This window comes from Tachyglossus aculeatus, chromosome 14, assembly GCF_015852505.1.
Source record: "Tachyglossus aculeatus isolate mTacAcu1 chromosome 14, mTacAcu1.pri, whole genome shotgun sequence".
In the NCBI taxonomy this organism is placed as follows: Eukaryota; Metazoa; Chordata; class Mammalia; order Monotremata; family Tachyglossidae; genus Tachyglossus; species Tachyglossus aculeatus.
The window spans coordinates 26520318-27673750 of record NC_052079.1 but is presented as its reverse complement, the minus strand read 5'-3'; the positions used below and the strand labels follow the sequence as shown (position 1 = coordinate 27673750).

General features: G+C 42.0%; 1 protein-coding gene and 6 non-coding genes across 8 annotated transcripts; 3 read left to right on the top strand and 4 right to left on the bottom strand.

The window, feature by feature from the left end:
• Window positions 1-105878: 105878 nt before the first annotated feature.
• LOC119937387 lies at window positions 105879-106016 on the top strand. The gene has a single exon (XR_005454060.1). It is a non-coding gene; the product is annotated as a small nucleolar RNA SNORA7 (small nucleolar RNA).
• A 74775-nt stretch (window positions 106017-180791) lies between these two features.
• NAV3 (neuron navigator 3) lies at window positions 180792-964280 on the bottom strand. 2 transcript variants are annotated; one of them, XM_038756254.1, is made up of 40 exons: window positions 964206-964280; window positions 961514-961656; window positions 862863-863272; window positions 502787-502904; window positions 502119-502171; window positions 450580-450652; window positions 446329-446512; window positions 421999-422067; window positions 417833-417972; window positions 401152-402181; window positions 386409-386435; window positions 384882-384997; window positions 357787-357895; window positions 356635-357018; window positions 349374-349493; window positions 302267-302399; window positions 299572-299842; window positions 295035-295743; window positions 286453-286941; window positions 271021-271181; window positions 268304-268492; window positions 264882-264934; window positions 251799-251822; window positions 248690-248767; window positions 242823-242906; window positions 239370-239481; window positions 234114-234235; window positions 232451-232623; window positions 230544-230697; window positions 223248-223422; window positions 217536-217642; window positions 215930-216025; window positions 215043-215211; window positions 213179-213414; window positions 201243-201397; window positions 200524-200595; window positions 199182-199378; window positions 198085-198203; window positions 189617-189820; window positions 180792-181600 (listed from the first exon to the last, which is right to left on the bottom strand). In XM_038756254.1, exons 3-40 carry the CDS (start codon window positions 862932-862934, stop codon window positions 181481-181483), a joined length of 6897 nt encoding a protein of 2298 aa, XP_038612182.1. In that variant the 5' UTR covers window positions 862935-863272; window positions 961514-961656; window positions 964206-964280; the 3' UTR covers window positions 180792-181480. The 2 variants fall into 2 exon arrangements, with proteins under 2 accessions (XP_038612182.1, XP_038612183.1); XM_038756255.1 differs by lacking the exons at window positions 384882-384997; window positions 386409-386435; window positions 401152-402181; ... (7 more) ...; window positions 961514-961656; window positions 964206-964280 and adding an exon at window positions 372050-373063.
• LOC119937354 lies at window positions 388251-388388 on the top strand. The gene has a single exon (XR_005454030.1). It is a non-coding gene; the product is annotated as a small nucleolar RNA SNORA7 (small nucleolar RNA).
• TRNAE-CUC lies at window positions 518187-518258 on the bottom strand. Its single transcript has one exon. It is a non-coding gene; the product is annotated as a tRNA-Glu (tRNA).
• LOC119937418 lies at window positions 638676-638813 on the bottom strand. Its single transcript, XR_005454088.1, has one exon. It is a non-coding gene; the product is annotated as a small nucleolar RNA SNORA7 (small nucleolar RNA).
• A 38719-nt stretch (window positions 964281-1002999) lies between the features above and the next one.
• LOC119937295 lies at window positions 1003000-1003137 on the top strand. Its single transcript, XR_005453972.1, has one exon. It is a non-coding gene; the product is annotated as a small nucleolar RNA SNORA7 (small nucleolar RNA).
• Window positions 1003138-1133592: 130455 nt separating this feature from the next.
• On the bottom strand, window positions 1133593-1133730 carry LOC119937409. The gene has a single exon (XR_005454079.1). It is a non-coding gene; the product is annotated as a small nucleolar RNA SNORA7 (small nucleolar RNA).
• Between the last annotated feature and the right edge of the window lie 19703 nt (window positions 1133731-1153433).

Sequence of the window (1153433 nt, the reverse complement as noted above, 5' to 3'; positions counted from 1 at the left end):
GAGGACTTTTCTACTTAATCTCCAACATTCCCAGCTATGATAACCCAAAAGCTCTCGTTAGTAGTGTTTTCCACTTATTTTTTCTTCAGTTCCACTCTCCAGACTCCTGTTTCTAGTAGTTATAGCTTTGCTCTAACTCCTTTTCCTACATTTTAAAATCGAATTTGTGTATGCCTAGCTTCCCCAATAGATATTCAGCTTCTCGAGGACATGGCTCAATTAATGGCATTAATGGTGATGCAGGAAGGAGAGTGATCTGGGTTTAGATCCAGGTATTTCCAATGTTATTCCATCTCTCCACCCAATTCACCTCTGTCACCCCAACTTTTTTCACTTATTCAATCTTATTTATTGAGTGCTTACTGTGTGCACAGCCCTGTGCTAAGTGCTTAGGAGAGTACAGTATAACAATAAACAGACACATTCCCTACCTAAAATGAGCTTACAGTCGAAAAGGGGAGACGGACATTAATATGAATAAATTGCAATGCATCTTATATTACTAAATACAGGTTGGAAGCAAATGTAACAACAAATATCAACCTGAATACTAAACAAAAAGGGGATAGAAAGGTATCTTCATTTATCAGATTTTTGGAATGGCTTTGTAAAGGTCTACCAGGGTTTCTATTAGACCTAATGCACACTTATTATGAAGCTATGACAATGATTAGAATACTAAACACTGCCTTAGAACCAGTTCCACATTCACCTCCACCTTTGCTCTGATACCTCTGAGATTCAGAGATGTCATACAGAGGTATTTTTTTCAATTGTATTTGTTAAAGCCCTTATGTGTCAAGCACTGTTCTAAGGTCTAGGGTAATGAATTAATCATATTTATTGAGAACTTGAGATGTCATACAGAGGTATTTTTTTTCAATTGTATTTGTTAAAGTCCTTATGTGTTAAGCACTGTTCTAAGATCTAGGGTAATGAATCAGTCATATTTATTGATAACTTACTAAGTGAAGAGGACTGTACTAAGTACTTGGGAGAGTAGAATATAATACAAAGAGTTGGTAGATATGTGCCCTGCTGACATTGAGCTTACAGTCTAGCAGGATAGACACAAATCAATCAGGTAAGACACAGTCCCTGTTCCACCTCGGCCTCAGTCTAACAAGAGAGAGAAGAAATACTGAATGCCCATTTCATGGATGAGAAAACTGAGCCTCAGAGAAATGAAATGATACGCTCAAAGGGCATGCAGTACATATGTGGAAGAACTGGGATTAGAACCTGGGTCCTCTGATTTCCAGGCCTGAGCTTTTTCCATTAGGCCACACTACTTCCCTCTGATTATTTGGCACTGGCTATGGGCAGAACACTTTACTAAGCACATGTGAAAGTACCATTTAAAAGAGACATAGTTTCTGGACTTGAGGAATTTAAAACTAAAGAGAGAGAATTACCAACCTAAGCCATTCACAGGTGGTTAGAGAAAGTTCTGATAGCAGAGGTGTGGAAGAATAAAGAAATGATTCATAGATGAATGATTTTTAGCTAAATAATTTATAGCTAAATGCCATATTGACTTGCATTACTTGTCCTAAGATAGATATCCCATTTACTTGTAACTGCCTCCATGGAAAAATTGTTCCATCACAAATTTTGATGTGTAAATATTTGTTTTCTTGTACCACGTAATTATAACCATTCATTCATTCACTCAATCGTATTTATTGAGTGCTTACCGTGTGCAGAGCACTGTACTAGTGCTTGGGAAGTACAAGTTGGTAACATATAGAGACAGTCTCTACCCAACAGTGGGCTCATGGTCTAGAAGGGGGAGACGGACAACAAAACAAAACATATTAACAAAATAAAATAAATAGAATATGTACAAATAAAATAGAGTAATAAATAAGTACAAACATATATATATATATATATATATATATATATACACACCACACACAGGTGTTGTGGGGAGGGGAAGGACGTAATGCGGGGGATGGGCAGGGGGAGGAGCGGGGGAGGAAGGAGGGGGCTCAGTCTGGGAAGGCCTCCTGGAGGAGGTGAGCTCTCAGTAGGGCTTTGAAAGGAGGAAGAGAGCTAGCTTGGAGGATGTGCGGAGGGGTAACCAGTGATAATGGGGACCAGAGGAGGAGGAGGAGAAGGAAGAGAACGTGACACAGCTTGAATTAATAATCCTAAATTATTGCCTTTAACAATGATAAACCTCACAAATATGTTTCTTTCATTCCTAAGTTTAAAAATGTTAATTAAGAGTATTGAATTAAATGAAATTGATTTAGTGGTATGTGAACTTGTTTCAAACTAACAAGAGAAGGAAAGATTTGAATGTTGAAAGAATGATCACTATTTCATTTCAGTGTAAGTTTATTTTAAGTTTTCCTGGTGTAACTTCCTGAGGATGTATATAGGGATATGATTATGAAGTTCAACTGTACAGTTCTAAAGGATGGATTCAAATGTGTGGTTGGTAATATATGAGTCCATGTATTTGTTCCCATATTAAAACTACAACAGACCTTTAATTACATAAATTACACTTGGAGAAGGCTAAGTGAATATCACCAAGTGGTAGAATTCCCAAAATCAAATTCAATAGGAGCTTAATTAAAAGAATAATAAGAATGATGATAAAAACAATAGTAATGATAGTAATAATAATGATAATAATAATAGCCTTAATGCTAAATAGCTGCCAAACTTTCTGCTATGTCTTGAGATGGATACAAAATAATTATATTGGACATAGTCCTTAGAAAATCCTCCTGTAGATCATTTTCTAGACGGTGAGGTCTAGAATTTGATCTCATTGTCAGCAGGAATGTTTGTTGTTATATTGTACTCTCCCAACTGCTTAGTACAGTGCTTTGCCCACAGTAAGAACCCAATGAATATGATTTAATATTCCTGCACATTAAACTTTTTTTCTTTTGTAGATCATAATCTTGTTGTGGGCAGGGAACATGTCTACCAACTCCAATTTACTGTATTCTCTTAAGCACTTAGTATAGTGTTCTGCACATATTAAGTGGTCAGTAAATATTATTGACTGAATAATTGATTGTTGAGAAAGTAGTAGAGGGAAAAGGCTTCCTTTCTCCCAGAATGGCAGGTTAAAGTACATTCAGAGGTCTTAAGCAAAGTTCACTTGATTGCAGGTCAGGTCATAGAGGATGAAGCACAAAATTGCCATAAATGTTGTTCATGATTTGCTGTCTCCCTGCTGGGAAGCTCTGAATTCAGAGAACACGAAGTGAAAATTGTTTTCTCAGACCTACAGTTAATGTCCTTATCGAGGCCCGCCCTACCTCCTTCCCCTCCCCTCACCACCTGTATATATATGTATTTGTACAGATTTATTACTCTGTTTATTTTACTTGTACATATTTACTATTTATTTTGTTAATGATGTGCATATAGCCTTAATTCTATTGGTTCTGACGATTTTAACACCTGTCTACATGGTTTGTCTATGTTTTTGTTTTGTTTTTGTTGTCTGTCTCCCCCTTCTAGACTGTGAGCCCACTGTTGGTTAGGGACCGTCTCTCTAAGTTGCAGACTTATACTTCCCTAGTGCTTAGTACAGTGCTCTGCACACAGTAAGCGCTCAATAAATATGATTCATTCATTCATTCAATCATATTTATTGAGCGCTTACTGTGTGCAGAGCACTGTACTAAGTGCTTGGGAAGTACAAGTTGGCAACATATAGAGACAGTCCTTACCCAACAGTGGGCTCACAGTCTAGAAGGGGGAGACAGAGAACAAAACAAAACATATAAACCAAATAAAATAAATAGAATAAATATGTAGAAGTAAAATAGAGTAATAAATATGTACAAGCATATATACATATATACAGGTGCTGTGGGGAGGGGAAGGAGGTAAGGTGGGGGGATGGAGAGAGGGAGGAGGGGGAGAGGAAGGAGGGGGCTCAGTCTGGGAAGGCCTCCTGGAGGAGGTGAGCTCTCAGTAGGGCCTTGAAGGGAGGAAGAGAGCTAGCTTGGCGGATGTGTGGAGGGAGGGCATTCCAGGCCAGGGGTCGACAGCAGGACAGGCGAGAACGAGACACAGTGAGGAGATTAGTGGCAGAGGAGCGGAAGGTGCAGGCTGGGCTACAGAAGGAGAGAAGGGAGGTGAGGTAGGAGGGGACGAGGTGATGGAGAGCTTTGAAGCCCAGGGTGAGGAGTTTCTGCCTGATGCAAAGGTTGATTGGTAGCCACTGGAGATTTTTGAGGAGGGGAGTAACATACCCAGAGTGTTTCTGGACAAAGACAATCCAGGCAGCGGCATGAAGTATGGATTGAAGAGGGGAGAAACACGAGGATGGGAGATCAGAGAGAAGGCTGATGTAGTAGTCCAGACAGGATAGGATGAGAGCTTGAACGAGCAGGGTAGCGGTTTGGATGGAGAGGAAAGGGCGGATCTTGACAATGTTGCGGAAGTGAGACTGGCAGGTTTTGGTGATGGCTTGGATGTGACGGGTGAATGAGAGAGCGGAGTCGAGGATGATACCAAGTTTGCGTGCTTGTGAGACGGGAAGGATAGTAGTGCCGTCAACAGTGATGGGAAAGTCAGGGAGAGGGCAGGGTTTGGGAGGGAAGACAAGGAGTTCAGTCTTGGACATGTTGAGTTTTAGGTGGTGGGCAGACATCCAGATGGAGATGTCCTGAAGGCAGGAGGAGATGCGAGCCTGGAAGGAGGGGGAGAGAGCAGGGGCAGAGATGTAGATTTGGGTGTCATCAGCGGAGAGATGATAGTTGAAGCCGTGGGAGCGAATGAGGTCACCAAGGGAGTGAGTGTAGATCGAGAACAGAAGGGGACCAAGAACTGAACCTTGAGGAACCCGTACAATAAGGGGATGGAAGGGGGAAGGGGAGGAGGAGCCTGCAAAAGAGACTGAGAATGAATGACTGGAGAGATAAGAGGAGAACCAGGAGAGGCCGGAGAAGGACAATTGAATGAATGAATGAAAGAAAGGCAGAATCACTGTCCAAAACATGCAGTAAAGTGCATGTAAAGTGCAGTAAAGTGCAGTTAAATTTAACTGTGTATATCCATTGTCCACAGGCAGCAAAAAACAAGGTATTTTGGTTTCCATATATCCTAGTTTTAGAAGCCCAGGGCCCGAGTAAAATATAAGAGGAACTCCAGGAAGCATAAGAAATTCTTGGCAACAGACACTTGAATCAAATGCAGACCCTATTCTGAGGGTTATTATATTTACTAGAAACTTCCTTTCAAACCATTTGGTGAAAAGAATGGATACCAGAAATGTGGATTTTAGCCTTCCTTTGAATGAAATTAGGCTGTCTATATCATGTAGCTAATCTGTCCAGAAAACAAAAACCATTATACTGTGAAAAAAATTATTTTTCACCTTGCTCAGTGCTTAGAGCAGGACTCGGCACATAGTAAGCGCTTAACAATACCATAATTATTAGTATTATTATTGACACCAGGATTGAATGATCAATAGCAGTGGGGTCCAGCGCTACCATGTGGCTTCTGTCATGAGCCAGAGGGCCAAGGTGGCCATGAGCCACTTTGAGCCCAACGACTTTGTCCGCTATGAGCTGCTCGAGAAGAACATCAACATCGTCTGCAAAAGGTAGGCGGTGGTTTGCCTGGAGGCCTAGAGCCTTCGGCGAGGAATCCGGCCCAGGTTCCATGGCCGGGAGCGCTCCCCATGGACAGAGATCCCGGGCCGGGCCGTTGTCCTCCGACCGATCCCACAGGCAGTCAGGTGGTGGAGCCGGAATTAGAGCCTGGATCGTTCTGACTCATAGGCCCGTGCTCTTCCCATGAGTTCCTCAATGCCCCTCTCCCACCAAAATCGCTCTGGAGTGCCACTGGGCATCATAGGGCTGTGTGTGTGAAATGTTTATTATAAATAATAGCAGTAATTCATAATTGTAGCATTCGTTCATTCAGTGGTATTTGAGTGCTTATTCTCCTCCTTCTAGACTGTGAGCCCATTGTTGGGTAGGGACCGTCTCTATCTGTTGCTGACTTGTACTTCTCAAGCGCTTAGTACAGTGCTCTGCACACTGTAATAATAAATAAATACAATAAATACAATTGAATGAATGAATGAATAGAATGATCAATTTACAACCACATAGAAAGGCACAAGATAGGAGGAAAATTCCAACTTTGCTTTGAAAAGAGCAAATCCTACTGAAAACATTTGATTTCCCTCTATCCTGTCTGGACTACTGCATCAGCCTTCTCCCAGATCTCCCATCCTCGTGTCTCTCCCCACTTCAATCCATACTTCATGCTGCTGCCCGGATTATCTTTGTCCAGAAACGCTCTGGGCATATTACTCCCCTCCTCAAAAATCTCCAGTGGCTACCAATCAATCTGCACATCAGGCAGAAACTCCTCACCCTGGGCTTCAAGGCTGTCCATCACCTCGCCCCCTCCTACCTCACCTCCCTTCTCTCCTTCTCCAGCCCAGCCCGCACCCTCCGCTCCTCTGCCGCTAATCTCCTCACCATACTTGGTTCTCGCCTGTCCCGCCATCGACCCCCGGCCCATGTCATCCCCCGGGCCTGGAATGCCCTCCCTCTGCCCATCCACCAAGCTAGCTCTCTCCCTCCCTTCAAGGCCCTACTGAGAGCTCACCTCCTCCAGGAGGCCTTCCCAGACTGAGCCCCTTCCTTCCTCTCCCCCTCATTCCCCTCCCATCCCCCCATCTTACCTCCTTCCCTTCCCCACAGCACCTGTATATATGTATATAAGTTTGTACATATTTATTACTCTATTTATTTTACTTGTACATATCTATTCTATTTATTTTATTTTGTTAGTATGGTTGGTTTTGTTCTCTGTCTCCCCTTTTTAGGCTGTGAGCCCACTGTTGGGCAGGGACTGTCTCTATATGTTGCCAATTTGTACTTCCCAAGCGCTTAGTACAGTGCTCTGCACACAGTAAGTGCTCAATAACTATGATTGATGATGATGATGATGATGATGATGATGATGACATAGTGACAAGCCATGAGGACAAGGGAGACGCAATGTTTTTTAATAACATTTGTTAAGTGCTTACTACATGCCAGTCACTGAACTAAGCATCGGGGCAGATCCGAGCTAATCAGGTTAGACCCAATTCCTGTCCCACATGGGGCTCACACTCAAATTCTGTTTTATAGATGAAGTAACTGAGACATAGTGAAGTTAAGTGACTTGCCAGAGGTCAGACAGCAGACGAGTGGCAGATCCAGGAATAGAACCCAGGTCCTCTGACTCTCAGAAACTGGCTCTGCCCACTAAACAACACTGCCTCTCTATTACAGCAATTACAATAATCTATTGGAAATTTAATAAGACCTAGATTTTGTCTACTCTGACAATCTCTCAGGAAAGCTAGAAATGCTGCCAAGAACCACTCTCAGGATTGATCCCTCTGTGAGAAAACCTCTTGATACACTTTCCAAAGTGAACCCTGAGCTCTGCACATAGTAAGCACTCGATAAATACTATTGATCGATTCCCTTTGAGCATAGCCAACTCAAGGGAAATATCTTGTTTGAGCTAGTCATCCCCAATGGGAAGTTAACATAGGCATGGGGTTAATGTCAGGGAATCTATTAAGTGGTCTCCCCCAGCAAAAATCAATTCTAGTCCTAGTGCCTTGCAGTATTTTTTGATGACCTGGATGAAGGAATTGAGGTTATGCTCAAATTTGCAAATAATTCTCAATTGTTTGGGGTTGCCATTTATTGAAAATTTGATTAAAAGTCAAAGTGACCTGGATATAGCTATATATTTATGTCCTTATTGCATTTCATACTGTTTTGGTTGGGCCATTTTCTCTAAGTGATCTAGATACATTAGATAAAAAGATCTAACAAAAACAGGATGAAATCCAATAAGGATAAAAATGTACATCTGATTTTAGAGCATAGCAAAAGAAAATTTAGAGGCCAGTAAACCACAGAACCATAATTTGAACCAAATTTGGCTAGGGACAGCAATGAGGTATTTAAAAATAAAATAATGTAGTACTATAGGAGATACTGTTTCAAGCTTGGGTGCATTCATGCTTTTTGGGAGAAGAAGATAGTGTTGGTTATTATATTGCGCTTAGCATATTTACTAAGCAGGATAATTTGGTGTTTACTATGTGCCAAGCACTGAACTAAGCTCTGTGGAAAGAGCCCAGGCTTGGGACTCAGAGGTCATGGGTTCTAATCCTGGCTCTGCCACTTAGTTGTGTGACTTTGGACAAGTCACTTAACTTCTCTGTGCCTCAGTTACCTCATCAGTAAAATGGGGATTAATATTGTGAGCCCCATGTGGGACAACATGATCACCTTGTATCCCCTCAGTGCTTAGAACAGTGCTTTGCCCCTAGTAAGCACTTAACAAATACCATCATATTATAAGTACAAGACACAAGATAGATTCAAGATACAAGATAATATGGTCACATACAGCCCCTGTCCACATTGAGCTCACAGTCTTAAAGGGGAAGAACAGCAAGTATTAAATCCGCATTTTACAGATGAGGAAACTAATGGAAAGAGAAATTTAGTAATTTGTCCAAGGTCACACAACAGGTGAGCGATAGAACCCAAGTCTACTGTCAGTCCTGTGCTCTTTCAACTAGGCCATGCCGCCTCTCTCATAAGACCCCATAGGAACACAAGAAACATGATTACTGGGTAAATTCATTGTCTTTTAGTGCCTCCATCCCAAAATGTCTGATAATTTTGTTCCTAGTTTCAGGTTCTCTGCTTAACCTTTCATTGAAATCTCCCAAGATTTAGAGTTTAACAGCTTTCGGGGTCAACATGATTAACCCATCCAAAGCCTTTGGGAATTTTTCTCTCTCTTCATTCCTGGCTCTCATTGTTGAGACTTTTGTGTCAACGATGCTAGGAAAGTACTTGTGCTTCAGAGTAGGCATAAGGATAACAGTTAGCTTCTAAAGCTTCTGGACAGATGTGGGAGGTCAGAGCCCCATGTGGGATGGGGACTGTGTCCAACTCAATTGTATCCAGCCCAAAGCATAGTACAGTGCCTGGCACATAGTAAACACTTAAGAAATACTACTATTATATTAATTATTAGAGATTCAGAAGGATCATCTAATTGCAAAAGCTAAAGCCAGGCAGGACTACCAGAAGAGGGTGACCCTTGAGAGGAAAGGATACCCAGACCCATGTCTCTCCAGGCAGTGCCATAATGTTTACATTGCTCAGTTCACACACTTCTTAGGGTTGGTTGCTAATAAAGTCTAATGGCATTCATTCTTTCATTCATCCAGTCGTATTTATTGGGCCCCTACTGAGTGCAGAGCATTGTTCTAAGTGCTTAGAGAAGTACAATATAGAAATAGGGAAAGACAAATTCCCCACAAAGAGCTCACAGTCCAGAGCGGGGACTGTGCAATAGCATTCTATTGTTCCATGATGTGATATGTTTTTTTTCTACCTATTCATTGGTTGAGGGCAGGGAATGTGTCATTTATTATTGTGTTGTCCCCTCCCAAGCACTTAGCACATTGCTCTGCATTAAGTGCTCAAGGAATACATTTGATTGATGGATTGATTTTTCTTAGTTATTACATCACCCATTGTTTAGAGATAGGTTTGAGGATCAGCACGGCAAGAGTGAGAGCCTGGAGTGGCCAAATGAAGTTCTCTGTTGGGAGGAATATACTTAGTTACTCCCAAGTGGTGAAGCACCCAGCTCCCACCCCATGAATGCTTTCCACTCAGAAGGAATACCCTTATTTGACCAGCCTGATTCCCCAACTTCTAGCAGGTGCTGGAACTGGGAAGAAGACAGCTGTTTCCTCCAGGGACTACATTTCAATTCACCCTGACATGGGATACCTTTCAAATCACCCAGGGGCCACCTTTCAAATCACATTGGCAATGAAGTCTCTAGGGCTATCTTTCAAGTCACCAGGTACTACTTTTCAAATCATCCAACAATTGGGCTTCCTCCTGGAGGGGCACTCATTTCTCCTTGATCCAGCGAGCAGGTCTGATGGTTCACTACCTACTACCAAGGAGTTCCAACCTACTACCAAGAGTTTGTGGAGGCCCCTCCCTAGATATACTCGCATACTTCCCATTCCTTCTCCCTTCTGTGATCATATTTGGAGAGGAGATCATGTGATAAGACCCATCAGAATTCTCTTGCTTCCAGCCCTTCTGATTCAAGGACCTTAAGGGGCACACAGCTCCTAATTGCCCATCATCAGCCCTCAGGGGTTAATGACCTTAGGAGCTTTCAGAATTAAGAGAACCCCTACCTCTCAATTTGGCCTATGGGAGGGATGTGGTGTGTTTATTCAGAGCTAACAACCTCTCATAAAAATAAAGACCAGTCTGGTCATGGCCAGGAGCTTCCAGAACAGTGGGGGAGAGGAACATTAAAATAAATTACACGTAGGGTAAGGATAATGTACATAAATGCTGTGAGGCTGGGGGAGGGGTGAGTATTAAAGTGCGTAAGGGGTAAGACCCATGTGAAGCAGAAGGGTGGGCAAATACAGTAGGTAAATGAAGGGTTAATCATAGAAGGAGGAAATGGAGGAAATGCTCTTTCCTCCATGCTCTTGAAGGAAATGTCAAGATTTCCAAGATGTAAACATAACTTCTATATTTAAAATAATAATAATGCATCTGTTAAGTGCTTACTGAGAAGCAGCGTGGCTCAGTGGAAAGAGAATGGGCTTTGGAATCAGATGTCGTGGGTTCAAATCCCAGCTCCACCAATTGTCAGCTGTGTGACTTTGGACAAGTCACTTAACTTCTCTGGGCATCAGTGACCTCATCTGTAAAATGGGGATTAAGACTGTGAGCCCCCCGTGGGACAACCTGATCACCTTGTAACCTCCCCAGCGCTTAGAACAGTGCATTGCACATAGTAAGCACTTAATAAATGCCATTATTATTATTATTATTATTACTATCGTGTGCCAAGCACTGGGGTAGATTCAAGGTAATCAGCTTGACCCATGTGGGCTCAGTCTTAAACCCCATTTTACGGACTGTGAGCCTGTTGTTGGGTAGGGACCATTTCTATATATTGCCAACTTGTACTTCCCAAGCGCTTAGTACAGTGCTCTGCACAAAGTGCTCAATAAATACGACAATGAATGAATGAAGCCCAGAGGAGTTAAGTAACTTGCCAAAAGTCACACAGCTGATAAATTGTAGAGCTGGAATTAGAACTCCTGACCTCTGACTCCCGGCCCATGCTCTTTCCACTAGGCCATGCTCCTTCTCAACTATTGTCAGCTCATTCATCTATTGGTTGACTGAGCTGGAGTTAAATGTGTTCCGAGTCTTCCCATAAGGATGTCAGCCACTAGGAATTTCCCAGAATTCAAATTGGCCAGTCCTCTCCTACCTGGAGCCAGATAAGTGTCATCTTGGGCAGATAGTGATGCCACTTCTGAATTTGGACTGCTATCCCTGTTTAACCCAGACCACCAAAAAAGAGTTTGGTTATAGCCTTCCATAAACGGGATTTGTTACATGGCCTTTCTGCTGGAATATTTTCCGACCTCTGTTTTCCATCCTGTAGTTTCTTCCTTATTTCACTGATTCACCCCTTCCTGTCCACTTTCACAGTCATCTTTAGCAAAACCTAATTACCTTCCTCCTGGATTACTGTACTGGCCTTCATTCTCTCTCCATCAGCCTACCCAATGCTGTGAAATGCTGATGGGATCACATAAACCTTGGCGTTACCTTTGACTCAACTCTCTCATTCAATTCACATATTTAATTTGTCACTAAATCATGTCAGTTCAACCTTCACAGCATCTCTAAAATCCTCCCTTTCCTCCCCATTCTGCTACCATATTAATCCAAGTACTTGTTCTATCTGTCCTTGATTACCGTAACAGCCTCCTGGCTGATTTTCCTGCCTCCTGTCTGAATTCATTGGTGACTCTGGAAAGTGCAGTCTTAGTGTAGTGAAGAGGATGAAGACTTGACCATAGAGGGTCAAGAAGAGAATTAGTGAGAAAAAAAATAAAAGCAGAGGGTGTTCATGACACAATCAAAGAGTGTGGACAGGAATGAGTGCAGAAAAGTGAGCCATTAAATGAAGGGGAGATGTCAGATCCACAAACACTTTTTTAGTATGAGGTATTTGAGCATATTTGAAGGCGAAGGAGAAGGAGGCATCAGAGAGTGAGAGTTTGAAGATAGTTGTAAGAAAGGCAAGGAGAGTGAGAGCAAATGTTTTTATTCAGTAAGAGGGGTTGAGGTCAGAGGCACAGTTAGAGGGGAAAGGTGATAAGAGATGGCAGGAGACGTCTTCTTCACACTGCTGGGAAGGAGAGAAAGCGGAAGGAGAGTGAGTCGCAAAGAGGTGATTGAGGGATTTGGGGAAGTTGATTCCTGATCGGTTCTATTTTGCCAACCACTAGGGAACATCACAGGTTAGTGCAAGAAGCAGTGGGGACATGGAGCTTCAGGAGAAAATAAAAGGATTAAAACAGCTGGTGAGGGCTGGGTACATGGGAGAAGATGGGAGAAGAATAAAAGTTGCTGAGTAGAAGGGAGAGCTGAATTGCAACAGGACAGATAATAATGGTATTTGTTAAGCACTTCCTATGTGCCAGGCATTGTACTAAGCACTGGGGTGGATACAAGCAAATTGGTTTGGACGCAGTCCCCATCCCACACAGGTCTCACAACCTCAATCTCCATTTTACAGATGATGTGACTGAGGCCCAGAGAAATGCAGTGACTTGCACAAGGTCACGTAGCAGGTGACAGAGCTGAGCTTAGAACCCATGACCTTCCAACTCCCAGGCCCATAATGTATCTACTATGCCACGCTGCTTCTCCTAGATTGAATTTTTAAGGGTGGAAAATGGCCTGGTGCCTGGATTCTTGCCAGCAGCATTCAGCTAAAGGAGGGCAGGAGCAGTTAGAGACAGGATTATTGGGGGTGATCTAGGGTGGGGATTTGTGGAAGTCAAAGAGCGCATGTGACTGTATCTTTGATTGTGAGCCCACAGAGGAACAGTACCGTGTCTAATCAGCTCCTGTCTATTTTCTCCCAAGGCTTACGTACATTTTCCTGCACACACTAAGTGCTTATTTAATATTATTACTACTACTACCAATTATATTGTGTTGTACTTTTCCTAGAGTTGGCAGTGCTCTACACACAGTATCCACTCCAGAAATACAATTGATTGATTGATTGACAAGGGCAAGGAGCATAAATTGATGAAGAGGTGGGGTGAGGGTGTGGAATTAAGCCTCAAGGGATAGAATATTATTAATAATAATAATATAATAATAATGATATTTGTTAAGCACTTAAATTTGCCAAGCACTGTTCTAAGTGCTGGGGTAGATACAAGGTAATCAGGTTGTCCCACGTGGGGCTCACCGTCTTAAACCCCATTGTACAGAAGAGGTAACTGAGTTGCACAGCAGACAAGTGGCTGAGCCGGGATTAGAACCTGTGTCCTCTGACGCCCAAGCCTGGGCTCTCGCAACAAAGCCGCACTGCTTCTCTAACTGGAATTCGTGCAGGATGAGTACGATAGGCATAGATGGAGCTGTGTTCAAAAATCACAGTTGGGGGATGAGAACAGAATTCAGAGATGAAGAGGTGAGGTGACAACTCAGAGGGTTGTGGTGAGAGAGTGGTAAATCAGAATTTTTTTATATGGTATTTTTTAAGCACTTACGATATGCCAGGCACTGTACTAAGCACTGGGACAGATACAAGATGATCAGGGGCTCACAGTCTAAATCCCCATTTTACAGCTGAGATAACTGAGGCACAGAGAAGTGACTTGCCCAAGGTCACACAGCAGACAAGTGGCGGAGCCAGGTTTAGAACCTAAGTCTTTGAGATTAGTGCCTGAGTCTCCTTGGGGAGAGGGACTTTGTCTAATTCCCATCTAGGTACTTTCTCCTACGACTTGGTACAATGTGTTGCATGTATTAAGCACTTAAATGCTAATACCATTTAATCCTATTCATAATCATCAGAAACATCACTATTGGCTCAGTGGAAAGAGCACGGGCTTTGGAGTCAGAGGTCATGGGTTCGAATCCCGACTCCACCACATGTCTGCTGTGTGACCTTGGGCAAGTCACTTAACTTCTCTGAGCCTCAGTTACCTCATCTGTAAAATGGGGATTAAGACTGTGAACCCCACATGGGATAACCTGATCACTTTGTATCCCCCCCCAGCACTTAGAACAGTGCTTTGCACATAGTAAGCGCTTAACAAATGCCAACATTGTTATTACTACTAATATCAAGTATGGTGGTTTGGTGGGTATCTTTAGGTAATTTATAGGAGGGAAACTAAACATCTGACTTTAAGCATGAGTACTACTGATGCCTTATTGTTTTGTTCATTTTTCGAAGGGAGTAACTGGCATGGAAAATTGAAAGTAAATGAAAATTTGCATCCTTTTTTGTTATTTTGCATATGGGAAGGTTTGGCTTTCATTTCTCCTTTAATTTATCAACTCCTAATGAGAGCGACTCATGTTTCAAATGCTATGATACATTGCCAAGCACAATGGCAATACTGTATAAACATATCATATCAAAAAGTATACCACCAAAAAAGATAACAGACCTGTGCCTGCTATGGCAAAAACTACTTCCTGTGTGTATTGAGTGCCTACTGACACAACTAGGCACTGGTTGGAAATATTATTTTAGTGTCTAATCACTTGGAAAAGCAAACTTTTCTGCTTCCAAATCCCCACTCCTCCGGGACCAAGTCCAACCAAATCTATGAAGATTGTGTCAGGACTGTTCCAAACAAAGGAATGCCATCTGATGGAGGTCCTGAAAGAACTCATGGAATTACAGGACTGGAAGGAGTTGTGTCATGGAGAATATGTCTCCAGTGTACGGTTTTCTATTCCACGGCAGTCCCTTCATGCTGATCATCAGTTGCCTAGCTGTCTGGTTCTGCTGTAATTTCTGTTGTTATACCACTACTCAGGCAGTCGCTCAATCGTATTTGAGTGCTTATGGTGTGCAGAGCACTGTAGTAAGCCCTTGGGAGTGTACTATATAACAATTTAACAGACACATTCCCTGACCACAGCTAGCATACAGTCTGTAAAGACTGGGCCACAGTGACTCTCTTCTAGGCAAAAGTGGAAAGAACTGACTTTGGAGTCTCTCTTGGCTTCTTTTGGTGGTGGGATCAGGAAGAATATCATTAATTTTGATGTTAGAGGCCAGGCCTCCTGCAGACACTCCTTCCACCAGACTGCCTGCCATTGTAGTGGAAAAGCAGCAAAGCCTAGTGAAAAGAGCAGAGGCCTTGGGGTCAGAGGACCAGGGTTCTAATCCTGCCTCTGGCACTTACCTGCTGTGTGACCTTGGGCACGTCTATTCATGTCTTTATATCTAGGTTTCCTCATCTGCAAAATAGGGATTCAATATTTGTTCTGCCTCTTATTTAGACTGTGAATCCCTTGTGGGGCCTGATTATCTTGGATACTCTCCCAAGCGCTTAGTACAGTGCTTTGCTCACAATATGCGTTCAATAAATATGATTGAATTGGCACATAGCAAGCACTTCACAAATAACATAATTATTATTATTCCCTGGGATGAGCAGCTTCCTGGAATGTTGAGGAGCTTGAAGACTATTTTCTTCCAGCAGTGACACATTACTAATCTATTCTTGTGGAATTGTTGCTGTCATTAAATCGTTGTTGGTTTTAGCTGATCCTGTGAGCTTCCTGAGGGCTAAGGAACATACTTGTACTATTTTCCAGTACTTAATGGTGTTCTATACTTTATAAGCCTGTAAGGACCGTTTATATGTTGCCAACTTGTACTTCCCAAGCGCTTAGTACAGTGCTCTGCACACAGTAAGTGCTCAATAAATACGATTGAATGAATGAATGAATAACTGTTGGAACAAAAATCAAATTAATGCTTCACAGAAGACACGATATTTTCTGCATGGCAGATGCTGGTGAATTGCAGGCAGCAAAAGCAAGACCTCTACATTTCATTTGTTGCTCTTCCACACACATTTGACATCTTAAGCAGACTTTTGGCTTTCTAAAGAAGTTCCTCAAGACCCTCTAAGATGCACCAGGACAACTCAAAAAGAGTTGAGGCGTCTTGTCTGATCCCTTCCCCATCATCATTAAAGACATGACAATGTGGTAAATCTAATCTTGTTTACCTAGTTTAAGATGAAATTTTAAAAATGAGATGAGGTCTAGAAGTTGGTATCTGAATGTGCTTCTGAACCACCAGAAAACTCTTTAAACAAAGAAGCATTACTGAAAGCCTTGGAAGTTATTCATTCATTCATTCAATCTTATTTATTGAGCACTTACTGTGTGCAAAGCACTGTACTAAGCACTTGGGAAGTACAAGTTGGCAAGTTATCAACCAGGATTTTCTGTAAACTGATCAGCAAACCCTACAGGATAATGTGTATGTATATACAAGGTGGAATGAAATGTCAGTCACACAGATATTTTCAGCTTCACCCATATACACAAAAGACATCTCACTAACAATGAAGAAATTATTGAAGGCTCAAAGACTGTAAGCTCCTTCTGGGCTGGATTGTTTATAACAACTCTCTTATATTGTACTTTTTCAAGTTCCTAGTACAGTGCTCTATTTTTATGGTATTTTTAAGTGCTTACTACATAGCAGGTACTGCATAAGTCCTGGGGTAGATACAAGCTAATTAAACTGAATATAGTCCACGTCCCATATGGGGCTCACAATCTTTTCACTCATTCATTCAATCATATTTATTGAGTGCTTACTGTGTGCAGAGTACCGTTCTAAGCACTTGGGAGAGTACAATACAGAAATAAACAGACACATTCCCTGCCACAATGAACTTAGAGTCTAGAGGTGGGGAGACAGATGTTAATATAAATAAATGACAGATATGTACATAAGTGCTGTGGGGCTGGGAGGGGTGAAGAACCAAGGGAGCAAATCAGGGTGAAGCAGAAGGGAGTGAGAGAAAAGGAAAAGGGAGCTTAGTCAGGGAAGGCCTCTTGGAGCAGATGTGCCATCAATAAGGCTTTGAAGTGGGGGAGAGTAATTGTCCATCAAATTTGTTTCAGGCCAGAGGTAAGACGTAAAGTTAACATGAGAGGAGTAAAGTATGCGAGCTTGGTTGTAGTAGGAGAGTAGCAAGATGAGGTTGGAAGGGACAAGGTGATTTAAATCCTTAAAGCCAGTGGTGAGGAGTCTTTGTTTGATGTGCCATTTTACAGATGAGGTGACTGAAACACAGAGAAGTTAAATGACTTGCCCAAGGTCACACGACAGACAATTGGCAGAGCCAGGACTAGAACTCAGGTCCTTCTGACCTCCAGGCCTATGCACTACCCATTAGGCCATTCTGCTTCTCTAGTTATTACCATTGATTGACTCACTGACTACAGGATAGCTTTCTATTTAGCAGTCCAAAGTTCAGGGCACAGATCATTTTGTTCACATAGCTTTTGAAGTGCTAAATTAAGAGTTTTTTTGGATTGTAATCACAACTTAATACATATTCATCATGTTGATCTGAAAATTTTCCATCTATAATTTTTGCACTTTGGAGAGTCTTTGTGTTCTCTCAATGAATACACTCAGACCCATGATTGATGCACCAAAAGAAGGAAGAGATCACTCTGTGTACAACTGTAACAGATTCTTCAATAGCATAAGTTCTTCAAACTGCTGAATGTGAGGCAGATATACAATTACACAAAGTCATAGGGAAGTGATACTGGCATCAATTATGCAGAAAGAGCCAATTTGAACTCCTGCAAAGATCATAGAGATGAGTTACCTGATTGCATGGAAAATTCATCACATAATTCATCTCTATCACACACTGTGTGTTAGGAGGGTTAATAAGCCACTTCAGAGGGGCAATCACAGCCTCACTATCTGTATAATACTTATTAATGGAGAATAGATGCTGTATATCCTGCCAAACCTACCCAGGATTATGGAAACCTTTCTTCTTTCAAATGCAGATGAGATTCAGTTCTTCACATAGAAGATTGGGTATGTTGTGGTTAACCGCTTCTAAGAGAGTGCCAAGAAGAAACTTCTGAGCTGTTGTTCGTGAACCCCACCCGTAGACGATTAGATAAGTTCAGCCTGCTTGCTTGTGTTGAAACACAAGATATTTCCCAAGGCTTCCCTTATCGTTTTTCAAAATGCACACCTCCATATTCAATTGTATTTACACAGTAATTCTACTGTGTGTAGAGCACTGTACATGTAGTAGAAGCTCCTGACATACAGAAACAAATATTTTATTTTCTTGGGCCCCATCTTCATGAGACCAGAGAGGAAGGGAAAGCAGTGTGGTCTAGTGGAATGACCAAAGGCCTGGGATTCAGAGGACCTGTGTTCTCATCCCAGTTCTGTCATTTGTCTGCTGTGTGACCTTGGACAAGTCGCTTGACTTCTCTGTATCTCAGTTACTTCAGCTGTAAAATGAGGACTGAGATTGTGAGCCCTAAGTGGGACATGGGCTTTTTCCAACCTCATTATCTTGTGTCTACTAAAGTGCTTGGCGCACAGTAAGCACTTAATTTAAAAAAAATGGGCCCCTGAATCCTGGTGGGCGGGGACTATGTCTAGCAACGCTTTTGTACTGAACTCTCCCTAGCGCTTAGTATAATGCTCTGTTCACAGTAAATACTCAATAAAGATAATTGACTAATTGAGAAGGCCAGTCTGTAAGCATTTGTGAGTGGAGAATCTCAATGCACAGAGATGACAGACCACAGAGAATCCAGTGTTGCTCACCTCTTCCAGCCTTTGGCCTAGGCTTAGAGAGACCCAAATCCATAAGACCAACTCTCTGTCCATCTTCGAAGTCTTTCTGAATTCTCACCTCACCCAAGAGGCCTTTTGTGATTACTGTTTCTTCTCCCCAAGGTCTATCCTTTCACCCACCACATCAGCACCTTTGCACATTCTCACTCACACACTATAGCATAGTGTTTTGGATAGAGCAAGGGCCTAGCAGTCACAAGGTCCGGGGTTCTAGTCCCGGCTCTGCCACTTGTCTGCTGTGACACCATGGACTAGTCACTTCCCTTCTCTGTGCCTCAGTTACCTCATCAGTAAAACAAAGATTCAGACTGTGAGCCCCACGTGGGATAGGGACTATGTCCAGTGATTGACTTGTATCCACCCCAACAATTAGTACACTGCCTGGTGCATAGTAAGCACTTAACAAATACCACTATATCACTCCTGAACACACTGGCTTACTCACTGCTACTTGGGGATCTAATTTCTATTACTCAGATCATTAGCCTGCCTTTGGCAGGCTAATACTAGATTGTCTTTATATAGTACCTTATAAACTTTGATATTTTCTGTTCTTCTCATTTCCAGTTAATTAAACCCCAGCATTGATCTTGTCTTATTTGGGAATCTGGCTTTGTTCAGGTTGCTGGGGCCTTTAAAGAATAACCAAATGGGTCCTGGCCAGGCCCTAAAATCCCATATCTCCCTTGGGTCACATCAAACATAGGGTGGTCAGTAATTTCAGTCCTATTTTAGAGGTACTTAGCCAGTCACCCCCAATTATGACCTAGTCAAGGAAAAAGCCTCAGAAGCTAACAGTAACTGCTAAATTACTAGGAAGCATATGCTAACAGTGAACATCATTTGAACAATTACAGTGCATTCACAACAAGCAGCAGCATGGCCTGATGGATAGATCACGGGCTTGGGAGTCAGAAAGTCATGGGTTCCAATCCTGACTCCACCACTTGTCTGCTGTGTGGCCTTGGGCAAGTCACTTAACTTCTCTGTGCTTCAGTTACCTCATCTATAAAGGGGGGATTATAACTGTGAGCCCCTTATGGGACGAGGACTGTGTCCTACCGATTTGCTTATATCCACATACTCAATGGAAAGAGCACAGGCTTGGAAGTCAGAGGTCATGGGTTCAAATCCCGGCTCCGCCATTTGTCAGCTGTGTGACTTTGGGCAAGACACTTGACTTCTCTGTACCTCAATTACCTCATCTGTAAAATGGGGATTAAGACTGTGAGCCCCACATGAGACAACCTGATCACGTTGCATCTTCCCCAGCACTTAGAACAGTACTTTGAACATAGTAAGAGCTTAGCAAATGCCATCATTAATAAATTAATCCACCTCAGCATTTAGTACAGTGTCTGTCACATAGTAAGCACTTTACAAACACTGCAATTATTATTATTATTATTCACTATACCATGGTGAAGAACTGATACAGCGATTCCCCTGCAGCCTCATTGGCCCCTTGGCTCTCTATGCCCCTAGACTTCCATCATACTTTGTCCAAACTAGGTAAAGAAATCTCATATAATATCAATTCATCAATCATATTTATTGAGTACTTACTGTAGGCACTTTGGAGAGTATTCTGTTCTTTCAGTTTTAAGACAAAGAACTTCTAGCTTCTCTTCATGCGCTATTTATTAAGCACGTAGTACAGTGCTCTGTACACAGTAGGCACTCAGTAAATACCACTGGCTGATCACATGACACCTGCTAATAATCGGGTGGTCTTCTGACTCTCCAACTGTGTGGTTAAGGGTGTTGGGAGGTAAATTGAGAATTAATAAGATTCCAAGATTTTGATGATGATGATGAGATAGAAGGCAATGCAAAGACCTCTTTACTACAAAAAGAGAGTTTTGAATTGTCATTCAGAAGAGCTGACATTTTCCAATCCAGCTCAGGGGTTTGGATCATCAGACATGAGATTTGCAGAAGGGAGATCTCTGCCTAAAACTAACTGATCTGTTCTGGGTGACATTACTTTAGATAAAAACGTACTGAGAGGACTCCTTCAAGTGAGTCTTAAAATGGGTTTTGACGCCGCAGCAACCTAAACCATAAAATTAGCAAAAATCTTGGAAAAATGTCTGTCAAATTTCATTCTCCCTGTAGTGCCTCTACAGGCATTGTAATACTTTGTTCTCAATCCCTAGTCTATTATGTGGTACCTAAGAGAGCCCAGTGGATTAAATCTGGAACTGGCAATTCTCACCTCCGAGTTAGGCTTGATTACCCTGCCCTTTAAATGTCAGAGACTGCTGGGGAAAGGCCAAGATATTGCTCTCAAAGATCTAGAGAGCTGAAATTCTTACCGTCTGCTAAGAAAATAACAACAGCAACAACAAAAAAAAAAAATCAGAAAAGTCTAAACCTCTAACAAAACTCGCTGGGAAAATAATTTGATTCTGGTGAATGATAATAATAATGGTAGTATTTGTTAAGGGCTTACAATGTGCCAGGCACTGTCCTAAGCCCGGAGTGGATACAAGCAAATCAAGTTGGACACAGTCCCTGTCCCATGGGGTGGGGGGGGAATCACAGTCTCAGTCCCCATTTTACAGATGAGGGAACTGAGGCCCAGAGAAGTAAAGTGACTTGCCCAAGGTCACACAGCAGAGTTGGTATTAGAACCCATGACCTTCTGACAATCAGGCCCATGCTCTATCCACTGTGCCATGCTGCTTCTACAGCAGCATGGATGGGCTACTGATGCAGCTATGTATTCTTATGAGAGCCATATTTTTAAAGCTATAAATTATCAATAATGTTTGTCAAATAATGAACAACATGACTGATTGCTCATTATCATTCCAAACAATCAATGGTATTTACTGAGTGCTTACTGTTACTGGTTGTAGAGTACTTTTTAAGCGCTTGGGAGAGTACTGTGTAACAGAGATGGTAGACATGTTCCCTGCCTGCTGAAAAGGAAGAAAAATGGTAAGTAGATCTAGAGAAATGTAGTGTTGAGTACAGTAGGGTTAGCAAGTTGGGGCTCTGGGGATAGCGAGCTGCGACTGGAAGGGAGAAAAAAAATTAGGAAACAAAGATTAGAACAAGAGTCATAGACAAATGCAGACAGGCAAAGAATAAGCAGGAGAAACAGACATGCACAACATACACAAATCAGTATTGGTTGATTGATTGATTGATGGGAGAGCAGGCCCGTCAATGAAGTCAGTAGTACCAGTGGTCCTCCAATACCTAAGATCAAAGTAGGAGTTGGTAAAGCTGTCAGCCAGTTAGTTTTAGCTGCAGCTCTACACCCGCTTCTGCTTTCTTGTTGCTACCAGTCACTGTCCTATGTAGGACTAACACAATCTAAGAACATGCCATGTGCAGCCTTGGGGATCTCTGTTTGACACGGCTGCACTGTCTGTAACATAACACTCAGTACAGCACTTGGCACAAATTGCTTAAAATGCAATAATAATGATAATATAATAATTGCCTTTATTATTGTCATTATTAGAAGCTGTTATCTCAACTTAGAATTAGTCCCTCAACTTAAATAGAACAAGCGAAATATAAAATGACTCTAGACTACCACGGCTCTCATAGGAATAGACAATTATGACATTGATTATGACAAGTCACTTAACTTCTCTATGCCTCAATTGCCTCCTCTGTAAAATGGGGGTTAAGACTGTGAACCCAGCTCTTAGAACAGTGCTCCAGCGCTTAGAACAGTGCTTTGCACATAGTAAGCACTTAAATACCATCATTATAATAATAATAATAATGTTGGCATTTGTTAAGCGCTTACTATGTGCAGAGCACTGTCCTAAGCGCTGGGGAGGATACAAGCTGATCAAGTTGTCCCATGTGGGGCTCACAGTCTTAATTCCCATTTTACAGATGAGGGAACTGAGGCACAGAGAAGTGAAGTGACTTGCCCAAGGTCACACAGCAGACAGGTGGCAGAGCCGGGATTCGAACCCACGGCCTCTGACTCCAAAGCCCGGGCTCTTTCCACTGAGCCACGCTGTGGGACAGACTGCATTCAAATTGATCAGCTTGTATCTACCCCAGTGCTTAGTACAATGCCTGGAACAATAGTAAGTACTTAAATACCATAAAAATAGTCATGTGTCTTGCCCAGGGATTAATTAAGGTAGGATTATTTCTTATTTATTTATATTAATGTCTGTCTCCCCCTCTAGACTGTAAGCGTGTTGTGGGCAAGGAATGTGTCTGTTATATTGTACTCTCCCAAGCACTTAGTACTGTGCTCTGCATACGGTAAGTGCATAATAAATACAACTGAATGGCTGAGTGCTTATTCCAGAAAGAGTGAAAGTTTTGAGAGGTGTATAAAATTCACTCTCAAAACAATTCACAATATTCAGATATGAAATGGGTTATCCACATAGGTTTTGATGACTAACTCTCTTATAAGAAGAACTGTGGTATATGGGAAGTGTTTACTATGTCCTAAGCAATGGAGTAAATATAGAAGAAGCCGATGAGACACAGTCCCTTTCCTCCATTGGGCTCACGGATTATTAAACAGAAGTATCAATAAGTTAAATGACTTACCCATTGTAATAGAGTCAGTAAATGAGAAAGCTGGCATTAGAACCCAGGATTCTTGGTTCCCCGGCCTTGCTATTCCCATTAGTCCAGCACCTTTTCGTAGCTGAGCAGCTGAGAACTACATATATTTGAAAATTTCCCACGTAAAATAATAATTATGGAATTCGTTAAACACTTCATTCATTCAACCATATTTACTGAGTGCTTACTTTGTGCAAAGCACTGCACTATGCACTTGGGAAAATGCAATATTCATTCAGTCATATTTACTGAGCACTTACTGTTTGCAGATCACTGTACTAAGCACTTGGAAAGTACAGTTTGGCAACAAATAGAGGCGATCCCTATCCAACAATGGGCTCAGAGTCTAGAAGGGGGGAGATAAAAACAAAGAGACACATTCCTGCCCACAATGAGCTCAAAGTCTAGACGGAGATACGGACATTAATATAAATAAATAGATGAATAAATGAATAAATTAGATATATACAGATATATCTATATATATACAGATATCTATATCTATCTATCTATCAATATAGATAGATAGATATATCTATATCTATCTATCAATATAGATAGATACTATAGATAGATATATCTATCTATATCTATATAGATAGATAGATACTAAAGATACATACTATGTGCCAGGTACACAGTAAACACTGGAATGAATACCAGAAAATTGGGTTGGACGCAGTCCGTGTCTCACATGGGGCTCACAGTCTCAATCCCCATTTTACAGATGAGGTAACTGAGGCCCAGGGAAGTTAAGTGACTTGCCCAAGGTCGCAAGTGGTGGTGTCAGGATTAGAACCCATGATCTTCTGACTCCTACGACTGTGATCTATCCTCTATGCCATTTGCACCTTAACGCATTCCATAGCCAATGAAAAAATATTTATTTTCTGTAGCGGCCCCTTTTCCACTGGGCAAACCACCGTACTCTTTAGATTATAAATCCGCTGTGGGCTGGGAACGTTTCTACGAATTCTGTTGTAGTGTACTCTTCCAAGCACTTACCACAGTGCTCTACACACAATAAGCGCCTAATAGGTATGATTGATTGATTGATACCTTACCAAGACAGTGGCAGCAGTCTCAGGAAGATAAACTGCAAGTCAGGACATAACTAAAAATCTGAAGAGAAAGAAACACACACAGAAGCACATACAAATTGGCCCCAGGCAGAAGCTCAACTGTCCTTGAACAAGTGATAGATATTCCTCACAGTGTGATTCATAACTAAGCTTAAAAACACTCCCTACCCTCTGCAGAAATAATTTATCATGGGACTTGAACCACAGGATGGCATCTGAAACAATGAAATAGTATAGCTTTTTCTACATATTATATTTTGTCTTTTGAATACTCCCAGACTTACTGCCCTTCCTAGCCATTAACAAATTGCCTTTCATCTTATTACAATCAAGACCATTCATTTCTCTCCAGTCATCAATATTTCTAATTTAAATTCCCTTTCCATTTCCCTCAAACCAATTGACTTGCATATGAGCATGTACTTGGGGGTAGAGTGCAGCTTTCATCCAAAGGAGGGGTTTGTTAGGGTGTTGAGGAAGGCAAGTTGAATCCCTCAAGAGGAGAAAAGAACTAGATTGGATTTTTCTGAGGTTTTTGGTACCACTCCTAAAACAGTAATCTGTTTTCTCCATTCATTCATTCATTCAATCGTATTTATTGAGTGCTTACTGTGTTCAGAGCACTGTACTAAATGCTTGGGAAGTACAAGTTGGCAACATATAGGGACAGTCCCTACCCAACAGTGGGCTCACAGTCTAGAAGGGGGAGACAGAGAACAAAACAAAGCATACTAACAAAATAAAATAAATAGAATAAATGTGTACAAATAGAGTAATAAATACATGCAAATATATATACATATATTCAGTATATACACACATATACATATACACACATATACATATGTACACATATACATATACACACATACATACACACATATACATATACACACATACATACACACATATACACATATACACATAAATGCATATACATATATACACATATACACATATGCACATATACATAGACATACACATAAACGCATATACATACATATACACATATACATACATACACACACACATGCATACATATATGCACATGCACATACACACATATGCATACATACACATATACATACACATACATATATGCACATATACATACAGACAGACATATACACATATACATACATACACATATATGCATATACATGCATATACACATATACATACACAGGCATATACACATATACATACACATACATATACATGCATACACATACACATGCATACATGCACACATATACGTACATGCACACGCATATACATGCATATACATACATGCACACATACATACACATATACATGCATATACATATATACACACACACATATGCACACATACATATGCATACATGCTCATATGCATACATATGCATGCACACACATATACACACATGTACATGTATGCGCATATGCATGCATATGCATGCATGCGCATATACATACATATGCATGTATACACATATACATGTGCATGCATACATATACATATATACACATATACATACATATACACACACTTATACATACATATACACTTATGCATACATATATGTGTGTATATACATGTATACACATATATGCATATATAGATATATGCACATATATGCATATACATATACATATATACAGTATTCCTCCAGTGTAAGACCGTTTCTAACTCCTCTTCACGCTTTGTCTACTAAGTGCTTAGTACAGTGCTCTGTACACAGTAAGTGCTCGATGAATAGCACTGATTCATGGATCACATGGCACCTGCTGATAAGCTGATGGTCTACTCTGGAAAATCAGGAGTCCAGAATCCAGTGTCAGTTCTGCCTGTGGTTGGCTAATGTGGGAAAAGATTCCGCACGCATTTTGTTGTGAGCTCCTCCCCACTCTGCCTGCTCTCTTGCACTTCTTAGCCCAGGGGAATCATAATTTGCAGGGATGAGCGATAAAGAGCTAGCAGCACTATATAATCAATACCTCAGTCTCAGGTCTGAAGCTCATCTGTCACCCCTAAAAGGAGACCCCATCGGATTATCATCCCCGTTTGACAGAAAGATAATCTGATTTTTATAAATTTGCACTGCTGAATCTGTAATTAAGTGCTGAGCTTCTAACATTGAACAGATGGTAACTAAAGAGAAGGAATAAGAACAAAGCCTTTCTTCAGTAACTTTGGAAACATGAGAATATGTCTAGGCAGGCTAAATAGGCTAATCTCTAGGCAATCAAAGCAAGTTTTATTGTATTATACAGACTTCTGGTTTATACTGACCATCTCATCTACACTCAATCTCACCTAAAAAAAAAAGATTTTTCTAAAAATCCCTAGGATAGTTTATTAGAAAAACAAATTAGAACAAGTTGTATATGACAGCTGTAGGCTATAAACTCCCCCAAATCTAGATGACAAATTTCCCCTCTAGACTGTAAACGCGTTGTGGGCAGGGAGCCTGTCTACCAAGTCTGTTAGATCGTACTCTCCGAGTGCCTAGTACAGTGCTCAGCACACAGTAAGCACTCAATAAATACTACTGATTGATAAAACGGCACTGGTTTATTAGAACTATTTTAAATTGGTCACCCTTGTCACTAATTAATCAATCAGTCGCTATTGCAATTTTGCAGAATTAAAGGTTGTGCTGCATGAAAATCTTAGCTACTAAAGGTTTGTTTGATAACAAAGGCTCTGTCCAATAAGCCTTAGCAGTATGGGAGACAGGGAGACACAAAAGAGGAATTCAGAGACCACTCCCTCCCTGAAAGGACCTGGGGCTTCAAGCAAAATATATAATGATGATAATTATGATATTTGTTATAACTTACTATGTGCCAGGCACTATTCTAAGCACTGGGGTGGATACAAGCGAATCACGATGGACACAGTCTCTGTCCCATGTGGGGCTCACAGTCACAATCCCCATTTTACAAATGAAGTAACTGAGGTACAGAGAAATGAAGTGACTTGACCAAGGTCACACAGCAGACAAGTGGCGGAGCCGGGATTAGAACCCACAAGCTTCTGACTCCCAGGATCCGTGATCTATCCACTATGTCATGTGCAAAGATATGGTGCCTTGTACTCAAGGTCAGAGGAGAGAGAAAGAGGCTGGTACTTCAACGGTGGGGCAGAACAGATGCTATTATTTCCATCTTGCAGATTTCAAAAATGAGGAGAGGTTAAACATCTTTCCCATATCAGATCAAGTTCGTGGCAGAGCCAGAAATTCATTCATTCAATCCTATTTATTGAGCACTTACAGTGTGCAGAGCACTAAACCAAGCTCTTGGGAAGTACAATTCAGCAACAAATGTAATTTAAGTTTCTCATCTCCCAAACCTGTACTCTTTTCAAGAGACATGTTTCCTCTGGTTTCCAAGATGTGTTCAGGGTGCTAGGAATGATGCTGTTATCCTAAAATCCAAGATCCTGCAACTGTCAACTGTCAAATTTAGAGTGTCACCTGCACTGTGAGAATTGGGTTAGGAGACTGATTTCTCCATAATGTTAATCTGCAGAGCTGACTCTTTCAAATAATTGTTTAGCAACCAATCGATGGTATTTATGGATTGATTCTTTCAATCATATTTGATTGCTTACTGTGTGCAGAGCGCTGTACTAAGCGCTTGGGAGAATACGACAGTAAACAGACACATTCCTGCCCATAATAAGATCACAATCTAGAGGGAGGGACAGACATTACATAAATAGATAAGTAAACAAATTACAGACATAGGCAGATATATACATATGAACTGTGGGGATGGGAGGAAGAGTGAATGAAGGGGCAAGTAAGAGTGATGCAGAAGGGAGTGGGTGAAGAGGAGAGGAGGGCTTATTCAGGGAAGGCTTCTTGGAGAAAACGTGCTTCAATAAGGTTTGGAAGTCAGGGGAAAGCTATTATCTGCCTGCTATGTGGAGGGAGGGCATTCCAGGCCAGAAGTAAGATGTGGGTGGCGAGATAGATGAGATTGAGGTACAGTGAGAAGGTTAGCACTTAGAGGAGCAAAGTGTGTGAGCTGCGTTGTAGTAGGAGAGTAGTGAGGTGAAGTAGGAGAGGGCAAGGTGATTAAGTGCTTTAAAGCCAGTGGTGATGACTTTTTGATCTGAGGGTGGATAGGCAACCACTGGAGTTTCTTGAGGAGTAGGGACCATGGCCTGAATGTTTTTGAAAGAAAATGATTCAAGCAGCAGAATGGAGTATGGACTGGAGTGGGGAGAGACAGGAGGCAGCGAGGCCAGCAAGGAGGCTGTTATGTTGCTCATTCAAGCTCTCATCCTATCCCGTCTGGACTACTGTATCAGCCTCCTCCCCGATCTCCCAACCTCCTGTCTCTTCCCACTTCAATCCATACTTTACGCCGCTGCCCAGATTGTCTTCGTCCAGAAACGCTCTGGGAATGTTACTCCCCTCCTCAAAAATCTCCAGTGGCTACCAACCTACGCATCAGGCAGAAACTCCTCACCCTCGGCTTCACGGCTCTCTATCACCTTGCACCCTCCTACCTCACCTCCCTTCTCTTGTTCTACAGCCCAGACCGCACCCTCCGCTCCTCTGCCGCTAATCTCCTCACTGTGCCTCGTTCTCGCCTGTCCTGCCGTCCACCCCTGGCCCATGTCATCCCCCTGGCCTGGAATGCCCTCCCTCCCCACATCTGCCAATCTAGCTCTCTTCCTCCCTTCAAGACCCTACAGAGAGCTCACCTCTTCCAGGAGGCCTTCCCAGACTGAGTCCCCTCCTTCCTCTCCCCCTCCTCCCCCTCTCCATCCCTCCTGCCTTACCTCCTTCCCTTCCCCACAGCACCTGTATGCATATATGTTTGTACGTATTTATTACTCTATTTTACTTGTATATATTCTATTTATTTTATTTTGTTAATATGTTTTGTTCTCTGTCTCCCCCTTCTAGACTGTGAGCCCACTGTTGGGTAGGGACCATCTCTATATGTTGACAACTTGTACTTCCCAAGCGCTTAGTACAGTGCTCTGCACACAGTAAGCGCTCAACAAATATGATTGAATGAATGATCATCAAGTCAGGATAGGATAAGTGCTTGTAGTAGCAGTTTGGAAGGAGAGGAATGGGTGGAATTTGGCAATATGGTGAAGGTAGAACTGACAGGATTAAGTGATGGCTTGAGTATGTGGGTTGAACAAGAGAGAGGAGTCAAGGCTAATGCCAAGGTTACGGGCTTGTGAGACAGGAAGGATGGTGGTGTCATCAACAGTGATGGGAAAGTGAGCAGGAATACAGGGTTTGGGTGGGAAGATAAAGAATTCTGTTCTGGACATGTTAAGTTTGAGGTGGCAGGAAGACTTCCAAGTAGAGATGTCTTGAAGGCAGGAGGAAATGCGAGACTGCAGAGAGGGAGAGAGATCAGGGCTGGAAATGTAGAGTTGGCTGTCATCAGCCATGTTGAAGCCATGTGAGTGAATGAGCTTTCCAAGGGAGTGGGTGTAGTTGGAGAAAAGAAGTCGACCTAGAATTGAACCTTGAGGGACACCCAGTTTGGGGATGGGAGGCAGAGGAGGAGCACATATCACCTGTGCAATTTGGATCTGTGACTTTGGGGCGTTTGATATTCACCCTATCTTCAACCCCACAGCCCTTATGCACGTAGCTATAAATTATATTAAACTATAATATTTACGAAGCAGCATGGTCTAGTAAAAAGAGCACAGGTTAGGTAGTCAGAGGATCTATGTTCTAATCCTGGCTCTGCCATTTGCTTTCTGTGTGACCTTGGGCAGTCACTTAATTTAACTGTGCCTCAGTTTCTTCAACTGTACAATAGGGATTAAATATCTGCTCTTTCTTCTCCATAGACTGTGAGCCCCATTCAGGACAGGGACTCTGCAGAAACTAATTAACTTGTACCTACCCCAGTGATTAGAACAGTGTTTGATTCGTAGTAAGTGGTTAACAAATACCATTAAAAAAAAAGTCTATTTACCCCTCTAGACTGTAAGCTCATTGATGGGCTGGGTATGTGTTTACCAACTCTGTTGTACTCTCCTCAGTGTTTAGTACAGTGCTCCTTGAATAGTAAGTGCTCAATAAATACCATTGCCTGACTGACTGATTGACTACCCAACTTTCTTAACATTAGGAAGACTGCAGGACTGATATCTGGAAAAGTGTTCTACCTTCATTCATTCATAATTATAATAATAACTATTATTATTATTATGGTATTTGTTAAGCAATTACTATGTGCCAAGCATTGTTCTAAGCCCTGGAGTAGATACCAGGTAATCAGGTTGTCCCACAAGGGGCTCCCAGTCTTAATTCCCATTTTACAGATGAGGTAACAGGCACGGAGAAGTTAATTGACTTGCCTAAAGTCACACAGCTAAGTGGCAGACCTGGGATTGAACCCAAGCCTGTGCTCTTTCCATTAAGCCACACTTCTTCTAATGTTGCCAACCTGTACTTCCCAAGCGCTTAGTACAGTGCTCTGCACGCAGTAAGTACTCAATAAATACGATTTATTTATTGATTGATTGATTCTAATCATATCGTTAAATATATTTATAGAGCACTTGCTGTGTGCAGAGCACTGTACTAAGTGTTTGGAAAAGTACAACAAATACCTATGTGCTGTCCCTCCAAGTATGGATTGTATATTTTTCGTGAATCAAAAAATCCATGTTTTTTTGAGCACTTACTGTGGGCAGAGTATAGTTCTAAGCACTTGGGAGAGTCGAATACAACACAGTTAGTGTAAATGCTCCTTGCCCGTAGGATGTCACTGTATTGTGTTTGCAGGAAAGTCTTCTATGCTATATACTATCTACCCATTCTTGGACTGAGAACCCCTTTCAGGTGACAGACTGTATCTTAATTTAATCTTTGTGGTCTACTTCAATGTTGATAGAGAGCTTCTTACACAGTAAGTGCTCAATTAATACTAGAAATAGTAATGAGAGTAAAAATATCCTTGCACCTTTCCTAATGCTTAGTATGGAGCTTAGCACAATCTGAGCATGGCAATAAACAAATGTTCTGTCTGAATGAAATGAATGAAAAAGAGTAGGTTATATTAATATGTTTAAATGCAGATATATATATATATATATATATATATATATATATATATATATATATACACACATACATATACACATGTGTAAGAGCCCACTGTTGGGTAGGGACTGTCTCTATATGTTGCCAACTTGTACTTCCCAAGCGCTTAGTACAGTGCTCTGCACACAGTAAGAGCTCAATAAATATGATTGATTGATTTATATTATAGTTCAGTCTGCCATGCCTTATAGTACAGTGCCAAGGGCTAAGTACAGTGCTCTACACACAGTAAGCACTTAATACAATTGAATGAATGAATGAATGAATTGTACTCATGTACATGAGTACATGAGTACAATATGTACATGAGTATAATATGTACAATTGTACATGAGTACAATATGAATGGTACTCATATAAAATATGATCCAAATGTGGTGATTGCCAGCAGAAATCACTATATACATACATATATATACACCTATACACACACACACGTATATATATACACACACATACACACATATATATATACACCTACACACACACACACCTAACATAGGGTCTGCTATCATCCATTTTCCTCATCCTCACATGGCACAGTGAATAAACCACAGGCCTGGGATTCAGAAGGTCATTTGTTCTAAACTCGGCATTGCCACTTGCTTATGTGTGACCTCGGCAAGTCACTTCACTTCTCTGTGCCTCAGTTACATCATCTGTAAAATGGGGATTGAGATTGTGAGCCCAAGTGGGAAAGGGACTGTGTCCAACCCAATTTCCTCACCTCCACCCCAGCATTTAGTACAGTGCCTGGCAAATAGTAAACTCTTAAATACCATTATTATTAGTAGTAGTAATTACTATTATGACCCTCACAGTTGGATATAAAGCATTGTTTTGATCCTAATATATTGATCACCGAACAGGATCTCATATTGTCTGGTTATTAGACTGTGAGCCCACTCTTTTAGACTGTGAGCCCATGTTGGGTAGGGACTGTCTCTATGTGTTGCCAATTTGTACTTCCCAAGCGCTTAGTACAGTGCTCTGCACATAGTAAGCGCTCAATAAATACGATTGATTGATTGATTGATTATTAAGGTGATACGAATGGCACATCAGTGAAAATAATGGACTACTTTAGAAGTCAGATGTTATAGCTCTGGTACATAAGGGTCCCTAGCCTCAGGACACTATAGACCTCTTCCATAGATTCAATCTTTCATTCAATCGTATTTATTGAGTGCTTACTTTGTGCAGAGCACTGTACAAAGTGCTTGGAAAGTGCAATTCAGCAACAGATAGAGACAATCCCTACCCAACGACGGGCTCACAGCCTAGAAGTCTAGATCTTCAGCTGTGCCTTAATCCTGAGGCCATGTTGACACCACCCTTTGCCAAACACCAGTGCGTTGTCTAGGTGACAGGATTCAGTATAGGCAGTCAGCTTTCATCATCAATCGTATTTATTGAGTGCTTACTATGTGCAGAGCACTGTACTAAGCGCTTGAACTTCCAGTCAGAATCCTTAACCATGTAAAGTTCACCAGCTGCAGTCTAGTACATCACCCTAGAAAGCCATTCATAACCATCTACATATCTTTTAGTACAGAGTACAGTTATCAGTTAACATGAGTTCCCTTATGAGTGATTTTAGGACTAATAATAATTATCATTATTGCGGTATTTGTTAAGTGATTACTATGTGCCACGCCCTGCACTACGCTTTGAGGTGGATAAAAGCAAATCAGGATAGACACAGTCCCTGTCTCATGTGGGGTTGAGTCTCAATCCCCATTTTACAGATGAGGTAATAGGCGCAGAAAAGTGAAGTAACTTCCCCAAGGCCACACAGCAGAGAAGCGGTGGAGTAGGGATTAGAACCCATGACCTTTTGAATTCCAGGCCCGTGTTCTCTCCTCTAAGCCGAGGACCTTAGATGACATTCTCAGCTTGTAAGGTTGAAACTTTCCCCCAGTATTGGAAAGTATTATCTGAAGGTATGAAGCTTCATTTTCCCTATTTTCACTTCAGCGGAGGTGTTTTTTTGGGGAAATCAGATTTCTGCGGTGAACAGACATTTTGTTTTCTAGCAATTGAAATTCCCTCTATGCTCCCAGGTAGATTTTGGCTGAACCTGAAAGAAGTAATTTGAAGTTTTGATTATTACAGAACTCTTGAAATATTGCCAAATAGAAACTGCATTCAGCTTGACAGAAGTGGTTCTGAGAGGAAACAGAAAAAAAAAAAAACTCATTTTGCAGCATCCATGTATCATTTGGAGAGAGTTCCAGTCACTCTGATCTCAGAGCACATCAGCCTGCCCTTTTATTAAGAAAATATTTATTTATTAAAGCGATTAGGGTCCTGGGCTTTTCAATTGAATGATGAGCTGAAGTAACTCTCATTGAAAAGTTCAAATAAGATTTATGGTTTTGGGATATTTTCAAATGTGGTTCTTATTTATTCAAAGAGTAATTGAGAGAAATTCCTAGATAAAAATTGTGATTTAACACCTCTCAGAAAATTAGCTAATTGATGAATGGGATACTTGGGAAAAACAAGCAGAAATAAAAACAATTTACCTACAGAAACCAGTCGAAGTAAAGATATCAATCAATCATTCAATCAACCAATCAGTACTATTTATTGACCACCAACTCTTTTGTTCAATACTAAGGGTTTGGGAGAGAACAAAGTAATTAGAAGCCACAATTCCTTCTCTCAAATAAATTAGTAGGGGAAACAGACACAAATAAATTACAAACAGCAGGAGTAAGAGAGTGCATATATAATAATAATGATGATGATGGTATTTGTTAAGTGCTTACTATGTGCAAAGCACTGTTCTAAGCGCTGGGGAGGTTACAAGATTATCTGGTTGTCCCACCTGGGGACTCACAGTTTTAATCCCCATTTTACAGATGAGGGAACTGAGGCCAATAGAAGTGAAGTGACTTACCCAAAGTCACATAGCTGACAATTGACTCCAAAGCCCGTGCTCTTTCCATTGAGCCACGCTGCTTCTCTATGCTATGGGGATTTGGGAATTTAAATGGTTATGTAGGAAGGTAGCTAATAAGAAGGACAATGATCTTTCCTTTAATTGGCATGAAAACATGTTATCAATTGCCCAGAGTACAACTGCCCCAAATTGAAAGCAGGCAATTAATAACCAATTCAACCAATTTATCAGTGATATTTACTGAGCATTATTTATTGTGTGCAGAACACTATTAAATGTTTGGGAGAGTACAATAAAATACAATAAAATACAATAAATAATAAATAAATAAATAAAAATAAATAAATATTTATATTTATATATTTATATTTAAATAAATAAAATAAATAAATAATAAATAATAAATAAATACAATAAAATACAATAAAGTGAGTTAGTATACTCACTCCTTGCCCACATAGCCCGCTGTTGGGTAGGGACTACCTCTATATGTTGCCAATTTGGACTTCCCAAGTGCTTAGTACAGTGCTCTGCACACAGTAAGTGCTCAATAAATACAAGTGACTGGATTGATTGATTTTATTTTGTTAATATGTTTTGTTTTGTTCTCTGTCTCCCCCTTCTAGGCTGTGAGCCCGCTGTTGGGTAGGGACCATCTCTATATGTTGCCAACTTGTACTTCCCAAGCACTTAGTACAGTGCTCTGCACACAGTAAGAGCTCAATAAATACGATTGAATGAATGAATGAACCAGTTTATAATCTAGGAGGGTGGGGAGGTACAAATTTATATAAATAAATAATTGATGGATATGTACATAAGTGAAGTTTTATGATGGCATTTATTAAGTGCTTACTATGTGCAAAGCACTGTACTAAGCACTTGGGAATTTACAAGGTGATCAGGTTGTCCCACGTGGGGCTCACGATCTTAATCCCCATTAAGTACCAAATGCCCAAAGGATAAAGATCCAAGTGCACTGATGATGCAGAGGGAGCTGGGGAAAAGAGGACTTAATGAATGAAGACTCTTGGAAGAGATATAATGCCAATACAGATTTGAGTTTGGGGAGAGTGATGGTCTGGCATATATGGAGGGGGAGGGAATTATCATCCAGAAGAAAGATCAATCAATCAATCGTATTTATTGAGCGCTTACTATGTGCAGAGCACTGTACTAAGCGCTTGGGAAGTACAAATTGGCAACACATAGAGACAGTCCCTACCCAAAAGTGGGCTCACAGTCTAAAAGGGGGAGACAGAGAACAGAACCAAACATACCAACAAAATAAAATAAATAGGATAAAGATGTGATGAAGGGCTCCGCAGCCAGATAAATAAGATTGGGGCAGAGTAACCAAATTGTCCTTCATTAAGTGAAGCGTGCAGGCTGTGATGTTGTAGATCAGTGAGGCCCATTAGGAGGGGGAAAGGTGATTGGGTGCTTTAAAACCAACGGTAAGGCATTTCTGTTTATGTGGCGGTGGATGGGCAGTGACTAGAGATTCTTGAGGACTGGGTAGGTGTGGCCTGGATTATTTTAGAAAAAAATGATCTGGACAGCAGAGTGAAGTATAGACTGGAGTAGGGCGAGAGGTCAGCAAGAAGGCTGATGCAGTAATCGAGGTAGGATGGGTTCTAATCCCTGCTCCGCCACTTGTCTGCTACATTACCTTGGGTAAGTCATTTCACTTCTCAGTGGCCTTATCTGTAAAATGGGGCTTGAGACTGCGGGCCCCACATGGAACAGAGACTGTGTTCAACTTGATTTGCTTGTATCCACCCCAGCGCTTAGTACAGTGTTGGCATATAGTAAGTGCTTAACAAATACCATTATTATTATTACTGGAAGTTCTTTATCAACAATAGTAGAAGTTTTGATGGAGAGGAAAGGGCAGATTTTAGCAAGGCTGTTCAGGTTAAATTGTCAGGATTTGGTGACAGATTGAATATGAGGGTTGCATGAGAGAACTGAGTTGAGGACAATGCCAACACCTGAGATAGGGAGGATAGCGGTATTGTCTACAGTGATGAGAATGATAGGGGGAGGACAGGGGTGGTCCTGGGTGGAGTCCTGTTTTGATTTGTTAAGTTTAAGGCAGATGTAAGCTTTGATAGTTCAGTAGTGTCTAGGAAGCAAAACCTGCCTGATTGCATGGTCTGTCAATGCACTGAGTACTGTTGCTGTCCAGGTATAAGTATCACCGACAAAGTCTCTCTCATTCTGCAAGGGTCCTGAGGTCTTAGTAATAATATCAATTATAATAACAGTATTTGTTAACCACTTAATATGTGCCAGGCAGTGTACTAACCACTGGGATGGAGACAAGAAAATCGGCTTGTGCATAGTCCCTGTCCCACATGGAGCTCACAGTCTCCATCGTCATCACAAATACCATCATCCATCCCCATTTTATAGATGAGGTAACAGGTATAGAGAAGTGAAGTGACTGTTCAAGGTCACACAGGAGACATGTAGCAGGGCCAAGATTAGAACTCATGACCTCCTGGTCTGTGCTCAGTGCATAGATAGTCCTGTAATATCTCTCCCTTTACCACAACGGCACAAGCTATATGGAAGCTGCATCTTACTGGTCTACCCCCACCTCCACCCTGACATTTCCCTTGGTTGTGTAACTGAAAATAGAAGAGTGTGTGTGTGTGTGTGTGTGTGTGTGTGTGTGTGTGTGTGTGTGTGCGTGAGAGAGAGAGAGAGAGAGAGAGACACATATGAGGTCACAATGAAGAGTGGCAAAAGATGATGATACCCTTCTTTCTCCATGATCCATAATGGTTGATAGTTCAGATTTGGTCCTAATGCACACCAAAATGACATGCAACATGAAAATAGTTAGATTTTTCACTGCAGCAATTTTTCCAATAGATTTGCAATATTTTAATATGGTATTCTGAAATCTGCTTCTGTTTTCTGTATGACTGATTAGATACAATCTTGCAGATGCATCCAGAAGTAGGTAACTGCTGTGTTAGTCTTGGAATGGGCTATTTATCCCTGATTACACAAGTCTTGTTCCATTAGGGCTGCAGCGTATTTCCTCTGAAAGGAAGAACATGGCCCATGAACTCGCCAGAGAAGAACTCACATGCCTCTCCAAGACTAAGTTTATTAGTCCTGGAAGGCAGGCAGCACTGACATCTGGGGGATGAAAAATCAACAGAGCATTGGCTGTTGTGAGGGGCTTAGCTAAGAACCAACAGCCCACATGTCCTTGGAAGTCATACGCCTTCTCTAAGGTACAATGGGTTTGTTGCCTGATTTAGAGAGCCATTAAGACTTCATTTACAGAGAACAAAATTCATGATTAGGCCAAGAAGTTCTTCTCCTAATACCTCCATCTCTCATTTGGTTCCACCTGATACCATGTCCTTTAATCCCAAATATAATGTCATATTCCACCTTGCAAAGAGCCACTTTGCTGCTCTTTCAAGGCAAGTAACTATATATTCGACTTAGGAGGAGAAAAACTGTTCATTTTATTTATTAATCATATATCTTCTAGTTGGAGACCTGGCTAATAAAAATGTTTAATGGGATGCTTATTTGGGAGATATTATTTGGCAGGACAGACATATTTACTAGTTTCTAAACACCACTGAGTAAGCACAGTTCGTTACAGCTCATTCCTCTACCCAGGCTTTGACTTTTGCACTTAAAAACAAGAAAAAAATAGCATATCCATAATTCTTACTATCCTACTTAGCTCACTGTTGCATCCTTTTCAGACTGCGTTTTTTCACAGCACCTAAGCCTTGAAAAACCATTCTCTTTCCTTAGAATAGGTCTGAGAAGATGTTCTATATGACTCTACTAATAGAATATATATATCTTTATAAAGACTAATTATTTTTCATATTCAGTATTTTGATATTTTATCAACTAGCAAATAAACTACCACATTGAATGGCTCATTTTCATTTGATAAAACACATACACAGTATGTACTTTTTGTGAATACCACTGTCTGCTAGAAAAACAAATGGATTTATGATTCGACTTAAATTAACATATTTTGGACATATCATCAGGAGGACTAATTCTCTGGAGAACACACTAATGCTAGGAAAAGTCCAGGGAAAACGTGGAAGATGCAGACTGGCAGCTAGATGGATAGAGGCCATAACAACGATAACAGAAGAACTGTTAGAAAGGTTACAGATTACAGAAGAAGACAGGACATTCTGGAGAAAATATATCCATAGAGTATATATGAATTGGAAATGACTATGGTACAATAATAATTGTTCATATTTATGAATATATTAGGGTAATTTGAGAAAGATCCCAAAAGATTAGTAGTTATCAATCAACCATATTTACTGAGCTCCTACTGTGTGCATAGCACTGTATTAAGCTTTTGGGAGAGTGCAATTTATATTGTACTTGGTACAGATTTGGTACAGACTCTCCCTGCCCACAAGGAGCTTACAGTCTGGGGTGGGGGAATACAGTCCCGGGGGGAGAAGCAGCATGGCTCAGTGGATAGAGCACAGGCTTTGGAGTCAGAGGTCATGGGTTCAAGTCCCAGCTCCACCAATTGTCAGCTGTGTGACTTTGGGCAAGTCAGTTAACTTCTCTGGGCCTCAGTTACCTCATCTGTAAAATGGGGATTAAGACTGTGAGCCCCCTTTGTAACCTCCCCAGTGCTTAGAACAGTGCTTTGCAAACAATAAGCACTTAATAAATGCCATCATCATTATTATTATTAAATAGTATTAAAGCTTTATGCATCTAAATTTTAGACTTTAGAGAAAGGCAATGAGGGTTAGTGAAAAGACCAGGGGATGGGAGCAAGACCTAGGTTCAAATCATGGTTCTACCTTCGGCTATCTGTGCAATCTTAGGTAAGTCATTTAACCTGCTCTGAGCTTCAGTTTCCTTTAGCTGAAAATGGAACTAATAGTATCTGTCTCTCAATCTCAAAAGGATATTGAGTGGATCAAATCAGATAACTGATAGAAAAGCATCTTGAAAAAATACAACTATGATACAAATTCGAGACATTGTAAATGGTCCCTCTAGACAGTAAGCTCGTTGTGGGCAGGTAGTGTGTCTATTATATTGTACTATCCTAGTGCTCTGCATATAGTAAGAACTCAGCAAATACAATTGACTGACTGGTCTGCACAAATAATTTATCCAAATTAATTTTTAAATGAAAAAGAAGTGTCTTAGTGGCGCCTTAGTGGGGAGGGAGAGAGCAGCTGAGTATCAGGAGCCTCTTCCACTCACCTGGAGAGGATTGTGGGAGCTCCGCCGGTCCCCTGAGTCAAAGAACATGGCAGACTGGACCGCTTTTCTCCCCAATCCCCCCGCCCCAAAGAGGACCCTGTGCCCCCCTCCCCCAGGGTCACACTGGGTCGCTATGGGAGCTGACAAGGCTGCCCAAACTATCTGCCATCTGAAGTTTGTGGCCCATGGAAAGGTCTTACACCTGCATGGGAACAAATCCCCTTAGCACACATGCCAAATTTCACCAGGGATCAAAGAGGGGTCCTGTTTCTCAGTTTCTGACTTACCCTTGTTGTTTTGGGCAGTGGTTCGCCACGAGATAGTTGTGAACTGACAAAACAATGTCGTAGATTCTCCCAGAATGTACCACTACCTTTTTTGGTGGTTGGAAGGAAGCCCTGAGAGTTACATTAAACCATTCAGGACAAGTGGGAGGATGTTGTGATTCCATATTGACATGGCAGCATTAATGCAGGGGCCCCAGATGAAGGGGAAGGCCCCTGAATAGCCCCACAATATAGCCACAGCTATGAGAGTTGTCGCTTTCAGTGCAAACCCTGCTCTCATCAGAAGCTGCCCTTAAAGCGAAGTGGATAGATCATGGGCAGGGAGGCAGAAGGTCAAGGTTTCTAATCCCAGCTCTATCACTTTCCTGCTACGTGACCTTGGGCAAGTCTCTTCACGGGCCTGGGAGTTAGAAGGTCATGAGTTCTAAACCTGCCTCTGCTACTTGTCTTCTGTGTGACCTTGGCTAAGTCACTTCACTTCTCTGAGCCTCAGTTCCCTCATCTGTAAATGGTGATTAAGACATTGAGCCCCATGTAGGACAGGGACTGTGTCCAACCCAATTTGCTTGCATCCACCCCAGCACTTAGTACAGTGTCTGGCACATAGTAAGCACCTATCAAATGTCATTGTTATTATTATTATTATTCTATGTGCCTCAGTTACCTCATCTGTAAAATGGGGATTAGGAGCTCCATGTGGGACAGCTCAGTTTGTGTGTATCCACCCGAGTTTAGTACAGTATAGTAAGCACTTAACAAATACCATTATTAATTATTGTTACTATTATTAAAGCACATCTAGATGGAGTGTATAGTTCCTATAGTGGAACACCCCCTCCCTCTGTAACATCAGCCTGTTTCTGGACACAACGCTCAAGAGTTGCACAGAACCTGCAGTTCCCAGAGGATCTCAGTCTTACGGAGAGCCATGGCCTCAGTCAACTAGGTTCAATTTCGGCAAGTTAAGAATGAAAGAAAGCCCCTGGACCCGCAGGGAGAGAGCTGAGGGTGGGAGAGGACCACGCCTCACCTGTCCTCTTTTCCTCTTCTGATGCTTCCCAAACCCTGACTCATGAGGGAATTGATCCAGGTCCAGCAGCACCAGATGATTAAGATGACTTAAGAGAAGCAGCTTGACTCAGTGGAAAGAGCACGCGCTTGGAAGTCAGAGGTCATGGGTTCAAATCCCAGCTCTGACAATTGTCAGCTGTGTGACTTTGGGCAAGTCACTTCACTTCTCTGGGCCTCAGTTCCTACATCTGTAAAATGGGGATTAAGACTGTGAGCCCCCACCCCGGTGGGACAACCTTATCACCTTGTATCCCCCAGTGCTTAGAACAGTGCTTTGCATATAGTAAGTGCTTAAGAAATACCATTATTATCATTATTATTATTAGGACTTCCATGACTAAACCCTTGTTTAATTTTCTCCCATTCCCTTCTGCATTGCCCTAGCACTTAGATTTGCACCCTTTAATGATCCCACACACAGCCTCACTGCAATTATGTACATATCCATTATATATTTTAATGTCTGTCTCCCCCTCTAGACTACAAGCTCCTTGCTGGCAGGGAACATGTCTAACAACTCTATTATATTGTATTCTCCTTTTAAGATGGTGCTCTGCCCATAGTAAATATAAGAAGAAGAATTGTGGTATTTGCTAAGCACTTGCAGTGTGCCAGGAACTGTACTAAGTGCTGGGGTAGTTATAAAAAAATTGGGTTGGACATAGCCCCTGCCCCACATAGGGCCCACAGTTTTAACTCATAGCATTAATCCCCTTTTTGCAAATGAGGTAACTGAGGCACAGAGAAGTGAAGAGACTTGCCCAAGATCAAACAATGGACAAGTGGCAGAGCCAGGATTAGAACCTATGTACTTCTGACTCTCAGTCCCTGCTTTATCTAGAAGACCACACTGTGCTGCATTATTTCTTTAGGGCTCTGTTTGGGGAAAATAGCAGGATTTAATCAATCAATCAATCATATTTATTGAGCGCTTACTGTGTGCAGAGCACTGTACTAAGCGCTTGGGAATTACAAGTTGGCAACATATAGAAACAGTCCCTACCCAACAGTGGGCTCACAGTCTAAAAGGGGGAGACAGAGAACAAAACCAAACATACCAACAAAATAAAATGAATAGAATAGATAGGTACAAGTAAAATAGAGTAATAAATCAATCAATCAATCATATTTATTGAGCACTTACTGTGTGCAGAGCACTGTACTAAGCGCTTGGGAAGTACAAGTTGGCAACATATAGAGACAGTCCCTACCCAACAGGGGGCTCACAGTCTAAAAGGGGGAGACAGAGAACAAAACCAAACATACCAACAAAATAAAATAAATAGAATACATATGTACAAGTAAAATAGAGTAACAAATAAATCAATCATATTTATTAAGCGCTTACTGTGTGCAGAGCACTGTACTAAGCACTTGGTAAGTACAAGTTGGCAACATATAGAGACAGTCCCTATCTAACAGTGGGCTCACAGTCTAAAAGGGGGAGACAGAGAACAAAACCAAACATACCAACAAAATAAAATAAATAGAATAGATATGTACAAGTAAAATAGAGTAATATATCAATCAATCAATCATATTTATTGAGCGCTTACAGTGTGTAGTGCACTGTACTAAGCACTTGGGAAGTACAAGTTGGCAACATATAGAGACAGTCCCTACCCAACATTTAAATTTAATTTAAACTAAATTAACTGCAAATTATCTCAACCCAGTTTCCTTTTTACCCCAAGTATATAATAATAATAATGATAATGGCATTTATTAAGCACTTACTATATGCAAAGCATTGTTCTAAGCACTGGGAAGGTTACAAGGTGATCAGGTTGTCCTGCAGGGGGCTCACAGTCTTAATCCCCATTTTACAGATGAGGTAACTGAGCCACAGAGATTTTAAGTGACTTGCCCAAAGTCACACAGCTGACAATTGGTGGAGCTGGGATTTGAACCCATAACCTCTGATTCCATAGCCCATGCTCCTTCCACTGAGCCACGCTGCTTCTCTAATAATAATGGCATTTGTTAAGCACTTACTAGGTGCAAAGCAGTGTTCTAAGTGCTGGGGAGGATACAAGGTGATCAGGTTGTCCCATGCGTGACTCACAGTCTTAATCCCCATTTTACAGATGAGGTAACAGGCACTGAGAGGTCAAGTGACTTGCCCAAAGTCACACAGCTGACAATTGGCAGAGCCGGGATTTGAACCCATGACCTCTGACTCCCAAGCCCGTGCTTTTTCCATTGAGCCATGCTGCATCAATAGCCTATCACTTGGAACTTTTTTTCTGGTGTGGGTCCAACCAGGAACTGACCAAAAGCAAAGACCATCATAGCTGAGGAAAAGAAAACAGACTTCGCTAAGCATTCTCTGAGGAAAAATTGTTTTCCCAAAGGGGTGGGTTTCTCCCACTACTGACTCAGGCATCTCCTCCACCATCGCCTAGCAAACCACTGATAACTACCACCTTCCCTCCTGATACTGAGGGTCCCTACTCCTGGTATGCTCTGTGCATGCCAGACTGCAGATAAAAGCTGATGCTGTGCCACCTCAAGGTCTCCACCATCGGACAGTCGGCCACATTGCCTCCCCATGAACCACCACCGGCTCTCCTCTGCACTATCGAGGAGAATCCATCCCATCCTGCGTTCCACCATGGGAAAGAGAACAGCACCCACAAAACCCTGGATGACTGGTAACAGCTATGGCTATGGATGTGCCTTGGACTTTGAATAATAATACTACTACTTTTGGTAATTTGTAAAGCTCTTAGTATGTGCCAGAAACTGTACTAAGTGCTTGGGTGGATACAAGCAAATCAGGTTGAACGCAGTCCCTATCCCACGTGGGGCTCACAATCTCAATCCACATATTAAACATGAGGCCCAGAGAAGTGAAGTGACTTGCCCAAGGTCACACAACAGGCAAGTGACCTGTCTGCATGTTTTGTTTTGTTGTCTCTCTCCCCCTTCTAGACAGTATACCCGTTGTTGGATAGGGACCGTCAATATATGTTGCCGACTTGTACTTCCCCAGCACTTAGTGCAGTGCTCTGCATGTAGTAAGTGCTCAATAAATATGATTAAATGAATGAAAATGACAGAGCCAGGATTAGAACCCATGACTTTCGGACTCCCAGGACTGTGCTCTATCCAGTACTCCATGCTGCTTCTCAATCATGGGGAGTATGAAATTCTTCTCCTCTAGCCACAACACCCCACTGATTATTGTTTTTAGTTTTGTGTATTTGTCTTTGACTCTTATATTGTTTAATTTCATACCGTTTCATCACTCCGTATATGCCTGGCTCTGGCCCCCTTTCCCCGACGCATACTTTCAGTTTGTGGGCCCCTAAAAAACAGAGGCCACATCTAATTCTACGTATTTTCTCCTACATGCTAGTTCAGTGCCTTACACTTAGTAAACACTCATTATTATTAACAACAACAATGATAATAATAATAACAACTGTAGTGTTTGTTGAGCACTTAGTATATGTCAAGCGATGTACTAAGTGCTGGGCTAGATATAAGATGATCAGACCCTATATGGGACTCACAGAATAAGTAGGAGAGAAAACAGGAATTGAATCCCCATTTTGAATGTGAAGAGACTGAGGCATAGAAAAGTTAAGTGGCTTGCCCAAAGATCATACAGCAGGTAAGTGGCAGAACCAGGATTAGAATCCAGATCCTTTGATTCCAAGGGCTGTGCTCTATCCACTAGTCCACATTATGCTTTCGTCTCTGCACTCGTCTTGCCTGGTCTGTTTGGGAAGGGTTTTTCACTTCAATTCTGATCTCACTACCTAACAATTTGTCCCAAATCCTGGGTAAAACTTCCAGGGTAAAATCTCCACTCAGCATTCAGTGAAAGTCTAAAAATCTCCCAATCTGGAACATCAAGGAGATTAATGATAATCCTTTCAGCTTCTGTAACAATTCCAACTTTCAGAACATTCAAACAATACACAATATGAGTTATTTAAGTGCAAGATATTATCATCTTGCACTTATATGTGCAAGAACTATGTGGAAAAGTCATTGGAACTGTTGCTCTAAATGTTCTATGCCTGGATTGATGTAAAACCTGAATAAATGCTAAAAATTCCAACAAACTACTGAAGAAAACATCAGGTAAATAAATCACCTAGCTCCTTGACAGTTTGCATTCTAGTTGAAAAGACATTTCTCTATTAACAATCCAAGATTTGTTAAATAACCACCATTTTACTTTTCACATTTTCCTAAATCGGCTTTTAGATGGTTAAAGTATCATGACTTAAAAGTCAAGATTTCCATGAGACCACTGACCCAAACTGACCCATAACAATAAGAACTCGGACAGTTACACATAGAACACATTTGTGCAGAAAGACAGCTTCATGGGAAAACTTGCCTGAGGCTCTTCTGAGTCAGACACAAGAAGCATCGTTTGTCTGTAGATGTTTTTTTTCTAATATGCTTCCTTTTTGTGTAAGCAGGAGGATTTAATTGAAAAAACAAAATCCCTACTGGAAAAAGAACACAGGTCATGAACCTATTCCCCAGTGATACTTCCAGGAATTGACCCAGCGTTATTGCTTTATTACATTTTTCCATAAGTCTCAAGTAACTATTAAAGAATTAAGCTCTCCCCAGATTCTGTGCTCTTTCACTACCCTTTCATGGATCCTTTCCCCACCTAATCACTGGCCCATCTTCTGGGGAAGGCTTAAGAGGTTCAGGGTCAATAAAAGAGAACCAGTCTAAATAGGATAGGTTTTGGAGTTGTTCCTTAGGAGTGAGTGAGGCTAGCCTCAGTCAAACCACAGCATCAGACAGTTCATCATCTTCATCCTTTATTTCCCAGCTTTGGCCCTCCCCATCATAAAGGAGTGTGTATTGTAAGTTCCTCAAGGGCATGGATCATGTCTACCTACCCTATCGGATTCTCCCAAGGGCACAGTGCAGTGCTGTGTGCCTAGCAATTGCTCAATAGCTCAATCAATGATGGATTGATTGAGAGTTATGGGGATGAATGAGGCAGGGAGATGGCAGCAGGAAAGTTGGTGGCGTGAGGAGTGATGTCAGCCTTGTGCGTATGCACCCGTCCTCAGTGCCTACCTCAAAGATTAGCCCTAGGAATGAGCTGTGGAAGAAAAGAGGCCACAAATATGGTTGTAACTCTGGAATCCTCTCAACGCACCTCCTCAAACTAAAATAGGACTGAGGTGGGTTAGCCCTATTTTCTAAGAGAGATTAAGTCCAGCCTTCTCTCTGTTCTAAGTTCCATCATTCTATCCGGCTAATAGCCAACAAAAGGCTTGAAAACAGAGTCTATGGAAAAGACTTCAAGGAAAGAAAATAATTGCACGAAAGGCTACTTGCGTCCCTCTGTGGCTGGAGCACGGGATTTTTTGTTTTGCTATTCAACATCCACCTTGTGCAGAGTGCTGAAATAAAGAAAGTAAAATGCCTTAGAGGGATCTTTAAGAGAGATTTGGTATTAGCAAATTGTCAGGCTTATAGTATGCTGGTTAATCCTGATGCACACAGTTGCTGATTTAATGAAATAAACCATTTGCAGACCACCGACAGCACTTTACCATCCTCACTGTATGAGACAAGCACTTTGTCTTTCTCACACACTCCTGATTTTCATTTTAATACGACTTCTCAAATACAAGTCATTTTTTTCTTCTATTTGATAGATATTGTGCAAATTCTGTTAGAAGCAGTGTGGCCTAGCAGAAAGAGCACAGTCAGAGGACGTGGGTTCTAATTGTGGGCTCCACAACTTGTTTGCTGTGTGACCTTGGGCAAATCACTTCACTTTCTTTAGTCCTCAGTTACCTTATCTGTAAAATGAGGATTAAAACTGTGAGCCCCATATGGGACAGGGATTGTGTCTGAACTGATTACCTTGTATCTACCTCACTGCTACTACTCTGATCCAAGCACTTACCCTACTTTCCCTGACTCCTTCTCTGTGTTGTCTATGCCCTTGGATCTTTCCCCTTTGGACAATTGGTCTTCATCCCACCCTTAGCCCCACAGCTCTTATGTACATTTCTGTAATATATTTATATCAAAGTCTGTCTTTCCTTCTAAACTGTACACTCACTAAGGGCAGGGAACAACTCTGGTGCATTGAACTCTCCCAAGCAGTTAGTACAGTGTTCTGCACACAGAAAGTACCTAATTAGTGTCATTGATTGTTTACTTGTAAGGTGGGGACATGAAAAATGAATCAAGGGAAGGCCTCTTAGAAGGGAGGTAATTTCAGAAGGGTTCTGAAAGTGGGAAGAGCAGCAGTCTGTCAGATGTGATGGGGGAAGAAGAATCAGGCTGTAGGAAAGTCTTGGGCAGGAGGTTGATGTGGAAGAGATGGGAATGAGGCACAGAGAATAGGTAACCTCGAGAGGGTCAAAGAGTGTGAACTGGGGTGTAGTGGGAGAAGAGAGTAGATAGAAGGGAGAGAGGTGATCAAATGACAAAGTCAGTGGTCAGAATCTTCTGCTTGAGGTGAAGAAGAATGGGGAACCCTTTGGAGATTTTTGGGAAGTGTGCAAAACAACACTTTAGAAACATGATCTGGGCAGCAAAATGAATGATTGACTTGAGACTGGAATAAGGGGTGTCAAATAGGAGGCTGAAGTGTCTGGATCGGCATGGTGGTCATTTAGATGAAGAGGAGGCATGGATGCTAGAAATGCTGTGGAGATGTGATGGGACCAATCATTTTTTTCCCCAGACTGCTCACAGTATCCTTGTCAGACCAGCTAGTGCTGCAGACAAGTTGGATCTTCACGGTAGTCCTGTGGCTAGTAATTTTGAAGGGATTGGGGTCCAACACACCATCTCTGGTTCACCTAGCAGTTTCTGTTTCCTGAATCCTTCCCTTTCCCAGATTAAGCCAGAGAGTCACTCAGTTCCAGGGGTTCCTCACCACCTGGATCTAGTTCCAGGAGGAACCATTTAATTGGCAGAACAATTGGAGTGGAAATCAGTCCCATTCTTTAATCTCCTCACCTTGGCCACCCCTCCAGCCCAGCCCCGTACCAGGAATTGTGTGTTCATCTGTAGTCTCCAAATTAGGCAACTATAGCACCAGACAATTATCTGTTGACATTCACTCATTCAGGGCTGCGTTTATTGGCCCTGAGGAACAGCTTACTTCAGCTACCTTTAAAACTGACCCTGGGCACCTCTGTGTGTTGTTAACCAAACCGAATATTTGGAAGGGCAGGGGCAGGTAGGAAAGGAAGAGCTACCATGGCCCACACAGTGAAGGAGCCATCATCCACAGTAAAGTTTGAGCAGAGAATGTCCACGTCGAAAGGAGCAATGGGTACAAAAGGATGGCAGGATTTGGAAAGATAAGAATGGAAAAAAGAGCTGGAGAGATAGAAGGAAAGAGTTCAAAGATGGGGCAGTCAGAGAAAATGAGGAAAAATGGTGTGGAGGGAGAGTGAAAGACAGAGAGAGAGAAGGGGAGAGAATGAGAGTGAGAGAAAGAAAGGGAGATGGAGACAGAGAAAAAGAACAGAAAAGAGAAGGGAAGACTGTTGAAAGGCGAGAGAGAGAAACAAACGGACTAAAAGAGCCCATGAAGAGAGAAACATAACAAATTTTCCAATAAAATTGGATGGCTGTCCCCTAAATTCTGTCAATCCTCCCAGGGTTACCTCAAGTGCAGCTGATAAGCAGGTTCTAGTTACGCATCATTCTGGGATTGAGTGTTTAGAGGCAAGAGAGCAGGGTCATCTTGAGAAAAACTTCAACAAATTAAGCAAAACAAAATAAAATTGGGTGTATAAATTATTTCTAGAATTTGTGAGGCTGCTAATAGACTCCTATTATTCTATGGGGCTTGTCCTACATCTTTACAACAACCCCTGAGACAGTTCATGCATTTCTCTCTACTACAAATCCTGGCGATATTCAGGAAAGAAAGAGTGCTGACTATTGTATTTGTTGTTTGTTTCTGAAATGTATCAAAATAGTGGAGAGCTATCAAAACACAAATAGTATTCCTGGGAAAAAGACTGACTCTCTGGTTAATATATTTGAGTTACGATTCACATTTTCTAAAGTACTTTTCCTCCCTAACTGAAAATTAAGTTTTTTCTCCATTTGAGAGCAAAACAGTGTACGTATCTTACTATACACATTATTGGACTTTAGTACAGATTCTTTTTCTTTCCTTCTCCCTAGCAACATTAACTCAGCTTCTAATTTTACTCTAAAAAAGTCCTCATTCCTCCTTTCCCATAAAACATTCAAATCCATATTAAGTCTTTTTTTCCTGAAGTTCATAAGTCCTGGATTTAAATGCATCATGCAGTCTTTATAAATTAAAAACCCACAGTCCGGTCTCCCATCCCTTTTAACTAACTGAAAATGAATTCTCTCCTATGGTGACAGCAAGGAATATTTATCTAGAGTTCTTTGTCATTAATTTAACTCTCATTACACATTTTGCTTTAATAGGTACAAGGTGACACCAGATTTCAATGTGGAGAGGATAAAATATGTAATTATTCACTACATTAGATTGATGTAACATGTTCTGGATCAATGAAAAAATTAATATGGTGATAACTTGTACCCTTGACAGTTACATCAAGAGGCTAAGAAATTAATGTAAGAATTAAAAATCAAAAATGAGTGAAAATCTGTAGTTTAAAATAGATAATACATTTTTTTTCCAGAAGTCTCTTTATGCTTGCTCTTTATTCATGGAACTTGAAATGTATTGTAGAACAAAACACCCCACAAAGTTTGAAAATCAGTTCAGAATAACTTAGACCAAGGCCTTTTCATTTTTTTAAAAAAAAGATAAACAATAAATAAAACATTCTCATCTTTTAAACATTCACACCGATTTCACTGAAACACCTTCGTGATGGTTATCACAGTCATGAGTGATGGCACTTTTCAACAAATGTTTATTCAAAATTACAGATTACATGAACTGCACCTGTTCATCTGTTTATTACAAACTGGATCAAATCCATCAAATAAATTAGCATCATTTGTAAATGAAAATTGCAAGCCTGGACCACTGAAAGTTTTTTGTTACCAAAAATCTCTGAGAGAAAACTGAGCTATTGCTGCACTTGGGCCCTCGCAGTAAAGTTTCCCTCAGTAACTCAGTCAAATCGATCAATGGTATTTACTGAGCGCTTACTGCATGCAGAATGCTGTACTAAGCACGTGGGAAAGTAAAATACAACAGAGATGGTAGACACATTCCCTGCCCTCAAGAAGCTTACAGTCTAGTGGGCAAGTGACCGTCTGATGTTCATTCATTCATTGAATCATATTTAATGAACACTTACTGTGTGCAGAGCACTGTACTAAGCGCCAGGGAAGTACAAATTGGCAACATATAGAAACGGTCCCTACCCAACAACGGGCTCACAGTCTAGAAGGGGGAGACAGACAACAAAACAAAACATGTGTACAGGTATCAAGTCATCAGAACAAATAGAAATAAAGCTAGATGCACATCATTAACAAAATAAATAGAATAGTAAATATGTACAAGTAAAACAGAGTAATAAATCTGTAAAAAACTTATATATAGGTGCTGTGGGGAGGGGAAGGATTCATGTGAAGCAGTGTGGCCTAATGGAAAGACCATGGGCCTGGGTGTCAGAAAACATGGGTTCCAATCCCGGCCCTGCCGCTTGACTGCTGTGTGACCTTGGGTAAGTCCCTTTACTTCTCTTTGCCTCAGTTTCCTCACATGCAAAACGGGGATCTCAAACCAGTTCATTCATGCATTAGTTTTTATTGAGTGTTTAATGTGTGCAGAGCACTGTACTACACATTTGGGAAGTACAATACAGCAATAAAGAAAGACCATCCCTGCCCACAATGGGCTCATGGTCAAGAGAGGCTTTTTCTTCCTGCTTAGATTGTGAGCCCCATATGCGACCTGATTGTCTTCCAACTCCATTGTTTTGTAAGTTCCCAAGTGCTTAGTACAGTGTTCACATTAAGTGCACAGTGCACATGGTAAGTGCTCAATGAATACCATTCATTCAATTGTATTTGTTGAGCGGTTACTGTGTGCAAAGCACTGTACTAAGTTCCTGGGAGAGTGATGATCATAGTAATAACTGTGGCATGTTAAGTGCTTACTCTGTATCAGCCACTGTACTAAACACTGGGGTTAGATACAAAATCATCAGGTCAGGCACCAACTCTGTCCCAAATTGGGCTTAGAGTCTAAAAGGAAGGGAGAAACAAACTTTTATCTCCATTCTACACATAAGGAACCCAAGACGCAGAAGTTAAGTGTGACATTGGGCAAGTCACTTAGCTTCTCTGTGCCTCAGTGACCTCATCTGTAAAATGGGGACTAAGACTATGAGCCCCATGTGGGACATAGATTGGGTCTAACCTGATTAGCTTATACCTACACCAGGGATTAGTACAGTGCAGGGCACATATTAAATGCTAAACAGACACGAGTAAAAAAAAATAAATAAATAAAAAAGTGTTTTTCCCAAGATCAAACAGCAAGTAAATGGTGGAGTAGGATTAGAACCCAGGTCTCCTAACTCTCAAACCTATCTCTTTCCACTAAGCCAAGCCAGGAAATGTAGTCAATTTTGCTTCAAAATATCAACTCATTAAGAAAACTGGACACTTAAGGATATGGAGGATTCTCTCCTTTATTCAATCATTACTGTTTGTTTCCGCAAGGCCAAAACCTTGGCTTGAAAAAAGCAAAGTCAAGCTGCCATAGTAACAAATTGTCACCATTTGGAAAATTTAAACCACTGTTGTCTTTCATTTGCACCAAAGTAATAAACATAGGGTTTATCCTTGACTCTTTAGTTTTACATATCCTAATTAACATGAACTTCCTAATAATTAAGGAATTGCAATTCGCACATTGTTCATAAATAAATGCACAATGTGGCAAAAGCTTTTAAATATAAACCCTACTGTGAGAAAGTATCAAAGATTTGAGGCTGTAAATCAGTATCCAACCACTGAAACACAAGCATTTTTAAGCAGAATAATGAGGCTTTCTTGGAAATGTATCTAGGACTGTGACAACTATGGACCTAATAGCCAACAAAGTTCATTCATTCATTCATTCAATGAGTCTAGTAGTTATCACCACAAAGCTCAAGGTAGAAACTGCCTCTTCATTGTCTCTGTAACAATATATTTTTCAGTTCTGTGCCTTTCATCAAAGCACCAAAACAATGACAGTGAAGCTGCGATGTCTTCAACTCTCCCAACTGGAGAAGCTTCGTGGTTGGATTTTTTTTTACACCTCCCTGAAGCCAGAATTTAAATTATGTATATAACTTTAAATTATGTACATACCTTTAAGATATATTATAAATTGCTTATTCATTCATATTAATTCCTGTCTCCCTCTCCAGTCGGTAAATTCATTATGGGCAGGGAACAGGTTTACTACTTCTGCTGTATTGTATTTTCCCAAGCGATTAGTACAGTGCCCTGCACTTAGTAAGTACTCAGTAAACACTACTGATTGCTGGACTGATCAAGTATTAGCCAATTGATCCCAGAAGGAGGGGTTTGCTTTAAACCCTCAAGTGCTTGGCTCTTTCCCACTGAGAGGGAGGGGAGTGGTGGAGGAGTCTGATTGCAGATCATTACCCTGATCCATCAGATACTCAGTTTTCATTATGCTTTCAATATGTGAAGAGTTGCGTTAACTGCTCAACAGAATCTGGATATCGCAGCACACAATTCCTAGCACTACAAAGAATTCACAGGCCAAAGGGAAATAGGACCAATGCAGTAAATTAACCCAATAAAATCAACAAATATATAGAAGTACAAGCACAATCAGTACCTGATTTAAGAGGATATGCCTTTCTCTCCCTGGGCTTGTTACCACTCTGCTTTGGCCCAAATGACCCAAGCCTTCCCTTCCCAACATACTGAGGGCTTCCTGCTTGATCTCTGAGCCTCATAGTTTCTCTCCATGGTGGCGGACAGAAAAATGAGCACCATCCATGCCCTTGGTCATGCCCTGTAGCCTGGTGGCTCTGAGCTGCAGGAATCCAGAATACCACATAAATTCTCTCCGGGATTCCCCAACGGGATAAAGAAGCAGAAAAATTGCTGCTCACACTGTGGACAGAGCAGGGTCCAGGAAGTCAAAGAATCAATCAGTGGTATTTACTGAGTGCTTAATACATGCAGAGTGCTGTACTAAGTGCTTGGAAGAGTACACTACAACAGAGTTAACAGACATTATCGAATGCCCAGATGTCAACAATCCAAGTGCAAAGGAAGAGGGAGCTGGGGAAAAGAGGGTTTAATCGGGGAAGGCCTCTTGGAGGAGCCATGACCATAATAATGCTTTCTATATGGGGAGAGTGATGGTCTGACATACGTAGAGAGGTAGGAATTTCCAGGCCAAGGGGGAGGACATGAGAAAGGGATCAGTGGCTGGATAGGTGAGATCAAGGCCCAGTGAGTAACCTGGTGCTAGAGGAGTGGAGAGTGCTCTGCACAGAGCAAATGCTTTATAAGTATGATTGATTGATTGAGAGCATGCTGGGAAGGCTTAGTTTCAGGATATATCACACTTGTTCCCATACCTTGTTCATTAGTTTGACCCAAGTTCTGTCAAGCAAGTCTGTCAGGAAGAAATTGGGAGAAGAGGTGGCTCTCCTAGAACAAAAGCTTCCTGAAGAAAAGGGTGTGTGGAGGAAAAGGTGAACCCAAAGGCAGACCTAATAATAATAATATATTTTTTAGCCTTTACTGTATGCTGTGCACTGGGGTAGATGCAAACTGGACCAAAGTGTTCATTTGATTATGCGTCAGTTTACTGAGTTCTGAGTGTATCCACAACACTTTGTGCTTGGGAGAGTACAGTATAAGTGGTAGACCTGTTCCCTGCCCACAAGGTGCTCACAGTTGAGAGGGGAAGATGGATATTAAAACGAATATATAAATGACTAAATTGACTAATACTTGCCAAATAGGAGATCAGTGAAGTGAGCTGATGGATGGGGTGAGCTGATGGAATGCTTTAAAGCCAATGGTAGGGAGTTTCTGTTTGATGAAGGGGTGGATGGGCAGCCATGGGAGGTTCTTAAGTAACGGAGCGACATGGACTACATGTTGTTTTTCTGGAAAAAATGATCTGGGCAGCAGAGTGAAGTATGGATTGGAGTAAGAAGAGACTAGGAGGTCAGTGAGAAGGCAGATGCAGTAGTTAAATTGGTATGGGATAAGTGCTTGGATCAGCATGGCAGCTGCTTGGACAGAGAGGAAAGGGCAAGTTTCAGGAGAGGGAGGTGTTGGAGGTGCCATAACAACGTTTAAACTATTAGCTCGTTGTGGGCAGGGCATGTGTGTACTGACTCTGTTATATTACATTCTCCCAAACACTCAGTACAGTGCTCTGCACTCAGTAAGCACTCAATAAATATGACTGATGATTGACCCTGGTGTGAGAAGGGGTGTGAGTTGGCGGGGGATTGGTGATTCCTCCCTCATGCAATCCCAAGTCCCCAATGCACAGATGCCGGGAGTGGGGAATGAGGGTGTAGGTATCCCCTCTCCTGGTGTAATTCTAGGCCCCAGGTGCACAGGAGTGGGGAGGAACCCAGGGGGCTGGGCAGTTCCAGGCCTCCAGTGGGCAAGGCATGGGAGATTATCCTCCCCTTTGGAAATTAGAGGACTCATTCTATTTCTGCTACTTGTCTGCCGTGTGACCTTGGGCAAGGCGCTCAACTTCTCTGTGCCTCATTTGCCTCGTTTGTAAAATGGCGATCTGAAACCTGTTCTCCCTTCTATTTAGACTGGAAGCCCCATATGGAATGGGGACTGTATCTGACCTGTTGATCTTGTAACTATCCCAGTGTAGAGAATAGTGCTTGGTGCAAAATAATTATATCAAATGCCATTATTAATGATCATTGTCATTATTATTGTCATTATTATTATCTGAGGAGCAACTACTCATCCCTCCATCAGAAGCATTGCTTGTCATTCATTCATTCAATCAATCATATTAAGCACTTACTGTGTGCAGAGCACTTTACTAAGCACTTGGGAAAGAACAATGCAACAATAAACAGGGACAATCTCTGACCACAACAAGCTGAGATTTCTCAGGACTGCAGAGTCATAATTGTAACCATGGTCTGGATCAGGAACAAAGAAAGAAAGGAAAAAAAAAGGCCTTGCCTGTGTACTCAGTACGTCACCCATATTAGATCGGGTGTGGAACTTCATGTTATGATTAAGTGAGCTGGTTTAATACGAGATGAAAATTCAAAAGAGAGAAGGTGTTTTGGGCCTGAAGTAGTCCTTTCCAGGTGCTCATCTGACAGATTTGGGAGAAATTTCTTCAGGAAGAGGAACTTCTATCCCTCCCTGTCAGACACAGAACATCTGTTCCTTCCTATACATGGGGCAGTCCTCTTCCCACAGCCATTGGGATTGCAGGCCTGCAGTTTTGTTCGCTTATCTAGGGCTGGACCACTCAGAACCAAGGTCCCCTTAATAATGATAGCATTTGCGGTACTTGTTAAGCACTTACTCTATGTCAACCACTGTTCTAATCAGGTTGGTCACAATCCTTGTCCCACATGGAGCTCACAGTCTTAATCCCTGTTTCACAGATGAAGTAACTGAGGTTGTGAGAAGTGATTTGCCCTAGGGCACACAGCAGGCAAGTGGTAGATCCAGGATTAGAATGCAGGTCTTTCTGACTCCTAGGCCCATCCGTGCTCTAGCCACTAGGCCATTGCTGCTCAGCAGTGGTAATGTGGCGGCGGAAGGTGGGGGAGAAGGGCAGAAGACCAAACAAGGGAGCAGGCCATCGCTGCCTCATTCACCGTAGCAACATCGCATCAAACAAAAACTCCTCACCGTTGGCTTCAAAGCAGTCAATCCCCTTGCCCCCTCCTACCTCACCTCGCTTTTCTCTTTCGACAATTCAGCCCACACACTTTGCTCCTCTAATGTTAACCTTCTCCCTGTGCCTCAGTCTCCAGTCTTGTCTATCTCGCCGCTGACCCCTCGCCCACATCCTGCCTCAGGCCTGGAATGCCCTCCCTCCTCATACCAGACAATTACTTTCCCCTCCCTCAAAGCCTTATTGAAGACACATCTCCTCCAAGAGACCTTCCCTGAATAAGCTTCCTTTTCCTCTTCCCCCACACTCCCTTCTGCCTCACCCTATCTTGCTTCCTTTGTTCATCCCCCCCAGCCCCACAACTTATATGCATATCTGTAATTTATTCATATTTATATCTGTCCCCCCCTCTCTAGACTGTAAGCTCATTGTAGGCAGGGAATGAATTTGTTTATTGTTGCATTGTACTCTCCCAAGTGCTTAGCATAGTGTTCTGCACTCAGGAAGTGCTCAATAAATACAATTGAATGCCCGAATGAACAGTATGATCTCTGGGCTGGGCCTGGGGCAGGGACCACGGAGTGACTGTGTGAATGGCTAGGGGCTGCAGCCCCAGGTTCAGGCTGACTGCCCTCCATGAACAGCAGCACTTGCAGCCCACCCACTGTATCCCTCAAGCTCACTCACCTCTAGTGGTGCGCAACACTACCAAGAGACCCCAATCCTCTAGCTCCCAAAAGCAGCATAGCTTAGAGCACAGGCTTGGCAGTCAGAAGGATCTGGGTTCTACTCTGGTGTCTGCCACTTTCATTCATTCGTGCATTCACTTGTATTTATTAAGCGCTGACTGTGTGCAGAGCTCGGTACTAAACACTTGAGAAAGTACAATACAACAATAAAGAGTGGCAATCCCTACCGGCAACAAGCTCACAGGCCAGAAGTGCGGGGAGGAAGATATCAATACAAATAAGCAGACATCAATAAAAATAAATAAAATTACAGATATATATAGCTAGATATAGATACCTATCTATATCTAGCTATATATATATGCATACATATACATATATATATATATAAGTGTAATGGGGCTGGGAGATGGGGAAGAGCAAAGGGAACAAGTCAGGGCAACACAGAAGGGAGTGGGACTTGAGGAAAAGTAGGGCTTAGCCTGGGAAGGCCTCTTGGAGGAAATATGCCTTTAGTAAGGCTTTGAAGTCGGGGAGAGTAATTGTCTGGTGGATTCTGCTATGTGGTCTAGGGCAAGTCAGTTCACTTCTCTGGGTCTCAGTTACATCATCTGTAAAATGGGGATTGAGACTGTGAGCCTCATGTAGGACAGGGGTTGTGTCCAACCTGATTTGCCTGTATCCCCCACCAGTGCTTAGAACAGTACCTAAGAAGAGAAGCAGCGTGGCTCACTGGAAAGAGCACAGGCTTTGGAGTCAGAGGTCATGGGTTCAAATCACAACTCCACCAATTGTCAGCAGTGTGATTTGGGGCAAGTCACTTCACTTCTCTGTGCCTCAGTTCCCTCATCTGTAAAATGGGGATGAAGACTGTAAGCCCCCCGTGGGACAACCTGATCTCCTTGTAACTTCCCCAGTGCTTAGAACAGTGCTTTGCACATAGTAAGTGCTTAAATGCCATTATTATTATTATTATTATCCCCCCTCCCAGCCTCACAGCACTTACATGCATATCTGTAATTTATTCATATTTATATCTGTCTCCCCCTCTCTAGACTGCAAGCTCACTGTAGGCAGGGAATGAATCTGTTTATTGTTGCATTGTACTCTCCCAAGTGCTTAGTACAGTGTTCTGCACTCAGGAAGTGCTCAATAAATACGATTGGACGCCCGAATGAACAGTATGATCTCTGGGCTGGGCCTGGGACTACGGAGTGGCTGTGTGAATGGCTAGGGGCTGCAGCCCCAAGTTCAGGCTGACTGCCCTCCACAAACAGCAGCACTTGCAGTCCACCCACTGTATCCTGCAAGCTCACTCCCCTCTAGTGTTGCACGACCTTACAGAGAGGGACCTCAATCCTCTAGCTCCCAAAAGCACCATGGCCTGGTAACTAGACCACAGGCTTGGGAGTCAGAAGGATCTGGGCTCTATTCTGGGTTCTGCCACTTGCATCCATTCGTGCATTCACTTCCATTTATTAAGTGCTGACTGTGTGCAGAGCTCAGTACTAAACGCTTGGGAAAGTACAATACAACAAAAGGGAGTGGCAATACCTTCCCACAACAAGCTCACAGGCCAGAAGTGGGGGAAGGAAAATATCAATACAAATAAGCAGACATCAATGAAAATAAATACAAGTACAGATATAGATATATGTATACATGTATACATATATCTATATCTGTAATTGTATTTATATATATATATACACACATATATATATGTAGACATATATATATATACACATATGTATACATGTAGATAGAGGGATATAAGGGTTGTGGGGCTGGGAGAGGGGGAAGAGCAAAGGGAACAAGTCAGGGTAACGAAGAAGGGAGTGGGACCTGAGGAAAAGTGAGGCTTAGCCTGGGAAGGCCTCTTGGAGGAAATATGCCTTTAGTAAGTATTTGAAGTGGGGGAGAGTAATTGTCTGGTGGATTCTGCTATGTGGTCTAGGGCAAGTCAGTTCACTTCTCTGGGTCTCAGTTACATCATCTGTAAAATGGGGAATGAGACTCTGAGCCTCATGTAGGACAGGGTTTGTGTCCACCCTGATTTGCCTGTATCCCCCGCAGTGTTTAGAACAGTACCTGGCACATAAGCACTTAATACCACAATTATTATTACTACTATCATTATAATTATTAGCCTCTCATTGAGAGCCATTCTGAGTTCACTGCAAGAGAAAAGTTTGGCACTGGGACACCTCCACAGTCCCTTAGCCTTGCATTTCCCTTCCCGATCAGTGGAAAGTCTCCTCATACGTTGGAAATACTTATTAACAATGACCTAAAAAACGATCATAATTCTTGTATTTGTTTAGCTCTTTCACGGTGCCAAACTCTGTGCTTAGCTGCAATTCAAACAGATCAGGCACAGCACCTGTCCCACACCGGGGTCCTAAGCTGCAGACAAGAAGCAGCGTGGCTTAGTGGAAAGAGCACGGGCTTGGGAGTCAGAGGACGTGGGTTCTAATTTCAGCTCTGCCATTTGCCTGCTGTGTGAGCAGGCAAGGCACTTAACTGCTCTGTGCCTCAGTTACCTCATCCGTAAAATGGGGATTAAGACTGGGAGCCACACATGGGACAAACTGATTACCTTATATCTACCCCAGCGCTTAGAAGCAGCAGCAATGTGGCTCAGTGCAAAGAGCACGGGCTTTGGGGTCAGAGGTAATGGGTTCAAATCCCAGGTCCGGTAATTGTCAGCTGTGTGATTTTGGGCAAGTCACTTCACTTCTCTGGGCCTCAGTTACCTCATCTGTAAAATGGGGATTAAGACTGTGAGCCCACCATGGGACAACCTGATCACCTTGTAACATCCCCAGTGCTTAGAACAGTGCTTTGCACATAGTAAGTGCTTAATAAATGCCATTATTATTATTATTATTAGAACAGTGTTTGGCACACGGTAGACACTTCACAAATACCATAGCTAATATTATTAATCCTTTATTTACAGAGGAGGAAACGGTGGCAGAGAAAAGTTTCCTGCTGCCCACAACAGGTAAGTGGAAATAAAATCCAGGGCTTCTGACTCTTTCCTCTGGCCAGTACTGCATGTCAAAGGAATTCAAATTCCTTTTAATTAATTGAATTGCATTAAACACTTCAATTCTTGAAGTGTTTACAATACTCAGGAGTAAAATTCAAAAGGATCAGGACAATGAGAAAAAAAAAGTGATCTCACCCAAAGAGGATAGAAGACAACAGGAACAATTACTTGTAGTGCAATTTGTAATGTAAAATGCATAGCTCAAATACAGTATGGGAAAAGCTGGATACATTGAAGTACAACAAAAGGAGACCTAGAGAGTTATAGTTAGCCAAGTACTAAATTCAGGTCAGAAATGGAAAAAAAACAAAAATGTATTGTTCCATGTCCACTGAGGACCAAAAAAAGAAGAAATGAACCCAAAGAATAACAGAAAAGAATTTGATTGTGCGGTGATAAAACATTGAAAAAAAAAACCGTGCTAGTCCCCTCTAAACTGTAAGCTTCTTATGAGCAGGTGTCCCTTTGTTGTTGTATTGTACTCTCCTAAGCACTTAGCACAGTGCTTGGCACATAATAAGTACTCATTGCAATTGTTGCCCGTGGGCCTTTGAGCCATGAGGAGTGTTGTAGTATATGGCTCATAAAGGAATTTCTTATTACTTTTTTTCAGATGTTCTAGAATAGATCCTAATTTGTCTCATGAAACCTTGTCTCTAGACCTTAAACTCACTGTGGGCAGGGATTGTGTCTGTCACACTGTTATATTGTACTCTCCCAAGCACTTAATAGAGTGCTCTGCAAACAGCAAGTGTTCAATAAATATGATTGACTGACTGACCACGTCAGCCTATGGGGAAATGATAGAACACCACATTTTATAAAAACATAAATCACTAGTATCATAGCGTATACCTGCCTTAATGTAATTTAAATATTAAAAATTGAAAATGGGAAAAGCATACCACTTGTTTTTACAATTTGTGTTGCGCCATCAAGAGGAAGGTAGGCGATTCCAACTGTTTAATTCTAGATGTGAACAGACAGTATCAGAAGACAGAGAGCAGAGCTTGTCACAAAAGCCAAAGAAAGGCTCTTTTGTAAATTGTCAAATACATAAATGAGGTAGTTACTTGTAATAAAGTTAGTGATGAATGGTCTGTTCTTCAATGAGGACACAAAGCCTACAATATTCAGCATGGCTCAGTGGAAAGAGCCCGGGCTTTGGAGTCAGAGTTCATGGGTTCGAATCCTGGCTCCGCCAATGGTCAGCTGTGTGACTTTGGGCAAGTCACTTAACTTCTCTGTGCCTCGGTTACCTCATCTGTAAAATGGGGATGAAGATTGTGAGCCCCCCCATGGGACAACCTGATCACCTTGTAACCTCCCGAGCGCTTAGAACAGTGCTTTGCACATAGTAAATGCTTAATAAATGCCATTATTATAAATATTCACTTAATCAATCACTATTATTTATTGAGCACTTGCTTTGTGCAGAGCACTCTCCTTAGAGCTTGACAGAATACAATAGCCTGGCCCTCAATGAGCTTACAGTCTAGAGGGACAGATAGACCTCATTATAAATAAATAATGCATAGCATATAATTTAAAACATATACAGACATTCCCCATATTCTACACAATCCCCACAAACTGACTTTTAAATTTTTCAGAAAACAAATGAGTTGTTTAAAACTAAGCCACTGAACAAAGAGACCCTGAAAGACGACTTAGACCACATTGTTTTTGGAAAGCAGAGTGGACTAGTGGAAAGAGCATGGGGCTGGGTGTCAGAGGACCTGGGTTCTAATCTTGTCTCCACTATGTTACTGCTGTGTGACTTTGGGCAAGTCATCTAACTTCTCCGTGCTTCTAACCTCACCTGCAAAGTGGGGGTTCATGGGCCCCATGAGGGAACTGATAATCTTGTATCTACCCCAGCACTTAGTACAGTGCTCAGCACATAGTAAGTGCTCAATAAATAGCATAATTATCATTAAAATAGTGATAAAATAATATTTCCCCTTAAGCTTGCTGCCTGAGATAGCTGCACTTTCAGTGTGCTGATCATTCACGTTCAAGTCTTGGTCCCCTTTCTTCACTGTCTTCAGGTTTATCTATGTCTCCAGGCAAATATTCAATCACATTTATTGAGTGTTCACTGCATGCAGAGCACTGTAATAGAAGCTTGGGAGAGTACAATAATGAACAGACACATTCCCTGCCCACAACGAGCTTTCCGTCTAGAGGGGGAGACAGACGTTAATATAAATTACAGATATGTACATAAGTAGGACCCCATCTGTCAGTCTGCCTGTAACTTCTGGACCAGTGAAGTCAACTAATGTCACGCAGGAGACGGGAGAGCAACCAGAAGTGGTTCAAATGACATGAGGCAGAGAAGAGTCTTTCTTCCTCTCCCCCAACACCTCAAACCTCCCTTCTAGATTTACCAAACAAAAGCTCTCCCATCCTACCTGAAATTCCACCTTTTCCAGGAGGCAGCTCCTGATTAATTTTCTTCTCTCTGGATCATAGCCTACCAACTACCATCTCAGGACATACGTCCTCACTGCTGTTGGAAGTGCTTTCATACTTATTCAATAAATCATCTTAATACTTAAACATTTATGCATCTATTTATTCATCCCTTTATACTGTGAGATCCTTGTGGGCAGGGAACATGGCTACCAACTCTGTTAATAAGTACTCTCCCAGGTGTTTAATACATTGCTCCCTGCACACAGTAAGTGCTCAAAAATGTCAGATTGATTCATTCAACTTTCCATTTACTTTTGATTTTTATTAGTAAATAACTGTCAGGCCCTTCCCTGGACATTAGATTCTAAGGTACTTGAGGGGCAGGGATTGTGTCTCTTCTATATTATACTCTCCCATTCTTTAGTACATCTTAATTGACTGAACAATCACAATCACTTTTTTCATGGTATTTGTTAAATGCTAACTGTGTGCCTGGCAATTTTCTAAGCACTAAGGTATATATGAGGTAACCAGGTTGGATGTAGTCATTGTCCCACATAGAGCTCATGGCCTTAATCCCCATTTTACAGATGAGGTAACTGAGGCACAGAGAAGTTGTGACTTGCCCAGGGTTACACAGCAGGCAAGTGGCAGAGGCAGGATTAGAGCTCAGTCTACTTGTTTTGTTGTCTCTCCCTTCTAATAATAATAACGGCATTTATTAAGCACTTACTATGTGCAAAGAACTGTTCTAAACACTGGGGAGGTTACAAGGTGATCACAGGGGGCTCACAGTCTTAATCCCCATTTTACAGATGACGTAACTGAGACACAGAGAAATTAAGTGACTTGCCCCAAGTCACACAGCTGACAATTGGCAGAGCGGGAATTTGAACCCGTGACCTCTGACTCCAAAGCCCGTGCTCTTTCCACTGAGCCATGCTTCTAGACTCTGAACCCATTGTTGAGTAGCGATTGTCTCTGTTGCCTAATTGTACTTTCCAATTGCTCAGTACAATGCTCTGCACACAGGAAGTGCTAAATACGACTGAATAAATGAATGAACTCAGGTCAATCAGTGATATTTACTGAGCACTTACTACGTGCCCAGCACTGTACAAAGAGCTTGGGAGAGTACAACAAAATTAGCAGATACGTTCCCTGCCCACAGTGAGATTATAATAGATCCCAGATTGTCCCCAGCAGCCTTTCAACTCCCAAGCACAAATCCAGCTCAAGGGCTAGTGGTTCTGGGGTGGGAGGAGCGAACACAGAAGAGTTTCCCCTGTTATGGATGCAAAGAACAGAAGCTGGCTGTTTCTGTCATCTGCACTAAGTAATGGAACTGAAAACTGTCCTTTGGGGATCCTGAAGCTATTTGCTTAATTACTTAGATAATTGCCTGCATAGAGTTGCACAAAGCACTGTCAGTGCGCACTTTTCTTGTACATATCTATTCTATTTATTTTATTTTGTTAGTATGCTTTTTTTTGTTCTCTGTCTCCCCTTTTTAGACTGTGAGCCCACTGTTGGGTAGGGACTGTCTCTATGTGTTGCCAACTTGTACTTCCCAAGCGCTTAGTACAGTGCTCTGCACACAGTAAGTGCTCAATAAATACGATTGATGATAATAATAATAATAATACTAATGGCATTTATTAAGCACTTACTATGTGCAAAGCACTGTTCTAAGTGCTGGGGAGGATACAAAGTGATTAGGTTGTCCCACGTGGGGCTCACAGACTTAATCCCCATTTTACAGATGAGGGAACTGAGGCACAGAGAAGTCAAATAACTTGCTCAAAGTCACACAGCTGACAAGTGGCGGAGCCGGGACTTGAATCCACGACCTTTGACTCCAAAGCCCGGGTGATGATCATGATGATGATGACTTAAGCATTTTTTTTTTTTTTAGCTAGCTCTCTTCCTCCCTTCAAAGCCCTACTGAGAGCTCACCTCCTCCAAGAGGCCTTCCCAGACTGAGTCCCATTTTTCCTCTCCTCCTCCCAATACCCCCCGCCCTACCTCCTTCCCCTCCCCACAGCACCTGTATATGTTTGCACAGATTTATTACTCTATTTTACTTGTACATATTTACTATTCTATTTATTTCGTTAATGATGTGCATTTAGCTTTCTATTTGTTCTGATGACTTGATGGCCTTCCCAGACTAAGTCCCTTCCTCTCCCCCTCGTCCCCCTCTCCATCCCCCCATCTTACCTCCTTCCCTTCCCCACAGCACCTGTATATATGTATATATGGTTGTACATATTTATTACTCTATTTATTTATTTATTTATTTTACTTGTACATTTCTATCCTATTTATTTTATTTTTTTGGTATGTTTGGCTTTGTTCTCTGCCTCCCCCTTTTAGACTGTGAGCCCACTGTTGGGTAGGGACTGTCTCTATGTGTTGCCAATTTGTACTTCCCAAGCGCTTAGTACAGTGCTCTGGACATAGTAAGCGCTCAATAAATACGATTGTTTGATTGATTGATTGTCCACATGTTTTGTTTTGTTGTCTGTCTCCCTCTTCTAGACTGTGAGCCTGTTGTTGGGTCGGTACCGTCTCTATATGTTGCCAACTTGTACTTCCCAAGTGCTTAGTATAATGCTCTGTACACAGTAAGTGCTCAATAAATACGATTGAATGAATGAATGAACCATCAAGTTTCTCTTGTAAATTATTACTAATGACAAGTCAAAAACACATCACAAAAGGTAGAAACCACAGAAAGGACTCTTACTTGGCTGTGTATCCTCTGCTCTGCAGGCAGTTGTCTGTTATCAGTCACCATCTTACCGTAGTCATTCAGCCACTGTATTTATTGAGCGCTTACTATGTGCAGAGCACTGTACTAAGTGTACTAGGAGTACAATCCAAAAACACATTCCCTTCCCACAACAAGCTTACAGTCTAGAGGGGGAGGCAGACATTAATATGAGATGGCTAACTATTGTACTCTCCCAAGTGCTTAGTACAATCCTCTAGACACAGAAAGTGCTCAATACATACCACTGACTAATTGATCAGTAAGAACTTGAGGAAAGATTTTGGTTTTTCAGGCAAAATCCAGAGTTGGAGTCTTGTTTTTCTTGAGCAGAAAAGGCTAATGGAGATCAGAGGAATTAAAGTCAGACCCTGAGTCTTCTTACTGCTCTTTTCTCCCGTCACTTTAGTACGGTGTCTAGCACTTGGTAAGTACTTATTAAATATCCGGACTAATTGCTTGAATCGATTCAAACACAGCTGTGCCCTCCTCAACTCAAAACTATCTAGTTAACGGGAGAGCCATTAAACAGGGTGACATAATAAAACATTAATGATACCCTCACAAGAGTTATCGATTTTCACAATAAAATGAATTCCTTTTTTCTAAAGAGAGAAAAGATAATAGAGAAGATAGAGAAGCAGCGTGGCTCATTGGAAAGAGCACGGGCTTTGGAGTCAGAGGTCATGGGTTCAAATCCCTGCTCCGCCAATTGTCAGCTGTGTGACTTTGGGCAAGTCACTTAACTTCTCTGGGCCTCAGTTACCTCATCTGTAAAATGGGGATTAAGACTGTGAGCCCCAAGTGGGACAACCTGATCACCTTGTATCCTCCCCAGCGCTTAGAACAGTGCTTTGCACATAGTAAGTGCTTAACAAATGCCATCATTATTATAATAAAAGTCATAGCCCCTCCGTCAGCTCTTTTCATCTAATATTGTTATGTTTTCTTTCTAAAGATTTTTATTATTGAGGTTCTCACGAAGGATTACTGCATGGCAATTTTCAGAATGAGTGCATGATGAAACCAGAGAACTGACTGTCCTTGCCTACCTCCAGTTGAGCAGCAAAGTGCAGGAGAAAACCTCCTCAGTCTTAACTTGGGGATCCGGCTGTGCTCAGGAAACTGAACATGACTTGCAGGGTGTGAACAGCTTGTAAAATAACTTATTATTTGCTTATCCATTTCTAGGCCCTCTGTTCCATGTCTATTTGGGGAACTTCGTGAATAACTATGTTATCATAATGATAAAAAAAAACCAGAGGTGTTTAGTCTTTTCTTATTCAAAGCCACATCTACAGACTCTTTTAATACAATTGATATGTTAATTCAGTTCGTTCCATTAAAAGGAATGATTAAGTGCATATCTTTGGGGCAAAATGGAAAATGTCAATCTCTAATATCAAAGGGTTAATTTCCATAAACATTCAAACACAAAAATCAAACTGCTCTCAATGGGTTTTTAGTTCTCTTTTCTTTGCTGCCAGACAGAAATTCAGCTGTTAGCCCTGTTTTACAGTGCTAAGCAGGTCAAAGATTCTCCACCAAGTGACAATTACATCCAGTCCTTACAGTTTTCCTTCACTATTCACAGGGGCTCTGCAGGAGAAATCCCTGCACTATATGGAGAACATTGAGATCCTTGTAAGGAATTTATATCTAGTAAGAATTCACTAAGCTTAGTATACCTAGACATTTTAGTGGGGATAAATTAGAAGGACAGTTAAACAAAAAAAGAAGTACGAATATCATCGTGGACATATGCAACCCTAAAGCCAAAACTAATTTTCCTTCCTGTTATAAAAAAAACCTGTATGTACCCTGTTCTCTGCCTAAAATGCTAATGCACAGAATACATTTTTTTTCAGACGTATTATCCTGAAAACTATGTTATTTAGGGTTGCATTGATCCAATGTGAAATAAAATATATCTGCTAAATAGCTAGAAGTACTGTATGTATTGAATGGTATATAGCATGTACATAACCTGCATTTTAAAGCTCATGATAGTTTGTGAAGGTTATGGATATGCCACGCTACACAAATTTAAATCTAAATAGACAACCTGTTGCCATGACAATGATGATGCAGTTGTTTTCTGTCATTATGGATCATGTGCTTTTGGAAATTGATTGCCCTGTGGTAGTTTGGTTACTGTGAAAGTACAGAGTGACTTCAAATAATGTTTTGGCTGCTATTTGAATCATTTTCTAATTTTTTATAAAGGGCAGTGATTATTGCAGTGAATAGAAATAAGTTGGGTGTTATTACCAAATGGCCCTAGAAAAAATGTACAGGTGTTGTGTTTCAGGAATATGTAGTGTATTATAATATTTAATGAATATATTTTTCCAAATATTTAGGCTTCCAATATTGGAAGATTATTTTTTTTTGAAAATGTACAGTTGAATCATTACTGGCTACGTTGGATTTTTGTGAACTATAACAGTTTCCCTATTTCTGAATTGTTCCTTGATTCAGTGGACATTTGGCATATAAAAAAGATCCCAGTAGGGTGTTCAGATTACAATCAACCAATTAGTGGAATTTGTTGAGCATTTACAGTGTGCAGAGCACTATACTAAGCACTTGGAAGAGTACAATACAACTACTGGTAGACATATTTCCTGCCCACAAGGAGCTTACAGTCTAGAAGAGGAGCTTACAGACATCAAAGTGTTCTAGGAACATAGAGGATGCATGTACATACAGCTGTGAATGTTTGCTGTGTGATCTTGGACAAGTCACTTCACTTCTCTGGGTCTCAGTTACCTCATCTATAAAATGGGGACTAAGACGGTTGAGCCCCAAATGGGAAATGTACTGCATCCAACCTGATTTTCCTGTATCCACCTGGATTAGTGGATAGATCATGGGCCTGGGAATCAGAAAGATCTGGGTTCAAATCCTGGCTCTGCCAAATAATTGCTTTGTGAGCTTGGACAAGCCACTTAACTTCTCTGGGCCCCAGTTATCTCCTCTGAGAAATGGGGATTAAGGCTGTGAGCTCTATGTGGGACATTGACTGTGTCCCATGTGATTGACTTGCATCTACCCCAATGCTTAGAATTATGCTTGACACATAGTAAGAGCTTTACAAGTACCATAATTATTAGCTACATGGAGGAAATAGATACAACGACGGCACCAACAGCCTTCTGCCACTCATCGCCTCACAAGTACTTCAAGATCAACTTTCCAACTACACGGGGCAACGTTTACAACTCCAATGAGGCAATCAGCATAGAAACAATGTTTACAGCAGCCCAGCCCCACTGCAGTGCTAGCCATGCTGTGAGAGAAGAATGAAAGACACCAGTATGACCATGCAGGACTGTGCTACTATAATCAATCTTCAGTAGAACTGTGTGATTTCAAAGCTTTGACAAGGGAAGCAGTGTGGCCTAGTGGAAAGAGAATGGTCCTGGAAGGTAGAGGACCACTTTTCTGCTGCGTGACCTTTGGCAAGACAATTAACTTCGCTGTGCTTCAGTTTTCTCATCTGTCAAATGGAGGTTCCATACCTGTCTTCCCTCCTTTGAGCCCCAGGTGGGACAGGGACTGTTTCTGATCTGATTTTCTTGCATCTACCCCAGGACTTAATACACTGTTTGACACAGAGTAGACAACAAATACTACAATTATTATTAAGCACTAGTAAGTGCTTAGCGAATACTATGCTTAAAAAAAAAAGGTGATATAGCATTGAACTTTCAGGAGTCAGGATAGAAACCCTGGAAAGTGGACTGGTGGTCTATATGTCTCAGGTTCAAGGCAGAGAAACTGGTGTATACAAACAGGAATATGGTGAAACATGGAGAATCAGAGACAAAGGGAAAGGCCAGAAATTCAGAAATGCTAATTCAAAAAGCTGAAGTTCCAGTAGCAGATAAAGAGAAAGACAGAGAAAAACCATTATTGAAACACCTGACTTTAAGGCACTCCATCATCCCAGTCAATCAACTGATCATTTTGAACATTTACTGTGTGCAGATCACTGTAATAAGTACTTAGAAAATTACAATGTAATAGGTAGATATGATCCCTGCCCTCAAGGAACTTAGAAACCACAGGGGGAGATAGATAAGAAAATAAATCACAGATAAGGCAAATAGTGGAGTATAAGGATATTTATTTACGTAAGTGCTGTAGGGCTGGCATGACTGTCAAAGAGATTAAGGGGTTCACAGACAGGTTGTAGTTGATGCAGAGGGAAGGACAGATAGGGAAAATGAGGCCTTAGGCAGGGAAGACCTCCTTGCCAGGGAAGCTCTCTCTCCCCCTTACCTACCAATCAATTACACAATCCAATATATTCTCTGAGCATTTACTAACCCTATACAGAGCTCGGTAGAAAAATCAGCAGAATCAGTAGACATAATCCCTGCCTTCAAATAGCTTACAATCTATTAGAAGAGCCAGCTTGCAATTCTCCATTCCTCCCTAGTTTGCCTCCTCACTATGCCTCACTCACTATGCTCATATGCTTCCTACTGCCGAGAACTCCCTCCCCATTCAAATTTACCAGATCTCAACAGATCAAACCCTGCTTGAGTTCCATGTTTTCCAGGAAGCTTTCCTTGGATTCATTTCTCTTCTCCCCAGTTTATATTCTCCCAATTATCGTTTCAGCAACTTTCCTCTCAGTCCACTACACTTTTAAAAATATCAATTAGCATCATCATCATCATCATCATCAATCGTATTTATTGAGCGCTTACTATGTGCAGAGCACTGTACTAAGGGCTTGGGAAGTACAAATTGGCAACATATAGAGACAGTCCCTACCCAACAGTGGGCTCACAGTCTAAAAAGGGGAGACATAATGGATTAGCATAATCCATGTAAGCACTTCCTCCTTCCTGTAATTTATTTTGTATCTGTCTCTCCTGTTAGATTGCAAGGTTCTTGTAGTTAGGGATCGTATAATAATAATAATAATAATAATAATAATAATGGAATTTATTAAGCGCTTACTATGTGCAAAGCACTGTCTACCACTGTCACTGTCATCAGGAAAAAGGGAATTAAATACCCATTCTCCACACACTGAGGAAAGCACCATGGTAACTGCTGTCTTCCCTCCCTAAGGGTGGCTGTTCCCCGGATACTCTGTGCCTTCTGGGACTGCGATGAAAATTAGTTCAGCATGTTCTCAGACTCTTTCATCCCCTCTGAGACTTTGAACCCATTTTGTGCATTTGTTTGTTTTGTATTTTAATGTTTCACCACTCCTATCTGTCTCTCATCCATTTTCCCCACAAACTCAGATTGAGAGTGAAGCAGAGGGACCTAGTGGATGAAGCACAAGATGGGAGGTAGAGGACCTGGGTTTTAATCTCAGCTCTGCCACTTCTCTGCTGTATTAACCTTGGGCAACCTGTTCAACTTCTCTGTGCCTCAGTGACCTCATCTGTAAAATGGGGATTAAGACATTGAGCTGTACATTGGACATGGGCTTTTTCTGACCTGATTATTTTGTATCAACCCTAGGACTTAGTACAGTGATTGGCAAACAGCAATCACTTAACAAATACTGTAAAAAAATTGTGAGTCTCCCTGAGGGACAGTTTATATGTTTAATTCCCACCTGAGTATTCTCTCCCATAGCTAGTTTAATACTATTATTACTACTATTTAGACTGTGAGCCCGTTGTTGGGTAGGGACCATCTCTATATGTTACCAACTTGTACTTCCCAAGCGCTTAGTACAGTGCTCTGCACACAGTAAGTGCTCAATAAATACGATAGAATGAATGAATGAATGAGACAGGAACTACATCTACCTGGTCACTTTGTATTTACCCCAGAACTTAGTACAGTGCTTGTTACGTGGTAAATTTTAATACCTACTAATATGACTGTTATGATCATTTACAAGTACTGAATACCACAGTTACTTAACTATGTGCAAAACTGGCATACTTACACAAAATGGCATTTGTGACATTATCACTGAATTTTGCACTATGTGCAGAACTGGCATACTTACACAAAATGGCATTTGTGACATTATCACTGTATTTGGCGGTCCGAGATTAAATTATTCCACTACATGAGTCCCTGTCCAGTATTCCTGAAAGCCACCAGTGGTCATCCTGCTGTGAGGACCGTAGGACAGGGCCTGTCATCAATTTTTCAAAGACTCATGTGACTGGATAGTCTTTTTTCTGAAAGGTCTTCCCTCTTCTGAACAAAGCTGTGCCAACATGAGCTCCGCAAATAGACAGTAAATTGTCTCAACCCTTCCAATTTTGTCCAGAAGAATCTAATGCATCATATAGTCCTTTGCCTATCTTTAAAAGAGAAGTCCTTTCCAGCAATAACCTGAGTTAACCTAACTTCTTAATAATGCTTACTGTGGGAAAGTGAATGGATGTTTACATAGGGATGGGGGTTTAAAGTACACTTCATTATATACTTCCCTCACCAAGCACTGCAGAACCCATTGCCCTGAAGCACAGAGCAACTACAAGAGCAAAGTGACCATTGGTTGTACCTAATAATAATATATAATTATAAATAATTGTTAAGCACTTGCTATGTGCCAGGCACACTTCTAAACATTGGGGTGGATACAAGCAAAAGGGGTTGGACACAGTCCCTGTCCTATATGGGGCTCACAGTCTCAATCTCCATTTTACATATGAAGTAACTGAGGCACAGAGAAGTGAAGTGACATACTCAGTGACTCACAGTAGACAAGTGGCAGAGCTAAGATTAGAGAAGCAGCATGGCTCAGTGGAAAGAGCACAGGCTTGGGAGTCAGAGGCGATGGGTTCTAATCCTGGCTCCACCGCTTGTCAGTTGTGTGACTTTGGGCAAGTCACTTCACTTCTCTGTGCCTCAGTTCCCTCATCTGTAAAATGGGGGTTAAGACTGTGAGCCCCCCGTGGGACAACCTGATCACCTTGTACCCTCTCCAGCGCTTAGAACAGTGCTTTGCACACAGTAAGCACTTAATAAATACCATTATTATTATTATTATTATTCCCTGTGCCTAAGTTACCTCATCTGTAAAATGTGGGTTAAGACTGTGAGCCCCATGTGGGACAACCTGATCACCTTGTATCCCTCCAGAGCTTAGAACAGTGCTTCGCACATAGTAAGCGCTTAACAAATGCCATCATTAGTATTTATTATTACTGTTGTTAGAGCACATTACCTTCTGATTTCCAGGACCGTGTTCAATCCACTGCACTTACTATGTGCAGAACACTGTACTAAGCACCTTGAAGAGTACGGTACAACAAAGCTGATGGACAAGTTCCCTGCCCACGGTCTAGAGCACACACAAAAGATCATACGCTAATTTCCAGCGTGTGCCCCATCACCTTTCTGAAAATGGCCTCAATGATGTGTCAAACTGTTCTGAGCCAACAAGCATAATTTCAGTTCTGTTTCTAGTTTCTGCATTCTCCCTGCCTATTTAGGAGTATATTTTATAACCCATTCTATGGAAATCATGACAATTAATATGGCAAAGAGAGTCCATTCTCACTAGAATATTTTGCACAATATACAATATAGTTTTTTTATGTTTTGACATATTTTATTTTAATTAGGTCAATTGCATTTCCTGCTCCCCAGTCCCTCAACTGGATCCCTATTTTCAAGAGTTTAATCAGCTTGTAAGTTTTATTTTTTTCTTTATGAGAAATGCCTCGCCACACCACAGATGTGCAATGTTCTCAACAAATAATTATATTTGGATTTCTTATGTTTCTCAATTGCATTTCCTGTGGAGTATCTAAAGAGTATCAGAAAAATAAAATCAAATGTTCTAAACAGTACTTAGAAAGCCAGTCATTTCTGAAGGGAATTGCAGTCAAACTGTACACAGTTATTTTTTTCCTGTCAGAGGGTGCTAGTCTGCTTACCAAAATTATCCAATGCTTTTGAATATCAATCAATAAAGAGAGACAACATGGCTTAATGGATAGAACACAGGCCTGAGTCAGAAAGACCTGAGTTCTAATCCTAGCTCCACCAGTTGTCTGCAGTGTGATAGTGGGCAAGTCACTTCACTTCTCTGTGCCTGAGTTACCTCATCTGGAAAATGGTGATTAAGACTGAGCCCTACATGGGACAAGGACTGCTGTATTTATTTATATTAATTTGTGTTTACTTGTTTTGATGTGCATATGTATATATCTATAATTCTATTTATTTATATTAATGCTACTGATGCCTGTTTACTAGTTTTCATGTCCCTCCTTCTAGACTGTAAGCCCATTATGATCAGGGATTGTCTATCTTTATTGCTGAATTGTACTTTCCAAGCATTTATTACTGTGCTCCGCACACAATAAGCACTAGATAAGATCGAATGAGTGAACAAATGAATGAACGTGATTAACTTATATCTACCCCAACTCTGAGTAGAGTGCCTGGAATATAGTTAGTGCTTAACAAATACCATCAGCGCTTAGAACAGTGCTTGGCACATAGCACTTAAATACCAACATCATCATCATAAAAAACCCCAAACAAAATCAATGGTATTTATTGAGCACTTACTAAATGGAGAATACTGTACTAACCCTTTGGGATTGCTTAATATAACAGAGTCAGTAGGCACATTTCCTGCCCACAGCTGTGGTTGGGTAGGGATCGTCTCTATATGTTGCCAATTTGTACTTCCCAAGTGCTTAGTGCTCTGCACACAGTAAGCACTCAATAAATATGACAATGAATGAATGAATGAACTAGCTTACAGTCTAGAAGTCTAGAGAGATCAATCAATCAGTGGTATTTATTGAGCACTTACTGTGTTCAGAGCACTGTTCTAAGCACTTGGGAAACTAGAATACAATGGAATTGGTTGGCATGATGATTGGTATCTGGTGTTGGATGGGAGTTATGGGGATGTATTGGATCTACAGGAGAACCTGGTGGATCTATAAGGGCATCTGAAGGATCTACAGTATATAGTGTATACAGTATAGCTAGAGAGGCACCTAGTGGATCTATAGGGGCACTTGGTGAATCTGTAGGGGCACACTGGTGAATTTGCAGGAGCACCCAATGGATATACAAGAGTACCTGGTGGATCTATAGGGGTACTTGGTGGATCTAGAAGCGCACTGTAAGTTCATTGCGGGCAGGGAATGCATCTGGTTACTGTTATATTGTACTCTCCCAAGAGCATCATACAATGCTCTGCATACAGTAAGTGCTCAATAAATACCATTCAATGAATGAATGGCTTTAAAAGAAAAGCATGTTACAAAAAAATTCTAAAAAAATGGTGAAAATAAGAGTTGATTCATGTTACAGTCATTTGGACCTTGAGAGGAAAAAGAAACACATCAAATCATTGGACTCTGGGTTTGCAGACTGTCACGATGGATTTTCCTAAGGAAAAGGGTCACCAATCCATGAGCCAGTAATTATGAGACAATTAGGTGCCAATGTTACAAACCCAGCAATCTTCACATTCCAGGGTGGTTACTTAAAATGATTTCTTGAGTGCAATTTTTATGGAAATGTTGTTTCTGTTCTATTTCTAGACTGTGAGCCCGCTGTTGGGTAGGGACCGTCTCTATATGTTGCAAACTTGTACTTCCCAAGCGCTTAGTACAGTCCTCTGCACACAGTAAGCGCTCAATAAATACGATTGAATAAATTTTAAATAGCAATTAAAAAGGAACATAAAGTGTTTCAAAACAACTGACTCAAATATTATAGCCCTAATAGTTAGCATGTTCAATTAACTTCCTGATTGGTATTTCCTGCTACATTAGCTCACATCCATCCAATGAGCTTTCATTTCAACTAGCCCTCTTGTAGCTTAATTTTCTTACTCTGAAATACTGTCACAAGGTTTATTGAGCATCCACTGTCTGCCTAAAATTGCATTTGACACTGGAGAATTACTCAAGAAACTGTATTCATAATACCTGCCCTCAAAATGCTCTCCTATGAACCCCCCAAGATTTCTGTGTATATATTTGTGTGGGCACACAATAATGCACAAAATGATATTTACTCGGTATTTACTAAGCACTTACTATGTGCCAAGCATGATAAAGCACGGGCCTGGGGAGCCAGAGCACCTGGGTTCCTATTGCTACTCTGCACTTGCCTGCTGTGTGATCTGCAAGACATTACCTTAGTTTCCTCAACTGTAAATGTCAATTCAACAACTGATAACAATAAAAATGACAGTAACTGTTAAGCACTTACTGTGTTACAAGCACTGTTTTTAAGCACTAGGGTAGAGATAAGTTAATCAGGTTGGACTCAGTCCCTGTCCCATAAGGGGCTCGAACTCTTAATCCTTATTTTACAGATGAGGTAACTGAGGCACAGAGAAGTGAAATGATTTGCTCAAGGTCACACAGCAGACATTGGGGGAGCCGTGATTAGAACCCAGCTTTATTTGACTCGCAGACTCGTGCTCTATCCATTAGGCAACACTGCTTAGACCCGGAGCCCCAGGTAGGATGGGGGCTCTATTTGACCTGATTAACTTGTATCTTTCTCAGTGCTTAGAACAGTGTTAAACACATAGTGATCACTTAATCAATACCCCTAAACAAAGTGCTGGAATAAAGATAATCATGTCCCATGTGGGGCTCACAGGCTGAGTAGGACAGAGAACATGTAACAGAGGCACAGGTAAGTTAAGTGACTTGCCCAAGGTCACACAGCAGACAAAGGAAGGAGCTAAAATTAGAACCCAGGTTCATGCTGTTTTCACTAGGCCAAACTACTTCTCTGTTAACTAAAACCTGTTAAGTCTTCAGCCTGATAAGCAATTAGCATTTCACTGAGCAGGTTAGTTAGATATCCAACTGGAGTGACTTGATAAATCATGGGTATTGGAGTTAGCTATAAGTTATTTTAAACTTAGTATTTTAAACTTTATTTCCATCCCTTGGAGTCATCATTAGAGAAAGAGAGGGAGAACAGGGGCAAGTAATCTAGCTACCAACCCTGCGGCATCCTACTTTCCCAAGCTCTTAGTATAGTATTCTGAACACAGTAAGTGCTCAATCAATACGGTCGGTTGACTGATTGTTAACCTCATAACACCAAGCATTACGCAGCATCAGAACTGCACTGCCACTGCCTTCTGGGCAGATTGCTTCAGACAAGATAGGGATCCAGCCTGCAAAAGAGGGATATTCATTCATTCAATCGTATTTATTGAGCGCTTACTGTGTGCAGAGCACTGTACTAAGTGCTTGGGAAGTACAAGTTGGATATTATCCTCTATGACAAGACACAACTGAGTACCAACCTAGAATTTTACTGCACTTCATTCATTCATTCAATCATATTTATTTAGTGCTTACTGTGTGCAGAGCACGTACTAAGTGCTTGGGAGGTACAAGTTGGCAACATATAGAGACGGTCCCTACCCAACAACGGGCTCATGGTCTAGAAGGGGGAGACAGAAAACAAAATAAAAAATGTAGACAGGGGTCAAAATCATCACAGCAAATAGAATTATAACTATATGCACATCATTAACAAAATAAATAGAATAGTAAATATGTACAAGTCAAATAGAGTAATAAATCTTTATAAGTATATACACAGGTGATGTGGGGAGGGGAAGGAGGTAGGGCAGAGGGGGATGGGGGGAGGAGAGGAAAAAGGGGGCTCAGTCTGGGAAGGCCCCTTGGAGGAGGTGAGCTCTCAGTAGGGCTTTGAAAGGAGGAAGAGAGCTAGCCTGACCGATGTGCGGAGGGAGGGCATTCCAAGCCAGGGGAAGGATGTGGGCCGGGGGGCGACGGCGGGACAGGCGAGAACAAGGCGCAGTGAGGAGGTTAGCGGCAGAGGAGTGAAGGGTACGGGCTGGGCTGTAGAAGGAGAAAAGGGAGGTGAGGTAGGAGGGGTTACTTTCCTCAGCATATATCTATAGTATATACTGTATGTATGACCGCATGGCCTAATGGATAAGGCGTCTGATTCTGGATCAGAAGATTGAGGGTCCGAGTCCCTTCGTGGTTGGTGGAATTATTTTCCGGCGCATAAAACAGTGCTTTGCACATAGTAAGCGCTTATTACTAACCCTCCCTCCCCTCTACATCCCCCCATCCCCTCTTCATCCCCCATCTTACCGCCTTCCCTTCCTCACAGCACCTGTATATATGTATATATGTTTGTACATATTTATTGCTCTATTTATTTATTTATTTTACTTGTACATATCTATTCTATTTATTTTATTTTGTTAGTATGTTTGGTTTTGTTCTCTGTCTCCCCCTTTTAGACTGTGAGCCACTGTTGGGTAGGGACTGTCTCTATATGTTGCCAACTTGTACTTCCCAAGTGCTTAGTACAGTGCTGTGCACACAGTAAGCGCTCAATAAATACGATTGATTGACTGACTAGGTAATGGAGAGCCTTGAAGCTGAGAGTGAGGAGTTTTTGCTTGATTCATAGGTTGACAGGCAACCACTGGAGATTTGTCATGACTGAAGAGTACAATGGACCCACCTCTATTTAAACTAATGATCTGCACCCTTTATTTACCCCTCCCTCAGCCCCACAACATCTATGTACAAATCCATAAATGTATTTATAGGATTGTCTTTCTCCCCCTCTAGACTATAAGCTCATTGTGGGCAGGGAATGTATCTGATTATTGTTGTATTGTACTATCCCAAATGCTTAGTACTCTACTCGCTGTAAGTACTCAATAAATGATTGACTGATCCAATTCTAACTTTTGAGAAAATGACCTCTGTAGTGACTCTATGTGAAATAGAAAAACCACTACAATTCCCACTCAAATATTCAGTTGAGGTGACCCAATCCTCAGATAGTTGGTCATATAGTAGTGGTAGTAATAGTAATTTATTAACCAACTATTAAGTTCAGTTCATGTACTAAACAGTTGGGAAAGTAGAACAGAAGCACAGTTGGTTCTACCTTCACATCATCTCTAAATTTCACCACTTTCCTCTCCGTCCAAACTGCTACCATATGGACCAACCACTGGTCATATTTCCCCTCAACTACAGCATCACCCTCCTTGCTGATTTGCCTGCTTCCTAAAAATTTCTTCTCCAGTCCTTACCTCACTCTGTTGTCCAAATCATGTTTCTAAAACATCATTCTGCACACATTTCCCCACTCCTTGAAAATCCATCTTCACATCAAACAGAAAATAAGATAGTGACAGACTGCTGAGAACAGCCATGGCAAAACAAGGAAGGTTCGGTTATGGCAAAATACGATTAGGAGCAAATCTAGGTCAAAATACAGAGCTAATGTAGGAGAATTCAGGTAAAGATTGCCTAGAATTTGGCAAAAAAATGTGTGTGATTAAAGAGAAGTGGTGTTGCCTAATGGATAGAGCATAGGCTGGGAGGCAGAAGGACCTGGGTTCTAATCCCACTCTGCCACCTGTTTGCTGTGTGACCTTGGGCAAGTCGCTTCACTTCTCTGGGCCTCAGTTACCTCATATGTAAGATGGGGATTTACTGTGAGCCCTATGTGGCTCATGACTTTGTCCAACCTACTTATCTACCCCATCTCTTAGTACAGTGCCTGGCACAGCGTAAGTACTTAGCAAGTACCATTAAAAAAAAAAACACAGAACATAGGTTTATGCACAAACCACAAAAGATGAGAAGTGTAAATGTCCGGAGAATGGTGCAGACTGCATGATAAGCAGGATGGTAAAGGGAGGAATCATGAAGGGGCCGGAGACCTTAGAGGGGGCAAAAGGGACTTGTGACTGAGATCTTGCCTCTGATAATCAGAGACCATGGACAGTTCTGTGATGGTTGCCGCATTTATCCAAACCCAGTAATCCAAACCGCTTTAGACTTCCTGCCTTGTTGTTTCATTCTGCAGGGAACTATGCTGGGGCTGGAAGGTTGGGGCTCCTCTGTCTCTAACAGGGACCCTCGTATATTTTTGATTAACAGATGCCACTGGAGCAAAAGTGAAAGTGGAAGATGGCCGAAGTAGGTCATGGTAATATTTAGGAAGTGAGAGGGGAGGCTGAAATGGGAGTTGGGATTTGAATAGAAAAGGCATCACATACATCAGGCTTTACTAAGATTTCCTTATATCCATAAAGTAAAATCAGTGGACAGAAGCCTTTGAATTCCAACATGCTCTTTTGAGTCCCTATGAGCCTCTGCAATAATCCATCCTTTCCCGCCTCCCCTCCCGCTCTTTGAATTACTGTTCAGCTCCTCCCGTATTTTATTGTTTTCTGCTCATGGAAAATGTTTTGTCAGTTCTCAAAGACAAATCATCATCACTATTTCCACTTTTCGTTCGCAAGTCAGCAACTTCCCTTTGAACAATGAAACATATGAAACGTGGAGCAACTTGTCTCTATAGACTAGAAATTTTGAAACAGATCTGTTTCATTTCAAGCTAACATCATTACTAATTTTTTGGCTAAAGAAATAGGTCAGTAAGTGCCCTAATGCCTGAGGTTCTTATCTCAGCTTCAATGATATAAAAGCTGTTTTAAAGGAAATACTCATTAAAAAATTGAATGTTAATACAAAGAGGCTAAAGCAAAGAAAAGATTCTAACAATATAGAGTCTAAAACATCCTGATACAGTGCCAATTATATATAAAACCCCTTATTAAAGCATCATTAATTCTGAACTTTAATAACACAAAAAAATCAAGAAATTCAAATTCACTCTGTTCCCTGAGGCATATGTAAAATTTCATATTGCTGCATATCATTTCAACTTCTGTGCTTTAATTACGTGCAGCATAACTTAGAGGAAATTTCTAAGCCTGTAACTTCCAGGACTCTTGAACTGAGTTCCTTCTAAACCGGTATAGTTTCATACTTCTCCAAAGTATATTCTTCAAGGTTCCAAGCAGAGCTCTGTCTTTCGTATGATGCCACGCTCATGCCTCACCATTTCTCAGTTGAGGAATTTGGAATACACTTCCTTATTTTTCTTCAAATAATAATAATGATGGCATTCGTTTAGCGCTTACTATGTGTCGAGCACTATTTTGAGCACTGGGGTAGATACAAAGTAATCAGGTTGTCCCACGTGGGGCTCACAGTCTTAATCCCCATTTTGCAGGTGAGGTAACTGAGGCACAGAGAAGTTAAGTGACTGGCCCAAAGTCACAGAGCTGATAAGTGGTGGAGCCGGGATTAGAATCCTCTACCTCTGACTCCCAAGTCCTTACTCTTTTCACTAAGCTTGATGAATGAGAACTCGATGGGAAATGAGAGGTTAAATCATAAATGTGGGACCATAGACAATCTGGTTAGGGTTCAGGACAGCTACTAAACACCACCTGGTGCAGGAAGGCAGACAAGTGCTGTCAGCCAGTGATGTGGAGTTTTCTTCTGATACCCAAAGTGTTTTCATCTTTTTTTTTTTAACCTTTTTATTATATTTGTTAAGTGTTTACTTAGTGCCAGGCACTGGAGTAGATATGAGCTACTAAAGCTGGGCGCAGTCCATGTCCCAAATGGGGCTCACAGTCTTAATCCCCACTTTACAGATGAGGTAACACAGGCAGAGAGAAGTTGAGCAACTCGCCCGAGGTCACACAGCAAACATGCGGAGGAGCTGGGCTTAGAGCCCAAGTCCTCTGACTCTCAGGCTGGTGCCTTTTCCTCTAAACCACAGTGCTTCTCACTCTCCCATGAGCTTAGTACAGTGTTCTGCATGCAGTAAGCACTCAATAAATATCACTGATTGATTGATAACCCTGTTCTCAGGTATCAAGAGATTTGGTACCAGTTACTGAAGGGAAGAAAAACAAATTATTGTTCACAACAAGTCTTCTTATTAAAGCAACCCGCACTGACCCCACTTGCCATAATACAACATCCAGGGAAACAACAGAGCTGGGACTCGGAAGACTTGGGTTCTAATCCTGTTTCGGCCACTTTCCTTCTGTGTGCCCTTGGGCAAATCACTTCACTTCTCTCTGCCACAGTTTCCTCATCTATAAAAGGGGGACTAAATACCTGTTCTCCCTCCCCTTTAGACTGTGAACCCCATGTGGGATAGGAACTGTGTCCAGCTGTACAACTTATAACTCTTTGTATGGTGCTGGGCACATCGTATAAAACAAATACCACAGTTTTTATTATTAATCTGTTTGGTGAACAAAGTCATAGCAGATGTTTATGCCTTCTAGGGGCCGGGAATGTGTCTACCAACTCTGTTAGATTGTACTTTAACCAAGAGCTTTGTTCAGTGCTCTATACTCAGTAAGCACTCAAATACAGTGGATTGATTGATTCTTTATCCTTAAAACCCTGTAGCTAAGCAAACTCCTTATCTCCTCTAGACTGTAAACTCCCTCTACTGTGTAACCCCTTCTAGATTTTTATTCTCTGTGGATGGGGAATAATAATAACGATTGTGGAATTTGTTAAGCATTCACCATGTGCCAGGCACTGTACTAAGTTCTGGGGCAGATAAAAGGTAACTGGGTAAAACGTGTTCCACACAGGGATCACCGTCAATCTCCATTTTACAGATAAGGTAACTGAGGCACAGTGAAGTGACTTGCCCAAGGTCACACAGCAGACAAGTGTTGGAGGCAGGATTAGAACCCCGGTCCTTCTATCTCCCAGGCTTGTGTTCTATCCACTAAGCCACACTGTTTCTCAATGGGTCTGTTATACTGTTCTCTCCCCAGTGCTTAGTACAATGATCTGTATACAGTAAGCACTAAATAAATATAACGGATTGATTGATCATAGCAACCTCTTACAAACATCATAAGTCTCTCACTATAAATCGCTTTTCTCCCCCTCCACACTGTAAGCTAGTTATCGGCAGAGAATGTGTCTGTTATATTGTACTCTCCCAAATGCTTGGTACAGTGCTCTGCACACAGCAAACACTCAACAAATATAATTGAATGAATAAACAGAAAAATTCTAAGCTTTCAGATCCTACCATCGATAGAAGGGAGAGAGGCAAGGGCACTGTAGAGGCCAGGGATTAGGGATCTCAGGAAGCAGGGATTAAGACTGCTGTTCCAGCTTGAAAACTTGAATCCTGAAAAAGCCTGTTCATCCCTAATATTTCCCTTTTGTGGTACATCTTTCACTAATAGTATGAAATCTATGGTTTTATCCAAGCCCCTCCTGAATTGCTGGTATTTCAACATGCACAGTTTCTGGAAGTAATAAATGACTTAAGGAAACTCTCATCCCCTGGATCATCTTGGTTTGTCTATTCTATGCTTCCCCTGTACAGAGAAGTAGCACTGTTTAGTGGAAAGGGCAGAGGTGCAGAAATCAGAACTTGGATTCTAATTATGATCCTGGCATTTGCCTGGTGTGTGACCTTGGGAAAATCTCTTAACTTCTCTGTGCTTCAGTGTCCTCATTTGCACAATGAGGATTAAATGCTTGTTTACCCTTGCCCCTCACACTGTGAGGTTTGTGTGGGAGACTGTGACTGACCTGTTTATTTTGTATCTACAGTGCTTTGGCACAGAATAAGCACATAAGTACTGTGATTTTTATTATTAGTTGTATTATGCCTTTAAACTCCTTACTATTGGCTTCAAAGCTCTCCATCACCTTGCCCCCTGCTACCTCACCTCCCTTCTCGCCTTCTACAGCCCAGCCCTCACACTCTGCTCCTCTGGTGCTAACCTTCTCACTATGTCTCGTTCTTCGCCTGTCCCGCCGTCAACCCCGGCCCACATCCTGCCTCTGGTCTGGAATGCCCTCTCTCCTCAAATCCGCCAAATTAGCACATTTACCCCTTCAAAGCACTATTGAAAGCTCACCTCCTCCAGGAGGCCTTCCCAGCCTAAGCCCCCCTTTTCCTCTGTTCCCCTCCCTCCCCATCGCCCCCACTCCCTCCTTCTGTTCTACCCCCCTCCCTGCCCCACAGTACTTGTGTAAAAATGTACATATTTATAATTATTTCATTAATGATGTGTATATAATTATAATTCTATGAATTTATATTGATGCTATTGATGCCTGTTTGCTTATTTCAATATCTGTCTCCCCCATTCTAGACTGTGAGCATGTTGTGGGCAGGGATTGCCTCTATTTATTGCAGCATTGTACTTTACAAGCGCTTAGTATAGTGCTCTGCACACAGTAAGCGCTCAATAAATACGATTGAATGAATGAATATCATAATCAGAATGATACCCATCCTTGACTGGCATTTGTAATGGCTGCCACACAATGGATGATAATTTAAGAGAACAGTCAATTGTGATTATTGACACCCTTTCTGCAGTAATGATAACTGTGGTATTTGTTAAGCATGTACTATGTGCCAGACACTGTGCTAAGTGCTGGGGTGGATACAAGTCAGGTTGGACACAGTCAACTCCCATTCCAGGTATTCACTAACTACTGCCCAGGTATGTTTGTGACATTTCTTCATTAACACATTTTTTTTCTTTTAATATGATGATTGCCAGAACCTGAAATCTGAACTTCATGAAGCATCTCTTTAAAAAGACGAATTATCCCTTTTTTCCATTCATCTCAAAGAACGTCAAGCTAGCAAAATGTAAAATTGAAGTCACCATGATGAGATTAGAGTTAAGAAAACAATAGAAATTGAATCCTTTAACTGTATTACAAAAAATTGCTTGTCAATACGGAAAGCCCTTGACTGTGACCGTGAGATATAAAATTCGGCTTGCTGTGAAAAAATCTAAATCATTTTTGTTTTTAACCTAAGTCTTTAGAAGGGTTTTAAATGGGACTCCAAAGACTTTGAAGGGAGCTGCACTTTCCATTCCCTGAAGAAACTTTGTGATGAAATTTCTGATAGCCAGTGCTCTAACCATAAATATGAAATATATCACTGTAAGAAAATATAATGACTCTGCTAGATTGTGGATTTGCGGGGGGAAAGATCTCTCGGGTGCTTAAGTCCCTGGGAGGGTGTGGGGGATGGTTGTGTGTGTGTAAAGAAGACAGTGGAGTTGCAATGCCACTGTGTAACTTAGCATTCTCCTTTGACAATGCCTCATTCTAGTTTCCTGGGTCACCAAATCAATCAATCAATGGTATTTACTGAGGACTACCCATGTGCAGAGCACTATACTAAGCCCTTGGAGAGCTTCAAATGGTGTTGATTACAGTATTTATTAAGTGCTTATTATGTATCAAGCACTGTTATAAAACACAGGATAGATTGAAGCAGTGTGGGAAACAGACGAGAAACAGAATTGTCTAATGGATAAAGCCTGAAAGTCAGAGGATCTGGGTTCTAGTCCTGGCTTTGCCGCTTGCCTGCTGTGTGATCTTGAGCAAGTCATTTAACTTCTCTGTGCCTCAGTTACCTCATCTATAAGTTGGGGATTGAAGAAAAAATTTTTTCTCTGTGCCTCAGTTGCCTCATCTATAAAATGAGGATTAAGACTGTGAGCCCCATGAAGGACAGGGACTGTGTCCAACCTGATGAACTTGTATATCCACCCTAACACTTAGTACAGTGTCTGAATATCTGGCACCTAGTAATTGCCTAATAAATAGCAAAGTCTGAAGTGAAAATATGTGTTATAGTAGAACTATACATATATTGGATTACAGCCTATTACCATAGGAAATGTAGTGGGAATCAGCAATAGAAATGCTCTGAGCATATTCTGCTCAGACAACTGAAAACTCTGTGAAGAAGTTGTCTTGTATTCTAGAACCACAATACCAGTGCTTAGAACAGTGCTTTGCACATAGTAAGCACTTAACAAATACTATTATTATTATTATTATTATTATTATGGGTGATCTGGATATCCCAAGGTCATCTTTAGATGGGAGATTGTGATGATTTGTTGGAAAAATGGTACTTTATGTCATTTTTATCTGTCATACTTGGCAGAACAATGCTTCCTATTGATTGTAGTACCAAAGTCACTTACTTTTTCAAAGTATGACATTTACTACCTTCACTTTGTCAATACAGTCTTCTGGAGGTAGCATAAAGATGACTTGATTATTGAGGAATACCACTGCCACAATAAATCACTTTTTTTTCCTTTTCCATCACATTAAACATAAGCATTTATAGATCTTACCATCTTTACAAATCACTTCACACCACTGATGTTCTGTAATTATAAAATAGTATAATAGAGAAGCAGCGTGGCTCAGTGGAAAGAGCCCAGGCTTTGGAGTCAGAGATCATGGGTTCAAATCCCGTCTCCGCCACTTGTTGGCTGTGTGACTTTGGGCAGGCCACTTAACTTCTCTGTGCCTCAGTTCCCTCATCTGTAATATGGGGATTAAGACTGTGAACCCTACGTGCGACAACCTGATCACTTTGTAACCTCCCCGGCGCTTAGAACAGTGCTTTGCACTTAATAAATGCAATTATTATTATTTATCATTAGTAGAATGAGGCCATACATTTGAGCCCTGTAGATCCTAATTCATGCAGACTTCATGCCCACAGTCTTCACTTCTGACAATTACTCTCCCCACCTTGAAAGCCATAATGAAGGCATGTCTCCTCCGAGAGGCCTTCCCTGACTAAGCCCTTGTTTCTTCTTCTCTCACACTCTTCAGCGTTTCACTGGTTTATTCACTCCTCCTCTGAGCCCCACAGCACTGTGGATATATTTATTTAAATTAACGTCTGTCTCCTCCTCCAGATAGTAAACCCATTGTGGGCAGGGAATATGTCTACCAACTCTTTGTACTATTATATTGTACTCATCCAAGTTTATAGTTCAGTGCTCTGCACCCTTATGGGCCTGGAAAGGTACTTTACAAGTTTCAATCTGTGCAGATAAAACTTTTCTTGGGGCATCAGTACAATAGAATGGCAGAGAAAGGTGTTCCAATCTACACCGATGCAGGAATGTACTGTAATCCAATCCACTGTTCAAGAACTTCTTAGGAAGTGAGTCCCAGGTGGTCCAGGGGCTGTGTCCATCATCACAAACTTGTATCTATCCCAGTGCTTAGCTCAGTGCTTGCTCAATACATAGTAATTACTTAATTAGCATGATTAGTCAATTGTACTTATTGAGCACTTACTGTGTGCAGAGCACTGTACTAAGTGCTTGGGAGAGTTAAAGTGTAACAATAAACAGACATTCCCTGCCCACAGTGACCTTGCAGTCTAGAGGGGGAGAAACAATTGCTACTCCCCTTTGGGGACTCAAACCCTCGTGACAGGTGAAGATACCACTATACTTACAAGAAACTCATTAACTGCAAGTATAATCAGCATCTTTATCATTATTTTTCTACTTATTATTATTATTATTACTGGGCATCCATTTGAATCTCAAGATGTAAGAGTTTAGAGTCTAACAATTTGGCATCCCTGTGTGGGCTGTATTGTACTTTCGAAGTGCTTAGTACAGTGCTCTGCACACAGTAAGCGCCCAATAAATATGACTGAAGGAATGAATGATAAACTGCTGTTGTCTGAAAGAAAGGATTTGGATCTGGAGTTGGAGAATTTTAATAAATCTCTAGAGGCTCTGTTTAGCATGGCAAGGTTGCTGTAGAATATGCTTTCTTTGCAAGTGCTGGCTAGCAATGGTAGTAACAGGTGCCAAATGGGGAAATTTTGGAAGAAACCCCAGGTTTAAAGAGGGAAGCTGTCACTTCATTAATTCCAGGCATAAGCAATAAACGGACCATCTCTGTTCAATTAGACCTCAAGCCAGGGGTTCAGTCGGACTGCTTTGGGAGATGGCCCATCACCACCCTTCCCCAGAGAAGCTTTCTGCCAGCTCCAGATGAAACGACCCATTGAAGGCACAAGGTTTTAATACAGCTTCAAGTCAGCTCAGAGCTGATTTAGACCAGGCTTTTTCCAAATGGCAATTTATGACAGATCAAAGGCTGAATGTGCTGCAATTCCTTCTAGCTAAGATAGTAAGACTCTGAGATCAAACTCCCCAGAAAATTTGGAAAATGTTATCACTGAGCATTTGGGAGATCTAACGAGGCTGCAGAAATCGAACAAGGCATGACTGAGGCTATTGGCAAGTGAAAAAGGTCTCCCAGGGGTGGGGAAGGATTGAATTCATCAGTGATTCCTCAGATTCGGAGCTAGACTGGAGGGGGAAATTCTAGCTCCAGCATTCTCCATGGTTAAAAACCACCCTGCCTTCCTGAAGGCTGAGCCAGAAAAGGTTCCATGTGGTAAAGTTATTCCTTTATGCTTGAAGTATACTTGTTCACTTGTAGGGTTTTTTAGACTAAACACTGTTTCCACCAAGGGAAAAACAGAGGCTTCAGGCAGTCATTCATTCAATAGTATTTATTGAGCACTTACTGTGTGCAGAGCACTGTACTAAGCACTTGGGAAGTACAAGTCGGCAACATATAAAGACGGTCCCTACCCATCAACGGGCTCACAGTCTACAAGGGGGAGACAGACAACAAAACATGTGGACAGGTGGCAAGTCACCAGAATAAATAAAAATAATGCTAGATGCACATCATTAACCAAATAGCCCCTCCCTGCCCACCCCCGGGGCCATCACAGGGCGAAGGGAAGAGCCTCTCCCCTGTCCCGTAGCCGTCCCAACACCTTGCGGTGCCGGGGCAGAGGGCCGGGCATCCTGGGCAGGGGGCTCACAGCCCCGGTCCCAGGCATAGGCGTCTAGTGCCCAGGCTGTGCCCTGCACAGCAGCCAAACCCCTGCCCCTCAGTGAAAAGCCCCCTGAATCTGCTAGCCCAGGGCCTTAGCCTTAAAATCCCCAGCCGTGGCCAAACCTCCAGCCCACCCGTCAGTCCTCCCCTCTGTGGCCATCAATGTGGTTGTCTACGGTTGGGTGGGGGGGCCCTCATCGACCTCCTGCCCATTCCTGGCTCACTCCTCTGGCAGACTAAGTAGCCGGACGTGGGGACGGCGGAGACCAGAGCAGATCAGACCCCCGTGACCCTCCCTCGGCCACTACCAGAACGACTGCAGATGGAGGTGGAGTGTTCTGGGAGAGATGTTTCTATGGCATCGCTATGAGTTGGACACAACTCCACAGCATAAGACATCAACAACAATAAGGGTGTGAATTTCCTAAACTACACACTATGGCAATCCCCAGGTGCTGATCTTCCTTCATGCAGGTGAAGAGATCAATTTACAGCAGTTTTCTATCAATCGATGGTATTTAGCACTTCCTATATGCAGAGAACAGTACTAAGCACTTGGGAAAGTACAACACAACAGGATTAGCAGACATTCCCTGCCCACAAGGAGTTTACAGTCTAGAGGGGGAGATAGGCATTAACATAATTGATAAGATATCATTTAAAGATATGTAATTAAGTGCTGTGGGGCAAATATCAAATGTCCAAAGGTCACAGATCCAAAGTGCATAGATGACACGGGGGGAGAGTGAGCTGGGGAAAAGAGGGCTTAATCGGTGAAGGCCTCTTGGAGGAGATGTGACCTTAATAATGATTTGAAGGTGGAGAGAGTGGTGCTCTGGCTTATGGAGGGGGAGAGTTATGAGCTGCAACCAATGATTGCTTGCTACCAACATGAGCCGTGCCCTCTAATTCATTCCTTCCCCACGCCCAGCTCCAGCACCCACCACCTCACCTTGCCCACTCACAAGGAGGGGTGGCAGGAAGGGGTTGAAACCAGGCTCAACAGTGCTGAAAGACTGATTTTTCACTACTTGCGTCCTTAGTGGACAATCATTTCCCCAGGCATGCAACTCCTCCCTAATATGGAGAGTCCCTGGGTCTGTGCACCAGAGGTTGGCCTGGGTCCCCTCCTCTGGAGCTTCAGGAAAATAATAATAATAATAATAATAATAATAATAACTGTGGCATTTTTAAAAAGATTACTGTGTTCCAGGCACTGTACTAAGCTCTGGGGTGAATACAAGAAAATAGGGTTGGACCCAGTCCTGGTCCCACATGGGGTTCCAAATCTGAATTCCCATTTTACAGATGAGATAAATGAGGCACAGAGAAGTGAAGTGACTTGCCAAGGTCACACAGCAAACAAGTGGCAGAGCCTGGATTAGAACCCATGACCTTCTGATGCCTAGGCACATGCTCTGCTTCTCTGAGCCCCACCTCCCTCCTACTAGGCATCACCACCCCCAAGTAGGAAGGTCAGGCAACCTTGGACGTAAAACTCTGAAGACGATCAATCGGGAGCCACTATCAACCACTAATATAGCAGACCATATTGAAGGATTTTGCTCGATTAACGTGATGTGACCCGAAGCACGTCAATCCACTTGTGAAACCAAATGGATTAGGGATAGGGGAAATAGAAACATAAAATGATATTTATATAAGTACTGGGCAGCTGGGGGGAGTGTCAAAGGGCTTAAGGGAAACATATCCTAGTTCACAGCTGATGCAAAAGGACGGGCAAATAGTGGAAATGAAAAACTTGCTGTGGGAAGGCATCTTGGAGGAGTTGTGATTTCAATAAGGCTTTGAAGGTGGAGAGTGGTGGTCTGTCAGATATGAAGAGGGAGGGAATTCCAGTCCAGAGTGAAGATGGAGGCAAGAGGTTGACAGTGAGATAGGGAAGCAGCGTGGCCTAGTGGATAGAGCACTGACCTGGGAGTAAGAGTTCCTGGGTCCCATTCCTGATTTTCCCACTTGCCCGCTGTGTGACCTGGGCAAGTCACTTAACTCCTCTGTGTCACAGTTTCCTCAACCGTGAAATAGGGATTCAATATCTATTTTCCCTCCTAGTTAGACTGCGAGCCCCATGTGAGCCAGGGCCTGTACACACCATGATTATTTTATATCTACCCTAGCACTTAGAATGGTGCTTGACCCAAATTTAAAAAAAAATGAAAAACAGATGAGATCGAGGTAGAGTGAATAGGTTGGCATTGGAAGAGTGGAGCACGCAGATGAACTGTAGTAGGAAATCAGTGAGGTATGATAGGAGGGGGAAAGCAGAAGTGCTTTAAAACTGATGGTAAGGAATTTCTGCTTGATGTAGAGAACCACTGGGGGTTTTTGAGGCATAGGGGAGATGTGAACCTAATGTTTATTTTTATAAAAACGATCCAGGTAGCAGAACAAAGTAGGGACTGGAGTGAGGAGAAATAGGATCTAGGTTATAAATGGAAACCAGAGCTTTCAAATATCTTTGTTCAAGAAAATGCATTTTCTCTTAAGGTGCCTTTCTCCATTATTACATTGATTTTTTTGCATGCTACTCATTAAATAACCAGAAAATTAATCACCTCATTTATAGCAATGTGAAATATTTTACCTTTTGTGCAGAAGTTTAATATGAAAACTAGTTATTTCATTCCAAATGACACCATGAATTCCACTGTGTGACCGAATATATCACTGAATTTCCTCAAAATGAAGGGAAAAAGAACTTGGTACAAACACCTAACCTGGGATAGCTAAATATGATTTAAATGCATTTGTGATAACTTGTCTTCCCCTAATTTAGACTATCAACTTCTGAAGGGCAGGGTCAATGTTCTTCATAGTTACTGGATTCTCTCTAGGGCCAAATTCTGTTTTTTTGCATATGGTAGGAATTCAATAAATACTACTGAATGGATGAATGAATGAACGGACAAACAAACATGTCAATCCCCAACAAAGTGTGGTTTCATTCATTCATTCAATCATATTTATTGAGCACTTACTGTGTGCTGAACACTGTACTAAGCGCTTGGGAAGTACAAGTTGGTAACATATAGAGACGGTCCCTACCCTACAACAGGCTCACAGTCTAGAAGACTAGAAGCTTCACACAGATTAAATTAAGAAAATAAAGAATTGTTCTTCCCCCAAATTACTCTGGGATTATGTGCTTTGGTGATTTAAAAGACTTCTCAAAATTATTTTAGCACAGTTTACCTAATAAAAGTAGCTTGTAAAAAAATATGTTTGCTATCCTCAGATCTTCCCCAATTGATTTTTTTTTAAAAAATCTATAAAACCTAGTCATAGAGTACAGAAAATATCATAAACAATTCAGTAGAGCTTTTAAGAAACACCACGCTTCACAAATTTCACATTATCTTCTGAAATATTTCCAGGATGGGCCTACTTCTTTCCATCCAAATGACCACTATGCTTGCCTAGACAATTTCCATGTACTGTTTAATTGTTGCTTCAGTCTCTACACTAGTTATCACACACTCCCATTACATCCCAGTTTGTACTCCTTGTTCTTAAGATTACCTACCCATTATGCCTCTTTTTTTAATCTCTCCTATCTCCATCCTCTTGTTCACGCCCTTCCCCAAGCCTGTAATTCCAAATCTTCTGAATCACAGCTCTTTCTATCTTCAAAACCCTCCTGGAATCCCATCTCCCTCATGAGATCTTCCCTGATAAATCTCTATTCTCCTCAGGTTATATTCATCCCCTGGCCCCAGCTACTACTTCCAGACTTTGGCATCAACTGTGCAGTTGTGTTTTCATAACCACCTATTTCACTTTTATGTATATATAACAATTCTACCACTAAATACAAACATATATGCAGCCATAAAAATAATATGGCACTGGTTAAGCGATCATGCCATGCCAAGCACTGTTCTAAGCACTGGGGTAGATACACTTTAATCAGGTTGGACACAGTCCCTGTTCCATATAGGGCCCACACTCAATGCCCATTTTACAGATGAGGTAGCCATGTATCCTTCTTCCTCCTATCTGTAGACTATTTCATTATTTTCTTCCCTACTAGATTGAAAAATGATCAAGGACAGGAATCTTGTGTAGTCGTCCAAGTGCTGACTTCAGCATGCTGTACACAGTATATGCTCAGTAAATACTGTTTCTTGATCTGATTTGAGTTAATGGGAAATAATAATAATAATAATAATAAGGATGGTATTTGCTAAGCATTTACTTTGTGCCAAGCACTGTTCTAAGCACTGGGGTAGATACAAGGTAATCAGGTTGTCCCACGTAGGGCTCACAGCCTTAATCTCCATTTTACAGATAAGATAACTGAGGCACAGAGAAGTTAAGTGACTTGCCCGAAGTCACACAGCACAGCTGACAAGCAGCACAGCTGGGAACAGAACCCACTACCCCTGACTCCCAAACCTGTGCTCCTTCTGCTAGGCCACACAGCTTCTCATATGGTATTTGCTAAACACTTAGTATGTGCCAAGCACTGTTCTAAGCGCTGGATTAGATACAAGGTATTCAGTTTGATGTGGGGCTCACAGTCTTAATTCCTATTTTCCAGATGAGGTAACAGGCACAGAGAAGTTAAGTGACTTGCCCAAGGTCACACAGCAGACAAGTGGCGGAGCTGGGATTAGAACTCATGTCCTCTGACTCCCACCCCCGTGCTGTTTCCACTAAACCATGCTGTTTAGTGACCTATCTGTGGCCCAGTGGGTAGAACGTGGATCTGGGACTCAGAAGACCTAGGTTCTCCACCATGTACCTGCTGTAGGACCTTGGTCAAGTCAAGAATAATAATAATAATAATGATAATGGCATTTGTTAAGAGCTTACTGTGTGCCAAGCACTGTTCTAAGCACTTGGAGGATGCAAGGCAATCAGGTTGTCCCACATGGGGCTCACAATCTTAATCCCATTTTACAGATGAAGTAAAAGGCACAGAGAAGTTAAGTGACTTGCCCAAAGTCACACAGCTGACAAGTGGCAGAGTTGGGATTAGAACCCATGACCGCTGAGTCCCAAGCCCGTGCTCTTTCCATTGAGCCATGCTGCATCGCTTAGTGGAAAGAGCACATGCTTGGGAGTCAGAGGTCATGGTTCCAATCCCCGCTCTGCCAATTATCAACTGTGTGACTTTGGGCAAGACACTTCACTTTGTGTCTCAGTTACCTCACCTGTAAAATGAGGATTAAGACCGTGAGCCCCACGTGGGACAACCTGATTACCTTCTATCTACCCCAGGGCTTAGAACAGTGCTTAGCACATAGTAAGCACTTAAATACCATCATTATTAAGTCACAACTTCTCTGCCTCTCAAAATGGGGATTTAATACCTGTTCTCCCTCCCCCTTAAACTGTGAACCCCATGTGAGACCTACTTATCTTTGATTTAGATAAACACTTAGAAAAGTGCATCAGTGTCTAGCAAATACTATTGTTATTATTATTTAGTAACCTGAATTTTATTTATGAAGTTGAACGCATCTTACTGCTTTCTCTATGCTTCCTGTTTCCTACTTCTGTTTCTCTCATTAACTTTTATTTGTATCATGTGCTTGCTATCTGTGTGTCTAGCATTGTACCCTGTACATGGTAGATTCTTATGGAAAGAAGCAGCATGGCATAGTGGATGGAGAACAGGCCTGGAAGTCCATGGTTGTGGGTCACGGGTTCTAATCCCAGCCCTGCCACTTGTCTGTTTGGGGAAGTCACTTCACTTCTCTGAACCTCAGTTACCTCATCTGTGAAATTGAGACTGTGAACCCCGTGTGAAATAGGGACTGTGTCCAGCCTGATTTGCTTGTATCCACCCCAGCGCCTTAGTACAGTATCTTGCACATAGTAAATGCCTAACAATTATCTTAATTACCATTATTAAATGCTGCAGCTGTTGTCAACAATGATGACAATCACGGTTTCTAAAAAGGGATGGGAGAAGATCTCTCAAATCCACCCTCCAGTTTGCTGGACCTGGAAGCTTGATCCAAGGAGAAGAGATAGTTTTGGCATTTAGGCCAGTCAGAATTAAAGCACACCAGTCCAATTACCTTTAGTAGTGCTCTTAAATATAAATGTCTTACTCCAACTGTCTTTCTGGTTCACTTGGTCTCTGAATACTAGTAAGTTTAAAGCCAGTTTGCCTCACGTAAGCTATTATTTCTCTTTTTTGGGGGGTGTAGTTCCTTTTTACTAAATTAGCTTCCTGCTTAATTAGTTTTAATTGGGATTCCATGTGTTTCCCAGGAGCAATGCTCCCCCATATCAGCTGGGGCTTTGTAAATACATGTAAATGATGCCTCAGAAAATTTCTGATTCCTGAAATTGGCTCTGTGGGATTTTATTGTGCAATATACTCTAAAAAATGTATCAGTGCATCTAGTTCACATTATTAGAATCCTCCCCAAAATTCTAAAAGAAAACAAATGATTGGGTGTAAATATTGATAATTTATCTTTTTTATAATGGAAATATTTTGCCCCATAATCAGTGCAAAAATAGAATTAATAAAATGAGTTAAAGATGTGTCATCAATAATAACTTTTGATAATAATGACAGTATTTGTTAAGCACTTACTATGTGCAAAGCACTGTTCTAAGCCCTGGGGAGGTTACAAGGTGATCAGGTTGTCCCACGGGGGGTTCACAGTTTTATTCCCCATTTTACAGATGAGGTAACAGGCACAGAGATGTTAAGTGACTTCCCCAAAGTCACACAGCTGACAGTTGGAGGAGCCAGGATTTTTGTGGCTCAGAAAAGCTAATACATAGTATTAATCCACATTTTTTTCTTATCACATAATTTAGTATGATGGTGTCACTGGTAATGGCATTTATTAAGGGCCAAACTAAGAGAAATACATTGTGTTAAGGCCTTGGAACCATATAACAGAAGGACAAAATGCATTCCCTGCTCACAAGATGCTTGCATTATAATGTGGGAGGCAGGGATAAAAAGCATTTACAAGTAATCAGAGTAAAAAACTATATAATTGTACTTAACTGCCAAAGAACAGAAGAAGGGCAAAAATAAACACATGAGTGCTGGGTATGGTGGATAGATTGATAAGATGGACAGAAAACTAATTCCAGATAGAGGAAAAGGCAAATAGGGAGATGGATATGCAGATGCATATCGACTTAAATAACAGTATATACACTGAAATATGCCGACGTGCTCCAGATAAGTGGCTGTGGGTACAAACTGTGGCACAAAAGTTTCTCAGGTGTTAGACACTCAGAAAATGATTACTGCTGCTTCTATGCCTTATCGAGTGTTTAGAATCAGGATTCAGTGGCTTCTATAAGCATGTGTGTGTGCATACACAAACAGTATGTTCCTCAAAAACGTGGGTATATCAATCATCATAACGTGGGATGTTTTCCCAAGGATGTAAATGTAATACGTTACAAGATCAGCCCCAACATGAAAACCAAGCCTTTATAGATATTTAAAAACAACCTAGAGAGATCACTCCCCACCTTCCAGTATACCTAGGGACTTTCTTGATCACTTGCACCTCAAAAATGTCCTCTTCCACCTGCAAACCGCACTCTCCTCCGCACTACCCGCCTGCCTCCCCTCTTTGTTTTGTAGGGGGGAGTTGAGCCCAGGTTCTTCAGCTGGCTTCCACTCAAGCTGTGTGCCACCTCCACCATTTCCAGCAGAAAGGGAACAGGAACATCAACCAATGGCATTTATTTAATACTCACGGTGTGCAGGAAACTGTAGGCTGGCCAAATCCCCAAGATCCAGCCCTTGTTCCTTGCCTCAAACCAGGGTGAACTGCTTCAGTTTGACCTACCCATATTCCCTCTGGTCATTCTCTCTCAGGTGGCTCAACTAAGAACCACTAATTAGCTCTCATCATCAGAGTGACCAGTTGTCATTTTAGCCCAGGGGCATATCATCATCATATCCAGCTGCTTAGAAGTTAAAAGAGAGCTGTGATAACAGACAGCAACTGGTTGAGCAATTCCCAGCAAAAGCAAGGCTCCCAAGTCACACTGAAAGCGACACAGAAGCAGGATAGGAGGAAAAGTGTAGCTTGGCTATAAATGGGAAGCCCAGGAGGGAGAAGCAGCTGAAATGGTTTCTCTTGAAAAAAGGCAGCACAGATTCAGATTTCTGTCCTGTCTATCCTGCAGTAATTGAACATAATGTCATGCACCGCTTGTGGATTCTGAGCTACATCAGCAATTAGGGCATGGTGTTTTTCCAGATTTGATGAGTTGAAACATTTGATGTTTATCTCACCCTCAGCCCTGTAGCACTTATGTACATATTGGTAATTTATTGATTTAACAATGATTATTGTACTTGTTAAGCGCTTACTAACAGCGTGGCTTAGTGGCAAGAGCCCAGGCTTGGGAGTGAAAGGTCATGGGTTCTAATCCCTGCTCTGCCACTTATCAGCTGTGTGACTTTGGGCAAGTCACTTAACTTCTCTGTGCCTCAATTACCTAATCTGTAAAATGGGGATTAAGACTATTTATTTTATTTTGTTAATATGTTTTGTTTTGTTCTCTGTCTCCCCCTTCTAGACTGTGAGCCCACTGTTGGGTAGGGACCGTCTCTATACGTTGCCAACTTGTACTTCCCAAGCGCTTAGTACAATGCTCTGCACACAGTAAGTGCTCAATAAATACGATTGATTGATTGATTGACTGTGAGCCCCAAGTGGGACAACCTGATTACCTTTTACCTATGCCAGCGTTTAGAACAGTGCTTGGCATAATGGTGCTTAACAAATATCATCATTATTATTACTATTTGCCAAGCTCTGTTCTAAACGCTGAAGTAGATACAGGTTAAGCAGGTTGGAAACCCTCCCTGTCCCAAATGGGTCTCACACTCTTAATCCCCATTTTACAGAGGAGGTAAATGAAGCCCAGAGAAGTGAAGTGACTTGTCAGAGGTCACACAGCAGATATGTGGCAGACTCAGGATTAGAAGCTAGGTCCTTCTGATTCCCAGACCCCTGCTCTATCCACCAAGCCATGCTGCTTCACATATTAATGTATGTTTTCCCCTCTAGACTGTGAGCTCCTTGTGAGCAGGTAACATGCTTACCAACTTGTATCTTCCCAAGTGCTTAGTTCAGTGTTCTGCACACAGTCAGCACTCAATCAATACCATTGATTGGTGGATTCAGAAACAGAGGTCAGCTTGTGAATACAGATACATAATAAATTGAAGTAGGGTAAAGGTTTTGGTTTTGTTCACTGCCATTTTCTCCACCTGTTGTGCTGCAGAGGATCTATCTTCTCTGATGCAATTTTTCTGAAGCCACAGAGATTCATATAAGGCATGGTCAAACTATTTCTTTTAGTTGCCTGTCCAGTAAGAGACTGGCTAGAATAATAATAATAATAATGGCATTTGTTAAGTGCTTACTATGTGTGAAGCACTGTTCCAAGCACTGGGGGGGGATACAAGGTGATCAGGTTGTCCCACATTGGGCTCACAGTCTTAATCCCCATTTTAAGGATGAGGTAACTGAGGCTCAGAGAAGTTAAGTGACTTGCCCAAGGTCACACAGCAGACATGTGGTGAAGAGGGGATTAGAACCCATGACCTCTGACTCCCAAACCCGGGCTCTGGCCACTGAGCCATGCTGCTTCTCTTAGAAGAGTGACAGCAGTGGAAATCATGACATAGTGGACAGAGCAGAGGCCCAGAAGTCAGAAGGTCATGAGTCTGTTTATTGTTAAGTTGTTTTCTCTCAAGTGCATAGTACAGTGCCCTGCACGCAGTTAAGCACTCAATAAATACAACCGCCTGAACAAGGACCCAACTCTCAAAAACTGCTTGAAGCGAAAAAAATTGGAAAATGTTTTAAAACATGGAACACATGCAATTATTCTGCCAAATCTGCACTCTTTTGCAGCTAGTGATAATTGAAGAGGGAAACATTATAATAAATCTTGATTTGATCATTATCTCTTCAATCCTGCTCAGTTTTTATGACTTTGAAAACCTGAGTAAATATGCTATTTGCATGGAATAATTACATGAGAGGAGTGGAACGTTTCATTGTTCTTTTCCTTGAAAGCTGAGGGCACAGGAAGGCCAAACCAGTTACAGTGACTAATGATAAAAAGCTCACGTGACTAGGAGAGCAGGCTTGCTACCCAAGACCTCTTCTCCGCTCCCATTATTATAGGCTGTCGGTGGGATTGCTGACCTGATCTTCCCTTCTTGCTCCTTTCCACAACCCATCCAGGACTCAGTGATTAATGAACTGTGAAATAACAACTTGTCTCTTAGTAAACTGCGAAGTACCTTACACAGATGCAGAGTCCTCAAAGAGTGAACAAAATTCCCTTCTTCTTGTATCTGGGGGAGGTTGCAATAAAAAAAAAGTTATATGCTCCTCTCCCTCAATTGCTAGGGAAGACTGTGTTTTTAAGCAGTCAGGAGCCAACCTACTCCCTACATATTAAAACCAATTTGTCTTGTCTTGTGCTGTCGAGTCGTCTCTGACGCATAGCAACACCATGGACACATCTCTCCCAGAACGCCCCGCTGTCTATCGGCACTCTTTCTGGTTGTATATCCATACAGTTTTCTTGGTAAAAATGCGGAAGTTTTTACCATTGCCTCTTTCCTTGCAGTAAACTTGAGTTTCCACCCTTGAATCTCTCCCATGCCATTGCTGCCCAGCACAGGGGAGTTTTGACTTGTAACAGATTGCCTTCCACTCGCTAGCCAGTGCCCAAGCTAGGAATCATCATCATCATCAATTGTATTTATTGAGCGCTTACAGTGTGCAGAGCACTGTACTAAGTGCTTGGGAAGTACAAGTCGGCAACATATAGAGACAGTCCCTACCCAGCAGTGGGCTCACAGTCTAAAAGGGGGAGACAGAGAACAAAACCAAACATACTAACAAAATAAGGTAAATAGAATAGATATGTACAAGTAAAATAAATAGAGTAATAAATATGTACAAACATATATACATATATACAGGTGCTGTGGGGAAGGGAAGGAGGTAAGATGGGGGGATGGAGAGGGGGGCGAGGGGGAGAGGAAGGAAGGGGCTCAGTCTGGGAAGGCCTCCTGGAGGAGGTGAGCTCTCTCTAGGGCCTTGAAGGGAGGAAGAGAGCTAGCTTGGCGGATGGGCAGAGGGAGGGCATTCCAGTCCCGGAATGGAATGGGTAGGCCTCTGCTTGACTCTCCCTCTCATAGTCGAGACTGTTAAAGTATTGGAAACTCTTCAGGTACAACCCTGAGAGGGAAAAACCAGTTTACCCTATACTTTATCCATGCACACCAGACAAAAATACCCCAAAATAAGAAAACCTGGATACTTCTATCCCAGCAACTAAACAGTTGTTCTTACTCTTTATGAATCACACAAACAATGGTATTTGTTGGGGGCTTACTGTGTGCAGTGCACATTATTAAGTGCTTGGGAGAGTACAATATAAGAGTAGGAGAGTGTAATCCTTCCCCCAAGGAGCTTACAGTCCTAAACTGATTCACTGTAGTCTGCATCATCATCATCACCATAATTATCATAATCAATGGTATTTTTTGAGCACTTCCTGTGTGCAGCTCACTGTACTAAGCACTCCAGAAAGTACTATATAACAGACTTGGAAGGTACAATCTCTGCCCATGAGGACCTCAGAGTCTTCCGTATCAAACTAATTTAATGTAATCTGCGTGATTCCAGATTGCACAGACAGACTAAACTTCAGAATGCTTTCAAGCCCATGGACCATGCAGAAAAAAAGAAATGCTTAGACAATGTAGTTACTCTGAATGATTTCACTAAGTAGAAGGTTGGTTCATCTTTACTGGCTGCAACATTGAATGATTAAAGATACTTAGGGATTTGTCAGAGGTTATTGTAGTGACACTAGCAATTCTTTTTAAGTATTCAAGGAAGATAGAAGTCTCAGAAGATTGTGAGAGGCCAAATGTGCCCGTCTTATTAACAGAGAAGACGTTTTGCCTGATCATTATAGAAAAGATAGCTCGATATCAATATTAGGCAAAATATGAAAACGAATTAATTCACCATCAAGTAGAAGAGCATACGGTACAAGGAATTAAAGTACTGTTGCCTAGTGTGAAGCCCAATGGTTGGGAAAGTAAATTCTCCCCTCTAGACTGCAAGCTGCTTATGGGCAGGGAAAGTATCTACCAACTCTCTTATATTGTACTCTCCTAAGCACTTAGTTCAATGTTCTGCACAAAGTAAAGGGCTCAAGAAATACCATTGTTGTTGTTGTTGATATCAATATTATTGTTATTGATATCATTATTGATATTGATATCAATGTTGATATTGTTATTGATATCAAAAACCTCCAGTGGTTGCTTGTCAATCTATGAATCAAGCAAAAACTCCTCACTCATGGCTTCAAGGCTCTCCATCACCTTGCCCCCTCCTACCTCACCTCCCTTCTCTCCTTCTATAGCCTGCACTCCTTGCTCCTCTGCCACTAACGTCCTCACTGTGCCTCATTCTCCCCTGTCCTGCTGTCAACCCCAGGCCTAAGTCCTTCCCCTGGCCTAGAATGCCCTCCCTCCACACATCCACCAAGCTAGCTCTCTTCCTCCCTTCAAAGCCCTACTGAGAGCTCACCTCTTCCAGGAGGCCTTCCCAAACTGAGTCCCCTTTTTCCTCCCCTCCTCCCCAACACCCCTGTCCTACCTCCTTCCCCTACCCAGAGCACTTGTATATATTTGTACAGATGTATTACTCTATTTATTTTACTTGTACATATTTACTATTCTATTTATTTTGTTAATGATGTGCATATAGCTTTAATTCTATTTGTTCTGACAATTTTGACACCTGTCTACATGTTGGGTTTTGTTGTCTGTCTCCCCCTTCTAGACTGTAAGCCTGTTGTTGGGTATGGACCATATCTATATGTTGCCGACTTGTACTTCCCAAGTGCTTAGTACAGTGCTCTGCACACAGTAATCACCCAATAAATACAATTGAATAAATGAATGAATTTGTTAAGTGCTTACTTTGTGCCAGGCACTGTACTAATCTGTGGGTAAATACAAGTTAAGCAGGTTGGACAAAGCCCCTGTCCCTCATAGGTCTCCCAGTCTTAATCTCCATTTTACAGATGAGGTTCCTGAGGCACACTGAATTTATTCATTCATTCAGTTCATTCAAAAGTATTTTTTGAGCACTTACTGTTTGCAGAGAACTGTACTAAGTGCTTGGGAGAGTACGTGGCAAAAATAGATAGACACATTCCCTGCCCACAAACAGATCTACAGTCTAGAAGGGGAGAAAGACAGTACAAATTACAAAAAAATTCAGATATGTACATACATGCTGTGAGGCTCGGAAGGGGATGAATAAAGGGACCAAGTCAGGGTGACACAGAAAGGAGTGGGAGAAGAGGAAAAGAAGGCTTAGTCAGGGAAGGCCACTTGGAGGTGATGTACCTTCAATAACGCTTTTAATGGAGGGAGAGTAATTGTTCATCAGATATGAGGACGGAGGGCATTCCAGGCCAGACGCCAGATGTGGGAGAGGGGTTGGCAGCAAGATAGATGAGATGTTTCTGTGCTGTTGTATTGTACTCTCCCACAGGTTTAGTACAGTTCTTTGCACACAATAAGTGCTCAATAAATGCAATGGATTGAATGAAAGTTGAGTGAATCAAGGTACAGTGAGAAAGTTGGCAGTAGACAAGGGAAGTGTGCAGGCTGAGTTGTATTAGCTGAGTAGTGGGGGGAGGCAGGAGGGGGCCAGGTGATTCTTGTTAGATGTTGAGTGGCTTACCCAAGTTCACACACAGCAATTAGTGTAGCCAGTGTTGGAACCCAGGTCCTTCTGACTTGCAGGCCCATCCTTTATCTACTAGGCCATGTTGCTTCTCTACCATTGATTGATTAGTCAATTAGTATGGAATCTGCTCTGCTTTCCTCCTGGACTACTTTGTGACTTTGGGCAAATCACTTAATCTTTCCATGTCTCTGTTTCTCCCTGTAAAATATAGATTTGGCTTGCTCTCTCTACCTCTTAGCTCATGAGCCCAGTGTAGTCTCTATGTGTTGCTAACTTGCACTTCCCAAGTGCTTAGTACAAGTGCTCTGCACACAGTAAGTGCTCAATAAATACGATTGATTGATTGATTGATAATACAGGGACTGCATCTGATTTGATTATCTGTATCTCCTCCACTGTTAACACCGTTCTTGGCATAGAGTAAGTGCTTTATAGGTACCAATCAATCATATTTATTGAACACTTACTATGCACAGAGCACTGTACACTTGGGAGAGTACAGTATAACAGAGTTGGTTACACGTTCCCTCCCCACAAGAAGGTTTGCAATAACTATGAAGCAGGCAGTATGTTTTACAAAAATAGGCAGATGGAATCTTGTCCTAAAATTGAGGAAAGGGACACAAACCCAAGGAAGAAGAAGGAGGAGGAGGAGGGGCAAGAGGAAGAAGAAGAGGAAGAGGAAGAGGAGGAAGAAGAAGAAGAAGAAAAATTGTGGTATTTGTTAAGCAGTTATTATATGCCAAACACTGTACTAAGCGCTGGGGTAGATGCAAAATAATCAGGTTGAACACAGTCCCTGTCCCACATAGGACTCACAGTCTTAATCCCCATTTTATGGATGGGGTAATTGATAAGTGAGGTGATTTGCCCAAGGTCACACAGGAGACAAGAGACAAGGTCCTTTTGACTTCCAGGCCTGTGCCTTTCTATCTAGATTTCAAGTAGGTTTTGGTTCTGATCTTCATGACACTCAATAATAAGCTTGGAAAGCAGTCTTCATCAATGTTCTGTTAAGATTATTACAGCATTTATTAGGTGCTTACTATGTGCCTAAAGCTCTGGAATGGATACAAGATAATTAGATTGGGCACAATCCTTGTTCAAAATGGGGAACATTTTGTGCCCCATTTTGAACAGGGCAGGTATCATCTCCATTTTATAAATGATGAAACTGAGGTCCAGAGGGATCAAGTGGCACACATTAGTCCAAGGGTAAGGTTAGGACCAGAGACCAGCACTTCAGACCCCCATTCTAAGCTCTTCCCATTAAGCCACAGGTAGTCATCTTCAGAGGGTCATTAGTGAACACAATAACTACGGGAATATGTAGGAAACAGTGAAGGGACAGTTGGATCGAGTTGATTGGCCTATTAAATATCTCAGTAGGTGACCCACTCTAAGGAGGTGAAAGCACAATCACCGAGTCAGTAGCTGATATTAAATTGGGTAGGGTTGCTAACCAATTGGAAGAGTTGGTGTAGAATTCATACGAGCTTAGGCAAATTGAAAAAAACAAAAACAAAAAAAACCAGTCCAACTAAATCAGACCAAAAGTGTCCATAACTGAACTTCTTATCTTTTTTTTGCGGGGGTATTTTTTAAGGGCTTACTATGTGCCAAGCACTGTTCTAAGCGCTGGGATAGATACAAGGTAATCAGGTTGTTCCAAGTGGGGCTCACAGTCTTCACCCCCATTTTACAGATGAGGGAACTGAGGCCCAGAGAAGTGAAGTGACTTGCCCAAAGTCACACAGCTGACAAACGGCGGAGCTGGGATTAGAACCCACAGACCTCTGACTCCCAAGCCTGAGCTCTTTCCCCTGAGCCATGCTGCTTCCCTTCTTTTCTCCCCCAAACCAGTCTTCCTCCAGACTTCCTTATTTCTGACAATAATACAGTCATCCGCCTTGTCTCAGAATCCTGTAGAGCCTTGGTGTTGTCTCTAACTCCTCACTCTCTTTCATCTCTCATATCCATCCATGCAGGGAGGGCGGGGCGGAGAACAGTGACAGTAATGGTGTTGGATGAGCTGGCTTTCCTGAGAACAGTAGGGTGGCCAGCTAGTTAGAAAATGTTGGGGTAAAACCATGGGTCTAAGGCAAAAGCAAAATGGGAGAGACAGGGCTGCAGTTGCTGATGAATCGTGACAACAGACAGGAGAGATGGAGGGAGAGTCCAGCTATCCAGCCCTCTGACCCCCAAACACACACATACCCACTATCCCAGATCATTGGTTCCAGGAATTAAGATCTTATACTGAAGCTGAATTGAGGCCAGGTTGGATTTACTTAGCAGGGCTTCAAAAGCATAAAGTGTTTCTAAAGGGAAGAGGCTTGACACTGAGCCGAGGAGCAGTACAGCCTAGTTGAAAGAGCACAGGAAAGGGCCCAGGACTGGCAGTAAGAGGACCAGTGCTCTAAATCCAGCTTTGCCATTTGTCTGCTGTGTAACCTTGGACAAATGACTTAATTTCTCTGTACCTCAGTTACTTCATCTGTGAAATGGGGATTCAATATCTGTTCCCCTTCCTTCTTAGAGTGTAAATCTTGTGTGGGACAGGGGCCGTGTCTGACCTGATTATCTTATATCTTCCTCAGCTCTTGGAACAGTGCTTGGCATATAGTAAGCACTAAACAAATAACATTACTATCATATTATCCACTGTAGACAGAAATAGACAAATAGGCTTAAATTACAATAGGAGAAATTTTAATTGGGCATAAGAAAGACTTGGTCTGCCCAAAGGAAGTACTCAATAAATACCACTGATCAATCAGTTCTTGAACATTGGGGCGATTAAAACAAGAAAGAACTGACACTCATTTGTCCTGGACAGTTTTGTCATCAATCAATCAATCAATCAATCAATCAATCGTATTTATTGAGTGCAGAGCACTGTACTAAGCGCTTGGGAAGTACAAGTTGGCAACATATAGAAACAGTCCCTACCCAACAGTGGGCTCCCAGTCTAAAAGGGGGATGTATCTGTTTGGAAGCAGATTTTAGACCAGGGTTCTCCTGATGCTTGTAGTTACATAAACAGTTACTCTAAAATTAAAGAGTGGTTAGGACAAGATATCAAACAGCACAGAGTCAGGGAACGATGAAATGGCAATGGAAAAGTGGAAAGTAAAGAACTATGGAAAAGAAAGATTAAAGGAGTGACAGATGAAAAAGAGCTGTACTCTCGGTTCATGGGTTTTGGGGGCTCCCTCAACCGAATTAGATTTTTCTGCAGAACCCGTGTGCTTGACTCAGGGAGTGAAACTTCACTTTGTCAGGGAAGAGTGGAGTAGGGGGCAAGGAAGTCAAATATCTTTATATTTTAGACTGTGTATATTTTAGACTGTGTGTAAAATTTTATTTTATATTTTAGACTGTGAGCCCACTGTTGGGTAGGGACTGTCTCTATATGCTGCCAATTTGTACTTCCCAAGCGCTTAGTACAGTGCTCTGCACACAGTAAGCGCTCAATAAATACGATTGATGATGATGATGATCTTCTTGAGGCCTAGTACTAAATCTGGTTATGAGAGCTAAATAAATGACCGAAAGAATTAAACCAACAAATGGTTATATTCTGAGGAGACATGGGAGAGATGGGTGTTAAAAAGGGGCTTCCTACATGTGACAAACCAACAGTGGTGCCCACAGTATCCTAATTATTGTACACAACAATAAACAACAACAAAGAGAAGCAGCATGGCCTAGTGTATAGAACCCAGTCCTAGGAATCAGGAGGATCTGGCTTCTAATCCTGGCTCTGCCACTTGTCTGCTGTGTGACCTTGGGCAAGTCACTTTATTTCTCTGTGCTTCTCTGTGCTTCAGTTCCCTCATCTGTAAAACGGGGATTGAGACTGTGAGCCAATGTGCGACAGGGACTGTGTCCAACTTGATTAGCCTGGATCTTCCCCAGTGCTTAGTATAGTTCCTGGAACAGAGTAAGCAACTACAAGAAGCATGGCTCAGTGGGAAGAGCACAGGCTTTGAAGTCAGTGGTCAGGGGTTCAAATCCTGGCTCTGCCAATTGTCAGCTGTATGACTTTGGGCAAGTCATTTAACTTCTCTGTGCCTCAGTTACCTCATCTGTAAAATGGGGATTGACTGTGAGCCCCCTGTGGGACAACCTGATCACCTTGTAACCTCCCCAATGCTTAGAACAGTGCTTTGCACATAGGAAGCGCTTAATAAATGCCATCATCATCATCATCATCACAAGAAGGTCATAGGCAAAGCCCTTCCTTCCACACTGGGGCTCCCCAGCTCCATGTGACCCCCAGCAGCTGGAGCTTCTCCCCAAGCCCTGTGGCAACCAGACACCAAGATCTGAGATCTCAACAATGTTTAGCAGTTCCTTAGCAAGGTAGCAGTGAAAACGAATTGAGTCCAAACTGCCTTTCCTTGGTTCCCTGAGTTCTAATCCCAGCTCTGTCTCTTGTCAGCCACAAACCCGATTTGCTTGTATTCACTCCAGCGCTTAGTACGATACCTGGCACATAGTAAGCATTTAGCAAATAGCACAATTAAAATGAAGATTAAAGCTGTGAGCCCTAGGTGGGACGGGGACTGTGTCCGACTTGATTACCTTGTATCTACCAGCACTTAGTACTGTGCTTGGCACATAGTAAGTGCTTAACAAATATCGCAATTATTACTATTATTGTTGCTATCATTATTATATCTCCAAGGAGATACCAAACCCCAGTACTTTCAGTCTCAGAAGCCCCATCCAGTGCTTTGCTTTCCTGGACTTCTCACGGTCTACTGTGTAAAATCACCGCTCAGCGCCGCAACTGGAGAGTTTCCAGTACTTTACCAGTCTCAACAATGGGAGGAAGAGTCAAGCAGAGGCATATCCATTCCATTCCTAGCTTGGGAAGTGGCTAGCAAGTGGAAGGCAATCTGCTACAAGTCAAAACTCACTTGTGCTGGGCAGCAGCGGCATGGGAGTCGAGGGCAGAGACCAAGGTTAACCGGGCAGAAGGAGGCAATGGTAAACCGCTTCCATATTTTTACCAAGAAAACTCTATGAATATACTACCAGAACAACTGCAGATGGAGGTGGAGCGTTCTGGGAGAGATGTGTCCATGATGTTGCTAGGGGTCAGACCCAACTTGACAGCATAAGACAACAAGAACAACTGCGTAGAAGCAGCCAAATGTTAGCCACATGGTTTATCTCTCTTGGTAAAGTTCACAGATCTAGAGAAGGAGCATCATCAAACAACATCAAGTCAGGAGACCCAGGTTATAATCCTGGATTCACCATCTGCCTACTCTGTGACTTTAGACAATTCTTGCAACTCTTCTGGCCCTCAGTTTTCTCTCTGCAAGATGGGAATAAAATGCATCTTCTCTCTGCCCATCTCAGCCCAGGGTAGAATAGGGACTGCATCTGATCTGACTGACACATCTCCCCCAACATTTTGTAGTGTGCCTGGCAGCTAGTAAGTGCTTCATAAATGCCGTCATTATTAATCCATTAGACCAAAGTCTTAGCAGTGTGCCAGGCATATAGCTTACAAAATGTCATAAATGAAAAGATTTAATGTGAGTAATTGTAGCAAATAGCCTTCAGTTCTATTAGCATACATTGTCTCTTTTAATTTCACCTGATGGTGAAAAAGAGACCTGGATAAATGATTTCCTTTACAATGCAAATAAGTGAGAAAGAGGCTTGAGACTTCTGTAATGGAAGAGAAATAAAAGTAAACTGAGACCTTCTGAGAAGTTTACTATTCAGAGTAATGACTATGACTTTCAACTGGATGGACCACTATTAGTTCTGGTCTGGAACAATAAATCAAATGGGAAACTAGTGGCTGCTCAGTGACAGGAGTTTTTATCTAAACAAATAACTGGCATCAGAACACTGCCGAGTGCCTCCAAAGACCACTCTAAACCGGATAGTGGCTATTAGCAAAGGAATAAGGCAATTTGCAATTCTCACAAGGGTCAGAATGGGTAAGCTCCTTAGGAAGAAACTCCATTCAGGCCCTGATAAGAGATCAAAATTTGTCTTTGTACATAAGAAGTAAAGAAACAAGATGCAGACAAAAATATTTCACAGGATATTTTCAATCAGTCCTATAATTTTTTAAATTCAGTATTAATGCAGGGTTAAAATCTTCAGCATTTAAATCCTTCTATCAACCTTTGATTTTTTAAAATTCATTTACTAAAGGAGGCATGACCATCCTGGACAATTTCAATAAGAAAAAAACGTTTGTTATAATGATTGCTGGTCATACACAGCAAATTATGTACTCGTTCCATTTGAAGCACCAAATGGTATACTTTCATTCAATATGCATGCATCAAGTCAACAATTTTAAATTCTGGGGGCTCCAAGTCCCAGAAAATAAAAAAAATTAAAGAACCCCCAAACACCTGTAAAAAAATTTGGGTTCCACAAATTTATCATTAATGATACTTTTAGCATGATATACAGTTAGCTTGCACAGCAAGATAAAACTTTCTCTGTCCCCCAGAGTCCCCCAAACCACAGAACAATCAACAAACCTGGAAGGTTTAGCAACAGAGTTTAAACTTTTATTCAGAAGCAATGTGTCCTAGTGGAAAGAGCACAGGCCTAGGAGTCAGTAGATCTGGGTTCTAATTCCAGCTTCACCCCTTACCTGCTGAGTGCCCTTGGGCAAGTCACTAAACTTCTCTGTGCCTCACTGCGTTCATCCATAAAAAGGGATTAAATTCCTATTCTCTCTCTCCTTCTGACTACGAGTCTTCCTTCCCCTGGAAACTTTATCTAACCTGATTTTTCTCAGACATGGTTGTGTATATCCTGCTACAAGTATCATTAATGGTTCATTTGTGGAGCCCCAATTTTTGACAGGTGTTTGGGGGTTACATCAATTTTTTTCTTTACTCTGTGGGACTAGGAGCTTCCAGAATCTAAAATTGTTGACTTAATGCACACACATTGAATGAAAAATATATCATTTGGTGCTTCACATGGAAAGATTTGTAGAGTATATAATGGTGTGCGGCCAGAAAACATTCCATAACCATGTCTCCCTCACAACTCTGTTCTGACTCCCCTTTTCTTCTCACTTCACACTCATTCTCTTGGGGAGTTCAACCACTCCTGTATCTTCAGCTATCATTTCTTTGCAGGTGATTCCCAAATCCACCTCATTATCCCCTAACCTCTTTCTTTCTCCACATTCTTAAATATCCCCCAGTCTCCAGGACAATTCTACATGGATATTCAACCTGCATCTGAAAATCGATACGTACCAAACTGAACTCTTCATCTCCCCTCCCACATCCTCACCTACACCTAAGTGCCCCATCACAGTTGTACAAGACTGCCAGACTCTACAAGATCATCATTCTCCCTGTCTCTCAAACTCATAACTTTTCATTTATCTTTGACTCTTCCTGCTTTTAACTCCCACATTCAGTCTACAGTAATCTGCATATGATAGGCATTATTATAAGTGTTCTGTTTATTAATATTTTTATTTCCTGAGCCTGATCTTAGAGTCAGAATACCTTGGCTATGGGCAAGTCACTTAACTTTACTATTTCTCAGTTTCCTCAACTGCAAAGTGGGGATTAAGCATTCTGTTCTCCCTCCTAATTTAGATCAAGAGTCTCATAGGAAACAGGGACCAGATCTGACCTGATGATCTTGTTTCTAACCCTGTGCTTAGTACAGCACTTGGCACCTAGCAAGAACTTAGCAAATACCACAGTCATTATTACATATGCTGGAAAACACTGGGGAATAGAAGAATGTGCAGTGTTCTTTGAGAATAACTAAGCAGTGAGTTGGATTCTCCCATCAACAACTTACTCTTCTGTGGAGCAAGGGGAAGGATCAACTCCCTCCTTTTTTCATTATAATAATGGTATTTGTTAAGCACTTACTATGTGCCAAGCACTGAGCACTGTTCTAAGTGCAGAGTTTTGTAGGGCAAAGCCTTGTAAATTAGAAAGTCGGGGTGATTCTCTGCACTAACTACATTTTTGTCCTGTGAAATACCAGAGTTAAATATCCAGACTCTTCAAAATTTGGAAGATAAGTTTCATTCGGTGCATGTTTATCAGAGGACATTAGTCAAGGTTAGGTAACATTCAAAAAACATTTGCACCAGTGCACTTTTGTTTAGATTGTCAGACACAAATGGCTTTCGACTTGGTTGTAAATGCCTGGAGATTTGAAAATCCTGCAACATTCAACATGACCTAACCTAAAATATGAAAAATGATAAAACCTAAATATACACTGGTATCAAAATTACCAAGAAGAGTGATCCAAATGATAATAGCACAACATTTACTGGATTTGTAGTCTTTTTTTAAATGTTTTTGTTTAACACATTATATACCAGGTACTATACTAAGCACTGGGGTAAATAAAGGCTAATCAGTTCAGACACAGTCCCTGTTCCACTCAGGACTCACAGTCTTAATCCCCATTTTAAAGATGAGGTAACTGAGGCACAGAGAAGTTAAGTGACTTACCCAAGGTGACCCAGAAGACTAGTAGCAGAGCAAGGATTAGAAACCAGAACCTCTGATTCCCAGGCCTGTGCTCTTTCCACTAGGCCATATTGCCTTCTAGTCCTTAGATCTAGCAGAGTTTTTGTGCCTATTGCTAAAAAACAGCCTTTTGCCCTAAAAGAAGAAAAAAATAAGAAAGCGACTCACATAAATTCTTCATAGAAAAGAAGCAGAACTCTGAATTCATTGTCAAAATAAAATATAGTAGTTGTTCAAAGTTCAGGAGAACAAACCTTTGGCTAGGAGGAAAAAAAAAAGACTTTCAAACCTAACAGCAATGCACCCCCACGGAAATAGATTTAAACGTTTCCTCTTATTTGGTCTGTCTCCTCTCTGAAGTGGTCATGCTTTTTCTCTAATAAGCACCAGACAATCTTCAGAAAATGTGTTCTTCTAATATCATCCTGCAAGAACATAGCAATTACCTAACAATACCACTGTCAAAGTAAAAAACTATTATTTCCTGCAGGACTTCAATTTAGACCTTAATTCATGTTTTCTGCCCTTTAGAATTCTTTCGATTTTTTTCTCTCCATGCACCCTAGGTATTTCCTTTTGTGAAGCCTTGGAATTTGACATTTGCATTCAAATTTACTGACGATAAATGGAAGCTAGAGCTTTTCAGTACTGACAATGGCAATTACACTATTAACCACCCAGCACCCGATCTCATTTGTTCCATGATTCACAACAGTCTAAGACTGAAAATTCACATTGCTGTGGCTATGTTGACAGCAATCATCCTGCCTTGAGCTGTGATCTCGCCAGCTAATCACATTTCACAAGTTATGAAGAGCTTGTGAGGGAGAAACACCAAAAAACAGACTTGTTCCCAAAATGTTAAAAGAGAAGGTTAGGGTACAATTTTTCATTTGAGTTAGTCAGAGTCTTGTACACTGAGTTTAAATATTCCTTTGGTGTTTAATGTCACTTTGAATCTGAAAAAGGCAAATCAATTGCTTTCAAACTTTTTGAAAGATGCATGTTGGCAATTAAACCAGTCTGGGATCACAAGCTCATTTTCAGATAAAGAGACTGAGGCCTATATAATGGGTTTGTTCCAAGAGAAGTCAGGTCTAAACTGACCAGACAATTAGAGACACTTCAGTTCATCCAGACAAGTGACTGAGTAATTCCATCCTGCTCAGTCGATCAGCAAACCAGCGGTATTTACTGCTCCATCTTCATTGCTCACAAGGACAGATTCTCTGAATTCCCAATGTTAATAAGATAGGAATTGAATTCATACCCAGTGTCAGGGCCAGATGAAATAATCACTGAAAAATTCACTCTAAAGAACCCCCTCTTTTCCCTTCTAACTGTGATAGCAAATTAACACGCTCTGAATTAGAAAATGAGACATGGCAAAGGGCATCACTCAAACAGTTCTCTGATAATGCAGGGGTGACGTTCTTGAAGAACCCTGAATTAAGAAAGACTTGGGTTACCATAGTGGCACCTTGACAGACACTGGGAATGTTTGTTCATGGGTTCCATTATAACCCATTCAATCATTCAATCCTATTTATTGAGCACTTGCTGTGTACAGGGCACCTTATTAAATGCTTGGGAGAGTACTATATAACAATAGACAGATTCCCTGCCCACTATGAGCTTACTGTCTAAGTACTATCCAGACAAATGCATGTGACTGGAAGAATGTCCCCTAATTCACAAATTATGCAAAACATGTAACGAATGAATGTATTATGGGAAGAACTTGCTATTGGAATAGACATTGTATTTCAATCCAATTTCCTATGAATTCAGAGGAAATGATAGTTCAATCTGAATTTATTAACAAGAATGGAATGGATCAATGGTTAATGCTAAGAACAATAAAGCCATATAGATGCAATTCTGCTTCTCAGCCTCTCACTAGAATGTCTATGAGAAAAAGGAAGCAAATAATCCAGACAAGAATATACTATTACCTGAATTATCTAATTACATATCATATAATTTTTGTAGAGGGCAAGCATGGTGCCAAGGAACAGTATAAAATACACCTTATGTTTTCTGCTCCCCAGTTAGTTACAACAAGTGTCAATTGGCAAGATAGGATAATTCTAAAAATTGAACAATGCTATGATGCCTCCATTAATAAACTGAAGGACAATTAAATGCATATTGTGCATATCACCAAACATGTAAATTACCTCATTTAAAGATACATTTACTCCACTACGTATGAAACCTCTGGTCCTGCCAATTCTTTCTAATACCATAAGTTATTTGGTGCATATGATATATTAAGTGATATAAAATTTGCATTTTTGTGGTGTTACAATTGAATGGTTTTTAACCAGCAATAGGGTTTCGTAGGAGGACAACATATTTTTAACAATTCTAATCAAATGTATTTCTGTTTTAAATTTCCCTTGGCTTAGCTAATATGGACATTTAGCAGACAAATTCATAGTTAATTTACTCCTCATTTAGCAATGTAGTTCACTGATAGGGAGGGTTGTTCTTAGAATATAGGAGTTGTTTTAGAGGATCAGTTCTGTTTCCAATGGAAATGCTTAAAGTATAACCAAAGTTGGACTACAGGTGACTAAACAACACAGATTGGCATTGCAAATATGTGCTCATGTATCATCTATCCTAAAAACACACTCCCGTCACCCCACTGGCTCTATCCAATTATTGTCCCATGGCCTAGTTGATAAAGCAAGGGCCCGGGAGTCAGAAAGTCATGGGTTCTAATCCCAGCTCTGCCGTTTGTCTGCTGAGTGACCTTGGGAAAGTCACTTCACTTCTCAGGGCCTCAATTAACTCATCTGTAAAGATGGGGACTGAGACGGTGAGCCCCACGTGGGTCTGGGACTGTGTCCAACCCGATTTGCCTGTATCCACCCCGGCACTTAGTACAGTATCTGGAATGTAGTAAGCTCTTCACAAATACCATTGTTATTATTATTATTATTATCATTACTATTATTATTCCTGTCCAAATCCTTTGAGCAAGTTGTCCACCCTACCTCTACTTCCTCTCCTCCAATTTTCTCCTTGACCCCTCCAATCTGGCTTCCTCCCACTTCACGCCACAGAAACTGCCCTCCCAAAGGCCACTGATGATCTCCTTCTTGCCAAATCCAATGGTCTCTACTCAATCCTGATACTCCTTAGCTTCTCAGCTGCCTTCAACACTGTGGATCACCCCCTTCTCCTGGAAATTACTACAGTGCTCTGCACACAGTAAGCGCTCACTACATACGATTGAATGAATGAATGAATGGATACGTACGATTGAATGAATGAATGAATGACAATCTCTACCCAGCAACAGACTCACAGTCTAGAAGGGGGCAGGCAGACGACAAAACAAAACATGTCGACAGGCATCAATAGCAGCAAAATGGAGAAACAGAATTCGAGACGCAACAATCCCTATATATATGTATATATGTTTGTACATATTTATTACTCTATTTATTTGACTTTTATTTGTACATATCTATTCTATTTATTTTATTTTGTTAGTATGTTTGGTTTTGTTCTCTGTCTCCCCCTTTTAGACTGTGAGCCCACTGTTGGGTAGGGACTGTCTCTATATGTTGCCAATTTGTACTTCCCAAGCGCTTAGTACAGTGCTCTGCACATAGTAAGCGCTCAATAAATATGATTGATGATGATGATGATGATGATGATGAAATATTACCTAATCTTGGCTTCGCTGACACTGCCCTTTCCTGGTTCTCCTCCTCTCTCATTCTCAGTCTCCTTCAGTGGCTCCTCCTCTACTTCCCACCCCTTAGCTATGGGAGTCCCTCAAGGCTCAGTTCTGGGTTGCCTTCTATTCTCCATCTACACCTACCTTTGGAAAACTCATTCTCTATGAAGATGACTCCCAAATCTACATCTCCAGCCCTGCGCCTTCTCCTTCTCTGCAGTCTCACATTTCTCCCTGCCTTCAGGACATCTCTACTTGAATGTCTCACTAACACCTCAAACTTAACATGTCCAAAACAGAACTCTTTATCCTCACCCACACAAACCCTGTCCTTCCCCTGACTTTCCCATCACTGTAGACACCATCACCATACTCCCTGTCTCACAAATCTGTAATCTTGGCATTATCCTCAATGACACTCATGCAACCCACATGTTCCATCTGTATTTTCCACCTTCAGAACATCATGAAAAACTACCCTTTCCTCTCCATCCAAAAAGCTACTACACTCATCCAAGCACGTATCCTAACTCGCCTTGGCTATTACATTAGACCCCTTGCTGACCCATCTCCCCCAACCTCTTGGCTCTCCCAGCCCCAGTTCAAACTTAATTCTGCTACCCGGGTCATTTTTTCCTTCTAAAAAAGCATTCAGTCAATGTTTCCCCACTCCTCAGGAAACTCCAGTGGTTGCCCAGCCACATCTGCATCAAACAGACACTCTTTAGCATTGGTTTTAGAGCACTTAAGTCATCTTGCCCCCTCCTATCTTACCAAGCTGATTTGCTGCTACTACCCAGAATGTTCAATTTTATCCTTTAATACCAGGCAACTTCCTTTACTTTGGTCACCTCTATCTTGCTACTAATTGTTCCCACATCCTGCTTCTGAACTGAACTCCCTCCTGCTTCATATCTGTCAGACCATCCCTCTCCCCATCTTAATAGCCTTATTAAAATGACATCTCCTTCAAGAAGTCTTCCCCAACTAAGCCCTCATTTCTGCTACTCCCTCTCCTTTCTGCGATGTCCTTTCACTTGAATTTGTACCCTTTAAGCACTTAATAGTCACCCACCCTCAGCCCCACAGCACTTTTGTAATTTATTTTACTGTCTCTCTTCCCTTATAAACTTTAAACTCTTTGTAGGCAGGGATTGACCAAGTCTGTTATACTGTACTCTCCCAAGTGCTTAGTACAGAGTTCTGCATACAAGCAATAAGTAAATGTGATTGATTGATTAATCTGCCACACCCTCAAATTTGAAATTAACTTTGATTGTACTGAATGTGTTTGGAAGAAACCCATGGATCCTCCTTCTATGGAGATCCTTTGGATAAGATAGTCTGACATTTATGAACTGAGCAAGGAGTGGAAAATCCATGCCTGAAGACAGAAGGATTCAGCTAAGCAAAGAAAGGAAAATACCTGCTCATACACAGAGAGATAGACTTATTGTCTTATGAATGTCTTTTAATACTTTGATTCTAGGAAATATCTGCCCAACGTGCTCGGATTGGGGGAATTTATAAGACTGTAGACTATAAACTAGATTGTAAGCTCCTTGTGGTCAGGGAACATGTCTACTAACTCTGCTATATTGTACTATCTTAAGCGGTTAGTACTGTGCTCTGCTCACAGTGAAGGCTCAATAAATATGAATGATTGATCACTTTACAGCAATCTCAAATATAGTGATACACATTTAAGCTATTTTTTCAACAGTTGCATTTCAGATTCCTAGGTGGGAAGATTTCCGAGTAGTTCTAGAAAACCCTGTAGAGTCTGAGCAGCTGCTTGTAGTACTCCTCCTCATCCTCCTAGGTCAGAAATTCCATTTAATGAGAAGATGAAAAGTTAGAGGTTTGTAAGGAGTGGAGAAACATAGAAGGATGAAATTTTACAAATTTTATCAGAGAAGCACAGTGAAACAAACTGGAAAGAGGAGAGACTGGAGACAGAGAACCCAGTAAGGATGTTGATACTGCCTTCTTAGAACTGCCTCTAAGCTCTTAGAACAGTGCCTGGTATGTAGTGAGTGCTAAACAAATACTATAAAAAAAAATGCAAACCTGAATGTGACATGTACCTGGACCAAATAGTTGGGATTGTGGTCGAGCAAAAGTCAATAGGATCTAGCAACTACTGAATGTGGAAGTTGAGGGGGAGGACGGAATCAACAATGCAGAGGTTTCAGACTTTTTAAAAAATGTAAGACATGGTTTTAACAGATATGGGAAATTTAGGTGGTACTAAGGAGAAAAATTAAAGCTGGATTCCTGACATTATGAGCTTGAGGTGCTGGCAGGCAGTCCATATGGAGAATCTCGCAAACGAACTAGTAGGCTAGAGGTGGTAGCTGAAGTTGAAGGAGAAAATGAGCTCCCCAAGAATTGCATATAAAGTGAGAAAAGTAGGGGACTTACATCAGAGGCTTGAGGAATATCCCGAGTTTGGGCTGAGGGGTAGGAGAAAAGCCAGTCAAAGAGCCTGAGAAAGAGAAGCCAGATAGTAGGAGAAAGACTGAGAGAACCGAGTAGATGAAACTATGATTAAATCCTGTTTTAAGAGGAGGGAATGGTCCACAATCTGAAAGGTGGCTGAAAATTTGAGGAATAATAATAATAGTAATTATGGTATTTGTTAAGTGCTTACTATGTGCCAAGCATGGTTCTAAGCTCTGGGGTAGATACAAGGTAATCAGGTTATTCCACATGAGGCTCACAGTCCTAATCTCCATTTTACAGATGAGGTAATTGAGGCACAGAGTAGTTAAGTGGCTTGCCCATGGTCACACAGCAGACAAGTGGTGGCAGATCAGGATTAGATTAGATTAGTCTTCTAAGGAGGATTAGAATAGAATAGTGACCATTTGATCTGGTGACCTTGGAGAACATAATCTCAGTGCAAGGAAGGCTGCAGAAACCAGATTGCAGTGTGTCAAGAGGAATTTGTAAGAGAGGTTTGGGAACCAGAAAATAGACCAATATCTGTAGGGTGCAATGGGATCCATATATTCATTCAATTCAATTCCATTTATTGAGCATCTACTATGTGCAAAGTGCTGAACTAAGCACTTGAAAGAGTAGAATACAACAATTAACTGATACATTCCCTACCCACAATGAGCTTGAAGGCTAGAGTGGGGAGGGGGGAGGAGAGATATTAACATAAATCAATAAATTACAGATATGTACATAAGTGCTGTGGTGCTCGGACGGGGATGAACAAAGGGAGGAAGTCAGGGTGACGCAGAAGGTAGAGAGAGAAGAGGAAAGGGGGGCTTAGTCTGGGAAGGCCTCTTGGAGGAGATGGGTTTCCAATAAGGCTTTGAAGTGGGGGAGAGTAATTTCCTGACCCTTGCTTCCATTTCATTTGTCCCCTGAGATCTGGTCACCTCAGGATCACTCCAGAGAAGGCTTTGTAAATATGGGGGAAATTTGAGCATGCTGGAAGACAAAGAAAAAGAGCCCATCAAAGATTAAAGGTGTCAATTAGGGAGAGTGAAATTATTTTTAAGGAAGTCATAGGTAAATAGCAATAGTGGATTGTGAAAGAAGACAAAAGAGCTCCTCATGAGAGATGATCGTGATGATGAGATAAGTTGGTTATGGGGTAGGAGTGGCATAGTTATGATACTTTTAACCATAATTATTATGCACAGAGCAATGGGGAATAATCCAAGAACACTGATGCAAATGAAATCCCAGGGCTGCAAGGAAGTAATGATAACTGTGACATTTTAAATACTTCTTATGTACTATTTACTGAGCACCCACTGAGTGAGATGCACTGTATTAAAACATGGCAAAGCACAACACAAACATAAGACATGTTGCCTTCCCACAAGGGACATTAACTCTTATAGGGAAAGCCAAGAAAGATAGTTATAAATAGTGAAATCAAGATAGATAATTGACTCTACAATTTAATCCATATTCAGTCTTGAAAAAAGCCAGGATTTTAGAAGGGCTTGAAGGTGGAGAGGGATGAGGTCTGGGAGATCTGGGAGAAGGAGCTTTGGGTTTGAAAATAGCTTGAGCAAGACATTATCCAAGGACTGGAAAGAAACTTTGACCATTTAAGAGGCGAGCAGGGGAGGAGCCTAGTAATAGAACTGGGAAGTGTGAGCCTTGAAGCCAATTGGAAAGGCCATTTTGTCCCATGCAGGGGGAGATGGGCCTATTTTGGAAATGTCCCAGGAGTGGAGAGATGTGTTTTGAAAGGCATTTCCAGGAAAATGATACTGGACTAGGTTGGGGAGAGGTAGGATCCAGGGAGACTAGTGAGAAGACTGGTGGAGTACTTGAAACCTGATAACCAGGATAAGGTGATTACTTGCACCAGGTGGTGGCTATTTGGGAACAGAGGAAAAAGTGGATGCAGGAAATGTTTTGAAAGAATGATTGGCAGGACTTAACAGTTGAATGGATGTGAAAGCTAAACAATAATAGTAATTATTATTATGATATTTGTTAAGCACTTACTATATGCCAAGCATTGTTCTAAGCACTAGAGTAGATTCAAGGTAATCAGGTTGTTCCACATGGGGCTCACAGTCTTAATCCCCATTTTACAGATGAGGTAACTGAGGCACCGAGAAGTTGACTTGCCCAAGGTCGTACAGCAGACAAGTGCGGGGCTGGGATTAGAATCCATGTCCTCTGACTCCCAAACCCAAGGTCTTGCCACTAGGCCATGTTGCTTCTCTACAGGGAACCCAAAGATATGGGTTTCAAGGGAGGGTGATGGTGTTTTTGATGGAGATGGGAAAGTTGGGAAGAGAGGAGGGTTTTAGATAGGAAGATGATAAATTCAGTTTAGGACCTGTAAAATTGGAGGTCAAGTCCTAGAAGGGGCTGTGAAAGCTATGGAATCAGTAAGTGGTATTTACAGAGCACTTATTGTATGCTAAGCACTGCATCAAGATTAGAACACAGAAAAATGCCATTAGTAGGTCAGATCAATGGTCCATGTAGCTCAGATGTCTACTTCCTGGAGGAACTGATTGTTAACACTCTTCCATTATGAAAAGTGAATGTGTATCCTTACCCTCTGTTTCTTGTTAGAGCTAGAAAACTGTTTAGAAAGTTTTTGCGGTATGCAGAAAAAAACAAAACATTCCCACAATTATCTCAAAAAGCCCTCAAAACAAACCAAAAAAAAGGCAATTTTGAACCTTGCCTGAAAATCTGAAAATGTCTGAAAATCTAAGTGCATTATTCCTACCTGATTCCTGTCTATCCACAGAATGATTTATCCTTTCAAAGAATTTCTGCAGATCAGTGAAGCAAATTCCCCTTACACAAACCACGTTCTACAGTGTTGTCCACTTTTATCCTTGTCAAAGCCTTAATCTAATTTCAGAAGAGTCTACACCAAGGAGAGAGAGCTTTTTGGTGGTCCTTCACAACAGTGATTAGGGTAATTCTGTAGCTGGAAGTCCCCTTGCAAACTATGGGAAGCATTTAACTTCTCTGTTCCTCAGTTACCTCATCTGTAAAATGGGGATTAAGACTGTGAGCCCCTCATGGGGCAGCCTGATTTCCTTGTAACTACTTCAGCGCTTAGAGCAGCTCTTAGCACATAATAAATACTTAACAAATACCATTATTATCATTATTATTTGGACTACCTCTACTTAGGGGCAAAATCTAGCTTTGTTACTCTGATGAGAGTAATTTATCTGTGCAACTGTTGCTCAGTGAAAAAAATGATCATATCTGCAGAAGCTGCTTTTCAGACACTCTTGCTTTTCTAATAGAAGCTAATTTGGGGGGGAAATGCAAATCTTAGCTCCAGGGACTGGAAAGGCAGCTTAATACAAAAGCTGATTTCTGAAACAGCCAGTTTATCTGACTTGGAGGGTATCAGTAGAGAGACAGATGCTTGAATTTAAACTGAAATTAAAGACTTTCAAGGTTCTAGCCACTTTATTTTTTTAATACCCGATGCAATAATCCACTTAACCTAATGAACAGAAAATTTCAATTTTTAAAAATCTTTCATGTGCATTCTTTTCCCAACGGCAGAACAAGAAGTGATGTGAAACATATTTTCTGAGAAATGCCATTAAAACTAATCACGAAACCTGAAGCATGGTAAATAATTGACATGTCAATCCTCTAAATCAAACCTAGATCAATTTTCCTGGAGCCTTGAAATTAATCAAGGCTTATGACTGCAGAGGTTAAAATCTCTATATATTCTCTCTTACCTGTAATCGTTGTAGTGTGTTTTTAAGTCTGCCAGGGAAAATCAAAGATATTCACTCATGTGCTGCTGCTTGTTTTTTTTAAGAAACAGTCAATCACTCATATTTATTGAGCATTTACTGTGTGTAGAGCACTGTACTAAGCACTTGAGAGGGTACAGTATAACAGAGTTGGTAGACACATTTCCTGCCCACAAGGAGCTTACAGTCTAGATAAATTATGAACTTCCTTAGAGGCCACATTTTCCAAGTGAACTGCTGCTGAAAGAGATGGAAGGAAGATGATGTCAAATGCTGGTAATATGAGGATAATGATTCTTTTCCAACATGCAATTTCTGAACACTCCATTAACATTATTTGTCATTAACATTTTCATGAGGTTGAGCACACAGACCCCCTTGTATCTGAGAAATAGCTTATTGCTTGAAAGACAGAAACCGAGTGCCCAAATTCAAATTAACCTAATTAATTTTTATCTAATTTAATCTAATTTTTATCTAATTAATTTTATCTAATTTTTCTCTAAACCCAATTAACCTTTATCTTTATGGATATAGGTATTGCATAAAGCCACTGAAAGAGTAAGTTTTAACAGTCAGTAGAGTCCAGTTCAGCCTTACACGTCCAAGATTTTTTTTCATTGTTCTTTTTTTCTTGGACAACTTAAAATTTTACACTGATACTTCCTTGCAATCTCAGTTTGGGGTATGTCAACCTCGGTTCCCCATATCAGGGTCACACTCGGAGTCCTTCCAGTACTCTACCAGTCTTGGCTATGGGAGGGACAGTCAAGCTGAGGCCTACCTGTTCCATTTATACTGAGCGGAAGGCAATCTGCTACAAGTCAAAATTCACCCATGCTGGGCAGCAGCGGCATGAGAGTCGAGGGTAGAGACTCAGGTTTACTGTGTGGAAAGAGGCACTGGTAAACCCCTTCCTTATTTTTACCAAGAAAACTTTATGGATACACCACCAGAACGATTGCAGAAGGATAGTGGGACATTCTGGGAGAGATGCATGCATGGCATCGCTATGGGTTGGAAACGACTCCACAGCATAAGACAAGACAAGAACCTCTTTCCCAAATAATTGAAGGTACAGATTGCTACAGGAAAATTATGCCTTAATATATGCCTTTTACATCAGAGAGTTAGGATCTGGTTCCACAGACAAGCCTAAGGGTAAAAAAATGAAATATCTAGATCTATAGCTTTTGTGCTCACTGATATAACAATTGCCTTAAAACATGATCTAGGACTTTTAAGTAGAAGAAGCAATTATTGGGAGCCAGAATTTGTTTTCATTTTTTGTTTTTGTTTCTGCGGACAGGTACTCACATGTATACGCTGCAGGTAGGAAGCAACTCGTTTTCTATTTTTGTCTCCCCCCAAATAATTTTAATATTGCTAATATGTTGCTGCCTTGTTGCTGTGTTTTTATACTATTGTCTCTAGGAATATATACTTTCTTCATGTGACTGTTGCCAAAATCCCAATCAATCAATCAGTCAATTCTATTTATTGAGCACTTACTGTGGGCCGAGCCCAAAGCACCTGCTAATGTATAAACTACCGCTTTGTACAGTGCTCTGCACACAGTAAGCACTCAATAAATATGACTGAATGAAACTACCCAATTCTGTAAGCCCCCTTGCTCTAGCACAGCTTAACTAAGGGAAGGTGAGTTCCACAGCATCACTTCACCTCTTGTTTCTTCACCCTGCTCACACTTTAATAATAATAATAATGATGGTATTCGTTAAGCGCTTACTACGTGCCAAGCACTACTCTAAGTGCTAGGGTAGATACAAAGTAATCAGGGTGTCCCACGTGGGCTCAAAGTCTCAATCCCCATTTTACAGATGAGGTTACTGAGACATAACTGAGGCAAGGGAAGTTAAGTAACTTGCCCCAAATTACGCAGCTGGTAAGTGGCAGAGTGGGGTTAGAACCAACAAGCTCTGACTCCCAAGCCTGTGCTCTTTTCAGTAAGCCCAGTGCTTCTCTAGACTTTAACATGGAGGTCTTAAGGAGAGGAAATCATACTGGTACGGGAACTTGGGAAATGGGTAGGGAAGATGTTGTTAGCCCCTCTCCACCACGGCCCTGCCAGTGATTTAGGAATGAGGGGGCTCAGGGTTTCAGATCAGGTGGGCAGAAGTCTCTCCTAAGAAGTGGGGAAGCAGCAGAGCCCTCTCCCACATCCTGTTCCCATCCCCAATGAAATAGCAGTAAAGTCACAAGAATCCCCAAATAGAAGTTGCGTGGCCTAGTGGATAGAGTACAGGGCTGGGAGTCAGAAGGTCCTGGGTTCTAATCCCATCTCTGACACTTGTCTGCTGTGTGACCTTGAGTAATTCACTTAACCTTTCAGTGCCCCAGTTACTTCATCAGCAAAATGGGGTTAAACACTGTGAGTCCCATGTGGGACATGGACTGTGTCCAACCTTTGTATCTGCCCCAAGATTTAGAACAGTGCCTGGCAACATGGTGAGGGCTTCAAAAATTCCATTAAAAAAAGTGTCAGACAGGATTAATATTAATTAATAATTGTGGCATTTGTTAATGTTTACTCTGTGCCAACCACACAGTTTAAGCGGGTTGGACACAGTTCTTGTCCCACATGGGGATCCCAATCCAAATGGGAGGGAGAACAGGTATCTTAAGCATACTTTTACAGAGGAGGCGACCGAAGCACAGAGAAGTTAAGCAACTTGTCCAAGGTCACAGAGAAGGTAAGTGATGAAGCCAGAATTAGAATCCAGATCTTCTGACTGCCAGGCCAGCGCCCTCTTCACTTAGTCATGCTGCTCGGGGCTGGAGGGGAGGTCTGTATTATTTAATAGTTATGATATTTTTATGTGCTCACTATGTACCAAGTACAGCACTTAGAACAGTGCTCAGCGCTTAGAACAGTGCTTTACACATAGTAAGCGCTTAACAAAAACCACCATTATTATTACTAAAGCTTATATTTTTGAGGAATCGAGATGACGGTATATTGATGTGTGCTATTAGAAAATGCCTTTTTTATCCATTTCAATAACCAAGTCCTAGTGCCCGGTTTAGTTGAATACTAATTTTCCCAACAGTTACATTGTTATGACTGTCCTTTTTGGGTATTAACAAGGATTTCAAATGAGGCAATCAGTCATCCTAGCAGTGAAGCCAGATTGTAGAGCAAAAATATTTTCCTACTCTTGTATAGGTATGGGAATTGTTTGTAATATTGTGCTGAACTGTTGTCCAACTGGCTCAGGAACTGAGATGGGGAGAAGAGAGGGATATAAATTGGCTGTAACAAATAAGAACATTTTTGGGGACTGCTCTATTACCACAGAAGTCAGACACTAGCTAATACAGGTCCAGGCAGCCAGTTTGGGATTGGGCGGATGGGGGTGGGATGAGAACTGGGATCTAAAGGGAGGAGTTTGGGAAACATTTGGGAATTTGGATTTTTTTCATTGTAAAAAACCTAAAGGAAACAGTGTGGCCTAGTGGACAGAGTACGGGTCTGGGAATCAGAAGCACCTGGGTTCTAATTCCTGCTCTGCCATTTGCTGGCTGTGTGACCTTGGGCAGTTACTTCACTTCCCTGTGCCTTGGTTACTGCATTTGTAAAATGTAGATTAAGATTGTGAGCCCCATGTGGGACAGGGACTGTGTCCAACCCAATTACCAAGTATCTACTCCAGCGCTTAGTACAATGCCTGGCATATAGTAAGCACTTAACAAATACCACAATTATTATTGTTATTTTTATTATTATTACTTAAACCTCTACTGCAAACATGCGCATGGTGAGGGTTGGTTCCCCCAGGCACATGAGGCCTGTGGGAAGGTCTAATAATAATAATGATAATTCTGGTATTTGTCAAGCATGTACCATGCTAGGCACTGTACTAAGCACTAGGGTGGATACCAGCAAATTGGGTTGGACACAGTCCCTTTCCCACATGGGGTTCATAGTCTTAATCCCCATTTTATAGATGAGAAAACTGAGGCACGGAGAAGCGAAGTGACTTACTCAAGGTCGCATAGCTGACAAGTGGCAGAGCTGGGATTAGAAACCAAAGCCCCCTGTTGGGTAGCGATTGTCTCTGTTGCCGAATTGTAGTTTCCAAGTGCTTAGTGCAGTGCTCTGCACACAGTAAGCACTATATAAATACAATTGAATGAATAATTGAAAAACCTTCTGACTCACAGGTGAATGCTCTATCCACTACACCATGCTGCATCCCATGGAATAAAGAGGATAGGTCATCAGCCGTGATCCTCATCAGCCATGATCATCATCATCATCATCATCATCATCAATCATATTTATTGAGCGCTTACTGTGTGCAGAGCACTGTGCTAAGCACTTGGGAAGTACAAATTGGCAACATATAGAGACAGTCCCTACCCAACAGTGGGCTCACAGTCTAAGAGGGGGAGACAGAACCGAACATACTACAAAATAAAATAGAATAGATATGTACAAGTAAAATAAATAAATAAATAAATAGAGTAATAAATATGTACAAACATATATACATATATACAGGTGCTGTGGGGAAGGGAAGGAGGTAAGATGGGGGGATGGGATTCCTTAGTATAATGGTCATCTAACTGGACCGCCCTGTTTTCTAAGTAGGTCAGAGGTAAAGTCATGTTGCAGAATGAATGAATGAGAGAATGAATGGGTGACTGAATGAATGAACAAATGAGCAAATGAATGAATGAATGAATGAATGAATGAACACTCTGAATTTCTTCCTCTTTCCAGGCTACTATGGCTGGCCATTTTTTTTTTCCTTTTTGCCCTAAGTGCTACACAGCATTAAAGGCAGTCAAGAAGTCCAAGGATCCACTGGCACTTCCAAAGAAAAAGTGAATGATCTTCCCAGAAGCAGAAGTAATTCTGGATTAGAAACTAAGTCATTGGATTGTTTATTGTTGTACTGTACTTTCCCAAGCAGCGTTGTTCAGTGAAGAGAACACAGGCTTGGGAGTCAAAGGACGTGGGTTCTAATCCCAACTCCACCACTTGTCTGCTGTGTAACCTTGTGCAAGCCACTTAACTTCTCTGTGCCTCAGTTACCTCATCTGTAAAATGAGGATAAAGACTGTGAACCCCATGTGGGACAACCACAGTTATTATTATTACAGTGCTTCACACCTAGTAAGCGCTTAATAAATATGATTGAATGAATGGGTAACTGTAGGTAATTACCTTTTCATCTAAAAATCTGACAAACTTCAAGGACAACTTGTTGCTCATTAGGTTCTTTTTCATCCAACAGGAGCAGTGTGACCTAGTGGGTAGAGCACAGGTCTGGGACTCCCAAAGGAAATGGCGTCTATTCCTGGCTGCTCCACTTATCTGCTGTGTGATTTTGGGCAAGCCACTTCAGTTCTCGGCGCCTCAGTTACATCATCTGTAAAATGGAGATTAAGATTGTAAACCTCATGTGAGACATGGACTGTGTCTAACCTGATTAGCTGGGATATACCCCAGGACTTAGTATAGGGTCTGGCCCATAGTAAGCGCTTAACAAAAACCACTAAAGTACAAACAAAAACAAAACCACTCAAACAACAACAACAAAAAACAGAAGGACCATAACCTCTCTCACCTGCTATATTTTCCCTTCTTGACATGTCAACTATGCTTAGGATCCATGTTTTTTCCTTATAAACTCAGTAACCTTTTTCTCCCACTAAAAAGGTTGAATGTCAGATGTTGTTCTGAGATATACTCAAACATCTGCCACCTCTGAGGCATCATTTCCAGGAAATCAATGGTGCAAAATCTGTCAGCACAAAACACTCTGAGCAATGAATTTTATTGAAGTGCAAAACTGAAGCATTTAAATCCCTGCTGTTACCATCACCACTGTATGGGCTTTCATAGTTAATTCTATATATATATATATATATAAATGGATTATATAACGAAAATTTGCATCAGCATTGGTAGCTCAATACATTGTTTTAAACTATCGCATTACTTCTCTCAAATGAGAAATTCCAATGTAAATGACAAACATCCCAGTGAGGTTTCCAAGGGAGCATATTATTTTGTCATCTATTCTTTTTTATTGTATTTATCTATTTAAAGTTTAGGATAATGCAAAATTCCTAATTCTATCATCTAAAAGAGCAAAGGGTGGCCTAGTGGAAAGAGGTTGGGCCTAGAATTAAGAAGACCTGGGTTCTAGTTCTGGCATTGACCCTTGCCTGCTATGTGACCTTAAAGATACCTGATGATGATGATGATATTTGTTAAGCACTTACTATCTTCTGGGCACTGTTCTAAGCGTTGGGTTAGATACAAGATAATTGGGTTGGACATAGTTCTGTCCCACATAGTCTTAATTCCCATTTTACAGATGAGGGAAAGGAGGCACAGAGAAGTTAAGTGACTTGCTCAGGGTCACACAGCAGACAGGTGGAAGAGCTGATCTTAGAACCCATGACTTTCTGACTCCCAAGCCCATGCTCTATGCAGTACATCATTCTCTCACATAGACTGTGAGCCCCACATAGGACAGGGAATGTATCTGAACTGATTATCTTGTTTCTAATCCTGTGCTTAGGACAGTACTTGGCACGTATCATCAATGGTATTTATTGAGTGCATACTGTGTGCAAAGCATTCTACTAAGCGCTTGGAAGAGTACAGTATAACAGAGTTGGTAGACACATTCCCTGTCCACAATAAGCTTGCAGTCTAGAGATGTGCTTACAGTAAGCACTTATGAAGCACTGCAATTATCACAAAAGGAAATTATTTTTTTTTCCTAAAAGCATGAGAATAGTTTGTAAGAATAAAAGTTATTTTCAAAGTCCAGACAGTCTTCAAAGCTCCATTTGATGATCATTAAAAACATTAATTAAATGCTTATGGTTATGCAGAGTTCTGTGCTTAGAGCTAATCATATGAAAATCATTTAAGGCATGATTCTTGACTCACAGGGAGCTAAATGACAGAGGACAAATGCATACTGCAAAAGAAGATAATTCAATTGACAATTGAAATACATGAAAAATCCATCATTCAAAAATGTAAACAATAAATTATGTGACAAAGATATAGGTTTTTGTCTTATACTTATACAAATACTGTTCACATACTAGTCACATACCTAGTACAAATGATAAATACAGATTTTAAGGGTATTTGATTTGTACTAGTAGAACTGATTCCATGAAATTCACCTATGGTGGGATAGGGGAGTTGGGAGGGGGAGTGTACTGGAAGCTTGTTGTGGGGGAGGGATAGTCTCTCTTTATTTTTGTATTGTACTTTCCCTAATGCTTAGTACAGTGCTCTGCATACAGTAAGCTCTCAATAAATGTGATTGATTGAATAAATGAATGAATGAATGAATGAATGAATAGGACTTACAGTTCTAGCCATGCTGTGCGTACACAAAGGTTGTCTCTTGCTGTGAAGATAGACTGCAAATTCAGTAGTTCTATTGTACTTTCCCAAGTGCTTAGTGTGCCACTGGTCACACAGTCAATGCTCAATAAATACTGCTGATGGATTGACCCCTGTGACATACTCATTTGCAGGACCTGGCAATTGTTTTCACGTTCACCTCTTGATCCCGGTGAAGCTTCTGCTCAAAAAGAATTGCTCACTTCTTGATTACAGGATATCATGCTGGTTTGTTGCTGACAATTGCCTCCCAGTTTTCAGCTGGGATACAGCATAATCTGAAGATTTGTTCTGCTTTATGATGAACACAGCTTGTAAGGGGCATTATTGTGGTATTTCACCAGTCTAAGCAAACTGTCTTAGGGCAAAACTGACAAAGACTTCTCCATACCCACAGGGTCAGGTGATTTTCCTGCCAAAATGTCACTCAACCTAACAAAAGCAGACAATTCGTGGATATAAGGGGGAGAGAGTTACATAATCATTGCTACATTAGCTATTAGAATACAAAAACTCCCAAAATCAAAGTCTGTTGGAATGACAGATTTAAATATGATTCCATTTACTTAAGGCTATTTTTGTTGTTCTCTTTATCCTTGCCCCTTGCTCTTGCTTGGTTCAAACTAGAAAGTAGTATAGTTTCAAGCAGCATAGTTTGCTGACCAGTAAAACCTGCCAGAAACCTACTTTCTGCAGTGTTCTTCATTTAAACCCAGAACTTTCGTAAAATTATGGTAGCTTTAATTGTATGTGGTCACACTCACAGTTTAACCAGTTATGTTGCTGGAAAATGTGGTTGATTTTGAATGGCGGGATACATTTTCCCAGATACTTACATTTGATTCATTAGGTTCGTTTCCAGAATCAGACCCCACCTGACGACGGAACATTAAGGGGAAATGAAAATTACACTGAAAATTATTCCCCTCTACCTCTTTCTCTTTTCATAGTGCCAATCCTGCTGCCTGCACTCCAAATTCTGCTGCTTCCTGTCTACCCAATCCTTTCCTCACTATTTTTTTTTTCTTTGACTTTGTACATCACCCAGGTGTTGTTGTACCTGAGGCTAGGTATGTCATATTCTCCACTGTCTGCTCATCTCCAGTGACTATCCCAGTTGTCAATAATATAGGAAGGGGAAGGGAAATATGAGGGGCAGAGCAATGGCGCTGACAATGGGTCACACTAGAAAAGCTGTCATTCCCATGATGCCCCCTCTTCCCTTACCGGCATTTCACATCTACGGCTGGGGCGGAAAGGTGGAGGTGGGGCTACTAGCAGAAAGGAAGTGTGATTCCATGGAGGAAGCAAGCAAAGTGAGAGAGGACCAATGCTGTGTTCCTGGGAAAGGGCTGGGGGAAAGATCTACTAAAATCCAACCTCACCTGACCAATGAGCAGCATGGCTTGGGGGATAGAGCGTGGCCTGGGAAGTCAGAAGGTCAAGGGTTCTAATCCCGGCTCTGCCACTTGTCTGCTGTGTGACTCTGGACATGTCGTTTAACTTCTCTGTGCCTCAGTGACTTCATCTGTAAAATGGGGATTAAGACTGTGAGACAACCTGATGACCTTGTATCTGCCTTAGTGCTTAGAACAGTGCTTGGTACATAGTAAATGCTGTGAGCCCACTGTTGGGTAGGGACCATCTCTATATGTTGCCAACTTGTACTTTCCAAGCACTTAGTACAGTGCTCTGCACACAGTAAGCGCTCAATAAATATGATTGATTGATGAATAACAATAGTAATGATGGCATTTGTTAAGTGCTTACTATGTGTGAAGCACTGTTCTAAGCACAGGGGGGATACAAGGTGATCAGGTTGTCCCACGTGGGGCTCACAGTCTTCATCCTCATTTTACAGATGCGGGAACTGAGGCACAGAGAAGTGACTTGCCCAAGCTGACAAGTGGCAGAGTCGGAATTAGAACCCATGTCCTCTGACTCCCAAGCCTGGGCTCTTTCCGTTTAACAAATACCATCATTATTATTATTATGCTTTTCCATTTACAAAATTTCTAAAATGCTGGCTCTATGAAGGCTCTATTTATTATATTCCATACTCCTAGTCCCCATCTTTTGTTCAGGCCAATTATGGGCGTGGCAGGCTCTGCTGCTTAGTACAGTGCTCTGCACACAGTAAGCACTCAATAAATACGATCGAATGAATGAAATGATGCCGACAAGTCTCTCAGAGACATTCTGTTTCCTCGGCCATGACCACATCGGATTTCCCAAGGAAGGATCCAACAGATGGTGCAGTGGATGTCAGCGGATTACTGTATCACAAGCTGGAGAAAGGCACAGCAAGGTCTCCTGATAAGAGTGTGGACAGAGATACATTCATTTCATGGCCAGAAAACACACCCAGACCGATACCAACCATCAGCAAGCCATGTTATTGGCTTCTTGGAGGGGCTGGGCAAGAGAGTGTAGATGACTCAGGGCAAAACATCACCCTTAACGAAAAGCAGTTGAATCCAAATCCATCTGATGGTAGGATGCCTCATGCCCACATTTTCCATTTAGAAGATATTGGAAACATACTCTGTAGTTAGTTAAATGGACATGGTCTGCTGGGAATTCTAGAATTCAAGGAGCCAAGAAATAGAGTAAAAAATATATCTTTGGCAGTTGCTGAAGGAACAAAGCTATGTGAAGTCCAGACAGAATTATAGCCAACATCGGATGCTGAAGAAATATGGACACTGGCCTAGTAGAGTGCTTAGCTTGTGCAAGCACCCTTCAGTTTGAAAGCCCTTTTGAATATTTCACAGTCTGGCTTTTTGATTTTCCTCAAACTAGAAGTAGAGCCTGTAAGTAGAGGAATCAGAACCTGGCAACGTCCATAAATCGGCGAGTGCATAACAAAGCTATGAATAAAATCCAGAGATTCTTCAACTCCAAATCCAAGCGTTTACTTTCAGGACAGATTTATATTCCACACTTAGATTTAAAGTTGATTCTAATTTTGTATTTGAAGTCTAATTTTGACTTTAAGCCTTTCACTCGAGATAACATAGAAGTACGAATTTCTAGTTTAGTTTACGATCTTTGAATGATTGTCATCTGCCACTTAGTTCTCCTATTTTGATGCCAGCAAATCTGAAAACCGACTGAACTAAGTAAATAGTGCCAATGATAGCTTTTCTAAAAAAATTATTTAAACTCTAATGTGCTTCCCAGTTGATGTGTCATCTCATTTCTCTGTTTAACAACCTGTGGGTATTTAATTTTCCTCCTGCTACATGCCATGCTATAAGACAGGTTTGCTTTGGGCCCCTTTTGATTAATAGCACAGTTTGAGTTTTCTATTTAGTTTCAGGATATATCTCAAATGCATAATTTTGAGGTAGGCTTCTAGATCTTTTCTGAGTTAAGATCATTTTTTAAATGTTGTTGAAATTTTCCTAAGCTTCTGGTGCTTTAACATACTCTTGCATATTCATTTTTTTTTTAAATCGTGTTTTTCACCGCATACTCCATGAATCAATCACAGTGTGGCGTCACATCAGAACACAGGGCAGCAGACATGACCTTGGCACCATGGCAAACACAGGAAAAGTGAAGATGGCAGCCCTGAAATCTCAATATGTTTTAAAATCCTTTAATAACTTGGAGAGCTGGGCTCCAGAAACCTCAAGGTCACCATGAGAAGTCCAGAAAAATCTTAAGGCTCCACTATAAAAGTGTTAACCACTAAATCAGATCTGAAGGCTCCATGTTGGACCTTGTCATCCCTAATATCACAGTAAATCCCTCAGTTAATTAAGGGTACTGAGGTAGCGCTTGAGGTAGGTTCATTCATTCATTCGATCGTATTTATTGAGCACTTACTGTGTGCAAAGCACTGTACTAAGTGCTTGGAAATACAACCCAATGACATGACAAGACTCTTCGAATAAACCTTTCTCCACTCATCAGAAACCTACAGTGGCTAATCATTTCCTTCCGCATCAAGCACAAATTCTAGACCATTGGTTTGAAGATGTGCCCCCAAACTCTCAGTCTGTTACCCATCCACTTTCCACCTCAACTTGTACTTTTCAGTCCCTGCAAGATCATCTTCTCTGTCCCTTATTCTCATAAATGGCATGAAATGACGCACATATTTTTCACTAGCCTTGCTGACCGCTGAATTCAAAGCCATCAAACATGGTTGTATACATGCAGTTCCAACTAGAAGGCAGATTCTTGAATTTTATTATTGGCATCATTATTACTAATAATGATACTATTAATAATAGCAGCAGTAGCAGTAATAATAATATTGAAGCACTTGCCATGTGTCTAGCTCTGTTCTTAATTCCTGTGTATTCAGACGAAGTCTCTGTCCCACAAGGGGCTCATGATCTAAGGGAGAAGAACAGGTGTTCTATACCCATTTCACCAATGAGGAAACTGAGGATCAGGGAATTTAAATGATTTGCCCATGGTGAGTTCATGATGGGTAGGCAGTGCTTGTTTGGTTAACTAATTTCCCTGGGCATCCAATCAGATCACCCTTAGTAGAAGGGGTTGAATTATGACTCACCATGGTGCCACCTCTCAGTCAGTCATCCAGTCAATCACATTTCTTGAGCACTTGCTGTGTGCAGAAAAGTGTGCTGAGTGTTTGGGAGAGTATAATATAACCTTATGACAGACACATTCCCTGCCCATAACGAGTCTGAGTCTAGAGAGGGACACAGACATACATATAAATAAATGAATTACAGATATGTACATAAGTGAGGTGGGGCTGGGTAGGTGGATGAATAAAGGGAGCAAGCCAGGGCAACACAGAAGGAGTTGAAAAGATGTAAAAGAGGGCTTAGTCAGGGAAGGCCTCTTGGAGGAGATGTGTCTTCAGTAAGTCTTTAAAGTAGGGGAGAGTAATTGCTGGATTTGAGGAGGGAAGAGGCTCGACACCAGAGGCAGGACATGGGCGAGATAGGCAGTGAGACTTCCCAAGCACTTAATACAGTGCTCTGCACACAGTAAGCGCTCAATAAATATGACTGAATGAATAAATGAGTTGTTTGCGGTGCAATGAAAAGGTTAGCATTAGAGGAGTGAAGTGTGCAGGATGGGTTGTAGTAGGAGAGTAGCGAGGTGAGGTAGGAGGGGGCAAGGTGATTGACTGCTTTAAAGCCAGTGCTGAGGAGTTTTTGTCTGATGCAAAGGTGGGTGGGCAACAACTGAAAGTTCCTGAGAAGTGGGGAACTATGGCCTGGATGTTTTTTGTAGAAAAATGATACAGGCAGCAGAGTGAAGTATGGACTGGAGTGGGGAAAAACAAAAAGGCTGCAAGGAGGCCGAACAATAATCAAGGCAGGATAGGGTAAATGATTGTATTAATTTGGTAGCAGTTTGGACAGAGAGGAAGGAGCAGATTTTAGTGATGTTGTGAAGGTCGAACGGACAGGTCTAGCCAACCCACACCTTTTTCTGGGGCTTCCCATTGCCATATGTTTCTAAGGCCAACCATGTTCTAGATTTCAAAACTTAAATAATATACCATCATCATCCTCAACACTAGTGAGTTTCTACTATGGACAGAGCACGCATGTTCTGTGAGGGTGGGGCATTTGCTATCTCCTTATTTTTATCTACCTACTTGTTTTCTCTTTCCTGATTTCACCTCCCCCTAGTGCCATCCCCTTAATGTACCAACCCAGATTCATCCCTGGGCTCAAAAGTGAGCTCCTGGGGTTGTAAGACCCTCTACCAAAAACACACACACTCACACACCACTCCCAATGTATTAGTAAATCAGGAGCTTCTTTGGGGGACTTGTGTTCCCTATCCTTTGCATTTAAAGATGAGAATACTGATAGTGAGGACCTACCCCATGTGTGATTGTGTGAATGTAACTGAAAAGAACAATCACTGGTATTTACTGAGTACATGTTGTGCGCCTAGCATTGAACTAAGCTCTTGGGAGAGTGCAATTCAACAGAGTTGGTACATGCATTCCCTGGCTTTGAGGAGATAACTGCCTAAAGTTGGAGATTGACATTTATTCCCTCATATAATTTATAAGAAAAGACAGATCCTTTTTGAATTATTGGGTTGGTCCACAGCAAGGTGTTTATATTTTCAATTCCACTGCCTCACCTCTCAATCACCCCAAAGGGCTTTGTTCAAGGGGAGGTTACTTTTCTCTTTATTTCTGCCTGCAGGAGTCGTGTGTCTGCTGCAGTCGTCCATCACTATGTTGGGTTGCTTGAAACTGCGCCTCGAACTGTCTTTAAAATATATGTTTTCTATTCTTTAGGATTAAATTCCCTCCCCTCCCCACCCCCATTTCAGCTCCTCATACAGAAGCTGGTTGGGTACCTTGTCATCTAGTTAGTGGCATGTATTAAGCATACATGGAGTACCCTGTACCAAGTTCTTGAGGGAGTACAGTACAATAGACCTCAGGACAATTACTTTACCTCTCTGTGCCTCAGGTTCCTCATCTGTAAAGTGAAAATTCAATACCTATCAATCAATCAATCATATTGAGCACTTCCTGCATGCAGAGCACTGTATTGAGTTCTTTGGAGAGGACAGCAAAATATAACAGACACATTTCCTGCCCACAATGAGTTTTACAGTCTAGAGGGGGACTGTGAGCCCACTGTTGGGTAGGGACTGTCTTTATATGTTGCCAATTTGTACTTCCCAAGAGCTTAGTACAGTGCTCTGCACATAGTAAGCACTCAATAAATGCGACTGATGATGATACAGACATTAATATGAATAAATAACGGACATATACACAAGGGGCTGGAGGTAGTGGTGAGTAAAGGGAGCAAGTCAGTCAGGGTGACACAGACAGGAGTGGGAAAAGAGGAAATGAAAGCTTAAAAAGGGAAGGTCTGGTCTATCATCCACTTAGACTGTGAGTCCCATATAGCACAGGAACTGTTTCGTTCCTTGACCCCTCCAATCTGGCTTCTGTCCCCTTCGCTCCACAGAAACTGCCAACTCAAAGGTCCAAAATGATCTCCTCCTTGACTCATCCAACGGCCTCTATTCCATTCTAATCCTCCTCGACCTCCAATTCTCTCCTTGACTCCCTCCAATCTGGCTTCTGTCCCCTTCACTCCACAAAAGCCACCCTTCAAAGATCAAAAACGATCTCCATCTTGTCAAATTCAACGGTATCTACTCCATCCTAATCGTCCTCAACTGTTCAGCTGCCTTCGGCACTGTTGACTACACCCTTCTCCTGGAAACATTATTCAACCTCAGCTTCACTGACACTATCCTCTCCTGGTTCTCCTCTCATCTCTCTGGCTGCTCATAATAATAATAATGATAATGATGGCATTTGTTAAGTGCTTACTATGTGCGAAGCACTATTCTAAGCTCTGGAGGATACAAGGTGATCAGGTTGTCCCACGCGGGGCTCACAGTCTTAATCCCCATTTTACAGATGAGGCAACTGAGGCACAGAGAAGTTAAGTGACTTGCCCAAAGCCACACAGCTGAGTGGCAGAGCCAGGATTAGAACCCATGACCTCTGGCTCCCAAGCCCAGGCTCTTTCCACTGAGCCACGCTGCTTCTCATTATCAATCTCTTTTGCAGGCTCTTCCTCTGTCTCCTACTCCTACCCCCTAACTGTGGGGGTCCCTCAAGGTTCAGTTCTGGGTCCTCTTCTATTCTCCATCTACACCCCCTCCACTGGAGAACTCATTCACTCAAACAGCTTCAACCAGTACCTCTACGCAGATCAATCAATCAATCAATCGTATTTATTGAGTGCTTACTGTGTGCAGAGCACTGTACTGATACCCAAATCTACTTCTCCAGCCCTGATCTCCCTCCCTACCTGAAGCCTTGCATTTCCTTCTGCCTTCAAGACATTTCCACTTGGATATCCAGCTTGATTATTTTATATTTACCCTGGTCCTTAGCAGTGCTTGGAACATAAAAAGCACTTAACAAATACCATCATCATCATTATTATTGTTGTTATCATTATTATTATTCATGATTCCTGCCCTCAAGGCACTTCAAATTATTTCATAGTTTACTTATAAGTGTTAACATACATTTTTATGAATACTTCATTATTGTTGTCCTCTGCAGAATTAATATTAGATTTTAAACTTGGCAATACCAATTCACTAATTGCAGGCTTGCAAATTGTTTTTTAAAAATGATTAGGGTTATAAAAATTGCATTTCAATGAAATGTACACATTGGCCCAATGCACCTTTAGTCAAAATTCTAGTCTCCACCCTTTTTAATCACCCTCACATCTTTCTATAGTAATTCTCACATCAGAAGAGAGAACAGCACAAGCATCAGATCAAAGGAATGATCTTGATCCTCCTTATCCTATCCCACCAAAAAGATTTTCATGGAAATCAAAAAGAAAGGAAGAAGGTAGTCATCTGTTGACCCAAGGCTTTATTCTCATTTTCTCCATAAATATTTCTTTTATGCCCTGGATATATGGACCAAGCTTAATTTTAATTTAATTTAGACTGTGAGCCCACTGTTAGGTAGGGACTGTCTCTATGTGATGCCAATTTGTACTTCCCAAGCGCTTAGTACAGTGCTCTGCACATAGTAAGTGCTCAATAAATACGATTGATTGATTGATTTAATGTTGCATTGAATTTTACAAAAAGTTATGGTAGTCAGTGAGATTGAAAAGTTATCAGTCACCTTCATTTTTCATTTCATGGCATCAGATTACTTTATGTCCAAATACCCAGCTAATTAAATATGTCACACAGCAAAAAAGGTCTATCTTGAATTTAAATTTATTCCAAAATACAGAAGCTTCTAAATAGAAAAATCTATCGCTTTCTCAATTAAATCAGTTTTCCATAATGCTATGCTTTGACACTTGCATCTAAGTCATTGGCCATATCTCTCTTTACCTTTGGGTCTTAAATGATGTTCTGAATCGCTTTGTATTTTGATTGACATTTCTTTACAACAGTCAAGGGAGCAGTAATTGAAGAATTGTCTTGGCTCGGGAGAGTGGGACACAGAGATATTGAGAGGCAGAAACAGAGGTAAAGGAGCATCGCTGCTCAGAGAGAGGGAGAAAAAAATCAAACAATAAACATGTCTTGTTTTTGTCCCCTTTGCCCTGAACTCAACATCTCCCAAGTCTGAGGGTGAAGAAGGGAAGAAAGAGAACTGGTTCAACTAGGAGGATGTTTCAGTCCAGTTACTTAATCGGTTTAAGGTCACATCTGTCTTTAATGTAGGAAATCAACTCATCTTAGTTTCAGCATACGTGAAAGTTACTTGGCTTAGAGATGTGGTAGGGCCAGAGAGTGGCCGGGCCCCACGGATACGGCTCAGTTAGTACATTTCAGGGTCTAGCAGAGTAGCCCGGGAAAATGGAAAAATAGCTAAGTAATTGACTACTTTAGATACTTCATCTCTCAGGCTGCAGATTAGCTTCTTAATAGACCAGGCTCCATATGCTGCTGTCAACATGCCGTGCCTGGGGAACATGGAGAGAAATTACCCACCAGATAGTCGGCCAAACCTCCCTCATATCCCAGGGAGAGCAGACTTCTTGCCATAGCTACTTGACAGACCACCGCCGCCCCTCAGGGAGAGCAGACTTCTTGCCATAGCTACTAGACAGACCACGGCCGCCCCTGCTCAAGGAAAGCGAGTTAGAGACACTTGCTTATGACCCTGAGATCTCATCTTCTTACTACAACAGTCCTCTGCCCACGCTCCATCCATCCCCAGCCCCTGACTACCCTGATTCCACTTCTCCACTCTTTAGAGGAAACAGAGCAGAACCGAGCAGCCCAAAAGCACTCATCTCCAATTCCCTCTTCCCTACAAGAGCTGAGGGAGATTTTAACTGATAATAAATGTGCTCAAACACTTGGGCATCACGCTTCTTCGCAGCTCCATTCCTCCATCATGGTTTTGAGAGCAGAAATATGGGAAGCAAATCCCCACAGGTAAAGGATACTTCAGGAAACTTTAATTGAAAGGGAAAAAAAAGCTCATTTTAGTGGCTTCCTGCAGCACTTCTCAGGCTTCATTTGGTTTCCTGTGTCGAAAGCCAGTTAAGAACTGCATCTGACTGTCAGATACAGCCATATTAGATTCATTCATTCATTCAATTGTATTCATTCATTCAATCATATTTATTGAGCGCTTACTGTGTGCAGAGCACTGTACTAAGCGCTTGGGAAGTACAAGTTGGCAACATACAGAGACGGTCCCTACCCAACAGTGGGCTCACAGTGTAGAAGAGCGCTTACAGTGTACAAAGGACTGTACTAAGCGCTTGGGAAGTACGAATTGGCAACATATAGAGATGGTCCCTACACAACAACGGGCTCACAGTCTAAAGGGATTCTCAAATGTCACTGCCCCTCAGACAAAGCAGTTAACTTCCCTCAGGGTTTCTGCAGTGGATACATCAACAGACTTTAGCCAGTCGAAGCCATCCTTGAATCTGATACGTTTAGTTCCTGAAAACTGTCATAAACTGAAATGGAAATAGGAATGTACCTTCTCATAAGAACAATGGCTTAAATAGGAGATTGGCTTCTGAACCCACATTACCACCCTAATTCAAAATTTTCCTTCTTTCTCCTGTTACATAAGAGTTTACAAAATTCCACCTCCATTTTCCAGTAGTCTCTGTGTTTTGTCTCTGTGTCTTCTAGACTGTGAGCCCACTGTTGGGTAGGGACTGTCTCTATATGTTGCCACCTTGTACTTCCCAAGCGCTTAGTACAGTGCTCTGCACACAGTAAGAGCTCAATAAATATGATTGATTGATTGGCCCACTGCCCCATTCCAATCCATACTTCACTCTGTTGTATGGATCACCTATCAACAAAAATATTCGATCCATGACTCCTCTCGCCTCAAGAACATCCAGTGGCTGCCCATTCTCCTCTGCATCAAACAGAAATCCTTACCATTGACTTTAAAGTAGTTAACAAGCTTGGCCCCTCCTACCTCACCTCACCTCACTAATCTCTTACTAAAGCCCAGCCCGCACACTCCTCTTCTCTGATACTAGCTTCCTCACTGTGCCCCAATTTCATCTATCTTGCCTATGACAATTTCTTTCCCACATCCTCCCCCTAGCCTAGAACTCCTTTTCCCTCCATTACACCACACCACCACTCTCTCCACCATCAAAGCTCATTTTCTCCATGGGGACTTCCCTGATTAAGTCCTCTTTTTCCTGACTCGCGGTCCCTTCTGTGCCATACCCAATGGTCTCTACTCCATCCTCGACCCCTCAGCTGCCTTCAATATCACTTCCTTCTCCTGAAAATATTACCCAACCTTGGCTTCACTGATACTGATTGAAGTCTGTGGTAGGCTGAAAAGATTTGTGGTAGTGGAACAGAGGTTAGCTCCCAAGGAATCTGAATTACAGGCCTGGGGTTCTTTCTATGCACACTCTCTCAATGCAGTCATCCCAGTCTCTTAAAGTGGCTGGAAGCAGCGTGGCTCAATGGAAAGAGCACAGGCTTGGGAGTCAGAAGTCATGGGTTCAAATCCTAGCTCCACCAACAGTCAGCTGTGCAACCTTGGGCGGGTGACTTCACTTCTCTGTGCCTCAGTTACCTCATCTGTAGAATGGGGATTAGACTGTGAGCCCCACATGGGACAATATGATCACCTTGTATCCCCCCCAGTGCTTAGAACAGTGCTCTGCACATAGTAAATGCTTAACAAATGTGATTATTATTATTATTCAAAGCTTTGTAGCTCACCCCTTTATCTGTCTTGCAGGGGCTTTCTCTTTTCTTGGAGTGGGAGAATCAATCAATGGTATTTATTGAGCACTTACTGTGTGCAGATCACTGTACTAAGTGCTTGGGAGAGCATAATATAACAGAGTTGGTAGACACATTCCTTACCCACAAGGTGCTCACAGTCTAGAGGGGGAGACAGACAAAATACATTATTTTGATTACTTCATTACTGTATCCGCCTCCTTGCTGCTAATATGTTTTGTTCTGTTGTCTGTTTCCCCCTTCTAGACTGTGAGCCCGCTGTTGGGTAGGGACCATCTCTATATGTTGCCAACCTGTACTTCCCAAGCACTTAGTACAGTGCTCTGCACACAGTAAGTGCTCAATAAATACAACTGAATGAATGGAGAACTCATTCGCTCCTGTGGCTGCAACTGCCATCACTATGTGGATGATACCCAAGTCTACATCTCCAACCCTGATCTCTCTCCCTTCTCTGCAGTCTTGTATTTCCTCTTGCCTTCAAGACATCTCTACTTGGATGTCCTCTCGTCACCTCAAGCTTAGTATGTCCAAAACAGAACTCCTTATCTTCCAACTCAAACCCTGTCCTCCCCATGACTTTCCCATCACTGTAGATGGCATTACCATCCTTCCTGTCTCACAAGCTCATAAACCTGGCATTATCCTTGACTCCTCTCTCTTTCATCCCACTTAAATCCTGTCAGTCCCACCTTCACAGCATTGCTAAAACCTGCCTTTTCCTCTCCATCCAAACCACTACCATATTAATGCAATCACTCATCTTATCTCACCTGGATTACTTCATCAGCCTCTTTGCTGACCTCCCAGCCTCCTGTCTCTCCCCACTCCAGTCCATACTTCACTCTGCTGCTCAGATCATTTTTCTTCATTAACCTTTGGGACATGTCACCCCACTCCTCAGAAAACTCCAGTAGTTGCCAATCCACCTCCACATCAAACAAAAACTCCTCACCATTCCCTTTAAAGCAGTCCACTACCTTGCCTCCTCCTACCTCACCTCATTACCCTCCTTTTACAACCCAGCCCATATATTTTGCTTCCATAGTGCTAATCTTCTATGTCTTGATCTCATCTATCTCGCCACCATTCCCCTGCGTACATACTGCCTTTGGCCTCCACCCTCCCTCTTCATATCCAACAATTACTCTCCACCACTTCAAAGCCTTACTGAAGGCCCATCTCCTCCAAGAGGTCTTCCTTTACTAAGCCCCCCCTTTCCTCTTCTTCCACTGCCTTCTGCATCACCCTTTCTCCCTTTCATCTTCTCCCCCCTCCCACCCCCACAGCATTTATGTACATATCTGTAATTTATTTATTTATATTAATATCTGTCCCACATCCTCTAAACCATAAGCTCATTGTGGGCTGGAAATGTGCCTGTTTATTGTTGTATTGTACTATCCCAAGTGCTTAGTACAGTGCTCTGCACACATTAAGTGCTTAATAAGCACAACTGAATGAATGAATGAATGACTGCAAGAACTGTGATCTTTGGGCACTCATTTGCCCCACCCAAAATCCCATAGCCTTTATGTACATAGCATTAAATTATTTATTATAAATTGCTTTTATAGTCATATCAATGGCTGGATCCCTCTCTAGGCTGTAAGATCATTATGGGCATGGAATGTGTCTGCTAACTTTGTTGTACCATACTCTCCCAAGTGCTTAGAACAGTGCTCAGAACATAGTAAGCACTCAATAAATACAATTGATTGATTGATTGAAGTGTTGAGGGTAGAGCAGTAGAGGCAAGAGGCACAAAGCTGGAGAGGGTGGGGAATTTCCAAATCACCATGTGGAGTAACAAGGGAGGGTTTACTTGTCCATTATGTCTACTTCATATGCCGTCTAGTCGTTTCCAATTCATAGTGACCTTATGGACATATTGTCTCTAGAACGCCCAGTCTTTGGCATCATTCTGGTATGCATATCCATAGAGTTTTCTAGGTTAAAAAGTACAGAAGAGGTTTACCATTGCCTTGTTCCATGCAGTAAAAGGTTAAGTCTCTGCCATTGTCTTTGATCAACTTTAATGCTTCTGCTTAGACCTGTCCATTATGGGTAACTCTAAAGAGAGAGCATCTCTCTGTGGCATAGCTCTAAGTTTTATTGGCATATGCAAACTCTCCTGTAACAGTAAGGCACTGATCATAGGAGAGATTATATACACATCCTTGTACTCAACTATTTCCCCTATCTGTAATTTATTTTCATTCATTCATTCATTCAATCATATTTATTGAGCGCTTACTGTGTGCAGAGCACTGTACTAATTGCTTGGGAAGTATAAGTTGGCAACAAACAGATGGTCCCTACCCAAAAATGGGTCATGTCAGTCTTCCCTTGTAGACTGTAAGTTCCTTGTGGGCAGACAACTTTTTCTATAGTAGTGCCCCAAGCACTTAGTATAGTTTTCTCAGTACACAGTAAGTGCTCAATAAACACAAATGATTTATTGACACAGTACTTTGTTCATAAGGGACTCAATAAATACCACTGATTGACTGATTGTACTGAAGTGTTAACAGAGTTAGTGTTATAATGAAGTTAGCACTGAAATATAAAAATGTAGTGTTCTGAACTTCAAATGGTGCAAATTGAGAAATGTTTTGAGTGCAATTCTTTATTATTAAAAATGTTATAAATCAAGGATTACCTGTATGGGCATATTATCCTGCCTATGTCGATAGAGAGGGATATATGATTGTTTCTTTGTCTGTGTTCCCCCATCCTTCCCTGGCTTTTATTGGAAAGGATTCTCTGCAAATTGTTTACTTTCCCTCTGTCAGCTTCTGTGTGTGGCTGATCTGTGATGTGATCGGATTGATTAGCCAAGAATCTTTTGAATATTTCATGATGATCTAGTTCCGAAAAATCTAGTTTCTATACAATTGCAGTAGATGCCATAGTAATATTTATTTAGCATTAGGCCTTTTGAACCAGCTATGCAAAATAGCATTTGCACACCTTCAAAAGAATATGCAAATTTGGCTTCTGAGCTAGAAACCGTGGAACAGTCCTAAACCACGGAAATGCACCTTCTAGAAGAGAGCAAACATTTATACACAAGAAGGGAATAAGGAAGGAGGAATAGAGAAAAATTGCCAAGTAATTTTGATTTACATATATGTGAATGTGGATGGATGTGCATATTGCAGGAACAATGCACATTTTTATAAACGTATTCTTCGATTGCTTAAAAATGAAATCATTTTAAGTAACTTAAATTTCCTGGAGGCTAATGGACTGCAGAAAGGTTGGGGAATTGCCATCCTAAGGGGTGGGTAAAGCAAAATCTGATGGAGATTGGGGGTCTCTAAGAAAGAGAGATGGACTACTGATCATCATCATCATCAATCGTATTTATTGAGCGCTTACTATGTGCAGAGCACTGTACTAAGCGCTTGGGAAGTACAAATTGGCAACATATACAGTCCCTACCCAACAGTGGGCTCACATCCAGAGGAGACACAAATAAGAAAAAGAAAAAATGGAGAGAAAATTGTATTCACCCCAAAATACTGTTTAAAGCTATCTGCACATAGAATCCAAGGTGGGTCTTTTGAAAAGGGGTGTAATATAAATAAATAAGCTGACATCTTTGCCAGCATAAGGCACTAGATTATTCTGGTCAGACTCTACCAAAGCTGGAAGGAGAGTTTACTTGTCAATTATGGGAACTAAGGACCTTAAGGAAGAGATGCCAGGGAACTCTGTTCACAAAGCGAATTTCAGTCAACTCACAAACTCAACCCTGACTGAACTAAAGAACTATAGACTGAAGTGTTGTTCCTGATCTTATCTTGCAATTAAGTGAAGAAGCATGGCCTAGTGGCAAGAGCACGGACTTGGGAATCAGAAGACGTGGGTTCTAATCCCTGCTCTGCCACTTGTCTGCTGTGTGATCTTGGTCAAGTCACTTAACTTTTCTGTACCTCAGTTCCCTCATCTGCAAAATGGGGATTAGATTGAAAGCCCTTCTTGGAACAGGGACTCTGTCCAACCTGATTATTTTGTATCTACCCCAGTGCTTAGAACAGTGCTTGGTACAGAGTTAACACTCATCAAATACTATAATTATCATTATTATTAAGTGACACTGGTGGAAATGTTCAAAGAGCTGGATGTGGAACCTGCATGGGATGCAGCTCTCATAGCCGATGAGAAGTTGGCACAACATCATAATTCTGATATCACGTTCCTTCCGCAATCTGACAAATCTCGAACACGCTGGCCTTCTTAATTCTGTTTTCTATTTCACTGTCTATCACGGCATCGTTCTGCTGCATAGGTAGCAGAATTCTGCCATAGCTTTGATCGCCGTATTGACAAGAAAAATTTTGTGTTGTGTGTAAGGTGATCTGCCACCTCAGTTTTCTTCCCCCTTTTAGACTGTGAGCCCACTGTTGGGTAGGGACTGTCTCTATATGTTGCCAACTTGTACTTCCCAAATGCTTAGTACAGTGCTCTGCACACAGTAAGCACTCAATAAATACGATTGATGATCATGTGACTCGGCAGCCCTGTTGGTTCTGTGAGGTGGTTGACATTCCATCGCAAGACTTCCTGGGAGTCAGCCTCTGAGAGCAAAGCCATCTGCACACAGTAATTCTTGAATGATGGGAGCAGCATGACCTATGAATAAATCATATTTATTGAGCACTTACAATGTGCAGAGCACTGTATTAAGTGCTTGAGAGAACACAACAGAATTAGCAGACACCATAAAGAGTTTGCAGTCTACAGGGAGCTTATAGCATAGAGGATAGATCTCAGGTCTTGGAGTCAGAAGGATGTGGGTTCTAGTCCTGGCTCTGCCACTTGTCTGCTGTGTGACCTTGGACAAGTCACTACACTTTTCAATGCCGCAGTTCCCTCAACTGTAAAATGGGGATTTAGACTGTGAGTTCCATGTGGGACAGGGGCTGTGTCCAACCAGATTATCTTGTATCTACCCCAGTCTTTAAAACAATGCTCAGCACATAGAAAGTGGTAAACAAATACCATTACAAAAAAAAAAAAAGATTGTTTCCAGGATTTTGGAGGAAGCTAAAAGTCTGTTAAGATGGAAAAGTTTCTCAAGGCTTTGCAAGTGCATTCTAATAGCTGCTTCCAAGTCTCTTGTTGCATCTGTTGGTTGTTTTACTCTCCCAAAAACTTAGTACAGTTCTTTGCACACAGTAAGCAGTCAATAAATATGATTGAATGAATGAATGAACCCTCCAACATGGCAGATAAAACAAGTTATTCCTTTCTCTACTGGCAATGGGGAATGGCTCAGAATGCCATGCCATCATGAAGCAGTCTCAGAGTCTTGATGAACTCTTCAGGGCAGCCAAACTTCCAGAGACAAGATGTGCCGATGGTATCAAATATTTTGGTCAGTGTTACCAATAACTATCTCCCATCAAAAATATACTAGACTTCTTGTAAGAGAACCTCCCTAAAAAGGAAAGAACCAGCCTGCTGCCCAGCAGAAATCATGTCTGCTATACTACAACGTGGTCTGAAGCCACACTGTGACTTCAGTAGCATCTGGTTCTCAATTTTTTTAGGAGACAATCTAGGAGGATGCTTGGTACTACCTTGCCATCAATGGACAGCAATTGTGATACTTCAACAATTGTTGCAATCTGGTCCAGCAAATGCAAAGGGTTCCTCATCCAGGTTTGGGTGGGAGTAATGCAGGCCTGGGGTAGGGAGACCACAGATCAATGGGTTCAGGTCATGTTCCTTGTGGAGGGCATAGAACGGCAGAAATTGTGAGTTTATACAGCAGTTATGTGTCATTTTCTGTCTGGAGTCTGAGGCCCACCTGCAATTGAGAACATAGCAGTGATGTGAGAGGGGGGTAGAAGGAGAAGACAAGGAGATGTGTGTGGGGAAGATTATGAGGAATGAGAATTCATAAAGGAGGGGGAAAAGGAGAAGAATTCATCCAAAAAGGAGCCAATAGTCTAAAACAACAGTCATGGATGAGATCAACAGGAATTCCCTGAGGAGCAAGTGCCTAGTATAATGAGTTTAAGAGTCCTCTTGGAGGTTGAGAACCACTACAAAAATGAAGGTAAAAACTCACAACTCTATTCATCAAGCTTAGAAAAGATTTAGATGTCACCAGCCGATTCACATGCATATCAGGTTTTATTTAAGGCCCTCAGATCAGCCTATTCATTTTTTAAAAATTAGACAAAAAAAAAAGATTAAAAAAAACTCAATTAGTGATATTTGTTGAGCATTTACTTTGTTGCAGAGCTCTGTACTGAATGTTTGGGAGACTACAACAGAGAGGGTAGACATGTTCCCTGATCTAAATTATAATGCCACCTAAAAAAAGGCAATTTGGTGAATGATTTCTGCTGCCAAAACAGTAGCAAGATATAGAACTGCTGGGATTATTGGGAAGATATGATTACAATACAACACATGCTTTCAAATGGCAGCCTTCGGAATTGTTTCTCTGTAAAATAGAGGTAGAATACGTATCTCCTCTCTTAGACCATTAGTCTGACGAGAGACGTGAGGGACACTCAGATTATCATGTACCTGCCCCAATTCTTGGCACAGTGCTTGGCACATTGTAAACACTAAAATAAATTCAGTTATAATTATTATCATCATCATGTGAGTAAGGATATATGCCAACATTTAATTTCAGATTCAGATCTATCATCATCCTGGATCTCTACTTCCACTTCCAAATGAAAAACATAAATTTAATCAAATAAATTTTTTCTTTGAGCACCTACTGTGTTCATTGCAAGGGTGTTGACCAACAAGATGCAACCAGTCAGGTCATGATATCTCTGGAATAAACCAAGATAATCCTTCTAGACTTGCAATGGATGCTTCTAATGACAAATGTTCCGTCCAAATTTTCAAAACTGCTTGCTTTTGAAACTCTGCCTATGAATGAGTTATGAAGTGGACCTTTGAGCTGATAGGCTACCTGATGGAGAGATGATTCAATACACAACGCATAAATGAAATTGTCACCTTTTGAGTTGGTAATTAATTTGAAAGGCTTTATATTATTTTGCCATCTGTTGCTAAGAGTAGCAGATACACACAAACCCCAGGATGTCTTTACCCTCTCGTTTTGGGGGAAGAACCATATGAATATCAGTTCATCAAGAAGACTGACCCACTTACAAGAATGCAAGACAAGCAAGACATTTTCTGATATGAATTTTTAAGTGACCAGGATGATGATGTAAAATGAGATGGTTCAGCACATTTCCTGAAGTCATCAATCTTTTCACTGTTTTGACTACTATGTCAATCAATCAATCATTCATTCAATCATATTTATCGAGTGCTTACTGTGTGCAGAGCACTGTACTAAGCGCTTGGGAAGTACAATACAATAGAGTTGATAGACATTGTTCTCTGCCCACAATGAGTTCATAATCAAGGATTGTCATTCTCAAGAGAATTTGCCTTGGAAGCACACATCCAAGAAGGCATGTAAGTGACTGTAAACTGATGATGATGATGATAATGATGATGGCATTTATTAAGCACTTACTATGTGCAAAACACTGTTCTAAGCACTGGAAAAGTTACAAGGTGATCAGGCTGTCCCACGGGGGGCTCACAGTCTTAATCCCCATTTTACAGATGAGGTAACTGAGGCACAGAGAAGTTAAGTGACTTGCCCAAAGTCACACAGCTGACATTTGGAAGAGCCGGGATTTGAACCCATGACTTCTGACTCCAAATCTCATTCTCTTTCCACTGAGCCATGCTGCTTCTCTGATAATAACTGATAATAATAACTAATAATAAATATGGTATTTGTTGACTGCTTAATATGTGCCAGGTACTGTTCTAAGCGCTGGGTTAGATACAAGATAATGGGGTTGGACACAGTCCCTTTCCCACATAGGGGTCACTGTCTTAATCCCAATTTTACAGATGAGGGAACTGAGGCACAGAGGAGTGAAGTTCAGTCATTCATCTAATCGGATTCATTGAGTACTTACTGCATGCAGAGCACTGTACTAAGCACTTAAGTGACTTGGCCAAGGTTGCACAGCAGACAAGTGGTGGAGCTGGCATTAGAACTCATGACCTTCTGATTCCCAGGCCCATGCTCTATCCTCTAGGCTATGCTGCTGATTCACTGATATGGGTTGATGATAACTCTAAAGAAAACTCGGGTTAATGTATCCAGCTGCATCAGGAAGCTGTATATATATCCAAAAATTTATGTTGTCAAAATGGACCTAAATGCTGTGCAATAATTATGTTGCATTCATATTCAATCAATCATATTTATTGAGCACGTGTGTGCAGAGCACTATACTAACAGCTTGGGAGAGTTCAATAAAACAATAAGCAGATACACTTCCTGACCAGAATGAGACCAATGATACAGATAGACTAGGAAGTAGGAAAATAACGATAATAATAATGATGGCATTTATTAAGTGCTTACTATGTGCAAAGCACTGTTCTAAGTGCTGGGGAGGTTACAAGGTGACGTTACAAGGTCAGGTTGCCCCACGGGGGGCTCAAAATCGAGGTCAGCAAATCACCTAGACTCTAAGTTCCTGTGGCTGTCTAGTGCAATCCTTAACATCTCCATCACCAGCAGCATTTGTTTGGTAACATTAATTAAGTGCCTACTGTGTGCAAAGCACTATATTGAGTAGTGGGAAAAAAGTACACAGATGGATATTAGACAAGGTGCCAGACTCCCGAGGCTTTGGTGACAGACACCAAATAAGAAAATATAAAACAATAATAACAAGCCTTATTAAAAGCATATAATCTCCAAAAGGTCTTTGCCAATAAAGACCTCCTTCTTGTCCCCCTCCTCCCCCTCCTCATCCCCGCCACCCTAACTCCTTCCCCTCCCCACAGCACCTGTATATATGTCTTTACAGATTTATGACTCTATTTTACATGTACGTATTTACTATTCTATTTATTTTATTTCGTTACTATGTTTTGTTTCATTGTCTGTCTCCCCCTTCTCGACTGTGAGCCCGCTACTGGGTAGGGATCATCTCTATATGTTACCAACTTGTACTTCCCAAGTGCTTAGTACAGTGCTCTGCATACAGTAAGCACTCAATAAATATGATTAAATTAATTAATGAAAGGCCTCATTTCTTCTTCTCCTGTTCCCTTTGGCATCACTCTTGCACTTGGATTTCCACCCTTCATTCACTCATCCCCTTGCCCCTCAGAACTTATTTACATATGCATAACATTTATATTATTTTCTCTCTACTCATTGTGGGCAGGGAATGTATCTATTAACTCAGTTATATGGTACTCTCCCAAGCACTTTGTACACCAAGTAAGCACTCAATAAATATGACTAACTGATTGATGAAACAACACACACACAAAAAAACAAAGCAACAGTATGTAGAAGATGAATAGGGTGCTGTGACTAGAGATAGTGGATAAAGGAAGGGCCCGGGAGTTAGAAGGTCATGGGTTCTATTACCGACTCCAGCACTTTGTCTGCTACGTGACCATGGGAAAGTCACTTCATTCAGTTAGTCATATTTTTTGAGCACTTACTGTGTACAGAGCATGGTACTAAGCACTTGGGAGAGTACAGTACAACAATAAACAGACATATTCCCTGCCCAAAGTAAGTTTATAGTCTAGAGGATGAAGAGACAGACATCAATACCAATGGCTAAAATGACAGGTATATACAAAAGTGTGTTTTATCTTTTTTGCAATCATATTTATTGAGCGTTACTGTGTGCAAAGCACTGTATAAAGTGGAAAGCACTGTACAAAGTGCTTAGCACTGAACTGTATTGTGGGGCTGGGCTGGGGGACGAGCAAAGGGTACAAATCAAGGCAACAGAGAAGGGAGTGGGAGGTGAGGAAAAGGGACCTTAATTGGGGAAGGTCTCTTGGAGGCGATGTGCCTTCAATAAGGCTTTGAAAGGGGGGAGAATAGCTGTCAGAGTTGAGGAGGAAGAGCAGTCCAGGCTAGAGGTAGGATATGGCTAGGGGTCGGCAGCGAGATAGGCAAGATTGAGGCACAGTGAGAAAGTTAGCTGTAGAGGAGCAAAGTGTGCAGGCTGGGCTGCAGAAGAAGACTAGCAAAATGAGGTAGGAGGGGGCCAAATGGTGGAGTGCTTTGAAGTCAATAGTGGGGAGTTTTTGTTTGATGTGGAGGTGAATGGGCAACCACTGGAGTTTTTGGAGGATCGGAATGTTTTTGTGGAAAAATGATCCAAGCAGCAGAGTGAAATCTGGACGAGAGTGGGGAGAGACAGGTGTCTGGGAAGTCAGCAAGGAGGCTGATACAGTTATCCAGGCGGGATAGGATGAGCAATTGTATTGAGTGTTGGGAGTTTGGATGGAGAGTAAAGGGCTGATTTTAGTGATGTTGTGAAGCTAGGACTGACAGGATTTCGTAATGGATCAGATATGCGGGTTGAATGAGAGAGGAGTCAAGGATAAACACCAAGGTAACAGGCTTATGAGACAAGAAGGATGGTGGTGCCATCTACAATGATGGGAAAGTCACTGGGAGGACAGGGTTTGGGTGGGAAGATAAGGAGTTCTGTTTTGGACACGTTAAGTTTGCGATGACGGGATGGCATCCAAGTAGAAAGGTCTTGAAGGTAGGAAGAAATGCGAGACTGGAGAGAGAGAAAGAGTTCATGGCTGGAAGTGTAGATTTGGGTATCATCTGGTTAGAGAGGTCATGGGAGCCATGTGAGTGAATGCATTCTCCAAGTGAGTGAATGTGGATGGAGAATAGAAGGAAACCCAGAACTAAACCTTGAGGTACCACCACAGTTACGGGGTGAGGAGGGGTAAACAGAGGAGGAGCCCATGAAGGAGGCTGAGAATGACTGGCCGAAGAGATAAGAGGAGAACCAGGAGAGGACAGAATCAGTGAAGCCAAGTTTGGATAACGTTTTCAGGAGAAGGAGGTGATCTGCCGTGTCAAAGGCAGCTGAGAGGCTAAGAAGGATTAAGATGCAATAGAGACTGTTGGACTTGGCAAGAAGGAGGTGACTGGTGACCTTTGAAAGGGCAGTCACTGTGGTGTGAAGGTGACAGAAGTCAGATTAGAGGGGGTCAGAAGCAAATTGGAGGAGAGGAATTTGAGACAGTGGGTGTAGACAACTTGCTCAAGGAGTTTGGAGAGGAATGGTAGGAGGGAGATGGGACAATAACTGGAGGGTCAAGGGAGGATTTTTTTAGGATGGGCAGACATGGGCATGTTTGAAAGTACTGGGGAAGAAGCCAGTGGAGAGTGAACGATTGAAGATGGCTGTTGGGGAGGTAACAAAGGAGGAGGCAAGAGTTTTGATAAAGGAATAGGGTCGGAAGCGCAGGAGGAGGGTGTGACTTTTGAAAGGAGGCAGGATAACTCCTCTAGAGATGCTGCTGGGAAGAATGGGCGAGTTAAAGAGTGTGCAGCAAGGGGGAAGGACCAGAGAGGGATGGGGACAATGTTAGGGAGCTTGCACCTGATGGTGTCAATTTTCTTAATAAAGTAGTTGGTCAGGTCACTGGGGGTAAGGGAGGTGGGAGGTGGGGGGATAGAAGACCTGAGGAGGGAGTTAAAGGTCTTCACTCCTCATTTACCTCATCTTTAAAATGGGGATTGAGACTGTGAGTGAGCCCCATGTGGAGCAATGACTATGTCCAACCTGATTTGCTTGTATCCACCCCAGCGCTGAGTACAAGGCCTGGCACATAGTTAGCTATTAACAAATACTATTATTATTGCCATTATTACTAGGATTATGACTATTATCATTATGTTTCAGGAGCTTTACGGTTAGAATCTAACAATCAAAACAGTGACAACCACACCCAAAGCTACTTCCAACGGTCTCAAAGTTGAGAAGGCCTCACATTCCTGCTTTTCCACCCTGTAAAGATGGCAGACAAGGGGATAATGGGGGTTCCAGTGCATTGGGATTTGGCTAACCTCTCTCCCATACAGCCGGCCCAAGTGGTCCAACAACATCAGCAACACCAGCACTTTATCAGTTGAGCATCTATTGTGTCCAAAGCACTAGATGAGGCACTTGGAAATAGGAACAGAAGTAAATTAGAACTGCATCTAAGGCATTTGCAAACTAGTCAGGGAAGACCAGGGAACCCAAGCTATGAGGATCAGTAAGAAAATAATTATAATTTATCAGTGGTATTCACTGAGTGCTTACTGTGTGCTGAGCACTGTACTAAGCATCTGGAAGAGTACACTATAACAGAGTTAGTAGACATGTGACATGTTCCCTGCCCACAAGGACCTTACCAGTTTAGAGAACAAAACAAAAATAGGCAAATGGAGGCAGAGGAGGCTGATGGAATGAACTGCATGTCTGTAATTTATTTACTTGTATTGATGTCCGTCTCCCCACCTCTAGACTGTAAACTCATTATGGGCAGGGACTATGTCTGTTTATTATTGTATTGTTCTCTCCCAAGTGCTTAGTTCAGTTCCTCTGCACACAGTAAGTGCTCAATAAATATGATTGGATTAATGAATGAATGAACTGGGGAATTGGGGAATGCCACTCAGTTAAATGGTGGGAGGAGGGCTTGGTCCTAAATACCACTCAGGAGGGATTTTCATATAATTCTGATCAATCCGAGGGTAGAAAAGAAGCCAGGAATAGAGATGGAACAGAAGTAGTCAGAGAGGTAGAAGGAGCCATACGGTGCTGCATCAGCAAAATCAAGAGAGAATAATGTCCTAAGGACAAGGGGGTGGTCATCATTGTCAAAGGCAACTTAGAGATCAAGAAGGATTAGTTTAGAGTCAAGTCTATCAGACTTGGCTACGATGTGATTGTTGTTGCATTTAAAATGTTCAGTTTCCAGAGAGTGCAGGGGACAAAATTGGAATGTAGAGTCAAAAACAGATTTTGTAGAGAGTAAGAGAAAGAGGTGGTTCTTCCCTTTAAAATACTAGGGACAGAAACAGGAGTTGGGAGTTGGCGAGCTAGCCTTTTTAGGATAGATGAGACTTGAGTGTGTTTGAAGGCAGAGGGAAGGGACCATCCAAGAGTGAGAGTTTGAAGATCACAGTAGGGAAGGGGAAGTGAGTGGGAGAAATTTAATGCCCTCCATCACCAGGTGGTAAGTTTTTCAACATGCATGTGATTCAATCTAAGTATTAAATGTCCTTGCCTCCTTTCTTAAAGAACTCCAAAGCCATTCATTTTCATTTAATTGTTTATAATGTAAATGAAATAAATGGATTTTATACAACAGGTGATCGATTAGAATATGGTCAGGACCATGGAAATTAATAAATAAAAAAAAGAAAACAACCTGACATTCTGTTCAGCTTTTTTTTCAAACTGATGAAAATGTTTTAAAATGAGCTTAATAAAGCAATGATAGAACCCAAAGTGCAAATGTGACTATGCTAATTGAAAAAGGTAGAAAGTATTTTATAATGAATTCATTTTCTAAAAGCATTGATAAAGAAGGCACTGCTAGGGGATTTATGTAAATGCGGTGAATTAAAACATTTATCTTGCGAACTTGATAAACAGCAGTAGGCACTTAGATGGTGAAAATAATTAGTTCCACAACCCCCTGTGTGCACAATTCATTGTTAAAATTGGATTTGTTTAGTACTTCAAAATGATTTTTTAATTTTGTGCAGTGGAACTTATATAAATCTCAGCTATGCACATTATCTTTCTAAGAGAGGTTTTGTAAAGTGGGAATTAGATTTCCATCTTTGGAAATGGAATTTGACCCTCAGATGTGAATTTTATTTCAGGGAGAGATATACAGTTGTTCCTTGGACTACTAGAATGTAGCCCAATTGTAGAATGTCGATTAGAATTGGACTTGAAGGTGGCTCAATTATTTGTCCCCTACCGCAGTTTTAAGAACACGGGGAACCAATGACGGTTTTGCTTCAATTACCTCCTCTCATTGCAGAGCTTGTGGAACTCAGTGTATCCCATGATACAGAAAGGTGAAGTCCCTTGAACATGAGGATGTGCTGTGCTTATTGGCATAATGTTTTTCCAAATACTGTAGTGTTGTGCACTGTGATCTGCTCCCCTAATCCCTGGAAAACTAATTCAAAATGCTATTTACAAGCTGTCAACTGAAGAATTAAATGTCCTGAAACTATTGTTTAGTTTGGTTAAAGTAATTCAAAGTAAAGCATCACGACAGAACCCAAATGAAGAGTTGTATATTACGAGTCTTTGCAGAAAACCACAGAAATATAAGCCTGTTCTGCTGATGGTTGCAGTGATTTTTTTAACTTTAATGAAGAATTTGCCTAATTTAGCCAGAACAGTAATCTTGTTTTAGTAAAATACCTTTTAGCAGGCCAACTCCCAAACACCTCTGCACACCTTTGAACTCCTCTCTCCACTGCAGTCATACTTTCTATCTTTTTCATAAATGAAAACTGGGACGAGACTTCTTCATCACTAAATCTCATCCAGTGACGGAGAGACCTCAGTTTATTTTTCATCTGCTTCCACATTGCACGATGCAGCCTTGGATTGTCTGCATTTGCTGAGTTCTCTTTGGATAATGATTCCTCTGAATGACAACTGTATCTTCCATTTTTAAGTTAAAATGCCTCCTCAGTTTGATAACATCATGGCTCAGGGGCCTTCTTCATCTACCAATTGGAAATCTGACAAAAATTGAGGGCCAAGCTTCCTTCAAGATCTATTCATTGCTGCTTGCTGAATCTCAGGACTGAGGGGGAGGAAGCAGGGAGAGATTTACTTAGCTGTAATGTTTGATTGGGATTTTAGGTGGTCGGGCTTTTGCACTGGGTAAGACATCAACATTATAGGGTGCATACCTAGGGAGATTGGATTGTGAAGTAGTTTGATCTAGGAAAAGGAATCAAATAATATAAAAGGTGTTACTGAGATGCCTATAATCATGGGATTCATTCATTCATTCAATCATATTCATTGAGAACTTACTGTGTGCAGAGCACTGTACTAAGCACTTAGGAAGTACAAGTCGGCAACATATAGAGAAGGTCTCTACGCAACAATGGGCTCACAGTCTAGAAGGGGGAGACAGACAACAAAACAAAACATGTAGACGGGTGTCAAAATCGTCAGAATAAATAGAATTATAGCTATATGCACATCATTAACAAAATAGAGTAGTAAATTTATACAAGTAAAATAAATAGAGTAATAAAGCTGTACAAATATATACAAGTGCTGTGGGGAGGGGAAGGAGGTAGGGTGGGGGGGATGGAGAGGAGGAGAGGAAAAAGGGGGATCAGTCTGGGAAGGCCTCCTGGAGGAGGTGAGCTATCAGTAGGGCTTTGAAGGGAGGAAGAGAGCTAGCTTGGTGGACGTGTGGAGGGCGGGCATCGCAGGCCAGGGGAAGGATGTGGGCTGGGGGGTCAATGGCGGGACAGGTAAGAAGGAGGCACAGTGAAGTGGTTAGTGGCAGAGGAGCGGAGGGTGCAGGCTGTAGAAGGAGAGAAGGGAGGTGAGGTAGGAGGGGGTGAGGTGATGGAGAGCCTTGAAGCTGAATGTGAAGAGTTTTTGCTTGATTAGTAGGTTGACAGGCAACCACTGGAGATTTCTGAGGAGGAGAGTGACATGCCCAGAACATTTCTGTACAAAGATAATCCGGGCAGCAGAGTGAAGTATAAACTGAAGCGGGGAGAGGCAGGAGGATGGAAGATCAGAGAGGAGGCTGATGCAGTAATCCAGTCGGGATAGGATGAGAGATTGAACCAGCAAGTTGGCGGTTTGGATGGAGAGGAAAGGGCAGATCTTGGCGATGTTGTGGAGGTGAGACCAGCAGGTTTTGGTGATGGATTAGATGTGTGGGGTGAATGAGAGAGTGAAGTCGAGGATAATACCAAGGTTGCGGGCTTGTGAGACAGGAAGGATGATAGTGCCATCTACAGTGACGGGAAAGTCAGCGAGAGGACAGGGTTTGGGAGGGAATATAAGCAGTTCAGTCTTGGACATATTGAGTTTTAGATGGTCGGCAGACATCCAGATGGAGATGTCCTGAAGGCAGGAAGAGGTACGAGCCTGGAGGGAGGGAGAGGGAGCAGGGGAGGAGATATAGATTTGGGTGTCATCAGCATAGAGATAATAGTGGAAGCCATGGGAGTGAATGAGTTCACCAAGGGAGTGAGTGTAGATAGAGAACAGAAGAGGATGGCTGCAACATGGGTTATGATGATGATGGTATTGGTTAAGCGCTTATTATGTGCCAAGCACTGTTTTAAGTGCCATGGTAGATACTAGGAAATCAGGTTGTCACACGTGGGCTCAGTCAATCTCCATTTTACAGATTTTTGCTTCTCAAGAAGCAATAAATGAAGCAATAATTGCTGTATCCCTGGGGTGTGTGTATCGTGAAACTACTGAAACCTGAGATATTCCTGTGCAGGACAATTCTGAGTCCCCTCCACACAGATCAGTGAATTAAAGGACAATCTCGAATATATGATCTCCTCCTTCTGTACTGTAAGCTACTTGTGGGCAAGGAACATGTCTACCAACTCTGTTGTATCATACTCTTCCAAACACTTGAGAAGCAGCGTGGCTTAGTGGAAAAAGCCCGGGTTTGAGAGTCAGGGTTTCATGGGTTCTAATCCTGGCTCTGCCACTTATCAGCTGTGTGACTTTGAACAAGTCAGGTAACTTCTCTGTGCCTCAGTTACCTCATCTGTAAAATGGGGATGAAGACTGTGAGCCCCACATGGGGCAACCTGATTGCCTTGTATCTACCCCAGTGCTTAGAACAGTGCTTGGCACATAGCGCTTAACAAATACCATCATCATCATCACCACTTAGTTCAGGGCTCTGCACATAGTAATTCCATTGCTTGAAATATGAAACTGTGAATCCTCAGCTAGGGCTATTGGGGGAAAATATTTCTATATTCTGGTCTAATACTCTATTCAGGTCATTTTTTTCTATTGCTAGAAGGAAGTGTCATATTAATTCAAAATATTAAAATTTTAGATGTATCCAAAGGATTATTCTTTCCATATATGAGGCTAGAAAAATAAATTGCTTCTAACATTAAAAGTGAGAGACCAATTCTACTTTAAATTTCAATAGATGCTGAATTAAGAGGGGGAAAAGAATGCAAATTGGAGAGAAGGACTTTGTCCTAGTCATACTTTTTCAGGAATGCATAATTTCCCAGAGAATCAGGTTGCAGCAGGATTTTAGGAAGAGTGAAAGGGTCACGAGATGAGGCATTCTTGTTTCCCAATGATATATATGTCATCCAGACTCCTCTTGCCTGGAAGCATATCAGACTTGGGCAAGATAAATTTGAACCCATAGTGGTTCAATGGATGGAAGCAGAGGAGATGGGACAATTTCAGGCCTGGCAAGAGCCCTCCAAAGTAACCATCAGCTCCCCATAATGTTCCCTAAGACAGCCTTAGCAGAGATGGCATAGTTATTGACAGGAGGAAAAAGGGTATGCATGGTCCTTTGATTTCTCAGGAGACAATACTGACACTGAAATCCTAATCATTCATTAGAGCATGGTTAAAGAGACTGATACATGAATCAATCAATCAATAAATGATATTTATTGGGTGCTTACTGTAATGAATGATGTTCTCCTGTACACTGTTTGCTTAAACAGGGCATACTGTACTACAAGGTTTGCCTGGGTCAGGGAGCTCTCTCAAAGAGTCTGCTTTCTAGAAGCCCCAGTTTTCATGAAGCAAATTTTCACTCAATCACACCACACCAGGCTGGTGTGTCTGCTGCAGTGGCCTCCCCATTGCTTCACAGTATATTTTGGTCACTTACTGTGCCTTCTCCACTTTCAGCAACTGGTTGGAAATCAGTCCATCACTTGTATTCATTGAGCACTAATGTGCAGAGCACTGTACCAAGAGCTTTGGACAGTACAATTTAACAATATAACAGACACATTCCCTGCCCACAGTGAGCTCACAGTCTAGAGGGAAAGACAGACATTAATATAAATACATTTCAGATATGTATTTAAGTGATGTGGGGCTGAGAGTGGTGGTGAATTAAGAGAGCAAGTCAGAGTGACACAGAAGGGAGCTGAAGAAAAGGAAAAGAGGGCTTAGTTGGGGAAGGCCTCTTGGAGGAGATATGCCTTTAATAAGGCTCTGAAGGTGGAATAGAAGTTGGATTCATTCATTCATTCATTCAATAGTATTTATTGAGTGCTTACTGTGTGCAGAGCACTGTACTAAGCGCTTGGGATGTATAAGTTGGCAACACATAGAGATGGTCCCTACCCAACAATGGGCTCAGAGTCTAGAAATGTGATTTTACTAAGGCTTTGAAGATGGGGAGAGTGGTGGTCTTTCGTATCTGAAGGGGAGGGAGTTCCAGATCAGAGGGAGAACCTGGACAAGGGTCAGTGGCAAGACAGAATATGGCACAGCCCAGGCCCAAACCCAAAAGGCAGTGTGGTCAGAATGTGTAAAGCACTAAGGAACAAGACAATGACTTTAAAAAGGAATTGTTAGTGTAGGTGAATTGAAAGGCAGAACAGATTTTTCCACACAGAAGTTTGGATTCACCAATGAAGAGAAAATGGGAAGGCTAGAGGTGTAAGCTTGCAGGGGAGATGAATGAGGCATGGAAGTGAGATTTTTATTAGGCTTATTTCCTTTTCTTGCCCCTGAAATCTAACTTCTGCAGAGTTTCCCTGATAAACTACAGTAAAATGATGATGCCCCTAACCATCCTATCTTGATCTAGCTAGCCATGTAAACACTCACTTGCTTCAAGACTTCCAACAGGCACTAATGAATACCTAATAATCTTACACCTCCCTCGATAAAGGAATTTACTCCTACTGCAGTGCCAATTCTATGTGGGTAGGGAACATGTCACTTGTTTTGTATTTCCAAGTACTTAGGACAGAGTATTGCACTCAGTGGTGTTCTATAAATATGATTACTACCACTGTTCCTACATTATGTGTATTTTTGCCTCCATGACTGACATCACTGGAAAGTAGCATGGCCTAGTGGCTAAAGGATGGGCCTGATGGCCAGAGAACCTGGGTTCCAATCCCAACTCCATCACTTGCCTGGTGTGTAACTCTGGGCAATCCACTCACTTCCTCTGGACCTCAGTTTCCTCAACTTCAAAAAATGGGGATTCAAAACCTGTTCTCCCTCCTACTTAGACTGTTAGTCCCATGAGGAAAAGGGACTGTATTCACCCCAGTGCTTAGAACAGTGCTTGACACATAGTAAGCACTTAAATACCATAAAAAATAAAACTAAAAGGACTATAAGGATTGTAACAGACTCTTCAAAAAATATGGATATCAGATAAGCTGATTTTCATAGGAACAAAGCATTGGTTTCAAGGTGCCTCATAAGCTTACTCTTTTTCATGGCATTTTTTACTGGAATTAAGAGTTTTGTGCCAAGCACTGTTCTAAGCACTGAGGTAGATAATCAGGTAATCAGTCCATGTCCCACAAGGGGCTCACAGTCCTAATCCCCATTTTACAGATGAGGGAACTGAAGATATGAGGAGGGAGTACATCTAGGCCAGAGGGAGGACGTTGGCCAAAAAGCGGCAAGATAGATGAGATTAAGGTACAGTGAGTAGGTTGGCATTAAAGGAATGAAGTGTTTGGGTTTGGCTCTGTCAGTCACGCTTCTCACATGCTCCAGCCAGCAGATCCACGTGACTCCATCCCCAAGATCAGAGGCTTTATCTTAAAGCCTATTTTAGTCCTGTCCCACCCTATTCTGGAAGCAGGCTGCTTGCTACATTTTGGGAAATCAATAAGAATTCAGACTCTTCATAATTGTGAGCTTGATTGTTGAAATGTGTATTACGAGAAATCCTATTACAGTAAGCTTTCATTTTCACACATCAGGCAATTTTAGGCCCATCCAGAAAGTTATTTGTCCTAAAATAACATGAGTTTGAGTTAGTTTAGGAGCATAGGCAACATGGTTTTTACATTTGTTCTTCAGAATGAGTTTATTTTGTGGAATTAGTTAATTTGAGGGTTGAAGCCTTATTCATATTACTCCTAGAATAATATGGAGGATTTCCATGCAGGAAAGCTGGACTGTGTGACCTTGGGAAAGTCACTTCACTTTGTGCCTCAGCTTTCTCAAGTGTAAAATGAAGATTCAATTCTGAATCTCCCTCCTACTAGATTGTGAGCCCGTGTGGGAAAGGAATTGTATCTAACCTGATTAACTTGTATCTACCCCAGCTCTTAAAATAATGCTTGATGCATAGTAAGTGCTTAACATTTATCATAATCCTCAAGGTCTAGAAACCTTTGCAACCTTTGTGGGTAAGGAACAAGGTCTAAGGTGTTGGAGCCCTGCCCGCCAAAACATGTTTTCAAAAATAGGTCCCAGACAGAAGGGGAACTGGAGGGAGCAGAAGCATCAGGAAAATGGTGCAAGGATCTGGAAAGTCAGTGGGTTGTAAGCAGCTGGATTGGGAAGGAAGTAGCAGGGCACTTACACCGGAAAAAATCTCTAAATTAAATTCAAATCTGAACAGAAGTGTTTTGGGTTTTTTTGTACTGATGTGGAAACTTCCAGAAGCATACCCTAAGGTAAAATCTAATGCCCAAATCACTCTGTCTACAGGTCTCACTCTACCTGTTGGTTTTCCATGCCACTCTGTTGAATTGATACAGAGTGATAGGCCCAAATTACCCTAGGAGCTGGCTACACATTCACATTTCATTAATGCAATTATTAGTAGGGAGGGAGGGGGAGTCTAAAATGGTACAGAGCCAGAAAAAAATGGGTGCTGTCAGTTGGAAAGGATAAAAAATATAATAATAATAGCATTATTATACGATGATATGAGTATAATAATAATAATACAATGTACTTAAGAAGTTACTATTTGCTAAGCACTCTCCTAAACACTGGGTAGACAGAATGGATGGATACCCTCCCTGTCCCTAAAAGGAGAGAACAGCCAACAAAAATAAAGAAAAACAAAGAACAGGAAAAAGAGAGGGGGAAAAAAAGGAGAGGAGAACAGATAAGGAAGGGAGTTTAGAGGAAAAGGGAGAAAGGAGAGAAAAAAGAAGATGTTGGCAACAGCCCAAGGGGAGAGAAATAAGGAAAGGAAGGTAGTATTTACTGTCTCTGCCTCAGTAGTTTTTCTTTTATCACTTCTCCCTCGACTCCTCGTAGGCAGAGTCTGTATGTACCAACTCTGCTGTATTGTACTACCCCTCCATTCCCCCAGCTGATTTTAGATCACCCCTCTTCCAAAACCTAGACACACACACACACACACACACACACACACACACACACACACACACACACACACACACCCACCCACCATCCCTCACATTGCCATCTTGGCTATGTAGCATCTGAGGGGCCTGGGGGCTTCCTCCATGCTCACACCTGCCCCAGGATCTCCCCCTTTTAGGTTGTGAGCCCACTGTTGGGTAGGAACTGTCTCTATATGTTGCCAACTTGTACTTCCCAAGCGCTTAGTACAGTGCTCTGCACACAGTAAGCGCTCAATAAATACGATTGATGATGATGATGAGGACCATGCTACCCACAGCCCCACTGCCCCCCCCGGTCCCCCTCACCGCCCTGTGGCTGGACCATTTTCCCCTGGATCAGGAGCCTCCTTCCCAGCAGCAACTCCCAGACCTTGGGTGATATGGAGATGCTGGAGACAGAGTTCGGGGAACTCAGGAGCCTATGTGACGATTGGTCACATAGTTTGAAAATTTTTTTCCCGGGGCTCCAGTGTCTTGAGGTTGGCATGTTCTTGGGTGGCTGCCATTTTGTGAAGGTGAACCAGCGTGGTGTAGTGGAAAGAGTAAGGGCTTGAGAGTCAGAAGGTCATGGGTTTTAATCCTGGCTTGGCCACTTGTCTGCTGAGGGATCTTGGGCAAATCACTTCACTTCTCTGTGCCTCAGTTCCCTCATCTGTAAAATGGGGATTAAGACTGGGAGCGCCATGTGGGACAGGGACTATGTTCAACCCGATGATCTTGTACAAGCCCAAGCATTTAGTACAGTTCTTGATACATAGTAAGTGATTAAAGAATACTCTAATTAATATTATCATTATTTACTACTATTACTTCTTACTCTTACCTCAGGGTGCAGGACTGGCTGAGGCCACTCTGGATCCAGCGATGATTCCTCCAGATAAACTGTCCTGTCTTTGGTTGCATCTCAAATGGGACCACTGGGATGGAATAGGAGTGGTGGCATTTGCGCCCAGGATGGGGAAGTTGACCGAAAGTCCTGCCACTTTCATTTGGGTGGGGCTAGCAGAATTAGCAGCAGCCCCCAACTAACAGAGTCATTTTGACAGCTCAAGTCCAAAATCCAGGCTTGGCGATCAGAGTTGCTATGTAACCCCAGATTTGGTAAATCAAGAAATAATTTGGGATGTTTGTTAAGCCCTGATTAGGAGTCAAACTCTGGGGTAAATACAAGATAATCAGATTGGACACAGACACTGTCCCACATGGAACTCATAGTCTAAGAGAGGGAGAACACACCTTTTAGGTAGATTGCATGCTAGCTGTGGGTAGGAAATGTGACTGCTTATTGTTGTATTGTACTCTCCCAAGAGCTTAGTACAGTGCTTTACAGAAAGTAAGCTCTCAATAAATACAACCAAATGAAAACAGAATGAGGCACAGAGAAGTTAATTGATTTGCCCAACATCACGCAGCAACAAAGTAGAACTGATGTCTCCCGACTCCTAATCCTGTGATCTTGCCACTGCGCCACACTGCTTAATGCTGTTTGGGTAGCCACCCTGAGGTCTACAACCTTGGATTTCAGGGCCCAGGTTCTGCATTTGCTCCCCACTGCCCTCTTAATAATAATAATGGTGGTATTTGTTAAGCGCTTACTATGTGCAAAGCACTGTTCTAAGCGCTGGGGGGGATACAAGGTGATCAGGTTGTCCCACTTGGGGCTCACAGTCTTAATCCCCATTTTACAGATGAGGTAACTGAGGCACAGAGAAGTGGCTTGCCCAAGGTCACACAGCTGACAAATGGCAGAGCCGGGATTTGAACCCATGACCTCTGACTCCAAAGCCCGGGCTCTTTCCACTGAACCACGCTGCTTCACGCTGCTCTTCTCTGTAGCATCCTTGTAGCATAGGAAGGGAGATGAACACATATCTCTCTTGCTGTCTCACCCCACTCACTGGCTGAATTGCACTCATTTCAGTGAACCATTTTTTTTTAGGCTTTTGACATTATAAATAATTATAATGATGGTATTTGTTAAGCGCTTACTATGTGCCAGGCACTAAAGAACTGAAGCATCCCTCTAGACTGTAAGCTTGTTGTGGACAGGAAGTCATAGAGGCTAGAGCTTGGGCATCAGAAGGTCATGATTTTAATCCCTGCTCTGCCTCTTGTCTGCTGTATGACCTTAGGCAAGTCACTTCACTTCTCTGTGCCTCAGTTACCTTATCCGTAAAATGGGGAGTAAGACTGTGAGCCCTATATGGGACAGGGACTGTGTCCAACCCGATTTGCTTGTATCCACCCAGAGCTTAGTACAGTACCTGGCACATGGTAAATGCTTAGCGAATACCAAAATTATTATTATATCATTATATTGTACTCTCCCAAGCATGTAGTACAGTGCTCTATAAACAGTAAGCACTCAATAAATCTGATTGATTGAAGCATGAAACAATTCAGCCTCTGCAGTATCGAGAAATCTGGATACCTGGTCTCCCTAAATAGACTTTAAAAGACTTGTGGGCAGGGATCATGCCCAACAACTCAGTTGTATTGTACTTTTCCAAGTGTCTATTACAGGGTGCTGCACCCTGTAAGTGCTCAATAAATGTAACTCATTGATTGATTGATTGCTACCTTGGGTTAGAAGATTGGTGGAGTCTATCAAGGGTTCGCATTCATGGCTCAAAGATTTCTCAAGGTTCTGTTAGGTTTATGCCAGGGGAGAGTTAATTTTTGGTTTGTTTGTTTTTAATGGTACTTGTTAGCACTTCTTAAGTAAGAGCTGAGGTGGTTGTTGTTGTCTTATGCTGTTGTAGATACAAGTTAATCAGGTTAGACACAATCCACGGTCTATATGAGGTTCAAAATCTTAATCTTCATTTGAGAGATGGCACGTATTTAGGCAGCAGAGTCTGGTGTATACTCTGCAATAGCTTGTCTAGAGCAGTGCCCTTCACATACAGCGTGCACTCAATAAATAGAGAAGCACTCAGTAAATAGAGAAACAACATGGCCTAGTGGAAAGAGCTCAGGCCTGGGGGTCAGAAGGACCTGGGTTCTGATCCTGGTTCTGCCGCCTGTCTGCTGTGTGACCTTCGACATGCCACTTCACTTCTCTCTGTCAGTTCCCTCATCTGTAGAATGGGAATTGAGACTGTGATTAAGACTGTGGGACAGGGACTGTATCCAACCTGATTAACTTTTATCTACCCCAGTGTTTAGTACAGCGGTTGGCACATAGTAAGTGCTTGCTAAATACCACAATTAATTATTATTGTTAAATATCCAGGATGTGCTGACTGGGGTTAAACTATCCCTTGTTTTCTTATATCCTAGGTATCTCTGCAAATGGAAAACTCACATTTTCTCTCCCTTGTAAGCTCCCAGAAGACAGGGATAGTGTCTATTTAATGTACTCTCTCTAGTGCTTAGGGCAGTGCCCTGCACGGAGTAAGCTTTCGATAACCTGATTGTATACATTTATGAAGTTTGTTCCAATGAAAATAATTTGATCACAAAGTCTATTTTTACCTCTCCTCCAGCTTCATTATTTAAGTTCACAACTGGATTTTAATGTCTCATGTTAGACAGCAAAATGCAAATCTCAAATCTAGTCAGGGGATGCATTTTAAAAATCCAATATAAACCATGCTCAATGCTGCTGAGCATTCAGCCTGTTCTTTATGATGTAAAATAGTTGACTTTTGTGAATGTAAATTCAATCAATCAATCATATTTATTGAGCACTTACTGTGTGCAGAGCACTGTACTAAGCGCTTGGGAAGTACAAGTTGGCAACATATAGAGACAGTCCCTACCCAACAGTGGACTGCTCACAGTCTAAAAGTAAATTTCCAGCAGAACTTGCATCTTCTTTCATATTTCATTTAATTTCCTTTTAAAACCTCAGATAATTACAATATGATTAACCAAGAAATAATAAGCAAAGCGGCCAAAGTCTGACAATCATATTTTTCTAACATGAGTGCAATAAAATCCAGCTTTTAGTAACAATGCGATCACTCAAACTGCTTATCAGTGTTTACTTAGAGTAGCATTTGAAGAACAAGGAAAATGAAATTTAGTGTGGAATGTTGGTAACATGGTCTGGACCTTGGTTAATTTATCTTTTATGACAGATTCCATTTTCTGCCGTTGGCATCATTACACAGAAATACATTTGTCCGCTGAAAGTGCAGTTACATCTGTTACATGGACTAACTCGATGGTAGCATTTAATTTGCACAGTATTATTCATTTAGCAGAAAAACCCCGCACCAAACTACGTGCTGAGAATCACTGAATATTTTGAAGTGCTGTTACAAGAGTCAGTCCTGATGGGCAAAAGTAACACAAGTATTTTAGCTTTAGGTCATGTTGTTAGCTTGAAATCTGGGATATGCAGTATAAATCACTGACCTTTCTGGAATATTTTTCTAGCTGAATGCAATTTCATAAAGATATAGACATCTAGTACTATAGATTAAGTAATAACTACTAAGCAGTCTGGGAAAGTACAATGGGTAGGCAAGTTACCATGCTGTCACCAGGGGGAAACAGGTAATTGCATGTGAATGATGGGGTGTAAAATACCTTTAAATCCCGTTATTTGTCCAAAGAAATTAGGAGTACTCTGAGATGCAGGAGACAGCATGGCTCAATGGAAAGAGCGTGGGCTTTGGAGTCAGAGGTCATGGGTTCAAATCCCGGCTCCACCCATTGTCAGCTGTGTGACTTTCGGCAAGTCACTTAACTTCTCTGGGCCTCAGTTACCTCATCCGTAAAATGGGGATGAATTCTGTGATCCCCCCGTGGGACAACCTGAATACCTTGTAACCTCCCCAGGGCTTAGAACAGTGCTTTGCACATAGTAAGCACTTAATAAATGCCATCATTATTATTATCTTGTCCCTGTTCTACTTGTAGCTGGATAATGATGATGGCAATGTTAAGCATTCCTGTCTACCTCATAATAATAAGGAAAAGAAGAAGAAGAACTGTGATATTTGTTAAGAGCTTACTACATGCCAAGCACTGTACCAAGCACTGGAGTAGATACAAAATAATCTGATTCGACAGAATCCCTGTCCCACACGGATAAACAGTCCAAGTAGGAGGGAGCACTGCTACTAAATCCCTTTTTATTAATGGTGTTTGTAAAGCCGCCGTACTAAGCATTGGGGTAGATAAAAGATAACCTGGTTGGACAGAGTCCCTCTCTCACATGGGGCTCACAGTCTAACCAGGAGGGAGAACAGGTACTGAATCCCCGATTGATGAAACTGAGGCACAGAGAAGCGAAGAGACACATCTAGGGTCACACAGAAAGTAAGTGGCAGAGTCAGGACTAAAACCCAGGTCCTCTGACTTCCAGGTCTGTGGTTTTTCCACTAGGCCATGAAACTTCCCCTCTTTTCCCTCCTATTTAGACTGCGAGCCTCATGTGGGACGGAGACTGGGTCTGAAATGATTAACCTGTAGCTACCTCCATTGCTTAGAAAAGTGCTTGGCACACAGTTAGTGCTTAACAAACATAGTCACCATCATCATTTTATGGATGAAAAAACTGAGACACAGAGAAGCTAGGTGACTTTTCCAAGGTCACACAGCAGGTGACCTGCTTCCCTTCCCCACAGCACCTGTATATATGTATATGTGTTTGTACATATTTATTACTCTATTTATTTATTTAACTTGTACATATCTATTTTTTTATTTTATTTTCTTAGTATGTTTGGTTTTGTTCTCTGTCTCCCCCTTTTAGACTGTGAGCCCACTGTTGGGTAGGGACTGTCTCTATATGTTGCCAACTTGTACTTCCCAAGCGCTTAGTACAGTGCTCTGCACACAGTAAGCGCTCAATAAATACGATTGATGATGATGATGATGAGGTAAATGATAGTGTTGGATTAGAACCCAGGTCCTCTGACTTCCAGGTGTGTGGTTTCTCCACTAGTCCATGTCACTTCCGCTATTTTCCCTTCTATTTAAATTGAGAGCCCTACGTGGGACACGTTCTGACCTGATTAACCTACAGCTACCACTATTGCTTAGAACAGTGCTTGGTGCACAGTTGATGTTTAGCAAATACCATAGTCACCAGCATCATCTTACAGGTGAAAGAACTGAGGCACAGAGAAGTTAAGCAACTTTTCCAAGGTCACACAGCAGAGAAATGACAGTGCTGGGATTAAAACCCAGGTCCTTTGACTCACAGGCCCATCTTCTTTCCACCAGGCCATACTGCTTCATCAGTGCTGCTATTTACCTTACTGTTAAACTCCATGCCCTAATAATAATAATAATAAAATAGTATTTGTTAAGCACTTACTATATGCCAAGCACTGATTGGTAAGGAAGAGAGACCGGGAGGAGTACTGTGGAAGTTCAGTCCTACTGCCGAGCACCAAGGCTCATCTGTCAACCTTAACTGACAGATTAATTAAGATTAATTGACAAATTAGAGAAGCAGTGTTGCTCGGTGGAAAGAGCCCAGGCTTGGGAGTCAGAGGTCATGGGTTCTAATCCCGGCTCCCCCACATGTCTGCTGTGTGACCTTGGGCAAGTCACAACTTCTCTGAGCCTCAGTTACCTCATCTGGAAAATGGGGATTAAGACTGTGAGCCCCACGTGGGACAACCTGATCACCTTGTATCCTCCACAGCACTTAGAACAGTGCTTCACAAGTAGTAAGCACTTAACAAATGCCATCATTATTATTAATGAGACACTCCACATTATAGATAATTTCAAATTTGGCACAGTGCTGATGGTAAAATGAAAGGAAATCCAAGATCATATATCAGCTGGTTCCAGGAAATTCTACATAGAACCCAGATTTTCAACGGCAACATAGAATTGAATGCTGTTACTAAATTCTGCTACCTAAGCATTATGCTATCCAATGATGCATGGCTAAATAAAGGAGTAAAAAGATCAGGACAACAGAGTGTGGTGATGCAGGGCATCAAACTTTCTCCTGAGCACCTATTTAGTGTTTCTGGACACCTGTGACCTACTCTCCTCCATTAAGGGCTTTCCTTTTCAGCATATTTATACCTTCATCTGCTAAAAAAGTTGAATTTTCTCTTCATATCGCACAATCCTCTACTTTCCTTCCACGACTCCCCCTGGGCAGTCCAAAGCAGCAGAACATAGCATCTTTGGTCACATCCAGTGTCTCATTTCAGCATGCTGCTTTTCATAATTGCTAGGTCCCAAAAGAAAATATGATTCTCTGTGCAAAACTATTCCATTATTCTGCCTTATCTTTATTCAGTTGTTGCCTCTTTCTAGCTGCTGGCTAGCACCATTCCATTTTCTCCCATTGGTTCCCTAGCTGATAGCTGAGGAGGAAATATGAGCTGCCTGATGCAAATTAATCTGCTTACTGCTAATTTTCTTAGCAGGGTACCCTCTGTCTTCATTGCTTTGACAAACTTCCCCTGTACTTCCAGTGAGTTTTGAAACCTCAATAATAATAATAATAATGGCATTTATTAAGCACTCACTATGTGCAAAGCACTGTTCTAAGTGCTGGGGAGATTACAAGGTGATCAGGTTGTCCCACGGGGGGCTCACAGTCTTTAATATTCATTTTACAGATGAGGTTACTGAGGCCCAGAGAAGCCCAAAGTCACACAGCTGACAATTGGCGGAGCTGGGATTTGAACCCATGACCTCTGACTCCAAAGCCCGGCTCTTTCCACTGAGCCACGCTGCTTTTCTAACAAACATAATAACATGATCCCCTTAACTCTTCAAATTGATGCCTTACAGGAATGCCTATCTCTCAATTCCCAGAAAATTCCTCAATCAATATTTCTTCCCTTCCTACACTTTGGTAGGAGTATTGCCTAGTGGATAAAGTGCAGGCTTGGGAGTCAGAGGCCCTGGATTCTAAATTCAGTTCTGCCACATACCTGCTTTGGGATCTTGGATAAGTCACAACTTCACACCTGCTGTGTGATCTTGGGCAAGACAATTAACTTCTCTGTACAGCAGTTCCCTCATCTGCAAAATGGGGATTCAATACCTGTTCCCCCTTGTACTTATACTGTGAGCCTCTTGTGGGGCATGATTATACCATATCTATCTCAGCACTTAGTTCAGTGTTTGGCAAAGAGTAAGCACTTAAAGAATATCACAATTACCTAGGATTTATGTTGCCAACTTATACTTCCCAAGCACTTAGTACAGTGCTCTGCACACAGTAAGCGCTCAATAAATATGATTGATTGATTTTCCATTCTCCCCACACCATCCTCTGATTACCACACTCCTGCCCTCCTCTCTTGACACTAATGATGCCCCTGTGAGTTCACTCCCATCCAACCCATTCCTACTCCTCCCACTGTCCCCTTACCTTGGCACGGTAAATCATATTTACCAGATGCAGCCTGTGGAATCCATCTTCAACTGAGGAGAAATTTTCCTTCACCCTTCCTCCTCCCCTCTTCCTTTGAAGCCCACATCATTGAACTCTAAGACCCAATATAAATACTACTTGCAGTCATTCATTTCATTCATTCAATAGCATTTATTGAGCGCTTACCATGTGCAGAGCACTGTACTAAGTGCTTGGGAAGTACAAGTTGGCAACATACATCATCTACTGCTCCCCTGGTTTTGTCTCCACCTTTCCGAGCAATTTATCTCTGAAATAGTGATTTTTCTCTCCTTTCCTAGATTCATCCTTGGAGATTTCAATATCCCTCTGGAAGCTTCTGATGCCAACCCAGACACTTAATTCCTTGTATCTGCTTTAAAACACCTTCTCACCAACTTGGCTACATAAGTAATCATTTTTATGTATTCTAATCCTAACTAAAACATATGTCTGCTATGTGACCTGGCAAAGTCATTTAACTTCTCTGGGCTTCGGGTACCTTATCTGTAAAATGAGGATTAAATATTTATTCTCCTGACACTTTAGAACATTGTCCCCATCTGGGATAGAAATTATGTGCTATCTACCAAAGTCCTTACTACAGTGTTTGGTCCAAAAGCTTAGTAAATACCATGATTGTTTTCATTATTGCTATAATCATTTTCATTATTATTGTAACAAGTTTAGCCTCACCAACTCTATAATTCCAGTCACCAATTACAGGTTCCACATCTACCGTCTCACTTAAATACCCCTCCCTAAAAAATTGGTTTAAAAAACTTTAATCTTTAGTCTCCCTCCATCTATTCCAAGTCATCATGTCCTGCTTGGACTCCCCATCAAATTTCCCCCAAATTGATTCACAATTCTGGAACCTTACCCCCATTTCAGCTGAATTATATTCTCATGCTTCACTCTCCTTTGTTAATCTCACATTGCCAACTCCCAGCTGTGGTTTACAGATCACTTCCAGTTGTTGCTAATGGTATATGTTAAGCATATGCTATAATAATAATAATGATAATAATGGCATTTATTAAGCGCTTACTATGTGCAAAGCACTGTTCTAAGCGCTGGGGAGGTTACAAGGTGATCAGGTTGTCCCACGTGGGGCTCACAGTCTACATCCCCATTTTACAGATGAGGTAACTGAGGCCCAGAGAAGTGAAGTGACTTGCCCAAAGTCACACAGGTGACAAGTGTCAGAGCTGGGATTTGAACCCATGGCCTCTCACTCAAAAGCCAGGACTCTTTCCACTGAGCCACGCTGCTTCCATGTTCCAGGCACTGTACTAAGCACTGGGGTAGCTACAAAGCCATCAGGTTGGACACAGTCCCTGTCCCACATGGGTCTCATGGTCTTAATCCCCATTTTACAGATGAGGTAACTGAGGCACAGAGAAAGAAGTGACTTGCCCAAGGTCACACAGCAGACAAGTGACAGAGTGGGGATTAGTGCCCAGGTCCTTCTGACTTCTAGGCCCGGTCTCTACCCATTAGACCATACTGCTTATCTAATAATAATAATAATGGCATTTATTAAGCGCTTACTATGTGCAAAGCACTGTTCTAAGCGCTGGGGAGGTTACAAGGTGATCAGGTTGTCCCACGGGGGGCTCTCAGTCTTCGTCCCCATTTTACAGATAAGGGAACTGAAGCCCAGAGAAGTGAAGCGACTTGCCCAAAGTCACACAGTTGACAAGTGGCAGAGCCGGGATTTGAACCCATGACCTCTGACTCCAAAGCCCGGACTCTTTCCACTGAGCCACGCTGCTTCTATACTCATGCTGAAGAGGCCCATTTCAGCCACTTCACATTTATTCTTATTTGCTACAACTCTGTCCTCCTTTCTGCTCAATGACATTGTTCTCCTTCCTCATCGGTTCTCTAATCCTTTGCCACTACCAATTATTGCTGCTCCTTATCAGCCCCCCAAACCCCCAACATCCTCTTCTCCTCCTTCCCTTACCCCTGAAGAATTTGCCAAATTCTTTTTTGAAAAAATAAAGACCATAAAGCTTAAGCTTTCTGAATCTCTCCCTCACCTCTCTCATCCCCTCCCACTCACACATTCACAATCTTATTCTTTTCAGACACTCCTCAAAAGATGATGTGTCATTTGCTTTTAAAATCAACTTCCTTTACCTGGGCTGCTGACCCTATCCCTTGTCATCTTCTAAAAACATTTTCACCCATTATTCCCTCTGTGACTGCCATCTTCATTCACTCACTCTCTGATAGCTCCTTTCCTCCTGCTTTTAAAAATGATCACATTTCTCCCCCCCACCCCATAATAAAAGAACAAACAAGCAACAACAACAACAAGGAAAGAAAAAACTTACCTGAATACCCCTGCATCTTTCAACCCAATCCCCAACCCTATCGCCTAGTTCCCTTCCTGGTATAATTACTTCTAACTGATTGTATATACCCACTACCCCTACTTCGTCTCCACCAGCTCTGTTTTTGACCCTCTAAAATCTGGTGTCTACTCTCTTCAGACTACTGAAGCTGCCGGCTCCAGCATCTCCTTGCCAAATCTAACAAACTTTATCTTACTTGTTTGTTTATCTTACTTGTTTGATCCGTCCCTCCTGCTGGAAACACCATGTAACTTTGGTTTTACTAACACAGTTTTCTTTCCTTTCTCTATCTCTTTAGCTGGTTCTTCCCTGTGTCCCTCAGGGCTCTCTTCTGAATCCCCTTCTGTTCTCACTTCACAATTACCCCCTGGAGGAACTCAGCTGTTCTCTTGGCTTCAGGTTCCTTCTCTAATGCAAATGTCACTAGGCATGACCTTTCCTTTTCTCAGCAATCCTGCATTTCTTCCCACCTCCAAAACATCTGTGCTGGCACCTCAGGTTCAACAGATCCAAAACTGAACTCTCATCATCCCTCCCAAATATCCTCCCCCACCTAACATCCCCATATCTCCCACACAAGCCCCATCATCAGTTTGATGCACAGCCCGAACACTCAATTGCTTGATTATTGCTTCTTCTCAACTGAGATCCCAACCTGCCTTGTTTTGTACTAATGATCAAGTAATCATATTGTAACTGCTTAGAAGAGCATTCAGTTGTGGGCCTTGTGAAGAGAATTTGAAGAGTTTATACCAAATTATTAATTTCTTAGAACAGTGCTTGGCACATAGTAAGCACTTAACAAGTACTATTATTATTATTCTATGAAAAGATGATTCAACACATAAGCAAGGAAAGGGCCATAGCTGTGACTTCTCTGTATTTCAGTTAAGATTTTGATTTATTCCCCACACATCCTCATTCATCATTCAAATGGATGCTTTGAGCACTTACCGTGTGCAGAACACTGTATTTAGCGTTTGGAAAGTACAGTACAGCAAAAAAATAGACTTTCCCTGCCCACAATGGGCTCACAGTTTAGAGGATGGGTTCACAGCCCATGACAATCAAAGTTTGGTGAGGTCAGAGCTCAACTAACTCAAGAGCCCTCTAGCCTTCAAGGGTAATGCCCAATATCTCAGGATCAATTTGGGATAATGGACCTAATGGAGATTCGCAGGAAACAGTAGAGGCACAAAGATGACCTGTTCACAGAAATAGAGATTCCCCTCATCAAATTCACAGGCGATACTTAAATTAGACGAAGTGGCTATCTCTGTGAAAGACAGGAATAGAATTTCAAGTAATAAAGACAGAGTTGAAAAATAGGCCTTCTGAAAACTGGAGGAAATTTAAGAAGGATAAGGACAAATTCTGACTGGGCCTTGCTGGGCACAAGCATAGAAGACCACTTGGAAAGTCAGTGTTGTCCAAAGGTGGAAGTGAGTCAGTGATAAACACACTGTTAATAAATTTGGAAGTAGCTTGGCCTTGTGGAAAGGGGGATGGATTTCTAATCCCAGTTCCACCACATACCTGCTGTTTGACCTTGGCCAAGTCATTTAACTTGTCTGTGCTTCAGTTCCCTCATCTGTAAAATGGTAATTCAATAGCTGTTCTCCCTTCTACTCAGATTGTGAGCCCCTTGTGGGACCTGACGATGTTTTATCTATTCCAGTGTTTAGTTCTTCCTCTCAGGGTCGCACCTGGAGAGTGTCCAGTTCTCTACCAGTCTCGACTATGGGAGGGAAAGTCAAACAAAGGCATATAACAATAATAATAATAATGATAATGGTATTTGTTAAGCGCTTAGCTACGTGCCGGGCACTGTATTCCATACCTAGCTTGGGCAGTGGCTAGCTAGTGCAAGGCGATCTGCTATGAGTCCAAACTCCCCTGTACTGGGCAGCAGCAGCATGGGAAAGAGTCGAGAGTGGAAATTCAGATTTACTGCGCGGAAGGAGGCAATGGTAAACCATTTCGATGGCATAAGACAACAAGTGGTGAGTTCGTTACTTAGTGCATAGTAAGTGTTTAACAAATACCACGATTAAATAACCTCATGGTTCTGTGGAGTTTATTTCCATAAAAATGTGTCTGTCATGCAAGAGTTGAGAAGGAATTCTTTAGCTCCGGTACAGACAGATCTCATTAGCATTCTCTGTTCAGTTGTTGCCATTGCATTTAAAATATATAGAGAAAAACTGGAATAGGTCCAGAAAAGAGCAACAAAAATAATCAAAACAATGGAAAATAGGTCCAGTGAGGACGGCTTAAACTATCTGGAGTTATTTAGCACAGACAAGAAATTCCCAGGGAATAAAACTAATGATCTTCAAGTATCAGAGGATTTATGGGGACAGTGATAAGTAAGTGTTTTTCATATCTCCTGAGGTGTTTCCAAAATAATATGGGATTAAATTAAGAGATAGATTTTAGCTGGACATACAGAAGAGCATCTGGACTATTTGGATGATAAAATACTTAGAGGGAATAAGGAAGGTTAAGGAGCCTCAATCCATGGGGATTTCAGTGAAAATTCTGAAATAGTCAACTGACTGAGCAGGTTCAATTACACTGTATCATGGGATCAGAAAGATGGACTGGGGTATCATTCACATTTTCTTCCAGCTGTAAGTGTTGATGATTCTCCAACATAACATACTCTTCCATGTCAATTGTCTATTACATAGAATAGATAGGTGTTGAGTTGATAGATGTTGAGACTTCAGGACTGTGAACATGCATTAAGGAGTGGATTATAATGCTAATATTTTGTGAGGTGCCATTTTGGACTGTCTCAACCTGCCAATCACATTCTTTCGGGTACATGGAGTGCAAGAAAAGAGAGTAGGTTGACGGGTTGGACAGTAAGTTTTTTTAAGGGTTTCTGCCGGGTCTGTCCACCTTGTGGATGCCCAAGGTGGTTCTTTGTCTTCACCATTATGAGAAGCAGTATGGCTTAGTGGTTAGAGCACTGGCTTGGGAGCAAGAAAAACCTAGATTCTAATCTCTGCCATGTTGCAAGTCACTTCATTTCTCTAGGCCTCAGTTACCTCATCTCTAAAATGAGGAATAAGAGTGCAAACCCCATGTGGTACAGGGCATTATCCTTGACTCCTCTCTCTCATTGAACCCACATATTCAATCTATCACTAAATACTGTCAGCTCAAACTTCACAATATCACTAAAAGTGACCCTTTCCTCTCCATCCAAACTGCTACCAAGTTAATATAATCATTCTATTACACCTGGATTACTGTATCAGCTTCCTTGCTGACCTCCCTGCCTCCTGTCTCTCCCCATTCCAGTCAATACTCTGCTGCCCAGATCATTTCTTCTACAAAAATGTTCAGGGCTTGTTTCCTCATTCCTCAAGAATATCCAGTGGTGCCCATCCACTTCTGCATGAAACAGCTGTTCTTCATCATCGACTTTAAAGCACTCAATCAACTTGCTCCCCTCCTACCTCACCTCACAACTCTCCTATCACAACCCAGCCGGCACACTTCACTCCTCTAATGCCAGCCTACTCACTGTACCTCAGTCTCATCTATCTCCCTGCCAACCTCTAGCTCATCATGCTGCTGGCCTGAAACACCCTTCCTTTACCTATCCGACAGACAATGACTCCCCCATCTTCAAAGCCTAATTGAAGGCACATTTCCTCCAAGAGGCCTTCCTTGACTTAAGCCCTCATTTTTAGACTGTGAGCCCATGTTGGGTAGGGACTGTCTCTATATGTTGCCAATTTGTACTTCCCAAGCACTTAGTACAGTGCTCTGCACACGGTAAGCACTCAATAAATACGATTGATGATGATTTCCTCTTTTCCCACTCTCTTCAGCATTGCTCTGACTTCCTCCCTTTATTCACTACCCCCTCAGCCAGCCCCACAGTGCTTATATACATATCTGTAATTCATTATTTATATTACTGTCTGTCTAACCCTCTGTAAGCTCATTGTAGGCAGGGAATGTTTCTGTTATAGAATGTTTCGGTTATATTGTTGTGCTGTATTCTCCCAAGTGCTTAGTACGATGCTCTGCACATGGTGAACTCTCAATAAATTTGACTGATTGATTGACTGGAAGGACTCTGCTTTTGGGCAGGGAGCATTTCTTCCAACTCCATTGAATTGTACTCTTCCAAGTGCTAAGCACAGTGCTCTGCACCTAGTAATCAGTGCTCAATTAATACCACTGATTGATTGGTTTCTTCATCTAAGCTGATGCTGCTCCACACTTTCTTGGTCTCTTCAGCTGTGGCCACATGTTGAAACAATCCTGATGCTCTGCGAGAACCTTTCTCCACAAAGTTTTTCCCTATAGAGCGTATACCATTTAGGCTTGCTTCTGCTAAGGTCCATACAGTAGCTGGGTCAGTACTACATAATCTCTTCCTGATGTAGCCTTTTCTTCATTTCCGGCCATTTTGGTATCTACAAATCAGGCCTCTTGGACAATCTCCGTTCCAGTTGACTATTTAAAACTGTGCTCTCTCTTCTGAAGCCAAGGTCACCATTATGTGCTTGACTGGGAAAATATTTTTCAGCTACTTTCTACGTTATTTATACACCATTCTTTGGAGGCCCTGCCTGTTTTGCAATTAATTGGGTTGGCAGGAAAATGATCAAGTCATGCTGCAATGTGCAGTCTGTCCAATTGGTGCCCTCATTTACCCTGGCATTCAACTTCCACTGCCATTCTAGGGTGACAGCATTGAGGCATTATTTTCATTTGCATCAAAAGCTGTTTATTTCAGTCCTTTAATAATAACAATAACAATGGAATTTGTTGAGTGCTTACTATGTACAAAGCACTGTTCTAAGCGTGGGGAGGTTACAGGGTGAGCACGTTGTCCCTTGTGAGGAATCTCTGTCTTAATCCCCATTTTACAGATGAGATAACTGAGGCACAGAGAAGTTAAGTGACTTGCCCAAAGCCACACACATGGCAGAGCTGGGATTTGAACACATGACCTCTGACTCCCAAGCCCGGGCTCTTTCCACAGAGTCATGCTGCTTCCCATAGTTTTAACTTTGACAGTAAGGTATTCCAGATCATTTAAATCAAATACATTTTTTTTCCCACCAGGGATTGAAATACCCCTGGAGATCCTTCAGAGTGCTGCGGTTCTGGTAGCTACAGCTGCAGGAGCTGTGAACACCGCTCAACTGCCCCATGTAGGTTTTGGATCGGTGAGAGGTCGGGACAACTGGTGCAGTGTCAGATGGGAAGACATTCAGCTCCTGCTATTCCCATGTTTCCAGCTCCTCGGAGTTGGTGCTTCTTCCAGGAGTACAGTGGTGAGTACTTCTACAGCTCCTGAGCCGAGAACTCCAGCAGTTGATGACAGTGACAGCAAGACTGTTTTTATTTCCAAGAGATCTTCCCCAACTAAGCCCCTACTCCCTCTCCCTTCTGCGTCATCCCTGTGCTTGGATTTGTTCCCTTTATTCTCCCCACCTTCAGCCCCACAGTACTTCATATATGTAATTTATTTTAAATGTCTGTCTCCCCCTTTAGACTGTAAGCTCACTGCGGGCGGGAATCAAGTCTACCATCTCCGTTATATTATACTCTTCCAAGTCACTTAACTTCTCTGTTCCTCAGTCACCTGAACTGCAAAGTGGGGATTAAGACTGTGAGCCCCATGTGGGACAACCTTGTATCCCCCCAGCCTTTAGAACAGTGCTTGGCACATAGTAAGCGCTTAACAAATGCCATTATTATTATTATTAGTAGTAGTAGTACAGTGCTCTGCACACAGTAAGCACTCTGTAAGTTACATTTTATTGTTTGATTCACACCCACTCCACTTTCCTAGTTCTGATGAGCATCTTTTGTGTGGGGAGAATGAAGGTTAGGTGGATATTTGCAGAGAACGAGGGGCAGAGTATGGTCAATTGTTTTCAGGTGCAGAGTTCCCCATCCATTATTGACCTGGCACTGGATACTTTTATGTCCACTATCTATTTTAGTTCCTGTCTCCCCCAACTGCATTGTAGTCTCCTGAGGGCAGGGACCATATCTACCAACTCTGCTGTATTGTACTCTAGTTTATTGTGGAGAGCATCATGGTGTAACGGCAAGAGAACAGGCCTGGGAATCAGTAGGTCATGAGTTCCAATCCCAGCTTGGCCACTTGTCTGCTGTGTGACCTTGGGCAAGCCACTTCACTTTTCTGGGCCTCAGGTACCTCATCTGTAAAATGGGGATTGAATCTGTGGGGCAGAAACTGTGTGCAACCCAATTTGCTTGTATTCACTCCAGCATTTAGTACAGTACATGGTACATAGTAAGCACTTAACAGATACCACAATTGTTATTACTCTCCCAAGGGCTTAATGCAGTGCTCTGCACAGAATAAACTCTCAATAAATACCATGATTATGTCTTTCTAGAATTGTTCACGAAGTGTTCCTGCCACCAAATACGGCAGCCCAAAACATGATGCCATAGTCCAGGACCTAGAAGACAAATGGAAGGATTTTGGGGAAAGTGTGGGATTCAGGAAAAATGCTCTGGACTTGCACAAAATTGGCATACCTCCTCTGCAAAAGGCACATGACATCATTATCCTGTCGTGTGAGGTGGCTGATGTAATATGTGTGTTACTGAAAGCCTCGTGTCAAGATTTCTCCAAGGCTGTCAGTGTCTCCCCAGCCGCGTTTGAGAGAGGCACCAATGAGCGGGGAAGGGGGGAAGAGGGATATTTCAGGAAAATGTGGAGATTGGTGGGGTCCAGTTCCCAAACAAGGTTGAAAGCCTCTACTTAATATTATACTTGCCAATATATGTAAAGTTTTTACAAATAAATAAGTAAAGGTCCACTCCTTTGAAATCACATTGGCTTACCGCCACCAAACAGCCAATAACAATTACACTCTGGCCGATTCTAGTCATGACTCATCTCACTATTGAGGACATCCTCATCAGCAATTAAACTTCCATTTTGTTCAACGTAAGCATTTATGTTCTCGTCAACACCTTAAATTCAGACATGTCACATGAAGGACAGCTCCGCACAAGGTAACTACTTCAGACTTTTCCTTTTTTTAAAAAAAATCAGACACTCCCAGAGGAAATACTATTTTGGCCCAAACCTATCCATTGCAAAATAAGCCTTCTTTGAAAAATATCTTGGGGATAATTTTCCTAGGATGAAAATTGAATGTCTGATATTTCATCAGGAGGCCAGCAGGGACACGTAAATGTAAGCCTATCAATGGGTCTGGAATAATGAAGCAATGCACCATTAAAGACAGGAGAATAGACGGCATGGGGGCTGATGGGGAATGTATTCTCTCTTCTCTCTCTCTCTTCCCCTTCTCTCTCCCTCCCTCCTTACGATTCTCTCTGAAAATCTTCCATAATTATCTTCCTAAAGGAGAGTTATTCTTATCCCCACACCCATCCATGTAACACCCTGAGGCTCACCTCACCCCTCCTCCAAAAGAATTAAGATCATGAGGGTCTTCAAGCAGTTGAAAGGAAGAGGTATATAAACACCCCCCCTGTAGTGGAGAAGGTACAGAGATGTGTAGGTACGGAATGTGAAGAGGGGAACGAGGCAATGAGGGACATGCTGGCAAAGGAACAGCCTTGGAAGATAGGAAAAGGTAGCAAATGAATAGAGGTAGAATGGTGTGTAATTGCTTCCACCACCAAAACATCTGTAGGGAACATCTTTGCTGTCTTATTAAAGGAACACCAAAATCAAAGTTTTCTGACAAATAAAAATGCTGTCCTTTCAATGTATAGTCTTCAGTCATCACCCTTGATGGATTTTTAAACTAATCTTTATCTAAAAGTGTTCCTCTTCTTTATACCTAAAGCTTTATTTACACCAGGGAAATGGTAATATCAATTTTTATGATTTTACAGGTCAGATCAACAGCCTATGTTACAACATGCCCGCTCACGTGACTTTCTCCTTGGCAACCTGTCTGAACAGAAATTCAGAAGTTTTTCTTTTAATCCTATGGTTTACCCAAAGTGAAAAAGCAAGGCTCTTTAGACTCTAAAACCAGAAAGAAGTAGACCCATTTGATTATTTGATTTTACTCTGCTTTTATATTAAAATTATAAGTTTATACCCTAAGCTACAAATTGTCATAACACTTCCACCATTCAGATAGAATTTAATATTGAGAGACGTGACCTGTATTTACATAGGTACTTCTGCTCCTTAAATCATTATGTAAGTTATTACTATGCGCTCTCAATGGAAGTATGTATATCAGGAGGGATATTAATGGTAAAGTCTACATTTTGATCTTCCATTACATTGGTTAATTTTATCTTAACTAGCACTGTCATTATATTTGTTAATGTAAAGACATTAGACATTTTCAATAAATAATTTCACTTTAATGGTAAAGTAATAATTTAGACAGATACAGTGCGCACATTTGCAAAAAAAAATATATATATATATGCAAGCCGGTTTTCAAGCTAGAGGAACAATAAATCAATAGAAAATACATCATCCAGTTAAGTCCGATGACACCAAATACTTATTATTAGGGCTTTACAAAGACTACAAAACTTTTCAGATGATTTTTTTTTCACTGTTTCTGTCTATTTACATGATATGTTACATCAAAAATGTACAAAATATAAAATGTATACAGACAAATGTTTCACGAAGAATTTAAAGTTGTAAACTAGATGGACGCACTGAGATGCACTGCAGGAAGTTCTGTATATGTTAATGCTTCGATCGTGTTTGTGTGTGTCTCCAAAATGGCAGGAAAAGGTTTGAAGATCTCTTTAGACAACGTATTGTGCAAGGGCGACATCTCTCAGCCTGCTACGTGTGTGGATGTTTTGCGATAGAAACTCATTTACCCTGGGGGGCCCTCAAGTCTGCTTGACAACGTTCTCCGTGCCTAAGTACAGTTAGGCCGAAAGCACCGTGTTGGATCCTTGGGAGTTAGTGCCACTGAAATTTGCGGTGATTTCTTTGTTCTTGTTTTGTAGCAAATCACCACCCAGGTGGGCACAAAAGGTAGCACCAATTGCACACCCTGAAGAGAATAAGTGCGTGTCTATACGATATCTGAGCCCTTGGATTATTTGTTTGCAATTAGGTATATCTGTTGTGGTGGTAACAGTTCCAATTACTTTGCTCTCTCTCTCTCTCTCTCTCTCTTTTTTCAGGCACTGTGATTTTAGCCTGCCATTACCGAGGCAACCTGAAAGCAATTTCAATTTCTGCAAATGTACTGGCTTCACATAAGGATTTGGAAACATGCTCTCTCTAGCATTGATAACTCCTGCATAGTCATTACAACCGTAAATACAGGACAAACACACCAGGTAAAAACAACTTTAAGGTCTGCATTCTGTATTTGTTTGCAACATACAGGAAATCTCAGCAAGTGAAACATCTCAACACCAAGAGGATAAAATACATTTTTGTTGTTTGTTTCGATTTGTGCAAGGCTTTGTATTTACAACACCCACCCAGTAGACTGTGCAAAACTAACCCTCTTTTACAGTATAAACTTTTCCTCCTCCACAGTGGACATCACTGCTTCAGTGTTCTTTAATGCTGAATTTCTCATGTACAACAATAGCAATCAAAACCACATGCGTAAAATTATAAAGAAAAAAGAAAGGAAAGGGGAGAGAAAATAAAATGTTTGTGCTCATGCTGCATCAAGTGCTTCCAGCTCTGTTCGACGAGATTTCCCATCCTTCAAAAACTCCCTTCCATGGGACTTGGCTGGACCTTTCTCTGTCTGCCTCGCCTTTCAGCGGTGGTGACAGTGAACTTCCAAGTTAACTTTATTCATGAGGACGGGCAGAGCAATCTATTCGCAAGATAAAAAATACTGATTTTTTTTCCCCATCCATTTACTTAAAAAATCATGATATACAGATATGAGGCTATTGTGTCCATTGACGTGTCTCGTTATAAATGAAAAGACAGTTCAAATTTACCAGTGGTTCGGGCATGAAGCCAACTGTAAAACTGGTCTTGAAATCTGTTTTAAGGCAGTGAGACAGCACCATAGAAAATGTTCTTTCTTTCACTGAAAAGGCTCAAACACACGAAGCCCTAGAAAGCCTTTTGTCAGTGTTCACTAATAATTGGTATAAAACGGTTGTTCAGGAGTGGGCTGGTTGTTAAAAAAGACCATTGCGGTAAAAACAACTTTATAAAACCTGTAACCTGTCTGCTAAAAAGTTGGTGGAACACATCACTGTGAACATGGCAGTTAAGGATGATATTGGCACTTATCTAGCATCTCACAGTAGTGTTTTCTGGCGATTGCACAATAAATACTGCTTGTGCTTATGGAGGACTATTCTTTCTGATTCATTGGGGAATGGTCAGTAGCTAACAGCACAAACACTCCTGGATCATGTGGCCAGCACCATTGGGCATGATGGACATTAGGGGAGGCATAGAAGATCAAGGAGCTGCATCCCTAATGCAGAAACCCCGGCATAAACAAAAGGAGAGAAGAAAAACAAAATATAAGAGAACCAAACTAAAGGTTTGCACTGTAAACTTTTAAAGAGAAATAAAATTCCAGTTTGGTTTACCCATGTGCAATCTGCTTAGTCGCCCTTTGCCTTGGGCCCTTTCCAGTTATACCGGAGCCTCGCGTGACTCCACTGATTCTGAAACACCTGGAAATAAAACTAATTCAAGCTTTCCACTTCAATTTAGCATCTTGGCTTTTCAGAGTTAAATCTCCTGTCTCATTGCAGCACACCATTCGTGGTCAGAGACCTCAGCGAACAGCTTTAATACTGGCAGTGGTTGAGTGGAAATGGATTTTTTTCGGTTTTTATTTTTTATTTTTTGCTCTAATCCTCTAACTTTATCCCCTCTAGAGAGTTGACTCAAGAGATGAATCCAAAATGTCATCGTGGTGACTGGTGCTATCACTGTCACAGCTTTGTGCACTCGAGTAATTGGCCGCTTCTTGAAGTTTCATTAGCATATTCATCTGAAAAAGAAGAAGAAGGAAAAAAATCTAGGTAGGCCATGTCATTTTTCATAAGACAGCTTCCTAAAGAGAAAGAGGAGTTCTAATCTAGACTGTGAGCCCACTGTTGGGTAGGGACCGTCTCTATATGTTGCCAACTTGTACTTCCCAAGCACTTTGTACAGTGCTCGGCACACAGTAAGCGATCAATAAATACGATTGAACGAATGAATGAATCACCGCTTCCAAACCTTTCAAGACGGAGAGGAAAACATTTTTGGGAGATCACATTGGCTAGCTCTCTGTTTCTCACCAGCCACGGCTCCAAGAAACCAAGGACTCATAAAGACAGGACAGGATTTCGGACAACTCTTTTATTCACGACATGAATGTCTGCTTTCCAGCCCAGACTGGGGGGAGAGGGGGGTGGAAACAGGCACCAGAGTCTTTTGGCTGAGGGAAGCAGAAAAGATTGAGTGCCCACATAGAGTCGTGAGTTTCGTACACATACAAGTGTGAGCCCACACGCTTGAGAAGAGGAGGAAATGTCTGGCCCCATCCAAAGGAAACTTCTGCCATTCAGCAGCTGAGTCAGTAAAGGGGGTAGGATGAACCTGGATGTGATGATGAGAAATGCGAAAAGGAAAGAGCTACTAGGGATTTATTCTGTTGTCGCTTTTAAATCTGTGGTTAAGAAGTGATGGGTATTATCACTGAAAGCAAAAGTCACCTCAAAAAGCATTAGCTGCCTTGATTTTTTGATGTGGTGTTTCTTGTGGGTGAGAGGTTATGTTTGTTTAGAGGAAAAAGGAAATATATTTAAAACCGTGCCAGAAAAACAGCTTTTCATATCTATGAAATGCACCATAATGTTTAGCTGTACCGTTTTAGATGTATTGTTTTAATATTCTGCTTTGGGGATGAAACTGTGGTTTCAACTTCTCAGAGGAGTCTGAAATGTTACTTAAATGTATACTTTGGAGAAAGGGCATTGTCAAGGAGCAGACACATTTAGAAAGCTTCTGGTCAAATTGACGTAGGTATTCATGGCAATAATCGGTCTATTGTTGAGTAGAAATCAAGAACACCAAGCTGTTGTGGAAGAAATCAAGCTTCTTTGACCATACAGGCAAAAGGCATTATCTATCAGGATTCTTAAGCACCTGATAGCTAGGCCATTATAAGCCACTTGGAGGAATTTTAGAGCCATTCTCCCCCCACTAAAAAAATGAAATTAAAAAAATAAAAAGCTCAAAACAGGTTAAGGAAATAGGAAAACAAGAAGGGCAATATGTTAATCACTCGTATTTATTGAGTACCTTACTGAGCACTATACTAAGCAGCAGAAGAAAAAGACATGGTCCCTACCCTCCAGGGGCTTATAATCAAATTACCATTTTAACATGCCTGACTATTGGAAATTAGCTAATAGTTTCAAACTCGGTCAGAGTAGATCAACTGTTTCCACATCTGGACAAAGTAACTATATGAGAAAGGTCTAACATACCATCCTTTTTTTCCAACTAACCTAGAGGGTTCTAATCCTGTCTTTGCCATTTGCCTGATGCATACCCTCGGGCAAGGCACACAATTTCTGGTTGCCTCCATTCCCTAATCTGCTCTCCTACTTAGACTGTGGGACAGGGACTGCTTCAGTTATTACTTTGAATTTATCCCAGTGCTTTGTACAGTGCCTGGCCTATAGTAAGTGCTTAGCAAACATTCTTCTTCTTCTTCTTATCATTATTATTATTAATGATAATATTAAAAAGGCTAGGGATAAAGTCCTTTGTCACTTCTATTTTAAGGGAGAAAAAGAGCACCTTTGAGTCAGAACGATTCACAGATTGTTAAAATCGCTTAAATATGATTATATTTAGAATAATGAAGGTCATATTTTCAAATGTTGTGACGCTGATGACAGACATTCTCTAGAGAAATGTTTAATGAGCTCCAAGCAGTATTTTTATTCCTAGACACACACACACACACACACACACACAAATATATTTACTTGTTCATTTTCTCCTGGATGGGGAAAAAAGATGAAGAGTAAAGGATAGGGTTTTCTGATTTCAACAACGAGAATACAGGACACTAATTTGAGTCCAGCTATATCTACCCTCCACTCCTGCAGGAGGGTTACGGATTAGTAAGTAAGTAAGCACTTAATAAATGCCATTATTATTATTATTATTATTATTATTATTATTATTATTATGCAACTTGGTTATCAAGGTGGGGAATGTTGGTCTTTCAGAGAAAAAGGGACAAGGAATGAAATAATCACCATTCCTGAGCCTACAAAACATTTGGGAAATTGTGTAAAGGATCAAACGAGCTATATTGACAATAGGACTGCGAGACTTTCATTCAAATTAAAAACATAGGTCTAGATTGGCTGTCACAGAATGAAAGTTTTTCACCTTCATTCTGGGTCATTTTTTCTACTTTTAATTGGGCTAAAAAATGCTTAGGACCATTTTACATGAAAGATGTCAGTATAAATAGTGAGAAATAAATATTCCCTGAAGCATTTTTGACCCACAAGGATTCCTAATTGGTCTAAAAACTTCCCTGGCTGACTACCACTGATAGTTACATTTCTTTCAAGATGTATTCAATGAAAAACAAAATAATTACTAAACATAAACTACCAATATATTCCTGTTATTCCATTCAAGAAGAGATTTTTGATTCTCACATCACTTTCCTTCTTAGTTAGAAAACTTTAATGGAATTGATGTGTATACCTGCATTAATGGCAATAATTAAGAAACAGCATGGCCTAGTGGATGGGACACAGGCCTGAGAGTAAGAAGGACCTAGGTTCTAATCCTGACTCTCCCACCGGTTTGCTATGTGACCTTGGACAAGCCACTTAATTCTCTGCCTCAATTACCTCATATGTAAAATGGAGGTTAAGACTGTGATCCCTGTGTGGGACATGGATTGTGTCCAAGTTGATTATCTTGTATCTACCACAATACTTATTATAATGCCTGGCACATTGTTAGCACTTCACAAATACCATAAAAAGGTGGGTTTTTTTTTTTACATAATTGGACTTTAAAGTCCTTTATTAAATTATTAACTCATGAAACATTCCGTGTGGCAAATGAAAGAATCACTTCACTTATTTTCTAAATTTCCTTTCCAATCTCCCCCTCAGTTTGGATACACACAGCTGTACTTTCTCTTAAGAGTTTATCCTTCAACTGCTAGTACTTTTCACGTAGATTTCTCTCCATTTCCTTTCTTTGTTCTTTCTCCTTAGGCTGAGTCTCAACTTTCAAAGTACAGTGGAAAACTGAAGTAATTGACCATCAATTCTGCTTCGCTCTGAATGACCAAGTTACTAATTAGGGCTTACTATGTGCCAAGCACTGTACTAAGTTCCGGGGTAGGTACAAGTTAATCAGATTGGACACAATTTCCGTCCTGCATGGTCTAAGGGGCAGGGACAACAGATGAAGAAATTGAGGTCCAGAGAAGTGACTTGCTGAAGGTCAAACAGCAGGAAAATTGTGAAGCCAAATTAGAACCCAGGTTCCCTGACTGCCATGTCCGTGCTCTTTCCACTAAATTCAAAGGCTCTTCAGAGACCTGAATTATTCAGATAATTGTCTCGGTTATCCTGCTTCACCTTGCTTGTAAAGAAAATAAGAAAGGCTGGGTGTTTTCTCCAAAAACATAATCTTTGAATATCTCTCAGTAGGAGATGTATGTTTCCTATATCAGAGCTTGCCCAGGGGAATGCCAAGCACTAGGAATTCTGGGACTTCTCTGAGAAATTTGGATTGTACAGTGTCAGCTTTTTTGTCCCCAGGGTTGGGTACAATTTTAGAGGCCAGAGTTGAAAAGATTAGGGGCCACAGTGGATGAGAGGGGAAATGGGGAACTGGAGAGTTGGTATATCAAGCAGAAATTCCTCCCCTTTAGCTTCAAGGCTCTCACCTACCTATTTCTGTCTTATACGTTGCCTCATTTCACCTGCTCCTTGTGAGCTCTCACTCTTCACAACAAAACTTTCTTTTTGACATGTCCTGAAATTGAGTCTTACATAGAACCACACACTCACATTGTTCCCTTTGCCTGGAACTGTTTTCTCCTTCAAATCTAACACCACAATCCGCCCTCTAGACTGTAAGCTCATTATGGGCAGAGAATATGTCCATTATTGTTATATTGTGTTCTCCCAAGCACTTAGAACAGTGCTCTGCACATAGTAAGTGCTCAATTAATATGACTGACTGACTCCCCAGCTTTAAAACTACCCTAAGATCTCTCCTCCTCCAAGAAGCCTTCCCTGATTGTCACATCGATTATATCACAACAGCCCAACAACCCCTCATCACATATATTTGCCCTTATCCTCAGAATTTTTCTAAATATATATTCAAATATTTATTCAACTATTTCATAGAAGCAGCATAGCCTCTAGAGGACAGAGGAAAGGCCCGGGAGTCAGAGGACCTGGCTTCTAATTCCAACTCTTCCAAGTCGCGATTAAGTCACTGAATTTCTCTGTGCCTCAGTTCCCTCTTCTGCAAAATGGTGATTCAAAACCTGTCGCCCACCTTCTGAAACTTTGAGCCCCAATGTGCGACGTAAATATTTTGTACCTATCCCAGCGCTTAGTACAATGCTTGACATATAGTAAGCGCTTAATGGAGAAAGCAGAAAGTGGGGTAGAGAGAGAGAGAGAGAAGGTGGATGCTGTGGGGAGAGGGAGAAACATGAAAGAGGGAAAAAGGAAGTCATGGAAAAGAAGAATGGAGATGAGGGAAAGAAGAAGGCAGAAAATAGAAGAAACAATCTGGAAAAAGACTTCGGGGGAATAGGGCAAGAGAAAGGGAAGAGGTGAGAAAAGCAAAGAGGCATAATACTGGCATCTCCTTGGGCTCTGAGGGTGTCGAGAATGAAAGCTGCAGCCTTGCCCTGCACTGAGAAGGAACCAGAAAAATTGCACTTATTCTTGGCTCCACTGTAGGCCCTTTACAACTTTAGAGCCATCTGCCATGCAGCGTGGCTTAGTGGCTAGGGCATGGGCCTGGGTGTCAGCAGGACCTGGGTTCTAATCCTGGATCCACTACATGTCTGCTGTGTGGCTTTGGACATGTCAGTTAACTTCTCTGGGCTTCTGTTACCTCATCTGTAAAATGGGAATTAAGAGGTGAGTCCCATGTGGACAGGGACTGCATCCAACCTGATTAATTTGTATCTACCCCAGTGCATAGTACAGTGCTTGACACATAATAAGCACTTAAGAAGTACTGTTATTATTATTATTATTATTATTATTAATAATAAACAGGTTAGGAAGAACATCGATTCTTTTGAAATGTGGCATTGGAGAAAGTTTTTGTGGATACCGTGGACTGTCCAAAAAACAAATGGATTTTAGAGCAAATTAAGCCAAAGTGGTCTTTGGAAGGCCAAATAACTTGACTTAGTTTAATAATAATAATAATAATGGCATTTGTTAAGCGCTTACTATGTGCAAAGCACTGTTCTAGGCACTGGTTTAGCGTATTTTGTACACATAACAATAATAATAATGACAATAATAATAAAAATGGTATTTGTTAAGTGCTTACTATGCACAAAGCAGTGTTCTAAGCACTGGGGTAGATACAAGGTAATCAGGTTGTCCCACATGGGGCTCACAGTCTTAATCCCCATTTTTCAGATGAGGTAATTGAAGAACAGAGAAGTGAAATGGCTTGCCCAAGGTCACACAGCAGATGAGTTGCAGAGATGGGATTAGAACCCAAGTCCTCTGACCTCCAAACCCTGGCTCTTTCCACTAAGCCACACTGCAGGAGGACTAATTCTCTGGAGAAGACATTAATGCTAGGAAAAGTCCAGAGAAAATGCAGAAGAGGCAGACCAGCAGCTCGATGGATAGAGACCATAACAACGATAATGGAAGAACCTTTACAAAGGTTGCGGATTATGGCAGAGGACAGGACGTTCTGGGGAAAGTGTATCCAAGGACTCTATGAATTAATCCATCCTCTCCATCCAAACCGCTACCCTGCTTGTTCAAGCTCTCATCCTATCCCATTGAATTACTGTATCAGCCTCCTCTCCGATCTCCCATCCTCGTGTCTCTCCCCACTTCAATCCATACTTCACGCCGCTGCCCGGATTGTCTTTGTCCAGAAACGCTCTGGGCATGTTACTCCCCTCCTCCAAAATCTCCAGTGGCTACCTATCAACCTACGCATCAGGCAAAAACTCCTCACCCTGGGCTTCAAGGCTCTCCATCACCTCGCCCCCTCCTACCTCCCCTCCCTTCTCTCCTTCTACAACCCAGCCCACACCCTCCGCTCCTCTGCCATTAATCTCCTCACCGTGACTTGTTCTCACCTTTCCCGCCGTCGACCCCTGGCCCACGTCATCCCCCTGGCCTGGAATAACCTCCCTCCGCACACCCGCCAAGCTAGCTCTCTTCCTCTCTTCAAGGCCCTACGGAGAGCTCACCTCCTCCAGGAGGCCTTCCCAGACTGAGCCCCATCCTTCCTCTCCCCCTCTTCCCCCTCCCCATCCCCCCCGCCTTACCTCCTTCCCCTCCCCACAGCACCTGTATATATGTATATATGTTTGTACATATTTATTGCTGTATTTTATTTGTACATATTTATTCTATTTATTTTATTTTGTTAATATGTTTTGTTTTGTTCTCTGTCTCCCCCTTCTAGACTGTGAGCCCACTGTTGGGTAGGGACCGTCTCTGTATGTTGCCAACTTGTACTTCCCAAGCGCTTAGTACAGTGCTCTGCACACAGTAAGCGCTCAATAAATACAATTGAATGAATGAATGATAATAATAGTTATTATTATTATTATTATTATTAGTGTTATTATTATTATTATTGTTCCCAAAACCCTGTGTTTGGGGGCAGGAGCAGCATGACCTCCAATAATGAGAATAGGTCTGGGAGTCTGAGAACCTGGGTTCTAATCCCAGCTCTACCACTTTCCTTCCGTGTGACCTTGGGTAAGTCACTTTACTTCTCTGGGCCTTAGTTTCCTCATCTGTAAAATAAGGATTCAAAACCTGTTCTCTCCCCTCCTTAGACTGGTAGCCCCATGTGAGAAGGTGTCCCTGACCTGTTTATCTGGTAGCTATCCCAGTGCTTAGTGCAATCAATAAATCTTATTTACTGACCACATACTGCGTACAAAGCACTGTAACTAAGCTCTTAGGAGAGAACAATGCAATAGAATGAGAGTGCTTGGCACATACTAAACATTTAACCATTATCATTATTATTAGCATTACCATTATCATTATTATCTAGGCAGGGATTGTCACTATTGCTGCACTGTACTTCCCCAAGCACTTAGTACAGTGCTCTGCACACAGTAAGCGCTTAATATGACTGAATGAATTATCATGAGAAGCAGTTTGGCTTAGGGGATAGAGCGTGGTCTCGGAGTCAGACGGTCATGATGCTTTAATGCTGGCTCTGCCACTTGTCAGCTGTGTGACCTTGGGCAAGTCACTTCACTTCTCTGGGACTCAGTTACCTCATCTGTAAAATGGGGATTAAGACTGTGAGCCCCACGTGGGACAGGGACTCTGTCCAACCTGATTTGCTTGTAGCCACCCCAGCACTTAGAACAGTGCCTGGTACATAGTAAGTGCTTACAAATTATTATTATTGTTACCATTTGGATCCCTCACTCCCAGTGACTCCTCATTATCATTATTATTATTATTATTATTATTGTTATCATTTGGATCCCTCACTCCCAGTGACTCCTGTTCCCTGCCCCCTCCTCTCCTTCTCTGAGCTCCCAAGGCTCCCAGACCACCAGACTTTCAATGACCAAAGGTTCAAGTGACCCCTCCATTCCTGTTCAATATAGGATTAGGGAGGCTCAGTGCAGTTGATCAGCTAACACCACTGATTGATTGATTGACTGGATTAAAACTTGGCCAAGACTCCAGAATTTCCCCTCATATTCTTAGAGGCAGCACAGTAAGACACACACAAAGGCCCGGCAAATAAAGTAGTTTCTTACCAAGGGGTCCCCGTCTGACTCAGTCTGCGGAACGTGCTTTGATGTCGTTCCTTCCTTAGCCGACGTGTAGCCTTCGTACCCGACGTCTTCCGGTCTTAACTGAAGTAAAGGTGGGCACTCGGACTGCTGAGTGGCCGAGCTCCATGGGTAAGTATCAACGACCCACTTCGAGGGATCTTCCCAGGGTGCCCGTTTCCCGTACATCTGCAACGGTGGACAGACAATTTCATTACCCAGAAAGCTCCGACTGCAACTTGCGGTGTTGTACTGCGGTTTGAGGGAGAACACAGTTACAACTGTGTCCAACGTGAGCCGAAGTCTCTCTGGGCTCATCCCGGCAACCTCTCCTGACGGTGGTCCCTCTGTGGATATCAGGAAAGCAGGAGGGCATCTAGCTTTACTAAGGCCTCCCACGTGCTAGTCTGGGGGCTTCTACCAGTTCATTTTGGGAGTTAGGGTTGGGGATGTCCATCCAAAGACTTCCAGGGCCTTTACCATCATCATCATCATCATCAATCGTATTTATTGAGCGCTTACTATGTGCAGAGCACTGTACTAAGCGCTTGGGAAGTACAAATTGGCAACATATAGAGAGAGTTCCTACCCAACAGTGGGCTCACAGTCTAAAAGGGGAAGACAGAGAACAAAACCAAACCTACTAACAAAATAAAATAAATGGAATAGATATGTACAAGTAAAATAAATAAATAAATAGAGTAATAAATATGTACAAACATATATACATATATACAGGTGCTGTGGGGAAGGGAAGGAGGTAAGAAGGGGGGATGGAGAGGGGGACGAGGGGGAGAGGAAGGAAGGGGCTCAGTATGGGAATGCTCTCCCTTGCTTGGCAAGGCAAGAGAAAGTACTGGGAGGGTCTGAGTCAGACATGTGACTTCCCACAGACTCCCCAGTAGCATTATTTCTTTATTTATTTTGTTTTTTTATATTTTATCTATTTATTTTATTTTGTTAGTATGTTTGGTTTTGTTCTCTGTCTCCCCCTTTTAGACTGTGAGCCCACTGTTGGGTAGGGACTGTATATGTTGCCAATTTGTACTTCCCAAGCGCTTAGTACAGTGTTCTGCACATAGTAAGCTCTCAATAAGTACGATTGATGATGATGATGATTTTTGCATAACGCCATCTTGGCTGTGCTCACGGGAAGACCTGGATATGTTTTTTTTTTAAAATGGTATCTGTTAAGAGCTTACTACGTGTCAAGCACTGTACTAACCTTTAGAGTAGATACAATCTAATCAGGCTGGGCAAAGTCCATGTCCCAAATGGGGCTCACAGTCTTTATCCCCATTTTACAGATGAGGTAACTGAGGCATAGGGAAGCAAACTGACTTGTCCAAGGTCACGCAGCAAGACAAGTGGCAGATTCGGGATTAGAATCCAGGTCCTTCTGAGGTCCAGGCCCTTGCTCTAATCACTAGGTGAAGCTGCTTCTCAACACCCAGAATAACCAGAAGGGAGTGGGTAAGTTCTAAGGACTCTTAGAAGGCAATTAAGAGTTGCCACACTGGGTACTGCCTTGTGTAAATGGTCACTACGTTTCCTGGTAGCTTGGAGGAGAAGAAAATGCTGGATACACTTGGATCTTTGGCATGTTTTTTTTTCCCCGAGGGCATGTTATGGTGCCAGGGGAGGAGGAATAATTAGAGTTCCTAAACACCTGCCTTGGAACATGAGGGTACTTTTTGATTCCAGCAAGTGAAATCATTTATCTCAGCGTAAAACGCACACACGCATACACACACACACTCTCTCTCTCCCTCTCTCACACACACATACACATGCACTCACTCTCTTAAGCAAGGAATTAACTTTAGAAAGCAAGGCTTGCTAATACATAATGCGGAACATTTGGGGAAGAAGACAGACACTCTAAGGAAGCTGTTTTAAAGACAGACCAGGCACTGGTAATAAATTCAATTTAAATCTCATTAATTTTAGCCAGCTTGCCAATGAGGAGATAACAGAGAATAGTCTAGGGTTTAGGAAGCTCTATCAGATGAAAAACAGATGTTTCCAAACCTCTTGCAAATGCACCTGAAAAAAAGATTAACTTGGCTTCTTTCGCTGTCATTCCACTTAATGAGTTGAATTTTCTCTGAGAATAGGAGACTTCACTAGGAACTAGTCTTTCATGCTATTTTTTTTTAAATGGAATTTGTTAAGTGCTTACTATGAGCCAGTGACTGTACAAAGTGCAGGGGTAGATACAAGATATTAGGGTTGGACACGGTCTCTGTTCCACATAGGAACCCCATTTTATAGGTGAGGTAACTGATGGACAGACCATTTAAGAGACTTCCCCAAGCTCACATGGTAGCCAAGTTGGAGACACTGCACTTAGTCACTCCCTTGGTGACCTCATTCGCTCCTACGGCTTCAACTATCATCTCTACGCTGATGACACCCAAATCTACATCTCTGCCCCTGCTCTCTCCCCTTCCCTCCAGGCTCGCATCTCCTCCTGCCTTCAGGACATCTCCATCTGGATGTCTGCTCGCCACCTAAAACTCAACATGTCCAAGACTGAACTCCTTGTCTTCCCTCCCAAACCCTGCCCTCTCCCTGACTTTCCCATCACTGTTGACAGCACTACCATCCTTCCCGTCTCACAAGCCCGCAAACTTGGTGTCATCCTCGACTCTGCTCTCTCATTCACCCCTCTCATCCAATCCGTCACCAAAACCTGCCAGTCTCACCTCTGCAACATTGCCAAGATCTGCCCTTTCCTCTCCATCAAAACCGCTACCCTGCTCATTCAAGCTCTCATCTTATCCCGTCTAGATTACTGTATCAGCCTCCTCTCCGATCCCCCATCCTCCTGTCTCTCCCCATTACAATCCATACTTCACGCCGCTGCCCGGATTGTCTTTGTCCAGAAACGCTCTGGGCATGTTACTCCCCTCCTCAAAAATCTCCAGTGGCTACCAATCAACCTACACATCAGTCAAAAACTCGTCACCCTCGGCTTCAAGGCTCTCCATCACCTCGCCCCCTCCTACCTCACTTCCCTTCTCTCCTTCTACAACCCAGCCCGCACCCTCTGCTCCTCTGCCGCTAATCTCCTCACCGTGCCTCGTTCTCGCCTGTCCCGCCGTCGACCCCTGGCCCACGTCATCCCCTTGGCCTGGAATGCCCTCCCTCTGCACATCCACCAAGCTAGCTCCCTTCCTCCTTTCAAGGCCCTACTGAGAGCTCACCTCCTCCAGGAGGCCTTCCCAGACTGAGCTCCCTCCTTCCTCTCTCCCTCCTCCCCCTCCCCATCCCCCCCGCCTTACCTCCTTCCCCTCCACACAGCACCTGTATATATGTATGTACATATTTATTACTCTATTTGTACATATTTATTGTATTTATTTTATTTTGTTAATATGTTTTGTTTTGTTCTCTGTCTCCCCCTTCTAGACTGTGAGCCCACTGTTGGGTAGGGACCGTCTCTATAAGTTGCCAACTTGTACTTCCCAAGTGCTTAATACAGTGCTCTGCACACAGTAAGCGCTCAATAAATATGATTGAATGAATGAATGAATGAATACCATAACAATAAAATGGCAGAGATGAGATTAGAACTCAGAACCTCTGACTCCAAATCCCATGCTCTTTCCACTAAGCCATCCTGCTTCTCACTTCAGATTGACTTCCTAGCTATCAATTAATCAATTAATGGTATTTATTGAGTGCTTACTGTGTACAGAGCACTATATCAAGCACTTATAAGTTCATTCATTCAATCATATTTATTGAGTACTTACTATGTGCAGAGCACTGTACTAAGATTTTGGAAAGAACAATTCATCAACAAAGAGACACTATCCCTGTCCACAATGGGCTTCACTGTGGGCAGGAAATGTGTCTACCAACCCTGCTAAATTTACTCTCCTAAGTGCTTAATAAGTGCTCTGCACACTGTTAAGTGCTCAATAAATACTACTGACTGATTGGAAAAGTACAATACAACAGAGTTGGGAGACATGATCCCTGCCCTCAAGGAGTTTATAGGTTTTGACAGCCACAAGGTGCCATGCAGTGCCATTTATTATTATTATTATCATCATTATTATTATTATGGTTTTGTTAAGTGCTTACTCTGTGCCAGGAACTGTACTAAGCACTAGAGTAGATACAAGCAAATCAGGGCTCATGGTCTTATACCCCATTTCATAGATGAGGCACAGAGAAGTGAAGTGTCTTGCTAAAGTCACACAGCAGAAAAGCGCTATCACAAAATAACCCAGAAGACGCTGCTTCAGTAGCTTCTGCGGTCTGCACTAGCTATCTAAACCAGCTATACCTACTACTATTATCATTATTGTTGTTTTTATCGTCAGTATTATTATCAATTTAATTTATTAAGTGCTTACTAGTGTCAAGCACTGCCCTAAGCGCTACCCAAGTCAATCGGTTTGGACACAATCCCTGCTCCTATTATACAAATAGGAGAAGTAGGGAGCCGACTGGGAAGGGATAGTCCTACGCTATGGGATCTGAGAACAGGTTTCAGCTTCTGCCATTAAGCTGCACATATATACATATCTGTAATTTATTTATATTAATATCTATCTCCCCCTCTAGATTCTAAACTCACTGTGGGCAAGAAACGTGTCTGCTTGTTGTACTGTGCAACGATGCTTAGTACAGTGCTCTGCACACAGTAAGCACTCAATAAATATGACTGACTGGCTGACTGTATGTAGGTATATTAATGTCTGTCTCCTCTTCTGGACTGTAAGCTTCTTGTGGGCAGGGATGCAACTGGTTATTGTTATAGTGTACTCTCCCAAGCACTTAGCACAGTGCTCTGCACCAGTAAGCATTCAGTAAATATGACTAAATGAATGAATGACAGCACTGCAGACGGTGCTTCAGGAGCAACTAGTGGCCTGGCCTGACCCAATCTAGCCTTTGATTTAGCAGCCCCAGAGCCTAGTGCATTATGTGATGTGGAATTTATGAGCTTAGTGTCGTAAAGCCGGATCCAATGTTGTAAACTTGAAAATATTTAGGGCATAAATTCAGAGATACTGTCCATGCCACTTGTCATAACTCTGACAGTAGTAAGTTGAGGATTGTATGCACCATTTTTCAAAGATTCCAGGTCAGGTTTTTCACCTGGAGCAAGGTCAGCTAAGCATTACTATTCAGACTGAAAAAAATAGCAGAATGGTTATATTGAGAATAGTGGCAGACTTATGAATCCTAAAGAGAGTGCTTGAAGAATGAACACTTTAATGCTATTTGGGGGTCAGATAAAAAGGCCAATCAACTCAGCACTCACTCTTATCTTAGGAACACTGCATGAGAGTTTAGCTCTTTGTCAGCCGACCTAATGATTAGGAAGGCGCTATCTTAATTAAGAACCTTAACTGCTCTCTCTAATCTCTAACTTGCCTTCTAGTAACCAGTCATTCATCTTCCAATCGTGGATTGCATCAAACCCAATTGAAACTAGAGACAGTTTTGTCCTGCACAATTGTCTGGGATACCAAACTCCATTTGCTTGGCATCTTCTGTGTACCTTTTTTGTTTTTGTTGTTTGTATTTGGTAAGCACTTACTATGTGCCAGGCACTGTAATAAGTGCTGGGGCATATACAAGCTAATTGGGTTGGATGCAGTTCATATCCAACATGGGGCTCAAAGTCTTATTCCCCATTTTACAGGAACAGAGAAGTAAAGTGACTTGCCCAAAGTCATACAGCATGTAAGTGGCAGAGCCAGAATTGGAATCCAGGTCCTTCTGACTCCGAGGCTCATGCTCTATCCAGGAGGATGCTGCTTCTCAAGCTTTGCTGTGAAATTTGTTGAACTGCAGTTCTGGCTTGGCCTCATCCACATCCTTTATGATTCTGTAGATGTACCTTCTCAGCCTTTTTCTTTCCACATAAATTCACATTAATGTTTGTCTCCCCCTCTAGACTGTAAGCTTATGATGAACAGGGAACATGTCTGCTAATTCTGTTTCATTATACCCTCCCAAGCGCTTAGTACAGTGCTCTGCACATAATAAGCACTCGATAAATACGATCGATTGATTGAGTCCAGACCTTCCAGAGCTTAGAATGGTGCTTGGCACGTAGTAAATGCTTAACAAATACCATCATTATTATTACTATTGTAGTCTGGAAAGAGTCATGGTTCAGAGGTAGACTCCAGAAATTGGAAAACAGCAGGTAGATGAAAAAAATCCAAATAAGGGCAAGGGTGTTATTTGAGAAAGTATAAGTAACGTTAAAGATGTTCACTGTGATCTCAAGATAAATCACAAATGTATGCAGTGGCATTTGGAGATAGGAATTTAAAAATACATCTTTCCTTCAACTATTTTATTTTAGGAACTGTCTTCGAGGAGCCCCTAACACTTTCTTGTCTTCTATTTTTTTGAACAACCAAGAACATTTCATTTACAAGGATACTTTAGCATTCTGTTTTTCAAGTGTCTCATAGATAAAGGGACTCTATTTCCAGATTGTAAAGAGGCATAGGTTATGATTTCTAATTGATGGGGCCAAAAATAATAGGAAAAGACAGGGAGGAAAACAGCAAGGCACACAAGAGTGAGGGAATTTAGAAAGAGATGAGTGTGAGAGGGAGGGAGAAAGAGAGACACAAAGAGAGAAAGAAAGATACACAGAGGGAGAGATGAATGGGAATTTCACACACATACACACACACACACACACACAAACATAGCCATACACACTCATCAATCAATCAATTGTATTTATTGAGCGCTTACTGTGTGCAGAGCACTGTACTAAGTGCTTGGGAAGTACAAGTTGGCGACATATAGAGACAGTCCCTACGCAACAGTGGGCTCACAGTCTGGAAGGGGGAGACAGAGAACAAAACTAAACATATTAACAAAATAAAATAAATAGAATAGATATGTACAAGGAAGATAAATAGAGTAATAAATGTGTACAAACATATATACATATATACAGATGAGGAAGTTGGTTTTGTCCCACAGTTGTGTTCTCCCAAAACCCCGTGATAGGGAACACTAAAGCCAGCACTTAGAACAGTGCTTCGCACATAGTAAGCACTTAACAAATGCCATCATTATTATTGTTACTATTAAGGAGTATTTAATGATGTCCCTCACTGCTTGCACACATATTTTTGCACAATCCCATTCTGTAGCACCACTCATCACACACACACACACACACACACACACACACTCATCACCCACACACACCCACACACACCTACATGCATGCCCACAGAAAATCATAGTGCTTGAAAGTTAAGACTTTCATACCATCATCACTTCTGTAGTGGCTTAAGTGGCCCTCCTGGAGGTTTCATACTCCCTGGAGGTTTCGTCTTTTTTTCTCTGGCTCAGTTTTGTTCACGCTAAACTTACCAGGAAATGGGATATAGCTACAGGTATAACCTGTAATGACTGAGCCCCCTTTCCCAGACTGAGCCCCCTTTTTCCTCTCCTCCCCATCCTCCCACCCTACCTACTTCCCCTCCCCACAGCACTTGTATATATGTTTGTACAGATTTATTACTCTATTTATTTTACTTGTGTATATTTACTATTCTATTTATTTTGTTAATGATGTGCATCTAGCTTTACTTCTATTTATTCTGATGACTTGACACCTGTCCACATGTTTTGTCTTGTTGTCTGTCTCCCCCTTCTAGACTGTAAGCCCGTTGTTGGGTAGGGACCGTCTCTATATGTTGCCAACTTGTACTTCCCAAGTGCTTAGTACAGTGCTCTGCACACAGTAAGTGCACAATAAATATGACTGAATGAATGAAAGAATGAAAAGGACAGGGGGAGAGGAGGAAGAGGAGGATAAAGCAAAATGAAATGATAAAAAGGAGGGTAGATAGTATCACCTGACTCTTTTCCACATCCCTATTGTGACACTTTGTAACGGAGCTGTCCCCAATGCCACTGCCACAAACTGTCACAACTGACAACAGAGCATAAGGGAGTCTCAATGGCCAGTTTTCAAGTGGACTAATACGATGTGGCTGATGGCTTCAATTAAAGGCCAAATAGTCTACAGTCTATAATATTCCATCAACTTTCACAAAATGTGTTGTCAGAAATGACCACTTTGTTCCTAGATTTGCTGTAAAGTTCTGGTGAGAGTTCATTCATTCATTCAGTTATATTTATTGAGCGTTTAGTGTGTGCAGAGCCCTTTACTGACTGCTTGTACAATATAACAGTAAATACAATACAGCAATAAACCTTCCTGAGGGTTGCCTTCAGGAAGTTAAAAGCAGAGGCTTTGGGAACTGAGCCCGTAGTGTGTGTCTTGCCATCGAAACCAGGATGCCTAACAGGTGTAAGCATATGGAATTACTATCAAATAAAGACCCAAAATATCCATAGGTGTACCTGAAGCACAAATTAATTAAACTGACTTTTTTTTTCCCCATTATCACTAAGGAAGGAAACATCAAATGATTTCATACCTGAAGGCCCTCTCTCACTGCCTCCAGAAGATATGGTATCAAAGAATAGTTCCAGAGATCAGTGAACCATACTCTAGAGCCATCTACATCCATTGGGCAAGGAAGGAAAAGGCGGGGACCTAAGGAAAGAGAAAACATATTGATTAGCTATTGCAACAGCATTAAAGAAACAACAACCCGATTCATTTTGATGAAGTGAACAAGGTAGATGAAGGTTGACTAAATAATTTGAGAACATGTTTTATAGTATTTTCATAATCATTTTTTAATTTGAGTTCATCTTTCCAAGTTGCTTCATCCTCTAAATCACCCTCTTGGGTATGTGAAAACTTGAAAAAAATTAACTTGGTAAATGTAGCCTTAAGAATTTTAGCATTAAAATTGAAGATGGACTCAAAGTGAGTACCCATATCTGATGGGAAGCCACACTAGATTCATGTATAAGGTAAACTAGGGAATCTGAACATGGAAAAGGTAAAACAATAATAATAATAATAATAATGATAATAATGGTATCTGTTCAGTTCTTACTAAATGTCAAGCACAGTTCTAAGCGCTAGGGCAAATACAAGATAATCGGGTTAGATGCAGGCCCTCTACCACATGGAGCTCACAGAGTAAATGAGAGGGAGAGGGATTTAATCCCCATTTTACAGATAACTGAGGCACAGAGAAGTTAAGTGACTTGCCCGAGATCTTGCAGCAGACAAGTGGTGATGCATAATTTAATGATGTTAAAAAAGGGATGCAAACCTGTACTGGAACACAAATTCAAGAAAAAAGTAACCCTCAAAAGGCTTGCTTGAATGAATAGCTCACTTAATTGTTTTCATAAAATGTTCAAATACAGCACAGTTATCTGTGATAACTGAATGTAGTTTCTGGTTTAAGGAAAAACCCTCAAAAGTGAGGTCTTCTTTGGCAAAGGCTTCTGAACCCAGCAGAAGCTAAGAAGTACACAAGAAGCCAATATGGATGTTCTCAACCTTGCAAAAAAAAAATTGGCTTTGATTCTTATTTTCTTCCATGCAGTCTGCCCATCCTTACCAAGCACACCCAGTTCTTTGAGAAAGACAAATCATATTTCTCATACTCACCAATGGTCACATCCGAAGAACTGTGAGTTTCTAAAAAGCTGTTGAGGTGATGCCACGTTTTAGGAATCCAGTCTATAATTTTGATGAGGTCAGTATTGCGAATATTCCTTTCTAGCTCAGTCTCAATCAGTTTCCTTCGCAGATATCGACCCAGAAAACCTTTCACTGGTTCTGTGTGATTAGCACATAGGACCCACCTATACAGAGGAAGAATCACTGTCAGATTATGCTTATAAATCAAAAACCAGACAAAATGACACTACTACTAGTAATAATGGTATTTGTTAAGTTCTTACTATGTGTCAAGCACTGCTGTAAGTGCTTGGGTAGATACAAGCTTATCAGGTTGGGCACAGTCCCTGTCCCGCAACGGGCTCCCAGTTCATTCATTCATTCATTCAATCGTATTTATTGAGCACTTACGGTGTGCAGAGCACTGTACTAAGCACTTGGGAAGTACAAGTTGGCAACATATAGAGACAGTCCCTACACAACAACGGGCTCACAGTTTTATACCCAATTCAACAGATGAGGTAACTGAAGCAAAGAGAAGTGAAGTGATTTGCCCAAGGTCTCACAGCAGATCATTCATTCATTCAATCATATTTACTGAGTGCTTACTGTGTGCAGAGCACTGTACTAAGCGCTTGGGAAGTACAAGTTGGCAACATATAGAGACAGTCCCTACCCAACAGCGGGTGACAAGTGGCGAGCCGGGACTAGAACTCAGGTCCTTCTGACTTCTGACTCAGGTCTTCTAGAATGTGAGCCCGCTGTTCAGTTGTATAGGTTGCCAACTTGTACTTCCCAAGCGCTTAGTACAGTGCTCTGCACACAGTAAGCGCTCAATAAATACGATTGAATGAATGAATGAATAACTCCCAGGCCTACGCTCTGTCGGCTACAACATGCTGCTTCCCTGATGCATTTCTCTTTGAAATGAAAAGTACACAATCATTTGCCCAATTAAACTAAAAGTCAATTTACAATAATTAAAGCAAAAAAAGAATGGATGCAAAAATGGGAAATTCAGGGCCACTGATGTCTGAACCACAGGAAGCTCACACGCGATAGGGCTGCATAGGGAATACATGAACTCAGTATTTCATGAGCAGTGTAGCAACTAGAGCACTCTTGCATTCTTCAGGGACTTTCACAGAGAGCTTATAAGCAATAAAAAAGCCCAAACAAATGCACACTTTCAAAGGTTACAGGGAAAATGTCTCAAACAGCATCTGTTAGAGGGAGAGTTTCAGGAGAAAGAAATGAGAATTTCACACCAAAATTTACCCTATGAGGATGTGACCATTTCCAGAAGAAAAAAAAAAGTAATAATCTTTACCTGAAGTTGTGATGCAGCTCTAGATTTGGCGATGATGACACGCCTTGGTTCATTGTTCCAATAATATAGGGGCTGAAAAAAAATGTTGAGATAAATACAATTGAAGAAAATCATTGAAACAAATGAGCAACACAAAGCCATTTTTAGAAGGACATACCCTGCATATTTTTCCAAATAAAATAAAAGACAAAAGTAACTGCTATATTTTCAGTATTTCTAGTTGTTTGACCTCTAGAGGACCACAATCTATTTGGGCAAATGGCCCAGGAAGAACAGAATATTTTGATGAGTTCTATCTTCAGTGTCAGAATCAAAATGAATTGATAGCAGCTTTGCCATTCCCTGTTCATGGCCATTTCTGCGTTCGTACACTTAGAAAGGTTTTTCCTCAGGTCTATTTTAGCTTTTAATTTGATCCATTGTACACTACACCATCTGTTTTTGGTCATTCCCCAGAGGTGAAGAATGCCTGTTTCCGCTGGCATCGCCCATAGCTCCATGACTTGCCAACCAGGGCATCCTTCGGTTGCCTCGGGATTGAGAATATTGAATTTTACACTGGCATTGTGAGGCTACTGAAGTAATGCCAGGTCTACATTGAACTGAACAATGGTAAAAGACGTAGGGGCCATTCATCATGTTCACCGTTCAACTACAATAAGAATCTGTATTATTTTGACTGTAAGGCAAGGCTGAGAAAATGTTAACACTTCACATACCATTTGTTGTATTTACAGTTGAGAAAACCGTTGAAGATGTCACTCAAAGAGCCGACATGATGGAGATTATCTAGAATTATTACAACAGGGATGTCTGCACCATTATTGTCAGCACTGCACTGTTCAGCAAGATTAGCTAAATACTGCTGCAGTTCCTTAAAGAAATATGAAGTCAAGTTAAACAATTGCTAGAAAATGTAAACTCATACACCATATAGTATCTTGAATACTGAATTATATTTTAGCCAAATCAAGCACATTTCATTTAAATCACACAATAAGGAGGCATTGTGGTTTTATGGAAAAAGCGCACGCCTGGAACTCAGAAGAACTAGGTTCTAATCCCAGCTAAGTCACTTGTCTGTCGTGTGACCTTGGTCAAGTCATTTAATTTCTCTGTGCTTCAGCTATCTCATCTGTAAAATGGTGAATAAGACTGTGAGCCCCATGGGAGCTATGGACTCTGTCCAACCCCAATGCTTAATGCGGTGCATGGCACATAGTAAGCATTTAACAATTGTTGTAACCCCCCAACCCCAAAACACACACACACACACACACACACACACACACACACACACACACAAAGATATACCGTGAATGAGTCTACCAGCATTTTTTTGTGGTATTTGTTAAGCACTATGTGCCAGGCACAGTCCTAAATTCTTGGGTAGATACAAGGTAATCAGGTCCTGCAGTGCACTCACAGTCTTAATCCCCATTTTACAGATGAGGTAACTGAGGCTCAGAGAAGTTAAATGATTTGCCCAAGGTCACACAGCAGACAGGTGTCAGAGCTGGGAATAGTACACAGATCGTTCTGATTCCCAGGCTCCAAGGCCTGCGCTCTATCCACTTCTCACTTTTAGCAAATTGAATCATTCTTTCATTAAAATTGATGTAGCAAGGAAGTGCTTCTGGTGATGATTTATTGACCGGGAAAATGAATATCCCTTAAAAGAGCGGGTGATTAACTTAAATTTCACTAGCGGAATCAGATCCTCCATAATCTCAAATTCACAGCAGCAGCAAATTAATTCAGTAATTATTGTCCTTATTTTACCTGGGGATGGGAAGTTAAATGCTGAGGGTACTATTTAGCGAAGAGTTGTAGTTAAGACTCCTGGTTCCAAGTCAATTGATCTTACTGTGTGCCCGGAACTTTCTTGACTCTCCTATTCTATCTCAAGTATTTAATTGCATTCTCACAGCTGCTTAGAATGCTTAGCTAGAACTGGACAGATTTTTCTGCCTAGAAGGAGTGAAAATGAAGAGTTGCCCAACTCAGCATGGCTCAGTGGAAAAAGCATGGGCTTTGGAGTCAGAGGTCATGGGTTCAAATCCCAGTTCTGCTAATTGTCAGCTGTGTGACTTTGGGCAAGTCACTTAACTTCTCTGTGCCTCAGTTACCTCATCTGTAAAAAATGGGGATTAAGACTGTAAGCCCCTCATGGGACAACCTGGTCACCTTGTAACCTCCCCAGTGCTTAGAAAAGTGCTTTGCACATAGGAAGTGCTTAATAAATACCATTATTATTGTTAGTATTAACCACCTGTGTCCTGTATATACTGCATTTCATCTAGTGTAGAGTTATGTGAATCACCAAATTGCAAAATGAGAGAGGGGAAAGAAATAGTAAAATGGGTTAAGGGTTGATAGTTAACTTTTCCGCATGTAACTGTTACTGTACGCAGGCAAGATCACTGCCATGGCTATACAATTTTCCTGATTGCCTGTTCTCTCATTAGATAATAACTTCACTTAGATTCACCCAAATAATTAAAATCTTTTCACATTTCTGTAAACTATTGAGCATTTTGAGATATGTGCACACACACACATAGAATATATGTATTTTACACTGCCATCACAGAACAATTAGTCAAAGTTTCAACTTATAATTTACAACTGTTAAATACAATCTCTCGTAACACCTGTATTTCATTAAACTAAAAAGACTTTGCTGAATAAAGGTGATCAATCAATCAATAAATCCATCAATTGTATTTACTGAGCACTTGCTGAGTGCAGGGCACTATATTAAGCATTTGGGAAAATGTGATGTAATAGAGTTAGGAGACATATTCTGAGTCCACAAGGAACTTACAGCCCTTAGGAGGAGACAGACATTAAAATAAATTACTGACTTGCACACAAGTTCTGTGGGTTAGATGAATATTAAGGGCTCAAAGAATAGAGATCTAAGAGTCTAGGCAATGCAGACGGGAGAGGTCAGAAACCAAAATAGTTCCTTACCATCAACATAAATCCTATTTACTCATACAATTACTCCACTTCTTTGCATATTTGTTGTAACTTTAAAACTGGGAAGATTGGAAGCTAACAACCAGGATATAGTGGTCAGTACAGTGCTCTGCCCAAAGTAAATGCCTAATAAATATTATTAATACTAATTATGTCCAACAATTAAGGAGAGAAGAAAAAAGAAAGAAAAAAAGGAGGAGTAAGACAGCAGTTTAGACAGCATCTTATTTCTAATTCACTTTGTGTGGCATAAAATGGTGCACAATAAATTAGCTCCCTTTTCTGTGCCTTTGTTACTGGCTCTTGGAATGAACGAACACCTACACCCTCTCGTATTGTCTCCTCTTCTGCGAGCCTACAAAGGTATCACTGCTGATGATTTCGTGGTACAACAAAATACTCTTTTTCTTTCTCCTTCAGAAATAGGGGGCTGGGCATTTAAGAAGTGGAGGTAACTATGTGACTAAATATGGTAGTCCTTAGACATTTGCAATAGTGGGGTAGAAATTTCAGGCGGGAGGCGAAATTGCACTACAGACTTCAGGCTGACTGACAATGGTGGTATTTCTTCAAGATATATGGATGACTGAGATTGATGGAGGAAATTATGGATCTCAGGGAAAAGCATCTGTGGGATTAGTTGGAGTCAGGTCCCCAGTCCTCTGTTGGCAGAAATACTGAATCCCGTGATAGAATTCAGAATGATTTTAGGGCTGTTGTGCCCCTGATGCCCCTGTTCATAGCTGACAAACCCAAAGTGTCTTTTCTGATCTCTTCCCCCAAGCAGTTTCTACTGATCACCTGCTCTTTACTAAATACCCCGATCTTCTGGAATAATTATATGAAATGCCATGGAGCTTCTGTGTTGCTTCTCTGTGCTGCTTGCAGTCACAAATATTCCAGCTGGCTTATTTGGTGCAAGATTTGGGGAATGGGAGGAGGGACAGAATAGAAAGTGCAGAAGTGCCAGAAACACAAAAAAAAAAAATAGTTATTTTTCTCTTGATGGCCCATTGTTTGAATCTTCTGAGCCAGTGAAGTGTGTTTTGGCTTTGTCTCCTGGGTACTGGATCATGTAAAGCACCTCTGAAATTACCCAGCTCAGTCTGAATGTTCTCAGGGTAAGAGTCTTCATTTCATACACCATTCACATGTTACCCAAGTGATTCCATGCAGTCAATGCCTATCCTTAACACCGAAAAGCCCTCAAAATGGAATAAAGATGTTTTCATTGTTTGGAAAATTCCACGCATTGGCAGTGAACCCCATGCTTTGTGTCCAACAACTCTGCTAACACAGTCATATCTTATAAACAAACAGAAAACAACAAACATTTGCTAGTTGGTGAAAGGCTTTCCTTTGGCAGGATGTTTTGGGTTCTCTTTGTACTGATCCCTCTGTGGTTTAACAAGGGTTTCTTCCCAACACAGTCTCCCAGCATCATTAGTTCTGTTCAAACACTCTTGGCAATGACTTATTTTTCATTATATTGCAATAACAGAAGCTTTCCCTGGTCAAATAATGTAGCACAAATCCATCTCTTCTGAGGATGGAGGAGGCAAAGTCTTTTGAAATATTTTGCTGAAAAAACTCGACAAACTTGCCAAATAAAAATGTTGCTGAATTCCTTCCTATGAAACACTCTATGAATTAAATTTCAAAAATAAAAAAAGTGATGAAGAAAAATGGGAAAATGCTATTGTTTATTTTTTTAAATAATACATTTAAATGTATATTCACAAGCAGATTTTAAATGATATACCATATAACTGCTCACTATTACTGTAATTAGAAGATATGATACTTTTTGACCTGCTCCTTCCCCTAACTTCCACAGCTAGGCTTACTGAATCAATTATCCAATAGGATTTTAATTTTTGAGCACTTGTTTTTTGCCAAACGCTTGACTACGACTCTGTCTAAAATTATCTGTGCATTTATTTTCCAGTGCTTTAGTACAGGGTATTTTACATAACAAATACCATTACTTTTATGACTACTATTACTATTGAGAAGCAGTCTGGCTTAATGGAAAAAGCCCGGGCTTGGGAGTCAGAGGTCATGGGTTCTAATCCCAGCTCTGCCACTTGTCAGCTATGTGACTTCGGGCAAGTCACAACTTCTCTTTGCCTCAGTTGCCTCATCTGTAAAATGGAGACTGTGAGCCCCATGTGGGACAACCTGATTACCATGTACCTACCCCAGCACTCAGAACAGTGCTTGGCACATAATAAGCACTTAACAAATACCATCAATATTATTACTACTACTGCTTATTATTACTATTACTACTATCCACTTAGGAGTGCATAACAGGGTTAACAGGCATACTCCCTGCCCTCAAGGTATCTGCAATCTAATGGTAGAGACGGAAAATAAAATAATTTAAACTGAGTAATCAATCAATCGATTTTATTGATTGAATGCTTATTGCGTATAGTAACTGTACTAATCCCTGCTTTGAAGGAGTTTACAATCAATTGGGAGAGACAGACATTCAAATACATTACAGTTAGGAAATGTGGCAGAGTATAAGGCTCAATCAATAAATTAATCAATATTCTCTATCGAGAGCTTAACTGTGTGCAGAGTGCTGTAATAAGCACTTGGAAGAGTACAATAAAAGAGAGCTGGTAGACACGTTCCTTCCCCTTGACGAGGTTGCAATCTAAATGGGCTAACATTTGCTCCCACGGCTTCAGCTATCATCTCTACACTGATGACACCCAAATCTACATCTTGACCCCTGTTCTCTCTCCCTCCCTCCAGGCTCGTATCTCCTTCTGCCGTCAGGACATCTCCATCTATATGTCTTCCCGCCATCTAAAACACAGCATGTCCAAGACTGAGCTCCTTATCTTCCCTCCCAAACCCTGTCCTCTTCCTGACTTTCCTGTCACTGTAGATGGCACTACCATCCTTCCCGTCTCACAAGCCCGCAACCTTGGTGTCATCCTTGACTCCGCTCTCTCCTTCACCCCACACATTCAATCTTTCACCAAAACCTGCCAGTCTCACCTCCACAACATCACCAAGATCCACCCTTTCCTTTCCATCCAAACCGCTACCATGCTGGTTCATATCTCTCATCCTATCCTGACTGGATTACTGCATCAGGCTCCTTTCTGATCTCCCATCCTCCTGTCTCTCCCTGCTTCAGTCTATACTTATCTCTGCTGGACGGATTATCTCTGAAACACTCTGGGAATGTCACTCCCCTCCTCAAAAATCTCCAGTGGTTGCTTATCAACCTTCGAATCAAGCAAAAACTCCTCATTCTTGGCTTCAAAGCTATCCACCACCTTGCCCCCTCCTACCTCACCTCCCTTCTCTCCTTCTACAGCCTAGCCCACACACTTTGCTCCTCTGCCACTAACCTCCTCACTGTACCTCATTCTCGCGTGTCCCTCCATCAACCCCTGGCCCACGTCCTTCCCCTGGCCTGGAATGCCCTCCCTCCACACATCCGCCAAACTAGCTCTCTTCCTCCCTTCAAACCCCTACTGAGAGCTCTCCTTCTCCAAAAGGCCTTCCCAGACTGAGCCCCCCTCCTTTTTCCTCTCCTCCTCCTCCTCCTCCCCTCCCCATCATCCCCCTTTGCTCTATCCCGTCCCCTCCCCACAGCACTTGTGTATAGTTGTACATATTTATTACTCCATTTATTTTATTAATGATGTGCATATAGCTATAATTCTATTTATTCTGATGGTATTGACACCTGTCTACTTGTTTTGTTGGTTGTCTGTCTCCTCCTTCTAGACTGTGAGCCCATTGCTGGGTAGAGACTGTCTCTATAGGTTGCCAATTTGTACTTTCCAAGTGCTTAGTACAGTGTTTTCCACACAGTAAGCACTTAAGACCCACTATTACTACTCTAAAGCATGTGAGAGAACAGCGGTGTCAGCTGCCTAGGAGGGCAGGTTGAAATATTCTGTTCCACGAACACAGATGCACCCTTAACCCTTACCAGCATGGTAGCAGTTTGGATGGAGAAGAAGGGAAGCATTATACAGACAGAATGATTGAACTATTAGGATTTGATTACAGACTGGATATATAGTTCAAAAGAGAGAGGTGAATTGAGGATAATGCCACAGCTATGGACTTGTCAAACAGGAGGATTTTTTGTTGTCGTTGTTTGTAATGGTATTTGTTAAGCGCTTACTGCATGCCAAGCACTGTATTATCGCGGGGGTAGATACAAGTTGATCAGGTTGAACACAGTCCATGTCCCACGTGGGGCTCACGGTATCAATTAATCCCCATTTTACAGATGAGGCAACTGAGGCACAGAGAAGTGAAGTGACTTGCCCAAGGTCACATGTCAGAGAGGTGGAGGATCTAGGATTAGAACACAGGTCCTTCTGACTCCCAAGCACAGGCTCTATCCCTAGGCCCCACTGCTTCTCTGGTGCTATCTAATAGTGATGGGAAATCTGTGGGGAGATTTGGGTGGGAAGGTATATTTTTGGAGCATGTTAAGTTTGAGGGGTCGACAGGACACCTGCATAGAGATGTCCTGAGGGCAAAACGCAAGATTGTAAAGAAGAAGAGAGGTCAGAGCTGGAGAGGTAGATTGGGGAGTTATCTGGGTAGAGATAGTAGTTGAATCAGTGGCAGGGCATGAGTTTTCCAAGGAAATGGGTGCAGAAGGCAAATAGAAGGGGACCCAAAACTGAAACTTGTGGGGCTCCCACAGTTAGGGGGTGGGAGGCAGAAGAGGAGTGCATGAAAGGGACCAAGAATGAGCACTCACAGAGCTAGGAGGAGAACCAGGACTGGACAATGTCAGCGAACCCAAGGTTGGATAATATTTGCGGAAGAAGAGGGTGTTTCACAAGTGCCAAAGGCAGGTGAGAGGTTGAGGAAGATTAGGATGGAGGAGAGTTGGTTAGATGTAGAAAGAAGGAAATCTTTGGTAACAATAGAGGGCAGCGTCCATGGAGTGAAGCGGGCCAAAGCCAGATAATAATAATAATAATAAAATGATGGTATTTGTTAAGTGCTTACTATGTGCAAAGCACTGTTCTAAGCGCTAGAGGATACAAGGTGATCAGGTTGTCCCACATGGGGCTCACAATCTTAATCCCCATTTTACAGATGAGATAACAGACACAGAGAAGTTAAGTGACTTGCCCAAAGTCACACAGCTGACAAGTGGTGGAGCCGGAATTAGAACCCATGACCTCTGACTCCCAAGCCTGGGCTCTTTCCACTAATCAATCAATCGTATTTATTGAGTGCTTACTGTGTGCAGAGCACTGTACTAAGTGCTTGAGCACTGTACTAAGTGCTTGTAAGCCACACTAAGCCACACTGCTTTAGTGGTCAGGGTCAAGGAAGGAATTGGAGAAGCGGAAGTGGAGGCAGCAGGTGTAAACATCTCAATTTTTTTTGATGGCATTTATTAAGTGCTTACAATGTGCAAAGCACTGTTCTAAGCACTGTGAAGGTTACAAGGATATCAGGTTGTCCCACGGGGGGCTAACAGTCTTAATCCCCATTTTACAGATGAGGGAACTGAGGCACAGAGAAGTGAAGTGACTTGCCCAAAGTCACACAGCTGGTAGTTGGCGGAGTTGGCATTTGAACCCATGACCTCTGACTTCAAAGCCTGTGCTCTTTTCCACTGAGCCACGCTGCTTCTCTGAGGAGTTTGGAGAGGAAAGGTATAGAAGGGGCATTCTGTGAGCTTTCCAAGGGAGGTAAATGGCATGATCAGTATATTAAAAGATTGAGCTGAGTGTGTTGAATCCTGAGGAGGTTACTTTGGGCAGTGTGGAGAGCATTAGCTGGAAAGAAGTGTGAGAAAAGCGCTCTTTTTTATGGTATTTGTTAAATGCTTACTACGTGCCAGGCACTGTACTAAGAGCAGGGCCAGATACAAGTCCATCAATTTGGACACAGTCCCTGTCCCACATGGGGCTCACAGTCTTAATCCCCATTTTAAAAGATGAGGTAGCTGAGGCACAGAGAAGTGAAGTGATTTGCCCAAGGTCACAGAGCAGACAAGCGGTGGAGCTGGGATTAGAACCCAGGACCCGCCGACTCCTGAGCCTGTGCTCTTTCCACTATGAATGAGTGAACAGTTGTGAGAGTTGAGGCCAATGCTTAAGTTTGCTTTGGCTTGCTCTGACATTTGTTCATATAAGAGAGAATAAGAATTCAGTGTAGGCTTGGGAGGAGTGGAGTTATATAATTCACTAAAATCTGAATGTTACCAAGCAGAACCCTGTGACAGTATTTTTAACTTATGTTCTGGTTTAGCCAGAAGAATCCTGGATTTTTTTTTTGATGGGGGGGGGAGGGGTTGAAAAGGGAGAGTGGGAGTTTCAACCAAGGAGAACTCTTCAATATTATTTCCAAATAAGGGAATTCTGTTAAGAAATACCAGCATTAAAATGCACTAATGCTATTGTGAAAGAATGCTGAAAAAAATGTTATAACAGGGGATTCCTTAAGTTACAGCAGTACTGAGGAGTTTATATACTCAAAGTGATGCCTTTGTAGGATCCCAAATATCAAGAATCCTAGGACATAATAGCGGTAGTATGGACCACTGAAGTCAGTGCATTATGCTATACTATACTACACTATACAAAGTGCCTGGGAAAATACAATGCAAAATTTACATTCAAATAGAAGAGACAGAAAAAAATATTTTCAATTACAGTACTCAAAACGAACAACTGACCATTCAAACAAACAATATTAATTACAGTGGTGGTTTAATTTATCTTTTTTTTAAATTTAGGACTATTAGTTATGCCTTCTGATTCACTCCCTTTATTCACCACCACCCCCCACCCCGTACCAGCCCCACAGCACTTATGTACATGTATGTAATTTTATGTCTCTCCCTATAGACTGCAAGCTCATTGTTGACAGGGGATGTGTCTGTTAAATTGTACTTTCCCAAGCACTAGTACAATGCTCTGCACACAGTAAGCATTCAATAAATATGTTCAACTGACTGACTAACAATGAATGAATGGTTATGGTTCTTCTAGTTGAAGGAAAGGAAGAGCTACCGGATTAAAGGAACTTAATCCACTCAACAGTTTCCTAAATAATTACGATGGTGATCAAAATAGCCCTTAACATTCTATCTGAAAAGATCCCAGAGTTTCCAGTCAGGAGTTACAATTCCTAAAATGGCAGAGTTCAGGCCTGTTAGATCTTTAAAGCCTGACTGATCCCAAACCAATCCCAAAAGGGATTTGCCACCAAATCTCACTTAAAGTGCCATTCTACGAATACTACTGCTGCTATGTTCTGTCCTCTAATTAGCTTTTTTTCTAGATTGCAAGCTCCATATGGACAGGGGACATTACCAAATCTGTTATACTGTACTCTCCCATGTATTTAGTATGGTGCTCTGTGCAGAGTAAGCACTCATTTTTTTTGTCATATTTGATAAGCACTTACTATGTGTCCAACCCTCTTCTAGGTGCTGGGGTAGGTAAACGTTAATTAGGTCAGACGCAATTCAGCTATTTAATTCCCATTTTACAGGTGAGGAAACTGGGGCACAGAGGAGGACTTGACCAAGGGCAGACAGCAAGCAATAGGATTAGAACCCAGGCCCCCGTCTCCAAGACCCGTGTTCTTTCAACTATGCCACAGTTCCCCGATTGATTGCTTGATTTTGCTTACTTCTAGATAGAATGTTAAGGATTGTTTTGATCCTAAACTGATATCTGGTAGAAGCTGAGTGAAGCACAGTAATGATCCATTCCCTGCCAGATAACATTCCCTGCCACACTAAGCTAGTCTAGAGTGTGCATAATATACATATACCTAAAATTTACCCTCTAATTGTTGCTCCTTGCACAATGATATAATATAATCTTTGCATGTGTTCCTTTTGCTTGTCTCCCATCAGATTGGCTGTTCTTCCAAGTTATGACCTAGACTTCCTTCCCTTCAATTAGTCAATCCCTCAAAGGAATTCAGTGCACACAATGCACAAAACACTGTGTTAAACACTGGGGAAGATACAAAATTATCACAATTCACATACTATCCATCACAATCTAAAGCATAGGCTAAAAACACAGAACCCTCCATTAATTCATTCCTTCAAACATATTGATTGAGCACTTACTGTGTACAGAACACTGTACTAAGCACTTGGGAGAGTACAACAGTAAACAGACACATTCTTAGAGCACACAATAGGCACTCAATATATATTACTGATTGATTAGATTCTAGTCAACAAGCAAATAGGTTAACATGAAATCTTTTGAACATTTCCTGGAGGGGACAATACTCCCAGACCAAACAATTTCAGGCTATTCAGTTCTTGGTGAGAATCGGCCACGACCATTCCAGAATGCTGCATTTCAGTGGTGTCAACCCACCCTCCAGCCTAGAGGGATATGGGCTATGGGCTAGGGTGCTGGCTGACCAACTGAGGCAGGCCTGGATTTTAGGACACATCTTCCAGAGGTCTCAGGCTAGATGGGGTCGGGGGCACTTCTTCCCTTCCCCCAGAGTCCTTAGCCCACAAGGGGGTCAAAATCTAAGGGTGGGGGACGGGGGGGCTGTGACACCAAAAGGAAACAATAACAATCACTATTGGCCTAGAACATTCCTGGGAGTCAGACGACTGGGGTCCATAACTTGTCTGCTGTGTGACCTTGGGTTAGTCACTTAACTTCTCTGTGCCTCGGTTACCTTATCTGTAAAATGAGGATTAAAGCTATGAGCCCCATATGGGATATATATTGTGTCCAACCTGATTATCTTGTACCTACCCCAGGGCTCAATACATTGTCTGGCACATAGTAAGCACTTAGCGAATATCAGAAAAACAAATAAAACAATCATACTGTGTCCAACCTTGTACCAAATATCATTACTATAATTATTATTATTATCATTATTTCAAAACTAAGTAAAAAATATTAAGAAGTATCCACAGGAACATTCTGAACATTCATTCATTCAATCGCATTTATTGAGGGCATACTGTGTGCAGAATACTGTACTAAGTGCTTGGAAAGTACAATTCAGCAACAGAGACAATCCCTTCCCTATAACGGGCTCACTGTTAGAACATGGTCCTTAATATGTGCATACTCCAATTCCTGAAGAGCTCACAAAAAATAAAGATAAAAAAATAAAGCGCTGTGGAAATATCCCCACCCTTCTTAATATTTTTAATCTGGGGCAAAAGATAGAAGGGGACTTTCCCCAGGGATTAGAAAAGTGGTCTACAGAGAGTGAAGCTCAATAAATCTCACGAGTGATGATAATGGTGACTATGAAGGAGATCCAACAATCTCCCAGGTGCTTAGTTCAGTGCTTTGCACATAGTAAGTAGTCAATAAATACAATTGATTGATTGACTGATGGCTCGATCCTGCTAGGCTAAAGACTTAATGTGGGCAGGAAATGTGTCTGCCAACTCTGTTGTACTGTTCTCTCCCAAGCACTTAGTACAGTACTCCACACAAGGTAAGCACCAATAATTACCACTGGTCGATTGATTAAGACTTTTTCTACAATTTAATAATGCAATGGAAGATGGGTGTGTACAGCAAAATGATTTCTTTTATTAATAAATGAAAAGGCTCATGAATTATCAGTCATCAAAAAAACTTCACAGAAAAGAGTTCCTTTAAGAAATACATTCTAATGCATATCAATTTTGTCCACTTACCTTACTTGACTTGTGGTCCACATTAAAAATGGCGATTGCATCCTCTGTTTTTTTTCGGCCTGCCTTGGTTATTACGTATTCAGCAAGTTTGTTAGCTAAGTACGTTTTTCCCGTGCCACTGGGTCCCGACAGAATTATTCGGTGATGTTCCATCAGCAAATTAAAGTACCTCTGGGTGATTGGTTTAGGAATCAGTGTATCAAAAACAAAACTGTCCAAACTGTTTTCTTCCACCCCTGAGAAATGAAATGAAAAGGATGACTTGTCTCCATCTGCACTGTTCTGATGCTCATTGTAAAGCAGAGGTTAAACATGTTATTTATTATCCAACGATCTCAGCTACTTCAACCCGTTTGAGCTGTGTATTGTGACATAAGCTCTTTTTAATGATTACTAGAGAAAGTAGTACATAATTATTTGGTTCCCTGGGGTTTTGCTTAAAGGTGCTGGGGTTCTATCCAAAAGTCCCAATGCTCTATCCAAAAGACCAGAGCACTGTTCTACCAACAGGTCCTAATGCTCAATTCCACAGACTCCAGTGCTCTCCCTACAGATCCCAGTGCTCAATCCACAGGTCCCAGAGCTCTACCTAGGAGTTCTGGGGTTTGTTCCACACTTCCAGTGCTCTTTCCATAGGATCCAGTCATCTGTCCACAGGCTCTGCTCACAGGTCCAGATAAGGCACTGCATTCAACCCTTTTAGCCATTTAATTTTTGTTACTGTGTGTTTCTTTAAAGATTGCTTTTTACTTCCATATTTTGTTCCTAACATACCTAGTAGATTTTAGCACCTGTGGACACTTTATAAAAGTTAACTGAATGAATGAATACAAGAAGGTAAAAGTATTCCGGAGATATAGGTCCTGGGATGATGGGGATGGAGATGCAACGTAATCATCATCAATCGTATTTATTGAGCGCTTACTATGTGCAGAGCACTGTACTAAGCACTTGGGAAGTACAAATTGGCAACATATAGAGACAGTCCCTAATGTGAACATGTAGAAGTTTCTTCAAGTCGACAAAACTGTTGTCAGGAAGCAGAGAAGTTTGAGATTCTCTAAATCTCTAGAGTTTGACTGATTGTATATTTTTTTCAAAATGGCTTCCTCAGCTTTATTCCAGTCTTCAATATTTCCTTGGTTAAGATTTGAATATTTGAAGGTGAGGATTACTACGACTATTTCCGGGTCAGGAAGATTGTTTAAGAGGGGCTATCCTAGCCTGTAAGCTTTCATGGACAAGAAACCTGTCTACCTACTCTATTGTATTGTACTCTCCCAAGCACGTCATACAACGCTCTGCACACAGTAAGTGTTCATTAAATATCATCATCAGTCGTATTTATTGAGCACTTACTATGTGCAAAGCACTGTACTAAGTGCTTGGGAAGTACAAATTGGCAACATATAGAGACAGTCCCTACCCAACATTGGGCTCACTGTCTAAAAGGTATATCATTAATTGATATACCATTTTAAAGGACAAATGGATGGGAAACTGATTAAAATTGTGGGAATGGGTATAAAGCAGCATGGCATAGAGGATAAAGCTTGGACCTGAGAGTCAGAAGGTCATGGACTCTAATCCCAGCTCTGCCACTTGTCTGTTGTGTGACCTTGGACAAGTCACTTCACTTCTATGTGCCTCAGTTACCTCACCTGTAAAATGGGGATTGAGACTGTGAGCCCTACAAGGAACAAGGGCGGTTTCCAACTCAATTTGCTTGTATCCACCCCAGTGCTTAGTACAATGCCCTGAACATAGTAAGCACTTAACAAACATGACAATTATCATTATTATCATTATTACTATTATTAGAAACTGTAAAACTGCAAATGGGATTTATTTTTTTTTTTTTTACCTTTAAGGTTCACAGTGATGATGTTGTTTTCTCCCACAAGATATCCACAAGGCAACAGTTCAGGCACTTCTACGCTATGTGCTCTGATCAAATCTCCTATACAGTAGCTTGCGATGCAGTCGGAGCTCAGACCAAGGCTAGCGGCCGTATCGATTCGGAAAACGTATTCCTAAAATGGCACAAAAGCTATCAGCCTAGAGATTGAATTCATGCAATTTAAGTAGAACTGTCAATGTAAATATAATTAAAATGAGTATGGATATAAAATACAGTTACCTCTAGTTCAACAATTAAAAAACAGTTGCATTCTTGCAAAACTCCACATTGTAGAATGCTTGAATATTATGCTTAGTAATGGCTTAAATTATGTATATGGCACATAGGCATATGACCACAAACAATTTCTTCCAACATCACAATGCACTGTGTCCAGACAGGCTTGTATTTTGGAAATAACAGTTCCCAAATCCCTAACCCCCTTCTAGCCAAAACACTTTGGTGAAAACACAAGGTCGTAGCAGCTATAAGTGTCATAAAGAAGAAGGGGTCAAGAACTGCAAGAAATACATGAGCAGTGAAGACACACGAGCTAAGAAGTCCTCTGTGTTTAGAATGTAGGGGAGAAAAGAATGTGAAAGGTATAATAATATAAGAAAGCAGAGAAATATATATGAAAGGGGAAGACTTAGAAGAAGAGGTAGCCTCCAAACCACTGAATTGCTGAGTAGCCATTCCCCTTTCCACCTTCTTAGACTGTGAGCCTCTTGATTGTCCACTTCTGTCCCAGTATTTTCCCCAGTGCTTAGCACAAAGCTTTGGGCACTCTAAGTACTTAGTAGATGCTATTACTACTACTAATCATTACTTAATTTTTTTAAACATCCTACCTTAAATAGCCGTCTGATTACACCATCTAAAACATCCCATTTGGTCTTCCCACTGACACCAATTGATCCTATTAGGTATGCCTGAGACTTCTGATCCTACAGAAAAGGAATAAAAGATTTAAACCAGGGTTAGATGCTGTTCAATTAACGGTTAATTACAGTTTAATATCCTCAGACATCACAGATATCCCCAGATAATACAGCTCATTATTATCCACAGTTGAAAACATTTTACACGGAAGAGGTTAAATTACCTCATTCCTAGTGGAATAGATTCTCAAAATAATTTTGGAAAGAGACTAGAAAAGAGGCTTTTTTTTTTTAGAAAAGTGAAAAGTGCCATGGAGTTAGTAGGAATTGTAGAAAATGAAATAATATAAATATTACAGGAGTAAAGAAACATTGGCCATTTGGCTTGTGAGGATGGGAAATGGTTTATTGGTTTCAAAATTGGAAGGGGATTGTAGTCAATTGATGTTATTAAGTATGCTTGAGATTTGTGAGCCTAAAGAATGAAGAGAAAATGAAGATATGACCCAAGATAAAAACCAACTCCCCTGAATGGAGATTACAAACATTCCAGACCAAAAAGGTTTGAGAACAATTATTCTACAGTCTCCTCTGAAATTACCTTTCAGAAGTCCCTTGAAGACACAAAAACTTTCCTTCAGAGCTATTTTGGTTGAGACTAAGACTACAGCTATTTATTTGTGAAGCAGCTGGTGGTACACCAGAGGATGCTTCAGGCTCAATGAGACCATTAGTGTCTCTTGAGGAAGACTAGTTTGGGAAAAGGAGACACCTTGGAAAGATTTAGCAGAAACTGTAAGGCACTGACACCTTGTTCCAGCTCTCATGCTTCAAAGTAAATGCTTCAGTTCTTTCAAAGTTCCATCATAGAGTGAAATCAAAGTTCTAATGCCTTTGAGATTGAGAGGAACAAAAACGTTAAAGCATTTTTTTTTCCTTCTCATCATAAATTTCAGTTAAAAATGTATTCCCTGATTCTTTTGAATTTGTCAAAGAGGGATGATTGCTTCAATAGCATTTGTGAACTGAAAGGTGAAGGTAAGATTTTTGTCCTGAAAACTAAAAAAAAATGATGACCTGTTTATTCGGGATCTTACTCTAAGGTATTTGAGCATTCTTAGAGGCTGGGATAAAATCAGAACAACTTTTTTTCTGATTTTCTGACTGACAAATTGATTTTTTTTCCAGAAAGCAATGTTACATTGAGAAATATATTATTTAATAAACTTCCAAACAGTAATATACCGTAATTGAAAGTATTACAATGAACTGTCAAAGGCTGTAAATTATTTCTATTTAAGCACAGATTTATGACCCGAGGAGAAAGGAAATTGGGTAGACAAAGCAATGGACTGCATCCTATAACCTGTTCATATAAAGGACAAGAATAATAAAGTGGAATTATTCTGTTGTAGTTGGAATAACTTAAAATTATAAGCAGTTAAAAGGAAAGGACAAAAGACAAAAAAATGGTTTTGTTTAATATTTATCACCTGAGATTAGGAAAAAAAATGAGATCATCTTCAAGGACAGTTCATAATCTGCAATTATACAGGATAGAGAAGAAGTTTAATACCTTTGACTGACCATAGCCCTTGCTTATGGAGACAATAATTTTAACACTGCGGCCATCTTTGTGATCTTTGTGAATAGTACCATCGGTAACATCCTCCAATAAAATATCTACGCATAGAAACAAACAAAAAATTAATCGGAGAAAAAAATACCTCTGTTTCTCTTGCAATCAGTCATCAATTGACCACACCATTTAATTTAAATTCAAGAAGTGATAGCAAAAATCAAGGACCTCTTTTCTGCCTCAGTGCATTTCAGCATTTCTGTATTGGAATCTTGATATTTAGAATAGATCTACCAGGGGATACAATCCAATTCTCGGCTTGCCTTCCTATCTGTCTTGGTATATGATTGATTTTTGTGATTCGTATTTTGATCACTTCCATTGAAATGTAAAAATTTACAATCAATATTCTAGAAAAGAGCTCTGCTCTCAGGTACCGGGGCTTTCTGCTATAACATGGTGAGAGGGGATGCTTTTCAGTTTCTCCCATGTACACACTTTCTTAAAAACAGTGTCACTGCAACTCAACTAAACCCGATTATAAGCAGCCACCATGAGAAGTAGGACATCCAGGGAAGTAACCTGAATTTCTAATCCAATCTAAAATTAAATCACAATACATGCTCAGATACCCATGTAATCTCTGAACTTAAGAGATGCAGTGATTGACTGCCAACCCAAATTATTTTCATGCACTTTAGCACATTCCCAGTGGTATTACTCCCTGAACTCTGTAATTGTAAAGCACTGTTAAGGAATCCTAAGCAATACATTACACTTCCTACAGATGGACATTAATGATTGCTACTTCATGCCCTCTAGTCTGACAGTCTAAGATTAAACTAGGGTTCCTGTATTCAGGCTAGTTACAGAGGGACAGGGGCAATTTCTTAGTTATTCATATTAAGAATTATTCAGACAAGATTAGGTCATCAATCCCCCATAATACTGTTTTGTAATGGAATAATAGCATGATTTGCAACACACTGGATTTTGGATTTCTGAAAAGTTCAAGTAATTACCAAAGAAAATTCTTCCCATATTGGGTTCAGTACTGGTCATCCTGCGTTACAGAAGATATGCAGACACTGAGGAAGATTCAAGGATGAGCAACAAAAAATGTTTCAAGGAATGGAAAAGAGCTGCTATATTCTAAGGTTAACCAATTGAGACCACTCGTCAATCAGTGGTTTACATTGAGCACTTACTATGCACTGTACTAAGCACTTGGGAGAGTATAATACACCGGAATTAACAGACCCATTCCCTGCCCATAAAGAGCTTACAGTCTAGTGATCTGTAGAGTACTGTATTTATCCCTGAGAAAACTATGGGGTTAATTATCAAACGTATAAAACATCTGTACTATGAAAATATTTTTCTTTGTCTATGAAATCAAAGACAAAACTAGTACCATATTACAATTACCAAGAGAAATGACAGCTACCTGAATAATGAATACCGTGCTCATAGTCTTTGATGCTCAAAGCACAATTTAATTAAAGGGTATATTGTAATTCTTTTGTAATCAGTTGGTCATAAGATCAAATTCCATAACCTTAACCAGGCATATTACGATTAAGGTGTTTCACCCAAGGAGGACCTTTAAGAGTTTGAAGAATGTGGGGTACATGGCACTGAATTGTTATTATTATTATTATTATTTGCTTACTATGTGTCATCATCATCAATCGTATTTATTGAGCGCTTACTGTGTGAAGAGCACTGTACTAAGTGCTTGGGAAGTACAAGTTGGCAACATATAGAGACAGTCCCTACCCAACAGTGGGCTTTAATCAATATCTGTTAACATATTTGTCAAGCACTATTCTCAGTTGTGGGGTTAATGAAAGATAATCAATTTGGACACAGCCCCTTTCCCACATGGGGTACACAGTCTAAGTGTAAGGGAAGAGCAGATACTGGATCCCTGTTTTATAGATGAGGAAACTGAGGCACACATAATAAGTGGCTGGCTTGCCTAAGGTTACACAGCAAGGCAACTTCCAGAGGCAGGAATCGAACCCTCTGCATCGAATCTTCTGACACTCAGGACCAAGTGCCTTCCACTGGGCTACTGCTCCTCAGTTGCTCAGAGGCATAAAGGAATTCCCATTATGGACAGTTTTAAGAGGGGAGAGAGAGAAATAGAGTGAGTGAGTGTGAGTGTGAGTGTGGGTGTGAGGGAGGCAAGAAGGTGGAGGCCAGGACAGAAGACTTGCAGCATACTGGATTCCGGATTTCTGCAAAATGTATGCAATTATTCAAGTAACTTGTTTGGAATGCTCTCTGGAGTATTTCTGGGATAACAAAATTCCAGTAATCCTGCTGGGGAAAGCGATTGTGTTTCTAGATTGGATTTCCAAAGATTAGTACAGTGCTCTGTAGATAGTAAGCACTCAATAAATATCATTGACTGGCTGATTTAGCACTATTCCCCCCGCCCTGCCCTCAAGGATACTATGTGTTCTGCTATTGGTCATATCTCTAGAATAGATTGTTGTGTGCCACAGAATTTTTAGCATGAGAGTACCACTTCTAACTGTTCCTGAATTGTTCCTTTTGTTACCAGAAGGTTTCGGATAAGCATGGGGAAACAGGTAGGGTAAATGGTGGTGGAGATGCTACTTTTCTGACCACTGAGTGGTTGGGACTGGGCCAAGGAAGCCACTGTGGGAAAGCAGAACCTGTGTTGTCAAAGTAAATTGTCCACAGGCACCTGTTTTTCTTTTAATAATGATATTTATTAAGCACTTACTATGTGCCAAGTACTGTTCTAAGCTCTGAGCACTATTCTAAGTGCTGATAATTACAGTATTTGTTAAGTGCTTACAATGTGCCAAGTACCTTTCTAAGCACTGGGGTAGATACAGGGTAATCAGGGGGATCACACTCTTAATCCCCATTTTACAAATGAGGAAACTGAGGCACAGAGAGGTTAAGTGACCTGCCCAAAATCACACAGCTGATAAGTGGCAGAGCCAGGATTAAGACCCATAACCTCTAACTCCCAAGCCTTGGCTCTTTCCACTAAGCCATGCTGCTTTTTACTTGTGCAGAGCACTGTTTGCGGCAATTGGGAGAGTATCCCATCACGTTGCATCCACACAGGCACACATTCTCTACAAAGCTCTTAATGAAAACAGATGTACTTTTTATATATGGGTATGTATTTATATAGTTGGGGGATGGATGGGTGAACCTGAGTCTATGTGTGAGGGTGTGTATCTTTTAGGGGGACTATGCCAGTATATTTATGTGTATTTATTAATCCTTTTTGTGTCCCCTCTTTACTCTGCCCTACTCTAAATCCCCTCCCCTCCCTCTCTTTCTCTCTCTTTTGCCTCCTCTCTCCCTTTCGTCTTTACTTTTTTATTTTCCTCTCTGTCATGTTCTTTCCTGCTGTCTTATTTGCTTTTTCAGTCTTATCCTCTGAAGGCTCAGCTCCTACCCATGTCACCAACTGCAAAACACAGTCCCTTTCAAGGAATGCAATATTTCTAATTGGAAATTGAATTTTGAGAATTGTATGGTTAATTTGATCGCTGTAGGCAGAAGCGGGATAGCAGGCACACAGCTGGACTTGAAGGAGGTTTCCAGGCCCAGTGTTCCCTGGTGTTGCACTTCAATACTTTCAAAAACCAGTATAGAAGCTGATGGAGGAGCTCAAATATCAAAGTCCTCTGGAAAGTACAGACACACAAAGGGTTTGGAGAATGCAGTTTGGGAATTAAATCCCTGTGTACACTCAAAGATGTGAAATTTAAATCCCTGTGTACATTCAAAGATGCCTAAAGTAGACATCGAGGACTTATTCTTCTCAGAGTTAGAAACCATCTTGTGGTAACAGAAGATGGAGGGCTTGCCCTCAAGGCAACCATCTTGGTTAATCCATGTCAGAGAGCCACACTAGGTCACTGAAGTTGACAAATTTCACCTTGAAATCAGACTGATCTGGATTGATAACCTAGACAGAATTTTCAACCTCCACTTTAGTTTGTGCTGTTTGTATATTTTAGTCAGATATATATTTTTTTCTGGGGGGGGGGGTCTATGAAAAATAATGAGTTTTACTAAATGCTCAAATTTAGTAAGAAGGGATCCATTTGGCTCTTCCCTATGAATCTGCACACATTTCTCTACAAATGAACACATAAGATATGAGAGAGTAGAAACAATCCAGGAAAAGACATCTATTTGATAAGACACAGTTGTGATGCATCAATTCAGTTTCCTCTTGCTTATTTCCTTCTTCAACTTCATAAACAGAACACAGAAATATGAATCAGGGGAACTAAAATAGTCTGAAAATCCATGAAAGAGAGCAAATCACAATGGAAAAGTTATTTTTTTGATTTGCTACCTTCAATATTTGGGATGTTTTGTAGGCTTTATGGTTAAATAATGATCTGCTCCTTAATGTTTTGTTTTGTTGTCTTTCTCCCCCTTCTAGACTGTGAGCCCATCGTTGGGTAGGGACTGTCTCTATGTTGCCGACTTGTACTTCCCAAGCGCTTAGGACAGTGCTCTGCACACAGTAAGCACTCAATAAATACGATTGATTGATTGATTGATTCAATAAATACGATTGAATGAATGAATGACTAATAAGGTCTTTATCTGCTAGTGTATTTGTAAATTAGATCAAATTTTAAATCAAAAACTAATTTATGTCTATCAGACTATGCCAAAATGCATAGTAATTGATGTTTAGAAACTTTGGTCACTAGCAGTGTTCTATGTTTTACGTAGTGTCTCCATTTTACAGCTTCGGGAATTTCAAATGAGAGGAAAAGTGATTCTAAAGCTAAAGATGAGCAGTGTATTATTAATTTCCGAGTGCCATCTGGTGGATCTGGTATGAGTGTGCTGAAATTGTTCACTCAAGCCAACTTGAAAAGACACCGTTTCCGAAACCGTCACGTTTGCAAGTCTACCAAGCAATGGATTCTAAAGAAATCAGCTACTCTCTATATGTCCGTGAACGTCTTTTTGCACTATTTTAATGTCCTTCAATTATTTATCATCTCAATCAAATGCAGAAAGGACAGTAGTGTGATTTCACCGGCTTAATGTGTGAACAGAAACCTCACTTTCAAATATCATAGGCCTTTCTCCTTCTGGATTATCTAACACTAATTAAAGAGCAGAGTGATTGCCTTGTTATCTTGATGTTTGTCTGACTGACTGACCTGTATATATGTTTGTACATATTTATTACTCTATTTATTTATTTATTTATTTTACTTGTACATACCTATTCTATTTATTTTATTTTGTTAGTATGTTTGGTTTTGTTCTCTGTCTCCTCCTTTTAGACTGTGACCCCACTGTTGGGTAGGGACTGTCTCTATATGTTGCCAATTTGTACTTCCCAAGCGCTTAGTACAGTGCTGTGCACATAGTAAGCGCTCAATAAATACGATTGATGATGATGATGATGATTTGCTTTTAGAGTGAAGGATTTAGGCACAGACGTAACTGTAAAAATTTCAATGAACTGGAAGCCATAACAGCAGCCCAAGTTTTGTCAACGACACTTTTCTCCGTATTTATCATTTTGTTCCAAAAGCAAATCCTTTTTTTCATAATTCAGTAGATCAACCCAGGAATTAGACATTCTATTCATTTTGGTAGGGTAGCCCTTTAGTATTCTATTTCAGCTTCGTTTGATACATATCAGAGAAATCTACACCCAAGAGGAATTACCTGAGGTAACAGAATCTGCAATGTTCAAGTTGTTCAGAGAAAGACCTAATGACTGCCGGGATGAGGAGGAGGTGGTACTACTCGAAGACTCAGAAGACGGGCGAGGAGGCTTCACAGTATTGCCAGTTTCTGCCTTTAGACGATCATTTTCGGCTTTCAGTATTTCAATTTCGTTCTGTGGGGGAGAAAGAAATGATGAAGCACCTGTGAAGATATTCCAACCCTGAGCTGAGATACCTGGTTCAGAGATGTGGAAAAGCAAGGGAAAATTTATCAACAAAATAAGCCGAACGAGGGTATTACAATATTGCCATACAGAAAACAAAACAAATGCATAAAACCATTTGATTTTCTAGTCACCACTAGCAAACCCATTTATTAAGGTCCATGTAGTTACAGAAAATCTGAAAGGGCTGCTGGGAATTTGAGGTTCAGATAGCTGGTTTTTCTCTGTTAAATACCTTATTTAAGAATAATATACTTCGATAATTGCTAATATATCATTTAGGTTATACTGAAGTTACAGATGAGTAGTTTTGCCATTTGTAACCCCAATCAATAATTTCACCAAGGCTATTTGAAATAAAAACAAGCAAACATAATTGCGTGTGTGTGTGTGTATGTGCGCGCGCGTGCATGTGTGTGGTATTTTAACCATTTGACAACTTTCTTGGCATCAGAAAGACTTTTGATCATTCAACATGGGAGTAAGCTCATAGAAGCCAAAAAATATTTCTGATGGTGGCAGATGAATCCACATGCCAGGATTTTTTTTCCCATCTCTAAATCCCCCTTCAAGGCCCTACTGAGAACTCATCTCCTCCAGGAGGCCTTCCCAGACTGAGCCCCTTCCTTCCTCTCCCCCTCGTCCCCCTCTCCATCCCCCGCATCTTACCTCCTTCTCTTCCCCACAGCACCTGTATATATGTTTGTACATATTTATTACTCTATTTATTTATTTTACTTGTACCTATCTATTCTATTTATTTTATTTTGTTAGTATGTTTGGTTTTGTTCTCTGTCTCCCCCTTCTAGACTGTGAGCCCACTGTTGGGTAGGGACTGTCTCTATATGTTGCCAGCTTGTACTTCCCAAGCGCTTAGTACAGTGCTCTGCACACAGTAAGCGCTCAATAAATACGATTGATTGATTGATTGATTGATTGATTTAAAATAATGAAATTTCCTGAGGGAATAACCAGATTGAGCAATTATTGCTGAGATAACCTCACTTACAACCCTTAAACTTCCCAGACCTCACCATGACACCCTACTCCCTCCCTCTGCTCTACAACCCTCCCTGCCCCACAACAGTTGTGTGTAATAATGATGGCATTCATTAAGCACTTACTATGTGCAGAGCACTGTTCTAAGCGCTGGAGAGGTTACAAGGCAATCAGTTTGTCCCATGGGGGGCTCACAGTCTTAATCCCCATTTTACAGATGAGGTAACTGAGGCACAGAGAAGTTAAGTGACTCGCTCAATATCACACAGCTGACAATTGGTGGAGTTGGGATTTGAACCCATGACCTCTGACTCCAAAGCCCAGGCTCTTTTCACTGAGCCATGCTGCTTCTCTGTATATATGTGTATATATGAACAAATTTATAGTTCTATTTATTTTATTAATGATGTGCATATATATAATTCTATTCATTTATATTGATGCTATTGATGCCTGTTTACTTTTTTTGATGTCTGCCTCTCCTTTTCTACACTGTGAGCCCCTTGTGGGCAGGGATTGTCTCTATTTCTTGCTGAATTGTACTTTCCAAGCACTTAGTACAGTGCTGTGTACACAGTAAGCGCTCAATAAATATGACTGACTGGATGAATGAATGACCCCTCAATCCCCACCGTCTAGTTAGCCCATCCCAGTCCCTCCTTCCAGATTCCTCTTGTCTCTCTCCACTTCAATCCATACTTCATGCTGCTGCCCGGATTATCTTTGTCCAGAAACGCTCTGGACATATTACTCCCCTCCTCAAAAATCTCCAGTGGCTACCAATCAATCTGCGCATCAGGCAGAAACTCCTCACCCTGGGCTTCAAGGCTGTCCATCACCTCGCCCCCTCCTACCTCACCTCCCTTCTCTCCTTCTACTGCCCAGCCCGCAACCTCCGCTCCTCCACCGCTAATCTCCTCACTGTACCTCGTTCTCGCCTGTCCCGCCGTCGACCCCCGGCCTACGTCATCCCCCGGGCCTGGAATGCCCTCCCTCTGCCCCTCCGCCAAGCTAGCTCTCTTCCCCCCTTCAAGGCCCTGCTGAGAGCTCACCTCCTCCAGGAGGCCTTCCCAGACTGAGCCCCTTCCTTCCTCTCCCCCTCGTCCCCCTCTCCATCCCCCCATCTTACCTCCTTCCCTTCCCCACAGCACCTGTATATATGTATATATGGTTGTACATATTTATTACTCTATTTATTTATTTATTTATTTATTTTACTTGTACATTTCTATCCTATTTATTTTATTTTGTTGGTATGTTTGGTTCTGTTCTCTGTCTCCCCCTTTTAGACTGTGAGCCCACTGTTGGGTAGGGACTGTCTCTATGTGTTGCCAATTTGTACTTCCCAAGCGCTTAGTACAGTGCTCTGCACATAGTAAGTGCTCAATAAATACGATTGATTGATTGATTTCTCCCTTCCACTCCCTCCACCCAATCTCCCCACCCCTTTCTCCATGCCCCATCCCACCCACCCCATCCTGGTTATACTGTCTCAGCACTACCTTTTATTCCTCTCCTCCTGCACTGGCCCCTGTCAGCTCACTCCCATCCAACCCCTCCCACCACTTGTGCCGTCCCCTCCCCCAGTACCCTGTGGAATGCCCACTCCATGATGGGAAAACTTCCTTTCGACCTTGACCTCTTTCTGACCCAGTCACTGCTCCTCCTTGCCATCCTTAAAACCTTGATTTTCCCCAGAAGACACTGTTTCCCGTGCTGCTCTCTCTAGAGGGGACCTCAGCCTCACTGGAAAAGGGGATGGAGTTGGCCTCCTTCTCACTCTCCAATCCTGCTTTCATGCCATTCCACCTCCCCCATCCCTATTTTTCCCTTTCTATAAAGCCTGTGTTACCCACCCACTTGTGATTCTAGTAACAGTCATCTACCACCTCCCAGGCCCCACCTCCAACTTTTTGAAAAATATTGATCCCTTTCTCATATTCCTGCTCTCTCTATTCCTACATTGATCCTTGGGGACTTCAATACCCACATAAATGTTTCTGATAACCCTTCTGCTGCCTGCCTTCTATCGCTCCTCAACTCCACTGACCTCCTGCTCCACCCCAACTCGCCCACTCACCAACTTGGAAACACATTTAATCTCATCATCTCTAGTTGCTGTAAAATCTCTACACTCACCAACTTTGAAATCCCTCTATCTGACCACAACCTCCTCACCTGCCTTCTCTCCCACACACCTCCTCCCTGCAGATCTGCACTGTTCCCCCATAGAGACCACCGATGTTTTGACCCCGTCCAATTTTCTCAACTCCTCATGTTCTAGTTTAGCCTCCATACCCAAACTACCTTTCCTTGATGATCAAATTTTCACTCTCAATATCACCCTCTCTAACTGAAGTCAACTCACTCGCTATCTTATCCCTTCACTGAACTTGTACCACCAACCCTCAGCCCTGATCACCTCCACAGCCCACTTCCTTCACTCCTGTGCATGATCTACAGAGCACTGCTGACAGAAATCTAGATATCAGGTTGACCTCATCCACTTCAAGGTTCATTCATTCATTCATTCAATCGTATTTATTGAGCACTTACTGTGTGCAGAGAACTGTACTAACCACTTGGGAAGTACAAGTTGGCAACATATAGAGATGGTCCCTACCCAACAACGGGCTCACAGTCTAGAAGGGGGAGACAGACAACAAAACAAAACATGTGGACAGGTGTCAAGTCACCAGAATAAAAGGATAACACAAGGTTATCCTTGTGTGCTTTAACTCTTGCCGGCAAAATTATTTCTCCATCCTTACTGCCTCAACAGGTCCATTTCTTTCACTCCCTCCTCTAATCCCCTGTCTTCCTGCCTCCCTCATCTCTTTCCCCTAATGACCTGGCCACTGCTTTATTGAGAAAATGCAAACTATCAGGCATGATATCCCTGAAGTCTCCCCTGCACCTCTCCAGTCCCTCCCTTCTCCTGTCCCTTCTTCAACTCTCCCATCTTTCCCAGCAGTATTTCAAGAGGAGATCTCCTGCCTTTACTCAAAATCCACCTCCTCCACTTGCACAACCAATCCCATCCCTTTGCACCTTATCAAACACTTTCCCCCTCCTTTGTTGCTTCCCTGACTGCCATCTCCAACTGTTCGTTCTCCAATGGCTTCTTCCCCACTGCTTTCAAACATGCTTATATCTCTTCTATCCTAAAAAAACAACAACTCCCTTGACCCCAAGGTTCCCTCCAGTTATCACCCCAAATCCCTCAAACCAATCCACTTCAAACTCCTTGAGCCAGTTGTCTACAATGGCTGTCAAGTTCCTCTCCTCCAATTCTGTTCCTGACACCTTCCAATCTGGCTTCCATCCCCTTTGCTCCATAGAAATCACCCTCTTAAAGGCCACAAGTAATCTCCTTCTTGCCAATTTACTATTCTATTTATTTTATTCTGTTAATATGTTTTGTTTTGTTGTCTGTCTCCCCCTTCTTGACTGTGAACCCGCTGTTGGTAGGGACCATCTCTATTTGTTGCCAACTTGTACTTCCCAAGCGCTTACTACAGTGCTCTGCACACAGTAAGCGCTCAATAAATATGATTGAATGAATAAATGAATGAAATCCAATGGCCTCTACTCCATCCTAATGTCCCTCAACCTCTCAGCTGCCTTTGACAGTGTCAAACACTCCCTTCTCCTGGAAATATCACCCAACCTCAGCTTCACTGACTCTGTCCTCTCCTGGTTCTTCTCCCATCTTTCTGGCCACTCTTTCTCAGTTTGTTTTGTGGACTTGTCCTCTGCCTCCCCTCCTCTACTTGCAGGTGTTCCTCAAGACTCAGTTCTGGATCCCTTACTATTCTTCATCTACACCCTCTCCCTTGGTGAACTCATTTATTCCCATGGCTTCAACTACCACCTCTATCTGGATGAATCCTAAATCTACTTTTCCAGCCTTGATCGATCTCTCTCTCTCTCTCTCTCTCTCTCTCTCTCTCTCTCTCTCTCTCTCTCTCTCCTCACATTTCCTCCTGTCTTCAAGCCATCTCTGTTCATATGTCCCACATACACCAAAAACTTAACGTGTCTGAATCAGAACTCCCTATCTTTCTATAAAAACCCTGTCCTCCCCCAGATTTCATCACAGTAGACAGCACCACCAACCTTCCTGTCTCACAAGCCTGTCAATTTGGCAGTATCCTTGACTCATATCTCTCATTCAGCCCAAATAGTCAAACTAACACTAAATTTTGTCAATTCAACCTACACAACATTGCTACAATTCACCCTTTCTTCGCCATTCAAATTGCTGCCACTTTCATGCAAGCACTTATTCTATCCCTCCTTGATGACTATATCAGCCTCCTTGGTGACCTCCCTGCCTCCTCTCTCTCCTCACTCCAGTCCATACCTCACTCTTGTGCCTGGATCATTTTTCTACGAAAACATTCAGTCCATTTTTTCCCCACTCCTCAAGAACCTCCAGTGGTTTCCCATCCACCTCCACATCAATTGGAAACTCTTTACCCTCAGCTTTAAAGCACTCAATCATCTTGCCCCCTCCTACCTCACCTCTTTGAACACCTAATATAATCCAGTCCACTCACTTCATTCCTCTAATGCTAACCTACTTGTTATAACTTGATCTCATCCATCTCACCAGCGACCTCTCACTCTCGTCCCGCCTCTGACGGAACGCACTCCTTCTTCACATTGGACACAAAATTACCCTCCCCACCTTCAAAGCACATCTTCTTCAAGAGGTCTTCCCTGACTAAGACCTCATTTCTCTTTTACAGCTCCCTTCTGCTTCACTCTGATTTCTTCCCTATATTCATCCCTCCCTCAGCCCCCACAGCACTTAACTACATATCCGTAATTTATTTATTGATTGATTGATATTAATGCCTGTCTCCCCCTTTAGATTGTGAGTTCATTGTGGGCAGGGAATGTGTCCACCAACTGTGTTTTATTGTACTCTCCCAAGCCTTTAGTGCAGTGCTCTGCACACAGTAAGTACTCCATAAATTGACTGATTGATGGATCGAAATGAGAATTTGAGTGATTTGTCCCAGGTCACAGAGCAGGTAAGCAGCAGAGCCAGGATTAGAACCCATGTCCCCTGGTTCTGAGGCCCATGATATTTCCACTAGCCCATGCTGTTCCCCATGCATATTACTGCATGCATATTATTTAGACACAGAATCTGCTCACACAGCACTCTCCTTTTCAACTCACAATTGGAGAAGAGAGTGAAGGTATGGAATTTTGGAACTTCACTTCTTTGTTTTGGTTGATTTTTATTAGCAAGCCCCCAATCAAGATGGCTGCTGCAAATCCTAAAATGATTCCCTGATCCCCTAGTAATAATAATAATAATGGCCTTCATTAAGCGCTTACTTTGTGCAAAGCACTGTTCTAAGTGCTGGGGGGGATGTAAGGTCATCAAGTTGTCCCATGTGGGACTCACAGTCTTCATCTCCATTTTACAGATGAGGTAACTGAGGCCCAGAGAAGTGAAGTGATTTGCCCAAAGTCACACAGCTGACAATTGGCGGAGCAGGGATTTGAATCCATGACCTCTGACTCCAAAGCCCGGGCTCTTTCCACTGAGCCATGCTGCTTCTCTAATACAGCCGAATGGTGTTTACTAAGCTCTTGCCATATGCTAAAGTACCATGTTAAGCACAACAAAATCAGATTGGATGCAGTTCCTGGTCCACATTTGGCTCAAACATTTCAGACGCAGAGAGCGTGAGATTGAAGTAGCATGGCACAGTTGATAGAGCACTGGCCTGGCCTGGGAATCAGCCACTTATCTGCTTTGCAACCTCGGGTGAGTCACTTAACTTCTCTGTGCCTCAGGTACCTCCTCTGTAAAATGGGGATTGAGACTGTAAACCCCATGTGGGACAGGAACTGTGTCCAACCCAATTTGTTGGTATCCACCCCAGCACTTAGTACAGTTCCTAGCACATAGTAAGTGCTTAACCAATACCATTATTTTATCCCTATTTTATGCATGGAAAAACTGAGATCTAATGACTTGACCAAGTTCACACAGACTACCAGGTGCATTCTGATTCTCTTTCCCCTTGTCAAGCCATTGAACTCACCTGCATTCGGTTCATGGCTTCCCTGATCTGGTCAAGATGATGAGCAGAACTAAGGGCCTCCAGACGGATGTCTGTCAGCTTCAGTTCCTTCTCTCTCAGCTCACTCTTCAGCTGCAGAATAATCTCAGCCTCTGCTTCTGTGCATTCACAGATCCTAGACAGGAAATCAAGAACAGAAAAAGCAGGAAGGGGAAGGCAAATGATTAGGAAAGGAAGATTATTCCAAAAAATCCCACTGCCAGCATTATCCAACAAGAATGGGAAGTGGTTGCTGCTGAATAAACCTAAGAAAAAGAGAAAGAATCTAACAGAAGCAACCTCAACTGATATAAGTTGTACGTTTCAATCAACGTACTGAATCAACGTTTCAGTGGGATGTAATGCCATCTCTTTAATCTTTCCAATGATTTCTAAATTCCATATACTACACACACGTCAACCTCACCACTTAATAGTACAATTCAAATTCCTCTGGGTTTGATGATTAAGTGGCGTGCATCTCTTATATTTTAAGATCCCTCTTGAGGTGTAAGGCACTCTGTAAGGTGATGTGTAAGAATTAGGTTCCATTACAAGCTGCCCAATTACTTACTAGGCAGCAGTGAGTTTTAAAAATCTTCAGTACCTAGGTTTCTGCTTTTAAAATTAGACAGGAAATACTCCTGTCTGCTTATCTTGCAGGGCTTGGTGACTCTACAGAAAATTTTCATATGTATTGACCATAATAATAATGATGGTATTTGTTAAGTGCTTACTATGTGCAAAGCACTGTTCTAAGTGCTGGGGAGGTTACAAGGTGATCAGGTTGTCCCACGGGGGGCTCATGGCTTTAATCCGCATTTTACAGATGAGGTAACTGAGGCACAGAGAAGTTAAGTGACTTGCTCAAAGTCACACAGCTGACTGTTGGTGGAGCCAGGATTTGAACCCATGACTTCTGACTCCAAAGCCCAAGCTCTTTCCACTGAGCCACGCTGCTTCTCTTCATGCTGCATAATGTGGATCATTAACGAAACGTAGCAATGAACCTTGACAAAATGCAATGATAGATGAGCCTTGCTGAAGGAACCAAGAGTTTTGAATATAGTGTCTCATGGGAAAATGCCAAACGTGCTGATCTCATTTTGTGTCACCCAAAACTCATCCTTAACTTTAATGCAAGGAAGTGATAGCCCAACATCAAGTATCGATCTGTTCCACAGGTTTATCAAAATAATCCTGCTCGAGTATTTAGATTGCAAATATTCCTCGGTCCCTAGACAGATATTCCTCCGGGAGGAATTTTACCACAATTCTACCACTTCATCTTAAGGAGTTGGTATGGTGCAGATTGTTCTTAGGTTATTTCATTTCATTTGCAACCTAAGGTAGAGAGGGCTTACATTGCTGCTACACATGCAACCACATTTCTGGTCAAATTAGATGAATAAGAGGGAACACTGTCTAGTCTAGCATCTGGACAGCTCTGCAATCCCATGCACCACACTCCATTTTACCGGGATCTATGCCTGTAGATCACAAGACCATTTTGCCGTTTCTTTGGCGCCCAGATTATGGATGACCTGCATTCACATACAGTTAGATAGACAGACAGAGAGATGCAAGTGGAAAGAAGGGAAGATAATAATGATTTAGAAACGAGGAGATCAGGGTCAGAAAAAAGCTTGTCCCACAGTACATAATGGAAGGAACATACACCGTCTGTGGCATGGGAACACCCAAGAGGCTAAAGTAACAGAATGAGCGAACAATCCAGTGTGGCAAGGAAACCCAGTTGGATTTAAAGCATGTAAAATTCTGATCGGGTGCATGTAGTCCCCAAAGACTAGTTCCAGGCTCATCCTCCGGATCTGTTCTTCACTGCACTGAGTCCTTTGGAGGAGAAGCCTATGGAGAGAGTGACTTACGCAGAAGTGGAATGGGAAGGCTTCATGGAGGCTGCCCCACACTCTGCAGAGCTATGGGGCAACTTGGGGGACGATGGAAGGGAGGAATCGGTCAGCTCTTCAATATCGGAATGGGAGGAAGGCGGCTTTGTGGACTTTTTCTTCCCAAAGGCTTGCTTGAATGAGCTTCTCAGCTGAAAGAAAAAAAAAAAGAAATGACCTTTCTCATCAACGGATCCTTGGGGAGGTCATTTCCGAAGAGTTAGTTTGCAGAGGCCATCCTAGCCGATGCTTAGGGTCAGTGTATAGAAGCAGAGAATTAACATAGGCAGCACAGTATCTCTAGTACTACGATACGGTGTTTGGGATTAATCCAGCGCAGAACAAACGTTGAATGCTTTGAAACAAATGGCGGAGAAGTGACGTGCTTATTTAAAACCAAGTGCCTTGAGTGGAGCCCATTCATAAGGTCTTGGCTCTGGAGGCAATATGTTTCCAATAGCCACAATAGAACTATGATCAAGTGAGGCACTGCTGAAAAAACTTGGTTTCTTAGAGAGAAAAGCAGAACAAATTAGGACGATTGGCAAATTTTTGCCTTTCTAATCAAATTTTGCATTCCGTCATGACTCAGATTCCCGAATTAATGTCCCTTTACGTTTTATTCAAAAGTGGCTGCATTCCCTCGTTTTGGCTTTCAACTTTTGAGATTAAAACAAAGAGGCACAAACTGAGAAGACATACAAGATCATCTGATTTTAAAAGATATAAAAGCCTACTGCCAAAATAAATAGCCATCATGCCAAGATAAGGAATTTTAGAGATGCATGCCAAATTTTCCATGGTTTATATTCACCTCACTTCCTCTAGAGTTCACCTTGCAGAAACATGAAAGAGTGTGGAATTACAAATCAAGGGAATGAAGGCTGATCAGTATTTAAAAATATTACCTGCATAAACATTTTTTAAGACAAAAAGATATTTCTTTTATTATTAATAAAACACACTCTGACAAGATCTTAGATCCTGTGATATTTATGCGTCTTATGGCATAAAAAAACATTTACCGCTATCCTCCACTTCGCTTTCACTGCTTTTAAAGGTATTTTACTTCACTTATTGCTGCTAAAGGTTTCACAGTGAATCTACTCAATATATATTCATTGCAGGCCCACAGGACATATTGAACTGTACTAGGCACTTGGTAGAATTAAGATGAATTGACCAAATCCCCAAGCAGAACTAAGTTCATAGCAAAGAGCCGTAAGGTCGAAATGTACTTCTTGGTGCAGATTTCTACAGTTTCTGTTTTGCGGGTCTGATTGTCGGGAAGGCAATTAATTAGCCAATGGTATTTACTGAACTTCGCTTCAGTGTTGAGGGTGTGCATGTGTATTGTGTGTATGTGGATGGTGGTGGGGCTGACAGAGGGAGAGTATTAGCTTTGGAGATAATTAGCATCTAGTCTATAGTGTCCATGAAATCTCTTTCTGTGGAAAATTGCTCCTCTCATCGAATTGCAATCTCTGGTTTCCCCCTTTATTTGGTCTACACTAGTTTGGTGATAACTGGTTCTAAATATCAAAATCCTACATATCTACCAGACAATAGAAAAGGATTCTGGGAAATGTGCCCCATTCTGCCAACTCTGATTTTACCTAGCGGATAGATTTCCAAAACTTACCCAGTTTTTCTTCTTCTTTTTCTTGGAATCAGCATCATTTCCACTGCCAACACTGGAATGGCTTGTAGCACTGTTGATGCTGGAAACGCTTTCAGAAGAATGTTGCCGTCTAATACGCAAATCTAATAAAATGATTTTTAAAAAATAACATTTGCCACCATCCAAAGGACGCTCATCCCCAAATCTGAATAGGATGGATTTTTGACCTTTTATTCTACTTTTTTCCCCATTCTCAAATGAAAAATCAGAAAACAAAGAGAGTTGTTGCAAAATATCAACACAAATTAAAATTGAGGCCTAATCAAATCAGCATTTTGGGTAGGAATTAGCAGGACATAGTCTGAGATCATTATTCCACTATATGGAGATTTGTAAAGTCCTATAGAAGGCTTTATTAAAATATTAATTTCAAACCAGTGTATTCTGCCCTATGGAGAAGAGATTTCTAGACAACATTCTTACGATTAGCTGACAACATAATTTCTCTAATTCTCAATTTGCTTCACCTTTACCACAACAATACAGTGTGACTGTTTAGACTGTGAGCCCACTGTTGGGTAGGGGCTGTCTCTATTTGTTGCCAACTTGTACTTCCCAAGTGCTTAGTACAGTGCTCTGCACACAGTAAGCGCTCAATAAATATGATTGATTCATTGATTGATTGTAAGAAATATTGTTTGAAGAACAATACAGTTTTGAAGGAAAAATGATTACCCGATATAGGGTGTGACATGAGATAATACACTGAAAAATAGAGATGTTCATCCATTTCTACCTTGACCTTTTATTGAAATTTGGTTAATGTTTGGGGACTCATATCTCTCTATGATTAGGTAATAATTAATATATCACAGCCCATAAAACCAAAGTTTGAAGTAAGCATTGTCCAGTAGTGACTAAAAAATTCTAGCAAATTCATTAGCAATTCCAAGGTGATTTAGAACTCTTAAAAATGAGTTTATTCTAAGATCCACCATATCTATTATTTTTTTTAGTGGGCGTAAGTCAAAGACACACAAACAACACACTCACTGTGGTCTCCAAGATACCAGAAATTCATGAAAAGATTTCTAAAGCTATCCGTTTAACAGATCCCTATTTAATTCTTGGCTTCCTCATTGATCATTCTATCTAATGCGAAGTAGCTGACAACTTTCAGACTATACGGCTACATCCCCCACAGCTTAAGCTTGTATTGATCCAAGCTACTCAATTTGGCAGGTTTTCCATTTGTTAATTACCCCAACATTAACATATTTGATAAGAAAGTAATGTTAGGGTTCAGGAAAAGAACAGTACTATTGTGGCACGTCATCTGTGATTTTTCCTTTAGAAGGATTTCACATAATAACTGTGGCATTTAAGAGCTTAAAGCACGGTTCTAGAACCTGAGGAAGATACAAGGTGATCAGGTCAGACACAAGGTTCACAAACGAAGAAGGCGAGAAAACAGATATTGACTCCCCTTTTACAGATGAGGAAACTAAGGCACAGAGACGTTAAGTGACTTGCCCAAGTTAACACAGCAGGCACATGGAAGAACCAGGATTGGAATCCAGGTCCTCTAACTCCCAGGCCCTTGCTCTTTGATTGGGTCACACTGCTCCTACATGTCAGAAGAAATCAACATGCCACTTTTGTTCCTGTGAACAATGACTTCAAGTCTTGCCATTAGACCACTAAACTTGCTTCATTAAATGCTATTATTGCTTGCCAAAGACTAGTTTAGCAGGCTTAACTACAAATCAGAGTATAGATGTATATGTGACGCTTCTCATGAGAGAATTAAGGAGCACTAAATCTTCTCATCAGCCCACTATGGTTAATATTAAAATTTGGGGTCCTAAAAGTGCAGGCATGTGGGGAAATATTAATCCACTCTTGATTACTATGTGTGTAGCAAATGAGAATTTAAATTGTTTCTATGAGTCTATTTACTGTACTGCGATCATGTCCTAATGAGATTAAACACTTATTCCTTTTCTTCACTCATTCATTCATTCAGTCGGTCAATCACATTTCAATCATTCATTCAATTGTATTTATTGAGCGCTTACTGTGTGCAGAGCACTAATATTCCCCCTGATTTAGACTGTGAGCCCTATGTGGGACAGGGACTGTGTCGATCCTATCTTGTATCTGCCTCAACATTTAGAACAGTGCTTGAAACATTGCAAGTACTTAACAAATACCATTAAAAAAATATTTTTGTAAATGGTGCAAGAGAAGCACAATAATAAAACATGATGGAGTTTCTATAAAAAATGAATAGAAGCTAACAAAGCATAAGATGTTCCCAAAGGTAGTTTAAAATGAGGGAGTCTGACTCATAAATTGCTGTGGAGTAATAATCCAAGTACCATCCAATCATATGACAAAATAGAGGCTTGGTATAGTAGGTCTGGCACACTGAATCAAAACAAACTTCAATCCTTAACTCACAGCACTAGCAGCTGACTAGGCCAAAATTTTATATGGTGTAATAATTATGGGATTTTGTTAAGCGCTATGTGCCAAGCACTGTTCTAAATGCTGAGGTAGATGCAAGATAATTGGGTTTTCCCACGAGGGGCTCATAGTCTTCATCCCCATTTTATATATGAGGTAATTGAGGCCCAAAGAAGTGAAGTGATTTGCCCAAGGTCACACAGCAGACAAGTGGCACGTCCTCTGACTCCCAAACCTGTGCTCTTTCCACTAAGCCATACTTCTTCTCTCATATCAGCTAATTCTTACAAACTCCATAGAACTGGTACTATTTTCTACCCAGAATTTTCTGTAAACTGCGTTCAAAAGCTGTAGGTCTCCAAATACAACTGTAGGTTATTGTAAACATGACATTTTCCCTTTTCTCTGGTCTCTCTGGAACAATACAAGTTCGAGTGGAAACACAAGAAGTCTCGTCCCTCAATCAATTATTGATAGTGTCCACATTGTGCTGAGTTCTATGCAAAACACTTAGGAAATGAGCCCACTGTTGGGTAGGGACTGTCTCTAGATGTTGCCATCTTGTACTTCCCAAGTGCTTAGTACAGTGCTCTGCACACAGTAAGCACTCAATAAATACGATTGATTGATTGAAATACAGTAGATTCAGTGCCCTTCTTGGTGATGTGAAAATTCTTCTGCTTTCAGGACTAAATGCTGTGTCTCAGACCATGTGCCATTTTCTCTAAGTTGCAATTCAGCGGAGTTGTGTCAGGTGAGATAAATGTCTTGTATTAACTACCAAGAAGAACAGATTGGGATTGTTTTTGTTCCCTTTCTGTATCAGATTTTCACCTTGGAAGCTCTGGGCTCTCTTGAAATAGGTTGGGGGCTCCATCAGAAATCCCAGAACTCTACCTAGGGGCCCTGCATCTATGAGTTTCTGGCAGTCCCAGCTCTAATTAAGCATATTTAGAAATCTTTCAGCATTCTGGCATAACTTCTTTACAAGGCCCAGAATTTGATAAGGCTTAAAATGAATACACACAAAACACACACCAACTCGGATGTACGTCAGAGTATTTTAAATTTATATTTAATTTCTAATTTTATTTTAATGAGTATTTTAAGAGTATTTCAGAGTAGTTTAATTTTAATCAGGAGCCAGTTTTCCTACCCACATTTTGATTATTCTTCAAAAATGAAAAACTGCACATAAAGTCAGGATTGTCCCAGCTAGATTGAGACATATCGACAGACCCTCAAAGAACCACACAGATACAAGGATAGAAATTGAGTCATTTTGCTCTGAAATAAATAGCAGAACATTGTCGCTGAAACTACTTAAATGTGAGCTAGATCTCATATCAATTAGTTGGTATGGTTTCAAAAATTGCCAGGATGCTGCAACATGTGGTTTGAGTAAAGTGTTAATTGTTGTTAAAACATCTCTGTCCTGCCTGGCCTCTCTCCCACCTCCTCTAATTATGTAATTTAAAATTCTCAGGTCCAGTTAGCTACTGTCTGTCCAGGACTAAGAAAGCCTTAGGAAAAGTTGGACATCAATACATTATTTTGTGTCATAACAAGGATTAAGTCTTTCTAAGTCCTTCCAGAACTTGTTTTCAGCTCCGAGATTTAGAAAGTAAGCACACTTATTATAGCTATGAGATAATGTATAACTACACAGTAACTTTCTCTGTAGAATATAGATCCATTCCACCCATATGGAAAATGACTAATTTCCTAATAGAAAGGAGGCTACAAGGCTCTTTGTGTTCCATCTGTGTCCTTAGATGGATGTGTGGACTCAGTCACTCTCCGCTCTCTTCATCACCTCGCCCCCTCCTACCTCACCTCCCTTCTCTCTTTCTACACCCAGCCCGCACCCTCCGCTCCTCTGCCATTAACCTCCTCACCGTGCCTCGTTCTCACCTGTCCCGCCGTCCCCCTGGCCTGGAATGCCCTCCCTCCACACATCCACCAAGCTAACTCTCGTCCTCCCTTCAAAGCCCTACTGAGAGCTCACCTCCTCCAGGAGGCCTTCCCAGACTGAGCCCCCTTTTTCCTGTCCTCCTCCCCATCTCCCCCGCCCTACCTCCTTCCCCTCCCCACAGCACTTGCATATATTTATTACTCTATTTTACCCTTGTACATATTTACTATTCTATTTATTTTGTTAATGATGTGCATTATCGCTATAATTCTATTTGTTCTGACAGTTTTGACACCTGTCTACATGTTTTGTATTGTTGTCTGTCTCCCCCTTCTAGACTGTGAGCCCACTGTTGGGTAGGGACTGTCTCTATATGTTACCAACTTGTACGTCCCAAGCACTTAGTACGGTGCTCTGCATACAGTAAGTGCTCAATAAATAGAATTGAATAAATGAATAGACACCTCTGAAAGCAGAAGCAGCAACGCATAGTGGATAGAGCACATGCCTAGGAATCAGGAGGTCATGGGTTCTAATCCCAGCTCTGCCACTTGTCTGCTGTGTGACCCTGGGCAATTCACTTAACTTCTCTGTGCTTCAGTTACTTCATCTGCAAAATGGGGAGTGAGACTGTGAGGCCCCACGTGGAACGGGGACTGTGTCCAACCCAATTTGCATTTTTCAACCCTAGTGCTTAACAAATAACATAGAAAGTGCTTAACAAATACCATAATTATTATTTGTAATTCTTTATTTGGCAATTCGAGGCCCCGATTTTACACAATTTCATTTTTGTTATCTTTTTTGGACAGGGTCCAGAGAGTGGCCACGTTTCATCAGCTTTGCCCTTCATCCTACCTACCATGAACCCCAGTTTTACCACATTGGCATACCTTTGTGTTGATGATCTGGGCCATTGAGAGCTCCTTGAATAGCAGCCTGGGCAGCAGAATTCTGGGCCTTCAACATTTCAATAGTTTCCCTCAGCTCTATAAGCTCAGATTCCTATAGTAAAAGCAGAAGGAAGTTCCAAACATTTAGAAATAAGAAAACACACCTTTCTATAGAAAAGAATATGCAAAATACCCTGAAATTTGAGAAGAACACACTTTAATGGAAGCATATCACGCCTGGGGTCAGAGGACCAGGGTTCTAATCCCAGCTCCGCAACTTGCCTGCTGTGTGATCTTGGGCAAGTCATTTAATTTTTTGTACCTCAGTTTCCTCATCCTCATGTATAAAATTTATTCAATCAATTTGTTTTATTGTCTGCCTCCCTGTTTCTAGACTGTGAGCCCACTGATGGGTAGGGATCATCTCTAATTGTTGCCGAATTGTACTTCCCAAGCTCTTAGTACAGTGCTCTGCACACAATAAGCACTCAGTAAATACGATTGACTAAATAAAATGGAAATTAAGTATGCACTCTCCCTCCTTTTTTGGACTGTGAGTCCCATGTGGGCCAGGGACTGTGTCCAATCTAATTATTTTGATCTACCTTGTTGCTTGCATAGCACTTGAACCAGAGTAAGTGCTTAGCATTACGAACAATGCATTGAAGGATGAGAAAATAGAAAACAGAAGCAGCATAGTCTAGTTGAAAGAGCTTGGGCCTGGGAATCAGAGGCCCCAGATTCTAATCCCATTTCTGCCATGTCTACTGTGTGAATTTAGGCAAGTGACTTAACTTTTCTGTGCCTCAGTTCCCTTATCTGAAAAATGGGGATTCAATATCTATTCTCCTTCCTACTTAGACTGTGAGCCCTGCGTGGGACTTGAGCACTTTGTACCCACCCTATCATATATCATTAAGAACTGATATATATATATATCTCCTTAACAGTCCTATTTTATTTCTGTTAAATGGTCACAGCACATGCTGTTGAATCATATCTGTTAATTAGATTACATTGTTTCTTAACCAATAAGTGGAATAACTGAGAACTGTATTTTACTTTAAAAATGCACTTAACACTACCATTAGTAATTCTTTCTTTTAAAACCAAGGACTCAATCATTCAATGATATTTATTGTGTGCTGACTGAAATAAGTGCTTCAGAGGCTATGACAGAATTGGAAACATGATCCTTGTCTTCAGGAGCTTTCAGTCAAATGGAGGAATCAAAACAGGAGTACACTAAGAAAAATTGCATGGCTTTAGAGCACTCAAGCAGGGGTCCATGGACCTCACTAAATCATTGACCATGAGATCCAGAAAGGAAACAAACAATTTTCCTTGACTTCCAAATGTTATGGAGTGCAAAGATTCAATCTAAACATTCACTCTGAATTCTAACAGCACTTATGTACATATCATTATGTTCATCTCCTTCAAGAGGCTTTCCCCAACTGTCTCTTTTCCTTTTTTTTAAGCTAGTTAGGTACTTACTAAGTGCTGGGGTTTTATTATTATTATTATTAAGTGCCATCGAGTCATTTCTGATTCACATCAACTCCATGGATATACTTTCTCCAGAATGTCCTGTCCTCTGCCATAATCCACAACCTAACGGTTCTTCCATTATTGTTGTTAAGGTCTCTATCCATCTAGCTGCTAGTCTGACTCTTCCTTGGTTTCCCTGGACTTTTCCTTGCATCACTGTCTTCTCTAGAGAATTAGTCGTCCTGATTATGTGTCCAAAATATGCTAATCTAAGTCGAGTTACAGTTGGCCTTCCGAAGACCACTTTGGTTTAATTTGCTCTAAAATCCACGTGTTTGTTTTTTGGACAGTCCACTGTATTCACAAAGCTGCTCCAACACCACATTTCAAAAGAATCGATGTCCTTTCTATTCTGTTTTTTCACTGTCCAGCTTTTGTATCCATACATTGCCACTGGAAACACCACAGAGTTGCCAACTTGTATTTTTGTGAAAGTTGTTAAGCACCGGGGTAGAAACACGCAAATCAAGTTGGACGCAATCCAAGTCCCATTTGGGCTCACAGTCTGAATCCCCATTTTACAGATGAGGTCACTGAAGCAAAGAGAAATTAAGTGACTCACCCAAGGTCACAGAGCAGACAAGTGGTGGAGCTGGGATCAGAACCCAGGTCCTTCTGAGCCCCAGGCCTGTGCTCTATCCACTTGGCCAAGCTCTTCTCCCACTCCCTTCTGTGTCACCTTGCACTTGGATTTGTACCTTTTATTCACTCCTCCTCAGCCCTATGTAACTTACATACATAGCCACAATTTATTTATATTAATGTCTGTCACTGTCATGTTGACAGACTCTGTCTGTCAACCTCCCATCTCCACCCCCCATCTTACCTCCTTCCCTTCCCCACAGCACCTGTATATATGTATATATGTTTGTACATATTTGTTACTCTATTTATTTATTTATTTTACTTGTACATATCTATTCTATTTATTTTATTTTGTTAGTATGTTTGGTTTTGTTCTCTGTCTCCCCCTTTTAGACTGTGAGCCCACTGTTGGGTAGGGACTGTCTCTATATGTTGCCAACTTGTAATTCCCAAGCTCTTAGTACAGTGCTCTGCACACAGTAAGCGCTCAATAAATACGATTGATGATGATGATGATGTTGAGGGCAGAAAATGCGACTACCAACTCTGCTAATGTTGTACTCTTCCATATGCTCCGTACAGTGCTCTGCACAGTAAGCACTTATAGTAAGCACCCAATAAATATGATTGATTCTTCTATTCTGCCGTTTCCTCCATCTGTAACTTATTTTAATGTCATTTCCCCCTTTGAGACTCTCTAATAATAATGATGATGATGGTATTTGTTAAGCGCTTACTATGTGCAAAGCACTGTTCATTCATTCATTCATTCAATCGTATTTACTGAGCGCTTACTGAGCACTGTACTAAGCGCTTGGGAAGTACAAGTTGGCAACAGACACAGACGGTCCCTACCCAACAACGGGCTCACAGTCTAGAAGGCCTGTTCTAAGAGCTTGGGGGATACAAGGTGATTAGGTTGTCTCACGTGGGGCTTACAGTTTTAATCCCCATTTTACAGATGAGGTAACTGAGGCACAGAGAAGTTAAGTGGCTTGCCCAAGGTCACACAGCTGACAAGTGGCGGAGCAGGGATTCAAACCCATGACCTCTGACTCCCAAGCCCACGCTCTTTCCACTGAGCCACGCTGCTTCTCTAACAACATTCTCTAGCATTCTCTTCTCTAGCAACATTATAAACATTATAAACCTGAAAGTATGATATACTACTTATCCTTTAAATTTATGATGTTATACCACATGGAAGAGATGCATCTAGGCTACTGTTCAGGCAATCCCATCGTTTTTCAAGCTCTTATATAATCTGCTGAAACTTTTTTTTATTTTTAATCCCAATGTGAGCTCTTGCAAACATACTTTTTGTTCTGCTGTCATGGTTAGACTTTGCAGCCGGCCAGTCATATTTCCCAAGCTCTTTTCAAATGCCGCTACTAGATGAGCCTGTGCAGGAAATGGAAAAAAAAAACATTAAATGGCTTTGGGGCTTTATGTAGAAGAGCATATTTTTCAGATAAAATGTGCAATTCCAGGCCTTCCAAATTGCTAAAAAATAATTCTACAATCTGAAGAGTCCAAGATTAATCTCTCCTTTAGCCAGATATCTTCATCTGCCTAGTTTCACCTTCAACTTCTTCAGCTCTGACTTTGAGTTCCTGTACAATTGAGGTGTGCTCCAGAAGAAGAAAGTGGAACTGCTTCAATGAATACCAACATTAATTATCAATATCAATATTATCACCATCATTATCATTACTATACTCTGCTGCTCTTCACTTAGGTCTTTGACTTTACCATCACTAAAAAAAGCTTCAGAGACCCCAAATTCACAAAACCAGGATCTGAAACACAGAGATTTTGGATACAGGTTGTTTGACAGAAGGTCCCTGAACTGACCCAAAGAATGTACTCCAACTTTATATACTTTCATGATCGTATTTGTGGATGGTGTTAACTTTTCAATTTCAACGGCATTCTCCCTTCAGTGCCCCAGACCTGCTAATGACTCTATTGTCTATCTTTTCCCAGTTCAGGTAAATGACTTTACATCCTTTGCCTTTGAAACAGGAACAACTTTCTAGGAGGAATTTTCATTCTTCATACTTTTCTCCAACTGGTATTCACCCCACTTTCAGTCTCACAGTACTTTTGTGCATATCTACATATTATTTATTTACCATTTATGTCTGTCTCCCCCTCTAGACTGTAAGCTCCTTGTGAGCATGTAACAAGTCTTCCACCTCTGTTGTATTACTCTCCCAAGTACTTAGCTCAGTGCTTGGCACGTAATCAGTGCTCTGGAAATTCCACCTATTGATTGACTGACTCCTTTTACTGCAGCTATGTCTCCTCTAACAGACGGTTTTAGTCTTTAAATTCAAGTTACAGATTTAAGGAAAATGTATCTGGCTAGTACGGTTTCCTCGTGAATTAACCCAATGTCAAAGTAGCAGAATCATAGTTTCAGGAACTAGGAATGATGTCCAAATCTATTTCCCAGTCCTCAGGCAGCACCTGAAAAATATGCCATTTACCTTTTTAAAAGAAACCAATCAACGAATAGTATTTATTGAGTGTGAGCACTGAAGTAAGTGCTTGGGAGAGCACCATAGAGTTGGTAGAGTGTTCCCTGTCCCTCCAGGGCTTTGCAATCTAACATAACTAGAAAATGACAAATTTTGCTATTTCTAACCTAAAGCTCGGGGCTAGAGGGTAAAGAGATTTCTCTGCTTTTTCTACAGTAGAGAAAAATTATTCATTATTTTCCCTGCTGCCTGTCCTTGGATATATTTATTAGGTGTCATATTAATATATTAATAATATGAATATGTATGATCATTAAGTCTTCTCCAGGATAAAAGATATGACTTTTTTGACCTTTCTTGTAAATCATGCCCAGTGTATACTGTATTCTTCTGTTCCTGCCCATGAATTACCAGAATAATTTGAAGATTCGGGAACTTCTATATCTACATTATCTAATCAATGTTGATCATAAATTGCTACACTCCTGTTCATTAATTCAGCCTAAATCATTTTTTATAAATATCAGCAAAGCTGGGACTTTACATTTTTTGGATGGATTCATTTGAACAGCTTCTCTCATGTGTGCAAATCTGTTCTTTGGCAGGGAGTGAAAAGCCAACAAGATTTAGTTGCTGCTACTGTTCTGAACATCCTATCTCAAACTGCTCTGACCTCATCATGTCTCCTCAATCCCCTCTCTCTAATCACTCCATCCCTGTCCTTTCACAGGCCACCCCTCATCCCACTCCCCCTGTACTGGACTCCATCATGTCACTTCCATCCATCCCTTTCTGCCACCTCTTCCCTCTACACCACAGTCTCAGCCAAATGTGGCCTGTGGAATCCCCTCTCCATCATGGAAAATCTTTCCTTCATCCTTGTTATGTTCCTGACCAAATCATGCTTCTCAGCCATCACTGAAACCTAGCTCTCCCCAAACAACACTGTCTCCCCATCACTCTATCTAAGGGGGACATCATCTCCCACTCCCCAAAATTCACTGTGAAAGGGGGAAGGCTGGGCTTCCTTTTTGCTCTCAAATGTCACTCTCACCCTATCCCACCTCCCTCCATCCCTCTCTTTCCCTTCCTCTGAAGCCCATAATAATAATAACAGTAATAATAATGGCATTTGTTAAGCACTTACTATGTGCAAATCACTGTATTAAGCGCTGGTGGGGGATACAGGGTGATCAGGTTGTCCCATGTGGGGCTCACAGTATTAATCCCCATTTTACAGATGAGGTAACTGAGGCTCAGAGAAGGTAAGTGACTTGCCCAGTGTCACACAGCAGACATGAGGTAGAGCCAGGATTTGAACCCATGACCTCTGACTCCAAAGCCCATGCTCTTTCCACTGAGCCATGCTGCTTCTCTATATCATCTGCTTCTACCACCCACTCCAATTATTAGTCACGTTTGACACTGTGGACCACCCCCGTCTCCTGGAAACGCTCCCTTTTTTCTACAGCGTTTCTCTAGTTATTCCAGCCTAGTGGAATTGGAAATATTCCCTTAATTTATGCAGTATGAGACATCGATCGAAGTCCTCAGGAAGGGCTGAGGTTACAGGCACTACGGAATGAAAACTAAGCCACTGGTTGTCTGAGAAGCAGTATAACCTAATGGAAAGAGTATGGGCCTAGGAGTTAGAAGAAGCTGAGTCCTAATTCTGACTCTGCCACAGGTCTGCTGTTACCTTGGGCAAGTCACTTAACTTCTCTGTGCCTCAGTTCCATAATTTATTTATTTATATTAATAGCTCTCTCTCCCTTTAGACTGAAAGCTTATTGTGGACAGTGAATATGTGTCTTATATTATGGTTTATAATCTTCCAAGAGCTTAGAACAGTGCCTGGCACACAGTAAGCACTCAATAAATATGACTGATTGACTTAAAATGAGGATTAAGACTGAAAGACTCATGTAGGTCACGGACTGTGTCCAATCTGCTTAGCTTGTATAATAATAATAATAATAATAATTATTATTATTATTATGGTATTTTTTAAGCACTTACGATGCGCCGAGCACTGTTCTAAGCGCTGGGGTAGATACAAGGTAAGCAGGTTGTCCCACATGGGGCTCACAGTCTTAATCCCCATTTTATAGATGAGGTAACTGAGACACAGAGAAGTTAAGTGGTTTGCCCAAGGTCACACAGTGGACAAGTTGCAGAGCAGGGATTAGAACTCACATCCTCTGACTCCCAAGCCTGGGCTCTTTCTACAAAGCCATGCTGCTTCTCTTGCAACTACCACAGGTGGATATAGGTGAAATTGAGGTAAAGTTCTAGAGCTGAGATAGCTTGATCTGTGTATGACCTAAGGATAGGTTCCCCTACTTTTGTTTCAAGGAAAAGCATGAATTGGGGTCAAATACCTACCTAATGATCGATTACCCTTAACCAAGGGGCATCTATTACCTATCAGAAAGATACAGAGACTGATGGAGACTATACATTCCATCATAGGGAGACTGTAAGCTCCTTAGGGGCAGGGAACATGTCCTCTAATTCTGTTGTATTGTACTCTCCCAAGTGCTAAGTACACAGTAAGTGCTCAATAAATGCCATTAATTAGATAAGGGGCAACGGGTAATGAACAACTTAAGAAGACTTTTACAGCTAAACATTCCAATGTGCAGAACTTGTTTAATCAAAAAGATCAATGGAGGTCAGCTCATAAGGAATGAAACTAAACAAAAAACATGAAAACTAGAAACGGGAAAATTAGCCACGACCTGTATATCCTACACGGTGAGAGCAGAATACTAGATGTTTGAGAATGTTTGGCGCATGGTCTTGGGCAAGTCACTTTACTTCTCTGTGCCTCAATTCCCCTATTTATAAAACTAGATTATGACTGTGAACCCCACGTTGGACTTGAACTGTATCCAACCTGATTCACCTGGAACATAATAAGGGCTTAACAAATACTATTTAAAAAGCAAAACAAAACAGGATCCACTGGGTCCCTCCATTATAAAGCACTTTCTGTGTGCAGAAACTGTTCTAAGTGCTGTGAGAGAATACCCGGATGGGAATTAGACATGATCCTTGTCCATGGAAGGGCCTGCAAGCTAAGAACTGACATGCTGTCTACTGAAAACATGGCCCTTGCCAACCAGTGCCCTTTTCTCTTGCTCTTTCTTGGGCTCCAGTTGATCTCCTTCAAGGGAGGACAAAAAACTGCCTTGATGTTTTGTTTTGTTGTTTAGTTCTTTTTTTCCTTTTCATTTTTGCTTTTCCCTGGTTTTCTCAAGGAAGTGGAAAATAGCTTCTAAACCCATATAAAGCCACCTCGAGCTCTGCATTACTTATATTCAATATCCTTATACTCTGCTGTTTCTCTGACCGGTCATGTATTAGAATTTCTGTCTTTCTCACTAGAGTAGAAATTCAAGAGCAGGGATTGCATCTAGCATCTCAGCCCGGTGCTTAATACAATGCTCTGCCCACAAGAGGAGCTCAATAAATATCAGTGATTGACTAATTTATTGATTGACCGATCTGAGTATCCTACGTCACCTCACTGCTCTCCTACTACAATCCAGCCCGCACACTTTGCTCCCTTAATGCCCACTTGCTCACTGTACCTCCATCGTGTCTATCTTACCTCTGAACTCTCACCCATGTCCTGTCTCTGGCCTGGATCCCCCTCCCTCCTCATATCCAATATTCATTTATTAATGAAGACTATCTCCTCCAAAAGCCTTTCCCTAAGCCCTCATTTCCGCTTTTACCACTCCCTTCTGCATCATCCTTATTTTCTCCCTTTATTCTCCCCTCCCTCAGCTCCACAGCACTTATGTACATAGCCATAATTTATTTATTGATATTAATGTCTGTCTCCCCCTCTAGACTGTGAAGTCGCTGTGGGCAGGAGTATGCCTACCAACTCTGTTGTACTGAGCAGTTACTGTGTACAGAGTACTGTACTAAGTGCTTGGGAGAATACAATACAATAAATAAACAGACATATTTCCCGCTGCTTTCCTAATGTGTAATGTACCTTTTGTGTCTGTATTCCTTGCTTGATTGTAAAATGGTTAATGGAATTTAGGATATATGAGTTCTGATCCTGGCTCTGCCACTTTCCTGCTGGGTGACCTTGGTAAAATCACTTAAATTCTCTGTGGCCCAGTTCCCTCATCTATAAAGTGGAGATTAAATACCTGATCTCTTCCCACTTAGACTGTGAGCTCTGTATAGCACAGGAACTGATTGTAGTTGTGGTAATAGTAGTAGTAGTACTAACAGGAGTAACAATAGCGGTAGTGGTAATAATAATAGTACTTATTAAGAACATTATAGCTATCCCAGTGTTTAGCACAGTGCTTGGCCCACAGTAATCACTGAAAACCCCCACAAATGTGATTAGTACTAACTCTATTGTACTCTCCCAGGTGCTTTGCATGGTATTTATGCAGAACATAAATGCTCAATAAATGCCTGACATTAATATGACTACCTTGATATTGATAATATCTGAAATAACTGCAAATTGGCAGTTTTATCAGAAACTCCGCTTTCTTCACCTCCTTATATAGCCTTAGTAAGTTGGTTTTTAAAGGTATTGTTAAGTCCTGAAATGAAATTAAACTGTGGCAAAATTTACCATATTCATGTCCTAAATCCTCCTCCTCAAGAACCTGGAATTTATGATGTCTTCTCCCTTCTGCATTAAACAAAAACACTTACATTTGCTGAGAGTTGAGATGTGAGGGTGGCGACCTTTTCTTGTGATGCTACCAGTTCTCTCCGCAGTTTATGAATTTGCTGGATTTGAAAGAAATGAATATGTTTATGACAAAACATTAACAAATTACCTCAACTCAAATGTTTGAAAAAATAAAGTTCATCTAAATCTCAAAGATAAAAAATGATTCATAAACAACTTTAGCACCCTCCTAAATGACACATCAAATCCTCCTCCTCTTTATAGGTGCTAATTATCCCACAGATGCTCCAAGAATCAACCCACAGACACAAATCGCCTGAGTTCTGATTTCCAGTTACTTTTGTTTGCCTCTTGGCAAAAGGTTAAAAATTAAGCTTAAGTCCTTAAATTTAAGGACATTGACCAAACTCATCACCGTGTTGAGGCTGGAGAAGTAAGGAGCGTGTAATTATTGGTTTTTTCTTGGGTAGCCAGAAACCCCACTTTAGGTGAGTGACTTGTTGATCATTAGCCGCAGCTACCTATCAGTACAACTTTTAATAACACAGTTTAGAAAATCTTTAGAAGATAATTTAAAAAAAGCCTCACCCTACATCAAAGGGTAATGATAAGGGAATTAGATTTCAACTAGAAAAAGAAACAGATTGCATGTTTATAAACAATGTCCTCATATTTTCAGCTACATAGAGATTAGGAAAGATTGTTAACAATGTTCATTTTAAAATACTTTCAGATTCTAACTTCATACGTGTTTTTCTTCTACCAGAATATACACCATCCGTACTTTTTTAATCATTCACGTCAGATTTTTTTTAATTCCTGAGAAAAAGAGAATTAAATAGGATGCTGAAGGAAAGTAAGAGTAAAAATGTATTCATGTGAGATGGTGTGAAACATTTCCCTTTTGTCTTTTGCTTTCATTCATTCATTCATTCATTCATTCATTTATTCAATCATATTGAGTGCTTACTGTGTGTACAGAATACATGCTTTGTAGAATACATGTACAACAATAAACACACACATTCCTGACTCATGACTAGCTTACAGCTTAGATAGCTTACAGTCCAAAAGAATACTAATTTCTTTGCTTTGAATCATGGTCCGATGGCTATTCCTCTTATCCACGCCAGGTCACTTAGCCTTAATCTAAAGAAAATGTTGTAACTGTTCACTCCATGCCAACCTGTGGTTTATAAGTACTGACATGAAGAAGTACAGTGGGAGTAAGATGCAGTGGTCTGGAATGCGGGAGTGGAAAAGAAATCAGTTCTGGGGCACCCATTCCAGCTTGAATTCTAACAAAGTGGATGTTTTTATTTCTTCTTTTGGGTCCAGAGGAGTTTCGGGAGCTGGGCTTCCCCACACTGGCACATAGGCTAAGGAGAGGACTTGGTCCAAGGTGGCACAAGGCCCGAACTGCGAGTATGCCTGTAGGGCCAGCAGCTTATCAACTGATGCATCTTCATGGCTCTGGGCAGGTGCATGAAGGGCACAGGTTGTAGGGAAAGCATGAGTTATATGGGGCATACACAGGTGCATGGGATGCACTGGGTATAGGGGAGAGGTGTAGGGGGGACATGGGATGCGGGGATTAGAACCCAGGTCCTCTGACTCCCAAACCCATCTTCTTTCTACCAGTACAACAACTTTCTCTCCTGTTGTAATTCCAACCATTCCTTCCCCTCACCTGTGTTACCTGCCTGAAGTAGTATGAAAAGGGAGACAGGGAGTGAGTGAAGAAATGTAGTGAGGAAAGGAAGGGAAGGAGTGAATGTGGAAATTAAGAGAGTGCATGAGTGTGGAAATGGATACAGGGAGTGAGTAAGAAAGGGACTGTGAAAAGGAAGATCAGGAATGAGTGAGAAAAGGAAGAAGGGAATTGAATGTGAAAATGGAAATGGGGAGTAAGAATGGGGTAAAAAATAAGAAAGGAAGTCAGGGAGTGAGTAAAGGGAGACATGGGGAGTGAATTAGGAAAGCCCTAGCTTCCTGGCTTAATCCTCACACATTCAGAAGCCTTCTCTCCTTTTCCCTCTCCCCTGCCGCACAGTCTGCTTGCCATTCTGGCAAGAAGGAGTATTTCATTGCAGGATCTCATTAAATGCTTGTTTAAGGGAGGCCCAGATAAATGATAAGCTCCAACCCAGGTAAGGTCAGGAGCAAAAAGCCTTGGGAATGGATCTAATGTCAGGCACTAGGGGCCATCTAAGTATTCTCAGTGAATATGCAGTTCCATAAATTTATAATCTATAGGACTGTTTCCATCCTGATTATCTTGTATCCACCTAATGGTTAATGCAGTGTCTGGTACATAGTAAGTGGTTAACAAAATCATTATTAATTAATAATTCTGCTGGTAGCCCTCTGGAATAACTGCACCAATTTTGTTGCTTAATAAAAAAAACTCACCCCATTAGAACTATTTGAATTATTTAAATCAGAAAAAAAAATATGAATTCATCAGGCATACTCCAGCCTTGATTTGGAGACTCTTTGTACAGTCTTCATTCATTCAATTATTTATTGAGCGCCTACTGTGTGCAGAGCAGTGTATTAAGTTTTTATTTTCAGGATACTTTTTTTAAGAGTATTTGTTAAGCACTTACTATGTGTACTCTTCTAAGTGCTCACTCTTCTAAGTGCTAGAGTAGATGTCAATCAATCCATCAACTTATTGAGCACTTACACAGAGCAGAGCCCTACACAGAGCATTTGGGAGAACACAATTCAACAGATTTGGCAGATGCATTCCCTGGCCACACCGAGCTTACAGTTTAGAGGGGGAATCAAATTATTTTTCCTCTACACCACCCTAACCCCTTTAACTCCTTCAGAGGAATGAAGACGTGAAGGGAGAACAGGTATTTAACCCCCATTGCAAAGATGAGGAAAATGAGGCACAGAAAAGTTAAGTGACTTGCCCAAGGTCACATAGCAGGCAAGGGGATGAGCCAAGATTAGAACCCAGGACCTTCTGACTCCTAAGCCCGCTTATTCCACTAGGCCATGCTGCTTTTCTGATCTTCCCAAGTCCCCTGGGAATAGCAATCTTCCATCTGCTAGGAAGTTTAATAAAACTGTTTACTATACATAAAATATCATTGAATTAATAAGTAATATTTGTACCTCTGAATGTGCCTTTTCTTCTGCCTACAAAAAAAAGAAAGACAATTTCAACACAGAGTAAAAAACATTGCTAAGTCACTTAGCAAGAGGAAACTAATAAAATGACACAGATTTTTTTTTAATTTGCTGATAAAAATAATCCAATATCAAGGTAACCAAATGCACTTTGAAATTCTTAATCAATCAAAGCTCCAGAAGAAATACAAAGGAATGTTGTTTGCTGCTCTAACTGAATTCTTACAATACAATTTTCTCAGTTGGAAAAAAAAAACATAAGGCTGATTCAGAATAGACCAAAGTAATCAATATTAAAAAATAACTCCTGTACTATGAAGAATTTCATTACAGAAATATACTGTGTAAAGAAAAACGTAACAAGTAGGCTGAATTTAGGTCGATCCCACCTTTTGCTTTATGTGGACTACTAGAATTACAGCACATAAAGCAAACATAATAATGTATTTGTCTGAAGTAACACCCTGTGTTTTCCCTAAAGAAGCTTCAGCTAGCTTGTCAGTCAGGACTTAATACACTTCATTCAATATACTTGGGTGAAGCAGCCACTTCCTAAATTATTTCTTTTCTACACCACCCTAGTCCTTTAACTCCTTCAGAGGAATGAAAACATAAGGGGCTAAAATATGATATACTATTTCCCTTCCTTCTACCCAATTTCTCTTTGTACTCTAGAAACCCAGCTTTTTGGGCAGGGACAGCTTCAGGTGGTAATTAAAGGAAAGCAACAGCCTCAGGGTGTGTGGAGTCTAGGATGGTTGCCACCTGTAACATTCTAAGATGGTCTTCACACCAGGTCTTCCCAAGAAGGTCTTCCAGCGCTTAGAACAGGGCTTTGCACATAGTAAGCGCTTAACAAATGCCATTAAAAAAAAAAAAAAGATGGGGGCTGGCATGCACACTGCCAGAGGTGAGGCAGGGTGAGGCTGGAACTGACATTCAGTCTCTGGCACCCTCCCTCTGAAATTGTGTATGGTGTACGCAAATTTCATTTCTGTCCTGATTCTCTGCTTGCTTCCCACTCCCTTCTTTCTTCCCTACCACTCCCCCCAAATAAAAATACCCAGAATACTTCTGAAAAAGACCTCTTTATTTATCTAAACACTGGGGGTATCGGGGTAACAATTTCCTCCCATCTCTCTCTCTCAGAGAGAGAGAGAGAGAGAGAGAGAGAGAGAGAGAGAGAGAGTGTTTGTTTGTTTGTTTATTCATGAGTAATGGCCCAGGACCAGCAGATGGGCAACAGTGAGAGGCAATGGGAAGGAAGGGGTGCATTAGGTGGCAGCGAAGAACCATCCAAGCTGTCTCAGTCTGGCTGGGAATCAGGGCATGCATGGTCCTTCTAAGAGACCATGGCCGTTAGGTTCTAATCCCAGCTCTGCCACATGTCCACTGTGTCACTTATTAATGTCTGTCTCCCCCCTAGACTGTAAACTCATTATGGTCAGGGAACATGTCTGCTAATTCTGTTGTACTGTACTCTCCCAGGCACGTAGCACAGTGCTCTGCACAGAGTAAGCATTCAATAAATACCACTGACTGATTGACTGACTGCCTTCACTTCACCGTCAATTTACATCAGCTTCCCAGGCCTTTTCCTGCCGCACAGGCAAACCCCCTTCTCCAAACTGCAAACTCCCCTAACTCCAAACAACTCTGAAACCCTGCTCCTGAACTCACCCAAACCTGCCCAGGGTTCCCCAGACCAACATCCTCGGCCCCAAGGAGGCTGATTGGGAGTGGCACCTTAGAGAGCCAGGTAGTCCTGTGTTGTGGAATTCGCCGTGCCATTGCCCTGGAAGAGCGACTACCCTAATTCTCTGCTCCTCTGGGTCTGACACCTCCTGCCTCCTCCCAGGGCCCAGCAGGCAGCTAGATGCTTGCCCAGGACTCAGGAAATTATCTCAGGGCCATGTGTAGTCCAGATGGCCACCAAGGGACTGGGCAGGAAGCTGCGGTCTTTGCACAGGCCAATGGGGATTCTAGGCAGGCCTGGGGCAGACACTTGAGGCACACTCTAATGATGTCACAGGATCAATCAATACTATTTACTGAGTTCTCATTATGTGGAGAGCACTAGAAGAGTACAATGCAATGGAATTGGCCTACATGTTGACCACAACAAACTTACAGTCTAGAGAAACTTCTAGATCATGATGCCATTGGTCATGGTGAGGGCCAGACCAGGCATCAGATGGAACTTTCCATTTGGGGGTTTTCATGGCTCTGCCTTATCTTGCAGAATTTTCCTGCTTTATCTTGTAGAAACCACCAGTAACCCCTGACAGTTTCCCACTGCAATGGCCTGGGCCACTTTAATTGCTGCATCACTGGGACATCCAAATGGCATACAAACACCTCTCTGCCTCCCTATTCAACAGGACTTCCTAGAGAAGTCACCAGAAACTGCTGCTCTCTTCTACCTGGACAACCCAGGCCTACTCCTGATATGCCTTGTGGGGCCCCTTTAACTTTCAGCAGTGACTGAACTTACAGGATTCCTTATCACCAGATTTGTTGGACTTTGAATTTCTCATCTTTTATGCTGTTTAGTATTTATACTATTTCATACTATTGTGATCTTTACCCAACTTCCCCATCCTATTCATAGTGTGTAACCCCATGGAGTGCTAGGGACCATGTCTATGTCTTATCAGTCTATTTTTTCCAGCATTTAGTACAGCAACCTGAAAACAGAGAAAACTGCTCCATAAAAATTACTACTAATTGTACTAAAATTGCATTCATTGCACATTTACTGGATGCAGATTGCAGAACTAAGTGCTGGGAAAGTGTATGCAAATAGAAATTGGAGAGATCCTGTTCCTCAAGGGGCTAACAATTTTATTATTATTATTACTACTACTACTACCTCCATTACTGCTACTACTATTCATTCATTCATTCATTCATTAAATTGCATTTATTGATCACTTACTGTGTGCAAAGCACTGTACGAAGAAGTTGGGAGAGTCCAACATACTGCTACTACCATTACAACTATAAGTATTTCTATGACTACTACCATTACTAATTTTTATTTTTACATATGAAGTTACAAAATGAAACAAATTGCTCAGCCACTTTCAGAGTTGAAAGCAGCATTCTCTGGGTTTCCTTGATATACTGAAACAATGAATGAAATGAAAGTACAGTCTGTTCTAATGACTCCAACATCCCTCCCTAGAGATGTATTTCTACTGGAAATACAAAGCCAGAAAATCCAAGCTGAAACTGAGCCACTGCTTAATATCACTGAACTAATCTAACTTGATTACTTGCTTTCCGTTCATCCAAAATTACAAATCGATCATTTGTTTGCTTCACTTGAACATAATCTTCTGATTCATATTTGCCAAGTGGTTGAAGTACTTCTTCAGGAACAAAAAGGAAAAATAAGTCAGTTGTAGATATAAACCTGAATTTTCTGCCTTTTAAGAATAGTAACATTAGGTGCATTCTTATAATTCCTTTCATGAACTTAAAAACATATTTCTATGCACGCTAACTCAATGGATAGATATTATCAAGCCCTCTGTTTCACCTCTAAAAGATGAAAGAAATAAAAAAAAATTACAAGCTGATCAACCAGATTCTGGGAGACAGAAAGATCAGGAAGCACTTTGTGGTTTGCAGTTTTTCATAAATGGAATTTCTCTTTTCATTTGAAATGAAGATTGAATTGCAGATTTTGAAATCTAAGTAGAATATATTGTGAGGTTAAAGGATGTAAAAGGAATTTTTAGTAGGACATCTAAAAATAAAACTTCATCATTTCCCGAAGCCAAGGTTAAGGTTTTAGTCAAAAGTGGTGTAATTTGCCATGCACAAGGAACACTTACAATAAGTTACATGAATACAATCAATCATTTGTATTTACTGAGTGCTTACCATGTGCAGAACACTGTACTAGAACTTAGAAGAATACAACATAACAATATAACGGATACATTCCCTGGGCATATTGAGCCTACACTCTGTAGTGGGAGACAGACATTAATATGAATAAATAAATTACAGATAATGTATATAATTGCTTTGGGGCTGTAGCGGGAGTGAGTAAAGACAGCAAGTCAGGGTGACCCAGAAGGTAGCAGGAAAAGCATAAATGAGGGCTTAGTCAGGGAAGGCCTGTTGGAGGAGATATGTCTTCAGTAAAGCTTTGAAGGTGGGGAGAATAATTGTCTAAATTTTCATTCAAATGAATTACACTTTCAGGATTATTTATGTAGGCATTTCTGTATAATTGCTGTGATTAGGAGGTATAGTAATGATGAAATGGTACAGAATGCTAGTGCTACAAATTACTAATATAATGATAATAACAATAATAATAATGGCATTTGACAAGCACTTACTACATGCCAAGCACTGTTCTAAGTGTTGGGGTAGGTACAAGGTGATCAGGTTGTCCCATGTAAGGCTCACAGTCTTAATCCCTATTTTACGTATTAGGTAACTGAGGCACAGAGAATAATAATAATAATGATAATAAATAATGGTATTTGTTAAGCGCTTACTATGTGCCAAGCACTGTTCTAAGCACTGGGATAGATAAAAGGTAATCATATTGTCCCATGCGGAGCTCATAGTCTTAATCTGCATTTTCCACATGAGGTAACAGGCACGGAGAAGTCAAGTGACTTGCCCAAAGTCACACAGCTGATCAGTGGTGGAGCCGGGATTAGAACCCACGACTTCTGACTCCCAAGCCTATGCTCTTGCCACTATGCCACGCTGCTTTAACTGTGAACCCGTTGCTGGGTAAGGACCGTCTCTATAAACTGCCGATTTGTACTTCCCAAGCACTTAATACAGTGCTCTGCACACAGTAAGCACTCAATAAATACGAATGAATGAATAAGTGAGTTGCCCAAAAATCACACAGCTGACAAGTGGCAGAGCCAGGACTAGAACCCATGACTTCCGACTCCCAAGCCCATGTTCTTTCGACTAAGCCATGCTGCTTCAAATATTAATGGTATTTGTTAAGCGCTTACTATGTGCCAAGCACAGTTCTAAGTGCTGGGGTAGATGCAAAGTTATCAAGTTGCCCCTTGTGGGGCTTACGGTCTTAATCCTCATTTTACAGATGAGGTAACTGAGGCACGGAGAAGTTGTGACTTGCCCGAAGTCACACAGCTGACAAGTGGTAGAGACAGGATTCAAACCAAAGACATCTGATTCCTAAGCCCGTGACTTGCCCAAGGTCACACAGCAGACAAGTCGAAGAGCTGGGACTAGAAACCACGTCCTCTGACACCTAAGCCTGTGCACTTGCCACTAGGCCAGAATAGTGAAGTGCTTGTCCCTTGATCGGGGCATGGTCTGTAGCTCTGAAGCAGAAGCATGCAGAAGGAGTGAAAGGACTGGATCTTTTCATGTTCAGGGGAAGCAAATGGAAAAAAAAACCCAAAACAGAACTAAATCAAGGCACAAACACACCTGAGGTCTCGAAAGACAGAAAGAGAGACAAAGAGAGACAGAGATCCTTAGGGGAGAAAGACATTGAGACAAAGAGAGACTCAGAAACAGAAAAACAAAGAATTAGAGATACAAAGAAATTGTGAGACAGAAGGACAGGGAACTAAGGAGACCAAACCACCTAAGGGGAACATCCGAAAGGAAAAAAAGGCTGACCTGGTGGATAAAGACACGGGGGGATTGAGACCCCAAGATTCAGAAAGATAGAAGACTGCTGAAATGACACTAAGGAAACTTGAGAGTGGAAAAAGGACTCAGAGCAGAAGGATAAAGAGAAAGCGACAGAAAGGGGTGGTGTTAGAGATGAGTGAAGCTGACAAAAGAAAAGAAATGGGGAAAGGAGTAAAGACAGGAGAAAGCAAAGTAATACATAAACCGAAAATGAAAGTAATTCAAGGACTAGTTAGTCAATCAATGATATTTATTGAGTGCTTACTCTTTGTAGAGCAGTCTACACAGCTCTCGGGGGAGTATAATAGAACAGAGTTTCATTGTGATCTCCTGCCTTCAAGGAGGTTACAATCTACAAGGGGAGACAGACATTGAAACTAAAAACAGGTAGGGGAAATAGTAGAGTTAAAGGTATGTACATAGTGCTGTGGGGCTTGGGGGGAGGATCAATAATGCTAAAGGGGTACACAGACATGAGTGCAGGTGATGAAGAGGAGAGGGAAGGTTGAGGAAATGACGGTTTAGTCAGGAAAGGCCTCCTGGAGGAGATGTGATTTTAGGAGGGCTTTGATATTGCGGAGAGTGGACTGTTGGCTATGAAGGAGGAGGAAATTCCAGGCCAGAGAGAGGATGAGGGTTGGTGGTGGGATAGATGATATTGCGATACAGAGAGTAGGTTGGACTTACAGGTGGTGGGAAAACAGGAGAAAGGCTGTGATTGGATAAACCGGTGGGAGAAAGTGCAAGGAATAAGTAGGATAATAAACATAAAATGACTAGTAAAAAAGCTTAAATTTTAAAACTGAATATTTAATAGTTTCTGCTGATTGGATTTTTTTTTCTGTTTCATATCTTTTTTGTTTACTTCACATCTGTAACTTACATTTTAAGGCTAAGTGCATGTTTGTGTACTCATATTGTTCTTATGCTCCCAGTAAGCTGTTATATCATCTTTACTATTGTTTTCTGGGCACAAAATTTGCTAAATACCAGTGAGTAAAAAATGTGTTTAATAGCAGCTAATAATGATAGCATTTATTAAGCGCTTACTATGTGCAAAGCACTGTTCTAAGGGCTGGGGAGGTTACAAGGTGATCAAGTTGTCCCACGGGGGGCTCACAGTCTTAATCCCCATTTTACAGATGAGGTCACCGAGGCACAGAGAAGTGAAGTGACTTGCCCAAAGTCACACAGCTGGCAATTGGCAGAACCGGGATTTGAACCCATGACCTCGGACTCCAAAGCCCGTGCTCTTTCCACTGAGCCACGCTGCTTCTCTACCAACACAGTAAGTGGCTATAGCTCTTAACTCACCTTGATGACCTCCATCTCTTTAAAATCTTAATAGAAAATAAGTTGTTCAACAACTGAACCTATTTTCTAACGATAATATATCATATCTCTCATTTTTGAATGTTCTTGCAGGCTCAATCTGCTATTGTAATTGTTCTAGAGTTATTATGACTAGGATGTTAGGAAGATTTCAACTATGCAACACAATGGGAATATTCTTCTAGTGATTTGAAGTTTTAGAAGCTGTGATAGAATTAAGTGATTTAAGTCATTTTGAATTAATTTTACTCCTCTGAGATATGCCAGATATGGGCTAGGGGAGTTTGAGATGGTAAAGCAAGAATTAGAAAGAACAGTAGAAATGTGTGTCACATAAAACACTGTATATAGACTACTGTAATCTGTTTCAAAGAGCTGTTTCACTCTTCAAACATTCCAAGCAACACTGATTTGAAGGTTTTCTTGGTAAATGAACATAATGTTGAATAGGTATTCCCTCAACTAGTCCTGTGCAACCTCGATAAGAAAAGCCCTTATCCTATATTATTAAACTTTCTTTGTCACAGCATGTTTTAGTGTCCTATAAATATTAATTTTGATACCTTACTGAATGATATGTTAGCAATTAATTTTAATTCAATACACTTCCAATTAAACAGAACCATAAGCTATGTTTATCCATTAGCTGATTTATTAGTTAAAACATAGTCAGCATATATTTAATAAAACAGAAATGCACCTCACACAATACCAAAGAAATATCTTAAAAATCTTAATGTTTGCTTTATGTCTATAATACACCATGTCTATGAGTAGTAGAATGTATTCATTTATTCATATGAATGAATAAATATGGAGCCAAAGGTTTTGGGTATTTTTTAATCTAAAATAAATGGGTAATGGGGACAAGGGACCAGGATTTTATGGCTAATTTGTAATACTAAATTTAGAATGTGTGCGATAAAATCTAATCAATTCTCTGGGTAAGGACAACTGATTATTGGCAACTGGAGAATATTCCAATATCAATGATGTCTTAAAGAAATACCTTGGAATTTTTTTTAAGAGCCTGATTCCAAAGGGGAGGATTTTATGATAATTTTTTACCTGTCTTCAGTACTGAAAACCAGTGTAACTTACAATTCACAATTTAATTTTTCTCTCAAATTCAAATTTCTATTGAATTTAAAATCATCCATTTAATGCATATAAAGCTAGCACTTGATCATCTTTAGTTCTCTCACTCTTATTCTAGCCACATTCCTCTATCTGCTTCTATCATAGAGTCTTTTAAATTAAGCTGGTTTGACCCTTCTCAAACCCTACCTTTAAACTCCCTCCTATTAGATTTTTGCAAACACCTGTTCTAACAGGACCATTTTCTCTTATGATATTTTGATATTTCATCATTTCTTCATCAAATAATATATCAGATTACATATTCATACATAGTCAATTTAATATCCCTATATCTAGCATCACTAAATCTCTTAATTTCCTTATTTTTACAAGAATTCTCATTTTTACTCATAACTATGCCCACTACAATCCCCAGTCTCTGGCAGACTAACACTGGCAAATTTGCAATGAAAATACTACAATAAATAGATACTGAGGCCAACCTTTTGGAGGTACAGTAAGTATCAGGATAAATTTCATATGAAGACCCGGCCTTTGTGACTCATTTTTCAGTATTACTGCCACATTCTCCTAACAAAGGGTTCTTTTAGATGACTTTTCCTTCCCGGACGAGAATTATATTTGACCTTCATCAAATGTCTGCCCTTATCATTCATTAAATCTTCGTACATAGCATCATGGAATCAATTTTCAATGTACTGACCACAATGAAACTTTTTCTGAATTTTTGTAGGAGTTTTTTTAAAATGCAGATGTGCGTATGTCAAGTTCAGTTGAGAAACAAGTCATGCCTTTTATGTAATAGATTTAAGGAATCCTATCTGAGTTCTGGACCTTGTATATCAAAGGACAGTCAACCTCACCCAAGGAAGACCAAGAAGCCTTCGTACCCCTAACAGGTACATAATCAATTTCCAATCACTAAAGTCTGAAGGATCACATTAACGATTAATACCCTTTAGTCCTTCTTTGATTGTACTCCATCTGTGGTACAGATAGCTTGACTGGATATTCATGGCCCTCATCCTCTGATAGATTCCCACAGAGAGGATCTTCCTTGTCTTCCCTCCCAAACCCTGCCCTCTCTCTGACTTTCCCATCACTGTTGACGGCACTACCATCCTTCCCGTCTCACAAGCTCGCAACCTTGGTGTCATCCTCGACTCTGCTCTCTCGTTCACCCCTCACATCCAAGCCATCACCAAAACCTGCCGGTCTCAGCTCCGCAACATTGCCAAGATCCGCCCTTTCCTCTCCATCCAAACCACTACCCTGCTCGTTCAAGCTCTCATCCTATCCCATCTGGACTACTGTATCAGCCTCCTCTCCGATCTCCCATCCTCTTGTCTCTCCCCACTTCAATCCATACTTCATGCCGCTGCCCAGATTGTCTTTGTCCAGAAACGCTCTGGGCATGTTACTTGCCTCCTCAAAAATCTCCAGTGGCTACCAATCAACCTATGCATGAGGCAGAAACTCCTCACCCTCAGCTTCAAGGCTCTCCATCACTTCGCGCCCTCCTACCTCACCTCTCTTCTCTCCTTCTACAGCCCAGCCCACACCCTCCACCGCTAATCTCCTCACCGTGCCTCGTTCTTGCTTGTCCCAACTTTGACCCCGGCCCAGGTCATTCCCCTGGCCTGGAATGCCCTCCCTCCCCACATCCGCCAAGCTAGCTCTCTTCCTCCCTTCAAGGCCCTACTGAGAGCTCACCTCCTCCAGGAGGCCTTCCAAGACTGAGCCCCCTCCTTCCTCTCCCCCTCTTCCCCCTTTCCATCCCCACACCTTACCTCCTTCCCTTCCCCACAGCACCTGTATATATGTATATATGTTTGTACATATTTATTACTCTATTTATTTATTTATTTTACTTGTACATATCTACTCTATTTATTTTATTTTATTAATATGCTTGGTTTTGTTCTCTGTCTCCCCCTTCTAGACTGTGAGCCCACTGTTGGGTAGGGACCATCTCTATATGTTGCCAACTTGCACTTCCCAAGCGCTTAGTACAGTGCTCTGCACACAGTAAGCACTCAATAAATACGAATGATTGACTGATTGATTGGAAACATCTGCCTGTCTCCTTTTCAGCGTACCCTACCACTTCCCCCATCCGTCCCTCCAGGCCAAACCCCTTCCCAAATACTAATGACATTTGTGAAGCACTTACTGTGTCTGGCACTGTACTAAGCACTTTCTTCCACTCCTTTCTGTGTCACCCTGACTTGCTCCCTTTATTCATCCCCCCTCCCAGCCCCACAGCACTTATGTACATATCGGCAATTTATTTCTTTGTGTTAATGTCTGTCTCCTTCTCTAGACTGTAAGATCGTTGTGAGCAGGGTATGTTTCTGTAAAATTGTTCTCTTCCAGGTGCTTAGTACAGTGCTCTGAACACAGTAAGCAGTCACTACATGCAATGGACTGACTGACTGACTGACACTGGGGTGGATTCAGGCAAATTGCGTTGGACACAGTCCCTGTCCCACATGAGGTTCACAGTCTTAATCCCCATTTGACAGATGAGGAAACTGAGACACAGGGAAATGAAGTGACATGTCCAAGATAACATAGCAGGGAAATGATGGAGCCGGGATTAGAACCCAGGTCCTTTAGATTCCCAGGTCCATGCTCTATCCACTAGTTTACACAGCCTGAATCTGCACCTAAACAGCTTGTGAAGGAACAGACTGACAAAATAATGCAGCATGTTATCAGATTATCTTGGAAGAATTTGCCAACTGGTACGATCGATTCCCATAAAGAAAGCATTGCTACAAGGAACCCCACTATCTCTCTTGACTGATTTCATTTCAGGAGGTCTGCAATCTGCACCTCAAAATCACACCTCATTCTCATTAGACTTTAAGATTTCAAGCAAAAATGTTTCTGTGATCTATCCATCAGGCAGAGATACAATATCACATTATACCCGAGCAATGGGTCGGGCAGATTCTGTTTGGCAAAAACAAAGGCTGTGAGGATATATATATATATATTTTCCTTATATTTATCCATATATTATCCCTGTATTCATTTATTCATATTTGGAGCAAAATTTTGTTTTTAATCTAAAATACATGGATAATATATACCCGTCTCTCTCAGGAAAGAGGGTTTAAGTCCCACGCTATCCTTAAAGAGCAAGATCTATTTTAGGCAATACAGACTGTATTCCTTCCAAGCCCTTGCCCTTTCATACAATTTCTTCAAACAATGAACTTCAAATAATAGAGGAAGAACAGTGTCAAACAGCAATTAATCGGTATTGCTTCTAAAGGCCACAGAACTGAACACGAATAAAAACGGACACGCCTATGAAACAAAGTTACGAAATAGCGCTTAATATCAGGATCTCTCTGAACAGGATAAGCAACACCTGTTTCTAAAAAGAAAAATCACATGACAGTTGGGAAATAACATACTTAAACAGTGAATTTTGTTGTAATGTTTTGGTATCAGTTGACAGCCATTGGATTCATGCACTGACTTTTGATTGGGTGAGTGGGTGATGATAGTCCAAGTATTCCGACTGGTCCAGGATTCAAATGATAGAGCCTGGCATTGTAATATCGGCCCTCTTATTTATCTGCCATGTGATCTCGGGAAAGTCATGTAAATTCTCTCTGCCTCAGTTTCCTCATCTGTAAAATGGGGGTTTAAATACCTGTTCTCCCTCTCCGTTAGACTTAGAGTCAAAGTGAGGACAGGAAATGCTTCTGTTCCTTTTATATTGCATTTACCCCAGTGCTTAGTCCTGTGTTTGGTGCATGATAAGTGCTTAATAGATGCTATAATTACATGACTATTACTAATTAGCTGCTGCTCGAGTACATTGAGCGCTCATTTCTGTATCTCACTGCCAGCCTGATCTACTCTTGACACTTCCTTGGGAACAGAGAAAGGGGTGAGAAAAGTCCAAATTGGAATCATCCATAAATCGCATGGAGGAAGAGGTGGGAGATTAGTGGTGTGTGGCACCAAGAATATTACTAGGTAGCAATGGTACTAGAAGTACCATTAGTAGTGGTATCAAGCGGTTACTCTGTGACATGTACTTTATTAAGCACTGAGTAAATATGACAGATACAAATTAGACAAAGTTCCTATATCACATGGGGCTCACAGTGTAAGTAGGAGGTAAAACAGGGATTGAATCTCTTTTTTTATTATATGGGATGATGATAATAACAATAATAATAATAATTATAATTGTAGTATGTGTTAAGTGTTTACTATGTGCCAGGCTGCTGGGGCAGATACAAATTAATAAGGTCCCACGTGGGGCTCATGCTCTTAATCCCCATTTTATGGATGAGGTAACTGAGGCTCAGAGAAGCTGAGTGACTTGCCCAAGGTTACACAGCAGGCAGGTGGCAGAGCTGGGATTAGAACCCAGTTCTGACTCCAGGCCCGTGTTCTATCTACTAAGCCATGCTGCTTCTTGCAGATGAGGAAAGTTAGGTACAGAGAAGTAAGGTGTTTCCCAAGGTTACACAGCAGGCAAGTGGCAGAGCTGGGAATAGAACCCGCGTCCTCTGATGCCTGGCCCTTTGTTCTTTCCATTAGTCTATTCTCTACTATTTTTGTAAATGTTGGTCTGGTGCAGAAGACTGGATTGGCCCTGTGCTGATTTAGGTAGGTCACAAGAAAAATGTTATACTAGAAAAATCCTTTCTCAGAAAACACTTCACCACTGCAAGCCCAGATATACAGTCAGATTCCAGTAGGTTTGAACACTCTCACCTTCAGTAAACATATTAGTTTCTAAAATAATGCTAATCACATACATGACTTTTGTTATAAGTTAGGGCATAAGGATAGCCCTTACTCCACATCTGCCTTTCCTCTTATGGAATAGTGAGGAGAAGGGAGTTTAAACCGCAGAATGGTTTGGCCTTATCTAATAATGAACTGAGCATGATCCAACAGAGACAAGGCTAATACAAACATGAAACATTGATGGTTAATACTCACTGTAGAGTAGAGGGAGGAGGTGCTGGAAACCAATGACAGGGAAGAGCCATGAACTGTAAAAATAGAATAAATGACAACAAAAAGCAAGCTTAGTTATACAGAACCGCATAGAAATAATTCTGAATAATAGAAATTGAGACATCATGATGATGATGATATTTGTTAAGCGCTTACTACGTCCAAGCACTGTTCTAAGCGCTTGGGTAGATACAAGGTAATCAGGTTGTCCCACGTGGGGCTCACAGTCTTAATCCCCATTTTACAGATGAGGTAACGGAGGTGCAGAAAAGTTAAGTGACTTGCCCAAAGTCACACAGCTGATAAGTGGAGGAGCTGGGATTAGAACCCACAACCTGTGACTCCCAAGCACAGGCCCTTTCCACTAAGCCATGCTGCTCCCACATAATCTTAGTGAAGACATAATCTTCAGTCTTTTCCACTATACTGAACCTCACTTGCTTCATTTCACTGAGGTGACTTTTCTCATTTTCTTGTTCTCATCTCCCTCACTGCACGCTCACACCATCCTTTCTGACCGAAACAGCTGCCCCTTCATATCTGGCCGACCACTGCTCTTCCCATCTTCAAAGCCCTCCTGAAATCACATCTCTTCCAGTAAGCAGCCCATCCCTTATTAATGTCTCATCTCACCATTCTATATCTCTGCTAACTCCCACTTCACCGCTTATACAATCACCTGAGCACTTGGAACTCAAGTCCCTTAACTCTCCCCAGTGTACAAGAGGTGTGCAGGGTAATAAAGCCCAGTGTTCAGGAGGGAGGGAAGCCGCAATAGTGCCCAGTGATTGGAAAAATGTGGGAGCAATAATGCCCAGTGTACTGGAAATGTATGGGACAGTAATCTGTAGTGTACAAGAGGTGTACAGGAGCAACAGCACAATGCTTTGCACATAGTAAGCGCTTAATAAATGCCATCATTATTATTATTATTATAGAAGAATTTACACTCAGTGTCCAGAAGGTGTGTGGGAGCAAAAGTCCCCAGTGTACAGGAGGTGTGCGGGAGCAATAAGAATAATGGCATTTATAAAGCGCTTACTATGTGCAAAGCACTGTTCTAAGCACTGGGGACGTTACAAGGCGATCAGGTTGCCCCACAGGGGGCTCACAATATTAATCCCCATTTTACAGTTGAGGTAACAGAGACCCAGAGAAGTTAAGTGACTTGCCCAGAGTCACACAGCTGACAGTTGGCAGAACCAGGATTTGAACCCATGCCTCTGACTCCAAAGCCCGGGCTCTTTCCACTGAGCCACGCTGCTTCTCCAGTAATAGTGTCCGGTGTACACGAGGTGTGGCAGAGCAGTATTTCCCAGTGTACAGGAGGTGTGGAGGGCCAATAGTCCCCAATATACAGGGTATGTGGGGGAGCAAAAGTGCCCAGTGTTTAGTAGGTTAGTGGGGCAATAATGCCCAGTGTACGAGAGGTGTGTGGGAGCAATAGTGCCCAGTATACAGGAAGTTTGTGGGAGCAGTAATTCCCAGTGTTCAGGACATTTGTGGGATCAATAGTCTCCAGTGTGCAGGAGATGTGGGGTGGGGGAACAGTAATGCCCGGTGTTAAGGCAGATTGCAGGAGCAATAGTCCCCAGGGTTCAGGGTTTGTGCAAGAGTATTACTCCCCAATTTACAGGTGTGCAGGAGAAATAGTACCCAGTGTACAGGAGGTGTGGAGGAGCAATAGTCCCCAGTGTACTGGAGAGATGTGGGAGGACTAGCACCAAGTGTACAGGAAAAATGTAGGAGCAGTAGTCCCCAGTATATAGGAGGTGTGTTGGACCAATAATGCCCAGTGTACAACAGGTATACAGGAGCAATAGCTCCCAGTGTTCAGGAGGTGTGCAGGAGAAATAGTCCCCAGTGTACAGGCACTGCAATCACCAAGGTACAGGAAGTGTGCAGGAGTAATAGTCCCCACTTTAGGGGAGGCGTTCATGAGCCATAGCACCCAGTGTACAGGAGATGTGCGGGAGCAGTAGTCCCCAGTGAACATGAGATGTGCTGGAGCAATGGCAGCCAGCGAGCAGAAGGTAATAACACTCAGAGTACAGTGGAGGCATGGAAGCCATTCCCCCAGGGAGTGAATAATAATTAATAATAATTATAGTATTTTTAAGCATTTACTATGTGCCAAGCCCCATACTAAGTGCTTGGGGTTGATACAAGCAAATTGGCCTGGACACAAGACCTGGCCCCATGTGGGGCTCACAGTCTCAATCCTCACTTTACAGATGAGGTACCTGAGGCCCAGAGAAGTGAATTGACTTTCCCAAGGTCACACAGCAGAGATGTGGTGGAGGTGGGATTAGAACCCATGACCTTCCGACTCCTAGGCCCGTGCTCTATCCATTAGGGCATGCTGCTTCTCTGAAGGCACCACAGAGCAGGCTCAGCTCCAGCCAACCCAGGTCATAGGACTCCAGGCTCACCTTTGGAAAGGTGAGCAGTGGGGAGAGTCCCCAGATTTACAGGAGAGAAGTGGGGAACCCCTGGACCTCTCACGCAACCCTAAGAAAGCCCCAGTATTTCAGCCATTAGCTATAGAAATGTCACGTGTGAGGTACTGGCCCCCACAAACTCCATCAACTTGGCCCATCTCCTGGCCTAACCCGTGGTGTCTGTTAATCAAATCCTCAGTTTAACCCTGAGTGTTTCAAATTTCAGTGCCTTTAAATGATCCCCTCTGGACTTTGATTTTACTATATCCTCTTGTGATTTTTTTTCTAGTTCTTGGCTCTAATTGAATCCCAACTCCGATCTCGTTTGGTTTGGGAATGGTGTTGAGTCTTGCTCCCTTGGGCCTACACGGAACTCTAAACTGCCTAACACCAAGGGTTTTTAATCCCCTATCTGCCTTGGATGATGTAGACCATAACATGCTAAACACTCTTTGCTCCCTTGGGCCTACACATGTGGCAAAAACTCCTTATTTATAGCCAAAGAATCATTATATATAATGTGCTACAAATCATTTAAACCTTATAATAAAGATAATGGGGGTATTTGTCAAGCACTTACTTGTGTCAAGTACTATTTTAAGAGCTGGGGTAGATAAAGCTAATCATATTGGGATATAGTCCCTGTCCCACACAGAGTTCACAGTCTTAATCCTCATTTTACAGGTGAGATAACTGAGGCACAGAGAAGTGAAGTGACTTGCCCAAGGTCACAGAGCACATAAGTGCAGAGTTAGGATTAGAATGCAAGTCCTTCTGACTCTCAGGCTCGTGCTCTATCCACTAGGCCGTGGCTGCTTCCCCATATATTCAATAATCGGGCTATCCCCCATCTGGAAATTATCGTTGATAACACTGCTGCTGAATAGGAATTTATAGTTATGAATCTTCCTTTTTGACAACTCTTGTCAGGTAATAAAACACCATTGAGATGGATGGGCCTACCTTCTTCCATACTGTCCCGGAACGATCCCGAATGACTGATTGCTCGTGGTCTCTCCTCTAAAGATGTAGCACTACCACCTAGCTGGGAATCATCGTATAGATCGAACGACGAGTCTTGTGCTGGGATACTGTTTGAGCGCATCATACTGGGTCCAGGTAGATTAAACTGAGACAGATTAGTTGGACTCACTGAAAAAAAAAAAAGAATATCCCATTAATCTATTCCTTAAACTACGTAAGAAAATCTTTGTGAAATGAAGTGTGTGGCTTCACACTAAATTAAATTGCAGTATTAAAGGTCTAGCACAATTAACCTGACCTTCATGGATGCAGATTTTTCCCTGCAAATTAGCTTAACTTTTGATGGGCTCTAAACTATTAGTTTCTTGTGGCTGGATTATGTCCATCAACTCCATTGTACTGTATTGTCCCAGGCACTTAGTACAGTGATTTATTGATTGATTAATGGAAGCCAACACCATTCCAGGAACATAGCCAAGATTTACAACCCAGCAATACAACATGGGAACCTCTTTATGAATTGCTATCATGCAATGCAAGTGAACAATAAACTAGCAAGGATTCAGATCTCGTACAGTTATGGCAAAAAGGTGGGACAATCAATCAATCAATCAATCGTATTTATTGAGCGTTTACTGTGCGCAGAGCACTGTACTAAACACTTGGGAAGTACAAGTTGGCAACATATAGAGACAGTCCCTACTCAACAGTGGGCTCACAGTCTAGAAGGGGGAGACAGAGAACAAAATAAAACATACTAACAAAATAAAATAAATAGAATAAATATGTACAAGTAAAATAAATAGAGTAATAAATACGTGCAAACATATATACATATATACAGGTGCTGTGGGGAAGGGAAGGAGGTAAGGCGGGGGGATAGAGAGGGGGAAGAGGGGGAGAGGAAGGAGAAGAAAAATTACCCTCATCCTTGTGAACCCAAAGGACTGCAATATTTGCTGTCAATCAGTCAATTGATGGTATTAAGCACTTACTGTATGCAGGGCACTGTACTAAGTGTTTGGGAGAGTACAATATAATAGAGTTGGTAGACATGATCAGTGCTTAGTACAGTGCCTAGCACATAGTAATAACTTAACAAATGCCATAATTATAATTAATGATAATTATTATCATCCCTGCCCACAGGGAGCTTACAGTCTAAGGGGGAGCAAACTCCAGAATTCCAGGAATAGTTATCACATTATCATAACAATTTACAGCTGTCCTTTAGGTTTCCAGACAAATGTTCAAAATGTTTATTCATATTAATGTCTGTCTCCCCCTGTAAGCTTGTTGTGGGCAGGGAATGTGTCTATTGTTATACTGCACTTGACCAAGATTTTAGTACAGGATTCTGTACACAGTAAGTGTTCAATAAATATGATTGAATGTATGAGGTCTTCTCATCCATAGGCTTATCTGGAACCAAAGCCCTGGCTCCTGATGCTTCCAGCTGTAGGTCTCCAGATAGCCATTGCCATGAGGGATGACCAGGGATGACCTCTTTCCTGCAGGACCAAACCAGAGTCCTGCTCTTTCCCAATGCAACCACCCAGATGTTGCACCATCATAAAAAATGGGGAACTGTTGGAAAACCATCATCGTCAATGGTACTTATTACACACTTACTGTGTGCAGGGCACTCTATTGAGTTCTTGGGAGAGTGCAATACAACAGAGTCGATAGACACAATCCCTACCCATGGTGAACTTGCAGTCTATGAGCCCTAACCTGTCAGCCAGGGAGAGTGAGATAGGTGTGTGGAATGTCCATTCCTTGATCCACCCTAACCCACAGGGAACCCTGCACTCGGTTTCTTGCCCTGGGCCCATGAGAATATTAGATTCCAGCAGAAAAAGATCTCTGCGGTAGAACTAAGCGTGATTTTCCAGTCGGCTGGTTTCAACTCTGTTGCCGAATTTGACTTTCCAAGCACTTAGTACAGTGCTCTGCACACAGTAAGCGCTCAATAAATTGATTGAATGAATGAATGAACTCAGTCTCCCAAGACTGACCACAATACCACCACTCCACAGGGTATTTCAGTGGTGAAATAAAATGTACCTCTCAAAGAATGCTCGATCATTTAACTAGGTTCTTCTCATCATTAATAACAAACTATAAAAAGTTTATATTGCTATCATACATGAAAAAAGGAAAGACATATTTTCTGCTCATAGTTCTAGGCATCACAAATTGTCCACTATGAACTCAAATAATGTCTTTTCCAGCAATACTCATTTTTTTCCATTAGAGTTTCAGAACAAGAATATATGTACATTTATGCATACATATTCTGAAACTGGTACTGTTAAAAGGGGAAATCAATACAGTTGATATCATAGGAAAAAGTTTTATGAAAAAGGCTACATAAATAGAAACCATCTTACTAAACGCAATGTTTATAAAAGGAGATCACTTTATTCAAATTTTCTCTTATAAATGATCACTTTAATGCAAGGTGAGTGAAAATTCAGGGGTTTCCATACACATACCTCAAACACCAGAATAGTGTTTGGTCACTTGTCTTTTGATCAGACCCACAAAATGGTCAATGCTGAATTTTTTTGAAGCAAATCACTTAAGAATACCTCATTAAAATATCCCATAGGGTGATCAGTATATTTTAAGAGTTGATCGTTTGTGAGCAATTTGAGTTGGGTAAAAGGGAACAAAGACGTGGAGCATTTTACCTAAGTTGGAAAAATGGTATTTTCCGGTGGCAGAGGATGACATTGCAGAAGGGGAAATGAGAGGAGATTGACTCCCAGTATCCTGCAGGCCTCCAGTCGAGTGAGAACGCAGCCACTCCTTTCCTTCCTCTTGACTGTTCTGCCGGGACGACGGGGTGTATCTGAAAAATACCACAGCTGGGACATTTAAATCCACCTACGAGTCCAGGCTGCATCATGGAACGGAAAACCATCAAGTGCCTTTTCATATGCAACAGAACAAAATTCTCCAACAGATTGAATCTAATTATAATCACTCTGTTCTTACAGCTGATTTAGCGCCATCTGCCCAAATCTCCAAGGGAAAAAGAGAATTCTTCTGGAGGAAAAAGAAATTCTGTTTCGGTGAGATAGGGAGTTGAAAAATGGATTAAGACAAGGGCGACTGAGTTAATCAAAGAAGCACCAGGAAGCTCAGTGATTTGGTTAGACAGGGCCTATCTTCGGACTTTAAATAATGGACTCCATTACAGAGTAGAAGCCGGGAAAGGTGGGCAACTGTGTAAAGAGAAATCCTCTGCCACCACCACTATCGTACTAGAACACAGTAAAGATTGTCAGCTGTGAAGGAAGTGAAACGGAGATTTCTGCTGAAACAGTGGATTGCTGAGCTCAAATGCTACATTTGCTTTCCAAAATGCCACTGGCCATTATGGCTGAACCCAAATGGCGGTATTTGTTAAGCACTTACTGTATGCCAGGCACTGTACTAAGCGCTGGGATTGACATACGCAAATTGGGTTGGACACAGTCCCTGTCCCTCATGGGGCTCACAGTCTTAATCCCCATTTGATAGATGAAGTAACTGAGGCACAGAGAAGTGAAGTGACTTGTCGAGGGTCACAAAGCAGACAAGTGGCCAAGCTGGAATTAGAACCCAGTTTCTTCTGACTCCCAGGACCACGGTCTATTCACTAGGCCATGCTGCTTCTCTAATGGAGAGAAAACAATATCACTTACTACGAAATAAACCATCAGGTATGAAAATTTGGGGAATTAATTCATTCCTCAACTGCTCTGACTAAACAAATGTGCCTAAACTTTTGTGCCTCAGAGAAGGAGGCTTGACTGGACATACTGATCTGTCATCCCAACTGTGCTGTGGTGAGCACTTTGGCATCACTATAGTCTACAGTTATCAGTGGAACACAGATTTAATGTACCCAGAATGATCCTTTGCTAGTGTCACTCTACTTTGCTTGAATACAGGTTGAATACAACACTAACATAAAGCACTTACTTTCCCTTCGATATGGCTAATCATGGGACATTTTGCAGAGATCGTTTTGCCTCTCCACCCCAAGTGGAGATAGAAGTTAACTGTGAACCAACTCTCTTCGTGAAAAAGGTTCTGAAAGTAAAACATTACATGTTCTCCAGAAATTATCCGAGTTTTGGGAAAAAAAGATTTAAAGAAACACAAAGTCCAGCCTGATTAATCTCCCTATTTTTTTAATCTAGAATTTCATAAATTACTTTCCTTAGTTAGAGAATTCAGTTTTTCTTCTAGGATCAGGGCTGCATTCTTACTAAAACCCACAAGGATGACGTCACACTATGAACTCACCATATCTGTCACAGCAGGTGTGTCTATGGCCTCATTATCTTATACCTACTCTAGTGTTTTGTATAATACTGGGGGTAGATACAGGTCAGTCAGTTCAGAAACAGTGTGATTGTTTTTGTTATGTCTTTTTTGTGATATTTAAGTGCTGCCTATGTGCCAAGCACTGTAGAGATTCTTTTTTCAGGTACACATTGCCTGTAGTCAAGCAGGCTCATGTTGTCAGAAAAATGTTCCCTTAGTTCAGAACGGTGTTCTAACTAAACTTCGAGTTGTGGTTGAACTGAGTATAAACTTCAAACAATTTTCCCCAGTTGCAGTTGCATCTCTAAATTACTTACTCATGCCTCTTATATTCCTCTTTTCTTACCTAGATTTCTTGGAGACACATTCTCATGCTGATTACTGCATCAGCCTCCTCTCCGATCTCCGATCCTCCTGTCTCTCCCCACTTCAATCCATACTTCACACCGCTGCCCGGATTGTCTTTGTGCAGAAACGCTCTGGGCATGTTACTCCCCTCCTCAAAAATCTCTAGTGGCTACCAATCAACTTACGCATCAGGCAAAAACTCCTCACCCTTGGCTTCAAGGCTGTCCATCACCTCGCCCCCTCCTACCTCACCTCCCTTCTCTCCTTCTATAGCCCAGCCCGCACCCTCCGCTCCTCTGCTGCTAATCTCCTCACCGTGCCTCGTTCTTGCCTGTCCCGCCATCGACCCCCGGCCCACATCATCCCCCGGGCCTGGAATGCCCTCCCTCTGCCCATCCGCCAAGCTAGCTCTCTTCCTCCCTTCAAAGCCCTACTGAGAGCTCACCTCCTCCAGGAGGCCTTCCCAGACTGAGCCCCCACCTTCCTCTCCCCCTTCTCCCCCTCCCCATCCCCCCACCTTATCTCCTTCCCCTCCCCACAGCACCTGTATATATGTATATATGTTTGTACGTATTTATTACTCTATTTTATTTGTACATATTTATTCTATTTATTTTACTTTGTTAATATGTTTTGTTTCGTTGTCTGTCTCCCCCTTCTAGACTGTGAGCCCGCTGTTGGGTAGGGACCGTCTCTATATGTTGCCAACTTGTACTTCCCAAGTGCTTAGTACAGTGCTCTGCACACAGTAAGCGCTCAATAAATATGATTGAATGAATGAATGAATTCCCTGCCCTCAGTGAGTTTACAGAATAGAGGGCGCTTACAGTCTAGAGGGATAAATAAGAGTCAAACACGCAGTGTTCAGTGGGGAGGCTTTGGCCAAAGAGAGTGTATGACTAAAGACAAGTAAGAATCGAGAAGCTTATTTAATCTAAATACAAGGTGCTGTGGTAATAATAATAATAATAATAATAATAATAATAAAAATGAAAGAGAAAGTGGCAGAGCCAACAAGGCTACAATGCAAAACCAGTGGTTGTGTTGAGAGAAATATATTTCCAAATCCATTTTTGGGTTGTATTATTTCTGTCAAGCTGAATGCTGTTAAAACACAGAAGGACATGGACATGGTATTTATTAAGCTAGTCAGTGTTACAAATTGCTATGCAAATTCTCACTTCAAGCAATGTAGAAAGCAATCCATTGTCCAACATATGAATTGGTCAAGGGTTGTCAGATATCTGTAATTCACACAGACGTGGGCTCCTTTTCTGAGTCAACTGACCATCTGGTGTCTACTCTGATTAACTAATGATTCCAGCCTGTAGTTGCTAAATAAAATTAAACTGAGCTTTCAGTCACATTGATTATCATGGCTTTCACATAGGGCACTTGGGCCACATGCTGAATTTGACATTTCTCAGAGATTATTTGTGCACCAACCTGATTCCACAAGAACTGATGGTGCATGCTGCTTTGCCCATTTCCAACCACGGCCTTCCCAGTTTATTTTTTTTTCATTATTTTTTCCTAACCTGAGGATGCAGCAGTGCAGAGGGAAGGAAGCAGATTGGCATAATTTGATGAGCAGAATGGAACGTTAAAAAGACTATTGAGAAAGAAGGGTCTTTTAGACATGGAAAAGCTTTGAAATTGCAGGAGGAATATTCTAACTGACAGAATATTCTGTTCATCAGGTATATTTGAAAATATTTGAAACATATATATTTATTCTATTTATTTTATTTTAATATGTTTTGTTCTCTGTCTCCCCCTTCTAGACTGTGAGCCCACTGTTGGGTAGGGACCGTCTCTATATGTTGCCAACTTGTACTTCCCAAGCAATTAGTACAGTGTTCTGCACACAGTAAGTGCTCAATAAATACAATTGAATGAATGAATGAATGAAAAATAGAACTTTTAGAATGATAAACCTGAAACCCCATCTTTCTTTAGAGGTGATTTGTAACTTTAGAGCATGAGAACTCATAGGGAAAATTGGTTTCTCCAGACTGCTTTGCCAAATGCTTAAAGTACAATTTGTATGGCTTATACAGAAAGGTCTATAAAGCAAAAATAAGGTCTTCTGGATATAATAATAATAATGGCATTTATTAAGCACTTACTATGTGCAAAGCACTGTTCTAAGCACTGGGGGGGTTACAAGTTGATCAGGTTGTCCCACGGGGGGCTCACAGTCTTACTTTTAGACTGTGAGCCCACTGTTGGGTAGGGACTGTCTGTATATGTTGCCAACTTGTACTTCCCAAGCACTTAGTACAGTGCTCTGCACACAGTAAGCATTCAATAAATACTGTTGATTGATTGATTACTTCCCATTTTACAGATGAGGTAACTGAGGCACAGAGAAGTTAAGTGACTTGCTCAAAGTCACACGGCTGGCAATTGGCAGGGCCGGGATTTGAACCCATGACCTTTGACTCCAAAACCCATGCTCTTTCCACTGAGCCACGCTGCTTCTCCTGATTTACCGGATATGATTTACCAAAATGAGATAACCTGGAAATCCACTGGGCTACCAATTTCTGACTAATCTATAAATACCAAAGTAAACAGACGTTTTTAGTTGTATATATTCTACTGGATCGACCCATATGAGAAAACATCTCTCCCTTTGAAATGAATAGTTTATAGTTTAATAGTTTAATGTGACCTATAACCAGAGAAGCAGCATAGCTCAGTGGAAAAGAGCCCGGATTTTGGAGTCAGAGGTCATGGGTTCAAATCCCAGCTCCGCCAATTGTCAGCTGCGTGACTTTGGGCAAGTCACTTAACTTCCCTGTGCCTCAGTTCCCTCATCTGTAAAATGGGGATGAAGACTGTGAGCCCCCCGTGGGACAAACTGATCACCTTGTATCCTCCCCAGCGCTTAGAACAATGCTTTGCACATAGTAAGCATTTAATAAATGCCATTATTATTATTATTATAACTCCCTAGACATAGATACTATGGAATAGAGAAATGAGAGGGATTTTTTTTTTTCCCCTGGGGAAACATCACTCATGACCATATAGGAAAAATCAGGTCTACAGGAAATGATTGACCAAAATGAGGTAACTGAGAAATCCACTAGGCCATTAATTTCTGACTAATCTATGAAAATCAACATCAGACGACGTTATTTGGCGCATGTACTCCATTGCACAGCATAACATCAGGGAAGCAGCATGGCGTAGTGGATAGAGAATGGGCCTGGGAGCCAAAGAGATCTGGGTTCTAATCCTGATTCTGCCAGTCATCTGCTGTGTGGTCTTGGGCAAGTCATTTATCTCCTCTACGCCTCAATTACCTAATCTGTAAAATGGATATTAAGCTTGTGAACCCCATGAGGGTCAGGGACTCTGTCCAACCTGACTAGCTTGATTTCCACCCCGGCTCTTGGAAGAGTACTTGACACACAGTAAGCACTTAACAAATACCATTATCATTATTATTAGAAGTTTACCAAAGCATTTATGCCAAAATGCTAGATATCATGTCTCTGAATTCTCTGATAGACTGAGAGGTGATCCAGTGCAGCCACTCCATAGCCCCTCCCACTATACCTCCAAATGTGGCGTTCAGTCCACTCTCGCAACTCCCACCTCCACTCAAAGTAGTATGAGCGGGATGGCTCCCGAGGGAGGCTGATGACGTCCTGATTCCTTCTCCTTGGGCAATGTCTCTGTTTCTATTCCCACTCTTATTCTGGATAGCCCCTCCCCATGATTGGATTTACTCTTTACCCTGCATGACACACAAGTTATAATGCTGCTCAGTTTAAATGGGGAGAATGAATCTGATTATAAATCCTAAACGGCACAGCGTAAGATCAGGGAAGCAGCATTGACATAGTGGCTAGAGCACGGGCCTGGGAATCAGAAGGGCCTGGGTTCAATTCCCGGCTCCTCCACTTGTCTGCTGCTTGACCTTGGGCAAATCATTTCACTTTTCTGGGCCTCAGCTATTTTATCTGTAAAATGGGGATAGAGAATGTGAGCCCCATGTGGGAAAGGGACTGTGTTCAACCCAACTCGCTTGTATTCACGCCAGCACTTAGAACAGTGCCCGGCCTAAAGTAAGCACTTAACAAATTCCATAATTATTATAAGGGCACCATTAACACTGCTTGTCCTTCTCCAAGCCCTCCTTGGTTTGGCCCTGTTCCCCCGGATTTGGCAACCTCCCGAGGTGGGGCTGTAAACCAAGACAAACTGAGTGGGGAAACACTGGTGTGTAATCCTCAACATAAAGAACATCACAGGGAGCCAGATTTGGACTGTATTGCAGTAAAAGTGGTTACTCTGTCAGGTATTTGTTTTAAGCCAAGACTCTCAGTGTTCATACATATACGTTCGCTGCTCTCCTGCCAGAACCCAGCCCACATATTTGGCTCCTCTAATGCCAACCTACTCACTGTACCTCAATATAGTCCAAATCTCCGCCAACCTCTCACCCACATCCTGCCTGTGGGCCTGGAATCTATCTCTTCATAACTGACGGAAGATCACTCTCCCCACTTTCCAAGTCTTACTGAAGGCACATCTCCCAGAGGTTTTCCCTGACTAAACTTCCATTTCCTCTTCTGCCACTCCCCCTGAGTCACCCTTGCACTTGAATTTGCTCCCTTTATTCACCTCTCCCCACAATACTTATAGGCATAGCTACAATTTATTTATTTATTTATGTTAATGTCTGTTTCCCTGCTCTAGACTGTAAACTCATTGTGGGCAGGAAACATCTGTACCAACTCTGTTCTACTGTTCTACTGTACCCTTCCAAGTGCTCAATACATATGACTGATGGATTGGTTGAAGAGGAAAAAACACCAGCCTGGTTTCATCACCTTCTATCTCCTAATGTTAACATGGTTCCAGAAGCCAAAGCTGGTTATCATTCATTCAATCGTATTTATTGAGCGCTTACTGTGTGTAGAGCACTGTACTAAGTGCTTGAACCCCTTAATCGTCCTTGCAGATGGTACAGTGTTTGAAAGCTAGGGAAGCAGCGTGGTCTAATGGATAGAGCACAGGCCTGGGAATCAGAAGGTCCTGGTTCTAATCCCGGCTCGACCACTTGTCTGCTGTGTGACCTTGAGCAAGTCATTTCACTTCTTTGTGCTTCTGTTATCTCATCTGTAAAATGTGGATTAAGACTGTGAGCCCAATGTGGGACAGGGACTGTGTCCAACCTGATTAGTTTGTATCCACCCCGTGGATAGAACACAGTCCTGGGAGTCAGAAGGTCATGAGTTCTAATCCCAGATCCGCCACTTATCTGCTGTGTGGCCTTAGGCAGCCATTTCACTTCTCTGTGCCTCAATTACCTCATCTGTAAAACGGGGATTTAGACAGTGAGCTCCATGTGGGACAGGCACTATATCCCACCAGATCAACTTGTGGCCACACCAGCGCATAGTACAGTGACTGGCACATAGTAAGCATTTAACAAATACCACGATTACAATTATTATTATTTTTATGTGGGTCAAGGACTGTGTCCAACCTGATTAGTTTGTATCTACCCCAGCGCTTAGAACAGTGAGCCCTTTTTTTTAAATGGTATTTGTTAAGCGCTTACTATGTGCAAAGCACTGTCGTGCTGTTGTTGGGTAGGGACCATCTCTATATGTTGCCGATTTGTACTTCCAAACAGTACAGTGCTCTGCACACAGTGAGTGCTCAATAAATATGATTGAATGAACAGTGCTTGACCCATAGTAAGTGCTTAATAAATACCATTATTGTCATTATTATTAGTAGTAATAATAATGACATTTTTTTAAAACTTACTACGTGCAAAGCACTGTTCTAAAGCACTGGGGGGATAAAAGGTGATCAGGTTGTCCCACGTGGGGCTCACAGTTTTACTCCCCATTTTACAGATGAGGTAACTGAGGCCCAGAGAAGTGAAGTGACTTGCCCAAAGTCACACAGCTGACAAGTAGCAGAGGTGGGAGACCTCTGACCTCTGACTCCTAAACCCGTGCTCTTTCCACTAAGCCATGCTGCTTCTCTGAGCCACACTGCTTCTCTATTAAGTCTCTAGAGGGTCAGCAGGAGTTAGGGCAGCCCTCCAATCTGGGGAAATGTTCCTTCCTCAGACTAAGCTTCTCGTCCAATCCAGAAATTCATGGGCTAAACTCTGTTAATCAGTGACTCCAGGCCTAAACTAGCTATAGACCAGGGATGACCTAGAATCGGCACCAATTCCCTTCAACTGCAAGGTTAGGTAATCATTTTAGATGAATAGGTTTTGTCCAAATTCCCTGGAATCTAGGCAGTCAATCAATCAATCAGTGGTATTTATTGAGCTCTTGCTTAACTGTGTGCAGAGCACTGTTCTAAGGGCTTGGAGAGTCCAACAGAGTTGGTAGACATGATCTCTGAGCACTAAGAAGAATTATCCCCATAAGAAGAATTATCCCCAAAGTATATGGAACGTGAGAGACCCTGAAGAGCCCGGGTTCATGTCTAATTCTCCCCTCTCTATATTTTCCCAGCAATTAGTTCAGCATTCAGCACACAGCAACCACTTAAAAGATACTACTAGTAGTACTAAGGTGGAATGGACATTTCAGAGGTGGAAGTGATCTGTTACAACTCCTGGATGAGAGGATTTAAGAAAGAATAGAATTAGCTTTTTTTTCCCCAGTGTGGCCTAGCGGATAAAGCATGGGCCTGGGAATCAGGGGGGCCTGGGTTCTAATTCCAGCTCTGCCACTTGTCTGCGATGTGACCTTGGACAAGTCACTTCACTTCTACGTGCTTCAGCTACCTCAGGTGAGAAATGGGGATTAGGATTATGAGCCCCATGTGGGAAAAGGACTGTATCCAATCTGATTTGTTTGTATCAATTCCTAGTGTTTAGTGCAGTGCCTGGCACATAGTAAGAGCTTAAGTATTATTATCATCATGTAAGATGTAGTACATTTTACATATATTACATAGCACATAGTAAGAGCTTAACAAGTATTATTATTAGATTAAGACCTGTAAAATGGGGATAATAATAATAATAATAATAATACTTGTTAAATTCTTAATACATGCCAGTCACTGCATGAAGCACTGGGGTGGATACAAGCCAGTCGAGTAGGACGCACAGTCCCTGTCCCATGCGGGGCTGACAGTCTCAACCCCATTTTACAAAGGAGATCATCGAGGCCCAGAAAAGTCAAGTGACTTTCCCAAGGTCACAACAGACAAGTGGAGACCCTGGGATCAGACCTTCTGACTCCCAGGGTCATGCTCTAGCCACTATATCAGGTAGTTATAACTATTATTTTTCCTTAATACAGGCCCTAATCCAAGGTCACTCCCACCCCAGTCCCAAACATTAAGACCCTTGCCTTATCTGCAACGCTATTTGTTACAAGGACATATGGAGGTAAAATATTTGGTACCAAGTCATTCAGTAAGAAATCGAGAGCCTTGGGTAGACGCAGATTCAGAATCAGATGCATGCAAGTTGTACTAATTTTATTGCACATCTCCTACTTTGACAGCAGTAAATGAGGTACCTTAATTATGAAAGGGCTATATTAATTGGCCCTGATGACCTGATTACTGGCTGGAATACTTTCAGGTTGGATTTACTCAGATTCTATCCCAGGCTTGTAAGGGATCCATAGTACTATTCTTTTTTTGTTTACTTGGTAGTGTATAAGGGAGGAATACTTATAGCCTGAAACTAGAGAGGGTGCATTGCGGCTGGAATTTGGGATAAGCTTTTTCTAGCTTTGGTCATATGATGCAGATGCTTCAACAGATGGGTAACTGATACTTCAGCATATTTACAGCCTAGAAACAATCCTTTCATCACCGCCTCTTAAAAGAGGTTTCGGGCGAAGCCCTATTCACGTGAAAAATCATGGCCCTTGAAGCTGAAAAAACCACCTTCCGGAATCACATTTGCTCTTACCTCATTCTTTTGAACCACTCTCATATTAAATATGGCATACATATGACAAATGGCCAATATGAAATATTCCTAAATTAATGAGTACCTTCAAAAAATCTAACTTATTTACAAGTGAGGGTTAGGACTACAGTGGAATAAGAGATGCTTGTGGTTGACAAAAAATGATATGCAGCATTCCCCTATTTTAATTTGGAATGTCCCCACTGATGAAACAGTATTATTTTAGTCCCAGAAACACAGAAATATTTTCTTATAGATATGAAATGATCTCATTTCTCACTAGGTAAAATTTCTCTTAACTTTGATGATATCAAGAAGAGAAGGTGCTAAAATGTACACAAATGTGAAAGAAAACTCATGGAGTAACTTAGTGTGTGATGCTACTGTTTATGGTTTCCCTGCGAGGTAAAATATTGTAGTACAAGTTTTTCCTGTAAAATCTAATCAACACAATTTTCTCTTCCCCATCATCCATTAAGATTAGAATTAGTAGTAATAGTAGTAGAGGTTGTAATAGTAATAATAGTAGTAGTAATAGTAGTCATAATAGCGTGGCTCAGTGGGAAGAGCCCGGGCTTTGGAGTCAGAGGTCATGGGTTCAAATCCTGGCTCCGCCAAAAGTCAGCTGTGTGACTTTGGGCAAATCACTTAACTTCTCTGGGCCTCAGTTACCTCATCTGTAAAATGGGGATCAAGATTGTGAGCCCCTCCGTGGGACAACCTGATCACCTTGTAACCTCCCCAGCGCTTAGAACAGTGCTTTGCACATAGTAAGCGCTTAATAAATGCCATTATTATTATTATAGCAATAGTAGTTGAGAAGCAGCAAAGTTTAGTGGATAGAGCCTGGGAGTCAGAAGGACCTGGGTTCTAATCCCAGCTCTGCCACATGTCTGCTGTATGCACTTGGGCAAGTCACTTGACTTCTCTGTGCCTCAGTTACCTCATCTGTAAAATGGAGATTAAGACTATGAGCTCCATGTGGAACAGGGACTGGATTTAACCTGACTGACTTGTATCTACCCCAGCGTTTAGAACAGTTCTTGGTACACAGTAAGTGCTTAACAAGTACCATAATTATTATTAGTATAGGGAAACAGCATGGCTTATTGGAAAGAGTACGGGTTTGGGAGTCAGAGGTCGTGGGTTCTAATCCTGGCTCCTCCACTTGTCAGCTGTGTGACTTTGGGCAAGTCAGTTAACTTCTCTGTGCCTCAGTTAACTTCATCTGTAAAATGGGGATTAAGACTGGGAGCCCCACGTGGGACGGCCTGATTACCTTGTATCTACCCCAGTGCTTAGAACACTGCTTGGAACATAGTAAGCGCTTAACAAATACCATATTATTATTATCAGTAGTAGCAGTAGTACTAGTAGTAGTAGCAGCAGTGGTAATAGTAGTAGTAGTAGTAGCAGGAGCAGTAGTAATAGTATTTATTAAGCACTTCCTGAGGGTAATGAACTATATAAAGTTTTAGGAAAGCACAACAGAACACAACACAAGTACAAGGCACATTCCTTTTCCACAAGGTGCAGCAGTGGATGAAACTCTGTTGGGTAAAAATCAAAAGCTCATAAGACCAAAAGCTGAGGAGCAGTGTGGCCTAATGGATAGAGCATGGGCCTAGGAGTTAAAAGGACCTGGGTTCTAGTCCCAAACCTGCCACCTGTCTGCTGTGCGACCTTGGGTAGGTCACTAAACTTCTCTGTGCTTCAATCACTTCATCGGTAACCTGGAGATTTAGAACGTCAGTGCCATGTGGGACATGGACTGTGTCCAACCTGATTATCTTGTATTCACCCCAGTGATGACTACAGTGCTGGGCACATAGTAAGCACTTAGCAAATACCATTAAAAACAAGCAACCAAATGAACAAGCAAAAAAAAAAACCAACATTGACACTGGGAGTTGTGTAGCATTCACTGTGCAAGACGAAAATCAAGAGCATTCAAGACAACAGCCCTCCCCCACACCAAAAAAAAAATATAAGCCTGTTCATTATAACACTATTCATTTACATTACCACTTGTCTGCTGTGAAACCTTGGGTAACTCACTTAACTTCTCTGTGCCTCAATTTCCTCACTTACAAAAATTAGGATTACCTCCTACCTAGAGTGCAAGCCCCATGTGGGCCAGAGATTATGTCCAAACTGATAACCTCGTATCTACCCCAAAGCTTAGAATAGTGCTTGGCACAAAGTAAGCTCATTGTGGGCAGGAAATGTGTCTGTTTATTGTTATATTGTACTCTCCCAGGTACTCAGTACAATGCTCTGCACAGAGTAAGCACTCAATAAATACAACTGAATGAATGAACAACTGCTGCAATTAAGGGAACCCTATTAACATGGATTGAAAGAAACAGAGTGACCTAGAGGATAGAACATGGGCCCAGGCATCAGAAGGACCTGGGTTCTAATGTGAAAGACAGTTACTCTCCCTGTCCTTCCTAGCCTTATTGAAGATACATTCCCTCCAAGAGGTCTTCCCAGATTAGGCCCCACTTTTCCTCAACTCCGACTCCCTTCTGCATCACTCTGACTTGCTCCCTTTGCCCTTGCCACCACCGCCCTCCAGCCCCACAGCACTTATGTAGATATCTGTCATTGTATTTATTTGTATTGATGGCTGTTTCCCCCTCTTTAGACTATGAGCTCCTTGTGGGCAGGGACTGTCACTGTTCATTGTGGTATTGTTCTTTCCCAAGCACTTAATACAGTGCTCTGCACAAAGTGCTTAATAAATATATTTGAATGAATGAATTAATGAATACTCCCAGCTCTACCACTTGCCTGCTTTGTTACCTTGGGTAAGTCACTTCATTTACCTGGGCCTCAGTTGCCTCGTCTGTAAAATGGAGATTAAGACTGTGAGTCTTGTGTGGGACAGGGACTGTATCCACCTGATTAGCCTGTATCTACCCCAGCACTTAAAACAGTGCCTGTTTTAAGTTTTAAGTTTTAAGAAGTTTTAACAGTTTTAAGAAGAACACTGTTCTTCCCAAGCGCCTAGTACAGTGCTGTGCACACAGTAAGCGCTCAATAAATACGATTGAATGAACGAATGAATCCCCCGCCTCACCTCCTTCCCCTCCCCACAGCCCCTGTATACGTTTGCACAGATTTAATACTATTCTATTTATTTTATTTTGTTAATATGTTTTGTTTTGACGTCTGTCTCCCCCCTTCTAGACTGTGAGCCCACTGTTGGGTAGGGACCGTCTCTAGATGTTGCCAACTTGGACTTCCCAAGCACTTGGGAACACAGTACACAGTACTGTGTACACAGTGCACACAGTAAGCGCTCAATAAATACGATTGAATGAATGAATGAATGCCTGGCACATAGTAAGCGCTTAGCAAATGCCATAAAAAAATCACTTACATATTACAGTCGTTTAAAGCTCACTGTTATCTGACCTTCAGTGTTTTGTAACTGGCTTTCTTTGGTCCTGGTGCCAGTAGTTCATTAGCGTTACACAGGCATAATAATAAAGGTATTGTAACCGTGAACTTCAGGCGATTAAAAATGCTCCTGTGTAATGCAGTTGAACCACTGATCTGATAGCAGCACCAAGTACACTGCAATTGGAGTGCTGGAGGAACGAAATGAGAACTCAGCAGACTGAAATGATAGTCTGCATGATCTTCAGCTTTGGAAAACCACAGCTGCTCAAAGCTGTACACCACGAAGGCCAAAATGGTAAACAGGATATTATCCGTAGATACCTCAAACCGTAGTTGGCACAGGAAACCTGTATTCCTCAAATAATTATTTCAAGAGCAAAGCTTTAGACCCCAATTTTGGATTGCATATCGGTCATCAGCAAGGACTGCAAATCTGGACAAAGGGCATATGTGATTTTCAAAAAGTTCACACTCAAGGCTGGGCAGCTGTCGTAGCACACGATTGCTAAAATCTCACCAATGTTTGAGTTTGGCTATATTTGCTCAGACATTTGGGCCATTTTGAAATCCTCAGTGATCATTCTGGGAATTATTTTGGAAGGGTTCCTCTAGCTACACTTAGTAAAGAAACACTAAACAAATGAAAACGAGCACTCTGTCCAATAAACACTTACTTGGAAAGAAATTAAACACTAAGGACCAAATTGAGATCAGGAAATGCCATGGGTTGCTTTAACAAATAGCAAATAATGAATTAAGGCCAAATCAATTTCATCTGGTTCTACTGAGACTTGTCCACATAGGCCTCATATAACAGGACACGATGACACTCGAACATATTGCCTAGAGCATATTATTAGGGGTTATTCAATGGTCTCTTCAAACAAATGCATAATACTTCAGAATCAACTTTTGCTGCTTGGAATCTCAAAAAAAAATTCCAACTGTCTATGCTCAGATATATACTTTGGTTTTATCTGAATTTTAAACTTGAAATACTAGGTCTCTGAAAAAAGGAGGGCAGAATCATTCCACATCAAGCCTAGGTCTTCAATGACAAGCACGTGTTTGGGAAGGAAGGAGTGTGGAAGCTCATTTCTAAATATGATAACAATAATGATAATAATTATTATTATTTTGGTATTTGTTCAACCCTGTTCTAAGTACTAGGGTAGATACAAGTTAATTAAGTTGGCACAGTCCCTGTCCCACAATGTCACTATTTATTGTTGTATTATTCTCCCTCGAGTGCTTAGTACAGTGCTCTGCACACAGTAAGCGCTTAATAAATATGACTGAATGAATGAATAATCCCAGTTTTAATCCTCATTTTACAGATGAGGGAACTGAGGCTCAGAGAAGTTAAGTGACTTGCCCAAGGTCACACGGCACCCAAGTGGTGGAGCAAGGATTAGAACCCAGGTCCTTCTGACTCCCGGTCCCATGGTCTATCACTAGGCCATACTGCTTCTCTGGCCATGAGGAGAATAGGATAACCAAATATTTCATGACAAAATTGGTGTGTTCTCATATACCGAAAGCCCAAATATCCCAATACTTTGTGTCAGTAGGTCATCACCTGAATAAAAAGACTGCAGGCAGGTAAAGTCCCAGGTCCTTTATCGCTTCGAAGTGATAAAGCAATCAGTTATCAGGGTATCAAAAATGAGACTTTCATTAAAAATGAAATGAAAAATAAGCCTCCTTGGATGGTTTGAGCTTGCACTCTCCTCGTCTTTAACACTACCTTTTGTGTACTGTGACAATAGCCAAGCGAGACTGGGTTGGAATCTTTTAGTCAAAGAATATGGGATAATTGAAAATTCTTGCCTCATATATGCATGATCTTAACGATCTTATCCTCTTCAGATTCAAGAACTCATACCTGAAATTGCATCACTTTGGCCCAATCTCACAGTCCTGAGCATGAGCAAAGAACAAAGAACCACCAAAGAACAAGGAATTTTATCCAGGGAAAAATGATGAGACCGGGCTTTCGATAGAAAAAGCTATGGAGTGCTCTTTCTGCGTATTCCGATTCGGTATAAGCAAACGTTCCCACAGGTTTGGGTTGCATCCCTCTCCGGCTTCCTGGCTGCTTCCTGCACTCAACACTCACCTTTCCGAAAGAGTAGATCTCACACTCCCGGTCCTGATGAGCAGATTCTGGACCTCCTGGGTGCCCGTGGTCAGTCCGGACAGAGAGCCGTGGTGGCTGAGAGGGAGGTCGATCGATTCGGAGCTGGTGTGGAGGCTGGTCGTCGACTGATAACTCGGGGTGTCTTTACTGCCCGCGGAGGAGCTGCTGAGGTTGGCCGCCCAGACGAGACCTCCCGACGTGAAAGAGTGGACCGAGGCCGGACTGGAGGCCAGGGAATGGCTCAAGCTGATCACGTCCGCGGTTAGGTCTGAGGGTTTGCTGAAGAGGGGGCTGCTGCCGCCGCTCTGCCCGCCGGCACTGCCCATGCTGCCCGTGCCCGACGATGGAGACTCCAGACTGCCTTGTCGTGCTAACGTGCCGCTTGGGCTGGGCATCGCTGAGGTGGATTTCACCCCCTCGGTGGTCGCTGAAGAGGACGGCTTGCCCCCTGCCTTGGCCCCAAACAGCCTAAAAGAGAAACAAATAATCACAATAATGGTATCTGTTAAGCACTTACTACATGCCAGGCACAATACTAAATGCTGGGGTGGATAAAGAAGCAGTGTGGCTTAGTGGCAAGAGCACGTGCTTGGGAGTCAGAGATCGTGGCTTCTAATCCTGACTCCACCGTTTGTCTGCTGCATGATCTTGGGCAAGCACAACTTCTCTGTGCCTCAGTTACCACATCTGTAAAATGGGGATTAATAATAATAATAATAATGGTGTTTGTTAAGTGCTTACTATGTGCCAATCACCGTTCTAAGCTCTGGGGGTGGGGGATACAAGGTAATCAGGTTGTCCCACGTGGGGCTCACAGTCAATCCCCATTTTACAGATGAGGTAACTGAGGTACGGAGAAGTTATGTGAGTTGCCCAAAGTCACACAGCTCGCAAGTGGTGGAGTCGTCAGGATTAGAACCCATGACCTCTGACTCCCAAGCCCGTGCTCTTTCCACTGAGCCACGCTGCTTCTCCGAAGATTAAGACTGTGAGCCCCATGTGGGATGACTTGATTACCTTGTATCTACCCCAACGCTTAGAACAGTGCTTGGCGCATAGTAAGTGCTTAACAAATACCATCATTATTATTATTATTATTATTATTAAAGGCTCAGAGTCTCAACCCTCATTTTACAGATGAAGTAACTGAGGCCCAGAGAAGCAAAGTGACTTGTCCAAAGTCACACAGCAGACAAGGTCACACAGCAGATAGCAGACACAGCAGAGCCAGGACAATAATACTACTACTACTACTACTAATAAAATAATTATAGCATTTGTTAAGCACTTATGTGCCATGCACTGTACTAAGCATTGGGGTGGATAAGCAGACAAGTGGCAGAGCCACTCTCTCAAGCCTGTGCTCTATCCACTACACCACGCTGCTTCTCTAATTAGAATCGATGACCTTCTCACTCCCAGGCCCACGGTCCAACCAAAATCATCACCTCCCTTGCTATTCAGAGATGCCAATTTCCACTAAACATTCCTGGTTCTTTTTTTCTCCACACTCCGCATTATGTATCTGGAATACAGCATCTTTTGAACCAAGGTTCAGTTGTCTTTACTAAGAACTAACACATCACCTTTTCCCTTTCTCTTGAGTATCGTGTACTTGGTATTTTGAAACCCTCCAATTCATGATTTGAAATAAGTATTTCTCCCCATCAAAGGAGAAGACCTAATCCAGACCCGAGGAATAAAACAGAGGTCAAAAAAAAACAAGACAGTGGCTTGCACGAAGGATTTTAAATGAACAAATGGAATTTCACTCCAGCACAATACATGGTTTTGACTGCTTCTTGCTGGTAAGCCATCCATAACCCATTTCCAAGAAATGTTCTGTCATTTCCACACATGACATTAAAAAAAAATTAACAGTTGATTTGACGTCCAAAAAGTTATTTAAGTCATTTCTGGATGTGATCCTTTACAGCAGCGGGTCAGGGTAACTGCCAAGTAGTTGCTGGGTAAGAACTGAATATTGAGCACCAAAGGCAATATGTTCATTTTTTTTGCAAGTCCCTAATAATAATAATGATGGTATCTATTAAGCACTTACTACGTGCAAAGCACTATTCTAAGTGCTGGGGAGGTTACAAGGTGATCAGTTTGTCCCACAGGGGGCTCACAGTTTTAATGACCATTTTACAGATGAGGTAACTGAGGCACAGAGAAATGAAGTGATTTGCCCAAAGTCACACAGCTGACAGTCGATGGAGTCGGGATTTGAACCCATGACCTCTGACTCCAAAGCCTGTGCTCTTTTCTACTGAGCCACGCTGCTTCTCAATCCTTCGTGCAAGCCACTCTTATTTTTTTCACCTCTGTTTTATTCCTTGGGTCTGGATTAGGTCTTCTCCTTTGATAGGGGAAATATTTATTTCTAAGTAACTGTCCTCCCTAAGGACAGTCACTAGTGTTGCACGGCTCTTGGCACTATTTTTCTAAAATGCCTTCCCGCGACAGTGGTGAGAAACACATTAGATGCCTGCCTCGAAACTATTTGAAATGCAGTCGATGAGAGACGGCATTTGTTTCTCAAAACTTTTCATCGTGTTAATTTGAAATAAGGTATTAGAAGGCAATCACACTGAAGTAAAAAGCTCTCAGTGATGATACAGCAATGGCAGCGGGATTATGGTGGGAATCGTCGGGAAAGTTTTTTTCTCTAAATCAGATTTTCAGTGTTGAAGGGGGAGGCTGTGGTATAGCAATGGGCCACAGGATGGCAATACTGGCTCTTATTTAAGTATCAGAATTACTGTATCATGACTAAAAATATTCCCGGTTCTTTTTCTCCTAAGGCTCAACGTTGCCAAACTAAATCTCCACTTGGCCCATCATTAACGGAAATGGAGAATGGCTCCACTAGAGGAGAATGAAGTAGGGTTCTTCTGATCTTGAAATTCATGAATCTAAAAATACCACCGCAGATGTTTATTCTGCTGCATCAATAAGCGCAGGGTCTCCGATCCAGGCCTCCTTCAGTTGATGATGATGGCATTTATTAAGCGCTTACTACGAGTGAGAGAAGCTCTCATTTTAGGCGGGGGCGGCAACTTCGAACGGGCCCCCCTCTGCTTCTGTCCCAAGCAGGGCTCGGGTACCAGTGACCTGGGAATAGACCCAGTGATTCTGGAAAAGGGAGATCCAGGAGAAATGCTTGGGTGCACGGTAAGGTTGAGCTTTGTGTAAGAGGCATTACCAATAATAATAATTATATTTATAATGTAATAATGAAAAATAATTATATTTTATAATGTCCAGATTTTGGGAGGCCAAATCTAAACCCTTAATCCTCAGTATACTTTGGTATTTCCCATACTAAATTGAGAAAAGTTGAGGAGAATTTGCTGAGGGTCCAGGATAGAATATGCAGCAGAGTTCCATAAAAATGGTTCAATTTAGGGCACATCCATCAATTTATTCAGTCGTATTTACTGAGTGCTTACTGTGTGCAGAGCACTGTACTAAGCCCTTGGGAAGTACAAATCGGCAACAGGTTGGATTAAGGAGGGCAGGGGATGTGCACGTTTATTGTTATATTCTACTCTCCCAAGTGCTTAGTACAGTGCTGTACAAACGGTAAGTGCTCAATAAATACCACTGACTGACTAACCGATTGAATGTGTGGGGGCATCCTATCAAATCTACCAATAGTAGAAGTGTGGAACTATGACCCAACATGAAGTCTTTTAGACTGTGAGCCCAATGTTGGGTAGGGACTGTCTCTATATGTTGCCAATTTGTACTTCCCAAGCGCTTAGTACAGTGCTCTGCACATAGTAAGCGCTTAATAAATATGATTGATTGATGAAGTAGTATCCCATCAGGACATGTCACCCTCCCTCCTCAAAACACTCCAGTGGTTGCCCATCCACCTCCATATCAAACAAAAACTCCTTCCATTGACTTCAAAGCACTTCACCACCTTCTACCCACTTTCCACTGACTCAGTGGAAAGAGCACGGGCTTGGGAGTCAGAGGTCACGGGTTCTAATCCCGGCTCTGCCACTTGTCAGCTGTGTGACTTTGGGCAAGTCACTTCTCTGTGCCTCAGTTACCTTATCTGTAAAATGGGGATTAAGACTGTGAGCCCCACGTGGGACAACCTGATCGTCTTGTATCCACCCCAGCGCTTAGAACAGTGCTTTGCATATAGTAAGCGCTTAACAAATGCCCTGAACAGAGAAAGGGCCAGTAACCTCCACCCGAAGGAGCCAGTGAAATTTTGGGACTGGAAGCATACGGCCTCGTGGTTGAAGTGGGGCCCGGCTGCCAGGGGCGATGGAAGTCAGGCAATTGTGTGATGGCCCTCCAGGCCGGAGGGGGCCAGGCCGAGTACGTTCCGGTCCTGGAAGACCTACTCATGCCCATCCCTGGCAGGCCTGTCGTTCTCTGAGGCGGCGGCCATCCCGGAGGTCTGCCTCATGGCCTTCCAACTACTGCATCTCTTAGGTGAGCGGTCGGGGGCCGGGAGGACGGGGGAACTACTCTCCGTCAGCCCGGCCAGCCAAAGACACCCAACCTTCCCGCCTTCCTCTGTCACTGCCACTCGAAACGTTAGTCAAATGACTGATTTCAGCCCTCTGCCTCTTGCCTCGTTTGCCCAAGGAATAATTCTGGTTTGGTTGGACTTGTGGGACTTCCTGGTAGGCATTAAGGTGCTGCTGTGTAGACGCAGCCCCTGTCCACAAGGAGCTTACAGTCTAGCGTATGGTAGCGTGGCCTTGTGGTCCTGCTGGAGGTGAGGTTGCTGGGGTGGCAGTGACCGTAATGATCATGGCTAAGGGAATGGTGACCCATGTGTGTCTGCTAAAGGCAAAACCGCATAGCCTAGTGGAAATCCTCCAAGCAAGCTCTCTTCCTCCCTTCAAAGCCCTACTAAGAGCTCTCCTCCTCCAGGAGGCCTTCCCAGACTGAGCCCCCTTTTTCCTCTCCCCCTCCCCATCCCCCCCACCCTACCTCCTTCCCCTCCCCACAGCACCTTTACATATGTTTGTACAGATTTATTACTCTATTATACTTGTACATATTTACTATTCTATTTATTTTAATGATGTGTATTCAGCTTTAATTTTATTTGTTCTGACGACTTGACACCTGTCCACATGTTTTGTTTTGTTGTCTGTCTCCCCCTTCTAGACTGTGAGCCCGTTGTTGGGTAGGGACCGTCTCTATATGTTGCCAACTTGTACTTCCAAAGCACTTAGTACAGTGCTCTGCACACAGTAAGTGCTCAATAAATACAATTGAATGAATGAATGAATCATTATTATTATTATTATTACCCTCCTACCTCAACTTGCTTCTCTCCTACAATCCAGTCCACACACTTCACTGCTCTAGTGACAACCTTTTCAATATGCCTTGGTCTCACCTATATCACCACAGACGTCTCGCCGACATTGTGCTTCTGGCCCGGAATGCTCTCCCTCCTCTAATCCGACAATTACTCTTCCCTGCTTCATCTCCTCCAAGAGCTCTTCCTAGACTAAGCCCACCTTTTCCTCATCTTCCACAACCCTCTGCATTACCTTGACTTGCCCTCTTTGCTCTCCCCCCCCCCCCAGACCACAGCACTTATGTACATAATCTGTAATTATATTTATTTGTATTGATGTCTGTTTCTCCCCCTCTAGACTGTAAGCTCGTTGTGGACAGGGAATGTCACTGTTTATTGTTGTATTGTACTTTCCCAAGCTGTTAGACAGGGCTCAATAAATACGATTGAATAAATTAACAAATGAATGAATGAACGCAAGCTAGCTCCAGCCTGGTGCCCACACCTAAGTCTGCACCTCTGTAAGATCCAGAGAGACTGTGTCCATGTCTCTGTCCACACACACAGCCTCTCCTGGAGCTCCCCTCTGTTCCCCAAAGGGTAGTTGATCCGGGGGACGTGGGATACTCATTATTCATCCCCCATCCAAGCCCAACTGCACTTATGTACAAATCTGTAATTTATTCATTTATATTAATGTCTGTCTCCACCTCTAGAATGAAGGCTCATTGTGGGCAGGGAATGTGTCTGCTTATTGTTGCATTGTGCTCTTCCCAGCTCTTAGTACAGTGCTTTGCACACAGGAAGCGCTCAATAAATACAATTGAATGAATGATACGGAGTTAAATGTCCCGGGGGCACAATTCCTTCTGAGGATCCAGAGACAGTGGTCTGTGTAGCCTTGGGCAAACAGCAGTAAGTCATCATTATACACGCTGCATGCCTGGCCTATTGAATGTGACATCACTTGCTTTCCGATCCCCTCAACAGGGACAGAGGGAGTGCTTAATTTTCATGCCCTAGGGGACCAAATGTATGAAGCTTCATGAGGAAGCAGCATGACTTAGTAGAAAGAGCACCGGCCTGGGGATCAGAGTACCTGGTTCTAATCCCAGCTCTGTCATTTAATAAATGATGGCATTTGTTAAGCACTTAAGATATGTCAAACACTGTTCTGAGTGCTGGGGTACAAGCTAAACAGGTTGGAGACAGTCTCTGCCTCACATAGGGTTCAAAGTTCTACTCCCCATTTGACAGATGAAGGAACTGAGGCACAGCTGATTTAAGTGACTTGCTCAAGGTCACACAGCAGACAAGTGATGGAGCTGGGATTAGAATCTAGGTCCCAGGCTCTTGCCCTATCCATTAGGCTATGTTGCTCCCCACTAGGCTTTACTTCTTCCATGCTGTGGGACCTTGGGCAAGTCACTTCACTTCCGTGCCTCAGTTTCCGCATTTGTAAAAAGGTGATTCAAAACCTATTCCCCCTCCTATTTATACTCTGAGCTCCACGTGGGATAGGGAGCCCCATGTGGGACAGGGACTGTGACCGATCTGACTAATAATAATAATAATAATTATGATAATTGTGGTATTTTTTAAGTATTTACTGTGTGCCAGGCACTGTACTAAGTGCTAGAGTGGATACAAGCAAATTGAGTTGGACACAGTCCCTGTCCCCCATGGGGTTCATGGTCTCAATCCCCATTTTACTGATGAGGTAACAGGCCCAGAGAAGTGAAATGATTCACCCAAGGTCACACAGCAGATAAGTGGTGGAGCCGGGATTAGAACCTATGACCTATCTACCTCAGTATTTGACCCGTAGTGAGGGCTTAATGAATACCATCATTATCAAGTTGGTCTTGGCTCTATTTAATTATAGGAGGTGATTCGACACCTGTTCTCCCTTTTATTTAGACTGTGAGCCCAATGTGGAACAGTGTCTGATCTGATTACCTCATATCTACCTCAGTGTTTGGCTCTTAGTAAGGGCTTAACGAGTGCCATCATCGTCAAGTTGGCCCTGGTTCTACGTGATTATGGGAAGCAGACAAGTCAGACAAGCTCCTGAAATGAAGAACCCCTATTTTGAATCCCTCTGGCTAAGCGCGTCCCTTTGAAAATGGACATGGTAACAGACAGTGATATCTGTGCCTTATGCTGTCCTTCCATCTTGTGAAAACTTGTTCCAAGGTTGAAGCGCTATTTGATCAGATTCCAAAATATATGCCACTAGCTTCTGGTTAAGTGGCATGCTAAATAAATATCATTCTTTTTGTGTAGCTTCCGTGGCCCGAAATAGAGCCATAATTCTTTCATTCAAGTTTGAAAAACTGTAGTTTATATTTGAAGAATTCCTGCCTCCAGACTTGGATGTTGCCCCACCAGGTGCTGTGTGTCCTCATCCCTTCACTTGTTTTTTTTTTTTTTTTACCTGAAATGGGGGAGTTCATTATCTTAATTGTAGTTTCAGTGAAATACATGGACTTTTTCACCTCTCTATATTGATCATGTGCCTCAGTTTGCAGTCTGTTAGAGAACCAGCGTGGCCTACTGGAAAGAGCAGGGGCCTATGAGTCAGAGGACCTGGGTTCTAATGCCAGCTCCACCTGTCTGCTGTGTGGCCTCGGGCAAGTCATTTAACTTCTCTTTGCCCCAGTTACTTTATCTGTAAAATTGGGATTAAGACTATGAGCCAACCTGATTATCAATGCCAACCTGATTATCTTGGAATCTGTCTGAGTACTTAGTACAGTGCCCGGCCTGACACATATTGAGCACTTAACAAATGTCATAAACAACAGCAACAAAAAACCAAACAAAAACAAAGTCCACAGATATCCTGAACTTCATAAATCTAATCCAGCGTATATGACATGAACAGGTTTTTTAATAATCAGCCTCTGGACTGTTCATGCACCCTCTTGTAGTTTCATAATGATAATAATAATAATGGTATTTGTTAAGTAGTCACTATGTGTCAAGCACTGGGATAGATACAAGGTAATCAGGTTGTCCCACATAGAGCTCACAGTCTTAATCCCCATTTTACAGATGAGGTAAATGAGGCCCAGAGAAGTGAAGTGGCTTGCCCAAGATCACATAGCAGACAAGGGGCGGAGCCAGGATTAGAACCCTTGTCCTCTGATGTCCAGGCCCGTGCTCTTGCCACCAGGCCAGACTGCTTCTCCTCTCCTAAGTGCTTAGTACAGTGTTCTGCACACAATAAGTGCTCAGTAAGTACCACTGATAGCCACGTGACAATCCTTACCTCCGGAACGTGGGTGAAGCGATGTCGGGATATTTGGACCCAGGTTGCCTGAGACCTTGGGCTCCTGAGGCGCTGGCAGAGGTGGGACTCGACTTGGGTGAGCTCGACAAGGAGACGCTCTCGGAATCGGACCCCACCACTTTCTCCTTTTCCTTATCAGTCTGATTGACGGGGACCGGGCTGGACCGTCCGGATCCGGGAATCTTGGTGGGCTCTCTCAGCTTGGAGGTGGTGGTGCCCGCGGATTTGCTGCTGACGTTGGAGTCTATGCTGCTGGTGCTGGACCGGTGCCCGCCTCGGCCGGGGATGCCAGTAGGACTCGACTTGGAGGGGCGAGGCAGGCTCCGATATTGCAGCGTGCCCTTCGAGTGGACATGCAGCACCCCATCGTCTTGATTCTGCGAGCCATCAAGGCTGGTTTTCCGCCCTGCGCTGGATTTTCCTCCAATAGCCGCCGACTTGGGGATCTTTCCTAGGGTGGCCGACCCGCTGGTGATGGTGGCCCCGCTCGCCGTGATCATAGTGGATGATCCGACCACAGACTTCTTAAAGCCAAAGGAGCTGGTGGCCGTTGACCTCCCGAGGCCCGCCGGAGGCTTTTTCCCTTCATCCCCACTGCTTTTTCCTGCATCTGAAGGAGACCGTTGAATAGAAGTGCTCTTTAGCGGGGATTTCCCTTTTTCGGAGGCTTTCGCATCATCCGTTTTCCCTAATTCCAAAGACAAAGACATCAGGACACATTTATAATCACAACTTCACTGCTCTTTCACTTCACGAATACTCTAAACGGTGCTTACTTCTTTTAGTTATTACTGTTAAAGGCATCCCAGTACTCGAGACACTTTAAAATGATCCTTATTAGAATTCTACTGAAAGGTTTGGTGAGCTTCCAAAATCTAAGATATAGGATTGTTTCCTGTTGCTGCTGTGATTGTGGAGATGAGTGCCAGAAGGAGACAGACGTGACAAGGAATATTTGTCTCCGAAGGACATTTTGGTTCTGTTCCTCCTTGGCAAAGTTTCTTTAGAAAACTCACGATCTCTGCCTTTCTCCTTCAGCATACATTAAAACGCCAGAGGAAGCAGGATGGAGGGCTGTTGTGAAGTGACAGATAAGGCGGGCAGTGATATGGTGGTAAAGCTTGATTGCTGGAGGCTATTTATAGCTATTTGAGTAGAAAGATGCAGCCGGCTTTCCATATGCCTAGGCCTTAAAACATATAACGACAATCAACAATACGAATGAAATGATATTTTAAGTAACCAAATATAATTAGCAGCAGAGACTTCTTCAGTGGTCCATTTATTCCTTAATTTAAATGTAGATTGTGGACACTGCAAATTTGTGGAAACTGAGCATTTTATCTCACTGTGAACCTCATTTTCTTCCTGCAATGAAAAAGCCATTAAAAACCAAAATAGAAGGGAAAGAGCTTCTGCCTGAGAAGCTGAAATTTTTTTTTTTGTACATTTCAAGACTCAAGAGCTACACACAAGCTTTGTGCCTGGTGAACTTAAATACAGATAGATATAAGGCTCAATTTCTCTGCTGCACAGGATTTACTTTCATTCATTCTCCAGTAGGTTGTAATACTGTCCTTCTGAAACCAATTAATAATGTGAAATTTTGATATTTTACCTACACTGAAACAGTACTATCAGTATTCTTTATGGGTAATCTAAACTATTTTCCTCTTCAATTTACGTATCCAGACACTGTGGTGATGATATTTGCATCAATATAATGCCTAGTATTCATTCTATTTATCTCAATAATTTATATTCAGATTTTACTTTTTCCTTTTAAATTTAGCACAATTCCTTCCTGGGGATAGCAAAAGCTATCACTTTTTTCAAGTCTTAATCAGATTCACTGCTGAGTGAAATTAGAGTCAGATTGACATATTCTTCTGAACTTCAGACAACTACAACCAGCACGTAGTGGCACAGTTCTGACAAAAATGAGGAAGTAGCTTATTACAGCATTTTCTTCCTCTCTCACTCTGTAGGCAAGTGATCACATACACATACATGCTAAATAAGCGCTTAAGTGCTTTGTGCACTTAAGTAATAAGTGCTCTGCACACAGTGAGCGCTCAATAATTCCGATTGAATGAAATGCCAGATCACATAAAGAATTTATTATTCATTATTTTGTACTTTCTGTCTTTCCTTCCCCTCTCCATTTTTCTTTTAGAATTTATTAAGGTATTTGTTAAGTTCTTACTATAGATCGGGCACTGTACTAAGAATTGGCATAGATACAAGGTTGTCAGGTTGGACAAAGGCCCTGTCCCAAATGGGCCTCTCATTTTAACCTCCTTTTTACAGACGAGGCAACTGAGGCTCAGAGAAGTTAAGTGACTTGTCCAAGGTCACAGAGCAGACTAATGGCAGAGCCAGGATTGGTACCCAGGTCCTTCTGACTCCCAGGCACATGGTCTATCCACAAGGCCACATTCCTCCCCTCTCCATTTTGTCTTCCTCTGGCCCTTCATTCCTGTATCCCTCTCTCTGCCTGCATTTTTCCCTTACTGCCTCTGCATTGGGGGTGGTGGTGGTAGTGGTGGTGGTAGGGGTGGGGTGTGTGTGTGTGTGTGTGTGTGTGGTGTGTGTGCATGTGTGTGTGTGTTTTCTATTTGGGTATGGCCCATTTTGAGGTAGCTCACCAGGATTTTATTTATCACTGTCCAATGCATTTGAAATTTTCCTGAAAGGTGGGGAGTCTGTATTTTGCATTTATATTGATTGATTTACGTGATTATTGTTAATTAAAGGGCTTATATTTGTGAGTGCGCAGCTATAAGATAACAGTTTTAGGGGGTTGGGAAGCAGAGTGGCCTAATGGAAAGAGAAGTCAGAGGACCTGAGTTCTAGTTCCTATTCTGTCTTTTGCCATCTATGGGGCCTTGAGTAAGTCATTTAACATCTCTACGCCTCAGTTTCCTCATCCATAAAATGTAGATTCATTACCTATTCTCCCTCCTATTTAGACTGCCAGTCCTGGGTGAGACAGGGATTGTGTCAACTTGATTAACTTATATCAATCAATCAATCATATTTATTGAGCACTTACTGTGTGCAGAGCACTGTACTAAGCACTTGGGAAGTACAAGTTGGCAACATATAGAGACAGTCCCTACCCAACAGTGGCCTCACAGTCTAAAAGATCTTATTCTTTTATATCTAACCGAGAGCTTCGTACAGTGACTGGGACAAGGTAAGTGGTTAGCAAATATCACTATTATTCTTATCAAAAATGATGTAAATGTAGCTATGAGTGGTGTATGTGCATGTGTGGGTAAAGGAGAAGGGATTACTCGCCCCCCAATCTGGAAGCGTTTCCCCAAGGATAAAAAGTGAGGTAGTCACAAAGAGAGCACAAGAACCAGAGAGAGGCATAGGTATGACACATACACACTCCACCTGAGTCACTCACACACCCATACAGTCCCTTCACCCAAACTTCATCCATTTTAGCTGCACACAACTTGCTCAGAGACAGACACACACATACACACCCTTCACCTTAGGTCACACAAATGAATCACACATCTCCCAACCATCTTTGCACTGCAGACCACAACAGCTGGATCATTCCTTCCTCCCTAGAGAAACAGTGTGGATCAGTGGAAAGAGCATGGGAGTCAGAGGTCATGGGTTCTAATCCCAGCTCCACCACTTGTAAGCTGTGTGACTTTGGGCAACTCACTTAATTTAACTTTGCCTCAGTTACCTCATCTGTAAAATGGGGATTAAGGCTGTGAGCCCCATGTGGGACAACCTGATTACCTTGCATCCTCCCCCCAGTGCTTAGAACAGTGTTTGGCACATAGTAGGCATTTAACAAATATTATTATTATTATAATGAACCCTGATGCAAACCTAGCAGAAAGAAACATTCTAGGTTTCCCCAAAAAGTTATACATTAGTGGCCATTATTGTCTACCATGAGCAGCTATGTCTAGCACTCATTTCCCCTCTCCACCCTCCCCTGTGCATCAACTAGATAGATCAATCCCATTAATTGAGGATATACTGTGTGTGGAGCACTGTATTAAGCGCTTGGGAGACTACACTATAACTTAGGAGAGCACCCCTTAAGCATTTAGATACTCACTCCAGCCCTAGAGCACTTCTATAAATATCTCTATACTCTAACATTTACCCTATCTATACTTTATTTTAATGTCTGCCTTTCCCTATAGACTGTAAGCTTGAAGTGGGCAGGGATCTTATCTTCCAACTGCATTAAATTGTACTTTTCCAGGCACTTAGTACAGTGCTCCACACACACAGTAAACACTCAGTAAATACCACTGATTAATTGATTCTAGCCACTCGACCTATATGGCATCCTAAAGTCACCCTTCAGTCTTCTGATTGTAAGCACGTCCATATTTCATGATTTAGATTCAAAGAACCCTTTGTAAAAGGTATGAATGAAAGCATTAAAACCACTTGTTGATTGATCTAACTCTGAATTTAGTGTGGTAAAAAGCGAGATTCTTTCCCAGCCACCAAATAAAACCCCTACCAGGATTCTTAATGGAGGTTGCCCCAGCTTTGTGCCTAGATGGTGTTCCTCCTTGGGCAGACATGCCCCTTCTCCAGGATCCTGTGTTTGAGACAGGCAGCGATACTTTTTGTCCTCCTTTTTCCGAATCTTCAGACAGCCCTGAAGGCATGACTTTCCACTTTCCACCGCTGTCTGCGTTGCCCTCGAAGTCTTCTTCTGGCTTCTTCAGCTCTTCTGTGCTGCCCCAGGTCTCGTCTGATACTGAACGCTTCTCAGAATCTGTTTTCAGCTGTGAGAAATGCCCATTATAAACAAAGGTTAACTGGATCTTCACTGATGATTTTCAAAAAAAAATACTGAACTAAAAGGGAGGAGGAGGAATTGAGAGAGATAATGAGAGATTTTTCTTTTTCTTTTTTTGATAATACTAGGAGATTTTCCTAAACTCTGTAGGTACCTTTGCTTTCTAATTGTTTCATTAAGTTTCAAATATGCATTTTGGGTGTTAGTTACTTTGCATTAAGTTGCCAGTGAGTACCCTCTTACTCATCTTTGTATCTTCTATCTATAACAATAAAGATCTGCTGTCAGGTTCTAACTAAAATACTCAAAGGCAAGCCCAACAAAGATTTTCAACGTTTCTGGAGAGAGCCGAGAGGGACTTTCCATTTCATGCCTATCTTTGCTTTAGAAGTCAGCCAGAAATTCATTCAGAATTGGGAGACTCAGAGTTGTCCAAATACACCCCTTCAACCATTTGGGTTGTCCATTCAACACCTGCAATTTTGGTATTGATATGTCAGAGCTCGGGGACTCAGAAGTCAAACATTTTCCCTTGCAGCTTCCCAAATAAGAATGCTGTCCTGCAGGTGTGGAGTCTTGGGCGAACACAGCATGCTTGGAACAAGGTGGCAGTTAGCAGACCATGTTATTTGCTCTTGTCCCTGTATAAATACACTTTGAGCAGGAGTTTTGACAAGGTTCCAACTACTCTTGCCCAACAGCAGAGAGAAATGGATCGTTTGTAACTGCTAACTCTCTCCAGTGAACTTTTTCAGAGTCTCAAAATGCATCTCAGAAAATGAATTGCTTATCTTGTATGAACAGTTTAGACAAAAGGAAATGTAAACTCAATGAAATTAGGGAAAAGAGAGGAAAACAAATATAATGTTATACCTCTGTACTGAGGAAACCAGATGTTTCTGAAATCCACTGGGGTATACACAGGTATATTTTGTGGAAAGCTTTAACAGGTGTGCACATAACACAATATTGGAAACAGATGAGGGATTAAGGCTCGGAACTGTTTCCTTGTGATATCAGTTGCTATTGTCAGTCAACAAATTTCACTTGGCCTGTGATCTTCTAAGGTAGCTCAGATCTGACAAATCTGTAGCAATATCAAACGCAGAAGCATAAGTTCCAGGTGCAGTTCTTTTCACTGATCGCAAATCTTTTGTGCAAAGCTGACTCTTTTAGTTTGTGAGGGACTAAAATGCTTATTCAGCATTTTCTGCTTCCTTAACAGATGGAAGGTCGAACAAATAGCTCTTGAGAATGAATGCTGAATTGCCCTCCTCAGGAAATATGCTTGGGAGGAAAAGTTATCTGTCCCTCCTCTTCCTTCCCCCCTCCTTCTGGTGTCTATCTTCCTTGCCTCCATATTCAGGCATCTTCAGCACTCCGAGGAGATGGGGAGTGAAGGGAATGGAGAGGAAGGAAACTGAGGAGTGCAAATCAGGGAATTACTTCTCTAGATACCAGAAAGTGGGGGTGGGGGACAGGAGTAGGGAAAAAGAAAAGAAAAGGGTAGACTGACAGGTTAAAAGAGAATACTGAGTCCAAACAAAACGAGGAACAGACAGACCAGAGAGACAGAGATGGAAAGATCAAGAATGGCAGAGGTCAAGAGAAGCAGTATGCCCAAAAGGAAAGATAATATGTTTATTGCTATACTCTTTTATTGTACTCTTCCAAACTCTCAGTACAGTGCTTTGCACACAGTAGGCACTCAATAAATATGATTCAATGAATGAAGAATAGGCCTAAGAGTGACAGGACTTGAGTTCTAATCCAGGCTCTGCTACTTGTCTGCTGTGTGATTTTGGGCAAAGCATTTCTCTGTGCCTCAGTTACCTCATCTGTAAGATAGGGATTAAGACTGTAAACCCCATGCGTGATAGAGACAGTGTCTAACCTGATTTGTTTATATCTTCCCAAATGCGTAGAAAAGTGCCCAGCACATAGTAAGTGCTTAACAAATACAACGTTAAGCAAAAGAAAGGGAGAGAGGGATAAGAAGGTAGGAAGGAACATACTTGATATTTCAATCCTCACCCAACCCCAGTCCTGTAGAACTTGTGTACATAAGTACTCTTCCTTTCCCCCATCTGTAATTCATTTTAATGTCTCTCGCCCACACTAAATTTTAACCTCTTTGAAGGCAGGAACCGTGTCTACCAATAATGCATTCTCCCAAAAGCTAGTTAAGGGTCTGCACAAAGTAAGCACTCGATGAATATGATTGTTTGAATGGTAGATTGATTGACTGCTGAACACAGAAAAATTGGAGAGAAATAACAGATGAAGAGCGATGCAAAAAAAAACATTGGGGAAGGGGAAAAAGATAGGAAAAAGCAGCAGGGGAGAGGTGAGCGCAATAAGAGGCTGGAGAGGTTAAGGAATATGGTAGAGAAGAAAAAGGAATCTTTACCTGAGTGTTTTTCCTCGAAGGGGCTGTAATATTAGAATACGAGCTGACAGATGAAGTGGTGTTCAGGTCATCTGTGCTGAGGTTGTCTAGAGTGTCACTGAGGCCACTACTTACTGAACTGCTATCATCCCAGCTACAAAGAAAACACAAGAGAGCAGCTACTTAAGAATTCCTTCAATAATTCAGCCCCTAAATCTACAAAGGAAAGAACAAACCATATATATTGGGAAATTTTTGACCTTAAACCTTTTACCCATATTCAACATATAGCATATGAGATCGATTTTCTCCATTGGCAAGGTTTTAAATATCATGCATCATCCTCCTCTAGCCCAGCTGAGGAGATAGGCAGGCCTGTATCTTAAAAGTCAAGTTTTTGGAGGTAGCATGTCTCCCTTTAGAAACCCTCCAGTAGAAACACAGCTAGCCCAAAGCCATCAAACCTCTCCCCCATCTGCTATGGTTCACAGGTTGTGCCTGACAGGCAAAGCAAGGATTTCAGAAATTGAATAGACTGCGTCAACCTCTGAACCCATCTGTAAGGGGGTAATACAGCATGGCTCAGTGGAAAGAGCCCGGGCTTTGGAGTCAGAGGTCATGAGTTCAAATTCCGGCTCTGACAATTGTCAGCTGTGTGACTTTGGGCAAGTCACTTAACTTCTCTGTGTCTTGGTTATCTCATCTGTTAAATGGGGATTAAGACTATGAGCCCCCTGTGGGACAATCTGACCGCCTTGTAACCTCCCCAGAGCTAAGAACAGTGCTTTGCACAGAGTAAGCCGTTAATAAATGCAATTATCCTTGTCCCAGCTCTGCCACTTACCTGCTGTGTGTGTGGCCTTGGGTAAGTTAGTTTGTTTTCCTGTGCCTCAGTTCCCTCAACTGCCAAATGGGGATTCAATACTGGTTCTCCCTCCTACTTAGACTGTGAGCCCCATGTGGTCCTTATCTTGTATCTACCCCTGCGCTTAGTTCAATGCTTGGCACATAGTATGTGCTTAGCAAAAAACACAATTCATTATTTATTTGTTATTATTTATTATTTCTTTCCTTACCTCTCTTCCTTGTTCCCTTTTATCCTTCCTTTTCCAGCAAATCACACACATGAAGACTATGAAGTAATTACTGAATATTGAAAAACCTCATCACTACTTAGATGATTAAAAGAGTTATTCTTTCTTAATCTCTCGAGGAATATACACCAGTGTAATATTCTGAGATGAAAATCATTTTTTGTTAATAGGGAAATTGAAAAGCACCAAGAGAGGGAAGAAAAATTATAAGCAAAAAATGATTTCCAAGAGTTTTCCTGTCCCCTTGTTCATCAAGCTATTTAGGGCTTTGCAGTACAGTTCAAGATCAGACATCTCTAGGAACCTCCATTCAATCTTTCAGACTCAGGCCCCAAAGGAATCAGGTCTGTTACTTTCTCTTGCTGTCATCATCACCCTCATCATCAGGGAAGGGAAGGGTTAATGTTGAGCACCCCTGCCCCAATTGAGGAATTTTGCAGTAAGAGCACCCTCCTGAGCCAAATGGAAAATGGCAAAGAGCCCCACTGAAACACGCCTGGATTTGATTACCTAAAAGTCAACTTATAGCCTCACTGTGATCACCAGAGGAAAAAATGACAAGTTTTACACCCAGAGAGACTCAGCTGTATGATCATGCCGAGCATATGTAAGCTCAAGACTATAAGCTCATACTCCATACTGTGAACTCGTTGTGGGCAGGGATCGTGTCTATCAACTCTGCTGTACTGTCCTCTCCCAAGTGCTTAGTCCGGTGCTCTGCGCACAGTAAGAGCTCAATAAATACCACGGATTATGCTGCTGCTAATGATGATGAGATGTAACATAGAACTGGATGCTAAGCAAGTATATGAGACCGTGTATGAGCCAGTCAGTCATATTTACTGAACGCTTATCAAATGCAGAGCACTAAGTGCTTGAGGGAAGGGAAGTGACCATCCCCACTCTGTTCTCTGGGTCGCCCTCGGGCAAACCATGGGTAGAAAATGGTGATTCTGTCTGCGGGGCAGCGGTTTGAGAAGGGAACCAGGACATAAAACTCAGCTTTGTTCACACAGTGGATTTACCTTGCGGAGGGGGAGTGGGTGAGGACCTGCTGTGCTCGGACTGGAACCCTGGCGTAGCTTACCGATGTGGAACCTGAGGAGGAGTTGCTGGCCATTCTTGCTATCAATCATCATGATCCATATTTACCAAGCACCGTCTGAGTGTAGGGCACTGTACTGGGAACTTGGCAGCATCTTATTTGTCATTTTTTAAATGTCAGTATGTTCAGCAAAAGCAGAGATCATGTCTCCTAACTTTACTGTACTCTCCCAAGTGTGCGCTAGGCTCTGCTTGCCGAAGACACTTAAGCAATGCTAAACAATTACTATGCTACCCTGTACAAAACTCTAGAATTAGAAAACACTTCTTTGCCCTTACTCGTTTACAATCTTTTTGTAGTGAGCTCCATGTGTAACAGGGACTGTGTTCAATCTGCTTATATTATATGCTTGGCTTAGTGGCAAGAGCAGGGAGCTTGTGAGTCGGGGGACATAGGTTCTAATCCCAGCTCTGCCACTTGTCTGCTGTATAACCTTGGAAAAGCACTTTACTTCTCTGTGCCTCAGTTACCTCATTTGAAAAATGTGGATTAAGACTGTGAGCCCCAGATACGACAACCTGATTACCTCGTATCTACCCTAGCACTTAGAACAGTGTTTGCATATAAGTGCTTAACAAATACCATCATCATCATCATTATTATTCCCTCAATGATTAATATAGTGCTTGGCACACAGTAAGCCCTTAACAAATAAATAATCCTTGGCTCAATGTAACCTGTGGGCAGAGAATGTGTCTGTTGATTGTTGTATTGTACTCTCCCAAGCACTTAATACAATGCTTACATAGTAGGCACTCAATAAATATGATTGAATGAATGAATAAATGACCTCAAAAAAAGCAATGAAACAGCAGTCTTATTCTGAAGATGACCACAGTGATATTAAAAAGAAAGAAACTGGCTAAATTCATACAAGGCAAGCCAAAGATCTTTTGAAAATCTTGTTGGCATTCCGGAACTATGAGACTGCGGAAGCAGTTTAGAGCAAAGAAAGATTCCTGGGTCCCACAGAGAACGTAAAATATAATCTACATCTGGACTTATCCTTTTCTTGCATTTTGTCAGAGGCCAGAGAGAGAGGGAGATTAAATTAATTCTTGTGCTCTAATCCTAAAGGGATTTTTTTTTTAAGAAACGTCTACTTAAGAAAAGAAGATGTTTTCTGGGGTCAGATGTCCAAGTGATGAACCACTAATAAAAAGACATTTTGAGAGCTTTGGTTGACATGTTATATTTATTTTTAGGTCATTGGCCATTTCTCCTGAAATAGCTTGCAATGGACTCAGGCTGTGACAAAGGCAATGACTGTTTCTATTAAGAGCTGCCACCAATATAAAGCATAGTACCAGGGAATGTAAAGTTAAGTGCACCACTCAGTAGCGGTTACTTAGCAACCACATATGTACTGACTTGGTTTTGTCAAAGGCTAAGACTCAAATTAGCAATGGCCTTTGTGACAATAACTGTATATTTTAGGACTATAAAAGTAAGTTACAGTATTTCATTACTGCCATTCACTATAAGACCATATTTAAATAAATCTTCTCCATCATTGTCAAATTTAAATGAAGAACAGTTTAGGAACACAATGCTTTTCTTCTTGATTCTCTATATTTACCTTGAAAATTGCCTTATTTAAGCAAGCACCTTGTCTAAAAGTACTGACCTTTAATAGCTACAATTTTCACCCTTTCAGCATTTGTCCATTTTGATAAATAGGTAAGCATCATACATGAATTAGAAACTAGGAACTATTCAAGGACTACTTTAAGAACCTAATGAAATACCCGAATGTGGTCAACTGTGCCAGTACTAGTGAGGTTAACTTCAGGGTCCTGAGATGTAGTTTAACAAGTCTAAGCATTTTGTGTATATTTCCTATCTTTATCCAGGCTTTGGATTTAAAATGCAAGCAAATTGGGTTCATTCATTCATTCAATCATATTTATTGAGCGATTACTGTGCGCAGAGCACTGTACTAAGCGCTTAGGAAGTACAAATCGGCAACATATAGAGACGGTCCCTACCCAACAATGGGGGCTCACAGTCTTAATCCCCATTTTAGAGATGAGGTAAGTGAGGCATGGAGAAGTGAAGTGATTTGCCCAAGGTCAAACAACAGACACGTGGCAGAGCCGGGGTTAGAACCCATGACCTTCTGACTCCCAGGAGCAAGCTCTATCCGCCATGTTGCTTCTCTAAAATAAAAAGAATTAATTCTGAAGTGTAGTTTAGTTTTGAGAATCAGAAAAAGACTTTCAGGGAAACTATTTTTAGACTCTATCTTTCCCTTTAAAGAGCTAGAAGAAAAGGAAACGTGTCAATCTTTCACTTTTTTGCATCTTAACTTTATGGTAAAAATGAACATTAGAAAAAGCGTACATTTTCTAAATGGAACTTGTATTTGTCAAAAGCCTCCCAAATAATTAGTTTCCTTGAAGCTTATATGGACACATTTAGTAGTTTCCTAAAACCAGGTTTTTGAGACTGTCTTTTTTATTTATTAATCAATGGCAAATACTACTTCCAAAATTCTCTTAGATGAAAAGAGAGGAGGGTAGAGTCAGTAAGCTGGTTGAGACAGAACTACCAGTATGCAAATTGTTTGAATTGGTAAACAAATAATTACATAAAAATACAATCAAGTTACCTAGATTCTAATGTTTTTTTCCTCACGGAATTTTTTCAACCAAATCGATCTATTTTATTTCCTTTGAATACTATTAATTACATTTGTCTGGCTAGGAAAGGAAACATCAGAATACAAATCTTTTTTGGGATATTCACTACACATGATCAGAGAATATATTCTGATCTCAGTTATTCAGAGCCATTACAAATACATGGAATAGTCTGGGGTAAACTTTTTACTTTGGACAAAAGTCTAGTTTTGTTTCAGATCTAAGGTCTATCCGTAGGTTGACCTATTCATTAATTTTTCTGACCTCGATAAAATGACCACTGTTTCGGAAGGTCAAGAGAAATGTTCACTGGCCTGAAGTGTTAGCAAAGCTGGGTTCTTTTCTTTTTTTTGTCAGTGATGACGGTCATGGTCTGGTATATTGATTTTATAACATGACTCCGCCACGTATCTGCTCTGCAATCTTGAGAAAGTTGTTTAACTTCTCTGCTTCAATTTCCCCATCTATAAAATGGGGAATAAGACTGTGAGCCTTATGTGGGGTAGGGACTGTGTCCAACCTGACTCTCTTGTATCTACTCAAGTGCTTAGTACAGTTCCTGGCACATAATAAGTGCTTTAAAAATACCAAAAGAAAAAAAAAATGGGTAATATGAGGATTAAGAAAGTTCTCTGAGTCATATATAAACATTTTAACTGTAATATTATGGCATATTTTGAAGGAAAGAGGTCCAGGGCATCATTCATCATCAATCATCCACCATCATCATCATCATTTGGAAATACACTTTTTCTCAGATTCATGGTCTTTTCATAGTAATACCATAAATGTTTTTGCCAAATATATTAAAATATCTGGGATGAGAGAAAGTCTGGCTACGTGACAGGCATCCATCAGTATTACCTTCTGAAATGAGTTTAGCACAGGGGTGGAAAGCCATTTACCAGTTCTATTTAACTTCAACAGTTGTTTTCTTACACCGAGACATAAAAACAACATGTCATTCATTGTTTAAAGAACCATTCATATTGCTTCCACACATATTTTAGCACTTATAAAGATATCAAGATGGTAGGGAAGCAGGGTAGTATAATGGAAAGAGCCCAGGCCTTGTAGTCAAAGGACATGGGTTCTAATCTCGGCTCTACCATGTGCCTGCTATGTGATCTTGGGCAAGTCACTTCACTTCTCTGGCCCTCAGTTCCCTCATATTCAAAATGGGGATTCAATACCTATTCTTCCTCCTACGTAGACTATAAGCCCCATGTGGAACCTGAATATCTTGCATCTACCTCAGTGATTAGTACAGTGATTAACATATAGCAAGTTCTTAACAAATGCCACAATTATGATAAATTGAACCAGGTCATCTCACGGGCTACAGTGCCACAGAAATCCTAGACAAAGTAGTGGATTTATATTTGTAATGACTATGCGTCAACCACTGTTCTAAGCGCTGGGTAGACACAAGCTAATCAGGTTGGATACAGTCCCTGTCCCATATAGGTCTCACAGTCTTAATCCTTTCTTTATTTTACAGTTGAAGTAACTGAGGCCCAGAGAAGTTAAGTGACTTGCCCAAGGTCCCACAGCAGATAACTGGGGAGCTGGGATTAGAATCCAGGTACTTCATCATCATCATCATCAATCGTATTTATTGCATGCTTACTATGTGCAGAGCACTGCACTAAGCGCTTGGGAAGTACAAATTGGCAACATATAGAGACAGTCCCTACCCAACAGTGGGCTCACAGTCTAAAAGGGGGAGACAGAGAACAAAACCAAACATACTAACAAAATAAAATAAATATAATAGAATAGATATGTACAAGTAAAATAAATAAATAAATAGAGTAATAGATATGTACAAACATATATACATATATACAGGTGCTGTGGGGAAGGGAAGGAGGTAAGATGTGGGGGATGGAGAGGGGGACAAGGGGGAGAGGAAGGCAGTGCTCTCCCAGGCAGTGCTCTATCTACTAGGTAATAATGCTTCCCTATTTAAACTGTTTATTTACACATTTGCCAACTGACAATGAAGAGGGGCTGTTGCAATGTAGGAACAAGTTGGAACCAATCAAAGCAGCAAGGGAACAAAACGAAATAAAGGGGAAGAACAGAAGAGGGATTTTTTAGAAAGGAAAAACTGTCATCTGGGTTTCTGTAGCGTGGCAAGTCAACTAATGTATGGTCCCTGCTGAGTAAGTGGGACCTCAGTCTACAACAAACATAACCCTGGGACAACAGAGAGAAGTAGTGTGGCCAAGTGGAAACAGCTCAGGCCTGGGACTCAGAGTTATCTTTGTTCTAATCCCAGTTCTGCCGCTTGTCTGCTGTGCGGCCTTGAGCAAGCCACTTAACTTTTCTGTGCCTCAGTTCTGCCTTCTGCAAAATGGAGATTAAGACTATGATGTGAGATATGGGCCATGTCCAACCTGATTAGGTTGATGGGGAGGTAACATGGAGCGATGGAAGAGCCGCGGGCCTGAAAGCTGGAGGTCCCGTATTAGAGTCCGGGCTCTGAAACCCGTTCCTTGTGTGGCCTTGGGCAAGTCACTTAACCACCCCGTGCCTCAGTTTCCCCAGCTGTAAATTGAGGATAATAATACCTAAACCCTTTCTTGTAGGGGTGTTGCAAGGAGTAAATAACTAAATAATGTAAGGTGCTTTGGAAAAGTGCCACCATCTAGAAACACAGATAATTTTTTGGTGGTGGTTGGGGGGGAGCCAGAGGGAGAAAGCAGTATGGCCTAGTGACAAGAGCATAGGCTCGGGAGTCAGAGGTCGTGGGTTCTAATCCCAACCCTACCACATGTCTGCTGTGTGGCCTTGGGTAAGTCTCTTCACTTCTCTGTGCCTCAGTTACCTCATCTGTAAAATGGGGCTTGAGAGGGTGAGTCTCATGTGGGACAAGAACTGTGTCCAACCTGATTACCTTAGATCTACCCCAGTGCTCAGAACATTGTTTGCTGCATAGTAAGCAGTAATTGCTTAATAGATACCATAATAAGAGTAATAATTATATCTACTGCAGCACTTTAATACAAGCACTTTAGAGAAGCAGCGTGGATCAGTGGAAAGAGCCCGGGCTTGGGAATCAGAGGTCATGGTTCTAATCCCGACTCCCCCTCATGTCTGCTGTGACCTTGGACAAGTCACTTAACTTCTCTGAGCCTCAGTTACCTCATCTGTAAAATGGGGATTAGGACGGTGAGACCCACGTGGGACAACGTGATCACCTTATATCCCCTCCAGTGCTTAGAACAGTGCTTTGCACATAGTAAGCACTTAACAAATGCCATCATTATTATTATTATTACTACAATGCCTAACACATAGTAAGTGCTTTACATATACCATTAAAAAGAGAAAAAAAACCATCAATGATGCCCTGTTGGTCCCTGAAGAACTGAGCTCCAGTGCTACTGGTACCATTACCCTTTTTTATGTCCAGGATAGCAACAGGGACTCCCTGAAACTGGAAAAATTCCCAGGTGAACACCTTGCTAAATCTGCTAGGGATGGCTGCTTAAACGAATGGCAGCCAAATCTTTGAGAACATGCAACCCTGTTTGTTCCCAAGCCATGGGTAACTGAAACCACCTATGCCCCAAACTGGAGAAGTTGGGTAATTGATAATAATATTAATAATAATAATAAAAATAAAATATTTGTTCATGGCTTGTTATCTGTCAATCACTTTGTACTAAGTTCTGGGGCAGATACAAGATAATCAAGTTAGAGACAGTCTCTGTTCCATCTGGGGATCACAGTCTAAGGAGGAAGAAGAACAGGTATTTTAATCCCTATTTTACAAATGAGAAGACTAAGGCACAGAGAAATTAAGTGACCTGCCCAAGGTCACACAGTGGTTAAGTGGAAGAGCTGGGATTAGAACCCAGGTCCCCTGAATCCCAGGCCAATGGTATTCCCACTAGACCATGCTGCTTCTCAATCAATCCTTCCCCAGAATCTCCACTGTAATAAGTATACATGTTAATACTGCTTGGAATATAAATGGAGTCTGTGTTAAGGATGGGGATACCTGCATTTTCCTCCGTTACTTTTATCACCAACTCTAGGAGTCAAAAATGGGTGGCTGTAACTTGAACTATGTTGTTGGGATACTGAAGCTCACTACGGATAACTTGTGGTGGATTGAGTTATCTAGTGAATAACATTACCAAAAATCCAACTTCCTTTGATGTAGATTAAAATCTCCCCAACAGTCCATGTGGAATTAAAAACTCTTCAGGATTACCTCACATTTGCTAATGAGTTACTGCCTCCTGTTTTGCTAATGAGTAACTGTCAGTCAGCTTCTTGTGGACAGGGAATGTGTCTGTTATATGATGGGTTATACCCTCCCAAGCACTTAGTATGGTGCTCTGCACACAGTAAGCACTCAATGAATATGACTGATGGATTAATTGATTGAAAGATTCACAAGCAACTTAACTGGCACAATCTAGGCCTACCTTGTAGTCAAAAAGGATGATAAACTCTAATCATGCTTGAACTTCCATGCCCAGAATAGACATATCAACACTCTGTGTCAAATCTTGTCAGATTAACAATGATGACAAGCTGGTGTTGGCATTTATTTTCAATGTTCCTTTTCAATATGCAGAGCCTCCCTTTTTCTCACGGGATCTGAGTTTGATGACTCACCCCAGGCGAATTTCAACCTTTGAGTGCTTCATGCATTTCTGAAATAGCATTTCCCTTAGTGATACAGAAATGCCATTTGAGATTATTTTGTAATTAACTCAAGGCTTTACCGTTTGATCAAGAAAAGATTGAGTATGAAGGGGGTGAGAACTCAAAGCTTAGGTGACTTAAATGTGCCAAAGTGGCAGTATGGATGCTGGAGGGGGAAATAGGATGAGAAGAAGAGAAATTAATCAAGTGAGATATCCAGATACTTCTAAAAATCGATCAGTTAATGGTATTTATTGAGTTCTTTCTGTGTGCAGAGTACTGTACTATTATGTTTGGGAAAGTACAATACAACGGAGTTGGTAGACACGTTCTCTGCCCTCTCTTCCTCCCTTCCTCCCTTCAGAGCCCTATTGAGAACTTACTTCCTCCAGGAAGCCTTCCCAGACTGAGGCCCCTCCTTCCTCTCCCCCTCCCCAACCCACCCGCCCTACCTCCTTCCCCTCCCCACAGCACCTGTATACATATTTGTACAGATTTATTACTCTATTTATTTTACTTGTACATATTTACATATTTTATTTATTTTATTTTGTTAACATGTTTTGTTTTGTCGTCTGTCTCTCCCTTCTAGACTGTGAGTCCGCTGTTGGGTAGGGACAGTCTCTATATGTTGCCAATTTGTACTTCCCAAGCGCTTAGTACAGTGCTCTGCATACAGTAAGCGCTCAGTAAATACGACTGAATGAATGAATGAAAGAGCTAAGAGTTTAATGGGACACAGCCATTTAAATAAATTGTGGATGTACATAAGTGCTGTGGGGAAGAGGGTGGGCTGAATATCAGGTGTTTAAAGGGAACAGATCTAAGTCCATAGACAACAGAGAAGGAAGATAAATTTGGGGAAATGAGGTCTTAGTAGGGGATGGCCTCTTGGAGAAGACGTGATTTTTAGGTGGTCTTTGATGGTAGGGAGAAGAAAGGTCTTTTGGATGTAAAGGGAGAATGAGTTCCAGGACAAGGAGAATGTGGGCAAGGGTTTGGTGGCAAGTTAGGCAAGATCGAGGTACAGTGAGTAGTTTGGCTTTAGAGGAGTGAATTGTGCAGGCTGAGTCATAGTAGGAAATCAGCTAGGTAAGATAGGGTTAAGGTGATTGAGTGCTTTAAAGTAGATGTTAGGAGTTTCTATTTGATAGAGAGATGGATGGATAACCGTAGGTTCTCAAGGGGTGGGGAGTCATGTTCTGCAGCTTTCAGTTTGTTTGTTTTTAAGAAAAATGATCCAGGCAGCAGAGTGAAATATGGACTGGATTGGGTAGATATAGGAAGTAGGGAGGGCACCAAGGAGACTGTTGCAATAGTCCAGGTGGGATATGATAGGTGCTTGTATCAGCATAGTAGCAGTTTAAGTGGGGAGATAAGGGCGGATGTTAATGATGTTGTGAAGGTAGAACTGACAGGATTTAGTGACAGATTGAATATGTGGGTTAAATGAGAGAGATGAGTCAAAGACTATGCCAAGGTGATGGGCTCATGAGACAGGAAGAATGTGGAGTTGTGCTCCAGGAATGGGAAAACAAGGGGAGGACAGGGTTTGGGTGGGAAGAAAAAGAGTTCTATTTTGAACAAGTTTGAGAAATAGATAGGACATCCAAGTAGACATGACCTGAAGGCAGGAGGAAATAATGATAACAATAACAATAACAATGATAATAATAATGGTATTTGGTAAGCACTTACTACGTGCCAAGCATTACTCTAAGTGCTGGGGTAGTTACAAGGTAGTCAGGTTGTCCCATGTGGGGCTCACAGTCTTAATTCCCATTTTACCAATGAGGTAACTAAGGCACAGAGAAGTTCAGTAGCTTGCCTGCGGTCACGTAGCCTCTGACTCCCAAACTGTGCTCTTTGCACTAAGCCAGGCTGCTTCTCTGGAAATGCGAAATTAGAGAGAAAGTCAGGGCTGCAGAGGTAGTTTGGGGAATCATCAGTGGAGAGATGGTAGTTGAAGCTGTGAGAGTGAATGAGTTCTCTAAGGGAGTGGATGCAGATGGAAAATAGAAGGGGGCCAAGAACTGAGCCTTGAGAGACTGCATACAGTTAGAGGCAGAAGAGGAGCCTGTGAAGGAGACTGAGGACAGGAGAGGAGGGGAGGGGAGGGAGAGAAAGAGCGAGAGTGAGAGAGAGAACTGTGAGAGGACAATGTCAGTGAAGCTAATGTTAGATAATGTTTCAAGGAGAATGGTGGGATCCTCAGTGTAGAGTCGAAAAGGAGTAGAGGGTGTTGGATCTGTCAAGATGTAGGTTACTGGTGACCTAAGAGAGGGAAGTTTTCTGGGGTAAAAGGGCTGGAAGCCAGATTGGAGGGGATCAAGGAAAGAATTGGAGGAGAGAAGGTGGAGGCAGTGGGTGTAGACAACTAGCTCAAGGGGTATGAGATCAATGGTAGCAGGGAGATAGGGTGATAACTGGGGGGAAATGTGGGGTCATGGGAGTTTTGGGGTTTTTTTAGAATAGAGGTGATAGGAGCATGTTTAAACGCAGTGGGGAAGAAACTTTTGGAAAGTGGTTGAAGACAGAGATAAGGAAGGGAAGAAGGAAGACAGTGTTTTGATAAGGGGCAAAGGGATGGGGTTGGATGTGTAGGTTGAGAGGATGGGTTTTGAGAAGAGACAGATCTCATCTTAGATAGTCCTAGGAAAGATGGGAGAGCCAACAAAGGGGCAGGAGAAGGGAGGGACTGGAGAGGAGCAGGGGAGATTTCAGGGAGATCACATCTGATGTTTTCAGTTCTACAATACAATAAATGGTCAGATCATTAGGGGCAAGAGCTGATGGAGTGACAGGGGTTTTGAGGAGGGTGTTAATCACCTGAAACATTTAGTACAGGCATGGGAATGGCAGTCAATAAGGAAGGAGAAATAATGCCTGGCAGAGGAGAGGGCAGAATAAAAGCAGGTTGAAGACATTCATTCAAAAAGTGCCATAGCAGGTAACTGCCCCCAAGATAACATGCAAATGACTGCATTTTACTGACAAAAATTTTAAAGAACCTGCAGATACTGTGGTACTCATTAAATGCTTACTATGTGTCAAGATACAAGTCAATCATGTTGGACACAGTCCCTGTGCCCATGGAGCCCACACTCTTAATCCCCATTTTACAGATGAGGTAACTGTGGCCCAGAGAGGTGAAGTGACTTGCCCAAGGTCACACAGCAGACATGTGGCAGAGCTGGGATTAGAACCTGCGGCTCTAACCATCATGCGACACTGCTTCTCTGTATCAGGGAAGCCAAACCTACAAACCAAAAGTCTTCACCAGAGCTCAGTGCTGTTACAGAAATCTGTTAACTAGTTAAAACACTGACCAGCTATGCAATAGCAGACAAGGAAGGAGAAGACTGAATAGGGATTGCCAGCACATCCTTTAAGAAAATATCAAGTAGGAAAACTTGGTTTTAGGCTCCAGGACACTCTTTAGGTTTACAGAGCTGTTGTGCTGTGCATCGTCTCTCTGTTAACAAACACTACATTAAATTCCTTGAGCAGCTCCATCATCATCACTTAGAGATTAGACTCAACATGTAAAGGCAAGTTCAGGATCAGCATGGCCTTATGGAAAGACCACAGGCCTGGGAGTCCGAGGACCTGAGTTCTACAGTGTGGTTCAGTGGAAAAATCATGGGCTTTGGAGTCAGGGGTCATGGGTTCGAATCCCAGCTCGGCCAATTGTCAGCTGTGTGACTTTGGGCAAGTCACTTAACTTCTCTGTGCCTCAGTTCCCTCATCTATAAAATGGGGATTAAGACTGTGAGCCCCCCATGGGACAACCTGATCTCCTTGTAACCTACCCAGCACTTAGAACAGTGCTTTGCACATAGTAAGTGCTTAATAAATGCCATTATTATTATTATTATTATTATTATTATTATTATTCTACACCTGTCTGTTGGGCTACCTTTGGCAAATCATTTAACTTCTCTGTGCCTCAACTATCTCATCTGTAAAATGGATATTCTAATATCTGTTCTCTCTTTTTCTTAGACTGTGAGGCCCATGTGGGATAAGGGACTGTTTTCAACCTGATTATCTTGTATCTAACACAGTGCTTGGCACATAGCAAGCACTTGAAAAAGACAATTTTTACCATCACAAACAACAAAGTGATACATTGCTCATAAACACCCCAGCTGCATCCCATCCAAATGTTAATACAAGAAAAATAAAATGTTTGTTCAATTCAGTGGAATCTTTATACTTCAGTGACTTCTGAGGAAGTAAACAAGTATTTACACTTGAATATGATAGAAAAATAGAGAGAATGAGTGTATTTACCCAAGTAGACTCTCTGATTTAACATATCAATGACCTAATGTTTGAAATAGAAGTATTACCCTTTTACAATGCTGTTTACTTTGATATGCTATTCTACGCCTTATGATCTATGGATACTTAAAAATGTCCATGTTCAGATTCCAACAAGTTACGGCATCTGATTCAGTACAAAAGAAACAGAACCTCCAACCCTCTTTGAGATTTAAAGTGTCTGACTTGAGGACCTTTCTGTGTTTTACAACTACCTTGTCATAGGGGTATGTGGCTTCAAAGCCGCTTTTAAATATCAAAAATTGAGAATGTTAAAGCATTTTCAAAGTGTTTTACAGCTATCACTGTTCTTCTAATAAAGGAAAAGTGCTGAACAGAAACAATAACAGGTTGGTCCTAAATCATCAGGAATTCTCACTGAAGTCTGTTTCCTTTTCTCCACTCTGCAACTATCTGAAATTTACACCCAATAGCTCAGAGCATGAGTGACTTTTGACAATATAATAACTTGCCAATGATTTTATATTTAGTGGTAAAGCTGGCACTAGAATGTGGGACTGTAGCCTTGAGCTCTTTCCATTAGCTCATGAAATGATTCTCCCATAATTCTGTCAACTTATCTTCATACAACCAATATGCAACTACATCCATTTGAAGCCTTATAGCTTTCCATGCCACAGTTGAGTTGAAGGGATGAAAAATTGGATCCAGTGCCTTGACTAGTTTTGACTAGAGTTGGGGGGGGTTATCTCAAGGGTTTCTACATTCAAGCATCTTATTCTTTCACCGCTAAATCAAGCTTGCTCTTTAAATATTCATAAATAGGAAGAGTTTGCTCAGACCGAGCAAGTGGTCTTTTGGTGAAAGAATCGTAAAACAGATATTCTACCAAAGTCGTGATGCAGGAGGTAAACTTTCTGGTGGGTGAACTTGATGACAAAGATGATAATGCTAATGCTAATAAGAGTAAATAAAAAATAGACTTTAATATAAGTATTTCAAGCCAGTGGCTTGAACCACACACACCAATGGTGTGTGGTTGGCAAATGTGCGTTTTGGCTAGTGTGTTTACCCTGAGTTTCACAAGGAAATGGGCTACTCCCCTGTGGTTCTCTCACCAGTGGCAAGAGCTGGACAAATTCTTGTAAGCTCTTTGAGGACAAGGACCATGCCTACCAACTCTATTATAATGTACAGTGCTTTGCACACAGCAAATGTTCAATAATACCATTGACTGATTGAATGATAAATTACTGTGCCTTAGACCCATTTGAGACAGGAACTGTGTCAAATCCAAGTGTACTGTATCTATTCCAGCAATTGGCACAGTGCTTCTCCTCAGTTCTCATACAAAGTGATCCTGGACTGAAGATCCAATGGTCCAGTCTGTCATGCACTCCTTCCTTCTCTCAACTCCCTCCTTTCAATAGTTAAAGTTCCTGTTCGACAAACTGAGAGCTCCCTGGAGGTTCTGAGTAACTAGTTATTATGAATTGATTGACCAATCAGTGATATTTACTGAGCACTTACTTGATGCAGAGGACTATACTAAGTGCTTGGAAGAGTACAATATAACAGTGTGGGTAGGCATGTTCTCTTCCCACAGCTAGTTTGCAGTTAAGTTATATTGATGATATTTATTAATCACTTACGCTGTGGAAAGCACTAGGGTAAGTGCTGAGGCAGATACAAAAATAACAGATCAGACACAGTCCCTGTCCCATGTGGAGTTGACAATCTAGGTGTCCCAATTTAGGGTTGAACTCTCTATGCCCAGGGATTCTAAAGAGTGAAATGATTTTTTACTGGAGGAGAACCAAAGCAGATCCATGTGGGGCAAGTTTACAGAAGAAAATGTATTTTCCATGCTACATCAAACCTGGTTTGAACTCACTTGTTCATGGGTAGTATGTATTTCCATGTGGCAAGGGTTTAATAATAATGATGGTATTTGTTAAGCGCTTACTATGTGCCAAGAACTCTTCTAAGCACTGGGGTAGACACAAGGTAATCAGGTTGCCCCACGTGGGGCTCACAGTCTTAAACCACATTTTACAGATGAGACACCTGAGGCACAGAGAAGTTAAGTGACTCGCCCAAAGTCACATATCTGACAATGGCAGAGCCAGAATTAGAACCCATGACCTCTGACTTCCAAGCCCGTGCTCCTTCCACTAAGCCATGCTGCTTCTCAGCAGTTTAATAAATCGGCAGTACTTATTATGCATTTGTGGTGTGTTTTACCTTCTCTATGTGGATGATTCCCAAATCTCCATCTCCAGCCATGATCTTCCTCCTTCTCAGCACCCTCATATTTCCTTCTGCCTCCACTGATGATGATGGCATTTGTTTAAGTGCTTACTATGTGCCAGGCACTGTACTAAATGCTGGGGTGGATGCAAGCAAATCAAGTTGGGCACAGTTCCTGTTCCATGTCGGCCTCACAGTCTCAATCTCCATTTTGCAGATTAGGTAACTGAGACACAGAGAAGTGAAGTGACTTACCCAAGGTCACACAGCAGACAAGTGGTGGAGGTGGAATTAGGACCCATGACCTTATGATTCCCAGCCCCGTGCTCTATTCAGTTTGCCATGCTGGGATGTCCTGCCAGCACCTCAAGCTTAGCATGTCTGAAACTGAACTCCTCATCTTCCCACTCAAACTTTGTCCTCCCCCTGAATTTTCAACTCTGTAGACAGCACCACCATTCTCTGTGCCCTAGCTCTATAACCTTGGTGTTATCCTCTACTAATGTCTCCTATTCAACCCACATATTCAATATGTCACCAAATCCTGTCAGTTCGATCTTCACAACACTGCTAAACTCTCTCCTTTCCTCTCCAAGCAAACTCTCACTCTGGTGATCCAAGTACTTGTCCCATTCACCTTGACAACTGTGTCAGGCTCCTTGCTGACCTCCCTGCCTCCTGCTTGCCCCTTCTCAGTCTGCTGCTCAGATCATTTTTCTTAGAAAATATCAGTTCATGTATTCCCACTTCTCAAGAACCTTCAGTGGTTGCTTCTCCACCTCTACATCAAACAGAAACCCCTTACTACTGGTTTTTAAGCATTCAATCACTTTGTATCAGCCTCCTTGCTGACCCCTTAGCCTCCTATCTCGCCCCCACTCCAGTCCAAACTTCACTCTGTTGCCCAGATCATTTTTCTACAAAAACATTCAGGGCATGTCTCCCCACTCCTCAAGTGGTTGCCCATCCACCTCCGCATCAAACAAAAACTCCTCAGTATTGGCTTTAATGCGCTCCATCACTTTGCCCCCTCCTACCTCACCTCGCTACTCTCCTACTACAACCCAGCCCACACACTTTGCTCCTCAAATGTTAATCATTCACTCAATAGTATTTATTGAGCACTTACTGTGTGCAGAGAACTGTACAAAGCACTTGGGAAGCACAAGTTGGCAACATAATCATCTCACTGTGCTTCCATCTTGTCTATCTTGCCACACTGATCCCTTGTCCACGCCTTGCCACTAGTCTGGAAAGCCTTCACTCCTCAAATCTGACAATGACTGTCCCCCTCTTCAAAGCCTAATTGAGGACACATCTCCTCCAAAAAGGCCTTCCCTGACTAAGTCCCCCTTTCCTCTTCTCCCACTCTCTTCTGCATTGCCCAGACTTGCTCCCTTTGTTCTTCACCCTTCCCAGCCCCATGACACTTGTGTAAATAGCTGTAATTTATTTATTTGTATTAACATATGTTTACCCACCTCTAGACTGTAAGCTTGTTGTGGGCAGAGAATGTGTCTGTTTAATGTTGTATGGTAGACTCCCAAGTGCTTAGCACAGTGTTCTGCACACAGTAAATGCTCAATAAATACTACTGAATGAATGAATGAATGGCTCCCAGGCCCACTCTCTTTCCACTGGGGCATGTTGTTTCTCTTTTAAACTAAAAGAGAATTTCAGAACGGAATAATTTTTAGCAGTCTCTTAATAAACCTTTGCCCTCTTAAAAAAACAAAAATATTTATACGTTTTCTGGGCATATGTGCAGATTTCATATATCCCTATTTGTGTGTGATAATTTTATGTTAGTCACTCCAGTTAGAGTATAAGCTCCTCTTAGGCAGGGAACATGCTTATTGCTTCATTTGTAGCTCCAAAGTTCTTAGAACAGTGAATGTACTGCATTCAATAGGTCCAAATAAATACATCACTACATACAAACATTCAAATACGAGTGCAAACACACACATAGAGAACATGGCCATAGTCTTGTGGACATTCAGGAAAAAAAACTTACTATGAGCTATTGCCTGTCCTTTGTGAGCCTTTAAAGGATATTTCCAACCCATAGAATTCAGTTTTCAAGGGCCTGTCCCAATTATGCAATAGAAAATGCTCATCATTTTTAAATTGAATGATAATTTGACCAGAATCCCTTTTCCAGTAGTCTCCCAATAAAACTTTACACTCATAAAAAAAAGTTTAAACATCTAAAGAAGTAAAGATATTATTAAAAGGGTGGATTGGGTTTACTGCATCTGTGAAGGTTTGGGATCCTAAACCACTTTTAAAAACACTTCTCCCAGCTATGCATAAACATTAAATGAAGAAAAAAAATGTAAATGCAATTTGCTGCTCTGGTGTGAAGTCAGGTCACTAAAGTACTTGAGAAAAGTTACTTTCACATAGAAACTCAGTATGCCTTTTAAGAGAAATATGGAGTTCTCTGGGTGAATTGTTCCACTCCAAACTCTAAATGACTACTCTTCTAAACACATTCTCTCAGTGCTCATCATTTCAAACGATTGAATAAGAGATAAGAACTCAGTTTGGGGGCAATCAAGAAAGATGCATACAAAGAAGTGGCTTGAAAGATTAGCTAAAATTTTTTTTTAGATTTTGAATCTTTGCTTTCTGTGGAGTCTAAGCTGCATATGTGAGCTGGGCAATATTAAAGTATCCTCTTTAATCAAAAGGACTTTCAGGTAGTTGAACTATTTTCCGTGATCTGAAAGCAATTTATTGGATTTGAAAGTATAAATCTCTCAGTGTACATACACTTTGCCTTTGGCTTATTAATAGTTGTTCAGAGTGATATAGTTCTCACAAATATGTCCTCTGGATTCAGCTAAAAGATGATTTTATGAAATTGAAATTTGTGAAAAAACCATATGTGATCTTGAAAAAGAAATATTTTTAGATAAACAATAACCCCTAAGAGCTTCCCTCATATACTCAAAAAAAGATAGACTTTCAGCATACACTCAGTCCTCAATGGAGAATATTTGTTAAATGTACCAGGGACGCAAGCAAGTATTATTACTAGTAATAATAATAATAATAATGGCATTTATTAAGTGCTTAGTATATGCAAAGCACTGTTCTAAGCTCTGGGGAGGTTACAAGGTGATCAGGTTGTCCCACGGGGGGCTCACAGTCTTAATCCCCATTTTACAGATGAGGTAACTGGGGCACAGAGAAGCTAAGTGACTTGCCCAAAGTCACACAGCTGACAATTGGTGGAGTAGGGATTTGAATCCATGACCTCTGACTCCAAAGCCCGGGCTCTTTCCACTGAGCCATGCTGCTTCTTTTGTAGCAGTAGTAACAGTGGTAGTTGTAGGAGCAGCAGCTGCAGCAAATAGTCTTGTCATGCCGTCGAGTCGTCTTCGACCCATAGCGACGCTCTGCGCGCAGTAAGTGATCAATAAATATGGCTGACTGCCTGACTAAGAGGATTTCCAACCTGGTGACGTGACAGGCAGATTTTACGGTTAGAAAATGTCCCCGCATGCTCCGCTGCTAATGTGACACATTTTGCAACAGCAGCACTCATTCATTCACTCATTCATTCATTCACTCAACTGTATTTATTGAGCACTTACTGTGTGCAGAGCACTGTACTAAGAGCTTGGAACGTACAATTCGGCAACAGATAGAGACAATCCCTACCCAACAACGGGCTCACTGTCTAGAAGGGGGAGACAGACAACAAAACAAAACAAGTGGACAGGCATCAATAGCAACAAAATAAGTACATAGACTTATATATATATATACACATAACAGCATTGTTAAGTGCTTATACTATGTGCTAAGCACTGTTCTAAGCACTGGGGGAGACATGAGGTAATCATGTTATGCCATGAGGGGCTCCCAATCTTAATCCCCACTCCTGGATATCAGGCTGGAAAATAACATGGAAAGCACGTGATCCTCAGGGTGTCTGCCACTGCAGCATCTCCACAGGTTCAATCGCTCCTCCTCAGAAGCTTCCACTCTGGGCTCCAGGGTCTGAGGATCAAAAGGAGCATCTCCACTGGTCCTGGATCCCACACAAAGTGGGGCAAACCCTAGAGACAATGGGGACCAATGGGCCTGCACCCCACTGGCTAGGAGCCAAAGGTGGAGAGAGCATCTTTAAAAAAAAATAATAATAATGATGGTATTTGTTAAGCACTTACTATGTGCAAGCACTGTTCTAAGTGCTGGGGTAAATTCAAGATAATCAGGTTGTCCCACGTGGGGCTCACAGTCTCAATCCCCATTTTACAGATGAGGTAACTGACAAGCAGAGAAGTGAAGTGACTTGTCTAAGGCCACACAGCAGACAAGTGGTGGAGCTGGGATTAGAACCCATGGCCTCTGAATCCCAAGCCCGTGCTCCTTAATATTAAATGGTATTTAGTATACTATACTAAGGAATACTAAATGGTATTCCTTAAGCGCTTACTATGTGCCAGACACTGCCCTAAGTGCTGGAGTAGATGCAAGCTAATCAGGTGGGACTCAGTCCCTGTCCCACATAGGGCTCACAGGCATCTTAGGAAACTTCTGGCTATTGTCCGGTATCAACACAACGCTTGACAACAATAATAATGATTATGGTACTAGTTAAACGCTTACTATGTGTCAAGCACTGTTCTAAGAGCTGGGGCAGATACCAGTTGAGCAGGTTGGACACAGTCACTGTTCCACAAGGGACTCACAGTCTTAATTGCCACTTTACAGATGAGTTACTGAGGCCCAGAGATATAAAGTGACTTGCCTGAGGTCACACAGCAGAAATGTGACAGAGCCGGGATTAGAACCCATGTCCTTCTGATTCCCAGGCCTGTGTTCTATCCACTAAGCCATGCTGCTTCTCTATCATTATTAAATACCATTATTAACAGCTGCTGGCCTTACCCTGCCTTGCTCTACTGTGCCCCACCGTACCAAAAACCTATGATGTAAAACCTAATGGCTTTGCTTCCTAAGAGACAATCTCATAGAAAATCCAGTCATTATTTCCCCTGGCCTCCACAGAATGGGTGTCGTGTGTGTGTTTTTTGTGTGCACATGTGCAGAAAGGTGTCCTTCATTTTTGAAAATGACAATGAAGTTAGTAAGATCTAAATCACATACGCAAGTGGAATGAGGAGATCTTTACAAACCCGACCATCCATTCCACTCTGGGTGCCTCTAAAAATGTCCTTTCCCACACTAATGGGACTGTCACTTGCAGGGTCTAAGTGCTGTTTTCAAATCTATCTCCTTTTAGAATAATTTTCCTAATGATCTACTGAGACAGTGACCCCTTCCCAGGTAATTTCTCATTCATACTACATAAATGCCTTCACTCTGCTCTGCACACAGTGAGCGCTCAATGAATACGATTGAATTAATGAATTATCTGGGATAGTGGGATAAGCCAATTACCAGGGAAGCTGATTTGCTTGCAGAGGTTTCAAGGAAATGCAGAGTGAACTAGAAGGATAGGAGATGTAAATGGGCCTAGGGGCAGGCTATTAGAAAGAAAGGGCAAGAATCATTTTCTGATAAACAACCATGGTGGACAGAGGGCAAAAAAGTTAAGTAGGAGACCCCAAGAAAGAGCCACAGATGTAGACTGATTGAGCTAAGGTGGAGGATACTGAATTATCGGTAGTTCTTTGTCTCTTGCTCTGATTTCTGTTCATCATTTCTGATTTATGTTCACCCCATATAGACTCATGACCTTTAAAAACTGCATGACATTTGCAATCACATAGTTAAGCTATCTGGTCCGAATCACCACATAACCACAAACAAATTAGTCAAGGGAGTTGTCATTATGATGAATGCCCCAGTCTCAAATTGCCACAGAAATAATATCTCATTGAAATGATGTACACAACCAAAAGAGACTGATGTGTCCAGCTGTTTAGTTTGAGAAAAGTGAGCTTGGAGATGCATTCAATATGCTGAAAAAAAAATCATTTGCCTTTTAGTTATATATAATTATTATTTTATTGGAAAATCCTTGGAAATACCTTCTGTTTTGATTTGTTTCAATAGTAATCATTCAATTGTATTTATTGATCACTTACTGTGTGCAGAGCACTGTACTAAGCTCTTGGAAGCTGTTATGGCTCTAAAGCTAAGATGCAAGTGAATCAGGTCAGATAACATCTCTGTCCAACTAGGAGTTCAGATTCTAAGTAGGAGTGAGAAAACAGTACTGAATCCCCCTTTTTTTAGATAAGGAAGGAGAAGCACAGAGAAGTTAAGTGACTTGCCCAAGGTCACTCAGCAGACCAATGGCAGAGCTGGAATTAGAACCCAGATCCTCTGATTCCTAGGCCCATGCTCTTTCCATTAGGCCACGCTGTTTCTCAGTTTAATAGGAACTTCTCTAAACGAGGATATATTTATTACTTCATTTATTCATTCAATCGTATTTATTGAGCACTTACTGTCATCTGCTGAATTCAACTATTTCAAAACTGCTGCTGTGTTTTCAGTAACAAATGCTGTAGTTTAGCTGTGCTATTGTTGCACTATTTTAATGTGTCCCTTCCTCATTGTTTTCTACACATCCCAGATTAAGATAAATTACTGGGCTAACGAAAAATCCTCTGCTCCAGAGATGTCCTCAGCCCTCTGCATTCTTTAGTCTAATTATAGAATTGCTCTGCAAATTCCAGGAGACATACCAAACTATGAAGATGTCACCCACTACTAGATTTTCAGAAAGTTCTATGAAAATCTTGCACTGTCAATCTTTATTTTCTCCTTTTGATCTTCAAAAAAATGTACAAGAGGGCATCCAAGAATATCACTCCCTTTCGTTAACCTGGATTTTTAAAATATCCATAGTTTCTAAAGGCAGATAAGAAGGCATCCTATAAATTTCCTAATAATATCCTGGGCCTCTGTTTGATTTCTTCTAACATGCCTTTGTAGTTTTAACCCCCAAGTAACATTCAAAAAAATGAAGCACTGATTCAAATCCCACTGAGCTCTCCAGCCCATAAAATATACATTATCTGGCTTTATAATACACGTTTTTGGGGAGTACTTTTTACTTACTTTGATACACACAAACAAAATGGCTACTGAGTTGAAAGGGATATGTAGAGATTCTTCATACCATTCCTTTAAACTACCAAATTTTTATTTAGAGAAGCACATCCTAGGAGCTGATCCTATATGTTCAGCCTTACCCTAGAGTGAACTATCGTAGAAGACTTATGATACAGTCCAGAATCCTGCCTACAGCACAAAAACTAAATCACATTAACAGACCATTGCCAGACCAGCAGAATTCTTGCCACTTAATTTTTCAATATCCTGATGCGCCCTTTTGGAGGAGGTGTTAAAGATAAGCATAGGGCAGACTGAGAGTTACAAACTGGGCAGTGGACATGGAAGAGGAAAAGTCCTGATTGATGGAGACCAAAAGAGAACCCTAAATATCAATGACACACAGGCTCTCAGACATTACTCACTTTATCAGAGACTCTTAACTAGAAAAACGGTGAAAAGCCATGAGGGGAAATTACTCCCATGGGGAGCTCATTTTTTCTGGTGTAAGAAAAACCACCAGCAATATTACGGTTTCTAAACCTCACAGAAGACACCGTATCTCAACTCAAAGAAGAACTGTCTGAGAAAAGGGAAAAAGAACAAGACAGTATGGGTTATAAGTGGACTGCAAAAATGCTGACAGACTCTCTGCAGTGAATCAGGATGATCTTTCTAGATTTTTCACCCTCATCTTCATCAAAATATGGAGATGACGATGAATGTCTCCAAAGTGCCAACTGATGGGATTAGTTGCTCTCACCATGGATGGCATAAACCCAGAGCAGTGTCTTTTCCAATCAATGATATTTATTAATTGCATACTTTGGGCAGAGCACTGTACTAAGCTCTTGGGAAAGTGCAATATAACATTGCTGGTAGACACATTCCCTGTTCTCAGTGAGCATACAGTCTGGATTTGATGACGCGCTGTGTTAGCTCACTGCGTTTTTCACAACTTTAACTGATAACATGAAATTCCATGTTCCCTCCTATTTTAATATCATTACCACCTTTAATCACACAGCCTTTCCCTTCACTATAGACAACACCACCATCGTCGCTGTTTCCCAAGCCCGTAACCTCAGCATTAGCCTCAACTCATCTCTCTCATTTAATCTGCATACTTAATCTTCCACCAAATCCTATACATTCTCCCTTCCTAATATGTCTTGATTCTGCCCCTTTGATTCCATCCAAATAATTATCATAATAATAACAATAATGATAATTATGGCATTTGTTAAGCAATTACTATGTGCCAAGCACTGTTCTAAGAGCTGGGATTGTTGCTGTTTTTGTCTTATGCTGTCGAGTCATGTCCGACCCACAGTGATGCCATAGACACATCTTGTCCAGAACTCCCCTCCTCCATCTCCACTCGTTCTGGTAGTGTATCCTTAGAGTTTTCTTGGTAAAAATGCAGAAGCAGTTTACCATTGCCTCCTTCCACGCAGTAAACCTGAGTCCCCACCCTCGACTCTCTCCCACGCCACTGCTGCCCAACACAGGGGAGTTTTGAGTTGTAGCATATTGTCTTCCACTCATCAGCCACTGGCCAAGCTAGGAATGGAACGAGTAGACCTCTGCTTGACTCTCCCCCCAGTAGTCGAGCCCAGTAGAGTACTGGAAACTCTTCAGGTGTGTCTCTGAGAGGTGAGCGCTGGGATAGATACAAGGTAATCAGGTTGACCCACGTGGGGCTCATACTCTTAATCCCCATTTTACAGATGAGGTTCCCGAGGCACAGAGAAGCTAAGCGGCTTGCCCAAGGTCAAACAGCAGACAAGTGGCGGAGCAGGGATTAGAACCCACGTCCTCTGACTCCCAAGCCTGTGTTCTTGCCACTAAGCCACAAACTGCTACCATGCTGGGCCAAGCACTAATCCTATCCCTCCTTGCTCTTCCTGCCTCCTGCCTCTTCAGTCCATACTTCACTCTGCTGCCCCATGTTAGCCTTTAAACATTTTGAAACTTTGTTACTCTCCCCATCCCAGCCCCACAGCACTTATGTGAATATCCTTTCTCCATCAGTAGTCTATTTTAGTGTCTGTCACCTCCCATCTTGTATCTAGCCCAGGGCTTAGTAAAGTACTAAGAACCCTCCAAGGATGCCACAAATGCTTAGGGCCTAACTTGGGACTGCCCTGCTTCCTGATGATCAATTTATCAATCTATCAATATTTACTGAGCACTCACTGTGTGCACAACACTCTACTACGTGCTTGGGAGACTTCCGGACAGTAGAGTTTGTAGACACAACCTGTTATTTTGATGTCTGTGTCCCCACTTCTTGACTGTGAGCCCGTTGTTGGGCAGGGATTGCCTCTATTTGTTGCTGAACTGTACTCTCCAAGTACAGTGCTCTGAACACGGTAAGCGCTCAATAAATATGATTGAATGAAGGAAGGAAGGAACAGGAATCCTGGGCTGGTTGCGGGCTGCCCCAGGCATGAAGGCAGCAGATGCCATCACCACCCACCATATAAAGTGAGCAGCAATGGCTCACCAACAATGGCTTACCAACAAACCCAAGGCCTGGAAGTGCCAAACTGCGTGCGCATGCACACACACACAGACACCGAACCAACCTGCAGTGCTATGTGATGCTATCACCTGATGGCATTTTGGGGCTATTTGCTCCATGATCCCTGAATCTGGCCAAACTTAGATAATAGCGTGGCTAAGTGGGAAGAGCCCGGGCTTGGGAATCAGAGGACGTGGGTTCTAATCGCGGCTCTACCACTCGTCAGCTGGGTGACTCTGAGCAAGCCGCTTCACTTCTCTGTGCCTCAGTTCCCATTCTGTAAAATGGGGATTAAGACTTCAAGTTTCACGTCGGCCAAACTGATTATCTTGTATCTGCCCAGAATTTAGAACAGTGCTTGACACATAGTAAGCGAACACATACCATCATAATTATTAATACTTATCACTAATTATTACCATATTATAATTATTACCATAATTGTAATTATTAATAATTATGGTGATATTTGTTAAGCGCTTACTATGTGTCAAGCACTGTTCTAAGCACTGGGGTACATACAAGTCAATCAGGTTGTCCCTTGAAGGGCTCACAGTCTTAATCCCATTTTACAGATGAGGTATCTGAGGCACAGAGAAGTTAAGCAACTTGACAAGGTCACAGCAGACAAATGGCAGAGCCGGGATTAAAACCCACGTACTCTGACTCCCAAGACAGTGCTCCTGCCACTAGGCCATGCTGCTTCATCACTTACCATCATTTAGATAATTTTTTCAGGATACCCTGACGCTCCCAACTGCTCCATCCACTCCCAGGACAGAGGGACATTTGGCACAAAACTGGAATTTAATGCCAGGAGCTGCAGAGGAGGGAGATGCAGTGCCACATAAACTTACTCTAGCAGAACTGCACTGGGATCAGACAACAACTCCGTTCCCTTTCCTCCTTTTTCTAACTGTAGAAACCACACACCATCTAGTGCCTTCTCCCATTATCTATTCATCTACCTGCCTAGTCACCAGATCAGAGGCAAGATGATAAACTAAGCGACGGACTGATGATACGAGTCTAGTCTTTCATTTTAGTTGTCACTGACTCCTATCTGGAGAAGCAGCATGGCTCAGTGGAAAGAGCACGGGCTCTGGAGTCAGAGGTCAGGGGTTCAAATCCTGGCTCTGTCAACTGTCAGCTGTGTGACTTCGGGAAAGTCACTTAACTTCTCTGTGCTTCAATTACCTCATCTGTAAAATGGGGATGAAGACTGTGAGCCCCCCGTGGGACAACCTGATCACCTTGTAACCCCCCACCCCAGCTCTTCGAACAGTGCTTTGCACATAGTAAATGCTTAATAAATGCCATTGTTATTTTATTATTATTATTTTTATTATCTGGAGGAGCAGTGTTGCCTAATGGAATGAGCCTGGGCGTCAAAGGCCTGGGGTTGTAATCCCAACTTTTTTTTTTTTTGATGGTATTTGTTAAGCGCTTACTATGTGCATAGCACTGTTCTAAGCGCTGGGGGGGATACAAGGTGATCAGGTTGTGGGGCTCACAATCTTAACCCCCATTTTACGGATGAGGTAACTGAGGCCCAGAGAAGTGAAGTGACTTGCCCAAAGTCACACAGCTGACAATTGGTGGAGCAGGGATTTGAACCCATGACCTCTGACTTCAAAGCCCAGGCTCTTTCCACTGAGCCACACTGCTTCTCTTTGTCCATTTTGTCCATTGACTGCTGTGTGACCCTGGACAAGTCACTTAACTTCTCTGTGTCTCTGTTTCCTAATTTGTAAAATGGCTAGTGAGTGCCTGTTCTCCCTCCTACTTAGACTATGAGCCCCACAGGGGACAGGGACTGAGCCTGATTTGATTAACTTGTGTCTATCTCAGAGTTTAGAACAGTGCTTGGCCCATTGTAATGCTTAATAGGTGTTGGATTTATTCTGCAGTGTTGTTCTGTGAATTAACTAATAAAATTTCTGGCAAATAGAAATAGAAATATGATTTGTGTTGTTTCATTGTCATTTCCCTCAAATGTGTTTTGGTTTCTACTCCTTATCTGTTGAAATAATTCTCTCTTTGCCCTCCTCCTCTTAATTTAATATCATCTTCAGTCTTCAGCAAGACCTTTCTTTACTGCTCTAGCAGTGAGTCTGGTCTGCTTTTCTTTACAAATATGCACATTATTAAAATTGTAGCCTATATACTGGATTTTAAAAATATTTAAGTGCCATAACAATCTGCTCCTCAACAAGAGTTACTGATTGGTCATTTAGCTAAGTAATTCTCTGAAAATATACACGGTACAAAACCCACCAAATAGAATAACATATTGCACAATTTATTTTCAATTTCGCTTAAATGAAAATATGGCTGCTAGATGTATATATCGCAGAATTTCAATTAGCTAGTTTTTTTGAGAACAGGATGTTCGCAAAAAATGAGGCAACTGTTTAACAATGGAACCCTGTTTCAAAATGTTGAAACCTTGTTTCAAGAAGCAGCATGGCCTAGAGGATAGAGCACAGGCTTGGGAGTCAGAGGGACCTGGGTTCTAATCCTGACTCGGTTACTTGTCTGCTGTGAGACCTTGGACAAGTCATAACTTCTAGACTTCTTCTTGAAGTCTAGGCTTCTAGACTGTGAGCCCACTGTTGGATAGGGACCATCTCTATATGTTGCCAACTTGTACTTCCCAAGCGCTGAGTACAGTGCTCTGCACACAGTAAGTGCTCAATAAATACGATTAAATGAATGAATGAATAACTTATCGCCTCATTTCGCTCATCTGTAAACTACAGATTACGACTGTGAGCCTCATGTGGGGACAGGGACCATCCAAACTGATTAGTTTGCATCCACCCCAGGGCTTTGTTCAGTGCCTGGCCTGTAGTAAGCATTTAATAAATATCAAAAACAACGCAGTTAGGCTAAAATAGTATATTGAATAGTTATTATAATTATACCTTGATTACAGAGTGCTTTTACTTTCAAAGTGCTTTCACATTAATGAAGTCTTTTTGCCCCCCACCCCAACATCTCTATGAGGTAAAGAAAGGTATTATCACCCCCATCTTTGCAGAAGAGAAACAGGAGACATAAAAGATCAAATGACTTGTTGAACATTATACAACAGGAAAGTGACAGAGCTGGGGCTAGAACACCAGTCCTTTGATTAGCATCATTACTGATTAGAGAAGCAGCGTGGCTCAGTGGAAAACAGCACGGGCTTTGGAGTCAGAGGTCATGGGTTCAAATCCCGGCTCCACCAGTTGTCAGCTATGTGACTTTGGGCAAGTCACAACTTCTCTGTGCCTAAGTTACCTCATCTGTAAAATGGGAATGAAGACTGTGAGCCCCATATGGGACAACCTGATCACCTTGTAACCTCCCCAGTACTTAGAACTGTGCTTTGCACATAGTAAGCACTTAATAAATGCCATTCTTCTTATTATTATTATTTAATTCAGAAACCTGTAAATGCTCCACAGCAAGAAGTGCCTCTGCTATGACCATGTACGTATCCACATACTCAGGTAGAAAGGAAATCAGATACAGTTTAAGAGAAATCAGGTTGGACATGAAAGAAATCATTAAGAGAGCAAATGACACAAAGTCAAGCTGCTCTTTCTAATTTTTTTTTGTTTCAAAAGACCTTGCTTGTATTTGGGATGGCAAACAGATTTTCTTCAAACCTTAATTCATGATTTCTTTTCCCTGCAGTAGCAAAGATAGGTCACCATTAAAATAGAAACAGGCAGATTTTATCTATACCCTGAAAGCCATTATTGGTTTCACATATCCGGTTTTTTTTTTTCAAATGTACCCCAAAATGGTTAAAGCAGCCTGCATATTCAAAGTAATATAAGTAGGTGACATTGTTTTAATAGTATGAATGAGGTACCATAAAAAAATTCATAGCCCCCAAATTCTAATTCATAATTTCTATCTCATCCTTTTTTTCTACCTTATTTCATATCCCTTTGGACTAAGAGAAAGCAGCGTGGCTCAGTGGAATGAGCCTGGGCTTGGGAGTCAGAGGACGTGGGTTCTAATCCTGACTCAGCCACTTATCAGCTGTGTGACTTTGGGCAAGTCACTTTACTTCTCTGTGCCTCAGTTACCTCATCTGTAAAATGAGGATGAAGACTGTGAGCCCCATGTGGGACAACCTGATGACCTTTTATCTACCCCAGTGCTTAGAACAGTGCTTGGCACATAGTAAGCGCTTTAACAAATACCATTATTATTATTATTACTATTACCTCACATTCTCACTTTTCTTTCAAATAACCTCTAAAAAGTACACCAAATCTCCACTAGTCCTAGTCAATTTCCATTGTTGACAGCCTTTCAACTTGTTATTTGTTTTTACTGGCCACATACCTGCACTGCAAAAGTCAAAGAGAATGAAAAAGTAGTAACTCCCAACTTTGAGCTATTTAGGTGGAGCTGAAGCTACCTGTGGTATGTACTTGATTTTCCATCATTAATTCTAGCTTGAAACTACATAAACTATTATATCCACAAAGCACAGCATGCTTTGGGAATGAGAAGTGCTCGTTTCCAAGCAACTGTCCGCGGATGAATTTGGCCGTGACAATTTTGCGATAGGCAATCAGTCTGGAAATGTGAAGTGACCCCTTTCTATCAACCAAACAATCAGAAGATAGGACCCATTTAACATGGAAATGAAATTATTCTGAGCAGAAATAAGTCCACTAGTTAGGATGAATGCCATCTAGGATATGTTAAACCATCGCTGGCTAGTGGACTGAGGAACAACAGTCTGTATAAGGAAAATGAAGAGGCGTAGCACGGGTAAATTCAAACCTTCAGCACATATGGTGTCTCTAAGCGGCCTTCCCTAACTAAGCTGCCCTTTCCTCTTCTCCCACTCCCTTCTACATCACTCTGATTTGCTCCCTTTATTCTCCCCCCCACGCCCCACAGTACTTATGTACATATCTGTCATTTCCTTTTTTATAGTAATGCCTGTCTCCCACGTCTCTGAACCTCAGTTACCTCAAGATTGTGACTGTGAGCCCATCATGGGACAACCTGATTACCTTTATCTACTCCAGTGCTTAGAACAGTACTTGGCATATAGTAAGCACTTAAAAAATATCATCATTATTATTAGTAGTAGTACAGTGTTCTGCACACAGTTAAGTGCTCTATAAATATGATTGAATGGATGAATTAATGAAATGCTTTGGTTCGTGCCTGCCACCAGGTCCAGGGGAGGAAACCACATGTGTGCACACATACGCACTTTGTCCCTCCCGGATATGGAGCGTCCCCAAGCCACGTGTCCGCTTTGGCCTAAGACTCTTCCTGGGAATCTTCACGGAAAGCCCTGCTTCTCTCTTCTCTGGCACCGCCCCCGATAGAAAGATCAGGGGACCTCATAATTTGTACTCGCAAGACAGTCAATCAGGAACTGCTTTAACTGCTCGTTTATCGAAGCTTCTTGAAGGATTTCACCTGATTAGCATTTTGGTGCAAAATGAGCTAATTCATCTTGGAAATCTTTGCCCAAGATCACAAAGCAGGTAAGTGGTGGAGCTGGGATTCGATCCCACATTTTCTGACTCTCAGTCCTGTGCTCTTTCCACTAGGCATGCTGCTCCCTGATCTAAACTATATGAAAAATCCCTCCATACCCTCTTTTCTTGGAAAAATGATTTATTGCCTCCCCTACCTGTTGTGTATTTTAATGTCTGTCTCCCAGCTAGACTGTAAGCTCCTAAAAGGCAGGGATCATGTTTACCAATTTTACTGTATGGCACTCTCCTAAGTGCTCAATACAGTGTTCTGTACTCAGTAAGCACTCAATAGATAGTCACTCATTGTTTGAGACAGGGAGGTGATTTACTCAATAGTTATGCTGTGGTGGTGCTTCTTTGCTTTAGAGCTTAACTGCATTGTACTCTGTCAAGTATATAGAGCTATGCCTTGCACAAAGGACGTCCTCAATAAACATCACTGATTATTTGATTCCCAATGCAACACATAACAACAGTAATTATTATTAGGATACTTGTTAAGTGCTTTCTCTGTGCCAAGCACTGTTCTAGATACAAATTAATCAGGTTGGACACAGTCCCTATCCCACGTGGGGCTCACACTCTTTATCTCCATTTTACAGAAGAGAGAACTGAAGCATAGAGAAGTGAAGTGACTTGCCTAAGGTCACACAGCCGACAGCGGAGCCAGGAATAGAACCCAGGCCCTTATGACTCCTAGACCAGTGCTCTAAACCACTAAGCCACGATGCTTCTCTAGAGGGAACACCTCATGGTGTTAACAAGGAATAATTCTCCCTTCTCGGGAGACTGCTGCTGATTACCTCCCACTTCTTCTCTCTTCTACTCCAGCTACCTCTGTACCACCTACTCGTAGTTGAAAGCCTGGCATTTACAGGCTTTCTAAGGCCGATGTTACCACCGGGACAGAGAAAGTCCACAGCAATGAGCCAAACCTCCAATGACTGACAAAAATCTCCCAGTCATTTTCTGATCTAGAAACCTCCAACGGCAATGGAGGACCAGGCTGAGTATTCATTTATGCGGTTTCTCCCCACTTCAAAATACATTTTTGTCCTTAATTTGGAGGGTAATATTCGACTACAAAGAGTCCAGACATGAAAAAGAAAGGCAATAACAAGTTCCTCGTGATTATAAGAGGTCACTCTATGAAGGCCTGAAATTTCAAACAATTTTCCCCATTAAAACAGTCAGGCCAAAGCTATGCAAAAAGCTGAATCATTTTTATCAGGAAAAAGAATTTAGGATTAAAACCAGAAACTTGGTACATGAAAATGTACAATGCTAATTAAAGAGTCTTATGTTTCACCAAAATAAAACCTCAATATTCCTGAGCTAACGCTACCTTGCACGAGCACAGAATGCCTAATGGCAGCTCATCTTTCCATGCTGGAATTGCTCTAAATACAAGGAGAGTGACACTTTAAAGAAATGAAGCACCAGCACAGCTGGGGTTTTCAAAAACAGTTTTATTTCGGAGACAGTCAGCACTCTTTCGCCCTTCTGGCTCAGGAGGGTGCTGAGAAAAACCAAGAAAATGAAAATAAGAATAGTTAACTCCACCCTCCATTATTCAATGTAAAATAACAAAAGCCAGTGTAATGTATAAGCATATAATAATAATGATGGCATTTATTAAGCACTTACTATGTGCAAAGCACTGTTCTAAGCACTGGGGAGGTTACAAGGTGATCAGGTTGTCCCACGGGGGGCTCACAGTCTTAATCCCCATTTTACAGATGAGTTAACTGAGGCACACAGAAGTTAAGTGACTTGCCCAGAGTCACACAGCTGACAATTGGTGGAGCCAGGATTTGAACCCATGACCTCTGACTCCAAAGCCCGGGGTTTTTCCACTGAGCCACGCTGCTCCTCATATAGCATATAGCAGACCCCTATTCACTGTCTGGTTAGGAAATAAGGTCCCAAACCAAGGGCATTCTAGAACTACTCTGATGAGTCTAGATGTACCTGAATTGACCTTGGATTAGATTTAGATTCATATGGGCTCAGGAGCACTTGACCCCACCAGTGGAGAGCTTGTTTTGCCTGCTCAGAACTAAAATCTCTGGTCCAGAGAGAAAGGAGGCCATTTTCACAACCAAGGATTGCCCTACTGATTGCCTATCTCGTGCTGTTGGCACAGTCAATATGTCTATTTGCTAAGCTAATATTTGTCTTGGCCTCACTATGATCTGTAGAAGTGATGGTAAACTAACTGATAGAGGAATAAAATGAACAGGAGCATGATGGGAAACTGTCCCTGGTCCACTGCTTCCGGCATGCCTAGAGCCTAAAACTAAATCACCACAATTTAGCTTTAAATTTTGGCAGCGAGAAGCAGCATGGCTTAGTGAGAAGAGCATGGGCTTGGAGTCAGAGGATGTGCCTATTAAGACTGTGAGCCCCGCATGTGACAACCTCACTACCTTGGATCAACCCCAGTGCTTAGAACAGTGCTTGACATGAAGTAAGTGGGTAACAGATATCAAAGTCATCATCATCAAAATATCAGCTCTCATAATATAAAGATGAAAATAGGGCACCCCTGTAGATGGAGTGGCACTGGCCTCTAACCCATAAATGTCCAGCAATGGACAGATTGTACAGCACTAATATAGTCAGGGCCAGGTTATAGCAGGGCTTTAGCTCTGGGCCTCGGACTCGAAAGGCATTCTCATCATCATCATCAATCGTATCTATTGAGCACTTACTGTGTGCAGAGCACTGTACTAACCGTTACTTTACTATTATCAGGAAGTTCCCTTTTGGAACTACCAGTTGCGTGTTCATCTGGCGGCGTGTGCTTCTACATCCAACTTCCTCCTACCACCTGTACTTTCAGGTCCAACCAAAGCCTGCTCTTGCCACAGCCATCAGAGGGTCTCACACCACTGCCATTGCTGCCAGCACCATCGCCAAGAAGCACAATCCCTCAGCTCACCACAGCTCATGTCCTGAAGTGTTCCCACCACCCTAAGCTACCGGTACCAGCGCCTGTAGTGGACAAGGAATGGGTCTGTTCATTATTGAAGCAGAAACTCCTCACTCTCAGCTTCAAGGCTCTCCATCACCTCACCCCTTCCTACCTCACCTCCCTTCTCTCCTTCTCCAGCCCAGCCTGAACCCTCTGCTCCTCTGCCGCTAACCTCCTTACTGTGCCTTGTTCTCGCCTGTCCCGCCGTCGACCCTCGGCCCATGTCCTCCCCCTGGCCTGGAATGCCTTCCCTACACATATCCGCTAAACTAGCTCTCTTCCTCCCTTCAAAGCCCTGCTGAGAGCTTACTTCCTCCAAGAGGCCTTCCCATACTGAGTCCCCTTTTTCCTCTCCTCCTCCCCACCCTACCTCCTTCCCCTCCCAACAGCACCTGTATATCTGTTTGTACAGATTTATTACTCTATTTATTTTACTTGTACATATTTACTATTCTACTTATTTTGTTAATGATGTGTATTTAGCTTTAATTCCATTTATTCTGATGACTTGACACCTGTCCACATATTTTTTGTTGCCTGTCTCCCCCTTCAAGACTGTGAGCCCGTTGTTGGGTAGGGACCATCTCTATATGTCACCAACTTGTACTTCCCAAGCGCTTAGTACAGTGCTCTGTACACAGTAAGTTCTCAATAAATACAATTGAATGAATGAATAATGAATTATTATTTTGTATTCTCCCAAGCGCCTAGAATAGTGCTTTGCACACAGTAAGTGCTCAATAAATATGACAATGGATGAATGAAAACATACTGAGAGCTTAGAAGATGATGTATGTGACTGAGAATGGGAGTGTGTGTGTGTGTGTGCATGCGTGTGTGTGTGTATGTGTGTTTCAGGATGACTTTGAGCCCAGGCATGGAAGTTACAGGACTAGATTCTAATCTCAGCTCTGCCACTTGTCTGCTGTGCAACCTTCAGCAAGTCACTTCAATTCTCTGTACCTCAGTTTCCTCTTCTGTAAAATGGGGATTCAGTTTGGGTTCACCCTCCTTCTTAGACTGGGAGCCCCATGTGGGGCAACGACTGTGTCTAACTTAACTGTCTTGTATCTACCCCAGTGCTTAATACAGGGTTTGGAATGTAGGAGTCTGAATTTTTTCTTCTCTAGCCAAAGCACTCTACTGATTTTGTTTTTATTTTGTGAATTTGTCTTTGTTGTATTCTAATGTTTCATTAGTTCTAATGTGCCTATCTCCAGGTCCTTCTCCCCATTTCTACTCTTAGACTTTGAGCCCCTGAGGGACAGGGACCACTTTTACAAATTCTCTCTGAATATTCTCTCTTAGTGCTTAGTACAGGGCTCTTCATCAGGTTTGGCTTCAATAAACACTATTACTATTACACTCAGCACTCAAGATGCTTTATGGCTTCTTGCATACTACCATGCCATCTCTGAAGAATTTACTCTCATCATAAAGAAATAATTTTACCAAATGGCAAGAATGCAAAATTGAAGACTTCCATCATGGAGGAAAAAGTTCTCCTCACGCAAGACCTTAGCTCTGAACTCTTAAGGAAATAACTTCAGTAGCCAAATCCATGTAAAATGCTCCTGAATCTAACAACATTCCTGCAGACATCTACCAATGAGGGAAGGACCTAATGCACAGGTGTCTGAGAGAGGATCTGCTCAAACTCTTCTTCAACATATAGAAAGACACCACAAAGAAGTAGAGAAAACTGACTAAAGAAGCAACCAACTCATCTCTTTCGCAGATGATTCCCAAATGCATCTCCAGCCCTGACCTCTCCCATTATCTGCAATCTTGTATTTCCTCCTGCCTTCAGAACACCTGTACTGGGATGTTCCCCTGAAACCTCAAACTAAATATATCTAAAACAGAACTCCACATCTCCACACCCTAATTTTGTCCTCCATCTCTCTTTCACATAACTGCAAATAACAACACTATCCTCCATATCTCATAAGCCTGGAACAATGGCATTATCCCCAACTCATCTCTCTAACTCATATCACATAATTAATCTGTCATCAAATCCTGTTTGCTCTACCTTCACAACATCTTTAAAATACTCCCTATCCTCACCAAATGCTTAATATCATGTTTTGTCCATAGTAAGCACTCAATGACTAACATCAATTTATTCATCCAAGTTACTACCATGCTGATCCAAGCACTTATCATAGCCCACCTCCACTATTCAATCAGCCACCTCACTGATCTCCCTGTTTTTTTTCTATCCCACTCCAGTCAATAATTCATTCTGCTGTCCAGATCTTTTTTTTTCTTAAAAATGTTCAGTCTATGCCTTCCCACTCCTTAAAAACCTCCATAGTTGTTCATTTACCACTGTATCAAAGAGAAACTCCTTACCATCAGCTTTGAGGCACTCAATCAGCTCTCAAGCAATCTAGAAATCGATCGTATTTATTGAGGACTTACTGTGTGTAGAGCACTGTCCTAAGTGCTTGGGAGAGTACAACAATATAACAGTCACATTCCCTGCCCAAAATGAGCTTACAGTCTAGAGAGGGAGACAGGCATTAATATAAACAAATACATTATGGATACAAACATAAGTGCTGTAAGGCTGGGAGTGGGGATCAATGAAGGGAGCAATTCAGAGTGGCACAAAAGGGAGTGGAAGAAAAGGAAAAGATGGCTTATTCAGGTAAGTCCCCTTAAAGGAGATGTGCCTTCAGTGAGGCTTTGAAGGTGGGGAGAGTAATTACCTGTTGCACATGAAGAAGGAGGGCTTCCCAGGCCAGAGGCAGGATGTGAACAAGAGGTCAGTGGCAAGATGGATGAGATCGAGGTACAGTGAGTAGGTTGGCATTAGAGGACTGAAAGGTTTGGGCTGGGTTGTATTAGGAGAGCAATGAAGTCAGGTAGGAGGGGACAAGGGAATTGAGTGCTTTAAAGCCAATGGTAAGGAGTTTCTGTTTGATGTCGAGGTGAATGGGCAACAATTGGAGGTTTTTGAGGAGTGGAGAAGTATGGACTGAATGCTTTTTAGAAAATGCTTTGGGCAACAGAGTGAAATATGGACTGGAGTGGGGAGAGACTGGAAGCAGGGAGGTGAGCAAGGAAGCTGATACAGTATCCAGGTGAGATAGGATAAGTGCTTGGATTTACATAGAAGCAATAAATATGGAGAGGAAAGGGCAGATTTAGCAACGTTGCGAAAACTGAACAGATCGGCTTTAGTGAGAGATTGAATATGTGGGTTGAATGAGAGAGAAGAGTCTCTGCCAAGGTTAAATGGGCGTGTGAGACAGGAAAGATGGTATTGTCTACAGTGATGCAAAAGTCAGAGGTAAAAGAGGGTTTGGGTGGGAAGATAAGTAGTTCTGTTTTTGACATGTTAAGTTTAAGGTGATGGCATGACATCCTACTAGAGATGTCCAACTTTCCCCATTTTATCTAAGCCAGCTGATTTCCTACTAAAATGTGTTCCTCACACTTTGCTCTTCTAATGCCAACATACTCCTGTACCTTGATCTCACCTATCTCACTGCCAACCCCTTGACCACATCCTTCCCCTGGCTTAGACATTCTCTCCCTTTATATCTGACAGACCACTGCTCTCCCCACCCTTCAAAGCCCCATTCAAATCACATGTCTTCCGAGAGACCTTTCCCAGGCTAATCTCCCATTCATCCTATTCATTTTCCCTTCCGCGTCACCTCTGCATTTAGATATGGATCCTTTAAGCCCCAGATATTTACCCTACCCTCATCCCAACAGCAGATGTGTCTTGTCTAATGCCGTCGAGTCACCTCCGACTTAAAGCAACACCACAGACACATCTCTCCCAGAATGACCACTCTCCATATGCAATTGTTCTGGTAGTGGATCCATAGAGTTTTCTTGGTAAAAATACAGAAGTGGTTTACCATTGCCTCCTTCCTCACAGTAAACCTGAGTCTCCGCCCTTGACTCCCATGCCGCTGCTGTCCAGCACAGGTGAGTTTTGACTTGCAGCAGATTGCTTTCCACTCACTAGCCACTGGCCAAGATGGAAATGGAATGGGTAAGCCTCTGCTTGACTCTCTGCCCCCGGTAGCCGAGACTGATAGAGTACTGGAAACTTTCCAGGTGCGACCCTGAGAGGGGAACAGATGTGTACACAGAGAAGCAGCGTGGCTCAGTGGAAAAAGCACGGGCTTTGGAGTCAGAGGTCATGGGTTCAAATCCCAGCTTCACCAGTTGTCAGCTGTGTGACTCTGGGCAAGTCATTTAACTTCTCTGTGCCTCAGTTCCCTCTTCTGTAAAACGGGGATTAAGACTGTGAGCCCCACGTGGGACAACCTGATCACCTTGTATCCCCCCAGTGCTTAGAACAGTGCTTTGCATATAGTAAGCACTTAACAAATACCATTGTTATTATTATCCATAATTCATTTAAATGTCTGTTTCTCCCTCTAGACTGCAAACATCTTGTTGGCAGGAATCATGTCTACCAACTATTGTGCAGTACTCTCCCAAGTGTTTAGTACATTACTCTTTACACTGTAAGCACTCAGTAAATTCCATTAACTTATTGATAGCCCATCATCTTTTATTTAATTCATAGTTTTGATATATAACTGTCTCCCCCTTTTAGACTGTGAGCCCACTGTTGGGTAGGGACTGTCTCTATATGTTGCCAATTTGTATTTCCCAAGCGCTTAGTACAGTGCTCTGCACATAGTAAGCGCTCAATAAATACGATTGATGCTGATGCTGATGCTGATGATTATATTTTATAAGGTACAGAGTGTTCCAGAATAATTTTAGGACAAAGAAGTATGAATTAAACCTTAGGCAGGCAGTCATTTATTTTTTCAGATATTTCACATCCCTAAGTCTGCCAATCCATTTTGAATACCCACTGTGCTATAAATTACATATAAAGTATTCATTTTTTAGAAAGGCCTTAACAAAACATATGCCTAAAATGAATCTTCTCAGTAATCTTTCAGAGTTGAAATCTTAGTACTGCTTGTTTTAATGTATTCCATAATGTATTATACTGTTGTTTTTTGTGGCAAGAATCAGAAGACCATCAGAAGACCTCAAGAAGCTGGCTCCCTAACCATGAATCATAACAAGGTAATTTAAAAACTATACTACATTCTTTGTTATCTGGAAGGAAATTCAAAGGGCATGAGCAGCTTTGAGAACAAGTTATATGAAACCAAACTGGAACTCTTTTGTGGATGTATAAATGATTTCTCTGAAGCTTTTTGAACATATAAGCACACAAATTTAATCTTCCCCTCATTAATTATTGCAAACAGAAGAGCATAATGACTGAAATCATGCTCTTGTAGGGACATTGCCAGAAATAATACAGTACATGTTTGATAAATGTCTTTACCACATTTTGGGATAATTTCCCTGGAAATCAATCAAAACAAAGGATTACTTTTTTTTCCTCTAAAAACATACAGAGAGAATTTGTTCAAACACCCTATAATCCAACCTCCTTGCAAATAGGTTGGAACCATCTGAAACCCACGGAAGTTTAAGGAGGAATAAAAATGTAAATAGAGCATCCATGACTCCAGTAAATAGCTCTGAACAACCCACTCTGCACAGCTGGAGGGGAGGGAAGGTAAAATTTATCAGTGGCCAGCAGAGGTTCTTCAGTTTAATGATCCTAAGTTGAATAACGCAGTCCATTTGTTACCTAATGAAAACCAAATTCACTTCTCCTTCTTGCAAAATGTGATGATTCCATGCAAGTTTGAGAAGCACATTAAACCGGTGTCTTTCTTAGCTTGACAGTGCCGCTTTATGCTCTTTTTTAGACTGTGAGCCCACTGTTGGGTAGGGACTGTCTCTATATGTTGCCAACTTGTACTTCTCAAGCGCTTAGTACAGTGCTCTGCACACAGTAAGCGCTCAATAAATACAATTGATTGATTGATTGATTTTAAAAACGGAAATGAGAAAGACTTCATTTGTTACTCATTTCACATAAATAATGTCTTACAGCTTTTTTTTTGCTCTGTAAACTAAACATCTTTTCTTTTTCTGCTTTAGCTTTATTTCTTTAAGTAGGATTGCTTAAGATAAATATTTCAATAGACATTAGACTTTAAAACTGACAGGTTTACTTAGTAACAAGAAGATCAAAACACAGCCAAAATGCTTCGGTGGTATTTATACGAGAGCTGTATCTTTAGGATTTCTAACACATGTAGAGCAAACATTCTTCTGTGTTCCTATTCACAGATTTATTTAAAATTTCTGGTAGGAATATACAGCAGGCTGGTCCAATAAAACATTGTGAAATGTCATGAAAACTAGAAAGAATAGTAAGTACGTAATAAATATTATCATTACTACTTTTCTGTCCCACCTCCTCCAATAAGCCTTCCTTGACGATTTCTGTATCTTAGATAAGCCTAGCATCCAGCTGTAGGACTTAAGCATTTACTTTTGTCTTCCCTCTGCAGTTGTGTTTGTGTGTCTATATATGTCTGTATTCATATATGTATATATAAAATCAATTATGTGGCCAGTAATTTATTCCCGATTGCTCTATTTGTAAATATTTTAAGACTGCCTCCCCACTACAGCATAAGATTGTTATGCACAAGGAACCTGTCCCCAGTGTACACTAAATAGCCATGTAACAACAACTACTACTACTACTACTACTACTACCACCACTACCACTACTACTATTCAATCGTATTTAAGGAGCACTTACTTTGTGGGCAAAGCACTGTACTGAGTGCTTGGGAGAGTGTAATACAACCACAGACACATTCCCTGCCCACAAGGAGCTCACAGTCTAGGGGGATGACAGAAATTAATATACATAAATCAATAACAGATATATACAGATATATACATATGTGCTGTGGGGATGGGAGGGAGGATGAAGGAAGGGAGCAAGTCGGGGTGATGTGGGAGGGAATGGGAGAAGAGGAGAGCAGGGCTTAGTCAGGGAAGGCTTCTTGGAGGGGTGTGACTTCAATAAGACTTTGAAGTGCCGGAGTGAGCAATTATTCGTCTGTTATGAGGAGGGAGGGCATTCCAGGCCGGAGGTAGGAGGTGGGCGAGAGGTTGGCGATGAGACAGATGAGACAGAGGTGAGAAGGTTAGAATTAGAGGAACAAAGTTTACAGGCAGAGTTTTAGTACGAGAGCAGTGAGGTCAGGTAGGAGGGGGCAAGATGATTAAGTGATTTAATGCCAATAGTGACGAGCTTCTGGTTGATACTACTGCTGCTACTACTGCTAGTACTACAACTACGGTTACATCTGAAGGAAAAAATAAAAGCCTCAGATGAAAAATATAAAGTTGCTTTTTTTCTTAAACCTCATTTACTTTGCACTAAAATGCTAAATTATAGTGCACAATCAACTATATTTACAAAGTGGGGATTTCACTTGTTGTCTATGTAGAAAACCAATTAGGATATGGTTGCTTCCTCCAAAGTATTTCTTTAGCTCGTTTCTACACAACAGGCTGCAGATATACTGTAAACTAACAACTAGACTACCCCTCAGGATTGCACCTGGAGAGCTGCCAATACTTTACCAGTCCTGGCTAAAGAGGGAAAGTCAAGCAGAGGCCTACCCATTCTATTCCTAGCTTGCACCGTGGTGAGTGGAAGACAATCTGCTACAAGTCAAAACTCACCTGTGCTGGGCAGCAGTGGCACGGGAGAGACTTGAGGGCAGAGACTCCGGTTTACTGCGCAGAAGAATGCAATACTAAACCATTTCCATATTTTTACCAAGAAAACTCTATGGAGCCACTACCAGATGACTGCAGATGGTGTGGGGGACGTTGTGGGAAAGGCGTGTTTACGGAGTCGCCTCGACAGCATAAGGCAAGACTCTATAAGCTTGTTACAGACAAGGAATGTGTCTAGTAACTCTGCTGAATTGTACTCTGCCAAACACATCCTTCTCACACAGAAAACTCTCGATGAGTACCATAGCTTTGGTTGGCCATGCTCAATATTCAAGTAGGACCCAGACCCCAGATTGTTGCTGCTACAATGAGATTTTTTTTCCAGATGAAACCTTCCTGGACAGAGAAATAATGACAGCAAACAACATTCTGTGTCAAACAATTATCCTGCCTTCTTTTTCACAACAACATGGTAATTGAATTATTCAAGCAACAATTCCATCTCTCAATTGCATTATGTCTAAAAGGAAAGATTATTTTTAGGAGAGGTGCGTTCATCCAAACTCTTAAGGAATCAATTTCTATTTTGGACAGTCTCACATATCCCTTGCTTGGCAAATAGGTAACCAAACATACATTTCTTATACATATAATGTAGACAATATGTACATACATGAAGACAGCCAAAGAGTGTGCAAGAGATTTGTTTGATAGTGTACCATCTGGTGCCAAAATGGAAAAAAAATGTTTATCATATAATATGACTTCAATACTGAGACAAAGATACTTTAAACTACTTTTAGAGATGGACAGATTATTCTAAACATCATTCATATTCCCAAAGTAGTTTTGAGCCATTTGAAACATGTGAAAAATCAAGTTTTATAGGAAGAATTTGTCACCCATCAAAATCCTGGATCAAGTTGTGTCAATGTGCTGTTCTCAAGCAAGCAAATTCCCATTTCAGATGTTCACTATAACCATTTGTCACCCACATATTCAGAAACAAGTCACCTCTAATAAAGGAGCTCAGTACCACTCTAAAGGCAAAATTTTATATGTATTTTAGTTGTTAATTATTTAATTTTGGGAATTGATTTAGATGACAAAATGGACAGAATGAAACCTTACTAATCTTCCAAATGTTGGACAAGAAGAACAGAAAAATCAAACATTTGAAGACATTCCTCTGCAGAACTAGAATGATGGGAAAAAACACCTAAAATTGATCAACAAGCACCAGATTTTTCCACAGTTTGCAGAATAATAATCTATGGAAAGATTCTTAAACCAAATAAATCTGAAGACTGAGAAAAGAAATTGTAATCTGCAATCTATTCTGAAACCATTGCAAAAGACTAAGGCTAATTTAAGGACTATTATTTATGTTATTTGCATTAACAGTGAAGAAAACCTCAAATATTTTGGACAAACGTGTAAGTGATATTGTTGCTGAAATTAAATTGGCTGTTAAAACATTCTGCTTCACTTGCATGTTATTTTTCAACTTTCCAGGGACTCAGTATTGTAGCTGTAGTATCATTTTATTTAATTTTATCTAATTTGGGGGTTTCTCTTTTTTTGTTTGTTTATTTGTATTTTTTTTTACATACACTCGACACAATAAAGATAAATCTTCTGGAATGGAAATGTGTTGAAAATGACTCAGTCATCAATCAATGTTCTAGACTGAAAGCTCCTTTTGGGCAGGGAAAGTGTCTACCCGTCTCCCAAGTGTTCAGTACAGTGCTCTGCACACAGTAGGAAATCAGTAAACATAATTGATTGATTTAGGTACCTACTTAATGCAAAGCACTATACTAAGTGCATACGAGGATACAACAGAAACATGTTAGAGAAGCACTGCGGCTTAGTGGCAAGAGCACGGGCTTGGGAGTCAGAGGTTATGGGTTCTAATCCCGGCTCCGCCACTTGTCTGCTGTGTGACCTTGGACAAGTCAGTTAACTTCTCTGAGCCTCAGTTACCTCACCTGTAAAAAGGGGATTAAAAGTGTGAGCCCCACGTGGGGCAACCTGATTACCCTGTATCTACCCCAGTGCTTGGCACATAGTAATTGCTTAACAAATGCTATAATAATAATAATAATAATAGCCATTATTATGATGATGATGATGATGATGATGATGATGATGACGATGATGTTACAAGTTCACTGCTCTGGAGAAGCTTATAATCAAATAGAAGAGGTAAGAATGACCAAAACCCAAATACAATTTTAGCCAAACACCTCCTGGCTAGGGAATTCCATTTTATTAAGCCCTTTCCTCTCAATCCTAACTGCCACCACACTGATCCAAGCACTTATCCTATTTCACTTTCACTACTCCATGAGCCTGCTCATTGATCTCCCTGCCTGTCTCTGTCCCCTTCAGCCCAATCGTCACTCTGCTGCCTGGATCCTTTTCCTAAAAAACGATCAGTCCATCATCATCATCATCATCAATCGTATTTATTGAGCGCTTACTGTGTGCAGAGCACTGTACTAAGCGCTTGGGAAGTACAAGTTGGCAACATATAGAGACAGTCCCTACCCAACAGTGGGCTCACAGTCTAAACGGGGTCCATATTTCTCCACTTCTCAAAACCTTCCAATGGTTGTCTACCCACCGCCGCATACAACATTTCTAGTCTGGAACTATTGCCTCTTTCACATCCGACAGACCACCACTCCCTTCCTTCAAAACTTTATTCTAATCACTTCTCCTACAAAAGACCTTCCCTGTCTAATCTCCCACCTCCCATCCTCCACCTTCCCTTCGTGGCCTAGTAGAAAGAGCGCAGGCTTGGGGGTCAGAGAACATGGGTTCCAATCCTGGCTCTGCCCCTTGTCTGCTGTGTGACGTTGGGCAAGCTGTTTAACTTCTCTGTGCCTCAGTTACCTCATCTGTAAAATGGGGATTAAGACTGTGAGCCCTACATGGGACAACCTGATTACCTTGTATCTAGCCCAGTGCTTAGAACAGTGCTTGGCATATAGTGAGCACTTAAATACCCATTTATCATTTTTACCCATGCACTTGGATCTGTACCCTCTAAGCACTTGATATTCAACCCACCTTCAGCCTCACAGTACCTCCTTACCCTTTACCATTTCCCCTATTTGTAATTTATTTTGGTATCCGTCTTCCCCTCTAGACTTTAAGCGCATTCATCAATTGTATTTATTGAGCGCTTACTGTGTGCAGAGCACTGTACTAAGTGCTTGGGAAGTACAAGTTGGCAACATATAGAGACAGTCCTTACCCAACAGTGGGCTCACAGTCTAAAAAGTGGGCTCACCAACCTTATTGCACTGCACTCTCCCAAGTGCTTGGTACTTTGTTCTGCACACAATAGGGGCTCAATAAATGGATTCTATCACTGTATTACACATGCATATTAGAAATTTCCTCTCAAATATAGTTCTAAAAGGCAAAACCCCCAAACAGAATGGGACTCAAACAGTCAATGGTATTTACTGAATGCTTACTGTGTGTAGAACACTATGCTACGCACTTGGGAAATGACAATAGAGTTTGTAGGGACAGACTCTACCCTCTAGTAACTTACAATAAGTAAAAGAAACATAAGCCCACCTTTCACTCTAAAATGGCAATGGTTCCCTGAAATTGCAAAGTGAACATTTTCATGAAAAAAAAAATGCTAAAATGAACGAATTTTAGAAATAAGAAAATATTTTGAAATTGGATACTCTGTCCCGTCTTTTGTGACACATTATATTCTAATCAATAAAAATTTTCCTGTCCTGGAGTTTTCCAAAATGTTAGCTAAGACCCTTGAGATCAATAGATTAAAGCTTATCAGTTAGAGAAGGTCAGACAAAATTCTAGATAGCCATGCTATAGGACATATCCCCTTCACCCCCCTGGCAATCTCACTGAAACTATGAGAGTTTTTGGAATCCCTGGAGACAATACCAAATACAGTGCACTGGGACAATAACACAAAAAACATTCTTAGACTACCCTTCCAAACACCATGCAATATTCTGAACTTCTCTATAAATCGATTTGGAGATATGCCATCAGTGTACTCTCTGTGGAAGTGAGATTCAAGGAAGAAGCTTGAATACTGGGCTTTCAAACCAACTCTGAAATTTAAGTAAATCCCCTTCTGCCTTTGAAATTGAATATGTGTATCTGTGCTTATACACATTTCCTTTTGTTTATACTGGGAGCACCCAAGTTCATGATGAACTCAATTATCTTCACTTTTGAAGGGGCTGGAAATTTATATTTGTGGGAATGTCTGAGGTAAAGACACTGTAAACATATTCATTTCTCTCCTTCCACACAACCCCAGGCTCTTGAAATTTCAAGTCCTCCAAACAATTTCTATTTTTTTTTACATGACAGGAAAGGTCATGAAAATGCTCAGAATTACTTTCCCTGTGTTCCGTAATAATAATTAAGGCATTTTAAGCACTTTCTCTTGTGCTAAGAGTTGGGGTAGATATGCGATTATCATAAAACTCTCTTCTTTCTTCATCAATACTAGCTTCTCAAAATGTTACCTTGACTGGACGAAATGTTATATGTTTTTTACTGAAATATCAATTAGGTATGGTCAATCTTAAGACTCCTAATCAAACAACTCAATTTATAAAGAAGAATTTGTGGCTTCCCTGGGAAAAAAAATCATTAAATCACATTCCAAAAGGAGACTAGTTTTTTTTTTCCTATGGGGGAATGGCTATAAAAATTCTTCAAACACTGTGATTCTTATTGGTTCACTTTGAAGGTTATTAGCCATTGAAACCTTATCATAATCAGAATTCGAAGGATTCACAGGCTGCATTGGAGAGGCAAGGATCACTGATGGTTCTTCCAAGAGATAGCTTTAATAGTACAATGCAAATCACCAGAATTTCAGGAGTAGCTTCTATACTGTCACACCACACATACTAAGAGAATGGTCTGCACAACTCTCATCATCTGTCTCATTTCATTTTCTTCATTTTTACTCTCCTGCATATGCTATTTTACCTAATATTACAGAACATTAATTGAAACACTGCAAAAGCATTCTAGTTCCTTCTATGTTAAAGTATCCATGCATTTGAATTTTGTTAGTATATTCATACTTTGGTTATAGCATTTGATCTAGTTCTGTACAATATAGCTAAAGCTAAAATAAAAGCTTGTCTTACTTTCCCAAGGCAGTAGACAATAGCTTGATCAGATGTATTATTCTAACTAAAGTTGTACATTTCACTTTGCCAAGAATTTACATTTCTAAATGATTATAACAGCACTCTTCTATTTGAATATGGCTTTAGAAATGTGTTTAAATACCATCTGAAATTGCTAGACATCTCTTGGGATGGAAAACTGCACCAAGCACGAGATTTTAAAATGTAAATATTATGTAGATTACCTATCCGCATCCACCGTCACATCATGGACCCCTCTCTGGATGACATCTCGGGACGTTGCTAAATCCGGGATTCGATTCAGACTTCTAGTATATAGGTTTAGTCCTCCGTCTGTCATATATCTGAAAGTAAATGCTAATCAGTCAGCAGGAAATTTCACTGTTGAACAACTGTGTTTCACCTTAAAACCCAGGTGCAAAAATTTCTCTTTGGAAAACCCAATGATAACATAATCAGTTGCCTTACAGATACTGTTTGTTCTATGGGACGTACAATACTCTATTTTAGAATCATTAATTAGAGACTATTTAGACGGAGCCCCATATGGGACAGGACTATGTCAAACCTGATTATCTTGTACCTATCACAGAACTTAGTATACTGCTTGGCACATAGTAAGCACTGAACAAATACCATAATTATAATTATGAATAACTGCATGTTCCCTTGGATATTGATGCAACCAGACTCAGTGGATCACAAGCATATGCATAAACTACATAAGCAAGATTATTTCAGTGTGTACTGTATTGCATGATTAATTGTAAAAAATGGAAAATTCCATAAACCGCAGGAATAAAGCCCACTCCACACCAAAGCACATACTGAAAATATGAAACCTCTACATCTGTGATTAGCTGTTCAAAACCTGAACAAAAGCATATATATATTTGTATATCTTCCCACCCTCATATAAATAATATAAATGGGATTAGCCTCAAAAAGGAGCAGCCATTTCTTTCTCAGGGAATGATGATACAGAGCTAGGTTGGGAATTTAAAAGACAATGTAGGATTATTTAAGGTTGGGTTGAATAAAAAGCAGCTCCACAAAAAGGACCTGATTAAAATACATTTTTAAAAGAAGAAATTCTAACATTCAAAACTAGGTTGAGCCAAGCAAAGAAAATATTTACAAAATGATTCAAATAGAAAACCTTGTGTGTTCAGTGTTTTTATCTCTAATTTTAGAGATTCGGAGAAAGAAGATAAAAAGCACAATCATCATAAGCCCAAACACCATAAAAAATATTATCACAAAAAATGTCTGCCATATCTATGAATTTATCAAGGAGAATATTTTGAGAGACTGATCCACTGTTTTTTCAATGATACTTGGTAAGTGCTTACTAGGGGCCAGGCTCTGTACCAAGAACTGGTACAGATCAGGCAATCGGATTGAACAGAGTAGGAGGGAGTAGGATTTATTCATCTTTTTACAGATGAGGTAACTAAGACACAGAGAGGTTAGGTAACTTGCCCAAGGACACACATCAGACAGGTGACAGAGTGGGAACTGGAACCCAGGTCCTCTGACTCTCGGGCCTGTGCTGTTCCCATTGGGAGTCAGAGGTCATGGTTCGAATCCCAGCTCCGCCACATGTCTGCTGTGTGACCTTGGGTAAGTCACTTCACTTTTCTGAGCCTCAGTTAGCTCTTCTGTAAAGTGGGGATTAAGACCGTGAGCCCCACGTGGGACAACCTGATCACCTTGTATCCTCCCAGTGCTTAGAACAGTGCTTGGCACATAGTAAATGCTTAACAAATACCATTATTATTATTATTATTACTGTTTCCCATGCCTGGAGTTGCAAAACTAGAGATATTGTTATCTGCCTATGATTAGTAGGTCTTCCATATCCAACACATTAAACTAAATCCTCTCCCTTTGACTTCAACTACCACCTCTAAGCTACATTTCCAGCTCTAATCTCTCTCCCTCTCTGCAGTCTCACATTTCCTCCTCCCTTCAAGACACCACTACTTGGATGTTCCGCCATCACCTCAATCTTAACATTTCTAAAATAGGACTCCTTATCTTCCTTCTCCTTAATTTGCCAGCACTGTAGGCGGCACCATCATTCTTCCTATCTCACAAACCTATACCACTGGCATTATCCTTGATTCCTCTCTTTCATTCTACCTACATATTCAGTGCTGTTGGTTTGATCTTCATGACGTCGGTAAAGTCCGCCCTATCCTCTCCATCCAAACTACTACCACATTAGTCCAAACCCTGCCTTGATTACTGCATCAGCTTTCTTGCTGATCTCCCTGCCTCCAGTCTTTCCCCAATCCAGTCCATATTTCATATTGTCCATATTTCACAGTGGCTTCCAGTACCATTTTTCTACAAAAACGTTCAGGCCACGTCTCCCCACTCTTTAAGAACCTCCAGTCATTGCCCATCCACCTCCGCATCAAAGAGAAACTCCTTACCATCGGATTTAAAGAGCTCAACAGCCTTGCCCCTGACAACCTCATCTCGCTACTCTCCTACTAAAACCCAGTCCATATGTTTCACTCCTCTAATGACAACCTTCTCACGGTACCTAGATCTCATCTATCTCACTTCCGACTGCTGTTCCTCATCCTGCCTCTGGTTTGGAATGCCCTCCCTCTTCTTGTCCAACAAGCAATTATTCTCCCCACCTTCAAAGCCTTGTCACATCTTCATTCATTTCATTCATTCATTCAATCGTATTTATTGAGTGCTTACTGTATGCAGAGCACTGTACTAAGTGCTTGGGAAGTACAAGTCGGCAACATATAGAGACGGTCCCTACCCAACAATGGGCTCACAGTCTAGAAGGGGGAGACAGACAATAATACAAAACATGGAGACATCTTCTCCAAGAGACGTTCCCTAAGCCCTCCTTTTCTCTTCTCCCACTCCTTCGGCATCATCCTGACTTGCTCCCTTTATTCTCCCCACTACCTTGTCCCACAGCACTTATGTACGTATATGTAATTTTCATTTATTTATATTAATGTCTGTCTCTCCCACTAGACTGTAAGCTCATTGTTTGGCAGGGAATGTGTCTGTTATTTCGTTATACTGTACTCTCTCAAGCACTTAGAACAGTGTTGTGCACACAGTAAGCACTCAATAAATATGAATGACTGACTTACCTTTCTTACCATGGCTCAAAAAAACACCATCTTCCCTTGCTGTGGAAACTTGCAATTTGCCTATCTGTCTTTTACTTTCCAGTCAGTCCATCTCTAAATCCTTTCAATTCTTCCTCCCCAATATTTGCCAGATATTCATACTCTCCTGGCCATCACTATCAACAATTTATTTCCCAGGGAACAACTTTCTGAGTCTCCTTAATGATCTTCTCCTTAATGATCTCCTGGCTTCCCATCTTCCTCTTTTTTAATCTGTCCTACAGTCTGTTGTTCAGCAAACTTTCAGTTGCTCCATATTCATTCAATCTTAATCCCCATTTTGCAGATGAGGTAACTGAGGCACAGAGAAGTTAAGTGACTTGCCCAAAGTCACATAGCTGACAATTGGCGGAGCCGGGATTCAAATCCATGAACCCTGACTCCAAAGCCCGTGCTGTTTCCACTGAGCCATGCTGCTAGTAGGATGCACCTGTCATTGACCCGCTGAACCCACATGGATAAACAGAGAAAACAAGTCAGGGAAAAAGGGAGTGTGCTAGCCAGCAGGAAAAAGAGTTTCAATATGGCTCAAAAATGAGTCAAAGCCTGCTTAATGTTGGTGTTGTAAAATCGACCATTTTGCAGCTTGGGTCTACATGTTGATTGGTGGCCAACCCTGAAAATCACTCTGAAATAGGAAGTACAAGCAGGTAGGGGAGGCTTCACCCCTATTTTCAAACAGCCTGCAGGTTGTTATGGCAGCACATTCACACGTTCGATTTCAAGTTTGCACCCACTGGAGCTGGAACGTTTGGAGACAGGGCCCTTCCGAGCCCTCAAAACCATAATAATAATATAATAATAATAATAATGGCATTTGTTAAGCGCTTACTATGTGTGAAGCACTGTTCTAAAGCACTGGGGCCGATACAATGTGATCAGGTTGTCCCACATGGGGCTCACAGTTTTAATCCCCATTTTACAGATGAGGTAACTGAGGCACAGAGAAGTTCACTTGACTTGCACAAAGTCACACAGCTGACAAGCAGCGGAGCCGAGATTAGAACCCATGACCTCTGACTCGCAAACCTGTGCTCTTTCCACTGATCCATGCTGTGCACATAGTAAATGCTCAATAAATACGATTGATGATGCTGCTTCTTCACCATGGACCTGTGCCTCCGAAAATCCAGAAACAGAGGGGCAAGAGCAATGCTGCTACAGTCAAAAAATTTTTATAGTCCCTGTAGACGCTGGAGGCTTTAATTCCCAAAATATCCAGGTCAGTGGTATAAAGGAATGTAGTGATGTTTAAGATCAGAGCAGAAAGAGAGCTTTGGCTGAATACAATGTGTAAGAAAATGTATATTTTGGGAGATGTTCAAATAGTTTACTATGTCCTTTTCTTGAACTATTCTGAAGGTCAAGTGCTACAGCTTCAATCGTAGCTATTCAAGTTTTGCCTCTGTGCAGTCCTGGGATTTCTACTTCCACACACATCTAAGGCTTATATTGAGTGATCTCTAGCAGGCTTTCAGACTCAATATTTCAGAGACAAGTTCCTGGGAAATGTGCTTTCACCTGGCATGGGTTACAGGGCCTGGTCACCTTCTCTTTACCAGTAAGTTTAAAGTATGTCAACCCCATCAGCCACAGAACACTAGGCCCAGAGAGGAGAAGATGTGGTTGATGGCTGATAGATGGTGGTTAAGAATTACTGGCTGGTGATTAGTGGCTGGAGGTTGGTGGTTGGTGGCTGATAGCTGGGTGGGAGTTTAAAGAAAATACCAAATGCACTTATCTTACACAATCACTTGCCAATTTGTTCAAGGCCATTGTTGGCAGTCATTTTTGGGAACCCCTTTTCTACTCCTGAGATTAGAAATGGGCAGAAAATAAGGGGAAGGAAGGTTCAGAGGAAGATATGGTAGTGCTTTTATCAAACAAGATAAACAGTCTTTGGGGAATTGTAGTGCCTGAGACACTTATTTTAAACACACTGTTAAATGCAGTACGTGTGTGTGTGTGTGTGTGTGTGAACATAAACACTCTCATTAGTGAATGCAAATTGCGAAGGGTCTAACTTTCAATGATATGGCTGATGGTGTGAGACTTTTGGTACAATATTGAGAAAAGGGAATCAGTCTAAAAGAATGGAGCAATGCCAGCTCTTTCTCAGCATTAAATTTTAAATTCCAGCTACACACTGATGTTGGATGTTTGGCACAGAGTAAAAAAATAAGCAAATATCACAATTTTGAATATTCTGTGGCATTTCTTGTCACCGTTTCTGAATTTCCCTCTAGGTAGCTGGATTTTCCCAATGTCTCTGCTTAAGAAGACAATGACTCTATTGATTGTCACCTGTTTGGTGCTGTGTTTGCCCAGTATTGCTGATATCATGCTGTTTGAAACTGAGCCTTTTATCCTTCACTACATTTTTCCTGCCCTCTCTGCAGTTCTACCTACTTTGTAATATTGACAGATTAATGAAAATAATTATCAATATTTTCTCTATACCTTATTCAACTAAATACTTCTAATCAATCCCTCAGGATATGAGAGTTCTGCAATATCATTTAAACAGTAGCATAATCATCTCTGTCAGAACTGGAGAAACAGAGGCAAAGATGATTACTACCAGAACATAAATAGAATGACTGACACATTCAGTTTCCCTCATGTCAAATTTGAGACATTCAAATGGAAGATTCTGAAAAGGAATTGTTCCTCAGTCTTCTAATGAACAGCTTCTGACATGCCAATAAACAGGATTTCAGGATGCTAAATTTTGCTTTCTTCCATTTTTTTCTTCATTACAAATTCTAATGCATAAGAAACACAACAAAAAGGTCAGATCATAGGTGAGGGTGAAGGCAGGGTAATGGAGCGGAAAGCCAATGAGCAGACAAATCAGGATCCTCTTAGAAAATATCAGTTATTAGGCTGTCACTTCACCACATAGGCTAATAGCACCATGTTTCTCAATAGGTAAAGATCTCCCAACCACAGAATTCAGGCTCCTAGGTAAAAATGCCTGCAAATCCTGCTTAACTTAGTAGCCAGTTCTAGGCCCCTCATGTCCTCAGACATGTCTGTTATTCAGTCCTTCAATCCTATTTATTGATTGGTTATTGTCTACAGAGCCCTGTAATAAGTGCCTGGGAGAGTACATTATAACAATATAGACAACAATGTAGGCCAGGGTATAACAATACTGACCATAGAGGCACACAGAGGCACAGGCCTACCAGGGCAGCCTTGGGAGATCCACGTTAAATGGGCGCCTGGAGCTAGGTGACTGGGGTGGTTTCCTCATCTTCTGACAGACTCCAGCCAGATTCCCTTTCTTTCCCTTCTCTGCAAAGCCTACTGGAACTCCAGCCCCAAGAGAATTTGTAAACAGAGAGCCAGTCAGGAAGGCCCCAGGGTAGCCAGGGCCACCTCCTAACTACCTAAAATAATAATAATAATAATGATGGTATTTGTTAAGCGCTTCCTCTCTGCAAAGCACTGTTCTAAGCGCTGAGGGATACAAGGTGATCAGGTTGTCCCACATGGGGCTCACAATCTTTATCCCCATTTTACAGATGAGGAGCCACCTGAACATCTCCTCATGGTCAGAAGGACCCATTTAGCCTCAGGAGTCTTGAGCACATACAAATTCCAGCCAGGGGTTTAATCCACAACAGTGAACTTGGTGGAGCTGCAATACCAAGAAATTGAAAATGACAACCAAGTAGTGAGCCTAACACTTCAATTTCACAGCATCTCAAATCTAGGGCCTTATTTAAAAACCAAGAAGAGTAGAACTGGAGAATTGCCCCAAGCACCATGGGCTCCTCATCTGTCTGTATATTCACCAGTTAGACCATCATCACAGTATTTTACAGGAACACCAGTGGAATGCCTCATCCCCAAAGGAAACTATTCAAACCTTCCTTTGCATTTGTGCTTCACTATTAATCAGTCGTATTTATTGAGCACTTACTGTGTGCAGAGCACTGTACTAAGCGCTTAGTACAAATATAAAGCAGCATGGCCTAGTGGAAAAATATGATTGAACGAAGGAAAAAAGCACAAGCCTGGAAATCAGGGAACCTGGATTTTAATCCCAGCTGAGCCACTTGCCTGCTGTGTGAACCTTGGGCAAGTCCCCCAAATTTTCAGTGCCTCAGTTTCATCATATGCAAAATGAGGATTCAATATCTCTTCTCCCTCCTACTCAGATTGTGAGCTCCATATGGGATAGGGACTATGCGTGACATGATTATCTTTTACCTTTCCCAGAATTTAATATAGTGCTAGGCCCACAGTAAGTGCTTATCAAATAGCACAATTATTATTACTAGCAGGGAGAAATGTGTCTTACCCACTGTTGATGTCATCTGCCCGGAGGCTCTTCCCAAGGATGTCACCATCGCTCATGTAGCCTCCCACGTCAACTTCAGAGGCCAAGTCCAGATCGTTGCTTGCTTTCTCACTCAGGTCCATTTGGGACATGTTCCCCAGACGCGAGACAGCCGCCCGGCGCAGAGGAGTTGTGTACATGAACCGGGATGGGTCAGTGTGGATGAACCGGCTGGTGCTGCCCCGGGGGTAGCTGCCCCCGAGGGATGGGGCATCCCCAGCCTGGAGCCGTGGACTGGCCTGGCCCAGCCTCCAGGTCACCGGGGTGGAGCGGCTTGTCAGGCTCGGGATGCTCCTCCCATTCACTTCAGTTGTCACGGTGCTGTCGAATGTCGTCTCCAGCGTGCTGCCAAATGAAGCGCAGAGAGTAGCGATCTGTAAGTCACAGGGAAAAGAATGGCCCAAAAGGATACAGAGGATGGGCCCTGCTAGAATGCAGAATGGAGGAGATTCCTCCTGTGAAAATGGAGTTAGAGCTTTCCATTCCAGTGGCTCATTTTCCCATTTGCACTCCACACTGATGATGAAACGATCTTTGCTCTTTGCCTTTTTGAAAGGGGATTTTTAATACCAGCTGATTTGGTTTTTCACCACTCGGTTTATCTTTACTCCAAACTGCACAGTGCAACTCCCTCTTTTTATAAGAGCTCTAAAAATTTGTCACTATGTCAAAAAAAGTTATTACTTTAAACCTAAATGATGCAAACCTTCTGTGAGGATATATAGAAGTCAATAATAATAATAATGATGGCATTTGTTAAGTGCTTACTATGTGCAAAGCACTGTTCTAAGCGCTGGGGGATTCAAGGTGATGAGGTTGTCCCACCTGGGACTCACAGTTTTAATCCCCATTTTACAGATGAGGTATCTGAGGCTCAGAGAAATTAAGTGACTTGCCCAAGATCACACAGCAGACATGTGGTGGAGTCAGGATTAGAACTCATGACTTCTGACTCCCAAGCCTGTGCTCTTTCCACCAAGCCATGCTGCTTCTCGAAGTCAAGTACAGAAGAAAAGACACTGTTCCTTTATTTTTTTCATCTCTCAATAACATAATTAAACCCTTAATTAGAAACCTTATCTACTCCCAAATTCAGGCAGAATTAAATGGAACCTGTGGCTTATCTGTGTCCCTCGAAGACTTGACATAGTTTCTTCCAAATTCTGCCTGAGGTCTGCTATATTCTTAACTGTTCTCATTCTTCTTGTTTCTGGATCTTCCCCTAAAAAATAAAACATTAAAGAGATTCAGGTGTCAAACCAAATGACTATCCTTTCTCAGAAAAATAAATCTGTTATACGAGTAGCACAAATATATTTCTGAAAAACATGTAGTCAGAGAGGGAAACTGAAAAAACAGAGCACTCCACCAGACCAAATTAAATTTCCCTGTGAGAGAAGCATGAACAGAAATGAAATACAAGTTCAAAGCCTTACCAAACCTGATTCTTCCCTCTGTACAGAGGGTTAACAGCCTATCAAGTTGGAATAGTGTTTCTTTCAAACACGGATTTTATTAAGGTATTTATTTGTTCTTTATTCTGGCTGAGCACTGCAATAAGCCCTGAAATAGCTAGAAATGTGGTGTTCAGAGAGGATCCCTTCCCAGAAAAGGCTCACACAGAGGGGGAGACAGACATCTAGAAAAAGGAATAAACCGCGAACCTGAAAACGATTAAAAATGGAATTCAGAAATTAAGAACTGGAATTCGATTCAGTCATATTTACTGAGCGCTTAATGTGTGCACAGCTCTGTAGTAAGCGTTTGGAAAGTGCAATACAGCAATAAAGAGAGACAATCCTTGTCCACCACGGGCAATTCAGGCTTGCCCAACTTGTATCGGTTTTACAAGCTGTTCTCCTAGTGCTGTTAAGAACATAGCTGGTCTCCTCTACTGGTAGTCTGGAAAAGAAAGGCTGTTTCTGGAATCGGGTGCCAATTTCTGGCACGACCCCAGGAAGAATTTTCTTTCAATTTTGTCCACCTTAAGACATCCATTTAGTTGTATTTATTGAGCGCTGTGTGCAAAGCACTGTACTGTTTGGGAGAGAACATTATAACAATAAGCACACATATTCCCTGCCCACAACGAGCTTACAATCTAGAGAGGGAGATATCTTCCCAACTACCACCTCAACACTCCCCTGCTAACTACTTAATCACTCATACGTACCTTGTGCGTACACACTTCTTTATACTTTAACTTTTGTTACTATTTAAGGACCTACTCTTCTCCATATCCATTTTTCCACTTGTAAATTATCTTGTCTGTCTTCTCCACTAGACGATAAACTCATGAAGGCATGATTGTGTGCACTAGATCTCGTTGTACTCTGCCAAGCCCCTAGTACAGCTCTCTCTTCATCCTATAGGAGCTCGATAAATACTACTGATTAATTGATTGGAGAGAACGAGTCTCCTCCCTCAGAATATAGCACAGACATTATGCAATGTCCATATGACTGCTTTATGGATGGTTGTGCAACATATTTGGATGGATGAGGACACATGTTTCCAAAGTTTGTGCACTGTAGAAGTGGACTGTGCAGGGGTTGGGGCAGATCCTACTATGTTTCAAGAATACAATAGGGGAGTGGGAGGAGGTAAACTTGTTTTTCATCATGTCTCTCAAGGACATATGCCCTTGGGAGTTGTTCTGCTGTGAGAGTAGGAATTGTTAATTTTTGAAATAGAGGTAATGAGATAAAACACAGAAATACTATACCCCTTTTCACCTTTAGAGAGAATTAAAGACACTTAGATGTGTGAGTCATTCAGAGTGTGCTCTGTGACCTCAATTGCGGATTGGGATAACTGATCTTATGGATACTAATTTGGAAGTCTGAATTTTAAACGGTTTAGGTTATAATTACTTATGTGATCACCTCTCTTGTTACGAACTCAAAATTGTCTAGAATAATGATCTATTAGAAGCCGGTTTTGAATTTTAGTACAATATCTTATACAGACTTGACATAGCCTTGGAATCCTTATTCTCCTAAACTCATATTATCTACTGGTTCACATTCAGGATGTACATTGTTTTGTTTTGTTTTTTCCAACAGTTTCACATGATTTCCACCATTTCATTTTTACAACCTCTGCAAGTTGTCTAGGGGAGTTCTAATCATCCCCATTTCACATACAGGGATAATAATCTTGATGAACTGAATGAAGTCCAAACACAACCCCCTTTGGACTTCATTCAGCTCACCAAGTTTATTATCCCTCTATAATAATAACAATAATAATGATAATGGCAATTATTAAGCACTTACTATGTGCAAAGCACTGTTCTAAGTGCTGGGGAGGTTACAAGGTGATTGGGTTGTCCCATGGGGGGCTCACGGTCTTCATCCCCATTTTACAGATGAGGTAACTGAGGCCCAGAGAAGGGAAGTGCTTTGCCCAAAGTCACACAGCTGACAATCGGCGGAGCCTGGATTTGAACCCATGACCTCTGACTCCAAAGCCCAGACTCTTTCCACTGAGCCACGCTGCTTCTATATGTAAGTGTTTTGCCCAAGACCATATACCATGCCAGCAGCAGATCTGAGACCACCTGTCAAGCCTCGTAATTCTGAGACTCCTGCCCTTTCCCCTAGAGCAGGCTCCTTTAGTCGAAAATCTTTAATCTATTAAGCACATTTTGTTCATTTGTTAACCTTCACTTCTTGACATTTTGATGAATTTCTTTAGTTCAACCTCCTCAGTAGAAGAAACATCCAGCTTTCCAACCTTGTAATGTCATTCCTTGGTGTTTGTTTCATATTTAAAGCGATATATTTATTTCACATCCCCCACCCCCTGCAAAAAAAATTGTATTTGTAATAAAGATCATTATTCCACCTTATATATGGAGGGCAGCTTGCTTGAAAGCACAAAGCAGGCACCAGAGCTATAAACAAGAGTATAACTTTAGAACTATTTATTCCCTTGGCGTGTATTAGCAGTAAAGCCATTCAAAAGAGCATCATCAGGAAAGGGTTATAAAACAAAATAGAGGTCAGAGGCTTGTCACTCTAAAAAATCTCTTCCCGTTTGAACTACAGCAAATAATTCTGGTGACTATTTCTTAGAAAGTATGCAAGAGAAATGGAAGGGTAAGGGGGATAGAGAGTCTCTGAATTAGGATAGACCAAAAATGTTAAGACTCTTCAGGTTGGATAGATGAAGGCTGAAAAATGGCGTAATTGAAGATCTGTACTTTTGTCCCATTTGAAAGACAAGATATCAAAGCTGCTCATATTTTTTCTTTTACTTTTTTCTTTACTTTCATTTCTCTTCCTCCAAAATTAAAAAAAAAAAACCCACCCCAAAATGAAGCTATATGGAGGAGAGAGGGAAAGGGATGATTTCCTCCGATCTCTCCTCTCTGATCCTCCTCTCCCCTCCTCTCCGATCTCCCATCCTCCTGTCTCTCCCCACTTCAATCCATACTTCACGCCACTGCCCAGACTGTCTTTGTCCAGGAACGCTCTGGGCATGTTACTCCCCTCCTCAAAAATCTCCAGTGGCTACCAATCAACCGACGCATCAGGCAAAAACTCCTCACCCTGGGCTTCAAGGCTGTCCATCACCTAGCCCCCTCCTACCTCACCTCCCTTCTCTCCTCCTACAGCCCAGCCTGCACCCTCCGCTCCTCTGCCGCTAATCTCCTCACCATGCCTCGTTCTCGCCTGTCCCGCCGTCGACCCCCGGCCCACATCCTTCCCCTCCCCACAGCACCTGTATATATGTATATATGTTTGTACGTCTTTATTACTCTATTTATTTTATTTGTACATATTTATTCTATTTATTTTATTTTGTTAATATGTTTTGTTTTGTTCTCTGTCTCCCCCTTCTAACTGTGAGCCCACTGTTGGGTAGGGACCGTCTCTATATGTTACCAACTTGTACTTTCCAAGTGCTTAGTACAGTGCTCTGCACACAGTAAGCGCTCAATAAATATGACTGAATGAATGAATGAATGTGTGGTATGGGTGTTTACTATGAGCCAAGCACTGTACTAAGCATTGGGGTAGCTACAAGACAATCAGGTCAGAGATGTTGACAACCTGTTTCCTGATTGGCTTTGTTATCTACGGCGTTGAAGACAATTATAGCTAGTATTTATTGTATATTCACCTTTGAGAGAAATGTCCACATGTAAGCCCCTTGAAGGCAGGGATCATGTTTCTTGCTTCTGAGGTACATAACTCTGCACACAATAGCCTTCAAGAAATACCACTGATTGATTGAAAGCAACAATAATCAAAATGGTTGGAAAGGGCGTGTGCATACTAGGAGAAGTAAATGCTTTGCTTAAATAGAAACCAGAAGCTGATTTATTGTTTCACTGCTCTGGTTAATGCAGGGTACTGTTCAAAGAGCAAGTGGGAAGTAGTGGTCTGAGATTTGTTTAAAAACGATTTGACTTTAGCTTGGCTCCATCCTCCCTGACGTTAACAACGTGGCTCAGTGGAAAGAGCACGGGCATTGGAGTCAGAGATCATGGGTTCAAATCCCTGCTCCACCAATTGTTAGCTGTGTAACTTTGGGCAAGTCACTTAACTTCTCTGTGCCTCAGTTAACTCATCTGTAAGACGGAGATTAAGACTGTGAGCCTCCCCAGGGGACAACCTGATCACCTTGTAACCTCCCCATCGCTTAGAACAGTGCTTTGCACATAGTAGGTGCTTAATAAATGCCATCATTATTGTTTTTAGGTCTCGGAATGGCAAAGGACATCAGAGCTGGACAGTGGCAAGGTAGGTGTGTGTGTGTGTGAGTGTGTGTGTGTTTCATGATGGAATGGAGCGTTTGGCTCTGTGACACTTTAATCAGGAGAAATTCTTCAAGAAAATTGATAAATCAGTGGTTAATAGGAGCTCCTGATCAATTGTTTTCATACTTTTATTTATGAGGCCGCCGGATCCTCCGACCAGTGGCTGATGTCGGCGAAGGGAGAGGCGGGACTTTCCATGAAGCTCTGGAAGAGGGGACCTAACCCACTGCAGATGTTGGGTAGGGACTGTCTCTATATGTTGCCAACTTGTACTTCCCAAGTGCTTAGTACAGTGCTCTGCACACAGTAAGCGCTCAATAAATACGATTGATGATGATGATGATGTGTACGGGGATTCTCCACATCTGGAGGGGGCCGTGTGCGCAGAGAGCAAACTGTCCACCGGGAACATGTATGCTTTTAAAAATAAATAATAAATAAATCCCCCTATGCTACTGAACCAAGCTTCTACCCATTTAGGCCCATCTTTGAGAAGCAGCATGGTGTAGTGGATAAAGCATGGGTTCTACTCCCGACTCTGCCACTTGTCTGTTGCGTGACTTTGGGCCAGTCACTTCACTGTGCCTCGGTTATCTCATCTGTAAAGTGGGGGCTAAGAATGTGAGCCCCACGTGGAAAAGGACTGTGTCCAACCCAATTACCCCAGCGCTTAGTACAGTGCTTTGCACATAGTAAGCACTTAACAAATACAATAATAATAATTGTTTCTATCATTATTATTATCAACCTCCTCTCTGTCCCCATCTGCAGCTTTGCTCCCTGAGGAAGTGGGGTGGCAGGAGCAGTGGGACTGGGGCTGGGGAAGGGTACTATTTTTTTAATGGTATTTGTTAAGCACTTATGATGTGCTAGGCACTGTACTAGGCGCTGGGGTCGATGAAAGATGATCGGGTTGGACGCAGTCCTTGTTCCATACGGGGCTCACAGTCTTAACCCCCATTTTACAGATGCAATAACTGAGGCACAGAGAAATGAAGTGACTTGCCCAAAGTCACACAGCGGACAAGTGGGGGAGCTGGGATTAGAACCCAAGTCATTCACTCATTCAATCATATTTATTGAGTGCTATGTGCACAGCACTGTATTAAGCGTTTTGCTCTACTAGGCCATGCTGTTTCTCACTAGGCTACACTGTTTCTCAGAAACATTATCTCTGCCTCTCAGTCTCCGTGCCCCACAATAATCTCACTATTGCCTGGAAACTGGAGGATTTTTACTAAAACTTTAATAAAGCATATTCTGTAAGAGGGAACTACTCAAAAGACACAGCTCATATCCATGCCATAAATTGACCCCTTAAACCCACTGAAGGAAGATCCAATAAGGGCATCCAGGGACACCTGTAAATCGGATTTAGTTCAAGGACTTTGCACCTGTATCATTCACTCATTCATTCAATCGCATTTATTGAGCACTTACTGAGTGCAGAGCACTGTACTAAGCTCTTGGGAAACAGAACTCAGCAATGAAATATAGTACAGCCTGTTTAAGTGTAGTGAGCTATGGACTGCGATGAAGGAAAGTGTGCTGCCAGATGAGAGACGCTGTCAAGCTCATAGGAAAAAGAGATGCTTTTTTTTATTTCTGTCTTTTCCTCGGCAGCATACTTAACTTGGTTTTCACTTTCTGAATTCCCTGTTAGCCTCTCCCATTCTGGACTCCATCAGCTGTAACCCCCCTTTGACTCGTTCTTCTACTTGCCTTACAGTTATCCTCCATTGGTTTCCTCACCCTGAGATCTAGATCCTTATATTCCACACGCAACATTCATTCAAGTCATATTTCGGTGTGAAACTCCGCCTTAGTACATAGTCGATTCAGAGCAGAAGATGTTCTATGGATCTGTCAATTATGTGATGTAATTTAGAAATTAACCTTTAGTAAAGATACTTTAAAGTATTTTCGAGAGATTCACCTAAAAAAAAATAAAGTTTACTCAGCTTCCAATTAATTTCAAATTATGAGAGCTTCCAGGGGCTTCTTGGAAATTAACTATTACATACAACCCAGCCCACACACTTCTCCCCACTAAAGGTCAACCTACTCACTTTACCTACATCCCGTCTCTCTTGTTACTCACTTCTCACTCACGTCCTGCCTCTGTCATGGAACTCTTTCCCTTTTCATATCCTACAGACAATTACTCTCTCCAACTTTAAAGTCTTACTGAAAGCACATCTTCTCCAAGAAGCCTTCCCTGACTAAGCCCTCTTTGCTTCCTTTCCCACTCCCTACCGCGTCACCCTGATTTGCTCCTTTATTTCGCCCCTCCCTCAGTCCCACAACACTTATGTATATATCCATAATCCATTTATTTATATTAATGTTATCTCTCCTTCTGGATATGAGCTCATTGTGGGCAGGGAATGTGTCTATCAACTCTGTGGCAGTACTCTCACTCTTTCCCTTGGTGAGCTCATTCGCTCCCATGGCTTCAACTATCATCTCTACGTGGATGATACCCAAATCTATATCTCTTCACCTGTTCTCTCTCCCTCCCTCCAGACTCACATCTTCTCCTTACCTCATGACACTTTCACGAACGTTCAGGCCATGTTTCCCCACTCCTCAAGAAACTCCAGTGTTTGCCCATCCATCTGCTCATCAAGCAAAAACTCCTCACCACTGGTTTTAAAGCACTCAATCACGTTGCCCCCTCCTATCTCACCTCGCTACTCTCCTACTACAACCCAGCCCACACACTTTGTTCCTCTAATACTAACCTTCACACTGTACTTCAGTCTTTTCTATCTCACTATCGATGTCTCGCCCACATCTCACCTCTGGGCTGGAATGCCCTCCCTCCTCATATCAAACAGATAAGTGCTCTCCCCCACTTCAAAGCCTTATTGAAGGCACAGCTCCTCCGAGAGGCCTTCCCTGACTAAGCCCTCCTCTCCTGCTCCCTTCTGTGTTGCCCTGATTTACTCTCTTTATTCATCCTCCCTCCAATCCCCACAACACACAGGTATGTATCTGTAATTCATTTATTTATTTATGGATTTTAATGTCTGCCTCCCCCTCTAGACTGTGAGCTCATTACAGGCAGGAAATGTGTCTGCTTGTTTTTGTATTGCACCCTCCCAAGCGCTTAGTTCAGTGCACATAGTAAGTGCTCAATAAGTATTATAGAATGAATGAATACTTCTTCTACTTCTCCAGCGCTGATTTCTCTTCTTCTCTTCAATCTTACATTTCCTCTTGCCTTCAAGACATTGTTGCTTTTATGTCCCGTTCATTCATTCATGCATTCAATTGTATTTATTGAGCGCTTACTGTGTGCAGAGCACTGTACTAAGCACTTGGAAAGTACAAATCCGCAACATATAGACGGCCCCTACCCAACAATGGGCTCACAGTCTAGAAGGGGGAGACAGACAACAAAATAAAACATGTTGACAGGTGTCAAATCGTCAGAATAGAATAAAAGCTAAATGCACATCATTAACAAAATAAATAGAATAGTAAATATGTACAAGTAAAAACGCTTAACAAATACCATAATTATTGTTACCTTGAATCTACTACAGTGCCAGACATATAGTAAGCACTTAACAGATGCCATTAAAAAACAAAAAACCAACGCCTAAGTTTTCTGCCTAAATTCTTTCTCTCTCTTTTTTTAAAATAGCAAAGCATTTCACGGTTTTTCTTTTAACTCTTTTCACGGACTGAGTAAGGGGCTTCCTCCAACATGCAGAAATCAAGGCTGTTTCTCCTTAGAAAACAAATCTGCTAGGGTGGGAACCTCTCAGGGAAGATGCAGAGAAAATGTTGTCGATGGGGGAGACGCAAGATCCAGATCGAGTCCAGATGGGAAAGAGCAGCTCACGTTGGGGTGAGATGGGAAGCCGGAATCTTTCAAGGAAAAAAAAAATCCATGGCCCACGCTTGAATAAGCTCCTCATTATGGGACAGGGTTGATACCGATAATTGAAATAATTGAAAAGCAGTGTTGCTCAATGGAAAGAGCACGGGCTTTGGAGTCAGAGGTCATGGGTTCAACTCCCGGCTCTGCCAATTGTCAGCTGTGTGACTCTGGGTGAGTCACTTAACTTCTCTGTGCCTCAGTTACCACATCTGTAAAAAGAGGATTAAGACTGGCACCTCAAGTACGTCAAACTAATCTTCTCATGGTTCCTCCTAAACCCTCTCCTAGGACCCACCAACTTTCCCATCACTGTTGACAACAACACTTTCCTCCCGTTCTCACAAGCCCACAAAATTGGTATTATCCTTGGCTCTTCTCTCTCCTTCCATTTGCAAAATCTGCCAGGCACCACATTCTGAAGGTTCTAGTTTCCTAAAATCTCCAGAATCTGCTCTGTTCTCTCCACCTAACCGGTCCAGAGATTTGTTATAACCTGTAAACACTATTTCATCAGCCTGCTCACTTTCCTTTTTGCCTCCAGCCTGACAAGTGCAGCCTGCACCTTGCTAAACAACTTGCCAAGCGAAGAGATGCGGTTTGCAGCTTTTTAAACACCTTGTTAAATAGGATGCTCTTTGGCATCTATAGCTCCCTGTTATCAACCAAATAACTATTGACACAACTACTGAGTCCCAGGTGAGAACATAAAGGAACGATGATTGGTAGATCAGGGCAAGGATGCGGAAGAAGCTCGATGTGATGGTTAACAGGTATAATATAAAGCCTGGGAGAAGACTCTTGTTGCTGTTGCTCACTGTTATCAGAAAAAACAGCAGACAGCCCAGGCTGGAGGAGACTTTTTAGCCAGGGACCCTTGTGCTGGTCTCTGTTCATATTCGGACTGATAATCTCTCCGTGGGGGGAATCTCATTGCCTCTGGGTTGAGGGTTTAATCCCTTGCTCCGGGTTTGAGGGCTGAATGGTGTCTGAAATCTTGTGACCCCTGGGTTGGAAGCCTTAAAGGAAGCAGTATCTTTTATGATTAATGATTTGTTTATGTTAATAAATATTCTATGGAATGTTTTCTGACTATAATACTGAACACCATAGTTTGTTCTGTCGGTATAGCTGAGTCACAAACCCCCTCATCCCGAACTGGCTTTAGGACAAAACACAGTCTTTCCTCTATCTAGCCCATACTTTACTTTTATGCAGAGATCAGTTAAAAAAAAATGCCCCTCCATTCTTCAAGAACCTCCAATGGTTTCCATCCCTTTCCACATCAAGCAGAAATTACTGACCGTAGACCTTGACACACCCTATTTAATCTTGTTCCTCTCTCATTAGAACCGAGCGCACAAACTTTAAACTTTGCTCTTCCAATGCCAACATACTCACTGTGAAACTCATTCTCATCTCTCTCTCCATCGACCTCTTGCTCAAGACCTCCCTCTTGCCTGGTTGTCCCAGCTCACATCTGATGGGACAATAGTGATGATGCTACCTGATTATCATCTGATGATGATAAGAATAATGATATTAATAATACCACTGGTGTATTGCACTCTCCCAAGTACTTATACAGTGCTCTGCACACATGTGCTCTGCATATTGTATCTATTTCAATCAATACCATTGATTGAAATACCACTGATGGATCATCCTCCTCATCCTCAAATCCCCACTAGGATCACATCTCCTCCAGGAAGACTTCCCGCCTTAGTTCCCTCCTTGCAGCATCAACTAGGAACTTAAGTCCCGACCCCCTGTGGACCTAGGATATTCACCCCACTTCCACAGCATTTAAGTGTACATATTCCTACACTCTGTTTCTTCTATCTCCATTAGCTGACTCACCTTTTACATTCTGCAGACCTCCAGTGTAGTTCAAATTTAAATCCTCACTTTGCTATCACCCCACCCCCATCCCTTACTTCCACAGCACTTATGTACATTGGCTTAGACTCTGCTACTACCTCTAGCTGTAATTTATTTTAGAATCTGTCTTGTCTTATGCTGTCGAGTCATCTCTGACCCATAGTGACTCTGTGGACACTTCTCTCCCAGAATGCCCCACCTCTGTCTGAAATTGTTCTGGTAGTGTATCCATGGAGTTTTCTTGGTAAAAATTCAGATATGGTTTACCATTGCCTTCCTCCGCGCTGTAAATCTGAGTCTCCGCCCTCGATTCTTTCCCATGCGGTTGCTGCCAAGCACAGGTGAGTTATGACTTATAGCAGATTGCCTTCTACTCACTAGCTACAGCACAATGTAGAATCTGTCACCTCCACTAAATTGTAAGGTCCTAGAGGATAAGGGATTTTGCCTACCAATTATACTATACTCTCCCAAGCACTTAGTACAATGCTCTGCTCTGCTCAGAGTAAATACTCAACACATACTATAACTCTCTAGAGTCTAAGCTCTTTGTTGGCAGGGAAAGTGTCTGCCAACTCTGTTGTATTGTACTATCTCTCCTAAGTGCTTAGTATAGTGCTCTGTACCCAGTAAAGGCCTGATAAATAAGATTGATTGAATATCAGACTGGTATTTTAATTTTGGGCTTTTGTACCAACTATCAAATTCAATCAGTGCAGACCCTGCATTGGAGTAATATGTCGGGCTTTCCCTTTTCAGATAGACCTAACAGGAACTACCATTTCTTACACATACATGTTCCAATGTTTAGGAAATGTTATCGATTCTATGGAGATTGTAGCATGTTGAACCTAAATATAAATCATTTTTTTCAAAGTGACCCAACTTGGGAAATCATCTTAGTCTTTTGTCTAGGGTTAGAGATATCAGAAGTCACTGGTTTGAGGTTTCAAAAACTTCCCACAAAATGCTCACTGCTCTGATAAAAAGCCATATTAATGTGCCATATAAATATATGTTTGTAGTAAGTTTAAAAGAGAGAAATAGAACACATGGAAGGAAGGATTTAGACTTCAACAGCGCTCATCAAGCCTGGCTCTAAGAAGCCATTTTAAGTCCAAACCTGAGCTGAACATATGGCATAAGGAATAGAACTCCAGGATGCTGGAAGTTAGGTCAATGTCACTTATATTCAGTACAGAATGGCTTTTAGAGTGAAATATTTATCCCTCTATCAGCATTTTATCGGCATTATTTCTACTGGTGACAATCTCCTAGGCTCTCTGTAGTACTTGAGCATGCTGGATTTGAGAGCTAAACCTCAAGCTAAAGGAGAGAAATTGCATGTCCTACAGAAGGCAGAAAGCATTATCTCTGAGTCGGAGGGAATATACTCCTTGGCTTCTTATTTTTGTCTCCTACCTGGCTGTAAGGCCCAAAGATCTGCATATCGAAAGATGATTTTGTAATAAACCCTTGGCTTGTTCTAAAAGCAAGGCTATTTAGAAGTTCTGCCAAATGATATTGTTTCATTTCAAAATCATTCATTCATTCAATCGTATTTATTGAGCACTTACTGTGTGCGGAGCACTGTACTAAGCGTTTGGGAAGTACAAGTTGGCTACATATAGAGACGGTCCCTACCCAACAGCGGGCTCACAGTCTGGAAAGGCTCACAGTCTGATACTCCCAGATTCCTCTGTGTGAAAAGTTATAACCCACCAATCTAGAAAGGGTTGTTTAGGCACGCAGTTAAAAGGCAGTGAAATTGATTCCTTCTAAATAGCCTTGCTTTTAGAACAAGCCAAGGGTTTATTACAAAATCATCTTTCTATATGCAGATCTTTGGGCCTTACAGCCAGGGAGGAGACTAAAATAAGAAGCCAAGGAGTATATTCCCTCTGACTCAGAGATAATGCTTTCTGCCTTCTGTAGGATGTGCAATTTCTCTCCTTTAGCTTGAGGTTTAGCTCTCAAATCCAGCATGCTCAAGTACTACAGAGAGCCTAGGAGATTGCCACAAGTAGAAATAATGCCGATACAATGCTGATAGAGGGATAAATATTTCACTCTAAAATCTTGCACAGTGGCTGGCCAACACAGACAACTGCTAGAAAATTATGCTAAAATGGCTGTACTTTACACAATAAATTGGGTTGTTCTTGAAAGAAAAGATTTTAATTTCTTTGCTCTTCTATCTCCAGGGAGTTGAGGAGGAAATGTAAAATGTCAGACCACATCTCCCTTTATGGAGCTCATTCTTCCTTAGTTGGAGGATGTTTAACAGAAACAACCAATCACATATAGTCCAATATTGATAACCTTAGGCAACTGTAACTTCTAGATGCAGTTACATCTCAGCTATTCAGACAAAAGTGCTGTCCTTTAAAGTCAATGAACCTGGAAGCTGAATCATCTTTCTCTTCATTGTACACCAGGTATTTTGCCTTTTGCCGCTCTTTCCAAAGGTTTCTGATACTCCCAGCATCCTCTGTGTGAAAAGTTACAACCCACCAATCAAGAAAGGTCTGTTTAGGCACGCAGTTAAAAGGCAGTGAAATTGATTACGTTGTTTCCTCTTGACTGCAAGCTCACTGTTGTCAGGGAACATGTCTACCAACTCTTGTTCTACTGTACTCACCCAGGAGCTTAGTACAGTGCTCTGCACACTGAAAACACTCGATAAATACTATTGGTTGATCGACTGATCCCCCAAAAGGAACAGAAATAAAAAAAATCATCAAACCTTCAGTAAACATTAAACCTCACTGTATACTTATCACCGGCACAGGGAAAACTACAAGTTAGATGGGGTAAATGTCTTTATCAGGAAACCCAGGATAAAAGTGCACTTTACCTTGATATATATTTCTATTCATTTAATAAATACAACCTTTGGATTGGCAGATAGATGATAAAACATGGTTTAACTGATGACACAAAATTCAAGACCCCTTTAGCCAAAGTATCCAAGTATCCCTGAATTAGATGTTTTGCATAAAGAATATTGAACCTGCAAATTATCATCACTGTTCATATCCTAGAACACTAAATCTGTATCAGAACAAGCCTGCTGCAAGGGGAAAGGGAAGGTGGAATGAATGTCAGTCATCCTAGTGCAAAGCATGTGAACTACTCAACCACTCATGGACATAATTCCTCAAAATCCAAGCCCTTTTGAGAACACTTCCTGACCAGATGTCTGTATAGCCCATGTTACCAGTTACCAGTGTGTTCCATAAATGAGTAAAATCATTCGGATTAGGTCTTAACATGCTATTAAGAAGCTGGGACACTCTGATTGAGAATTTTAAATGCCTATTATCGTGCATCACAATTGGTGTAATTAGCCTTTGGAGCCTCACCATCCGTAATGATTTTGCCTTCCCATGTTTATGGATGAGATTACCTGCAGGGATGAGGGGAAAAATGTGTGGGGAAGGGGCATAAGTAAGACATGTTATTGTTTTTAAATAAAAAAAAGGATCCTTAAGTAGATGATTTTAATTAACAAAAGAGAGAAATTATTTACATAGCAATCAAGTTTTTTAATAGATATTTATATCTCAGCTCTTGTAACCATCTGTACCCTCAGAAGATACAATTGATAATTTTAAACTCACATTTCCCACTTTTCTTTCCTCAAAAGAATTTGGAAATTAGTTTTTGTCTCTCCTGGGTGGAGGAACTAAAACAGTGCATCAGCAAGGTACAAAAATCTGACTTTAGGTAAATTAGAGGTCACCTCTAAGTAGTCTTGTTGAATGCACAAATATGCCTCACAAACAGTTGCTGCTATGTCATTGTCTCCCCATCCCATAGCCAATATTACTCACCTAACATGTCAGTGTAAAGTGCTTGTTCCAGATCCCCTAACATTGTAAGTATAACATCCTCATCGAGATGAGCAGTTCCTTCACGTAAGCAGCTTTCTTCTTCTTCCTCCGCCCAGCTCTTTCTGGTGAACTTCGGATCGAAAGACACAGTTTCTTCATCCCATCGGCCAGCTTCGTGGTCCACATCAAAGACCTTTTCAAAGGAACGTTTCTCAGCTAGTCTACCGCTTGGCTGGCGACCTCCAGAAGGCAGGCTATCTGCCCCGTCCTGAGCTGCTGGACCACTGGAGTGATAAAGATTCTGCACAGACCGTGACAGAACCTTAGATAGTGGGTTTCTTCCTTCGAAGTTGGATGCTCTCTGGCTGGTCTTCGCTGCATTTCCAAACCAGTTTGTCTTCCGAACGGACGGTCTGTTCTCCGCTTCACTGGTGAGCACAAGATTGGTCAAAGACTTTTGTTTCTGGAGACTAGCAGCACCTCGTCTCACTTCCTTGCTCTTAAAAACAGAGAGCCCAGATGGTCGCTGCATGATTTTTCCCCAGATTTCTCGTGCCGGACAGATTTCACACTATCTTCCTCCTCTGGAGCTCAGAATTCCATCCCTGACCGTGGGCAATCCGAGGGCTGTACTTACGGGATTCCCTCTCCACGAGAACACAAATCACATCCATCCTCATCGCATGCTGAGAAGAAGGAGGACAGGCATATTGGCCACTTTGCATTGCTGCATGGGCTGAACTGCATCACTCTGTAGTACTCACAACCGATTTCTTCGATTTTTCTCCAACGGAAGAGAGTTGAGCAAATACTCAGCTCCAGCACGGTGCAGGCAACGTTTTTCAGACATTAAGTTCACTGGAGTGCTCTATCCATGTTGCCCTCTCCGTCCCCACTGTCACAGCACAAGTGCTTTTCTGTGTTTTTATTCTCCCACCAGCTCATGACCGATTCCAGTTCAGAGCTCCTTACTTGATCTGACACGGTGCTGCATGTCAGAGCCTCCACGTCAGAGCTCAATATGAGCTGAAATTAACCACTGAAGCACAGCTCCCCGCAAAAGCCTCCTCACATTTTAGTATTCAACCTGCATTCCCAGATCTATGACTCTTCCCTGCTACTGCAGTGGCTGCCATGGCAGCAAACATCCTGGTAAATTAGAACGGTGAAACGGGAGCTTCAGTCCAGTTTCGAATGCCACAGGTTTCCAAACACAACTGAACCTGAAAGTGATGCTAAATATTAACCCTGCCACAAGCTGAGATTTCTATATCTTCGACTCCCACCTAAGTCACAAGCTAGGAATGACAGACTAATTCCCGGTAGCTGCCAGCAGCAGAAATAGGCTGATCCATGTGCTGAAAAGCACAAATCAAATACAAGAGTGGAAACTAAAAAAAAAAGAAAGCTTGACACTCTCCACCCACTGAGTCCCTTAAAAAGAAATGCTTAGTATCATCTCTTTTTCTTTTTTGTTTTTTTTTAAATGAGCCCAAATTCATAAGATTTATAAGTCTTTAAGGAATCATTTCACAATACCAAAAATCAGGATATATTTCAAGCTTCTGAAAGGAATCAGAAAACTGCATAAAAATATGCATTAACCACCAAGGCAAAAAAGCTTAGTTTTTGCAATTAAAAGAAACAAAACAGGTACCTGAATGCTGAAAATGTGGAAAATGTGTTTTCTTTGGGATACGACCCCCAAAGAATTAAAATAGAATACAAGCATTTACTAATGATTTTCTGTACCTCATGTTTCATGAGCCCCAAGAGACAATACTAGAAAACAGCTTCAGAGAAACTCTTGAACTTCAGAATCAGAGATGGAACAACATGCACCCCTGAAAGTAAATTAATGGTCTTTAACAGCAGTGGGTCCTGCTATGTTCAAAAAGAAAAATTTATGGAGAAGTGGTAGAGATCTTTCCTGGCCAAAATGGATATGCTTTTTTTTTGTCTTAATTGTGTCCCTTCTTTGACCAAAGCACTACTGGAAATTGTAAAGGATGGTCCCTGTCATTGAGGAGCTTGAAATCTAATGAAAAGCTGATAATTGGATAAAAACATGAGTGTGAAGACTAATACGGTGCACTGTACACACAGTTCATTATATTTTAGTAAATGGAAAACTAAATAGAAGTTCAATGATAATGATGGATTCAATAAAATAAGTTTATATCTAGCATTTTACATAATGGAGTGAGGCAGTGTCTTTGGAGGAAGTCTCTGTTTTGGGAGAAGAAAAAGTTTTGAAGGAAGAAAGGGATGTGATTTGGTGACAGTGGGGAGAACATTTCAGGAGGAGGCAATGGTGGAAGGTGATGTGGATAAGTGTGGAGTGAGTTGTTAATCAGTTTCAACTGAATGGAACAGAACACACTTCAAGGCTGTGGCAGGAGATGCAAGCTGCTGGGTGGGAGAGGATTGACCAGCAGAGTCCTTTATCTAGAGCTTTAATTTGATGTTACAGAAAACAAGGAGCGAATGAAGGCTTTTAAGGAGGGGGATTGTCATAATCAGATTGTCAGCTGAGTTTATGATCCTTTAGATTGTAAATTCCCTCTGGACAAAGAACGTTTTTACCATCTCTGTGGCACTGTGCTCTCTCAAGTGCTTAGCATGGTGCTCTGCACACAGTAAGAGCTGAATAATAACCATGAATCGATTGATGATTCTTGCTGCTTTGCAGGGGTTGAAATCATCTGACACCACATTCTAGGCCCCCATAGTAGCCCCGTGTAGATCTGCAAAGAATAGGTTGAACAATGCTGTACTTGGGCAGATTCATCCCAGTAATGAAGAGGATTGGGTCAAGCAAGGTCCCTTCAACTCTGATCTGATAGTCCGTGCCATCGTGAGAAGCAGAGTGGCTTTGTGGATAGAGCATATTTCTGAGAGTCAGAAGGACTTGAGTTCTAATCCCTGCTCCACCACTTGTCTGTTGTGTGCCTATGGTCAAGCCACTTAGCTTCTCCACTCACCACATCTGTAAAATGGGAAATAAAACTGTGAGCCCCATGTGTGACATGGACTGTTTCCAACCTAACTTCTATCAACCCCATTGATCAGTTCAGTGGCTGGCAATTAGTATGTACTTAAATGCTGAAAAAAGATTAGTCATGGTGAACTTCTCCAAGCAGACCAACATACTTACTATTTGGCAGAACTCAGATATGTTGAAGATGTTCAGTGTTATTGTAAGATCTATCAATATGGCACAAAGGATCTTTGTCCTCAATCTATCTGACAAGCTGCAAAGTCTATTCAAGAGAACTTGACTAATTATATTCTCCGGGGTCCTGTCCAGAAGGGTCCCAGTTATAATCCTGCTGGAAGTGGAAACCAATGAGACATCCTGCTCAGTTTTTTCTAATCAGTTTTCTCTCCTCCTCACGGTCTCTTTGAAATTCTTCAGTTTTCTTTATGCCAAAGAAGAGTTTGTATAGAAACTCAAACACCTGAGGATTAGGTACTTGTCTTCCTTGTAGATGTCTGAGGGAATGTTGTCAGATGCAGAAGCATTTTATGCGGATTTGACTACACAAGTTATTTTCTTAAGAGGTCAGAAATAAGTCCTTACCTCCTCAGTTTAGCCATTTTCCTAGTTTTCAAGAGCCTACCTCTTTACGATGGGAGGATTCATTGTTGCAACCTTGCCATCCTAGTAAGATTCCTTCTTTGTGATAAGAGCAAAACCATTTATATTCTTCAGAGATGGCATGGTATCATGAAAGAACCAAATAGGTTCTTGAGGGTTGAGTATAACGGCAGTAGTGAGAGTATTTATTAAGTGCTTACAGGCTGCAGAGTCCTGTGCTGGGAGAGGATACTCCAAGAGAATGGGCAGATACGGTCTCTGTCCCTTGGGGAGGCTCACAGCTTTAGAGTATAAATGGAGGTAAGTGACCGGAGACAGGCACGTCAGGAGTGATGATACATTAGGACACAACACAGACAAATTCACAAAATGAAAACAAAGCCAGTAGGGTGCTATGGATAGAATGTAGACTATCTTGTCCCTCTAGGTGGTAAGCTCACTGTGGGCAGGGAATGTGTCTGTTCATTGTTACAGTGTACTTTCCTAAGTGCTTATTACAGTGCTCTGCACACAGTAAGTCATTAAATATGACCAACTGACTAGGGGAGCAGAATTTCTGGCTCCTCATGGCTCCGAGTCCAAGGGGCTCCTGTAGCCACACCACCTGCTACCGCAGTCCCCAGTCTTCCCAGGGTTTTGTGAAGGCCTTTGCTCTTTGTTCTCATTCCCATCACTGTGGTGGAAGGCAGGATGAGATGGAGTCTCCTCGATGGTGTGAAGGACAGCCAATGCCAGTTCCTAGAGAGGCAGTCTGGCAGGCTGCCTGGTGGAGGAAATGCTGAGAGAGCAAAGCAGCAGATTTTACCATGTCTAAACACCATGCCAACCTCGTTCACTTCAAGTTTATCCTTTCCTGCCTTAACTCAGCCCTCTCTTCTGCCAGACAAAACTATTTCTCCTCCCTTATTGACACCCATGCCCATCACCCCCGCCAGCTCTTCCGTACATTCAACTCCCTTCTCAGGCCCCCGGTTCCTCCCCCTCCTCCGTCCCTCACCCCCAACGATCTGGCCTCCTACTTCATTAACAAAATTAAATCCATAAGGTCCGACCTCCCCAAAGTCTCTTCCCCCCTTTCTCCAACCCCCCGGCTCTCAACACTCTCTGCTACTCTCCCATCCTTCCCAGCGGTATCCTCAGAGGAGTTCTCCTCCCTCCTCTCAAGTGCTACTCCGGCCACCTGTGCTTCTGACCCCATTTCCTCTCATCTTATGAAATCTCTCGCTCCATCCCTTCTCCCCTCCTTAACTTCCATCTTCAACCGCTCACTCTCCACTGGTTCCTTCCCCTCTGCCTTCAAACATGCCCATGTCTCTCCCATCCTAAAAAACCCTCTCTTGACCCCACCTCACCTTCTAGTTATCGTCCCATATCCCTCCTACCATTCCTTTCCAAACGCCTTGAACGAGTTGTCTACACGCGCTGCCTAGACTTCCTCAACAACAACTCTCTCCTCGACCCCCTCCAGTCTGGCTTCCGTCCCCTTCATTCCACGGAAACTGCGCTCTCAAAGGTCACCAATGACCTCCTGCTTGCCAAATCCAACGTCTCATACTCTGTCCTAATCCTCCTCGACCTCTCAGCTGCCTTTGACACCGTGGACCACCCCCTTCTCCTCAACACGTTATCTGACCTTGGCTTCACAGACTCCGTCCTCTCCTGGTTCTCCTCTTATCTCTCCGGTCGTTCTTTCTCAGTCTCTTTTGCAGGCTCCTCCTCCCCCTCCCATCCTCTTACTGTGGGGGTTCCCCAAGGTTCAGTGCTTGGTCCCCTTCTGTTCTCAATATACACTCACTCCCTTGGTGACCTCATTCGCTCCCACAGCTTCAACTATCATCTCTACGCTGATGACACCCAGATCTACATCTCTGCCCCTGCTCTCTCCCCCTCCCTCCAGGCTCGCATCTCCTCCTGCCTTCAGGACATCTCCATCTGGATGTCCGCCCGCCACCTAAAGCTCAACATGTCGAAGACTGAGCTCCTTGTCTTCCCTCCCAAACCTTGTCCTCTCCCTGACTTTCCCATCTCTGTTGACGGCACTACCATCCTTCCCGTCTCACAAGCCCGCAACCTTGGTGTCATCCTCGACTCCGCTCTCTCATTCACCCCTCACATCCAAGCCGTCACCAAAACCTGCCGGTCTCAGCTCCGCAACATTGCCAAGATCCGCCCTTTCCTCTCCATCCCAACTGCTACCCTGCTCATTCAAGCTCTCATCCTATCCTGTCTGGACTACTGCACTAGCCTTCTCTCTGATCTCCCATCCTCGTGTCTCTCTCCACTTCAATCCATACTTCATGCTGCTGCCCGGATTATCTTTGTCCAGAAACGCTCTGGACATATTACTCCCCTCCTCAAAAACCTCCAATGGCTACCGATCAATCTGTGCATCAGGCAGAAACTCCTCATCCTGGGCTTCAAGGCTGTCCATCACCTCGCCCCCTCCTACCTCACCTCCCTTCTCTCCTTCTACTGCCCAGCCCGCACCCTCCGCTCCTCCACCACTAATCTCCTCACTGTACCTCACTCTCGCCTGTCCCGCCATCGACCCCCGGCCCCCGTCATCCCCCGGGCCTGGAATGCCCTCCCTCTGCCCATCCGCCAAGCTAGCTCTCTTCCTCCCTTCAAGGCCCTGCTGAGAGCTCACCTCCTCCAGGAGGCCTTCCCAGACTGAGCCCCTTCTTTCCTCTCCCCCTCGTCCCCCTCTCCATCCCCCCGTCTTACCTCCTTCCCTTCCCCACAGCACCTGTATATATGTATATATGGTTGTACATATTTATTACTCTATTTATTTATTTATTTATTTATTTATTTTACCTGTACATTTCTATCCTACTTATTTTATTTTGTTGGTATGTTTGGTTCTGTTCTCTGTCTCCCCCTTTTAGACTGTGAGCCCACTGTTGGGTAGGGACTGTCTCTATGTGATGCCAATTTGTACTTCCCAAGCGCTTAGTACAGTGCTCTGCACATAGTAAGCGCTCAATAAATACGATTGATTGATTGATTGATTGATTTACCCCTACCCTGGTGCACAAGGACCATGTTGGGAACAGGGATTCCCCCCTAGTTGTGGGAGGGATGTTGACAGTTACCACAGATATTTTTCTTAACAGTAATAATCATGGTACAGTGCTTACTATGTGCCAAGCACTGTTCTAAATGCTGGGGTAGATACAAGATAGTCACATTGGTCACAGTTCCTATACCACGTGGGGCTCACAGTCTTAATCCTCACTTTTCAGATGAGGCAACTGAGGCTCAGAGAAGTGATGTGACTTGCCCAAGGTCAGATATGTGGCAGAACCAAGATTAGAACCCATGACCTTTTGACTCCTAGGCCCAAGCTCTATGCACTAAGCCACACTGCTTGTATTTAGGAGGGTCTAACAATAATCTTATATAGACAAAACTCATTTTTTTGGCACCGCATACCTTTTCGTTCCACCTTAGAGTCCATCCCAAAACTCCCAATGAAGCATGATCAATAGGCTGGCTGCATGTTAGGATTTTCCACCTGTTCTTAAGCTTGTGATTGAATGAATGAATGAATGAATGAATGAATGAAGCAAGCTTATAGCCCTTATCTTGCTGCTGCCCTGGAAAGTTAATCGTGCTGTAACACGGAAAGGAGAAGTGTGAAAGTGAGGGAGAGCTGGAAAGCCACCCTTGTATTTCCGGTGCACTTCTTGCCACTGTTTTGTGGTTTAATCTGCATGTTATGTCAATTTTTTTGAGGCTTCCCATTGTTGTACACGAGAAGTCATGCACTTGCTTGTTATAAGTAGTTCCTTTATTTTCCGATTTTATTTCACTGAACAGTCTTGATATTTGCTTAAACTTCACCACAAATCTTAAAAGGTTTGCTGGTAGACAGAGTCTCAGAGAAGGGCCCGTTGGCTATGTATGTCAATACTTATAGCTGGGGTTCCTTGTTTTAGTTAGACTGCTGTGGAATTGTCAAAGAGTTCCTCGTATGTGACTTCAATCTCGAAGAGGTTGATATGATGAACTATCTTCATGGATACCACCTTTCGATTCATTGCTTATACTGATAAAGTTTGGAGATACCCATTGCATGTGGAAGATATGCTATTTCCCAGTAGCACTGATGTGTTGTTGATGTTGATGTTGTTGCCAGCTTGTACTTCCCAAGCGCTTAGTACAGTGCTCTGCACACAGTAAGCGCTCAATAAATATGATTGATGATGATGATGTGATATCCTTCCCTTTGATGATGCTGCCAACCAACATAATTTCTGAACTATCCTTTAACAGTATCTCATACTTTTGTTTCGGATGCCTCAGCCAGGAGAACTGAGCCCATTCAGGGATTTATACAGAAACGACCTATGATAAGTAAAATGTATGCATACAACTGACTTAATGAGCAATGGTGTGGGACTTTGATGAATTAATAATAAAGCAACATAACATATGTTAGTTTCAGATAAAACTGTCTAGACTTTGTTTGGTATGCCCAGTTCCCCTATAATGCTGGGACTGCCCTGTCAGGCAGGAGATCTGAGCCCATTCAGGGACTTATTAAGAAACAAACTCTCTATGATGTCAAATGTTTATAGACCACAGACTGAATCACCTACAATCCAGCCTACACACTTCATTCCTCTAATGCCAACCTTCTCATGGTACCTGAATCTCATCTATTTCGCCGCCGACCTCTAGCCCGCTTCTGCCTCTGTCCTGGAACGCCCTACCTCCTCATATCTGATGGGCAATTACTCTCCCCTATTCAAAGCCTTACTGATGGCACATCTTCTTCAAGAGGCCTTGTTATATTGTATTCTCCCAAGTGCTTGGTAAGTGCTCTGCACACAGTAAGTACTCAATAAATACAATTGAATAAATGAATGAATTCCCTAAGCTCTCCTTTCCTATTATCCCACTCTCTCCTGCATCACCCTGATTTGCTCCATTTATTCATCTCCCCTCCCAGCCCCACAGCACTAATGTATATATCTGTAATTAATTGATTTATATTAATGTCTGTCTCCCTCTCTAGACAATATGCACATGGTGGGCAGGGAATGGCTCTGCTGATTGTTATATTATACTCTCCCAAGCACTTATTACAGTGCTCTGCACACAGTAAGTTCTCAATAAAAACAATTGACTGACTGACAAAGAGCAATGGTTTGGAATTTTTTGGGACGTGGCCTGTGTTTGTCTAGGCTAGCATACTGAATAATCAATCAACGGTATTTATTGAACACCACCTGTACACAGAACACTGAACTAAGCACTTGGGAGAGTTCAACAGAGTTAGTAGACAAAAATCTTTGCACTCAAGGAAATATTTACAGATTTATTTCTGGATGTCTGGGATATCTCACTTTAGCTATCCCTGGCCAATTCTCAGAGGTAACAAAATCAGTGAATTTAACCATATGTTAATATCTTGTAGGATCTGTTATTCACATTAAAATCATTTTCTAACTGCAGCCAAATATGTCAGTAACATCTCGATAAGAAATATCAGAATCACTGTTGGGGAATCCATGGTGTCAATATCAATATTCACACTTCAAAGTAAATGAAAGATAAATGATAAGCATGCTGTTAAATAAATATGCATTGGTAAAATGAGGAAGACAAAAATAGAGATGGCGTGTGCTGACAGCAAAGTAAAAAAGGCTATTTACAGCTCTGCAGAATGTTTTCTCTGAGCAAGAAGCAATGGTATTTATTCAGCTCTTACTGTGTGCAGAGCACTGTACTAAGCACTTGGGAGAGTTCAATACAACAGAATTGGTTGACACAATCCCTATATGCTTTCCTAGGTCAAACCATCTTGTTGGTAGTGTGTGTGAGAATGACAGTTAGGCAGAGAATGTCAAACTACCTAGGAAAGCAGGCAAATCTGCAACATTGTTACAAAAAAAGAAAGCAAAGGCTGAAAAGCCCCATCAATTCTGCACGGTGAAGTACCCTGTCCTGAGCTGTCAGAGAAAACACCAGGTTTTGGAGAGGTGACTTGCCAAAATCCATGAGTCATTTTCAAATCCAACAATATTGCCTGATGGATATGGGCCTGGTGGAAATTGATAAATGGTTCCAACCACAGTGCTCCTCCCTTATTTTGGAGAAACAAGGCTAACTACATTTAAACAGCATCTATACAAGTTTGTCAGGAGTCTCCTCCTATTAACTTTGAAACCTAAAACAGTCCAGAGCCAGCTTTAGAGAGTAAGTGAGGGTGAAAATTTTTGTGGGAGGCAGCATCAGGGGAAATGGGGAGTGAACAATCAGAGGGCAAAAATGTGGAATTGGGGGACACCATCAGCATTGCGGAAACGGGAAAATCAAAGGGGTGCAGGGGTAGGGAAATATAGAATCACCATCAGAGGGGTAGCATTGGGAAAATGAGGGAGGTGCATCATCAGACAGAGTGAAATGGTGGACACATCATTGAAAAGCAGGGTGAGTAAAATGGGAGGTTCACTATTAGGGGAATGCCCAATTTTGGAGGGTAATGTGAAGGGATCTAGCCATAGACTTTGAGCCTGGTGTTGGGTAGGGACCGTCTCTATATGTTGCCAACTTGTACTTCCCAAGCACTTAGTACAGTGCTCTGCACACAGTAAGCGCTCAATAAATACAACTGAATGAATGAATTTTGGCTGAAATACGACCTAGTGTCACTTAAGGAGTACCAGACTCCTCTTAGTTTCCCTGGACCCTAAAGCCCTCCATTTCTTCACTTCTCATTATCAGCAAGTTAAGCATCTCTGCCTAGTGTGCCCCAGGTTTCTGACACCCATCCCAAATCCCAGGCATCTCCCCAAAAGCAAGGGAGTCATTGCCTCCCTCTCAGGGCTGGCTATAGGAAGCTCACGGTGTAAGCATTTTCACCCATGGCTTCCCAGATCTGTTCTTTTTTCTTTTTTAAAAAACATATTTGTTAGTATTATTATTAGCAATTATAATAATAATGGTACTTGTTAAGCACTTACTACGTGCCAGGCACTGTTCTAAGTGCTGGGGGAGATGCAAGGTAATCAGGGTGGACACAGTTGTTCCCTGTTTTACAGATGAGGGAACTGAGGCACAGAAAAGTGAAATGACTCACCCAAAGTCACCTAGTACACAAGTAGTAGATCAGGGATTAGACCCCAGTTCCTTTTAACTCCAAGGCTCATGTTCTATCCACTAGGCCAGAGCTGCTTCTTCCCCGCACCTGAGGCTTCTCCTCCAGCCTCGCCTCAGGCAGATACCAAGATCAGATAACTCAATAACATCTAATAGTAGTCTTAATTGGCGGACAAAAAACAGAAGTCAGTTTCAAATGCCTTTTCATAACTCTTAACTCTTTTCCCTCCAGGACATTCTTTATCTTTGCTGTAGAAGTTCTGAGGCTTATATCCTGTACTCTCAGGATATCCCCAGACCCAAGGACCCATCCCTTCTTTGGTGACTTAATAATGAGGCTGATGGGCCATGAGGGTGCTAGCTCACAAGGCCCCTCCATGGCCAGAAGGACTCCTCCTTGCCACCTCCCCCCAACACCCACATCCCAGGGCAGAGAAGGATCGGTGGTGGGGCCAGTTGAAAAGGTTCTGACAACGGCCTTGATGTTGCAGGCCATTTCAGCTTTTGATAATCACCTTCATTTCTCCAGGTTACAATACCATACAGTTCTGTTTAAATCATTAATGCTCATTAATCCTTCAAGATTGTTCTGATATAACTGTCAATAAGATGTTTTCTTTTTATTATCTTTGCTTTTAAAACTAAAACTACCTTCTTCCATTTTTCAGTTACTCCTAGCCTTGCCTTCTCCAAGTGCTTCAGAAACCAGGGTCTCTCGGCAACCCTTCTCCTATTCAGGGGCCTCTGTCATTCTAGCTGTTTGATCCCAAAATTTCAGGGGGTCCCAATCTTCACTTGGGGTCATCACCAATCCTTCTCTGTGCCCTGTTTGCAGAGGGTCACAGCAACGAGCTCTCCCACACAAATTCCTCAGAACTTCACATTTCAAAATGGCTGATGGTCTTCTTCCCCGTCCCCTCTAATTCCTTCCCAATTCTTCCCTCTGACTTGCTCAGCTTCAAAAACTGACTGCCATCTAAGGCATTAATTAAATTTCCTTCATCTATTGGCACCATGGAGCAACTCTCCTGGCTTCTTATCCCTCCTCATGAGGCAGGAGCGGAGAAATGGGAGTTGTCGCTGAGGAACGGTTGCTAGGTGTTGGATGAACAGACATGTGGGTGGATGGATCTATGGAGCTAGTAAACACACTCCTGTTGGCCTACTGCAGTAAGAGCAATAATAATAATAACAATAATGTGTTATTTGTTAAGCACGTACTACATGCCAGATACATACTAAGCCCTGAGGCAGATACAAGCAAATTGGGTTGGACACAGCCCCTGTCCCACATGGGGCTCACGGTCCCAATCCCAATTTTACAAATGAGGTAACTGAGGCACAAAAAAGTGAAGCGATTTGCCTAAGGTCACAGAGCAGACAAGTGGCAGAGCCGGGATTAGAACCCATGACCTTCTGACTGTCAGGCTCTATCCACTGTGCCTTACTGCTCCTCTACAGTAATCTGTGGTCCACAGGTCCCTGGCCATGATGCCCATGGAATTACACAATAATAAAAATAATTAATAGTTGCTAAGAGCTGGGTTAGATACAAGGTAATTGGGTTGAGTTGGTTCCACTCTCTCTTTAAACAAGGCCTCCATTTTCAGAGGACTGCTAAGTTGAGTTTTTCAGTGAAAGCAGTTTTGCAAACCAAGCAAAAATACATTCCTCAGTAGAAGAAAGGGTTGTTAGCAATAAACTACAAAAGAGACAAACAGCCAGTATGAGTTTATGAGGCTTCATATTTGAATGTGATTTGTAGAACTGCATAATATTAACACCAGAGCTCCGGAAGCTATGTTCCCAAATTCATCAATGTATAAAACTGACAAATTAGAGTTTTCAGGAACCCGTGACAGCATTCAACTTGATCCTGAGAACAATAATGATTTGAAATCCTCACTGGTACAGACTCTGTTCTCTGCAGAATGACAAGGGTGATATAAAAATGAATTCATCTAAAGGGTTTTCAGTGTCCCACTTTTCCCTAAATATCGCCACAGTGGATAAGGATGAAAGGAAGCGTTTTAGCTCCTGGATGAGGGTATGAGGTCGGGATAAATTCCAAAATTAAAAATAAATTTGTGGCTTAGCTTTCCCATAGGCCAGGGTACTTACCCGATATCTCCTCTAAACACTGTTTGGCTGTTTTACTGTAGGACAAATCCATTTTTGTGGGGCTGGTGCAGGAGTCAGAGGTTGGCAAAGAAGTACCATCATGTTCTGGGTGCGCTCTGAAAATAACCACAGAGACTGATTACAATTGTTTTACTACAACTGGCAGCTGCCGCTAATGATGCTGACTGGAACTTCAGTTTCCTCTCACGTGGAGACTTTCAAAGCTTCATAGCGCTTCATCAGGGTCAGCAGATACATATGCTAGATCTGATCAGCTGTGTGACTTTGGGCAAGTCACTTAACTTCTCTTTGCCTCAGTTACCTCATCTGTAAAAAGGGGATTAAAACTGTGAGCCCCACATGGGACAACCTGATTGCCCTGTATCTACCTCAGTGCTTCGAAAGTTCTTGGAACATAGTAAATGCTTAATAAATACCATCATCATCATCATATACTGTGAGGGGAGCTTATCATATTTTCTGTACAGTCCAGAAATTTAGAAACATCCATTATGGAGAGATGAGGAGATGTGGCTGCATAATTTTATAGTAGACTATAGGCTCGTCTAGGGCAGGGAATGTATCTATTAACTCTACTGTCTACCCTCACCCAAGTGCTTAGTCCAGTGCCTTGCACATGGTAAGCGCTTAATAAATAATAATAATGTTGGTATTTGTTAAGTGCTTCCTATGTGCCAAGCACTGTTCTAAGCGCTGGGGGAGATACAAGGTGATCAGGTTGTCCCACGTGGGGCTCACAGTCTTCATTCCCATTTTCCAGATGAGGTAACTGAGGCCCAGAGAAGTTAAGTGACTTGCCCAAGGTCACACAGCAGACATGAGGGGGAGCCGGGATTAGAACCCACGACCTCTGACTCCCAAGCCTGGGCTCTTTCCACTAAACCAGGCTGCTTCTCTAAATACTATTGATTGAGTGATAGTACAATTTTCTTAAGTGTTTCCCACTTTTAATAATAATAATAATAATAATAATAATAATAATAATAATAATAGTATTTGTTAAGCACTTACTATGTGCCAAGCACCATTCTAAGCCATGGGGTAGATACAAGGCAATCAGGTTGTTCCACTTGGGGCTCATAGTCTTAATCCCCATTTCACAGATAAGGTAACTGAGGTACAGAGAAGTTAAGTGGCTTGCCCAAGGTCACAACAGCAGACAAGTGGCAGAGCCGGGATTAGAACCCACATCCTCTGACTCCCGAGCCCGTGATCTTTTCCACTAAGCCAGGTTGGGTGTGCAGTTCTTTAACTGAAATTTTCTACACCTAATTTTGAACATAAGCACTTAAGGAACAAGAGAGAATTCAACCGCTCAGCTGATTAGACAATGCCAACGGCAAAATGATCAATAGGAGCTCTGATGAAATTCTTTATTGCTGTTTCTTTCTTAAACTGATTATTTTAAGAAACAAAAGCCTTCAGCTGTCACACAGTCTATACTACCAACTCACAATACTGCTTTTTCATCACAATCATCTTAGGGCTTTAGTCAACGTTTCTTACCTGGTGGATTTCTTCAGGCGTGTACTGCTGAGGATGAAGAAGCAAATCATTATGTATAAAACACCAAAGAAACACATCTGACTCAGAACAACATTTAACATTTTTGTTCTTAAAATGAAATAGATCTGAAACTCCAGTTTTAAATTAAAATAAATCCACTTCCTCATCTGGTTCACAGACATGAGTTAGGATGGACTGCATGACAATAGATTCAAGCATATCAAATGATAAATGGAGTTTCATATTAAATCGCCCACTTTGCAGTTCTGCTCCATCTCCCTGAGTTTCTGTTCCTACATGGCTGGTCTAATTCAGACAGAAAGAACCTCAGGCAGGTAGCTATCTTTTACACGCTTATCATTTTATCTTTTATTTTGGTCCAGGCTATTATGCCAAGGTGTATAATACATATTAATTCCGGGGTAAGCCCTCTGACTTAAACTTGGAACAAACGTGCAAGGAACTTTTCAGAAGTGTGAGGAAAATATGTTTCCTCCCTTCTCATTTCCAGTTCTTTTTTTTTTTTTCATTTCTACGATCTAATTTGCCTTGAAGAAAAGTTTGCTGGAAGAAACTATAACACTTGTAAAATTTCCTTCCCATTCATTTGGAGGATAGTCCAAAAATCCTTCAGTTCTTTGGCAGACACAGAAGGGTTAGATAGCATATGTAGGATTTAATAAGTAACGCAATATTAGACAGTTGCCCGAGCAAAGTGAACTTAATCCAATCATCATGGATATGTATCATAAAAATTAAGTGTGGCAGCCAGGACTACAGTTCATTAACTATTCCCAGACACAGATGTGTACCCAGTGGGAGGTCTAGCAGGAAAGACAGGCAGCGCTCACAAGGAAAATTTCACGGCAGCTGGGAGGAAGGAAAGCAGCAGTAGGAACATGGACACCCCAACTGGAAGCCTCTATGCCTGTATGCCACATATTGGGAAGGACCGAGCTACTAAAACCAGGCTCCTCTCTTCCTCCTCCTAAACCACAACAGCCTTAGAAATATAACTTGCTCAATGTTTGTGACCATCTTCCACTGGGACCTTGACTAAGAATCATGCATGGTTCTGGATGGGAGAATGTGTTTGTGTGTATACTAGAGTGTGTGAGTGAGGATAATAATAATCATGATAATGGTATTTCTTAAGAGTTTATTATGTGCCAGACACTGTACTAAGCACTTGGGTGGATACAAACCAATCAGGTAGGAAACTACAAGGGGTTCACACTATCAATCCCTATTTTACAGATGAGGGAACTGAGGCCCAGAGAAGTGAAGTGACTTGACCAAGGTCACACAGCAGTCAAGTGGCAGAGATGGGATTAGAACTGAGATACATGAATTACATAGGTGTGCCAAGTTGTCCCATTCTTACTTCCTGGTAAATGTTGGGGGGTTTTTGTTGTTGCTTTTTTTTGTTTTTGTTTTAATGTTTAGAGTGCGAGTTCCTTGTGGGAAAGGATCATGACTCTTCATTATCCCAAAGCATAAAGCATAAAACATAAAGCATATCCCAAAGTTCAGTGCATTGGACCAAGTGGTCCCCAGTGAAGGCTAATGATACTACCATACATCACTGTACATACACCTCAGTTCAGTACTATCTTACTTCAGCAAAATGTTTACACGGACATACACCTCACCTCATAATTACCAAAAACTATTCAATTTCAAATATCACAAAATCTACACCACCAACTCATAATACTGCTCTGTCATCACAATCATCTTTCTTTTCACCTTGTTGATATCTTCTCCCCTTCAAAATCTGTCATCCCACCTCCTTAAAGATGTCCAATCTTTCTACCGTATTCACCTGTCGTAAAATGCTTTCTCCTCTCAGGATGGCGTCTGGAGGATTTCCAGTACTCTACTGGTCTCGGCTATGAGAGGGAGAGTCAGGCAGAGGCATACCCATTCCATTCCTAGCTTGGGCAGTGGCGTGTGAGTGGAAGGCAATCTGCTACAAGTCAGAACTCCCCTGTTCTAGGCAGAAGATGGGAGAGAGTCGAAGGCAGAGACTCAGATTTACTTTGTGGAAGGAGGCAGTGGTGAACCACTTATGTATTTTTAACAAGGAAACTTTATAGATATACTACCAAAATGTTTGAAGATGGATCTGGGACATTCTGGGACTGATGTGTGTGTCCACACAGTCGCTATGGGTCAGAAACAACTCAACAGCATAAGAAAAAGACAAAATGTTTTGCCCTCCCTCTCCCTACTAGCAACCCTGTCTTCTAATCTGTAAGGGCCTATGCACTCACCACCATCTCTATCAATCAAGTAATCAATTGTATTTATTGAGAGTTTACTACATAGAGAACATTGTTCTAAACGCTTAGGAGAATACAATATAACAAAGTCGTTAAGCAGGTTTTCTACCCACAAGGAGCTTAATGTTTTGAGGACTGTAGAACAATTGATTCTAGGGCTACTGACTTTCTGTGCTGTAATCTTCACATCACTCTTGCCTTGCCCACTGCATCCCTGGATCAACAGCCTGCTTCTTTGCTTCTGCTTCTCATTAATTAAACAAAAACTCCTAACCTCAAACTCCACGGCTCTCAATAAGCTGTCATCTTAGCTAGACATTGGGTCTCATTCTGACACCCCACCTTCTGTTCTTTTCTCCAAAACAAACCTTCTGTCTGGAATGTCATGAAGACATTCTACTTTTATGGGCAGCGGGTCCCCCAGAGATCGTCCAGTTTAGTGACAACTTTACAAAGTGATTATTCCTTGGTTAAGTCTACTAATGCCTTGTTTTGGCACATCACTGTACTAAGAATTTGGGAAAGTACAATACAATGGAGTACTTGCTGGCACAAACCCTGTTCTCAGGAAGCTTGCAATCTAGTAGAGGAGACAAATATTTAAAAAAAATCACAGGTAGGAGAAGCAGCAGAGAATACAGAGTATAGGTTTATGTGAATAAGTGCTGTGAGACACAGAGGTTCAGACTTCAGCTCGTAGGTGACACAAAAGGTGGGGCCAAATAGGGTGCGGATATGAGGCTCCTTAGAGGAGATTTCAGTAGGGCTTTATAGATACTGAGAGTGGTGGTCCTTTCGATATGAAGGGGAGGGAGTCCAAGGCAAGGGAGAAAACATGAACAAGGAATTTATGGAGAAAGAGAAGAGAATGAGAGTCAGTAAGTTCCTTTTTTTTTAATGGCATTGGTTAAGCATGAAGGCTAAAGTTATCATGCAAATGGAACTACTGAGTCATGGAAAGGCATGTGCCACGACTAGATAGAGTTTAGGTCATACCACCTTCCCCTACTAGCCCCTCGAGGACAGAGACAATGTTTATGAACTGTACTGAACTCCCCCAAATGCTCACAGAGTGATCTGCGCTCATTAGGCACTCGATAAATATTCCTGACTGATTAATTGATTTATTGACTAGAAGAGCCCTCACTATTTCAGGACCGTGGTATTTTAGAACTTCACCAACAACAGTTTTGAAAGTCATCCTTTTGTCCACCGGCTGTCGTCAGGTAAAGCCAGTTTGCTTCATGATTCATTCTTCTCTCTTCCTGACTACTGTCCTCCAACACACCACCCTCCTTTAATTGTTTCTTGTCCCTGTCCATATCATTTTGAATAAGCCTTGCACTGTTTTCCCTCCCCCGTTGTGCTTCTTTAAACTCCAAACTTGACCCTCCTGCTTAAAAGAAAATTAAATAAGAATAACAACTCATCTCACCCTCTATGTCCTTACCCAGTCCTCATTTCCTCAGTCTCCCTAAGTCATGCAGTGGTGGAAAAGAGATGGGGTAGATTTGCGGATTGGACTGAGCCCCGATTTAGCAGGCAGGCGAAGGTTTATAGCGCTTCCCACCTCCGGTTCACAATTGTAAATCTGGAATGGTGGGGGCAAAGTTGGGTGAGTAAAGTTGATATCACCTGAACAGCAATCAATAGATTAAGTATTATTGCTATTATAACAGTAATGATAATAACAATAATAATAGATTTGTTTTGTGCCTACTACGCACTAAGCAGCATGGCTCAGTGGAAAGAGCCCGGGCTTGGGAGTCAGAGGTCATGGGTTCTAATCCCGGCTCCACCACTTGTCAAATGTGTGGTTTTGGGTAAGTCACTTAACTTCTCTGTGCGTCAGTTACCTCATCTGGAAAATGGGGATTAAGACTGTGAGCCCCGTGTGGGACAACCTGATTTTCTTGTAACCAACCCAGTGCTTAGAACAGTGCTTGGCACATAGTAAGTGCTTAACAATTACCAAAATTATTATTACTAAGCACCATGCTCAGCACCATCCCCCCCACCCTACCTCCTTCCCCTCCCCACAGCACTTGCATATATTTGTACAGATTTATTACTCAATTAATTTTACTTGTACTTATTTACTACTGTATTTTGTTAATGATGTGCATATAGCTTTAATTCTATTCGTTCTGACAATTTTGACACCTGTCTACATGTTTTGTTTTGTTATCTGTCTTCCCCTTCTAGACGGTGAGCTCGTTGTTGGGTAGAGACCATCTCTATATGTTGCCGACTCATACTTCCCAAGTGCTTAGTACAGTGCTCTGCGCACAGTAAGCGCTCAATAAATATGAGTGAATGAAAGAATGAATGACAAGTTGATCAGTCTAGATATGGTCTCTGCCCCTCATCGAACTCACAGTTCAAGAAGGAGGAAGAACAGATACTGAATCCCCATTTTATAGACAAGGAAACTGAGGCAAAGAAAAGTGAAATGTCTGGCCCACGGCCACACACCAGGCAAGTGACGGGATAAGTGGCCAGTGAGGTGGTATCACTCGGAAAAGATAGGCAGGGCATAAAAGAAGTGCTCCAAGACAGCTAAAGATTCCCCTTTACCTCCTGCCAGTTGAAAAGGTACCAGGGACATCTTATCAGTGGATCATTACGCGGACTATTCTGGGGAGAATTGTCTACATTTAAACTTTCTCTGGGAACGAGCTTGGTAACTTCAAATCCCTTTCCAACAGGGAAGAGATGGGGGGAGAGATCACTTCTGTCACCCCATGTACTTTTTTATTGAAATGGACTCAGCATGACTTCTCTGTAGCACAATGAAATCTAATTTGGGGACAGATGGATCTGCTCCAGGACAGTGACGATGATTTGATCCATGAAAGCTTATTTCTGCTTCATTTGTGTCATCTATAGTTGAAGAAAGGCTGCATATTTTTTTTTTGGTTAAAAAAGAATCTCAAAACCATAAACAAATACTGACAAGGCAATTTCTATCTCGTTGCTCAAAGGATGCTAAGACACAACTGTTTGGAAGACGCCCCTTTCGAGAAATTCCTCTGCCTTTACTCTTCTCTCTGTGCTGAAATCAGGAGCTATGCATGGCTATACTTCAAAATGACTCAACAATTTAGTTCCTATGGCAAGAATTCAATACATTTCAGTTCACGTGGATGACCAGTTACATTCAAGTCTCCACTAAACCACAATTTCAGTGGAAGCCGGAGGCCAATCAAAAATCCCTCTTCTGTCCCAGAATAATATGCAGTATATTCCAATCTTTCCTAATTCACAACTATCACACTCATCACCGAATTCAAGAGAAATATAAAATATCATAACCGTCTCAGTGATTTCCTTATCTAGTGTGGCGTATCGTCACATTTATCTTCCGGGAACCTGCACTTTAAAATATTACATTCCCCTGTGAAAGAAATATTTCATTTAATGTTTCATTTTCTGTTAGAAGACTATCACAGAATATACTGCAGAGAAGAAAATGAAGAAAAATCAACTTAGATAAAGATGGGAAGTAGTGTGGCCTAGTGAAAAGAGCCTGGGAGTCAGAAGATCTGGGTTCTAATCCTGGCTCCACCACTTTTCTGCTGCATAACCTTGGGCAAGTCACTTCACTTCTGTGTGACTCAGTTTCCTCATCTGTAAAATGAGGATTAATTCATGCTCCCTCATATTGAGCCCCACATTAAACAGGGACCAGGTCTGACCTGATTATCTTGTATCTACCCCGGGGCTCAGTACAGTGCTTAGCACATAGTAAGTGCTTAATAGCTACCATACTGATCATTTTTATTAATAAGAGGAGAGGAGCCAAGGGATTTAAAGGAGCACCTCTGGTTACTGTGTGCAGAGCACTGTAATAAGTGCTGCAAAGAGTACCATAGAACATTGTAACAGACATATTCCCAAATGCTTTTGTCACCTGACTGGACCACCATTAGCATCATTCATTCATTCATTCCTTCAGTTGTATTCCTTGAACGCTTACAGTGTACAAAGCCCTGTACTAAGCTCTTGGGAGAGTACAATACAACAATAAACAGACACATTCCCCCTCCACAACAAGCTTACAATCTAGAGGGGGAGGCAGATATTAACGTAAATAAATAAATTACAGAAATGTACATAAGTGCTGTGGGGTTGGGAAGGGGGATAAAGGGAGCAACTGTGAGTCCACCTTCCCAGATCCCCTTTCTGAACAGGCTTGAAGCCCCCTCCCCTCTCCCTGTCCTCCAACTGTCCTCCAACACATCGCGGACACAGAGGCAAAAGTCTCTAAGCCACCTCCACACGTAACACATGATGCAACATTTCCAGGATGGTGGTCACACCTGCTTACAGCCAACTTCGGACTTGGTGTTGCCATTGAAGTGGGAGGCTCGTAGTCTAGGGAAGCTGGGTGAGGGGAATACTCAGGGTAGGGCCTTACTGCCGGACCGATTGGAAAAACCGAAAACATGCATCGTTATTTTTATCTTGGGGGAGGGATGTTCGAGGAACTTTGGGCTGATAATGCTGTGGGGATCCCGGAAGCAAGTACCCCAAATTAGGCTGTCCGTGTTCAGGGGCTGGCAGGAAGCAGATGGTGGCGGAGGCCAGGTATCTGAGCAGAGATGGGGCGGGCAGAGAGTTTCCTGGCTGCCAGGGACAGTCACCTTCTATGTTGGAGGGGGAATTTTTTTTTCTGCAGGGAAAGGAGATGGAACTGAAAAGCTTTAATGGGAAGGCAGGTCCAGAGCCTTGACAACATCCAGGGATGAGGCTGGAAGGGGCACAGCTCCAAATCTATGCAGAGGGCAGTGACTTTGGATCTTCAGAGGCACCCAGACAGCTGAGTGATGACACCCTTGGCCTAACCATCCACCCACCCACCCTTCTACTTGGGGAGGGGAAGCCATGCTTGGTCTTCCTGTCTCTTTCTTACCACAGTTCCTGTCACCTTATCCCCTTCTACCTCACCTCGCTACTCCCCTATTACATTCCACCCTCGCACTATGCTCCTGTAATGCTAACCTTCTCACTGTACCTCTGTCTCCTCTATCTAACCACTGACCTCTCACCCACATCCTGCTTCTGGCCTGAAACAGTCTCCCTTTTCATATCTGACAATTACTCTCCCCCTATTCAAAACCTTTCTGAAGGTACATCTGCTCCAAGAGGTCTTCCCTGACTAAGCTCTCATTTCCTCTTCTCCCACTCCCTTCTGTTCCGCCTTGACTCTGTCCTTTTATCCACCGCCCATCCCAACCCGACGACACTTATGTACCTAGCTGCAATTTTATTTATTTATATCAATGTCTATCTCCCCCTCTAGATTGTAAGTTCACTGTGGGCAGTTAATGCATCTGTTATATTGTACTCTTCCCAGTGCTTAGTATGGAGCTCTGCACATAGTAAGCGCTCAGTAAATATGATTGATTGACTGACTGATTGACTGACCAAAAGAAATAGGGCTAGTGCACTCACAATTCTGGGCTCTCCAGATCAAGCAGCTGCATTCCCCCACTATGGCCAACATATGACTCAAACACAAATGTCTGATTTTGGAGAGTTGTGGGATGGGAATGTGGGGGATCCTGTTATAGAGGAAACTAAAGGTGGCTGCTATTCATGCCATTGGAATGGGGGAGTCTGAATATGTGCAGTAGCTAGTTTGATGAGCCCTCTGTGAGCACCATCTTGAAGGGCCCTTGTGATGGTCATCTTGGGGAAGCTTGCTCCCTTTTCAAGTGCTGCCTTAAAGCAACGGCCTACTTCGCTTACTTTCATTCATTCAAGCATATTTACTAAGTGCTTGCTGTGTGCAGAGCACTGTATTAACTGCTTGGGAGAGTACCACAATAAATGGACACATGTGAAGCAGCGTGGCTCAGTGGAAAGAGCACGGGCTTGGGAGTCAGAGGTTATGGGCTCTAATCCCGGCTCTGCTGCTTGTCAGCTGTGTGACTTTGGGGAAGTCACTTAACTTCTCTGTGCCTCAGTTACCTCATCTGTAAAATGGGGATTGAGACTGTGAGCCTCATGTGGGGCAACCTGATCATCTTGTATCCCCCTAGCACTTAGAACAGTGCTTTACACATAGTAAGCGCTTAACAAATACCATTACTATTATTAATACTGCTATTATTATTATTCCCTGTCACTATGTCTGAAATTAGCCTTGTGACTGTGTGAGCCAACTGACTATGTGGCCCAGGTCAGTTCAAGCCCAGCATCACAACTTGGACAAGGGCTGGCACTGCATTCGGATACGTCCACTCCTTGGTACCATTCATTCATTCATTCAATCGTATTTATTGAGCGCTTACTGTGTGCAGAGCACTGTACTAAGCACTTGGGAAGTACAAGTTGGCAACATAAAGAGATGGTCCCTACCCAACAGTGGGCTCACAGTCTAGAAGGGGGAGACAGAGAAGGAAACAGAACATATTAACAAAATAAAACAAATAGAATAAATATGTACAAATAAAATAAATAGAGTAATAAATACTTACAAACATATATACATATCTTCTAGACTGTGAGCCCCCTGTTGGGTAGGGACTGTCTCTATATGTTGCCAACTTGTACTTCCCAAGCACTTAGTACAGTGCTCTGCACACAGTAAGTGCTCAATAAGTACGATTGAATGAATGAATATATATGTTTATATATATATTTATATATATGTGCCACTGAGGAGCAGCCCAGGTCTTGTGCCGCTGAGGTGTCAGCGGTCAGGATGGGTGTGACTCAGGGGCTGGTGGGAGGACCAGTAGTCATTTTCAAATATTCAGGAAGGAACAGATGCACGACTACCTATTCTTTTTTCAATGCCCTGTTCCAGACCTTCTTGCCTTCCTTTCACTCCTCTGAACAACCCACCCAAAGCAAGTTTTTGCTTCCTGAGCGATCTCAGCCAAAGTATCATGTGTGCCTCTTTTTTGGATTAACATTATCTTGCCTATTGTCCTCCCATCCTATTCTATCCATGACAAACTCACTATCTGTTCTCTGTACAGAGGGAGAACCACTCTTGTTCAGAATTATCGAGGTTCCTGTGGAGTGGCCGTGGGGGAATCATCAGTCAATCAATCAATCAATCAATCGTATTTATTGAGCGCTTACTATGTGCAGAGCACTGTACTAAGCGCTTGGGAAGTACAAATTGGCATCACATAGAGACAGTCCCTACCCGATAGTGGGCTCACAGTCTATAAGGGGCTCACAGTCTATAAGGGCTCAAATTCCACAGAGAGATGGGGGACATTTGGACTAAGAAGACAGCAAGACCAAGTTGAAAGGATGTGACAGGGAGCACACCATTCATTCATTCATTCATTCAATCGTATTTATTGAGCACTTACTGTGTGCAGAGCACTGTACTAGGCGCTTGGGAAGTACAAGTTGGCATCATATAGAGACGGTCCCTACCCAACAGTGGGCTCACAGTCTATAAGGGGCTCACAGTCTATAAGGGCTCAAATTCCACAGAGAGATGGGGGACATTTGGACTAAGAAGACAGCAAGACCAAGTTGAAAGGATGTGAGACAGAGCTCAAGACCCAGATTTGACAGTAACCTACTGTGTGACCTTGAGCAAGTCACTTCACGTCTCTCGGCCCGGGGTTCCTCAGACAGTCATTCAGTCAATCATATTTATTGAGCACTTTCTGTGTGCAGAGCACTATATCAAGCACTTGGGAGACTACCATATAACAATGTACAGGTGCATTCCCTTCCCACAGCCAGATTACAGTCTAGAAGGGGAGGCAGATATTAGTATAAATGATAAATTACAGATATGTACATAAGTGGTGTGAGGCTGGGAAGGGGGAAGAACAAAAGGAGCAAGTCAGGGTCACACAGAACAGAGTGGGAGAAGAGGAAAGGAGGGCTTAATCCAGAAAAAACTCTTGGAGCAGATGTGCCTTCAATAAAGTTTTGAAGCAAGTAGACTAATTGTCAGGTATGAGGAAGGAAGGCTTTCCAGGACAGAGGCAGGACATGGGCGAGAGTTCAGAAGCAAGATAGATGAGATTGAGGTACAGTGAGAAGGTTAGTATTAGAGGAACGAAGTGCGTGGGCTGGGTTGTAGTTGGAGAGTCGCAAGGTGAGGTAGGAGGGGACAAGGTGATTGAATTCTTTAAAGCCAATGGTGAGGAGTTTCTGTTTGATGCCGAGGTGGATGGGCAACCACTGGAGGTTCTTTGGGAATGGGTAAATTTATAGAAAAATGATGCAGGCAGCAGAGTGAAGTATGGACTGAAGTAGGGAGAGACAGGAGGCAAGAGGTCAGCAAGGAGGCTGATAGAGTAATCAAGGCAGGATGGGAAAAGTGAGTGGATTAAGGTGGCAGCAGTTTGGATGAAGAGGAAAGGGTGGAGTTTAGGGATGTTGTGAAAGTAGAACCAAGATTTAGTGATGGAGTGAATATGAGGGTTGAATGAGTGGGAGGAGTCAAAGATGATGCCAAGGTTAAAGGCTTGTGAGAGAGGAAGAATGGTGGTGCCATCTAGAGTGATGGGAAAATCAGGAAGAAAGTCAGTTTCCTCATCCATTCATTGGCAATATGATAGATTGAGAACACCTTGACAATAGTACTTGTGATATTTGTTAAATGCTTGCTATATGCCAAGCACTATACTACATTCTGGGATTAATCTGTTAATCTGGTCAGAGTTTCTGTCCCACATGGAGATCACAGTCTAAATAGGAGGGGGAACAGCTATTAAATCCCTAGGTACTTTGCATCTGTCTCACACAGCTTAATACATATCATCATTAAGTCCTCTACCATCACCACAACAACCGTTTGGGTTGGGTAGGGAGCTGTGTCCCGATGATGTCACCATAGGAACCTGGCCTCAGTGGTGACTTAACACTTCCTCAGCCCTGACCATTTTCCCTGGGCTTTCCCACAACTCTGAGTGTGTCTGTGTGTTTCCACCTCTCTGGCTTTGTGGTTTTTTTTCTGTCTCTTTTATTTCCAGCCCCGTCCTCTGAGGCCCACAGGAAACCTCCTCTTAGTCAGTGGTTATTTAGTGAGTGATTTTTGTGTGTGTGGAGTAATGTACTCCTCTCTACCTGGAGGCTGCCATGCTCATACACTCTTTGATCCAACACCCTTCACGCCTTTGGACTGTTGATCCTGGGTTCAGGGCTGGCAATCGGTCTTCCTTTCCTTGCTTCATTGCCTCATCAATAACCAGAAGATCAATGAGGAAAAAAAAAGGTGAAAGTGGAGGGATTAAATGAATTTGATATACAGTAATAGTAGGGAAAAAAGGAGGGATAAAAAGGGTCAGCACAGGAAAGAGGACCAATCTACCAAGCCAAAGCTGTCTTCATCTCCAAAATCCTCCTACAAAAGTGGCGTGGCTTAGTGGAAAGAGCAAGGGTTTTGGAATCAGAGGCCGTGGGTTCTAATCCTGGCTCCGCCACTTATCAGTTTTGTGACTTTGGGCAAGTCACTTAACTTCTTTGAGCCTCTTATCTCATCTGTAACATGGGGATTAAGACTGTGAGCCCGATGTGGGACAACCTGATTACCTTATTTCTACCCCAGTGCTTAGAACAGTGCTTGACACATAGTAAGTGCTTCACAAACACTAATATTATTATTATCTCCTTCAGGAAACCTTCTGTGAATAATTCACAACATCCAAGTTGCATCAATCCAACAGCTACCCTTGGAAATTCTGCATTTTATTTTGTTTCTGCAAAGCTTTTATGTGAGTCTGTGTGTGTTCATATACCCATGGAGCGTATATCATGAATTATAAATACCTATACATTTTAATGTAGACAAATTGTGAATATGCAAAGCTTGTATATTTTAATTAGGATTCTTATTTGCATATTCAAAATGTGTTTACTTGTGTACTCATTCTACTATCGCTTAAAGCACTTGATATTCATCACACCCGCAGCCCCATAGCAATTAGGAGCATACTCATAATTTATTTTAACATCTGTCTCCCCCACTAGACTGTAAGCTACTACCTACTCTATTTTATTGTACTCTTCCAAGTGCTTTGGCTCAGTTCTCTGTACACAGTAAGTCCTCAATAAATGATTGATTGACTGACCCATCAGATGTGATGCAGTTCTCTACAAGATCCCATGACTAAACAACACTACACAAAAATAAGTCCCAATTGAGTGTATGGCAACTTCTGTTCATAAATCCACATCTTTATCAGCTTCACTTTAAAAGATTTTGTTTTTCTACAATATTTCATGCTTAGGAGGATAAACCAGCAAAGCAGAAATAAAAGATCATAATGTTATACTCCTGTCAGCTAAGATTTCTTGGTTCCTGGAACTGCAATTTGCAGTAAAACCCTGCTGGAATTTACAAAATTAGTTACAGGATTCTTCTGGAGTGGTAGAATAAATGATTTCAAGACACAATGCAAGTATCTGCAAAAGTTTGAAGTGAAGTTTTACACGTTGCATTCCCTTTTGTTTCCCATTCTCTTTTCACAGTTGTTGCCTTAATAGCCAATATTCACATTCCAAATCTATATCTCTAGTTTTGGCTTCTCATCTGCTCCTTAAACTTGTATTTTCTCCCGCTTTTGTGAAAGCTCAATCTGTTTGACGTGCCAGCATCTTAAAATTAATGTGGCTAATCTTTCTCGATAAACTTCCTCACTTTCCCAACCTGTTGTCAATAACTTTGGTTATTGGCCTCTTGCTCCTTTACTTTCCAGTGTCAATTCAGTGTCTAAATCCTGCCTTTTTTTTCCTCTGTAATATTGGATTAACTTGATGTGTTTTTGCTACCTTATAATCCCCATCTATACTCTCTCAGCACCTCCCAGGAGGAGTATTGGAACGCTGTTCCCACTAATCTCTCTCACTGCAGCCTCTCCTGCAGTCTATATTGCAAGATCAGTTCTTCGGCGCTTCTTAAACGAAACTAAACCTCAAACATCAACTCCAAATTTCTCCATCACCTGGATTTCTCATTTTATCTGCTCTCCTCTGCAATGGTCTCTGCTTTTCCCAGTCAAACCTCCCAAACGTCCCTCACTTGTGACTCCCTGGATTCCGACCTATTTCCCTGGCTCTCATGTCAACCCTTCTTATTTTCATTCAGTACCACTAATGGTATTTTTTAAGGGTATTTGTTAAGTGCTTACTATGAGTCAAACATTGTCCTGTGAGCTGGGATAGATGCAGAATAATCAGGTTGGACACAGTCCCTGTGTTGCATGGGGCTTACAGTCTAAGTAGGAGCGAAAGGAGGTATCCACATTTTAGAGCAAACTGAGGCACAGAAAAATTAAAGGACTTATCCAAGGTCAAACAGTGAAAAATTCAAGGAGCCAGGTATAGAATTCAGGTCCTTCTGACTCCCAGGACTGTGCCATTCAAGTAGGAATCTATTTACATTCAGTTACTCACTTGTGTATAATAATGATGGTATTTGTTAAGCGCTTACTATGTGCAAAGCACTGTTCTAAGCACTGGGGAGGTTATAAGGTGATCAGGTTGTCCCACAGGGGGCTCACAGTCTTAATCCCCATTTTACAGATGAGGTAACTGAGGCACAGAGAAGTTAAGTGACTTGCCCAAAGTCACAAAGCTGACAGTTGGTGCAGCCGGGATCTGAACCCATGACTTCTGACTCCAAAACCCGCGCTCTTTCCACTGAGCCACGCTGCTACTCATTCTCTCACTGTTGACTAGAGTATATTGTTCTTTTGCTATCACATTAAACAGGAAACTCCTAAACAGTAAAGACTACACTTTGACTTCCTTAACATGGTGCCCAAGATCAGTATACTACCAAGATCAGTACACTACCTAACTCCCCTGTTGTCCACAAATACTGGCGGTTCACTCATAATTTGATGTTCCCCAGTGATTAAAATATCCAAGTATTTATACTTATTATTATCATTATTTTTAGTACTGATAATAATGCTACTGGTACATGCCAAGCATTGTTCTAAGTGCTGGGGTCGATACAAGTTAATCAGCTCAGACACAGTCCCCGTCCTACAAGGGGCGCAAACTCTTAATCGCCATTTTATAGATGAGGTAACTGAGACCCAGAGAAGTGAAGTGACTTGCCCAAAGTCGCACAGTCAGGAGTAGAACCCACATCCTTCTGAATCCCAGGCCCATGCCATAATAATAATAATAATAATAATAATAATGGAATCTATTAAGCACTTACTATGTGCAAAGCACCGCTCTAAGCGCTGGGGAGGTTACACGGGGATCAGGTTGTCCCACCTGGGGCTCACAGTCTTAATCCCCATTTTACAGATGAGGGAACTGAGGCATAGAGAAGTTAAGTGACTTGCCCGAAGTCACACTGCTGACAAGTGGCAGAGCCGGGATTTGAAACCATGACCTCCGACTCTAAAGCTCGTGCTCTTTCCACTGAGTGCCATACCCTAGTGCCATACCCACTAGAGCACACTGCTTCACTTGTATTTGAGCAGAAGAGCGGATACAAACAGTCTTACCTATAAATGAAGGGAGCTACCGTGGCTGTGTTGGGGTGACTGTATTGCTGGTGCTGAGGGAGGTGGACAGCAACACTTCCTGTACTCTGTCCACTATTTGCAGCCTCCGAGACAGCAGCACAGGAAGATGGGATCAGAGCCGGGCTGAACTCCTTTCCCTCCAAAGAAGCGTGGCTTCCGGATGCATTTGCCTTCTCTCCAACTTGGGGCTTGGGGGCAGTTTGGGACTGGCTTCCCTTTGTAGTCCTGAACTTTTCCGACTCTTTAGTGGCCCCGCTGCCAGGCGAAAGGCTCTGTTTGGCCGAGGGCACTTTTGATCCGGGTTTGGGAATTCCGCTTGAGGAGGGGATGAAGCTTTCCTTCTTGGCTGTTGAGGTCTTGCTTCCCTTCGGGATCAAGCTGGCGATTTTGGAGGTCTTTTTCATCGAGGTCTCGGGGACGGGTTCCCTCTCTTCCTTGGCCGGTTTCTCAGTGCAAATTTTAGTTTTGTCCCTGTTCTTTTCCTCTTTGTCCTTTGGCTGTATCAAAGACTTTTTATTGCTGAGATTTTTGCTTCCAGCCTTTGGAGGAGTCAATTTAGGCGACGCTTTGGGGCTGCTACCGACGGAGCCCCCACTGTTCAGGCCACTGTTCAAGCTGTCCATTTCACCACACTCCGACAGGCCATCCTCCTCTCGCCCGCCGTAGCTCGGACCGCAGCTTGGGGACGGTGGGGGCTGCAAGGCGGTCCGGGCATTGACGAGCTTGAATTTCTCGAGCATGGATTTCTGCCCGGCCGGGGGAGGCTTGGCCCCTTCTGAAGGAGGCGGCTTGAGCCTGTCGGAGGCCAGAGTGGGAGAGGTGACGGGACTCGGCTGCTTCACTGACAACATGGTGGAGGTGGCACTGTGCTTGACGTTCATGGATTTGCTGCGCCAAGGCTTGCTGGCACTTGGAGAAGGGATGGCAGAGGCCGGCGGCTGCCCGCTGCTGGTAGGATGTTGCATGTGGCCGTTCGCGCCTGACGATGGCGGAGGGCCTTTGGGTGCATCTGCAGAAGGAAAGAAAAATGAAAATGGATAAGCCAATGATTTTGTAATAATAATAATGACAATGGTATTTGTTAAGTGCTTACTATGTATACAGGGGTAGATGCAAGGTAGATACAAGATTGTCCCACGTGAGGCTCACGGTCTTAATCCCCATTTTGCAGATGAGGTAGCTGAGGCACAGAGAAGTTAACTGGCTTGCCCAAGGTCACACAGCAGAGAGGTGCTGGAGCTGGGATTAGGAACTACATCCTTCTAAACCACGCTGCTTCCCTAACAGAGCCTTTCACCTGCTTCTCTGTATGACTAGCATTTTACGTCTTTACTCATTCTGAGTGATCTGGGTGGGTTTCTCTTCTGAACAGAAAGCAAACCGACCTTGCTTATTGCTTATTGTTACGTTTTATTCTCCCAGATGCTTAGTACCATGCATTGCACACAGCAATCGCTCAATACCACTGAATGAATAAATGAATTGTGGGATGATTGCTCTTTTCTTCTGATGGATATGCAACTCCTTATCTCCAATATTATTATTATTATTATTAATCATATTTATTGAGTGCTTACTGAGTGCAAAGCACTTTACTAAGTGCTTGGGAGAGTAAGGTAACGTCAAACACACTCCTTGTCCACAATGAGCTCACAATCTGGAGGGGGAGACAGACATTAATATAAATCAATCAATCAATCAATAAACAAATTAATTACAACATAATCCCTCCATGTATATGTGTGCCTATATATGTATATGGATGGAGATTGCTATTATGTTTGCACTGTGTCTATGCTATGGATATTGAATATAGCATTCTCTTTCAACTGGGATTTGTTGAATTTATGGTTGTCTCAGTATCCATATTTTCTCCAGCTTTCTTAAGACACAAGGCATGCCTCTTGATTTGTAAAAGCAATCACCACATAAGCGAGAGCCTAGATAACTGTATAAAAATATACTACAGAGATGTTTATAGCTATTCTATTTTGCTTCTGCAAAGCTATCCTCCTCTAGCGGTAAGATGTCTCAAAGACAAATTACAAATACTTGTGATTCGGTGAATAACATTTTTTGTTCTTTCATTTGTTCAAGTCAAACGGGAAGTCTGTGAGTGAGTGGAGATCTAAAAGTCACCTGGAAAATCAAATTATAGCCGTAGAGTGGGGGAAAAGACTGACAATTTCAATACAAAGACAGTGGTTTGTAATGTACCAGGAGTTTTGACTGCTCTCTTTTTCTCTCCATATGACTTTTCTAGCTCCCATCACAGGGTATTTGTCTATTAAGATGGACAAATTTTGAATGTCCGCAGAGACCCTGCTTAATGGAGTTGGGGAACTCTGGCCATACATTACCACCCCCCCCAATCTGGTTGTGTGACAGTCCCCTCCATCTTGACCTTACAATAACACCCATACCTGTGTTTAGCTGGGTACTGGTTATCTACACCAACAAAGGGGCAGCATCTCACCATACTTGTTTGCTTCTACTTCTCCCCCTCTCATCTGACTAATGAAACACGAGCATATACTGCAGCAAACACTCACAAATCAATCAATGGTATTTACTGAGCACTTACTCTATCCAGAGCATTATACTGAGTGCGCACTGTCTAGAGGGAGAGATAGACACTACAATAAATTACAGGTCGGAGGGTATCAAGGGAACAGAAAGATACAGCAGACTCAAATGAGAGGGAATAGTTCTCAAGTTGCTTAAATCTAGGAAATGTTTTGTATCTCCTGAACTGGGAATAGCTCTGTGGCAGTCAATCGAACTATCCTCCAGACTCAGGAGGGGGAAGAAGACCCCAGGAGAAAGAAGATTACTAAGTGCTTCTCCTGAAGGGAAGTTTATAATGCCTAATATGGTATTATCTTAGAACTGAGCCAATCGAGGCCCTTGAGGGCAGGGTAAAAAAATAATAATAATAATAATAATGATACTTGTTAAGTGCTTACTATGTGCCAAGCACTGTTCTAAGTACTGGGGTAGATACAAGGAGATCAGGTTGTCCCACGTGGGGCTCACAGTCTTAATGCCTATTTTACAGATGAGGTAAGTGAGGCACAGAGAAGTTGTGACTTGGCCAAAGTCGCACAGCTGATTAGTGGTGGAGCTGGGATTAGAACCCACGACCTCTGACTCCCAAGCCCGGGTTCTTTCCATTTAGCCATGCTGCTTCTCAGGGTAGGTGGAGAAGAAGGTCCGGTGCCATTTTGCTGCTACTGATGCCTGTCTACTTGTTTGGTTTTGTTGTCTGTCTCCCCCTTCTAGACTGTAAGCCCATTGTTGGGCCGAGGTTGTCTCTACCTGTTGACAAATTATACTTTCCAAGTGCTTAGTACAGTACTCTGCACACAGTAAGCACTCAATAAATAAGATTCAATGAATGAATGAATTTTGATCTTAAGTACTTTAATCTCATGGGAGGATGTATTTAGTCTATGTACAAAATGGGACTATGAGATGTAAATTTGAAGAATAGGAGGAGGATTTATGGAATTTTCCTTTCACCAAAAAAGTATTGAAGGTACATTTAAAAATATTCCCAGGTTTCTAGGTGTGTGATGGATCTGTTTGTGAGAGTTCTGTCTTTGCTCTCCAGCTGCTAGAAAAAATCATGTTGGTAAACTATTAGTTTACCTTACTAGGCCCCTAATAATGAGTGACATTTTCCTGTGTTTGAGTTTCTGGTTTAGGATTCTGACTTCTGCCTTATAATATGACTTCTCCTCCTCCTCCTCCTAGCAATAATCATTATTAGTATTAATAATAATAATAGCAATATCAATGCACTAAACACTGGGATAGACACAAGTAATCAGGTCAGACACAGTCCCTATCCTTTAATCCCATTTTACAGATGAGTAAACTGAGGCACAGAGAATTACGGTGATTTGCTGAAAGTCTCACAGCAGGCAAGCAGCAAAATCAGGATTAGAACCCAGGTCCTCTGATTCCACGGCCCATGCTTTTTCCACTCGACCACACTGCCTCCTTTATCTTGGCAATGAAAGGATTACGGCTTCTTAATGGAATACATGTTATGTAATAATTCAATGTCAAACAATAATAATAATTAAGGTATTTGTTAAGCACTTACTGTGTGTACTAAGCATGCTTATCATCACCTCTTATTCTTGATTAAAAGAGAGTTTAGCTAAGAATTAAGGGGTAAGATTACAAGGGTTGACCTTAAAATGAAGGTTACCCCAACTTTATATGGTAAATTGCATGTTCAATGGATATGACCATGCATTTTAGTTCAAAATGGAAAAGAACAGCTCTGCTATTCTTGTAATCAGACATTTCAAAAAGTAAATTCCATTTCTACATTCCCCCAAAAATACAGCCAGCAAAACTTTTGAAGCGGTCAATCATGGCAGTAATGGTTTGCCCATTGAACCTCCCCAACTATTTTTCTAGTTTAGTGAGTTCAGCAAATCCCAAACCATTCATTTCTCCAAGTCATTTCCCTGAATTTCTAAACCCACATATATTTGAAGAGTAAGTTAATCCATGCAGAATTGTAAAACTTTAAAATGGTTTTGGAGAGAAATGAGTGAAGTCAAAATAACTTTTAGATGTTTAAAATTTCCTTCTCCCTTCTCATGGATCAGGAAGACTCCCTTTAAACATTTAAACAACACTGTACTGCACTCTACCAATTGTTTAGTACAGGGCTCTGCAAAAAAATCAATATTCAATAAATATTATTGCTTGATTTTTATTTTAGAGATGAGAGCAGGTGAGGCACTGCTTGCCTACATTTTAGGGATTTTTTGACTGTGGAATAAATTGTTTAGCATTTTTTTTTCTTTTTGCCATCATTTTAGGGACCTCTACTCATGGGGAAATTCTGTTATGGTGATCAGAAAGGAGGGGGCTAATTTCAGCACTATTGGACACCAAAGTGAGCACAGGTGACTGCCAATTAACCAGTTCAAGTTCCATCGGCAGTTTTCATTATCACAGTGGCTGTAAAATGGGTCTTAAATGGACGTATATTCACACCAATGGACTTTGAGTCATGTCATCATATCACTGGCCTGAAAATGGGCTGTGACAATGAGCTTTGTCCATACTTTTTTATCACATTAGCCCATCCTATGCCATGATTTATTTGAATTATAAGAAACCCCCAGATTTCCAGTAAACTAGGCCTATGAGCCAAAGTAGCAGCTGAACACCAGGTGCTGCTCGTAATTTTATGCCCTTTGTTACTATGAATATGTACTCATTGCTGCACAGAAAATTCAACAGTCATTTTACCTGTCCTATTCAACATCATCATCTCCCTCATCACAATCCTCACAGAATTTATTGGGTGAGAACAACGATTGTGGTGTTTCCTGCTGTAAACAATCAATGTGCCTCAGCTCAGTGTGGGAGACGTTGGAACTGAAAGCCTGAATCTCTCAATTACTGAGGAACTGGGACATTATTTATAATAATGTTGCTCTCACCCTCTAGACTGTAAGGTCACTGTCGGCACAGAACGTGTCTACCAATTCTGTTGTAGTGTATTCTCCTAATCACTTATCACAGTTCTCTGAGCATAGTAAGTGCTCAACAAATACCACGATCGATTGAGTCCAGGTTTTCAGCCTCTGTAAATTCACACATCTATGCCCTCCCAAAGCTGCTACCAAATAATAAGAATTATAATGGTACTTGTTAAGCACTTAATATGTGCCAGGCCCTGTTCTAAGCAGCTGGGATAGATACAAGATAATGAGGTTGGACAAAGCCCCTGTCCCACATATATCAATAAAATAATGAAAAGAGAATAAGGGAACAGCAGTTGCTGTTGCTGCCAAGGGTTCCAGAAGCAATCTGTCCCAAGCCTTAAACTGCACCTCTTACTAAACTTGGCCATCTTGATAAGCCCGCTGCTGCTCAGAAGGGGTCAGGAAAAGAGTGTAGATGGTTCTGTGCAAACCCTCACCATTGTTGGCAAAAAAAACCCTAATTGTGAGTTGTAGGGCTACCTCCTTCCCCTAGTCCTGAACAAAAATCCTAAACGACTGGTGGTTCAAGACAGCAATGTCAATCAGCAATAGCCTGGATATCTGAACAGCCATATTTTGGGATGCACCCCACTCCCCTCACAGAAGGAGAGACTAGAAAGTTACCACAAACATCATCTCACTGAACCCCAAACTGCCTCACCAGAAGCTCATGCCGGCTGAACGTTAACCTTGCAGTGCAAAGACATGAAGTAAACCAGAGATAGTGTATAGTACAGCGCTTTGCACACAGTAAGTGCTCAATAAACATGATGGAATGAATGGATGAATAGCTATTATGTCATGGAGTATCAGGATCATAGAGAAGCACCGTGGTTCAGTGGAAACAGCACGGGCTTTGGAGTCAGAAGTCGTGGGTTCAAATCCCAGCTCTGCCAATTGTCAGCTGTGTGACTTTGGGCAAGTCTCTTAGCTTCTCTGTGCCTTAGTTACCTCATCTGTAAAATGGGAATTAAGACTGTGAGCCCCCCATGGGACAACCTGATCACTTTGTAACCTCCACAGTGCCTAGAACAGTGCTTTGCACATAGTAAGCACTTAATAAATGCCATTATTAATTAATTAATAGCCCTACCTCTAAACCATATGGGAGGGTAGTACTGCCCCGTATGGTCTATTTAGTCATAAAACGTACCTGGTTAGGACCACACTACCAACAGCAACTTTATCAACTTACAAAAGACAGACTGTGGGCAGCAAAATGAGTCTGTTATAATGCTGTGTTGGACTCTCCCACTGATTGATTGATTGATACATATATAAAAGGCTCAAGCAGGATGGGCTAGTGGATAGAGCCCCAGGGTTTTAATTCCAGCTCCACCACTTGTGGTGGTGTGTGAAATTGGGCAAGTTACTTAACTTTTATATGTCTCAGTATCCTCTTCTGCAAAATGGAGATTAAGACTGTGAGCCCCATGTAGGACATGGACTGTGTCGAACCATGTATCTACTCCAGCCTTAGTACAGTGCCCGGCACATAGTAAAGGCTTAACAAATGCCATAAAATATAGATAGATAGATAGGTAGATAGATAGATAGATAGACAGGCAACTTCCCCCCCCCCCCCACCCCCGCCATATACATACACGACAGATATACAAAAAAAATTAAAAATGTATTGGTTTAATCCATTTCGAGTCTTCTAATGTCTTTCCCCTTTCTCTGTAATTACGCCTACCTTCTACACGATTCTCAAGTTCCACAGAGTAAATGTGGCCAAGTGGCATATCTCAACAACTCTGAAACGTTCCTTTCCTTAATGGTTTATTTGGTGTGAGCCAATTTCTCACTGATTACAAACCAGAAAGTCTATATCTGGTCTCTAAAGCTGATAGGCTGTTGTTCATTAGTGTTAAATGTTCCTAACGATAATCATGAACATTTCTGACTCTCCAAGCTCATATTATAAAATGGGTGCAATTTGCCATAGAAATAAATCAGCCCTGGGCATAAGAAGCAGATGCTCCCCCAAGTAAACATTTTTAAATGAAGTCGATCTTCATTCTGTATCTAGAAAACACACTTTGAACTCTCAACAAGTTAGCGCATTTGGGGAATAAAAGATAGACAGTGATGAAACATTCAGTCAACACTGTATACAATTTAATCATCATCATCAATGCCATTTGTTGAATATTCACTATGAGCAGAATAATATACTAAGTGCTTGGGAGAGTAGTAATAATAATAATAATAATGATAACAATAATTTTGGTATTTGTTAAGTGCTTACTATGTGAAAGACACTGTACTGAGCGCTGGGATGGATCCAAGCAAATCGGATTGGACTCAATCCCTCTCCCACAGGGGGCTTCACAGTCTTAATTCCCATTTTGCAGATGAGGTAACTGAGGCACAGAGAAGTAAAGTGACTTGCCTAAGGTCACACAGCAGACAAGTGGAGGAGCCAGGATTAGAACCCATGACCTTCTGACTCCCCATCCTGTGCTCTCAACAGAGTTGGCAGATTCATTCCCTGCCCACAATGAGCTTAGGGTCTAGAGGGGTAGAAAGACATTACTAGGGCTGGGGGTTGGTGATTAAAGATCGATGAAGGGGTAAGGGAACAAGGTTATTGAGTTCACTGGAGAGGACATTGAGGAAGATGTGGATTTTTGCATCATGAGAGGGTGTCTAGAGTCCAACAGGGCATGATTCATTCATTTAATCGTATTTATTGAGTGCTTACTGTGTGCAGAGCACTATACTAAGCACTTGGGAAGTACAAGTTGGCAACATATAGAGACGGTTCCTACCCAACAATGGGCCCATAGTCTAGAAGGGGGAGATGGACAACAAAACAAGACATGTAGACGGGTGTCAGAATAAATGGAATTATAGCTATATGTACATCATTAATAAAACAAATATGTACAAGTAAACTAAACAGAGTAATAAATATGTACAAATATATACAAGTGCTGTGGGGAGGAGAAGGAGGTAGGGCCAGGAGGGGGGGGATTGGGTAGCCCATTATGTGGAACCACCTAATGAAAACAATAACTAAAATTGTTTTAGATATATTGTTTTGGGTTATCACTTTAGTTATATGGCTGCAAATCCTTTTGTCACCTGAATTTCCAAGAAAAGTCAGAGGCCTGAATGTGATGTTACTATTTATTGTACAGATTTCATAGTTCCACTCCTTGTGAGCACGGAAAATACCTACCAATCAACAATCAACACTGTTATGGTGTACTCTCCCTAGTGTTTCCTACAGTGCTCAGCACTTAGCACTGAATAAATACCCGTGATCGACTGAACCACACTCCGAAAAATCATATCCCAGACTTCTAAAATAAATTCAATGACATCACCCGGATATCAATCTGGGGGGTGTTGAAATGATCAGATGTTAAATCTTTATGACAGTAAATGAAGCAACATGTTGCGGTTGCTAATCAACGATAGTTTCTAATCCTACCTCTGAAAACCATTATGAATTTACAATCTCAGCTACGGAACTGGAGTCTTTCAGTTAATCTGTCTTTTACACGGCATCTGTCTCCATCTTGTGGTAATTGAAGCACAAGAGTAATTCTCCCAGTGTTTTTAGAGCAGGTTCTCACGTCCAAATGGGGAAACAGACAGTAAGATTCATTTCTTCAGGGACTGGGCTGCTTTCAAATAAAAACAGACTGTTCAGCTTAAGGAAACTTTTGCAGGAAGTAAAGGATGGAATCTGTATAATTGATTGGGTATTCAATTAATTAGTCTGAAATTTCACTGTAGAATATTCTCCCTGCTGTTTAATCAATCAGTCAATCAATCAATCGTATTTATTGAGCGCTTACTGTGTGCAGAGCACTGTACTAATTGCTTGGGAAGTACAAGTTGGCAACGTATAGAGACATTCCCTACGCAACAGTGGGCTCACCCTTGCCTTCTTCCCAAAAAGGGTTCAAACTCTTAGCCCCATTTTACTAGCAGCAAGCTACAAGAAGCAGAGTGACTTAATGGAAAGAGTGCGGGCTTTGGAGTCAGATGATCTGGGTTCTAATCCCGCCTCTGTCGCTTGTCTGCTGTGAGGCCTGGGGTAAGCCACTTAACTTCTCTGTGTCTCAGTTACCTCATCTGTAAAATGTGGATTAAGACTGTGAGCCCCAAGTGGGACAACCTGATTACCTTATATCTACTTCAGTGCATAGAACAGTGTTTGGCACATAGTTAGCACTTAACAAATAATGTAATTATTACTATTATTATTGTTCCTGCTCCTATTATTTGTATATCTGTCTTCCTTTTTAGATGTCATCCCTCTTGGTGACTTTATCAACACCCCTGTCTTTTATATTATCTTGATATTTTTATTGTTTCATCCACCAATTCCTAATCTCCAGATTATGAGCCCCGGGGCTAGAGACTGTATAATTTTTCACAGTGCTTAGTACATTGCTCTGCACACAATAGGTGTCTATTAAATGATTTTACTACTACAACTGAATTGTAGCTCCTGTAGGAAGGGAAAGTGTGCTTTGATTCTGCTGTACTTTTCCATCTGCTTTGTACAGCACTTTGCACTCAGTGTCTGCTCAGTAAAAACCTTGCTACACTGCTACTACAACCCAGCCTACACACATTGCTCCTCTACTGTCAACCTAATCACTGAACCTAGATCATCACTGAACCTAGATCTATCTCATCTATCTCTCCGCCAACCTCTCACCATTGTCCTGCCTCTGTCCTGGAATGTACTCCCTCTTTATATCCGACAATTACTCTCCCCTCCTTCAAAGACTTATTGAAGGCACACCTCCTCCAAGAGGCCTTCCCTAAGTCCTCTTTTCCTCTTCTCCCACTCTGTTATGCATTGCCTTGACTGTAAAATGTGGATTAAGACTGTGAGCCCCAAGTGGGACATCATTTTCATCCCTTTCATCATTCCCCTTTCCAGTTCCACAACACTTACATACATAGCTGTAATTTTATTTATGCATTTATTTATATTAATGTCTGTCTCCCCCTCTAGACTGAAAGCTCACTGTGGGCAGGGAATGTGTCTTTACATTGCTATACTGTACTTTCCCAAGTGCTAAGTATAGAGTTCTGCAAACAGTTAGCACTCAATAAATGTGATTGACTGACTGATGACAGACTTTCTAGTTGGCTGCTAAAATCAATGTAGGAAACTTATTCATTGTTCTATGAAAGATTGTACTAGAGAAGCAGTGTGGCTTAATGGATAGAGCATGGGCTTGGGAGTCTGAAGGACCTGAGTTCTAATCAGGCTCTGCCACATGTCTGCTGTGTGACTTGTGGCCAGTCACTTTGCTTCTCTGGGCCTCAGTTACTTCATCTGTAAAACGGGGACTTACATTGTGAGCCCCTTGTGGGACAGAGACTATGTCCAGCCTGACCAACATATCTATGGCTTAGAATGGTGCTTGGCACATAGTAAGCACTTAAGAAGTACCATTGTATTGGCTACCCATGAGTTCATGGCCACGGTTTTCCTCTCCAGAAATGCCCCCTGCCATCATGGCACCCAACATATGTCCTGACATCCTCCCAGTGGAGCGGAGGTTATGTATATCAGGGAGCAGGGCAAAACTCTTCACTCTCAGAACTGGACCAGTTTGGGGTCTGTGACCTCAGACACTCTCCCAGGACTTGACTATCCACTTAGCACCTCAGAATAGAGTGGGGTTGCTGTATTGTATTCTCCCAAGTGCTTAGTATAGTGTTCTGCACACAGTAAGCGCTGAATGAATACAATTGACTGAATGAATGAAACAGGGAGCAGAGCTACTACAAATATTTGAAATTTTGGAATATGCTGTGACTAGGGTCAGCGGATGAGCGAGGGGAGAACAGGGTAGATTTACAGGCAATCTTAGACTTAGGACATTTTGAAAGAGGAATTCCCTGATCGACATCAATTGTCTGTTCTCTAATATTTAGCCAGTCAGAGGGACAGATGGTGGTTCGGGGACAATCTGTATTTTGTGCTGGTTTTAGTTTGGGCAAAATTGTGGGGGTTGAAGTTAAAGACCTCTTCATTCCTGGGCGATAATAATTATAATGAAAATAATAATAATTGTGGTAGTAGTTAAGCACTTACTGTGTGCCAAACACTGTGCTAAGCATGGGGTAGAAGCGACATAATCCGGTCCCACGTGGAGCTAAGTAGGAGGGAGCACAGGTTTTGAATCCCCATTTCGCAGAACTGAAGCCCAGAGAAGTGAAGTGACTTGCCCAAGGTCACACAGCAGGTAAGTGGCAGAGCCGAAATTAGAACCCATGTCCTCTGAATCCCTGGCCCGTGCTCTTTCCATTGGTCTTATACACTTGGCACTCCTACAATCAAAAGCTGCCCACACATTCATTAAAGTTTAAACCCTAAGGACTAATTATGCCACTCCTCCAATTCCTTGACCCTCTCCAATCTGGCTTCCATCCCCTTAACTCCACAGAAACTGTCCTCTCAAAGGTCACCAATGATCTTCTTTCCAAATCCAATGGCCTCTACTCCATCCTAATCCTCCTTGACCTCTCAGCTGCCTTCGACACTGTAGACCACCCTTTTCTCCTGGAAATGTTATCCAACCTTGACTTCACTGACTCTGGTCTCTCTTGGTTCTCCTCTTACCTCTCTGTATATATGTATATATGTTTGTACATATTTATTCTTCTATTTATTTAGTTATTCATTTTACTTGTAAAGGCCTTCCCGGACTGAGCCCCTTCCTTCCTCTCCCCCTCGTCCCCCTCTCCATCTCCCCCATCTTACCTCCTTCCCTTCCCCACAGCACCTGTATATATGTTTGTACATATTTATTACTCTATTTATTTATTTTACTTGTACATATCTATTCTATTTATTTTATTTTGTTAGTATGTTTGGTTTTGTTCTCCGTCTCCCCGCTTTAGACTGTGAGCCCACTGTTGGGTAGGGACTGTCTCTATATGTTCCCAACTTGTACTTCCCAAGTGCTTAGTACAGTGCTCTGCACACAGTAAGCACTCAATAAATACAACTGATTGATTGATTGATTGGTCATTCATTCTCAGTCTTCTTCACGGGCTCCTCCTCTGCCTTCCACCCCGCAACTTTTGGGGTCCCTCAAGGTTCAGTTCTGGGTCTCCTCCAATTCTCCATCTACACTTCCTTGGAGAACTCATTCACTCCCATGGCTTCAACTACAACCTCTATGTGGACGATAACCAAATCTACATCTCCAGCCCGAATTTCTCTCCCTCTCTCCAGTCTCACATTTTCTCCTGCCTTCAAGACATCTCTACTTGGATGTCCTCCCACCACCTCAAATTTAACATGTCCAAAATAGAATTCCTTATCTTCCCACCCAAACTCAGTCCTCCCCCTGACTTTGGCATCCCTTTAGACGACACCACCATCCTTCCTGTCTCACAAGCCCGTAACCTTGGAGTTATCCTTGACTCCTCTCTTTCATTCATCTGTCCGTTCCACCTTCACATCACTAAAATCTCCTCTTTCCTCTTCATCCATACTGCTACCACGTTAATACAATCATTCATCCTATCCCGCCTGGATCACTGCATCAGCCTCCTTGCTGACATCCCAGCCTCCTGTCTCTCCCCGCTCCAGTCCATACTTCATTCTGTTGCCCTGATCATTTTTCTACAAAAACCTTCAGGGCCTGTCACCCCACTCCTAAAAAACTCCAGTGGTTGCCCACCCACCTCTGAATCAAACAAAAACTCTTCACCATTGGCTTTAAAGCGCTGCCTCACCTTGCCCCCTCCTACCTCACCACTCCTTCTACAACCCAGTCCATACACTTCACACCTTGTCACTGTGCCTCGATTTCACCTATCTCTCCACGGACACCTGGCAGACATCCTGTCTCTGGCATGGAATGTCCTCCCTCCTCAAATCTGACAATTACTCGCCCCCATTTCAAAGCCTTATTGAAGGCACATCTTCCAAGAGGCCTTCCCGGTCTAAGCCCCCGGTTTCCTCTTCTTCCACTCCCCTCTGCATCACCCTGACTTGTTCCCTTTGTTTTGCCCCCCTCCCAGCACTTATGTACATGTCTTAAATTAGTTATTTGTATTGATATCTGTCTCCCTCTTTGTAATGATAAAAATAATAATAATAATCGCATTTGTTAAGTGCTTACTATGTGCAAAGCACTGTTCTGAGCGCTTGGGAGAATACAATATGATCAGGTTGTCCCATGTGGGGCTCACATTCTTAATCCCCATTTTCCAGATGAGGTAACTGAGGCCCAGAGAAGTGAAGTGACTTGCCCAAAGTCACACAGCTGACAATTGGCAGAGCCGGGATTTGAACCCATGATCTCTGACTCCCAAGCCCGGGCTCTTTCCATTGAGCCACGCTGCTTCTCTGTTGTAGACTGTAAATTGTAGACTGTAAGCACATTGTGGGCAGGGAATATGTCTGTCTATTTTTGTACTTTACTCTCGCAAGCACTTAATACTGTGCTCTGCACACAGTAAGTGCTCAATAAATATGACTGAATGAATAATTTCAAACCAATACCTGATTTTAGACTGTGAGCCCACTGTTGGGTAGGGACTGTCTCTATGTGTTGCCAATTTGTACTTCCCAAGCACTTAGAACAGTGCTCTGCACATAGTAAGCGCTCAATAAATACGATTGATGATGATGATGATGATCCCAGGACGCATCTCCTCCCACATGTTAACAGCTGAGCTCTTAACAGGTCCACAGTAGGTTTATGGCTTGCTAATCCTACAACAAATAACAGGCTTGCAGGAAACCTTTGCTAGTCATTTTTTTCCGATTAAAGCATTGCTTTACAGCCTTTTCTATGGTACTTGTGCAGCCCCTATTACATGCCAGGAACTGTACTAAACACTGGTGTAGAGGATACAGTCCGTCCTATGTGAGGCTCAGACTCTTAGCCCCATTTTACAGATGAGGGAACTGAGGTACAAAGAAGTGAAGTGACTTGCCCACGGTCATACAGAAGACAAGAAGTGGAGCTGGAATTAGAACCCAGGGCCTTCTGACACCCAGGACCAGTCTCTATCCACTAGGCCATACTGCTTCTAGCTTGGAGAAGCAGCATGGCTCAGTGGCAAGAGCCCGGGCTTTGGAGTCAGAGGTCATGGGTTCAAATCCCGGCTCTGCCAATTGTCGGCTGTGTGACTTTGGGCAAGTCACTTTACTTCTCTGGGCCTCAGTTCCCTCATCTGTAAAATGGGATGAAGACTGTGAGCCCCCCGGGGGACAATCTGATCACCTTGTAACCTCCCAGCGCTTAGAACAGTGCTTTGCACGTAGTAAGCGCTTAATAAATGCCATTATTATTATTATTATTTCTCCTGATTGATTGCCAAGGGTAGGATATGATTGGTGAGCAAATCTGCCTGTCGACAACTCACCACAATGTGATAGTGGGACTATCGAGATCCCTCTTCTAGTGAGGCAATGCGTTTTGATCTTGAATGGGAGACGGCGGGTACAGTGAGCATTGAGCACTCACTGTATCTTGTAGAATTTGCCAGCATAAGTGCTTAGTACAGTGCTTTTCACCCAGTAAGCACTCTAAAAATACCATCAACAGACTGACCATCTTGTTTGGCAAATTTCTCAACTGTAGAATAATAATAATGATGATGGCATTTGTTAAGTGCTTACTATATGTGAAGCACTGTTCTAAGTGCTTGGGGGGAAACAAGGTGATCAGGTTGTCCCACGTGGGGCTCACAGTCTTAATCCCCATTTTACAGATGAGGTAACTGAGGCCCAGAGAAGTTAAGTGACTTGCCCAAGGTCAGGTATAATGAGGATTCAATACTTGTTCTCCTTCCTACCTTGATGGTTAGCCCCATGTGGGACAAGGACTATATCTGCCTGGTTAACGTTTACCTGCCCAATGCTTGGAACAGTGCTTAACACATAGTAAGCACACAGATCCATATCTTTAAGGTCAATATAGCTTAGGTGAAGCATACCATCTTTTTGTCTCAAGCTTTTAGGGGTCTATGCTATTTCCATAATCAATAATACAGAAGAAATGCTATACCGTACCATACAGAGTGAATAGAGAAGCAGCATGGGTTAGTGGAAAGAACCCAGGCTTGGGAGTCAGAGGTCGTGAGTTCTAATCCCGCTCTGCCACTTGTCTGCTATGTGACCTTGGGCAAGTCACTTAACTTCTCTGTGCCTCAATTAGCTCATCTGTAAAATGGGGATTAAGACTGTGAGCCCCATGTGGGACAACCAGATTACCTTGTACCTACCCCAGCGCTTAGAGCAGTGCTTGGCACATAGTAAGCGCTTAACAAATACCATCATCATTATTATTATTATTACTTTGGGAAACAGTGTGGCCTAGGGGAAAGAACATCTGTTTGGGAGACAGAGGACGTGGGTTCTAAACCCAGCTCTGCCACTTGCCTACTACGTGACCTAGCTTCTCTGTGCCTCAGTTTTCTCTACTGTAAAATGGGGATGAAATACCTGTTCTTTCTCCTACCTAGACCGTGAGAGCCATATGGGACAGGGACTATGTCCAATCTGATTATTTGTATCTGCCCTAGTGCTTAGAATACTTCTTACTATGTGTCAAGTGCTTACTCTGTGTTAAGTGCTTACTGAACAAATGTCGCTATTATTATTCTTATTGTAGACAGTTGAAGCACATGTGGAAAATTACAGTCATGTATTTGCATGCACCTAAAGGCAAATGTTCAGAAAAATATTTTAAAACATATATGTAACTTTCCGACATTTTCCAAGGAACATACATTGTACATTTGCTGTTCAAATAGAAACTGATGATTTAACTGCTTTAACAAATATTTCAAATTGTTGCATTTCAAATGCAATTTAATGAGGCAGGTGGGTACAAGAATAAAATGCTGCTGCTGCTACATACACTACAGCTCTATATAAGAAAGTACATAGCATATTGAGCTGGGCTGGAAACTGACAGCATCTTTCTCATTTTCTTAAAGGAGAAAAGGGATTTAAAGAGGAATCATATTTTCAGGGGGGAGGTCAGAGAATATGAGAGACTGTAAAGTTGATTTTACAGCTCGAACGGTGGATAAGCAATTCCCAAAGGCAATATTTTGCATTCAATTCTATAAAATGAAACGGTTATGTGAAGCCATCACTGTTGCAATGCAACTGTTCAATGCTTTACCTTTCTCATTTCCATTTGCATAATGCGGAGGCTTGTTTTTGTCGATGCTATTAAAGCTTTGACTTCTCCGATTTAAATTAGAGGCTCCTTGAATCTTACTCCCGCTGCCTGCAGCTGGCACCCGTGAAGGTCCTGGAAGCCTAGAATAGGAAAATGGACTTTAGGTTATTTTTCATTACTAAGAGATATTAAGCAGAGCATTCTGATCTGAAAATACGATGAAGCCAGTAGTTGTTAAAACATGACACAATTCAGATCTCATGGCCTCAAAGAGAAGAAAAGAACTAAGTACCCCAATACAGAGGTAAAATGGCTAAAGCAAAGCAATACAAATATTCGCTGCATCAACTTTTCATTGAACCATGTTTTTCTTTGATTTTATTTTCCTTTTAATAGACTAATTTGTTTTATTACAATAGCATATTTACATTTAAAGACATAATGTTCTTTGTGGGCCAGGAATGGGTCTACCAACTCAGTTGTACTGTCCCATGCACTTAATACAGTTTCTGCACATAGTTACTGCTCAATAAATGCCATTGATTGATTGATTGATATAAAATAGCAAACACTAAAGAAATTATCAGGGAAATTATAATCGCTGCACAATAAAACTTTATAATAATAATAATAGTCATTATTATTTGTAAAGTGCTTCCTATGTGCCAAGCACTGTTCTAAGCACTGGATTGGATACAAGGTGGCTCAGTGGAAAAGAGCCTGGGCTTTGGAGTCAGAGGTCATGGGTTCAAATCCCGAATCCGCCACTTGTCAGCTGTGTGACTTTGGGCAAGTCACTTAAGTTCTCTGGGCCTCAGTGACCTCATCTGTAAAATGGGGATTAAGACTGTGTGCCCCCCCTGGGACAACCTGATCACCTTGTAACCTCCCCAGTGCTTAGAACAGTGCTTTGCACATAGTAAGCGCTTAAGAAATGCCATCATTATTATTATTATTATTAAGGTAATCAGGTTGTCCCACATGGGGCTCACAGTCTTAATCCCCATTTTACAGAAGAGGTAACTGAGACACAGAGAAGTGAAGCAACTTGCCCAAGATCACACAGCAGAAAAGGGGCAGAGCAGGATTAGAACCCCGTCCTCTGACTCCCAAGTCCTTTTTGCTCTTGGCACTAGGTCACGCTGCTTCTCTATGGATTAAAATGATAGAGTAGACCACTCACAATTTTAGCTAACTTCCACATCGAAAATCTAAACAATAAATTGCTTGAAAAGCTGGTCAAGTGTGTATTGGTCAGAGTGCATTTGTCATTGTCATGTAACCAATATATATGTATATATATATATATATATCAGACCATCATGATTAAATCCACATTCTAGCAGAATTTGTTAGGTTCCCTGATTTATTGTAAGGCTATAAAACCTGGTAAAGAATGATAATATTATATAATCAGTTTCATGAGAAGCAGCATGGCCTAGTGGAGTCAGGCGACCTGGGTTCTAATCCCGGCTCTGCCGATGGCTTGCTGTGTGACCCTGGCAAATCACTTAACTTATCTGGGCCTCAGTTTCCTCTACTGTAGAGATTCAATATCTACTCTTCCTCCAACTTAGACTGTGAGCCCCATGTGGGACAGGGGATTTGTCCAACTTGATTAACTTGTATCTATCCCAGTGCTTAGAACAGTGCTTGACTCATTGTAAGCACTTAGCAAATGCTATAATATTAATATTACTCATCCCTTGTTATTACTCATCCCTTGTTTCAGTGTGTGCTTCCAGCATCTGAAAGCTATTGAAAACAATTTGCACTGGTATCAAAAAATCTGGAACATAAATGTTAGAGTTCTCTACATCTGAAGACTGATTTGCATCTTTATGGCTCTCCACAAATCACTGCAAAACTAAAATCAATTAATTAATGGACTGTATTGAGCACTTATTCTGTACAGAGTACTGTGCCAAGTACTTGGGAGATTACAATAGAGTTAGTAGACATGATCCTTGCCCTCGCCCACATGGTCTTTATCAATGCTCAATGTACAATCCCAAGAATAAAATCCTCAACTCTCCAAAGTATTTTTCCAACATCACTTCACTGCTTTTTATTGACAGGAATGTTCAAAGCATTTAAGAATGTCAGGCAGTTTCCTAACCATCAAGCTTCTTACACAATGAATGCACACCTGAATAAATGAAATAATTGCAGCCGGGAAGAAGACTGAAATCTTTGACTTGGTAAAAACAATTCACTATTTCAGGAGGTTTAACCTGCACCAATTTTTGACCATTTTAATGACAAACAAATTTTCATTGTATAGTTCAGAGATTTATTCCATAAATTTATTCATAACTTATTCCAGCCAATCTTTCTCAGTCTTTCCAGTGAATTCCAGTGAAACCACAGTGGATTTGACACAATTTTGCATCTGATTGTGTTCGAAACTATTGTGACCCCTGAGGGTTAGTGATCTATTGCCTGAACATCACTCTAAAAGAAAGTTATAAATCCATTTGCTCGTTCTCATTACATTAACTTGGCAGTCTGAACTCTGAGGCCACTCATCAAAAGCAATGAAAAGCAATGAAAGCAGTGAAGAAATGAGTGTATGATTTATTAAAACAAAGCACTTAAGCAATTATTTTGCATGCATTCATCACAGAATGGGCAGTAAAAGTGCATTATACAAGATAGGTCACTGCTCAACACTCTCTTCAATTGAATTCCTTGTCTGTAATTGTTAATTGAATTTCATTTCCAATTGCTCTTTGGGGAATTACTTTAACAAAGTAGGAAAATTCATAAACTTGCCAAAGGATGCAAGGAAAAAGTCACATCCCCCTGAACTGACCTCAACAACACTCTCCTTGAGTTATAAATTTAGCCAATGCTTTCGTTGACTATTTTGATATGTGGATGTGTTGAATAATGAATCCTTTGAGGTTTGGTTTTTTTTAGGTGTGGCCTACCAACCAGCCCAGGAGCAAAGCAAATGTGCTTTCTTATTACTATATTGTTCAAATTCCTCACTGCACACTCAGCTATTTGGTATATTGCCTTTTGAATCTCTATGATTTACACAATTTTGATACCTCATGCTGAATGGAGAACAGCAGAGTAATTGATTGAAGTCATGGGCAACTTCAAATATAGGAGGAAATTTACACTTTCACCATCTCTATGGCTTTTTTTATTGTTCCTAATAATCATTCAGACTCATATTGACTTGTTAGGGGTGGACACAGAGAAGAGAGAATTTGTGCACCCCCTGTCAAAAATGCTGAGTCCTGCCTTGGATCCCATTGTTGACCCTTGTCTGGGACATATCTGGAGAAGAAATCACAATCTTTCTTCAGGTATTCATGTTTTGTGGATGGAGAAATACATTTGCAAGTGAGAACTGGAACCCAGATCTTTACAGGTAGAAGGTGAATCAATAAAACTCCCATTGAGATACTTAAATAGTGAATTAGGAGAATCCCCAAAGCAGCTGAGTGTACAAACTTGGAACAGCTAGACAAAGTTTGTCATGGAAGAGTGCAGCGATTCATCCTGTTCACTCAGAATTACTACACTCAGGGAAGCAGTGTGGCTCAGTGGAAAGACCCTGGGCTTGGGAGTCAGAGGTCACGGGTTCTAATCACAGCTCCGCCACAAGTCTGCTGTGTGACCTTGGGCAAGTCACTTCACTTCTCTGAGCCTCAGTGACCACATCTGTAAAATGGGGATGAAGACTGTGAGCCCCAGGTGGGACAACCTAATCACCTTGTATCCCCCCCAGTGCTTAGAACAGTGCTTTGCACATAGTAAGCACTTAAATGCCATCATTGTGGGAAGCAGTGTGGTTCAGTGGAAAGAGCACAGCTTTTGGAGTCAGAGGTCATGGGTTCAAATCCCTGCTCTACCACTTGTCAGCTGTGTGACTTCGGGCAAGTCACTTAACTTCTCTGTGCCTCAGTTACCTCATCTGTAAAATGGGGATTAAAACTGTGAGCCCCATGTGGGATAACCTGATCACCTTGTAACCTCCCCAGCACTTAGAACAGTGCTTTGCACATACTAAGTGCTTAATAAATGCCATCATTTTTATTATTATTATTACTACACATTATTGAATGCTTCCTTAGGGTCACAAAACAAGACACCATTAGGTATTCACTTAAATTTCACTAACAAGGAATAAATTAGAGATATTAACTGACCTAGTAGTCTTTTTTTGACTGGTTGAAATCCCACTGTGATTAGACTGAGTTGCATATCTGGCTGTCAGACTGTATGAGGAGAAAGAGAAACATTGAATTAAAGATAATCTTTGGACATGCGTAGAAGACAATACTTATTAGAAAAAAAATGGGTTAATGTAATCTGAGAATATGTAAAAACAAATTAATTTGAAAGTTATGAGTAAATGCAATGTACACATTATGGCTATGAAATACTACAGGGGGTTAGGGTTAGCTGTACTTACATTCAAATGGTCTTAGATTCTATTGCATGGACAGCAGGAATGTTAACCTTTGAGCACTAATTACTTGCCCTGTTCTGCTGATAATAATTAAGAGGAAAAGTATAGCTACCTCACAAAGTGTTTATGTCTTGTGGTTTCAGGATTGAAGCTGATTGAAACTCCCAACCTTCAGCAGTTCCAAAATCTCATTTCAGTGGTAGGACTAGCTCACTATCTTGCTAATTCTCCTGTTGAACAAAATGCTTTTCTACTATAGAAGAGGAAAGAAAAATCACCTGCTGCCCAACCAGTCTCATCAACCATCTAATTAGTTTTTATTTAATGCCTCTGGTTGGCACCATATCACAACTACGCTTCAGCATCAAAAATTTGATTTCATCCCACATTTGATTTGCCACACTGAGTGTGGGAAGAAGTTATAGGAAGAGATATTGACTAGGTCTTTGGGAAGCAGGAATCCAGGTATTGATTAAAAATAATTTTGAAGGGAGACATGGGGAAAGTTCCCACAGAATTGTGTCAGAACAGAAAAAAAGTATAACCCATTTAAGAGGATTCTGTAGAGTGAGCCAGAGAAAATCCTGGGGGGGTGGGGGAGATCTTATTTCTAGCTACAGACAACCATCCTATAAAAGAGGAAATAGAAGAATAGAAGAACACCAATCGACAAAGGGGAAATTATAATAGGTAGCAAATATTGTTCCCTGGATATTCAGAAGAGACTCCAATCAGAGAAAAAACCAGCAGGAGATTTTGAAAGTGCATATAAATCAAAGAAAAAGCTGGATTTTTAGGCTTTGGGATTAGCTAGTCCAAGCTTCATTCAGTCCTTGTGCTAAGAGGCAGAAGTAGGAATCTCATTCCGACCTGCTGGTTATGACCCTTGATAAAAGCTACTGAAGAGGACTGACTGATCAGAGAAAGACCCAGAGGAAAGGGTGAACCCTGGGATCTACAGCATAGAGATTGGAAAGTTTATGGCTAGGTGGTTCTACTCTAGAGTTCTTTTTAAGTTGTTGCCATGACCAAACTTTGCATGAACCGTGCACTGTTTATAAAACATATTAAAGCCAATAGATCTCTCCTCCCCTACAGTGTGCCCTTTTGCTTAGACTGTGAACCCCATGTGGGACAGGGACTGTGTCCCACCTTATTATCTTATATCTACCCTGGTGCTCAATACAGAACTTGGCATATAGTAAGTGCTTAAGTGCCACTAAAACAACAACAACAACAAAACCACTGTAGTCTAATCTGAGGTGCTTTGTTTTTAAAGAAAAAGAAAGAAAATTACAGAGATGTCACACTATGGAGACTATCCAGGGAGAGAGGAGAATCTCCAAATTCCCTCCTAGCTTAACAGTGTGACTTTGGGGGAATAAATTGAAATCAAAAGTGTGGCGACAGTGGGAGGGGTAAATCTGGGGAATCATGGGAGAAAAGCAAAGGGAATAATTCGGAGGGTTCTCCGGCAAATGAGGAGTCTGAGAAGTTTGGGAGCTCTGACACCTAAGAGAAGCGTTGGATGAATGAAAACCTTTCTTACTGAGACAATTTACATCCCAAGAGTAGATCTGGAAGTATTTTCTTTGATTCTAAATGTAACCATATACACACATACAACAGTCTGGAATCCTTGGAAAATATTCCCTCTTCTTTTTTTCTATTCTGCAGCTTCTGTCTGCAGGTGCTCGGTCCCAGTAAAATTTGGAAGTCTTTGGCATCCAAGTCTTTGGATGCACAACCAGCTCATTTTTTCATTAATCTTGGGCAAGTTACTTACTGCCCAGCCTCCATTTCCCTCTTAGAAAAGGGACAATGAGGAGGGAGAGTTGAAGGAAACCTGATAGAACGCTTAATAAATATTTGTCTCAGAAATCAAATAAATTCATCTAACTTCAATGGTGACTAAATGGCTAAAGAAAACACCCTCTTACAGATACACACTTTGGTTTCCCTCCCACAGACTACACAATTATCCTCTAGCAACCATGACAGCAGGAAAACATTTTTGATCACAACAAAGATAGCATCGCCCTCTGAGTTTCCTATCTTTAGACTTTAGTTATCTGCTGTTCTTAGGACACTGTAGTCAAAACAGTATGGACAGAAAGCACCAAGGCAACCAATGTGGATTAACATTGTCTGGAGTAGAGTAGCCCATGGAAGGCAATTTCCTAAAATGGACAGACTTGAATGTGAACACAATGAAGAAAGTTAAATGTCTTTGGTTGCCGATTTGGTGAAAGCTGGATTGATGTATAGCATGTACTTTCTTCTAGCAAGAGGGAAGAGGGCAGAAGAGAATGATTAACTGAGACCCAGTGGCAAATAAAATAGTCTGCTCACTCTCCTGGCTAGACTGAAATGTAATAGAAATCGATTTTTAGCTTAGAGCAGAAAAGTGGGAGGGAGGAAGCCCCTTAGGATGTGTTCAGTACATAAAACAAAAGATGGAGCTCATCTGAAGCTGGGTACCCAGCAGGAGCCAGTCTGACAGAAATTTATAACCGAGCTTTAATATAAACCCATGTGTTGATTTCTAGTGGTCCCTGCTATTATTGTGGACAAAGAAGCCCTTTCCTGAAAATGGGAAATGCCAGTATTATCTATCCTGATGCACTCTGGAAATCACCCTGAAAGTTTTAATTCTGAAAATGCCAGGCACAGAACTGGTACTACGCAGCACATTTAAGAATACTTCAAGCTGTGTTGAGGGCGATATTACTGATCAGGAGAATACAAACATTTTCATTCTGGCAGGACTGCCTATACATGACATTCAGCCACTCCCTCTAGCTTAGGTGGGGAACATGCCTACCAATGCTGTTGTACTTTTTGAAGCGCTTAGTGCAGTGCTCTGTACACAGTAAGTTCTCAACAAATACCATAGATTGATTGATTCAGCCACCACCCAAGATATATAGCTCAGTCATGCTTATTGTTAGTAGATACTTTCACATCTTTTCTAGAGTACTTATCTTTCTGAAGCATTCAAAGAACTTTCTTAAACTGTTCAACTTAAACAGTTCCCTTAATAATGTCTTCTTCACTTATAACCATTTAATACATTTTACCTCCCTCTCAAACTCTCTTCAAAATGGAGAGATTAACTATTCAAAATGTGAAGATGAAAAAGAAAGAGGAAAAAGCACAAAGAAGGATTTTAAGCTGAAGCTGGCTAAAACCCTCCCATATAATTTGTATTTTTCATATAATTGATAGTACAACTCTTGAATTTCTAAAAAAAGTAATTTCAAAGAATCTAAGCTACTTCATTTCTAGCACTAGATTTTAGAGTGAACATTACCATCTCCTTAAAATTGTGTTCTTCTCTCCCTATGATATAGCAGATGTTTGTATGTTGCTGTATATATGTTGTATGTTGCCCTTTTGCCCTCCCTGCCACATAGATGTTTATATGTCATTGTGTATTTTTGTAAGTATGTTGTCAGATTTTCTCACCTGTTTCCCTTGGTGAAGCCGTACTGAGATGAGCACTGTTTCAATCCGGATGAATCTGACTGTGATGGGGATCTGGGCTTGTCATTTGATGTTGAGTGTGGTTCCTAGCACTGCTCTAAACCTCCTCAATTAGCTAATAATAATAATTATAATAACTTTGGTATTTGTAAAGCACTTACTATATGCCAAGCACTGTTCTAAGTGTTGGGGTGGATACAAGCAAATCAGGTTGGACACGGTCCCTGTTCCACACGGGGCTCAGTCTCAATCCCCATTTTACAAATGAGGTAACTAAGTCACAGAGAAGTGAAGCGACTTGCCCAAGATCACTCAGCAGACAAGTGCCGGAGCCAGGATTAGAACCCATGCTCTATCCACTGCATGTCTTCTTGGTAGGTTCTGGTCTCCCAGATAGATAGAAGTTGTAATATTCCAGCAGCTTTTAGGCCTTGATGCAGAGTGGTCAATTCATTCCATCCATCAGTCCCCTCCATTCTTTCACTTTTTTTGCTCAAGATACAGAACCGAATGACATGAATAAACTATAATGTAACTGTAATACTGTAAAAGAGGAAGCAGCATGGCCTAGTGGATAGAGCATGGGCCTGGAGTCAGAATTTCACGGGTTCTAATCCTAGCCACTTGTCTGCTGTGTGGCATTGGGCCCCCTTTTAGACTGTGAGCCCACTGTTGGGTAGGGACTGTCTCTATATGTTGCCAACTTGTACTTCCCAAGCGCTTAGTACAGTGCTCTGCACACAGTGAGTGCTCAATAAATACGATTGATCGATTGATTGATTAATTGGGCATGTCACTTCACTTCTCTGGGCCTCATCTGTGAAAATGGGGATTTTGACTGTGAGCTCCATGTGTGACAGGGATTGTGTCCAACCCAATTTGCTTGTATCCACTCCAGTGCTTAGTACAGTGCATGGGCACATAGTAAGTGCTTAATACCACAATTATTATTATTGTTATTATTATCATTGTTATTATTGGATTTCCCAGATACAGACTGACATCTCAATGTAGAGAGCCTTCTGGATTAATTATCATGCCATACTAGATGACTATAAAGTCTGTATAACGATCTCTATGTCTTTTGGTATGTGTGTCTCCAGACTGTAGTCAAAGCATACAGAAACTTTCAATGGCGTTGGTAGTATATTGATTTTGAAAAGTTCCCTGAGAAGCAGTGAATAGTTGGAAGAAAACAGGAATTGATGGACCAGTTTAACTTGTAGCAAAAGGAGAGAGGAAGCAGCATGGTCTAGTGATAAGAGCAAGGACTTCAGAGTCAGAGGACGTGGGTTTTAATACTGACTCCACCACTTGTCTGCTGTGGGACCTCGGGCAAGTCACTTAACTTCTCTGTGTCTCAGTTACCTCATCTGTAAAATGAGGAAGAAGACTGGGAGCCCCATGTGGTACATCTTGATTACCTTGTATCTACCCCAGTGCTTAGAACAGTGCTTGGCACATAGTAAGCACTTAACAAATATCACAATTATTAAGAGTGAGCATGTTCCTTCAAGCAGAATGTTCAAGGGAATCATGCTGCTAAAAAGTCAATTTGAAAATAGTGGCAGGCACTGAAAATAGCATCAATAAAAGAAGAGACCCATACACAGTGAAATATATTGTAAGTTGCACTTTTGACTTTTCAGCCTCATCTCTCTTCATGGACGAGACCTCCCTAGCAGTAATCAATCAATCAATGGCATTTATTGAGGACCTACTATTAGCATTATCTTGGAAAACAAAGATGAGCAATATGCCCCTATGTAATGCCAGATAAGGAAACGACATATCACAGAAGATCTACAGGGACATTCTTTTATAAATGACTATTAAAACATAAATAAAGACATTGTGTTTACTACATGATTCAGAATCTCCAGGTTATTGCTATAGAGGAAAGAAGTTGGGCAAGGGTTGATAAACTGCCACCTGTTTTGGGAAGGGATTTATAAGAATACTATGCTTTTAGATCAGAAAATAACAGGAAGTGGGTCGTTGTCAGAATATGGGCCAATGAAGTTAGGCTTTTGTATGTAGGGCTCCCATCATTCAGCAGAAAATGCTAGTTTGAAACAAACATTTTTGAGCTAGAATCACGCTTTGCTACTGGGTAGAAAAAACACCATATATTTTTAAGGCCTAATTTTTTTAACATGAAAAGAAAGGCAACTGTTTCAGGGGTTTTGAGGGTTTGGTTCGTTTGACGTTATTTATTCAACAAACTGCTCTCAAGTTTCCTTTTAGTCATCTGAATCCATGAGCAGTTACTCTGAGAAGCTCTGACATGTTCTTTTGGTTAGTGTTTAAACTGAGGAACAGAGATGTGGGAAAGAGAGAACTTAGAGAACAAAAATAAGACATATTAGAAATCAAGACGAAGACATCCAGTTCTACCAGAATGCATGTTTACAATACGTGTTTTGGTTATTAGGTCATTAGGGTATGAGGAAACTTTCATGCAACGTCGCTAGCCTGTTAAGATAGATGTCATGGCTTCAAAAGAAATGGCTGGATTTCATGCTAGACAGCACTGGGCTCGTAGTGCATGTTGTTCTTGGAGGAGTTTTAAGAAAACATATCTTGCATTTTAGGACAACTGGTTGCATATTATAAATTTACTGTCAAATGTACAATCTGCTATTCAGATAACTACAAAGTTTTACGGAATAAAAGGGCAAACACGTGCCTTTCTATCCCAGCATAAAGTGTTCTTTAATGATTTGCTTTTTGTGATGAGCAGCTCTTGATTATTTTTTCAAGACTTTTGACTTAGTACTCAATTTTAAAATGTACCAATCATTTTAATTAGTCAAGTGGCATAATTGAAGTTTGGCAGAAATAATTTCATACAAAATTGCTTTAGAATTAGGGATATTTACACCCATTCAGAAAAAAAAAAGAAAAATGGATTTCTTAATTTTTACAAAGTACAGTACTATTAAAGTACAGTATCTATTAAATAAAAATTAATAAACGAGGAAACAAGAAGTTACTTAAGGGAGTTTGCCTAGCACTTTCAAGTCTGATGAAGTTCACGACGCATATTTATATTTTGAATCTTAAATTTCCCCTTTAATGGAAGAAAAGCATTAATCACAACACCTTTGTGGGAAACTAGATGTTCATTATTTCCTTATTTGTGAAAACAAATAGTAGCTCCCCAGATACCCACTAATTCCTTCTTAGCAGAAATAAGCCTAACCACAGATAGCAAAGTAAAGACTTGTTATCCTTAATTCTTGAGAAATAGGAAGTAAGGGTTAATCAAAATGCCAGTGTGGTCTGCCCAGTGTACAGTGACATATAGGTTGTCCTTGGGGTCCCTTTGGATCATCAGGAAGAACTATTAAATCAGACAATATAGTGAAATTTGGCCAGGTTTCCACTCCGGTACTGGAGTAGCATTGTTCATTGACCCAATTAGGAGATAATTTCACTGATGAAGCCGTTATATTTACAGATTGAAAGCCCCTTTGTAGATTGTGAGCCTCTTCAGGCCCAGGGTCTGTGTCTTATTCCTACTTGTATATTTTTTCCCAGAGCTTAGTACAGTGCTCTACAACCAATAAGCACTTAAATATTATTCCTGCTATTACTACCCTTAGAGGGAAAGTATTATTTATTTTCTTCTCCATAATCTGACCCATACCTCTCCATAATGTGGAAGCTTATAAATCAAGAAGTGGGGCCGTCTCTTCTAGGATTACACTATCAATGGTGAAGCTTTCTAACTGATGAACTACTTAGGAAGTTGTAGTTGGTAAATAGGCTTAGCAAAAATTCTGATGAATTGCTGGATAATGAGGGCAGAGACGACTACAGCAGCTTTGAAAGTGGCTATTCTGGCAACCACCTGCTGATGTACGGCAGTTTAGACCAACCTTGAGGTTACGTTGCATTCGTTTTGGCTGTTCTCTAGCCTATAAGCTCATTAGGAGTAGGGAATGTGTCTGCCAACTGTGTTGTATTGCACTCTCCCAAGCCCTTAGTACAGTGCGCTATATACAAAAGTGCTCAATAAATATGATCAATTGAATGATTATGCTATTTAGTTTGCCCTTTTGAGAGAAGATACTAACAAGCATGTAGTTTCCAGGTTGAGAAATTCCCTGACTTTCCCCCTGTCTCTACATATGGGGTTTAGGCAAGGGATCAGTGTATTACCTAGACCTTCAGAAAGGAACTCAGCAATACCTCACACTTTCATTGAACTTAACACCTGATTGGAAATCAAATAACTTTCTATGCAATTCAAGGTATCACATGGTCTCATCAGTGCATGGTGACAAATAAAACAAAATTATTAAAACCTCCACTTAAACTGCAGAGCAAATTTTCTGCCTGGATTGTAGATTTCAAATAAGCTACTACTTAGAAATTGTTAAGTGTTGTTCAATAAGAACATGCCACTTGAAATACCCAATTAAAAGCAATGTACAATTAAATGCTTGGAGTGGGATACTGAAAGAAAGCATAATCTGTAGTAGGTATGTGGTCTTGTAAGAGATTTAATAGTTTCCATAACTAAACTCAGGGATAGAAGATGACTGGCCCCAAAGAAAAATGAGGCTAGTTACAGTCTAAACATTCATAATATAAATTGTAGATGAAATCTGCTTTTAAAATATACAGTTTTCTAAAATCCATCCAACTTATACAGAAGTATATTTGGAGACAACCTTATTTCTTATTATTTTGTTTTTGTTATGGGTCCCTGAAATATACCTCTGAGAGATGAATAACCCTTTAACAAATTCCAGGTATCCTTGGTGACCAATAAATATGAGGATCTAAAATAGATCTGATGATCTTTCTATATCTCAAAAGGAAAGACAGATTAAAATAGCATTGGGTACTATATGCGCTATAAATTCACTCTAATATTGAGCCAGAACCTCCGGTTGAATAACGGGAGGTTGTGCTCTCAGCCATAATTGTGGAGAGTGAGACCCCACCCACGATCAACAAAAAGGCATCTTATGAAGTCCTTTTGTGGGTCCTGAGCTATATGTTGGGGTTAGGCAATGGTGATGATCTATGATCACTGCTCTGTCCTTATAGATCTCTCAATATAGCTTACCATTTGGCACTGGGTGAGAATAGGATTTATCGCTACAAGCTATAAATGTCTTCTTCTTGTGGGTGTTTTATGAGAAGAAGAATGATAGGGAGGGGAAGGTGAAAGTGGATCTAATCCAAGTTTCTCAAGGATAGGCTTCTGCAGCTGTGGGGGCTTTGGACACCCTCAACCATAGAGGTGTTTATTTTAGTCCAAAGCCCCTTCTTGGACAAGTCACTTCACTGGGCCTCAGTTCCTTCATCTGTAAAATGGGGATCAAGACTGTGAGCCCCACGTGGGACCAACCCGATTTGCTGGTATCCACCTCAGCACTTAGTACAGTGCCTGGAACACTAAGTGCTTAACAAATCCTAGTTATTATTATCATTATTATCTTGTTTGCCATGTCTATTGCATTAAACCCTCCTAAGCTCATAGTAGAGTGTTATTCATTCATTCGATCGTATTTATTGAGTGCTTACTGTGTGCAGAGCACTGTACTAAGTGCTTGGGAAGTACAAGTTGGCAACATATAGAGACGGTCCCTACCCAACAACGGGCTCACAGTCTAGAAGGGGGAGACAGACAACAAAATAAAACAGGTAGACAGGTGTCAAAATCATCAGAACAAATAGAATTAAAGCTATATGCACATCATTAACAAAATAAATAGAATAGTAAATATGTACAAGTAAAATAGAGTAATAAATCTGTACAAATATATATACAAGTGCTGTGGGGAGAGGAAGGAGGTAGGGCGGGGGGGGGGGGGGGAGGAGAGGAAAAAGGGGGCTCTGTCTGGGAAGGCATCCTGAAGGAGGTGAGCTCTCAGTAGGGCTTTAAAGGGAGGAAGAGAGCTAGCTTGGCGGATGTGTGGAGGGAGGAAATTCCAGGCCAGGGGAAGGACGTGGGCTGGGGGTCGATGGTGGGACAGGCAAGAACGAGGTACAGTGAGGAGGTTAGCGGCAGAGGAGCGGATGGTGAGGGCTGGGCTGTAGAAGGAGAAAAGGGAGGTGAGGTAGGAGTGGGTGAGGTGATGGAGAGATGGAGAGCCTTGAAGCTGAGAGTGAAGAGTTTTTGCTTGATTCTTAGGTTGACAGGCAACCACTGGAGATTTTTGAGGAGGGGAGTAACAAGCCCAGAGCATTTCTGCACAAAGATGATCCGGGCAGCAGAGTGAGTAAACACTCAATAAATAGCATCGATTGATTGAGTGATGAAAAAATCAATAATACCTACATTGATGATGATGATGATGGCATTTATTAAGTGCTTACTATGTGCTAAGCACTGTTCTAAGCGCTGGGGAGTTTACAAGGTGATCAGATTGTCCCACATGGGGCTCACAGTCTTTATCCCCATTTTACAGATGAGATAACTGAGGCACAGAGAAGTTAAGTGACTTGCCCGAAGTCACATAGTTGACAATTGGCAGAGTTGTGATTTGAACCCTTGACCTCTGACTCCAAAGCCCGGGTTCTTTCCACTGAGCCATGCTGCTTCTGCTAATAGTTGTAATGATGGTGGTATTAAGTGCTTACTATGTTCAAAACACTGTGCTAATTGCTATGGTAAGTATAAGATAACCAGGTCAGCCCACGTCTCGGTCCCACATGTGACTCACAGTCTAAGCAGGTGGAATGGAGTAGGATCCCGTCCCTTCTTCTGAATTCAAAACGTTTTCAGATATATTATTTCATTTAGCTTTCTCCACGTCCCTGTAAAGTCGGGAGAGGTGGATATCATTGTCTCTATTCTGGTATTTGTTAAGCAGTTACTATGTGCCAGGCTCTGTACTAAGCGCTGGGAAAGATACAATATAATTGGGGTTGGATAGAGCTCCTGTCACATATAGAGATTGCAGTTTTAATCCCCATTTTACAGATGAGGTAACTAAGGCACAGATAAGTTAAGTGACTTGCCCAAAGTCACACTGCAGACAAGTGGTGGAGCTGGGACTAGAACCCAGGTCCTCTGACTCCCAAGCCTGTAGTCTTTCCCTAGGCCACACTGCTTCTCATCTCTAGTGCTTAAACCTTGAAACTGAGCCACAGGGTGTTCAAGCCCCAGGCTGAAATAGTGACAGAGGTAAATGAAAATTGAGAACTTCTGGCTTCCAGTCCTATAATAAAAATGGTATTTGTAAAGCACTCACTATGTGCAAAGCACTGTTCTAAGCGCTGGGGGGGTTACAAGGTGATCAGGTTGTCCCACACGGGGCCTCACAGTCTTCATCCCCATTTTACAGATGGGGTAACTGAGGCCCAGAGAAGTTAAGTGACTTGCCCAAAGTCACACAGCTAATTGGCAGAGCCGGGATTGGAACCCATGACCTCTGACTCCAAAGCCTGTGCTCTTTCCCACTGAGCCACGCTGCTTCTCTGTCCTAGGCAATACTATCTCCCTCAACGGTTCGTTTTAGAGAAGGGGGGAGACAGAGTGTCAAAACAATGTGTTGCAGCAGTCGTCTAGTAAAAAAGAACTGTAGCACATGGAGTGACCTAGGATGAGGCAGTTGAGAGACTCATTACTGTCTCTGAGATCCAGTCTCCCTTGAATAATTTATGCTCCCACGGATACCTGGATGACTCCCAAATCTACCTCTCCAGCCCTGATCTCTCTTCTTCCCAGCAATCTTGCATTTCTTCCAACCTTTAGGAGATCTAATAATTGTAGTATTTCATTCATTCATTCATTCAGATGTATTTATTGAGCGCTTACTGAGTGCAGAGCACTGTACTAGGCACTTGGGAAGTACAAGTCAGCAACATACGGAGTATTTGTGAAACACCTATTATGTGGCAGGCACTCCTCTAAGTTCTGGGGTAGATACAAGATAATGGGGTTGGACACAGCCCTGTCCCACATTCATTCATTTATTCAATCATATTTATTGAGCGCTTACTGTGTGCAGAGCACTGTACTAAATGCTTGGGAAGTACAAGTTGGCAACATATAGAGACGGTCCCTACCCAACAGCGGGCTCACAGTCTAGAAGGGGGAGACAGAGAACAAAATAAAACATATTAACAAAATAAAATAAATAGAATAAATATGTACAAATAAAATAAAGAGCAATAAATATGTACAAACATATATACATATATACAGGTGCTGTGGGGAGGGGAAGGAGGTAAGGCGGGGGGGAGGAGGAAGGGGAGGGGGAGAGGAAGAAGGGGGCTCAGTCTGGGAAGGCCTCCTGGAGGAGGTGAGCTCTCAGTAGGGTTTTGAAGGGAGCCCACACAGGGCTCACAGTCTTAATCCCCTTTTTACAGATGAGATAACTGAGGCACAGAGAAGTTAAGTGACTCCCCCAAGATCACACAGCAGACTAGGGGCAGAGCCGGGATTAGAACCCAAGTACTTCCAATATCCAGGCCCATGCTCTACCCATTAAGCCATGCTGATTCTTAATTACAATGATTAATAATTATAGTACTTGTTAAAAGCATACTAAGTGCCAAGCACTGTTCAAAGTCCTGGGGTAGATACAAGTTAATCAGGTTCGGTACAGTCCCTGCCCCACATGGGGCTCACACTCAATCCCCATTTTACAAATGGGGCAACTGAGGCCCAGAAAAGATAAGTGACTTGCCCAAGGTCACACAGCAGACATGTGGTAGAGCTGGGGATAGAACCCAGAATCTTCTCCCAGGCCCGTGATCTAACCACTAAACCGTACCTGGATGTTCCACCAACGTGTCTAAAATTGAACTCCTCATCTTCCCTCTCAACCCTTCCCTCCCCAAGCCTTTCCCATCACTGTAGAGAACACCACCATTCTCCCTGAGTGACAAGCTCATAACCTTGGAATTATACCCAATCTTCTTTCTCCATCAACCTGCAAACTGAATTTGAAGTTACCAAGTCACCATCAAATCCATCGATCCCATCTTCGTAACAACTCCAGAATCTAATCCTTCCTTTCCCTCCAAATTGACACCATGCTGGTCCAAACATTTGTCATGTCCTTGACGTACGTATGTTCATATGCACTAATACACACATTGGTAATTTATTTATTTATATTAATCCTCTGTCTCCCCCTCTAGGCTGTAAGGTCCTTGTGATAGGGGAACCAACTCTGTATCATTGTTCTCTCCCAAGTGCTTAGTACAGTATACTGCATACAGTAAGTGCTCAATAAATGCTACTGATTGATCGGTATCCTGCCTCAACATCTGTAACTGCTTCTCTGATAACCTGTCTCTGCTTTCCAGATCATTTTTTCTAAAACATCATTCTGCACACGCCGCTCACTCTTCAAAAATTTCCAATGACTACCCATCCCTCTCCAGATCAAGCAGAAACTCCTGAACATCAGCTTTAAGATATTTCATCGCTCTCTTCTTCCTATCTTCCTCCCTTTTTTCCCTTTACAACCCAACCTGCACATCACTGCTCTAATGACAACCTACTCATTTTGCCTCACTCTCTCTCTCGTTGTCTAGTCCCTGACCACATCCTCCCTCCTGTCTGGACATCTTCAAAACCATACTAAAAATCATGTCTCCTTCAGAAAGCCTTCCCTGACTAATCTTTCATCTTACCCCCAAATCCCTACCCTTTTGGCAACACCTATGAACTTTATTTCTTAACCCCTAAGCTCTTAGACAACCACCCTACCTTCTCTCCACCAAGTACTTACTTCCCCCTTTTAGTAATATGTTTTAGTGTCTGTCTCATCTAATAGATTATAAACTCCTTGAGGGTCATGACTAGTCGCTCTATTGTACTCTCACAAATGCTCATCATGTTATGTTTGTACAATGGATAATTATTTGAAGTATTAGGAGTTAATATTTCCACTACACTGAAAATGAAATTAGAGGAAGTTACCTAACAGGAGATATTTTGATTTAGTATTGTGCAAGATGGTTAACAATTTAGTTTCTGCCCCTGGGTGGTTTATAGTATTGTTATTATAACAAAATATAACATAATAACAATAATAATATTCACTAAGAACTTACTGCATGCAAAGCACTGCATTAAGTGCTGGGGTTGATGCAGTATAAACAGAGTGGCAATAATAATAATAATTGTGGCATTTTTTAAGTGCTGCAAACTATGTGCCATTTCAGTGTTCTAAATGTTGGGGTGGATACATGCAAATTGGGTTGGATACAGTCCCTGTCCTACATGGGCCTCACAATTTTAATCCCCATTTTATGCTAAGGGAACTGAGATCCAGAGAAGTTAGTGACATACAGCAGACTGGAGGCAGAGCTGAGATTAGAACTCATGTCCTTCCAACTCCCAGGCCTATGCTCTATCCACTTGGCCACTCCCAGTCTGAAATGGATAAGTACCCTCTTGATGTCTGTACTTTCCTAGGATCCAGCCTGAATTTATAAATTCTGAAGGGATATTTTGAGGGTGAAGAGCAGATCAATGGAAGGAAATAATTTTAAAGAGGCCCTCCTCCTCTGCTGTCAAGCATTTACTTTCCTCTTCCCACTCGGAGTTGGCCCGTCTTGTGCCAAACTCCATAAATCTGGAAACTAACAGAGAAGAAAAAAAAACCACGAAGACTATTTCAAAGGCTCTGACTGCGTCTGCAACCACCTTTCAGAATTCATTGCTGGCCTTGGTTTTTGGTCTTCAAACATTAAGATGTTCCTTTTAACTAATATAGTAATAAAACACACCGGGGCAGTTCCAATCTGGATATCATCATGCTAAGTGATAAATAGTTCATCCTCCTCATGGACTTTGGCCAACAGTTCACTGAAAACAGTTTTTGCCTAATCCATGACTGAGAGAGACCCTAAGCTTTCATCTCCATGTGTTTCTTCTTAGTGTCCGGGTGGGAGAAAAATCACAACTACAGCAAGTGCAATAACTTAGCTAGGAAAGTTTGATGTAAAAATATTCTGTAACCTTTGTTGTCTGGAATCACTGCTGACATATGACTATTATGGCCACCAGCATGGTATTCTCTGTTTCAGATCTCAAAACAGTAAGTGACAAGATGCTTAAAATTCCAGTCATACCTGTTGATATCTCTTCAGGAATGTAGGAAACTTTAGAATTGAAAGAAGTCAGGAAGATCATTTGGTCTACTATGCTTTTTACATTCATATAGCTCAGACAGTCTATTTTCACAACGTTATTTAATCGTTTATCATAGGAGGTTTTATTTAGGGGAACTTAAACAAAAAAACCATCGTGGCCTTGTGAAAAAGAGGCATGGGTTCAAGCTGCTCCACAGCTTTGTTTTGCTTTTAACGGTATCAGTTAAGTACAGACTATGTGCCAGACACTAAACTGAGCTCTGGGGTAGATACAAGTTAATGGAGTTGGTCACAGTCTATGTCCCACACTGGGCTCACAGTCTTAATTCCCATTTTACAGATGAGGTAACTGAGGCACAGAGAAGTTAAGTAACCTGCCCAAGCTCACAAATTACAGAGCACAGATTAGAATCCAGGCCCTCTGACTCCTAAACCTGTGCGCTTTCCAGTATGCTATGCTGTTTCTCACAGTTGCGATATAATAATAATAATAATGATGATGGCATTTATTAAGCGCTTACTATATGCAAAGCACTGTTCTAAGCGCTGGATTCCTCAAAAATTTGGAGGTATATGAACTATATCTGTGGGTTGCCTACACCTATAGCTGTACCTACAATTTATTCATTTCTGTTGCAGGATCAGCCCAGCTCTGGCCTTACTGGAAGATTACTGAGAAGCAGTGTGGCTCAGTGGAAAGAGCACGGGCTTGGGAATCAGAGGTCATGGGTTCTAATTCCGGCTCCATCACTTGTCAGCTGTGTGACTTTGGGCAAGTCACTTAGCTTCTCAGTGCCTCAGTTACCTCATCTGTAAAATGGGGATTAAGACTGTGAGCCCCACGTGGGACAACCTGATCACCTTGTATCCCCCCCAGGGCTTAAAGCAGTGCTTCGCACATAGTAAGCGCTTAACAAATACCATCATTATTATTATTATTAAATTTCACTGTAATCACTTCCCCACCATCCTCCCTCCTTTAATTTAATTCCACTGCTCTCTTTCTAGGTTCTTTTCTGTCCAAACCAATTCGTGAACTCCTCTGACTCCCCATGCTGATTCTTTGGGCTTTGTCACTTCTGCTCTTCTCCCCTCCAATCCCCCATCACTAGCTAGAAATGGAAGGGGAAAAGGGAGGTGGAATGTGGTGTTACTTACAGCTGCACCCTCAGAACAGCTGTAAACCCATCTCCGCTCCCAAGGCCGGGGATGGGTAGGGGAGGTTGTCCTACAATGGAGATTGGTTTTGGGCATACCATGGACTGGATCAAACCTGGTGTAGACCGATGCTCTATCTAGCATAGGGATGGGAGAACCCATGTTTGGTCCAGTTGCACTTAAGGGCAGCTTTTAGGGTGGGGATAGGAGGTGGGTGGACGTGGTTGCGTTGGCAGCTGGAGTAGCTGGGAGTCATTCATTCATTCAATCGTATTTATTGAGTGCTTACTGTGTGCAGAGCACTGTACTAAGCACTTGGGAAGTACAAGCTGGCAAAATATAGAGACGGTCCCTACCCTACAACGGGCTCACAGTCTAGAAGGGGGAGACAGGCACCAAGACAAAGCATGTGGACAGGTGTCAAGTCATCAGAACAAGTAGAATTAAAGCTAAATGCACATCATTAACAAAATAAATAGAATAGTAAATATGTACAAGTAAAATAAATAGAGTGATAAATCTGTACGAACATATACACAGGTGCTGTGGGGAGGGGAAGGAGGTAGGGTGGGGGGGATGGGGAGGAGGAGAGGAAAAAGGGGGCTCAGTCAGGGAGGAGGAGCCATGGAGGGAGGGACTGAAGAGGAAGGCTATGGAGTGGCCAATGTGGCTGGGAACTGCTGTGGCTGGTGTGGATCATCATCAATCATCAATCGTATTTATTGAGCGCTTACTGTGTGCAGAGCACTGTACTAAGCACTTGGGAAGTACAAGTTGGTAACATATAGCGACGGTCCCTACCCAGCAGTGGGCTCACAGTCTAAAAGGGGAGACAGAGAACAAAACCAAACATACTAACAAAATAAAAGAAATAGAATAGATATGTACAAGTAAAATAAATAAATAGAGTAATAAATATGTACAAACATATATACATATATACAGGTGCTGTGGGGAAGGGAAGGAGGTAAGATGGGGTGGATGGGAGCTTTAAACTACTCAATTACCTTGGTCCCTCCTACCTCACCACTCTCCTACTACAACACAGTGTACACACTTTGCTCTTCTAATGCTAACCTTCTCACTGTGCCTCGATCTCACCTATCTCATCACTGATCCCCCCTCGCCCACATCCTGCCTCTGGCCTGGAATGCCCTCCCTCCTCATATCCAACAGACAATTACTCTCTCCCACATCAAAGCCTCATTGAGGGTAAACCTTCTCCAAGAGGCCTTCCCTGACTAAACACTCCTTTCCTCCTTCCTTCTGCATCATCCTGACTTGCTCCCTTTATTTATCCCCAACTCCCAACCCCATAGTACTTATGTATGTATCTGTAAAATGGGGATGAAGACTGTGAGCCCCGCGGGGGGCAACCTGATCACCTTGTAACTCCCCAGAGCTTAGAACAGTGCTTTGCACATAGTAAGTGCTTAATAAATGCCATTATTATTATTATTATTATTATTATTCTCAAGAGAAGCATCGTGGCTTAGTGGAAAGAGCACCGGCTAGGGAGTCAGAGGACATGGGTTCTAATCCCGGCTCCACCGCTTGTCTTCTGAGTGACCTTCTCTGTGCCTCAGTTACCTCATCTGTAAAATGGGGATTGTGAGTCCCACGTGAGACAACCTGATCACGTTCTATCTACCCCAGCGCTTAGAACATAGTAAGCGCTTCACAAATACCATAATAATAATATCTGTAATCCATTCATTTTAACATCTGTTTCCCCCTCTAGACTGTAAGGTAGTTGCGGGAAGGGAATGTGTCTGTTTATGTTGTACTCACCCAAGCCCTTAGCAGAGTGCTCTGCACACAACAAGTGCTCAATAAATGCAATTGAATGAATGAATGAATGAATGAATGAATGAGCTGCAGTTCTGGAGGAGCTGATACTACTGGGATCCAGTGCAGAGGCTTGCACAGCTTTTTGTGGCTAAAATTCTGTCATTCTAGTAACAGGACCATTCCCGTGAGTGCCACGCAGCAGAGATTTACTATTCTATTTATTTTATTTTGTTAATATGTGTTGTTTTGTTGTCTGTCTCCCCCTTCTAGACTGTGAGCCCACTATTGGGTAGGGACCATCTCTATATGTTACCAACTTGTACTTCCCAAGCGCTTAGTACAGTGCTTTGCACACAGTAAGCGCTCAATAAATACGATTGAATGAATGAATGAATGTGAATTCTCTGCACTGTAGGGATTGGATGAAATGTCAGAGGAACAGCTTGTAGATCTTTCCCTGGAGATCCATTCCTAGGGCACAAAACTAGGACACCAGCAGCAGTGGCCATTACCTTAGGAGGAAGGAGTAGGATTTAACCTGTCCACATGTTTTGTTTTGTTGTCTGTATTCCCCTTCTAGACTGTGAGCCCATTGTTGCGTAGGGACCGTCTCTATATGTTGCCAACTTGTACTTCTCAAGCACTTAGTACACTGCTCTGCACACAGTAAGCGCTCAATAAATACGGTTGAATGAATGAATTTAGCAGATGAGGAAACTGAAGCACAGAGAAGTTAGGTGACTTGCCTAAGGTCACACAGCAGACAAAAATGACAGAACTGGAATCAGACTCCAGGTCCTCTGAGTCCCAGCCCTGTGCTCTTTCCACTAGGCCAAGCTCCTCCTTTTCTTGAAAAGTTGATCTAAAGATGCAAGGCTGCTGTTGCTGATATCCAATTCTGTTCTCTATAATCAATCAAACTTACTGAGTACCTACTGTGTGCAGAGCACTGTACTAAGTGCATAGGAGAGTACATATATATCAGATGCATTCTTTGCCCATGACAAGCTTAAGGTCTAGAGGGGGAGACAGACATTAATATAAATAAACAAAATGACAGATATGTACATAAGTGCTGTGGGGCTGGAAAAGGGGATGAATAAAGGGAGCAAGTCAGGGAGACCCAGAAGGGAGTGGAAGAAGAGGAAAGGAGGACTTAATCAGGGAAGGCCTCTTGGAGGAAATGTACCTTCAGTAATTTTCCCCGTTGCCTCCACTGACCTCCTCACCATCAGAAGTTACACTCCGCCCATGCTGAGATCTAAATCCCTAAGATCAGTCCCATCCATGCTGGGAAAGCAGCATGGTGTAGTAGATAGTGGATAGAGCATGGCACTGGGAGTCAGAAGGTCATGGGTTCTAATTCTGGCTCTGCCACTTGTATGCTATGTGGCCCTGGGAAAGTCACTTCATTGTGCCTGTTACCTCATCTATAAAATGGGGATTGAGACTGGGAGCCCTACGTGGAACAGGGACTGCGTCCAACCTAATTTTCTTGTATCCACCCCAGCACTTAGTACAGTGCCTGGCACATAGTAGGCACTTAAGGAATACAGCAATAGTAATAATAATAATTAGTAGTAGTAGTATCACCTGCTCTGTATCCCCAGCCAGTCTACATAATTTGCATTGCAACACAACTTGCCGTAAATTGCATTTCAAGGTTTGATTTTACTGACACTCAAGAAAACCAAGGCAGTGTTGGGAGCAACAAATTGACATACTGAGCTTATATAACATTACATGAGTTTAGACAAAATACTTGTGCTGCCTTCTGCCCAAGGTATGCATAACAAACTTATATTTTAATGAAATCAAATAGATAGTAGAGTGTTTTTGTCACATTTTGGGATTACTGGCTGGTCACTGATTGTTCTTTAATGAGAGCCTACTATGGTGTCTTCCTGCCATCAGAAAACTGACTCTAGATCTGGGGAGATGGACAGACACAGCCTGAATAATCACAGTTGGAACTAGAAGGAAATGCACGGAGATCTCTTACACCAGAGAAAATAACCAAAAATGAATAAATCAATATAGTAATAGTAGTAGTAATAATGATAATTATAATAGTATTAGTAGAATTTATTAAGCACCCACTGTCTGCCTAAGACTTTGCTGAGAAGTGGAACAAAGAGAGATTGGTCCCAGATTCTGGCCCTGTAGGTTTTCCATAAGTAGGAAGGGGGCTAATAACATAATGACCTGGAAAGGTAGGGATTAACTGGGGAATGACTTTTGGAGAGGTGGTTTATAGGAGAACAATGAAGATGAAGGGAGACATGGTCTGGCGTATAAAAGAGGAATTAATTCCAGATAGAAAGAAGGGGTTGAGTAATCGGTCAGAGACAGGATTGTAGAGAATGAGTCACAGAGAGAAGTTTAGCAGTGAGAAGCAGCATGGCTCAGTGGAAAGAGCACGTGCTTTGGAGTTAGAGGTCATCGGTTCAAATCCCTGCTCCGCCACTTGTCAGCTGTGTGACTTTGGGCAAGTCACTTAACTTCTCTGTGCCTCAGTTACCTCATCTGTAAAATGGGGATGAAGACTGTGAGCCCCACGTGGGAGAACCTGATCACCTTGTAAACTCCCCAGTGCTTATGCTTTGCACATAGTAAGTGCTTAATAAATACCATTATTATTATTATTATTATTATTATGATTTAGCATGGAAGAAGTGAAGAGTGTAGGCAGGGTATAAGAGATCAAGAGAGTTTAAAGGTAAAGAAAGAATCTGTGGTGATCCTTGAAGAAAATAGCTGAGGGATCGGTTGACTCGATATGACTGCGTGCCTCTGTTCAGAAAGGTGAGTGGGTAAAAATACAAAAGGGAGCGAGAGCAGAATAGGCAGGGATATGGAAAGACCAGTGAAGCAGATGGTTAGAAAGTCTGAGAATGTTTCATTAATATCAGCTAATTGAAGACATGGAAAATTGAGAGATTCTGTAGACCTAAGCCAACTGTAAGGCACACTTACCATGCCAACATTTATTTAGGCAAATGAAAGCAATGCATTTAGAAGTACCCCATTGCTTAATGACATAAGCATCAAAAACCATGTAGTTGACCTTCATAATCAAATAAAATTCCACTGAATGAAATTAGAAACAATATTGCATATGGTCTTTTGAGCCATTCATATGGAAAGACCTTCAGAAACTGCAAAACAAAATAAATCAGGATTCATGAATCTAGCCTTCAGAAAAAGAAGATGAATATGTGTAAGGATTCTTACTTCCATTTGTTAGCCTAGCTCTGTGACAATATCAATTAAAAATAGCCCCTACATCATGTCTTGTTATATTAGAGATGTATGCTTTGAAAAAACTTTGGTGTCGCTAACTTGACTACTAACATGTTAATGCAAATTGGATCAAATATACAGATTATTTTAGACTGCTGTATGTGTCAAAAGAAAGTGGAAATCACAACCTCAAACGAAAACATTCCTGAACATGCCGAACATGTTCTCTTTATTCATGAGTAATTTTAAAAGGTGAATTATGATTCCTGATAGAAAATTTTTTCAAGAATGATTATTTCATATTAAAGTGCCCACATAACAGAGTACAAAATTATTTTAGGTCCCAGTTTTACTGAGACCTAATTCTCTTTCAGAAAAATTGTGAGCCTCTATATTGGAATAAATGTCTTATTAATGTAAATACTGTTCCCTGATGGGCAATACGACAATCAGGATTTTTGAAATCTCTCAATCACCTTTCCAGCTCCTCCCTGCTACTAGACTGCTTTGGAAGCACATCAACAGTGGATTTCCACTGATACCATTCAGAGACTGAGAAGAATGATTTTGCCTTTTCTGAAATCAAGAGAAAAATTCCATGGGCACTCTAAACCTGAGATTGTTCTTGATGAGGAAAATCTTTAAAAAAAATTGTGTCATTTGAGTGAATACAATAGACGTTCATTTGAACAGTATTGCAGAGTGGCTTAGTGGATGCCCGTTTACTTGTTTTGATGTAGCATGGCTCAGTGGAAAGAGCACGGGCTTTGGAGTCAGAGGTCAGGGGTTCAAATCCCGGCTCCGCCAATTGTCAGCTGTGTGACCTTGGGCAAGTCACTTAACTTCTCTGTGCCTCAGTTCCCTCATCTGTAAAATGGGGATTAAGACTGTGAGCCCCACATGGGACACCTTATCACCTTGTATCCCCCCAGTGCTTAGAACAGTGCTTTGTACATAGTAAGCACATAACAAATACCATCATCATCATTATTATTATTATTATTATTATTATGTCCCCCCCGTTCTAGACTGTGAGCCGGTTGTGGGCAGGGATTGTCTCTATTTGTTGCTGAACTGTACTTTCCAAGTGCTTAGTACAGTGTTCTGCACACAGTGAATGCTCAATAAATACGATTGAATGAATGAATGAATGGAAAAAGCCTGGATCTGGAAGTTGGGAGGCCTGGGTTTTAATTCCAGCTCTGCCATTTGCCTGCTCTGTGACCTTGGGCATGCCACTTAATTTCTCTGTGTATGAATTTCCTCAATGGAAGCTACAGTGTGGGAGAAAGACTAGGTCCAATATAATAATAATAATAATAATAATAATAGAATTTGTTAAGTGCTTATTATGTGCCAAGCACTGTTCTAAGCACTGGGGTAGAAACAAGGTCATCAAGTTGACCCACATGAGGCTCACAGTCTTTAATCCCCATTTTACATCTGGGTAATTGTGGTCCAGAGAAAGTAAGTGACTTGCCCAAAGTCACACAGCTGATAAGTGGTGGAGTAGGATTAGAACCCATGACCTCTGACTCCGAAGCCCATGCTCTTCCCACTCATTCTTACCCAGCTCGTAGTACACAGCATGGCAAATAATTAACACTTAAAGAACATCTCAATTAATGTCCTTATCAAGTCATTAATTCAGTTACTCAGTCAATCATATATATGGAGCACTTACTGTGTGCAACACATGGTGTTAAGTGCTTGGGAGAGGACAGTGGGTATTGTTACAAAGTGGCATAAACACACATACCCCACCACTTCCACTTAAGCCAGACATATTTATAAAGGGAATGACAGACTGAAGGAATCCCCATGAAAATGTTCTACTGGAACAAAAAAAGTTGCTTGAAATATTGCTCAAGATACATAATTCTCCTTACTTAGGTAGTAAGCAATAACCCTTACAGTGCAGATGTAAAACAGTACTACCATACTATGATAATTTCACACCTTTATCTGATTCTTTTATTGTATTGCCTACTTTACTAATAAAAAGCATATAATTTTCTATTTCATCTACTCATTTTTTTTCTTTTTTCATCTACCACATTAGTTCAAATGGAACTCAAAGAATGAGAATGGGAAAATAAAAACATATATTTTTAAGACTCAACCCAAAATAACTCAACCGAGAAAACCACAATAGAAACTTCAAACACATATCTGTTGACCCTGAATATTCAGTGCGACTTTAAATCTGAACACTGCTGACATTATGTGGTGAGGAAGCAATATTTTTCATACAATAATGATCGTGGTACTGTCAATATTTCCACTAGAAAGCACTATTTTTATAGATGCAGTAGTTTCCAAGGCAAAATTGCCAGAAAAGGAAATGCCCCATACAACACTGGAGATTAGAAAAAATTATTTTTGACATAATAAGTCAAAAGATGAGTGCCATTTAATATTTATTAATCGTATGGCACAGAAAGCAAGAGAAGTGAGATTCCTGGGAGTTAACCAGTAGAGAATAGAGCAAAACAGAGGTTTATGGGAATTTAGTAGACATTGATACAATAACTTAAAATACTGGCAAAAGGAAACTGGAGCAGGTTCAACTAAGAAGCTGTTTCTATGGCCAAAATGCTTATATTTGCATATGATGTTTGGTTTTGTGCTGATTTTTGTCCTGAAAGCCCCACCGCCCCCCACATCTAATAGAGCTTGGTCTGAACTTAAAATGAGATAACATTATGATGAAAACTAGATGCAGACTGAAAAAAAAGATCTGCGATACCTATTTGTTTTAAGTGAAACACCTTTACCTGGAGGCTAGGTATTGAAAGTAGGAAAGTGAATGCATTTTGGGGGAAGAAAGTTTGTTGGTCAAAGGAAGTCCTCTATGGAAAGAAGAAGTGTCATGCCACTTAAGCAGGCCAAGAGGAAACTGTGTACATGTAGAGTATGGTCTTTTGGGGTTTTTTTTAATTTTTTGTTAAGTGCTTACTATGTGCCAGAAACTGCAGTAAGCACTGGAGTGGCTACAAAATAATCAGGTTGGCCGCAGCCCTCTTGGGCTCACAGCTTTAATCCCCATTTTACTGATGAGGTAAATGAGGCACGGAGAAGCAAAGTGACTTGCCCAAGGTCACCCAGCAAATGAGTCGAGGAGCCGGGATTAGAACCCAGGCCCTCTAATTCCAAGGCTCGTGCTCTTTCTACTAGGCTACACACACTCCTCTCAACACAAACACAAACTCTTTGGATTTATTGATGGGGGTGTTAGAAATGAGCCTGTTGGAATTTTGACTCTCGTTTATTTTTGTACTCTTATCTATGTAGCACGAATTTTGCTTACCTGGACTGCATATCTTGATGAGGTTTGGACTGGCTAATTTCAGCTGGAGGAGAAGAGTGAGGGTTACTTCGCTGGAGCTCCACCAGGGACTGGTAGTACTGTTGTTGATGGTACTGCTGTTGTTTGTAGCGGGACAAACTGAAAAACAGTCCTAAAATGGCTTTCAAATTCCCATTTCTTATTTCTGTAGATGAAATGAAAGTGGGGGGGAGAGAGCAGGGATAACATATTGATTTTTCACCCAGAAACATATGTTTAGTCCCCCTTCCCGCCCCACAGCGCTTGTGTATATTTGTACATATTTATTACTCTATTTATTTTATTATTGATGTGTATGTAGCTATAATTCCATTTATTCTGATGGTATTGACACCTGTCTACTTGTTTTGTTTTGTCTTCCCATTCTAGACTGGTAGCCCGTTGTTAGGTAGGGACCGTCTATATGTTGCCGACGTGTAATAACAATAATGGCATTTATTAAACGCTTACTATGTGCAAAGCACTGTTCTAAGTGCTGGGGAAGTTACAAGGTAATCAGGTTGTCCCACGGGGGGCTCATGGCCTTCATCCCCATTTGTACTTCCCAAGTGCTCTGCACACAGTAAGCGCTCAATAAATATGATTGAATGAATGAATGAATGAAAAGAGTTTTAAGGACATGATGTGTGTGGTCAAATATCACATTTTATGTTTTATTACAATTAAGTCCTGGGTTAATACTAAACAAATGCACACCAAAAAAGAGAAAAATTACACCTTGCTTATGAAAATTCCCTTGCAGCTGTAAAGCCAACGGCAAGCTGGATATCTGCAAAAAATTCAGTCTTGCCAATCTCACTCAGAGGAGAATAGAACACAGAAGGGTATTTTCTGTTAAATGCCTTGAAATTTCTGCCTTATGTGCAATAGCAACCGGCATTTACTCTAGGATTCTAGCATCTCCTCATAGGATTTCAAGCAAATGTCATATTCACTATTTTGCTTCCATCAAACCTTGATTTCAGATCAATGGATGCCAACACAAACTGAAGAAATCAAGCTAATATTGAATATATGTGGTATATTTCTTTTCTCTACAATTTCTGGACTTCTCGTTAGCATCTGGGTTTAGCCATGTCAGCAGACCTATTGTGAGAATGAAATGGAATTTTTCTTTTGCTCACTGACACCCAGGGTTTTCTGGAAAACAGGATGCAAAAAGAGGGAATTTTTCTAAACCCCATTTATTTTCTAATGGGCCAGAAACTGTAACATACAGTGATCTTGTACAACCTTGAACAATGAGTTTAAGAACCATTAAAAATGAGATTCTGGCTGGCAGCATTTGAAGCCACCTGGTAAGGTTACGCATAGAAAATGAATGCTGCATGGACAATTAGAACACTGGGCTGATCTCTATTACTCCAGATTTCAGTAGCAGAAGGAAGCAAAGCTGCAAAGAGAAATAAAGAAAATTCTACTTATATTTTAATACGACTTTGCATAATCTATAAAATAAACTTTTCACCGGTTTGTGGTGGCATTATTAATAAACTGCTTAATGTTGTTCATCATAGTATGATGTCATCCATACCAGTAAATTGGAATTATTTCCATAACATGGATCCCTGAGTGGAAAGTTTTTCACATTATCATTTTAAGTAATGACAGAGCTACTGACCGGATCACCCTGAGTTTATTTCTGAATAGCCATTAACATTTGCTTGAACTTGCTTCATCTGTAAAATGGGTATTAAGACTATGAGCCCCACATGGGACAACCTGATCACCTTATATCCTCCCCAGTGCTTAGAATAGCTCTTTGCACATAGTAAGAGCTTAACAAATGCCATCATTATTATTAACTAAAATTCCTTTAATAGCAGTGTGGAGGGAAGTGAGGGGGAAGACCTTGAATCATTTCTGAAAATTGTCTTGGGCAGAGTTTTAATTTGAGGGGTGGGGGTTAAAGGAGTTGGGGGAAAGTCTTCTTTCTTTTTCTAATAGAAACTATGAACATGTTTCCATGAGATAACCTTACAAAAATGAGACATAGGTGTGAAATTATATGACATCTTGCTGAATTCGATCTCTAATTAGAATGCAACATTGTGTTTGTTTGGGGGGGGAACTGAGGAAGGGTCATTTTCAAGGGTCATTCGGTTTCAAATTTGTCAGCAAAGCAATTGGTCAGGTCATTAGGCTGAGATAGGGGTGGGGCTTTGGGGGATTTTGGGAGGGAGCTAACAAAAATCTGGAATAATCAGTGTAAGCAATGGGCATGGAAGTCAACAAAGGAGGAGAAGTAGTATTGCTGGGCAGAGAACAGCACTGTTATAGCTGATGAGGATGAATTTCAAAAGGCAGAGGTCAATCTGGGGTCTGGATTTCCACCGATATCCTCAGTGGCATGGACCCAAGAGTTGTGGAAGCATACAATGATCCAGGGCTGGGGGAATGTTTTAGTTTTTGACTATTACTATAGCCTTATTCTAAAGAGGTTTATTTAATTTATTTTTTTTTTGGCACCTAAGCACTTATTATGTGTAAGGCATGCACTAAGCTCTGAGATAGACACAAGCTAATTAGGTTGGACACATTCCATGTCCCACATGGGGCTCACAATCTTAAACTCCAGTTTACAGATGTGGTAATTGTGGCACAGATAAATTGAGTGACTTATCCAAGGTCACACAGTAGACAAGTGGCAGAGCAGAGTTCAGAACCTAGATCCTTCTGATTCCTCGGCCCATGCTCTATCCACCTGTCCATGCTGCTTCTGTAAAGTGGGCTCATATGGGGGGTATGGACATGAAACGTGTCCATAAAACAAAATTAAACATGGACTAACCCCTCCAGACATCCTGAGGTCAGAATTCTCGGCTTTCTTGATTCTAGAGTAGTTGGTCTAATGAAACAGCAGTTTTTGTCTTAGAGTCACACTTTTATACACTATTATTACATTATTAGCAGTATTATCGTGGCATTTTTTAAGTACTCACTATGAGATGCCAAGCACTACACTAAGCACTGGAGTAGATACTGGAGCAGCATGGCCTAATGGGAAGAGTGTAGGCTTGGGAGTCAGAGGACATGGGTTCTAATCCCGGCTCTGCACTTGTCTGCTGTGTGACCTCGTGTAAGTCACTTAACCCCTCTGTGCATCAGTTACCTCATCTGTAAAATGGTGATTAAGACTGAGCCACCTGATTACCTTACATCTATCCCAGCACTTAGAACTGTGCCTGGCACATAGAAAGCACTTAACAAATAACAGTATTATTATTATTATTATTATTAGATACAAGTTAATCAAATTAGGCATAGTCCTTGTCTCACATGGGGCTCACATTCAAATGGGGAGGGAAAGCTGGTAAACTCTTCATGGGCAGAGAATGTGCCTGCTAATTCTGTTGTACTGAACACTTCCAAGTGCTTAGTACAGTGCTCTGCACATAGTAAACTCCCAATAATTTTTATTGATTGATTTAATCTCTATTTTCCAAATTAGGAACCTGAGGCACAGAGAAGTTAAGTGAAGTTGAGTCAAACAACAGGCAAGAGGCAGAATCGGCGTTAGAATCCTGAGTTCATGACTCCTGTTCCCGTCCTTTTATCACTAGGCCCGGCACCTTCATTTCCGAATAACGTAAGACTTGGGTTGAAGGGATTTTAAAAAATCAGTTGATGTTATATAACACCCAATCGATGAGGTGGCCTTTTCATAACAATGAATAGCCCTATCTAACTTCCAATGTTTAAGCTATATGAAAATTCCTATCCTGTGGATAATGAAGAATATTAGAAGGGTGTTAGTGACTACTGCTTCTGTATTAAACTCAATACCTAGTTTGTGAAGAAATAGTAACTCATGTCCTATTATTGTTTCTTAGTAGTTTAACTTTTAAAAGTGTTATTTTAACTTTCAAAAGTGACCTTGTAGGGGTACTTTAGTTGTTTAGAATTAACACGAAACTCGTTCCTTATCTTATATATAGGGACATGCTCCCGTGAGTCTGAATATCCATATGATTTGCAAAGCCCCATTACGTTCCATTGGCCCATAAGAAAGTACAAATGCAGAACAAAGGAAAAATTTGCAATGATTCAAGATTAAGCTATTATACCACCCTGGGTTTCCAGAAGTTTAGAGGGTCCAGATTCTACTTTTCATTCTAAAATTCAACTCAGAGGCTTTATTGTAAATGAATGTAATGTCAAATCAAAACATTAGTGTTCATCAAGGGATTTGCTATGTATGCATTTTCTTACCTTCCGCAGAAAGACCTTGTACATTCACTCCTCTGGCTGACAGAAAGCTAAGGCAGACATCAACGTTTTCAATCTGCAATGTGAAAAGAAATAACCAGCAAGTTAAGAGATATTTTTACAAATGTTCTAGTAGGAGAATGCAGAAAGAATGGGGTGGAGAGTCTGAATACTTTACATTCATTACATAGTACAGCTCTTTACCAACATTTAAAAAGAATGATCATGTTTGAGGAACTGCAATAAAGATTTCTTTGTCCAGTTTGGTGCTTATAAAACAATTCATAGAGGCCTAATCCAGAATGGCATTCTGTCAGATCAGCAACCCACCTACTTATCATAAAAACAGATTTTGAGCATTACAAATAAGCAGCGTTGAAAGCATTCATAGAGAATAAAGCATGTCATGTGGCTTGAATTGTGGGTTACATAGTTATTGAAAGTCAGTTAGCAACCACAGTTGAAAAATTGGCCAGGGTGAAGTTTGCTCTGTTAGCCAACTACAGCCTGAGCCCCATGTGAGACAGAGATTGGGTCCGACCTGATTATCTTGCTTGATGCTTAGTACAACGCTTGGCACAGAGGAAGTACATAGGAAATACAAAACTAAAAGAAAGATATGGCCTAGGATGGTATCGCATGGATGATGACCATTTTCTTTGACCATCATGATTTTTCACTTCGTTGTGAAATGTATATTTTAAAGAGAACTAATCTATATGGCTGATATGGGGATTAACCTCATTGACCTCACTAGCATATAAGTAAGCAGTTATGTGTACAAAGCACTGAGGTAGGTATTCTGGGACACCTAAGAGAAGCAAAGCGTGATTTCATCCTGGAAGGATAGGTTAAAAAGCATGAACATAGGAACAGGGGATAGAAAGAAAAATAAGCAAGGGGCTAAATAATAACCAGGCACTTTCATTCATTCGATCACATTTATTGTGTGCTTACTGTGTGCAAAGACATTGTACTAAGCCCTTGTGATAGTACAATGTAACAATAAATAGACACATTCCCCAACCACAGCTTGCTGCCTTATGACCAGCAGGTTATGGAATCAAAAGGACCTGGGTTCTAATCTCATCTCTGCCACTTGTCTGCTGTGTGAACTTGGGCAAGTCACTTCAATTTCCTCTGCCTCAGTTCCCTCATCTGGAAAATGGGAATTAAGATTGTGAGCCCTAAGTGAGAAAGGGACTGTGTCCAACCTAATCTCCTTGTATCTATCCCAGCACTTAAATACAGTGCCTGGCACATAGTAAGCCCTTAACAAATACCACAGTTATTATTATTATGACCAGGAAGACATGAGGATTATTTATGGAATGGTTCTTGGAGAAGGATTTGAAGAAAGAGAGAATCTTAGGAGGATTTGAAGAAAGAGAGAATCCACTGAAGCAGAGGAAAGCATGAGAAATTTAGGACCACGAAAGTACAAAATGAGGAGAGAAGCCTGCACCCCAAAGCACTTGGGGAAGAAGAGAGCAGAGTGGTAAAAGGGAGACACTGATGTAGGACATTGAAGCCAAAATTAGGGCTTTTCATTTTATGTGAAAAGATATGGATGGTCACCTAATTCTCTGAGAAGGAAAGTGAAGTGTTCTGAATGGTTTTAAAGGTGGGTGTGGATATATGCAGGGTAAAAGCAGGGGGCCAGATTCTGATTTTTGGCTGTCCTGAGACAAGGCCAAAATCTGCCCCACAATTCCTCCCAAGGCACCATCAATCAATAAATCATATTTATTGACTGCCTACTCTCGGAACAACCTTGAGAAGCAGCATAGTCTAGTCAATAGAACACGGGCCTGGCAGTAAGAAGGGTCTTGGTTCTAATCCACTGCCCTGTCACTCTTCCGCTGTGTGACCTTGGACAAAATCACTTAATTTCTCTTAGTCTCAGTAATCTCATCTGTAAAATGGGGATTAAGATGGCAAGCTCTATGTGGGACTTGGACTGTGTCCACCCTAATTAGCTTGTTTCAACCCCAGATCTTAATACGGTGCTTGGCATATAGTAAACACTTAACAAATTCTATTAAAAAAAACTGAATGAAAATGTGTCAAGGGATACTTGCATTTTGCCCAAAATTATATTCATTCAATCATATTTATTGAGCAGTTACTGTCTGCAGAGTACTGTACTAAGCGCTTGGAAAGAACAATACAGCAACGGGCTTATAATAGCATTGTACTTAGGTGGGATTTTTATGCTCCAAAAGCATTTGAAATTAGATTGCAAACTCTTTGAGAGCAGATAATTTAATAACGTTGATGATAATAATAATAACAATGACAATTGTGTGAATAAGCTCTCAGTTTTTCTCCCACTCTCTTCCTTATTGCCCTTGCATTTGGATTTGCACCCTTTTTTCACCCACCCTCAGTCCTGCAGCACTTATGTACATAAACCTGAATACCTTGTATCTACCACAGTGCTTAGAACAGTGCTTAGCACATAGTAAGCACTTAACAAATGCCATCATTGTTATAGAGAGAGAGAGAGAGAGAGAGAGAGAGAGAGAGAGAGAGAGAGAGAGAGAGAAAAGCAGCATGGCTCAGTGGAAAGAGCCCAGGCTTTGGAGTCAGAGGTCATGGGTTCAAATCCTGACTCCACCAATTGTCAGCTGTGTGACTTTGGGCAAGTCACTGAACTTCTCTGTGCCTCAGTGCCTCACCTGTCAAATGGGGATTAAGACTGTGAGCCCCCCTGGGACAACCTGATCACCTTGTAACCTCCCCAGCACTTAGAACAGTGCTTTGCACATAGTAAGTGCTTAATAAATGCCATCATTACTATTATTATAAATGTCTGTCTTCCCCTGTAGACTACAGGCTCCTAGGCGGCAGGGAATGTGCCTATCAACTCTGTTATGTTGCACTCTCCTAAACACTCTGTACAGTGTCCTACCCACAGTAAGTACTCAATCATTGATTTATGGATTGACTGGGGTATTGATTAAGTAGTTACTCTGTGTCAGGTTTTAGAGGAGATACAATGGTAGTAGAAACATCCCTGGCCCATATTAGGCTCACATTTTTCAGAAGAGGGAGAAACAGATATCCAAATTCAGGCAGCAAGAGGTTGAGTGTCACACAGTTCCCAAGTTGGAGGGGTAGGCTTAAAACCCAGGTCCTCTGACACCTGTGCTCTTCCCACTAGGCCATGTTGCTTCTCCTTGCATTTTACTATTATTTATACTCTCCTGAATGGTTAGTACAGTGTCTAGCACTCAGGAGGTGCTCAATATATATGACTGACTGACTAAAAATTATGAGGTATGAAAATTTTTTCATTCCACCAGTATATCACTCTTCTTTACCAATGTTAAACCCACAAGGAGCTTGCCCTTCACAGAGGGGAAGACAGACATCCAGCACTTAGAACAGTGCTTGGCACATAGTAATTGCTTAACAAATACCATCATTATTATTAATCTGAATGATTAAAGACGGATTTTAAGAATTATAGTTCATTTTCTTTGGAGATAGGCTTTCCTCCACTGATCAAAAATAATATGTGATAAATTGCATAAAAACAGCCTGTTGTTTCTTATTGCACATCTTGAAGTTGGATCATCTTGCCAGAATTTAGGGTATGTCTATTATTCATGTAAAACAAGCTGAACAAAGGCAGGAGAAAATAAATGTTTAAAACATGAATAAATCCTCCAGAAAAATTTGAACAGTTTTAATGAGGTTGATAAGCTTAGCTTTTAAGCATTTTTTTAAATAATGGGACACTAAGAAAATTTGATACTCTTAGGAGATTTTCTTAATGAAAGATACTTTCTAAAACTTGTGAATAGACACTGGGATGATATAATAATAATAATAACAATAGCATTTATTAAGTGTTTACTATGTGCAAAGCACTGTTCTAAGTGCTGGGAAGGTTACAGGGTGATCAGGTTGTCCCACGTGGGGCTCACAGTCTTAATCCCCATTTTCCATGTGAGGTAACTGAGGCACAGAGAATTTAAGTGACTTGCCCAAAGTCACACAGCTAACAAGTGGTGGAGCCGGGATTTGAACCCATGACCCCTGACTCCAAAGCCCGTGCTCTTTCCACTGAGCCACGCTGAAGTTTACTCTTCCCACAGGAGCTCCTAATTTACTTAGAATCCACTTCCATTTCCTAAAGCAATAACAAACGCCAGTGGCTAAATCTCTGAGATTTGTAATCTTGGTCATAAATCCATTTCTAATTGACGAGATAATCCTATCTCCTTAGAGACATTATGGGATGTTCTTATACCAAGGGACAGGCTGTACGAAAATACTTAGAAGGAATAAGGTGCAAAGTACATTTTTCTTTTCCTTTTACTTTGCATAAGCAAAATGATTTTAGATATGAGCTAATTTTGTCCTTGCTTTAAGGATTTTAGCAGTTCAATAAAAAAGAAAAGAATAAAATTAAAAAAGAATGAAAAAGAATTCCAGCCTGGAATGCCCTCCCTTTTCATATCCAACAGACAATTACTCTCCCCAGCTTCAAAGCTTTACTGAAGGCACATCTCCAGAGGTTTTCCCTCACTAGTCCCTCATTTCCTCTTCTCCCACTCCCTTCTGCTTCACCCTATACTTGGCTTTTTACCCTTTATTTATTTATTTTTACCTTCCTTCAACTCCGCAGCACTCCTGCACATATCCATAATTTATTCATATTAATGGGTATATCCCTCTCTAGACTGTAAGCTCCTTGTTGACAGGGCACGTCTCTTACCAGTTCTCTTATATTCTACTCTCCCAAGTGCTTAGTCCAGTGTTCTGCACACAGTGAATGCCCAACAAATATGATTGATTGATGGTCAATTTTTTTTTGTAGTTTTAGATATTGCAATGTAACTGTACTCAACTCTTGGGATTGAAATTGGAAACAGATCTTTATGAGGTGCCCCTAAGGAAAAAGACAGTCTAAAATGTTACTCTTTCATTCAATCGATCATATTTATTGAGTGCTTACTGTGTGCAGGGCACTGTACTAAGCGCTTGGGAAGTACAGGTCAGCAACATATAGAGACAGTCCCTACCCAACAATGGGCTCACAGTCTAGAAGGGGGAGACAGACAACAAAACATGTAGACAGGTGTCAAAATCATCAGAACAAATAGAATTAAAGCTAAATGCACATCATTAACAAAATAAATAGAATAGTAAATATATACAAGTAAAATAATTAGAGTAATAAATCTGTACAAATATATACAAGTGCTGTGGGGAGGGGAAGGAGGTAGGGCAGGGGGGATGGGGAGGAGGAGAGGAAAAAGGGGGCTCAGTCTGGGAAGGCTTCCTGGAGGAGGTGAACTCTCAGTAGGGCTTTGAAGGGTGGAAGAGAGCTAGCTTGGCAGACGTGTGGAGGGAGGGCATTCCAGGCCAGGGGAAGGACGTGGGCTGGGGGTCGATGGTGGAACAGGCAAGAACGAGAATTCCCGGGCCTGGAATGCCCTCCCTCTGCCCATCCACCAAGCTAGCTCTCTTCCTCCCTTCAAGGCCCTGCTGAGAGCTCACCTCCTCCAGGAGGCCTTCCCAGACTGAGCCCCTTCCTTCCTCTCCCCCTCGTCCCCCTCTCCATCCCCCCATCTTACCTTCCTCCCTTCCCCACAGCACCTGTATATATGTATATATGTTTGTACATATTTTTTTACTCTATTTATTTATTTAATTTATTTGTACATATCTATTCTATTTATTTTATTTTGTTAGTATGTTTGGTTTTGTTCTCTGTCTCCCCCTTTTAGACTGTGAGCCCACTGTTGGGTAGGGACTGTCTCTATATGTTGCCAATTTGTACTTCCCAAGCGCTTAGTACAGTGCTCTGCACATAGTAAGCGCTCAATAAATACGATTGATGATGATGAACGAGGCCCAGTGAGGAGGTTAGTGGTGGCAGAGGAGCGGAGGGTGCAGGCTGGGCTGTAGAAGGAGAGAAGGGAGGTGAGGTAGGAGGGGGCGAGGTGATGGAAAGCCTCGAAGCTGAAAGTGAGGAGTTTTTGCTTACAATCATTCCCTAGAAAGTGCATTTTTAATTAACAGAGAAGTTGCAAGAGAGTGAATGAATTATCAAGGGCAGGGATTCCCTGATCTTTCTTTTCCTTCGTTTGGATAAAATTTGCTTCACAATCTTCCTGATGTCTCAAAGCTTATATGAACATTGTTTTAATTTCCCTTTTCCTGCTTTAGGAAACCTCAGTTATTCTTTGAACTCAACCATCACCAAACTCAAGCACTGTCAGTTGGTTTTGTTAATTTTCCAACAGTTGAAACCAATTTTGATATTATAAATATTCTAATAAATTTATGGCTAGTTTCTGGCTTCCAGATTGTTGGGTACCTGTCATCTCAAATTAAACAGTGAGTAAAGAGGGTTGAAATTAGGCAGAAACAGTATGCCATAATCTAGTCAAAGAGTAAATAATGATGCTAGTATTCAAGGATGTGCATAAGAGATAGTTTTCAGAGGTGATTTGCCATGTTGTAGTGTCATAAATTGAATAGTGTTAATTACTAGTTATAAAAATACAAGTAATATGGGGTTGCCTAGTGGAAAGAACATGGGACTAAAAATTTCTAGGTTTAAGTTCTAGTCCCACTTGCCTGTTAGGTGACCCTGAAAAGTCACTTGAATTCTCTTTGACTCAGCTTCCTCATCTGTAAAATAGGGATTAAATACCTGCTCTCCCACCCCATTAGACTGAGAACTCCATCCTAGACAAAAGTATCAGATTTGATTGCACTGTATCTAATCTAGGGATCAGAACAGTGCCTGTCACAATGTAAGCTACTAATAAATGCCATCAGTATAATTAAATAAAATAAAGAGACCTTGAATAACAAAACTTTGTTCCACTAAAGGTCAGAGATCTGGACTCCTTCCCAGATATTCAACGTCCAAAAGTGCATGTGATTCTACAAGTTTGAGGGCAAGTAAGAATCCTGCAAGTGAGAATCCTACAAGAAATGGAAATAGTAGAGCATAAGAAATGAAAATACACTAAGTTCCTGAAAATAAAGATGAATTTCTTCCTATTTTTCTCAATATTTGTTATTTCAGTGAAACAGTTGGCAATTCGCCATGTTCTGATGAACCTACCCTTTGTTCTGTTTAATATGATTATCTCGCAAAGAATTCAGAATGAGACAGGGTCTAATTCATTCAGGAAAATTAGTTGCTGTCAGGTCAATAGAAAATGTTGTTTTAGCACAGGAGCCATTCAAATCAGGACAATAAAAAATGATGGGGTTGGAACATAATATGCTGATATGCAATGAAATTCAGTGTTGCAGCTGAAAATGCCACCCCACACTACAGAAAGTCAGCTTCAATCTGGAATGCAGTGGTATGTTCAACATTCCAAAATCTTTCTTCATGTCCACCAAGAATGTTCAACACAATTAGTGTATTGCTTTCCTTACCGATCTGGTCTGATTTTTAGATTTTTGTGTTTTTAAATGGTATTTGTTAAGTGCTTACTATCATGTCAGGCACTACTGTACCAAGTACTGGGGTAAATACAAGTTAATCAGATTAAACATGGCCCTTGTCCCACTTAGGGCTCACTGTTCTAATCCCCATTTTATGGATGAGGTTTCTAAGTTAAGTGACTTGCCCAAGGACACACAGCATATAAGTAGCTGAGCCAGGATTAGAATCCCAGTCCTCTGACTCCTAAACCCATGCTTTATCCACTAGACCGCAGTGCTTTTCTACTATGCCACACTACTTCTCTAAGACTGTGAGGCCTTAAGACGGGTTTAGGGACTGGGTCTGCTTTGGTTGTATTGCATCTATCCCAGCATTTAGCATAGTGCTTGGTATATAGTAAATACTTAACAAATACCACATTTATTTTTATTATTATTCCTACTCGCTCTTTATTTCTCTGAAGTGCTCTGAATTTGGCCAAATTGACATCTTGTCACTTCTGGAAATATTACATAACTTTGGCTTCACTGACATTCTCCTCTCCTGGTTCTCCTCCCATTTCTCTGGCCACTCATTCTCAGTCTCCTTCTCGGGCTCCTCCTCTGCCTCCCAACCCCTAACTGTGGGTGTTCCCTGAAGTTCAGTTCTGGGTCCCCTATTCTTTTCTACACCCACTCCCTTGGAGAACTCATTTGCTCCTATAGCTTCAACTGCCACCTCTAGGTGGGTGATTCCCAAATCTACCTCTCCAGCCCTGATGATGATGATGACAATGGCATTTATTCAGTGCTTACTATGTGCAAAGCACTGTTCTAAGCACTGGGGAGGTTACAAGGTGATCAGGTTGTCCCACGGGGGGCTCCCAGTCTTAATCCCCATTTTACAGATGAGGTAACTGAGGCGCAGAGAAGTTAAGTGACTTGCCCAAAGTCACACAGCTGACAACTGGGGGAGCTGGGGTTTGAACCCATGACCTCTGACTCCAAAGCCCGTGCTCTTTGCACTGAGCCACGCTGCTTCAGTCTCCCTGATCTCTCTCCCTCTCTGCAGTCTTGCATTTCCTCCTGCCTTCAAGACATCTCTACTTGGGTATCCTACCATCACCTCAAGCAGAACTGACAGAACTCCTGATCTTCCCAACCAAACCCTTCCTCCCCCTGACTTTTCCATCACTGTAGACAGCACCACCGTCCATCCTGTCTCAAGTCTGTAACCTTGGTGTTATCCTTGACTAATCTCTCTTATTCAACTCACATATTCAATCTATCGCTAAATCCTGTCAGTTCTACCTTTACGATATCACTAAAAATCCTCCCTTACCTCTCCATTCAAACTGCTACCATGTTAATTCAAGCCCTTATCCTATCCCACTCGGACTACATAATCAGTCTCCTTGCTGACCTCCCTGCCTCCTGCCTCTCCACACTCCAGTCTTCGAGTGCACACTTCATTCTGCTGCCTGAATCATTTTTCTACAAAAAATGTTCAGGCCATGTTTCCCCATTCCTCAAGAACTTCCATTAGTTGCCTATTTACCTCTGCATCAAACAGAAACTCTTTAGCATAGGCTATGAAGCATTCAATCACCTTGGTTCCTTTTTCCTCACCTTGCAATTCTCCTACTGCAACCCAGCCCACATAATTCAGTTCTGTAATGCTAACCCACTCACTGTTCCTTGATCTCACTTATCTCACCGCCGACCACTCACCCACACCCTGCCTCGGGCCTGGAACGCCCTCACTTTTCAAATCCACCAGACAATTTTTCTCCCCACGTTCAAAGCCTTATTGAAGGCACATCTCCTCCAAAAGGCCTTCCCTGACAGTGTTCATTTCCTCTTTTCCCACGCCCATCTGCATCACCCTGACTTGCTCCCATTATTCACCACTCCAACCACAGCACCCCCGGCACTTCTGTTCATATTTGCAATTTGTTCATTTATATTAATGTCTGTCTTCCCCTCAAGACTGTAAGACCTTGTGGTCAGGGAATGGGTCTGTATATTGTTGTGTTGAACTCACCCAAGCACTTAGTACAATGCCCTGCACACGGTAGGTGCTTAATAAATAAAATTGATTTATTAATTGATTGATTTTGTTTCATTTTCTGAATTGGTAGAGAATGTTTCTGAGTATGCAGAAATTTGCTTTACTGATTTTCTTGGGTTCCTTTTCCTCTCAGGCTTTCACGCCACTGAGTTCTTTCTCTTTATGCCCTCCACTTGTCCACATCTGTTCCCTTAATTTTTTTAAAAAATTTTGTTAGGTTCTCTTCTATCTCCTATTAGAATGGGTACAATAATTCTGTGATCATTTCTACCACTGTATCTAAACACCTTTAAATCTTAAACTGATTCATCCTTGACTATAGGAATTGACCGAAGAAGGGCAGTCATCCTGTTGTTGTTTTTTTCCCCTCAGCTTCCTGAAGTAGGAAATTGTCCCCAGTACAGTTGAAAAGTGGGTAATGACCTGGGGTAAACTGAATTGAACTGACTATCCAGCAGATAAGTAGGTGGTCAAAACTCATGTCACCAGAGATATGAGACATAGATGTCATCTTCAACTCTCACATCCCTCTTTCCTGATCTAAAGGGAAGTGATTTTAGTTAGGCTGCAGAGTTCAGGGCTCCAGAAGGCAGCAGGAACTTGAGATTCCCCTATCTGGACTCAGGAATGGAGTCTGGAGGGAAGAGAAGTTCTCTGACCCTGCCAAGGACCTTCACTCCAGAGCCAGAAAGCTCACTTACCATCTTCCTGCAGCGATAATAGCCACCTATGACCCAGGAGAATTTAGGGCACTCCTTTACCAACCACCACCACCCTCAAAGAATATGTGACAGTCCTTTACTGATTGCTCTTTTTCCTAGAAAAAAATAATAATAATTATGGTATTTGTTAAGTACTTACTATGTGCCAAGCGCTGTTCTAAGCACTGGGGTAGATATAAGATAATCAGGTTGTCCCACATGGGGCTCACAGTCTTAATCCGCATTTTACAGATGAGGTAACAGGCACAGAGAAGCTAAGTGACTTGCCCAAAGTCACACGGATGAAAGTGGTGGAGCTGGGACTAGAACCCGCAACCTCTGACTCCCAATCCAGTGCTCTTTCCACTAAGCCATGCTGCTTTTATTGCTTCTAGTCACTTAGGAATAGAGCAGGACAATAGCAGTGATCAATAATGGATATTAAAATCTTACAAACAAGTATAAAAGACAGCCCTGACTTGTACAAATGTATAGATAATGGTGTTTCTGCTTCTGTCTGAAGTAGCCCTCCCATTTGTCGGTCGCAGACACTGACAGTGTGAAGGTGGGGTGGACTGGGTTTAGGGTTTGCCTCTCAGTGGGGAGGGGAGGGTCAGGGGATAGGAGCTTGAGCCCAAATGGAAGCTCACCCCTTACTCTGAGGCTCCCTGATTGGGAGAAATGCTGGTTCCAGGCAAACACAGGGCCTTGGTGAACTGGGGGGCAATGGTTGAACTGGTTGGGCTTGGAATTCTGGGATACTGCCTGCCCCAGCCCAAGTTACCTTCGGCAGGCAAGTCAGGCTAAGGGAAGAGGGTCCGCGCCACGACCCTCCCCAAACACCTGGTGGGACCTGGGATGAGCTCTAAACTGTAAGCTTGTTGTGGGCAGGGAATGTGTCTGTTTATTGTTAATTTGTACTCTCCCAAGTGCTTAGTACAGTGCTCTGCACACAGTAAGCTCTCTACAAATATGACTGAATCGATTTGGGAGCAAATGGTGGGGAAGGCCATTTCAGCCCAACCTCCATCAGATCTGCCTGGGGAAAAGAAAGCAAAATCTTGTGGGAATTCCCAACCAGGGACATCCAGGAACTACACCTCTTGTCTTGGGTCAGGGAGACTGGAGAGCATACCATAAATCCAACACAATTGGAAAAGCCTCCCTCAGAGGCAGCCACTGACACCCTTCTTGGGCACATGACATAATAGAATGATGCCACCCGTGCTATTTCTTGAAACAACCCAATCCTACCCAAGCCTAGGGATGGTGTCTGAGGGAACCCCTGATTTCTCAATTTGCTTCAGGGCCACTGAAGTGCCTCCCCATTTCTGTGAGGACTTTGGCTCCATGTCACCTGTAGCATGTGGCAGCGGAAAACATGGCAGAGAAAGCTTGATTGCTGAAAAGTTTGAAAACACACATGCAAGCATCCAGTCTGTATTAGAACCACGCACAGATCAAGTAAGTTGAAAGCCAAATTGTCCAGTATGCATCGGACTGATGGTCACCCTCTTATTGGGGAAAGGAATGTGGAGAGGTGAAAAATAACTGCTTCCATCTCAGAGAAGGACTGAAGATGACAACCAATCTCTTTTTTTATGACTTTTTTTAAGCATTTACTATGTACCAGGCACAGTACTAAGTACTGGGGTAGATATGAGGTAATCAAGTTGGACACAGTCCTTGTCCCACATGAAGTTCACAGTCTTCATCTCTGTGTTAGAGATGATGGAACTGAGGCACAGAGAAGAGAAATGACTTTCCCAAGGTCACAAAGCAGACAAGTGCTGGATCGGGGATTAGAACCCAGGTCCTTTTGAGTCCCAAACCCATGCTCTATCCACTAGGCAATACTGATTCTCAATCCATTAGGTGATACAGCTTTTTACTTCCTATTTCTCAGTCCGTCAATGTTTCCTCGACCCCTCTTTAGGGTTAGAAGGGAAAAATTAGCACTTGCTTTGTTTACACAGAAACTGTAAGATTACTGATAACATACAACAACGCAGATTAACAATAATTATAATGATGATTATGGTATTTGTTAAGTGCTTACTATATGCCAAGCACTATTCAAAGCCCTGGGGCAGATACAAGGTAATCAGGTTGTCCCACATGGGGCTCACAGTCTTTATCCCCACTTTACAGATGAGGTAACTGAGGCACAGAGAAGTTAATCAGCTTGCCCAGCAGACAAGTGGCAGAGCCAGGATTAGAACCCACAACCTCTGACTCCCAAGCCCATGCTCTTTCCACTAAGCCACACTTCTTCTCCAGATTGTGCTAAGTGCTTAAATATCCCTGGCAATGTTAGGCCCTTGGAAAATATTAACTCTTTCTGGTCAAATGGACATTTTGCTGCTAACCTTCCTGATGGAACCTTCTTATAGCCTGACTCTGTCATACCACAGAGGGATAAAGCACTGCTGAAAATATAGTCCAATATGCCCACCTAGCTTTCCTATAACACTAGGGACAAATCCATGCAAAGCCTTCCATTAAGGGACACCCATGCAGTTGAACTAAACTCCACCACTAGACTACAAGTTACTTGCGGATAATAATAATAATAATTGGCATTTGTTAAGCGCTTACTATGTGCAAAGCACTGTTCTAAGCACTGGGGAGGATACAGGGTGATCAGGTTGTCCCACGTGGGGCTCACAGTCTTAATCCCCATTTTACAGATGAGGTAACTGAGGCCCAGAGAAGTTAAGTGACTTGCCCAAGATCACCCAGCTGACATGTGGCAGAGTCGGGATTTGAACCCATGACCTCTGACTCCAAAGCCCGTGCTCTTTCCACTGAGCCACGCTGCTTCTCTGGAATGGGAATGGATCTACCAAGTCTGTTATACTGTAATAATGATCATTATTATTATGGTATTTGCGAAGCGCTTACTATGTGCCTGGCACTGTACTAAGCATTCGAGTGGATACAAGCAAATCGGGTTTGACACAGTCCATGTCTCATCTGAGGCTCACAGTCTCAATCCCCATTTTACAGTTGAAGTAACTAAGGCACAGAGATGTGAAGTGACTTGCCCTAGGTCACCGAGCAGACAAGTGGCAGAGCCGGGATTAGAACCCATGACATCTGAATCCCGGGCCCGTGCTCTATCCACTATGCCATGCAGCTCTCCCAAGCACTTAGTACAATCGTCTGCATACAATTAGTGCTCAATGTAATGACTGATTGACCAATCTGACATTGAAGAACACTTCCTAATTTCACAACCAATCATTTATATTTATATTTTATTTTTTAATGATACCTGTTAAGGGATTACTATGTTCCAGGCACTGCTCTATGTGTTGGGGTAGATACAAGATAATCAGGTTGGACACAGTCCCTGTCCAAACTGGGGTTCAAAAATTTAATCCCCAATTTACAGATGAGGTAATTGAGGCACAGAGAAATGAAATGACTTGCCCACCATCACACATCAGACAAGAGATAGAGCCAGGATTAGAAGCCAGGTGCCTCTAACTTCCAGGCCCGTGCTCTATCTACTAGACTATGCTGTTTTTCACTTACTGTGAGTGCTTGCTGTTTGCAGAATGCTGCACAAAGCATGTGGTAGAGTAAAATATGACAGAGTTGGAAGACGAGTTCCCTAGCCACAGTGACTTAAGAGTCCAGAGGCAGAGACAGACATTAGTACAACTAAATTAATTGCAGATACGTACATAAGTGATTGGGACTGAGGGGGGGTGAATGAACAGCACCAATCGAAGTATAAGGGTGATGCAGAAGGGAGTGAGAGAAGACAAAATGAGGGCTTAGTCAGGGAAGACCTTTTAGAGGAGATGTACCTTCAATAAGCTTTGAAATTGGAGCTTGTGATCCTCAGGGCAGATCAATTAGCAGTAAGAGATTGATCAAGTGATAAGGGAGTGAGTAAGTTGAGTTAAATTGGGAGGGTGGTGTTGAGGGCAACCTTTTGGTCATCAAGGGAAGGCAGTTTGAGTACAGAGACTAAATGATGACTTGATGACTTGAGAAAATTGGACGGGGGGTTCAAAAAATCTGAGGTCTCTCTAGGAAACAGGACAGATTTGAGGGGTGGAGGTGTTCATTCTTTCACTCAATTCATTCAATTGTATTTACTGAGTGCTTACTGTGTGCAGAGCACTCTAGTAACCACTTGGGAGAGTGCAAAATAATGACTAGACCCATTTCCTGCCCATAACAACCTTACAGTCTAGAAGAAACCAAAGGCAGGTGAGGAGATTGTGGTCGGACAGAGAAATTTTAGAACTGGTGAGGGTGGAGGTTGTGCTGTGATAGATATGATGAGATTGAATGTGTTTCCAAGCTGGTGAGTGGGTGCGGTGAGGTGAGATGGAGCATGAGATCAGTGGAGTCAAGGAATGATAGAAAGCAGGCATGGGAAGGGTCATCAGGAACATCCAAATAAACACTGAGTTCCTCAAGAATCATTGTAGACATGGAAAAAGTGAGAAGAAATATGAGAAAGTGATCCAAATGGTTCAAAAAGTTGTAGTTGAGACCTGGGAGAGCGTAAATTACTGTGACAAGTATCTGGAGTGGGTGATAGAGGCGTACCGAAAATAGATATTTTGCAGAACTTGGGGTACTTGTTACAATAAACGACCTATACTTTCATCAGTAATGTGGAGAATTCAGATATATCTAAGACTCATATCTTCTGGCGCCAGGAGTGTAGTATGGGGGATTTTCCAGGCTCCAACCCCAGGATCAGAATCAGGACCCAGAAGATCTATTTCTGATACAGGAATTCCCTCACTCTTTATAGCCCATCTTCAGCTCTATCAGGAAGTTACTTTTAGCCCTTCAGCTCATTAAGTAGGGCTGGCGGGGTGGTGACAGCCAGGTTGAATTTCTGACCCTTCCATTCCAAGATCATAAAATGGATGTGGGCCATTCTGTGGATCCCCTGCAGCTCTGGAGTTTGAGGAGAAGATAGGCAAAGGCCTTCCTGGGTCATTGGAAGGGGTAGAGGAGGCACTTTATCTATCTCTGATAAATGAACCAAGGAAAGTCCCTAAAAAACTGGGAACCAGATCTTTCCAATTACAAGAGGCAAGAGTGTGTGTGGTGAGGATTAGGGAGTGTTGAGAAGGGCAAAAGGGAGAGTTTTCTCCTTCAAAACCCACATTATGTGTTTCTTCTTTTGTGCGGCCTTAGATTTAATTTTTGACATACAGCTCTCAAGAACCCCCGGGGCACCAGGCGACAAGGTTAAGAAAATTAAACAAATCAGGTTTTTGTTTTCTGACAAGGTATTAAAAAGGACCAAGTGCCTAAAACCGCATCAACACAGCCACACAAGATTATCATTTTTTGTGGGTAGCCATTTATTTTTTCATGCTTATTCATTACAGGTTATGACACATTTTAAAAAAATGAAGTCCTGACAATTGCAGGAATTGTTCATTTGTATGATTCAAATCCTCCACTGACTCAAGACTCTGCACATGTCTATTTCATTTGTTCATATTACTAACACTAACTTTCATCTTTTGAGGTTGACAGGCAAGACTTTTCTGTTTCCAATTGTAAAGTGAACTGTAGAGTCCTCAAAAGACAAATCATGATGACTAAAATGGCAATATACTCTCTCTTGTCTGTCCAGACCACTGATGAATTTCTGGATTATGTATATTATGAGTTATTCTGAAGTTAATAGCAGAGGAACACAATTTTCAGCGTGTCTTTGCCTTACAAGGCTAAATCCATTCAACACAGACTAATGAATCTGAGTAATCATTGCTTCTAAACCACAAATGTTTTAACACTATACAACTTTCTGGATTCCTCAACTGCAAAAGCACCTCTGGTTTTCAAGTGACTCATTCAAGACTCAAAGTGCTCAGTTGAAAATGATTACTTGTGGTCTCAAGGTTTTTAAGGAATTTTTTTTCCAATTTCTCCAGAATATGCTCACATAACTCTCACAAAATATTTTTATTCCATTGGGTGCCTCAGCTTTGACTTTGACGAGGTGCGTTGGAAATTTAATCCTCAGGCTCTTCATTGAATTAAGCGGTAGTATTTATTTGAGCACTTAGTAGGTGCAGAGAAATGCACAAGAGCTCAAAATAGTGAAATAGAAGTGAAAGCACAGAGGTGCTGAAGTAGGAGTTGGGAGGATATGACCTGAAGAAGGAAAATTAGTGGGAAATGCCTTCTGGGGCAAGTCCGAATTCAGAAAGCTTTGGAGTTGGGAGAGCTGTGTCCTGCTGTGAAAGGGTATTCAGCCAGAAGGGAAGACTAATCTTATTTGCTTGTATCTACTCCAGCGCTTAGTACAGTGCCTGGCCCATAATAAGTGCTTAACAAATGTCACAATTATTATTAGTATGATTATTAGAGGTGGAGGAGTTGAGAGACAGTGAAAGGGAGAAGGTGAACTTAAGAGAGTAAGAGAGGGCTGAGGAGTAGTGGGTGAAGAATTGTAGATAAATACAGAGAGCTGGAGGAGAAATATGAAACCAGAGGACAGGCCTCAAAAATATATACATATTTTTAATGGTACTTGTTAAGTAATTATCGTGTGTCAAGCACTAAGGGCTGGGGTTGAGATTTAATAATCTCCCATGATTGGCCATCCCTCTCCACATCCAGCAACAACTCTTGACCATTAGCTTTAAAAGGAAGCAGTGCTGTTGAGTGGAAAGAGCATGGGCCTGGAGTCAGAGGACTCATGTTCTAATCCCAGCTCCACCACTTCCCAACTGTGTGACCTTGAACAAGTCATTTTACTTCTCTATACATCAGTTCCCTCATATGTAAAATAGGGATTGAATACCTATTCTATCTCCTACTGAAACTGTGGGCCCTATGTGGAATCTATCTTGTATCTACCTCAGGCTTAGTACAATGCTTCATATATAGTAAGCACACACATATTATATTATAATTATTGTTATTATTATTATTATTATTATTTTTTAAGGTCCTTATTCAGCTATCTCCCCCCTTACTTACCTACTTTCTTCTCTCAGTACATCCCAGCTTGGACTCATCATTCTTCTTGATTTAACCTGCTCTCCATGCCTCAACATCTTGCTCCCACCCTCCCCTCTTTCCCTTCACACTTGACAAATCAGTGCCCTTCCTATCTTCAAAGCTCTTAAATTACTTTTTCCCCAGAGACCTACCCCAGTGGAACTCCCATCTCCCCACTTGGTTCAGCCTACTGCAATTTCAATTCCTCTGGGCTACCTAAAGTGCTAAGAGCTCTCCCACTTACCTGCCGTGTGCCCATGGGCAAGTCACTTTATGTCTCTGTGTTTCACTTCCCTCACCTGCAAAATAGAGATTCAATACTTGTTCTCCCTCCTACTTAAATTGTGGGCCCTACACTGAATCTGATTATCTTGTATGCATTCATTCAGTCATACTTATTGAGTGCTTACTGTGTGCAAAGCACTGTAGTAATAATAATTATAGTTTTTGTTAAGCGCTTACTATGTGCCAGCTCTGTACTAAGCACTGGGGTGGATACTAGCAAATTGGATTGGACACAGACCCTGTCCCATATGGGGCTCACACTCTCAATCCCCATTTTACAGATGAGGTAATAGACACAGAGAAGTTAAATGACTTGCCCAAGGTCACACAACAGACAGGTGGTGAAGTCAGCATGAGAACCCATGACCTTCTAACCCCCAGGCGATGTGCTCTATCCACTACTCCATGCTGCTTCACGGTACTAACTGCTCGGCACTGTGCCTACCTCAGTGCTTAGCACAGTGCCTAGCACACAGTGAGAGCTTAACAAATGCAATTTTTAAAAAGTGCTAATTACAACCCTGGAAATTATGTACAAATTTTTATATTTCCTCTTGTTTATTATTTATTTATATAACTCATTTGTCTGTCTCCCTGGTTAGGTTGTTATCTCTTTGAAGGAAAGTGTCATGGGTATAAATTATATCATACTCTTCTAAGCTCTTAATACAGTGTTCTGCACACAGTAAATCCTTAGTAAATGCTACAGGTTGATTGATTTAGTGAGTTTTTTCTTGAGGCACAGGAAAACAGGAAGACACCTTTAGGAGTTCCTCCTACCCAACAGTCAGGGGATAGAGGAGCAAGAAAGACCCCCTTAATGTCTGTCAGAATAATTTCAACCAAGTTTGGGTGGGAAAGCCCAAAGGCTATTGGCAGTCATGGACTAAAATAGTTGGGAAGCCCCCCTCCCCAACAGTCAGGGGATACAGGAACAAGAAAGACCCCCTTAATGTCTGCCAGAATAATTTCAACCAAGTTTGGGTGGGAAAGCCCAAAGGCTACTGGCATTCATGCTCATGGACTAAAATAGTAGCAGTAGAGTTGAATAAACTTCCAGAGAGCTTGATTCTTGATGGAAGAGAACTGCTTTGTCAGGAGCGATGAGGAAGTCTGTGGACTGCTCCTTTCAAGCACTTTTAAAATAACAATTATTTTTCTCTTGGTATTTTAAATGTGAAAATTCAATTTGTTTTCATTGTATTTGCTTGATATTTTTCATTCTGTGACTTTTTCCCCACTGGAACTGTGAGCCTTTTGAATGCTAGGGACCTGTCTTAATTAAATTCCTCAAATTTTTTCCCAGCACTTAGTTCAATGCTATGTGCATTATAGACACTTAATAAATGTTAGTAATAAGGACGTTGATGATTACAATCAAATAATTGAATTGCTCAGTCACATAGTCCATCCAGAGCTACCTGCCAAAACATATATACTTGTACTCTCCTACTCCTTTATCATCAATGGTATGTAATGCTTCATTCCAGATTATTGAACTAAGAGCTTGTCAATGTACAGGTAAAATAAAAGACACAGTCCCGTCAGTTAAAAAGGTTACACTCTAATGTGGGTCGCAAGAGAGCATGAATGGACAAATATTCAAAGGGAAAAGGAACAAAATACAAATGCAAATGCCCTCAGTAAGCAATATAGGGCATGAGTAATAAATGAGAAGCTATGCACATGAGCGCTCTATTGGTTGATAGGGTGGTCACGAAGGTCTAGGAATATTTGCAGCTTCCTCTTGGAGGAGGTGACTTCTTAGGGAGGTTTTGAATGGAACAGAGATGTGGTTTGGTGTTTTGGAGGAGTGAGGGAGTTAGATCAGGGGAAAGGTATGGGCAACGGGTTTGAGAAGGGAGAGTTATGTATAATTAGAAAGTTAACTTGGAAGGAGGAAAGAGCGCTGTCAGGGGTGGAGGTGTGAGAAGAGAGAGGATAGGTAAGAGTGAGATGGCTAATGAAAAGTCTTAAAGTCAATGGAGAAGTGGCATGGCCTAATGGAAAGAGCATATCGACCTAGAAGTCAGAGGACTGGGGTTCTAATTCCAGTTCTGCCACTTTCCTGGGAAAGTGACCTGGGCAAATCACTTGACTTCTCTGTACCTCAGCTTTCTCATCTATAAATTGTGAATTAAATGCCTGCTCTCCCTCGTACTTAGACTGTGAGCCCCATGTGGGACAGTGACTGTGTCCGACTGATTATCTTGTATCTTTCCTAGTGCTGAGTACAGTTCTCGACCCATAGAATTTGACAAATGCTAGTATAGTATAGTGTTAGTATAAAAAAATAATAATCAGAAGAAGAATGATAATAACAATGATAATATAACTATAGTATTACAATGCTCATGCTTCAAGGCCTAAACTCTAAACTCTTTCCATTATCCCCACATTCCTATTTCCCCCCCAACCCCTAGGTTACTCTCCCACCACCCCACCTTCCATCCTTCCCAACTTATTTCATGCTCCCTTATATCCACCCGTTTTGATATCCTCCTCTTATTTCCTTTTTCCCCAACAATTTCCCCATTCTACTAATATCCAACCCCATCCTCCAAATCATACACTCACCCTTTTACATTCTCTACCTTCCGCTCACCTCTCAGAAGTTCCCAGTCTGTACTGAGTTTCCATATTAATACCTCTCAATCAGATCCCTGCATTCAGTCCTCTTTATGCCACCACCCACACCTCCTCAAGCCCTCCCCATTCCCTGAAATGGATCCCTTTAAAAATACAAACACAAAAACACACCGAGCCCCACCAAAAGTCTAAACTCCTAAAATTACCAAACCCAGCCCAGGGTTGAAATTAGGACCTAGGTGGAATATGATTCTTCTGAAACCATAAACTCTGTGAAGGAAGCGGTTATTTTTAGCTTTCTGCTCTACCGGAGTTGAGAATTTTAGGGAGAAGTCCCTTCTCTTTTCCCCTTTGTCTTGTTGCTTCCCTTCTTTGTCATTCTTCATCCTCTTGGCATCTCTGCTGTGTGGGAGAAATATCTGAAAGTAATGATGACTTTTAGGGTCACAAGTTGATTGATTCCCTGTATTACCCTGTGGGATTTTTCATTCCCACAGGGAATTCATTTATCATTTGCTGAAAAGATAGGAGAGTTAACATCCTGGAAAAACGTTACTCCAAAAGCTGCTTAATCCAGTTTTCAAATGAGCATGTATAACAACCTGGATGTTTTCCCCAAGACTATTGACCGCTTTGGTTCCCAATATTATTTCTTGGATCTATTATTAGAGTGCGAGTGACAGTCATTTAATATTACAGGCTAGTACATTTCCCACTCACTGTGTAAATTGATCATGCATCAGAGCAGCTGTAAAACCAAGATTCCAGACTAATAGACTCACACGAGTCAATAGACACCCATTTTTCTATTGGACTGACACATACGGGGAAGGAATGAACAAGAGCTGCAGGGTTTTTTTCACACTCTCTAGTCAGTTTGTTAAAAATGAATACTGAACTGTCCATCAAACTGCTATTGAGAGGTCACAGTGTACTGAGTATTATGTTAGGTACTGAGAAGGTTAATTTAAAAAATGTTGAAATTATTCATGAATACTCTAAAAGCATTTAGATTCGGGGAAAAAGTCTAACAAACAAATAATAAATTAGACACATAGTGAACTATATGGTGAATAGGACCAACAGATCCCAATTGGTATGATGTTACATTTAATTTGTTTTTCTTCCCCATAAAATCAGAAATTAATCTTTCTAAATGAATGTTGCATTCTTTGGGAATTGGAATACGTTCAACAAAAAGCTTTGGAGCAGAAAATGAGTATGTCCCTCCTCAACACAGAATGACTTGTTTTATTAAGAAGGTCACGACTATCAGTGTTTTTACAGTTCTAGACTGCGAGCCTGTCATTGGGTAGGGACCATCTCTATATGTTGCCAACTTGTACTTCCCAAGTGCTTAGTACAGTGCTCTGCACACAGTAAGTGCTCAATAAATACGATTGAATGACTACTCCCCTAGAAGAGCAAATTAGGATTTGAACACATTGTGTGAAGAAAGACTTTGTGAGGGAAAGGTGATTCCAATAAAGCTCTGTTTCACATAGAGAGAGCAGAAATTACATTCCCTGGAAGTGATTGTTATTTGGGTTTCCGCTTTTGCCAATGTACCAAGGAAGTAGCTCCCCTCCACACCCAGTTCCCATACTCCCAGCCTAGCCCTCCTCAGTTCCTCTCCCTTCTCTCCACAACATGAAGTGTCTCCCTGTCTCTGTCTTCCTGGCCCCTCTTCACACCTCACTTGTTTCTATACTACCTACTCTTCTTAAAAATGAACATTTTTTAACTGACTAAAGCTGTTGAGTTCTGTCAGGAAATTGGCTTGCTTTGGCTGCCACAACCACTACTTCCACACTGGCCACTTCCTTGTTTTGAGATCCCTGCCTTTCTCGGTGCTAAAAAGCTTGGTGGCCAGGACCAGATTGGAATGAAATAAAGGGAGCACTTGGGAATGATTGAGGAGGAGGAAGAAGAGGTAGAGTAGAGAGAGGGGGCGGAGGAGAAGGAAGAGGAGAAGGAAGAGGAGGAGGAGGCAGGGGAGGAAGATCAGGGGAAATGGTCCTAGAGAGACAAAATAAGTCCTCCGTGGATATCTCCCAGGTTACCAGGGAATGGAGATGACCCTCTGAAGCTTAATATTGTCCACATAAGAATCCCTAGGGCTGAGGCCTTTCCGAACAGATCAGATCACTTTGATCAGTGGCCATTCAGTTCTTAGCTACACACTGAATACTAAGCGAAATCTCTCAAGCAGTTGCTGATGATTCCCAAGGCTTGGCTCATGCAAAGCCTGGAATAGCAGCACAACTGCACTGAATAAATTTTGTAATCAAAGTTTGGCAACAATGTTCTCTGGGATTAAGAAATTGTTTTTTAATCGGTCAGGTGCTCTGAATGATCTTGTTCTTTGAAGATGGCAAACATAGGATTAACCAGGACAGATACAACTGTCCTAGTGAAGTAAACTTATAAACAATAGTCCTGAAATCATGTCTCCATTCTGAAGATACCTGAATACCTGAAGTGCTCTTTTTCTGACTTTCCCCTTGCCATTCCAGCACAGTACTGGTTCCTCTATATTACTCTAATCCATCAATTAAGTGTATTTATTGAGCACATACTGGGTGCAGAGCGATTTACTAAGTGCTTGGGAGAATTCAATAGAAAGAGTTGGTACACACATTATCTACCCACAAAAGCTTACACCCTAGATGAGGAGACAGACATTAATAATAATAATAATAATGGTATTTATTAAGTGCTTACTATGTGCCAAGCACTGTTCTAAGTGCTGGATATAAATAAATAAAATATAGATACATATATAGGTGCTGTGGGGCTGATAGTGGAGTGAATTCCAAGTGTGCAAAGGGTACAGCCAACTGTACCAAGCACCAACTGCATAATCGATGGAAAAGGGAGATGGAGCCAGGGAAAAGATGACAATCGGGGAAGGCCTCTTGGAGGAGATGTGACCTGAATAGAGTTTTGAAGGTGGGGAGTATTCCCATCCTTCTTTCCTTCTACAGCCCAGCCCGCACCCTCCGCTCCTCTGCCGCTAACCTCCTCACTGTTCCTCGTTCTCGCCTGGCACGCCATTGACCCCCAGCCCACGTCCTCTCCCTGGCCTGGAATGTCCTCCCTCCACACATCCGCCAAGCAAGCTCTCTTCCTCCCTTCAAAGCCCTACTAAGAGCTCACCTCCTCCAGGAGGCCTTCCCACACTGAGCCCCCTTTCCCCTCCCTCTCCTCCCCCTCCCCATCTTCCCTGCCCTACCTCCTTCCCCTCCCCACAGCACCTGCATATATGTCTGTACAGATTTATTACTCTATTTATTTTACTTGTACATATTTACTATTCTATTTATTTTATTTTGTTAATATGTGTTGTTTTGTTGTCTGTCTTTCCCTTCTAGACTCTGAGCCCGCTATTGGGTAGGGACTGTCTCTATATGTTACCAACTTGTACTTCCCAAGTGCTTTGTTGTACGGTGCTCTGCATACAGTAAGCGCTCAATAAATATGATTGAATGAATGAATGAAAGAATGAATGAATGCGTGTGGTTCTCGGGCATATATGGAGGAGATGGGAGTTCCTGGCCATAAGGAAGATGTAAAAAAGGGGTCAGCAGTGAAATGGAGAAGATCGAGGCACAGGAAGTAAGCTGGCAAAGTGCACTGACTGGCCTGTAGTAGAAGATCAGAAAGGTAAAGTAAGAGCAGGCAAGCTGATTGAGTGTTTTAGAGTCGATGATAAGGAGTTTCTGTTTGACGCAAAAGTGGATGGGCAAAGGCTGAAGGTTCTTGAGAAGTCTAGTGATGTTGTTTTAGAAAAAATGATCCGAGCAGCAAAGTGAAGTATGGGCTAGAGTGTGGAGAGACGGGAAGAAGGGAAGTCAGTCAGGAGGCAGATGCGGAAGTCAGGGTGGAATAGGTTAAGAGCTTTGATCAGCATAGTAGCAACTTGGCTGGAGAAGAAAGGGTGGATATTAATTAGTGATGTATTTGTTGAGCATTTATGTGCCAAGCACTGTTCTATTATTATATTTAAAATGCTGTGAAGGTAGAACCGACAGGAATTGGTGACACTGACTGTATGGGTTGAATGAGAGAGATGAGCTAATGATAATGCCAAATTTATATGAGACAGGGAGGATGGTGGTATCACTCCCACCTCTCCTTAGTTTCCTTCTCCATCCAGGATTCAATATCAAAGTGCTTTCTAGAAACATCCCAGAATCACTAGAGGTTCATAGTGAAAACTGTTACGGCTATTTATATAATTTACTTGTTGCTTGTTTGCAAAGTTTCAGTTAGGCAAACATTCAACAGATCTGTAAATTGAATCCATGTTTTCAACAGTGTGAAGAATTAGACAGGCGCCTTCTTCACTTTCAAACCATATTCACTCAGACTCTGCATGTAAATGCAGGCTCTCCTCTACCTAGTCCTAATTCTGTTGTCTTTTACAAATTTAACTCCTACTTCTTCCATATTGTGAAAGAACCAGAATAAATAAACTCTAACCAAGTTTGATAAAAACGAGGTCAGGGATGCAAAATCCAAAATGATTTCAATGAAATATTGGTAATGTTATGGAATTCAGAGAAATGAAAAACAGCAAGAGGCTGAAGGGGAAAGTGTTAGATGGATAACTGCAAACCTCATGACTTAATGGGCAAGTGATCAATAGAGGAAGTTTAATTTTCATAAGAAAATGCTGATTATAAATACACCTTGCTAAAACTTCTTCATAATAGTACTTTCATGATAGTCACAAAAATTACTGAATAAAACAATCTCCTCTCTATAAGCATGAATCAATTTATCTTTCTGGAATGACAATGTGTTACTGGGGCTCTCTTTTCAGTTTTATAGTTTCATCTCCTATTTCCTCTCCCCCAAATCCCTATGTTCATCATACTCTCTATATACTTCACATCTTCCAAGTTCTCTACTGATTGCTTTAAATCACCATCAATGACACTTTACCAAAATTGCACTACTTGTATTTTTCGGACAGCATTTCTTAGCCACATAATTAAATGATGTCAAAAGACCATAAAAGCATTTGCAGGAAAATTATCTATCATTTTCAAAATCATACCCAGTACCAGGAGGAATTTGATATGATAGTTCTTCAGAGTAAGCCCCAAAAGATTCTGTTACTGACAGTATGACCATTATCCTTATGTGCTCTCTTGCTATAGAATGCTATTGGTGGAGATTCAAGGGTCTGGTTGAATTGTGTTACTTTAGCCTCACCCTTTCTGGCAATATCCCTATTTTGCTCAGAAACGCTTCTCCCACACCAAGCCCAATGACCATTGTACGCACCAATTACTCTCAATCTTTTACTCCCTTTTTCAGGTGCCCTCTGTCCTCTCCTCACTTTTCTATAACCCCTAACAGGGCTCACCAACAACTTTATAAATAAAAATGAAGTCAATGGGATCCCCAAATAAATATAAAATACTGTACCTCCCTTACCTTCTCTTACTTCCCCAATCGTTTCTACCCCCACCAGCCACTCTCTCATCCTTTCTAGCATTTCCCCAAAAGTCCTGCCCTCAAAATCTACCACCTTCCTCTACCTGTGCTTGAACCCACTCTCCACTACTTCTAGAAACACTTAGTTTCACTCTTCTATTTCTCCCTGACCACTATTCTTCTACCCTCACTCTTTGACGACACCCTTATTGCAGCCTTGAAACGTGCTCAAGAATCCTCATTCTTTAAAAAAAAATTCAATCCAACTACCCACTCCAGCTATTATCCCATTTCCCTGCTCCAATTCCTGTCCAAACTCTTCAGTGATCTCCTACTGAGTTGGAATTTACCAAGTTTACCAATGACTACTAGCCTATGCTTAGTACAGTGTTCTCCACATGCAGCAAGCATTAAATAAATACCACTGATTGATGGAATTATCAGTTGTCCTTGGCCTCAAACTCCTTTGATACTGTGGACCATTCTTTTCTCTTATAAACACTACTTAATGTTGGTTTCACCAACGTAGATTGTTTCTGGTTTTCCTCTTCCATTCTGGCCATTCTTTCTTAGTCTCTTTCTGGCATCACTTCCCTCTCACCTTCTAAATGTGATGATTGACTGACTGACTCTTCCTCAAGGCCCTTTTCTAGGTTCCCCGTTCTCCTCACTTTAAGCTCATTACTTCAGGGGCCTCATTCTCTGCCTATCTTCAGCTACACTCCCATGTATATAACTCCCAAATCTACCCCACTGACTTGCCCTCTCTCCCTATCTGCAATTTCACATTTTATTTCGCCCACAGGGCTTCTCCACATGGATGTCCCGCTAGCACCTTATGCTTATTATTTTGAAAACCTAACTCTTCATCTTCCCTCCCAAGTTGTCTGCCTAACTTTACCATTGTGTTTGACATCATAACCAACATTATTGTCTCTGATGCCCAAAACCTTGGCATTATTTTTGACTCCTGTCTCTCATTCAGTGGCATTCAGTCTGCTGCTAAATCCTGCTTTCCTTCGCAATACTTCCTGGCTCAGCCCATCATCCTCCATCCAAACAGCCACACACCCTGGTCTAGGAGCTCAACATATCCCTGCTAAATGACTGTGATAGCCACCTCATTATCATCCTGCTACCACTCTCTTTTCTCCAGTCTATTTTTCACTCTTCTACCCTCCATCAGTTCTCTCCTCCTCTCTTTCTGCTCTGCTTTCTTTCTATAGCCCACGCCACATCCTTGGTTCCCCTCAAACCCATCCTTTCACTGAACCATCTTCCTCATCTTCCTGATCCTACCCGCTTGATCCATGTTCTTCTTTCTGTAAAGTACTTCATTGCCACTTCAAATCTGCCAAAACTTATATTTCCCTTCTTCAAACACTCTACTCCAAGAAACTTTTCCCATTTTTTCCCCCTACATTACTTCCTTTCAGCAATCATCTCAGCACTTTGGGGCCACCTCAGCCCTTTTACTCACATTTTCCCTATGTACATTTGAACATATCCATTTACATTCTCTGCTATTTAAGTATTTCTTCTTCCTAGATATAAATTGTTATGTGTCTGTCTCCACTGTTTATATTTTAAACTCCTTGTGGGTGAGGATCACGTCTCCTGACTAATTTTAGTCTTTCAAGTACTTAGGGCAGTGCTTGAATAGGCAGAAAATAAATATGATTGATTGATTGATCGAAGTGGGGTATCTGGAGTATCCTATTCTGGAATGCACAGAAATTGTCCCTTGTAATGATGGTATATTTACCATTTGTAGCACTTTCTTGTTTTTTAATTAGCCTCTTGGGACTTCGTTTTTCCTGAGTTCCCTCCTCAGAGCAAGAAAAATCATTTTCTTGCTTTCCTTTTGGCATGCTAATCTGTCCTCTGCTGTCTATATTAATGGCACACTGTTGAACAGCATTTCTCGATGTTGTACACTATTGTGTCTTTAAACTCTCTTTAAAACATGGAGCACATACTCCAGGGCCTGATATCTTGAGGGTCCCTGAGGAGGCCAACCCAAAGAGTTGGGGCAGCAAAATGAAAGTAATTTTTGAGCATGAAGTTCAGTTTTGAAATTTGCCTCTCCCCCACCACATTAACATCAGTGAGAAGACCAGAGGCCTGGGAGTTGGAGGATGTGGGTTCTACCCAACTCCACTCCTTGCTTGCTGTGTGACCTTGACAAGACACTTCACTTCTCTGTGCCTCAGTTTCCTCATCTGTAAAATGGGGATTCAATACCAGTCTTCCTTCTTAGACTGTGAATCCACTGTGGAACAGGAACTGCATCTGACTTGATTAACTTGTATCTGCCCCAGCACTTACTACTGTGCTTGCCTCATCAATCAATCAAATTTATTGAGCGCTTACTGTGTGTACTAAGTGCTTGGGAGAGTACAACAGAACTGGTAGACATATTCCCTGTCCTAAAGAAGCTTACAGTCTAGAGGGAGAGACAGACACTAATATAAATAAATGAATTACAGTTATGTACACAAGTACAATGGGGCTGAGGGTGAGATGAATAAAAGGTTGAAATCCAAGTGCATGGCCATTGCAGAAGGGAGTCAGGGAATGCCTCGGAAGAAATATTTTATTAAGGCTTTGAAAGTGGGGAGGGTAATAATCTGTCAGATATGAAGAGGGAGAGAGTTCCAGGCCAGAGGCAGGATGTGGGTATGGGGTTGGTGGCTGGATAGACGAGACTGAAGTACACTGAGTAGGTTGGCTTTAGAAAAGCAAAGTGTGACAGCTGGGTTGCCATGGCAAATCAGACAGGTAAGATAGGTGGGGCAAGGAGACTGAGTGCTTTAAAGGAGTTTCTCTTTGATGTGGAGGTGGATGGACAACCTCTGGAGGTTTTTGAAGAGTGGAGAAACATGGACTGAGTGGTTTTGTGGAAAAATGATCCAGGCAGAGTGAATATAGACTGAAATGGGGAGAGACAGGAGGCAGGGAGGTCAGCTAGGAGGCTGTTACAGTAATCAAAGTGGAATAGGATAAGTACCTGAATTAGCATGATAGCAGTTTGGATGGAAAGGAAAAGGCAGATATTAGCAGTGTTGTGAAGGTGGAACTGACAGGATTTGGTCAAAGACTGAAGGGAAGCAGCGTGGCTCAGCGGAAAGAGCACGGGCTTGGGAGTCAGATGTCATGGGTTCTAATCCCAACTCTGCCACTAGTCAGCTGTATGACTTTGAGCAAGTCACTTAACCTCTCTGTGCCTCAGTTACCTCATCTGTAAAATGGGGGTTAAGACTGTGAGCCCCACATGAGACAACCTGATCACCCTGTATTCCCCCCACCCCAGAGCTTAGAACAGTGCTTCACACATAGTAAGTGCTCAATACCATCATTATTATTATTCTTATTATATGTGGGTTGAGTCAGAGAGATTCATTTAATCATATTTGAGTGCAAAGCACTGTTAAGTACTTGGGAGAGTATGATACAAGAACAGACACATTCCCTGCCCACAACGAGCTCACAGTCTGGGGGGGGGGGACAGACATTAAAATAACTAAATAAATTACAGATATATACAAATGTGCTCTGGGGATGGGAGGGAGGATAAGTGAAGGGAGCAAGTCAGGGCAATGCAGAAGGGAATGGGAGAAGAGGAGAGGAGGGCTTAGTCAGGTAAGGCTTCTTGGAGGAGATGTGCCTTCAACAAGGCTTTGAGGTGAAGAGCAATTATCTGATAAGAGAAGGGAGGGCATTCCAGGCCAGAGGTAGGATGTGGGCAAGAAGTCTGCATCGAGATAGACAAGATCAAAGTACAGTGAGAAGGTTAGCATTAGGTGAAGGAAGTGTGAAGGCTGTGTTGTAATAGAAGACTAGTGAGGTGAGGTAGGAGGGGGCAAGGTGATTACCTGCTTTAAAGCCAGTGGTGAGGAACTTTTGTTTGAGTAGATAATACCTTAGTTTGCTATAGCACTTTTACTACCAAAGTGCTCTCACATTAATTAGTTTATTCATTCATTCAATCGTATTTATTGAGCACTTATTGTTCATTTCAACCCACCCAACAATCTTGTGAGGCAGGGAGACAAGGCAGGTATTATCATCCCCATTTTACAGATGGGGAAACAGAAATACAGAGAAGTTAAGTGACTTGGTCACACAGCTCAAACTCGAACTCGGGTCCTCCAGCTTCTAGACTGACACCCTGCCGCTTCACTAAACTGCTTCCCCTGTTTGGAAATACAGATAAGATGATGGCAATGCCAATCTTATGGTCTTGTGGGACAGGGAGGATGGTGGTTCTGTGATGAGGAGCTCTGTTGTGGACATTTTAAGTTTGAGGTGTCAGCAGGACAACCAATTAGAGATGTCCTGAAGGCAGGAGGAAATATGAGACTGCAGAGAAGGAGAAAGATCAGTGCTGGAGCTGTAAATTTGGGAATCATCATTATATCAATCAGAGTCGAAGCCATGAGAACAAGTAAGTTGTCCAAGCAAGTAGCTGGAGATCAAAAGGTGTCATGCACTCCGAACTTCGAACCAACCATGACCTTCCAGGACTGGGGGAGCCTCAGTAACACATAGTAGAGTTCAAACCACAACCCTGATCACCAAGGTTACCATAGGAAGTTTTTTACTTAGTTTTAACCACATACATGGAAGTGACACATGCACATACTCACTCCACCAAGGGTCCAATACCAGTCAGTGGTCAAAGGAGCCTATTTGGTCAATGCTTCATTCTGCTTCTCTCACTTGCTTCTCTCTGCAACTCAGTAAACCTCTGGTTCCAGTTGCACTCCCTTCTGCAATGCAAAGCACCTGCTTCTTATCTGCCTCAGGCATTGCAGCTGTGTCACCATGTGGCAATCATTTATTAGCCCAGGCCAGTTACTGGGTAGAACAGGGAGAGAAAGCCCCGTCTCCCTCCATGTTCTGCTCCCACAGGAATGCAATCACCTATCTCAGGTAGGGCCCATCAGTGCCTTTGCAGGGGTCACAAACACTAATTAGAAAGGCAGCTTGTTGTGGGTTCGCCACAGAAGGGGACCTAGAACTGAGCTCTGAGGGGGTGGGAGGCAGATGAGGAGCCCACAAAAAAGACTGAGAATTAGTGGCTCATAGGACATACTGAACATACTCTATAATTATTATTAATCATTATTATTATCATAGGATACTCATAAGGTTTAGAGCACAGATCATGGAAGATGTAATGGGTTAGCTCATTGGTATCAAAGGTCACTAAAGAAGAAATGAATCAGAGATTACAGAAGCCTTAAGGGGATGATCCCCTCTCAGGGTTGCACCTGGAGAGTTTCCATTACTGTAACACTCTCTACTATGGGAGGGAGGAGTCAGGCAGAGGCCTACCCATTCCAATCCTAGCTTGGGCAGTGGCTAGGGAGTGAAAGACAATCTGCTAGAAGTCAAAACAGCGGCATGGGAGAGACTCGAGGGTGGAGACTCAGGTTTACTGTGTGGAAGGAGGCAATGGCAAACCACTTCCTTATTTTGACCAACAAAACTCTATGGATCCACTACCAGAACAATTGCAGATGTAGGTGGGGTGCTCTGGGAGAGATGTTTCCATGGTGTCGCTATGGGTTGGAGATGATTCAACAGCATAGACAGACAAATGGGGATGAGGTCAGAAGCCAGGGGCAAAGAAGCAGACAGTGGACAAGTGAATGGGAACTTAAAGCCCAGGTCCCAGCTACTTGGCCTGAGCTGACTTGTTCTCCAATGCCTCAGTCTTAACCCTTGACCCAAAGTCTCCCTGTTTCTAGAATCTCATGGAAAATGGGCTTTTAATGACCAGATGACTGTCTTGCTCCCTGATTGTCATCACCAGGGAGAGGAGTATTCCCACTCTATAGAAGATTACTCTGTCCAGATTTGCAATATTGGGATGGTTATGATGTTTAGATCAAGGACAGACCTGCCTTGACTACTGAGGAGCTCAGGGACTACTAAGTCCCAGTAGTAGCAAACTGGAATTCTTAATGTTATTCACTGATGTTATTGAATGGCTATTGTTTCTCCTGAGTTTACCTCATTATTTATTTCCTTATGCAATGCCCTCCTCAATCAATCAATCAATCGTATTTATTGAGCGCTTACTGTGTGCAGAGCACTGTATTAAGCGCTTGGGAAGTACAAGTTGGCAACATATAGAGACAGTCCCTACCCAACAGTGGACTCACAGTCTATAAGGAGCCCAGGAGCACTTTAAGATTCTGCAAGGCCCAGGTGCATATGCTCAGACTGCTGGCTACATCTTAGAACAGTGCTCAGCGCTTAGAACAGTGCTTGGCACATAGTAAGCGCTTAATAAATGCCATTATTATTATTATTACATTGATTGAAGCAGCAGCTACAGGGATTCAAGCGTGTAATAATAATTGTGGTATTTGTTAACCTCTTACTCTATGCCAAGCCCTGGATTTAACTGCTGGTTCGGATGCAGGATAATCATGACAGACACAGTCCCCATCCATCTGTTTCCCTTCTCATCAATCAATCAATCAATCAATCGTATTTATTGAGCGCTTACTATGTGCAGAGCACTGTACTAAGCGCTTGGGAAGTACAAATTGGCATCATCATCATCAAAGCAATTTGTTGACACCTTACTATGTGCAGACCACTGTACTACACACTTGTAAAAGAACACTCCTTTCTCTCTTTACCCCCAGAAACCAAATCTAAACCTATTTCCTGTGTCTCACTCTCAACTCTCAGCAGAGAAGCAGTGTGGCTCAGTGGCAAGAGCACAGGCTTTGGAGTCAGAGGTCATGGGTTCAAATCCTGGCTCCACCAATTGTCAGCCGTGTGACTTTGGGCAAGTCACAACTTCTCTGTGCCTCGGTTACCTCATCTGAAAATGGGGATTAAGACTGTGAGCCCCTTCGGGACAATCTGATCACCTTGTATCCTCCCCAGTACTTAGAACAGTGCTCTGCACATAGTAAGTGCTTAATAAATGCCATTATTATTATTATTATTATTATTATTAACTCTCTAACTGTCAATCCGTTGCTCCCACCCTCCCTCCTGCCTAGAACTCCCTATCCCCTCACATCCAAGAGAGAAGGTCATGGAATCTAATCCCAGATCCCCACTTGCCTGCTGTGTGACCTTGGGCAAATCACTTCACTTCTCTGGGCCTCAGTTACATTATCTGTAAAATGGGGATTGAGACTGTGAGCCCCACGTGGGACAAGGGACTGTGCCCTACCTGATTTGCTTGTATCCACCCTAGGGCTTAGTACAGTTCCTGGCACACAGTAAGTGTTTAACAAATACCATCATTATTATTACTATTATCACCCCCTCCCCATCTTCAAAGCCCTACTAAATTCTCATCTCTTCTAAGAGGCTTTCCCTGATTAAACTCTCATCTTCCCACCCTGTTTTCTTCCCTACTGTTTTAGAAAACATGTGTGTGCATTTGATGAAGACATGCAAACAGAGCCATAACCTGGGATTCATGGACAATATGTTTCTTGTAGTGTTTCAGGTACTTTCCCAGTTGTGGTTCATTGGCAAGGCACTTGGGCAGGAGGCCTTTCAGATTTGTTATTTTCCTGTTATCTTTTAGTTCTCCATGTGCACTTTTCTGGAACTCTTTCTCCTCTTCTCAGTTTACATTTCACTGGCACTTAACACCTATTTTACATGTGCTACGGTTATACACAGCTGGATCACAATAAAAGTACTGAGTACAAAGAAAAAAAGAAAGATTCTGAGCAGTTCCAGATCCAGCCAGTACGCTCCAATGTATCAAAACCGTATGAGTTTGGAGGCTGATGAAGTTTATAAAGTTCCTCGATTAGATTACATCAACCCATGCTAAACTCGTGCCTGAATTCACCATAAGGATGCAAACAGGACACTTCCTGTGAGAAACTACACCCAAAAATACAAATTGTTCTATATTTTAGTTAAAATTCCAACTCTAATCTAGACCGGTAAATATTAACATTTTATTCTGACCTTTGTACTGCATCATTGAAATGAACTTGTCATTGAACTATTGTGCATTGATGAGGAGGAGGAAGAGGAGGGCATTGCATAGGTAAAGAAATGATGGGGTAAATTCAGAAAGAACTGTATATATGGTAAGCGTTTAACAAATACCATTACATTATATGATTATATTATTACCATTATGATTATAATATTACCATTAAATTATACATTATATTATATTATATATTTGTTAAGCACTTACCATATGCTGACCACTGTACTAAGCAGTGGGGTAGAGACAAGTTAATCGGACACAGCTAATGTTGCATATGGGACTCACAGTCTTAATCCCCATTTACAGATAAGGTTACAGAGGAAGAGAGAAGTGAAGTGACTTGTTCAAGATCTCATAGCAGACAAGTGGTGGAACCAGGACTAGAAACGAGACCCTCTGAATCCCAGACCCATGCTCTTTCTACTGGGTTATGCTACTTCTCATATTCCAGATGGATGAATAGGCTTGGGAAGAATTTAGGGTTCCACAACGTTTTCCCAGACTTTGTTCCATAATCCATAAATGAAGCATGATCCTTTAAGATGATCCCATGAAGCAGTGATTTACATTATGTAGTCGCCTCCACCAACTCTCTGCAGTGTTTAAATTCCAAGGTCACCAGAATTTCTGATCAGGGCAAGGTGAAGGCTGTTTTTTGGGAGGTGGACTAGGATACCGGAGGAAGAGTTTCACTTGACAGATAAGATAGAGGTGGAGAAACAAGGTGGGGGTGGGGGAGAAGTGGTGGGGGCTGAAAGGAGGAGATGAGAGGTAAAGGAATCCTTAATATTTTTTCTGGATCTAGTCATTATTTTCAAGGTCTTCTGACTCGGCTAAGCAGGGCATCATGGAGGCTGGGGTTGTTTGTGGGATAGAATTGACAAGTACTCTTCTAGACTGTGAGGCCATTGTTGGATAGGGACCGTCTCTATATGTTGCCAACTTGTACTTCCCAAGCGCTTAGTACAGTGCTCTGCACACAGTAAGCACTCAATAAATACGATTAAATGAAACTACTCACAGTATACCCTTTCTCCCATTTTCAATTATTTGGGAAATGGCTAATAGGAAGCTGCCAGGGGTTTTGGACTCTGTCTTTCATCTCTCTCTGAAACATGAGTCATTCAGACATCAGTTTGTGCCGAATACTGTCCTGGGTGCTGGAGAAGATGGTTGTGAATTGTACCATCCTACATAAACAGTATGAATTAAAGTGGTCTTTTTTATTTTCCTGGATCTGTTCATTTTTTTAACCATCTACATTAATCTCTGACCTTGATTTGTCTTTAAAGCCAACTCTGGATTCTACACATTAAGTTGCTCCCTTTAATCACTTGATATTCATCCAAACTTCAGCATTTGGTGATCAATTAATCAACCAATCTGATTTGTTGAGAGCTTACTGTGTGCACTTAAGAGAGTACACTATAAAATAGTTGGTTTTGGTTTGCATGGTTTTGTAGTACACTACAAAATAGGGCACGTTCCCTGCCCACACAACATAGTGTATAGTCTGTGATGTATTTTAATATCTGCTTCCCTTATAGACAAACTCCTTGCTTCTTTATTGACCCTTACTTCTCCTTGCACTTGGATTTGCACACTTTTTCACCCCTCCCTCAGCCCCGCAGCACTTATGTACATACATGTAATGTGTTTATTTATATTAATATCTCTCCCCCCCCTCTAGTCTATAAGTTCATTGTGGGCAGAGAATGTGACTATCAACTCTGTTATATTGTACTCTCCCTAGCTTTTAGTTCAGTGCTCTGCACCCAGTAAACCCTCAATAAATACAATTGATTATTGATTCTCTCACTACACGGAAGCTAGCATTCCTATTCACAACCCACCCCCACCCACTAAAAATGAAATATACATTATCCTCTGTTTAGCTGGAGGTGTTGGGTGCAAATGTTTCATTGTCTAAAGTTTCTTCCCGCCAGCTGTGAAGTTTTTAGCATCTCAATATGCCTGACCAAACAGAGAGACTCAGCCACTGGTAGGTCACTTGGTAATTTGGTTTACCACTGAGGAGGAATGCTGTACATATTCATTAATTCATTAATTCTCTCCAACTTTTTGGAAGTTATTTTGAGGTTTTTGGAGAACTTTTGGGATGTAAATAAGGGTGCACCTGTTTACAGCAAAAATAAGTCAGAGTTCTGGGAGGGCAGGGTAGTCCATAATCATAGCGGTAGCAATGCCCCCCGAGGTGGGTGGGGTGGGGGTTCCAAAGAATAACTACATTAGGGGGTAGGACTATTTATATCCCAGATGTTCTCTGATAAAAAAAGTCAAAATAACTTCCTAAAAGTTCAAGAGAATTGATGAATACTTATAGTTTACTCAGCTCAATCAATAAATTAATGCCGGCCCTCCTCCCATCACCCCGGTTCTTTATCCCAGTTTGCTTCTGGAGTAAAACCTTCAGTATAAAAAAGATAAGGGAAGGAAAGAAAAATAAAAAAGGAAGAAAAGAAAGGAGAAGAAAAGAAAGGAAAAGAAAAGAAAAGGGTAAGAAAAAAAAGGATAGGAAAGGAGAGAAGAGAAAAAGGAGAAGAGAAGAAAGAAGGAAAGGAAATTAAATAAAAGAAAGAAAAGGGAAGAAAGGAAAAGAAAAGGATAGGAAAGAAAAGGAAAGAAGAGAAGAGAAGGAAAGAAAAAAGAAGAGAAAATGAAAGGAAAGAAGAAAACGGAGAAAAAGAAAGATAATCAAAGAAAAAGGGAGAAAAGAGAAGAAAAGGAAACGACAGGAAAGAAAAGGAAATAGAGAAGAGAAGGAAAGAAAAAAGAAGAGAAAAAAGGGAAAGAAAAAGAATAAAGAAAATGTATTCAACACTAAAAAGGACGACTTTAATTCTCTTCTTCATCTGCCTGTCCCCATCTCCATGACTCATACAGGTGTGCTGGGGTACTGGGAGGTGAGTACCATAGGGACCTGTGTGGATTGCATCACGAGTGGGGAAGGAGAGTCAGTGGAGCCAGGGAAGGCTATACCACATAGAAGAGTATTTCAATCCTTCCCCTTGAGGTTGATAGACTTGACAGATTCCCCGGGCAACCTCAGAGATCGAAGACACTCAACTTAGAAGTCCTATTTCCTTGATGACAGCAAGAAAATGACTGGGTTGTTACATGGCTCACACAGTTTCCCCTGGTAGAGGTGGAGGCTAAGTCTACCAAGACAGGAGCTTGAATTTAAAGTTTTATATTGCATTTGTGCATTAACTGTTGTCTTTGGAGAATGCTTGTTCAAAATGCCAAACTCAAATGAGTCAAAGAGAGCTCACATTTTTTCAACAAATATTCAGTTTCATATTCATGACTTAAAAGGCAGCAGGACACCAGGGACAAGATGTGTTCATTGCAAGTCCAAAGTTCAGTGATGTCTCAGGAACCTTATTATCTTTTCATACATGCCTTTTCAAAATGAGCTATATGTAGGATAAATGTTTCAATAATAAATCCAAATGTCTCTTCAACCAGTACACTCGCCAGGAGCTCAATTCCAGAATGTCTTACAATGTGCGCTGCATGGGTTCAAACCCTTTCAGCACATCTATTACAGCACCGCTATGACATGGCAATATTTTTAGTGAAAAGGAAGAAGGAACATTCTTCCACGAAAATAGCAGGCAATGTTCTTAATGTGAAAAATCATGCCTATGCATAGATTCACAACCCTTGCTCCTCCACCTCCAACACTCACATATGTATTTACCCTTGAAGATTTGCAAATGCCATTATTGATGGTGAGATTTTATTAATGTGTAGGTGTGGCTGATACAGTTACATGACTCTTTTTGCCTCATTGAGGGCATGTAAAGATTGCCATTGGCCAAACTTGCATATTTTATCCACAGTGCCGGGCATTGCTTTCTTTCCAGTTTCTTAGCCTCACAATCTGTCCAAAGCCCCTGCTCAAGATTGACACCCCAATTTTGATTCTTGAATGCTAGGCAAACCCATCTTCCAGGTCTGTCTACTATTGTACATAACACGTGAGTTTTTTATTCACTTCTTTTGTCCATTATCCCTTCAATTACACCACTAAAACTCCCCATAAAGGAATTGTTTGGGTATCTTACTGCCAAAAACTCTCCTTTCATATTTTATCCAATGATGTGTGCTCATATTAGAATTACTTCAGTGTTGGTGGCTTCTTTGTGATAAGCTTGTTGTGGGCAGGGAATGTGTCTGTTTATTGTTATATTCTACTCTCTCAAGCGTATAGTACAGTGTTCTGCACACAGTAAGGGCACAATAAATATTACTGAATGAATTGAAGGACTCCTGCTTTCCACTCGGTATCAGCTACAGCTGACCCTGGTGGAACTGCTCTAGAAGTCAAATGTGGATTTCATATAGGCCCAAATCCCACAGTCATAAAGTGGGACACTTCAGTTGTTCTCTACTCTTTTAGTTATATATGGATCTTGATATCATCCTTTATCCTTGAATACCTTCCTCTCCCCCCATCCCCCAACTACTGCAGACTGTAAACTCACTGTGGGCAGGGGATGTGGCTGTTTATTGTTGTATTGTACTCTCTCAAGAGCTCAATACAGTTCTCTGCCCTCAGTAGCACTCAATAAATATATCTGAATGAATCTCCCAAAGGACACATGGGCCTTCTTGATTTGGTATTCCTTCTCTCTGTCTAACCTTACATCACTGACCAGGTAATGGGACCTAGTAACAGCTTCCAACATTCTCCCGCTGATGTCTATTTTAGGTTATGTGTAGGATTTTTCAGGTGCAGACTGGAACACAAAATGTGTCTTCATCAGACTCAATGCTATTCCATGGATATATATATATAGGAGTATATATATATATTCCTAAATAGCACTCCATCTGGACTTGTTGTGAAGCAGTGTGACTTAGTGGAAAGAGCACGGGCTTGGGAGTCAGAGGTCGTGGGTCCTAATCCTGGCTCTGCCATTTATCAGCTGTGTGACTTTGGGCAAGTCACTTCACTTATCTGTGCCTCAGTTTCCTCACCTGTAAATTGGGGATTAAGACTGTAAGCCCCACATGGGACAACTTGATTATCTTGTATCTACCCCAGCGCTTAGAACAGTTCTTGGCACATAGTAAGTACTTAACAAACACCATCATTATTATTATTATTATTGTCCACCTAGCTGCAGTCCGGGATATTTTGAAAATGCTTTTTTTTTTCATAACAGCTATCACAAGGGAGTCTGTGCCAGGATGTCGGGCACTTTAAGGGAATTCAATCAATCAATCAATCAATCGTATTTATTGAGCGCTTACTATGTGCAGAGCACTGTACTAAGCGCTTGGGAAGTACAAATTGGCATCACATAGAGACAGTCCCTACCCAACAGTGGGCTCACAGTCTAAAAGGGGGAGACAGAGAACAGAACCAAACATACCAACAAAATAAAATAAGTAGGATAGAAATGTACAAGTAAAATAAATAAATAAATAAATAAATAAATAGAGTAATAAATATGTACAACCATATATACATATATACAGGTGCTGTGGGGAAGGGAAGGAGGTAAGACGGGGGGATGGAGAGGGGGATGAGGGGGAGAGGAAAGAAGGGGTTCAGTCTGGGAAGGCCTCCTGGAGGAGGTGAGCTCTCAGCAGGGCCTTGAAGGGAGGAAGAGAGCTAGCTTGGCGGATGGGCAGAGGGAGGGCATTCCAGGCCCGGGGGATGACGTGGGCCGGGGGTCGATGGCGGGACAGGCGAGAATGAGGCAAGGTGAGGAGATTAGCGGCAGAGGAGCGGAGGGTGCGGGGTGGGCTGTAAAAGGAGAGAAGGGAGGTGAGGTAGGAGGGGGCGAGGTGATGGAGAGCCTTGAAGCCCAGGGTGAGGAGTTTCTGCCTGATGCGCAGATTGATCGGTAGCCATTGGAGGTTTTTGAGGAGGGGAGTAATATGTCCAGAGCGTTTCTGGACAAAGATAATCCAGGCAGCAGCATGAAGTATGGATTGAAGTGGAGAGAGACACGAGGATGGGAGATCAGAGAGAAGGCTAGTGCAGTAGTCCAGATGGGATAGGATGAGAGCTTGAATTAGCAGGGTAGCGGTTTGGATGGAGAGGAAAGGGCGGATCTTGGCAATGTTGCGGAGCTGAGACCGGCAGGTTTTGGTGACGGCTTGGATGTGAGGGGTGAATGAGAGAGCAGAGTCGAGGATGACACCAAGTTTGCGGGCTTGTGAGACGGGAAGGATGGTAGTGCCGTCAACAGAGATGGGAAAGTCAGGGAGAGGACAAGGTTTGGGAGGGAAGACAAGGAGCTCAGTCTTCGACATGTTGAGCTTTAGGTGGTGGGCGGACATCCAGATGGAGATGTCCTGAAGGCAGGAGGAGATGCGAGCCTGGAGGGAGGGGGAGAGAGCAGGGGCAGAGATGTAGATCTGGGTGTCATCAGCGTAGAGATGATAGTTGAAGCCGTGGGAGCGAATGAGGTCACCAAGGGAGTGAGTGTATATTGAGAACAGAAGGGGACCAAGCACTGAACCTTGGGGAACCCCCACAGTAAGAGGATGGGAGGGGGAGGAGGAGCCTGCAAAAGAGACTGAGAACTGAGACTCATAACTCATCTGCTCATAACTCTCCCTTCTCAAACCCGTTGCCCGTACCTTTCCCCTGATCTAACTCCCTCACTCCTCCAAAACACCAAACCACAACCCTCGTCCATTCAAAACCTCCCTAAGAACGCTGCTCTTTAAATTGTAGGGAATGAGCAGCAGGAGAGCAGAGCCTGTAGTCAGTAACATACAGATCAAACTCAAAATCTGCAGACTGTTAGGCTGCCTAGGCTCCTTTTGAATGGAAGATTTGCAAACACTCCGTTCAGATTATCGAAATGTCTCATCAGCGGGATTCTGTAGAGTAGCTGTTTAGGTCCCCTTTGAGCACACATGCCGCACATAGCAACGCTTGTTGAGGTAACATAGTTTTAATACTGGTGGGCCAACCAGACCACTGTCAATGAAGTCATGGAACAAAGTCAGCCTACCGGTATTGAAACTATGTTTATTTCAACATCCCTTTGCTATGTGGGCCATGTGCGCTCAATGAGGCCCCAAACTGCCAATCTACAATGGGTGCCCCAACAGCTGTTCTACAAGGTGCTGAAAGCAGGGTAGACCAAAGTGCTGAAATATGGAGTTAATATAGCATTTAACTGAAGTTGGGAGATAATCGCAGTTGATTGATCAACCCAAATGTTACAATCAAGAAAGGAGCAGTTCTTTAAGCAGAAATTTCCAGGGGATTGTCGGCCAAAAGGAAAAAAATGAAAAAAGACCTAGGTGATATGACAGCAAGCATATCAAACACACTGAGAGGTCTCCTTTATATGGATAGTGTGGTCACTTTTCTTTATCTCCCCAAATATTAATACCAATCATAGGAGTATGCATGGGTAAATGCTGCTATTTCTGGCATCATCATATAGCATTTGTTCATTGTTCAATATGTGCCAAGCACTGGGGTAGACACAACAATAATAATATTTGTTAAGCACTTACTATGCATCAATCACTGCTGTAAGCACTGGGATAGATACAAGCTAATCAGGTTGGACACAGTTCCTGTCCCACATGGGGCTCACAGTCTTAATCCTCGTTTTACAGATGAGGTAATTGAGATATAGAGAAGTTAAGTGACTTGCCCAAGGTCACACAGCAGACAAGTGGCAGAGCTGGGATTAGAACCCACATCCTTCTGACTCCCAGGGCTGTGTTCTAACCACCAGGCCATGCTGCTTCAGTCTAATGGAAGGAAGAAGTATTTCAGGTTCATTATACAGATGAGGAAACAGAGGCACCGAAAACTTAAGTGTCTGTCTCCGCTTCTGGACTGTAAATTCATTGTGGGCAGAGAATGAATCTATTAGCTCTGTTTACTGCACTCTCCCAAGTGCTTAGGACTATGCCCTGCCCACAGTAAGCACTCAATAAATGCCACTGATGATGATGTCGATGATAATGATTTGCCCAAGGTCATGCAGCATGAAGGATAACTATCAAGAGATAAGCGACACAGATTTAACTGCCTATGCTATGCCTGAGCAGATCACAGTCACCAAGAGTGGCCCTATTTGATCTTCCTTCACTCAATTTTTGGGGTTGACTCATGACACAGTTATAAATTGCATGCTCAGACTGGTTCCTGCCAACATGAGCTATGACTTGGTTCTTGCAGATAGGTTCTGGAACTTTATTAAAACTACCCCTCTAGAGACAGAGATGGCAGTGAGGAGGGCTGAAGCCTTATTAAAATTGCCCCATTATCAGGAAATGGTGAGATCAATGGTGGGACATGGAGATCGAGAGATGGAGAGAATGTTTCTGAAAAATCAAAAGCAGTATCCTTCCCCATCACGAAGTCTCTGCTCCTGCAGTCACCCCAGCTCCTGGGGGTGCAGAAACATGGAAGGGGACAGAATAGAGGGGGAGAGGGCACCAGGAGGGGTAGAAGTCAAATACCCAGCCCCAGAGGTTTCATTTTTTATTTACATTTTAATTTAAAAATTGCCCTCTCCCACCTCCCCCTGGAACAGGCATCCCCACGGATCCCCAGGAGCAGATTTATTTTTCTTATTTCCAGCAGTATTAGAAGCATCTCTCCAGGCTCCTCCTCTCCCCCTCCCAAAGCCCTGAGAGCAGCATTCATTCATTCATTCAATCAATCGTATTTATTGAGTGCTTATTGTGTGCAGAGCAGTGGACTAAACACTTGGAAAGTGCAATTCAGGAACAAACGGAGACAATCCCTGCCCAACAAAAGGGTTACAGTCTAGAGGGGGAGAGACAGATATCAAAACAAGTAAACAGGCATCAATAGAATCAATATAAATAAATAGAATAATAAATATGTACATATATACACAGGTGCTGTGGGGCAGGGAGTGGGGTAGAGCAGAGGGAGAGAGTCGAGGTGATAGGGAGGGGAGTAGGAGAAGAGGAAAAGGGGGGCTTAGTCCGGGAAGGTGACCTGGAGGAGGTAAGCTTTCAGTAGGGCTTTGAAGGGGGAAAGTGTGCTAGTTTGGGGGTTCTGCACATAGTAAGCGCTCAATAAATACGATTGATGATGATGATGATGAGTTTTGAGGAGGGGGGCATTCCAGGCCAAAGGTAGGACATGGGCCAGGGGTCAACGGCGAGACAGGTGAGAATGAGGCACGGTGAGAAGGTTAGCACCAGAAGGCTGGAGTATTTGGGCAGGGATGTAGAAGGTGAGAAGGGAGAGGAGGAAGGAGGGGATAAGGTGATGGAGAGCTTTCAAGCCAATGGTGATGAGTTTTTGCTTGATAGAGGAGAGTTTGCTTGACAAGGAGTTTTTGCTTGATAGGAGTTTTTGCTTTTGGCCATGGCAGTGACAGTAACACTAGCCTCTCTACCACTGGCCCGGAGACTCTCATCTGAGGTGGGCCAGACCAGGGTTCCTCTGCTGCGGGGGTCAACTTCATTTGAACCCAGGCTTACTTCAGTTTCAAAGGAAACTGTGCACTCTCCTGATCTCATGATAGAAAGTCCTGCCTCCCTTTCCCTGCTCCCCAGATGGGATGACCTAGTAATACAAACTGTGAGACATGTCACTCTGAAAACATAGTGATAAAATGTGACATGGAAACCTAGCAAGATGTATACTTTTGCACAAATATAAGCTTTAAGGGCATTTTTTTTTAAAAAAAGCACATTAACATGTTCAAGGGCAGAAACCAGCTTAAACTTCTATGGTCTGCCCACAAACTGTGAGTTTGGGACTTAAAACTGTGAGCCCCATGCTGGACAGGGACTGTATCCAACCTAATTCACTTGCATCTTACCCTGGTGCATAGAACAGCACTGGACACATAGTAAGTGCATAAACAGTATGATTTAAAAAAAGCTCTGAGAAATGTCCTTTGTCGGCACTAAATAACTACGATGGAACAAATGAATGGAAGCAATATCTGACCTCAGGAAGGAACAATAAAGTCATATGGGCACTACTTGTCAAATAAAAAGAGCAACAAGATCTCAGTGACCAAAGAAATAGTAATAATGGCAAGAGCATGGCCCTGGGAAACAAGGGATCTGGGTTCTATTTCTAACTCTGCCATGTGTCTGCTGTGTGACCTTGCTAACTCACTTAACTTCTCTGTGCCTCAATTTCCTTTTCTGTAAAATAGAGATTAAATTACACTTCCTTCTCCTTAGACTGTGAGCCTTATTTGGGACAAGGACTTTGTCCAACCAGTTTATCTTGTATCTACTCCAGCATTTAGTGCAGTGCTTGGCACATACTAAGGGCTAACCAAGTACCATAATAATTATTATTCGACTAACAGAAACAAAAAATGTAATGAAGATAAAGTAAAAATAATTTAAATTTGAGGTATGTGGCTTATATCTTATTTCTATAGAAGGATTCTCAAAGATTTATATTAATCCTATTATTAAGCTCTCATGAGAAAGTAAGCATATGCTAATACAAATGATATATCTAACTAGCTAGCTATCATCTATCAGTGGGTCTATGCATTTTAAGAAATTTTTAATCAAAAGGACCAAGGTAATATCCCTTGAAAAAAAATCTAAAATCCTAGTGCTCGTGCTCTAGACTTTAATCTTCTCTTGGGAAGGGAACATTTAAATCTATTGGATTCCATTTTTCCAAGTGCTTAGTATAGCACTCTACACAGTGTAAGCGCTCAATAAATATCATTAACTGATCGAATGATAGAGCTTTCCCAGAGTTGGAAAGGGTTTACACAATTGGATTGTTAAATAGGCTAGGGGATTTTTATTACTAGACTCAGTCATGATAATCATTTCAAAATAGGTAGATGGTTCTTGGGAAAGCTTTCCCATAGCTCAGCTCTTGTCAAATGAAGATTGTTATTAAAAAAGTGCAATATGCTTTAATGACACGGCTGGCTTTTTCTGACTTTTTTAAGCCTCTTGGTCTAATATCTGCGGCTAGCAGTATGTTAGAAATATAGCAAATGTCATTTGAATGGGCCCTATTCTCAATTTAACAATATTCCTTTCTACTATTTTAGAAAATTGGAATACCTTAGGGTATTCATTCACTAAATAATTCTCCAAGTTTACTATTATTTGTTTCCTTTTGTCATTCTACATTGTCAGCGATGTCATTATATTTGGCACTTTCTTTGAAAACATTACCTTCGAAGAGAACAGTAACAGGCAATGGCAGAACAAATGGAATCATTAAAGAACAGTGAATTGATAACAGCATGGAGCATTTCAGTGCCTGGCCTTCCGTGTACTTCACAGATGGAATCCAGATGCTCCTCTATTCCTGAACATGAATTATTCTAGAATTTACGGGGTCCAAAAAAGACAGTGATTTTTTTTCCCCTTCAACCTTTGCCAACCACAGACCTGTCTTCAAGAATGCACAGAGAAGGGATATGATCCGTAAATTAATGCACCGCTCTATATGTTCAGCTATGAAGAAAAGATGGACACAAACTCGGAAGGGAATGCAAAATGTGCAGCTCGGCTGAGGACATTCAATTCGGTTCAATTCAATTGTATTTATTGAGCTCTTACTTTGTGCAAAACAGTATACTAAGTGCTTGGGAGAGTGCATTATAACAATAAACAGACACATTCCCTGGCCAAAGTGAGCTTAAAGTCTAGAAGACAAGAATGAATCAGCTCTCTCATAGCCTAGTTTGATATATTCATTCTGGATTCAGAAATAATCCTTACATTGCAGGGTTTATGATGTTTATTATACTGCTGTGGTTATAAACATTTAAGGAAACCATTTCCATATTTGGATGTTCTGTTTCTGGCTAAAAGAAAGGAATCAGAATGATTTTCCCCCTGCAAAAATTTCATTTTTATATAGAAATCTCGCACTTGTGCCTCTAAATTGCAGCTAAATATTATGGGGTTTAAATGTTACTATTTTTATTTGGGTTGGCATTCTAACCATTCCTGATATTTCTGGTATTCTAGGTTATTTCCTGGAATAAGATAGCAAAAGTTATGACATTAAGCATATATATTTAATTCTGATACTTCATGTCTGGAAATGAATTCAATTCCCCAATCTGAAACAAGGTGCTCTTATGTCCTATTGAGTTATGCTATCTTTATGTTACTATTAGAAAAATAAACCGAATTTAGTTCTAATTTTCATAGTAAAAAAAACTGTAAATTCAGTTGTAACTGACTTTCCAGAGAAAGTTCCATTGTCATAGGAGACAATGCCAACGTGAGCCCACTGTTGGGTAGGGACTGTCTCTATATGTTGCCAACTTGTACTTCCCAAGCGCTTAGTACAGTGCTCTGCACACAGTAAGCGCTTAATAAATATGATTGATTGATAGGAGAGGTTTCTTCTGTTTAATTTTGTTTCTCAAATTGTACGATTTAAATGTATTAGAATGATTAGGAAAGCAGTGTTGCTTAGTGGATAGAGCACAGGCCTGTCAGGCGACCTGGGTTCTAATCTTGGCTCCTCCACCTGTCTGCTGTGTCACCTTGGGCAAGTCATTACACTTCTCTGTGCCTCAGTTACCTCATCTGTAACATGGGGATTAAGACTGGGAGCCCCACGAGGGACATGGACTGTGTCAACCTGATTAGCTTGTATCTACCCCAGTGCTTAGTACATTGCCAGGCATATCATAAGCACTTAAAAAATACCTTTAAGATAAATGGATCAATATCAGCAAACCCAAGTTCCCACTCGATTATATTGTGCTGGTGACAAATTTGCCCAGTGATAGATAAGCAGATAGAAAATTGAATGATGATAGCTGACAAATCTCTTGAGAGTCTCAGAGAACAAGTGTGGCCTCAGTTTGGCATCAGGATTCATATCTAATTCAGTGGGAAGGACTACAAGGAGTGGCAGAATTTAGCAGGAATGCACTAGAACGAAGCTCTGGACCTGGAACAATTGGAATAACCAGATGCTGGGAAGGGGAATGCAAAGCCAGGTGTCGGTGGTGGTTCCAAGCACTGCATTCATTCATTCAATCGTATTTATTAAGTGCTTACTGTGTGCAGAGCAGCGTACTAAGCTCTTCGGAAAGTACAATACAACAATGAACAGTGGCATTCCCTGCCCACAACAAGCTCATAGCCTAGAGTTGGGGAGATAGACCTCACTACAAATAAATACAATTACAGATATATACATAAGTGTTGTGAGGCTGGGAAGGGGGGTAAGAGCAAAGGGAACAAGTCAAGATGACGCAGAAGGGAGTGGGAGATGAGGAAAAAGCAGCAGAGAAGCAGCATGGCTCAGTGGAAAGAGCACGGGCTTTGGAGTCAGAGGTCATGGGTTCAAATCCCGGCTCCGCCAATTGTCAGCTGTGTGACTTTGGGCAAGTCACTTCGCTTCTCTGGGCCTCAGTTACCTCATCTGTAAAATGGGGATTAAGACTGTGAGCCCCCTGTGGGACAACCTGATCACCTTGTAACCTCCTCAATGCTTAGAACAGTGCTTTGCACATAGTAAGCGCTTAATAAATGCCATTATGATTATTATTACTATTAAAATTGGGGCTTAGTTTGGGAAGGCCTCTTGGAGAAGATGTGCCTTCAGGAAGGCTTTGAAGGGGGGCCCCATAGCAATCTACTCCTCCAGTGAGTCCCTCACAGCCCTGAAGTGAGGGGGCACTGGTTCAAGTACGGATCTACAGCTCCAAGGGGATTGTGAGGAGTGAGTGTTGCCAGGGGAGGTGGCCAGAGTGCTTAGTACAGTGCCTGAAACATAGTAAGCACTTTACAAATGCCATTATTATTACTAGAGGTGCCATATGAGGAATGTAGGGTGGTCCTCTGTGGTCACCAGCATGGTCCAGCTCAGTGTGTCCGGCCCCTCAGACTCCACTTCACCATCTACTCAAGTACCCATAGCCACTCCCTGACCCTTGCCCTGAATCTAGTTTCTTGGCTGAAGGAAGTGACAGTCATTCTATCGTTGCTCCCATTGCTTCTGTCATACCCTCTCCCTTGTTCCTGGCTTCTCCGCACAGCCAGTGCCACTGAGGTGTTCAAGATGGAGCCCAGGGAATGTTTGTGTTCCAGAGAGAAAGTGATCAGATAAAAAGCAGTGGGGGGCAATCTTGGGATCACTTGGGAAGGGCCAACCCCATCCCCTTGCCTTTGTGCAACTATAGATCCCACTGGGCTGAGAGGAGAGCCACTCTGGGTATTTGGGTGGGGAAGGTGGAGAGGGATGGGAGTCCCTTCATGGGGGGATTTGTCACTGGTCTGACACGTAGGAGCCAGGGAGGGCCTAAAGCCAGCCTATGCCCCTGCCCATAACGTAATCTCATTATGTTGTGCCCTGGTGTAACAAGTGATATCATGGGTTTACAAGTAAAAAAAAAAATCACTCACTATTCAACACAGTAATAATCAACCGTGTTCATGGTTGGGAGGCCTGAACATTTGATAGATGCTGTTCTAGAGAATTTCCAAAAATACCATCTACATATCATACGTAACATCAATTGGCAAGACAAGATCAAAAACAATAAGGTCCAGGAATGCAGTTAGACCACCAGCATCTCAGTAATAATAATAATAATAATAATAATAATAATAGTATTGGTTAAGTGCTTACTATGTGCCAAGCACTGTTCTAAGTGCTGAAGGTAATCAGGTTGTCCAATGTGGGGCTCACAGTCTTAATCCCCATTTTACTGATGTGGTAACTGAGGACAGAGAAGTTAAGTGGCTTGCCCAAGATTCGACTGCTTATCACATCAGACCTTCACTGGATCAGATTTGTGAGGAAAATGAGAGACAAGAGGATACCAAAACAACTGTTCTTTGGGAGTTGAAACAGAGTCCTTATAGAACTGGTGGACAGAGAAAAGAGCTTGAAAGAGATGGTGAGTCAAAATCTGAAATGTTGTGGCAAAGCAGTGAGCAACTGGGAGACCTGTAACAAAAGGTGATTAGTTTGGTGTGTACTAATTAGAAATGGGGCAATTTTGACACTAAGAGGAGAAATTGAATCAGCGACAGTAACTGTGGGCAGGGGACATGTCTATCAACTTTGTGGCATTGGACTCTCCCAAGTGCTTAATTCAGTGCTCTGCACAAGGTAAGCTGTCAATAAATACAATCAAAAGTGAAGCACAGCTCAATTGTTATGTGTACCCAGTGGAGAAGAGACTGTGAGGCACGCTGTTTATCTGTGATACTTCCGCACACTAAATAAAATCTCACTGTCAGTAGATTTTCAAACTAGAAAGACAGTTATTCCTTTAAAATCAACCATTCACATTTTCCGTCATCAAAAAATGACACACATTGGTGGCATTTATCCTTTCACTCATTTAAACGTGAACACTATCAGAAGATCTGTGGATGACTACTGTACTGCCAGAAGAGACACACTGAGTCATCCTGGAAAGGGCACACGAAGGTTATCTCCATCACCACAGCTCCCTAATATGTTGTGAAGAAAACTTTCCATTTCAGGGCAGCTGAAGCAAACTAGTCGCAGTCGTTTGCAGGGTTACTGGAAGGATTATTCTTAGGTTCAGGAGGCAAGTAGCCATTCAAACTAACAGTGTCTGATTTCTCACTTCTCTTCTAATGTAAAGGCTGCAATATCTGTCAGGGATGAGATGTGCAGAGCAAACTCACGTACTTCCCCATATCTGGTCCTTTCCTTCCCTGAACTGTCAAGGGCACAAGAATGAATTCAAGGGACAGGACACATAGACTGCAAGCCCACTTTACACTGTAATATTCCTGTGCACAGAAAAAATGTCTCCCAACTCTGTACTTTCCCAAGTGCTTAATACAACGCTTTCTACACAGTAAGCACTCGAGAAATGCTATGGATTGATTGATTGGTAATCTAGCCCTATAATGATTGCTTAGCACCCTATGGAGTATAAGCCCTGATGTTATGATTTACTTTTAGGTTGGAAAGCCCAGCCAGACCAGAGGTAGGACCTCCCAAACTTCAATTTTCACCTCTTGGGTGGTTAGAAAATGGCTTGAACTTCATTGTTCTTCAGTGTCCATTTTTCCCATACTTTCACCTTTTCAGTGCTGATCAGAAGCAGATGAGCTAAAAAGTGTTTCTATGGCATTTTCATTCTAATCAGAATCAGATCCAAATCTGGAAGCGGTGGCAATTTCACAGGTAAAACCCATTTTCTCAAGGCTTGGTCAGTGCAAATGTGTAGCATCTCAAAGCACAGATGTTTCAGATAAAAATCTGACAAACCTAAGGCTTTTGTGAGCCTTAGATGGCTTTCTATCACCAATTTTAGGCCTGCCTGCTTGACAGGGAACCAAATGAGACATAATCTCAGAATGTTTTAGAGTTTCCAGGTATGTACTATTTTATAGATCACCCAGAAATTCTTTACTCTCGCAATAAAGATACCGAAACTCACAACGATATTGGGAATTGTTCAGATCTGTGTCCAAGAAACCTAAGTGTAATATCTGACTATATTTCCCCAGGAAAATAAACCATTTCTGAGATGAAATTTGAAAGTTCAATCCAAAGGGATTGTTTCCAAGACTGTTCTGTAAATTGATTGTGGCATTGTGTCCTGGAAGAGTTAGTATGGTCTAATTTAATCACAAGGAAGAGTATACTAGAGTATCAAGGGTAGGAAAGACAATTTCAGTATCACAGTTCTTCTGGAAGGGTTCTTCTGGACAGTGTTCAAACCATTCTTTTGGTAGGGCAAAAGCATCTACAATTCCCTGGTACTTCCAACTTAAGACTAATCCATTCTTGTTTGCCTAGGGTTTCTTAGATTGTGATTCACTTCCAAGAGACAGGGACCATGTGTAATGCCCACCTACTTATTCTCCCCCAAATGCTTTGTACAGTCATCTGCACAACCTAAATGTTTACTAAATAATATTACTACTATTACTATTTCAAAATGAGTTTATTTGTGGCTTAATAATAATAACAACAATAGTACATGTTCAGTGTTTACTACGTGTCAAGAACTGCGCTAAGTGCTGGCATAGATACTACACAATCATGTTCACTTAACTTTATTGAACCTAAACAAAACCCAAGGTTTGAACCAATCAGTGAATCTTAGCTTTTCTTCAATTTGAAAATGAATTTCTTCTGCAAATAAAAACTTCCTTTTTTTCTTTTCTTTTGAATTGTGGGTTGCTGGCGCTGCTAGGATCAGATAGGAAAGGGAACTCTGATCTCTTTTACACAGAAACTCATATGCCTATTTAAAATATCAGTTGTCACTTAAGAAGAAGAATGAAGAAAATATGATCCAATGGATCTTGGATACTGTTCCCAACTCGTCCTTTGATGCTAGGAAAGCAGGATTGTTCAGCTGCTTTTACTCCTCAGTTTCAGTCTCTATAAAATGAGACTAGCACTACTAAATTTTGCAAACAATCAGGTTCTTCTCTAAGTTATTGTTCTATCATTCGGGTTTTACAGTCTGCTGTAAAGTAGTTTACTCTGAGTTCTGAGAGCTATTACTAAAGATAAAGAAGTCAGACTTTCCAACACAGTCACAAATAACCCTAGTTTCCTGAAGAGACTACACACATAGTGTTTAGCTTCCAGGCATAGCTTAGAAACCACCAGGAGCATGCTTCTAATGCTATCGCCAAAAGTGTTGAGGAGTCAGTATGTTTAAGCTGGAATTTGCTAAGTATAAGTCTAAAGAGCTATTTATATTAAAAAAAAAAGTTGGCAAGTCCTGTTCTTTAAACCAGTTGTTCAGACAAAAAGGCTCCACTTAAAATTTGTTTTGGGATTTATTGCCACAAAAACCAAAGGTGAATGAAACTACTCAGGAAATCAGGAAAACACGAGACTAGGTAGGATCCGATAAAACTGTGAGGAAACACTTTAACCAGCACTCAAACCTAAAACCTGTCACAACCATCCCCTCGACTAAACTGAACCCACATGATCCGACGAGAGCCTGTAGGTCAAGCAGAGAAGCCACGAAGGGAAAGGAACAGATATTTCACACTAAACAAATCATGACAGCAGTCACCTCTATGAAGTAAAGACAATCACTGAAAGAAATATTTTTGTTCTTACCATCTGAGACTGGCTCCTGGGACAGCCATTGATATCTTCGACCTTTTCATTTGCTACAAGAAATGCAGTATAAACAAACAAAAAAGAAAAAGAAAAAAGAACAATCAGTAGCAATAACACATTAGATAAGATTGCAAAAGCACAGGAAAAATCTGTTTCGACAAGTTCCTCTCCAAATATTATGCTGCACACACACTTGTTAGCAGCCGTCACTTCCACAGGCACAGATCCCGTAAAAAAAGGGAGTGTGAAGCAGAGTGCTGCTAATTCTTCAGCCCATGCCAAATGACTGCTGACATGAACTCCTTCACAATTGTCTTTGCTGGGTCAGGATACAGTTTCAAGGAATCTCAGAAGTATGAGCCACTTCAGCTAACAAAATGCACACATGGGAGACATATGGTTTAATGAAGCGTTCGATTCTGGCCATTCAAGCGTGCATAAAGAGCCGTTCTGGCCATTAAAATAGGGCTAAGCCATCTCTTCCAAACATCCACAAGTAAAGTTTTTTTTTTCTTTTTTTTTAATTAACCAAGGGGGAAACGCATCGATCTTGAGGACACATGGACAGTGTCAAGCAGTATTTATGCAGGATCTGTTATGCCGTTAAGGACATTCATTCCCCATGCAAGCCACTTCAAGTTATGCTCTCTGAGAACTGGCCTTACCAATGATCTGGATGATTTCTGCTAGCAGAACTCCGTCTGCAATGTCCTGTTGCAGGTCCTTGATCAGGCGCTTGTGGCCAAATTTTGCTAGGTAGTGGTTAGCCCAGTCAGTGTAAATCTGTAAAACAGAGGGGAGGGAAAAAGAGGGGTGAGGAGGACAGGAAGAGAGAGAGAGAGAGAGACAGAGAGAGAGAGAGAGAGAGAGAGAGACAGAGAGAATAAAAATTCTTAAGAAAATGTTGGCTTCAAAGGGAGAACTATTCTGGATCACATTCCAATTTAAGAAGTCATAGCTCAAAAGGAAATGATTGTAAAATTATTTTCTAAACACCGTTTTTTCCGCTTATCTCCAGTTTAAACTTGGGATGATTCACCGTTACAAAACAAGGAGTCAGCCACTTGTGACAAAGCACCAACTCCCATTCCTTCGCAACTATCCCTCCGATTCCAATTAGAAGAAGAGTTATTTTCTCCCTCCTCCCTGGCTGTCTGTAAAGAAAATCACCATAGACTTTCCTGAGAAACCTGTACCAGTACAAATTGATTCATAATGGAACAATAATACAACCTTTTGGGAATATTTTTTGGTAGAGTTCATTGAGTTTGTCAAATGTGGTACTCTGTGAATCTATGTTTCTGCTTTCAGTTTATAAAATAATCACAAATGTCTTGCTGGGTTGAGAAATTCCATTTAGTCTGTCACCTCTAGTTAAGCCGGTTGAAATGCTCTGAGTTGAGAATGAAAGTATGAAATATAGTTATGTCCTAGGAATTATAACATATGTTTCAGAAGTTAGCGGTATCTGTTTTCCACGAAAGACAAGCCAATTTGAAAAGAAATACGTGCAATTTAGCACTAGTTTACCTTTGACGTCAAGAAAAGGTTATGCACCATATAAATAAAATAAAATAAAATTTGGTGACAGAATTCACATACCAACGAGAGGAATGTTAAATTAAATATAAAGGGGAAATAATCCGAACACAGTATATGACCAATATGTGATCAGTTCTCCTGTAACACCACGGCTTGTGTTTTTCTGCAATGCTGTGCTACAGAAAATCGGTTTTAGCATTCACCTCATGTTCAATGCCAAATGCACGTGCCCATATTTCTTCTGACACTGTGCTGCATACTAGCCAGGCAGACTCACATCTTCGGGAAACACTCCCTAATTCTGCTGTGACATTCTGTCCAAAACGCATGTTCAAAATGCATGCTATAGTAGAAGTGACAACGTCTTGAAAGTAGGGCACAGAGGGAGAATGTGACTAGACCAGTGAAACATCCAAAAAAATGTCCACGGGAATAGTAACATAATCTTCAAACCTACTGCTCTCCATAGACCGGATCACCTCAGCACAGAGCCCAATATACGAGGGAAGTCCGTCTCAATCAATCATATGTACTGAGCACTTACTGTGTGCAGAACCCTGCACTAAGCACTTGGGATGATGATGATGGTATTTGTTAAGCACTTACTATGTGCCAAGCACTGTTCTAAGCTCTGGGGTAGATGCAAGGTAACTGGGTTGTCCCACATGGGGCTCATAGTCTTAATCCCCATTTTACAGATGAGGTAACTGAGGCACAGAGAAGTGAAGTGGCCCAAGGTCACACAGCTGACAAGTGGCAGAGTCAGGATTAGAACCCATGACCTTTGACTCCCAAGCCCTTGCTCCTTCCACTAAGAGAATGCAACGGTCAACTGACACGTTCTCTGCTGCCTGCAACTGGCATGCATTGGGTTGCTGTGGACAGAGAGCATGCTTGCCAGTTCTGTTGTTTTGTTCTCTCTCAAGCGCTTAATACAGTGCCTGTTTACTTGTTTTGATGTCCGTCTCCCTCCTTCTAGACTGTAAGCCGGGTGTGGGCAGGGATTGTCTTGCTTTATTGCTAAATTGTACTTTACAAGCTCTTAGTACAGTGCTCTGCACACAGTAAGTGCTCAATAAATATGAATGAATGAGTAGAAAAGTAATAATAATAATAATGGCATTTATTAAGTGCCTATTATCTGCAAAGCACTGTTCTAAGCGCTGGGGAGGTTACAAGGTGATGAGGTTGTCCCACAGGGGACTCACAGTCTTAATCCCCATTTTATAGATGAGGTAACTGAGGCCCAGAGAAGTGAAGTGACTTGTCCAAAGTCACACAGCTTACAAGTGGCGGAGCTGGGATTTGAACCCATGACCTCTGACTCCAAAGCCCGTGCTTTTTCCACTGAGCCACACTGCTTCTCTAATACAGTTGGAAGACATGGTTCCTGCCCATAAAGAGGACACAATCTAGAAGGGAAGAAATCCTGGACCCACCTAGACTCAGTCCATCTTGAGGCCAGTCGAGACTCGAGGTGGACTGAATATGAGCCTGGGTTAATCTGGAAGTGGTTTGGGACATGTTTCATGGGAGACCTATCACACACAATCACCTAAAATTCCCCCAAGCCATCATAGAAGCAGCTTGGCCTAGTGGCAAGAGCACAGGCTTGGGAGTCAGAGGACGTGGATTCTGATCCCGGCTCTGCCACTTGTCTGCTGTGTGACCTTGGGCAAGTCACTTTACTTCTCTGTGCCTCAGTTACCTCATCTGTAGAATGGGGATTAAGACCGTGAGCCCCATGTGGGACAACCTGATTACCTTGTATCTTCCCCAGTGCTCAGTACAGTGTTAGGCACATAGTAAGCTCTTAACAAACACCATCATTATTCATTTATTATTGTTCTCTTCCTCATCCTTAATTTTTCCTTTCTCCTCCTCCACTCATTGCCTGTATTTGCAAAGTTGCTAACTAACTTCTTGCAGGACAGTACTATAAATACTTAGTACAGTGTTCTGCACAGACTAAGAACTCAAAAAATACTATAGATTGTCTGATGATTGTCTTTGTGTTTAAGAATGGGAAATAAAGAGAGTAAATGTCCCAGAATAAATAGGGACCCAATGGCAGGTTAGGATTTCTCAAAATTTTTCATCTAGGGTTATTGAACTTTAAGATTGGGTAGCAACTTTGATCTATGGATGGTGACTCAATCCTTGAACAAAGCAATCCTATTTTCTCTCTAATTTCTATTTGATTTCCTAACTTCATCATCTGGCCATACATCTATCAGTCTCAACTCAGAGAAGCAGTGTATTCTAGTGGGGCCTGAGAGTCAGAAGGACATGGGTTTTCATCCCAACTCTGCCCATGTCTGTGGTATGAGCTTGGGCAAGTGACCTAACTTCTCTGTGTCTCCTTTACCTCATCTGTAAAATGGGGATTAAGGCTATGAGCCCCATATGGGACATGGACTCTATCCAACCTGATTATCTTTTATCTACCCCTGAGCTTAGAATAGTGCCTGGTGCATAGTAAGCACTTAACAAATAGCATAAAAAAACCCTCAGATAAAGGTTCAGAGAACCTATCATGTTAGTTATTTGGCTTCCCTGGTATAGATTGGGTCACAATCAAAATTCACTTCAATCATATGTGGAGTTTCTCTGTGGAATGAATACCACACACGAAACAAGTAGAAATGGAATGTCTTAAGAATGGGAATAGGAAATAATTTCAGTTTCCAAACTTTTTATGACAGGGGTAGCCTTATTAAAATCACATATCCTCCAAGAAACCTACCCCAACTAAACCCTCAATTCCCTCAGACCTCCCTTCTGCGTCAGCTTTGCACTTGGATTTATAGCCTTTCTTTATTCACCAGACCCTCACCATTAGGCCCAGTGCTGTCACTATTAATGAAAATGAATGTTTCCCTCAAATGTTTGTGGCCAAAATTACTTTTCCTAGGTGATTTGAAAGGAAAATGAAACAATGTTGTAGTTTGGAAAAGAGTCATGTGTGCTTAATAATTAAAAAAAAAACTCCTGTGGGAAAATGTTTGTAAAATGTTCCTCAAAATACAGGCAAGCTTACTTGTCTATGAGATACAGCATGGCCTAGTGGAAAGAGCATGGGCCTAGGGGTCAGAGGACTTGGGTTCTAATCCTGGCCCTGCTACTTGTTTGCTGTGTGATCTTGGACAAGTCAGTTCACTTTTCTGTACTTCAGTTGCCTCATTCACAAAATGGGGATACAATACCTGCTCTCTCTCCCTCCTACTTAGACTGTGAGCCTCATATGGGATATGATTATCTTGTCCCTACCCCAGTGCTTAATACAGTGCTTGGTGCAGAGTAAGTGCTTAACGCATATTATAATTATTATTATTACTACTTGAATTACTGTATTAAGAAAAAATAGAGTATGCTATTCTCCACTCATTTATCATTCCAAAAGGGTTAAAGCTAAGATTTAAGATATTCTGTATATGATAGAATGACTTTTTTAAACACTCAACATATCTCAAAGTGAAATCCCCACATTATTTGAAGCACATATGCAGCAGAGTTCATCTGTTGGAAGCTTCCTTGATGTTTCACTACTCACCGAGGTATTCATGTTGGAACACATTTCCGACTTACTCATTTCCTTTCAAAAGTTTTGTTTTTCTTACCACTATACTCCAAGTCCCTGAAAAACCTCTCAACTTCAACACTGGAATCTAACCACAAGCAGAACATGAAGTGAACACATTGGAGATGGCATTGCCAACCAGAAAAAGACTCATTTCAATTCTTTGTGCCATCTCAACCTTCCCTTTGTGGTGATTTGCCTTCTTACTTAGTAAAACCTCCTCAGGATTGTCTTTAAAGCACTCAGTCACCTTGCTCCCTCCTGCCTCATCTCATTACAACCCAGCCTGCACACTTCACTCCTCTAATGGGAATCTTCTTACTGTACCTAAATCTCCTTTATCTCACCAACGACGCCTCACCCACATCCTCCTTCTGGTCTGGAACATCCTCCCTCCTCAAATCAGACAGACAATGACTCTCCCACCACTTCAAAGTCTTATTGAAGGCACATCTCCTTCAAGAGGCCTTCCCTGATGAAACCCTCCTTTCCTCTTCTCCCACTCCGTCACTGACCCCCGGAGCCCCCCTTCCAGCCCCACTTCACTTGTGTATATATTGGTAATTTATTTATATTAATGTATGTCTCCCCCTCTAGACTCTGTGGACAGGGAATGTGTTTGTTCATTGTTATATTTTACTCTCCCAAGTGCTTAGTATGGTGCTCTGCACACAGTACATGCTCAATAAATATGACTGACTGACTGACAATGAATGAATGAATGAACTGGGTGATCTGAACTAAGGCATGCCTACATGAAGTTTCCCTATATTTTTCAACTTCTTTTCATTTGGGGCTGCACCAAGTCATCACAGATACATCCTTATACAGTTAGAAATGTTCATGCTGATGATCTACACCCTAGAGCATATCACTTTGCACTTCTTATACACTTCTTGGAACATAACATATCTATCTGCCTTTCTATTTATCCATCTACATCCTTCCCCTTCATCTTTAATCTTAATTATCTACTGTTCATCTTGTTCATACCCTTCCTCTTCATTTCCCCAATTACTCAGCAATCTTTGTACCTTTTTGTTTTGTCTCTCCTTTTATAAGCATATGTACACATGTATATCTTTGTTTTGGTATTTGTTAAGCACTCACTATGTGCCAGGCATTGTGTTAAGCAGTGAGGTATATACCACTGAATCAGACTGGGCACAGTCCATGTCCCACATGAGGTTCTCAATCCCCATTTACAAATGAGGCACTGAGTCAGAGAGAAGTGAAATGATTTGCCCACGGTCACATAGCAGATAAGTGGTAGAATTGGAAGTAGGACCGAGGTGCTCTCACTCCCAGGCCCGTGCCCTATCCACTAGGCAAAACTGCTTCTTGACAGTGATAGGAGGTGAGTAAGGTTTTGAAGATGGAGAGGGTACTTTTCTTTAGGATATGAAAGGCAAGGGAATTCCAGGCAGGAGGGAGGATGTGAACAAGCAATTAATGGCAAGAAAGATGAGGTCTAGGTACAAAGATGAGATCTGTCTCCCCTTTCCTTCCTACCTCCATCACCCTCCCTTCACTTTTCTTATCTCCTCTTCCTTTCCCTTCCTTTTGTCCTCCTTCATCTCTCTTTTGCCATTTCTCTTAGAACATCTTGTTTGAAGAGTAGCAGCATGGTGTAGTGGATAAAGCATGGGCCTGGGACTCAGAAGACAAGTGTTCTAATCCTGGCTCCATCACTTGTCTGCCATGTGACCCTGGGCAAGTCACTTCACCTCTCTGTGCCTCAGTTACCCATGGGGATTGAGACTGTGAGCCCCATGCAGGACAGGAACTGTGTCCAACTGGATTTGCTTGTATCCACCCTAGCACTTGGTACAGTGCTTGGGAAAGAGTAAGTGGCTAATGAATACCACAATTATTAATTATTATTGTTCTTACGGTCTGAGAGAATATGAAGAGACAAAAAAGGGAAGAGAAATGATGGAGAAAAAGAGGACAAATCGGGTCTATCTGACCCAGAAGAGGCATAGGTATTCCCTTTACCACATCTCTAGTGGGATCCCCCAGATGTGGTACCACAAAAGATGTTCCTTGGACCCAAAAGGAGAAGCTGAAGTACATCTTTACATTTCACCCTTACTGTGAACAAGAAATGGATCTACCAGGCATTACTGAGCTATGAAGTCTGAAGCCCACAACTCTTCAGCTGGAAATCTCAAGCCCAGAGCATAACTGCGGGGCTATTTTACCAGATTCAAGACTAGACAGAAAGACGTATTGCACAAAAGAAATGCTTGGTAAGAAACGTGGCTCATCCAGCTCATTCTCTGACTCTGATGGCAGCAACAGGATCCACAGACGAACCATGAGATTGTTGATCTCCTTGACACTGAAACTAACTTTACTCTTTTTTTTAATGTTATTTGTTAAGTGCTTACTATGTGCTGGCACTATACTGTGCACTGGGGTAGATACAAGTTGGACACAGCCTATGTCCCACATGGGACTTCCAGGCTTAATCCTGATTTTACAGATGAGATAACTGAGTAACAGAGAAGTGAAATGACTTGCCCAAGGTCACACACATACAAGTATTGGAGGTGAGATTAAAACCTAGGCCCTTCTGTCTCCTAGGTCTATGTTGTATCCACTAGACAACACTGCTTCCCTTCTGTATCCCCAACTTTGCCAACTTTCCCACAATACTCTATTATAGATTACTATTCATGAGTGAATTGATCCAAACACCTCGTAAGTTCAAAGATGTGTTTTTCCGGTTGAAAAAATTTCAATTTCCTTATCATCTACTGTGTGAAGAGATATTTCCTTTTTGTTCATTTTGAACCTGCCAGCCTCAAATGTCATTGGAAGCCCTTTCACACTACTACTATTCAATTTGCTGACAAAGAATTCTGGGTCTATGCTATTCGTGATTTTGTGGATCAATCCATCAGTCAATTGTATTTACTGAGGGCTTACTGTGTTCAAGATACTGCACTAAGCACTTGGGAGAGTACAATAAGAGAGTCTAACATACACATTCCCTGCTCACAATTGACTTACAGTCTAGAAGGGGAGACAGATGTTAACAGAAAAAAAATAATTGCAGATATGCCCATAAGTGCTGTAGGGTTGTGGGACATATGGTGTGTAAAAGGGAAAAAGTCAGGGTGTGGGAAAAGAGGAAATGAAGACATAGGGAAGACCTCTCGGCGGTGTGTCTTCAATAAAACTTTGAAGGTGAGGAGAGTATTTGTCTGACGGATATGAAAAGGGAGGGTTTCCCAGGCCAGAGTCATGACATGGGCTAAAGGTCAGTGAAGAGATAGATAAGATTAAGGTAAAATGAGTAGGTTGGAATTAGTGGAGCAAAGGGCACAGGCTGGGTTGTAGTAGGAGAATAGCCCGGTGAGGTAGGAGGGGGCAAGGTGACGGACAGCTTTAAAGTCTATGGTATGGAGTTTCAGTTTGATGCGGAGGTGGATGGGCAATCACTGGAAGTTCTTGAGGGGGCAGGAAACATCTCCTTATTATTATTCTTACAGTCAGAGAGAATACAAATAGAAAAAAAAGGGAAGAGGAATGATAGAACATTTTTCTAGAAAAATGATGCAGGCAGCAGAGCGAAGTATGGACTGGAGTGGGGAAAGACAGAAGGCAAGAGGTCACCAAGGCAGAATAGACTAAGTGCATGAATTAACATGGTAGCAGTTTGGATAGTGACGAAGGACTGATTTTAGCAATTTCGTGAAGGTTGAACCAATTAGATTTAGTGATAGATTGAATATGTGGGTTTAATGAGAGAGGAGGGAAGGATAATGACAAAGTTATGGTCTTGTGAGACAGCAAGGGTGGTGGTGTCATCTACAGTGATGGGAAAGTCAGGGGGAAAACAGGGTTTGGGTGTGAAGATAAGAAGTTCCGTTTTTGGACATGTTAAGTTTGAGGTGATGGCAGTACATCCCAGTAGTGCTGCCTTGAAGGAAGGAGGAAATGTATGACTACAGAGAGGGAGAGAGGTCAGGGCTGGAGATGTAGATTTGGGAGTCATCCACATAGAGGTGGTGGTTGAAGAAATGGGAGAGAATGAGTCCTCCAAGGGAGTTGATATAGAAGAGGAATAGAAAAGGTCCCAGACCTTAACCTTGAGGGACACCCATAAGAAGAGAAGGAGCCTGCAAAAGAGACTGAGAATGAGCAGCCAGAGAGACAGGAGGAGAACCAGTAGAGGAGAGTTTCAGTGAAGCTGAGGTTGGATAATGTTTCCAGAAGATTTCAATTGTATTTCTACCAGGTCTTTAGGTTTCACTCAATCGATCAATCAATCAATCAATCAGTAGTATTTACTGGACAAGGAGCTTTTTATAGTTTTCTGCACACAGTAAGCTCTTAATAAATATGACTGACTGACTGTTTACTGTTGCTGAGTACTATACTAAGATCTTGGAAGAATGTAATACAATAGAGCTAATAAGGATTATCCAGGTCACAAGGAATTTACAGTCTACAGGGAAGCTTACATTTTCCAGCCTGAAGAATCTTAATGATATCAGGCTAATATCAAAAGAAGGCATCTTGGTTGCCTTTTTTTCTTTTTTTACTTATGGTATTTGTTAAGTGCTTATTATGTGCCAGGCACTCTATTAAACCTTGGGGTAGATAATAGCTAATCAAGTTGGACACGGTCCATGTCCCGCATTGGGATCACATGGGCTTAATCCCCACTTTACAAATGAGCTAACTGAAACAGAGAATTTAAGTGACTTGCCAAGGTCACACAGCACATAAGTAGCAAATCAAGGGTTAGAACTTAGGTTCTGTAATTCCCAGGCTCATACTCTTTCCACTAGGCCACATTAATTCTCAGTACCTGTTGTATCTTGCATGAATTGTAGACATTAGAACTGAACATATTCCAGTACTGGAGGATCATAGAGTGGTAATCTATGACTTATAATAGGCCTCCTACTCCCTAACTAATCCCTCAGAATTTAGTTAATGTGGTGCAGCCATGAAATAAATGAGTGAATTTTTATGAGAACCTCCTTCCTATTAATACAAATAAACCAACAAAATGTATAATTTTTTTTTAGGGAGAAACTTGCTTCAGTGAAAGTTCTTTTAAAAAGGATGTTCTCACATGACTGCAGAACAGTGTTCAGATTTCTTCTTATTGGAACTAACAAAGAATGATTTCTGAGTTCTGAGTTGAAAATGGAATATCCAGTTTCATCTATCCCATTCCTGGTAATCTTTGGTTACCCTGAAGACTCCTCAAAATGATTTGGGTTTTTTTCCAGAATTGAACTTTCTTTTGCTATATAACAGCTTCACCTGTCAAAGTCATTCTCATTACAGCACCTAGTCAGACAAACGGAACGGCCCATCAATATCTACCTACAAGACTGTTACATTTGCTAGCATATTTACAGTTCAGTAGCAGAGTAATATATAACTTTCAATGATTATTAGGGCAGGTTGGGCTTCGATTAGACTCTGAGGGTAGGGATTGCATCCAACTATACTGCTGTACTCTTCCAAGCACTTAGCTCAGTGCTCTGCACACAATAAGCACTCCATTAGTATTGATTACTTTATTGGCTGCCTTTGATTTAATTATCTTATATGTGTTATCTGATTACCTTATACCTACTCCAGATAGACAGGGATCTGGAAATGAACCTTGAGGGACACCCACAGGTCAAACATTGTGCTTGGTACCTAGCAAACAGTTAAATACAATCATAGTCCTTATGACAATTACATTAGGACTCATGGAAAATATAGGTTCTCACTGGGACACAATATAAAAATAATTTTCCTACATAATAGTAATAGTGGCATGTTTTGGGCTCTTCCTACTTGTCAAGCACAGTGCTAAGTGCTAGGGTAGATAGGATACAAGCAGATCAGATACAGTGCCTGTCTTAGAATGTAAAAGGGAGGCAGAAGGGTACCTCATCCCCATTTTACAAATGAGGAAACTGAGGCACAGGGCTGTTAAATGGAAAGATCAAGTGGCAGACCAGAACTGGAATCCAGATGTCCTGACTCCCAGATTCTGCATTTTGCACTATGCCACAGTGCACTTCACCCCTCAAAAAACATAGATGTATCTTCTTTATCAATAAAAATTCTGACAAAGATGGGCAACGTAAAAGAAGGCACTATGCATCACTTAAAGAGGGACAATTAACCAGATGTTTTGTATATTGAATCAAGAAATCCCAAAATCATTTCAGTGAAAAATACTCTACAGGAAACTACTTAGAATAATTTATAAGGACTATATACGAGTGCACCATCTGTCCTGAATAGAAGGATAGTCTTTCCAGGAGCCTGGCATCTATTCTGCAAAGTCCTTTGAGGTGCTCTGTGAGAAATTTAATTGAGTTTTAGACTTTTCTAAAAATTAAATGCTTTAGCATACTTAAAAACAATTTTATTTTTGATCCAGGCCAAATCAGTTTGGGGCTCTTTTGCTGAATCTAACGCTGGTTCCCTTCAAAGTAAATTGACAATTTCACTCATTCCATCTCATTTAATGAACCCTTACTGTGTGCAGAGCACTGTACTAAGCAAAGGGAAAGTACAATACAGCAATAAGGAGAGACAATCCCTGCCCATAACAGACTCACAGTTTAGAAGGGGGGAGTCAGACATGAATACAAGTGAACAGGCATCGATATAAATAAATAGAATTATAAGTATATACACATAAGTGCTGTGGGGCCAGGAGAGGGGGGAAGAGCAAAGGGAGCGAGTCAGGGTAACGTAGAGCAGGGAGAGGGAGCTGAGGAAAAGTGGAAGTTAGTTTGGGAAGGCCTCTTGGAGGAATTGTGCTGTCAGTTTGGCTTTGAAGGGGGGAAGAGTGATTGTCTGGCAGATTTGAGGAGGGAGGGTGTTCCAGGCCAGAGATAGGACCTGGGCCAGGGGTCAACAGTGGGACGGGTGAGATCGAGGTACAGTGAGAAGGTTAGCACCAGAAGAGCGGAGTGTGCGGGCTGGGCAGTAGAAAGAGAAAAGGGACGTGAGGTAGGATGGGGCAAGGTGACAGAGAGCTTTAAAGCCAATAGAGAGGAGTTTTGTTTTGTTTTTTTGATACGGAGGTGGATAGGCAACCACTGGAGATTTTTGAGGACAGGAGGGCGGCATACCCTGAATGTTTCTGTAGAAATAGAATCCAGGCAGTGGAGTAAAGTATGGACCGAAGTGGGGAGAGCTAAGTGCTTGGAAGAGTACAGTAGGTGCTCAGTAAGTACGATTGAACGAGTGAATGAAATACATCCCCAGGTACGTGGCTGCAATAATCATAAAAAGTTGCTTTTGACACCATTTTCCTTAGCATTCTTTTGTTTGTTGTGTAAGAGCAAAGCACGGAGGTCATATTTCACTTTCCTACAAAAGTATCCTACTTTTTCAAAGTTTACCCTATGTAGACTCAGAAATTGTTATCCAATTGTTTGAAATCAATCAGTGGCATTAACTCAGGGTTCATTGTGTGCAGAGTTGGTTGACACATTCCCTGGCCTCAATGCACCCTCCCCTCTGTCTTCCCAGGACAGGGGAGGGATTGGGGGGCACACAAGCCCTGAGGGGGTCTGCCTGGAGCCAGCCCCCTCCCCTGCCCAGCCTGGCCCCCAATAATTTGAGGCCGAGGCTCCGCCGGCCAGAGCCATGTGTGTAGGAGTTGTGTATGTGTGTGTGTGTGTGTGTGTGTGTGTGTGTGTGTGTGTGTGTGTGTCTGCTTGATGCAGAGAGGGGTAGGTAACCATTGGAGGATTTTGAGGAAACATGGGCAGAAAGATGTTTTAGTAAAATGATCCCAATAATGGACTGGAGAGGAGAGACTAGAAACAGGGAAATCAGTAAAGAGGCTGATGCAGTTGTCTAGTCCAAGAGCTGGGCATAGATATGTTTAAATGTACATTGAATCCAGTGTAAAAACCAAAATAAGAGGTATATATTTCATTTTAAGATGGCTTTTAATTCCCATCAATGTCACAGGAAGAGGATAGCAACTTAGTGCTAAAAGTGCCAAATAATTGTAATTCATTCATTCATTCAATCATATTTATTGAGCGCTTACTGTGTGCAGAGCACTCTACTAAGCACTTGGGAAGTACAAGCTGTAACACTATCGAAGGTAAATTTGGTGGTAGATACAAGCAAATCAGGTTGGACACAGTCCTTATCCCACGAGGGGCTCACGGTCTCAATCCCTATTTTACAGCTAAGGTAACTGAGGCACCGAGAAGTAAAGTGACTTGCCCAAGATCACACAGCAGACAATTTTCAATGGGAAATGTCATTCACTATTAATGGTGAAGTTATATAACTGCATATCTCTACTTGGGAGGTCTCCTGGTAATGTTTAAAGAGCATATAAAACTGTATTCGATATTCTCAAGGTGGATCTGTTATTCTATCTGATAAAACCCATCAAAATATATTTTTTAGGGTTTTTTTTTCCCTTCAATTTTCTGTAAATAACACTGTGGAAAGAGCACTGGCCTTCAGAGTCAGAGGAACTGGTTTCTAATTCTGGCTTTGCCATTTGCCTTCTGTATGATCATGGGCAAGTCACTTAATGTTTCTGTGTCTGTTTCCTTGACTGTAAAATGCACAACTTTATCTCCCTCTTACTTAGTCTGTGGGCCCCATGTGGGACAAGGACCTTTTCCAACCTCATTAACTTGACTCTACTCCAGTGCTTAGAAAAATCCTGGATACATAGTAAGTGCTAAACAAATCAATCAATCAATCACTTGGTATAAATTGAGTGTTTAGTGTGTGCAGCACTGTGCTTAGGAAGGTACAATACAACAGTGTTGGTAGATATGTTCCTTGCCCATAATGAACTTAAAGATTATTATCATTATTATTCTAATCATCATCATCATAATTTTGGCATTTGTTAAGTGCTTACTATGTGCCAATAATAATAATAATAATAATGTTGGTATTTGTTAAGCGCTTACTATGTGCCAAGCACTGTTCTAACCGCTGGGGAGGTACAAGGTAATCAGGCTGTCCCACATGGGGCTCACAGTCTTAATCCCCATTTTCCAGATGAGGTAACTGAGGCACAGAGAAGTTAAGTGACTAGCCCAAGGTCACACAGCTGATAAGTGGCGGAGACGGGATTAGAACCCACGACCTCTGACTCCCAAGCCTGTGCTCTTTCCACTGAGCCATGCTGCTTCTCTGTACAGTCTTCTTAGTACAATCACTGTACTAAGCGCCAGGATAAGTACAAGCAAATCGGGTTGGACACAGTCCCTGTCCCACGAGGGGCTCACAGTCTCAATCCTTATTTTACAGCTAAGGTAACTGAGGCACAGCAAAGTGACTTACCCAAGGTCACACAGCAGACAAGCGATAGAGCTGGGATTAGAACCCACAACCTTCTGGTTCCCAGGCACTCTGCACACAGTAAGCGTTCAGTAAATACAATTGAATCATCAATCGTATTTATTGAACGCTTACTATGTGCCGAGCACTGTACTAAGACTGAATGAATTAGAACCCACGATTTTCTGACTCTAAGGCCCATGCTGTACCCACTACCCCATGCTGATCCTCCATCATCATCGTCTAGATGTTTCAACTCTCTTGTGCCATCTCAGAGACTTGTATTTTAAATGAATAATGACAGCATAAAGTTATGAAGAAGTCCAACAATCATGGAGATACATTTTTTCCAGTACTACAGTGCATTTTAAAAAAGATCTCGGTGCCCATTAATCTGGGGAAGTGGCTTAAGAACAAGGGCTATTTTTAGGCCAGAGATTTTCAGCTAAATAATATGGAAACACGGAAAACGCGTTCATTGAAGAGGCACGCTTCGTCAAAAATGCCACACCTCATTATATAACCTAAAAAATCTGTTTAGAAAAGGCAGCCGGACTGGCTTGCTTCATGCAATAACTCCAAATTACCACGGGCAGGGGCTGACTCCACATCGCTGCTGCTTCCCTATGGCAGTTAAACAAAAACTGCCGCAACCGTCAGGGTGAAATAGAATTTACTCCCTTGACACCCGGGTGTTGGAGGGCGTGGGTAGTTTTCCTTCAGAACAACTACTTCCAGTCCTCAAAACACTTCTTTTCAATCCTCCGTAAACTAGTTATTTATTTTCATTTGAATCCCTTGCAAATACTTGACTTACATATTATGAACCTATACTATATATTTGTGCATAATAGTAACAATAATAATAATGGCATTTAATAAGCGCTTACTATGTGCAAAGTGCTGTTCTAAGCGCTGGGGAGGTTACAAGGTGATACTTGACTTATACATTATGAACCTATACTATATATTTGTGCATAATAGTAACAATAATAATAATGGCATTTAATAAGCGCTTACTATGTGCAAAGCGCTGCTCTAAGCGCTGGGGAGGTTACAAGGTGATACTTGACTTATATATTATGAACCTATACTATATATTTGGGCATAATAATAACAATAATAATAATGGCATTTAATAAGCGCTTACTATGTGCAAAGCGCTGTTCTAAGCGCTGGGGAGGTTACAAGGTGATCAGGTTGTCTCACGGGTGGCGCCGTGGAAAGAGCCCGGGGTTTGGAGTCAGAGGTCATGGGTTCAAATCCCGGCTCCGCCAGTTGTCAGGTGTGTGACTTTGGGCAAGTTACTTAACTTCTCTGTGCCTCAGTTCCCTCATCTGTAAAATGGGGATTAAGACTGTGAGCCCCACGTGGGACAACCTGATCACCTTGTAATAATAATAATAATAATAATAATGTTGGTATTTGTTAAGCACTTACTATGTGCAAAGCACTGTTCTAAGCGCTGGGGGGGGGAACACAAGGAGATGAGGTTGTCCCATGTGGGGCCCACAGTCTTAATCCCCATTTTACAGATGAGGGAACTGAGGCACAGAGAAGTGAAGTGACTTGCCCAAGGTCACACAGCAGACATGCGGGGGAGGTGGGATTCAAACCCATGACCAAACTACTGTTTCCCTGACCGGGAATCGAACCCGGGCCGCGGCGGTGAGAGCGCCGAATCCTAACCACTAGACCACCAGGGACACGCTAACCTTCCCAGCGCTTAGAACAGTGCTTTGCACACAGTAAGCGCTTAATAAATGCCATTATTATTACTATTATTAATCCCTATTTTACAGATGAGGTAACTGAGGCACAGAGAAGTTAAGTGACTTGCCCAAAGTCACACAGCTGATAATTGCCAGAGCCGGGATTTGAACCCATGAACTCTGACTCCAAAGCCCGGGCTCTTTCCACTGAGCCACGCCGCTTCTCCACTGCCAAGTGTCCATAAGGTTGGCCAACTACAGGCAGAACTGCTCCTCGAACCCCAGACCTCCTGATTCCCAGAGCAGTGCTCTTTGCACTGGGCCAATTGCAACACTTCCCACTGAGCCACGCTGCTTCTCTGATAATGCATAATACATGTATATGCATAATAATAATAATAATAGTACTGTTAAGCACTTACTGAGTGCCGGGCACTGTACTAACTACTGGGTGGCTCGAAGCAAATCTGGTTGGACACAGTCCCTGTCCCACGTGGGGGCTCACAGTCTCAATCGAGACTGTTGCCGACTTGTACTTCCCAAGCGCTTAGTACAGTGCTCTGCACACAGTAAGCGCTCAATAAATACGATTGAGTGAATGAATCCCCATTTTACAGTTGGGGAAACTGAGGCGCAGAGAAGGGAAATGACTTGCCCAAGGTCACACTGCTGTCAAGTGGCGGAGGCAGGATTAGAATCCACAACCTTCTGGTTCCCAGGCCCATGATCTATCCACTACACCATGCTGCCTATATATAATATGTATATATGTATACACGGTTGGATAAAAATGTATATACATAGGAATGTATATACAGTTAATATTTCTGAGGTTATAATGAAGGAAAGGGAATCATTCCATGGGGGGGGGGGGGGAGGGGTGTGTGTGTGTGTGTGTGTGTGTGTGTGTGTGTGTGTGTATTTTGTTAGTATGTTTGGTTTTGTTCTCTGTCTCCCCCTTTTAGACTGTGAGCCCACTGTTGGGTAGGGACTGTCTCTATATGTTGCCAACTTGTACTTCCCAAGCGCTTAGTACAGTGCTCTGCACACAGTAAGCGCTCAATAAATACGATTGATGACGATGATGATGATGATACGAAGAAAGATTTGAAACCTGGGCATTTTCAGCAGCATATTACCTTGAAATTTTTGAAGATGACTTCAAGGCTTCATATTTCTTTTCTTTGCAAGAAAAAGCAGAATGAAAATTTTTCCTCAGCGTGACACGATGCTAGGTAACAGTGGGCACCTATATCTGTACAGGTGTCCACCGTAGCCGACCGAAACAATCAGAAATGGCAGCGTCACCCTCTTACATGCTCTCGGACTCCGACTGCCGTGCCGAAGTACTGTCTTCCTTCCGGCCCCCCAGGACCCTTCCTCATTTATGCTTTGTTCACATCAGACTGGAGATAAAAGCTGCTCCCGTTCGCTCTTTTTGTCACCCTCCACCAGATGGTCAGCCAAGCTGCCTTCCCCCCCAGAACCAGCCCCAGCTCTGTCCCTCCCTTCCTGCCTTCCAGAAGGAGAACAGCATCCACAGCAGGAGGCCTCACAAAACCTGGAGAAGACAGGGGCCTGCCTTAATGGCTTTTTTTTGTGTGTGGTTTTTTGTTTGTTTTTATTTGGGGCATTCATCCCCGTCTTTTATGTTGCTTTCATGTTTTATTGTTTCATCTCTCCAGATATATCTGACTTCAGGGGCCTTCCCTCCCCCCTGCCCCCTTATACGCATTGTTTGTGATGATGATGATGATGATGGCATTTGTTAAGCGCTTAACTATGTGCAAAGCACTGTTCTAAGATCTGGGGGGGTTACAAGGTGATCAAGTTGTCCCTCGTGGGGCTCACAGTCTTAATCCCCATTTTACAGATGAGGTAACTGAGGCCCAGAGCAGTTAAGTGACTTGCCCAAAGTCACACAGCCGACTAGTGGCGGAGCCAGGATTAGAACCCACGACCTCTGGCTCCCAAGCCTGGGTTCTTTCCACTGAGCCATGATGCTTCCAGCATGTTTGTGAACCTGTCAAGGGCTAGGGTCTGTGTCTCATACCCCGTCCTTAGTACAGTGCTCTGAAAACAGTAAGTGGGTCATAAATACTATTACTACCATTAAATGAATAATAATAATAATGATGGTATTTAGGTGCTTACTCTGTGCCAAGCATTATTCTAAGCTCTGGGGTAGATAAAAGGTAATCAGGTTGTCCCACATGGGGCTCACTGTCTACAGATGAGGTAACTGAGGCACAGAGAAGTTAAGTGACTTGCCCAAAATCACACAGCTGATAAGTGGCAGTGCCGGGATTAGAACCCACGACTTCTGACTCCCAAGCCTGGGGTCTTTCCACTAGGCCACGCTGAATAAACAGTTAATCTTTCCAAGTCTTTCCTATTCTTTCCCAAGAAACCGAAGAAGCAAGTGGTAGTCAGCAACAGGGAAATAAAGAAGGCTGAAATAAAAGGAAGCCATGAAGGGGAAGCTATCCTGGCGGAAAGAGCCCGGGCTTTGGAGTCAGGGGTCATGGGTTCAAATCCCGGCTCCACCAATTGTCAGCTGTGTGACTTTGGGCATGTCATTTCACTTCTCTGTGCCTCAGTTACCTCATCTGTTAAATGGGGATAAAGACTGTGAGCCCCACGTGGGACAACCTGATTGAGAAGCAGCATGGCTCAGTGGAAAGAGCCCGGGCTTGGGAGTCAGAGGTCATGGGTTCAAATCCCAGCTCCGCCGCTTGTCAGCTGTGTGACTTTGGGCAAGTCACTTCACTTCTCTGTGCCTCAATTACGTCGTCTGTAAAATGGGGATTAAGATTCTGAGCCCCATGTGGGACAACCTGATTATCTTTTATCCTCCCCAGCGCTTAAGAGCAGTGCTTTGCACATAGTAAGCGCTTAACAAATGCCATTATTATTATTATTATCCATCATCTCTTCTAACTGAAATTCCTATCATTGACTTTAAAGCACTCAAACACCTTGCCATCATTATTATTATCACCTTGTAACCTCCCCAGCGCTTAGAACAGTGCTTTGCACATAGTAAGCGCTTAACAAATGCCATCATTATTATTATCACCTTGTAACCTCCCCAGTGCTTAGAACAGTGCTTTGCACATAGTAAACGCTTAACAAATGCCATTATTATTATTATTATTATTATTGCCCCTCTCCTACTTCGCCTCAGAGATTTCCTACTAAAACTCAGCCCACACATTTCTCTTCTCTAATGCCAACCTAATCCTTTGAACTCTATCTCACCCATCTTGTCGCTGACTCCTCACCCACATCCTGCCTCTAGCCTGGAGCTCCCTTCCTCTCCATATCCGACAGACGACCACTCTCCCCACCTTCAAAGCTTTATTAAAAATATACCTCCTCCAGGAGATCATCCCCAACTAGGCCATTTCCTCTACTCCCTCTCCCTTCCACATCACCCTTGTCTTCAGATTCTCACCCTTTATTCACTGCACCCGCAGCCTCACAGCACTTACACATATATCCAGGATTCATTAATTAGAATTAATGTCTGTCTCCCCCTCTAGTCTATAAACTCACTGTGGGCAGAGAATGTGTCTATTAACTTTCATTCATTTAATCGTATTTATTGAGCGCTTACTGTGTGCAGAGCACTGTACTAAGTGCTTGGGAAGTACAAGTTTGCAACACATAGAGACGGTCCCTACCCAACAGCAGGCTCACAGTCTAGAAGGGGGAGACAGACAACAAAACAAAACATATAAATCAAATAAAATAAATAGAAAAAATATGTACAAGTAAAATAAATAGAGTAATAAATACATACAAACATATATACATGTTACACTGTACTCTCCCAAGCACTTAGGACAGTGCTCTGCCTTCAGTAAAGTGCTCAATGAATAGGATTGATTTATTGACTGATTGAACGAAACTATCCTGAGCCGAGTATGAGTAAAAACACAACCACACAAACTAGGATGTGTACCGCCTTCCAAACACCTCAGATCATTCTATAAACTAAGACTAGGCAATGTGCTCCAATTTCGCTCAGGAAAGTACAGAACAGGAACAGGAAATGGAACCAGAACAGGAAACCCTCTCTCCCTCCGTTCAGGCTCGTGTCTCCTCCTGCCTTCAAGACATCTCCATCTGGATATCTGCCCACCATCTAAAACTCAATATGTCCAAGACTGAACTCCTGATCTTCCCTCCCAAACCCTGCCCTCTCCCTGACTTTCCCATCACTGTTGATGGCACTACCATCCTTCCCATCTCACAAGCCCGCAACCTTGGTGTCATCCTCGACTCTGCTCTCTCGTTCACCCCTCACATGCAATCCATCACCAAAAGCTGCTGGTCTCACCTTCGCAACATCGCCAAGATCTGCCCTTTCCTCTCCATTCAAACCGCTACCCTGCTGGATCAATCTCTCATCCTATCCCGACTGGGTTACTGCATCAGCCTCCTCTCTGATATCCCATCTTCAATCTATACTTCACGCTGCTGCCCGGATCATGTTTGTGCGGAAACGCTCTGGAAATGTTACTCCCCTCCTCAAAAATCTCCAGTGGCTATCAATCAACCTACGCATCAGGCAAAAACTCCTCACTCTTGGCTTCAAGGCTCTCCATCACCTCGCCCCCGCCTACCTCACCTCCCTTCTTTCCTTCTACAGCCCTGCCTGCACTCTCCGCTCCTCTGCTGCTAACCTCCTCACTGTGCCTCGTTCTCACCTGTCCCGCCGTCGACCCCCAGCCCCCGTCCTCCCCCTGGCCTGGAATGCCCTCCCTCTGCACATCCGCCAAGCTAGCTCTCTTCCTCCCTTCAAAGCCCTACTGAGAGCTCACCTCCTCCAGGAGGCCTTCCCAGACTGAGCCCCCTCCTTCCTCTTCCCCTCCACCCCCTCCCCATCCCCCCGCCCTACCTCCTTCCCCTCCCTACAGCACCTGTATATATGTTTGTACAGATTTATTACTCTATTTTACTTGTACATATTTACTATTCTATTTATTTTATTTTGTTAATATGTGTTGCTTTGTTGTCTGTCTCCCCCTTCTAGACTGTGAGCCCGCTATTGGGTAGGGACCGTCTCGATATGTTACCAACTTGTACTTCCCAAGTGCTTAGTACAGTGCTCTGCACACAGTAAGAACTCAATAAATATGATTGAATGAATGAAATGAATGAACCCCCTTGTTTGCCATCAGCTGACAGGGGCCAGCTGCTCTCCAGTAGGCACAGCTCAATGTCTGCTTTCTAAAGCTGCCTTCGCAGTGGTGAAACTGAGGTAACATTTTGTCTTTGTTACTGTTTTTGGTCTCTTGCCCTTTGATCCCTGATTGTGGACCTGACTTTCATCTAAATAATCTTCACGAGCAGCTAATTTTCAAGTGTGGAGCCACTTAGTTGATTTTGGAAAGTGAAGGATCTGGATATCGGAGCCTCTTCAGATTAATCTCCAAGGATCCTGAGGGTGCGGGCGGGGAGATGTGCAGTGGCGAAGGGGGAATGATGCAGAGGAGAAGGAGCATGGTCTAGTGGCAAGAGCACAGACTTAGGAGCCAGATGTCGTGGGTTCTACTCTCGGCTCATTGCATGTCTGCTGTGTGACCTTGGAGAAGTCACTTAACTTGTCTCTACCCAGTCTTGATGATCAGATTACTGCCCTCAACTCTACCCTTTCTACTCAGCTAGACTCACTCGCTCCCCTTTCCCTTCGCCGCTCTAGTACCACTAACCCACAGCCCTGGATCACTGCCACTGTCCGCCTCCTTCGCTCTTATGCTCGAGCTGCCGAACGCTGCTGGCGAAAGTCTAAACACCATGCCAACCTCGTTCACTTCAAGCTTATCCTTCCTGCCTTAACTCAGCTCTCTCCTTTGTCAGACAAAACTATTTCTCCTCCCTTATTGACACCCATGCCCATCACCCCCGCCAGCTCTTCTGTACATTCAACTCCCTCCTCAGGCCCCCGGTTCCTCCCCCTCCTCCTTCCCTCACCCCCAACGATCTGGCCTCCTACTTCATTAACAAAATTAAATCCATCAGGTCCGACCTCCCCAAAGTCACTTTCCCCCATTCTCCAACCCCCCGGCTCTCAACACTCTCTGCTACTCTCCCATCCTTCCCAGCAGTATCCACAGAGGAGCTCTCCTCCCTCTTCTCAAGTGCTACTCCGGCCACCTGTGCTTCTGACCCCATTCCCTCTCATCTCATGAAATCTCTCGTTCCATCCCTTCTCCCCTCCTTAACTTCCATCTTCAACTGCTCACTCTCCACTGGTTCCTTCCCCTCTGCCTTCAAACATGCCCATGTCTCTCCCAACCTAAAAAAACCCTCTCTTAACCCCACCTCACCTTCTAGTTATCGCCCCATATCCTTCCTACCATTCCTTTCCAAACTCCTTGAATGAGTTGTCTACACATGCTGCCTCGAATTCCTCAACACCAACTCTCTCCTCAAACCCCTCCAGTCTGGCTTCCGTCCCCTACATTCCACGGAAACTGCCCTCTCAAAGGTCACCAATGACCTCCTGCTTGCCAAATCCAACGGTTCATACTCTGTCCTAATCCTCCTCGACCTCTCAGCTGCCTTCGACACTGTGGACCACCCCCTTCTCCTCAACACGCTATCTGACCTTGGCTTCACAGACTCCGTCCTCTCCTGGTTCTTCTCTTATCTCTCCGGTCGTTCATTCTCAGTCTCTTTTGCAGGCTCCTCCTCTCCCTCCCATCCCCTTACTGTGGGGGTTCCCCAAGGTTCAGTGCTTGGTCCCCTTCTATTCTCAATATACACGCACTCCCTTGGTGACCTCATTCACTCCCACGGCTTCAACTATCATCTCTACGCTGATGACACACAGATCTACATTTCTGCCCCTGTTCTCTCCCCCTCTCTCCAGGCTCGCATCTCCTCCTGCCTTCAGGATATCTCCATCTGGATGTCTGCCCACCACCTAAAACTCAACATGTCCAAGACTGATCTCCTTGTCTTCCCTCCCAAACCCTGCCCTCTCCCTGACTTTCCCATCTCTTTTGATGGCACTACCATCCTCCCTGTCTCACAAGCCCGCAACCTTGGTGTCATCCTCAACTCTGCTCTCTCATTCACCCCTCACATCCAAGCCGTCACCAAAACCTGCCGGTCTCAGCTCCGCAACATTGCCAAGATCTGCCCTTTCCTCTCCATCCATACTGCTACCCTGCTCATTCAGGCTCTCATCCTATCCCGTCTGGACTACTGCATCAGCCTTCTCTCGGATCTCCCATCCTCGTGTCTCTCTCCACTTCAATCCATACTTCATGCTGCTGCCCGGATTATCTTTGTCCAGAAACGCTCTGGGCATATTACTCCCCTCCTCAAAAATCTCCAGTGGCTACCAATCAATCTGCGCATCAGGCAGAAACTCCTCACCCTGGGCTTCAAGGCTCTCCATCACCTCACCCCCTCCTACCTCACCTCCCTTCTCTCCTTCTACTGCCCAGCCCGCACCCTCCGCTCCTCCGCCGCTAATCTCCTCACTGTACCTCGCTCTCGCCTGTCCCGCCATCGACCCCCGGCCCACATCATCTCCCGGGCCTGGAATGCCCTCCCTCTGCCCATCTGCCAAGCTAGCTCTCTTCCTCCCTTCAAGGCCCTACTTAGAGCTCACTTCCTCCAGGAGGCCTTCCCAGACTGAGCCGCTTCCTTCCTTTCCCCCTTGTCCCCCTCTCCATACCCCCCATCTTACCTCCTTCCCTTCCCCACAGCACCTGTATATATGTATATATGTTTGTACATATTTTTTACTCCATTTATTTATTTATTTTACTTGTACATATCTATTCTATTTATTTCATTTTGTTAGTATGTTTGGTTTTGTTCTCTGTCTCCCCCTTTCAGACTGTGAGCCCACTGTTGGGTAGGGACTGTCTGTATATGTTGCCAACTTGTACTTCCTAAGCACTTAGTACAGTGCTCTGCACACAGTAAGTGCTCAATAAATACGATTGATTGATTAACTTCTCTGCACCTCAGTTACCTTATGTGTAAAATGGGGATTGAGACTGTGAGGCCTTTGTGGACAACCTAATTGCCTTGTATCTACCCCAGTGCTTAGAACAGTGTTTGTCACATAGTAAGCACTTAACAAACATTCTTCTTCTTCTTCTTCTTCTTCTTCTTCTTCTTATTATTATTATTATTATTATTATTATTATTAAAGTTCCCTGGATCTACATCCTGAACTAGGGTGATAGATGGTCGGGTCACTGAAAGGTTAAAAAAAAAACCCACAAGGGATTTATGTTGCCGAACTGTACTTTCCAAGCGCTTAGTACAGTGCTCTGCACAAGGTAAATACTCAATAAATACAATTGAATGAATGAATGGAGTATTTATGTCAGACTCTAGCATCAGGATAAGGGTGGGGTGCGTCAGGGAAAGTTCTCCTTGCAAAGGTGTTTGAGGCCTTGCTCTCAAGCCCAACCCAAGGGAAATGCAACCATCGAACTTCTCTTACGCAGCCCCAAGCACCTTTGACTAGGCTATGCTGCTCCCGAATGTTGAGTACAGTCTGTGATATTCAGTGGGTGCTTAATTGATGCTCTTACTACTTCTCTTCCCCCCTCCCCTCCTGCCCCCCGGCAAAAACCTAGCTTTCCCATGCAATTGTCAGCTTTTCAGAGTCCCATGCACCTGGAGACACAGTGCCCTTAAAGAGAATGGGGAGCAAGAGCAATTACCCAATTGATGGTAGCCCACAGGTAGCCAGATCCCACTGGACTGTAAGCTTACTGTGGGCATGGATTACCCCCTACATTTCTTTACATCTTTTGTTATGCTCCCACACTCTGCCCAACCCAGCTCCCCTGCAAGAAGCATTGGCTCAGTACTGGTGAGCTGACTGAGGATATCATTTATTGGAGATCCTATTTTGCTTTTTCATTTTAAGTCAACCCAGCTCACCTAAAGTCAATCAGTCATTCAATCAATTGCATTTATTGAACTCTTATTGTGTGCAGAGCACTGTGCTAAGCACTTGGAAGAGTCCAATATAGCAGCGTTGGTAGACACATTCCCTGCCCACAAGAAAATTATGGTCTAGAGGGGGAAAGAGACATAAAATAAGTTACAGATACATACATAATGTGACCTGGAGCGGAGGGTGGGGTGAAACAATCAATCGTATTTATTGAGAGCTTACTGTGTGCAGAGCACTGTACTAAGCGCTTGGGAAGTACAAGTTGGCAACATATAGAGACAGTCCCTACCCAACAGTGGGCTCACAGTCTAAAAGGGGGAGACAGAGAACAAAACCAAACATACTAACAAAATAAGATAAATAGAATAGATATGTACAGCTAAAATAAATAAATAAATAAATAGAGTAATAAATATGTTTAAACATATATACATATATACAGGTGCTGTGGGGAAGGGAAGAAGGTAAGATGGGGGGATGGAGAGGGGAACGAGGGGGAGAGGAAGGAAGGGGCTCGGTCTGGGAAGGCTTCCTGGAGGAGGTGAGCTCTCAGTAGGGCCTTGAAGGGAGGAAGAGAGCTAGCTTGGCGGATGGGCAGAGGGAGGGCATTCCAGGCCCGGGGGATGACGTGGGCCGGGGATCGATGGCGGGACAGGCAAGAACAAGGCCTAACGGTGGGGAGATTAGCGGCAGAGGAGCGGAGGGTGTGGGCTGGGCTGTAGAAGGAGAGAAGGGAGGTGAGGTAGGAGGGGCCGAGGTGATAGAGAGCCTTGAAGCCCAGGGTGAGGAGTTTCTGCCTGATGTGCAGATTGATTGGTAGCCATTGGAGATTTTTGAGGAGGGGAGTAACATGCCCAGAGCGTTTCTGGACAAAGACAATCTGGGCAGCAGCATGAAGTATGGGGTACAAATCAAACAGCAAGGGTGAAATCCAAGTGCAAGGTTGGGGGATGGAGACTCAATGATCTGATAGGATGCCCAACACATTCATAAGCCCAACAAACCCCTCTTGGGCCAACCACTCCCCCAGGACACATCCCTCCCAACTCCTCAATTACTCCATTGTTTACCTATTCTGCTCCACATCACAGAGAATCTTCTAGCTATTTTATTTAAGGCCCTTCCTCAGCCCTTTACTTATCCTCTCTTTACCCAGTGGACTCCAGTTTAGCCTCTCAGTTCCTTGTACTCTCACCTTCTTCTCACTGGGCCTCATAAAACTCTCTACTGCTTCCCATTCCATCTCCTGCCTGGAACTCTCTCTCCCTTCCAGTTTACCTGTCCCTTACTTTTTCCACCTTCCCAAGCTTTCTGAATTCCATCTCCTCCAGGAGGGCTTCCCAAATTACTTTTTTTTTTCTCAAGATCATGTCCTCCCAAATCTCACCCATCATTCTGCACTTATGCAGTCACAACCAACTGTAAGCAGTTAGCAGTTAACTGTAACTGTTAGAGAAGCAGCGTGGCTCAGTGGAAAGAGCATGGGCTTTGGAGTCAGAGGTCATGGGTTCAAATCCCAGCTCCGCCACTTGTCGGCTGTGTGACTTTGGGCAAGTCACTTAACTTCTCTGCGCCTCAGTTACCTCGTCTGTAAAATGGGGATTAAGACTGTGAACCCCCCGTGGGACAACCTGATCACCTTGTAACCTCCCCAGCGCTTTAGAACAGTGCTTTGCACATAGTAAGCACTTAATAAATGCCATTAAAAGAAAAAAAAAAACTGTAGCACTTCTGTACATATCAATGTGCACACTTTAATTTGACATTCTTATTTTTATTCTCTTTTTTCTATTAATTGTAAATTACTTTGTGCCTGTTTTTCCAATTAGATTGAGGCGCTTTATGTCTCTAGTGTTAACCTCCCAAGTTCTTAGGACAGTGCTCAGAATGCAGTACATCCTCTAAATTCTATTGATTAGTTGACTCTCCCCTGCTCTTTTCCTGTACTTCACATGTCTGCTGTGTGACCTTGGGAAAGTCATTTAACTTTTCTGTGCCTCAGGTACTTCATCTGTAAAATGGGGATGAAGACTCTGAGTCTCATGAAGGACAGGGACTGTGACCAATCTGATTATCTTGTAACTACCTCAGTGCTTAGAACCGTGTTTGACACATAACAGGCACTTAACAAATACCATTATTATTATTACTATTGATACATATAAAAAAGGTAACTTCTGCCAAGCTGGGCCATAGTCTGATCTTGCTAGGAAAGAGAATAGTGAATACCAAGGTTGTTTTCTCAATCAATGAGTAACCCAAGTTAGTAACTAGTAACCCAGTTACGGAGAATCTACCCCAATGCTTCTCCTCTTAGGGTCACACCTGGAGAGTTTCCAGTACTCTACCAGTCTTGACTATGGGAAAGAGAGTCAAGCAGAGGCTACTCACTCCATCCCTAGCTTGGGCAATGGGTAGCGAGTGGAAGGCAATCTGCTACAAGTCAAAACTCATCCGTGCTGGGCAGCAGCAGCATGGGAGAGAGTCGAGGGTAAAGACTCAAGTTTACTGCGTGAAAGGAGGCCGTGGTAAACAACTTCTGGATTTTTACCAAGAAAATTCTATGGACACATGGGCATTCTGGGAGAGTTGGGTCCATGGCATCCCTATGGGTTGGAGATGACTTTACAGCATAAGACAAGACCCCAATGCTTAGCAAAGTGTCACTATAAAAAAAAATAAATGCCCTTCCTCCTTGTGGTATTTCCTATCTATTCCAATTTCCCACTCTGGCCCACTGCTTAAGTCAATCAATCAATCAATTCCATCAGACCATTCAGGGAAAAGCCACAGCCCTTTAAGTCCCGGATCCTAGCCTCCACAGGGGCTGGATGTGCTGAGCTGGTATTTTCGGATTACGACTACCATCTTGGAAATTTTTATCGACCCCTTCATTTGTCTCTGATGTTTCCTATCTTGTTGATCTAGGGCTGTGAGGGTCTGGTGGTGTGGCTGTTGTATTGCTTGTTTTGTGGCAAAATACATCTTTGATCTCAATCTCATGCTCATCAAACCGGTCCTGCTGGTTTTTTTCTAGAAGCAATCACGCTCTTAGAGGATACCTCCAAGCGTATCTCATGGGAGTCCATAATCATGATTTCTATTGGCAGAGACAGCTGGAGTTTCTCTTTCTAAAAAAGATACTGTAATGTTGTTAGAAAGTTGTCACAGGACTTCAACTGTAGCCATGAAGCTGAACATCTTCAAGTTGCAAAGAGAGAAATGAAAATTTTTAAATGCATATAAAAATGAAATATACTTTTAAAAGAGAGCTGGAAAGTGAAAACAAAGAGAAGATGGGTCCCATAGTAGCAAGATAATGTTTGCTGTATTTTATATTGCCTAAACCAGATACAGACAGAATCCGGGCTTTTCTCCAGCTAGGCCACAAGGAAATGCATTTTACTGCAAAGAGGATTATTAAAGTAAATACAAATGCAGATACATTAAGATATCCGTAATGAAAGATGCAATTCTAAAACATCTGTAATAACTTTGCTCAAAGATTGAGTTAAGCATGTTTATATTTAACCTATTTACAGGATTTTCATTCATTCATTCATTCGATGAAGTTTGTTGAGTACTTACTGTGTGCAGAGTACTGTACTAAGCACTTGGGAGAGTGCAATACAACAATAAACAGACATATTCCCTTCCCACAGTCAGCCTACGGACTAGAGGCTGATTCCCTCTTCTAGACTGTGAGTCCGCTGTTGGGTAGGGACCGTCTCTATATGTTGCCAACTTGTACTTCCCAAGCGCTTAGCACAGTGCTCTGCACACAGTAAGCGCTCAATAAATGCGATTGAATGAATGGAGGAGAGACAGTCATTAATATAAATAAATTACAGATATGTACATAAGTAATGTGGGACTGGGTAGGGGGAAGAACAAAGGGAGAAAGTCAGGGTGAGGAAAGGGAGGGCTTAATCTTGGAAGGCTTCAAGGAGGAGATATGCCTTCAGGCTTTGAAGTGGGGAGAGAGTAATTGTCTGTCGAATTTGAGGAGGGAGGGTGTTCCAGGCCAGTGGTAGTAAGTGGGCCAAGGGTCAGTGGTGAGATAGAGACGCAGCATGGCTTAGTGGAAAGAGAAAAGCTTGGTAGTCAGAGGACATGGGTTCTAATCCCACCTCCGCCACTTGTCTGCTGTGTGACCTTGGAGAAGTCACTTCACCTCTCTGTGCCTCAGTTTCCTCATCTGTATAAATGGGGATGAAGACTGTGAGCCCCAGGTGGGACAACCTGATTACTTTGTATCTACCCCAGAGCTTAGAACAGTGCTTGCCACGGTAATTGCTTAACAAATAGGATAATTTTTTTTATAGGCGAGACTGAGGCACAGTGAGAAGGTGAGAATTAGAGGCGTGAAGTTTGTCAGCTGGGTTGTAGAAGGAGAGTAGTGAGGTGAGGTATGAGGGGGCAAGGTGGTGGAGTGCTTTAAAGCCAATAGTTAGGAGTTTTTGTCTGATGCAGAGGTGGATAGGCATCCACTGGAGGTTTCTGAGGAGTGGGGAAACATGGAGTGAACGTTTATGTAGAAAAATGATCTGAGCAGCAAAGTGAAGTCTGGACCAGAGTGGGGAAAGGTAGGAGGCTGGGAGGTCAGCAAGGAGGATGATGCAGTAATCCAGGCAGGATAGGATAAGTGATTGTATTAAGGTGGCAGTAGTTTGATGGAGAGGAAAGGGCGGATTTTAGAGCTCTTGTGAAGGTGGGACCAACAGGATTTAGTGATGGATTGAATATGTGCATTGAATAAGAGAGAGAAGTCAAGGATAATGCCCGTAGGTTACGGGCTTGTGAGACAGGAAAGTTGGTGGTGCTTTTCATTCATTCATTCATTCAATCGTATTTATAGGGCGCTTACTGTGTGCAGAGCACTGTACTAAGAGCTTGGGAAGTACAAGTTGGTAACCTATAGAGACGGTCCCAACCCAACAACGGGCTCACAGTCTAGAAGGGAGAGACAGACAACAAAACAACAGAGTTATGGGAAAGTCGGGGGAGGACAGGGATTGGGTGGGAATATAAAAAGTTGTTGTGGTCATGTTAAGCTTGTACTGATGGGATTTAAAAGGGAATATCTAGTATTGTCTAAAAATAATGGGTTTATATAAAGAATAATATTGAAAAATACTATTTTGGAAGGTGTGCAGTGAATGAAAAACAACCCTGCTAATTAAATGGATTTTCGTTCAACTCAGTTGTGAGCTACCAGGACACTTTTTCTACGTTGAGCTCAGCACTGTAAACTGAAAGTTCTCTTTGATTTTACTTGGCCTATTCAGAGCTTGTTCGTAATTTACATCTCATATCCTTCCACAAGCCTTCCTTGATTAGTTCCCAGTTCAGCAATTCCTCTAAATCCATCAGCCATTTCAACCACTTTTCTTCTCTTTATCTATCCTCAGTGCTTTTGCATGTAATCTTACTCAATTATAAATTCAACTATTCATTTTGACTACTCTGTGTGTTAATAGTTTTAGCCCTGCCTCCCCTGTTAGAGTGTAAGCACTTTTTAAGGAAGGAACTTCTCATATTTTTGTTTTCACAAGTGCTTAGGGTAGTGTAGTGCACCCAATGTATGTATTTTCAATACTGCTACTACCACAACTACTACTGCAGCTACTATTTACTACTACTGTTAGAGAAGCAGCGTGGATAGAGTATGGGCTGGGGCGTCAGGGGGGCCTAGGTTCTAATCCCGACTCCATTACCTGTCTGGTGAGTGAACTTGGGCGAATCACTTCACTTCAGTGGGCCTCAGTTACCTCATCCTATAATGAGAACTGAGATTCTAAGCCCCATGTGGTGCAGGGACCGTGACCAACCCAATTTGCTTATATCCACCCCAGCGCTTAGTACCATGCCTGGCACATAGTAAGCACTTTACAAATACCACCATGATCATTACTACTACTATTTGAAAAGGCCTAGATAATATGATTACATCGTTGTATTATTGGGAGACAACATTAAAGCTAAGAAATTGTCAGTAGCATTGACTTGGTGATGTTGAGTTTCTTCCCTATGTAAAATTAAGCTAAATTCAGAAATTTAGTTAGTTCTTACACTCAAGCCAAGGAACAGCTGAAGGACATATGTGAACCTTACAAAGCAAATTAAACACACATTAACTGAACCACCAGCTGTTTTGTTTGTACAGATCTGGCCTCACTGAAGTAACCCTCATTTACCCTGCACTCCAGGGTAATTAAACTCCCTTTGCTTTCAGTTTGATAAGATCAGAATTCCATGATCAATGGGCCATTGTTTGCCCGACTTTATTACAATCTTGATTGCCTTTGGATTACCATTTGCCCCTTCACTGTGACTCCATGTAACCGGAATTGGCTGCTCAAATGAACATTGTTATTGCTACTTTTTCATGGGGTTTTAGTGCAACTAATATCCACTAAACCCTCTGTATTATCAAAGGATATTTGTTAAGCATCTAATTTTCCTCCATATCTTAAACTACAGAAATGGCCCTGGGCTTCAGGAACCCTTTCTTAATCATCATTTTCTAGAAGAAATATTTTTTTTAAAAAAAGGCAATTGCAGGAGTTTCCAGGAAAAGGCCTGCATAGTCAGACTTCTATAATGTTAAAATGGGTAAGCATGCACTCTGTTAGGATTCTGCATGTAGGGATGGCCAAAGGAGTGGTGCTACAGAATGGGATTGTGCAAAAATGTGTGTGCAAGCAGTGAGGGACATCAGTAAATACTCCTTAATAGAAATAATAATTATGATGGCATTTGTTAAGTGCTTACTATGTGTGAAGCACTGTTCTAAGTGCTGGCTTTAATTAGTGTTCCCTATCACGGGTTTTTGGGAGAACACAACTGTGGGACAAAACCAACTTCCTCATCTGTATATATGTTTGTACATATTACTCTATCTTCCTTGTACATATCTATTCTATTTATTTTATTTTGTTAATATGTTTGGTTTTGTTCTCTGTCTCCCCCATCTAAACTGTGAGCCCACTGTTGGGTAGGGACTGTCTCTATATGTCGCCAACTTGTACTTCCCAAGCGCTTAGTACAGTGCTCTGCACACAGTAAGCGCTCGATAAATACAATTGATTGATTGATCTTCTTACCCAAAACCTGTCTTCCCCAGACTTTTTGATCATGATAGACAACACCATCCTCCCTGGGTCACCTCAACTCATTTCTCCTACTCAACCTGAGGATTCAATCTTTCACAAGATCTTCCCAACATCCAAACTGCTACTTGAATATTATGCTGATCCAAGTGCTTATTCTTTCCTGCCTTGATTCCTCCCTTCAAGGCCCTACTGAGAGCTCACCTCCTCCAGGAGGCCTTCCCAGACTGAGCCCCTTCCTTCCTCTCCCCCTCGTCCCCCTCTCCATCCCCCATCTTACCTCCTTCCCTTCCCCACAGCACCTGTATATATGTATATATGTTTGTACATATTTATTACTCTATTTATTTATTTTACTTGTACATATCTATTCTATTTATTTTATTTTGTTAGTATGTTTGGTTTTGTTCTCTGTCTCCCCCTTTTAGACTGTGAACCCACTGTTGGGTAGGGACTGTCTCTATATGTTGCCAACTTGTACTTCCCAAGCGCTTAGTACAGTACTCTGCACACAGTAAGAGCTCAATAAATATGACTGATTGATTGATTGATCCCTGCATAAGCCTCCTCACTGGCCTCCCTGCCTCCTGTCTCTCCCCTCTTCACTCTGCTGCATACAGTAAGTGCTCCATAATTGGGACTTATTGATTGAGTGATTGGAGCCTACACCCCAGGGCCTCTTCCCACTGTTTCCACCATGGGGGTCAGTTCCAAAAGAGGACCCTAAATGGCCACCCCCAACCCCCAGCCCCCCACCACTGGGGTTAGCTCTGGAGGAAGGGAAGAGGTCCCTTCATTAGGGAAGCAGTGTGGCTCAGTGGAAAGAGCACGGGCTCTGGAGTCAGAGACAGTGGGTTCAAATCCCGGCTGTGCCACTTGTCAGCTGTGTGACTTTGGGCAAGTCACTTCACTTCTCTGGGCCTCAGTTCCCTCATCTGTAAAATGGGGATGAAGACTGTGAGCCCCTCGTGGGACAACCTGATTACCTTGTATCTATCCCCAGCATTTAGAACAGTGCTTTGCACATAGTAAGCACTTAACAAATACCAACATTATTATTATTATTTATTGGGTGCTTGTGATCCAGGCTCTCACCCCTCCTAGGTCTTGATGCAGGTCCCTTCCCCCAGAGCTCCCATTCATTCATTCAATCAAATTTATTGAGTGCTAACTGTGTGCAGAGCACTGTATTAAGCACTTGGGAGAATACGATATAAAAATGAACATGCATTCAATCATTCAATCGAATTCATTGAGTGCTTACTATGTGCAGAACACTGTACCAAACACTTGGGAGAGTACAATATAAAAATAAAGATGCATTCAATCATTCGATTGTATTTATTGAGCACTTACTTTGTGCAGAACACCATCCTAAGTACCTGTGCTCTATCCATTATGTCATGCTGCTTCCTTCCCTTTAAACTGGGATGAGGAAATAAACACAAATCTATGCAAACTATATAAAAAGACTGTTACAAAAACTTTATGTAAACAGTAGACCGAAACTGATAGGCTTTGTATTTATTATTTGTAAACCAGTTTCCAGAGGGGCTTCCATCCATGACAGTCGTCAGTTATCATAACCCCTCTATACTCTCCTTTCCCCGTACACAAACTCTTATATTTGGAACTATAAGTGAGCCAGGGATAGTTACTGAATTTCTACGCTGCTTTACACAAAGCAAACACTCCACAATGTCTTCAGTAACAACCTGCTAGTGGAAGCGCTGGGAGATGCCAACAAGTTTCACGCTTCATAAAATGGCAGGGGGAGTTTTTACGTTTTAAAACCATTTGACACAGAGAACCATTTTATATATTCTATATTATTTAAAGCCATTTTAAAAATGTATGACAAAAATGATTATATATTTTGAATGATGTATGATAATTATAAACGATCATTTATATTTCAAATATAGTTATTACTAATGAAGTTTGTATATTTTACGTATATTATTTTAAAACATTTTTATATGTTAAGACGAATGGTCATTTATGAATGCTTTGCTGTATAATTAATGTATATAATAATAATAATAATGGCATTTATTAAGCGCTTACTATGTGCAAAGCACTGCTTTAAGCGCTGAATAATACTGGTATTTGTTAAGCGCTTACTATGTGCCATGCACTGTTCTAAGCTCTGGGAAAGATACAAAGTAATCAGGTTGTCTCACATGGGGCTCACAATCTTAATCCCCATTTTCCAGATGAGGGAACTGAGGCACAGAGAAGTTAAGTGACTGGCCCAAATTCACACAGCCGATAAGCGGCAGAGGAGGGATTAGAACCCATGACCTCTGACTCCCAAGCCTGCGTTCTTTCCACTGAGCCACGCTGCTTCTATCAACTGTGATGATGGTACCCTCCATTGAGATGTAGTGTGGCTTAATGGGAAGAGTCTGGACCTGTAAAGCAGAGGGCCTGTGTTTTAATTCTTATTCCACCCCTTGCCCGCTGGGTAACTTTGAGCCAAGTCACTTAAATTTTCTGTGCCTCAGTTTCCTCACCTGTAAAGTGGAGATTGAATACCTTTTCTCCCTTCCCCTTAGACTGTAAACCCCATGGAGGACAGGGCTGTGTTCTGACACATATGTATAACGTGTCAGAAAACACTTAAGTCCTACAATCGTTATTTTCAGAATAATTCTAGGTGAACTGACGACACATGCAAGTGACGGTAATTGAGGTTGAGTCTGGATAATCTCTTAGCTGGTATGGACTGAAAATGGAAGATTTTTTTTTCTGGTTTTGTTTCTTTTTGTGGTATTTGTTAAGCCAGGCACTATACTAAGTGCTGGGTAGATACAAACTATTCAGGTAAATCACCGTCCATGTCCCACAAGGGGCTCACGGTCTTAATCCCCATTTTACAGGTGAGGTAATTGAGGCTCAGAGAAGTGAAGTGACATACCCACAGTCACACAGCAGAGAAGAGGCAGAGTCGGGATTAGAACCCAGGTCCTTTTGACTCCCATTCCCACGCTTTTTGACAGCAAACTGGTGGGAAGAAAATACAGGAGGAAATATCTGCTATCTGGGATAGCCAGACTGCAACACAGTCCTTTTAACAACAAATTTATACACCCCAACAAAGAATCTTTAGAAATGAATGATTCTTAGTTGAAGAGAAAGCTTTTAGTAAAAGTGATCTATTTTTCTGGTGAATCCTTTTTAAGATTTTAGAACACAGGTGGTGTGAAAACAAGAAATATTCAGTTATCTGAACAAAACCAATGCAACAAAGAAAATATGCATAGTTCAAGTGGTTCATTCTAATTTCAAGCTGAAAGCTTTCATTTCTCAGTGGTACTAGGTTTTTTCCAATGACATTTACAAAGTACTTAGTTGATAGTCGGGTCTTTGATCTCTAAAATGAGTAAAGTCAGAGGACAGTAGTAACTTTATTGCTGTTAGAGCCCAGAAAGTTGTCATCTGGGGCGCTTCAAAGGGCTACTTGTGATGACATAAACAGATCAGACATTTTTCTTGTAATTACAAGATTTTGATGAATTCCTACTTTTTATTTTGAGTTTGACCTACATTCTAGATCTACTGGTCTCAAGTGTAGGCTCTCTAGTGTAAATTTCTACTGGCTTGTCCTCTGCCAAGCAATGCTAAAGAAGTAGTGTGGCTTAGTGGGAAGAGCACGGGCTTAGGAGTCAAAGGTCGTGGGTCCTTGTCCAGCTCTGCCACTTATCAGCTGTGTCACTTTGGGCAAGTTATTTAACTTTTCAGTGCCTCATTTACCTCATCTGTAAAATGGGGATTAAGACTGTGAGCCCCAAGTGGAACAACTTGATTACCTCATAATAATAATAATAATAATGGTATCTGTTAAGCACTTACTATGTGCCAAGCACTGTTCTATGTGCTGGGGGTGCTTGGCACATAGGAAGCACTTAACATATATTATTATTATTTTTTTATTATTATTATTATTATTATTATTCCAAGGCCCAAGAGCTCATTTCTGGGTGTGATCCTGTACAGTGAAAACAATAAAACGGAAAAGAGAGTAACCACCCAGCTTGGGCAAGTCACAACTTCTCTGTGCTTTCGTTCCCTCATCTGTAAAATGGAGATTGAGGATGTGTATCCACCCCAGCATTTAATACAGTGCTTGGCACATAGTTAGTGCTTAACAAACACAACAAGTATCATGATTTTTACTTGGGAGACATCAATGCAACAGAATTAGTAGGCACTGCTGAGCGATTAGTGCTTGGCAAGTTCTTTTGCTGCTTGATGTCACAGCTCAGTTCCAGCAGAGATTAATGGTGAGAGAGAGTCATGGCCCTGTGTCTTATTTCAGCTTTACCTTGAGGACTGCATCATTTTATACGGAGGCCACCCTCCCTCTTCCATCCCAAGGCTTTCTCGCAGCTACAAATTCCATCTCAGAGTTCATTCCATGATGATGGTGATGAGGAGGAGGAAGATGATGAATACACTGGGTTGCAACACGGGATTCAATCATGGATAAGGTGCCTGCCCTCCCCATGGAAACGTGTTCTTTTTCCCAGACTAACAACCGGGAGAACATTAAAGGGTCTGGATGTGTGACCCCATTCTGCAGTTTCCAGAGCTTTAGATGGGTTCCAAATTCTGGAACTTCCCACAGGCCCAAACCAGAAGGTGATGCATCAGCCAGGAGCTCCCTGGAGTCTTTCCACAAGCTCAGAACCCCCCCCCCCACCCAGTCCTCCCATCTGCAGCAGCCGGGAGAACTGGAGAGGATTTCATTCTTTCATTCATTCAATCATATTTCTTGAGCTCTTACTGTGTGCAAAGCACTGTATTAAGTGCTTGGGAAGTACTAGTCGGTAACATATAGAGACGGTCCCTACTCAACAATGGGCTCACATCTAGAAGGGGGAGACGGACAACAAAACAAAACATGTAGACAGGTGTCATCAGACCAAACACAATTATAGCTATATGCACATCATTAACAAAATTAATAGAATAGTAAATGTGTACAAGTCGAATAGAGTCATAAATCTGTACAAATATATACAAGTGCTGTGGGGAGGGGAAGGAGATAGGGCAGGGAGGAGGAGAGGACAAAGGGGGCTCAATCTGGGAAGGCCTTCTGGAGGAGGTGAGCTCTCAGAAGGGCTTTGAAGGGAGGAAGAGAGCTAGCTTGGCGGATGTGTGGAGGGAGGGCATTCCAGGCCAGGGAAAGGACGTGGGCCAGGGGTCGACGGCGGGACGGGAGAGAACAAGGCACAGTGAGTAGGTTCGTGGCCGAGGAGTGGAAGGTACGGGTTGGGCTGTAGAAGGAGAGAAGGGAGGTGAGGTAGGAACAGCCTTGAAGCCGAGAGTGGGGAGTTTTTGCTTGATTCGTAGGGTGACAGGCAACCACTGGAGATGTTTGAGGAGGGGCGTAACGTGCCCAGAGTGTTTCTTTACAAAGATAATCTGGACAGCAGAGTGAAGTATAGATTGAAGTGGGGAGAGACAGGAGGATGGGAGATCAGAGAGGAGGCTGATGCAGTAATCCAGTCGGGATAAAATGAGAGATTGAACCAGTAAGGTAGCGTATGGATGGAGAGGAAAGGGCGGATCTTGGTGATGTTGTGGGGTGAGACCGGCAGGTTTTGGTGACGGATTGGATGTGTGGGGTGAATGAGAGAGCAGAGTCAAGGATGACACCAAGGCTGTGTGCTTGTGAGATGGGAAGGATGGTAGTGCCGTCTACAGTGACAGGAAAGTCTGGGAGAGGACAGGGTTTGGAAGGATGCCACAGAGGATCCCATGACCCCATTTCTTATTTGCTCCTAAATCTGAGAAACCTCTTGGGTTCCCCAAAGACTAAGCAGTTTAGCGTACTGGATAGAGCATGCTTGGAAGTCAAAAGAACCTGGGTTCTAATCCCAGTTCTGCCACTTGTCTGCTGTGTGACTTTGGGCAAGTCACTAAACTTCTCTGTGCCTGTTACCTCACCTATAAAATGGGGATTAAGACTGTGGGCCCCATGCAGATCAGGGGCTATGTCAAATGCAACTTGCTTGTATTCACCCCAGCGCTTAGTACAGTGCCTGGCACATAGTAAGAGCTTAACAAATGCCACAGTCATTATTATTAAGTAGTGGCATCACCATCTCCAAGTTCCCTTGCTTCTGCTTTGAACAGCAGGACAGCCCTGGGAGAGGAAAGTGCTAGAGGGAATCTGAGGCCTTTCAAAGCTGACCCAAGAGTCCAAGAGTCCCCTTGCAGTAGCGTATTTAAACTGACGCTTTATTGTGAGGGGGTTTTCCAGAGCGAGGAGGAGAGGAGGGGCAAAAGAGAACACAGATACCTAAATTGGCACTCATCTGAAGCATGTTTCTTGTGAATATTCCATCTCAATATGCTTTGAAACCCTTCAGTAATGACTTACTTGGAACATACACAGTTCTGCCCTAATGCTAGGCTGTCCAAAACTGGATCCTAGGAAAGCAGAATCACATCACAACAGCTGGTCCCTTCTTTCCATGACCAAATACAAGAAGTTCCAGATAACATATGTGTTAAGCACATCAGCAACCCAATTCTTTAAAATCTGCAGTACAATCCTTCCATCAGCTCTTGCTCCAGGTTTAATCTAAATATACAGTGTCTCCTTCCTACACAAAGAAGTTACTTTAGCTTATAAGTAAAGGAAACACACCATAACTTAGAGATGATATGAAGTTATAGCCTAACATTCATTTCTAATTCTTGATGGTTCCCAGAGTAGGTCTGAATATCGCTGCCTGGGGCACACTTCGTCCACTGTAATTATAACATTAATATTTTGCTAATGTTCATATTTACAAATTTAAATTGCTTGCAGGGCAAATGTAATACAGGTCTGTATCAGGCATCATCAAGCATAAAATGGGACAATTACCTTGCTCTGCAAGCTTAAAATGGCATATGGACATCTACACAAGCCACCCAGGAAGAAAGATGAAGCCACAGTCTCATTAAAGCCACTGGTAAAATTGAGCAGAGCACCTGCTCTTAGATTTGAGAATAGAATGACATAATGCACAGAGACCGAAGCAAGAAATGTCACAGATAAGGTCTCAAACAAGAGAAAAGGAATATCTGTAATAAGATCGTAGATCAGTTGAGGATTGTCATTCAGAGGAATCCACGAAAGCGGAAAAGAAAAATAAAATATTTGCATTAAACCCTGACAGTAATAAACACAGTAACTAGATGGTGTTCATTCTCTGCTTTTCCCCCCCTCTTTTGTAAGCTTCATAGACTACCAATACATACACAGACTTGAATCTACATTAAGGAATTCCCACTGACAATCAGAAAGTAACATGTCCCTGAAGATTTGTACCACTTCATTCTTCCAGTAGATTATGTGAAATACTTTCACATTCACTTGCTAATGCTTGGAAACAGCTGGGAATACACACTGCCACTGCTGTCACCATGAAAAGAAGTATGGAAATTCAGTTTTCCACCTCCTGTTCTGTGTATTAAGAACATGATTATTTCAGAATTCTCTTGTTTAGCTTTGTTTTTAATGATGAATTTGCATAAATTGACACATCATTAAAACGAAATACTAATTTTCAGGTAAAGCCTGAAATTAAAATGTGAGTTAATGTAAGAGATTAAATACAGAGAAGCAGTGTGGCTTAGTGGGAAGTGGCACGGACGTGGGAGCCAGAGGATGTGGGTTCTAATCCTGGTTCCACCATTTGTCTGCTGTGTGACCTTGGGCAAATCACTTAACTTCTCTGTGCCTCAGTTACCTCATCTGTAAAATGGGGATTAAGACTGTGAGCCCCACATGTGGGACAACCTGATTACCTTGTAACTATCCCAGAGCTTAAAACAGAGCTTGGCAAATAGTAAGTACCTAACAAATCCTATTATTATTATTATTTTTTAATGAATTCAATCAATTAATTGTATTTCATTCAGTTGTATTTATTGAGCACTTATTGTGTGCAGAGCACTGTACTAAGGGCTTGGAAAGTACAATTCAGCAACAAATAGAGACAATCCCAGCCTATAATGGGCTCACAGTCTCATTTACTCTGTGCAGAGCATGATTCTCAGTTTTTGGGATAGTACAGTATAATTAGTAGACAAAATCCATGACCTCAAGAAGCTTTTACACTGTAATGGGTGAGAAGTCCCCAAGTTAGTAAGTAATAAAGAAGAGAAAGGAAAATATGGACCTCTAATTGAGAATGTACTAAAATAGACAATATAGCTACAGAATTACTACAGGTGGATCTAAGAGCACAAGTGCATAGTATATCAGTGCGTAAGTCCTGAGGTAATAGTTGATGTAATACAACCTTTGGAGAAGAAAAAATAATCAAAGAAGGCCTCCTGGAACAGGTGGGATTTTAGGAGGGTTTTGAAGATAGGATTTAGATGGGAAGTATTTCCAGACAGGAGAGTGGGCATGAGCACGGATTCAGAGACTGGGGAAATGAGAAGGCAAAGCAAATTTAGTTTGATATTAGAGACTGTAAGCTGGGGAGTAGTGGAAATAGTGAGTATATATTTAAGAGTAAGAGAAATGATGAAGTGCTTTGAAGCCAATGTTCATGAGTTTCTGCTTGAGGTGGAGAAGAATGAGTAACCACTGGGTTTTGAGACAATGAGGTCCACGTGGGACAGGGACGGTGCCCATCAAGATTTGCTTGTACCCACCCCAGTGCTTAGTACAGTGCCTGGCACATAACGATTATTATCATTAATATTGTAAGTGTTGGAAAACTGGGGAGACATATATAAAGTGAAGTTTCAAAATAGAGTGAATTATGTAATAATAATGATGGCATTTGTTAAGCGCTTACTATGTGCCAAGGACTGTTCTAAATGCTGGAAAATAATGGCATTTGTTAAGCACTTGCTATGTGCCAAGGACTGTTCTAAATGCTGGAAAATAATGGCATTTGTTAAGCACTTACTATGTGCCCAGCACTGTTCTAAGTGCTGGGGGGGGGGGGGGGGGGGGGGGAATACAAGGTAATCAGGTTGCCCCACATGGGGCTCACAGTCTTGATCCCTATTTTACAGATGGAGTAACTGAGGCACAGAGAAGTTAAGTGACTTGCCCAAAGTCACACAACTGACAAGTGGCAGAGTTGGGATTAGAACCCATGACTTCTGACTCCCAAGCACATGCCACGCAGCTTCTACTGAGAAGGGGAAAGGTAAGAAAACAAAAGGAGACGTCAGGGGTCACGAGTTCGAATTCCCGCTCTGCCACTTGTCCAGTGTGGGACTTGGGGCAAGTCACTTCTCTGGGCCTCAGTGACCTCATCTGGAAAATGGGGATGAAGACTGGGAGCCCCACGTGGGACAAACTGATCACCTTGTATCCCCCCCCCCCCCAAGCGCTTAGAACAGTGTTTGGCACATAGTAAGCGCTTAACAAATGCCATCGTTATTATTATTGGAAAGCAGCGTGGCTCAGTGTAAAGAGCATGGGCTTTGGAGTCAGAGGTCATGGGTTCAAATCCTGGCTCCGCCAGCTGTCAGCTGTGTGACTTTGGGCGAGTCACAACTCCTCTGGGCCTCAGTTCCCTTATCTGGAAAATGACTCTGTGGGACAACCTGATCAGCTTGTAACCTCCCCTGTGCTTAGAACAGTGCTTTGCACATAGTAAGTGCTTAATAAATGCCGTCATTATTATTATTATTAAGAGGAGCACTAGGAGGCTGATATGTTAATCAAGTAGGGATATTACAGGTACCTGAACCAGCATAGCGACAACAGGAGTGGTAATTAGGGAAACAGGGTGTCTGTTGTTGAGAAGCAAGTGGAGGTGAAGCAGATAGAAGATATAGAGAGGTCAGAGGATCTGGGTTCTAATACTAGCTCTGCCACTTACCTGCTGTGTGACCTTGGGAAATGTGCTTCACTTCTCTGTGCCTCAGTTCCCTCACCTGTAAAATGAGGCTTTGATACCTGTTCTCCCTCATACTTAGACTTTGGGCCCCATGTTGGGCTTGATGATCTTGCATCTACCCAGAGCTTAGTACAGGGCTTGGCTCAAAGCAAGCTCTTAACAAATCATCATCATCATCATCAATCGTATTTATTGAGCGCTTACTGTGTGCAGAGCACTGTACTAAGCGCTTGGGAAGTACAAGTTGGCAACATATAGAGACAGTCCCTACCCAACAGTGGGCTCACAGTCTAAAAGGGGGAAATGCCACAAATGCCACAACTTTTTTTTTAAAGTGGATGCTGAGTGCCCACCTTACCCCCTGGGAGTTTCTGTAGCAGGCAAAGTCTCCAAATCCACCCATGCCATAGATTATCAGGAATATTGGAAATGGTAGTGGCAGTTAAAGCAACAGCCATAACGCTAGATAATAATAATAGCATTTGTTAAGCACTTACTATGTGCCAAGCACTGTTCTAAGCCCTGGGGGGATACAAGGTAATCAGGTTGTCCCACATGAGGCTCACAGTCTTAATCCTCATTTTACAGATGAGGTAACTGAGGCCCAGAGGAGTTAAGTGATTTGCCCAAAGTCACACAGCTGACAAGTGGCACAGTGGGATTAGAACCCATGACCTCTGACTCCCAAGCCCGGCTCTTTCCACTGAGCCATGCTGCTCCTCTAATGGTAGAGCCTCTGCAAAAGAGCAGGAGGGAGAGAGAGGTGGAAGCCTCTCTTCTACTTCTCTTCCTTCCACCTCTTTATTCCATCAGTGGTATTTATTGAACTCTTACTGCGTGCAGAGCACTGTTCTAAGTGCTTGAGAGAGTACAATACAATAGACTAGATAGACATGATTCCTGCCCACAAGGAGCTTGCAGACCAGAGAAATTGCAAACCAGTTGGCATTGTTGTTGTCTCAGTTTCCACCCAGTTGGCAGCACCAACTTGCCACTAATTCCAAACAATCAATCATTCAATCAATCAATCATATTCACTGGGGACCCAAAGTGTGAGGGCACTATACTAAGAGCTTGGGAAAGAACAATATGATAGAGTTGTTAGATAAGATCCCTGTCTTCAAGGACCTTATATTCAGCTACCGTAATAGTAATAGTTGTAGCATTTGTTAAGTGCTTACTTTGTGTGACGCACCGTACTAAGCGCTGGGGTGCATAGGAAGAAATTGGGTTGGTCACAGTCCCTGTCCCACATGAGACTCACAGTCTCAATTCCCATTTTACAGGTGAGGTAACTGAGACCCAGAGAAGTGAAATGACTTGCTCAAGGTCACACGGGTGACAATGATCTATTTGGTGCTGATGGTAATGTTGGAGAATGTCAGCTACCAGTCCAATAGGGTGGAATGAGGATGATGGGAATAACTTGCAAAGCCTTCTGCGATCCCTTCCTCTCATTTCTTTTCTGCCTCCTCTGCTTTCCCACCCTTTCCTCATACAGCCCCCATCCCATTTCTGCAGTCAAAACTCTACCCACCTTACTCTGGTTAGCAAATAAATTGTTGGTACATAAAATGGTTTCATAGGCTTTATTTACAATTATTCTACTTTGATATTTTTCCTGGCCATGATTTATTATGTGGCATCAACAGAAGCACCTCAGGTGTTTGTAAATAATAATAATAATGCTGCTATTTGTTAAGCGCTTATTAAGTGCCAAGCACTGTTCAAAGCGCTGGGGGGGGATACAAGGGAATCAGTGTTGTCCCACGTGGGGCTCACAGTCTTAATCCCCATTTTACAGATGAGGGAACTGAGGACCAGAGAAGTGAAGTGACTTGCCCAAAGTCACACAGCTGAGAAGTGGCAGAGCATGGATTAGAACCCATGACCTCTGACTTGTAAAGAGGTCTACAATGTGGCTACTCTGACAGAAGTTATTCATATTTACATAGCACTTTCTGAGGATCTCAAGCGCTTTACTAACACTGCCTCACACTAGGTAAATACTCACAAGAAAATATATCTCCATTCTATAAACGAGAAAAGACCCAAATGGTTGCTTAAAGAAACATGGCCAAGTCAATGATTCAACCAAGGATAGTGGAGAAGAGGAGCCATGAATCCTAAAACAATTCACTGGGTGATTAAAAAGATCATCTGCCCGAATTTCCTCTGAATGTGATGCCAGAGAGGATGTACTTACTTTCATGAAAGGAAACAATAAACTTTGGAAATCCACCACTGACACCACAACCACAGAGGTGGACTGTAATTTGGAAGAAAAACAGAAATTGAAGAGCTAGAGAAAAGGCAGCCCCCACACCCCCGCACAATACAGATACAGACTGAGGGAAAGACCAGTAAAAAGAGCTTTCTTTGGCCAAAGCAGTTCCTTGGGCTTGCGTTTGACTTCTTATGGAAATAAAAGTATTCTTCTGGGTTTATTTACATGTGCTTAAAATAAACAAATACAAGAGGTTAAGAGCACTGGCACAGATGTATTTGCATGAAATGGTGCTGCTTTTCACAGGGAAGCTGGAAAGATTCAAGGCTGAATAAACAATCTAGTGCTACTGATCTGAGGGAGTCCAGCCAGTACACTGATTCGAGGATCAGGGAATTCTGGTGTCTGAGGATGCTTTTTCGAGCATCACCATCTAACAGAGGTGCGTGAGAAAGGCACTGATAGGTGTTTTGCGCCATTGTGATTTGGTCATCCTCCCACTTCTCTAATAGTGCCTAGTGCTGTGCTGCTGAACTGATCAGTAGCACTTGCAACACTGAAAATTGTGGGGAGAGAGCTTAGGGGCCCATGAATGAGGTAAAGACAGCTGCTTAGAAGACTATATAATAAGTCTTGTTTTGTTTTGTTATCTGTCTCCCCATTCTAGACTGTGAGCCTTTTGTTGGGTAGGGACTGTCTCTATCTGTCTCCAAATTGTACTTTCCAAGTGCTTGGTACAGTGCTCTGCACACAGTAAGTGCTCAGTAAATACAATTGAATGAATGAATGAATGAAGTCAATGAAAATCTGATTCAGAAGAACCTGGGTTCTAATCCCAGCTGTGACATATGTCTGCTGTGTGATCTTGGGTGAGTCACTTCAGTTCTCTGGGACTCAGTTACCTCATTTGTAAAATGGGACTTAAAAATGTGAGTCCCATGAGGGACAGGGGCTGTGTCCAACCCGATTAACTTGTATCTACCCCAGTGCTTAGAACAGTGCTTGGCACATAGTTAGCACTTAACAATTACCATAACTATTAAAATTTCATCACTGAAAAATCACTTAACATGTAGTCCCTAGCAGTCTAATCAATGACCCCTCTAATCAAGCCCCTAATCCATTCTAAAATATAAATACAATAATTATTAATGATATTCATGGTCTTTTTAAAGCGATTACTATGTGTCAAGTACTGCTCTTTACCTCAGGGTTCAGTTCTGGGCCACCTTCTATTCTTCATCCACACCCATTCCCTTGGAGAATTCATTCAGTCCCATGGCTTCAAATACTACCTCTATGTGGATGACACTTATATCTACATCTCCAACCCTGATCTCTCTCCTTCTCTCCAGTCTCACATTTCCTCCTGCCTTCAAGACATCAGTACTTGGATGTTCTCCCATCACCTGAAGCTAAACATGTCTAAAACTGAACTCCTTATCTTCCCACCCTAACTCTGTCCTCCCGCTTGACTTTCCCATCACTGTTGATGGCACCACCAACCTTCCTATTTCACAAGCCCATAACCTTGGTACTATCCTTGACTCCTCTTTCTCATGCAACCCACATATTCAGTCCATCTCTAAATCCTGCCAGTTCCACCTTCACCACATCGATAAAATCTGCCCTTTCCTCTCCATCAAAACTGCTACCACATTAATACAATCACTCCTTCTAACTGACCTGGATTACTGCATCAGCCTTCTTGCTGACTGCCCAGCTTCTTGTCTCTCCCCACTCCAGTCCATACTTCACTTTACTGGCCCCTCAAAAAACTCCGGTGGTTGCCCATCCACCTCCTCATCAAACAAAAACTCCTCCCACTGGTTTTAAAGCACTCCACCACCTTGCCCCCTCCTATTTTAGACTGTGAGCCCACTTTTAGACTGTGAGCCCACTTTTAGACTGTGAGCCCACTGTTGGGTTGGGACTGTCTCTATATGTTGCCAACCTGTACTTCCCAAGCACTTGGTACAGTGTTCTGCACACAGTAAGTGCTCAATAAATACAATTGATGATGATGATGATCTCATCTCAGTACTCTGTACAACCCAGCCTGAACACTTTGCTCCTCTGGTGGTAGCCTTCTCACTGTGCTTCACTCACACCTGTCTCTCCACTGAACCCTGGCCCACTCCTGCTTCTGGCCTGGAATGCCCTCCCTCATCAAATCCAACAATTACCCTCTCTCCTTCAAAGCTTTATTGAAAGCACATCTTCTCCAAGTAACCTTCCCAGTCTAGTCCCCCTCCTTTCCTCTTCTCCCACTCCCTTCTGTATCTCCCTGACTTGCTTCCTTTGTTCTTCTCCCCTCCAAGTCCCACAGCACTTATGTACATATCTGTAATTTATCTGTAATTTATTTGTGTTGACACTTACCTAGACACTTATCTTGACCTGGACAGGAATTGCCTCTGTTTATTGTTGTATTGTAGTTTCTCAAGCTCTTAGTACAGTGCTCTGCACACAATAAGTAAATACCACCGAATGAATGAATGCAACACATTGTAAAGACACGGTTGAGTAAAACAGCAATTGAGCAAAACATACAGAGGAGGAGGTCGAAGACAGTGACATAAAACATATAACCTGACTTTCCCAAGAAGAATGAGTTGCAGTCAGGGAGAAAAACTCACTGCCAGAAGCACCAATTCTGAGCTTGGAGTGGCAGTTAGATATGTCCATAGCTATACATAGAGATATATCTATAGGACTTGAGGGGCCCTGGGAGAAGTGGGACTGGGCATCCCCTCTCTCCTTCCCGCCCTGGAAGGATTGTAGGATGAGGACAGGCAGGCATGAGACCACTTAGAAGTCACAGGGAGGGGTCTCCCACTTGGACAGCCTCTCTGTGTCCCCCAAATGAGCTAGGGCCGAGACTGAAATCCGGGGGTTCGGCTCTCCACTGGAGCCCCTGTCCGGGGGAGAAGGGGGCGGTCCAAGGAGACAGCATGGGCCAGAGGTGAGAGTGCGGGGCTAGGAGTTGGTGGACACTGATTCTAGGCCCTGCTTTTCCCTTGGCCAGCTGAGTGATCTTGGGCAAGTCGCTTACCCTCCCTGGGCCTCAGTTTCCTTATCTGGGAAACAGGGAGGAGGTCTCTGCCCACCCTCCCACTAGACTGTGAACTCCATAGGATGAAGGGAGTGGGTCCGATCTGATGATCCCAAATGAGCCCCATCACCGAGAACAGTGCTTGGCAGAGAGTAGACACTCAGTAAGTTCCCAGCAGCCGGCTCCATGACTTGTCTCCTGTGTGACCTTGGGCAAGTCACTTCACTTCTCTGGGCCTCAGTTCCCTCGTCTGTGAAATGGGTATTAAGACTGTGAGCCCTATGTGGGACAGGGACTGTGTCCCAACCCAATTATCTTATGTCTACCCCCGCACTTAGAACAGTGCCTGGCACATAGTAAGTGCTTGACAAATACCATTATGATTAATATTATCATCAGTATTATTGAGTGGTAGAGCCGGGATTAGAACCCATGACCTTCTGACTCCCAGGGTCATGCTCATCTACTACGCCATGCCGCTTCCCCATATCAACGTATGCAGTTGCCAAATTGTACTTTCCAACCGCTTAATACAGTGCTCAGCACACAGTGAGCGCTTAATAAATACGATTAAATATATATTAGAGATTGGCAAATCAGGTATGTGAGGAGAAGACTTCTTTGTATTATCTGGGCCTTCATTAACATGGTTATCCTGAACTTTTTAAGACATACACCATGCCACACTGCTAGCCATGAAATAATCCAAAACTAAACTCAATCTCTGACATATGGAATTCATTTCAGACATTTACAGTGGCAAGATTTGTGAGGAACATTGTTTCTAACTTCAAATGCGGTTGGAAGTCAACGTTTTAAATGGACTGGTACTTCTCCATTCACTATATAACCGGTCTACTTACACACACGACCCAGGATATAAAACTACAACAATTTGCTAACTATAAATACCTTTTAAACATAAAATCACTAAAATGAAAGCCTGCAGTTAGATCATATCCAGCAAGTTTTCATTTCAAAAATGAAGGGACTGAGACTAATGCATAAAGCAGATATGTGGCCCTGACCCAGCCTCAAAGAGAATCAGATCAACCAATAGTAAAACAGCACAGTATGCACTTTTATAAAAAGATTATAAAATTTTATATGACAAATGGCAATGGTGATTTTAAAAATATAAAATGCATTTTGTAGGTTTATGAAAAATTTTTTTACATTAGATACTGTTATAAATGAGCTTGAAACAACTTAGTGTAGGAATCTCCGTTACAATCAGTATTTCAAGTGTGTAGTACAGTGTTCTGCATGCAGTAAGTGCTCAATAAATACTACCGATTGTCACTTACTTGATTTTAATAATAATGATAATAATAATGGTATTTGTTAAGCATTTTCTATGTGCCAGGCACTCTACTAAGCACTGGGGTGGATACAAGCAAATCAAGTTGGACACAGTCTCTGTCCCCTGTAGGGCTCACAGTCCCAATCTCCATTTTACAGATGCGGTAACTGAGGCACAGAGCAGTGAAGTAACTTGCCCAAAGTCACACAGCAGACAAGTGGCTGAGCCCAGATTAGAACCTAAAATTTTGCCATAGGCCATTTCTCTACCTCTTTTTCCCTCTTTCCCATATAAAACTGTACCTTAAATGTAATTACTTTAACAAAGACAATGGAATTTGAGTTGAAACTATCCCGTTAGCCCCATTACTCAAAGCCTATTTAAACATTTCAAGTCGTTTTTACATTCAGTGCATCTAGTGGTTGTATTGAATGATTCTTTCTAGAATGCAAAGGGATAGGAAATGATGCCCTTTCTTAAAAATTGCCGCTTTCAATTGACAATCCAAGGAACAATTGGATTCCAAGGAAAACGAAAGAGGGAAAATGAAGAAAAATTACTTGGTCTTGCATAAAATCACTATGTTGTGAAAGAGTTTGAGACCTGCTGGGAATAAGAGCTTTTGCAAGAGGCCCTAAGCATTTACTTTAACCTTTCATATTCAGTTAATGATATGGGGAAATATATTTCAAACCTGTTTGAAAATGCCCTTAGGCCCTGCTGCTTAAGAAACCTAGCATAGTACTTGGCATTAAGGCTTTTGTATGAAATACATAATAATTATGGCATTTATTTAACTGTTACTGGGTGCCATTGTGACTCCCAGAGCAGAGGCCAAGCCCTTAGTAAAGGTCAACAGAACAGCTGTAGGGACAGGATGGTTTCCTCTCCAGCCTTGCTGGGGACTGTAAACTCTAGACTGTAGACTTTGTAGACTGTAAACTCATGGTGGGGAGGGAATGAGTCCATTTATTGTTATTTTGTACTTTTGTAAGTGCTTAGTACAGTGTTCTGCACACAGTAAGTGCTCAATAAGCATGAGTGACTGACTGGCTCTGCATAGGGAGAGCCATGCCAACCGCAGAGGTCATGGGGCCCATGGTCGTGAGCTGACCACGGAGAGCTGTGGACCCGTGAACAGCTGCCTGCTCACTTTGCTCCTTTAATGGTAACCTTCTCACAATATCTTGCTCCTCTAATGGTAACCTTCTCACAGTATCTTGATCTCGTCTATCTCACCGCCGACCTGGAACACTCTCCCTCCTTATATCTGACAGACAATAGTTCTCTCTCCTTCAAAGCCTTATTGAAGGCATATCTCCTGCAAGAGGCCTTCCCTGACTAAGCCCTCCTTTCCACCTCTCCCACTCCCTTCTGCGTCACCCTGACTTGCTCCCTTTATTCATCCCCCCTCCAAACCTCCAGAACACTTATGTCCCTAACTGAAATTTATTTATTTATAATAAGGTCTGTCTCCCCCTCTAGATTGTGAGCTCACTGTGGGAAGGGAATGTGTTTGTTTCTTGTTGTGCAGTCCTCTCCCAGGTGCTTAGCATAGTGCCCTATTGAGTAACCACTCAATAAATATGATTGACTGGCTATTGACAGCCGACTCCAGGGGGACAACGTGCGTTAGCCAAACCTTCATCAGCTCAGATCTCACCCTGACTGAATATCCAGCTGATAACTCCATTGAGGAGGGGCAGTCTGCCACAGCGGTGAGAACTGTCTGGGTACACATCAACACAGCCATATAGTGACTTGTCCACATTCTCCTGTTTTCTCTCAAAGATCCCCCTGGCTCGGAGTTGCTGAGTGTGTTCCCTCCCACTCCTTTGAAGAACCTGCAATTTAGTCCCACGATTAATCACTGGAAAAATTAGAGTAAATTGCTTCCACTCTATATCTGTCCCATTTGGGGACTTGATAGACAACCCATCCTCAGCCTTGCAGCACTTACCTACTTATTGAAAATATACTTATTCATATTAATGTCTTTCTCCCCCTTTAAACTGTAAGTTCACTGTGGGCAGGGAATATGTCCATCACCTCTGTTGTACTGCACTCTCTCAAGCGCTTAGTACAGTGCTCTGCACACAGTAAGCACTCAGTAAACACCACTGATTGATTCATTGATTTTGCTCTGAACATTTTCTTTTAAACTGCTCTGTCCTCATCATGCCCACAATTCTCTGTCATCAACATGCCCACAATGCTCTCCCTTTACCCAACCCATCCTTTGCCTTCATTCCTGTTAATTTCCCATGATCTCCTCCCCTCACATCATCCCCTTTCAGCTCATCCTCATCCAACCCCTCCCCACCCTTTGTATACTCATCTTATGCCCCACAGCCCCAACCAAGTGTGGCCTGTGTAACCCTCATCCCCTCATGGGAAAGCTTCCCTTCATCCTTGACTTGTTCCTGATCCAATCACTGCTCCTCCTCAACAACTCTAAATCCTGGCTCACCTCAGATGACCCTGTCTCCCCACCACTCGCTCCTGAGGGGGTCTCATCATCTCCCACTTCCCAAGACTCACTGGAGAGGGGAGGAGTTGTCTTCCTTCTTGCAGCCCAGTGTTGTTTTGTACCATCCACGCTTCTTTGGAAGCCAATATCATCTGCCTCTTCCATCCACTCCAATTACTGATCACCATCATTCACCACACTTCCACACTACTTTTCCTCAGCTCCTGTCCCGAGCTGTGGAGCATTGCTGGTGGAAATCCAGAATCCTGACTGACCTCATCCATCACGTGCTTCCATTCTGCTCTCTCCTCTACCAAGGAACATGACTTCTCTATTCTCCTTGATTCCCATGCCCAAGATCACACAACAGATAATTGGCAGATCAGGGTCTAGATCTGGCTCTCCAGTGTTTTCTCTCTTTTTTTTCATTATTTATGGTATTTGTTAAGCTCTTACTTTGTGCCAGGCACTGTACTAAGTGCTGCGGCAGATGCACTTTAATCAGGATGGACACAGTCCATTTTCCACATGGGGCTCACAATCTCCATTCCCATTTTACAGATGAGGTGCCTGAGACACAGAGATGTTAAGTGACTTGCCCAAGATCACTCAGCAGAGTGGTGGGGCTGAGATTAGAATCCAGGTCTTTCTGGCTTCCAGGACGGTGCTCTATTCACTAGCCCACACTGATTGTCTCTAGGATGCATAATAGCAATGCTGATTTTTCTTTCAGACCTTGTCATTAACTTATTCTGTACTTCAGTCTCATTACAGCTTTGTATGGGATGAGTCCCAATGTGCTGTAATTAAGGCAAGTACTTAGAGCATGAGGAGAAAAGAAAAAGTTCACAGATGTTTAATGTAACACACAATTCATTGGGGGATAATCGTGAAGGGAAAAAAATGGGTCAGTTCAACTCTTCCCTTTTCAATGAGCAAACCAGTGAAGAGATCAAAAGTGGGAAACATTACACCACCACAAGTAACACAGTGAACCAGTCAGAAATTCAAAACAATCAGACCACAGACTTTCCAAGCCTAGGCAGCAAAAAAGAAATGAACAATTACCAGTACATTGCATTTGTTTTTAAAATTAAATAACAAATGGAGATGCATTAGTTTTATGGATTCAACACAAATAGCCTATATGTATATTGCTTTCTTAACTTTCAGGCACATTTTTAGCTATTCCCAGAAAAACTATAAATCCAGAAAATTATCATTTATATCTGGATTTTATTTCCCCAGAGGAAAAAGCTTCAGATCAGAGTTTTAAAATCTTTACTTAAATGCTAATTTTTTTCCTGTTATCTGATGAGATCTAAAATAGATGCTTTCCTGTGCTAAGCTGATTTGTTTATTCTCATCTACCTCTACTCCTGGTCCACCAGAGGAGATGGAACCCAGATCAATAAACAGAGTTTCAAGAATAGGAGATTAGCCCTTAAATCTTCAACTATATCTACCCTCCACTGTCATCTCCCCATCCTCTGCATCCTCCCCTACCCATCCCCTGCCTCCCACTGAAGGCCTTGTCCCTCCTGGTGACTAGAAGTATGTAGAGCTGCAAGCCCAGGGACCAGTGGGAGATTGCAGGCTTCTCCACCGGACTGCAAGCTCCTTGAGGTCAGGAATCATGTCTGCTAATTCTACTGTATTCTCCCAAGCACTTAGTGGAGAACTCTTCACATACACTAGTCAGCTGTGTGACTTTGGGCAAGTCACTTAACTTTTCTGTACCTCAGTTACCTCATCTGTAAAATGGGGATGAAGACTGTGAGCCCCCCGTGGGACAAACTGATCACCTTGTAACCTCCCCAGCGCATAGAACGATGCTTTGCACATAGTAAGCACTTAATAAATGCCATTATAAAATAAAAATATGAATACTCAATAAATCCTACTGAGCACAGAGGACCTAAGTAATGCAATCAGAGAGCTCACCTCATCCAGGAGGTCTTCCCAGACTGAGCCCCCTTTTTCCTCTGCTCCTCCTCCTCTCCCCATCATCCCTACTCCCTCCCTCTGCTCTACCCTCTTCCCTGCCCCACAGCACTTGTGTATATTTGTACATCATCATCATCATCATCAATCGTATTTATTGAGCGCTTACTATGTGCAGAGCACTGTACTAAGCGCTTGGGAAGTACAAATTGGCAACATATAGAGACAGTCCCTACCCAACAGTGGGCTCACAGTCTAAAAGGGGGAGACAGAGAACAAAACCAAACATACCAACAAAATAAAATAAATAGGATAGATATGTACAAGTAAAATAAATAAATAGAGTAATAAATATGTACAACCATATATACATATATACAGGTGCTGTGGGGAAGGGAAGGACGTAAGATGGGGGGGATGGAGAGGGGGACGAGGGAGAGGCTCACTTCTCTGAGCCTCAGTTCCCTCACCTGTAAAATGGGGATTAAGACTGTGAGCCCCCCGTGGGACAACCTAATCGCCTTGTATCCCCCCAGTGCTTAGAACAGTGCTTTGCATCACCATCATCAATCGTATTTATTGAGCTCTTGCTATGTGCAGAGCACTGTACTAAGCGCTTGGGAAGTACAAATTGGCAACATATAGAGACAGTCCCTACCCAACAGTGGGCTCACAGTCTAAAAGGGGGAGACAGAGAACAAAACCAAACATACTAACAAAATAAATAGAATAGATATGTACAAGCTAAATAAATAAATAAATAGAGTAATAAATATGTACAAACATACATAGACGATCCCTACCCAACAATGGGCTAGTAAGCACTTAACAAATGCCATCATCATCATCATGGACGGAGTCGTTTCCGCGCGTCTCTGAGCCCGAAAGATCAGGTCCATAAAGTAGCTGGTCCTGGTTGCCTGGGGCACCCGGTGCCAACTTATCTTATCCCCTGTGTCTCCTTCCCGCCGAATGAATACATATTCATTATTCCATTTATTTTATTAACGAGTGTATATTTCTATAATTCTATTTATCTATTTTGAGGCTACTGATACCTGTCTACTTGTTTTGTTATCTGTCTCCACCTTCTAGACTGTGAGCTCGTTGTTGGGTAGGGATTGTTGATATCTGTTACTGAATTGTACTTTCCAAGCACTTAGTAGTGTTCTGCACACAGTAAGTGCTCAATAAATACGATTGAATGAAAGAATGAATGAATCACTGCCACTTATTACCTGATGCTCTGTATGGCAGCGATTATTCAGGGAGAGGTTAGGCTTCCAAGGGCACGAAGCCCAGCGTACTTAACCTGATTAAATCGACCCTAGGGATAGCCCTGCCCTTTGAAATCTTTTGAGGGAGGGTATACAGTTTTGTTTTGTTTTTAATGGATCCAATGCATTTGGAAGGAAGAACATGACTGGGCAGTTGAAGTAAAATCTCAAGGAGCAGCACTATGAGTGAATCCAAATTCCTTCAGTGCACATACTCAGCCTTAAGCCAAGGAACATTACTGTCGGAAAGAACGGGATTAATCTGCTTAAGAAGTTATCCTGAATGCTCTTTGTTGGGCAAGACAAAACCGAATGTTAGAATGCACTGGAATAAGCTTGGTACCACAGTTAAACTGACATCTTGAATGTATTTAGATCAGATCAGGCAATCGATCAGTGGTATTTATAGAGTGCTTACTGCAGGCAGCGTGCTGTACTAAGCACTTGGGAAAGTACAATACATCGAATCAATAGACGGGTTCCCTATCCATCAGGAGTTTATACTCTAGAGAGGAAAACAGACATTAAAAGAAATTATGGATACAAACATAAGTACCGTGGGGCTTATATAAGGGTGGGGTGAAGCTGAGAAGCAGTGTGGCTCAGGGGAAAGAGCACGGGCTTGGAAGTCAGAGGTCATGGGTTTTAATCCCACTCTGCCACTTGTCTGCTGTGTGACCTTGGGCAAGTCACTTAACATCTCTGTGCCTCAGTTCCCTCATCGGTAAAATGGGGATTAGGACTGTGAGCTCCATATGGGACAAACTGATTACCTTGTCTCTACCCCAGTGCTTAGAAAGTGCTTGGCACATGGTAAGCACTTAACAAATACCATCATTATTATTATTAATATCAAGGGCCTAAGGAGAATAATAATAATTATTATCTTTATTAAGGTATTTTCTGAGGGCTTACTACGTGCCAGGCACTGCACTAAGTTCTGAGGTAGATACAAGCAAATCAGGTTAGACACAGTCCATGTTCCTCATGAGACTCACAGTCCTAATCCCCATTTTACAGATGAGGTAACTGAGGCACAGGGAAGTTAAGTGACTCGCCCAAGGCCACCCAGCAGCCAAGTGGCAGAGCCAGGATTAGAACCCATAATACAACTCGAAGTGCATAGGTAACACAAGAGGAAGTAGGGGAAATGAGAGTTTAGTTAGGAAAGTCCGCAGAACATCGCAGTTGAGAATTCTGGCTAAATATAAACTAAATCACAACTTAAATTATAGATAGCTTATATGTATAGGAGCAGAAGTTGTAGCTATGGCCTGGCCTTCACATTTTGATCCATTTTCTCTACTCTGAAAGGTATCATTTCAACTGTCAAAACGTGCAGAACATCAATATCATGTTCTTGCTATCGTTACAGTATACCTTCATGGAGAAATTGATTTATAAACTCCTCAGTTTTCCTACTGGACGTTTTGAATGGATGCCTGTTGTGTCGACAACATCATCCTCATCATAGGTGTTCATTGAGCTTCTACCCTGTGTTTGTGTCTGTCGGTCACCTCCATTAGACTATAGGTCCCTTGAGGGCAGGGTATTTATCTCTTGAGTGTTCTCTCCTAAGCACTTATTACAGTGTTTTGCACCCTCCAATTGTTCAATAAATACTACTGATTTTTTGTGTGTGCAAAACCTGGTACTATTCATTCATTCATTCATTCAATAGCATTAATTGAGATCTTATCGTGTGCAGAGCACTGTACTAAGTGCTTGGGAGAGTACAATGTAACAATAAACAGACACATTCCCTGCCCACAACAAGCTTACTGTCTAGAGGGGGAGACAGAAATTAATATAAATAAATAAATTACAGATATCTACATACGTGCTGTGGGCCTGGGAGGGGGAATGAATGAAGGTGCGGAAGGGAGTTGGAGAAGAGGAAATAGGGGCTTAGGGAGGACATATTGGAGGAGATGTGCCTTCAATAAGGCTTTGAAGCCAGGGAGAGTAATTACCTGTCAGATATAAGGAGGGAGGATGTTTCAGGCCAAAGCGTTATGTTTCCTTTAAATTTATAAAGTAGAAACCAAAACACAAAGAATTAATGTAGCCTAGTGGCTAGAGCACAGACCTGGGAGACAGAAGAACTTGGGTTCTAACACCCACTCTGCTACTTGCCTGCTGTATGACTTTGGGGAAGTCACTTAACTTCTCTGTGCCTCAGTCACCTCATCTGTAAAATGGGGATTAAGATGGTGACCCCCATGTGGGACACATTAATAATTAAAATCATGATGGTATTTGTTAAGTGCTTGCTATGTGCCAGGCACTGTACTAAGAGCTGGGGTGGGTACAAGCAAATCAAGTTGGACACAGTCCTTGTTCCACAGGGGACTCACAGTCTCAATCCCCATTTTAAAGATGAGGTAACTGTGGCACAGAGAAGCGAAGTTACTTGTCCAAGGTCATCCAGCAGACAAGAGGCAGAGCCGGGATTAGAACCCCTGACCTTTTGACTCCCATGCTCTATCCACTATGCCATGCTTGTCTCATATGGACTGAATCCTACCTGGTTATCTTATATCTACCCTAGTACTTAGTGACGTACCTGGCACATAGTAAATGCTGAGAAAATACCATAAAAAGACCATAAAAAAAAGAACTCAAAGCAGTAGCCAATAGTGTAAGAAACATTCTCTCATCTCTCCACTGTCTACCCCTGCAACTCGCAACTGCCACTTCAGACTTTGACATCATCATCATCATCATCATCAATCGTATTTATTGAGCGCTTACTATGTGAGCATTGACATCACCTATTGACATACTGACAATGACATATTGAGCATTGACATAATTGACATCACCTATTTGGGTCCTCACTCCCTCAATTCTTGTAGCACTTATGAACCTTTCTTTAAATTCCGTTGCTTCCTCCTACCAGTAATTCATTTTAGCATCTACGTCCCATGCTAAATCATAGGCTCCTCTAAGGGCAGGAATCATGTTTTCTTCCAAACACTTAGTACAGTACATTGATCTATTGATTTGTTTTTAATGGAACCTGATAAGTATTTACTCCGTGCCAAGCACTGTACTAAGGACTGGGGCAGATAAAAGACAATTAGGTTGGACAATTAGATTGGGATTCATTCATTCATTCATATTTATTGAGCGCTTACTGTGTGCAGAACACTGTACTAACTGCTTGAAAAGAACAATTCAACAGTAGATAGAGACAATCCCTACCCAACAACGAGCTCACAGTCTAGAAGAGGTCAGACAGACAACAAAAGAAAACAAGTAGACAGGCATCAATAGCATGGGATGGTCCCTGTTCTACATAGGGCTCAAAGTTCAAGTAGGAGGGAGTAGAATTTAATCTCCATTTTAAAGATGAGGACACTGAGGCATAGAGAAGTTAAATGACTTGCCCAAGGTCACATAACAGACAACTGGTGGAGCCAGGATTGGAACTCAAGTCCTTTAATAATAATAATAATGATGGCGTTTGTTAAGCGCTTACGTAGGGGTGAGGCACTGTTCGGAGCTCTGGGGAGGATACAAGTTGATCAGGTTGTCCCACGTGGGGCTCACAGTCTTAATCCCCATTTTACTGATGAGGTAACTGAGGTTCAGAGAAGTTAAGTGACTGACCCAAGGTCACACAACAGACATGTGGCGGAGCCAAGATTAGAACCCAAGTCCTTTGACTTCCTGCCCCGTGCTCTTTCCACCAGGCCGAGCTGCCTCCCTAATTGATTAGATTATTTGAAATAATCATGGGTCAACAAACCTTCCCATCTTCCCGATTTCAAGTCCCTTGAACTCTCACTGGGGATTCCGGTGTGAAGACTATATTAATTGAACTGGGAAAAAAGTGGATCTTGTTTTCTACCCATTAACACCCTCCCTACTCTCCCAATCGCCCTTCAGGATCACACCTGGAGAGTTTCCAGTACGCGACCGATCTCAGCCACAGGAAGGAGAGTCAAGCAGAGGTATATCCACGCCATTCCTAACTCGGGCAGTGGCTAGCGAGTGGAAGGCAATCTGCTACAAGTCAAAACTCACATGTGCTGAGCAAAAGTGACATGGGAGAGAGTCAAGAGGGGAAACTCAAGTTGACTATGAGGAAGAAGGCAATGGTAAACCACTTCCTTATTTTTACCAAGAAAAGTCTATGGTTACACTATGAGAGCAATTGCAGATGGAGGTGGAGTGTTCTGGGAGAGATGTTTATGGAGTCGCTATGGGTCGGAGACAACTTGATAGCAAAAGACAAGGCAAGGCCTTCCCACTTAGGCCGTGAGCCCTAAAGTGGGACAGGCACTGTGTCCAACCTTACCAACCTCGTTATCTTCTACCAACCCTACTGTTTATTACAGAGTTTGGCTACTAGTAATCACGTAAGAAATACCATCATTATGATTATTAATCTGCCCTCCTGCTCTTTGAATGCATACTATATAGAAGTGAAAACAACACATGTTTCTCAGCTCAGTTCATACTAATCAGGTTTATAGCATCTTACCCTGGTTATTCACAGACTTTTCAGAAGAAAACCTTGAGAGGAATTTCTCAAAACTTTGCCTTCGCAATTGTTCTTGGAAAGAGACAACAGAGAATGTCTAGTTCAGCACAATGTGGTGGCTGGAACAGCGATACTTCCTGCATCACATCAGAATTAGCCTCCTTGACTGTGAAGACCAAAGGGTTTGTGGCTCTTGAATAAGCCAACAACCACTTAAGCTAACTTTGGTCATACCAGGCCTTAAAAAATAGATTTTGTTCAATGGTTTTCTTGCATGCTATTCCCATCTCATTCTTTGAATCCAGAAGACCACTGTAATCCAAGATAAATCATCGTATACACAATCCTAGAGTTTCTGTACAAGGGCCAAGGAGTGGATGGTGCAGAATTTATTTTATTACCTCCACATAGTTGTTACTGTTCTAGTCCTTACAAAAATAACCATGGTAACATTAGAATCATTTCCACCCTGTTGATTTTCCTTTCTGACAGGTTCTTTTTTCAATTCTGCTAATCACTTTCACTGATTATTTTTTTTCCGCTGGATTTGTTCCACTCAAAATTGGGAAGACTAGAGGTGGAAAAGTCTTGTGTTGTCTTAACCTGTCGAGTCATCTCTGAACCACAGCGATGCCATGGACACATGTCTTCCAGAACACCCCACTCTCCATCTGCAATAATTCTGGTAGTTTACCACTGACTTCTTCCGCACAGTAAACTTGAGTCTCTCCCATGACGCTGCTGCCCAGCACAGGTGAGTTTTGACTTGTAGCAGATTGCCTTCGTTCATTCGTTCATTCAGTTGTATTTATTGAGCACTTACTGTGTGCAGAGCACTGTACTAAGCGCTTGGGAAGTACAAGTCGGCAACACATAGAGACGGTCCCTACCCAACAGCCTTCCACCTGCAAATCATTGTCAAGCTAGGAGTGGAATGGGTAGGCCTCTGCTTGATTCTTCCTCCTGTAGCTGAGACTGGGTAGAGTACTGGAAACTCTCCAGGTGCAATTCTGAAAGGGGGAAAAATCTTAGCATACTGTTAATTGTGGTATTTAAGTGATTACTATCTTATATTTTTTGTGATATTTAAGTGCTTCCTTTTTTATTTAATTTTTATGGCATTTGTTAAAAGCTTACTGTGTGTCAAACACTGTTCTAAGTGTCAGGGTAGGAATAAACTGATTGGGTCGCAGTCCCTATCCTGTATAGGGCTCACAGTCTAAGTTGGAAGAAGAACAGGTATTTAATCCCCTTTTAACAGAGGGAATAACTGAGGCAGAGAGAAGTTAAGTGACTTGCCCAAGGTCACACAGCAGACAAATGGCAAAGGTGGGATTAGAACTCAGGTCTTCTGACTCCCAGGAATGTGCTCTTTTCACTAAGCCATGCTGCTTCTTCATGCCCTTGAAACGACTTAATACTTAGACTTTTGGAGAATGAGTGAGCTGGTGAAAGGAAACAGAAGTAGTTGAGGAATTATGCTGCCAGTAAGTCATTTTTGGTTTTGTTTCTCTTTTCTTAAAACTAGTCCCCAGAGATTTGGGAGCCAGGGCAGAAATGATTCCAGTAGCATCGCTTTGCTATCTATTTGGGATTCCTAGTTACAGGTTCTCAGCACGATTTTATGGGGAACTATGGTAAACAAGTGTTGCTTGCTATCTAATAAGTCCTGTCAGACTGGACCTATTATTTATTTTCTTTTTAACTGAGAGAACAAAAGTGGAACTCTGTGCATGGCAAGTCCCAGCTATCAAGAGTGAGCAGGCTCTTGAATGGCAGGCAAAAATTACAAAATCAAAGGCACTTATCCTCTTGGGATTGTGTCTCTGGAACAGAAATGCCCATCTCCATTTCCCTCTGAGGGGAGTTGAAGTTTCAGTATCTTTTTTTTTTCTTATGGTATTAGTTAAGTGCTTACTATGTGTCATGTACTGTACTAAGTGCTGAGGTAACAAGCTAGTCACGTTGCGCTGAGGGTGGGGTGAATAATGAGTTTCCAAGCGCATAGACAATGCCAAAGTGCGAGGGAGTCGGGAAAAGAGGCCTTAATTCTCACAACCCGCGTGGATGCCAGGAACAGTGATGGCTGAGCGTTCACAAGATAGCTTTGCATTACCTGATTTAAAGTGTGAATTCTCCAGTACTACTGTCCTGGTCTACATATGATGGGAAGTTAGCAGCGTGGCTCAGTGGAAAGAGCACGGGCTTTGGAGTCAGAGGTCATGGGTTCGAATCCTGACTCCACCACATGTCTGCTGTGTGACCTCGGGCAAGTCACTTAACTTCTCTGAGCCTCAGTTCCCTCATCTGTAAAATGGGGATTAAGACTGTGAGCCCCACGTGGGACAACTTGATCACCTTGTATCCCCCCAGCGCTTAGAACAGTGCTCTGCACATAGTAAGCGCTTAATAAATGCCATCATTATTATTATAGGATAATACACGGCTGGGCAGTTAATGCATAGGGTCCCGGCTCAGCATGTTAGTGGGTTCTAATCCCAGCTCCGCCACTTGTCTGCTGTGTAATCTTGGGTAAGTCACTTAACTTCTCTGTGCCTGAGTTACCTCATCTGTAAAATGAGGATTAAGACTGCGAGTCCCACGTGTGACAACCTGATTACCTTGTTACCTATCCCAGCACTTAGAACAGTGCTCGGCATGTAGTAAGTGCTTAACAAATACCATAATCATTATTATTATTATTATTAAACTCAGTGGAGGCACTTACAATTCAAGCCGCATGTGCGAAACCCAAGAAAGAACAGAGCCATAGACACAGGAATAAGATATTCCAGGATATTCAAGATGCAGCATGGCTTAGTGGTAAGAGCACGGTCTTGGGAGTTGGATGCCATGGGTTCTAATTCTGCCTCTGTCGCTTGTCAGCTGTGTACTTTGGGCAAGTCACTTAACTTCTCCGTGCCTCAGTTGCCTCATCTGTAAACTGGGGATTAAGACTGGGAGCCCCACATGGGACAACCTGATTACCTTGTATCTACCCTAGCGCTTAGAACAGTGCTTGGCACATAGTAAGTGCTTAACAAATACCATTATTATTAGTAGAAGTAGTAGTAGTAGTAGTAGTATATTCTTAAGAAAATGTGCACATGGAAACAGAATCGGATTTTTGAAAGAACTAGAACTGCAAAAGTAGAACTGCTCACATCAACATTCTCAATGAATCTTCAACTATATACATTTTGTTGATCAAATTTTTTTGTTTTGTTTTTGTCATTTTTTAACATGATATTTGTTAAGTGCCTACTCTGTGTCCAACACAAGTTAATTAGACCTTCCCAGACTAAGCCCCCTTTTCCTCAGCACCCCCTCACCCCCCACTTTGCCCTAACTCAATCCCTTTGCTCTACCCCCCTCCCCATCCTAATGCACTTATTTATATATGTACCTATCTATAATTCTATTTATTTATATTAATGCAAGTAATATATTACTTGCTTTGCTGTATATATATACATATATATATATATATATATATATATAATTCTATTTATTTGTATTTATGCTATTGATGCCTGCTTAGTTGTTTGGATGTCTGTTTCCCCTCTTCTAGACTGTGAGCCTGTTGTGGGCAGGGATTGTCTCTCTATGTTACCGAATTGCACTTCTCAAGTGCTTAGTACAGTACTCTGCATACAATAAGCGCTCAATAAATATGATTGAATGAATGAGTGAATTAAGTTGGACAACGTCCCTGTCCCACGTGGGTGCCTAAGTCGGAATAAGATGGAGAATATTACAGATGAATAGGTGGACATGTTACATCTGAAAAATTTCTTCCTAATGTCATGTGCTTTGTTACTGAGGATTGACAGTAGATCATTTCATTCATTCATTCATTCATTCAATCATATTTATTGAATGCTTACTGTGTGCACAGCACTGTACTAAGCGCTTGGGAAGTACAAGTTGGCAACATATAGAGACAGTCCTTACCCAACAGCAGGCTCACAGTCAAGAAGGGGGAGACAGACAACAAAACAAAACATGTGTGTCAAGTCGTCAGAACAAATAGAATTAAGGCTATATGCACATAATTAACAAAATAAATACAAAAGTAAGTATGTACAAGTAAAATAAGTAGAGTAATAAATCTGTACAAACATATATAGAGGTGCTGTGGGGAGGGGAAGGAGGTAGGGTGTGGGGGGATGGAGAGGAGGAGAGGAAAAGGGGGGCCCAGTCTGGGAAGGCCTCCTGGAGGAGGTGAGCTCTCAGTAGGGCTTTGAAGGGAGGAAGAGAGCTAGCTTGGCGGATGTGTGGAGGGAGGGCATTCCAGGCCGGGGGAGGACGTGGGCCGGGGGTCGTTGGCGGGACAGGCAAGAACGAGGTACCGTGAGGAGGTTAGTGGCATTGGAGTGGAGGGTGTGGGCTGGGCTGTAGAAGGAGAGAAGGGAGGTGAGGTAGGAGGGGACGAGGTGATGGACAGCCTTGAAGCCGAGAGTGCGGAGTTTTTGCTTGATGCATAGGTTGACAGGCAGCCAATTGGTGTGGGATTAGAATCTGTTAATTTGGGAACCGCAACTCATGATTGACCATGGCAACTGCTTATTTGAAAAACTGCGGTATTAGTTAAATGCTTACTTTGTGCCCAGCACTGAACTAAGCACTGGGACAGATGCAAGTTAAAATAGGTCATGCAAGTTGCTCTTTGGTAAAATGCAAGGCAAGAAATAACAAATTAGTAGCCAGCAGATTAGAAGAATGACATGGTACATCCAGTAGATTTAGTTACACTGCACAGCTTTTTTCTAAAAAAAAATAAAACTCATGATTGTGAACATCAGTTGCCTTAATGAAGAAATTGATAAGTGAATTATGGAATGATCTAAGTAATCTGTGTACTTCTAGAGATGTTTAACTACTGGAGAGGAAATCTTCCTACTATTTCCCTTGGCATCTGGTGAACAGAACTCTAACTTGCTAAGTTTCTGCTTCTACAACTTTGAAAATAACATTTTAAAACATCAATTCCAAGTGTTTATTCAATTAAGTTGGAAGTGGCCTTCCCTTGTAGAAAGTCATGTTCCTCTAATGTGTTCTTTAGCAGATTTAACATTTATTTTCTCTCTGAATTCTTAGTTCTTTACTTTGCAGGAAGGTTACTGGACAATATTGACATTATAAATCCCTTAATGTTTATTACAGACCTGCTGCATTTAGCAGCTGCAAACAATTTCCACAGGTTTCCAAGATGGCAATTCCTTGAGTGACTCCCACTGTACATTAATCCAATGAGAAACATTTCTCATTAATAAAGTGAAAAACAAAATTCAGAAAGGTTCCATGTTGATTCTCAAAACCAGAGAGTCATTTACCCACAAAATCACGTGCCCAGTTGAATACATGAATACAGTTGTTGGCAATATGCTCTGTGACATAAAGTTCTTTCAAAATAAAATAAAGGAAGAAATTAGCTAGAATCCACCACCCAGGAACATTCATTTTTTTTTTCTGGACACCCGTTTCTGAATCATTGCCTTGCAAATGTTTGTATTAAAAGCAAAGGAAATATTCCTCAATATACCATTTTGACAAAATTTCATTTTGAGAAATCCTCATTTTGGAAAGGATTATCCAGGTCTCTCATGAATTTAGTACATTATTTTTTACTTATAAAATAAAAATGAGGCCAACCTAAACACTGAAATCATTCCGCAAACTCAACAGAGTTTGGCCCAACTGAATTTTGTATCTTATATAGATTACAGGAAAAGTTACTCTGTCATCTTAAGACTGGACCAAATTCAATCATGTCTATGAATCAATCAATCAATCATTGTATTAACAGTATTCATTAAGTGCTTACTGGGTTAGGAGCACTGTATGAAGTGCTTGAGGGAGTCCAATACAGCAGAATTTGTAGACACATTCCCTGCCCATGGGAAACTCATAATCTACATTCCATGGTCTATCTAAAGAAAAGGAAGACATCCATCGGAACTCTTCTACTGTGAATGGGAGGACTAAGAGTCAAAGGCAGATGATCAAGTGATCAAAACATCGATCAAAGGCAACGGAAGAGACTAAAGGTTTTACTGCACAGAAGAAGGCAACGGTAAACCACTTCCATATCTTTACTGAGATAACTCTATAGATACACATTCCAGAATGACTTTATGACAGAAGATGGGACGTTCTGAAGAAGGTGTGTCCATGGAGTTGCTATGGGTCAGAAATGACGCCACGGCATTTGAAGATTTGAAGAGAATAATTATAATAATGATAATAATCATATTTTTATTTTATGTGTGTACTGTGTGTTATAGTACTGATGCAGGTACAAATTAATTGGATTGGACAGAGTCCCGGCCCTACATGGGGCTCAGTAGGAGGGAGAAAGGTATTGAATCCCCATTATACAGATGAGGAAACTGAAGCACAGATAAATTAAGTGACTTGCTCGAGGTCACACAGCAGACAAGTGGCAGGGCTGGGTTTAGAACCCAGAGAGTCTTCTAATTCTCAGGCCTGTGCTCTTCCCACTAGGTCCATGCTGATTCTCTAAGTGACATAAAAGAATAAGTTGGAGTAATGACAATGAGCTCCTCTCAGGGTCACACCTGGAGAGTTCCCAGTACTCTACCAGTCTCGACTAATAATAATAATAATAATAATAATGGCATTTATCAAGCGCTTACTACGTGCAAAGCACTGTTCTAAGAGTCAGGCAGAGGCATATCCATTCCATTCTTAGCATGGCCAATGGCTAGTCAGTGGAAGACAATCTGCTACAAGTCAAAACTCCCCTGTACGGGGCAGCAGCGGCATGGGAGAGAGTCAAGGATGAAGACGCAAGTTTATTGCACCGGGGAGGCAGTGGTAAACCACTTCCTTATTTTTACCAAGAAAACTTTATGGATACACTACCAGAATGATGGCAGATGGAGGTGGGGCATTCTAGGAGAGATGTGTCCATGGTGTCTCTATGGGTCGAAGACGACTCAGTGGCATCAGACAAGACAAGAATGACAGTGAGAAGATGCTCTTGAGAAGAGTAAAGACCATGTGCTGGGTGGGATACAGCAGGAGAAGCAAATCTTGAGGTCGGATAGCCAGTGATTTTATTCCTGAAAAACGAACCTCAAAACACACACACTCATGCTGACATTCAGCATGACATGGTGAAGTCACAGGACTGCCATTTTGAAGAAGTCCACTAGACTGGGCCTGAATCGGCCACAACCTAGAGTATTTCTCAGAGTAACCTCTCATTCCTGATTGCCTTCCCAGCTCTGTGTCAAGTCTGGCGCAGTGTCCAAGCTGAAGAACTCAGCAGCAGAAGCTGAGGCGGAGGTAGGCTCGCTGCCAAGTATTTACAAAAAGACAGAAAAGCAACCGGCCATATCAGCCCCGGATAAGCCAGCTGATGGCCAGTCTGTCCGGTATAATATCCAACACCTGGACACCCACCATGAAGCTCAAAATTCAGAGAGCACAGCAAGCCATTGGAGTTTGGGGGTGGAGAGAGGTGGTTCACTGCGGTGTTTGGGAAAGATTCTCAGAACTGATGGAGGACTGACTAGAGGTGGAAGACCAGAAAGGAGACTGTCAATAGTCTGGATTGAGTGACTCTGACCTATTAACTTAGATTTATTTTGCCCATTCGGCAGATTGTTGATTTTCCAAATGGTGGGCATTGTTTAGCGACACTATGTATAGTATTACTCTACCATGTAGGGCCAACTTTACTGACAGTCAACTCACCCCATTGCTATATTTCCTAAAAGAGTCATACAAATGGGTTTCACTACTTCAACCATTATCAAATTCCGGAATTCATCGACTATGATAAGGAGAACTCCTGCGAAAGTGTACATAATATTAAATTGAATCAATCAATCAGTAGCATTTTTTGAGAACCTACTGTGTGCAGAGCACAGTATAATGGAGTTGGTAGACCTGTTCCCTGCCCACAAGGAGCTTTCAATCAAGAGGGAGAGAAAAATATGAAAATAAATGGATAAAGAAATGAATTATGGATATGTGCATAAGTGTCGTAAGGCTGAAGGTGGGGTAAATATCAAGTGGGCAAGGGGTTCAGATCCAAATGCAGAAAGGAAAGTGAGTGGGGGAAAAGAGACATCTTGGATATTAATAAGGCTTTTAAGGTAGGGACAGTGGTGGTCTGTCACATATAGAGGGAGAGGGAATTCCAGGTTAGAAAGAGGATATGGACAAGGGATTGGCAGAGTTATAGATGAGATCAAAGCACAGTGCATAAGTTGGTGTTAGAGGTTAAATGTGTGAACTGGGTTGTAGTCAGAAAGCAGTGAGGTAAGTAAGGTAGGAGGGGGCGAGCTAATTGAATGTTTTAAAACCGATGGTGAGGATCTTCTAGCCCACCTTCTAGACTGTGAGCCCGCTGTTGGGTAGGGACCATCTCTATATGTCGCAAACTTGTACTTCCCAAGAGCTTAGCACACAGTAAGCGCTCAATAAATACAATTGAATGAATGAATAAATGAATGATGCCGAGGTAGATGGGCAACCACTAGAGGATCTGGAGGAATGGGGAGACCTGGACTGAACATTTTTGTAGAACAGTGATCTGGGCAGCAGAATGAAGCAGAATGGACTGCAATGGGGAGAGACAAGATACAGGGAGGTCAGCAAGGAGCCTGATGCAGTAGTCAAGTCTATTTAATACACCCACGGTTTGGTCAATCCAGAGCTTTTCACAATTTTAAAACTGTAAAAATCCTAAGATGTGTTTGGAGGTGGCCCGAGCGTGATGGTGACCTTCTAGGTTCCCCTAGGCTAGGTTGGGGGAATTTCATGTTGATAACCCAGGAAAAGCAAATCTGTACTGTGCAATATTCTCAAAACAAACAGAGGGGAAGAGAGCAAAAAGCAGCAAAGGGCTTCCAAAGAGTTTTTCTTTTCTGCTTGGTATGATTTTAATAAACTATGACCCTATTAAAACCACCACACTATATACGTTAGTAATCAGTTACTCTCTTGTAACCATGCCAACGGCATATCCACTGCATAGGAATCCATGCCAATAACTGTGGCTATGATTCAAGAAGCCCTGTTTTTCGAAGCCTTGCCCTGAACCCTCTGGCTCAAGGCCATGGATGTGAGGGACAAATGTCCCAGAGAAGAAAGTCGACCAAACTTTCCAACTTCACTCTTCTGTCGGGATTTCTGCTGCTGCGAAGAGGCCAGAAAACATCAAATGAGACATGCAGATTGAAGCCAAATCATTCAGACTAAACTGATCGAGTTTGCCCACTCAGTGCAAGCTGCTTTTAGTTCTCAAGCGCTTTCTTTCCCTTTCATAGGCTAATTAAAACAGCTTGACTAAGAATTACTGAAATATTATGTTCCTTGCCATTCAAAAATTGTATAAGCTACTGCCAATACCCCTCCTCGTTTAGTTTGAAAGCCAAATGTCGCTCTATGAAAATTTTAAACCTGACTTTAGGTATCCACAGCTGCTTCCAATATTTAGACCATTACATTCTCCTCAACTCCTTTGAATTGAAGCTTGCTGCTTTGCGCCAAATATAGCTTTTCATTTTATGTTTTAGAATAACGTCTTCTCATACAAATCGAGGAACAATCATGTTTGCCTGAAAAACTGGAGTTTGCGGTTCACGTTCCAGAAACCTAACTTTTCAGATCTAAAAGATGGGTTCTGGCCAGTGCAAGGAACAATAGCTAGTTTGCACTGGAGAGATTTACATTTGCTGTGTACCTGTATATACAAACGTATACTGTACTACTTGAGGAGACTGCTCTAATTCTCTAAATGAAAAAAAAAAGCAGGATATTGCTGTTATTGTTATCAAACACAAAAGAAATGCATGCAAGAACATCAAATATTCTAATTATATATTTATATTTATCATTTTTTCCTTGATGTGTTATCACTTATTAATGGTAGGTATTCCAATTAAGATGAAGAGTATAAGTACCACTAAGGTGGATAACTAGAGGAGAATGAAGATCCAAACGAAAGATGTATTTCTTTCTGATTGTTAAAAGGATCCCATTTTGGGGGCCATTCCTTGTTTCATACATTCCATGTAGGAAGATAATTCATTAGCCCTTTGCATCTCCTAATTTCAGATTTGGAGGGAAGAAGAAATAAACCCAAGAAGAGTCCCAGTGAAATTAATTATTTCCTAGAACAACTAGAAATAGGCCCAGGAGTAAGAAAGTGGTCTCTCACCAAAGGGTGAAGCCACATCTAAGCCACATTAGTAATAATAATAATAATTGTGGTATGTTAAGCACTTACTATGTGCCAAGGACTGGGGTAAATTCAAGATAATCCAACTGGACACAGTCCCTGTTTCACGTGGGGCTCATAGTCTAAGGGGAAGGGAGGACAGGAATGTAATTATCATTTAATAAACTGAGGCACCGAAAAGTTAAGTGACTAACCCAAGGTCTCACAGCAGGCAAGTGGAAGAGCCAGGATTAGAACTCTGGTCCTCTAACTCCTAGGTCTATACATTCCAAGCACTTAGTGCAGTGCTCTACAAAGAGTTGGTCCTTGATAAATACCACGGAGGATATGATTGATTGATTTCCATGCTGTTCCTGGTTCCAGATAGTAAGAGGTGTTAAATGAAAATTCACAAGAAAAATGGGTACCATACTAGACATTTTTCTCTTTTCAGGATGAAGGAAGGCAGAGGAAACAACTCTAAATGCAAATTTAAAGCTGTTAGAAAAGCTAGCCTCACTGTTTTTCTGAAAGGTAAGTAGGGTTTTGCTGCTTTTTAATCTCACCTAAGAAACCACATCTGATCTTTCTTAGTTATGAAATTAATTTGTGACACTGAAACTCGTAAAAACCATCGGAAAATGTGAGAGAATTGTTTCTTATCATCATTCCCCAGAGCAATATTTTAGTATCTCATTTTCTAATATATAGACTTCCAGATTTCAGTCATTTTGTAATTGAATTTTTTCCTAACCTCACTTCCTGAAAAAGTACCCCATCCTCTTTTTCTTGATTACATCTTCCAACTTCTTATTTTAGCATTTCTCAGGTTAGATTACTTCACCCTGTTAACATATCTTTGTTAAAGGAGACAGTATGTATAAGTTCCATCATCATCATCATCGTAATTATCAGTAAACGTTTAATAAATGTGATTGATCATTGACTGATCAACAGTGTTTACTGAAACCTTAAGCAAGCATAACATGGCTACTTTGGGTCCAGAGGAAAGAGTCGAACTTTGCAAGTAATGGGATGTCCGTTGGGGTTATGTCTTCAGTGGGAAACTTTTCTGACCCAACAACCACCTAGGGCATTTTATGAGGTGGACAGGCCCAGCAGGAATCTGGAAAAACAGTTGAGTGAAGGGTGCAGTAATATTATATACTAATATTACTAATATAATAGTAATATTACTGGATGAGTATCAGCATTGCTGTCACCTCAGCGGTCAATGGGTCTTGTGTGAAAGAAAGTTGTTCAACCATTTTGAGATGTGCTGTTCTCTTACCCACTACTCTTTTGTGGCACTCCATGTCCCAGCTAAACACAACTAGCATAGGATGGATGAGTGGAATGACACCTTGCAAAACATTATGCCAATAATCATTTACTGCAACAGTTTCTCAGTCCTGAACCCTTGTCCAACTTTCTCTATAGCAGATGCTAGCATCGCCATCACCATCATCAACATCGTCTTCCTCATCACACTTTTTGAACCACTAACCTAGGTGCTGAAGGGACTAAGGGAGGTAAAGTCCCTGCCATTGAGGAGCTTACAATCTAATGGACATGCAGATATACCATTAAATCGATCAATCAGTGGTATTTATTTAGTGCTTACTCTGAACAAAATGCTTGGAAGAGTACAATAAATTTGGTAGACATGACTTGCTATCTAGTGGCGGAGACAGAAACAGAAATAACTGCAGATAAGGTACTTGTATAAGGATATGTACGTATGTGTTGTTGGGGTCGGGATGGAGCAAAGGTCAGAGTACTCAATGGGTTTGGATCCAAGAGCACATCAAACTGCTAATGAATAAGACTGGATAGCTATCCTTTATGTTAGAAACTAATTCTCAAGTTATTTTTGATGTTACTGATGGACAGATCTAGGAAATCCACTAGAAAATGATGGTACCATTACATTATATTCAGTCATGAGTGCTTGCTGTGTGCAAAGCACTGTACTAAGTGCTACGTACAGGATATTATCCACTCAAAATCAATTGAATCCATGACTTCAATATAATAATCGAATTAAGGAAAATAAAATTTGAGTGAATCCCTAACATAAATAGAAACAAGAGTACTGAAAACTTGGGATATCAGCACAGAAGTGAAAAACTTGGAAGAAACTTAACAAGACACCTCCGTAGCTAAGCACCAAGGAAGGGTACATGACCAAATCATCCAAGATAGACTGCTGTCAATCTTTAAAAATATATATAGGGATACAGGGATTTAGGGATTTCCCTAACTTTCCTGAGAAACTTGGTCCACTATTTTCTAAACTTCATAGACAGTAAACCTTCCCAAGCTACTAATCAAATCCCCCAGCTCTAATTAAATCTTTCCCACTTATTGAGAACCTGGAGTGCTAACAATTAGTCAACATCTACAAAAGTTATTATCCCTCCTTTGTTTTAGGTCAGGAATCGCCACCAAAATTAAACAAGTCTCTTGTATCCTGTATTTTGCACCCTGTTAATCTTCCTTTTTTTGGACCATATTTAATTTCTTCTAGTCCTCTTGAAAAGCCTTGAGCAAATAGTACACAGTACTATACCAAGTATTGACCAAGTACCAAGTAATGATGCAACATTACTTCACAGCTCTACCAAACATGTCAAATGCAGCTTCATATTACATTAAACTATTAAATAATAATAATAGTAGTATTTGTTAAGTGCTTAGTAGGTGTCAGACACTGTACTAGGTGCCAGGTTAGATGCTCAGTAATCAGTTTGGACCCAATTCAGTGCTGACATTTTGCTTTTTGCCAACCGGCTTTCTAAGTCTTCTACCTAGTTGGCCTCTCCCAAGCTACTTCTCCTCCAAGTGGACTTCCTATTGTTTGTCTCTATTGAGTTTCATCCTTTGGCTGATGAATCTTCCTCCTGGTTTATTAATTTTCTGATTTTCCAAGGTCACTTTGACACATCTATATCCAATATGATGACATTCAAAATATTTGATACGCCGTCTCTCAATTTTTAATTATACTCTCCCAAGTGCTTAGAATAGAGTTCTGATCACAGTAAGTGCTCAATAAATGTCATTTATTTATTGACTGATTGTCATCTATACATTGATAAAGATATTAAGCAACTGTTAGTACTAGCTCCCAATGACAATCTTTGTTGCATTCCACTTAATATATCCTGCTACAATGAACCCAAGTCATTTGTGACAACTGAGTGCAATTCTAAAACCAGTGGTTCACCCAGCCAACAGAAGCAATTTCAAGGCATAACATTTTGACTGTCTATGAGAATGTCTGATAGATGGAATTAATGCCCTTACTGAAATTTTGAGATATTAAATTCTATTATTTTTCCATTTTAAATTTGTTTGACATGTTTTGCTCTTCACAAAACCGTGCTGTTTGCTTTGCTCTATTATGCATTTCTAGGAGTTAATGATTCGATAACTGTATTTGTTAAGTGCTTACTATGCGTCAAGCAATGATCTAAGATCTGGGGTAGATACAAGCTAATCAGGTTGGACACAGTCCCTGCCCCAAATAGGGCTCACCATCTTAATCCCCATTTTACAGATGAGAGAACTGAGGCACACAGAAGTAAAGTGACTTGCCCAAGGTCACCCAGTAGACAAGTGTTGGAGCCAGGATTAGAATCTGGGTCTTTGTGATTTACAGGCCCAAGCTCTATCCAGTAGGCCATGCTCCTTCTCACTAATATCTCCCTAGTAATTTGACCAGTCTTTGAGTACAGAATTGCCCCCCTTCCTCCCCCTTTTCAAAAATGGATACAACATTTGCTCCTTTTCAAATTTTCGGAGACTTCTCATATCATCCACCAGTTCTCAAAATTAATGGTTAACAGATGGTTTTCCTCCTAAGCCTGGATAAAGAACTTTACGCTCCTATGCAGTGGCAAACAGCGGTATTCCTCTGAAATGTCAATGTTTCACTGGAGAATTAGCGCTCTAAAGGCAAAATTTGAGACAATAGTTCTATCTCTCATGCCAAGTCAGACAGGAAGCTCTTATGTGCAGATCACTTGAAGAAAGTACATTGTTTATACCCATGTATACATATATGTGCACATATGTATACATGGGTATATACACTGTATGCTTATATAGCAGAAATTTCTCTTTGAAACACTTTTTTTTTCTCTGAGGTTTTACTTGGAAAAACTTCTGATTTCTGTTTTTTGTTTTTTTCCTCTCCCTGAAGAAAAGTGGTTAGGCTTAAATGAAAGTAAGGGCCCCCCTATTTCTTGCAACTGAATCCCCACAGTGTGCAAAAACACAATGAGATAGTGGTAATAAAGTGTGACTGTGAGTTCTCAGACAGTCTACAGAGGCGTATTCTCACCAGCTTTTCTAGAAAATCTCTTCTTAAAAGTGTCTAAGTAAACAGAAAAGTATTTTTTGTCCTTTTTTGTTAATATTGGCGGTTACATGACGGTTATGTGGTTATGCATCGTATCTTAGGTCCCTTTTTGAAATCTTGATCAAACTCATCCCCTCCAGCAAAATAGTTTCACCAAGAAATGCAGTTTGGAGGCCTACTTCCCAGTTCCCTTTTTATCCCGATTATGCATGAAGAGTCAGTCTCTCTGGCCAAATTCTAGTGTTTATAATAATGTTATGTTTTACAATATGGGTGATGAATATCTTTTGAAATCAAATAACCCCATATCCTCCAATGCAGAACCCAGTGCCGGAGCAGAAATGCCAAGATCCTTCGTCTTCCAGAATTTTCTGGTAGAGGCACATAAGCTGTGACCCTGTGCTTTTCCTCTGAGATCCACGAGCGAAACATGTTCCTTCTGTGGCTCCAAATATGTAACACTTCAAGTTCTACTCTATTACCGTCTCATGGATTTTTGTATTTTTTTCTTTTTCTTTTCCTGTTCAAGTCATGTTACACGTCACAGTGCTACTCATGCGGTTCCCCAAAACTGCCCAACCCCTATGAACTCCTGAGCCTCCCCTCTTTATTCTGTGCCTCCCTGCCTTCCATCGTTTGGTATTCCGGAAAAACTGCTGCTATTACTCCACTCTACCTACTGGTCTCCGGGCTGATGTGCTTCTCTTTAACTTTATTTGTGTGTTCCATTAAACCTCAAGGCTCTTCTTGAAATTCCTCACCACCTTGGCAGTCTGAATCTATTTCTCAAGTGCTTTTGCTGCCTTGTATCCCCCTCAGATTATTGAACTATTGGCCCTCTAAGTTAGGGAGTGTTTTCTGCAAGATTATACCATCTTTGTGAAAGTGCATGATTTTTTCTGTCCATTAATGCCTATTATGTGTGTATGTACGCATTTGTTTCCAAAATTTTATTTTGAATTCAGGGGCAAGTTCATTCATTCATTCATTCAATCGTATTTATTGAGCGCTTAACTGCGTGCAGAGCACTGTACTAAGCGCTTGGGAAGTACAAGTTGGCAACATAATGCAAGTGAAGCATTGTTTCCTAAAGTCAAAGGAGAAAAGGGGGATTGAAAGAGAGGAGTAGCTAGAAAGAGTCTTGAAAGTTCCTGTGCTAAGTTCTAAGCTCCTTGAGGGTAGGGTATACTATTATATATATTATACTCTCCCAAGTGTGCAAACCATGATGTTAATGTTAAGAGCTCACTCTGTGTCAAACACTACACTGGAGTACATACAAGATAATCAGTTCCCATGTGGGGCTCACAGTCTGAGTAGGAGGGAGAACACGTATGAAACCCCCATTTTGTAGATGAGGGAACTGCAGCACAGAGAAGTTAAGTGACTTGCCCAGATCACACAGCAGACAAGTGGTGGAGCCAGATATTACTTTCTGACTCCTAAGCCCAGGGCTCTTAAGGAGACAGAACACAATAATAATAATAATGGCATTTGTTAAGCACTTACTATATGCTGAGCACTGTTCTAAGCACTGGAGTAGATACATGGTAATTAGGTTGTCCCATGTGGGGCTCAAAGTCTTAATTCTCAGGTAACGGAGGCGCAGAGAAGTGAAGTGACTTGCCCTAAGTCACACAGCTGATCAGTGGCGGAGCTGGGATTACAACCCATGACCTCGGACTCCAAAGCCTGTGCTCTTTTCACTAAGTCACACTGCTTCTCTGTGCAAGCTGCCACTCAACACCTGGGCGAAAGCAGTGATTCTGATCCTAGATAAACCAAACGTTCCTGGACTGGATCGTTATCAGGTGGAAGTGGCAGAGAAGCAGTGGCAGAGAAAGCTGCCCCTCTTCTGATTATCACTGCCTCCTCTTTATCACTCCTTTACATTCTCCCCTTCCTATCTTTCCCTAACATCATTCCACACATCCCTATCCCTCTTGTCCTCTCTACTGCTCTCCACTTTCCCCTTCACTTTTTTTTACCTTGCCACCTTTTCCTTCTCTCCTTTGCCCAAATTCTCCTCCTCCCTCACCTCTCATCCACCTTCTTATTTCTAACCCCATTCCCTTTACCTGGACCTGTTCTGCTCTTGCTTAGGCCAAGTAGGTTTCCAGTCTCCTTAAAAAAAGTCCAAAGTTGAATCACTCTCACTGCAAGCTTCCTTGTCTCTTCTGGGATCTCACAGGATACAGGATTTTGATACTTATTTGTTCTGGCACTGCAGTCAGCTGAGCAAGAGTTGTGGGTCTGGGGAATGGAACGGAAAGGAAATAGGGGTCCCTCATGGTCTGCATGGCAGAGAAACGATGAAGTTGGCATGGAATTTGATACTCCATTATCTGACTCCTTAATTCAACATCTTTTAAAATAAATTTTCGGTGGAGGAAATAACTTAGGTCAGCTCTCATAACTGAAATATATATATTTTTTATAAGGAACTTGAAGATGCTGTATAGAGTTGCAAAGAAAAGCAGCATAAGAAGCAGTGTGGCCTAGTGGAAAGATAATGTGCTGGGAAGCAGCGTGGCTTAGTGGAAAGAGCATGGGCTTGGGAGTCAGAGGTCCTGGGTTCTAATCCCAGCTCCGCCACTCATCAGCTGTGTGACTTTGGGCAAGCCACTTAACTTCTCTGTGCCTCAGTTACTTCTTCTGTAAAATGGGGATTAAGACTATGAGCCCCATATGGGACAACCTAATTACATTGTATCTACCCCAGCACTTAGAACAGTGCTTGACACATAGTAAGCACTTAACAAATACCATTATTATTATTATTATTATTATTATTATTCAGAGGATCTGGGCTCTAATCCCATCTCTACCACATGTCTGCTGTGTGACCTTGGGCAAGTCACTTAACTTCTTTATTCCACAGTTTCTGCATCTGTGAAATGGGGATTAAGACTGTACGTCCCATATGTGATATGGCCTGTGTCCAACCTCATTAGGTTGTATCTACTCCAGTCCTTAGCTCAGTGCCTGTCACATAGTAAGCACTTAAAAAAATACCAATTAAAAAATCCCAAAAACTCTTGGGCACACAAATTTCAGACTATGTAAACTTACTTTTCTGAAGTGTCAAATCCCCTTTTAGAATCCAACCCAAGTTTTCTGGGAAAAAATATGTTGCTAGCATTTAAATTGATTACTGTTTCACCTTGAAGAAATGTGAAGTTTCATAATGGGAGGTACATACGAATCTACATCAGGGAAGGTCAATCAATTTAAGATGCATATGCAGTAAGTGGAGAAATATTGAAGCTAAAGAAATCTAAAACTCTGCACCACTAAACCAAGTTCTTCTGTATTGCACCAAAGAAGCTAAATGGGCCTCATATACACCATCCCAGCATCTCAGAAAGATGAAGTAGCCCAATAACAGACAAGGAAAGAATTATGACTGAATGAATGAATCGATCATACTTATTGAGTGCTTACTGTGTGCAGAGCACTGAACTGCTTGGGAGAGTAGACTATAACAGAGTTGGAATAGATGTTCCCTATGCATAAGGAGCTAATAGTCTAGAGAGCAGAAATCCAACAACATTTCCTGAACATAACTTTTCCTGTCAAAGAAAAGGCTCTATAACGTATCGAGAGGTCTTCCCAGTGTGTGGAAACATTGTACTCGCCTCAATCTTTGAGGAAGAACCCACTGAGAGGCACATGCAAAGAGGGGTGCAGTATTTAAACATTATACAAACACACTGATTCTCAGAATTGTTAGGTGAGTTCCTCTTGGGTAGTCATGGTGACTGCATTTATTCCATTTATTTATTAAGTGCTTACTCTGCTCTGTTCTAAGTGCTGGGGTAGAGGTTGGACACAGTCCTTGTCTCACTTCGGATTGCGGGAAGGCACCAGGTCTTCCACCCTCCTCGGAGGCCTGGACTGACTCTTTTTAAGACCCCTGGAGCCCAATCCCCATCTGTTCCCCATGAACCTCCTCCCCTACTCGTCTCCAGTGACCAAGGGTCTGAGCTGGAGGAAACCATAGGCGAGTTGGGGGTGGGCAGCAGCATTGAAAATTATGATTTTACCTCAGAAAGAGTTTTGGAGCTGGTGGAAAGGAACTATCTTCCCACCTCAACTATTCCAAAACCCTGTTAAATCCCCAGATACCTAATTTGAATCCCAAACGATCACCTCCACCACAACTGATTCCTATAAGATGTCCCCAATCCACCGTGTTGTCTGCTTTCAGACTACCTTCCCACTCCTCAGATGAAGGCCCGACATGGTGGATAGTGGGAACAGATTGGGGGCAGATGGGATGGGTTGTTGGGTCAGAGGAGGAGGGTTCGCAAGACAAAATGAGGCCCGGATACGTTGGGGGATAAATGGGGCTTGGCGATTGAAGATTGAGAGGGATGGACAGGGGCCAAGGGCAGGAGGTTGCAGTGGGGGTGGTCAGAGGAAATAACTGTCAACGATAGAATTGGACATTTCCCCACTGTGACAGCAGATGGGCTAACTCAATGACTGAGATTAATGACCTTAATATGAGTTGCACCTCCACTGGGAAAGTTAAAAATTTCATTATTTTACCAAAGAACTTCTGAGGAAAAAGTTCTAACCAAATAACTCAAAATTAGCTATGCCATTATTTGAATTTTGCTTTCCTTCCTTCACTTTCAGTTTGATTTCATTTTTCCCCAGAAGGTGCCAATGGTGCTATTTTCAATTATTTTCTGGCCCCAAATAATTACCAAGATGTATACCCTTACCCAATGGTCAGCAAACATGAGGTAAATTAAACTCAATACCTGTAAAAAAAATCTTCACTTGACTAGGCACCACAAAGTGATGCTAATCGTTAAAACCTGAAATTTTGAAATAATAGTTCATATACAATATGAATGCAGCATTTCCAATATATACCCACAAAGTAGAAAGCTTCTGCTAAATAGTAGGCTAATACAGAATTTATGAGAGAATTTACTTTCATTGCCCCCTCCCACAAAGTCATCCACTTTTCCTGGAGTGTACTTTTTTATGGTATTTGTTAAGCGCTTACTATATCATCAATCATATTTATTGAGCGCTTACTGTGTGCAGAGCACTGTACTAAGCGCTTGGGAAGTACAAGTTGGCAACATATAGAGACAGTCCCTACCCAACAGTGGGCTCACAGTCTAAAATGCCAGCACTGTAATAATCATGATGGTATTTGTTAAACACTTACCACGTGCGAAGCACTGTTCTAAGTGCTGGGGGGATACAGGGTAATCGGGTTGTCCCACGTGTAGCTCACAGTCTTAATCCCCATTTTACAGATGAGGTAACTGAGGCAGAGAAGTTAAGTTGCTTGCCCAAGATCATAGAGCTGACAAGTGGCGGAGCCGGGATTCGAACCCATAACCTCTGACTCCCAAGCCCGTGCTCTTTCCACTGAGCCACACTGCTTCTGTACTAAGCTCAGGGTAGAAACAGGCTAATCAAACTGGACTCGGTAGTCCCTGTCCCAAATGGGACTCCCAGTCTTAATCCCCATTTTACAGATGAGGTAACTGAAGCACAGAGAAAAAGTTAAGTGACTTATCCAAGGTCACACAGCAGACAAGTGGTGGAGCTGGAATGAAAATACTGGCCCTTCGGACACTCAGGCCTGTGCTCTATCTACTAGGCCATGCTGTGTAAGTCGTTATGCAGACATTCAGCTAGACAATGCAGAAACAATTAGGAACAGCACACTCTGTATGATACAAAGAGAACTAGGGAGGAGCTCTATTGCCAACCCTGCTTTTCCTGCATGAAAATGAAAAGCAGTTCAAACCAGTTGACCACAGAACTGTTTAGCCAGCATTCAGCTCATAAAATACCTCTCGCTTTCCGGCAGTTTCAAATTAAACAGTGCATTTCAATTCACGGGACAACATGGAACACTGAATTGTGAACCTGCAGCACTGCGTAGTGGATAGAGCAAGGGCTTGGGAGTCAGAAGGTCATGGGTTCTAATCCTGCCTCCGCCACTTGCCTGCTGTGTGACCTTGGGCAAGTCGCTTCATTTCTCTGTGCCTCATATGTAAAATGGGGGATTGAGACTGTGAGCCCCACGTGGGACAAAGACTACATCCAACCCAATTTGCTTATATTCACCCCAGCGCCTAGAACAGTTCCTGGCACCTAGTAAACATGGCGCAGTTATCATTGTTAACCTGGAATAGGTTTTCCAGCCTCAGGGTCAGACTTTGGAATGAAGATGGGATTTCATTAATTTTCATACTACGCATCTTCCTTCTCCAATAGCATTTATGGACTGTCCACTGAGTGCGGAACATTGTAGCAAGTGCTTGGGAAAGTATAATAGAATGCGGTAGACATTATTCTTGCCCTCAAGCAGCTTACAAACGAATGAGGAAAACAGACATTAAAATAAATTACAGATATGAGCAATTGAGAGAGAATAAAGTAATAATAATAATAATAATTATGGTACTTGTTAAGCGCTTACTATGTGCCAAGCACTGTTCTAAGCACTGCGGTAAATACAAGTTAATCAGGTTGGAAACAGACCCTGTCCCATATGAGGGCTCACACTCTTAATCTCCATTTTATAGATGAGGGAACTGAGGCACAGGGAAGTTAGTGACTTGTCCAAGGTCACGCAGCAGACAAGCGGCAGAGCCGGGAATAGAACCCAGGTCCTCCTGACTCTTAGGCCGGTGCTCTATCCACTAAGCCACACTGATTAGAGAATAAAGACAGAGCAGAACATTGCAGCAGGTAAAGGTCCACTGGTATTAAAGTTGGTCTCTCAGATCAATACACATCTAGTCTCGTAAAGGATGAGTAGCAGTGGTGTTCGTTTGGTTTTATGGCCTTAAAGCCAAACCTTCTGGCCAAGATTGCCTTGTTGTTGTTTCTTATGCTGTCTAGTCGTGCCTGATCCATAGCGACGCCATGGACACATCTCTCCCCAGATGCCCCACCTCCATCTGTAATAATAATAATAATAATGGCATTTATTAAGCGCTTACCATGTGCAAAGCACTGTTCTAAGTGCTGGAGGGGATACAAGGTACAGATGAGGTAACTGAGGCACAGAGAAGTGGCTTGCCCATTGTCACACAGTTGACAAGTGGTGGAGGCAGGATTAGAACCCATGACCTCTGACTCCCAAGCCTGTACTCTTTCCACTGATCCATGCTTCTTCAACCCCATGTTTTGTCAATCTGGCAATCAACAGTTGTAGTGTTATTTTTCCACTCCCATTATTGGTAAATAATTTGTGTCCATCTCCCCAAGAATGACTGCTGGTAGGACTCAAGATTTACAGAAAGCCCTCTGCTCACCCAGTTCATATATTTTTGTTGAAATAAAAAGAAACAATAATAGCCATTAATATAAGAAAAAACAACTAGTGTCTATTTACCTTCAGGGAATGACCAGTATTTGAATTTCTGCTCACTCCTGGTGACGTTCACAGTCTATGTTTAGAAACCGATCATAAGATAACTGGCCACATGTTAATCACAATTCAAGTAGCAGATGTAATTTAAAAGTATTTTAAGAACACACACAATAAAAGGTGTGTGTGTGCTTGTGTGCGTGCGTGCTGGGTGGGCAGGGGGTTGGAGAACCTATAGGGTTTGGAGAATAAAATAAATAAATAAAACTATTAAGCACAAAGGTGTCTTGTACTGAACAGGGGATATACCAGCAGAAAACTAGACTGTTTTGTAGCAACTAGAGCTCCTTGAAGGCAGGGATCATGTTTACAACTTTTTAGTGCATTCTCCCAAGTGTTTAAGTACAGTGCTTTGCATAAAATAGGTATTCAGTACAAATTAAGGAATAAAGTAGGTAATAATAATAATAATAATAATAATGGCATTTGTTAAGCGCTTACTATGTGCAAAGCACTGTTCCAAGCGCTGGATGATTAGGTAGCAGATGATTAATTACTTGATTTGCATTGTTTAAATTCTTCAAATAAATAGAAAAATCACATTAAACTTTCCACCATTTTCCCACTACGAAATCCAGGAATGAGCAGAGCATGAATTCATGCAGAGGCTTAACCCCGAACCTAGTTACAAAATATACCTACCTAATGCTAAGATTGCTTGTTATTTAAAGTAACCATTTCCATTTACAACATAAAATGAACCTTGTTGATTTTCTGTTCCTCCCTGTCCAACACATAGAACAGTGCTTGGCACATAGTAAGCGCTTATTATTATTATCATTATTAATCATTATTATTATTAATCATCATTACTATTACATAATCAGTAGAGAGAGACCATTCTCACTAAATAGACATATCAGGAAATCATAATTTGTACTTGGACATCTTTTTTCTCTCTTTTTTTTTTGATGGACAAGTAACGGTGTTGTAACTTGATTTAGACTTATCTACACTGAATCGTGTCTGAACCTCACATTTTTCTGGGCTAATAAAAATGTCCTCCATAGACCGTGTGACAATTGGACTGTGTCCAACCTGAATAATTTGTAAATACCTCAACGCTTAGAGCAATGCTTGGCACATAGTAAGTGCTTCACAAGTACCATAATTATTATTTCTTTAGGAAACACTCCTTCTGCCATTTGGATTTTCCAGGCTCTGAATTTGCGGCTGGCCCACAAAGCCAAGCACAATTCCCGGCCAGATATCCCCATTGCCTTTTGGTGCTCAGTACAGCAGGACGAAGTTGCAAGGGTGATGTGGTTAAACTCTGGAATGAAGATTTACCCCAGATTCTGAAAAGCAAGAAGTCAGATAACAAGAGCTCTCAGTAGTTTTGTATTTATCATTTCAGATCAATGTCTTTTGTGTGTGGGCAGGGAACGTTTCCACCAACTCTGTTGTACTCTCCCAAGGGCTTAGTACAGTGCTCTTCATATAGTAAATGCCCAATAAATATGATTGATTGGTGAAAAGCACATGTATAGCTGAGGAGCTGGCGAATTGAGTACCTTGGGGATTGTATCTCATTCATTCAATCGTCAATAATATGTAATGAAAACAGAACGGAAAATGGATAAAATCAGAACTTATATATGTGTTAAAATTGTATGTCTTTGCTGAAAATACTATTGAATGAATGAATGAATGTTTCATGCCAATGGAATTGGAGACAAATTTTGTACTTGGCTCTTTTTCACTCTGTTTCCCCAAAATGCTGCTATCCTCTCCAGGATTACCCTTTTCCCTTTGATATTTTGTCACTTTCAGTGCTCACTTCTAGGAATCCCAGAAGGTACTGGGATCATTGCCTGTTATATTGCACTCTCCCAAGTGCTTAGTACAGTGCTTTGCACACAATAAGCACTCAATAAATACGATTAAATGAATCATTTGAAACCTGCACACAGGGAATGACTTGCCTCTTTTTCCCAGGCCAAACCCCATGCATTCCTCCACTGACTTTTAAATGCTTTGCTACCATTCAGCCAATGTTCTCCAGAGATCAAAGCAGAAAGGAAAAGTTGTTTACCCTGAAAGTGGTGTTTGAAACCTCAGACTCACAAGAATATGCCTCTACTAATTTCAAGTGGAGATGGATATTCTCCTACTCCCTAAAGACCTGAGCTGTTAGTAGGCTATTGTTAAAGCACAGGCCTTCCTTAATACCACATCCTGTAGCTCTGGTCAAGGGAAAAAAGGCAGCTGCTCTAAGAAGGACCTTTAACTTTTATGCACCGCTTCTGACACACAGGAAAAATAAACGAATGGTGCTGTCCTGAGGGATTGCTGCAGAAAAAAAAAAGCTTACTGGTAATTGATATTTGAAATTATCTCCCGGTTTAAGAAATTAAACTGTCCATAGACGAGTTGCCAAGGATAGCAGTTCTGCTAACACTAGAGAACAGCAGTGCAAGAAAAAATCCTGATTAAATTAAGATATGACAGATTTTGAAATACAGCTAAACTATGCAAATATACACCTTTTTTGGCTACATCTGATTTATTAAATAAAATTCATAATAACTAATAACTTTGTGTGCCCAGGGCTAAAGAAAATGACTATTTTTTTAAACAGTATTTAAGCACTTACTACGTACCAGGCACTTTACTAAGTACTGGGGAAGACAGACTTAGTCAATCTGGACACAGTCCATATCCCACATGGGGCTCACAGTCTCAATCACCATTTAAACAGATTAAGTAACTGAGTCACAGAGAAGTTAAGTGATTAGCCCAAGCTCACACAGCAGGCACAACACACATATCCTTATGTCATATTGATAGTTTTTATCTCTAGACGTCTAACGAAATACTAGCTACATTAAAACTGATAAATAATATTATTTCTATCATCGTTTAAAGAACAACTATAATAACTCTGGTATTGGTTAGGAACTATGTGCCAAGTTCTATCCATCAGTGGTATTTATTGAGCACTTACTGGGTGAAGAACATTCTACTAGGCTCTTGGGAGAGTACAATACAATAGAGTTGGTAAAGATGATTAGTGCCCTCAGGGAAGTGACTGCTAAGTGCTTGGGTCGATACAAAATGAGCAAACTAATAGTTTGGATGCAGATGTGTAATGGATTTCTTGAGCAAAATAACAGTTGTAATAGTTCCTGTTACTCCTCTAGGGAAAACCAAATAAAAGGCCCACATGTAAACATTTATAAAGATTTAAGCTCCTTGAACTCTGCCATTTCTAATTTATTCTTTCTCATAACACCACTGAACCTAGAGTTAATGTCCATTAACTAAGTTGCCTGCCAGCTCTACTTTTGGAAACTTTACTGTATTTTTTGTGCTTTATAAAAATTCATGCAATATGAAAGCATGTGACAAACTTCTCATTATAGTAAATATGTTTAGAATGGCCCTTCTGTTAATTTTCTAATACATGGGGGGAGTGTGTACTACTGCGTTTCAAAAGGTGAAATGCTTCAAGTTTAAATGCTCAAAAAGTGCTCTTATAAGGTTAGTGTTTCCATCTGAAATCTTCAAAAGGTAAGAAGAGCTTCATCTGGAGAAACCCATTAATTTAATGGAGTTTTAATAAATACCTTAAACCAGGCTTTTAATCTGTTGCTTCCTTGTTCTCAGATATGATCAAATTTATATCAGCTGAAAAAAGGGATGCAAAAAAATGTACATTCTAACTCTATTGGCACCAAAGTACCTCTTCATAGTACAGTGCTCTGCGCACTGTAAGAGCTCAATAATAATAATAATGATGATGATGGCAATAATGATAATAATGATAATTGTAGTATTCATTTACTGCTTACTGTGTGCCAGGCACTATACTAAGTGCTGGGGTAGATAAAAGCAAATAGGGTTGGAAACAGTCTCTGTCCCCACCGTCTTAATCCCCATTTGAAGAGATGAGATAACTGAGGCACAGAGAAGTTAAGTGACTTAACCGAGGTCACACAGCAGGCAAATTGCAGAGCTGCTATTAGAACCCAGGTCCTTCTGACTCCTAGTCCCATGCTCAATTCATTAAGCCATGCTGTTCCTCATAAATACCACTGATTGATTGATTAATAGATGCAAAGATGAAATTATGCCATTCATGATTAAATAATTACGATTCAGGATTTTAATTAACCGAGGCTTCTGTGATTTCCCATCCCCAGAGGTCAACTCTGGCTGTGCCATTTCCTGGGATTCAGGTGACATCCCAGCTAAACTGTCCATGCTTCCCATGGCTCCACCTCTTCCAGGGACCTGAATACATTTATTTCCCTTTATATGGAGTTATGGTCTGGGAAACTAAACAGCCAAATGCATGTATGCTAATCCTTCAATTTGTGCAAAGAATAGAATATATTTTCCCAAATTTACTGGAAAAAGCAAGGTAAACCTCGAAGGTCTTTCAATAGGATACACTTATAATAATAATAATGGTATTTGTTCATTCATTCATTCATTCAATCATATTTATTGAGTGCTTACTGTGGGCAGAGCACTGTACTAAGCGCTTGGGAAGTACAAGTCAGCAACCTATAGAGATGGTCCCTACCCAACAACGGGCTCACAGTCTAGAAGGGGGAGACAGACAACAAAACAAAACATGTAGACAGGTGTCAAAATCATCAGAACAAGTAGAATTAAAGCTATATGCACATCATTAACAAAATAAATAGAATAGTAAGTATGCACAAGTAAAATAGTGTAATAAATCTGTACATTTATATACAAGTGCTGTGGGGAGGGGAAGAGGAGAGGAAAAAAGGGGTTCAGTCTGTTAAGCGCTTACTACGTGTCAAGCACTGTTCTAAGTGCTGGAGGGGATGCAAAGTAATCTGGTTGTCCCATGCAGGGCTCACAATCTTAATCCCCATTTTACAGATGAGGTAACTGAGGCACAGAGAAGTTGAGTGACTTGCCCAAAGTCACATAGCTGACAAGTGGCGGAGCCGGAACTAGAACCCATGACCTCTGACTCCCAAGCCCATGCTTTTTCCAGTAAGCCATGCTGCTTTCCTTCCTTCATCATCAATCGTACTTATTGAGCGCTTATTATGTGCAGAGCACTGTACTAAGCGCTTGGGAAGTACAAATTGGCAACATATAGAGACAGTCCCTATAGTCCCTATAGAGACAGTCCCTGTAGAGACAGTTCCTTCTTTTATTCATTCATTCAATCATATTTATTGAGTGTTTATTGTATGCAAAGCACTGCACCAAGCATTTGGGAGAGTACAATTTAGCAACAAACAGACACTTTCCCTGCCCACAGTGAGTTTAGAGTATAGAGGGGGAGACAGACATTAATATAAATAAATTACAGATACATACGGAAGTACATGAAATGGGTGTGAACTGCCTAAGATATGTCTGATTAGATTATGGCCACCCCAGGTACTCTATCTGATCTTCCTCCACTCAGCAGAAGGGGTTAATTCACAGCACGCTTATGCACCATATCTTCGGATTGGTGCCTACGGACACGAGCCACTCTTTTATATTGGTTCCCGCTGACCCAACCTGAAACTTTATGAAAGACAGAGCAATGGAAAGAACTTTTTTGAAAAATCAAAATCATTATTCTTCCCCATCCCCAGCTCCATTGTCCCTGCTGAAAGAGGGATTTCAGGCAGACAGGGCTGCCATGTCTCAGAGGATGGTTCAGGGTGCGGGGCACTGAAGCTTTATTTAAAGTCTCCCCATTACTAGGGATAAGTGAGAACATAGACACAGAGGCCGAGAGATGGAGAGGATGTTTCCAAAAAATCAGAATCAGTATCCTTCCCCCAGTTTGGAGCTGGGGTAGCCACTTCTCCTTGACCACAGCCACTCTTACTCCTTGGGTGCAGAGCAGTAAAGGGGGATACAGAGAAGTTGGGGGGCACAAGGGTTAGAGTCAATCAATCCATGGTAGAAGGCAGGCTCCCCAGTGCCGGGGATTTATTTATTTATTCTATTTTTAAGTAAAAAGAATGCTTAACACTGCCTCTTCTGATGAGTCATACGTACAGACCAGGGAGCCCCAATGCCAGGGCATTTATTTCTATTTATTTTTTAAATAAAAGAATGCTTGCCTCTGCTCCCCTGGCTAGAAGTACACAGAGGCAAGGATTTAGGACATTACTAATGGCTGCTCTCTGGTTCCCTCACCTTCCCTTCTGCAGCCCCAAGAGAGGCCAGGAGTCTCCTCCCAGCTGCCATGGGGGTCAATTCCATGTTCACCCACACATGTTTCAGTTTCCTCTGAAACTGCTGCCTCAATCATCCTGGGTTGCTTCCACCCCAGTTTCACGGAAAGTCCCGCTCCCCTTCCCTGACCCTTCCCCCTGCTATTCAGCTTGGATGATGTAGTAATTCAAACTATGCACTGAGACACTTTTCCCTGCAGTCATTTAAGAATGCTGTTTTACATAGCATCATCAAGGATTTTGCCTGAATAATATGTCATAGCAAAAACTGTTCCTCTCATGAAATGTCTCCATAGTAGCAAACTACAGCCAACCCTTTATCCTCTATACTGTAAGCTTGTTTTGGATAATAATAATAATAATGGCATTTATTAAGCGCTTACTATGTGCAAAGCACTGTTCTAAGCACTGGGGAGGTTACAAGGTGATCAGGTTGGCCCACGGGGGGCTCACAGTCTTAACCCCCCGTTTTACAGATGAGGTGACTGAGGCAAAGAGAAGTTAAGTGACTTGCCCAAAGTCACACAGCTGGCAATTGGCGGAGCTGGGATTTGAACCCATGAACTCTGACTCCAAAGCCCGTGCTCTTTCCACTGAGCACGCTTGTGTCTATTATATTATTTTACAGTACTCTTCCAAGAGCTTAATACAGTGTTCTGCATGCTCAGCTCAGTAAATAAGATTGACTGACTTTATTCTGCTCAACTCACCTTAGGATATCTTCTACCGTTCAGATATTTGGTAATAATAGCAATAGTCTGTATTAAGTGCTTACGGTGTGTAGAGCACTAAACTTAGCTTTTAGAAAGACTATACCAATGGAAATTAGACACAGTCCCTGGACTTCAGGTCACACACAATCTAGAAATAAAAGGGAAGGAGGTAACTGGCAACAGACATTTAAGGAGAATAAAACAAACACTAAAACAATATAGAGACATGGACAAATACACACACACAAAAAAAAAATTAGTAAGGTGCTGTGGTTAGAGAATTTCAGTCCCTCACAGCTCAGAATCCAGTCATACCCACAGGCCCAGAAACCACCACTACTGCAGAGACCATGGCATTCCCGAGGTGGCTAAGTTGTTTCTAATTCAAAGGGAACCCAATTAATTTAATTGTTCATTTTCTTTAAACTACGTGGTTGAATGTCAGAGAAGCTTTAAAGCTGCGAATTTGGAATGAAAATGTCCATTTGAAAAATGGTAATTTTGTTTGTTTGTTTAGTAGAACACCTACCTGATCCTGGAATAGAAAGATTCCAGGTCAGAGGCCTAGGATGTTTCTAAAGTAAGTGGATCAGGAGTGTAAAGAAGCAGAGAAAATTGGAAGAAATGGAGATGTTTTGACATGTATGGTTTTTTGCAGTGTTTTAAGAGGGAAGAATGGATGGGAGGTTGTTGTGTTGACTTTTAAAAGAAATAGAATATAGATTTTTTTATGGCTATCGTTAGGCCTAATTTAAACAGAAACTCTCAAAGGGTCAAGTCGGGACATTCCTAAACATCTAGTAAATTATGGACAGTGTGGACAGTCTAACTAAAGAGTTTGGTTAACTTTAGTGGGATTAACTATGCTGGGCCTTGAAATATTCTTGAGATATGCTTCTGTAAAATTATGATACAATTATTTTAGATGCATCCTACCCCTCCAAACTGGAATTCTTCCATTTCAGGGCCAGATAGGTGTTCAACAAAAAAAGAAAATAATAATAATTACCATTTTTCAAATGGGCATTTTGGTTCCCAATTGGCAGCTTAAATTCTCTCTGACATTCATCCCCATGGTTCAGAGGAAATGAAAAATCAGATTAGTTGGGAACCCTTCAAATTAGAATCAACTCTACCACCTCAGGAAGGCTGGATACCATGCTGGAATAAATAATAATAATTATGGCATTTGTTGAAAGCTTACTATGTGCCAAGCACTGTACTAAGCACTGGAATGGATAGAAACAAATCGGGCTGGACACAGTCTCTGTCCCACATGGGGCTCGCAGTCTCAATCCCCATTCTACAGATGAGGTAACTGAGGCACAGGAAGTGAAGTGACTTTCCCAAGGTCACACAGCAGAAAAGTGGTGGAGCTGGGATTAAAACTCATGACCTTCTAATTCCCAGGCCCATGTTCTATCCATTACATCATTCATTCATTCATTCATTCAGTCGTATTTATTGAGCACTTACTGTGTGCAGAGCACTGAACTAAGCGCTTGGGAAGTACAAGTTGGCAACATTATAGAGATGGTCCCTACCCAACAGTGGGCTCACAGTCTAGAAGGGGGAGACAGACAACAAAACAAAACATATTAACAAAATAAAATAAATAGAATAAATATGTACAAATAAAATAAATAAATAGAGTAATAAATACATCATAAAAACATCATGGTCTACCTGGCCCAGCTTCCCTGGGCTCTTAAATTATTTTGTGCCAAACTTCAAGGTCTAGTGTAAATTAAAATAGAGGTCACCCAAAGAGGAAACAATCATGTTTTTTCATGCTTCTATGAAATCGCAGATTCCTTCCCCAAGTTCATGACTTTCCCCCAAGGCAGAAATGTGCCACTTCCTCTGCAGAGAGCTTCATTTACCAGCAGTAGTGGATATATCTTACCATGGGGAAAATTAGTGAATAGTCCCACAACTATCACATTTCACCTGTGGTCACACACACAGTTCTGCCCTGAGGAAAACAGAGGGACCAAAAAAAAAGAAGTGGTGGAATTTAAATGTTAGCCTAATTCTCTTGGCAATGATCCATATTTTTGTGAATTTACAAAATGTTTAAAAGATTATTTTGTTTGCCTCAAGTGAATCATCATTTTCCCTGGACGTCAAGACAGGGGTGCAGGATAATCACATCCCCTCTAAAAATATATTTTTTTAAATAGGGAAGAAATGATGAAACTGCCTTTTTAAAATCTAAACTAACATATTGAATCCTGTTTCTGTCCAATAAATATATTGTAACATATATTATTTATATGTGACCTTTATGGTACAAGCCTATCCTCCAATTCATTCTACTAAGGAGACCTGATTTATCTGATTTGAAAATCATTCATCATGATGATTTCTGTATTTCTTCATAATCTCAGCCAAGACTGCTGAGATTTAACTAGGTAACAGAAAAAAAAAAGAATATTTTATTGCCATAAGAGATGGTGTCTCTCTATTCAGAACTGCAAGGAAGCTGTATGGAAATTAGAACAGTGCATGGCACATAGTAAGCACTTAACAAATGCCATTATTATTATTATTATTATATCCGCATGGTATTTGCTCAACATAAAAATAGAATGCCATGTTTTCTGGAATATGAAAAGATTGACATTTTTCCAGTACTCACCTCTCCCTTCTTTAAACCCCACTATTAGGTTGCCTCCCTCCTAAATAGCCGTACTATTGGGGCAATGGGAGGGAGAGAGAGGACCCCATAAAAGCAACTAAAATAGGTTCCTGGAACCGTGAACTTAATTATAGGACATTTAATTCCCATTTTTAGATGAGGAAACTGAGGAACATATGAGTTAATGATTTGCCCCAAATCTCAGAGCAATCGGATTAGCCCAGAATAAAATCCAGGTCCTCTAACTCCCAGGCCTGTGCTCTACCGATTAGGCCATGCTGCTTACACAGCTTAAAACTGGGTTTTCTGATCATTTCCTACTTACTCTGGGAATTAAATGATCAAGTGCAGACTTCAAAATTCTGAGCTCCAAATACCCACTCAAGAGAAAACATTACTTTTTGAGTAATGGCCTAGTGGAAAGAACATAGGAGTTAGAAGACCTGGACTTTATTCTGGACTATTCCACTTTTCTGCTCTGAGATTTGGGGCAAAAAATAACTCAAATGTTCCTGTTTCTTCATCTAAAAATGGGGATTAAATGCCTACTCTCCCTCCTACTTAGACTGTGAACCCTATGTAGAACAGGGATCACAGAGAAGCAGCGTGGCTCCGTGGAAAGAACACGGGCTTGGGGTCAGAGGTCATGAGTTCAAATCCTGGCTCCGCCAACTGACAGCTGTGTGAATTTGGGCAAGTGGCTTAACTTCTCTGTGCCTCAATTACCTCATCTGTGAAATGGGGATTAAAACTGTGAAACCCCCCCACCCCCCGTGGGGTAACCTGATCACTTTGTAGTCTCCCAGCGCTTTGAACAGTGCTTTGCACATAGTAAGTGCTTAACAAATACCATTATTATTATTATGTTTGACTTTATTATCTTGTATCTGTCCCAAGGCTCAGTACAGTGCTCGGGACACAGTAAGCATTTAAAAAGTACCACAATTAATATCACTGATACCATTATTGTTCTCTATCTGAGCATATTTATTCATCACCTCCAACTGAAAAACATTTGCCCCATAACTTATAGGGAAGCCTCATTTTTTTTTCACTTTTTTAAAGAGATTTTGGGGAGGGTAGGCATGGGAGTTACAGTTTTCCCTGCCACCAAACATCCTCCTTTGTAATATAATGTAAAATACCACCAAATCCCAGAAGCTCCCCTTTGGAAGCTTCACCCAGTTGACCTGGATACTCAATAAGTTTTCCTGCTGCTAATTGGAGATAGGTCTTCCCTTCTGAAAATAATGTTTCCTAATTATTTTATTATGTAAGCATTCAACAGGAGGAGGCATCTGAAATTTTCTGGCAGTACACTGACTTCACCTAGGAGATACCAATACCAGGACTATTGTCAGGGTCTGCACTCTGAGTCTTTTGGATACACCAACCTGCATTCAGTTCCCTACACTGGCTTCAACTCTGTGCCGATGATTCCCACATCCACATCTCCACCCTGGACCTCTCTAATTCTCCACAGTCTCGCATTTCCTCCTCGCCTTCAGGACATCTCTATTTGGATGTCTCACTGACACCTCCAACTTAACATGTCCAAAACATGCCTTTTCTTCCCACCCATACCGTGCCCTCCTCTTGATTTTCCTATCACTATAGACGACACCACCATCCTCCAACTGTATCCAAAGCCCATAAACCTGGCATTAGGCTTGATTTAGCTCTCTAATTCTACCCACATATTCAATCTGTCGCCATAAACTGTCAGTTTGACCTTCACAAAATCACTCAAATTTTCTCTTTCCTCTCCTTGTACACTGCAATCATCTTAATCCAAGCATTCATCCTATCCCAACTACATTACTGTATGAGTCTCCTTGCTGATCTCTCTGCCTCCTGTCTCTCCTTAATCCAGTGCATACTTTACTCTGATGCCTCAATCATTCTTCCACAAAACCATTCAATCTATGTTTTCCCACTCCTTGAAAACCTCCAGTAGTTGTCCATAAACCTCCACATCAAGCAGAAATTCATTACAGAAGGCTTTAAGTCACTCAATCATCTTGCCTCCTACTAACTGACCTTGCTACTTTCCAACTACATCCCAATCTGCAAACTTCACTCCGCTAATGCCAGCCTACTAACTGTACCTTGATCTCCTCTATCACACCACTTACCTCCGGCCCTCATCCTGCCTCTGGGCTGGAAAGCCCTCCCTTTTCATATCTGACAGACAATCACTGTCCCAATCCTCAAAGCCTTACTGAAGGCACATCTTCAACAGGCTTTCGCTAACTGAGCCCTCCTTTCCTCTTCTCCCACTCCCTTCTGTGTCACCCTTGCACATGGATTTGCATCATTCATTCAATCGTATTTATTGAGTGCTTACTGTGTGCAGAGCACTGTACTAAGCACTTGGGAAATACAAGTTGGCAACATATAGAGACGGTCCCTACCCAACAGTGGGCTCACAGTCTAGAATCCTTTATTCACCCCTCCTTCACCTCCACGGTACTTCTGTACATATCTGTAATGTATTTATTTATATTAATGTCTTTCTCCCCCTCTAAGCTGTAAGCACATGTTGGACACGGAACGTGTCTACCGACTCTGTTATATTGTATTCCCCTAAATATTTGTACAGTGCTCTGCACTTAGTAAGTGCTCAACAAATATGATTGATTGCTTTAATAACTGACAAGCTGAGAAAGAAATTATAATGATAATAATTATGGTATTTGCTAAGCGATTACTATGTGCCAGGCAGTGGTTTAAATGCTGGGTTGGGTACAAGCAAGTTGGGGTGGACTCAGTCCCTGTCCCAGGTGGGGCTCACAGTCTCAATCCCCATTTTACAGATGAGGTCACTGAGGCCCAGAGAAGTGAAGTGAATTACCCAAGGTCACACAGCAGACAGGTGGAGGAGCCCGAATTAGAACCCATGACCTTCTGACTCCGAGGCTTAGTCCCTATCCAATATGTCATGCTGCTTCTCCATCCGCAGTGGCAGTCGTGGCACTACCAGCAGAGAAGGGTAGCATTACAATCTCTCCATCTCTTCTTTCTACCTCTTTCCCTCCCTCTCTCTTTCTCTTTTTCTCCACCCTCTCCTCCCTTGAGCACTATCTAGTGATCCTGAGGGGATGCACATCTTCTTCTTATTCCCCTTCCCTTTCATTTAAATTACCCCACTTTTTCTGTCACCTAATCTTGGACCAATGCAAGGAGTCCTGCCTAGGAAAATCATCATCATCAATCATATTTATTGAGCACTTACTATGTGCAGAGCACTGTACTAAGCGCTTGGGAAGTACAAATTGGCAACATATAGAGACAGTCCCTACCCAACATTGGGCTCACAGTCTAAAAGGAAAATGATGTTTGCCATTCAATAAGATTGTTCTGTTCTCCAATTTAATTTCCTTTCATTGTATTCAATCATTTTTAATCCTGCCCCCAGGAAAATAATCCCCTCTGACAGGAATAGGAGGACTGGGAATGCCATTCTTTCCCCTCAGGGACGAGGCTGGGTCACTTCAAGGTGTCTATCTCCCACACTAGACTGTTAGCTTCTTATGATCAGGGAACATGTCTGTTAATTTTGTTGTACTGTACTCTCCCAAGCACTTAGGGCACTGTAATGCACATAGTAAGCACTCAATAAATTCAATTAATTGATTAACTGATTGCAGTGTAATCTTCTTTGTTCCTCCCAAATCTGACTCACTGCAGTTCCCGAAAAGTCATATTAATTTGAAGCCCACCCTGTGAGTACAAATTTATACCACAGAGCTGAAGTTTCTGTGTTCTTTTAAGTGCAAAACCCTATATTTCCATATCTTCAAGTGTTCTCTTGCTGCTGATTTCCCTTTCCAAATAGCCTGCAACATTTTGACCATACACATGTCTATGATTTAGCAGGCCCTTCCTCATTCTTATTACCAAAGTTATGTGGTCATCAATCAATCAATCACTCTCACTGAGTGCTTACTCTTTGCAAAACACTACAGTAAACACTTGGGAGAGTATAATATAATGGAGTTGGTCAGTCAACTGTATTTTTGAGCGATTACTGTGTGCAGAGCATTGTACCTTAGTACAACATAATAGTATAACAGACACATTCCCTGTCCACAACGAGCTTTCTGTCCAGAGGGAGCTTACAGTGTAGAGAGGTAGAAATGTTCCTTGCCCATCACAACCTTATGGGGGAGACAGATGTTAATATCACTAAATAAATTAAAGCTACGTACACAAGTGCTGTGGGGTTGAGGGAGAGGTGAATAAAGGGAGAAAATCCAAGTGCAAGGGCAGCACAGAAGGGAGCTGGAGAAGACCAAACGAGGACTTAGTCAGGGACAGTCTCTTGGAGCAGAAGCAGCATGAGAAGCAGCGTGGCTCAGTGGAAAGAGCCCGGGCTTTGGAGTCAGAGGTCATGGGTTTAAATCCCGTTTCCGCCAATTGTCAGCTGTGTGACTTTGGGCAAGTCACAACTTCTCTGTGCCTGTTACCTCATCTGTCAAATGGGGATTAAGACTGTGAGCCCCCCGTGGGACAACCTGATCACCTTGTAACCTCCCTAGAGCTTAGAACAGTGCTTTGCACATAGTAAGCGCTGAATAAATGTCATTATTATTATCATTATTATTATTATTATTATTATTATTATTATTATTATTGGAGGAGATTTGTCTTAAATATGCTTTTAAAGGTGGGGAGAGTGATTGTCAGAAATGAAGACGGAGGGCATTCCAGGCCAGAGGCAGGACATAGGCAAGACGTTGGTGGTGAGACAGATGAGACTGATGTACTTCCCAAGCACTTAGTACCGTGCTCTGCACACAGTAAGCACTCAATAAATATGATTGATTGAATGAATGAATGAATGAATGAATGAATGATATACACTGAGTAGCCTGGCAAAAGGGGAACGAAGAGTGCAGGCTGGGTTGTGATAGGAAATCAGGGAGGTAAGGTAGGAGGGGGCAAGGTGATTGACTGCTTTAAAGCCCTCCGTAGGGAGTTTCTGTCCGGTATGGATGTGGATGAGCAACTACTGGAAGTTCTTGAGGAGCAGGGAAGCATGGACTGAACATTTTTGTAAGAAAATGACTAGAGTGGGGAAATATGGGAAACAGGGTGGTCAACAAGGAGTCTGATGCAGAATTCAGGGTGGGATAAGATGAATTTCATTTTGCCGATTTGTACTTCCCAAGCGCTTAGCACAGTGCTCTGCACACAGTAAGCGCTCAATAAATACGATTGAATGAATGAAGGAATGCTCGGATTAACATGGCAGCAGTTGGGATCAAGAGGAAATGCTGAATTTTAGCATTGTTGTGAAGGTCAAACTGACAGGATTTGGTCACAGATTGACTATAGGAACTTCTTCTAGGCCTGTAACTTCACTAAGGGCAGGGAACATGTCTGCTAATTCTGTTGTACTGTGTACTCTCCCAAGGGCTTGGTACAGTGCTCTGCACACAGTAAATGCTTAATAAAAGCAATTGATTGACTGATTCCTCCACTCGATGGTTAGTTCCTTAAGGCAGAGATTGTATTTTTTCACTCTATAGCACTCTTCCAAGCATTAGATTCAGTGCTCCGCATATAGTAGCCCACTCTTGGGTAGGGACTGTCTCTATATGTTGCCAACTTGTACTTCCCAAGCACTTAGTACAGTGCTCTGCACAGAGTAAGCGCTCAATAAATACGATTGATTGATTGATTGATAGTAGGTGCTCAATGAACACTTTTGTTGATTTATTAAAATAAATAAATGTCCATGGTATTTTGCATGGTATACGTGAGTTTCACATGCAACATAAAAAGCAGAACAGGGCACAGCAGTGTCTACTACTGCTGCAGAGCACACGCACGGATTATCGTTCAGGTGACCACAGACTGCTCTCCTCACCCCATCCACCATCTCACGTTGGTGTTATAGTGTATTCTCTCCCAAGTGCTTAATACAGTGCTCTGCACGTTGTAAGCTCTCCATAAATACGATTGACTTACTGACTGACAATGCCTGCCAGATCACTAACGGGTGCGTGAGAGTGTGTGGCCGACACAAACTATCACTAGTCCTGGACAAACAACTCCATTCCCTCCTGGTGGTGGGTTAATTCTATTTGTTCTGACGATTTTGACACCTGTCTACATGTTTTGTTTGGTTGTCTGTCTCCTCCTTCTAGACTGTGAGCCCATTGTTGGGTTGGGACCATCTCTATACGTTGCCGAGTTGTACTTCCCAAGCACTTAGTATAGTGCTCTGCACACAGTAAGCGCACAATAAATATGACTGAATGAATGAATAAACCCATCTCCCAACCACTAAGTACAGTGCTCTGCACACAGTAATAATAATAATAATAATTTTGTTATTTGTTATGCACTTACTGTGTGCAAAGTACTGTTCTAAGTGCTGGGAAGGATACAAGGTGATCAGGTTGTCCCATGTGGGGTTCACAATCTTAATCCCCATTTTACAGATGAGGTAACTGAGGCACAGAGAAGTGAAGTGACTTGCCCAAAGTCACACAGCTGACAAGTGGCAGAGCCGGGATTTGAACCCATGACATCTGACTCCTAAGCCCGGGCTCTTTCCACTGAGCCATACTGCTTCTCTAAGGGCTCAATAAATATGACTGAATGAATAACCCATTCTCCCATCTCCCAACTATGTAAGGAAATGGCTCAGGATAATGGTCACTTGAGAAAGGCAGTCTGCTCAAGTGGCTAGAGTCTGGGCCTGGGTGTCAGAAGGAGCAGGATTCTAATCCCTGCTCCGCCACCCGACTGCTGTATGACCTTGGAAAAGTCACTTCACTTCCCTGTACCTCAGTTACCTCAAGTGTAAAAGTGGGGGTTAATACAATGATTCTCACAAGGGACAGAGACCGTTCCCAACCTGACTTGCTTTGTAGGCACCCCAGCACTTAGTACACAGTCCGACACATAGTAAACACTTAATAAATACCATAATTACTGTCACCGATGAGGCAATAATATCCCCCAAAACATTGCCTCAATCACCACATTAAAACTGGTTCACCAAAATCCCATCCCTCATGAGTCTTTATCTTGCCACATGGATGGGATCGTATTGTCTGAAGCACCGACTGCAAAAAATGAAGGACAGGTCTATATGGTGCTAATGTATTGGACTATTGATAGCCTGAAAGAATTGGTTGTTGGCAAATTTTACATTCATACGTTTAACCACATAACAGGTTCATTGGAAAGGGTTTGACATACGTGAACTACTGTATCTGATCATAGTGATTTAAGGTATTCAGGAAGCAAAGCCACAAAATTCAAAAATAGTAAGAAATAAGTTACATCAACTATAGAGTAAAATGGACAATTCCACTCTTAGACAAAATAATGAGATGTTCCAGTTCAATTAAACGCACAACTGCTCTAACCTATTGAAAGAAGTTTCACAAAACTGATGGCAATATTAAACACCAACAACCATGCTTTAATAGGTGTCCATCTTGTGCCCTAGAGACCCTGGGTTTTATTTGTCGGTTATCTTATATTTTAAGGGAGCACTGCTATAACTGGAAAATAGATTATCATTTCAAAAGGCAAAAATGCTGCACAGGGAAGCACAGCAGAAGCAGGCAAGGAAGAACAGATCGTCTAGGGACCACTGACTTGACCCCAGCAGCTGTATTCATTGTCGTTTCTGGCAAGATCCTCGCGTGAGGAAGCCAATAGGAGGATCAGAAATCTCAAGCAATCAGGTGTGTTCTCCAAGAAGGAAACAGCTGCCTAGGAAAGTGACCTAGTGCATTGACATCTGTTAATCTGGGCTTATTTTAGGGACCCTTAGCTCTTATTTTTATTATCACACTGGGCAGAATTTTAGGTGGGTCATCTTCCTTCCACAGAACAAAAGCTGCTGAGCATAGCCAATATCTGAAATGCTGTAAAATGCAAAGTTTCAAATTAACAACACCTTAAACCACAGAGAAACTAGTGGATTCACTGTTCTTTCAAGAGGGTGCTGCGATTTTTAAAATATAACATTTTAGTCATCATTAACTTGGCATTCCCTTTTCAAGCTTCAGGGTTGCCAATATCTCCTCCTGTGAGCCCACAAATGGACTGAATAGATTTCTTTCCCATTCTGAAATGTACACTTTGTATTCATTTCATCCTGATTGAAAGATCTTTTATCTTATAGCTGATATGATGGGAAACATTCCTCTAAGTCGAACACTGCTTACCACAGAACCTTGTAGGAATATCAAATTTTTGATTAATATGCCGGCTAATTCCTCCTTCCCCTGAAAAATTCCACCAACTCTATTGAAACCAGTACTGAATTGGTCAAACCTTGGGACAGTGCCATCGGTAATGTGGAATTTGCAAAGGGAGTTAAAGGGATATTAACTCTAGGCACACTGAAAATTCATGTGGAGCTGAATTTTCTAGCCAACTGAAGCATATCATTGGGGAGAGCCAAAAGGAGGCGATCAGAAGAGATGGTTTGAGTTTCAAAATGTTCAGTTATTCTCAATTTGGAGAGAAATAGGGAAATATGGTTTAAAACATTTTCCCCTTTCTGTAGTTTATAAAAAAAATTAAAAAACTTAATAGAAACCTTAAGTGTTTCTATAGATGATGTAGAAGTGCTTACAGAACTTATTGCCATTCAGTTGGAATTAGTTGTAGGGAACTTAGACAACTAAGCGTGGCCTAGTGAATAGAACAGGGGCCTGTGAGAAGAGCCTGGGTTCTAATTCCAGCTCCGCAACTAGTCTGCTCAGTGACCTTGGGCGAGTCACATAAATTCTCTGGGCCTCAGTTACCTCATCTGTAAAATGGGTATTGATTGTGAGCCCCACTTGGGACAGGGACTGTGTCCAACCTGATTAGCCTGAATCTATCCCACCACTTAGTACAATGCCTAGCACATAGTAAATTCATTCAGTCAATTGTATTTACTGAGCGTTTACTGTGTGCAGAGAACTGTCCTAAGTGCTTGGAAAGTGCAATTCGGCAACAAATAGAGACAATCCCTACCCAACAACGGGCTCACAGTCTGGAAGTGGGGAGACAGACAACAAAACAAAATAAGTAGACAGGCAACAATAACAACAATATAAATAGAATTATAGATATATACACATCATTAATAAAATAGAGTAATCAATATTTACAAATATATGCAAGTGCTGTATGGAGGGGAAGGGGTAGAGCAGAGGGAAGGAGTAGGGGTGATGGAGAGGGGAGGAGGAGCAGAGGAAAAGTGGAGGTCAGTCTGGGAAGGCCTCCTGGAGGAGGTGAGCTTTCAGTAGGGCTTTGAAGGGGGGAAGTGACAAATACCATAAAAAGGTAAAAAAGATATGAAAAGCAATAGCCTATTCATTAAGATACCATTAAAATACCAGCAGTATTATTATTATTATTATTAAGAAATGGTTCTCATCTCTCCACCATACACATATACCTGAAACTGCCACTTACAGCACTTTAATGATAATAATAATAATAATGATAATAATGGTACTAGCAATGGTATTTGTTAAGCACTTACTATGTGCCAAGCACTGTTCTAAGTGGTGGGATAGATACAAGGTAATCATGTTGCCCCACGTGGGGCTCACAGTCTTAGTCCCCATTTTACAGATGAGATAACTGAGGCACAGAGAAGTGAAGTGACTTGCCCCAAATCACACAGCTGACAAGTGGCGGAGCCGGGATTTGAACCCACGACCTCTGACTCCCAAGCCATTATTAAATCGTGTTTATTGAGCGCTTACTGGGTGCAGAGCACTGTACTAAGCACTTGGGAAGTCCAAGTTGGCAACATATAGAGACTGACCCTACCCAACAGTGGGCTCACAGTCTAGAATGGGGAGACAGACAACAAAACAAAACGTATTAACAAAATACAATTTTTTTGCACCATTCAGTCATTAAATTGTGCTCATTGAGAGCCCACTGTGTGCACAGCACTGGACCAACAATAATAATGATGGCATCCATCAAGCCCGGGCTCTTTCCACTAAGCCATGCTGCTTCTACACTTGCACATCACCTGAGTGAGCATTTGGGTCCTCACTCCCTCGACTCTCAGAGCACTTATGAGCCTATCGTGAAATTCAGTTGCTTCCTCCTATTAGTAATTAATTTCAGCGTTCATCTCCCCTGCTAAACTGTAGGCTCCTCAAGGACAGGGAAGCTAGACTGGTCTCTGCCAAGTCACAGATGAGCAGGGGCACTCTCCCAGTAGGCAACATCACTCCCCTCATCACTACAAGAGAAGTCCTCATCACTAAGAGAAGGAGCATGGCCTAGTGGCAAGAGCACAAGCTTGGGGGTCAGAGGAAATGGGTTCTAATCCCAGTCTGCTGTGTGACCTAGGGCAAGTCACTTAACTTCTCTGTGCCTCAGTTTCCTCAACTGTAAAATGGGGATGAAGACTGTGAGCCCCATGTGCGACAACCTGATGACCTTGTATCTATCCCAGTGCTTAGAACAGTGCTGAGCACGGAATAAGCGTTTAATGAATGCCATCATTATTATTATTGCAAGCATGTTCACAAGCACAGCAGAGGATTTGATGTTCTAACAAAACATACATAAATGAAGCCATCTTCTCCTAGCAATCAGGTCAGAAAGGGGAAGCCTAGCTCTAAGACGAGGTGGAACAATTAAATTACAGAAATATCTGAGAAACTCTTACCCACAAACCATAAGGCATAGTCAATGATTGACAATATCTCCCCCTTTTAGACTGTGAGCCCACTGTTGGGTAGGGACCGTCTCTATATGTTGCCAACTTGTACTTCCCAAGCGCTTAGTACAGTGCTCTGCACACAGTAAGTGCTCAATAAATACAATTGATTGATTGATTGATTGATTGATTGATTGACAAGGTAGGAATAGTGATTTAAATAAAGGTGGCAATTAGCGAGTGAAAGCCCAGCAAAGCCAGATGAGACTAAAATCAGTATCACCAAGGCAATGGTGGAAGTCCTGAAACATCACTATAGGCTAAGTCTACTTCAGGTGAGGCCACAGAAAGAGAAGTCACTCCCTGAAATAAACAAGGTTAGGCAAGTAATATTCAAGATCTTTTGCTACAACATAGCCTATCAGGAAAAATATTAGAGGTCTGCATGTGCTGTACAAATTAAGGGGACTGAAAAGAGGGGTGCCAGCCCTTCTCCCTAAAATGCATTTGACAGGCATCAACCAAGATGCATTTATTTTCCCAGACTGTCACCTGCTATTTCTGCCACACAGATTCCACGTGATTTTGACAGCGCGGAAAATGATATTCCGGATATTACCACAAATGACCGCCGCCGGAGCCACGCAAACATAAGAAAATAAAATAACTTCATTCACAAAGTTAAAATAAGATAAACGCAAGATAAGCAACTACTGACATTTTGCCTCTCAGTCAATCTTTCAGAAACTCAAAGTAGCTCCTTAATTAGACACGTGCCCCACGGTCACACTAGCAATCCTTAGTTCACAAGAGCACTTTAGTCTTGCCTAATGTCATCAATATTTTAGCAATTTAAGGCTTTGAGTAATATGAAAAACCAACCTTGCTATCTTCTGTCTCCTTGTCTTTTCCTTGAAGGGGATCCTTCTCTCCAAAGTCACAGGCTGATTTGAGTGTGAGCTGACAGGAAAGCATTGAGCTCTCTGTGCCAGTAAGTCCCAAAGATCTTGAAGAACACTGCTGTGGCAGAGGGGGGTCAAGATTTGGTATCGGAAGGGCAGTATGAATGGGCTTTGACCCAACAGCTGGCTGTCTTCGTTTTGAAGCAACCTCAAGTACAGGCATGGCTTCTATAAAAGTATCTTCTTTCTGCCAAAGAAAATGCTTCTAACCTCAGTCTGCTAGGCTCCAACTTCAGTAATTCCAGAACAAATACTTGAAACAAAAGTTGCAGTCATCTTTAAAAGTTTCTTAAAACAATAATAGTACAAGTTTCAGAAAGAGGCAAAGCTTTCCTTCATCTCTTTCTCCTCTCCCTTTCTCTTTACACACACTACACACATACTCAGAGCTCAGTGACTCAGTCGCTATGCAAAACCAAACACTCCTCTGGGACTTGAACTTTTCTCTAAGGAAACTGCAACAAAGCTGCTTGTCTGGATGAGAGAACATGTAAGTTTTCTTTCCCCCTGCACGGCATTCCGGTCCTGTGTATTAACTGAGTAAAATAGGAAGTGGAATAGGGAGGAGCAAAGAAGAAAAGCCCGCCACTCCAACTGTCAAAACAGCCAAGAGACTTCAACCCTGAAAGCAGAGACCTCTTCCTGACCACAGAAATAACCAGTACACGTTAAAAAAAAAAAAAAAGAAAGTGGGAGAAAGAAAGAATTTTTTTTCTTCCAATTTAAAAAAAACAACAACAGTGAACACGAGCTGTAGCCAAAACAAACAGCTGTTGGAAGCGCTTTAGCCCGGAAACAATCTCAGCAATGAAGCTGTTTGTCTGATTCCCAGCTATTTTTCACTACTGACAGCCATGAGCCATAGTTTTTCAGCTCTTGTTTGTCCCGTGAAATCAGGTTAAATTCACAAGAGTGTAGCGAACTACAGATACTGAAACACAGCATGAGCAATGTCTGCCTGTGCTGTGAAAGAGCAAGCAAACACAAAAGGCAGATTATGCCAGAGGCTAAAATCATGATTTCCGGAGTTGCACAATAAAGCTTTTTCACCATCTCCTATTTTTGCTCAGTTTTAATCTTTTTTAAAAAATATAAACAGCACCACACCCTCAAAATTTCCAAGGCTCCACCCAGTGAACAGGACCTAAATAATCTATTTATAAAAATAGACTGTTGTGATTGGGTCACTTCCTTCACCCTTGAAAATACCTGTTATGTCTGTTAATGAAACAGAGTGTGACAATGTTCAGTAAAACTACTCCCTCGTGATACTGAAGATTCTTTTAACCTCCTCTCTAGACTGTAAGCTGTCTGGCAGCTGACAGTAATACATAAGTGTAAAATGTCTAGCACAGTAAATGCACAATACATGTGATTGATTGAAACCAGGGAAAAAATGCCCACAAAGCTACTCTGACAAAATCCAAAGTCTTTATGAACCCTAAGCCTCATTTCTCTATTCAGAACATGATAGAAACCCATAAATTTACTTTAAGGTTGAGGAGAATTTTCTGGGTGAAATCGCTTACAATTATCATCATGATTATCGTCATCATCAGCAGCAAGAGTAGAATCGCACCATCACACAGCATTTATTTATCACCTATTAGTCAAGCACCAAATGAGGTTCTTGGGAGATATGCTGAAAAAGAGTACCATTTCTCCCCTAAAATTAGTAACATTCATCTAAAGGGGGTGACAGGCAGGACTAACATGCCCAAAAAACAATAAGAAAAACAATAAGATAAATACAAATGAAAAGGCTGAATTGCGATGGAATCTCCCTTCAGCATTCTGCACACAGTAAACGTTCAATAAATATCACTGATTGATCGATGGATTGACCAAGGACGATGGATAAGCTTTGTTCCTAAAACTTTGGGACCAAGAACCTATGCCAAGGCATTGGATGTCTACTTGGACATCTCAACTTGGATGCCCTCCTATCACCTCAAGCTTAACATATCCCAACCAGAGCTCCATTTCCTCCCACCCAAACCCTGTCCTCCTCCTGACTTTCCCATCGCTGTAGACGGTACCACCATCCTTCCTATCTCACAAGCCTGTAACCTTGACTCTATCAACTTTCTAAAAAATCTTCAGGGCATGTCACCCCCCTCCTCAAAAATCTCCAGTGGTTGCCTAGCCACCTCCATACCGAACAAAAACTCCTCACCATTGGCTTTAAAGCAGTCCATTACCTTGCCCCCTTCTACCTCACCTCACTTCTCTCCTAAAACCCAGCCCACAAACTTTGCTCCTCTAGTGCTATCCTTCTCACTGTGCCTCGATCTCGCCTATCCCATGGCCGACCCCTGGCCCATAACCTGCTTCAGGCCTGGCACGTCCTCCCTCCTCAAATCTGACAATGACTCTCCCCCACTTCAAAGCCTTATTGAATCAATCAATCAATCAATCAATCGTATTTATTGAGCGCTTACTATGTGCAGAGCACTGTACTAAGCGCTTGGGAAGTACAAATTGGCATCACATAGAGACAGTCCCTACCCGATAGTGGGCTCACAGTCTAAAAGGGGGAGACAGAGAACAGAACCAAACATACCAACAAAATAAAATAAGTAGGATAGAAATGTACAAGTAAAATAAATAAATAAATAAATAAACAGAGTAATAAATATGTACAACCATATATACATATATACAGGTGCTGTGGGGAGGGGAAGGCGGTAAGGCGGGGGGATGGAGAAGGGGACGAGGGGGAGAGGAAAGAAGGGGCTCAATCTGGGAAGGCCTCCTGGAGGAGGTGAGCTCTCAGCAGGGCCTTGAAGGGAGGAAGAGAGCTAGCTTGGCGGATGGGCAGAGGGAGGGCATTCCAGGCCCGGGGGATGACGTGGGCCGGGGGTCGATGGCGGGACAGGCGAGAGCGAGGTACAGTGAGGAGATTAGTGGTGGAGGAGCGGAGGGTGCGGGCTGGGCAGTAGAAGGAGAGAAGGGAGGTGAGGTAGGAGGGGGCGAGGTGATGGAGAGCCTTGAAGCCCAGGGTGAGGAGTTTCTGCCTGATGCGCAGATTGATCGGTAGCCATTGGAGGTTTTTGAGGAGGGGAGTGATATGTCCAGAGCGTTTCTGGACAAAGATAATCCGGGCAGCAGCATGAAGTATGGATTGAAGTGGAGAGAGACACGAGGATGGGAGATCAGAGAGAAGGCTAGTGCAGTAGTCCAGACGGGATAGGATGAGAGCTTGAATTAGCAGGGTAGCGGTTTGGATGGAGAGGAAAGGGCAGATCTTGGCAATGTTGTGGAGCTGAGACCGGCAGGTTTTGGTGACGGCTTGGATGTGAGGGGTGAATGAGAGAGCGGAGTCGAGGATGACACCAAGGTTGCGGGCTTGTGAGACGGGAAGGATGGTAGTGCCGTCAACAGAGATGGGAAAGTCAGGGAGAGGACAAGGTTTGGGAGGGAAGACAAGGAGCTCAGTCTTCGACATGTTGAGCTTTAGGTGGCGGGCGGACATCCAGATGGAGATGTCCTGAAGGCAGGAGGAGATGCGAGCCTGGAGGGAGGGGGAGAGAGCAGGGGCAGAGATGTAGATCTGGGTGTCATCAGCGTAGAGGTGATAGTTGAAGCCGTGGGAGCGAATGAGGTCACCAAGGGAGTGAGTGTAGATTGAGAACAGAAGGGGACCAAGCACTGAACCTTGGGGAACTCCCACAGTAAGAGGATGGGAGGGGGAGGAGGAGCCTGCAAAAGAGACTGAGAAAGAACGACCGGAGAGATAAGAGGAGAACCAGGAGAGGACGGAGTCTGTGAAGCCAAGGTCAGATAACGTGTTGAGGAGAAGGGGGTGGTCCACAGTGTCAAAGGCAGCTGAGAGGTCGAGGAGGATTAGGACAGAGTATGAGCCATTGGATTTGGCAAGCAGGAGGTCATTGGTGACCTTTGAGAGCGCAGTTTCCGTGGAATGAAGGGGACGGAAGCCAGACTGGAGGGGGTCGAGGAGAGAGTTGTTGTTGAGGAATTCTAGGCAGCGCGTGTAGACAACTCGTTCAAGGAGTTTGGAAAGGAATGGTAGGAGGGATATGGGACGATAACTAGAAGGTGAGGTGGGGTCAAGAGAGGGTTTTTTTAGGATGGGAGAGACATGGGCATGTTTGAAGGCAGAGGGGAAGGAACCAGTGGAGAGTGAGCGGTTGAAGATGGAAGTTAAGGAGGGGAGAAGGGATGGAGCGAGAGATTTCATAAGATGAGAGGGAATGGGGTCAGAAGCACAGGTGGCCGGAGTAGTACTTGAGAGGAGGGAGGAGAGTTCCTCTGAGGATACCGCTGGGAAGGATGGGAGAGTAGCAGACAGTGTTGAGAGCCGGGGGGTTGGAGAAAGGGGGGAAGAGACTTTGGGGAGGTCGGACCTGATGGATTTAATTTTGTTAATGAAGTAGGAGGCCAGATCGTTGGGGGTGAGGGAAGGAGGAGGGGGAGGAACCGGGGGCCTGAGAAGGGAGTTGAATGTACGGAAGAGCTGGCGGGGGTGATGGGCATGGGTGTCAATAAGGGAGGAGAAATAGTTTTGTCTGGCAGAAGAGAGGGCTGAGTTAAGGCAGGAAAGGATAAACTTGAAGTGAACGAGGTTGGCATGGTGTTTAGACTTTCGCCAGCAGCGTTCGGCAGCTCGAGCATAAGAGCGAAGGAGGCGGACAGTGGCAGTGATCCAGGGCTGTGGGTTAGTGGTGCGAGAGCGGCGAAGGGAAAGGGGAGCGAGCGAGTCTAGCTGAGTAGAAAGGGTAGAGTTGAGAGCAGTAATCTGATCATCAAGACTGGGTAGAGAGGAGAGGGCGGCGAGGTGAGGTGTGAGGCGTTCCGAAAGATGGGTGGGGTCCAGAGAGCGGAGATCTCTGTGAGGGAGTAATACGGATTTACAGGGGAAAGGAGTGTGAGTGAGGAGGCAGGTGAGAAGATTATGATCAGAGAGAGGGATCACAGAGTTGGTGAGGGTGGACACAGTGCAGCGGTAGGAGATGATGAGGTCGAGGGTATGACCAAGTTGGTGAGTGGGTGAGGTGGGGTGGAGGAAGAGGTTGGCAGCGTCAAGGAGAGATAGAAGGCGGGCGGCAGAGGAGTCGTTAGGGATATCCATGTGGATATTGAAGTCTCCAAGGATCAGAGTGGGCATGGAGAAGGAGAGAAGGAATGTGAGGAAGGGGTCAAAGTCGTTAAAGAAGTTGGAAGTGGGGCCCGGAGGGCGGTAGATGACGGCTACAAGAATCTGGAGGGGGTGGTAGAGGCGAATAATGTGGGCTTCAAAGGAGGGGAAGGAAAGGGAAGGGGGAGGAGGGATAGTGCGAAAGCGACATTGGGGGGCGAGAAGGAAACCGACACCTCCTCCTTTTCCAGTGAGTCTGGGGGAGTGGGAGAAGAAGAGGCCTGCACTGCAGAGAGCAGCAGAAGAGACCGTGTCGTCCGACGACAGCCATGTTTCAGTTAGGGCGAGGAGGAGTAGAGAACTGGAAAGGAAAAGGTCCAGGATGAAAGGAATCTTACTTAAAACGGAGCGGGGGTTCCAGAGGCCACACTTGGCATCAGCTGTCGAGGGTGGGGAGGGAGGGGGAAGGGTGCGAGGGGTGGGGAGGGTTTGGATTGGGATGAGTTGGCGGGGGCCTGGGCGGGGAGAGTGGGAAGGGGGGGTGGCGATGGGAAAGGAGAACTGGGATGGGGTGGGGGCGGGGAGAAGGGGAGGAGGGGGGTCGGGAGGGAGAAGCAGAGGACCTGCGCTGGTACAGAGGAATCCTTGGTAGGGGTTGAGGGGGAGCGGTCTTGGTGGGTGAGAGGGAGGGAAACAGCTGGCACATCTCCTCCATGAGGCCTTCCCAGACTAAGCCCCACTTTTCCTCATCTCCCACTTCCTTCTGCATCCCCCGACTTGCTCCCTTTGCTCTCCCCCCCACCCCTCCCAGCCCCACAGTACTTAAGTATATATCTGTAATTTTATTTATTCGTATTATTATTTTTATTACAATTATTATTAGGACTGTGCTTTGTTCATTTCAGCCATTAATGGGTTCCTCATGTAAAGCCCTCTGCCAACACTTTGCAGTAAAGTGCTCCCTTCCTCTACCCCAAAACAAAAGTCCTAGGCAAGTGGTTCATGTGTACTGATCTGATTATCTTCCACTGAACCTAGTGCTTAGTACAGTGTAGTGAATACAGCCCAGCCTGGTAGTCATAAGATCATGGGTTTTAATCCCAGCTCCACCCGTCTGCACTGTGGCCTTGGACAAGTCACTTCACTTCTCTGAGCCTCAATTACCTCATCTGTAAACCTGATTACCTTGTACCTACCCCAGCACTTAGAACAGTGCTTGGCATATAGTAAGCACTTAACAAAACCCACCATTATTATAATAATGGCATTTATTAAGCGCTTACTATGTGCAAAGCACTGTTCTTATTATTATTATTTAAGCACTTACTGTACTAGGAGAGTACAATACAATCGATAGAGTTGGTAGATACAATCCCTGTCCTCAAGGAGCTTACAATCTTACAAACCCCAGTGCTTAGAACAGTGCTTGGCACATAGTAAGTGCTTAATAAATACCATAATTATTATTCCAGTGTGCAGTCTGTGACAGTAGAACAGACTGTCTCAGACCTAGCAGTAAATACCATTAGAGACTCTATTCAAGTCAAAAATATAAAGTGATAGATGGAGTATTGTAGGTTATTTAATAATATATAATAATGATGATGGCATTTGTTAAGCACTTACTATGTGCCAAGCACTGTTCTAAGCACTGGGGGGATACAAGGTAATCAGGTTGTCCCACACAGGGCTCACAGTCTTAATCCCCATTTTCCAGATGAGGGAACTGGGGCCTAGGGAAGTTAAGTGACTTGCCCAAAGTCACACAGCTAAGTGGTGGAGCCAGGATTAGAACCCATGACCTCTAACTCCCAAGCCCATGCTCTTCCCTCTGAGCCCCGCTGATTCTCCCTATTTGGAATTAGGGAGCAGAAAAACCAAGTACAAAGGAGATCTAGAAAGTAAAAACTGCAAGCGAATGCCCTACTGACAGTAAAGTGCTCCCTTCTCTACCCAAAACAAAAGTCCTATGCAAGTGGTTCATGTCTACTGACCTGATCACGTTCTATTTAACCCAGTGCTTAGTACAGTGCTTAGCACACACTAAGGGCTTAACAAATATCACAATTTTTGTTATCATTATTACTCCCCTAAACACTTAGGACAGTTTTATGCACAAAATAAGCACTCAGTGAGACTACTGACTGATTGACGGATTAATAGTAGGTGGCTCAGGATTTGGCTGTTTGATTGCCGAAAGGGCAGTAGTGACTTCAGTTACACCTTGGTAGTCCAATCAGCCCTAGTGAGTGATGTTCTGCTTAGAATGAATAGAAAAGTGGCTAGAAAATATGCCCTAACACTGCCTGTCATGTGAACCATAAAATTGGCTCCCCAGAGGGCCATGCCTAGTGAGCCTTAACCTTACGGAATGTCAATCCGTTTTTGCCACGCATGTTTGCATGCTTAAATAAGGCTTAATTATATGCTGACCAGAAATCAGAAAGGATTGCTGTCATAGAGTCAGAAAAATATATTCTCAAAAATAGTCAAGTCTAATGGATTTGGCTAATCTCTTCTGCAGGTGTGTTTAATACTATCACTACCCTCTGGTTCGAAGATGACATTGCTGACAATTAGATTAGACCCAAGAGGGAGAGTGTAATTATCAGGAAATTCCAAATTTGCTAACTTGATCTGTGGAAATTTTTTTTTCTCAAAAATAGCCGAGTAATATCTTTGGTTAATATCCTCTGATACATACGTACACGCATTTGCACAGTAGAACTGTCTTCGGTTTGAAGATGTCACTGATAACAATAAAATTTTTTCTTGCAAATGTGCAAACTGTTGGGTGCTTAGTAGAGTATTTTGCATATTGCGACTTGACTGAGCTTGCCCATGCAAGTATTGCATCTTTTCTGACCCTAGTCAATTGGGGTGAGCATTTCTCAGTCACCGAGGTTAAGAAAGAAGCATGTTTCCGACATCCAGTCGGACAAGCACTTAAGTTACTTTGAGGTGGTGTTTTGACCCAACCCCTTATGGCCAGCAGCATACATTAAGAGATGGCTGACAGGGAATCTATGATCATAAAATAGAAGACCCCTTAAGTGCTTAGAAGCAGCATGACACCACTACGTTCTCATTCTTTGGTAAGCCACTGTTGAGTTTCGTTCTAAGAGTAGTTAAGGTCGGAAGAGTAAGAAGGGAAGACCAAGGTATAAGTGAAAGCAAGAAAAAGAGAAAAGTAAAGAACCTATTAAATAAATTATCCTTTGGAGATCAGATAAGAGGAACACCGGAACAGTACATAAATAGGTGATGGTGGTTGTGTCCAGGAGAAAAGACTGAGGAGCAGCATGGCATAGTGGACAGAGCATGGGCTTGGGAGTCAGAACGTCATGAGTTCTAATACTGACTCCACCATTTGTTTGCTGTGTGACCTTGGACAAGTTGCTTCACTCCTCTGTCCCTCGGTTACCTCATCTGTAAAATGGGAGTTGAGACTGTGAGCCCCACGTGGGACAGGGACTGTGTCCAACCCGATTTGCTTGTATCCACCCAAGTCCATTGTTGGGTAGGGATTGTCTCTATTTGTTGCCGAATTGTACTTTCCAAGAGCTTAGTACAGTGCTCTGCACACGGTAAGCGTACAGTAAATATGAATGAATGACTGAACAGTGCCTGACACAGTAATCACTTATCAAATTCTATTACTAGCTAATCCAGGCTCCACCACTTATCAGCTGTGTGACTTTGGGCAAGTCACTTCACTTCTCTGTGCCTCAGTTACCTCATCTGGAAAATGGGGATTAAGACTGATCCCAACATGGGAAATCCTGATTATTTGTATAATTATTTGTATAACTCAGTGCTTAGAACAGTGCTTGGTGCATAGTAAGTGCTTAAAAAAATACCATCATTATTATTATTACTACTATTGTTAATATTAATACACTATCTCTGGGCAGATGCAGAAGGTTTGATCTCAATAATTATCTGACAGCAAACTCACCCCATGACAGCCACTCCACCACAGGGAAGAACAGCATAGCCTAGTGGATAGAACATATGCCTGTAAGTCAGAAGGATGTGGGTTCTAATCCTGACTCTGTCACTTGTCTGCTGTGTGATCTTGGGACAACGTCTCTGTATCTCGTTACCTCATCTGTAAAATGGGGATTAAGACTGCGGGATGTGGGGGACATGGTTGTGTCCAACCTGATTATCTACCCCAGAGCTTAGTACAGTGCCTGGTACATCGTAAGCACACAAAAAAAATTGTAAAAGAAAAAAAATCTGATCTGAAACATATGCATTCAGTGCTCTTCTCTATGGGCCATCTTTCCTGAGCTGCACAACCTCGATGATATCATCTGTACATAATAATTATGGTATTTGTTAAGTGCTTACTATGTGCCAGTCACTGTTCTAGAGGCTGGCATCTGATCCATCTGTGAGCCATGGAACCCCATTGTTTCTGGGCCATGAGTGTCCTCATTATCCTGATCACCGAGGAAAAAGTAAAAAAAAAAATCACACTCTGCGACCTGCCAGCTAGGAAGGAAAAGAACACACTTTCCCAAAAAGCCCCCATTTTTCTTGATCAGACCAGTAGCAAGATGGGCAGATGCAGAAGGCTTCATCTCAATAATGATCTGACAGCGAACTCACCCCATGACAGCCACTCCACCACAGGGAAAAACAGCATAGCCTAGCAGATAGAACATATGTCTGTGAAAAAAGAATTATTAATAATAATAATGATAATGGTATTTGTTAAGCGCTTACTGTGTGCCAAGCATTGTTCTAAGCGCTGGGGGGAATATAAAGAAATCAGGTTGTCCCACGTGGGACTCACAGTCTTAATCCCCATTTTACAGATGAGGGAACTGAGGCATGGAAAAGTGAAGTAAATTCACAAATCCACATAGCAGACAAATGGCAGAGTTGGGATTAGAACCCCCGACTGGGACTCCCAAGCCCGAGATCTTTCCACTGAGCCACGCTGCTTCTCAGTGAATTAGAAAAATATTTTGACCTTCAACCCTATTGTGCCCTGTCCTATGTTTTTTTTGAACAAGAGGTCTTGCCATAGGGACTTTGTTGCGACCTTGTGACTGAACTAAAACTTCACCTGGTTGCCCCAGAGAACCAGCATTTGACAAGCGCCACCTGATTTTATAAACACATCCACTGACTTCATGCCAGCCACTAGGCATCAGAGTCGGAGCTAATAAACAAATTTAGCGAGCTAACAAGACGAGCTTAAGGGTCTCTTCCCCTTTCTCATCATCATCATCAATCATATTTATTGAGTGTTTACTGTGTGCAGAGCACTGTACTAAGCGCTTGGGAAGTACAAGTTGGGAACATATAGAGACAGTCCCTACCCAACAGTGGGCTCACAGTCTAAAAGGGGGAGACAGAGAACAAAACCAAACATACTAACAAAATAAAATAAATGGAATAGATATGTACAAGTAAAATAAATGAATAAATAAATAGAGTAATAGTTTCTCCATCTTCTCCGGTCCTTTCCCTTACACCTGTTCACCTTTGGATCCATCAGGGGGATCAATCAGTCAATCGATCAGTCACTGGTATTTATTGAGCACTTACTGTGTGCAGAACACTGTACTAAGGTCTTGGAAAATGGAGTTGGTAGATGTATTCGCTGCCCACAACAAATATACAAAAGTCAAAGGATGGCTTAAAACATTGACTGGACCTCCTATGTATGAGAAACAGTGTGGCTCAGTGGAAAAGAGCATGGGCTCTGGAGTCAGATGTCATGGGTTCAATTCCCGGCTCCCCGACTTGTCAGCTGTGTGACTTTGGGCAAGTCACTTAACTTCTCTGGGCCTCAGTTACCTCATCTTTAAAATGGGGATTAAGGCTGGGAGCCCCACGTGGGACGACTTGATCACGTTGTAACCTTCCCAGCACTTAGAACAGTGCTTGGCACATAGTAAGTGCTTAATAAATGACATTATTATTATTATTATTATTATTATTATTATGAATTCTACCAATCTGGAGGTGAAAGGGTTGAACTACAATCCAATATGGTGCCGCTTCCCCCTGCCAGCCCCACGACATGATGTCAACTTGGTCCCTGCACCCTACATTCAGCTTCACCTGGCTTCCAGTAGTCACAGACCTCCCCAACCTGCAGATCTCCCCACCTCTGAATGCTGCTCGCCCTAGGGGATTAATTTTTTTTTTCCACAAAAACATGAGTCTTCTCACAGGTGATTTCCTGCTCTCCCCGTTCCAGGCTGATGGAGAGATGGACCTCAGGCAGCATGAACCCTGCCAAGGAGCTAGTACAGAGCCACTTTGGTTTAAGTCACTTTCCAGCTTTGAGGAGAGGGAAAACGACCCCCTTCCCCCACCCCTGCCAGGCTGGCCTTTCTGTCCTGTGGTCCAGCGGTGGAAATCACATGTGTGCACCTCTCCTTGCACCAATCCAGCCTGGAAAGAGGACGGAGTTCGTGTCGGAAGCTCTGTGTGATCAGCTGGGAAAGTTCTGGCTCCCTCCCAATCTGTAGTTCCATGCAGCAGTGATGGTTGCAGCAGTGGAAGTAGCATCAGTTTTCCACGACCCTCCTCCACGAGAGGTGCAGCTGTGATGGACCAGACTCTGGTCTAACCTGCCAAAGGAGTGAGCTCCATGGCTCAGTGGAAAGAGCATGAGCTTGGGAGCCAGAGGTCATGGGTTCTAATCCCGGCTCCACCACATGTCTGCTGTGTGACCTTGAGCAAGTCACTTAACTTCTCTGTGCCTCAATTACCTCATCTGTAAAATAAGGATTAAGACTTTGAGCCCCACGTGGGGGCCATCTGATCACCTTGTATCCCCCCAGCACTTAGAACAGTGCTTTGCACATAGTAAGTGCTTAACAAATGCCATCATTATTACTATTATTATTCACCCCCTCATGCACAGACAGCACGAAACTTCTGCAGAGGTGGGAGAGTCCCAGCGCGATGGCCTAAACTGGAGCCCCCGTTACCACGGGGGCCATAACCAGATTCACCCACACATGCAGTGCTTTCAGAGGAAAGCGTGCACTCCCAAGGTCAGTCTGGGTTCCTTCCTCCTGAGCTTCACGGAAAGCCCTGTCTGACTCATCCCCAGAATCGCCCCCAGCTTGGAAGATCTGGTGACCCAGTAATTGAATTGTACTCAATAACATGCACACCCAGAGAAGCAGCATGACCTAGTGGGTAGAGCACAGCCCTGGGAGTCAGAAGGTCATGAGCTCTAATCCCAGCTCTGCCACTACTTGTCTACTAGGTGACCTTAAGTAAATCACTTCACTTCTCTGTGTCTCCATCCCCTCGTCTGTAAAATGGGGATTAAGACTGTGAGCCCGGTGTGGGACAGGGACTGTGTCCTACCCCAGTGATTAGAACAGTGTCTGGCACTTAGTAAGCACTTAAATACCATAATCATTATTATATCATCTTTAAGGATTTCACCTGAATAACATTTCATAGGGCAAATGTGCCACGCGTCATGGTACCCTCCCTTTCCCTGTCCTTTCTTTTGTATCCTCCCTTCTTTCCCTCTCCTCCTTTCTCCTCTTTCTGATCCACTCTCTATCTGTGGTCTTTTGTAAATATTTCTGTTCACCTTATTTCTTTCCCTCTCTATCCAAATTCCCTATTTATCTTCCTTTTTCTTTCCCCACATTTTCTTTCAATCTCTCTCTGACTTTTCACTCCATTTCTGTCCATCTCTGGCACTCTATCTTTCTGTCCTTCCACTCCTGTTCACCTCATCTCTCTAGCCGAGGTCCCCTGGAACTGTAATTGAAATGACCTTTAGGTTGCACACTCCCTCTCTGTTCTCTTCTGCTTAGCACAGTTCTCAGCACAGATAAGTGCTCCATAAATACCCTGTCCAATCTCTCTAGCTGCACTTTTGGCAAGAATCACATTTGCCAACTTTCCGGTGCTTAGAACAGCACCTGGCACACAGTTAAGTGCTTAACAAATACCATTATTATTATTATTATTTATTGTATAGCACTCTCCCTACCGCTTAGTGCTTTGCTCTGCGTGACCTAGTGGAAACACCATGGGCCTGGGATTCAGAGGACATGGGTTCCCAACCCACCTCTGCCACATCTACTGTGTGACCTTGGGCAAGTCACTTAACTTCTCTGTGCCTCAGTTACCTCTTATGTAAAATGGGGTTTAAGACTGTGAGCCCCACGTGGGACAACCTATTACCTTATATCTACCCCGGTGCTTAGAACAGTATTTGGCACATAGTAAGCACTTGGCAAATACCACAATTACTCTGCACCCAGTAAGCATTCAGAAAATATCATTGAATATTTCTAGGTGCATTAGCAAATGCACATCAGTGGGTTTGCTGTATTCCTCTGTGCATATGGGAAGAATCTGTGGGTCAAACCATGAGTTAATGAACAGATAAATTAGGTGGAATGATCTGAAAATTAGGTTGCCGATCCACCACTCAAATCATGGCTGGGACCTTTTGTCCTGCATACAAGATCTGGGTTAATAGAAGGTAGCAACCCAGGCGACTGTGACCTCCACAGAACGTAACAGCTGAACCAAAATGAATCACTATTGTGGCATCCTCTGTCCTGGAACCAACACAATCTGGTCTAATCTAATCTAATTTGGTCTAATAGAGATGCAGCGTGGCTCAGTGGAAAGAGCCCAGGCTTTAGAGTCAGAGGTAATGGGTTCGAATCCCCACTCTGCCACTAGTCAGCTATGTGACTTTGGGCAAGTCACTTAACTTCTCTGGGCCTCAGTTACCTCATCTGTAAAATGGGGATTATGTCTGTGAGCCCCACGTGGGGCAACTTGATTACCTTGTATCTACCCCAGCGCTTAGAACAGTGCTTTGCACATAGTAAGTGCTTAATAAATGCCATTATCATTATTATTATTATAATCTATATTTCTGACTGCTGAATATCAGACAGAATGGGTGAGCAGATTTCAGATTTCCATTACCCATGACTTTTGTTTGTCCATTTTCCTTTCTTCAACTCTCTCTGTATTTTGTCCTTTCCTCCTTCTGTCACCCTCTCCATGCCTTCCTGTCATATAAATCCATTCCCTACATAATCCTGTCTGCTGCTCCACTTTTCATTCCCATTTATACAGTTGCTCTGTACTGAGTGGACATGTATCAGCATGCAGAAAAGGATGGGAATAAATATGAAAAACAAAAAGCGTCAAACATCCTTAAACTCAGGAGAAGAGGGGTAGTGAAGTGCATACCTTGGGCATGCAATAGGAAATTCAGCTAGGATTATTGTGTCAAACTTATACTGCCAAAGGAGAGGAAAAAAAGATCAATATAACAGTTAAAAATAATCCAGATCCTATGATCAGTAAATCAGTTGTACTTATTGAGAATTTACTGAGTGCAGAGCACTGTACTAAGTGTTTGGAAGAGTACAATATGAATGTGTAGATACATTCCCTGCTCACACGGAGCTTGTGTATGTGAAGTTTCAAACTGCTCAGGTACTGTTTAGCACAAAGGCACTTCCTGGACAGTTAAAATCTTTCAAGATCCCAAAAGCCTTCTGTGAAAATATCAGTCATTCATATCTGACTCAACCCCAAGAAAGGGCTTACATTAATAAAGTAACTACTACCTCACATCATTTTTTGCAAATTAAACCATCTCTACCATGAAATGGAGAAAAATATTGGATGGAAAAAAGGATTAGCCAATAGAGACCGACCCTGATGAAGCGATTCGTGATTTAGACAAACAAGATTACCAACTCTACTTATATCTAGGGAAGCTACGGTTAGCCCATTGTTGGGTGGGGATTGTCTCTATTCGTTGCCAAATTGTACTTTCCAAACTCTTAGTACAGTGTCTGCACACAGTAAGCACTGAATAAATATGATTGAATGAATGAAAGTGCCATTACTGATACAGAATATGCCTCAAATGGATGGCTCCAACCCAAGCCTGCTGAAACCAGACTTGAAATGTAATGCTTCTTCTGAAGAATCAAATGGCAGCCGTCGCCACATGAACATGTCCTCTCTTAAAATCACAAGTTCGGCCGTTTATGCAGGCCACATGCATCAGAAGGATGTGTCATCTGGCGGAATCTGCAATACCCACAGAATGCTTTTTAAAAACAGCCGTGTCCTAGAATTAACCTCTCTCAATTCAGCATTCATCTCCTAGGCCAGAGAAGAGTTATGGATTAGTTCCTAATGAGTGATGCTATCTGGATAACCTGTAGGCTGCAAGTCAGAGAAGCAGCGTGGCTCAGTGGAAAGAGCATGGGCTTTGGAGTCAGAGGCCATGGGTACAAATCTCAGCTCCACCAATTGTCATCTGTGTGCCTTTGGGCAAGTCACTTCACTTCTCTGGGCCTCAGTTACCTCATCTATAAAATGGGGATTAAAACTGTGAGCCCCCCGTGGGACAACCTGATCACCCTGTAACCTTCCCAGTGCTTTGAAAAGTGCTTTGCACATAGTAAGTGCTTAATAAATGCCATTATTATTATTATTATTATTAAGTCCAGACTTGATTTGGAAACAGGGAAAATAGGCACAGGGAATGTATCTGTTATACTGCTATATTGTACTCTCTGAAGTGCTTAGTACAGTGCATTGCACACAGTAAGTGCTCAATAAATATGGTTGACTAATTGATTAGGCACTCGTCAAGAGTGGGAGGAGCATGGTCTAGGGGAAAGAGCACAGGCCTGGGAATCAGAGGACCTGGATTCTGATCCCAGCTCTACCATTTTATCTTCTGAGTGACCTTAGGCAAGTCACCTAACTTCTCTGTGCTTTAGTTTCCGCATCTGTTAAATGGGAATTAAATCCTTCTCCCTCGTCCCATGTGGGTGAGAGGCTGTCGGCCCTGATCATCTTGTAATAATAATGATGGCATTTATTAAGTGCTTACTATGTGCAACGTACTGTTCTAAGCACTGGGGAGGTTACAAGGTAATCAGGTTGTCCCACATAATAATAATAATAATAATAATAATAATAATAATGGTATTTGTTAAGTGCTTACTATGTGCAGAGCACTGTTCTAAGCACTGGGGTTAGATACAAGGTGATCAAGTTGTCCCACATGGGGCTCACAGTCTTAATCCCCATTTTACAGATGAGGTAACTGAGACTCAGAGAAGTTAAGTGACCCGCCCAAGGTCACACAGCAGACATGCGGCGGAGCCGGGATTCGAACCCATGACCTCTGACTCCAAAGCCCGTGCTCTTCTCCACTGAGCCACGCTGCGCTGGGGGTGGATACAAGGTGATCAAGTTGTCCCACATGGGGCCCACAGTCTTAATCCCCATTTTACAGATGAGGTAACTGAGACACAGAGAAGTTAAGTGACTTGCCCAAAGTCACACAGCTGACAATTGGCAGAACCGGGATTTGAACCTATGACTGCTGACTCCAAAGCCTGTGCTCTTTCCACTGAGCCACGCTGCTTCTCGTAGCCGCCCTAGGGTTTAGAACAGTGCTTGGCACCTTGTAAGTGCTTAACAAATACCATTAATATTAAGAGAAAATAGTGACTGAGGTTTCTGTAATTTTTTTTCTCCCACAGCCACAAAACACAACCTCACAATCTCCAATTCCCCAGCCAAACTTGTCCCTCGATCTTGCTCCCAACTCTCCCTCCTTCAACCCCTTGCTCACTCTCTCCCCACATCATGGAACTCCCTACTTCAACACCTCAGACAGATTAATCAGTAATAATAATAATGATGGCATTTATTAAGTGCTTACTATGTGCAAAGCACTGTTCTAAGCACTGGGGAGGTTACAAGGTGATCAGGTTGTCCCACGGGGGGCTCACGGTCTTAATCCTCATTTTACAGATGTGGTAACTGAGGCACAGAGAAGTTAAGTGACTTGCCCAAAGTCACATAGCTGACAACTTGTGGAGCCGGGATTTGTACCCCTGACATCTGACTCCAAAGCCCGTGCTCTTTCCACTGAGCCATGCTGCTTCTCTTCATTTATTCATTCAGTAGCATTTATTGAGCACTGACTGTGTACAAAGCACCATACGAAGTGCGTGGAAGAATAACACTGACAATAGTAATAATAACTTTAGTATTTGTTGAGCACTTACCATGTGCCCAGCACTCTGCAGGAGATACAAGATAATCAGGTCCCAAATGGGGCTCACAATCTAAATAAGAGGGAGAACAGGTATTGAATCCCCATCCTGCAGATAAGGGAACTGAAGCACAGAGAAGTTAAGTGACTTTCCCAAGGTCACACAGAAGGTGGAGCCTAGATTAGAACCCAGGTCCTCTGATTCTTAAGCCCGTGCTCTTCCAGCTAAGTCACAATTTGACAGAGAGGGTAGATTTGTTCCCTGGCCACAAGGAGCTTACAGTCTAAAGGACGGATCACAACTTTCTCCACATTCAATTGTTCTTTAAATTTCACATTTCCCCCACCAGCTTTCCCAACTTAATTTTCCAGCAAACTGAGTCATGTCATCCCTTCAGTCATCTCTAGCATTGAGGAACTTATTTACACACTCCTTACAGCTCATGTATATACATATGCATATATATTTTGACAACACTGTAATATTTTTATGTTAATCTCCTATATTGGAGTGTAAACTACTTGTCTGTAGAAAAAGTACCTCTCCATTATTTGATACTTCCCAAGTGCCTTGTATAGTGCGCTCAGTATGTGAGCCTTAAATAAATATTTCTATTACTATAACTACTGCTGTTACTGATGCTGAGTATCATGATGCTTATAAGTAGTTTGATTATTGTCTTGCAGTAGCAAAAACATCTTGACCTCTTATATTCATTCATTCATTCAGTCGTATTTATTGAGCGCTTACTGTGTGCAGAGCACTGTATTAAGCACTTGGGAAGTACAAGTCAGCAACATATAGAGATTGTCCCTACATTAAAACTATATCTCATCATTGGAAAACGTGAAAAGCCATTATAGTGGTGACCAGACTTGATGGGATACTTATGGGTTACATATTTGATGGGTTACATATTTGTGGTATTTTATAAGCACTTACTATGTGCCAAGCTCTGTACTAAACATTCGGGAGATACAAGATAATCAGGTTGGATACGGCCATTGTCTACATGGGGCTTACAGTCTAAATAGGAGGAAGAAGCATGGCCTCATGGATAAAGCCTGGACCTGGGATTCAGAAGGAATTGGGTTCTAATTCTGACTCCGCCACTTTTCTGCTGTATGAACTTGGGCAAGTCACTTCACTTCTCTGGGCCTGAGTTCCCTCATTTGTAAAATGGGGATTTTTTTACTACCATTTTGCTACCTCATAAATTCATATGATCCCCAGCACGAAAAATAGTGCTTGGCACATAGTAGGTGCTAAACAGTTACCCTAATAATAATCATTATTATTATTATTGTTAATAGATATTTAATCCCCATTTCACCGATGAGGAAACAGAGATCCGGAGAAGTTAAATGACTTGCCCGAGGTCCCGTGCAAGGCAAGTGGTGGAACCAGGATTAGAATCCAGGCCCCCTGTCCCCCAGATCTATTCTCTTTCCATTAGGTCAGGCTCCTTCCCTTTTGTTGCCTGTGGCTGTTGCTGCGGCACCCCAGAACTGCAATGATGTGGCCACTTTACAGCAATTTGGACCAGGTGAGCTTGGGACACTACCGTGGAAAAACCTTCTTTTGACTAAAGGGCAGCAGAGGAATTCTGCTGCCTTCCATTCAGCCTGTATTGTTTTACAGGGTGACAGTGACACAGTGAGCTTTAATGTTTGGGGGGCAATAACGTGTTCTGAAGAATATGAAGCCCCCAGCTGGGCAGAGACTGTCCTAATAAAACCAGTGGGTGAGTGACATTCATTAAGAGTGTGCAGAGCGGGGCTCTTGGGAAAGCACAATAAAAGTGCGTTTGTAAATGTGAGCCTGTCCACAAGGAACTTACAGTCTACAAGGGGAGATGGAAATTAAAATAGATAACAGCTGATCTTTGCTCTGTCACCCTCTGTGCCAGGTTTCTTTCTGGATGATAGAACGGCACCTCTTCTCCGCACCCATCCCTGCCCTTTGGAGTCATTCATGCAGCACTGTCCCTTTGGGTAACTGTGGCTTATACTTAGAAACAGACTGTGAGCTCCTTGTGGGCAGGGGACATGTCTACCAACTCTGTGACACTGTACTCTCTGCTCCGCACACGGTAAGCACTCCACAAATATGATTGGTTGAATGATTAATTAAAATCGAACTGTGCCTTTTTGGAGGCTATAGGGAAGAAGGGAAGAAACATACAGAAATTAGGATCATCCCTGCTTCAGATGCAGAAGGAGGACGTTTGACAAAAAGAATGACAAGGCGGGCCATGGAATTAGATTAAAGAAGGAAAAGTCACTTAAAATGAATACAGCTAAGAAAACTTGAGCATTAAGAATAAGCTCACACTACAATGCAATTCACTGTCCTTCAGGCTCCCTTGTAACATGCTATTGATGTTTTTAATTGAGCAAATAAATTCCACAATTGCATGAGGCCCCTTTGCCATAAAATGAAACGCAAATCACATGTGTCAAGCTTTGAAATGACCATGTTTGCTAATACTCTTCCTTTTAGGGTTTTAGCACCCCAAATTTAAGATACACACATCCGGAAAAAGGGCAATCATTTGATTAAAAAACAACAAATATCCTACTCTCATAGCCTGAGAGGTTGTTCTCTTATTTGCCAGTATTTCAAAAAGAGACTAGCAATCAGTGGTATTTATTGAGCTCTAACTATGTGCAGAGCACTGATCTACGTGCTTGGGAGAGTACAATGCAACAGAATTAGCTGAAACATTCCCTGTCCATGTGAGCTTACAGTCTAGAGGGGGAGACAGACATTAATACTACTAATGTATAATAAATAATTTAAAGATATGTACATAAGTGCTGTGGGGTTGAAAGTAGGACAAATATCAACTGTCCAAACATCCCAGATCCAGAAATTGGGGTTTTACTTCTGCTGAACATTCCAAAGGACACAAAATGGACATGGTTGAGGAGAAATAGAACACCCACGGAAGTTCATACTATCATAAAAGACAATGCTTAGCCATCACAGTTTTATTTCCTTTTATCGGGGTAGCTCAGTCCAACTACAAGTATGTGGAACATCACCAAACTTGTAACAAGTGTGCGTTTAGCAAGGTAAGAATCCATTACAATGTTGCAGGAAACTACTGAGGTGCTCTGAGATTTGAAGGTGTCAACAGCTGTAGGAGTGGAGAGTGCTTACTGAATCAATGATTGCTTCTCTGGTGAGTGTTAGTGCGCTTCAACTGTATTCCTTTCTCTTCTCCGACAAAGCCTTAGTGAAGGCACATCTCCTCCAAGATGCCTTCCCAGTCTAAAGCCCACCTTTCCTCATCTTCCCCTCCCTTCTGCATCACCCTGATTAGTAAATCATCACTCTTTGCTCTTCCTCCCTCCCAGCCCCACAGCATTTATGTACGTATCTGTAATTTTATTTATTTGTATTGATGTCTGCCTCTCCCTGCCTAAACTGTAAGCTCGTTGTGGGCGGGGAATGTGTCTGTTTATTGTTGTATTGCACTCTCTCACAGTAAGCGCTCAATAAATACGATTGAATGAATGCATGAATGAACATATTCCATGGTAGAATCACAGCCTGGGCATTGCACTCAATCAGTGACATTTATTGAGCACCTTCTGGGTGCAGAGCACAGTAGTAAGGGCTTGAGAGAGTGTAATAATCAATCAATCAATCAATCGTATTTATTGAGCGCTTACTGTGTGCAGAGCACTGTACTAAGCGCTTGGGAAGTACAAATTGGCAACATATAGAGACAGTCCTGCTCACAGGGAAGGAGAAATGGGAGCTACGGCTGCTTCCGTATAAGAGAGGCCAATCTGCTGTGTGACCTTGGGCAAGTTACTTCACTTCTCTGGGCCTCAGTTACCTCATCTGTAAAGTGGGGATTGAGACTGTGAACCCCACGTGGGACAGGGACTGTGTCCAACTCGATCTGCTTGTATCCACCCCAGCGCCTAGTACAATGCCTGGCACATAGTAAGTGCTTAACAAATACCATCATTATCAATCTATCCTAATGCTTAGAAAAGTACTTGATGCATAGTAAGCGCTTAACAAATATCATAAAAAAGTTTATGGGGTTTTGATTGCTGAAATGCTCAAATAGTGCTGATGTGGGAGAGGCAGGATGTAAAATCTATCAGGATTTCTGGCTTTCAGGAGATGTGATTTCAGAAGGGTTTATTTCAGAAGGGTTTTGACATTGAGAAGTAGTGTAGCCTAGCGAAAGAGTATGTCATTGGGATTCAGAAGCCATGGTTCTAGTCTCAGCTCTACCACTGCTTGCTATGTGACCTGGTCAATTTGCTTAACTTTTCTGTGCCTCAGGTTCCTGATCAGTAAAATGGGGATAAATGACCTCTTCTACCTCCCTTTTAGACTGTGAGTCCAGCGTGGGACAGGGACTGTATCTTGTGTCCACCCCAGTGGTTACCAAATGCTTGACATATAATAAATGCTTGTCAAATACCACAAATACGATTATTACCAAGCACTGTACACACACTAACTGGGTGCAGAATAGGGAAGGAGTGCAGCTTAGTGGATAGAGCACAGTCCTGAGAGTCAGAAGGACTGGGGTTTTAATCCCGATTTTGCCACTTGTTTGTCTGCCTTGTTGCCTTGGGCAGTTCACTTTACTTCTCTGTGCCTCAGTTTCCTCATCTCTAAAATGGGGATTAAAATGGTGAGTCCCATATCAGACAAGGCCTGTATCCGGCCCGATTATCCTGTACCTACCAGAGCTTAGTATGGTGCCTATCATTTAGTAAGCCCTTTACAAATACCACAATTATCATTATTAACTTGAGGGCTTCTGCAGATTTTTATATCGGATGGCTTTCTGATCTCTTTGAAGTCTGCTCCCTCCCAATTCCCATCCCCCTTAAAGTTTGTGCTCCTTATGCTTATAATGAAAAGTGGGCACCTTTGATGGAAAATATGGATAGTCCAGGATGGGTCTGCCCCAGGTGCGACTATGAGTCTCTACTCCCCAATGGGAAGACCAATCCTGGTCTCTGGTGGCTGAGTCGGCAGGTTGTGGGGTGCCCTGCCTCGGAGGGACAGAGAAGTTCCCAGGTGCTCTCTACTTGGATGTCGTGCGGCCTGTAGAAGGACCCCCCGATCTGGCATTCCTGTTGATGATGACCGGCAATTCCTGACATTCCCTGAAGTCCATGTGGGGAGAAGAGCTGGGGGTCCCAAAGGCAGAGGGGAGGCTGACCCATGGAAGCTTCTCCCTAGGGGCTGGACACAGGTGGGATTGACCATCCCCAGGACCGGTCACCCAGAATGGGAGGTCGAGTCTGCCAGAGCCTGGCCCAGTCTGCATTAAAGGGGGTGAGAGGGGGAGATCAAGAGGAATCTCCCTTCCTGTAAACTCTCACAGAAAATTTAAACAATGGGAAAAGTAGACTCGTCATAATTAGGACCCTTTGGCAAAAAATAAAATCTGCCAAGATTGCTTTGAGACCCAAGAATAATGGCATGCATATTAAGTATCTATTTACCACATTGAATAAACAGCGTGACCTTCTGACCAGACCATATGGACAGATGGTAAATTCTTATTAAAAGCAGCAATTCCTTTTGCAACAGGAGGAAAATAAAGTAGAACACTGGAAAATCTATTTCTCCTTTCCTAAACAATTGGCAAAAGCAGGAGATTCAGAAACCTGCCGCTTCTACCAAGCAAGGCGCGATCCACAGATAGTCCGGTAATTTAAACCCCTATAAGTTTGAATGATCATCCCAACAGTTTGAAATCCTCCTCTTCTTTTTCTTCCCATCTCCCATTGGAATATATCATTTTTCCTTTCCTAGACACTATATTTCTTTTCTGCAAAATCCCTAAATCCCCTTTTCTGGCAGACCACTTTCCCTGCCCTCTCTGACAGCCAGCAAACTGCCTAACTTCCTCCCTATTTTCAAAGTCCCAAGGGAACCATTCCCTTCAGAAGTCTCACACAGAATGCGGTGGTCGGCAGGAAGAGAACATTGGATGTCCTGCTGTCTTTGCTCTGCTTTTTTTGGCTAAAATTTTTCCAGCCCAAATTCTGCTAGGTTCTGAGGAGACTTGAAGGCCATTTCCCTCTCCAGGAATCCCAAATGGAAGTTAGAACTTCCAGAACTTGAGAACAGCTGAATCGACCAACAGATCTGAAACAGCAAGTCAGAGTTCAGGAATGATAAGATGTCTGTTAAGCATTTCGAAAAGGCCCAGAGAGTTTCACCATTTTCTAAGCACTTTGAAACATAGTGAAGGATTCGTATGTTTAAGTTTTTAAATAAATATCTTTCTCAGGCTGGGTTATTCAACTCTTCTCTTTGAAAATCAGTTGAACTCTCCATCCTGATATCAGAAAGACTGCAAGCAACTTGAGGGAAGGGACCATCTTTGACCTCATAGTGTAACTGTTGTAGGAGCTCAATAAATACTACTGACTGATTGAGGATATTCTCCCTTATTCTTAGACCGTGAGCCCCATGTGGGTCAGACAACTGATTGGATTCTATCTACCCCAGCTCTTAGCATAATGCTTGGCACATAATAAGCACTTAAAATTATTATTTTTCTCATTATTATCATTATCATGATCAGTATTATCATCATCATCATCCCGGAGCTAAATATTAGAAGATAGAGCATGAATACCCACACTTTTTAAAAGCAACCCTGTACATACTTTTACCAAAAAAGTTAAAATGTGTTTATATACGCTGCAGACCAAAAAGATATTTTCCCCTCTGAGGATCTTAAGCGTTTCTGTGGGAAGAGTCATAAGTAATGTTTAATATTCACAGCAAGTTCAAAGCTCCAACTTTAGGATCCAAGTTTTCTTCATGGGCCAACACACTGTGAAATTTTCTAATGACCTGGAAAAAGCCATCTCCCAACTTGAAGGAACTGCAACTAAAGAGGAATTTGCTGATAACCTGCCATCGAGTAGCTGGCAAGTTAGTGAGCTCATCTACTGGAAGAGTTCCCCTTGCTTATAAGAGCCCCTACCCAAACTTTTTGTACACTGGTTAGGTTATGGTTCTCCTTGCTGAAATCAGCTTATGCCAGGATTCCCTTCTGGACTGAAGTGGAAAAAAACAACAGCCTCCATAAGGTTCCCATTGGTCTAATAAAACAACAAAAAAAAATCCCAAACCCAGAAACATCTGTTGCTGTCATGAGTAGCCTCTCTGCCAAGCTCTGCAGCAGCAGTGAGAAACTCAGACGTCAATGAACTCTGCTATCACCAGCAAAGTTCCCTATTGTCAATGGAAATTACTCAGGAGAAATTTGGTCCTATAGAGACAAGTTGTACACCACATCGGAAACAAACAAACAAGGAAAAATACACCAAAAACTTTCTTAAGATTTGCTGACAACAGGACACACCGATAGATTTCAGCTGCTGGTATTCTAAATGGTATATGACAAGGTCAGGAATATATTATTAATAGTATTGATTACTGACTGTTTAAATCCACTTAATGTTTTATTCTCTTTTTAGTTTAATGAACCAAAATGCATTCCAGTTCATCTATGGGTTGTATTTTATTTTCCATTTTTAACCACTTTCCTTGATTATATCTCATTTCTAGGACCCAATGGCTGCTGAACATTTGCAAATTTTCCTGCTGACAAATGCAGATACAAAACAGAATATGTCTGAAAGATGCACATGTGAAACCCTTCCCTTTCTTCCTTACCCCTTTGCCCACTCTCCTCTTTAGAGACCAAGAGGGAGATGACCGTCATTTGGATGTCTAAAAGAGTGTCATTGTGTGTCATTGTGCAGTAAGTACGAAACACTGAAGTGTTGTCCTGGGCACAGCGTCCTGAACAAATCTTCAGAACTGAAAAGCTTTGTCACACAGACCTATTTTGTCTTCTAAAGCACTTCCCTAGCCTTTCTTACTTACACCTCTACTCCCTCAAAAAAGCACACAAAGTACAAAGAGAACAAGAAAACCAGATATTTATTGATAATAGCTGTGGTATTTGTTAAATGCTTACTATGTACGAAACACTGTATTAAGTGCTGGGGTAGATAATAGATAATTTCAGGTCAGACACTGTCATGGTTCCATATGGGATTGACCATCCAAAGGGGGAGGGAAAATACCTACTGAAATCCCATTTTACAGGTGTGGAAACTGTGGCATTGAGAACTTAGGCAACTTGCCCGAGGTCTCACAGCAAGCAAGTAGTGTCTTGTAGGCCATGCGAAGCAGCATAGCCTAGTGGATAGAGCATTGACCTAGCCATTCCGGCTCTGCCACTTGTCTGCTGTGTGACTCTAGACTGTAAGCTCACTGTGGGCAGGGAATGTGTCTCTTTATTGTTACTTGCACTCTCCCACTTACAGGGTTCTGCACACAGTAAGTGCTCAATAAATATGATTGACTCACTACCTTGGATGAGACACTTTGCTTCTCTAAGCCTCAGTTACCCCATCTGTAAAATGAGGGTTGAGACTGGAAGCCCTTAAATGTTCTCGGATGCCCAGGCCCATATTCTTTCCACTACACCACATTGTTCTCATTTATTTCTCTAGGCATCACTACTCATAGCCTCTCCAGCCAAAGTAAATTCTCATCATACCCATTCTTTCTAAGGCTCTCCATGAACTAGTTAAGGCAATAAAGAGATTAACAGTGTAATTTTAGTAGTAGTAATTTGTTATTTAATTTATTGACCACTGGGTGCAATACGCTGTCCTGGGGGCTTAGGAAGATTCAAACGAGTTTACACTTTTATAGGGAAGAAAGATACAATTATATTTACAAATAAAGTAATCAACATATTAATTCCATGTACAATTGAAAAAACATATACACATATGTTGATGAAGGCAATAAATTAGTACAGAAGTGATAGAAGTGACTGATTAGTGGAAATGACTTAGGGTTTGGAGGTTTATAGGAGCAAGCTTGTCGGAGCAAATGAGATTTTAGGAAGGCTTTGAATACAAGGCAATCTATAGTCTTTTGGATGCCTGGGAAATGGAGTTGAGGTTGAGGGAACAATCTTAGCAAGAAGATGGAAGTAAAAAAGTTAAAATCAAGACACAGTTATACGTTTGGGAGAAACAAAGGTACACAAGTGGATATATAATTTGGGAAGAGTTGTTGGAAAATGTAGACGTTAATAGTGAGGAGAAATGGAAACCAGTGAAGATTTCTGAGAAGTGGAATGATGCATGTCTTCTTCAAGACAAGATACAACTCTTCAAGAAAACAATCTATGCAGGAGTATGTAGTATATGTTGGAAGGCGGAGAGTCTAGAGACATGGAAACCAGAAAAGAGGCTGATTCAGGAATTTAGTGCCGAGACTAGAGGTTTATCCATTAGAGTGTAAGCTCCTTGAAAGCAAGGATCATGTCTACCCACTGAATTGTACTCTTGCAAGTGGTTAATATAATGTTCTGCATAAAGAAAACATTCAATAAGTCCAAAGATTGATTTTGACTGAAACCAGAGTTTGAGCTGGGGTAGTTGTTGGTTGCGTAGAGAAGGAGATTAAATGTGAGAGATGAAATTGAAGGAGGAGTTGACAATGACACCAAGGTTGAAGGCTTCTGTGACAGGGAGGATTTTTGTGTATGTCACCATGGACTCTGCAGCCCCAAATATATCCAGGGGACTAAAACTAACAATTAGGTAGGAGGAGGAAGAGAGTGCTTGATTACACTAAGTACTGGGAAAGATTATACAGCTGAAAATTTGACATGGTCCCTGGCCGTCAATGATCTCACAGCATAAAAATGAGAGAGGGAAAAGAGTCAGGCAGCAGACACATAAGAAAAGAGAAGCAGCAAGGCTTAGTGGAAAAAGCACTGGCTTGGGAGTCAGAGGTCGTGGGTTCTAATTCCGACTCCGCAACTTATCAGCTGTTTGACTTTGGGCAAGGTACTTAACTTCTCTGTGCCTCAGTTACCTCATCTGTAAAATGGGGATTAAGTCTGTAAGCCCCATTTGGGACAATCTAATTACATTGTATCTACCCCAGGGCTTAGGACAGTGCTTGGCACATAGTAAGCACTTAACAAATACCATCATCACTATTATTATTATTATTACTATTAAAAGATGAAACAATAAAAATGAAAGAAGTTGAAAAGACCAAGACAACAAGTGGGGCCGGGCATTGTGCCTGGAGGAGGAGAGACTTGGGCTCCTCATGGTTCAGAGTCCAACAGTGAGAACCATGTCCATGGTCACAGTCACATTGGTAACCACAGCCTTCCTGAAGTTCTGAAAGTTGAGAAGATCTCACATGTCAGCTGCTCCTCACCAGCTCTCCTAGCTGGAGAAGCAAAAATTGGGAGTCCTGGGGGAGTAGCAGAAAATAAGGCAGCCTCTCTCTCTCTCACAAACAGGCTCTGGTAGTCCAGTGTAAGGGGATGGCTGTGGCCTATGTCACTGTTTCTTCACTCACCTGGCAGGAGGAGGAGAGGATGCCGGGAAACTTGCTGGAGTGAAGGGGACAGTAGTGGCCTCGAGGAATGGCTGTTCTCAAAAATCGGTCGGAGAAAAGAGGAAGGGCATGAAAGGGGAAGAGGGCAATACAAGGGTGTAGACTTGAATGACTGAATCAGAAATTAGAAGAATGGGGAAAACCAGGTCCTTCTAGAAAGGTAGGAAATAACTGATCATACTAAAAAATACAAATAAGAAAAAGGCAAGGAAGTCCGGGAAAGGACAAGGTACAGAAGAGGCCAGGTAGAAAGGAAGTGAGATTGTTTGGTACAGTGTTATGTACACAGTGCTGCCTTCATTTTTCCTATTGTGCCTATCACCAAACTCTTCCCCACCTTATTCTTAGACGATGAGACACTGGAGAGCCCCTGAATAGCCAGGGACAAAGTCTAACATACACTGGTGCATTTTTTCTCAGTGGTTCGTGCTCTACATGCAGTAGACTTTCAATAAATATCATGTCTGCTATTGTCACTCAACCCCCAAGAAAATGGTACATAAACTGATTGGAATTTGGAAATTTTAGGGAAGCAGTGTAGTCTAGTAGAAAAAACCTGGGTTTGGGATATCAGGGGACCAGGGTTCAAATCCCAGTTCTGCCACTTACTGCTATATAACCTTGGGCAAGTCACTTACGTTCTCTATGACTCAGTTCCCTCATCTGCAAAATGGGGATGCAATACCTGTTCTAACCTCCTACTTAAGACTATGGGTCCCACATGGGCAAGAGGAGATGTGGTACCCTAGGTCAGATGCAAAATCATGGCTGGAGAAGTAGATAGTAATATTGATATTTTTTAAACACTTACTATCTTCTGAGCTCTGTACTGTTTGGGTAGAGAATCCCTGTCCAACATGGAGTTCATAGTCTAAAAAGGAGAGTTAATAAGTAATTGGTCTGAGGCATGGAGCAGGTCAGTGCTCCTTCCATTAGGCCACACTGCTTTTCTGATTTGGGGGTTATCCGCAGAGATGGTAGTTGAAGCCATAAAGCCATTTGAGCATATTAGCTGCCAAGACAGTGAATGCAGAGCGAGAATTGTACTTTCCAAGCACTTAGTACAGTACTCTGCACACAGCAAGTGCTCAGTAAATACGACTGAATGAATTGAATGAATGAGAAGAATAGGATACCCAGGGCAGACTCTGTGGAATCACAAAGTTAGGGAATGAGAGGCCCAAAAAGAGCCAAGCAAAGAAAATGAGGAGGGATCAGAGAGTTAGGAGGAGAACCATTGTTTGTTCTCTGTTCTCAAAATTAAGGTCTGTTAGTCCTTTACAGCAGGAGAAAGGAGAACAGAGCATCAAATCCTGCTAAAAAGAGGAAAATTAAGCTGGAGTGGAGTCTTTTGGATTCAGCTGGTTCTGGTTCTCTGCCTATCTCTATGGCCTCTCCTTCTCAGAATCTTTTTTTATGGTATTTGTTAAGCATTTATTATATGCCAGGCTCTGTACTAAACATTGGGGTATCTACAAGCTAATCAGGTGGAACACAGTCCCTGCCCTTCATGGGTCTCAGTCTTAATCACCAGATGAGGTAACTGAAGAACCAAGAAGTTGAAGTGACTTGCCCAAGATCATAGCTGCAAAGTGGCAGAGCTGGGATTAGAACCCAGGTCCTTCTGATTCCCAGGCCCGTGCTCTATCAACTAGACCATGCTGCTTCACCAGATTGTCTTCATCTTCACCAGATCCTCTTTTGCCTTCCACTCTCTAACTGTGGGCAAATTTCAAGGCTCAGGCCTGGTTCCTCTTCAATTTTCTATGTACACCCACGGCTTTGCAGAACACACTGACTCCCGAAGCTTTGACTACCATCTCTACGTGGACGTTTTCCAAATCTTTCTCTCCAGCCTAGACCTCTCTCATCTGCAATCTCACATTTCCTTCAGTCTTCAGGACATCTGTACTTGGATGTGCTACTGACACCTCAAACTTAGCAAGTACAAAAGAGAATTAATATTTTCCACCAAATTCTGTCTTCTCCCTGACTTTTCCATATTCATAGACAACACCTGTATCCTCCCTGTCTCACCAGCTCATAAATTTGGCATTATCCTCAACTTTGTCTCATTCAATTCACATATTTAATATGTAGCCAAATTCTGTAGGTTCTACCTCCAAAACATCTCTAGATCCACCTCTTCCTCTCCAACTAAACTGCTACCTCCCTGATTTTCTACTATGACCCAGCCGACACACTTCGTTCCTCTAATACCAACCTACTCACTGTACCTCGATCTCATCTATCTCTCTGTCAACACCTCACCCACAACCTGCTTCTGGCCTGAGTGCCAACCATCTTCATATCTGACAGATGATGACTCTACCCACTTTCAAAGTCATATCAAAAGCACAGCTCCAAGAGGATTTCCCTGACTAAGCCCTCAATTTCTTTTCTCCAACTCCCTTCTCTATTTGCACCCTATATTCATTCCTCCCTCAGCCCACCCAGCGCTTATGTGCATTTATGTAATTCATATATTTACATTAATGTCTGTCTCCTCTTCTAGACCGTAAGCTCACTGTAAACAGAGAACAGGTCTACTAACTCTACCATACTGTACTCTCCCAAACAGTACAATGCACAACATAAAGTAAACCCTCAATAAATATGATTTATTGATTGCTGCCTTGCTGCTCCAAGAACTTATCATACCCAGCCTTGACAACTGCCTCAGCATCCTCGCTGCCTTCTTCTTCTTCCCTCCCTAGTCCATTTAGCACTCTGCTGCTCGGAACATTTTTCTTTAAAAAACTACTCAGTCCACATCTCTCCTCTTGTCATAAATCTCCAATTGTTGTCCATCCACCTCTGCTTCAAACAGGAGCTCCTTACCCTCAGCCATAAAGCACTCCTTGCTTCCCAGTACAACTGAGCCTGCACACTTTGTTTCTCTAAAACCTACTCATTGTACTTTGGTCTCATCTTTATGATCACCAATTCCTTCCCAGTGATATTGCTCTGGACTGGAAATAATGATAATACTAATAATAATGATGGTATTTGTTAAGTGCTCACTATGTGCCAAGCACCATTCTAAGCACTGGGGTAGATACAAAGTAATCAGGTTGTCCCACGTGGAGCTCACAGTCTTAGTCCTCATTTTACAGTTGAGGTAAATGAAGCACAGAGAAGTGAAGTGACTTGCCCAAAGTCAAACAGCTGACAAGTGGCAGTGCCGGGATTAGAACCCACAACTTCTGACTCCCCAGCCCTTGGTCTTTCCACTAAGCCATGCTGCTTCTTGCCTCGTTATTGATAGTCTAACACTCTCCCATCTCTCTCCTTGACTGAGACCTCACTTCCAATTAATCAGATTTATTAAGCACTTATGATGTGCAGAGCACTGTACTAAGCACTTGGGGGAGTACAATATAAAGAAAACAGACAAATTACTGCCCATTCCCACAGCATGTATGTATATATCTGCAATTTAATTATTTATCCATTTATTTATATTAATGTCTGTCTCCCCCTTTAGACTATGAGCTCATTGTGGACAGGAATGTGTCTGTTTGTTGTTATACTGTACTGTCCCAAGTGCTTAGTACAGTGCTTTGCACACAGTAAGTGCTCAATCAATCAATCATATTTATTGAGCGCTTACTGTGTGCAGAGCACTGTACTATAAATGTATTCTTCCTTATCTAACTTCCTCATCTAATTTATCTTCCTTATCTTCCTTATCTACTCAATCAATAAATGATTGAATGATGGATACAATATAACAACACAATAGAGTTGGTAGACACATTTCCTGCCCTCACTGAGCTTGCAGTTTAGAGGGAGAGGCAGACACTAATTTAAATAAATTATAGCTATGTACAAAAGTGCAGCAGATCTGAAGAAAGGGTGAATAAAGAGAGCAAATCAGGGCGATGTTGAAGTGAGTTGGAGACGGGGAAATGAGCGTTTAGTCGGGGACAGTGTTTTGAAAGCAGTGACCTTCAATAAGGTTTTCAAGTTGGGGAGAGTAACTGTCTGAACGGCACAGTCCAGAAGCAGGATATGGGAGAGAGGTCAGCAGCGAGATAGATGAGATTAAGATACACTGAATGGGTTGGCATTAGCGTAGCAAAGTGTATGGGCTGGGTTGTAATAGGAAATTGGGGAGATGAGGTAGGAGGGGAAAAGTAATTGAATGCTTTAAAGCCTATGGTAAGGAGTTTCTATTCATTCATTCAATCATATTTATTGCGTGCTTACTGTGTGCAGAGCACTGTAGTAAGTGCTTGGAAAGTACAATTTGGCAACAAATATTTGATGTGGAGGTGAATGGGCAACCACTGGAGGTTTTTGAAGAGTAAGAAGACATGGACTGAATGTTTTTGCCAAAAAATGATCCAGGCAGCAGAGTGAAGTAGGGACTGGAGTTGAGAGAGACAGAAGGCAGGGAGATCAGCAAAGAGGTATATTCAATAATCGAGGTGGGATAGGATAAGTACTTTCCTGCGTAAGCCCTCCCTTAAAGGGTCATGTATGCACTTGGATCTGTACCTCTTAAGCACTTTGATATTCACAGCCTATCAAGCCCCACAGCATTTATGTATAAATCCATCTATAATTTACTTTAATGTCTGTCTCCCCTTCTAGACTGTAAGTTCCTTGTACTTTCCCAAGCTCTTCGGACAGTGTTCAGTTAGCACCCAATAAATACCACTGATCAATTGATTGATTGCTTTAGTTATAGAGAGGTCATTGGAAACCTTTGTATGTACAGTTTCAGTGGACCCAAAGGGTCAGAAATTTAACTGAATTTGAAGATAGCAGTGAGGGATAAGAAGAGAGTGGGAACAATAATTTTTAAGAGGTTATAGAGAATAGAGGCACAGGGAGTGTGGAGTGGATCTAGAGAGGAGACAGGCAACCCCTCCTCTTGAAAGTCAGCTGGAAAATAAGAGAAAAATGACAAAGGGATAGTAGAGAGGTGGGAGGTGATGAGGAGATTGGGAAGTTTATGCCCAATATTTTCAATTTTACCAACAAAGTAGGAGTTAGGTCATTACGGGTTAGATAAGGAAGCCGTCTCTAGACTGTAAGCTTGTAGTGGACAGGGAACATTTCTGTTTAGTGTTGTACTCTCCCAAGCACTTAGTACAGTGCTTTCCACACAGTAAGTGCTCAATATTTTTTATTAATATTATTAAATACTACCGAATGAATGAATGAGGTCCTGGGAGCCCTGGGAGCTTGAGGAGGGAGGGAAAAATTTGGAAAAATAGGTAGGGGCTGTGGATAAGGAAATTAATGATGGAGGAATTGAAGAGCTGTTGAGCACATTGAGAGAAAAGTCATCGCAGAGGAAAGTGAGTTAGTAATGGTAATAATTGGTCCATTAACTGGATTTTGCCCTGTGTTATTAAGTCTCATGTACACATGGGAACTAGGGAAGAAAACTGTGGTGATGATCCAGGGCCGGAGATGGTGTTCTGAGGACCGTGAAGGGGCAAGGGGTAAGGAAGTTGAGTCTTCTGGAGAGGTAAGTGATTAATGGGTGTCCTTTTGCATAAAGGAAGATAGGGTTAACAGGGAATCTAGGTAGGGTGTGACCACCTAGAGTGGGTGGAGTGTGTGCAGAGTATAATGGTCATGGTAATGGGGATGAGGACCAAATTTGAGAGATAAGGATGATGTGACATTAACTTTCACTTTGAGAATTAGAAGCTAGAGGATCCTTGGCAATGTCCAACTATTCAGCAACTTTGGTTGCAGTGGTTTTCAATCAGCTGGCCTTTGAATGTTATATGCATCAGACAAATTGGTCTAGATTGACACAGGCAGTTGGTCTTCTGTATTTTTTTCAAGTTCATCTCTGCTCCTCTGTCTTTTGTTCTCCATCTCTGCCAAACTCTATTCATTTCTCTGTCTGGGTTTCCATCAACCTTTCTTGGGATTCTGTCTGTCTTTGCTTCCTGCCTCTCTTCCTGCTCAGATATCTCAGATGATTTAAATGTTAAATATTTATTTTATATTTATAATCGTCAGCTGTGCTGCATTGAAGATAAATGAGTTCTCACGTGTGCCGTTAACCATTGTCCATTTGAGCTATCAGAAATGTGTCTTCAGTCAACGTGTCTCTGAATGAAAAAGCACAGTACGTCTGTTAGGGTAAAATAAGTTGAGTTGGCTAGGATACCCTCCTGAGCCACTAAATACTTAGAACAAATTTAATTATAGAATTATAGACTACTCTAATATCAGAGTGCTTCCCACTTCTTATTGTAAGAAATTTAGCAAATCTAATCAAATTCCAAGACTTCTTTTTACTCAACACTTATATTTATCCACACTTTGTCCTCATCTCTTCCTCATTCCCTTCTATTTTTCCAGCTCTGACTTTACTTTCTTTGTTTTGCATTTCCCCAGAACTCAGAACAACACCTAGTTGGTAATTTCATAAATGCTACTACTATTACTTCTACTACTGCCACCACTTTTGCTACTTCAACTACTAGTTCTACTTGTTCTACTACAACTACTACTACTAAAAATATTTTAATATTTTACCCAAGATGTAGCAGGACAAACCCAACCCAATCAAAATTTGAATGCTTTCAATCAAGCAATAGCATTTATTGATCACTGACTGTGTGCAGAGCACTGGGGAGAGTACAGTAGAATTCCTTATCTCGTGTGTTGTCAGTGCACTTTTCTCTAGTTTCAAAGTCCAAACTCTTTTCCATCATGTCACCTCTGTTTTTTATGCGTCAGAGTCACCTCTTTTACTGTTCGCTTTACACACAGTCTTGTCTTATGCCGTTGAGTCGTTTGCAACCCATAGCGACACCATGAACACAGCTCTCCCAGAGCACCCTACTCTCCATCTGCAATCATTCTGGTAGTGTATCCATAGAGTTATCTTAGTAAAACTCTGGAAGTGGTTTGCCATTGCCTCCTTCCATGCAGTGAACTCAAGTCTCTGCCCTCGATTCTCTCCCATGCTGCTGCTGCCCAGCACGGGTGAGTTTTGACTTGTAGCAGATTGCCTTCCACTCGCTAACCACTGCCCAAGGTAGGAATGGAATGGGTATGCCTCTGCTTGACTCTCCCTCCTGTAGCCGAGACTGGTAGAGTACTGGAAACTCTCCAGGTGTGACCCTGAGAGGAGCTACATAGAGTAGCCCTCAATAAATACCACCGAGTTATTTTCCTGATCTTTTCCACTTTCTTCTTGGTCTCCCTTCTTTTCACATATTAAATCTACGTAATCCATCGAATTGTCCTTTACCTGCCTCTAGGAAGTGCACATATAGTTATACTTCAGATGCCTTCAAAGATTCCTTCTCAAGCCTTTCATTAAGTCCATGTGGGCAGGGAACATGCCTACCAAATTGGTTATATTGTACTCTTCCAAGCACTTGAGTACATGTTCTGAACACGAAAAAGCACTCATTAAATATTCTGGATTAATTGATCCAAACCCATCTCACAAGACATCTTTATCACTGTGAAAATGTATATTTTGTTGGTTCTTAAACATCGATCTTCGTCTTTTTGTCTAAAGGACCAAGACGAATGTAATTGATCAATCAATCAATCGTATTTATTGAGCACTTACTGTGTGCAGAGCACTGTACTAAGCGCTTGGGAAGTACAAGTTGGCAACATATAGAGACAGTCCCTACCCAACAGTGGGCTCACAGTCTAGAAGGGGGAGACAGAGAACAAAACCAAACATATTAACAAAATAAAATAAATAGAATAGATATCAGTATCTACTGTTCCTAGTGGGATGCTTAAGGGTTTTTTTAAAATAAATAAATAATAATTGTGGCATTTGTTAAGCGCTTACTACGTGCCATTCACTGCAGTAAGCACTGGAGTAGATACAAGTAAATCGGGTTGGACACAGTCCCTATCCCACGTGGGGGTCACAGTCTCCATCGCATTTTACAGATGAGGGAACTGAGGCCCAGAGAAGTAAAGTGACTTGTCCAAGGTCACACAGAAGGTAAGTGGTGGAGCTGGGAATAGAAACCACGACCTTCCAACTCCCAGGCCCGTGCTCTATCCACTCTGCCATGCTGCTTCTCTTGTTCCATATTCCATATCACGTGACAGGTATGGAAACAGGTTGGGGATTCAAATATCAGGTTGTTCATTAAATTATAAGGACTAAGCACCGCACCCAAGTTCTAGTTTAGAGAGGTCATACTTGGCAATCTACAAATTATAGTTTGCATTTTAGAAGGGATGTGGTGAAAAGATGCAGGGGAAAAAGGATTGATGAATTATGACAGCTCAGCAGGCCATAACCGCTAAACAGAACTGTGATGTCCTATATAAAGTGATAATTATATGAGACTTTATTATAATTTGAAGCATCAGAACTTCCATCAAACAATGCATCAGATAGTAGGCCATTATAGAAGATGCATCAGGAATTATTTTTATATCCTATTTAACAAAGTTGATCACTGTAGAAAATCCTGAACACATCCCAAGTCTTTAAAAGAAAAGGTTAACGCCCATCTATCTGCTCTTCATAGTAAAATATGTGCTGAACATTCACATGCTATAATTCTGGTAATGAGAAAATAGAGTAATAACGGAGTAGTATCTTGCAATTGTAGGTATTCATGATTCAACGCTTGAGTTTCAAAGTTATTTCACCATGACCTTTCCAGCTCCTCTTCAGCTCTGGGATTCCGTGACTCATTGCCCATATGCTACCATTCCTTTTCCTGATCAATGTAGGAAAAACCTGGACATTACAGAGAAGATCTCATGACTGAACTCCAATCAGAAATCCAATGACTAAAGCTACTTTTCTAACCCACCCAAATCCTTTAATTGTAGAGGACCTGAAACATATCCTATAACTAGTGCATTATGGGATGAAAACTAATACTTGCTTTCACATTTTTAAAAATATGTTTCTATAAAAGAACTGTTTCTTAAAACATCTGATTTTAAAATTGAACTTCAAATAGCACTTTGGATTGGGAATTATGGTGTTTGGACCGGATCTGATACTCTCATCACCCTCTTTGGCTTCATCTACATGCAAGTGTTTCCATTCAGAGGTGTCATTAATAGAAGAAGAAAGGTTTAATTAAGAGCTTCAGGAGAAAGGAGAAAGAGAACCCCCTCCAATTTGGCTTCCATCCCCTACATTCCATGGAAACTGCACTCTCAAAGGTCACCAGTGACCTCCTGCTTGCCAAATCCAACGGCTCCTACTCTATCTTAATCCTCCTCGCCCTCTCAGCTGCCTTCGACACTGTGGATCACCCCTTTCTCCTCAACACACTATCCAACCTTGGCTTCACAGACTCTGTCCTCTCCTGGTTTTCCTTTTATCTCTCCGGCCATTCATTCTCAGTCTCTTTTGCGGGCTCCTCCTCCCCCTCCCATCCCCTTACTGTAGGGGTTCCCCAAGATTCAGTGCTTGGTCCCCTTCTGTTCTCGATCTACACTCACTCCCTTGGTGACCTCATTCGCTCCTACGGCTTCAACTATCATCTCTACGCTGATGACACCCAAATCTACATCTCTGCCCCTGCTCTCTCTCCCTCCCTCCAGGCTCATATCTCCTCCAGCCTTCAGGACATCTCCATCTGGATGTCTGCCCACCATCTAAAACTCAATATGTCCAAGACTGAACTCCTTATCTTCCCTCCCAAACCCTGCCCTCTCCCTGACTTTCCCATCACGGTTGATGGCACTACCAGCCTTCCCGTCTCACAAGCCCACAACCTTGGTGTCATCCTCGACTCCGCTCTCTCGTTCACCCCTCACATCCAATCTGTCACCAAAACCTGCCGGTCTCACCTCTGCAACATCGCCAAGATCCGCCCTTTCCTCTCCATCCATACCGCTACCCTGCTCGTTCAAGCTCTCATCCTATCCCGTCTGGACTACTGCATCAGCCTTCTCTCTGATTTCCCATCCTCCTGTCTCTCCCCACTTCAATCTGTACTTCACGCTGCTGCCTGGATCATCTTTGTACAGAAACGCTCTGGGCATGTTACTCCCCTCCTCAAAAATCTCCACTGGCTACCAATCAATCTGCGCATCAGGCAGAAACTCCTCACCCTCGGCTTCAAGGCTGTCCATCCCCTCGCCCCCTCCTACCTCACCTCCCTTCTTTCCTTCTACAGCCCAGCCCGCACCCTCCGCTCCTCTGCCACTAACCTCCTCACTGTGCCTTATTCTCGCCTGTCCCGCCATCGACCCCCGGCCCACGTCATCCCCCGGGCCTGGAATGTCCTCCCTCTGCCCATCCGCCAAGCTAGCTCTCTTCCTCCCTTCAAGGCCCTACTGAGAGCTCACCTCCTCCAGGAGGCCTTCCCAGACTGAGCCCCTTCGTTCCTCTCCCCCTTGTTCCCCTCTCCTTCCCCCCATCTTACCTCCTTCCCTTCCCCACAGCACCTGTATGTATGCATATATGTTTGTACATATTTATTATTCTATTTATTTATTTATTTATTTTACTTGTACATATCTATTCTATTTATTTTATTTTGTTAGTATGTTTGGTTTTGTTCTTTGTCTCCCCCTTTTAGACTGTGAGCCCACTGTTGGGTAGGGACTGTCTCTATACGTTGCCAACTTGTACTTCCCAAGCACTTAGTACAGTGCTCTGCACACAGTAAGCACTCAATAAATATGATTGATTGATTGATTCCTCTTCCCCCCTTCTCAACCCCCCCGCCTTACCTCCTTCCCCTCCCCACAGCACCTGTATATATATATACATATATATATGTATATATATATGTATATATATATAGATATGCTTGTACATATTTATTACTCTATATTTATTTTACTTGTACATGTTTACTATTCTATTTATTTTATTTTGTTAATATGTTTTGTTTTGTTGTCTGTCTCCCCCTTCTAGCCTGTGAGCCCGCTGATGGGTTGGGACTGTCTCTATATGTTGCCAATTTGTATTTCCCAAGCACTTAGTACAGTGCTCTGCGCACAGTAAGCACTCAATAAATACAATTGAATGAATGAATGAATAAATGCACTTCAAAACTCTAGCAACTACCAACTCTACCAACTCTGTTGTATATCACTCTCCCACCTAATCCCCTTTCAGGATTGCACCTGGAGAGTTTCCAGTACTCTACCAATCCCAACTACAGGAGGGAGAGCCAAGCAGAGGCATACCCACTCCATTCCTAGCCTGGCCAGTGGCTAGCAAGTGAGGCCATCTGCTATAAGTCAAAACTCACCTGTGCTCGGCAGTAGCAGCATGGAAGAGAGTCGGGGGCGGAGACTCAAGTTTACTGTGGGGAAGGAGACAATGGTAAACCACTTCCATATTTTTACCAAGAAAACTCTATGGATCCACTACCGGAACGATGGCAGGTGGAGGTGGGGCATTCTAGGAGAGATGTGCCCATGGCATCGCTATGGGTCGGAGACGACTCGACAGCATAGGACAAGGCAAAAGCACCTCGTACAGTGCTCTGCACCCAGTAAGTTCTCAGTAAATACCAATGATTGGTTGATAACGAGAGGGAGGACAGGTATTTAATAATAGTAATAAAAATGATGATATTTGTTAAGCACCTACTATGTGCCCAGCACTGTTCTAAGCACTGGGGTAGATACAAGGTTATCAGGTTGTCTCACATGGGGCTAACAGTCTTAGTCCCCATTTTACAGAGACGGTAACTTAGGCACAGAGAAGTTAAGTGACTCACCCAAAGTCACACAGCAGACAAGTAGCGGAGCCGGGATTAGAACCCACACGCTCTGACTCCCAAGCCTGTGCTCTTTCCACTAAGCCACATCCCCATTCCACAAGCACTTAGTACAGTGCTCTGCACTAAATAAATACCAATGATTGATTGATTTTACAGGTGAGGCACAGAGAAGATAAATCTAGGTCGCACAGCTGGCAAGTGGCAGAACTGGGTTTAAAACTCAGGTCCTCCAACTCCCAGGCCTATGTGCATTTCAATAGGCCATGCTGTTTCCTCATCTTTGTGGTCATTTCCATGACCAGGCTCCAGTGTGCAACTTTCCCAATTAATTCACAACACCATAGTTGTATCAACATGGCAGCCCCTCTTAGCACTTATGTTTTCAAATCCTCACCTCGACGCATGTAACTATGTATGCTCAATCACTTATTCAGCTAGTCTGCACATGTATAAATTCTATTGCCAGCTATATCTTTGATCTTCCTCCTACTCCTGTTATTTGTAAATAATTTGTCAATCTATCTCTTCCAGTAGATCGCATTCTCCTTGAGGACAGGGCACGCGCGTCTTCCTCCTCCGTAATCTCCCAGACATTTATTAAAGTGCTTTGCACTCAATAGGAGCTCAAAATATACCATTGATTTATTGACTCCTTCTCTCTTTCCTCCTCTTCTTCTTTCCTTATTTTACGATGTTCTTTAAAGGTTCTTCCCAAACTGAATTCATTCTGTAAATCTCCATGTGTCCATGTAGTTGACCTAATCTACTCAAAATTGGTGGGGGGAACCTCAGTTATGTCCCTATGAACCATAACTGAGATCTCTTTTCAGAGCTCTGAGGCACATCACCTACAGTAGAGACACTGTCAAATGCTAGAATTTAACCTGGGGTACAAATATAAAACCAAGCCCGTGAAATCACAGAAAAATCAAAACCTGAAAAGCTGGTCATTGGTGGAATATGTCTACCAACTCTGTTGTTCTGTACTCTCCCAATAAGCGCTCAATAACCATAATAATAACTGATTTTTGTTAAACACTATGTATCAGGCACTGTTCTAAGCACTGGGGTAGATAAAAGATTGGACACAGTCCCTATCCCACACAGGGCTCACGGTCTTATCCTCATTTTACAGATGAGGGAACTGAGGCACAGAGAAATTAAGTGACTTGCCCAAGGTCACACAGCAAACAAGTGGCAGAGCCGGGATTAGATAAACACCATCAATGTGGATGATCATGATGATGATTTTTCAGTGCATGAATGGGTAGCCAAGCTGAAACTTGGAATGGAAAACCACCTTCAATTAGAAAGGCAGCGTGGCTCAGTGGAAAGAGCACGGGCTTTGGAGTCAGAGGTCATGGGTTCGAATCCCGGCTCCACCACATGTCTGCTGTGTGACCTTGGGCAAGTCACTTAACTTCTCTGAGCCTCAGTTCCCTCATCTGGAAAATGGGGATTAAGACTGTGGGCCCCACGTGGGACAACCTGATCACCTTGTATCCCCCCAGGGCTTAGAACAGTGCTCTGCACATAGTAAGCGCTTAACAAATGCCATTATTATTATTATTATTATTATTATTATTATTATCATTATTAAAGGCAAGAGCTGCCTGCACATACTGTTGATCCATCACACTGCTTTCCATTGTTCGTCCAACTCCCAAGGAAGTCCTTTAGGCAGGGTACTTGAAAATATCGTTAGCTGGGGCTTCCTCAATCCCAGTGTGGCACAACCCTCCCCCTGCCCTCCTTCCCACCATAATCTTCACCCCTAGGCAGTGGCAAGAGAAGTACAGTGACTGACCCCCAAACCTTTACATTTGCAAGCTTAACAATGATGCTAAAAGCATCGACAGATGGGGTTTGGCCACAGTAACACAACCGTGTCTGCTTTGAGAAGTTCCCTGGGATCCAAAGGCTACTAATCTAAGCCGGCATGACTGAAGGAGGCAGAATTGGAGGAACTGTTATGCACATCGATGACTGATCTCGAAGCATAAGAAGGCAGGCAGATGTTCATGAAACAAGAAATAGAATCTATGTGGATTTTCACTGTAATGGGCTGCACTGTGCAGAGATGCAGTGACATCATTTTCAGAACCATTCTGTACTTCAAGATAGGAACTGACAACTTTGAGGCCCACTGCCTTGCTTGAGGACTGATGCAATGCATGATATGCACATGATTTAGGAGAAAAATCAATAAGCTATCAGCTCTTCATGAGAAAGTAAACACCCACTTTTCTCATTAAAATGGCTTTTATTCATTTAGCAGAAGAAACATTAGAACTTGTGTCTCAGGGAAAAACCTGCTTTTTCCATTCAGGATTTTGTTTTAGCCATTTAATCCCTTTGTTCACCAACTTCCCCTCACCAGCTGCTGGTAACTGAGGCCCTTGATCACAAAGAGGCTTGTTTACCACATATGTCCATCCTATGATGACCATAGATCTTCCAGAATATCTTGGCTCCGTACTGCGCAATTCCTCTTAATTTCTTCTCTTTGATTTATTGTCTGACCTCAGGAAGCAAGTGTTTTAAGCACACAGCCCACATCGACTCAAAGATATCTGGAATCTCTTTCATACTACAACTGCAATTCTTGCAAACTCAGCCAGCTTGATACCAGTGGGAACTGCTCTTTGCCATGGACAGAATCCATATGTGTCTCCAGTTCAGTGGACCACAGCTCATTTAAGGCTTTTTTCAGATGACTTTACTTCCTGCCTTGTCTGTCAGTTACAGCACAATATAATTGTAGACTATGCTAGTACCACATTATTGAAACAGTTAATTGATGCCATTTTTAAAGGACACATGGTTTCTGTTTTAACTATTTTTCATCTCCTTCTCTTCTACTAACATAGCCCAAAACCTCTTTGAATAACCTTTTTACCAATAAATCATTAGTACATAAGCCAGTCTCTAGACTGTAACTTCATCTCTAGACTGTAAGCTCACTGTGGTCAGAGGATGTGCCTGTTTATTGTTATAATGTTCTCTCCAGCGCACTTAGTATAGTGTTTTGTACACCGTAAGCAACAAATACAATCGAATGAATGAATTTATCACATACCTGCTATTTGCCAAGTGCGCTTCTGAAAATTTTGGACTACAACAGAACCAGGAAACACAATCCCTGCTCTGAAGAAGCTTACTATCATCAATCAATGGTATTTTGTAAGTGCTTACTGTGTGCTGAGCACTGTACTAAGCACCTGGGAGAGTACAATACAACTGAGGTGGTAGACACATTCCCGGCTCATAATGAGCTACAGTCTAGAGGGGAGACAGACATTGATATAAATAAATAAATTATAGATATGTACATAAGAGCTCTGGAGCCAAGGGTGGGGTGAATACCAAGTGCCCAAAGGGTAAAATTTTTGTCTGAATGAGAAGAGTTGTTATGTGTATTTATGAGAACCAAGAGCTCATTAAAATATGGATTTAAAACAACCAGGCAAATCTGTATATGCCAGAATGAAACAGGAGACAAAAATTAAATTATAGAAGATTAACATTGTTTATGGAGGTCCCCCTGGGTATACAGTCTACACTGTGCGCTAAAGAGAGCGTACTAGAACTAGAAGACTTAATCAGGTGGAGGCAATAGATGCAGAACAAATTAGAGATAGGAAAAGGAGACTAGAAAGAGGCATAAGTGATAAATTAGTGCTTAAAAAGTACAGTGTATAAGTTGAAATGTGAAGAAGCACTTCAGATAGTTCTAAGTGATTTAAGTGTTGTGGTAGCTGTTGAGCCTATATGACGGGGGAGAAAAAGAATTGATCAGGTAAAGTCTTTTGGAAGAGATGGAATGTTAGGAGGGTTTTGAATATGGGAAGCTTTTTGGCCCAACAGATTTGAATAATAATAATAATGTTGGCATTTGTTAAGCACTTACTATGTGCCAGCACTGTTATAAACGCTAGGGGGGATACAGATGAGGGAACTGAGGTACAGAGAAGTTAAGTGATTTGCCCAAAGTCACACAGCTGGCAAAGAGAGAGGGATTTCCAGGCAAGAGGAAGGAAATGAACGAAGAGGCAAGAGGGATGAGATCAAGGAACAATGAGTAGGTTATCTTTAGAGGAACCGAGAGTGCTAGCTGAGGCAGAGAGGAAAAGAAGACTAGATGTGTTAGGTGGAGAGATTCACCCAACAGTCAACTCTAGGGCATATATATTTTTATACTGTTTCAAAATTGTGCGTACGTGTGTGTGTGTGGTTGTGTATGTAGTACATTTAATATTATTTTGGTCATTTATTCTGAATAAATTAATTTTAAATGTTTTATGCCTGTCACCACCATTAGAGCATGTATTCTTTTTGATCAGGAAACAGGACTTCTGCTTCCATTGCACTTTCCTAAACATTTAATAAAGTCACTGTATCGCTACTTAAACCCGATCGCTGGCTCACAGGGGTTCAGAGGCTAAAAACGAAGAGGGGTTATGGGTTGAAGACGGGTACAAAAGAAAATGTTGAAATGATAAAGCCCACAGAACGGCAAAAAACATAAGGATAGCAAGAACAATGAGCTACAAAATGTTAGCGCTAATGGAACAGTTTCCAGGCTCCTTACAGGCCCACAACTGACCCCCTGGGGGGGTGTGGGATCCCATTACAGACTCCCCACCACCACCACCACCTCCAACTCTTTCAGGGGACTTTAGAATGATTTGGAAATGAATTGGCTCATAGCTAATAAGGTAAAATGCTCCCCTGCAGGAGGGGCGAGAGATGGGAGCAATATGGTTTCATAACAGATAGGCACATTTTTTGATACTGTGTGTTAATCAGGTGAAATCTTTCAAGAGGATCTGATGAACAAGTGGTTCGTAGCGGCATCTCACTGGATGACTTCACAGTGTAGACTAAGAGAGGTCGCTCGATCTTCCGCCCGGGGAAGGCACAGGAGGGTCCCAGGCCAACCACAGGTACATGGAATGGGGAACTCAGACTGTCTACTGGGGACTTTGGACCAGGCGTGGTGAGGGGGGCAAACCAAAGAAGCTCTGACCCAGCTCCTCGGAAAAATAGTGTCCTCCTTCTGGGGGACAGAGAGAGCACTCCAGCAGAGGGAGGGGACATCGAGATTCACCTCCCCAGTCATCAGCGCAGGCTCTGCAAAGGTGACTGGAGAGGGGAAGACCTTCTTTTCCCTCCCCACCAAGCAGAAAAACACCAGTGGTTCCTCTACCACACCGCAGGCCCTCTCGTCCCAACTCCAGAGGAGATTAAATAAGAAGACTGGTGCTTATTTTATTTTTTCTCCCTTTCCAGTTTCCCTTTTCCCTTTCCTAAACATGCCCTCAGAGTCCATTATGGCCAAGGTAAGGCTCCTTCCCTTCCTCGACCTGGTGGTTCAGCCCAATGTGGGGAGGCGGCATGTTTCCCCATCTTTTTGGCCTCAGCTTTCCACACACCTGACCAGAGTTGTGAATCTGCCGTGGACCCATCCTGAACCCTGGATCTGGGCAGCCCTTGTACCCACCTCGATGTCTGCACCAGGCCGGTGTATGGGCTTCCATTGCAGCTGCAGATAGACATGTGGGGAGGGTGCCATTCATTCATTCAGTCATATTTATTAAGCGCTTACTATGTACAGAGCAGTGTACTAAGCGCTTGAGAAGTACAAGTCGGCAACATAAAGAGACAGTTGCTACCCAACAACGGGCTCACAGTCCAGAAGGGGGAGACAGAAAACAAAACAAAACATGTAGATAGGTGTCAAAATTGTCATAACAAATAGAATTAAGGCTATATGCACATCATTAACAAAATAAATAGAATAGTAAATATGTACAAGTAAAATAAATAGAGTAAGAAACCTGTACAAATGTAAACAAATGCTGTGGGGCGGGGAAGGGGGTAGGGCGGCGGGGGAAGAGGAGAGGATCAAGGGGGCTCAGTCTGGGAAGACCTCCTGGAGGAGGTGAGCTCTCAGTAGGGCTTTGAAGGGAGAAAGAGAGCTAGCTTGGCGGCTGTGTGGAGGGAGGGCATTCCAGGCCAGAGGAAGGATATACACACACACACACACACACACACATACACACACACACACACACACACACACACAAATAAAATATATATATTTTACAGTCTCAACAGACCTTTGTGAAGCTGAGCTATTCTCTAGGTCTTTGTGGGCCGTGTCTATTCAACTTTTATCTACCCAGACTTGGCTTACATCAATACAGTCAAGTGTGAGAGAGCAAGAACATGAGGAGGAAGAGGGGAGAGGAGAGAGATCAAGAGGGAGACAGAGAGGGAGACAGACAAGGAGAGAGACGGAGAGGGAGGGATTGAGAGAGAGCAAGATTGAGCAAGAGGGTACAAGACAGGACAAGATTTCAAGAATGAGTGAGCTTGTGTGTATGTATGTGTGTGTGGGGGGGAGATGAGGCCTGCATTCTCCCATCTTTCCTCAAAATCTGCCTTTAGACCCCACATCCCCCTCTCAGACAGAGAGGGCTTTGGGATGATTCCTCCCTTGGGCCACTCTCACTCCGTGAAAACACCAAGCACCTGATGATCTTGTATCTACACAAGCGCTTAGAACAGTACTTGAAGTGTACAGCAAGTGCTTACCAAATTCCATCACGGATTGATTGTATCTACTCCAGAGGTTAGTACAGTGCTAACAAAAAGCAAGCATTTAACAAGGACCATTTAAAAAAGGGCCAGCTAGAGGAAGAATGAGGACAAATCAGTCTGTTGACAGATTGTATTATATGACTGGCAGATGTCAATCATAGGAGACATGGCACCATGTTGGATCACTGTTAAATCTCTTTGACTAGGGATGATAATGATAATAAGAATGATTATAGCATTGGTTAGATCTGTTAGGATGCCCAGGTACAGTCTTAATCCCCAAAAAGCCTCTTTTGCAAATCACACCTCCACTGCTGCCCAAGGAAGAGCTCAACTCTGGTGGTGAAAGAGGAAGGAAACCTAGCTCTCTATCTGAGAGTTCAGCTAGGAGATAAGAATCCAGAATTCTGTCGTAAGAGATTAAAGGTTTGATGTATTGACTGTGATCATGTATTTCTCTTTCTCCAAGACATATCAGTGATAAAAAGGACGGTGAGTGAGAGGGTTAACTTATTTATAGGCCTCATTGGCAGCTAGTGTCCAACCCAATTTGCTTGTATCCTCCCCAGCACTTAGTATGCTGCCTGGCACATAGTAAGCGCTTAGCAAATACCACAGTAATTTTAGGTCTCGTTGGCAGCTAATTCAGCTGAAACCCAATTCAAGGTTCTCTCCAGCAAGATGGACTATTAATATTTGTCCTAAAATTCTTCAGGAGCTGCAGTTATCTTGAGAACCTCTCGCTTAATATTCTCTGCTGGTTTCTATGTTCCATTTTTTTAAATAGTATTTATTAAGCCCTCACTGTGATCCAGGTACTGTATTAAGTGCCTCATTATCAACAGATAATCAGATTGGGCACAGTCCATGTTCTACATGAGGTTCCCAGTCTTAATCCCAATTTTACAGGTGAGATAACTGAAGAGAAGTGAAGTGACTTGCCCAGGTCACACAACAGATCTTGGAAGTGGCTTTTAAGCAGGGATCATTTATTCTATCTGTACTCTCAAGGTCTCGATGTGGTGTTCACAGAGTAGATGCTTAAGGATTAGTATTGATTGAGTTCACTGAGTAACACACAAGGCAATCGATTCTCCCTCGCCTTGTAAACAGGATTCTAAACTTTAGAATTCTCTGCAATTGGCCCAGTGCAAAGAGCACTGCTCTGGGAATCAGGAGGTCAGGGGTTCTAGGAGCAGTTCTGCCTGTAGTTGGCTAACCTTATGGACACTTGGCAATGGAGAAGCGGCGTGGCTCAGTGGAAAGAGCCCGGGTTTTGGAGTCAGAGTTCATGGGTTCAAATCCCAGCTCCGGCAATTGTCAGCTGTGTGACTTTGGGCAAGTCACTTAACTTCTCTGTGCCTCAGTTACCTCATCTGTAAAATGGGGATAAAGACTGTGAGCCCCCCATGGGACAACCTGATCACCTTGTAACCTCTCCAGCACTTAGAACAGTGCTTTGCACATAGTAAGTGTTTAATAAATGTCGTTATTATTATTATTAATGGACTGTGAGCCCATTGTTGGGTAGGATTGTCTCTATTTGTTGCTGAATTGTACTTTCCAAGCACTTAATACAGTGCTCTGCACACAGTAAGTGATCAATAAATACCATTGAATGAATTATCCAGCAAACTAACCAGCCCTTAAATAACTTTCTTACTGCCACGTATTGACGTCAAAGAGATTTATCCTTCTTCGTTATGCCCTGCCACCTGGGAATGGAGAAAATATAACTGGCAGTTTTGCCTAGTGGAAAGTACAAGGGACTGTCAGGAAAACTGGGTTTGAACTCCGACTCGGCCACTTGATGATGGCACTTGCCTACTTTGTGACCCTGGGCAAGTCATTTCACCTACCTGGACCTGTTTCTTCATCTGTAAAATGGAGATAAAATAGATTAAGCCCCATGTAGGACAGGACTGTGTCCAATTTCATACCACTGTATCTACTCAAGTACTTAATAAACGCCATAATTGGTTTTGGAGGCAAGATGGGGGAGACAAAGTTCTGTCCACTTTATATGCTCAGCCTGAGAATGAATAAGGAGGGCTCCCAGAGGTATCCCAAAGCCTACCAGTGTTCATTCCTGACATCCTGGGTTGCCCAAAAGTCTAATAAATTAGAGGGACAGAACTGAATTGACCCATGGTTGTCCAGCATGGCAGACTGTTTCCCGCTGACAACTGTGGGTAGCTGATTGTCCAGTTTGAGAATTTCTTCGCTGACTTCATATAAAGCAGCAAACTGAAACCAACAAAGAACACCATCAAGATTATTCTGAAAGATACTATGTTGTTTACTGTACTCCCTGCTGGGATGTAAATGGTGTAATTTACCATGAGACTCATATGGTTTTGAAACATTAAAGCATTAGCCACTAAGGTCCAGCGTTAACCTCTGCAGCTGTTTTTGTTAGAGGAAGTGCTTTTTCTGAGGTCACTTGATGAATAAATCTCTAAGCTAAAAATACCCTCAGCTTCACTTCATAAAACTTATTAAATTAGACACAGTGTTGCCTAGTAACACTGAGAGGCAGGAGATCTATGTTCCAATCAAGGCTCTGCCAGGTTGCCTGTTGTGTGACTTTGGGCAAGTCACTTGACTCCCCTCCTGCCATCACCGTACAAAGGAGGCAAAGTTTGCAGACACCCAGGATGGGTCATTTGTGCTGGGGCAGCCACAGAAGAAGGGGAGATTGAGTAGTCTCTCCTCTTGTTCCTCCTCTTCCACCTCCAGCTTCTCCTCACTCCGTGACCACACCGTCATGCAGCTGTGGGTTCATGGAATACTTTCCTGCCAATTTGACTGGACTTTCTGGTGGAAGGGCAAAATACTCAATTTCATGACAATCTGTCTAATATGAGGATTTGGTCACGCTACTTAAAAACCCTACTTGCAACTTTCTCTTTCTTTTCCTGGCAGGCAAATCCAATTTTATCTGAAATGTGGTGAGGGACCACCATTAGCTAAAGGAGAAGAACAATTGTGGCCAGAGAGACAGGGTTTTAGGTGTAGATCCCAGGGTCTGGGGTAACCTCAGTACAGTGCTCTGCACTCAGTAAATGCTCAATAAATGCCACTGATTGACTGATTGATGACCTGCCTTGGTCCTTGTGGAGAAAACCCAGCTTCTCTTTCTGTGGAACCAGAGATGAAAGAAAATGTTTTTTGATAACTGACAGGGAAATTGCAGAGTTTTTTTCTTCCAAAGTCTCAAAAGGCTCTGGGAAGCTCTCATTTTCGATGTTTGACCAGGCACTCACCTCACTCAACTTCTTTTCTTAAACTCATTCTAACACAACCACTTTCTTAGCCTGGCAGGTGAATGAGTACACATGCAATATGTGTGTTTACTAAATCATTTATTTTAACCATTCTAGGTGTAAATATTTTCATGTTTGTTTCCCCTGTTTGAGTGAGAGCTTCCCCTGGTGGGTGGGGGGGAATGGGTTACTTAATTTTGTACTTTGCAAGCATCTAGCCCAGTGCAACACACCAAATGGGTGCTCAATAAACAATTCCACTGCTGCTACTACTACTACTACTCTTTTTAAGGTATTTGTTAGGTGCTTACTATGTGGCAGACATTATACTAAGCACTGGGGTAGATACAAGCTCGTCTGTTGGATACAGTCCATCTACCATGTGGGGCTCACAGATTTAATCCCCACTTTACAGATGAGGTTACTGAGGCATAGAGAAGTGAAGTGACTTGCCCAAGGTCACCCAGCAGACAAGTGCTGGGGCTGGGATTATAACCTAGGCCCTCTAACTCCCAGGCCAATGCTCTTTCCACTAGGCAACGCTGCTTAATAATAATAATAGTAATAATAATGGCATTTTTTCAGTGCTTACTATGTGCCAAGCACTCTCCTAAGTGCTGGGGGAGATACAAAGTAATCAGATTGTCCCACGTGGGGCTCACAGTCTTCATCTCTATATTACAGATGAGGTAACTGAGGCATAGAGAAGTTAAGTGACTTACCCAAAGTCACACAGCTGGCTAGTGGCGGAGCCGGGATTTGAACCCATGACCTCTGACTCCCAAGCCTATGCTCTGTCCTCTGAGCAATGCTGTTTATCTACTATTCTGTTACTAATATTAGTACTACTTCTACTACTACGTTTACTCCTCCTACTACTATTGCCCTTTCTCCTCTAGCTTCTTCTTGCCCCACTCCGATGGAAGAGATTGGGACCTCTTAGTTGCCATGTTGGGTGGGCAGAATATCTTCCAGATGGTGGGACTGACCCCCAGTTCAAGCAGAAGTTGCTAACCCAGTTTTATTACTGCAATCGTTTTTCTCAGGTTAGGGAAGAGCAATTTGATGATATGGCGAACCAACTTTATCCAGATTGCCATGCCAGTGACCACCACTGCCTGCTTGTTCCAACTACAGGAACTCTAGTAACACTGAGAGACACGAAGTCTGGGTTCTAATCACGACTCTGCCACGTTGCCATGATACCCATGTCCCCATGTCATTGTTTCCAAACCTCCATAGTCTATAAGTTTCGGTTTCCCCCCTTTTAGACTGTAAGCCCACTGTTGGGTAGGGACTGTCTCTATATGTTGCCAACTTGTACTTCCCAAGCTCTTAGTACAGTGCTCTGCACATAGTAAGCGCTCAATAAATACGATTGATGATGATGATGATGGTTTAGCAGAGTTGTGCAGGGGCAATGTCTTGGTGGAGTCAACGCGTTCTGATTGTACTCTCCCAAGCCTTAGTACAGTGCTTTGCGCATAGTAAACACTCAATAAATACCATTGTTAATGGATTGAAGATTTTTCATACCATAAAGTACTTACATAAGGAATGTAAGACACACAGAAAAGAAGAAAAAGAACAGCAAAAAATGACGACCCTAAAAATACTGTATATCTTGATCTTACAGCTTTTCTTCAGTGCTACCCGAAAATGCTGTCTCTGTTATACCCTCCACTTAAAAAAAAAACACTTTCTATACTCGTGTACTCTGCACTCCAGGGAGACTCCAAAGTTTCCGAAGACAACCTTTGCAGTTTTCCTTCTCCCACGGACAAGACTTTTCGTGATTTCTAAAGCACAGTTGCTTATAAAACAGATGTCAAATCGTTACTGTAATTACATTACGTAAATTTCAACTCAGTCTTTTGTTCCCTAAACAAATGGTATGAGCTCTGGGTATTAATGCTAGAGGGAGTTTTGTTTTTGTTTCAGGGTTTGCTGGTTTGTTTTTCGTTTTTTTTTTTTTTAAGAAGAGCATTTATAACAACTCAGAAGCTCTGAGATCTAGCAAAGGACTTTGAAGGAAAACTGGGAAAAAATAAGGCCTAATTTGATATAAATCCCATAGAGTTAAGAGTTTCAGACATTTTATAATGTGATTTCAATAGATTATTGATTTAATAGTAAAAATGACATTCTATTGAAAATAGCAGTTCGATTTCATATATAGCACTAAATCAGGAGCCCAACGAAAGGAAGATTCAGTAAACTAACCAAATATATATATATATATATATATATATATATATATATATATATATCTTAAATTTGTTCATTCAATCCTATTTACTGAGAGCTTACTGCTCGCAAAACCCTGTACTAAGAATTTGGGGGAGGACAATATAATAATTAACAGCCACATTCCCTGCCCTCACCAAGCTAACAGTCCAAAGGCGGAGACAGGCATTAATATAAATGAATAAATTGCAGTGATGTAAATTAGTGTTGTGGGGCTGGGACAGGGGATGAATAAAGGGAGCAAGTCAGTGTGATGCAGAAGGGAGTGGGAAATGAGGAAAAGTAGTCAGCGAGCCCTCTTGTAGATGTGCCCTCAATAAGGCATATTGTGTAAATAATGTATGATCGACTTCTCTCTGGACAGTAACTGCCACGCTGGGCACAAGTAACCGATTTGAACACTGCCAGTGGGATCCATGCCCTGCATTTGAATGCCATCATCTATATCCATGCATTCGACTTGAACAGCACTAACTAAATCCAGGCACTAGACTTGAATGCACCCAATTTTGCCAAGGAGTTTTATTCGCTGCTATCCCTAAATCCAAGCTAGGGTTTCACATCTGGCACACACCCTGTGCTATGATTAAGACACGTGCATGGCTCTCTAAGTAAGTCTTTCTCCCCCTCTAGTCTCCAGGATAATGCATCTTGTCCACTCCTCTCCCTCTTCCAAACCCTCCCACTTATTTTATCTGTTCCACACTCTGTCCACGCCGTTTCCCCCCATGAATGGTCTTATCAGCATTACAAAACCGAGGACACATCCTATTTGTTCAGAGTATCCCATCTTTGTTGGATTATATAATTAAGGCACTCAATCAATTCTCTCCCCCAAAAATACATAACTCCTCTCGCACTAAAAACCCACCCGCAGCCTCATTTCTCCCAAAGTCAACTCTTTTCTGACACCCTTCCTCCTGACTGGAACACCCTTCTCTTAAATAATTAAACACTTCTGCATCCCTCGAACACTCGGATCCTCTCCCCCTAACAACTTGGATAATCACATTTCCTTCTCTCCACACTGTCTGCCTGGTTGCATTTATGTGCTTATCCTTAAAGTCTTTCATTCCTCCTTAGGTGAAATTTAGTTCAGTGTTCATCTCCCCAGTTAAACTGTAATCTCCTTGAAGGCAAGAATCATGTCTACTACCTCTTTGTGCCTTCCCCAGCACTTTGTACAGTGCTTTGCCCACAGTAGGTGACCGATTAATGCCACAAACTGATGTATTTTGCAAGACCTACATGTATATACAGATTCCCCTTCTAGCAATGACATCAGTCCATCTAGAGTTCATAACATTATGCAGATACCAAGTTATCTTTGAGCCCCATCGAGGTGTTATTCAATCTTCACTGGGGACTTTTTCATACTTATTCTGCAGCTAGCATACCATGTGCCCAGGATACCATGGGACCACTGCCACCAATCTGCAATTTGTCCAGGAAAAAGCTACAGCATTGGGATTTTGTTATGAAAGAAAACCTAACATTTCAACCCAGTTTAATCAGAAGGACGTAGAAAAAAAGGAAATTGCACTCTACAGCAAAGCAGTATTTCTTTGATTTATGATATCTTTTTAACCCCCAAATTAACACACTAGCTTAGGCCCGTGGGTACAAATTTAATAGTTAAGGCATGAAGTGAAACGAATAATAATAATGACATTTATTAAGTATATACTAAGTGCTCAATTCTGAGGTTAGACACAGTCCCTGTTCTTCATGAGAGATTTTTAGACTGTGAGCCCACTGTTGGGTAGGGACTGTCTCTATATGTTGCCAATTTGTACTTCCCAAGTGCTTAGTGCAGTGCTCTGCACACAGTAAGCGCTCAATAAATCCGATTGATGATGATGATGATGATGATGAGGAAACTGATTCCCAGAGAGGTAAAGTGACTTGACCAAGGTCATACAGCAGGCCAATGGCAGAGTTTGGACGTCAACCATCTCCTGATTCTCAATCCTACACTCTTTTCAGTCTGCTATGTCATCTCGTTCCTTTGGTTAAATGACTTTTAAACATAGGATCCATTAAATAATTGTAGGTAGATGGAAACAACTTAATGAGCTTTCAAACGCTACTTAATAATGATAATAATAATGATGGCATTTGTTAAGGACTTACTATGTGCAAAGCACTGTTCTAAGTGCTGGGGAGGATATACAGTGATCAGGTTGTCCCACGTGGGGCTCAGTCTTAATCCCCATTTTACAGAAGAGATAACTCAGGCTCAGAGAAGTTAAGTGACTTGCCCACAGTCACACAGCTGATAATTAGGTGAGCCGGAATTCGAACCCATGACCTCAGATTCTCAAGCCCGTGCTCTTTCCACTGAGCCAAGCTGAGTAGCATTTAGCCTGTACTCTGTCTATAGTGTCACTTGGGATACAACGTGACCAAGTGGAGAGAGCACGGATCTTGGAGCCAGAGGTTCTAATTCTGGCTCTGGCACTTGACTGCTGTGTGACCTTGGGCATGTCATTTAACTTTCTTGTCCCTCAGTTCCCTAATTTGCAAAATGGGGATTCAACACCTGTTCTCCCTCCTACTTAGTCTGTGAGTGACAGACCCGATTATCTCCTATCTACTCCAGAGCTTAATACAATGCTTGGGTCATAGTAAGCACTTAACAAGTACCACAGTTTTTGTTATTGTGAAAACAAATCTCCAAGAAACCAGTGCATTTTGCCATCCATCCATTCATTCATTCAATAGTATTTATTGAGAGCTTACTGTGTGCAGAGCACTGTACTAAGTGCGTGGGAGCATACGGTATAACAATAAATAAATACACTCCATTCAAAAAAGCAGACCATGGCTTACTCCATGTCTTTATGTTTAATTTTGTTTGATATGGTCTCTGTTCACTGCAGAAGCATCATGGCCTACTGAACACAGCACGAGGCTAGAAGTCAGGACTCTTAGCTTCTAGTCCCAACTCCACCACTTAAGAATTGTATGACCTGAACTGAGTCATTTACCTCAGTGTCCTCCACTGTAAAATGGACAAGTGTTTGGCACATAGTACAGTGTTTGGCACATAGTAAGTCCATGTAGACTTCAAATAGGTCCATTATTAACATGGCTAAGGGAAGCAGCATGGCTATGGGAAGCAGCATGGCTCAGTGGCAAGAGCACAGGATTAGGAGTCAGAGATCATGGGATCTAATCCTGACTCCACCATTTGTCTGCTGTGTGATTTTGGGCAAGTCACTTCACTTCTCTGGGCTTCAGTTCCCTCATTAGTAAAATGGGGATTCAGACTGTGAGCCCCATGTGGGACAACCTGATTACCTTGTATCCCCTCCAGTGCTTAGAACAGTGCTTGGCACATAGTAAGCACTTTACAAATGCCATTATTATCATTATTATTATTATTATTATTATTATTATTATTAAGATTAGGCCCTTAAATAGGAAGGAAATGCAAAAGACCCAGAATTTGTACTGTATACACATCACATTTTTTAAAAAGTTTCATACATAGATTTTCTGTCAAAACCTAATGGCATTTAAGTATTAGCTTCCAGAGAGTAATGCCTAGGAGGTCTATTTAAATAGTTCTGTTCAAAGTTGAACACAAAACTATTCTCAGATGATAAACTAACATGTATATCATCATCATCATCAATCGTATTTCTTGAGCACTTACTATGTGCAGAGCACTGTACTAAGCACTTAAGTATAAGTATATTTGATGACTCCTATAACACTTCAACTTCCCAGCATCACTTTAGTCAACTCAGGCACTAATGCTTATATGTCCTCTTGACCTGTTCATTTGTGACCTCTCTAATTATAAATATTTTAGACTTTCATTCGATCATAATTATTTCATTCAATTGTATTTATTGAGCGCTTACTTTGTGCAGAGGACTGTACTACGTGCTTGGTAGAGTACAATAGAACAATAAACAGATGCATTCCCTACCCGCAATGACCCTACAGACTAGAGGGGGAGATAGATATTAACATAAATAAATAAATTACAGATATGAACATAAAAGCTCTGGGGCTGGGAGTGGGGGAAGAGAAAAGGGAGCAAGTCAGGGCGACGCAGAATGGAGTGGGAGAAGAGGAAAGGGAGGTTCAGGAGATGTGCCTTCAGTAAGACTTTTGTTCCCATTAGAGTGTAATCCCCATGTGGGCAGGAAATGAGTCAATTCTTTCCTCTGTAAGTACCAAGTACCACACTTGCACTCAATAAATGCCACTACTACTGCTATTACTACTACTGTTACCGCTACTATTTCTACCATTACTGTTACCTCAATATCATTTAGAGAAATAATGTTTCCATCTTGTGAAACTCAGGGACACATATTGTCAGTAAGTAGACAATGCCCCTTCTTTTAGACCTTGATCTTAGAAGTGTTTCCCAAAAGTGAACCATGTTATATAATTTCCAAATGGGTAATGGGAGTATTACCTTTCAAATGAGTGGTTCACACATTTTAAAATTCTGTAAAAAATTTTTTTTAACACACTTAAGACTTTGTACCCAAACTAAAACACAAACATAAAACCACTAAGGACAATTTTAAGTTTATTTGTTTCCCGGAACAAGGAATGAAATACTGCCAGTGCATTTTCTCATTTATTTTAAAGCAAAACACTATTAAGCCAAACTATTAAAACAGCTAAATCCAAGAAAATGAAGAATAGAAAAAGAAAGGGGAATTCACGGTTTAACAATCTCTATTAAATCTCAAGTGATAAATGTCCATATTGTATATGACCAATTAAGCTAGCTCTGTCAGCCTTTAGAGATCCTATATTGGAAGCAATGGAGCACATATTCAAGAAATGTGAAGGGATGAGCAGGCTTCCAATTCCTTCTTTTATTCATGGTCTTATAATAATAATAATAATAATAATAATAATAATATAATGGTGGTATTTGTTAAGTGCTTACTATGTGCCAAGCACTGTTCTAAGCACTGGGGTACTTACAAGGTAATCAGGTTGTCCCATGAGGGGCTCACAGTCTTCATCCCCAATTTACAGATGAGGTAACTGAGGCACAGAGAAGTGAGGTGACTTGGAGTCAGAGAACCTGGGTCCTAATAATGGCTCTGCCACTTCTCTGCTGTGTGACCTTTGGAAGTCACTTGACTTCTCTGTGCCTCAGTAACCTCATCTGGAAAATGGGGATTAAGATTGTACATCCCTGTATGGGTCGAATTGTACTTTCCAAACGCTTAGTACAGTGCTCTGCATGCAGTAAGTGCTCAATAAATACGACTGAATGAATGAATCAGGTAGTGTGCCCAAACTGATTATCTTGTATCTACCCCAGTACTTACTACAGTGCCTGGCATAAAGTAAGTGCTTAGCAAACGTTACTGAAAAAAGAGAAAAAAAAAGAGCACTCCAGCAAAAGAGTAATGCAACAATTCTTGGCTGTCCCAACAGAAAACCAGTTCCCTTAGTGAGGTGACTCTAGTGATAGCATTAATTGATTTATCCGTTTTGGTGGGTTACACCTACCAAAACAGAAATATTGCTAAGATGTTACCAAAACAATTAGCTGATTCAAGTTTCACATTATGAAATAAATATAGGCATTTGATGGACTTTGACAACACAAACTGAATTTGAGCAGAGGCTTTTCACGGCACAAGCTAGTTTACGTAGCTCATTCAATGGTTGGCTGTGTTGCTAAATCTAAAATTTTGAAGAGTTTGCTGTTACTGTTGTTTCCCTGAGTAAAAAATATTCCTAAAACATAGAAAGGGGAACACAAAGGGTCTGGGGATTGAAGGAGAGACGAAATAAATGTAGAGATTAAAATTGAGCTCTGTCAATCCAGTCATCATCCGTTATGGATTGACTTTACATTCTTTAGTTACACAATCTAAGGAACTAGATTCAACACAGAAGAACATCATATGACCACAAAAGTTTGGTCTCAATGAAGGATTGATACAACATTTTTGGCACAAGGCCATGATATTAAAATTTAAAGTTAAGGCCAGATTAATTGGAGATCAATGTATCATCTTTTTAAAGATCCCACTTCTCATTCATTCAGTTGTATTCAATGAGTGCTTATTATGTGCAAAGCACCATAGTAAGAGCTTGCGGGAGTACAATACAACAATAGACACATTCCCTGCCCAAAACGAGTTTTCCAGTATTTATTCCCTGATTATTTTAATTAGTCTAAATCTTTCAGGGAGTCATTATTTGTTTCACATTGGTAGGAGACCATTTGTTAAGGACATAACAAAGGATAATTACAATAAACCATAAATAATAATGATAATTAATAATTATGGTACTTGTTAAATGCAGCATGGCATAGTGGAAAGAGCACAGGTTTGGGAGTCAGAGGATATGAGTTCTAATCCCAACTCTGCCACTAGTCAGCTGTGTGACTTTGGCCAAGTCACTTGACTTCTCTTTGCCTCAGTTACCTCATCTGTAAAATGGGGATTAAGCCTGTCTGCCCCATGTGGGACAACCTGATTACCTTGTATCTTCCCCAGCACTTAGAAAAGTGCTCAGCACATAGTAAGCGTTTAACAAATGCCATCATCATTATTATTATTGCTATGTGCCAAGCACTGTTACAAGCACTTGGGTAGATATGAGGTAATCAGATTGGACACAGTACCGATCCCACTTGGGGCTTAATGCCTTAATCCTCTTTTTTGGATGAGGGAACTTGGGCCCGGGGAAGTGAAGTGACTTGCCCAAGGTCACACAGCAGACAAATGTTGAGCTGGGATTAGAACGCCTGACCTTCGGACTTCCAGGACTGTGCACTCTATCCCCTAGGCCACATGGTGGAATCGCAAACTATTAGATTAGATTAATTAGATCTAATTAAACTATTAGACTAGATTACCATCGCAGCAAGACATACCAGCCTGGAGTACAGCTATCTGGGCAGGAGTTGTTGAGACCTGGAAATAACCTGGCAATGTTTGGGTTGCCATCTCCTGGCAATCGTAGCAGAAATGGCCTCAGGATTTGTTGATGAACAGCAAGCAGCAGGGAATATAGCAGCAGCCAAACATCAGTGGGAAGACTATTCCAGGACTGTGACTGTCCTTACTGCTTCCAAATGGACTAGCTATGGACAGCTTACTAGCTGTGGTGGAGACACACCTACTGTCCATAGTCATGGCCACTGCTACTGCCTCCATTGATAAAGCCAATAGTAGGATATTACTGGATCCCCTTAGCTACATTCAGGCATGGAGCCCCAAACGCAGTGTGTAGCAGAGGAGATTCAGGAGAAGCCCAAAGAGCACTTCCCACCCACTCCATCCCTCTCTCACTCTTCATTTGAACCTCATGTTGTGACCGCTAGCACCCATACAATTACTTGTTTCTGTCATCTACAACCACCTTAAGATTTTCTGAGAAATGTGAACGCCTTTCTCACATTCCTTCTCTCCTTTTCCACTCCCACACTGAACTACAAGATCTTCAAAATCCATGTGGACATTTCTGATGACCTCCTAGCTTCCTGCTACTTCTCACTCAACTGTGCAATCTCCCATTCTTCCCCACCTCACCCACTCACTAATATGGACACATGCTGCATCTCATCCTCGACCCCCGACCCCCGGCCCACGTCATCCCCCGGCCTGGAATGCCCTCCCTCCCCACATCCACCAAGCTAGCTCTCTTCCTCCCTTCAAGGCCCTACTGAGAGCTCACCTCCTCCAGGAGGCCTTCCCAGACTGAGCCCCCTCCTTCCTCTCCCCCTCCCCCTCCCCCTCCTCTCCATCCCCCCAGCCTTACCTCCTTCTCTTCCCCACAGCACCCGTATATATGTATATATGTTTGTACGTATTTATTACTCTATTTATTTATTTTACTTGTACATTATTATTCTACTTATTTTATTTTGTTAATATGTTTTGTTCTCTGTCTCCCCCTTCTAGACTGTGAGCCCACTGTTGGGTAGGGACCATCTCTACATGTTGCCAACTTGTACTTCCCAAGTGCTTAGTACAGTGGTCTGCACACAGTAAGCGCTCAATAAATATGATTGAATGAATGAATGAATGCTATCAACATCTGTCTCCCCCTCTAGACCTTAAGTTCACTGTAAGGGGCGTGACTACCGGCTCTCTGGTACTGGGCTCTCCCAAGTGCTTAGTAGAATTCAGACAGATGATCGCTCTCCTCTCCCTTCAAAACCTTATTGAAAGTACATCTCCTCTAAGAAGCCTTCCCTAAGACCTCCCCTCCCCTCCTCCCACTCCTCTCGGCAGCACTCTCATTTGCTCCTTCAAGCAGCGTGGCTCAGTGGAAAGAGCCCGAGTCAGAGGTCAGGGGTTCTAATCCCAGCTCCACCACTTGTCAGCTGTGTGACTTTGGGCAAGTCACCTCACTTCTCTATGCCTCAGTTACCTCATCTGTAAAATGGGGATTAAGATTGTGAGCCCCACATGGGACAAACTGATCACCTTGTATCCCCCCAGCGCTTAGAAGAGTGCTTTGCACATAGTAAGTGCTTAGCAAATACCATCATCATCATCATCCTAACTAATCATCAAACAACATTCGATTTCACCAGCTCTGAAATCCCTCTTTCAGACCACAATCACCCAACTGCCCTTCTCCCCAACACACATCCTCCCTGCAAAACTGTCCTCCAAGGGAATGCTAATCTCATAATCCCCTCCTTTATCCCAATCTATTGTACCCCACAGTTGGGAATCCATGCTCAACCCATTCTTTTTTGATGAACAAATCCACACCCTCAAATCCATCCTTTCCCCTAAACTCAACTCTCTCAACTTTCTGTGCCTGTGCTGTACTTGCTCCATCGCACTATTGAAATCTTCTTCTGCTCTGACACTGCAGAGTGCTATTGGTGGAAACCAAGGCACCGGGACACTTCTGGCCATTTCAAGTTCATCCTCATCTTTTCTGGATCTGACCTCTCCTCCACTTAGCAATACTATGTCTCTTCCCTTATTGACTGCCATGTCTATTGCCCTGATCAACAATTCCAGACCTCTTACTCCATCCAGAACCTCCTAGCTTGCTCCTCCTCCCCACCCTCACCCCTGATAGCTGTGCCAATTATTCTGTTGATAAAATCAAAACCATCAGACATGATCACCAAACAAACCTTTCCGTCACTTTCCAAAAATCTTCCCCTCCCTCCTCTACTACAGTATGGTTACTTAACTAGGAGTTGAGGATGCTTTGATTGACTGTAAGCCTGGTGTGGGCAGGGATCATCTCTCTTTATTGCTGAATTGCATTTTCCAAGCACTTAAAATGGTGCTCTGCACACAGTAAGTGTTCAAGAAATACAATTGAATGAATGAATGACTGTTTTCTTATCAAAATTCCAATAAAGGAGACAAGTATACAAGGTCCATTCAGTTCCAAGGATTCTACTGTGAAGACAGCATTTGTGAACTGCTAGAAAACACTTCCATTTATGAAGATTAACAAAATTATTTAAGACCGTCATCCAACAGCTGCTTTATAGTGGCGACAATACTCTGGAATTCCAACCACAAAAAAAGGCAAGTTGTAGATCTCTGACTGTTCTACAGAGTTGACTTTATGTTCATTCGGTGCTTGTAAGCACAGCTTGCTCCAGCAAGTGGGAGGCGGGATTTGAGGGGTAGCCCTGGATTCTCAATGGATGAGAAGCCCCCACATGCAAATCTATATGTTGGGAGGACAACTCACAAATTAAAACATTTTGGCCTTTATAATCTTTTTTGTTTTGTTTTGCTTTATTTTATTGTCCTCTCCTAAGTGCTTAGAACAATTTCCTCTTCCCAGTAAGTATTCAGTATACACCACTGTTTGATTGATGAATTTCTACCTCCATTTTCCACCTCTGGCTTGGTCCAATAGAGGGAGATTCCAGGAAGCATGATCTCTTCCCTGAGCCCCCCGATTCACCCCCCACATTTTACTCTTTTGCATTCCGCTCCTTTGCAATATATCACATCCAAATCCAATCCCTTGCGGCCTCCAACATATCGTTCAGGCTGGTGGAGAGCACAGCAGACTCTGCTGCTGAGGGAGCTCACAGAGACATACTCTCCCTGACTGTAGACCACCCAAACTAATAGATATCTGCAGAGTCAGCACAGCATGACAGATTAATGGTAAACCATTAAAGTGACTAGCCTTTCTCCCTTGTTAATAATAGCTGTGGTATTTGCTAAGTGCTAACACCGTGCCAAGCACTTTACCGAGTGCTGGAGTTGATGCAAGATAATCACATCTAATACGGTTTCTGTCCCACATGAGGCTCACAGTCTCCCTCCTCCTTCATATCTGACAGACCGTAACTCTCCCCACCCTCAAAGCCTTATTTATTAAATCATATCCAGGAGGCCTTCCTCAGCAAGCCCCCATTCCTCCTACTCCCTCTCCCTTCTATGTCACTCTTGCCCTTGGATTTATTCCCTTTATTTACCCCACCCTAAGCCCTTCAACACTTATGTACATACCCGTAATATATCTTAATGTCTCTCTCCCCCTCTGGAGTGTAAACAACTTGTGAGCAGGGAATCTGTTTACCAACTCTGTTATATTATACTCTCCCAAGAGCTTAGTATAGCGCTCTGCAAACAGTAAGTGCTTAACGGATAGGATTGATCGATCGATTGATTGATTGATTAAGGAAGGTTAAAAACAAAACACACAAAAAAAGAGAAACCAGGTACAGGGACTCTCCCTTCTGGGCATTTTTTCTGGTCTGAATGCTGATTGCTGAGGACATTGGAACTACCGATGGATACCCAGATCCATTAACAGACGTTTTCTGATTTGGGTAATAATTGCTGAAGCAGAAGTTGGCATCAGTGGAAGCCAAGGTCAATTCACCTTCCCCCTCTATTTCATAGCTTTGATCTGGGCAAGAATGAGTTTTTCCAGATGACCTCTCTTACTTCTTCTTCCATGTTCTGAAGGAATCCCACAGCAGTTCTTTAAGACTTGAGTGTTTCCACGGTTCCCCAGGCAGATAGTTCCTTGCCTGGGTGACCCCCCTGCCGGATATTGAGGGTGGGGAGGTGGTGGGGGGGGGGAACCACCCACCTGAGTGCTGTTGGATGTGTTGCTGGGCAGAGCCCAGGATCCCAGCCAGGATTATGCTTATTGGGGCACGGGGGCAGAGTAGGGTATTTTGGCATTCCTGGGATGTGGGCAAGCACCGTTGGTGGACGGTGACATGTCTGTGACAAGGATGGGAGAGAGGGTGGGTCTGTGAGACAAACTGAAAGCTAGGATGCCCGCCCCACAGGGAGGGGCAGGATGGCCTGGATCTGGCATGTGGGTGGGAGCAAAGGTGAGTGCTGGGCTGTCATGGGGTTGGCATCCTCTCCTTCTCCTTGGAGATCAGAGCCCCATTCTTCCTCACCCTACACGTTTCGAGTCATGTGGTGGTGGATCTCGGTCCAACCCACTCTGGGTGCTTCCTCGCTCTCTTGCCCCCCAGAGCCCTATGCCCCCCACCCCGGTCCTCTGGAGTTGGGTGGGTGGTCTGATCCCAGAGCCGGGCCTCTGCCCAGCACTCAATCCCAGACTCAGCAACATTATTCATTCAATCATATTTATTGAGCGCTTTCTGTGTGCATTGTACTAAGTGCTTGGAAAGTACAGTTCAGCAACAAATAATAATAATAATGATGGTATTTGTTAAGCACTTATTATGTGCAAAGCACTGTTCTAAGCACTGGGGAGGTTACAAGGAGATCAGGTTGTCCCACGGGGGGGGCTTCACAGTTTTAATCGCCATTTTACAGATGAGGTCACTGAGGCACAGAAAAGTTAAATCAATCAATCAATCGCATTTATTGAGCGCTTACTGTGTGCAAAGCACTGTACTAAGCACTTGGGAAGTACAAGTTAGCAACATATAGAGACAGTCCCTACCCAACAGTGGGCTCACAGTCTAAATGACTTGCTCAAAGTCACACAGCTGACAGTTGGAGGTGCTGGGATTTGAACCCAGGACCTCTGACTCCAAAGCCTGTGCTCTTTCCACTGAACCATGCTGCTTCTCCCTGCCCACAACAGGGTCACAGTCTAGAAGGTGGGAGACAGACATCAAAACAAGTAAACAGGCATCAATAGCATCAGTATAAATTAAAAAATAGTAGATATATACATGGCATAGTGGAAAGAGCCCGGGCTTGGGAGTCAGAGGATGTGGGTTCGGCTCTATGACTTGTCAGCTGTGTGACCTTGGGCAAGCCACTTAACTTCTCTGTGCCGCAGATACCTCATCTGTAAAATGGGGATTAAGACTGTGAGCCCTACATGGGACAACCTGATTACCTTGTGCTTAGAACAGTGTTTGGCACATAGTAAGTGCTTAACAAACTCGGTAATTATTAGTTATTATTATTATATAATTATAAATATGTACATTTATAGACATAGCGGGCTACCCAGGAAGATGGGGCATGCTGGGAGGATGAATAGATACTTGTGGCGATAACTCAGATGATCACCCCCTCTCAGAGAGCAACCCCAGAAATAGAACAGGAAGATGCAACAGGCAATGCTTTTTAGATTGTGAGACCGCTGTTGGGTAGGGACCGTCTCTATATGTTGCCAACTTGTACTTCCCAAGCGCTTAGTACAGTGCTGTGCACACAGTAAACACTCAATAAATATGATTGATTGATTGATTGATTTTTCCTGAACTCTACTAGGATGTCCAAATCCTTGCTCCAAGACTTGCCAGCTGCTACTGCTTCTACTTCCAAGGATCTTCTGTGTTTTGGGCACAGGAGATACTCTTTACTGAAGATTGAGAAGCAGTGGCCGCAGAGCTTCCTTCAGCCCCAAGAAAGAGCAGAGATCGAAAGGGAGAAGCTGCACGTCCTAGTGGATCAAGCCCAGGTCCGAGAAGCAGAAGGATCCGGATTCTAATCCCGGTGCTGCCAGTCACCTGTTGTGTGACCATGGGCCTCAGTTACCTCATCTGTAAAATGGGGATTAAGTCTTTGAGCCCTACGTGGGACTGAGACTCTGTCCAACCTGATTTTGTTGTATCCACCCCAGTGCTTAGAGAAGCAGCATGGTCTAATGGATAGAGCATGATCCTGGTAGAGCATCCTCTCCAACTTGTACTTCCCAAGCGCTTAGTACAGTGCTCTGCACACAGTAAGCACTTAAATACAATTGAATGAATGATTGAATGAATGGTAGTCAGAAGAAGGTCATGGGTCCCAATCCTGGCTCTGACACTTTTCTGCTGTGTGACCTTGGGCAAGTCACTTTACTTCTCTGTGCCTCAGTTACCTCATCTGTAAAATGGGGATTGAGATTGTGAGCCCTACGTGGGCCAGGGAAGGCGTCCAACCTGATTTGCACGTATCCATCCCAGCATTTAGTACAATGCCTGCCATATAGCCAAAATTTAACAAATGCCACAATTATTATTATTATTATTACTGTTTTTATTATTATTGTCATTATCAAAAATCACCTCAGCTCTGTCTTTCCCCTCCCTTGACTCTTCCCTGCTGCCTGGCAAGGGGCACGCAACTTAACAACAGGCCACATGTGTCTGTAGCCTTCTGCTTGTGATATACCCGGCTTAAGGGGAAAAGGACACAATAGCTGAAAGGAGAGAAAATGCCTCAAAAACAAGCAGTCCCTGATCTCCACTGGGGTGAAGGAAAGACGGCTCCTACTGTTTACTCAGCTGAAATTTCTCCTCCCTTCCCTAGCCCATTCTTTCCCTCCCCAACCAGGATGCCAAACTACCTCTCTCCCACCCAGGCTGCAAATCCTGGTCCCATCTTCTAGCCGGGCACCCTCCTTTTCTCCCTCAAACATCTTGCCTGGTTGGTCCTCTAGATCCAATCCCTTCCTCTCCATATTTACACAGGCTGCTAGGGAGAAGCAGGAGAAAGGTTGCCAGCTAAAAAGCACAAAGTTTTCTAAGACCCCCTTTTGTGTGACACCCTCTCCCACTCCCCCACAAACCATCCATTGATCCCCAATTTTTTTCAGAAACCTCCCAGTCTCCCAACCAAACTTCTGTCTCCTCCTCCCCCTGTCTGCTAGCCTCCTGTAGGTTCCCATATCCCATTTCCCCCGAGGATTTGTTTTTGCTACAGAGAGAGCACAAGCTTGGAAGTCAGGAGACTTGGGAAACAGAGCATCTGTTGCCATGAAAAGCAAGATATAGTAGGTGTTGAGTCTTCCTGGGTTTAGTCCCAGAGTATTCAACAGGCAAATTTTCCTATCAGATCCAGTCTGGGTATGGTGAACACTCAACAGACAGATTTGCCCACCAACCTGATCCTACTGGGGGAAGAAATCAGAGGAGGGGGAAGGGAGAAGACGGTTGTGAACTAATGTTTTGATTGGAAGAATCCAAACAACAGTTCCTTGGAAGTCTTTCATATGGGAGTCATATATTAGCAAACAAGTGTTGTGTAGCTTCCTCTAACCCCTTGGGAGCCTGGCAACCAATCCAAAGACTCCCAGGTGGTAACACAACCTATTTCCATGTCTATAGAATATTGTTTGAAGCTCGAGGAGTTTGTCATCCATAGGTCTCCTATAGAGATACCTTACATCATTCATTCATTCATTCATTCAATCGTATTTATTCAATCATTCGTATTTATTGCATTATCGTATGTATCATACACCCAACTGGGGAAAAAAATGATCTTAGAACTAACTTCCCTAATCTTTCCCAGCCGTTTTAGTTGAACAGTGTCTTCTTGTGAGTAAATTTTACCATTACAAAGTTTCCCCTTCACCAAGAAAGCTGCCATCATCCAAACAGCCTCGAAATGTTCAAGAAATGATCCTCATTGTTTGAACTACATTGCTGTTGATGTGCTGCCCAAATGAACAAAAATATTTTATTTGGCCAACCTTACAAAGAAATATAACAATTTTCAGAACATTCCCTTTAAATTATCCCAGTGTTACATAGACCAAAAAAATCACTTCAGTTTTGACATATGAATAGCATTAAACTGGCATATGAACGGTATTGAACTATATGAAGAACAGTTACCATTTGGAAAGGATAGCAGTATAATGAATAACCCAAATGCACAGATATTTAATTTAGGAAAATAACCTGAATAAAACACAATCACTATGCTCTTAATGCAGTGCAAATAAAAATTCCTCTTGAGCAGAAAAAGGTACAGAGCGTGTTTAAGTAAGGTCAAGTGAGACTCAATCACAATTGTTCCCAAGATTCATTTATCTTTGGAACTTAGAAAAAGAAGTCACATAGCCTGGAAAATTCAAGCGCGCTACTTTTAGCTACAGTGATCCCAAAGGGTCTCAGGACACAAAAGATATAGAGTCTAATGGAAATGCTCAAGCTAAAGGATAGGCCAGATTTACTCATGAAAGTGGAGTTCGGGTTCAGGAACAACTGCTTGAATGACTAAAATGGCACATATCTAATTTCCCATCTAGTGGGCTGTTTGCCCCCAAACTGACAAAATATTCACCTTTGACAGGCTACCTCCAGGTGGTAACATAAAGAATCAGCTAATTATCTTTGATAAACGAAATGTACAATACAAACAAAAATTCCATGCTTTAAACATCCATCAATCAATCAAGGAGAAACAGTGTGATTTAGTGGAAAGAGCATGGGTTTGGGAGTCAGAGGACATAGGTTCTAATTCCGGCTCTGCCACTTGTCTTCTGTGTGACCTCAGGCAATCCACTTAACTTCTCTGTGCCTCTATTATCTTATCTGTAAAATGGAGATTAAGACTGTGAACCCCATGTGGGACAACCTGATTACCTTGTATCTACCGCAGTGCTTAGAACAATGGTTGGCACATAGTAAATGCTTAACAAATACCATAATAATAATAATAATGAATAATGGTATTCATTGAGCACTTACCATGTGCAGAGCACTGTACTAAGTATTTGGAAGAGGGCAAAACAACAGAGTTGGGATAGACGTTCCCTGCCCACAGTAAACTTACAGTCAAGAGAAGGGAGCACGGTATCCTTTGCCTGCCGTATAAGGAAGAGGCCAGCCAAAATGAAGGAAAGATATAAAAATATATAAAAACGAACAATGTGTTAAGGAGATGACAACAAGATGGAAAATCTGACTGAACTTCTGTCCCCTTTTACATTCCTCCCCATGAGAAACTTTGTATCCAGAATGAAATACAGTGTTAATATTGAAATAGAAATGTCCCTGTTCCATCACCGAGGGACTGGAAATTAGGAACAAGAAAAGAAAACTTTCCAGAGAGCACAGAGGAAATTGAAAACTGGAGCCAAGCAGTGAAATATAAAAGGCTAAAATAAATAATAGTCACAGAGAATATTAATGTTGCATCACTTGCCGTTTCAGCTTGGCATTTTGCTGGACACTATTTGAACTAAACAAGTCAAATGCTATGCAGTCTAAACACCTCATTTCAAAACACTGCCCTTTCTAGAAAATGGATGGTGCCTCCGTCGAACTGCCCAAGGACAAGTGAAAATGATGCCTTACTTTAAGAGGAAATAGGGTTGTTTACAGAACAGTTCATTTGGGAAACAATAAAATTATTTCTGCAGAAAGTGGCATGACTGTCCTTTTCTTGAACTGTCTTTGTGCTGTTAGGAAAATCGCACAATGAACTACCAAACCCAATTGGTATGGTGCTTCTTGGCTCTCTTCTTAGGTCAACCTGACATGCTGAGAGGTACCTTGAAGACAAAAAGACTTTTTGGAGAGAGATCCCCTGAACAACAAAGGTTGTTTGTTTGTTGTCCCCTAAACAGAATAAGGAGCAACAACCTGAACAACACAGATTGTAGACTATTAGCTCCTTTTTTAAAAGTGTTTTGTTAAGCACTTACTATGTGTCGAATACTGTTCTAGGTCCTGAGGTAGATACAATTTAATCAAGGGAATGGGCAAGAAGCGTATCTACCAACTCTTTTGTATTGTACTCTCCCAAGTGCTTAGTACCATACCCTCCAGTCTGGCTTCCGTCCCCTTCATTCCACGGAAACTGCGCTCTCAAAGGTCACCAATGACCTCCTGCTTGCCAAATCCAACGGCTCATACTCTGTCCTAATCCTCCTCGATCTCTCAGCTGCCTTTGACACTGTCGACCACCCCCTTCTCCTCAACACGTTATCTGACCTTGGCTTCACAGACTCCGTCCTCTCCTGGTTCTCCTCTTATCTCTCCGGTCGTTCTTTCTCAGTCTCTTTTGCAGGCTCCTCCTCCCCCTCCCATCTTCTTACTGTGGGGGTTCCCCAAGGTTCAGTGCTTGGTCCCCTTCTGTTCTCAATCTACACTCACTCCCTTGGTGACCTCATTCGCTCCCACGGCTTCAACTATCATCTCTATGCTGATGACACCCAGATCTACATCTCTGCCCCTGCTCTCTCCCCCTCCCTCCAGGCTCGCATCTCCTCCTGCCTTCAGGACATCTCCATCTGGATGTCCGCCCGCCACCTAAAGCTCAACATGTCGAAGACTGAGCTCCTTGTCTTCCCTCCCAAACCTTGTCCTCTCCCTGACTTTCCCATCTCTGTTGACGGCACTACCATCCTTCCCGTCTCACAAGCCCGCAACCTTGGTGTCATCCTCGATTCCGCTCTCTCATTCACCCCTCACATCCAAGCCGTCACCAAAACCTGCCGGTCTCAGCTCCGCAACATTGCCAAGATCTGCCCTTTCCTCTCCATCCAAACCGCTACCCTGCTAATTCAAGCTCTCATCCTATCCCGTCTGGACTACTGCACTAGTCTTCTCTCTGATCTCCCATCCTCGTGTCTCTCTCCACTTCAATCCATACTTCATGCTGCTGCCCGGATTATCTTTGTCCAGAAACGCTCTGGACATATTACTCCCCTCCTCAAAAACCTCCAATGGCTACTGATCAATCTGCGCATCAGGCAGAAACTCCTCACCCTGGGCTTCAAGGCTCTCCATCACCTCGCCCCCTCCTACCTCACCTCCCTTCTCTCCTTCTACTGCCCAGCCCGCACCCTCCGCTCCTCCACTGCTAATCTCCTCACTGTACCTCGCTCTCGCCTGTCCCGCCGTCGACCCCCGGCCCACGTCATCCCCAGAGCCTGTAATGCCCTCCCTCTGCCCATCCGCCAAGCTAGCTCTCTTCCTCCCTTCAAGGCCCTGCTGAGAGCTCACCTCCTCCAGGAGGCCTTCCCAGACTGAGCCCCTTCTTTCCTCTCCCCCTCGTCCCCTTCTCCATCCCCCCGTCTTACCTCCTTCCCTTCCCCACAGCACCTGTATATATGTATATATGGTTGTACATATTTATTACTCTATTTATTTATTTATTTATTTATTTTACTTGTACATTTCTATCCTACTTATTTTATTTTGTTAGTATGTTTGGTTCTGTTCTCTGTCTCCCCCTTTTAGACTGTGAGCCCACTGTTTGGTAGGGACTGTCTCTATGTGATGCCAATTTGTACTTCCCAAGCGCTTAGTACAGTACTCTGCACATAGTAAGCGCTCAATAAATACGATTGATTGATTGATTGATTGCACACAGTAAGCACTCCTTAAATGCCATTGATTGACAGATTGATTGAATTCCCGGAAGCTTTATGTTGGTTGTGGGAGGCTTAGATCAGCAAATTGCAGACTTATCACATCCCTAGTGATTATACATGCAGAATCATGAACAAGTAACAACCCTAACTTCAACTGAGGAAGGAAATGATTTGTGTTTCCCAATATTTTCAGGGAGAAATAAACCACGCCTTAAACTTCTCAATTTGTATTTCAGCAACCTTATGATATGAAGTAAAAACTGTTTCTAACTTTTTCTCTTGTCTCAACCAGTTTCACTGATGTGTATTTGTACCCACTTTTATTTTGGGGTTTTAGTTCAGGTTCCACCAGATCTGATGAATTGAAACTAAGGTTTCTTCATGTCATTCCATGGCCTGTGGGTGAGATTTTCTACCATTGTTACAAAGTTTCGAAACAACGCCACAAATCTCAGGGGTTCCATGAGCCTTTATCCAAAAACAACACTCATAGTGGAGACAAATGTGATCAATTGCCAAAAAAACTTCATTATAAAACAAAAACTAAATCAGGCCTCCGAAAACATATGCTTTAGTCAAGAGACTTAAAATTATGGTTCTCAGTTCAGTGAAAGGTCTAAGAAATACTAAAAAGACTAAAGTTTGCTTGCGTGCTTTCATTGCTTAGATTGAACCTCAATAGTCAAATTGTAGATCTATGCATGTGTGGGTGTGTATTTCAAAGGAATTTGTTAACTTTTTCCAGACTGAGCCCCCTCCTTCCTCTCCCCCTCCTCCCCCCATCCCTCCGCCTTACCTCCTTCCCCTCCCCACAGCACCTGTATATATGCATATATGTTTGTACGTATTTATTACTCTATTTATTCATTTATTTTATTTGTACATATTTATTCTATTTATTTTATTTTGTTAATATGTTTTGTTTTGTTGTCTGTCTTCCCCTTCTAGACTATAAGCCCGCTGTTGGGTAGGGACCGTCTCTATATGTTGCCACCTTGTACTTCCCAAGCGCTTAGTACAGTGCTCTGCATACAGTAAGTGCTCAATAAATATGATTGAATGAATGAATGAACTTTTACTACGTACCAACCACTGTGCTTAGTGCTGGTGTAATCAGATCAGACATGGTCCTGTCCATAAGGGGGCACACAAAAGTAAAGTGTGTGTGTGTGTGTGTGTGTGTGTGTGTGTGTGTGTGTGTGTGTGTGTGGTGGGGGGGTAGAGGGCCTGATTATGTGTGTGAGCCCATTGTTGGGTAGGGATTGTCTCTATTTGGTGCCAAATTACACTGTCCAAGTGCTTACTACAGTGCTCTGCACACGGTAAGTGCTCAATAAATACAATTGAATGAATGAATGAGTTGTGTGTGTGTGTGTGTGTGTGTGTGTGTGAATGAGAGAGAGAGAGAGAGAGAGAGAGAGAGAGAAAGAGAAAGAGAGTGAGTGAGTCATGGCACCATGTGTAGCACACCACAACTTTCAATGACCGCAGTCACTACTGGGGAGGTGATTTTAGTGTTTCCTGGGATTTAAGCGCTTTGAGATTCGAACCCTCAGCTCTATCTCTCCCTTCTACCACACTCCTCTCCTACAAAAACCTAGCCTGCTCACATCACTCCTCTAACACTAACTTACTTACTGCTCCTTGATCTCATCGCATGCTGTCGACCACTTGCTTTTGGCCTCCCTCATTTCTGGACCTTTCTGTATTTCAAGCGTCTTCCTACTTGTCCAATAAGACACATCACTAGAGTGTGTAAGTATGCATGTTCAGAGATTTAAATCCCTGGAAGATTTAAGTCCACTCAGGAGTTGATCAAGAAGTTGTAATGTGGTTTATCAGGAATAGTTTAGACACATGAAGTTCATAAATCAGTTAACTGAATCACAAAATTAATGTTTATAAAAATCAAACACTTCTCGGACTGGTGAAAAATGTGTCTCTGCTGCCATATAAGCAACCAAATAAATCCCTGGAAAGAGCATTACAATTACAGACACTGATCATTTCATTCATTCAATTATTCATTCAGTCATATTTATTGAGTGCTTACTGTGTGCAGACTACTGTACTAAGCACTTGGAAAGTACAATTCAACATCATGTAATGTGTTAGATGATCTTGTGGAAAACACTCATATGCAATACAATTTCCTTTGTCACCCCTGGTATTCCAATTCTCTGGCTTATTCAGATCATTTTTGGTTCAACAAATAGTGTTTGTCTCCCAAAAAGATAAGCTATCTCATTTTAGACGATTTGTATGCTCCAAGATTCCCAGAAATGAATTGTTACTTATCGTCACATTCTGTCACTCAAAATAGTTATCATTTTTTTTTCCAGAATAATAATCTTTGGATTATCCAATTATGTTCCAGCCTGAAATGCTTGTTCAATCCAAATCCTAGTATGATGAGAAATCAGTTCGATGGAACCAAGGACAAAAGCAAGTGGATTTGGAAAACTTCATCGAGAAAAGCATTTAATTCATCATTCAAAAATTGAATATTTCCATGGCTTAGTGGAAAGACTACGGGCTTGGGAGTCAGAGGACGTGGGTTCTAATCCCGCCTCTGCCACATATCTGCTCTGTGCCCTTGGGCAAGTCACTTAACTTCTCTGTGCCTCAGTTACCTCATCTGTAAAATGAGGATTAAAAGTGTGGGCCCGATGTGGGACAACCTGATCACCCTGCATCTACCCCAGTGCTTAGAACAGTGCGTGGCACATAGTAAGCACTTAAATACCATTATTATTATTATTATTATTATTATTGTTATAAGTACTCCAATGGAAGAGGAAAAAGAGGAAGAATCTTTGGGGAAAATTTTTGCTTCCAAGTTTTTCCTAGCACAATTGCATTTGATTACTGCATCCAAGCCATTCAAATCAGAGAACATTACCAGTACATTTCCAAACCACTGGAAAATGTTTTCTAGCAATTCCATATCTCTCAAGATCTTTTGTTTTCAAGTATTCTAAGGATTACCCTTCATTAAGTCATGTCAAGAATTGTAAAAAAGATCCCACAATACCAATTTTAAGAAATGGACTTGGTTTAAGATTTAATATTACATGGTGCTGCTTTGGGATAGAATCAGTCTAAAAATATCAAACTTCATGTTTTGAGACCAAGGATATGTATTATTATGGAGTAGAATCATAATATGATTGTAAATGGAATTTTCCACAGAAAATTAGATTCCACGAAAAAGACATTGAAAGCATTGTTGCTGAATTTAATAATGTTACTCTTGTGAACAATATTATAGGCCTGTTTCTTCTGCTCTTAACATCTTGGTTGTACCAATTACAGAAGTATCTGAATTCCTATTCACAACGTAAAGATGTATTTCAACACTTAACATGTGAATGCATTTGCTAAAAACAGAGGCACACCATAAGCGACCAGAAACGAATGATCTCACCCTAGTCCAGGCACTTCCTGACACAAAATAAGCTGACAAATGACCAGAGCTTTAAAAAATAACCAGATGTTTAATACTATTACCACTGCTATCCAGATAAATATCCAACAAATTGTCCCTGTGGGACAGGCTAGTTGATGGTAGCCATAAATGCTTATATCACCAAGGAATATTATTATTTTCCTTTGATAGGGGCTTGTAAAATCAAGTCTTTACTCTGCATCTCCATACACAAAAGGCTCCTGGTGGTGAAATGTCTGAGAGACTTCTTTAGTCTGGCATAAAGTACAGCCTGAATCTATATTGCAATAATGGAATAATAGTTACAGATATAAGGACGGACGAGCCATCTGTTCTGCCAGCTATAGCACAGCCTAAAGCCCACGTATGTCAGTGTGGCCTAGGGGAAACAGCTCAGGTCTAGGAGTTAGAGGACCTGGGTTCCAATCCCAGCTCCACCACTTGTCTGCTGAATTACTTTAGGCAAGTCACTTAATGTATCAGCTTCCTTATCCATATAATGGGGATGAAATCCTACTACCTCTACCACATGTCTGTTGTGTGACCTTGGGAAAGTCATTTCACTTCTCTGTGCCTCATCTGTAAAATGGGTATTGAGACTGTGAGCCCCACGTGGGAATAGGGACTGTGTCCGACTTGATTTGCTAGTTTCCACCTTAATGTCTAGTACAGTTGCTGGCACACAGCAAGCGCTTAAGAAGTACCATCATTATTATTATTATCATTACTTAGATCGTGAGTGCTTAACAAATCCTATTATTATTACGTCAAACTCCTGGTACGCTGGCAGTAAGTAGGTTTCTGCAACCCATCATGACTGGGTATTGCCTGTAACAGGCAATTGACAAGCTTTGACTACTTCTCTCCGTCATCGTCTGCTTCTCTCCCTCTGTCTTTCCCACTTCACCCTCTCTCTATCTTGTCCTCTCTCTGCTTGCTACTGGCTGGTTGTCTTTGGAAAGCCAGGTGACTGGCAGTAAAAAATGAGTGAGAGAGAGAGAAGAAGGAAGAGCTAGAGAAAGTGACCACTGAGAAACCTCGTGGCTTAGTGGAAAGAGCACAAGCTTGGGAGTCAGAAGTCATGGGTTCTAATGTGGGCTCCACCACTTGTCAGCTGTGTGACTTTGGGCAAATCACTTGACTTCTCGATGCCTCATTTACCTCATCTGTAAAATGGGGATTAAGACTGTGAGCCCCAAGTCTGAAAACCTGATAATCTTGTATCTACCCCAGTGCTTCGAACAGTGCTTGGGATATAGTAAGCACTTAACAAATACTTTTATTATTATTATTATCATTACTTTATTGGCCCACCACAACTCCTGCTCTGGGCTAGAGCAGCCGCTAAGACTGCTGTTGGAAATTACTGTCTTAGGTTTCTAGGTGGAAATTTCTAGGCGGAAAGAAGCCTCAAAAAGCATTTCAGCTACTGATCCATCAGTGATATTTACTAATTACCATTGCACACAGTGTGCAGAGCCTCCTGAGAGCAGAACACTACAACACGTGTTTGGAAGAATATGTTAGAATTAATAGACTCCCTAATTGTTGGAGTCCCTCAAGGCTCATTTCTGGGTCCCCTTCTATTCTTCATCTACACCCACTCTTTTGAGAACTCATCTGTTCCTAAGGCTTTAATTTAAGTATGTGCAGATTCCCAAATCATCACTTAGGCTGTGAGCCTCATGTGGGAGAGGAACTGTGTCCAACCTGATCATCTTATATCTACCCCAGCACTTAGTAGCGGTAGACTGTAAGCCCGGCCTCTAGACTACAAGCACTTTGTGAGCAGGGAACCTGTCTACAACCTCTGTTATATTGTCATATTGTATTCTCTGTTATATTGTCATATTGTACTCTCCCAATCACTTAGTGTTATGTGCACAGTAAGTGCTCAATAAATATGAAAAGAACTTAACAAATACCATTATTATCATTATCTACCTCTCCAGTCCTGACCCCTTTTCTCTGTAGTCTCAATTTTCTCCTTCCTTCAGGATATCTCTACTTCCATGCCCCAGCAACATCTCAAAATAAACATGTCCAAAACAGAACTCTTCATCTTCCTAAATCCTGTCATCCCCTTGACTTCCTCATCACTCTAGGCAGCACCTTTATTTCTCCCGATCTCCCAAGCCTCAGCATTCTTGACTCTTCTCTCTCATTCAACTCACAGTCAATCTGTCATGACATCCATTTGGTTCTGCCTTCCCAACATCTTTAGAATCCACCCTTTCCAGTTATCCTATCCTACCTTGACTACTGCAACAGCCTCCTCACTGACCTCACTACCTCCAGTCAACACTTCACTTTGCTGCTCAGAAGGAAGCAGTGTGGCTTAATGGAAAGAGAGCACAGGCTTGGGAGTCAGAGGGTGTGGGTTCTAAACCCAGGTCTGTAACTTGTCTGCTTTGTGACTTTGGTTGAGTCACTTGACTTATCTGTGCCTCAGTTACCGCCTCTGTAAAATGGGGATTAAGACTGTGAGCCCATGTGGGACAACCTGATTACCTTGTATCTACCCCAGTGCTTAGAACACTGATTGACACACAGTAAGCACTTAACAGATTCTAGACTGTGAGCCCATTGTTGGGTAGGGACCGCCTCTATATCTTGCCGACTTGCACTTCCCAAGCACTTAGTACAGTGCTCTGCACACAGTAAGCACTCAATAAATACAATTGAATGAATGAATGAACAAATACCATTATTATTATTATCACTTTCCTGAAAAGCCATTCAGATTGTATCTTCCCACTCCCCAGATAGTTGCACCTATACATCAAACAGAAACCCTGTGAGCCTGCTGTTGGGTAGGGACCGTCTCTACATGTTGCCAACTTGTACTTCCCAAGCGCTTAGTACAGTGCTCTGCACACAGTAAGTGCTCAATAAAAACGATTGAATGAATGAATGAAACCCCTTACCATTGCCTTTAAAGCACTCATTTAACTTCTCTGTGCCTCAGTTACCTTATCTGTCAAATGGGGGTTAAGATTGTGAGCCCCATATGGGACAGGGCCTGTGTCCAACCTGATTAACTTGTATCTACTCCAACGCCTAGAACAGTGTTTGGCACATAGTAAGGGCTTAATAAACACCACTATTATTATTCTTATTATTATTTTTATTATTACTGAGCATGCCCAGTAGATCAGGAGGGGAGGTCAGACTGATAGTAGATGAAGAGAGGAGGTCAGACTGAGCATACCCAGAGATTATTGGGACGTGGGAGGCGGAGGTCAGACTGAGCATAACCAGTAGAGTGAGAGGGTTGTAGGTTTGAGGAGATTCATACTCGTATGTAGGGAGGTGGGACTGAGTGCTCTCAGGCCACTAACAGGGAAGGTGGGCTACCGCACACCTGGTATCCCCCTCACCCTGAAGCACTTGCGTAGACATCTTTAAAATCAGTGGCTGACTTTCCCTACATAAAATGTACCTTAGTACCGATCTACCCAAATAGGATGTAAGATCCTTGTGGACAGAAATGAAGTCTGCTAACTCCATTATGCTATCCCAGCCATTTAGTACAAGGCACTGAGCTGAATAGGCCCTCCACAAATGCTATCAATTGACCGACTGATGGACCGATATGGAATATTAAAGAAGCAGTGTGGCTCAGTGGAAAGAGCACAGGCTTGGGAATCAGAGGTCATGGGTTCGAATCCTGGCTCCACCAATTGTCAGCTGTGGGACTTTGGGCAAGTCCCAACTTCTCTGGGCCTCAGTTCCCTCATCTGTAAAATGGGGATGAAGACTGTGAGCCCCACATGGGACAACCTGATCACCTTGTATCCTCCCCAGTGCTTAGAATAGTGCTTTGCACATAGTAAGCACTTAACAAATGCCATTATTATTATTATTATTATTATTATTATTATTATTATTATTGTTATATTTTACTGAAGTCAGCCAGAACCTAGATCATAGACACGGGAGCACTCCTGATTCACCCTTGCTCCAGAGCTGTTTCTCTCTAGTTCTCTCAGAACATGGGTGCTGCTTCCAAGTTAGGAAACTCAGTGGTAGGACAGGAAAACGAGTGTCAGGGTGTCGGTGGCATATACCCCCCTAAGAGAAGACAGGCCAACTCAAACAGGGAGCCATGCATAAAACTGGGTGGATTGTACATGGGAGAAAGTTCTCCAGCAAGTAAAGTAAAAAGGCACGATATAAACCAAAAGATGGAACATAAAACGTTTCTACTTTCCAAAATTTCCACAAATATTCTCTACATTTGGCAGGCACGGAACAAGTGTGGCTGGGAGGATCAATAATACAGAGAAGGAAAGAGCTGGTACTATCACTTGGGTTTTCTGCTTTTATTGAAATTCTCGCTTGCTTCCTGCCTGATTTATTTTAGTCCTAGCCTATTTTCTGTGAGCCAATGCTAATCTTCAGACCACCATCGAAAAACATCTTATTTTAATAATGCAAACCATTTGCTGTATGAATTTTGCCCTTGAAACTGTAATAGATTATAGTAGTCAACTTAAAATATTTTCCCTGCTTCCTTTAGTAGTGGCATCTCTCTTTCAAGCGAGGGAGGAGTTGGGTGAGTGGAGAAAATTAGTGTAGTAATCAGATACCGATTTGAAGAAAAACTTTGAAATAGCAGATTAAAGATTTCTAAAGTTCAGAATATTGCTAAGTGTTTCAAAATGCCTGAGCCAACTAGGCTGTTATCTACATTTAGACATTGAATATAACTTGATATTTCAATTGCAAGAAAGCCACACACCATAACCAAAAACTTCCAAATGTTCTCATGCATTAATCAGAAGAAAGTAGTATCTGTATACATTTATGAAAACCCACTGCCATTTTTTTCTAGCATGTGAATGAACATTGACATTTTTATGTCTATTTTCCGTGGATGTATCAACTGCTGTTACATTATGATAATGCAATAACATTGTCAAGAATAAAAGACACTTCAAGACCGAGAACCTGCATGGAGGAATTGATTATAAGGCTAGAGAATTGAACAACAATCAAATAGAGAAGCAGCGTGGCCTAATGGATAAAGCACAGGTCTAGGATGTAAAGGACATGTGTCCTAATCTCAGCTCTGCCACTTTTCCACCGCATGACCGCAGACATGTCACTTAGCTTCTCTGTTCCTCACTTTCCTCATCTGTAAAATAGGGATTAAGACTGTGAGCCCCATGTGCAACATGGACTATGTCCAATCTGATTATCTTGGTATTTATCCCTGCACTTAGTACAGTGCCTTGCACACAGTAAGCACTTAACCATAAATACCATAAAAAATCCATTGATTGTATTTATGGAGCCGTTATTGGTGTACTGAACACTATAACAAGGATTTGGGGGATGACAATATCTTGGGGGATTTGGAAGACATAATGTCTGCCCATAGAGAGCTTACAGTCTAGAACGGGAGGTAGACATTAAAATAAATTAGGGATAGGGGAAATGGCAGAGTATAAGAATAAGCACATAAGTGCTGTGGGGCTGAGGGTGGGGTAAATCTCTAGTATGGATCCAATTGCATAGGTGACACAGAAGGGAGGGTAAATAGATGAGATTAGGATTTAGCCAGGGAAGTTCCCTTGGAGGAGATGTGATTTTAGGAGGGCTTTGAATATGGGACATGTGGTAGTCTGTCAGATGAGAAGGGGACAGAGCCCCAGGCTAGAGGGTTGCCTAAGATTTTTGTTCTCTCCAAATAGTATCACCTGGTTCATTCAGAGACAAATCAATAAAATGGCATTTATTAAGGAACTACTGAGTTCTAGGTAAGGACTAAAACACATGTTCCCTGTCAGCAAGGAACCTACCATCTAAAGGGGAGATGAACAAAAATAATTTACAGAAAATGAAAGCCAGAGGATGAAGAACTATAAATGAGGAAGCAGTACAAATGCATTAGGGCAAATAGCTCTGCAGGTATTTGAACATACAGATAATATATATCTATTATATATTATTAAATATATGCACGTACACACTCACATATTTATGTAATCATATATATTTTACTTATAAATATATATATCAAAAAATATATGTACTTATAAAAGGATTGTGATACACAAGTGTTGGAGCCCCAGTGTACTGGAATACTGTGAATTAATTGGGCAAGACTTCCTGGATGGGCTTTATAGATAGGCTGAGTTATGGTCAGACAGATTTGGTGGGAAGGGAGTTCAAGGGTGGAGGAGAAGCAAGAATTGAGGGTTGGAGTAGGGCGAGTTGAGAGAAAGTTGCAGTTTAGATGAGCTTGGGAGGAGCGTAAGATCACTGTGGCAGAGAATGTGTCTACCAACTCTGTTGCATTGTACTCTCCCAAGTGTTCAGTATAGTGCTCTGCACACAGTAAGCAGCAGTAAAAACCATTGATGAATTGACTGATTAAGTGAAATGCACAAACCTAGGAGTAGCAGGTGAAGAGAGAGCTGCTGTCTAAGATAGAGAGGCTAGAGGAGAGCCTTGAAGCTAGTGGAAAGGAATTTTGCTAGACACAGAGAGAAATGTGCAGTCACCGGAGGATTTGAGAAATGGAGAGATTGCCAACAATAAAAAAAGATAATATAATTATAAAAGTGGTATTCAAGCTCTTACTGTGTGCCAAGGACTGCACTAAGCACTGGGGTAGAGTTCTTTCATTTATTCAGTCACATTTATTGAGTGCTCATTGTGTGCAAAGGACTGTACTAAGTGCTTGGAGGAGTACAATAGAAGAACAAACAGACACATTTCCTGCCCACAAGGAGTTTATAGTCTAGATGGGGAGACAGACATTAATATAAATAAAAACAGATATGTACATATAAGATAATCACATGAACACAGTCCCTGTCCCACACAGGGCTTATACTCTAAATGAAGGAAAATGGGTACTTTTAATCCTCATTTATTGAATCACATGGAAGTGAGGTGCAAAAAGGTCCTGCCTCTGGCCTGGAATGCTCTCCCTTTTCATATCCAACAGATAATTACTCTCCCCACTCTTTCCACCTCAAAGTTTTATTGAAAGTACATCTCCTCCAGGAGGTCTTTCCTGACTAGGTCCTCATTTCCTCTTCTCCCGTTCCCTTCTGTACCACCCCAATTTGCTCCCTTTATTTACCCCTCTCTCAGCCCCACAGAACTTATGTACATACCCATAAAATATTTAATTATATTAACATCTGCCTTCTTCTCTAGAATGTAAGCTAGTTGTGGGCAGAGAATGTGTCTACTACATCTACTATATTGTTATATTTTACTCTCAAGTGCTTAGTACAGTGCTCTGCATATAGTAAGCACTCAATAAATGATGGATTGATTGATCCTGATTCCAGATAGATTGGCTTGGTGCACAGTAGGAGGAATGGGGGCTCTCTTGAACAAAGACTTTGGAACAAGTCCAGAAGCCAGGCAAGACAAATAGCAGCTGTAGCCACATATCAAAGAACAGTACATTTACATGTGTGTAGTTCTACTCCATGGCAAATGGGGAAACACTGTCTTTTGATTTGTGGGGGCAGCAACTGTTTGCCAGTGTAGAAGAATGAGCTGACAGGTCTTCCACATGCAGCCACTGATTCAGCAGTGTAGAAGCAGCATGGCATAGTGGATAGAGCACCGGCCTGGGACCCAGAAAATCATGAGTTCTAATCCTGGCTCTACCACTTTTCTACATTTGGCTTTGGGGAAGTCAATTTAACTTCTCTGGACCTCAGTTACCTCATCTGTAAAATGGGGATTAAGGCCTTGAGCCCCAAGAGGGACAGAAACTGTGTCCAACCCAATTTGGTTGTATCCACCCCAGCACTTACTACAATGCACTAAGTACAATAGCACATAGTAAGCACTTAACAAGTACCACAATTATTATTATTAGGAACCTCTGGATACAAAGGAGAGACAGACATGGGGATCGGAGAAAACAGAGGGCATTAGGGAGAAAGACGAACATGCATGGAGTCATTTCAGATTTCATGATTCAAATAATTTTTGAGAAACAATTGTTCAGGTACAGAATACATTTATGACAGTGTCTAACATAGTAAAGCATATGTGTGTTATCCTTATTCCACTGTGAAGTGCTGGTGAAGAAGAAATGAGCTAATGCGCTTTCATCATTTAGGGCAAGAAGATGTCTTATATTTATTTTATTTGGTACTACAGTTGCTTTCCTCCAGATTTCTACCAAGTGGCCTAATTAAGTTCATTCCATTTTAATGAAGTTTGAACTTTTTTCTATTGGCTGCTAAATCTATTTCAGAATCGGGCTAACAAGCCCTTTGGGGTCTCGTATTGGACTTCCTTGACAAAAATGAACAGAAAACCGTAGCCAAAAACAACAGTGAAGCTTCCGAGATGCTAATTCCAATTAACATTTTACTTTGAAATCCATCCTAAAGTTCAGAGACATGGCAAAGCAGAGCTGTTTCTAAAGTGAACTTGCGCGCTGCTTTGTGGTTTTGAAGAAATAAAATTCCTACTCTTATCCCTAGAAAAGTGATGGAATCAGTCCCAAGTTCTGATTCCTCTCAGAATCAAATTCTCTCCACCTGAAAACCTGAAGATAAATTCGGCCAAAAAAAAAAAATAACTGGGGCATGACGTGTCAATGGCTTTATTTGAAAATGTGAATGACCATGTGAAATGGCTATTGTCCTCATGTACCTATTTAGCCTGGTAAACCTTTAGTTTAAAATTGAAATAATAACAATAATAATGACACTAGTTTTTATTAAATTTATTACATAATTGCTTTCCCCCTTTCAAGGCCTTATTGAAGGCATATCTCCGTCAAGGAGCCTTCCCTGACTAAGCCCTCCTTTCCTCTTCTCCCACTCCCTTCTGCGTCATCCTGACTTGCTCCCTTCATTCATCCTCCCTCCTAGCCACACAGCAAATATGCATATATCTGTAATTTATTCATGTATTTATTTTTTCCATTAATGTCTATCTCCCCTTCTAGACTGTGAGTTCGCTGTGGTCAGGAAATTTGTCTGTTGTATTGTACTCGCCCAAGTGCACAGTAAGTGCTCAGTAAATACGATTAAATGAATGAATGAATATTAAACTCTTACTACATGCCAAGCACTGTACTAAGTGCTGGGGTAGATACAAAATAATCAGGTCCCACGATCTAAGTAGGAGAGAGAACAGCTACTGAATCCCCATTTTGCAGAAGAAGGAACTGAGACACAGAAGTTAAGTGACTTGTCCAAGATCATATAGAAGATAAGTGGTAGAGCCGGGATTGGAACCCAAGTTCTCTGACTCCAAGATACATGCTCGTTCTGCTACAGTCTAGAGGATAAAAAGGGGGTTGTACTGCTCTAATTATGGCTTTCAAAAAATGTGGGACTTGAGAAGAGGACTGCAGAGCCTATGAGTGAAGAAGCAAAGGTCAAAAAACCAACCAGTCAATGGTATTCACTGAGTGCTTACTGTATGCCTATCACTGTACTAAGCTCTTGGGAGAGTGCAATAAAATCGAATTTATAGCCACGATAGCTGCCCTCAAAGAAAATAAAGTCTAGTGAAGCAAGACAGCAAGCAGTGAAATAAGCGAAGCCCAGGATAATCATTACAGTCATTCATTCAATCGTATTTACTGAGCATTTACTGTGTGCAGAGCACTGTACTAATTGCTTGGAAAGTACATGTGTGCACTGTGGTAGAAACACACCCAAATTCCTGATGATAAAAGACAAGCGATTTGCTAACAGGTTATTCACCTCTGAACACTGCATATGTTTCTTTTCCTCCCTCTTCTGTATTAGGGTTTGAAATGTGAATCACACTCTGCTCCGAAAGGTACTGAATGGCACAGAAGTCTAAATTGTTTCTGAGGTCCCGAATGCTAATCTACTTATATCAAGACTCCAGTGAATTTCATACTCCTTAGTCTTGATCCAAGAAAGAAAATCCATAATCATAAAGGTTTCTATTGCCACCCATTACTTATGTACTTCATCTGTGACGGAACACATTTTGCAAGCTAAAAGTTCTAAAGGAAAAAATGATTTAGATTCTTTCACAGATTCTCATTTTCTTTTGCTTTCTTTAGCCTACAAATAACAGCAGACAAATAGATATGTATTGGGGAGAGGGGAGGAAGAGAGGAAATAAAAACTATGAAATTTCACTAACTATTCTATACATGTGAAGCTGTTCTTTATTTCCTCTAGACTGTAAGCTCATTGTGGGGAGGGAATGCGTCTACCAACTCCTTTGTGTTGTACTCTCCCAGGTGCTTAGAACAGTGCTCTGCAGAAAGTAAGCACTCAATAGATACCACTGATAGAATGACTGACTGATTTAGATTTGAAGCAATCATGGTAAAGTGAAGTTTCATTATGGGTGTTGGTGATAACAATAATGGTGGTATTTGTTAAGTGCTTACTATGTGCCAGGCACTGTACTAAGCGCTGGAATTGGTACAAGCAAATCGGGTTGGACACAGTCCCTGTCCCACATGAGGCTCACGGTCTTCTAGACTGTGAGCCCACTGTTGGGTAGGGACCGTCTCTATATGTTGCCAACTTGTACTTCCCAAGCACTTAATACAGTGTTCTGCACACAGTAAGCGCTCAATAAATATGATTGAATGAATGAATGAATACCCATTTTACAGATGATGTAACTGAGACACAAGCAGCTCTCTTCATTGATCCCACTTGGTTTCATTATTTCCTGATACATCTGCACCCCGGCAGTTACCCCCCTTCTGATTGCTGAACTCCAGACTGACTTGTTTCCTGGGGCTGTCTTCAACTGTCCATTGCTGTCAGTCGATCATTCATTCATTCATTTTTATTGAACACTTACTGTGTGCAAAGCACTACACCAAGTGCTTAAGAGAGTATAACAATAAACAAACTCATTCCCTGCCCACAACGAGCTTGAGTGCTTACTGTGTGCAGAGAACTATTATAGGCACTCAGGAAAGGTAATACAATAGAGTTGGTCGAAAAAATCCCTGACCACTAGGAGTTTACAGTCTACCATGGGTGAGGGACATTAAAATAAATTACAGGTAGGGGAAATGGCAGGATGTGAGGATATTAATGTAAGTGCTGAGGAATGAGGGTGGGGTGAATGTCATGGGTTTAAGGGGTACAGGTACCAAGTACATAGGTGATGCATAGCCTCGCCCCTCCAAGCTCGCATCTCCACCTGCCTTCAGGACATCTCCATCTGGATGTCTGCCCGCCACCTAAAACTCAACATGTCCAAGACTGAACTCCTTGTCTTCCCTCCAAAACTCTGCCCTCTCCCTGACTTTCCCATCACTGTTGGCGGCACTACCATCCTTCCCGTCTCACAAGCCCGCAACCTTGGTGTCATCCTCGACTCCGCTCTCTCGTTCACCCCTCACATCCAATCCGTCACCAAAACCTGCCGGTCTCACCTCCGCAATATTGCCAAGCTCCACCCTTTCCTCTCCATCCAAACCGCTACCCTGCTCGTTCAAGCTCTCATCCTACCCCGTCTGGACTACTGTATCAGCCTCCTCTCCGATCTCCCATCCTCCTCTCTCTCCCCACTTCAATCCATCCTTCACGCTGCTGCCCGGATTGTCTTTGTCCAGAAATGCTCTGGGCATGTTACTCCCCTCCTCAAAATTCTCCAGTGGCTACCAATCTACCCTGGCATCAGGCAGAAACTCCTAACCCTCGGCTTCAAGGCTCTCCATCACCTCATCCCCACCTACCTCACCTACCTTCTCTCCTTCTACAGCCCAGCCCGCAGCCTCCACTCCTCTGCCGCTAACCTCCTCACCGTACCTCGTTCTCGCCTGTCCCGCCATCGACCCCCGGCCCACGTCATCTCCCTGGCCTGGAATGCCCTCCCTCTGCCCATCCGCCAAGCTAGCTCTCTTCCTCCCTTCAAGGCCCTACTGAGAGCTCACCTCCTCCAGGAGGCCTTCCCAGACTGAGCCCCTTCTTTCCTCTCCCCCTCCTCCCCCCTCCATCCCCCCTGTCTTACCTCCTTCCCTTCCCCACAGCACCTGTATATATGAAAATATGTTTGCATGTATTTATTACTCTTTTTATTTATTTTACTTGTACATATTCTATTTATTTTATTTTGTTAATATGTTTTGTTTTGTTCTCTGTCTCCCCCTTCTAGACTGTGAGCCCACTGTTGGGTAGGGACCATCTCTGTGTGTTGCCAACTTGTACTTCCCAAGCGCTTAGTACAGTGCTCTGCACACAGTAAGTGCTCAATAAATACAATTGAATGAATGAATGAATGAATGAGTGTGGGTAGAGGAAATGAGGGCTTAGTCAGGCCTCTTGGAAGAAATGTGATTTTACTGGGGATTTGAAGATGGGGAGTGTGGTGGTCTGTCGGATATGAAGGGGTGGGGAGTTTCAGGGCAGAGAGAGGTTGGGGTTGGTGGCAGGATAGACAAAATGGAGATATATGGAGTAGGTTTGTGTTTAAGGAGTGAAGCATAAAGACTGGGAAAGAATAGGTAAGGTGGGAGGAAGAGAACTGATTGCATACTTTAAAGCTGATGGTAAGGAGTTTCTGTTTGATGTGGAGAAGGGTAGTCAGCCCCTGGAGGTGTTTGAAAAGTGGGGACAGAGCAGCTGAACGTTTTATAAAAAAATGATCTGGGCAGCCGAATGAATTATGGACTGGAGAGGGGAGAGACAGGAGGCGAGGGAGTCAGGGAGGAGGCTAATACAATTGTCAAGTTGGAACATATGCCAGACCAGAAGCAGAGTGACCTAGTGAAAAAACATGGACCTGGATATCACAGGACCTGGGTTCTAATCCCAGCTCTGCCAGTTCTCTACTGGACAAATAACTGAACTTCTCTGGGCCTCAGTTACCTCATCTGTAAAATGGGGATTAAGACTGTGAGCCGTATATGGGGCAGGAACTGTGTCTAGCATGAAGATCTTGAACCAATGCTCAGTACAGTGTCTGGCACATTGTAAACACTTAGCAAATACCATAAAAAATGGTTTAAGATTCTGCTTATTGTGTCTTTCTAGGGATCCCCACTTTTTTCCGATTCCCGATTTCAGCTCAACATTCAGAACTTGCCTGGAATGGCACTGGTATCCATTCTTCCAACATCTTCCAACCAGTGAAGGTGTGATGCATTGACTGTGAGCATTTTGATGAATAATGGTTTGTGGTCCATCTGTTCCAGGACCTCATCCTTTGTCACCCTGTCTTGCCACTTGGAATTCATAATAATAATAATAATAATGATAATAATGGCATTTATTAAGCACTTACTATGTGCAAAGCACTGTTCTAAGCACTGTGGATGTTACAAGTTGATCAGGTTGTTCCACAGAGGGCTCACAGTCTTAATCCCCATTTTACAGATGAGGTAATCAAGGCACAGAGAAGTTAAATGACTTGCCCAAAGTCACACAGCTGACAACTGGCAGAGCCTGGATTTGAACCCATGACCTCAGGCTCCAAAGCCCGTGCTCTTTCCCCTGGGCCAAGCTGCTTCTATAACTGCACTTAACTGCACTTGGTTGGAGTGCTTGACATGCAGTAAGTGCTTAACAGATACTGTTATTATTATTAAAAGTTAACCTGATTTCTCTGATAGGTCCAGTGATAATTAAGCACAAAAATTGGACCCTCCAAATGCCCTCTATACTTTTACTTTAGTCAGAATCACCCTTCTTCTCTGAAGAACCCTAGCTTTGTCGATTTAGTTTCCTCTCTCCTTGTCTACTTTTCATATTTGGATAGTGAGCTAATAGTTCTAAAACCAGCTGCTGGGTGACTTTGGACAAGTTACTTAACTTTTCTGTGATCTACTTTCCTCATCTGTGAAATGGGGATGAAATTCCTGTTCTTCCTCCCCTTAAGCCAGTAAGCCCCATGTGGGACAAGACTGTATCTGCTTTGATTGTATTGTATCTACCCCACTGCTGAGCAGAGTCTTGGAACATAGCAAGCGCTCAACAAATACAATGTCACTGATATTAATGAACTATGGGTGAAAGGACTATTATTTCATCTCACCCAATTCAGCCACCATATAGGCCCACAACCAAGAAAAATCTTCTTACAAAATGTATAAATATATAATAATAGTATTTGTGAAGTGCTTTCCTAAGTGTCAAGCACTGTAATAAATGCTGGCACAGATACAAGATCATCAAGTCCCACAGGGGCTCACAGTCTAAGTATGAGGGAGAACAAACATTGAATTCCTGTTTTGTAGATGAGGAAACTAAGCACAGAGAGGTAAGAGACTTGTCCAAGGTCTCATGGCAGATTAATGCCAGAATTGGGATTAGAATCCGGGTCATCTGATTTTGCAGGCCCTCTCTACTTTCTTTCTACTAGGCCATGCCATTTCTCTGCTAGTAATAGTAGTAGTAGCAGTTGTAATAGTAGTAGCAGCAGCTGAACTTTCTGATCATCTGCTTCATGTGGTACACTGTATTAGGCACTTGGGAAGTATGGGATAAAGAAGTAACATATTCCCTTCAAGCCCGAACCAAACATGAGAATAAAATGAAATTATAAAAAAAAGATTAGCAAAACAACAGTAATAGATGGAATTCTCTATGAATCTTTATTCCCATCTTATTAAAAAAAAATAGTAAGCCAGGACACTGGTTGGGAAAGGGACACTTCCAATTCTCTGTCTAAAGAAAAGGATGTTCCAATTGTGAAAATGAAAAATAGCCACATCACCTAAAGATCACGTTACAAAAACTACTGGCTGGTAATATTTGATTTCAGTTTTTTCATTTGAATTTGACACGTTCTCCAATGTATCTGCCCAAATATGTAAATCATTTTTGCCTTTTTAATATAATATCTCCCTAACTCCCTTCAATTTATTTTTCTCTTATTGATTTAGCTCTCCTCCCTGCTCTATGTGTATTCCTTGATTAAAAAAAAAATCATTTGTGAAGTTTGTTTAGCACCTATTATGTGCCAGGCATTGTACTAAGAACTGGGGTAGATCAAAGATCATCAGTTTGGACACACTCCATTTCCCAAATGGGGATGACAGTCTTAATCTGTATGGCTTTGTGGATAGAGCCCGGGCCTGGGAGTTGCAAAGACCTGGGTTCCAATACTGCTCCATCACACTTCTGCTGTGTGATCTTGGGCCAGTCACCTGAATTCTCTGGGCCTCAGGTCCCTCATCTGTAATATATGGATTAAGAGTGTGAGCCCCAGGTGGGACAGGGACTGTGTCCAATCTGATTAACATGTATATATGCCAGTGCTTAGAACAATGCTTAACACATAGTAAATGCTTAACAAGTATCATAATTATTATTGATCCCCATTTTACGGATGAGGTACAGAGAAATTAATTGACTTGCCCAAGATCAAGCAGCAGGTGGATCTAGGATTAGAACACAGGTTCTCTGACTCCTAGTCCTGTGCTTTTTCAGTAGCCCAAGACTGTTTCTTGATATGCACCAATCTCAGTGGCTTTTCAAGAAAGTAGCTGGAAATTAGGATTAATTGGTAACTTCACCTCTCTGTGCCTCTGTTTCACTATTTTCAATCATAGTAGGATCAAGTAACATTTACCATTCCTTTCTGACCAGTAAAAATGTCACCATTTTCTACAAAGAATCACTCTCCCCAACTTCAAAGCCTTATTGAAGACATATCTCTTCCAAGAGAGCTTCCCTGATTAAACCCTCCTTTTCTCTTCTCCCAATCCCTTCTGTGCTAGCCTTGCACTTTGATTTGCACCCTATATTCACCCCTCCCTCAGTCCCACAGCACTTATATAGATATCTGTAATTTATTCATTTATATTAATGTCTGTCTCCCCTTCTAGACTGTAAGCTCGTTGTGGACAGGGGACTTGTCTGCCAACTCCGTTGTATTCTCCCAAGCACTTAGTACAGTGCTATGCAAACAGTAAGTGCTCAATAAATATCATCAATAGATTGATTGATTGATTGAAGAAAACATAACAGGAAAGATTTAGATCACAGGGTGCTGTTGAGTTTTGATATGTTCAGACAAAGGATGATCCATCATGACATAAGCAAATGTAGAAGTAAGGAAGTTTTCCAACACAAGTCTGGAAGGGGAAGAACTTCAGGGGCAGACAGTCTGCCTACCCCTCTCTTTGGGGGGAAGGATTGGGTGTAGCAACTCTATTTTATTGTGCTTTCACGAACAATTCATACAGGACTCTGAACACAGAAAGTGCTCAACAGATACTCTGGATTGATTGGAGGCTAACAGCAAAGCACAGAACCTCATGAATAACTTAAAATCAACATGCCACTAATGGTAGGAATCAAAACCTTTTGTGGATAGATAACCAGGGCTTGAGTTGCTGACAGAGGAGTCACCCTGTTTGTGTGCTGCGCAGTCCAATATGGGAAAGGAAAAAAAGGATAGAAATTTCCCAGTCTCATCCAAACCAGGATCGTTAGCAGTGTAGCCTAGTGGAAAGAGCGCGGGCCTAGGAGTCGGAGGACCTGGTTCTAATTCCAGCTCCACCGCTTATCTTGCATGTGACCTTGGGCAAGTCACTTAACATTCCCGTTGCCTCATCTGCAAGATGTGGAGTCAATGTCTGTTTCCCTTCCACTTAGATTGGGAACCCATGTGGGATCTGATTATTTTCTATCTGCCCAGCGCAGTACGGCACATGGCACATAGCACTCAATGAATATTATTATCACTATTACTAGAAGATCATGACGACCTAGTTTTGATCTGGTCATTCTAAAATGAACAAGAATACAGCAAATGGAAATCTTCATATATTTATGATATGGCAGAAATTGCTATGGAGAGAAATGTATACACTTTCATTCATTCATTCAATCGTATTTATTGAGCTCTTACTGTGTGCAGAGCACTGTACTAAGCGCTTGGGAAGTACAAGTTGGCAACAGATAGAGACGGTCCCTACCCAACAACGGGCTCACAGTCTAGAAGGGAGAGACAGACAACAAAACAAAATATATTAACAAAATAAAATAAATAGAATAGTAAATACGTACAGGTAAAATAGAGTAATAAATCTGTACAAACATAGGTGCTGCGGGGAGGGGAAGGAGGTAGGGCGGGGGGGATGCGAAGGGGGAGAGGAAGGAGGGGGCTCAGTCCGGAGAAGTGAAGTGACTTGCCAAGAGTCACACTGCCCACACATTTTCAAATCATTCCCAACATTACGCCCTGATCCACACTGTGCACTAGCACAAAACCATTTCTTCCCAGGCACTGACGGAGGAATTCCTTATCAGGGTCCCCCCCCGCCCCAAACCAAGACCGAAAGAAGTGACTGTACTGCCCATTCGCGGTCCACATACTGGTTGTCCGGCAGCATCTTCACACTCTCGACATTGACGGTGAGGGACTGGTTTCCCCCTAAAACTTTATGGAGCAATTGTACCAGCTGCCACTGCTGGCTGCGAATGTCCGTTTCCTTCCTGTTGAAGACTAGGACCACCAGGCCATCTTCGTCCTTATTGTTGGGCATGCAGCTGTAGCCCACCGCCTGCGGAGAGAGTCCAGAACAGGAGCAGAAGCAAAAGATTCCCAGCGGCCTGCTAGAGATGTCAGTCCATCTTGCCGCTCAGTCTTCGTTTCGCGCCATACCCTGAAACCCCGTTCCAGGACGCGAGCCCCACCTGGACCTTAAATTGGCAAAAGGGGTTTTCCTGGCTGAACTCCACGGGAGAAATGTTGTTACTGAAGTATCCTTTGCCCGTCCCCCAGAAGGCCTGGAGCTGGTTCCACTTCACCAAGATGGCATCCCTCTCATCGCCCAGGAGCGTCGGGGCGGAGAGGGCGCTTGCCGTGTTTATCAGTTGGTTGGACTGGGAAGGCGCCTGCGTGGGCTGACTGAAGAGGCCACCTAAAGTGGTCTGCTGCTGCTGCTGCGTGTTGAATCCTCCGAAGCCCAACCCAGCTCCCAAATCGGCCCCTAGGCCGGGATTTGTTCCTGTTCCTGTGCCAAAACTGGTACCAAATCCAAAACCTTTGTACTGGGTTGCACCAAAGAGACCTGTTGTGCCTGTGTTGGTTGGAGCGGAAAAGCTAAATGCAGAACTGGCCGCGGTGGTCTTGGTTCCAAACCCTCTAAACCCACCCGCAGGAGCAGCGGTGGCGGCGGCAGCGGCAGCTAGTGCAAATACACTAGATTCACAAGCTCATTTAGGGCAGCGATCAATCAATCAATCAATCAATGGTATTTATTAAGCGCTTACTCTCCACAGAGCACTGTATTAAGTGTTTGAGAAAATGCAGTGTAACAGGGTTGGAAGACACATTCCCCACTCACAAGCAGCTAGAGATTGAATCCAACTATCTCTATTGTGCTCTCCCAATGTACAGTGTTCTGCGTAGAGAAGGCACTCAGTAGACACTACCGGTCAATCGATTAAGTGAATGATCCTGTTTATCACCGCAGGAGGCATCTCCAAAATAAGTCTTATCTTCCACACTGGCACACACCAACAGAATTCATATGGAGGTAAAACTCCCAATTTTATATTCAAATCTGCACCAGGGCGTAATTGTTGGTTATCTTAGCAACAGGGCTTTCAGATATTTCTATTTCAAGGTTTGTTTTTCTGGGATAAAACGGAAATTAAACCATTTTAAAAATTCCAGTGAATCCCTGAGATGAAAGATTTCATACAATACCAATTGTTGTAAGTTTCTTTCTCTTTCTTTCTTCTTTTCTTCCATTGATCTTTACATGACTATTACTCTGGATTTAGTCCAAGACCAGGAGGGGTAATAAAAGCTGGATTACACGAGAAACACTGCTCGGCTGATATTTCTAGTCTGCTCCAAGGCAGGAAACTTTTCCAAAAAGACTGGTCTCATGAGCCTTTCAAGCCAAAGAGTTTCAAGCACAAAGCTAAACCACTGGATCCTTAGCCAAAATGAATCTCTCGACCTTTTCAGGATTTGCCCATAATTCCTCCAATATTCAACAAAACTATTCTTTGGTCTTTTTGTAGGCATGTGGAACATGGAATCATAACCAACATTTCCAGCTCCTGCCAAAACTTCAGTTTGTAGAACATTAGAAGCTTAACTTGCTCAAAGGGTGAGTTGGATGTAAAGACATAAAAAATATTTTTTTACCCATGCTACCAGTTCCAAAGGCGGGAATATGAGAATAGATGGAACAAATGAAAATGAGAACAGGGTTTCTCATATAAAGTTTAACTCATAATAAGATTTAAACACGATATATCATTTTTAGGAGCAGAAAAACTGCAATTCATAAATAATTGCAATAAGGTAAATACCACTTTATCAACATGGACACCTACTGAAAATGAAATTATTGCTTGATTTAATGGAAAATTCAAGGACCCTTTGCCTCATCACATAAATGGTTGCCACCTAGAAATCAACTCATTAAATTCCTTGGCTTCCTCCAGGCAAGCTCTTTTGTAGATGAAGCTATAAAGATTATGATATATAAATGGGATACAATTTAAAACATGCCGAACGCTTCATAGGAGATTGATTTTCCCATAACTTGGCCACAGATGCTAAGAAATAGATTTGAGGACTTCGAAAGAAACTTTCAGTTTGGCTAGTTGATTTCATATGTCCCAACTTGTGCCCTAGTTCAATTGTGTTGGTTGTTAATTACTCAGTCGGTCATACTTATTGAGCATTTACTGTGTACAGAGAACTGTACTGAGCATTAGGTCATTGAATGAAGCCCTTTCCAGAAAATGGCAAGCTTTCTCTTTCCTCCATCTGTTTTCAAATGGTGTGTTAATAAATATCTTGAATTTGCACAGATGAATATTTTCAATTACTCCATTATACCTATTCAATGTGCTTGTGGGGTAGGAAAGGATAGATATCTTCCCTCATTCCTCCCTCCTCAAATCTGCCAAACTGCACTCTTTCCCCCTTCAAAGCCCTACTGAAAGCTCACCTCCTCCAGGAGACCTTCCCAGAATAAGCCCCCCTTTTCCTCTGCTCCCTTTTCCTGACTGGCTCCCTTTGCTCTACCTACTCCCCACCCCACATATATACTTGTGTATATACGTACATATTTATAATTCTATTTATTTTACTAATGATGTGCATATAGCTATAATTTTTTTATTTATAATGATGCTACTGATGCCTGTTTAATTGTTTTGATGTCTGTCTTCCCCCTTCTAGACTGTGAGCCCATTGTGGACAGGGAATGTCTCTATTTGTTGCTGAACTGTACTTCCCAAGTGCTTAATAAAGTGCTCTAAACACAGTAAGTGCTTAATAAATGTGATTGAATGAATGAATGAATATTATTTCTAAACTATAAGGTTCTTGTGGGAAGGGAACATGTCTTCCAACTCTGTTGTATTGTGCTCTCCCAAATGCTTAGCACATTGCTTTGCACACAATAAGCACTCAATAAATATCATTGAGGTACTGATTGATAATTACTTCCATTTTGTGTGCTTCAAGGTGGCTCAGTGGAAAGAGCACAGAGGTCATGGGTTCTAATCCCAGCTCCACCACTTGTCAGCTATGTGACTTTTCACTTCTCTGGGCTTCAGTTACCTCATCTGTAAAATGGGGATAAAGACTGTGAGCCTCACGTGGGATAACCTGATTACTTTGTATCCCCCCGGCACTTAGAACAGTGCTTTGCACATAGTAAGTTCTTAACAAATGTCATCATTACTGAAGCAGCGTGACTCAGTGGAAAGAGCCTGGGCATGGGAGTCAGAGGTCATGGGTTCAAATCCCAGCTCCACCACTTGTCAGCTGTGTGGCTTTGGGCAAGTCATTTAACTCCTCTGTGCCTCAGTTCCCTCATCTGTAAAATGGGGATGACGACTGTGAGCCTCACGTCGGACAACTTTGATTACCTTGTATTTCCCCCAAGGCTTAGAACAGCGCTTGGCACATAGTAAGTGCTTAACAAATACCAACATTATTATTGTTATTATTATTCAAGGGAAAGAACTTGGGCCTATGAGTCCGACAACTGGGGTTGGAGTCCCAACTCCACCTCTGGTCTACTGTGTGACCTTGGGTAAGTCACTTCAACTCTCTGGGACTCAGTTTTGTCATATGTAAAATGGGGATAAAAAAACGGTGATGTAAAATGGGGATGAAAGGACAGTGCCCGATCACATAGCCTTGAGCTACCCCGTTACTTAGCATATAGTAAGTACTTCATAAATGCCATATTTGTGATTTACAGACAAGGAAACTGAGTCCTGAAGCGGTCATATGGTTTGTCTAAGGTATCCCAGAAAGAATGACAAAAATGAATCAACACAAGTTACTTTAGTAATGTTCCCTATCCCACATAGGTCTTACAGTCTTAATCCCCATTTTATGCATTCATTCATTCAATGGTATTTATTGAGCGCTTAGTGAATTAAACACTTGGGAGAGTACAATGCAACAATAAACAGACACATTCCCTGCCAACAACAAGCTTATAGTCTAAAGGGTGAAGACAGACATTTAATATAAATAAATAAATTACAGATATGTACATAAGTGTTGTGGAGCTGGGAAGGGGGAAGAACAAAGAAAGAAAGTTAAGGTAATGCAGAGGGAGTGGGAGAAGAGGAAAGGGGTGGGGGGGTTGGTCAGTGAAGACCTCTTGGAGGAAACGTGGTTTTGAAGTGGTTATCGTAATTATCTGTCAAATTTGAGGAGGGAGGGAGTTTCTGGCCAGAGGCAGGACATGGGCGAGGGGTTGGCAGGGAGATAGGCCAGATCGAGGCACAGTGAGAAGTTTAGCAATAGAGGAGTAAAGTAGAGGGAAAGTGGCAGCCAAATAGAGCATTTTTAAGGACCTACGATGTGCCAGGAACTCTACTAAGTATTGCGGTGGATACAAGGTAGGTCTCAAAATCTTAATCCTGTTTTACAGATGAGGGAACTGAGGCTCAGAGAAGTGAAGTGACTTGCCCAAGATCACACAGCAGACAGGTGGCGGAGCCAGGATCGGAACCTGTGTCCTTCTGACTCCCAGCCCTGTGCTCTATCAGGCGAGGCCGAAGAGCCATGTCCTGTCCTGAAGCCTTCCACGCCATCTTCATATTATTAGTGGACTGTCTACTGGCCACTCATGGCTCCAGGCTCACATGCTGACCAGACTCAGGCTGGAAAGGGATTTCATCTCAGTCTTCTCGAAGAGTAGACCAAATTCTAAATCTATTTGACCCAGGCAGTAGTTACTCTCATCCCAAAGGCGTTTCACTCTCTTGGAAACCCATCCAACATATGTCTCACACACATATGTCCCACATATTGTTGGTGGTTAATAATGATAGTACTTGTTAAGCACTTACTATAATAATTACGGCATTTGTTAAGCTCTTACTGTGTGCCAGGCACTGAACTAAGTGCTGGCAGGGGACATACAAGCTGATCTGGATACAGTCCCGGTTCCACATGGGGCTCACAGTCTTAATCCCCATTTTACATATGAGGGCATAGAGAAGTGAAGTGACCCAAGGTCCTCCTGGCTTCCAAGCCCATGCCCTGTATACTAGGCGATGCTGTTTCCGTCTCCCTCAACTTCTGGGTGTAAAGGAGAAGGGACAATAATGTGAGCCGGCTCCAGGCTCCTGCCTCTTCCTGCTGTTCCTTCTCCACCCTGCTTTCTCTTCATCTCCAGACCTCATCCCCTTCCCCACCCGGAAAGGACCAGACGCAAGGCAGGGATCTGTACTCTGAGCCAAGATGGGCCCCGGCCACTGCACTAGGCCACACCTGTTCCTATTTCTCCCCTGTAAAATGCAGGACTGGGGATGGGAAAAGACAGCATAGATTGCCTTGAGTTGCCGAATGCCTCAGCCAGGTGATGGCTACTGTCGGAGGTCATTGGCACAGGACTCGGGGTGCCTGCTGCTATGGTGGAGAACCCCTTGGCTTCACCCAGCCATTAGTGCCTGCTCATCAGCGCAGGTTCAGTGGCACAGACTGAATCCCTCATGGAGCCTGAAGGCCATTGCCTGACTCCAGAAGCTGTTTCGGCAGAGTGGGCGTGAGCACGGCCAACGGGGAGGTGGAGGAGGAAGCAGTTTGAAGGAGTAACACTTGAACCTCATTCTCGGTGATTCAGCCCCCAAGGAGTGCAGAGTGGCTTAGTAGAAAGAGCATGGGTCCGAGAGTCAGAAGGCTCATGGGTCTGCTGTGTGATCTTGGGCAAGTCACTTCACTTCTCTGTGCCTCAGTTACTTCGTCTGCAAAATGGGGATTAAGATTGTGATCCCCATGTTAGTTTCCCCCAGGCTTGGAATGCCCTCCCTCTGCCCATCTGCCAAGGTAGCTCTCTTCCTCCCTTCAAGGCCCTACTGAGAGCTCACCTCCTCCAGGAGGCCGTCCCAGACTGAGCCCCTTCCTTCCTCTCCCCCTTGTCCCCCTCTCCATCTCCCTCATCTTACCTCCTTCCCTTCCCCACAGCAACTGTATATATGTATATATGTCTGTACATATTTATTACTCTATTTATTTATTTTACTTGTACATATCTATTCCATTTATTTTATTTTGTTAGTATGTTTGGTTTTGTTCTCTGTCTCCCCCTTTTAGACTGTGAGCCCACTGTTGGGTAGGGACTGTCTCCATATGTTGCCAACTTGTACTTCCCAAGCGCTTAGTACAGTGCTCTGCACACAGTAAGCACTCAATAAATACAATTGATTGATTGATGTTCGACAGGGACTTGCTTGTATTAATATTAATAATAATAATAATGATGAGGATGGTATTTGTTAAGCACTTATTATGTGCCAAGCACTGTTCTAAGTGCTGGGTTAGATACAAGGTTACCAGGTTGCCCCACATGGGGCTTACGATCTTAATCCCCATTTCACAGATGAGGTAACAGAGCCACAGAGAATTTAAGTGGCTTACCCAAGGCCACATAGCTGACATGTGGCGGAGCTGGGATTAGAACCCACGCCCTCTGACTCCCAAGCCTGTGCTCCTCTCACTAAGCCAGTTTGTCCACCCCAGTGCTTAGAACAGTGTTTGGCACATAGTAAGTGCTTAGCAAGACCCACAATTATTATTATTACTCTCTCAAGTGCTTAGGTCAGTGCTCTGCACAGAATAAGTGCTCAATAAATGTGACATTGACTGATTTCTCTAGACTGTAAGCTCGTTGTGGGCAGGGAAGGTGTCTGTTCACTGTCATACTGTACTCTCTCAAGTGCTCAGTACAGTGCTCCACACTCAATAAGCGCTCAAAAAATATGACCAAATGGATGAATGAATTTCCCACTTCTTGTGCTATTGCCCACCGTCCCCGACATCCTCCAGGCTTACCAGGGTTCAAGTGTAGTGAACAGTGCAGCCGTGTGGAGAGGGAGGCTCCATGATGGTGGTATTCATTAAGCACTTACTATGTGCCACACACTGTACTAAGCACTGAGGTAGACACAATCCAATCACACAGCAGGGAAACATTGGATAAAGGTGCTTGTGGTCCAGAAGTTGATCCCATGTGGGACTTACAAGAAAGGAATCATGTTCCACCCCCCTAAGGGCCCGCAATCTAGAGGGAGAGAGACTAAGTTAGTGGAATTAATAGACAGCAGGGTGGTATCCTGGAAAAGTACAAATTACCTGGAGTAAGCGGCATGGAGTTGCAATCCTGCTCAAGTTCCTCTGCTATTTCTCCACACAAAATTAAACCCAGAGAACAAATACCCAAAAGAACTCGCCTGTTTATTGTTATATTGTACTTTCCCCAGCACTTAGTACAGTGCTCTGCACACAGTAACCGCTTAATAAATATGACTGAATGAATGAATGAATGAATGAATAAAAAGGTGTTTCAGGTCTGAGTCCACTTCTGAAATGGTCTTATGGCTTAAAAATGGCATTGACTTTGGTTCATTCACTCAATTGTAATTACTGAGCAGTTACTGTGTGCAGAGCACTGTACTAAGCACTTGGAAAGTACAATTTGGCAACAAATAGAGACAATCGCTTCCCAACAACGGGCTCACAGCCTAAAAGCGGGGAGACAGATAACACAACAAGTAGACAGGCATCAATAGCATCAGTATAAATAAATTTAGTTCTGGACAACAGCTGGGGAATGGGGGGGTCCCATTTAGGTAACAGCCAGCTGGCTCTGTCAAATACATTCTTCCCCTCCATCTCTCCATTCCAAATCTGGATGTTTACTATCTTGTTCCATTCTTTTTGATGTTAACTTTTAGCAAGCTCTTAAAATGGACTCCTCCCGGCCCATGAGCAGAGGAAATCAAGCCTAAAAAATGTTTACTTCATCGTGGATAGGGCACAGGCTTGGGAGTCAGAAAGTCATGGGTTCTAATCCTTGCTCTGCTACTTGTCTGCTGTGTGACCTTTGGCAAGTCACTTCACTTCTCTGTGCCTCAGTTACCTCATCTGTAAAATGGGGATTGAGACTGTGAGCCCCATGGGGGACGGGACTGTGTCCACCTTAATTTGCTTGTATTCACCCCAGCACTTAGTACAGTGCCTGGCACAGAGTAAGAGTTTAAGCAATATAATAATTATTATTAATTATTGTTATTACTTGAAGGCAGATACTTGGCATTAGTTGCCTGAATCTCTGAGTCACCCATTCACCTAAGACCAGGTTTTCTCCTCGATTTTATCTGTTTAAAGAAAAGGTATTTCTTTCTCCTTTAATAAGACCATGGCCCTGCATAAACTGGAGGGGGTCGACGGGGGTCGGGGGGTTTTTGGAGGCTGCCTCATTTCAGGTAAGATCCCATTTCCTTGAGAGCAACATAGATCTTCCTCTTTCACAACCAAAGGGCAAGAAAGGATCAAACAAATAGTTTCCTCCAAGTTTCTATCACAGAAGGAGTTTTGTTTCATGTCTTACACCAAAGGAGGACCCATGCCGAGTTTAAATTAAGAACAAAAGTCCAAGTAATGGTGCATCAGTTGTGGGTTTGGCACTGACAAGAGAAGATAGCCTCAAAGAAAACTCATACCTTTTATGGAAACCCAATATCAACCGCAATTGGCAGATAGAAAACTGCAGAGACAAACAAAACTGCTGGATAAACAAATCAAAATTATATAGGAAGTTAAAAAGCTCATCCTTTCCAGTGGAAAACCAAAGATGAAAATGAGTCACGCATTTTACCTTCTTGGAGCTGATACAATTTCCCCCATTTACTAATATAGGATTTTTTATAATTAAAAAAACTATAATGATTCCCTTAAACAAGCCAAATGATCAAACATAAGATTAAATGAACTGTGTTTATGTCACTGAGAAACGGCTGTATGATTGGAATAGTAAAGGAAGGAAAGTACTCTTAAGTGAGTTGGAATGAGCTATTTATACCTGATGTTTCAAGAACAAATACTAATTCCTTCTTGGCTTCAGCCCCAACACCGGATTCTTAAAATGTATTTCTTTTCAAAAACATAGGATTAATCCTGCTTTCCAATAATGATCCTTTCTTTTGAAAAAGTTTCCAAAACTGCCTATAATACCAGTAGCTAGAGCCAATACTCCCATCTGCTGATCTAGGCATGTCCATTTGCAGAGGTTTCCCACGTCTACCGTACACGTTCAAGAAGGAGGAGAAAGAAGTTGGTGTTTTTCTTTGTTTAGCATGAAGGCTGAGGGCAAGTCATTCGGGTAGTCGGTGATTCACAGTGTTGCAGATTACAACCAACTGGCACCCTCCATGTTGGGAAATTACCCCATTTCTGCTTTACAACATATAGATTTTGACTTTACCACACTAATTTCATTTATGACGTTAGCTTCTTTAAAATTCTTCATTACAGATTTTTGTCAGAAGCAAGACGGATGTATTAGTCCCTGATGACTCTTCTGCCACCCACCAGACTCACGTACTTCATCTCCCACCCCTCTTTCACCCTTAGGTCCCCTTTTTTGTTCTCCATTGTCCTCTGGCTTCCATGTAGCTCTCCCTCTCTCCCTCTGTGCTCCTGAATGCACCTCCCTGAACCCCCACCGTTTTGTTTTTCCTTACTCTTCCCCATTTGCAGCTCTATGACAACCACCACCAAGGGGATCTGGCTGGGGAAAGATGGGGGAGTAGAAGGGATTCAATTGTCATCTCTACGACCCTACCCCCACTTGAGTGCTCTGTCACGCTTCCCACAACTGAGGTGACCCCAGGCTTGGGGAGAGGATGGATCAATGGAGAAAAAATATTGTCTAACTGGAATAATAAAGAACGGGGGGAGAATTTTAAGAGGTGGAGAGGTAGAGCGGGAGAAGTAAGGAAGCAGTGAAGGGTTGTTCCCCTGGAGGTTTTTTTGGTTTGTTTGTTATTTTTTTTCTTTTTTATATTTCTTAAGCACTTATTATGTGTCAAGCACTGTACTAAGTGCTGGGCTAGACACAATTTAATCAAGTTGGAGAGAGTCTCTGTCCCACATGGGGCTTATTGTATAAGAGGAAGGGAGTAGGATTTAATCTCCATTTTACAGATGGGGTAATTAGGGTCTACAGAAGTTAAGTGATTTGCCCAAGGTCACACAGCAGACAAGTAGTGGAGGTGAGATTAGAACCCAGGTCCCCTGATTCCCAAATCTGTGCTCTTTCCACTGGTTCATGCTGCTTGGATCAACATGTCCATTTTACTTCCAGTGATGTAAGCAGCACAGAATCTCTCTGACTCAATATAAATATACTGAAGTACCCATATTTGGATTGAATACGCAATTTGAAGTAATTTAGGTAAAAACAGGATATGGGATGCAGTCTTCAGGAACTGACATTGGAAGTTTCAGGACTGCCTGTATTGACAGCCCAACATTTTATGCAAAACAACTACCAGCAGCACCAAGTTGACAGGCTATAAATCCAATTTCTGCTAGGCAATAATTGTCACATGAGTGATCTGAGCCCTACCAAAATATACACAGAGGCTCTCAGATGTGGAATGAAGATAGAGATAGAAGTGGATTAGATAGAGTGATCAGCTGTTCCCCCACAGTTGTTAGAACATCTGCCAAAGATTCCCCATTCTCTCTGGGACAGCCAGAGTTGTGACAGCAGTTTTCAGTTTGTTCCGATTGTAGGATTTGCCTATAGACTTTATGTAGGATTCATTGTTAACCACTGTGACTAAAGTTTGCAGAAATAAAAATACGACAGAGTTTTGTCTATTGCTTAGGGGCATGTGTGACTGATAGTTTGAGACATATAGGAGAGGAACAAAATCTACAGCTTGTGCACTTTTCTCCTCCCCCTGAGCAAGTGAGAGATTGGGAAAGGAGGCACATCGAGGAGTTAAAATTGCCCAGCATTCTGGGTTACCGAAGACCTGAACGAATTATGGATTGGGCATTTTGCTCCTGGTTGTGGAAAACAAAGCTTTAAAATGAATGACAGCAGCTGGGTGGGTCAGTGCAGCAAAGTGTGTGGATTAGTGCAGAAGTAAAACAGTTTAGACTTTTTAACCAGAGCAATCCCAATTCCAGGGCCTTGCTTTTCCCAAGCTTGCCAGGGACAGCCTCCCAAAATCAGCAATGTTGTGGCTTAAGCCAGATGATTTTCAGCCTTCTCTTGGCACTGATGGGATTGGTGTGAGAGGTTTGCTGTTGGATACAATACCAGGGCAAGTGATAGAAAAGCTCCGGCTAAATATTTACGTAATGCTGTTGAGCATTATCAGAGGTAAGGCAGAGTCTCCTGTCTCCTATTAGCAGAGTCTTGCTGCTTTTTACTGGCCTCCCTTTACCACCCATTTATTGTAGCTGTGGCCAATTTTGAAAGTCTTCTCATGAAAAATATGGTCCTATCAAGCTTGTCTTTACTAGATCTGTCACGATAAAGGAGTGATACTTTCCAGTTCCCAGGTACAGGTTTGGTTTAGTTATCCTTCATGGTTATTTTGTTTTTTCCTGACAAGTTTATTATTGATTGCCAGGGTTAGTTCTGTTTCTGCTTAACTCAATCAAACACGTTTAAATTACAAAGCCAGATAGAAAAGAGCACCGGCCTGGGAGTCAGAAGGACCTGGATTCTAATTCCGGCTCTGCTGCTCATCTGTTGTGAGATCTTGGGCAAGTTACTTAACTTCTCTATGCCTCACTTATAAAATGAGGATTTAAGACTGTGAGCCCCACAAAGGACATGGACTGTGTCCAACCTAATTAGCTGGAATATACCCAATGCTTAGTACAGCACCTGGCATGTAGTATCATTTAGAGAAGCAGCGTGGCTCAGTGGAAAGATCACGGGCTTGGGAGTCATAGGTCTTGGGTTCTAATCCCACCTCCGCCACCTGTCAGCTGTGTGACTTTGGGCAAGTCATTTCATTTCTCTGTACCTCACTTGCCTCGTCTGGAAAGTGGGGATTAAGACTGTGAGTCCCATGTGGGACAACCTGATTACCGTGTATTCATTCAATTGTATTTATTGAGTGCTTACTGTGTTTAGAGCACTGTACTAAGCGCTTAGTACAGTGCTTGGCACATACTAAGTGCTTAACAAATGTCATTATTATCATTATTATTTAACAAATGTCATTAAAATAATATTGGAAGTGAAAGAGCTATGTTTTACCTGGTTGTCATGTAGAATAAATTATTTCCTTTTTCTTTACCGACAGCGAGCCAAATCAAAAGGCATACCAATCTTGCATATTAAATTAAATGCATTTGAGGCAGTTGGAGATATTTATGGTAGAGCTGTCATATTACGCAGAAATGACTGTAATTTACATCAGCCGAGTCCCGGGAACATCATAGAATGTGGTGCTAAATGCATCCCAGCACTTAGAGCAGTGATTGGCACATAGTAAGCAATTGACAAATACCCTCATTACTATTATTATTATTCTGCCTTTTGTTATTAGAACAGACCAAGTGATTCCCTGGAAATCTGTTACTTGCAGTGGCAATTTGAGCACTGCCAATCCAAGGTGGGCAGACCACTGTCAAATGTCAGCAATATTTAATTGGCACCTACTGGGTGTAGATTACTGTGCTAAGCTCTTGGGAGTATATATGGAAAGAATATAAGATGTGGTTCCCATCCTTGAGGATTTTACAGATTAAGGCAGATGAGATGTCTGGATAAATAGATGAAAAACAAATGGTTGAAAGCATATGTGGTAGACATAACTAAAAAGTGGATAAATACATCAGAAGCCACAACAATAATAGTATTTCTTAAGTACGTATTACATGCCCAGCACTGTACTAAGCTTCTGGGGAAGGTACAAGATCATCAAGTCCCCCATGGGGCTCACAGCCTAAATAGGAGGGAAAACAACAGCAGCTTAAGGGAAGCAGCTTGGCTTAGTGGCAGGGGCGCAGACTTGGGAGCCAGAGGTCATGGATTCTAGTCCCGGCTCCGCTACTTGTCAGCTGTGTGACTTTGGGCAAGTCACTTAACTTATCTGTGCCTTAGTTACCTCATCTGTAAAATGGGAATTCAGACTGTGAGCACCATGTGGGGCCAACTGAATACCTTGTATCTTCCCCAGTGCTTAGAACAGTGCTTGGCACATAGTAAGCATTTAACAAATACCATTATCATTATCAATCAATCAATCAATCGTATTTATTGAGCGCTTACTATGTGCAGAGCACTGTACTAAGCGCTTGGGAAGTACAAATTGGCAACACATAGAGACAGTCCCTACCCAACAGTGGGCTCACAGTCTAAAAGGGGGAGACAGAGAACAGAACCAAACACACCAACAAAATAAAATAAATAGGATAGAAATGTACAAGTAAAATAAATAAATAAATAAGTAAATAGAGTAATAAATATGTACAACCATATATACATATATACAGGTGCTGTGGGGAAGGGAAGGAGGTAAGATGGGGGGGATGGAGAGGGGGACGAGGGGGGAGAGGAAGGAAGGGGCTCAGTCTGGGAAGGCCTCCTAATAGAAATAATCATTACTATTATTATCGACAGGTATTAAATCCTCATTATGCAGATAGGGTAACTGAGGCCCAGAGAAGTTAAGTGATTTATCTAAGGCCACACAGCAGACAAACGGCAGATTCAGGATTAGAATCCAGGTCCTCTGACTCCCAGATCAGAGCTCTTCTCACGAGGCCCTGCTGCTTCCTAACAAATAAATATACTGCTAAGTACATAAAAATGCTGAGGTAACTGAGGACATGACATAGCAGGAAGGTAGGGAGATTAATTGGGATGTGCTTTTCATATTAAACTTTCTAAGCTGAAATATGAGCTTTTTCCTGCATCACCATGTACATGTTTTGTTTTGTTGTCTGTCTCCCCCTTCTAGACTGTGAGCCCATTGTTGGGTAGTGACCGTCTCTATATATTGCCGACTTGTACTTCCCAAGTGCTTAGAACAGTGCTCTGCACACAGTAAGTGCTCAATAAGTACGATTGATTGAATGAATGAATATTTATAATTATAATTCCATGTATTTTATAAATGATTTTATTTTATTTTATTAATTATTTCATTAATGATGTGTATATATAATAGTTTTTATTTATAAGGATGCTATTGATGCTTGTTTACTTGTTTTGATGTCTGTCATCCCCCTTCTAGATTGTGAACCCGATGTGGGCATGGACTGTGTCTATTTGTTGCTGAATTGGACTTTCCAAGCACTTAGTACAGTGCTCTGCACACAGTTAGTGCTCAATAAATATGATTGAATGAATAAATGAATGAATTGCCTAAGGAAAAATAGATAGGGAAAATCTCTGAGAAGCAATTTCTTTTGAAAAGTAGAAAGAATAGAATAGAATCCACCAACCTATTCATCAATCAATAGCTTTTATTGAGAAGCTATTAATAGTGATATTAATTGTGGTATTTGTTAATCACTTACTGTATGCCAGGCACTGTGCTAAACACTGGGGTGGCGACATGTAAATCGGGTTGGACACAGTCCCTGCCCCACTTGGGGCTCAAAGTCTTAATGCCCATTTTTCAGATGAGATAACTGAGGTAACTGAGGTGACTCACCCAAGGCAACACAGCAGACAAGTGGCAGGGCCAGGATTAGAACCCATGACCTTCTGACTCCCAGGACCATGCTCTATCCACTATGCCATGATATGAGGAGCACTGATTGAGCACTTAGGAGAGTACAATATACTAATTTACAGCATGAGCATGGGTTCCATGGAAGAAGAGACAAGACTGAGACACAATGAGTAGGTTAACTTGAGAGGAAAGAAAAGTGTGAGCTGAAGTATAGTGGGAGAAGAAAAAGGACAATAGGAGGGAGTGTCTTAATCTCTCCTTGATTTTATTCCATGACATTTCCACCATCTGATCATTCTTCCGCATCAAAATAGCCAATACTGTGGTCTAAACACAAATCATTTTGCAGGTTAATTACTACATCAGCCTCGTTGCTGATTTCCCTGCCTCCGGTCTCTATCTTCTTCAGTCCACACTTTACCCTGCTGCCAGTATCATATTATTATACGTCTCCCCACTCCTCAGTAACTCCCAATGGTCATCCATTCCTTGCCACATCAATCAGATACTTCTAAATCAGGAGGTGTTCTGGAGAATTAATGAGCAGAATTTAATGACAGGCTGAGTAAGGGGACAAGAAAGGAAGGAAGGGGACAAGGATAAACCCAAGGTCATGACATTCAGTGTCAGGAAGGATGGTGGTGTTTCTGTGCTGGATGGAATATAATTCATTTCTCTCTGAACTATGAATAAGTCAATTCCCAAGTGGCATGCTTGGATGCCATTATATCAATCAATCAATAAATGATATTTATAGAGCACTTACTGAGTACCAAGTACTATACTAGAGTACAATACAGTAGAGTTGGAAGATACATTCCTTACCTAAAAGGAGCTCATTTTATGTTTCTCATAATTTTAAACAGTTGATTTGGAAAACTATAAAAGTGTCATTCTTCTTTAATAATTCTTGAGCTAGGTGCTCAATACTACATTATAGCCTGCAATCTTCAATCAATCAAGCAGTCAATAAATTAATCAATGGTATTTATTGAGAGCTTACTGTGTTCAGAGCGTGTACAAGGAATTTGGGAGATTGCAATGCAACATAGTGTTGGTAGATTTGTTCCCTGCCCACAACTAGGTAATAGTCTAGTGGAGGGACAGGGACAGGTATTAATATAAATCCATAATTTATAATATACTATATATAGATTTGTAAATAAATGCTGTGGGGCTGTGCATGGAAGTTCCTATTCAATTCTGAAAGAAACCGCTTCTAAACATTCAATGCTATACTAATTCAGTTTATAGACTGTTGTTTCTTGCTAAAATTGTTGCATATACTGTTGGAGTCCTTTTTTGAATGCAAAAAGACTATATTTACTACTTTGGTAGGTGTTCCCTTTCAAACAGAATGCTTTCCTAGCAACCAGATTCATCAGTTAACATACATTCAAAAATGTGTTACCAGATTTTTCCAGTATGGAAGTGACTGTGGGCAAGCTATTAAGTCTTTCAAGATGCTAATGAAAACAAGTTAAAGTGTTCCCATGATCGTCCTTTAATACATTTCCTTCTTACCAAAGCTTAACTGAAAGCTGGAATAATAGTAATAGTAATAATTATGGTGTTTGTTAAGCAACTACTATATGCCAAGCACTGTACTCTCATATTGTTTTCTAGACTGTGAGCTCGTTGTGGGCAGGGATCGTCACTCTGTATTGTTGTATTGTACTTTCCCAGGTGCTTAGTACAGTGCTCTGCACTCAGTAAGCACTTAATAAATATGATTGAATGATTGAATGTTCTAAGCACTGGGGAAGATACAAGCTAATCAGGTTGGATACAGTCCCTGTCCCACATGGGGTTCAAAGTCTTAATCCCCATTTTACAGATGAGGTAACTGAGGACCAGAGAAGTTAAGTGACTTGCCCAAGGTCATGCAGCAAACATATGGTGGAGGTGAGACTGGAACCCAGGTCTTCCTGACTCCCGAGCCGTGCTCACTACACCACACTAAGCCATGTGGAAGAACCTTCATATAATTGTTTTATCTTTCAGAGACTGGAGACTATATATCATTTATCTCCAAGAGGCCCGATGGTTTCTCATCTCCCCATTTTATATCTCCAACCAACTGACACTTGAACATTTCCTATATCTCCTAGCCACTTTGAAATGCAAAACACCCCATAGTACCTTTATACATATGCTCTATTACCTTCTCCTACCTGTAGTTTATTTTAGTGTTTGTCTCCCCCAGCTAGATTTTAAATTCTTGTGGGCCGATCTCATGATTAGATTATGGTGTTTGCTAAGCACTTACTGTGAGTCAAGCGCTGTTCTAAGTGCTGGGGTAGATAAAAGTTAACTCATTCATTCTATCATATTTATTGAGCACTTACTTCATGCAGAGCACTGTACTAAGCACTGGGGAGAGTACAGTACAACAGTAAATAGATACAATACAACAAACTTAATCAGATTGGACAGAGTCCCTGTCCCACATGGGGATTACAGTTTTAAGTAGGAGGCAGAACAGATATCGTGTCCTGTAAGTGCTTAGTAAAGTGCTCTGTACACATCAGGAGTAGGAGTTCACTAAACACTATTTATTGATTGAATGGAAATTAATACAATCAATCAATCAATCAATGGTGTTTATTGAACTTTTACTGTGCACTCTACTAAGTGCTTGGGAAAGTATAATACAACAGAGTTACACATGTTCTCTTCCCACAACAATTCTACAATCTAGAAGGGGAGACAGATATTAATATAATTAAGTTAGTTATATAATTTAAAGCTATGTACATGTGTGTTTTCATTATGCTTCATCATTTTTAAACGGGCATTAGTTAAGTGCATACTAAGTGCCAAGGTAGATACAACATTTTGGACGGCTATAATGGTAGAATTAGGGAACAGTCTATATTTAGGAGGTGAGAGAGAGAGTGGATCAGAATCACAAATAGAGGGGTTAGATTTAGAGCAGGCTCCTCTTGACAATTACCTAAGGAGAAAAAAGGGGTCAAAGGAGCATTTGAGTGGTGAGGAGGTGATTGAGAGACTTTGGAAGCTCATCCCTGAGGATGTCTACTTTACCAATAAAGATGGCAAGGTCATCAGGAGTTGGGAGGAAAGTGGTAGGGGCCTAAAGGAGGCTTCAGGAGAGAGTTAAGCTTCCGGAATTCATTTATTCATTCATTCAGTTGTATTTATTGAGCGCTTACTGTGCAGAGCACTGTACTAAGCACTGGGGAAGTACAAATCTGCAACAGAGACGAATTGATGTTGGAGATGAAGGACACAGCAGTTTATCATGGAGGAAGAGAAGGGTAGGAGAGCAGAAGAGTGCTCAGTTACAGCAAGAGCAAGTAATAAGGGAGTCCTAACAGTTTGCCACGCCCCTCTTGAAACATACAGCTGCACATACCTTCTTTAAATACTGCTAGTAGGACTCATCTCCACTCCTTACATGACTCCGTAAACCCCTTCCTCCATAAGCACAACTAAAAAACCCCTCCATTCCAATGCTTCAGGGCTCTCTGTAACCTGGCTTCTTCTAGACCCATCATTTTCCCCTGTTTCATTTGGATTACGGCTTTATTCCTTCTAAATAAACTTTCCAACCGGCTCCCTGTTTGGATTTCCCTGTCTCCACCCAAACTTGCTCATGATTTTCTCCTGCCCGGAATGACATAGCAATGGATCCACGAGGGGGTGTGATTTGCACAAGATTTGGTTGGGTTACCGCAAGCGGCTGGGTGTCCTTTCCCATCTGCTAATCCTAAATAGAAGTGGTCGAACATGACCTGACGTGATGTCTCCTCCCCCTGCCAGTCACATGTCTTCTGCCTATCATCCATCCACAAAATGTCCCTTCAGGCATGACAGAGGCAAAGGTGTGGCCCCGTCAGGATGGGCAGTGGTAGCGGTGGTCCTGATCGACTTATTTTTTGTTGCTTTATATTGTTATATTGTACTCTCCCAAGCGGTAGCACAGTGCTCTTCACACAGTAAATGCTAGGTAAATACAATGGGCTGATTGATTTTGGAGAAGAGGCATGGTGTAGTGGATAGAGCATGGGCCTATGAGTTAAAAGGTCACAGGTTTTAATCACTACTCATAAAACCATCTACTGCTCCAGGTTTGCTCTCAGGAATGTTGTCATTGAAAACTTAGCTTATCTGTACACAAACGCACACACCAACACACACACACACACATTAATTCATCTATATATACCTAGATATATACACAATTTATAAAGATATATTTGTGAGCACATAGGCATACATAAATGCACAACAATAAGTATAGGTTTTTTTTCAACAGTCAACCTCTCTAAAGAAGTGAGACAGTATTGTCCTTCCCAATGTGTCTGGCTCAGACTATGGAAACATTAAATAAATTAAATGTTTAATTAAATTAAAAACTAAATGTTGTATTAACTGAGTCCACCAGTTTTCCAATCCCCACTATTGTGAGAAGCAGCATGGCTCAGTGGAAAGAGCATGGGATTTGGAGTCAGAGGTCACGGGTTCAAATCCTGGCTCTGCCAGTTGTCAGCTGTGTGACTTTGGGCAAGTCACTTCACTTTTCTGTGCCTCAGTTACTTCATCTGGAAAATGGGGTTGAAGACTGTGAGCCCCCTGTGGGACCTGATCACCTTGTAACCTCCCCAGCACTTAGAACAGTGCTTTGCATGTAGTAAGCGCTTAATAAATGCCATCATTATTATTATTATATTACTGCCATCTAAAATTATGAAGATAATTTGCTTTATAACAACTTTTTTGAATTGTGTCGAACCAACAAATCCCTTGAAACATATGAGCAACGACTTAGCCATGTAGGTTATTATTCACTCTACCAATACTATTTATTGAGCACTTACTGTGTACAGAGGATTGTACTAAGTGCTTGGAAGAGTACAGAATAACAGAGTTGGTAGACAAATTCTCCACCCACAACAAGCTTACAGTCTAGAAAGGGAGACAGACTTTAGTAAAAATTAGAAATGTAAAGATATGTACATAAGTGCTGTGGGGCTGAGTGCAGGGTGAATACCAAATACCCGAAGAGCACGGATCCAAGTGTACAGATGATGCAGAAAGTACAGGGGGTTGGGGAAAAGAAAGCTTAAACAGGGATGACTTTCTGAGGTTTTGAAAGTGAGGAGAGTGGTGGTCTAGTGTATATGGAGTGGGAGGATGTTCCAAGTCAGAGGGAAGATGTGGGAAAGTGGTTGGCAGAGAGATAGATGAAACTGGAGCAAAGTGAGCAAGCTGGTGGTAAGGAGTTTCTGTTTGATGTGGAGATGGATGGGAAACCACTGTAGGATCTAGAGGAGAGGGGTGACATGGACTGAATATATTTTTTTTTAGAAAAATGATTGGGGTAGTAAAGTGAAGTGTGGACTGCAGTAGGGAGAGATGGGAGGTAGGGAGGTCAGCGAGATGGCTGATGCAGGAATCAAGGGTATACACTTGGATCAGCATAGTAGCTGCTTGGATGGAGAGGAAAGGGAGGATTTTGACAATGTTGTTAAGGCAGAATGGACAGGATTTGGTAACAGATTTATGGGTTATATGAGACTGTCAACAAAAGATACCATCTCCTTCAAAGTTTATCTCTTACTCCTTACTGACAGGTTGATAGGGGCAGAAGTGAGAAGTTGGAAACACAAGATTGTTCTGATCCTTATCCTGCTGACTCACCAGAAGTGAACAGTCAAGTGTGAATGAGGGGCTAATAGCATAATAATAACTGTGGTATTTGGCAGGCACTTACTAAATGTCAAAACCTGTACTAAGCACTGGGGTATATACAAGATAATCAGGTCATACACAGTCCCTATCCTACATGGAGGTTGCAATGTAAGTGTGAGGGAGAATGGCTACTGAATGTCCATTTTTTAACTATGTGAAAAAGGACCAAATTTTCATATTCCCAGGATCACAAAAATAATGATTTATTTCTCCATTCATTCATTCAATTGTATTTATTGAGCACTTACTGTGTGCAGAGCACTGTACTGAGCGCTTGGGAAGTAGAAGTAAGCAACATATAGAGACGGCCCCTACCCAACAATCTCTCCCTCTGTCCTGCTGCCAGAGAAAGAGCAGCATGGCATAGTGGATAGAGGACAGGCCTGGGAATCAGAAGGTCATAGGTTCTAATCCCGGCTCTGCCGCTTGTCTGCTGTGTCATTAGGGCAAGTCATTTGACATCTCTGGGCCTCAGTTACCTCATCTGTTAAACTGGGGATTGAGACTGTGAGCTGAGCCCCACATGGGACAAGGACTGTGTCTAATCCATCTGCTTGCATTCACCCTAATGTTCAGTATAGTGCCTGGGAAATAGTAAGCACTTAACAAATACCATATTATTATAATTATCATTATTATTAATCTAGGCATGGATGGTGATGGAAGGGGAGGATAAAGGAGAACCAAAGGAAGGTAAAGAATAACAAAGTTAGAAAGGAACACATATAAAGAAAAGAAAAGGAGACAGACGGGCAGACACACACCTGCACACACACACATGCACGCACATACACACACACACACACAGAGGAAAAGAGACAACCAAAGACAAAGAAAAAAAGAAAAGAATAAGAAGCAGGCATATCCTAAACTTCATACATCTCCCTTCCCTCTCAGCTCTCCAACTGGGCCATTCTCCAAATTCCCTCCCATTAAATCTGCTTTAGTTCTATAAAATGATCTTACCTTGGACTTTAAATAGGACAGATCTGTTCTAATGATCCAAATCACCGCTAATAGTCCCATCACTAAAATTCTATCTTTCGTTTCTCACCATCATAGGGGACAGAAATAAATTGTTATGAAGCTGAAGTTTCTGGATGGACTGTTTTAAAATGGGAGCACAGTTGCAATTAGGTTACGGATCAAGAGGAAGACATGCAGATAAACTGTGATCTAGTACTCAGGGCAGATTTGTTTCCAGCGGATAGCATCTTTCCACATTTTAGAGGGGGTGGGAGTGGGGAGAATTACTGGAAGTTTCCAAACAGGGTGGAAGTGAGGTCAATTCTATAGGATAGTTTTCCAGCCTCTACCAATAATTCATGATCTCTGTTTCATTTCCTTTTCTTCGAAATATAAAGGGCTGAGTCAGCCTTTTTGAAATTCAGGTCTGTAGACTCCAGGAGCCTATGAAGTCCAAATCTGATGAATGACCAGTTTCCTGAAACACAAGAGCATACCGTCCTGGAAATGACCAAAGTAAAATCCCAGGGAGAAGAAGGGAAAAATGAGATCGTGTCTACCATTTCTATTGTATTGTACTCTCCCAAGTGCTTAGTCTAGTGCTCTGCACACAGTAAGTACTCAAAAAATGTCACTAAGTGACTGATTGAAGCAAAGATGTTTCCTACAAAGATTTCCTTTGAAAAGTGATACTTTTCTCAGAGTCCTGCTGTTTTAGATTACCAAGGTCATTTCCAACTTTTTGGACCTCAGATTGTATTTTAATCATTTCCCTGGCAAAATACTAAAAGAATCACACAAATCCCATACAAAAAAGATATTGAGTGTTAACTCCAAGTCTAACCTGTGTTCTGCAATTACGATACACATTTCTTCACAATATCTTAGGCATACATATATAATGAAAGGGGTTGTTATAGAAAAAACATACTAAAATCTCTGTGTGGTTGATTTGTTTTAGCAGTCTACATGAAGGCATTTTGCTCAGGATTCTGTCTAGCAATTAAATTTACCAATCGATGAATATCAGACTAAAGGCTAGAAAATGAGTTTCTATTTGAAAGCTTTGTACTGAGGCATTCAAAATAAAGTTAACAATCCAATCATTAGTTTTAAAGTTCCATTGCAGTTCAAATTGTCCCCATCATCTCTGAATTTTATTTGCCTTTTCTCTCTTTCAGTTAGGTTGAAACTGATTTTTAACAATATTCCTCAAATTTACTCAGTGATATTAACACAGGAGAGAAAGTCCCAGGTGAAATTGTGTCTCTCACATTAAAGTAGTTCTTTGAATGCACACAATGTGTTATTTTTCCATTTTGAAAATCCCAAGCACTTAGTACAGTGTGTTGAACCCAGTGGGCAAATAAATACCTCACCTACTAAGAGGAAAAAATTACTGGACCCCTGTATTTTATGCTTCTTCTTGTCTCAGAGTTAGCTCTGCTGCCCTGAAGATTTCAGGACCAGATAATTTATTTCAACCTTTCAGCCTTTCATGGGTTAAAAGTCAGTCATCAGGCTTACTTCCAAGTTATTAGAACTACCACTTTTCTTCTCATCATTCTAAAACCACCAAAACAGTTCTGTCAGTCACCTGTCAGAATGTACAAAGCACAGTTCAGGGGGACTAAAACTGAACAATTAATGAACAACATTGGAACATGATAAATACCTTACAAAACAGCCGCTAGCCTGAAAAACATCACAATTTTAACCATGAATTCCTTCAGATTTAGTCTATCACTTTCTGAATGAGCATAAAATACTACCTTAGCTACTTATTCATTCAACTGTATTGATTCAATCATATTTATTGAGCACTTACTGTGTGCAGAATACTGAACTATGTACTTTGTAAAATATAACAATAAATTGACATTCCCTGCCCACAGTGAGTTTAGAGTCTAGAAGGATTAATGCATACAGAGATAACGGCTTACCTCTAGCATAGTCTTTGGGCTGTTCTTACAACTCTTGAAATAATCAGGCCCTTCTTAGAACCAATAAGGAAATACACATAAACTCAAATGGCCACCATATCGCAATTGCCTGTCCCCCACTCCTGTCCCCCATACACACAAATGCCAGTTATCTACTGAAACCCCTACATTATTGTATTTAGGTGATAGTGCTTAAGATAAGGATTTTCACCAAAACAAGGAAGTTCTATGTATCTGTACCTTCCACTAGCACTATTTGGTCCAACCACAATAGACACAAATGTAGAGATTCCACCCTGGCTCATCACAACTTTATTCTCAAAATATAATGGGTCCGGATCTCTCTATTTGGGCGGTTGGATAACAAATTTGGCTACCTCCTCTCACCTTAATTTTGGCCCAAGAGATGCACTAAGGCCTGCTTTTGAGATAGGGTGGTGGAGAGCCTGGCCATTTCTCACAGGACAGCTGTGGAGCATTTTTGCTTGCTCCTGCCCCATGTCTGTGTCATTTACTGTGCAACCTCCAGCACACCAAGAACATTCTTTCAAAATAGCTGCTCCCTTCCTGTTACCCCTCTGTATAATCCTAGCCATGGCAGCAGCTGATGTAAGCAGTGGAATTGGAAAAGAGTATTCCAGAAGGTAAAGTAGAAGAGTGGTTCCTTCCCTAGGCCTGCTGTAGCTCCTCTCTTTGTCCTCCCCCTGCTCCAATCAATTAGTCAATGGTATTTATTGAGCACTGGATTTGTGCAGAGCACTGTGTATTAAGCATTGGGAGAGCACAGTACAACAGAATGAGAGGACACGTTTCCTGCCCATAATGAGCTTACAATCTAAAGGACCACTCCGGAGTGTGGTCTAGTGGCAAGACCACAGGTCTGGGCGTCAGAATGATCTGGGTTCTAATCTTGACTCTGCCACATGTCTGCTGTATGAACCTTGGCAAGTCACTTGGCTTCTCTGTGCCTCAGGTCCCTCTTCTGTAAAATGGAGATTGAGACTGAGAGTCCCACATGGAACAGAGAATATGTCCAACCTGATTTTCTTGTATTCACCCTGGAGCTTAGTACAGTGTCTGACACATAGTAAGTGCTTAACAATATCACAGTTATCATCATCATTATTATTATTACCCTAATTCATGTCACAGTCTGCTCCTTGGTTAGGGCTTGAAGCAAAGAAACCACCAGGGAGGGAATCTCAGGGCAGAAGATACATGTCTTATCTGAGTCCTAGCCATACTCTGGAGGAACACTTGCTTGGGTTTGGGAGTATGTAAAAGGACTTTGTAATGATAATATTAATGATGATGACATTTATTAAGCACTTACTATGTGCCAAGCACTGTTCTAAGCACTGGAATAGATACAAGGTTATCAGGTTGCCCAATTTGGGGCTCACAGTCTTGATGCCCATTTTACAGATGAGGTAACTCAGGTGCAGAGAAGTTAAGTGACCTGCCCAAAGTCACACAGCTGACAAGTGGCAATCAATGGGCAACAGAAACCCATGCCTCTGTCTGTCTCCCTCTCTACTTCTCTTCCGTTCTCTTCTCTTTCTCTGTCTTCTTAGTTGCCTGTAATTCTGGCTCTCCCTCAATTTGTCTCATTTTGTCTCCCCTTCTGTCTCTGTTACATTTACCTCTGCCCTTATTTTTTTTTTCTCTCTCTCTCCATTTTCTCTGTCTCAAAGTTTAATCTCACTCTGCTGGAAGTCACACATCCCAAGAAATCCTGCTAAACCACTTTGAGTTCTAGGAAATTTGGTTAGATCAAGAGAATAAGATTGGAAAGACATTTGTCTGGCTAATAACAATAATAATGGTATTTGTTAGGTGCTTACTTTGTGCTAAGCACTGTTCAAAGCGCTGGGAGAGCTACAAGGTTATCAGGTTGTCCCAGGTGGGGCTCCCAGTCTTAATCCCCATTTTACAGATGAGGTAACTGAGGCACAGAGAAGTTAAGTGACTTGCCCAGAGTCACACAGCTGACAAGTGGTGCAGTAGGATTAGAACCCACGACCTCTGACTCCCAAACCCGTGCTCTTTCCACTAAGCCACACTGCTTCTCTAGATCAAGGGATCCAGGCTAGATGAAGAGATCCAGGCTAGATCAAGGGGTATGATGTCGGAAATAGTACAAACCTGAATTCAATCATCAATCAGTGGTATTTACTGTGCATTTGTGGGGTGCAGAGTACTGTACTAAGTGCTTGGGAAAGTACAATACAATAAAGTTGGTAGACATGATCCCTGCCACCCAAGAGCTAACCGTCTAGTGGGGGATAGAGATATTAAAATGAATTGCAAATCTGGAAATTTTGGAGTAGTAGGGTATGTATATTAGTGTGTAGGACTGTGGTGAGTTTCCAGTTCAGCAACAAAAACTAGCTCCTCATTCAGGAAAGGAATTATTTAGTAAATAACTCTTTCCCTTCCTATTAGACTGTGAGGCCCGTGTGGGACAGAGACTGTGCATATTCTGATTACACTGTATCCACCCTGATTAGTACAGTGATTGTACATAGTGGATGTCTATTTACTCCTGCCTTCAAGACATCTATACTTGGATGTTCTCCCGTCATCTCAAGCTTAACTCCTTATCTTCCTGCCCAAACCCTGTCCTCCCCCTGACTTGGCCACCACTGCAGACGGCACCACCATCCCTCCTGTCTCACAAGCCTGGGCATTATCCTCGACTCCTCTCTCTTATTCAACCCACATATTCAATCTGTCAATGAATTCTGTTGGCCCCACCTTCAAAACATCACTAAAATCCTCTCTTTCTTCTCTATCCAAACTGCTACCATGTAAATACAATCATTCATCCTATCCCACCTGGATTACTGCATCAGCCTCCTTGCTGACCTACCAGCTTCCTGTCTCTCCCCACTCCAGTCCGTACTTCACTCTGCTGTCTGGATCATTTTCTACAAAAACATTCAGGACACATCTTCCCACCCTTCAAAAAACTCCAGTGGTTGCCCATCAACCTCAGCAAACGAAAAACTCCTCGCAATTGGCTTTAAGGTATTTAATCACCTTGACCCCTCCTACCTCACCTCTCTAATCTCCTACTACAACCCACCCTGCCACTTCACTCCTCTATTGCTAACCTTCTCACTGTGCCTCGATCTCACCTACCTCGCCGCCGACTCCTAGCCCACATCTTACCTCTGGCCTGTAATGCCTCCCTCATCAAATCCAACAATTACTCTCCCCGCCCTTCAAAATCTTATTAAAGGCACATCTCCAAGAAGCCTTCCCTGACTAAACCTCCATTTCTCATTTTCCCACTCCCTTCTCCATCGCTCTGATGTGTTCCCTTTCCTATTCCCCCCTCCCAGCCTCATAGGGCTTATGTACATATGTGTAATTTATTTATTTATATTAAGGTCTGTCTTTTTTTATGGTGTTTGTTAAGGGCTTACTATGTGCAAAACACTGTTCTAAGCACTGGGGGGATACAAGGTGATCAGTTTGTCCCACGTGGGGCTCATAGTCTTAATCCCCATTTTACAGATGAGGGAACTGAGGCACAGAGAAGTTAAGTGACTTGCCCAAAGTCACACAGCTGACTGCTGGCGGAGCCGGGATTTGAACCAATGGCCTCTGACTCCAAAGCCTGTGCTCTTTCCACTGAGCAACACTGCTTCTCCAGCCTCTAGACTGTAAGGTCAATGTGGGCAGGTAATGTACCTGTTTATTGTTGTGTTATACTCTCCCAAGCGCTTGGTGCAGTGCTCTGAACAAAGTGCTCAATAAATACAATTGAATGAATGATTGAAGAAGTCTGATTTTTTGTATGTTTCCTCCTTTTGCTTTTTGTTTTTTTTTAATGGTATTTGTTAAGTGCTTAGTATGTGCCACGAACTGTACTAAGTTCTGGGGTTTATACTAGCCAGTAAGGTTGGATACAGTCTACGTCCCACGTGGGGCTCAGTATCTTAGTCCCCATTTTACAGATGAGGTCACAAGCACAGAGGAGCTAAGTGATTTGCCCAAGGTCACACAGCAGACATATGGCAGAGCTGGGATTAGAACCCAGGTCCTCTGACTCCCAGGGTCCATGTTCTTTCCAGTAAATTACCTTACTTCTCTAGATTTGTGGAGAAAACAGCAATTATAATCTCACAATTAAACCAACAGAGGGAGGGTGCATCCATCTTGAATAAACAATATACAAGACTGCACATAAAATTCATTTCTTTTAAGACACATTTCCCTTCCTGTTAATGAAGGGAACAAGGCCTGCCGTGAACTTTCAATGAAATTCCAGTTGCTATATGTTTTATTTGAGGAAGAACTTGTTTGTTTTTATGGTTTAACTATGCCTAAATGAGTTCTCTCATAATCCATTATTTCCCTGATGGAACTGGATATTTTGACATTCCTGCTCTCTGGAACATTTCCCTCTCATAAAGGTATACTAGCTTTAATTGTACCTTTTTAATATGTTATGGTACAAGTATTTTCTAAAATGAACTGAAACTCCTATTCAGAATTTTTTAAGAAGTTATGTAAAACAATAAAGAAGAAGCCTATAAAACTGTGAAGTGTAATTACAAAGGGAACCCTCCACCACTCCAGGCATTCAAAAGGAATGAAGGAGTTGAAGAATCTGACCAGGATCTGGAAGGGAACTTTCCTGAGTCCTTCAAAGTCTTATAAAGCTTTATATATGTCTACTAAAATTTTCATGAGAGACCCAATTGAAACAATGCAAGTGAATAAATTCAAGTAGAGATTAAAAACCACAAACTAAGATCTAAACTGAAAAATCCTCAAAATATGTCACCAGATTTTGTCACTTCTCTGGTTTACTTTCCTGTCAGGTTAGGTGACAGAGCCTTCTTATCACACTGTACCAGCTTTCAAGAGGTGGAGGAAGAAGACCTCCAGTCTACTAGCACCAAGAGAAAACAATGCTATTACTAATAATTATAATATTTGTTAAGCACTTTAATGTGCCAGACACTAAGCTAAACATTAAGAAAGATTTAATATGATCAGATGACACAATCCCTGTCCCACAAAATAATAATTGTGGTATTTATTAAGCACTTACTGGGTACCAAACACTGTACTAAGCACTGGGGTAGATATAAGACAATCAGGTCCTACATGGGGCTCACATTCTAAGTAGGAGGGAGCACTTGTATTGAATCCCCATTTTACAGATGAGGGAACTGAGGTACAGGGAAGTGAAGTGACTTGCCCAAGGTCACACAGCTGGTAAGTGGCAGAGAACCCCGCTCCTCTGACCCCCAAACGCATGCTCTTTCCACTAGACCATGCTATCTAAGTAGGGAGGAGACAAGGTATTTAGTCTCCTTTTACAAATGTGGAAAGTAGGGCAAAGAGAAGTTTAGTCACTTGTCCAAGTCCCAAGGCAGATAAGCAGCAGAGTCAGGATTAAAACCTTGATCCTCTGACTCTCAGGCTCGTGCTCTTTCCACTAGAAAACACTGCTTCTGTAAAGAGCAATATTTTGTTACCCCCTCCAAAGCCCAAGAGAAATCTGAGGATTAGGCTCCGACTCTTTAGTCTCTCCAGCACTGCCAATAAAAGCACTGAAAAAATTCCACCTTCTTTCCCACCACTAAGCATCCCTGCTCCCAACATCCTCCATGCCCTCCGGGCCAGAGATAAAAGCTACTCTCTCATGCTGTCTGACTCCTCCATCCAAGCCAAGACTTTGAGTCTATTTTGTCTCTTTATTTGCATTTGTTTTAATGTTTCATCGCTCCTGTTATGTACGTCTCCAATCCTTTCTCCCACTGAAACTTTTAGATTGTGAGCCTCGAAAGGGACAAGGTCCACCTTCTCGTTGATGCCAATTCCTTGAACTCACACATTTTGGGAGGTGGTCCAACTTGATGAATACCTAGATTTAGGAAAGAGAGCCCTTCACCAATCCAGGCATTCAAAAGAATAAAAGAGATAAAAAATATCGCCAGAATCTGAAAAACTAGCCTAATCTCCCAACACTTAATACAGTCTTCTGCATTCATTCATTCTATTCTATTTATTGAGCACTTACTGTGTGCAGAGCACGGTACTAAGTGCTGGTTGTACTTCTGTGTGCTTCTGCACACAGTAAGCTCTCAATAAATACAATTACTACTACTCCATCTAGAAGTATACATTATTGTGGTCTTATATATAGTAAATTAGCCCCTTTTCTCTCTGGGAAATGAAGTTTTCTCTCTTTTTCTAGCATTTACATGCTACATTCCAATATGTACTCTGATTAGATGATTGAAAACACAAAGTTCTCCTACATACAGCACAGTCTAACACTGACACCAAGCAAACACACAAATATCTCCACCAACATCTTATCACATCCCACCCAGATAGATGCTTATTGTTTGAAGAATGTTCCCGATTCTTTAACAGCCCTTAATCTAAAACACCCAATGAAAAATGTGTGTTTTGGCAGAACTGAGTGTATATGCATAAAACTCATCCCTGAATGGTCCTGGGATAGAAAATAAAGGACTGCCTCATCAAATCTGGCCCATTAAGAGGGTCTTGCCTAGTGAATTTTCATTTGGGGGTACAGTAGGATGTTTGTTGGTCACAATCTGTTTTTAGCCACACTTACAACTTTAGATGGAACTTGGTTGTTAGTGTCATTTCTGAAACCTAAACTCTTACATCCTGCTCTCTTAAAGAATGCAATAAATATCCAATAAAAATTAAAAAGAAAATCATTCCATGATCCTAAAGACTACATATTATGTAGTCCAATAAAATTGTATTCTGATGAGTAACTAGGACAATTAACTACAAGCTTTGAAAACCCACGATTCGGGATTCTTTTAGCAACAAGTTAGAAAATGGCATGAAATATAACTCCATGAACAGCAGATACTTCATTCTAACCTCAAGTATGCTATTTGCCCTTTATGTTTTCCAGAAAATCACAGTATTAATGAAACCGGATTTGTGTGAGATGATGGAAAATACATAGTCACACAGATAACTCTCATTACTGGGATAGCTCTAATTCTTTTTTTGAAATCTATCACCTAAAAGATAAAAAATATGATCAGCTACAATTATGGACCACATTGGAAATTCTGTAAGTATTTTAAATAAAGGAAAATTGAAACCTTCCCAAAAGTTATTGCTAAAACCAATATTCAACCTTCTCCAGCCAGGAGGGTGAGGAGCTATGGTAGGGATCCGTAGCTAGATTTGTTGCCTCCTGCATTCGTCCCATGGGACTCCAATCAGCCCCTACTTCTCCAGCCAGGAATGAGGGTAAGGAAAGAGTAGCAGCTTCTATTTCAACTCTCAGAACATGGATCAGGCAATGACTTTGACCATGCCTGCAGCTGTGAACATTGGTACCTGAGGCACTGTACTTCCCAAGCGCTTAGTGCAGTGCTCTGCACACAGTAAGTGCTCAATAAATACGATTGAATGAATGAATGAATGAGGAGCGTAAAACTCAGCTACTCTAATTTCTCTGCTCTATCCCTGTTGTTGAATATACCCTCGTCCTTTTCTTTTGGTTTGGTGTTATTTTTGTTTCATCTTTCCTGGTGTTTCCTTTTAACTTTTTTAAATGGTATTTGTTAATAATAATAAGGGCTTACTATGTGCCAGGTACTATACAGATCACGGGCATAGGTACAAACTAATCCAGTTAGACCTGGTTCATGTCCCACATGAGGCTCACAGTGTAAATAGGAAGGAGAACAGGTATTTAATCCTCATTTTACAGTTGTGGAAACTGAGGCATAGAGAGTTTAAGTGACTTGCCCAAGATCACAGAACAAGGAAGTGGCCAAGCAAGAATTAGAACTCAGGGTCTCCGACTCCACCAGGCTAAGCTGCTCTCTTTCTTTTGACCCTTCTCCCCTCTCTAATTCTTATTCCCTTGAAAACCAAAGACCATGTCTATCATTCACCTGTGTATTGGTTTTTCCCCAGGACTTAGTACAATGGTCTGAATGAAGTAAGCACTTAATAATTTACATCACCATGACTTGCAACACAACTAATCATAATCAGTCAATAATATTTATTGAATGCCTATGTGCAGAAGACTGTACAAAACACTTGGCAGAGTACAAATAGGGTTAGTAGATGTGATTCTTGTAAATCCACTCCATATGTTTAAAAAGCCTTCATGATTTTTAAAGGAACAATGCAAGTAGCAAAGTCCTAATGTTTAACAAGACTCACCTGTGTGACCCTGACTTCTACCCTGATAGCTAGCCCTACATGCTTCCAGGTCATCACCACTTGGATGGTCAAATTCAACAAGTCCAGAACTCAACTCCCCATCTTCCTTCCCTACTCAGATGAAGAAACAGCCTCTCTCTAACAAAAGCCTGCAATCTTTGAGCCTTCTTCAATTCCTCACTGTCATTCAGCCCATGCATCTAATCAAGGACTACATCTGGCTGATTTTTCCTCAAAACATTTTCACAGATACACCCCTTCCTTTTCACCCAGTTACTGTAGTATTTAAAGCACACATTATTTCACTAAAGTTCCCTGCCTACCTTCCTCTTCTCCCCACATCTGTCCATAGTCCAAGCTTTTATCCAGATTGTCTTTCTGAAACATCACTTAATACATACTTCCTCTCTCCTTCAAACTCTCCAGTGGTTACTCATCAACCTTCCACAGCAAAGAAAATATCCATACTATTGGCTTCAAGTGTCTCCTCTGCTCTAACCCCCTTGATTATCAGGTGTCAGGCTCAGTGGAAAGAGCATAGATTTGGGAGTCAGAGGTCATGGGTTCTAATCCCTGCTCTGCTACTTGTCAGCTGTGTGACTTTGGGCAAATCACTGAACTTCTCCGTGCCTCAGTTACCTCATCTATAAAATGGGGATTAAGACTTTGAGCCCCATGTGGGACAACCTGATTACCTTGTATCGCCCCCCCCCCACCCAGTGCTTAGAACAGTGCTTGGCACATAGTAAGCGCTTAACAAATGCCATCATTATTATTAATATCTTTGCACTCTTCAATCAAAAGTATTTACTGAGCATTTACTGTGTTCAGAGCACTATACTAAAGCGCTCGGAAGAGTACACTACCACAGAATTGGTAGAAACATTCCCTACCCACAACAAACTTAACTTTCCGAAGCCCAACTCTTGTCTATTTCCAACTATGACATCTCCCATTCCCCTCCCTTGCTTACACTGCCCCCAAGGCCTAGAATCTCCTCCCCCAAATCCACTAGTTCTTAGCCCTACCCAACTACAAACCCTCATACAGTACCATATTCTCTAACAAGTCAGTCACTTAACTGAATTTATTGAGTGCTTACTATGTGCAGAATACTGTAGTAAGTGCTAGGGACAGTACAACAGAATTAGTCTTGCCCAACTAATTATCCACACTCTGAATTGTATCTGCCCAAATTATGTATCTACTTATTTTCATTGTCATAACTTCTGCATCTATGAATATCTCAATTGAACATTCAATTTAATACGAGCTTATTCTAGGTGGATCGATTAAACTTATAAAATGACTCTTCAATGTTGGTTTGTACAGCTGCTTGATTGCTGGAATAATAGTTTGGTTTATAACTAACTTCCAATAAAGGCATTAATATGTTTTTACTATTGAATTAGTCTTCATTCTTCTTTGTTAGAAAACTGAAAATCCACCATACTTCTTATTTCTGCAAATACATTACACTTTTCGTATGGGGAAAAAATATAGGGGAAATTCTACAACATTATAAGGCCAGGGAAGCTTAAATTTTCCAGAAACACCTGTATGGAATCATTCATTAAGCAGGATGAACTAGAAACCAAATCCTCAAAAAATCCTGGGCACCTGAAGTACTTTGCATCTAACATGAATAACAAAATGCACCTGGCATAATTCTGAATTTTACAGTGTTCACCAAATGGTGATCAATTTAGAAAACTGGTTTTCTCTCTGAAGGAGGTACATTTAATAATATTGTTCAGACTGTTTTCTTAATGTGAAATCATGACACATTTTATAATATATGGAGAAGTAGCTTGGCCCAGTGGAAAGAGCACAGGCCTGGGAATCAGAGTAGCTGAGTTCTAAACCCAACTCTGCCACTTGTCTGCTGTGTGACCTTGGGGAAGTGACTTGACTTCCCTGTGACTCATCACCTCATCTGTAATCGTGGGGATTAAGACTGCGAGCCCTATGTGGGACTTGGACTGTGTTCAACCTGATTATACTTAACTCCAGAGCTTAGCCTGGCACCTAGTAAACATTCAATAAATACTACTGAATAAATGATAGATATGAGTTCACATCAGCAACTATTAGATCCTCAAATAATGCATTCTCATTAATCATTATATAGTAATAAGCCCATTTGGGAATTTCTGTACTTTCTGAAGTAAAGAGAGAACCTTTTTTTAAAAAAAATTCAATTTACTCATTTCAATTTCAACAGTAATGGTGCTTTACAGTATCTGGCCAAGAAAGAAGAAACTCCATTTAAGAGTAGTCTATCTGTTGCTTGATTATTGGAGATGAGGATAAAATATTTAAGGTGTACAGTAATACTTTCATTATTCAAAAAGTTTACCAGGCTTTCAAAGAATGACACCAACAACGAATTCATGAGGCGTCCAGTTTCCCTTCCTGTAGCACCTTCTTGTGGCCATTTTAAATTTGGAAGCACAGGGAGAAATTCTGTCTTCTAATCTAGTGGCAAACTTCCTTATTAAGCTTATAGTTTTTGGTTTTATCCTGAAAAATCTCTTATGAACTTTTCTTAATTTTGTAGTTAAAAATGGCATTTATGTAATATAATAAAACTTCAAGAAGTATTTTGAAATCCACCAAATACAAATGAAATAAGATCATAAAGTCTCATTTGAAGCCATGCAATCATTAACAAAAATAGTATTAACAATAAGCCTTGAATTTATGTAACACCTTTCTTCAGGAGAATTTAAAATCCCTCCAATCTTTTACCTCACTGGTTCTAAAAATCCTTCTGTGAAAAATACATTTTAGAAGTCTGAGTAGAATTCAATAATAACAACGTCAAGATATTTTTTCAGTACCTAGTATTTGTTAAGCACGTTCTGCGTGCCAGAAACTGTAGTTATCCCTGGGATATATAAAAGATAATTGGATTGGACACAGTCCATTTCCCACATGAGGCTCACAGTATTAATCCCCATTTTACAGATGAGATTAGCTCAAGGTCACGCAGCCAGCAAGTGCCAGAGCCAAGATTAGAACACAGGTCCTTCTGATTCCCAGGCCCATCCTCAATCCACTAGACATGCCACTTCTCTGCTCCTTCTTCTTTTCAACTAGGATACACATAAACCCTTAACACTGACCACATTCTCTGTTTCAGGAACAGAAGGTTAATAATGTAACTTGTGAGGTTTTATTGGGCAGTTCAGCTGTGTCTAATCTAATAACCTACTAAAACCATGTGGCCCATTAATATCAAGATGAACGCTTGCTATGATCTAGACACATGCCCACCCTAGGAAGCAAATTGTGGTAGTGGCTAACATCAACTATCATTGCCTTATCTTAAGAAGAAACGTATGTTCCTTATTGTGTCGACGTTACTCCAGCAATAGGAGGTGGGCTAGTTGTCTCCTTCTGCTGCGCAGAGAATTTAATGTTCCTCAGTCCTTCTTATGGGGAAGACTTTCAAGACAATATGGGAATTGAGAATCATTTTAATTGATCAATAAGGCTTTATAGCAGCAAGGCAGAGGCATATGCAGTGAGAGGCGGAAGTGGTAGAATTTTTGACTAATAGCAAATCACAAATAATAATAATAATAATAATGGCATTTGTAAAGCGCTTACTATGTGCAGAGCACTGTTCTAAGCGCTTGGGGGGATACAAAGTGATCAGGTCGTCCCACGTGGGGCTCACAGTCTTAATCCCCATTTTACAGATGAGGTAACTGAGGCTCAGAGAAGTTAAGTGACTTGCCCAAGGTCACACAGCAGACATGTGGTGGAGCTGGGATTCGAACCCATGACCTGTGACTCCAAAGCCCGTGCTCTTTCCAAATAGAGATTTTCATTAAAACTGTTAAAGGAAACTATCTACTCTAAGTATTTACTTATTCTCTATAATACAAAACACACCTTACACTATTGAAAACATAGGTAATTTCCTTTTCAAAATAAACTGTATTATTAATAAAACATGAAAAATAGAATTGTCTAATGTAATAAATCATTTCTAGATGTGTTCCACAATCTCTGGTTTCTTCTACGAATATGAATGCCCTCTATAAACAAACACATACACAGAGACACACACACAAACAAGTTAAATGTGCAAGTATATTCACATACATAATATCGCATAGCTTTCCATTCACTCAAGCTTGTAGTTTTGCTATTAACTTTGGCTCCTCCATCTCTCTCAACTGCCCTACTAGTCAGTCAGCAAATCGTGCCAGTTTTTCCCTCATGACAACCTCAGAATCCACCCCTTCCTCTTCATTCAAACTGTCACCATACTGTTCCAAGCACTTGTTGTATTGTGACTTAGTGATTGTATCAGCCTCCTCCCTAACCTTCTTGTGCCCAACATCTCCCTATTCCTGTCCATACTTCACTCTGCTACCCATATGTGACTTGCCCAAGGTCACACAGCAGACAAGTGGAGGACCTGGGATTAGAATCTGGGTCCTCTGACTCCCAGGCACAGTTTTTTTCTTTAGAAAATTCACAGTTCAGAAATCAATAGCCAGTAAACTGTTTTACAAAAATGCTTTTCAATGTACACTGCATGTTTGTATTTCCCAAGGCTTTAAAATATTTTGCCATGTTTTGGCATGTAGAGTTTCCTTTGCAGAGAGGCAGTACAAGGAATTTTAGAGAAAAGAAGGTTGTTCACAGACAGCTTAGCTTGCTTAGCTTGCAAGCAGAAGGGGAAGATGCAAAAATGGGTAGAAGGTTAGTGTGCAGATATAAGTAGAAGTAATAACCAAAAGGCAAACTCTGTTCTCGGTGATCTCAGCTATACAATCCCATCATTGCCCCACTAGAACTTCAATTTGAAAAATCAGGGGGAATTTAGAGGTGCTTGGCTGTTTGTTTGCGAATCAACCTAAGTAGCTCAGATTTATATATGAAATCTAGATAATAGGACAAAAAGAGACAGCTATCCATAAATCCAGTTAGGGCCAAGCCAAACTCTGGAAGCCCTCTAATTCCCCAACCAAATAATTCAGATTAACCCGGCTTGAATTTCCAAGTTTTTGAGATGGTGCACAAAACACTTTCTGGGAAATGAAGTCACTTGGGATGCACATGAAAATAGTGTTCAAATCTGAGGCCTTTTTTTTTTCATTCCATCAAACCTGGGGCCACAGTGCTGTTTAATGTAAACCAGGACTAAAACCAGCAATCCTGTACTGAAAACCTTCAAGGGAAGGTATGGAACTCGAAATTCTGTCCAAGATTCAATTAAAAGTTCTGTGCAGGCCCAATTCCCAAACAAGGCAAGATCAAAATCAGGATTGGATTAATAACATCAATGGAAGGATTGCAACAGAGAATACTAAAGGAGAGGTTTTTAAGATAGTATTTATAGTTCCTGAAAGTTTTCAGATGATCAACTCAACTAGAGGTCTAGAGAACCAACTCTGTGAGCTCGTTGTGGGCAGGAATGTGTCTGTTGTTGGGTTGTACTCTCCCAAGTGCTTAGTACTGTGCTTTGCACACAGTAAGCTCTCAATGTATACATTGGATGAATGGATGAATATTAAGCTCTTACTATGTGTCAAGCATTGTACTAAGTACTAGAGTAGATACAAAATAATCAGGTCCTACAGTCTAAGTAGGAGAGAGAACAGCTATTGAATCTCCATTTTGCAGAAGGAACTACGGCACAGAAGTTAAGTGGTTGTTCCAAGATCACACAGAAGATAAGTTCATTCATTCAATTGTATTTATTGAGCACTTACTGTGTGCAGAGCACTGTACTAAGCACATGGGAAGTACAAGTTGGCAACATGTAGAGACGGTCCCTACCCAACAACGGGCTCACAGTCTAGAAGGGGGAGACAGACAACAGAACAAAACAAGTGCTTAGTACAGTTCTCTGCACATAGTAAACACTCAATAAATATTAGCGTGGCCTGGCCTAGTGGACAGAGCACGGGGCTGGGAGTCAGGGCACCAGAGTTTTTCTTTAATGGCATTTATTAAGCGCTATGTGCAAAGCACTGTTCTAAGCACTGGGGAGGTTACAAGGTGATCAGGTTGTCCCACAGGGGGCTCACAGTCTTAATCCCCATTTTACTGATGAGGGAACTGAGGCACAGAGAAGTTAAGTGACTGGCCCAAGGTTACACGGCAGACAAGTGACGGAGCTGGTATTAGAACCCACAACCTCTGACTCCCAAGCCTGTGCTCTTTCTACTAAGCCTGTGAGCCCCATATGGGACAGGGGCATTGTCCAACCAGACTTGTTTGTATCCACCCCAGTGCTTAGTACAGTGCCTGGTACACAGAAAGCACTTAGCAAATAACACAATCATTATTATTACTATCATTATTAAGAACAGCAGCCCTTAGCCACTCACTACTGTCGCAATTCCACCCAGCCTAGCCTCATCCAGAAGAGCTCAGCAAAATTCCAGAGAAGAGATTAACAGTTGTAGCTAATGTGGGCCCAACTATCCATTTTGCAATAAGTAGATTCATGGATTGGGAAGGGAGAGTGGAGGAAAGAGGCAGTTTAGGTTTAGTGGTTTATTCCTTGGTTAGGACTTTCCAGGCTAACCTTATTTTCCCCCTATCCAGCCCCACCTCAGTTGATCTCCCATTATCCATGGCAATTCATGACTGGGGAGTTGCCACTAAAACCTGAATCTGCCCTTGTCAGAATAGCAATTGATATTCTATTTTGCAATATATTAAATAATTGATTTTATCCTCAATCAAATAGATTTTCTGTTTTCAAGAAGTTTACAATCAAAAGTGGGGAGACAGATTCCAAATGATTTACCAACAGGAGGAAGAAGAACTCAAGGTGTGAATCAGTCTATCAATTAGAGGTGTTTAGTGAGCACTTACTATGTGCAGAGCGCTGCACTAAGCACTTGGGAGAGTACAATACAACAGGATTAGTGGAGATGTTCGCTGCTGATAACGAGTGTACAGTCTTGAGTTGAATATAAATTAACCCATACAGAGGGGAAATTAAAAGAAGAAAAACTCAGAGAAAGTCTCCTGTTCTCCTGAACAGCTCAGAACATAGGAAGAACTGGAGTCCGGCTGATTTGAAGGCGGAGGGGGCTCTAGGCAAAAAGAAAAGTGTGAGCTAGGGATCTAAAGAAGGAAATCTGAGAATGTGAGTAATAACTTTCAAATGAGATTAAAACATTTGCTTACCCTACTTTTATATATTTTGCTTAAATGACCACTACAGTCCCTGAATTTGAATGCCCAGTTTGAGTGTTCAAAACCACTGGATATGTTTTTGATAGTTTTGCCCCAGTTATGAGATTTGTTAAATAGATAAGAGTTTGATGCATGGTAAAGAACAACAACATCAACGAAAGACGCAGTATGTAAATAAGAAAAAAAATGAACTTTACTGAGAGATTTGACTGGAAACTGCTTCACCAATAAACATCCCCAATTTCTGATAAATGGGACAAAATAGCTATCAATAATGGTATACTGAATATATGCATAGTTTTGATCACTCTTTTATTTAAACCATTTCCCTATTTAAAACACAGCATGGAAATAGCCTGGATATTCTTCAGAGAACTCCAAAGAACCCAATGATCCATTTAATAATATCGTTTAACAAAATGTATCCCAGACTGTAACAGAGTATTTTTCAAACTTTTCCATTACTGATATTTCTGTGCAATATTAGTAGTCCTGCTTTTCAAAAATTCTCCATATTTGTGATCAAAATCTTTTGCTTTGAAGAATTAATAGAATTTTATAAGCAAAGCCTTAAAAATCAGAAAAGAGCACACTCCCACCATAAACAAGATTTCATCCTAGCATTTGCTAATATCACACCATCCATCACACTGACACTCAAATATACTGAAGTTCCTTTTTTGACACTTTACACTTAAATTACAATATTTGTAGCCTTGATTTCCCTTGTCTTGAATGGAAGATGTTTAGAATTTCATAACAAATTGAGCTTAACAGTCACAATCTAAAACAGCAAGCCCAGGAAAACATTACTCAAACAACCTGGGATATTGATGTTTTCTCAAAATCTGATATTCTAGGCCAGAGAGAGAAGGAAAGTGAACTGGCAACAGGAAATCATAGGGTGGAAGAAGGGTGAAATGTCTGCCATGAGTAGTTTATTTTATTCTGTTTCTTTTTACAGACACAGAGCAGGAAAGCTGATGACATGGCAGTCTTGTTTAAAAATGTGTCAATCATTTAAGTGTACTAGTTTTGAACTCTTTGTCAATAGAAATTCCAATGACTGACTAAACCCTGCTCCACGGAAATGGAGAAATTTGGTAAGAAACTATCTTTCTGAGTTGTACAGTTATCTAGACTCTTAGTTCATTGTGGGCAGGGATTGCCACTGTTTATTTTCGTATTGTACTTTCCCAAACACTTAGTACAGTGCTCTGCACACATTCATTCATTCAATCATATTTATTGAGCATTTACTGTGTGCAGAGCACTGTACTAAGCGCTTGAAAGTACAACTCTGCAGTAGAGACTATCCCTGCCCACACTGGCCTTACAGTCTAGAAGCGCCTAATAAATATGATTGAATTGAATGAATAAATGAATAAATGAGCTATAGAACATTTCATTATGTACAAATGTTCGGAACCTATCTTACCAAAGGGATCCTGTTACAGTTCTATGTCTTGAAAATGCTTTGAGCTCCTTGGAACGAGAGGCTATGTAAATAGTTACATTACTATGGCAAAAGAGTTACCAGAATGGTTGGAAATGGAATGGAAACAACAAGATATTGCAATTTATCTCTCCATCCTTCTCTTTCTCCCCAACTCCCCTCAATTCCCTGCCCCTTGAGCCCCCTACTTTTGATACTCCACCCTCCTGACATTCTGCTCCTTCTCATTAATGAAGTTCTTCTAGGTTCAAAGCCCTCTCTTAAGCCCTTGGGAGAGTAACATCACAATACACTCAGTTCCTCTGCAGTCTGTTTGAACTGTGTGAATTGTACTTTCCAAGTGCTTAGTACAGTGTTCTGCATATAGTAAGCACTCAATAAACACAATTGAATGAAGGAATCTCAAGAGGAGAAAATTTTGACAATGAAAACTGAAGATTTCTTACAAGGCTACAGAGAAAGCCAAAGAGGGAAACAGGAAAGTGTGAGACAGAAAGGGATAGAGAAAAAGAGAGAGAGAGAGAGAATGACATCTCCAAGATTCACTCATTTCTTTCCAAACAGCTACCACTTGGGTATAGGCTCTGACAACTGGACCATCATGTGAGCATTCTAGCTGGTCACCCTGGCTCCAGTTTCTCCCCATTTACTAATAATAATTGTGGTATCTATTAAGCATTTACCATGTTCCGGGCACTGTACTAAGCTCTGGGGTAAATACAAGCAAATCGGATTAGACAGAGTACAATCTAAAATACACACTGATAGAAATAACTTCCTGAAACTTCTTCCGAAGACACCTCTCCACTCCCCTAAACTCTTCACTGGCTCCATGTGTCCCTCTCCACATTAAGTGAACACTTCTCACAAATGATTTCCAGGCTTTTCAACCTATCTCTCTGTCTGAACTCTCCTACTTTCAGTCCTCCACTTATGCTGTTGCCCTGGCTCCCCACTCCCCAAATCTCACAGACCACAGCCTCCCCTTATCAAAGCATTCCTAAATGCTCACTTTTTCCAACATGGCTTCCCTGATCCATCAACCTTCAGTCAGATCTCAATGATAATAAATAATAATAATGATGGCATTTGTTAAGCACTTACTGTGTGCCATGCACTATTCTAAACTCAGGGGATACAAGGTCATCAGGTTGTCCCACATGGGGCTCACAGTCTTAATCCCCATTTTACAGATGAGGTACCTGAGGCACAGAGAAATTAAGTGACGTGCCCAAAGTCATACAGCTGACAAGTGGCAGAGCCGGGATTAGAACCCATGACCTCTGACTCCCAAGCCCGTGCTTTTTCCACTAAGCCATCACAACTTTCTAGCACTTATGCACCTATCGTGGCTCAGTGGAAAGAGCATGGGCTTGGGAATCAGAGGTCATGGGTTCAAATCCCAGTTCCTGCAATTGTCAGCTGTGTGACCTTGGGCAAGTCACTTAACTCCTCTGTGCCTCAGTTGCCTCATCTGTAAAATGGGGATTGACTGTGAGCTCCCCGTGGGACAACCTGATCATCTTGTTTCCTCCCCAGTGCTTACAGCAGTGCTTTGCACATAGTAAGCACTTAACAAATGCCATCATTATTATTATTATTATCAAACCTATCCTTGGCACTTATGTTTATATTGTATTAAATTATACATTTAATCATTTTTTTATTACCATGTAAACATGTCTCCCTCCCCATTAGAGTGTATGATCTTTGTGGCCAAGGATTGCATAATGTGGGAACTTATTGTTTTTAACTTTCCAACCTTTCAACTTGTAGCATTGCACCCAGAGGGTGCTCAATAAATTCTAGGGCTACTACTACTATGGAGAGAGAGGGAGAGAGAGAGAGAGAGAAAGAGAAAAATGAGAGACAGTGAGAGAGAGAGATAGAGAGGCAGAGACATAGACCGAGACAGAGGTAATATAGAGGCTGCAGTGAGAGAGGCAGATGAAAGTTTAAGGGGAAGGAAGGAGGGTCAAGAAGTTAGAGGGCCAGTGATAGGACCGGCCATGGGAAATCCCAATTTGGCTGCCTTCCCTCTGACTCTCCTAGCTACTCTTCCCCAAAGCTTATTATATGATGATGATGATGGTATTTGTTAAGCACTTACTATGTGCAAAGCACTGTTCTAAGCGCTGGAGAGGTTACAAGGTGATCACGCTGTCCCACGGGGGGCTTACAGTTTTAATCCCCATTTTACAGATGAGGCAACTGAGGCCCAGAGAAGTTAAGTGACTTGTCCAAGGTCACAAAACAGACATATGTGGAGCGGCATTAGAACCCAGGTCCTTCTGACTCTGAGGCCCATGCTCTATCGACAAGCCACTCTGTTCCTCAAATTGTGCAGAGTAATTCCATATTTGAAGAGTCCTTTAATTTTGTTTGTTTTATAAGCTCTTTGGTTTGGAAGAGAATCGGAGAATATCATGGCATAAGAGTTCAGGCCAATGTAAAACTGAATCTCTGAGAAACGATAGAAAAATATGTTTGAATGTCCTTGCCAAAAAAAATGCATTAAAAGTAAAATTTTGCTAAGCATGGAGGACTGGTCCAGTTAATCCTGTGCCAAAGGCCAAAAAGGTGAAGAAATTCTGACTGTTTCTAGCAATACAGGCAAAATGTGGTGTTATTATTCTACAGAAATCATCAGCATGGCATATGGTGACAAGGAAAGGGAACTTAAAAGGGTGAATAATGAATTCACATACAAGAGGGCTGTTCTCTTTAGAACACCTGAACTTATACATGCTGCTTATTAATAGTAGTCTGAATTTTATTGCCAAATAGTAAGAGTTCAGACCTTTGTATTTCCACAGTCCTTTGAAATACATTCCCCTTTCACCTGTCATGGAAAATGGGGTGACAAATCACATTTCTTCCTATTTTACAGAAGGGGAAAATGAGCCCAAGTGAATTTTGATGTCCTTGGTTTTGGTTGGGTCTTCAGTTTGGTATGTTATTCACTGAATAAATATATTCTGAAACGGATCAAATGGCTATGCCATTATCCTTTGCTCGGCGTCAAGTCTAGGAAATCTGAAAATCAGGATAAAATATGTTTGCAGTTCTGACAATAGTTTATTTCTAGAAAGCACACAATGCTTGTAACTTAGTCGAACAGTCACCAACATCGACTATGATTAAACTGAATGTCCAACTCCATTTATCAATCAAGCAATCAATCAGTAGTATTTACTGAGCACTTACTGTGTGTCAAACAATGTACTAAGCACTTGGGAGAATACAATATAACAGAGTTGGTAGATATGTTCCCTGCCCACAACCATGTTACAGTTTAGAGGGGGAGGCAGACATTTATTTAAATAAATTAATTACAGATGTGTACATAAGTACTGTGGGGTGCCATTTATATAAATAAATTAAGTGGAGATGTGCACATAAATGCTGTGGGGTTGAGGGAGGGTGAAAAACGGGTACAAATCCATGTACAAGGGTGATGCAGAAGGGTGTGGTAGAAGAAGAAAATCAGGGCTTGATCAGGGAAGGCTTCTTGGAGGAGATATGCTTTTAATAAAGTTTTGAAGATGAGGAGAGTGACCATCTAATCAGATATGAAGAGGGAGGGAGTTCCAGGTTAGAGGCACAACAAGATAAACGAGATTGAGGTAACAGTGAGTAGGTTAGCATTAGAGAAGTGATAAGGTCAGAGTAGATTTTAGTAGGGAATCAGTGAGGAAAGGTAGGAGAGGGCAAGTTGATTGCTTTAAAACCAAATTTAAGGAGTTTCTGCTGTATGTGGAGGTGAATGGGCAACCACTGGAGGTTCTTGAGGAACGGGGAATCATGAACTTAATGATTTCGTTGAAAAATGATCCAAGCAGCAGAGTGAAGTAAGAACTGAAGTAGGGAGAGACAAGAGTCAGGGAGGTCAGAAAGGAGGCTAATGTGGTAATCTAAACAGGATAGGATGAATCCTTAGATTAACACGGTAACAGTCTTGATGGAGAGGAAAGGGTGGATTATAGCTATGTAGTGAAAGTTGAACCAACCTGATCGGGTGACAAATTGAATATGCAGGTTGAATGAGAGATGAGTTCGGGCTCCTCCTCCCCCTCCCATCGCCTTACTGTAGGGGTTCCTCAAGGGTCAGTTCTTGGTCCCCCTCTGTTCTCTATCTCCACTCACTCCCTTGGTGAACTTACTCACTCCCACGGCTTCAACTATCATCTCTACGCTGATGACACCCAAATCAACATCCTTGCCCCTGCTCTCTCTCCCTCCCTCCAGACTTGTATCTCCTCCTGCCTTCAGGACATCTCCATCTGGATGTCTGCCCGCCATCTAAAACTCAGCATGTTCAAGACCGAACTCCTTATCTTCCCTCCCAAACCCTGCCCTCTCCCTGATTTTCCCGTCACTGTAGACGGCACTACCATCCTTCCTGTCTCACAAACCCGCAAACTTGGTGTCATCCTCGACTCCGCTTTCTCGTTCACCCCACACATCCAATCCGTCACCAAAACCTTCCAGTCTTATCTCCACAACATTGCCAAGATCTGCCCTTTCCTCTCCATCCAAACCGCTACCTTGCTGGTTCAATCTCTCATCCTATCCCGACTGGATTACTGCATCAGCCTCCTCTCTGATCTCCCATCCTCCAGTCTATCCCCACTTCAGTCTATACTTTACTCTGCTGTCCAGATTATCTCTGTGCAGAAACGCTCTGGGCATGCCATTCCTCTCCTCAAAAATCTCCTGTGGCTGACTGTCAACCTATGAATCAAGCAAAAACTCCCCACTCTGGGCTTTAAGGCTCTCCATCACCTCGCCCCCTCCTACCTCACCTCCCTTCTCTCCTTCTACAGCCCAGTCTGACCCTCTGCTCTTCTGACACTAACCTCCTCACTGTACCTTGTTGTCACCTGTCCCACCATCGACCTCCGGCCCACGTCCTCCTCCTGGCCTGGAATGCCCTCCCTCCACACATCTACCAAGCTGGCTGTCATCCTACCTTCAAAGCCCTACTGAGAGCTCACCTCCTCCAGAAGGCTTTCCCAGACTGAGCCCCCTGTTTCCTCTCCTCTTCCTCATCCCCCCACCCTACCTCCTTCCCCTCCCTACAGCACTTGTATATATTTGTACAGATTTATTATTCTATTTTACTTGTACATATTTACTATTCTATTTATTTTGTTAATGATGTGCATATGGCTTTAATTCTATTTGTTCTGATGATTTTGACACGGCCTACACGCTTTGTTTTGTTGTCTGTCTCCCCCTTCTAGACTGTAAGCCCGTTGTTGGGTAGGGCCCGTCTCTATATGTTGCCGACTGGTACTTCCCAAGTGTTTAGTACAGTGCTCTGCACACAGTAAGCGGTCAATAAATACAATTGAATGAATGAATGAATGAATAACACCAAGGTTACAGTCTTGTGAGACATGGGGGATAGTGATGCCATCTAAAGTGATCAGAAAGTCACGTGGAGGACAGGGTTTGGATGGGACGATGAGGAGCTTTGTTTTGGACATGTTAAGTTCCAGACATCCAAGTAGGGGTACCCTGAAGGCAGGAGGAATTGCAAGACTGAAGAGAATGAGAGAGATCAGGGCTGGAGATGTTGATTTGGGAATCATCTGCATAAAGATGGTAGTTGAAGCCATGGGAAAGAATGAGTTCTCCAAAGGAGTTGGTGTAGATGGAGAATAAAAGGGGACCAAGAACTGAGTCTTGGGATTCCCATATTTAGGGGAAGGGAGGAAGAGGAGGAGCCCATGAAAGGGACAGAAAGTGAACAGCAAGAGAGATAGGAGGAAAACCAGGAGAGGACAGTGTCAATGAAACCAATGCTTTTAATAAGGCTTCGAAGTGGGGGAAGAGTGGGGGTCTGTCAGATTTGAAAAGGGAAGGAATTCCGGGCCAGATGGAGGACATGGGTGAGGGATCCGTGGTGAGATAGATGAGATCGAGGCACAGTGAGAAAGTCGGCATCACAGTTGCTAAGTGTGGGCACAAATTGTATCTACCAGCTCTGTTGGAATCTCACAATCTCTACACAGAGTAAAATCTCATTAAATATCACTGATTGCTCAAGAAGCTGGTGGTTCCACTGAATTTTGCAATAAAAGAAGATCAGTGCAGATCAGCTTGCCTTTCTCTTTCAAACTAAAGATAATATAGACTCTTAGAAGGTTAAGCATTAGGGTAAGAACGTGGGGAGAGGGGAGGGTGTTAATGCATTTTTATTCTGAAGACAAATTTCCGATCACTTTTATTCAGGATAAACTTCGGGTTTAACCTTCCAAAGTTTCATTATATTTCATCATCTATATGGCAAGTGTTTTGTCAGAACTACTATTCATATCTGGCTTTGCAGTGATATAAATACCCAATTAACCTATAAATGGTATTTATTGAGTGCTCATTGTGTGCAGAGCACTGTCCTAAGTATAAGCAGACCTGATTAGTATACCTGATTCCTGTCTATGAGGATAATAATAATAATAATAGCATTTATTAAGCGCTTACTATATGCAAAGCACTGTTCTAAGCACTGGGGAGGTTACAAGTCGATCAGGTTGTGCCACGGCGGGGCTCACAGTCTTCATCCCCACTTTACAGATGAGGTCACTGAGGCACAGAGAAGTTAAGTGACTTGCCCGAAGTCACACAGATTGTAAGAGGATCTTACAATCTAATCAAGGAAACATACGCCCAAAAAACGTTTGGTCAAGGGGAAGCAACCTAGTTTAAAGATATGCCCATAGGTACTATCTGTAGGGAGAGGACAAATTAATCCTTGACATCACAGTTATCTAGATTGTTCTAGATGGTAATGTCAAGTAGCGGTCACCTCTCTGACTCACGACACAAGCCTGAGGACAGGAAGGGTAACACCCTTTACATTATGGTTTTTGGAAATGGAGCAATGAAAAAATAATCACAAAGATGTCAGTTGTGTGGCAGACCCAAAAAGAATAATCAAGAAACCTGAAGCAGAGAGGCAGCGTGGCTCAGTGGCTTTGGAGTCAGAGGTCATGGGCTCAAATCCTGGCTCCTCCAATTGTCAGCTGTGTGACTTTGGGCAAGTCACGTAACTTCTCTGGGCCACAGTTCCCTCATCTGTAAAATTAAGGCCGTGAGCACCCCTTGGGACAACCTGATCACCTTGTAACCTCCCCAGCACTTAGAACAGTGCTTTCCACATAGTAGGCATTTAATAAATGCCATTATTATTATTATTATTATTAAGTCAATATCAACCTTATTAAAAATAATAATAATAATTAGCAGTAGTAATAATAATAATTAGTATTAGTAGTAGTAGTGCTACTAATAATTATTATTAGGAATAATAGTTAATAATTAATGCTTAACAAATGCCATTATTATTAATATTATCGATTATTACTATTATTAAACACTGATAATAATAATTGGTATTATGATTATGGTATTTGTTAGGCACTTACTATGTGCCAGGCACTGTACTATGCACCGTGGTAGATATGAACAAATTGGGTCGGACTAGTCCCTGCCCCACATGGGGCTCACAGTATCAATCCCCATTTTACAAATGTGGCAAATGAAGCAAAGAAGTGAAATGACTTACTCAAGGTCACCCAGCAGACAAGCGGTGGAGTCAGGATTAGAACCCAGGTCCTTCTACCTGCCAGGTCCACGCCCTATCCGCTACACCATGCTGCATAGTATCGGATTCCAGCATCTATCTTTAATCTAGCAATATTCAAAACTTGCTTTTAGATGAGTATTCTATACTGGAACGGACATGATCATTACACTCCTTAAGAGAGGAAGCAACTGACAAAATGGATCAAAGGGCCAATTCATTCACTAGTATTTATCGAGTGCTTACTATGTGCAGAGCACTGTACTAAGCACTTGGGAGAGTACAAAACAACAATCAACAGACATATTCCCTGCCCACAATGAGCTTGGACCCTGGCTTCTATCTCTATTTTATTTACCCAAGTCCTTAGTACTATACTCAGCACACAGTAGGGGTTTAATAATACTCCTGGTTGATCAGTTGATTTATTAACTGATCAACTGACTGCACATTTAAATTACCAAGAAACTTTGTAGGTTTGCATGGGCAATACATATCGGTACTTTCCACGCGCTTAGTATAGTGCACAGCACACAGTAAGCACTCAATAAATACTAGTGAATGAATATTTGTTGTGTTGAGAAGAATACTAGAAAAGACACAATAGGAACTCCCGTTTACTTTGCATTTTGCAGTATGTTACTGAAGATGGATATCACCCCCCTCAAGGTCTTCACACAATTTTGGTGCCTCTTTAGCTTCGTTAATTTGGGGAAATTAACAATTCTGGGAATGGCCAGGAGGTGGAGCAAGTCCCACACGATAGAATAAACGAGAAAAAAAATATATTAGAAAATCATGGGTCACATGCAAACAAAATCACACCGCCAAAAAACAATTTCTCACTGTAAAGGCAGTTTAAACAGTAACCCAAACACACAGGATTTCTTAAAATAGAGAATGCCTTGAAGATATACTTAAAACAGAGAACCAACAGAGAACTGAAAAAAATCAAACATGGTATTTTGTTTTCAATTCTGAATAAGTAGAGAAAATTGATATTCAGAATATTCTTCATTCATATCATTGATGTCCAAGCACATTATTCCTAATTCCTAAATTCCTAAAAAGAAATATAATTAAGACTAATAACTAATTATAAGACTATAATTAAGACTGTGAGCCCCACGTGGGACAACCTGATCACCTTGTATCCCCCAGCGCTTAGAACAGTGCTTTGCACATAGTAAGCGCTTAATAAATGCCATTAAAAAAATTAATCTTGATATTTCATTTGAAAATAGAATTCATGAGGCTGAAAGGAGCAAGTAGATTTCTCCAAGAAGGCAGAGGACTAATTAGAATTTGAATTGGTAGGCACTTAGGACACAAAGAAATCAGTTCTAAATAAATTCTCCTCTTGTAAATACAGAAATATTCAGACTTCCATTTTACCAAGAATATTACAAGTAAGAAATTGTTCAAATACCATTCAAATCCCCAAATCAGTTAATGCAGAGGATGTGTGGGTAAGACTTGATAGTCTTTGATAAGTATACATATCATTTAATTTAAAACCAGAGAATGGGATAGAAACTTGTATATCTTTCATTAAAAAGATAACTGGTACACATTTGATGGATCTCACAAAATAAGTTTAGCCGAGGCAGATGTTCTCCTGAAGGGAAAAAGGATTTGGTTTGAGCACTGAGGAATGTGTGTCTGTTCTATTTTTATACTGTACTCTCCCAAGCCCCTAGTACAGTGCTCTGCACCCAATAAGCACTCATGGCTTAGTGGAAAGAGCATTGGCGTGGGAGTCAGAAGTTGCGGTTTCTAAAACCGGCTCCACTATTTGTCTGCTGTGTGACCTTGGGCAGCCATTTAACTTCTCTATGACTCAGTTATCTCATCTGTAAAACAGAGATTGAGACGGCGAGCCCCATGTGGGACAACCTGATTACCTTGTATCCACCCCAGTGCTTAGAACAGTGCTTGGCACATAGTAAGCGCTTAACAAATACCGTAAGTATTATAAATACAATTGACTGACTGACTGGCAGGCTCTGCACTGCTGTGCTATTCTCCACAGCCTTATGGACCTCATGTATAGCATCTTGGTTCCAGGGCCTATTGGTAAGTCCGTGCTGGGTCACCGCTGTTGCCTCTGGTGACACACAAACTGTAGAACTGGAGGAACTCAGGAGTAGGAGACTAAGGAGAGAGCAGGGCAGGGGGCACAGCCTACCTTGCCCCACAGATTCCCACAGCAGAGAGGAAGGCTAAAGTCAGGGACCCCCAGATGCTGCCCCCGGGAGCCAAGCCCAGAGTCCGCTCCCTGCGTTGGCTGGACTCCGCTTTTGAATCCTGCCCAGAAGCTGTTGTGAATGAAGCTTAGAGGAGAGGCCAATACGCAGCAGGGACCAAAGGGAAGAAGCAGAAGAACAAGCTAAATGTAGGCTTCAGGGAAGGATTGTAGTGGGGGATGTGTTCTTGAGGAGGGGAGGGAGGGAGAGGAGAAGAAGCAGATAAGGAGGATCAGAGTGGGGAATGTGGTGCCAGTTTGGGGTGGATGCCCCTCACTAAGGCAGCTACGGTTGCCAAAAGATCCAGGACAGACTGCAGGGAAACTGTCACTTTCTTTCTGCCCTCGAGCATCACAACCTATGGTCCTATCTTGGGGAGAGATCCAGCCCGGAAGATGAGAAGCTCAGTTGGGACCAGGAGGGAAGAGTGGCAGATTTTTGGAGCCCAATCTGGAAACTGTTGCTTTCCCACATGGTAAAACAGCACACTTTGATAACGTCATCCAGTTTCCTGGATGATATCATCGTACACGTTGTGCCTTGTTTCGGGCCACTGGACTTCCTTTGCCTTGAGTAGGACTCCTGGGCCTAGTTTCACAAGATGAAGATGAAGGCTCCTAGTCAACAGCAGAGATAACTGCTTGCTATCTCTATGGGAAGGACAGTGGCTGGAATTGAATTGCCAAATAATGACTCATGATCTTTCAAATGTGAATGCTGGCTGTGTTTTAATGTCACATCTGATTATTAGCAACAACAAACAATGTCCTGGTAGAGAATAAGTTTACATCATCAATTTATACTTGGAGAAAATTTGATACTCATTATAAGAGTGCTGGGTTCCTTGGAAGTAATGAGACATTTTCCAGATCTGCCAATTCTATTATGCAGCTTTAGGTAGTATCACGGTGGCTACCATCCATTCTCTTAAAATAATAATAATGTTTGCCCACTAACCGGATTTCATATTGGAACAGACTATTTTTTCCAATAATAGTATCCTGAAAAATCACCATGCATTAATGGTTCTAGAACATAGCACATAGAAGAGTTGGGAATGGAAGACAGGTCCACTGGAAGCAGAATCTGAAATTCTACTGAGGAATAAGGAATCAGCAAAGGAAAAAGATCAGGTATTTTGGCTCTCTAACAATGTCCTGTAATGAACTGATGTTTGAACAAATTGATCTGACTCTTAATTCACAAATGTGATTATCATGTAGTGAATACTCATCATCATCACTGGCATTATTTTCTGTATGCAGAGCAATCAATCGTATTTACTGAGTGCTTATTGTGTACAGGGCACTGTGCTAAGCTCTGAGCGTACAACTCAACAATATAACAGACATATTCCCTGCCCACAAAGAGTACCGTACTAATTGCTTCAGAGAGTACAATACAATAGAGATGGTAGACACATTCCCTCCCACAATAAGCTATGCTCCCATATATTTAAGAACTCAGGTACCATGGTATAGATAAATATGCATAGTATAATTGAAAGAAATGGAATGCAAAGAAAATAATAATTATGGCATTTGTGAGTTTCTTACTACATGCCAGGCACCGTACAAAGTTCTGGGGTGGATAACAGCTAATCAAGTTGGACACAGTCTCTAACCCACAAGGGGCTCACAGTCTTATTCCCCATTTTACAGATGAGGTAACCGAGGTCCAGAGAAGTGAAGTGACTTGCCCAAGGTGTCACAGCAGACAAGTGGCAAAGCTAGAATTGAACCCATCACCTGATTCCTAGGCCCATGCTCTGTCCACTGCGGCATGCTGCTTCTTAAGCAAGCACTTAACAAATAATGTTAAAAAACCCTAACAAAAAATCCTATACTGTGTCAGAAAAATGACCCCACAATCTCAATATCATTTTTCTGATATTAACACCAAAGGGTGCTTGGAGAAAAAGTGTAATAATTGTTTATCTTGACATTCACCCTCCTGCAGAGGATGTACTCTGTAGTTATCCAAACTTATCTTTTCAAACAGATTTCATTACATTGTGTATTTTTCAATGATTTTAATGTTGTGCTTTTCATAGAGTCATAATCCTCAAACATAGCCTGTTCCTTCTCTCCATATTCTTCTCCTATAGGTAAGCAAGGTTTCCACTTCTTTAAAAGAGTCATGATTAGAGGGAGGCTTCAGAGATTTAAACGATGTGACTGAAGTTTTTGTGAATTTTGAATTGTTAAAGTCTCTTCAGATTCCAAGTTTAAACAGACACCAGTATGGCGTAGGAGACAGAGCACAGGCCTGAGAGTCAGAAGGTCATGGGTTCAAACTTCAGCTCTGCCACTTGTTTGTTGTGTGACCTTGGGCAAGTCACTTTACATTTCTGTTCCTCTGTTACCTCATCTGTAAAATGTGAATTGGGACACAGTGAATAGGAGGCCTCCCCAGACTGAGCCCCCTTTTTCCTCTCCTCCTCCCCATCCCCCCTTCTGCCCTACCTCCTTCCCCTCCCCACAGCACTTTTATATATTTGTACAGATTTATTACTCTATTTACTTTAATTGTACATATTTACTATTCTATTTATTTTGTTAATGATGTGCATATAGCTATAATTCTATTTATTCTGACAATTTTGACCCCCATCTACATGTTTTGTTTTATTGTCTGTCTCCCCCTTCTATACTGTGAGCCTGTTGTTGGGAAGGGACCATCTCTATATGTTGCCGACTTGTACTTCCCAAGTGCTTAGTACAGTGCTCTGCACACAGTAAGCGCTCAATAATTATGATTTAATGAATGAATGAATGGCAGGGACTATGTCCAACCCGATTTGCTTGTATCTACTCCAGCACTTAGTCTGGGGCCTGGCACATAGCAAGCACTTAATAAATACCACAGTTATTATTATTATCACCACTAAATTTGTCTTTGTGCTGCTGAAATTTAAAAATGAAACACCGCTCATGCCATAGTGACTGAAATTATAAGGAAAGAGAGCCAAATCTAAAATTCTCCTCTGGGAAGGTAAAACTTGCTAAAAAGAAAAGCTAATTGTCATGGGAGAATTGAACACATTTGAAAATGGGTAGTAAAACTCAAGAGCAGCAAATCATTCTAAACTCCTTTGCTGGTGTCAAATGGACTTTTTCAGGAATCCTTATCAATATTCCCCCAAAATCCAAGATAAAGGTTTGTCTATCCTAACCCCTTATCATTCCGTTTGGAGCATTTTATCAATTTCATGACGAAATTATAGTAGTAAAGAAGTGAATGCAATTTGTTCATTTAAATTTAGAGAAGCAGCACAGCATAGTAGAGAAGCAGCATGATGCAGTGACAGAGCACAGGCATGGGAGTCTATTACTCTATTTATTTATTTTGCTTGTACATATCTATTCTAATTATTTTATTTTGTTAATATGTTTGGTTTTGTTCTCTGTCTCCCCCGTCTAGACTGAGCCCACTGTTGGGTAGGGACCGTCTCTATATGTTGCCAACTTGTACTTCCCAAGCATTTAGTACAGTGCTCTGCACACAGTAAGTGCTCAATAAATATGATTGATTGATTGATTGAAGGTCATGGGTTCTAATACAAGCTCTGCCACTGGTCTGCTGTGTGACCTTGGGCAAGTCACTTCTCTTCTCTGTGCCTCAGTTACCTCATCTGTAAAATGGGGATTGAGACTGTGAGCCCCACATGAGGGAGGGACTGTGTCCAACTCGATTTGTCTGTATCCTTCCCGGTTCTTACTACAGTGCCTGGCACATAGTAAGTGCCTAACAAATACCATCATAATTATTAATTCTGAAGAGAGATCAGTAACTCTCTGTTTAAATGCCATTTTAGATAAAAAAGCAATCTAAATTTAATCCAATTTGCAGGGTGAAGATTTGGGGATTATTTTGTGACAAACCATTTTGTTAGGTCAAATTATATTTTCATTTTTTTCTATCTATAATGCACCTGCACACCCAGAGAATGTTTTTACAGGCAGTTCACAGAGAAAAACATATCTAAGTACTAAGCATTGCTGCTGTTGCTAAGGAAACCACTGTATGCTGTTCTGCTGAAAGTTCAGGGAAGCCAGACATTTAAAACCTTTCCTCATAAATTGCTTGTAGGAAAACCATTGCCTGCAGTAAACCTTAGACCACTGTTTCTTAGTGTGATATTTTACCCCAAGGAATGGATCATAAAATGGGATCTCTACTAATGTTAGGGCCAAAATGGCCATATGGCTACTTGTAAAGGGATATAGTTGTGAGACAGACAGCTTAGCATCATCATCATCATCAACATTAGCTTCATTGTTGTTGGCATTATTATTCAAGGGCTAAGCTGATGCTCTCAACCCATACTAGGAATACCAATAATGTTTCTCACGACTTCCACAAGGGTTTCTACAACATCATCATGGCAACCAATCAATCATATTTATAGAGCACTTACTGTGTGTACTAAGCATTTGGGAGAGTGCACTACAACAGAGATGGTAGACACATCCTGTGACCACGACAAGCATATATCTTCAAGGTGATGATGACAATGATGGTATTTGTTAAGCGCTTACTATGTGCCGCACACTGTTGTAAGTGCTGGTACTCTTTACCAAGCAGCTATCAAGATTCTGAGGAGTACAAAGTATCATCAACAAGCCTGGTTCAGTGAAGGCACGGGTTTTGGAGTCAGAGGTCACGGGTTCAAATCCCAGCTCTGCCACTTGTCAGCTGTGTGACTTTGGGCAAGTCACTTAACTTCTCTGTGCCTCAGTTACCTCATCTGGAAAATGGGGATTAAGACTGTGAGCACCCCGTGGGACAACATGATCACCTTGTAACCTCCCCAGCGCTTAGAACAGTGCTTTGCACATAGTCAGCACTTAATAAATGCCATTATTATTATTATTATTAAAGCCCCGGTGGGATTAAAGAATAGCTTCCTGAACCAAGAAATGAATTATTGGCTTTGTGAATCTTCATAATCTTAACTGAGTCTCTCAGACTAAATAATTTGCACAGTCAGAGATGGGGTTCCTAAACTGAGGAGAATCTAGATTATACTGATCGCCACATCTCAGAGGAGGCGCAGAGGCAAGCTCAGTCTGGGCTGCCACAAGGCAAAAAAGAGTATGTAATTCCTAGGCACTTTATACTCTGAATTCAAGCTTGGCAGAGGGAAATTCTAATAAGAAATGTTTTCCCTGCCTTTATAAAGTCTCTCATTAGCTAATGGAATTAAATCACCATCCTCTCTGGCTCCAAAGCCAGTGCCTTGGTATCATCTTTGACATTCACCTTCTCTTGCACCCCTTATATTCAGAGTTGTCAGAGAGTTGTCACTGCTTCCATTGCTGCCAACCTTGCTGCGCTCAGAACTGTGAGAAAAGAAGGATCCAGGTGGGACTCCCAAAGGGCTTTGGTAAATTGCCATTGCTGGCGCCATGAAATGGTCATGATCAGGGCTGTGGGAACGGAGAGAGACATAAGGGGCACTAAGCAAGGCACGGAGACTTCCTCCGCTGATTCCACAACTGCCCGTGCCTCACTCAGGACTTTGATGAGAGAGGCGAGAGATGGGACACGTCCAGGAGGTGGTCACCGGTATCAGACGGCTTCATATTGTTTCATACTTGGGGGATGGCACCATGTTGGACCAAAGTTCAACCCCTTCACCTTGGGATTGGTAGAACTGACAGGATGCCCAGGCAAATTCATAAGCTAACCAAATGCCTCTCATGCAAATCACACCCCCGTCACATTCCCCGTTGAAGGAAGCAAAAGGGTTGGAAGATGGTGGGCCGGAAGGAGGCAGTCAATACTCTCTGTGATCAGTAGTTAAAAAATATATATATATGGAAGGCAAATAGAATGTGAGTTTCCTCCGCTCTTTATAGACCCATTCTCCTTTCACCTCCTCCAGTGAAGTGATGCATTATGACACAAAGACAAACTCTCTAAGGCATATAATAATAATGATAATAATAATAATAATGGCATTTATTAAGTGCTTACTATGTGCAAAGCACTGTTCTAAGCGCTGATCACTTGTCTCCCTTCTCTAATGTTTTCATTGCACTCCCAGAGCAAAAATTTTTTTAAGTGGTGGAAACAAATTGTTTGTTTTTAAGATTTGTTTTCTCCCCCATGCTAGGAACTATGGTTTAAAGGAAGTTACTTCAAAGGCTGATATAAACTCTAAACTGAAGCAGGAATTATGCTTGGAATTTTACTCACCTTTGTCTCCCCCTAAGGCACAAAGTTTTCTTTCCAATTTATTTCAGTTGGTCTCAATTACAAGTTCACTACCTACTGAGGCTCAATTTGCATTTTTCACTCCCTATAGTTAAGAAAAATAATTTTCTATCTGTGAATGAATTATGTAGCTCAGTCATGTGAATTGTTCTCACTCAATGCTTTTATTTATCACATTTAAACTTTGTAAACTTACATTAACACATTTGTTGATTAGTTTTGCTAGTCACAAAAGCTAGGGTGCATATCTCCCTATTAATAATAACAATGATGATAATAATAATAAATATTTGTCCATTTCTTACTATGTTTCAAGCACAGTACTAAATGCTGGATACGTATGGGATAATCAGGTCAAACACAGTCTCTGTCCCAAATGAGGCTCACCGTCTGAGTAGGAGAGAGAATCCTCATTTTATAGATGAGGAAACTGAGGTACTGAGAAGTTGTGTGACTTGTTCAAAGTCACACAGCAGGCAAAATGGCAAAGCCAGGAGTAGAACCCAGGTCTTCTGATTCCCAGGCTTGGGTTCTTTCCACTAGGCAAAAAAGAGTATGTAATTCCTAGGCACTTTATACTCTGAATTCAAGCTTGGCAGAGGGAAATTCTAATAAGAAATGTTTTCCCTGCCCTTATAAAGTCTCTCATTAGCTAATGGAATTAAATCACCACCCTCTCTGGCTCCAAAGCCAGTGCCTTGGTATCATCTTTGACATTCACCATCTCTTGCACCCCTTATATTCAGGTGGTAACTAAATCTTTTTTTTTTCCACAATATTTCTCACAGCTACACCTTCCTTTTCAATCCAAATGTTCACCACCTTGCTTCAAGCTTATATCAACTGATTAGACCACTTTGTTAGCCTTCTCACTGGTCTCCTTGTCTACAACCCCTACTGTCTCTGGTCCATAGTCCACAGTTCAAATCACCAAGTCTGTCCCTTTTATTTGTGCTTTTCCCCTTGACTCCCCAGGCTATGCTCCCTGTCAAGAAAACCTTCTCAGTAATCCTTGACCCATCTCCTGCCTGGAAAACCCTCCTGAACTAAGTCCCCCAGACCACAGCTACTGCCAATCCCCAACTACAAGAAGTGAAATAACATACAAGAGGTGAGACTTCGGTAAGCGTGGATGGGGCCATAGCTATTTTGGGGCCTAATTATCTTCAAAGGTTGCCTCCAACACTAGTGCACGATTCTCTTTGGTGGTAGGAAAGATGGAGAAGAGGCTAGAGAATGATAATAATATTGGTTTTTGTTAAGCACTGAATATATGCTAAGCCACACTGTTTCTCTAGGTAGTAGTAAGTCACAGTATTTATTAAACGTTTACTGTTGCAGAGCACTGTACTAAGTACTGGGAGTGAAAACTCAGGAGAACTGATGCTGCCACTACCTTATGGAGGTTTTGAGAAGATTAATGAGATCGTGAGATTATGCTTAATGAGCTTTTTAAGGTACTTAAGCAGTGCTACACCATTTTTAGGATTTGATTTTGCTGGGTATCAAATTTTAACAAAGAAGAGCAGCAAAATTAACAGCATGTTACCTTCTGAAAGGGAAAAAAAATCTCCAATACAATTAAACTTTAGAAAAAAATGAATTATCAACTTTTTCACAGACAATATGGAACCTTTATAACCCTAAATTGGCTTAGATGTTAAGGATCATTGTATTGGTTTCAACCACGTTTTTCAGTAACCCACACATACTCTAAGAATCTTCAATAGTTTATGTTATATTGTTGTGTTGCACTCTCCTAAGCACTTAATACAGTGCTCAGCACACAGTAAGTGCTCAATAATGCAACTGATTGATTGATACCCCCAGAGAGGTACCACCTGGCCTCCTAAACCTATGGGCATGTGGCACAGTGTGATGGCTTCCCTTCATTTCCAAGAAAAAATGTGTTTGTTTTCACCCCTGGAATGAGGTCAACTGCAAGCAGGTCAACTGTCAGGGTGGACTGAACCAAAGCAACTAGGGGGAGGTTAAAAATGTCCCTCAACAGGCTCGTGTGTGACTCCCTTGGCTCCTGGCTCTGGCCCACTGTGCTACAAACCTGAATGTTGTGCCATGCCCTGGGAGAACACAGACGTCTCGCTGGAAGCCAATGCTTCAGGGCTCTAAGAGAAGCAGGAGATACAACTATAGGGGGAAACCAGATGAATCTGAGGTTAAACAGCAGGCTTGGAACAACTGTGATTATTATATTTTGGGTTCTGTCAGTCTAATTTATTTTGCTGTTTTGGTTTATTCTCTCCTGGTTAGGGGAGACTGAAAGGTATGCCTATTTCTTTGTAATAAAGGAAATACTGATTTCTCTGCCTTAGCTATGAAGAGGGGAGTCTGAGGCTTTTTGTTGCTGTTTTTTTTTAATGCACTAACTCAAGCCATTCCATGTAAGGGGAAGAACTGAGGTTTTTGGATTTCTCGACCAGGTAGCTGCTGAATCGCAGGGAAGCAAATTAGCAGCCAGCCCCGAGATGTCCCTGTCCCTTGGAGAGTTCAAATCTGTTTATTAATAATAATGATAATAATAGCATTTATTAAGCACTTACTATGTGCAAAGCACTGTTCTAAGCACTGGGGAGGGTACACGGTGAACAGGTTGTCCCACAGGGGGCTCACAGTCTTAATCCCCATTTTACAGATGAGGTAACTGAGGCACAGAGAAGTTAAGTGACTTGCCCAAAGTCACACAGCTGGCAATTGGCGGAGCCGGGATTTGAACCCATGACCTCTGACTCCAAAGCCCGTGCTCTTTCCACTGAGCCACGCTGCTTCCCTGTTTAGTTGCAGGTTAGTGGCACCTACTTACCTGGGGAACTTTAGTGCATAATCTCCAGCTATCCAAGACAGGCCCCTTTCCTTCATGATGGTTCCAATAGGATAGAGACCATGGCAGATGTTTCCTCAGTTTGGCTCAGGGCTGGTAAACCAGACCAGGGAGACTTGGGCTTCCAGATTCTGGCTGTGTCCTAATCGATCCTTGCTTAAGCAAAGGATGGGAATGCTTTGGCACCAACAACCCCCCTTGCATTGACTCTAAATCACCACCTGCAGGATCCCAGAATCAGATCAGAGAGCATGTTCTCCATTTTAAAGGGACAGGATGATGGGATAAGTCAAAGGGACCCAAGAAGTTGCAAGGATTGCCTCAGTGGAAAGAGCACAGGCTTGGGAGTCAGAGGTCATGGGTTCTAATCCCGGCTCCACCACTTGTCTGCTGAGTGACTTTGGGCAAGTTACTTTACTTCCCTGTGTCTCAGTTACCTCATCTGTAAAATGGGAATTCAGATTGTGGGCCCCACGTGGGACAACCTGATCACCTTGTATCTTCCCAGCTCTTAGAACAGTGCATTGCACATAGCAAGGCCATAGCAAATACCATCAAATAAAAAAGAGTTGATGAGAGCTGAAGAGATGTAGAACAGTGAACAGTCCCAATAGTCCCTCCTATATGTTCCCAAACAATGAAATCAATCAATTGAATTTATTGAGCACTTACTGTGTGCAGAACACTGTATCAAGCATGTGGGAGAATCCATTACTGCAGAGTTGGTATATGCATTCCCTACCCTTCCTAATAGTAATAATAATATTAATGGCATTTATTAAATGCTTACCATTTGCAAAGCACTGTTCTTTAAGTTCTGTAAGTTCCTTAAGGAATGTGCAGTCAAGCTTACCACCCCATCTCTTAGTAGCTCTCCTCACCTGTTTCTCTGTAACCAAAGTCCACTGTGCTATGGGAACACAAGTATCACCCCACAAATCAGGATTCTCATAAAAATTAAATTGAAAATGGATAGCAAGGAAAGACAAGAGTTACTTGTACAGTTTTTTCCCTGCTTCTGATGACCTTATTCTGATGACTTGACACCTGACCACATGTTTTGTTTTGTTATGTTGTCTGTCTCCCCCTTCTAGACTGTAAGCCCATTGTTGGGTAGGGACTGTCTCTACATGTTGCCAGCTTGTACTTCCCAAGCACTTGGTACAGTGCTCTGCACACAGTAAGCGCTCAATAAATACAATTGAATGAATGAATGCTTCCTGGGTTCCAACTGATCCAGTCTGCTTTCTCTTAGTACATAGATGTGGAGATTTCCTACGGCTTTTGTTCCCCCACTTTGCTACTTTAGAGATGAAACGAAAGGAGCAAGAATTAGGAGCAAGAAGGAAGTAACTAAGAGAGCAAGAAGAGAAGAAAGCATAGAACAGTAAAACGCATTCTAGGCAAGCAATCAACACTTGATTGTTGAAGAAATTGAACATTACCTAAAAATTGAATGGGTTTCTGCAAAAGACATTGAGATGTTAATGCAAAACTCAGGAAAAGGTTGGGAATTTACAAGTGAGAACAGTGCAGTGAAAACACTGGTCAGCAAGTGGCAGTAAAGCAAAGTAGGCTTTGTTTCACACAAAGGGACTTGTAGAAGATGTTTTGTTCAAGGCATACAGTGTATGTATGGCCTGACTTTTTGTTTTACTTTTCTCATCTTTTTTTAAGAAATCTGACTCGAGTGGCATGCCAGCAATGGATAATAATAATAATAATAATAATAATAATAATAATAATAATAATAATAATAATAACATTTGTTAAGCGCTTACTATGTGCCAGCCACTGTACTAAGTTCTAGGGTGGGGAGAAGCAAATGGGGTTGGACATAGTCCCTGTCCCACGTGGGGCTCACAGCCTCAATCCTCATTTTACAGATCAGGGAGCATGGGCTTTGGAGTCAGAGGTCATGGGTTCGAATACCGACTTTGCCACATGTCTGCTGGGTGACCTTGGGCAAGTCACTTAACTTCTCCGAGCCTCAGTTACCTCATCTGTAAAATGGGGATTAAGACTGTGAGCCCCACGTGGGACAATTTGATCACCACGTATCCCCCCAGCGCTTAGAACAGTGCTCTGCACATAATAAGCGCTTAACAAATGCCATCAAAAAAAAAAAAGTGACTTGCCCAAGGTCACACAACAGACAAGTGGAGGAGCCCGGATTAGAGCCCATGACCTTCTGTCTCCCAGGCCCGAGTTCTTTCCTCTGTTCCTATAGGAAAAGGGTGAGGATACGAGGATATGAAGTCTCCCAAACATCTTCTGTTCCATGGCCACAAAGCCTGCACCCTTCATGGTCATCTCTTAAGGAGTGTTACTGGTCATAGCAATGCTGGGAGAGAGTGTGGGTGTTCCATAAAAACCATTACCACTCTTCAAAAACAAAGCATTTCCAGGCAGTAACATATACCTTCCCCAACCGACCTTAAACTAACATTCTGTAAAGGCTGAGTTACCAAACTGTGGTCCTTTACCGAGCAAGGTAAAAGTGCCCACTTACAGCACTCTTGGTGTCCAATAAGCTCGATTTACAGATGCAGTGCTCTGCACAAAGTCAGCACGCAATAAGTACGATTGATTGACCAAGTCCAGAAAAGATGCCCACCTATGTTTTCCGCATCACGGTATGGAATAGATTACTTATCAATGACATGTCTATGTCTGGATTCAAACTCATCAACAGCAGTATCACGTTTGACCTTGAAGAATCAAAAGATATAAAGTTAGTTCTGCCCTCATCAGAATGCCTCCTGTGGCCCTGCCATTATTTGTGAGGATTTCTGACCTATGATTCAAGTAGGGCAGTTTTTCATGGTCAACAGTGGAAAAGAGCTGACTAAATTGGATGGATGAATCTTGCAGTGATTACATAGAGCACAGGCCTGGGAGTCAGAAGGTGATGGGTTCTAATTCTGCCTCCACCACATGTATGCTGCATGACCTAGGGAAAGCCTCTTCACTTCTCTGGGCCTCAGTTACCTCATCATCATCATCATCAATCGTATTTATTGAGCGCTTACTATGTGCAGAGCACTGTACTAAGCGCTTGGGAAGTACAAATTGGCAACATATAGAGACAGTCCCTACCCAACAGTGGGCTCACAGTCTAAAAGGGAGAGACAGAGAACAAAACCAAACATACTAACAAAATAAAATAGAATAGATATGTACAAATAAATTAAATAAATAAATAAATAGAGTAAAAAAAAATATGTACAAACATATATACATATATACAGGTGCTGTGGGGAAGGGAGGGAGGTAAGATGGGGGGATGGAGAGGGGGACGAGGGGGAGAGGAGGGAAGGGGCTCAGTCTGGGAAGGCCTCCTGGAGGAGGTGAGCTCTCAGCAGGGCCTTGAAGGGAGGAAGAGAGCTAGCTTGGCGGATGGGCAGAGGGAGGGCATTCCAGGCCCGGGGGATGACATGGGCCGGGGGTCAATGGCGGGACAGGCGAGAGCGGGGTATGGGGAGGAGATCAGCGGTGGAGGAGCGGAGGGTGCGGACTGGGCTGCAGAAGGAGAAAAGGGAGGTGAGGTAGGAGGGGGCGAGGTGATGGACAGCCTTGAAGCCCAGGGTGAGGAGTTTCTGCCTGATGCGCAGATTGATTGGTAGCCACTGGAGATTTTTGAGGAGGGGAGTGATATGCCCAGACCGTTTCTGGACAAAGATAATCCAGGCAGCAGCATGAAGTATGGATTGAAGTGGAGAGAGACACGAGGATGGGAGGTCAGAGAGAAGGCTGATGCAGTAGTCCAGACGGGATAGGATGAGACCTTGAATGAGCAGGGTAGCGGTTGGGATGGAGAGGAAAGGGCGGATCTTGGCAATGTTGTGGAGCTGAGACCGGCAGGTTTTGGTGACGGCTTGGATGTGAGGGGTGAATGAGAGAGCGGAGTCAAGGATGACACCAAGGTTGTGGGCTTGTGAGACGGGAAGGATGGTAGTGCCGTCAACAGAGATGGGAAAGTCAGGGAGAGGGCAAGGTTTGGGAGGGAAGACAAGGAGTTCAGTCTTCGACATGTTGAGCTTTAGGTGGCGGGCAGACATCCAAATGGAGATGTCCTGAAGGCAGGAGGAGATGCGAGCCTGGAGAGAGGGGGAGAGAGCAGGGGCAGAGATGTAGATCTGGGTGTCATCAGCGTAGAGATGATAGTTGAAGCCGTGGGAGTGAATGAGGTCACCAAGGGAGTGCGTGTAGATCGAGAACAGAAGGGGACCAAGCACTGAACCTTGGGGAACCCCCACAGTAAGAGGATGGGAGGGGGAGGAGGAGCCTGCAAAAGAGACTGAGAAAGAACGACCGGAGAGGTAAGAGGAGAACCAGGAGAGGACAGAGTCTGTGAAGCCAAGGTCAGATAGCGTGTTGAGGAGAAGGGGGTGGTCCACAGTGTCAAAGGCAGATGAGAGGTCGAGGAGGATTAGGACAGAGTAGGAGCTGTTGGATTTGGCAAGCAGGAGGTCATTGGTGACCTTTGAGAGGGCAGTTTCCGTGGAATGTAGGGGACGGAAGCCAGACTGGAGGGGGTCGAGGAGAGAGTTGTTATTGAGGAATTCTAGGCAGTGAGTGTAGACAACTCGTTCAAGGAGTTTGGAAAGGAATGGTAGGAGGGATATGGGACGATAACCTCATCTGTAATATGGGGATTGAGAGTTTGAGCCCTATGTGGGACAAGGACTGTATCCAACCCAATTTGCCTATATGCGTCCCAGCACTTAGTACAGTGCTTGGCACATAGTAAATGCTTAATAAATGCCACAATTATTATTATTACTGAGGTGTCTATTTTAGTTCACGATGTTACAGGCCAGCATTGTTACTGTGCTGTGATCCTTTGGACCAGATATGGGTTTTTGCATATAGAATATTCAGTGTGCATTTGCAATCAATGATATTTATTTAGAACCTATTGTGGGCAAAGCTCAGTATTAAGTCCTTAGGAAAGTACAATAAAGTTAGTATCCATCCCTGCCCTCAAGGAATTTACAGTCTAGCAGGACAGGATACAACGTGCTTCACTCTTGCCTGCCTGCTCTTTTTCTGCATTCTGAGCCGCAATAGGAATGTAACTAATAATTATAACTGTGGTATTTGTTAAACCCTTACTATGTGCCAAGCACTTTGCTAAGCACTAGGGTAGATTCAAGATAATCAGGTCCCACATGGGGCTCTCAATCTAAGTAGGAAGGAGAACAGGTATTGAATCCCCATTTTGCAGGTAAGGGGACTGAGGCACGGAGAAGTTAAGTGGAGCCAGAATTTGAACCCAGGGCCTCCAATTCCAAAGCCCATGCTCTTTCTACTAGATCATGCTGCTTCTCTAGAAGAGACGAGAGTGTGTCTATTGCTGAACAAACCACTAGCACTGTAATCATTTCCTCCATCAGGAGGAATTTAGTACTGAAATTTTCATGACTGGATAATCACTCTTCCATTGTTTATCATGGATGATGTCACCTTGTATCGTATAAGCTGAAGAGAAGAAATTCCATATTTTCCTTTAGAGGAAAGGCTTTCTTTCAAGTGTCCATGTCGAATGATCTCAGATTCTCATTCACTAAGCACAGCGCTTTTCCACTAGGAGCTCAGAGAGCTAGATGGTGTAAGTACCCAATATTTTACAGTTCAGTGGGCAAATTCCAGCTTAATAGAATGAATTCATAATCAAAAACCTAACTGGATGAATAGCACAGTTCAGATTTTAAGATGTTGCTATTGATTCTATTCTCTGTCCAATTTCAAAATTATAGAAGCATGAAAACGTTTGGATTCATCGAAAGTATTTGTAACAAACCTTACAAAAAAATTTCTGAACCAAAGAGTAACATTTGAGACAATTTTTAATAGCTGCTTTACATGTTTCACTGCAACTTATTTTCCTATGTATATGAACCTATGAATTATGCATATATAATATAAATTATTTAAACACTGAATGTACCCAATTCATGTATGCATATGTAATGTGGTTGATGTCACAATCCTTGACTAGCAATTTCTTCCATGTCATATGCATGAATGAATCAGTTAATTGTATCTATTCAGTACCTATTTGCTGCAAAGCACTACACCAAATGCTCAGGAACATACAACAGGAGCAGAAATGTATATTACCTGTCCAAAATTTGATCAGAACTAATTTTCTTAAGAGAAGATATAAATGGGGATAGGTTCCTGAACCAAGATAGGAAAACTTATTTTTACTAAAATTATCCAAGATCAATATAGATGAGACATACAGGGACAGTAAAATATTTCTGTTGTCAGAGAGATGCCCCATTTAGGAAGCTGGCAATTCCCTCCTAGACTCCCTCTGATCTGGCTTCCACCCTCTTCACTCTACAGAAACTGCCCTCTCAAAGGTCAACAATGATTTCCTTCTTGCCGAATCAAATGGCCTCTCCTCCATTCTATTCCTCCTCAACTTCTTTTCAGCCTTTGACACTGTCAACCACCCCCTTCTCCTAGAAACATTATTCAACCTTGGCTTCACTGGAACTGTCCTATCTTGGTTCTCCTCCTATCTCTCTTACTGCTCATTCTCAGTCCTCTGAGCCCATTGTTGGGTAGGGACCATCTCTATATGTTGCCAACTTGTACTTCCTAAGCACCTAGTACAGTGTTCTGCACAAAGTAGGTGGTCAGTAAATATGATTGAATGAATGAATGCCTCCCACCCCCTAAATGTGGGATTCCTTTAAGATTAGGTCTTTTATACTCCATCTACGTCAACTCCCTTGGAGAACTCATTCACTCCCATGGCTTCAATTACCACCTCTATGTGGATGATTCCCAAATCTACATCTCAACACTGATTTCTCTCATTCTTTCATGCGGAGAAGCAGAGTGGCTCAGTGGAAAGAGCAGAGCACGGGCTTTGGAGTCAGAGACCATGGGTTCAAATCCCTGCTCCACCGATTGTCAGCTGTGTGACTTTGGGCAAGTCACTTCACTTCTCTGGGCCTCGGTTCCCCATCTGTAAAATGGGGATTAAGACTGTGAGCCCCCGACAACCTGATCACCTTGTAACCTCCCCAGCGCTTAGAACAGTGCTTTGCACATAGTAAGTGCTTAATAAATGCCATCATTATTATCATTATTCTTTCAGTCTCCCATTTCCTCCAGCCTTCAGACTATCTTTAGTTGGATATCCCACCAGCTCCTCAAAATTTAACATGTCCAAAACAGAATTCCTTATCTTCAATCAATCAATCAATCAATCGTATTTATTGAGCGCTTACTATGTGCAGAGCACTGTACTAAGCGCTTGGGAAGTACAAATCTTCCCACCCAAACCCTGTCCTTCCCCATCACTGTAGACAGTTCCAACATCCTCTCTGTCTCACAAGCCTGTAAACTTGGCAGCACCCCAAATCATCTCTCTCATTCAACCAATTTGTAACCAACTTTGGGCAGTTCAGCCTTCACAACATTGCTAAATTCCACCCTCTCCTCTACATCCAAACAGCTACCACATTAATCCAAGCATTTATCCTAACTGATTAGAGCATCAGCCTTCTTACTGGCCTCCCTGCCTCCTGTCTCTCCCCACTCCAGTCCATACTTCAATCTACTGCCAGGTTCATTTTCCTACAAAACCATTCAGTCCATGTTTTCCCACTCCTCAAGAATCTCCAGTGGTTGCCCATCCACATCCACATTAAACAGAAATTCCTTACCATCTGCTTAAAAGCACTCAATCATCTTGCCCCCCTCCTTCCTTACCTCCCTTATTTCCTACTATAACCCAGCCCACGTACTTTGTTCCTCTAAAAACAACTGAGTCACTGTATCTCAATATCATTTATCCCAATGCCAACCCCTCCCCTCACATCCTGTGTCTTCATATCCGACAATCACTCTCCCCACCTTCAAAGGCTTATTAAAAACACATCTCCTCCAAGAGACCTTCTCCAAATAAGCCCTCATTTCCTCTTCTCCCACTCCTTTCTGTTTCATCCTTGCACTTGAACATATACTCTTTTATCCACTCCCTCAATCCCCCCCGTCCCCAGAATTTATGTCATATCCATAACTTATTTTTGTACCCCACTCTAGACTGTAAGCATGTTGTGGGCAGGAATATGTGCACAAACTCCGCTATATAGTAATAATAATAATAATAACAATGGCATTTATTAAGCACTTACTATGTGCAAAGTACTGTTCTAAGCACTGGGGAGGTTACAAGGTGATCAGGATGTCCCATGTGGGTCTCACACTCTTAATCCCCATTTTACAGATGAGGTAACTGAGGCTCAGAGACGTGAAATGACTTGCCCAAAGTCACACAGCTGACAAGTGGCAGAGCTGGGATTTGAACCCATGACCTCTGACTTCAAAGCCCGTGCTCTTTCCACTGAGCCATGTTGCTTCTCATATATCCTACCAAGCACTTAATACAAGGTTCTTCACCCAGTTAGTGCTTAATAAATCTGACTGAAACATAGCTTTAGTGTACTGGATATCCAAAAAGGATGGATGCAATCAATTATCCCATTAGCAGTTTAATGGTGAACTCCAAGAACAAGCATTTTAGAGACACAGAGAAGCACAATCTCAAGCAATGTCATGTAGGAACAGACTCTTGGAAGACAATAAGAGGCAGGCAAAGCAGATGGATGAGTTGCAGTCAGGAAGATTGAGAAACCAACAGCAGATTTGAGAGCAATGAGAAATACAGCATGTGGCTTCGCACTAGCATTGCAATGGTAATCTTACTGCACTAAAGGGATGACCAGGCAGATGTCTAGACCTGTGAAACTCCAGGGACAGTTTTTAAATTATTACTTGTGAATCCAAATGATCATGAACCGTACTTGGCAAATGGTTTTTGATGTTGATAGATTTCATTCCCCTCTGAATAATGAATCTTATTTTTCATTTAAGAATAAAATAGGATCTTCATTCATAAAAGTCACCTGGCTGTCCTCCAAATCCCTCCTATATGAATGGGTTTGATCCATTCAGATGGGAGATGTGGAACGCCTTGCTGAGATGGACCTGACTGCATCTGATGGGTCAAGGTAGCCACCACAGACACAATTGGGTATAATAATAATAATAATAATAGCTTTTGTTAAGCACTTACTATGTGCCAGTTCTAAGTGCTGGGGAGGTATGAGGTAATCAGCTCATCCCACATGGGGCTCACATTCTTAATTCCCATTTTCCAGATGAGGGAATTTAGGGCCAAAGAAGTTAAGTGACTTGCCCAAAGTCACACAGCTGACAAGTGGCGGAGTCAGGATTAGAACCCACTACATCTGACTCCAAAACCCCGGGCTCTTTCCACTGAGCCACGCTGCTTCTCTATATAGGTATAGGTACGGAGAGTTTCATCACGCTTCTTACCACCGCAAATCAAATGATGCCAGTCAGATCTGGATAACTTGAGACATGATATTAGCAGAAAGAATTGTGCCTGTACATATTTGTAAATCATGGACTTGAAAAATAATGGTGAAATTACATTTTTCAAGGATATGTCAATGGCACAAATTTTAAAAATCATTTTTCAATACCTATTCTGGAAATAAACAGTCTTAGAGACTCATTCTTTGTTAACTGTAAGGAGCAATCAGGAGAATATAAAAAATTGTATTCATTTTTGTTCATAAAAACAATATAATCAATTTCTCTTGAGGAACAAGATACAAATTTTTGATTTTCAATTTTCATATAATGTAATGGAATCCAAGCATTAATTATCCTTGTAAGAAACACACTTGGATTTCACATTGATAATTTACATATTTATATGAACAATGAATGTGAAACAGAATTCTGCTTATTTTCTGTTCTTCTAGCAACATTGTAGTTCACAAAATTGAAGCTTTCCTGGGATTCTAATTCTCCCCATGAGAGGAATTTGCCTCATTCTTTTTTATCTATTTACTTTTTAAAGTAGTCAAATCCTAGCAAAGGCAGAAATCAAACACCATGTATATAAAGGCTGATGACAGAATTCCCTCTGTTACATTCCTTCTGCTTTGGTTCCAGATTCTGTTCTTCACATAACTGAGTTGATAAAATTAAATCTGTTTTTATATCTCTTGGGGTACTCTATTGCAGTAAATTCAGGAAATTTCTTCTTCATCCAACACAATATGATGACAACACAAAGGTGGTCAGGGTGTTGAAATTGCATGCAATATTATTTTCTAGAAAGTATACTACTCACCACTTATGTTTGCTAATGTAATCTCTTCCTGTGATTCCTAACAACTCACTAAAGTAGCTATTAAAATCTACTGAATCATTTATAGAAAACACTAAGGACAACTCTATTGTATCACGAGCTGATTTAGAAAGATGATTTTTTTTTAATTCAACAAGCATGAGTGCTATGAAGGTCATAATTCATATCAGTCAAGCTTAAATTTCTACCAACAATACCCAAAGCTAGGTTCTGCAGAAAGATAAATAAAAAGTAAATGGACCCGCCATAAAGCAGAATGCTCCCTCTGGACTGACTGTGAGCCCATTGTTGGGTAGGGACTGTCTCTATATGTTGCCAACTTGTGCTTCCCAAGCGCTTAGTACAGTGCTCTGCACACAGTAAGTGCTCAATAAATATGGTTGAATGGATGAATGAACTACTATATACAATGCACAAAATCACTTTTCCAGACCAAAAGATTTGATTGCCACAATCAGTCATTAGCCTTTATTGAGCACCTGCTATGTGCAGGACTCTGTAATAAACATTTGGAGAATACAATATGAGTGGAGATTACCATTTTCTTCAAAGAGCTTGCAGTCATAATATAAACTATTATTATCATTACATAACATAACGATAATAATTATAAGGGTGTTTGTTAAGTGCTTACTATGTTTCAATCACTGTTCTAAACACTGGGGTAGATACAACATAATCATGTTGGTCAGAGTCTCTGTCCTACATGGGGCTCACAGTCTTAGTCCCATTTTATATATGAGGCAACTGATGCCCAGAGAAGTTAAATGACTTACCCAAGGTCAAACCTGACCTGGAAGCTGCACATTTCTTCTCAGCTACAATTTATAGTAGGAACCTATTCTCCCTCCCTCTTGCATTGCTATGTACTTGTGTCTGTAACCCTACACAACTACACAAGTTGCTACACCTACAGCACAAGCTAGCACAAGTTGCTACACCTACAGTCCACAGCAATTATCATCAATCGTATTTATTGAGCGCTTACTGTGTGCAGAGCACCATACTAAGCGCTTGGGAAGTACAAACTGGCAACATATAGAGACAGTCCCTACCCAACAGTGGGCTCACAGTCTAAAAATTAGAAACACTTCTTTATATACTACTGCTTCTCCTGGCTGTAATTTATTTGAACAGCCATCTCCCCCACAGAATTGTAAGTTCCTTGAGGGAAGGTTTGGTGTCTGCCACCTTCACTGCATCATTCTCTCCAAAATGCGTGCTTCAGTGATCTGCACAGACATGGCCGAAGAAGGTGAGTCCTAAGTACAATGTTTAGTGCTTAAGCGCTTAGTACGGTGTTCTGCACTCAGTAAATGCGATCTATTGACTATCTCTGTCCCTCCCCCCTCAGCTGGCTCCAGGGAAGGCACAGGTGGGACTCTCAGGGGTTCAGGACAACCATCAGACCATCCCACATGATGGCTTTTCTGCCTTGCCCATTTTTGGTGGCGCATATATGGGGGTGGTTGGTCAACGCTACATCTCAGAAGCAGCTGCATGTAAGGACAGGCTAAGGCCCCCCACACTCCCACTCCTGTGTACTGCATACTGATCTTTCATCTCAGGGATGAAAACAATTTGAACCCAGCCCTCACTCTTGGTTCCTCTAGTGCTAAACTTCTCATTTTACTTTGATCTCATCTATCTCTCCCCCGACCTCTCGCCCACATCCTACCTCTGGCCTGGAATGCCCTCCCTCCTCATATCAGACAGATAATTGCTCTCCTCCACTTCAAAGCCTTGTTGAAGGCACATCTCCTCCAAGAAGCCTTCCCTGACAGCCCTTCCCTCCTCTTCTCCCACTCCCTTCTGCGCCGTTCTTACTTGCTCCTTCATTCATCCTCCCTCCCATCCCCATGGCACATATGTATATATATGTAATTTATTTATTTATTTATTTATTTATTTATTTATTTATTTATTTATTTATATTAATGTCTGTCTCCCCACCAGACTGTGAGCTCGTTGTGGGCAAGAATGTGTCTGTTTGTTGGTATACTGTATTCTCCCAAGCTTAGTACAGTGCTTTGCCCACCATAAGCACTCAATAAATATGACCAAATGATGGAATGAATGGTATAGATTTAATAATACTATTAATAATTGTGGTTTGTTAAGCACTGGGAAAAATGCAAGATAACACATGACGGTGGTCTCCGTCCCATACAAGACTCACAATTTAAGTTGCGTAGGGAGCGTCTCTATATGTTGCCAACTTGTACTTCCCAAGTGCTTAGTACAGTGCTCTGCACACAGTAAGCTAAGAGAAGCGGCGTGGCTCAGTGGGAAGAGCCCGGGCATTGGAGTCAGAGGTCATGGGTTCGAATTCCGGCTCTGCCAATTGTCAGCCATATGACTTTGGGCAAGTCACTTCACTTCTCTGGGCCTCAGTTACCTCATCTGTAAAATGGGGATTTAGACTGTGAGCCCCACATGGGACAACCTGATCCCCTTGTATCCCCCCAGCACTTAGAACAGTGCTTTGCACATAGTAAGTGCTCAATAAATACGATTGAATGAATGAATAAGCGCTCAATAAATACGATTGATTGAATGAATGAATGAGGAAGAATAGGTATTGAATCCCCATTTTGCAGTAGAGGTAACTGAGGCATAAAGAAGTTGAGGGACTTGCCCAAGTTCACTCAGCAGCTAAGTGGCAGAAGAACAGGGATTAGAACCCGGGTCCTAACCTTCTCACTGTGCCTCGTTCTTGCCTGTTTCCATTTCAAACCCTGGCCACATCCCATCTCTGGCCTGGAACGCCCTCCCTCCTCAAATCCACCAATCATTCATTCATTCCCCCCTTCAAAGGGAGGGCATTTCTGGCCAGAGGTAGGATGTGGGCCTGGGGTAGACTCCGGGACAGGTGAGAACGAGGCACAGTGGTTAGCATCAGAGGAGCAGAACGTGCATGCTGGGCTGTAGAAGGAGAGAAGGGAGGTGATGTAGGAGGGGGCATGGTGATGGAAAGCTTTGAAGCCAATAATGATTCTTTTTTTAACGGTACTTGTTAAGTGCTTACTATGTGCCTGGCACTGCACTAAACACTGAGATAGTTACAAGATAAACGGTTTGGACAGTCTCCATCCCAAATGAGGCTTAGAGTCTAAGTTGGGGAGGGAATGATTTTGGGAAAGCAGCACGGCATAGTGGATAGAGCATGAACCCAGGAGTCAGAAGGTCATGGGTTCTAATCCTAGCTCCACCACTTGTCTGTTGTGTGGCCTGGGGCAAGTCACTTTACTTCTCTGGGCCTCAGTTTCCTCATCTGTACAACGGGGATGAAGACTGTGAGCCCCAGGCAGAAGAGCTATTGCATCCAACCCAATTTGCTTATATCCACCCCAGCGCTTAGTAGTAATAATAGAAATAATTGTGGTACCTGTAAAGCGCTTACTATGTGCCAGGCACTGTTCTAAGTGCTGGGGTAGATCACGGTAACCAGATTGTCCCACCTGGGTTTCACAGTCTTAATTCCCATTGTACAGATGAGGTCCTGAGACACAGAGAAGTTAAGTGTCTTGGCCAAGGTCACATAGCAGACAAATGGCAGAGTCGGAATTAGAACCCATGTCCTCTGACTCCCAAGCCTGTGCTCTTTCCACTTAGCCATGCTACTTCCCATGTTGACATTACTAAGTAGGTCAAACAGGAATCGTGAAATTACTGTTGAGTGCATAAGAATGGTGAAAAATGTGCATTTTTGCCATTTTGAACCATCTTACATTATGTCAAATTTTATCATACAAAAATTTGATAGTCCATAATTTGTATTCATACTTTTATGAAGATGTGTCATAATCTCTCATGTGTTTAGTACAGTGCTCTGCACATCGTAAGGCTCAGTAAATGCAATTGATTGATTGATGACTCTTAGAAGTTGACAACCCTGGCTGACCTACAATTCCTAGAGAGCAAAGGAGTTGCATGCTAGGGAGTGAAGGAGGAAGTAGAAGACTCTTCTCCGATCTCCCATCCACCTGTCTCTCCCAACTTCAGTCTATACTTCACTCTGCTGCCTGGATTATCTTTGTACAGAAACACGCTGGGCATGTTACTCCCCTCCTCAAAAATCTCCAGTGGTTGCCTGTCAACCTCCGAATCAAGCAAAAACTCATCACTCTCGGCTTCAAGGCTCTCCATCACCTCGCCCCCTCCTACCACACCCCCTCCTACCACACTTCCCTTCTCTCCTTCTACAGCTCAGCCCGCACCCTACGCTCCTCTGCCGCTAACCTCCTCACTGAGCCTCATTCTCACCTGTCCCGCCGTTGACCACAGGCCCACATCCTTCCCCTGGCCTGGAATGCCCTCCCTCTACACATCCACCAAGCTAGCTCTTTTCCTCCCTTCAAAGCCCTACTGAGAGCTCACCTCCTTCAGGAGGCCTTCCCAGAGAGCCCCCTTTTTCCTCTCCTCCTCCCCATCCTCCTACCCTACCTCCTTCCCCTCCCCACAGCACTTGTATATATATTTGTAGATTTATTACTCTATTTGACTTGTACAAGTCAACTTGCACAAGAGTACTTGTACTCTTCTATTTATTTTGTTACTGATATGCCTATAGCTTTAATTCTACTTGTTCTGACTATTTTGACACCTGTCTACATGGTTAGTTTTTGCTGTCTGTCTCCCACTTCTAGACTGTGAGCATGTTGTTGGGTAGGACCATTTCTATATGTTGCCGACTTGTACTTCCCAAGCACTTAGTACAGTGCTCTGCATACAGTAAGCACTCAATAAATATGATTGAATGAATGAATGAACCTCCCAGAATTCCTTAAGTGCTCTCTTATTCCTCTGCCTCATCTGCAATGCTAGTGGCATCTGATGTCTACCCTTGACCCTGGGTTAGAATATGTCCACCTGTCCAGTAAACTCACTTATTGTGTTTGGCTTTGGGGGAAAGTGTAAGCCAGGAAAATATGGTGGTTTGAACTTTTGTTTGTGAATCTCCAAGCGGAAGTCCATGTGTTACTGTCTCTGTATGGGTGACTAAGTATTCGGTGCAATGATAATAAAAATAGTGATAATAGACTGTAAGCCCATTGTTAGGTAGGCATTGTCTCTATCTGTTGCCAAGTTGAACTTTCCAAGCGCCTAGTACAGTGCTCTGCACACAGGAAGCACTCAATAAATAGGATTGAATGAATGAATGAATATTGGGTCACCATTTGCAGATGAAGGAAATGAGACTTAGAGAAGTTAAGTGACTGGTCCGAATCACACAGCAGACAACTGGCAGAGCCAGGATTAGAACTCAGGTTCTCTGACTTTTAGACCCATACTTTCACTAGACCATGCAGCTTCTAATGTAGTTGTCTCAGATATGTGGCTAGACACCTGAGGTGTATGTCAAGAAGAGGGTATGGAGGAGACAGCATCCATCAACAAGGGAAGTCCAGACAAAAATAGCAAAATTTTGGGGAGATTAGTTGTGCTTCATTTCAAGTCATTTGATGAACGTGACATCGTAGACCTTGGCGGAACATCAACCTGGCCAAGTGTTTGGAATACAGGGGCAATAATGGATTTGTTGTAAAGCGGTTCCCAAAGTTGGTCACACTCATAGCTCCTGGTGACAGAACTCAGAGTTTTAAAGGGCAAGCCTGAATTTCAATCCTGAGGAAGCTATCGGCACTGAGGTACAAAGTCTTCAAAAGGGACTTGAGAGAACTCTGAAAGGGTTAAATGATCAGTTTGCAAATCATGCAGAAAATGACTGAATTTAACATGCTCTGCCCATATATCTACTATGCTTTATCCACTATGCAGCATGGCATAGTGGATAAATCAAGGGCCTGGGAATCAGAAGATCATGGCACTCGTCTGCTGTGTGGCCTTGGTCAAGTCACCTCACTTCTCTGCACCTCAGTTACCTCATCTGTAAAATGGGGATTGAGACTGTGAGCCCCAGGCAGGACAGGGACTGTATCCAACCTGATTTCCTTGTATCCACCACAGGGTTTAGTTCAGTGCCTGGCAAAAAAGTAAGCACTTATCAAATACCATAATTATTATTATTATCCAAGAAGTCTGCATTTCTGGGAGATAGCTTATTGCCTGTTTCTTTTCAGCTGGCTGGAAAAACTGTAAGTAAAGACTTTCCTGAGAACGCCTCCACCTCAGGGACTGGAAGTGGAAAGGCAGTGAGGTGTGTAATGAATCGCAATATGGTGTGTCCTCTAAGGAAAAGCAAGGCTGGTCTGTCACTTTCCTGGTACTGAAATCAGGATTTGGGGGTTGATGTTGCATTCCAACTGTAATTAAACATTGACCATTTACTTTCATTTAGAGAGTTTGCTTATCAACTGACAGAGGCAGAATGTGTGTGTGTGTGTTTATTTGTATGCACACATATAGTTTTCACAGGTTAATATCAGAGATAGCCTTCTGCTCTGCCTATTTTTCACTTTATAGAGCAGCAGGCCTTACCTTTCCCAGACCAGACAAGATTTGACTGGAACCATCCATGCTAAAAACTCATTCCCATGGAAAGGCCACAGACACGCATTCATGCACAGGCCACATTTTGAAAATGATGGATTAATCAAGGAAGGCCTACTGGAGGAGATGTGATTTCTGAAGTTCTTTGAAAGACAGGAGCAGCTATAGTCTGTCAGATTTGAAGGCAGAGGTATTGAAGAGTATAAAGCTCCATAAAGTTAGGGATTGTTTCTACTAAACATACTGTATTAAGTGCTTAGTACAATGTTCTGCTCAGATTAAGTGCTTGAAAAATATTACCAAACGAATGACTGAGCGAAACGTCAGTTGTAGAAGAGGTATGAACAAGGCACAGTGAGTAGTTGAACTTGAGAGGAACAAAGAATGTGAACTGGGATAGAGTGGGAGAATAGAGTAGATATGTATGCGGAATAGAGCTGATTTAGCTCCTTTCTGCTGGATAGGAAAAGGACTCACTAAGCACTGGAGGTATTTGAGGAGTGGGAAGATGTCTGCAGATTGATAAAATGATCCACCCAGCAGAATGAAGTAGGGGCTAGGGAAAGAAGAGTAGGAAGGCAGAGATAAAGTGAGTAGGCTGCTGCAGAAGTCAGTCTGAGATAGTACATAGACTGAGCAGAGAATGTGGCTGGTTGGATTTAGATAGGGAGTCCTCAGTAGCCAAAGAAGATTAGCCATCAGCATGGCTTCAGCACAGCAGTCAGGTTTGAAATCAGTTAGCCAACGGGGATATTGCAGAGTAAGAAGAACACAGCTATCACATACAACTGAATTGTAGCCTTGAATAATACATTTGGAATCATAAAATGAAGGGAGTTTCAAGTGACAGTGTGTAGAAAAGGAAAAGGAAGTATAGTTCCTGCTCTCAAAGAGGCCCAAATACAGACCAAACAAATAGACAAAGTGAAAATGACATAGATGTAGGAAAAGACCATGGGAAGGGTTTGTTGGTCACTGTTTGGCTGCCAAAGCACACAGTTCCTTCTGTTGCCCAGTCTGGGATGAAAGTATTGGGAGATTTCCTGTTAATGATCCAAACTGAGTACTGGCAAGAGGAACATTTTGAAAGAAAAAGAGGAAATTAAATGAAACTATCCTCATTTTACAATAAAAGTTTTTTTATAAAAAATCTGCTTGTTATGACCCAATAATTTGGAATTCAAAGCACAGAAAAGGTTTCATTCATCTTAGATACACTTCAGAAATGACCATTTCTGCCCCCCAAACGGAATCCATAATTCAATACTTGAAGTAGTAACATAATGACTTACCTAATGTCTTGTCAATTATGCCATGGTCTACAAATTCACTGTCAGCATAATAAATTGAGAGGCACGAGTAGTCCTATAGGGCTTTTTATCTAATTAGCAGTATTCTGCTACTCTCCCATCCTTCCCAGCGGTATCCTCAGAGGAACTCTCCTCCCTCCTCTCAAGTGCTACTCCGGCCACCTGTGCTTCTGACCCCATTCCCTCTCATCTTATGAAATCTCTCGCTCCATCCCTTCTCCCCTCCTTAACTTCCATCTTCAACCGCTCACTCTCCACTGGTTCCTTCCCCTCTGCCTTCAAACATGCCCATGTCTCTCCCATCCTAAAAAAAACCCTCTCTTGACCCCACCTCACCTTCTAGTTATCGTCCCATATCCCTCCTACCATTCCTTTCCAAACTCCTTGAACGAGTTGTCTACACGTGCTGCCTAGAATTCCTCAACAACAACTCTCTCCTCGACCCCCTCCAGTCTGGCTTCCGTCCCCTTCATTCCACAGAAACTGTGCTCTCAAAGATCACCAATGACCTCCTGCTTGCCAAATCCAACGGCTCATACTCTGTCCTAATCCTCCTCGACCTCTCAGCTGCCTTTGACACTGTGGACCACCCCCTTCTCCTCCACACGTTATCTGACCTTGGCTTCACAGACTCCGTCCTCTCCTGGTTCTCCTCTTATCTCTCCGGTCGTTCTTTCTCAGTCTCTTTTGCAGGCTCCTCCTCCCCCTCCCATCCTCTTATGGTGGGGGTTCCCCAAGGTTCAGTGCTTGGTCCCCTTCTGTTCTCAATATACACTCACTCCCTTGGTGACCTCATTCGCTCCCACGGCTTCAACTATCATCTCTACGCTGATGACACCCAGATCTACATCTCTGCCCCTGCTCTCTCCCCCTCCCTCCAGGCTCGCATCTCCTCCTGCCTTCAGGACATCTCCATCTGGATGTCCGCCCGCCACCTAAAGCTCAACATGTCGAAGACTGAGCTCCTTGTCTTCCCTCCCAAACCTTGTCCTCTCCCTGACTTTCCCATCTCTGTTGACGGCACTACCATCCTTCCCGTCTCACAAGCCCGCAACCTTGGTGTCATCCTCGACTCCGCTCTCTCATTCACCCCTCACATCCAAGCCATCACCAAAACCTGCCGGTCTCAGCTCCGCAACATTGCCAAGATCCGCCCTTTCCTCTCCATCCAAACTGCTACCCTGCTCATTCAAGCTCTCATCCTATCCCGTCTGGACTACTGCACTAGCCTTCTCTCTGATCTCCCATCCTCGTGTCTCTCTCCACTTCAATCCATACTTCATGCTGCTGCCCGGATTATCTTTGTCCAGAAACGCTCTGGACATATTACTCCCCTCCTCAAAAACCTCCAATGGCTACCGATCAATCTGCGCATCAGGCAGAAACTCCTCACCCTGGGCTTCAAGGCTGTCCATCACCTCGCCCCCTCCTACCTCACCTCCCTTCTCTCCTTCTCCTGCCCAGCCCGCACCCTCCGCTCCTCCACCACTAATCTCCTCACTGTACCTCGCTCTCGCCTGTCCCGCCATCGACCCCCGGCCCACGTCATCCCCCGGGCCTGGAATGCCCTCCCTCTGCCCATCCGCCAAGCTAGCTCTCTTCCTCCCTTCAAGGCCCTGCTGAGAGCTCACCTCCTCCAGGAGGCCTTCCCAGACTGAGCCCCTTCTTTCCTCTCCCCCTCGTCCCCCTCTCCATCCCCCCGTCTTACCTCCTTCCCTTCCCCACAGCACCTGTATATATGTATATATGGTTGTACATATTTATTACTCTATTTATTTATTTATTTATTTATTTTACTTGTACATTTCTATCCTACTTATTTTATTTTGTTGGAATGTTTGGTTCTGTTCTCTGTCTCCCCCTTTTAGACTGTGAGCCCACTGTTGGGTAGGGACTGTCTCTATGTGATGCCAATTTGTACTTCCCAAGCGCTTAGTACAGTGCTCTGCACATAGTAAGCGCTCAATAAATACGATTGATTGATTGATTGATTGATTCATGACATCTGACTTTAAATCTAATAGCCAACAAACAGGTTGAGTAAGAACATTCTACTCCTTAAATGAAGCAACCTGTCAAGGTAAGCCCTGCTGTCAGTCCAGGTGGTATTATTGGGCAGTAAATTACAAATTTAGAACATTTGTATCAGAAATGCTCAACATTTGCTGTAAGGAAATATAGAGCTATGACCTGAGGAGAGCAATCCCCCTTTAAAATTACAAAGTAGACTTTAACGTATGTTCAGAAAAAAGTTTGATTTACTCCATGGTTTAAATATTTTTATAATCATTAATAAGTCACTTTTAGTTCCTAAGTCACTTTTAGTTCTTGAGAGAGGAAGGTCAAATTCAAAACAGTAAAATAAGTGTTGAAGGTAAGAAACTACAGGACCAGAGAGCTTGATAACATCAATGTGATAGTGTTGACATGAATTTTGGTAGTCAACATGCATTTTATATGCACTGAGAGACATGAATCGGTACCTTAAAATTGGGTTTTTGTGGGCTTACAAAGAGAATGAAAGAGAGAGAAGTAAGAGAGAAAGAAAAGGAGAGAGAGCAAGAGAGAGTTCTTGATACTGACACGGCATTATTGAAGTTGAGCACTTATTCAAGTGTGTGGATGTGGGTAAAAAGATGCCAGGCAGTTTGAAGCTCAATTAATAAATGTCATTTAATGAATGCTTGTTGTGTGCAGAGGATGCCATTAAAGAATGTACATATAAAAGATTATCCTTTGTGGTGTTTTAGCACTGCCACTTGCAAAGCATCAGTGTTCTTGAACCCCCCAATTAATACCTTCAAAAAGTCCCTGGCTGAGGGCAATGCTTCTCTTGACTATCACATCACAGAACTGCAGTAGCCTGTCGATGACCCATTGTTATTTCTCTGTGTTTGTAACTCTATTTCACAGTGCCCTTCAAGTTTTTCCTCCACCCCTTTCGCTTCTGTGTAGTTCCACCCAAAAGCTGCCTGGCTATGGTGCAATTATCACCCATCTTCCTCTCACATCATTCCTAAATTATCACGCTGAGAAGAAGTGTGGCTTCCTCGGTGGAAACAGCACGGGCTTGGGAGTCAGAGGATGTGGGTTCTAATCCCGGCTCCACCACTTGTCAGCTGTGTGACTTTGGGCAAGTCTCTTAACTTCTCTGTGCCTCAGTTACCTAATCTGCAAAATGGGGGTTAAGACTGTGAGCCTCACGTGGAACAACCTGATAACCTTGTAATAATAATAATAATAATAATAATAATAATAATGTTGGTGTTTGTTAAGCCCTTACTATGTGCCAAACACAGTTCTAAGCACTGGGGTAAATACATGGTAAACAGTATTAGTAAGAAGATTGCTTGGCACATAGTAAGCACTTAACAAATACCATCATTATTATTATTATTACTACTAATAATAATAATTAGGAGCTAATCCTTGGGACATTTAATGAGCAGGCATAGTCCATTGCTTATTAGTTCTTCCATCACACGTTGTACAGTAACGTTTTTCCACTCTAGTCTGCACTGGTCAGATTCTAGAGAAGCAGTGTGGCTACAGAGAAGCAGTGTGGCTCAGTGGAGAGAGCAGGGGCTGGGAGCTAGAGGTCATGGGTTCTAATCCCGGCTCCACCACTTGTCAGCTGTGTGACCTTGGGAAAGTCACAACTTTTCTAGGCCTAGTTCCCTCATCTGTAAAATGGGGATGAAGACTGTGAGCCCCACGTGGGATAACCTGATTACCTTGTATCTACTCTAGCGCTTAGAACAGTGCTTGGCACATAGTAAGCGCTTAACAAATACCAATATTATTATCATTATTATTATTACTGTAAGTCCACTTTGATTTTTATAGAACATTTCTTTCTCTTGGTCAGTATTCACCAGTTATAGCAAATGTGTAGATGATGGAAATGGAGCACTCTTGTTTTAGAGACAGACATAGGTTCTTTTGTCAAAAGAAAAGTCAAAGACAGAGATGGACAGAGTTGGGAAGTCTACGACTGAGGGTTCTTTGCTTGTAAAACTCAACAGCTCAAAGCTGTCTTTAAGAAAAAGTGACTAAAGAGCTGCCTAGCAACAAGGTGACTTACTTCACTCAATGTTCTGATGCTGACTTCAAATCTGGCCAATTCATGGACAACACATGCTGTCCTTTCTAGCAGAATGCTCCTGTCATTGTCACGCAACTTCCTGCCATCTCATGGTTACTCATTTCTTCTTGTTGATTTTCCAAAGGTCATAGCACTGCAAAGTTACAGTCCAGCTGCTACATATTTCACTAACTAAACAGATCTGTAGTTTTGTGTGCACTATAAGGTTTTGCCTACAGTTTTCCTTCTGCTTTAGTTGATGTGACTGTTGTTGACCACTCTGAATTATATAAACTTTGGAAGGGACCAAAAATCAGATTTTCTAACTATGCAAAAGATTTAAAAATATTATGATTATGAACAGAGACCCTACAATAAAGATTATGATGGTTCTAGGAAGTACAGCACAGCTTTGACTATGATATAATAGTGTAACAGAATATGATGTCAGAAAAGCTTCTAGAGGGTTGACCATACACTCCACCACATTCTATCATAACATGATGATTGTCTTTAAGAGCCCACAGAAAATGCACATTCAGTTCTTCCAAGAACGTCATATAAAGTTGATTAGTAGTCAAGATTATTTAAAGTATTTGACCAATTAATTTACTATATTCAGCGTTAAAACACCTGGGCACTGCTCATAAGAATGCAATTGTCAAAAATGAATAAACAATGTCCAACAGCCAAGCTAAATCTCTCCAGCTGTTTAGTAAATTAAATGAAACATTTTGTTCCACCATATGCTTGCTTTCAGAGTGAATAAACCCACAAGCTTCTGATCCCAGACCCTATTGTATGAAACATCAATGGTAACGCAGCGCTGAATTTTTTAAAAAGCTGTATATTCTCATATTATGTAGTTAAGTTTAATGGTGCAATATGTACAATGCAGTATAAACTTCAGTCTGTTGTATTGCCTAAGGAAAAACTCTTTCAACCTGCAACGCTGATTAGATCTTCGTCATCTACCATTCCAATTCCCTGGATGGAGAGTTTGGAGAGTTCAATGAATGAATTTATTCTCCATACTGACCTCAATGTTTCGTTCTTCCCATTTCACAGAAAGAATTACTAGAAATGTCATTCAAATGTCATTCAAGTATCTGCTAATTTTTTTATGGGGAAGGCGGGGGGAGTATTGTATCGCATTTTTGAATTTGAAAATTCTAAATTGCATTCTTCCACTGGATTGGATTAACTTCATGGTACTACCAGGACCTTACAAAGCCAGAGCCACGGGATGGATGGTGAGAGTCATAGTTGGGGAAAGGAAAGATAATGAAAGAGAAAGAGCCTATAGCTTGGTTTAAGAGCCGCTCGTTGGTCAGAAGCCCCTTCAAGCTCATTTACATGTGTTTCCTATAACCCTCCCAGGAGGCAGTATTAGCAACTCTCCTTCTTTGAATTTTGGAGAATTTACCCAAAAAATGAACTTTCAGAAACATTACTGGGATTTCATGGTTTAGTGGGTGTCAGAATCATTCTGTTGAGGTCTGAAAAATTGAAGAAAAACATGTCAAACAGGAGGATTTTAAAAGGCTGTTTTATGCAATTTACAATCTCTATGTTGTTAAAGTGATTTGAAGCAGGAATCTCCATTAAGGACTTCAGTAGTATTAGATAAGTCATGCTTGTCATTATCTTATATGGTTTAAGCACTTAGTACAGTGCTAAGTGCTTAGTACAGTGCTCTGCACATAGTAAGCGCTCAATAAATACGATTGATTGATTGATTTTATCTCCCTTTCATACAGTAATTCATTTATAAGCAAAAACTGCAATTTTTTTTACTGCCTTTGGTGAATTCTGTTTTTCATGCATACCTCCTTCGAAGAAAGCTCTGCAGTACGTAAGGGTAAGTACGTATCACTGTGTTGAGGTACTGGTTATGCAGAACATCGGTATTTTATTTTAATTATCTTTATTTAAATAAATATTCATTTATTTTTCTAAAATATGCAATATATTTTAATGACTGCTCCCCCTCTAGACTGTAGGCTTCTCATGGGCATATAATAAGTCTTCAATTATTACCACTGGTTGATTGATTTATAACATGCTTGTGATAGTTTTTCATTCCAATCACATAGACATGATCCTTTTTCTATGAAGTGATTACGTTCAGCCTAATAATAATGATAATAGTATTTGTTAAGCACTCACTATGTGTCAAGCCCTGTTCTAAGTGCTGGGGTAGATATATCAGACTGGAGACAGTCCAATTGTGCCCCCTTCATGGTTTTTCTTTGCAACTTAATTTTTAAGGATTTATTAATTTGTCATTAAAAATGACAATGCCATACTTCCAGCCACTTATTTGGCATAGAAAAAAATGAATACGTGCAAATACCTTCAAATTCATTTCCAGCAAGCTAAATCTTACATTTCACACCGAACATTATGTTAAAGTGATTGCATGCTAGGAAATTAAGTAAAGAGCCTTTATGTGGTCATATAGCATCTATCCCCTATCAACTCACTTATCAAAAAACTAGAATAGGAAAAGATTTTTCATAATATATTCCTTTTATAAAAAAGTGAATTAAATGTGAGAGGAATTACTGGTATAAATTACTCACTACAATAAACATGACAAGACAAACAGCAGAACTTTTCATTTATCTCTCAATCCATCAAAAACTGAATGCAATGAATGACTTTATGGCTTTGTTACTGATCGTATAATCTGTTTAAAATCCTCATTCTTCATAAGAAAAGGAAGTTAATTGAATCCGTTTAACAGTCAACTCAGAAATTGCCGAAACCGCCCAAGTAAAACAAATATATTTCTTGGAATTTTACTTTTTCTTCCACAGTTTTCCTATTTGTTGACTATTTCAGACCAGCCCAAAGCAATATTATGTGGTTGAGGATGTCTATTGTTAGCCCATGACAAATGAAAATGTAACGTTGTTCCATCTTGTTTATAAAAGAGGCTACAAGGAACTCGACAGTTCAAAGAAGTAGCTTACTTTGGATAGTGTTTCATACTGTGAGTGATAAAACTAGGGAATTTGCAATGAACAACAGTATAATCCATTGACTCAATTCCTATAAGGCATTCCCATCCAAAATTATAAGTGAATTCTTCTGATATCAGAAACTCTATCAAGGCTATTTTTTTTTCCTCCAATGAAGCTCACCTCCACTGATTTTGTCTTAAACATTCGCATTCTTAAAAATATTTACTCTTCTTTGGCACCTTCTGACGTGAACGTGTTCATCCTGATTCTCCCTCATATTGGATTGCTAAAGCATTTAACAATTAGTCTCTGAGATTCTAAGATTAAATAGAGGGTGGGTCTCTCTGGTACACCAAACTTCAAATGGGTGGCCATGGGGACAATGAAGGTTGTAGACACTCCCAGGAGGGTTTGGATGGATGGTATTCCAGGTTTGGGGGATCCATTGGAGAACTGAGGCAGCATCGTGGGTCCTGGTTCTGGAGAAGATTGTAATGAGCTCAGTCCAGTGTGTGGATCCTATTTCAACTGGATTCCTTTTAAAACACCTTAAAGCCCATTAATGTGTTATTCAGGGAGAAGAAACAGAAAACGACCCAACCTGTCAGATTCAACAATGTCATTTACTATGTGCAGAGCACTGTATTAAGCACTTGGCAGATTACAGTACAACTGAGTTGGTAAACATGTTCCTTGATCACAAGGAGTTTAGGCAGCAATATTTATTCCTGGCTATGTTCTTCTTATTCTGATACAATTATAACTGCACATGATACTACAATGATCCGAGCAAAACAAATACATAACTTAGCAAAGTGTATATACACTTCTCTGGATCGTTAAAACAAAATGCAGCAAAACTAGTTGAGAGAGTTGATGGGCAGATGGACCACCTTCTCACATCTTTCACCAGTGTAATGGGAAAAAATGAAATTCCAAACACTGCAGGAGATAATAGACATAAAAATGGGGAACTTTCCCAAACATTTTCAATTAACTTGATATATTCTTGGATATAGTCCCTTAAAGGATTTATTTCTTTTTAAAGAATGGAGCTGGTTAAACAGTTAATTATGAATTAGTAGGAGGATTAGTTCCAAAGAAACAGTTGTAATGATATTGGCAGAAATCCAGTGGGCTTACTCTGTGCACTCTCAAAAGTTTAAATGACAATATTTATTTCAGAAATTTTCTTCTTTTTTTTTTAGAAAAAACAACCAAGGGGAAGGAACAGATTCCACTATGGCACATATAGGAAATTCAAGTCACTAACTGGAAAATTCCTTGGCACAAAACACCAGAAACCTAATTATTCCTGAATTATCCAGATAATGATCACGTCTCATCCTCAATAAATACAACTGATTGATTGATTGATTGATTGATTTGATTAAAAGAAACTTACTCACTGTGCTTCAAGTTCATCTAGCTCACCACTGACTCTTTGCCCACATCCCCCTTCCAGCCTGGAACTACCTCTCTCTCTGCATGTCGGCAGACCACCAAAGCTGTACTAAAATTTCATTTCCTCCAAGAAGCCTGATTAAGCATTCATCTACTCACCTTATCGCCCTCCCTGCTGCATCTTCTGTCCACTTATCTTACCCCTTATGTACTCTTCCCCTGCCTACCCACAGCAGTTATGTACATATTATTATCTATTACTCTCCCTCATCTGCAATTTATTTTAGTGTCTGTCTCCCCAGCTAGATTACAAACTCCTTTAGGACAGGGATCATGAATACTAACTTTCTTATACTCCCCCAAGCACTTAGTAATAATAATAATGATGATGGCATTTTTAAGTGCTTACTATGTGCAAAGCACTGTTTTAAGCACTGGGGAGGTTACAAGGTGATCAGGTTGCCCCACAGCGGGTTCACAGTCAATCCCCATTTTACAGATGAAGTAACAGTTACAGAGAAGTCAAGTGACTTGCCCGAAGTCCCACAGCTGACAGTTGGCGGAGCTGGAATTTGAACCCATGACCTCCGACTCCAAAGCCCATGCTCGTCTCAGTAGAGTGTTCTGAACAGACTAAGGGCTCAAAAAATACTCCTCGTTGATTAAATGACTGATAGTATAGAGAGGGGAATAATAATAATAATAATAATGGTATTTGTTAAGTGCTCACTATGTGCCAAGCACTGTTCTAAGCACTGGGGGAGATACAAGTTGATCAGGTTGTCCCAAGTGAGGCTCACAGTCTTTAATCCCCATTTTACAGAGGAGGGAACTGAGCCACAGAGAAGTTAAGCAACTTGCCCAAAGTCACACAGCTGACAAGTGGCAGAGGTGGGATTAGAACACATGACCTCTGACTCCTAAACCTGGGCTCTTTCCACTGAGCCACGCCGCTTCTCCAATATGTGCCAAACTTCTAATCTCTGATGTCCAGGAATGAGAAACCGGCCAAACTGGGACATTCCTCGCCATATGGCTACAAAGATGGGCAACGCTTGAGCAGTCAGACGACTATAGATGCATCTGTCCAATTTCATTCCACGCAATAACAGATTTCAGAAACTACAACTTTTGAGTGGCCCTTCTGTCTAAAACCTCCCATCATATATACCAGCTTGATTGATCTATTTTCGGTCCCAAACAAGATGCATCTCACAAATTCAAGATTTGCACACCTTGTGTATATGCCAGCAAAGCTCAAAATTATAACGTGAAAAATAAATGAAGCAAATCTTTGGGAGTGCTTCAGAGAAATTAGGACTCTATGCCATAGATTACAGACTCCTTTTAGTTTGTAATAAGCTTCCTCTAGTTTGTAAACTTTTTGTGAGCAGGAAAAGTGTCTACCAACTCTGTTAGACTGTAATAATAAGAATGATGGCATTTATTAAGTGCTTACTATGTGCAAAGCACTGTTCTAAGTGCTGGGGAGGTTGCAAGGTGATCAGATTGTCCCATGGGGGGCTCACAGTCTTAATCCCCATTTTACAGATGAGGTAACTGAGGCACAAAGAAGTTAAGTGACTTGCCCAAAGTCACAGCTGACAATTGGTGGAGCTGGGATTTGAACCCCATGACCTCTGACTCCAAAGCTCATGCTTTTTCCCCTGAGCCACTGTACTCGCCCAAGCACTTAATACAGTGCTCTGCACACAGCAACTGCTCAATAAATATGACTGAGTGATGGATTGACTGACTCTGGTCTCAGCTGAACCACAATTCCAGTTCAGAGTCAGACACTATTTTGAACATGAAAGCCAGCATGTTTTTAGATTTTGCATCTCCTCCAGAAGCCAGATTTTCAGCTTATTCAATAATAATAATTCTGGTATTTCTTAAGCGCTTACTATGTGTCAAGCACTGTTCTAAGTGCTGGGTCATCAGGTTGTCCCACGTGGGACTTAGTCATAATCCCCATTTTACAGATGAGGTGACAGGCACAGAGAAGTTAAGTGACTTGTCCAAAGTCACACAGCAGACAAGTGGTGGAGTCGGAATTAGAACCCACGACCTCTGACTCCCAAGACTGGGCTCTTTCCACTAAGCCACGCTGCTTCTCAATCATTCATTCATTCAATCATATTTATTGAGCGCTTACTGTGTGCAGAGCACTACACTAAGCACTTGGAAAGTACAATTTGACAACAGAGACAGCCCCTACCCAACAAGGGGCTCACAGTCTAGAGGTGGGGTGGGGGGAGATAGAGAACAAAACAAAGCAAGTAGATGGGGGTCAATACCATAAAAATGGATATATAGAATTATAGATATATGCATATCATTAATAAAATCAATAGAGTAATAAATATGTACAAATATACACACGTGCTTTGGGGAGGGGAAGGGGGAGGGCAGAGGGAGGGTGTGGGGGTGGTGGGGAGGGGAGGAGAAGCGGAGGAAAAACGGGGGGCTCAGTCTGGGAAGGCCTCCTGGAGGAAGTGAGTTCTCAATAGGGCTTTGAAGGGAGGAAGAGAGCTAATTTGGCAGATGTGAGGAGGGAGGGCATTCCAGGCCAGAGGTAGGACATGGGCAAGGGGTAGACAGTGGGACAAGCGAGAACAACACACGGTGAGTAGGCTAGCGGCAGAGGAGTGGTGGGTGCGGGCTGGGCTGTAGAAGGAGTGATGGGAGGTGAGGTAGGAGGGGGTGAGGTGATGGAGAGCTTTGAAGCCAATAGTGAGGAGTTTTTGCTTCATGTGAAGGTTGATAGGCAACCACTGAAAATTTTTGAGAAAGGAGGTGACATGCCCAGAGAGTTTCTGTTCAAAGATAATCCGGCCAGCACGTCATCCCCCTGGCCTGCAATGCCCCCCACCCCTGCACCTCCGCCAAGCTAGCTCTCTTCCTCCCTTCAAGGCCCTACTGAGAGCTCACCTCCTCCAGGAGGCCTTCCCAGACTGAGCCCCTCTTTCCTCTCCCCCTCCTCATCCCCGCCCGCCTTACCTCCTTCCCTCCTTCCCTTCCTGAGCAGCGTGGCTCAGTGGAAAGAGCGTGGGCTTTGGAGTCAGAGGTGATGGGTTCAAATCCCGACTCTGCCAATTGTCAGCTGTGTGACTTTGGGCAAGTCACTTAACTTCTCTGTGCCTCAGATCCCTCATCTGTAAAATGGGGATGAAGACTGTAAGCCCCCCGTGGGACTACCTGATCACCTTGTAACCTCCCCAGCGCTTAGAACAGTGCTTTGCACATAGTAAGCACTTAATAAATGCCATCATTATTATTATTATTCCCCACAGCACCTGTATATATGTATATATGTTTGTACGTATTTATTACTCTATTTATGTATTTTACTTGTACATATTCTATTCATTTTATTTTGTTAATATGTTGTCTTTTGTTCTCTGTCTCCCCGTTCTAGACTGTGAGCCCACTGTTGGGTAGGGACCGTCTCTATCTGTTGCCAACCTGTACTTCCTAAGCGCTTAGTACAGTGCTCTGCACACAGTAAGTGCTCAATAAATACGATTGAATGAATGAATGAATGAAAGTATAGACTGAAGTGGGGAGAGACAGGAGGAAGGGAGATCAGAAAGGAGGCTGATGCAGTAATCCAGTTGGGATAGTATGAAAGATTGAACCAACAAGGTGGCAGTTTGGATGGAGAGGAAAGGGCGGTTCTTGGTGATGTTGTGAAGGTGAGAACAGCAGGTTTCGGTGACGGATTGGATGAGTGGGGTGAACATGAAATGAGATGAAGGCCACTCAGTGAAAGCGGCTCAACTCTCTTTATTTCCCAAGCCCAGTAGGACGGCCCTTTATAAAGAAACTAAAACCCAGGTGGGGCCACTAGTAGGGATCCAACATTAAGGGAAAAATCAGGGTTTTTTGGTTTGTTTTGTTCTTATAGTGTTGCCAATCTCTTTTCCCAGCTCATGGCCTCAAAACGTGATAGTACTGCACTGTTGAAGTGTGTGTGTGACGAACTGATATTTCCACAGCAAATCTCTAAACAATTTCACCTTCTGTCCATGCAGGAGCCTTTTACACCTTGTTTTTCCATAAGTACAGAAAAATAGAAGGAAACTTGGACCAGATGGTGAGAGAGTCCTATTCCATAACACAACATGGCTCTTAGAGCCATGATCCTAAGGATAGCTCTGGCAATAGGCAGAAAGGCATCACTTGATTAAGTACCTAATGACAGAAAGGGAGCAGCATTAAACAAACAGCAATTTCTGCTGGAAGATCTGGTGCTCTTTGAAGCCTTTTTACCAATGTCAGGTAAAGGTGAAAGAAAAAAAGAAAAAAAAATCAGTTCCCGGTACTTGCCAAACTGATTGAAGCCAAGATTCTTGCCATCAGTTTTGGTCAAGAGAATGTGCCGCGACTCACTGTAGCATAAGGAATATTCAGATAACTAATGACTTCAGCTGTTGTGATTTTAGCTGATGCAAGGACCCAGAATAAACTTTATTTGCTTTCTCTGTCTACCAACTCTGTTGTATTGTACCTTCCCAAGTGCTTAGTACAGTGCTCTTCACATAGGAACCATTCAGTTAATATGATTGGTTGTTTCATGGAAGGCACCACAGGTTTCCTGATGTTCAGGGATCTGGTTTTCCTTCCTTCAGTGATAGACCAGTCTCCAGAAAATGAGGAAGGTTCCGCAAAAAGAAGTGTCAATCTTGTCAATTGTTCATCATTTATCATTGAAATTTACCAAATGGACCAAGTGCAGTTTAGCCCTATGCAAGTTCACTGAAGGATTTGTTCCAGTAAATCAGAGGTAATAAACTCAGAGGTATTAGACAATGGGTCTTTAACAGGGATGGTGCAGACAGTTTGTAAGGGACAGTTACTTGGATGAATTTCTTTGATTAGTTATAAGTTGAAAAGCATAGTGAACAATGCCAGAGAAAATAGGAGACAAATGACTTGCCCAAAGACACAGGAGAAACAAGCAGTGAACCACTTTTTGAAACATGACAGGAATGTGTGTATGTTCATGATAGGATGGGCAGTATGTATGTGATGTATAATTTATATATTTATTCATTTATTCATATTAATGTCTGTCTCCCTCTCTAGACTGTAAGCTTGTTGTGGGCAGGGGATGTGTCTGTTTATTGTTATATTGTAGACTCCCAAGAGCTTAGTACAGTGCTTTGCACACAGTAAGCACTCAGTGAACAATTCAATCGACAATTCAATGAATGAACGAATGAATGAACTGCGAATGTTAGCATCTGTGGTCTTGGGTTAGTGTGGCTAGATAGCTGGTCGGGTCACGGTCAGGGTGGGAATGTATATAATATATATTTTTAATGGTTTTTTTAAGTGCTTACTATGTGCTAGGTGCTGTACTAAGTGCCGGGGTAGATACATGATAATCAGGTTGGACACAGTCCATGCTCCACATGGAAAAAGCAGCTTGGCCTAGTGGATAGAGCCCAGGCCTGAGAGTCAAAAGGAGCTGGGTTCTAATCACGGGCTCACCCACTTAATAATTGCTTTTTGTTAAGCACTACTATGTGCCAAGCACTATTCTAAGCACTGGGGAGGATACAAGGTAATCAGGTTGTCCCACATGGGGCTCACAGTCTTAATCCTCGTTTTACAGATGAGTTAACTGAGGCCCAGAGAAGTTAAGTGACTTGCCCAAGGTCACACAGCACACAAGTGGCAGAGCTGGGATTGGAACCCATGACCTCTGACTCCCGAGCCCAGGCTCTTTCCACTGAGCCACGCTGCTTCTCTAAGCACTTGTCTGCTGTGTGTTCTTGGGCAGATCACTTCACTTCTCTGGGCCTCCATTACTTCATTTGTTAAATGGAGGTAAAGATATGAGCCCCCTATGGGACAGGGATTGTTTCCAACCCAATTTGCTTGTATTCTCCAATACTTAGTACAGTGCCGGGCACACAACAAATACCAAAATTATCATTATTATTATGGGGCTCACAGTCTTAAACCCCATTTCACAGATGAGGTAATTGAAGCACAAAGAAGTTAGGTGACTTACCCAAGGTCACATGGCCGAAAAGTGGAGGAGCTGGGATTAGAATTTAGGTCCTTTAACTTCCAGGCCTGTGCTCTTTCCACTAGGCAATATTTTTTCAGTTTTGTTTTTTCATCTGAACGGACAACTACCAGAGAAAGCTGCCTCTCCAGCCCTTTGCCAGTTTTGTGTTCCTGTTTCAGTCTGCTTTCTCCCACCTCCCACAGCCGCACTCATGAGGCCTGAGACACACAGTTTCATAAATGCACCCTCCTGCTTCTTCTACCTGCCCGTCTCTTGGCAACAGCCCCAACTCACTCAATCAATCAATCAATCAATCAATCGTATTTATTGAGCGCTTACTATGTGCAGAGCACTGTACTAAGCGCTTGGGAAGTACAAATTGGCATCACATAGAGACAGTCCCTACCCAACAGTGGGCTCACAGTCTAAAAGGGGGAGACAGAGAACAGAACCAAACATACCAACAAAATAAAATAAGTAGGATAGAAATGTACAAGTAAAATAAATAAATAGAGTAATAAATATGTACAACCATATATACATATATACAGGGATGGAGAGGGGGACGAGGGGGAGAGGAAAGAAGGGGCTCGCACATCATGCTGCATGAAGGGCTGTAGGAGTTCTAGTTTCCTCCCTCCCTAGGAGCCTGGAGGTCCAACAGGAGCAATCGAGGTGGTTGAGGCAGATGCAGTTTCCCAGGCAACCTGATCCCTCCACGGTGTCTGAGGGTTTAGGCGGGAGATACTACTGCTGAAGAGCAAGAGGGCTCTCTGAGTAATTGTAAGTAGGATGTCAACATATGCCTATATCTCCCATTCATAAATGAGGAGTGATAAGCTTGTTGTCAAATTCATTCATTCATTCAATCATATTTATTGAGTGCTTACTGTGTGTAGAGCACTGTACTAAGTGCTTGGGAAGTACAAGTTGGCAACATATAGGGACGGAAGCTTCCAAGAGCTACATGCTGTTTCCTGTGGTGATTGCTCTGAACTGTTATTATTAAGTGCCTTCGAGTCATTTCTGATTCATAGAGACCCATGGTTATACTTTCTCCAGAAACGTCCTGTCCTCTGCCATGATCTGCAACCTTTCTAATGGTTCTTCCATTATCATCATCATCAATCGTATTTATTGAGCGCTTACTGTGTGCAGAGCACTGTACTAAGCACTTGGGAAGTACAAGTTGGCAACATATAGAGACAGTCCCTACCCAATCAATCAATCAATCAATCAATCGTATTTATTGAGCGCTTACTATGTGCAGAGCACTGTACTAAGCGCTTGGGAAGTACAAATTGGCATCACATAGAGACAGTCCCGGCCCAACAGTGGGCTCACAGTCTAAAAGGGGGAGACAGAGAACAGAACCAAACATACCAACAAAATAAAATAAGTAGGCTAGAAATGTACAAGTAAAATAAATAAATAAATAAATAGAGTAATAAATATGTACAACCATATATACATATATACAGGTGCTGTGGGGAAGGGAAGGAGGTAAGATGGGGGGGATGGAGAGGGGGGACGAGGGGGACAGGAAAGAAGGGGCTCAGTCTGGGAAGGCCTCCTGGAGGAGGTGAGCTCTCAGCAGGGCCTTGAAGGGAGGAAGAGAGCTAGCTTGGCGGATGGGCAGAGGGAGGGCATTCCAGGCCCGGGGGATGACGTGGGCCGGAGGTCGATGGCGGGACAGGCGAGATCGAGGTACAGTGAGGAGATTAGTGGTGGAGGAGCGGAGGGTGCGGGCTAGGCAGTAGAAGGAGAGAAGGGAGGTGAGGTAGGAGGGGGCAAGGTGATGGAGAGCCTTGAAGCCCAGGGTGAGGAGTTTCTGCCTGATGCGCAGATTGATCGGTAGCCATTGGAGGTTTTTGAGGAGGGGAGTAATATGTCCAGAGCGTTTCTGGACAAAGATAATCCGGGCAGCAGCATGAAGTATGGATTGAAGTGGAGAGAGACACGAGGATGGGAGATCAGAGAGAAGGCTAGTGCAGTAGTCCAGACGGGATAGGATGAGAGCTTGAATTAGCAGGGTAGCGGTTTGGATGGAGAGGAAAGGGCGGATCTTGGCAATGTTGCGGAGCTGAGACCGGCAGGTTTTGGTGACGGCTTGGATGTGAGGGGTGAATGAGAGAGCGGAGTCGAGGATGACACCAAGGTTGCAGGCTTGTGAGACGGGAAGGATGGTAGTGCCGTCAACAGAGATGGGAAAGTCAGGGAGAGGACAAGGTTTGGGAGGGAAGACAAGGAGCTCAGTCTTCGACATGTTGAGCTTTAGGTGGCGGGCGGACATCCAGATGGAGATGTCCTGAAGGCAGGAGGAGATGGGAGCCTGGAGGGAGGGGGAGAGAGCAGGGGCAGAGATGTAGATCTGGGTGTCATCAGCGTAGAGATGATAGTTGAAGCCGTGGGAGCGAATGAGGTCACCAAGGGAGTGAGTGTAGATTGAGAACAGAAGGGGACCAAGCACTGAACCTTGGGGAACCCCCACAGTAAGAGGATGGGAGGGGGAGGAGGAGCCTGCAAAAGAGACTGAGAAAGAACGACCGGAGAGATAAGAGGAGAACCAGGAGAGGACGGAGTCTGTGAAGCCAAGGTCAGATAACGCGTTGAGGAGAAGGGGGTGGTCCACAGTGTCAAAGGCAGCTGAGAGGTCAAGGAGGATTAGGACAGAGTATGAGCCGTTGGATTTGGCAAGCAGGAGGTCATTGGTGACCTTTGAGAGCGCAGTTTCCGTGGAATGAAGGGGACGGAAGCCAGACAGTGGGCTCACAGTCTAAAAGGGGGAGACAGAGAACAAAACCAAACATAATAACAAAATAAAATAAATAGAATAGATATGTACAGGTAAAATAAATAAATAAATAGAGTAACAAATATGTACAAACATATATACATATATACATATATACAGGTGCTGTGGGGAAGGGAAGGAGGTAAGATGGGGGGTGGAGAGGGGGACGAGGGGGAGAGGAAGGAATTAATCCAATCCATTACAATCCATTACTGTTGTTATGGTCTCTAACCATCTAGCTGCTGGTGTGCCTCTTCCACATTATCCCTGGACTTTTCCTACCATTAGTGTCTTCTCCAGAGAATTAGTCCTCCTGATTATCTTATACACCTCTGCAGGAAGGGCTGAAGGTGGGGTGAAAAACTCACCAGCAGACTAAAGCTAAAAGATAAAAATTGAACAAAATGGGGCTAAAAACCCCTGCCAAAGATACATTGCTAAATAAATACATAGCCATATCCTTCCCATGAATATGAACAAGGACTACATATTGAGAAAGTCTTTGGGAAAAACAAAGATTTGCATATCAATAAGCCTAATGTAAACTGCCTGCCCTTCCTCAATAATATCTGCTTCAGTATTGGTGAGGCCAGCATACTGAAGAATATATGTCTTTCTTGTCTTTTTTAGGCATTTGAGGGCAGAAGACACGATTTTTCCACAGAATAGAAACTCACCAGGACAGCTGGCCAGCGACCATAACAGGAAACAAATCAACCAGTTCAGGAAGCAAATAGAAGTGGATCTGTTGTCCTTTAATAGAGGCTTTGCAAAGACTGGGATGCTAAAAGGGTTTCTAAAACAGACATAGCAGCTAGCATAAGATATGCACTAACCTGTGGCTCAATGAATGTGTTAAATAAAAGCTCATAGAAAGAAAAACATGATATCACTTTGGTAATTAAATAACTATTCTAGTGTCATTGAGTACCATGTGACCATACGACTTTTCTAATTTGACTTCTCTATATTGTAAATTCATTTAAAAGAGTCTAGAATTGGTTTCCACATTTTCCTTTCCAGCTTCTCTGCTTCTGAATAATGCGAACTTCACACATACAAATTTGGGATATTTCATTAAGGCTGCTGATTCCATATGGATGGCTTTGATGTGTCAAAATTTCTTAAAAAGAGCCTATAGAATAAATTGCATGACTTATGATAGTACATAATTAATGAATTATGTTAACAGATACTCTCTCATAGAAATGAATATCAGGACTGTCACTGTAATATGATAAATGTTATTGTTTTTCCTATTTTAATAAATGATAAATTAAAAATCATAATTGGACATCTCAAATAAATCAGATTAGTAATAATCCTTCATTTGAAAAAAAATCCATTTTAGGATCAGAAAATAATGTGATATAATATTCATTATGTAATGAGTCACCTAAATATTTCACCTTTTGAAAAAAGGAAAATAAATTCAATATGGAATGAGATATAATTCCACTCAAGAGAATTAGCTAAACTATGAATTTCAATTAATGCTCACTTGTTGAATACATCCCCGAGGAAATGATATACTCCATGCTCTATTGTACGAATCATTCGGAAAAACACCACTGAAAAAACCATAAAGGTTGTCATCTGAACCTATGGAACCTTCGACGAATTCATCGAATTCCCCCTCGTCCCCCTCTCCATCCCCCCCATCTTACCTCCTTCCCTTCCCCACAGCACCTGTATATATGTATATATGTTTGCACAAATTTATTACTCTATTTATTTATTTATTTATTTATTTATTTAACTTGTACATATCTATTCTATTTATTTTATTTTGTTAGTATGTTTGGTTTTGCTCTCTGTCTCCCCCTTTTAGACTGTGAGCCCACTGTTGGGTAGGGACTGTCTCTCTATGTTGCCAACTTGTACTTCCCAAGCGCTTAGTACAGTGCTCTGCACACAGTAAGCGCTCAATAAATACGATTGATTGATTGATTGATTCCAGTTTCAACCAACTCTGAATTTACTTATACTAACAGAAGAAACAATTTTCAGAAAACTTAACACTGGTCACCATAGATGGGATTGGGCAGGCAGTGAAGGAGGAGGGAAGGAGAAAAAGTGTGCAGGGCTGCTGGGCGGGGGGTGTCTAAAGAGTGGGGGGTAGAAGGAGGAGGGCACAGAGCAGGCTAAAGGTCAAATGGAGAAGGAAGAGATTATTACCTTTTGCTGCAATAAACCAAAGGAAGATTCTGGGGCAGCTGCAGCCTGTCTTAGGCTGGCACCAGTTTCACCATAATTTTCACCCAATTAACAAGACTAGGATAGACCAGTTTCAACTAGCCCTTCTTTGTCCAGAGTGCAGTAACTGCCACTCTCTTTCTGTCTTGCCCATGCACTTGGATTTGAACCCTTTATTTACTCCACCCTCAGTACCACAGCACTTAGGTACATATCCATTTTGTATTTTAGTGTCTATCTCTCCCTCACAACTGTTAACTCCTTGTGAGGAAGGAACATGTCTACGAGATCTCTTGCGTTGTATTCTCACAAGTGTTTAACAAAGTGTCCTGCACATAGTAAGCGCTCAATGAATACAATTGATTGATTGACTAACTGTTTGATTATCTGGGGGAGACCCCCTTCCTCTCCCCCACTCAAGTTGACTCACTCTCATTGGTATTCTTTGACACCCTTCCTCCTTCTCCCTGCTAGCTTGTGTGAGTAGGTGCTGTACGCAACCACAGAACAAGAGACAACTTTACTGTGTGCCCAAAGTGGCTGGAACTGCTGACCCCACTCTGGTCTTTTCAGCCACATAAACAAAACACTCATAGGAGAACCACACCCTCAGTGATGTCTTCTCTGAAGAGAAATATATATCCACAGGCTTTTGTCCAAGAATTGAGGTTTGGAAGTCAGTCACAGAAAAGGGAAGTGTGCATGGGAAGCAGTTTAAGAATTATGTTAAGGAAACGGAGAAGAGGAAGACTTGGAGCGGGTGAGCACTACACTGAGATAGCATCATTATATGTGCTAGGTATGGTATCTTCTTGTTTTGCGTCATCAAGTGATAGGCCTGGCAAAATGCTTCAAACCAGTCCCTAGCTATGGCTGATCAAGTCCTACCCACATTCCGATTCCACCTCCGATTCCACCTCCATTACCCCAGCAACTCAAGCCTTAGTATTTTGTATATTAAATCAGAATCAATCAATCAATTGTATTTATTGAGCGCTTACTGTGTGCAGAGCACTGTACTAAGCACTTGGGAAGTACAAGTTGGCAACATATAGAGACAGTCCCTACCCAACAGTGGGCTCACAGTCTTGCTCTGTACAGCTCCATAATTTAACCATATCGCGATTTTCTTTTAAATGCACGGTTTGTTAGCATCACATTGAGATTTTAAAGTCTTAAGCCTCTCTTTCTTTGATTTCTAGCAATAACCAACACCGGAATCAATCAATCAATCGGTGGCATTTAGTGAGTGTTACTGTGTACAGAACACTGTACTAAGTGCTTGGGAGCATATGAAACAACAGAGTGGTAGATACATTCCCTTCCCACAACGAGCTTACAGTTTAGATGGGGAATATTGAATATTGAAAGTCAGCGAATTTGCAGTTAGGGAGCCACGAGTATCTTTTATCTACATTTTAAAAAATAATGTAGCCTATATAATTGAATCTTAAAAGGTGTACTTTAAAAGATAATGTTTTAATGCCTAAAATATTTATGAAAGAATATTTTATAAGAAGCTTTTTTTCAGATTTCACTAAATTTTTTCCTAGTAGATATTCATTAGGTTTAGAAATGAATCACAACTAACTTCAAACACACAGGCAGGCTCTCTGTTCTCAAACTCATGGAGCAAATATCATACATATGAAATATTTAAAACATCAGCTGTTGATAAGATCATGACATCTTTCACCCATTAATATATAGGCATGTCAACATGGTTTTGATACATTTTTATCCTCTATAAATTTTTTTGCTGGACTTGTACTTTTGGATTTAAGCTTTATTCAGGCAAAGGTTCACTGGATTATTTTATCTATGAAATTCCATTTTATTTCTTTGAAAAGGGAATATTTGCAAGTAGCATGAGTTCTGTTCACATTTAGAATCGCACCATTCCTGTAAACGTCCCTCCACCTTGTCTCAATAACTTCCTCCCCCTTCTCTTTTAAGTAAGACAATAGGGTGCGTTCTCATTTCCTTAATACCATGTCCTCTATATGAAAAAAATGTAGGACATAGTTGACATTTTTTTTCTTAAAACAGAACAAGGAAGTTGCATTTCTGTTAGTGCTTTCCAAGTCAAAGCAGGCTGCCAATGGGTTCGACCCATGCGTTTGGAACCACGTTAGAGTCAACATATTGGAAACCTTCAGGAAATAATCTGAAAGCTAGCATTCTGGCTGCTGCTGAGAACGAGGAGTGGAAGGTGTGATGGCCTGGAAAGGGTGTTTTCTTGCTACCAAAAGGCACCTCTGTGGCCATCAAGTTCCCTGCCACCGAAAGCAGGATGAAACATTTTGAGTGGCAGACCCAAAACCTCAAAATACAGGATAAGCCCATCTGGTCTAGGACAATGGTTCACATTAGCTCGCAGATCTCTGCCCAGGGCCATTTTAAGCTTTTCTCAGTTGTTGATCTGACACACTTGAAGCAGTGTGGCCTAGTGGATTGAGATGGGCCTTGCAGTCAGAAGGACCTGGGTTCTAATCCCGGCTCTGCCACGTGTCTGCTGTGTGAAACTGTGGAAGTCACTTAACTTCTCTGTGCTTTAGTTCCCTCATCTGTGAAATGGAGATTAAGACTGTGAGCCCTATCTATCCCAGTGCTTAGTACACAGTAAGCACTTAACAAATACCACAAATATTGTAATTATAATAATAATTATTATTATTACTTGACAGAACCTCGGCATTCAGCTTGTGCCCATTCAAACAGGGACAAGGATCAGACAGAGTGGGGATTTGGGGTACCAACAGCAAACCTAAAATGCTCATTCTCATCTCTCCCACCTCCAGCCAACTGCTCAAACCTTCCTCCCTGCTTGATACTCTCTTCTACTTGAAATCTGATCATTTAATGCCTATCTAAAATCCCATCCTTTCCAAGAAACTTTCCCCAATTCATTTCTGATCTTTCCAGGTTGCCATTTCAGCATATCTGAACCACTAAACAATTCACATTCTTCTGCTGCTTTTACAACCATGTCTTTATATATTCTATTATTTAAGCAATAACTGAAGAATTTGTACGTTCTTTTCCTCCTTCCTCCTGGCTGTATATTATCTTAGTTTCTTTTTTCCTGATAGGTTGTAAATAAGCTCCCTAAGAGCAGGGTCTACCAATGCAATTGTACTCGCTCAATAACTTAGTACAGTGCTACACACAGATTAGGAACTCAATAAATGGTACTGATTGAAAGAGTGTGGCCTAATTAAAAGAGCATGGTCCTGGGAATCACAGGACCTGGATATTATCCCATCTCTGCCATTTATCTCATGTGTGACCTGGTGCCAGTCACTTAACTTTTCTGTGCCTCAGTTTCTTCATCTGTAAAATGGGGATTCAATAACAGCTCTCTCTCTATTTAGACCGTAAGCTCCATATATTCATTCATTCATTCAATTGTATTTATTGAGTGTTTACTGTGTGCATAGCACTGTACTAAGTGCTCGGGAAGTACAAATTTGCAACATATAGAAATGGTCCCTACCCAACAGTGAGCTCACAGTCTAGAAGGGGGAGACAGGCAACAAAACAAAACAAGCAGATAGGTGACACAACAAGTAGAAAGGAGACAAAACAAGTAGACAGGTGTCAGATGTATCACCTGATTATCTTGAATCTACCCCAAGGTTTAGTACATTGCTTGGCAGATAATAAGCACATAACAAAGAACATCACTATCACTGTTATTATTATTACGGAACTATACTTCTACCAATCTGATTCTCCTTCTACCCCCAAGTATTATTCCTCTGCATGAATAATACAGTTTACGGCGGAAACTGAAGAACAGATTTCCCAAGAGGAATCGGAATTCCATCGGACGGGACATACCCAAAATGCTTGAACTCTATAAAACCGACCACGAGATTGCAGTCAAGGAAGAAAGAGAGAATTTTCTCGAGACCAGAATAGCAACCACAGGTCATAGCTGACGACTCTCTTCAGAGTAATTCAGATGATTAGGTCAAGGATCACATACAGGATTGTTAATGCCGTGATGCCCCGGTGACTCTGTCTAAAGAAAACGATGTTCAGTGAGGGATCTCAAAGTCTGTCCGTCCTCACACCCTGTCAGATTAGTACTATTCTATTTATTTTGTTAATGATGCACATTTAGCTTTAATTCTATTTGTTCTGACGACTTGACACCCGTCCACATGTTTTGTTTTGTCATCTGCTCTTCCTTCTAGACTGTGAGCCCGTTGTTGGGTAGGGACCGTCTCTATATGTTGCCAACTTGGACTTCCCAAGCGCTTAGTACAGTGCTCTGCACACAGTAAGCACTCAATAAATACGACTGACTGAATGAATGAATGAAGCCACTTCTCCAGGAGTTTGGTTGTTCCATCCAAATTAACAAAATAAAACGCTTCTTCAAGCTGCCACCTAAAATGGTTGGGAAATACGAGTTCAGTTGTTTCAGAGCCAGGCATATGTCTCTCAGAGAGAATAAGGAGGAGGGAAGAGAGGAGAGTTAGGACTGGAGAGCATTTTTTATACCTGAGCTTTAATAAATATAGAAGCAGCACGGTCTAGTGGATACAGCATGGGCCTGGGAGTGGTAAGGTCCTGCATTCTTCCCCAACTCTTCCATTTGCTTGTTGTGTGACCTTGTGCAAGTCAAGAGAAGCAGCGTGGCTCGGTGGAAAGAGCACAGGCTTGGGAGTCCGAAGTCATGGGTTCTAATCCTGGCTCCACCGCTTGTCAGCTGTGTGACTTTGGGGAAGTCACTTCGCTTCTCTGTGCCTCAGTTACCTCATCTGGAAAATGGGGATTAAGACCATAAGCCCCGCATGGGACAACCTGATCATCTTGTTTCCCCCTCAGTGCTTAGAACAGTGCTTGGCACATAGTAAGCGCTTAACCATTACAATCATTATTATTTAACTTCTCAGTGCCTCAGTTAGCTCATTTGCAAAATGGGGGTGAGGCCCGTGATGTGGGACATGGACAGTGTCGAACCTGATTAGCCTGTATCTACTCCAGCACTTAGAACAGTTCCAGGCACATAGTTACGGCTTAATAAATACACAATTATTATTGTTATTATTAATAACTCAAAGTGTTGACCAAGTGAACTGATACAGAACGTTTCTAGACATCGTTTTGGCATAATCACTGTAGAATACCAAATAAGCCACCCTGTTCTGAAGAACAGTGTGATAACAACGACTGTTACTTTAGGATTATTTGATGACAGGGTGCCTAGCAATAATCAAGCCCCCAAATAAAAACAAATCAGGCCAGACTGATTCTGTAGATTGGCACAAACCCAAAAGCAAAAAGGAAATAGGGTAATGGGACTGGGAAAGTAGAATTAAGTGTCTCTGTTTATGGCTCCTTTCCTTGTATGTGCTTTAAATACTGTGGTTAGAAAAATTAAAGCTACAATTATTTCATTCATGTGTGCTACTCTGTCAAGGGTAAATTTGTTTATATAAGTACTGCACATTGCAAAATAAGAATATTAGAAAATTTTATACTAAATAAAATGGCATATTACAAAAGAGCTCTATATGATTCTGATTCTGGCAAGAAGGTGGAAATTACATATAAATTCTATATAAAACAAGATATTCATAAATAGATTCATGTAGCTAGTCATAAATGAAAAGACCCCAAATTTCCATGTGTCCTGCATAGATACGTTGCACTTCAATGATTAATTTTGATGCTTCTGAAATTATTCTACACCCAGGAATGCCTTCTTTGATAGCTATGAGCCTCACAACTATATAGAAGATCGGATTTGATTGTGTGGGCCATACCATCACTCTTTGCCAGTCTCACATTATCCTTCATTTTCCAAAATGGTGCACCTGAGGTTGAGGAATTAATTCATAGGTTATGAATGAAAAACCTGGTGCAGGATGGACATACCCTTCTACATTGTTAACAAATTAGGATAAACAATTAGCTTATAAGCCCTTATACAGTAGAAATTGTATCTTCTAATTCTATTGTCCTCTAGGCTATAAGTTCCTTAGGGACAGGGAACATGCCTACCAATTCTGTTTTGTTACTCTTTCAAGTTCTCTTCACAGAATAAGTGTTTAATAAATATGACTGATTGACTTTGCCCAAGCACTTAGTACAATATTATGCACTCAGTAAGTGTTCAAAAAACACCACTGAATTAATTATTCAAATCTATTTCACAAATAAGTTTAACTCACATCAGATTAGTTTTTCTTCATTCTACTCTGCTTCCCTACATCCTGATCACCGTGAATTATTTGCTCAAGGAAAGTGATTGCTCTCACATCTTCTGCTCCTGAAGTTGGTCTATCTGCGCAAGGTTCTCTCCACAATGACTGCTCTGTTGTATTGTTTTAGACTGCTTCAGACATGTCATTAAATTGTATTTTCTGTCCTACAGGGCCATGCATGACTATGACAGCATTTTTGATAATCTTGCTCTACCATGTATATACTTTGATGTTGAGCGTGGCTCACAGCTGACCTGAGGAAACTGTTTCAGGAACTGTATTCTTCTCACTGAGAGATCAAAGTCTTGTGAAAATCCACAGGGATGGGCACTTTAAATGAGATATTTTCACCATCACTCAGCCAATGATATATATTGTGCACTTACTGCTATTCCCAGACTCCCTTGCCTCCAGAATCTCCCCTCTCCAGGCCACATTTCATTCTTCTGCTTATATGATGTTTTCAAAAACTGTTCTGTATACATCTCCCCACTCTTCAAAAACCTCCATTGGTTGCCCATTCCTCTCTGCATCAAGCATAAAATCCTCCCATTAACTCAAACTCTCTCATATATAACCACACTCCTCTCCCACTATACCACAGGTTGTTCATTTCATTTATCTCAAGTCAACCTATTCACTGTGCCTCATTTTTACTGTCTCACTGCCAAACCAGTGCTCATTCCCTCCCTCTGCCTGGAGCCTCTTCCCATTCAGAAGACCACAGCTATCTTCATTCAATCCTTTATTTATTTATTGAGATCTGTGTGCTGAGCACTGTACTAAGCGCTTGGGAGAATACAATGCAACGATAAACACATTTCTGCCCAGAACAAGAGTCTTCTAAAAATCACGTTTCCTTGAGAAGGCCTTCCCTAACTGATTAATCTTTCTACTCTCAAATCTATACCTCCTACAACTGCTACTTCAAAACTTTCTGGTTACTGAAGAATTTAGGTACTCACTTTCCACCCCTCCCCACCCATAGCATTTATACGCATATTTTTCTACACTCTTGCTTTATCCTAATCTGAAATTTATTTTTCTGTCTCCCTATTGGACTGCAAGGGCCTTGAGGGTAGAAAATATGTCTACTACCTCTATTGTATTTTCCCATACTCCTCCTCTAGATGAAGCTTGTTGCCTTGTAATAATTATCCATGTTGCAGTCATCTGAAAGCCTAACTGGCCTTTTTTTATTCTGTTTTCTGTCTCTTTACCAATCCATGGATTATTTCACAGTGGGAAACAGAGTGAGAGAAAGAGAGAGAAGACACCAAAGAAATTTCAAAGAAGACCATATAGGGATCGTGAAATTCATCGATGAATGCAGGGGTTAGCAATGTGCTGTTCCCAAGTCTGGGTGAAACTGGGCACACAAAGAGTGTCTCTTGCAGCGTTCATGTGCTTATTGTTTGCAGGGTCTGACACTGCTTTCCTTTTTGCCTTTTTGTCATGTGCTCAAAAGAGACATTCTCTTCCTGATGGCTCTGCACCACATCGGTCTATTTGCCTCAATTGACTCCAGCTTTTAGCAAGGAGGCAGAATTGCCTGAGATTCTGTCTTATTGTCCACTTAAATTGTTTTCTCTGTCCTCCTTCCTTTCAACTTCCCAATATCAGCTTTCCATTGAGAAGCCAATTGGGTACTCTGCTACTGTCCATTCTCCTTTAGACTATAAGCTCCCTCTAGACTTTAAGCTCACTGTGGGCAGGGAATGCATCTATTATCACATCGTACTCTTCTCAGCACTTAGTACAACACTCTGCATACAGTAAGCACTGAATAAATGTGTTTGACTGATTGTGACCAATTGATTCTTGTATGGCCCATCCAGCATGGGGTGTAGGGATGAGCATAGTTTCATTGATAGAAAATCGACTTCACTCTAAAGACATCACTGTTGGTGATCCTGTCTTGCTGGTCGATGTTAAGTACTGCCTGTAAGTGATGTTGATGGAATTAAATATGGTATCTGTGGCAATGTCAGCCTTACACTCCTAGCCACGGATGGACTCCAGTAAAAATAATAATAATGATGGTACTTGTGAAGTGCTTACTACGTGCCACAAGTACTGTTCTAATCACTGGAGTGGATACATGTTAATCAGGTCAAAAACAGTCCCTGTCCCACCTAGGGCTCACACTCTTCTTCCCATTTTACAGTACAGAGACACAGACACCAAAACCAGGCCTGGAGCTGGACAATCAAGAGGGATCCCTCACAAGACCCAGACATAGATGACTTAAAGTATACATTATAGGCTATAGATTAGTTGTCTGAGAGCAGGGCTCCTGTCTATTTCGTCTATTGTATTAACCCAAACACTTGGTACAGTGCCCTACACAGTAATGTTTTGTAAATACTATCAAATGATGGCTGATGACATTTCAGCACCACAGAGCACTCTGGCAAGGATGAAGAGAACTCCAGGTAGCTTTGATTTGCCCATTCTGCCCAATCAGGGCAGCTAGGACTGGGTGATCTATTGAGAAGCAGCATGGCTTAGTGGAAAGAGCATGGGCTTGAGAGCCAGAGGACGCGGGTTCTAATCCCTGCTCTGCCACTTGTCTGCATGCGACTTTGGGCAAGCCACTTAACTTTTCTGGGCCTCAGTTATCTCATCTATTAAATGGGGATTAAGACTGTGAGCCCCACGTCAGACAATCTGATTACCTTGTATCTACCCCAGCACTTAGAACAGTACGTGGCATGTGGTAAGCACTTAACAAATACTATAATCAGTATTATTATTATCATGATTTTCTGAAAGGGGGGTGGAGTGTCGTGTACTTTCCCAAGTGCTTAGTACAGTGCTCTTTACATAGTAAACACTTAATATGATTGACTGAATGAATAAATCAGGGGGTGCAAGACTCAGGAGAACCCCACTATTACTGAGTGGTGTTTCCTGGATTCCCCTCCTCCTCTATCCCTCTCCCTACAGCTTGTTCCCCCAAAAGCCAAGTCAGGGTTCAGGGTGGGGAGTTGTGGGAGAAGAGGGTGCAGCTGGAAAACTCTCCAATTCTCCCTAGTCATAGTGACAACCCACAGCTCAGCAGGGCAGCACCACAATAAAGGAACATGCTTACACACGGGCACACACACAGACACAGACATGCAAGCGGAAGTGTGTGGATTAACGCATGTGAACAAATGAATTACTTCCGCTCCAGGAGAAGTTTCTGACTTTCCAGCTCATCCAACTCCTAAATGGCTTCTTAACACCAATCCCACTTTTCACTTCTCTATTCACTACCTATTTATTTTCCCCCAAAAAATCAACAACGTTCCTCCCTAAGCTCCTAAAATGAATAGCTAGGGGGGAGGGATGGTAAATTAACTGTAAAGAAGGATAAGGAGGCATTGGGGTTATTAAGCTCATAATGGGCAGAGAATGTGTCTGCTGATTGTTATATTGTACTCTCCCAACCACTTAGTGCAGTGCTTTGCACGCAGTACCTGTTCTATAAATACGATTGAATGAATGAATTAAGGTCATAGTCCACAACTTTGGACTCCTCCAAGGGTGAATTCTGTGATATGCTCTCTCAGGTTCTCTCCTCTCGCAAGCTGCCCATTCCCTACTACTTATAAGCCAGCATCTCTTGCAAGAGCTAAGCACATCCCCATGGACTGCCATTTGTGGATGGTCTTTTTAAAGCCCCACAATCATAATGCTCCCATCAGTAGCCAAGTTGGGGAGGTCAAGTGGGAGCCATGGTTTGGAGAATGTGTCTAAGGCCTCTTGAAGCCCAAGGCCTTTAGGCTTCAGACCTACCAGTCCCTGTGTTAGTCTGGCCTTGAGCACAACAACTCTGTAGACCTCCTCTTTGGCCTGAAGTATAATACCATGCTAGCACCATATTCTTTTTGACAGTCTTGCCAACAGTGTTCTGGTCTTCTTGAATCCTTTTTCAACTACCTCATCTATTATTACCTCATTGGTCAGTGGGCTGCGTAGGTAACAGAACCTTGTGGAAATGTTTTTCTCTGTATTGTTGACATAGAACATTGTGTGTTTGGCTTCCCTGGGGCAGGCTAATTCATTCATTCTGAACTGCTTTTTCACACATAACTGTATTGTGTATGGCTACATCACCCTATCAATAAGCCTTACACTTGAATTGTTTTGCAGTAGTGTGTTCTTTCGCTCTGATATCCATCTTCTCTCCCACCTCCCTTTCCCCCTTCTCTCTTTCTCGCTCTTTCCCTCCCTCTCTCTCTCCCTCTCTCACCCCCTTTCGCTCTTTCTCTCTCACTAAACCTCCTGTGGATGCATGCACCATGAGATGGTTGGTTAACCTATGCATGGCACAGTTTAGAAGGCTGTAGTTGTGCATCGGAATATCTCTGGGCACTTTCTCAGCATCGGAACCAGCTCTGTCCCCATTGACTTTGTGTGTTGCTTTTGAATGAGACATTCTCATTGGCTATTAATAATAATTTTGGGGGTCTTCACTGGGAAGCAGGTGTGGACTGGGGCTGTGAGATGGAATACCTCTGTGCATCCTCTCAGGAGCAGATTCTCTGGTCCCCCTTTAGTGTATACAGAACTCATCACTCAACTCCATGTTAGACAGCAGACTAAAGGTAGCTGACACCGCCTCTCTAGAAGTTCCACCCCTACTCTTAAGCCAAGCCAGAGGAGAAACATGGGAATTGAAGAATAAAATGTTCAGACCCAACAGGAGTAATAGATCTGGGGCTGGCTTTAATCGATCAATCAGTCAATCAATCAAACGTTTTGTTGAATGCTTACTGTGTGCAATGCACTGTACTGAGCACTTGGGAGTGTTCAATACAACAGTGTTGGTAAAAATGTTCCCTTCCATAAGGAGCTTATTTTACCCAGAAACCAACTCACGTCCCTCCTCCACCTTTCCAGAGAGAACCCACTTTCAAGTCCAATGTAAACATGAAGACATTTATCTCCATCGTGAAAAGACAGTGGGCTTTCTATGTTAGAGAATTTAACCCCTTTAAATCCTGCATTTCTGATGAAAATATTCAGTTGTGTGCAGAGAGTTTACCAAAGACAGGCTGTCACATAACTTAATTTCCTTCAGACATTATCAGACCGTGGCACTGTGCTGAATCTGCAAAATAGCTCAATCATCTGCATATCTTCTTATGCGTGCATTTTTAGAGCAAGGTCGCCTGAATAGAGCAGTTCTCGAACTACTGCTTCAAAGATTTTTGATGACGCTGGCAGCCTGTAGAGTTGAAAGCATTTCCTAGAGATTCAAAGGAGTATTCCAGTTCACTGTAGCATCGAGCATTACAGCAGAGACAGAATAAGCTGAACTGAGCTGCATAGAACATGCTATCTTGCTGAACAACTGAGATTGATGGGAAAGCATATGAGGGTTCTTTCATTTTCATCTCCATCAGCCATTTCGTTGTGGAGTTGCTAACAGTCAGATGTACAACTTGATCAAAGTACTTTGCCTGTTGCAGATAAACATGGGAACATCTGCATGCCTTTCTGTTTGAACATTTCCAAAACAACTAACAATACTGTTTTTCTGGAGTATGTATTGCACTGCTCACCAAATGACCTTGTATGTTGCTTTCACTCCCAATGATTCTATAATTATGAAATGTTCTGTTATTCAAGAACTGCTTGTATTCCCCCCACCCCCAAATTGTGCAATGCCTTTGTGAAGTAGTCTGAATCATTCAATGAATTCCTAATGTTTTTCATTAATGAGTTCTCATATGAAAGTAATTTGCCTGATAAAGGTGGTGATCAGGTCAGTAAAGTCAACTCTAATTAAAATTTTAGTTGCAAGGTAGTCAGGGTAAAAAGTAATTGTCTTCTGAACTTTCAGATCATTAGCCTATCTAATGGCTATAGTTGTCACTGGGCTAAAACACTTTTTTCAAATGAGTAATTCTCAATTGCCTAATACAGGAAAATGAAAAGAAGGCTTTCCTTTCATTTTCAAATAATCCTTTTTCCTTTTAAAGCTTTTTTTAAAAAGAATTTCAATAAAAGCTCAAAAAGTCAAAAACCTTCCATAAGGTACGACCCCAAGCACGAATATAAACAAGGTTAATTCATTACCAGATAGAATGGTATCAGGCAGTGGAAAGCAATAAAAGGAATAGAGAAAGTGGTCCAGAAAAAAGTGGACTATTGATGGAGCATAAGAAACTGGCCTGAAAAAGAGAAGCTCTGATATATTAGAGTAATCCCAGAACTTCACTCATATTACACCTTGAAAAGTGTACGTATAAATGCTAGAAGACCTCAATAAAGAAATTAAATTATATGAATCCCTTGGAAGGTCAAATAATATAAACTGCTATGTAATAGTTTTCCCATTTTTAGAAAGGCTATGCCAATTCTATACCTTTGCCATTTTCAAAGATTAAATAAGCAAGTGTTGAGACTCTTTTTGAACACAATGATACACTAACAATTAAACTACTGACCACTCTCTTTAGCCACAACTGAACATATCGGGAAATTTCACTGCCAGCAACATCACCTGTAATAAATAATCGTAGATCTTTTGAAATATTAGGAAAACCAATTCAGGATGATAAAATTTGGGATGTTGTAGTTTTGAGGTAAAAACTGGAGGGGTTATTTTCTTCTGGTTCTTTTCAAGTGGCAAAAGAAATGTACAGGAGTCATCCATGTTTTTATTATCCTCAAAAGGCAAATCAACTTGCATCCTATGACAATATAATATTTTATTAAAGAGCACTGCCTAATCCCTATAAGTTATTTATGTTGAAAATGTTGTCACAGATGTCCTTCCATGCCCCTACTCTCTTTTTTCTGAAACTGTAAGAACATTTGACCAAGAAAGAAAATGGCTACCAGAAACCCTTAGAACCTTTCAAGTACTCAATTAAAAGGAGTTACTTTAAGTCAAAGCTCTGTCTCAGAATCACATTGTGCATAGTATACTGTCTCAGTAATAGCCTTTCCTCAATTAGATAGAGAGCAGTGTTTCTCTAGACTTTCATTATCCAGAAGATAAACCCTTTAATTGGAACGATAAAAGTGTAATTTATCTTAAAGTTATTTCATTCATGACAACTGGCTATATTAGGATAAGAAAAGATAATAGACCATCTCTACACATGATATCCCCTCTCAGGATCATACCTGGAGAGTTTCCGGTACCCTACTAGTCTCGGCTCCAGGAGGGAGAGTCAAGCAGAGGCACATCCATTCCATTTCTAGCTTGGGCCACTCGCTTGGGCTAGTGAGTGTAAGGCAATCTGCTACAAGTCAAAACTTATCTGTGCTGGGTAGCAACTGTATGGGAGAGAGTTGAGAGTGGAGACTTAAGTTTACTGCGCGGAAGCAGGCAATGGTAAACCACTTCCATATTGTTACCAAGAAAACTCTATGGATACACTACCAGAATGATTGCAGATGGAGGTGGGGTGTTCTGGGAGAGAAGTATCCAAGGAGTTGCTATGCATCAGAAACGACTCGACAGCAAAAGACAAGACAATATGTGATAACTAACCCTCAAAAAGTTATCCAGAATAATCCTTACAACAAATCTTAAAGTATACTTAAGAATGATATATACCTTTCCAAAAGGCCAAAGCATGGATTCAGTGTTCTTGGGCAAAGGATGGAGATTCTGCCTTGAAAGGTAGTCTGCTTCAGGAGAAGCAAGGAATGAGTAGGCAGGTTCTCATATGCAGCAGGGACCTGAAGTAAGCAGTGGAGAATCAGGTCTCTCCTCGTAGAGGGGTTCACAGAAGAACTTTGTTCTAGTCTGAAGGTATAAGATGGAAAAGAGGGTCTGAAGGAAACCTAGGCCCAGGCAGAAGCCTTGTTTTAGTTGTCCTAGCTATGACCCCTTAGATTCTTCGCAATGGTATCACGCATGACCAAACAGAACCAGCACATTCCCAGGAGGAGGAAGGCCCCTAATTGAGAATGACTATCTCTGCATCAGATGCAGAACTTCCCAACTTCAATATTGTAGTTCTTATCTCAGAAACGGTTCTTATCTCACATAAAACATGGACAAACCCAAGCAACTGGCCTGTGGGAAAATACTGGATTTGGTTCAGAGCATACTGCACAAGGTGTTTAAGCCCTTTCCTCCATTGTTGTGCTCATGCCCAAACCACCCCTTACAGTAAAACAGCTTGGTCAGTCAGTCAATTGATCATATTTATTAAGCACTTACTCTGTGCAGAGACTGTACTAAGCACTTGGGAGAGTACAATACTAGTAGAGACGTTCCTTGACCGCAAGGAGGAAGAGACAGACAATAATATAAATAAGTAATGTACAGCTTATAGGCATAAATGCTGTGGGGCTGAAAGTGGGTGAATACCAAATGCACAAAGGGTAGAAATTTTATCTTGTTTAACATGTCAGAGTTATTCTGGGTGGCCTGGTCTTTGGTCCACTGATTTTCTATCCTTCCTATTTCTTCACTACTGGGAATATTATAGAGTTACGAAAACAATGATCACCTAGGGTTGATGTTTTTCTGAATTCAAATATAAACCAGTTACCATAGCTGAGAAATGTGAATCAGAAAATAATATTTTCAAGGACATCTGCTGATAAATAAATACTATGGAATGCTATATACATAAATATAGATATTAATAAATGAATGAGTTTTTACACGCATGCATGTACATGTGTTTGTATACACGTATTCACACATAAACATAGGTGTAATGAATCCATTCAATCATATTTATTGAGCACTTACTGTGTGCAGAGCACTGTACTAAGTGCTTGGGAAGTACAAATCAGAAACATATAGAGACAGTCCCTACCCAGCAACGAGCTCATGTACATACTTCAAAGATTAAATTACGAGTAGTGGAGTCCTATCCTTGTGCATATATATGTGTGGCTGAAAAGACTAACCTTCCTTTCTGCACTGTTTACAGGTAAAATATAGATTTACCTAGTGCTGCATAAGTAGCATTCATGCAACTTACTAGAGAACACCTGATGGCCTGAAAGAGGAAATGCAACTTCTAAAGAGAAGCAGTGTGGCTCATTGGAAAGAGCCCAGGCTTGGGAGTCAGAAGTCATGTGTTCTAATCCCAGCTCTGCCACATGTCTGCTGTGTGACATTGGTCAAGTCACTTAACTTCTCTGAGCCTCAGTTACCTCATCTGTAAAATGGAGATTAAGACTGTGAGCCCCACGTGGGACAACTTGATAACCTTGTATCCCCCCCCCAGCGCTTAGAACAGTGCTTTGCACATAGTAAGCACTTAATAAATGCCATTATTATTATTATCATTATTATTATTATAGGTGCCTCATCGTTCAACCAGATTTGCTGAGGCTATAAAAAAGTATGCCTTCAAATGCTATTGGAAATTTTTTAATTATTCAGTTAGTTAATTATTCTTTTTAAGGTTATTCACTAGCCAGAGAACACAAAGTATTCTCTCCCAATTGTCAAAAGCCAATAATATAGATTCAGTGAGTTGGTTACACACAGCAACTGAATATACCTCTAGAAGAATTGCCTGGGTTTCACCCGCAGTTAGGAGAAATGGAGGGAGACAGTGAGAGGGTCAAAAGAAGCAGGCAGAAGGGGGTGGGGTAAAAAAAAAAAAAAGACAAGAGACACTGATCTCACTTGTATAATCAGAATGGGCAGTAAACTGGACAGAATAGAGGTTGCTATGGGAACTGTTGAGCGAGAGACTCAAGAGAGAGAACTGTTGTTATTACCAACATATAGTATTGTGACCTTTGCATGTTATTCTTTTCAATACTCAACCTCTTGAATGTAGGGGGCAGCTTTCCTATGTGGACATTTCTAAATCCTCAAGTATCAGTCAATTCTTAGTTGAAACATGACCTATATAGATGCTCTCTCAGCTTTATTGGTGAGAATTGGATGATGCCAATAGAGGCATCATGCTATAAATGCCTTAAGTAAAAGCAATAAAAAAATCTTAGCACAAATACTTTCAGTGAAAATTTATCGTGCTTATCATTCATTTAGTTCAAACTTTTTTTGCACTGTAAGCCATTGGTTAAGGAAAAAAATCTTTATTGAATTCACAAGCGTAAAACCACTGAGAAAGAGCATATGCCCTCTGCAAATTCTCTGGATTGTTACAGAGCTTTCAGTGGAGGAAAGTGACTAAAGGGGAGGCAGAGGGGAAGAGGGTAAAAAGGGTGGTAATGAAAGGGGACATAAAGAGACAGATAGAGACAGGGAGGAAGAGAGAGGGAAGGGGGTAGATAGGAAGAGAAAAAGAAAGGGAATGGGGAAAGAGTATGAACTAATGGAAAGAACATGAACCTGAGAGTCAGAGGATCTGGGTTCTAATCCAGCTCTGCCACTTGCCTGCTGCGTGACCTTGGGCAAGTCCATTCACTTCTCTGGACAACAGTTTCCTCACCTAAAAATTGGGGATTCAATACCCGTTCTCCCTCCTATTTAGGCCTCAAGCCCCTTGAGGGACTGTGTCCATCCTGATTATCTTGTCATTAACCCAATGCTTTGCATAGTGCCTGGTGTGTAGTAAGTGCTTTCAAATACCATTATTATTATTTCAGGACCATGACCACAGAGTTGCCACTGGCCCATTAGCAAGATCTCCTGACAAAAGCATCTCTATGTTTTCTAGTAAGGCACAGTTGCTTTAGTGCAGTCATTCTGGGAATCTCTGGAAATGGGGATAAGTGAACAGTCTCTGTCTCTTTCACTGCATCACAAGAAGCACTGTGGACTAGTGGGAAGAGCACAGGAGTCAGGAGTCCTGGGTTCTAATCCTGTCTCTATAACGTGTTTGCTGAACCTCGGCAAGCGAGTTCACTTCTATGGGGCTCACTTTTCTCCTCGGTAAAATATGATTGAATACCTCTTACTTTATATCACACCTCATGTGGAACAGGAACTGTCTGATATAATAATTTTGTTTCTATTCCAGCACTTGGCACTCAGTAAGCACTTAATAAATACCACCATTACTATTATTACATGACATTAATACAACCCCTTCCCATCTGTGGTTTTTAGGTAACCACCATGAAGGTTGGATTTTCCCACAAACCAGTCAGAAGCAGAACTCTAATGTGTCCCACTAGAGTTTCCAGTCTGGGAGACAAAACACTAAAATTCTTGACTGGCCACCTAAGGCAGGGCATATGGTTTTGTAAAATGAGTGACCATTTTAAAAATAGCTTTAGGGTAGGGATAGTGGTGATTTTTCCACTCATTTAATACTACATTCTAATAGTACTAATAGTAGTTCCACTCAGTTAACACTATATTTTTAAAATGCCATGTTGTCAATATTGGTCTAACTACCTTTCAATTCAATCAATCCATCAATCATATTTATTGAGCATTTCCTTTCTGCAGAGCACTGTTAATAAGCACTTGGGGAGTACAATATAGCAATATAACAGATACATTCCCAGCCCACAAGGAACCTAGAGTCTAGAGGGGGAGACAGTCATTAGTATAAATAAATAAATTACGTACATAAACATACATGCTGTGGCACTGAAGGGGTAGTGAATAAAGGGAGCAAATCAGAGTGATGCAGTAACAGGTGGGAGAAAAGGAACTGAGGACTTAGGGAAGGTCTTTTAGGGAAGGTCTTTTGGAGAAGATGTGCCTTCAGTTAGGCTTTGGATGTGGGGAGAGTAATTGTCTATGGTATATGAAAAGGGAGGGCATTCTAGGCAAAAGGCAGGATGTGTGCAAGAGTTCAGCAGTGAAATAGATGAGATCGAGGTACAGTGAAAAGGCTAGCATTAGAGGAGCAAAGTGTGCAGACTGGGTTGTAATAAGAGAGCAGGGAGATGAGGTAGGAGGGGGCAAGGTTATTGAGTGCTTTATGCTGATGGCAAAGAGTTTGATGTGGAAGTGAATAGAAAACTATGGAGGTTCTCGAGGAGTGGGGAAACACAGGCTGAATCCTTTTGTAGGAAGGTCACCTGGGTAGCAGACAAGTACAGAGTGGATTGGGGAGAGACAGGAAGTAGGGGAAGAAGCAAGGAGGCTAGTACAGTAATCAAGGCAGGATTGGGTAAGTGCTTGTATTAATGTGGTAGCAGTTCGGTTGGAGAGGAAAGGACAGATTTTAGCATTGTTTTGAAGGTTGAATTGACGGGATTTAGTGATAGATTGAATGTGTGGGTTGGATGAGAGGCAAGAGTTAAGGATAACACCAAAGTTACGGGCTTGAGAGACAGGAAGGATGGTGGTGCTGTCTACAGTGACGGAAAAATTAAGGGGCAGGATAGTGTTTGGGTGGGAATATAAGGAGTTCTGTTTTAGACAAATTAAGTTTGAGGTGATGGCAATACATTGAAGTAGAGATTTCTTGAAGGTAGGAGAAAATGAGACTGCAGAGAGGGAGAGATCAGGGCTGGAGATGTAGATTTGAGAGTCCTCTGCAAAGAGGTAGTAGTTGAAGCCGTGTGAGTGAATGAGTTCTCTAAGGGAGTGGGTGTAGATGGAAAATAGACTCAGAACTGAACCTTAAAGGACCCCCACAATTAGGGGATGGGAGGCAGAAGAGGAGCCTGCAAAAGAGACTGACAATGAGCAACTAGAGAGATAGGAAGAGAAGGAGGAGAGGACAGTGTCCGTGAAGCCAAGGTTGGATAATGTTTCCAGGAGACGGGGATGGTGGACAGTGTTGAAGCCAGCTGAGAGGTAGAAGAGGACTAGGATGGAGTAAAGCCCATTGGATTTGGCAAAAAAGAGATATATAAAGATACGTTGAGAGGGCAGTTTCAATTCTACATCGAGTAAAATTTTCCTTTCTTACGTTTTCTTCCATGTGTGTTTCGAGATGAAATCGTATAACCCCCATGTTGCTCATTTTATTTCCAGTGAAGTATATTATTTTAATTAGATATTGCTATGGACCCATCAGAAACCGCCCCAGGAGTTGCTCATAGATTTTTCTAAAAGTACATGAATGTTCCACTAAATTATTATTATTATACATTGTTAGTATTCCTATTCCTATTCTTCCACTAAATAATATGAAAAATTCTCAAATGTTCAAAAAAACTCATTGCATTTAAATGTTTATAATTACTTAATAGTTTTCAAAGGTTATAAATTCCAAAAAAGGGGATCCAATTAGTTTGAGATTTTTGCAGCTTAACAGTAAAGCATTTCACAGGAAGAGATGCTCTCAGCATGAATAATGGCTTTAAACTAAACAGACTATGTAAAATGTGCCATTTCAGCTATTAATAGGATTCCTTCACTTCATGAGATTAAAAATCTGTGAACTCCACCCAGTTCTGCCGTAGCATGTGTTCCTACTCTGTGTTTTTGACAAAATGTTATTGAGAAACTATGGAATGCACAGTAAATGCTCAATAAAGATGATTGAATGAATGAATGAATGAATGAATGAATGAATGAAGTTGGCCTGGTGTCTGGATTTCCATGGAGGTGATCCAGGGCTGCAGATATCTAAAATGCCTTCCCTGAGGACTTAAGCCTCATTTTCCTCTTCTTCCACTCCCTTTTGTATCACCCTTTCACCTGGATTTATACCCTTTATTCACCCCTCCCTCAGCCCCACAGCACGCATGTATATAGCTGCAATTAATTCATTTATATTAATGTCTGTCTTCCCCTCTAGACTGTGAGCTTGTTGTGGGTAGGTAATACGTCTTCCAACTCTGTTGGAAGCACTCCCAAGTGCTTAGTAAAATACTCCGCACACAGTAAGCAATCAGTAAATATGACTGATTGATTGAGAATGCCCTTTCAAGCTTGGCCTTGTGGAAAAAGCAAGGGCCAGGGAATCAGGAGACCTGGGATCAACCCTGGCTCTACCACTTAACTATTTTGTGCGACCCTGGGCAAGTCACTTAACTTCTCTGTGTCTGAGTTTCCTCACCTGTAAATTGGGGATGAAATATTTACTCTCCCTCTCCTTTAGATTGAATCCTATGTGGGAGAGGATTTGTGTCCAACCTGATTAACTTGTTCCTACCCTTGCACTTAGTACAGTGCTTGGCACAAAGTAAGCCCTTAAATACCACAGCTTTTATTCATTCAATCATATTATTGAATACTTACTGTATGCAGAGCCCTGTATTAAGCACGTGGGAGAGTACAATGCAACAATAAACCATCATATTCTCTGCCAACTCTAAGATTACAGTCTAGAAGGAGGGAAACAGACATCAATACAAATAAATAAAATTACAGCTATGTACATAAATTCTGTGGGGCTGGGAGGGGGGAAGAACAAAGGAAGCAGGCCAGAGAGATGCAGAATGGAGTGGGAGATGAGGAAAAAAAAAATGATGTTTGTATTTGTTAAGCGCTTACTGTGTGCCTAGCACTGTGCTAATCGCTGGGGTAGATACAAGGTAATCAGGTTGTCCCATGTGGGGCTCACGGTCTTCATCCCCATTTCACAGATGAGGTAATTGAGGCCCAGAGAAGTTAAGTGACTTGCCCAAGGTCACACAACTGACAAGTGGCAGAGCCAAAATTAGAACCCATAATAATAATAATGGCATTTATTAAGCACTTACTTTGTGCAAAGCACTGTTCTAAGCGCTGGGAAGGTTACAAGGTGATCAGGTTGGCCCACAGAGGGCTCACAGTCAATCCCCATTTTACAGATGAGGTAACTGAGGCCCAGAGAAGTGAAGTGACTTGCCCAAAGTCACACAGCTGACAGCTGAGCCGGGATTTGAACCCATGACCACTGACTCCAAAGCCCAGGCTCTTTCCACTGAGCCACGCTGCTTCTCTAGTGAGGCTTAGTCTGGGAAAACCTCTTAGAGGAGATGTGCCTTCAGTAAGGCTTTGAAGGCCAGGAGAGGCACCGTCTGTCGGATTTGAGGAGGGAGGGCGTTCCAGGCCAGAGACGGGAAGCGGTTGAGGAGTCAGCGGCAAGGAAGGTGAGATCAAGGCACAGTGAGAAGGTTAGCACTAGAGGAATGAAGTGTGCGAGACGTGATGTAGAAGGAGAGAAGCAAGGTGAGATAGGAGGGGGCAAGGTGGTGGAGTGCTTTAAAGCCAATGGTGAGGAATTTTTGTTTGATGAGGAGGTGGATGGGCAACCACTGAAGTTTTTTGAGAAGCAGGGTGACCTGTCCTGTTTTTGTACAACAATGATCTGGGCAGCAGAGTGAAGTATGAAACTACACCTATTATAGAGCACAGCAGTGCCTATCTCAGTTTAGGCTCTGCTAAAGTAACTTTTAAGTATGAAAGATCATTTAGTAAGCTTATTTTAAAATATAAATATATATATATATATATATAGTGAGACTTTTAAAAGGATCTTTTAGCTAATGTAAAATCTTCCTGTACTATATATATATTCTTTAATTCTAGCTAGTTTGCCTACTGAATTATCTTATACTTTGGGGTCAAATGATTCTTTCTCCACTAATTCCACTCATTTCTTTGAGAATAAATTTGTCTACTAAATTTTGTCTCTCGTTCTACCTTCAAATAATCCTGCTGGAAACACTTGCAAGAATAGACACATCTCTATTCTGTATCATTTACTACTGGGGAAAAAATCATATTATTTCTAAAGATAAAATTAATGGTTTTTTTCCTCCTTGGAAGAAATAAAAGCATTAGGTAAACTTAATCAGATAGACCACAGGAATATTTTGGGAGTCAATTTTCTCTCCAAATTGGAGAAGGTAAGTTGAAGTACAGTGTTCTGCACATAGGAAGCGTTGCATAAATATCATTGATTGAGGGAAGATTGCCAGACTCTGGAATGTTAGAGGAATAATAATAATGATATTTCTTAAGCACTTGCCATGTGTCAAGCACTGTTCTGGTGCAGGGGTAAATACAAATTAATCAGGTCAGACTCAGTCTCAGTCCAACGTGGGGTTCAAAGTCTAAAGAGTATGTATAGAGCCTTATAAACATCCATATATGCTTCCAATCTCCACTGTTCCATTCTTCAGGTTTGGGGGTCAATTTTTCATGCTTTAAAATGTTTACCAATTTGTCCTAAGTTCGTTTGGTAGCTGTCAGAGCCTTCTTAAACTAATTGATAGAGAGAGAGAAATGTACAAGGGTCTGGGTCAGATGAAGACCTCATTCATTCATTCAATTGTATTTACTGAGCACTTACTGTGTGCAGAGCACTGTACTAAGCACTTGGGAAAGTACAACACAACAGAAAACAGTGGCATTCCCTTCCCACAGTGACTGAGGGGTATTCCAATTGGGTTAATGAATTGATGTCTTGCAAAGCTGTGGTGAGGATCACTATTCTTTGGTCAGATCATCTGAAAGCATTGTGAAAAGGAAATGTGAATATTTCCAATGCTACTAACTTCCGACCACTTTCATTCAAATTCTGAATTTCATTAGTACATAGATATCAGAATGCCATATGGTTTTCAACTGTGTCTATTACCCTAGTGTCTCTATTCCTTTTTCCAATTGCTTTCTAAAATTAATTTCCTCAATTATTATGAAAGTGAAACATGTTTGATCTTTTAGAAAATGTAAGATTGACAGAGAAACAAAGGGGTTAGTTATAAGAAAAGAATCCCAAATAAGTGGCTACTCTCCTTCCCAATTCCTTTTCTTCTCACTCATCCTCCAAGATATTAGATGTATTTATCCCTTCAGCATCCCATGGCAATTAATGCCATATATCATTGTCAGCACACATCGCCTGAGAGAGCTAGAAATGATCTCTCAGAGTCAATGAACATTGATTGCCACCAGATAGAAAAATCACATTATGACTGTCCTTTAATGGTTAAGAGGTGAAATCTGAGTTGGGATCTGTGAACTGGGTTAATAATGATCCAATAATAATAATATTGGATAAATCCAGTTGTATTTTCTATAATCTACTGTTGAAATGATATGAGATTGAAGGGAGAAGTATGTGATCCTCAGTGACTGGAGCAAATAAGTCAGAGGAAGGAGTTTCTGGACTTTCATTCACAGCTCTTTTTTGGGTTTTGTGGAAAGAACATGGGACTGGGTGTCAGAGGAGCGGCATTCTAATCCCTCCTCTGCCAGTCACCAGCTGTGTGATCTTGGGAAAGCTCTTTAACTTTTCAGTTTTCTCATTTAAAATGAGGATTCAGAAACTATTCTCCATCCTAGACTGCGAGCCTCATATCAAACAAGGACTGTGTCCAGCCTGATTGAATTGTGTCTCTCTCAGCACTTAGAATAGTGCTTGACACATAGTAAGTGTTTAGTAAATATTATAAAATAGCAACAATAACAAATATGGTCCTTGTCACATAGAAAACACTTCATAAATTATTACTATCTCTAACTTGTTACTTTCTGAGGAGTTGATAAGCAAATGCTGTTCTGCAATACTTTCAGAGGAAACACATTGTTATATACAGAATACTACCAAGACAGATGCCTCCCGTGCTCCAAAGGCTGCTGAGAAGCTAGACAAAGATCATCAGGAGAGTTATTTCCAGTTTGAGTTCTCACACTAAAAGGATGCTAATGATGAGAGATGTTTGATGAGACTTCTGAATATTTATTTCTAAAGGCAGAAAATACACTATTTGATTAATATATTTAAAGATGGGAATGCTGTATTTTTCAGAATGAAACTAATTAATCAATCAATCAAATCAGTGGTATTTACTGAGCACTTAGTGTATGTGCAGAGCACTATACTAAGTGCTTGGAAGAGTACAACAGAGCTGGTAGTCATGTTCCCTGCTTATTGGGGGGTGGAGCAGACATTTATATACATAAATGATTTATAACATAATTTAAAAATATGACCATTAGTGCTGTGGGGCTGAGGGTAGAGTGAATATCTAATGCCGAAGGGTCACAGATCCAAGTGCAAAGACAGCACAGAAGGGAGAGGGAACCAGAGAAAAGAGGGCTTAAATTGGGGAAGGCCTCTTAGATGAGATGTGACCTGAATAATGCTTTAAAGGTGGAGACGGTGGTGGTTTGGCATCTATGGAGGGGAGGGAATTCCAGGCTACAGGAAGCACGTAAGAAAGGGATCGGTGGAGAGATATATGAGATGGGGGAACAAGGAGCAGGCTGGTGCTAGAGGGGTAAAATGTATGAGCTAGGTTGTAGTAGGAGATCAGCGAGGTGAAGTAGGAGGGGGCAAGCTGATTGCATGCCTTAATAATAATAATAATAATGGAATTTATTAAGTGCTTACTATGTGTAAAGCACTCTTCTAAGCACTGGGGAGGTTACAAGATTATCAGGTTGCCCCACGGGGGGCTCACAGTCTTCATCCCCAGTTTACAGATGAGGTAACTGAGGCGCAGAGAAGTGAAGTGACTTGCCCAAAGTCACACAGCTGACAGTTGGCGGAGCCAGGATTTGAACCCATGACTGCTGACTCCAAAGCCCGTGCTCTTTCCACTGAGCCACGCTGCTTCTCTAAAGCCTTAAAGCCAATGGTAAGGAGTTTATGTTTGATGCAGAGGTTGATGTGGGCAAATGGGCAAACTTGGGGAGGCTCCTTAGTGGACTGGGAACCTGAGCCAAACTCTGCCCCTGGCCTGGGATATGACATTTGCCAAATCACTTAACCTCCTTATGCCTCAATTTCCTCACCTGTAAAATGGGAATAAGCTACTTAATCTTCCTACCCCTTAAATGTTGATTCCCCTGATGGACAGGAACTATAGAAGCAGTGTGGCATTGTGGAAAGAGCACGGGTTTAGGAATCAGAGGATGAGGGTTCTGATCTCGGCTGTGCCACTTGTCTGCTGTGTGACCTTGGGGAAGTCACTTAACTTATCTGTGTCTCAGTTACCTCATCTGTAAAATGGGGATTAAAACTGTGCACCCCACATAGGATGACCTGTTTACCTCGTATCTACCCCAGTGCTTAGAACAGTGCTTGGCACATAGTAAGTGCTTAACAAGAAATATAATATTATTTCTGACCTAATTATGTAGACTATTGCATTTCTTATCATGGTGCTTGGCATATAATAAGAACTCCATAAGTACCATTGGTATTGTTTGGCATGTATTATGTGATTCTCTATTGAGGTACTAATACACTGAAGTATATTTAATTCAAATCCAAAAGAAACCAGAAAAGTCCCACAGCAATTGTGGACATGTCCTTATACTCTACTATTTTCCCTATCTGTAATTTATTTTAATGTTTATCTCCCCCTTGGACATTAAGACCCTAGTGGAAAGGGATCTTTGTACCAAATCTATTGTAATGCATTATCACAAGGACTTAGTATAGTCCTCTGCAAACAGTAAGCATGCAAAATATACCACTGATTAATTAATTGATAAAGGATCTGTGGACATGGATGAGCAACCACCGGAGGTTTTTGGGGAGAAAGAGGAACCCGACTGAGTGTTTTTTCTAGAATAATAATCCAGGCAGTCAAGTGTGAGCTGGAGAGTGGAGGGTCAGGTGGTAGGGAGGTCAGTGAGGAGGCTGATGCATTATTCAAGATGGGATGTGATAAGAGCTTGGAATGGAATTATAGCCATTTGAATGGAAAGGGAAGGGTGAATTCTAGAGATGTTGTGATGGTGCAGCCAACAGGATTTAGTGGCAGACTGGATATTTTGGTTGAATGAGAAAGTTAACTTGAGAAAAATGCCAAAGCTATGGGCCTGTGAGACAGTGAGGATAGTGCTGTTGTCCACAGTTATGGGACAGTCTGAGGGAGGACAGGGTTTGGGTGGGACGATGAGGAGGTCTGTTTTGTATGTGTTGAGTTAGAGGTATCAGTGGAATCTCCAAGTAGGAATATCCTGAAGGCAGGAGGAAATGTGAGACTGCAGAGAAGGAAGGAGATCAGGACTGGAGAGGTAGATTTGGGAACCATCCGTGCAGAGATGGTAGTTGAAACCTAGGAAGTGGATGTCAATGGAGAATAGAAGGGAACACAGAATTTATCCTTGAGGAACTCCTACAGTAGGAGGTGGGAAGAGGAGCCAGAGTACCCAGAGAGATAAGAGAGGACAGTGTCAGTGAAGCCATGATTGGATAATGTTTCCTGGAGAAGGGGTTGGTCCATAGTGCCAAAGGCAGCTGAGAGGTAGAGGAGGATTAGGATGGAGTAGAGGCTGTTGGATTTGAAAACAAGGAGACCATTGGTGACCTTTGAGAGGGCAGTTTTGATGGAGAGAAGGGAGTGATAGCCAAATTAAGGGGGTCAAGAAGAGAATTGGAAGAGAGGAAGTAGGGGCAGTGAGTGTAGAAAACTCATTAAAGGAGTTTAGAAAGGAATGGCAGGAGGGAGATGGGGCAACAACTGTGGGGTGGGAGCTCTGGGAAGTCAAGGGAGGCTACTTATAGCAAAGGGGATACATAAGCATATTTACTATTGTTCACACAATCCCAACAATATGCAGAGAAACATAAAAGTGAAGGGAATGAACTAAGAGACTTCAATTATATAATAATAATAATAATGACAATGATTATGGTATCCATTAAGCACTTATGTGCCAAACACTGTACTGAGCACTGGCGTAGATACAAGCAAATCAAAGTGGACACAGTCTGTGTCCCTCATGGGGCTCACAGTCATTTTATAGATGAAGTAACTCCCCTTTCAGATTATTACACGTATAAAACAATACATAACCGGATAAAAGGACGTCCTGCCTCGTCCTATCCCATGCCCTGCCCAGCCAATGCAGGTTCTACCCCAGCGCTTAGTACTGTGCCTGGCACATAATAAGAACTTAATAAATACCATTAAAAAAATGAAAGAAGGGCTTCCTGGGGAATGTGGGTTTACATGAGGGCTTTGGAGATGTGGAGACCTGTGACCCAGGTTTCCTCTAAAGGGCTCAAATTTCCATCCTCATTTTGATTTTTCATTGAGGAAGCTGGATTGCTGAGTTCATCAATTGATCAATGGTATTTATTGAGCATTAACTGTCTGCAAAGCACTGTGCCAAGCACTTGAAAGAGTTCAATATAACAGAGTTGGTAGACACATTTCCTTCTCACAACAAGCTTAGAGTCTACATGGGGAGACTGATATTAATTTAAATAAACTAATTAAATTACAGATAAGCACATCAGTGCTGTGGGGCTGAGGGAGAGCTGAAGAAAGAGTTCAAATCCTAGTGCAAAGGCAAGTTTGTCCTGCACAGAGAAGGCTTTTAGGGTGTGATATGCTCTAAACACTTTGGGGTTTAGAGCATATTCCTGAGTGGGAGGTGGGGAGAAGTAGAAATTTCCAGCCTGGATCAATGTGGCCAGGGAACATGTCTATCAACTCTATTATACTGTTCTCTTTTAAGTGCTTAGTTCAGTGCTCTAAGCACTCTGCCTAGTTCAGTGCTCAGCACACAGTAAGCACTCAATAAATACAATTGATTGACTGATTGGATGCATGCACCATTGTTGGGTGTGCTAAATGCCTGTCTTAGCTGGTGTCTCTGCCTCTTCCTCACAAGAGCTCACTAACTCTGCCGAGGGGAGAACTGATTAGATGTAGGATCCCTAGCTCTCAGGGAAATGCTTTTTCAGCTGGCCTACCTGGAGTCAGTGACCTCACTCCTCTCTGTCATCAGTGGTATTTATTGAGCACTTTCTGTGTGCAAGAGCAGTATACTAAGCACTACAGAGAATACAACAGAATCTATAGACATGATCCCTTCCCACAATGAGCTTACAGTCTAGAGAAGAGTTTGCAGTCCAGCTTACAGCCTCTGTCATACTCCCCTGCTAGAGTCCAAGCTTTTCCAGCAGCAGAGTTATCTAGAGGTTTGACACATAGGACATCCCCTAAAAGAGCCTCACCAACTTTGTAACAGCAAGTCCTAAATCACTATGCCCTTCCCCAGAGACCAATGGAGCCATCAGAACCTCGAGACTGAAATTTCCCAGGATGGCAGCCACGTTTGAGGTTAACCTCTCCCCACCCTTGGACCAGATGGACTGGTACATGGGTTCTGAAATTCATTTTCAGAGATCTTTACATTACTTTCAATATTCTCTATTCCATATTCTTTGTACATATCTATTCTATTTATTTTATTGTGTAAATATGTTTTGTTCTCTGTCTCCCCCTTCTAGACTGGGAGCCCACTGTTGGGTAGGGACCGTCTCGATATGTTGCCAACTTGTACTTCCCAAGCGCTTAGTACAGTGCTCTGCACATAGTAAGCGCTCAATAAATACGATTGAATGAATGAATGAATGAATATTCCCCCTCTAAACTGTAAGTTCATTGTGGGAAGGGAACGTATCTAGCAAAAAGCAGCATGGCAGAGTGGCTAGAGCTTGGGCCTGGGAGTCAGAAGGTCAAGGGTTCTAATCCTGGCTCAGCCACTTCTCTGCCGTGTGACCTTGGGCAAGTCACTTCACTGGGCCTCAGTTACCTCATTTGTAAAATGGGGATTGAGATGATGAGCCCCATGTGGGGCAGGGACTGTATCCAATCTGATTTGCTAGTATTCATCCTAATGTCTGACACAGAGTAAGCGCTTAAATACCACAAATACTATTATTCACTGTACTGAAATGTGGGAGAGTACAATATACCAGCATTGGCAAATTACCTGTCCACAATAAGCTTTTTAGAGGAAATGTTAGTGATAGATTAATGGATTTAGCATGATCTTCTGGCTATCTATAGTTTGGGAGCTACTTTTTGAACAGTGTAGTGTTTACTTTCCCAGAGAACTTCATACACTTTAAAATATTTCCCTGAGAAGCAGCTTGGCCTATTGGAAAGAGGATGTGGATTCTAATCCCAGCTTTGTAACTTGCCTGCTGTGACCTTGGGCAAGTCACTTAATTTCTCTGTGCCTCAGTTTCCTCCTTCTCACTCCTTTCACAATCAATAGCACCATCGTCCTTCCTGCCCCAGAATCCTGAAAACTCACCTTCATCCTTTACTTCTCGTTCTTCTTCCGCTCTCACATTCAGTGTACTGCTAAATTGTACTTATTCTTTTGACACAGCACCCCAAATCTGTCACTTCCTCTCCATCCAAATAGCTCACCTTGATATGAACTCTGGTCAAACTCTAGAGGACAATATAGGTCCGTCATAGGGGTGTTGTTTGAATGAGAATCGTTTGGTTGGCTACGGATTTGAATGGGCATCATAACAAAACTACCAATTCCAAGTTGAAGGGGTTGAACTGTGACCCAACATGGCACTGCCTTTCCCTGCCAGTGATCTGACACAATCTATCCCCAGCCTTGTGTTTTCCCCACTCCCTACCCATGCAAGTCATGGTGCAGGTGGGTCGGTGCAAATGTCACTGGGGCTTGAGTACCGAGCTGGGCCTCATCAGGGTTATTCATTCATTCATTCAATCGTATTTATTGAGCGCTTACTGTGTGCAGAGCACTGTACTAAGCGCTTGGGAAGTACAAGTTGGCAACATATAGAGACGGTCCCTACCCAACAGTGGGCTCACAGTCTAGAAGGGGGAGACAGAGAACAAAACAAAACATATTAACAGAAAAAAATAAATAGAATAAATATGTACAAGTAAAATAAATCAATAAATAGAGTAATAAATACGTACAAACACATATACATATATACAGGTGCTGGGGGGAAGGGAAGGAGGTAAGGCAGGGGGGATGGAAAGGGGGAGGAGGGGGAGAGGAAGGAGGGGGCTCAGTCTGGGAAGGCCTCCTGGAGGAGGTGAGCTCTCAGTAGGGCCTTGAAGGGCGGAAGAGACCTAGGTTGGCGGATGTGGGGAGGGAGGGCATTCCAGGCCATGGGGATGACATGGGCCGGCGGTTGACAGCGGGACAGGCGAGAATGAGGCATGGTGAGGAGATTAGTGGCAGAGGAGTGGAGGGTGCAGGCTGGGCTGTAGAAGGAGAGAAGGGAGGTGAGGTAGGGTCAGCTCTGGGTAGATGTGGGGGCACCTGAGGCCAGCTGGGATAGAAGAGAAGTCCTCTCCCTGTAAGCACTAAACTGGAAGAGCCCTGGTTCCAACCTCTACCCCTCTTAGTTCTCGGCATAGCAGAGATAGCAGCAGTGGTAAACCCCTGTGGGACAGGGACTTTGCCCAACCTGATTTGCATGTATCCACCCCAGAACTTCCCCTTTCAGGATCACACCTAGAAAGTTACCAGTACTCTACCAGTCTCAGATAAGGGAGGAAGAGGCAAGCGGAGACAAACCCATTCCATTTCTAGCTTGACCAGTGGTTAGCGAGTGGAAGGCAATCTGTTCCAAGTCAAAACTCTTTACTATCCAACCTTGGCTTCACAGACTCTGTCCTCTCCTGTTCTCCTCTTATCTCTCCGGCTGTCCATTCTCAGTCTCTTTTGTGGGCTCCTCCTCCCTCCCCGCCCCCCCGCATCCCCTTACTGTAGGGGTTCCTCAAGGTTCAGTACTTTGTCCCCTTCTGCTCTCGATCTACACTCACTCCCTTGGTGACCTCATTCGCTCCCACAGCTTCAACTATCATCTCTATGCTGATGACACCCAAATCTACATCTCTGCCCCTGCTCTCTCTCCCTCCCTCCAGGCTTGCATCTTCTCCTGCCTTCAGGACATCTCCATCTGGATGTCTGCCCACCACCTAAAACTCAACATATCCAAGACTGAACTCCTTGTTTTCCCTCCCAAACCCTGCCCTCTCCCTGACTTTCCCATCCCTGTTGATGGCACTACCATCCTTCCCATCTCACAAGCCTGCAACCTTGGTGCCATCCTCGACTCCGCTCTCTCATTCACCCCTCACATCCAAGCCGTCACCAAAATCTGCCAGTCTCACCTCCACAACATTGCCAAGATCTGCCCTTTCCTCCCCATCCAAACCGCTACCCTGCTCATTCAAGCTCTCATCCTATCCCACCTGGATTACTGTATCGGCCTCCTCTCCGATCTCCCATCCTCCTGTCTTTCCCCACTTCAATCCATACTTCACGCCGCTGCCCAGATTGTCCGAAAACGCTCTGGGCATGTTACTCCCCTCCTCAAAAATCTCCAGTGGCTACCAATCAACCTACGCATCAGGCAAAAACTCCTCACCCTCAGCTTCAAGGCTCTCCATCACCTCACCCCCTCCTACCTCACCTCCCTTCTCTCCTTCTACAGCCCAGCCCACACCCTCCGCTCCACTGCTGCTAATCTCCTCACTGTGCCTCGTTCTCGCCTGTCCCACCATTGGTCCCTGGCCCACGTCATCCCTCTGGCCTGGAATGCCCTCCCTCCCCACATCCGCCAAGCTAGATCTCTTCCACCCTTCAAGGCCCTACTGAGAGCTCACCTCCTCCAGGAGGCCTTCCCAGACTGAGTCCCCTCCTTCCTCTCCCCCTCCTCCCCCTCCCCATCCCCCCAACCTTACCTCCTTCCCTTTCCCACAGCACCTGTATATATGTATATATGTTTGTACATTTTTATTACTTTATTTATTTATTTTATTTGTACATATTTATTCTATTCATTTTATTTTGTCAATATGTTTTGTTTTGTTCTCTGTCTCCCCCTTCTAGACTGTGAGTCCACTGTTAGGTAGGGACCATCTCTATATGTTGCCAACTTGTACTTCCCAAGCGCTTACTACTGTGCTCTGCACACAGTAAGCGCTCAATAAATACAATTGAATGAATGAATGAATGAAAACTCACTTTTGCTGGGCAGGAGCAACATGGGAGAGAATTAAGGGTGGAAATTCAAGTTACTTATTATTACTTTTAATAATAATAATGATATATAATATTATTATTATGGTATTTGTTAAGAGCTTATTAATGCCAAGTATTTTTACCAAGAAAACTCTATGGATAAACTACCAGAATGATTGCAGATGGAGGTGTGGCAGTCTGGGAGAGATGTGTGCATGGAATCACTATGGGTCAGAGATGATGTGAAAGCATAAGACAAGATAGGACCCCAGCACTCATAACAGGGTCTGGCACATAGAAAGCGCTTAACAAATGCCATAATCATTATTATCATCATTATTTAATAACTAAATAATTAATAAATAATTAAATGAATAACTATGTGCCAAGCACTATTCTAAGCACTAGGGTAGATGCAAGATAATCAGGTTGTCCCACGTGGGGCTCACAGTCTTAATCCCCATTTTACAGATGAAGTACAGAGAAGTGAATTGACTTGCCCAAAGTCACACAGCTGATAAGTGGCAGAGCTGGGATTAGAACCCACAACCTCTGACTCCCAAACCCATGTTCTCGCCACTAAGCCACACTGGTAGTTTTGCTTTACCTATTTCAGAGCCCACGTTAGTAACCCATCATGGAACTGTGAATTACTATATGAGCCTTCTTGTTGAAGTCCCAGCTTCCAACCACTCTCTCCCCTCTTTTCAATCTGTACTTAAGACAGCCTCCTGGATCCTCCTGAAGTCCTGCTCCACACACAACCCTCCATTCCTGAAAACCCTCCACTAGTTCCCTGTGACCCTCTATTTCTAGGTAAAGCTCCTCACATTTGACTTCAGAGCTCTCCACCACCTTACTTAACCTTACATACTTGATTTCTTTACGTGCTATTCCCTGCCCTGCTCACTTCATTCCCACCAAGCGAAACTACTGTACCCTGCTCTTAACTTTCCCTCCTACATCTCCTCACTCATGCTCCCTAAAAATCTGAGATTAAAGTCTCCCCCATATTCAAAGTCCTCCTGATAGTCCACCTTCTCCAGCAGGCCTTCCTTGATTAATTCACAGCACTCCAACTCATGTAAACCTTTAGCTATCTCTAGAACTTGTGTATTTATTTATACCCATTTTCTGCAGTTCATTCATTCATTAGTATTTATTGAGCAGTTACTGTGTGCAGAGCACTGTACTAAGCGCTTGGGAAGTACAAGTTGGCAACATATAGAGATGGTCCCTACCCAACAACGGGCTCAGAGTCTACACAGTTCTAAAGATATGTTTATTCAATTGCTCAGAAATCATTCATCTTAGACTGTAACCTCCTTGAGAGACGGAATTATGTTGACTGTACTGAACAATTAGTACTCTGTAAGTGCTCAAAAAATACCATTAATTATTGTATGCTTCCAAATAATGCAGTGATCTGCACAAAGTAGAAGCATTCCTGCCTAGTGGATAGAGAAGAGTCCTGGGAGTCAGAAGGACCTATGTTCTAAATCTGGCTCTGCACCTTGTCTGCTGTATAACCTTGGGCAAGTCATTCAACTTCTCTGTGCCTCAGTTACCTCATCTGTAAAATGAGGATTAATACTGAGCCCCATGTGGGACATGGACTGTGTCTAAATTGATGACTTGCATCTACCCCAGTGCTTAGTACAGTGCCTGGCACATAGCTAGTACTTAACAAATACGATTAAAAAATTAAGCACTTAATAAATACCATTGATTAATTCTTCTATAAAAATATTTTGTATATAAATACTTTCTATATTGTCTCTCGTTAGAGTGTAAACTCTCTATGGGCAGGGAAAGTGACACTTGTACAACACAAGTGTATAGAACACTACACTGCTCCCAGTGAACTCTCAATGGTTATGATTGCTACAATCTACTGCTACTATTAAGACTACTCCAGTAATGTATGCCAATGGCTCAAAGTTTTATTTAGTTTGGATCATCTGCACAGAAAGATTGCTGATAGACCCCAGCTCCATAGTAACAGGCAGCTCTGAGGTTTATTGATAACAATAATGAAGGCTTGAATGCTCTTACCCTTGTGGGAATCTCCCAGGTCTACTGCCCTCAGCCCCAAAAGTAGAACCAGGTGTGTGCAGAAGAATATTTAATTATGTTCAGCTTCTAATAAGTTCCTTTCAAATCAATAAAGAAAAGTGAAGTGCTATTTTTTCAAGGAATAATAAGAAAATTTGAATGGGAGAAAAAGATAACGTGGACATGACCTCCCTCATACTTAGAATTCTGTACCACAAAACAAACAGTTTTGTATCAATTGAAAAAAAACCTAGCTAATTGTGCTATGAATGTGAAATGAGTTCAGAGGTTTATACAATAAGAGGTTAAGAACAGTTGCAGTCAAATGATCAGGCTGCCACAGGCAGAGAGAGGTGACATTTTCAGAAACAAAGGGAAATAGATGTGTGTGTGTGTGTGTGTGTGTGTGTGTGTGTGTGTGTAAGTGAGTGAGAGAGAGAGAAAAGACTAAAGGAGGATAATTGCTCCCTGTTTCAAGGAATATATGGAGCTCTGAAATGGGATGGTATTTCACAGTTAACCAGCAAGAGAAATAACAGTGAGTTTAGTTAACTCTCCTGGATTAATCTGCTGAATTATGAAGAGAATTAAGCCAACTGCAAACTGCCTGAGAGATTATTAGGGATTCCAGAGTGAATTACTGTTCCACACCTCGGAAGCACTGAAATATCATCAATCAATAATACTTATTAAGCACTTACTGTGTGTACAGGACTGTACTAAGCAACTGGGGGAGTACAGTACAACAGAGTTGGTAGACACACTTCCTGACCACAAAAAGGTAGCAAAGCAGTTCAATCAGCTTTCTTTTAAATATGACTTATTCGTAACAGTTGCAGTTTTTAATTAGCAACAGGGGTTGGGCATTTCAGCATTTTCCACCAGAAATCTTTTTTTTTCTTCTAACTGCAGGTGGAATCTCTGCAACAACAACCTATGCAACAGGCAAAAACTCCTCAACCTCGGCTTCAAGACTTTCCATCACCTCACCCCCTTCTACCTCACCTCCCTTCTCTCCTTCTACAGCCCAGCCCGCACCCTCCGCTCCTCTGCCCCTAATCTCCTCACTGTGCCTCGTTCTCGCCTATCCTATCGTCGACCCCCAGCTCACGTCATCTCCCTGGCCTGGAATGCCCTCCCTCCTCACATCTGCCAAGCTAGCTTTCTTCCTCCCTTCAAAACCCTACTGAGAGCTCACCTCCTCCATGAGGCTTTCCCAAACTGCCATCCCCCCGCCTTACCTCCTTCCCCTCCCCACAGCACCTGTATATATATATATATGTACAAATATATATATTTGCACGTATTTATTACTCCATTTATTTATTTATTTTATTTGTACATATATATTCTACTTTATTTTGTTAATATGTTTTGTTTTGTTCTCTGTCTCCCCCTTCTAGACTGTGAGCCCGTTGTTGGGTAGGGACCGTCTCTATATGTTGCCAACTTGTACTTCCCAAGCACTTAGTACAGTGCTCTGCACACAGTAAGCGCTCAATAAATACAATTGAATGAATGAATGAATAAGCAGGTCTGCAGCCAAAGTTTAAAGCAAAAAAACAGCTAAACAAAGATGTTTTATAACAACTAAATTGAACAGAGAATTTTCTTTTCTTCTTTCAAATTATCTGCGAAGTGAATGGTCTACCAAATGTTTAGCTCATCTACAGGTGAGCCTGCATTTCCTTTTGGGGAATCCGGGACCTGTTAAAACAGAGCAACAAAAGAACAAAGCAGCCACCAAACAATTCACCAAGCATGGTCCTCTGATCTCAGAATGCCAAGGAGCACAGTAAGGAGCCATACCATAGCTCTTCTCCCCCTGCTTCCTCCCCGGACCTGCTGGACACCCAGGACTCTGAGCTTTCCTTGCTCCAGCCCAGCAGAATCAGTAATAATGACTGTGGTATTTGTTAAGTATTTACTACGTGTCAAGCACCGTACTAAGCTATGGGGTAGATGCAACATAACCAGTTCAGACACAGCTTCTGTCCCAGGTGGGCTCAGAACCTGAGTAGGAGGGAGAACAGTATTTAATCCCCACTTACAGAAAAGGAAGCCAAGGAGCAGACAAGTTACATGACTCGCCCCAGGGTACCTGGCCGAGAAGTAGCAGAGCTGGGATTAGACCCCAGGTCCTCTGACTGCCCGACTTGTGGCATAGTGGATCAGTTACCTCATCTGTAAAATGGGGATTAAAACTGTGAGCCCCCTGTGGGACAACCTGATCACCTTGTAACCTCCCCAGCGCTTAGAACAGTGCTTTGCACATAGTAAGCACTTAACAAATACCATCATTATTATAGTGGAGAGAGCAGGGGACTATTCATTCATTCAATTGTATTTATTGAGCACTTACTGTGTGCAGAGCACTATACTAAGCACTTGGGAAGTACAAGCTGGCAACATATAGAGATGGTCCCTACCCAACAACGGGCTCACAGTCTAGAAGGGGGAGACAGACAACAAAACAAAACATGTAGACAGGTGTCAGAATCATCAGAACAAACAGAATTACTATTTATGTTATTATAGGCCAAATGTGAAACCTAGTGAGCCACATGCCAAGTGGTTCAGAGACCACTTGCCTACTGTGTTACCTTGGGTGAGTCACTTCACTTCTCCGTGCCTTAGTTACCTCAACTGTATAATGGGGTTTGAGACTGCAAGCCCCACATGGAACAAGGATTTTGTCCAACTTGATTTGCTTTTATCCACCCCAGCACTTAGTACAGGTGGCCAGAACATAGTAAGCGCTTAATGAATAACATTATTATTATTTCCACTAGGCCACACCATTTCTCAGTTTGAGGCCTTCTTGACTTTGGAGAATGTTGGTGACTTTGGCTACTACTGTTGCTCTGAATAGCCCTGCCTCAGCAGTGAGAAGCATGAAACTGCTCCTTCTTCACACTGTCTGGTAGATCTTATTATATTTATTTTCCTAACCCAGTTCTTGGTCCACTAGAAAGAATGCTAGTCTAGGAGACAGAAGTTCTGGTTTCTAGCTCTATTTCTGCATGCTGAGGCTATGTCATCCATGATGCAGAATGCTGAGAAAATTCTGCAAAGTGAAATCTTGAAAAATAACAGCTATCATAATAATGATGATGATGGTATTTGTTAAATGCTTACTATGTGCCAAGACTGTGAGCCCGCTGTTGGGTAGGGACCATCCATCTCTATATGTTGCCAAGTTGTACTTCCCAAGCACTTAGTACAGTGCTCTGCACAGAGTAAGTGCTCAATAAATACGATTGAATGAATGAATGAAAGTACTGTTCTAAGCACTCAAGGAGATACAAGGTAATCAGGTTGTCCCACATGGGGCTCACAGTCTTAATCCTCATTTTCAGATAAGGGAAATGAGGCACAGGGAATTTAAGTGGCTTGCCCAAGGTCACATAGCAGACAATGGTTGGTAAAGACAGCCAGGAGGAGGTCCTCTCCTATATGTAAATCAATCAATCAACAGTATTTATTGAGTACATGCTGTTTGCGGAGCATCTTAAGCGCTAGGGAAAGTACAGTGCAATCAACTGGTAGACATGATCCCTGCTCTCAAGGGGCTTATTGTCATCTTTGTGTGTCCTTCACAGTGTGTGGCATCTCCTCCCACTTACTCACTCCTTCCACTGTATTCCCCAGCAGAAACACGACTGCCAAGAAGGAGTTGGGCTGACATTGTGCAAGCCACTAACACTAATAATCAATTTTTTTCTGTGTAGGTTCTGCGTTCTGAAGTCTCAGGACCAAGGTTCATTCAATGTTCCTGACAAAATGATTAACACACAATAATTTGGGTATTTGCTAAGTGCTTAGTCTGTGCTAAGCACTGTACTATGTACTGTACTGTATGTACTATGTATGTACTATGTACATACATATGTACATACATGTACATATACATATACATACATGTACATACATACATGTACTACGTACTGTGTGTGTACTATGCATGTATGTACTGAATGTACTATGTACTGTACTGTACTGTACTATGTACTATGAAGCAGCGTGGCTCATTGGAAAGAGCACGGGCTTTGGAGTCAGAGGTCATGGGTTCGAATCCCGGCTCCACCACATGTCTGCTGTGTGACCTTGGGCAAGTCACTTAACTTCTCTGAGCCTCAGTTCCCTCATCTGTAAAATGGGGATTAAGACTGTGAGCCCCACGTGGGACAACTTGATCACCTTGTATCCCCCCAGTGCTTAGAACAGTGCTCTGCACATAGTAAGCGCTTAACAAATGCCATCATCATTATTATTATTATTATTACTAAATACTGGGGGAGAGACAATATAATCAGGTTGGACACAGTCCCTGTCCCACATGGAGCTCACAGTCTAAGTAGAAGGGAGAACATTACATATCTGTAGTCTATTCACTTATATTAATGTCTGTCTCCCCTTCTAGACTGTAAGCTCATTTTGGACAGGGAAGGTGTCTATTGTTATTTTGTACTCTCCCAAGTGCTTAGTACAGTGCTCTGCATACAGTAAGTGCTCAATAAATATGATCGAATGAATGAATGAACATGTATTGAACCCAGGTTCAGGTCTGGGTCCCTTTCTGTTTTCCATCTACACTTACTCTCTTGGAAAACTCACTGGCTCCCAAGGTTTCAACTACCACCTCTGAACGTATGATACCCAAATCTACATCTTCTACCCTGATCTCTCTCCCTCTCTGCATTCTCGCATTTCCTCCTGCTTTCAAGACATCACTACTTGGATGTCCTGCTGTCACCTCAAACTTAACATGTCCAAAACAGAACTCCTAATCTTCCCACCCAAACCCTGTCCTCCCCGTGATTTTCCCAGTACTGTAGATGACATCACATCCTTGCTGTCTCACAAGCTTGTAAACCTGGTGTTATCCTTGACACCTCTCTCTCATTCAACCCAGGTATTCATTCTATCACTAAATCCTGTCAGTTCAACCTTCATAACATTGCTAAAATCTGCCCTTTTCCTGTACATCCAAACTGCTACCATGTTAATCCAAGCATTTATCAGATCCCCTCTTGATTACTGTATCAGCCACCTTGCTGACCTCCCAGCATCCTGTCCCTCCCCACTGCAGTCTGTACTTCACTCACTTATTCATTCATTCATTCAATCGTATTCATTGAGCACTTTCTGTGTGCAGAGAACTGTTCTAAGCACTTGGAAAGTAAAATACAGCAATAAAGAGAGACAATTGCTGCCCACACCTGGCTTACAGTATTGAGGATCATACTGTCCGGACCACTTTTCTACAAAAACATTCAGTCCCCACTCCTTATGAACCTCCAGTGCTCTGCACACAGTAAGCACTCAATAAATAATCGATTGATTGAATGAATCCCTATTTTACAGGTGCAGAAAAGGACACAGAGAAGATAGGGTAGACGATTTCATCACCATTTCTGTCCTTGTTGAAGCTGCTTTTTTTGTTTTTTGTTATTTCTATTTTTTTCCTTAGGTTCTGAACTCCTGTGGGGACAAGACTATCTCTAATCTCATCTTTGTAGTTTTTGGCAACGCCAAGTACAGATCTTTGCACACAGTAGGTGTTCATTAAATACTGTTGAATGAATGAATGACTAGGACTCAGCCTCTGAATGGACTCCTGGGGAGCAGTGACCCACTGTCCTTTCAGGTCACTCAGGGAGCAAAATATGTTTTTTCCCATTTTTTTCTTATACATAAAATTAATTTTATGTGCCTATGTGCCAGGCTTTATACAAACTGCTGGGGTAGATACAAGCCAATCAGGTTAAACATAGTCCATGTCCTACATGGGGCTCATGGGGCCCATTTTACAGATGAGGTAACTGAGGCATAGAGAAGTGAAGTGATTTGCCCAAGGTCAAACAGCAGACTAGTGGCAGAAGCGGGATTGAAACCCATGACCTTCTAACTCCCAGGCCTGTGCTGTATCCACCACACCATGCAAGGGGACTCTGGTCTTTCTAAACTTTAAAACATGAGATGACTCTATTGATCTTTACTTTTACTAGCTGAGAAGGTATGAAAAGGGAAAGGTCTGTGGATTATTACATTGCTCTGAGTAATCACGCCAAGAAGCAATAGCTGTTGGCTTATTGTCTTTACTGTTTAATTGTCAATTATTTCCATATTCCACTTTTTCCCTAAATTATGAGCTCTTTGGGTGCTTGCGTTGTCTTAAATTCAATTTTCCTCAGAGCCATTTACAATAGTGCAGGATTCAAATCAATTTGATGGTGAAAAAATTTAGAAAAAAAAAATTTGGCAGACTGAATCCTAGTTCCCCTGTTCACAAAGCCCACTCATCTTGCCATCAATTAAAGACCCGAGGGTGTCTATCATTGGTTCTCCAGGCAGCTATTTGTTGTGCGCCATCAGAACTCGAATTGGCAAAAGTTGCCAGAACTTTTTGAGGGTTAGTTACCATGTCTTGTCAGGCTGTCACATCAGCTCTGACCCAGAGTGACTCCATGGACACATCTCTCCCAGAATGCCCCACCTCCATCTGCAATCATTCTGGTAGTGGATTCATAGAGTTGGTAAAAATACAGAAGTGGTTTAAATACAGATATTTTTTACCATTGCCTCCTTCTGGGGAGTCAACTTGAAGCTCCACCCTTGTCTCTCTCCCATGCTGCTGCTGCCCAGCAAAGGGGAGGTTTGCAGATTGCCTTCCACTCACTAGCCACTGCCAAAACTAGGACTGGAATGGGTATGCCTCTTCTTGACGCCCTCTCCCATAGTCAAGACTGGTACTAGAAACTCTCCAGGTGTGACCCTGAGAGGAGGCCATCAGAACTACAAAGATAGAAATAGATCATATCAAAAAATACTAACCAGGACAGCCCAGTCTACGTCTTCGTGATCGCTTAATCTTTTCATTTGAGCCAATGCCTCAAAAGACCAAAGAAGTCATAAGTGATTTTTCTTAAACTCATAGAAGCAGCCTGGCCTATTGAAAAGATCATGGGCCTCAGAGTCAGAGGGCCTGGGTTCTGTACTGGGCTTTGCCATGTCTCCTGTGTAACTTGGGGCAACTTCTCTGTACCTCAGTTCCCTCATTTGTAAAATCCTACTCCCTCCTACTTAGATTATTAGCCCCACATGAGACAGGACCTATGTACAACCTGATTTATTTATCTGTACCCCAGCACTTAGTGCTTGGCATTTAGAAACCAGTTAACAGGTTTACTACTACTAATAATAATAATATTAATAATAATAAATTATGTTCACAGCATGGTGTAGTGGATAGAGCATGGACCTGAGAGCCAGAAGGTCATGGGCTCTAATCCCACTCCGTCCCTGGTCTGCTGTGTGACCTTGGGAAAGTCACCTAACTTCTTTGTGCCTCAGTTGCCTCATCTGTAAAAAATGGGGATTAAGAATGTGAGTCCAACGTGCGACAGGGTCTGTGTCCAACCTGATTAATGTCTATCTACCCTGGGACTCAGAACAGTGCTTGGCACATAGTAAGTGCTTAATAAGTACTATAATTATCATTATTAATAAACAGATCTCAGTATGTTAATAATACCAGTTTACAGACTCAGCACATGAAAAAAGGATGAAAAGATGAACTGCTTTCCCATTGGTTCTACTAGTCCATTTGTACTACTACTACAACTATCACAATTATTTCTAACAATTAAGAAGTTAGTTTGTATAAAGTGCTGAACAAAGCATGACACCATATGACACCAGTCCCACAGAGGCAGGAACTGACTAAAACCATAAAGAAAAAAAGAAATGGGATTAATGCAGTATTCAACAAAGCATGTCAGATTTCATTAAGTTAATTAATTAATTAAAATAAACCTGAGATTCCCAAACCAAAGTTTAAAACACACCAATCAAAAGTACCAATGTAACCCACCAAGTGCATATAAATTCCACAAAATCTGTCCATTGTTATTCATAACAACCATATTTGGATCCAAAGCCTTCTGTAAGGAATCATACTTGACAGCAAAGGTCAAACAGTTGTGTGCTAATTTTAGACTATTATTTCTATTAGCTAGCACAAAGAAATCTTGTGTGAAAACTCAAATCCCACCCTCATTTAACTACAGTTAAATGAGGCAACTCTGGGTAATTTCACATGTATACCTCCGACCTTCATTTTTCATTACAGGTGCAATATGTTTCATTTTTTCATTGCATCTATTGGAAGTTTTGTCCATGTTCTAATCAGGTTTGTGGGATATTGTTGGCATCCCTTAAAAAATTAAATGTGAGATTGAACTGGACTGTACAATTGATTGATTCATTCAATCATATTTATTGAGCACTGTGTGCAGAGCACTGTACTAAGCGCTTGGGAAGTACGAGTCGGCAACATATAGAGACGGTTCCTACCCAACAACGGGCTCACAGTCTAGAAGGGGGGAGACAGACAACAAAACAAAACAAAACATGTAGACAGGTGTCATGAATACAAATGTTTCCTGCTTTATGTTCCGAATTATTAAGAAATGGAATTTTTGTTTTCCCAATTGTGGTCAAATGCAATCACTGAATTTCATAATTTATATTCATAAAACAATTGAACTCTGATATATAGCCATTTACCTATCTATCATTTGAAAATTCAGTAAAATGAGAACAGAAAAATTCAATTTGGTTTAATCCAAGGAGTAGAAGAGAGGTACAGAAAATGTTACAGAAGCATGGACCTGACACAGAAAAGTTTTTATACAGGCATACACCAGGTTCTGAACACTACCAACTCCATTTTATTGTATTCTCCAAAGCACTTAGTATAGTGCTCTGCACACAGTAAGCACTCAATAAATAGCATCAATTGATTTATTAATCCTAAGGAATGCACAACATAATGTAATCTCCTCCATACAGTAAAATCTTGGTGGTAAGGAATCATCATCAATTGTATTTATTGAGCGCTTACTATGTGCAGAGCACTGTACTAAGCGCTTGAGCACTGTACTAAGGAATACATAGGAATACTAAGGAACGTGTATGCTGTTGCACTCTCCCAAGCGCTTAATTCAGTGCTCTAAAAAAAAGCACTCCATAAATACCATTAATAATAATAATAATAATAATAATGGTATTTGTTAAGTGTTTACTTACTATTAAGCACTGGGGTATATATGAGTCAATCAGATTGAACACAGACCCTGTCCCACATGGGACTCACAGTCTTAATGCCCATTTTTACAAATGAAGTAACTGAGGCCCAGAGAATTTAAGTGACTTTCCCAAGGTCATACAGCAAACAAATGGTGGAGCTGGGATTAAAACCTAGGTCCTTCTGAATCCCAAGCCTGTGCTCGAACCACTAGGCCACACTGATTGTCATTGATTGATGAATCGATTGATTGCACACCCAGGAATACTGCCTTGCCAAAATCCATAAACTCTGCCCCTGATATTCTGTCCTATCACTGCAGGTAAGTCATGGCCTTCCTAAACCACTCCCTAACTCATTCCCTATGCCTGACCTATCTTGAAGACCCTCCATATTCATGTGCTAAACTGTGCTAGGGTTAGCATAGTGAAGCTCTTCTCTTTCGCAATGTTTTACATTTAATATTTTTGAATGGATTATGCTAGAATGTGTGGTTGAAAAAGATGTCAATGTAATACTTATACTTTGAATTGCTCCAACAAAGATTATTTATTTATTTATTTTAATTGTACATATCTATTCTATTTATTTTATTTTGTTAGTATGTTTGGTTTTGTCTCCCCCTTTTAGACTGTGAGCCCACTGTTGGGTAGGGACTGTCTCTATATGTTGCCAATTTGTACTTCCCAAGCGCTTAGTACAGTGCTCTGCACACAGTAAGCGCTCAATAAATACGATTGATTGATTATAAACAATGCATTACACTTAGTATGACATGAACAAAAATCCATATTATTTTTCCCAAAGTTCTGGAAAGGATCCTTATTTATAATGTGGAAGTCTATAAGAATAATTCAAGCTGTGTTTCATAGTACAGCCATCACAATGTGAAAACATTTTCAAGGAACATAGCCCAGCTGTATCATGGCATATTCAGCCATGGTGTCCGTTGCATTTAAAAATGCAGAAAAGAAGCAGTATGGCCTAGTGGAAAGAACAAGGGCCCGGGAATCAGAGGACCTTGGTTCTAATCCCAGCTCTGCCACTTGTCTGCTGTGTGATCATGGGCAAGTCACTTCACTTCTCTGTGTCTCAGATACTTCATCTGTAAAATGGGGAAGAAGACTGTGAGCCCCATGTGAGACATGGATGTGTCCAACCTGATTATCTTATATCTACCCCAGCGCTTAGTACAGTGCCTGACACAATAAGTGCTTAACAAAATACATTTTTTAAAAAATTGAAGTTCTACTGGGGCAGTCTTGATCACTTGAAAAACTGTGAGGCACCTCTAAAAAGGTCTCTGGAAAGATTTCCTCTCTTGTCACCTCGTTATAATGATAATTATAAAGATAATTTACTATCCTTATGAAGATAATTTACTATCTTCGCTCTTGGTAATCACCTTTGTCTTTGACTTACTGCCCTTCGACTTCCTGTTAATGGCTTACTGCCCTTCCACTCCCTACTCAATTCCCCACTTACATCTCCACCTCCCCCGTCCAGGTCTCTGTTTACCCATACTGCCTAATAACCTTCACGTGAAGCAAAAACTCCTCACTATTGGCTTCAAAGTGCTCCATCACCTTGCCCCCTCCTACCTCACCTCCCTTCTCTCCTTCTACAGCCCAGCCCGCACACTCAGCTCCTCTGCCACTAATCTCCTAACTGTGCCTCGTTCTTGCCTGTCCCGCCGTCGACCCCTAGGCCCACGTCCTACCTCTGGCCTGGAATGCCCTCCCTCCTCACATCCACCAACTGGCTCTCTTCCCCTCTTCAAAGCCCTACTAAGAGCTCACCTTCTTCAGGAGGCCTTCCCAGACTAAGCCCCCCACTTTTCCTCTGCTCCTCCTCCCCTCCCCATCGCCCCTACTCCCTACTCCTGCTCTACCCCCTTCCCCACCCACAGCACTTGTGTATATTTGTACATATTATTACTCTATTACATTAATGATGTGTACATATCCATAATTCTATTTACCTATTTTGATGGTATTGACACCTATTTGTTTTGTTGTCTGCGTACCCCTTCTAGACTGTGAGCCCGTTGTTGGGTAGGGACCGTATCTATATGTTGCCAACTTGTACTTCCCAAGTGCTTAGTACAGTGCTCTGCACACAGTCAGTGCTCAATATGATTGAATGAATATTTAATGAACTGGAATTAATAAAGAATGCATTTCCTACATGACTGTGTTGTTACCATTTAGGGGATTTTATTTTATCTTTATTTCCCTGGTCTAGGGAGTAGGAGGCAGAGAGGATCCCAGGAAGAAGATCTGTAGATGGGAGGGATTCTGGACACTTGACAAAACCAGCCGGAGTTCACTGGGGAGCACCGGTGGGGATAATACTTTTCAATCATGTATCAATGGCTGTGTCCCCAAACTAAAACCAGCATGTTCATCTGACTGACAGAGAGACTTTGAGGACATTTCCAAATCCTAGCCCACTGCCTTCCCAGTTACACAGTTACACAGACTCATGGTTGAGTGGACAAATCCAACGGCTTTGAGCTGATCTCAAAATACTATGACTAATCCTGCTTTTTGCCAGTCAATCCCTTTCAGTTGGAATTAAAAGACAAGTAGTCACACTTGTTCTATTAAATGCCAAAAATTTGGTAGGGGGTGGTGGTGAGAAGAAGAGGAGGGGAGGAAGGAAAGGGATAGGTGAAGAGCATGGCTTTTCAAGCTTGAGGACTCTAAGAAAATAAGAACCTCGAACAGATTTTTTCATTTCATCCCTCCTTGACAGGACTCTTTTGCCCAACCTGACTCATACTTACACCGATGCATTATCGTGGTTCACAGTTTGGCACAGTAAAAGCTGAGAGAGGTTAGTTTGTTAGAGAAACAAGAAACAAAAAAAACCTGTACCTTTATCCTTCCTTTTCCAATAACGCTATCACTGAGACAAGAACTCCACTTCCCCAGAACTAGAGCTCCTTTGAAACCAAAAGAATTTCAAAAAGTTTCAGAGTCTTTTTTGTCCTTCAAAGGTGCTACCACCAACAGTGCTAAACATCTGTCTCATTCTTGTCTCTATCACCGCTGACCTCTTACTCATTCCCTCCTCCCTGGAAATCCCTCCCTCTTCACATCCAGCAGACCTCTGCTCTCCCCATCTTCAAAATCCTCCTGAAGTCACATCTCCTTCTGGAGGCCTTGCCTGGGTGTTCTTTTATCTCCCCACCCTATTTTCCCATTTACTGCCACGTCAGTATTTCTGCATCACCTAAGCACTTGAGTATTCACTTCATCCCACCCCGTGTAGGATTTACTGACTCTCTGTGGCCTCCTCCTACCTACAATTTATTTTAGTGTCTGCCTACCCTGCTAGAATGTAAACTCCTAGAGGACAAAAATTGTGCCTACTAACTCTATTGTTCTCTCCCAAGAGTTCAAGACAGAGCTCTGTACAGATTAATAATAAATGTGGTATTTGTTAAGCACTTACTATTGCCAGACACTGTACTAAGCGCTAGGGTGGATACACGCAAATCAGGTTGGACACAGTCCTTGACCCATATGGGGCTCACAGTCTCACTCCCCATTTTACAGATGAGGTAACAGAAGCACGGAGAAGTGAAGTGACTCACCCGAGGTCACACAGCAGACAAGTGGCAGAGCTGGGTTTAGAACCCACAACCTTCTAGCTCCTAGGCCCCTGCTCTATCCACTACACCATGTTGCTTCTTCAAAGAGCTCAAAAAATTATGATTGATTGATTGAATGATGAATGACTAACATGCCCAGATCTTGCTGCTATTGCACTAAAACTCTGACACTTGAAATAAGATTTCGGAACACAAACCCAGCTGAAGTAATCAATATTCCAAGGCAGACTTTCAGATCTTTCCCAAACTGCTAGATCCTGCAAAGATTTGCAGTAGCGTAAGTTTGATTACCTCCTCCCACACTTGGCTATCTTGCATCATCTATGATCTCTCAATAACTCTTTGTTAAAATTCAATTTAAACAACTGAGTCATATGTATTGAGCACCTACTGTGTGCAAAGCACTGTCCTAAGTGCTTGGGAGACTACAATATAACAACCAACAGACACATTCACTGCCTACAAGGAGCTCACAATCTAGGGGGGGAGATAGATATTAATATACATAAATAAATAACAGATATATACAGATATGTACATATGTGCTGTGGGGATGGGAGTGAGGATGAATGAAGGGAGCAAAGCAGAGTGACACAGAAGGGATTGGGAGACAGGAAGGGGAGGCTTCTTGGAGGAGATGTGTCTTCAATAAGGTTTTGAAGTGGGGGAGAGCAATTATCGGTCTGATATGACAAGGGAGGGTGTCCACGCCAGAGGTAGGATATGGGCGAGAGGCGAGATAGATGAGATCGAGGTATAGTGAGAAGGTTAGCATTTCTTCTGGTCAGGGAACATGTCTACCAATTCTGTTATATAGAACTCTTTCAAATGCATAGTACAGGGCTCTGCTCACAATAAGAGCTCAGTAAATGATTGAATAATTACTACTAGTACTATGTACTACTTAGTGTTAGTACTTAGTACTACTTAGTACTACTGTACTAAGCACTTAGTACAGTGCTCTGCACACAGTAAGTGCTCAATAAATACGATTGATTGATAGTACTACTACTACTGTAACTACTATGAGAAACAACACAGTTTAGTGGCTAGAGCACGGGCCTGGGAGCCAGAGGACCTGGGTTTTAATCCTCCACATGTCTGCTGGGTGACCTTTCCTATTTGACAGGTGACCACTCTTCTTACCTTCAAAGCCTAATTAAAATCACACCTCTTCCAAGAGGCTTTCCCGAACTAATCCCTCATTTCCTCTTTTCCCACTCCCTTCTATATTTCCCTTGCACTTGGATTTGTACCTTTAATCTCTTCACCCTCAGACCCATAGCACTAATGTACAGATCCACAATTTATTTAGTTATATTACTGTCTGTCTCCCCGTCTAGACTGTAAGCTCTTTGTGGATAAGGGACATATGTTCAAATTCTAGCTCTGTCTGCCAAGTGTCAGCTGTGTGACTTTGGGCAAGTCACTTCACTTCTCTGTGCCTTAGTTACCTCATCTGTAAAATGGGGATTAAGACTGTGAGCCCCCGGTGGGACAACCTGATCACCTTGTAACCTCCCCAGCGCTTAGAACAGTGCTTTGCACATAGTAAGTGCTTAATAAATGCCATCATTATTATTATTATTATATGTACCAACTCTGTTATATTGGACACTCCCAAGTCCTTAGTACAGTGATGTGAATACAGTCAGCACTCATTAAATATGATTGATTGATTGATTTAGTTCCCAAATCATCTGGTCCATAGGTTATTCGGTACACTTTGAGTTAAATGTGTGGAATTAAAGTTCGCTCATTTTTTGACAGCTATTTGAGTTTCTGTTCCCATTCTTTGAGATTTGTCATAAATCAATGTCAAGGAAACTGTGACAATTTTATATCTACTTTTCATTTTGGCCATTTTGTATTTGCATGTCATCTTATATTGGAGTTTTCTTAGAAATTTATGAGTACCTGCAGTGAAGTCTTGTTGGGCCCTTTTCATTCATTCATTCATTTGATCATATTTTATTGAGCGCTTACTGTGTGTAAAGCACTGTACTAAGTGCTTTGGAAAGTACAATACAGCAATAAAGAGAGACAATCCCTGCCCAAAATGGGCTGGGAGGGAGGATGAATGAAGGAGCAAATAATTCCCACCTTGTAGAATGTCAAAAGTCTTTAAACTATCACTTAAAAATGTACTACCTGAGAACAACTCAAGACCCCAAATTTGGAATTAATGAAAAACTTCTGAATGTAACAATCTGGATTTTACACCATGCCTGCCATAACCAGAATACCAATTTATCACTATTCATTCTCTGCTCACTACTTCAGGGACAGGGGTACAAAGACTTCTGTCAGTGTTTTCACCCTATCTCCATCTAGTTCCCTTCCAAAGTTTGAGCTGATAACTGTTAAAGCCCTTTCCCTCTCTGGGGAGAATGGTCCTGGATCTGTCTAACATGGTATCTTCATCATTCTTTGCATGATACTCTTCCAACCATTAACTCAGCACCTCTTCTTCCCTGACTATCACAAATCTCATATTCATCAGCAATCCAACCACAATCTGTGAGATTCCACTTGCTAAACTCCAACCTCTTTCTCAAAGCTTTGTCTTCAAAATTTGTAAGAATATAAACTCCTCCAGGACCAGGTTATGGTTTGTGTACTAATCTGAATGTCAGAAAGGGGAGCAGGAAAAGAAGGAGAAGGAGGAGGAGGAGGAGGAAGGGGAGGAGGAAAGGAAGGAGAAGGATGGTGAATGAAGGGGAGGGGGAGAAGGGAGGAGAAGGCGAAGAGGTGGAGGATCGGGAATGGAGGGGAGGAGGGGGAGGAGGAAAGGGAGAGGAGGCGAGGGAAGTAAAGAAGAAAGAAGGAGGAGGAGAAAAAGGAGGAGGAGGACGGAGAAGAAAAGAAAGAGAAGAGGGAGGAGGGGGGAGGAGGGGGGAGGGGAAATGGGAAGGGAGAGGAAGATGAAGAGGAGAAAAGGAAGAAGATGGAGGAGGAAGGGAGGAGGAAGAAAGGGGAAGGAAGAGGAGGAGGAGGGGAAAGAGTAGGAAGAGGAGAAGGGTAAAGGAGGATGAGGTGGAGGAGAGGAGGAAGAGGAGGAGAAAGGATAAAGGGAAAGAGGAGGGGCAGGAGGAAAGGAGGGAGGGAGATGAAGTGAAAAAAACAGGAGAAGGAGGAGGAGGGGGAGGAAGAGGAGGAGAAGGAGAAGTGGCAAGAGGAGGAAGAGTGAAGGGTAGAACAGGGAAATTTCTGGACTGAAAGGACCTCTAGTACAATGCTGAAACCTGGTGATCCCGGCAGGAAGCTCAAAGGCTCCAGTGCCAGGCCAGCATTCCATCCAGCAGGCAGAGGAAAAGTGAGAATTCTGCCTTTTACTTTGTACCTTTGACCCTTTTCCTTCTCCAAGAACAGCTACCTGCCCTATCCAAAAAACTAAGAAAGTGATGCCATTAGTACCCCTCACTCCTATAGTAGTAATAATAATAATGGCATTTGCTAAGTGCTTACTATGTGCACTGTTCTAAGTGCAGGGGAGGATATAAGGTGATCAGGTTGTCCCACGTGGGGCTCACAGTCTTCATCTCCACTTTACAGATGAGGTAACTGAGGCACAGAGAAGCTAAGTGACTTGCCCAAGGTCACACAGCTGACAATTGGTGGAGCTGGGATTTGAACCCATAACCTCTGACTCCCAAGCCCATGCTCTTTCCATTGAGCCACGCTGCTTCCCTGTGGAATTGAAGCCTGTAACGAATGGAGGAAAAAAAAAATCTGTTCTCGCAGAGCAAATGAAAAACTGACTGTTTTCCTTATGGAGCTGCACTTTTCCAAAGTTGGATGTTCTATGTATGTTGGATTGTGAGCACCTAGACTTTCCCTCTAGACTTTCCTTCTAGACTGTAAGCTCACTGTAGGCAGGGAGGTTGTCTACAATCTCCTTTATATTGTACTCTCCTTGCACTTAGTACAGTGCCAGTGCTCTGCACACATTAAGCACCCAACAATTACGATTGACAATGATGACTGAGGCAGGTTTAGATGTATTTCTCCAATGCTGAGTCTTATTACTTTATAATGTGCCCCACAAATACTTGGCACAAGGATGATGAATGGGGTGTCTTTTTATGGTATTTGTTAGGTACTTACTTTGTGCCAGGCACTGTACTACATGCTGGAATAGATACAAGCTAATCAGGTTGCATGTAGTCCATGTCCCACATGGGGCTCACAGTTGCAATCCCCATTTTACAGATGAGGTATCCAAGGCACAGAAAAAGTGAATTGTCCAAGGTTATACAGAGGACAAGTGACGGAGACAGGATTAGAACCCAGGTTCTTCTGACTCCCAGAACCGTGGTCTATCCACTAGGCCATGCGGTGATGTCAATGTTGCTTCTTCCACTGGACAGGCTTCCAAAAACCAAGAGAGATTAAGGACAGAAATTACAGTGCCGTAACATTTCAAAGCAAGCCTCAGTTTATGGGTGACTTACTGACTGAACAGATCTGATTTAACTAAAGAGTAACTTTAACAGTGGGTACCCAGGTAAAGTTCTTGAAAATATACGAGGAAGATGAACTGCAAAGGTATTTTACATGTAAATTTCACTCAACTTGGGGGGCTGCTATTGCATGAAATACATCTAGCCATTCTGTTTATGAATTATGTAGTCTGCCTGACTCTCTGCCCTTGTAGATTTAAATGGAGTTACATGGATTTACTTGGATAGGCGTGCTGGCATTTGATTTGCAGGTGTGGTCAGAGGGGGAGTAGAAGCGTAGTAGTGCAATGTTCTTTCTGGGTTCCTCATGATTGATAATCGCTGGCCCTCCCTATATCTTGGTTTAAAAAATGCATTTCTCTATTCTTCCCCATTGATCACTTTGAACCACGTCTGAGGAGGCAGAAAATTTCTTTACTCCATGGCTATGCTGTTTCTACTTATACACAAAGGCAGACCCACCAGTAAGAATTAAAAAAAGAGACCTTCTCATAATTGTAGATAAATCATTCAAGAAGCGAAATGGTAGTAAGGTAGGATTTTCAGAGCCTTTAAAACAAAAGGATTTTATGCTAATTACATTACTGTAGTTTTCCAAAATAATATTACAATCCTTAATCCACAGACAGCTCATTTAAAGAAAAAAAAACCTGGAAGACTTTTTTATTATTGTTGAAGTCAAACATTTATGAGAATATTAATAGAACTAAAATAGCCTCATGGAGACATTTTAGGAAAGAAGAAAATGACATAAAAATTGCCATAATCATGTGTACATTTCAATCCTTGGAATTTTGAATATTAAAAGCAGTTTTATAAGAATTACATGTTGGTAATGAATTTCTTTTTCCACATAATGGGATTACTTACTGGTATTTATTAAAGTAAGCTCCATTTAGGGAAGAGAAGAACGGATTACAAATCAAAAGAAACAGCACAATTATACTATTGTATATAGCCTGTCTTTTCCATTTCAGTCTGCAGTGCATAGTTGTTGCAAGAATTGCCTCTCATTTTCTCTCTATGCAGCTGCAAAAAGTGATAAAGAGTCACATCTTTCCCCCTTTCCTTTTATTAACTCACTTCTTGCTCTGTAGCAGGCATTTTACCCAACTGTACAGTCTGAACTGCAAATTTAATCTGATGAGACCTGCCAGAGAATTTACTCTGGAGAGAATGCATTATTCAAGAGAAAATATTTCATCTGCTTTTGTGCAGTTTCAACTCAAAAGGCAACTTATTGCTTTCGGAACTGTCGTCGTATCAACATTATAGTCAAGAACTTTCAACAAGGACATTTGCATTGGCTGTAATCACTGGGCACATTTACCTAGACATTGGAAGCATGGCTGAAGTTGTTCTCATTTCTCACCTCAGATAATTGATTAAGAAATGACAACAAGCCTAAGTTATTATTTTATTATTTAGTTTAAAAGGAAAGAAAAAAGGATCTCTATTTTACTTGTACATATTTATTATTCTATTTCTTTTCTTAATGATGTGTATATAGCTATAATTCTATTTGTTCTGACGATTTTGACACCTGTCTACATGTATTGTTTTCATTCATTCAATCATATTTATTGAGTGCTTAATGTGTGCAGAGCACTGTACGAAGCGTTTGGGAAGTATAAGTTGTCAACATATAGAGACAGTCCCTACCCAACAATGGGCTCACAGTCTAGAAGGGGGAGAAAAGCAAAACAAGTAGACAGGTGTCAGGACCATCAGAATAAATAGAACTATAGCTATATACACATCATTAATAAAATAAATAGAATAGTAAATATGTACAAGTAAAACAAATAGAGCAATAAATCTGTACAAACATATATACAGGTGCTGTGGGGAGGTTAAGGGAGGATGGGAAGGAGGAGAGGAAAAAGGGGGCTCAGTCTGGGAAGGCCTCTTGGAGGAGGTGAGCTCTCAGTAGGGCATTGAAGGGAGGAAGAGAACTAGCTTGGCCAATGTGTGGAGGGAGGGCATTCCAGGCCGGGGGAGGACGTGGGCTGGGGGTCGAAAGCGGGACAGGCGAGAACAAGGTACAGTGAGGAGGTTAGCGGCAGTGGAGCGGACGGTTCAGGGTGGGCTGTAGAAGGAGAGAAGGGAGGTGAGGCAGGAGGGGGGGCGAGGTGATGGAGAGCCTTGAAGCCGAGAGGGAGGAGTTTTTGCTTGATGTGTAGGTTGTCAGGCAGCTGCTGGAGATTTTTGAGGAGGGGAGTAACATGCCCACAGTGTTTCTGCACAAAGATGATCCAGGCAGCAGCATGAAGTGAAGTGGGGAGAGACAGGAGGATGGGAGATCAAAGAGGAGGCTGATGCAATAATCCAGTCGGGATAGGATGAGAGATTGAACCAGCAAGGTAGCGGTTTGGATAGAGAGGAAAAGGCGGATCTTGGCGATGTTGTGGAGATGAAACCGGCAGGTTTTGGTGACAGATCGGATGTGAGGGGTGAATGAGAGAGCGGAGTCGAGGATGACACCAAGTTTGCGGGCTTGTGAGATGGGAAGGATGGTAGTGCCATCTACAGTGATGGGAAAGTCAGGGAGAGGGCAGGGTTTGGGAGGGAAGATAAGGAGTTCAGTCTTGGACATATTGAGTTTTAGATAGTGGACAGACATCCAGATGGAGGTGTCCTGAAGGCAGGAGGAGATATGAGCCTAAAGGGAGGGAGAGAGAGCAGGGGCAGAGATGTTGATTTAGGTGTCATCAGCATAGAGATAGTTGAAGCCGTGGGAGTGAATGAGTTCACCAAGAGAGTGTGTAGATAGAGAACAGAAGGGGACCAAGAACTGACCCTTGAGGAACCCCTACAGTAAGGGGATGGGAGGGGGCGGAGAAGCCCGGTCTGTCTTCCCCTTCTAGACTGTGAGCCCATTGTTGGGTAGGGACCGTCTCTATATGTTGCTGACTTGTACTTCCCAAGTGCCTAGTACAGTGCTCTGCACACAGTAAGCGCTCAATAAATGCAATTGAATGGTAAAAGCAATGCTCTACAGGCTAAGGCATGATCACTGACTACTGAATTGTTTCTAAAATCTTCTTGTTATAAAGAATGGCAGTTTACTTCATTTTCAAGTAAAGATTTAGTTCCTTGTTTTCCATAACCAGCCACTAAAAGCCCTTTTACTAGGGAACTTATGCCATTCAAAAATTCATTTTTTGCCATCTCCATATTCTGATAACAAAAATCAGGGTCTCAGTTGATTAGTCCAGTGAGAGAACATTCCATCTCTAACTCTCCTGCAGATATATTTGTCCTTTTCCTAGAACCTCCTACTAATCAATTAATAGTATTTATTGATGACTTACTGTGTGCAGAGCACTGCACTAAGCACATGAGGAAATGCAATACACTTGGTATACAATCTCTGCCTTCAAAGAGCTTACTCTCATCAATTTAATTTCATTTCTTGTACTATAAAGCATAGTATAACTGACTTGAATTACAATAAAAGTAGAAGCAGTTCAGACATGGATAAAAATGTTATTTATCTTAGAGACAACCTATGTAATTCACTGCTGGAAAGAATCATTTAGCTTAACATTTAGTGGAATTTAAGACAATTTACCCATTTAGTAGAGGTGAACAAGCACAGTAGAGCTAGGAACTAAGGACCAAGCACTTAGTACAATGCTCTGCACACAGTAAGCGCTCAATAAATACAATTGAATGAAGATGACAAGAAACAACTGATTATCTTCCATAAGTAAGGTACTGTAGCAACTTTTTCTTCCAGTTTTCATTTCATAAAAATAACTTCTGTAGCCCAACACTTCCCCCTAAGGGAATGGAAAGGCAGAAGGAGAAAGAGGGTAATAGGCTCCACATGATTTCACAGAGGAAAGCATATAAAATCACTGACAATCATAATATTTGTGGAATTTGTAAAGCACTTACTATGTGCCAGCACTCTACTAAGTGCTGGGATAGATATAAGAAAATCAGATCAGACTCAGTGTCTGCCCAACATGGGACTCTAAGTCTAAGGGAGAGGGAGAACAGGTATTGAATCCACCATTTTACAGATGAGAAAACTGAGGCAGAGAGAAGTGAAGTGACTTGCCCAGGTCTGCTGACTCCTATGTCCGTGTTCTTTCCTCTAGATCCCCCTGTCAGAGGAGAGGAAGGAGGGGAGTAGAGATGAATGGAGTGGGTAGAGAGAGGGAAGAAAAATAGGGATGTAAATAATAAGATGGATGGATTCAAAGGGATAATTGATTATTCTTTTCCCTTTCAGCCCAGGAGCTTGTGTTATCTGGGGGCTCACTTAACTCAATGTCCATGAGGGAACCTTAATGCAGCCTTCCTTCTCCCACCCTCTCTTCCTTGATGTGTTTACCTCCAGGGTCTGAAAGAGCCTGGAGAAGCCTGCAGATTCTTCTTGGGGGAAGCAGGAGAAGCTACTGAAGGCCCTCTTCCAAAAGAGGCTGCTAATCACCCCTCCCCACCCAGCCTTTGATGAAAAGCAGCTACTTTGCTTGGCAAGGATGATTTATTTCTTGTTTAACAAGTGCTTGCTTGTTGTTCTTCTGCTTTGGTGATTTTTACAGTTTTTATTTGTCACTCAGAACACCTCCAGCTGAGACCCACAGAACTGCAGCTCTGGCAGGCTGTGGGGAATATTCACTCTGGATTGAAGGGTTCTCCTCTAGTGAGAAAGAGCCTGACCTAGTGGATAGAGCCCAGGGCTGGGAGGCAGAAGGATGAGGGTTCAAATCCTGGCTCCTCCACTTGTCTGCTCTGTGACCTTGGTCAAGTCACTTAACTTCTCTGTGACTCAGTTATCTCATCTGTAAAATGGGGACTAAGACTGTGAACTTCGTGTGCAACATGGACTCTGACCAACCTGATTAGCTTCTATCTACCCCAGCGCTTAGTACTGTGCTTGCACATAATGTGCACTTAGACACAATAAAAAAAATTAAAAAGATAGTTCCCTGGCAGGAATTTTTTATGCTCTAACACAATGTTAACATAGTTATCTAGCCAATAGCCAGGAAGAATACTGAAGTGGGTCAAGTTTTGTTAATCCAACAATAATAAGAGTATTTAGTGGGTTTCTTTTCACTGAAGAGCTCAGTGTGTTTTTGACAGATGCTCTTCAAACATCCTTTAGTGGCACTGTTCAAGACACAGTTCAGGGTTGGACAAACCTTATTCTGACCCAATGCACACTTGCTCATGTTCTTGTGTATCATATTATTTAGCCTCACACAATCTTCTCAAGTAAATGACATTCATTAAAATCTACAAGGAGAAGCATTTTAAACTTGCGCATACATGCTTGTGTATATTTTTCGAGCCTCATGTGGTACAAAGATCATTAATGTCATCATCAGTCACACAGTGATTCATTTGACCTATAATAAATCCACTAGAAAATTCATTCCAGTTGTATTCATCTATTACAAATGCAAACCAAGAACAGGTGTAATTCATTTTAACGTTCCCTCGATCAATCTTTTTGTTAATGTCAGACTCCCCTATTTTAGTGTTGTTATTTTATGGGACTACAGATACCAATCTTTGTCCATTATCTCATTTCTCTAGGGCCTGGAGGAACCACAATAGTTGTCATATAGGACGATCAGGACATTTGTTCAGTACATTTTATGGAGTTCGTGAGAACATTTCTGTAAACAGGTGTGTTTGTTTTTGTGAACTGAGCTAGCATTTGCAATGAAGAGCTGGTGGGAATCATGGATCACTAAACATTTTGCTGGGTGATTGAATATTTGAATCCTACGTCCTTCACTTATGTGCTGATATTTTTCTCCAGTTCTTTCCACCAGTTCTCCATCTCTGCATCCCCTTAATTTTCCTCCTTTATTAATAGCACTCCAACAACTCTTTTCAGGTCACTCCCAAATCTCTCCCTCCACATTCCTTTCATTCTTATATTTCCTAACCCTGCACTCCCCTCCTCCTTAATGTTTCCCCACTTCCATGATCATGCCAATTTCTCAATCATATTAATGTATTTGCACTAATGCATTTATTCATATGTTACTTGTGCATATCAATCAATCAAATAATGGTATTTTCTGAGCACTTACTTTGCTCAGAGCACTACACGAAGCACTTGGGAGCGTACAATGCCACAGAGTTGTACCAAGATGTTAGCCTACCCAGCATTAGCAGGGTAGGCTTCTTGTTTCTCTTATTGTTGGGAAACCCTGGGTCACTCTGTGCTGAGACATCACTGAGTCAGGAAGTTAGTTTCTGCCTTTGGTGATTTGCTATCATCAAATAATTAGACCAGGAGTTTCTAGAAAAAAAAAAGGCTAATGCAACTAATGATTCCACATGCTGATTTAGTACAATATTTTTGGGGGTAGGGGCAGTCCTTAGACCTTACATGAATCCTGGCAAACCATCTTCAGGGAGATGGAGCCAGCCTTTTTCAGTGTTCTCCAGGTTTGAGTGACTGGCAAACCATTTTCAGTGAGATGGAGCCCCATTCATCCCAGTGTTCTCCAGGTTTAGGTACTTGACTTCAACCTGCCTGTTCCTTTAGGGGTCAGGGCTTGGCTTCCACCATTAATAGCCCACTCAGATTTTTCTTTTTCTATGGTATTAGTTAAGCACTTAGTATGTGCCAGGAACTGTAATAAGTGCTGTGCTAGATACAAGCTAAGCAGGTTGGACACAGTCCATGGCCCACATGGGACTCACAGTTATTAATCCCCATTTAACAGATGAGGTAATTGAGGCACAGAGAAGTGAAGTGACTTTTCCAAGGTCACACAGCAGACATGTGGTGGAGCCAGAATTAGAACCCAGGTCCTTCTGATTCCCTGGCCCCTGCTCTAGCCACTAAGCCATGCCCCTTGCACCCTGCATATTCCAGAGCCCCAGCAGGGCAGGGGTAGCAATCTGGCTCATTGACAACTCCAATTCTAGTGCCTGGTTCAGTTGAAAACCAGTCTCATGATAACTGTGAAGATGTCCAAACATCCATTTTTAAGATTTTTTTGATGGTTTCTTTGTAAGTAGTTCAGTGGGTTCAGCCTGAAAGTACTAATGCCAGAGAAAAATATAAAGAAAAAAGGCATTCTCGTTCCCCTTAAATTTCCCCAAAATAGGTGCTTTAAGGAATTTCTGACAAATTATAATGAAGACTATACTTTGATACTTTTTTTGACCTTTCAAATGCTTTTGCAATTGGCTAATAGGACATAGTGCCTCTTTGGAGCAGTCTCGATTTATCCTGTTGAGATCCCACTGCAGACTATTATCTTTGTTTGTTTATACATTAACAATGAAGGTCTATCATTAATATACAAACTTAATTAAAAGTAGAAATTCAGCACAGACAAATTTTCCAACCATCTCCCAAGAGAAAATCCCAGCCCCTAAAAATATTTATTAATCAGTTTATTAGTGCATAAGGAATCCTGTAACTCCCTCTTTCCACATCCATCTCCAACTAATGAGGCCTTTATTAACTGGGGGAGATAGGGGAGGGTGTTTTGGAAGATGGGTTTATTGTGGGGTTGCCTCCCTTTAAACAAGATCTCTGAGTAAATGGGATTGTGTTCCCACAAACGAATAATAAACTCTTAATTTCAAAAAACAAGTCTGGCTTCTGACTATTGATATTTACAACAGAAATTCCCAAGCAGGATTAAGGTATGAATAGAGCAGGTTATTGCAGATGCCACATTAAAAGAAAATCAGATTGTCCAATAGATCTGATTTGGTAGCTGAGGATAAAGGAGGAACCAAGGCAATGGGGTAAGTATATCATTGCTTATTTTCAAGTGCCAATCCCACTTTAAGGCCCATAAAAGAGTTTTACTTTTAAGTCACTCCTGTCACTATAATGATGATGATGGTGATGATAATGATGATGATGATACTATAGTGTTTGTAAAGCCCTTACAAGGAGCCAAGGCCTGAACTAAGCTCTGGGGTAATATGAGATAATCAGGTCAAACACAGTCCCCATCCCACATGGAGCTCACAGTCTATTCATTGGGGCAGCTATATCAGCTGTAGCAATTGAGAAGGAGAAACCTCAGTCAGAGTCTGCTAAAGACTGTCCCCAAGGGGATAATGGTTGATCCAAAGGTCCTGTATTTGCCACTGTGGGTGGAGATGCCCCATATGTTGTTCCAACAGCCCATTACTCCTGCCCTGGCTAAGGCAGTATAAATTTCCATTAATTTAAAATTTTTATGGTATTTATTAAGTGCTTACTATGTACCAGTCACTGTACTAAGCTCTGGGGTAGATACAAGCTAATCAGATTGGACACACATGATCATCCTTTCTCTAACATTTCAATCCAATTTCTCATCTAAAAAACAGAGTTCAGATCTTCCTTGCCCTATCTAATGTGAAGTTTAAAACATACAAGGTTGCTCATTTTTTTATCTCAAAAGATGGCAAACACATGCAAATAATAACTTGACAAATGTCTTCAAGACAGCATATTCAGGCAATCCTATTTCATTTAATAGTATTGATTGAGTGTTTACTGTGTGCAAAGCATTGTACTAAGAACCTGGGCGAGTAAAATATAACAACAGACAGACACATTCCCTGCCCACAGCAAGCTCACGGTCTAGAGGTTATGACATCTTGTTAAAAATTTTGCTTGAGATTTTCTGAAACCTTTCACTGAACATGGCGGTCTGAGCTTATAATATGATATTTCATTGTAAGAAAAAAAGGAGAGATAATTATAAGCAATGGCATGGGGGAAATGCTTAGCCTTTTTTAATTAGTTATTTCATCTCAGTGCTGAATTCGCACATTTTATTAGTCATCTAGTGCAGATAGCATTTATGAGAAAGTACAAGTAAAAGAGTAAATGAGGAGATTATGTCTATTAGCATAATTAAACATATTAATCAAGGCACAGAATCTTTATTGTTCAGTGTTCACATGTTCATTTCATATCAAATTAAGATGAACACTGAAAATTAAGATCCACACCGAAAATTAAGTTCCCACATATTTTTATCAAAATCTCACACTAAATTAATGAAAAGAAGAAAAATATTAGCCCACAAACCTCTAAATATGTCAACAGCCCATTTCTCGAGAAAACCCTCTTGCCATGTTTCCTTATGGTTGGGAGAAGATCGGACATTGTAGCTTGCTTGCATGCATGAAGTCACATGTGATCTTGGAGCATCAGAAAGGCCAAACTGTTAAGCCCCCTAAACTGTTTGCTGCATCCCCAGAATGGAGAAATGGGATCTGGTTTGGTTTATACATCAGCTGACAATTGTTTCCCTAACATATTTATATTGAAGGTGCTCTCTATTCCCGTACATTTGCTTCCTACCACTTTTCAAAAGAAACAGTTAAAACTTCTCAAAATGTCTCCTTGAAATCAATAGTCCATGCTAAATAAATTAGGACTTAAAGCTTTTAAATCCAATTTTTCCTACCATGACAAATGTAATAGGATCAAGTCAGAATAACGGATTACCAAATTTAAACTCTTGTTCTTTTTACCTTACCAAAAATGTGTCTTAAGACTGTTAAAATCTTCTTAAAATATTAAGAAACACTTAATCTAATAATGAAGCCTGTCAGTCAGCCAATCCCTTTTATTTACTGTGTGCAGAGCACTGTACTAAGCACTTTGGAGAGTACAATTTAACAATATAATAGACACATTCCCTGGCCAAAACAAGCTTACAGTCTAGAGGGTAAGACAGACATGGATATAAATAGATGCATTGCAGGTATGTGGGGGTAGGTGTTATGGAGCTGGAATGCGGGGCTAAATAAAGGGAGCAAATCATGGTGATACAGAAGGGAGAGGAAGAAAAGGAAAAGCGGGTTTAGTCAGGGAAGGCCTCTTAGAGGAGGTGTGCCTTCAATGGAATAGGGGGAGAGTAATTGTATGTCAGATTAGACCAGGGAAATAATTCCAGGCCAGAGGCAGAATGTGGGCGGGAGGTCCGAGGCAAGATGAATGAGATGGAGGTACAGTGAGAAGGTTAGCGTTAGAGGAGTGAGGTGTGTGGGCTAGGTTGTAGTAGGAGAGTAGCGAGGTGAGGAAAGTGAGAGCAAGGTGATTGAGTGCTTTAAAGCCAATGGTGAGGAGTTTCTATTTGATACAGAGGTGGATGGGCCACCACTGGAGGCTTTTCAGTGGAGAAATATATCCTCACTTTCATGCTGAACTGTCATTTTCAAAATGAGAGATGATAGTCATAAAGTCATTCTCGTTCTTTCTCTCTTCCCAGTGAAATATTAACTGTTTATTCAGAAATTGGTTGTGTCCAAAAGAGGCCTCAAAACCTTCTCACTAATATTTTCCTAAATTTCCAAAAGGAGTTTTCTCAAGTATACTTAAGGGCAATTGTGAAAACAGGAATTGAATATAGTGCAATTTACACTATTTACTTAAGTGCTATTTTGTATATCCACATTCTCACACAAGAACCCACGAGCTTATTTATATTATAAATATATATTATTAATATCATTTATAATTTATACCAGGATCCCCCCTATAACACTTTCCCATAACACCAATTAAATGAGGACATTTCTTAGAATGATCTTTCTCTTAGGGAAATTGTCCTGTTTACCAGTGCATTCAGCGTTTACCTTGGCTCAAACCTCTCTCCTTTCACATTCTGTCTTTTAAGGCAGTACCTCAACCCCATTCCTGCTTCGGACCCCATAATAATAATAATAATGATGGCATTTGTTAAGTGCTCACTATGTGAAAAGCACTGTTCTAAGCACTGGGGAGGATGCAAGGTGATCAGGTTGTCCCATGTAGGGCTCATGGTCATTGCCATTTTACAGATGAGGTAACTGAGGCACAGGGAAGTTAAGTGACTTGCCCAAAGTCACAAAGCTGACAAGCGGCGGAGCCAGAATTTGAACCCACGACCTCTGGCTCCCAAGCCCATTCCCTTTCCACTAAGCCACACTGCTTCCCTTCCCTCTCATCTTATGAAAACCCTCGCCCCTTCCCTCCTCCCCTCCTTAACTTCAACCACTCAGTCTCCACTGGTTCCTTCCTCTCTACATTCAAACATGCCCATGTCTCCCCCATCCTAAAAAAACCCTCTCTTGACCCCACTGCCCCTTCTAGTTATAGCCCTATCTCCCTCCAATCCTTCCTTTCCAAACTCCTAGAACAAGTCATGTACACTCGCTGCCTTGAGTTCCTCAAGGCCAACTCTCTCCTTGACCCTCTCCAATCTGGCTTCCATCCCCTACACTCCACCAAAACTGCCCTCTCAAAGGTCATCAATGCCCTCCTTCTTGCCAAATCCAATGGCTCCTACTCTATCCTAATCCTCCTCGTCCTCTCAGCTGCCTTTGACTTGGTGGAACACCCCCTTCTCCTCAACACACCATCCAACATTGGCTTCACAGACTTCATCCTCTCCTGGTTCTCCTCTTATCTCTCTGGCCATCGGCTGTTTATTCTCAGTCTCCTTTGTGGGCTCCTCCCCCCCCCCCCCCCATCCGCTTAGTTTAGGGGTTCCTCAAGGGTTAGATCTTGGTCCCCTTCTGTTCTCTGTCTACACCCACTCCCTTGGTGAACTCATTCACTCCCACGGCTTCAACTATCATCTCTAGGCTGATGACACCCAAATCTACATCTCTGTCCCTGATCTCTCTTCCTCCCTCCAGGCTCATATCTCCTACTGCCTTCAGGACATCTCCATCTGGATGTCTGCCCGTCATCTAAAACTCAATACGTCCAAGACTGAACTCCTTATCTTCCCTCCCAAACCCTGCCCTCTCACTGACTTTCCCGTCACTGTAGATAGCACTACTATCCTTCCCGTCTCAAAAGCCCGGAATCTTGGTATCATCCTCGACTCCGCTCTCTCATTCACCCCACACATCCAATCAGTCACCAAAACCTGCCAGTCTGACCTCCACATCGCCAAGATCCACCCAAACTGCTACCTTGCTGGTTCAATCTCTCATCCTAACCCAACTGGATTACTGCATCAGCCTTCTCTCTCTGATCTCCCATCCTCCTGTCTCTCCCTGCTTCACTCTGCTGCCCAGATTATCTCTGTACAAAAATGCTCTGGGCATGTCACTCCCCACCTCAAAAATCTCCAGTGGTTGCCTGTCAACCTACGAATCAAGCAAAAACTCCTCACTCTCGACTTCAAGGCTCTCCATCACCTCTCCCCCTCCTACCTTACCTCCCTTCTCTCCTTCTACAGCCCAGCCCACACCCTCCACTCCTTTGCCACTAACCTCTTCACTGTTCCTTGTTCTTGCCTGTCCCACCATCGACCCCTGGCCCACATCCTTCCCCTGGTCTGGAATGCCCTCCCTCCACACATCTGCCAAACTAGCTCTCTTCCTCCCTTCAAAGCCCTACTGAGAGCTTACCTCCTCCAGGAGGCCTTCCCAGACTGAGCCCCCTTTTTCTTCTCCTCCTCCCCATCCCCCCACCCTACCTCCTTCCCCTCCCCACAGCACTTGTATATATTTGTACAGATTTATTACTCTATTTATTTTACTTGTACAGTTAAGTGAATTTCATTGATAAGCAGATACATTTTTATTTTTTAAAAGAGAACTGCATAAGGATTTGTGTTAGAGAGCCAACTAACAGTGTTTTGGTTTTTCTTTAAAAAAATTAGTGTATTCTTGGGACATTAGAATGTCAGACACTTTGCCATTGGAAGCAGGGTGTTTTAAAATTCTTTCTAACAGGACTGGAAGGAGGATTATTAGGAAGGAAGGAAAGGCTACAAATCCCATTATGCCAAGGGGTGGATTTCCCCTACACTCCTTTGAGGCTGTAGGGGCATCCTCTGCTAATACTGCCAAATCTGAAATCACATCTCTTCCAGGAGGCCTTAACTGATTAATTTCATATCTCCACATCTTACCTCCTCTACTACCACTTCAGCACTCTTTTTTTAAAGTGGTATCTGTTAAGCCAGGCACTGTATTAAGCACTAGGGTAAATAAAAGATAATCAGGTTGGATACAGTCCAACATAGGGCTCACAGCCTTAACCTACTTTTTACAGATGAGGTAACTGAAGCACAGAGAAGTTGAGTGCCTTGCCCGAAGTCACAAAGCAGACTAGTGATGGAGCCAGGATTAGAACCAAGGTCCACATCACCTAACCACTTGCATACAACATGAACATTACGATCTTTTCTTTGAAACTATTCATCTTACCAGATATTTATTTCATAAATGAATAACATTTCTAGCGGCAGCATTTCTAAATGAGTAGCTAATCCTTCCTCCAAAAAAAATAATTAGGAGAAAAATGTTTGTAAAGTTACACCATTTTCATGATGATTCTCCTAAGCAGTAGGCAATTATTCCCCCAACTCATTTTCCCCACCATTTGGTACTGTATCTGTGCAGCGTAAACCCTTTGGCACAGTGCTCTGGACAGGTTGCACTTGATCTAGTGGATGGATTCTGGTCCTGGGAGTCAGTAGGTCCTGGGTTCTAACCCCAGCTCCTCCACTTGTCTACTGTGTGACCTTGGACAAGTCACTTCACTTCTCTGGGCCTTAGTTACTTCCTCTGTAAAACAGGGATTGAGACTGCAAGCCCCAAGTTAGGTATGGATTGTGTCCAGCCTGATTATCTATTATCTACTCAAGCATTGAGTACAGTGCCTGGCTAGTAGGAAGCCCTTAACAAATTTTGTTGGTTAAGAGCTAGTAAGAAAATCAGTAGTGATGGTGTGAGGGTCAAAGAAGAAAGAGGAATGGGAAAGCAGTGTTTTCTCCCTGGATGGGGCAGTTTAGAATTGTTCCATCTCTGTGATGTCTCTTGCTTCCTAAAGGGAAGTATACTAGTGCAGTGGAATGATCCAACATTCTGATAATGATGATAAAAATAACAACAATTTTTATTAAGCAGTTACTGGGTGTCATGCAGTGTTCTAAACAATGGGGTAGATATAAAATAATCAGATTGGAAACATTCCCTGTCCCACATGAGGCTAACAGTCTAAGTACTAATCAAACAATGGCATTTTTTTGAGCACTTACTGTGAGCAGAGCAGTATACCAGGTGCTTTGGAGAATACAACAGATTTGGTAGACTCATTCCCTGCCCACAAACAAGAATCTTACAGTCTAGATGGGGAGACAGACATTAAAGTAAATTAAGAATGTGTACATAAGTGCTGTGGAGCAGAGGGTGAGTGACTATCAAATGCCTATTGGATAGTGATCCAAGTCCATAGTTTACACACAAGGAAGCAGGATTATGGGAAATTGGGGCTTAATTGGGGAAGGCTTCTTGAAGGAGATGTGATTTTAATAAAGCTTTGAAGGTGGGGAGAGTGATGGTCTGTTGTATATGAAGGGGGAGGGAGTTTCAGTTCAGAGGCAGGAGGTAGGCATGGTGGGTCAGCAGTGAGATAGACAAGATCAAGATATGATAAGTAGGTTGGCATAAGGAGAGTGAAATGTGCAGGCTGGGTTGTAGTAGAAAATCAGAGAACGGGCAAGTTAATAGAGAGCTTTAAAATTGATGGTCAGGAGTTTGTTTGAACTCCTTGTCTTCCCTCCCAAACCCTGCCCTCTCCCTGACTTTCCCATCTCTGTTGACGGCACTACCATCCTTCCCATCTCACAAGCCCGCAAACTTGGTGTCATCCTCGACTCTGCTCTCTCATTCACCCCTCACATCCAAGCCGTCACCAAAACCTGCCGGTCTCAGCTCTGCAACATTGCCAAGATCCGCCCTTTCCACTCCATCCAAACCGCTATCCTGCTCATTCAAGCTCTCATCCTGTCCCGTTTGGACTACTGTATCAGCCTTCTCTCTGATCTCCCATCCTCATGTCCCTCTCCACTTCAATCCATACTTCATGCTGCTGCCTGGATTGTCTTTGTCCAGAAACGCTCTGGGCATATTACTCCCCTCCTCAAAAATCTCCAGTGGCTACCAATCAATCTGCGCATCAGGCAGAAACTCCTCACCCTCGGCTTCAAGGCTCTCCATCACCTCACCCCCTCCTACCTCACCTCCCTTCTCTCCTTCTATAGCCCACCCCATACCCTCCGCTCCTCTGCCGCTAATCTCCTCACCGTGCCTCGTTCTCGCCTGTCCCGCCTTCGACCCCCGGCCCACATCATCGCCGGGCCTGGAATGCCCTCCCTGTGCCCATCTGCCAAGCTAGCTCTCTTCCTCCCTTCAAGGCCCTACTAAGAGCTCACCTCCTCCAGGAGGCCTTCCCAGACTGAGCCCCTTCCTTCCTCTCCCCCTCATCCCCCTCTCCATCCCCCCATCTTACCTCCTTCCCTTCCCCACAGCATCTGTATATATGTATATGTGTGTACATATTTATTACTCTATTTATTTTACTTGTACATATCTATTCTATTTATTTTATTTTGTTAGTATGTTTGGTTTTGTTCTCTGTCTCCCCCTTTTAGACTGTGAGCCCACTGTTGGGTAGGGACTGTCTCTATATGTTGCCAACTTGTACTTCCCAAGCACTTAATACAGTGCTCTGCACACAGTAAGTGCTCAATAAATATGATTGATTGTTTGCTGTGGAGATGGATGGGCAACCACTGGAGAATTATGAAGGGTGGGGAGGTGTGCACTGAATTTTTCTTGGAAAATGATGCTGGGGAGCAGAGTGAATTTGGGGAGGAATTCAGGGAGGAAGTAGGGAGGATAGTGAAGTGACTGATGCAGTAGTCAAGGCAAGATATCATAAGCACATTGATCAGCATAGTAGCAGTTTGGATGGGAGGAAGGTGAGGATTCTAGAGATGCTGTGAAGGTGGAACCAATGGGATTTGGTGACAGATCGAATATGTGGATTAAGAGATACGAGTTAAGGATAATGCCAAGATTATTTGTGAGACAGGAAGAATGGTGGTGTCATCTACAGTGATGGTAAAACATGGGGAGGACAGGTTTGGGGTGGGAAGATGAGGAGGTCTGCTTTGGGCATGTTGAGTTTGAGGTGTCAACGGGACATTAGAGAGGCAGTGTGGCTCAGTGGAAAGAGCACAGGCTTCAGATTCAGAGGTCATGGGTTCAAATCCCATCTCCGTCAATTGTCAGCTGTGTGACTTTGGGCAAGTCACTTAACTTCTCTGGGCCTCAGTTCCTTCATCTGTAAAATGGGGATTAATGTGAGCCCCCCGTGGGACAACCTGATCACTTTGTAACCTCCCCAGTGCTTAGAACAGTGCTTGGCACATAGTAAGCACTTAATAAATGCCATTATTATTATTATTATTATTATTATTATTATTATTATCATCCAAGTAGAGATGTCCTTGAGACAAGAGGAAATGTGAAACTGCAGAGAAGGAGAGAGGTCAGGGTTGGAAAGGAACCAGTCCCGAAGAGCAGGTAGTTGAAGACATGGGAGTTCTCTAAAATGAATATAAATGGGGTGTAGATGAATCGAAAGGGACCAAAAACTGAGCTTTATGGGACCCTCATAATTAGAGGGTAGATTCTGCAAAACAGACTGAGAAGAAGGTGCCAGAGAGATAGGAGGAGAACCAGGAGTGGACTGTTAGATAATGTTTCAGGAAGAAGACAGTGAGTCACAGTGTCAAAGGCTACGGAGTGGTTGAGGAGGATTAGAATGGAGTACAGTACATTGGATTTGGCAAGAAGAAGGTCGTTGGTAACCTGGTGGGAGCTATGGAGTTAAGGGAGGGTTTAATAAAAAAAAACAGGGGATTCATGAGAATGTTTGAAAGCAGTGATAGAGAACCACTGGAAAGCGAACAGCTGAAGACGGTGGTCAGGGAGGGAAGTGGGCAAGTGTAAGAAGGAGGGAGAACAGGAATTGAATCCCCATTTTACAGATAAGGAAGTTGAGGCACAGAGTAGCTATGTGACACAGCAAGTAAGCAGTGGAGCCTGAATTGGAATGCAGGCCCACTGATTTTCAGGTCCATGTTCTTTCTAAGAAGGCACGCTTCTTCAAGCCATTTTTGACCTGCTCCCAAATGTTTCCTATCCTGGCATGATGTATCTTGCTGTGCACAGAGGGAGCAATCTCTAGAACTCTCCCCACTGGAATCCTCCATGAACTTTAAGTGCCCTCTTCCCCACTTACACATTGACTGTCAGGAGTAGAGGAACAAAAGAGGAAGAACCCGATTCAAAAATAATATCGACTGTCTTCATATCACCCCTTCAAGGAAGGGGGCAGGGATCTTTACAATGCTGACCATCATCAGCGAAATGAGACCAGAATTGGGGTCAACTCATCTTTCTCGTTTTCAGGACTCTCGCAGGTTTGTATCAGACTCAGGAGGAGCTCTATCTCCTTACTGAGATGCAATGAATAAAAGCTGCCTAAAACAGAACTTCAGATAGCTTTGGTCTGCTTAAGACAAAGGAACAGGCATTAGTCTGAATCTTTACAAGTGAGAGATAGTTTACATAACAACCTAATGCACTTATCCACACATATCCACTAGTCCCCTTCTAGACTGTGAGCCTGCTGTTGGGTAGGGACCGTCTCTATATTTTGCAAACTTGTACTTCCCAAGCACTTAGTACTGTGCTCTGCACACAGTAAGCGCTCAATAAATACGATTGAATGAATGAATATGCAACCTCTTTTTTTGAGAAGTCAGATTACAAAGGCGGAACAAAGACTTTCTTAAAAACTGTACCCTTTTAGTTTGAGTTCCATTTGAAATTCTCCATCTCCACTTCGGCTTCCTGCACTCCCAGTACACACATAGCCCAAGTCCCTTCTCGCTGGACTCTCAGTAGACTGTATCCCCCTTGATGGCAACTGTATCTCCTACCTGTGGTACTCTCCCAAACACTCAGCACAGTGTAGGTGCATAATAAATCATGATGATTGTTAAACCCTCAGTATCAGTAACAAAAACTTTAATCCAATACCTTCTTTCTAAAGAAATATGTAGGATACAATTTCAACCTTCTAGGAGTTTACAGTTCAATAAAGGAAACACAGAGTAATGGATTAAATATTAACAATACAACTTCACACATGAAAATATACTACATACATTACAAATAAATCCCTGAGCTCTGAGCTGGATAAAGGGATCATCTAATGACAGTAAAGATCAGGGAACATCTACACGTGGGTGTAACTTTTTAGTAGGGCTTTGGAGAGCAGAGATGTGGGTTGGCAAAGGCATAGAAGAAGGGCATTCCAGGCAGGGAGAAAGGAATGAGCAATGGGTTGGATATTAGAAGAGGTGAGGGCAAGTGGAAGAGGAGTTTTGCTTAGGAGTGAAGAATAGGGGTGTAGCTGGAAAAGACAGTTATTATGTTAGAGAGAGGCAGCTGCAGGAGAGCACTAAAGCCAGTGGTCTGGAGTTCTGTGTCGTCAAAGAGCCCAGAATGACCCAGCTCAACTGTGGCAGAAGGTACTCTTACCATCCACAGTCATCATGGTCATGCCATTTTGAAGTGCCCAACAGGATGCCTGTTTAAATATCCATCTCATGAGAATAATTTCACCTGTAAAATACCTCTCAGATGCAGAATTTACTTTCTTTCAGTATCAGTTAAAATGGTGTACTTTTTAATTGAAAATATTCAGATGAAACCTATGACCATCTTTCCACACACACAAATGAACCTGAACCTTCACTTAAGATAACAGTCAGTCTATTCCTTCTTTCCAACAGACATTCTCACTAAAGACAAAGCTGGGCATCTTTAAAATGATTTTCAACCTCTTAGAAATGTGAATGTTTGATTGGGAGCATTTTCTCTGGCTGAAAATAAAGGCAAAGCTACTGTGGGCAATGGCTCTAAAAAATTAAAGTGGGAGTCCATTTCAAAGAATTCTGGACACCTACCGCAAATTGAGTCATTTTTCATATGTGCCTTTATGCTTCTGACACTGATACTGTTTAGAGATGCTGAGCAAGAAGATCTAATATTATTTTCTAAAAGCTCCAAACCCAAAATAGATTTCCTCAATAAAATACCACTGGCATAGTTTTGTCAAGAGTATCCTGACAAAAATTCAATACATTATTAACTCTGACCAAATATCCTGGTCTAACACACAGGGGCCATAAAATAGTGCCCCAGTGCTATCTGAACCTGCAGCTGCTATAATTAGGCTGTGAGTAAAGTACTCATCTCCGGCTTTCCGTTCAAGGTCAAAATTAATTACATGGATGTGACATTTCTACTACCTATTGAGCTTCTATTATTCCAGTGGTCTTTGCTCAAATGAAACTGAAAAGCACTTTACTGGAAAGCAATATGCCAACATGATGGAGGAGTCATAGTACATATAAAAGGCTCAAGATTGTAAACATAAAGCATGCCATTTCCTAGTCTACTGTTTAGAAAAATCAGCTTACGGCAATTTAAACCAGGAGTTTCATCACTCACAGATCAGGGTATAGAAGATGCATTTCCTCATCTCAATCAATATAAAAGTTCCCAAGTTTAGATCCAAATTCTCATTCTTTTTCTATCCCAAAGAGGATTGGTGGTTTAGCTCTGACATGCCATGCTTTCAGCCATTTTGCGACCGCTCTGTAAAAAGACTACTTAGCAATAATGTCACTGTTCCTTTTGCCCCCGTTATTCAGCATTGTACTGCTGTTCTTATACATTTATCTTTGAAGATCTGGAATTAGTTATGCTGGACAAAAACTGTAACCGAAGAATTAATGCATTCAGTCATGATGACTACTCAAAATATTTTATTGAATAAAGTCCATTCTGAGTGAATCACATAAACTATAGCATTTGAAAGAAAGGTTATCATGGGTGATTATCTTTTATCTTCTCGGTAGGTGTATGCAAAGCCTAACTTAGTTCAGAAACAAAGGATCTGGTACAATTGACATAATCACCTCTTCTTACACACAATTAGTACAGTTTAATTTAGTTCAAGACTAAATATCAAATTGAAAGTTGAGATGTATGCAAAGAATCAGACCAGTGTGTGGAGATGGGTAGCTGAAATGGGTATTCAGAAAACACAACTCAAGCTTTTTCTGCCGATCAATGCAATGCTGAGAATTCTGTTTATTCTTTATCAATCATTATGGGGCCTGTGCAATTAATTTGCTTTTAAGGTTTAGGAACAGGAAACGTAACTTTGCCAACCCTCTTACATTCTTGCCCATAAAGATTGCTTCAGTTATGGCCTCTCTAACAAGTGGTCCCAGCCTTCTCCTCACTGAAGAGATGCAGTTCTGCGGCCATGAGCTGCTAAAGCAGGTTTAAAAATGAATCTTAAGAGTCCTATCAGTCCAGAAGGTTTCCTAATCACTTGATTAATGCAATTTCATTCCTTCTCACAGCCACTGCTCGGCAAGTTCTCAGACACAAAGCCAACATGAGAATAAATGTAAAAAATTTTATCATAGGCTAATGAAGAGAGTTAGCTACAGAGGGAATAGTATTACCTGGGTGTGGCAAAAATGAAATTGAGGAAATGCATGGACAATACATTTTAAAAAAGGAACAAGGTAGTTTTCTAATTTTTGAGGTTTAACTCAGATTAATTTTGGGATGGTGCTACATGCTAAATTCAGACATTAAATTAAAAGAAAGGCAGTTTACCCAAGGTCAACATAAAGTTCAATGTACTCATATCCAGGTGTGGTTGGAATGATTAGCCAACCAATTTGCTAGACAAAGCTTTAGATTTCCAAGGAGAAATAAAACACATATCCACAACATTTGGTTGTACGTTTATCTCCCAGCATAGTAATAATTATCACCCAAAACATTCCCTTTCAGATAGTTTCTTGCAGAATGGTTACTGTGCATCAATGAAATAATTATATTTAAAAAAAACAACATCTTACCTTCTTTTGGTCTTCTAACTTGTGACTTACTGGATTCTTCCCATGTCTGTTCATTTCTGAAGGTAAATCCATCACATTCAATAGTTGACCCTCAAAAGCAGAATCTCTTCAGCAAGACAGCAAACTAATCCAAAGTGTAAAGGCTAAAAACACACCCAAACTTGCTGCTTTTCCCATCACACTCCGTCTCCCAACTTCAATGTCTCTAAGGAATGGTGAAAATATCCATCGATTGAACTGGGAAAAAACAATTCGCAATTCAGTCCTGGAACCTTCAGAATCAGCATAATCGTATGTAAAGCTGCTTCTTCAAAAGAAAAACATTCACGCACTCCTTTTGCTCCAAATGTTATCTTTTCCTTTCTTCATGGGTTTCCATTTTAAACCCAATTTATGTCATTTCAACAACGCTGTTGAGAAAAATAAGTATCAAGATTAATTGAAAGTTTTCCCATCCTTTTCTGTTAAATCTGAGAAGAAACATTTCTTAGTGGAAAGATCATGGGCCTAAGAGTCAGAGGACCTGAGTTCTAATTTTAACTCTTCCAATTGCTTGCTGTGTGATCTCGGGCAATTTCCTTAAGTTCTCTGTGCTTCAGTTTCCTCAACTATAAAATAGGGATTCCTGTTCTCCCTCCTATAGAGACTGTGTCTGACCTAATCAACTTGTACTTACCCCAGGGCTTAGAACAATGTTTACCACATTGGAAGTGTTTAACAAGTCCCATAAAAACAAAATAACAGGTTTCTCTTCCTGTTCAACATCAGTGATTTAGAGAAATGCAATACTATTTAGTACATGAAATCATACATTAACAACAATACTCTAAAACAATAATTATTCTGTTCTTCAACATAATTCCCCTGACAGGCATGTTCAGGCTCAGAAAAGCATTGACAGAATGGTCTAGAGGAAAGTACACAGGCCAGAGAGTCAGATCACCTGGGTCCTAATCCCAGCTCTGCCAATTGCTTGCTCTGTGACCTTGGGCAAGCCACTTAACTGCTCGGTGCCTCAGTTTCCTTGACTGTAAAATCCTACTCCCTCTTAGACTGTGAGACCCATGAGGGATACGGACTGTGTCCAACCCGAATAATCTCATATCTACCCCCACTCTCAGAAAAGTGTTTGACATGTAGTAAGCACTTAAATATGTTGAAAAAAAATCCAACATACATGGCAAAGTGTGTCAAAGTCATCCTGCCAAGACGGAGAAGAGACACAGGAACCAATGCCCATGCTATTCTGATTCATCTTGTTACCACTCTGGAATTCTTGCTTCTCTCACTACTACTCTTTTTTATTTTCTGAATGGCTTTTGTTAAGTGTTTACTATGTGCCAGACACAGCACAAGCTAATCTAACTGGACACAAGCCCTGTCCCACATGGCTGAATCCCATTTTACAGATGAGGTAACTGAGACAAAGAAGTGAAGCTACTTGCCCAAGATCACAAGGCAGACGGTGGAGGTGGGATTAGAACCTAGGTCTTTCTGATTCCCAGGCCGTGCTCTTTCCACTAGGCTATGCTGCTTCCCCACTGGAAAGGCAGCAACACCTCAGGAAGCTTGGGTCTCCCAATTTGGGGAGCTGTGAACCAAACTTGTGAGCCAGACGTTCTGCTTTCAGAATTTTGAGGATGCATTCATTTAATCCTATCTACTGAAGTGCTTACTACGTGCAGAGAACAGTACTGTTTGGGAGAGTACAATATAACAATAAACAGACATGTTCCCTACCCAAAGCAAGGATGCTAAGCCTATCTCCTGATGGACTTCTAGAAGGATTTGTTTGGGTGTTGCTTCTAGTTGGGGTGAGGCGAAGGGACCCAAAGTTCAGGAAAGTGGTGTGGCAGTCTAGCTGTGGGGAAGGACTGTGGGGCCTAGTTTCCTCCTACTCTGCTTTGGTGGCCAAAGTAACCATCCATGCTGCTACCCACACTATATCCCTGGGCCTCCTTCCACTTGTCCTTGGAGTTCCTGACTTCACAGATCCCAGCCCACGATGACAGACAGATAATAAAACTTCCAGTTCCACCACTACAACCACGTAACTAAACTTCTCAAAACCTTCCAAGGACTCTTTCTCCCCTCCTATCTCAATGCCACTTGTCAGTCTAGCTGAATTCACTAAGGTTAGATTTTAGGTACTCTATTGCACTCTCTCAAATGCTTAATATAGTACTCTGAAACACAGTAAATGTTTAAAGTTAAGTGCTTAGTACAGTGCTTGTCAGAGTAAATGCTCAATAAATAGCATCAAGTGATCAATTAACTTTTCACATCTCGGCTCTGAGGTACACACACAACTTTTCTAACTCCCAAACAGTAACGGGAGAAAGGACGGGAACCAAGTTACCATAATCTGGGATCCCTCGTCGATTATTCCTCCCTTCTCAGCCAAAATCACAAATGCATACTGTGAGCCTGCTGTTGGGTAGGGACCGTCTCTATATATTGCCAACTTGTACTTCCCAAGCGCTTAGTACAGTGCTCTGCACACAGTAAGCGCTCAATAAATACGATTGAATGAATGAATGCATACTTCAACTGTCCATGAGCATCAGACTGATAAAAGGCAGACTGTCATCCACTCTGGATGTGCAGTTAAGTGCAACTTCTTGTCTTGTGTTCCTTCAAGAACTTTTTGATTTCTAGGGAGAAGCACCATGACATAAGAGATGCAGCATGGTTTAGTGGATAGAGCATGGGCCTTGGAATCAGAAGATCACAGGTACTAATTCCTGCTCCACCACTTGTCTGCTGTGTGACCTTTGGCAGGTAACTTGACTTCTCTGTGCCTCACAATTACCACATCCATTAAATGGGGATTGACACTATGAGCCCCACATGGGACAGGGACCGTGTCTAACCTGATTTGTTCGTATCCACCCCAGCACACAAGTATAGTGCCTGGCACAAAGTAAATCCTTAACAAATACCACAATTCTTATTACTATTAGGGAGACAGGAAACATGAGTCAGAGGTCATGGGTTCAAATCCCCGCTCTGCCAATTGTCAGCTGTGTGACTTTGGGCAACTCACTTCACTTCTCTGTGCCTCAGTTCCCTCATCTGTAAAATGGGGATTAAGACTGTGAGCCCCATGTGGGACAACTTGATAACCTTGTAACCTCCCCAGCACTTAGAACAGTGCTTTGCACATAGTAAGTGCTTAATAAATGCCATTATTATTATTATTATTATTACTTTGTAGGACATGAAGTTGTGCCAAGAAGTAAAGGGGATTAAATGACAACCAATAATTATAATAATAATAATGATAACGATGGTACATAACTGTTTTTCATGTGCCAAGCCCTGTATTAAGCACTGAGGTAAATACAAGATATAGGTTGTACATGATCATTGCCCTACATGGGGCTCACAGGAGTAGGAGGGTGTAGGATTGAATGCCCATGTTACAGATTTGGAAACTAAGGACCAGAGAAGTTAAATGACTTGCCAAAAGTCACACAGCGGACAAGCGATGGAGCTGGAATTAGCAGCCAGGAACTCGGACTGCCAGGCTCATGCTCTTTCCAGTAGGCCAAGCTGCTTCTCATCTAGGGTGGGGTCATAGCCTTACTTCTGTTCAGTATAAAAATATATGAAATCACACACTAAGGGAGAAAAATAAATCAATACAAGTTTTCAATACTTGAAAAAATGTTTTTCCTAACAGCACCAGGAAGAAGCCAAAGGACATTCTTCAATCTTGTCTACTCAAATATGAGTGATGCAGATGCTTTTACAGCTACTGAAAAAGCAATTATGTTTGAATAGAATTAATTGATGGCATGTTGGACACAAAATGTTAATTTGAATGTAATTCCAATTCATTTTAAAATCCTAAAGTTCTTAGAATGGCATGTCTACATTTGGGAAATGAAAAATACTCATAATGTGTCCATATTAAAGCAGTTAGCAAAATAAGATAGAGTTTATATTCAATAAGATGATTTTGCAAGATGGCTCTTTTTCATCTGAGGATAATTGCCATTGTGCTAGAACATATTTATTCAGTTTGAATAGTAATCAGGGTATGAACTGGAATTAGTCTCTTGGATTAGTATGCATTTACATTACCTGAGTGACGAGGGGACCTTTTTTGTCTACTAGGCAAAATCCTCTTCCAAATTCATCACGCTAGTCAAAAGGCATTAGTGAAGTTTGTGTGTGTGGTTTAGTTTTTCGTTTTTGTTTTTTTGTTTTTTTTTACAGATTTTCCTAGTTTCTTTCCCAATGTGTTTATCCTCCTAAAAAATGTAGTTATTGCGACCTCTGAGGGACAGGACAATTTTGATTCCGTATTTTTGTAACTTTTCTTATTTTTTTTTATGGTATTTGTCAAGCACTTTATGGCATTTGTTAAGCTTCTTTTCTTTTTCATGGTATTTGTTAAACACTTACTACGTGCAAGGCACTGTATTAAGCTTGGAGATAGATACAAGCTAATGGAGTTGGATACTGTCAAAGTCCCATATGGGGCTCACAGTCAACTTCCATTTTATGGATGAGGTGACAGGAATAGAGAAGTGAAGTTACTTGCCCAAGGTCACACAGCAGAAAAGTGGTGGAGTAGGAATCAGAACCCAGGTCCTCCTGATTCCCAGGCCTATATTCTATCCACTAGGCAACATTGTATGTCCTAATGCAGTGCTTTTGACAAAGCAAGTGATTAGCAAACATAGAAAAAATAATAATAATCAATGATAATACAGGAGTGAATGCTTATGTTTATGGTACAAGAGTTTGAGGGTGAAATCACTGTGCAAGTCCCTCTGAAAAGCTGGTTTGCTGAAGGAAATTGAAATTCCACAACCCTACAAATGAACATATTCATGCATTCATTCAATCGTATTTATTGAGCGCTTACTGTGTGCTCTGTACTAAGCACTTGGGAAGTACAAGTGGGCAACATATAGAGACGGTCCCTATCCAACAACGGGCTCACAGTCTAGAAGGGGGAGATAGACAACAAAACAAAACATGTAGACAGGTGTCAAAATCATCAGAACAAATAGAATTAAGGCTATATGCACATCATTAACAAAATAGAATAGTAAATATGTACCAATAAAATAGAGTAATAAATCTGTACAAATATATACAAGTGCTGTGGGGAGGGGAAGGAGGTAGGGTGGGGGGTTGGGGAAGAGGAGAGGAAAAAGGGGGCTCAGTCTGGGAAGGCCTCCTAGAGGAGGTGAGCTCTCAGTAGGGCTTTGAAGGGAGGAACAGAGCTAGCTTGGCGGATGTGTGGAGGCAGGGCATTCGAAGCCAGGGGAAGGATATAAATATATATATATATATATATATATATATATATATATATATATATATATATATATATATATATATATATATATATATATATATATATATATATATATATATTACAGTCTCAACAGACCTTTGTGAAGCTGGGCTTTTCTCTAGGTCTTTCTGGGCAGTGTCTATTCAACCTTTTTCTACCCAGACTTGGCTTACATCAATACAGTCAAGTGTGAGAGCAAGAACATTTTAGACTGTGAGCCCACTGTTGGGTAGGGACTGTCTCTATATGTTGCCAATTTGTACTTCCCAAGCGCTTAGTACAGTGCTCTGCACATAGTAAGCGCTCAATAAATACGATTGATGATGAGGAGGAGGAGGAAGAGGGGAGAGGAGAGAGATCAAGAGAAAGACAGAGAATGCAACTGTATCCATGCCTGTTATAATTTGGGACAGTGCAATATACTAGCATAGCTTTCTCATCCTCTAGACTGCCAGCTTGTTCTGGGCAGGGAACATGTCTGCTAATTCTGTTGTATTCATTCATTCAATCATATTTATTGAGCACTTACTGGTTGCAGAGCACTGTACTAAGCACTTAGCACTAGTACTCTCCCAAGCCCTTGGTACAGTGCTCTCTGCACATAGTAAGTGCTCAATAAATATGATTGATTGATTGCTAGCTCTGCCACTTTGCTGCGTGACCTTGGGCAAGTCACTTAACTTCCCCTGTGTTTCAGTTAAGGCATCTGTAAAATGGGGATTAAGACTGTGAACCCCATGTGGGACAGGGACTCTGTCCAACCTGATGATCTTGTATCTACACCAGCGCTTAGAACAGTACTTGATGCACAGTAAGCGCTTATCAAATTCCATCACGGATTGATTGTATCTACTCCAGAGGTTAGTACAGTGCTAACAAAAAGCAAGGATTCAACAAGAACCGCTTAAAAAAGGGCCAGCTAGAGGCAGAATGAGGACAAATCCACCTTCACTTTCACACACATGCTTTGTCTTTCACACCTGTCATTTCTCTTTCACACCTCTACTCTCTCATCACAGACTCTCCCAGACACATATGAAAAAAGAACACCGAAAAGATGAAGCAGTCCTGTTTTAATAACTATGTTTAATGGAGATGGAGCACTATAAAATGTGCTCATTTTTCGATACAAATGACTTATCGAGAAAAATTCTTGGCTTAATTCAATTTGTTCTATTGCCATAAAACTGAATAGCATAACTCACAGCCAAGTGGCAGAAAAAGCTAACTATGAAACTGCAATCTCTTTCATCTTCAGTCTTAGTTTTAAAAGACAATTCATTTTTCTATTTTGAAAGTAAAAACCCTACTGGTGAAATAGGTCACATCACAGAGTGATAGGGCAATGCCCATATGAATGAAAGTAACTGTTTGAAAATGATATAAAGTCTAGGTATTTTACATAGACTTCTTTTGGAATCAGCATGGTTTAGTGGAAAGAGCACAGGCTTGGGAGTTAGAGGACATGGGTTCTAATATTGGCTCTGCCACATGTCTGCTGTGTGACCTTGGGCAAGCCGCTTACATTCTCTGTGCCTCAGTTACCTCATCTGTAAAATGGAAATTAAAACCGTGAGTCCCATGTGGGACAACCTGATTACCTTGTATCTACCTCAGCACTAAAAACAGTGCTCAGCACATAGTATGCACTTAATACAATAATAATAATAATAATGACTAATAGCCTTCTTTTGGTCAATACAGAGTGGTACGCTTAGCATCTAGCCTGTATTATAAAAAGGATTCAACAAGTTGGGGAATAAACGTTAGAAACAAATGGAATTAGAAGTATGTGACTATTTCTAGTAGATTTTTTAATGACCACAATTACCAACTATTCTATCATTGGAAACCTATTTTAATACCGAAGGCCAGAAAACTAAGAAAGGAATAACATTTTCTATGAGTGTAATGAAAATAACATTAGAGGTCCCTAAATCTATGTCACAATAGAAGATATTTGCTTTAGGCTACCAATTAAGGAAGTAAATTCACCTAATTCAATATCAAAAGGTAATTATACACTACACAAAAGTCTTTCTCTAATTCTGCCAATCAATAAGAAGGAAAAAAATTAGAGGTGAAAAGTGATTTCCAATAGCACAATCAAATAATTACAAAGTAAAAGCCAAAGCAAAGTTTTCAAGTGATGGAAAAGGAAATAGGAAAGTGTTCTTTAATTGTTTCAAGCAGAAGGAGACTAGGAAAGAAAATGGCAGTTTATCTCATTGATAAACAGCTAGTATCATATAACAGTAATGATCAGAATACTTCCCCAGACTAACCCAAGGAGGTAATCAGAAAATGTCTAGCTTGTGATGAGAGAGTGATAACCAAAGTAGAATTGGAAGATTACTTTAAAAATCTGTATATCTTCTAATTGGCAGGCTTAATGATGGGGCTGGCAAAAAAAAAACCTATGGAACTGGCTGGTATTACTGTGAAATCTTGAGGTATTACAGCTTAAAAAGTTCCCAGAATGCCCATATTTTCATAGAAGGATAACACTGAAAATTAGGTCTCCTATTTCAAACCCAGGAATGGATAACAAACCTTTAGGGGAATTTTCCAGGCAATTTCATATTTAAATAGTAAATTAAATTTCACAAGCCTAGCTTCCCCTTTAATGAATCTTGGGGCAAGGTAAATAGGTTAAAGAAAAAACTCCCACAGTTCTAAATTTCAAAATAAATCCATAGCATTTACTGAATTCCCGCTGGGTGCATAGCACTATACTAAGAACTGGAGAATGCAAAAGACTCTGCTCCCTGCCCTCAGTGACCTTAGAATTTGCCAATTTAGTATTTACACTTTTGTCTAGATGCCTTATAACTAGCCTTATACGTACGGCAGCATATTGCCATTTTAACTATAGAGAAACTAAGGCTCGGAGCAGTTAAATACCATGTCCAAGGCCACACAGTTCTTTGGTGGCCAAAATCAGTCAGTATTAGCTGTAGAGGGCTTACTGTGTGTAGAGCACTGTATTAAGCACTTAGAAGAGTGTATTACCGTTAGTAGAGAAAACAGGAAAAAAATAATTGACAAATGAGAAAGGAAAAGTGGAGATATAAATTACTAAGTCCTTAAGATGATTTGTGCAGAATTCCAAAAGGAGTGTGGTCTGGTGGATAGAGCACAGCCTTGGGAGTGACTCCCCCACTTGTTTGCTGTATGACCTTGGGCAAGTCTCTGTGGCTCAGTTACCTCAAAGGTAAAATGAGAATTAAGGCTGTGTGCCCGATGTGGGACAACCCGATTAGCTTGTATCTAAACCAGCACTTAACATAGTGCCAGGCAGATAGTAAGTGCTTAGCAAATATCATAAAAAAAGGGGGAAAAAAACCCAAGAGCATCGTTGACATCAAAGTGTTGAGGAAGTAGTTGTGGGGTAGAGGGAAAGGAAAAATTAATCAGGTAAGTATTCCTGAAAGAGATGTGATACAGAATGTCTTAATTTGGTGAAAACTGGATCCTGGGGAATTGTGAAGGGGATGACTTTACAGGTATTGTCGTGCGTAAGACATCAGAGTTTGGGAGAAATGTGAATGAGACAAAGTAAGTAGGTTACCTGGGGAGGAATGAAGCGTGTGAGCCAGGGTGAAGTGAGAGAAAAGAATGGATAAGTATTCAATCATTCATTCTTTCAATTATATTTATTGAGTGATTACTGTGTGCAGAGCACAGTACTAAGCTCTTGGGAGAGTACAACAATAAACAGACACATTCCCTGCCCACAGCGAGCTTGCAGTCTAGAGGAAAAGTGCCTTAAAGCTGTTGGTCGAGAGTTTCGGCTTGTTGGGTGGGAGACCTGAACAAAATCATGTTTTGGAAAAATGATTCCAGCAGCAAAATGTAGGCTGGATAAAGGAATTACTGGAGGCTGGGAAAACAGTTAAGGAGGATGATATAATATCCAAACTGGGATACAACAAGCCCCTGAATCAGAGTGGATGGGAATACTGGATTCAAGGGAAATGTTACCTAGGAATAACCGACAAGATATAATGTTAAACAGGTTATAAGAATCCAGGCATTCTGAATCTAGTTAAGTCAAAATTGACTAGGTAATGGATTCAATGCAGTGGGATTTCCCTTGATAATGATTTAAAAAAAATACATTCCATACACAGGAAATAGCCGCTGAAGCCAAAAATAATGTCTTAATCATCTTGATAAGGAATGGTTGTAGCTTTGGTTAGGGCTATAATGCACACTCACTCATTATTAGATACGCTTTATTTGAAACCCAATAAAAGAAGGAAAATGGTGCTCAACATTTTGAATACACTTACCCATTTCCTGATTCTTATTTTTAATATAGTACTCTGTTCCTGTATTTATCTTAATTCAGCACTTATATGTTTATATACTCCATCAATTAAGTTGGGTGGACAAAATCTACCAATGAAGTTTAAAAGCTGGAAATAAAAAGGAAATTAGTCTTGGGAAGCTGATTAGAAAGCTGGAGGCAGTCACATGTAGTGCATTTATTAGAGCCTTTGGAAGATATTGAAACTAAGAGGTAAAATTGAAATAGTGCCAATCACGGCAGGTAACCCATGTAACAAAGATGGACAATCATTGTGGTTGGGGAAGTTTCCTGATTGCACATCTATTTTTTTAATCATCTTTTCTTACATATAAGTATAAAAATCCTTTCGTCAGCAGTGTCAGCTTTAAACCCAAAAGATAAATTTATATTCTTCCAAAATGGTCAAATTTATTTGTCATTTATCTCCCCACCCTATTCTTGCTCCCTTCTGTGTCATCTACTGAAAGCTCACCTCCTCCAGGAGGCCTTCCCAGACTGAGCCTCCCTTTTCCTCTGCTCCTCCTCCCCTCCACATCACCCCAACTCCCTCCCTCTGCTCAATCTCTCTCCCCTCAGCACTTGAGTATATCTGTACATATTTATTATTCTATTTATTTTATTAATGTTGTGTATGTATCTATAATTCTATTTATTTATAATGATGCAATTTGACGCTGACTACTTGTTTTGTTGTCTTTCTCCCCCCTTCTAGACTGTGAGCCCGTTGTTGGGTAGGGATTGTATCTATTGGTTGCCAAATTGTACTTTCCAATTTTGCACATAGTAAGCACTCAGTAAATATGATTGAATGAAAGAATGAATCTAGACACTTAAGTCCATACCACCTTGGCACTTAGTACATATCTGTAATTTATGTAATTATATTAATGTCTGCTTTTTCCTCTAGACTATAAACTCACTGTGGGCATGAATGTTGTTTTGTAATGTAATTTATTCTTACATTGTTCTCTCCCAAGCACTTAGTACAGTGCTCTGCACACAGTAAATACTCAATAAATGCAATTCACTAACTGATTGACATTGAAACTCACCCTACCCTCCGTCCCACAGCACTTATGTGCAAATCCTATTCTCATTTCTTTCCTTTACCAGTAATTTATTTTAATATCAGTGTCCCTGTCTAGATGGTAAGTTCCTCAAGGGCAGGAATATCTACTTTATTATACTGTCTCAAGCACTTAGTAAAGTGTTTAGTACTGATTGATTGAAACTGTGTTCAACTTCTTTTAGAGCTGCCTTGACTTGCTCCCTTTATTCTCCCCCACCCGTAGCCCCACAGCACTTATGTACATACCTGAAATTTTATTTATTCATATTAATGCCCGTCTTCCACTGTAGACTGCAAGCTCATTGTGGACAGGGAATGTGTCCAATATATTGTTATATTGGACTCTCCTAACCATTTAGTACAGTGTTCTTCACACAGTAAATGTTCAATAAATGCAATTGACTGACTGATGATATTTGACTTTTAAGACTATTTCATCAACACCAACTATATGTGATTCTTAGAGTGGCAAGTCAGGATCCCAAGCAATGAGATTCTGGAAAAAAGACAGTCCACATCATTAAAGCAAAAACCTTCTCTCAGTCTGAGGAGCTGATAAGAATAGCTGACTGCAGAATACGCAAAGAGCTGCTTGAAAGAGTTGAAATGGAGGAATCATCAGCAGAATGAATGTCATGTTCCAATCACAGATTTCTTACCTTATATCTCACCGCAATCTCTGTTCCTCAGATCTATTCTTCACCCCTTATCAGGATCCACTCTATCTACCCTAGGCCATCTCAATTCACCTGGTCTCATTCCATCCCCTTTTTCCTTGATGCAGAAGTATTAGCTTTCAACACCACTCTCTTCCTTAACCCCAACTCCTAGCAGGCTATGAAGCAGCATGGCTCAGTGGAAAGAGCATGGGTTTTGGAGTCAGAGGTCATGTGTTCAAATCCCAGCTCTACCAATTGTCAGCTGTGTGACTGTGGGCAAGTCACTTCACTTCTCTGGGCCTCAGATACCTCATCTGTAAAATGGGGATGAAGACTGTGAGCCCCCAGTAGGACAACCTGATCACCTTGTAACTTCCCCAGCAATTAGAACAGTGCTTTGCACATAGTAAGTGCTTACTAAATTCCATCATCATTAGTATTATTATTATTATCCTGGATCACCACCACAGATGGTTTCTGCTGCTCTTGTGTACATGGGGCTCAACTCAGCCAGCAGAAATCTGGGCTCTGAGCCAACTTTTCCCTCTACAAATGCTCAAACTTCAACTCAGCTGATTCGGCTCAACAATTACAGCTCCTCCTTTGTTGACTCACACACCCACAACACCCATCAGTTCTCCCCAATCTTCAGCTGCCTCCTGAAATCTACAACCCCCACAGTCACCTCCTTCCCTAACTCCTGATGTCCTAACCAACTGCTTTGTTGGTAAAAATCAACAAATTAGCAAGTCTCCCTGACTTGTTCCCTTGGTTCATTCCCCCCCGCCCGCCGTTCCCAACTCCCAGCCCCACAGTACTTATGTACATGTCTGTAATTTCTTCATTTGAATTGATGTCTGTCCCCCCACTTCTAGTCTGTAAGCTCATTGTGGGCAGGGGATGTGTCTGTTTATTGTTGCATGGTACTCTCCCAAGCATTGAGTACAGTTCTCTGACTGTGCCTGACTAATTCTACTATATATATAAAATGTATTAATATTATATGTATTGATATTATTTATTACAATAAAATATATAAAGCAATATGAAATATATTATGGTACTTGTTAAGCACTTATGTGCCAAGTACTGTTCTAAACTTTGGGGTAGATGATGTTAATCAGGTTGGACGCAGTCCCTGTCCCAAATGGGGCTCACACTCTTTAGCCACATTTTACAGAGGAGGTAACTGAGGCCTAGAGAAAGGAAGTAATTTGTCCAAGGTCACACAACAGACATGTGGTAGAACCGGAATTAGAACCCAGGTCCTTCTGATTCCCAGGTCCATACTCTATCCACGCTGCTAAGCCACGCTGCTTCTCATCGTCATGGTGCTTCTACTACTTCTACTACTAATACTGCAATTACTTCTATGAAACAATAATTTAAGTAATGTGGCACAGGACTGGAGAATTTGGGAGCAAAACAGATTAATGTAGGGACATTAGAGTCTTCAGTCTTGGACAAACCTCCACTGACGTAACAAATACTGTCATGAGCCCCCAGTTCGTACCAACCAGGAAATTCCTGGACTGGGGGAGACTCAGTGACACTTAGTAGAGTTCACCAATTACTTAGTTTTACCAGCGTGCAAGGGAATGACACATACCCACACTCACTCACTCCACCACACCAAGGGTCCAATACCAGTCTGTGGTCAAAGAAATCCATTCTGCCAATGCTTTCAAATGCTGCTCTCCTGCTGCAAGTGCTTCCCTCTGTTTACCTCTACTCCTTCTCTTACTGTTTCTGCACATGCCCCCATGCATTTCAAAACAAGCACCTTTTATCTGCCTTAGGCATGGCAATTATGGCTCTATGTGGCAGTCATTGATTGGCCCAGGCCCAATCCTGGGAAGAGCAGGGAGAGAAAGCCATGCCTCCCTCCATGCTCCACCCCCACAGGCCAGCAATCACCTGTCTCAGGTAGAGCCCATTAGTGGCTTCGCAAGTCTCTTCCTTGTTGTTGTTCACGGGATCACAGTCACTAACAAGGCAGCTTTGCTGTGGCCTCACCACAGTACAGCCATTTCCCAGGGTTGTAATTATCTACCTTTCCTACTGCACCAAAGGTGGTAGTGGGAGGAGGGTGGTGACCAGAAAAGTCTTGAAAACTAACTCACATTCTTGTTGCATTTTTAGAATAGTACTATAAAGTGTTTTCATATGTAGCTATCCTTAGCATCAAAAATGACTATCCTAATTAATTAATTATTTAAAGCATTAAGCATTTACTAGATGTCAAGTACTGTTCTAACCACTGGGCTGAAACAGGTTAATCAGGTTGGATACAGTCCCCGTTCCTGCATGGGGCTTAAAGACTAAAAGCCCCATGCAGGAACATGGTCTGTATCCAACCTGATTAATTTGTTTCATCCCAGGGATTAGGTAGGATGAAGTAGGATTTATTCCCCATTTTATTGGTGTGGTAACTGAGTCACAAAGAAGTTAAGTGACTCACTCAAGGTCTCCATCCAAACTGCTGCCACATTAATGCAAGCACTTATCCTATCCCACTTTGATTATTGTATCAACCTCCCTGTTGACCTCCCTCCCTCCTGTCTCTCCCCACTCCAGTCTGTACTCCATTCTGCCGCCCGGATCGTTTTCCTTCAGAAACGTTTCCCCACCGCTCAAGAAACTCCAGTGGTTACCCATCCATTCATTCATTCAATCATATTTACTGAGCACTTCCTGTGTGCAGAGCACTGTACTAAGCGATTGAAAAAGGACAATGCAGCAATAGTGACAATTCCTGTCCACAATGAGCTCACAGTCAAGAGGAGGGGAGACGGACATCAATACAAATAAACAGACATCAAAATAAATAAACAAAATTGCAGATAAATTCCTAAGTGTTGTGGGTTGAGGAGGGGGAAGAGCAAAGGGAGGAAGTCAAGGTGACACAGAAGGGAGTGGGAGGTGAGGAAAAGTGAGGCTTAGTTTGGGACCTTTGCATCAAACAAAAAATACTCACCATTGGCTTTAAAGCACTTAATCACTTTGACCCCTCCTACCTCACCTCCCTACTCTCCCACTACATCCCAGCCCACATATTTCATTCCTCTAATACTAACCTTCTTACTGTACCTCCATCTCGTCTATCTCACCACTGACTGTTCACCCACATCCTACCTCTGGTCTGGAGTACCCTCCCTTCTCATATCAGACAGGTAATTGCTGTTCCCTACTTCAAAGCCTTATTAAAGGCACACATCCAAGAAGCCTTCCCTAAGACCTCCTTTCCTCTCCTCCCACTCTCTTCTGCATCTCCTCCTTTCCTCTCCTCCCACTCCCTTCTGCATCGCCCTGACTTGCTCCTGTCATTTATCCTCCCTCTCATTGCCACAGCACATATGTATATAGATATATATATATATATATCTATGTCTATCTATATATGTATCTGTAATTTATGTACTTATTCATTGATGTATATTAATGTCTGTCTCCCCCTCTATACTGTGAGCTAGTTGTGGGTAGGGAATGTGTCTGCTTGTTGTTATATTGTACTCTCCCAAACGCTTAGAACAGTGCTTTGCACATAGTAAGCACTCAATAAGTACAATTGAATGAATGAATGAATTAAAAGGTTTTTTTTGTTTTTTGGGTTTTTTTTTTTTTGATGGGCACAACTATGCTGCAAAGACTAATGCACAAAAAACAATCTTTTATGAATTGGGGAAGTTTCTCCATTGGTTGTGGTGAAAAGACCAGGAAAGACCCACACCATTTCTGATGCAACCAGTTTTATCATCTTCTAGACCATGAGCCCGTTGTTGGGTAGGGATTATTTCTATTTGTTGTTGAATTATACTTTCCAAGCACTTAGTACAGTGCTCTGCACACAGTAAGTGCTCAATAAATACAATCGAATGAATAAGATTGAATGAATCATTGTGAAGTCATTTTGGTTCCTGCAACATTCCTTCAGGAAGCCAAACAAATTTCAGTATTTGCTAGAGCCCAAGATGACTGTTGAGGTCAAATACGTCTCTAAAGAGATAGAGATCTGAAGTTTTTTGTTTTGTTTTTTAATGGTATTTGTTCAGCACTTACTATGAGATAGGTGCTATACTGAGCACTGGAGTTAGATCAAAGTCCATGTTCTACATGGGGCTCATAGTCTTAATCCCCATTTTTCTGTGGTAACTGAGCCAAAGAGAAGTGAGGTGACTTTCCCGAGGTCACAGAGCAGACAAATGAAAGGGCTGGCATTGGAATTCAAGTCCTTCTGACTTCCAGGCCATTTCTCCTGTGCAACAAAGATCATGTCTACTGGGTCCAACTGGGATCTGTTGTCATTCTAGGAGTGCTTAACAATGTTCTTCAATAGTGATGGCAGGAGGACTTGGCTAAAATCTCACCTATCTCCTTGCCAACCCCCTAGCCCATGACCTGTGCTGGCCTGGAATGCCCTTCCTCCTTAAAACCAACAGACAATGACTCTTCCCCGAATTCATAGCCATACTGAAGGCACACCTCCTCCAAGAGGTTTTCCCAGACTAAGCCCTTCCTCTACTCTTCTCCCACTCTCTCCTGCATCATCCTGCTCTGTTGGTTCTTCCCCCCTCCTAGCCCCACTGCCCTTATGTACCTATCTGTAATTTATTTATTTGTATTGATGTCATCTCATCCACTCTAGACTGTAAGTTCATTGTGGGCAGGGATTGTGTCTGTTTATTGATGCAGTGTACTCTCCCAAAAGCTTAGTATAGTGCTCTTCACACAGTAAGAGCTCAATAAATTCAACTGAATGAATTGAACGAATGACTCCATAAGGAAGACTGGAGGGCTTTCACTACAGTTTCTAGACTCAGCTCTCTCCCGTTTCTTCCCGAAGATGGTGATGATAGTGTCATCCTTGAAATTCTGTGGCACGTTCACAGAGTCCCATATGTTGAGGAAGAACCTGTGAAAACAACCTGTTTGCTTCTAGATTTCAACAGGCACACCAAGAGATCTGGGAACTTCGCCATTCTGCATGTCTCTGTTGACACTGGTGGCTTCATTAACTGTTGAAGAGAAAGACTCGTCTTCGCATGTAGGCAAACAAGCTATCGTTTGTGGGGCTTCATTTACCAGGTGGTATTGGGGTTGAGGAGATCACTGAAGTGGTGCTGCCATCTCGTTAAGATTCTTTCGTTATTGGTGATGTAGAACTAACCAGCTTAACTCCTCATTGATGCTCTGCTGGTGTGTGTTAACCCATTTGATAATGATAATAATAATGATGGTATTTGTTAAGCACTTGTTGAGGGCAGGAAATGTCAGAGTTTACTGTTGTATTGTACTTTCCCAAGAGCTTAATACAGTGCTCTGCACACAGTAAGCACTCAATAAATATGACTGAATGAATGAATGCTTGGGAGAGTGCAATATAAAGAGTAGAACAGTGGTTTAAAAGTTGTCACTTCATTTCTGCCTGCAATACCTTGTGATTCTCCAGTCTCAGAATTGTCTTGTCTTATGCTGTCGAGACATCTCCGACCCATAACTATGCCATGGACACAACTCTCCCAGAACACATCACCTCCATCTGCAATCATTCTGGTAGTGTATCCATATAGCTCTCTTGGTAAAAATAAGTGATTTACCATTGCCGCCTTCCACACAAATCTTAGCATACCACCACACTTTTAATTTATACTTCCTTAGCTTGTTCTCTGTTCCAAGCAATAGACAACAATAAGACTGCTTTATAAACACAGATGTTTTCAAAATGTCCACCATTTAGATTAGCTGCTCCAAAATGAAATTGGAATTGTTTTATATAAAGTAAGCTTATAAAAAGATATGCTCCAGGTTGGTTTTGTAGATGTACTTTAGCAATATGTGCTCGATTGACACCCAAATAATGAGCTTAATATCAAAGTGAAATAAAAATGTAATAGGTTATTGACATAAACAAAACTCAATAATAAGGGAAGTCTGAAGTTTATTTTGGTGCAAGTATATAATTTCAATAAAGGTTCTCCATCACTTCGAGCATGTAAGTGAATACATAGAGCACAGTTTGTGATTATAGCTTATAGAATTAGCCCCTTTCTGATCATATATTGTTTTTCATTTTCCTCAAAGTATGTACAGATGCCAATATAAACCTTTAAGTTCCTCCTATTATTAAGGACTCTATTAAATTGTGATCTCTAGCATTTTAATTTAACAAACTTGTTTTGACTGTATAATGTTTATCTCAGACTCTATCAAATCATTCCTATGTAAGGATTTAATACGCAGTTATACATTTGTATGAAAACCATACATCATACTTTATAAAAGGTGCAAAAAATGAATAAACCTTTTGTACACATTTTAGTAATCAATTAAGTCCATTTTATATATAACAAGCTGAAATGCAAATGGAAAATAGAACTGTCTGTCAATGCTTCATTTTTTTTTTCATGGTATTTATTAAGTGCTTACTGTGTGCCAGGTACTGTTCTAAGCACTGGGGTAGATCCAAGATATTCAGATTGGACACAGTCCATGGCTCACAAGGGGCTCAATATCTTAACCCCGATTTTCCATATGAGGTAACTGAGGCACAGAGAACTGAAATGACTTGCCCAAGCTCACACAGCAGACATGTGGCGGAGTGGGATTAGAACCCAGGTGCTCTGATTCCCCGGGCCATGCTCTAACCACTAGTCCACAATGTTTCTCCATAATGTTGGTGGTTGAGCCTGACGTGGAAGTGGGATCATTGGCCAGGATTGGGGGACGAAGGCAGAAAAAGCAGAGGCAAATTGCAGATTAAAAGATTGACATATGGAAACAAGAGTTTGAGAAAGGCACGTGCGTGCACACATACACAAAAACAATCAATCAATCAATCAAACTGTAGTATTCATTGAGCACTTATGTACAGAGCACTGTACTAAGTGCTTGGGAGAGTGCAATACAGAAGAGTAGGTAGAAATAATGATAATGATAATAATGATGATATTTGTTAGGCACTTGCTATGTGCCATGCACTACTCTAAGCGCTGGGGTAGATACAAGGTAATCAGGTTGTCCCACGTGGGACTGACACATTAAATCCCCATTTTACAGATGAGGTAACTGAGGCACAAAGAAGTGAAGTGACTTCCCCAAAATCATACATCTGACAAGTGGTAGAGCTGGGATTAGAACCCACAACCACTGACTCTCAAGCCCATGCTCTTTCCACTAAGCCACCCTGTCCATAATAATAATAATAATAATAATTATTATTATTATTGTGGTACATGTTAAGCATTTTCTATGTGCCAGGCACTGTGAGTCCGTTGTTGGGTAGGGACCATCTCTATATGTTGCCGACTTGTACTTCCCAAGCGCTTAGTAGAGTGCTCTGCACACAGTAGGTGCTCAATAAATACAGCTGAATGAATGCATGAATGAATGGGGTGGATACAAACAAATTGGATTGGATAAAGCCCATGTCCTACGTGGGGCTCCCAGTCTCAATCTCCACTTCACAGCTGAGGTACCTGAGGCACAGACAAGTGAGGTGACTTGCCCAAGGTCATACAGCAGACAAGAGTCTTGCAGACTAGATGGGGATACAGACATGAAAGTAAATTACACATGGATGTGTACATAAGTGCCGTGGGTCCAGGGAGGAGTGAACATCAGACTGCTTAAGAGGAACAGATTCAAGTGTAAGGGCAGGGGCACAACAAACACACACACACATTCACTCAGGTCATCTTCCAGTTCCACAGCTATAGAATCAGGAGGGCAGTGCATACTTCCTGCCTTCTGCTGAGCAGCCCATCTCTGGGCTACAACCAGAGGAATAATAACAATAATATATGTATATATGGTTGTACATATTTATTACTCTATTTATTTATTTATTTTACTTGTACATATCTATCCTATTTATTTTATTTTGTTGGTATGTTTGGTTTTGTTCTCTGTCTCCCCCTTTTAGACTGTGAGCCCACTGTTGGGTAGGGACTGTCTCTATGTGTTGCCAATTTGTACTTCCCAAGCGCTTAGTACAGTGCTCTGCACATAGTAAGCGCTCAATAAATACAATTGATTGATTGATTGATTAATAATGACGGCATTTATTAAGCGCTTACTATGTGGAAAGCACTATTCTAAGCGCTGGGGAGGTTATAAGGTGATCAGGTTGTCCCACAGGGGGCTCACAGTCTTAATTCCCATTTTACAGATGAGGTAACTGAGGCACAGAGAAGTGAAGTGACGTGCCCAAAGTCACACAGCTGACAACTGGTGGTGCCAGAATTTGAACCCACAACCTCTGACTCCAAAGCTGTTTTCCTCTACTCCCCAATTCCTAGTGCCAGAGCACCAACTGTAACGATGACTTGCCCCTTCAGCCCCTGCACTACAGACAATGGGGGAGAGGTCCTTCGGCTGGGTTTTACTCACAGGTAGAGAGACATAAGAATAAGAATTATAAGAAGAAAAAGAATAATGGTATTTGCTAAGCACTTACTATGTGCCAGGCACTCTACTAAGCACTGGGATGGCCACAAGCAAATCAGGTTGGACACAGTACCTGCCGCATTTGGAGTTCATAGTCTCAATTTCCATTTTACAGATGAGGCAACTGAGGCCCAGAGGAGTGAAGAGACTTACCCAAGGTCACACAGCAGACAAGCGGCGGAGCCGGAATTAGAACCCATGACCTTCTGGCTCCCAGGCCTCTGCTCTTCAACTATACCATGCTGCTTCTCATAAACACCCATAAATCCACATTCACACTCAAACTCTTCTTTGAGCCAAAGTGAGTTTCCCAAGGGAGCATATCCAGCCTACAAGTTAGATATGTTCTCTCTCTCTCTCTCCCACCTATGGATATATAAATGTGTAAATGTACGCTGCAGTGAAAGTCCATTGTTTCTGCAAGTATCAAAATACTTAAAGATGTTCAAACAATAGTCTGTGTTTAATTTGTCATTCAAAAGACCAACTTATTATTCGGTTTTCTGAGCAAAAGAATAGAAAACAGAAGCTGCTTTCAGATTCTCAGGTCTCCCTTGGTGACCTCATTCGCTCCCACGGCTTCAACTATCATCTCTATGCTGATGACACCCAGATCTACATCTCTGCCCCTGCTCTCTCTCCCTCCCTCCAGGCTCACATCTCCTCCTGCCTTCAGGACATCTCCATCTGGATGTCTGCCCGCCACCTAAAACTCAACATGTCCAAGACTGAACTCCTTGTCTTCCCTCCCAAACCCTGCCCTCTCCCTGACTTTCCCATCTCTGTTGACGGCACTACAATCCTTCCTGTCTCACAAGCCCGCAACCTTGGTGTCATCCTCGACTCCGCTCTCTCATTCACCCCTCACATCAAAACCATCACCAAAACCTGCCAGTCTCAGCTCCACAACATTGCCAAGATCCGCCCTTTCCTCTTCATCCAAACCACTACCCTGCTCGTTCAAGCTCTCATCATATCCCATCTGGACTACTGTATCAGCCTCCTCTCTGATCTCCCATCCTCCTGTCTCTCCCCACTTCAATCCATATTTCACGCCGCTGCCCGGATTGTCTTTGTCCAAAAATGCTCTGGGCATGTTACTCCCCTCCTCAAAAATCTCCAGTGGCTACCAATCAACCTACGCATCAGGCAGAAACTCCTCACCCTCGACTTTAAGGCTCTCCATCACCTCGCCCCCTCCTACCTCACCTCCCTTCTCTCCTTTTACAGCCCAGTCCACACCCTCCACTCCTCTGTTGATAATCTCCTCACCATGCCTCATTCTCGCCTGTCCCGCCATCTACCCCCGGCCCACGTCCTCCCCCTGGCCTGGAATGCCCTCCCTGTGCCCATCCGCCAAACTAGCTCTCTTCCTCCCTTCAAGGACCTACTGAGAGCTCACCTCCTCCAGGAGGCCTTCCCAGACTGAGCCCCCTCCTTCTTCTCCCCCTCCTCCCCCCTCCATCCCTCCCGCCTTACCTCCTTCCCTTCCCCACAGCACCTGCGTATATGTAAATATGTTTGTACGTATTTATTGCTCTATTTATTTATTTATTTTACTCGTACATATCTATTCTATTTATTTTATTTTGTTAATATGTTTTGTTTTGTTCTCTGTCTCCCCCTTCTAGACTGTGAGCCCATTGTTGGGTAGGGACCGTCTCTTTGTGTTGCCAACTTGTACTTCCCAAGCACTTAGTACAGTGCTCTGCACACAGTAAGCGCTCAATAAATATGATTTATTCTCCAAAGAGAACTAGCGCAGTATAGCTAATTATTGTATAAACTTTTATGTACTACTTTTAATGTTAGCATTCTTCTAATCAAGTGTATTAGATGATTCAAAATAAAAAATATTATCATTTGCTTAACATGCTAGTTGGTTATTGTTATATTAAGCATTTGATGACACATCTCAGGCTTGCTACTCTCTAAAAATTGTTTTAATTAGGTTTCACAACAATTCCATGTTGAATCTACCCTAAGGTGAAGATACTGATACAAACATTCAAACCCAACATTTCTTTTCTAAAATTCAGTTGCTGCTGGCTCTCTTTCTTCTTTATGGGAGTACTGGGAGGCTCACTGGATAAAGTGCTATGAAATGCTTGAATGAGAGAAGACAAAAGACATAGATTTTATTTCATAACCATTCATACCAGAGCTCTACAAATTATGCTCAGAATACAACCAAGCACAAAACGCCCTATTGCTTTACCCATAAATTTCCTCAGCCATTAATTAAAGGAAGAAAATTGTTTTATGGTAATTAATGTTAACTGAAGAATGATTGGTCTTAAGAAAAAAATTGCAGCTGAATTACACATAAGTTAAAAAGCTATAGAAATAAAGGAATTGCCAAAAGCATTTTTTTGACCTGATTGTTCGAAAATTATATATATTTTTAGATACAAGGGCTTTTTTTTATTTAACTTTTTGCAACCTAAAGTACTACTAGGCACCAATCTGGTACAGGATAAACCTTCTTTGGGAGGATATCTTGGAGACTGAATAAGGATGACTCTAAAGGAAAAGTATTTTGTTGTTACTGATATGTATTTAAATATCTTACTTCAAATACTCAAAGCCATAAAAAACGTTATAGTACACCCAGTTCTGGAAAGACAATGTGCTATCATTACACATTTTGTTAGGGAATTAGGGGATATTCACTCAATTATAAAAGCTTTCTTGGGGCCAAGATGTCAAAGTACCATTCCTTTGTATTTACTGAATGCTTACTGTGTGCAAAGTACTGTACTAAGTGTTTGGGAGAGTACAATATAACAACAAATAGACACATTCCTGCCCATAATGGGCTCATAGTCTAGAGGGCGGGACAGGCATTAATATAAATAGATAAATAAATCAAAAGTATAGACATATGCATATGTGCTGTGGAGATGGGAGGGAGGATGAATGACGGAGCAAGTAAGAGTGGTGCAAAAGGGAGTGGGAGAACATAATAATAATAATAATAATAATGGTATTTGTTAAACACTTACTATGTGCAAAGCACTGTTCTAAGCTCTGGGGGGATACAAAGTGATCAGTTGTCCCATTTTACAGATGAGGGAACTGAGGCACAGAGAAGTTAAGTGACTCGCCCAAAGTCACATAGCTGACAATTGGTGGAGCCGGGATTTGAACCCGTGACCTCTGACTCCAAAGTCTGGGCTCTTTCCACTGAGCCATGCTGCTTCCCAGAAGAGGAGGGCTTAGTCAGGGAAGGCTTCTTGGAGGTGATGTACCTTCAATAAGGTTTTAAACTGGGGGAGAGCAATTATCTGCCTGATATAAAGAGGCAGTCCCTCTCAGGGTCACACCTTAAGAGTTTCCAGTACTCTACGAGTCTCAGCTATGGGAGGGAGAGTCAAGCAGGGGCCTATCCATTCCATTTCTAGCTTGGGCAGTGGGTTAGTGAGTGGAAGGCAATCTGCTACAACTCAAAACTCACCTGTGCTGAGCAGCAGTGGCATGGGAGAGAGTGGATGGAGGAGATTCAAGTTTACTGCACAGAAGGCGGCAATGGTAAACTGCTTCCATATTTTTACCAAGAAAACTCTATAGATACACTATTAGAATGATTGCAGATGGGGAGCGGGCCGTTTTGGGAGAGATGTGTCCGTGGTGTCTCTATGGGTCGGAAACGACTCCATGGCATAAGATAAGACAATGAAGAGGGAGAGCATTCCAGGCCAGAAATAGGATGTGAGATATAGGTCAGCAGTGAGGCAGATGAGACTGAGGTACGGTGAGAAGATTAGCATTAGAGGAACAAAGTGTGTGGGCTGGGTAGTAGTAGGAGAGTAGCGAGGTGAGGTGGGATGAAGCAAGGAGATTATGTGCTTTAAAGAAACCAGAAGATACCACATTCACACATGTACGCATCATTAGACACTGTAAGTCCATCTCCTTGATCACCGTGGTTGCTATTCTCCATACCTTTATTGTGGCCTTATTAGGCAGTTGCAACAATTTTTTTTCAACATATAGAAGGAGAAAAGGCTCTGGATTTCAAAGGAGGCATCACATCATCATCTTCAAAAGGGAATGTAAGAGTGTGAGATCATTGTGAGCAGGGATTTTCACTGTTCATTGTACTTTCCCAAGCACTTAGTACAGTGCTCTGCACACAGTAAGCGCTTAATAAATATGACTGAATGAATGAATAAGCACTACTTGAATCAGAGCTGGGTTAGTGAAATCGGCACAAGTCACTAAAGCGGCAAAGTCCTGTGAAACCCCAGAAAGAACAGGAGGCTGGAGAGAAAACATCTAATACCATCACTAAAAACATTTGAATCAGAGCTGGGTTAGTGAAATCGGCATAAGTCACTAAAGCAGCAAAGTCCTATGAAACCCCAGAACAGGAGGCTGGAGAGAAAACATCTAATATCATCACTAAAAACATAAAGGCCTAGGAAAACAAAATGTGAAATTTATGAGAAGGGAGATTCTGGGAAAGAGGTAGAAAACTCCGGGGAGTGTAAAAAAAACCACTATTCTTTCTGGTCAAGTCCCCTTGCCCAGAATAAAGCAATGATTGTAAATTAATATAGAAACACTTGTCCTTGTGCCAGACCAAGAGGTCAGAAATCTTGCTCTAAGATAAACAATCCCTCAATCAATTAATAGTATTTATAGAGTGTTTAATGTGTGCACTGCATTAAAATCTTGGGAGAGTACAATATAACAGAGTTGGTAAACACATTCTCTGCCCACAGGAGATTCCAGTTTAGAGGGAAAGAGCAAGAGATATAAAAACTACATTACAGTTATGTACATAAGTGCTGTGGGGCTGGAGATGGAGTGAATATCAATTGCTTAAAGGGGATAGATCTGAGTGCAAAGGCAATGCAGAAGGGAGAGGGACTAGGGAAAATTAGGGCTTAATCTAGGAAGGCCTCTTAGAGAAGATGTGATTTCTACATGGTCCGTGATCTGGGGCTACCACAAAAGGCAATCAGATTTTTTAAGCTGTTTTATCAGGGTCTCAGGCATGGTATTCAAAGACAACATCAACAATTCAGCAGTGCTAAGGAAATGCCCGTAGCAAACAAGGTTCACTGTGAGGAAAGTGTACAGAAAAGAGTTATCACTCTTGTTGCGTGGCCATGATACTCTCTTTAATTTGAATTGCCAGTACGAAGTCCACCAAACCTCATATATATTAATATCAGGCTTACTGTTCAACTTGGGTTTTAGCAGCCCCCGCTTATGATCACTGAAAGAACTATACAATTTTTTGTTCCTGAGGTCTATTCTAATAATGCCTATGGCTATACCACCCTGAACATGCCCCATCTCATCTGATCTCAGAAGCTAAGCGGGGTCTGGCCTGGTTAATAATAATAATAATAATAATAATAATGACATTTATTAAGCGCTTACTATGTGCAAAGCACTGTTCTAAGCACTGGGGAGGTTACAAAGTGATCATGTTGTCCCACGGGAGGCTCACAGTCTTAATCCCCATTTTACAGATGAGGTAACTGAGGCCCAGAGAAGTTAAGTGACTTGCTCAAAGTCACACAGTGGTTAGTACTTGGATGGGAGACCGCCTGGGAATACCAGGTGCTGTAGGCTTTTTTTTGAAGTAGCGAGGTTCAGTGGAAAAGAGCCTGGGTTTGGGAGTCAGAGGTCATGGGTTCTAATCCCGGTTCTGCCACTTGTCAGCTGTGTGACTTTGGGCAAGTCACTTAACATCTCTGTGCCTCAGTTCCCTCATCTGTAAAATGGGAATTAAAACTGTGAGCCCCATGTGAGACAACCTGACTATCATGTATCTACCCCAGGCTTAGAATAGTACTTAGCACATAGTAAGGGCTTAACAAAAAACATCATTATTTATTATTTTACTTAATAATAATTGTGGTATTTATTAAATGCTTACTATGGGTCCAGCCCTGTTCTTACGGATAATCAGGTAAGACACAGTCCCTGTCCCACCTAGGGATCACAATCTAAGTAAGAGGGAGAATAGGTATTGATTCTCCATTTTATAGATGAGGTAACTGAGACACTGAGAAGTTAAGTGACTTGTCCAAGGTAAAACAGCAGACACATGGTAGAAAACGGCATTAGAACCCAGGTCCCCTAACTCTTAGGCCTTCTTTCTATTAGAATATTTTGAGATGGTTTCAAATTCAAATTCCCACAAGTCACTGTACCAGGAAGTCCTTTTCTTTAGTAACAGTAGTTGTAGTAACATTTAGTGAGCATTGACTTGATGTGAGGAATGGGGCTCGACACTTGAAAAACAAAATGATACATTCCCAACCCACAGAGAGCTTACACTTTATGAGGGGAGACAAGCATAAAATGTGTTTACAACTAAATAATTCAAAAATACATAAATCAGACACCCGGGTCTACAAAACAATACTATATGAAAGGAGTTCTGTGCACAGTAAACACTCAATAAGTGCAATTGAATGAGTTCTAGGTGGACACAAAAGAGTTCATGGACCATTAAGAATTTGGTCGGAGATCTTGAGGGGCTCTCAGTGGGCTCACCCAGTAGCTAATCGCAACCCTTCTCGTCTTCTACTCCTCTACATCACTTTTTGAATGGTATTTGTTAAGCACTTACTCCATATCAGGCACTGTACTAAGCACTGGGATAGATGAAAGCTCATCAGGCTGGACACAGTCCATGTCCCACATGGGGTTCAAAGTTTTAATCCCCATTTTAGAGATGAGGTAACTAAGGGCACAGAGTAGTTAAGTGACTTGCTCAAGGTCACACAGCAAACAAATGGCAGAGTCAGGATTAGAGCCCAGGTCCTTCTGATTCCCAGGCCCATGCTCTACCCACTAGGCTATGCTGTTTACCCCTCTTTACCCATGGTGATGATGGAGTATGAAAATGAGAGACCGCGTGGCTTAGTGGAAAGGGCACGGGCTTGGAAGTCAGAGGTCATGTGTTCTAATCCCTGATCCGCCACCTGTCTGCTTTGTGACCTTGGGCAAGTCACTTAACTTCTCTGTGCCTCAGTTCCCTCATCTGTAAAATGGGGATTAAGACTGTGAGCCCCACGTGGGTCAACCTGATTACCTTGTATCTATCCCAGCACTTAGAACAGTGCTTGACATGTAGGAAGCACTTAAATATCACCATTATTATTATTATAACTGTAGAAAGGATATTTCATAAGTATTTCTTCAGGTAAATGTTCAGTGGAGATGGAAAGGGATCAGATTCTCCCTTAGTTTCCCTCAAAGTTTCCAGTTGAAAAGTTTCTTCCTGACAAGGGCATTTGCAAGGAGTTCTACAGTTCTCTGGTTCCTTAGAGGTTTTCTCTTTTAGTGATGGCATCAAAGTGCTTAGTACACAGTAAGCACTCAATAAATATGATTGAATGAATGAATGAATGGAAGCCCCTCCAGGATCTCAGCTTCCTGGAATATATGGCAGAGTATAGTTATCATTATTACAGTGCTTTGCACACAGTAAGCGCTCAATAAATAAAGCTGAATGAATTACTATATTTACTAAGAACTGTGTCAAAGACTGTGCTAAGCACTGGAATAGATAAAAGTTAATCAGGTTGGACACAGCTTCTGTCCCAACTGGGGTTCACGGTCTATGTAGAAGGGAGAACAGATATTCAATCATCATTTTGCAGTTGAAGAAACTGAGGCACAGTGAAGTTAAGCAATTGTCAGAACATGCTATGTGGCTAGATCCAACTGACTAAATCCTCTCAGAAGGGAGAACCCTTTCCACCTTTATCAATTCTCCTGGTTCTAGGATCTTCTTAAACACTGAGAAAACTTTTTAATGATAAGATTCAGTTGTGAGCTTGGTCTTCTTGCTAATTCTTTCCAGAAATCCACGTAAGAAGAACAGCTCCAGATACTCTCTTTTCCTGGAATATTTTAAGATACTAAGTAATTCAGTTTGCTGAATTACTACATGTATCGACAGAATGTGCTAATTACTCCTGCTAATGGAGTGGGGAAAATTCATGCCCATCATTCAAAAATACTTTCCTGTCAAATTCATTGAATATAAAAGGGGGTTTTACATACACTGAATAGAAATAGCATAGAACATCCACACTGCCTCCTATTCAATATAACAATGTTGTACGTCACAAGAGAACTTTCGCCTGAATGTTGTTCACATGCACATCTTTTAAATTTTAAACAAACATGAAAATTATCATGCACGCTACTCCAAAGAGGAAATGTCACTCAGTCGATCTTATTTATTAAGTGTTTACTGAGTGCAGAGCACTGTACTAAGCACTTGGGAGAGTACAATATAGCAATGTAACAGGCATGTTCCCTGCCAACAACGAGCTTACAGTGTAGGGGGTGGCACAGCAGTAGCTACTAGGTGGGACAGAAATTTAAAATAACCCACCGAAACCTCAATTTAACAGGAAAATTAAGCATGAAATGATACATTTCAGGATTACAGTCACCTCACAGACGTGCAAAAATAGACTTCCGCACCAATGCCCTTCTCAACTATTCTTGGGTAGGTGGTAAATTTAATCTTGAAAGACGAATTGGTACATGGCAGACAAAAATCCTCTTGAAACCCCTTTTCTGTGAGCAACTGAATCAAATGGACATTTTTATTTTAGCAGAAACCATCCAAGTGGTCAATCAGTTGGACAACAGATATGATAGTGGACCAAATTCTAAAATGTCCTACCCGACCATCATCTTCATATCAACAAACAATTACTCTCCCCCTGTTCATAGCCTTATTGAAAGCACATCTCCTCCAAGAGGCCTTCCCAGACTAAGCCCCCCATTTCCTCTTCTCCCACTCCCTTCTGTGTTGTCCTGACTTGCTCCCTTTGTTTTTCCCCGCTCCCAGCCCCACAGCACTTAAGTACATATCTGTAATTTATTTATTTATACTGAAGTCTGTCTGCCTCCTTCTAGACTATAAGCTTGTTGTGGGCAGGGAATATTTCTGTTTATCATTAAATAGTACTCTCCCGAATGCTTAGTACAGTGCTCTGCACATGGTAAGTGCTCAACAAATATGAATGAATGAATGAATAACTTCAGACTGTAGACTGTAGACTGTAAGCTTTTTGTGGGCATGGACCATGTCTACAAACTCTGTTTCATTACAACCTTCCAAATGCTTAATAATAATAATAATATTGGTATTTGTTAAGTGCTTTTTATGTGCTGAGCACTGTTCTAAGCACTGGGTAGATACAGGGTAATCAGGTTGTCCCATGTAGGGCTCACAGTCTCAATTCCCATTTTACAGATGAGGTAGCTGAGGCACCGAGAAGTTCACTGACTTGCCCAAAATCACACAGCTGACAAGTGGTGGAGGTGGAATTAGAACCCACGATTCTGACTCCTAAGCCCGGGCTCTTTCCACTAATCTAGTGTTCTGCACACATATGTGTGCAATGAAATACCATTGATTGATTGATTGATGGAAAGATTGAGTAGCCACAGTTTGATGGGCAAATCCAGGATAGGAAGTGTACTGCCTGCTCATCTCTCCTAGTGAATAGGGAAGCTTCAGAGCAGCAAATTCCAGGGAGAAGAAATCATTTTCAATTCCAATAATGAATTTGTGGATCATCCTTTAAGGGTAGGGTGATCACTTAAAAACATAATTCAGAAATGTGAACAACAAATTTTTCCTTTTCTAATATGGTTGGCTTTTTCATTTATAATGCTTCCTTCCAGGTACTTCAGTCTCTGAGGAGAGTAGGTCCTCTGTGGAATTACAATAGTTCCTCTTTTTGTGGTGCTATCATCTGCCCTGCAATTTATTTTTACTGATTATTAAAATTAGGATTGTTTTACAACTCACATCCTGTAAAATTAGACCATGAAATGTGTCCTACTCGAAGAGAAGCTTTTACGTCTATGTGCTGTCAGTCTCCCAGACATGACCACTAATTACCATTCAGAGCGTGTTACAATCAATCAAAGAGAAAACAGACCCAAGCAGCAAAGGTCAGCAGCCATCACAGGCCTTCGACTGACAAAAGAAAATGCGCAAGGGCATAAAATGGCAGGTGTGCAAAGATGACATTATGTGATCACCAGTACCACAACTTTAATTTATTAGAGACAAAACATCGTCCCCAAAATGTAAGGAAGCAGTGTTACCTACAGTTGTCCCAGCAAGACAATAAAATAAAAACAGCAGTTAACTGCACTTGGACTGAGCTTATTTTTGGAATATACAATTTCTAAGCTGTTAAAATGTTATAGAGAAAATTGATATGTTTGTTAGATGCTCATATCTTCAATACTTCAGGAAAACATTTAATGAAAATGATTTCAAAGGTTTCAGGAAATGTCATAAGTCTGCACTCATACTTTGTAATTCAAAGGTTACATTATTGTACAATATGGTGCCAATAATTCCCCATTTTCCTACAATAATTACTGTTTAGTTTATCACAGACTATTCCCAGGTATTTTCAAATGCAGATGTCACATGTGCTGCTACATCTGATATTATAATTCACTAGAACCTTCAGATCTATTATCTATTCACCAAAGAACACTAGTTGTCACTGAGATGAGGGTTGCATTTTTGCAAAACCTCACGCTAAGGAAAACTCATGCTGTAGTGTTACACATGTGAACACAAGCACAAACAAAATTGGGCAAAAGAAGCTTCTTGGACAGTGCAAGATTGGCTTGCATTGTCACAAGAACATTCCCTAATCATTTTCTAAATATCAGAACACACACTAGTGGCAGAATAGAGTGAGCTTATATTATTTTTTCAGGGAGTTTGAATAGGAAACAAATAAGTAATCTAGCACTCAATGGTATTTATTGAACACTTACTGTGTACAGAGCACTGTACTAAGCATTGGGCAATAAAACTGTTAAATGCGATCCCTGACCATAAAGAGCTTACAGTCTAGGAGAGGCAGACATTAAAATAACTTACATTTTATTAAGGATATGTTTGATCACAAAAGAAGCCTTTCATTTGATGATCAACATTCACTAAAATGTTACATTAAGACTGAAGAAATGAAAAAAATGCTTTCAATTACAAATCTCAGGAAGTACCGAAACTCACGTAGCTGATCAATGCTGAGCGTTCCTTAGTTCATAAAATGCCATTATATTAGAAATCAATTCTTTTTCTTTAGTTGTACCCAAAAGATTTTGATGTGTCAAGAATAAATTTCTTACAGCTTTCTAAAACCATAGGGTCCGTCGGCTAAGTATCTTACAAGAAAGTTTAAGAAAAGGAAAATGCCCAGAAAGAATGTCTATCCCAATGTGTGGATTCCATTGTCCTGATAAAAAATGTAATGATTTCCCAGGAAACATAATGAACAACCTTATCTCAGGGGAGACCTTGGCTCTCCATACATTTCCAGAAAGGTGACAGCCCATCCTTCACAATACAAACAAGAAAGATATTGTCTAGGTGCATTAAACTAGGATTACTGGTTCTCTCTCAGAAAGAAAATACGGTCAAGTGATTTCTCCTCTAGGCATCTTTTTAAAATGAGTTAAAATTTTAATTTAATTTCAAAACTTAGTTACTTTGATCACTAAGTGTGCAGGACAGCAAACATTAATTAATTCAATTGTAATCAATTCATTTGATTGTATTTATTGAGTGCATACTGTGTGCAGGGCAACATATTAAGCACTTGGAAGAGTATAAATAAAGTAATAAGCAGACACACTGCCTTTCAGTCTAGAGGGGGAACAGATATTAGTATAATAAATATTATGGATATGTACATAATAATAATAATGGCATTTGTTAAGCACTTACTATGTGCGAAGCACTGTTCTGTGGGACTGGTAGGGGCAATGAAGAAAGGGAGCAAGTCAGGGTAACACAAAAGGGAGAGGGAGAAGAGGAAAGGAGGACTTAGGAAGGTTTCTTGGACAAGAGGACTTGAAACATGAATGGTTAATTTCAGACAGGGACTGCCCCTTCTTTTTCCTACTTTTGAGGGTTCTTTTGTCTGACTGACATTTGTGCCAGTTCCAAAAGACCTAGATATAAGCCATAGACATGGCTGGATACGTGCGAATTGGTACTTTTGAGACATGGGTCATGGTAGTATCCCTATGAGCTAGTCCCAAAGAGATGATGTGGATTAAACACACACAGCCCAGCACCAGAGAGAGGAGTGTGATCCTCAAACTGGGGGCCTCACAAACATTAGACACAGACTCACGTGAGGTCACGTGCCTGACACCAGATTTGCAACATAACATAGTGATGTCATATGCACCATTCTGTGGAATTTCTGAATCAACCAAACCTAGAGCATTTCTCCAGGGGCCACACAATCAGTTATTCATTCGATTTTATTTACTGAGTGCTGACTTTGGCCAGATAATTAAATGCTTGCTCTACAACACAATTGGTCGACATGATCCCTGCCCTCAAGAAGCTTACAGTCTACCCTTGGCAGTTGCTCCAGGGTCCTTCTGTTTCCTTCTCAGGCCTCTGTTCAATCAAGCACTGCTTCTGACCAGATAACTGGGCAGTAGAAGAAGCCTAGGTGGGGGGAGACTGGAGGCTTAAAATAAATATATCTTCCATAAAGGTACCTGTTGCCTTATCTGTATGGGATAGAAGGAAGACAGACTAACTGAAAATTTGTCAGGTGTAAAAACCAACATAATATAATTTACCCAATACAAAAGATCCATCTGGGCAACTATTTGGCAATGCCAAGGGAGTTCTAGGATAGAACACTTTCAAAATGGGAAATTGCAGTTGATACTGTCTCTATACCAATGCCTAGCATGGTGCTTAGCTCATTATAAGTGCTTAAAAATATCCTAGCCAACCAATCAACTGGAAGGAAGCTGTGGAACAGAAAAGCATGGGAAACTCCCAACATTTCACTGGGTGTTTGAAAACCAGGGGAACAGTGGTACTCAGACAGAAATGTGGGTCAGAGGTGACTACCATGAGTCAGAGGTGACTATCATGAGCAAAACATTGGACTCCATGACAGGGACAGAAAAACAAAATCTTCAAATGGAAAAGGAGGGGAAAAGGGCCTGAGTGAGAGGTTGATGGCCAGAGAGAGATGAGAGTGAAGCACAGCCAGCCAGTGAGAAGCAAAGTGTATGGGCTGGGCCGTAGTGGGAGAGGAGTGAGATTAGGTAATGGGAGAGAGATGATTGAGTGCCCTAAAGCTGACTGTCTGGAATTTCTGCTTGATGAGAAGATGGATGTCTTCCTCGGGACTTAATACAATGCTCTAAGCATGGTAGATAATCAACAAATGCTATTGATTGATTGATTTGGAGGGAAGGGATGAGAAAAGAAGGAGAGAGGTTATACATGAATGCATATGTACATATGTGTGCATTGTTGCCAAAATATTTTATACCATAAAAGATTAAAAGTATCTCTCTGTCTTTAACTTGTGAAAAACATGAATTCTATTCAATCCAGGATCTGCTAATTGTCGACTGTGTGCCCTTGGGCAAGTCACTGCACTTCCTGGGCCTCAATTATCTCACCTATAAAATGGGGATTAAGAAGGTGTGCCCCATGTGAGACATGGATTGTGTCCAACCTGATTTACTTGTATCTATCCCAGTGCTCAGAACAGTGTTTGGGACATAGTAAGCACTTAATAAGTACCATAATTATAATTATTATTAATTCTGCAAAAAGTGTTACTACAGAAAAATTAAGGGGGGAGAAATCAAGGGATATGTTGCTTTGCATAACCAAGAATATAAAGGAGTTAAAGCTGGCCAGAGTAAAAATGGGCTTTTACTATAAAATTTTGGCATAAATTATGAAGTAGCAGTACACCAGTTCTCCTTTAATGCAGGAGTTGCTTTGCTTTCTTGCAGAAGCCAGTGCTATGGAAACCTCAAATTGTAGTGTCTGTCAATCATATGTACTGAGCACTTACTGTGTGCAGAGCACTATCCTAAGCTCTTCGGAGAGTACAACATAAAAATAAAGACACATTCCCTGCCCACAGTGAGTTTCCAGTCTAGGGTAATACTCAATCCATGTCCACCACAGTGCTCAGGCAAACTTATTTCTTCCAAAACCACATCACTCTGTATCCAGACCAACCTGTGTTATTGTAAAAACTTCCACTAAATTTGCCAGTGTATTCTAGCCAACTTTTGTGGTAAAAACATGAATTTGGGCTGAACTGAGTGAATTTATGGATAGAATCTTCAACACAGAACTTATTTTATCTCATCACTAGACATTGCTTTCCAGAAAGAAGCCTAGTCCATGTTATAACAGAATACCCTAACCAAGAATACTATTTCTGCCATCCCTTATAGGTCTACTGATGGTGATCTTGAATTCCCCAGTTGTCTGCAAAAATATTATATTGAGGCAGCAGGAAAACTCTGAAAGGAAAATTAAACCTATCATTTTTGCCAGCTTTCCTATTCAGCACAAAATACCGACAGACTCCTCAGCTCCTACCAAATTTAGTGCAGGCATGGAAATTACCTCCCCTTTTTTTAAAAAGCGAAAAAGGTGGGAACCTATTATTTTCTATCAAATAAAGTGAAAGCCAGAATCTCCTAAAAGTTTTCCACCCACAAATCTTGTTAGCTGATATTTTGTACAGGGTTACCTGGAACCCTATTTTCAATCTCTGGCGTGTTGACTCTATAGCCAGGTCCTTCATTTGCTCATTTAACAACACTGATTACCCCTCACCCCCAAATCTGGCCTCAATTTCACCTCAGGATAAAACGGCAGAAGTAGGAGAGTGTCTGCTAGAGATATTCCGTGAGTAGTGAAATTGTCTGAGCAAAGAACCACCTATTGCATTGTGCCCGATGGACAGTGCTATGCAGGAATCCTGGAAACAGCTGATGAACTTGGGTGGCTCCTACTGCAGTAGCTATCAAAAACGACTATATAAACAGCCTCTTGCTAGTTTATGACTCCAAAGACTACTATTAACCCTATGCGACAAGGAAGCAGTGTGGTCTAATGGAAAGAGACAGGGCTCGGGAGTCAGAGGATCTGGGTTTTAATCCTGCCTCTACCTTGTACCCACTGGATGACCTCGGGAAAATCACTTAAATTCCCCATGCCTTAGTTCCCTCATGAGCAAAATGGGGATTCGATACCAAATCTCTGACCAGTTTGGACTGTGTCCTCCATGTGGGACCTGATTATCTGTGCCAGCACTTAGTAAAGTGCTTGGCACATCTTAAGCTCTCAACAAATACCACAATTATAATTGTTTCTATTATTCATTCATTCATTCATCATCATCATCAATCGTATTTATTGAGCGCTTACTGTGTGCAGAGCACTGTACTAAGCGCTTGGGAAGTACAAGTTGGCAACATATAGAGACAGTTCCTACCCAGCAGTGGGCTCACAGTCTAAAAGGGGGAGACAGAGAACAAAACCAAACATACTAACAAAATAAAATAAATAGAATAGATATGTACAAGTAAAATAAATAAATAAATAGAGTAGTAAATATGTACAAACGTATATACACATATACAGGTGCTGTGGGGAAGGGAAGGAGGTAAGATGGGGGGATGGAGGGGGGGGACGAGGGGGAGAGGAAGGAAGGGGCTCAGTTTGGGAAGGCCTCCTGGAGGAGGTGAGCTCTCAGTAGGGCCTTGAAGGGAGGAAGAGAGCTAGCTTGGCGGATGGGCAGAGGGAGGGAATGAATTCATTCATTCAATCGTATTTATTGAGCACTTACTGTGTGCAGAGCACTGTACTAAGCGCTTGGGAAGTACAAGTTGGCAACATATAGAGATGGTCCCGACCCAACAGTGGGCTCACAGTCTAGAAGGGGGAGACAGAGAACAAAACAAACATATTAACAAAATAAAATAAATAGAATAAATATGTACAAATAAAATAAATAAATAAATAGAGTAATAAATACATACAAACATATATACATATATACAGGTGCTGTGGGGAGGGGAAGGAGGTAAGGCGGGGGAAGGGGAGGGGGAGGAGGGGAAGAGGAAGGAAGGGGCTCAGTCTGGGAAGGCCTCCTGGAGGAGGTGAGCTCTATTATTCTGCCATCACTTTGGTCTTAGGGAAGCAGTGTGGCGTAGTGGAAAGAGCATGGGCCTGGGGGGGTGTCACAAGACCAGGATTCCAGTCCTGGCTCTGCCACTTACCTCTTGAGGGTACTTGGGTAAGTCACTCAACCAACTACAGATCAGTTACTTCATCTATAAAATACCATACCTGTTCTCCCTCCTAATTAAGTTATAAACCCCGTGTGGGACAGGGACTATCCAATCTGTAAATACTTTACCCTAGCACTTAGTACTATGCCTGGACATAATGAGTACCTGACAAATACCACCATTATTATTAATAGATATGTTTGGCACATAAAATTCTTGTGCATATTTCTGCAATATGCCTCAGCCCTGACTCCTGACTGTCTTGTTCCATCCACTTCCCCAGGAGGAAAGGGTGGGGAGAAGAGAGTTTGAGTGGTGATCTTTGAACCACTGGTGTTCTAATCAATTCTTCTGTCTGACCTATCTTGTATCTACCCCAGAGCTTAACATAGTGGAAAGAACACAGGTTTGGGAGTCAGGGGTCCAGGGTTCTAATCCTGGCTCCTCCACTTATCTGCTGTGTGACCTTGGGCAAGTCACTCAACTTCTCTGTGCCTGTTACTTCATCAGTAAAATGGGGATTAAAACTGTGAGCCCCACGTGGGACCACCTGATTACCTTGTATCTACCCCAGCGTTTAGGACAGTGCTGAGCACATAGTAAGCGCTTAACAAATACCATCATCATCATCATCTATACAGTGTTTAGCATAAAGTAAGTTCTTAACAAATACAAAGTGCTCCTTCTCTCTATATATGACAGACAGTTACTCTCCCCACTTTCAAAGCCTAATTGAAGGCCCATCTCCTCCACGAGGCCCTCCCTGACTAAACTCTTGTATCATTTTCTTCCACTCCTTTCTGCATCACCCTGACTTGTTCCCTTGATTCATTCCCCCCCCCACCCAGCTCCACAGCACTTACATACATTTCTGTAATATATTTATTACGTTAATGCCTGTCCCTCTAGCCTGTAAGCTAGTTTTGTGCAGGGGTTGTGCCTGTTATATTATTAATAATAATAATAATAGTGGTATTTGTTAGTGAAGTGACTTGCCCAATGTCAAACAGCAGGCAAGTGGTGGAGGCAGGATTAGAACCCATTACCTTCCAACTTCCAGGTCCGTGCTCTATCCACTGTGCAATGCTGCTTCTTATTGCATTATCCCAAGAGCTGAACCCAGAAAGCACTGACTGATTGATTGACTGATATTAGTATTATTATTGAGAGCCCACTGAGTGAAATGCACTCTGCTAAGCTCTTGGAAAGCATAAAAGAAGTTTGTGACATTCCCTGCTGCCAAAAATTTTACACTTCTAAAATTTCATTTCTTCCAGGAAGCCCTCCCTGATTTAATTGAAAAAAACCAAAAACAAACTAAAGCCAATGAAGACAATGAGGTAAAAACAAATGAATGAAGAGTTCATGGAGGTGGGAGTCTTGGTCTTCCCACTGCTCGAGGTAAAGAGAGCTTAATTACAAATGCCACCATAGCTTCTCCGGCATTCTGAAGGCTGAGTGCTTAGTACAGTGCTCTGCACACAGTAAGCACTCAATAAATATGGTTGAATGAATGAATGAATAAAGGTAGCACACAAAGGTGTGGTGTGGGGGGATTCTGGTCTGTGCAAGGAGAAGCAGCAGACCCCAGAGCTCCAGTGACAAAAGGGCACAAAACTCACATGAGACTCAGTCCCTGTCCAATGCTGGGTAAAAAGCACTGTAAACAAGGTAATCATCCTTTTGTATTCATGGACATCTGATATAGGAGTTTGGAAAGTGTTCTGATTGTCAGAGCATCAGAATATACAGCTTTTCTTCTCCCGTATGCTTGGCATCAAATGAGGCAGCTTAGCAAAATGCACTCATGCAGGAGAACAAAAGAATTTAAAATGTTTTTGATTAAAAGAGGGATAAAATAACCTAGAATGGGCACTGTAACTGCTTCTGTGGTGACACAAACCCTATTTGACATTGTCAGGAAAGAGACTTAGGGCTGAAGCAATACAGCACAGACTGTCTGTGAGCATACAGTTGACAGGATGATATGCAAAACTGTGGCAGATTGTTAGAGGACATAAATGATGAATGATATGTCTCTGGAACTGGGGAGATATCATGCAGCCTTAACTAACAAATAGAAATATGCTATTTTATCAACTGAATGCCTTCCTATTAGTCTTTGAGGATAAAAGGTAGTATTGCCATGAAAGAAATTTATGTGAAATAAATAATGAACATAAAACGATTCATTAAAGTATAAAATAATTGAACAATAGATGCCAAATGATCATTTCTGTGCTGCCAGTGAAATAGACCCCATTTCTGCTCAGATTAAAATCGTCATCATCATCAATCGTATTTATTGAGCACTTACTATGTGCAGAGCACTGTACTAAGTGCTTGGGAAGTACAAATTGGCAACATAGAGAGACAGTCCCTACCCAACAGTGGGCTCACAGTCTGAAAGGTGGGCTCACAGTCTAAAAGACTGTCTAAAATAACCACTGAATCTAGAAAGTGAAAGAAGAGATTACATTGATTAACAAATTAGTGGTAATAAATTATGAGTAACAAGTTCCTCACCTCTCAGGTTGGCACCTGGGGATTTTCCAGTACTCTACCAGTCTCGACTATGTGAGGGAGAGTCAAGCAGAGGCATATTCATTCAATTCCTATTATGGGCAATAGCTAACTAGTGGAAGGCAATCTGCTACAAGTCAAAACTCACCCATGTTGGGCAGCAGCAGCATGGGAGAGAGTCGAGGAGGGAGATTCAGGTTTACTGTGCGGAAGGAAGCAATGGTAAACCGCTTCCGTATTTTTACCAGCACTTAGAACAGTGCTTTGCACATAGTAAGTGATTAACAAATACCATCATTATTATTATTACCAAGAAAACTCTATGGATGTTCTATCAGAAAGATTGCCGGTGGAGGTGGGGCGTTCTAGGAGAGATGTATCCATGGCATCGCTATGGGTCGGGCACGAATCGGCAGCATAAGACAACAACCACAACAAGTTATTGGAGATGGAGAGGCAGGTGACCAGATGTCCTGTTGAGAATGAGACGATAACATTTCCAGTGGGTCCATCTCACCATTGGAAGACCAAAGGCAGGATTCATTAAGATGCATTTGGAAATGCATTTAGGACCCTTGGTATTCACCCCACCCTACACCCCACAGCATCCACATACATATTTGTAAATTATTTATTTATATCAATGCTTCCCCTCTAGACTATAAGCTCATGGTGGGCAGGGGACGTGTCTACCAACTCTGTTTTTGTCTCGTAAGCACAATCATAGTGCTCTGCACTTAGTAAGTGCTCAATAAATTCCTCTGCCTAAGTGCTCATTGCACCAATGTTACTGAACACCTACCTCAGAATGCAAGGGCAGTGGCCCTGATGAGCCAGTAGTATTCATCACTTGATCCCCCAAATCACAAAAGTTGGACAACTTTGGCAGCAGTTGCCTCGCTCTTCAACCCCCACCAACCCAAGTATCTTTTTCCCTTTTCAGTCTCTCTTTATTTCTCTCCTCTTTCTCTGGCCCTGCCTTTGGGTCCTGACTATCTCATCTAAGGTGGTCACCTTATTGTAAAGGAAGAGGTGAAGATATCAGAGACATCAGGTCTGATGTCAGATATCAAAGACAGAAGATGATTCTAGCAGAATATGTACTGAAGGCTAAAGAAGCAGCATTACCTGGTGGAGAGAGCACAGTCCTGGAAGTCAGAAGGACCTGGGTTCTAATCCCGGCTCTGGCACTTGTCTGCTGTGTGCTGTTGGGCTAATCACTTAACTTTTCTGTGCCTCAGCTATCTCATCTGTAAAATGAGCCCCAGGTGGGACAAAGACTGCATCCCATCTGAATATCTTGTATCTATCCCAGTGCTCAGTACAAGTGTCTGGCACGTAGCAAATACCGTAAAAAGAAAAAAAGATTCACAGTTCTTTTTAGGAAAGTCATAGCTAAGAGAACACAGGCAATGTGGAATGGTTTTCAGGAGTTATTAATCAATAGAGGTTTATGGGATTTATGCTTTACGCTCATTCATCACATGTGTTTGAGTTATCACAATGTCTATTTTATTTTTGCTGGCATTTCTGTCCAATCTGCTTTGGATATTTGGACATTGTTGGATTTCTGCTGGGCATAGGTCCAGTTGGCTTCAGGTAAGATCGAAGGGTGTTGGTTCAGATTTTAATCATTGTCCTGGCAGTACATGACAGTATAGCATTACTGGGCAGACAGTTTCCACTCCTTTTCACTTTTTAAAATGAAATACAAGAATTTTTTTTCCAAATTTATATAAAGACATTCCCTCAGATACTTTTGCCCAGTTCTAAAATGCAAGGGTTGCATTCTCATAATACTCTGTATTCAGGAATGCCTTCAGTGGGTATTTATTCATTCTGATGCATACAGGCAGGACACCCCAGGTGCTTAATCTCCATACTGTGGAGCACTGTAACCAAAGAGGCATGCACTGTCACACAAATGTTCCCTAACTCTTTAGTGAAATTCTAATTAAAATGCCTAGTAAAACCACTTTATGGCAGAAGAATCACTGTGGTATTTGTTAAGTGCCTACTATATGCTAATCACTGTACTAAGTACTGGGGTAGATACAAGATAATCAGAACAAGATATAGTCCCAGTCCCACATGGGGCTCACAGTCTAAGTGAGAACAAATATTTAATCTCCATTTTACAGGTGAGGAGACTGAGGCACAGGGAAGTCAAATGACTTGCACAAGATTACACAGTAGATACATGGCAGAGCAGGGATTAGAACCCAGGACTTCTGACTCTCAGACTCGTGCTCTTTACATTAGGCCCTGAGGCAAAATGGGGTGTGAATGTAAAACCAAAAGCAACGTTGCAAAGGGTGTAAAATAGCAGTCAAACTAATAACTGCAGCTGTCAAATTGTTTGGGGAGAAGGAAACACAACACATTTGAAGTGTAGATTGTGAAGCAAATATAAACCTCAAATATTCAGTTTTTAGGGGCAAGCAGTGATAACTAAGTTCACTTTGTTTTCCAAATCCTTTCTGCCCTACCTATTGAAAACTCCATAGACAATGTAAAGCTAAGAAAAATACTTCAGAAAACAATTTCAGACAGAAATGTATTGCAGGATCTGAAGATTGTAGACAGATCTCCAACTAAACTCTTTCTTTAGGATGTCTGCCTTCCTCTTTCTTTCCTTCTGAAATGTTATGTATTTATTCAGTGCAAATGATCAGCCTGAAGGAAGACTGGGAAAAGCATACTGACCAAGAAGATGAAAGAAAGTTGTGATAGTGCACATTTTGTGTGGAACCAACACAGCAATGTAATGGAGTTTGCCCTGGAAGCAAAACAATAATATATATATTATATATTATATTATATTATATTATATTATATTATATATATATATATATATAGCGCACTCACAAGAATGAGAAGAAAGAAATGCTACAGTGTTCAATTACTGTATATCAATTTAATTATTTATATACTATTAATGATAATAATTATGGTATTTGTTAAGTGCTTACTATGTGCCAGGCACTGTACTAAGTACTGGGGCATATACAAGCAAATTGGGTTAGACACACACTCCTTGTCCCACGTGGGGCTCACAATCTCAATTCCCGTTTTACAAATGAGGCAACTGAGGCACAGAGAAGTGAAGCGACTTGCCCAAGGTCACACAGCAGACAAGTGGTGGAGCTGGGATTAGAACCAATGATCCAGCGTGGCTCAGTGGAAAGAACACGAGCTTTGGAGTCAGAGGTCATGGGTTCAAATCCCGGCTCCGCCTCTTGTCAGCTGTGTGACTTTGGGCAAGTCACTTCACTTCTCTGTGCCTCAGTTAACTCATCTGTAAAATGGGGATAAAGACTGTGAGCCCACCGTGGGACAACCTGATCACCTTGTAACCTCCCCAACACTTAGAACAGTGCTTTGCACATAGTAAGCGCTTAATAAATGCCATTATTATTATTATTATTATTATTCTGTCTCCCGGGGTCATGCTATATTCACTATGCCATTCTGCTTCCCTAATCTCTGTCTCCCCCTCTAGACTGTAAGATCATTGTGGGCAGGGATTGTGTCTATTTATTGTTATATTCTGCTCTCCCAAGCATAATAAACAGTACAGTACAGCTCAATAAATGCAACTGACTGAAGAAGTGAATGAATATGCCAATTCAGACCAGTGAGGATTGTTGTAATTATAAAAGCTGCAGCTTGATTCATTTTACTACTCAATCCAAATTATTATCATTTGGAATCCATCAAGATTTTCCATATGAATTATCCAAATTCCAAATGACTCTTCTAGGGTGAAGATTGTTTCATCAGTCAATCAATCACTTAGTGGTATCTGCTGAGTGCTTACTGTGTTCAGAGCACTGTACTATGCGTTTGGGACAGTGCAATACTACAGAGTTGGTAGACACATTCCCTGACATAAACGATCACTTTGAATTATTTTTTCGAAGTATGTGTTCAAAGGTTTCTCTTCAGCACGTGGAATAGGGTATTAGGCTTTCCAATATGTGCTGCTATATGATGATCTTCAAATTCTGGTAATCCTCCAGGTTTCTGGACTCTGATTTTCTAGTGATGCTCCTTACGCACCTGTAGTTTATGTAATACTATATTTCAAATTTCACTTTCTTCCGGTGAACTGCTGCCCCTAATTTCTAAGTCACAGAGAAGTGATCAGCCTAGACAAGGATCTTGGGATGGACTTAGAGTCGCATGGTTCAACTTCCAATTCCAGTTTCTATCTCCTTGTGTCTCCAGTGGGTTTTACAGAAAGCTCAGTTAAGTGAATTTTAATCTCTCTGGACCTCAGTTTTCATTTAAATAATAATAATAATGATGGCATTTATTAAGCACTTACTATGTGCAAAGCACTGTTCTAAGCGCTGGGGAGGTTACAAGGTGATCAGGTTGTCCCACCTGGGGCTCACAGTCTTAATCCCCATTTTACAGATGAGGGAACTGAGGCCCAGAGAAATTAAATGACTTGCCCAAAGTCACACAGCTGACAAGTGGCGGAGCCGGGATTTGAACCCATGACCTCTGACTCCAAAGCTTGTGCTCTTTCCACTGAGCCACGCTGCTTCAGTTGATTAGCAATTTCTAAATCCAAACACAATGTACTATGGGAGTAGAAAAATGGCGCTTAGAATTACTGCAGTCACTCAAAATAAGCAACGAAGACTACTTTGGGTGAAATTGTAATTCATGGTGATATTATCAGGTGCTATTATCAATACATCAATTCGTCAGTAGTCTTTATTGATTACCTATGGTACACAAAGCACTGTATTAAGCACACTTGATTTTGAACTAGAAGACAGGACTGTGCCTATCGAGCGCTTAGAACAGTGCTTTGCACATGGTAAGCACGTAACAAATACCATCATTATTATTACTATCCCAAACACTCAGTACAGTGTTCTGCCCTCAGAGAACACTTAATGAAATACTTTATTACATTTTCCCTGGCACTTAGTACAGTCTTAAGCACACATAAAAAGCACTCAGTAAGCACCATCTCTTGCTAAATACTATTTATTGATTGATTGATTAGGAGAGCATAATAAACATAAAAGGCAAGGTCCCTGCCTTTAAGGAGTTTACATTCTAATGGAGGAGTTGACTATCTAATGCAAGATAAACTCAATGTTCAAAAGAAGGCAAGATCACCAGCACTAAGATACAGGAACTTTGACAGTGTGTATTCACTGAAGCAAAGTTAATCGCATGGGTGAGGCACAAATAGTGATGATAATGGAGATGACGTTTATTACATAGTTACTAATCCAGTCACCGTGCTAGTGCAAGATAATTAAATCAGACATAGTCCCTGCTCCACATGATTCTCAGAATCTAACAGAGAGGAAGAAAAAGGTATTTTATCCCCATTTTATAGATGAGTAAACTGAAGCCCAGAGAAGACTTGCCACAGTCATACTGATGGCAACTGTCAGAGCTGGAAATAATAATAACAATAATAACAATATGTAAAACACAGGTCTCCTGAATCCCCAGTCCTATATACTTTCCACTAGGCAATATTGTCTTCATGTGTGTGAACACACACACACATGCACACACACCCCTATATGTATGTATTTAAATAAGTATAATGACAGACACATATATTGTAAATTCCTATATATTATGCACGCATTCACATATTCCTACAGATACTAGATACCAAAGTAACTACTCTATGATGAGCTGAAATAGAGCACATAGGATATGCATATAGATAGGCATATAAGAGGACATACACAAAATTGAAAAACATAGTGAAGCACAGTCTCAATCAATATGGGATGGGAATAGATAGCTGGAAGGTAATTACATCTTAGGAACTAGCTGGAAGGACCCGATGAGAAAAAAGTGAGATACTTAGACACAGATTAAAAAACTGCACTGAGTTCTGTTAATGACAATACACTAATGCAGGAAGCAATAATTTCACACAGTGTGAAAAATAATTTTGGTCATGTGTGGTTCTTTTGAGCTACACCCAAACACAGATAATATCTTCCTCTTAATATCTTCAAATAAAAACGTGAACTTAATAAACGCTTTTCTGTAACTACAAGCCTGGGAATAGAGTGATTGCTTAAACTACTTGATTTCTTTCTTAATAAAGGTCATGGATTCGAATCCCGGCTCTACCACTTGTTGGCTGTGTGACTTTGGGTAAGTCACTTCACTTCTCTGGGCCTCAGTTACCTCATCTATAAAATGGGGACTGACTGTGAGCCCCACGTGGGACAACCTGATAACCTTGTATCTACCCCAGTGCTTAGAACAGTGCTTGGCACATAGTAAGTGCTTAACAAATACCATCATTATTATTATTACTATTATTATTATCAATAATAATAATAACAGAATAATTGAGAAGCAGTGTAAACTAGTGGAAAGAGCATGGGCCTGGGAGTCAGAGGACCTGAGTTCTAATCCTGGCTCCATCATTTGTCTGCTATGTGACTTTGAGCAAGTCACTTAACTTCTCTGTGCCTCAGTTCCCTCATCTGTGAAATGGAGATTAAGACCATGATCCCCATGTGGGACATGGACTGTGTCCAACCTGATTAGCTTGTATCTAACCCAGTGCTTAGTACCGTGCCTGGCACATAGTAAGTGCTTAAGTAAAAACATTAAAAAAAATTTCACTCCCAGGATTACCACAATGGGGCACATATTGTACTTGAATTAGGGTCCCATAATAATGTCCTTATCAAGTAATATTTTTGGAGAAATTGAATTTCAATAGCAGAATCTGTGGCAGGGAGGAAACCTGAAAGTAAAAAAACCTTTTAAAAATGATTTCCAACTTCAATGCCAAAAGAAACTGCAGTATATTCTTTCTTGGATCAGTTTTGAAAAATAAAAATAAGGCTTTTTCATTTTAAGGGATATATTCATCACTGTATAATGTTTTAATTAACATTATCCTATTGCTATTGCTGTAGGATCATTTCAGCCTTATTTCAGCCTCACCCACATAATTGGATTACTCTATCCTACTCTATCCTAATCCTTCTCGAACTCTCAGCAGCCTTTTGTGGATCACCCCTTTCTAAACATGCTATTCAACCTTGGCTTCACAGACTCCATCCTCTCTTGGTTCCCCTCTTATCTCTCCGGCTGGTCATTCTCAGTCTCCTCTTCGGGCTCCTCCTCTCCCCCCCATCCCCTTACTGTAGGGGTTCCTCAGTAGTCAGTTCTTGGTCCCCTTCTGTTCTCTCTCTACACTCACTCCCTTGGTGAACTCATTTGCTCCCATGGCTTCAACTATCATCTCTATGCTGATGACACCCAAATCAACATCTCCGCCCCTGCTCTCACTCCCTCACTCCAGGCTCGTATCTCCTCCTGCCTTCAGGACATCTCCATCTGGATGTCTGCCAGCCACCTAAAACTCAATATGTCCAAGACTGAACTCCTTATATTCCCTCCCAAGCCCTGTCCTCTGCCTGACTTTCCCATCACTGTAGATGGCACTACCATCCTTCCCGTCTTACAAGCCCGCAACCTTGGTGTCATCCTTGACTCCACTCTCTCATTCACCTCACACATCCAATCCATCACCAAAACCTGCCGGTCTCACCTCCACAACATCGCCAAGATACACCCTTTCCTCTCCATCCAAACCACTATCTTGCTGGTTCAATCTCTCATCCTAACCCGACTGGATTACTGCAACAGCCTCCTCTTTGATCTTCCATCCTCCTGTCTCTCCCTGCTTCAGCCTATACTTCACTCTGATGCCCGGATTATCTCTGTACAGAAAAGCTCTGGGCATATCACTCCCCTCCTCAAAAATCTCCAGAGGTTGCCTGTCAACCTACAAATCAAGCAAAAACTCCTCACTCCCGGCTTCATGGCTCTCCATCACCTCACCCCCTCCTACCTCACCTCCCTTCTCTCCTTCTACAACCCAGCCCGCACCCTCCACTCCTCTGCCGCTAACCTCCTTACTGTGCCTCATTCTCTCCTGTCCCGCCATCGACCCCCGGCCCACGTCCTCCCCCTGGCCTGGAATGCCCTCCCTCCTCACATCCGCCAAACTAGCTCTCTTCCTCCCTTCGAAGTCCTACTGAGAGCTCACTTCCTCCAGAGGTCTTCCCAAACTGAGCCCTTTTTCCTCTCCTCTTCCTCTCCCCACAGCACTTGTATATTTTTGTACAGATTTATTACTCTATTTATTTTACTTGCATATATTTACTACTCTATTGACTTTATAAATGATGTGCATATAGCTGTAATTCTATTTATTCTGACGGTTTTGACACCTGTCTATATTGTTTGTTTTGTTATCTGTCTCCCCCTTCTAGACTGTGGGCCCGTTGTTGGGTAGGGACTGTCGCTATATGCTGCCAACTTGTACTTCCCAAGCACTTAGCACAGTGCTCTGCACACAGTAAGCACAAAATAAATACAATTGAATGAATGAATGATTAACTCCACCCACAATACTGTCTTCAAAAGTGCAAGAGAAATATACATTTGGTTTACAAAGTAGCATTCTTTTGCCTATGACACATATAATTCAGGACTTTCCCTGTCTCATGCAATATCCTCCTCACAACTCTGCCTCTTTCAGGAACCCTATTCAGACTAAAATGTGAGAATGCTATTTACTGCTTCCCCAAACTCTTTGTAGATTTCACCATTCCCCAATATGTTAATTCCAGGAGAATAAGAACAAAACAAATGACACTGATAAAATGTGAAGATACAATTTTATAGAAAAATGGTAGAATGTGCATAAGATGAATATCATTCTGAATGTAATTACAACCCCAATATATAACTGTCCTTGCTATTTTAACAGAAAACAACTCACAATAAATTTCACCTGTAAATGTGTGGGTAGCTGGAAAGGCCAATAGTGAATCCATAGTCCCAGTCATTAGAACACTGTAGGGCCTAGTTCTACTTTGTGCTTGGGCTCCATATTTCCATACAAGGCTTTTGCTCAAAGAATAATTCCTCTTTTCCTTCTGTCTCTGCATTCTCCAGTGCCTACTTCATTTTCCTCTCCAGGTAATGTTTTCTAAAAAATCTTTCTGGGCACATCTTCCTACACCTCAAAGACCTGCAGTGGTTGCCTACCGACCCATGCATCAAACAGGAACTCCTTATCATCAGTGGCTTAATGAATCAGTAAGCTCTCCCCATCCTACTTTACCTGACTGATCTTCTACAACTCAGTCCTAACACTGTGCCCCTCCAGCTACTTTCTGTACCTCAATCTTGTCTACCTTGCAGCTGACCACTTGCTTACAGCCTCCCTCAAACCTGTAATTTTCTCCTTCTTCACGTACAACAAACTACCAGTCTCCCCATCACCTCCCCACTCTCCCAAGCCATGCTAAAATCACATCTCCTCCAAGCGGCCTTCCCCATCTACATCTTCATTTATTCTTCCCTTCCTTTCCTCTGTGTCAACTATGTTCTTGGATTTGTACTCCTTAAGCATCTGATATTCACTCCCGTGTTAGGTCCCAAATCACACATTCTCGTACTCAGCCACTTCTTCTATCTACTTTGTTGCCTGTCTCCCCCTCTAGACTGTAAGCTCCTTGTCAGCAGGAATCGGGTCTATTGCATTGCGTTATCCCAAGCACTAAATACAATCCTATTGATTGATTGATTTACATTTGGATCTGTGCCCTTTATTCACCCCACTGCACTTATCTACATGCACAAGCAGCATGGCATAGTGGATAGAGCAGCAGTGCTCAGTGCTTAGAACAGTGCTTGGCACATAGTAAATGCTTAACAAATACCAGCATTAGCATTATTATGGAAATCAGAAGATCATGGGCTCTAATCCCAGCTCTGCCACTTGTCTGCTGCATGACCTTGGGCAAGTCACTTCACTTCTCTGGGTCTCATTTACCTCATCTGTAAAATGGGGATTGAGACTGTAAGCCTCACATGGGACAGGGACTGTGTTCAACCCAAATTGCTTGTATCCACCTCAGTGCTTAATAAAGTATCTGGCCCATAAGTGCTTAACAAATATAATTATCGTTATTATTATGATTTTATCCATAATTTACTTTAACATCTCTTCCCCCCACTAGACTGTAAGCTCCTTGTGAGCAGGAAACATACCTACCAACTCTATATTGTACTCTCCCAAGCACTTAGTACAGTGCTCTGTGACAGAAAGCACTCAGTAAATATGATTGATTGATATGGATTGATTCCCCACTTTTGACCCAGTGAAAAGAACATTACTCTGGGAATCGGGACATCTGGCTTCTATTCCCAGTTCTGCCTCCTGGGGTATGACATCAGGGGTGAAGATTTCCAGAAGAAGGGCCACCAAGGATATTACATACAGATGAAGGTCTAGCAGAAAAGGAAGACTGCAGCAGCTCTGTTAAGGCACAGTGGCATGGTATCAACTCTGAGCTGCAAAAGCTTTGGTATCATACTCTCTGAGAGTAAACTCTCAGTTTACTCACCTGACCACCTAGTTACTCATTAATCTTTATGTCCCAATGGCAACATGCCTGGCAGGGATGAGAGGTTGGAAGTGGTGCTTTGTAAAGCTACTACCACAATAATCAATTCCTGGGCATCAGTTGTTATTAATAATAATAGGGTATTTGTTAAGTACTTATTATGTGCCAGGCACTTTATTAAGTGCTGGGATAGGTACAAGATACTCACGTCCTACATGGGGCTCATAGTCTAAGAAGGATGGAGAACAGGCATTGATTCTCCAGTTTGCAGATGAGAGAACTGAGCCACAGAGAAGATAAGTGACTTACCCAAGGTCACACAGCAGGTAAATTACAGAGCCAGGATTAGAACCCAGGTCTTCTGATTCCCAGCCCTGTGCTCTTTCCACTAGGTCATGATGCTTCCCCAAGCTCTTGGGGGGTGAAGCTGCAGAACCGTGGCTTGCCTCTTGTACCTGACTGTTTGTTCCCAGCCTGTCTGATGTCTGGGGTAACTGTTCTGTTTTTCATTGTTTTTATGGTATTTGATAAGCACTTACTATGTGCCAGACACTGCTCTAAGTGCTGGAGTAGATACAAAGTAATCAAGTTAGACACAGTCCATGTCCTATGTGGGGCTCGCAGTCTTGTCCCTTTATAGATACATGCCTCAGAGTCTGTTCTGCTCTATATTGTCCTACCTGAATTCTCCTTTTCTGGCTCCCTGTGTTTCTGTCTGAGTGTTTGTGTAGAAGCATGAATGGATGTGTATTTGTGTGTGTGGCCAACTCCGTCTTCTCCTCATTCATGGTGGCACTGGGGAGAAGCAAAACTCGGGATGAGAGAATTCCAATTCAGGGGAAACAGAGAGAAGAGCCAACCTCTTCTAATCTTGTTTTGAAAGTCTTCTCACAATTAGCTCTGAAGGACCTATCTTTAAATGCTCCGTGCAATTAGAGAGGCTATGCTTGATCCTACTATTGATATGGGAGGGAATAGGGCTCATTTTTTGGAAGAGTTAACTACTTCTCCTGTGTTGGTATAGACTTTTTAATTTTCCTAATGGATGCTTCAATGGTTTAAAAGTAAATATTCCTTCCTGAAAGTGCAGAATTTGTTCCCTTTTCACTTTCCAGTCATTTGTCTTTCTGAGATAAATGGAAGGTAGGGTATTTTTGTCCTTATTTAAGTTAAATGACATTTCTCTAGGTCAGGGATTTTCAGACTTTATCTTTTCTTTCTTGAATTTAATACTCAGGGGGTAGATAGCCTAGGTCCTGTTCCAAATGTGCTTTTATGAGAGTAAAGAAGAGCTGACAGACCCACAGTTGGAAACTGAAACCATACTTATGTAACATAAGAAATATTAACTGTAAAGAGACTCAATTTGGTAGCGGTGGTGGTGAAGAAGTACCTGAAGGAGGCAGAGGAGGAGAATTATAATAATAACTGACTTTGCCACTTATCAGCTGGGTGACTTCAGACAAGTCACTCAACTTCTCTGTGCCTCAGTAACCTCATCTGTAAAATTGGGATTAAGACTGCGTGGGACAACCTGATTACCTTGTATCTACCCCAGCGCTAGAAAGGTGCTTGGCATATAGTAAGCGTTTAACAAATGCCATCATTATTATCCAGTGCTTAGTTCAGTGTCTGGCATATAATAAACACTTAACAAATACCATTATTATTATAACAATAACAATAATTTTGGTATTTGTTAAGCACTCACTATTGCCAAACACTGTACTAAACTCTGAGGGGAAGGTTGGATGCATTCCTTCTCTCACGTGGGGCTCATAATCTAAGAGGGAGAGAAAACAGGTACTGGATCTCCATTTTATAAGTAAGGAAACTGAGGCACCGAAAAGTTAAGTGACTCGCCTAAGGCCACCCAGTAGTAAGTGGTGGAGCCCCTTCCCCCACTTCCCCCTCACCCCCTCCAGACTGTAAGCTCACTGTGGGCAGGGGATGTGTCTGTTATACTGTTATATTGTACTCTCTCATGTGCTTAATACAACACTGTGTACGCAGTAAGTGCTCAATAAATATGATTGATTGATTGATCAACTGGAGCCAGGAATAGAATCCAGATTCTCTCATTACTAGGACCCATGCTCTTTCCAGTAGTCCACAGAGAAGAAATAAGAAGAGGAGAAGGTACAGAGAGTGAAGAAGTGAAGAAAAGGAAGGAGGAAGAGCAGTGTGGCCTAGTGGATAGAGCAGGGGCCTGAAGGACCTTGGTTCTAATCCTAGTTCCACCACTTGCCTGCTGCTTGACCTTGGGCAAGTCACTTTACTTTTCTGTGCCTCAGTTACCTCATCTGTAAAATGGAAATTAAGATTGTGAGTCCCATGCAGGACAGGGACTGTGTTCAACACGATAACCTTGTATCTACCCCAGCACTTGGTACAATGCCTGGCAAAGAGTAAATCCTTAAAAAATGCCATTAAAAAACAGAGCTCTTTTACACTTGAGTGCTTTACACAAGAGTTTACACTTGGAAGAGTAAAAAATGTAGGAGACACAATCCCCTTCCCTCGAGGAGCTTACAATCAAATGGGGAGATGGACATATAATCAGTTATTTCAGAGGAAAAAGAATGGAAAGACGGAGAAGTGAATAACTGTGTAAATAATTGAGTCTGTAAATCGATATGCACATAGCTGAGGAGATAGCTGGGAAAATATGCCTTGAGAGAATCAAATGAACTGGGGAGTGCCTCCTGGAGGAGGTAGGATTACAGAAGACTTCAAGCTCAGAGGTTTTCCTTACTAGAAAGGAGGTGAGCTTGTTTGAAATGTCCCCACATTGAGGTTCTGGGCTGGAAGAAGAGCCTCAGGCTCATACCAGTTCTATTTCAAACCCTAAGATATTCTGGAAGATTCCCATCTGGGCACTAACTTTGTCTCCAATGTTGGGTGAAGCTCATCTTTTCTTTCTAGCTGATATGTACCACCCCAAAACTCCTTGGTTCCTAGCAAAGCTTTTCTGCCCCCCTCCCTATATCCCAAACTCATCCACCTTCCACTTTATCCCCCACTCCCCTCCCTGAGGATTTCCTTTCCTTTTCACTTGGTTTTATTTCTTTATTTTTTTGAATACTGCAGCTGCTCCCACTAGTACTGGCCCCACCAGTACTTGGGAAAGTACAATGCAACAATAAACTGACACATTCCCTGGCCACAATGAGGCACCACAATCTCTGCCTGTGGCTTCTTCCTTGGATTACTGGAATCCCCTATCGGGGAGGAAAATCTGGTAATATGAGACATGGTGTAAAAGCCCCTTATCAGGCAGTGAGTTCTGGCAGGAATTCATGAAACCATTCTGGGAAGTCCACGGGAGAAAGTTGGGTTTAGTGCCAGTTCACCCGCCAGCTGAATTTGGACCTTAAAAAATTGGAATCTATCAAATTTATTTCTGGAGGCCTTAAAAAGCCTTTGAACAATGACATACTGATATTTACTTGTGACTGTTCACTCTCACTTATACCAAAAAGTTAACATTTGAACATGCAAATAAAATTCCCCCTCCCAGAAGGGTAAAGTTAAAATGATATGAGAAACGACTAGATTGGTCCAAAATGTTATTATTCAGTTTTATTTCCACCAATCCTCCATATTTTGTCCCTGAACTCATTTATGCTGCTTGCATTAATGACCTTCCCTGACAACAGCACTTAATATACAGATTCTTGCATCCAATTAATCTACCCTTAGCTCATTCTTCCTGCCTTACTGTTCAGGATTGTGTATATTCATTCATTCATTCAATCATATTTATTGAGCACTTACTGTGTGTAGAGCACTGTACTAAGCGCTTGGGAAGTACAAGTTGGCAACATATAGAGATGGTCCCTACCCAACAGCAGGCTCACAGTCTAGAAGGGGGAGACAGGCAACAAAACAAAACAAACAAAACATATTAACAAAATAAAATAAAATAAATAGAATAAATATATACAAATAAAAAAAATAAATAGAGTAATAAATACGTACAAACATTTATACAGGTGCTGTGGGGAGGGGAAGGAGGTAAGGTAGGGGGGATGGAGAGGGGGAGGAGGGGGCGAGTAAGGAGGGGGCTCAGTCTGGGAAGGCCTTATGGAGGAGGTGAGCTCTCAGTAGGGCTTTGAAGGGAAGCCACGCTGCCATGGTGCTTCTTGACTATTGCAACAGCCTCCACACAAACTTCCCTGCCTCCAGCCTCTCCCCTCTCTCCAGTTCATAGTTCAGGAACTTTCTAACACTAAATTTTCTATGACACTGATTTGTACCCCTCTCCCCGCTCCTCAAAAACCTCCACTGGTTTCCCACTCTCCTTCGCATAAAGCACAAACTATTGACCATTGGTTTTAAGGCACTCAATCAGCTCTCCCCCAACTACTCATCTTGGCTCCTCTCCCACTACACTACAGCTGACATGCATTCATTCATTCATTTGTAGTTATTGAGCATTTACTGTGTGCAAAGCATGTTTTGCTCCTCTCGAGTCAATCTTATTGTGCCTCATTCTCATCTCTCTTGCCCTCTCTTCTGCCTGTAACTTCCCTCCACCCTTTACATCCAGCAGACCACTGCTCTCTTCAACTTCAATGTCTTTCTGAAATTATATCTCTTCTTCCACGAAGTCTTCCTTCATTAGTCTCTCATCTCCCCATCCATTTTCCCCTCTACTGTTACTTCAGCACTTTCCTATCACCTAATCCAAGTATTTATTCTATACTGCCTCCTGTCTCTCCCCACTCCTGTACATACTTCACTCTGCTGCCTGGATCATTTTTTTACAAAAACATTCAGGCCATGTTTCCGCACTCCTCAAGAGCCTCCAGTGACTGCCCATCGACCTCTGCATCAAACAAAATATCCTTACTGTTGGCTTCAAAGCAATCACCTTGCCCTCTCCTACCTCACCTCGCTACTCTCCTAGTATAACCCAGCCCACACATTTCACTACTCTATTTCTAACCTTCTCACTGTGCCTTGTTCTCATCTATCTTGCTGCTGACCTCTCACCTATGTCCTGCCTCTGGCTAGGACACCCTTCCTCTTCGTATTCAACAGACAACTACTCTACCCTCCTTCAAAGCATTAAAGAAGGAACATCTTCTCCAAGATACCTTCCCTAAGCCCTCTTTTCCTTTTCTTCCACTCCCTTCTGGAATGCCCTGACTTGCCTCTTTATTCATCCTCTCTCCAACCTCAGCACACTTATATACATAAGTGGAGCATGTACTAAGTGTATATAACACATATGTTTTGTCAATTGTAGAAACCATCCACTAGAAGAAGAAACCTTAATTGTTTTTGTCCAAGGCAAAAATCAGGTGATGGAAGCCAACAAAATCTAACTCAGTGGACTTTGTGGTCAATTGCACAAATGCACCCAAAAAGTTATACAAGCGTTTTGCTGTATTCATTGATATAATTATAATAGTAACCATAGGGGTAAGTTGTTCGTGCTTTAACCTGAAAGAATAGTTAACACAAAACCAACATCTTAGAAGTTGGGGCTAATCTTTTCTTTCAATGGATCAACTTCACAGAAAAGGATGGTGGGAATGCAATGAGGCACACAGTATCAGGCTGATTAAAAAAGCTCTTGCCAAAAGGAAGCAAGGTTACAAAGGTTGTCTGAAAGATATTTCTAAAGCAATTGTTCTCTTAATGGTTTCTAAATGGGCAACTAATGATTAGGTTTTTTTTTCTTTTCTGATCATGCCTTAATAATTGTGTGAACAACAAAAAGAAATAGTTGTTGGGTTAGCCGATGTGTTTTGGACACTGTTATATCCTCCTTAGTTTGTCTTCCTCATTTAGTGACACTCATTAACACAGCTAATACAATATTCTCTGATATTCCTGTTCTCAATAAATGGTATACATTGCCTAACTTTAGTTAACATGGTAAAATGTGAAAATTAAGTGTGAATTAATTTTGAGTTAAAACAATGGAATTGTACTGAATTATATTTTTAAACTTCATTTTCTTTAATGAAACTGTCAAAAGTAAACACATGGGAAGCATTTCTGTAGTGATATTCTAGAGAGGAATTAAGAAGTCCAAAACTGAAAATGACCCTGAGCCTTTATGGTATTCTCAATGAGACTAATGAATAATTTTGTCTCAACTGTTCAAGGACAACTGATTCTCAACGGGAATTCCTATCATTATTATTATGGTAATTATTAAGAGCTTATAGAGCGGCAGTGTGGACTAGTGGCAAGTTCATAAACCTGGCTCTGCTACTTGTCTGTAGTTTGACTTTGGTCAAGTCTCTTAACTTCTCTGTGCCTCAATTTCCTCATCTCTAAATTGGGGATTCAATACATATTCTTCCTCCTACTTAGACTGCAAGCCCCGTGTGGCACAGGGACTGTGTCCTACCTGCTTAGCTAGTGTCTACCCCAACACTTGGAATGGTTCTTGACACCTAGTGAGTACTTAATAAATACCATAATTATATTATTATCAATCAGTCATATTCATTGAGTGTTTACTGTGTGCAGAGCACAGTACTCGGCACTTGGGAGAGTACAATATAATTGAGTTGGTAGATACGAGGACCTTACAATCCATACAACTAGGTTCTAAATGCTGGGATAGATATAAGATAATCAGATCCATTCATTCAATCGTATTTATTGAGCACTTACTGTGTGCAAAGCACTGTACTAAGCACTTGGAAAGTATAATTCAGCAATAAAGAGAGACAATCTCCACCCACACTGGGTTTACAGTCTATCAGACATGTGCCTGGGAGTCAAAAGGACCTGGGTTCTAATCCCAGCTCCACCTCTTGTCTATTGTGTGACTTTGGGCAAGTCACTTAACTTCTCGGTGCTTCAGTTTCTTCATCTGTAAAATGGGGATCAATCAATCAATCATATTTATTGAGTGCTTACTATGCGCAGAGAACTGTACTAAGCACTTGGGAAGTACAAGTTGGCAACATATAGAGACGGTCCGTACCCAACAGTGGGCTCACAGTCTAGAAGGAGGAGACAGATAACAAAACAAAACATTTTAACAAAATAAAATAAATAGAATAGATACGTACAAGTAAAAAAAATAAATAAATAGAGTAATAAATATGTACAAACATATATACATATATACAGGTGCTGTGGGGTAGGGAAGGAGGTAAGATGGTGGGGATGGAGAGAGGGACGAGGGGGAGAGGAAGGAGGGGGCTCAGTCTGGGAAGGCCTCCTGGAGGAAGTGAGCTCTCAGTAGGGTCTTGAAGGGAGGAAGAGAGCTAGCTTGGTGGATGGGCAGAGGGAGGGCATTCCAGGCCCGGGGGATGACGTGGGCTGGGGGTCGATGGCGGGACAGGTGAGAACGAGGCACGGTGAGGAGGTTAGCGGCAGAGGAGCGGAGGGTGCGGGCTGGGCTGTAGAAGGAGAGAAGGGAGGTGAGGTAGGAGGGGACAAGGTGATGGAGAGCCTTGAAGCCCAGGGTGAGGAGTTTCTGCCTGATGCACAGATTGATTGGTAGACACTGGAGATTTTTGAGGAGGGGAGTAACATGCCCAGAGCATTTCTGGACAAAGACAATCCAGGCAGCGGCTTGAAGTATGGATTGAAGTGGGGAGAGACAAGAGGATGGGAGATCGGAGAGGAGGCTGATACAGTAGTCCAGATGGGATAGGATGAGAGCTTGAACGAGCAAGGGTAGTGGTTTGGATGGAGAGGAAAGGGTGGATCTTGGCAATGTTGTGGAGCTGAGCCCGGCAGATTTTGGTGACGGCTTGGATGTGAGGGGTGAACGAGAGAAAGGAGTCAAGGATGACACCAAGGTTGCGGGCTTGTGAGACGGGAAGGATGGTAGTGCCATCAACAGTGATGGGAAAGTCAGGGAGAGGGCAGGGTTTGGGAGGGAAGACAAGGAGTTCAGTCTTGGACATGTTGAGTTTTAGGTGGCAGGCAGACATCCAGATGAAGCTGTCCTGAAGGCAGGAGGAGATGTGAGCCTGGAGAGAGGGGGAGAGAGCAGGGGTCGAGATGTAGATTTGGGTGTCATCAGCGTAGAGATGATAGTTGAAGCCGTGGGAGTGAATGAGGTCACCAAGGGAATGAGTGTAGATCAAGAACAGAAGGGGACCAAGAACTGAACCTTGAGGAACCCCCACAGTAAGGTGATGGGAGGGGGAGGAGGAGCCTGCAAAAGAGACTGAGAATGAATGACCGGAGAGATAAGAGGAGAACCAGGAGAGGACGGAGTCTGTGAAGCCAGGGTTGGATAGCATGTTGAGGAAAAGGGGGTGGTCCACAGTGTCGAAGGCAGCTGAGAGGTCGAGGAGGATTAGGATAGAGTATAAGCCATTGGATTTGTCAAGCAGGAGGTCATTGGTGACCTTTGAGAGGGCAGTTTCTGTGGAATGTAGGGGACGGAAGCCAGACTGGAGGGAGTCGAGGAGAGAGTTGGTGTTGAGGAATTTGAGGCAGCACGTGTGGATAGGAATGGTAGGAGGGAGATGGGGCGATAACTAGAAGGTGAGGTGGGGTCAAGAGAAGGTTTTCTTAGGATGGGAGAGATATGGGCATGTTTGAAGGCAGAAGGGAAGAAACCAGTGGAGAGTGAGCGGTTTGAGTGGGGGTTGAGACTGTAAATCTTATGAGGGAGAGGGACTGTATCTAACCTGATGACATTATGCCTATTCCAGAGCTTAATGCAGTGCCTGGAACATAGTAAATGCTTAATACCATAAAAAACAAAAACTGAGAGGTTAAGTGACACGTTTGAGCAGTCCCATGGCAGAGCTGAGACTAGAAGCCATTAAAGCTCACGGCCTCTATTTGTACCAAAGCCAAAGTGTCAAGGAAGTGACCTACCCTCCCTGGCTCTAAAGCTGCCTGGCCTGAACAGGCCCACAGAGGAAACAGCGTGGCTTAGTGGAAAGAGCACAAGTTTTGGAGTCGGAGGTCATGGGTTTGAATCCCAGCTCTGCCACTTAATCAGCTGTGTGACCTTAGGCAAGTCACTTCACTTCTCTGTGCCTCAGTTCTCTCATCTGTGCAATGGGGATTAAGACCGTGAGCCCCCGTGGGACAACTTTGACAGTTAGTCAAATGCATTCTCAAATTTTATCCCAACATAAAATTCAAATGTATAATTCTGCCACCACACTGTTATTAAGTTCACAGTGTCTATAATCTAAGCATGGGTCCTTTTGCCTATTTCATGCATGCTGTGAGAAGCAGAGTGGCTCAGTGGAAAGACCATGGGCTTGGGAGTCAGAGGTCATGGGTTCAAATCCTGACTCTGCCAATTGTCAGCTGTGTGACTTTGAGCAATTCACTTCTCTGTGCCTCAGTTACCTCATCTATAAAATGGGAATTAAGACTGTGAGCCCTGTGGGACAACCTGATCACCTTGTAACCTCCCAGTGCTTAGAACAGTGCTTTGCACATAGTAAGTGCTTAATAAATGTCATTATTATTATTATCATTATTATTAAACAAGCAGTAGCAGTCCATGCTCCAGGACCTTCCATGTCATCAGTCACTGAGTCAGTCGATCGTATTTACTGAGCACTCACTAGGCATAGAGCACTGTATAAAGCACTTGGGAGAGTACGATATAGCAAAATAACAGACACATTCCTGCCCCGTGATGAGCTTACTGTCTAGAGGGGGAGACAGATGAATTAAGGGAGTAAGTCAGGGCAACATAGAAGGGAGTTAAAGAAAAAGGAAAAAAGGGCTTAGTCAGGGAAGGCTTCTTGGAGGAGATGGGCCTTCAGTAAGGCTTTGAAGGAGAGGAGAGGAATTTTCTGCCGGATATGAAGAGGGAAGGTGTTCCAAGTCAAGGCAGGATGTGGGCAAGAGGTCGGTGGCAAGGTAGATGATATGGAGGTGTAGTGAGAAGGTTAGCATTAGAGGAGCAAAGTGGGGGAGCTGGGTGATAGTAGGGTAGTAACGAATAGAGGTAGGAGGGGGCAAGGTGATTGAGTGCTTTAAAGCCAGGTTATCCAGATAGCAGAGCCACAATATCGGGGATCCAGAGCCACCATCACTAGAGGACTCTACCCTGTTGCCCAGAAGCCCTGCCCGAGTAGGAGAGGAAATGGGTCTTACATGCTGCAGAACATTGGGAAGATTAAACTGTAAAAAAATGTAATTAATAATAATAATGTTTGCTAAATACATTCTATATGCCAAGCACTCTATTAAGCACTGGGGTAGAAACAAGATCATCGGTCCAAATGGGGTTCACATCCTAGGTAGATGGGATAATGGGTATTGACTCTGCATTTTTGCAGGTAAGGAACCTGAGAGACAGAAAAATGAAGTGATTTGCCCAAAATCACATAGCAGGCAAGTGGCAGAGCAGGGATTAGAACCCAGGTCCTCTGACTTCTGGGCTCGCACTCTTTCCACTAGGTCATGCTGCTTCTGTAGCAATCATTAGGCTGTAGACAACACTGCTTTAGTGGTGAGAAGTCTGAAAATAGTACCTTCAACCACAACATTCGTGAGCTTTTATTATGTTCAGCAGCATGGAGCCATGGAAAGCATACAAGCTTGGGAGTCAGAGGTCACAGGATCTAATCCAGACCCCGCCACTTGTCTGCTGTGTGACTTGGGGCAAGTCACTTAACTTCTCTGTGCCTCAGTTACCTCATCTATAAAATGGGGATTAAGACTGTAAGCCCCACGTGGGACAAACTAATCACCTTGTATCCCCCCAAGCGCTTAGAAGAGTGCTTCGCACATAGTAAGTGCTTAACAAATACCATCATAATTATTGTTGTTGGAGAAGCAGTGTGGCATAATGGAAAGAGCCCGGGTTTGTGAGTCCGAGGTCATGGGTTCTAATCCCACGTCCACCACTGACCAACATCCACATGGAAATCCCTGGTGCCTCCTCTGCCGCCCGCCTTCTATCTCTCCTTGACGCTGCCAACCTCTTGCTCCACCCCACCTCGCCCACTCACCAACTTGGTCACACCCTCGACCTCATCATCTCCTACCGCTGCACTGTCTCCACCCTCACCAACTCTGAAATCCCTCTCTCTGATCATAATCTTCTCACCTGCCTTCTCACTCACACTCCTTTCCCCTGTAAATCCATATTACTCCCTCACAGAGATCTCTGCTGTCTTGACCCCATCCATCTTTCTGAGCGCCTCACACCCCACCTCACCTCCCTTTCCTCTCTACCCAATCCTGATGATCAGATTACTGCTCTCAACTCTACGCTTTCTACTCAGCTTGACTCACTCGCTCCCCTTTCCCTTTGCCACACTCGTACCACTAACCCACAGCCCTGGATCACTGACACTGTCTGCCTCTTCACTCTTATGCTCAAGCTGCTGAACGTTGCTGGCGAAAGTCTAAACACCAAGCCAGCTTCGTTGATGTCAAGTTTATCCTTTCCTGCCTTAACTCAGCCCTCTCCTCTGCCAGACAGAACTATTTCTGCTCCCTTATGGACACCCATGCCCATCATCCCCGTCAGCTCTTCCGTACATTCAACTCCCTGCTCAGGCCCCCAGTTCCTCCCCCTCCTCATTCCCTCACCCCCAACGATCTGGCCTCCTACTTCATTAATAAAGTTAAATCCATCAGGTCTGAGCTCCCCAAAGTCACTCCCCACCTTTCTCCAACCCCCCTGCTCTCAACACTCTCCGCTACTCTCCCATCCTTTCCAGCAGTATACTCAGAGGAGATCTCTTCCCTCCTCTCAAGTGCTACTCCAGCCACCTGTGCTTCTGACCCCATTCCCTCTCATCTTATGAAATCTCTCGCTCCGTCCCTTCTCCCCTCCTTAACTTCCATCTTCAACCACTCACTCTCCACTGGTTCCTTCCCCTCTGCCTTCAAACATGCTCAAGTCTCTCCCATCCTAAAAAAACCCTTGCTTGACCCCACCTCACCTTTTAGTTATCACCCTATCTCCCTACTACCATTCCTTTCCAAGCTCCTTGAACAAGTCATCTACATGTGCTGCCTCGGATTCCTCAATGCCAACTCTCTCCTCGACCCCCTCCAATCTGGCTTCCGTCCCCTACATTCCATGGAAACTGCCCTCTCAAAGGTCACCAGTGACCTCCTGCCAAATCCAATGGCTCATACTCTATCCTAATCCTCCTCGACCTCTCAGCTGCCTTCGACACCGTGGACCACCCCCTTCCCCTCAACATGCTAACGAACCTTGGCTTCACAGACTCTGTCCTCACCTGGTTCTCCTCTTATCTCTCCGGCTGTTCATTCTCAGTCTCTTTTGCAGGCTCCTCCTCCCCCTCCCATCATCATCATCATCATCATCATCATCAATCGTATTTATTGAGTGCTTACTATGTGCAGAGCACTGTACTAAGCGCTTGGGAAGTACAAATTGGCAACACATAGAGACAGTCCCTACCCAACAGTGGGCTCACAGTCTAAAAGGGGGAGACAGAGAACAAAACCAAACACACCAACAAAATAAAATAAATAGGATAGATATGTACAAGTAAAATAAATAAACAAATAGAGTAATAAATATGTACAACCATATATACATATATACAGGTGCTGTGGGGAAGGGAAGGAGGTAAGATGGGGGGATGGAGAGGGGGATGAGGGGGAGAGGAAGGGGTTCCTCAAGGTTCAGTTCTTGGTCCCCTTCTGTTCTCGATCTACACTCACTCCCTCGGTGACCTCATTCGCTCCCATGGCTTCAACTATCATCTCTATGCTGATAACACCCAAATCTACATCTCTGCCCCTGCTCTCTCTCCCTCCCTCCAGGCTCGCATCTCCTCCTGCCTTCAGGACATCTCCATCTGGATGTCTGCCCACCACCTAAAACTCAACATGTCCGAGACTGAACTCCTTGTCTTCCCTCCCAAACCCTGCCCTCTACCTGACTTTCCCATCATTGTTGATGGCACTACCATCCTTCCCGTCTCACAAGCCCGCAAACCTGGTGTCATCCTCAACTCCTTTCTCTCGTTCACCCCTCACATCCAAGCCGTCACCAAAACCTGCCGGTCTCACCTCCACAACATTGCCAAGATCCGCTCTTTCCTCTCCATCCAAACTGCTACCCTGCTCATTCAAGCTCTCATCCTATCCCATCTGGATTACTGTATCAGCCTCCTCTCTGATCTCCCATCCTCCTGTCTCTCCCCACTTCAATCCATACTTCACGCTGCTGCCCCGATTGTCTTTGTCCAGAAATGCTCTGGGCATGTTACTCCCCTCCTCAAAAATCTCCAGTGGCTACCAATCAACCTACGTATCAGGCAAAATCTCCTCACCCTCGGCTTCAAGGCTCTCCATCACCTAGCCCCCTCCTACCTCACTTCCCTTCTCTCCTTCTACAGCCCAGCCCACACCCTCCACTACTGTACCACTAAATCTCCTCACCGTGCCTCGTTCTCGCCTGTCCCACCATTGACCCCGGGCCCACGTCATCCTCCTGGCCTGGAATGCCCTCCCTCCACACATCCGCCAAGATAGCTCTCTTCCTCCCTTCAAGGCCCTACTGAGAGCTCACCTCCTCCAGGAGGCCTTCCCAGACTGAGCCCCCTCTTTCCTCTCCCCCTCCTCCCCCTCCCCATCCCCCTGCCTTACCTCCTTCCCCTCCCCACAGCACCTGTATATATGTGTTTGTACGTACTTATTATTCTATTTATTTATTTATTTTATTTGTACATGTTTATTCTATTTATTTTATTTTGTTAATATGTTTTGTTTTGTTCTCTTTCTCCCCTTTATAGACTGTGAGCCCACTGTTGGGTAGGGACCGTCTCTATATGTTGCCAACTTGTATTTCCCAAGTGCTTAGTACAGTGCTCTGCACTGTGTAAGCACTCAATAAATATGATTTAATGAATGAACGAATGACCTGCCGTGTGACTTTGGGCAAGTCACTTGAGTTCTCTATGCCTCATTTCCCTCATCTGTAAACTGGAGATTAACACTGTGAGCCCCACGTGGGACAACCTGATTACCTTGTATCTACCCCAGCGCTTAGAACAGTGCGCAGCACATAGTCACTGCTTAACAAATGCCATCATTATTATCATTATTACTGGTGATATTTTGTCTTTATGTAGTCAATTTTTCCTCATGTTTTCATTGCTAGCCTCTCAGCACCTCTAGACTGCTACCCCCAGGCCAGGGACTGGGTCTTATTCATTATTTATTTTGTTCTTCTCTGGCACTTAGTACAACATTTTGCACACCAAAGGCATTCAGCAAACGTCATGGAATGTAAACACTCTATTTTCTAGAGAAATGAGTAAAAGTCCCATCTTCCAAGCCTAATCTAGATTCTGACAAAGATCTAGCAGGTTTTTCTCTTCTCTAGAGATTACCATAATCCCCTTACCTTGAAGAAACTCCATTAGAAGGATACCAAATGATTATAATACTATCCCTCCTCTAGCACTCTGCAAAGTTTCTATCATCTACTATTTCACAGAGTTAGTTACATTCTCTTTCCACACTGTTTTCCCCTTTCTAATTTTATCTTGCTACATCCTTACATTCTGTAGCGTACTAATGAGCTCCCTATCTCCCTGGTCTTTTCACAGTTCTAAATTTGGCAGTCACTTGCCTCCTCCCTCAGTAAGGGAATCAGGTTATTCAGATTTATAGCTAGCATCCTAACCTGTCTTTCTAGAGTATACTCTGCCACTTTTTGCATCTCATCATCCATTCCATTTTTAAATCTCTTTGGTTTTCTTTGTATTGTTGGGGTTCACGGTCTACGGAGGTAGAGCACTTAATCCTCATTTTTCCAGATGTGGAAACTGAGGTACAGAGAACTTTAGCTGTCTGCCCAAAGGCACTTAGCAGGCAAGTGATGGAGCCTGGGACCAGGCTAAACACCTCTCTGTCCTGTGCCCTTTTCCACTGGGCTACACTACCTCTCTCTTCATCAACCTGTATGTTCCCATCCATGAAGGCATATTAGAGGGGTGCTCAAACTGCTGCTTTGTAGCTGTTCTTCACTTGCTCTGCGGCTGGCGCTGTGTGCTTTGCTATTTATTCCTTTACTGCTATCACTGCCTCCACAGCAGGTGGCAATGTGGTTTTGTTCCAGCCCTCATTCAAACAAATTTATTAAGCACTTACTGTGTGCAGAGCACTGTACTCCCTGCCTGGGAAGGGTGCTGGGAGCAAGCGGAGAGTTTTGCGGAGATTGCTTCAGGAAGGAAATAAATATCATCAATATAAACCTAGAGCCCAGAGTCAGAGGACGTGAGTTCTAATCCCAGCTCTGCCACCTACCTGCAAGTCACTTCACTTCTCTGTTGCCCCAGTTTCCACATCTGTGAAATGGGAATTCAATACCTGTTCTACCTCCTATTTAGTCTTTGAGTCCCATGCCGGACCCGATTATCTCGTATCTTCCCCAGCATGTAGTACAGTGCTTTGTACATAGCACTTAACAAATACTATTATTATTATTATTATTATTATTATTATTATTACTGATGAGCCCTTCCATAGGAATTTAAAGCTAAAAATAGCTGTGGGTAGATGAAATTGTGCTTCTCATGGGGGACTTTCCTGGCCTGGGTTCTCTCATTCGTTCATTCATTCATTGAATCAAATTTATTGATCACTTACTGTGTGCAGAGCACTGTACTAAGCACTTAGGAGAGTACCATACAATAAACAGACACATTCCCTGCCCATGACGAGTTTATAGTCTCTCGGACATTCAATATTCGGTTCTCAATATCTACAACAGCCCAAGTGCTTTTTCTATTTTCCTTTTTCTCTTTGCTTCAAGAGTACATGGAGGCCTTCCTGACTAAATAAATGAGAACACTAAAATAAGGCCTAGAGGTACAAGGTTTCTCCTGGAAATATATTTGAATGGTTTAGCTGCTAACATGTAAAAAGTGGGTTATTAAGAATATGAAGGTTTATTTTTTAAAAAAAGCAACCAAAAACACTTTGTAAATGAAGTTAAAGGTTGTTTTTTTTCAAGTTCACAGAGGGGGAAAGGAGTCAACTTAAAAAATATGAACTTCCAATCTCTATTTGTGATTTTAAAACCAATCCTTAAAAATTCCTCCCAGAGAGAATAGCTATCCTTTGAATGAATGCCTCTGAGAGAATATTTCTATTGGAAGAAAAGATTTCTAGGTTTCTTATAGTTCTCTAGCTATTCAGAACATAGGAAATCAATGAGATTTCTTCAGTCAAACACTTGAAATTCTCTAACAAGCCACCCTGTGCTACATTAAATAAATCATCCCCTACATCACAATTCAACGCCTCTACTCTGACAGGTGAAATTATCTCTGCCTATTATCCCATACTAAATATGTTCATTTGCCACATTCATGCGCTTATTTCAGTTGAATAAAGTGAAGCAGTCTTTCAGTTGGTTTGCAAAACATGTTCAGATCCAGCCATTACATCTGCCATCACGGGGGTTGTATAGATTCAGAATATGTTATGATTGTGTTTTCAAAATAAATTCTAAAGCAAGAAAGAGGCTTGGGGATTGATATCAACTGAAGCTCAATACTCACCCTTTCCCCTTCCCAGCAACTGTGATGAGATTAATCTAGCATGAGCCAGTGCAAGACTCATAGTTGCAAATCTGTGCAAAAAGATTTGAGGTAAGAGAAATGGCTCTTCTGAATCTATGAAAATATTGGCCAGTGATGTAGTACATTCTGACATGGTAAATTGCTGACTCTAAGGAACATAATTAAAATTAAAGAAGCATTACTAATTTCACAGTTGGGATATGTATCAGACCCCTAGGTCACAGCCATTCTCCTCTGGAGATCTGTTGAGAAGCTGACAAGATAATTTTGAGGAAGGAAAAGAAAAAAAACCCTACAGGAGGCAGGAAAAGAAAGAGGTGAGGTGTCTACATTTCCCAGATGCCACTGATGATTTCTTGGAGAAGTCTGGTTTCTCTGTCAATAATAGGAAGCCGCACACACTGCTGGGTAGAGTGGATATGGAGTTTAATTTTGCTAAGGGATTAACACAGTTACTGTTTTTTTTATCCTGTAGGTAATAGCCTATCTTGTTCATAATTTTTCATGCCTGGACCCTTAATAGAAGAAGATTTCCGTGTGATGAGTCTCTTTTCTCTCAACTTAACCTATAACTGAAAGGAGGTTAAGGTGATCTAATTTGGATTTATTTCTGATTTCCATCTTTTCCTCAGAGAAAAAGCCTTATTTGGCTCAGGCTGGCAATGTGGGCTTAAGATCTGGCTCCAAGTATATGGCAGTTCTCTGTTTCTCTTGAAAATCTTTGGGTCTACAGTTCCAAATATCAGTCACTGAATCCTTCTCTCTGTTCAGTGTGGCCTAGTGGAAAGAGCAAGGAATCTGGATCTGGGTTGAAATCGTGGCTCTGCCTGCTGTGTGACCTTGGGAATGTCACTTAATTTTGTGCCTTGGTTTCCTCATCTATTAAACAGAGACTCAATGCTTGTTCTCCTTTCATATGGGCCAGGGACCGCGCCTGACCTAATTATTTTGTATTAAGGCCAGTACTTTAAAAAGTCTAGGCACTTTTTGTAACAGTGTTTGCTAATGCTTACTTTGTATCAAGCATTGTTCTAAGTGCCAGGCTAGATGCAAATTAATCAGGCCAGTTACAGTCCCTTTCCCACGTGGGGCTCACAGTCAAGTAGGTGGGAGAATTGGTACTGAATCCTTATTTTGCAGTCGAAGAAACGGAGGCACAGAGACACGAAGTGACTTGACCAAGGTCACACAAGCAGGCATGTAGTGGAGTTGGGATTAGAACCCAGGTCCCCTGCCTCCTAGGCCCATACAGTGCTTTGCACAGTAAGTGCTCAATAAATACAATTGAATGAATGATTTTAAAAAGAGAACTGAAACATTATAACCCTAGACAAGAAACTGACTTCTGAACCTCATGGAAATTTTTCTACATTTTTTTTAAGGTGGAAGAGTAGTGGTGGGAAGGGTTCTATTGCCTATTGGAAAGGAAATTGGACTTCTTGCAATTAAGGAAATATCAATTTGTATTCACACCCTATCCATTTCTAAATGATTGCCGTTTTAAAAAATGTATTTCTACTAGCACTTAACTGAAATTAAAATGACTGCTCTTCAGTTACAAAAAGTATCCTTTTGCTCCTTTCCTCAATGAATTCTCAAAAATAATTGCCAGTGATTATGCCCTTACTAAAGCATTAAATATGAATGGACTGCTATAGACAATTGCATGTTTTCTTTTAATTAAAAATGCAGGACAATGTTGAAGAGGACTGGAAATTTTTGAAAAGGGTGTACAATGGTATCTTTTACTCACTTTTTATTGAAGTATTTAGCAAGTACTTAAATCAGAACACAAACTTTGCATACTACTGAAAGATATAGTGAAGTAAATATGCAAGTCAGAGTTTAGGCTTTCAAACATTTAGATGCCCAAGATACAGGAGGACATGGGGTGCAGCATGGACTATTGGGTAGAGCACAGGCCTGTAAGTCAAAGGAACCTGTTCTGTCCCTTGTGTGCTGAGTGACCTTGGGCAAATCACTTCATTTCTCTGCACCTCAGTTACCTCATCTGTAAAATGGGGGTGAAGACTCTGAGTCCAATGTGGGACAGGGACTGTGTCCAGCCTGATTACCTTGTATCTACCCTAGTGCTTAGAACAGTGTCCGGCTCATAATAAGCGCTTAACAAATACTGTTAAAAAAAAAAGGACTCTACACTATTTAAATTTATATTTCAACTCCGAAAGAAGGTCATCGTAAATGAGTCACTGTGATTAAAAAACATGGGTGGAAGTAAGGGCAAGGTATCCTCAGTAAGGATAAGAAGAAGAAGCAGAAATAAGCATCAACAGGTTTTGATGACTGCAGGAAGAGTTCCATCTGTGGGATTCTGTAGGGTAGGTGAGAAGTTGGGATGGGAGGAAGTAGAGCCTAGCAGCTGGTCTGAAGTGCACACACACACACCAAAATAAGAAGCAGCGTGTCTCAGTGAAAAGAGCCCGGGCTTTGGAGTCAGGTCATGGGTTCAAATTCCGGCTCCACCACTTGTCAGCTGTGTGACTTTGGGCAAGTCACTTAACTTCTCTGTGCATCAGTTACCTCATCTGTAAAATGGGAATTAAGACTGTGAGCCCCCCATGGGACAACCTGATCACCTTGTAACCTCCCCAGTGCTTAGAACAGTGCTTTGCACATAGTAAGCACTTAATAAATGCCATTATAAAATAAAAAATAACCCTGAACACAGTGGAACAAAGATCTGGTAAGACATTAGTTTGAGCTTTGTTGAGGCAGTATCAGAGTTTCAGAGAGCTGGAAGGGGAGTGCCAAGTGGAAGCAAGCCATGGGGTCCACTGCTCTGATGGCGAATGCAGCAGGTGGGAGATTTGGGGAGAAAAGAAAGGGGACCAAGTAAGAGGGTCACCATCACCTGCCTCGCCTGGGAAACGATACTCTGCGTGTGAGGGTGGGCAGTGGATTAGGCACAGATTCCCCACCTCATAGATCTACTGGGCATAAGCACTTTGTACAGGGCTCTGCACACAGTAAGCGCTCAATAAATGCAATTGAATGAATGAGCACCGTTGAGAGCGAGCACTATTGGGAATGAGCATTACTAGCACACTTGGAGCAGGTGTCTGGCCTGGGGCATCTTTGGTGACCTGGAAGTGGCAGGGGGGAGCATGCCAGGGAGGAAGAGGGAGACCTCAGTTCTGAGTAAGAGCTGAACCAGCCCTACAAATCTTGTGTGACCTGAACTGAAGTCTTAGGCTGTTCAGAGACTCTCCAGGTAATGAGGGAAAAATGGAGAGGGACCTAAGGACCCCTTGCTCAATGGGTGGAGGCTGAGGGTGGGACAGATGCCCCAGGCCTCCAGCTCATCCTAGCAGATCATTACATCATGCTGCATGCCCAGAATCAAGTATGTGACATTATGGGTGTTTTGGTTAAAATGTTCCCTTAGTTTTAGTCTTGATTTTTTTTTTATGCTACTTGTAAAGTGCTTACTATGTGTCTGGTACTGTTCTAAGCACTGGGGTAGATACAAGAGAATCAGGGTAGACACAGTCCATGGCCCACATGGGGCTCACAGTCTTCATCCCCATTTTACAGTTAGGTAACAGAGGAACGGAGAAGTTAAGCAACTTGCCCCAGGTCACACAGCAGACAAGCGGCGAAGCCGGGACTAGAAGCCAAGTCCTTCTGACTCCGAGGCCCATGCTCTATCCATTAGGCGATGCTGCTCCTTGAAGAAAACCAAGTAGGCATTAACATCAGTGATTTCATCAGATGTATTTTCGCGCAAATAATTTGAAACAAGATTGAGACCTATGGATCTGGAAACGCAGCGTGGTTCAGTGGAAAGAGCACGGGCTTTGGAGTCAGAGGTCCTGAGTTCGAATCCCGCCTCCGCCACATGTCCGCTGTGTGGCCTTGGGCAAGTCACTTAACTTCTCGGAGTCTCAGTTACCTCATCTGTAAAAGGGGGATGATGACTGTGAGCCCCACACTGGACAACCTGATCACCTTGTATCCCCCCAGTGCTTAGAACAGTGCTTTGCACATAGTAAGCGCTTAACAAATGCCATTATTATTATTATTATTACCTGGTCATATATAGTAGCTCTGAATGAGCAAATCTAAATAGTTTTACCCTCAGGGTTCAATTAGTAAACAAATAATCCTACAAATAGATTTTTGAGACTAAAATAATAAATTATAATACTTGGAGGATTTTATTTTTGAGGAAAATAACCTAGGGCCTATATAGAATGTACAGAGTGATATCTAGATATGTAATTACTGATTCATTCCTCTGATGATTTATAATCTCCTAAAGTACCCTTGCAAATACACTGCTACACCCAACTGGACATTGGTATAGCTGCTAACGGTCATCAGAACATCAGGACCCCAAGGAGCACACAGTGTGACATAAGGGAGAAGCAGCATGGCTAGCTGAATGTGAATAAGCCTGGGAGTCAGAGGACGTGGGTTCCAATTCCAGCTCCACCACTTGTCTTCTGTGTGACCTTTGGCAAGTCACTTCACTTCTCTGGGCCTCAGTTACCATATAATAATAATAATAATGTTGGTATTAAGCACTTACTATGTGCAAAGCACTGTTCTAAGAGCTGGGGGAGGTACAGGGTAATCAGGTTGTCCCACGTAGGGCTCACAGTCTTCATCCCCATTTTACAGATGAGGTTACTGAGGCTCAGAGAAGTTAAGTGACTTGCCCAAGGTCACACAGCTGACAAGTGGTGGAGCCGAGATTAGAACCCATGACCTCTGACTCCCAAGCCTGGGCTCTTTCCATTGAGCCATGCTGCTTCCCAATGTAAAATAGGGATTAAAACTGTGAGCTCTATGTGGGATAGGGACTGTGTCCAACCTGATTATCTTCCTCTAGACTATAACCTCTTTGTGGGCCAGGAAGATGTCTACCAACTCTACTGTATTCTACTCTCCTAAAGCTTACTTCAACACTCTGCACACAGTAAGTGTTCCCAAAATAACATTGATTGATTTATTGATGTCATCATGCACCCTCCATTTTGTGGAAGTCCACTTAATTTGGCCAGAATTGACAAGAAATTAGAGCACTTGTCAAGAAGACCCTAACTCCACAATTGTTCCAGTGCCACAGTGTTCCTCTCCCAGATCCATGGGAACTATGGAGGGAAGTTGGGGACTTAACAATCAGGATTCCAATAAAAGAGTATCTGCTACCATATCATTACCCAAAAGAGGAAAACAAGAGAGCCAGCTATAACCCATTAACATCTTCAATTTACTGTTGGCCATTATTTCAGTTCCCTGATTTTCCATTTCCTCTGCAATGCCTACTCACTTGGCTTTGTTCTACTTCAGCACTTTGATACTCACCTCAGCCCCACAGTGCTTAAGTACACATAGTTATACTCTACTATTTCCCCAATCTGTAATTTATTTTATTATCTGTCTTCTGTAGGACTGTAAATTTCCTGAAGGCAGAGATTCTGTCTACCAACTCATCATATTTTCTTTTCCCAAGCGCTTATAACAGTGCTCTACACACAGCAAGTGCCCAATAAGTACCATTGTTTGATTGGTATGAGGATCGTATTTTTAAAAAGATCATTAACATGCTTTGTTAGGAAATGTCTTTGGTGCCACGTACCATATGTAGATCAATATGCTATAAATTATTTTTCCCAACATATTTTCCAAGGATAGGGGATGCATATAAAAAAGCATCCAACCACCCAACAATAATGAAGGTATAATCAATCAATAAATGAATCAATCATACTTATTGAACACTTACTATGTGCAGTGCACTGTACTAAGTGCATGGGAGAGTACAATATAGCAATATAACAGACACATTCCCTTCCCATAATGAGGTTATAAAACAGGGAATGAGAATGATGACAGAATCATTCCAATGGTACTGCTCAGAACAAATGCTCACTGAGAAGTTTCTCCTAAAAGAGTCAGTACTAGCAGAGTAATTAAGCTGTGACAAAACAAAAAACAAATATTTAACCTTTTGTTCTAGGATCAGTGCATGAGGCTGGGCTGCTTCAATCATAACTTCCCTCAAGGCATCTTTTTCATTAAAAATATTTTGATTGATCCTCTGGTGACATTCTAATGCTGTAGATTTTGTCATATCTTGCTTTCATTTTATTCTACAGTAAAGAATAACCAAAACAGAACACAAACTAAAACAGTTGAAAATCACCCCTCCAAAGCTGTCGTGATCCAGCACAAATTATTTTGAGGCATTTGTTGATATGGTCACCATTCTAGGATTAAAGTAGAAATTTTACTTGCCAGAAATTCCATCAACATTCTTTTGGCCCAAAGAACTCTCACCACTTACAAAAATAGATCTCTACTTTCAGAAACTGATCTTCTTAATGCTTCTTAAACTTGGTTTGCTTGCTATCCTTTCCCTATTATATATATATATATACTCATGCTTTTTCTTTGTTTCTTCTTAATATAGCTCTCCTGAGAAAACCTCACTCGAGCAACAAATGCACCCATCACTAAATTTCCCCACTACTGACATGTTCAAATACAATCACCATATAAACATATATTGATACAAATAGAAATAAAACATATAAGAAACTGAGAAAGAATATTGCATATTTAGAAGGATTGTTGCCCCTTACCTTTATATATATATATATCTTCCCTGATCCCCCGATTTCTGAACCCAAACTGTACCTAACATTACATAAACATTATATACAATCTTGGTATTTGTCTGCATGATCCTTTGCATGTCTCTTTGCTTCTGTTTGCATGCCATAAACTTGGCATGTCTCTGATTTAGCAATCTTTGTTATAATGTTTGCACGTCTCTTCATTTCAGCAACACAGGATCAAAATTCAGAAGTTCTGATGAGACTCTGTGAAGGATTTTTGTTGATTCCATATTTTGTTACACCTAGAAGAGGTTCCAGAGGAGTGAAAACATTCTAATGTCATTGCCTATAGCTTTACAGAACCTACCGCGTTCCTTAATGTATACCATGAATCAAATAAAATTTTACTTGCTTACAAGTAGGTCAATTGATTCTACTGGTGACGGTGAATAGGTCAGACAGGATTCTCTCCAGAGATTGAAATGGCCATATCATAATCGATTAATCTTAAAATACTATTCAGTTCTTCCAGTAAAGCAAATCTAATTAATAGTAACCAAAGCTGAGCTCTACTAGTGATATCAAATATTTTAGCAGTCAATTAATACAGAAATGTTTTGTCCTTCTAGCATGCATTTCTGCTATGTAACAAAGGTCATGTTTTATTTTGGGAGCTGTAGCTTAAAACCTCAGGTCAGTTAATCAGTCCACCAATCCGCAAGTATCTGATCAATATGCAACAACCAGTCCAGAATTAACAATGGAGAGAAAATAAATGCCCTAAGTCCATATTTCCTTGATGTGAAAGGGATTCATGTTTAGAATTTTCTGACATTTCCTTGGCCAGATATCAGGAATGGCAGAGAACACAAACCAAAAGGCCTAGCTTGGCACTGTTGGTCTATAAAACTATGGTTCAACTACACTTAGAATAGTGTGGGCTGTCATTACAATTTAGAAAGGCTATAATAAAGTTAGAGAACTTACCAAGAAGAGTTAATAAATTGATCAAAGGCTAGAACAGCTTCTATTTGAAGGTAGGCTGTGAAAATATCAGGATCCTATAGCCTACAAAGAGCACGGCTGAGAGCAGACATGATCGAAGCTTATCAAAACATAAAAGTATGGGCAGATCAACTAAATTCACCAAATTCCATAACAACAGGATGAGCGGGGCCCCACAATGAAGTTTGAAGATGGTGGTTTGTAACAAATAAAAAGGAGCACTTTTGCAACCAGAGGTTGACAAGCCTAGGGAATTTGGGGTTCCCCATCATTAGATGAGTTCAAGAGATGTTAGGCTAAATAGAAGGGCAAGAGATCCATAGACAATGCCTGAGAAGGGTTAGAGAGATGCCCCCCAAAACCCAACAGGAGATGCTCAATAATTTCCCTTCTGTCTTTGTTTCACCAGAAGCAGCGTGGCTCAGTGGAAAGAGCCCGGGCTTTGGGGTCAGAGGTCATGGGTTCGAATCCTGGCTCCGCCACATGTCTGCTGTGTGACCTTGGGCAAGTCACTTAACTTCTCTGAGCCTCAGTTCCCTCATCTGTAAAATGGGAATTAAGACTGTGAGCCCCACGTGGGACAAGTTGATCACCTTGTATCCCCCCAGCGCTTAGAACAGTGCTCTGCACATAGTGAGTGCTTAACAAATGCCATTATTATTATTATTATTATTATTATTATTACCAACAAAAACTAATTTCCTGGTCCAAACCTCTTGAGACGATCAAAACCGACAATTTGACAGGGAGGAGGTCTGAAAGTCAGGAGAGCTGGGATCTAGTTCCAGCTCTGCCACTGGTTTGGTATGTAAAGCTGGTCCTCGTTTTGTCCACCCTCCTCAAATCCGACAGACAGTTGCTCTCTCCCCCTTCAATGCCTTATCGATGGCACTCTGTGGGTAGAGAATGTGTCTTGTTATTTTGTACTCTCCCAAGTACTGAGTATAGTGCTTTGCATGCAGTAAGTGCTCATTAAATATGATTGAATGAATAGATGAATGAACATCTCCTCAGAGACCTTTCCTTGCAGCCCTCCTTTCCTCTTCTCCCACTCCCTTCTGTGTCACGCTGACTTGCTCCCTTTATTCATCCCCTCTCCCAGCCCCACAGCACTTATGTACAGATCTGTAATTTATTTATTTACATTAATGCCTGTCACCCCTCTAGACTGTATGCTCGTTGTGGGCAGGGAATGGTTTTTGCTATATTGTAAAAATGGTAATAATAATAATAATTGTATTTATTAAGCACTCACTATGTGCCAGGCACTGTACTAAGCACTGGGGTGAATACAAGCAAATTGGCTTACTCTCCCAAGACCTTAGTACAGTGCTCTGCACACAGTAAGTGCTCAATTAATATGATTGAATGAATGAATTATTGGTAAATTGGGGTAGAATACTGTTCTCCTTCATGTCTGCTCTCCTTCTGGACTATGAGCCCACTGTTGGGTAGGGACCATCTCTATATGTTGCCAACTTGTACTTCCCAAGCGCTTAGTACAGTGCTCTGCACACAGTAAGTGCTCAATAAATGCAATTGATTGATTTATTTTTAGATTGCAAGACTCACGTGGGATAGGGGAACTGTGTCTGAGCTGATTATCTTGCATTCACTCCCAATACCTCCTCATTAAGTTGTACAATTGACCTTGCTGAAAAAATCAAAGCCATCAGGTAAGCATTTCCTGGTCTCTTCTTCCCCATCCCAACTCCTTACTGCCCCACATCCACTCTCTCAACCTTCTCAGCCATCTCTCTAGAGGTAATCTCCCTCTTAGCCTGTGCCTCCAATAACACCCCTTCTCTCCTACTAATACACTTAATAACAATAACATAACATATCAGTATTAATAATATTAATCGATATATTTGCAATATTGTAATTCTTGTTACTCCTCTCAGGGTCTCACTTGGAGAGTTACCACTACTCTACCAGTCTCTTCTCTACCACACAGTTCACACTCTTCATTTCTCTAAAGTTAATCTACTCATTGAAACTCATTTTGACTTCTCCCACCAATCAATCCAACAATCAGCGGCATGTATGGAGCGCTCACTCTGAGAAGCAGCGTGGCATAGTGGATAGAGCCCGGGCCTGAGAATCAGAAGATCATCGATTCTGATCCCAGCTTTTCCACTTCTCTGGGCCTCAGTTACCTCATCTGTTAAATGGGGATTGAGACTGTGAGTCCTACATGGAACAGAGACTTTGTCCAACACAGTTTCCTGGTATCCACCTCAGTGCTTAGTACAGTGCCTGGCATATAGTAAGTGATTAACAAATACCATAATAATAATAATTATTATTATTATTATTATTTTTAGCAGAGAACTGTACTAAGTGCTTGGGAAAGTACAATACAGAGTTAGCAGACACACTTCCTGTCTGCTCATATTTCCTCTTACCTAGAATTCCCACTCACTTCATATCTGAGAGAACACACTCATCATCAAAGCCCTTCTGAAATCATATATCCTCTGAGAAGTCTTCTCTTATTTAACCCTCATCTTCCCAGATTTTATCCCCTCAGTAGTCACTTTTGTATTTCTGTGCTAAGCCCTGCTATACTTTAACCACCCTTAGCACTTATGCATGAATCATATATTACCTATTACTTTAGTTACAACCCAGGCACATATCTTCCCCTTCCTCTTATCTGTAATTTATTTTAATGCCTGTCTCTCCCTCTCGACTGTAAATTCCTTAAGGTCAGGGATCATGTGCTCAATAAATACAATTGATTGATTGATTGATTGAATAAATGCTTTAGAAACGTAGTGAAGAACAATCTTCAAAAATATTTTAAAGCAGCAGACAGCTGTTATAACTGCAGCAGACAGGACAGCCAAGGGTGGAACTTGGGAGAAAAGCACCTCTCCTTTAGTAAAAATTTGAGGTGGACTGGGAACGGGAGGAGCAGCAGGACCTAGTGGGAAGAGCACTGGCCTGGGCTTCACAGGACCTGGGTTCTAATCCTAATTCTGCCACTAGTCTGCTGTGTGACCTTGGGCAAGTTACTTCTCTGCGCTTTAATTCCCTCATCTGTAAAGTGGGGGTTCAATGTCTGTTCTCCCACCTTCTCCGACTGTGAGCCCCATGTGGGACAGAGACTGTGTTCGACCTGTATCTACCCAACACTTAGAACAGTACTTGACACAGAGTAAGCACTTAAATACAATAATAGTTGTAACAATGAAAGCACTCATAATCATAATCATAGTAAAAGAGGTAATATTCAAATCAGGACTAGATCCTGATTTGAGCTCACTGAGGACTCATTGAGGAAAATCTTTAGAAATCCACAGTTTAAAATAAAATGGGGGTTACAATCTATCAATTAATGCTCACAGTACAATAAGAAAGAGTTAGTGGACGCAAGTTTATTTAACAGGCAATTTATTTTTAATGTTTGTCTCCCACAGTAGACTGTATGCTCCTCGTGGATAGTGATGTGTCTACCAATTCTGTTTTATTGTTCTTTCCTAAGTACTTAGAACAGTGCTGTACACACAGTAAGCACTCAAAATATACTATTGATTGATTAATTGATTGATCTTACAGTACATGCATATATAAGATTAGGATCTCTCCATCAGTGGTGGCAGCTTGAAAATGGATGACTGTTATGTAAAGACTGTATGTGAACTATTTATGCAACTCATTTGCTTTTTAGTTTATCACCCCCTTTAGATTTTAAGCTCCCTGAGGGAAGAAAGTTATGGTGATTATCAATACTTGTATGGACTTGAAAAGCTTCCCAAATACACCAAAGAATATTGTTCTTCAGGCACTCGCATGTACTTGCAATAATTCGTTCACTAAAAGCTCAATTTCCATTTAAGATGCGCTCATTTTTAGAAATTCTGCATTGGAAGAGTCTCTTCACAAATGTAAAGTCCAACCATTAACAAGCATTATGCTTGGAAGCAAGACTTAATGAATAGATTTATAATGGATAAGTGTCTTCTTATATCTTCACTTTCCAAATTTTGGAAAAATTTGAAAAGGTGTATAAATTATAAACCAGTTCCTAGTAAAGTAGTTAGGAAAACCTGAAGACAGGATCAAGTTGGCATCTTCTACTGTATCCTACTCCAGACTAAGACAGAAAGTGAAGAAAAGGCAAAACTTGCTTCTCTTTTTCCCACTGTGCCTAGAAGAACTCCTGGACAGTCTGTCACTTTTGTTTTTATATTTCAATTCTGGAGGCTACCCACTGACCTCTTGTTTGTTTTCCAGCTGATTAGCCTAACACCCCAACTTTGCATTCTAGTTTGTATTTTCACTCTAACCAACAGTATTCCCATCAGATCTCCCTAATACTTTGCAAGATTTGACTTGCACTTGACCGCTGTCTCCACCTTGAAAATCAATCTGTTTCCACTCTAGTGTCTGGCCCAGGAAAGTCCTGATGGAACCAGCCCATTCCAGATCCTAATAATAATAATAAGAACTGCGGTATTTGTTAAACACTTACTATGTGCCAGGCACTGTACTAAGCGCTGTTGTATACAAGCTATTCAGGCTGGACAAAGTCCCGGTCCCCCACGGGCCTCACAGTCTTTATCCCCATTTTACAGATGAAGTAACTGAGGCACTTGCCCAAAGGCACACAGCAGACAAGTAGCAGAGTCATAATTAGAACTCATGACCCTCTGAATCCCAGGCCCATGCTCTATCCACGAAACCATGCTGCTTCCTTTTATCCTCCTTCATCCAAGAGGTTCTAGGAAGACTGGGTTGTTTCATGGTCAATTTGGTTCTGAGTTACACTAGATCAGTCAGGCCTGACCTCTCTCCTTCTTTTCAGTCTCCCATTTTCTCGTGCTTTCGGTATAGCTTCGCTTGGATGTTCTGCTGACACTTAAAACTTGAACATCCAAAACAGAACTCCTCATGTACTCACCTTAAAGCTTTCCGTTTCCCTGTGTTTCCCATCACTGTAGACAAAGCACTACCCTTCCAGTCTCACAGGGCTATAATCTAGGCATTATACTAAACTCACCTCTCTCATTCAAACCACCTATTCAATGTGTCATCAAATTCTGCCGGTTCTACCTTCAGAGTATGGCTAAATTCCACCCTTTCCTCTCCTTCCAAACTGGTACCATGTTAATCCAAGCATTTATCCTATCCCACCTTGATTACTGCATCAGCCTTCTTGCTGACTTCCCTCTACCTACCTCTCCCCACTCCAATCCTTACTTCACTCTGCTGTCCAGATCATTTTTCTAAAAAAAGTTCAGTCCATGGCTCCTCACTCCTCAGGAACTCCCAGTGGTTTCCCATCCTCCTCCACATCAAACAGAAGCTACTTAACTATTGGTTTTAAAGCACTCAGTCACTTTGTCCTCTCATCTTACATCACTGATTTTCTACTAAAACCCAGCCACGCACTTTGTTCCTCTGAAGCAAACCTACTCATCTTACCTCAATCTCATTTGTCTTGCCATTGATCAATCCCTCACTCACATCGTCCCTCTGTCCTGGAACTCCCTCCTCTCTACACATCTGACAGATCCCCACTTTCCCCACCTTCAAAGCCAAATTAAAAGCACATCTCTTCCAAAAAGCCTTCCTCAATTAAGTCCTCATTTTCTCTAATCCCTTTCTCTTCTGTATCATCTAGTCACTTGAATCTGAACCCTTTAAGCAATTGTTATTCATCCACGTTCAGCCCCTCAGCACATATATATATATATATATCCATAATTTATTTTAATTGCTGACATTTTAATTGCTGCTCCCTAGGTTGTAAACCCTTGTGGGCAGGGAAGGTGTCTCCTAACTCTGTTTTATTATACTCTTTCAAGCACTTGTGAGTGTTCTGCACATAGTGAGAACTCAAAAGCTACTACTGATTAATAATAATCATGATGGTATTTGTTAAGCACTTACTTTGTACCAGCCACTGTACTAAGCACTGGGGTGGATACAAGCAAATTGCATTGGACGCAGTCTCCGTCCCATATGGGGCTCACAATCTCAATCCCCACTTTACATATGAGGTAATTGAGGCACAGAGAAGTCAAGTGATTTGCCCAAGGTCACACAGCAGACAAGTGGCAGAGCTGGGATTAGAACCCATGATTTTCTAACTCCCAGGCCCTTACTGTATTGACTATACTATGAGGGGGAGAACTGATTTAGAGCCCTGAAATTATGAGCATCTCAAGGGCAGGGGTCGATTCTTTCACATTTACCGTAGACACTCATGCATCTAGCACGGCACACAGTGGTCACACATAATACACTCAGTGAATAAACTACCTTGGGCTCTTCCTAAAACATAGCCACTTGAACAACGAGCAAAACTAACAGCTCCCCAGCCTACTGCTGCCATCCGAAGGCACATCTCCACCAAGAGGCCTTCCCAAACTAAGCCCCACTTCCCTTCATCTCCCACTCCCTTCTGCATCACCCTGACTTGCTCACTCTATCCCTCTCCCGCCTTCTCAACCCCACAGCACTTAGGTATATATCTGTAATTTTCTTTATTGATGTCTGTCACCCCACCTCTAAATTGTGGGCTCATTGTGGGCAGGGAATGTCACTGTTTATTGTTATAGTGTACTTTCCCAAGCGCTTAGTACAGTGCTCTGCACACAGTAAGCACTTAATAAATATGATTAAATAAATGAATCGTCTCTCTTTCTCCTCCTAATCCTGCCCCAGCCATCCCCAGCCTCTCCTGTTGGTCATCTACCACTCTCCTCATACTTACCTCCACCATGGCCTCTGTTCCAGGCAGGGTTGGGGAGGGAGAGCATATATTTGCTCTGGGAAGGGTGCAGAGGGAGTGAGTTATTAGTACATGAGCTTCAATAGTCCTGGGCCACTTGAAATAATTATCGTATTTGTTAACCACTTACCATGTGCCAGGCACTCTACTAAGCTCTACGGTGGATACAAGCAAATTGGGTTGGACATAGTTCTTGTCCCACGTGGGGCTCACAGTCTCAATCCCCTTTTTACAGATGAGGTAACTGAGGCCCAGAGAAGGTAAGTGACTAGCCCAAGGTCACACAGCTGACAAGTGGCATAGCCAGGATTAGAACCCATGACCTTCTGACTCCCAGGCGTGTGCTCTGTCCGCTACACCACGCAGTAATCTGACCTGCCTTAGGCTAGATTACATGATGCCTTGAAATGCTTCCTTTTTCTGGAAATACTCTGGGCAGGTAGCCCTGAATCTGTTAATGAACACCATCATCTCTTTTGAAATATAAAAATATATATCTATATATCTATATATCTCTCTCTATATATATATATATACTGCTTTTCCAGAGAAGAGAGGCACACCCAGGCTACACCCAGTCTAGGGATAGCTCCACTCTAGTGATGCCACTTGCTTTTGGAAGATTTTCCAGCTTAATGCTGAGAGGAAAATAAGCCCGAATATAAATATATATATATATATACTCACACACAGAGAGAGAAAGAGAGAGAGAGAGAGAGAGAGAGAGAGAGAGAGAGAGAATAGTAGAAAAAAAGCCTTTTACCTAGTTTTCCAACATGGCTTTTATTGAACCTAAAGATCTGTTTTCTTATCCTAGTATGTGAAAACACTGTCTAGATTTCCACAATTCAAGAAGTTTTACTTCAGTTTTCCATCAGGTAATATTAGGGTGATTTCAAACTGGGTCTTGGACTAAAAAAGGGTCTGGTAATAATAATACTAATAAATGGTATTTGTTATGGGCTTACTATGTGCCAAGCACTGTCCTTAGTGTTGGAGCAGAAACAAGATAATCAAGTTGAAAACAGCTACATCCTCTATCTATAATGAATTTCAATCACTACTTCCCCAATTAGGTGGCAAGTTCCCCAAGACAGGGATTCTATATGCCAAGACTATTTTATTGTGCTTTTTGAATTGCTGAGGAAAGTGTTCTATAGAAGGCAAGCACTCAAATACCATTGATTGATAGAATAATAATATTGGTGACATTTTTTAAGGTCTTACTATGTGACAAAAGATAATCACATCCTAGGGAATTTAGGCACAGAGAAGTTAAGTGATCTTCCCAAGGTGAATCTACTAAGCACCTGGAAGAGTATAATAAAATGATGTAACAGACACATTCCCTGCCCACAATGAGCTTAAAGTCTAGAGTGGCAAACAGAAATTAATATAGGGAAATAAAATTACAGATATGTACATAAGTGCTGTGTTCCTGGGAAAGGGGATGAAGAAATGGAGTAAGTCAGGGTGACGCAGAAGAGAGTGGAAGAATAAGAATGAACGGCTTAGTCAGGGAAGGCCTCTTGGAAGAGATGTGCCTTCAATAAAACTTGGAAGGAGGGGAGAGTAATTGTCTTTTGGATATGAAGAGGGATGGCATTTCAGGCCAGTAGCAGGATGGGTCCAAGTGGTCAGTGGTGAGACAGATGAGATTGGGGCACAGTGAGAAGGTTGGCATTAGAGGAGTAAAGTGTATAGACTGGATTGTAGTAGGAGAGTAGTGAGGTGAGTTAGGAGGGAGAAAGGTGATTGAGTGCTTTAAAGTTCCTGTTTGATAGAAAGGTGGAGGGGCAACCATTGGAGGTTCTTGAAGTGTAGGGAATTGTGGCCTGAACATATCTGTAGAAAAATGATCCAGGGAGCAGAGAGAAGTATGGATTGAAGTGAAGAGAGACAGGAGGCAGGGAGATCAGCAAGAAGGCTGATACAGTAATCAAGGCTGGAAGCAGCATGGCTCAATGGAAAGAGTGTGGGCTTGGGAATCAGAGGTCATGGGTTCTAATCCCAGCTCCGCCAATTGTCAGCTGTGTGACTTTGGGGCACGTCACTTAACTTCTCTGTGGCTCAGGTCCCTTATCTGCAAAATGGGGATTAAGACTGTGAGCCCCAGGTGGGACAACCTGATCACCTTGTATCTCCTCTAGCGCTTAGAACAGGGCTTGGCACACAGTAAGCACTTAAAAAATACCAAAATTATTAGAAATGCTTGGGTGGTAGCAGTTTGGATAGAGAGGAAAGGGCGGATTTCAATTATGCTGTGAAGGTCGAACCAACAGAATTTAGTGATGGATTGAATATGTGATCTGAATGAGAGAGAAAGACTTGTTTTTGCAAAACACCATACGCTGTAATAGGCACTCATTCCAATGCAGCCCTCATGCACACATTACCACTTCCTGCATCCAAACAGGCTTGCATTTTCCCCTGAATATTCCCTAATTCCACAACAGCATTGTAGCCAAAATGCTTATTGAAAGCCCGTACTATGACACCAAACTGACTGTACTGATAATGTGATGGAAAAACATAAACAATCCCAGTGCTGGGAATAGTAATTGAGAGGGCAGATGGCTTGAAAAAGACTTAGAATGCTGTTCCACAACCGTTTTGAATTTCATCTTCTGTGACTGAAGCCAGACAGTCCCTAATTCCCTACATTCTAAAATAATTTGGCTTGCCCATATGAAATTTGGCAAGTAAGGGCATTTTCAGGGACTTATCACACTTGGAAAAAGGACGCTATATATGTCAGATACAACGGCTAGTTAGACCTGATTGTTGCCTAAAGATCGATCCATCAATCAATTGTACGTATTGAGTGTTTACTGTGTGCAGAGCACTGTACTAAGTGCTTGGTAGAGTACAATGTAACTATATAACAGACACATTTTCGGCCCAAAACGAGATTACAGTCTAATCCTGGACAAATTGAGGGAAAACTTCTCTTTTCACTCATTCAATCGCATTTATTGAGTGCTTACTGTGTGCAAAGCACTGTACTAAGTGTTTTTCCAGCGAAGGGAGGAGTAGCCACACCCAGGCTACATCCAGTTCATTCATTCAATCATATTTATTGAGCGCTTACTGTGTGCAGAGCACAAGTTGGCAACACATAGAGACGGTCCCTACCCAACAACTGGCTCACAGTCTAGAAGGGGGAGACAGACAACAAAACAAAACATATTAACAAAATAAAATAAATGGAATAGTAAATATGTACAAGTAAATAGAATAATAAATCTGTACAAACATATATACAGGTGCTGTGGGGAGGGGAAGGAGGTAGGGCGGGGGAGAAGGTGGGGGAGAGGAAGGAGAGGCCTCAGTCTGGGAAGGCCTCCTGAAGGAGGTGAGCTCTCACTAGGGCTTTGAAGGGAGGAAGAGAGCTAGCTTGGCAGCTGTGTGGAGGGAGGGCATTCCAGGCCAGGGGGAAGACGTGGGCCGGGGGTCGACAGCGGGACAGGTGAGAACGAGGCACAGTGAGTAGGTTAGCGGCAGAGGAGCAGAGGGTGTGGGCTGGGCTGTAGAAGGAAAGAAGGGAGGAGAGGTAGAAGAGGGCGAGGTGATGAAGAGCCTTGAAGCCGAGATTGAGGAGTTTTTGCCTGATGCATAGTTTGACTGGTAGCCACTGGAGATTTTTGAGGAGGGGAGTAACATGCCCTGAGCATTTCTGGACAAAGACAATCTGGGCAGCGGTGTGAAGTATGGACTGAAGTGGGGAGAGACAGGAAGATGGGAGATCAGAGAGGAGGCTTATGCAGTAATCCAGTAGGGATAGGATGAGAAACTGAATCAGCAGGGTAGTGGTTTGGATGGAGAGGAAAGGGTGGATCTTGGCGATGTTGCAGAGATGAGACCGGCAGGTTTTGGTGACGGATTGGATGTGAGGGGCAAATGAGAGAACAGAGTCGAGGATGACACCAAAGTTGTGGGCTTGTGAGACGGGAAGGATGGTAGTGCCATCTACAGTGATGGGAAAGTCAGGGAGAGGGCAGGGTTTGGGAGGGAAGATAAGGAGCTCAGTCTTGGACATATTGAGTTTTAGATGGCGGGCAGACATCCAGATGGAGATGTCTTGAAGGCAGGAGGAGACACGAGCCTGAAGGGAGGGAGAGAGAGCAGGGGCAGAGATGTAGATTTGGGTGTCATCAGTGTAGAGATGATAGTTGAAGCTGTGGGGGCGAATGAGTTCACCAAGGGAGTGATTGTAGATAGAGAACAGAAGGGGACCAAGAACTGACCCTTGAGGAACCCCTACTGTAAAGAGATGGGAGGAGGACGAGGAGCCCATCTAGCCGTAGCTCGACCCCAGTGATGCCACTTGCTGTTGAAAGCTTTCCCAACCTGATGCTGGGAGAAAAATAAAGCCTGATTAATATAGTGCTCAATCTAAAGGAAAAGGAAAAACTCATTTTTTAAACTCATGTCAAAGGCATGCTTTTCAAGTTACACTTTTAAACTCCACAATTCCTTAGATTGGAAGCTCCTTGAAGGCAAGAACCTTGCCTTTTAATTCTATTGGATGCTCCTAAGCAACTAGGATAGGGCTTGCACACAGTACTGGATTTGTATCCTTTTAGCACTTGATAGGGAAGCAGTGTGGCTCAGTGGAATGAGCCCAGGCTTGGGAGTCAGAGGTCATGGGTTCAAATCCCAGCTCAACCTACTGTCAGCTGTGTGACTTTGGGCAAGTCACTTCACTTCTCTGTGCCTCGGTTACCTCATCTGTAAAATGGGGATTAAGACTGTGAGTCCCATATGGGACAACCTTATCAACCTGTATCCTCCCCAGTGCTTAGAACAGTGCTTTGCACATAGTAAGCACTTAATAAATGCCATTATTATTATCATTACATTCATCCCACTCAGCTCGACAGCACTTAGATACATATCTTTAATTATTTTTAATGTCTGTCTCCCCACTAGACTGTAAACTAGATCGTAGTATTTGAGCAAGCTGGAACTAGAAGAGTGAAGTACACATTCTGGGTTGTAGTAGATCAGCAAGGTAGGGTAGGAGGGGGCAAGTTGATTTATTTTATTTTAAAGCCGAGGGTAAGGAGTTTCTGTTTGATGTGGAGATGGATGGTCAACCCCTGGGGACTCTTGAAGAGTGGGGACTCATGGACTGAACTCTTTTTAGAACAATGATCTGAGCAGCAAAGTGAAGTAGGGACTGGAGTGGGGAGAGATGGGAGGCCAGGAGTCAGCCAGGAGGCTGACGCAGTAGTCAAGATGGGATAGGATAAGTACTTGGATCAGCAAAGTAGCAGTTGGGATGGCGAGAAAAGGGCAGATTTTAGTGACTATTTAGTGACATATTTACTATCTACGTAGAAGTGACAGGATTCAGTGACAGATTGAATGTGTGGGTTATATGGGGGAGATAAATTGGGGATAATGCCAAGGTTATATGCTTGGGAGTTAGGAATGAGAGTGTCTAGAGTAATGTAAAGAACAACGGGAGGACAGGGTTTGGTTGCGAAGACAAGGAGTTCTGCTTTGGGCATGTTTAGTTTGAGGAGTCAGCAGGCTCTAAACTGATCCTATTAAAGTATTTTAATAACAGCAGTGCTTATTAAGTACTCACTATGGGCCCAGCAGTGATGTAGCTGCAAGATAACCTGACTCTCTGCAGTCCTGTGACATTTGGAGCTCACAGTCAGTCAGTCAATCATATTTATTGAGCACTTACTGTGCACAGTACACTGTACTAAGTGCTTGGGAGAGTACAGTATAACAATATAACAGATTCTCAGCCCACAATGAGCTTACAGTCTACAAGGGGAGACAGATGTTAATGTAAATAAATAAATAAGTACATCTAAGAAGGAAGCAGAATAGGTAGTTTATCCTCACTTCACAAATGAGAAAACTGAGGTACACAGAAGGCAAGTGACTTGCATATTGTCACCCAGCAAACAAGTATCTAAATTGGGTTTTGATCCCAAGTCTCTTGACTCCCAACCCCATGCTTTTTCTACTAGGCCACACTGCCTCTCCACGTCAGCTACTTGTGGCCTACTGATCCTGCTCCTGCCAGAACCCTTCTGCAACTTCCTAATGATAAACCTCTCTAGTAATAACAATAATTATGACATTTATTAAATGCTTACTGTGTTCCAGGTCCCATACTGAGCACTGGGGTGGATACAAGCCAATCAGGTTGGACATAGCCCCTGTCCCACATGGGGTTCACCGTCTAGATCCCCATTTTACCTATGGGAAGTCAAGTGACTTGCCCAAGTTCACACAGCAGACAGGTGGAGGATTAGAACCCAGGTCCTTTTGATTCTCAGGTCCGTGCTCTACCCACTACACCACACTGCTTCTCCAGCATACCCAGCCATTGAACCACCCTTCCTAGAAAAACTAGACGGATTCGCTTCTGTTGAAGTGTCACATCACCTCCAGGAGGCCTTCCCTGGTGAATTTCTACTTTCCAGAGGTTACAGCCTTCTCATTGTCAGTTTAGCATTTGCATGCCACTTGACCATTATATCCTCATGACTACCCTTCACCATAAGTGTCAAATCTTCATTTGGACCACGGGGCTAAAGTGTCAGGAATTTTCTGGAGGGATGAGGCCAGGGGGAGGCTTTAAGGAACTAACAGGCCAGGAGATCATCATTTTGGATCAATCTGGCCCTGTTTAGAAACTCTCAGATGTTGTCAGAGACCTGGAATGAGCAATCCTGAGAGTTTGGTTCACAGATCTGTAGGAGCCATCACCCGTCCTCTCTCCCAGGGACTGTAAACACCAAAACCTGGCAGTCTCCTCTCCACAACATCGCCAAGATCCGCCTTTTCCTCTCCATCCAAACCACTACCTTGCTCGTTCAATCTCTCATCCTATCCCGACTGGATTACTAGATCAGCCTCCTCTCTAATCTCCCATCCTCCTGTCTCCCCCCACTTCAGTCTATACTTCACTCTGCTGCCCAGATTATCTTGGTACAGAAATGCTCTGGGCATGTCACTCTCCTCCTCAAAAATCTCCAGTGGCTGCCTGTCAACCTATGAATCAAGCAAAAACTCCTCAATCTCAGCTTCAAGGCTCTCCATCACCTCACCTCCTTTCTCTCCTTCTACAGCCCACCATGCACCCTCCACTCCCCTGCCAGTAATCTCCTCACTGTGCCTTGTTCTCGCCTGTGCCGCTGTCGATCCCCAGCCTACGTCCTTCCCCAGGCCTGGAATACCCTCCCTCCACACATCCGCCAAGCTAGCTCTCTTTCTCCCTTCAAAGCCCTACTGAGAGCTCACCTCCTCCAGGAGGCCTTCCCAGACTGAGGCCCCTCCTTTCTCTTCCCTTCCCCTTCTCCCCCGACCTACCCCCTTCCCCTCCCCACAGCACCTGTATATATGTCTGTACAGATTTATTACTCTATTTGTTTTACTTGTACATATTTACTATTCTATTTATTTTGTCAGTGATGTGCATCCAGCTTTACTTCTATTTATTCTGATGACTTGACACCTGACCACATGTTTTGTTTTGTTGTCTGTCTCCCCCTTCTAGACCGTGAGCCCGTTGTTCAATAGGGACCATCTCTATATGCTGCCGACTTGTACTTCCCAAGCGTTTAGTACAGTGCTCTGCACACAGTAAGCGCTCAATAAATATGATTGAATGAATGAATGAATGAATGGCAATGCCGACAACTCTATTGTATTGTACTTTCCCAAGCACTTAGTAAAGTGCTCTGCACACAGTAACTGCTCAAAAACTAAATCCTTAATGGATTGATGTCTAGAGCACTTACACCTACTTTCCATACCCCATTATATCAATACTAACCCATGTACTTATCCCTTTCCTTCTTCCTCTTATCTGTAAATTATTTCAATTTCTTTCTCTCATAGTTTGTAAACTCCACGAGGGCAGGATCATATCTACTAGCTCTCTTGTAGTCTCCCAAGCACTTTTTAGAACTCTGGACACACTGGCTCTCAATAAATATGATCGATAAATTAATTCATTGATTAATTTCTTATTTTACAAAGACCCCTGAAATCCAGCATCAGCCCTGATAGTGTTTCAGTTTTTTATGCTAAAGAATATTTAGTCCAAAACTCTGATTTATTTGGATAGATAGACAGATAGATAGATGAATGGTTAAATAGCTAGATTATGCGCTTAGCTCTTATCATACTCAACAATTTCTATTAGCACCTCAGGTTTCATCAATGTATTTTTAGTATTTGTTGGGGGAAATGGACTGCCAAATATACTGACAAAAAAGTAAATAGATTCCTGGCAGATTCTGTAATATAAACATCACAAAATCAATATACATTTCAAATCACCCAAACTGCAAAAATCTCAGTACTAGTAGGTGAGCATTCTCAAAATGAATTTACAGTTTACCCCTCAACATAAACCAAAGAGTAGAAAAAAATTAGAAAGAGCCCCAAATACATTTCATATAACCCTAGCTAAGCCCTCTGATTCTCCTCTCCAAGAAGACTCACGTCATGGGAGAAAAAGCAAAAGCCATTTTATCATTCATTTGCCTCTCCTTATGGACTGAGGGAAACATTACTATTCCATCAAGTACAGCTTTTTTGTTGTAAATCCTTCTTGATATTTTTTCCTTGATTTTTTTCCCTCCTATTGTTCAATATTAACTGTCTTCATGTTTTCAACTGCAATATTTATTGTTAAATTCTAATCCTTTCAAATAAATTTGACTCCTTACTTTTGGATCCACTCTCTGGCTTTTCACCTTCCATTCTCCTTCTGCCTCCTGTGCATGTAACCTGGTTCTTTAAGAATCTATTCAACCCATTTTCCACTCATTTGGTAACTGTCCTTCTTCCACTTTCTTTTTCTTCTTCCTCTGCACATAAGATTATCGGTTTCTGTACACTTCAAATGCATTGTTCTCTTCCTGCATAGTTTGGAGGAAAATGTAACCTATAATCTTATTTTCAGTTCACAAACTACGCCATGCATTTTGGAGGATCCATTTATATTAACAATGCTAAGATTTATTACAGTTATTGCTAATAAAAGACATTGCTCTATGGAGAGATGTACAGGAAATCAATTAGGGGTCAGTGATTACAGAAAGATTTGCTTGGAAGACATATTTTAACTGTTCCATCTGTCTATATTTATGAATGTGGCCAACCTCTGAAAAATTAAAATCTGGATATTCCTCCTTCCCTTTTGCCCTTTATTTTAAGATAAAGTGATTAATATCCCAGAAAGCCATAATATGTCTATGCATATGTATATGTATAATGCAATATATAAAATCCAGGACATTGTTCTGTCTTTTAATGAGAATGCAATAGATTTTCTTTTTACAGATAATATGCAATCCTAGTAATGAAAATGGGGATTTTTCTCATAAAGATTTTCTTTAGGTTTATAAATCACAATGAGGAATGGCAGGAAAGCAGCCTGGAAGAATATCATGAGCTTCATTGAAGATCAGTAACTTGAAAAACTAAAAGAAGTTACGTCATTTATGTATCATTTGCAAGTTATGTACATAGTTCATTAAAAAATGGCAAAGATTGATCACTTGTCACTTACCACATCATTTTATAATGAATGTAATATTAGAGACTCTCATAATGTCTAATCCAACTCATTTCTGTTCTATATCACAGACATTTAATTAAGTATCTTCAGTAACCTGTATTTAAACCATCACGGCAAGCATTCCGTATGGCTTAACTGTATGCCCGTTTCTTCATTTCACCTCTAGCAATGTCCAGATTGCTTCAGTTTATGAAACAAAGAATGGTGATTGTAAAGTGGATATTTTCCTAAATTAAAAAAGTCTATACTAGTAGTTGCACACTGAGACATTCATTTAATCAATCAATCAATCAATCAGTGGTATTTACTGAGAGCTTACCGTGTGCTGAGCACTGTACTAAGCACTAGGGAGAATAAAATACCACAGAGTTGATAGACAAGTCCCCTGACTGCTGTAGCTGTAGACAAGCTTACAGTCTAGAGAGGATGCTGGGGAAAGTAAAGATGAGAGGCCAGGAAGTTATCTATCTAAAATGAACTTATAACGGATAAATTGCAATTCAATCAGTTATATTTATTGATATTTACTGTGCACCGAGCACTGTACTAAGCGCTTGGGAGAATAGACTCTCAGCTCACTGTGCACAGGGAATGTGTCTATCATACCAAGTGCTTAGTACTGAACTCTGCACACAGTCAGCGATCAATAGATATGATTGAATGAACGAATGGAGTTGGTAGACACAGACCGTGCCCTCAAGGAACTTACAATCTAATGAAGGAGACAGAGGATAAAAAAAAATTACACAGAGAGAAAGCAAAAGACTATAAAGATATGTCAGAGCATTGGAATGAGAAGATAGATGTTTTCTGATATTTGAGAATAATGACGGTATGGCGCCCTTCCAAAGTCTTAGTGAAGACTAATATAAAATACTTGAAGGGTACTGGGGAAATGAGCCTAGAAAACATATGGAAAAAAAGAATAAAATCTTTCACTCTAGCCAAACCATCCACTTCCTCTCAATTCATAATTTCTTGTTCTCTTATGCTGTCAAGTCATGTCTGACCCATAGTGACATCATGGACACATCTCTCCCGAAATGCCCCACCTTCACCTGTAATCGTTCTGGTAGTGTATCCATTCAGTTTTCTTGGTAAAAATAAGCAAGTGGTTTACCATTGCCTCCTTCTGCACAGTAAATGTGAGTTTCCACCCTTGATTCTCTCCCACGCAGCTGCTGCCCGCCATAGGTGAGTTTTGGCTTGTAGTAGATTGTCTTCCACTAGCTAGCCACTGCCCAAGCTAGGAATGGAATGGGTATGTGAGCCTCTGCTTGACTCTTCCATAGTCGGGACTGGTAGAGTACTGGAAACTCTCCAGGTGTGACCCTGAGAGGGGCTCAACTCATATTAGAATCCTCATATAAGACTCTGGACATGTTGTAACTTTTTTCAGCTATCTCCAAAGACACAAAAACCCTGTTGTGTTGTATTTCTAAAGACCAGTCTGATCTCCCCCTCCCAAATCCCTGAGGAAGGGAAACACAGGACAGTCAGTGACAACAGCCCTGTCCACCCACTCCATCTTTGACTAGGGCCCAGCTCAGATGTGGGGAAGCAGCAAGGCCTAGTGGATAGAGCACAGGCCTGCTAATCATTCATTCATTCATTCATTCAATCATATTTATAGAACGCTTAATGTGTGCATAGCACTGTACTAAGTGCTTGGAAAGTACAAATCAGCAACATATAATGATGGCCCCTACCCAACAACGGGCTCACGGTCTAGAATCCAGAATCGCAGTCTAGAATCAGAAGGCCATGGGTTCTAATCCCGGCTCTGCCACTTGTCTGCTGGGTGACTTGGAGCAAGTCACTTCATTCTCTGAGCCTCAGTTAGCTCATCTGCAAAACAGGGATTGAGACTATGAGCCCCACAAGGGACAGGGATTTTGTCCAACCCAATTTGCTTGGATCCACCCCAGCACATAATACAGTACGTGGCACATAGTAAGAACTATGAAAACACCTCTATCATTTATTATTATCCTTATTATTATTACTTTTCATATCATCACTGAAGTATGAGCTTAAATATCAAAGAATATAGGACTTTAAGTAGTCATAAAGTTTAAATTATACATCGTAATTTATTTATCTATATTAATGTCTATCTCCCCCTCAAGAATGCAAGCTTGTTGGGAGCAAGGAATGTACCTGCCAACTCTGTTGCACTGTACTCCCCCAAGAGCTTAGTACAGTGCTTTGCACATAGTAAGCACTCAATAGATGCTATTGATGATGATGATAAAATAACAATTAAAACCCCTTCAAACAATAGAGAGAAATGTGTAGGGCCAATGTGAATAGAGATGAAACATATATTTAGTAAAGAACTGGAACCAGAATGATAAAGTGAGCCAAAACAGCTCTTGGAGCTGTTGCCTCACCACCCCTCCTTCTGCTCCTTCCTACCCTCATCCCCAATCAATCAATCAATCAATCGTATTTATTGAGTGCTTACTATGTGCAGAGCACTGTACTAAGCGCTTGGGAAGTACAAATTGGCATCACATAGAGACAGTCCCTACCCAACAGTGGGCTCACAGTCTAAAAGGGGGAGACAGAGAACAGAACCAAACATACCAAAATAATAAAATAAGTAGGATAGAAATGTACAAGTAAAATAAATAAATAAATAAATAAATAGAGTAATAAATATGTACAACCATATATACATATATATAGGTGCTGTGGGGAAGGGAAGGAGGTAAGACGGGGGGATGGAGAGGGGGACGAGGGGGAGAGGAAAGAAGGGGCTCAGTCTGGGAAGGCCTCCTGGAGGAGGTGAGCTCTCAGCAGGGCCTTGAAGGGAGGAAGAGAGCTAGCTTGGCGGATGGGCAAAGGGAGGGCATTCCAGGCCCGGGGGATGACGTGGGCCGGGGGTCGACGGCGGGACAGGGGAGAGCGAGGTACAGTGAGGAGATTAGTGGTGGAGGAGCGGAGGGTGCAGGCTGGGCAGTAGAAGGAGAGAAGGGAGGTGAGGTAGGAGGGGGCGAGGTGATGGAGAGCCTTGAAGCCCAGGGTGAGGAGTTTCTGCCTGGTGCGCAGATTGATCGGTAGCCATTGGAGGTTTTTGAGGAGGGGAGTAATATGTCCAGAGCGTTTCTGGACAAAGATAATCCGGGCAGCAGCATGAAGTATGGATTGAAGTGGAGAGAGACACGAGGATGGGAGATCAGAGAGAAGGCTAGTGCAGTAGTCCAGGCGGGATAGGATGAGAGCTTGAATGAGCAGGGTAGCGGTTTGGATGGAGAGGAAAGGGCGGATCTTGGCAATGTTGCGGAGCTGAGACCGGCAGGTTTTGGTGACGGCTTGGATGTGAGGGGTGAATGAGAGAGCGGAGTCGAGGATGACACCAAGGTTGCGGGCTTGTGAGACAGGAAGGATGGTAGTGCCCAAGTTCCAAGTTCTCCTCACTCCTCACTATTCCTTTATGAGTCCATTTTTATTCCCCCAACCCTTCAAATGCTCACAATAGCACAATTCTACTGGGCAGGACAGATGGGGTGAATGGATGCTAGCAGGGTACCCGAGGAGCTGCTCTGTGGGAACATGAAAGGAGGCAAATGCAAGCCCAGAGAGAAGAAAAAGCAATTTAAAGTAAAAAATGAAGCACAGTTTCAAATGATGTGAAACAGCAATAGCCTGGTGGGAGACAACCACATCAGACAAACCAGCCTGTTGGGCAGCAATTGAGAAAAAGTTCCCAAAATCTTCCTCAAATCAGGATACCATGAGGCAGCTCAAATACTGAGACCAGTGCAGACACAGGAAAAGTCTATTAACATATCTTTCTGTGCAAGCAGGGCAGGAGGGATTGCTGGTCTCACATTGGCCTTGTGAATGGAATATGAATGTAAGGGAGTGCATGACCATGTAATCTTCAAAAATGAGGTAACACCACTGAAGATGTGGAAGAGTGTGGTTGAAAAGGCAAACACATGACTGACCCCTCCCCACCTCTTAATGTGGTATCTACTAAGTGCTTACTATGTGTCAAGCACTGGGATACATACAAATCAATCGGGTCAGACACAATCCCTTTCCCACACGAGGCTAACAATCGAAGTAGGAGCAAGAACAAGTACTGAGTCCCCATTTTACAGCTGAGGAAACAGAAACACAGGGAAGTTGAGTGACATGCCCACGATCAATCAATCAATCAATCATCGTATTTATTAAGCGCTTACTGTACTGTACTGTACTGCACTGTACTAAGCACTTGGGAAGTACAAATTGGCAACATATAGACAGTCCCTACCCAACAGTGGGCTCACAGTCTAGAAGGGTGAGACAGAGAACAAAACCAAACATATTAACAAAATAAAATAAATAGAATAGATATGTATAAGTAAAATAAATTAAAGAATAGAGTAATAAATATGTACAAACATATATACATATATACAGGTGCTGTGGGGAAGGGAAGGAGGTAAGATGGGGGGGATGGAGAGGGCGACGAGGGGGAGAGGAAGGAAGGGGCTACACACAGCAGACAAGTTCTGGAGCCGGAATTAGAACCCAGGTCTTCTAACTACCAGGCTCCTGCTCTTCCCACTAGACTACGCTAGTTAGGGGACGGCTAATTCCCCTTCTAAATTGTTTGCATGTAATGGTAAACCTTACTCTTGTGCGTGATTTAGTTCCAACAGCGATATTTCTAATCGTTATTGAACTGCAAGACCAAAGTTCCAATCAATCCATCAATAGCAGTGTGTAATGCGCATAGGAAGTGTTCAATAAATACTACTGAGTGATTGATTGATTGTATTCTCTCCCATTCCCCTATCAGTACTTTATTTTAACATCTACCTCTCGCTCTAGACTGTAAGCGCCTTGTGGGAAAGGAATGTGTCTACCAACTTTACTATATTGTTCTCTGCCAAGCACTTTATACAATGCTCAGTGTGAAATAAGCTCTCAATTACTACTCTTGATTGATGAGTGGTGCACAGATTGAGTGCTTACTCTGAGCAGAGGTCTGTACTAAGTGCTTTGAAGAGTAAATAAAATAGAGTAGGTAGAAATAATCCCTGCCTTCAAGGACCTTACAATCTAGCGGCTCACCAGCTAGGTCTTGCATAAGTCAGTTTTGAATTTGGTGAGTCAAGCAATAATTAGGTATTTTTTTCTAACCTTTACCAATTTGGATTGACCAGTCAGTGGATTTTTGAAGAGGGCTGATCGTACGCCTAGGGCCACAGGGTATTCTGTCTTTAAATAGTTTCTTCCATGCATTCTAGTCCTGAGACCTTTGCTTTACAGAAATTACTGAATATTTGGAAGGCTTATGTTATAATTGATATTCAAAGCATGAGCCAGGCAAACCTTCCCTAGAGATTTTTAACTCAGTCTATACCTCGCATACTCTTTAATGAATGGCACAATTCAATGCCTCAGAAAATAATAATAATAGGAGTTTACTTAAGAAGTCCAGAAATAGCATTCAGTTCCATCATAGTGCTATGAAAAGACAGGGGAATAATTAGATTATAAGGACTTCATGACTGGAATTCCTGTTTTCAAGTTTACTCCTAATGAACAGTTTACCAAAAAAGACTGTTCAATTTTTATTTGAACTTCAGTAGGCAAAGGGGACAAGTGAAACATGTGGGGCATATATAACAGGACTGTAGCCACTAAAATAGAATTTAATCAAAAGTAGCCTAGAGCCATATAATTGTACTGGTGGAACTGTCTTTGCATCTTTTTTTTTTTCCTTCTGGTACAGAGAAGATGGAATATGCAAGCAGACGTGTCATTCCTTTTTTACATTTCATTACTTATAAATTATTTGCAAATAGGAGCAGGAGATAAAACACTTATACAGCAGATAATAGTATGGGTATGTCAGGATGAAATAATACTAGTAGTAATGGTATTTAGTGAGTGCCTGCTGAGTACAATGACTCTTCTGATAGATTAGGAAAGTACAACTGGAAGACAGGATATAGTTCCTGTCTACAAGGAAGTTACACTCTAATGGGAGAGAGAGACATAAGATATTAACAGTTTGTGGAATGAAGAAAAACAACTGAACTACATTTATCTATTTACAGAGTGCTGAGGATAGTAAATAATAAATATGTAAATAAAGACAGTAAATAAATAGGTATGTGCAGAAATGGCTGCGGGTTGATAAGACTCAGGACAATTGGGAATTCATAGAACATACAAAAGAATATACATATATGCTTACTAGACTGGATGGTCCTTGAGAGGGAGGTTAGAATCTGCCAACTCTATTGCTTTTTACTTTCCCAAGGGCTTAGTACAGTGCTCTGCATACAGTAAGTGCTCAATAAATACGATTGACTTATAAATACTAATGATAACTATATCATAGTAGGCAAAGTGCTTACTACGTAACAAACCCTGAACTAAGTGCTACAGTACAACCAGATCAGACATATTCTCTCTCCCACATAGGGCTCGCAGTGAAAAGAGAGGAGGGAGGGGAGTGTTTTACATTTGAGGAAACTAAGTCACAGAGAAGTTACAGTTACTCGACTAAGGTCACACAGAAGTGGCAGAGGTCAACTAGAACCCAGGTCCCTGGACTTCAAGCCCTGTGTAGTTCCACAGGGCCACAGTATTTGTCTAAATATTTTTGTTTTTATTTGGTTTATTGTGACTTTGTCCTTTTCCTTTATGCTGTTCATTCATTCATTTATTCAATCGTATTTATTGAAAGCTTACTGTGTGCAGAGCACTGTACTAAGCACTTGGAAAGTACAATTCAGCAATTAAAAAAGACAATCCCTGCCCACAAGAATAAGGTTTTATTGTTTCATTGCTTCCAGTGTGTCTGTCTCCAATCCATTCCCCAAACCACAGGCATAGCGCATTTTTTCCCAGCACTTAGTAGAGTGCTGTGCTCACAATAAGCACTTAATAAACACTGTTACTACTGCTACCACCACTGAGAGTGGAGAGAGGCTTATGGGATGATGTGATTTAGGGCTTTGGGAATTAAATAGGGGAATAATTTTGGATGAGGCATGATAATCTGCAAAGCGCATCGGACATTAGGAGTCAGACCAAAGTAAAAGTTCCTGAGAACAATCGCACTTGTCCATGGCTCTGAAACAAAATAGTCGCCATATTTGACTTCTGAACAGTTCCACCTAGATGCATCACTTAGCAAGACTAAAATGAACAATCAGTCAAAATGATTCAAAGTGATTCTGACATTTCAGAATCTGTCCATCTCCCACTTTGGAACATATTCATAACCAAAAAAAAAAAATAGAAATGGTAGCTGAGCTGCTTCAGATAATGAGAGGAGTCACATGCAAGAGGGATACTTACACACAGTAATAAGCAGCATAGCTTAGTGGAAAGAGCATGGGCCTGGGATTCAGAGGAGTGGGTTTCTAATTGTCTGTCTCCCCCTTCTAGACTGTGATCCCGCTGTTGGGTAGGGACCGTCTCTAGATGTTGTCAACTTGTACTTCCCAAGCGCTTAGTACAGTGCTCTGCACACAGTAAGCGCTCAATAAATGCAATTGAATGAATGAATGAATGAATGAATTCATCAGTTCTGAGACCTTGGGCAAATCACTTAACTTCGCTGCGCCGTTGGAAAAATTAGCATGACCACTGCTGCTAAGACTAAGGCTTGTAAAAATCTTTCCTTCTCAGAATAACTCTAAAGGACTTTCATGGTCTATGTCCACATTTATTTTTTAAAGAATCACATTCCCTAGATCTAGAAACAGAATTGCAAAAATCTTTACTGTAGAATTAAACTCAATAACACCAGCCAATATTTTTCTTCTAGTCAAGAAACTGTTATTGATTCCACCACACAGTGTGTAATGTAATTCATGCATAAATAATACTGAGCTATGTCCTTCATCCCATCCTGAGATTTTTAGAAACTTAAAAGTAGGAGTCTAAACCTTTTTGGGGCCCATGAAATACCTACAAACCAATGATACCCACAGGACTGAGTTTCCAACTTGAAACAGAAAGTGCTGCACTCTCAAAAACGCAAAGTAAGCCTTCAGATTACTCTCACAAAGCTTTGATCCTTCGCACTTCATCATGTTGAGCAGTTTTTCTACCCAACACCAGAGCTATGAATCTTGCTACTGATCTTGGGTCTGCATTATCATTTCAAGTTCATTTAAAGTCAGAATTGCACCTGCTTTCTGATTGCCTAAAACCATTTCTAAGTTGAAATCATTGAAACCTATTAGCATGTTCTCTGCTCTGCACTTTAATTTTTGATAGTAATGTGATATTAATGCAATCATTTCAACAAGCCTAGTTCTTCAACAAAAGTCAAATTTGGAAGGACAAAAGACATAGGAATTTAATAAACTGAATGGCTATAGGATAATACTTTAATACAACAGAATAAATAATTGAGTGCATATTTGATTCAAGTTTCAAAATGAAGTGGATGAATTTAGAAAAGGACAAGTGGCTAGAACACATATATCTTTTACACTCAAGAAAGACAAGGACAAGAAACAAATGCCTTGCAGTTCCAATTACAGGATGTAACTAAGATTTTTTCTTTTTGGTAAAAAGACTCATTTTTCTTTTTACTTCACATCATTAGGTGAATGTATTTTAAAATGAAAATGCCCTTCCCCAGGCCAACTGGTTGATATGGGCTTTTTGGCGAATGAAGATAAATTCTTCAGCAAAGGAAGTGGAAAAGAAAGAAAATTTTGAGTTTGTAAAATGTTATGAAAAGATTATTTCTCTTTCAATTTTTCTCCTGCTATTTGTCAGTTAGTAGCATGAAAAAGCCGCATGGCTCAGTGGAAAGAGCACAGGCTTGGGAGTCAGAGGTCACGGGTTCTAATCCCAGCTCCACCACGTGTCTGCTGTGTGAACTTGGGCAAGTCACTTGACCTATCTGAGCCTCAGTTACCTCATCTGTAAAATGAGGATGAAGACTGTAAGCCCCATGTGGGACAACCTGATCACCTTGTATCCTCCCCAGCACTTAGAACAGTGCTTTGCACATAGTAAGCACTTAACAAATGCCATCATTATGATTATTATTATTATTTATTGAGCACTTACTCTGAGGAGAGCATTGTACTAAGGGTTTGGGAGAGTATAATAAAACAATAAGCAGACTAATTCCTTGTCAATAATAAGATTATGGTCTACAGTATTTAATTTTTAAAAAAATTTATATTTAGTTTTTTATTTATCTTTGTTTTAGTATTTGTATTTAGCATTTATTTATGTTTAGTATTTGTACAGTCTATTTAAAGACTGACTTCCAAATTGTGCTACATAGATCTGGTTGTTATCTTCTAGGGACTTTCCATCTAAAGTAAATGAAGAGATAGCATTGGATAGGTAGACAAATATTGCAGAAGTCATTAGTACTCACTTATCTTCTGGCACTTTAAAATAGCATCCAAATGGCTGGAAGAGAGGTCACAGCAGGTCTGAACATTTTAATTGATTGACTGCTTTGCAACTGAACAGGGTTTAGTAGGAAACCTGACTTCTTTGTTTTCAGTTCAAGGAATCCTGGTGGGAGATGAGTCAGTCAGTCAGTCAATCAGTAGCATTTATTGAGCACTTACTGTGTGCAGAGCACTGTACTAGAGAAGCAGCATGGCTCAATGGTAAGAGCACAAGCTTTGGAATAAGAGGTCATGGGTTCAAATCTCAGCTCTGCCAATTGTCAGCTGTGTGACTTTGGGCAAGTCACTCAACTTCTCTGGGCCTCAGTTACCTCATCTGTAAAATGGAGATGAAATGTGAGCCCCCATGGGACAATCTGATCACCTTGTAACCTCCCCAGTGCTTAGAAAAGTGCTTTGCACTTAGTAAGCACTTAATAAATGCCATCATTATTATTATCATTATTATTATTACTAAGTACTAAGAGAGTACAATATGACAGTATAACAGACACATTCCCTGCCCACAATGAGCTTACAGTCTGAACAGTGCTCTGCACACAGTAACTGCTCAATAAATCCTACTGATTGACCGAGTCCCTGCCTCTCACTCCCACTCCTGCCTAGAGATGTTGCCAATGTCCCTTAGGCTTCTCTGCTGCTTCAAAGCTGCAAGGGCCCAAACCTGCTTCCACTTACCCCCTCTAATAATAATAATAATAATAATTGTAGTATTTTTAAGTACTTATGTGTCGGGCACTGTACTAAGTGCTGGGGTAGCTACAAGAGAAGCAGTGTGGACTAATGGAAAGAGCATGGATTTGGGATTCAGAGGATGTGGGTTCTAATCCCAGCTCTGCCACCTGTCTGCTGTGTGACCTTGTGCAAGCCACTTCTCTATGCCTCAGTTTGCTCCTCTGTAAAATGGGGTTTAGGGCTATGAGCCCCGAGTGGGACAACCTGATTACCTTGAATCTACCCCAGTGCACAGAACAGTGCTTGGCACATAGTACGTGCTTAACAAGAGCTGACAGTCTAAGCCCCCATTTTCAAAGGAGGAAGCGGAGGAACAGAGAAGTGAACTGACTTGCCCAAGGTCACACAGAAAACAAGTGGCAGATCTGAGATTAGAACCCAGGTCCTTGGACTCCCAGACTTTTGCTCTTTTCACTATACAGGCCCTTCCCAGGACTCTTTGGCTCCTGGTGGCTTTGAGTCCCTTGCTGGGGCTGGCACCAGAGACCGAGATTCTGCTTCTCTTTGCCCTTATGCTAATAAGAATCACCTTCACTTCCTCCTATCTGTCTCCTTTCCGCCCAGCCCCTGTTCATTCATTTAATCATATTTATTGAGCGCTTACTCTGTGCAGAGCACTGTACTAAGCGCTTGGGAAGTGCAAATCGGCAACATATAGAGACGGTCCCTACCTAACAACGGGCTCATGTACATATTTCAAAGATGAAATTACGAGTAGTGGAGTCCTATCCTTGTGCATATGTATGGCTGAAAAGACTAACCTTCTTTTCTGCACCATTTACAGGTAAAATACCGATTTACCTAGTGCTGTATAAGTAGCATTCATGCAATTTACTAGAGAACACCTGATGGCCTGAAAGAGTAAAAGCAACTTCTAAAGAGAAGCAGCATGGCTCATTGGAAAGAGCCCGGGCTCGGGAGTCATCTAATCCCACCTTCGCCACATGTCTGCTGTGTGGCATTGGGAAAGTCACTTAACTTCTCTGTGCCTCAGTTACCTCATCTGTAAAATGGGGATTAAGACTGTGAGCCCCATGTGGGACAACTTGATCACCTTGTATCTCCCCCAGCACTTAGAACAGTGGTTCGCACATAGTAAGCACTTAACAAAGGACATCATCATTATTATTATGCTAGGTGCCTCATTGAACAACCAGATTTGCTGAGACTATAAAAAGTATGCCTTCAAATGCTATTGGAAAATTTATAATTATTCAGTTAGTTAATTATTCTTTTAAAGGTTATTCACTAGCCAGAGAAAACAAAGTATTTTCTCCTAATTGTCAAAAGCCAATAATATAGATTCAGTGAGTTGGTTACACACAGCAACTGAATGTACTTCTGGAAGAATTGCCTGGGTTTCCCCCTCAGTTAGGAGAAATAGAGGGAGACAGTGAGAGGGTCAAAAGAAGCAGGCTCTTAAGCAGAGTCAAGACTGTCCCAAAGAAGCCCTCGATCAAGTGATCAATCACTTTTCAAAGTCAAATTGAAGCTGGTCTGGTTATGAAAATCAGCTTTCACGACAGTCGTTTAGAACAGAGTTGGTCCCACTCTCAGGGAACTTTTGAGGAGAAACTAGAGGGGTTCTGAACGTGTAAGTGCCTGTGTGTGGGTTTGTGTTTGTGTGTGTGTGAGTGAATGTGAGCTAAAGTGGCCCCAAGAAACACTACACACAACCAAAAAGTAATCTGTAGAAAGTTAGGAATTACTAATCGGTAATTACAAACTCAACATTTGTTATGAAATGGAACAAATGGAACAAATGTAATGGAATGGGATGGAAGGGAACGGTTACTAAACTTGTACCTTCCAAGCAACTTGTACTTCCCAAGCGCTTAGTACAGTGCTCTGCACACAGTTAGCACTCAATAAATACGATTGATTGATTACTATCTGAGAGACCATAAGACGCATCACCTAATTCGCAGGAACCCTGGAAGGGAAAGCAGTGGCCAAGAATGAGAGCCTGTGACCATAGGCTCCTCAGAGAAGCACTCAAATTTCCAGGGTTCAGGTGGACTCTATGAATGGCACCATGCACACAGCATAATGTAATGATGTCATACACAATGGGAGGGAGGGGTGGGCTCTACCCCTCTCAATCCCCTGCTTACCCATTAAGGCCTTACTTGTTCTAATAGCGAACAGCATGTTGTTTTCAGGGAATGTTAGGGTTTAGCCCAAACTCAGTCAGTCAATCAAATTTATTGAATGCTTACTGTGTGCAGAGTACTGTACAGAGTGGTTGGGAGAGGACAATATAACAATAAAACACATTACCTGGTTACAACAAGCTTACTTATCAGAGAAGCTCCCAGCTAATGCACAAATCTGCTTGCCCTTCTCAATGAGTTGGTTGTCTCTTTAATCAATCAATAGTGTTTACTGAGTGTTTACTATGTGCAAAGTACTGTACTAAGCTCTTGAGAGAGGATAACAGAGTTCGTAGACATGTTCCCTGCTTATATTTTGTTAACATATTTGTTAACATATTTTGTTAATATGTTTGGTTTTGGTTTTGTTCTCTGTCTCCCCTTCTAGACTGTGAGCTCACTGTTGGGTAGGAACTGTCTCTATATGTTGCCAATTTGTACTTCCCAAGCGCTTAGTACAGTGCTCTGCACACAGTAAGCACTCAATAAATACGATTGATTGATTGATTGATTATATAACCAAAAACTCAACAGCCTGAGGTCACACACATGAATGATTGCTGCCTGAGATATAAACCCTCAGGCCCCAGGCTTTTCTTTTATTGCTTAATATCTGCTTTATAATCAGTTTTCCTAAAAGAAACAAAACATGGGGATAGTTCTGGAGGTCGTTTTTGTTCTATGTTTTTCTTCCATATTTCTTTACAAACAAGGAAGTGTGGCCTACTGGAAAAAGCCCAAGCTTGGGTGGAAGTCAGAGGACCTGGGCTCTGATCCTGGCTCTGCCACTTGCCAGCTGTGTGACCGTGGGTAAGTTACTTAACTTCTCTGTACCTCAGTTTCCTGAAGTATAGAATGAGGATTCAAAACCTGTTCTCCCTCCTAAGTAAACTGTGAGCTCCTTGTGGGACTGGGACTGTGTCTGACCTGATTAACCTGTATTTACCCCAGAGTAGTGTTTGGCACTTAGTAAGCACTGAACAAATATCATTTAAAAAAAACCATATTAACAACTTCAATACAGACCTGAGGAAATGAGGTAGCATATGGGTAACTAGCTGAGGAAACTGGAGTTAACCAATCTGGTAAACATACAATTTTTAACTAATAATAATGATAATGACATTTATTAAGTGCTTACTATGTGCAAAGCACTGTTCTAAGTGCTGGGAGGTTACAAGGTGATGATGTTGTCCCACTGGGGTACTCACAGTCTTAATCCCCATTTACAGATGAGGTAACTGAGGCACAGAGAAGTTAAGTGACTTGCCCAAAGTCACACAGCTGACAATTGGCGGAGCCAGGATTTAAACCCATGACCTCTGACTCCAAAGCCTGTGCTCTTTTAAAATCTCAGTTTAATACAAGTTTTGAGGGAATACAGTCTAGCCATAATTTGAAAATCAATCAATTACATTTTTGAGTGCTCACCACATGTAAAGCACCATTCTAAGTACTTGGGAGAGTACAATAGAACAGAGTTGGTAGCCACGTTTCCTGCCTAAGAGAAGCTTACAGTTTAGAGAGGAGCTTTTCTTGTCTCATCTTATGCAGAATCATCTCCAACCCATAGCGACACCATGGACACATCTCTCCCAGAACGCCCCATGTCCATCTGCAATTGTTCTAGTAGTGTATCCATAGAGTTTTCTTGGTAAAAATACGGAAGTGGTTTACCATTGTCTCCTTCCATGCAGTAAACTTGAGTCTCTGCCCTCGACCCTCTTCTGCACCGCTGCTACCCAGTACAGGATAGTCTTGACTCATATCAGATTGCCTTCCACTCACTAGCCACTGGCCAAGCTAGGAATGCCTCTACTTGACTCTCTCTCCTGTAGTTGAGACTGGTAAAGTACTGGTAATTCTCCAGGTGCAACTCTGAGAGGGTAGAGAAGAGCTTAGAGTCTAGAAAATGGAGGATAATAAAAATTCCAGGCTTCTGTTTCTAAATCCTGGGGAATAGAAAACAGAGGAAAGGAGGAGGTGAAAAGGTGTTCCAACACTGGTGCTAAGGAGTATGGGAGCACCTGGACCCCATTCATGAACCCAGGATGGAATTTCACATCACCCTTCAGGAAAATAAAACCAGGAGTCATGGCCAGTGTTTCTGAATCTGCACAATGGCTGATTGAGCATAAATTTCTTTAATTTGGAAGGCTTAGTTTTGAAAAGCAATTCTACCCAAACCCAGGTATTCATAAATTCTTAATTATCAAGCGTATTCTGATTAAACCGTGTTTTTGTTCAAAATATTCCAATGAAATGCAGAGAATTCAGGTTACCATGGTGATTAGTAGGGGTCCAGATTGAAGTTATATTTCATCATACTTGCTGCATATCTGTATATGTGAAGTCGGTTTAAATTACATCTTTAAGCTAACACACCCGATTTGAAATAACCCAACTCTGAGATACTAATTAAGACTAAGATGTGGAGACTGGCATGCCGGAAACAGGAAGGTTTACCATCTGGCGGTGCCATTTCCTCCCTCCCCTTCCTTGCTTAACCCAAATGAGGAAATTTTGCTGCTGTGAGGTACTTTTTTCAGAAATGTTAGTTCTTTTTGCTGAGACTTTTGAAATGTTAAAGCATCGTGATGACAGGAACTTATATTTGTACATTTTTTCGTCTTCAGATTTAAGGGAAGCATTGTGGCCTAATGGAAAGAACAGAGGCCTGGGAGTAAGAGGACCAGGGGTCCTAATCCCAGCTTGGCCACTTGTCTGCTCTGTGACCTTGGGCAAGTCACTTCATTTCTCTGTGCCTCAGTTACCTCATCTGTAAAATGGGGATTAAGACCGTGAGTCCCATTTGAGACAGGGACTGTGTCCAACCCAATTATCTTTAATCCACTCTAGCGCTTAAAACAATACCTGGTACGTAGTACACACTGGCTAGCTGTGGGCAGGGAATGTGTCTACCAACTCTGTTATATTCTCCCAGGCATTTAGTGCAGTGCTCTATACACAGTAAGCACTCAGTAAGCACTATCGAACGACTAACAAATACCTTTTTTAAAAATTTAAAAAATTTAAAAATTACCTTACTTTTCATGAAGCTGTATCTGCATAAGAATACAGTTATTACCACAATCCAGCACTTTACACAAAAGATCCCTAGAAATGTAGCTTACCCCACTCCTCCACAGAGAGTAGGACATGTTGATGATACTGCCAGTAAATGCTTAAACATCATCTTCCTGAAATCCCCTCAGCCACACAACACTCAATCAACAGCCACAGCAAAAATACCTGATTTTTAAACTATATTATCCTTAAAATGTTATTCTCTTGAAAAAGGGTTTGTTTAAATTATGGGTGGTTTACCCTCTCCTGAAAACCAGCTAATACATTAATAATAATGTATGATTATTATTATTAGCATCAATGTTTGCCTGAGGCATTAATTAATCCAGAACTCAGCTGAGATAAGCTCTCTCCCTCCTACCTTACCTTGCTGATCTCTTACTCAAACTCAATCCTCACACTTTGCTTTCCTAATGCCAACCTAGTCCCTGCATCTTGATCTCGTCTATCTCATGGCTGATCCCTTGCCATGTCCTCCCACTAGCCTGGAACTCCCTCCCTCTTCACATCCAACAGATCACCACTCTCCCCACCTTCAAAGCCATTCTAAAAATCACATCTCCTTCAAGAGGCCTTCCCTAACGAAGCTCGCATTTCCCCTACTCACCTCCCCACCTCATCTGTGCCACCTGTGCACTTGAATCTTCACCCCACAAGCACTTGATATTGATATTCACCCCACCCTCGCCCCCTAACACTTATGAACACATCCCAACACTCTGCTACGTCCCCTATCTGTAATTTATTTTAATGTCTGTTTTCCCCATAGACTGTAAGTTCCTTGAAGTCAGGTACTTTCCCAAGCACTTAGAACAGTGCTCTGACACAGTAAGTGCTCAATGAATACCACTGATTGAACCACCATGTCCCTAGCTTCAAGATACCATGTCGCACCCTTCATCCACAATGGGCTATTATGCTTCTAACCTGCATAGCACTTGGCTATCCCCTCTGATTTTCCTGATAACATTTCACAAAGACACAAAATGAAGTATTCTCAATACTAAAAATCGAGTAACTACCACCCTCTGAGTACTGAAACTGTATCTTAAATGATTGGGAATTGTCGACAAGATTTGTGCTTCAGTTCAGTTTTTACTCACAGGAACACTTACCAATTCTTTCAGCACAGGAGAAAGATTATATTTAAGCAACATTTGAGTTCCCATTGCTTTAAACAGCCTTATGACTTTAAATCTTCTATTCTTTATAGTAAGATATTAAAACATCCTCAAGTTATAGCAAAGTCCAATCACAGTTGTTTCTCCCTGCATTTGGAATTCATCAACCATCGAGGGAAGGTGTGTTTTCCCCAGTTAAAAACCAATGAAATGTTAGAGATAATTTCATGAAACTAGATAAAAGCAGACATGGTCTATTTCCTTAGTGTGACAATTAAGTACCTCCTTATGCCATAGCTTCTGCAAAACAACTTTGGATTTTGATCTATTACTGTTCTTATAAAGAATAACTGCTAAAAGTGTCTGTTATATCTAGTAAATATGGATTGCCACATAAGTAATTGAAAGGAACAGTTCAAGGTAAGCCAGTTTCTAAAACAGCAGGTTTGAAAGTGGACATACAGAGCTCCCTGGAAGCTACAATGAAATCAAGGGAAATTCTAATGAGAACTCAATTGATATTATAGAACAATATCTCTCTAAAAACCAAGGTTCTGTGACATAGACTATTAAAAACAATTAATAATAATGATGGCATTCGTTAAGTGCATACTATTCATTCATTCATTCATTCATTCAATCATATTTATTGAGTGCTTTCAGTGTGAAGAGCACTGTACTAAGCACTTGGAAAGTACAAGTTGGCAGCATATAGAGATGGTCCCTACCCAACAACGGGCTCACAATCTAGAAGGGGGAGACAGACAACAATACTATGTGCCAAGAACTGTTCTATGCACTGGCGTAAATACAAGGTAGTCAGATTGTCCCACATGGGGCTCCCAGTCTTAATCCCCATTTTACAGATGAGGTAACTGAAGAACAGAGAAGTTAAGTGGCTTGCCCAAGGTCACATAGCAGACAAGTGGCAGTGACAGGATTAGAACCCACATCATCTGACTCCCAAACCCACGCTCCTTCCCATAAGCCGCACTGCTTTCCTGGAAACCCAGTGTAAAGGTGTTCCCAGGCTCCCATATCACCTACACCCTGGCAACTGTCCTCTGCCAACACCAACTTGTCTCTACAGAAGTGAATGTTCATATCGAAAAGATACGCTGCCAAACACCAAAGGACAAAATACGTGGAAAAGATAATGGAGCTCCAGAGGCTGAATTGAGCAGCATGGCTCAGTGGAAAGAGCCCGGCTTGGGAGTCAGAGGTCCTGGATTCTAATCCCAGCTCCACCAATTGTCAGCTGTGTGACTTTGGGTGAGTCACTTCACTTCTCTGGGCCTCAGTTCCCTCATCTGTAAAATGGGGATTAAGACTGTAAGCCCCATGTGGGCCAACCTGATTAAGTTGTATCCCCCCAGTGCTTAGACCACTGCTTGGCACATAGTAAGCGCTTAACAAATGCCATTATTATTATTATTATTGTTATTATTGTGATTTTCAGACACTCAGAAATGACACTTCCTCTCTGGTCATTTAAACAGGCAGACTACTATGATTAAAGCCACATGAAGAGCTCTACTATAATATGTTAAGCTTCCCAGAGTAATTTCCAAGGAAAATGAATTTTCTTCCAACTATATCCCCTTTTCTAAAAAAAAAAGCCTCCCTTGACCCCACAGCTCCCTCCAGTAATTGACCCGTCTTCCTCTTAACATTCCTCTCCAAACTCCTAAGGCAAGTTGTCTACACCAGCTATCTCAGTTTCCTCTCCTTGATTTCCACTCCCTTCACTCCACAGAAACTACCCTCTCTATGGTCATGTGACCTCCTTTTTGTCAAATACAATGGCCATACTAATCCTCCTTGACCTCTCTTCTGCCTTCGACACTGAGGACCACCCCTTTACCTTAGAAATATTATCCAACTTTGACTTCACTGACACTGTCCTCTCCTGGCTCTCCTCTGATCTCTCTGACCACTCCTCAATCTCTTTTGCAGACTCCTGCTCTGCCTCCCACCCTTAGATAATGCGGGTCCTTCAGAAGCTCAGTTCTGGGTCCGCTTCTATTCTCCATCTACACCCACTCCCTTGGAAAAGTCATTCACTCCCATGGCTTCAACTACCATCTCTATAAAGATGATTCCCAAATCCACCTCTTCAGCCCTGATCACTATCCTTCTCTGCAGACTCACATTTCTTCCTGGCCCTTACCTAGATGTCCTGCTGACACCTCAAACTAAACACGTCCAAAATAGAACTTCTTATCTTCCCACTAAAACCCTGTCCTTCCTGATCTTTCCCATCACTGTAGACAATACCACCATCCTCCCAATATCACAAGCCTGTAACCTTGGCATTATCTTCAACTCATCTTTCTAATTCAACCCACATATTCAATCTCTCGCCAAATGCTGTCGGTTCTACCTTCATGATATTGCTAAAATACACCCTTTCCTCTCCATCCAAACTGCTGATCTTCTGATCCAAGCACTTCTCCTATCCCACCTTGATTACAGTGAATCTGCCTCCTTACTGACCTCCCTTTCTCCCTTCCCTCCCCACTCCAGTCCATACTTCATTCTATTACCTGAATCATTTTTCTAAATAAAGTTCAGCCCACATCTCCCTCCTCCTCAGGAACCTCCAGTGGTTGCCCATCCACTTTTACATTAAGCAGAATCTCCTTACCATTGTCTTTAAAGCACTTGATCAGCTTGCCTCCTCCAACCTTACCCCCCTGATCACCTATTATCTCCCAGCCCACATAATTTGGTCCTCTATTGCCAGCTTTCTCACTTTGCCCCAATCTCATCTATCTTCCTACCAACCCCTTTCCCACATCCTCCCTCTGGCCTGGGACTCCCTTCCCCTCTCTATACACTGGACCACCACTCTAGCCACCGTTCAAAGTTTTATTTATTTCACACTTCTCCAAAAGGTCTCCCCAGAATTAGGCCCTCTTTTCCCTGAATCCCTCTCCCTTTTGCATCATCTGGGTTCCCTTCTATTCTCCATCTACACCCACTCCCTTGGAAAACCCATTCACTCCCATGCCTTCAACTACAAGCTCTATGAAGATGATTTCCAAATCCACCTCTTTACTTGGATTGGATCTGTAGCTCTTGGATCTGTAGCCTTTGGCAATTTGGTATTCAGTCCACCCTCACTCCCACAGCACTTATATACATATCCATAATTTATGTATTTATATTAATGTCTGTATGGATGCAGACTTACATCCATCTTGGATCCATACATCTTGGATGCAAGCTTGTTGTAGGCAGGGCATATGCCCACCAACTCTGTTGTAGTGTACTCTCCCAAGCATTTAGTACAGTGTTTTGCACACAACAAGTGGTCAATAAGTACCACTGATAGATTAATTGGACTGAGAGACACATGTGAGGCAGGAGTTGTGTCTGGCCTGATTAACTAAACTTGTATCTACCCCAGTGCTTAATACAGTGCTTGGCATATAGTATTATGAGAGATTATATTATCTCAATAGACAAGCCAACATCCCTTGGTCTAGATCAAGATGGAGGTATCCGACAGCTGGCGGAGGGGAGGGTCTGGGGAAGGGGGGAGGGGAGCAGCCAGAACCCTGGGATCACTTACCTCTAAGGACAAAAAGTTAACAGGACAGAAAACCCATTAGGGAATCTACCATCTGATCATCAGTTGGGCATTCTCTATCATTCATTCATTCAATCGTATTTATTGAGCACTTACTGTGTGCAGAGCACTGTACTAAGCACTTGGGAAGTACAAGTTGGAAACATATAGAGACGGTCCCTACCCAACAGCGGGCTCACAGTCTAGAAGGGGGAAACAGACAACAAAACAAAACATATTAACAAAATAAAATAAATAGAATAAATATGTACAAGTAAAATAAATAAATAAATAGAGTAATAAATATGTACAAACATATATACATAGTGACTTGAATATACATAGCACACTCCTCTAAATGTTTATCACAACCAAAAATTTGGTAACCCAGTTTTCTGGATATGCATATGCTAGGTATCTAAGCATGGGGACTTTCCTTTTATCAGAGCAGTAGTTGCCCAAAATCAATCAATTAATCAATGGTATTTATAATAATAAGAATACGACTGGCATGTATTAAGCAGTTACTATGCGTCGAGCACTGTTATAAGCGCTTGGGAGGTTACGAGGTGATCAGGTTGTCCCACGTGGGGCTCACAGCCTTAATATCCATTTTACAGGTGAGGTAACTGAGGCACAGAGAAGTTAAGTGACTTGTCCAAAGCCACACAGCTGACAAGTGGCGGAGTCAGGATTTGAACCCATGACCTCTGACTCCAAAGCCCGTGCTCTTTCCACTGAGCCACGCTGCTTCCCCTAATTGAGTACTGACTGTGCAGAGGTCTGTACTAAGCTCTAGGAGAGAACAATATAACAGAGTTGGTAGACACAAGCATAAAATCTGGAGATGAGTTTAGAGTCTAGAGAGCAGCTTACCATCTACCCTAAATTTGAAACTCCTGGTGCTCCCTTATTGCCCCTGCAGTGACATTAGAATCATTTGAGATGAGTTTGTTCAATCCCAGAGAGATAACTTAGATTTCTCAAAGGGCTGGAGAGTGCGTGATGGAGTGGAAAGAGCACAGGCCCGGAAGTCAGAAAGACTTGGGCTCTAATCCCGGCTCCGTCACTTCCCCGATGTGTGACCTTGGGCAAGTCACTCAACCTCTCTGTGCCTCAGCCACGACATCTGCAAAATTCACACTACCGGGTGGCCCTTAAAACTGTGGGAGCTGGCAGAAGAAAACACCCAAGGCTGTTTGATGAGACTGATTCTGAGATTCAGAGCAACTTGCAAGAGAAGCAAGAAATGAATCAACAGCAGCTTACAGATCCTCACAAACATGATTAATGGCATGCTTATCAGAATATTAAATAAGTTGGTGGGATGTCAAGGCTGAAGTGGTAAAAGGCTGTACAGGCTGAAATCAAGACAAGGATGACTATGGACCCCTGAAGAATCAATATGGAACCACACACACACACACACCAGCACATCCACAGTACCCCCGTTTCCTGAGGGTAAGGAAAATGTGGACCAACTCTATGGCACTGTAGTCTCCCAAGGGCTTAGGATGGTGCTCCGCACACGGTAAGCACTCAGTAAGTACCATTGATTGACTGATTCATTGACAGAGATAGTTTCACTTGCCTTGCGGATAATAAAGGAAGCTGTCTGTGTTCTGGAACACCCTACCTCCTCAAATCCATCAGACAATTACTCTTCCCCCAACCCCACTTCAAAGGCTTACTGAAGGCACATCTCCTCCAAAACGCCTACCCAGACAAAGCCTTCCCTTTCCTCTTCTCCCACTCCCTTCTGTGTTGTCCTGAGTTGCTCCCTTTGTTCTTTTCTCCTCCTAGCCCCACAGCACTTATGTACATATCTGCAGTTTATTTATTTGTATTAATGTCTGTCTCCCCACTGGAGATGGTAAGCTCGTTGTGGGCAGGAAATATGTCCGTTTATTGTTGTATTGTACTCTCTGCACACATAAAGCGCTTGGTAAATATGATTGAATGAGTGAATGACATATTTGATGTCCTTTTAGGGCCACTTAAAGAGGTAAGCGAGTTAGCCAGAGTGGTGGTATAGCATGGCAGAGGCAGTGGCATGGTAAGGGCAGAGGTGCAGTGTGGTGGCAGATCACCGGGATGATGTGGAGATGAAAGATTTTTAAAGCCCCCAGCCTGAGTTGGTAGCTGCCCCTGGCTGCTCAGACTCTTGGGAGGGGCACGACTCCGGAGCAAGGGGGAGCGGGGAGAGAGATCAGAGGTCCCAGTGAAGAAACACCCAAGACTTGGGAGAGCTAAGTGCTTACTACAGTGTTTGCACACAGTAAGGGCTCACTAAATGTGATTAATAATAACATCAGGCTGTGTTCATGTTCAGCATTATGCCATTCAGAATGCAGTGGCTTGCAAAGACTTCCCTGCCTCGGGTTAGTCAACTGAAGCAGGCCAAATCTCCTTAACTCCTCTTCTGATAATAGTAACAATAGTAATAAAAATCGTAATAATAGCATTTGTTAAGCGCTTACTATGTGCCAGGCATCATTCTAAGCACTGGGGTAGTCAGACACGTTCCCTCTCCCACATGAGGCTCACAGTCTTAATCTCCATTTTATAAATGAGGTAACTGAGGCCCAGGGAAGTTAAGAGACTTGCCCAAGGTCACACAGCAAAAGTATGTCAAAGTCAGGATTAGGTCTCAGTTCCTGTGACTCCCAAACTCTGCTCTTTTCACTAAGACGTGCTGATTCTGCCACTGATGGTGATATTCTATAAAGAATACTTTGCTTGCCATGATTATTACCACAGTAATGGCTAATGAAGTTGCTACTGCCATCAGAACCACAAAGAACAGCAAGCCTTCAGGATCAGATGGTACATCATCATCATCAATCGTATTTATTGAGCGCTTATTATGTGCAGAGCACTGTACTAAGCGCTTGGGAAGTACAAATTGGCAACATATAGAGACAGTCCCTACCCAACAGTGGGCTCACAGTCTAAAAGGGGGAGACAGAGAACAAAACCAAACATACTAACAAAATAAAATAAATAGAATAGATATGTACAAATAAAATAAATAAATAAATAAATAGAGTAATAAATATGGACAAACATATAAACATATATACAGGTGCTGTGGGGAAGGGAAGAAGGTAAGATGGGGGGATGGAGAGGGGGATGAGGGGGAGAGGAAGGAAGGGGCTCAGTCTGGGAAGGCCTCCTGGAGGAGGTGAGCTCTCAGCAGGGCCTTGAAGGGAGGAGGAGAGCTAGCTTGGCGGATGGGCAGAGGGAGGGCATTCCAGGCCCGGGGGATGACGTGGGCCGGGGGTCGATGGCAGGACAGGTGAGAGCGAGGTACGGTGAGGAGATTAGCGGCGGAGGAGCGGAGGGTGCGGGCTGGGCTGTAGAAGGAGAGAAGGGAGGTGAGGTAGGAGGGGGCAAGGTGATGGACAGCCTTGAAGCACAGGGTGAGGAGCTTCTGCCTGATGCGCAGATTGATTGGTAGCCACTGGAGATTTTTGAGGAGGGGAGTAATATGCCCAGAGCGTTTCTGGACAAAGATAATCCGGGCAGCAGCATGAAGTATGGATTGAAGTGGAGAGAGACACGAGGATGGGAGATCAGAGAGAAGGCACATCATCCAAGATATACAAACAAGGAGACAATATCAACTCAGTTGCCTACACAAGTTCTTCTCCAACAAATGGGATACTGAGGAAATGCTATAGCATATCAGAGGTTCTACCGTTATCATCATCTTAAAGAGGAAAGAGATGAGTATTATCTCCTACTTTATATTGCCAGCAAGACCCTGGCCAGAGTCCTGAACTGAATATCAAAAAGCCACTTTTCCCTAGGGTGCTCAGAATTTCAATGCAACTTCAGACGACAGTGAGGCTTAGCAGATGTGATCTTTGCTAAGATACAGGATATTTCAGAGAACAGCATCAAGACCTCGACATAACGTTTTTAGACTTACAAAATCATTTGACACAGCCAGTAGACGTGACCTTTTAATAACTACTGAGAACGTTTGCCGCCCTAAACTGTCTAATGAAAGCCTTAATATGATTCCTTGATGATTTGGCTAGCCACCTAAGGCTTAAGAGGCCTGTCAAGATCTTTTCCCATCTCTACCAGAGTAACAGTAAAAATAATAATAATTGCAGTATTTCTTAAGAGCTTACTATAACAATAATAATAATGATGGTATTTGTTAAGTACTTTCTATGTGCAAAGCACTATTCTAAGCACAGGGGAGGTTACAAGGTGATGAGGTTGTCCCATGGGGGGGCTCACAGTTTTAATCTCCATTTTACAGATGAGGGAACTGAGGCACAGAGAAGTGAAGTGACTTGCCCAAAGTCACACAGCTGACATTTGGCAGAGCCTGGATTTGAACCTATGGCCTCTGACTCCAAAGCCTGTGCTCTTTCCACTGAGAAATGCTGCTTCTACCCTGTCACTCAACTGAGCACCAGGATAGATGCAAGCAAATTGGGTTGGCCCCAGACCCTGTCCCACATGGGGCTCACAGTCTAAATCCCCATTTTACAGAGAAGGTAACTGAGGCACCGAGAAGTTAAGTGACTTGTCAAAGGTCACACAACAGACAGGTGGCTGAACAGGGATTAGAACCCAGGCCCTTGCTCTATTCACAGGGCCATGTTGCATCTAGTCATGTAGTACAGAGATATTCACTACATCCAGAGTTGTTCAGCCTAGCTTTAGCCATGCTCCAGGACACAGCAAAGAATCTGGAATTATATCAGAGGGCAGTTTCCTCTGGGAAACTCTTAACTAAGCAGGCCGAGAACATCATCAAGAGTTCGTGAATCGCTCATTCAAAAACACTCATATCCTAGTGACAGTCCTCTATAAGTACAACCAAGAAAACAGACAGATGATTTTGAACTGCTTCACACATTTGCCAAAACCCAATAGACTGACAATTAGTCTGAAGATAATTGAAGTGATGTATCATCCCAGACCTGGTAAAACCCTTACACCAGTAAGTCATTAACATCATTGTATAGATTTATTACTCTATTTTATTTGTACATATTAATTATATTTATTTTATTAATGATGTGTTTATAGCTATAATTCTATTTGTTATGATGGTATTGACACTTGTCTACATGTTTTGTTTGGTTGTCTGTCTCCCCCTTCTAGACTATGAGCCCATTGTTGGGTAGGGACCATCTCTATATGTTGCCGATTTGCACTTCCCAAACAGTACAGTGCTCTGCACAAAGTAAGTGCTCAATAAATACGATTGAAGGAATGAATGAATGAATGAATGAATGATTTAACTTAATGTTCAATTCCAGTTATCAGTCAAAAAATCAATGGTATTTATTGAGCATTTACAGATGCAGAGCACTGTCCTAAGCGCTTGGCAGAATACAATACAACAGAATTAGCAGACATGTTCCCTGCCCAAAACAAGCTTACAATCTAGAGGGGGAGATAGGTGTTAATGTGAATAAATAAATTATTTATAATATGCAATTTAAATATATTCATGCATTCATTCAATTGTATTTATTGAGCATTTACTGTGTGCAGAGCACTGTACTAAGTGCTAATTCAGCAACATATAGAGATGGTCCCTACTTAACAACGGGCTCACAGTTTAGGAAATGTTGTGGGGTTGAGGATAGGGAGAATATCAGATTTCAAAGGTCACAGATCCAAGTTCATAGATGATTCAGAAGGGAGAACAAGCTGGAGAAAAGAGGGTTTAATATGGAAAGGCCTCTCGGAGGAGATGAGACCTTAGTAATGCTTTAATGGTGGAGACAGTGATGGTGTGGGGTATAAGGAGGGGGTGGTTCTGTTGAGATAGATGAGATCAGGGCACAGTGAGTAATCTGGCAGTAGAGGAGCAGAGCATGTGAGCTGGGTTGAATGGAGATTTGTGACTGGAGGTAGGTAGGGGTGAGCTGATTGAATGCTTTAAAAACAATGGAAAGGCATTTCCATTTGATGTGGAGGAGGATGGGCAGCCATTGGACATTCTTGAGGAGTGGGGAGATTGAACGTTTTTGTTGATAAATGATCCATGCAGCAGAGTGAAGTATGATTTGCAATGGGGAAAGGCAGGAGACTGGGAAGTCAGGGAGGAGGCAAATGCAGTAGTCAAGGTGGGATAGGCTAATTCCTTGGATCCAACGCTTAGAACAGTGCTCGGCACATAGTAAGCGCTTAACAAATACCAATGTTATTATTATTATTATCAGCATAGTAGCAGTTCAGATGGAGAAGGAAGGGCAGAATTTAGCAGTGTTGTAAAGGTAGAATCGACACGATTTGGTGACAGATTAAATATGTGGGTAGAATGACAGAGCTGAGTTGAGGACAAAGCCAGGGTTACAGGCTTGTGAGATAGGGAGGATGATGGTGTTGTTTACAATGAACAACTGTCCAGGGAGAGACAGGAGGAGGACAGGGTGGGTGGACATCATTCATATGAGGTGACAGCAGGACATCCAAGTAGATATGCTTTGAAGGCAGGAGGAAATGCGAGATTGCAGGGAAAGAGAGAGGTCAGGTCTGGAAATGTAGATTTGAAGATGTAGATAATCAGGAAATTCTTCCCATTCAACAGACCTTAAATATCATAGAAAGTTCTTGAAGACAGTCATTCAGCAGCTATTGCTCTGCATTGAAGACTGCGCTATAGAAGCTTATGTAGAAGAATACATATAGGCGGTTTATTATTTATTTATATTATTGTCTGTCTTCCCCTCAAGACTGTAAGCTCGTGGCAGGGAATGTGTCTGTTTATTGTTTTACTGTACTCTTCCTAGAGCTTAGTACAGTGATTTATACACAGTAAGCATGCAGTAGATATGACAATGAATTGATTGAAAGATGATTATGAACTGATATCCAAAGCCTGGACGGAAATGTGGACTAAAAGTAAACCTAAATGAAATCAGGATTATGTCCCAGTTTGCAACAACGTGATGCTATATGTAGTCAAAGGCTTTCATTGTCAGAGTTACTGCTGTCACTGATGTCGGTACTTAGGCAATAAGGTGTAAATCATTCAATTATTTATAAATAGCAAAAAGTAGGAAACTGAATTAAGAAAGCCAATGTAGATTTTGGCAGATTGATAGCATGAGAGCATGGATCATAAAGCATCACATTTTAGGGACACTATGATATGAAGAAAAATAATTATTTGTGGCTTCTATCACATTGGGTGCAATTTAAGAAGATTATGGAAGACAGGTTAATGATAATGATAACTGAAGCATTGATCATCATCATCAGTGGTATTCATTGTGCCCTTACTGTGTGCAGAGCGCTGTTCTAAGTGCTTGAGGGAGTACAATATGCAACAGAGTTGGTAAACAGTCCCTGTCCATAATGAGCTTGGAATAGAGTGGAAGACAGAATTAATGCAAATACATAATGTATAATATATAATTTATAGATATGTACATCATGCTATGGGGTTGAGGGTGGGCTAAATACCAAATGCTCAAAAGTCACAGATTCAATCATTCATTCAATCGTATTTATTGAGTGCTTCCTGTATGCAAAACACTGTACTAAGCCAAGTAAACAGATGACACCAAAGGGAGAGGGAGCAGGAGAAAAGGAGACTTAAAAGTGAAGGCCTCTGAGGAGATGTGACCTCCAAGGAAATAAGAGTTGAAGCAATGGAGCGTAGAAAGCATTTGTTAAGCACTGACTATATGACAAGTACTGGGGTAGAAACAATATAAGCAGGATGTAAAGGGTTTTTATGTGAAAGATTTCCTCCAGTGTTCAACAAAGGATGAAAAACATGACTTCAGGAACTAGCTGCCCGGAGAGGTTAAAGAATTTCCAGCCCTGAGAACATTAAGAAGACAATAGGCATCCATCAGTCCTGGCTTCACTGTTAAAGGGCTTCCTCTTTGCCCCCAGGGAATATATCTCTTCATTCCATCGTACTTCCCTAAGGATTTGATACAATGCAGTGCATCAAGTGGCCATTTAATAAATACATTACTCTACAAACTATTTGCCCAGGGGGTGGAAAAGGGAACCAGTTGATTTTTTAAGGTCTCTTCCAAATCTATGTTTATCAACCTCTGCTGCTTACGACAATTAAAAAGTTATTTAAGACAGGAATAGTTCCATTACTAGTCAATTCATCAATTATCAATGGCATTTGTTGAGCACTTAAAGTGTGCAGAGCACTATACTAAGCAAGTTAGTTGGTAGACATGATCCCTGCACTCAAGGAGTTTACAGTCTAGTCCAGGAAGATGGACTTTTTCTATGGCACTTGTAAAGCACTTCCTATGGGCCAGCACAGAACAAAGCCCAAGGGTAAATACAAGATAATCAGGTTGGACACAGTCCAATTCCCACATGGGGCTCACAACGTTAGTCTCCATTTTACAGATGAGGTAACCAAAGCACGGAAAAGTGAAGTGACTTGCCCATGATCACTCAGCAGACAAGTGTCAGAGCCAGGATTAGAACCCAGATCCATCTGACTCCTAGGCTGGTCCTCGATCCACTAGGGCACACTGCTTCTCCAAAATTGGTGTACTGTGTGGAGTGATTTTATATGAGGCGTTTGATTGGATTATAGATGTGCTCGGGGGACTACTGTTCTACCTCCACCTACTTGAAGGGGTTGCTTTATGACCCCCTAATCGACGTCATCCCTATGATAGGCATCTGCCAGTCATATGATGCAATCTGATGCTGGAAATACTCCACAGAAACTTCACGCCAACCCCCGAGTCTGCTCAACAGTCAGTCTGCCAATCGTATTTATTGGTCGCTTACTTTCTGCAGAGCATTTTCATTCATTCATTCAATCGTATTTATTGAGCACTTACTGTGTGCAGAGCACTGTACTAGCGCTTGGGAAGTACAAGTTGGCAACATATAGAGATGGTCCCTACCCAACAACGGGCTCACAGTCTAGAAGGGGGAGACAGACAACAAAACAAAACAAAACATATTAACAAAATAAAATAAATAGAATAGTAAATATGTACAAGAGAATAGTAAATATGTACAAGAGCACTGTGCTAAGCCCTTGGGAGAATACAATATAACAATATAACAGACACATTCCCCATTCCTGGAGTTATCGAAACAAAGCTCTCCCCCACCACACACATCCCACATCTTCTCCCTACCGCCAGAGCACATTTCATGACGTTATTCCTGGGCATCCCAAGCCTCCAGTGGAGGAGTCTGCATGGCAGAGACTAAATTTCCCAGAACTCTGGCCAGTGCAAACCTCCCTCTTGAAACTGTCTCTGCCCCCTGCACCTGATGCAAGTGATACCTCTAGAGGAAAGGCCCCAATCTGCCCTGGAACCTGTGGCCAACTTTGAGACAGTGCATCCATCCTTGGCCCACCTCTCAGTGGAACGTGGCCAGGCAGGAATTCCAGATGAAGTGAGAGGACCAATCTGGTGCCTGGGGAGGAAGGCCAGAAGCAGCTGGTCGGATACGGCCCACCCCCACCCTCAGAACCTGCCCCTCAAAATCCCAAAGTGATGAGAAGAAAGGGTGGGTAAGAGTTTTTAAGAACACTGAAATTGTTCCCTCATCCTAGGTTCAAAAACAGCCACAGAGGAGTCTGTTTCTACAGGTAAATGAATTTACTTACTGGGGGTTAGATTTCTGGTTGGACTGAGAGGGAGGTATAGAAAACGTTGATCTCAGATGAGCTGACTAGATTAGGCTGTGACTCAGCAATGTCCTCAGTGTCTCTTTCCTTCCCCTCCAGCCTCCCTTCATAAAGTGAAGTGTCTGAATTTCAATCACTCGTCTGTGATTGTTTAGAAAATATCCCATTCAGACTTTCCATGATTGGTGATTTTTAGACTGTGAGCCCACTGTTGGGTAGGGACTGTCTCTATATGTTGCCAACTTGTACTTCCCAAGTGCTTAGTACAGTGCTCTGCACGCAGTAAGCGCTCAATAAATATGATTGATTGATTGATTGATTATTTTCTTCTTGTTAAATTTTAGTGGATTCATATTTGCATTCTGCCTTAATTATATAGGAAGCCGCCTTTCTTGTGATTATATCTTTCGTGTCTCTTTGAAGCTTAACTTGGTCCATCATCAGTGTTTTATTGAGTTCCAACTATGTGCTGAGTACTGTCCCAGGCCCTGAAGATGACTGAAAATGGTATCATCTCAATTAGTATGAATTAAAGTAGTCCACTGTTTTTCAGATCTTTCATTATTCTGACAATCTACTCTTACCCCTGAACTTGATTTCTATTTAAGCCAAATTTGCCTTCTATAACTAGAGTAGTTCCTACACTGTGATATGTAGTAGGAGGTAATGGGAGAAGAAAATTCATTAGAATGCCTTCATTTTAACATAAAAAGATGTCTATGATAAGCCTTACTTCAATCATAATATTGAGGCTATAGGGTGGAGAATGGGAAACAAAAATTTAAAAGTACTTTTTGTACTGACTATTAGAGCTGATCTTAAGTTTTAATCAGGTAAAGCAGTAAATGACTCCTGGCACCATCTGTCTTCCACACAGCCAGCTCAACATTCCCCTAACTTTATTAAAACGTCAGTTGAATAGCAGCAAGCAGAGTTGACTAGGTAATCGCCTAGCACATATAAAACGAAAAACATTCTCCGCAACACACTTCAACATAACTAAAATGAGTGTGCTTTTATATGAAACTCACGAATGGCTTTGTCAATTGTTCTGTTATCATGAGGAAATTGAGGCACAAAGAATTTAAATGACTTGTCCAAGGTCATACAGCAAGCAAGTGGTAGATCCAGGTTGGAATCCTGCCCCTCTTCCCAGTGGTCCCCAGAATAAGAGCAAAGGAAAAAGGATGGGTTGCTGGGACTATTGCCTTTATAATAATAATAATGATAATAATAATTGTGATTTTGTTAAGCATTTATTATGTGTCAAGCATATGCCAAGTGCTGGAGTAGATACAAGATAATCAAGTCCCTCATGGGGCTCACGGTCTAAGAGGAAGAGCAGTATTGTCACCATTGCTAGTGGCAGCCCTTAGCAAGAGCCTAAATTACCGATCATTTCCACCTCTAATTTATTTCAATGTCTGCCTCCCCCTTAATGTCTGTAACTTCCTCATTGGAGGGATTGTCTATATCTACTTGTGCCTGCCTAACTGATTTATGATGATAATGATGATGATGATATTTGTTAAGTCCTTACTACGTGCCAAGCACTGTTCTAAGCACTGGGGTAGATACAAGGTTATCATGTTGTCCCATGTGGTGCTCACAGTCTTAATCCCCATTTTACAGATAAGGGAACTGAGGCACAGAAAAGTTAAGTGACTAGCCCAGCTCACACAGTTGACAAGAGTCAGAGCAGCGATTAGATCCCACGACCTCCGACTCGCGCTCTTTCCACTAAGCTGCTTCCCCATTTATGCAGTGTCGTGCACACAGTAAGCACTCAATATATAGCAGGGAGTAAAGTAAGGTTTCCTTTGGAAGGTCAAATGACTCGGTATAGATTAGCATATTTTGGACACAGAATCAGGAGGACTAATTCTCCTGAGAAGACACTAATGCTAGGAAAAGTCCAAGGAAAACGTGGAAGAGGCAGACCAGCAGCTAGAAGGATACAGACCATAACGACAATAACGGAAAAACCATTAGAAAAGTTGTGGATTATGGCAGAGGACAGGACGTTCTGGAGAAAGTATATCCACGGAGTTGCTACGAATTGGAAATGACTCGACGGCACTTAAAAATAATAATAATGAAAAGTAAGTTTCTTACTTTAAGAAGCCAGAGCCGGAATTAGAAGTCAGGTCCTCTGAGTCCCACGTCTGTGGTTTTTCCACTAGGCCACACTGGTTGCTGACTTGTACTTCCCAAGTGCTTAGTACAGTGCTCTGCACACAATAAGTGCTCAATAAATACGATTGAATGAATGAATGAATGGTTCTCTTAAGCGACTTACTACATCCCAAGTCTTGGAGTAAGCACTGGTGTAGAAACAATCATCATGTTCCTTAGAAGAACTTCAAGTTCCAGAATGGTACTTGATGATTCACGATGGCCACCTGTTCTTGAAGTATGACTCTGGGGTGGAGGCGGGCAGGCAGAAAATTATGATTTTTGCTTCAGAAAAGGGGCTCAGGCTGCTGCCTATATCTCAGGGAATTTTCATAGATTGTACATTCGGTTCTGTTTCAGACTTTTCTAACATGAGAAGCAGCATGGCCTAGTGAATACAGCACAGGCTGGAGAATCAGAAGGACCTGGGTTCTAATCCCTACTCTGCCACTTGTCTGTTGTGGGACCTTGAAGAGGTCACTAAACTTTGAGCTCACTGTGGGAAGGGATTGTCACTCTTTATTGTTGCAATGTACTTTCCCAAGTGCTTAGTACTGTGCTCTGCACAAGTAAGAGCTTGGTAAATATGATGGAATGAATGAGCTTGTCTCTACCTCAGTTACCTCATCTGTAAAATGGGGATTAAGACTGTGAACCCCATGTGGGACAAGGACTGAGTCCAACCCAGTGAGCTTGTAGATATCCCAGTGCTTAGTACAGGGCCTGGCACATAGTAAGTGCTTAGCAAATACCACAATAATAATTATTATTACTATTACAAGTTCTCCACTGTCTAAAAATTGTACAAAGAGAGTGTCTTACCAGTGGTTTTTGCACTTCCTGGACCAATTGAAGATACTTGTGTTGGAGAACTAGGCCCCATAGACTGTTGAGGTTGACTTTGAGGGAGAGCATTGGCAGCTTTCTCCCAGGTATTTTGTGAAGCTGAGTTCAAGGAGGTTTTCTCCATTACTGCCAGACATGATGGAGGAAGATCCAGGGATCACAAGGGGATTTTCACCAAAAGTCAACCAACTGGTTGAGACTGACGGCCCTCCTAGCTTTGCTTTTAGTACCGCCCAAAGCTTTTGAAGGCCTTCTTGTCGGGCCATGCTTCAGAGCCAATGGGGTGTACCTGAGCTATTGGTGCACTATGTGAAAAAAGCCTGGTGTGCTGACTGGCAGCAGAGGGCTGGGAGAACATAGCACCTAACTTTAAAATTGAAATATGGAATTGTTTTCAAAATGCACTGAGTGGCTTCTCGATTGTAAACTGTCATGTGGAGGGCTGACAAAATACATTTAGTAAGCAGTGTTGTCTAGTGGATACAGCACAGGCTTGGGAGTCAGAAAGACTTTGGTTCCGATCTCAGCTTCGCCACTTGCCTGCTGCGTGACAATGGACTAGTCACTTCACTTCTCCATGCCTCAGCTACTGCATCTGTAAAATGGGGATTGAGACTGTGTCCAACCTGATTTGCTTGTATCCACCCCAGTGCTTAGTACAGTGTCTGGCACAGAGTAAGGACTTATCAAATACCACTATTATTATTATTATTATTTACACAAACCAGTGTTTAAAAAATGGTATAGGCTGTAAAGTGAAGTATGGACTGGAGAAGGGAGAGTCCGAAGACAGGGATTTCTGTCAAAACTTTTACCTCCTTTATTCTTCAGTCTTTAACAGGAATGACATGACAAATATGTTCAGAACCAATCAAGTGTTTTTATGAGCTCTTATTCAATCGTATTTATTGAGCACTTACTGTGTGCAGAGCACTGTATTAAGCACTTGGGAGAGTACAATGGAACACAGTTGGTGGACATGTAAACTGTCCACCAGGAGCTTACAATCTAAGTTTCTCAAAGACCTATTTCTACATTAAGGGATAACATTGAAACTAAACCCATAGATTTAGACTGTGAGCCCCATTTGGGACAAGAACTATATCTGACCTGATCATCCTGATCATAGAGAAGCAGCACGGCTCTGTGGAAAGAGCCCGGGCTTTGGAGTAAGAGGTCATGGGTTCAAATCTCGACTCCACCACTTGTCAGCTGGGTGACTTTGGGCAAGTCACTTCACTTCTCTGTGCCTCAGTTGCCTCATCTGTAAAATGGGGATGAAGACTGTGAGCCCCCCGTGGGACAACCTGATCACCTTGTAACCTCCCCAGCGCTTAGAACAGTGCTTTGCACATAGTAAGCGCTTAATAAATGCCATCATCATCATCATTATCCCAGGACTTAGAACAGAAAATGTAATAAGCACTTAAATACCACAGTGTAATGCAATGTAATATTTTGAATTTACTCATATGAATTTTGTTTTTAAAGAACTAAATAGGATTCTTTGTGTTCTGAGCTCCCTTGAGTGGGACAGAGGGGCTGTTGCAGGAGGGAGGAAGCAGATTGTCCCAGCCTCCATCTTGCCTGTCTCCTCAGTTCCTCTGTGTTCAGAGGTTGAGTCTCCTGGGAGCAGGACAGAAAGAAACTACAGGGGGAGATGCAGGGAAGGAGATGCAGGACACCCCAGCCTCCATCTTGCTGGCTCCCCAGGGCCTTTGTGCTCTGAGGCCAAGCTGTCCAGGACAGGGAAAGAGAGGCTGCTTCAGGAGGGCAGTAAGGGGTGAGCTGGGTGACCTAACCTCCATCTTGCCTGGTTCCTTGGCTCCTAAGTGTTGTGAGGCCATGCCTTTTGGGAGGGGAACAGAGATGCTGTGGAAAGAAGGGAGCTGGGACATCCCAACCTCCATCTGTCTTGCCTGGTTCCTTGGGTCCTGTGTGTTCTGAGGCTACATCTCACAAGCGGGAGTGGAAGAGGAGTGGGGTCACCATCCCACTGTTGTCCCCTTGTTGCTAGGCCAGAGAACATGTAATTTAAACTGCAAAGAAAAATAATCAGGAGCCAGGAAAAGCCGCTCACCTATCAGGTCACCTTGAAGGACTTGGCCTGCTTAATGAGTTTTAACAAAAAAGAGGCCAATCTTTCTCAGAACCAAATGAATTACAAGTAGGAGGAACCACATATCATAATGATATGCACTTAGGTGCTGTAGGAAGGGGATGGGGTGAGTATCAAAGTGCTTTTGGGTTAAGACCCAAGTCCACAGGAGATGCAGAAGGGAGGGAGAATGGAGTGGACAAATTAGAAGTCAACCAGAAAAGACTTCCAAGAGTAGGTATGATTTTAGTAAGGTTTTAAAGCTGGGAAGAGTGGTGGTCTGTCAGACAAAAAGGGAGAGGGAGTTCCATGCAGGAGGGAGGATGTGGCAAGAGAGATGAGAACAAGACACGGTAATTATGTTGCTGTTAGAGGAACAAAGTGTGAAATTCTGGGTTGTGGTGGGGGAGGAGTGAGGAAAGGTAGGTGAGAGAGAGCTGATTGAGTGTTTTAAGGCCTATGATGAAGAGTTTCTGTTTGTTGTGGAGATGGATGGGCGGCAATTAGAGGTTAGTAAGGAGTGGGGAGACGTGCAGAATAATTGTTAAGAAAAATGATCTGTGCAGCAGAGGATGGATGGGAGAAGAGAGAGACAGCAAAATTAGAAAAGAGGTTAATGCAGTGGTCAAGATGAGTTATGACAGGTGCTTGGGTCAGCATGGTAGCAGTTTGGATGGAGAAGAAAGGTAGATTCTAAAAATGTTGTGAGGATAGAGCCAATAGGATTTAAATACAATATCCATATTGGCTTAATAGAGGGTTTTGTCAGAGAGGTCTTTGAAAACTTGATTTAAACAAGAATTCACTTAGAAAATATTGTCCTCTTGATCATTTCTTCAGTTTTAAGTCTGATTTCAATAAAAGTGGTTGCCCAAATTGACCACAGTCCCAAAAATCCTTTGTTACAACTAAAATTGCATGTTAAGCTTCCAAAAAAGTAATTAAAGCAACATATTCTTCAATTTATTCCTTAACTGCTTGCATCTAATGTGATTCTGTTCAATGTTTGTGTTTCTTCTATTTGCACATTAAGATTCAAGCAATATTTAGTGTACCTGAAAAACAAAACTATCAGCATTTTTCTTTCTGTGTTTTCAGATGCTGAAGACATGCAGGCTAATTTGCTCACAGACATTTATTTCTTTCCATAAAGGAGCACACTGTAGGTACTGCTAATATAAAGGAATATGGGGAGTGGGACTTTCAGCAGATGGAATCTGATCTGAGTCCTGGTAGGATGTCCATAGGTCCAGTATTATAACAGTCAGTTCAGTTTTCAGCTAGCCTGTCACCTTTCCAGCTCCAATATGATACCGGTTGCTTTGATGTCCATTTTTAGATTTTCAAGACCAAGACTCCCTCGGCTGGATCACCTACCTCCGAGTTACTTGGCTCAGAAATGGTGCCAGAACACATATGGACCTGTGAGGGAAATGGAAAGCCTATGCAGCCCTTGGGAGGGTTAGAGAAACCTAGAGAATTGCTCCAGAAAAATGCTCTAGAGCATTAATTAATTATGGTGCTTGTTAAATGCTTACTATGTGCCAAGCATTCTTCTAAGCACTGGGGTAGATACAAGTTAATCAGGTTGGACACAGTCCCTGTTCCACAGTGGGCTCACACTCTTCATCCCCATTTTACAGAGGAGGAAACTGAGGCCCGGAGAAGTTAAGTGACTTGCCCAAGGTCTCACAGCAGACATGTGGCAGAGCTGGGATTAGAACCCAGGCCCTTCTGATTCCCACTCTTGTGCTCTATCCCCTAAGCTATGCTGCTTCTCTAGAAATGATCTAGAGAATATGCTAGAGAAATGCTTTAGATAAATTACCTAATTTGGACCTACTCAGCCCTAATAGAGTGGATGTCTGTGAAGTGGGGTGGGTTTGCGTGTGTCTGTGTGATATGCCCCATGTTGTCTTTGCACTGTGGACCATTCCCTTTTCCTCAATGCATTATCCAGCTTGGGCTTCACTGACTCCATCCACTCCTGGTTCTCCTTTTATCTCTCTGGATTTTCATTCTCAGTCTCCTTCACGGGCTCCTCCTCCCACTTCCATCCCTTAATTGTAGGGGTCTCTCAAGGGTCAGTTCTTGGTCCCCTTCTATTCTCCATCTACACTCACTGTCCTGGAGAACTCATTCACTCCCACGGCTTCAACTATCATCTCTATGCAGATGACACCCAAATCCATAACTCCTCCCCTGTTCCCTCCCCACCCCTCCAGGCGTACATCTCCTCCTGTCCTCAGGACATCTCTATTTGGATGTACTCCCACCACCTAAAACTCAACATGTCCAAGACAGAGCTCCATATCCTCTCTCCCAAAGCCTGTCTTCTCCTGAACTTTCCCATTACTGTAGACAGCACAACCATCCTTCCCATCTCATAAACCCGCAACCTTGGTGTCATCCTTGACTCTGCTCTCTCATTCACCCCATATATCCAATCCATCACCAATTCCTGCTGGTCTCACCTTCACAACATCGCCAATATCCATCCTTTCCTCTCCATCCAAACCACTACCATATTTATACAGTCTCTCTTCCTACCCCGAGTGGATTACCGCATCAGCCTCCTTTCTGACCTCCCAACCTCCTATCTCTCCCCACTCCAGTTCATACTTCACTCGGCTGCCAGAATCCAGGTTTAGTAGTGTCATCACTGCATACCCAAGCCAGTGACCTAAGCCCATGTGAAATCAGGTGACAGGAAGGGAAGAAGACAGGCAAGGGAAAGAGTCACTGATACAGAGACATAGGTGTATTTAGAGGAGGTCCAATCAATCAATCAATCAATCAGAACCAATGATTGATTTCCCATTTCTGCAACACATTTTAATGTCTGCCTCCCTCTCTAGACTGTAAGTCCCTTAAGGGCAGGGAATGTTTCCACCAACTCTGTACTAGTCTTGTACTAGTCCATGGACCTACCTCAGAGCTCTGTGGACAGTAAGCGCTGAATAAACAGCACTGACTGATTGATTGGGAATTCTGGGAATAGAAAGTGTCAGTTGCTGTGCAAAGCATATCAGAAGAAGGTATACAATCACTTCCTTCTGCTGTCAGTTGTAATCAATCAATTATAAATGCCTTACAAATAGTAGAAGCAGAAGGTAGGACAAGGTACCTGTCCTTCAGGGGGCTCACAAACTTAAAAGTAAGGAGCAGCTTGCAGGAATCTTTGGGAGGAACAGTGAATGAGTGATGAGGTCTAGGGGTGAAAAAAAAACAGGTAAGATGGAAAAACAAGGTGGAGAGTATTAAAGTAAATGGTGAGTAGTTTCTGCTTCTGCAGAGGGAAAAAGATAGCTATTGGATGTCTTTGAAGAAACACATCTCTGAACCTCCATCGCACCTAATCCCCCACCAATCCCTTGTCTATATCCTCCCTCCCTCAGGCCTGGAATTCTTTCCCCATTCATAGCCAAGAGTAGACCCCTCTCCCCACTTTCAAAACCATCCTAAATTCATGTCTCTTCCAAAAAGCCTTCCCTGACTAAACCCTCATTTCCCCTATCCAGCACTTGGCTATGTACTCCTTAATTGGGTTGATACTCAACTCAGTGCTACACGGCAGTCCTTAGTAATCCTTAGTAATAATGATGACCCCTGAATGATGATGAAGGCTACACATCCTTACTAATAATGATGGCATTTGCTAAGTGCTTACTATGCGTACTATGTGTCAAGCACTGGGGTAGATACAAGGTAATCACATTGTCCCGTGTCTTAATCCACATTTTACAGAGGAGGTAACTGAGTCACAGAGAAGTGAAGAGACTTGCCCAAGGTCACATAACAGACAAGTGGTGGAGTCGGTTTTAGAACACATGACCTCTAACTCCCAAGCCCGGGATCTTTCCATTGAGCCATGGTGCTTCTCCCACACAATTTCCCCTATCTGTGATTTATCTTAATGTTGTCTTCCCCTGTAGACTGTAAGCTCCTTGGGGGCAGAGAACACATCTATCAGCTCTATTATACTGTGGGTAGAGCATGGGGCTGGGAGTTAGAAAGTTATGGGTTCTAAACCTGGCTCCATCATTTGTCTGCTGTGTGACCTTTGGTAAGTCACTTTACTTCTCTGAGCCTCAGTTCCCTCATCTGTAAAATGGGGATTGAGACTGTAAGCCCAAATGGGACAGGGACTGTGTCCAACCCAATTTGCTTATGTCTACCCCAGCACTTAGTACAGTGCCTGGAACATAGCAAGTGTTTAATAAATGCCAAATTATTATTACTATTATTATTATTATTATTATTATCATCATCAACATCATTGATATTATTACTCTCCCTAGCTCAGAAAGCACTCAATGAATACCACTGATTGATTGATTGATGATGTGGGTAGTAGGCTGGAGTACAGATTGAAGGTCTATTCTCTCTCGGTATATATAGGCCTACTCTCTGAATTGTTGCTGAATTGTACTTCCCAAGCACCTAGTACTGTGCTCTGCATACAGTAAGCACTCAATAAATACAACTGAATGAATGAATGAATGAAGGGAGAACAGGCTGGGGACATGGAGACCAGTCAGGAGGCTGACACGGTCATCTAGACATGAGACAGGTTTATACCGAAATGAGATTAGGGAGGTTGAGTGGTAGCTGACCAGAGCTGAGAGATCCAGAAAAGACTGGGGAAGAGACAAGCATATTTTAAGTCAGAGGTGAAGGTTAGCTGGAGAGGAGCAGAGAATTCGAGCAGAGGAGCAGCAGAAGCTGAGAATTCAGGGGAGGCAGCTTGTAGAGAGAGTGTAGATCACTTGTTAGACGTAACGAAGAACTTCCCCAGGCGAGACAGTGACACAAGAACGGAGGGGGACCCTAATAGGTAGATGGGACTGGCTAATGACCCTAGGGACTAAGGGTCAGCCATTGGTGTAGCATAAATCTGACCCTTATTCTTCTTCCCTGGGAATGGCAGGCAGCCAGGTCAGGAGTATGGGTGGGGTGGGAAGGAAGGTGAGGGTAGGGATGGGGCAAATCAGAAGAACCCTGAGGGTCAAACAGGCCAGACCCTCTGTTTCCTGGCAGGCAAGATGCCTGCTGCCATTTCATAGGTTGAGAAACTAAGGCACATAGAGAGTTTTAAAAACAGTGGATCTTATTAGCAGCCAAGGTTGGCTTAGGTGACGTTCACTACGGCTTCTCCAGGACCCCTCCAGACAGAGGAGTCTGGGGTGCCGTGGCTCTGACATCACTTTTCCTCTATCTCTAATTCCTTTCAATGTCTGTCTCCCCCTCTAAATCATAATCTCCTTGAAGACAGGTATCCAGTCAACCAACTCTACTGTATTGTACTGTCCCAAGCAGTTAGTACAGTACTCTGCACAAAGTAGGTACTTAATAGTCAATGATTGATTGTTTCTACATGCACCAGAAGTTGGGGCACCAGACAGCACCAGCAGACCTCATGACATATAAGTGATGGACCAGACTGTATGGGGGAAAATGGGAGCCAGACGTGGCAGGCCTGATGGACCCAGGACAACAAGAGCAGAGTGTCTTTTTGACAACAATGACAAGGATTCCGGTGTGGTAGGGTGTAAGGGAATTGTGCTCATCATTTACATTATGTTCTGTCATGGGACATGTTGGGAAAATGTCACAAATAGGGTGATGTGTTTGATTAAGGTTTTCACTCATAGTATTTAGCAACCGTAGGTCTAGAAAAGAGGCATCTCCAAGTATGCTCCTTCTGTGAACCCTGGATGGATGCATGGCATAGGGATGGACCAGAATGGATCCATAGGGGTCTAGGGCCTAGTGGCTGGGACTCTGGAGAAACAAGGCTACAGCAAAGAGGGGGAGAAGAATGTGACACTCACAGGGAAATAGAGAGGGTCCTGGAAGGGGAGGTAGAAAATCAGGAGAGAAGCGGTCATGCTTTACCTGATTAAGAATATACGTGGTTCAGTGGAAAGAGCATGGGCTTTGGAGTCAGAGGTCATGGGTTCAGATCCCGGCTCTGCCACTTGTCAGCTGTGTGACTTTGGGCAAGTCACTTCACTTCTCTGTGCCTCAGTTACCTCATCTGTAAAATGGGGATTAAGACTGTGAGCCCCCTGTGGGACAACTTGATCACCTTGTAACCTCCCCAGCGCTTAGAACAGTGCTTTGAACATAGTAAGCGCTTAATAAATGCCATTGTTATTATTATTATTATTATTATTAAATATCATAGAGAGCTCTTGGTGTCTGCCTGCTCTGGGACTGGGGAACAGTTCTGTGTTCCAGTGAGATACGTGGACTGGGAGAGCTCTGAACATGGGAAGGAACTCTTTGTCCTTGAGCTTCCTCTAGCCAGCCCTGGGAGGAGGATGTAGGCTAGCCTCCAGTGACCGCTACACCTTCGGGAAAAGCCTGGGCTTCAGCCATAACACGGTGGCAGCGATAGGGGTGTGAGGAAGAGTATGCCTCCAAAACCTGCATTAGAAGGACGGGACAATTGGAGGGCTTTAGGACCCAGCAGAGGTTGTTCTGGGTTCAGGCATTCCTAAAGTGACTCTGGAGGCTCTTTTGCCCTGGATTTTGGGCTGAAAATCCCAGGTAACATAAATTATAGTCATTGCAGCACTGAATGCACATCAGGGAATGATTGCCGCAGGAAGAAAAGTCATATTCTCATGTCTAATGGTCAGACCAAATTCTCAAGGGTAGAACAGGGTATTTCTGTAAAAATCAAGGCAAGTGGGGAGGGAGGAGGCTATTTCTAATCCAAGGGCATCTCCTGAAACTCCTTCATTCCAGGGATCTGTCAATGTGGAGTTTATATCAAAATGGCCACTTCCCAACTTTAATAAGCTACAGAATCATTCGGGTCCTGTTTCATTGTCAATTTCATAGTTTCCAGTGCTTAAAATAAATTAGCACTACACGTTGCAGCCCTTATCTATAAGGTAACTCCCAAATACATCCATACTGCCTTTAATTTCTATCTGGGCTCAGAGCCTCTGAGAAAAATCCATTTGTGCTCTAATTGATATCTGGCATGTTCATTTTGTCCAGAAAGGATCTGAGTCAGAAATCGTATCGGTTGACTTAACTCATCACTTGCAACAATGGACCAAGATTTAGATGTGGTTAGAAAGGAATGTTCACGGATTCAGAATTTGAGTTTTTAAACAAGTGGATTTCTGAACCTGAAAACTTGACAGTTAAACAGAAAACTTGGTATTGCTTACTGGAGTTACTGTAATCAAATCAAGGTGGAAATAGGTCTCAAGAGGCAAGAGTGATGGCATGCAAACTTCTCATCCACAGAATAGGCCTAATGCAAAACATTTCATAAGCTATAGAAACGCTTAAATATTTTCCTCGAGAAATGAGATCAATCTGACAGACTGATCTAAAGGAGAAATATTATTCACATTAGAACAATGCTCGATGTTCATTCAATTACACTTAGCAAAATGATCCCATCCACTATATTAATACAGTCAGAGGATTGCTTGGCTATCAGAAAGTATCTCTTGTGCCAGGAGTTTCTGACCAAATGACATCAGTCCTTGCCCAGGCTTCTGAGGTGTTGGCTTTTTTCGGAAGCACCCCGTGGAGAACTATAGACCAGCCATGTCATAGGGAGGGACTGTGTAGTTCTGTTTCTGGAAGAGTAGGGAATTTTTTCCAGTACATTTCTTAAAGTGGCAGTTATTTTGGCGGGGGAGAAGCACACACAAAGGCTAAAGTTTGAGGTTTAGAAACACAGATAATGAAACTAAAATCTTAACTTCCTGGTATGAGATCCCGCCATCTACACTGTAAGATGATCCAGTGAGGCCAGCCAGACAAATGTCACCGGTCGAAGACAGTTAGTGACATTTCCCTTACCCCAGTGCCCCCTGAGTTTTGTACTACTGAGCTGTAGCTGTTGCTTGCCATTGGTTTTGCTTTTGAGATGTTATAAACCATTCGTAGAAACCTGTTCAATTCCTGGATCCTATACCAGGGCTACTGAAAACTCAAGTTTGAACATGGGTGAATTTTTTAGTGTGAATTTTGTTAAAGAATTCTGTTCTGAGCCGTGGACATTTCCTTTCTGAATCTTGGTAAGTTCTCCAAGACAGTTGAGTATGACTTCTAGAATGACTATAAAGTCTAACTAAGGTATACTAGGAAATTCATTTCTCTTACCTGTACCCCAAATTCAGAGTAATACATTCAGGCATTCATACAGTACATTATTTTGCATTATAACAGTAAGTGCCATATTGCTATAACTAGCTCTACTTCCTTCAGGTGAGAGGCTTTAAATCTGATAAGCAGATGTTTGGAAGACACAGATACAGCAGGGATATATGGAGAAGCAATGTGGCTCAGTGGAAAGAGCCCAGGCTTTGGAGTCAGAGGTCATGAGTTCAAATCCCAGCTCTGCCAATTGTCAGCTGTATGAGTTTGGGCAAGTCACTTAACTTCTCTGTGCCTCAGTTACCTCATCTGTAAAATGGGGATTAAGACTGTAAGCCCCCCGTGGGACAACCTGATCACCTTGTAACCTCCCCAGTGCTTAGAACAGTGCTTTGCACATAGTAAACACTTAATAAATGTCATCGTCATCATACAGAGCTAAATAACTGTCCTCTGTCTTAGAAAAATATAGTATCAGTGAAAGTCTATCCATGCATGAGAGTGTAGCTAGACAAACCATCACATTTCCCTCTGTGTTGTGTGCATGTAAAAATACATTCTTTCTAGTATGTTCATCCCATATAGGTCCTATCTCTGACTTCCAGCCTGCCTTTTGATATTCCAGTCTTCACAGGAGCAATATAAAGGTGTTTTGGTAGCTACACTCTATTTACGTATTTCTTAAACATGAAATCAAAGCCTACATTTGACCTGATTATAATAACCATTTCTTGTCTGATTATGAATTTCAATGCTACTCTTAATAGGAGCACTAAAACATTCTTTACTGATGAGTTGACACTTTAGTACATTCATTTCATTCCCTGAATTGGAGAATGGAGAGAACCACTGTTGGCTTTTGAAATGCAGCTACCAATCATTTTTCAAAAGGATTAATGGATTTCCCCCCAACCTTTGACAAACATCCTCACGATTCCTGTTCTCCCTCCTATTTAGGCTGTGAGCCCCACCTGGAACAGGACTGAGTCCTACACCACTTAAAATGCATATCTATAATTTGTGTATTTATATTAATATCTGTCTCCCTCTCCAGACTGTAAGCTCCTTGTGGGAAGAGAATGTGTCATTACAGCATTATAATGTACTCTCCCAAGAGCTTAGTACAGTACTCCTCATTCAGTAAGCATTCAATAAATACCACTGATGGATCGATTGACTGTGACCAACCTGACTGTGTTGTAATTGTAACTACAGCATTATATTGTACTCTCCCAAGAGCTTAGTACAGTACTCCTCATTCACTAAGCATTCAATAAATACCATTGATGGATCGATTGACTGTGACCAACCTGACTGTGTTGTAACTACCTCAATGCTCAATATGGTGCTTGGCACGTAGTAAGTGCTTAACAAATACCACAATTATTATTATCAAAGAGAGGAAGTTAGAGCAAAACCTCATCATAAATCCTGGTGTCTGGAAAAATCCCAGATTTCACAGGCTGTTAGGGTGTACTGTCCAGTTAGAGAAAAATTCTCCAAATTGTTACAGAATTGCAGGGAGCCCCACAGTAGCCTCAGTTAGTTTCTGTGTGGGCTGCTCATGTCAACCCACCCCTGTGAAGTTTGGGGAAGGGCTCATAAATTCCAGTCTCCCTGCTTTATGCAATACAGAAAATCTGTTGCCGATGTTTGTTTCCCCCACAGACCATAAGCACCTTGAGGCCAGGATCAGGTCCGCAAACTCTACATATTATCCCAAGTGCCACCCAGAGTAAATGCTCAACAAATACAATTGATGATTGAGTAAAACTGGCTAGCAATAGTCTTTGAAAGGGATGAATGTGAACCTTCCTTCAGTATCATTTAATAATTTAATGAAATGCTATAAATTTATGGAAGAAAGAGAATATCCAAAAATTAAAATATTAAAATCTACATAAGTGCAACTAATAGGAAACTCATTAGAAACCAAGATAAAATATGTTTTCAAGATTAATAATGGGGAGTAGGATCTAATCCCCAATTTACAGATAATAACAATGATAATAATAATAATAATAATAATAATGGCATTTATTAAGCACTTACTATGTGCAAAGCACAATTTTAAGTGCTGGGGAAGTTACAAGGTGATCAGGTTGCCCCACAGGGGGCTCACAGTCTTAATCCCCATTTTACAGATGAGGTAACTGAGGCACAGAGAAGTTCAGTGACTTGCCCAGAGTCACACAGCTAAGTGGCAGAGCTGGGATCAGAATTCAAGTCCTCTGACTCCCAGGCTTGTGCTCTTTTCATTAGTCTGTGTGGCTTCTCCCATTGCTGGCAGTAAAAGCCAGAGTCATGGGAGAAGAGAGGAAGAGGATTGGCTAAGAGGCACTACATTAACAGTGGTTTTTACATTTGCTGTTGAAAAGGAATAGGCGATCTTTGAAATGGAGATCATTGAAATTATTCCTGAGGACTTTAAAAGTTCAAAACATTTTTGCGTGTTCATACACCAACAAGAACATTTTCAAATAAAAACATATCTGTGAGGACAGATGGAAAGCATGAGGGTGATTTGATTTTTTTTTTTCAGAAAAAAAGGCTTTCTATAAAACCAAAGTATTACTATAATTAGGTTTTATCTGGAGTTTCAATCACCCTTTAGCAGGAGAGAAATAGGTAAAAGGAACTTAAAATGGCCCAAATTCTGCCCTCAGATTTTGAAGGGAAAGATGTGCAGATTGATAGAAGTAGATAAACACAAACCCGGATGAAAAGGTATGGGTAGTTAGTTATTCATGAAACAGAGAGCCATTGAACTTAATTCCTTTAATTTTGAAGTGAGAAGTCTTCATTCAACAAAAGAGCTGTCTTTCTAACTGTCAGTGATTTCTAATAAAAAGTTTGCTCTAGGCTTGGACAAGTAAACTAACAAGACTCACCACATTTTTTCCAATTAAATGAGAACAATTTCCGTAAACAAGACTTTTGAGAAAAATCTTGTTAAGAATAACAATGCCCCACAGTCTTAAACACAGTTTCTGCAGAGGAATCAGCTAGTTCTTTTGAACTCTGTCTAGATGGTGCTCTGAAATGTAACTTTGAATCTGCCATCATTTCTGATCCTGAGTCAGAAATGTCTACAATGTGCAAAAATACTCCTTCCAGATATTTTTCCTGTTCACAGATCACAGACGTACAATTTTAAAATGAAGAGATATGTTTCCATTTATTGGACAGAAATTGGGAGCATGAGGGCCTAAAATTGTTAATCTTGTTTGGCTGGGCCTCAGAGAAGTTCATGCTTGTCCTTATTTTTCTCTATTAAATGTGGTTAAACATGAGGTTCTTAGTTTTCTGTTTTCACAGGGATCCAACTCGTTTTATTTTTTTCTGGTACTTGCTAAGCTCTTACTTTCTGCCAAAAACTGAACTAAGTGCTGAGTTAGATACAAGATAATCGGGTTGGACACAGTCTGTGTCCCATATGGGGCTCACATTCTAAGGGGGAGGAAGTTGGATTTAATCCCTATTTTACAAATGAGGAAACTGAGGCACAGAGAAGTGAAGTGACTTGCCCAAGGTCACATAGCAAACAAGTGGTAGAGCACTGATTAGAGCCCAGGTTCTCTGACTCCAGGCCATGCTATTCCTCAGAGCAGAATATACCTAACAATCATTACTTAGGAAATATGGTAATAATTTCATCCTCTTCTGAAGCAACTGAAGCAGACTGGAACAAATGAATATAGCCTGACCAAAGTGCTACTCCAGCAGATAATATATAATGTATGGCATTTGTTAAGGATTTATTATGTGCCAAAGCATTGTTCAAAGTGCTGAGGAAAATTAAAGATCATCAGGTTGCACACAGTTTCTGTGGTCCTCACATTCTAAGGACAGGGAGAACCAGCACTGAATCTCCATTTTATAGATGAGGAAACTGAGCCACAGAGAAGTAAAATGGCTTAAACAAGATCACACAGCTGCAAGTGTAGGAGCCCGGATTATAACTGAGGTCCTATGATTCCCAGGTCTGGGCTCTTTCCACTGCCACGCTACTTCAATATCAGAAATTGCCTGATACTAAGGAGGCAATTCCTGTGAGTTTTCTTTCAATCATTATACAACTCAGCCAATACTCTTAAAATCCTAGCTTACCTTGCCAATAGGTACTTTAGCTGACTTTCATGTTTGAAAATGACATTTCTGCTGGTGTACCTTGTCCACGCGTACAGGTGCGACTGAACATCTCTAGATCACCTCCTCTAGACTGTGAGTTAGTAAGGTTACAGTTAGGATTAGAGTGAGAATTCGTGTTCCGGTTAGGGAGGACTTCAAGGAAGGTTTTCATCATGGGGATGGCCACTGTCTATTAAATGAAGGGAAGGAAGAGTCCCAGGCCAGAGGAACAGCACGAGTAACGTGATGGAGTTGGAAAAATTGAGAGAATTAGAAGGTTAGTTTTAGAGGAACCTAGACAAGAGAGCTGTGGAGTAGCAGGCGAAAAGAGAGAAGCAGCATAGCCTAGTGGATAGAGCACAGATGTGGGAGTCAGAAGGACTTGGGTTCCAATCCAGGGTCTGCCACTTCTCTGTTGGGTGACCTTGGTCACTTCTCTTTTCCTCAGTTACCTCATCTATAAAATGGGGATTAGATAGAACTGAATCTAATGTGGGACATGGAATGTGTCCAACCTGACTAGCTTGTATCTACCCCAATGCTTAGTATAGTGTCTGACATAACCTAAGCGCTTAACAAATACCAGGTTCAGTCAATATACAGGAGGAGGAGAGTTGGCAGAGGAAGGAAATAGGAAACCAGTGGAGAGTTCTGCAGAGCTGGGGGAGGTGAAAAGAACAAGACTTTAAGATTATTTTTCTTCCCTAAAATGGTAAGGCCAGAGGTGTGGGATCTGTAGAATTTCAAAGCCCAGGGTTGAACTGTGCCATAACTCAAGCACTGCACCACATAGCAGCCACCTCCATTTATTCATCTCACTTACCCCAGCCAGTGAATTGATGTGATGGTGAACACTTGTGTACCTTACATCGCTGCTGTGGTGCTACAGTTAAACCTCGCCTACAACCCAGCCCACACACTTCTCTCAATTAGTGCTAATCTTCTCACTCTGCCTCCATCTCGCCTGTCTCGCCGCTGACCCCTAGCCTGCATCCTGCCTCTGGCCTAGAATGCCCTTCCTCCTCAAATCTGACAGACAATTACTCTCCTCCAAGAGGGCTTCCCAGACTAAGCTCCACTTATCCTCCTCTCCTACTCCTTTTGCATCACCCTAACTTGCTCCCTTTGCTCTTTCCCACTCCCAGCCCCACAGCTCTTATGTACATATCTTTAATTTAATTTATTTGTATTGATGTCTTTCTCTCTCGCCTCTAGGTTGTAAGCTCGCTGTGGGCAGGGAATGTCACTATTTATTGTTGTGTCATACTTTCCCCAACACTTAGTACAGTGCTCTGAACATAGTAAGTGCTCAATAATATGACTGAATGAATGACTGACTGACTGAACCTTCACTTGACTCCGCTGACACCAAGCTAAAAACTCTCTAAACCTCAATCTCAACTATCCCATCAACTACTCATTGCTCCCCTCTTTCCTCTGGCCTGAAACTCCCTCCCACTTCATAGCCAATAAGTATCACTCTCCTCACCTTCAAAAACTTATTAAAATCACATCTTCTCCCAGAGAACCTCTCTGACTAAACCTCCATTGCCACTTCGTTCTGCTTCACCAGCGCACTTAGCACTGTACCCCAGCGTGGCCTAGAGGAAAGTGCATAGGCCTGGGAGCCAGAGGACATGGGTTCTAATCCTGGCTCAGCCACTTGTCTGTTGTGTGACCTCGAGTAAGTCACAACTTTTCCGTGCCTCAGTTTCATCATCTGTAAAATAAGACTGTGGGCCCTATGTGGGACAATGACTGTATCCAAGCTTATTATCTTGTATCTAGTACAGTGCCTGGCACATAGTAAGTGCTTAACAGATACCACAATTATTATTACTTATGCACTTGATAGCAACCCTACCTTGAGTCCCACAGTACTTATCCTTACACTCTGCCATTTCCCCTATCTGTACTTTATTTTAATGTCTATCATGGCCTACAGACTCCTCCTTGTGTTTACCAGGTCCATTATATTGTACTCTCCAAAGTAATCAGCACAATGCTCTGCACACAGTATGTACTTAATGAGTACCACTGACTGATTGACTGATTAATTCTATCAGAGGACATTCCTGGCAGCTACTAGTGACCCTGCCTTGTGATGTGATACCTAAGCATGATACCTAATAGGGTTTTTTTTACCACTGAGCCATACCACGTGGCTCCAGAGTATCTAATTAACAGACCGCTTACCAAGGGCTTCCATTTAACACAGAAGGCGCTCTCTGAAGAAATTGGATGGTGGACATACCATTTCTGGTGGATTTCAAAGAGGACAGCCATCACCCATAATCTTGGCATTAGCTCTGATTCCTTCCTCTCTTTCAACGCCCATTTTTAGTGTCTGCCTCCATAACGTTTCCACAGTCTGCCCCTTCTTCTCCATCCAAACAGCCACCACTCTGGTCCACGTGCTTGCTATATCCCATCTTGTCTACGCCTCACTAGCCTCCCTCCTTCAAGTTTTTCCCTTCTCCAGTCCACACTACTGCCTAGATCATTTTTCTACAATGGCACTTAGTACACATTTCCCTACTTCCCAAACCTCTTATAGTTGCTCATTCCTCTTCACATTAAGCAGAAACTCCTAACCACTGGCTTTAAAGCAAACAATTACCTTTCTCCCTCTTATAAATAATAATAATAATAATAATGGCATTTATTAAGCGCTTACTCTGTGCATAGCACTGTTCTAAGCACTGGGGAGGTTACTAGGCGATCAGGTTGTCCCATGGGGGGCTCACCGTCTTCATCCCCATTTTACAGATGAGGTGAGGCACAGAGAAGTTAAGTGAGTTACCCAAAGTCACACAGCTGACAATTGGCAGAGCCGGGATTTGAACCCATGAACTCTGACTCCAAAGCTCATGCTCTTTCTGTACTCTCACTTTACCCCAGCTCACACACTTTGTTTCCTTCAAACCAACCTATTGACTGTGTCCCACTCCTCTCTGCCTGGAACTCTCTCCCTCTTCCCATCTGTGAGCCCACTGTTGGGTAGGGACCGTCTCTATATGTTGCCAACTTGTACTTCCCAAGCACTTAGTACAGTGCTCTGCACACAGTAAGTGCTCAATAAATATGATTGATGATGATGATGATGGGAGAACACTATTCTCTCCACATTCTAAGTCCTTTCGAAGCGCATGTCCTCTATGAGGCTTTCCCTGATTACTTTCTAATCTCCCCCTTTTAGATCCCTCCTACTGCCAATTTATTTAGCATACACACAAGAACTAAATACTTGGGTTCTTACTCCTAACCCACGAGCTTTAATGTACATATTTTTGTATTTTATTACTTCCTCCTATCTGTAACTTAATTTTAGTGTCTGCCTCCCTCACTAGGATGAAAGTTCCTTGAGCGCAGGAACCCTGGTTCTGTACTCTACAAAGCTCTTAGTGCAGGGCTCCTCACAGAGTAGATGCACAATAACTACTTTTGCTTGCCTGACTGAATGATTGATTAGTAACATTGAACAGAGTGGAGAGACAAGAGGGCATGAGGACACAGGGGATGAGCGAAGAAAGGGAGATCAGGAAAGCTATGATGGTGGAGGGGTCATGCAATTTATCTTATGAGTCTAGCATCACATAAGCAGACCCAATGTTGTAGACCTGAAACGGGGAGTAAAGGAAGGGATGTCTTAAGTGCCATTCATCATAACGTGGACAACCAGAAATCGAACTCTTCCCAATTTCTTAATACTCCCATGAAAATGTACTGCCATTATCCAAAGCAGACAATTTGGGTCATATAGCTGTGGATATTCCCCTCTCAGGGTCACACCTGGAGAATTTCCAGTGCTCTACCAGTCATGACTATGGGAGGGAGAATCAAGCAGAAGCATATCCATTCCATTCCTAGCTTGGGCAGTGGCTAGAGAGTGGAAGGCAATCTGCTACAAGTCAAAACTCCCCTGTGCTGGGCAGCAGCAGCATGGGAGGGAGTAGAGAGCAGGGATCACATTTACTGCGTGGAAGGAGGCAGTGGTAAACCCTTCCGTATTTTTACCAAGAAAGCTCTACGGATACATTACCAGAAAGATTGCAGAGGGAGGTGGGGTGTTCTGGGAGAGATATATCCTTGGCATCGCTATGGGTCAGAAACGACTCGGCAGCATAAAACAGGACACCTGTGTATATTAAACAACCAAATCTGGAAAATCATCCATTTTCCTTAATCAGTCCTTCAGCACCTTAGTGCACATTGTCCCTCAATTCACGAATTAAGTATTGTTGATGCCTTCGTAACTATGAGCCAAAAACCCCAAACATTCTTTCCTCATAACACTGGATTTAAAATGAAACACAAAATGTGAAATGCCAAAATATTTTAGATTTAACGCTGCTATTGGCATTTCATGACATTATAACTTTGGACAAGCCAGGAATGCATTAGCCCGCTGAAATCCAGGCAATCTTTTACGTCCAAGTTCAGAGATGAATAAAATGCAGCAAACTGTCTTCTCAGCAGACACCAAGCTGCAGGCACTGGAGCAGAGCCAAGGGCTGACAGACATTAATGAGTTATTTTCTATTATTACTCATTCTATGGCAGTGCTTTGCAATTCCCAAACCACCGAGGGGACAATTCAAAATCTAATCAAGATTGTGAAAATTCCATACATCATGTGAATCTTTCGCTACCCGTTATTGTTTTGTTTTTTTTAACCAAGCTGAACAGAACCCAAATTCACCCTAAACACAAGAATATAGATTTGAATAATGACTTCTGATCTGAATGCACATGGAAAATGATGAGTTACATCTGCCTACCCAAACTATTGTCAAACACAATAATGATGATATTAATAATGATGGTATTTGTTAGGGGCTTACTATGTTTCGAGCACTGTTCTAAACACTGGGGTAGGTACAATTAATCACACTGGACATGGTCCCTGTCCCTCATGGGGTTCTCAGTCTGAGGAGGATGGAGAGCAGGTATTGAACCTCCATTTTACACATGAGAAAACTAAGGCACAGGGAAGTTAAGTGGTTGGCCTAAGGTCACACAGCAAACTATTGGAGGAGTCATGATTAGACCCCAGTCCCTTTGAATCACAGGCCCAGGTTCTTTAGTGAAAAGAGACAGGCTTGGGAGTCATGGGTTCTAATCCTGGCTCTGCCACTTGTCAGCGGTGTGACTTTGGGCAAGTCACTTAACTTCTCTGGGTCTCAGTTCCCCCATCTGTAAAATGGGGATTTAGACTGTGAGCCCCACATGGGACAACCTGATAACTTTGTATCTACCCCAGCTTAGAACAGTGCATGGAACATAGTAAGCACTTAATAAATACCATAATTATTAATATTATTATTATTTCCACTAGGTCAAACTGCTTCATTTGCAAAGCATCCAGAGCGGTATTTTACTATTTACTATTTACTATTCGAGTGGTAGTTTACTTTTCCCTTCCGGGAAACATTAAGATGATACGTTACTGTTTGGAATTTGTTCGAAGCAATTTCAGATTCAGAACTAGGCCCAGAAGGACTTTAGTTTGTTCAGACTTTTCTCAGGAAGTGATTAGCTTAAAATAAAAGGAACAAATCTTGCATTGGTAAGGCCAAAGAACAGAACGAGTGCTAGGTACGGAATAAGAGGTGTTGCTGTTTGTCTGCAAGAAGGCTATGGTGAACCTGTCTACGTGTTTTGTATTGTCTGTCTTCCCCCTTCTAGACTGTGAGCCTGTTGTTGGGTAGGGACCGTCTCTATATGTTGCTGACTTGTGCTTCCCAAACGCTTAGTACAATGCTCTGCACACAGTAAGCGTTCAATAAATACGATTGAATGAATGAATGAATCCAGAGGAATAGTAATGGGTGAAACCTGCAAAGCTATATTGCACAGTTCTAAGCGACAGTGGTATAAAACGTTAAATCAATCATAAATGCTAACTGTGAGAAGAGCACTGTGCTAAGTGCTTAATAGAGTAATAATGATAATAATGATGATGGTATTTGTTAAGCACTTACTATGTATGAAGCACTGTTCTAAGCACTGGGGGGGATACAAGGTGATCAGGTTGTCCCAAGTGGGGCTCACTGTCTTAATCCCCACTTTCCAGATGAGGGAACTGAGGCCCAGGGAAGTTAAGCGACTTGCCCAAAGTTACACAGCTGACAAGCGGTGAAGTGGGGATTAGAACCCGTGACCTCTGGCTCCCAAGCCTGGGCTCTTTCCACTGAGCCACACTGCTTGCTCTCAAGGACTTTACAGTCTAATTAAATAAAGATTGCAACAAGGTAGGTTTTAAATTAAAAGAACCAAAACAATATTTCTTTTAAAAAAAAGCCATTCTGACACATATGAATAGTGTTTAATGCCACCATATAAATTATAATAAAATAAACCCTATTTTCAATGCCACTGGCTACTTGCCTATTTTCATTCCAAGACCTCCTCTTTCCTCTACTCCTCCACTCTCCTCATCCCCCAGCAAGCTAGATCAATCAGTTAATTGATCAATGGTATTTATTGAGCACTTACTGTGTGCAGAACACTAGATGCCCCGGAAAAATCCTGATCTGATCTGTGCACCAAAGCCAACCTGATAAAAACTCAGCCTGTTGAAGCAATGCTTGTTGGAGAGCAAAATCTTTACTTAGGCTAGACCTCAAGAGCACCACCAAATCTAGGAATTCCTTGATCCATGGCACAAATAAATTAATGTTACTAATAGTAATAATAAAAACAATGTTATCTGTTAACTGCTTAGCTACATGCCAAGCACTGTATTAAGTGCCGGGATAGATAAAAGATAATCAAGTTGGAGTCAGTCCCTGTCCCCTGTCCTTAAGTGGATGCGGAAACTAAAGGACGTAATGTTAAAAGACTTGCCCAAGGTGATACAGCAGATAAGTGGCAGAGTCAGGATTAGATCCCAGATCGGCTTTGGCTCTTTCCCATAGGCAACACTGCTAATGGTCTCACACAGATCATGGACTGTGTCCATCCTGATTATCTAATAATAATAATAATGATAATAATCATGGAATTTGTTGAGGGTTTACTATGTGCCAGGCACTGTACCAAGCGTTGGGGTGGATCCAAGCAAATTGGGTTGGACACAGTCTCTGTCCCACATGGGGCTCACAGTCTCAAACCCCATTTTACAGATGAAAGAACTGAGGCACAGAGAAGTGAAGTGACTTGCCAAAGGTCACACAGCAAAGTGGCAGAGGCAGAGTTAGAACTCATGACTTCCTGACTCCCATGTCTGTGCTCTATCTGCTACTCCATGCTTATCTATTCCAGTGTTAAGATCAGTGCTTGGCACATAGTAACCACTGAACAAATACCATTATTTAATAATAATAAATATTCTTTTCCAGCAGCCCCACAGTGACCCTAAAATCAGGAGACAGAGCATGGAGATAGGCCTGAGTACTCTTGCCAATAAAATTTCAAATACAATTATATTCCTGCATTAAACTCAAAACGTTGGCAATTTGGAAAAGTGTGCAGATAATTTTAATATGAAGGGCTCTGTGTGCTTTTGATTCAAACACAAAAGTTCCCCTTAATTATAAGATTTTTTAAATTGATCTTTATTATTTCTAAAGAGTTCACATATGTGAGGCAAAGCAAAATGGAGTCAAGCATAGCCAATCATCCTTCTACTCTCCATGCTCTCATCTTCTCCCCATCCACAGCCCAGCCCCACTCTTCACCTCATTAGGGCATTTGAAAACAAATCTTGTCTAGAATTAAAATATTTTTAAAAAAAATTTGGGTACTTGTTAAGCACTTACTATGTGCCAGGCATTGTACTAAGTGCTGGGGTGGATAAAATAAATAGTGCTGTACACAGTCACTGTCCTATGTGGGGCTCATAATATCAATCCCCATTTTACAGATGAGATAACTGAGGCAGAGAAGAGTGAACTGACTTGCCCAAGGTTAGCCTGAGCCCAGACTGGATTAGAAATGAATGTTGAGGTCCCTCCCCGTGAAATGGCCATCTCTGTGGTCACTTCAGTGCTTTATCCACTTCTCTCTCAGCTTCTTCATGGGGGTGGGGGAGGTGAGAGGGAGCAGTTCCCCTGAAACAACTCTCACCACTGAGGTACCGTCTATTAAAAATGAGTCCAAGAGGATGCATTCATTTTTCGGGAACTATAAATCCCAGAACATTTTCTTGATCTCAAAATAAGGGATATTTCCAATCATTATGGGACTTTTAATAGTATTACTGGGATCCTAGATTTTCCCAATAAGACTAGAGCAGAAAGCTGCACTTACAAGTAACGACGAGAGTAACAGCGAAGCAACGTGGCTCAGTGGAAAGAGCATGGGCTTGGGAGTCAGAGGTTGTGGTTTCTAATCCTGGCTCTGCCTCTTGTCTGCTGTGTGACTTTGGGTAAGTCACCTAACTTCTCTGTGCCTCAGTTACCTCATCTGTAAAATAGAGATTAAGACTGTGAGCCCCACGTGGGACAATCTGACTACCTTGTATCTCCCCCAGTGCTTATAACAGTGCTTGGCTCATAGTAAGCGCTTAACATCATCATCATTATTACTATTATTATTATTATTATTAATAGTAACAGTAGTAGTAGTAGCAGTAGAAGAAGTAGCAGCTGCAGTAGTAGTAGCCACATTTATTGAGCATCCACTTTGTGTTTTGCATGGTACTGGGTGCTTGGGAAGTACTGAATGATAAAATGTCACATTCCTTCCACACAAGGAGTTTATTCTTTAACAAGGGAGATGAACATAAAAATATTTACAACAAGAGAGGTAAAAATAAAGTGGACAAATATGCGTGACGGTAAAGAGGATAAGTTCATAAGTGCTAGAAATGGCTGAGAGGGTGTCAGTGACTCGGTGTGCTGCAAAATTAATCAGGGAAAGCTTGTCAGAGGAGGAGGTGGAATATATACGTGGAAAGGAAGGGAGGTCCAAGCCGAGGCAAGAGTGAGAGTAAGGGAATAGAGGAAGAAGAATGAATTTATCATTTATGTTTATAAACATTTACGGTGTGCAGAGCATTATACTAAGCACTTGGGAAAGTTCAACATAACACAATTGTCAGATCCATTCCCTGCCCATTTAATCAATGATATTCAATCTCAGAGCTGTGTGCAAAGCTCTGTATTGAGTTCTTGGGAAAGTATACTATAATAAAGTTGGTAGATGAGATCTCTGCCCACAGGGAGCTTACAGCCTTTAGGGAGGGTGAGGAAGAGCTAGAAGGCTGGCTTTGAAGGAACAAAAACAGTGAGTTGGAGCTCCTCCCCTCCCCATCGCCCCCCTCCCTCCCTCTGCCCTACCCCCTTCCCCTCCCCACAGCACGGGTGCATATTTATTACTCTATTTTATTAATGATGTGTATATAGCTATAATTCTATTAATTCTAATGGTATTGACACCTGTCTATTTGTTTTGTTTTGTTGTCTGTCTTCCCCTTCTAGACTTTGAGCCTGCTGTTGGGTAGGGACCGTCTCTATATGTTGCCGACTTGTACTTCTCAATCTCTTAGTGCAGTGCTCTGCACATAGTAAGCGTTCAATAAACACGATTGAATGAATAAATGAATGAAGAGAACAGATAGGAAAAAGTGTGGCCTTTAAGCCCAGAAGTCCTACACAGTTTGTCCACCTGTGGCATAAAATTGAAAGGCACCCAAACAAGATGAAATGGGTACTGCCTTGGGTGTATGGAAACCCACCTATCTATTCATGAACAAGAAATAATTAAATAACAACAGATAATTTTAATCCAATTAAGGGAATATATTTCTATTTTCAATGGAAAGGATATCATGCGAAAAGAGCAGTATTTCTAAATCAACCAGCATTATATCCAAAGTTTAAAGGCTAACATATGCTTTATATGCTAACATAGAACATTACCAAAGAAAGAGCTCTGAGCTTTGACCTGCAATACATTTTCATTTAAATGTTTCAAATATCTAAATAGTGACATCCCAATCCTCTCCTATATAGATGAACAGAAACAAGAATAAAGAATAAAGGAAGGGAAGGAGGGAGGAAGGAGGGAGGAAGGAGGGAAGGAAAGAGGGAATGAAGGAAGGAGGGAGGAAAGGAAGGAAGGAGAGAAGGCAGGAGGGAATTAGAACTTAGAATTAGAACTCAGGTCTTCTGACAACCAGTCCCATACTCTTCCCAATAGACCACACTGTTTAGTACAGTCATCATCATTAATCGTATCTATTGAGCGCTTACTATGTGCAGAGCACTGTACTAAGCGCTTGGGAAGTACAAATTGGCAACATATAGAGACAGTCCCTACCCAACAGTGGGCTCACAGTCTAAAAGTCCATTTGACACGGTGGATGCTCAATAAATATTACTACTATTATTACTATTACTACTACAGTTCTTACTATTACACTACTACTAATTTGCTGGCTCCCAACAGGCATCTCAAGTGGCCACTTGCCCAATAAAATCAAATCATCACAGTGCTGGTTGAGATGGTGAAAGTCATGTTGTCCATTTCCATTCAAGAGAGTGTATTTTTCCTTGCACTGAGATCCCAAAGTAAATATGGGAACAAAGAAAAATCCCAAGAGAAAATAAAAGAAAAATATAAAGGAAAAATAAACAGTCTACAAAAGGGGTTCAATCAGAGGACCTTTCTCTGAGGATCCTTCCTGGATCTGTTAAGTGCTTACTGCACACATCAACTTTGTCCAGTGGAAATTTAAGCTCATTTATCCAACTTTAAATTTTTGTGTAGTAAAAATTGTTTAAAAAGCCTTCTTCCTTTGTCCACATTCTCCAGTTTTGTTGTTATTTCTCACTCCTCATTTGAAAAAATGAACATGGAGTTTATGGCCTCCTCTAGACTTTAAGCTTATTGTGGACAGGTCTACCAATTTTGTTGAATTGTACTCTCCAAAATGCTTAGTACAGTACTCTGCACATAGTAAGAGCTCAATAAATACCATGTACTGATTGATTTATTTTTCCCCTCAGCTAGCTTTTCTGGTGGACAAACAGAAACTGGTTAATTAATCTGTAGAACTGGTTTATTAATCTATGGAAACAAAAGAGTGGAAAGGGAAGTCAAGAAAACACCCAAGTTTTGCAATTAAATGGTCCCTGAGTATTTCCACTGTGAACCAAGAAGAGTTCATTTAAATATTCCTAAATATTATTTTTCTATTTGGAGTAATTGGAAAGTGGTGAAAACATTTCAATATATTGTCCCTATAACATTCTTTAAAATCCTATTAGTCTTCTTTTGGGTCCATTTGTGAATTACTTAAAACCATAATTAAAATATGCCTAGGATACAATCATTCTAGGACACCGAATATCTCAAACTTTTAATTTAAATGGTTTTGCTATTTCCTTAGCACTCATTTCAATATATTCAAAGCAGAATTGTTATTTTGTCACCTTAGCACATTACTATGAAGAATTATTTACATTTTTAAAATAGCGATTGAGATGATAATACTGTATTTCAGGTCTTACCTCATTGTAATTTGAAATGTTATTACTTGCTTAATTTGGAATTTAATTTAGATCATTAATTTGAGGCTGAAGCCTATCTATTTCATCGTTAATGAGCACTACTATGAAAAAATGATTACCCTGTTTGTTACCTAAAGTCACTTATTGCATCAAGGTCAGGTTTCAATTTTCCTGCCTTGTACTGTCACTAATGATGGGTCTTATGAATTTTCTTGCATGCAGTAGATGCTTGAGATTTACCAGAGGAAACTCCAGAAAGCTGAAGAATAAACTGAGAATGTGTAAGATCAGCCTGATAAATACATAATGGTATATAGAAATTCACCTTTCCTGCTAGAAGAGCCGAGTGGGCTCACAACCTCTTCCATTGTCCAGAACCTCTTTCGCTCCACTAGACTAAGCTCTTGGAGGGCAGGGATGGGTATTACACCCTCACAAGCACTAAGTACATTGCTCTGTACACAATAAGTGCTCAGTAAATAACCTGTAGAACCACGGGAAGCAGTATTTATTTGTGACCTGAACTGGAAGCTGAGTTCCTTTGCCATATTCCCCTCCACCTCGGCTTCAGCTCATCATGTCTTTATTCTCCTTTTTCTCCACGACCCCAAAGTATCCATCCCCAGCAACTCATCCCATCAGCTCATACCAATCCATCCCATCACCACCCATAGCCTATTTTACCCTTGTTCCACTGATGCATTACCTCAATCTGACCCAATCACCCCTTCTCCTCTCTAACACCAAATCCTGGTGTTTGACTAATGACTCTGTATCTTCTGCCACTCTTTCCCATTCTTCCATTTCCACCAACTCTTGGGGTGGGGGGAAGGATTTAGCCCCTTCCTCACTCCCCGATGTAGATTTTGCACCATCCCACCCTCCTCCATCCCTCAGCCTCTCTTCGTTTGAGGCCCACTTCATCGGCCTCTACCACCCACTACAACAGGTGCAATCATTTAACAGTCCTGGCCCCGCCTGACTTTTCTGAGTGACTCTGATACCTTTCTCTCCATCTCTTCTACACAGATCCTCAGTCACTTCGATATCCAGGAGGATGGATATTCCCTATGATGCCCGTTTAATCTCACTTGTCAGTTCTGCATATCTCCTCATCGACCTCACCCACAAACCAACTTGGACCTACATTGGCTCTCGTCATCAGCAGTCATTCCATCATTTCTCACCTCACCAACTCTGAAATCCCACTCTTCATTCAATCAATTGTAGTTATTCAACTGTAGTACAGCTAACACTGTACTAAGCGCACTCTTCGATCGCAACCTTCTATCCTGCTACCTCACTCATACTCCTGCCTACAAGACTGCCTTTTTCTTTCCCCACAGACTCTGACACATCCCAGACCATCATACCATACCATACAAACTCCCTATTTACCCTCCTGTCCCTTGATGAACAAATCTATGCCCTCAACACCACCCTACAGACTGAACTCAACTCTCTTCCTTCCCAGTTTCTCCATCTATACCACATCCCCAGCCCCTTGCCCTGGCTTACTTCCACATACTTCCTCCGCTCCTGTGACTGGCCTGAAGAGCAGAGTTAGACAAAAACCAAGACACCAGACAGACTCTTGTCACTTCATATTCACCTTTGCTTACTCTACTTCTGCCTGTTCTGCTCAGCATTGCTGGTTGTCATGCCTTGTCAGCTTTCATGTTCACTGCCACCTTTAAATATTCGAGAGCTGTAACTCCCTCCCAAAGCACCCAGTAAATCCTCCTCCCCTCTCTCTTGCAGCTAGTGACTCCTCAAACTGACGACTTCTCAAACTACTTTGTTGACAAAACTGAAACTCCTAGACACAAGGTCCCAACATTCCCCAGTGACCTCCCCTCAACTCTCTTCTGCCCCTTCATCTACATTCCCATCATTCTCACGTCCCTTCCTTCCCTCCTTCATCACCATCTTCAATCCTTCACTCTCTGATGGTTCCTTTCTCTAGGTTTTCAAACATGCTCCCTTCAAAGCCCTACTGAGAGCTCACCTCCTCCAGGAGGCCTTCCCAGACTGAGCTCCCTTTTTCCTCTCCTCCTTCCCATCTCCCCCCTCCCTCTGCCCTACCTCTTTCCCCTCCCCATAGCACTTGTATATATTTGTACATACTTATTACTCCATTTTATTTGCACATATTTACTACTCTATTTTATTAATCATGAGCATACAGCTGTAATTCTATTTGACACCTGTCTATGTGTTTTGTTTTGTTGTCTGTCTCCTCCTTCTAGACTGTGAGCCCGTTGTTGGGTAGAGACCGTTCCTATATGTTGCCGACTTGTACTTCCCAAGTGCGTAGTACAGTGCTCTGCACACAGTAAGCACTCAATAAATACAATTGAATTGAATGAATAAATGCTCATACTCTCCCATACTGAAAAAGACTTCGCTCAATTCCACAGCAGGCTCCATTTATGGCCCCATTTCTGCCCACTCCCGTTCCTTACCAAACTCCTGAAATGTGTTGTATACACCCACTGTGTCCACTTCCTCTTCTGTAACTCCCTTATGAACTGGTATCCTCCTCCTTCACTCCACTGAGTTGGCTTTTTCCTAGGTTACCAGTGCCTTTCACACTGCCAAATGTAATATTTTCCTCGCCATGCCCCTTGAACTTTCAGCTGCTTTGACACTGTGGTTCATTTTCTCCCCCAGATGCTGAACGTCTAATCTTGGTGTCACTGACATGGTTCTCTCCTGTTTATATTTCGTTGATTCCACTTCCGTCTCTCTCCCCCTAAAAGGTTCTGTCCAAGTCCTATTACTTGTTATTTTATGCTCATTCCCTTGGGGGGCTCATCAGCTGTCACATCTAAGCAGATGACTCCTAAATCTATCTCACCAGTCCTCTCCTCCTCCCAAATCTGCGATCTTTCTTCTGTAGCCCAAAAGACATCTCCATATGGAGTTCCTGCTGGAAACTCAAGTGAGATATGACAAAGAATGAACACCTCATATTCCCCTGACAACATCACAATCCTCACTGTTTTTGACCCTCACAACTGTAACATTATCCTTGATTCTTTTCTCTCTTCCAACTCTCATGTCCAATCTTTTGCTAAATCCATTTTTTCATCCGCAACATTTTCAATCCATTAATGGTATTTTCTGAGTGCTTACTATGTGAAGAGGACTATAATATGAACTTGGAAAAATACAACAGAGTTGATAGATATGATCCCTGCCCTTAAGGAGCTTACAGTCTACAGGAGAACAGTCTACAGTCCAGATTCATCCCTTCCTCTCTATTCACACAGCCTCCACCCAGGTCCAGCCAGCTTATTCCAGGCTTGACTACTGTATCGGTTTCCTCACTGGCCTCCCTGCCTCAAACCTCTCCCCTCTCCAGTCTATACTTCAGTTTAGTGCTCACATCATCTTTCTCCAACACTGATCTGTAAACTATCCATTCCTCAGATAGCTACAATGGCTATCCATTCAGCTTCTATTAAACCAAAATTCCTACCATTGGCTTTGAAGCACTTCATCAGCTTTCTCTCTCACTCTCTTTCTCCCTTTTTTATCTCTTTTTATCTTTTCTCTATATCTTTTATCTCTCCATCTTTTCTCTCTACCTCTACTTTCTCCCTTTCTCTCTCTTTCTCTCTCTTAATTAGCCATCCTCTTACCTAACTTTCCCCATTTCCCTCTCTTACAACCTTTCTCACTTTTTTAATGTGCCTCATTCTCAACTTTCCCACCTCAAACCCTTGACTCATGGCCCTTCCTCCTGCCGGGAACTCCCTCCTACTTCAAATCCAACAGATCACAGCCATCTCTATCTTCAAAGGCCATCTGAAATATCATTTTTTCCAAGAGGAGTTAATATTAAGAGGATTAATATTTCTTTTCTTTAGATCACATCCTCTTTCCTCTCTTCTCATATGAGAAGCAGTGGCTTAATGGAAAGAGCGTGGGCTTGGGAGTCAGAGGACTTGGGTTCTAATCAAGAGGACATGGCCACTTGTCTGCTCTATGACCTAGGGCAAGCCAGCTAACTTCTCTATGCCTCAGTTACCTCATCTGTAAAATAGGGATTAAGACTGTGAGCCCCACATGGTACAACCATGGTACTAATTACCTTGTATCTACCCCAGTGCTTGGCACATAGTAAGCACTTAAAACTGTCATTATTATTATTGTAACTCCTATTGCACTTTTGTACATGTCATTTTACACACTCTATTTGTCAATCCTGCTGGGTTGGAAATTCCACGAGGGCATGGATTATATCCTGTGTTCCTCTTCCATTGTACTCTCCCAAGTAGCACAGGGTTCTGCACATCGTACGAGTTCTTCCAAAAATACTAGTAATTGATTAGAGAGACATCTTGGGTGTAACTCAAACCCAGAAAGCACTAAACAGAAATTAAGATAATCTGGACTGCTGGGTAGTCTGGGTAATATAATTTATGTATCTGAATGAAATCTGGCCTCACTACTTCTCTACCACATCTTCAGGGGACCTTAAAATCAGTCACTCCATCTTGGGAAAATCCAAGGAAGGTCCTTTAAAGTTCAACTAGAAGTCATTGTCCCGGGAATCACTGTAAAGTCTGTGAAGTCTGAATACTGATTAAATGCAATATAACCTAAACACACTTAGCTAAAATGGGCAAGGAAAAAGCATTCCACCTGCACAGACCTACAGGCACCAAAGTTATTTCAAAATTAAATGCTAAAAAAAAATTGCTAGCTCTTTATTCTGAAATAAAATTGGCTGTAAAAAGAGTCTGCCACCTACATTTGTGAAATGTATTTGGCATATAAAAGTCATAAGGCATATAATTAAGAAAATTACTATCAGTTCAACACTGGCAAAGTGGAAAAGCGGTCATGGTCCATAAATATTTAGATCCATTGGCAACATCAGCTTCATCAGAATATATGAATGGATCTGTACATTAAAATCATAATAGATACAGTGAATATCAAAATAGTATGGCAAACATTTCATCTAGATTTGAAACTACTTCAAACGAATGTATGGGAACATCTTCTGAGGAATAATATACAGATTTTAGTCTACTTGGAATTCCTTTTACAGGTCTTTATTAGTTTAAATGTCAATCATCTTTTTATTTTAAAACAGGCTTTTCCCATTGTGTTTCAGCACAACTAGATCCTAGTTTATAAAATCACCTTTCACATTCCAGACTATGGCAAAACCAAGTTATGAAGGCTGCTACTGGTAAGTTAAGAACATGTGTAGCATGAGACAACTGCAAACTACGTGCTAAACCTTCCACAAAGAGATCATCTCTTGTCATCAGAATGTAATTTTGTATGAAAAAATAGGAAAAAGCAGGTCACCATGCCTTGCTTCCCTCCCTTTTGTGCCTTCCCTGATCTTTTGAGTGACAGTGTTTCAATTTTACAAACATCTTGTTAACATTATTCCCTGGGCCCCCTCTTAGTTGCCCAGTGAACTATCCCTCAGTTGACATTCCTAGTCTATCCAGACTAAGCTTATCTATAAGTGGGTCAGGAGATATCTTATATCGAGCAGTAGGGGAGTTGAATTTTGAGTCTAAAAGAGCCTGGATCAGTCTATTTGTCAAGTAATATTGCTAGATGAGGAGGAATTCATTTTACTATCAAGAATCCCTCTTGAAGGGTGGAGGGATCTAGTATTCTGCCTTATGGGCTAGCTCCAGCTCAGATATTTTGCGGCAGGGAGGGAGACTCCATCCTCCCTACCCACCCACTCCAAATGTTGTATTGTACTCTTTCAAAGACTTAGCATCATGCTCTGCACAGTAAGTGCACAATAAACACGACTGATGATGATAATGATAATCACATCATGCTATACTGTGAATTCAGAATAACATGATAACATCACATAGAAGCCCATGTCTACCGACTGTAGTTCACTGAATCCACCCAACCACTTATTTATTTATTTAATTTGGTATTTGTTAAGTGCTTACTTACACAAGAAGCAGTGTGGCTCAGTGGAACGAGCACGGGCTTTGGAGTCAAAGGTCATGGGTTCAAATCCTGGCTCCACCAATTGTCAGCTGTGTTACTTTGGGAAAGTCACTTAATTTCTCTGGGCCTCAGTTACCTAATCTGTAAAATGGGGATGAAGACTGTGAGCCCCTCGTGGAACAACATGATCACCTTGTAATACCCAGCTCTTAGAACAGTGTTTTGCATATAGTAAGTGCTTAATAAATGCCATCATTATTATTATTATTACTATGTGCCAAGCACTGATCTAAATGCTAGGGTAGATACAAGTTAAACAGGATGGACACAGTCTCCCTCCCACCTGGGGCTCACAGTCTAAGTAAGAGAGAGAACAGGTATTGAATTCCCATTTTACAGTTGAGGAAACTGAGATCCAGAGAAGTTAAGCGTCTTACCCAAGGTCACACAGCAGACAACTGGCAGAATTGGTGATAGAATCCAGGTCCTCTGACTCCTGGGCCCCTGTTCTTTCCAATTGGCCATGCTGCTTCTCGAGTACAGTGCTTGGCATATGGTAAGACAATAAATATCATCAACTGATCGAACCCCTAGACCTGAACTTGTCTGCTAACCACTTCCCCTTGCTCTGGAGCCATTGTGTTCTCATCCCAGGCCTCTTTTCCCTGCTTGTAACAGTAGGAGCTTTTAAACATTTAACTTTCACGTGTTACCAATCAATCAATCAATCTTATTTATTGAGCACTTACTGTGTGCAGAACACTGTACTAAGCGCTACCCCACAGCCACCCCCATCACTCTTCCACTGCATCCTGGGAATAATAATGTGCATATGTGAGTGGGAGGGGATGACAGAGATGAGAGAGAGATTCAGAAAGCTCAAGCGTTATGGTTTTTTTTTTCTTCCAGTTGTTCAAGGGCAAGGGAAGGGCAAGAAGAGGATGTTGGGGCTTCAGGGGGCTGATAAGGGGCAACAATAATTGGAAGTGGCAATAGGCTTGGGAATTAATGAGGAATTGATGGGAATCAATGAGGAAAGAGAACAATGTCATTGAGCAGAAGGGAGGACAGAGTTATAGCAAGTAAGGATAAATTGGAGGTGGCTGAAGTGGGCCTGCTGCCAGAAGTCTTCAGCATGAGTAGAGAAGCAGTGTTGCCTAGTGGATAGAGCAAGGGCCTGAAAGTCAAAAGAACCTGGATTCTAATCCCAACTCTGCCACTTGTCTGCTGTGTGACCTTGGGCAAGTCACTCAACTTCTCTGCACCTCAGTTACTTCATCTGTAAAATGGGGATTAAGAATGTGAGCCCCATGTGGGACATAGACTGTGTCCAACCTTGCATCTATCCCAGTGCTTAGTACAGTGCCTGGCACTTAACAAATGTCATTAAAAAAATAGCTAGATGCAGGAGGTTCAGAAGAACTGAGCTCCTACCTCATACTCTCTCAGTACAGTACTTTTGTGCAAGGTAACCATTCAGTAAATACAAGTGATTGATTTGTTGATTAGTTTCCAGAGCCTGGAGACCCATCAGGGGGCCTCAGCTCTCAGGGACACTACAGATGTGGGGAAACTGGTCCAGCTTTCCAGTCTTTGGGGTATCTCAATCTTGGCAGGAGCCACCCCAGATCTCATCACCACAGGATATTTGGATCAGAGCCCCAAACTAGTGGGAGCCCTCTCCACTCTGCATATACTCAATAGAGCTCAGCCACATAGAGAGTCTATCCTTCCTGCCCAAGGAGTTGTTCAAGGATAATTAGACCAATAGTATGTTTAACACTTTGTAAAAGAACAATAGTTCTCTTAGACCACTGTTAGTCGGGAGGGAGGCATTTAGTTTACTGCCACACATATTGTTTGTACCTTTCTTTGCTATGCAACGACCCTCTAGGGCCGAATCAAATTCCTTATCTTCCCACCCAAACCCTATCCTCATCTGACTTTCCCATGTCTCATAAGCCCATAACCTTGGAGTTATCCTTGACTCTTCTCTCTCATTCAACCCACATATTCAGCCCATCGCTAAATCCTGTCGGTCCCACCCCAAGGGCATTGCTAAAATCTACCCTTTCTACTCTATCCAAACTGTTACCCCATTAATACAATCACTCATCCTATCCCATCTGGATTACTGCATCAGCTTCCTTGCTGACCTCCCAGCCTCCTGTCTCTCCCCACACCACTCCGCTTCCCGGATCATTTTTCTACAAAAATGTTCAGGACATGTCACCCCACTCCTCAAAAAACTCCAATGGTTGCCCATCCAACTCTGCATCAAACAAAAATTCCTTACCACTGGCTTTAAAGCATTCCCCCACCTTGCCCCCTCCTACCTCACCTCGCTACTCTCCTTCTACAACCCAGCCCGAACACTTCACTCCTCTAGTTCTAACCTTTTCACTTTACCTCACCTGTCCTAGAACTGACTTCTGGCTCATGTCTGCCTCTGGCCTGGAAAGCCTTCCCTCCTCAAATCTGGTAGACCATTACTCTTCCCCCTTCAAAGCCTTATTGAAGGCACATTTCCTCCAAGTTGCTTTCCCACACTAAGCCCCTCCTTTCCTTCCTCTCTGAGCCCCTTCTGCATTGCCCTGACTTGCTTCCTTTGTTCTTCCCCCTCCCAGCCTCACAGCACTTAGGTATATATCTGTAATTCATTTATTTATATTAATGTCTGTCTTCCCCCTCTAGACTGTAAGCTAGTTGTGGGCAGGGAATTTGTCTGTTTATTGTTTTTATTGTACTTTCCCAAGCACTTAATACAGTGCTCTGCACACAGTCATTGCTCAATAAATATGATTGATTGCATGAATAGGGCTTAAAAGATTTAATGCTCCACCCAAAGTACCCCACTTGCTAGCAGGAGGTAAACAGGTCCTGAGAGAATTGAGTTTACTGGCATTAGCTTAAATATTGTATTAGCTTTTCACTAAATTTCCATCTTGCTCTTGGCTTTAAATAGAGATTCTCCAATTCCTGGGCTATTAAGTTGTCTCTACTCATTTGACTCTTGATTTTGGCTTTTGATAGGATTGGGGATTTCTCAGGTGACCTACCAGCTTTGCAAGCCCCTTCAACTCCCTGATACAGTCTATCTCTTGCATAGACTCCTGTGTCTCAGGAAAGAAAAATAAAACCTTAAAGTGAGCCCTGCCTCAGGGAGAGTTTGTCTACACCAACTCAGGTCTTAGGATCATTTCTTTTGAATCAGTCATGGAAAGGGAGTGCAAAGATAGGCTTTGATTAGATTACAATTTTGAAATCTACTCACTTCAGAATTTCATTTTACATCATTTTGGGGGTTGAAAGGTACATTTAATGTGATTCAATGAAAAAAGAACTCTAAAGCAATGCACTGTAATGTTATGAAAGTCTCGCCCACAGAACAAGAGATAATGAAATCATTTTCACTTGCAGTGTAGCAGAAAAACATGAAAAAAAAGTAACTCTAAAGGAAGAATGCTCTTTCTAGATTGGGAAACCAGACAAGAAAGATGAAAATAAGAAAGCTTGGTTATTACTTACTTCTCTCAATCACTTAGTATAGTGCTCTGCCCCAGAGTAGGTAATCAGTAAATACCATTGGTTGATTAATAAGGAGACTGAGCTAAAGTAGTTTTGCCTTGATAAAAGAAGCCAGCTCTCCCTAAAAAAAAAAAATGACAGAAACCATTGATGTCATTCCTATTCTAGTGGTTTTATTAATCAGAGTTTTTTCTTTCAAAGATTTACGATTACATAAATTTTCTATTTATCCAATAAAGTTTGTTCAGGGTAGGATAAGTGATTTGATAACAAGTTCCACTGGCCCCCACCCTTGGGAGAAGGAGTAGGAACTTAGAGGACTCACTCCTTGGTTTCTCTCTCTAGAGTATAAAAAAATATTCTATAAAAGAATGAGAAATCTATAGGCTTTAGGGCTAGGGTTCAGCCACTGTCAAAGAGACTCCAGAAGCTCTTTCAGCAGAGATTTAGAGCTGAAATCCTTTACTAACATCACAAGGGTGACCCAACCATGAAAAGGACACATGCTTCCGGTGTTTATCTGGGAACACTGATTATTCATTCATTCATTCATTCAATTGTATTTATTGAGCGCTTACTGTGTGCAGAGCACTGTACTAAGCTTTGGGAAGTACAAGTTGGCAACATATAGAGACGGTCCCTACCCAATAGTGGGCTCACAGTCTAGAAGAGGGAGACAGAGAACAAAACAAAACGTATTAACAAAATAAAATAAATAGAACATGTACAAGTAAAATAAATAGAGTAATAAATACGTACAAACGTATATACAGGTGCTGTGGGGAAGGGAAGGAGGTAAGGCAGGGGGATGGAGAGCAGGATGAGGGGGAGAGGAAGGAGGGGGCTCAGTCTGGGAAGGCTTCCTGGAGGAGGTGAGCTCTCAGTAGGGCTTTGAAGGGAGGAAGAGAGCTAGCTTGGCGGATGTGCAGAGGGAGGGCATTGCAGGCCAGGAGGATGATGTGGGCCAGGGGCCAATGGTGGGACAGGCGAGAATGAGGCACGGTGAGGAGGTTAGCGGCTGAGGAGTGGAGGGTGCAGGCTTGGCTGTAGAAGGAGAGAAGGGAGGTGAGGTAGGAGGGGGCGAGGTGATGGAGAGTCTTGAAGCTGAGGGTGAGGAGTTTCTGCCTGATGCGCAGGTTGATTGGTAGCCACTGGAGATTTTTGAGGAGGGGAGTAACATGCCCAGAGCGTTTCTGGACAAAGACAATACGGGCAGCAGCATGAAATATGGATTGAAGTGGGGAGAGACACGAGGATGGGAGATAAGAGAGGAGGCTGATACAGTAGTCCAGATGGGATAGGATGAGAGCTTGAACGAGCAGAGTAGCAGTTTGGATGGAGAGGAAAGGGCGGATCTTGGCAATGTTGCAGAGCTGAGACCGGCAGGTTTTGGTGACGGATTGGATGTGAGGGGTGAACGAGAGAGCGGAGTTGAGGGTGACACCAAGGTTGCGGGCTTGTGAGATGGGAAGGATGGTAGTGCCATCAACAGTGCTGGAAAATTCAGGGAGAGGGCAGGGTTTGGGAGGGAAGACAAGGAGTTCAGTCTTGGACATGTTGAGTTTTAGGTGGCGGGCAGACATCCAGATGGAGATGTCCTGAAGGCAGGAGGAGATGCGAGCCTGGAGAGAGGGGGAGAGAGCAGGGGCAGAGATGTAGATTTGGGTGTCATCAGCGTAGAGATGATCGTTGAAGCCATGGGAGCGAATGAGGTCACCAGGGGAGTGAGTGTAGATCGAGAACAGAAGGGGACCAAGAACTGAACCTTGAGGAACCCCTACAGTAAGGGGGTGGGAGGGGGAGGAGGAGCCTGCAAAAGAGGCTGAGAATGAATGACCAGAGAGATAAGAGGAGAACCAGGAGAGGACGGAGTCTGTGAAGCCAAGGTTGGATAGCGTGTTTAGGAGAAGGGGGTGGTCCACAGTGTCAAAGGCAGCTGAGAAGTCGAGGAGGATTAGGATAGAGTATGAGCCGTTGGATTTGGCAAGCAGGAGGTCATTGGTGTCCTTTGAGAGGGCAGTTTTCCGTGGAATGTAGGGGACGGAAGCCAGATTGGAGGGGGTCGAGGAGAGAGCTGGTGTTGAGGAATTCGAGGCAGCATGTGTAGACGACTCATTCAAGGAGTTTGGAAAGAGATGGTAGGAGGAAGATGGGGCAATAACTAGAAGGTGAGGTGGGGTCAAGAGAGGGGTTTTTTTAGGATGGGAGAGACATGGACATGTTTGAAGGCAGAGGGGAATGAACCAGTGGTTTGTGAGTGGTTGAAGATGGAAGTTAAGGAGGGGAGAAGGGACGGAGCGAGATATTTCATGAGATGAGAGGGAATGGGGTCAGCAGCACAGGTGGCCAGAGTAGCACTTGAGAGGAGGGAGGAGAGCTCCTCTGAGGATACTGCTGGGAAGGATGGGAGAGTAGGGGACAGCGTTGAGAGCCAGGGGGTTGGAGAAACTGGGGGAATGTCTTTGGGGAGGTCAGACCTGATGGATTTAATTTTGTTAATGAAGTAGGAGGCCAGATCGTTGGGGGTGAGGGAAGGAGGAGGGGGAGGAACCGGGGGCCTGAGAAGGGAGTTGAATGTATGGATTATTCGCACTGGGACATTTACAGTCTCTTGCCTAGTTCCCTGTGGGCAACAGCAGGTACTGAAAAATGGCCAACCAGGTTTCAAGGTGCAGTATGTGTCTGCCCATGAGACCCAGTAACTGTCTGTGCTCTCTGTAGCAGGAGAAACCGATGTACCTTCATCCATTCTCACAACATCGCTGAGGGTGACGCTGGCCACACAATTGGATTCAGCATTGAGACTGGAATTTCTACAGAGAAATCAATAAGGTTTTTCAACTACCAGGAGAGTCACTTTGACTTCAGTTAGTTCTGTAATACAAGTAATAATAGTATTGGGACAAATGGAGTAAGAAGAAAAAGAACCTCACAAGACGAGGAAGATTCTGAGGAAAAAGTCTTTCATCATCCAAGAGGAAAAGGAAAGGTGAAGTATCATTCAGTCAATCTTGTTTATTGAGCACTTACTGTGTGCAGAGCACTGAACTCAGCACTTGGGAGAGTAAAATACAAAAGACATGTTCCCTGCCCACAGTGATTCTATAGTGCAGCATCTGTGGAGTCAGAAGCAGTAAGGAATGAATTGCTTTATATTTTGGCTATGTTCACCAGAGGAATGGAAACTACTGTAGACGGATAGCTCCTTGCAGTGAGGAATCACGTCTACCAACCCCAATGTGCTATACTTCCTCAAACATCTAGTATAGTGCTCTGCACACAGTAAGCATTCAATAAATAGCATTGAAATACTTTTCAAAACATCTATTCTAAGGATAGAAATACATGACTGATCCAAATAGAAACAATATGAATAGAAACCTTCATCTAAACTTAATAATAATAATAATAATAATAATGATGGTGGTATTTGTTAAGTGCTTACTATGTGCGAAGCACTGTTCTAAGTGCTGGGGAGATTACAAGGTGATCAGGTTGTCCCACCGGGGGCTCACAGTTTTGATCCCCATTTTACAGATGAGGTAACTGAGGCACAGAGAAGTTAAATGATTTGCCCAAAGTCACACAGTTGACAGTTGGCGGAGCTGGGATTTGAACCCATGACCTCTGACTCCAAAGCCCATGCTCTTTCCATTGAGCCACGCTGCTTTTCATCTTGTCAAATAAGATGACAATAAACTTGACAATAAACTTGTCAAATAAGAATACTATCTCGAGTATTCTACTATACAGGCAGGGAACGTGTCTGCTAATTCTGTTGTACTGTACTCTCCCAAGTATTTAACACTGTTCTCTGGACATAGTAAGCACTCAATAAATACCATTGATTGATTGATAGATACGTAGAAGCTTTATGGCCTAGTGGATAGAGCACGGGCCTGGAAGTCGGAAGGATCTGGGTTCTAATCCCGGCTCTGCCACTTCTCTGCTGTGTGACCTTTGAGCAAGTCACATCACTTCTCTGTGCCTCATTTCCCTCATCCGTAAAATGGGGATTAAGACTGTGAGATGTGGACTGTGTCCAACCTTATTATGTTGTATCTACTCCAATGCTTGGCACATAGTAAGCACTTAACAAATACCATAACAACTAAAAAAGTGTCTGTTACCAGGCCACAAGTAGAGTGATTACTCCAGTATTATGGCAGTAATCCCTAGAGATGCCCAAGACTTTGGCAACTGAGACAGCTAAGAGACTGAGAGGGCCTTTGAGAGCCTATTTTGTGCCAAGAGCAATGTCCTAGGCACTTGAGATAGTAAAAACCAGTTTCAAAGTAAGCATGACAGGTCCTTCAACTCATGTTTTCCTTGAGCTGTTAGTTTATAATCACAGCATCAAATTTCATCTGATCCCCAAAGAGGCTGCCAAATATAGCAGCGGACTGAGCACCTGCCTGCAAATCAGGATCCTACGTAATAATGATAATAATAATTTTGGTATTTGTAAAGTGCTTACTCTGTGCAAAGCACTGTTCTAAGTGCTGGGGAGGATGCTGAGGACCTGCTCCTGTCACCACCCACCAGGCGCCGAGGAGAAGGAAGAGGAGGAAGAGGCCGAGGCGGTGTGAGGTTGGCGGGTAGGGGCAGAAGGGCCCCAGAGCCTGAAGAAGAGGGGGGCGATGGGCGGAGGGGCTGACCATTTGAGGGGCTGGTGGGGGACCAAGTTGGGGTCCCCCATTGGGATATCATGTCAAGTCCACGCAGAGCCCCCCCGCTCTTTCTTTCTTCCTTCTCAGCTTGGTCCACCCCCTTTTCCCTCCTTCCTTCGCCGGCCTCCCCTCCCCGGCCTCCGGGCTGGGAGAGACCCACCAAGTGGCGCTCAGAGGGGCCCCGCTGTGAGAGGGTCCAGGGAGCCGAGGAGGGCCTGATATAGTCATGGTATCTGTGATGGTGTTTCAAAAACACATTAGTGGAGGAAAGGTACACATCTGCATGTTTTGTTTTGTTGTCTGTCTCCCCCTTCTAGACTGTGAGCCGGTTGTTGGGTAGGGACCATCTCTATATGTTGCCAACTTGTACTTCCCAAGCGCTTAGTACAGTGCTCTGCACACAATAAGTGCTCAATAAATACGATTGAATGAATGAATGAATACAAGGTGATCAGGTTGTCCACGTGGGGCTCACGGTATTAATCCCCATTTTACAGATGAGGTAACTGAGGCACAAAGAAGTGAAGTGACTTGCCCAAAGTCACACAGCTGACAAGCGGCAGAGCTGGGATTTGAACCCATGACCTCTGACTCCCAAGACCGTGCTCTTTCCACTCAGCCAGGTCATTCTCCCCCTTCTAGACTGTGAGCCCACTGTTGGGTAGGGACTGTCTCTATGTGTTGCCGACTTGTACTTCCCAAGCACTTAGTACAATGCTCTGCACACAGTAAGCGCTCAATAAATATGATTGATTGATTGATTGATTGATTCAGATCTTCCTCCTGCCCTCCTCAAATAGCTGTGATAACCTGATGAGGGCTCTGAGAGTTAACACCTCGTCAATCCATTCACTAATTCATTCATTCATTCAATCATATTTTTTGAGTGCTTACTGTGTGTACAGCACTGTACTAAGCGCTTGGGAGAGCACAATACAACAACAAACATGCATTCTCTGCCCACAACGATCAATGAATGAATCAATCAATCATATTGATTGAGCGCTTACTGTGTGCAGAGCACTGTATTAAGTGTTTGAGAGAGTATTACACAACAATAAAACAATCACATTCCTTTCCCATAATGAGTTTACGGTCTAGAGTGGGGAGACAGATATTAATATAAATGAATTATGGATATGTGCCTAAGAGCTGTGGAGCTGGTGGGGGAGGGGTTAATAAAAGGAGGGGGATGCAGGAGGGAGAGGGAAAAAAAGAAATGAGAGCTTAGTCAGAGAAGGTCTCTTGGAGGAGATGTGCCTTCAATAATGCCTTGAAGGGGGTTAGAGTACTCTCTCCATAATATGGGGTTCCCTGGAATGTAGGAACTCTAATCCACAAATTTTAAAAGTTTCCACAAACCCCTAGAATCAGTTTATTAAAAACATAATAGCTGCTAAAGTGGCAAAGAGAAGTCTGTTTGCATAATCATAACACCCTGGCCAAAAATTGACACGGCCAAAAATTGAAACTTTTCAATTGAAACGTACTAAGCACGTGGGAGAGAACAAGACAGTTGATAGACATGATCTCTGCCGTCACAGAATTTACGGTAGAAAGGAGGGCTTACAAAGCTAAAAATTTCCACTTTGAAATAAGCGGGGGAAACTTTCGAGAGATTAGAGAAGCTTCTTGGAAAGATTTGGAAACCTCATGGAAGGTTATAGAACCAGGAAGAAACATCTATTTTCCAGCTGGATTCAATTTTATGCTATTTTGACCTTCTGCTATAGCAATCTTATTAGCTGCTCCAAGTTTGATCAATACTAAAGGTCAGTTATAATTTTATTTAATTTTTCTTTAGCTCTAATACATTTGTATCTCTTTTTTCATATATTGTTGTACTTTGAGCTCCAAGAAGATGTACTGATGGTAAAATTTTCCTGCGGGCGTGAGCCTGAAAAACCAAATGTAGGAACCATTGTTCCACCAGCACGGAATAAGCACAAAGATCGCCTTCCTTTTTTTTTTTAATTTCGCTTTTCTCTTTTGCCTACTCATCTTGCCAGCTTTCTGAAACTCCAGCTTAGGGTCTTTCCCTTCTTTAATACAGTGTGCCATGCTGATCAGTTGACAACAGTTGGTCCACAGTTTTTGGCTGAAATGAAATGTTGTCTTTTTTACACAAAGAGGAAAAGTTTGCAGTCTTGCATTTTGGGCACCACGTCACTGCCACGGGGAGATGAGTGTTCAGAAACCTAGTGCTACAAGCCCCACTATAGATTCATGATGAGAAATGGATAGATCATAGGATTGGGAGTCAGAAGGTCATGGGTTCTAATCCTGGCTCTGCTTCTTGTCTTGGACCTTGTGACCTTGGACAAGTCACTTCACTTCTCTGTGCCTTGGTTATCTCATCAGTAAAATGGGGATTGAAACTTTGAGCCCCATATGGGACAGTGACTGACTCCAACTCAAGTCGCTTGTATCCACTCCTCCACTTAGTACAGTGCCTGGCACATAGTAAGTACTTAACAAATAGCACTAATAGTATTATAATGGAAGACCATACTTTTTGGAGACAATGAGTCACAAGATGGCACCAGTGATTTTAACTGAGTAATCATAGAGAGCTTACACTGGAAAACATTCCTGCAGGAATGGGGTAGGCTGAAGACTTTCCCTCTCTCCCACCTATGACCTCCTGACCACAATCTTGCTCCTGCCTGGACTTTCTCCCCCATTTCAAATCCAAGAGATGGTTAACTTTCCTCATTTTCCAAGCCCTTCTTAAATTCCACCTCCTCCAGGAGTCCTTCACTAATTATTTTTTCTTCTGTCCTGGTCATATCTTCCCAACTCTCATCACCGCACTTATTCACTCACAACCACCCACAGAATTTCTGTACATGTCACCTTAGGTATTAGACTGTAAGCTCCTTAAGGGAACTAATTGTGTCTTCTCACTCTATTACATACCCTTAAGGACTTAGTATAGTGCTCTCTCTATAGGTATTAATTGTTTTACTGAGATAAGGATAAACTCCAACAACTCGATTTGGAAAATTCCTTGCAGCTGCTGCAAGCACTACAAAGTCTCAGGTTACTCATTCATTCAATTGTTTTTTTTTGAGTGCTTTCTATGTGCAAAACACTATACTAAGTGCTTGGGAGAGTACAATATAACACTAAGCAGACACATTCCCTGCCCATTTGGACAGGTTTTAGCCATAGAATCTCTTGGACCTGGCCCATACCACTATAACAGCATTTAATGAACTGTACAACTATTTTAGCTTGGAAAAATCTTTTTAGCCTACCTTGCAAATCTATGAAATGGAATGATAATTTTTATCACTCCCCTCTTTGGATGTCTCTGAGCTCTTGAGAAGTGTTTTGTAAATGGGAAAGATTTTTTAAATCTCTAAAGGTTAAAAGTGCAATATTTTCTGTGTTCTAAGCCATAAACATAAAAACTAAACCTAATGGTTTAAACTCTTCTCTATGATTGCTCCCATGAGTTCAAGTTAAGGTCAAATAATACAAAATAAGTAAATGCCTCATTGAATAGCTGTCAAAATATTTCTAAGGCAGGGGCAATTTTTTTTGGCTAGTTCTCTTCCTATTCTCCACCCTCTCTCCTCTATCTCCTCACTCCCATCAAAATGCAGACATCAAAATGCATTTCAGATTAACTTTTTGACAAGAAATGCATTCTTTCAGATCACTAAATCCCCTTTAAGGACACACAACATTACACTCACATATATGCACACACAAACACACACATGCTTGAGCCACAAACTGCTAAAGTCTAATGATTAAGAACCTCTGACTTATAGCAAGTAGAAATATTTCTGCAATTTGCTCACTGGAAAAGGAAAAAATCAAACATTATCATCTTAATTCATAGATCCCATCTTCCCAGAGACTTTTTTCTATGAAGGCAATCACTAGTAAAGTTACTAGCAAGAGCAGGACTTATTAGTGCATTTCTGCAACTCTTCATTCAAAAAAGAGAATCACTACTTGAAGCAATAAGAATAATAATAATTATGGTATTTTTTAAGCACTTACTATGTGCCAAGCACTGTTCTCAGCACTGGTGTGAGGCCCTGCTGAGAGCTCACCTCCTCCAGGAGGCCTTCCCAGACTGAGCCCCTTCTTTCCTCTCCCCCTCGTCCCCCTCTCCATCCCCCCGTCTTACCTCCTTCCCTTCCCCACAGCACCTGTATATATGTATATATGGTTGTACATATTTATTACTCTATTTATTTATTTATTTATTTATTTTACTTGTACATTTCTATCCTACTTATTTTATTTTGTTGGTATGTTTGGTTCTGTTCTCTGTCTCCCCCTTTTAGACTGTGAGCCCACTGTTGGGTAGGGACTGTCTCTATGTGATGCCAATTTGTACTTCCCAAGCGCTTAGTACAGTGCTCTGCACATAGTAAGCGCTCAATAAATACGATTGATTGATTGATTGATTGATTGGTGTGCATACAAGGTAATCAGGTTTTCCCATGTTGGGGCTCAAAGTCTTAATCCTCATTTTACAGATGAGGTAAGTGAGGCACAGAGAAGTGAAATGACATCCCAAGGTCACACAGCAGAGTGGTGGAGCCAGGATTAGAACCCACATCCCCTGACTCCCAAGACCTTGCTCTTGCCATTAGGCCATGCTGCTTCTCATGTCATGAAGAATAGGGAAATAACTCTGGGAAGGGAAATTGGTTTTGGATTAAGGAACTGGCACACAATGCTATTTTAATGGGCAGCACTAATGAGGTTCACTTACACAAAATTTTTTTCCCTCATTACCACCATGGCTTGTCACTTAGGGCTTTGGTACAGAGGAGACTATGACAGCCAGGCAAAGGAAGAAAGAATGACTGGGAGAAAACAAAAGGAATTCTTTACCCATCTTCAGAAGGAAGAGCACAGATTAAACAAACACCGATGCTTTCTTCACGCTCCTCAGTCAGAACAAGCGGCAAGCACACACTCCCAACTCTATACAAGGAAAACACTTTTAACCAACTCATATTTGCTAAACATTAAAATGAAGACATTTAGGTGGAAATAACACAGAAATGCCGCATGAAAATAGTAATGATGGCAGCAAAAGTTTTTTTTTTACTGCACTGGATTCGATCTCATCCTAGTGAAACTAATATTCAGTTATGCATTTCCACAAGCCTGCCTCACTTTACTAACAATTATCAATACCCCTCATATTTAATTTGCTCAAAAGTGTAAAAACCCCAAAACATGAGGAACTTCATAAAGTTACCTACAAAACAAGTAAGTAGCATTTAATCTCTCGAGACGGTAAATGCAAATCTTATAAGGTGTAATAAAGTTCAAACAGAAATTAACACTTTTTCTGTAAAAAGCTTACATTAAAAAATCAGTTTTATAAATTTACCTGAAATAATAATGATGATGGTAACAATAATTGTGGCATTTGTTAAGCACTTACTAAGTGCCAGGCATTGTTCTTAGACCTACTTGTTTTGTTTTGTTGTCTGTCTCCCTCTTCTAGACTGTGAGCCCATTACTGGGTAGGGATCGTCTCTGTTGCCGAACTGAACTTTCCAAGCACTTAGTACAGTGCTCTGCACACAGTAAGCTCTCAATAAATACCATTAAATGAATGAATGAATGGTACACAAAAGGTAATCAGGTTGGAAGAGTCCCTATCTCACCTGGGGCTCACGGTCTTAACCCCCATTTTACATGTGAAGTAACTGAGGCACAGAGAAGCTAAGTAACTTGCCAGAGATCACACAGCAGACAAATGGGAGATCCAGGATTAGAACCCAGGTCCTTCTGACTCCCAGGCCTGTGCATCATCCACTGGGCCATGCTGCATCTCAGCATCTCCCCATCTTTAAAGCCCTATTAAAATTCCATCTCCTCAGTTTCTTCCATTATCTGTAATTTATTTTGTCTGTCTTCCCCAATAGATTGTAAATTCCTTGAGTTCACAGATTATGTCTACTAACCCTATTATACTCTCCCAGGTGCTTGGTACAGTGCTCTGCAGAGTGTAAGGGATCAACAAATTCCATTGCTTGACTGATTGATTGCTTGATAAACTCCCACATTTGTATGCCTTTATAATAATAATAATAATGGCATTTATTAAACACGTGTTATGTGCAAAGCACTGTTCTAAGCGCTGGGGAGGTTACAAGGTGATCAGGTTGTCCCACAGGGGGCTCACAGTCTTAATCCCCATTTTACAGATGAGGGAACTGAGGCACAGAGAAGCTAAGTGACTTGCCCAAAATCACATAGCTGACAATTGGCAGAGATGGGATTTGAACCCACATCCTTCTGACATCAAAGCCCGTGCTCTTTCCACTGAGCCATGCTGCTTCTCGATTATGCTGCTGCTGCTTATTATACCTTATAATAGGTATCCTGTACAAAATGAGTAACTAGATGCTTAACTACAGGAAGATACTTAATCCTCATTGATGTCTCAGAGACTCTTGATGTTGCTGACACCTGCCTCCTTCTGGAGTTCCTATTTTTCTTATTTTACATTCATTCTTGGAAAGGTAATCCACTTATTCGGTTTTGGTTACCACCTTTTTAATAATAATTGTAGTATTTGTTAAGTGTTTACTATGTGCCAGGCACTGTATTAAGTACTGGATTAAATACAAGGTAGTTGGATTGTAACAATAATAATAATAATGATGGCATTTATTAAGCGCTTACTATGTGCAAAGCACTGTTCTAAGTGCTGGGGAGGTTACAAGGTGATCAGGTTGTCCCACGGGGGACTCACAGTCTTAATCCCCATTTTGCAGATGAGGTAACTGAGGCCCAGAGAAGTGACTTCCCCAAGTCACACAGCTGACAAGTTGTGGAGCTGGGATTTGAACCCATGACCTCTGACTACAAAGCCCACGCTCTTTCCACTGAGCCACGCTGCTTCTCATGTACACACACACACACACACACACATATATATGCACAAATACATATGACATAAAAATCTACTTCTGTCTCTGCTGCTCTATAATCTCACGTTTCTTTTTGTCTCCAGGACATTTCCTCTTAGATGTCCCTTGGTACCTTGATCTCAATGTGCCTAAAACATAATTTTTCATCTTCCCCTCTAAAATCGCTCCTTCTAAATTTCCTACCTTAAATTTCCCATCATCCTCCCTAACCTGGAAGCCCTCATATTTTGTGTATTAGGGGAACATGGCCTACTGAAAAGAGCCTGGGCCTGGGAGTGAGGATATCTGGGTATACTCACAGCTTTGCCAGTTTTGGGGGTTTTTTTTGCCTGCTGTGTGGTCATGGTCAAGTTATTTCTGTGCCTCAATTTCCTCGTCTTTGAAATGGGGATCAAATACCTATTCAGTACCCCTCCACAGGGCACTGTGCTCTCTATCTTCAAACCATACTAAAATTATGTCTTTCCCAGAAAGCTTTTTTCCTGAGTAACTTCTGTTCTCCCTGCTTTCTGCATGGACTTTGTCTTGAGTCTAAGCACTTCGATACTCCGCCATTCCCTCAGCACATATACATTTCTAATCTTTGTCCTCCCAGCTAAGCTCCTTGAGGGCAGGAATCATATCTACCAACTCTACTGAACTGTATTCTCTCCACAAAGTTAGTATTCCATAAAGGCCAGTACCACTGGGATTCATTGACTGTCCCCCCTCCCTCTCAGAATATGAGCCCCATGTGGAACAGGAGCTGTGTCTGATCTGAATTCCTTGTATCTACCCCAGCGCTTACTACAGTGCTTGGCTCATAGTAAGACCTTAACAAGTATCATTATTTGTTAAGTGCTTATTGCACGCACTAATGCTTACTGCAAGCACTCTAGACTGTAAGCTCACTGTGGGCAGGGAAAGTTTCTGTTATTGTTGTATTGTTCTCTCCCAAGTGCTTAGTACAGTGCTCTGCACACAGTAAACATTCAATAAATGATTGAATGAATGAGTGAATATTATTGCTAATTATTACTATTTTTGTGTTATTACAGATTGTGATACCGCATAAAGAGCTATAAATAAATGATACACAAATACTAATTAAAAGAGCTGCTTCTCATTATTATTATTATCATCATTACTAATACTGGGTCACTCTCAACTCCTCATAGTCTTTTAGGACTCACATTCATTCAGTTGTTTATTCATTGGAAGCGAACTGCCCTTTTGCTGAACCCATAGGGTCAAATAAAATATGACAGCAAACCAACCTCACCAACAACCCTACCAAGGGAGCTCCTAGATCCTCTCCATGCAACCACAGAAAATACATTTGATCCCAGGGAGAAGGAAATGACATCTTGCTCAATTTAAGTCCCACTTGTATCACAAAGCAGATTGAATGCATAATTGTACAAAAAAAAAAAAAACCCACAGCACAGATTACCACTGTCCAGGTCAAATGAAGTTTAAATTACCAGGGGCACATATAAAAAGATGTCACAAGTAAATGGACATTTTCCATAGCAACCAAAATATCCCTGAAAAAAGTGTGCTGCACTTTCATGACAAGATATCTTAAAATAATTCCCTGACAGTGCCCTTTCTTGGGGGCAAAACTGAGAGTCCTCTCTAGCATTGGAGCTTGCCAAAAGGACAAAGATGAGAGTTCATGGATTACAAAAAAGGGGAAATAAAAGAAAGAAAAGTCACATCATGCAGTGGCACATTCACATATATAACATAACATAGTATATAATTTGTGCAGCCTATTTTATAAAGTGATCATACATACTTGTATATATACTACATAATAATAATAACTGTGATACTTGTTAAGCACTTACTATGCTTCAGGCACTGTACTAAGCACTGGGGTGGATACAAGCAAATCAGGTTGGACACATTCCCTGTCCTGCTTGGGGCTCACAGTCTTAATCCCCACTTTACAGTTGAGGTAACTGAGGCACAGAGAAGTGAAGTGACATGTCCAATGCCACACACCAGACAAGTGATGGATCTGGGATTAGAACCCATGACCTTTAGACTTCCAGGCCTGAGCTCTATCCACTATGCCATGCTGCTTCCCTAACATTTGTGTCCGTGCATGCACAAGTGTGTGTAGTTGTCCACATTCAAAGACAGCACATTTTGTGAAATCCACCTATGAGTACGTTGTGTGGCTAAAACGGCCCATGCAGGATCCACAATCCTGGCTACATAGTACACAAGAAAGGTCTGTCCCTTGTTGCATTGTTATATTCAATATTTTCAGAGCTTGGTGCCATCTTGTCCTTTTCCTCCTTGTCTCTCACTCCTTCAAAGCTCTTGCTCGAAGAGAGCCACTCCTTTCTGAGTGTGCACACAGGTCTATCCTCACCAAATGACTCCCGCTCTTCCGTTATGTTGCATCATTGTCAACTGTTTTGCTTTACAATGTCCTTAAAACATTTGCCCGGCCCTTCTTACCCCGGGTTCCCAGTTTTAGCTCACTCTACTGCAGTTATCTGACTATCCTCCTTTTGTTTATAGATTATATTCTATATCATCTGCCAGTCAGTCAGGCAATCATATCTATTGAGCGCTTATAGTGGGCAGAGCATTGTACTAAGTAAGCGCTTGGGAGAGTACAATGTAACAATGAATGGATACAGTTGTAGCCCACAACGAGCTTACTGGTTTATCAAGATGTCTGTTTAGAGCCCGATGAGGCACCAAGAAACTTTCCCTCATTTCCCTACTACACACCCTCCCCCCATGTTGTTCTGTAAGGTGTGCATCCCTTAAAGCCCTTTGATATAGTTTATCCCTCCCTTCCAGAAACTCACTCTACTGTCTTATCAAGCTATCGCCTCCAGCACTCATGCACATATCCATAAACCAATGTCGATTTGGATTTACTCACCGCTTCGTTTATTTGATTAATATGTATTTTATGTTTGCTTCCTAGTCATTCAAACTGGAATAGTTTTGCCTTTTTAGTTCATTGCCTTTTTTATTATTTTTATTATTACAATTAATAATAAAAGACAGAGAATTTTTTAAAACTATTATTGTTATCAATAATAATAACAGTGGAATTTAAGCACTTGTGCCAAGCATGTGCTAAGCACTGGGGTGGATTCGATCAATTAGATTAGATATACTTCCCTGTTCCAAGTGAAGTTTACTGTTTAAGGGGGAGGGAGAATAGGCATTTAATCTCCATTTTACAGATGAGGAAACTGAGGCACTAAGAAATTGGTAGACTTGCCCAAGGTCGTAGAAAAAGCATGGCCTAGTGGAGAGAGTATGGGCCTGGGTTCTAATCCCTGCTCTGCCAATAGCTTGCTGTGTGACCTTGGGAAAGTCATTTAACTTCTCAGTGCCTCAACTATGAAATGGAGATACTTGTTCTCCATCCTACTTGGATTATGAGCCCCATGAGGGACAGACATTGTATCTGACCTAATGCGCTTGTACCTGCCCCTGCATTTAGAATAGCGCTTGATATACGGTAAGCACTTAATAAACACCCCCCAAAAAGAGTACCGTGCAGGGCTAGAACCCATGTGCTCTGACTTCCCTAGGCATCTTTGACACCTAGTTCAGCATTCTGCACAAAATAGGCACTCAACATAAACTGTACCTGAATTGACTTCCCAATGTAATTAAGTCATTTCCTCTTCAATCACTATCACTGGGGAACAGGATGGCCTAGAGGAAAGAACATGGGCCTGGGAACCAGGAGACCTAGATTCAAATTCTGGCTCCGCCACTTGCCTGCTGCGAGACCTTGGGTAAGTCATTTAACTTCTCTACACCTCAGTTACCTCATCTATAAAATGGGAACTCAACTTTTTTTTTTAATGGTATTTCTTAAGGGCTTACTATGCGCCAAACACTGTCCTAAGAGCTGGGGTATATACAAGTTAATGAGATTGGACACAGCCCATGTTCCACCCAGGGCTCAAAGTCTTAATCCCTATTTTACTGATGAGGGAACTGAGGCACAGAGAAGTGAAGAGACTTGCCTGAGTTCACCCAGCAGACAAATGGTAGAGCCAGAATTAGACCCCAGGTCCTTCTGTCTCCCAGGCCCGTGTTCTACCCACTAGGCCATGCTGTTTCATTTTCCCTCAGAATATGATGCAACTAAAGAAAGCAGTCACCTTATCCTGCCTCATGTCACTGATTTCCAACTACAGTCCAGCCCACACGCTTTGCTCCTCTAGTAAAGCAGCGTGGCTTAGTGGCAAGAGCCCAGGCTTGGGAGTCAGAGGTCATGGGTTCTAATTCCGGCTCCGCCACTTCTTAGCTGTGTGACTTTGGGCAAGTCACTTCACTTCTCTGGGCCTCAGTTACCTTGTCTCTAAAATGGGGATTAAGACTGTGAGCTCCACGTGGGACAATCTGATAACCTTGTGTCTAACCCAGTGCTTAGAACAGTGCTTTGCACATAGTAAGCGCTTAACAAATACCATCATTATTATTAGCACCAGGCTATTAAATGTGCCCCAATCTCATCCATCTCACTGCCAACCCCTTTCTCACCTCCTCCTGCTAACCTGAAACGCCCTCCCCTTCTATATATGACAGAGCACCACTCTCCCCACCTTCAAAGCCTTATTAAAATCATATATCTTCCAAGAGGCCTTCCCCGATTAAGCTCTCTTTTCCCCGACTGTCTCTTCCTTCTGAGTCACCCACGCACTTCGATCTGTACCCTTTAAACACTTGATATTCGTTCCCACCACAGCCCCACAGCACCTATGTTAACTGCTTTAATTTATTTATTCATATTATTTTAAAATCTCTGTGTCCCATAATTTCCTAACTCCAGTGCTGTCATCGTCACTAGCCTCCAATGCAGGATATAGAAACCATCTTTTTCTATGAAATGGGCAATCACCTTAGATTCAGCTATATCTTCTGAGGTCAAGACATTCAATGACTAGACTTCGATTACTCCACAGCTCAGCCCATCCCACTACAAAAGCATGACTTCATTACACCATTTGTTTTCCATGTCCTATTTCATCTCTACCAAGTAAACAGATGGGATTACTGGGATGCTCTAGAATCTGAGTGAAGTGTCACCAGTGAAGATACACTTTTTAAAAAATTACTAATCTTAATGGAGGAGGCCAGACCAGTGTACCTTGGACAATGAGTCACAGGGAACCTGAAATTCCAATCCTCTAGCCACAGCATACTACTCAGCACTTAGTACAGTGCCTGGAATATAGTAAGTGCTTAACAAATACCATCATCATTATTATTACTGACTGGATTGTGGTGGGGGGAGGGGTTGTATTTGTCCCTTTTTAATGTTGATTTAGTGTTTTACTGTTCCATTTCTACTTTTGTGTCTCCTCCTCCATTCCTATATTCTCAGAGAGTGAGCCCCTTGAAGGACAGAGACCTTATCTAATTCCCACCTCTATAATTTCACAGCATTTAGTACAATTCTCTGCACGCTGTAAACATTTAATAAATATTATTACTACTACTATCTGATATCGAACTCCATCACATTCTTCCCTGTCCCCACTCTAAATAGATCAAAGAAAGAGCTGTATCTCTGCCTATTATCTCTTATAGGAATTGAGAAATTCTTGTACATTTGTAATTTATTTTTAATGTATTCATGCTAAAAATACTTCTCTTCCTAAGGTTTATAAGGATAAAGTACAATTTTTCTCTTGTAAAACAAGATGCTAAAAACATGAATAATGCTAATTTATTTTTTCTCATCATTACTTTCAGACAGATAGGAGGGAAGGGTTTCAGTAGGGAATATAATGCTGAGAGGGGTGATACGATATTTAAGTGATGTCACACAACCCCGTGAGAGCAGGAAATAGAAGCTAGTTTCCCTGGTTTCCTCCCCCTTCTAGACTGTGAGCCTGCTTTTGGATAGGGACCGTCTCTATATGTTGCCAGCTTGTACTTCCCAAGAGTTTAGTACAGTGCTCTACACACAGTAAGCGCTCAATAAATACGATTGAATGAATGAATGAATGGCAATGGTTTGAAACAGAGGACACTGTAAGGTCTGTTGTTGAGAAGACAAAGAGAACTACTGTGCTCCATGGCCACAAACCACACAAACCTGGTTTCCCAGTGAAGGACCCAATTACTGGAACAGGGGATATTCAGTGTTTCAACAAAGATGTGCATATATGTGTGAACATATACATATGTAGATGTCCTTCATGCTCCAAGAAAACAACAGTGATGTGAAACTGTGTACATATGTAACTAAAAAGTCCGTTGTAGGACCCTCAGTTTTGGTTACATTTGTGGGAGCAGAGAGGGCTCCCTCTTGCATAATGTTAGATGCTCACAGCAGCTGGTGCTGTTTTTACCTTTTCATCCTTGTATAATAATGATGGCATTTCTTAAGTGTTTACTATGTGCAAAGCACTGTTCTAAGCACTGGGGAGGATACAAGGTGATCAAGTTGTCCCATGGGGGGCTCACAGTTTTAATCTCCGTTACACAGATGAGGTCACTGAGGCTCAGAGAAGTTAAGTGACTTGCCCAAGGTCACACAGCTAACAATTGGCAGAGCTGGGATTTGAACCCTTGACCTCTGACTCCCAAGCCGGTGCTTTTTCCATTGAGCCATGACGCTTCTCCGTCATCTCATTCCTTATTCTCCAAAAGAACATCTCCTTTCTTGGTTGCAGTAAACTCTGCTGTTCAAACCCCAGCCATTGTCTCCTAGTTTTCTTCTTGGATGTAGAACTATTCAAGTCTTTACTGTGTCCATAAAACACTTCCCTTGTCTTTGCTTTTGGTTGCCCAATTTTAGCCCAATATACAGCACTCATTTGAATACGTGGTCCAACTCCAGTCTCTTGTATCACTCCAAAGCTTAGTACAATGTTTAGCATATTATTAGGACTTAACAGATACTGCAATTACTATTCATTCCCCTCACGTGTATCACTGAGCACAGATGGATTAAGGTGAGCATAGCTTCATTGCTAGGTGACTGTCTTCATTACAGAACTTCAGTATCTTCTCTTATTATGGCATTTGCTAAGGGCTTACTATGGGTCAAGCACTGATCTTTGAACTAGGGAGATATAATTTGCCATTTGATAGTGAGTCTGGCCAGTATGTGGAACTGGTGGAAATGCTTAAGTAGCTGGATTGGATGCTTAGTACAGTGCTCTGTACACAGTAAGTGCTCAATAAATATGATTGAATGAATGCTTGTGTGGATTTCAGATCTCACAGCCATAGAGAAGGCTGGACAATGCTATAATTCTGTAGATCTTTAGTTTGGGCTGGACCCTAATACTGTCTTATTGTATTTGTTATGCACCTACTATATACCAGCTACTGTACTAAACTCTGGGGTGGAAACAAACAAATCAGTCTGGACAGAGTCCCTGTCCCCCATGGGGCTCCCAGTCTTAATCCCCATTTTAAAGGTAAGGTAACTGAGTCACAGAGAAGTGAAAAGTGACTTGGCCAAGGTCATTTAGCAGGCAAGTGGCAGAGCCTGGATTAGAACCCATTTACATCTGACTCTAGGCCCATGCTCGATCTACTAGGCTGTGGTACTTAAGTTCAACATTCTCCCAGAGAATGTGATGGGCCTCTTGATATGGTTCTACTCTCTTGTCTATCTTTGGGTTGTTGGTCAGATAGAATTCTGTAATGTGGTTTAGCTCTAGGGTTGCCAGTATACATTTTTGATCATTTGTACGGCTTTCCCTGGAGTGGACTGATACATCTCCTTGGCTTTCTTTAGAATAATCGCCAATTTATAATTCCCTGTTGATGCACTGAAGTGCTTTGTGATTACTTGCATGTCTCATGGGTGAATGCTTCTAGTGGACCGGTTATTTGTAGACAACCATTCTTGTCTATCTCTAGGACTTTAGCTCCATTGAATTGAAATAATTTCCCAGAGATGAGCGCACTGTGGGCAGGGACTGTGTCTGTTTGTTGTTATATTGTACTCTCCCAAGTGCTTTGCACACAGTAAGCACTCAATAAATACGATTGAATGAATGAAAGGTGAGGAAAGGGTTCTAAACCCAACATCCAGTTTACTAGTTGCACCAGCTAGTGTAGTTGAATAAAATAAATTGTACAGAACTGGGCCACCTAAGTAGCCCTCTTTGACAAGAGAAATGGATCAGACAGGGCACCTTTGGCTAGGACTAGTCTAGCCTTGACATCATGAACTAGTGTCTCAGAATCTTGATTAGCTTTTGGGGCAGTCAAATTTGCAGTAATTTCCAAATCACAGATCTGCTGATGGTGTCAAATGAATATAGCGAATATGTGATTTGTTAAAACACTTACTCTGTGTCAAACACTATTCTAAGTGCTGGGATAGATATGAGTTAATCAGGCCAGACACAGTCCCTGTCCCACAAGGAGCTCAGAGTCTAAGTAGGAGGGAGAACAGGTATTGAATCCCCATTTCTATGAAGCGTAGAGAAGCTGGGTAGCTTTCTCAAGGTCACACAGCAGGTAAGAGGTGGAGCCAGCATTAGAACCCAGGTCGTCTGACTTCCCGGCTCTTTCTATTAGACCACACTGGTCTCCAGATGCTTTAGTAAGGTCAGTGAAAACTGTGTAGTGGTCCCGAGGTTGCATCAAGCACTTCTCCTCTATCTGAGCACAGTAAAGATCATTTCCACTTTGCCACACTGAAGTCAGAAACCAACATTTTGATTCCAGGAGCTTTTGGTCAATAATATTCTTTAGACACCAATTCAGAGGTACTCTGATTAGAATCTTGCGGGCAATGGAGAGTAATGAGATGCCCGATTATTGCTGCAGTCTGATCTTTCGCCTTTCTTCTTAGCAATGCTGATATTGGTGGCATCAGAAGGAGCATGGCTCAGTGGAAAGAGCACGGGCTTTGGAGTCAGAGGTCATGGGTTCAAATCCCGGCTCCGCCAATTTTCAGCCATGTGACTTTGGGCAAGTCACTTAACTTCTCTATGCCTCAGTTCCCTCATCTGTAAAATGGGGATTAAGACTGTGAGCCCCATGTGGGACAACCTGATCACCTTGTAAGCTCTCCAGCGCTTAGAACAGTGCTTTGCACATAGCAAGCACTAATAAATGCTATCATTATTATTATTAGAAGCAGCATGGCTCAGTGGAAAGAGCAGGGGCTTTGGAGTCAGAGGTCATGGGTTCAAATCTCTGCTCCGCCAATTGTCAGCTGTGTGACTTTGGTCAAGTCACTTAACTTCCCTGCACCTCAGTTGCCTCATATGTAAAAATGGGGATTAAGACTGTGAGCCCCACGTGGGACAACCTGATCACCTTGTAAGCTCTCCAGTGCTTAGAACAGTGCTTTGCACATAGTAAGTGCTTAATAAATGCCATCATCATCATCATCTTTGAGAAGAGAAGCATGGTGGTCTAGTGGATAGAGCACGGGGCTGGTAGTCAGAAGGACTCCCAGCTCTGCCACTTATCTGCTGTGTGACCTTGGGAAAGTCACTTCACTTCTCTGGGCCTCAGTTCCTTCATCTGTAAAACAGGACTAACACTGTGAGCCCTATGTGGGACAGGGACTGTGCCCAACCCTATTATCTTGTATTCATCCCAACACTTAAATCAGTGCCTGGCACATAGTAAGCACTTAAATACCACAGTTATTATTTTTAAGAATTTGTATAAATTCTTAAGCAGTGTCCCTTCTAGATCTCAGCCTTATCCCATTAAGTCGAGGTGCTTAATAATTTTTCAGGGCTCTGACCCCTGTGGTGACCTTCCCAACATTTGGGACAGGTACCATATCCTTCCACTTTGCAAGGTTTTCTATCTTTTGCCGGACTTCATCTTCAACAGGGGAAGGCAAGTTGAGAATACGGCCATGGTCTTACTGGCAATTCAGGATTCCTGACTTATCTGTTATAATCCAGATAAATATCAAAGAAGACGGTGGCTTACTGAGTAGAGCATGGGCCTGGGAGTAGGAAGGACCTGGGTTCCAACCCTAGCTCCACCACATCATCATCATCATCAATCGTATTTATTGAGCGCTTACTGTGTGCAGAGCACTGTACTAAGCAAGTTGGTAACATATAGAGACAGTCCCTACCCAGCAGTGGGCTCACAGTCTAAAAGGGGGAGACAGGGCAAGTCACTTCATTTCTCTGGGCCTCAGGTACCTCACCTGTAAAATGGGGATTAAGAGTGTGAGCCCCAAGTGGGACAGTGACTCTGTTCTACCCGATCCACTCGTATCTACCCCAGCACTTAGAACAGTGCTTGGCACATAGTAAGCACTTAACAAGGACCATAATTTTTATTAACATTATTATACAGGAGCCCTGTTCACTCTGTAGAAACACAGTGAGGTGATTAATACAGTGCTTAGTACAGTGCTCTGCACACAGTAAGTGTTCAATAAATACGATTGAATGAATTAATAGGGCAATATATTAGCCTTAGCAAAATGTAGAATTTTTGGTTTTGTGGCAGTCTGCCTAGCTCTGGATCTCTTCTGTTTTGGCACCCCACAGCTATCGCACGTGGTCCTTAATTGGCTTTGCATGTCATGATACAGGTTTCGGAAAGCCTCACTTTAGCCTGAATTCTTGGGTTCCACAAGGTGCTGCTGGTGTAATCACTGTTTCTCAGCAGGGAAGCCTTTCACCCTGAGTCATTAATGTTGAATCAATCTTGGCGACTTCCCTTGGCTGCACCCGATATTTTGACAGCTTTCTGAAATGCAACATCATGGAGAACTGCCCATCCATTGTGTATGTTGGATCACTGCCCAGTCGTTGAAGAAGCATGGCCTAGTAGAAAGAGATTATGCTCAGGAATCAGAGAATCCGGATCTGCTCTGTGACCTTGGGCAAGTCACTTTACGTTTCTGTACCTCAGTTACATCATCTGTAAAATCAGGATTAAATCTCACTCTCTCCTACTTAGACTGTGACTCCCTTGTGGGACAGGAACCTAATTTCTATCTACCCCAGCACTTAGTACAGTTCTTAGTGCATAGTAAGTGCTTCCAAAATGTAATAATAATGATAAAACATTGGGGGTTTGGGTTTGATTTTCTTGTTTCAGTAGGGTCCCTGTGTTGTTACTACAGAGCTCCTTACAGATGTCTTCATTCTCTGGAGTTTAACATTCTGCCATTTGGGATGTCTGAAATTGACCATTTTACATAAACAATTTTTGAAAGTGTGAGCTTGGAGCAAATGAGGTGATGGTTCAGATCCATCAATGGTTGCTGAGATCTATATATCTTTGAGTCCCTCAGTGATATCATCAGTAAGATGTCACAGTTTATTAAAAATCATAATTATAATCATAATCAATATTGTGGTATTTTTAAGTGTCTAGTATGTGCCAAGCACTGAACTAGGTGCTGGGGTAGATATAAGATAATCAGTTTAGACAAAGTCCCTGTCCAGATGGAGCGTACAATCTAATGAATCCATGATGTTTCTCTTTACTTTGGTAGGTGTAAAATGATTTTTGTCTTCCTCCCTCAGCAAAAGTAGGCCACTGCTGTGAATTGATCAATCCCAAATGGTCTGATTACTTCCTCCATGTAGGGACATCACTTCCAACTCTGGCTGTGAAATCAATCAATCAATCAATCAGTCAATCAATCAGTGGTATTTATTGAGCACTTGCTGGCCTCACATTTTCTCAAATCATCATGCCCTACTTTGTCTTCAGACCAAAACTCATAATAATAATAACAATAATCATGGTATTTGTTAAGTGCTTCCTATGTGCCAGGCACACAGGAGTGATATGAGCAAAGTGTTGGACAGAGTCCCTGTCCCACACGGGACTCACAGTCTCAATCCCCATTTTACAGATGCAGTAACTGAGGCAAAGAGAAGTAAAGTGATCTGCCCCCGGTCACCCAGCAGACAAGTGCTAATCATGGGACTAGAACCCGTGACTTCTACCAGGCCTGTGCTCTATCCACTACACCATGCTGCTTCTTGATGGTCACCCATTATCTTCCCTTGTAGACCATGATACTCTGAACTGTCTTCTGAACTCAACTCACTCACTCCTCTATCCCTTTGTCGATCTTGTACCATTACCCTACAGCCCTGGATCACTTCCACAGTCAGCTTCCTTCACTCCTGTGCAGGAGCTGAAGAATGCCGCTGTCAGAAATCCAGATAGCAGGACTACCTCACTCAGTTCAAGTTCATCCTTGCATGCTTTAACTCTGCCCGCTCTTCTGCCCAGCAAATTATTTATCCATCCTTATTGACCCCCATGACACTGTCATAGCTAGTTGTTCCAGATGCTTAACTCCTTCCTTAAATCCTATATCCCCTTGCCTCCCCATCTCTTGCAGCTTAATAACCTGACCGCGTAATTTATTGGGAAAATTGAAGCCATCAGTGGTGATCACCCTAAATTTTCCCCTGCTGCTCTCTGGTCCCTTCCTCTTCCTGTCTCTTCTTCAACTCTCCCATCTTTCCCAGCAGGATCTCAAGAGGAGATTTCCAGCCTTTTTGCAAAATCCACCGGCTCCACCTGTACCACCTCCTCTCCCATCTCTTTGCACCTAATCAAAGCACTTTCCCGCTTCCTTTCTTCCCTCCCTAATGGCCATCTTCAACTCTTCACCTTCCAATGGCTTCTTCCCCAACTGCTTTTAATCATCTTCATATCTGCGCTATTCCAACTCTGACACCACAGCATCTCCCCATATCCCTTCTTTTATTTCTCTCCAAACTCCTTAAGCAAGTTGTCTACATGTGCTGTCTCCAGTTTCTCTCCTCCAATTGTCTCCTTGACCAGTCTGGCTTCCACCCCCTTCACTCCACAGAAACCACTCTCTCAAAAGTCACAGATAATCTCCTTCTTGTCAAACCTAATGCCTTCTACTCCATCCCAATCCTCCTTGACCTCTCAGCTGCCTTTGATATACCGGCCACTCCCTTCTACTGGAAACATTATCCAACCTTGGCTTCACTGACACTGTCCTCTCTTGGTTCTCCTTTCTCTCTGACCACACATTTTCACTTCCCTCTGTGGGCTTCTCCTCTGCCTCCCAATCCCCAACTGTGAGAGTCCCTCATGTTTCAGTTCTGAGTCCCCTTCTAGTCTCCTAAGTGCTCTGCAATAAATCACTCAACCAATCATATTTATTGAGCATTTACTGTGTGCAGAACACTGTACTAAGCTCTTGGGAGACTACAATATAACACCCACTCCTTTGGAGAACTCATTTGCTCCCAAGGCTTTAACTACCATCTCTATGCAGATACAACTCTACAAATCTACAACTCCAACCCTAATTTCTCTTTTTCTCTGCAATCTTGCATTTCCTCCTGCCTTCAGGACACTTCTACTTGAATTTTGCACTGTTAATGATAATAATAATGGTATTTGTTAAGCACTTACTATTTGTCAAGCACTGTTCTAAGCGCTGGGGTAGATACAAGGCAATCAGATTGTCCCAAGTAGGGCTTACAGTCTTAATCCCTATTTTACAGATGAGGCACAGAGAAGTGACTTGCCCAAAGTCACACAGCTGACAAGTGGCGGAGCAGGTTTAGAACTCATGACCTCTGACTCCCAAGCCCGTGTTCTTTCAATTAAGCCACACTGCTCGTCATGTTACCAAACTTAACATGTCCAAAACAGAACTCCTAATCTTCCCACCAAAACCCTGTCCTTCCTCTGAGTTTCCTGTTCCTATAGAAAGCACCACCAATTCTTTCTCTCACTCTCCCATAACCTTGGCATTATCCTCAACTCATCTCTCTCCTTCAACCCATATATTCAATCTTTCATGAAATCCTGTCAGTTCAGCCTTCACAAGATCACTAAAATCTGCCCATTACTCTCCATCCAAACTGCTACTATGTTACTCCAATAATTTATCCTATTCTGCCTTGACTACTGCTTCGGTCTTCTCGCTCACCTCCCAGTCTCCTGCCTCTCCCCTCTCCAATCCATACTTCACTCTGCTGTATTGATCATTTATCAACAGAAACGTTCCATGTCTCTCTCCACAATCCTCAAGAACCTCCATCCACCTCTCATCAAACAGAAAGTCCTTACCATAGTGTTTAAAACACTCAATCAGCTTGCCCCATCCTACCTCACCTCACCAATCTCCTACTACATCCCAGCCTGCACTCATCACTCCTCTAATGCTGATTCATTCATCCATTCATTCAATCTTATTGAGTGTCTACTGTGTGCAAAGCACTGTACTAAGTACTTTGGAGAGTGCAATATAACAATAAACAGACCCATTCCCTGCACACAACGAGCTTACTCACTGTACCTCGATTTCATCTATCTCACTGCTGACCTCTCTCCCACATCCTGCCTCTAGCCTGGAATGTCCTCCCCCTTCATATCCAACAATCACTCTCCTGACTTTCAAAGCTTTATTGAAGGCACATCTCCTCAAAGAGGCCTTTCACGATTTGATCCTAATTTCCTCTTCTCCCTTCTTCATTGTCCTTGCACTATGATTTGCCCCTCCCTGAGCCCCAATGCACTTAAGCACATATCCATAATTAATTTATTTATAAAAAATCTGTCTCTCCCTCTAGACTGTAAGCTCACTGTGGACAAGGAACATGTCTAACAACTCTGTTATACTGTAGTCTCCCAAGAGCTTAGTACGGTGTTCTGCACACAGTAAATGCTCAATAAATATGACTGGTTCAGTGATTGATTGATTGCAGAGCACTGTATTAAGTGCTTGGGAGAGTACAGTACAACAAGTTGGTAGGGACATTCCCAGCCATCAAGGAGGTTACAGTCTAAAAGGATATGTATATATAGGCCTTGGGTTGAGTGGGGTGAATATCAAGTGAAATCTGAACTGTATATTTTAAGCTCTAGACTTGTGGTCAGGGAATGTGTCTACCTACTCTGTTACACTGCACTCTCCCAAGCACTTAGTACAGTACTCTGCATAAAGTGCTCACAAATAAAATTGATTGAATAATTGAAATCACTGATTTTAATTAATTTATCTTAAGTTGGTACTCCTGCTATGAATTTGCATATTTGTACAAATGCTCTTTTTCTTCATTGCAGGTCACACCTGCAATCACCCGAAATTCAAAATCCTGGGCTTTCTGGAAAGTCAACCCCACTGGGCCCTCGTCTGTTTTTTTTTCATCATTATTTACTGACAGACAATTACACTCCCTGCTTTCAAAGCCTTACTGAAGGCACATCTCCTCCATGAGGCCTTCCTTGACTAAACCCTCCTTCCCTCTTTTCTCTTCTCCCATTCCCTTCTGCGTTGTCCTGACTTGTTCCCTGTATTCATCCCCCACCCAGCTCCACAGCACTTTAAGGATATATTCAGAGTCAGGCTTAGCATCATCAGATGGTACGTATACCTCTACAGGAGGCTGGGAGGCCCAGTACCAGGGACAATCTGATTGAAATCAAGGGCTGATAAGGAAGAACTCTTCAAAAGAAGATATCTACCTCTGTGAATTGTTGCTCATCTGATGCTCATCTGATACTCATCTGTAAATCTGACTATCTGGTCAGTTCAAGCACTGTTACAGCTGTTCCTCTTAAAGCCAATGACTGTTTAATCCTCACATAGCATCCTGATGTTCCATGATAAAATGGTTATTTCCTCTGTACAAACGTTTTATGGTGGCTTTTGCACCACTGAGATATATATATATATATATATTAATGTCTGTTTAGTCGTATTTATGTCTGTCTCCCCAACTCTAGATTTCAAGCTCATTGTGGGCAAGGATTGTCTCTCCTTATTGCTGAATTTCACTTTCCCAAGGACCTAGTACCATGCTCTGCACACAGTAAGCACTCAATAAATACACTTGAATGGATGAATAGTTCACCTGTTGCAGTTAACAGGTGAGTTTAGTTTGGGTGAAGCAGACAATTTGGGGGAACATCTTTATTTGTCCCCTTCCCCATTCAGGGAGGGCAGTATGTTCCTAAATCAGACTGCTCAGTTACACAGAAGACTGTTGAACAGCAATGCTGCCTCTTCAGCGACCTCACGACCAATATTCCCAACGGACTACTCATATTGGACTCTTGGGGTTGCAGGTATGAGATCTCTCACCCAGACTTACTCTTGAATTGTTTTCATCAGTGGTGATGGCTTGCCCTGAGCCATTCTCTTTCCCTGACCCAGAACCCTGGAAGCCAACAACATGCTTTACGAGATGATTGGTTACAATATATATGCAGTCTAGTTTTAGAGAGGAAGACCACAGTCAGAGCGGGGTGTTTTAATAGGAGGAGGAATGTAGGGAAGGGAGCATGGATTACAAACCCCAGGATGCAGAGGGACAGTTTTTCACCTACACTCATGTAAGCTATTGAGCCATTCTAGAAGAATGCCCTCTGTCTAGAATGGGAAACCTCAACCCTCTTGAATTTGGAGGTTGAGTTCTTGAAAGCAGCTTCCTGAGTTGTGATATGCCTGCCTACCTGCTCCCCTGAGACCCAGACAGAAGAGAGTCCATACCATAATTTCTTTCTGCTTCAGCCCTGCCTGGGGTAAGAGAAAAGAAAGAGGGAGTTAATTGGTGGTGATTGCTAGGATGAATTCCTTTCACAACCATTTCCCAAAGCAAACCTTTTGGTGGCTACATAACCCAAGCACATGTTGCCTGATTTTTTTAAATGTATTTGTTAAGCGCTTACTATGTTCCAAGCACTGTATTAAGCACTAGGGTAGATACAAGGTAATCAGGATGGACACAGTCCCTGTCCCAAATGGGGCTCACAGTCTTAATCCTCATTTTACAGTTGAGGTAACTGAGGAACAGAAAAGTGAAATGACTTCCCTATGCTACACGGCAGTCAAGTGGAAGGCTTTTCTGAATCCCAGGTTCGTGCTCTATCCATTAGGCCATGCTGCTTCTCATTCTGTTTTCTGATTTCTGTTCATCAGATCACCAGCTTGGCCCTTGAAGTTTTGAACCACAGTAGAATGAAATATTACTTTGCAAACCTCGATTTTGGTGTTTTCAGCTGTGATCCTTCCCCATCTGCAACTCTGATTAAAGCCCAACTATTTCATTGTCTCGTTTGGGAATCCTTTGGTCCTGGAGGGAGATTCTAATCCCATATTTTCATCCAAAAATAGGTTGATCTTTAACTGTAGCCCTAATTTGGAAGAATTCAGTAAAATCACCTGAAATTCAAAATCCTGGGCTTTCTGGAAAGTCAACCCCACTGGGCCCTCATCTGTTTCTTTTCATCATTATTTACAGACAGACAATTACACTCCCTGCTTTCAAAGCCTTACTGAAGGCACATCTCCTCCACGAGGCCTTCCTTGACTAAGCCCTCCTTCCCTCTTTTCTCTTCTCCCATTCCCTTCTGCGTTGTCCTGACTTGCTCCCTGTATTGATCCCCCCACCCAGCCCCACAGCACTTTATGGATATATCTGCAATTTTCTTATTTATATCAATGTTTATCTCCCCATCTAGACTAAGCTGGCAGGGAATTGGTCCATATATTGTTATACTGTATTCCCCCAAGCACGTAGTACAGTGCTCTGCATAAAGTAAGTGCTCAATAAATTTGATTGACTGAGTCATCCATGCTCTTTCTATGTGCTCTTCGTTGGGTCTGGGGCCAAGGGCCAGAAGACCTCTGTGAACCTTTTTTTTCTAAATAGTATTTCCCAAGTGCTCACTATGTGCTAGGCACTGTATTAAGCACTATGGTAAATACAAACTAATCAGGTTGGACACAGTCCCTGTCCGAAGTGGGGCTCCCAGCTTTTATCCTCATTTTACAGATGAGGAAACAGACACATAGAAATTAGGTGTCTTGCCCAAGGTCATGTAGCAGACAAGTGGTGATTCTGGAATTAGAACCAAAGTCCTCTGACTCCCAGGGTTGGGCTTTTGCCATTAAACCACACTGCTTCTCACATTGTTTTGTACTCTCCCAAGCACTTAATATGGTGCTCTGCACAGAATAAGCATTCAATAAATACCACTGATTCTCTCAGCAACATTTAGGGTTTGCAATCAACATCAAATGAAATGATGGGATCACGAACACCGAAGTCCGAGAATGGAGACTGCCTTCTAGTGCTGAAGCTGCTTTATGGAGAGATGAAAGCAGGAATCCAGAGAACAGGAGAGCAGAAATGTTTTAAAAATGGAGTAGAACAAAACTTCAGATCAAGTTGCATCTTGGTTGAAATTGGAAATCAGTTGCCACAGACAAGCCAGTGTGTCACCCTGCAACCAAGAAAGTTAAGCCTCTTTTCTTAGGAAAAACTTCCTAAGAATCATAAGACAAAAAGACCAAAAGAGAAAAGTGTCAAATGTTACAAACAGCCAGTATGAAGTCTTTGTCTGTGTACAGTGTAGTTAGAGATGGTGCTTCCTGCACTTGTCTTTTCAGTAATGCAAGCACCCATAAGTGAATTTCCCCCTCAAATACCTTCAAACATAAAAGGACAACTCTCATATTCCCACTCTGGCTCGCTCCTTCTCTCTGTTTACTTATAGATTTATATCCTAGACCTACATAAAAATCCTCTGGGGTTTTCAGATTTACATGAGAGCAGAATATGGTACCCATTTCTTTCCTATTGGGGAGCAAATAAGCATTCAATTAGATCAAAGATCTTTGTTCTTCTTGTAGAATTGCACAGCATTAAGATGATTCTATGTATTTCTACTCTTACTACCCTCAAAGGGCTTTTTCACGCGAAAGTGAAATATCAGCACTTACTGAAGGATGTGGGAGTTGGGTGGTGGGGATAGAGAGAGTGCTCTTGACACCAAAGTTAGAAACAAAGCTGCTCTCCTCCCCCTAAACACACATGAATAAAGCCAGACTTCATTATGGATCTGACAGTATCATAGAGCCCTAATGTTTTTATTCTACTTCAATTCCACACGAAGACATTAAGGAAGAACAGATGCTTATAGAGTCACTTAAGACATTCAAAACCACCTCACTCATAAAACCAAAGTGAAGAAATGTCACAGTAAAATAGAGAAAAAAGGAGGAAAACCTTATCTACACATTTCATTTATTTCCAATTTTCTCACAACATGAAGATCATTTTTAATTTCATTCATTCAAACATCTTACTTTTCAATAACGGATTGTTTTTGGCTGTTACTGGGACTAATTGTACCTGTGAAGCAATTGCCTCCGTTAAATTAGTGACAGTAGTAGTAGCAATAGTATTTATTGAGCCTACCTTGTTGTGAACTACTATACTAAGTGCTGGGAAAAAATGTGCAAGTGAGTGTTAAATACAGTCCCTGGCCCTCAGTAGATTCACAATCTAAGAATAAGAAGCAGCATGGCATAGTAGGAACAATGTGATGTAATGGATAAAGCACGGGCCTGAGAGTCAGAAGGATCTGGGTTCTAATCCCGACTCTGCTACTTGTCTGCTGTGTAATCTTGGGCAGGTCTCTGGGCCTCAGATACCTCATCTTTAAAATGGGGACTAAGACTGTGAGCCCCATGTGGGAAAGAGACTGAGTCCAACCTGATTACCTTGTATCTACCCCAGCACTTAGAAGAGTGATTGACACATAGAAAGCGCTTAATAAACACCATCATTATCAAGTGGGAGGCGAATAGATGGAGAGATAGGCAGTTAAGGGAAGAAGAAACACTGAAAGCAAAAACAACCTAATAGACAATGGCAAAGACAACTCCAAAAAGAGCAGCATTGAGAGATCAGATTTTAAGACTCATGGAAGGTCCAGGGTCGATCAGCAGCCTCAGGGTTCCTGTCACCTACACTGACCAGTGGCCAGTCACAAGCAAAGGTTTCACCTCATTGTAAAACTGATGAAGACCTCATGATAACAACTGTGGTATTTGTTAAGGGCTTTATATTGGTCAGGCACTGTACTAAGCCCTGGGCTGGATACAAGTAGATTGGATTGGACACAGTCCCTGCGCCACGTGGGGCTCGCAGTCTCAATCCCCATTTTACAGATGAGATAACTGAGGCACAGAGAAATGATGTGATTTGTCCAAGGCCATCAGCAGACAAGTTGCGGAGCCAGGCCTAGAAACCATGCTTAGTGGAAAGAGCATAGGCTTGGTAGTCAGAGGACATGAGTTCTAATCCCATCTCTGTCACTTGTCTGCTGTGTGACCTTGGGCAAGTCACTTAACTTTTCTATGCTTCAGTTCCCTCATTTGTAGAATGGGGATTAAGGCTGTGAGCCCCACATGGGACAATCTGATTACCTTGTAACTACCCCAGTGCTTAGAACTGTGCTTAGCAAATAGATGGCGCTCAACAAATATCATTATTATTATTCTTCTGACCCCCAGGCCCGAGCTCTATCCACTATGCCATGCTGCTTCATGATGCCACTGCTCAACTCCCTCCTGGACCTGCTTGGGAGAAGTGGCCCTGGATGGCACATTGGAGGGTGGCAGGGGGGCTCAGTGGTCTGGTGAGAACGCAGGGATTGTTGCAGGCGGGTGGAGCTGAGGAGTCAGGTGGGGTTGGTGGGAGGCTCCTCTACTACTCTGTAAATCTTATAAGCCCAGTACGATACTATAAATAATAATAATGATAGCATTTATTAAGCGCCTACTATGTGCAAAGCACTGTTCTAAGTGCTGGGGAGGTTACAACTTGATCAGATTGTCCCACGGGGGGCTCACAGTCTTAATCCCCATTTTACAGATGAGGGAACTGAGGCCCAGAGAAGTTAAGTGACTTGCCCAAAGTCACACAGCTGATAATTGGCAGAGCTGGGATTTGAACCCATGACCTCTGACTCCAAAGCCCGTGCTCTTGATGATGAGTATGGAAAAATCCTTATATGCTACTATTTCCCCTATCCTTAATCTCTTTTAATGTCTGCCTCCCGCTGTAGACTGTCAGCCCCTTGTGGGCAGGGAAAGCATCTTCCAACTCTGTTATATTGTACTTTCCCAAGAGCTTAGTACAGTGCTCCACAGTCAGTCAATCATATTTATTGAGCACTTATTGTGTGCAGAGCACTGTACTAAGCGCTTGGGAAGTACAAGTTGGCAACCTATAGATACGGTTCCTACCCAACAGTGGGCTCACAGTCTAGAAGGGGGAGACAGAGAACAAAACCAAACATATTAACAAAATAAAATAAATAGAATAGATATGTACAAGTAAAATAAATAAATAGAGTAATAAATATGTACAAACATATATACATATATATGGGTGCTGTGGGGAAGGGAAGGAGGTAAGATGAGGGGGATGGAGAGGGGGCCGAGGGGGAGAGGAAGGAGGGGGCTCAGTCTGGGAAGGCCTCTTGGAGGAGGTGAACTCTCAGTAGGGCCTTGAAGGGAGGAAGAGAGCTAGCTTGGCGGATGTGGGGAGGGAGGGCATTCCAGGCCAGGAGGATGATGTGGGCCGGGGGTCGACGGTGGGACAGGCGAGAACAAGGCACGGTGAAGAGATTAGTGGCAGAGGAGCGGAGGGTGTGGGCTGGGCTGTAGAAGGAGAGAAGGGAGTTGAGGTAGGAGGGGGGCGAGGTGATGGAGAGCCTTGAAGCCAAGGGTGAGGAGTTTCTGCCTGAAACACAGTACACACCGCACATAGTAACACAGTAAGCTCTCAAGAAATACCATTGGTTAATTGACTGATTAACGGTAATTCTATTTTTCTATTTGTAAAACAGAACATAGGTGTTTTAGTAGCATACTGCCCTTGTGGCTGGCTGTGGACAGAAAATGGGTGCTCAGTAAATGTGATTGACTAGTAGTCAGAAGACCTGGGAAACATACTGTCTGCTCCCATGAGACGCACGATAACGGTGTGTGATGAGTGCCCACTGTACCCACTTTCCAGGGTTAAGTCTTGGGGGACTCAACAGGCAGATTTTCCCACTAATTGGATCCTGCTTGGAGGAAACAATCAGAGGAGGGGTGGGAGGGACCGATCTTAAACCAATGTTTCAATTGGAAGAATCCCAACAGCAAAGGTTTCCCAGTAGCCTTTCATTTGTGGTGGGAATCATAGTTTTGCAAGCCACAAACCCATTGTGCTCCTTCTCAGAGTCCTCTGAGAGATTCAAGCTTTCTGGCAGGAGGATGCCAGTTAATCCAAAGGCCAAGTAGAGCTATTAAATTCAGGAGAGACGGGGCTTCAGCTTTCTCCCTTCTGCTCTCTTCTGGCTGTCTCTGATTTTCTCTCTCTCTGAATCTTTCTAAATGGTCAACCAAGAGTACTCTAGATAGTTGTGGCTATATAGCAATTCTGCCTGTGTACTTATGGAAGTTTATAAGTCTATGAAAGTTTGTATCAGTAGTAAAGCTTGAAGACCTAGAAAAGTATAAACTTTTGGATCTGCTCCATCTCTCCCTTTTTTCTGTTTGTAGTAAAACTAAATTGTTTTGTCTGAGATTTTTGTGGTGATGTGTTGAGAATTTACTGGGGCAATCTCACATTTTCTTCAGGTTACAGTACAATTCAGCTTTCACGAAACACCATAAGGATTATAACTGCAATCCTGTTGTGTGAACCTGAATCCATGACACTTGTTTCAAAAAGCCCAGAATATGCCATCATATTTCCTCCTTCCATATCACTTCCTAGCATACTGGCCCAAAACACAAAACATTATGGGGAAACTTTTCAGGTGATGGGTGAGGACCCCTACATTCATACCTGTCTTAGCATCTAAAGGGGTACAGGTAGGCACTTTAAATCCAACCCAATCAAATCAGGCAATCAACATATAGATTGAGTGCTTACTGAGTGCACAGCACTGTATAAAGTGCTTCGGAGAAGTCTATGGCAAGGAGGTTCTCTTCGATGCAGAGGTGGATGGGCACCCACCAGAGGTTCTTGGGGAGGTTCTTGGGGAGTGTGGACTGAATGCTTCTGTATAATATCCAGGCAGTAGAGTGAAGCATGGACTGAAGTGGGGAAAGTCAGGAGGTAGGGAGGTCAGCAAGGACGTTGATGTAGCAATCAAGGTGGGACAGGATAACTGCTTGGATGAGTGTGGTAGCAGGTTGGATAGAAAGGAGAGGGCAAATTCAAGGATACAGGCTTATGAGACAGGGAACATGGTGGTGCTGTCTATAGTGATAGGAAAGTCAGGGGAAGACAGGGTTTGGGTGCGAAGGTGAGGAGTTCTGATTTGGACACCTTAAGTTTGAGGTGTCAAGGAAGGAGGAAATACAAGACTGAAGAAGGGGCAAATGAATTCTACAAAGGAGTGGGTGTAGAACAGGGTTTAAGTGGCTTTTTATACTAAACGTCTTCCTTGGTACACTTACCTTACCTTAGTACCTCTTTCATTGCAATTTAAGGTTATTTTCTCTAAAGCAGTCCTCACTAGAGGTAAAGAAACAGCCATCCAAGTTTCTCCACACAACAACCATTCATTTAACGTGTCATCATATTGACTATTGCAATAACATTACCATTTTAATTTTTCCCCTCACAACTGATTTTCCAAAATAGTAGTCATTTTAAAAAAATATTTTTTTTCAACTGAGACTGACTGAACCCCTCTTTTCCTCTCCTCCTCCCCATCCCCCTGCCCTACCTCCTTCACCTCCCCACAGCACCTGTATATATGTTTGTACAGATTTATTAGATTTATTACTCTATTTTACTTGTACATATTTACTATTATATTTATTTTATTAATGATGTACATCTAGCTTTATTTCTATTTTTTCTGATAACTTGACACCTGCTCACATGTTTTGTTTTGTTGTCTGTCTCCCCCTTCTAGACTGTGAGTCCGTTGTTGGGTAGGGACTGTCTCTATATGTTGCCAACTTGTACTTCCCAAGCGCTTAGTACAGTGCTCTGCACACAGTAAGTGCTCAATAAATATGATTGAATGAATGAATGAATGAACTGTGGGAACTTAACCAAGGTGAGAGGAGGGGAAGGATTACCTGAGGTTGCCCCGTGTTACATTCTAATAATGTGTTTGAGAATTGGGTAGAAAATCCAATGTGGTTCGACCCATTCCATGCTGTTATGGTTTTGGATGCAGTGAGAGATTATCAGTGAGACAAGCAGCTCCTTGTGAGGAGAAATCATGTCTGCTTCCATTATATTCTCTAAATTACATAGTGCAGTGCTCTATACCCAGTTGATACCCAATAAATACTATTGATTGATTGAAATGTGTAATCTGTCATCAGAATACACTTTAAATCAATCAATCAATCAGTGGCATTTACTGAGTGCTTACTATATGCATACTGGCCTTGTGGCTGGCTGTGGACAGAAAATGGGTGCTCAGTAAATGTGATTGACTAGTAGTCAGAAGAACTGGGAAACATAGTGTCTGCTGCCATGAGACGCAAGATAACGGTGTGTGATGAGTGCCCACTGTACCCACTTTCCAGGGTTAAGTCTTGGGGGACTCAACAGGCAGATTTTCCCACTAATTGGATCCTGCATGGAGGAAACAATCAGAGGAGGGGTGGGAGGGAGACTACAGTACAATAGAGTAAGTTTAGACTACACTTGCCCACAAAGATTTTACAGTAAAGAGGAAGAGAAGGTCATTAAAATAAATTATAAGCAAGTACATAGGTGCTGTGGGCTGAGGGTTGGGTGAATATCAAGTGCTGAAAGGATACAGATCCAAATACATAGGCAATGTAGAAGGGCTAGGGAGTAGGGGGGAAGATGGTTTAATGAGGAAAGGCCTCGTGGAGGAGATGTGATTTTAATGAGGATTTCAAGGTGGGGAGAGTGGTGATCTGTCATATATGAAGGGGGAGGAGTTCCAAATCAGAGGAAAAACGTGGACAAGAGGTCACTTGGGGTAAAGGAAAGATCAGGGTACAATGAGTTAGAGAACTGAAGCAGGTAGAGTGGGTTGTGGTAAGAAATCAGTGAGGTAGGATAGGAGGAAGAGAGTTGATGGAGTGCTTTAAAAGTCGATGGTAAGGAGTTTCTGTTTGATGCAAAGATGGATGGCCACCACTGGAGGTGATTGAGAAGTGGAGAGATGTGGAATGAATGTGTTTTTTAGAAAAATAATCAAGGCAGCAGAGTGAAGTAAAGACAGAAATAAGGAGAGACAGGAGGCAGAGGGGTATGCGAGTAGGCTGATGCAGTAGTCAAGGAAGAATGTGATAAGTGTAGTAGATATGATCAGTGTGGTAACAGTTTGGATGGAGAGAAAAGGGTGCTTTTTAGCTATGTTTTGAAGGGAAAGCTACAGGATTTGGTGACAAATTCAATATGCGGATTGAATAAGAGAGATGAATCAAGGATAATGCCAAGAGTGTGGCCTTGGGAGACAGGGAGTTTGGTGGTGCTGTTCATCTGCAGAAAGTGAGGCGCTCAGACAGGACTTGGGCCCAGTGAGCTATGTAAGACAGGGAGAGCACAGGGTTTTGATAGAAATGTGAGGAGTCTTGGACACAGTAATAATGATGCTACTTGTTGTAAGCATTTACTATATGTCAAGCACTGTTCTAAGCGCTGGTGTAGATACAAGCTAATCAGGTTGGACACCGTCCATTCATTCATTCATTCAATTGTATTTATTGAGGGCTTACTGTGTGCAGAGCACTGTACTAAGCACTTGGGAAGTACAAGTCGGCAACATATACAGTCTCACATGGGGCTCAAAGCATTAATCCCCATTTTATAGATAAGGTAATTGAGGCACACAGGAGTTAAGTGACTTGTCCAAGGTCACACAGCCAAGTGTCAGAGTCAGGATTAGAACCCAGGTCCTTATTATATTCAATAAATATCATTACTACCACTATCACTACTAGTACCACTGCTACTAGAGAAGCAGCGTGGCTTAGTGGAAAGAGCACGGGCTTGGGAGTCAGAGGTCGTGGGTTCTAAGCCCGGCTCTGCCACTTGTCAGCTGCCTGACTTTGGGCAAGTGACTCTGTGCCTCACTTACATCCTCTGTAAAATGGGGATTAAGACTGTGAGCCCCACGTGGGACAACCGGATTACCTTGTCTCTACCCCAGTGCTTGGCACAGAGTAAGCACTTAACAAATACCATTATTACTATTATTATTATCTTTATCAGGCAGAAACTCCTCACCCTCGGCTTGAAGGCTCTCCATCACCTCGCCCCCTCCTACCTCACCTCGCTTCTCTCCTTCTAAAGCCCACCCCGCACCATCCGCTCTCTCTGCAAGCTAGCTCTCTTCCTCCCTTCAAGGCCCTACTGAGAGCTCACCTCCTCCAGGAGGCCTTTCCAGACTGAGCCCCTTCCTTCCTCTCCCCCTCGCCCCCCTCTCCATCTCCCCCATCTTTCCTCCTTCCCTTCCCCACAGCACCTGTATATATGTATATATGTTTGTACATATTTATTACTCTATTTATTTATTTATCTTACTTGTACATATCTATTCTATTTATTTTATTTTGTTAGTAGGTTTGGTTTTGTTCTCTGTCTCCCCCTTCTAGACTGTGAGTCCGCTGTTGGGTAGGGACTGTCTCTATGTGTTGCCGACTTGTACTTCCCAAGTGCTTAGTACAGTGCTCTGCACACAGTAAGCACTCAATAAATACGATTGATTGATTGATTTACCACTACCGCTACTACTATTGAAGGACACCGTATTGGGTAGAGCAAGCTAGCAGACAGAAATCGGGAGAAGAGTGGTTCTCTTTGAGCAAAGCTTAACAGCTCAGTATTCTCTAATTTGTTAAGCAGGTGCTTAACACATACCACAATTACTAATGATTATTATTAATTGATGATGGTATTTCTTAAGCACTTACTTTGTGCCAGGCACTGCTCTAAACGCTGAGGTGAATACAAGCAAATTGGGTTGGATACAGTCCCTGTCCCACATGGGGCTCACAGTCTCAAACCCCATTTTACAGATGAGGTCACAGGAAAGTTAAGTGACTTGCCCAAAGTCACACAGCAGACAAGTGGAGGAACCAGGATTAGAACCCATGACTCTCTGATAACTACACATTCTGCTTCCCTTGTAAGCACTCCAGTGCTTAGTAATTATAATAATGATGGCATTTCATTAATTTATTCAATCATATTTATTGAGCACTTACTGTGTGCAGAGCCCTTTACTAAGCACTTGGAAAGTGCAATTCAGCAACAAAGAGAGACAATCCCTGCCCACAACAGGCTCACAGTCTAGAACGGGGGAGACAGACATCAAAACAAATAAACAGGCATCAATAGGATCAATAAAAGTAAATAGAATTAGTTTGTTAAGCTCTTACTATGTGCCAGGCACTGTACTAAGCGCTGGAATGGATTCAAGAAATTCAGGTTAGACACAGTCCAGTCCCACTTGGGGCTCACAGTCTCAATCCTCATTTTACAAATGAGCCACAGAGAAGTGATGTGACTTGACCAAGGCCCACAGCAGACAATTGGCAGATCAGGATTAGAACTCATGACCTTCTGACTCCCCAGGCCAGTCCTCCAGTACAGTACTTGGCACTTAGTAAGCACGTAGAAACTGCCACAATTATTGTTATCATTATTAAATATGGAGTTTAAAATTTTTAAATTAATTACAATTATTCAAGAGCTTTATCAAGAGCTTCCACAGCATTGAGTAGCATTTTTTTCTAAAAATTAGGAACTTCAACTCTAATATGATCTAATCTATTTTTAGTAATCTGTGTCTTCCCATTTAGACTGCAAATGTGTTTCACATTATTTTATGCAAATGATTGGAAAAATCTGAAGTTTTTCTAAAAATAATACATGGAAATATATTATAAACACATATACGTAAATTCTACCTTGTAAATGAAGAAAAGGAAAGAAACACTTTAATAAGACTATGTTTCACTCAGGTGCAATTATATCTGGAAAAGAAATTCAGTAAAAATGACAGTTTGGGTGGGATGTTATGTATGTCTTCTTTGTGAATTCCTTATCCAATCAAAAACTGATTTCCTACATGTCAGCAAAATAAATTCCACCTGAGATATGAAAATTCATTTGTATTTTCTCTGACTATAGCATTATCACCAATATTAAAGTTCTGTAATCATAATTTAACTTGCCGACAGCTTTATGTATGACAACAAGAGGAAGATTTCAGCTCTTTGCTTACTTCCACAGCATTGAGTAGCATCTTTTTCTAAAAATTAGGAACTTTCAGCTCTAATATGAGCTAATCTATTTTTATTAATCTGTGTCTTCCCCTTCATACTTCAAATTCCTTCTTTTAAAAAATAGTATTTGTTAAGTGCTTACTATGTGTCAAGTGCTGTTCTAAATGCTGGGGTAGAATGAAGATAATCAGGTTGAACACAGTCCCTTTTCCACATGGAGCTCACAGTTCCAGTGCTTAAAACAGTGCTTGCAACATAGTAAGCACTTAACAAATACCATCATTATCTCAATCCCTATTTTACAGATGAGGTAACTGAGGCACAGAGAAGAGAAGTGAGTTGCACAAAGTCACATAGCAGACAAGTCGCAGAGCCAGGATTTGAACCCATGACCTCTGACTCCCAAGCCGATGCTCTTTCGACCAGACCACGCCCCTTCTTTGTGGGCAGAGAAGGTGTCTACCAACTCTGCTGTACTGTTATATTGCACTTAATACAGTCCTCTGTACAGAGTAGGCCCTCAACGAACACCACAGATTAACTGATTGATAATCATCTTTCTTCCCAGTATCAACCTTGACTGAACAGTTAGTCAAATGCATTCTCAAATTTGATCCCAACACAAAATTCAAATTATATAATTCTGCCACAACACTGTTATTAAATTCACAGTGTCTATAATCTAAGCATGGGTCCTTTGGCCTATTTCATGCACGCTGTGAGAAGCAGCATGGCTCAGTGGAAAGAGCATGAGCTTGGGAGTCAGAGGTCATGGGTTCAAATCCCGGCTCTGTCAATTGTCAGCTGTGTGACTTTGGGTAACTCACTTCTCTTCTCTGTGCCTCAGTTACCTCATCTATAAAATGGGGATTAAGACTGTGAGCCCTCTGTGAGACAACCTGATCACCTTGTAACCTCTCCAGTGCTTAGAACAGTGCTTTGCACATAGTAAGCACTTAATAAATGCCATCATTATTATTATTATTATTATTATTATTATTATTAATGGGAGTCAGAGGTCTTGGGTTCTAATACCAGCTCCGCCACGTATCAGCTGTGTGACTTGGGCAAGTCACTTAACTTCTCGGTGCCTCAGTTACCTCATCTGTAAAATGGGGATTAAAAGTGTAAGCCCCACATGGGATAACCTGATAACCTTATATCTACCCCAGCACTTAGAACAGTGCCTGGCACATAGTAAGCACATGACAAATACCATTATTATTATGCAGGACAATATCCTTCTAAATACCATTATTATTATGCAGGACAATATCCTTCCTAACAGCGGGTTGTGAGGGATATTCATACTACCACCATGATATAGGGTAGCAAGTGCTGGACTGATCATTATTGAATACAATGTACACTTTCACTGTTACATCTCAGCAGGGGCTGTTAAATCAATCAATCAGTCATATTTATGAGTGCTTACTAAGTAGAGAGCACTGTATTAAGCAAGTGCTTGGAAGAGTGCAAAAGTAGAGAGTTGGTAGACACATTCCCTGCCCAAAACGAACTTATTCTAGAGGACTCCCGGGAAATTATGGTAGGGTATCCTGTCAGAAACAACAGATCAGCCTCAGTAAATCAATCTATGGCATTAATTTCAATCAATCATATTTATTGAGTACTTACTCTGTGCAGGGCACTGATTTATGGAGCAGAGTACTAATAATGATGGCATTTGTTAAGCGCTTACTACGTGCTAAGCACTTATAGTATTAATTGTTTGGGAGTTCAGGATGGAGAACCTGTGCAGAGGAGTTGGAGTGTTTATGGCTTGCACAGGGTAGCATTCACACTCCCTCATCCCTGTCAGACATGTTTCTTGTAGGACAGAGAGGGCAAAAATAATAATATAATAATAATAACAATAATGGTATTTGTTAAGTGCTTACTGCATGCAAAGCACTGTTCTAAGCACTGGGGGGATACAAGGCGATCAGGTTGTCCCATGTGGGGCTCACAATCTTAACCCCCATTTTACAGATGAGGTAACTGAAACACAGAGAAGTTAAGTGACTTGCCCAAAGTCACACAACTGACAATTGACGGAGCCGGGATTATAAGTAGGTAGACAGAGGTGCAGCTCATTGAAATGTACATGTGCGCTCTCTGCCAGCTACAGGCACATTTAGTTCTAGAACCTGATTCTAAAAGAGAGAACAATAACACACCAGTGACATTCACACACCTCTCGTGAGTTAGAATAATGCCTAGGAAGACAAGTTAATCACTTAAAGGCGGCACGTTAAAAACCGGCTTTGAGCTCAACATTGAACAGTCACTGCAAACTAACATCACATACATCTCTTCATTTGCACAGTGTCACAGCTTTATTTTACATTGGTGGTTTTTTCTTCAACACTAGCTCTAGACATGAGGGTGGTTGCAGGAGCGGGGGTGCTGGGGGATGGACATGCGAGAGTCATGGAGAAATAAGGGAGCAACTCATTCTCTCCCATAGCTTCAGGGGCCTTCTTCAATGTGAATGATTCCCAAATCTATCTCTCCAGCCCTGATGCCTCTCCTTATCTACAGTCTCATTTTCTCCTGCCTTCCGGGCATCTCTACTTGGATGTCCCACTGACATATGAAACTTAACATGTCCAAATCATGTCCCTCCCCCTTCATCTCCCCCTCCCTCTCCATCCCCCATCTTACCTCCTTCCCTTCCCCACAGCACCTGTATATATGTATATATGTTTGTACATATTTATTACTCTATTTATTTATTTATTTTACTTGTACATATCTATTCTATTTATTTTATTTCGTTAGTATGTTTGGTTTTGTTCTCTGTCTCCCCCTTTTAGACTGCGAGCCCACTATTGGGTAGGGACTGTCTCTATATGTTGCCAACTTGTACTTCCCAAGCGCTTAGTACAGTGATCTGCACACAGTAAGCGCTCAATAAATACAATTGATGATGATCTCCAACAGATCACCACTCTCCACCAAAGCTTTATTACAACTGCATCTCCTTCAAGAGGTCTTCCCTGCCTGAGCCCTCATTTCCACTACTCCCTTTCCCGCTTGTGTTCCCCTGGATTTTACCCTTTTAAACACTTGATAGTCTCCCACTATCAGCCCCACAAAACATATGAACATACACATAATTACTTTTAATGTCTGTCTCCCCCTCTAGACTGTAAACTCCTTATAGGCAGGAATCATGTCTACCAATTGTGTTGTATTGTGCTCTTCCAAGTGCTTAGAACACTGCTCTAAGTATAGCAAGCACTCAAATGAAATTGAGTAGAAGTCACATGAATCAAATGCTATAAACACAAGGGTGGCTAGGGGTGATTATTTGGATGACCTGATCAGGGAGGTGAGTATTAGCAGAGGAATGCCTCCAGAGGAAAGGAGGGAGGAACACAGGCTGGAAGATTGACAGAGAAGGGAGTCCCATGCTGGGAAAAGAGCTTATGCAATGGATCAGAGATCAAAGTACAGCTTGAAAGCTGGCCTGAGTGGAGTGAAGAAACTAAGCTGGAGTGCAACAGGAGAAGAAAGCAGAAAAATAAGGAGACAGTTTGCAGAGAGCAGTAGGCTCAACGATCAGGAGTTTCTGTTTGATGCTTAAAGAAATGGAGCTATTTGGATTTTTTGAGGGTAGGGAGTAATGAGATAAAAACTGGCAGTATTTAGAAGCAGTCTGAATGCGTGAAGCGAAAGGCAGAGAGAAGTCACAGAAGATACCAAGCTGGTGAACAGAGAAAGGAAGAATTCATTCATTCAATCATATTTATTGAGTGCTTACTGTGTGCAGAGCACTGTACTAAGCGCTTGGAAAGTACAATCCAGCAACAGAGACAATCCCTACCCAACAATGGGCTGACAGGATGACAGTGTGTATAAGAAGGAGTTTAGTGATATATATGATTTTGGGGTATGTTTGGAAGATACCATGATATGCACTTCAAAAACTTAAAAATAGTGTATTTTCTCATTGTTCTTTTGGCTTTTAGCATAATTCCAAATCAAAATGAATGGAATTGTATTATTACATGGAGCACTAAAAATGTTTTCATTACTTCCCCTCAGAGCACCTATCCCTCAGAAAACTGAAATACTCACACAAGGTAGAACCTAGATTACTGTTTCAGCCTCCTACACTAAAGCACATCTAAGTAAAATGAAGAAGTTGCAAGTGAGAAAATGTTGCAAGATATGATTTTCACTTGAGGAAAGTCTTCTGGAGATCAAATTGCTTGAGACTGTTTTTTTGACTTTCCTTAAAAAAAATCAACCTAATGTTAAAATCCAAAAGGCACAAGCATACTATACTATAGTTAATTGCTTCCTTTTCTGGCCTATGATTTTTTATTTTGGTTTTTAGGAGCCACACAAAATTGCGGTCATTGAAAAGGAAGTAAAAGTATAATCTTCTACTTGCCATCAGTATTATTCTGTCATAGTTATTTCTGTTGAGAAGAAAATTCTCAGCAGGAAGTAGAATTCAGTAAGAGTCATTACACTGGCACACCATATTTTCGAAAGTAAATTATTCACTGTTAAATGTAACCCAGGAGCTAAGTCACTATGCTATGTGTAAAAAGCAGACAAATATAATCATGTCTTAGGAGGAGGAAACCTGTCACAGTCATTTTCTGCTGTGTCACCAGCTTTTCTGATCCTACTAAGTTCTTTCTATAGTGTCAACGTTAAAGGGTAATAGGGTTCAGAGTTAATATTCTAACTCCGGTATCTTGGGCATTGAAAGTCCCCTAAAATCTCTTTTCCTGTGGTCTCTCATGGGTGAATATGGAAATTGTGGCTATTCTTTGGCTTTCTCTCCTCAGTATCCACCTCTAAATCTTGCCTTGTGCTCTCCTCTCGCCGTTCAACTATCCTCTTCCAAAACACAGAGTCAAACTCCATTCAAAATACCAGTTTTTTGAAAATGTTGATTGATCTAATCTGCTTTACAAACAACCTCAGTTGGGGTAACTGTTTCTTTAAAAGGAGAACACATTTGAAGGAGAGCTACCTAGTCCAAAAAGTATGGTGGCCCTAGGTCATCTGTGGAGCAGAAGGCTTAAACCAGGAAAGTGAAACCACCCTGACTTGCTCCCTTTGCTCTCCCCCACCTCCTAGCCCCACAGTATTTATGTATGTATCTGTAATTTTATTTATTTGTATCGATGTCTGTCTCATCATCCCTCCTCCCTAGACTGTGAGCTCACTGCGGGCAGGGTTTGTCACTCTTTATTGTTGTACTGTACTTTCTGAGCACTTGGAACCTGGCTCTGCATACAGTAAGCACTTAAAAAAATACAACTGAATGATTGAATGAATGAGAGTCTTGTGCACGAGCTTCAGAGTGCATTTGGCAGAAATGCAGATACCAGACTTGACCTCAGCCACCTCAAGCTTTTCTTCATCTATTTTAAAGTCTGCCCCTTATTCCATCCAGCAACAATACTCCTCCATCCTTAGTGATTCCCATGCCCATTGCCCATGCCAGCTGTTTCAGACATTTAAATTCTTCCTTAAATCCCCTGTCTTCCTGCCCTTTTCATCTCATTTCTTGCCACGAAGACCTTGCCACAAATGTCATCAATAACATTGAAACCACTGGGCATGATCTCACTGAAATCTCCCCTGTTCCTCTCCAGTCCTTTCCTTCTCTGGCCTCCTCTTCAACTCTCTCATCTATCCAGGCAGTATCTCAAGAGAAAATCTCCCACCTCCTCTCCAATTTTACCTCCTCCACCTGTGCCTCTGACTCCATCTGTTCTTGTCTTATCAAAACATGTGACCCCTCTTTTCTTCCCTCCATGGCGGCCATCTTCAACCTCTAAATTTCTCATAATAATAATAATGATAATAATAATAATAATAATGGCATTTTTAAGCACTTACTATGTGTAAAGCACTGTTCTAAGCGCTGGGGAGGTTGCAAGGTAATCAGATTGTCCCACGGGGGGCTCACAGTCAATCCCCACTTTACAGATGAGGTAACAGAGACAGAGAAGTTGAGTGACTTGCCCAAAGTCACACAGCTGACAATTGGTGGAGCCAGGATTTGAACCCATGACCACTGACTCCAAAGCCCGTGCTCTTTCCACTGAACCACGTTGCTTCTCTAGGCTGCTGCTCCTTCTCCACTGCTTTCAAAGATTCTCTTTTATTGCCTATCCTAAAAAACCTTCCCTCAACCCCACGGCACTATCCCATTTTCACCACATTTCCCTTCTTTCAATCCTCTCCAAACTCCTTGAGCTAGTTGTCTACACTCTATTCTCCATCTATACACACTCCCTTGGAGAACTCATTCACTACCATAGCTTCAACTACCATCTTTATGTGGATGATTCACAAATCTACCTCTTGTCCTCTCTCCTCTGCAGTGTTCAGATGTCTGCCTTAAGGACATCTCTACTTGGATTTCCCACCAACAGCTCAACATGTCCAAAATAGAACTCCTTTTCTTCCTACCCATTCCCTGTTCTCCCCCTGTCTTCCAAATCACTGTAGACAAGTCCACTTTCCTCCCCATATCACAAGCCGGTAACTGTAGTATGATCCTCTCTCATGCAACCCACATATTCAATCTGTCACCTAATCCTGTGGGTTTTGCATTCACACCACTAAAATTCACCCTTCCCACTTCATCCAAAGCTACTACACTGATCCAAGCATTGATCATATTCCACCTTTTCATTCATTCATTCAATCATATTTATTGAATGCTTACTGTGTGCAGAGCACTGTACTAAGCGCTTGGGAAGTACAAGTTGGCAACATATAGAGATGGTCCCTACCCAGAAGTGGGCTCACAGTCTAGAAGGAGGAGACAGAGAACAAAACATATTAACAAAATAAAATAAATAGAATAAATATGTACAAATAAAATAGAGTAATAAATATGTACAAACATATATACATATATACAGGTGCTGTTGGGGGGATAGGGAGTGGGAGGAGGAAGAAAAGAAGGAGGGCGCTCAGTCTGGGAAGGCCTCCTGGAGGAGGTGAGCTCTCAGTAGGGCTTTGATGCACCTTGATTAGTGCATCAGCCTCCTACCTCTTCCCACTCCACTTCACACTTAACTTTGCCACCTGGATCATCTGAAAGCCAGGTAATACGTGCAGACTAGAAAAGGACATAAAACCAACCAAAAAAAAAGAAATAAAATTATACACACACAGTCTGATTTCCTTGTAAATTTTAACTGATCTGAAAACTTGATGCTAGAAAAGTTAAGAAAATTATCCTCACTGCACTCCAAATAAAAGATGAATCAATAGTATCTACTGAATACCTATGTTGAAAGCACTGTACTAAACAATTCAGAAAATGCAGTATTTAGTAGGCGCAATCCTTGCCCCCAGGGAACTTACAATTTATCATTGTAGACGTGTCTTTGAATAAGGTAGCTAAGTACAGTGAAGAGATTGATGCCTCTGCATGGCAAAACCAAACAGTAAGAGTAATATGTCAATTGAGCACTTACTGTGGGCAGAACATTGTACTAAGTGCTTGAGAGGGTACAATACAATAGAGTTGGTAGACAAAATCTCTGCCCACAAGGCATTACAGACTCAAGGGTAGAAATGAGGCAGGATCTCCTGGACTGTGGTAATGGTGGACAAAAAGTAAGAAAAGAAACGGATTCTTGGGAGTTTAGGGAATTTGGGATTTAAGACCTTTGGGGAAAGAGAGGAAGGAGTGAAGAAGAGCAGGGTAAACTTCAGCATCTCAATCATCAGAAGGAGAAATATCACTGGGAAAGAAAATCGACAGTCTTGGGCGTCAGAGGACTGGGTTCTAAACCTCTGATGCTTGTCTGCCATGTGACCCTAGGCAAGTCACTTAACTTCTCTTATGCCTCAGCTACCTCATTTGTTAAAAGGTATTAAGACTATGAGCCCCATAGTGGGACAGGGACTGTGTCCAACTTGATTATCTTGAATTTACCCCAGGACATATTAGAGTGCCTGGCACAGAATAAGCACTTAACAAATACCATAAAAAAACCCTTGACAGACCTTTTTAGTCAGTTCCTAACGCACTTAATTCACAAACACAAGATTCATTCAATCGTATTTATTGAGCGCTTACTGTGTGCAAAGCACTGTACTAAATGCTTAAGTTTCTTTACCCTGAAGTTGTCTCTCCCTATAATCTTATGGGAGGTTCCCAAAGCTTCATACTTGTCACATGAACAGAAAACTCCTTCATAAGTGGGCAGACTAGGGCTGGGAGGAAAATCTCTATCTCTTCAATTAACTGAACTGGGGTTCTAGCCAGGGCTCTAGGATAAAGATCCATAAACCAATCAATCAGTCAGTAGTATTTAATGAGCACTTACTGTGTGCAAATATGTTTTAAAGGCTTACCAATAGAGTTGGTAAATGCCATCCCTCCCTCAAGGAACTTAGACTACTGTGGGGGGAGAGACAAATATTAGAATAAATTACAGCTAGGGAATGAAACAGGACCAACGCTATACATGCCTAAGATGCTTTGTCATAGCATCAGAAAAGACAGGTTGCTGAATTGGAAGATATTTTATGAACTGTAATTGTTTCTATGCTGCATAAGAGTTGATGCCCATGCCTAATGCTGGGAATGGAATGACTTTACACAGTGGACACATTGGCAAAGATTGAAAGAAAAAAGAGTGGTGGGCCATTGTTTGAATAGTACTAGAAATTGCAAAAAATAGAAAGAAAAACAATTAGGTCTAAATAATTCAAATAGCTATTAGAAGAATCACATTGTACAATCATAATACTGCATTGAAAAGTACTGTACAGTCACAATACTGTATTCCCTCCAAACCTAGCACTAAACCTAGTACCTCCAAATGTGCCTGTGTACCTTTTAAGCATATCCTAATATTAAAGCACTCACTCACCTAAATATCCACTTCCCTTCTTTCTTTCTGTAAACTAGTAATAATATTAGAATGACAAATGTTTTCAGTGTGCAGAGCACTGTACTAAGCATGGGGAAAGACTGCTTTATTGTTTTTCTCCCCCACTAGATTTTAATGTAAGCACCTTGAGGGCGGGGATCATGTCTACTAATTCTATTGTATTCACCAAAGCAGTTCTCTGCACACAGTAGTCACTCAATAAATACTGCCTGAACAATCGATTTATTGATTTTTTTAATGGTGTTTGTTAAGCGCTTACTATGGACCAGGCACTGGGGTAGACACAAGATAATCAGGTTGGATGCAGTTTATGTCCCACATGGGGCTCATAGTCTTAATCCCCATTTTACAGATGAGGTAACTGAGGCACAGAGAAGCTAAATGCCTTTCTCAAGGTCATGCAGGCAAGTGCGTGGCTCAGAGGAAAGAGTCAGAGGTCATGGGTTCAAATCCCAGCTCTTGCCACTTGTCAGCTGTGTGACTTTGGGGAAGTCACTTAATTTCTCTGTGCCTCAGTTATCTCATCTGTAAAATGGGGATTAAGACTATGAGCCCCACGTGGGACAACCTGATCACATTATAACCTCCCTAGCGCTTAGAACAGTGCTTTGCACATCGTAATCGCTTAACAAATGCTATCATTATTATTAAGTGGCAGAGCCGAAAGTAGATCCCAGGTCCTCTGAATCCCAGGCCTATGCTCTATCCACCAGGCAATGCTGCTTCCTTGCTGCTTAGAATGATTGATGTGGGAAAGTTTGCTGGTGGCCAGTAGTGGAAAAGTGTCCATTCTAGATAGATACCATGATTCTTCCTTGCCTTCCTCCCACCCCAAGTGAATCACTTCCTCTAATGGGTCTGTGAGGAGAAAGAAGCCGATTGTGGCACTGAGGAGCTATTCTAATGATTCAATCAACAGAGAAATATTTCAGGACCTATTCTACAAAGTAGTTAAGTGCCTGATGAGAGCTTCTCACTCTTCTTGAATTTGCTTTGAGTGCTATAATAGCCGCTGAGCAATAGGCTCTAGAGTTTACATCCTGAAGGAACCAAAATTACGAATGGCTCGTATACGTGAATGGACAATGGAACACATAAAAGGAAATAAGAGTCACCAAAATATTACCAATTAATTACGGCACAAATGAGGAAGAAAAGGGAGAGACTGGCAATGCTTACTGGAAAGGAAGGGAATTCTGAGGGGCTGCAATAAAACAATGAAACAAAATGATGCAAAAGTAAAGGGGAGAAAGCGTAGCACCAAGGAAGTGAAACATTCAAATAAAAATAATAATAATAATAATAATAATGGTATTTGTTTAAGTGCTTATTACGTGCCAAGTACTGTTCTAAGCACTGGGACCACAGGATTTCTAAATGTCCATTGTACCATACATTTTGGCAGCAGAGTGACCTAGTGGAAAGACTCTAGATCTGGAAATCAGAAGACTTGGCTCTTCCTTTCTGGACTGTAAGCTTATTTTAGGCAGGGAAATTGTTTGCCCACTCTGTTATATTGTGCTCTCTGAGGCACTTAGTACAGTGCTCTGCAAAAAATAAGAGCTCAATAAATACGATTGATTGATTGTGTTCCTGACACTGCCATTTGCCTGCTAGGTGACCATAGACAAGTCTCTAAAATGATCTTGCCTCAGTTTCTTCATCTGTAAAATGGGAATTAAATACTTTTTCATTCCCCTCTTAGACTGTGAGCCTCATGAGGGATAGGGACTGTGCCTGATCTAATTGTATCTGTCCCAGCACACTACTATGTGCTTGGGACATAGTAATGGTAATGGCTCAGTTCTGGGTGCCCTTCTATTCTTTCTCTACCTTGGAAAACTCATTTCCTCCCATTGCTTCAACTCTCACCTCTATGTGGATGATTCCCAAATCTTCATCTCCAGCCCTCATCTCTCTCCTTCTCTGGAGTCACGTATTTCCTCTTGCTTTCAAGACATCTCTATTTGGATGTCCTGCCGACACCTCAAACTTAACATGCCCAAAACAGAACTCCTTATCTTCCAACCCAAACCCCGTCCACCCCCGATTTTCCCATTGCTGTGGACAGCACCACCATCCCTCCTGTCTCACAAGTCTTGGAGTTATCCTTGACTCATCTCTCTCAATCAGCCCACTTATTCAATCTGTCACTAAATCCTGCCAGTTCAACCTTCACAAAATCTACCCTTTCCTCTCCATCCAAACTGTTACCACATTAATCCAGCACTTTTTCTATCCCGCCTTGATTACCGTATCAGCCTCCTTACTGACCTTCCTGCCTCCTGTCTCTCCCAACTCCAGTCCATACTTCCCTCTGCTGCCTGGATCATTTTTCTACAAAAATGTTCAGTCCATGTTTCCCACTCCTCAAGAACCTCCAGTGGCTGCCCATCGTCCTCCGCATCAAACAGAAACTCCTTAACATCAGCTTGAAACCACTCAATCATCTTATCCCCTTCTATCTTACCTCACTGCTCTCCTAATACAACCCAGCCCACATACTTGACTCCTCTAATGCCAGCCTAGTCACTGTATCTCAATCTCATCTATCTCTCCTCTGACTTCTCACCCATGTCCTGCCTCTGGCTTGGAATGCCCTTCTACTTCATATCCGGCAGACAATTACTCTCCCACTTTCAAAGCCTCATTGAAGGCACATGTTTTCATGCTTGGAGACTCCAAGTGGCCTTCCCTAACTAAGCCCTCATTTCCTCTCCTTTCATTCCCTTCTGCATCACCCTTGCACTTGGATTTTCTCCCTGTATTTACCCTTCCCACAGCCTCACAGCAGTTACATATATATATCCGTATTGTATTCATTTATATTAATGTCTGACTCCCCCTCAGGTCTGTATGCTCACTGTGGGCCGGGAACTGGTCTACCAACTCTCTTATATCGTTACACGGTACTCGCCCAAGCACTTATTACAGTGCTCTGCTCACAGTAAGTGCTCTACAAATTAGATTGATAAATGCTTAACAAATAGCATAATTACTATTATCTTTACAGTTTCAGGGCAATGACAAAAATTCTGAGGCAAAACTAGGATAGACTGTAAGCTTAATGAGGGCAAGGAAATGTATCTGTTTATTGTTGCATACTCTCCAAGACACTTAGTACATGCTCTGCACACAGTAAGCGATCAATATACACAACTGGCTGATGATTGATTAATAAGCCAGTTTTAACATGAAAGGAGGACTAACCAATTGTTCTCAAATGATAATCAATCATTGATATTTATTGAGAGCTTACTGAGTTCAGAGCACTGCACTAAGCTCTTGGGAAACTACAATAGAACAGCGTTGGTAGACACTTCCCTGCACAAAGTAACCTTACAGTCTAGGCCGCTAATAATGCACTGTTAAAAAAACGTTCATGGTTACAACTTTGTTGATAAGACAGTGAGAGCTCTAGGAGGAAAAGAACTAAGTTTCTCCCACTTACAAAACTCTTTATGAGGAAGTCAAAGTTTACTGGGGAAATATTTAGAGCACATATAATAATAATGGCATTTGTTAAGTGCTTACTATGTGCCAGTCACTGTTCTAAGCACTGGAGTAGTTACAAGGTTATCAGGTTGTCGTTATCAGGTTGTCCCATGTGGGGCTCACAGTCTAATCCCCATTTTACAGATGAGGTAACTGTCAAATTACAGTTTTACAGAGAAGTTAAGTGACTTGTCCAAAGTCATCCAGCTGACAAGTGATGGAGCCAGGATTAAAACCCACAACCTCTGATTCCCAAACCCGTTCTCCTTCCACTAAGCCACGCTGCTTCTCCATGCAGCAGAGAAAATGTTAGAAGAAATAAGGATCATGGAAAATGAGCTTTCAAAATCGAGTGAAAATATGAAAACATTCAATCCATTCAAGACACAGAAGACACCCGATGAATATGCATAACCAAAGGAAATTCAGAGGTATAAACAGGAGCATCTTCCATCAGCAATACTGCGATGGGGGACGGGAGAAGAGAATTCCTAAAAGTAAGCTACTTTAATTAGCACAAGAGAAGCAGCATGACCTAGTGAAAAGAGCATGGGACTCAGGGATTCCGACACTTGTCTTTTGTATGTCCTTGGACCTCTGTGTCTCAGTTACCTCATCTGTAAACAGAGATTAAATCCTACTACCTCCTACTTAGTCTGTGAGCTCCTTGAGGAACAGGAACTACGGTCCAACCTAATTAACTTGGACCTGCTCGAGCGCTTAGAAGAGCGCTTGACACACAGTAAGCACTTAATAATTATTATTATATTATTATTGTTATTCTAACCATCACAGCATAAAAGCTAAAATGGCATCAAAAATTAACTTTGCTTAGTCAAATATTACAGAGCAAGACTTCACAGAAGCAAATAGAAAGAAAAAGAATCTCACTTGGAGACCCCTGTGTTAGTCTTAATTCTCTACGTTGCCTGGCAATAGCTGAGGTACTTAGTAACCCCCAGATGCTGTCGTTCCTAAGACTGCAGCATGTTGTAAAGTTATTAATTCATTCATTCAATCGTATTTCATTAGTAAAATTAACTCCATCAGGTCTGAGCTCCCCAAAGTCACTCCTTCCCCTTCTCCACCCCCCCGGCTCTCAACCCTTTCCGCTACTCTCCCATCCTTCCCAGCAGTTACCTCAGATGAGATGTCCTCTCTCCTCTCAAGTGCTACTCCGGCCACCTGTGCTTCTGACCCCATTCCCTCTCATCTTATGAAATCTCTCGCTCTGTCCCTCCTCCCCTCCTTAACTTCCATCTTCAACCGCTCACTCTCCACTGGTTCCTTCCCCTCAGCCTTCAAACATGCCCACGTCTCCCCCATCCTAAAAACACCCTCTCTTGACCCCACCTCACCTTCTAGCTATTGCCCTATCTCCCTCCTACCATTCCTTTCCAAACTCCTTGAACGAGTCATCTACATGCCCTGCCTCGAATTCCTCAACGCCAACTCTCTCCTCGACCCCCTCCAATCTGGCTTCCGTCCCCTACATTCCACCGAAACATGCTGCAGTTCTAGGAACAACAGCATATGGAGGTTACTAAGAACCTCAGCTGGTACTGGGGTTGAGGAAAGAGTTGTCATAGGTAGAATGTCTGCACTCTTCAAACAATCCATTGAGTGCTTAGTGTACTTGAGCACTTGGGAAATTGCCATATGTGATATTGTTCAGACCACAGGGCAGGGATACTAATAATAATAATGATGGCATTTATTAAGTGCTTACTATGTGCCAAGCACTGTTCTAAGCACTGGTGGGGGGGGAAATGCAAGGTGATCAGGTTGTCCCGTGTGGGGCTCACAGTCTTCATCCCCATTTTACAGATGAGGTAACTGAGGCACAGAGAAGTTAAGTGACTTGCCCAAAGTTACACAGCTGACACTTGGCGGAGCTGGGATTTGAACCCATGACCTCTGACTCCCAAGCCTGTGCTCTTTCCACTGAGTCATGCTGCTTCTCAAGCTCACTCAACCCCTGTGGCCATACCTCAGTGTCCTCTGGCCTGTAGATAGTTTAGGAGGTAACAAGCTTTTCCAGTGTGGTGTTTAGGGACATCAATCCCACTTTATTTTATGGTATTTTTGTGAAATTGCCAAAATTTGTTTGTTAAAAATAAGGCACTGCCTGACTTGTAATTTTGAGCGCTTTGACATTGTAAAGATTGGAAAATATTATGTATTTTCAGTAGATTGATCTTGAGGAATAAGGGAACATTCTTCAGAAAGCCTGGTCTGTCTTGGTATGGCACCCTCTGCTCCTCAGCCGCTAACCTCCTCACTGTGCCTCGTTCTTGCCTGTCCCGCCGTCGACCCGTGGCCCAAGTCCTCCCCCTGGCCTGGAATGCCCTCCCTCCTCACAGCTGTGAAACTCACTTTCTTCCTCCCTTCAAGGCCCTGCTGAGAGCTCACCTCCTCCAGGAGGCCTTCCCAACCTGAGCCCCCTTTTTCCTCTCCCCCTCCCCATCCCCCCCGCCCTACCTCCTTCCCCACCCCACAGCACCTGTATATATGTTTGTACAGATTTTTTTACTCCATTTATTCTACCTGTACATATTTACTGTTCTATTTTGTCAGTGATGTGCATTTAGCTTTACTTCTATTTATTCTGATGACACCTGACCACGTGCTTTCTTTTGTTGTCTGTCTCCCCCTTCTAGACTGTGAGCCCGTTCTTGGGTAGGGACCATCTCTATATGTTGCTAACTTGTACTTCCCAAGCACTTAGTACAGTGCTCTGCACACAGTAAGCGCTCAATAAATACGACTGAATGAATGAATGAGTGAATGAATGAATAGAGATGCCAGTTTTTCCACTTTAAGCGTAGAGGCGTTCTTAGGGAGCAGATTACATCCCCTTTACTTCCCCAAGTACCTAAGAGAGTTCTCTGCACACTGTTGGCTTTTGGTGAGAGAAGGAAATACCCTCTGCCATTATCAGTAAGGGGCAGCAGCCAGGATGGGCTTGCAGAGCCAAAGCTTCTGCCTCCAAGCAGGGAAAGGGTGCGGAGCTAAAGGTCCCCTCAGCAGCTTCAGACGGCTTGCACGCTAAGACAGCATGGCCAACACTAATCCCCAGCCCAGTCTTGCAGCTCAGTGAAGACGAGTCAAATCTGACAGTCCCAGGCCTGGGCCAGTGGCTGCGTCTTGCTGATGGGGATTTACCTTACTTCCAAGAGAGGGGTTAGCTAGTTATGGCTACTCATCCTACCCCAAAATCTGATCATCTGCCCCCATTGCTGCCCTGTCCCAGTGGAGTTGGCACCTATCCTAGCACCATGCCTGAAATGATGGGACAATAATAATAATAATAATAATAATAACAGAATTTGTTAAGCACTTACTATGTGCCAGGCACTGTTCTAAGCACTGGATCCCAATATTATGCAGTAGACCAGGCCCATAGACTGCTTTTGAGAAGAAAATCCACTTATGTTCATTCTCTGCTGACATACTGCACTGTGTGAGCTTGGAAAGAATGAAGCAGCATGGCCTAGTGGAAAGAGCTAAAACCTGAGAGTCAGAGGACCTGGGTTCTAATCCTGGCTCTAATTCTTACAACTTGGGCATGAGAGTACAGGAATAGCATTAGTTTTGACTACTCACAGTTTGGGCTACCCAGTCCAACCTGAAGTTCAAAGCTTGCACCAATAATAGCAATAGCGATATGTATTTAGCAGTTGCTTTGTACCAAGCACTGTACTGAACGCTCTAGGGTACATACACCATAAGTAGGTCGAGTGCCTGTCTAAGGGGGAAGGAGAACAGGTATTGAATCCCCTTTTTGCAGATGAGATAACCTAGGCACAGAGAAGTTACATGACTTGCCTATGGTCACACAGCAGATAAGTGACAGAGCAGGTTTAGAATACAGGACCTGTGACTTTCAGGTGGTCCATGCTCATTCTCCGAGGCCACGCTGCTTCTCCAGGAACAACAAAGTCCCGGCATACATGAGGTAGCTACTGCTGGCTAAGCAGGTGGATAGGACAGTTGATTGGGATTCTTCAGTTGACCTGAAAAACTCTTCAGAGACTTTTAGAACCACAGATGAGAAATTTAGGAAACAAAATCCTGGCTAACATGGACCTGTGGGTTTTTCAGCAGTCCCATTCATCCATCCTGAAAACTTTTCCTCTCATGAGAATCGTAATTCCAAACATGTTGTTGTTCTGTTGAAACAGCTGGGCAGCAGTGTTTCAGAATTGTGCAGTATGTAGCCACATCAGGAATCACTGGCAGAGACAATAGGCCTCTGAAAGGACCATGTGGTTTTCTCAGGAACAAAAGGGATGGAGAGGTGGGATAGGAGGAGGAAGAGCACAAGCCTGTGGTCCGTCTAAATCTACAGAATTAGCAACTTTTTTCCTCTCAGTTTTATCCTGGGATCTGCTGATTACGTGGAAACAAAGAAATTGTTTCTTACTGTATTAAATCTTATTCAGACTTATTCAGATAATCAAAATGAGGTGGGGGGAAGCTGAAAAGATATCACAAAGGTCAGACAAAGAGAACAAAATCTATGAGCAAAAAGCAATGAGTTCAGGCTAAAGAAACCTAAGATTAATGCAGATACACAGTCAAATAAGAGGTAGGGAAACCTCAAACACACTAAGAATCTGCTGAGCAAATTTTATTTTCTAACTTTCTTACAACGAGACATGCGGACACTTTCTGAAGAGCTTCCAGAGGCAACTGCTGAACCACAAACCACGAGGGGGTGTGTTCAATGAATTGTGTGGACACAGAAGAAATAGGTGCTTGGGAGAGAATAGAGTGTGTTCCAGGAATTCAGGAGCAGAGAGTGGATTCCCATCCAGCACTTCGAACAGTGCTTTGCACATAGTAAGTGTTTAACAAATGCCATCACATTTATTATCATTACGAGAGGAAAAGTTTTCATGATGGAAGAAAGTGGCTGCTGGAAGGCTTACAGAACCACATGAGCCAAAATTTTCTTTCTAAATTACTCATCTACAGTTAAAAAAAAATCCTTACGGCATTTCCCAATCTGTGACCTTCAGCTGAAGCATCTTGCATTCTCCCCTGATGCTGTTTAATTCAATACTGCTGATGAACTAGAGGCAAATGTTAAAACTATCCCTACATCAGATGATGTAAGATAAATGGAATTTTCTTTCACCCAAAAATACTATGTGAAAAGTGAACTCTACTTTGGAAACAGTGTAGAGTTTGTTGTCTAATTTCCTACTTTTTCTTTGATGCTGAAGTGTGTAATTCCTGCTGCTCAAAGGATAACATTCTGCACAACTCTGCAACAAAAACACTGCTAAATGACTCCACTCTGAGAACTATTGTTTCAATACAAAAATAACATGTTGGAATGGAAATGCCCCAGTGGATGACATTTTCACCTCAATTCAAATCTGTTTCTGGAAGTTCTCTTAAGGAATCAGACTCTCTTGCCATTTTACATATCATGTCTCCATAGTGAAAGATTCCCACTGATTGTGTGCAAGGAACGTGTCTACCAACTCTGTTACAGTGTATTCGCCCAAGCGCTTAGTAGAGTGCTCTGAACACAGTAATCACTCAATAAATATGATTGATTGATGGGTTGATTCAGGCTAGATGCAGCATGTTACCAGTATTGGCGCTTTGCCTTTTGGGGACACCTGCTTTAATTAACCCTCCTGGACACAGCAGTCAGGTAGCAACCACTTCCAATTTTTTTTTAAGATATTTGTTAAACACTATGTGCCAGGCACTGTACTAAGCACTGGGAAGTCAATCAGGTTGGACACAGCCCCTGCCCTACACAGGTCTCACAGTCTTAGTCCCTATTTTACAGATGAGATAATGAGGCACAGAGAAATTAAGTGGCTTGCCTAGGGTCACACAGCAGACAAGTGGCAGAGTGGGAATTAGACCCAGGTTTTCATATTCCCAGGCCCCTGCTCTTTACACTAGGCCATGTTGCTTCTGCCTCACTGATACCAGTTTGGTCTCAGTGTTTAACCTCTCCCCATATCGCCTCTTGATAAGGGTCTTCATTCTTCTAGAGGTATATATCATAACTTCTACAGGCACCCCTCAATTACCTGAGAGAAATGTAATTTTTCCATTTTATCTGCCTTCAAGGTTGCCAAGAAGCAGCATGATCTACTCCCCAGTGACTGAGGCTGCCCATTCTTCAAGATGCTTCATTGTAAACTTGGAAGGTAGAAAATAATGGCAGAATTACAGAACTGGAAAAAGTCTCCAGCTCCCAATATGCAGGTGAAACAATGACATACTGGCTTTGTTTCAATTACCTGAATATAGGGACTGTCTCCTACTTGATGGTCTTGTATCTACCCCAGCACCTAGTACTATGCATGACACAAGTAATAATAATAATAATGATGGTATTTGTTAAGCGCTTCCTATGTGCAAAGCACTGTTCTAAGCGCTGGGGTAGATACAAGGTGATCAGGTTGCCCCAAGTGGGGCTCACAGTCTTAATCCCCATTTTACAGATGAGGTAACTGAGGATCAGAGAAGTTAAGTGACTTGCCCAAAGTCACACAGCTGACAAGTGGCAGAGCCAGAATTAAAACCCATGACCTCTCACTCCCAAGCCCAGGCTCTTTCCACAGAGCCATGCTGCTTCTTATCATCGTCATCTTCATCATCTCCATCATGTCAAAGTGGGATTTTGTATGATTTCTTGGGATAACTGGTTCAGTTGTCCATTTCTCTTTGCTGTAGGAGGTCTAGTCCAATATTGCAGACACTGACAGAAAGTTCAATCATATTTATTGACTGTCATATTTACTGAGCACTTACTGTATGCAGAGCACTCTACTAAGTGCTTGGGAGAATATAACAGAACGATAAACAGACACATTCCCCGCTGACAACAAACTTACAGTCCAGAGGATGAGCACAAGTTGAAGATGGTGTAAAGCTGGAGAATTTGGAAGCTGGTGCTTAAAATGCTGAATGATGGGAGGCAAGATCAGTGAATCAATCGAACAGTGGTATTTATTGAGCACTTACTGTGTGCAGAGCATTGTACTAAGCACTTGGGAAAGTGCAATATCTGATGACAGACAGGATCCCTGTACACAGGAGGTTACAGTTTAGAGAAGGGTACAGACTTGAAAACAGATTATGGATAGGGGAAATGGTAGGGAAAGATCACGCAAAGGTCTCTCCTTCACTGGCCCAAATTACCCTAGTCGGTCTCATTCTAGCTGAGTCCCGCAACCTGGGATACATGATAATCAGGGTTGTCAAGTCCTGAGATTGAGTTTTCCAACAAAGAATAAAGATGACTGAACATCAGTCATTGGGGAACACTTGAAGAAGCAGCGTGGTTTTCTTGGAAATAACAATAATAATAATAATGGTGGTATTTGTTCAGCGCTTACTATGTGCAAAGCACTGTTCTAAGCGCTGGGGAGGTTACAAGGCGATCAGGTCATCATCCCAGGGGGGGCTCACAGTTTTAACCCGCATTTTACAGATGAGGTAACTGAGGCACAGAGAAGTAAAGTGACTTGCCCAAAGTCACACAGCTGACAGTTGGCAGAGCCGGGATTTGAACCCATGACCTCTGACTCCAAAGCCCAGGCTCTTTCCACTGAGCCACACCGCTTCTCTGCCATGCTGCGCACAGGCTTGGGAATCAGAGGGCATGGTTTCTAAACCCTGCTCTGCCACTTGTCTGCTCTGTGGCCTTGGGTAAGACACTTAACTTCCCTGTGCCTCCGTTACCTCATCTGTAAAATGGAGCTCAAGACTGTGAGCCCCACGTGGGGCATCCTGATTTCCTTGTATCTATCCCAGTGCTTAGAACAGCACTTGGCACATAGTAAGCACTTAACAAATACCATAATTATTATTATTGGAGAGCAATTGGGAGCAGTGTTGGCCTACTGCAAAGAGCCTGGCTCTGGGAGTCTAAGGACCAGGCTCTGGGAATCTGAGGACCAGGGTTCTAATCCTAGCTCTGCCATGTGTCCTTGGGCAAATCATTCAACTTATCTGTGCCTCAGTTTCCACATCTGTTAAATGGGGATTTGATGCCTGGTCTCCCCTCCACTTAGACTGCGAGCCCCATGTTGTGTCCAACCTGATTAATTTGTACCTTCCCCAGTGCTTGCAACAGTGCTTGACAGTAAGTGCCTAATAAATGCAATAATAATAATGATAAATGTTTAACTGACATAATTTTATGTAATATAAGGTTTCAAATTTTAAAATTAAACTATATTTATGTTGTTGTACATCCAACAGTTATTTTATCACTTATGCTTAACTCGCTCAGCCATGTCAGCATCCAGTTTTCCTTTTTATTATGGCATTTTCTATGAACTAAGCCCTAGAATAGATACAAGGTTATGGAATCAGACACAGTCACTGTCTCACACAAGGCTCTCAGTCTACTCCATTCCCATTTTACAGATGAGGAAACTGAGGCCCAGAGTGGTCATGCAATTTGGCCTTGACCACACAGTAGGCCAGTGACAGCTGTAAATTGAACCTGGGTTTCCTGACTTCCTCTCCACTAGGCTACATGACCTCCCGTTCTGTTCTTTTGTTTGCTTTAGACATGCTACTAGCCATATCTAGATGCCCAAACAGTTGCTTTATGGAGAGCTGAAACTGGGCAACTGGAAGCAAGAAGAGTAAAACGTAGCCTCAGACAATGCTAGGGGTCAATATCCAAGGACAGACCTGTATGTCACACTGCCATTAAGAAGGGAATGGCTCTTTTTGAGCAAAAGCTTCATATGGAATGGGAAAACAAAAAGGCAAAAGAGAAAATAGTGCCAGGCACTACAAACAATTAAATCTAACAACAAAACAAGGGTCAGCCTTTTTAATTGTTCAATCTGGCCAGACAGTGGGTTCTGCACTGGCCTTTTCAGCCACACATGTACTCCTAGGTGAACTTCACCATCAGCGGTGTCTTCTGTTAATACAACTATATATAGATAGCAACTATTGCTGTAGTAATTTTTCTGGGACCATTTTTGATTAAACTCGTGTCATTTCTTGGATCCGTCTTTATTAGTTTTGTGGCTGAAAAAACGCACTCCATTTGGCTTGGGCAGGGATGAGCACCCCGAAGGTGGGAGAATGCTGCCACTCCTGGTTGCCCTCTGCTCCTCATCATCATCACCATCCCCCTCTTGGAGAGAAATTGTACCCTGTGGTCTGGGATTAAACCTGAAGTGTTCCCCCATCTCTATATATATCTCACTTAATCTCTCATCTCTCCCTCCCAGCCCCTCCTCTCCAACACACTGACAAAATACTTCATTCACATTCAGAAATACTCCCCTGAGCTGAGTTGTTCTGACTGGGTGGAAAGCAATTAATCAATTTCAAAAATAGGTTTGCCTAGTGGAAAGAGCACAGACTTGGGAGTAAGAGGACCTGGGTCCTAATTCTGGATCTGTCACTTGTCCGTTGCGTGACCTCGGGTAACTCAACTTCTCTTTACCTTATCTGTAAAATAGGGATGAAGACTATGATCCCTTTGTGAACCAGGGACCATATCCAACTTGATTACCTTGTATCTACCCCAGCACTTAGTATTATGCTTTGCAAGTAATAATCGCTTATCAGATATCATTAAGAAAAAAATTGATAGTATCTCTTGAGCACCAACTCTGAGCAGTGCATTAATTCAATCGTATTTATTGAGCGCTTACTGTATGCAGAGCATTGTACTAAGCACTTACACTATACCAGGATTTAGGAGAGTATCATAGAATAAGTAGATATGAGTCTGTTCTCAAGAAACCTATAAAACTAGAAGGGAAAATGGACACTAAAGCAAAATTCAGGTAGGAAGAAATCATAGAATATGAAAATACGTACAAAAGTGCTCCTTCACTTAAGTGCTTTGGTGGTGTGAAATTGCTAATGTGACAATTGAGGGAGCCCGTTGTTGGATAGGAATTTATTAAGCGCTTACTATATGCAAAGCACTGTTTTAAGTGCTGGGCAGGTTACAAGGTGATCAGGTTGTGCCATGGGGGGCTCACAGTTTTAATTCCCATTTTACAGATGAGGTAACTGAGGCACAGAGAAGTTAAGTGACTTGCCCAGAGTCACACAGCTGACAATTGGCAGAGCCAGGGTTTGAACCCATGACCTCTGACTCCAAAGCCCAGTCTCTTTCCACTGAGCCATGCTGCCAACTTGTACTTCCCAAGCTCATAGTACAGTGCTCTGCACACAGTAAGCACTCAAATACGATTGAATGAATGAATGAATGAATGAGGGAGATTAGAAATTACAGTAAAGTGGGGAGATTAGAAATTAACTGGGGAAGACCTCTTGAAGGAAATGCAAATTTAGAAAGTCTTCAAAAATGGGGAGAACTGTAAAGGGGGAGAGCGCTTCAGGCAAGTGGGGAGTACAGTTCAAGTGCTTAGTACAGTGCTCTGCACATACTAAGTGCTCAATAAATACGATTGATGATGAAGTGGGGAGGGGGTGAACAAGAGGTCAGTAGAGGGAGAGCTGGAAATGAAGCACAATGAAAAGGTTAGCATGAAAGAAAAAAAAGTATGTGAGCTGGAGTAAAGGGGTCTAAAACAGTGGATAACTAAGAAAGAGCCAATTGAGTACCTTAAAAATTTGTCAAGGGTTTTCTCTTGATGCAGAAAGAAATGGACAACCATTGGAGATATTTGAGGAGTGGTGAGATGTGTGCACCAGAGTGGATTATGGACTGGAGAGGGGAGAAACAAGAGGCAGGGAGGTCAGCTAGGAGATTGGTTGATGCAGCAGTCGAGTTGAGTTGTGCCAGCGAGGTAGAGGTATGGATGGAGAAGAAGGAACAGATTCCCAAAGTCCCGCAAAGGAAAAGCCCACATAATTTGGGGACAGACTAAAAATGGGGGTTGAAAGAGAGGGAGGACTCAAGGATTATGACAAGGCTGTGAGCTTGAGAGACCCGAAGGATAGCTGTATCTGTCAACTGAGAAAGGAAAGTTAGGTGGAGGAGAGGATTTGGAAGGAAAGATAGTAGTTCAGTTTGGGACATATTGAGCACGAGCAGGTGTAAAAAAACACTTCCTCTACTCCCAAAGTCTCTTTATTCCTATATTTACCAAAGCCTGAGACACTCATTATCTGTCCCACAGGCTCCATCTGGTTAGCTTTTTGTGTGCCTGTGTGAACCTGGGGTGGAGGCAAAGAGAGAGGGTTGGCATGGGGCTTCATGAGCTGAACTTTCCAAGGGGCTTGGAATCTGGGCAAGAAGCCTTCTCCAGGCAGCAACTGAGCCAACGGAAGAATTGCCAAATATCTCAGCATCGTGAGTTGAGAGGAGCCTCGGGTGAGAAAAGGGGCTGGCAGCAGTGAGAGGAGCCCCGAACTCACACCCAGACCTCCTGTTGGGCTCTGGCCTGTGGAGGTAGATGGAGAGGAATCTTTGGTGGTTGCTGGAAAGTGGAACTTCGGGCTAACAGGAGCTGAAAAGCTCAGGAAGTGAAGTGTCCACTTATTTATGGTACTTGTTAAGTGCTTACTATGGGCCAGGCACTTTACTAAGCACTGGGGTAGTTGCAAACTAATCAGATTGGACATAATCCACATGCCCCATGGGACTCACAGTTATTTTGCAGATAAAACACAGGGTCACAGCTTGAGAGAGCCTGTCACAGCCTCATTCCACACCTAGGTCTTCAACAACTGAATTATATCAGTTGTCCCTTTTACTTTTGTTAGAAAATGGGCCCATGAGTCGATAGACTACTTAATCTGTTTCAGTTTGGAAATAAATTGCATTTCAGTTTGGCTGTACAGCGTTTAGCAAAACCAAGAAAAAAAAATGCAATGTCAATTCCTTCAGTTTCCCATTCTGTTTTTTCACTATTTAAGAAAGAAATAAAAGGGTCCTTGCCACCCTCATTTAATTTATCACAACCAATGAAATCTTAAAAGGTGAAAATGTACACATAGCAAAAGAGAAAATTGAATTAGTGGGAAAGCCCCAAGGTAAAAAGATGTCACCATATTATCTATAAAATCAGGTAGCTGAAAGCATAGCAAAGATTCAGGTAATGCAACTGCAGATCTAACTCAGAAATAATTGCTCTTCACCCTAGTACATCGATCCTCCTTCTGCTAGCCCAGTGGATCAAGGGCTAACTAGTCCAAAGAACACTTGTGCGGAAAAGCATCACTAGGTTACTAACAATGAAAGGCAGTCAACTACTTAAACTGATACTCCTCCATGGCATGTCACTGGAGGAGACTGAGCAATAGCAGGGTACCTAAACAACTGCTTTGAGGTGAGCCAAAAGTGCAGAAACACTCTGGGCATGTTACTCCCCTCCTCAAAAATCTCCAGTGGCTACCAATCAACCGACGCATTAGGCAAAAACTCCTCACCCTCGGCTTCAAGGCTCTCCATCACCTCGCCCCCTCCTCCCTTCTCTCCTTCTACAGCCCAGCCCGTAACCTCCGCTCCTCTGCCGCTAATCTCCTCACCGTGCCTCGTTCTCACCTGTCCCGCCGTGGACCCCCAGCCCATGTCATCCCCCTGGCCTGGAATGCCCTCCCTCCGCACATCCGCCAAGCTAGCTCTCTTCCTCCCTTCAAAGCCCTACTGAGAGCTCACCTCCTCCAGGAGGCCTTCCCAGACTGAGCCCCCTCCTTCCTCTCTGCTTCCTCTCCCTCCCCATCCCCCCGCCTTACCTCCTTCGCCTCCCCACATCACCTGTCTATATGCATATATGTTTGTACATATTTATTACTCTATTTATGTATTTATTTTATTTGTACATATTTATTCTATTTATTTTATTTTGTTAATATGTTTTGTTTTGTTGTCTGTCTCCCCCTTCTAGACTGTGAGCCCGCTGTTGGGTAGGAACTGTCTCTATATGTTACCAACTTGTACTTCCCAAGCGCTTAGTACAGTGCTCTGCACACAGTAAGCACTCAATAAATATGATTGAATGAATGAATAATTGAAGAAAGGGTGGACTAAAGAATCATTTTACAGACACAATGCAAGGCATAGAAGTGAACAGTTGGGAGACATTGGAAGACAGATACTCCTGGCATACATCAATCAGAAGTGATTGAGTGTCTCAGTGCAAACAGTTCAAAAAGACTGTGACACCGAAAGGGAAAGATGAAAGCAATGCCAGGCAACAAGAAGCATTTGCCATGCACACAAATAGTAGTTATTGTCGGTCTTGGATGGGTTTTTATCAGCCACACCTGCATACATTGACAAAATCTCACTAACTGGTAGAATCATCTTTGAGCCCAGAAGAAAGCTAAATGTGTGTACATATAAAAATGCGCACATACACACACACACACACACACACACGCAATACCTAGATCCCCTACAAAGGAGTCCTGCTATCATTTCCAAAGGAAACAGAGGCCAGAACATAATACAGCCAGTTTACTTCTTCACTATTCATTCAGTCAATCATATTTATTTAGTGTTAACTAAACACTAAAGCTTAGTGTTTTACAAAGCCAAGCACTGTATTAAGCGCTTGGGAGAGTACAGTATAAAAATAAACAGACACATTCCTGCCCACAAGCTCACAGTCTAGAGAGGGAGACAGACATCAATATATACAAATAAATGAATTACAGTTATATGCCTTATGTGCTGTGGGGATGGGAGGGAGGATGAATGAAGGAGCAAGTAAAAGTGGCGCAGAAGGGAGTGGGAGAGGAGGGTTTAGTCAGGGAAGGCTAGTCCATTAGATATTGTTCTTATGAATCCCAGTAATGAGGATGAGAAAAATTGACAAGAGTGTGAGACTAGGATCAAAATGCCCAAGATATGAAGAGAGATTTAAAAACAATCTTTGTAAGGCTCTGCAAATAGACATGCTTATTTGATTTATACTTTGGGCAAATCCAAAATGAAAAGAAGCCCTTCAGAAGAAGCTTCAGCTTTCATCCATCACTAATAAGAATTTCAAACCACTGACTTGAAGCTCTTCGGAGGTATGGAGTGGTGGAGAAAGTAATGCCATCTTAATTTCAAGCAAAACAAGCCTTTGTTCACAATTACTCTTAAGGTTAACCTTACGTAATTGCAATTCAAATATTTTATCAACTGGTCTACTGAAATGTACTATGCAAAAGGCCTATATAACTTGCAGGTTTGTGTGGGCATTTATTCAATTACAAAAAGGAAAACAATGCTAATTTTTTAAATCTCACTTTTTACTCCAAAGAGAATTCCTTGGTCAATCAAATAAGCCTTATCATTTGAGAAAAACGTCCATCAGTTTGGCAAAGGCAGGAAACCATGAATGAAACTTCACAATTTAGAATCTCTCTGAAGTTAGCTTGCTTTCTTATCAGATAAATGTATTGGGATCTATTGACAATGAAGTGTGTTACAATGCTCATGCTCAGTAGCCTCTGGGTTTAAACTATCCCCACCAATTCTAACTGCAATTTCACTACTATCAAGAATTATGGGATGAACAGACCACCATTTTAGAAGCAAACAAGCTGCTAACGACCCCCACCCAAGATGGAGTTACAATCTGAATGGAGTGGAAGAAGATATGAAACAAAAGGCCCATCACTTTCTCACAAAGGACTTACCAAGTCACAAACCCACTGCCAATAAATGTAATAGAAACAGATGCAAGCAAGTGTCCTGAAAGCTGAAATTGTGACAGGTGATGTTTGAATAATATGAGCCGATGACCTTTCAGAAAGGTTACTAATTTGTGAGTTCTAACCACATACGAAAGGTCTACACCAAAAACCGCCAAGGCCACAATAGCCCCAGAGTAGCCAAGAGGAGAAGAAGTGGACAGGTTGCCCAAGCATTTCCTCCCCCTCCTCCTGATCTTCTTCTTTTCCTCTTTCCTTCTCCTTCTACTGTCCCTGGCCCTTCCTGATCCACACTGGGTGTCCTAACTGATCTGGTATCCTTTCTCCACAAGCAAAATGGAGGCGGGGTGGATGGACAACGAAAACTGTAGGCCAAGATAATGGGGGAACTTGACTTGCAGTAAGGAAGTACAACAATGAAGAACAGCATGACCTAGTGAATACAGCAAGGGGCCTCTGGGTGAGAAAGACATGGATTCTCATCCCGGCTATGCCAGTTGTTTGCTGAGTGACCTTGCTCAAGTCATGTCCCTTCTCAGTTACCTCATCTGTAAAATAGGGATTAAGACAGTGAGCCTAACGAGGGACATGGACTTTGTCCAACCTAATTACCTCATATCTACTCCAGCACTAAGTACAGTGCCTGGCACATAGTAAGCGTATAACAAATACCATTAACCGACCAACCTAGAGGGAAACCAAAGAACAAGCAGGGGACATGGAACTTTGGAACAGAGCTGAGGCTGGTTCCAGGAAGAGTGTCTTTTTATATTCATTCATTCAATCGTATTTATTGAGTGCTTACTGGGTGCAGAGCACCATACTAAGCGCATGGGAAGTACAAGTCGGCAACATATAGAGACGGTCCCTACCCAAAAACGGGCTCACAGTCTAAAAGGGGGGTAGGGTATTTGTTAAGCACTCACTTTGTGCCAGACACTGTACTAAGCACTGGGACAGATATAAGATCATTGGGTTGGACAGAGTCCCTGTCCCATATAAAAGACTCACAGTCTTAAGCCCCATTTTACAGATAAGGGAAGTGAGGCATAGAGAAGTTAGGTGATTTGCCCAAGGTCACACAGCGAAAAGTGGCAGAGCTGGGATTAGAGCCCAAGTCCTCTGGCACCCATTTCATACCTTGGCATGCATGTTATTTCTCCCTTGCTAGAGTTGCTGACAACAGCATGGAGTATTTGTCATTTTACAGCCCTATTTTGTAAGAGACCAACAGAAGCCATCTTTACTGTTGGCCAGAATGTTGCACAAGACCTGTGGGATTATCTGGAGCCCTATTGAACACTCTGAAGGGGCTCTGGACAAATGAAAAACACTGAGGACTGAATTCACATGAGTGTGATTGAGGATTCCATCTGGTCTATGAAAAGCAGTAACAATAAACATCATTTTCAATGATAATAGTTTAAATAATAATAGTTTTATTTGTTAAACACTCACTATGCGTTCAACTATACTAAACACTGGAGTGGATACAAGCTAATCAAGTTGGACACAGTTCCTGTCCCACATAGGGCTCACAGATTTAGGAGTGACGAAAGGAATTGAAGCCCCACTTCACAGATGCAGAACTTGAGGCACAGAGAAGTTAAATAACTTGCCCAAGGTCACACAGCAGGCAGTTGGTGGAGCTGGAATTAGAACCCCGGTCCTCTGACTCACAGGCCTGTGCTCTTTCCGCTAGCCCACGCTGCTTCCATATGTTAAATGAGTAAGCTTTCCCCACTGCAAGCCTTCTACCCACCTCATAGGAGTTTATAGCAATTGTTGTAATTAAGTAAGATTTAAGAGAGATTTTGAGCCAGTTGGAGGTAAGCATAATCAATGTAATCTAATTAAATCATTATATAACAGTAAGTATGGAGGCAGAGGGCTAAGCTAGACGTAATTCCCCACATAATAACATCTCCCATTTGGGGGTTGCAAAAATGATGCAAAAAAATGGAGAAATAATAGAAGTAAATACAGTAAACAAAAAAAAAGCAATCACATCATAGAATATCAGGACACTACATGATGATGAAAAAAGTTATCAACCCATAAGAACAGCTTCAACAGTGGCTAGTTATAGAGTTAACATGGTGCAGTATAAATCAATCAATCAATGATATTTTTGAGAACTTAATGTCATCAGAGCACTGTTCATTCATTCATTCAATTGAATTTATTGAGCACTTACTGTGTGCAGAGCACTGTAGTAAGCACATGGAGAGTACAATAAACAGGCACATTCCCCGTCCACAACATACTAAGCATGAAGCAAGAATAAATTGCAAGTTGAAGGCTACCTCACCAAAAAAAAAAAAAAAACCAAAGGCACTGGTACACCTTATTAGGGATTGGATTTTAAATGAGACAATCACTAATATCAAGACTTTCCAAATCTGCCATAGGTACGAATGACCATCTGATCATGCAATTATCTGCCCCAAAAACAAATGTATTTTGACCCCATGATAAGTATTTTGCTCCCATAGTGGTGAATTGCACAGAAAAGAAAAAGATAAGAATAATAATGATGGCATTTATTAAACACTTACTATGTGCAAAGCACTGTTCTAAGAGCTGGGGAGGTTACAAGGTGATCAGGTTGTCCCATGGGGGCCTCACAGTCAATCCCCATTTTACAGATGAGGTAACTGAGACCCAGAGAAGTTAAGTGACTTGTCCAAAGTCACACAGCTGACAATTGGCGGAGCCGGGATTTGAACCCCTGATCTCTGACTCCAAAGCCCGGGCACTGTCCACTGAGCCACGCATCAGATCCTACAAAGATTTAGACAGACTTATCACATGATAAAATACTTACCATATTAATTCAATCACTCATCCTATCACGCCTAGATTGTTGCATCAGCCTCCTTGCTAACCTCCCAAACTCCTGCCTCTCCCCACTCCAGTCCATACTTCTTCTGATCATCTTTCTACAGAAATGTTCAGGACATGTCACCGTCCTCCTCAAAAATCTCCAGTGGTTGCCTATATGCCTCTATATCAAACAACAACTATTCACCATTGGCTTTAAACTGCTCCATCACCTTGACCCCTCCTACCTTGCCTCGCTTCTCTCTTTCTATAACCCAGCCCACATACTTCGCCCTGCTGATGCTAAGCTTCTCACTGTGCCATGATCTCACCTGTCTCATTGCTGACCCCTGGCCTATGCCCTACCTCTGGCCTCGAACACCCTCCCTCCTCAAATCCACCAGATAACTAGTCCCCCAAGCCCTACTACCTTCAAAGCCTTATTGAAAGCACATCTCCTCCAAGAGCCTTGCCTGATTAAGCCCGGCTCTTCCGCATCTCCCATTTTCTTCTGCAGCACCCTGACTTGCTCCCTTTGTTCTTGCCCCCTCTCCCAGCCCCACAGCACTTATGTGTATATCTGTAATTTTATTTACTTGTATTGTTGTCTGTTTATTTGTACTGATGTCTGTCTCCCCCCTCTAGACTGTGAGCTCTCTTTGTGGGCAGAGAATTGTCTCTAGTGCTGTATTGTACTTTCCCAAGCACTTAATACAGTGCTCTGTACACAGTAAGTGCTTAATAAAGATGATTGAATGAATAATTATAATGGGTGATTTTAAAGCTAGAGTCAGTAGTATAGCCCTTAATTGGAAGAAAGCCATTGATCTGCAAAGGACTGGCTTCTCAACAACCAATCTTCTTGGCTCAAGGTACCAAACACCAACAAATGACTAGTACAAGCTCATTATGGGTAGGGAACATGTCTACCAACTCTGTTGTATAGTACTCTCCCAAGAACTTGGGGCAGTGCTCTGCTCACAGTAAGTGCTCAATAAATACCACTGATGATGATGATGATATCAACACCATCTTCAGTCTTCCAAGTAACAGAAATACACCCTGAATGCATCACCAATCTAAATCAGAGCATCTGCATCCATTTTTAGTTTGTGGGGTTTCTTCCACTATTTCAGCTTTCCCCTTTTCAAAAATGAGTCAGGTGATTATCTTCGAATGTAAGTGGGGACGCTTCTCTCTGAAGAGCTGATTTTCATACTGTTATGGCTTCTAGACTGGATTATTGAAGGCCTGCGAACAACAATTATGACACCACATTGTTCTTTCCAGTCATGTACACCTACATCTGCTAATTTCCCCATCAGTGGTGTCTTCTTCGAGTTGCCCACTGTGTAGGAAAGCTGCTCCTATTTCTCTAGGGTCACTGGCAGGTTTGGTCTGTGGCAGAAGATGGTGGACAGTTTTCGACAAACACAATCACCCCAAACAAATTATGATTACTTGTATTTCTTGTCCTATGTTTCAAATGTCTTTTCACAAGAGCACATTTCATTCCCTTAGTTAAACTAAGTACTGAAATGGATTTCAGAAAAAACTCTCCATGTCTTTGCTAGTTTGTGTGATGTAAATATTAATGAACTATGTTATTGTGTTTCAAATCTGCCACAAATACTAGAGATAACATAAGGAAAATTACTAACGGAAGGAAAATTTTACCCACCATGAAAACCTTTTCAGCAGTGTGCACGGAGAAATCGACACAGAACAATTGCATAACTACTAACATGTGAGCACTAAAGGTCTACAGGGCTAAAGAAATGCCTAACCTTTTGTCTGGCTGAGCAGCCTGAATCTTCCTTCACAGGCACATTTGGCTTCCGAGGCGTTTCAGCAATTCTGTCGATAAACTATGCTCATCAACGGCATATAAATTCCTGAAGGACAAGGACCCAGTGGCTCCCAGAAGTCTGTGAATGCTCAATTAATATTAATCATTGACAATACTGAACACTACCAGCCATATGGCCTGCCCGTGAGCACGAAACATGAAAAGCACATATTCCTCACTATCCAAGCTTTCCCCTGAAACACCCTGGCTTTTTTAAACATTGACTGAAAGCATTTTTAATTTGCTGGAAAGAATGAATTCACAATTTACATGGTTTACACACATGTCCAATCCACAATCCCCCCAGAGTCCCTTCAGCCACTGGAATATTTTCTCAGAGAAGAGACTGATATTAGTCCCTTATAAATCAGAAAGACAATAATATGGCTATATCGAATCTACAGTGTCAACAAGTAATTCACCACGTACGTCTGATGAGCCGAAAAACGTACCTACCCTTGTAGAAAGCTTGCAGTATGAAAGGGCCTGATGGTTACCATAGTAATTGTGTGGCAGCTTCTGATTTATTACCTTGTACTGCATGATTTTAAAGGGTTTTCAGCTCCAGCACCTTCAGCAGGCTTCTCAGATCAGAGAGCAATATGATGATAAATGTCCACTATCTGAAAGCTGAACTCAGTGGAATGTAACCTTGGAGGGCATTGCTTTAAATGTAAATCACTCGCCTTTCCCCCCCATCTAGAATATTAAAGAGTCATTCCAGAGATGTGAAAAACGGAGACCTCTGACCTCTGATACTGTCATTCTGTTCCTGGGGGAGCGCAGGTTTAGGGGGAAATGGCTACTGAATATTTCAGTAGTGTGCAACGGAAAATAAGGTCAGAAATCCCACTGACGATAGCCTGAGTAATGCATTGATTACAAAAACGGGCATGCATCTGAGCAATCACCAGGGTGATCCAGCACTTGGATTGCACATTCAGTAGATTTAGTGGGTTATCACCACCGGACGGTTGAATTGTGTAATTTCATTTCAGCTAATTGGCACAGCTAACATTTTCACATGGAAACCTAAAAGAGCATATTCGGGAATGAAGCCTCCCAGGGAGACCTGAGTTTGCCACTGGTTCATTGTTCACTGGGCAAAAGAGGATGATGGAGATGCCTGTGAATGTTACCATGTTGCATTAAATTTTTGTTTAAGAGAATGCTGCCTAAGGTAAAAACAAATGTTTTTTGTTTCATTCACTTTGTCATGTTATTGCCCACCATCCCCACTACTCTTGCTAGTAGCTAGGAAATATTCCATTTTATCATACTAGACAGTTGTGGTTCTATTTGATTGTATAAGCAATAAAATGCTGGGAGAAGATGGCATTTTGTGCTTTCCAAGCTTATAAGTACCACACACTAATTTGAATACGAGTAAAGCCCATGTGAATCCTATATTATCGATCTCACCATCTAAATTCCTCAGTTTGACAGGAAGGAGATTGCACATAGGATAACTGAAATGATTTCCACTGGATTATACAAAAAGTATTGGTTATGAAGATTTATTTGCAAAGAGCTTTTCTAAATTCTCCAACAAAAATACATTGCTTCAATTGTACAGAAAGTCATCACAAATGCAGACCGTTCCATCTTCTTTCACCAAATAATCAACATTAGAGTCCAACAGTATTTTTCCTACTTATGAAATCAGGTGGAATCTGATAGGTGTTTTTCTCTTTATTTTGGGTTTTTTTATTTTTCAAAATCACTACCAAATTCTAGTCGAAGTAAGATGTTATTGTCTCCTTCAAAAACCACTCACTTAAACAAAAGTTGCATTTAATGCTTATTTACTGGGGAGAGCATATATTTTGAAATGTAAACAAATTAAAAGACTGTATATCTTGCCATTTTTATACTTGGGTAAATGCAGAATGACTGCTGTTTCGAGAGTGCAGTATATTAAAGTACGATTATTTCAAATATGTTTTAAGTTTTAGAGTGAAAATACTTGCAGCTAATTTGAAATAATGAAGAATTTGATTTTGTGTTAAAAAATCAAAAAGCTCAGTACATGCGACACTCCATAAAAGTTGCTACACATGAATCTCCTATTATCTGTCTATTTGTACATAATTCCCACTACTAAACTGTGAGCCCACTGTGGACAGGAATTGTCTCTGTTTCTGAGTTGTACTTCCCAAGTGCTTAGTACAGTGCTCTGCACACAGTAAGCGCTCAATAAATGCAATTGAATGAACTAGTGGGGACTCGATGATGCTTCTCAGAAGATCATGGAATTAATGCTCTGGAGCTTTACATCAGGCACAAGGAAAATCTTAAAAGTTGAGTTCTTAAAGAGTCACCATAATAAAATATTTCTGTTAAATGCACCGAAAGAATGGAACCTGTGGGCTTTTTTTCATTTCAAAGCAACGTTTGTAGATCAAGCTGTCTCATTTGCATGAAAAAGAAATGGGATAAGCAAGATACAGGGCTCTGCTAATAGTGGTATTTGTTAAGCACAGACTATGTCCCAGGCACTGTACTAAGCACTGGTGTGGATACAAGCAAATTGGGTTGAACACAGTCCCTGTCTCACCTGGGGCTCACATTTTACAGATGAAATAACTGAGGCACAGAGAAGTGAAGTGAATTGCCTAAGTTCTCACATCGGATGAATGGTAGAGGCAGAATTAGAACCCATGACCTTCAGACTCCCAGGATTATGCTCTATCCACTACGCCATGCTGCTTCTCAGCACTCTACACTGCTCTCCAGTGACCAGACAGCCTGCATTAGTTGGGACAGTCATATTTTCGGGAATTCTCTTCTGTCTCCCCAAAAGCTTGAGTTAAGACGTAATGGGACCCCACTTTATGCCAGAGTGGCAGGAAGAGAGCCCCAGTAAGTCACGGAGGTAATGACGGCGACCCAGCAGTCGGGGGGAGAGGAGGAGGAAGATGTACAGATCCTTTCTCCACTTCAGAGGCAGTTGCTGCTGTTGCTATGGCCACCCTCACTGAAGCTATAGTGACTGATCCAGTAACGAGGATTTGCCTGAATGTTAACGTTCCCCAAAAGATGGAATTGTGAATTCCCAGCCATGTCGGAAACTGCCTCAGCCCAGCTCCAGCATGGAGGCACTTCATCCAAGGCCTGGACCATGACTCCCTTCATCCAGATGGCAACTGCACTTGAAGTAATCTCAGGTGAACTAGCCCATCCTAGGTATTCATTCATTCATTCATATTTATTGAGTGCTCACTGTGTGCAGAGCACTGTACTAAGCCCTTGGAAGAGTACGATAGGATAATAAACAGTCACAATCCCTGTCCACAACGAGTTTACAGACTAGAGCGGAGGAAGACAGACATCGATACAAATAAATAAATGACAGACCTGTACATAAGTGCTGTATGGTTGGGAAGGGGGAAGAGAAAAGGTCAGGGCAATGCAGAGTGGGAGATGAGGAAAGGTGGTGAACGATCCTAGGTAGGGTCACCACCCTACTTCTGCCTGTTAACAAAGGAAGGTGAGTTTCCCCCTTCACTCCTCTATTTTCCCCTCTGCCCTTTCCCTTTCTGCCATTACCCATCTCCTTTTATTCCTCTCCCATCAATTCATTTATTCAATCATACTTATTGAGTGCAAAGCACTGTACTAAGTGCTTGGGAGTACACTATAACAATAAACAAATACATTCGCTGCCCACAACAAGCTTACAGTCTAGAGATGAGCTTACAGTATAGAGGTGAGCTTACAGTCTACAATCAATTGTATTTATTAAGTGCTTATTATGTGCAGCGCTCTGTGCTAAGCACTTGGGAGAGTATAATACAAATCTCTACTATCACTTTCTCTTTCTCCTTCTTTTCTTCTCCTGCTTTCTCTCAAGTCCTTGGTCCCTTCTATTCTTGGGGTAATAATAATAAATAATTCATTGATTAAACAGTGCTCAGTGCTTAGAACAGTGCTTTACACATAGTAAGCACTTAACAAATGCCATCATTATTATTATTAATAAGAATTATGGTATGTTAAGCGCTTACTATGTGCCAAGCACTGTTCTAAGTGTTGAGGGTAATCAGGTTGTTCCATTTGGGGGTCACACTTTTAATCCCCATTTTACAGATGAGGTAACTGAGGCACAAAGGAGTTAAATGACTTGCCCAAGGTCACACAGCAGGAAAGTGGCAGAGGCGGGATTAGAACCCAGGTCCTCTAACTCCCAAGCCCATGTTATTGCCACTAAGCCACGGTGTTTCTTGTACTCTTTCCAGTGTTCCTACCTCCCTGCCTTGGGCCAGGAAGAATTTAGCCCCCTTGCCGATTTCCTCATTTTATAGGTGCTACATACTAGAAGCACTTGGGAGAGTAATATTAATAATGAAAATAATAAATATGGAATTTGTAAGCACTTCCTATGTGCCAGGCACTGTTCTAAGCACTAGGGTAGATACAAGGTAATTAGGTTGTCCCTCATGGGGTTTACAGTTTTAATCCCCATTTTAAAGGTGGAGTAACTGAGGCACAGAGAAGTTAAAGACTTGCCCAAGGTCACACAGCAGAAAAGTGGAGAATCAGAATTAGAACCCACATCCTCGGACTCCCAAGCCCCTGTTCTCATCAATAGGCCATGCTGCTTCTCTTACAGTGCAACGGAGTTGGTAGACACGTTCCCTGCCTACAGTGAGCTTACAGTCTAGAGGGGTAGACCGACATTAATATAAAGGAGTAATTTATGATATGTACTTTAAAAATATGTACAAAAGTATTTCATCTTGCCAGTTAATGTTGACTGTGTTCTTTCAGTGATGCTCAGAGTCAGATGTGACACTGGAGAGGTTCCTGGGTTCACAACCGGAAAGAAGGTTGGGCAGCCCTAGAGACTTCTAGAAACCTCCACAGCTCTATAGATTTTCAATTTGGTCAAAGTCTTAATGCCATGTTCCACTTACTTATATTTTGTGGTATCTGTTGAGAGATTATTATGTATTAAACACTGTTCTAAGTGCAGGGGTCTTGTCTTAGTTTAGGCCATCAAGTCATCTCCGACCCAGATCGACCCCATGGACACATCTCTCCCAGAATGCCCCACCTCCATTTGCAGTCGTTCCGGCAATGAATCCTTAGAGTTTTCTTGGTAAAAATAAAGAAGTAGTTTACCACTGCCTCCTTCAAGCATGGAGGCAGATATAAATTAATCAGGTCGGACATAGGCCCTGTCCCACAAGGGGTTCACAGTCGAAGTAGGAGGGAAAACAGGTGTTTCATCCCCATTTTACACTTGAGGAACTTAGGACAAAAAGAAGTTCAGTGACTTGTTCAAGGTCACAAAGCAGACAAGTGGCAGAGCCGTGATAAAAACACAAGTCCTCTGACTCCGAGGCTCGTGCTCTTTACATTAAGACATGCTACTTCCCTTGGAGAAGCTGTCTGGGCAGTCTCCCAAAGGATGCTCTGCTCCCTTCATTTGACTTTCCATTTTTTTTATAGAAAAATCTAATGAACTGAGCACTGGAGTAGTTCAAACCAATCAAGTTGGACACAGTCTCTGTCCTACATGGGGTTCACAGTTTTAATCCCCTCCCCCCCCCCATCCCCCCACCATACCTCCCTCCCCTCCCCACAGCACCTATATATATGTATATATGTTTGTACGTATGTATTACTCTATTTATTTTACTTGTACATATTTACTCTATTTTATTTTGTTAATATCTTTTATTTTGTTGTCTGTCTCCCCCTTCTAGACTGTGAACCTGCTGTTGGGTAGGGACCGTCTCTATATGTCGCCACCTTGTACTTCCCAAGCGCTTAGTACGGTGCTCTGCACACAGTAAGCGCTCAATAAATGCAATTGAATGAATGAATGAATGATGTAATTGAAGCCCAGAGAAGTAAAGTGACTTGTCCAAGGTTACACAGCAGACAAGTGGCAGAGCAAAGATTAGAACCAAGTCTCTCTGTGTCCTATGCACTAGGCTAAGCTCTTCAATCATTGCATCGCTGAATAGTGGGTTGCTTGAGGTAATAAGGATAAAAAGGAAAAAATGGTGGAGAAATGTACAGAATCCACAAGTTTCCTTAATGACAGTAATGTTATCCAGCCACAATAACAGTATCTGATACTAGCATTTTATTGCAGTTCTAAAAGAGTAAGTTTCAAAAGAATACAACCGGTATTCAGGTTTGGTATTTTTTGCCACAAGCCCATACTGTCATGCGAGCATTAAATTAAACCCAATTGACAACTGGTGCCTGGAAGAACTGGGGCACTTCACCACTCTCTCCATCTTCACAGCCCTACTAAAATTGTATTTCAATCAATCAGACAATCAATTAATCAATGGTATTTACTGAGTGCTTACTGGAAAGAGCACAGGCTTGGGAATCAGAGGTCGGGGGTTCTAATCCCGGCTATGCCATTGAACAGCTGTGTGACTTTGGGCTAGTCACTTAACTTCTCCGTGCCTCAGTTACCTCATCTGAAAAATGGGGATTAAGACTGTGAGCCCCACGTGGGACCACTTGATTACCTTGTATCTACCCAATGCTTAGAACAGTGCTTGGCACATAGTAAGTGCTTAACAAATACCATCATCATTATTATTAACACTGTACTATGCTCTTGGGAGAGTATAATGCAGCAGAATTAGCAGATATGTTCCCTCCACATTATGAGCTTACAGTCTAGAGAGAGAAAGATAGACATAAATGTAAATAAGAGTGGAGAGTCAAGGGCAGAGACTCAGTTTACTGCATGGAAGGAGGCAATGGTAAACCACTTCTGTATTTTTAACCAAGAAAACTCTATGGATACACTACCAGAATGATTGCAGATGGAAGTGGGGTGTTCTGGGAGAGATGTGACCATGGTGTCACTATGGGCCAGACACGACTTCATCATCATCATCATCAATCGTATTTATTGAGCGCTTACTGTGTGCAGCACACTGTACTAAGCGCTTGGGAAGTACAAGTTGGCAACATATAGAGACAGTCCCTACCCAACAGTGGGCTCACAGTCTAAAAGGGGGAGACAGAGAACAAAACCAAACATACTAACAAAATTAAATAAATAGAATAGATACGTACAAGTAAAATAAATAAATAAATAAATAGAGTAATAAATATGTACAAACATATATACATGTGCTGTGGGGAAGGGAAGGAGGTAAGATGGGGGATGGAGAGGGGGACGAGGGGGAGAGGAAGGAAGGGGCTCAGTCTGGGAAGGCCTCCTGGAGGAGGTGAGCTCTCAGTAGGGCCTTGAAGGGAGGAAGAGAGCTAGCTTGGCGGGTGGGCAGAGGGAGGGCATTTGAGGCCCGGGGGATGACGTGGGCCGGGGGTCGATGGCAGGACAGGCGAGAATGAGGTATGGTGAGGAGATCAGCAGCAGAGGAGCGGAGGGTGCGGGGTGGGCTGTAGAAGGAGAGAAGGGAGGTGAGGTAGGAGGGGGCGAGGTGATGGAGAGCCTTGAAGCCCAGGGTGAAGCCAAGCATAAGACAACAACCTTATCCATATCCTTATTCTTAACCTTGGCATTACCTTAGACTCACTTTCATTCAACCTGCACAATCAACTAGTCAAGAAATCCTGTCAGTTCTACCTTCATCACATGTCTAGAATCTGCCCTTTCCTCTCCATTCAAACTGCTATCACACTGTTCCAAGCACTTATTATTTCTTGCCTTGACTACTGACCACATTAGCCTACTTGCTGACCTCCCTAACTCATTGCTCTCCCCTCTTTAGTCCATACAGTGCTTTGCACATAGTAAGCACTTAATAAATGCCATCATTATTATACCTCACTCTGCTTGCCAGCCTCAAAAACTTCCAATAGCTATTCATCTACCTGCACATCAATCGGAAACTCCTTACCAAAAGCCATAAAACACACAATCAGCTCTCTCCCTCCTGCCTCACCTCACTGATAATAGTAATTATGAGGTAGTAGTAACAGTAGCAGTAATAGTCTATTACTAAGTAGTAGAAAATAAGTTGTTATCTTTAATAACACAAACCAATGAATTGTATTTTCATATAACAAAGCCAAATTCTCATTGATCTCCTCAAAAGCACCTCAAATTTGAAGCCAAGGACATGCCGGTAATTTAGTCTTTAAAACCTGGCAGATTAAATCTAGCTGTCAGTGGAAAGAATTAGCTGGTCAAACAGAGAATTGGAATGTTTACCAGTATCAGTGACAAAATCTCAAATGCACAGCAAGTGTTTAGAAGGAATGTGTTTAGTGCTCCGTCTCCCAGTGCCAACAAACTAGCCTCAAATAATTAAAGTAGTTAACATTTCTCTTTCATTATTTTTCCTAGAAGAAAAGTTGGCTCCAGTCAACACAGAACACCAATATCAGGGTCCAATACACCACCTATCAATGAACCATATTTTATTGAACACTTACTGTCCGTGGAACACTGTACTAAGTGCTTGGGAGAGAATGATTCACCTAGAGTTTTCCTCTTCTTTTTCCTGAGCCCAAGGTCCTTTTCCCTTTGGCAGAAAGAATGATCAGAAACAGCATGGTTTGGAATGAAGACAACAGGCAGAATCTGACTCTGATCTCTAAGAGCACTGGGAATATCAAGGCCTCTTTGAGCAGCAGGGTCTACTGACCTCACAGTCATTTAATATCATTTTCTCCAGCTCCTTTATTAGCAGCTATTCAAATAGTGTGCTATGGCAAGAAGTACTTGATAGGCCTTTCCTTTGTTCCCTCTGTTCTCCCTCTTTGAAAATCATCTGTACGCTGCATCCTATTGAGTTAAAATGCCATGCTTATCCAGTTAATTTGAATATTTATTATGTAATGGAAAAAGTGTTTCTTACATTATCAGCTTCCTGTTCTACTCTTATGCAGTGTGGTCAATGTGAGATGACCAAGTTTGCTGGCCACTCAAACTAGCCCTAGACATAAAATGAGGCGGAGAGGCCCAAGAAAAGACTCTTTTTTAAGTAATCAACCAGTCAGTGGATTGATAAGAAGCAGTGTGGCCTGTAGTAAGAGAATGGGCCTGGAGTCGGAGGATCTGGGTTCTAATCCTCTCTCTGCCACGCTTCTGCTTGTGTGACCCTGGATGAGTCACTTAACTTTTCTGTGCCTCAGTTACCTCCTCTGTGAAATGGGGCTGGAAGCCCCCTCCTTTTGACAGAGTCTGAGCCCCACGTGGGACAGGGACTGCGTCTGACCTGATTTCATTGCATCTACCCCAGCATTTAGAACAGTGTTTAACAAACACCATCATTTATTTATTTATTGAGCAAGTACAGTGTGTAGAGCACACTAAGTGCTTGGGAAAGAACAGAATTAATACACATGATCACTCCCCTCAAGGAGCTTACAATCTGGTGGGACAGACAGACATTAAAATAAATAGCAGGTGGAGGAAGCAACTGAGTATAAGCACATGTGTACATGGGGCTGTAGTGGGGATGGGGTAAGTGGCTTAGTAATTTAGGGGTAAGACAAAACAAGCTATTACATGAGTAATGCAATCACTGCACTCAATCAGATGGAAACTAAAGCCTGACATTGCTTACTCTGAGGAGAGAAAGCACTAACATCAAAGCAGCTACAGCTGTTAGCAAAATAGCTAAAAGATCTCCATCCCAAACTATTAAAAACATTCCTTCAATCATCATCAATACCACTCATCTCCTACAACATTTATTGAAAGCCTGTGTACAGAGAGGGCTGTGTTTGTTAATAGAACATGCCACATACATGTACTAAAGAACATCTATTGGGGGATGCATATGCATTATATCAACCTTGATTTCAGAGGCTGAATCAGCATTGTGAGATTCAGGGAACTCTGCTCTATTAACCATGGCTGGGATAAAAACCATTGCTCTGTCTGTATGTCCTTGAATCTAGAAGCTCTAGACTGCAGAATTAAAATTCAGTAAAAATGTCCTTATAGGACAAAAAGTCATCTGCTCTTTCACTTCACTGTAGAGTGACTTTTCAGCAAGTTCTAATCCTGGAGGACCTGAGTTCTAACTATAGCTCTGCCATTTGCCTGCTGTGTGATCTTGGGTTAGTCACTTAAATTCTCTGTACCTCAGTTACTTCATATGTAAAATGTGGATTACGACTGTGAGCCCCAGGTGGAACAGACTGTGTCCAACCTGATTATCTTGTATCCACCCCAGTGCTCAGTACAGTGCCTGGCATATAGTAAAAGCTTAACAGATACCATTAAAAAAACCCCAACAGTTTGGTACCATTTTGATGGGTCCAAGCAGTGCTAGAAAATGTGGGGATTGAATGATGTCATTTACCTGGAGTTGCTTGATCTGGGATTATGGGAGATGCTGGAAGCATCTTCTAAATTGCCAGTGACTCAATCTCTTCCCCCACCCCATGAATTCATGGTCAGCCCCCCATGCATTTCTGGGACTCGCATTTTCAAAATATTGGAGGATTCAATCAATAGCATTTGTTTACAAGAGCAACAGAATTCATTCATCTCTCCCAGGTGTTAGGCTTGCAGGGAGAATCAGGATATAAAACAAAAATCCATTTTGTCACTACAGAAAATCATGGCACACCAAACTCTAAAACACTACCTGCAGCTCTGGATGCTTCTTTTTAAGAAGCATATTAAGAAGCTGGAGAAATGACAGAGAAGGACAAAATGAACCTGAGGATGAAGATGCTTCCAAATGAATGCAGGGTGAGAAGATTCAGGCTGCAAAAATACAAGCTGAGGCGGGACATGATTGAAGTCACCATAATCATGGTGGGTGTGGATAAAGTGAAGCCAAAAATGTTGTTTAGCATATTCCACAAAGACAGGATGAGCAGAATGAGCTGGTTCCTCTACAAAGTTGGTGCAAGTGGAAAATACCAACTGTCCAAGATGAATTAGGGTAAACTCAAGGACAAGATGTCTCTGGTGAGTTATTAAAGGTAATGTTAGGGATGTAGAGGGAAAAGCAATGGATGCTAAATATCCCCACCCTAATTATTAGGATTGATATCAAGGAAGGTAGCTTTCTCATGGCTCCTCTTACCACCCCAGAGAAGTGATGATAATAATAATAATAATGATGATAATGATGCCATTTGTTAAGTGCTTACTATGTGCCAAGCACTGTTCTAAGCTCTGGGGTAGATATGATTCATTCACTCATTCAATCGCATTTATTGAGCACTTACTGTGTTCAGAGCACTGTACTAAGCACTTGGGAAGTACAAATTGGCAACATATAAAGACGATCCCTACCCAACAGACTCACAGTCTAGAAGGGGAAGATAGACAACAAAACAAGTAGACAGGTGTCAATACTATCAGAATACATAGAATTATAGCTATTGACACACAATTAATAAATAAATATAGTAAGTATGTACAAATAAAAGAGAGTAATAAATATGTAGAAATATATACAAGTGCTGTGGGGAGGGGAAGGGAATTGGGGATGATGGGGGGGAGAAGGAGGAGGGGAGGAAAAAGGGGGACTCAGTCTGGGAAGGCCTCCTCGGGGCTTTGAAGCGAGGAAGAGAGCTAGTTTGGTGGATGTGTGGAGGGAGGGCATTTCAAGCCAGAGGAAGGACGTGGGCCAGGGGTCGATGGTGGGAAAGGCGAGAACGAGGCCCAGTGAGGTTAGTGACAGAGGAGTGGAGTGTGCGGGTTGGGCTGTAGAATGAGAGAAGGGAGGTGAGGTAGGAGGGGGCAAGGTGATGAACGGCCTTGAAACCGAAAGTGCGAGTTTTTGCTTGATTCAAAGGTTGACAGGCAACCACTGGAGATTTTTGAGGAGGGGAATGACATGCCCAGAACGTTTCTGTAGGAAGATAATCCGGGCAGCAGAGTGAAGTATAGACGGAAGCGGGGAGAGACAGGAGGATGGGAGATCAGAAAGGAGGCTGGTGCAGTAATCCAGTCGGGATAGGATGAAATATTGAACCAGCAAGGTAGCGGTATGGATGGAGAGGAAAGGGCGGATCTTGGCAATGTTGTGGAGGTGAGACCGGCAGGTTTTTGTGACAGATTGGGTGTGTGGGGTGAATGAGAGAGTGGAGTCTAGGATGATACCGAGGTTGCGGGTTTGTGAGAGGAAGGATGGTAGTGCCGTCTACAGTGACGGGAAAGTCAGTGAGAGGACAGGGTTTGGGAGGGAAGATAAGGAGCTCAGACACAAGGTAATGAGGTTGTCCCACCTGGGGCTCACAGTCTAAATCCCCATTTTACAGATGAAGTAACAGGCAAAGAGAAGTTAAGTGACTTGCCCAAAGTCACACATCTGATAAGTGGCAGAGCTGGAATTAGAACCCATGACCTCTGACTCCCAAGCCTGTGCTCCAAGTGATGTGCCTTCAGGGGTCGGTGTGGGTAGTTCAAAGAGGGTACAACAGATCTGCACCTAACACACTCTCTCCCCTACCTGTCGAACAACATGGTCATCTGCAAACAGGATGGGCCTGAGAATCTGAGAACCTGGGTTCAAATCCCTGTTCTGCCATTTACCTGATGTGTGACCTTGGGGAAGTCACTTAACTTGCCTGTGTTTCACTTTCCTTATCTGTAAACTAAGGATTCAAAACCTGTTCTCCCACCTACTTAAACTGTGGGCCCCAAGTGGAACAGGAACTGCCTGATTTGATCATATTCTAGCTATCCTACAATTAGTACAGAGCTTGATACATAGCGAATGCTTAACAAACATCACAATTATTGTTATTGTTGTGGAATGACCCTATCAGCCAGTGTCTCAAACCACCTATGCTCAGAAGCTTCTGTGAGCCAGTAGCAAAGGCTCTACGGAATTTTAACCAACGACTGGATTGTAAATGATTGATTGGAGGAAGCTGGCAGAAAGATAGACAAACCTTTATAAAAATACCCAAATCCTTTCCCTCTTAGCCCAAAACCATATGTAATGTTTCCAATAAGTGTTTTTTTTAATTACAGTGTGAGTTCTGAGTGATTTCATCTCCCATACCATTACTTCTAAAACGAATATTTAAGCCTAAATTGCAGTACGGTCTAGTCAAAAATGCCCAGGCCTGGGAGACAGAAGACCAGGGTTTAACCCTGGTTCAATCACTTGTCCGCTGTGTGACCTTGGGTAAGTCACTTGAATTATCTGTGCCTAGGTTTCCTCAACTGTCAAAAGAGGGTTCATATATCTGTTCTCCCTCCTATATAGACTGTGAGCTCCATGTGGGAGAAGGGACTGTGTTCCACCTGATTTCTTGTTAATGAGGACAGTGCTTGGCACCTACTAAGTACTCAACAAATACCACAATCATTATTATTACAGTCACACACCAATTCAAGGCATCCAAGCGGGGCAAAAAGTCACCAATAATCAAGCCATTACTTAATGATGATATAAAGATAAACAGATCCTATCACCTCAACCTGAATATTATTTAAAATATATGTGACATATAATAACAGAGGGAAGGGTCCCGGTAAGCAGAGACACCCCCAGAGTAATTTTCAAGTCTGTTTCAGGATTGCTGGTTTGCCAATCCCAGTAGATTGGGCAGGATATTAACATGACACTGAACTCCGAGTCAAGGCATAAGGCTAAGGTAGAAGTCTCCACTGCAATAAGGCATATTTTTGAGTGAGGAAAGTAAGCTGGGCTTCCCTGTTCATGATACCTTGTAAATTCATTCATTCATTCATTCAATCGTATTTATTGAGCACTTACTGTGTGCAGAGCACTGTACTAAGCGCTTGGGAAGTACAAGTTGGCAACATATAGAGACGGTCCCTACCCAACAACGGGCTCACCGTCTAGAAGGGGGAGATAGACAACAAAGCAAAACATGTGGACAGGTGTCAAGTGAACACAGTAAATAGAAATAAAGCTAGATGCACATTGTTAATGAAAAATAAATAGAATAGTAAATATATACAAGTAAAATAAATAGAGTAATAAATCTATACAAACATATATACAGGTGCTGTGGGGTGGGGGAGGTGGGGAGGAGGAGAGGAAAAAGGGGGCTCAGTCTGGGAAGGCCTACTGGAGGAGGTGAGTCCATGATGTAGAAGTAACGGGGAGCCAATTCTCCAAGAGAGAATTCAATGAATAAAGAAGGATTGAGCTAGGTCACGGTGCGGTGGAATCAATCAAGCAGTAGTATTAACTGAGAGCTTATTGTGTGCTTGAGAGAGTACAACAGAGGTGGTAAGCATGCTCCCTGCCCACCACAAGATTACAGTCTAGAGGGATTAGGCAGGTGGTGTAGGCAATTTACACCTGGAATAGCTGACTGCTGCATTCGTAGTGGAGGCCAGAGGAGTCTGGCTATAGGCTAGGGCTGTAGGAGCCCGATAAACCCAGTCTCGACTATCTACAGATGATTAGGGATGGACTCCATAATTGCCACTTAGAAGAGACTGCACATGTCCCTCTTGTATCCAGTGCTAGAGTCTCTTTAGGTTGACTACGGGTCAATTTAGTGGTTTGGTAACTTGGGTCCTGCCTAGACCTGCCACCTAACCCTCAGTTAGGAAATTGCTTAATATTAACAAGGAAACTCCTGTATAATAGCTCACATGCAAAATGTCCCTGGCCTCCAAGAATGTAGTACCTAACACAGCAATGCTCATACTGCACATACATTACATAAATCCTCCACGAACAGTATCAATCATTTCTTATGGTTCATTTTAGCATTCTGTTGTTTGAATTGTCCATGATTGGATCTGAAAGGCCTCATGGTAAGACATTGTCACAAAGGAGAAACAAAACCAGCGTCTAAGATATTGTCTGCTGTGTGGCCTTGAGCAAGTCACTTAACTTCCTGTACCTCAGTTACCTCATCTGTAATATGGGGATTAAGACTGTGAGCCCCATGTGGGCCAGGGAACATAACCAACCCGCTTTGCTTGTATCCACTCCAGCGCTTCATACAGTGCTTGGCACAATTCATTCATTCACTCACATTTATTGAGTGCTTACTGTGTGCAGAGCACTGTACTAAGCGCTTAGAAAGTACAATTCAACAACAGATAGAGACAATCCCTACCCAACCATGGGTTCACAATCTAGAAGGGGGAGACAGACAATAAAACAAAACAAGTAGATGGACATCAATTGCATCAAAGTATATAAATAGAATAGTAAGCGTTTAAAAAATACCATTACCATTATTATAGAAGCAGTTTGGCTTAGTGGCAAGAGCACAGGCTTGGAAGTCAGAGGATGTGGGTTCTAATCCAAGCTCCACCACTTGTCTATTGTGTGGCCTTGGGCAAGTCAGTTAACTTCTCTGTGCCTCAGTTACCTCATCTGCAAAATGGGGATAAGACTGTGAGCCCCAGGTCGGACAACTTAATTACCTTCCATCTACCCCAGTACTTAGAAAAGTGCTTGGCACATAGTAAGCACTTAACAAATACCATAATTATTAAACAAACAAAAATGTACATGTTTCTTTTCTTCCTCTTCAGAAATTAACACGAGATTCTGCTGTATCATGTCTCAAAAGTGACACTGGTGGGAATGAAGCACGTGAGTGAGCTAAAAGTGACCCAAAATCTTTTTATTTTGTCCTTACTCTGAAGAGATTCTCTTGCTAACTGGAATTTATTCATGCCCTCAGAATATCTCATTTTTACAGCTTTACTGCTACTTTAATGGGGCAGCATTGATGGGAATTTAAACCTTTCTTGGTTCCTTTGCCCTCTTCATGGTGCTGATTTTCTTTAAAACAAAATGAACAAAACCATATATCTCCTTTCTTTTTCATTCTACTTTCCCTAACTTGAACAAAGCACTCTACTCATCATTCACCCAAGAACAGATAGCTATCCTGATAGCATTTTAAAAGATTAGAGAAACAGACATTGCAGGCAAATCATTAAATGCTATCCAAAGTGCTTTTTTCCTCCTCCAAAGATTTCTTCTCTGTGATTTTTTTCTTAAAATAACAGCAGATATGTATGTTATACAGATGCACATGAAGTTCTCATTCCTGAACATCCTAATCATTTTTTCCTTAAATTACATATTTCTTTGACACTAGTTATTATGTTTATTGGAAAAACAAAGTCAGCATTCAGCAGCCATAAAAATGAGTGGCTGATTTTTCTGAATTGCTTATGGCACCAAAATGACTTTAGAAGCCATCTTATACCACTCAAGTTTATTGTCTCCTGATTTTCACCAACTATAATTTTGTACTAGAAAAATTCTGGATTTTGAAATGATAGTATACATTTTTGGGTTTCAGTCAACAAGCTATTGTATGATGTAATTCTGTCTAATAATATGACCAGCACTTTAACAAGTATGACTACCTATCCCATTTTTTGAACCAAAGTGCAAAAATTGCTAAAATGATTACCTCAGGAATCTGGCAAGTAGTGGCAAGACAAAAACCTTCTGCATAAAGTGTAGTGGATGGCATGAGGGAAAGCTACAACAAAAAGAAATTCATAATTCCCTCAAAATCTTCATAAAGCATTACAACTGAAAGAATCATAATCACAGTCCATCACACCAGCTAAAGTGTATGTTCCTTGTGAGCAGTAACACATCTTGTGGAAAAAGCACCAGCCTGGGAATCAGATGTTCTGGGTTCTAATTGCAGCTCCACCATTTGCCTGCTGTGTGACCCTGAGTAAGTCACTTAACTAGTCTGTGTCTCAGATTCCACATGTGTAAAATGGAGATTAGAAGCCTCTTCTCCTTCCTCCTTAGACTGTGAGCCCCTTGTGGACCACAGACTGTCTTCTGTGATCATCTTGTATCTACCCCATTGCTTACTACAGTGTTTGGCACATAATAAGCACCTAACAAATATAACAATTATTATTGTTGTGCTGCTGTTGTACTTCCCATGAACGTAGCACAGTACATTGCATTCAGGTGAAACAGTGCAAATACACTTATTGTTCATTCATTCATTCATTCAATCACATTTATTGAGCACTTACTGTGTGCAGAGCACTGTACTAAGCACTTGGGAAGTACAAGTTGGCAACATATAGAGATGGTCCCTACCCAACAATGGGTTCACAGACTAGAAGGGGGAGACAGACAACAAAACAAAACATGTAGACAGGTGTCAAAATTGTCAGAACAAATAGAATTGTTATTATTACTAACAACTAGTACTATTACTAGTACTTCTATCAAAGCCTCTAAACAATACCTAAGTTTCTCTGCCCTTCTTTTCTCAAGAGCTTGTGTTTAAATGACTGTTGCAAACTCTTGGGCTTGGAATGGATAATGGTATGTCTCTGAATTGAGTTAAGAATGAATTGTTTCCTGACTATGCAGCTATCAAAACAGAGCCTGGGTGCTGTAATCATTTAAAGATATAAAGTATTGCTTCATGGATTATTTCTTGCATTGGAATTTTTTGGAGGGTCACTTTAGCCTCCCATTGTTATGCCCTTTTACAAGAGAGCACAGAACAAAGTTAGCAGGACATTTGTGATTTTGGAGCAGTGAGGAACATACCAAATTGTCTTCCCTTTTCAAAAGACTCCACTATGGGAGGCTTAGCTAATTATATTTATTTGCTTGCCATAATTTCCGGAAAAGATCCCCACCAAAGTCTTTCTTCCTCATTTCCTCATCCTGCTGCATATAGTGTCTGCTTTCACGTTTTAAATGCTTGATTTTGATATTGTTTTTGTCAGGTTTGGAGGGAAGAGTTGATTTGTTTTTGAAACTGCAATGAGGGTAATTTCCTTTCTTTTCTCAGTTCACTAAATGTTCCTTCCTTCATTGGATGGATGAGTGTCAGTATGAAACCCCTAAAATGTTTTAGTTGGTGGCAGCAAATGTAAGAAATATGCCTTCTTTAATATCTTGCACCCAAATCCCATCCCTATTGCAACATTTTTGCTCATTGTTCCCTAGATCACCAAAATTCTCTATCTGCTTTAGCTTCTCCATCACTATAATGCAGATGTTATTGACCGACATTCTCTCATGAGGGTTGACGACGTGAATCAATCCAGACAGAAAAGGTCGAAGAGGAAAGAAACTCTTTAAATGCTAGATATACACCATTAACAGGCACTGCATTTTTTCCTAAGAGTTCCCCATCCTTGCATTGGTTGGAAATCAATGTGATGCTATTTCAGTCAAACCATTTTTTTTATTCATGTTGGAAAAAAAGAATGCCTGTGACCTTCGTTCTAAGAAAATTGATACCCCCTCTTCAAGTCTGATTCCCCACTGAATATACATGCAAGCATTCATAATAATGAGAGATTAGAAACCACGATGACATCATTCTGGCATCCGCATCTTATACCCAGGAGTTTTAGGCAGGGAAGAGCTTCAGCTCAAACCCAAGAGACAAAATGCTGACTTTGAAGTGTTTTGTGTCATGAAAGAGCTATTTACCAATTAAGAGGAGACCATTTTAGCTGGTGAGAATGACTGCTGTATATCACACATCTGAGGCAGTGTGCCGAGATTAGAAAGAGTGTACCAAGTTGTTATGGTAACTAAACTGTGGCTTGTTCCATAAAACATTAGGTTGTTATCCCAGGGTCATGTATGAAATTCAACCAGAGTCAGGGATTCCTTCTCTGCCCAGGGAAACAACAGCCCACCTCTGGAACCACTGCCCAGCTTCAGGACAACTGGCAAAGAAGAAAGGAAGGATGGATGGAAAGATTTGAGGCCCAGGACATCCTTGTCCCTCACCAGAAGACAGCACATCTGGTTTCTAACCCACTGGCCAAGGATTTCCATCACACTTAATATCTGAATTGGAGGTTTCCCGAACTGCTCAGTTCACACACTCCCAACTGAAAATGGTCAGACGGTCCAGAAAGCCACATGCCAGCAACTGAAAAGATGGTTGACAAGACCACCTCTTATCTTGCCCAGAGCAGAATTAGCCCACAGTGTAAGGAAATTGTTTTGGGACCGGAAGGACAGTGGAAAGGTCTTGTCTTCCCTCAACCCAAGTCCCATCAGGGCTCTGATTCCCAAGCTTTTAGGGGGTGAGGGCATTGGAAAGAGATGCCTGACAGGGTTGATGGTCTCTGGAGGGACCAGCTAGCAGCTTCTCTCATATAAAGGCAGGCTCATCAGAGGGAAGTGGTCTTGGGGGCATTAGCGGAGAAAAACAAAATGTAAAACTACGGGTCTAGGGTTCTTTTTCCTCCAAAAGCTTTTGGAGATTCTTCAGCCTGGGTCACCCGGGAAATCTGGCAATGTGGGAGTGGTCCACTTCCGGGCTGAATCCCCTTCCCCTGAAAGGAATTTGGCTTCATACTAACTACATCTTACCGTCAAAGAGAACCAACAGCTCAAGGGAAATGGAGGGTGGGGAAGGGGTAAGGACCTGGACAATGCAGACCCAGAGGTAAGGATGAGAAGGAATGTGGAGGAGAGAGGCTGATACACCCTTAAACAGGGAAAACAAAGGACAGCATTTATCCTGAGTGTTCCCTTGGCAATCATCTTGACAAGGAGACAACTTCACCGTTTCATTTTGTATTTGCTGAACCCCCAACCAAAAATGTCTTTTTCTAAGCATGTCTGGCTGGAGATATCACCATTAGAATGAGGGCCATCACTGTACCTCGTTCTCGCCTGTCCCGCCATCGACCCCCGGCCCACGTCATTCCCCTGGCCTGGAATGCCCTCCCTCTGCCCATCCGCCAAGCTAGCTCTCTTCCTCCCTTCAAGGCCCTGCTGAGAGCTCACCTCCTCCAGGAGGCCTTCCCAGACTGAGCCCCTTCCTTCCTCTCCCCCTCGTCCCCCTCTCCATCCCCCCATCTTACCTCCTTCCCTTCCCCACAGCACCTGTATATATGTATATATTTTTGTACATATTTATTACTCTATTTATTTTACTTGTACATATCTATTCTATTTATTTTATTTTGTTAGTATGTTTGGTTTTGTTCTCTGTCTCCCCCTTTTAGACTGTGAGCCCACTGTTGGGTAGGGACTGTCTCTATATGTTGCCAATTTGTACTTCCCAAGTGCTTAGTACAGTGCTCTGCACATAGTAAGCGCTCAATAAATACGATTGATGATGATGAAGTATTAAAGCAGGAGAGTCACTAGGCCAGCCACACAAAGCAGGGGAAGTGATTTCCTGCTTAGGGAATGGATATTTACTGTAAATAATGTTGTTCCAGGCACTCTAATAGTAACGCAGAAGTTCGCATCAAACAATTAATGGTATTTACTGAGTGCTTACTGTGTGCAGAGCACTGTACTGAGCACGCATATATGGCAAATAGCAGGCAAATATAGGAATTGACTGTGGACACTCATCCTCAAAGGTGGGCAAGATTTCCTCCTGACTGAAGGGAACTGAGTCACGTAATGAAGTCTCTGTCTTCTTGAGATCACCACCTTCATCTGAGTGGCCCTGGATGACTGCATTTGGTTAATGTTTTTTTGTCACCATTGCTATCCCCAGCAAAAGTGGACAGACATATTGAGTTGTTTTGGGGTCCAAGAGAACTCTTCATAACATCTGGCTTTTCCTCCATCAGAGCAGCCAACGTGATCTCAATGATCTAGCCACTGGCCACTCCTCTTTGGAGAGAACCAATGAAAGCAAAGCAATCAAGCCCATCACAATTCACTATGGGTCAGGAGATGGTACATCCAGAACTCTAAAAGATAACCCAGGCTCTGGATGTAGAAAATGTTTGTTCTTACTTCTGTCTTTAATGGTAAATATGAAGGATGGAACAGAACAATTACTAATCTTTTAGAGGATTCTCCTTTAGAACTGTGAGGCGAAACTCCCGATAGTAACCTTTCAGAGGGACACATTTTGCTCCTCTAGGAGACTTAGTAATTATATAGCAACCTGTCAGTGATGCTAGGGAAAACTAACTCCACAACAACTTCTCTTGTGCCCCATTCCCTCCCCTCATCTCCAACTTTCTGCTCCTGCTGTCATCTCAGCAAAAAGAAGCGAAGCCTACACTTCCTACACACTACCCCCACCACTAACAGAACTTCTCCTCCTTCCTTCATCAATGTTGCATTGTCTTGAGTCATTTGTGACTTCGTTTTTAACCAAAACGTTTTGTCCTAAAATAATGCCAATTGTCTCCCTCTGTCAGGGCAGCAGAACAGTCAGGAAGAGAAGCAACCTCACTTTCTGCTGGTCTGCCCCTAACCTCCTCCCAACGTCACCTCAGTCATCCTTGGACTTCCTCCTCTAGTACTTCCTTCTCCCTTTTTCTTCCCCTTATACACTGCTCCTACCTCTGCCATCTCCTCACCATCCTACCCTGGTGCAGACCTGGCCCCTGAATTTTCAACCCTGGGAACCTGCAGGCTGAAGGAGCTAGGGTGGTGAAAGTGACGCAGAAGCAAGATCCATCACACTGGAGCCGCCTCCAAAAAAAGTTTCTAAGAATAAGTTTAAATGATGAGGGGTGGAAACGGTCCAGGGAGACTGCAGAGCGGGGGATGCGGGAGATAGAGCAGGAACCGGAAGGGCCGGGTTAGGAAAGCTAATAAGGCTATTCCAGAGCTCCTGTTTGACAGATTTGTCCAAGGGGAGATACAAATTTCAAATGCTTCAGGGAATGTTGACTGCTATGGAACCCCACTGATGTTAGAGGGAGAAACCATCCCATGGAATCCTAATTGTCTCACTGCTGCCAAATTTGAGAGCCAATGCTAAAAGTTTTTGTAAGCACTTTTTGTGAGTGCATTTATAGAAAGAAAAAAATCATAAAATTCCTCCTAAAGATCATATTCTTCCTAAGTCAAGCAGGCAATTCCCCTGCTGTATTTCTTAGTTTTCTCCAAACTCCAGGACATGTCCTACCTCATTCCAAAACCTGAAACACATAGAAGCTTCACATCATTCAAATCATTCCCTCATACTGACAGCCTAATAATAATAATAATAATAATTGTGCCATTTGTTAAGCACTTACTATGTGTCAGGCACTGTAATAAGCACTGGAATGCCTACAAGAAAATTGGATTGGTCACAATCCCTATACCACAAGAAGCTCACAGTCTTAATCCCCATTTGTTACAGATGAGGGAACTGAGGGACAGAGAAGTACAGTGATTTGTCCAAGGTCACATAGCAGACAAGTGGTGTAGCCAGGATTAGAACCCAGGTCCTTGTGACTCCCAAGCCTGTACTCTTTCCATTACATGCTGCTTCTCTACCCAGAACCTCCTTCTCCAGATCTGTCAATGTGAGTACAAAAAGTCCAGCTCTTCCTCCCCACTTCCTCTCTCCCAACTCGGAAGAAAGGAGCATGCCTCACCAGAAAATTCACTCATATAAAAAAGAAGTGAATGGTGGAAGCAAAAAATTAAACTCTCCTAAAGAAGACTGGGAGAAAAGATGGACCCACATAAGGGAAACTGTACATGTTGTCAAACGGTGTGTTGGAAGTTTGTTGATATAACATTTTTGTTCAGTGTATTTCTTACAAAATACACTCAAGTGAGTTCTGCCAACTTTATACATATTTCAAAAACTAAAGTAGAATAGTGAAGTTGTTGTGTAATTCTTTTCTGGCTTTGGATAGCATTGAGGTCAATGGGAGTATTCTAGGGCAGAATTTGGCCCAAAGCATATAATAGTGATACGCTAGCAGACATAAAATCAAACATTCCTCAAAGGGATTTTCCTTAAAAAGAAACTCTTTCCCTGGGTGGGACTTTAACAGTTTTATTCCTCCCCAGTCACTTCTTTGGCAGGACACCCTAACCTGCTTTGTTTAATTACCTGATTAATTGTGCAGTCTGGTTAGACCCAACAGCATAATATGATGTTCTCGTTGATCGGTAGACTAATTCAGCCACTTTGATTGACATTGTGTTTAGGATAATGTACTTTCCCTGAGAGAGCAAACATTCCTATTTACATAAACATGTATAAAAATGTGTACCTTTTAAACGGGAGGGATTATTGCCAGTGGGAAAAGCAGCATGGCTTCATGGAAAGATCATGGGCCTAAGAGTCAGAAAAACTGGGCTCCAATCCCAATGCCATCATTTGCCTGCTGTGTGGCCTTGGGCAAATTACTTTCTCTGTGCCTAAGTTTTGTCATCTGGAAAATGAAGATGAAATATCTCTTCTCCCTCCCTCTTATAATATGAGTGACATGGAGAAAAGGGACTGTTGTTGACCTGATTATCTTGTATCTACCCTGGCATTCAGTTCAGCCCTTGACACATAATAGGTGCTTTCCAAATACCACAATTGCTATTACAGCCTGGTCCCTAGAATGAAGGCATTATTTGGGGTCAAAATCTTTTTGTTATAAACCAAGTCACAAATAACTCGAGACTTCTTTCCTTGCAGGTGATCCTCAGAAGAAAGATGTTGCAACATTCCACTGTAGAAAACCTACCTCCCACTGAATTTGTCCTCTAGACTGTAAGCTTGCTGTGGGTAGGGAATGTATCTGTTATATTGTACTCTCCCAGTGCTTAGTATAGTGCTCTGCACACAGTAACAGTTCAATAAATATAATTGACTGACTAAAAGATAAATATTCATACAAAAGTAATAGGAGCAGAAGAACAGAAATGGAAATTATTTTTCTCTGGGAACTAATTGCAGGTGCAGGAATATGACCAGAGGATTTAAGGTGCAGTAGCACATCTCTTTGGTCACTTTCCACTGCCCTGCCCAGCAAACCCACCCGGCGCCCTTCTCCTGACAAGACCTGTTCCATGGTTCAGCTTTGGATGTAACTGTTCTCTTGACATGGGTGGCTGTACCCTGAACCCCTTACAGGACCCCTTTACCACCAGCCTGGGTGAGCTCTCAAATTTTATATTGTCTTTTATGAAACTTTGTACTGATACTATTTCATCTTTCCTTCTATATCTGCAGCCAAGTCCTTTACCACCTCATTTTTAGATAAGGAGGGCCAAAGGCCATATATAACTTTCACCCGTGTGTTTTTCCCCAGTGCTTGTTGCATTACTTAACACAATTGCTACTACTCCTAGTGCTACTAATCCAACTCCCAAAACTAAACACCGCTTTATCTCTTATTGAATTATTTCTGCTACTGCCCAAAATGTAATAGACAGAATTTAAACTCAAAAAGACTACTGATTTTTAGTTTACTTAGAATCAATGGCATTTAGCACTTAGAAAATATGCTATTTTTATGTTTTCTGAGCACTCATTTCATTTTGCACACCACATCCTCAATTAATATTTGCTGACCATCAAAATTTGAATCAAGGATTTTTTTTTTCTTTGGCAAGGGTGGGCACGGATAAAGAAAACTTCACCCTACCTGAGTCCTGGGATTTTTGCCTAGTTTCCCTCTGGAGTAGTTTGGCCCTAGTCATATGCAATTACCAGATTTTCCACATCTTCCCTACAGCCATTAGAGAAGAGGAAAGTCTCTCATCCGGTTAATATTGGCTCCAGGTGCATTGTATCAGCTCACTACAGACCAAATGGCTCATTATCAGGTGACCACCTTTACTGAGGAGAATCAGATGGTTTATATCCCCATTCCCTAGGAAGCAGAGTCAATCACAAGCTAATTGTTTGAACTCTCCAATTTCAGTTTGATTGCTATTGCTTTTAACCGTCTGCCTCCTCACAAAAATGTCCAGCTGCTTCTTGGAAAAAGTGAGTTCCACATTCAACTACAGTTGTGCCTCACATTATTGTATTGTACTTCCCCAGTGCTTAGTACAGTGCTCTGCATGCAGTAAGCGCTCAATAAATATGACTGAATGAATGAATGACTGTATCATGGGGTACGTTTACCATAGATTTATATTGCAACTAGGTTGCATACCAGAACCAACCCCAAAAAGATGGCTAAGCCCCATGAGCTAGTACAAATTACACCATAGGCCCCACTTTATCTTCCCATTCCTTGCTCCTCCTCTATTCCTAGAGGCTTTCTGATTCAATGCTCTGGACATGGTCTCCCAACTAACCTCCAATATTTTTTAGTTTGGGACACTAACGATGTCCCACCGAGTGACACCTTGCTGCTAGTGGGAAATGGAGAGAAAAATGTTATCCTAGGCCCAATTAGGACCCTTCGGAGACACCCCCTGAAGCCCTATGACTCTCCCAGACACCTGAGCTGGCCAAACAGCAGTGGGCCTGGAACGCTTTGACCCAGCGACCTCTCTCACCTTCTCTGGTCCCCCTTCCTTTCTTTCATCCTCATCTCTGTAGTGAGTGTCCAGGCTCTACGATCTCCAAAGCCACTCCTCAGAGCACCGCTCAGAATGCTGCAGTGATCCCAGCCCCTGAGATCTTCTGGGGTCACTACAGCTACTTCTGGTCCAGTGACGCAGACATCCTTGCTCCACTCTGGCCTCATTCCCCTCAATCCGGAGGCTCTCTGTCATCCCACAAGTTGGGCCCTGGGCTTGCCACTGCCACCATCACTCTCATGTCAGCATCCACCTTCTATCCCCTTTTACTACTCAATTCCCTCCCTCTTTTTCCAGCGCCACTTGGGCCATTGCAATGGAGACCAGCATTGGCAGTCTTCCCAAGGAGTTACCTATATCAGAGCCATTCGCAGAAGGGAACTGAGAGACTCTGGGGGAGGAGCAGAGGTTCCCAGGGAAAGAAAGAGGAGAAGGAGAATGAGAGAATGAGGCCCTGGGTACAGAGCACTGTTCTAATAGGGCTTGGGAGAGGACAATACAACAGAATCGGTAGATAGAGCTTACAATTCATTTGTTCATTCAGTCGCATTTATTGAGTGCTTACTGCATGCAGAGCACCCTACTAGGTGCTTGGAAAGTACAATTCAGCCGCAAAGAGAGACAATCCCTGCCCACCATGGGCTCGCAGTCTACAATCTAGAGTTAGTGTTCAATTAGAACAGTACAGTGCTCTGCACACAGTAAGCGCTCAATAAATACGATTGATGATTAGAAGCAGCGTGGCTCGGTGGAAGGAGCCCGGGCTTTGGAGTTGGGGGTCATGGGTTCAAATCCCAGCTCCGCCACTTGTCAGCTGTGTGACTTTGGGCAAGTCACTTCACTTCCCTGGGCCTCGGTTCCCTCATCTGTCAAATGGGGATGAAGACCGTGAGCCCCCTCTGGGACAACCTGATCTCCTTGTGACCTCCCCGGTGCTTAGAGCAGTGCTTTGCATGTAGTGAGCGCTTAATAAATGCCATCATCATTATTATTATTGTTATTAATTAAATCCCCCTGATCGATTACCTGACTGTCGACTTGCCCAGGGTCACGAAGCAGGACCGGGACTAGAACTTGGGCATCCTGACTCCCAGCCCCGGGCTCTGACCTGTAGTCCACGCCGCCTCTCTGGGCGCGGCGCCCCATGCCAAATGATGCCACGCTGATGCCCGGCTTAGAGTCTACCTTACGAGCTACCTTACGAGTCTACCTTCTAGACTGTGAGCCCACTGTTGGGTAGGAACTGTCTCTATATGTTGCTAAATTGTCCTTCCCAAGCGCTTAGTACAGTGCTCTGCACACAGTAAGCGCTCAATAAATACGATTGAATGAATGAATGAATTAGGAGGAGAAAGAGGAGGAGAAGGATGAGAGTGGAAGGGGATTGATTTACTGGCAGTGATTGGGCAGAATTTCTGGAGTAGGACAGTGAGGAACAGTTTAACTTCCCGAGCCTCATCTGCAATTAGTGTGTGAAGTAACACCCGGTTATAAATATTGAGGGCAGTCATAATTGGCATTTACACATGTACAGCATAAAACCCTGATGAGAACAAAGCAGTGACTCCTGCTGCAGAATGTTATCAGAGTTACGCTGTCCATGGCCACATTTTGTACCCTTTCTCTGATCAGCCCTCTTGCAATGTATGCTGTTTGTCAGTGGCATCAGGTGAGGGTGTGAATGGAAAAATAACTCAAGTTAATATTCTAATGACACACATGAAAATCGTTTATAAGTCAGTTAATCATTTATTGAACATTTACTGGGTGGAGAGCTCTGTTCTACGTGCTTGGGAGAGTACAACAGAGAAGCAGTGTAGTCTAGTGGATAGAGCATGGCCCTGGGAATCAGAAGGACCTGAGTCCTGGCTCTGACATTTGTCTGCTGGGTGACCTTGGGCAAGTCACTTAAGTTCTCTGTGCCTCAGTGACCTCAACTCTAAAATGGGTATTAGGACTGTAAGTTGCATGTGGGATGTGGACTGTGTCCAGCCTGCTTAGGATGTATCTACCCCAGCATTTAGTATAGTGCCTGGCACACAATGAGCTCTTATGAGAAGCAGCATGACTCAGTGGAAGAGCCCGGCTTTAGGAGTCAGAGGTCATGAGTTCAAATCCCAGCTCCGCCATTTGTCAGCTGTGTGACTTTGGGCAAGTCACCTAACTTCTCTGTGCCTCAGTTACCTCATCTATCAAATGGGGATTAATCAATCAATCAATCGTATTTATTGAGAGCTTACTGTGTGCAGAGCACTGTACTAAGCGCTTGGGAAGTATAAGTTGGCAACATATAGAGACAGTCCCTACCCAACAGTGGGCTCACAGTCTAAAAGGGGGAGAGAGAGAGCAAAACCAAACATACTAACAAAATAAAATAAATAGAATAGATATGTACGTCGGACAACGTGATTACCTTGTATCTACCCCAGTGCTTAGAACAGTGCTTGGCACATAGTAAGCACTCAACAGATATCGTCATTATTATTGTTATAATAATAATTATTATTATATAATAATATAACAGATGCATTCCCCGACCACAGTGAATTATAAGTAAGGTTTACCACCATCCTTATCATTAGTATTCATGTAGAAAAGGAGAATGGAGAAATAACTTTTTTTTTTGCCAAACAACTATGTGTATCAACTATGAACTTGGCTGTGTATATCCCTTAAAACTTTGATAGTCACTGTTACTCCACAGCACTTATATAGTTAGCATATTGTACTGCTTCCCCTATCCCTAATTCACTTTAATGTCTGTCTAGCATGTGGGCTAGGATTATGTCCACTAACTCTTGCACTGTACTTTCACAAGAGCTTTATACAGTACTATGCACACAGTATGTGCTCAATAAATACCACCAATTTGTTGATTTATTGATCTAAGTAGGAGGCCCAATTGCTGATTGGTCAATTGCTAGCTAGGCAATAATGGCATCCAGTGATACTGAAGGTGAGAGAGTTGTCCTAATTAAGGACAATGTACTGTTTCTTAATGGGGAAGGAACTAGAAAAGTTGTCCTAAACATTGCTTCCTTCCACAAACTCAAAACTGAGTTTGAGTCACCAGAGGACATCACTAGGCGAATTTTCAGCTTGTGGTGCAATAGAAAACCAATGATTTGAAGAAAATAACCATCATATTTTAGAACCTCAGTGAGACACATAAACACAGCAATCATTCCCAAAAGAAGGACTGCAGTAGTTGCTCGTGTTCTCTAGACTGTAAACTCATTGTTGGCAGGGAACTCATCTACCAACTCTGTTGCATTTTACTCTCCTAAGCACTTAGTACATACAGTATGAGCCCAATAAATACCATTGATTGATTGATTGATGAACTAGCCAGTTACAGAGTCAACATCTCAACAACTAAACAAAAAGGACAAAAAATGGATCAGTACTATTTATTGAGCCTCTACTATGCACAGAGCACTATAAAAAGCACTTGGGGGAGTACAACAGAATTAGTAGACAATTTCCCAACTTCAAGGAGCTTGTCATAGACAGAGGATAAGTAGAAGGGAGATAGTGCAAAGAAACAGGTGCTGGATATAACGCCTAGAAAGTCCTCCAAGTGCTTAGTACAGTGTTCTGCACACAGTAAGCGCTCAATAAATACGTCTGAATGAACGAATGAATGAATATCACTCAAGTGTTAGTTTGGCAACCGGGCATTGCTCATTCTCCAGAGGACTGAATGACCAATTCATGACCTGCTTGTCCTGCCCAATATCCTTGACTCACTTCCCTCATTCCACCTACATTGTCAATCTGTCACCAAATCCTTGAAGTTCTACGTTGGGAAGCAGCATGGTGTAGGGGATAGAGTCAGAAGATCATGGGTTCTAATCCTGGCTCCACCACTTGTCTGCTCTGTGACCTTGGGCAGGTCATTTTACTTCTCTGTCCATCAGTTAACTCATCTGCAAAATGAGGACTGAGACTGTGAGCCCCAGAAACGCTCTGAGCATGTTACTCCCCTCCTCAAAAATCTCCAGTGGCTACCAATCAATCTACGCATCAGGCAGAAACTCCTCACCCTGGGCTTCAAGGCTCTCCATCACCTCGCGCCCTCCTACCTCACCTCCCTTCTCTCCTTCTACAGCCCACCCCGCACCCTCCGCTCCTCTGCTGCTAATCTCCTCACCGTACCTCGTTCTCACCTGTCCCACCATCGACCCCCGGCCCACATCCTCCCCCGGGCCTGGAATGCCCTCCCTCTGCCCATCTGCCAAGCTAGCTCTCTTCCTCCCTTCAAGGCCCTACTGAGAGCTCACCTACTCCAGGAGGCCTTCCCAGACTGAGCCCCTTCCTTCCTCTCCCCCTCGTCCCCCTCTCCACCCCCACATCTTACCTCCTTCCCTTCCCCAAAGCACCTGTATATATGTATATATGTTTGTACATATTTGTTACTCTATTTATTTATTTATTTATTTTACTTGTACATATCTATTCTATTTATTTTATTTTGTTAGTATGTTTGGTTTTGTTCTCCGTCTCCCCCTTTTAGATTGTGAGCCCACTGTTGGGTAGGGACTGTCTCTATATGTTGCCAACTTGTACTTCCCAAGAGCTTAGTACAGTGCTCTGCACACAGTAAGCGCTCAATAAATACGATTGATGATGATGATGATGAAGTGGGACATGGAGTGCGTCCAACTTGGTTTACTTGTATCCATCTCAGCACTTAGTAAAATGCCTGGCACATAGTAAATGCTTAACAAATACCACAATAATAATTAGTACTATATATACGATATCGCTAAAATCTGCCCTTTCTTCTCGATCCAGGCTGATCCTATGCTGATCCAGTTCATTCACTCAATTGTATTTGAGTGCTTACTGTGTGCAGAGCACTGGACTAAGCACTTGGAAAGTACAATTCAGCAACAGATAGAGACAGTCCCTACCCAACAAAGGGCTCCAACCTTGAATACCTCATCTGCCTCCTTCCTGACCTCCCTAAAGTCTCTCCCCCGTCCAGTCCATACTTCACTCTGCTGCCTGCATCATTAAGAGAAGCAGCATGGCCTAGAAGTAGGGCACAGGCCTGGGTGTCAGAAGGTCATGGGTTCTAATCCTGCTTCCGTCACTTGTCTGCTGTGTGACCTTGGGCAAGTTGCTTAACTTCTCTGTGCCTCATTTCCCTCATCTGTAAAATGAGGATTAGGACTGTGAGCCCTATGTGGGACAGGGACTGTGTCCAACCTGATTATCTTGTATCTACCCCAGTGCTTAGAACAGTGCCTGGCACGTAGTAAGTTCTTAACAAATACCATAATTATTATTTTTTTTTTCTAAAAAAAGTTCAGTCCAATTCTCCCTACGCCTCAGGAAACTCCAATGGTTGCCCATTCACCTCTGCCTTAAACAGAAACTCCTAGTCACCGCCTACCTTACGTTGCTGATTTCCTACTACTACTTTCTTACTGCGGAGACTTTTCACGCAACCTCCCAACTTTGCAAGGCTTATTAAGGTCACATCTCCTCCGAGAGACTTTCCTCAGCTAATCCCTCTTTTCTCCAACTCCCTCTCCCTCTGCATCTAGCCACTTGGAACTATACCCTTTGAGTACCCTCAAGCCCACAGCCCTTACGTATATATCCAAAAATTATTTATTCATAGAGAAGCAGCATGGCTCAGTGGAAAGAGCACGGGCTTTGGAGTGTCAGAGGTCGTTGGTTCAAATCCTGGCTCCGCCACTTGTCAGCTGTGTGACTTTGGGCAAGTCACTTAACTTCTCTGTGCTTCAGTTACCTTATCTGGAAAATGGGGATTAAGACTGTGAGCCCCACGTGGGACAACCTGATCACCTTGTATCCCCCACAGTGCTTAGAACAGTGCTTTGCTCATAGTAAGCACTTAATAAATGTCATTATCATTATTATTAATGTCAATCCCCCCATCTGGACCGTAAATTTTTGTTGGCAGGGAACTTATCAACCAACTCTGTTATGTTATACTCTCCCAAGTGCTTAGTACAAAGCTCTGTACACTGCAAACAGTGTGCTGCTGCCATCACTAGTATATGCACCTCAATAAGACTGTACGCTCATTGTGGCAGGGAATGTGTCAATTCTTATATTGTGCTTTCTGAAGTGCCTAGTACGGTGCTCTGCAAACAGTAAGCGCTCAGTGAATATGACTGAATGAATGAATGACAAATAGCGAACAGAGAAAACATGTTCAAAGATTTGGAGTGGTTAATCACATCACCTCCCAAATCTGACCAGCTGATCCTCAAGGAAAGTCCTCTTTCTTCTCAATCGATCAATCAATGGTATCTGATGAGTGTTTATTTATCTACTGAGCACTGTAATAATAATAATAAGAATGATGGCATTTATTAAGCACTTACTATGTGCAAAGCACTGTTCTAAGCGCTGAGGAGTTTACAAGATGATTAGGTTGTCCCATGGGGGGCTCACAGTCTTCATCCCCATTTTACAGATGAGGTAACTGAGGCACAGAGAAGTTAAGTGACTTGCCCAAAGTCACACAGCTGACAATTGGAGGAGCCTGGATTTGAACCCATGACCTCTGACTCCAAAGCCCGGGCTCTTTTCCACTGAGCCACACTGTACTAAGTGCTTGGAAGAGTACAATACAACAGATTTGGTTGAGGCGTTCCCTGCCCATCATGGACTTACAATCTCCCTACAACTTGTCTAAACGATGGCACCTGCCTGATTGTATCATCCATGAGGGGGCTTAAAGGATGTCTAGATCACTGCAGTCACACAAGGGGCCGAGTATTAGGCTGACCGCTGGCTCATACACTAAGTGCAGCACAGCAAGAAATGCATCTCCATTACTCAGTCAAACAAGCAATCATATTTATTGAGCACTTACTGTATGCAGTAAAGAAGTATTTGAGAGAAAACAGTATAACAATATAATCACTGGGCAACTTCTCATAATTAGAGCAAAAAACAGAGGCCATTTGCTAGTGGAAATCTGCAAGACCCATGGTAGGCTTCCAGCAACACACAGTATTGTAGAAAGTAGAATTGAAAGAGCCTGCAGGGCTCTTAGCATACTGCCCAATGAAGCAGCATGGCCTAGTGGCAAGAACACAGGCTTGGGAGTACGAGGACATGGGTTCTAATCCCCTTCTGCCACTTGTCTGCTGTGTGACCTTGGGAAAATCACTTAACTTTTCTGTGCCTCAGTTACTCCATCTGTAAAATGGGGATTAATAATAATAATGGTATTTATTAAGCGCTTACTATGTGCAAAGCACTGTTCTAAGCACTGGGGAGGTTACAAGGAGATCAGCCTATCCCACGTGGGGCTGACAGTCTTAATCCCCATTTTACAGATGAGGGAACTGAGGCTCAGAGAAGTGAAGCGACTTGCCCAAGGTCACACAGCAGACAGATGGTGGAGCGGGATTCGAACCCATGACCTCTGACTCCAAAGCCCGGGCTTTTCTCCACTGAGCCACGCTGCTCCTCTGACCCAGTCAGAGTCTGATTAAGACTGTGAGCCCACGTGGGACAACCTGATTACCTTGTATCTACTCCTGGGCTTAGAACAGTGCTTTCATTCATTCAATCATATTTATTGAGCGCTTACTGTGTGCAGAGCACTGTACTAAGTGCTTGGGAAGTACAAATCGGCAGCATACACAGTCCCTACCCAACAACAGGCTCACAGTCTAGAAGGAGGAGACAGACAACAACACAAAACAAGTAGACAGGTGTCAATACCATCAGAATAAATAGAATTACAGCTATACACACATCAGTAAGCACTTAACAAATACCATAATTATTAGTAGCAGCATTATAATTGCCCAAGTGTGACGACAACAGGGCCAACAAGATCCATTTGAGGTGGGATCTCTGGAATTACCGCAACAGGTTCGTCCAGCTTTTTGTTTAGTTTCAGAAGCATATCAGCGGTAACCAAATTCAACATAAAATAGCTGTGCTAGATTCCCAACAATGAGGTCCTGAAGTAAATTCAGCTCACTAATCTTAAAGCCATGCCCATAGCAATGTGCCTTCTCCTGAAGGGATGTGAGAAGTGAATTAAAGTTAGCCAGGTATCCAAACAACAGAAAGAGGACATATATCAGCAGGGGGAGAAGAATAAACTATTTAAAAATGTCCGCTTGTAATCACTTTAAACATTTACTATTGGGAGACCATTGCATCAGACAGACCAGAGGGACAGGAGGTAATTTTAGTAGGAGAGGCTCTCCTTGACCAAAGTCTTCACAAAAATCAAGATTAAAAAAGGTAGTTTTAAAAACACAAATAGGCCCTGAAAAGGGCAACAGACTAAATCAGCAGAAATCAACCTTTACATGCACAGAAGGAGAAGATAGGATCAGCCAGTTTCATATTGCTTACCCACATTCGTGGGAAGGACTTTACCACCATTAGCAGCATCTCTGAAAGCAAAGCACAGCAAGTTGTATTTCTCAATTAGTAATGAGTGTCATTATCATTGGTACTCAAACTGTCTCCATAGCTTTTCCCCCTTTCAACGTGTAAAAGCCTAATCTGTGCACTTAGAGAATTATATTAAATCATAGCAAAGTCATGATTAGAACTCAGGATACTGAGCCAATTCATTGAGGTTGCTATGGTTTGGAACTCAGAAAAACCATGCCTACATGATATTTTCTTCCCATTCCAATATGGAAATGTGCATGTTAAAAAGTTGAAACATAAATATTATTATTTAAATGTTGAATGTTCCGGGGTTGAAAATGAAATTTTGTATCACAAGCCAAGCAATTAGAATTTATCTCCCTCCATTTGGTAGAGGTTGTACTGTGATCTATGTTTTCATGATGGCTCCTGCAAGAGAAATAGGAATCTGAGCTGTAGGCAACAACCTAAATTCGCAAATTAGCATTTCATATCTACATAAAAATGACCCTTCTAATTCATGGAATGAATGCACTCTTCCTATAAATGCAGTGTGAACTCTGTTTAATAAATCATTGGTTTTCATTGAGTGACTGATGTGTCCATGGAGCCACTATGGGTCAGAGATGACTTAAGAGCAGAAGACAACTCATTGAGTACTTATTCTGTGCAGGGCACTGTACTAAACCTTGGAGTTAGTAGAAATGATCCCTGCCCTATGTATGATCATTATTCCTAAATTAATCTATATAGGTTCTAAACAGGAGCCAATTATAAATTATAAAGTTTGAAAATTGATCATCTACAGATGACCCAGGAACCGCCATTTGATTTCTAAAAGAAAATCAATCAATGGTATTTACTGAATGCTTATTATGTGCAGAGAACTGTACTAAGCACTTGGGAGAGTACAATATAACAGAGTTGGTAGACGTGTTCCCTGCCCACAAGGAGCTTGCACTCTACAGAGAGCTTACAGTATGGAGCATACAATAAAAGTGTGGTCCTGCCCCTGAAGTACTTATAATCCAGTTGGAAACACTGGTTACTACACCATGCGCTTTCTTGGCTCTTTGTTATTTTGTTTGGCTTTTTGTTATTAGTTTATCTCTACCCCCCCCCCCCGAAAAAAAAAATTCCCCTGATCCCCTGAGATGTGTTTAAAGGTCAATGAGTGGCTCCCCCAAAATTATTTGAGGGAAAAAATGAAACAAATAATACTTGAAATTACTTAATGTCTCAATATCTTTACTATATGATTACAACTCCATTAACCCCACTATCTTCTACTTTGGTCTTCCCTTCAGTACTATCAGTCCACGGGACTGGAAAGTAGCAATATCAGCATTCATTTTCAAGAAGCTGCTCATAAAGGAAACAGGCTAAAGGCTTCTGTTCGGTTGTAGATATTGATCCAAAAATATGTCAAGCAAGGAGATCATTTAAAAGAACAGAAACCAATTATTTTGAGTTCCCTTTAAAGCATCTGTAGGTTGTAGTCCAAAATCTCTGAGTCTTAACTAGAATATTTTAGTATTAGTTGAAAAACCTACAGAAGGAAAGCAATGTTTCCTTCAAAAATGGTAATTAACTTTTTAAAATATCAATAATAAACTCATTTTTTAATTAAAAAAGAAAGAATTATTGAGCAAGATCATAAATTGACTACAACTCGAGCTCTGGTACACTCTCTGTTGTGTTCATTTTGCTACTCAAAGTGGCACAATAGATGCAGATTCTGGTGATGGCTGAATTCTTATCTGTAGATTCAATAATTGTAATATTGATAGTGTTTTCTAAGTGCTTACTATGTGCCAAGCACTGTAAGTTCTGGGGTAGATACAAGATTTTCAGGTTGGACACAGTCCAACAATCCAGAATATGTGGAACTTCACCGTTTTTCTCTTACAGAACATTTCACAATCATGAATTTACCATAGCTATTAGAAGTTGGAGAAATGGATTAGAGAATCATATTAATCAAAGCAATGTCAGGATTAGAACCCAGAATACCTGAGTCAGTTTGTTGAGGTTGCTAAACTCATAAGATGTGTGAGTTCGATTGCCTTCCTTAGCAGATATGAGACAGTAGTCCCTTCTCAATGCCTATGAATATGTCGGAGAACTCACTACTCCCCTCTTCTAGACTGTGAGCCTGTTGTGGGAAGGGACTGTCTCTATTCATTGCTGAATTGTTCTTCCCATGTGCTTAGTACAATGCTCTGCACATAGAAAGCACTCAATAAATGCAACGGAATGAATGAATTGGCAATTGTGAGAATTATTATTTCAAGAGGAAATAAAAGAGGTACCTCAACACCTCAGGCCCTCTTTTCTGGCTTGGAACTCTTTCCCCTTCTTGACCAACAGACCACCACTCTCCCTTTCTTCTAAAGCCCTACGAAAGCCATATCTCCTCTAGGGAGCCTTCCCTGATGAACCTCTAATCTCCCCACCCCTTTCCCTTTCTTCTGCATTCATTATGCATTTGGGTCTGTACTTCCTAAGCATTAACAGCCCACTCTAAAGCACTTATCAGTCAATCAATCAAGTATTTATTAAGTGCTTACTATGCGCAGAGTACTGAAGGAAGTGCTTGGAAAAGTACAACAGAATCAGTGCTGCGCACAGAGTACTCAATAAATATCTTTGATTAACACCATCCTTTCATTCAATTTTATTTATTGAACATTTACCTTGTGCAGCACACTGTACTAAGCCTTTGGGAGAGTACAGCACAACAACAAACGGACAGATTCCCTATATACGGTGAGCATACAGCCCTGGGGAGCAGGGAGGGTGGAGAAAGACATCAATACAAATAAATTATAGCATCCACAAAACTCTCTGTTACTTCCCCATCCAGACAAAATTCACTGCATGCTCTTTTGATGCTATAGTGCTGTTTTTAGCATGCTAAATGCCAAAATAAAATACTGTGATTATAAACAGTCTCCTGGAAGAATACACACCTGAATCAAATGCCACATGTTTCCAGGGGCACTCATTTCACATCCCCACTGGTAAGTTAGCTTTCCTAGGTCATAGAGGCAGGATCAGAAACCACATGCGGAGTCTGACACTAATGCAGTTGAAGTACACAGCTGTGCACAGTCAAAAAACACAATTCTTTTCCATTTTTAACTTTTTCATTTCTTGAAACCTCTCATGTTTGAATCTCCCTTTTAGTTCTGCCATCACACAAGGATTCTATTCCTGAAAAGTTTTGCATTCAAGAAACCTTGTTACTCATGCCGTAGCCAAGGGAAAGGGGGCATAAATACACACACACACACACACACACACACATTTATTCTGACATTGTATCACACTCTATCCAGACAAACAGAAGTGGACAGAAAAATATCCTCTAATTCTGCAATGAAATTCTTACCAAAATAGGGTAACAAAACCACATACGGTGGCAGGTTGTGAATTTTTGGTCTTAATGGTTTATATAATAATAATAATAACAATATCTGTGGTATTTGTAAAGCACTTATGAACCACTGGGGTGGATACAAGCAAGTCGGGTTGGACACAGTCCCTGTCGCACATGGGGCTCACAGTCTTAATCTCCATTTTTCAGATGAGGTCACTGAAGACCAGAGATGTTAAGTGACTCGTCCAAGGTCACACAGGAGACAAATGGCAGAGCTGGTATTACAACCCATGACCTTCTGATTCCCAGGCCCGTGATCTATCAACTATGCCATGTTGCTTCTCTAGTCCTAGAATGACTTGCTTGTGGTAATACTGTATCCACAAATACAAAGGTTTCTTGTAATGTATCCTCCACCACAGTTAAATGGTTTCAAAATTCCAGCCATTTCCTAGGCCATAGTTTTCACCATTTCCTGGCCCTGAATATCAGAGCCCAAATCATTGTGGGCAGGGAACATGTCTACCACTTCTGTTGCATTGTACTCTCCCACATGCTTAGTACAGTGCTCTGCACCCAGTAAGTGCTCAATAAGTAACACTGATTGATTCACTATTCTAAAACTAAAAATCCTTCATCTACAGATCTCAGTTTTAAAAACAGCATTCAATCAGTGGTATTTAGTTAACTGCCTTTATATACATATAAAATATAGTATATATTTTTAATATATATATTCTTTTGACAGCTGTTTATCTGAGAATTCTCATTGTGGGTGGAGTTTCAAAATCAAACATATCAGGAAATGTACACACAATAATAGTTGTAGTAGTGATATTTCTTAGGCAGCACGACTTAGGGGAAAGAGCTCGGGCTTGTGAGTCAGAGGTCGTGGGCTCTAATCCCAGCTCCGCCTCTTGTCTGCTGTGTGACCCGGGGCAAACCACTTAACTTCTCTGGGCCTGTTACCTCATCTGTAAAATGGGGATAAAGATTGTGAGCCCCTCGTGGGACAATCTGATTACCTTGTATCTACCCCAGTGCTTAGAACAGTGCCCCCTCCTTCCTCTCCCCCTCCCCCCCCATCCCCCACGCCTTACCTCCTTCCCTTCCCCACAGCACCTGTATATATGTATATATGTTTGTACGTATTTATTACTCTATTTATTTATTTATTTTACTTGTACATATCTATTTATTTTATTTTGTTAATATGTTTTGTTCTGTTCTCTGTCTCCCCCCTTCTAGACTGTGAGCCCACTGTTGGGTAGGGACCGTCTCTATATGTTGCCAACTTGTACTTCCCAAGCGCTTAGTACAGTGCTCTGCACACAGTAAGCGCTCAATAAATACGATTGATTGATTGATTGATTGGCACGTAGTAAGCACTTAACAAATACCATTATTATTATTATTATTAAGCACCCATTTGGTTCAGTGCACCATACTAAATGCTTGGGAGGTTTAAAATAAAGTTGCACATTCCTTGTCCACCAAGCACTTTCACTCTTAACAGGTCAGACATTTCCCATTATAAATAGAGTAGTCAAAATGAATAACTGAATAAAAGTAGATAAGGGATTGCTGAGAGTGAAAATAAATTTGCTAGAGATGGCTGATGGGTTTATACAACTTATGAAGCCAGAATCAGTGTCGACTGGATATCAGAAAAGGCAGGAGAGGTTATTCAGGAGGGCTTTGAATGTGGGGACAGTTGTGGCCTGTCTGATGAGGGAAGGGAAGGAGTTCTTAGTTGGGGAGAAGACTTGAGCAAGAGGATAGAGGAGGGAGAATTAAGGACAAGGTACGTGTCTAGCAACTCTGTTATACTGTACTCTCCCAAGTACTTTGTACAGTGCTCAGCATACAATAAGTGCTCATTAAATACCATTGATTGATTGAGACTGAACTTGTGGGCAGGAATGTGTCTGTTGTCATATTGTACTCTCCCAAGTGCTTAGTACAGTGCTTTGCACATAGTAAGTGCTCAGTAAATACAACAATGAATAAATGTGCGATTAGAAGACTGGCTTGGGAAGAACAAAGAAAGTGGAACTGGATGGCCCAGGGGTCTGATCTGGGAACTCCACATCTCTCCCACTTGTTTAACCTGCCAACATTTCAAACTCAATATTCAAAATTGAGCTTCACCCCTTCCCTCCTAACCCCTCCCTTCCTCCCACCTTCCCCATCTCCACTGGCAATACCACCATCCTGTCTGCGACTGATACCCGCCATCTTGGCGCCATCCTTTTTTCCTCATGGCCACTGTCCTCTCATATTAAATCTACTGCTAAAACCTGCCAATTTTTCCTCAAAGACATTTTGCAAATCTGCACCTTCCTCTCCACCCACACAACCAATACCTTAGTTCAATCATTCACCATAGAATGGCTAGACTCTTTTATCAGACTTCACACTGGTCTTTCTGTTGCCTAGCCTCTCCCGACTTCAGTCCATATTCATGAAACTTTGTTCAGAATATGTCTTTCCTCTCCCCCAAACCCTCAACTTTGCCCTCTCTTTTCACAAAAACCAAAGACACATTAACATTGGCTTAAAGGTTCGCCACCACTCTCTCCACTGGTCTCTTCACCTGCTGTTTCCGGCTCTCTATTTTTGCTCCTCTTCTGGCTATACTATGTTCTTCTCTTGCCCATCTCCAGTGTCCCCTTGCTTTCATTTGCCCAAGGCCTGAAACTCCTCCCCTGTTTCATCTCCCCTTACCTTCAAAGGCTTCCAAAGCCACTTCTTCCGACCTAGTGGATAGAGCATGGACCTTGGAAGTCAGAAGGACCTGGGTTCTAATCCTGGCTCCACTACTTGTGTGCTGTGTGACCTTGGGTAAGTCACTTCACTTCTCTGTGCTTCAGTTCCCTCAACTATAAAATGGGGATTAAGAATGTGAGCCCCACATGGGAGCGGGACGGTGTCCAGCCTGATTAGTTTATATCTACCACAGAGATTAGTACAATGCCTGACACATAGTAAGGGCTTAAATACCACAGTCATTATTATCATTACATTCCCTGACTCATTATCAGCACCCCATATCTTACCAACATTTCAGTGTCTATCCCCACATTCAGCATGAGGATATGACCGTATATTTGATAGAAATTCAAATATATTCATGTTGATTGTACAGCTTGTTAATATTTCTGTGCCTTCCTCCCTGTCTAAAGATTAAGCTCCCCCTGGACAGAGAACATGTAGTACGTTTTTGCTGTGTTTCCTGAGCATTTAGCACAGCGTCTTGCACTCAACTGGCACTCAAGAAATACCATTACTCTAATTCCTTTCACTAGTACTCCTTGGAATTATTCTCAACTCGTCTCTCATTCAACACTCATTCAATCTCTAAGCAAATCTGGCCAATTTTAACTTCGTCACTGTATTAGCCTACTTGTTGAGCTCCCTGTCCTCTGTCTCTCGCCACTCCAGCCCTTACTTCATTCTGCTGTCCGGGTCATTTTTCAGAAAAACTGTTCAGTCCATATCTCCCTACACCTCAAAAACCTCCAATGGTTGCCCAACCCTTTCCACATCAACTGAAAACTCCTTACCATGAGGCACTCGATCACATCTCTCCCTTCAACCTAACCTCGCTGATCTCCTACTGCAATACAGCCTGTATACTTCACATCTTTAACGCCAAGTCACTCACTGGACCTTGATCTTACCTATCTCTCTACTGAAACCCCACTTTTTTATAGTATTTGTTAAGCACTCACTCTGTGTCAAACACTGTTCTAAGCACTGCATTAGGTAAGTTAATCAGGTCAGACACGGTCCCTTTCTCATATAGGGTCACAAAAGCAGCGTGGCCTAGCATATAGATCGTGGGCAAGGGAGTCAGAAGGACCTAGTTTCTAATCCCGGCTCCACCACTTGTCTGTTGTGTGACCTTGGGCAAGTCACTTTGCTCCTCTGTGCCTCAGTTACTTCATCTGTCAAATGGTATTTGTTTGTTAAGTGCTTACTATAATGATAATAATAATAATGGCATTTGTTAAGCATTTACTATGTGCCAAGCACTGCTCTAAGCACTGGGGTAGATACAAGGTAATCAGTTGTCCAACGTGGGGCTCACTGTCTTAATGCCCATTTTACAGATGAGGTAACTGAGACATAGAGAAGTTAAGTGACCTGCCCAAAAGTCACACAGCTGATAAGTGGCTGAGCTGCGATTAGAACCCACAACTTCTGACTCCCAACCCCAGGCTCTTTCCTCTAAGCCACACTGCTTCTTCATGGCCTGTAAGTCCCGTGTGGGACAGGGGCCATGTCCAACCAAATATGCTTGTATCAAACCCAGCACTTAGTGCCTGGCACATAGTAAACGCTTAACAAATATTGTTATTATTATTATTATTTAGGAGAGAGAACGGGTATTGAGGAAACAGGCATAGAGAAGTTAAGTGACTTGCCCAAGGTCATACAGAAAGCAATTGGCAGAGCCAGAATTAGAAGTCAGCTCCTCTGACTCCCAAGCTCATGTATCTATCCATTAGGCCAGGCTGTTTCTCATGGCCATGTCCTCCCTCTGGCTTAGAACTACTTTCCCTTTCATATCAGACAGACCATCACTCTCTCTTTCTTCAAAGTCATCCTAAAAATCACTCTTCTCCAAAAGGCCTTCCTTGACAAAGACCTTATTTCCCTTACTCCCTCTTTCTTCTGCATCACCTACGCAATTGGATCTGTATCCTTCAAGTGCTTTACCATCACCCACCTTCAGCCCCACAACACTAATGTACATATCCATAGTGTATTTTAGTATCTGACTCCCCTTCCCTAGTCTTTCAGCTTCTTGAGGCCAGGGATCCTATCTGCCAACTCTCTATACTGTACTTTTCCAAGGACTTAATACAGTGTTCTGCTCAATAAATCCCACTGATTGATAACTACTACAAATACTCCCACCTAGGTGTTCTTTCCCAGCCCTTTAATAGAGAGTTCTGCAACCAGTAATTGCGTAATAAATACTATTAGTACTGCTGTAAATACTACCACTTGGCTATGAAATTTGCTACGTTCTGACCCTGTTCTTTCGGTTTTATAGTCATATTCCCAACTAGATTTCTAATATTATTTTTGCTGATGTGTAGGAAAATTGTCACATTTTTCAAGGCATGAACAGCATTGCCCTTAAATTGTCTTGTCTTACGCCGTCGAGTCATTTCTGACCCATAGCGACTCCACGGACACATCCCTCCCAGAACGCCCCACTCTTCATCTGCAATCAATCTGGTAGTGTATCCATAGAGTTTTCTTGGTAAAAATATGGACGTCTACGCAGTACACTTGAATCTCTGCCCTCGACTCTCTCCCATGCCGCTGCTGCCCAGCATGGGTGAGTTTGGACTTGTAGCAGATTGCCTTCCAATCGCTAGCCACTAGCCAAGCTAGGAATGGAATGGGTAGGCCCCTGCTTGATTTTCCCTCCCATAGTCGAGACTGGTAGAGTACTGGAAACTCTCCAGGTGCAACCCTGAGAGGGGGCCCTTAAATTACAAAGGTTCAAAAGTAAATTGGGGGAAAGGAATTAGTGTTCAATTATTACTGATTTTCGTATCTCATTCAAAGCTGCATCTAGAGATGGAATGGAGAATGGGAGGGAGAGAAAAAGCATGAGTTCTTAGGGATGTAACTACTGCAACTTCCTGACAACAATGTCTGTCTGTCTTCTGGATTGTGAGCTCCTTATGGTCAGGAATAACACCAACTAATTTATTATACTTTCCCAAGAATGCTCTGCACACAGTATACACTCAATAAATCCCACTGATTGATCGACTGATAAATAATGCCAGGTTTCCTGGAGTAAATCCTTTCCACAGGTAAATCCTGACGATGCATACCACCACAATTTTCTGCAATAGTACAGAACTTAAAGCAGTCGCTGAATTCTACTACCCAAATATTACTCTGCCCAATGGTGCACGGGTTGAAAAAGAGATGGAAAACAGGATCAAAAAGGGCTGCCCTGGGCTTTGGAAGAATAGAAGACAGAGTGTGACCACACCAGGGCATCAAGATTTATAGCTAGTTGAAGGTCAGTAAGACTCATGTGGTGTCCAACCAGCTATGTGGCTGGTAAACTTGGACCGGTGAAACTAGGCAAACTCAGTTCCGAAAGCTGCCTCATCAGCATTATCTGCTAACTGCATTCAACATCAAATGGAAGGACCAGATCCTGCATTGAGAAGTGTCCTCTTTGAATATAATGTATATCTGTGCCTAGATAATCATAATAATAATGATGGTATTTGTTAAGTGCTTACTATGTGCCAAGCACTGTTCTAAGTGCTGAGGTAGATACAATATTATCAGGTTGTCCCATGTCGGGCTCACAGTCAATCCCCATTTTACAGTTGAGGTAACTGAGGCACAGAGAAGTTAAGTGACTTGCCCAAAGTCACACAGCTGACAAGTGGTGGAGCGGGGATTAGAACCCACAACCTCTGACTCCCAAGCCCATGCTCTTTCCACTACACCACACTGCTTCTCTTAGAAGCTAGATAACTAACTAGCTAGATAGATGCTAGATAGATAGATAATGGATAGATGCATGAATGGATGGATAGGTGGATGATGGATCGATAGTTATATAACTACTTGGGAAATCACTGAAGCATTAAACCAGTATTTATACAATTTCCATTCTATTATAATCTATCCCAGTTCTTCCTTATCCTCCTCGGCTTCTCAGCTGCCTTTGACATTGTGAACCACCCCCTTCTCCTCAGCACACTATCCAACCTTGGCTTCACAGACTCCATCCTCTCCTGGTTCTCCTCTTATCTCTCCAGCCGTTCATTCTCAGTCTCCCTCAGGGGCTCCTCCTCTCCCTCCCATCCCCTTATTGTAGGGGTTCCTCAAGGGTCAGTTCTTGGTCTCCTTCTGTTCTCTATTTACACTCACTTCCTTGGTGAACTCATTCGCTCCCATGGCTTCAACTATCACCTCTGTGCTGATGACACCCAAATCTACATCTCTCCCTCCCTTCAGGCTTTTGTCTTCTCCTGCCTTCAGGACATCTCCATCTGGATGTCTGCCTGCCATCTAAACAAAGCCCTACTGAGAGCTCATCTCCCCCAAGAGGCCTTCCCATACTGAGCCCGCTTTTTCCTCTCCTCCTCCCCATCCCTCCCACCCTACCTCCTTCCCTTCCCCACAGCACTTGTATATATTTGTACAGATTTATTACTCTATCTTACTTGTACATATTTACTATTCCATTTATTTTGTTAATAATGTGCATATAGCTTTAATTCTATTTGTTCTGACAATTTTGACACCTGTCTACATGTTTTGTTTTGTTGTCTGTCTCCCCCTTCTAGACTGTGAGCCCACTGTTGGGTAGGGACCGTCTCTATATGTTGCCAACTTGTACTTCCCAAGTGCTTAGTACAGTGCTCTGCACACAGTAAGCGCTCAATAAATACAATTGAATGAATGAATGAATGAATCTAAAACTCAGTATGTCCAAGACTGAACTCCTTATCTTCCTTCCCAAACCCTGCCCTCTCTCTGACTTTCCCATCACTGTAGACAGCACTACCATCCTTCCCATCTCACAAGCCCCCAACCTTGGTGTCATCCTAGACTCCGCTCTATTGTTCACCCCTCACATCCAATCCATCACCAAAAACTGCTGGTCTCACCTCCGCAACACTGCCAAGATCCGCACTTTCCTCTCCATCCAAACCGCTATATTGCTGGTTCAATCTCTCATCCTATCCCGACTGGATTACTGCATCAGACTCCTCTCTGATCTCCCATCCTCCTGTCTCTCCCCACTTCAGTCTATACTTCATGCTGCTGCCCAGATCATCTTTGTGCAGAAACGCTCTGAGCATGTTACTCCCCTCCTCAAAAATCTCCAGTGGCTGCCTGTCAACCTATGCACCAAGCAAAAACTACTCACTCTTGGCTTTAAGGCTCTCTATCACCTCGCCCCCTTCTACCTCACCTCCCTTCTCTCTTTCTACAGACCAGCCCTCACCCTCCACTCCTCTGCCACTAACCTCCTCACTGTACCTCGTTCTCGCCTGTCCCGCTGTGAACACCCGGCCCACGTCCTCCCCCTGGCCTGGAATGCCCTCCCTCCACACATTCGCCAAGCTAGCTCTCTGCTTCCCTTCAAAGCCCTACTGAGAGCTCACCTCCTCCAAGAGGTCTTCCCAGACTGAGCCCCCTTTTTCCTTTCCTCCTCCCCATCCCCCCACCCTACATCCTTCCCCTCCCCACTGCATGTGTATATGTGTTTGTACAGATTTAGTACTCTGTTTTACTTGTACATATTTACTATTCTATTTATTTTGTTAATGATGTGCATTTAGCTTTAATTCTATTTGTTCTGATAACTTGACACCTGTCCACATGTTTTGTTTTCTTGTCTGTCTCCCCCTTCTAGACTGTGAGCCCATTGTTGGGTAGGGACCATCTCTATATGTTGCCAATTTGTACTTCCCAAGTGCTTAGTACAGTGCTCTGCACACAGTAAGAGCTCAATAAATATGATTGAATGAACAATTATTTAAAAGCAAGACTATTACAGAAGAAATATATGTGCATGTTGAATGACAATCTGGTTGTGGGTTATTTACCTTTAAGATTCTCTGGAAATGTCACAAAACCTCAGGGGCACTTTGTTGGATTTTACATTTGGACCTTTGATTTAGATGAAAATATAAACATGACCTCATAATCAAACATCTTTTACAGAATATAGTAAAAGAGGACACCAATTAGTAATTCCTTTCAAAAACAAGCGCACTGAACTCTTATTGCCCAGCTGGTTATTGACTGGCAAAATGCTCACAATTTATGATTATGAATTAATTGATGCAACCATTTGTAAAATATTGAGAGGGGAGCAGGGTGGTCTGGTGGAAAAAGTACAGGACTGGGAATCAGAAGACCTGGGTTCAGGTCCCACGTCCACCACTGATTTTCTGCATAACCTCGGGCAAGTCGCTTAACCTCCCTGAGCCTGTTTCCTTATCTGTAAAATAGGGATAAGATGTATTGTGAGACCTGTGTGGGATGGGGATTGGGTCCAAGCTGAGAATCTTGTATCTACCTCAGCGATTAGCATATAGTAAGCACTTAATAAATGCCAGAATCATTGCAAAAATATACTCAAGCAGGAAAGGGATGCAGATGAATAGTATTTCATTCATTCAATCATATTTATTGAGTGCTTACTATGTGCAGAGCACTGTACTTGGGAGAGTACAATATAACAATAAACTGACACATTCCCTGCCTACATTTATTAAGTGCTTACTGTGAGCAGAGCACTGTACTAAGCACTTGGGAGCACACAGTACAATAGAGTTGATAGACTCATTGCAATTGACATAATGTTTTTTGGAACACCAAAGAATAACACAGAAGTTACGGGTAGGGATTTCGCTGACTTTTATCCCTAAATGCAATCACCATTGACAAAACAGAATCAATAAAAATATTTATGCACACAGAAAGATATCTTTGGAATCACCTTACTGAGATTATTAGTCTCTAGCATTTTGTTATCAGTATTGGAAAACACCAAGAATTATAGCCCTCTACTATGAAGTGGAAAAGTCCAAGTGCACCCTAGGTAACGGTCACACCACAATAAGCGCAATCCAGAGATCCATGCGACAGAGAGGACATGGATTCTAAGCCTGGCTCTCCCACCTGCCTGCTGTGTGACCTTGGGCAAGTCACTTCACTTCTCTATGTCTCAGTTTCCTCATTTATGTAATGGGGATTCTATTCCTGTTCAACCTCCTACTTAAACTGTGAGCCCTGTGTGGATCAGGGATTGTGTCCGACGATATTGTTGGATCTCCCCCCATGCTTACTATGGTTCTTGGTTCATAATGAGCATTTAATAAAGCTTATTATTATTGGCAATAATAATAATAATTGTGGCATTTGTTAAGCGCTTACTATGTACCAGGCATTATTCTCAGCTCTGGGGGGTGGGGAATATAAGCAAATTGGGTTAGACACAGGCCCCGTCCCACATGAGGTTTGCAATCTTAATCCCCATTTTACAGCTGAGGTGACTAAGACACAGAATCATGAAGGGACCTGCCCAAGGTCACCCAGCAGACAAGTAGCAGAGCTGGGATTAGAATCCAGGTCCTTCTGATTCCCAGGCCTGTGCTCTACTCACTAGACCATGCTATTATTATTAGTCAGTCAATTGTATTTATTTAGAGCTTACTAAATGCAGAGCACTGTACTAAGCGCTGGGGAGAGTACAATATAAAAATGTGAAAGACACATTCCCTTGCCCACAATGCCGCTATTATTATTATCATTCCCCCGTCCCCACCAGCATAAAAGCCCATCCTCGCAAGTTAGATCCACATGTATCTCTACATAAGTCAGTTCTTTCTCCACACCTTGCTCCCCTCATCCAGCTTTCTTCATTGTTATGAGCAATTTTCATCCCTCTCTGGGTCCCTGAACCCAGCATGGCTCACAGGCCTGGGAGTCAGAAGGTCATGGGTTCTAATCCTGGCTCCGCTGCATGCCTGCTGTGTGGCCTTAGACAACTCACTTTACTTCTCCGTGCTCGGTTACCTCACCTTCAAAATGGGGTTGAAGGCTGTGAGCTCTATGTGAGACAGGGACTGTATCCAACCCGATTTGCTTATATCCACCTCGATGCTTGCTACAGTGCCTGGAACAAAATAAGCACTTAACAAGTACCATAATTATTATTATTACTTAGCTTCCTCTCTCTGCTCCAGTATTTTTTGTGTGGTGATACACATGGTGGCACTGCCCAAACTGTGTGCATTACCCCCACCAAAAGTCACCCAGGCCACCCCCATCAGCCATAGGCTAAGAATGGGAATGGGAAGGAGATTACAAGCTATGGGAGAAGGAAGTGGGAAAGTCATCTTGAATGGGGAAGAGGTTGGGCAAAGGGATGGATAGGTGGAGCTGGATTTACAGAGTCATTTGTATTTATTTTTAGGGTTCGTTTGTTGCGCTCGGGCTGGTTCTGGGACGAAATCTAGTTAACTGCGTGAAAGTCTCTAGGAAAGTGTATCCCATGTTACACCCATTAGTGCTATAGACCCGTTTGTGAGGAACATAACCCAGCTGAATCACTGGGAAAGCCTGTATTATCTAACTCACATGCTCTACAAGATCACATTATAACAGTATAAGATAAGAGCTTATTTATAAAGTGCATCACCAATTATAAAGTCATAGACTGTATTTCAAAAATGAGGTTGATTTATAAATTGTAGTTTTTATGCTGAATGTCTCTAGATAATGACGATGGGCATGGCTCACTGGTATTAACAGAAAAAGGAGCTTTAGGAAAATAAACAAATTTTCTCCCTGAAGAAAAATACCCATCATTATTGAATGTATTGGCTCTTTCATCAGTTTCCTCTGGAGCTCTACAGGAGAAAGGAGAAGAGCCTGTGATCAACCCAGTCTGTCCTTTAAAAGTGTTCAAGGAATCAATCAACCAGTGGTATTTATTGAGCACTTACCTTTGTATGCAGAGTACTGGACTAAGCACTTTGGAGAGTACACTACAGAGTTGGTAAACACATCCCTGCCCACAGTGAACTTTAAGTCGATCAAATAATGACCTTGATAGGAAGAGTAAAATTATCTTAATCTCAGTAGACCAGCCAGCCTACCAGCTGACTGAGGGGAAACTGGGAAATAATAATAATAATAATAATAATGTTGATATTTGTTAAGCGCTTACCATGTGCCAAGCACTGTTTTATGCGCTGGGGTAGATACAAGGGAATCCAGGTTGTCCCGCATGGGGCTCACAGTCTTCATCCCCATTTTACAGATGAGGGAACTGAGGCCCGGAGAAGTTAACTGACTTGCCCAAGGTCACACAGCTGACAAGTGTCAGAGCCGGGATTAAAACCCACGATCTCTGGCTCCCCAGCCCAGGCTCTTTCCATTGAACCATGCTGCTTCTCAGTGGTATTTTTCTAGAATGGTATTCAAGGGCTTCAAGGCTGTCCATCATCTCGCCCCCTCCTACCTCACCTCCCTTCTCTCCTTCTACAGCCCAGCCCGCACCCTTCGCTCCTCCGCCGCTAATCTCCTCACCGTACCTCGTTCTCACCTGTCCCTCCATCGACCCCCGGCCCACATCGTCCCCCGGGCCTGGAATGCCCTCCCTCTACCCATCCGCCAAGCTAGCTCTCTTCCTCCCTTCAAGGCCCTGCTGAGAGCTCACCTCCTCCAGGAGGCCTTCCCAGACTGAGCCCCTTCCTTCCTTTCCCCCTCGTCCCCCTCTCCATCCCCCCATCTTACCTCCTTCCCTTCCCCACAGCACCTGTATATATGTATATATGTTTGTACATATTTATTACTCTATTTATTTATTTATTTATTTATTTTACTTGTACATATCTATCCTATTTATTTTATTTTGTTAGTATGTTTGGTTTTGTTCTCTGTCTCCCCCTTTTAGACTGTGAGCCCACTGTTGGGTAGGGACTGTTTCTATATGTTGCCAATTTGTACTTCCCAAGCGCTTAGTACAGTGCTCTGCACATAGTAAGTGCTCAATAAATACGATTGATGATGATGATGATGATGGTATTCTTCTAGAGGGAGAGGAGAATCCACCCCACCCTGACCAAACACCCAGACCTCAAATACACTCACAGAAGCATTTGGTGGCATCTGTCAAAATCTTTCTTTGGGTAGGGGGCGGGATGGAGGGAACGAAGAGAGTTCTTCTTCTGCTCCTCCCCAGCTGGCATGGAGAGCTCTGCAGCTGAAATAGTGGCTTCCCACACTCCTCCCCAGCTGGCACCAACAGCTCTGCGGATGAAAGAGTGGCTTCCCACACTCCTCACCAGCTGCCTCTTGAGAGCCCTGTGGCTGAAGCGGTGGCTTCCCACACTCCCCGCACTTGGTGTGGCCACTGTGACTCAGCTGGGTGGTGCCAGAAAGCCTCAGAACCATTTCAGGCAGTGTCAGCATCATTGAAAGAAAAGCCCCATGGCATGCCCCTGGCATCCCTACAACCACGCTGGGACATGACCATTGGGAGCAAGTCCTGCTGGCAGCAAACAGCGAGGGTTGCCCTCTGGCCCAAAATGCCCTCCCTCTTCAAATCCATCAGAAAATTACTCTCCCCACCTTCAAAGTCTTATGGAAAGCACTTCTCCAAGAGGCTTTCCCTAACTAAACCATCCTTTCTTCTCACTCTCCCTTCTGTGTCACCCTGCCTTCACCCTTCACCTCCCTGCCCACTCCCAACCCCACAGCACTTATGTCCATATCTGTAATTTATGTATTTCTGTTCATGTCTGCCTCCCTAGCTAGACTGTAAGCTTGTTGCAACAGGGAATGAGTTCTACTGTTACATTGTACTCCCCCAAGCATTTTTAGTACAGTGATCTACAAACAATAAGTGCTCAATAAATATGCTTGGCTGACTGACTCCTTCTCGATTTCCCCAGCCAATGTCTCCTCCTTCCCTTTATCTCCCCCATGCCCTTAGTCCACCTCTTATCTCTCTGGCTTCCCTTGGTCTGTCTCTCTATTCTCAGTGTCCTCAACGTGCCCACCTGCCTCTCCCCTTCCCTTTCTCTACTCAGAACATCTCTTCTCCTTACCTCTCACCCCTCTGATTCCTCGTTGCTATGCCTAACTTTATAACCCATTGCCTTCAACCTGTGTCTCCCCCTCCCCTCTCTCCACCTAGCCCACCTCTCCCCTCTTCTTTCATTCATTCATTCAACTGTATTTATTAAGCACTTACTGTATGCAGAGTACTATACTAAGTGCTTGGGAAAGTGCAGTACAACAATACACAGTGACATTCTCTGCCCACAACGAGCTCATAGTCTAGAGGCAGGGGAGACAGACATTAATGTGAATAAATTACAGATATGTACCTAAAATGGTGTGGGCCTGGGAGGAGTGATGAATAAAGGGGGCTAGACAGGGTGATGCAGAAGGAAGTGGAAGATGAGAAAAAGAGGGGCTTAGTCCAGGAAGGTCTCTTGGAGGAGATGTGCCTCCAGTAAGGCTTTGAAGCGGGTGGGGGAGAGTTATTGTCTGTCAGATTTGAGGAGGGAGGGCTTTGCAAGCTAGAGGCAGGACTTGGGCCAGGGATCAGCAGTGAGACAGGCGAGATTAAGGCACAGTGAGAAGGTTAGCATTCAAGGAGTGAAGTATGTAGGCTAGAGGAGCAAAGTATGCAGGCTGGGTTGTAGAAGGAGAGAAGTGAGGTGAGGTAGGAGGGGACAACGTAATGGAGCCACTCAGGGTGCAGTGAGGAGGCGGAGAGGGATGGGGGCCGTTTCGCAGGGCTTCTGTCCCCAGCCCAATAGGTGGGAAGCAGGGGATGGGCTGACCCACTGTCTTTTCTCCCATTTTTATTTTCCCCCTTGCGTTACTCTGGCCCAAACTGTGACATCATCACATCAGCCTGAGTGTCTGGAATTTACAAGTGGGACACCTTGGACAAATTGGCAAGACTCTTACTTTTACCTTCACCCCTCGGTCAAACAAATACATTTACACTCATCCTCAACCAAACAATGCTTTTCCCTGGAAAAAAATATATACTCGAGCATTCGGGAAATACTCTCCTGTTCCCCTCTTCTCTTTTGCACTCTTATGCAGCTTCACATTCCCTCCCAAGGAAGCAGATGACTGCCTCCACAAGACACTCTGACCCAAAATGAAGTTTTGTCCTAGTTGCATGGCTGCTTGGGAGGGTACAATAGAGTTGGTAGACATGTTTCTTGCCCACAATGAGCTTACAGTCTAGAGTGGGAGATTAATTCAGATTAGGCAGGAGCCATCTCCAGGAGCAGAGAGAAGTTTAGCAAATTGTGGAGAAGGCTCACCCTGCTCCATAGACAGTGTCAACACTCTCCTCAGTTCAGCTCCCACCGGCTTTGATGATGACTATGGTATTTGTTAAGTGCTTACTATGTGCCAAACATTGTACTACACCCTGGAGTAGTTCCAAGATCACCAGGTCAGAAGTAATAATAATAATAATAATAATAATTGTAAAATGCTTGCTATGTACCACAATAATAATAATGGCATTACTTAAGCGCTTAATGTGTGCATCTCTAACGACTGGAGATACAAGATAAGCAGCATGAGAAGTAGCATGGCCTAGTGGCAAGAGCATGGGCTTGGGAGTCAGAGGTTGTGGGTTCTAATCCTGGTTATGCCACTTGTTTGTTGTGTGTCCTTAGTCAAGCCACTTAACTTCTTTGGGCCTCAGTTACCTCATCTGTAAAAGGGGGATTGAAACGGTGAGCCCCATGTGGGACAGGGACTGCGTTCAACCTGATTGCCTTGTATCTACCCCAGCACTTAGAACAGTGTTTGGCACATAGTAAGTGCTTAACAAATATCAAAATTAAGATAATCAGGTTAGACACAGTCCTTTTCCTACCTGGGGCTCACAGTCTTAATCCCCATTTTACAGAATAGATAACTGTGAGCCCACTGTTGGGTAGGGACTGTCTCTATATGTTGCAAACTTGTACTTCCCAAGCGCTTAGTACAGTGCTCTGCACACAGTAAGCGCTCAATAAATACAATTGAATGAATGAATAACTGAGGCTCAGAAAAGTGAAGTTACTTGCCCAAGGTCACACAGCAGGTAAGTGGCAGAGCCGATATTAGAACTCAGGACCTCTGACCTCCAAGCCTATGCTCTTTCCACAAGGCCAGGCTGCTTTGGGTGACCTTTTGCCAAATTCGGGTGAAATCATAGATTGCATCATGACTCTTATGCTTCAAGATTTTGAACTGAGTACCCACATTCATCAAATAACTAGTCTTTTTTAAATAAGTCCATTTGTCATCCTGGGATCAGTCTGACCAGTTTATATTATGGCTCTTGATAAACCACAGGTAACAGCAAAATCCCTAATGCAGCTTATTTCATGGGACATTTGTTTATTCCATTAGAATATCCCAGTCCAACATATAGCTGACCTTCATTAGCACCCAAAGGAGCAGCACACTACTTAATAATTCTCCTGGTAATAAGAGTGTATTGGGGAGTACAGTTTAATCATAGAGTTAACCAATACAGGACAAGGACTGTGTCCAATCTGATTATCTGCATCTACCCAAATGATTGTATAGTGCCTGGCACATAGTAAGCACTTAGTATAAAACACAATTATCATAAGTTGCAGAATTTTTTAAAGAAAAGAACAACACTCTGAGCATTAATGTTCATTGTTTCACTTATCTATTAATAATCCTTGAAGGGGTGAAACTGTTTTTAAGATGTCACAGGCTGAGAGTGGTCCTTTAAGAAAAGTATGCTGATGATTAGAACTCTTCACCATCATTCCTAAATTTTTTTAAAAAACTACAAAACCGAAGTTGGTTTTACCATAATAAATGAAAACATAGGGAGAGGTCTCCAGAGATAAAGCAAATTTAATATGTTCTTCTACTTCAAACCGGCAACCAAGAAGGGTTATATTCTATTACTTGTTATGTAAATAAATAGGACCTTGGATTTTTTTTACCCAAAATTCTAATGGATTATTGTGCTTTGGATTCAAACATATAAAAAAATGTAAATATGAACTGGTCCATTAAATTTATCCTTAGGCTTTTGTGTATCCATTTATGCTCCCTTAAAAAATAAAAATAAAAATAAAAAAATAAAATAAAACTACCTAATGTCTGAACACCTTCTACCACTGGTTTCACGGAATGCTCTCTTATGAAGTTTAGAGGGCTGCTAAAGCCAAGAAGCATCAGTTTCAATCCTTAAAGAGGACACGACTGAGGCAAGTCACTGAATGTTGTAGTTGTTTTTCTGTTCTAAGAGAACCCAGAGTCCCACAGATGATCTGTGGGGAAATCTGGCTAATTTCCCTCACCAAAAGAAAGGGATAGTATCATTTTCAAAAGGCAGAGGTTGAACTTAAGCTTATTCTTGAAGATTTTCCCTGAGAAATGCCAAATGATTTTGAGGTTATTTTCTCTCTAATTTCATAATACACCATAGTGCACTTCTCTATAAGAACTCATCAGAACCTTCACAATCATTCAATCAATGAATTAATCAACTGTATTTATTGAGTGCTTACTGCATGCAGAGCACTATACTAAGCTCATGGAAGAATGCAACAGAGTTGGTAGACATGTTCCCTGCCCCTAAGACTATATTAGGAGCAAGATCAATATTTTTCATTGTTTGCTTTGGGTTCAGAACTCATTCCTCTCCAGGGGAATGTCCAAAATAGATCCATACTGATAACACAGGCAGCACTTGAATGGACTTGAATCCAGTATTCTCGGCATAATTAAAGTGTTGTCGAATCAGAGCAATTCGACTGCCCAAATGGTAAGAAAATTCAGGCTCTTTCTTCCCATGAATGAAATTAAATTCCAATCAATCAATCAATCGTATTTATTGAGCGCTTACTGTGTGCAGAGCACTGTACTAAGTGCTTGGGAAGTACAAGTTGGCAACATATAGAGACAGTTCCTACCCAACAGTGGGCTCACAGTCTAGAAGGGGGAGACAGAGAACAAAACCAAACATATTAACAAAATAAAATAAATAGAATAGATATGTACAAGTAAAATAAATGAATAAATAAATAGAGTAATAAATATGTACAAACATATATACATATATACAGGTGCTGTGGGAAAGAGAAGGAGGTAAGACGGTGGGGATGGAGCGGGGGACGAGGGGGGAGAGGAAGGAGGGGGCTCAGTCTGGGAAGGCCTCCTGGAGGAGGTGAGCTCTCAGTAGGGCCTTGAAGGGAGGAAGAGAGCTAGCTTGCCAGATGTGGGGAGGGAGGGCATTCCAGGCCAGGGGGATGACGTGGGCCGGGGGTTGACGGTGGGACAGGTGAGAACAAGGCACGGTGAGGAGATTAGCGGCAGAGGAGCGGAGGTTGTGGGCTGGGCTGTAGAAGGAGAGAAGGGAAGTGAGGTAGGAGGGGGCGAGGTGATGGAGAGCCTTGAAGCCCAGGGTGAGGAGTTTCTGCCTGATGCGCAGATTGATTGGTAGCCACTAGAGATTTCTGAGGAGGGGAGTAACATGCCCAGAGCATTTCTGGACAAAGACAATCCGGGCAGCAGCATGAAGTCTGGATTGAAGTGGGGAGATACACGAGGATGGGAGATCAGAGAGGAGGCTGATGCAGTAGTCCAGACAGGATAGGATGAGAGCTTGAATGAACAGGGTAGCAGTTTGGATGGAGAGGAAAGGGCAGATCTTGGCAATGTTGCAGAACTGAGACCGGCAGGTTTTGGTGACAGATTGGATGTGAAGGGTGAACGAGAGAGCGGAGTCGAGGATGACACCAAGTTTGCGGGCTTGTGAGACGGTAAGGATGGTAGTGCCATCAACAGTGATGGGAAAGTCAGGGAGGGAAGACAAGGAGTTCAGTCTTGGACATGTTGAGTTTTAGGTAGTGGGCAGACATCCAGATGGAGATGTCCTGAAGGCAGGAGGAGATGCGAGCCTGGAGGGAGGGGGAGAGAGCAGGGGCAGAGATGTAGATCTGGGTGTCATCAGCGTAGAGATGATAGTTGAAGCCGTGGGAGCGAATGAGGTCACCAAGGGAGTGAGTGTAGATCGAGAACAGAAGGGGACCAAGCACTGAACCTTGGGGAACCCCCACAGTAAGGGGATGGGAGGGGGAGGAGGAGCCTGCAAAAGAGACTGAGAATGAACAACCGGAGAGATAAGAGGAGAACCAGGAGAGGATGGAGTCTGTGAAGCCAAGGTTGGATAGCGTGTTGAGGAGAAAGGGGTCGTCCACAGTGTCGAAGGCAGCTGAGAGGTCGAGGAGTATGAGCCGTTGGATTTGGCAAGCAGGAGGTCATTGGTGACCTTTGAGAGGGCAGTTTCCATGGACGGAAGCCAGACTGGAGGGGGTCGAGAAGAGAGTTGGTGTTGAGGAATTCGAGGCAGCGTGTGTAGACAACTCGTTCAAGGAGTTTGGAAAGGAATGGTAGGAGGGAGATGGGGCGATAACTAGAAGGTGAGGTGGGGTCAAGAGAGGGTTTTTTTTAGGATGGGAGAGACATGGGCATGTTTGAAGGCAGAGGGGAAGGAACCAGTGGAGAGTGAGCTGTTGAAGATGGAAGTTGAGGAGGGCAGAAGGGATGGAGCGAGAGATTTCATGAGATGAGAGGGAATGGGGTCAGAAGCACAAGTGGCCGGAGTAGCACTTGAGAGGAGGGAGGAGAGCTCCTCTGAGGATACGGCTGGGAAGGATGGGAGAGTAGCAGAATGTGTTGAGAGTCGGGGGGTTGGAGAAGTGGGGGGACTGACTTTGGGGAGGTCGGACCTGATGGATTTAATTTTATTAATGAAGTAAGATAACTGTACCTAGATAGACATCTTGTTACTTTTCCCTTCAGGGTTCAGCTATAATAGAATAGAGTTACTTCAGCCTCATCTTAGCAGATACAGCGTGAGAGAAATAGAGGAAGATTCTGTCGCAACCAGAACCACGTGGTTAGGATGGGTTTAAAGGATATTTCTCTGAGGGAACTTAGAGTAAGCTGCATTGCCCAGTTTGGTGAGAGCCTGTCCCTGGTTAAAAGCTGAAAGGTCTCAATCTTTTCCCTTTCACTGCTGATTATTTGAGCACAAACTACATCAGCCACAGAAAGGATACCTCCAGATGAACAGAAATTAGAGTAGTGGTAGGGGCAAAATGGATCTCATCAGTTAATGAAGGAAGAGTTTTCTCATCCCCTATTGAGAAAGATCTCTTTCTGTTGTTGTTCCAACATACATTTAGCAGGTAACGCTGTGGGAGACACTCATTGATTTATGATCTCTCCGCCAGCTGGTTTGCACTCTGCCCTTTTGGTGTAATATTTAAATGAGTGGAATTCTAATCCTTTCTTTTGAACAGGGCTAGTGTTCAATAAGTGTCTTTCAAATAGCATTGTTGCTATTATTTAAGAAGGGCACAAACTCAGACTGAACTAGGGGCTCAGGGTTGGGCTCCTTTAGTGATTATAAGATAATTATAATTGTGGTATCTGTTAAGCACTTACTAGGTGCCAGGAAGTGCACTAAGCACTGGGGTGGATATAAGATCAAGACCTACGTGGGGCTCACAGTCTAAGTACCTCTCCCACTTCCTTCTGTGCTGCTACAACTTCCACCTTCATTCATCCTCCCTCTCATCCCATCACAAATAATATATATATTATATATATATGTCTATGGACATCTGTAATTTACTTATCTAATTATCTATTTATATTAATGTCCATCTCCCCCTCTAGACTGTGAGCTCACTGTGGGCAGGAATGTGTCTGTGTGGTTATATTGTACTCTCCCAAGTGCTTAGTACAGTGCTCTGCATACAGTAATCACTCAATATATATGATTGAATGAATGAATCCTCATTTTGCAGTTGAAGGAACTGAGGTCCAGAGAAGTTAGCTGACTTGTCCAAGGTCACACAGCAGGGAAGTGGCAGAGCTGGAATTAGAATCCAGGTCCTCTGTCTCCCAGGCCTGGGCTCTTTCCACAAGACCGTGCTGCTTCTGTGGTCAGGTGGCATCTAAGCACTTGAAACTAGTGAACTAGTAAGCAGGAAATATGTCTGTTCATGGTATATTGTACTTGCCCAAGCACTTAGTATAGTGCTCTGCACACAGTAAGCACTCATTAAATACAATTGACTGACTAGCTCAAAGAGCAGAACAAGACATCAGTGTTGTATTATATCTCTGGTCACGCGGCAGCCTTCAGATATATGAGATTTTTCTCAAGTGCCAACACAAAAATACTTCTACCTTCTTGGGAAGAAGCTTGTAGTTTCAGGATTATATTTGAGTTTTTAACACCCAGCTGTAGCTCTGGAGTGAACAGCAAGCTAAAAAACTGAATTTAAAGCTGAAACATTACATTAATAGTGTTGCCAATCCTGATTTAGGCTTTTAAATATTTCTGAATTAAAAAAAAGAATAATCTTAATCCTGTATATAGAAAGGGTTTAAGACAAGCTGCTCTGGGAATTTAGGAGACTGGAGCCAATGGAGATTTTGTAGTCCTGTCACTAAAGTCTTGTTCATTATTTCCAATTTGAGTCTAGACATACTTTGAGGGGAAAAAGGCACAGTAGTCCTAGCTCCACAAGTAGAGGCTTTCAGGATAACCCAGGAAGGGAACAAGGGAGTCTGGCCAAGATATAGCCCATAGTCCTAGTACACAAACAGTGCCTTGAAATGATATAGAACCTCAAATTAGAGAATGAGCCTCTAGTTTTCCACCCAAGCAGGAGACCATCATGCAAATGATGTTTTAATTGATGGAGCGTTCCAACCTAGCTGATTTTAAAATATTTAGACTGACCTGAATTTAGAAGGCACGATAAAATAAATAAGAATGATGATTACAAAGAAGAGTCTCCCATCAGAACGGACCGACAAGCCTTGGTTATGATATCTGAGGATCTAGAAACCACAAGAAAGAATTGATTATGTGATTGGTTTATTCAGCAGCACTTGCATTATCTCTCCCCTCCCATTCACACTCAATCATCATCATCATCAATCGTATTTAATGAGCGCTTACTATGTGCAGAGCACTGTACTAAGTGCTTGGGAAGTACAAATTGGCAAGATATAGAGACAGTCCCTACCCAACAGTGGGCTCACAGTCTAAAAGACTCAATGAAATCAATCAATGGTATTTAGTGTTTACTGCACACAGAGCACTACACTAAACACTTGGGAGAGTACAATATAATAGGGTTGACAGGCATGTTTCCTGCCCCTAAGGAGCTTGCCCTGGAGTGGGCAATGACACAATCAATCAATCAATCAAATTTATTGAGCGCTTACTGTGTGCAGAGCACTGTACTAAGCGCTTGGGAAGTACAAGTTGGCAACATATAGAGACAGTCCCTACCCAACATTGGGCTCACAGTCTACAAGGGGGAAACAGAGAACAAAACCAAACATATTAACAAAATAAAATAAATAGAATAGATATGTACAAGTAAAATAAATAAATAGAGTAATAAATATGTACAAACAAGCCACTAGGCAGTCACAGACCTGGGAGTCGGAAGGACCTGGGTTCTAATCCCTGATCTGCTGCTTGTCTGCTGTGTGACTTTGGGCAAGTCAGTCAGTCAATCATATTTATTGAGTGCTTACTGTTTGCAGAGCACTCTACTAATAGCTTGGGAGAGTACAACCGAACAATATAACACTGCCCACAATGAGCTTACAGTCTAGGGTGGAGATAGACATTAATATAAAGAAAATTACAGATATATGCATCAGTGCCATGGTGCTGGGAGAGGGGGATGAATAAAGAGAACAAGTCAGGGTCATGCAGAAGGGAGTGGGTGAAGAGGAAAGGAAGGCTTAGTCAGGGAAGGCCTTTTGCAGGAGATGTGTTTTTAATAGGGCTTTGAAATTGGGGAAAGAAATTTAGGCTGGGAGTCAGAGGACTGACGTTCTGACTCTTGTCTGCTGTGTGATTTTGGGCAAGTCACTTCACTTCTTTGTGCTACAGCTACCTCATCTGAAAATTAGGGATTAAGACTGTGAGGTCCTTATGGAACGCAGACTGTGTCCAACCTAATTAACTTTTATCTACTCCAGCGTTTAGTACAGTGCCTGAAACATGGAAGGCGCTTAACAAATACGACTAAAGAAAAAGGGGGAGAATGAGCCTCTACAGAAAGTCCTGAAGTTTCTAGACCTTGGTTTGGAGCAACCCCCCTGCGACCCATCCCTGGTTCTGAGGAATTGCCTCCAATTCCTGGTCCTGAGAGATGGCGGGTTACAGGCCCTACTCCTGAGAGGGCGTGGCTTCCTTCCCAACATTCTTGAGGATTTGAAAGTAGGTTGCCCTTGGTGGCAGACCAGGTAGAGGCCTCTGACACAGTGTTGGAGTCAGAACTCGTGCTGCAGAGGCGAGGGAACGTCCATTATGGCCAGTGACGCAGCCCAGTGCCTAAGCTGTGCCATGGCAACAAAGCCAGCAGACAGTTGCCTCGGTAGAAACTGTGATCTGCAACTCCCTCATTAGCCAACTATTTTTCACACAAGAGGCCCTAGATGCTTCTTCGGTCAAAAAACCATCACCAGTGATGACATAGCCCCAGCAGACATTCCCCTACTTGCAAAGCCAGAGCTAGAGTCCAGGTCTCCCGATTCTCTGAGATGGGTTCTTTCTTCTGAACCAAAAGCATTTATAAAAAGATATTCAGTTCTGTCATAATGCCTGCTTTCACTATGCATTTTGGCTAGAATGTTGTTAGAGAATTTGGGGATGTTTATCTGATGCTTCAAGCTGGTTTGGAGACATCTCATCCCATCTCACATGGATGCACACATCCAACTGGCATCTGACAGCACGAGGACCACAGAGTAATTTGTTCTCAGTACCGGGTTTTACAAGAAAGTAACCCCAACGTGTTTTAGGAGGACCAGAAAAATTGGAGCTATTCCTCATCCAGATTCCACCCATCAAAACCTAACCTAGAGGGACTGGATTACACAATTTAAATTGGATGACGCTGAACCACATTGATATTTTCCTATTCTGGGCGTTCCTTGGTCAGGGACAAATAAGCAAGTGGAACTATGTGCCAATAAACGTAGAAAATCCAATAAAAACTTGCTGACTGGTGAACTGTGGAAAAAAAACCCAGCAGGGGCAAAAGGTGAAACCATCAAACTCGTTCAGTTGCAAAAATAGTCAGGGCTGCCTTCCCTTGCTCTGAGGGGTTGGGGATATGGGAAGAGAGAGTGCAGATCAGAAGTGATTGCATAATATTTCCAATCTGGTATGATTAGCTAGGCTCAGGAATATGTGGCTAGCGGACAGTGCCCAGCCCCTAAACCATCCCAACTTCCATCAGGCCCTGTTCCAGCCAGGAAAGATGAGGACATGGCAACAGCATATTTTCCTTTGGCTTACAATGTGGGGAGGCAGTGACTCTGGTGGCTCTTATGACGGCTGACCCTGAACAGCCCTACCTGACTAGTGAGGAGCCTGAAACTCTGCTCCTTGAACTGCAGTGCTCTGCTGCTGAAATTGTATTTATCACTGTACTTGCCTTTTAATATTATTTTTCTGTTTTACTCTTTCCTCTTTCCTTATATGTGCATGGCCAAATCATTCTGCTTCTTTCCTCCCCCTCCTCACCCCTCTCTCTCTCTCTCTCTCTATTTCATTCACCTTATTCTTAGGTTGAAAGTCACTTGAGGACCAAAGAGCAGGTCCATTTCTCTCCCAGGTATTTTTCCAGCATTTCATACAAATGAAGTAGACAATCAATAAATAGTATAGGTGGAATGAATGAATGAGAAAAGTGACCTCCAATATGTTCCACACTAAAACAAAGGCACTGAATCCGAGTTTTTCCATACAACTTAAACCCTGATGCTATTATTACTTTTCCTTTATCAGACTTCATTGAAAGAAATCAAAAAATGTTACCTACATCACCTCACTTACTCTCCCAACTCTGCAAGATGGAAAGTAATTCTGGTTTGCCAATTTTTCTGGCTGGGAAAGCGAGGACTTGCTAAAGGGCAACTACTGAATTGAGGAGTGTTCCTCGTTAAGTCTCTTCTTTGAGTTTCTGACCCAAATTTATGCAAAAGAGGCAAATCCTTGAGCCATCAAATAGTTGAAGTAATGTTATTCAAGAAGTTCTTTTTAAGTGCTGTGTATTCTTCTAAGGGCTGGAATAAATAACAATAATAATGATAGAATTTGTTAAGCTCTTACTATGTGCAAAGCACTGTTCTAAGCACTGGGGGGATACAAGGTGATCGGGACAAGGTGATCGGGTTGTCCCACTTGAGGCTCACAGTCTTAATCTCCATTTTACAGATGAGGTAACTGAGGCTCAGAGAAGTTAAGTGACTTGCCCAAAGTCACACAGCAGACATGTGGCGGAGTCGGGATTAGAACCCAAGATCTCTGACTCCCAAGCCCGTACTCTTTCCCTTGAGCCATGCTGCTTCCACGCTGCTTAAATATGTAAGATGGTCAGCAACAAACCTTGGGCCTGACCCACAAGGGGCTTACAATCTAGGCAGGGGAAGTCAGATCCAAAGATGTTAAGGGATTCAATCAGCTCTTACCCCACTACATGTCCTGGCTCTTGTCCCACTCCACCCCAACTTGAGCACCTCATTCATCTCAAGCGCTAAGTACAGTGCTCTGCAC

Bases quoted from the DNA above. Each gene is read 5' to 3' on its own strand.
- NAV3 (XM_038756254.1), bottom strand. From the start codon at position 862,934: ATGGATTTACCTTCAGAAATGAACAGACATGGGAAGAATCCAGTAAGT. The intron at 384,998-386,408 runs GTAAGAAACGTT...GGTTATTTTCAG, and splicing joins CGCCTGAAGAAATCCACCAG to AGCGCACCCAGAACATGATG. The intron at 248,768-251,798 runs GTACAAATATTA...TTTCAAATCCAG, and splicing joins AAGAAAAGGCACATTCAGAG to CAAATTCATAAACTGCGGAG.